Source organism: Saccopteryx leptura, chromosome 3 (assembly GCF_036850995.1).
Source record: "Saccopteryx leptura isolate mSacLep1 chromosome 3, mSacLep1_pri_phased_curated, whole genome shotgun sequence".
Lineage (NCBI taxonomy): Eukaryota > Metazoa > Chordata > Mammalia > Chiroptera > Emballonuridae > Saccopteryx > Saccopteryx leptura.
The window spans coordinates 20,458,944-21,592,830 of record NC_089505.1 but is presented as its reverse complement, the minus strand read 5'-3'; the positions used below and the strand labels follow the sequence as shown (position 1 = coordinate 21,592,830).

At 39.8% G+C, this 1,133,887-nt stretch overlaps 3 protein-coding genes, 3 non-coding genes and 3 pseudogenes across 12 annotated transcripts; 6 read left to right on the top strand and 3 right to left on the bottom strand.

Annotated features, from left to right (window-relative positions):
• Positions 1 to 68,410: 68,410 nt before the first annotated feature.
• On the bottom strand, positions 68,411 to 69,174 carry SF3B5 (splicing factor 3b subunit 5). The gene is made up of 2 exons (XM_066373076.1): positions 68,776 to 69,174; positions 68,411 to 68,638 (listed from the first exon to the last, which is right to left on the bottom strand). Exon 1 carries the CDS (start codon positions 69,035 to 69,037, stop codon positions 68,777 to 68,779), a length of 261 nt encoding a protein of 86 aa, XP_066229173.1. The 5' UTR covers positions 69,038 to 69,174; the 3' UTR covers positions 68,411 to 68,638; position 68,776.
• Positions 69,175 to 71,853: 2,679 nt separating this feature from the next.
• Positions 71,854 to 71,977, bottom strand: LOC136401577 (small nucleolar RNA SNORA25). The gene has a single exon (XR_010750602.1). It is a non-coding gene; the product is annotated as a small nucleolar RNA SNORA25 (small nucleolar RNA).
• A 32,557-nt stretch (positions 71,978 to 104,534) lies between these two features.
• On the top strand, positions 104,535 to 154,735 carry STX11 (syntaxin 11). Of its 3 annotated transcripts, XM_066373073.1 has the most exons (3): positions 104,535 to 104,646; positions 104,778 to 104,967; positions 153,491 to 154,735. In XM_066373073.1, the coding sequence occupies exons 2-3, from the start codon at positions 104,895 to 104,897 to the stop codon at positions 154,357 to 154,359; spliced, it is 942 nt and encodes a 313-aa protein (XP_066229170.1). In that variant the 5' UTR covers positions 104,535 to 104,646; positions 104,778 to 104,894; the 3' UTR covers positions 154,360 to 154,735. The 3 variants fall into 3 exon arrangements, with proteins under 3 accessions (XP_066229170.1, XP_066229172.1, XP_066229171.1); XM_066373075.1 differs by lacking the exons at positions 104,535 to 104,646; positions 104,778 to 104,967 and adding an exon at positions 111,866 to 112,136; XM_066373074.1 differs by lacking the exons at positions 104,535 to 104,646; positions 104,778 to 104,967 and adding an exon at positions 111,867 to 112,082.
• On the top strand, positions 123,682 to 136,782 carry LOC136397061 (nibrin pseudogene; annotated as a pseudogene).
• On the top strand, positions 137,089 to 140,214 carry LOC136397060 (nibrin pseudogene; annotated as a pseudogene).
• Positions 154,736 to 180,804: 26,069 nt separating the features above from the next.
• Positions 180,805 to 180,887, top strand: TRNAL-UAA (transfer RNA leucine (anticodon UAA)). The gene has a single exon. It is a non-coding gene; the product is annotated as a tRNA-Leu (tRNA).
• Positions 180,888 to 243,018: 62,131 nt separating this feature from the next.
• On the top strand, positions 243,019 to 758,677 carry UTRN (utrophin). Of its 5 annotated transcripts, XM_066373070.1 has the most exons (75): positions 243,019 to 243,154; positions 247,787 to 247,908; positions 349,693 to 349,754; positions 362,769 to 362,861; positions 364,057 to 364,134; positions 364,482 to 364,574; positions 366,526 to 366,698; positions 369,138 to 369,253; positions 369,938 to 370,104; positions 374,579 to 374,782; positions 375,653 to 375,834; positions 376,556 to 376,706; positions 377,863 to 377,982; positions 380,070 to 380,171; positions 383,935 to 384,042; positions 384,591 to 384,770; positions 385,902 to 386,071; positions 396,766 to 396,889; positions 401,350 to 401,437; positions 406,557 to 406,786; positions 406,953 to 407,133; positions 409,808 to 409,953; positions 410,997 to 411,209; positions 422,212 to 422,325; positions 422,976 to 423,131; positions 426,717 to 426,887; positions 429,060 to 429,239; positions 432,183 to 432,317; positions 433,880 to 434,029; positions 435,192 to 435,353; positions 435,797 to 435,925; positions 436,506 to 436,679; positions 438,561 to 438,716; positions 441,830 to 442,000; positions 446,567 to 446,746; positions 448,130 to 448,258; positions 448,581 to 448,751; positions 451,233 to 451,394; positions 452,244 to 452,381; positions 455,463 to 455,654; positions 456,775 to 456,947; positions 464,243 to 464,393; positions 465,670 to 465,845; positions 479,288 to 479,423; positions 481,211 to 481,360; positions 484,171 to 484,246; positions 486,235 to 486,449; positions 489,379 to 489,496; positions 492,732 to 492,937; positions 494,520 to 494,674; positions 509,253 to 509,442; positions 596,364 to 596,536; positions 606,145 to 606,301; positions 630,344 to 630,473; positions 644,996 to 645,264; positions 650,992 to 651,138; positions 653,488 to 653,566; positions 657,131 to 657,191; positions 673,223 to 673,284; positions 674,605 to 674,679; positions 683,072 to 683,273; positions 699,583 to 699,668; positions 702,280 to 702,437; positions 704,175 to 704,341; positions 710,460 to 710,571; positions 729,224 to 729,360; positions 735,013 to 735,051; positions 735,277 to 735,342; positions 736,429 to 736,494; positions 744,759 to 744,917; positions 745,311 to 745,551; positions 748,551 to 748,659; positions 749,933 to 750,022; positions 755,057 to 755,079; positions 756,859 to 758,677. In XM_066373070.1, the coding sequence occupies exons 2-75, from the start codon at positions 247,830 to 247,832 to the stop codon at positions 756,865 to 756,867; spliced, it is 10,293 nt and encodes a 3,430-aa protein (XP_066229167.1). In that variant the 5' UTR covers positions 243,019 to 243,154; positions 247,787 to 247,829; the 3' UTR covers positions 756,868 to 758,677. The 5 variants fall into 5 exon arrangements, with proteins under 5 accessions (XP_066229167.1, XP_066229168.1, XP_066229165.1 ...); XM_066373071.1 differs by lacking the exons at positions 243,019 to 243,154; positions 247,787 to 247,908 and adding an exon at positions 282,612 to 282,793; XM_066373069.1 differs by lacking the exons at positions 243,019 to 243,154; positions 247,787 to 247,908 and adding an exon at positions 298,310 to 298,456.
• On the top strand, positions 680,448 to 680,547 carry LOC136401689 (small nucleolar RNA U13). Its single transcript, XR_010750698.1, has one exon. It is a non-coding gene; the product is annotated as a small nucleolar RNA U13 (small nucleolar RNA).
• On the bottom strand, positions 718,905 to 726,137 carry LOC136397059 (serine/threonine-protein phosphatase 2A 65 kDa regulatory subunit A alpha isoform-like; annotated as a pseudogene).
• Positions 758,678 to 1,133,887: the final 375,210 nt, after the last annotated feature.

Below are 1,133,887 nucleotides of genomic sequence, written 5' to 3'. Positions count from 1 at the left end.
AAAGAGACTAAAGCAACTGACTCCAGCAGTTTCTTACTTCCTTACCAGATATACATTCCTAAGAGGCCGATAAACATTAAGCAAAAAGATTTTTAGAAAGATAAGGAATTCACTACATATTTTAGAGTCTCATGGTTTTAAAATATGAAGTTAATAGCAGCTTACATTTCCACCCACCTTCACCGCAACCTCCCTGTTTCTATCGCCTATGTTACTCTTGGCTCTCTGGCACTTTGAACATTTCCCAGTGTTCTACCATCTTATTCTCCCAGATGTTAGTCTCAATTCTCTATCAAAAATGAATTCAAGGTTCATCATAATGTCTCCATTCCTAAATTCTTTATTGTTCTTTATTTTGCGAGGACTGCTCTTTTTCAAATAATTTTCTTAAGGAGGGAGATAGACTACCTTAACGTTTAATCTTTGTTTTAAATCTCCATACATAAGTAAAAACTGAGCAGGGTAAATATTTTATATTGAAATCTTTCTTCAAAACGTAACAACAAGAAGGCAACTGGTTCACTGATTTTTGACATAGATTTCTGTGGAGAAGATCTGACTCCTACGTGATTTTTCCCTGCAAGGCACTTTGATTTTTCTGCTTGGATGCCTTACGAATTCTTTACCATTAAAATACACTTTATATCCTTATCTGGACTATGTCTCATTGTCAGTTATTCTATATTAGTCCCCTCCCCCCAGTAAATAGTATCATCTTTCAATTTATGGATTCCATTCTTCTTTTCTTAGTATAGTATACCATTCATACTATATATCTGATTAAGTTTATCTTTCATTGGATGGATTTTCTACTTCAGAGTCACCATTTATCTTTCTCTTTAACATCCATCTTCTTTTGATTTGCACTCACTCTGATTCTCTCAAAATATTCTGTTCATTGGTTTTTCTAGTTTACTGGATTTTAAGGTCATGTTGTTTGGATTTCAATTTCCTCAGCTCTGCAATTTTTTTTATCACATTAAAAAGTTTTTAAAAATTTTCCATTGATTTGAGAGAGAGAGAAGGGGGGGAGAGAGAAAGAGAAGCATCGTTTTGTTGTTCCACTTAGTTGTTGCTTCTCGTATGTGCCCTGACCGGGATCAGACCAATGACCTCAGCTTGCTGAGACAATGCTCTATCCACTGGGACCCCGGGCCAGGGCCCTTTCCATCACATTTTCATCTTATATTGTTGTTGAGCTATTTTAAAGACTCTTCTTAATTTTGTTTTCCTACATGATGAAGCATACAAGGAATATAAATTTCTGTTCCTCCATTATGTCTTCTTCCAGACCTTGTTCTTCATCTTTTTCTGCATGCTGTTTTCCTTGCTTTACACGCCTGTCTCCCATGTTTGCAAACAGCTAGATCATATCTTGTATCTTATCCTTAAAAGTTAACAGACCTTGTATTTTCCCCAGTATATTTCAAGTGAATTTCTGAGATGTGTCTATCTTCCCTATCTTGATCTTCTGTTTTTGAGCTGAGTGTTGTTTCTACTTTCTCTGTGATCTGGGGATTTTAGGACAAGGCCAGAGGCAACGGGGGAATGTTGAACTCAGATTGAGACTGAGTATAGAGCTGGCTGGGGGGAGTAGCCATCACTTCCAAGATTCTCTTAAGTCCTCAGCAGCCAGCCTTCAAGCCAGCCCAGGCATTCTCCCATGCCTGTGAGCTTCAGCTCATTTGTCCGGTGCAGCACAGTACCCTAGAAGGTGGCAAACTCTTCTGCTTCTGGCAAGACCCAGCGGTGGCATGTAAAAAAGTTCCTCGATGTCTCATAGGTTCTTTCCACAAGGTTCTCATCAAACATGAGCACGTTGACTTGGTAACTGACACCTTCCTTTTCCCTAAGCCTTCCCTCAGTAACGCATGCCTGGACATTATGCTGCGTGCCAACAAAGGTCCTAGAGAAGTTGCAAACTCAAATCTCTATGAAATTTAAAACAATGAGGAATGGAATTATAGAGAAGTGATAAAAACATTCTTTGTGAGAGGAGCAGATGCTGCGTGGCTCAGGCCAAGTGCTGCCATGTTGGAATTCAGGGCAGTGTTGCCAAATCTGTATAATTCTCAGGACAGGCACAATATCTAGTATTTTGATATAAAGTTTCTTATATTTTGAAACACTACAGAAGCCAAATGAAGTATCTCTCAAAGCCAAACTGGCCCCAGGGGTTACCAGTGTGGCACCTGTTACAGAGAACCACTCAGGATAAACCCCATGATCGCTGTTTTTCTCTTCTAAGCACTTTGAGATACAGTTTTGCTCTGCAGACTACTCAATGACTTCTTAAAATGACTTTAGCAAATATAATCAAGAAGATTCATGCCGACACATTTACAATTCTATACATGTTGGGACCCAACACCTTCACGAACAGGTGTTTCTAAGGGTAGCGGCTATGGTTGAGCTAAAATTAATGGCGTGTGAGCAGAGAATCTGTATAGATTATGACCACAGTAACAAAATATGTGGAGAAAATATTTCTCATTTGACGTAGAAAAGGCATCTGACAAAATCCAACACCCATTCTTGGGGGAAAAAAAACAACTAGAAAAGGAATGAAGCTTCCTCAACCTGATAATGGGATTATTTGTTCCCTACAGCTGCTGCAATAAATGATACAAATTTGTGGCTAAAACAAGAAATTCATTCTCTCACAATCCTAGAAGCCAGGAATCCAAAAGCAAGATGTCCGTGAGGCTTTACTCCCTCTAGTGGCTCTGGAGGAAAATCCTCCTCCCTTGTCTTCCCAGTTTTTGGTGGCTTGTGGCATTCTTTGGCCTCCTTGGCTTCTGGCCACATCAGTCCAACCTCTGCCTCCATTTTTACATCGCCTTCTCCTCTGTACATGTCATGTGTTGTCTCCCTTGTGTGTTTATCTTACAAGGAGACTTGTCATTGGATTTAGGACGCACCTGAATAACTGGAGATGACCTCCCCATCTCAAGATCCTTCCTTTAATTACATCTGCAAAGACCCTTTATTCCAAATAAGGTAACACTCACAGTTTCAGGGACTAGGACCTGGACAGATGTTTGGGTGAGCCATCTTTCAACCCTCTGTAATGGAGAAAATCCCAGTCAGCATTGTTGTGGAAACTGACAAGCTGATTCTACATTTCCTGAAACGGATGGAAAGGAAGCATGAGGGAACTTTGTAAGGTAATGGAAATATTCTGTATCCTGATCATTAAAACAATTGCATGGATTTATATGTGTCATAACTCACTGAATGATACACTTCAAATAAGTACATTTTGTTGTGTGGAAACAAAACCTCAGTGAAGTTCATTAAAATTATTTCTATCTTACTTGTCTTGAATCGTGGAAACAAATCATAGAAGACTTTTTATCCTCATCCCCGATTTTAATTAGAACTTACCTTCTGCTTTTTTGTTATTAACTTTCTTTCTCCTGGAGGGTCTAAAAGCGAAGAACAGTCCCCTCTGCTTACCCTGGAGTATAACGCTGTCAGCTACTCCCCTCTGCCCAGACAGTCCTCTGCTGATGTGGCCCAAGCCTGGCCCTCGGCCCTCCACTGCCCCCATGACCACTGCTTCTCCGAAACCCTACCTGACTCAGCTCTCCACTAAGCAGAATTCGTGCCCTTTGGTAGCTTCTTCATAAACATTCTCTTGTACATTATCAATTCAGTTTGGCCTGTGATTGTTAAGGTGGCTGGAATGAAACTCAAACCCATCTTTCCTCTGACTCCTAATCTGGGGGGTTTCACAATAGCAAGCTGTCGGCCACAGGCAGCAATCACTTCACACAGTGTACATTCTGTTTAACATACTGCCATCATAACAACTGGAAAAAAGTCTTAGTGAATTCAACTCAACAAATATTCAATAGGTGCCTAGGTTTAACTTTCTCTAACCAAAATATAAGTTAAACACTTTAAAGCATATATAAACATAGAGTTCTTTTGAGGCCCATGGCTTCTAGACAAACTACCTTTCTTGGGCGTTATGCTATCCTTTCTCAATCTCCAAGTTTCTTCTCCTTTTCTAGAGATTGCAATTCCTGACTCACAGGATTCCTCCCCTTTTCCCTGCTCTTGTCACTATTGGCAATGACTTCTCCATCCAGGTATCACTTCTTCAAAAAGGCCTCCCAAGAGAACATTTTTTTCCCCCTAAAATGCTATTGTCCATTTCTATCTTCAACTGACATTTGGTGAAAACAGTAAGCTCACAAGACAATGTTTAGTACATAGTTCTTCTGCAGACACTTTTTACATGGCATGTTGGAAAGTATACGGATATTATATGATCATATTATATATATATATTCAAAACCATCATGTTGCTTAGCCATCTACCAAGGGTCAAGGTGGTATGTGAAAAGAATAGGGCCACTTGTGGCTCCCAAAGAAATTAGTGAGCATGCATGGCCCAGTGGTTTAAGTGACCATGTGCTTTCTGTGTTTTGTCTCCTTTTTAGTAAAAAGTATTGAAGTAATTCAAACTATCCAAAGTTTAGATATGAATTTTGAATTTTTAAGTGTCTAGCTTGCAATAAAAATACCACATCGACTGTTGGGGTGGAGGGAAGCAAACTTTTCCCTTTTATTAATAAGCAACCAGAACCAGCCAGAAGTGATTTAAAATAGAATCAGCAGCATCAGTTTTCATCCTTGTTTCGTGTGGCACGAAGATAAGTCAACAATGATGAGCCAAATGCTGGCCTTTGGAGCAAAGTGAAAATGCAGTGCATGGATGCAAGATATTGGTATGTATTTTATTGGTCACTCTACTATAATTAAAATATCACCAAATTTGATAGCAATGGGCTAGAAGACACAAGAAGAAAGGAAGGCAGTAGAGGCTTTTGGTAGATTAGGAGTAGCAGCCACTTATTTTAAAGTGAAAAGGTATGTCAGAAAGATTGCCTATTCATCTTCTTTCCCTTCCAGTCTCCACCAAAACAAGGACATCAGAGGAGAGACGCGAGTCGCAGTTGAGGTGATCAATGGATTTTGAAAGGCAAAAGGCAAAATGCTAACTGACTTAAGAGGGGAGAAGTACCCTTCCAGGAGCTAGACTCTCAGCAGTACCAGAAAGCAAGAAGTCCAAGTGTAGGGCTTTCAGGACACTGTCCGTGGGAAGACTTTATTTTGCACACAGAGCCACAGGGTGATCAGGTCGCTTCTGGTATCCTGGATAGTCAGGTAACCACACCTCCTCCACCCTAGAGGAAACCAGAGAGTTAATATCTAGATAAACTGAACTGAAAAATATGTAGACTCAGCCCCCTAGGTAAGAGGATTAAAATAGGAGAATTACAGAACATCTAAAAGCTGAACTAGACTGACACACATATGGACAACTAATTTTTGACAAAGGAGCCAAAACATACAATGGAGAAAGGAAAGCCTCTTCTATAAATGGTGCTGGGAACATTGGAAAGCCACATGCAAAAGTATGGAACTAGATTGCAATTTGACACCATACACAACAATGAACTCAATATGGATTAAAGACTTGAATATAAGACCTGAAACGATAAAATACATAGAAGAAAACATAGGCACAAAACATAAAGACCTTGGTCTCAGAGGGGTTTTTGTGACTTGAACCCAAAGGCAAGTGAAGTAAAAGCAAAAACAGATGAAGGGGACTACATCAAACTAAAAGGCTTCTGCTTGGCAAAAGAGGCCATCAAACAACAAAAAGGCAGCCAAATGGGAGAAAATATTTGCAAACAATACCTCAAATGAAGGGCTAATATTCAAAATATATGAAGAACTCATACAACTCAACAATAACAAAAACAATCCAATTTTAAAAATGGGCCAAGGACCTAAACAGACACTTTTCCCAAGAAGACATACAGAAGACTAACAGATATATAAAAAGATGTTCATATCCATAGCTGTAAGGGAAATGCAAGTCAAAAGCACAGTGAGTTATTACCATCTCATACCTGTTAGAATAGCTATTATCAATAAGACAAGTGATAAGTGTTGAAGAGGATGCAGAGAAAAGGGAAAGCTCATTCACTGCTGGTAGGACTGTAAAATGGTGCAGCCACTATGGAAACCAGTATGGAGGTTCTTCAAAAATGTAAGAACAGAGCTACCATATGACCCAGCAATCCCTTTTCTGAGCACATACCTAAAAATTTTGAAAAGGCTTATTTTTAAATATATATGTATCCCTATGTTCATTGTAGCATTATTCATGATAGCCAAGACATGGAACAACCTAAGTGTCTTTCGGTCTTTCGAGAGATGATTGGATAAAGAAGATGTGGTACATGTATACAGCAGAATTCTACTCAGCCATAAAAATGGGGAAACACTGCTGCTTGCAATAACATGGATGGAGCTTGAGTGTAAGATAAGCCAGATGGAAAAGGACAAGAAACGTATGATTTTACTCATCCGTGGGTTATAAAACAGAAAGCAACAAACATACACACAAAACAAACTCACAGACGCAAACAACATTTTGGTGGTTACCAGATGGGGAGTATGAAGAGGGTGGAGGGGGTTAAATATATGGGGACGGAGGGGTTTAGACTTTGGGTGGTGCACACACAATGCAATATACAGATGATGTGTTATAGAAGTGTACACCTGAAACTTAAGTGATGTTATTAACCAGTGTTACCCAATGAATTTAATGTAACAAAAATTTACTCCATGACCCTCTTTGCTCCCCCAAAATAATAAGAAAGAAAATGGCACATATATGATAGATTGGCTTTCAATCTCTTATATGTTTATTAAAACAATTTTAAAAACCATTTAAAAAAGTAAAATAACAATGAACTTAGTACTAATTGTATGTCTACTTTAGCATGTTCTTTATTGTTTATCTTAAAGTTTTCCTTTTCTTTTTGGAATTAGCAGTTTGACAAGCCTGAACTCTTGGTTCACGGGCTTTACCAGTCGTTTCTTGTGATTACCGGAAGCTATATTTTACTTCACCTCTCAATATATACACTTCAATTCTTTGACCCTACAGGGTTAGCACACTCCAGCTGGCGGGCCAAACCTAGCCTGATGTCTCTTTTTGTACATCCTATGGGCTTCACATTCTTTAGTTGGTTGGTGAGGGAATCAAAACAGAAATATTTGGTGGCAGGTGAAAGTTATATGAAGTAAAATTTCAGTGACCGCCAATAAAGGTGTACTGGAACACAGCCGCTGTCTTTCATGTACGTTTTGTCTCTGGTTGCTTCGCTGATGGCAGGGATCTGCACGGCTCACAGAGCAAAAAATATTTCCCAGCCAATCCTTTACAGAAAAAGGGCTGACCCATACCCTGGAGGTCCAAGCACAACCCTGACATCAGCTCAACTCTCCCTGTCTCTTGTTTCTTTTCATTCTTTGCGCTCCAATCTTCAGTTACCCTTCAGGTATCCTCATCCCAGGACCACCCTGGGCTTCCCCTCTCTCTCCCTTTCCTCTCTGTTCCTATGGCTGCCTGTCCTACTCCCTTTCGCCTGTGCCCTCCGATCCTCTTCATGCTTCTCCCCCCTGGCTCTCCTCAAAGATGCTCCACATCTGAGGGACTCTTGGTTGGAGGAGGTGCAAGTGGATATGCCCACACAACACGGGGAGATTTGAAAGACAGTAGCATTCTTTTTTTTTTTTTTTTTTCCTGAAGCTGGAAACGGGGAGAGACAGTCAGACAGACTCCCGCATGCGCCCGACCGGGATCCACCCGGTACGCCCACCAGGGGGCGATGCTCTGCCCCTCCCGGGGGTCGCTCTGTTGCGACCAGAGCCACTCTAGCGCCTGGGGCAGAGGCCAAGGAGCCATCCCCAGCGCCCGGGCCATCTTTGCTCCAATGGAACCTCGCTGCAGGAGGGGAAGAGAGAGACAGAGAGGAAGGAGAGGGGGAGGGGTGGAGAAGCAGATGGGTGCTTCTCCTGTGTGCCCTGGCCGGGAATCGAACCCGGGACTTCTGCACGCCAGGCCGACGCTCTACCACTGAGCCAACCGGCTAGGGCGACAGTAGCATTCTTAACACCCATCCACACTTCGAAGTCCTTACTCCTTCACTTATATCAATATATTAAAACATTTCCTTTTGAGCCCACGGTATCTGGCTCCTCCACTTTCGTCCCAACCCCTGTCACTACCATCCATTGACTCACAATGGATCCTGCACAAGGAGGAAACAATCAGGTAAACCAAAATTGATGAAACGTTAAAAAAAATTTGCTAGGCTGTATGCTTCAAAAACATCAGTGTTAGGAAAGTCAAGGGCAGAAAAACTCTTTTCAGACGGGTAAGATTAGAAACACTACACTGAATACAGTGCTTGATCCTAAAACTGCTGGAATTTTAAAAAATAGTGATAAAGATATTGAGACACTGAAGAAACGTGAATATGGACCACACATTCAATAATAGTATAATTGATGTTACGTTCATTGAGTATAATTACTGTACCTGGTTATGCAGAGGAATATCATTGTTCCTGGGAGATGAATGCTGGAGTACTTAAAATTAGACAATTAAAGTCTGACTTATTCTCAAATGGTTGAACAACAAAAGTATTATATATAGGAAAGTGATAAAACGAACGTGGCAAAATGTTAATAGTTGGTGAATCTACACAAATGTTAATAGTTGGTGAATCTATATAGGTAGTTTATTCTTTTGACTTTTTATTTTGAAAAGTCTTAAAACAAAAAAGTTATAAAATAAACACGAAGCTAGATTCAACCATATGATTACAATGCTTCTGTATCCAGGCTGTTAAAATATCAAGTGAAGACAAGCATGAGCACCTAACTGTCCCCGACATGGCCTGTTCAGCTCCCCTCCCTCTTACTGGGTTGCTTTTTTAAACCTTCCTTCCTCTCTTCAAACTGTCCCAACCCCCTTACCATCTTCCTAACTCCCAGAAAGCTGTGATTATCAAGAACAAACTCTCAACTTCCTCTCTTTCCTACTACCTATGAGCTTGTCTTTATCATTCATCCTGCTCCTTTTTGTCCAAAAGCTAATTACTCCAAGTGCCCTGTGGATTCTCCTGTCCTTCCAACTCTTCAGAAAATGTGCTCCATCGGTCAACACCCCTGTATCGCCTCAAACTCCCCACTTAAACTCTGCACTGCCTTTTTCTCCTCTATAAGCAAACTTTACTAAAGTTTCTCCCAAGGTGGAAATATTGAAAACCCAAACCTGAGATCTCCTCTAGCGACATTTTATAATTCTGCTGCCCGGCAAGCTCACACACAGCGACATCGCTTGGGCTCTCCCTTTTGTCAGCATGGTTCACACTGCGGTCTTGGGGCCCCCGCATGTCTCAGCTCTCCTCTGTCTTCCTCACTACTCTCCCGGTGCCCTTCTGTAATCAGAAAGCCAATGGACAGTTGATCATCTGGGATCTCTCTACAGCATCTGGTGCTATTCCGCACTCTTTCCTGCTTAGAAGGACCCTCTCCCTTAGTGTCAATGGTATCTTTCTCTCTGGAGTTTTGTCTTACTTCTCTGACCATTATTTCCTAACCTCTTGCATAGGGTAAGAGTCTCTACCAAGACTGTTCTGCAAGGGAGTTTCAGTGACATTCTCTTGTACAGGTTCCTGAAATGTTCTTGGCTCTCTGGTCTTCTCATCAAAACATCTAAACCAGTAGTAGTAGCAGCAGCAGCAACAAATATATGCCAGGCACTGCACTAAGCACCCCTGAACTGTTATTAGTTTGTATGACACAGCAGTACAAGTAGGTGCTATTATTATTATCTACATGGTACACAAAAGGAAATAAAGTTTAGGGAGGCCCTAGCTGGTTCAGTGGTAGAGCATCTGCCCAGCGTGTGGAAGTCCTAGGTTCAATTCCCAGCCAGGGCACACAGGAGAAGCACCCATCTACTTATCCACCCCTCCCCCTCACCTTTCTCTCTGTTTCTCTCTTCTTCTCCCACAGCCAAGGCTCCACTGGAGCAAAGTTGGCCCGGGCACTGAGGATGGCTCTATGGCCTCCATCTCAGGCACTAGAATGGCTCCAATTGCAACGAGGCAATGCCCTAGATGGGCAGAGCATCACCTCCTAATGGGTGTGCTGGGTGGACCCCGGTCCAGCACATGAGGAAGTCTGTCTCTCTACCTTTCCACTTCTCACTTCAAAAAATACAAAAACAAAACAAAACCAAAAAAAAAAGTTTAGGGAGTGAAGGAACTTATCAAAATTCTCAATAAGTAATAAAGTTTAACCTCTCTCTTTGACTTCAGAGACCGGGCTTATGAAACTCCCACAAAAATCACTAGGACAGCATGCACATAATGGCTGAGGACAGAAACAGAAAGCAAATGGGTAACAGGACATTATGACTATGAGGTCTGAGTGAGTCCACAATGCATTACACTAAACCTGAAGTCGAAAAGGACTTCATGTCCTGTATTTATTTAATAACACCACAGGATCGGGTAAATGCTGCCACAAGTTCTATTCTGTTAGGAAATTTTTACAATGATCACTGTCCTGTTTGTGTTGCTCTTCTACGATTTATGAATTCTTTTCTAAAATTACTCCATCTGTAGGCAGTCTTTGAGGTACCATCACTCTTCGTGAATCTTTCTGCCATCTTGCTAGTTGCATTCTTGTTCTGCCATTCCAGGGACATTTTTGTAGAGGAAACAAACCAAGTTTTATAGCAAAATGGGGTCTGCTTTTTAATGATGCAGTAACTGCCTAGAGGAAGGATATAGCGAAATCCTAAACTGCTAAATTGTTTTCTCACCTGCCTACAACTGTACAAAGTTCGCAATACATGATAAACATGGAGGTCACTGCTGTGAGCAGTGCCTCTGAGACACGATCCAGCAGATTTTTGTCCCATTGTCATCCTGAAGTCACTGACAGATTTATTTCACTCTGGCACGCCATCATAACAGTTGAGCTTTTAGGCAGTGGGAGTCATAAAATTCCACAAAGAAATGAAAGACTCTCAATGTCTGGATCAGCCAGTTCTTTTCCTTGGTGAAAGCAATAGAAAGATAAGGGGAGTCTAACTGTATGTTGATAGCATTCCAGGAGGGTTTCAAAAGGTCAGATGGTCACGGAATCATAGAACTGAAAACCAAAAGATACCTGCTCTCTGGAAGGTAACATAATATTCCTCATTTTATAGATGAGGCCATCAAGTGCCAGCAAGGCTGAGTAGTAAGAAGTGGGAAGAGAGAGAAGGTAGAGGTGATCCAACGCCTCTGTCTCAACTAGATCTAGGTCTGTGAACCAGAGGTTTAGAATCACTGAAAGGAATTTTAAAACCCACACGCCCATGATAAGCCACAGACTGGGAGAAAATTTGTAAATCACATTTCCGGTAAAGGACTTGTATTCAGATATACAAAGAGTATTTAAAATGAAACAACAAGAAAACAAAGAACCCGATTTTTTTAAATGGGGAATAAATATGAATAGACCACTCATCAAAGGAGATATACAGATGGCACAAAAGCATATGAGAAGATGCTTAACCTTGTCATCAGGGAAATGCATGTTAAGACAACACGATACCACCATAACTCTATTAGAATGGCAAAAATTCAGAATTCTGACAATATCAAATTCTGGCCAGGATGCAAGACAACAATCCACCATTACTGGTGGGAATGAAAAAAATGAAACAGCTATTTTGAAAGATGGTTTGATAGTTTGTTACAAAGCTAAACATAGATATACTATACCACCTAGCCACCAAGTCCTCCTCTTTGGTATTTACCCAACTGGCTAGAAAAGCTCTATCTACACAGAAGCCTGCACATAAATTTTTGTGGCTGTCATGTTCCTAATCATCAAAACTGGAAGCAACCAAGATAGCCTTCAATAGATTAATGGATGAACACACTATGATACACCCATACTATGAACTATTTTTCAACAATTAAAAGGAATGACTCATTAATTCATGCAACAACAGGGGAGAATCTTAAATACATATTGCTAAGTAAAAGGATACAGTTTTAAAAGACTACAGGCTTTTTGATTCCATTCAGATAGCATTTTGGAAAAGGGAACACTGTGAAGATAAAAAACAGATCAAACTCACCAGCTTTGAGAGAGAAAAGGACTGACTAAATGACACACAGGAGATTTTTTAGGACAGTGAAGCTACTCTGTATGGTAATACAGTAACAGATACATAAAGCCAGTATGCAGTTGACGAACCCCACTGACTTATATAGCATAAAAAGTAAGTTTTAATGTATATAAACTTTTAAAAATAATTAACCAGGAGGAGATATAATGCACACTGTGACAAAAGAATCTAATTTTTATTAATTATGATATAACCTTAGTGAAGGACTTTGGAGAGAAAAGGTGTTGGCCTAAGTAACTTTGGAAATGAATCAGGAAAGAAGGAACTGTACATGTGAGCACTGCATTCTAGTCGATAAAGTTGTTTCCCATGGGGGTACAAGTTAACAGTTCTGAGACCTCTATCCATGCAGAGCAGAAATGGAAACTTAGAAAAATACATGATGGGAGCCTGGTTTCTCTCACTTTTGGAGACAGAAGTTACCAACAGGAAAGAGGGAAAGGCTGGAATAAGCCGTGTTTTACTGGGTTAGAGTGGAACTCATGTTTATTTAAGAACCACACAGATGGATATAGAAATAGGGGTAGACAAACGTGATCTACAGGTTCATGTTTCCTAGCTCTGTCTGTTGAGAAGACCCAGATGCAATGACACACTGTAGCAACAAGCCCACCAGCACTCAGATCTTGGTTTCTAATACCATTCTCCAACAAAAGGAACCAGCCCCCTTGGAGAAATTGCCGATTCTAGAGCTGGGGCAGAGAATACACAAGATGAACTTAGAGCATTGTGTAATGCTAGAAAGGAATGATGTCCTCAGACACAAAATCATAATGGCAGTATGTCAAAGGAACACAGGAGCTGACCCGGAAGTGTTACCCATGAACAAGCCAAGGTATAAATATCAGTATTTATATAGTTATGGACTCACGTAAATGATCAAATAAATAAATAAATAAATAAATAAATAAATAAATAAATAAATAAATAAAAAGAGACAAGTCCTGTGTAGGAAAATTCTCAATAAACTGTGTAGATACGCTGCCTTCTGCCCTGCAGCCCCCCACCCAGGTGTGCATTCAGCTATTGTGTTAAGTTATGTTCCTGACCTCAAGAAGCTGCTGTAGAGGAAGAAAGACAACTACATCTTGGAGAAAAGAGTATTTTAACAATTACAGCATAATGAAACTGTTTTTCTATGATTCACACACACACACACAAAATACTATTCATACAATCTTAGCCTAAGATGTATCACTGCATATTTTTATCTAGTTATCATTCATTCATTGAATTCCTGACTAAAATGTGTGTCCCCCTCCAAATTCATATATTGAAGCTTTAACCCCAAATGTGTCTATATTTGCAAATAGGGCTTTTAGGGAGGTAATTAGGTTGTTAAGTGAAGTCCTAAAGCTAGGTCCTTACTCTGACGGAACTGCTGTCCTTATAGGAAGAGGAAGAGATGTGGGCAGAGATGCGGAGCAATGCTCTCTCTCCAGGCTCACTGAGAAAGGGCCATGGGAGGACATAGTGAGAAAGTGGCCACTTACAAGCAAAGAAGAGAGGTCTGCCCGGACACCAACCCAGATGGCACCTGGATCTGGGACTTCTAGCCTCCAGACTGTAAGAAAATAAATTCCAGTTGTTTAAGCCACCCAGTCTGTGGTATTCTGTTAGGCAGCCCTAGCCCACTAACCTCCAAAAGGAGCTTAAGGTAGTTAACTAGCTGACAGAGTAATCCAGGCTATGAAATTTAGAGACTTAACACTTCAGTTGCCGTACAGATTTTCTCTACATATGTACTAAACAATGTCTGATGGTATATTTTTAGAGAAATCTGAACATCCAGGAACTTCCAATAATTCAGTTATGCCCAAGTCCCTGATTGGCTTACTAAGTTGATTTAGCTGTTGCTTTGAGTTAGAACATATGTACAGTTCTAATCCTTAGACCGCTTCCACGAGCACATAGCGATGCTGAGGCTCAGTTAGACGAAAGCCTTTGGATGCCCCGCAAATCGTTGTAATCACTGGCAAGCAGATGGAAAATTTTCTTTCTAAAGACTGAAAAAGTAACTTTTCAATTTAAGATTTCCTGGTTGGACCAATTCACATTAGGCTTCCCAAATGCAAATTAAGCATACGAATAGAACAGTCTGAAATACAAAGTTTTTTAAAACATGAAACCCAGGGCTGACCTGTGGCAGCCTGGAAAACTGAGGTCACAGGCTCGAAACCCCGGGCTTGCCTGGTCAGGGCACATATGGGAGTTGATGTTTCCTGCTCCTCCCCCGCTTCTTCCTCTCTCTCACACTCTCCTCTCTAAAAAAAAAAAAAATAAATAAATAAATATATTTTTAAAAGGTGATATGTAAAGATTCAGGATAAAAGCGACATTGTGAGTGAGAGCCTCTGTTTTGTTTATTCCCCATTTTCCAGAAAAGAGACAAGGCAGGAAGAGAAAACAGGACGCAAGACTAGGAAGGAATAGCGGAGAAGCGTGAGTGGGGGAACAGACACGCAGGAGGGTGTACAAACTGCCCAGTGTGAGGGAACAGAAGGGGCACAGTCAGATGGCAGCCATGACCCCAGCATCCTTGGGCTCCAGCGGGACCTTCACACACTGGGAAGAATCTAGGAATCTCACTTTCAGACTGAGATTGTGCAATGGTTGGATTTACACAAACACAACCTCTTGCTCCCACAGATGAAAGCTTCTGTAAGTGTTCCTCTTGAATGAGGTTAGATCATTTAAAACAGTCTCTTTACTGGGAAACACTTTGACCTGCTGGGGAAAATCTGAATCGTGTTTGCTAAACTTACTCTTAAATATATCCGTTCTAATGATCTTAATTATCTCCAGTGTCGGTGATGTGTGTACAGATTCACATAGAATAAGATCCTAAAGAAAGAATTCTGCTGACGATCCCCAATGGCTTCATATCACTCATTTTGATATGGGAATAAACAAATGCCTTGCAGCATTTTAAGGGGAAAAAAAGAGAGAGAACAAAGAAATGGAAAGAATCAAGTGCCAAGAATACATAGGAGTACTCCTTTAAAGTCTCAGCACCTGAAAAAATTCAACTAGTGGTTCATATGGCTCTTTATCACGTTTACTTATTACAATTTTATGCTATAACCAAAACAGTTCCTTTGTGAAGTTAATTATTGAACGATATACAGTTACTGTATAAACCATTAACTTTTCAAAATCTTTACCTCTTTTGAATACTCTATCTAAAATTAACTGTTACTCTTGTCACTGTTCCAGAATATATTAGTATAAACACTTCATATCTTTTAAATTAGAGTTTGAAAACGTCAGATCTCTGTAAGTCTCCTGATGCAAATGTTCTATCTTAACTGAAGCGGCTGCTCCAAGGCTTAACACATTTGTCAAAACTCAGGCTGCACATTGAGATTGTTTGCATTTTATTGTTTGGAAATTAAAACTCAACAGAGCCAATGAGAAAAATTTTTTTTAAAGGCTACCATATGTGATGAGGATATAGAGAGCAAAAAAAGAAAAAATAAAAGCTTAATTTAAAAAAGAAAGCCAGACAGATCACTTTAAGAGGAAGAATTTAAAACTGAGAAATAAAAATTCACAATTACGTGCTAACTTTCGGGTATAACTGTAATTTGAGCTGTGCCTTCTCTACAGTGAAATACATAGATGGGAACATTCCCTGAGATCCTGAGATCTGACAATAGAAGGGGGGAAAAGAAGAAAATCTGGATAAACTAGCTCTATTCTAGACAAACAACCATCTGTTTTATGGTTTTTTTGCCCAACTTCTGGGTTGCTGAGGGTGTGGAGAATGTCAAGTACTCAAAGCAAATGGATCCTACAAAGCACGTAGTATTGAAGCAAGCAGAACTACAGGACCATCCACATAATTTTTTCCTTATTATGTATAGACATGCTTATTTTTAGAAATTTACAAAGAACCGGAGCACATTTCTTTCTTTCTTTTTTTTCTTTAGAAAATTAAATTTAATGGGTGACATTGATCACTAAGAGTGGATAGGTTTCAAGTAAATATTTCTATAGCATGTGAACTGTTGATTGTGTTGTGTGCCCACAATTATTAATATATCTTGCACATTTCACTCTCCATTTTTTTGTATTATTAAGATAATCTGTAGAAAATATGGCCTTGATTCTTGTCTCAACCTGAACACAAACATCTTTCCGTGACATTCATTTGTAAACATATAAGGAACTTTCTGTACATATTATTTCTACAGTAATCCATGATATAGTTATATCATAATTAAAGCAACCATTCAATAATTATTGACTTCTATTTTGTTATCAATTTTTAAAATGTACAAATAATGCAATAAACCCCTTCACATATAAAGCTTTTAACATTTAAAATTACCTCCTGAGGTAAGGAAAACCTTCCTAAGTTTGACATAGATTCCAAACACCATGAAAGAAAAAAATAAATCTTACCAATTCAACCATATAACAAAATCAAATTTTGTGCATGACAAAATATCACAGAAGCAATGTTAAAAGGCAACAAGAGGCCACAGGGAAACAAACTGTGACTCATGACAAAGGGCTAAATTCCTTAATGTAGGGAGAGATTCTACAGATCAGTAAGAAAAAGGCCAACAGCTCAACAGAAAAATGATTTAAAACTTCCAGTCAAGATGGTGGCATAGGTAAATGTGGTACTTGACTCCTCTCACAACCACATCAAATTACAACTAAACTACTCAAATTCTAGCTGAATGAAAGTCCTACATATGTTCACTGCAGCATTGTTTACAATAGCCAAGATTTGGAAGCAGCCCAACTGCCCATCAGTAGGTGAGTGGACAAAAAAAGCTGTAGTACATTCACACAATGGAATACTACTGAGACATAAAAAAGAAGTCCTACAACTAGGGATTTAAAGAAGAAGCTGCATCAGACTGGTTGGAAAAGTGGAGACTCAGAAGGGGCTGGTTCCTTACCCACGTGTGGTGGTTTAAAATCAGGAGAGATATATCAGCTGTGGAAGTACCCCCCACCCCCGAGTAGCAAGGGGTCCCAGCCCCTAGCCCAGAGCTCCGGATCCAGGGCAAAATGTCCCCATAACTTGTGGCTGTAAAAACCAGTGGGGGTTGTGGCTGAGAGAGATGGAGGGCTGCTGGAGTCCCAGGCAGGTCCTCTTATAGGACCTGTGAACCAACTTACTCGAACTCATTCCCTCTGAGTGAGACAGAAGCTTGAAAGAAGCCTGGGGCATACAGGGGGGGGACTGAATTGTCCAGCATCAAGAAAAGAGCTGAGGGGGGGAGCTTTCTCCCAGACAGAAGTGTTGGCAGTGGCCATTGTTCCCTTTCTGTGACACCCATTCCCTTAATAAAGCCAGCAGGCGAATGCCATGTCTGAGTTTCCATCTACCTAGCTCACATAGCCTGCCCTGGTGATTCCCTGACACCCTTCTGCACCTAACATGCAGGCCCACCCAAGCCGTTTCCAGTGGCTTTTCAATACAAATAACCTCTCTTGCTTCATGATTTGGACTTTCCTAAAATCCAGACATCATCTGGCTTCTGTATACCCCAAATCTCTTGCTAAGTGACCCCAGGCCCAGCACTGGTGGCAGCCAGCCTTGATTCACAGCTTGGCCTCTCCTGGGCGCTTCCCAGCCCAGCACAAGTAGCAGCCATCCGCACATCACTCTGTAGCTCATGCCAGGTGACCCCAGGCAGGGCAGAGGCAGTGGCTGACTTTGCATCTCCCTGAATGCCCCAGAGCCAGTACCCCTGGTGGACAGCTTTAGACCATGCCAGAGTATAACCCTGCCACCTCCATGAGTGATGCAATTAATGGGTAGACTTGCTGAGCACCAAAGCCCCACTGAAATAAGTACTGCTCCATAGTGTCAACTCCTACACAGCAGCTACTCCATTGTAGTCACAGCCAGTCCACCCAACCAATTGGCCTGGGGGATCAATGCCTCCCGGTGATGCCAACAGCAATCAAAACCCAACTACCACAGGAAAGTGCACACAGCCCATATAGGGGTGCACCTGGAGCACGTAGCTTGGGTGACTGGGGAGGCTGTGCCACTCGGCCCTACAGGACACCTATTACACAGGGCATTCTTCCAAAGCCCAGGACAGGTAGCAGCTCTACACAATACATAGAAACAAACATGGAGAAGCAGCCAAAATACGGAGACAAAATCAAGTCCCAAATGAAGAACAAGAGAAATTTCCAGAAAAAGAACTAAATGAAATGGAGGCAAACAGCCAGATCCAGAGTTCAAAACAATGGTTATAAGAATGATCAAGAAACTTAGTGCAAACTTCAATAGCCTGAATAAGGACATAGAACCATAAAAAAGAACTAGTCAGAAATGAAGAATATACAACTAAAATGAAGAATAATTTTCAGGGAATCAACAGTAGAGTAGATAAAATTGGAAATCAATTCAGTGATTTGGAAGATAAGGAAAAAACAACATCCAATCAGAACAGCAAACACACAAAAAAAGGATCCAGAAAAATAAAGCTAGTAAAAAGAGCCTCTGGAACAACTTCAAGATCACCTACATTTGCATCATAGGGGTACTGGAAAGAGAAGAGAGAGAATGAGAAACTGAAAAACCTATCTGAAAAAAAAATAATGACAAAACCTTCCCTAACTTGATGAAAAAATAGACATACAAGTCCAAGAAGTACAGAGCCCCAAATAAGAAAAACCCAAACAGGCCCACACCAAGACACATCATAATTAAAATGCAAAAGGTTAAAAGACAAAGAATCTTAAAAGCAGTAAGAGAAAAACCCCTAGTTACCTACAAGGGAGCTCCCATAAGACTGTCAGCTCATTTCTCAACACAAACATTGCAGGCCAGCAGGACGTGGCAAGAAATATTTAAAGTGATGAAAAGCAAGAACCTATAACCAAGATTACTCTACCCAGCAATTCTATCATTTAGAATTTAAGGACATATAAAGAGCTTCCCAGATAAGAAAAAGCTAAAGGAGTTCATTACCACCAAACCAGTATTACATGAAATGTTAAAGGTCTTCTTTAAGAAGAAGAGAAAAAAAGATAAAAAATATGGATAATAAGATGGCAATAAACACATCTCTATGAACAATTGAATCTAAAAATCAAAATAAACTAACAAGCAGAATAGAAACACTAATAGGTACAGAAAACATTTTTAACAGTTGCCAGAAGGAAGGGGGGTTCAGGAGATGGAAAGGTGGAAGGGATTAAGAAGTACAAATTGGTTCTTACAGAAAAATCATGGGGCAGTAAAGTATAGCATGGGGATATTCAATAATCTAATAACATAAGTCTATATTCTAATAACAATGTATGGTATCATATGGATATGAGATTTATTGGGATGATCACTTGGTAAGTTAATTAATGTATAATCATTGGGGTATATACCTAAAACTAATATAATATTGTGTGCCAAGTGTCATTGAAAAATAAAAAATGATTAAAAATAAAGAAAAATGAGCAAAGAATATAAACACAGTTCATTTAGAAGACTATAGAGAGAGCACTTAAATCTATTAAAAGATGCTCCTCGTCATAAGAGAAATGCAAATTAAAATTATGCTAAGATTTTTCACTTACTAGATTGGCAAAGATTCCAAGATTCTAACACACACTGTGCTCAAGGGTTTGGAGAAAGGCACTCTTATCTCTCAGGTACTCCGGGAGGAAGTACAAATTCATACAACCCTATAAATGGGCAATATTTATTAAATGTATAAATGTGTATACATTTTGATCACACAATTACACTTTTAAATATCCTGTTGATAATCTAGCATGTTATATTTCTAGGTTAGCCATTGAAGCATTATTTACAATAGTAAAAGCCCAACAAAAGATATCATTTTTCATAGTCATACAATGGAAGAGGATGCAACTGGCTAAAAAAGAAAGAAAGCTCTTCATGTCCTGACATATAACTGATAAAAGTTTCTTTTTAAAAAAGAGGAAGCTCTTCATATAACAATCTCCAAAGTATTAATAAGGAAAAAAGGCAAACTATGGACCAGTTTAGATAACATGTTGCCAGTGGTATAAAATTGGAGTGCAGAGAAAGGGCTAATACACATAGAAACCGAGATTTGAATAAGTAATGCTCAATATGCCTCTGAAAAAATATGAAGCTTTTAAAAAAAAATGTTTTCTGCAAACACTGTCTACCCTTTAGTGACTTGTGAATTAAAAAAAATTTAATATAGAAAAATAATATTCAAATTATTAGAAAAATAATATTAAAATTTTCTCTCTATGACAGGTATCTAAAAGATATTTACTTCCATCTAGAAGTAGAATTATCCAGTCAGAGTCTAAACATTTTAAGACTCTTGACTGGAATTGTTTTTCCAAAGGATTTACCAAAGTCTATTTCTGTTAGCAATACGTGAGTATCTTTCACAGGCATCGTAGGCAACACAGATCTTTATTTTTGATAAAATGATTAGAAAAACAGCATCGTTTTGACTGGCATATCTTGATTACTAATCAGTTTGAACATTTTTCACATTTTGAAAGCTCTTTATATTTAGTCATTTGTGACGTATCTTGTCATAACCTTTTCCTCTTGATTTATTGGGGACAATGTTCTTCCTAAAATACATTATACTGCAGATCAACCTTCTCTCTGTCACGTATTACAACTTTATGAAAAACAGTTCTTGTCTGTTTTTCAATTTTTAGCTGTTTGACCGAAGTCTTAACTTCTTCTGTGGTCAATGACAGTCATAATTTCCTTAGTCTGCCTTAGTTCCAAGCATTCTTTGGTTATTACTATGTACCAGGCAATGATTAAGCCCTGGGAGTACAGAGTTGAGAAACACAGTCTATTAGGGGCAAATGACAGGTGATAGGCAATTTTTTAAAACTGGTATGAGAGAGAGAAGAAGGGACCAGTAATCGAACCTGCAACCTTTATGCATTGGGATGATGCTGTAACCAACCAAGCTATCCCGATAGGTAACTGATACAGCATGGTAAGTGAGGATGTAGGATCACATGCTATTATGGGTGCACAAAGTCAGGCCACTTATATCAACTTGGCAGCAGAGTCCCATTTTTTAGAAGAAATCATTCTATAGATTAATTTAGAAAATAAAGACATTAGCCAATAAACAATCCTTAACATGGGATGAGCATACTAGGTGCCATGAACTGAATGTTTGTGTCCCCTCCAATGGTCATATGTTGAAGCTCTGATCCCCAATATGATGGTATTCGAAGAAGGTGTCTTTGGGTGATCATTAAGTTTAGATGAGGTCGTGAGAGGGGAGCCCCCATGATGGGCCTTTATGAGGGTACAACAAAAGCAGAGCTCAAGAGCTCTCTCCCTTTCCTTCTCCCCCTCTCTCCCTCTCTCTGTCTGCACATGCCAAGGACAGGCTATGGGAGGACATAACTGGGAAGAGGACCCTCACTACAAACCTGACTGTGCTGGCACCCCGATCTTGGACTTCCAGTCTCCAGAAGGGTAAGAAATAATTTATTGTTTGAGCCATCCCAACTGACTAAGCAGAAATTGGTATTGAGAAGTGGGGTGCTGCTGTAACAATCACCTAAAAGACATAGAAAAGAGAGTTCAAAAATATGGAAGGGGCCCTGGCCGGTTGGCTCAGCGGTAGAGCGTCGGCCTAGCGTGCAGAGGACCCGGGTTCGATTCCCGGCCAGGGCACATAGGAGAAGCGCCCATTTGCTTCTCCACCCCTCCGCGGTGCTTTCCTCTCTGTCTCTCTCTTCCCCTCCCGCAGCCAAGGCTCCATTGGAGCAAAGATGGCCCGGGCGTTGGGCATGGCTCTGTGGCCTCTGCCTCAGGCGCTAGAGTGGCTCTGGTCACAATATGGCGACGCCCAGGATGGGCAGAGCATCGCCCCCTGGTGGGCGTGCCGGGTGGATCCCGGTCGGGCGCATGCGGGAGTCTGTCTGACTGTCTCTCCCTGTTTCCAGCTTCAGAAAAATGAAAAAAAAAAAAAAAAATACGGAAGGGGCTTTGGAAGTGGGTAAGGGGTGGAGGCTGGAGGGATTTTGCGGTACATACTGGAAAAGCTGATATTACTGTGAAGACACTTAAAGGAGATTTTGGTAAGAGTTCAAAAAGAAAAGAGAACGGTAGAGAAAGCTCTGTCCAGCTTCTTAGACAATATATAAGTAATCACGTACAGATGCTAGTCAAGGCCATCCTGATGAGGTCCAAAATGAAGCTGAGGAACATGCCGTTGCACCTGGAGAAAGGCTTCTTGTCATAAAGTAGTGAAGAATTTGGCTCCGTTGTGTTTGTGCCTTAGTGTTTTGTAGAAGGTAGAACTTCCAAGTAATATATTGGATATTTATCTGAAGAGATTTCTAAGCAAAGAGTTGAAGAAGTTGGTTGGTTCCTCCTCCCAAAAGCTTATAGTAAAATGCAAAAAGGAGAAATGAATTAAAGACGAAATTGTTAAGCAAAAGAGAAACCAGAACTTAAAGATTTAGAAAATAACTTAGCTTATTCATATTACAAAAAAAAAAAAAAAGAGAGAGAGAGAGAGAGAAATCGTGTTCAGAAGAGAATATTCAGGGTAGGGTTAGCCAACTATTTGATAAGGAGATTAGTATGATAGGAACCAGGAACCATTAACACGCTACGAAGCCACCCCAGCAGGATCACTGCTAGTTTGAACTGAAGGGAGCAGAAATGGGAAAAAGTGAAGGAAAGCTGTCAGACTTCTGAGATCCTCCAGGACAAGACCGTTAAGTTTCTCAGCTGTGAACGTGAGCTACTCTTCCAGACAAAGGCAGAATAATACCAAAGATTCATAGATTCAGAGTGTATCAGAGATTCCACTCCCACCACAGACCCAGAGCACACAGGCCCATGGGGAGGGGACAAGGCTGCCCCAACCTTGGTTTCAAAGGGTGGGACCACCGAGCAGCAGAGCTGTGTGGGTAGGACCACCTACAGAAGTGAAGACATGATGCTTGCCTGGCAGAGCCAAGGGTCAAGACCACTGCAGTGTCCCAGGAAACTCTGAGGCTGTTTGCCTTGCTAGGTTATGGACTTCACTGAAGCCCACCTGTCCTTCCCCCTTCCCTATTTCTCCCTTTTGGAGTGGAATGTTTATCTTCTATCTGTCCCACCATCGCGGTTTGAAAGCACAGGACTTGTCTGGTTTCCCAGGTTCACAGCTGAAGAGGAATTTTGCCTCAGGATGAATCATACTTCAGGTCTCACCCATAGCTGATTTAGATGATATTTAGATAAGACTTCTGATTTTAAAGCTGATACTGGAATGAGTTAAGACTTTCGGAGCTGTTGGAACGGAATGTGAGAAGAACATGAATTTTGAGGGGCCAGAGGCGGAATACTTACGGACTGAATATTTCCGTTCTTCCAAAATTCATTTGTTGAAGGTCTAACCCCAATGTGATGGCATTTGAAAGGGGAAACTTTGGCAAATAATTAAGTTAGATGAGGTCATGAGGGTAGAACCCTAATGATAAGGTTATCAAAAATTATAAGGAGAAAATGTGACTAGAGCTGTCTTGTTCTCTGAATGCAAGTACTATAAAAAGGCTATATGAGGATATAACCATTAAGAAGGTCCTCAAGACCCCAGCCATGCTGGCATGCTGACCTTGGACTTTCAGTCTCCCCAAACTGCGAGAAATAAGTGTTTAAGCCGCCCAGACTATGGTATTGGTACAACAGCCCAACTGACTAAAACACTAGAAAAAGGAAAAACCACAAGAAGTACACAGACATGTAACTAGCATGATATCTACAGAGACCTACCAGCTGTTTATTATCACTAGGGTCTACATACAAAGAATGATGAGAGATGGGCTAAAGAGATCTTGAAGGGCCAGCTCAGACTTGCGACCTACAGAAATGCAATGTAATAAAATAAGGGTTTTAAGCAGCTAAGTTTATGTAAATTTGTTAGGTGGCAAAAGAAACCTAATACGAATTTTGGTGCTTGGAAGCATCAAATACCTAAAAAATATAGCATAGCCTTGGAATCAGGCAGTGTGTGAAGGCTGGAAGAGTTCTGGGAAACATGATAGAAAAAGCCTCAATTTCCTTGCACAGACTATTAGTAAAAATATTGGCATTAAAGGTGTTACCAGTGAGGGCTCCCAGCAATGAGGAACATGTTGCTGGGAATAAAGAAAGCCACACTTGAACTTCATCTATAAGTGCAACACAATCTCTATCAAATCCTGGCTAACCTCTTTGCAGAAATTGAGAAGCTGCTCCTGAAATTCATAGGAAAATTTGAAGGAACCAGGGTAACTAAAACAATTCTGAAAAACAAGATCAGATTTGGAGGGTTCAGCATTCCCAATTCCAAATTTACTATGGTATTTGCATAAGACTAGATCTAGATCAATGGAATAGAACTGAAAGTCCAAAAGTAAACCAATACATCTACGGCCAGTATTTTTTTTTTTTTACAAGAGTGACAAGACAATACAAGGAGGGAACAGTCTCTCAACCCATGAAGAAATAAAATATGATATAGTATAACCTTACAAAAAATATTACTTGGCAGCAAAAAAGAAATGAAGTACTGGTACATACTACAACATGGATGACCTTTACAAGCTTTATGGGAAAAGAACAATCACAAAGACCATGTATTATATGATTCTGTTTATAGGAAGTGCCCAGAATTGAGAGAGAGATAGAAAGCAAATTAGTTAGTGGCTGCCTAGGGCTAGCGAGATGGTAGGCTTGAGGGGTTGATAACTAAGGGAAATGAGGTTTCTTTTTTAAGTAATTACAATATTTAAGAATTGATTGTGGTGATAGATACACAACACTGTGAATATACTAAATGCCATGGAACTGTATGTGAGTAAATCGTATGGTATATGAATTATAGCTCAGTAAGTTTTCTTTTTAAAGAGAAGAATACCCTATCAAGGCACATTATAATCAAATTGTTGGAAACCAGTAACAAAAAAAAATATTTCAAAAGCATCTGGGGAGGAAAAATAGACATAAAGAGAGTAAAAAGATAAACCACAAATTTAGAGATAGCCTTATTATCCCACAATTATAAAGAACTGCTATAAATAAATAAAAGACAGATAAACAACTTGAAAGAAAACTGAACAGAATATATAAAAAGGCCCTTCACTGAAGCAGAAACCAAACTATGGTCATGAAACAAATGAAAAAAATGGATGACTTGAAGTCAATAATCAGATAATGTAATTTTAAAATGTCAGATACCATTTCACAGCCTAAAATTAAAAAGTCTGACAAGAACATTTACACTTCTGATGAGAGACTCAAACAGCATAACCACTTTGACCACCAATTTTTAATATTTAATTAATACAAAGGGGTATAATAGAAATGTCCCAGAAATTCCTACAATTAATTATAGAAATTAATTGTAAGTATGTATACTAGAAAAACTTGAATATATGGACATCAGATTATATGAACAAGAATGTTCATAGCAAATCTGTTTATAAAACCTAAAGATCCAAATGTTTATCAAAAGAAAAATAAATAAATTTACAGTTAGGTTCAAAAGAGCAAGCCTCTACATAATTTATATCATATAATTCTACTTACAATGTTCAATGATATGCAAAATTCAATATTCACAAGTGTTAGGTAAATCTATGAAGAAATTAAGGGAATAATAAATACGGAAATCTGCATAGTGATAACACTTAGGAAAATAAGGAAGGAAGGCTTTAAGGAGGGACTCACAGGGAACTCCAAGGTTGACAGTAAGTAGTAGTAGATACATAGGTTTTTGGAGTACTCAAGTTAGAATATATTTTATCATTTTTGTATCTACTCATATGTCATTAAATTGTTTCTAAAAAATAAAATAAAAGCAAATAGGAGTTGAAGAAAACGTGGAATGATCTTTGGGATAAGGAACACTTGTGGGATAAGGAAAGAATACAGTAGTTAGAAGGGAACCAGGGTCAGGAGAAGGTTTGGCATTATACTTTTCCAGAATAGGAAATGGTTCAACAAATATATGAGCTAAAGGGTGAAAATCAATAGAGATTGTAGGTTAACAGGAGTAGTAAGAATTGTAGAAATTAACATTGATTTGAGGGCTTGTGCCAGATATTGTTCCAAGGCCTTCCCCTGCCTTAACTCAAGCATGGCACGCTCAAACTATAATGTAAGCTCTGTTACTATTCCCCTTTTTCAAATGGAAAAACCAAAGCACAAATTTGTTAAGCAACATGCCTACGGTGACACATGTAGAAAGTAGGAAACCATATTCTAAACTGGCAGGCGCTAGCTCCACAGCCAGGATTTTTATCCTCTGTGCATCAGCCTAGGATTATGAAGGGGAAAGTATAACTGAGGGAGCCAAATCCCAGAGGAGAGAAGAAGGTCCTGATCAGGAGACATACCTCTGAGGCTGGAGAAGAAGGTAACTGGCAGCAGTGGGGAAGGATGAATGGGAAGGAAGCAGCTATTTCCAGCCACCATTTTGTTTTTGAATGAGGTAGAAAGTCAGGTTGTTTTCTGAGAGTAAGTGGGGTGCAGGCTGAGTTCAACTATTGATAAAAATATGTATGCACCTGGTGAGAGTTGAGTGGGATTGAGACCAACTACAGGAAGAAGAGATTCCCATTCTCCATGACATTCTCTTCCAGGACATACACCCAATTGCATGAAATGCTATACCTCTGGAAGTGATTGCTAGTTTCTTCTTCTCTTTCTTTCTCTTGACCGTGACTATTTGAATTCAAGTACATTAAATGTGCTGGCACTGCAATTTCATTGTGAGGTCTTTGATACCAGCAACCAGAGTGGGCTCAGCTTTCCTGGCCAAAGCCCTTCTCAAGGAAATTTTATCTTTTGTAAGTTCACCTATCCTCTGTCTGTAGAGAAAGAAATGGTCCCTACATTCTTTCAAGGCTAGCCTTTTCTTCTACATTTCTGTCTCCATAATTAGATTATAAACTGTTCTAAAGACTAAGTTCTTGCCTTGCAAAGAATAAGCATATAATATTTAAAAACATCTCTGTCCTGGCCATCAATAATTGAGATTCTACACATATCTCTGAAATAAATTACAACACAAGTAGATTTTTTTTATGTGCTTCCAAAAATGTATATTTACACAGATTTAAAATTCTTAAAATCTACTTGCAGTGTATTTTGGGTTTTGTTTATTTTTCCCACTGATTTGAGAAACAGTGAAAAAGAAGAAGAGAAACAACTTATTGTTCCAATTAGTTGTTCCATTTTGTTTTAGTTGAGTCATTGATTGCTCTTCCTACTGTCCTGACCAAGGATCGAACCTGCAACTTTGGTGCACAGAGACAATGCTTTATCTACTGAGTCACCTGGCCAGGACTTGCAGTTTGTTGTTGTTGTTTTAGCAACAAACTCTTTTTATAACGTATTACTCCACACTGTCTAAATTAATACAAATTCCAAATTAATGATGTTTTCCTATAGTCTATGAAAACCTGCAACTTAGAAAATTTTTCTGTTATTCTTTTATTACAAATCATATCTTCAAACCCACTGGCATTTAGAAATTAAATAAAAAATAAGTTTTAAAATAAGGTAACATACAATATTTAACAACTTATATTAAAGTCTAATCAACTGTAGACGTTATCATAATTAAATAATGCATTGGATCTTGACTTAATCAGGTACTTTATTTCCCCAAGTTTTTCTGTATACCAGGCAATTAAATTACAAAATAAATATATTTCAAAAAATAACGAAATCAGTCAATGGAGGAAACCACAATCAGCAAAATATAGGACACAGAGAAACCAGTAACTGTAACATGTGTTTAATGAGGAAAATCTGTTCAGGCATATATTCAAATGTAAATAACTTGTAGATTTTCATCATACAAATTCTACTTTATTACTACGAACCCTTTAGGTAAACAATGCACACATTCAAATGATAGCTAAAGATATTTATATACTTCTATTTTAGTCACAAAAAATATTTTCCTGATGCTCTTTAAAACCAATATTTCAAAAGTTTTTGACCAAAACCAACAGGAAGAGAAATATTCATGTTGCAACCTAATACAAAGATGTATTCATGGAATAAAGTTTTGCATAATATTTACCTTACTAATCATGGTGCACGCTAACATTTTTTTATCCTTTTTTAAATGCTAGTTTCATTCTACCAAATTAACACTCAAGAGTTTGGAAAAATACTTTCACTCACATATTATTTTTAAAAACATGAGCCTAGATTGCTTTTCAGAAATTTAGTATGATTTGCCTTAGGACCAGAAAAAGGTATAAGTGACCCTCATGGGCAGTATCCATACCACTCCACATAGGATGGAAAAGAGTAGCCTACCATCAAGGGAAGAGCAAAGAAAAGACAGACAGAACCATCCTGCTGAAATTCAAGCAGGGTCCTCCAAAATTATGTGGTGTAGAGCAGTGGTAGTCAACCTGGTCCCTACCTCCCACTAGTAGGCATTTCAGCTTTCATGGTGGGCTGTAGCGAAGGAACCAAAGTATAAATAAAAAGATAGATTTAACTATAGTAAGTTGTTTTATAAAGATTTATTCTGCCAAACTTAGTGAAAATCCGACATAAAGTACTTGGTAAGTAGTAATTATTATTATATGCTTTAACTTGCTGTAACTCTGCTTTATAAATTTTATAAAGTAAAGTTACTTCCCTACTTTATAAATCACCATTACTGTGGAACCGGTGGGCGGTTAGAAAATTTTACTACTAACAGAGATACAAAAGTGGGCAGTAGGTATGAGAAGGTTGACTATCCCTGGTGTAGAGGATAGAATACGGAATTTAGAATCAAACCCAATTCTACCGCGTTGGTCAAGACACTTTGTAGAGATTTAATTTTCTTATCTGTAATGAAAAACATGGAACAAAAGCTTAATCTCTTGTCCACACTCTATTTCCTGACTCTGAAACAGTGCTTGGCCTGAGTAGATGAATAAACATCTTGTCCATATGGTTGCAAGCAGGATGTCATCCAAATGCATGAATTTGTTTTAAAATTCAGTCTTTTTAATTAGAGACCCAAAATGCTGGCAGCTTCATATTACCCTGTGATTAAGTGTTTCTCTCTCTTTTTTTGTTTTTCCAAGAAAAAAAGGGAGGGAGGAACTTTCTGTATTTTTCCTTTCCAACAGCTAGCCCTTATGAAAATAAAGAGTATGTGTACCCTTTTCTCCACACCCAGTATATATGCAACATCGGTGCCCTTTTAAACCACAAAGATAAAATTTAAGCTACTCCTTCATGCATGTAAGCCATCTTATTCTTTCTCGATATCACAAAGAAATGATTAAAGAAGGTCACAGAAAGAAATGACAAGTCATCATACTCAACTTTCAGCTTAACCTCAACACTGGTAAATGTTTAGATCAATAAGGATAAATTTCTTTTAGTTGATGCTCAATTGTATTGATTTTGGGTTATTTCTTTATAACCTCACATTGTCAAAATAAATGAATTAGTCATTTAATTTCATTAGTTATTCTTTAATTTTCAATTACAGTTAATATACATTATTACATTAGTTCGATATACATATTTTTATTAGTACAACCCAGTGATTGGACATTACATAACCAAGTAATTATCCCAGTAAATCTTGTTCCCATCTGTCACCATCCATAGTTATTAGAATATTATTGACTATATTCCCTATGCTGTACTTTACATGCCCATGGCTGTTCTGTAGCCACCAGTTTGTAGTCTCAGTCCTTCACCTTTTCACCCGTCCTCCCAACCCTGCTCCCATCCGGCATCCATCAGAACTGCTCTCTGTATCTATGAGTCTGTTTCTGTTCTGCTTGTTCATTTATTTTGATTTTTAGATTCAATTGTTGATAGATATGTATTTATTGCCATTTTATTTATACTTTTAATCTTTTTCTCTTCTTCTTAAAGAAGACACTTTAACATTTCATGTAATACTGGTTTAATGGAAATAAACTCCTTTAGCTTTTTTTTTTTTTAGCAAGAGAGACAGAGAGACAGGAAGGGAGAGAGATGAGAAGAATTCAACTCATAGCTGCAGCACTTTAGTTGTTCATTGATTGCTTTCTCATATGTGCCTTGACTGGGGGGCTCCGGCAGAGCGAGTGACTTGCTCAAGTCAGTGACCTTGGGTGGTGACCCCGGGCTGAAGCTGGATGAGCCCATGCTCAAGCTGGAGACCTCGGAGTTTCAAACCTGGGTCCTCAGCGTCCCACCAGTCAGGCCTCCTTTAGCTTTTTCTTGTCTTGGAAGCTCTTATATGTCCTTCAGTTCTAAACGATAGATCTGCTGGGCAGGGCAATCGTGGCTGTAGGTCCTTGCTTCTCATTGCTTTAAATATTTTTTGTCACTTCCTTTGACCTGCAAAGTTTCTGTTGAAAAATGAGCTGACAGTCTTATAAAGCTCCCTTACAGGTAACTAACTGCTTTTCTCTTGCCTTTAAGACTGTCCTTTTGTCTTTAACTTTTTGCATTTTAATGATGATGTGTCTTGCTGCAGGCTGTTTGAGTTCATCTTGTTTGGGACTCTCTGCATTTCCTGGACTTGTATGTCTTTTTCTTTCGCCAGGTTAGGGAAGGTTTCTACCATTATTTTTTTCAAATAGGTTTTCAATTTCTTGCTCTCTCTCTTCTCTTTCTAGCACCCCCATGATGCAAATGTTGGTATGCTTGATGTTGTCCGAGAGGCTCTTTCCACTATTTTGGGTTTTTTTTGGATTCATTTTTGTTCTTGCTATTCATCTTGCTTGTCATTCATCCTCAAGTGGCTCTTTCAGGTATTGCCTCATGCCAGCTTCTATGATTCCTGTCCTTGCAATCTTTTTTTTTTTTTTTTTTGTATTTTTCTGAAGCTGGAAACGGGGAGAGACAGTCAGACAGACTCCCGCATGCGCCCCACTGGGATTCACCCAGCACACCCACCAGGGGCGACGCTCTGCCCACCAGGGGGCGATGCTCTGCCCCTCCGGGGCGTCGCTCTGCCGCGACCAGAGCCACTCTAGCGCCTGGGGCAGAGGCCAAGGAGCCATCCCCAGTGCCTGGGCCATCTTTGCTCCAATGGAGCCTTGGCTGCAGGAGGGGAAGAGAGAGACAGAGAGGAAGGAGGGGGGGTGGAGAAGCAAATGGGCGCTTCTCCTATGTGCCCTGGCCGGGAATTGAACCCGGGTCCCCCGCACGCCAGGCTGACGCTCTACCGCTGAGCCAACCGGCCAGGGCCGTCCTTGCAATCTTAACATGATTTATCATAAAACTGTCTACTCAATATGCAAAATATTATCTGATTAAGCATAATGAAGAGTGCAGTCCTTCCGAAATTTGTGCAAAAGAAAAAGAAACGTGTCACCTAAAATTCTAGACTTCAAGGATGGCAAATAAATACAAGGCAAGTGATCAACCATTGTCCTCATCCTTTGTACGTATCGTCAAGCCAGTTACTGATCTCGGTATTCCTGCCCAGTGAACATAGACAGGACCTCACATCCTTCTCACACAGACTCTAGGAAGCCACAGTCAGATACGATGAACCTAGTTTTTATCTGCGGGCTCATGACTCTTATGTAGTTCACACGAGTCGTGCCCAAGCACACACCTAAAAGTACACCTTCAACTCTAAAGTCCCCAATGAAGAGGTACCCATGTCTCTATGTGGTCTAACAAAAGACACTATTTAATGTTAGGTCTTAAATTACCATTGTCCAATGGTGATAGTATTCACAAATCCAATAAAGTAAGATACTTTATGATAATGAAGGTGCCTTCTATAACAAATCACATACATGAAATTGTGAAAATCAACATATGATCGCTGTAACAATGTAAAAATTGCATGTTTACCAGATCCTTTAATAGCCCAGTCTAAGCAGCCATGATTAAGTTTGGCAAGTGTCCTTCCAACTTTATTTTTATACAATTAAAAGAAAATGTGTATGCCCCTGGCCGGTTAGCTCAGTTGGTAAGAGCATCATCCCAACCTGAAGAGGTTGACGTTTCGATCCCTGGTCAGGGCACAGACAGAAGCAGATCAATGTTTCTGTCCTCCCCTCCCCTTCTCTAAAATCAATAAGTAAAAATAAAAAGAAATGTGTGTGTGTATTCATGTGTAAGCTACTCTCTTTACCAAAATATTTCTAGCAAACTTTACATTTATAAATGAAATACAGCATTCAAATAATAAATGAATGACAATGCAAAATCTAATGCCATTTTATTTTGTTTTAACGCCATTTTATTTTGCATCTAACACAGCTCAGTGTCAATAATAAAACAAGGAAAGCATGCATTGTTCCAGTATTTTTTCACCATGAATTGTTATAAGGAAAGATTAACTGCCAATGTTGTTGAAGCTCAATAAATAAAGCTTTCTCTCAGAAAAAAAGAAATCCTGAACATATGGGGGTACTACATATATTAAAAAGAAATATCTAATTTCCCGTTATATAAGAAATATGAGAAATGAGCTCTGAGAGGTACATTCATAGATATTCATATCCACAGATATTCATGAAAACACACCTGCCCCAAAACAGGTTGTTTAGCCAAGCAGGAAGCTTGCAGAATGCTTAGTATATGGCTTTCATTTTACATATAAGGAAGCAGACTCAAAGGTCACAAAGCCAAGAACAGAAGCAGCACCATAGCCACAACCCAACCATCTCTTGCTCTGCTTGCTATGCAAAACCACACTACCTCGGCATTCTTTAACACAAGGAATTGTATTATATAGATGAGGTTTTATATGGTTTAAAAACAGTTGCCTTTGTCACCAAACCTCGCTTCTCAGCACCCTGGATGCCTCTATCTCAGGACCCCAACCTTTACTCTAGCCCAGGGGTCCCCAAACTTTTTACACAGGGAGCTAGTTCACTGTCCCTCAGACCATTGGGGGGCCGGACTATAAAAAAAACTATGAACAAATCCCTATGCACACTGCACATATCTTATTTTAAAGTAAAAAAAACAAAATGGGAACAAATATAATATTTAAAATAAAGAACCAGTAAATTTAAATCAACAAACTGACCAGTATTTCAATGGGAACTATAGGCCTGCTTTTGGCTAATGAGATGGTCAATGTGCTCCTCTCACTGACCACCAATGAAAGCGGTACCCCTTCCGAAGTGCAGTGGGGGCCGGATAAATGGCCTCAGGGGGCCGCATGTGGCCCGCGGGCCGTAGTTTGGGAACCCCTGCTCTAGCCTGTGATTCTTTCTCCCTGCTCCTGGCTGGATTCTACAGTCTCTTCCATTGGTGACCCTCCTGCTTGCCCATCTCTCTGCCCAGACCCTGCTCTTCATATTCATCTTTAACAAAATCCTGAGGCTCAAAAAAGTGAAACGTGAACATACTCATCTCCAGTTCGGGAGCCACGATTGTCAGAGAGATAAATCATAAGCACAGATGTGTGGAGGAAAAGCAAAGGTACATTTCCATTATTCCTGGTAACAAGGCCTGGACAAAGAATTCAATCCCCACGAAGGATTACCTAAGCAATGTCTTAATTTGAGTACTATATACACAGAGATAGATTCATATTCCAAATACATACATGGCAGCCGTATAATTCAGACTAAAAATTTACCTTTGAAAGCCTGTTTAAGAGTGGTGCTTTTGCTGCTGAAAGTAGATATACTCTTTTTCACAATAATGTATCGGAAGCTCAAACATAAAACTGATAAAAATACAACAGATGATTTGAAGCAGCAGCAAGGTTAAAAACACAGACAAGAACACTCACTTTTCTTTTCCCTCATCCCTTCTCCCAACCCACTCTGAGCTTTGGGCACCCCTGAGGGACCCTAGAACTCCACGGGTCCAATTTGAGCCACTTTATTTATTTTGATGCATTCATCTTTATTAAATAATGTCAACACCTATATAAAGACAGGGTAAATGACATTTTACACATCGCAAATTGATAATAATAGGTGGTATTCTATTTAGCTATGGCTTGCTAAACGCTTCACACTCTTATTTCTCTCAAACAATAACTGCAAATATTGTGGACCCCCCAAACAGGGGTTCTATGAAAAGTAACCCCACAGGGTGATGTAAACAGAAATGCCCAACTGGGCAGGGCATGGTGGGTAGTCACACCCCAGGCATATAACTTTTTCCGTAAAAGGTTAATCTTTGCCTTCAGTAAACCTTGTCCATTGTTTCTGGGCATTTAGGTTTAAAACTCCTTTGAAATACGCCTCCTTAACCACTCTCAGGAGAATCCCTAATCTTGTTAACTATCCCGTAATCTAATCTCTCCCTTGCTTTTTCCCACCTTCATGTAAGCTTCTTTAAAACTCCTCAATTCCAAACACATAAAAGAAATTGCAGAGAGATCTTGTTCTCCAGGAAATGTCAGCTTGGCTCAAACTCTTATAAAAATTCTCTCCAGGCTTGGACATTTCTTATGTCAATAATTTCTGTATTGGATAATGTATATATTAAAGATAAATTTTCTCCTGATCACAGATGCTCCCCACCTGTGTTCCCAGTGAGTACAGGCCCCAGCACCAGTTTCATCAGACACACGGCTCACAGGGTCCCAGAAATCACACCCTTCCCTGCCCCAGGTGCTACCTGCCAGTGTACCCACAAAATGCCACACAAATTAGCTTCATTAGCTCATCATGCTTTTAGCCCGTCTCCCCAAAAACGCAGTCTATATAACTGGGCCCAGAGGGTAAGGGGCTGTTGGAGGTAGCAGTTAGGGGGAGGCAATGTTCTCATTTCACTCCCTCCACGCCTCTCCCCTCCATCTGTATTACTTCTAGATGTTTCTTCTCTCTTCTTTCAGTTCAAAGTCTTCGGGTTCATGGACTCACACCAATGAATACCCAAAGAAACCTATCGTCATTATTACAACTGTATCTTCCGCCAGATGTCAACCCAAGATGAGGCTCAGCCAATACTTGATTATCTCCGGTAAGAGTGACTCCAAATTCACACACCTCCACTGAAGCTAAAATTTATGTTGTTGCCGAAACAGTCCTCAAAAGTCAATTGAGTACTTAGAGTTTCTCCTAGGAGAAATGCCCTCCACTTTGGGAGCGATTATCCCAACTAAATAAACCGAAATCCTGAACAGCTGACACATGGTTGGAAAAGAGAATGAAAGGCTGGTGGAGATGTGGGAGTCTGGGAACGGGAAACTGGAAGAGGAGCGTTTTACCAGTCAGCCTGCGTCGGCCACCATGCGAGGGGGAGCCAGCCTGCCTGCTGGCGAGGACATCTCTGCCCGGTGACAGGTGAAGGGCCTGTACCAGGCTTCTGCGGCATGGCGAGGCTTTCACCGACAGTCAACTCTTCCGCTCTGTTTCCGCAACAAGTAGCCCTCCAGCTTTTAACTGGTTTCTCCTGCCCTGACGAAAATGCCTAAACCTGCTCTCTGAGAGAGTAAATGGGTCTGCCAGGCACCTTTAGCTTCCGGATGTAAATTAATGAGCTGAATATGGGATGTGTTAGGTTCTTGTGGGTTTACTCACTGTGATTCAGACCCCACAGGTCCTTCTTTTTAAAAAAAAAAAAAAAATTATTATTATTATTTAAGAGAGAAAAGGGGAGATAGAGAGACAGACTCCTGCATGCACCTCAACCAAGATCCACCTGGCAACCCCTGTCCAATGCACTGCCCATCTGGGGCCATGCTAGCAACTGAGCTATCTTTAGTGTATGAGGCAGAGGCTCCATGGAGCCACCCTCAGCGATTGGGGCGAGTGTGCCCAAATCAATCAAGCCATGGCTGTGGGAGAAAATAGAAAGATAGAAAGAGAGAGAGAGAGAGAAAGAAAGAGAGAGAGAGAAGGGGGAGGGTAAGGGGTGGAGAAGCAGATGGTCACTTCTCCTGTGTGCCCTGGCTGGGAATCAAACCCAGAACATCCACATGCCGGACTGATGCTCTACCACTGAGAAAACTGAACAGGGCCACAGGTCCTTCTAAGGCTCACCCAACATCTGGGCAGGACTCAAGGACCTTTGTGTCTAATTAACAAGAGTCCCGATCAAAGTTATCTACATATGCTTCCACTTCAGTTCCCTTTCCTGGGGACCTTGTGTCAACCCTCTTTCCTGATAATTGAGAAAAATCATTTATAGTTCGATAAATACTATTCACTCCCTAAACCATAAGTCTAACCCTAACTTTCTTAGATATTTTTTTGATATGGGGGGGCAAAAGTAGGTTTACAGTGTGAGTACATGAAACTCAAGAGTTTATTCTTGTATTGTTATTATTATATTATTTTCCATACAAACAACTGTAAACATACTTTTACCCCACCCTCTATTTAGTAAATGTATTCAACAAATAGATACCACCAATTATAGCCACTCACTAAATCTTCTATCTCCTGATGAATTTCAAGAAGCCCAACAGAAGCATACTCCTAGAGGCTTGCCCAGCAAGTAAACCTTTTGGGATACCTGGCACCATTCTGGGGGATCAGTCTCGAGGTCCCAGTTATAAGTACCTTTTCTCTTTCATCTCTATCTCTGAGGTACACCCAGGGCTCCTGCCACATCAGGTGACAAAGATATGAAAGCCCATTCCCACCCTCCACAGTGAGGACATGTCCCCTCCTCCCCTCCAGGAGCTTTCTCAAACCTGCTGAGGGCCCTCTGCTCTTTCTTTCAGGAGGCTGAGCCACACCCATCTAGTATTTAAACCCATTGCCCCCCAGGCTAAATGTTGACTTTCTACCTTCACCTATTGCATCCAACACTATTCTGAGCACATGCATTATTTCATAGTTTGATTGAGAAGGTTAAAAATGCTGAACTGAAAGATATGAAATTGGGGTCATCTGCATGTAAAAGAAAGGTGATCTATGAAGACTAAGGATCATCCGTCACAAGAAACAACAAGCCAGTCCTGGCCAGATAGCTTGGTTGGTTAAAGCATCGTCCTGCCACGCCATAGTTGCATGTTTGATTCCTGGTCAGGGCACATGCAGGAACAGGTCAATGCATACAGGACCAGATCGATGTCTCTCTCTCTCTCTCTCTCTCATCAATAAATAAATTAAAAACAAAACAAAACACAAAACATTGGGGCTACTCTCAAAAACATTCTTCCTTTATACTTTGTCCTGTTTCACAATGAACAGGTTCTTGGTCAGACTCTTCTAGGGCAAATGTCCAATTATCATTCTAGTTAAAATCTGACCCTCATCCATGAGTGCTCCTTAGAGCCGTGATCCCTGCCCTCACTCTCCAAGGACCACACATGTGAAAGGGGATATGCTAGCAAATATTAATTCTGCATCAGAAGCATCAGTTGCAGATAAAGCGGTAAAGTTGCTGAGTAATAAAGCTGATTTATTTTTTCTAGTAATATTACAACACATTACTGTAAGTTGAAAAGAGGAGTTTCCCCCTTTAAAGCTCTTCCATATATGACTTCCTTATGGTTTTTTCCCCTTGTCTCCCACCCCAGGAATGGACTCCCACTCGTAAGCCTCAGAAATAAAAATGTAATTTGCATAGGAATTTTACAATGAGGAACGAAGAGTCACTGGGTGGTGCTGTGAGTGGAACAGTTATAACAGACACCTGTGATTATAGTTTTGCCCCTTTAAACCCCAAGGAGAGTCCACCTCGGCCATAACAGCACAGCAAGGGTGTGCGTGGAGCAGGAGAAGTGCACAGGACTAAACTGTAAAAGCCATAGCTTCTCACTTCAGTTCAGCCCCCTGTTAGCTAGATGATCTGAGCAAGTCAACCTCTCCCTATTCCAAGAGGACAGTGCTATCTGACAGTTTGCCAGTGCTTCTACGAGGCTCTCGTGAAGTCAGAGAAGAACAGGAGCAGAGGCCACTCGTGACTGAGGGTTCATCCTGACCAGGTGCCTCTTAAGCCTCATAGCTGTTATTCCTCACAGGTCTCCTGGAGATTGTATCGTCATTTCACGAATGAGCACATACAGCTAGTGAAGACCCTTGCCCAAAGTCACCAGCTAGAATGTTACGCCAATTCAGGGTTGTCAAGCCCATGCTGTAACTACCACATTATACTGCCTCCCTCTAAATATGTTTAAAATAACCTAGAAAAGTAAGAGCCTATATGCAAGCGTAATCAAAATACGTAGAAGACGACAGATCCCTGAAGAAGCTGGCCGCCATGTTTGATCGACCCATTTCTTTTTTCCTCTCCCCTTCCTAATGAAAAGAATAATATAAATTGGAGCCATTTTAAAAACGGAGCTGGGATTGCCAAGCAAAAAGAACTGTCTTGCACGTCTTAGGTCTCAAACTTTGGAATGTTAAGATGGGGGCAAAATGACCTTTGGACTGGGCCTAAATAACCTTGTTTCCTGAAGAACTGCTTGCAAAGATAACCAAATAAAGCAGTTATTATGACTACTGAACTGAAGCTGACTGGACTTAAAATGAAAAAACAACAACAACATTGTTTAGAACGAACATCGCTATCTTACTTTATCTGCACCGTTAGAAATGCCGTCCTTCCAGTGACACAACTGTCGCTCTTTCCTTTCTCATACTCATTGCCTTTTGTCTCCCATTCAGTACGTTATTTGGTTTTCTGCTTCAATTAATTATTCCCAAATAGCTATTTTTATTGATCTCAAGAAATACTTGTTGCCTGTCTTGAAAAGTCTTTTATTTTCAAGTTACCACCCAAACAAGTGCTTAGTTTGGCCCCTTTCTATCATCAATCTCATCAAACTCCCTTCTCCTCCCCATCTCCCTCTTCTAGTTATTCCCTTCTTATTCTTACGGATTCCCTTCTGTAACCCTCTTCTCTATGAAATAATTTTAAGTTTTCATAAGAAACATGATGACACCCACCCAAAACAGCACTTTTAAAAGTGCGTGTAATTAAAAGACTTTATCTACCAGAATATTATATTTTAACTGGAACCAAACATTTAGTAAGAATGAAGAACACGTTAAATTTTTCTTCTGTTTTCTTAACAAACCCTTTCTTGAATTAACTTTAGAGATTGGACAGAGATGACAGAAAGCCCAGTACAGTTTTAGAAGTCATCATGAAACCAAAAGTCATTTCCATTTTAGATTGTCAGCATATGATTATACCAGAATTTTATTTTTTTAAAAACAGGAACATAGATTTGACTTCATGTTGAACCCTAAATTCTCAAAGCTCTTTACATAAGGGCGCTGTTTACCCAGCTCCTGTGTCACTTTCACTGATGCACTTCCCCCGGGGCTGACGGAGCTGCTCTGTCCTCTGGGCCACATGGCACTTTGTTCATTCTATACCCTTATTATTGTCATAACTGGGTCATATTGTGGCCTGTTTTTATATCAGTCCTCTCCACCAGAGAGAGATGAATAGGGCAAAACCCAGCATTTTATTCATCTTTGTTCTTCAAGGCTGCCCAGTACATCAAGATCCTCACCGATGATCGGTTGAATAATGGAATAAAAATTCACATCAAGCAGGGAAACGTGCAGCCTTCAAACGGACTGGGGTTACCACAATACAGGACACATTGGTGATGACTGGCTCTTGAGTCATTCACCTAAACGAAAATCACCTAAAGCCTCTGTACTTGAGAGGATATATACACGGTGCGTTTCTCAAGCCATCCACAAACGGAGTGGGCGGCAGCTTGCCTCCTTTTCATCCAGACGATATTGATGTTCTGAGTTACAATCCACACCAGCGCGATTACAGGTGTGATCACCGGAAAACAATCCCCACTTTCCGTCTCCGGGGCAAGGTTCTCCTTCTGCTCCCCTTAATCCAAACATCAGCTGCAGAACCAAAGCATGCTGTCTTTTTGTGGCCACCAAACAAATTTCTGTCTTTTCAACACACTTCCACACGCCATATACTATCTGACCTTTATAACAAGTTCTTAAGGGCCAGTGTACAGGTGAGGAAACCCTGTGCTTAAAATTCGTGTAGCGGTCATACCGAGTAGAACTTAGTTCTTTGACCTCCTAATTCTTAACCAGGAGTGCCCAGCCAAATACCCGGCGGGGGCTTTTACCAAAATGCACAGGCCAGGGCTGCCAATCCATCACTTCGGATTCAAGACCCCTGGGGTGGGCCCAACAGGTGTATTTTTAAAAACTCTCCTGACGCTTCTGGGAGGGGCCTCGGGATAGGCAGCCGGAACCAGACAACATAAATCTTGTACGTATTTCTTGTCCACGTTGGAGTTGTTTCTTCTTTCACTCAAAGTGGTCAATGGGCTTGTTCACACTCGGGAAACGAAACTAGCACCAGTGGGGTCGCTTTTCCTCGGTAAAGGACCTCCCCTCCACACACACACACACGCACACGCACACGCACACGCCACGCTGAAGCACCCACGCTGTCGCTGATACCAAAACAACACAGCGGAGCACCTGCAAAAGCTACCGTGACCACAGCTGCGGGCGGTGTGTCCTGCCTGCCACCCAACAAGAGCACCCCGCCCCACAATTCTTCCTCGTGTGTCCCTTAGGGTTCTGGGGGCGCCACGGGCCCTGGTCCCTTTTCTCCCGTTAGTCTGCGGGGACTTTCCCCTCCTCCACGCGGTCATTCTCTTCCCATCAACGCCGTCTCTGGGGACGGGCTGCGATTGAACTTGAGATCCTCACACGTGGGGTGGTTCAGAAATGATTGTGGGTGGACGCAGACAGCCCTGCGCGCTCGGCTCCCCAGCCCCTGGGCGCACAGCGCGTGGATCAGGCAGGACTCGCCCCCAGGCCGGGAGCCTCCACTCGTTGTCGACATCGCCCACCCCGCGGACAGCGGAGACAGGGGAGGCGCGCCCGGAGCCGCACAAAGGTGGCCCGCAGTCGGCCCGGGCGCGTGCGGCACGCGGGCGGCCTCGCGGCTGGCTTCAGCCCGGGGCCCGTCCCACCCCGCCCCGGTTCCCGCTCGCCCCGTGCGCCCCGCGCGCCTCACCTGTCCCTCCTTGGAGAGTCCTCGAGCCGGGCCCTGGGGAAAGTGGCCAGTGGAGGGGGCCCAGGGCGGCAGCACAGGAAAGAAGGAGAAGGAGAAGGGGAAGGGGAAAGGGAAGAAGGGCGGGGAGCCCCGGCGGGGCGACCCCCTCTGACCCCAGCCTGGGCTCCGCGGATGCTCCGAGGAACCTCTGTGCTGACGTCCCGCCCTGGTGTCGACGCCTCTGTCTCCCAACGACACCATGATCATCACTTCCAGTGGCTAAGAGTTTGGGGTGGCGGGGTCACATTACTTGAGTTCAAATCTTGCTCCACTACCAAGAGGAGTCTTAGGCCACCTGTTTTACTCATCTCCGCAAAGTGAGGAAAAGATTAGTTACCCGTCCGGGCGAATCCTGACTTCCTGGGGCCTGAAACTTAAGGGGGGAGGTGTCTTAACAGGAAACTACAAAATTAGATTCAGAGCTTTGGAAGGGACTTGTACAAGTGAAGAGATGTGAAGCGGAAACTTTATCATTATGCCTCAGGCACCTCTTGTAAACTTCCGAAGTTTGTGGCGAAAATTAAATGAAGTGAACTTCGTGAGACTCCCGGAATGGGGCCTGGCAAACTGAACAGGTGTTATCCATAGAGGTGATGTCCTTGGGAGTGGTGTCCTTGTAACGGACCAGGTGGACACGGGTGGGAGGAGGAAATAGCATTGATTGTCAGCTATGTGCTAGGTGTTTTAAATACTTATTGAACTTAATTCCTGCACAAACCTTCTGCCAATTTTACAGCTCAAATACCAACCGAAGGCAAGAGAAGTCATAATCACTTGCTTCACGGTCTCACAGAACCCAATTCTGCCACATTGCAAGTACCTGCTTTTTTCCATAGTTCCACCTTACAAATACCAGTATATAAAAATATTACTATGACTGGTTGTTTAAGCAAGAAAAGGGAAAAAATCCCCCACGAGAGATCAAAGCGCATCAGAAATACCTGTATTTCTGAATTTTCAAGGCAAAATTTCCCCAGCTCAGTGCAACAGCAAATGGATTGCCCTTGAAACCACACCCCCTGCATGTGAATTAGCGGGGGGGGGGGGGGGGGGGGGGGGGGGGGGGGGGGGGGGGGATGCCTAATCGATACATGGCTTTTCTTTATACGTGTTCAGGTTACACATCTGCTTGCTTTGCCAGCTCTATATTTACGTTTTCTATAGATTGTTAATACTACTGCAATTTAGATAAATGGATTATAATTTATCCCCAAAGGGCGAATAATCTAAGACAAACAATGAAAGGAACGCCCCTTGTAGAAGGTACTTTACATACTCTTCTCATCGAATAGCCATATCTCTGCTGACTTCCCGCCTTGGTGTTGACGCCTCTGTCTCCCAACGATGCCATTATCATCACTTCTAGTGGCTAAGAGTTTGGGGTGGCGGGTCACATTACTTGAATTCAACTTGAGTTATTTTTACTTACCCTCTATTAACTGTTGAAAGCTCAATAAATAAATAAATAATATACTTTATTTGTTTTTACAATTTGCACCTTATTTACTTGACCGAAAGCCTTCTTATGTTACATACAATGTTTTACATAGTTGATCTCAACTTTGCTCACACTGACTCCAGTGAGTTGTATTTGGGTTTCGAAGCATAACACTGCTCAGCTGCTGCTGCCGCCCTTGGTTCGTTTTCTTTCAGGAGCAAGGTGGGTACTTTTATTTAAAATCTTATTTTTAATTTTTCTCTCATGGTGCTTTCCTAGATTCTTAGCTTTGCACAATTTTTGCACAATAGAACCAGCAGCCTAAAGTCACCAAGGTAAATCCTACTCCAACAATACATGATCTATTTTTACCTTCCCCTTCCCAGCCTTTCCGGGCTGCAGTCCCACCCTCAAAAGTATAAGTTGTCTAAATTCACACTTAGGGCCAGGATTTAAATCTGGTTTTGCTTGGAAGCTAAACTGTGGCATTCTTTTCTACACCTTGGGGAGAAGAGAAGAAACTAGCAAAAGTATGTGAAGTCATTTATGTCTTTCAAAGTTGCAGGAAAGAAGCTATCAAGTTCTAGTAGTTATTTTCTTAAATTAACTTTCTATAGCAGGAGAACTAAACATAACGCTTAGACCCACAGCTTGGTTTTCTAGGGCAAGGGAGGAAGAGGGCGAGTATAGTGCCTGATACAAAACAGTGTATTTGTCGAATGAAGGAATTTATGAAAGAATTAGTCCAATGTTACCCGGTGGTGCCTCTTACGTCACAAGTTTCAATAGATGTGGTTCTTGTAAAATGACAGTATAACAAAGAGGGGTTTCCCCCCTCTATTTTTCTTCTCCCTGTATTACTCTTGGCCAATAAAATGGGCAAATCAAATGTTAAGAGGGAGCAAAAGGAAGAAGGAAAGAACAGAGGATAATATAAGGACCAGAGCCAAGACAGGGAGGGGAAGGGAGAATGAGAAGGACCATCCTTTCTCTTGCCTGGTTCTCAGACAGAAAAGATTTTATATCTGTAGAAAAATATGAAAAAGAAATTCAAAAGTACATTAAATTCTCTAAATTGTGAAATTGAAGGCATAGTTTTATTTTGATCCTATTAGTGTGAAAACAGCAACATTTGGTTGGAACAGAAGAGAGAACCTTGCCTCCAAGCAGCAGGAGCCCCCTCCATGTGGCCTTGGTGGGTGGGGGATGGGAGGTCAAGTGTTTAGATAAAGAAGGCAGGCTCACCACCTCTCCTTCAGGCAGGGAAACATTCAGGCAGGAAGTGAACTATTAAAGACTTTCAAAAACAGATTCAATAAAGGAAGTGAGTGAGGTGGGGGGCATACATGCAATTTTCAAGGAATAGGTGATTTTTTCAGATATTACAGGGTAAGAGTGGGGAAGAAATGGTGGCTCTAATAAAGGGAATCAGAGCTACCATTTGAATGTTTGCCCAGGCAGGCTGACCGGAGTCCGTGCTTTTTGGATCATGCTGTGGAGCTCTTCTAAGTAGAGCAAGTCAGACCGTTTCATCTAGTTATTGCAGGCTGGACAATACAAAGTAAAGAGCAAAGGAACTCGGGGTGCTTTCTTAAATGACCCGCAGAAGATGCGAGGCTCTTGAGCCTAAAGTTTAAAGCAAAGTTTAGGGAAATGGGGGCAGGAGGTCAAGAGGTTGAAAACAAACAAAACAAAACAAAAAAGTATCTGTTTAAATGAATGAATATGTTGGCTGAATTTGCAATCGGAACTATCTCTTGTACAAAACAAAAATACAGAATTGACTTTACTCGTTCAACTTTGATTCGATAAATATTTTAACCTAGCGTTTTATCAAAATGTATGCATTAGCTCACAAATAAATAAAATTAAGACTATTGAGACAAAATAACAAACTTCTGTTTTACATTTTTTCACTGTACAGATCAGCTTAGATGTCCAGGAATTGAAATACATTATTTTTTTCAATTATTCTTCTTGTGTTTTTAATAGATTAATAACAAATCATTTGCTTATTGTATAATTCTCTAACAAAAAAAAGTTAATGTATTACTGAAAATGAAAGAAAAATAAAGAAAGAAAGATTATAAAGGATACTTGTCTCTATTTACTGATTTCAAAAGGGAGGGTCATAATACAATATAACTTGAAGTATCATACCCTTTTTAATATGTCTAAATTGTTGAAGAACTCTTAAAATTATATCAAAATATAAAATGCAAAAAGGGTGGGAATTTAAGGAAAAGTTGAAAAAACCACTACTTTTTGGAGGAGGTCGAGAGGACTTGACTGCTGGTTGATTCCTGAGCTGGACTAAGGGAATCTCAGGCTACATGGCCCCCTCTTTCCTGGGACTATATGTTCTGTATGTTCCCATAGTGCTCCCATTCTCAAGGCTATGCCCTTGAAAACATATCTCCTGTTTTCAAGGACATAGCCTTGACAGCGTTAGGTGCGTTAGATATTATCAAAACCATCTGGACTGTGAACATGATTGAACCCAGTTAAGGACTTTATGTAAACTTTTAAGATTCTAGCAGGCAGGTGCCCAAAACAAGTCTCTTGCTTATTAAAACTGCCACCTACTGGCCCTGGCAGGTTAGCTCGCGGTAGGGCGTCGGCCCAGCGTGTGGAAGTCCCAGGTTCGATTCCCGGCCAGGGCATATAGAGGAAGCACCCACCTGCTTCTCCACCCTTCCCCCTCTCCTCTCCTTCCTCTCTGTCTCTCTCTTCCCCTCCCGCAGCCAAGGCTCCACTGGAGCAAAGTTGGCCTGGGTGCTGAGCATGGCTCCATGGCCTCCCGCTCAGGCACTAGAATGGCTCCCGCTGCAAAGGAGCAAAGGCCCAGATGGACAGAGCATCGCCCCCTAGTGGGCATGCCGAGTGGATCCTGTTCGGGTGCATGCAAGTGTCTGTCTGTCTGCCTCCCCACTTCTCACTTCAGAAAAATACGAAAACAAACAAACAAAAAACTGCCACCTACCAATCTGGACTGGTCTGCCTCTATCTTTGGTTTCTCTCTCATTCTCTGAGTATAGGGGACAGTTAAGATCACACCCAGAAAGCTCCTGAGGATGTAAGCGAACAATTAGCAAGCCAACCAGACCAGAGAAATGAGCCTTGGGAAGGAGGCATCACCACAGGGGAAATCCTGAGTTGAATGAAGTACGTATGGAGTGACCCACACGTTAGATGTCTGTGGATTGACATCTGAGTCCAGGGACGCCCTGAAAACGCTGTCTGCTTTAATGAACTTGTTTAAGCTACGCATAGTGCACTGTGGCCAAGAGGAGAAAGAAAATGGCCAGGGCAGTAGGCTGGTCTCTGTGGGCAGTTTGGCTGGCTGCTGATGCCCAACTAGACACTGAAGCTCAAGTTAGAACATTTAAAGTAGAGCTGAGGTTAGAAATAGATATCCAGTTGTCCACTACTCTGCTAGGCTCAGGTAGCATAGCCAAAGCAGAAGAGCAGAGTGATAAGTTGGAGATTTTAACATGCCTTATGGCAAATGTAGGAGGGCTCAAGCTGCCATAGAGTAAGATTCAAGTCCTCGGACAAAGGCTGATTCAGACACAAAGAGGTAAAATTCTGGGAAAGGGAGTAGAGTGGAGAGGACGGCATTGTGGAAATGGGCACTGAAACGGACAGAGTGCCCCATGTCCTCCAACCTCCAATACAAAGAAAACTTTGAAGTTGTAATTACCCTAGACTCCTGATTAAAGAGAAATATACCTCAAAACTCTTAGAAGAAAAACTTGCGTTCTCTTCTGTCCCTTGCAGTTGTAAATCTCATCATGTCTTTGAAATGTAAACATTGCCCACCATTGCTTGAGACTAAAAACTAAAGTGTGGGGGGTGCTTTTTAAACCACAGACTAATACAGAAGCTCCCTTGTCCAAAATCTGGTCAACAGTCTCAATAAGGTTTCTGGGGACGGACAAATACAAACCTTACGTTTTCTCCACAAAAATAAGTAAAAAGCTTTAGCTGTGTGAGTGGGTAACCTTAACTTGTTCTGTCTGCCAGAGACACATTCAGGCTCAGCTGTTTTATAAACAAGTAGTTTTATTATATATTGTTGTACCTGATTCATGGCTAAAGTTTTGGAATAAGAGCTACAGTGTCTCTGTTTGTGTCTGTATATTTACATGTTTAGATAGATACATGTTATGTAAATGCAGTATATTTCTACTTCTGGAAGGTATTGCCAAAATCAATTTGTAAAGGAGCTCTAATTAATTGGCTTAAAGAAAAAGGAGCTTTAATATGAATAATGTACTTATGTAAATCTGAAACTTAATTTTCTTTCATCTGCCAAACATATAAAATTTTCTTGGACTATATTGGTTTGTTCTTGATGGGATTTTGAGAAGCTTTTCCTTTTCTTTTAGATAATCTCCCTAGAAAACAAGGATTCTTGTGTTTTATCAAAACAGTTTCCGGTGCTTTGAGTTGTCTTTATCAAGTCTTTGATTACTTAAGAAAACTGAGTCTTCTCTATTGAAAGAACTAAGTGTTTTGCAACTATGTAACATTCTGTATTGGCCTTTGAAGTCTTTAATGGCCACTTTGTTTAAATGGGTAAGTATTGTCTTACAATAACCTATGATCCTACTCAATCAAGTGTTTTAAATCTTTTGATATTTTAGATAGAGTTATCAACAACTCAATTCTGACTAGTCTTCTTGACTTTGTACTAACTGGGATTTTCTAAAGGGATTCTGAAAGATCTCAAAAGATGCGTTCTCTCTTCTTATGAAAGGGAGATATTGAATTAATTTTATTAGGTTTATTTGATATGTTAAATCATATGAAAAGCATTGTCAAAAAGAAGTGATGCTAATTTTTTGGGTTATATTTATATGAAATTTCTAAAAATTTGATATGTTGTGGTATAATGTTATGTCATAATTTTAAGATGCGTGCTACTAAATTTTCTTGTCAATTGTATTATGAACTCTCATCAGATCTTTAACTATGATCATTATTAAGTCTTTTGTCATTTATAGTTATTGTTTTACTCGGATACCTTTGTGAAAAACGTTCCTGCAAAAGTGCTTCCTCATTAAGATGGTCCACAGCAAAGACTCTGACAAGTATAGGTTTCTGATAACTAAGATCAACTTGTCTTCTTGTGGCAGGGGCAACAATGAACCTTTTATTGTTTCCCAAGGCTACGACGTGCCTAGTGCCACAATATGTTGTAGAATGATAACCGAAGATCTGTTACTGTCCTCCATACATTGATGATGTGATGTTAACATGTCGAGACTTGCCTCTGCTGTAGGATGCTCTGTGGCTTTGCTGGAGCGTCTGCGAGAGAGAGGAGATAGGTGGTGAACCCACAGGAATGTCAAGGTCTAGGCACTGCTGCAGAGTTGTGAGGAGTCATTTGGTCAATACATCGTTATTTGGCATGAGGTGGTATGCTTTGGGGCCATAAGCCCCCAGCATAACTCAGGGTACAGGCCTTTGGTAAGCAGTTGATAGCACCACCCATCACTCAGCAGCTGAGCTAATCTCTTAGCAGGCAATGATGCAGAATGGAATTTGGTGTGGGCAAGGTAGGTGGGGTAGGTCAGTATTAATGTGGAGTGTGCAACTGTGCAGACTGATCACAGCTGAGATACTATATTTGCAAGGTGAGGACTGCTAGGTGCACCGGTGAAATTTGGATATAAGGGCTGTCCTGCCTAGGTATGATATATATATAACTAAGGAGAGATGTTATCTCAGTCCGGGATTGGAGAATTAATTCGCTTTATCTTATCTTACATTTTACATATGGTCTGATAGATCAAGTCTGTCCATTTTGTTTTTCAAACCTCCTATATCTTTACTTATTTTTGTCTGCTTAATTAACCCATCAGTAAAGAGACTCTGTTGATACATCCTACTGTGGCTGTGTCGGTTTGTAAACTGACCCCTGTACAGAGAGGGCAAGGAGAGACCTGGGAAGATGCCGACCACTCTGGATTGGCAGGTGGAAGTTTCAACAGGCAAGAGAACTTCTTATGAGGTTTGTCTTGGGTGATCCCAAGATGAATAGATCTTTACTCTTGCTCACCAGAATCTTAAAAGTTTATATAGAGTCTATAGTTGCATCCAATCATGTACACAGCACAGATGGCCTCAACAGCGCCTTACTTTCTCAAGGCTATGTCCTTGAAAATGGATTCCACTATGAGACTGGTAGGCAGAGTATACATTCCAAGGATGAAGAGAAGCGAGGAGCTTCCATTGTCTGGAAGCTTAAGGGTCAACCAGCAGTCATATCTAAATGACCTCCTCCAACACTCTGCCCCTTATGACTGGCTCTTACAATCTTACATGCTCCCTTCTCCCCAGTGTGTCCCACAGGGTCAGTGAGGGGTTTCACTAACATGGAAGAGTCTCGTTTGGCTATCTGGTTGTACGGAAGGCAGATACCGCAACAACAATACAGGCACATGCGAGAAAAGACAGATTAAAATAATGATTCCCCAGACAATTTTTTACACCAAAAGCCCCATGATCTGAAGGAAGTCCCCTAGGTAAGAGGTCCGACCATGTGATTTAAAAACTGACCTATTAGCAGGCCCATTTGGTATGAACACACAGCAGTCTGTTTGGATAATGGCACAGGTGCCTTCTTGCAAGGCAGTAATGATGTCCCAGATCATCCTAATTTGGGGGACAGCTGTTCTCATCAGAGACATTTTAGTGTTCGGTAAGGACAGGCTTTCCCTAACTATCATTTAAGGCTTGTAGAATGAATTCAGTAAGGGCTTCTATCTGTGCTTAAATGTTCTCCCAGTGAATAGAGGGGACAAAGATGATGCCAAATGATTGTACTAGGACATAGAATGTGCCCACCTGGCCTTGGCATTGGGGAGAAGGAGATTGGCAGCTTAAGAACTTGACCTGGTTGTACATAATATGCACGTTTGCTGGGGGAGGCAGCACTGCCAGGCATGAGGAGATGGGCTGGCGGCAGGATAAGTCCGACCGGCACCCCAGTCTCTCCTCCCTCTTTCAGGGGTCTCTGGTCCACTCCAGGCATAGTTTGTTTCAACAGGTCTGGCTTGCAGCAAGACAATGAGATCCCAGTGGAGACTGAGTAGTTTCCCTCACCCAAGGGTGCAAAATAACTCACCCATCCTAGTGGGACATCCCATTGCAAATTCTAGTAGGTAACTTCTTTCCCAGGCATCATGGGGATTGGTGGTCTCAGCGGCAGAGCAGCAGCTGGTCCACGGTTAGAGCTGGGGTCGTGACTGTTCCCATACCTTTATGGTGTTGGGTGTCTCAGCAAGGGTCCCCAGAGCAGCAGCTGGTCCACGGTTAGAGTTGGGGTCATGACTGTTCCCATACCTTTATGGTGTTGGGTGTCTCAGTAAGGGTCCCCAGTCTGGTATATGGGGCAACAGGCTCCACTAGTTGATCATTCAAATGTGTTAAAGCCTGGTGTAGTACTTTAGTCTACCTGGCCAAGGTGGTTTTGGCGGTTAGTAATTTAAACTGCTGCTTTAATATTTCATTTCTTTCCCTTCCAACCCTGTCCATCAATGAATGAATGAATGGGTAAAGAAGATGTGGTATATATTACAATGGACTACTGATCAGACATAAAATCTTGCCAATTTTAATGACAAGGATAGATTGTGAAGGTATTTTGCTAAGTAAAATAAGTCAGATGGAGAAAGACAAACATCAGATGATTTCACTCATATGTGGAATACCAAAAGAAACAGCAAATGAACAAATAAAATGAAAACAAACTCATAGATACAGACACCAAAGTGGCAGTCACCAGAGAGGGAGTGGGGGGGGGAGGCAAAATGGGTAAAGGGGTCAATTGTATGGTGACAGATGAAAGGAAAACTAGAATTTTGGCAGTGAGAGTGCTGTAGGGCAGTGGTCCCCAACCCCCAGGCCACAAACCGGTACTGGTCCATGGGCCATTTGGTACCGGTCCGCAGAGAAAGAATAAATAACTTACATTATTTCCGTTTTATTTATATTTAAGTCTGAACGATGTTTTATTTTTAAAAAATGACCAGATTCCCTCTGTTACATCCGTCTAAGACTCACTCTTGACGCTTGTCTCGTAAGTTCGACAATTATATTTAAAAATACCAGTTTTTACGCCGGTTGCATAATTTTATTTTGTGCATTTATCCGTCCCACCCTAAAGGCCGGTCCGTGAAAATATTTTCTGACATTAAACTGATCCATGGCCCAAAAAAGGTTGGGGACCACTGCTGTAGTGTACACAGAGGTTGAATTATAATGTTGTACACCTGAAAAATAATATAAAATAAAATAAAAATTATAAAAATTCAAACCCACTAAATGTCACTGAATTGTACACTTAAAATGGTTAATTGTATGTTATGTGAATTTCACCAACACGAGAAAAATAATTCAAAGTAAAAAAAAAAACCTATTTTAAAAGAAACAAAATACAACCACATATCAATTATCTTTCTTGATTATAAGGACTGGGTTTTAAAATTTGTAGATGTATAGAAACAATTATTTTTAAATACGGAAGGGATTTTGCTATGCGTGTGCTGATATGCTATTCTTAGTAGCACATGTGGGGAATCTTGTGTTTTATAGATCAATAACCGGTGTTCAATGAGGTAAAGTGTCTTTGCCAAGTATATATAGGTACTATTGTTATACAAGCAAATCTTGTTTTATTGTACTTCTTTTAATTGTGTTTCAGGGATATCCCATCTTTTACAAATTGAAGGTAAAACCCTCCACCTGCAAAAAAAAAAAAAAAAAGTAAAAAAAAAAATTACAACTTGCTGAAGCCTCACATGATGGCTAGCATTTTTTAGCAATATTTTTAAGGTATGTACATTGTTTTTTAAAACATAATGCTATGACACACTAAATAGACTACAGAATGGTATATATATAATGTTTATATGCATTGGAAAACCAAACCAATTGTGTGGCATGGTTTATTGCAATATTTGCTGTATTGTGTTGATCTAGAACCAAACCCACAATACTTGTATCTCTGAGATATGCCTGTATGTTTTGTCATATATATACCAAGTTTCTAGACTTGATAATTTGTCAATGTTATAAAAATTTCATAAAGTATATGACACAATTATAATTACATTTATCGGGCACCTACAATGTGCCAGCTATTAATTTTCACTCTTTATGAGTAATAAACCATTTAAACTTTGTGACAACCCTACAAATAATTTCTAGAATTATTCCTGTTTAGTGAATGAGGAAGCAGAGGCAGAAAGCAATTAGATAACTTTTCCAAGGTTTTTCTTACAGCCAGTAAGTGGCAGAGACAGGATTTAATTCTAGGCAGCTTATCCCCCAGATCCGGAGAGGCCTGATCCTGAGCCTTGAAGCCTCAGCCTCCGTGCTGTACGAAGCCCGTATTGACCTTGTCTGAGCTGGGAGTGAGGCAGAAGTCACTGCTTCATTCTCAGTCTGGGCAGGCAGGTGCCCACTTCCCTCGTGGCTCCTGGGGACTTCTCCAGTTTCGGAGGGGCTTCAGGGAATCCCCAGCCAAATAAAGCCGTGTGGAATGGACCTGAGAAGACTGTTGAAGAGCAGTGGAAAGCCCCAGCCATGGAGAGATTTGAAAGACTCTAGCAATATCCTTTTGTTCGTGGTGGCAAAATGGCATCAGGTATTAACCTGGGTTCCGCAAGCTCAGTTCCTGAGTTCTGGCTCAGAGAAGAATTCAGAGCCAAGACTCAAATTATAAAAGTTTATTTAGAAAGTCACGGAGGTGGAAGAAGTGAGTCATAGAAGAAATGGGCTCAGGAAACAAGTTACAGCAAAAGAAAGGTCCTTGGAGCTTAGGAGAGAAACAGACAGACAGGGAGAAAGAGAGAGGGGGAGAGAGAGAGTGTGAGTGAATGCTGGGGGGGAGGGAATGGGGGAAGGGAGGCACAGTGTGCTCCACTGGGTCCTCTGCCCTGAGGGCTTTTCTCTGAGGTCTCGGGAGAGAACCTCAACAGAATATTCATCCGCTTTCCTTGTGTGTCTCTTCAGGGTCTCAGTCCGGCATCAGGGTGTAATTAGTCACTGCAGCTGGTCCTGAAGTCAGCCATAATGTCCTTTTACCTAGTTTTGCTACTTCTCTGGGCCTGGAGCTGAAACACAGCTGAGACCTAGATGTCATCTCTAGGGATAAATGCTTAAGGGAGTGGTCAGGGAAGGGGTTTGTAGTCTTGCCGGTCGCTAGGCACCCAGGTATCTCCGCCCTGGTGACCCCCTGGCATCTGGCCCATCGTTCCTGCTCTGCTGATGTCCATCTAACTGCCTACTCCACCTTCCTGTCTCTTCTGCCAGAACTAGTCAAAGTTAGTTCACAGAGAATGCAGCAGGTCAAGACGAAAGTGGATACATGGCCCTGGCCGGTTGGCTCAGCGGTAGAGCGTCGGCCTGGCGTGTGGGGGACCCGGGTTCCATTCCCGGCCAGGGCACATAGGAGAAGCGCCCATTTGCTTCTCCACCCCCACCCCCTCCTTCCTCTCTGTCTCTCTCTTCCCCTCCCGCAGCCAAGGCTCCATTGGAGCAAAGATGGCCCGGGCGCTGGGGATGGCTCCTTGGCCTCTGCCCCAGGCACTAGAGTGGCGCTGGTCGCGGCAGAGCGACGCCCCGGATGGGCAGAGCATCGCCTCCTGGTGGGCAGAGCGTCGCCCCTGGTGGGCGTGCCGGGTCGATCCCGGTCGGACGCATGCGGGAGTCTGTCTGACTGTCTCTCCCCGTTTCCAGCTTCAGAAAGAAAAAGAAAAAAAAATTAAAAAAAAATAAAATAAAATAAAAGAAAGTGGATACATGTCCTTTGAAGGAATACAGATCCAGCTGTGCAAGACCACACTGCCCAGGTCTACCAGGCCTCCCAAGAGTCCTGAGGGGAGTGGAGTGTGCATGGTGAAGATCAGTTTTGAGGGAACAGGCTTACGTGCGAAGTTGCTTGTCACGCATGCCTTCTTATCTTTCATGCTGAATACTTTAGATCTTCAAAGAAGATCTTAAACAAAAAAAAGAAGCCTTTCTGGAAAAAGAAGACACATTAAAGTTGTATTGGTTTGGCTGGGCTTTGTTTTGTTTTATTGCAAAAACTCCTTTATGTATGACACTCTGCCACACAATCTAGAAAACTGCTGTTAAAACTATTTGGATTAGTTTCCCAGGGCTGTTATAACAGTACAATGAACTTGGTGCCTTACGCAATAAAAATTGATTCTTACTTTTTGGAGGAAACTCCATGCTGTCTTCACAATGGCTGTACCGGTTTACATCCCCACTGGCAGCACCCCAGGGCTTCCTTCTCTCCACATCCATGGCCAACACTCGTTATTTCTTGTCATAACTGTCCCCTCCTTCTCTCAATGGGCCCACCCCTTGCCTACTGTGGGGTTAGGTACCTCTGGAGGCATGGACTCCACTTGTAATTCAGGGATGGAACACCTGTCCAAAGCTAAACTAGTCAATTTATTACTATCCCTGGCCAGAATGATGGGTTCAGGAAAAGTCTGGAATTTGAGCATTCAAGTATATAGCCTAGGGGTCCCCAAACTACAGCCCGCGGGCCGCATGCGGCCCCCTGAGGCCATTTATTCGGCCCCTGCCGCACTTCTGGAAGGGGCACCTCTCTCATTGGTGGTCAGTGAGAGGAGCACATTGACCATCTCATTAACCAAAAGCAGGCCCATAGTTCCCATTGAAATACTGGTCAGTTTGTTGATTTAAATTTACTTGTTCTTTATTTTAAATATTGTATTTGTTCCCGTTTTGTTTTTGTTTGTTTTTTTTACTTTAAAATAAGATATGTGCAGTGTGCAGAGGGATTTGTTCATAGTTTTTTTTTATAGTCCGGCCCTCCAATGGTCTGAGGGACAGTAAACTGGCCCCCTGTGTAAAAAGTTTGGGGACCCCTGACAGCCTCTGGAACACGTGGCAGCCTTCAGGAAATGGAGGCAACTCTGAGGAATTAGATATAAAAAATTAAAGAGAAGAACAAAGTTGTGGTCACGTATTTGAGTCGTGGATCACGAAGCAACAAGACAGAAGTACACAGGCTGGTCAGTGACACGAACCAGACAGTGGAGATCTCAAGATTCTTTCTCTTTTCTTCTCGCAGTTGAAATAATCCAGACTCAGGGTAGGGAAGAAGAAAACCTGCCCAGGGCACAAAGACACATTCAACAAATATTTGTGGCTTGCCTACATGTACCAGCCCTGTGCTAAAAAAAAAAAAATGGAGTAAAATAGTCTCTCCCTTCAAGCTTCTCTTACGTAGGAAGGGAAAGTTCCCCACCGGCCTCGCCCACATCAGTTTGGCATTCCACCTGGACCCTTTTGTCCACCCTGAACAGGATAAATATAGATTTCACGCAAATGGCTTCGTCGGGAGGAATTTCTGTAAGTTTTCTGTAGAACAGATACAGTTTGGACATTTATTAACCACATATATGCGGTAACTTCTATCCTTTGGGCAACATAATCTCTCATTACAAAAAAAAAAATTAAGCCACGACTCCAATTTCGAGCACACATTTAACATTATCTCTCGAAACAGCAATGTTGTTTCAAGGAAGCTGTTACTAAAGATACCCACGTGAAAATTAGAGGGTAGTTTGAATTAAATCCTTTTAAGGTTTATGTGCCATGCTCTACTGATATTCAGGGTTCAGTGGAAATCTGAAACAGAAAATATTCAGCAGACCAGGCTGAGGAACAAAGAAAAATGTGCCATTCTGGGTACAGCATTTGGTGTACAAATAAATGCCATGTTCACTTCAGTGCTTACCATGGCAGAGGTAAGCCAGCTGGTGTTGATTATTAACGTGCTGGGCATATAAAATTGCTTTTCAGCGTTCCCACAAACAGCCTAACACTGAAGGATTTCAGCCATTTGGAGCTGGTCAGAAGAAATTACACTACTGAAAGCTCATAAAAGTCAGTGTTATGCCGTGCATACTTGGAAAAAATGAGCTAGCTATAATGAATGCTAATTGGAATTTTAAAAATCAGAGGCCGACTGGAAACACAGAGGTTCAGTAGAAGTCTACACATGTATGATCATTTGAAACTTAAAGATGGACATGTGCACAGAGTGAGAACCAATTTTTGCCTCGGTAATTGCCTAGGGTCCTGTGTCTGCAGCTGAAGCTGGCTTTTGTATGAATTAGAAATGATACCTTAGAATGGAAAGGGCCTGCTCTGGCTGGGTGGCTCAGCTGGTTAGAGCTTCATCCCGAAGCACAGAGGTTCCCGGTTTGATTCTCGGTCAGGGCACATAAGGAGCAGGGTTATGTTCCTATTTCTCTCTCTCTCCCTTCTTCTCTCTCTCTAAAAAGAATCAATAAAATATACATTTTTAGAAAAATGGAAAAGGACCTTAAATATCTTTTAAATTACTCAGGTGTAGGACAAACTCCTCATTTTCAGAGTATGGGTAAGTTGAATAACTACAAATACAACTTTCATGAAGGCATGAGGCAACCCTAACAGGTCAAAGAACAAGTATGAGATCATTTTATAGACTTTGAATATCAAAGAGACTTTCTGTATGGTGATACCTATATCTATATCTATTTTTGTGTCTATAGTTGACCCTTGAACAACACAGATTTGAACTGAGTGGGTCTACTTACACACAGATTTTTTTTCAATAAATGCTATAAATGTATTTTCTCTTTTCCCTTATTTTCTTAATAACATTTTCTTTGACCAGCTTTGTTTATTGTAAGAATAAGGTATATAGTATGCATAAAACATACAAAATGTGTTCATCAAATATGTTGTCAGCACAGCTTCTGGTCACTAGCAGGCTATTAGTAGTTAAGTTTTAGGGGAGTCAAAAGTTATACTCAGATGTTCCACTGTGTGGGTTTTAGTGCCCCTAACCCCCATGTTTTTCAAGGGACTAATGGGATATCTATTTCTATTTTTATCTATCTAGAAATATATATATTCTAAAAATTAAAGCACTCCTTCCAGAAATACAGAAACTACAACTGTTACGCCCAAATTTTGACTATAAAGAATGACTATTAGGACACAATACAGGCCTTTTATGTTGCTCTGACGCATTTGAAAGGCATGCCCTGTGGAAGGCTCTTTGGTGACAGTATCCAGACAGTTTCACTTACCTTCCTACTAGAAACATTTTCAGGAGTTCTGGCTTGGGTAGGGTGGCAGTTTACATCTCATAGAATTTGTAGTGAGAAAGGTTACTGGCTTAGCTAGTGAATAAACTCACAGCTATGGTCTCAATTTAAAAATACTTTTATCAATTAAATTCATCAAACTTTTTTCAGAGATTTGATACAGAAGTGTGAATAACCAGCTCAAATATAATTAGCACATTTAACATAATCAAGTGCTCCTAAGACAAATGAATAATCCCTACAGCCTTCTTCTACTGTACCTAGCCATAAAAATATATAAATATTATTTTGTCATTCATCACCTATTTGTCATTCAACAACCATAGTTGAGTGCTCACTGTCATGGAATCTGGAGCTCCATTGGTACACTGTTTTCCTTATTCATTGTGACCTTACTTTAAAATCATTTTTATATCTCTTCAGTGCTTTATATGGTCTGATGATAGACCCTACTAGGGCTGTTAGAAACTAATATATTTTTTAAGCAAGAGAGAGAGGGACAGAGAGACAGATAGAACAAGGGACAGACAGGGACAGACAGATAGGGACAGGAAGAGAAATGAGAAGCATCAACTCTTCATTGCGGCACCTTAGTTGCTCATTGATTGCTTTCTCGTATGTGCCTTGACCAAGGGGCTCCAGCGAAGCCAGTGACCTTGGGATCATGTCTATGATCCTGCACTCAAGCTGGCGACCCTGGGGTTTCAAACCTAGGTCTTTTGCATCCCAGGCCAATGGTCTATCCACTGAGCCACCACCTGATCAGGCGGACAACAAATATTTTAAAAATATTTATAGTGTGTTGAATACTAAACTACATGATGAACTAGATCAGTTCAAATCATTGTCTTTGCTTAATAATACTGTATCGTCTAAAGTTCGAGTTAACCTAGCAAACAGACACAAGTAATAGGAGATGTTCAAGCAACACTGATGAAGATAGGACTGTGATACCCTCATTAGAAAGGGCAGAATCCTGAAATAGACAGTGTTGAACCAGAACTAGAGCCTAGTCTGCTAATGAGAGCTTGAAGAAGAGGAAGGCTGAGGAGGTGAACCCAACAAACTCTTTGATGCTATGGTCCACACACCCCCAAATTACTTTATTTTGCCCCCATTTTTAATGGGATGAAACATTTCTGGTTTGAAGGCCATTGCATTTGTGAGGAGACATGGAGGTCTTAAGGATATGATTCCTAAAAACTGCAGGATAGGCCTGACCTGTGGTGGTGCAGTGGATAAAGCGTCGACCTGGAATGCTGAGGTCGCCGGTTCAATACCCTGGGCTTGCCCGGTCAAGGCACATATAGGAGTTGATGCTTTCTGCTCCTACCCCACTTCTCTCTCTCTCTCCCTCTCCCCTCCTCCTCTAAAACAAACAAACAAACAAATAAATAAATAAATAAAATTTAAAAATCACCAAAAAAACCCACAAAAAGCTGCAGTATAGAAAGATAATAAGGCAGGCTGGGGTGAAGATTAACAATGGGGGACAGCAGATAGGAAACAAGGGAAGCGGAGATGTGGGGTGATTCTGAGCTAACACAGAGCAAAGGCACAGAGCTTCAAAGGGCCGTTTGTAGCAGGCCCTTTCTGGAGTGTGAGAGGAGATGGATTCTTCCATTTCTTGAGTTCCTACCAACACTCCTCACCCTTTCCCACTTTTCACTGTTTCCAACTGAGTGTGTGTGATGCATGCATGACATGTGAGGAAAGTGACGTACCTGGGGAACCGGGAAAGAATGGAAATAAGAAGCCAGTAACATTCAGAACAAGTTGTCATCTCTCTGAAGTAGGTCAATGATTGGCTGCCAGATTGGTCACTACTCTACTGGTCACTATAGACACTGACACAGTTGGTGAACAAAAATGTCCAGATTCTCAATAATGTTGTTTCTTCACACCCTCGCCTTGGAAAAGAATGTACCTCAGATAGCTTCACAATTAGTCTGCGCAATATTCTTTCTTTCTAATATCTTTACGTTGCTAGTCTTGGAGAGACAAAAAGAATCAGAGCAGGGAATAAAGACCTCTCCACTCACTAAGGGATTCATTTTCAGCTCAGAGTATTTCAAACTAAGAAGGAAAGGAAAATTATTTGTGGTTATGGGTTCCATATACATACACACTGCTGTCAGATTTCTTTTCATCATGCCCAGGATTGAATCCAACATTTCTCTATTCAACTTTTATTCATTGCCAAAAGCACTATTCCCTACCACCCCATCCCAAATTATTTTGGTATTTCTTGAGAAAAGGAACTCCAAGATCAAATAAGTTTAGGAAATTAGTTCAGCCATATTTCTTACACAGAACCTTAAAAGACTCACCTGAAACATGAATTTCCAAGGAGTGGGGCATTTATAAAACTTTAAAAATGAAAATATCCCCTTACCCTTATGATCCCCTCACTGCCACTCATCCCCCCCCCCCCCAAAAAAAAACCCATCTAGAACTTTTCATGGCATTAGAATTCTGTGAGGACAGTTTTAGAAATCATGACCTATCCTACGAAGAGTCTGGATACAGGTATCAGATCTGAGTGTAATTCCCTGTGTTACTACTTACTAGCTGAGTAATATTGAAAGAAAAAAGGAAGAAGAAAGAAAGAAATAAGAAAGAGAGAGAGAGAGAGGAAGGAAGGAAGTATGGAAAGGAGGAAGGAAGGAAGGAAGGAAGGAAGGAAGGAAGGAAGGAAGGAAGGAAGGAAGGAAGGAAGGAAGGAAGAAAGGAAGGAAGGAAGGAAGAAAGGAAGGAGAAAAAGAGAAAGAAAAAGAAAGGAAAGGAAGGAAGGAGGCAGGGAGGGTGGGAAGGAAGGAAGGAAGGAAGGAAGGAAGGAAATTTTTCTTATGCCTGTTTGCTTATTGGTGGAATGAGATTACCCTCCTAGAGTTGTGAAGATTGAGATAACAATCACAGGATTTAGAACTTTCCAGCTGTGAGAAGACAGCAGGAGTGAAAGAGTGGAGGACCCTATAAACCATAGTTATTGAAAGTGACGGAAAGGTTTTACATAGGAATGAGTGGTTTGAATTCTCCTGCCTGTTGCTAGGGCTGGTAATATCCCCAGAGGCTCATCATGCTTTGCCCCTATCTGAACACATATAAATCCTGTGTATCACTCATTGTTCCTGCTCAAAAGACTCTCAATAACATCCCATCTACACTGTCACTGGCAGTTTGCAGTAATCTCTCTGTGTAAACTCTATGTTCTTTTTTCTTTAACACTTAACCACTCTCTACTACAGATCAAAGTTTCTTATGAGCTGCTGTGTTTATTTCCCTAGCTAGCATCCTGTGCGTGTATGGTCCACATCTTATCATGTTCATCACTTTAGAGTTCACAAAGTGGCGTTCTAATTACAACATCACTGTAAAAAAAAAAAGTTTATGTTCTCCCAAGTTAGCAGAAATCTACAAGTTCAGAGCTCTTTGCAAAAGTAATTTCTATCTGAGCATCATCTGCTGCCCTCCTGTGTTTGATACATATATAATTTTATACCAGAACAAAAAAGAATACCTGACTCAACTAAATTTATTTACTTTCAGATCCTTTTAAAAAATATTTTTTTAGTTATTGATTTTGAAGAGAGAGAGAGAGAGAAACATCGGTTTGTTGTTCCACTTATTTACGCATTCATTGGTTGACTCTTGTTTGTGCACTGACTGAGATTGAACCCACTACCTTGGTGTAACAGGATGACGCTCTAAACAATTGAGTTACCTGGCCAGGGCTTACTTTCAGATTTTTTCTATTTTATTTTATTCTTTCAGCGAGAGAGATAGGCAGACAGGAAAAAGAGAGATGATAAAAAGCTAACGTGACCAATCGTCCTCCTTTAGGGAGGACAGTCCTTCTTTTGTAAGTTCCGTCCTCCCTCAAAAAGTGTCCTCCTACATGTCCTCCTTTTTTGATATTGGAAGACTCATCTGTAAATGTCCGTATTCGATTGATGCAGAGTGGATCCATTGCATGTGATGTGACGTATTTGTATCTAAATGAGTACTTTTTTCTTACAAAAAATACTCATTAAAAAATTAATAGGCATGTAAGCATAATTACAATATAAAATATTACAAATGTTTTTATTATGCATTTATCATATGATAGTGTATTATTGTTGCAATGAATAAAATGTTTCTTTTACTTATGATATTGTTTTATTCAATTAATTTTTGTTCTCTATTTCATTGTAAAAAAGTTGGTCACTTTATAAAAAGCATCAACTCATAGTTATGTCACTTTAGTTGTTCATTGATTGCTTCTCATATGTGCCTTGACCAGGGGGCTCAAGCTGAAGCATTGACCCCTTGCTCAAGCCAGTGACCTTGGGCTATTGCCAGCAACCTTGGGCTTCAAGCCAGCAACATTTGGGCTCAAGCTAGCAACCATGGGATCATCTTGATGATCCCACACAAGTCAGCCATCCTGTGCTGAAGCAGATGAGCCTGCACTCAAGCCAGTGACCTCGGGTTTTCGAACCTGGGACATCAGCGTCCCAGGTCAATGCTCTATCCACTGCACCATCACCAGTTAAGCTCAAAGTCTTGAATGTTTTATTTTTATCCACACAAATTATTATTCTTTCCATTAAAATCATCTTTATTCAAACTATTTCAAGTTACATTTTTGCTTAATTATATAAGAACTTTCCTATTGGTCTGATATTCCTTAAGTATAACTTTTAATATTTCGGGTTTTTTTATTTGAGACAATAACTGATTTCGGATTATTCTAAAATGGTTTTTACATACTAGACCTGTTTGTGGGACAGTTTGTTTGTTTGTTTGTTTATTTATTGTAATTTTTGTGGGTGGAGCACAGAGCGCATTCCTAGCAGCTGTGGCTGATGCAATGCTGTGAGAATACTCCAGCTCCCAGAAGCCTCCTGGGCACACCCAGGAAGGAAGCTCGCCCACTATAAGGAAGTGACTTAGCGCCAACCACACAGCTCCCTGATCTTTTCAGCCATTGGCTTTGAGGAACACGCTGTAACATCCTATTGGCTGAACCCATGTATATAAGCTAGTTTACTTCCTGAATAAAGTGGATCTGTGTCACTGAACCTGGTCCCCAGAGTTGGTTCTTTGCGTCTCCATCATCCTCACCCTCGGCAGGACTTGTCCACAAATTTTTATTTATTGACTTTAGTGAGAGAGAAAGGGAGGGGGAAGAGAGACAGGAACATCGATCTGTTCCTGTACGTCCTCTGACCTGGGGTGGAAGCAGCAACCTCTGTGCTTCAGGCTGATGCTCTAACCAACGAAGCTATCTGGCCAGGGCTGGCCAACAGTATATTTCAGAATTTGTACTTTGGAACTAGAAGGACTAAACTGGTTCAAATCCTGGTTTAGTCACATAGAAATTGTGTGACCTTGACCAATTTTTTTTTCTGAACTTGTATCCTCTGTAAAAACAAAGACAATACTTCCTGAACATCACATAAGATAAAACACTTAGCACACCATGAAAGCTATCAATGTTAGCTAGTATTGCTATTTTGAATGCATGTTTTGAAATACATCTTTTCTTTGGTATTACCTATTTTGATGAAGTTGAAGACTAAGAACACAAATTAGCATGGACCCAGCATAGTCTCTGGATTTCCTCCTATCTTTCCATATTTGGCAATCAACAGTTACTAACCGCTTGTGATGTGCCAGACACTGCTCTCGATACCTGAAACACAGTAGGTAATAAAACAGATCAAAATCCTTGCCCTTGTGAAAGTTAACAATATAATTTCTAGCCAGTTCATGGAGGTCTTTCTTTAAGTTACTCTCTTCCTTCTAAATTCTTGCAGTTCTTATTGTCCATGTTACTCATTTGATTCTTCATATAACCTACTCCATACTATATATCCATGCCTTCCTATCTCCAGTGCAGGTTGCCATCTCTCCTGTCTACTGCTACAGCCTCCAGTTAGGGACAGGGCTCACTCTCATGCCCCCCTGTATGCCTTTATCAAGTTTTACAAGGATGGGGTTTTATAGCTTGACTCTCATTTCTCCTACTGTTTAAGGTAGGAAGGGAAACAGCATTTGTATTGATAATTTTATTTAACTGCCAACAACTATAATCTTCTCTTTTACTCTACACCTCAGTCTATTCTCAGCATAATGGCCAGAGGGATTCTCTGAAACAGAAGTTCAGTTTTCTCTTTTCTTTTCTTCTCCTTCCTTCCTTCCTTCCTTCATTTTTTTATTTTTATTTTTTGTATTTTTCTGAAGCTGGAAACGGGGAGAGACAGTCAGACAGACTCCCGCATGCGCCCGACCGGGATCCACCCGGCACACCCACCAAGGGGCGACGCTCTGCCGCGACCAGAGCCACTCTAGCGCCTGAGGCAGAGGCCAAGGAGCCATCCCCAGCGCCCGGGCCATCTTTGCTCCAATGGAGCCTTGGCTGCGGGAGGGGAAGAGAGAGACAGAGAGGAAGGGGGGGGGGATGGAGAAGCAAATGGGCGCTTCTCCTATGTGCGCTGGCCGGGAATCGAACCTGGGTCCCCCTGCACGCCAGTCCGACACTCTACCGCTGAGCCAACCGGCCAGGGCCCCTTCCTTCCTTCTTTCTTTCTTTCCTTCCTTCCTTTCTTCCCCTCCCTCCCTTCTTTCCTTCTGTTTTCCTTTTCCTTCCTTCCATCCTTCCATCCTTCCTTCCTCCCTCCATCCCTGCTTCCTTCCCTCCCTCTCTCCCACCCTCCCTTTTTTCCCTTCCCTCCCTTCCCTCCCTCCCTTCTATCTCTCCCTTCCTCCAATTCCTCTCACTCCTTCTTTCCTTTCTTTTAAAAAGACTTTATTTTCCCAGGGCCTTAAGCCAGTGACCCCAGCATTCTAGGTCAACACTCTATCTACTACACCACCACAGGTCAGTCCCAGTTGTTTTTCTTGAAGTGATGTCCCGTTTCATTCATTTTTTGGAGAAAGTGTCTGTCAAATACTTAAGTGTAAATAACCATACAGGGGTGAGCAAAAGTAGGTTTACATTTGTTCATATGGAAAAGGACATGCAGTCTATGATTATTACAATAGCTTTTTTAACGCAAAAGAATGTCACCATGTAAACCTACTTTCATCTACCCCCATAGTTTAAATCACTATCATCATTCTATTCTTTATTATTGTTTTTTTTCACCCCAAATAACAATGGTGGGAAAGAAATTTCAGGAAATCCATGAAGTCAACACTATTTTCTTACTACTAAGATTTTACTTGCCAATTCCATTATAAATGTATTTATATAAATATAAATGCATTAACCTTTGTACAGATGGCAACAAAGCAACCATGAATAAAACTATCAGCACCTAGCACAAAGGCAATGGCACCAGACCACTAGTAGTCATTGGATTCTCCACGGCCATAAACTTCTTAGTGGCACAAAGACAACCAAAAGTCAGCTGTTTCACTTAACAGTGTTTTGTTTAGTTTTACTTTGGGAAAATATTTATTAAAGCTGGGACAATAAAAAAGGGAAGAGCTTAGAATATAAGAAGCAGTAGAGGAGCCCAGCCAGGGCTGCCCTTGCCCTCTGGGAAGCCAGGGCAAAGGGGTCATGGAGACAGGTTCAAGGGTTAGTCCGGGATGAGCTGAGCCCAGCCAGGGCAAAGGGGTCTCGGAGACAGGTTCAAGGGTTAGTCCGGGATGAGCTGAGCCCAGCCAGGGCTGCCTTTGCCCTCTGGGAAGTCAGGGCAAAGGGGTCTTGGAGACAGGTTCAAGGGTTAGTCCGGGATGAGCTGCCGCTGCCCACTGGGCCCTGGGCTGCAAGCCTCCTGAGGACCCCTGGAGTTTAGGAGATACATGCCTGTGCGGGGTAGCAGGTGGGAATGAGAGATGGGGGAAGCTAGCTAACGGTGTGGGCAGACTCCCATGAGGGAGAGTGCACCTTATAAACCAGGGGTCTCAAACTCGAACAATTTTGTGCAGCCCGCAGACTAATCCACGAAGTTCAAAATATTTTGGATAAAATTAAGTAAGCCTAGGGGCCTACTTGTATTTTTCATTTCTCTAGCATCCTAGCTAGATATTAGCTTAGTTAACAGCAGTTGTGATGCGAACTACAGTTTCTAGTTGTTTTGTGACACTGAGTAAACTGCATGTACGATTTTGCTTGTTGTACTGATTTTTTTTTTTGTTTTCAACTGCAGTGAGAAAAGTGTTGCGTAACAGTTGCCTTTTGTAGACCTAGTGCGGCCTGCCAAACGGCTGTGATCTTGCTCTGCGGCCCACATGCTGAGTTGAGTTTGAGACCCCTGTTATAAACGTTCTTGATGAAGCAGTCATAATTATTCATTTTATGAAATCTTAGCTGGAGAACGCATCTTTTTAAAATTTTCATGGGACAAAATTGGTATTATGCAAAAAGTGTTTCTGCTGTCACCAAAGTGGTTTTTCTCAAAGGAAAGCACTATTTTAGTTGAAAACTGAACTGTCCTTTTCTTTTCCTCAAGTAACACCATTTTTTCTTGAAAGAAATACAAACTATAATCAGAATTAAATATTTAGCAGACATTTTATTGAAATGAAACTAATTGGGCCTGTGACTCCAAGAAAATCACAGATAGTGAAATAAAAGGATAAACAAAAGGGACTATATCAAACTAAAAAGCTTCTGCACAGCTAAAGACAATAAGAACAGAATAAAAAGACAAACTACACAATGGGAGAATGTATTTGACAATACGTCTGATAAGGGGTTAATAACCAAAATTTATAAAGAACTTGTAAAACTCAATACCAGGAAGACAAACAATCCAATCAAAAAATGGGCAAAAGAAATGAATAGACACTTCTCCAAAAAGGACATACAGATGACCAATAGGCATATGAAAAAATGCTCAACATCACTAATCATTAAAGAAATGCAAATTAAAACCACAATGAGATATCACCTCACACCAGTCAGAATGACGCTCATCAACAAAACAACACAGAATAAGTGCTGGCGAGGATGTGGAGAAAAGGGAACCCTCCTGCACTGCTGGTGGGAATGCAGACTGGTGCAGCCACTGTGGAAAACAGTATGGAGATTCCTCAAAAAATTAAAAATCGAACTGCCTTTTGACCCAGGTATCCCACTGTTAGGAATATACCCCAAGAACACCATAGCACTGTTTGAAAAGAAGAAATGCACCCCCCATGTTTATGGCAGCATTGTTCACAATAGTGAAGATCTGGAAACAGCCCAAGTTTCTGTCAGTGGACGAGTGGATTAAAAAGCTTTGGTACATATATACTATGGAATACTACTCAGCCATAAGAAATGATGACATTGGATCATTTACAACAACATGGATGGACCTTGATAACATTATACTGAGCAAAATAAGTAAATCAGAAAAAACTAAGAACTGTATGATTCCATACAGAGGCGGGACATAAAAATGAGATTCAGAGACATGGACAAGAGTGTGGTGGTTACGGGGGAGGGGGGGGGGAGGAGAGGAAGGGGTTTGGGGGAGGAGAGGGGCACAAAGAAAACCAGTTAGAAGGTGACGGAAGACAATTGGACTTTGGGTGATGGGAATGCAGCATAATCAAATGTCAAAATAGCATAGAGATGTTTTCCCTGAACATATGTACCCTGATTTATCAATGTCACCCCATTAAAATTAATTAAAAAAAATTTAGACTCCCAATTTAAAAAGCAAGAAAATAAAAATTGTGCTAATAAATTAAAAAAAAAAAAAAGAAAGAAAATCACAGATAGTACATACTTGCTACTAGTGATCAAATCTAGGCTATCAAGCAAAACTTAAAATTGTGAAAAACTTACACTCTATGAATTTTTCAACTCTCAATGCAATTAAGACCTTTCCTGATGAGATCAGTGGTGATATTAATAAATGTGACTTTGATATATATGACATGTCCACATTTGGAAAGCCTGTATAATTCAGTTAGCCAGTGATTTTCAAATGACTGAAGCATAATGTTGCAAAATCGTGTATGGGTAAAAGACCCATTCAAAGTTTAAGACAGAGGAATAAATTTTAATGTTAACAGAGAATGACAATTTCAGCGGTCAAATTCCATGTTGTAACAAAATTAAGTATTATTTCTTGCTGAGTTTTGCTAGAGTATTGAAGATTCACAATTATTTGATGTTATTAAAATATTTCTCCTTTACTACATATTTAAATGAATTAGAATTTTTTCATACATCAACCATAACTTCATATCCCAGTAGTTTGAATGCAGAAGCAGATAGAAGAATCCAATTGATTTTTATTAAACTAGACATTGAGGAAATCTGCAAGATTACTTTTTTACAGTTATTTTTTAATAATGTGTTTTCATTATCATGTAATGGCTTTATTAACATATTCTTAAGTTTCCTCAGTTTTAACTTCTAATTTGGTGAATATCAAGAGTTGTAAGGCTATGTGAGGCCTTCAAGAATTTGTAAGAGCTCTGGCCGGTGGTGCAGTGGCTAAAGCATCATCCCAAGGCACCTAAGTTGCAGGTTTGATCCCAGGGTTGCTGGCTTGATCCCGGGGTTGCTCAACCTGAGGTCCCTGCTTGAGCCCCTAGGGCTCAACCTGGGGAGCATCTGCTCAACAGTTCAAGGTTCAAGCTCTGGTCAGGGCACAAGAAGCAGTCAATGGCACAACCAAGTGGAACAATGAGTTGATGCTTCTCTTTCTCTCTCTCTCAAGGAAAAAAAAAAAGAATTTGTAAGAATGTAATGTAATCTCAAGACCTAAATGTTTGAGAACCACTGATCTAAAAGATGATGGTTCTTACCACTTAATTTTCCAATGGCTCCCAATCTCCCTCATGGGAGCTGGAAGTCCTTAGGCTGGTCTAACAGACTTTTATCCGTTCCCTTTCCATTACTCTTTCCCTTGCTCACTCCCTCCAGTCACTCTCCTCCTTGCTGTTCCTGCAACAAACCAGGCACTACTCCAGCGTTAAGTCCATCACAAAGCCATTTCCCCAGTTTCCTGTATGGCTATGTCCCTCACTTCCTTAAAGTCATTGCTCAAATATCACTATCTCAATAATCTAACATGAGCATCCTATTTAAAATCGCAACCCTACCTAGACCCATCCTCTAAGCCAGGGGTCTCAAACTCAACTCAGCATGTGGGCTGCAGAGCAAGATCACAGCCGTTCAGCGGGCCACACTAGGTCTACAAAAGGCAACTGTTACGCAACACTTTTCAGTGTCACAAAACGACCAGAAACTGTAGTTCGCATCACAACTGCTGTTAACTAAGCTAATATCTAGCTAGGATGCTAGAGAAATGAAAAATACAAGTAGGCCCCTAGGCTTACTTAATTTTATCCAAAATATTTTGAACTTCGTGGATTAGTCTGCGGGCCGCACAAAATTGTTCGGCGGGCCGCGCGGGCTGCGAGTTTGAGACCCCTGGTCTAAGCATATTCTAACATTTGCTTAAGTCTACAGTTGGTGTGGCCTCCCTCTGCCCCACCGGTATAACCCAAGTCAAAAAATGCCCAACATGTAGGGCTCAACAAATAATTGTTGAATGTTCAATTAATTAAAAAACTTTTGACAGCTGGCCATTTCTCATGACATGTTCACAAAGTCCCAATAGAATGGGAGATGTAAATTTCAAAGAGGGAAGGGCTATGAGAGAAAAGGTTTTTTTGAATGGGAGAAAATGATGGTGGGATACAATGATCAGAAACTTCAATACTGAAGTCATTATGGACCTGGAAAAGGCTTTTGGAAGACAGGGTGGGAGAATATTTTAAGGTTGTGCAATGGTGGATTTAAGTGTCTGGCAAAGAAAGCTTCCCACCCCCCACTCCCACTCCCCTATTTCGGCATCCTGTTCAGACTCCCAAGAAACCGTAGTGCCCAGAACCCTCCCTGGACCCCGTCCCCGGAACACAAGGAGCCCACACCAAGAGACCGAAAAACTTCTAAACTTTATGGAAAAATCAACGACGTCAATCAACTGGCCACAAACGAGCTTCCGTATTCTCTCACTCCAGTGCCTTCTCCCCTAACACTTGGTGGCTTTAGGGTCTCCACGGTCACAGCTCTCAGGGTTCCTGAGCATCTCCACAAAGCTGTGCTCCAAGGGTCGAGGGTCCACTTGAGGGGAGGTCAGGCGAGACGCCCGGAGTAAGCACTTCTGCACAGAGAAAGCACGAGAAGCAGGCGTTACGGAGAATCGGGCCACTTGGGACATGGACACGCGGGAATGACGGCAAGTGGGAGGAAGACAGGGAGGGACAGGTGCTCTCCGGCAGAGTGCTGACATGGCAGGACCTCAGTTCTCCTCGGGCTTGTCGGCTGGCGGTCCGCAGGGCTGCAGCATCTTCTCCATCAGGTTGAAGCGGACTCGGGCTTTGCTCTCATTCTCCGCAATGGCGAAGTAGTTGAGAAGGTCGAAATGGCCCATGTAGGAGCAGTAGGAGTCGCGGTGCTGGTTCACCAGCCATTCCCACTTGGTGGTGTCGGCGTGGCCCGTGCCGATGTATTTGGACTGCAGGTGCTCCAGCTGGCTGTGGATGGTGTAGCGGTCCGTCATCGCGCCGCTTTCCTTATCGCTCTCAGGTCACAGGCCGCGGACGAGAAAGAGCTGCTCTAGAAGTCCACGCGGGACAGGGACCGCTCCACTGAAACGCCGGACCGGTGCCGTCGCTGGAGAATGACGTCACGGAGACGAAGCTACGTTTCTTAGTGGTTCCGAGACTCAGAGACGGAACCGGAAGTGTATTCTGTCACGTATTGGAGTTGCCTAGGCGACGCTCTAAATTGGCAACGCCTCTCCAAAGCCTTACCCCTTTTCAGAAAGCATTGCATCATGGTCAATGTAGTAATGTAGTGGCCCTTTTAGGTTTTTTTTGGGTTTTTTTGCTTTTTTAATTTTTTGCTTCTTTCCCACACCTTTTAATTGAATTTATTGCGATGACAGGTTTCAAGTATACTAAACTATAACACCCCATTTGTATACTGTATTGTGTATTCAGCACCCCAAGTCTTCTCTCCCGGCCCCGTTCATCCCGGGCACACCAGTACCCCTTGTTTTAACAGGGAGCGGTTGCATGCTGGGACTTGTGGTTTCCTCCCGCGTGCAGGCTTCTCGGATCCCTCCCTGCTCTTTAAGAGGCCTTGGGCGGCCTAATGGAGGGCACTGTCTGGGAGGCGGTTAACCTCCGGAGGCGGTTTGGGGCTGACAGGAAATGAGACCCTCGAGCAGGACACAAAGGGCAACTTGGAAACTGAACTCGGTATAAGTTTGACTTCGGAGTAATGTGGTTGCACGCGGCCCCCTCACAACTACCCTGAAGTCAGCAGACGCGGGTCTGGTGCAGGGAGAGTCGTGTCGGCGCCCGCGGGCCGCGTCTCCTGCCTGCTGACCCAGGTCCATGCAGCGCGTGCCAACACGCCCGACCCCCACATGGCGCCCTCCTAACCCGAGCGTCTGATTCTGCCGCCCCCCTCCGCCCGCCCAGCCCGGGCGGCTCCGCGTTCCGTGCTGCTCGCCTCTCCGCTCAGCACAAGCTGTTCCCTCCGCGCGGAATGCCTTTGTACCCTTGGCAGACACTCCGCCTTTTAAGTCAGCTCGAAAGCATCTCCTTGAAATCGGCCGTGGCTCCCCCCGACAGATGTACATTCTCCTTCCTCTGCAGCTTGTATATCGTCCTAGTTTTTTTGGTTTAACAACTTCCTTACGCGAGTACAAACTGCTTGAGAAAGTTCACTTTTTGGCTGCCTTTTCTCATATGCTTCTTTTATGATCACCTCATAGCCTGGCAGAGATTGTATTCTCAAAAAACATTTGATGAATGGGTGAACAACTGCATGACAGCCATGGAAGAAAGAATTGTTTACTGGGAGAAAGATAACTTTAAAATAGTTTTATTCTGATACAAAGTTGCACACTGTAGTTAATACTGTATTGAATGCTGGACATTTTTAAAGAGTACATTTCAGGTGTTCACACACACACACACACACACAAAAGATAACTGTGAGGAAATGTATATGTTAATTACCTTGTAGTAATCATTTCCTTATGTTGTACACTTTAAATATAAACAATTTTTGTTTGTATTTTTAAAAGATCAAAAAAGGAAACAGGAATATTCTTTATGAGATCAAATGCCTATACCAAAAATGAATTAAAAAATTTAATTCTTTGGCTTAAACTTTGGTGTAACAAAAGTTTCAGTCCTAAAATGTAGAGACTATTATAAGGCATAACTGTGGATTCACCATCCACAGATATATCAACCCTTGCCATCTTGCCATTTTTCTTTCCTACTTTCTATTTTGTTTTGTTTTTTTAAAGAAATAAAGCTATGTAAACATATAATACTTAAAGTTCTCTGTTTCCCCTCCCTAATCTATCCACTTCAAAATACTATTTTGAATTTAGAGTTAATCATTCCTGAGCCTGTTTTTCTGATTGCTGATAGTTTGTACATCCATAAACAATAGTGGTGGTGTTATGCACGTTTTAAAGCTATATATAAATGACATCCTGTATGCATTGTTATGAAAGTTGTTTTTTCCCCTCATTGTATCCGTGTTGACATATGTAACTTTAGTTCATTTTTATCATTGTATAGTATGCTACTGAATTAACACACCATCACATGTCCATTTTCTCATTAATGGACATTTAACTTCACATTTTTAACTGTAAGAAACAATGCTGCAAGAAATATTTTTGTACATTTATTCTTACACATGTGAAGAAATTTATTTGGAGAATATATAAAGGAATAAAGTTGAGATATAGAGATGAGGGTTTTCATGCTTTGTTAGATATTGACAAATTGCTCTCCATATCAAGTATACCAATTAGCTCTTCCACCTGTAAAATGGTAATTCATTTTGATTCATATCCCTCCCAAAACTTGGTGTCCTCAGACATTTAAAAATTTTCAAATCGGATGAGTGGAATAGAATTTCACTGTGCCTTTAATTTGCATCTTGCTGCTTACTAGGGAGACTATTTTTTAAAAAGTGTTTATTAGTCTATTATATTTCTGTTCTGTGAATTGTATATTCATATCCTTTGAACAAGTACATTTTCTTATTGGGAATTTGGAGGTTTTTTACCTTTTTTTTTTAGAAAATATATATTCAGAATGCTAGGCTTGTCAATTATAATACAATTAAAATCTTTTTATTTTTAATAATTTTTTTATTTATTGATTTTAAAGAGAAAGAGAGAGAAGGAAAGTAACATTGATTTGTTGTTTCACTTATTTATGCATTCACTGCTTGATTCTTATATGTTCCCTGACTGGGGATCAAACCTGCAACCTTGCCATGTCAGGATGATGCTCTAACCAACTGAGCTACCTGGCCAGGGCTATTATTATTTTTATATCTTCTATCTCCTTCGGAAACAGCACTGTTAAGTGTCTACTACATCCTGTGGAAAATTTCAATCTTAGGGCACAGCATTAAGAGCTCCCGGTTTTGGTCCCACAAGCTGTCTTTGAAATGACCTATATGAAAATCTTTTTTTCCGGTCTGTGGCTCATCTTTGCCCTTTCTTTATGGCATTATTTGTTGCACGGAAGTTAACTTTAAGGTCATCAAATATATCAGCCTTTCTTTATGTTTGCGCTTTTTGCATTTGGTTTAAAATATGAACAAACCCTTTTCTATCCTTGGGCCATAAAAAAAGAGATTTTTCATCTTCCTTTAAAAGTTTTAGGATTTTGGTTTTTCGTATTTATTGTTTTAATCCACCTGGAAGTTTTTGTCTCGTTTTGATTTTAATACTTTTCTATATGGTTAACCATGTAGATTAACCTGTGATAACCAATCATTCATTAAATAGTACATCCTTTCCCAAGTCACCCTTAGTGCTTCTGTTATATACGGATAGGTGTGTTTCTGGGAATTCTGTTCCATTCGTTTCTTAGTGTATGCTGACAGTAGTAACACAACATCTTAATTATTGTACCTTTAAAATGGGTCTTGATATCTGACAGGGTGAAAGCCTATACAGTTTTCTTCTTTCATAAATGTCTTAACCTTTTTGATCCTTTGCTCTTCTACATGAATTTAGAATTGTCAGTAAAATCCTTATGGAAATTGTAATTGACTAGTCAGACAAAGCCATGAAAATGAATAGTACTCATCTATCATTAAGAATGATTCTAAGAATATGCGAGAATTCCTCAAACTCTACGGCCTCTGCAGCTGGATGGAAAATACATTTACATGTGTTAATTAAGAGCCAAGGTGTATGAGTTTACTTGGGCTCCTAAAATAAAGTGCCACAGACCGGGGGACTAAAACAATAGAAATTAATTTCCTCACAGTTCTGGAGGCTAGAAGTATAAAACCAAGGTGATGGTGGGGTTGATTTCATTTTGAGGTCTCTCTCCTTGGCTTGCCGATGGCCACTTCTCTCTGTGTCTTCACATGATTTTTCCTTTGAGTAGGTCTGTGCTCTAACCTTTTCTTCTTATAAAGATGCCAGTCATACTGGATTAGTGTTCACCCATATGATCTCATTTTGAATTTATTACCTCTTTATAGGTTCTAGCTCCAAATGCAGTCACATTCTGAGGTATTAGAAGTTAGGACTTCAATGTATACATTTTGAGGTGATTTAATTCGCCTATGGAATATATAAGAGAACTTGTTTCTTTTTACAAGTTTAAAATTTAGTTAACTAGGCTTGTGAAAATAATTTAGGCATGTAAAAACATTTTATTTGTTAAAACAGACAATTGCAATATTTATAAGGAAAACAAAATGTAGTTAGTACATTATCGTGTGATTTAAAATGGTTAAGAGATAAAATTTGAAGTGGAACTAAATTTTATCCAAAGGCCACTTAAAAGTGATTGTGAAAATTTGCAGATTCACAGATTAGGATTTTTAGCTGAATTCGACAGCTTAAGGAGAAAGGAAGTTTTCAGTTTTTAACTTTAATAAATTGCACATTAATATCATATTTAAAACCTAAATGAATCTCTGAATAGTACTTTCTGTATTCTCCCAAATGATCCTCAAAGACACCAACCCCCCCCCCACAAAACATCAATTTTAATTGTAAATTACATTAAATTTATAGACTTATTTGGGGAGAATTGTCATCTTAACTATATTGACTTTTCTCACCTCTGTACATAGTGTATGATCCCATTTATTTATATCTCCTTTTTCTACTTTAAATACAGCTTGTATAATTTTCATATGGGTCTTACACATATTCTGTTAGATTTATTCCTCAATATCTGCTATGTAGTATACTTAATGATATTCCTTATTAGTTTTCAATTGTGACCTAGTAAGTAATATCACAATTTCTTTACATGTATTGCCAGTAAAGAATTTTGGTCTGGAACCAGTGAACTTGTTGTCAAGACATGCCAGGACAGCTGTTACTGTTTCATGCTCCAAGCTATAACATTAAGTTAATCCTATTAGGTTGCTTCCATATAACTATCAAATGGTGTCTTAAAATTTGGCATTTGAGTGAGAAAAAATATGCAAGGAAAGATTCCATGGGAAAGGAGATAGAATTCAAGATTTATAGTAAAAATATGTTTTAGACAGAAAATTGTATATTGTCTTGTCTATTTTTTTTTTCAGTCAGGAAATGCAAGGCAACATTTTCTCTTTTGTCTTTCTTGTTCTTGTGCTGCTGGCTTTAACTTAAAAAAAAACAACAAGTCATTTAGTATTTTGAATAGTCAAGGCATTATTCAAAAGACAAAAGTATACAAAGGAATGCAGTTGCCAACATCTGCTCATTTCCTGTCCCATTGTTATGTGTATCTTTTGTATTCTTCCAGAGATTTTTTAATGGATGAATAAGCAAGTAAAAATTTATATGATATTTTACTCCTTCTAATATTCAGATGGTAACAAAATGTTCAGCACAGTTCTCTACTTTGTATTTTTGATGTTCTATTTTCTTTGACATATAATGGAGATGATCTCATATGAGTATATAAAGAGCTTCCTCATTTTTTGTCCTGTTTTACAGCTGTGTAATATTCCATTGCATGGGTGTAGCATAATCTAAATATACCCACCCTCCAATTGATTGTCAAATGTCTGTATATCCAGAAATTATATTTAAGTTTCATTATAATTGCAGAAAAATATGAACTTGTTCAAATTAAAATGAACAAAAGTTACATTTCCTTTGGTGAAGTATTATTTTAGATGTCACTTTGTAAGCAAATTTTAAAATAGTAAAAGAATTTTCTATGTGTACAGGTACTAATACCATGTTTCACACTAGAGGTCGCTAAAACAGTGTTTAAACACCAACAAATAACACTAGTGGTTGAGAGCATTTTATAATTGGACGCCTTGCGTTTCTTATCAATCGTAAGCAGGAAGGGTACGTTGCAACTGACATGTTGCAGACAAAAATTTGGTTTGCTGTAGTTTTAAAGCAATGAAGACTTTGATGATATAGTTGAAAAGCAAGCAATCTTTCCCTTTTTGTTACAAATTATATATTTTATGGTTTTGTGTTTAGTTGGATTAAGCACTGATGTGGAATGTAGGCAATATTGAATTTAGGGAATTCACAAAAAGAAGTTTGCTAGACATGTCCTATTTTTTCTGTTGAAAATAGCTTCAGCTTTTATTTTCCCATCCATCATGGATTTCATATATCTGAGCAGCTCTAGACTCTCAATTTTTGGAGGGTTCTGCCTCTAATGGGCAGATACTTCAAAAGAACAAAGGATTCTGTACCTACCTTTTATACCTGCCCTCTCCTTGGGCAGGTATGATTGCCATGGGCCTGCATTCTCTAACTCCTCATTTTAGATTAAATAGGCTGGTCCCTCTCTGTTTTTAAGAGATAACATTAAATCACAAGTTGGTGCAATTGGTGAACAAAGATTTCTCACAAGAGAAATTTCACACAAAAAAACTTCCAAGTATTGATATACATGTTCCATTTGTTCCAATGACATAAAATCTTGCAGCACTGAGATTAATGATTGACATGTCATAGGTACTAAATATTTATTGAATAAATGAATAAATGCATGTTTATGATATCATCTTGAGTGGTAGCAAAGGATTGGCAACAACTTTAGTGCCAAAAAAGGAAATAATTACATAAATTATGGTATAACCTGGGTACATATGGCATGTCTCATTTGATTGTAACTTTCTTTGAAATATGTGATCTTTTTTCATTATTAGCATACTGACTTATCCATTGTCAGTATTCAATAAATACCTGTCAAAACAGAATATTGTTCTAGCATTGGATTAGGCAGGGAGATACCCCAAATCTTAAAGCATCCCCCAGTAGTTGGAACTAGCCACTTCAAAGTCATGACTATTTTTACCCTAAGCCTAAGAGACTGGGTTACAAATTAGAATACCTTTCATGAAACATTTCAGGCAGCCAATGAAACATGTGGTTTATTATAGTGTACCTAGCGTAAAAGTCACAGCCTGACGAGGTGGATAGAACATTGATCTGGGATGCTGAAGACCTATGTTTAAAACCCTGAGGTTGCCGGCTTGAGCGCATGATCACCCGCTTGAGTGTGGGTTCATAGACATGATCCCATGGTCGCTGGCTGAGCTCAAGTTGCTGGCTTGAGCAAGGGGTCACTGGCTCAGCTGGAGCCCCTCAGGAAAGGCACTTATGAGAAAGCAATCAATGAACAACTCAAGTGATGCAACTACGAGTTAATGCTTCTTATCTCTCTCCCTTCCTCTCCCCCTCTCTCTCGCTACAAAAAAAAAAAAAAAAAAAAAAAAAAAAAAAGGAAAGAAAAAAAGAAAGAAAAAGTCACAGGTGAACCTGTAGGAAATGATCTGACTAACAGCTTTCCTCTGATTTGAATTTGAGCAAGTGTAAGATTTGTCCAGTTTAACACCTCTTGATTTTAAATCAACAGGAAATTTGTTTCATCCTTACTTTTCAGAACGGGATTGTGTATAGTAGTGAAATGATGATAATCTTTATCAAAGTATGTTTTCTTTCTCTTTTCACAAGTTGCCCTTAATTTCATAAAACAGAACCATGTTACAAATTCCATGTATTTTTGACATTTTATTCATTTATATAATAGCTCCTTTATACGTCACCTTGGGGGTTTCCACACTGAAAGGTCTCCAAAGGATTTGTGTTAATATGCTGTATACAAGTGGCCCCCAAAGAAAATGACACAGAAGCAAGCCTAATATTTTTAACGCTGCTAATTTGTTTATGATAGTTTCAGGCCAAAGAGGAATTTGGGGGTGGAACAAATTGGCACACATAGCTGTGGCAAAGTACCAGCGGTGCCATCTCCCACCTGTTCCCTGCACATTTTCTTCAGCTTACGTAAACCTCTCTGCAAGTGCAGTTTCAAGTCTCCCCGGTTCCAATGAGATAACGGGCCGTGAGTCTCCCTTATAAGAAAGTTCTAGCAGGACGCTGCGGAGGACTGCTTTAATAATAAGTTTCAGTGAGTTGCCTGCTTTAGTTGTTTGAGGAAGTGATATGCTCTGTAGAGCAGTAAAGACATCACTAGTTAAAGTCTCATCTGTGGGGCCCTCAAGATAACAAAGTGCTGTCTGGCACACCCTTTCTTCTCTACTTTTACGTCCCTTCATTTGCTAGGATAATCTTTATATTTGGCTAAATAGCTTTGCTTAAAGAGGTCAGAAAAACACTTTTTCCGTTCCAGCTTTAGTGCTGTTTTGGCTGTTTCCCCACAAGCTGTGCACTCCCTTGAACTGAAAAGTCAATGGGTTAAGCCTTGCAGGGGTCTCAAACTCGCGGCCTGCCCACCAATTTTGTGCGGCCCCGCAGACTAATCAAACTTCGTGGATTAGTCTGCGGGCCAGTCTGCGGGCCGCACAAAATTGGTGGGCAGGCCGCGAGTTTGAGACCCCTGGGTTAAGGGAACATACTCACCTATGCTTCCATCCCCCCGACTCCTGGCTCAAACACAGACTAAGCTTTGAAAGACAATTCCGAGTGCAAACGGCCCCAAGCCCACTTCGGGGCCTGCGCAGTCTTCTTCAGTGGGTCTGTCCTCCCGAAGACTGACCTTGCTGTTGATATGCACACCCCTGGGCCTGCCTTGTACCCCAGGAATGGCCGCTGGCTGTTGTGGACTGTGGGAATGTAGAGAGACAGGCTGAGAAATTCCTTCTGAAGGCTTTAGGCTTAGAGGACACTCTTAACTTAGAAGCAATTTTTAGAAGGGCTCAGGTGTTTACCTGTAGTTCAGAAAAGGTTACCCTGTTCTTAAACTTACCCCAGGTCCCCATCCAGTCTCACTGGTAGTGATCTTAAATGATAAACTATATACTGTGGTAATAGTGACTTGTTCTGGGTAGTAACCTCAGTTCTTCTGGAATACAACTTCTGCTCACCTTCAATGTTAAAGCTGCTTCATTTAAAGGGTGGGGGAAGATTTATAATTAAATATGAAGCTGATAAATTAAATCATACCATTAGTAGTAATACTTCATTTGAGGTTTAGGAATAATCTACTTATGTATGTTATTTAAAGTGTGACAGATTACTATTTTGATTCTATTTATTAAAAATGTGCAACTGAGTTATCATTTCAAATTAAAAAAAGAATGTGAGCAAGTATGAAAGCGGTAGTCTCATGCTTAAGAGAAATGGACTTACCAGATTTACAAGTTAAAGCTAGATTGACAAGAGCCTTTGAAATGCTTTGGAAAGTTTTTCTTACTAGAACATGGGCTTGCCTAGTCAGGCATTTGAAATGCTTAAAATTGAACATATTACACCCATGGATTCCGTATAAAATACTTAAGGGATGTTGCTGGATACAAAATCAATATTTTAAAAAGTGGTTGTATTTCTATATTCCAGCAACAAGAAAATAAAACGGCCCACACACAAAGAGACTTGGCATGTGACAGAGGCGTACTGCAGGAGTGGGAGGAATGACATGCTTCCCAATAAAGAGTGAGGGGACAGCTGGGCACTGCATGGGGAAAGTGAGATTGGACTCCCAACTCGCACTATACACAGTCCCTGGTGAGTATGAGATCTAACGTGAGACAAATTATGAACATACTCAGTGACTACTGTAGGAGAATACAGTGTGTCCGTAAAGTCATGGTGCACTTTTGACCGGTCACAGGAAAGCAACAAAAGACGATAGAGATGTGAAATCTGCACCAAATAAAAGGAAAACCCTCCCAGTTTCTGTTCAATGATGTGGCAGCATGTGCGCATGTGCAGATGATGACGTAACACTGTGTATACAGCGGAGCAGCCCACAGCCATGCCAGTCGAGATATGGACGGTACAGAGGAAAGTTCAGTGTGTTCTGTGGCTCGCTAAGTTCAAATCCGTGACCAAGGTGCAACATGAATATCAGCGCATTTATAACGAAGTGCCACCATATAGGAATAACATTACTTGGTGGGATAAGCAGTTGAAGGAAACCGGCAGTTTGGTGGAGAAACCCCGTTCTGGTAGGCCATCAGTCAGTGACGAGTCTGTAGAGGCTATATGGGATAGCTACCTAAGGAGCCCTAAAAAAATCTGTGCGTGAGCCCACATCGAACTGCACTGAATAGGTATGAAACTGGAAGAGTTTTCCTTTTATTTGGTGCAGATTTCACATTTCTATCGTCTTTTGTTGCTTTCCTGTGACCGGTCAAAAGTGCACCATGACTTTACGGACACACTGTATTTCTAAGACTTTGCCATAGAGAAAGTTTTCTTAGATAAGACACAAATGGTCTAACCCCAAGTTAAAGATTAAAAGGGCCGAGGCCACTCCTAGCAGCAGGCAACCCTTAAAGGGCTGGAGACAGCTGGCCAGCTCCAGGGTCATTTTAAATTCAGAAGAATCTGTCCCTTCCAGTTGGCCCAATAGGATGGCATGTACTATTTTTACACTAGCTGAAGTCCCTCTGTCATACCCGCAAGGACAAACTCCCCAGCTGGAGAGGAAGTGGTGTCTCTTATAGATCGGTGGCATCTGAATCCATCTGAATCCATCTGGTGAGAAGACCAGTGATGTTTTGGGGTCCCTAGTCACTGACACTTCACCCTTGGGGCACCCAAACAAACCCAAGGATCACAAAGGAGAAGACCTCAAATCAGTCCTGAAGGTGATGGTGGCTGAGGAAAGTGGCCCAGGCCTGGGAGCAGAGCCTACTTCCAACTGACAGCCGTGGGCGCTCTCAGCAAAGTCCTGACCTGCAGGGAGGAAAATCCCATGTCTGTGTGTGGAAAGAGGCTAAGGGGCTGCTGCTTCCCTGCAGCCGGACAAGAAGCTCCAGGGATAGGGTGTTAAATATGATAGTTTCTCTTAGCCCAGCGGCCCCGGTGGGAAGAGGGGTTGTCACACATCTGAAGCTGGCAGGGCAGAGGCTCCACGCCCTTCCCCGAGAGTCCTGCCCAAAGGACTTTCCAGTGAGGTCATGCTGAAATCTGGTCCCAGTTTTCAGTTTGGCCAACAGGGAGGCAAATGGGCACAGATTCCAAGGGAGGGCAAGCATTGTCTTTCAAGGCACCTGTCTTAGCTTCCTGCGCTTGCAGAATCTTCAAGAAATGACCTCCATCTTCCAACAAGTACAGTTGTCCCTTCTGTAAGGCCAGAGAGTGCAGGAGAGTTTAGGGGCTGAGGGAGCTCAAGTGAGACCACCCAGAAGTCTGCATCCTGAGTCTTAGGGTGCTATTCCTTTCCCATGAGGACCCTGAGTCTGGAGTAGGAGACTATGGCTATTGAGCAGGCTATGAATTCAGCCTTCTCTGGACTTTTGCTCCACTTACAGTTAAATCCTATGCTTTGTCTCCTCCTGGCTGCAGGAGTTGGAGATCTCTTTAAATGCTGCCCAAAATTTAAATGATGCTCTAAATTGCTGATTGATATATATTGGACCCTTCAGTGTGTCAGTGGCCCTTAGCAACTGGCTCCCAATTCTAGAGTTTCTAGTTACTGTGTCCATTCCCCCAGGATGTTCAAGCTACAGAGACAGCGCACCAGCTGTTGTATCTCTTTCCTTTTATAGGCCATCAAATTCCGCACAGGTGAAAGTCTCATCTCTACAGCAGGCCAGGAGCCAGTACCACACCAACAACTGGTGATGCTAGCAGACCAGCAAGTGAGAAGTGAGTCAACCCTAGAAACTTATTCTAGAATCTTCTTTTTCTTCTTCTTCTTCTTTTTAATAGAGACAGAGAGAGAGGGATAGATAGGGACAGACAGACAGGAACAGAGAGAGATGAGAAGCATTAATCATTAGTTTTTCGTTGTGACACCTTAGTTGTTCATTGATTGCTTTCTCATATGTGCCTTGACCGTGGGGCTACAGCAGACTGAGTAACCCCTTGCTCAAGCCAGACACCTTGGGTCCAAGCTGGTGAGCTTTGCTCAAACCAGATGAGCCCATGCTCAAGCTGGCGACCTCAGGGTCTCAAACCTGGGTCCTCCACATCCCAGTCTGACACTCTATTCACTGTGCCACTGCCTGGTCAAGCTAGAATCTTTTTTTTTTAAATGATATTTTTAAATGTTTATTATTAATTCAAGGAAGATTAGTGATAAAACTATGAGTAAAAACCTATTAATTAGTATTCATTAGGAGTGAAGAATGATTAATAATATAATGGTTAAGAAAACAATTACTATGTTTTAACAATAAAAACTCAAGAGCTGGCAGTAACATTGTTAATGGTTAAACTTTATTATGTTGACAATATTTCCTTTACCATGATCATATTTACTTTAAAAACTAGTACCTTGCAAATTGTTTTAATATTGCATTAAAAATATTTTTCCCATTGAATTTATAGGAGTGACATTGATTAATAAAACTGTATAGGTTTCAAGTGTACCCATTCCCTAATACATCGTCGGTACACCGTACTGCGCATTCACCACCCAACTCAAGTCTCCTTCCGCCACCATTTACCCCCCCTTTACCTTCCTCTCCATCCCCCACCCCTCTCCCTCCACAGCGTTGTCTGTGTCTGTGAATCAGAGAGAGACAAGTACCATGTGATTTTAGCTATATGTGAAATCTAATGAACAGAATAAACTAACAAACAAAATAGAAACAGACCCATAGATATCGAGCACAGGCTAATAGCTGGGCAAGGGGTTGGTAACTGGGTGAAGAAGATAAAGGGACGAAGCAAAGAAAGAAAGAAACCCACAGAATCTTTTTAGGATTAATTCTAGGACCCATTGTCTTAGGTTCAGATTCCAAGTAGCAGAGCTCGAGACCAGGACTCCCATGCAAGTGACTCATTGAAATAGCGCTCTTTAGAGAAAGGGGGTGAGGAGAGACAGACAGGGCAGGGGAAAAGGCAGAGCAGGTTTCGGTGTCAGCTGGAGATGCCCTTCAGCCTGATCCCTGCGGGAGCTCTGGAGCCTTCATTGACCTGAATGCTTCCATGAGTCACTGCTTGAACAAGCTGTCTTTTCTTTTTGTTTTCCTGTCTTGGAAAGTTAACTGACTATCTTTGCTTTATAAAATGACTCAGCATTGGATATAGAGTGAGAACTAAAAACATTAGCCTGATAGTTTATTTTCAGTGCACCCACATGCTTCCTAAGCCTTCTTTCAGTTGGGGTGATGCGTGATCCTGAGCTCTGACCAGTGTCCCAATTCCTCCCATACAACCAGGGTTAACAGAGAGTGCACAGAATAGTTTTAATCAGATCAGAAACAAGAATGTGGACACACAATGAGGCCAGAGAAGGCACAGAGAGGAATAGACAGAGGGACAAATAACATAAAATTATAAAAGGGTTAATATAAAAACCTATGTTTTAAGAAGAGATGTCCTTTTAAGTCCACTGTGGGATTGATTTTAAAATAATGTATTAATCTTAATTTGGAATTTATTGTTTTTTCAAGTTCTATAGCCATATTTTTCCTGCCTGCACTTAATAAAGGGCTAATGAAATTGGCCAACATGGACAAAAGTTTAATATGAAATAGATATTGTCATATTTTACCACACAGACACCTCACTATTAAAATGATTGTCATTTCTACCTTCAGTCACAGGAAAATGAGCACCAAGCCAATCTACACGTTTCTTTTATTATATCTGAATAAGCCTGAGAGTTGAAAAAAGAAAATAAAGTAGCATAAGTGAGACAATGACCTAGCAAGTGTTTAAGATAAGTTATAATACTTCTGCCCCAAATTTATTTTTTTATTTTTTATTTTTTTTCATTTTTCTGAAGCTGGAAATGGGGAGAGACAGTCAGACAGACTCCCGCATGCGCCCGACCGGGATCCACCCGGCACGCCCACCATGGGGCGACGCTCTGCCCACCAGGGAGCGATGCTCTGCCCATCCTGGGCGTCGCCATATTGCGACCAGAGCCACTCTAGAGCCTGGGGCAGAGGCCACAGAGCCATCCCCAGCGCCCGGGCCATCTTTGCTCCAATGGAGCCCTGGCTGCGGGAGGGGAAGAGAGAGACAGAGAGGAAAGCGCGGCGGAGGGGTGGAGAAGCAAATGGGCGCTTCTCCTGTGTGCCCTGGCCGGGAATCGAACCCGGGTCCTCCGCACGCTAGGCCGACGCTCTACCGCTGAGCCAACCGGCCAGGGCTCTGCCCCAAATTTAAAAACGGTCACTTCCTTGTTAGAGCTGAAAGTAGCTCTTACAAGTTGTTCTTCCTGATGCAAATTTCATATGAAGCTTTGTGTGTTAACACAAATCACTCAAAACAATTCCAAATGAGTACATATAGATTTAGAGAGATTATGGAATGAATAATACTAGCTTGTTAATAAGGCATTTAATCCAATTTCAATAAATGCTTTATCTAAAGAGAGCTGACTAGAGGTTTTTCTCTTTCCTTTGGTAAATTCAGTGCTTACATGCCGAATCCATTGAATAAATGTGTTTTACGTAGCTGTCTGGTAAAAATTCATAGACTAGGTGCTCCCAGGACTATAAAGGTAAATACTATGTAGCGAATACTATGTAATTTGCAATCTAATCATGGTTATAAATAAGAAAATTTACAATTTACTATAATGTAAAGCAGTATAAAAAGTGACTATTCAAAGAATGGGTAGGTTATTTTTAATAGAAATGATGAAAAATAAGTTTATAGAAGGAATTTCATTGCAGATAGGTTTGGAAGTCTGTGCTGTGTTTCAGAAGCTGGGGATGGCCTTTAAGAGGATCATCCTGGTGGAGGGTCAGGATGAGCGAAGCCAGGGAGAACTGAGAGCTCACGGTGGATTCAGGGAACGGCCAGTTGAGAGGGATAACGGAGGGCAGGGAAGAGGAGGGCGATCGAGGTGCAATGGTATTCTGTAGGAAATTCACATCATGGCAGGTAAAAGGGTTTGGACTTAGTCTGGAAGTAATAAGGACCCACTGATGATTATGGGACAAGGGAGTAATTTAATTGTGCCTTGAACTGATGACGAATGGCAGTGACCTAGAAGAATCTGAAAGCAGAGACAGACTTGTTAGGCTGTGATGACAATCTAGGTGGAAGATGAGGTCACATTTTGGGAGAGCCTTGAGATGTTAGGCACTCAGGACAAGGACAGCTTATTGTCTTCCAATACCCACTCCCCTTTCTTCCACTGAGTAAAGAGTAATCCCCGCCTAGCCTGTGGTGAGATGGGGCCATGGCTTTAAGGCTCGGCCAACAGGTGTAAGGGAAGACAGCCTGTGCAGCTTCTGTGAATGATATTAAAGGAAGAGGTTTCTCCTTTCTATGGTTAGAATATGGTGCTATATAGGCTGTTTGCCCCCCCCCCCATTTACATATTAAACCATAATTCTCCTTTTTGGTGAAATATTTATTCATGCCTTTTTCTTGTTTATAACCAGCTTATTTACAATTGAGCTTTGAGAATTCTTTATATATTTGAGATACAAAGCCTTTGTCAGATACATGGCTTACAAATCCTGCATTTTTTTTTTTACAAGGCCTTTCACAGGAAAAATGTTTTTAAATTTGGTAATTTATTTATTTCTTCTTTTATGGACCACAATTTGGGTGTTATATCTAAGAACTTCTTTCCTAGCCCTGTACCACAGAATACAAAAAGAAAAAGAAAAGGCACACCATAATCAGCCTATGGAAAGTTAGTGATATAGAGAAAAATCTGAAAGGAGCTAAGAAAAAGTATATTAAATACAGACTTTAAAGAACTGAAAGGGAAGGTACAAAATAAATGAGTAATGTTTTAATTTTTGTGTATCTCCCTTACACACACACACACACACACACACACACACACACACACACACACACAAAGTTGACCTTACACAATTGGAAGGAAAGATGGGTGGATTATAGGGGCAAGCAAGAACAAGCTGGAGCTCACAGGGACAGGCGGGAACATCTGTCGTTTCCAGTTCCAGCTGCCTCAGATCTTGATGGGATGAGTGTCCCAGAGAATCTCAGTCCCCTCATGAAGGAGCTAGTCACACTGCCTGGCTCAAGAGTCGGAACAGGGGGATCCAGGGGCAGGTGGGGCCTTGGGTGGCCTGGCTGTGCCTCACGTCATTGAGACATCACACAGATTAGTCACAATGTGCATAAGCTACAAAATTTCCTCCAAATCTCACATAACACTCTCCTGTGGAATCGTCCTAATTAGAAACATGCAGGAGGAGGAGTTCTGGGAAACAGAATTGAGCCTCGCCACAGCCATCCCGTGTGACATTGCAGTTTATTTGAGTGAAATTTTCATAGTGGAAGTGGTGATGGAGCTATCTGAAAATCATCTGGAAAAAGCAGCATGCATGATTGGTAAGGTGAGATCTACTTTATTGTGGGGTCCACACCCCAGAAGAGTTTCATAAACTTGGCTTAATGGAGACTCTATCAGAGCAGGCCTCAGCAGAAAACAAGTCCCTGTTGGGTGGGATTTTGACAAGAATCTATTAAAATACGATAGCGATGGGGCAGGGTAAAGAAAGCCAAGGAGGGAAACTGAGGCATCCAGAATAGGCAGTGAGAGAAAGTCTTACCTTCCTCCATCCACGGGAGCTCGGCCGTGAGGGATGCAGCTACTGCCCGCACCCCGGTGTCACCTGCAAGGAGTCAAGAAGAGATACCCTGACCAGTCTCATCCTGCCGAAGCTGCCTGGGGCTCAGAGTAGCTGAGAGGATGGCCGAAAATGGATGGGGGAGCACACACAATAAACAACCATGAAATCCAGTTCAGCCAAACTTCCTAACATTCTACCAAAGGGCGTGAAATAGTTTTGATGCTGAATAATCTGATGTAGGGTTTATATTTTTTGTGAAACTTGCTTTTTTTCCCCCCACTGGTGTTGAAACATATCACCATCTTGACAAATGCCATTAATTTTCACTTTTTCTTCAAACGGAACACTGCCCTGTAAATTACTTCCGTAGCAAGGAGTGACGCAGCTCTCAATAAAAGCGTTCTGTGGAAATCTGCCATCTTCTCACTCCGATTCTCATAACATTTCTGCATGGAGTCAACTTCCTGAAGGTTCTGAGTCACAGTGACTCATGGTCAGGCACTGACATGCAATTCGACTATTCTAAAGGTGAAAGTGTATAGAGAGGTAACATGCCAGTCAAGTAATAATGCAAGAAAAGCAAACAGCTCAACAAAGTCAAAGCACTCAATGCACTTAGTTCACAAAGCTGGTGGATTTAAACTAATAAAGTCAATGCTGTAACAAACTACTTCTCAAGTGCACTCTTACCTTAGGTAAGAGTTTAAAAAGTCAAACAGAAATCTATGGCTATTTCTTTGGACTAGATTGTGGGCTCACTCTCCTCCATCCTCTCTCCTTTCCTTCCTTGTCTATTTCCAAGCACTTTCATACACACTTTCTTATTTAGTCCCGAATCAGCCCCATCATGCAGAGAATAAAACTGGGGCTCTTTAATGCCGAGGGTGAAGAGGAGGAACTTTAAGTAGCTTGCCTATTCTCTCCAGCCAGGAAATGTACAACCCACAAATTAAAAGCAGATAACCTGCTTCCAAACAAGCCCTACTTCAATAAAATACTTTCAATACTAAAACACAAAGACATTTACCTGCTCGATGATTCTATAATCTATATTTTCTCTGACCTGTCGTCCTAAAAGTCAATCTGCTGACTTCATGCCTACAAATGATCTTCCTTGCTAGTAGAATGTGATGTGTTGATATAGCCTTATAGGAAAGCCTTTTTCATTTTTTAAAACTTCTTTGCAAGCTTTTCAGTCTCATGGTGATTTTAAAAAATGCAAGTGAGAGTAGTGACCTTTAAAAACCACTCTTTAAGTCAAGAGATAATAAATTGGTGATAGGGACAGAAGTCATCAAAAGCAGCAGCTCCTAAATCAGATCAAAAGAAGAACCTTGTCAAAAGCCTGTTTAATCTTCAACAAGCATTGGAAAATGCAGGGTAGAGTGTCAGGTTTTTGTGACACATTTTTCAAGAATGTCTACTTCACTTGACATTTTCCCTCTATTCACAATGATAATGATAATAGTATTTATTGAGTTCTGGCTATTTGCCAAGCAATGCTTCTCAGATCCTTACATAGTAAACTCACCTAGTCCTCATATAGGCCCAGTAAGGTAGGTGCAGATAATAATTACATATGTTACAGATCATGAAGCAGGCAAAGCAGGTGAGATAACTTGGCCCAGGTCTCCCAGCCAATATTGGCAGAGCCAGGCTCTGAGCCCAGCACTCTGACTTTTGACCTGAGCATCTTACTGCCCTGTGACCAGATCCTTCATCATCTGTCGCCTTCCTCCAGAGCAGGAACCATTGGTCCCATAGAGTGCCCAGTACTATAAACACAGTACGTTTAATTGAATGGTTAATGGAATAATAGAAGAAGGGAAGGATAAGTAAAAGAATGAATATACAAACAGGTGTTCTGAGAGGTCAGAAAAAGAAGCGGCACTTTTCGAGTAGGTGGGGGAGGAAAAAGAGGTTATATCAAGAAGATTTGAATAATGGTAGATTTTCAATAAGCAGAGTTAAAGGAAAGGGAACTTCAGGTGGAAAAACAAGCTAAATAAAGTCAGAAATGGGAAAGCCTGGAAATACATTCAGAAAACAGCAAGTTTCACAGTTTGGCAGTAGCTTAATTTTGGGCTCCAGGAAGGGAATGCAGGAAGTCTGATCAGATAAGTTGAGGCTAGTCTGCTGAACTGTTTTAAATGGTAGCGGGAAGGAATGGTTGCTTAAAGAACTAGAGGCCCCTGGAGGAGTCTGAAGGAAGAGGTAAGAGGGTGACAATCTCAGGACTGTGCTTCATGGAGACAAAAATGGCAGTACTGTGTAAGAAGTTTAGAGCAGGGGCTTTGGCCTAAAATAAATGAATGCCTGAAGTTTCTGGATGGGTTCTGGGGAGCCCGTGGACCCCTGAAATGAGCAGAGACTTCGTCTATACGTGTGTATGCACACGTTTCTGTTCAGATTATCCACAGCTCTCAATGATTCTCACATCGTGACCCCCACCCATAGGACTGCCTCAAGGCATGAGTCCGAATACAGGCCATTGTTCTATATATCTATACACAGTATTTTTAAATTACAAATGAGGTTAAACTGTTAAGTAAAATATGCCCTTCATCCTATCTTGGAAAATATAGCCTCACAATCACAAAACTAAAAAAATGTCTGAGTAAAATTTGGTAAAATATAAAAAAAATGACTAAATTTACTTTTATCAAGCATGTTCTGAGCATTGATGAGTCATCAATGTTTTGATGACTAAGAAAATATAGTTCATATATTACAGCACATTTATTCCATATAGGTTGTTTTTCTTGCCTTCATTTCAACAAAATATTGTGTTGTTAGAAGGTTTCGTATAGTTTTGTTCTATTAACAGTAATGATTTAAATTATTTTACAAATGAATAGTAATGATATTCAAATTTTACTTTGACTTTATTTTCATCAAAAATGTAAACTAATATAAACATAAAAACTCAAAATATTAAGCAATATATTAAAATTATCTGTTAAAACTAAAAAATAGTTGAAAATAACAAAGAGATGCCACTACACACCTATTAGAACGGCTCAAACTCAAACACTGACCACACCAAAGGCTGGCGAGGGTGTGGAGCAAAGAAGCTCTCTCATCTGTCGCTGGTGGGAATACAAACCGGTACAGCCGCTTTGGAAAACAGTTTCGCTTTTTCTTACAGAACTAAGCATGTTCTTATCATGTGATTCGGCAATCATGCCTTTCAGTAAGTGAATGAGTAAACAAACTAAGTGTATCCATGTGATGGAATGTCATTCAACAACACAATAATGAACTGTCAAGCCATAAAAAATGTGAAGGAAGTTTAATAGCATATTATTAAATGAAAGAAGCCAATCTGAAAAGTCTACACACTATACAATTCCAACTACAGGAGATTTGGAGTAAAGCAAAACTATAGAGACAATAAAAAAAAAACCACTGGAAACAGTGATTTCCAGTGCTCTAGGGGAGAAGGTGGGATGAATGGGTGAGCACGTGAAGTTTTTAAGGCAGTGAAACCATTCCGTGTGATTCTGTACCAGTGGATACATGTGGATACATTCGTCAAAATTCAATTAGAGAAAATCTCTCTCTCTCTCTCTCTCACACATACACAGACACGAATGTACAAAACAAAGAGTGAATCAATATAAATATATTAGGTTCACAAACATTTAGGGATGTTTTCTCTTTATCTCTTTATCATTACAAAATGCCTTTACTGCTATTTGTGCTCTGAAGTGTATTGACATTAAAGAGCTGGTCATGGTTTCTTTTGATTTGGATTAGCATGCTATAATTTTTCCGTCCTTTTGCTTTGACCTATTTGTGTCTTTATGTTTAGCAAATGACTTTCTTTTAGGCAGCATATGGTTGTGTTTTGTTTTTCTATACAATTTGCTCATCTCTGCTTTTTCATTGGGAGTGATTAGACTACTTATATTTAATGTGATTATCATGTTAGGTAGAAATCTAGTATCTTACTCTTCATTTTCTATTTGTTTCATCTATTCTTTGTTCTCTTTTTCTGCTTTTTTTTTTTTCTGGATCAGTTGAGGATTTTAATGATTCATTTCTGTTCTCCTTGGCTGGCACGTTAGTTATAATTCTTTGTTTTGTCATTTTCTTTGCTTTTTGGGTTATAGTATACTTCATTAACTTATCATAATTTACTTTCAAGGGAAAATATAACACCTCACATATAGTGTAAGAACCTTACAGTGATAGACTTCCATTTCTGCCCTCCCAGACTTTGTGCTATTATTGTCATATATGTTTTACATTAACATATTGTATAACCCTCACACTACATTGTTATTTCTGTGTAAACAGATAATTATCATTAGACCCTTAATATGAAAAAAATCTTATATATTTATTCATGCAGTTACCATTTCCATTCTCAAGTTCTTTGTGTATGTATAGATGTCCATATTTCTCTCTAGTATCCTTTCTCCTTTTCCCGAAGGACTTCCTTTTAACAGACCTTACTGCGTGAGTCTGTTGGTAATGAATTCTTTTGTTTTCTGTACGTCTGAGAAAGTCTTTATTTCACCTTCTCTTGTGAAAGATAGAGAATAGGGTATAGGATGACAGCTGACAGTGTTTTTCCCTTAGTAGTTTTTTCTTTAAGTCCTCCACTGTGGCTCTGGTGCAGGTGTAGCAGTGCTGGCATGTGTGAGCACTGCCTGGGGCTCTGGGCCAGCCCACCTAGCAAGAATGGAGGGAACAGTAGCTGTTGCTCACACGGGGCCTTAGACAGTGTCTATTCACACTACTGAATACTTGAGGGGCCTCAGTATAGATCTCCTGGGATCTCTTCTATTCATCTTTCTCTAGTACTGGGTCCTGTGGATTTTAGTCAGCTTGGTTTCCCTGGACATTTAGCTTTGTCTCAACTCAAGGAATCCGCCTGGTCCTTCCTCTGTGTCATGCACAGGAAACTCTCTGAGAGCAAGAAGCTGGGACAAGCAGAGCTCACCGTGTACAGATTCTGTCTGTGCCTCCGTAGTTATTACTACATTCATATTCGAGAGATATATCATACACAGCATTTTAATTTATTAGCACTAAACATGATCATAACTGTTTAATAAACACATTTTCATTAAAGTAAACTTCTGTTTTGGCATTTGATTATAGAGAGTTTTAAAATGATTGACCCGTTAAAAGTATAGATTGATGAGAGTTCCAGTCCAAGATGACTCCTGAGCTCCCTCCCATGGACACACTGAATCTACAGCTACACATGGAAAAGTTCTCTTGGAAAGAAATTTGAAATAGCCAAGTGAGTCCTACATGTTGATGAACAAGAAAGAAACCCAAATCCAAAGGATTAGAAAAGCTGAGACATACCTCATCACAATTGAGGGGGGAAACTCACAACTCCCAGCTTCTCCCTGTAGAGAGATAGGTTTGTTCCCAATCTAGTGTCCCCAATTTTATAACCTCACCGGAGATGGGCTCCCCAAATGCTTAGCTCTGAAAATCAATGGGACTTGTGTCCGTAACACCCACAAGACTATAAAAAGCAAAGAAAGAGGTCTTCATAGGCTAGCAAGGACTTATCCTAGGGCTGTCACCCCAAGGCTCAGCACAGAGATGACAGTCAGAAACACACATCTCCTAAGTTTCCCTAAAAAAGGCCCATTTGCATATTTTTAAAACTTCAGTCTGAGGTTTAGGCTACTAATTAAAAAATACAGCAGGAAGCTGACTGCAATTCTCCTTAGATAACAAGATGGCCTGTGGAGGGAAGGCCCTGGCTAGGAAGCTCAGTTGCTTAGAACATCATCCCAAGGTTCAGGGTCGACCCCTGGTCAGTGCACATACAAGAATCAACGAATGAATGCATGGATAAATAGAACAACCAATCTATCGCTCTCTCCAAACTCAATATATTCCTCTCACTCTCTAAACTCAATATATTTTTAAAAATAAAAAAAATGTTTTGAGGGAAAACCCCCAACATTTAAATTCAGGATCAATTCTGAAAAACTGACAGGTAACCTAATTCAAGTTTATAAGAACTTTAATAGGAGAGACTTACATACATAGGTAAATTAGCTATTTCCTGTTATGGCAAGCCAGGCAAAATCCACACCCATCCCATAACAGGGTCCCTTTTTGTAGGAGTTTAATATTATAAAGGGAGTTAATAGCAAAACCATATGGTGGGTAGTCACGTAGGCCACCAGAAAGAACAATGCATTTCTGACTTAAAAGATAACATCAGGCAATTGTTCTATTCTATACATTCATTAACCTTCCTCCTGGGGCATGATGTTTGTCTTTGGATGGCAACATTCCAGATTTCTGAGCAGTCAACCCAGCATGAAGTTGTATAGAGTTGCAGAGAGTGCTCACAGAGAGGGCAGCACTTCCCAGACGCCTCTGCTGCTGGAACCATATTGCATCTCTATAGTGAGCTCTCCTACAAAATGTTAAAGGGACTTTTTTAAGCTGTAATCAAAGGATGCTAATTAGTAACAGAAAAACAAATGAAAGTAAAAATTTCACTGGTAAAAGTAAATATATAGTTAAACTCAGACTGCTTTAATGTTGTAATGTTCTGGGTAAATCACTTATAAAGACTGTATGGCCTTGAGCAGCAAGATGGCGATGGAGTAGGCGGACATACCAACTTCTACCTCCCAGAACCAAAGTGGATTACAACTTAATTTTAAGAAACATCATCTGGAGAAACCAACTTTGGACTAAACTAAGAGGACTCTTCAACCAAGGAACACTGAAGAAGCCACACTGAGACTGGTAGGAAAAGCAAAAACATGGAGAGGGCTACTCAACTCCTGGGCACAAATGGCAGCCCGGAGGGACTCACGAGGTGGGAAGTGAGTTTAGCGGAGAGGGGAGGGTCCTGGCCCCCAGGAACAAAGCCCCAGCCTGCAGCCCCAGAGACTAGACAAGGCATACGAACAGTATTTAGCTGCGAAACTAGCCAGGATACTGTTTGTGAGAAAGAGAGAGATTTCTCAGACCCAGGATTCTTCTTAAAGAGACCAGAGAAAACCTCTTTCCCAAACACTCACCTGAGACTCTGGGGAATGGGGATAGATGAGAGGACTGGAGTAGCAAAAAGAGAGAGTAATCTAGGAGGCACAGGGAGAAACACTTTGAGGGACAGCCATCCTAACCCCTCGGTTGAGTCACTCCCTATAAAACCAGTAGCCACGGCCACTATCACAGCCACCTGGCCCATGCAAGCTTGCATTTGATTTGGACAGTCAGTAATGAAACAACAAAGCCAAGAACTGGTGGGCCATTACCTTTAATCTTAGCTTGCACCAGGTGGACAAGTAAAAACACACACTGGCTCCAAAACCCACTCATTCAGTGCTCACAAAACTACTGACTTATCTGAGTTTCCTAGAATCAAAGGTTTCTAGCTCACTAGCCTTATTCACCTCTGTTCCCCATCTCCTTCTGTCTGCACAAACTCTGCACAAACTGGCTTCTCCTTCAGCACTCTGCCATCTTGGCCGCTTCTCCTCTCTTCCACGTGACCTTACTCTGCTCTCCTCTCTAATGCTGATTTCAGGAACCAAGAGTGAGAAAACTCTTGGTCTGCTCCCATTTTATTGTGTAGAAATCAAAACCTTTAATACAATATACAAACAAGGAAGTCTCTCATACAAAGTCACTTATCTGAGGCATAATGGGATTCCTTTTGAGAGTGCACCACCCCACATCATGCTATCAGTTAAGGGTGTGGGGAAAAGCTTAGTCTTAAAACTAAGCCTTAGCTATAATGACCTGGCCTGCTTATAGACTGTTCCCCACACCCAATACAAACTATAAGCAAGAGAACATATATGTCATATTTAAAAACTTATTTGACCAACAAGGGTAAAGGCCAGAGAACCCGTGGAGAGCTGCAGCTGAGCAGGGGTGTGCAGCCTGGTGCTTGAGCACAGCCCCGCCATGGGGGATGGGGTGAAAGCCAGGGAACAGGCTGAGACCCACAGCTGGGTGAGGGTACACAGCCCCACCCCTAGAGCCATGTCTGGCGGCCCTCGCAAGCACAACCCCACCTGTGGGGGCAGGGTGAAAGCTGGGAATGGGCAGAGACCCAGGGCTGAGCATAGGTGTGTGCCCCGCCTGCAAAGCCAAGGCTTGTGGCCACAGCACAGAATGCAGCCCCACCCAAGGGGAAGGGGTGAAGGTCAAGGCCCGCCAGGGCTTGTAGCCTGGGCACTGGAACACAGCCCTGCCCATGGAGGAGAGGCGGAACTACAGAGACTGCCACAGCAGGCCAGCCCTGGCAATGCCCATACGCAAATACCGGAGGCAGCGGCAGAGGGGGTGGTGGGCCTGCAGACAGACCACACCGAGGGAACACAGAGGCCACACCCATTGGACTCCTGTGGCCACACCCTTCTAATACACAGACAGAATGGGAAGGCAGAGAAATGCAACCCAAATGAATCAAGAAAAAAATCCAGAAAAAAACTTGAATGAGTCAGATATAAACAAATTACCGGATGCAGAGTTTAAAATAATGATTGTTAGGATGCTCAAAGATCTTAGAACAGCAATAGATGGACATAATGAGCACCTAAATAAAGAGATAGCAAATATAAAAAAGGACATTGAAAGAAAAGAAAAGAATCAGTCAGAAATGACAAATACAATATCATAAATAAAGACCACAATGGAAGGAATTAAAAACAGGATATGGATAAAGCTGAGGATCAAAACATCAAGTTAGAGGACAAGATAAATGCAGGCATGGAAGCAGAGCAGCAAAAAGAAAAGAGACTAAAAAATTCTGTGGAAACTCTAAGAGAACTCTGTGACAACATGAAGAGAAATAACATCCTCATCATAGGGGTTCCTGAAGAAGAAAAAGAACAAGAGATAGAAACCTTGTTCAATCAAATCATAGCTGAAAACTTCCCTAAATTGATGCAGGAAACTGTCACACAAGTTCAAGAAGCACTGAGAATTCCATTAAACCCAAAGAAATCCACACCAAGACACATCATAATTAAAATACCAAAGCTAAGAGATAAAGAGACAATATTAAAAGCTGCTAAGAAAAAAAGACTATCACTTACAAAGGAGCCCCCATAAGGATAACATTCGACTTCTCAACAGAAACACTTGAGGTCAGAAGGGAATGGCAAGAAATATTCAAAGTAATGCAGAACAAGAGACTACAACTAAGACTACTTTATCCAGCAAGGCTATCGCTTAATATTGAAGGAGAAATAAAAAGCGTCCCAGACAAAAAAAACAAAAACAAAAACTCAAGGAATTCATTACAACCAAACCAATGCTGCAAGAAATGTTAAGGGGCCTGTTGTAAACAGAACAAAGGGGGAAAAGAATATAGTAAAAGAGGAAGATAGCTTTAAAGAATAAAATGGCAATAAACAACTTCATATCAATAATAACCTTAAATATAAATGAATTAAGTGATCCAATCAAAAGACATACGGTAGCTGTGTGGATAAGAAAACAGGACCCATACATATGCTGTCTACAAGAGACACATCTCAAAACAAAAGATACACATAGACTAAAGGTAAAAAGATGCAAAAAAATATATCATGCAAATTGAAATGAAAAAAAGATGGGGTAGCAATACTTAGATCAGACAAAATAGACTTTAAAACAAAGGTTATAGTAAGAGATAAAGAAGGTCACTACATAATGATAAAGGGAGCAATCCAACAAGAAGATATAACCATTATAAATATCTATGCACCTAATATAGGAGCACCTAAATATATAAAGCAGACTTTGATGGATATAAAGGACAAGATCAACAGCAATACCATAATAGTAGGAGATTTCAATACCCCACTAACATCACTAGATAGATTCTCAAGAAAGAAAATTAACAAAGAAACAGCAGACTTAAAGGACACACTAGATCAACTGGATTTAATAGATATCTTTAGAACCTTTCATCCTAAAGCAGCAGAATATACATTCTTTTCAAGTGTTCATGGTACATTCTCTAGGATAGACCACATGTTAGGGCACAAAAGAGGTTTCAACAAATTTAAGTAGATTGAAATCCTATCAAGCATTTTCTCTGATCACAATGGCATAAAACTAGAAATCAATCATAACAAAAAAGCTGAAAATACCAAAACACATGGAAACTAAATAGCATGTTATTAAATAACGAATGGGTTAACAATGAGATCAAAGGAGAAATAAAAAAATTCCTATAAATGAATGATAATGAGCATATAACAACTCAAAATTTATGAGACACAGCAAAAGCAGTACTGAGAGGGAAGTTCATAGCACTACAGGCATACCTTAAAAAGCTAAAAAAAGTTCAAATGAACAACCTAACCCTGCATTTAAAAGAACTAGAAAAAGAACAGCAAGTAAAGCCCAGAGGTAGTAGAAGGAAGGAAATAATAAAGATCAGCGCAGAAATAAATAACATAGAGGCTAAAGAAACAATAGAGGATCAATGAAACCAAGAGCTGGTTCTTTGAAAAGGTAAGCAAGATCAATGAACTTTAACCAGACTCACCAAGAAAAAAAGTGAGAGGACTCAAATAAATAAAATTAGAAATGAGAGTGGAGAAATAACAACTGACACAACAGAAATACAAAATATTGTAAGAAAATACTATGAAGAACTGTATGCCGAAAAATTAAACAACCTAGGTAAAAAGGACAAATTCCTGGAAACATATAATCTTTCAAAAATCAATGCGGAAGAATCAGAAATCCTAAACAGACCAATTACAACAAATGAGATCGAAACAGTTATCAAAAACTTCCAACAAACAAAAGCCCTAGGCCAAATGGCTGCACTGGTGAATTCTACCAAAGATGCAAAGAAGAACTAACTCCTATTCTTCTCAAGCTATTTCAAAAAATTCAAGAGGAAGGAAGACTTCCAAACCCCTTTTATGAGGCGAGCATAATTCTGATTTCAAAATCAGGCAAAGACAACACAAAGAAAGAAAATTATAGGTCTGATGAATATAGATGCTAAAATCCTCAACAAAATACAAAATATTAGCAAACTGGATCAGCAATACATGAAAAAAATTATCCATCATGGTCAAGTGGAATTTATTCTGGGGAGGCAAGGATGGTACAATATTCATAAATCAATCAATGTGATTCATCACATAAACAAAAAGAAGGAGAAAAACCACATGATAATTTCAATAGATGCAGAAAAAGCATTTGATAAAATCCAGCACACATTTATGATCAAAACTCTCAGCAAAGTGTGAATACAGAGAACATACCTCAACATGATAAACCACCTATGAAAAACCCACAGCCAATATCATAGTTAATGGGCAAAAATTAAACGCAATCCCCTTACGATCAGGAACAAGACAGGGGTGTCCCCTTTCACCACTCTTTTTTTTTTTTTTTTTGTATTTTTCTGAAGCTAGAAACGGGGAGAGACAGTCAGACAGACTCCCGCATGCGCCCGACCGGGATCCACCCGGCACGCCTACCAGGGGGCGATGCTCTGCCCCTCCAGGCGTCGCTCTGCCACGACCAGAGCCACTCTAGCGCCTGGGGCAGAGGCCAAGGAGCCATCCCCAGCGCCCGGACCATCTTTGCTCCAATGGAGCCTCGGCTGCGGGAGGGGAAGAGAGAGACAGAGAGGAAGGAGAGGGGGAGGGGTGGAGAAGCAGATGGGCGTATCTCCTGTGTGCCCTGGCCGGGAATTGAACCCGGGACTTCTGCACGCCAGGCCGACGCTCTACCACTGAGCCAGCCGGCCAGGGCCCCTTTCACCACTCTTATTCAACATAGTACTGGAAGTCCTAGCTACAGCAATCAGAGAAGGAGAAGAAATAAAAGGCATCCAAATTGGAAAAGAAGAAGTAAAACTATCATTATTTGCAGATGATATAATACTGTATAATAGAAAACCCTAAAGTCTCAGTCAAAAAACCACTGGACCCAATAAATGAATTCAGCAAGGTGGCAGGGTATAACATTAATACACAAAAATCAGAGGCATTTTTATACACCAACAATGAAATGTCAGAAAGAGAAATTAAGGAAACAATCCTCTTCATTATTGCAACAACAACAACAAAAAGCACCTAGGAGTAAATTTAACCAAGGAGGTTAAAGACTTGTACTCGGAAAATTGCAAAACATTCATAAAAGAAATCAAGGAAGATACAAACAAGAGGAAGCATATACTGTGCTCATGGGTAGGAAGAATAAACATCATCAAAATGTCTATATTACCCAAGGAAATTTTTAAATTCAATGCAATACTAATTAAAATACTGATGAATACTTCAAAGATATAAAACATATTCCAAAAATTTATATGGAACCAAAAAAGAACACGAATTGCCTCAGCAATCTCGAAAAAGAAGAATAAAGTGGGAGGTATCACACTTCCTGATATTAAGTTATACTACAAGGCCATTGTACTCAAAACAGCTTGGTACTGGCATAAGAATAGGCATATAGATCAATGAAACAGAACAGAGAACCCAGAAATAAACCCACAACTTTATGGACAATTGATATTTGACAAAGGAGGTAAGAGCATACAATGGAGTAATGACAGTCTCTTTAACAAATGGTGTTGGGAAAATTGGACAGCTACCTGCAAAAAAATGAAACTGGACCACTAAATTACACCATTCACAAAAATAAACTCAAAATGGATAAAAGACTTAAATGTAAGCCATGAAACCATAAATATCTTAGAAGAAAACATAGGCAGTAAGCTCACCGACATCTCTCGCAGCAGTATATTTACTGATTTATCTCCATGGCAAATGAAATAAAAGACAGGATAAACAAATGGGACTATATCAAACTAAAAAGATTTTGTACAGCTAAAGACAATATAAACAGAATAAAAAGATAAACCACACAATGGGAGAACATATTCAACAATACATCTGATAAGGTGTTAATAACAAAAATTTATAAAGAACTTGTAAAAAACACCAGGAAGACAAACAATCTAATAAAAAAATGGGCAAAATAAATGAATAGACACTTCTTTTTTTATTTTTATTTTATTTTTTTTCCTTTTTGTATTTTTCTGAAGCTGGAAACGGGGAGGCAGTCAGACAGACTCCCGCATGCGCCTGACCTTGATCCACCCGGCATGCCCACCAGGGGGTGATGCTCTGCCCATCCGGGGCATCGCTCTGCTGCAACCAGAGCCATTCTAGCGCTTAAGGCAGAGGACACAGAGCCATCCTCAGCGTCCAGGCCAACTTTGCTCCAGTGGAGCCTTGGCTGTGGGAGGGGAAGAGAGAGACAGAGAGGAAGGAGAGGGGGAGGGGTGGAGAAGCAGATGGGCGCTTCTCCTGTGTGCCCTGGCCGGGAATTGAACCCGGGACTCCTACACGCCAGGCCAACGCTCTACCACTGAGCCAACCGGCCAGGGCTAATAGACACTTCTTTAAAGAGGACATACAGCCTGACCTGTGGTGGTGCAGTGGATAAAGCGTCGACCTGGAATGCTGAGGTCACCAGTTCAAAACCCTGGGCTTGCCTGGTCAAGGTACATATGGGAGTTGATGCTTCCTGCTCCTCCCTCCCCCTTCTCTCTCTCTCTCTCCTCTCTAAAAATTAATAAAAGGAAAATTTAAAAAAGGAGGACATACAGATGGCCAATAGACAAATGAAAAAAATGTTCAACATCACTAATCATTAGAGAAATGCAAATTAAAATCACAATGAAATATCACCTCACACCAGTCAGAATGGTGCTCATCAACAAAACAACATACGATAGGTGCTGGTGAGAATGTGGAGAAAGGGGAACCCTCCTGCACTGCTGGTGGGAATGCAGACTGGTGCAGCCACTGTGGAAAATAGTATGGAGATTCCTCAAAAAATTAAAAATGAATCTGCCTTTTGACCCAGCCATCCCACTTTTAGGAATATATCCCAAGAACACCATATCACCGACTGAAAAAAAGAAATGCACCCCCATGTTTATGGCAGCATTGCTCACAATAGTGAAGATCTGGAAACAGCCCAAGTGTCCATCAGTGGACGAGTGGATTAAAAAACCATGGTAAATATATACAATGGAATACTATGGGGCCATGTAAAAGAAGGAAGTATTACCTTTTGCAACAACATGGATGGACCTGGAAACTATTATGTTAAGTGAAATAAGCCAGGCAGAGAAAGAAAAATATCATATGACCTCACTCATTTGAGGAATCGAAGGAACATTGTGAACTGAGGCACAGAATTAAACCTGAAGAGAAGGGGGGAGGGAGCTGTTGGGAGGGGACAAGGGAGATGTGGAGGGGAATATGAGGGAGGGCAGATACATTCGGGGCGACACTAGAATCTATGTAAACACAATAAATTTTAAAAAACGATTGTATGAACATTAAAGACCAAAGTAGTAAAAATAACAATAATTTATTAATGGATACACAAGGCAAAAATGTAAGTTATGGAAAAGAAAACATAGGAGGAGAAAGACTAAAAGTATATAGTGTTAGCATGCATTGGAACTTAAAGTATAATCTGCTTAAAATAAATTATTATAAATACAAGATGTTTTATTTAAGCCTCATGGTAACCACAAAGCAAAAACCTATAATAGACACATGAAAACTAAAGGAGAAGGAATCTAAGCATATACTACTACTACTACTACTACTACTACTACTACTACTACAGAAAGTCAAATCATAAAGTGACAAAAAGACAAAGAGAAGAAGAAAAGAACAAAGGAATGACAAAACAGCCAGAAAACAACAAAATGGCAATAATAAGTTCATACCTATGAAGAACTATTTTAAATGTAAATAGACTAAATTCTCCAAAAGATATAAAGTGGCTAAATGGGTTTAAAAATACCCGATTATATGCTGCCTACAAAAACTTCAGTTCAGCTTTAAGGAGAGTATTATGTATCCTATCAAAAATGATGCTATCAGCTAATAATGCCTGGGACATTGACCTACACTACTTATGGCATTGGCTTCCGCCTGGAGTTTCTTTCTTGTTCATCAACATGTATTGGCTGGACTGGTCCTGTGAGTCTTATGATTTCAAGACATACCTCAGCAATAGCCATTTGGGAGCTTTTTAAAAAAAAATGTTTTATTATTCACAGGCCCTGAGGGGTTACATGACACAACTGGGGTCATACATCAGCAAAATTACAAGTTAAAAGAAAGAGAGAGAAACCTGGGTACCTAGGGTTTAACAGGTTCATTCTTATTCGTGAATTTAAAACATAAATATGGGAATTAAAGCATGGAATGAGAAAGCTGGTCAGTTATCTTGGTCACTCAAGTCACCTTTCTAGAAGGGTGGCTTTCTCCTTATCTAACTGTGTTTGGTTGAGATGAATGTCTTTGAAATGAATGACTCAGCAATCAAAAACTTAATGTCAGGCAATTACATTGCAATAAAAAAAGCTAATTATTAGGCAGTTACATTACACACAAACACAGACTGAAAGTCAAAAGATGGAAAGAGATATTCCATGTAAACGAAAACCAAAAAAAAGCAAAGTATCTACTTCTATCAGACAAATTAGACTTTAAACCAAAGACTGTAATAATAGATAAAGAAGGTCATTTTATAATAGTAAAGGGGTCAATTCAACAAGAGGATATTACTTTTGTAATATAATATTTATGCACCAAACATAGGAGCACCTAAATATATAAAACAACTATTAACAGACCTGAAGAAAAAAATAGTAATACATTAATAATAGGAAACTTCAATACCCCATTTTAACAATGGATATATCATCCAGATAGAAAACCAGTAAGGATGCATTGGACATAGGCTACACGTTAGAGCAGATGGACTTAGCAGACACTTATAGGACATTCCATCCAATAGTAACAGAACACACACTCTTCTCAAGCATACACAGAACAATCTGCAGAATAGATCATATGTATGCCACAAAAAAAGTACTAATGAATTTATAAATTTAAGAAGACTAAAATCACATCAAGTGATTTAGTCTTTATCACTTTATCAAGTGATAAATTCTTCTTAAATTACAAAGGTATGAAATTAGAAATTAGTTCCAAGAAAAAACCCTGAAAGTTCACAAATATGTGCAAATCAAACAATACACTGTTTTGCAAATAGTGGGTCAAAAGTAAATCAAAAGAAAAATTTAAAAATCTTGAAATAAATAAAAATAAAACCACAATATACCAAAATTTATGAGATGCAGCAAAAGTAGTTAAAGAGGGAAGTTTATAGTAATAAACATCTATATTAAGAAAGAAGAAAAAGGCCAAATAAACAACCTAACCATATCTCAAATAAATACTGATGGAGAACAAACTAATCCCAAAGTTGGTAGAAAAAAGGAAATGCCAAAGATCAGAGTGGAAATAAATTAAACAGAGACTGAAGAGATAATAGAAAAGATCAATGAAATTAAAAGCTAGTTTTTTTGAAAAATATAACAAATCAACAAAACTTTAGCTAGACTCAACAACAGCAACAAAAAAGGACTCAGATAAATGAAATCAGAAATGAGGAGATAGTATAACTGATACTACACAAAGGATTATAAAAGATTACTATGAATAATTACATGCCAAAAGTTAAACAACCTAGAAAGAAATAGATAAATTCCTAAAATCATACAAGAAATAGAAAATCTGAACACACCAATTACTACTAAAAAGATTGAATTAGTAAAGAAAATTTCCTTATAAACCAGAGTTCAGGATCAGATGATTTCACTGGTGAATTCTACTAAATATTTAGAAAAGAATGAATACAAAAAGAAAAAAAAAAGAATACTCATCCTTTTCAAACTCTTTTTTAAGAATAGATGAGTGAACACTTTTAAACTCATTTTAGGAGACCAGCATTATTCTGATATAAAAAACAGACAAAGACAATACAGGAAAAGAAAGTTACAGGCCAATATCCTTGGTGAACATAGATTCACAAATCGTCAACAAAATGTTAGCAAACCAAATTCAACAATATATTAAAATATCATATACCATGATCAAATGGAATTTATTCCAGGGATGCAAGGATAAGAACTGAAACCATAAAACTTAGAAGAAAACACAGGGGGTATGCTTTTCAATAATAGTTTCTGCAAAGGCAAAAAAACAGAAGTAAACAAGTGGGACTGCATCAAACTAGAGCTTTTGCACCCCAAAGGAAACAATCAACAAAATGAAAAGGCAACTAACAGAATGGGAGAAAATATTTGCAAATCACATATCTGATAAGAGACAAATATCCAAAAACAAACAAACAAACAAACAAATAACTCATACAACTCATTAACAAAAACAAAAAAAAATCTGACAAAAAAATGGGCAGAGGACCTGAATATACATTTCCTGAAGAAGACCTACAAATGGCCAACAGATATTGTACATGAAAAAGTACTGAATATCACAAATCATCAGGAAATGCAAACAATGAGATATATCACCTGATTTTTTTAAAATGGCTTGTCTTGAATGGACAAGAGATAGCAAATGTTGGCCATGAATGTGGAGAAAAGGAACCATAAGAAAGAAGGAAATCTTGCTATTTGCAACAGCATAAATCAAACCTGAGGACACTGTGCTAAGTGGAATAAGACAGACAAAGACAAATACTGCATGGTATTATTTATATGTGAATTCTTAAAAAAGAAGTCAAATTCATAGAAATAGAGTTGAAAACTGATCGCCAGGAGTTGGGGTGGGGGTGTTGCAGGAGGCAACCCGACAGAGGATAGACACTCAGATAACTCAATCAATAAAGAATGGAGAATTTATTAGGCCGGCGGAGCACTTGGGAATTGTAGCTCCAAACCACGGGTTCCCTGAAGTTGATTTTCTTACAGGTTATACACCTTTACAGTATCTAAGCTATGGGCATGTGATTTCTTTGTTTAAGGTTTCCCAGGACTCAAGGAGATGGGAGGAGGAGTTTCAGTGGGGTAAACAAGGGGGAAGGAGTTTCTAGATCACTGGCCATAGTTACATACAGATCCTGCTGTTCTTGCTTTGTACTGTAACTATGGGATATAGATCATTTATCACTGGCTGACTCGGTTACCCCTGCTGGCTCCTTTCCCTTGTATTCTTTTCGTTTCTTCCTTCTCAGGGAAGAGGGTGCCTGCCCCTCGTTCCACAGAGGAAATAGGAAGAAGTTGGTAAAAGAGTACAAATATTCAGCTAGAAGATGAGCAAGGTCTGAAGATCTACTATAAACACAGTGACTGTAATTAACACTGTATAATATAATTAAAATGTGCTAAGAGAGCAAAACTTCAATGTTCTCACACAAAAATAAATATGGGACATGATGGATGTAATAATTAACTAGATAGTGGGAATTTCTTTTACAATGTATACATGTAATACTTGTACACTGTGAAGATTTTAAATATCTTACGATTTTAATTGTCAATTATATCTCAATAAAGCTGAAAAATTCATAAATGGATGATTCAAGATGAATGCATAATTTTAAAGAAAATATAATAGCAATGATAATGAGGATGATTCAAATGAGTGTCTGTTGCCTTAAAAAGAAAAAGAATCATATAAATAACAAGTGAAATACAAAATATCCCAATGCACTTTTCTACTTTTAGAACAAACGTTTTTGGTTTCACTTCATCAAAACACTATTAAATCAAGGTTTATTTTAATATTATTAATTTTATGCTTTTAATGTGTAGATTGGTTTGGGTTTTATAGTCTGTAGCCATAGGAATTTATACCACATTTATGTAAATTGTGTTTACAATCAGGTAACATTAGTAGAAATCATTTGTCAACACTAGGTGCCATATATTGCTTTTCCTTGCAGAGGGGTCTACTACTCATTACTTAAGTTGGAGAGATGACGTTACCAGGGCAGCAAAAGAAGTAAGGTGTGAATAGTTTGTGTCTCTCACTTATATTTGCATTGTAATCAGTTTTAATTTGCAGGGAGCATTTGTTTTGTAAATGTGTCTTTGTGACTAGGGATGTAGAGTTGTGACAAAAGTTCCTGTTTCATAAATTACCTTGCCCATCACCAACCTGCAGAAAATAGGGTTTAAAGAAATCAGCTGAAGTGGCTTGCTTTCGACACCCCGAGCTAGTGATGCAAGGCTCTGTCAGCTCCTACCAGAGTCCTCCTCACATTCGGGGGACACAGCAAGGTAAGGAGCTGCGAACTGAGAGGAACTTCTGTCAGCTTCTCCGAAGTCTCCCCAAGATCATCGCCCCGAAGGCAGGTACTCTCAAGGAAAGACTGCCCATTGGATTCGTGAGTTCACTGCTAAGACTGCTATCTGCTTTCACTATTATTTTTCCTAAATTTATCTTAAAAACATATTCATCTTTTGAAACATGTTTGCTTTTTGTGGTGCTAGTATTGTACTTTTAAATATTCTTTAGAGTCACAAATGGATGCTGGATATGGTCCATTGACTCACAGACATTGTAAGCCGTATTAAAGGAAGGAGTCAGTCCAGCTGAAGAGTGTGTTAAAGGAAAAGGGAGACGGACAAAGACATGGAGCTGCAGCAAGGCGATGAAATGGATGAAGAGGAGGGAAAAGAGAAGAAAACCACATCTCAGCCCCAAAGTAAGGCTTTCCGCTGTAGATACATAGAGTGTCTAAATGGGTAGCACAAATTCATGCCAATGAACGAAAGAGGAATGTAAACATGTTTAGCCTTTTTGTGAAAATTACATCTGTTGAGAATTTACACTGTCACCTGTAAAAGGCATGGCTTATTTGTTTTGTTCTATTTGAACTTTTGTTTCGTTTTTATCAGTTTCGTAAGACAGGGCCATGGTGCAAAAAGTTCTTTTCTTTTCTTTTTTTTTCCTTTTTTACCAGAAGTGAGTATTGAGTAACAGTCTCATCTTAAAACACTTTTGCAAGTTGTTATGCAAAATCACAGTTGCAGAAAAACTGGTTTACTGTAAGAGCTGCTAAGCCGATCAGTTCTCCCGCGGCTAGGCCAGATTTTTCAGGTTCATTCTCTTTCTCAGAAAATATTCTAGTTACATGCACACAGCAGGCAGTACAAGCTAGACTTCAGGCTTCTTATGAGTATGCCGGTATCTCAGAGGAAAGTCTTTACTTAATTGCAATTTGGGTTAAAATAAGAATACAACAGTGTCGTGTAAGGAATTATAGGCAGGAAAACAATATCAAAACTGTACAAATTTCACCACTTGATTTCTACCCCTCCTTGCGTACCAGACGCAGAAAACTAAGAAATTTGCTTTTCTATGAGCGTTATCTGTTGCACTGTTTTTTAAGTCATTTTTCTAAGCTTATTTAGATTGTTTAATGGGTTAGTAAATTTATTGAGTTTTCAGGGAAATCCAGAATGGAATGAAACGCTAGAGGAGGAACATCAGTGTTTCACTCGAGCCGCAGGAGCTAGCTTTGCAAGCCTCCCACACTGGGAGGTTCTCACGTAGCCTGTAACTCGGGTCTGGATTGGAGGATGGTAACGGGATAGTGAGTGGAAGCCTCGGTGTGACCCGGTGACTCAGCGATGGCTTAGATAGTCTACCCTTCTTCTTTTCAGGATTCTTTTCTTCTGTTCTTTCCTCAATTGAAGAACCTCTGCACTGAGAGGCCAGATTGCCTTCTATTCTTCTCTGCAAATCTTAACTAACAAGACTTCATGATGTCTTTCCAATCCGCTTTATTTTTTAACTCCTGTCAAATGACGTAGTTGGGTCAGAAAAATTCAATTCTGGCCGTTCAGTCAGTTAATTCAGGTGTGCCTTTAATAACTGGCAGCAAACCGACAATGGCAGCCCCTCCAAAGGTATTCAGACAATCCCGTCGTGATGCCAGCCTCTCCTGTTTCCATACCCCATGGCACACCTGCAAGGAGACAGGCATTTTGGCCAGACTCCTCCTGAGGTATCAATGTGTCAGCAAAGGGCCAGAGGCCAAATCAGAGACATTGGCAAAAAATAAAAAATAAAAATGGCAGGAACATGTGAAAACTTCGCAGCTGGTACAAGAAGAAAAATCCCATAGATGGAAATAAGACAGTGACCATAACCTGTAGTTATGGTGCCTATTATGCACTTGAAATGTCACTAGTGAGACTGAACACCTGCTTTTAAAATTTTGTTTCATTTTAGTTAATTTTCATTGAAATATAGCCACATGCGACTACAATAATGGACAGTGCAGCTATAGATGATGTACGTGGTGGGCTTTGCTGAGTGCAAGTTGATTCATTGAACTTCATCTCCCTTTCTGACAGAGTTAATAACAGCGATTCATTTGCTCATACAATAACAACCTGAGCCCAGCAAGGTGTCAAACAGAAAGTAAATTAAAATTAGGTTATATGAAAATAACAAGTGTTGGCAAGGAGGAAGAGAAACTAGAATCCTTGTGCATTGCTGGTATGAATATAAAATGGTGCAGCCACTGTGGAAAATGGTATGAATGATTACAGAAAATTATGCCTAGAGTTACAACCTGATCCAGCAATTCCACTTCTGGGCATATACCCCAGAAAAGTAAAAGCAGAGACGGAGAGAGGAATATTATTCAGCTTAAAAAAGAAAGGAGATTCTGACACCTGCTATATATATAACATGGGTCAACCTTGAGGCCATTATGCTGAATGAGATTTCAGTTACCAAAGGACAACTATTCTAGGATTCCACTTATATAAGGAATCTAGAGTAATCAAATTCATAGAGATGGAAAGTAGAATGGTGGCTGCTGAGGACTGGGGGTACGGGGGGATAAGAGTTAGTGTTTAATGGGTACAGAGCTGTCATCGGGGAAGATGAAAAAGTTCTGGAAATGGATGGTGACATTGCACAACAAGGTGAATGTACTGTACTTAATGCAACTGAACTGTACACTAGAAAGTGGTTACAATGGTAAATTTTATGTTATGTATATTTTATTACAATAAAAAATAAGTTAAACATGTGCTCTCACACTAGCATGGGAAAGAGAAACAGTAGTTGGTGATTATTACCTTGTGTGGGGATATATAATGACTATTTAACTGAGGGCTATGAATGAGTTGGGCCTGAGAGGAGTGCTGAGTTAGATGACCTTCCCAACCCTGGCAGTCAAAGATTTTTATGGGCCTTTCAAGTTAGGGACGGTCTTGCTATACATGATGATGGATACAAGGAGACAAGCTTTAATGAAGCAGCATGCCCTGGGCTTTCCCTTTTTATTTTTAAAGATTTTATTTATTGATTTAAGAGAGAGGAGAGAGAGAAAGGGAAGGCAGGGAGGAACAGGAAGCGTCAACTCGTAGTATACAGTTGCTTTCTATATGTGCCTTGACTGAACAAACCTAGGATTTCAAACCAGCGACTTCAGCATTCCAGGTTTATGCTTTATCCGCTGCGCCACCACAGGTTAGGCTGGGCTTTACCTTAAAGTCCTCCTCAGTCCTCAGAGCTCAAAAATTACAGAGTGTAAGTGAGAGCCAACCCCTTCCCCCCCCCCCCCAAGAAAAATGTATAAAACGTAGAAGACCTACTTGGGAGTCTAGCCGAGGGTGGGCAGATCAATTGCAGAGAAGCAAAGTCAGCCTGGAATTGTCATTATCAGTAACGGCATCCTTCTATAATCCGAGTCTCAAAGATCCCATTCTCTGATAACAGACTTGTATTTTTTTCAACTGAATCTTTCTAACCCCTTAAATGCAACAATTTGATGCCATGGAACCTCCCATCTATTTACCTAACACCTTTTACTCGGCCTCACGCCACTTCTGTCTTTCTTCTCTCCTTACTTGGCTTAGATGCCAGGCCCCTTTGCTATAATCATTCCCTTGCATAGACTCTCAGTGCTCTTGTCCCTCTCCCTTCCAGCATACTCGCCTGGCAACTCCAACCTCTGGACATCTCTGGACCTCTGCCTAGTTTTATTTGCATCCACATAGGCAAAGGAGGCTGGTGAGAACACACTTCTGTACTGACTGGCCTCCCTTTACATTCATGATCCTTGACCTCAAGTGAACTCTTAGTCCTAACCAACAGTTTGAATATACCATATTTTCAAAGTCCACCAAGTCTCTCGCTGTCCTAAGGTGCTCTTTTTCACTTTCTCCTCTCTTCTCCATCTTCCTCTCTCCTCATAGCTGATGGTCATGCTTCTTTGTTGATATATCATGTTCCTGCCCCCACAGCTTCTGTGTTCATACCTTCTGCTTCCCCTCCTGTAGTCATGAGAGAAGTGCACGTTCCACTGAACCCCGGCTTTCTGTTTGTGCACCAGACCCCATTCCCGCTCATCTTCTCCAGACGCTGCTCCGGCCACGCTCCCTTTGCTCTCTGTCTCATCACCTCTCCCTTCCCTTTCCGCTCATTCCCATACCATACGAATATGTATCTCTTCTAACTCAAAAAAAAAAAAAAAATCCCTCTCTTGACCATACACTTCCCTCCAGTGATGGCGACATTTCTCTTTTTATTCTATTTGTACCCACTCCAGACACGCTGTCATCACCATCTGCCACCAACACTCTCCGTAGCAAGTTCTCCATTGACCTCCATATGACCAATGCCATTTGCTCAATTTTCAGTCCTCATTTTATGCGCTTGAGCAGCATTTGATAGTTGATCACTCTTGAGTCCCTTTGCGCTTGGCCTCTGGAACCCCATTCTTTGTTAGTTCCCCTATCTTACTGATTATTCCTCCTCATTATTTTTCTGGATTCTTTGTCTTCCCAATGTCTGAACTTCGGAGTAATCCCAGAACTCAGACTTCAGACATCTACATTCTGTCTGCAAACCATCTATGTGCTAAAGACTTCCAAATTGATATCATCACCTCAGACTCATCTATCCAAGAGCTTGACAACTCCAAACTTAAAGTGTCCAAAAGGGAACTCTTAAAACCATGCAATCTTCCCCTCCCCACCCTCCCCCCACCATACTTGATTCTCAGGCAGTCTTCTCCATCTCAGCATAAGGAACCTCTTGTCTTCTAGTTCCTCTGAGTGAAAAACTTGCCTTACCCTTGTCTCCTGGCTCTCTCTCACAGCCTCCAGCCAGTGTGTCAGCTCGTCCTGTCAGCCCTGACTTGTGAACACAGAACCTGCCCACATCTCGCCAGCTCCGCTGCTATGTCTTTGCCTCAGTCGGGCGTCTCCAGAGAAACAGGGCTAATGGGACATAGGAGATATTTCCATCTATCTGTCAGTCAATGGATAAACATGGAGGGAAGGAAGGGAGAGGGAGGGAGGAAATAAGGGGTGAGAGAAAGAGAGAGAGAGAGAGAGAGAGAGAGAGAGAGAGAGAGAGATTGATTATAGGGAATTGGTTCACTCAATTGTGGAGGCTGAGAAATCTCAAGACTTATATTTGGCAAGCTGGAGACCTGGGAAAGTTGGTGATCTAGTTCCAGTCTGAGTCTGAAGGCCTGAGAATCAGAAGAGCAAATGGTGTCAGTTCCTGTCTGGAGGCAAGTCAAAGGCAGGAGAAAACATGTCCTGGAGTCAAGACAGTCAAGGCAGAAGAGAAGAAGATTCTTCCCTACCTTGTCCTTTGTTTTATTCAGGCTTTCAGTAAACAGGCGAGGCCCACCCCCTCAAATTTAATCTCATCCAGAAACACCTTTACATACACACCCAGAATAATGTTCAAGAAAACTACCTGGGAACCCTGTGGCAGTCAAGCTGACACATAAAATTAACCATCACAGCTTCCTAACTGGTTGGCCCGCTTCCATCCTTGTTCCCTCATCTATTCTCAACACAACAGTTGACAAAACAAAAGCAAACAAACAAGAAAACACATCACTAACACTCTGCTAAAAATTCTTCAATATCTGCCCTTCTCAAGCGAAGTAAAATTTACAAACAATCACGACCACCAAGGCCCTACCTGTTTCATTCCCTACCTTTCACTCCACCACCTGTTGCTCTTCCCCACTCACTCTGTTCCACCCACACTGATATTACCCCAAGAAGCCCAGCTTGCTCCTGCCTCCGGGCCTTTACCTTTACAGAATTCTCCAGCTTGAAATGGTCTTCGCCCAAAATTGCAAAGACAGAGAGCTCCCATAAACCTCATCTCATTTCCTCTGTCATTACCATCTTATCTGAGTGTGGCACCTCACCACAACTAAGGAACCAATCACGCGATATGTTAGTATTCATGGAAATCCATACCTTATTCTTTAGTTTTTACCTATTGTCCTTTTACTGTCTCAGGCCCTCACCCCAGACCCCACATTACATTTCATTGTCATGCCTCAGGCTCCTGTAGGCTAGGGCAGTATTTCAGACTTCCCGTTTTTTATAATGACAGCTTTGGGGAATATTGGACTGGTGTTTTGTAGAATGTCCCACTATTAGAATTTGATGATTTTCTCGTGATAAGACTAGGGTTATGGGTTTTGGGGAGGAAAAGCACAGAGGTAGAGCGTCATTTTCATCAGGTCGTACTGAGTACATACAATGAAAATAATTCACGACTGTTAATGTTGACCTTGATCACCTGGCTGAGTTAGTGTTTTTCAGGTGTCTTCGTTGTCAAGTTACTCATTTTCCCCATTTCATACCTTAGGGGAGAAAGTCTCTGTGAGCAAACCAATATTTACAGAGAGGGGAGCTCGGCTTCTCCTTGAGGGCAGAGTTGACACACCAATTACTAGGAATTCTTCCGTGGGGGAGATTTATCTCTTCACAGTTTATTTATTTAACCATGTATTTGTATCACTACGGACTCATGGATCTCTTTATTTACTTTGGGTTGTAATCTGGTACTACTTTGTCTATTTGTGGTTCAAGTTGCTCCAGCTTTGGCCGTTGGGAGCTCCTGCATTGCCTTGACATCAGTGTGGGCCTTTTTTCTTCTTTGAGCACTTCCTAACACTTTTAAGCCTAGCCTCATTTTTCAAGATCCATATATGTACCCCATTGTGTGTGTGTGTGTGTGTGTGTGTGTGTATATATATACACATGTATAATATATAATGAGGTACATTACACACCCATATATATGTGCTTCTCTTTCCCCACTGGAATGACAGGTCTCTGAGAGCCGAGTCTTGCAGCATTTTGGACCACGGTTGTAGCCTCGGCGCTTGAGTGGACGCTCAGTTGGCAGCGAATGAATGAATGAATGAATGGGCTGGGTTAGGCCCACCTGAGACTGGTGAGGCCGATGGGTTCTGGGAAAGAGGTGCGCAGCCTCGCTGTTCCCGCAGCTCGAAGGTCGTGGCAGGTGCAGGGCCGCCCACAGCCTCACGCGGTCACAACCACACCGAGACCTCGCAGCCAGAGTCCGCGCCACGGGAAGTCCACCGGCGAGCCAACGTCACCAGCGCAGTGGGGATTCCCGGGGAAAGTCCGGCGCCTCCGGCCCCCTCCCTGCGCAGGGGCCACGGAAAAGGGAGGGATGGGGGGAACGCGCCTCCGGGCAGCACCGAGCGCACCGGGGCGGGCCGGGGAGCGGCGGAGGCGGGCGCCGGGCCGCCGCACTCTCCGCGCTCAGGAGCGCACCCACTCGGGGCGGGGCGGGGTCACGCGCGGGGACCCGGTGCTATCCTCCTGGGGCGGGGCCTGGTCCCCAGCTGTGGGCGCTTCCGACGCCGAGGGGCCGGGCCGGCAGCGCCCAGATGCGGCCGCCGCGGCGCGGAGTTCAGCAGGTTCCCTTGCCCCGACTGAGCCCAGCGCGGGACCCGCGCCCGCCCGGGACAGGGCGACTCGGTTCGCACTTTCCAGCCGGTTCTTGGTTCGTTTGACTCTTTTTCTCCCCTTTCCCGCTCGTGAAGCTGTGCGCGGAGAGGTGCGAGGATGGGGGCTCCCGGGGTGGGGGCTGGGCGGCTCGGGGACGCGAGGGATGCCCCCCGGGGGGGGGCAGGGGGGTTGGTCTGGCCCCAGGGCTCACGCGGACTCTTGGCACCTCCGGGGGAACGCGGCCATTGAGTTTCTCGTATAGAACCGAGTGATTTCTTTTTCCCCCCCGTGGGCGAGGGACTGAGCATTTAGAGCTTCTAGAAATTATTTCAGAGGCACCTGTTGCTAGGCTTTCCTTAGAATTGGCCTAAAACTACTTTTGCTTTAAGTGAAAAGGCTGGAATTTTTTTTTTTTTTAATTGGAAGGTGAGGGGGAGCATTACTTCAGTTTGATCACCTTTTCACTTCTTATTAGGTAATACACTTTCTCAAAAATAACAGAATGCTTACTTCTTGGCTTCCCAGTATGAGTCTGGAGCCAGGCAATATGGGGAAACGGATACAGTTTTAAAACAGCTCGTTCTAAGCCCACATGAGACTTCCTTTCTTTCCTTTCTTTTTTGAAAGACTGCAGACAAGAAGTAGAGGCAGCAGCCACGTGAACCCCACCGTCAGAGAGGGAATTCTAGAGGCCAATGACAGCAGCGGAGAGCAGTTGTACTTCCTGTGGTTCTCACGCACTTGTCGCAGCCGTTTCTCAGCAAAGGGAGGAGTTGTTATTTCCACATGGGTATCCAAAAATGAGTCACAGGGCTGCTCTTTTACTCATGCGACTCGAACTTTTGGAAAGTGAGGTCTGCTCTGGCTGTATTTAAAATAAATGTGACATGGGTACACGGCTGCACTGGGCAGGTGGTATAGGAAGGAAGGGTTCACGTTTTCAGCTTCCTAAAGCGCCTGCCTGTTGGTCCATCATGCCAGCTAGGTCACTAGGCTGATGGAAGATAAGCATTCGAATCACATGCTTTGCCACAGAGGACCAATAGAACATTAATTTTGTAACTCAAGGACTGATATGTTGTTACTTTCACTGGCATGGTAAGGTAGAGACGTGCCATTTTACAGTGATTGTGTGTCGCTCTCTGAATCAAAACATTTGGATAGTTCATCTTTAGTAAATTAGTGCTAAAACCACATGAAAAAAAAATTTGAAGAAGGTACCAGATATCAGTTGGAGCTGAGAAATTAAAATCTTTGGACTGATAGACCTTATTGCAGCTGGGCAGCAGCTCTTAGGAGGGAACCGTACATTATCCCAGGACAGGTGAGAAGGGAACAGCATCTCTGTTGGAGCCGGGCCGAGCAAGTGGCCCAGCCTGGTTGCTGGGTGTCCCCTCTGTGCCAGACTCTTCACTGAGCTCTGTCCAGCCGAGAATAAGACAGGAGCCTGCCCGCAAGGGCCCCAATGACTAGTGTAGAAAGTCAGAAATTCATTGGAAGGGCCAATAGGAGGAGATGAGCACTATGACAAGCCTATGTCCGGAGCGACAGGAAGGCCTCTGTTTTAATACAACTGACGTTTCTGCAGGTCTGGGATTTTTTTTTTTTTTTTTTTATTTTTTTTTTTTTTTGTATTTTTCTGAAGCTGGAAACGGGGAGAGACAGTCAGACAGACTCCCGCATGCGCCCGACCGGGATCCACCCGGCACGCCCACCAGGGGCAACGCTCTGCCCACCAGGGGGTGATGCTCTGCCCCTCTGGGGCGTCGCTCTGCCACGACCAGAGTCACTCTAGCGCCTGGGGCAGAGGCCAAGGAGTCATCCCCAGCGCCAGGGCCATCTTTGCTCCAATGGAGCCTTGGCTGCGGGAGCGGAAGAGAGAGAGACAGAGAGGAAGGGGGGGGGGGGTGGAGAAGCAAATGGGCGCTTCTCCTATGTGCCCTGGCCGGGAATCGACCCCGGGTCCCCCGCACGCCAGGCTGATGCTCTACCGCTGAGCCAACCGGCCAGGGCCTGCAGGTCTGGGATTTTTGAATGAACTGGGTTGCCATTGCCAGGAAAATGAAGAAGGTTTTGAGTTTAATCATCTACCTGTCTTGGTGAACAGCCTATGGTGCTTATTCAGTAACCATTTTATTCAATAAGTGATGTAAAAATATGTTAATCAGAAAGGGGGGATTTCTAAAGTTATTTGAATTAACTATATTTTGTATTATTTTACAACCATGTAAAAATAAACCTGGCCTGTTATGACCCCTAGTCAATCGCGGAAACTCTTAGCTGCTTACCTTTGTAAAAATAATGACTTATTAATGGCTTGCAACTTTAAAACATCATAGTGAAGCAACTTTTCGACCATCATTTTTATAGTTCAAGTCAATCTTTTCTAACACATTATAGCTGTATGAATCAAAATGAGTAAACTCACTGTGTCACAGGTTGCTGTTGGGATTGAAATCAGTTGGAGTATTTTTGGACTTGATGCCCAAATATATTCATTTTCTCTAATTCTGTAAGATATCCAACAAGTGAGGGTAGACTCCTTTACTTGTATTTTCATAATTCATTTCTCCTTCAAGAGGCTCAAAGTCACTTTTTCTATGAGAAAGAAAGGACTGTGTTCTTCATCATCACACTGCCTGAACTTGGCACAGACTTCACTCCTGATAAGTATTAGGAAGAATGTACCGATTAAATGATGAACCTTAATGTAAGAGGAGGGGCTGTCAGGCAGATGGAAGGACAGTGACTCAGCAGCATGCAGGCGAGGAACTCCAGCCTGTTTAGTGTGGGCACAGGGTGAGGGCTGGGGACAGGGCTGGAGAGACAGGTTGGGCCAGATCACACGGGCCTGTGTGCTGGATAGGCGCTGTGAACTTATCCTCTAGAGGACTTTAAGCAATTGAATGATACTGTCACATAATGTGTTTTCAAAAGACAATTTAGAATCGAGATGGAGAATAGATTGTATCAGAGTGACTCTAGCCTTAAGGAGACACAAAGGAGATTACTTCAATGCTTAAGAAGAGAAATTAAAGAAGGTTTGAGTCAGACAGTGATAGTGAGGAATAGAAGAGAGAGAAGGAGCTGACAGTCGTTTTATAGGAGGAACCTGGCTCCTTTTAGAAGTGGGCAGTAATGAGGGAGAGGGAGGAGTGTAGGATGACTCCCACATTTCTAGTTAATGACTAAGATAGGAAGAGTAGAATAGTAGAATGATGAATAGTTGAATAGTAGAATAATGAACTCCAGCCAGTTCAGGATAATGAGAACCTCATACAGTGCTGGACATATAGTCAGTATTCATTAAATTTTTTTGAATGAATGAATAATAATAATAATAGCAAGGATTTATTGAGGGCCAGGCACTATTCTAGACTCATTATATGAATTCAGTCTTTTACTGTATACTCACTGCAATCTTGTGAAGCAGATACTATAACTGACTGCTTTTGACAGGTGAAGAAAGTACAAAGTTAGTAATAGAGAAAGCCAGAAATTGATCCTAAGCACTTGGCTCCAGAGCTTGCATTCTGAACCATACTGCAATGATATGCCATCTCTTGAATGAATGAACAGACAAAAGAGCAAATGAATGAATAAAGTCTCAGGAACTGTGGTAAACTCAAATCGAAGTCATCGTCCTCATCCCAACAATTCTCTCTGATCCAAGAATAGTCCAATACAGAAGATGGAACCCCCAGCGGCCTTACTGTGCTACACAGCAACCCTGCGCCTCCCTCTATCCCAAGATACACCCAGTTGATGTAGGAATTAGCCTACAATAATAAGAAAGTTTCTCCTGGGGATCTTAAACATTTTGATGGAGACTCACAGTGACTGAAGGTTCCCAGAGCTTCAACAACTGCATCCTTAGAGCTACCTTGGTTAAGTGCTTTGTGTTTCTTAGATGCACTCAAAGTTTTGTTGCTAATAGCCCTCCTGAGGGGACGCAGAAAGGCTGGCCTGGGGGTATTAATCTACAGAGCATGCTCCTATGGTGGAAGACTCACTAATAAGTGCAGGCAGGACCATAGCAACTCCAGATCTTACACTCCTGGTTTGCGATCGGCCTTCTGGGGCCTATTTTGTTCTGGTTTTGCCCTGAAGCAGGTGCTTATTGCCCCCTCCTGCCTTTAACCTCCAGATTTAAGTGACACTGGCATGCTGTGTCCCCTGTCCTCTTGATTTTAGCAGGGCAAAATGGCTCAAGTTCCCAGGGCTCAGGCCCTGCTTTCTGTTTGCAGCATAGAGGAGGATTTCTTTGATCCTGATAAAGGTATTGACTAATGACCTCATACCATTCCCCCCCCCCCCCCCGAAAAGCTGGCCCCAACTCTCACTGTTCTCATAGTTTCATAATTCAATTGACCTTGACTCTGATTTTTGTTCATCAAGCAAGGTCTAATTCTCTTTCCCTTATCTTGCCTCTACTTTGGACAACTTTAGGATTATTGGTATAAATTAATGTTGTACCTAAACTGAATCAGCAATCTCATCTTAATTTTGAAGTTTTAAAATGGTCAAATGTCTAAAACTTGATGTTATTACCTGTTTTCTCCGCACATGAATATAATGTTTCATTCAGCATTTCTTCAGATTTATTGGGAAATCAAGATATTTAGTTTTAGTTTTCCATTATTTGAGACTGACACGAAGCCTTCTGGGATGATCCAGACCACGTGTTGACTTCTTGGTCTGAATTCCCATATTCCTGCCTATAACTCATTCACTGCTCAGATAACAGTAATGAGAATGGTTTTGGTTATTATTTCATGTGCGTTTGTCTTGCCTTTTTGATTTGACTGTGATTTACCTGAGAGCAGAGCGCAGAGTTGAGGGCTCTGGTAGGTTTCAAAGGCCCTCATTTTATGACTTTTATTGATAATGAAACCAGATGCCAGAGTAAGTCATTTGTTGGTCACTCCTGGGTCTGTGGTTATCAGACATTATTTGCATATCTCATTTAAGTCCTTTGTAAGGCTTAACAATTTGGCAATTTTAATATGAAACAGCTTTAGAATTGGCAATCTATGATTTTATTTTTCTTTTCAGTGGATACAGTATCAGGGTAATCCGGCAAATACTAACTTGCCTGGAAAAGTGGTCCCCATTTTGTATACCAAACTGTTTTACTTGTTTCTCTGTTCAAAATGACATTCCATTACTCATTGCATAACTTATTGGGTAATAATGTGAATTCTAACTTTACAGAGTAGTGGAAATTGCTCTGTTGCTATCTTTAGATGGAAACAGTGAACAAGAATTGTTCTGTTCTCTTTCAGTTTCAGGATTCTTGCAATGCACATCTCACCTCCTGGTTTTATGTATCATTTTCTGTTATGTGTGTGGGTGTCATGATTAGTGATGCAAGTCTGTTGCCTTGATATAAATTAGAACATAATGCATAAGCCAAATTGTATAATATCAGTAGATATCCCACTTCCTTCTCCCCTTTTCCCTGATTATTGCATGATAAACCAACATATAGTGACATTAGTTATAACATGATCTAGCTCTTCATTATTTATCAAGAGTTCTCATGTATATTTTTAAAATTTTAAAATTCTTTTCAATTAGAGTTTACATTCAATATTATTTTGTATTAGTTTCAGGTATATAGCATAGTGGTTGGACAACAATATAGTTTCCAAAGTGGTCCCCTGATATTTCCAGTACCCAGCGGGCACCTTACACAGTTGTTACAGTATTATTGATTGCGTTCCCTATGCTGTACCTTACATCCCATCACTGTTTTGTAACTACCAATCTGTACTTCTCAATCCCTTTGCCTTTTCCCTCAGCCCTCAACCCCCCTCCCCTCTGAGAACCATTCTCTGTCTATGAGTCTGCTTCTGTTTTGTTTCTTCTTTATATTGTTCTTTAGCTTCCACATGTAAGTGAAATCATATGGTATTTGTCTTTCTCTGAGTGATTTCTTTCACTTAGCATAATACCCGGTAGGCCCATCCATGCTGTTACAAATAGTAAGATTTCATTCTTTTCTTCTTACAGCCAAGTAATAAATATTCCGTTGCATACATGTCCCACGGTTTTATTATCTATTCATCTATTGATGGGCACTTAGGTTGCATGGCTATTGTAAATAATGCTGCAGTGAACACAGGGGTCCATATATTCGTTTGAATTACTGTTTTAGGTTTCTTCAGCTATATTCCCAGAAGTGAAATCACTGAGTCATAAGGCAGTTCCATTTTTAATTCTTTGAGGAACCTCCATACTGTTTTCCATAGTGGCTGCCCCGGTGTGCCTTTCCACCAACAGTGCGTGGGGTTCCTTTTTCTCCACATTCTTGCCAACAGTTATTCTTACAGATGTGAGGTGATATCTCATTGTAGTTTTAATTAGCATTTCTCTGATGACTAGTGATATTCAGCATCTTTTCATCTGTCTATTGGTCATCTGAATGTACTCTTTGGAGAAGTGTCTGTTCAGGTCCTTTGCCTATTTTTTAATTGGGTTGTCTTCTTGATGTTGAGTTGTATGAGTTCTTTATAGATTTTGGATATCAGCCCCTTATCAGATGTATCATTGGCAAAAATGTTCTCCCATTCACTGGGTGTCTTTTCATTTTGTTGATGATTTCCTTTGCTGTGCAAAAACTTTTTAGTTGAGGGAGTCCCATTTGTTTATTTCTCCTTTTGTTTCCCTTGTCTGAGGAGATATATCAGAAAAAAATATTACTAAGAAGTGTCTGAGATTTTACTGCTTTCTCCTAAAAGTTTTGTAGTTTTTTTTTACATTTAAGTCTTTAACTCATTTTGAGTTTATTCTTGTATATGGTATAAGAAGGTGGTCTAGTTTTTTTGTTTTGTATTTGCATGTATCTGTTCATCTTTCCCAATACTGTTTTTTGACTAGACTGTCTTTACGCCATTGTATATTCTTGTCTCCTTTGTCAAATATTGATTGACCATACAGGCTTGGGTTTATTTCTGTTCTCTGTTCTGTTCCATTGATCTATATGTCTGTTTTAATGCTAGTACCATGCCGTTTTGATTATGGTGGCCTTATTGTGCAGTTTGATATCAGGTAACAAGATTCCTCTAATTTTGCTCTTCTTAACATTTCTGTGGCTAGTTGAGGTCTTTTTGGTTCTATAAAATTTTTTGGATTTTTTGTTCTAGTTCTGTGAAACACATTGGTATTTTAATAGAAACTGCATTGAATCTATAGATTTCTTTGGGTAATATGGCCATTTTAAATGTTAATTCTTAATATCCGTAAGCATGGGATATGCTTCTATTCATTTGCATCTTCTTCAGTTTCTTTATTCAGTGTCTTACAATTTTCTGAATAAAGGTCTTTGACTTCTTTGAGTAAATTTATTCCTAGGTGATTTTTTTAAAAAAACTTTCCATTGATTTGACAGACAGAAAGAGAGAGAGAGGAAAGAAGAGAGAGAGAGAAAGAGAGATAAGCACTAGCTCATTGTTCCATTTAGTCCTATATTCACTAATTGCTTCTTCTACGTGCCCTGACCAGGGACTGAACCCATGATCCAGGTGCTCCAGGATAACATATTATCTACTGAGCAACCTGGCCAGGGCCCTCTAGTTATTTTTATGCAATTGTAAATGGAATTCTTTTGGTGTTTTTCATTTCTAAATGGGACACTATTGGTGTATAAAATGCAACCAATTTTTGAATATTCATTTTATCTTGCTACTTTACTAAATTTATCAGTTCTAGTAGTTTTTCTGGTAGAATCTTTTGAGTTCTCTATATACAGTTTTATGTCTGCTTTAAATAATGATAGTTTTTACTCCTTCCTTTCTAATTTAGATGCCATTTATTTCTTCTTGTCTTATTGCTGTGGCTAGGACTTCTAGTACTATGTTGAATAGAGTGGTGAAAATGGACATCCCTATTTTATTCCTGATTTCAAGGGAAATTCTTTTAGTTTTTCCCCATTGAGTATGATGTTAGTTGTGGGTTTGACACATATAACCTTTATTATGTTGAGATATGTTTCTTCTATTCCTACTTTGCTGAGAAGTTTGCTGAAATGGGTCTGGATTGTGTCAAATGCTTTTTCTGCAACTATTGACACAATCATATGATTTTTATCCTTTGTTTTGTTCATGTGGTGTATCACATTAATTGACTTGAGGTTGCTGTACCAACCTTGCATCCTAGGAATAAATCCTACTTGATCATAGTGTATGATCTTTTTTATTTGGCTGGATTTAGATTGCTAATATTTTGTTGAGTATTTTTGCATTTATCTTCATCTAGGGATATTGGCCTATGATTTTCTTTCATTGTAGTGTCTTTATCTGGTTTTAAAATTAAGATAATTCTGGTCTTGTAAAATGAGCTTGGGAGTCTTCCCTCCTCTTGAAATTTTTGGAATAGTTTGAGAAAGATAGTTGTTAGTTCTTCCTTGAATGTTTAATAAAATTCACCTGTGAAGCCATCCAGTCCAGGGTTTTGTTTGTTAGAAATGTTTTGATAGCTACTTGAATTTTATTAATTCTAATTGATCTGTTCAGAATATCTGGTTCTTCTTGATTCAGTTTTAGGAAATTGTATATTACTAGGAATTTATCCATTTCTCCCAGATTGTCCAATTTGTTGGCATATAGTTGTTCATAATATATCCTTAGAATCCTTTGTTTTTGTTTATTTGTTGTTTTTAGTGAGAGAGAGAGAGAGAGAGAGGGAGGGAGGAAGGGAGAAAAATGAGAAGCATCAACTTGTAATTACATCACTTTAGTTATTCATTGATTGCCTTTCATACATGCCTTGATGATAGGAGGAGGGCTCCAGCTCAGCCAGTGACCCCTTGCTCAAGCAGTGACTTTTGGGATCAAGCCAGCAACCTTTGGGCACAAGCCATCAACCATGAGATCATGTTGACGATCCCACGCTCAACCAGCAACCCTGTGTTTGTTCAAGCTGATGAGCAAGTGCTCAAGCCAGCAACCTTGGTATTTTGAACCCGGGACCTCAACATCCCAGGTCAATGATCTATTCACTGTACCACCACCAGTCAGGCCAATCCTTTGTATTTCTTTGGTGTCAGTTATTACTTCTTCGCTTTCACTTCTGATTTTATTTATTTTGGTCCTCCCTTTTATTCTTGCTGAGTCTGGTTAAAAGTTTATTATTATTTTTGTTTGTTTTCAAAGAACTAGCTGTTAGTTTCATTGATTTTTTGTGTTGTTTTTAGACTTTATTTTGTGTTTGTTTTAGACTTTTATTTTTCGACTTTATGTGTTGTTGTAGACTTTAAATTTTATTTTCTTTATTATGTCCTATCTTCTAGTTACTTTAGGCTTTGTTTGATGTTTTTTTATTTTTTTGTGTCTCCTTTAAGTATAAGGTTAGATTTTTTGGGATTTTTCTTATTTCTTGAGGTAGGCCTGTAATGCTATGAATTTCCATATTAGGATGCTTTCACTGTATCCTATAGATTTGGGGTTGTTGTGTTTTTATTTTCATTTGCCTTAAGGTATTTTTTTTATTGTACCTTGATCTCATTGTTAACCCATTCACTGTTTAGTAATATGTTTTTTAGCCTTCCATGTGTTTGTGTATTTCTTAGTCTTTTTTCTTGTAATAGTAGTTTCATACTATTGTGGTCAGAGAAGATGCCTGATATGATTTCAATCTTAAATTTATTGAGACTTGTTTTGTGTACTAGCATGTCTATCCTAGAAAATGCTTTTTGTACACTTGAAAAGAATGTATATTCTGTTGCTTTAAGGCGAAATGCTCTGAAGATATCATGTGATCTAGTGTCATTTAAGACCACTGTTTCTTTGTTGATTTTATGTCTGGAGGACCTATTCAATATGTCAATAGGGTATTAAATTCCCCTACTATGCCTGTATTAGTGTGATCTCTCCCTTTATGTCCATCAATATTTGCATTTTATAATTAGGTCCTCTTCTGTTGGGTACATCAATTTTTAATTTTTTTTTATTAATTTGAGGGAGAGAGAGAGAGAGAAAAGAAAGGAGAGAGAGACACCAACCTGCCATTCCACTTAGTTGTTCCATTTAATTGTGTACTCATTAATGACTTTTCATATGTGCCCTGACCAGGGATTGAACCTGTGGCCTCAGTGTACCAGGATGCTTTATCCACTGAGCCACTGACCAGGGCTCATAAATGTTTATAAGGATATATCCTCTTGTTGGACTGATCTCTTTATTAGCTCTCTTCCCAGAACCATATAACCTAGTTTTTCCTCACACAACTCTAGTCTGCTCCGAGCCATCCCCCCTCTGCCAGAGCCCGGGGTAAATAGCTGCAACTACAATTTTTTCCCCTGGATCTTTAAGAAGACACCTGGGTTTCTGACAGACTCCTGACCCTCCCTGGTGGGCAGAATCCCCACTGATTTTTACAGCCAGATATTATGTGGTCTCCTTTCTTTGGCTCTGGTGCCCTGGGCTGGGGAATCCAGCGTGGGGTTGAGAACCCACTATACATGGGTGGAGGGCCAGCCCTTTTTGTGTATCTGCCTGTTGGTCAAATAAGTTTGTAAATATAGGTTTGCTCACTTATAGTTTGCATTGGGTGTGGGGAACAGGCTGTAAACAGGCAGGGTTGTTATATCCTAAGGCTTAGTTTTAAGACTAAGCCTTTCCTGCCCTAAGTGACTTTGTATCAGTGACTTCCTTGTTTGTATATTGGATAAAGGCTTTAATTTCTACACCATAAAATGGGGCAGACTGAGAGCTTGCTCTCTCTCTGTCTTGATATTAGCATTAGAGGGGAGAGCAGAGAAAGGCCACGTAGAGGAAAGGAGAGGCAGCCAAGATGGCAGAGTGCTGAAGGAGAAGCCATTTTGTGCAGAGTTTTTGCAGAGAGAAGGAGATGGGGAACAGAGGTGAATAAGGCTGGTGAGGTACAAACTTTTGATCCTAGGATAAATTGGATAAGTCAGTGGCTTTGGGAGACCTGAATAGAAAAGGAAGTGTTTTCCCACTGTGTGTATTTCTTGCCCACTGGGTGCAAGCTAGGATTAAGCTAATGGCCCACCAGTTCTTGGCTCCGTTGTGTCATTACCATCTGTCTGAATCAAATGCGAACCTGCATGGGCCAGGCAGCTGTGATGGTGGCCGTGGCTACTGGCTTTACACTGCCCTTCTTATGAATCTCCATGTGGCTTCTTCTGTAAATCCTTGGTTATAAGACTTCTGTTCAGCTGGTCTTCAGTTGGTTATTCTGGATGACTGTTCTATATTTTAGTTCTAATTTCAGTTTGGTCCTGGAAGGAGGTGAGTGTAGCTTCTACCTACTCTGCTGCCATCTCAGATCCTCTCATATTGACTCTTTTTAATTCTCATAAAAGCCTCATTTAATAGAAATAATAAGTATTATTATTGTTGTTGCTGTCTGTATTAGAATTTTATAGATGAAGAAGGAGACACTTGAAGAGATTGAGTGACCACCTAATATTGCCCAAGAAGTGGGGTGCAGAGGCCCACTACACTGTGCTGTCAGTACTTGACTGAAGACAGCAAGTTCAGTACCTCAGGTCAATGACACTCTCTGGACATAGACTCCGAGTTTTATGTACAGGAGCTTTATTGGTAGGTGCTCTGGGAACAACACAGGCAGAGAGAGAGGTCCTCAGGTTTATACAGAGAGAACAATTCAACTATGGTGCATGTACAATGGTGGTCTTAACAGAACGGAACTTTGGAACTGAGATGGCCTTTCAGAATTGTTCTGCCATGTTGAAGTAAGGGAGCTGGTCATTGTATCCCTCACATCAGCTAGAACAGGGGTCCCCAAACTACGGCCCGCAGGCCGCATGTGGCCCCCTGAGGCCATTTATCTGGCCCCTGCCACACTTCCAGAAGGGGTACCGCTTTCATTGGTGGTCAGTGAGAGGAGCATAGTTCCCATTGAAATACTGGCCAGTTTGTTGATTTAAATTTACTTGTTCTTTGTAAAAAAAATATTGTATTTGTTCCCGTTTTGTGTTTTTACTTTAAAATAAGATATCTGCAGTATGCATAGGGATTTGTTCATAGTTTTTTTATAGTCTGGCCCTCTAACGATCTGAGGGACAGTGAACTGGCCCCCTGTGTAAAAAGTTTGGGGACCCCTGAGCTAGAATGTGGCTGTACCCAGGCCGAAGGCATAATATTAGGCTAACAGCTTTCTTCAATCAAGGGCAATTCCTGGAGCTGTGAGCCCTTAGCAGCCATTATTTCTGGCAAATGGGGAAACAAGGTCTTCTCTCCTGCAGGAGATCTGAGCATTACATCATCCACAACTTTTCTGTGACAGAGAATTCCCCTCTGCACCTTTTGGACCTCGTACATCACTCTGTTGAGTGGAGCCAGAAATTGGCATTGTGACCTAGGTCCTTGAGGATTTAGAATAGCTGACCAACAACAAGGAAACAATAATCTTAATCCTAGGACGATTAGGAGCAGAGGAAGAGCCAAGAGAGTGTAGACCAGGACAAGTGGAGTAGTGATGCGTAATAGACAAGAGGGTCAAAAACCCTCCGCTGTCCAGATTTAGAACAAAAGTGAAATACATACTGGTCTTTATTATAATTCTAGGCTTTAACATTATTAAATGGTAAACAGTTTTGTGTTGTTGGGCTACATTTTTTTTTCTCTTCTCTCCCTCTTTCTTCTTTTTAAGCCTTTGGAAGGCACCAAACCAGTCCATTGGATCTCACTAAAGCCTAGAGGTTATAATCATCTGAATTAACTGGGATATTTAAAAACACTACCTTCCCCAAACAACAAGAACAGAAAGGAAAGTCCAGCCTCACATTCAGATTCAACTGGAATAGAATCTTTAAGAGTGGAGCCCACAAACTGACACTTTTACAAATTTCCCCTAGATGATTTTGCTACATGCCAGAGTTCAACAAGCTTTGCCCTAAACTGTTATGTCCTTGATGGCATTTTCAAATGAGCAAGAAGCCATGGGAACCCTGGGACAAAGGAGAATACCTCGGCTTTAATCCCAGCAGGCTTGATACAGTGACATTCATTCCTTATTTTTTATACCACCTTTCCTGTGTGGCCAACAGGGAGCCTGGCCTGGATCCTGGGCTGGCTTCTGACCAAGACTGCTGGAGAGGCAGGGAGATGTCTCTGGCTGGGCCCTTTAATAACTTAGATACCTGGCTGAGGGATGCCAAATTCCTTGAATAGTTTGTAGATGAGGGAGTTAGGAGGGTGGGGAATCAGAGAATTCTAGGAATCAGTACATTTTCTAGGAGAATAAGAAGGTTCCGGGAAACCTTTAGCCAGATGAAGCTTTGAGGCACTGTTTCAAAACCATAAATGATCATCCAATAGAATGAAAGAGATAACCATGACTGGAAAATATATTATCTGTTTTATTGAAATAGGGAGTAATTTTTTTTTTTCAACTTACCCGATGTTGAGTCAGGTCATTGCAGGAAATACTAGTCATCTAAAACCTAATCTAATAAACCCCTACGACATTTTGATACATTTTGTTCACTCCTATAACATCAGATTGCTATAGTTTCTATACCTTCAATGCTTCGTGCCTTCGCTCAGGTCGTCTCTGCTTGGGTTTCCTCCCTCTTCTCCTTGCTCATCTAACTCCTGTCACACTATTTAGAATCAGCTCACACACCATTTTCTCTAAGACGCCTTTTCTCCTTTCATTACACTTATTATCGTTATTTTTCTCTACCAGCCTGTGAGCAATGTGAGGGCAAGGACCATCTTTTTCATTTTTGAATTCAAGAGACCTAGCCTCATCAACAAGGATTGAAGGGAATCATCATTCTGGTAATATAGTCATTCAACAAATATTTGTGGAAGCTCTCCTACATGCTGGATGCTCTGGGGTACAACCAACAAGTATAGACTCTGACCCCATGTTGTTGATGGGCGAACAGAGAAGACAGGCAGTAAAGCAATTAATAAGATACGGTGAGTATTCAAAATGAGCACTGACAAGTGTGAGATCACAGAGCCAGAAGCCAGGTTTAGTATAAGGTCAGAAAATGTTTCCCATTCTCATGAAACATAGAAAAATAGAAGCTGGGAAACTGGCTTTGGTTACAAGACCTGGGGCCACTTTTTAATGAAGGAAGATCTTTTGGTCTGTCTAGTGCAAAACTGACCAATCCTGTGTGTGTGTGTGTGTGTGTGTGTGTGTGTGTGTGTGTCCAGTTTGTGGGCACATGCATTGGCAAAGAGAGACAAGAAAGTAGCTTCTTCGTTTACTGAGTAAGATACATAGTCAGGAACAGGGAAGGAAGTTTCTGTGTTTCCATTCAATGTGCCATTGATAGAGGTCTGTTTGTTCACATTTTAATATGTAACAAACAGTAAGAGAAAATAAACATAAAGCTCTGAAAATCACAAGCTGATACCACAGCTTTTTAAAAGTGACTTTTAAGAATCTGATGTTTCTGGCGTACAAAGGTACTCGACAGATTTGCGTTTGTGTTGTTATGGACCAAGTTTGCAGTACATATGCTGGGGGTAAGTGTCTGTGCGTTTCATCTTTCCACTTCACCGTCTTGCCCTGGTGCGAGCCGACAGCGCTGTGTCTTGGTCTGTAGCTCTCGCCCCATTCAGAAGCTCATGCTGGATCCTCTTCTCCTTTGCTGGCCAGTTCCGTACGTGCTTATTTCTCCCGCGACAGTGCTAAGCTTAGTTGAAAGCGGGTATTGCGATTACTTGATTTTTAATATTTGAATCACCTGCAGCTCTTCCACTGCGATTTATTTACATTTATGACATTAAATAAATAAATAACCTTAAATACAGTATCTGAATTAAGAGGCGATGCTTGGGCTGAGAAGGTGACCACATTGGCTCTCTACTGAGAACCTGTTTCTTGTTTAACCTGACATCACAAAGCAAATATACCAAGTGCTAACGTGCGCGTAGTTAACCTCTGAAAGTCTATTTTATTTACAGAGAACTTTACTTGGTTGATTCCAGGAAGGGAGTGTTAAGTCATCATGAAATAGCACATATCAGAAGTAGATGGAAGTACAGAATGCTCTGCTGTGTCTCATTTAAGTCAACTTAGACACATCCCCACCATCAGCATCTTAAAACCACGTCGATACAATCGTCCCTCGCCATATCGCGGTTCACTTTTCGCAGTCTCACTATATCACGGATTTTTAAATTGTATATATCTAATTTTGTATCACGAATTCTTTGCTATATTGTGGGATTTTGTAGTACATAGGTATTTTTATATATTTATTATTTTAATTATTTTGCAGTAAAATAAGCATTTTCTAGCTTAAAAAATTGAAAACAATGTAAAAAATATTAATTAAAATGTATGAAAAAATATTGAATTGAAAAAAAGCCTTAAATATATATACATAATAAAATAAATATAAGGTCGCCACTTTGCAGATTTTTGCCTATTGAGGGGGTTCTGGAACCTCACCCCCACCCCCATGATAGATGAGGGACCACTGTACTTAAAAAATAGAATTGAAAATTACAGTACAAGTGAAAATGTAAGTCAGGTTTGAAGTGTGACTTTAAGTGAATACAGACATAGGATGTCTTCAAATGAGTGTTTGCCGTGTTTTCTTGCGTCTTTCCTTGTATGCTTTGGCATTTCTCTTGATTTATTTCAAGTATGTATAACTTAATTTATGGTCTAATATTTTGTCTTGCTTTACTGTAAATATTAGATATAAGAAGTATATGAGTAGACAGGGAAATAGTTCTGGGAATTTGTTCTTACACTTTCTATTTTGTATAGTTTGAACTTGGTTTATTATTGAAGCCTAGGTAATGAATTTAGCCACTGTGAATGGCTTCTTTGTTAATTGTAAAGCAGTTCAATTTTTATATTTTCATTAATAATTGGAATTTTTAATAAAAGGCTATGGGTGGTGAAATGAAATACTTTCTCCTTTTTTTGTTGTTTTTTTTGTGACAGGGACAGAGACAGAGAGAAGGACAGATAGAGACAGGAAGGAAGAGAGATGAGAAGTATCAACTCTTTGTTGCGGCACCTTAGTTGTTCAATGATAGCTTTCTCATATGTGCCTTGACCGGGGAGCTACAGCAGACAGACTGACTCCTTGCTCAAACCAGCGACCCTGGGCTCAAGCTGGTGAGCTTTGCTCAAACCAGATGAGCCGGCGCTCAAGCTGGCGACCTTGGGATTTCGAACCTGGGTCCTCCGTGTCCCCATTCGACGCTCTATCCACTGAGCAACTGCCTGAGCAGGCTGTTTTCTCCTTTTAAAAATGTAGAACTCTTGCCTGACCTGTGTTGGCGCAGTGGATAAAGCGTTGACCTAGAAATGCTGAGGTCGCCAGTTCAAAACCCTGGGCTTGCCTGGTCAAGGCACATATGGGAGTTGATGCTTCCTGCTCCTCCCCCACTTCTGTCTGTCTGTCTGTCTCTCTCTCTCTCTCCTCTAAAATGAATAAATAAATAAAAATTTAAAAAAAAATTTTAAAAAAAGAAAAAAAAGAAAGTCTAATTCTTTAAAAAAAATTAAAAAAAATAAAAATAAAATAAAAATGTAGAACTCTTTAGAGGATGAAGTTTGTTTTTTAATCAAAATTATAATTGTGTCAATTCATCTGAAAATATTAACAGTTGGTAGAGAAAAATTTCATTTTATCAATGTATTTTTGTTGATTAACTAGAAAACTTGTCAAGTTACTAATTACCTTTTGCTGAAACTTAAAACACGCTGGACATTTTCTTTTTTCTCTCGATATCTAGATACCTACATATCTAGATAGCAGCGTAAACACACTCTAAGAATTTTTATTTTTATTTTCTCCATTTAGTCTAGTAACTAAAGGATAGATAAATCTGATTTTTCTCCTCATTTTTACTGAGTTAATACATCTAAATTAGTATGTTATTATAAATTCATAATTTTTGCTAAGTAATAGACAATGGATATTGTTTCATATTTGTATAGAGCATATTTTATTTTCTGTTAATTGTTTTTTATATATTTTGCTCAGTATTTTATGGCCAAGTTATTTTCTTATCAGTTGGGGTTGTCTCATCACATAATTTTGAGTACCTACGCAAGTCTATTATGTTTTATGCAAATTTTTCTTCAGACTCTTGCTTTAATTCTTAATATTTGTTATTCTTTCTTATTGCACAAAGATTTCACATTTTATTTAAATTTGTTTATTTTTTCTTTAATATTCTCCCACAGTCTAAAATCTCATAGAAAGTTATCATTTCCCTAGAATACTGATAAATATTTAACTTTACTTTCCATTAGTGTTTCTTTTATTAATTTTGCAGTTTTAATTCTTTGATGTCGCCTGAGGCATATTATGGGACTTATACTAAGAATTAGAGATAAATACATTTTTGCCCTAATATTTTTTCTTTGGTTATGTTTTGAGAGAGAGGAATTGGAGTAGAGAGAGAGAAAGAGAGAGAAGCATCAAACTCATTGTTCCACTTAGTTGGACACCCATTGACTGCTTCACATATGTGCCCTGGCTGGGGCTCCAGCTGGTAACCTTGGGATCAACCAGGACCCCAGGATCCAACCAGTGACTTTGGCTCTCTGGAGTGACATTCTATCCACTGTGCCACCGCTGAAGGTCCTCTTCCCCTAATATTTTTTGAAAGCATCTTTTTCATACACTAACATTTTATATATATATATATATATATATATATTACTTTCTCAATATTTTATTCATGTCCATTTAATAATTTTTATATTTCCAAAAATATCATGCTTTTCATTATTATCTTATGATGTGTTAATATCTGCTGTGGCTTCCTTCACATCATTAGTGCTGTGTTCAATTTATTAAAAAAATTTAATCACTTATTATTTGAGCTTTATGTTAGGATTATTTTCATTTTCAGATTTTTTTTAAGCCCTGGTGGGAATTTTGGATTTAGTCCAGTCAAAAAACTAACTTGGAGAGAATTTCACATTCCACTTATAAATATATATGTGTTAATTCTAAAATGGAATCTGCAAAGAGATGTTTATGTGAAAAGAGAGAGAGAGAAAAGTAAGCAGGTAAGATGGAAGGTTCCTAAAGTCAAAATCCACAGCCTTGCACTTTTGGTTAGTGTTTTGGATTTTCAGAATATCTTTTATGTTTGTTTCTCTCTCTCTCCCTTCTCTCCCCCTCCTTGTATCCTTCCTCTTCCCTCCTTCCCTCCCTCCCTCCCTCCCTCCTTCCTTTCTTTCTTTTTCTTTCTCTAGTTTTTAATTTTATCAAACCTAAATGTATATTGTTAAAGGGTCAACCAGTTCTATACAACTAATGAAAAGTGAAAGTCTAATGAAAACAGTTGATCCCTTTCTATTTTGTATCTTTATCCACAAAGGCAACCACTTTCAACTATTTTTGATGATTCATTTGCTGTTTATATTCATAGCTCTAAATAATACACTTCTATTAGTTTATTGATTTTTCCATTTTAGGTGTTACCTATCAACCAACTTGCCTCTGTGGAAGAGGGTGTTTCAGCTCATTTTCTCCCCTCTCCCCCCACAAACACGTTCCCCTGTCCAGCCTCCTGATATAGCTATATTATAGTTTGAGTTAGATGAATAGTCAGTGATTATATTTTTACAGTTATGAAAATGCTAATTATAGCTGGGACATGTATTATATTGTGATTACTTTTCCGCTACTAGAGAATTTGTTTTGCACTTCTGGAAGTTAATTGGTTTTGTTGTTGTTGTTAGATTAATTTTACTTCTACTTAAAACCTATTTAACCCCAAATTGTCTAAATCTCCTATCAAGAAATTTTGACCTATTAGGAATTCTATCAGTTTTATCTGTCTGAAGGAATCTCGCCTCCAGCACACTCACCAAATCTAGACAGAGGTCTTTTTCTTCAAGTTCACAGCTATCATCTTAGAGTTTTTCTTTGCCTTCGTCTTGGGGTGCCCTTTGCCTCTCTCCTATGTGGGATCTCATGCTAGAATTTTGTATTCTGTACCTTTTATTGCTTTACTTTCTTGTTTTGTTGGGCTTCATTCTCCAGTTTCTTCCTGAGAAAGAGGACATTAGAGAGAAAAAACTTTCAGATGTTGTATATTTAAAAACATCTTTATTTTACTTTCACATATGATTAATGAGTATTGATGAGTATAAAATTCTGAGTTGAAAATGTATTTTCCTCAAAAGTTTAAAGATATTGTTTCATTATTTTTAGTTTCCATTGTTGCTATTTGGAAGTCCAAAGTGTTTGACTCTGCGTTGTAGGTGATACCTCTCTCTCTGTCTGTCTCTCTTTCTCTCTCTAAGCTTATATGACGTCCTTTCTTTGGAATTCTCATTATTCAGAACTTGAACTTAAAGGACTAGACCTCTAAGTTCCTTATTTTTTCTGTTATATTTTTTAATTTTTTTTTTTCTAAAGTTGGAAACGAGGAAGCAGTCAGACAGACTCCCGCATGCGCCCGACCGGGATCCACCCGGCATGCCCACCAGGGGGTGATGCTCTGCCCATCTGGGGCATCGCTCTGTTGCAACCAGAGCCATTCTAGCACCTGAGACAGAGGCCACAGAGCCATCCTCAGCGCCCGGGCCAACTTTGCTCCAATGGAGCCTTGGCTGCGGGAGGGGAAGAGAGAGACAGAGAGGAAGGAGAGTGAGAGAGGTGGAGAAGCAGATGGGTGCTTCTCCTGTGTGCCCTGGCCGGGAATCGAACCCGGGACTCCTGCACACCAGGCCGATGCTCTACCACTGAGCCAACTGGCCAGGGCTCTCTGTTATATTTTATCTCCTTTTCTTTCTTTTTCTCTTTCTTTTTTTCCTCCCTCCCTCCCTCCCTCCCTCCCTCCCTCCCTCCCTCCCTTCCTTTCTCTCTTTCTCTCTTTCTTTCTACCTTATGGAAAATGACCATCCATTTTTCTGCCTGTAAGATATAGGTCAGTGTGGTGGGCAGTAGGTGAAGGATGACGGCTTGGAAGCCAAACATTCCTTGAAAACATTCGCTTAACCCTTCCCTTTTCAATTGGGTCTCTCAATTCAGAGCCCAGCTTGTCTACTCTCCTGCCAGGGAAGGGCAAGGAATGGTGTATATTCTCAGTTTTTAAGAAGGCTTCTAACCAGATTCTATTTGCAGTTACCTCACCATCACCTTCTTTTCCGTAGGTTCTCAGCCTTTACTTCTGGTTCAGAGCCTTCGGGTATTTATTCTACAGTGCAGCTTAGGTTGCCCCTTGCCATCTCCACTGTTAGCTTAGCATTCGGTTTTCTCCTCTCTGCTAGACTAATTATCATTTGTCCATTTGCTTTACAACTTCCAAAATTTTGTTCTGCTCTCTTTTCTCCCATTCTTTATTCTCATTGGTGTGTGCCTTTTTGAAAGTTCCTTTAGAGAGATTTTGAAAGGGAGTAAAAGTAATGTTCAATTTGCCATTCTACCCAGAATATAGAAGTCATCTTTAAAAATACAAATGTACTGTCTGACTGGAGTGGTCCATTAAGCTGCTAACACATAAGAGCAGACATAGTCACCAAAACTTGTTGCCTTATAAAATAGAGGATGGGCTCTATTACTGGGATGGTTAAGTGGGCAAGTTTGAATTTGGCCAGGGAAGGGGGATGAGACATTTCTGGTTGGAGGGCATGTCTAGAAGGAAGGCAGGATAAGGTGGCCATAGTGGAGTTTCTTTAGGCCAGGACAGATTGAGGGCAATAAGTAAAAAACAAAGAAGTCATTAACCATCTGCAGATTTTCTTGTTGATGCTCATGGAGAGTGTGCATGTTTACCTCTATGAGTAAAATCATAAGGATTGCACTGGCTGAGAATTCACTCACTCTGTGTAAGGAACCTTACCACATACCTCTTGAGGTTGATGGTATTTATTCTAGTCTACTCAAAGCTGGGAGTCCAGTGCAGGTTTATTCGACTTGGCAGCTTCATTTAAACACTAAGCTATTATACATATTTTTGTGTCATAGTTGACACCAGTTATTGAAATTAAGACAGTTTTTGTAAATACACAGAAAACTGAAGATGTATTTCCCGTATTATCTTGATAGTTCTGTCTGTAAATGTGTTGAAATCAGGAAGTTGCATAAGTCAGTTTTACTTTCAGTCTTTGAATAAATACCCAGAAGTGGAATAGCTGGATTATATGGTAGTTCTATTTTTAAATTTTGAGGGATCTCCATGTTGTTTTTAATAGTGGCTGCACCACTTTATATTTCTACCAACAGAGTATGAGGGTGCCCTTTTCTTCATATCCTTGCCAACACTTGCTATTTCCTTTTTTATAATCGTCATTCTAATATGTGTGAGGTGATTATCTCATTGTGGTTTTGATTTTTATGTTCTTGATAATTAGTGGCATTGAACATTTTTCACGTGCCTGTTGGCCATCTGTATTTCTTCTTTGGAGAACTATTTAGATCCTCTATCCATGTTTTAATTGGATTGTTTTCTTTTTATTTGTTTTTTTGTTTTGCTAATGGGTTATTTTAATTTTTATGTATTTTGGATATTACTTTTATTCATATATATGATTTTCAAATGCTTTCTCTTATCCACTAGCTTGCCTTTTCATTGTGTTGATTCAGAAACTTTTTTAGTTTGATGTAGTTCACTTATTTATTTTTGCTTTTATTATCTTTCTTTTTGGATTCAAAAATTCCACACCAAGACCAATGTCTAGGAGCTGCTGCCCATGCTTTCTTCTAGGATTTTATGGTTTCAGTCTCACATTCAAGTCTTTAATCCATTTTGAGTCAATTTTGTGTATAGTAAAATATGTGGTCTAGTTTCATTGTTTTGCTTGTGGCTGTCCAGTTTTTCCACTAGTATTTACTGAAGAGATTCTCCCTTCTCCATTGTATAGGTTTGGCTCCTTTATCATAAATAAATTGGCACTATATGTATGGGTTTGTTTCTGGACTCTTGATTCTATTTCATTAATCTATGTGTCTGTTTTTATGCCAATACCATACTATTTTTTTTTTTTTTTGTATTTTTCTGAAGCTGGAAATGGGGAGAGACAGTCAGACAGACTCCCACATGCGCCCGACCGGGATCCACCTGGCACGCCCACCAGGGGGCGATGCTCTGCCCCTCCAGGGTGTCGCTCTGCCGCGACCAGAGCCACTCTAGCACCTGGGGCAGAGGCCAAGGAGCCATCCCCAGCACTCGGGCCATCTTTGCTCCAATGGAGCCTCGCTGCGGGAGGGGAAGAGAGAGACAGAGGGGAAGGAGAGGGGAAGGGGTAGAGAAGCAGATGGGCGCTTCTCCTGTGTGCCCTGGCCGGGAATCGAACCCTGGACTTCTGCACGCCAGGCCGATGCTCTATCACTGAGCCAACCGGCCAGGGCCAATACCATACTATTTTGATTACTATACCTTTAGTTATATATATAGTTTGAAGTCAGAGAGCATGATATCCCCAACTTTTTTCTTCTTTCTCAAGATTGCTTTGGCTATTTGGGGTTTTTGTGGGTTCATACAAAGTTTAGAATTATTTGTTCTAAGTTTGTGAAAGATGCCATTGGAATTTTGATGGAGATTGCAGTAAATCTGTAGATTGCCTTGGGTTGTATGGATATTTTAACAATGTTACTTCTTGCAGTCCATGAACATGGTATGCTTTCCATTATTTGTCTCTTCTTCAATTTATTTCAGTGATGTCTTATAGTTTTTAGTATACAGATCTTTTACCTCCTTAATTACAGTTACTCATAGGTATTTTATTGTATTTGATATAATTGTAAATGTGGTTGTTTTCTTAATTTCTTTCTCTAATAGTTCTTACTAGTTCATTATAGAAGCACAACTTATTTCTGTATATTGCTTTTGTATCCTGCAGCTTTCTGAAAATATTTATTAGTTCTATCAGTTTTTTAGGTGGAGTCATTAGGCTTTTGTATATATAGTATCATGTTATCTGCAGATAGTGACAGTTTTACTTTTTCTTTTCCAAGTTGGATTCCTTTTACTTCTTTTTTCTTGTCTTATTGCCCTGGCTAGGACTTAGAATACTCTGATGAATCATTTGGAAGGAGTGGGCATTCTTGAATTGTTTCTGATCTTAGACAAAAAACTTTAAGCTTTTCACTGTTGAGTATGATGTTAGTTGTAGGTTTGTTATATATGGCTTTTATTATATTGAGGTATATTTCCTCTATTCTACTTTGTTGAGAGTTATTATTATAAGTGAAAGTTGAATTTTGTCAAGCACTTTTTCTGGATCTATTGAGATCATATGATTTCTATCTTTTATTTTGTTAATGTGATGTAGCAGCATCCTTGCATCCTGTGTTGAACCATCCTTGCATCCTTGAAATAAATATCACTTGATTGTAGTGTATAATCCTTTTAATGCATTGTTGAGTTCAGTTTGCTAATATTTTGTTATTAATTTTGCATTTATGTTTATCAGAGATTTTGGCTGGTAATTTTCTTTTATTGTAGTCTCCTTATTTGAATTTACTATCAGACATGCAATTTGGTGCCTGCCAGCACCTTTGTCTCCAGAGTAATTCCCAAAAGAGGGCAGGTGCTTTAAGATTAGCTAATGAAGGTGCACGGGGCAGGGTGTTGGGCGTATTGGTTGTGGAAGCCACATGATCCTGAGAGTCCTCAACTTGTTACTGTCCTGCCTGTGGGTTCTCAGAGGTGGCCTGGCCAATCCAGTGACAATGGCCCCTGTGGTGTGACAGCCCACAGTGTCTCATGTCAGCTATGGCAGTCCAGCTATGAGGAGAGAGCAGGTGCTCACTGTGAGAAGCTGAGAATCACACAGACTTTTAATGGGTATTGAGTACACTGTTGGAAGGAAGAACTGTGACATCTTCATTGAAAATGATTAATCAGTTACAATTGTGCCATATTAATAGCGAGCTTTCCTGTGACCAGCCTGAGTCAAACACATGAAATTCCTATGTTGACAGTAAAAGATAATTCTAATTATGGTACCTTTGTTAATGAAGAACAAATGCAGAATAGCCTTTACCAAACTTTGGGGACAGGTGATAAAGTTACTTTTAGAGTGTTTGAAAGTAAATTCAGAATGGAGTGTGAGCCTGTGGCTGCATGCTCTTCTTGTTTAGATGTCTCTGGGAAGACTGCTTTAAATCAAGCCATATTGCAGGTTGGAAGACTTTCTGTAAACAATTGGACAGAAGAATACACCCGGTTGTCATGATATCGGTTACCATGAAAACAAAATGTACACTCTTTTTTGGACGTCCAATTGTAAAGCCAGAATAGTTACTGAATTTCTTAAAGCAGTTCAGTGCAAGAAACAGCTTTCACAAATTGAAAGTTTTTACCCCTCTATTGATGAACCAACTATTGGAAATTAAAATATTGATCTGTCAGGATGACAGGAAGGAAAGCAGATCTTCAAGGGGAAAACATTTGTATTTCTGAATGCCAAGCAGCATAAAAAATTAAGTTCCGCAGTTGTTTTTGGAGGAGGAGATGGTAAGTTGATAACAGAAGAAAATGAAGAAGATAGTTTCTTCTTGGCTCCCGGAACTTGTATTGTTGATGTAACAATAACAAATTCATGGACCTTAATTTCTGACTTTCAGAAGAAATGGATTCATTCAATTATGGATATGCTCCAAAGACAGGGTCTTATACCTATTTCTGAAGCAGAATTTGTATTGGCAGCTATTTTCATGGCTGTGGAGAATTATAGTGATCCTCAAGGCCAGCCCAGTACTATATGGATTTGGATAAAAGGCCAAGGGAATCAAAATCTCCAGAATGGAACAAAAATTCAGAATGCATTCACAAGAAACACCCACTGTGAAGAATACCCCAAAATAAGCTCTGATAAAAAAGAAAAAGAAAGTCACGGATACGGACAACAGTGTGGTGATTGCTGGGGAGAGAGGTAGAGGAGGGTGTGGGAGGATCAATGGTGATGGACAGAGACTTGACCTGGAGGGTGGGACACACAATATGGTGTATGGAAGATGTGTTGTAGAACTGGGGATCTGAAACCTGTGTAATTTTGTTAACCAGTGTCACCCCAATAAATTCAATTAAAAAACAAGTAAATAAATGACAAGAAATATGGTAGTATCAAATACTCTACTTAGGTTAAAAATCCCAAACTAACAGCTTCCACCAATGAAGCTCCCAGGTGTAAACAGAGGTGGAGCGCGGGCTTCCCAGCAGCCGCAGACCAACTCCATCCAAAACGACTTCCAGCCGTCCACCAAGAAGAGGGAAAGGGATGAAGAATATCAAAAATCTTCTTCATCTGAATCGGCATGAATAGAAATGGCTTGTTCTGTTCTAGAACAAACACCCCTCAATGTGGAAAAGGAGCAGCATTTATCTCAGAATAGGCCTGTGGGGAGAAAACCAGATAACTTATTTACAGATATAGATTCAAAATCCACTGTGAGAAATTCTGCCAATAGCTCTCTTTCTACAGAAAAACTGAGATCAGGAAAAGAGGGAAATGGATGGTTAAGCCATAGAAGATGAAGTATTGGAGGAGTTATTCAAGAATACAAAACCAGATTTAGAATGTTCAAAAACAAGAGAAAGATGTCAAAATCAGAAAAATGCCAAGATTGGATACAGAAACAAATAACTCTTTTAATGATGAAACAATTCGAGAAAGTAACAAAGTATCTCAAGAAAAATGAAATTGGGAAGCAATGTGAGCTAAAGAAAGAATTGCGATGGTCAACAAAAGAAGAACCATCGAACAGGACAGGCTTTGGGATGATGGTGAAACTCTCCCAAGGATGGAGTTACTGACTGAAGTTAGGCCCCTGGTGGTGAGTAACTGCCTCCAGAAATGCCCCCAGTGTGAATGTTGATTACGGTTGACTAAAGAACTTCAGGAAATTCAGAAAGATTGCATTTGCTGGAGCAGGAGAAGTTCCACAGGTCATTGGAAGATCAGATCGAATGGCTCATCATGCTTGGAGGAATGCAGAATTAACCAGTGGTTAAGGCAGGAAATGGAGGTGCAAAATCAACTTGCAAAAGCAGAGTCTCTTGCTGATGGTCTCCATATTTTTTTTAAATTTTTTATTAATTTTAATGGGGTGACATTGATCAATCAGGGTACATAGATTCAGATAAGACATCTCCAGGTTATTTTGACATTTGATTATATTGCATACCCATCACTCAAAGTCAAATTGTCTTCCATCACCTTCTGTCTGGTTTTCTTTGTGCCCTTCCCCTCCCCCCACCCTCTCACTTTCTTCCCCCGCCCCATAACCTCCACACTCTTGTCCATGTCCCTGAGTCTCATTTTTATGTCCTACCTATGTAAGGAATCATATAGTTCTTAGTTTTTTTATTTACTTATTTCACTCAGTATAATGTTATCAAGGTCCATTCATGTTGTTGTAAATGATCCGATGTCATCATTTCTTAATGGCTGAGTAGTAAGTATTCCATAGTATATATGTACCACATCTTCTTTATCCAGTCATCTATTGAAGGGCTTTTTGGTTGTTTCCATGTCTTGGCCACTGTGAACAATGCTGCAATAGAACTACCATATGACCCAGCAATTCCACTACTGGGTATATACCCCCAAAACTAAAAAAACACTGATGTTCTTTTTAGATACAATCCTAATGTAAAAAGAAGATAACTGAAGATTTTATAAAGAAGTCACAAAAAAACATTTCCTGTCAAGCATTACTTCCTGTTTCCTCTGGGATACATGCACATAGTAGGTGCAAGTTTCAAATTTAAGTTACAAATATTCTGTGGCCTGAGTTTGTTAAATAAAATGCACCCCCCCCCCAAAAAAAAAGATTAGCTAATGAATTTTCTCTTCACATACAGTTTAGGCACCAGATTGCCTTTGGTATTCCTTTTTACCTGATGTCAACTGCACAAAAATACTACTGGTGGGAAAGTATGGTGGGACCTGCCCTATGGTCCTGCGTCCCCGAGAGATGTGCTAGCAGGAGAAACCCCAAGGAAGTCCTGTGGTTTACCAGGGAAACATTCCGTATTTCACATTAGCAGGGGCAGTTCTTCTGAATACTGTCTCCTAACTATTCACCAACTTTAGGATAGAAAAGAGTCTGGGAGAATGAATAACAGACTTGGCCGTGGTTAATTGGTATAGTTAGTAAATATGGTGTAGAATGTCTACTTTCCATGTAAAACAGTTCTATATCTTTTGATTTCTTCTCCTCCCTCCCCCAGAGATCATGGGCTACTTTCATACTTAGAAAAAAGAGATTTTATGGAAATAGACTGAAACAAAAGTAACTTAAAACTCCCAACAATATAGTAATGCACAGGTATTAGTGTTCACTTATGATTGTAGATAAGATGGGTAATAAACTATTAGAAGTATATTATTAAGGGGACTAGTTATACAATAGTTTCTGAATCTATACTAGTTTTTTTGTGTGTGTGTGTGTTTTTTGAGTGAATTAAAATCCCAGAATAGACACTGGACACTGATTGGCAACAAATACAGAGTGCTTACTCTGCCAGGCACTGTTCTAAGAGTTTTACATGGATTACCTCGTGTAAGCCTCTCCACCATCCTAAGCAGGAGGTATTATACATGAGGAAGGTAAGGTATAGAGAAGGTGACTACAAAGAAATGTGACATGCGGAGGTTTGAAAAGCACTCATCCATTAGGAATTGACCTTTCTTACTGCTGGGACCCCTGAAACCAGGGAGGTAGCCCAGGCTGGGCCCAGTGGTGGCAGAGTTGGGGCTTGAATATCTCCCAGGCGCAACACTTGACCACTGTCTTGCGATTCCCTAAGTAGATGTGGAAGCCTGAGCAGATTCTGTGGCTGAAAAGAGGTACCTTGACTGCCTTTCGTCTTCTGACTGATTCGTAGGGCTGTCATCAACTTCCGACGGTCTTAGCAACCTAGTTGACATCCCACCAATTTTTACTTTTTTAGTATGATAATAAGAAACAGTTGTGGTCCAGTTTTGGATGACTAAGGAAGGTTTGGAATATGGCAGTGAAGTGGTGTTAGGAAGCTGCATTATGCCTGCCCGGTGTTCTTCATTTTGGCAATCTGAACAACAGACTTGTGATACACTTAGAGCTATCTCCCTCCATTCCAAAACTGGCTCTTCACGTTTCAGAACCTCTTATGAGACTGAAACCCAGCCAAGGTGAAAGCTGCCCCACGTCTGTGCTGCCCAGCCCCCGCTGCGAAGGACTCCTATTTAGCACACTGCACTATCAAACGATGTCTGCAGAACCCTTCTGCAGAGCCTGCTTGTGTGTGAGATAATCTTTTTTTAGCATTGTTTTTTTTCTTCTTCTTACCATGGCTGTGACCACAATCCTCAAAAGGAAAGGAAGGCTGTCCTCAGTCATGTTAAGAAACAGATGCTCCTTTTATGCGTATGCTTTATTGTAACGTTTGTGTACAACTCGAATAGAATATGGTAAATGTATACTGCATTCAAATCAAGGTGTGTGCTTAGGCCCTGATCATCAGGTGGGTGACATACATCACCAGGACAATTTTTTGGGACATGCTGCTTATGTTTGTGTTTTAAGATCAAAGCAATGAACTTTAGTTTTAAATGCAGGAGTATTTACTTTCCAAAATTATGATTTATCCATGATCCCTGTCGCTCTCCTGGGTTGCCCTTAAAGAAGAACACACATTCTGGGGAATAGAGAAACTGAAGAGGGGTGCACCTGTTAGCTTCGTCAGTTTAACAAGCCACCCCCAAATCATAGTGTCATTTCTTCTGGGTGTGAGGATTAAATGAGATAATTCAAGTAAAGCTTTTACTACAGTAAGTGGCAGAGTGTATTGTATTTCCCCATGTATAAGATGTACCTTTTTTCAAAAAATTGGTGGTCTAAAAAATGGGTGCATCTTATAAAGTGGTTGTGGCATTTCAAATGCCAGAGATGAAACTGAGGACGAGGCAATATATGAAGACGGTGATTCGTCATCAGACGCAGATGAGGACAAGCTAATGGATGGGAGTTTTGACAGTGATGAGGAGTTGTATGAATTTTATGATGAATAAAACTTGAGTTCAGTAACTTTATGTAATACATATTTTTCCCAAATTTCGGGCCCCCAAATTAAGGTCTTATACATGGGGGCGTCTTATACATGGGGAAATATGGAAAGTACTAAGTGGTTCTTTCACTCAACTCACCTGGGCTCAGCCATACAGCAACAGTGGTGGGTCACCTGGGTCATGCGGCTTCTCTTTTCTTGTGGTCCCTATCATCCAGGAGGCTAACCCAGATGTGCTAGTGCTGGTCAAGCCTCCGCTTGCATCATGTTTGCTACTGTCCTCTTGGTCAAAGTACATCTCATGGCCAAGCCCAGATTCAAAGGGTAGGGAAACTGACACAGCTTCTTTTTTTTTTTCTTAAGTGAGAAGCAGGGAGGCAGAGAGACAGACTCTGGCATGTGCCCAAACCAGGACTCACCAGGCAAGCCCCCTACTGAACAATGCTCATCCCATCTGGGGCTGTTGCTCTGTTGCTTGGTAACTGAGCTATTCCAGTGCCTGAGACAAGGCCATGAAGCCATCCTCAGCGCCTCACTGGGGCCTCCAACTCACCCACGGTTGCAGGAGAGGAAAAGAGAGAGAGAGAGAAGGGGGGGTGGAGAAGCAGATGGTTGCTTCTCCTGTGTGCCCTGACTGGGAATTGAACCTGAGACATCCATACACTGGGCTAATGCTCTACCATTGAGCCAACCAGCCAGGGTGACACAACTTCTTGATTGGAGGTACTGCTAGGCCTCTGTGTCCTTTCTTTTTTAATCAAGTATAGTCTACCTCTGATGAAATTTATTCACATTTCTCCTATAAGAAAAACACACTCATCCTAAGGTTTCCCAGAAATCTCATCCCATTAAGGTATCAGTCTCTAAATCCAGAGGCGTATCTATGATTTGAATCACTTCTGGGTACAGATGGGTTACCTCAGATAGCCTCTTGATCCTGAGACAGTGGACTAGAAATGAACTATCTCCTCACAGACACTCAACATAAATGGTGAAACAGGGAAAGGAAAACCAAAATACTTAATCCACTAAAAACAAAGGCACGTGGACAGGATACAGATGGTGACCACTGGTCCATAGGAATCCTACCGAGGTCCATGGTGCTAGGTTCCCCCACTCCTGAGCCAGAGGATGATCCTTGATTAGGACCAGCTGTGCTGCTCAGGAGTGGCTCACTGGTTTCTAGTTCTCCACTGCTCCTGGCTCCACCCTCTTGAATATGCTTCTTTTCTCATAAGAAATGGCTTAGTTTTGCTTCTAAATAGCTTCCTTGACCTCATTCCTGCTCATAGAAAGTCAGATACCCAAAAGCCTCTTTCCCTTTGAATGATCTCTATTTTAGGTCAAACTTTTGTTCTAGTCAGTCAAACTCTTACAAACGTGGTAGATATCCTAAGAAGTTTTAGGATTCATGTCCCTAAAAGCCACTGCCACACTGTCTGCTTTGGGCTGGCTGTCAGGCTGCTATGCGATGACACCTCTAGGAGCTGTAGAGCCGCCTTGTCTAGCTGAGATGGCTTGCTAGACACCACGTTACATTTTACAAAGGTCTTTACTCTGAGGCCATTTCTTAGCATCAGAATATTTTCTTCCCGCCCATTTGCTTCTCCACCCCTCCGCCGCACTTTCCTCTCTGTCTCTCTCTTCCCCTCCTGCAGCCAAGGCTCCATTGGAGCAAAGATGGCCCGGGCGCTGGGGATGGCTCTGTGGCCTCTGCCCCAGGCGCTAGAGTGGCTCTGGTCGCAATATGGCGACGCCCAGGATGGGCAGAGCATCGCCCCCTGGTGGGCAGAGCGTCGCCCCATGGTGGGCGTGCCGGGTGGATCCCGGTCGGGCGCATGTGGGAGTCTGTCTGACTGTCTCTCCCCGTTTCCAGCTTCAGAAAATGAAAAAAAAAAAAAAAAAAAAGAATATTTTCTTCCAACTGGAGACTCTGGAGAGATAAAAGATTCATTTTCCGGTCTTGTGAGCTCTGGTTCTTCTGTTTTCTCTAAACAATGCTTTTTGACTAGATGATTCATTTTAGCTCATCTCACTCTTGCAGAACCTTATATGAGGCTTGCTCCATAAACACTTTCAATATTGTTTTGAGAGCTTTGCAGCTAGACCCAAAATTCATTGTGTCAATTTTAGTTTCAGGCAACCACAGGGAGCGGCTTTGCCAGTTGTTCGCTGCTATCTAATGGGACTTGCCTTTTTTCCCTGACTGCTGAACAATTTTCCCATCGCTCTTGCAACTTCCACTGTGAGTTTGCGTGTCAATTTCCCAGTTTGCGCCAATAGTCCCAAAGTCAATGTTGAATGTTTTAGGCTTTTGTTATGGTAGTGTGCTATTTCTAGATGCCTGTTTCTATATCAGCCAGTTTTTTGCTATCTAAGAAACATGAACAGGTTTTAACATCTTAGACAGTAATGATTTATTATTTCTCACCATTCTGTTGATTGGCTGAGCAGTCTTCTATTGACGTCTCCCGGGTTCCTTCATGTACCTGCAGTCAGTTGATGGGTTGGCTGGGGGCCTCGTCCTCCTGCAGGCAAGCCCAACGTCTTCATGTGGTTGCATCCGGGTTCACAGTAGAAAGCTCCATGTACCAGCACTTTCCAAGCCTCTGCTTGCATCATATTTACTAATGTCACTGTTTGACAAAGCAAGTCCCAGTCTTAAGGCGCAAATTCAAGGTATTGAGAAAGTCTACGCGTCTTGGTTTGGAGGAGCTGCAAGGAATGTGTAGTAAAGTTTTTTCAACTTTCCACAAAAAGCATGTACAAATTTGGGGGGAAAGAATGGGGCACTTAGGGGGTCAAGCCAAAAAAGCCGGATGCGAACCGATGGTCATCACATCAGGTAAATAATCTAACAATTTGATGCTTTCATATCTCAGAGGATGTTCTGGCACTAAAATAGTCAAGTTAATAGCGATCACTTACCGAGGTTCCAGGAAACGCCAGGCTCATGAAAATGCTATGCATACATTACGGCAGGGGTCCCCAAACTTTTTACACAGGGGGCCAGTTCACTGTCCCTCAGGCCATTGGAGGGCCGGACTATAAAAAAAAACTATGAACAAATCCCTATGCACACTGCACATATCTTATTTTAAAGTAAAAAACAAAACAAAACGGGAACAAATACAATATTTAAAATAAAGAACAAATAAATTTAAATCAACAAACTGACCAGTATTTCAATGGGAACTTTGCTCCTCTCACTGACCACCAATGAAAGAGGTGCCCCTTCCGGAAGTGCCGCAGGGCCGGATAAATGGCCTCAGGGGGCCACATGCGGCCCGCGGGCCGTAGTTTGGGGACCCCTGCATTACAGTATTATTGCTGTCACTGGAAATGAAGAGCAGGGCAGCAGAGCAGAGGAGAACACATGTTCTTTGTGGCAAGCCCACTTCCAGGAGAATAAAGGAAGAAGCAGCTGGGCTACCTCGAACAGTTTCTCCTTCTAGATTCACCAGTCAGATGAGGAATTCATGCCCTGTGGCAGGAGGAGGTGGAGAGAGGTACCTGCAGGGAAGGAAATCTCAGAGTGGGAAAGAGTGTTTCTTCCTAACAGTACTATCCCCACTGACCGCCACCTCTTTCCACAGCTTCAGTGCAGGATTGAGTGGACAGGACATCAACATAGCATCTGGACAGATGTGAGCTTAAGTCCCAGCCTACTCACTTACTACCGGGATGGATTGGATACAGAATTTAACTTCTTTGGAATCTAGTTATTAGTCAATTGAAAATTCTGCCACCCTCCTCACAAAGTTATTGGGAGCACTGTTGATGGAGTATATAGCAACTGTTTAGTATAAAGAGTGAAGTATTGGACACTCAGTTTGTCTCTGATACTAATTTTTTCTTCCTTGTTTTACTTAGTAGTTTTGATTATAGAAGGTTGCCAACCTACACAGAGCTTAGCATGATTAAATGCTTGGTTTTTATCTAACCTGTAAGAGGAATGGTACAGTGTCAGTATATGGAAATAACCAAGGCAGGGTTGACATTTTAATGCCAAGGAAAGAAACATTTTAAAACAAACCAAAGTGCATCAGGCAACCACGGGGAGCAGCTTTGCCAGTTGTTTGCTGCTATCTAATGGGGCTTCCCTTTCCTGACTGCTGACCAATTTTCCCATTGCTCTTGCGGTGAATATTAATCACACAGTTCAAAGGTATTAATAGTGACAATCTGAGTCATCAATAAGTTGGGTCCATTGACCTCTTTTTAAGGAAGGAATGAGATATATCACTGGATTTTAGAGGAGGATTTCCAACAAAAAAAAATAAGTGAACACCTTTTACATTTGAAGAGAGGAGCTTTAGTTAGGTAAAAGTCCCTTATGTGAAAACCTCATGCATTGATGATGTTGGATAACAGATTTCTCTGCAGCCAAAAGTAATAATTTACTTCCTTGGAGAATTGATAGGCAGTAACCAGCCACTGAAAGAGTGGCTCAAAGAACTTTGTCTAAGAGAAAGAGGAGGAGCAAAAGGAATGAAAACATTCTGTGAGATGGTCCATGGCTGGTATTAAGAGTTGGAAGAAAAACAGTCATTAATGATCCTGGAAACTCTATTGATTTCTCTTAAAAAATATTTCATGGTATATTTATAAAATGTAAAGTTTGATTAAAGACACAGATATTTCCAAATTGGACTCAAAATTCTTTTTCTTTTTTTTTTTTTACATAAATTTCATCTGTATTTTCCAGACAAAAGCTTGGTTCACATTCCAGAGCGAAAGCCAAATCAGGTGTCAGACACAGCAACGTTTGTAAATGTAAACCTGATGAGGGTGGGAAGATTTCAGGAGGCGACTTGACCCCTGACCCCGGCGGTACATCTCTTTACCTTCTGCCTGAGCAAGTTCATCTGCTAGCATGTCCTCTCTTATCTTGTCTGCCCTCCCGACTGTACAACTTCTCTCTCCATGGGTCCATGCGTGGTTTCTTCAACAGTCTTGGGTCAGTCATAACCATAGTGACTCTTTGTTACAAGAGAGTTATCTGTGAACCTTAATAATTCTGCGGACTTCTGGATGGGCAACTCCTGGTCAAATGCTCTAATACCTGAAACATCCCAGTGTTGGGGAAACTCTGACATGAAGACGTTACTATGGGAAAGAAGATAATGGTTCTAAATGATGAAAAGAGATTCATGTGTTCACCCAGATCTAGGTTATTAGATGTTAATAATTGTTCCATATTTAAAACCTTGATTAAGGAATGCTGTTTGTGTACTCCTGATTTCATATGTTGAAATCCTAACCTGCAAAGTGACAGTACCAGAAGGTAGGGTCTTTGGGAAGTGATTAGGTCAGAAGGTAGAGCTCTCACAAGTGGATTGCTGTCCTTATCAGAGAGGCCCTAAGAGCTTGCTTGCCTCTTCTGCCATGTGAAATTGCAGCAAGCTGGACATCTGTGAACCAGGATTGGGCCCTCCCTAGACACAGAATCTGACCTTGCTGGTACCTGATCGCAGAAATATGAGAAATAGATTTCTGTTGTTTATAAGCTACCCAGTCTGGGGTTATGTTGACACAGCAGGTCGAATGGACTTAGATAGGAATAAGTTCCCTATAAGACTGAGGACATCAGAAGCCATTTTTTAGGGAGGACGAGGGAAAAGAAGCCGGCAAAACTTTGTGGTTTACAGATCGGCTCTCCAATTAGACTTTGGATTCGTATCTCAGTTTCACATTTATTAACTGTGTGACTTTAGGCAAGTTGCATACACTCCGGAGGCTTCAAGTTTCCTCACCTGTAAAATGGGGATGAGGCTGATTCCCCATGTAGACTGCACAGGCTTAGCTGTAGAGCAGAATGTGTGGGTCAAGCACAGGGACAGCTGCTTTGCTTGAGAGTGCATTTCTGCAGATGCTGCTTTAAGTAAAGTCCCGACTGCCCACCGGCTGTTTATTGACTTTGCACACTGACCTTCCTTCTTTGCTGGAGGTATTGGCAGAAAATTCTGATTGAGGAAACTGAAAAAATGAAAGTGTCAGGGAACAACAAATGAGTAAAAGCAATTGCAAAGTGGAGACTGTTCTTTTAGATTGGACTCTCTCCAAAATGCTTTGGAGAAGCTCCTTCCTGTTTTTTGCTTTGGAAGAGAGAGGAAAGACAACACATTTTTTATTATTTCTTCTGGCCTTGCACTTTTATAATTGTAATCCATCTCAGCGAACAGTCTTCAATTCTCAAATTGTGTTTTGAGTAAATCCCGAGAAATTAAACTATTAAATGTGTTCTGATCCAACACAAGTTTTTGTGTTTTGTGTTTTTTGTGTGTGTGTGTGTGTTTTGTTTTTAATCAGCAAGAAGATAAAAATCTCTTTTTAGCCTATAATTTTCAGAAATTCAGAGAATGATTTTTCTCTCTTAAATGTGTTATTTTTTTAAATCAAGAAATGAAGCAGAACCCTGGGTTTTATCCAGTTGAATGAAATTATTATTTATGGATTTGAATCCATCTGTTTGGAAAAGTACACTTGTTATCCTTTAAGGATGTATTACTATGGCATGTCCTAAAATGTAACCACTAAATTATTGTGACATAGGACCTCTAAGGGATTTCCTGGTCCCTACCAGATGTTTGTGCTGATGGTTGGGCTGAAGGCACTGGCTGAGGTTGTGGAGAAATGTGTATTCAGGGGCTGTGCATGTTGTGCCCAGCACTAGGGTGCCTGGCCACATGGACGAGCATCTAGAGAGCCGAGTACGCCCAGTTCACCAGGCTCTGTGCCCGGGTGCAGGGGTGAACTTAGCAGGAGAAAGGGGCACTCTTCTAGCTTTTACAAAGATGTTATATGTTCCCTACAGAAAGGCTCATTAAGGCACTATATGGACCAATGGTGAACCTAGGCATAAAGACATTCTGATTTAGAATCATTTTCTTTTAACAAGACTTTAAAAATTGGTATAAAATCAGGACAAAGAAGAGATAGATGTTAAAATATGAAAATCAGAGCCCGGTCACTTCATTGCTGAAGTGGGGGAGACATTGCTTGGAAGTCCTCATCGGAAGTACACTGGGGCTAGATCTTTTAGTTTCACTAATAGCAGAATGTGTGTGTCTGTGTGTCTAAATGTGTATTTTAGTTCCTAAATGAGACAAAAGTCTTCAACTCTCTGAATTCACATTACAGAAGGATAGTCTCTAATACACTTCTTTGTTATGACTACAAAAAGAAGGCCCTTACGTGCTTTGGGATTTGTCCTCTTCCTAGGTCTACAAGTTCATTTCCATCACGACCCTCACATGACTGGCTCATTGCCCCACTCTGCATTGTGCATCCCCGTCTGAAGTTCTCGTGACTTGTAAAAACACGTTAACCTGTTGCTGTGAAACAAGGGAAAGTTTTTATTTTCTGGTAGTAGGAAATTTTTGCTTAATGCATATATTGCTTAATGTAATGTATGGATTATATAAAGACCTCCTTTTAACCTAATTCTCTCTTCAAAGACCTTATCTTCAAATACGATTACATTCTGAGTTACTTGGGTTAGGGCTTCAACATATGATTTTGAGAGGGAGTACAATTCAGCTTGTAACTATGTAGCAACATTTTTTCCTTGTTCTCTTTACAGTACGTAAACACAAAGCCTCTCATTTATGATCAGAGACATGATTATATATGTATGATGTTTGTAATGGATTTCCTTAGACTGTCATGAAACAATGGCATTTATAGTTGTCCATTGAAGCACCCAGGATGTGAGTTATTTACGTAGTTCTCACCCCCCTCAGTGGCCTTCAGAAGTAGGCACAAACCTGCTTTCTGAGCCTTTCTCTTCCGATCTTTGTGAATCTTTCCTTATCAACTATTTGCTTGTCAAGTTGGCCCTAACCTGGGGACTATTATAAGTTGTCTGGAACTGTAGGTGTTTGTGAATAAAAAGCTACCATAATAAATATCTAAGGAATGTGTCACAAATTCAGTGTGCATTTGAATCACCTGGAGCTCATCCAAGGCCGACTGAATCAGGAATTCTAAACAGCCCAGGCACCTGTAATGCTTGCAGCTGTCCAGAAGATTCCATTGCTTCCGAAAGTCTGAGAGCCACTGAGCAACCTTCACTTATCTGCTTCTTTAATTTCTCTTACATAACATCTTATTGCCCAAGAAGTTGTACAATTTCCCTTTTCTTCCCCGAGGGATCTAGTTCTCAGGACAGATGATATGCCTGCCTGAAAAGAGAATTAGAAAGCAGAAGTGGATGTCTAATAGTTGGTTCTAAATTTTCTTTTGAATTCTTCATCCCTGTATGAATCAAAGCAGGATTTTTTTCCCAACTATGTGAGTACAATTTACTATAGTTTATTACATTATTCTTTATCACAGTGAGACAGGAAGGCCAATAGAATTGTCTGATTTTTCTTTTTAATTTAGCATAATTCTCTTTTTAGAATCTCACAGTTCAGAATCAAGTTACTAGAATGTGTAGGTTAGTTTGATGTTTTTTCTGTGCATATATATATGTATATGATTTTATTTCTTGATTTTTAGAGACAGTAGAGAGAGAGAAGGGGGAAGGAATGGGAAGCATCAACCCATAGTTGCTTCTCATATGTGCCTTGACCTGGCAAGCCCAGGGTTTTGAACCGGCAACCTCAGTGTTCCTGGTTGATGCCTTCTCCACTGTGCCACCGCAGGTCAGAACTTACTTCTATATTTTAGTATAACTGCAGCAAGAAATATAGCTGAAACTTTTGGAGAACATTCTTAGAGACAGCAACCTCTTCGCTTGACTTCCTGTCATAGTTTTTTTAATGCTTGCTCCTTGGCAGTCAGGATGCTTTCTAGGTCAGTGGGACCAACCCATCTGGGGCTGGACTGGGCCAGGAAGGTGGGCAAGAAGGCAAGGTAAAAGCCAACTTCTTGTCTACACCTCCATAAAGAATTTTTAATTCCACACACTGTTCCTTTCTGTCTCCTTACCAGATTATGGAATGAGACTTCAAACAAGCTTAGGCCTTTACCTGATTTAGGACCCATGACTTTAGATTGTTAGGTCTTCAGAAAGAATGTCCGTCTCTGAACATCATCTAAGGCCATTTTCTGTATGATTGAAGTGTGCTTTGCCCTTCATGTTATGAATGAGATGATTCATGGCTTTAAGTGAGCAATACAGAGTATGGCAATTGTCTAGAACTAGGGGACATAGACAAGCAGTCTGTGTCTCCCCCAATGTTCTGGTGTGTGGCACTGTCACTCAATCACCCATTTCTTTCCATTGTAGTGCCTCCTGAGTCTTGGCCAAGATGCAAGGAGGGCAGGTATCATGTATCACTTATTCTTGCCTTGTTCATCAAAATTTATTCTTCCTGTCTCTCATCTACCTCATATAGTTTAGAATAAATTGGGCACTACCTTAAACAGATGGATATAGCTCCACCTCATAGTAGCTAACTAATGTACTTTTCCTGGGTCACATAATGTGGTAACCTGTTTGTAATGAATATGAGCCCCATTTTAGGGTCCCTAGCCCAGGGGACCTATTCCCGGGAAGAGGAGTCCCCCTAACATCTGGCTTTGGAAACCAGCGAGGATTACATCAGAGAGAAATGAAGAGCCATGAAAGACCAAGACTCTATTCTTGAAGGACTTCCCCACAAACTCGCTCACTTCGAGCTCCAGTGCAGAGGCAGCACTCAGAGAAGCGCCTAGGTCATACAGGGAGGAATTTAATTGACCGTTTTTACTAGCAGGGGTCTCCAAACTATGGCCCGTGGGCCGCATGTGGCCCCCTGAGGCCATTTATCCGGCCCCCACCGCACGGAAGGGGCACCTCTTTCATTGGTGGTCAGTGAGAGGAGTACTGTATGTGGCGGCGCCGCAAAGCGCGGTGTTGCTCACGTATAGTACTACTTCCGGTGATGCGGGAAGCACGTCATATCACTTGTTATGGCTAGCAGTGCCAAATATGGAACCAGACATTGACCGTCTAATTAGCCAAAAGCAGGCCCATAGTTCCCATTGAAATACTGGTCAGTTTGTTGATTTAAATTTACTTGTTCTTTATTTTAAATATTGTATTTGTTCCAGTTTTGTTTTTTTACTTTAAAATAAGATATGTGCAGTGTGCATAGGGATTTGTTCATAGTTTTGTGTGTTTTTTTGTTCTCTTTTTTGTATTTTTCTGAAGTTGGAAACTGGGAGGCAGTCAGACAGACTCCCACATGTGCCCGACCGGGATCCACCCGGCATGCCCACCAGGGGGCGATGCTCTGCCCATCTGGGGTGTTGCTCTGTTGCAACCAGAGCCATTCTAGCTCCTGAGGCAGAGGCCATAGAGCCATCCTCAGTGCCTGGGCCAACTTTGCTCCAATGGAGCCTTGGCTGCTGGAGGGGAAGAGAGAGACAGAGAGGAAGGAGAGGGGGAGGGGTGGAGAAGTAGATGGGCGCTTCTCCTGTGTGCCCTGGCCAGGAATCGAACCTGGGACTCCTGCACGCCAGGCCAACGTTTTACCACTGAGCCAACCAGCCAGGGCCTGTTCATAGTTTTTATTATAGTCCGGCCCTCCAACGGTCTGAGGGACAGTGAACTGGTCCCTTGTGTAAAAAGTTTGGGGACTCCTGGTCTTTAGGATAAGGGCCAAAAGATCAGGGATCAGTGGGAACTCTCTTTGGGACAGAAGTGTTGGCAGATGTCATTGTTCCATTGTTGTGCTCTTCTTCCACCTAGCTGGCCCAGTTCAGGCAGGCACCAAATCTGTCGCTCTCCATTAACCTGGCTAACACCTTTTACCTTGGCATGGCATTCCTCAGAGACCCTCCCCTGCCCAACCTGCTTGGCCTGGTCAGAATTAATCCTGAGCATGCTCCTAGACCTTCTAAATAGGCGGAGGCCAGCCTTGGCACAAAGCACAGTCTTTCCAACCACTCTCGAGCTCACGCAAGTGACGGCCAGCCTCAGCTCGAAGTGCTGCCTTTCCAAGTGGCCACATACCTGGCACGGTGGGGGTTGGCCTCGGCTGGCTTTGTAGCTCCCACCAAGGAGATCCAAGCCCAGCACAAGGGGCGCCCACCTCAGCCTGCACTGGAGCCCCTCCCAAGAGGCTCCAAATGTGGCATTTTCCTGCTTAATAGTGTATATAGTCTTTCATGACTCACTTTTGTATGTTTGCTGAAGATAGTTGCATATAGTGGTTAAGTGGGCTGCTCTGGAGCCCAAATATTCACTTGCTGGTGACCGTGGGTAAGTTCTTTAATCTTCCCATGCTCAGCTTACCAACTCTGATAATGACAATGCTTACTGCATAGAGTCTGTGCAAAGATTGAAGAAGGTATCACGTAAAAAGTGCCTGGAAATTAGTTGCTGGCACTATGTAAGCACCTAGTACATATTAGCTACTCTTATGGAAAAAAAATATGGACATAGAGAACATAATTTTCCCTTGCTAAGCAGGGAAATGATCACACCCACCCTTAAAAAAACATGGAAACTCTATTCGAGCTGCCAACTGGTTTCAAAAAGTGGGAAAATATTGCTGCTGTATGATGGAGATATAGGGATATGTTTTATTATTGCTACTGAGCTTGTGTATGATTGAAATTTTCCATGTAATTTTTTTAAAACACCTTTGTTAATGACGCTTACCGCTAGAGACCTTGGAAAAAACTGTAATGCTTTCATTACTGACTCTTCCTCTGACTTGTGCTATGTGATTCCTGCTTAAATGTATAATATATCTTATTTCTGCTCATGTCTCCTACTTATTAAAATCACATTAAACCCTTAAGTATTTTCTTATCTCCTTTACTTTTAATACCTTTCATTAGAATATATCTTTTTTTTTCTCCTCAAACATTTGTAAGCACTGAGTATTGAACAAGCACTTAAACTAAGCTATGTATCAATGTTATTGGCCTGAAGAACAAGAAAATTTCAACTTCCAAATTTTATACTTCCTTGTTAGATTTCTTTTGTCTTTTTGTATTTTGTTTTACTTGAAGCATGTTTTAGTTTTATAACATTTTTAAAAGAAAAAAAATAATTAAAGCACCATTTGTATGGTCACTATTCAAAGAACTGTTATACAGGACTGAGATGCTCACCAATGCTGAAATAGATACAAAGTAGAAATGTACACTTGACCCCAAAGCCTTGTAAATTGACTCTCTCTATTAAAAACTGTGAATTTTGCAAGTATTTTCTTCATATTTTTCCTTTTCCTGTGTCTGTTTTGATTTGCAATTATCAGAGAACTTAAAAGCAGGAAAAAAAACTGGTTCCCAATGTAACCTACAATTTAAAATGGCTGTTTGAGTCCTGGGCACCTGTAATATTGGACTGCCAGGGGCCAACAGGTTATAAAAATACACGGTGCTCAGGACTCCCAGTCACATTAGTCCTTTAAAAGCAAATGTCATGGAACATTTAGCTCATTTTAGTGCATTTATCACACCCAGGAATAAAGAATTGGGAGTGCTGAGGCAGAATGTTGCTTTAAAGCTTCAATTCCCTCCGTGCAAATATTTGACTCTCACTAAAGGAATTTCATCTTGGTATCTCCACTTGCAGGCAAAATGAAGGACCGGCTCTCAGAACTTCTGGAGTTAACCAAGCAGTATGACCAGCAGTTCCAAGATGGGGACGATGAATGTGACTCGCTCCAGGAGGACATCGTGTTCGAAACGGACCACATGCTGGAGTCCTTGTACCGAGACATCCAGGACCTTCAGGCTGAAAACCAGCACCTGATGGCCGACGTGAAGCGGCTGGGAAAGCAGAATGCCCGCTTCCTCACGTCCATGCGGCGTCTCAGCAGCATCAAACGCGACACCAACTCCATTGCCAAGGACATCAAGGCCCGCGGCGAGAGCGTGCACCGCAAGCTGCGCGCCATGAAGGTGCTGAGCGAGGCGGCCGAGGCGCAGCACGGCCCCAACTCGGCCGTGGCGCGCATCTCCCGCGCGCAGTACAGCGCGCTCACCCGCGCCTTCCAGCGCGCCATGCACGAGTACAACCAGGCCGAGATGAAGCAGCGCGAAAACTGCAAGATCCGCATCCAGCGCCAGCTGGAGATCATGGGCAAGGACGTCTCGGGCGACCAGATCGAGGACATGTTCGAGCAGGGCAAGTGGGACGTGTTTTCCGAGAACCTGCTGGCGGACGTGAAGGGCGCGCGGGCGGCCCTCAATGAGATCGAGAGCCGCCACCGCGAGCTGCTCAAGCTGGAGAGCCGCATCCGGGATGTGCACGAGCTCTTCCTGCAGATGGCGGTGCTAGTGGAGGAGCAGGCCGACACCCTGAACGTCATCGAGCTCAATGTGGAGAAGACCCTCGACTACACCGGCCAGGCCAAGGCTCAGGTGCGCAAGGCTGTGCAGTACAAGAAGAAGAACCCCTGCCGGACCATCTGCTGCTTCTGCTGCCCCTGCCTCAACTAGCTGGCTGGCCTGGGACACTGAGCCCTGTCCCAATGAGAATGAACTGAGCAGCGCACGGCAAAAGATTTGGGGCCTCCCTTTATGGGGGTGAATTGTCCCAGCTCCTGTGGACCTCAATTTTCAGAGAAAGAAGAAACTCATAGTCCAAGAATTCCAACCCAGCCCATGCTTGGGAGGATAGTTGATGCCGTCCAGTGTTTCTTCAGTAAGCATAGAAATGCCCACTGACATCATTATATGGCAACTTGCACCCCTGCCCTCTTCACCGAAGCCAAATAGAACTGACGTTGTAGCGTATTGAAGGGTAAATGTCTCAGGCTTGTTTTCTAATGCAGTACTAGGAAGAAGGCAATTCCGCATTGGCTAATAATATAAACTGATCAAAACAAATTCATTTACCCTATCCTGAACGTGCCTTAGTTCTGTTCAGTTTCACATCTTTCATTTCTGATTTTCATCTGGTTTATGCTATGTGATTTCTGGCTAGATGTGTATCTTTTTTTCTGCTCACCTCTGTACTTACTAAAAACACATTTAACACTCACTATTTTCTTATCTCTTCACTTTATATATCTTCCATCAAAATATAGTTTGGGATTTCTTTTCCAAATATTTTAAAGCACTGAGTATTGAACAAGCACTCAAATTGATGTGTGTACCAGTCACAGTTTATATATTTTTCATAAATAAAAATAATTTAAAACTTATCTTTTTTTACTTGATTATTACAAATGCACGTGTAAATGTAAATAGGAAGTACTAATATTCACTAATGCGTGTATATAATGACCAATTGGTTTCCACTTTATTTTTGTAAATTGTAAACTATAACTATCAAGAAAAAACACTTTTACTGGTTATTGGTGTTGGTTCTTTTGTTTTGAGTTTATCTCACTCCCATCTGCACGTCCAGTCCAGTTTGAATCAAAACTTTGAACAACTCTGCATCAGTTATGGATCAAGACAGATGTGAACAGCTGAAAATGCATTACAGAACTAGAAATAAAATAACATTCTTGGGAGTATTATTTTTGTTTTACTGTGGACCATTTCCTTCATGCATTTAAATAGAGTAATTTAAGTTAGAACAACTGTTTAAGTTAGTTTAATAAACATTTCATTATACATATCCCTTTTGTGTATTTGTGCCTCAGTTTACTTTTTAAATTATTGTGTTAAAAAATCCTTCTGGCTGCTCAAAGCTGCAACATCTGGATGGGACTCTGAAGAGAGAAGGACAAATGAACCAGAATTCACATGGGAGTGTCTTCCTTCCTCTCCTGAGGTACTTACAATAGTTTAGCAAAATCATCATGTTTTAGAGATTTGGCTTCATTTGCAAATTTTGGAATACCCTTACCTTATTTTTGGAATACGTGTTTACCTCGTTTCCTGTCTTTCTCCTGCGTCAACTCTGAATTCTTTCTACTCAATATTTAATAAATGAGAATTTATTCAGTGGTCATAATTCTCAGGTCCTTTGTACAGTGAAATTTTAACAGGAGTAGAAAGAAAAGTGTGTGAACTCCGTAACTCACTGACTAAATGGCTGATGACCATGAAAATCTGGCCCTGCAAACTAATTTTAATTTCATGGTTACATATGAGAATTGTGGAAACCAAGCCCCACTGGGCTCTTCTCAGCTTCCTCCCGATTTCTTTCTCAGCTAACTCCAGGGATGTTTCACCTCTGACCTAATCTGACCCAATTCCCTTTCTCTAAAAATAATAATAATAAAAGTCTCAATACAGCTCCATTGCTATTCTTTCGTGGAAGAGAAGAGATAGTGTAAATACAGACCACCAGCTAGTTTCCACAAGAGAGACTAAATTCATGCATTTGACTTGTTTAAACCCATAAAGCATTTTCTTTGCTAGAAACCACTCATAAAAGTAAACAAATTTTGTGTATTTTTGAATTTCACATTGAAGAATTAAGTAAAAGCTAGGCTTTAATATACTAAGAGATGAATGAACTCTTGCCTAGGAAAAGGCAAGAATTTTTCTTTCTGCTTTTCAGTAGCCATCTGTGTGTGAGCCCAGACTCAGGACCCCACTATCTTGGTTTAACTCTCGTCTCTGCCTCATGCTAGCTGTATGACTTGGCATGCTCTTTGATGTCTCTGTGCCTCAGTTTCCTCATCTGTAAATTGGATATAATAAGATCTACCTCATAAAGTTGTTCTAAGAAGTAAACGACTAAATATGTATCCAAGAACACTTAGGAAGCTCCTGAAATATGCTAGGTGCCATATTCATTAATGTTATGAAATGACTTTCTCATAGACCGAGAGAGCTGTTATTGGCTTGGGTAACTAAATATTATAGTAATTAACTGCTGAGGAAAAACAAATACTTATCCTTCTGTTAACAGTCTTTCATAAAATTAAATAAAGAAACCAAGACCCTCTTTTCTTTGAATACGAGGGCGCTTTTTTTTTTTCCTACAGTGGAAAAAAACTATTTTTCATGGTGGCATTTCTATTCTTCTTGTATCCAAACATGTTCTGAAAAAGAAATTAAATGTTCCATTCAAAAAGTTAAGCAGGAAGCAGCTGTTCTGCTCAATTTGGCAAGTGCTTTCCCCCGATTCTTCCCAAGCTTGAGTCACAAATCCCCAGAAGGAGTTCAGCTGTGGAGGCCGGTCACAGTAGACCGAAGGGAAGGGATCGCTTGGCTTTTCCCATATCCTGCCCTGTTTCCCTGAAGCCCTTCTTGGCTCTGACTGCCAAAGCACGCAGTGGGTAAAATGCAAGCTTTTTTCATAGGACAAGGTGCTACAGCGCCACCAAGAGATGCTGTAGTTGGTTTACCCGGTCTGTGATGCTCTGAACTTGGCAAACTCTGAAGAGTGGCTCTGGACAAAAAAAGCAGACTTTGTGCTAAATCTGCAAAATCCATCCACTAATTTCATTTCACGTAGGAAATGAAAGAACCCAACACAAAAAACAATAGAGGCTTTCGGGCTGAAAGGGGAAATTTTTTAAAGCTATTCAAACAAAAGCGGTGACTACCTCCATATGCCACACACTTTATAGCCACAACCACAGATTATAGATGGTGACAACTCCAGAAATATTGGAAATAAGAAAGATGCTCACCTAGGAGGCATCAGTATTCAGTATAATCTGAATTACAGTTTTGTAAAAACCCATCAATAATTTTAAAATGTTTGAACTGTGACATCATGGAAGGAAGTTTATGTCCTTTCAAAATAATGACTTGGAAAGAAATCGTGTTCTTGTACCAATGGTTTATATTTATTTAAAAAGAGTCTCTGTTCTTTATAATCAAAAAGTAAGTTAAATGGCTTCATTTGCAAATTTTTTTCAGGCTCTACAAATAAAGTTCCTATCTTGCCAGGAAAATACCAAAAATTGTGTATAGCTTAAAAGTAATAAAATAGTGCAACTGTTGTCAGATTTGTGTATAACTCTTACGATTCTATTTTCTACCATCAGACATAATTTCTACTCCTTTTTGAAATATGCCAAGTATCTCTGTCTGCAGCATGCAAGTCATTCATTTGTAGTCAAGATGATAGTTTGAAACATCCAGTAGTAATCAGAGTAACAGTTGACTTGCTGTTGGTAGCAAAATTGAAAAACATGCAATTAATAAAACGGAGCCATTAGAAATGAAAAATGAATGGGATCTAGACTATGATTTCACCATCATGTAACTATTGAGCATCTTTATTACCATCATGTGTTATAAAAAATAGGTAAGGTATCCTTATATAGTGGAAATTTTTGTTGTAAAGATTATATATTTACTAGTGAAAAAGAAGGCTTTCTGAGCTGAGGCCCTGAGTGATACTAGATAAGATGGCTTAAAACCAATGATATCCTGAAAAATGAAGAGTAAAAAACAAGTCCCATCGCTATTATTTTTCAATTCTTGGTGTTCATTTTAAAATTATTATTATTTTTTTTTCTTAAGTGAGAAGCAGGGAAGCAGAGAGATAGATTCCTGCATGTGACCTTACTGGGATCAACCGGACAAGCCCCCTATGGGGTGATGTTCTGCCCATCTGGGGCCATTGGTCTGTTGCTCAGCAACTGAGCTATTTTAGCACCTGAGGCAAGGCAATGGAGCCATCCTCAGAGCCCGGGGCCAACTTGCTTCAGTGGAGCCATGGTTGTGGGAAGTGAAGAGAGAAATAGAGAGAGAGAAGGGAGAGGGGAAGGGGTGGAGAAGCAGATGGCCATTTGGTCTGTGTGCCCTGACTGGGAATCAAACCCAGGACATCCACACATTGGGTCGATGCTCTACTGCTGAGCCAACCAGCCAGGGCCAAAAGAATTCTTTATATACCATTTTAATTGTAAGCATCCTTAGCTACTTGGAGTGCTTCCATTTTTCCTAATATGAAGGGTGGAGCAAAAGTAAGTTTACAGTTGTTCATTATATCTCTTTATTTTTATTTTCAAATAGGCCTAGGTATTTGCATGTGCCTAGTCTAGCTATCCCAAACAGAAAGGCGCTTGAAGATGTGTAATAAGAACTTACATGTAATGCATGTGTTCCTCCATTTCTTTGCCAGGATTTGTCTATGAATATGAAGCTATGAAATATCCCCTAATTTTTGTGAGCAGTATATTTCTTCATCAGTGTGGTCTTCAGTTATGTGCCTCTTTTGCCTGATACCTCCTGCAGGTCTTAGGTTACCCACACCTGGGGATTTGTTCTAAGACACTATGAATCTATTGTGAACAAGGTAGGCAAGAAGAAGAGAAGCGATGAGTAAGTATCCACACACAGCAAAGCTCACTGGCTGAGGCTGAGCAATGCCTCCGTGTTCGCAGTTCTCTTGGTGTTAGATGCTACCTCGTCTTGGTTCTATACTCACTCCCCAGCCCCTCAGCTTCTTTGGTTTGTTTGCTGTATGTGTGGACTTTTCACTCTGCGTGTTCCTGTTTGTTTAGTTTCTGTTCAACTGCTTGCTCTGACACTACGTCCTGACTGCTGTTCGTCTGTCAGTTTCCCCGGCTGTCTTTCATCCTGACCTTCAACTTTATACACTTTGGGCACTAGTCTGGGTCTGATCATACTTTGCTCAATAGTTGTCCCATCCCAAACAGACAGACATGTCATTCAACCAACATAATACCCATTGGTGTAACACACCAGTTTATGGACTGCTTTGATCTCATTTTTTTTCCATGACAATCTTGTGAAGTAATACTACCATCTCATTTTTTCTAAGAGGTGGAAACTAAGAATTCAGTCCTCTAATATTTAATAATAGTTATGTATTTCCTTATACCTGTTTCTTACATTCATATTACTAAGTTTCCTCCCTATGAATGTTCATGTCAACATTAATCTAGAAGCACAAATTGCATGAAGAGAATGTGTTATTATCTTTGACTAATCTCTGTAACATTAATAAGATGTGCTCTTCCTTTGGTCTTCTGAGTCCACATTTTCTCCCTACCTTTGGCTCCTCGTCCTTAGTTAGTCTTCTTTGTGTGTTCTCCTTCTTCCCAGCCCTATTGCCAAGTTTGCATTCAAGGCCTCATCCCTTCTCAGTCTACCCAATTTCCCGGGGATGTTTCTCTTACGGCATTTCATGTGCCACCTTCCTAAATGCCGATGGTTTCCAGATCTGCATCTCCAGCCCTGACTTCCCAGCTGAGACTGGGGTCTGTACATCCGAGTCTACCAAACATTTGCAAGCAGATGTCCCACCCGCACTTTTAACGCTACAGAACCCACCATCTTCCCCCACCCACACTCCTGTTTACACTCTTGCAAATATTGATAGCATCATCAGCCACTCTCAGCCACCGCCCAGACCAGCTGACTCTCTCCCACCTGCCTCCCCTGGAATCTGCACACTCTCTCACCCCTCATGCCACTTCCAGCTCAGACAGTCCCCCTCTCTAGCCTCCATTACTTCAGCAGCTTCTAACTGGCCTCTGGCTGTCAAGGTAGACAGGTAGGTAGATATTGCTGGGGAAAGAGAGGAAAGCAATTTAGATATTGTATTTTATAAAACTTGAAAAGCCTGCTTCAGTAAGGAGCTTAATTTGCTAGAAGGCTAAGTATTCATTGGCTCGATTGGACATTTCAGAAATCTATGGTGCCCAAGTCCTCCGGGCTCAAGTTTGGGAGGAATCTCCCCAAGGACCTGCAGGTCAGGTGCTGGGAAGGGAGGTGTTTTCTGTGCTTCCAATTTAAGACACGTGCAGTGGAAGTCAGAATAGCAACCAAAGAGACTTCAGTCTAGCATAGAAGAAGGATCTGATTGGTTAGTCGGAACCAACGCATCCCTGTGAATTTTTTTTAAAGATTTTATTTCTTGATTTTACAGAGAGACAGACGGTGGGGGGGGGGGGGTGAAGGGGACGAGAAGTAATTGTTTCACTCTAGCTGTTCATTTGGTTGCTTGTTGTATGTGCCTTAATTGGGCAAACCCAGGGTTTTGAACCGGTGACTTCAGAATTCCAGGTCAGTACTCTATCCACTGCACCACCATAGGTCAGGTAAGCCTATGAAATTTTAGAAAAACTGATTGGTTAGCTTAAGGAAAGCTAGTCCTTCACAGCCCCAAAATATAAACATGGGCTTACCAGAGATCCAGCCCTTTTTTTAAATCCTTTTTGCCCTTCTTTCTGTCTTCCTGCTGAGAGAAACACACTAGCCACGTTAGTAGCTACGCTGTGTGGCCTGGCAGCCAGATGTCTCCCAAGTACAGGCTTTGAGCAGTGCCTGGACTGGACTGAGCTTTGATGGGGGCTAAACCGTGCCACAGACTATCCGGATTTTGGGTTTTACACTGGGCTTATTAAAGACTAGACTGGACTTTTTCCTTGGTGAAACAGAGGGAAATGAGACATTGAGACTTGTAAACAGCATTCTATTTCAACTCTGAATAAATCTTACTGCAAAACCTTAAGTGGGTCCAATAAAATGCTTTTTTTATATAACACCATACGTAAACCATATCTCAACCAGCTTCATAACTGATATCAGGCCTCTAGTCTTGCCTTTCAAATCCAGTCTTTATACTACAGTTATAATACTCTTCTTTCTTTCTTTCTTTCTTTCTTTCTTTCTTTCTTTCTTTCTTTCTTTCTTTCTTTCTTTCTTTCTCTCTCTCTCTCTCTCTCTCTCTTTCTTTTCTTTCTTTCTTTTTTGTCATTATAATTTGTTTTTCTTTTAATTGTAGTAAAGTATTCATAACATAAAAGTTAGCATCTTAACCATTTTAAAACATATAGGGCCCTGGCCGTTTAGCTCAGTGGCAGAGCGTCAGCCTGGTGTGCAGGAGTCCCGGATTCGATTCCCAGCCAGGGCACACAGGAGAAGCGCCCATCTGCTTCTCCGCCCCTCCCCCCTCTCCTTCCTCTCTGTCTCTCTCTTCCCCTCCCGCAGCCAAGGCTCCATTGGAGCAAAAGTTTGCCCGCGCGCTGAGGATGGCTCTGTGGCGACGCCCCAGATGGGCACAATATCGCCCCCTGGTGGGCATGCCGGGTGGATCCCGGTCGGGCGCAAGTGAGAGTCTGTCTGACTGCCTCCCCGTTTCCCACTTCAGAAAAATGCAAAACAACAACAACAACAAACATATAGTTCATCATTCACACCGATCTCCAGAACTTCTTATGGTGCAAAGCTGAAACTCTGTACCCATTAGACAACACCTCTCATCCGCCCCCGTCAGCCCTGGCAACCACCATTATACTTTCTTTCTCTATGAATCTGACTACGTACCCCAGGTAAGTGAAATCATAGTATAGTGTTTGTCTTTTTGTGACTGGCTCATTTCACTCAGCATAATGTCCTTGTGGCTCATCCATGTTGTAGCATGGTGACATCATTTCCTTCTTTGTTAAGGCTGCGTGATACTCCATTGTTTATGTACATACCACATTTTGTTTATCCATTCATAAATTCAGGTTACTAATCTGCTAAAAACCCTTTGAAGGTTGCCCATGACTCCTGGGATGAAATCCCAACTCCTGAGCGAGTCTGTCTGAGTTCCTTCCTGCAGGTCCTGACCCCACCTGCTCTTCAGTCTCATCCTTCCCACTCTTCACTGCATACTCATTTCTTGTTCAGTTCTGGCCATTTCTGCAGGGCGTTTCTCTACCTGGATCACCTCCTAGGACTTGTCCTCTGTGTTAGGCTGGGTCCTTTAAGAATCCGACTCCAGGAAGAGATTAAAGGGTGCAAAGATTTGGGGTAAATGCCTATGATAGAAAGTGTAGAAGGAGCCAGGTTAGGCTGAGAGCAGTTAGATCTGTGAAGATCAGGGAGGAGGAAAAATGGAAGCCTTCTAGACTACTGTGCAATCTAAAAGGGTTTAGCAAAACCATCAGGAAATCCTGTGGCAAGTCAGCCTTCAGAAGCTCTGGTGTCTCCCAGGGACAGGTCTGCCTTAGTGTCCCTGCTGCACTCAGTCACTGGTGCGGAAAGGCCATGGAGGCGTGGCCTCAGTGGAAATTAACTTGGAGATGAATTTCAGAGCACAGCACCCACCCTCAGTGATGTAGTTCAGTGTTGAGGTGCAGTCTCCTGGCCAGTATTACCCCTTCTTTCTTCACTAACCAACCTGTGCTGCTTCTGCTGTAGTGCTTTCTGCTTTACTTTTAATTAAATTTATTGGGGTGACGTTGGTTAATAAAAATATATAGGTTTCAAGTTACAATCCTATGAGGCATCATCTGTGTATTGCATTCTCTGCCCACCATCCAAAGTCAAATTTTCTTCCATCATCATATATTGACTTTCTTTACCCTTCACTATAACCCCCCAGCCCCTCTTGCCTCTGGTAACTACTCTACTGTTATCTATGTCTATGAGTTCTTGATTGCCTCATGTATTTGTTACTTTCAGTTTTATATCCCATATATGAGTGAAGTCATTTGGTTCTTGACTTTTTCTATCTGACTTATTTTGCTTAACATGATATTTTCAGGGTCATCCGTGTTGTCACAAGTATCAGTATTTCATCTTTTCTTATAGCTGAGTAGTATTCCATTGTATACATGTACCATATCTTCTTTATCCAGTCCTCTAGTGAGGGGCACTTTGGTCGTTTCTATGTTGCTTTTTTATTTTTTAAGGGTAACCCATAGCATCTTATTTGTTTTTTGAATCTTAGCATTTTGCGCAGTATCTTTTATTTCAAAGGTATTCAAATGTTTGTGGATTAAATGCAGAATTAGAGATATTCAGAATTTGTTTTCTGTTAAGAAGAGTAACTTTTTGCATACCTTTCTAAAAGTGTTCATTTAGAGCAGTGGTAGTCAACCTGGTCCCTACCACCCACTAGTGGGCATTTCACTTTCATGGTGGGCGGTAGCAGAGCAACCAAAGTATAAATAAAAAGATAGATTTAACTATAGTAAGTTGTTTTATAAAGATTTATTCTGCCAAACTTAGCGAAAATCCGACATAAAGTACTTGGTAAGTAATTATTATTATATGCTTTCACTTGCTGTAACTCTGTTTTATAAATTTTATAAAGTAAAGTTACTTCCCTACTTTATAAATCCCCATTACTGTGGAACCAGTGGGTGGTTAGAAAATTTTACTACTAACAGAGATACAAAAGTGGGCAGTAGGTATAAAAAGGTTGACTACCCCTGATTTATAGCATGAAGCCCAATATCTAGTCTGCCTTCTCAGTAGAGGGTCCGTGCTGGGTGCTCGGCCCAGGGGGAAGGGCAGTGTCATGGGAGCACAGCCCAGGGGTGGGACTTGGTGAGGGGAAGAGAGAGGATTGGAAAAGGAGCTGCTTAGGGAAAAGCAGAGCATCCAAGAGGGAGGTCCATCTGAGAAGCTGAGCAGTGCGAGAACGAGGGTCTGAGTCACAGAATCCGAAGCCAGTGATTGGCCTGGAAGACTACTTTGTGCTTATTAAAGGGACAGGCTCAGGGTGGATGCAAAGAAAGTTGAGAAACTAAGTTTTATCTGAAAAGGATTCTCTCTCTCTCTTTTTTTTTTATTCTTATGGCCATGTAGAGCAAAAATTATTTTTTAAATTTTTGGACAAGGCCCTGGCCGGTTGGCTCAGCGGTAGAGCGTCGGCCTGGCGTCTAGGAGTCCCAGGTTCGATTCCCAGCCAGGGCACACAGGAGAAGCACCCATCTGCTTCTCCACCCCTCCCCCTCTCCTTCCTCTCTGTCTCTCTCTTCCCCTCCTGCAGCCGAGGCTCCACTGGAGCAAAGATGGCCGGGGCGATGAGGATGGCTCTGTGGCCTCTGCCCCAGGTGCTAGAGTGGCTCTGGCTGCAATAGAGCGACGCCCCAGATGGGCAGAACATCGCCCCCTGGTGGGCGTGCCGGGTGGATCCCGGTCAGGTGCATGCGGGAGTCTGTCTGACTGCCTCCCCGTTTCCAGCTTTGGAAAAATGAAAAAAAAAAATTTTTTTTTTGGACAAAATGTATTGGCTTTGGTTTCAGATATATATCATCTAATGGACTCGTGTATTTGTGTGAAGTACTTAGCTCCCTGACCCTTGTCATAAAGGACTGTGCTTTAGGGAGGTAGCTTTGGGCATCAGTCCTAAACTGTTCTCAACCACTGAGGTCTGTATATATGAGGATACCCTGACATGCCTCAGTCCATGGTGGGTACACCTCCACCCACCCCCCGCCCCTGCATACATACATACAGACCTCTTAGGGATCGTAAAGCACATGCAATACAAAAACTTTCAACTGCACGTGTACTGTGCAGAAGTTGGAGGACCCTAAACTGCCCTTCCATTGAGCTGTGAGCTCAGCGGGGCTGTCAGGCTCTTTCCCCGCAGAAGCTGACCTGGCAGATGGACTGTTGTGTGGCCCCGGTGCCCGCAGCTGAGCTGGTGCTCCAATTCAAAACAGGTTGTGGACAAAATCAAGAAGAGACCCTGCAAGGGATCAGAGGATATACAAAGAATGTTACCTCTAGATGAAAACAAAATCATTCAGCCTCCATGTGACACAGAATGGAATTTCTCTTGCAGCTAGTAATGTTTAACTAGTTTATTCTTTTGCCCAGCCCTGTGGTTGACCCTGGTCTAACGCTCCTTTAGAAGGGCATAGATGAGGTGACCTGAATTCCCTTCATAATCTTCATCTGCGCTTGGTAATCTGGTCCAGGAAACCTGTCAAACAGGAAATGTTCCTAAGTGGCAAGATGTTAAAACCTGCATTTACCCAGGAGAAAGTCAAACTGGGAAATGAAAAGAAAGTGCCCATTCTTTTCATGCTGAAACTCATCAGTAGGGCAGCTTCTTGTGTTTGGCCCTAGGCACTGGCCTTTACCAACGTGTGAAGTAATTTAGCATGAGTCCTCACTTCCAAAAGGAAGCCGTGGCTTTTTTTTTATTATTATTATAAATTTTTATTAATGTTAATGGGATGACATTAATAAATCAGGGTACATATATTCAAAGAAAACATGTCTAGGTTATCTTGTCATTAAATTATGTTGCATTCCCCTCGCCCAGAGTCAGATTGTCCTCCCTCACCCTCTATCTAGTTTTCTCTGTGCCCCTCCCCCACCCCTTAACTCTCTCCCTCCCTCCCTCCTGCGTCCTCCCTCCCCCCACCCCTGGTAACCACCACACTCTTGTCCATGTCTCTTAGTCTCGTTTTTATGTTCCACCAATGTATGAAATCATGTAGTTCTTGTTTTTTTTCTGATTTACTTATTTCACTCCGTATCATGTTATCAAGATCCCACCATTTTGCTGTAAATGATCTGATGTCATCATTTCTTATGGCTGAGTAGTATTCCATAGTGTATATGTGCCACATCTTCTTTATCCAGTCTTCTATTGAAGGGCTTTTTGGTTGTTTCCATGTCTTGGCCACTGTGAACAGTGCTGCAATGAAGCTTTAATAACAAACGTTGCCTCCCTTGCCGCTAAGGGTCTCAGTGCTGCACGAAGAATGGACTGAAGGACACTCTAGGGGACGTGAAAACAGCAAAGAGAAGTCCTTTCCTTCTTGATAAGACAAGAGCCTTAAAATGAACATTTCTGAAAGAAATAATCCACTGATGTGAATGAATTTGAGACTGAAAATAAAAAGGAATGAAGAAAGAAGAATGATCTGGTCCTAGACACAAAGTAGGTCAGAAAGCAAGATAAACCTGGACACCCAGCAGGGCAGAATGGGATTAGGAGGAAGGGAACCAAAGATCTGAAAGGGGAAGCTGAAAACGCTAAAACCAGATAAGACGGTTAGGTCCCCTCCCCCTCCCCCTCTCTGTGTATGCCCTGTGAATATAATTGGTAAAATGGTCTATTATGGTATTCTGTGGCATAATTCTGTTTGGGTTTAAATTCAATGTGGTAAGTGGGATGAAAATGTTGGAAATTTCTTCTAACACCTAAAAGCCTTTATACATTTCTGATAACTCAGAGGCTTTCTATTCACTGGCACATTAATTTATTTTCCTTTTACTTTTTTTGTATAAGAAAATGACAAAGATCTGCCTATTTATACAGTTTGATACAATATAATTTTCACTCATCTCTTCATCCTCCTGATGCATTATTTTTTAACAATAAATAAACTGGAGAACATGATGCTGTTAATTTTATCCAGTCTACAACTGTTTCTTTGCTTGCTCTGCCTTTTTATTCAAAAGTACATGTATAACCTTTTCAAAACTTTCACGGAGTCTTAAAATAATAGATACTACAGTTTATGCCACAAATAAAAACTGGAATGATAGGTAGACCATGTTGCACCTGGACAACTGAATCACCTTCTTAAAGTATATTTCCAGAACAAAACAATAAAGGAGGCCCTGGCCCAAAGGTTCAGTGGATAAAGCATCGTCCCTGTGCATGGAGGTTGCAGGTTCAATACTGTCGGTGCACATACAAGAAGCAGCCAATGAGTTCACAGCTAGGTGGAACAACGAGTTGATATCTGCCTTCCTTCCTCTTTCTCTCTTTCTCCCTTCCCCCCACCCCCAAATCAATAGAAAAATGAAACAACAACAACAAAAGGAAACTTATATTACCAGCTCCTCTAATATATTTGACAGGAGAAAGAGGCTATAATTTGCCAAAGACAACATGCCAGGTGTGGGCTTGGTTGACAGTATTTGCCTTCCCCATAGCTGCGCCTGCAAACACACAGCTATAATAACCCAACAGGTGTGGTTAAGGCAACTGAGAAAAAGGGCTCCGGAGAAAAGGCAGAACAGTCACTGCTTTCCAGTGCTTGGTAGCATAAAAACAGAGCACCTCAAACATTTCTCAGGTTATTAGGTCAAACAAATTAGCCCCCACACACACTGACATGTGAAAGACCATGGATTCTGCCCTCAATGCTTCCTTTCCTCTGTGTCCTTTGTAGGTGATATCATCCGTCCTGTGACTCCAGTACCTTATGGTGAGAATTTCCAAACCTTTGTGGAGAGAAGAGTGACCATGGATGATCCCAGCAGCCCTCTTTAGCTTGCCTGACAAAAAGCAAATCTACGCCAGTTACCTGGGCGCTGTGGGCCTGAAAGGACGACCTCCCCGAGCCGCTGGCGCCCGGACTCAGCTGCCTCTCTTCTCTTGCGAGACTACTCTTACTCTCACCTCTGAAAAACATTGTTTTTGAGTGGTGGGTGTCGGGTCATAATGGGGTCCTGCCCGAATGTACCAGGGGATGACAAGGGGTCACCTAGGCGTTGTGCTGGGGCCGCTCTGGCCTGTGGTTCTGGCCGGCAGGGAATGAAACTGTGAAATCTGCCTGAGTCGCTCACGCAATAATTTATATCTGTAACTTCGATTTATCCCCTGAGTTCCAGATTTTTATATCCTGTCTACTTGAGCTCTCTGTAAATGTCCCACAGGTTCCTCAAACGCAGATTCTGTTCTCCTTCCTCTGGTCCTCCTTTCCGTGATGGAATCATCATCCTCCCAGGTCTAGAGGAAAAACATCAGAATGACCTTCATTCATCTCTATCCTTTCTGTCTACAACCAAATAAAATTTAAGGATTGCTGCCAATACTTAAAGAAAAGAAAAAAGCCTGACCAGGCGGTGGCACAGTGGATAAAGCGTCGGACTGGGATGCGGAGGACCCAGGTTCGAGACCCAGAGGTCGCCAGCTTGAGCGCGGGCTCATCTGGTTTGAGCAAAGCTCACCAGCTTGGACCCAAGGTCGCTGGCTCGAGCAAGGGGTCACTCAGTCTGCTGAAGGCCCACGGTCAAGGTACATATGAGAAAGCAATCAATGAACAACTAAGATGTCACAACGAAAAACTAATGATTGATGCTTCTCATCTCTCTCCATTCCTGTCTGTTTGTCCCTGTCTGTCCCTCTCTCTGACTCTCTCTGTCCCTGTTAAAAAAAAGAAAAGAAAAGAAAAAAAAGATGAATATATGTGGTTAATGTAATCCATAATGCACACCAGATAATTGAACTGTGACAGCAGCTACAATTTTCTGTTTGAATTTTCCTACCTGACCCAGGAAGAAAGTGTTTCTTACATTAGGAATGGTGCTTTGACTTCCATTTAAATTTACATAATCCTTACTATGGTTGTTCATTCAATAAGTGTCTGTTAAGTGCAGAATTGATGTTAATTAATTTTAGTCCACACACTTGATTACTCATTTATGTGTGTAAACCACCTGGGACCAGATTCTCACAGGTTTCTTGTCCCACAGCAATTTTTAATAGCTGCTTCTTTCACTTTCACTTTTGTCTGGGTTTGGGTGAGAAATTGTATATATGGACACCCAACATATTTGATACATAATCTGAGTGCGCCCTTGTTTGACATTTTCTGTTTGACATTTCCTGCGCTTTAATAGAGAACTAATTTAGTCCTAGCCCCCATCCTGAGTGACTGCAGGAAAACCTTGCCTTTTGTTACATTGTCACCCTTTCTCCTTGGTGGGAAGCCTGTGGGGACAGAGGATGTGGCCTTTTTTTATTGCCACTTCTCAAGGCCATAGTTCTTATTCATCACAAACACAAAGTAAACATTCCTAAGGAAAAAAAAAAGAGCGAGAGAGAGAACAATTTAAAGTAAAATAACAACAGGAAGAGAGGAAAAATTAAGAAAAACTAAAATGTTGAAATTAAAATATAAGGGTTAAAATAGAAATGAACTAAATAGTTCACTAAAAGTGAACTATTATGAGATGAAATAATTGTATTTAATTATAAAATAAAAAATTTCAGCTACACTATGTACAAATAAAAACATAAACATGGATTAACAAATTCCAAGTGAAACTAGGAATCAATATAACTTCAATAAGATGTAAGAATGATAATATTTCAAAGAAAAATACAAATAACGACAAAGTAAGTTGTCAACATAAGAGATCTCCCAACCTGTAAGAATTTTTATCAGTTTATTTGAGCCAAACTGACAACAATTGCCAGGAAGCATAACCTTAAAGGACTGAGACAATGCCCTGGAAAATGGCGGTCTCACTACTTATTTTATAATCAGAATCAAAGGGGAAGACGTAAGGGGGTTACGTGAAATCCACGGGTGATAGGTCAGGGAGAGGGAGGAAGCAACACGGGGAAATCTGGGATTGGGTAAGAAGTCAAATGAATAGTCACAGACTTCTTTTCCATTTGTGGGTATAGGATAGTCAGCAGTTAGCAATAACATGATATCAGTAACAACGAGGCGTTTGTCGTCTTTGTGCAGTGAGGGATCAAGAAAAAAGAAAATCAGCCTGGCGTTATGTATTGCTGGATGCAAAGAGACAATAGACCGGCTCCGTTAGGGTAAAGGTTGACCTGTGTCAGGGAAGACGCCAGCCTAGGACCTGACTACCTGACACGGCTCGCTTTCAGTTAGAAAGGTTTAATTCCGGACCGTCCTAGGTGGTTACTTTAGGTGTCTGAGTTCGTAAGGGCAGCCCTGCAGGCCTCCCCGGATCTTGTCAGGTTCAGCAAGTAGCCCCCTCTTCATCCACAAAGGGAAACAAGACAGAGGCAGAACCCTAAAGGCGAAATGAAATAGAAATGGGGATGGATTAAATAAAGTAAATGAGATAATGCATGTGATGCGGAGACACTGCTCCATAAAACAAAAAATGTCTTTAATAAAGTTGGAAAGCAAAAGATGAGGGGGAAGGAGAGAAGGGAGGGAGGAGCGCTGTTGAAAGCAGTCTACCAGCCCTGGGCAAAGCTGCCGCCCGGACACCTCTGCAGCTGAGCCCGGGACTGCTGGGCGAGAAGGGGCACGGGCCACAGGGACCTCGCTGACCCCCGCCCCTGGTCCATGTGCCCAGCAACCTTGCATCCCTTTATGGTGTCCATGACCCAGGGCTCTCTGCAAGAGCCTCACCACAAGCAGTTTCAGCAGAAAGTCAGGGTTGGTCGACCTCATGCACGCCTAGCCGCCAGGTCTGTTCTTTGGAATCCAGAAGAATGAGGTATCTAAAAGTGCCTACAAAGAATATGCTAACCTCCAGTATTTAAAAAAAAAAAAAAAAAAAAAAAAAAAAAAAAAATATATATATATATATATATATATATATATATATATATATATATATATATAGCTTCCCATTCTCACCTTGGGATGAGAAAATATGTTCTAGTGTCGATGGTGTCTAATGATAATATTTTGAAAAATCTATGAAATGATTGTATTTCTTCGTAGTATAACTGAGATAAAGAATGGTAAGATGACCAACTTTTTACAATAAAAAGGAGGACAAAAATAAATTGAAGAAAACAATATCATAAATAAAGGAAACATTTTATTCATTACAACAATAATACACTATAATATGATAAATGCATAATAAAAACATTTGTAATTTTTTTTTTTACTGAAGCTAGAAATGGGGGAGGCAGTCAGACAGACTCTCGCATGCGCCTGACTGGGATCCACCCGGCATGCCCACCAGGGGGCGATGCTCTGCCCATCTGGGGCATCGCTCTGCCGCAATCAGAGCCACTCTAGCGCCTGAGGCAGAGGCCACAGAGCCATCCTCAGCGCCCGGGCCAACTCTGCTCCAATGGAGCCTTGGCTGCGGTAGGGGAAGAGAGAGACAGAGAGGAAGGAGAGGGGGAGGAGTGGAGAAGCAGATGGGCGCTTCTCCTGTGTGCCCTGGCTGGGAATCAAACCCAGGACTCCTGCACGCCAGGCCGACACTCTACCACTTAGCCAAACAGCCAGGGCTGTAATATTTTATATTGTAATTATGCTTACATGCATGCCTATTAATTTTTCATAATTGTAAGAAAAAAGTACTCATTTAGATACAAATACGTCACATCACACACAATGGATCGACTCTGCATCAATCGAATATGGACATTTACAGATTAGTCTTCCAATATCAAAAAGGAGGACATGTAGGAGGACACTTTCTGAGGGAGGACGGAACTTACAAAAGAAGGACTATCCTCCCTAAAGGAGGACGATTGGTCACCATAAGAATGGGTTTAAAAGTAAGTTGGAGGCTGAGGCACTTGGCTGCTACTGAGATAAAGGGTGTTAGGGTGATGCTGGGATGTGCGATGTCGGGGACAGTGAAACAAGATTCCACCCAGGGCAAGACGCACTTTAGGAAAAGGCAGCTGCAGGGTCTCACACAATAATTTATATATCTATTTATAACAGAAAGACAGCATGTGCACCCACAGAAGAGAGGCTTACTTAGGACAAAGAGGTAAATGATAAATGATCAAGCCAATAGTTGGGACTCAGTTGAAAGGAACCTGTAGGGAACACTGCAGACCCCTTTACCCGTTCTACACCCACTGTGTGAGCACTCAGAAGAAATGCAGAGCCCTGCGGTGAGAATAGGGACTCGAAACTTGAGCATGCCTCAGAACCTTCAACTCTGAGGTGAGGATTCCAGAATTGGGATTTGGGCTCAAGAACTTGCATTTCCAACGAGTTCCCAGGTAATCCTGATGCTTTGCGACCCCTGGCTTATAATGAAAGGCATTATCTCACAAAACAAGCAGATTGGAGGTCGGTGGTTTCCGGTCAGCTGAGGCTCACTAAGTTTAAGGGCAGAGTCTCTTTCTAGTTTACTGTTGTGACATCTTTGGGTGTTAGTTCCTTATCCTTAGGCTTGTTCCCTCATGGCCACAGGATGGCTAACAGCTCTGAAAAGTACATTTTCACACCATCTCATTGAAGGCAGGAAGAACGAGGGGAAGAATAGCACAAGCTTTCACTTCCAGAGGCTGTTTTTTAATTCAGAAAGAAACTTATTTCAGAAGCTCCTGTCAATCTTTCCTTATCTCTCACTGGCCAGAAGTGAACACACCCCACCCCGACTCTCCTCCTCATCCCCGTCCTAAAATCAATCATTATCAGAAGAGATGGTATGAAAATTATTGGCTTCTTAGACCAATATCAATCAATCCTCTGGGAAAAGGGGAGGAATCTATGATTTCTCTGAAATTAAATTGGCTGTTGAAAAAGCAACAAATATTGACTACTCCAGTAAATTACTTTGAACCAAGCATCCTGCTAGATATTATTTACTTCTCACAACCTTTCTCTAAAGTAGGTATTATTATCCCCACTTTACAAATGAGGAAACTAAGACTTGAGGAGCATATTGCCTACACAGCTTGGAAAAAATTAGAATTTGAACTAGGTCTATTGACTCTACAGCTTAAATAATACAGGTATACTTCCAAGATAGTGAGAATAAGAGGATTGCCTTCCAGATAAATAGAGTCCCAACCTGTTTGCTGGTGGAAGGTCTTGCCTCCAGTTTAAAAAAATGCAACATCTGTGATGTGCAATAAACAAAGCACAATCAAAGGAGGTTTGCCTATACCTTTACATTGTGATGTCCTACTGTCCCTTGTTATAGCTATAGTTCAGAAGAACTGTTGCTACCGTAATGGCAACCCTTAATTAAGAACAAAAAGACTAATTTATTTTCTGCTTTTTATATAGAATATGTGTACTACAGTTCATGAGATTTGATACAAAAAATAAATTCTGTAAGCACATACACAGAATATTCTGTCACCAAGAATAATATATTCCTAATATCACATACTTTAATTTTTATTATAATAAATGAAATCAGGCCCTCACTGGTTAGCTCAGTCAGTTAGAGCATTGACCCAAAACACTAAGGTGGAGGGTTCCTTCCCCGGTCAGGAAACAACCAATGAATGCACGACTAAGTGAACCAACCAATGAGTGCACGACTAAGTGAAACAACCAATGAATGCACGACTAAGTGAACCAACCAATGAATGCACGACTAAGTGAACCAACCAATGAATGCACGACTAAGTGAAACAACCAATGAATGCACGACTAAGTGAACCAACCAATGAATGCACGACTAAGTGAAACAACCAATGAATGCTTTTTCTCCCTCTCTCTCTCTCTGCCTCTCTCAAATTAACCAATAAATAATAAAAATAAATAAATGAGATCAGGCAGAGTGAGAGGCACACTTCTAAAATCTTATTTGGATCTCCTGAGTTTTGTACACTCATAGTCACATCTGCAGGTGAGTGTAACTTAGACTTACTCATTTCACTTGACAATTATATGTGCGGTGGGAAGGGAGGGTTTATGCCGAGCCTTGGAGGAGAGTGAGGCAAGGGCAGCAGCGTGGAAACGGGCAGACGAGGGACAGAAAGCGGCTTAGCATCTTCAAGGGCGGTCTCAATTTATGGGGTTTCATATTCCACTTTATTTATTTCTATATTGTTTGAATTTTACACAAGTTCTAAACTTGAATCTGTCTTAGTAAAGACATTTTCTTTCTGAAAAGATAAAGAGAGGGAAAAGTAAGTGTAGAAGCCCCACCTCACAGGGTTCTGGGGGAAACTGAAAGTGAATGGCTTTTGAAAGTATGGGCAATTCATTCATGAGTTTGAAAGCCAATGGAAGAAGTTATCTATAGCTGCATAAAAATAACACAAAACTTAGCAACTTAATACAATAAATATTTATTATCTCACACAGATTCCTAGGTCAGGAAATCAGAGTGTGGTGGTCGATCTGATTCAGGGACTCTCATAAGGTTGACTGGGCAGGAGGAGCTGTTCCCAAGATCCTTCATGTACTTTGGCTCCTTGCTGGTTGTCCACCACGTGGGCCTCTCAAAGGGCTGCTCATGACATGACAGCTGGTTTCCTGCAGAGGGCGTGAACCAAGAGCGAGAGCTACCCAGTTGATAGCAGCAGAGCCCTTTGATGACCTAGACTCCCAGGTTGCAAACCATCTCTTCCATTTTGTACTATTCATTAGAAATGAGTCACTAGATCCAACTTACATGAACAGGGAAGGGAATTAGCCTCCATTTCTTAAAAGAAGAAGTATCAAAGCATTTACGGACAGATGACCACATAATGCATAAAGGATACCAGGGCTTAAATAAACACACACAGAGCGAAAACAGTTTAAAGAGAGTGACACATTTTCTTGTAAGGAGTATGTCAAGTGCAATTCCTGAACATGAAGCTATTTCAGCTTTACAAAATCGGTCTTAATATTGTCAGTTTCTCTCTAATATTGTCAGTTATAACGAACGTCATCGTGCAGTGCTTTTCACATTTTTGTTGTTGTTGTTTCAACAAGTGTTTCAACAGATATCACTTGTTTCTCAAGTGGATATCTGGCCTGCCTTGCATTTGCCAGCAACTTTTGGACACCTTTCTACGTCTGGAAAGTTTCTTCTATTTTGAAGCTTGCTTCCTAAGATAGAAGTAAGAATTTTGCTTCCTAGCCTCCCTTGCAGCTAGGACCTAGGGCTGGAACTTGTATTCTTTCACTTAGACCAGGGGTCCCCAAACTTTTTACACAGGGGGCCAGTTCACTGTCCCTCAGACCATTGGAGGGCCAGACTATAAAAAAAACTATGAACAAATCCCTATGCACACTGCACATATCTTATTTTAAAGTAAAAAAACAAAACAGGAACAAATATAACATTTAAAATAAAGAACAAGTAAATTTAAATCAACCAACTGACCAGTATTTCAATGGGAACTATGCTCCTCTCGCTGACCACCAATGAAAGAGGTGCCCCTTCCGGAAGTGCGGTGGGGGCCGGATAAATGGCCTCAGGGGGCCGCATGTGGCCCGCGGGCCGTAGTTTGGGGACCCCTGACTTAGACGGTCCCATGTAAGATGTGAGTTTGGAAAAGAGCAGCATGACCCAGACTCCAGTAAAAATGGAGGAAAGGACTAGAACCAATGATGGAACCAGCTCTTAGACACTTCGTAACAGAGCTCTGCTTTTCCAGCGTTGGCTTCATTCTCAGGTGGCCTGTCTCTATGCAGGACTCCCAGGGCTCCATTACAGTATCCCAGTTTATCAGTCTCAGAATTTTCATTCATTGCTTCATTAAAAAAAAAACACCAACTTAGTAGTACAAAACAATAACATTTTTATTCTGCTCATAGATTCTGTGAGTTAGCAATTTGAAAAATATAATGTGGGGACAGTGTGTTCCTGCTCCATGATAGCTGGGTACTAACCTGGCAGAACTTAGTGGCTGGGGGTGTCACTTGAAGGGTAAGGACCAGAGTCCACTGAAGGCTCATTCACTTGCAGCAGTTAGTACTGACTGTTGGCTGGAGCTGTCAGCTGGAACAATTACATGTGGCTACTTGTGTTTCCTCACAGGATGGTGGCTAGGTTCCCAGCTTAAGCACCCCAAGAGGAGAAGGTGACCTATAGCAGTGGTCCCCAACCTTTTTTGGGCCACGGACCGGTTAAATGTCAGAAAATATTTTCACGGACTGGCCGTTAGAGTGGGACGGATAAATGTATCACGTGACCGAGACAAGCATAAAGAGTGAGTCTTAGACGGATATAACAGGGAATCTGGTCATTTTTAAAAAATAAAACATCGTTCAGACTTGAATATAAATAAAATGGAAATAATGTAAGTTATTTATTCTTTCTCTGTGGACCGGTACCAAATGGCCCGTGGACCGGGGTTTGGGGAACACCGACCTATAGCACTTTTGATGATCTAGACCAGGGGTCTGGAACCTTTTTGGCTGAGAGAGCCATGAACGCCACATATTTTAAAATGTAATTCCATGAAAGCCATACAATATGTTTAACACTAAATACAAGTAAATGTGTGCATTTTATTTAAGACCAACACTTTTAAAGTACAATAAGTCTCTGAATTCTTTTTAATAAAGTTGTTATGCTGTTGCTAATCAATGATGAATAAAGTACTTCTTACCATTAATGCGACTTCTGGTGCTGCATGGTTTTGCTGATGGCTTTGTAGTCTGGTTGATACGTGGTGAGGTTAAGCTTCATGCAGGCGCAGAGACTTCCATCCATTAAATGTGACCGTAGGTTGGTCTTAATGTTCTTTAGATGTGAGAAAGACTGCTCACATGCATACGTAGAGCCAAACATTGTCAGTACAGCAATACTCACACGCTGCAGTGTGTGGTATGTGATGGGAAGTGCATTCCAACAATCAGCTGGTCCGCGGGTTGAAGATTTTTCATTTCTCCCTACTTGTGTTTGCTCGCCAACTCTGCTTGCTGTCGTGCAGGTCTTTCCAAATCTTCATTCAGTGACTTGAACTTATTCACCCACATGTCTGAGGCCTTCAGGTCAGCAGCTTGTAGCTCAAAATCTCTGACAGAGACACCAGGCATGTAACTCAGGTTGGCACTGTCCACTGCACACTCATGGGGACAGGTGATGAACTTAAAAAGACTAGTGCGCTCACTAAATTCTCCAAAGAGCACTTTGAATGACTGCAGGAGATTAGATGTGAAGCCTGCTAGCTGCTGGAGATCATGATGTTGAGCAGGGTCACTTGCTGTGCATGCATCTTTAAACTCCCCCAGTTTTTCAAAGCATAATAAACTACCTGTTTCAATGTCCTCGATGAAGAGTTCCAGCTTGTTTTCAAATGCAAACGCTGCTTGTTGAAGGGATAAGACTGTATTTCCAATGCCTTGCATTTTCACATTGAGCTGGTTCAGATGTTCAGTTATGGCCACGAGATAGTAGAACTTCAGAAGCCACTCAGTGTTAGCTAACTCAGGATGCTCGACATTTTTCATTTCAAGAGAAGTCCGGATTTCACTCAGACAAGCCACAAAATGGCTGAGCACCTTCCCTCTTGACAACCAAGGCACATTGCCATGCAGAAGCAGACCAGGATAATTACTCCCAACTTCATCCAGCAGTGTTTTAAACTGGTGATCATTTAAAGCTCGGGCAACAATAAAGTTGACCACCAAATGACCAGCGACATCACCTCACCAAGCTGCTCGCCACACATCTGAGCACAAAGCGCCTCCTGATGTAGGATGCAGTGAAAACTTAGGATGGGTCTCTTTTCATGTTCACGAAGAAGCACTACGAATCCTGTTTTTCCCCACCATGCACGGAGCACCATCAGTACACATTGAGATAAGTTTATGCATCAGTAGATTTTTTTTTCTTTAGCGAACTCAGTGAAAGACTTGAATAAATCCTCCCCTCTTGTTGTCTCTTTCATAGGCAAAACAGCAAGACTTTCCTCACGAAGTGTGTCACTGACAGCATACCTTGCAATCACACTGAACTGGGATAAATCTCTTACGTCTGTTGGTCTGTTGACTCATCCAAAGCGAGAGAAAAGAATGGTGCTGCATTTATGTCCTTCACGTGTGTTGCCTCAATTGGATTTGCCATCATGATGGTACGATTGTGAACAGTTCTTGCTGACAGAGGCATGTCTTTTATTCATTTGATTATCTTGTCTTTATCTGAAAAGTCGTCAAAAAGGTCATTGGCAACATCAAGCATGAATGTTTTGGCATACTCCCCATCTGTGAATGGCTTTCCGTTTTTCACAATTGCTAATGCACCAGCAAAGCTAGCCGAATTCCAGTCACCTTGTTGGCTTCAAACGCGGAGTTGCTGCTGACCAGCTTGCACTCTGCACAGTAGCTCTTGACACGCTTTCTTCCTACTGTCTGATGCTGGATATTTCGATGCTAGTGTAGTATGGTGTGTGTTGAAGTGTTGCTTTATATTTGACCGTTTCATCGATGCCATTTTATCATTGAATATTACACACACTGTAAAACCTGCTCTCTCCACAAAGGCAAATTCCTCTGTCCATTCCTGCTGAAAAGTATGATACTCCTCATCTTGTTTTTCTTTTAGCCATCTTCTTCGTCAAAAGGGTTTCTGCAATTAGCTAGCTGACTACTTGATTAAAAGGAGAGAAGTTTACTTCCTGACCTCACAATGACCCATGTACTTTATGCATTATCCAATAAAAATTTGGAGGGCAGCTGTGATTGGCTCCAGCCACCTGCAACTATGAACATGAGTGGTAGGAAATGAATAGATTGTAATATATGAGAATATTTTATATTTTTAATGTTATTAATTTTTTTTATTAAAGATTTGTCTACAGCCAAATGCAGCCATCAAAAGAGCCACATCTGGCTCACAAGCCATAGGTTCCTGACCCCTGATCTAGACTCTGAAGTCGCACAGCATTATTTTGCTAAGAGACAAGCTTTCCCATGTTCAGTGAAGGAGAACATAGACCCCCACCTACCCACTCACCTATTGATGGTAGAGGTGTCAAAGTCATAGCGGAAGAAGAGCGATTGGGATGAGATCTACTATTATGGTGGCTTCTTTGGATTTGCCAAACAATAGAGCGACATCTTTTCTCCGCTATATCGGAATCACCTGTAATTCTTATTAGACTAACCTGTGTTACAGACTCATCCTTCAAGCAGCCAGAGACACTTAATACATCCTTGAGGCTTCGGAAGAGTCACTACTAAGGAATGCTCTATAAAGTGGCTGTGTTGTTCAAAACTATCTTATACAGTACTGGGGGCTTGTTGGAGGCTAAGTCTAAGGTTAAATAAAAATGTTATTCACGTAGTATATGCAGCTGTGTCCCAGCAGATCATGGAGAATTCAACAGTTGGATCTGTGGTACTGCTCTGCAATGCCCCCAGGTGGGCAGGGGGCACACATCTAGGAGGCTGCTTCCTGTATTTGACTGAATTTGTAACTGCTTTTGTTGCCTGAATTTCAAAATGGAGATAAAAACTCTTACTTTACAGTGTTGTTAAGAACATTAGATGATAAAGTATGTAGAGAAATGATGGTCACATAGTAAGCACTCTTTACATATTTTTTGTTATTATAAGATACCATTACAAGTACCTTGAAAGCCCGATTCTATGAAATCTGAGGCCTCTGACAATTTGGTGCAATACGATAAAGGTGCTCGGGGGGTGGGTGGCCATCCTTGTGTTGTCATCCCTTGGGTGCCTCCCAGGGGTCCCCTAAACTACGGCCCGCGGGCCGCATGCGGCCCCCTGAGGCCATTTATCCGCCCCCGCCGCACTTCCGGAAGGGGCACCTCTTTCATTGGTGGTCAGTGAGAGGAGCATAGTTCCCATTGAAATACTGTTCAGTTTGTTGATTTAAATTTACTTGTTCTTTATTTTAAATATTGTATTTGTTCCCGTTTTGGTTTTTTACTTTAAAATAAGATATGTGCAGTGTGCATAGGAATTTGTTCATAGTTTTTTTTATAGTCCGGCCCTCCAACGGTCTGAGGGACAGTGAACTGGCCCCCTGTGTTAAAAGTTTGGGGACCCCTGCTCTAGACTGTAGCCCAGTCCAAGTTCTCCTTTCTCTTTCAGCAGGGCAGGGCCAGGCCACAGGAAGCTGCTCTGGGTCCTGTCTGTGTGCTAGAGTCTAGAGGGCCAGGGCTGACCCTCAGCAGGAGGGTGCTGTTGAGGACAGGACACAGGCGCAGGCCACTCTGATACCTCACAGTGTCATGTGGCACCGTGGTGGGGTGATTCCAGCAGTAATTATCCTGGGGGCAGTCCATGTTCTCGATTGGAACTCAGAGAAGCGGGGCAGCAGGCTCTGTGGCAGCCTCCACGGGTTCCCAGGGGTCACAGGACTTGCAGGAAGTGGAAGTGCAATGGGTTTCTCCCAGGGTGACCGACCCAGTGGGTGAGGTCCCAGCACAGTGCGGCGAACGCGGGCGGTCCGCGGGATGCTGGAAGTTCTGGGTCCAGGACAGAGCCCGCACGGTCACAGCCAGGACGTGGCTGCCGCATCCCGGCTCAGCCTCCGGGCTCCCCAGGCTCCCGCACGCCGCAGCCTGGGCTCTGGGCTCTGGGCTCGGTGGCAGGCCCGGGCGGTGGGAACCGAGGGGAGACCCTGGGAAAGCGGGCGACAGAAGTTTACTCGAGTGTTTGTTTCCCGCGCCCGCGCGCCTCGAAACCGGAAGCCCCACAGGCCGGGCCGAGCGGGCGGCCCAGCGCCGCCACCGGCGACAGCGCGCCGAGCTCGGCGGCGGTTCCCTCGCCGCCAGGGCGGGCCGGCGGCAACAGGGAGCTGCGGCGGCGGCGGGGCGCCGGCGGGAAGGCCGCCCAGCTCCGGCGGCGCCCGGAAAAGCGGCAGCGGAGGCTGCTTGGCGCTCCGGCGGGAGGGAGCCAGGCGGCCGGCGGAATAACGCTTGTAGGAAGAGCGAAGGGGACATCATGCGTCTGCACCAGGATGGCCGAGTGGTTAAGGCGTTGGACTTAAGATCCAATGGACATATGTCCGCGTGGGTTCGAACCCCACTCCTGGTACATGAGTTCCCTTTTTCCTTTAAGTGTTTTATTTTGTTGATATTATTGTTTACATGTAAATTTCACCAAGCACACCACACCGTGGGCTCAAGCGTTCGGTCTCTGGGCTGGGAGAGGCGGAAGCCCGACAACGCGCTGCCCCTCTCCCCGGGCCGGGCCGCGCGGAGAGCGGGCTCGGCTGGGGCGCGATCGTGGCCCGGTTTCCGGGGCGTCGCACCGGCGCTGGGCGCTCGGGGGGCCGGCGGGCGGGCTCCGGGCGGCGGGAGCCGCGGGCCGGCGGGAGGGCGCCTGGGATATGGCAGCGCAGTTAGAAAAGTGCCAGGCAGGAAAGTCACGGATAATAGTGACCTTTTTTTTTTCCTTTTTATTTTCTCCAGAGTTAATTGTATGCGCACAATTCTTTTATAAACTCGAAGGCCGAGACAGGATGCACCATAGTTCTAAAATGGACTCTACCCTGCATTTGCCTTATACTTTTGAAATACTAATGACATAGTCTAGTTGTTATGTGTATTTTTTTTTTTTAAATGAAAGTAATCTAAAACCTAGAGGGGAAAAAGTTGCAAGTATAGTGCAAAGAACCCTTTATTTACAATCATTTGAGAGTAAGATACTAAATGCTGCACTATCACCATTAAAGTCAGGAAATTCACACTGGTAATTTACTACTCCAAACCTCATTTAATCACCAGTTGTCCTTGATAGCAAAAGGCTCCTGTTCAGAATAAGGCGTTGCATTTACTTGTCACATCTCCTTAGGCTTCTTCAGTTAATAACGATTCCTCAGTCTTGGCTGACTTTCGTGTTCTTGGACGAAGGGTCAGCCACATTGAAGAAGGTCCCTTTGCAGGTTCGGGTTTGTCTGTTTCCTCGAGATTAGATTCAGGTTATGCTCCTTAAGCAGGAGGACCACAGGAGTGATGCTGTGTCGGCATTGCATCCTCTCACGGGGCATGGTTTTAATGTGGCCTTTTAACCTGATCTCACCTTAATTCACTGGATTAAGCCTCTCTGCCAGGCTTCTTCACTATAAAATTCCTCCTTTTCTCTTTTTGATGAATACATATTTTGAGGGGAAGTGCTTTGAAGCTATGTAAATATCCCATTGCTCATTAAATTTTCCATTTTATTCAGGAATGTATGGAATCATAAGTAATGTAAGCACGCACACATGGTGTCCTGTTTTAATTGATGATTAAAATGCCTTCTGTAGTTATTTGTTTTGATCAAAGTGTCCCAGATTTGGCCAGTGGGAGTCCATGCAAACTTACTTTCAACGTCTTCATCATTCTTTAGCACTTCCCTACTTTTTGTTCTAAAATTATTTTATGCTTACCTTTGTCTTTTCCTGGACCCAGACCTAGTATGTTATTTTTAAAAGATCTCTGGTTTCCTTTAATGGCATATGGTATTTAGAAGCCAAGATCTCACTGCTACATGTGCTCATTGCTTTCGATGTGCTACTGGTTCCAGGCCTTCTCAGCGGACAGAATTTGGGAATGTGTGTCTGTCTCTCTGTCCGTCTGTCTCTCTCTCTCTAGGAGTTTATACAAATATCTCCAATTCTGATTCAGCATTGTAATTTTATTTTGTTTGTTGTTTTATCCATATTTTTAATTCCCTACCCCACACCCAAGTAACATCCACCTTGCTTGGGCCCATCTAATGGCTTTAGAATTGAATTGTTCATGAGGGAAGGAAAGAAGAGAAGAGTGTCGAAATAGTTTGGAAACAAGCCCCCTGCTAGCCCTGATAAGTGTTTGTGAGCCAGTCACTTTTAGATACTTGGGATGTGCAGACAGTAACTCAACCTCTGCCTCAGGTTTAGATAGTGAGAGATACAGCTTTGAAGAGCTAGATTCATGATGCCCAAGGTGCTAAAGGAGCAATGCCTGAAGCCCGAACTCTTTCTAGAGAGCCAGCTTTAGCTGGGAACTGATGGAAGAAGGGCTCTGGGAGGGGCACGGAGGGGAAGGAGAGAAGTGCCGATGGGGGAACCACCGTGAAATCATGCCAGGAATGGTGCCTGGAGTCCAACGCAGGATTCAGAACAAGAAGCAACCTGATTAGTTTTACATTCAGAAGGAGCTTCTCTGTCAGTGTAGAAACTCTCAGTCTGTACATAGGCTCTGGAGAAGGAGGCATGTTGAATTGGAAGAAAACATTTTGGGGAAGATATTTGTTTAACACCGTCAATAGCCAGTTAGAGCTTAGTCTTTCTCTCTTTTCCTCCTTAAAAGCTGATCAAAGGGAGAAATGGTATTGATGAGTAGCTTTTCCAGCCCAAATGGCAGGGCTCGTGATAATTTAAGCGCTGGTATTAACGTGTTCAAGTGCAGATACAGAACGATACTACCAAGCATAGGCAGTATTTACTTTGTTCCTTTAAAACTATGTTGTAGAACAAGCTTCTAGTCAATAGTAACCAGTTACTATGCTTTAGCCAGATGGGAAAAGGCTAGCTAGTTTTCTTCTTGAGCTTTGCTGAAATTCTGACATGCAGATCACTGAGATGCCACAAGAGGGATGAAAGAGCAGCTGAAAGCTGCTGGTCTAGAAACAAGAGACTATCAGGTAGATGTTAGCTCACTGACCCACACACTTTCTCTGGATCAATCTAGATGGCCCTTTAACTTCAATCTTAACAAGCTAATTTGGATGGGATCTTTCGCTTTATTTTTTCCTTTTCTACAAAATGTTTTATCATCAATGTCCTCTGATGAATGGGATTCACTAAGTGAATTTAATGAAATGTAGCAAAAGTTAATAATATGATTCAGTTTATAAAAGTCCAAATCACAAGGTGACTCAGTGAAAAGAACTCAGGCTTTGGGGTCAGACTGGCTTAGCAACTTTCCCAGGTTACCAGTCTTGTGCATGTTGGAAAATACTATTTACAGCCACAGAGTGGTTTTGAGGCTGTAACACTCTTCTCACAGAAGAAGGTGTTTCATAACCGAGTTCCCTTCCCTTCTCTTGAGCCATTCTTTGTGGGAAGTAGAACACCGCAAGTAGAAAGAAACCTTACCTTTCATACGTAGATCAGTTTGCCGTTTTTAAAAACACTTTTCCATTCACAATCTCTTTGAGAGATGAGAGCATACACCAACACCCGTTATACCTAGGTGGTTGGTACAATTAAACATAATTCCCCTTAATAAAATTTAAAAGTAATGTTTATTGCACTCAAAATTACACATATAGAACTAGAAGGTATCAGTTCTTAACATTTGAATTCTTGCCCTAAAATGTAGCGAGTCTTGACTTTTCCATGAAAAGTAGAGGTATTATTTTAGTCTTTATTTTTCAAATTTCTTAAAATATTTTGTATTTAATTTTGAATCACTTGTAGTTATACTATCACTAAGCTCAGAATGATTTTGCAATGCTTATTGTAACAATAAGCAATGAAGTCACTACTTTGAATTATAAATTAAGAAGATAGATTTATAAGCATTTTTTGCTGTGGGTTTGAACCAGTTGGAAGTTATTCAAACTTGTTTGATAATTTTCTAGTGGACTTGACGCAGAGCTCTACAGGAAAAATGTCTCCAGTGCATTTCAACAGTGACATCTACTGGTTGGTTTGAGGCAAATATATTTGTTAAATTCAGTCTGCTTTATTCTGACTAAACATTCAGATAAAATGTTTCACAGTTACTGTGTTTAAAACCACATTAAGGCTATGTTAAATCCAGCCAGTAAATTAACGTTTTTTCTCTTTCAACCTTTAATGATAAATTTGCCATTGGAAAGAATCCCAAATCACTGATACAAGTTGCATGAACTATTATTTGTATGACTAGGACCTTCATCTCATCATGTTTATTATCTTTGTTTCAATATATTATTTTTTTTAAACTCCAAAAATGACTGTGATGTTGAAGAAGAATAGAGATTTGGATTAGCCATCAGCTTTAAAACAGAAAAGTCATATACATTTTGAGAAATTCTAAATAAGAAGCTTTCTTGTTGTCCTTAGTAACAAGTTAGAATTTGGAAATCTTAATTATCCCCTTTGTTTTACATTTTGCTTGTAGATACAATTACAGCTAATTAACGAACAACTTGAATGCATGTCACACATTTGCTAATTGTTCAAATGAGATCAGTGACAAAGCCCCAAGTTTTAATGAGTCTGTTCAGTTACAAAGATGCCACGGAAGAGTCAGGGAGCGTGATTCCAGGTGCCTCACTTCTATTCTAGTGCTGAATAGAGGGCTATTGTATACCACCTGCTTCACTGGGAACCACATTTTTATCTAAAGAGATTCTGATGTCTCTGAACCACTTATCAGAGTGCCTGGCGGAGAAGCGGTAATTGCACTGGGTCCTTGCTGGAGTGGAATGGAACCTGTGCCTGAGTGGTCTGCCATCTCAGGAAATTATCAAACCCTGGGATGGGCGGCCCCTCCTGGGTCAATAAGGACCCAGAAGCCAGAGTGTCAAGAATACAGTAAATAACAAAGTATAATTAATATAGGCATCCTCACTTCTTTTTCTTCTCTTTTTTCTTTTTCTTCTTCAATAGGCGGGACCTTATTGAATTAAGAGAATCAAGATTCAGAAGCCCCAAATAAGCAAACATGTAAATAGTTTTTAGGTCATTTCTATCTGTGTATGTCAGTGGTCCCCAACCCCCGGGCCGTGGACCGGTACCGGTCTGTGGGCCATTTGGTACTGGTCCACAGAGAAAGAATAAATAACTTACAGTATTTCCGTTTTATTTATATTTAAGTCTGAACGATGTTTTATTTTTAAAAAATGACCAGATTCCCTCTGTTACATCCGTCTAAAACTCACTCTTGACGCTTGTCTCGTAAGTTCAACAATTATATTTAAAAATACCACAGATTTTACGCTGGTTGCATAATTTTATTTTGTGCATTTATCCGTCCCACCCTAAAGGCCAGTCCGTCAAAATATTTTCTGACATTAAACCGGTCCGTGGCCCAAAAAAGGTTGGGGACCACTGGTGTAGGTTATACATTCTAGTTCAAGTTTATCTTTGGGTATAAATTGTATTTTTAGTCATTTTATTCTTTGCTATAATGGTGAGGCTAACAGCCACTGAGTAAGATCATTTTTAAATTGTGTCAAAAAGATAGGTTAATAACCTATCTTTGAATGTTGAACATTTGTTTCAGTTCTATATTCTCCTTGGTATACTGGTTCTAAGAGGCAGCACAGAACTGGGATTAGGACTCGGCCAGCCCAAATTTTAATCCTACCGCCAACTAATTAGCTATGTGACTTTGGATTGGTTATTTAGCTTCTCCAAGTCTTTGTCGCCTCTAAAATGGGTGTGATAAAAGTACTGATCAAACAGTTTATTGTGAGAATTAAGTGTGATATTGATGAAGTGCTTCCGAGGTGCCTGGTATATACAATAGAATGAGCAACAGATTAATCTATTGTTATACTTTAGTGGTTCTTATAAAGTATACCTCTAGATTGACTATGAGACCGATTTTGCTACAAAAGTAAAATGGGTAGGGTCTTTATTCTGTTGTTGGATATGATACTTGCCAGAGTAACTGAGGTAAAGTGAGGTCATTAGCAAGAGCTGCAATCTTTGTAAAGCATGGTATTTGGGACAGGGACATAGATTGCATTCTTCTGATTTGTTCATTAAACTTTTTTTTTTTCCATTTAGAAGTCTTTAAACGCCTGATTTTCCACCATAAAAATATATTTTTAAACAAAATTCTTGGTAATTCCTTGAATAATATGTTTAAAAAATAGCACAGAGTTCTGAAGTCTAACTTTCCAATTCATGATAAGTGAATTTATTGTGTTCCCTTGAGTATCACACCCACTGGGTTAGTCACAAGTAACTATATTAAGGGTGTTGTTCACATTTTTTAAACACTAGCAATTCTGACCCACCCAATTCAGCTTCAATTTTAGGTGCAATCAGACTTAAATTATTTTTTATTCCACAGAAGAAAAATAAGAAACCCCTACCACTTAGATGTACAAAATAGTATATAATGTCATGCTTTCAAATGTGGCAAAGTGCTTCTTAGAGTGTAGACTGCCACTGAGGTTTACTATTATGCAGGAGAGCTCCTTAACTATGATTCAGTGTGACGCCTTATTCTATTAGTGCATTACAAAGAACAACATGTAAAAGTACACGGAACCACAATGACATTTTCAAGTGGCCTAATGAGTTGGAATGACCTCAGTGATATACTAATTGAATAAATCATTTCATTTCTTTAATGCTGACTTTAGTCTTCTATGAATAGTCCTCCGACCAAAGTGAGCCGGGGATGAGGTTGTGTCATTCTGGGTGGAGAGGGCTCTGGATGTATCTGGAGAGGAAGCTCCCGCTGGATTTCTCTGTTTTGCTTCCACATCTCAGAACTGTAAGTTAACCTAACGCCTGCTCATAGAACACACAATGACTGCTGCCTCCTGCCCACGTTTTCAAAGTGTCTAAGAAAGTCTCAGAGATAGAGAAATACTAGCACTGAAACCTGGGCAGCCTTTAGTTCCATCTGAGCAATTTATTGAAGCAGTATTTTGGGGGGTGACTAGAACGGGCAGTTCTATGCCGCTTGCTGAGGCAGAACAGTCAGTGAGTTGGAAAGACAAGGTCCCATCCTCATAGAGCTTACATTTCATTAGGGAATACCGGCATTCAACAACTAATCATGCCGTTGAGTTTTTCGTGGTTGTAGTTTCCTCCTACAACTGCAGGGCACAGTTCAGAGAGAAGAGGAGAAGCAGAGAGCTTTCACAGAGTGGATAGAATGTAAACGGAGGATGGCCGGTAGCCATCCGCCCATCGCCAGGATACAGCCTGAATTTATCCCACAGAAAGAGAGAGAGGAGGAAGGGGAAAGGAAGGGAGAGAGGAGGGAAAAGAAGAGGTAGGGAGAGAAAAGAGAGAGAGGAGAGAGAGAGAAGAGAGAGAGAGAGAGAGAGAGAGAGAGAAGGTAGAAAGAAAAGAAGGGAGGGAAGGAGTAAGGAAGAAAAGGAGAGGGGGAGAGGTCTTCAAACCTGACTTGAATTCTTGGATGCAGTTGTTATAGAATCAGCTCCACACATGTGTTACTGAATGAAGACAGTAAACTCCTCTATTATGTGTGAATGGGCACAAGTTTGTGTTGGCTTCTTGTTATTTGAAGCTGTAAGTGTCCTGGCCAACATGGTATTGGTGTCAAGTTCAGTATCTTCTTAAATATCAATGGAGAAAAGAATTGTAATGTTTTGGAAGGGAACAAGTAATGGCCGTGAGATTTAATCATGGGTTTGCTGAGTGTTAGAGTTTGGAGAGATTAACTTAGACGCAGCTTCCAATAAGGCAGAATAACCTGCTGACCCCTCCTGGCAGAAGTAAACTAGTCTCTAAACCAGTGGATTTTAGTAGTAATGGCCCTGGCCCTGGGGGGCATTCTAGAAGAATGTGGGCACTTCTGGCTTGTGAATAATTTGTGGGGTCTTGTGCCATTAGGGAGGGCATGCTGCTGTGTGTGTGAGTCCCACACAAGAAAGAATTCTCCCTCATCCCGCAAGATTTGGGAATGTCCAACGGGATGTTCCTGTAGGTTCAAAGCCAGTTTCTCTGAACCCACAACCTCACTTCATTTTTCATATTAAACACAAAATGTCTCTGCAAGCTTTCAATAGGCAGTGCCTTTTCCAAGTGCACAACCACCATGTAAATCAAGGGGAAATTGTACTTTGCTTTATTCAGAAGTTCATCGAGTTAACTTACATGTTGGCACACTTACATCACTCACACTAACAGCCCCAGTGGTGTTGGAGTCACCAGTTCAGCACACCTGCTCCTGTGTACGTTTGTAGCTCTTGAATTCCTGAAGATTCGCCGGGCTCCTTCTTCCATAGTCCTGCTCTAGCGCTTACATGTCACATGGAGATCTGATGCGGAACCAGAAGTCTTCAAGTAGGTTTTTCATCCCAACACGGACTCATTTGTCCCTTTGCTGAGAGAGGCATAGCTTGCCCGCTCACACTCCGTCTTAGCTCATCTGCTTCCCAAATCCTGCGGGGCCCAAGCAGGCAGGATCACATCACCCCAGCCTCCTTGCTTCAGTTGACTAGGCTGAGGTTGGGCGCCTGAATACACAGGGCCCGTGACATTCTCTCCCGACCGTGTGCATTATAAAGGTACTGCAAGGATATGTCAGGCCATTTTCTACGATGTGAAATACAGAGAAGCAAGATGACCTGATGTGCAGAGAGAGAAAAGGTTGGAGCAAGTGTATGGATAACAGCAGAGACGAGTGGCCATGTGGCCCAAAAGAGAAAAAGACGCTAGTGAGCAACTGCTTTGGTCCCCAGTGGATTTCCTAATCCAAGTTCCAGACTTCAGGAAGCTTGTCCTTGTGATGGAATCGCCCCTGACACAGGGGATTGCCTTGACCTGCCACGTCGCTGCGCTGAGTCCTTGAGAACTGAGAGTCAGGTAGAGGGAGCTCTGAGCCAGCCTACGTTCCAGCTTCTCCTCTAACACTCCGCTCCTTCACGGGTCTCCTTTGAACGTCTGTAATAATCTGTAAAAACTATTATTTGAGATAACTTAAAACTTTCTGAAAGGCTGGAGAGATAGTATATCCCTTACTCAGATTCCCAAATTGTTAAGATTTACCACATTTGTTTAATCTCTCTCTACCCATTCTCTCTCTAATTTTCTAAATCATGGGAGAGTGAGTTACAGATATGATGCCCCGTTGCTCCTTTCTGTTTCCTAAAGCACACAGATCCTCTCCTATGTTACTACAGTATAATCACCAAAATTAGGACATTGATATTAAAATAACGTTGCCGTCTAATCCCCTGTCCTCAGCTGTGTCCTCATGCACGCCTTTTCCTTTCCGGTCCGTGCCTCTAGTCCAGGCTCTTCAACAGTTTCTGTCTTTTCTTCACCTTTCTGACTTTGACTCTTTTGAAGGTACAGAACAGTTATTTTGATAAAATATTCCTCAATTTACATTTGTCTTATATTGTCTCGTTATTAGATCCAGGCTATTGATTTTTGGCAGGAATACCATAAATATGATGCTGTGTTCTTCATAGTACATCATATCAGGAGGCAAATGATGTCAGTTTGCCCTATTTTTGGTGATACTGACTTTTACAACTTAGATAAGGTGATATTGGACAGGTTTCTCCACTGTTAATTACTAGGTATTATGTACTTCCACCAACTAATATTAGCTTCCATTGGTGATTTTTGTCAATTATTACTATGATTTTTGCCAAACGGTGATATTTTTTCTATGTTCATCATTTCTTTGACATGTGTTAGTTGGTATTCTACTATAAAAGAGGGTTTTCTCCCTCACATATTAATTCATTTATTTATTTATAGCAACATGGGATCATGGATTCACATTTTATTCAGTCAGTTATAATTCATATATAATCACTGCCTAAATTTGGCTGTTCAGACTTTCCCAGACTTGGCCAATAGTAGCTCCTTTAATCTGGTCATCTCTCTGACTCTCTCCGTCCAAGCCGGCCAAGTCGGCCCAGGCCGCTTGCTCTGGTCATGCTGACCTGACACCAACCCTAACTCCGGGCATCCATATCCATGTCCCAAGTAGCTATGAATCTAAGCAATGGACTTGACATAGCTCTTTTAACAGCCTTTATTACAGCAGTTCTTTTAGGTTATTAAAATCACTTTGAATTTTGATTGTGTCATCCAAGTGCATTCGTTGTTCCTTCTATTTTTGATCTACCCAAGCTTTTCAAACATCTTCATTCAAATTGTTGATAAAGTCTTGAAAATAACGTGGTGAGTGGGGGGAGACTTTCCTGTTATTAGAGATATTTTTTTCCAGGTGGAATTGAAAAAGCGCTATGCACTTTTTGTATGTCATTGTTGAACCAGTTCCAAACTTCTTTTTAAAGAATACCTAGTTTGGATTTATTTGTTGTGACCACAAGATATCTTGAGATATGTTTTCTAATTGTGTGCTAAAATTAAAATGCAGACCTGTGGTGGCACAGTGGATAAAGTGTCGACCTGGAAATGCTGAGGTCGCCGGTTCGAAACCCTGGGCTTGCCTGGTCAAGGCACATATAGGAGTTGATGCTTCAAGCTCCTCCCCCCTTCTCTCTCTCTGTCTCTCCTCTCTCTCTCTCTCTCTCTCTCTCTCTCTCTGTCTCTCCCTCTCCTCTCTAAAATGAATAAATAAAAAATTTTAAAAAATAAAATAAAATTAAATTAAATTAAAATGCATTCTGGCCTAACCTGTGGCACAGTGGATAAAGCGTAGACCTGGAACGCTGAGGTCGCTGGTTTGAAACCCTAGGCTGGTCAAGACAGTTATGGGAGTTGAAGATTCCTGCTCCTCCCTCCCTTCTTGCTCTCTCTCTCTCTCTCTCTCTCTCTCTCCTTTTTAAGATGAATACACACACACACACACACACACACACAAATCTTAAAATTAAAATGCATCTGTCTATGAATAGTAAAGTGACTTTATAAAAAAAAAAGTTATGTTAGTTTGACCTAAGATGTTATTAATGAATCCATGCTGGCTTCTACTGACCATTGCTTTCTATCAGAGGGTTAAGTAACTTGCTCAAAATATGATTACTAAGTGAAATAGTGGAATTTGAACCCAGGCTGGTATATCTCTAAAACCTTTCTCTTTCACAATATTTCCATCAGTTTGCATGGGGATAAGGAAAGGACCTCCTCCTTATGATTTCACATTGTGTTACTTTTAATGAGATATTGTCAGAGTACAAGTTTTGGCCCATAGGTGTACCCAAGAGCAAGACAAGGGTTAAATTGGTAGGGCCCAGGAGCGACCACACTCTCAGGCGCCTGGTTGTATACAAGTAAGCATTCTTTAGTTTCTTGAAGTCCTTCCCAGGATATCTTACTGACTTGCCCATTTGCTGTATAGATTGAAACCTAACTTAGAAAAGCAGGTATGAGTCTCTTTCATTAAAAAGTGAAGCATTTCTGGAACTCAGTAATGAAATCAAATTATTTGTACATGTAAAACATTTACCCAACATTATTTTATCTCTTCAAATATCAATATTTGAAATATTATGGAATTCTATACAGCTTTTTAGTTCAAGGAAAGTTAAGAATTTTTGTTGTTTTCTTTTTTAGCACCTTTAATCTAAGGCTCACTACAGCTTAGATATGTCACAAAAGCTGTGAAAGACATACCCATGGAGTTGGTGAAAGTGGCTTTGCTAGACAGAGAAAAGAAGAGGAAACAGCCAAAAATCTCCGTAAGCCCCAATTGAGGCTGTTTTGCTGGATTTGGTAGAATGTTGTGTACAAAGATCACATTCTTGAGGTTGTGGTCATGTTGAAGGGGTTAGAACAGAGGAAGAGGAAAGATTCTGAACAAAGGGAGATTTCAGTTGACTAGCGGGGAGAAAAATCCCCGAGGAGGAGTCCGTACATTCAAGGGAAGTGGTGGGGGTCCTCCTTGGGCTACTTGGAGAGGAGCCGCACAGATACAGAAGCACTTCTGTGGGGCACAACCCCAGGCTGACAGGAGCTCAGACAAGCCTACCCACCAGGACTCAGCCACAGATGGCTCCCTGAGCTTCTGGGGTAAGGGCTCCCTGCCCACCGCCGCTCAGGAAAACGGCCTGTGGGCCTCTAAGTGTTTGTGGTGCACAGGATGACCACCCACACTGCACTGTACCTGAAGCTCAGCCAGCTCCCTCCCTCCCTCCCTCCCTCCCTCCCTCCCTTCCTTTTCCTCCCTCCCTCCCTCCCTTCCTTTTCCTCCCTCCCTCCCTCCCTTCCTTTTCCTCCCTCCCTCCCTCCCTCCCTCCTTTCTTTCTTTCTTTCTTTCTTTCTTTCTTTCTTTCTTTCTTTCTTTCTTTCTTTCTTTCTTTCTTTCTTTCTTTCTTCTTTCTTTCTTTCTCTTCTCCCCCTTCATTGAATTTATTGTGCTGACACAGATTAACAAAGTTATACAGGTATCAGGTGCCTAATTTCACAACATATCATCTACACAGTGTATTGTGTTTACTCCTCCAAGTCAAGTCTTCTTCCATCACCATTTTTATCTGCAGCCAATGCTAGTCCTACCTGATACTAGTACGAATTAGTATAAATATTAGTATTGCTATAAGAAATACAAGAAAGAAGTCACTGGCCATCAATAACCCATACTAGCACTTAAGCTTTTTATTTTTTTATCACGTCTTCTCAATGCCACTCTGAAATACTGATGTACAGGTTAAGAGAATGGTCAATGCAAGAAGTATCAGGTGGCCAGGATGGGGACTGGGAAAGGGTTCAGGCAGGAGGAGGGGCCAAGATTCTGTGCATAGACGATCCAAGACTTTACCTATCCAGCACACAAACTAAATTGGCTGCCTTTTGTTTGTGTTCAATGGCAAAGTCAGTAAATAAGTCAGTTGTTTGAATGATTGGACTTTTCAAGTCCTTTGATGAAAATGAATATTTGTATGCAAACCCAGACTATGTTAGAGGAAGGCAAAAACTGGAAAGTAGCTCTTCTGGGAGGGTAAGATTTCCTTTAAGGCAGGCACTCTAGTCCTGCCAAAGTCCCTCTCCTGGGCATCTGGAAAGACAGGAAGCACTAATGGCCACTAGTAGCCTGAAAGACATTAGAGTTCTAGGCCACTGCTCTCTTGTATAAAAAATCCAGAGTACTTACAAAAGGTGGGAGGCTGAAATCTGGGCGAGAAGAAACCTACCCAAGTGCCTGAGAAATTGGCTTGCCTTTTGGGGGGCTGGAATTAGGATGGAAATTTGGAACTTGGAAGACTTTCTGTTTTGCCCCGGACAAGTAGATTGGTTGGTGAGAGAATTGTCCTTGTACACAAAGATTGTGGGTTTGATCCCCAGTCAGGGCACATATAAGAACAGATTGATGTTTCTGTCTCTTTATCTTTCTCTAAAATTAATCAATAAATTTTTTTAAAGACGTTTTGTTCCTCCCCCCCGCTTTGGGTTTTCTATAATTATTTCCTTTTTACCAAAGCTTGGTATTTTATAAAGTTCTGTAATCCTGTAAAGACGGTTTCTACTTTTTTATCTCTCTTTATCAGTGCCTTGCATTATCACTTGCTAAATATATTTCACCATTTTATTTACTTTGGGCTGAAGCACTGACAACATTATGTGACTTTTCTACATCCAACTTCAAGCTGCACTTTTCAAAGATAAATCACTGTAATTATTTATTCTCTTGAAAAGAAGCAGGAGGTGTAAAAGCCAAACTAATGTGCACCTTTAGTTCACCCAAATGACACTTGCAGAACTGATTGTTTGGAATCCTAAGAGCTCTGGCTCTGTATTTCCAGATCCTCTAATAGTATCAGATAATTGAGAATTGTGGGATGAGTTGAAAAGTTTTACTTATTCTTCAAAGACTACCAATCATAGCTACATTTTTTTTTTTACAGAGACAGAGAGAGAGTCAGAGAGAGGGATAGATAGGGACAGACAGACAGGAACAGAGAGAGATGAGAAGCATCAATCATCAGTTTTTTATTGCGACACCTTAGTTGTTCATTGATTGCTTTCTCATATGTGCCCTGACCGCGGGTCTTCAGCAGATCGAGTAACCCCTTGCTCGAGCCAGCGACCTTGGGCTCAAGCTGGTGAGCTTTTGCTCAAACCAGATGAGCCCGCGCTCAAGCTGGCAACCTCAGGATCTCGAACCTGGGTCCTCCGCATCCCAGTCCGACGCTCTATCCACTGCGCCACCGCCTGGTCAGGCATAGCAACATATTTATAAGGATTTTTGTTGAGTCCTACAGGGTTGATTAGCTCATCAACAAACTCAGAAATAAACTTTGAAACTAGAGATTTGAGATTCAAAGAGAAGGTTCAAAACTAGGGCTAGGGAAATTTTTATTCAGTTGATTTGGTTTATTTTTAGAAGGTATTCTTATCTCATTATCAGTTTTCTTAGGTAATTTGAAATACAGTCATAATTACAAATTTGAATTTCCTTTCCTTCATGGTAGCAAAACAAGAAGTTTGCTAGAAGTTATTTTCTATTCAAGTCTCATACAGACAGAGATGTTGCCTGAAAATTTTTTCCCTATATGGATAGGCAAAAAATGGCTCACATAGTACTTAGAATTGACTTTGTAAAGATAATTTGTATAAAGGCAATCACTGTTCTCATTCAGGAAATATACCAGCATCAGGGCCTTAATATCAAATACAACCTCTTACCCAACATTAGTTGCCAAGTTCTGCTAAAAAAAAATACATTTTTTTTTCTGTTCCAAAAATTTCTTGGTTCATTGTTCAAGAGCGCCTCCCAGGCCCTAGGGAAAAAAAACCTTAGCTGGTCCAAAGTGATTCATGTTTTTCTCCTCTCTACTCCTGCCATTTCTATTTTAAACACTTTCAAAATGCACTCTCCTAATTGCATGCTGCACAAGGAAATGGTGGTGGTGTTCCAGAGAAAACCACAGGACCCAAATGGCATCAATTGTGCTAAAAACCCATCATAACAAACCTAGATTTAATATCTGATCGAATTGCAGTTTAAGCCTCTCCCATAAACATAATCTTAATCAACTGGTCTGGAATTTTCTGGTCAAGGAGCAGTCAGGTAATCTGTGACTTGGACTCTATCCTGTTCCTCATAAAAAGCAGAGGCAATCTGCTTAATCAAAACTGTTGCATTCTTTTCTCCCAAAGAAAAGAAGTCCTGGCCCCCAAATAATCCTTTCTTTTCTAATGTTAATAGTTCCTTTGCCCCACCGTTGTTTCTATAAAAATCTTCCATTTTGTACAACCTGTCTGAACGTTCTTCTAATTCCTGGATGGGGCTGCTGCCCCATTCATGACTCACTTAATAAAGCCAATAACAAACATCTTCATATTTACTAAGTTGAATTTTGGTCAACTTAGTCAAAGCAAAAGCAAGTTTTTAGATGATGGAAACAAATCATAAGCAGAAAGCCAAGAAAATAATTTGCACAATTTTAAATTCCAAAAGCTAATTTATAGAATAATCTGATATGCCAAGTTTATATGAATTTATAAAACTTCTTATTTGCTTTTCCAAAATGTTTGATTTCTGAAAATTTCAATATTTCCTGTGGGGAATCTTTCAGTTTATTCTTTTTTCTTAATATATAGGGTTGTTTTAGCTAAATTCTGATTTATTTTAGGTGGTTTGAAAGTTGAAATTAAAACTTAAAGCTGACAGGGATGTGAAAATATTCCTGTAATGCTAATTAATAGGTTAGTAAAAGTGATAAATCTGCTACTTGGTCATGTGGCAAATTTGCTTAATGCACACGTGGTGTGTGGTGAGTTAAGACAGGGACGCCTGTACAGTGTAATAGGTGCCCTGCATACATCTAGTGGTGCCATTCACAAAGACCAGTGGTCGGCCAACCGCGGCTCGCAAGCCACATGCAGCTCTTTGGCCCTTTGAGTGTGGCTCTTCCACAAAATATCATGTGCAGGTGTGGACGAGGCCCACCAGGGGTGAGGACAATGGAGATGCAGAGACCTGACTCTAGGGACCAGGTTCAGTGAAGCAGATCCGCTTTATTCAGGAAGCAAGCTAGCTTATACACATGGGTTCAGCCAATAGGGTGTTATAGCATGTCCTTCAAAGCCAATGGCTGAAAAGATCAGGGAGCTGCATGGTTGGAGCTGAGTTACTTCCTTACCAGGCAAGCTCCCTCCTGGTGTGCCCAGGAAGGTTCTGGGAGCTGGAGTGTTCTCACAGCATTGCATCAGCCACAGCTGCTAGGAATGCGCTCTGTGTTCTACCCACATTTCCCCCTTCTCTTTTAACTAGGGCCAATTGGACTTGATGATTGACAGCTTGCTGTTGTTGTCCCTACGGGAAGGATAATGCCAGGGTGGGGAAAAGCAGCCCAGACGTGGGGGTCCGCCCATGTCTGGGAGTCAGCGGTCACTATAGTACACACAAGCAAGAACAGAGCACCAGGGCCTGGGGGCCCGTCAGGGGCCATTCTCTGGGCTCACCCTGCCAAAGCCTCCACATTCCCCCAGGTGATGGGGTGTGCACGTCAGCCACGAGGTCTTCTTCTGGAGCGCTGAGGACCTCCTCCCCTCAGGTGTAGTCGGTGTGGAGGAGGCCAGGGCTGTGGCTTTGGATGGGTGAAGACTGAACCACTTAGTGGGTGCCCAAGAAACCCTGTCAAGCAGGTTGGGGGGTTCCTGGGATCCAAATTGGTTGAAAAACACAAGCATAACCTCTCCCTTGCATCAGAAGAGGGTGTGGTCCCCACCACTGTGCCGTGGCTGGGTCCTTCCAGCATCATTTCAGAGAGAGGGGCAGGGGAGAGAGCGAGCAAGAGATACAGAAAGATAGACAAGACAGACAGACAAACTAGGGGAGGGAAAAAAAGACACGTGGGGGTGTATAGGCTGGCCCATGGGTCTACAGCAGGAACATGGATTAGGTTTACAGTCTGAGGAGTTGGGGTGAGGCCTTGAGCTCCAACAGGGACCGCAGAAGTGGCGGCTTTGGCTTTTTTGGGCGGCGAAGCTGATGGCGCAGTTAGCAATTCGGTTGGTTTTGTTTCTGTGTGCTCAGCCACGATTTTGTCAAACTCGAAGGCTAAACTACTTTCCACCTCAGTGGAGGGGGGCGAATAGGAAGGTAGGGGCTCCCCAGAGAGAGGGGTAGCCTGTAATATCTTTGGCACCAGAAGAGGGTCCCCAGCAGGAGCACTGGTCAGGAAGGCATGTATCGCTAGCAGGGCAAGAATGAGGCCGAGAGGGAAGGTTTGTCCTTCCTGTACTTCAGCCGAAGGGATGCACCAGAAAGCTTGGGACCAAGTATCGGGGTCCCAAAGAGGCGCATCCCGGAGCCAAGGGTTGAAACCTGAGAGGATTTCCCAGTAGGTACAAAGATCCTTTTCACTAAGTTTAACTAATCTACTCTACAATAGGGCATTCAGGGCTCGAGCCTGCGGGGCTCAGGAGTGAGGGAGAAGGTTTTTCATTGCAGAGGGTCACTCACCTGTCCCTTGGATGCCGGTTGGGTCCCTGTTTGGGCGCCAGAATGTGGACAAGGCCCACCGGGGGTGAGAATGACGGAGACGCAGAGACCCGACTCTAGGGACCAGGTTCAGTGATGCAGATCCGCTTTATTCAGGAAGCAAGCTAGCTTATACACACAGGTTCAGCCAATAGGGTGTTACAGCATGTCCTTCAAAGCCAATGGCTGAAAAGATCAGGGAGCTGCCTGGTTGGCGCTGAGTCACTTCCTTATAGTGGGCGAGCTCCCTCCTGGGTGTGCCCAGGAAGGTTCTGGGAGCTGGAGTATTCTCACAGCATTGCATCAGCCACAGCTGCTAGGAATGTGCTCTGCGCTCTACCCACATGCAGGTGCTACCTCGATAAGGAATGTACCTACCTATATAGATTAAGTTTAAAAAATTTGGCTCTCAAAAGAAATTTCCATCGTTGTACTGTTGATGTTTGGCTCTATTGACAAATGAGTTTGCTGACCGCTGACCTAGACCATGATATGAACGGGCCACTTGGAGCTGCATGACATAGAAACTCTAGACTTGACCTGTATCATAGGAAGTCTGGCCCAGCCAAGTAGCACTTTGGGAGCTCTGGTCACCAGCTCCTCAATTCTAATCTGGAGGAACACACTCATCTTAGAAGTTCCTAGAAGTTCAAATGATGGGGATAAATCAGGGCCAGCAACATAGCTAGAAAGTTGTTAAAATTTTTGGAGGAGAATTTAAAAATTCCTATATTTAGGTTGTATCTCAGACCAATTAAATAAAATCTTTTTTGGTGGTATTCAGGTGTAGACACTTTCTGGAAAGCTTCCTAGTGCAATATTCACTGTGGTAGAAGAAAGAATTTGACAAATTTGTCCCCAGTTACTCAAGGGGAAGCCCTTAACTCTTGGTATTTCCCAGTGGTAGAGTGGTAGGGGTATCTTTGTTATTCATGGTGGGCTGTTGAAACAAATCTGTGTTTATGCTAAGGAGATGATTCAGAATCGGGATTGGTCATGACCAAAGACCAACCATATGACCAGAGAGAGTTGAGTCTTTGAGCCAGAGTGATGTTAGCCCAACCTCTCAACTTCCAAGAAGGAGAGGAAGGGTTGAATTCAGTCACCTGGCCAATGTTGCTATCAACCATGCCTACATAATGAAACCTTCCCGCATCCCAGTCCAATGTTCTATCCACTGCGCCACCGTCTGGTCAGTACATAATGAAACCTTAATACGAACTCTGGACACAGAAGCTTTAGGGAGCTTCCTGGTTGGTAGACACATCGATGTGTTAGGTGGTTGATGTGTTCTGATTTCTTGATAAGAGGGCATGGAAATTCTGTATTTGGGACCCTCCCAGACCTTACCCTTGGTGTCTCTTCATTTGGCTGGCCCTAATTTGTATCTTTTACAATAAAACTATAATCATAGCATAGTGTTTTTCTGAATTTTGTGAGTTATTCTAACAAATGATAGAACCTCCTGATAATGGGATAATAGGAACTCCTGAATTGGTAGTGCCTGAAACGAAGCAGTCTTTTGGGGGACTTCCCTTAAACATGTGGAATCCTATGCTAACTATGGGTGGTTAGCATCAGTGTGATAACTGAGTTGAGAACCACTATTCTCAGTAAAGGCGGTTCAGAATATTAGGTGAGTGCCAGAATCAAATCATCCAAGTAAGTTAGAGCAGGAATACCACCAGGGTCCAACTAGCATAGGAGGTGGGGTAGATATGGAGAGAGGTAGAGGGCAGACAGGAATGAGGCACACAGGCTTGGCCTCAAAGTCCCATATGAGAATGAGTGTAGAAATTATGAACCAGGACTGAAAGTCAGTCAGGCAAAGTGCCTGTATATTGTGCCTAATAACCTCCACTGACCCCAGAAGAGGGCTCTGGTACAAAGCCACGGTCTCTCTCCAGCGTCACCCCCCCCCCCAACAGTCATTGGAAGGAAGCTCCTTGTTTAACCAATAGTGGTTTTGTGAGGAGGGTGAAACTGAACCATCTGGTGCCAGAAATATCATTGCCATGGCTGGGTCGATTTGGAGACAGTACGTGCAAGATTTAAATAATTTAAATTCTGGTGTCTTAAGAAAATGTGCTGACTATATCATTAATTTCAATATGTCTTGGATTTCTTGATTTTGAAGTCTGAATGAGAAGCTCTTGTCAAAGCTGGATTGTCACTGAGAAAGGGGAGCTGGCTGGCTGGCTTCCACGAGTCTCTCAGGTTAGCATTGCTCCTGAGGCAGGAACCACAGCCCAGCCTCTGTCAGCTCTCCAGGCGCCCAGTCTCCATCTTGCCAGCACTCTAGTGTTGATTCAACACGAACAAGCCGACTCACACTGAGTATACCACAGGTGTCTGAAGTATATAAACCAGGGGTCTCAAACTCACGGCCCGCGGGCTGCATGCGGCCCACCGAACAATTTTGTGCGGCCCGCAGACTAATCCACGAAGTTCAAAATATTTTGGATAAAATTAAGTAAGCCTAGGGGCCTACTTGTATTTTTCATTTCTCTAGCATCCTAGCTAGATATTAGCTTAGTTAACAGCAGTTGTGATGCGAACTACAGTTTCTGGTCGTTTTGTGACACTGAGGAAACTGCATGTACGATTGTGCTTGTTGTACTGATTTTTTTTTGTTTTCAACTGCAGTGAGAAAAGTGTTGCATAACAGTTGCCTTTTGTAGACCTAGTGCGGCCCGCCGAACGGCTGTGATCTTGCTCTGCGACCCACATGCTGAGTTGAGTTTGAGACCCCTGTTCTAAACCAAACTAGGTGTTATTTTATAATATATCCTTATGACTGGGCTTTCTCTATACATAAAACTACTTGGAAAAAAATTTTAGAAAAATGTTATGTGATGAGCATGCAGTGAAAACAAGTCAAGTCAGTATTTAGGATTCCTAATGTCCTGAAGTTCTATAAAATGTATGGTGTCCATCTTCACTGTGGGGTACTGAGTACCCGTCCTGTGACCAGCCTGCAGACTCGCTGTATGGCATTGTTAGGCCTTGCAATGATTGCTTCTGCAACTGTCTCTTTTGCTTTCTTTAGTGATCAATGTCCTCTGATTGCTTCTTCTTTCACTGGATGTGTAATTAACTTTAAATAGGTTACTCCAAATCTTTTGGGTCTAAGAACCATTCTGTTTCTTTATCAAGGTGACTTTATTTATTATACATAGCTCTCCTGTGGTCCATTATGTAGTGATTTTGTGTGTGATTCTCAGGACATAATTTTAAAAATAATTCTTATAGTTTTCTTCTGATTTCTATTAGAAAGTACATAAAAACATAAAAATCATTCATAATTCCATCACCTTATTGGAACATAATTATATTTGCTTTCCTCACAAAGTTTGTTTCTCAGTTGCTGTGAGTATTCTCACATTTTAAACAGGCTAGTGAAATATAATTTGCATGTAATAGTCACCTGTTATTAGTGTACAATGTAGGATAGTTAGTAAATATGTGGAGTTGTTCAACCATCATCACAATCCAATTTTAGAACATACATGTCAGTTCAAGTTGATTCCTCATGCCCATTTGCAGTCAATCCCCATTCCTACCTCCAGCTCCAGCCACTGCTCATCTTCTTTCTGTCTTTACAGATTTGCCTCTCTAGGCGTTTCATAGAAATGGAATCATATGATCTGTGATCTTCTGTTCCTGGCTTTTCTTCACTTAGCATAGTGGTCGGCAAATTCATTAGTCAACAGAGCCAACTATCAACAGTACAACGATTGAAATTTCTTTTGAGAGCTGAATTTTCTGAACTTAAACTATATAGGTAGGTATATGTTATTAACTTAATTAGGGTACTCCTAAACTGGCCTTTACTAAAAACGTCCTCAATCGGATTGAGGTACGTTCGCTGAGGTCGACCCCTTCCATCTCTCTCATCCACACTCGTCCTGTATACTTGTTCCGTCTATCTCCTTTTGTTCATCCTCTCTGTATGTCCACACCATCTCAACATGCCTTTCTCAATCCTCGATACTACATCTTCTTTCACTCCACAGAGCTCCCTAAAATTAACTTAATAAACTTTACTTAAAGTTTTAAGTCTTAGTTAAACTATAGGTACGTTGAATAAAACTTGATATCATACTTAATAATGATATTATTTATTGATAAAATTAAATTGTAAAGTATCCATAAAATTAAATCATAACAATGACTGACAAACACTAATGTGAACAATGGCCTTGCATCTCCTTGGAAAGTTTGGGTAAGTCAGGTTTGGATGTTGTTGTTTTTCATTTTAGGCACGATTCCAGGTTCTCATCAATAAGACCACTTATCAATTTGCTCTTGATAAGGTTCATGCTTGAAAATGATTGTTCACATGAATATGTAGACCCGAATAAGGAAAGAACAGCAAACGCTAGTTTTTTCAGCTGATTGTATGAGTCAGGAATACTATTCCAGGTGTTAAAAATCAACATATCTTTCTTCTCCAGGTTTTTAAAAGCAGACCACTTGTGCTGTGAACTAAGTTCACATTTGTTTTTCTTTAATATTTCTATATCAGCACAAAGACGTTCAAATTTAAAGCTCCACAATTCTTTGTTTTTTAAATCCAGTAATTGCATTTCAAAGTTGCCAATGTCAGTATTAAAGGGAGAAAAATTTAATTCTGTTACAGTAACATTAAGAGGTTTTTAACAAAGGCTAACATTGCTTTGCTCTTTCTGAATTCCTGGAACCTGTTGAGAAAAAAAGCTTCCCTCATTATTTAAAAGTGTTCTTTTGAAATAGCAAATGTCAATATCAGAATTATTTTCTTGGTGATATTTCAACAGGCTTGGAAAGTGAATCAAAGTTTCTCTTACAAAATCTTGAGCAAAAAGAGGCAATTTGTTTTCGAATGAAATAACTTCTTTTTTTTATAATTTTATTTTTTTAATGGGGTGACATCAATAAATCAGGATACATATATTCAAAGAAAACATGTCCAGGTTATCTTGTTCAATTATGTTGCATACCCATCACCCAAAGTCAGATTGTCCTCTGTCACCTTCTATCTAGTTTTCTTTGTGCCCCTCCCCCTCCCCCTTTCCCTCTCCCTCTCTCCCCTCCCCCCATAACCACCACACTCTTATCAATGTCTCTTAGTCTCACGTTTATGTCCCACCTACGTATGGAATAATGCAGTTCCTGGTTTTTTCTGATTTAGTTATTTCACTTCGTATAATGTTATCAAGATCCCACCATTTTGCTGTAAATGATCCGATGTCATCATTTCTTATGGCTGAGTAGTATTCCATAGTGTATATGTGCCACATCTTCTTTATCCAGTCATCTATTGACGGGCTTTTTGGTTGTTTCCATGTCCTGGCCATTGTGAACAATGCTGCAATGAACATGGGGCTGCATGTGTCTTTACGTATCAATGTTTCTGAGTTTTGGGGGTATATACCCAGTAGAGGGATTGCTGGGTCATAAGGTAGTTCTATTTTCAGTTTTTTGAAGAACCACCATACTTTCTTCCATAATGGTTGTACTACTTTACATTCCCACCAACAGTGTATGAGGGTTCCTTTTTCTCCACAGCCTCTCCAACATTTGCTATTACCTGTCTTGTTAATAATAGCTAATCTAACAGGTGTGAGGTGGTATCTCATTGCAGTTTTGATTTGCATTTCTCTAATAGCTAAAGAAGATGAGCATCTTTTCATATATCTGTTGGCCATTTGTATTTCTTCCTGGGAGAAGTGTCTGTTCATGTCCTGTTCCCATTTTTTGAAATAACTTCTTCTAACATCGAAAAAATTGTGTTTCCTTTCCCCTGTAGTTTACGATTCAGCTGATTTAGACAAGACGTAACATCTACCATGAAATAAAATTTTTGGATCCACTGATCTTTCATTAGTTCTGTATAGTGAACACCCTTCTCAAGGAGAAATGCTTTAATTTCTGTTAATAAAGAAGCGAAACATTTCAAAATGTTTCCTCTTGATAACCAACGTACCTTGTTATGCAGCAGAAGATCTGTGTATTCACTCTCCATTTCAACTAAAAATTCTTTAAATTGGCGATGATTAAGAGCTTTAGCTATAATGAGTTGATAATCTTAATCACCAATTCCATAACTTTGCAAATTTCTTCTGGAAATGTCTGTGCACAAAATGCTTCTTGATGAATGATGCAATGGTAAGTAAGTATCTCGTGATTAATTTTTTCTTTCAAAATAGCAACAAACCCGTTTCTTAAGCTGGTCATACTTTTCACTCCATCTGTTGAAATTGACACAATTTTATCCAGTGGAATATGATGTTTTTCCATGCACTCAGTTACAGCATTTGCTATATCCTCTCCACGTGTTTGACCTTTGAGAGGCGATAATCCTAAAAGTTTTTCTTTAGGACCTGTAGATGAAATAAATTGTACAAAAAGTGAAATTTGTGCTGTATCATTTATGTCACAAGACTTGTCAACTGCTATTGATAAAGCTGAAACCAATTTTTTTTTTTTTTTTTTACAGAGGCAGAGATAGACAGGGACAGACAGACAAGAACGGAGAGAGATGAGAAGCATCAATCATCAGTTTCTCGTTGCACATTGCGACTTCTTATAATAGTTGTTCATTCATTGCTTTCTCACATGTGCCTTGACCGTGGGCCTTCAGCAGACCGAGTAACCCCCTACTGGAGCCAGTGACCTTGGGTCCAAGCTGGTGAGCTCTTTGCTCAAGCCAGATGAGCCCGTGCTCAAGCTGGCGACCTCGGGGTCTCGAACCTGGGTCCTTCCACATCCCAGTCCGACGCTCTATTCACTGCGCCACCACCTGGTCAGGCTAAAGCTGAAACCAATTTAAGATCTTCGACTTTCTGGTTGGTTATATTTGAAGCTATTTTGACTGTTCTATCTTTCACTGTTTTAGCAGACAGTGGTAACTCTTTAATTTTTTTTTTTTTTTTTTTAGAATATCTGCTTTGTCCTTAAAATCCTGAAACAGCTCTTCGGATGCATTTCTAAAACAACTTTTCATGTATTCATCATCTGTATATGGTTCTCCTCTCTTAGCAATCTCTTGACTAATCACAAAACTTGCAATATTAACATTGCTGGAAGATTGCACCCAGTAATTAAATACAGGACTTGATTTTTCTTGACTCTTCTGAAGTTCCTCAACTGCTTTCTTCCTTGCATCACCAACAGGATATTTAGTACTAAATGACACGTGTTTAGTTGTAAAGTGTCTCTCCAAATTTGATTTCTTGTTATGTGCCAATTTTTCCTGACAAATAAGACAGGTCAGAAGGCCATTTAAGTTTTGAATAAATGTGAAAGTCTCCGTCCATTCAACTTTAAATTCACGGTTTTCATCTTCTGTTTTCCTTTGCTTCTTCTTTGTAGCCATGCCAGACAGGGCACCTAAAAAAATCTTTTATTTTATAATAATAAAGCCACCAACACAAAAATAATTACAATTCTTAAATTGATGACAAAAATACCTGTAGGATTTGCAGCTGGTTGAAAAAATAACTGGTAACTTTATGCTTCAAGTAGCTACTTTTGTTACCCACGCGTGATTTGCAGATGCGACTAGCACTAACCACAGCACATGAGATTGCTGACTGACTGGCTCACTCAACTTGCATGAATCTCGCGTGCCTCCCCTGCGCTGTGTCTCCTGTCGCCCTACCCACCGACACCCCTGCGCATACCTGCATGCTTGCACGTGGTATTTTGTGGAAGAGCCACACTCAAGGGGCCAAAGAGCCGCATGTGGTTTGCCGACCACTGACTTAGCATAATGTTTCTGAGGCTTGTTCATGTTGTATATGTACTAGTAATTTATTCCCTTTTATTGCACCATAGTCTTCCACTGTTTCGATATACCATTTTTTTGTCTATTCATCACTTGATGGAAGTTTGGGTGGTTTCCACTTTTTGGGCTATTATGTATGATAATGCTGTGAACATTTATGTGCAAATCTTCACATGAACATGTTTTCATTTCTCTTGGGTAGATACCTAGACATCAAATTGCTTTACTATATAGTAACTTTATGCTTAACACTTGAAGAAACTGTCAAATTATTTTCTAAAGTGGTTGTACCTTTTAAAATTTCCATCACCAACGTCTGATATTTCCAGTGTGTTCACATAATTGCCAGCACTTGGTATTGTGCAACTTTTTGGTTATATTCCAGTGGGTTTGAAGCAGTATCTAATAGTGGTTTTAATTTACATTTTCCTAATAACTAATGATATTAAGCATTTTTATGTGCTTATTTAGCCACATGAATATTTTCTTTAGTGAATGCTCATCAAGCCTTTTTCACATTTAAAAAATCAAATTGTTTGTCTTTTATTGTTGATTTGAAAGAATTCTTCATATATTTCAGATACTAGTGCTTTATCAGATCTATGATTTGCAAATATTTTTTCCCTTTCTATGACTTATTGTTACATTTTCTTTTTATGTCTTTTGAAGAACAGAAAGTTTTAATTTTGATGATATCCAATTTATCATCCTTTTCCATTTTGCTTTAGGATGTATTTTGAGTTTTGTGTGTGTGTGTGTGTGTGTGTTATGAGGTAAGGATCTAAATTCATCTTTTTGCATGTGGACATCCAACTATTCCAGCACCATTTGTTGAAAAGACAATTCATGTTGAATTGCTTTGTCCCTTTTTCAAAAATCAATTGACTATAAATGTTCCTGAGCTCTCAACTTTGTTTCATTGATTTATGTCTTTTTTATTTTAATACCACACTGTCTTGATTGTTGTAGTTCTATTTTGAGTTTTGAAGTTGGGAAGGGAACTTTGTTCTTTTTGCCAATCCTACTGTGCCTTTTGAATCATAGTCACCACTTTGTATGGCTTTTCAATCTTCTCTGTGGCCGTCAGTTCCCACACATGGTTTCTATCAGGCAGTGCTACCCTAGAACCCCCCTCCCTCCCTCCCTTTCCTCCTCATCCTCCTCCTTCTTCTCACCAGCATGTCTTAATTGTATGCTTTGGTTTGGAAACCTTGTTGACGTAATGCTCTCTATTTCCCCACCGTGCGTGGGTTGCCAGCACAGAGAGGACTGGGAGATAGCAGCCCCGATGCAATTTCAGCTGGGAGAACATTTTCTCACTCACCCCCAGTTAACATACAAATAATTGTAGGAGTTGATCTTCTTGGTGTAGTCCCTGGTCATACTTCACCCAGGGTCCTGAGTTCATATCTAACCATTACAATATGAGTTTTCTAATGAATACGACTTGCTTTCGCTCTGAGACAACAACTCCGAGATGGCTCCAAATCGATCATGTCTCTTTCTGTAGTCAAAAGGATTGAAAGAGAATTGAATGGGAGTTTTTTCTCACTGAACAATTCAATGTTTTTAATGTCATACTTATGTGTCATCAAAAATCATCCATCTATTGAGACATTTGGAAAGCCTCTAGCCTAATTCACGTGAGTGCTTCCCAATCCTTCTGCATTTTGTCACTCATAGAGGACAGTATTGTGTAGCATGCTGGGGTACAGTAAGGCAGCTGCCAAGCTCAGCTGAGGTGGTAAATTAATCCACCTCAGGCAACTGGCCAGGGGAGCTGGCTTTAGCCCCACCCCCACCCCCTCCTGGTGCAGAAAACAAGAATGCATTGACACATAAGTAACCCTTCTAGTTAGCATTTTATTAAGAGTTCTGTCTACAACTCTATAATTCTATGCTATTTCCTCTCTAAATTTCTAGAATTCAAACACCCAGCTTTAAGTAGTTACATTTTTTTTTGTTTGTATGTCTGAGAGCTCATAGGGTGGCTAAGGATCATCTCTGAGACTTCTGGAAAATTCGCTTGTGGGATACTTGGCATCTCCCTTCGAGCATATGACAGAGGAGCGGTTCTGAAGTCAAGTTGCTATGTTCCAACGGAAAACAAATTCCCCCTTGCTCCCTGGCCACCAAATGAAACCAAAGACAGCTTTTCTTCTTGGATTTATCTACCCTTTTCTCCAACTGATATGTTGGAAAGTCTGAATAAGTAAAAGTGGTGTGTGTGTGTGTGTGTGTGTGTGTGTGTGTGTGTGTGTGTGTAAAGAACACTTCACAATTCTTCTAATCTTGCATGTGTAAATGCATTTTGGGGTCTGAAAACAATGGACTCATTCTAAACCAAATGGACAATCAGGTAAGAGAAAGTTGTCTTTAAGAGTTGTAGCTTTGAGAACTGAGGAACAGAATTGAGACAGAGGAGAGATCAAAGGGACCAGAGGAAAAGAGGACAGAGGGAAAGGGGATGATAGGATGGGATAAACCTGAAGGGAAGGGGAGAGGGCGCTGTAGGGAGGGGGGCAAGGGAGATGTTGAGGGGAATAGGGGGGAAGGGGGATGCATTCGGGGCAATCCTAGAATCTATGTAAACACAATAAATTAAATTAAAAAAAGATTAAAAAAAAAGAGTTGTAGCTTTGGTTGGGGCTGCCTTATTTGGAAGACTTTGAAATGTTGCTAGGGCTGGCCCTGTGACTAGGGAACTTTTGATACCAGTTTACAGATTGCATGAATTATTAAATTTTGGTTTATACTTACTCCTTTAGTTCCCTGTCTTTATTCTAAAGTTTTCCTCCATAAGCAGACTTCAGTGTTTTCTTAAATAGACAAATTTTGTTTCTCTAAGTTTATTCATGTGTGTATTTTCTGCATAGTCTTTTTTTCCCCCTCATTCTGTTAACTTACTGTTACTGGTGATGGTCATTTGACTTCCTTTCTTGGATGGAAGATCATTTCTGGCTACAGACTGGAATGTCCCAGAATAAATGCTGTTTCAAAGACTACTTGTGTATTGCAATTTGGAGGAACTCTCATGGTTGAGGCTGAGATCTATCTATAGGCACCAGATAGAGTGAGGATATTTATATCTCTGATTTCTGCTCAAGGACTCCTATTACTTCAAAGTACTTTAGTCCAATTCTCCCCTCAAGCCTACAAGAAGCAAAACAGTGGGTGAACAGCTAAGATTGTGCTGTAGACAGAATGTCTGAGTTCTCCCAAATTCATATGTTGAAGCCTAATCCCTGATACGATGATATTTGGAAGTGAGGGCTTTGGGAAGTGATTAAGGTGGAACACTCATGAATAGGATTAGAGCTGTCATAAAAGAGACCCCATAAAGCTAACTCCCAACTCCCAGTATATGACAACACTGTGAGAAGAAGAGCTGTCTATGAACCAGCGAGCAAGTTGTCATTAGACCTGAATCTCCTGACACCATGATCTTGGATTTTTAGCTCCCAGGCATCTTTTATAACTCTGATCTTGTAATGATCATTCTGCCTTAAATTGTAGTTGTTTTGCAATAATAATAGCTGCATTTTGTGAGTGCATGCTATTAGTTTACATACATTATCACAAATGATTCAACAACACTGTCAGGTGATCTTATTAGTTTTATATTTTAAATAAACTGAAACTTCAAGAAGTTAAGTAACTTACCCAAAGACACACAACAACTGTCAGAGCTGTTGTTCACACTATGTGCTCCCAGTTGATCTGTTTGATCTTCCGTAGCAGATCTTTAGCAATATGAGGGAAGTGACTCTTTTATCTTTGTTTCCATACATTTTTTTTTAAAAAAAAATCACATTCGGAAGAGCTATAGCATTTGTGTAACACTAAGGAGAAAAAACAAAATAAATACAAGAGGACAGAATTCCCTCCCATCTGGTATTAGCTTGCTAGGGCTGCATGCAGAGGACGACAAACCAGGCAGCTCAAATCACAGAAACTTACTTTTTATTTGATGCGTGTTTTTATTTTTCTTGTATTTATTAGTAAGTCTGTACAAGTGACAAATGTAAAAATAATTTTTGCGATGCTATTTTAAATACATGTTTTATTTTATTTTTCAATTATAGTTTACAGTTAATATTATTTTGTATAGTTTCAGGTGTACAGCATAGTGGTGACGCAATCATATGCTTTACAAAGTGTTCCCCCTGATGTTTCCAGTTATTGACTATGTTCCCTATGCGGTCCTTTACATCCCCAGGACTATTTTGTAACTTCCAAATTATACTTCTTAATTTCTTTGCCTTTTTCACCCAGCCTCCCAACTCCCCTCCCCTCTGGCAACCATCAGTCTGGTTTCTGTGTCTGTTTCGGTTTTTTTTGGTCGTTTATTTTGATGAGTAACAAAAATGTACTGCCTCGCAGTTCTGGAAGCTAGGAGTCTGAGATCAAGGTGTCTGAGGGCACTAGGGAAGTGTCCGTTCTGGCTCTCTCTCAGCCTCCAACAGATCCTTGGCTTATGGCGGCATACCTCTAGTCTTTACCTGGTGCTACCAGGTTGTGTGAGTCTTTGTGCCCCATTGTTTCCTTTTACAAGGACACCAGTCATACTGGATTAGGGGTCTATCCTACTGACCTCATCTGAACTAACTACATGTGCAAAAATCTCATTTCCAAACAAGGTCACATTCTTAGGTTCTGAGGGTTAAGACTTGAACAGAGGAAACTTTAGGGACACAGTCCAACCAGTAACACGTTTCTACTGCACAGCTTCTATCACTGTGCTGATCCCTAAACTAGAACCTGAGGCAGTTGTCCCGTTGCACTTTGCTAACAGCAACGCGGCAGAGGGGTCAAATGGTCAATTTAAGTAAGTTTCATTGTGACAAAATTGAGCCTGCTTTTAGCTTTGGTCTTCAACAGATTCAGTCAGTCTGATACCAATGTGAGTTGCCTTTCACATAAGCAAAAGAATTCATCAACATAGCACCCAAAATTTGGTCTGCCTTAAGCTACTGTAAAGCCAGTATTCACAGCCAGGGCCACCATCACAGCCGCCCGGCCCATGCAGGTTTGCATTGGATTCGGACAGTCGGTAAAGAAACAACGGAGCCACAAACTGGTGGGCCTTAGTCTTTAATTCTAGCTTGCACCCGGCGGGCAAGTAAAAACACACACTGGGCTCCAAAACCCACTCACATTCAGTGCTCACAAAGCCACTGACTTATCCGAGTTTCCTAGAATCAAAGGTTTCTAGCTCACCAGACTTATTCTCCTCAGTTCCCCATCTCCTTCCTTATCCCAGATACAAACTCTGCACAAACTGACATCTCACTCAGCACTCCGCCATCTTGGCTGCTTCTCCTGGCCACATGGCCTCTTTCTGCTCTCTGCTCTGCTCCCTCTGCTCTCTCATGCTAATCATCCCAGGAACCAAGAGAGAACTCTCGTTCTGCCCCCATTTTATATTGTAGCTTCACAACCTCTAATCCAATATACAAAATAGGGAAGTCTCTAATACAAAGTCACTTCTCCGAGGCATGATTGGATTGTACCACCCCACATCAAAAAGGGTGGGAAAGGCTTAATCCCAAAACCAAGCCCCAGGCTACAAGGATTCTGCCTGCCTTTAGCCCACCCCCAACACACATTAATATCACCTGGGCAGCGGCCTCCTCATGGGCAGCGTCATATTTAACAAAGTGAGCATAATATACTCTATCTGCCCAACAGCTACCATAACCTGCGTTTCCCTACCCTTCACTGACGAGGGGAAGTAACTACAGATAACATTATGATATGTGGGAGTTATGTCTGATAATACTTAAAACGCTTAAACTTTATTCAAGGTAGGTTTACGTTAGTATTATACATTTCATTAACTTTCAGCAGTTAAAGGAAATGAAATATTATTATCAAGATATATTGCTATCAAGAAAAAAATGGGTCTGGTCATTGAGAAAAGCCTAAATGGGAAATAGCCTATACAAAGTACTTCATAATGCAAAATGGGTTAGAATGTTGCAAAGAAATATTTTTAAATATAAAGTCCAACCTACCACAGAGCACAAGGCATGTAAATGTTAAGAATATTGAATAAGCCAATTATGGCTTTTATTCAATAGATTGCAGAATTCCCGAGGAGGGAGATTCTCTCAGCTGACTCTGTTTTTATCCCCAGCAATGCCTGTCCCAGGACACTGTACGTACGGAACAGGTTTTAATACCTTAAATAGAATAAAGTGCTTTTTTTTTTTAAAGTGGCTTATCTGTCCTAACAGAGACAGGAAGCATTTAAAGATAAATTTAAGACTTTAAATAAAGATGGGCAGTGTTTTAAAATGTGCCAGGATTTGTTATAAGTACAATTAGAGGAATGAAGTAGATTCTATTACTTTCGTTTTAAAGATAAAGGAGCAGAGAGATGAAATAGTTCGCACAACTCGGAAGTGGTAGCCATGGGAATTCCCACCGAGGCTGTTTACATTATAGTCCACGTTCTCCACCATTTTGCTACATGTCCGTTACCACAACTGGCCAACTGCCGAGCTTCCCTTTTCTAAGGAATTCTTCAGTTGAGATGTTTACTATCAGCTAACCAGTGCATTGCTCCTGTTGATTTAGGAAATGCAATGGAATTAAGCATTCCATTATTTGGCATCATCACTGTAGGCCTAAGTTCAAACCCTGGCTTTGACATAGCTTGGCTGTGTAACCCTTTGTTACTCAACTTTTCCAAAATTCTTTTGTCATCTGTAAAATAAGGCTAAATAATCCTATGTGATAGAGCTGAGAATACATGTTTAATATATTTGGCATAGTGCTTGGTACATAGTAAAAGCTCTGTAAGTAATATCTAAAAAGTATACTTGTTCTGTAAGTGACATTTAATGGTATAGATATACATAACTTTTTATTCACTACTGACCTACATTTGGGTCGTTCCCGCCTTTTAACTATTACAAATAAAGCTGTTATGAACATTCTTATACAAGTCTTTGTATGTAGACTTATGCTTTAATTTCTCTTGGGTAAATACCTAACATGGAATATGAGATCTATGTTTAGATTTTAAGAAACTGCCAAAGTGTTTTACAAAGTGGTTGTAACATTTAATATTCCCACTTGCAGTGATGAGAACTTCCAGTTCTCCCACATCCTTGTCTGCTGGTCAGATACTTACTTATTTATTCTTAAGATATTAATAGCTGTGATAAAAAAAATCACAAAATGATTACTAATTGTACAGTTTGGTAGTGTTAAGTACAGTTATATTGTGTGAAACATATCTAGAGCCTTTTCAACTTGCAGAAACTATACCCATTAAACAACTCCCCTTTGTCCTCTCCCCACCCCCCACCCCTGGCAGCCACCGTTCTACTTTCTGTCCCTGTGAATTTGACTACTTGACAGACCTCACATAAGTGGGATCATAGTATCTAGTCCTTTTGTGACTTCATAATTTCACTCATCATAATATTACTCAAGATTCATCCATGTTGTAGCATGTGACAAGATTTACTTTCTTTTTAAGGTGGCGTAGTATTCTATTGTATGTGTATACCAGGTTTTGTTTATCTATTCATCTGCTGATGGACATTTGTGCTGCTTCCATTTGGCTGTTGCAAATTGTGCTGCTATGAACATGGATGTGCAAACATCTCTTCTAGACCATGTTTTTAATTCTTTGGCTATATATTCAGAAACAGGATTTCTGGATCATACAATAGTTCTATGTGACTTAAAGTAGTATGAATAGTTAAATTAGTAATCAACTTAAAGTAATTTCTTAAATGAGTAGTTAAAAATAGGAAGAGGAGCTACCATCTTATTTTCAGGGTGGTTGAGCCATTTAAAAACCCCACCAACAATGGACAAGTATTCAAACTTCTCCATATGTCTTTCAACACTTCTTCTTTTTTTCTCTTTTTTTTTTCTCTCAGACAGGAACGGAGAGAGATGAGAAGCATCAATCATCAGTTTCTCGTTGTGCGTTGCGACTTCTTAGTTGTTCATTGATTGCTTTCTCACATGTGCCTTGACCGCGGGCCTTCAGCAGACCGAGTAACCCCTGCTGAAGCCAGCGACCTTGGGTCTAAGCTGGTGAGCTCTTTGCTCAAGCCAGATGAGCCCGCGCTCAAGCTGGCGACCTCGGGGTCTCGAACCTGGGTCCTTCCGCATCCCAGTCCGACGCTCTATCCACTGCGCCACCACCTAGTCAGGCTTTTTTTCTCTTTTGAAAGTAGTCATTCTAATAAACATGAGGTGATATCTCATTATGGTTTTGATTTGCATTTCTCTGGTGATTAGTGATGTCGAGTAATTTTTCATATGCTTGTTGGTCATTTTGTTGGTCTTCAATGGAGAAATGTTTCCTTAAGTCTTTTGTCCAGTTTTTTTATTAGGATTTCATTCTGGATAGTGTTAATCCAAATTATATTCTGGATAGTGTTAATCCAAATTCGGAGGGACCCGAAATATGGAAGACAGGAACAAGGTCCATCGTTTACACATTAAAGCTTTATTGTCTAGCTTGCCCAAGTGGCAGGAACTCCGACAGAAATCTGACGGAGAGTGTGCCGGCCCTTTGTTCTACTTAGTTTTTATAGTTTTGTAAGTGGAAAGTACAGAAGCAAAAATTGCAGTTAGGAGCCCCTTACCGCTATTGGTTATAGTCATATGTCCTTTAACATGATAGGACCACGTTCAATTTGCAAACCATACATCATTTTGGAGAAAACAAAATTTACAAGTCAACACAATGGTAGAAAGATATCTCTTTACATATTAAAAGGCCTTCCTATATTTTCTAGTGTTCATCCGCCATCTCTCTGTCCAGAGTCAGACGTATTAACCACATGCATTTACATAAGAGAGGTAGTTTCCCTGGGGACAAATGCCCGCAAATGGCTCATAGTTATAAGAAAAGGTTTATTTTGGCTTTTCCTTTCCTGCCCCTGGCTAGCCATTTACTCCTTTCCCCACAGGTGTGGTGGAATGTCAGGGAATCCATGTTTTCCTTCCCTTTTCATTTACAATACAATGCCAAGAGCCATCCTGGTTATGCCAATCACACAGTACAGAGATTATGTCTCACAATTTCTCTGCACACCTTAACCCAAATTAATAAAATGTTCTCCAAGCCTCCTAAAATATTAATATTAATTCTGTAGCCTTTGGTACTTTACAACACCTGGGGGTGAAATGGCTCAGTAGCTCCTCAATAGTAACCTCTTTATCTTGTTGCAAGAAAGCAACCCAATGGAGGACAGACACTCAGTTAACTTTATAAGAGGAAAAGAGAATTTATTTCAAAAAGCCAGCGGAGCACGCGGGGCTAGCGACTCCAAAGACACGTGATCCCCGAAATTAGATTTCTTACAGCTTATATACCCTTTACAGAATACAAGTTCACATACAAAGGTCTTATGATGTTTTTTCCTAGAGGTACACACATCAATCACATGATTTCAGGATGGGAGGAGGTTAAGTGATGTCAGAGAATAAGCATTGGAAATCACCCATTAAGGTCTTAAAGCTTTTAAGAAAAAGGGAGAGGAAGGGGCTATTTAGATTTCCCTTCCTCCCTTGTGTTCTTCATTGCTTCTCTTCCTCCTCAGTGAATAGGAGAAGGGGGGGGGTCTGATTTTTCCTTCGTTCTTTCTTTCAAACTTTCTAGTATGAAAACCTCTCCATTAGCAAAATAATAGCCCTTCCCAAGCAGTAAGGCAATCTGTATCTTCACTGACCATTTTTAGCTGGTGTTGCCTAGCCATCATTGTAAATCACACACAAATATAAAAATCATATTTACAACATTATTTGGCCAACATTCTATCCCTTTGCTTGCTTTGCTATCTATACCTCAGGCATTCCAATGCAGGGAATAAAGTACATTACAGTAACAGTACAAGTCATTCAATTACAAAAGTGTCCTTTACAAAATCTCTCTGAATGCTTGACCTAAAACATAAAATGTCCTTGAAGCTTCTTGGGCAAGGGGGAGAGGGGCTTCCTTCCTTAATCTAATACACTATTTGCAAATATTTTCTTGCATTCAATAGGTTGCCTTTTCACTCTGTTAATTACATCTTTTGATAAACAGAAGTCTTTTAGTTTGATGTAGTTCCATTTATCTATTTGTGCCTTTGTTGCTTGTGTTTTTGATGTCATATACAAGAACTCATTGCCAGACTGAATGCAGGAAGCTCTTCCCCTAGGAGTTTATAGTTGAAATACCCCCCCCCCCCCTTTCATTTCTTATTTTAGTTACTGGAGGTTTTTTTTTTTCTCCTTTTTTCTTAATTAATTTAATGGTTTCTCCATTTTGTTGATCTTTTAAAGAAACGAGTCTGAGCTTTGTTGATTTTTCTATTGTTTTTCTTATTTTCAATTTTATTCATATCTTCTCTACTCTTTTTTATAGGCTTAGGATGGTAAATTTTATGCTATTTTTTTTTACTATAATTTAAAACTCTTAATTCAATTATTTGGGGTGACACAGGTTAACAAAATTATGCAGGTTCCAGGTGTACAATTCTCCAACACGTCATCTGTGCCCTGTGTTGCGTTCACCTCCTCAAGTCAAGTCTCCTTCCTTCACCATTGATTCTCCTTGTACCCGCCTCTGCCTCCCCACCTGCTCTGGCAGTCACCACACTGCTGTCTGTGTTCATGAGTGTTTTTTCTCTTTTTTCTTTTGCTAAATCCCTCTAACCTCCTTACCCGGCCCCCCACCCCCAACAGCTGTTAGCTTGCTCTCTGTCCATGAGTCTGTCTCTATTTTGCTTGTTCGTTCATTAGATTCTACATATGAGTTGAAATTATATGGCACTTGTCTCTCTCCGACTGGCTCATTTCATTCAGCATAATGCCCTTCAGGTCCCTCCATGCTGTCACTAAGGGTAAGGTTTCCTTCTGTTTTTTTTATGGCCTAGTAGTCTTCCATTGTGTTGGTGCACCACAGCTTTATTATCCACTCACCTACTGATGGGCACTTGGGCTGCTTCCAAATCTTGGCTACTATAAATAATGCTGCAGTGAACATACGGGGAAAATATCTTTTTAAGTGAGATGAGAAGAGATAGAGAGACAGACTCCACATACGCCCCAACTGGGACCCACCCAGCAACCATTTGGGGCCAATGCTTGAGCCAACCAAGCTATCCTCAGCGCTTGAGGCCGACACTCTGGCCAACTGAGTCACTGGGTATGAGAGGGGAAGAAGGAGAGAAGGGGGAGGGAGGAGAAGAGAGGCAGATGGTCACTTTTCTTATGTGACCTGACCGGGAACCAAACTTGAGATGTCCACATGCTGGGCTGATGCTCTACCACTGAGCCAGCTGGCCAGGGCCTGGTTCCTAGTGATTAACAATGTAATCATCCCCTATTCAATATATTCTCAAGATTATTTTCTGTTTTTGTTTTTGAAACTAGAATGCCCTCCTTTTTCATTTAATTCTGCTGTGTACTTCACCACCTTGTACACAACATACACAGCAACTCCAACTCAACTTAGTGGCTTTAACTGCAATTTAAATCTTACTGTCTCCTGTCATCCCTGTTGAAGACTATGGCTTCAATGTAATTTGTTTAGTATTTTATTCAAAAGAGATTTATTAAATGTGCAACTATGTGCCAGCATCCTATACCAGAAACACAGTAGCAAATAAAACAAACATAGTCAATCAATTGGAATTTATAGCCTAATTGAAGGACACATATTGAACAAGCAATTATGAGATTGATAAGTGTAATGGTAAAAGAACTACAAGATGTTTACCATGGGAACATTTCTTTCTCCTGGGCTTCAGGAGGAAGAACCACCAGGTTAAAAATGACTATGTGTTCCCTCCGACTCTGTGTTCCCAGCAACCCCAAGGAGAGATTTCACATGGGGAATATCTGTATCAGAAGTAAAAACAAGTTCCTATGACTAATTTTTTTCTTCCTTTTTAGGAAAGTACCATCCTTCTTAGCAATAGGCATACTTCCAGCTTAGCTGCTGACTGGCTAAGAGTAGGTATTTATATCAATTCTCTTCATTTTCTTTCGGTGACTAAATTATTCCCATTTTATAGGTATTCTTGCCTGGGAGATACTTAGAAATTACGCTCAAAGAAGATTGCATTCTCATGTTTTTAAATAATAGTTAGGGCAGCTGTTGGATTATATTTACAAATTGGTTCCATGAGAGCCCTGAAGAGATTTTTTTTTTTCTTTTGCCTTAGATTTATTGAAATACCTGGGAGCCCTCAAAGAAAAGACTGTTGATTTTAGGGCTATGTTTACAAGTCAACAGTACAGAAACATTTTTGGTATGAAAACCATTCGGTGGGTCTGCAAACACAGTTAAGCTTGTCAGAGAGAAAATAAATGAACAACTTAGGCATCTTTCCAAAGGATCAGTGGGTCCAACTTCAGCCTCTGTGTCAACAGCAACGGCAACAACAGAAGAAGAGGGTCACATGGAGTTAAGAGTACAAAAGAGAGATAAGATGCTTCCAGAAGGCTCACCTACGCTTATCTTTCAACCAAGGCTAAGCCAAATAGAAGATAAATTACATGTTTACATACAGAATCCTGTAGTGTTTATGCTGGACCCAGAACCCAGAATTCAGGCTTGCTAAAGTATATTACTTTTTCTCCATGTTTGTCACCCTAGTTCGCAGAAGAAGGGAGAAGACTCTTATACCTGCCACTCAAGCCTCCCTCAAATCCTTAGCTTCTTAGTGTCCCAGGTGTGCAGAGGTGGATGTGTGAGACAAGTTCCTATTGAGTGTATAATTCTTTTGGTGGACAAGGACAAAAAAGGGTCCAGGCAACAGACCTGGAATAATCAATCAGGCAGCACACCTGTGTAAATGTTAGCATCTTATAATAGAAAGAGCTCTGAACCTTGGGAAAATCTTGTAACCTCCTAGGTCTTGTGGGTTTTTTACTTTTATTTTTTAATGGGCCAGATGAGAAGATTGCACACGTAAATCACTGGGGATGCTTGTTAAAAGTAGGCATTTCTGGCCCACCTCTGCAGATTCTGACCAGTGGACTGGCATAACAATGGTGATAGGGGGTGGGCTGGGTAGGAGTCAGTTTAGAGAAGGAGGTCTGGGTTGACAACTGTTTTCTAAAAGCTCTGCTGGCAATTCTGTGGGTGACCAGTTGAGTTCTGCTCTAAAATTTTCAGGGATGATTTCAGAAAACCACAAAGTTCATACTCTACAAGTAATATACTAGTGTTATACTACATGAAATCTCACAACCTGTTCTAAAAACCTAATATTTGTTGTTTTTTTCTCCCATCTCCAAAAGACTAATCTGGGTTGACCCCAGGGTTAAAGATAGTAGTAGTAATAATAATAATAATAATAGAATTTACTACATGCCAGGCACTGCCTGTCCTAAACACTTCATATGTCTTCATATAATTCTCTCAACAACGGTAAGATAGAGTATTACTATTATGCCCATTTTACAGATGAAGAAACAAGGCACAGAGAAGTCAAGTAACTTATACATGGTAACACAGATAACAAAGTATACCAAGTGGATTCAGGCTGGCTCAGGGGAACTTTCTATCTGAAGGAACCCAAGTAGCCTGGTTTTATAGGAAAATCCCAGGGTTTGGTGTCAAACATGCTCAAATTCTGGAACAAGTACTCTTCAGTTAGCTGTGTGATCTTGGGTACCTTACTTAGTTTTGTTCAGTGTCTTAATCACAATAGGCTGCTATAACAAAATACTACAGAGTTGGTGGCTTAAACAATAGACATTTACTTCTCACAGATCTGGAGACTGCGATGTTCAAGATTGAGATGCCAGCCAATTTGGTTCTTAGTGAGAGGTCCCTTCTTGGTTTTCAGAGGGCCATCTCTTGTTGTATCCTCATTTGGTGGAAAAAAAGAAAGAAATAAAGAAAGAAAGGGAAAGGAAGAAAAAAAAACTGAACTTCTGTTTCAAAGAAACAGAGAGAGAGAAAGAGAAGGAAGAGAGAGAAGGAATCAGAAAGAAAGAAAGAGAGAAATAAAGAAAGAAAAAGAAAGACAGAAAGAAAGAAAGAAAGAAAGAAAGAAAGAAAGAAAGAAAGAAAGAAAGAAAGAAAGAAAGAAAGAAAGAAAGATTGGTCTCTGGTCTCTCCCTCTTTTGTTAAAATTTTTTAAAGACTATTCATTTTAGAGAGGAGAGAGAAAGAGAGAGAGGGAGAGAGAAGGGGGGAGGAGCAGAAAGCATCAACTCTCATATGTGCCTTGACCGGGCAAGCTCAGGGTTTTGAACCGGTGACCTCAGCGTTCCAGGTCGATGCACCATCCACTGCGCCACCCAGGTCAGGCTCTCCCTCTTTTTATTTTCTTTATTTTAATTTATTGTGTTTATACAGATTCTAGTGTTGCCCTGAATGCATCGCCCCTCCCACATATTCTCCTCAACATCTTCCTTGCCCCCCTCCCATAACGCCCTCCCCCCTTCCCTTCAGGTTTATCCCAACCTATCATCCCCTTTCCCTCTGTTCTCTTTTCCTCTGGGCCCTTTGATCTCTCCTCTGTCTCAATTCCGCTCCTCAGTTCACATTGTTCATTGGATTCCTCAAATGAATGAGATCATATGATATCTTTCTTTTTCTGCCTGGCTTATTTCACTTAACATAATAGTTTCCAGGTCCATCCAGGTTGTCACAAAAGGTAAGATTTCCATTTGTCCACTGACAGACACTGGCCTGTTTCCAGATCTTCGCTATTGTGAACAATGCTGCCATAAACAGAGGGGTGCATTTCTCCTTTTGAAACAGTGCTATGGGTGTTCTTGGGGTATATTTCTAAAAGTAGGATAGCTGGATCAAAAGGCAGTTCAATTTTAATTTTTTGAGGAATCTCCGTACTGTTTTCCACAGTGGCTGCACCAGTCTAGGTCCCCACCAGCAGGAGGGTTCCCTTTTCTCCACATCCTCACCAACACTTATTCTGTGTTGTTTTGTTGATGAGCGCCATTCTGACTGGTGTGAGGTGATATCTCATTGTGGTTTTAATTTGCATTTCTCTAATGATTAGTGATGTTGAGCATTTATTCATATGCCTATTGGCCATCTGTATGGCCTCTTTGGAGAAGTGTCTATTCATTTCTTTTGCCCAATTTTGATTGGATTGTTTATCTTCCTGGTATTGAGTTTTACAAGTTCTTTATAAATTTTGGTTATTAACCCCTTATCAGATGTATTGTCAAATATGTTCTTCCATTGTGTAGTTTGTTTTTTATTCTGTTTTTATTGTCTTTAGCTATGCAAAAGCATTTTAGTTTGATATAGTCCCATTTGTTTATCTTGTCTTTTATTTCCCTTGCCTGTGGAGATAAATTGGCAAATATATTGCTGCGAGAGATGTCAGAGAGCTTACTGCCTGTTTTCTTCTAAGATGCTTATGGTTTCATGGCTTACATTTAAGTCTTTTATCCATTTTCAGTTTATTTTTGTGAATGATGTAAGTTGGCGGTCTAGTTTCATTTATTTGCAGGTAGCTGTCTAATTTTCCCAACACCATTTGGTAAAGAGACTGTCTTTACTCCATTGTATGTTCTTACCTCCTTTGTCAAATATCAGTTGTCCATAAAAGTGTGGGTTTATTTCTGGGTTCTCTGTTCTGTTCCATTGATCTATATGCCTATTCTTATGCCAGTACCAAGCTGTTTTGAGTACAATGGCCTTGTAGTATAACTTGAAATCAGGAAGTGTGATGCAAGAAATGTTAAAGGGCCTGTTGTAAACAGATCAAGTGGGAAAAGAATATAGTAAAAGAGGAATACAGCTTTAAAGAATAAAATGGCAATAAACAACTACATATCAATAATAACCTTAAATGTAAATGCATTAAATGATCCAATAAAAAGACATAGGGTAGCTGCATGGATAAGAAAACAAGACCCATACATATGCTGTCTACAAGAGACCCACCTTAAAACAAAAGATGCACATAGACTGAATGTAAAAGGATAGAAAAAAATATTTCATACAAATGGAAATGAAAAAAAAGCTGGGGTAGCAATACTGATATCAGACAAAATAGACTTTAAAACAAAGCCTATATTAAGAGATAAAGAAGGTCACTACATAATGATAAAGGAAGATATAACCATTATAAATATCTATACACCTAATATAGTAGCACCTAAATATATAAAGCAGATTTTGATGGATATAAATGGCGAGATCAACAGCAAAACTATAATAGTAGGGGATTTCAATATCCCATTAACATCACTAGATAGATCCTCAAGAAAGAAAATTAACAAAGAAACAGCAGACTTAAAGGACATACTAGATCAGTGGTAGTCAACCTGGTCCCTACCACCCACTAGTGGGCATGCCAGCTTTCATAGTGAGTGGTAGTGGAGCAACCAAAGTATAAATAAAAAGATAGATTAACAATAGTAAGTTGATTTATAAAGATTTGTTCTGCCAAACTTAGCAAAAATTCGACATGAAGTACTTGGTAAGTAATTATTATTATATGTTTTAACTTGCTCTAACTCTGCTTTATAAATTTTATAAAGTAAAGTTACTTCCCTACTTTATAAATCACCATTACTGTGGAACTGGTGGGCGGTTAGAAAATTTTACTACTAACAGAGATACAAAAGTGGGCGGTAGGTATAAGAATGTTGACTACCCCTGCACTAGATCAACTAGATTTAATAGATATCTTTAGAACCTTTCACCCTAAAGCAGCAGAATATACATTCTTTTAAAGTGCTCATGGTATATTGTTTAGGATAGACCACATATTAGGGCACAAAAGCAGTCTCAACAAATTTAAGAAGATTGAAATCATATCAAGCATTTTCTCTGATCACAATGTCATGAAACTAGAAATCAACTATAGCAGAAAAACTGAAAAATACTCAAACACTTGGAAACTAAATAGCATGTTATTAAATAATGAATAGGTTAACAATGAGATCAAATAAGAAATTAAGAAATTCCTAGAAACGAATGATAATGAGCATACAACAACTAAAAATTTATGGGACACAGCAAAAGCAGTACTGAGAGGGAAGTTCATAGCATTACAGCATACCTTAAGAAGCTAGAAAAAGCTCAAATAAACAACTTAACACTGCATCTAAAAGAAGTAGAACAGCAAGTAAAGCCCAGGGTTAGTAGAGGGAAGGAAATAATAAAGATCAGAGTGGAAATAAATGACATAGAGGCTAAAGAAACAATACAAAGGATCAATGAAACCAGGAGCTGGTTCTTTGAAAAGGTAAACAAGATCAATGAACCTTGAACCAGACTCACCAAGAAAAAAAGAGAGAGGACTCAAAGAAATAAAATTAGAAATGAGAGTGGAGAAATGACAACTGACACAACTGAAATACAAAGAATTGTAAAAAAATACTATGAAGAACTGTATGCCAAAAAATTAAACAACCTAGATGAAATGAACAAATTCCTTGAAACATATAATATTTTAAAAATCAATCTGGAAGAATCAGAAAACCTAAACAGACCGATTATAACAAATGAGAGCAAAACAGTTATCAAAAAGACTCCCAACAAATAAAAGCCCGGGGCCCAATGGCTTCACAAGTGAATTCTACCAAATATTCAAAGAAGAATTAACTCCTATCCTTATCAAGCTATTTCAAAAAATTCAAGAGGAAGGAAGACTTCCAAGCTCCTTTTATGAGGCGAGCGTAATTCTGATTCCCTCTTTTTTTAAGATCACTAATCCCACTGTGGAGCTCAACCACAGTGACTTTTTCTAAACCTAGTTACCTCCCAAAAGTTCCTCCTTCAAATATCATCGCATTGGGAGTCAGGGCTTCAATACTGTATATGAATTTTAGGGGGATGGAAACATTCAATCCAAAGCACTAAGCTTCCATTTCTTTATATGCAAAATATACATTACACCTATTTGTAATATTCAAAAAGAAATAAGATTTCTATAGGACTTTTGCTCAGTCTTATAATAGAACCAAAGTAAAGCATTAAAAAAAGATTTGGGCCTGGCCTTTGTGGTAACAGGGTATAAAGCGTTGATCTGGGATGCTGCAGTTGCCAGTTCAAAACCCAGGGATTCTCTGGTCATGGCACATATGAAAAGCAACTACTATTGCGTTGATGCTTCCCGCTCCTCCCCAGCTTTCTCTCTCTCTCTCTCTCCTCTCTGTAAAATCAATAAATAAAATATATTTTTTAATTCATTTTAGAGAGGAGAGTGAGAGAGAAAGAAAGGGGGGAGGAGCAGGAAGCATAACTCCCATATGTGCCTTGACCAGACAAGTGCGGGGTTTCAAACCAGCGACCTCAGCGTTCCAGGTCAATGCTTTATCCACTACGCCACCACAGGTCAGGCAATAAATAAAATCTTTACAAAAAAGTTGGACTGTGTATCAGGCATTGTTGAATAAAATCTAAAGAATAATTATTATTTGCTGAATACCATGCTTTCAGAACTATGCTAACTGCATGCATGCACTGTACTCATTGAAGCCCTCATACCACCTTTATGAAGTAGGTGTTATTATCACTGTTTTATAGGTGAGAAAACTAAGAGGTTAAATATTTTCCTGAAGCCAAAACTGATAAATGGCAGAGCTGCGAATGTGTTCTCTGATTTATTGCTTATTTCGTTCAGGCAGGAATATTCATTATTTAAAAGTTTTTCATGAACTAACTAAATGAATATTTTTACCTAAGGCTTCTGAAGTCATAAGCAATGTTCACTATGAGCCTCACTCAGAAAGGGAAAATTCAACTTTTTTCATCTTTTATGATGGCTTTCTTTGCTGACTAAAAAGCAGGACACTCAGGGAGGGGGAATTGGGAAGATATAGGTCAAAGGGCACATACTTTCAGTTAAGCAAGATGAGTTAAGTTCTTGAGATGTACTGTACAGCATAATGCATACAATTAACAATATACTATCGTATACTTAAAACTTTATGTATAGGGTAAATCTTATGTTCAATGTTCTTATCAAAAAAAAAGAGGGAGGGAGGAAATTTTCAGAGATGATGGTAACGGTTGTGGTATTGCTTATGGTGATGGTCTCATGGGTGTATGCTTATCTTTAAACTCAAAAAGATATATACATTAAATATGTACACCTTTTTTTGTATATCCACTATACATAAAAAATAAAAATAAAAACCAAGATACATGATCTTACAGTGAGACAAATGGCTTAAAAGGAGTCTAGGAGCCATGGGCTCTTTTGCCTCTCCTCCCCCTCCCACATCCCCCTTGTGACATCTGTTACCCAAGGCCCACTTTGGGGGGAGAAACAGAGCTCTGAAATGATTAGCCTGAGGGCAACATTCTTTTCTAGCTCTAGAATTCCTTAGTGAAGGGGCTGTCACCAGCCCTTCGCTCTCTTTCTCTGATTCATCGAAGGGGTGTAGAAACATTTACACCCTCTCCTTTGGAAGAATTCTGTCTCCTTTTCTCCCTCCAGCCTGACCTGTTGTTAAAGATGAGTAAGCTTAGCTTTTAGGGAAACCTATAAACACTCTGGGACTGAGTTTCTTTTTTAGGAAGAGTTTCTAGGTTTAAAAAATATATATTACTTCTAATATTTAAAAAGTGTGTTGATTATGAAATTCTTGGAAAAATATAAAATAGGATTGAAATTTTCTGAAGAAACTGTAGTGTAATCACAAAATGACACGACTGGTATTAGAAACAAAAGTAGTGACAGAAAAGCCTCTTTTCCAACAAAACCAGAAGAAGGAATAGCACCGCTGAATCTCTAGTTGGCAAAATCCAAACACTTGGCTTCTCGAAGTAACCAGTGGAGAGGTCAAGTTCAGGGAGGTACCGCCGAGAAATCATACTATTCATCCAGCCCACTCCAGTTAATCAATCATAAAGACAGAAAAATGAACGTTAAGACTTCTAGAATTCAAAGAAGTTAACCCCAGGAATCTTGGCTCTGTTGATGCAACAACCCTCATGTTAATATTGACAGCCACACCATTACCAAAGGAAGATAAGCCGAATATGTGGGTCTTGGGCACAGCCGGACTGAGCCTCTTTAGTGCAACAGCTCTTTGGAGGAGGTTAGACTGGAAATGGCCTGGTAACAGATAGCATTTTGTAATAATTAAACAAGGGTTGTTATTCACATAATTATAGCACAACACCAAGAAATAAGCAAAAAGTTTACTCATATATCTTTGTGTTTTAACCTCTTGCCTGACCTATCTTGTCTTTCCAACTTACAATTTTAATTAGGTCCAGCTTTCCTCATTCAGTTAGTTTCAATTTTTGATATAATTGTTATATAAATAACCTTAAATCCCATAGAGAAATCAGCAGGTCACCAAATAATTACTTATTAAGGCAATGGCCACAATAAATTCTCTCTCTCTCTTTCTCCTCTCTCTCTTTTTTTAAACAAAGATTGGTTGACAGTCCGGTGATCTCAGTTCTGAAGTATTTGGCTTTACCCTTTGTTCAGGACTCCTGGTAAACTGGGGTGGGGAAGCAAGCTACAATTAAGATGATAATCCCTCTCCGCTTCTTTGGAACTTTACAACATGCTAACGCTCTTAAAGACTATTTTTAATATTGCCTTTTTGGTTGACAGGTTTATAGTTATTGTAACTAACCTGAGCCAAAAGATGAACTACAGATTTTTGAAAACTCAAACAAACCCTATTATTATTTTGTAAAAAAACACAAAACCTCAGCTTTCATAATTAATGTCAAAGGATAACCATAAGACCAGTATTCTTTCCCCCAAAGCAAGAAAATTAAACATATATATGATATATGTTATATGTATATTAAACATGTATAAATATATATGTATATATTGAAGGATTTGCAAGTATAAAACAGGCAAATGTCACACCACTTAAAATTTAAAGTTAACAGTCTGTTCAAAAATTTTGCTAATTAATGAAACTTGTTTCCCCAAGCACTCCCTTATATGTGGCAGTGAAGGGAAAAAGGACTCCCTTTCTCACCCCTCCCCCATGCCATCGGAAGAGACCGAGCTGGAGGCCTGGTCAGAGGCTACCAAAAGGAGGGGTTTATTCCTTCCCAGTTAGTTTCCCAGTGGGGCTGGGTACAGTGAATGCTGCTACGTCAGGATGCTGGTTGGGTATAAACCCAGCCAGAATACCCAAAACAGAGGCACAGCTTGGGATGGGCAGAAGCACAGTCCTCCAAATTTGCAGCTGCTATCAGTTTCCCAAACTGTTTTTAGAATATGCAGGGCTGGGAGTGGAATAGGTTATGCTCACTTAGTATGGTTTGGTTTGTGAATCTGGGAAGGGAGCCAGAAAGAGAGGTTTCTCCCATCATTATGAAGATGATTGTGTTCTCCAGAGAGATGTAAAGTTACAGACTCCCAGACTGGGCCTTTGGAGATCATGTGCTGACTCCATCCACTCATTTCACAGACTAGGCAATGGAGTCTCACAAAGTTAAGCAACTTGCCCAAGGTCATCGCATAGTTAGTCTCTGATAGATTTAAGACTTCAATCCAGTGTGGGGTTTTTTTCAATTCATTTATATTTAATAAACCATGTAGATAGTACATTAAACTTTTCAAATATAAAAATCATGGATTTAATTGTAGTAAAATATATATCATAAAATTTACAACTTTATGATTTTTTAAGTGTACATTTCAGTGGTATTAGTATATTCATGTTTTTCTATATTATTTATAATGCCCTGTATCTATATGGAAATGGAAAAGATTAGCCAAAAATATTTTTCCCTTATCAATCTACTATTGGAAACATAGTATGCAACTAACACCATGTTAAGATTAGACAGTCTCTGGGCCCCAAGGAACTTATAATTTGCTCAGGCGACAAGATATGTGGACTAGAAGGCTATAATGAACCATAAAAGGCAGTATATGATGCATTTAAATGAATAGTACTGATAATAAGTGTTAAGAATACAAAGAACACAATAATTATGGAATGACTACTCAAGAAAAGAAAAGGTATACTTGAGCCACATCAAGAAAAGAGGAGAAGTCACTCCAAAAAAAGAGCAGAGTGACCAAAGCTAAGAGGTGGGCTGTAAAAGACTTTTTAACAAAAAGTGGATAGAAAAGTCTGAGAGTAGCAAAAGTGTAGTTTGCTACTAGACTGAAATGCGGATTTTATCTGAAGGCAACTGAGAGTTTTTGAAGACTCTTGAACACATGATTATTATACTAACAAGCTGATGTGATGGCGAAGTGTAGAATGGATTGAAAGAGGAAGAGTTGGATGAGGGAGGCCAATTGGGAAGTCATTACCAAAGTTCAAGTATTGAGAAGAGAATGGGTGATAGGGCTGGGAATAGTTAATAGATGTATATGAATATTGTAAAGGAAGAATCAGGAGAGCTTATTAATCAATCAGAATTCAGGAGTGAGGAGAAGAGGCAAGAATCCTAGGTTCAAGCTGGATTGACAAGAATTGTGGTACCAACTGAATGAATTAAATAAGGCAAGAGGGGGAGATAATATTAAAAGGAAGTTCAGTTGTAGATATGCTAAGATGAAAGGGATAGAAAGACATCTAAGTATAAAAGAAGGAATACTTAGAGAAATATGGAGAGCTGCAGAAGTGCGAAGTATTTTTTTTTATTTATTCATTTTTTTTAGAGAGGAGAGAGAGAGAGACAGAGAGAGAGAAGGGGGGAGGAGCTGGAAGCATCAACTCCCATATGTGCCTTGACCAGGCAAGCCCAGGGTTTCAAAATGGCGACCTTAGCATTTCCAGGTCGACCCTTTATCCACTGCACCACCACAGGTCAGGTGAAGTGCAAAGTATTATTATTCAAAACATTTATAAACAAACCTTTATTTGCTTTGATCCCAACACTGTTAGTATAGAACTGTTTTACATAATATTTTTTCTTGATTTTTCTAAATTTATTTCATAATAATATCATGTTGAAATGCTTGAACCCAGCAGCTTAATATAAACCAATATTAAATTTGTTGGATGTATTTATGTCTCCAATACTTTCTCCATTATTGTCAAATGAACCTGACATTGGCCTTTGAGTTACAATCTTTACACTTTCACATGAAGAGTATGTCATATATTTTGATTAGTTTAATTATTCTCATTTCAATTGGTTAAGGCAATTAACACTTTGTTTCCAAAGATGCAAGTAAAAACTAAAATTATATTATAAATTATTTAAAATACTGATATTGTAGTGCTAGTTGCTGTTAAAAACAAAAGTACCTAGGGCCCATGAAAGCCATAATGTGGTCTGCCTTCTGAACAGAGATATGGGTCTCTAGTTCCAATCACCATTGCTTTTTGTACTATTCTGCATAACTCGTGAATTCTGTAAGCCTATTTTGTTATTTTTGTTAAAGTTAAATAGATACATTATGTTAAGAATCAGCTAGTCCTACAAAGTTTGCAAAGACAAATATCAGTCTCCAGCCCCTTTCCTCCATAATCCCTTCCCTAGAACACCTCCTTTGAACTTTTAAAGCTACTTCTTCGGTTATTTCCTCCGTAACTCTAAGAAACAAGCTTGTATGTTATTTCTTGTTTTCTTTTTTTCAGTTTCAGATATTATCTACTGACTTCCTATCATGAAGATGAGGATTAGATATCTAGTTTCCTCCACTACTACCAAACCCACTCGGAAACACTTCGCAGCTGTTCAGCTCCTGAGATTTATTGTAATTTTTATTAACTTCATGTTTAAGGTTAACATTATTATGACTCTGTAGGCTATTCAGTATTGAGTCATATAGTAAACTGGACAACTTGTATATTTCCTTCAGTTAAGAACTGTTTATTTTTGCCTAGTTTTCAGTGTATACATTTATCTGTACATATGTCTATCGGATGCTTAACTATCATCTTTTTGATACATTTATTTGTATTGGGGATTTTATAAATTTATCTTAAGTCTCTTCTGGAGCATTTGGGCCTATGAGAGTCCAGATGGTTGGCCCCCACTGCTTGCTGCATCATCCTGCACGTGATTTGCATTTCTCCTGTGTTAGCTCTCCTGTGTCTCATAAATCATGTCTTCCTTTTTCTTGACTCCCTTCATTGTTTTGGTTTTCGCATCCTTCAGTATCTTTCTGAGAAAGGTGTGTGTAGGTGTTTGTGTGGAGAAGGGGTAAAGCTTTACACTGAAAGATTTTTACCCTCACACTTAGAAGAAAAGTTGGCGAATTATAATTAGTTAGAAATAATTTCTTCAGAATTTCTATTGCATTGCTCCATTTCCTTCTAATTTTCAGTGTTGTTGTTGAAAAGTTTAGAGCCATTTTGATTTCTGTTACTTTGTATGTGATCTATTTTTTCCTTACCTCTCTGGAAATTAATAGAATCTTCTTTATGTCTCCTATGTTCTGAAATATATCTATCTGTAATGTGTCTTGGTGTGGGTCTATTTCCGTTGTTGGACACTCAGTGAGCCCTTTCCCACGGGAACAGTGTATCCCATAATTTTCAGAAATCTTAAATTATTTCATTGATAAAGTAACTGTTTTCTTTAATCTGTGTTTGAGGAACTTTTCCTGGATCCGTCTTTTAAGTTACTTATGTCTTCCTTTTTATTTTCCATGTTTTTTTTGTTTGTTTGTTTACTTTCTGCAAGATTTCTTCAGCTTTATCTTCTAATATATCTATTATGTTTTCATTTCTACAACCATGTTTACATTTTTTTTCTTTCTAACTTTAATTTTGGAATATTCTGTATTTTGTTTCATTAATTCAATCTTTTATTATTTTTTGTAGATTAATACTAGTTAAAGAATTTTTTTCCTGCCAGCCTTGTCATTGTTTCCTTCAAGTTGCCTTTTCTGTTTCTACATGTTATTCTAACATTTATGTGAGAATGTGAGGGGATATCCTCTGATAATTTTAATTGTCTGTTCATAATTAAAGATGTTATAATAAGAAGATAAGGCCCTGGCTGGGTGGCACAGTTGGTTAGAACATTGTCTTGATATAGGAAGGTTGTGAGTTTGATTCCTGGTCAGGGCACATACAAGAATCAACCAATGAATGCATAAATACATGGAACAATAAATTGATGCTTCTTGTTCTCTCTCTCTCTTTCTCCCCTTTTCTCTTCCTCTCTTTCTAAAATCAACCAATAAATGAAATTAAAAAGAATAAGAAGGTGAGTGGAAACCCTCAGTGTGTGAATGGGTTTCATTTCTCTGTGATGTAGGTCAGCGGTTTGTCTCAGAACCTTTATTGTCTTTCTTTAAGTGTTTCTTCCTGGGCTGCTCAGACTCCCCATAAAATGCACTTCCAATCTCCTCTGTGGAGTATAAACACGCGGCTACCTATATTCTGGGATTCAGTTGAGAGAGGAGGCTGGGGGGAAGGCTGGGGTTGTCAGCATCGAGCAAGCCTACTCAGTCCCCCTGGTTTGGGGAATAGTTTCCCTGCCCTTGATTTGGTCTCACAGGCTAGAGATTTTCCAGTTTCTTGGAACTAGAGAATGCATTTCTGTTGTGCTGATTGGGGTGGGGGGAGGCAGTTGCCTAGCTGTGTAGGGAGAACCAAGGAATTGAGGAATCTAAGTACCTCTTCTAGGTACCTGTCTATCATCTCCCTGATCACCCTCCTCTTCCAGGGTACCTGATGCTTTCAATACCTGGGGTTTGGGCTGACATGTCAGTAAAAATCAGATTTATTCTCAGCTGTCCACACTGCTGACTCAGGGCTAGGCTCTTTTTCTGTCCTGCAAAGTCAATTTCTATTTGACTAACTACTTACCTGCTTCAAAAGTGTTATCATTGTCATACCTTTTTGAGGTCTTATACCTCAAAATAAATAAATAAATCTCTGCGTAGTTTCAGTGGGGTTTGGGATAAGGAAGATTAGATGGTGTTTTCAATCGCCATCTTTACCTGGAAGTCACTGCAATTGAATTTTTGTCTATTCAGATTTTGAAGTATTTAGCATTTTATATACATACAGTGATTTCTGGTACTTTTGACATATTTGATATATATATATATTTTTTTTGTATTTTTCTGAAGCTGGAAACGGGGAGGCAGTCAGACAGACTCCCGCATGCACCCGACTGGGATCCACCCCGCACGCCCACCAGAGGGCGACGCTCCGCCCATCCGGGACGTCGCTCCGCTGGGACCTGAGCCAGTCCAGCACCTGAGGCAGAGGCCATGGAGCCATCCCCAGCGCCTGGGCCATCTTTGCTCCAATGGAGCCTGGGCTGCGGGAGGGGAAGAGAGTGACAGAGAGGAAGGAGAGGGGGAGGGGTGGAGAAGCAGATGGGCGTTTCTCCTCTGTGCCCTGGCCAGGAATCAAACCCGGGACTCCTGCACGCCAGGCCGACGCTCCACCACTAAGCCAACTGGCCAGGGCCTTGATAATATTTTATAAAAATCTGTGATCACACTAAACAGTCTTAACAGTTGTGTTAACCCAATGGTTTGCAAACTTGAATGATGTTCTAGCCCTATTTAAGCAAAAATAAACTCAATAGAGTCTAGCACTAAGTTATATTAATTTTATAATATTACTGAAGTGCATACAAAGACAATTATAGATGATTTATGCTTATAGCTCTTATACATTTATTTAAACAGAAGTAAAAAGCTAACTTAATATAACAAAATCGCACATTTCATTCAAATTAACAACATAAATTTAATGTGACAGATGTTATTTTAATGGAACTAAATTGCTACTCTAAATATAAATATGGTACTTAAGGTTGTGTCATAGGTTCTGTTAAGTGCACTGGCCATATGCTACTATGTGTTGCATGAGAAACGATCTCACCTCTCTCTGAATCTGAAATACAGAGGAAACTTTTTTTCAAATAGCAAGATTTGTTATCATATGGGCATCGTTTATTAGGAAGCCTTCTTCAACGTACTGAGCCTGCATTTGTTCTTTTTATATTAGTCTCTAACAACTAACACTTTATGATGCCAAGGAGCTCATAAATGCAAACATGAATTTGGCCCTTATTTTATTTTATAATATTTTTTGTATTTTTATGAAGTGAGAAGCTGGAGGCAAACAGACAGGTTCCTGCATGTGCCCGAACGGGATCCACCCAGCATGCCAATTAGGGGGCGATGCTCTGCCCATCTGGGTGTTTGTTCCATTGCAACTGGGGCCATTTTAGCACCTGAGGCGGAGGCCATGGAGCCATCCTCAGTGCCCGGGCCAACTTGCTCCAATGGAGCCTTGGCTAGGGGAGGGGAAGAGAGAGAGATAGAGAGAAAAGAGAGGGGGAAGGGTGGAGAAGCAGAGGGTCACTTCTCTTGTGTGCCCTGACCGGGAATCAAACTCGGAACATCCACATGCTAGACAACACTCTACCACTGAGGTAACCTGTCAGGGCCTTGGCCCTTATTTTAACTGGGAGGCATTCTCTGAGGACAGCTCTGGCTGCACACGTGAGCTGACTGGTGACCTCTTTAGGTTCTTAGATCTCTGACACACCCACCTGGAGGAGGTTTCTGCTGTGTAAGTTCCTGTGCAGAATTACAGAAACGAAAAACACTTTTCTTTTACTTTATTTTGCAAATGAAAGATACCTGAATAAAGATGCTTATTGGAGGAAGGGCACATTTGATGTGGTGACATGATTTCAATCTAATACAGGCAGCCTCTAGTTTGAGGTCCGCAGTGATGATGCACCAAAAAGCAGCTCGTCCTACTTTTGTAAAACAAAATAGTTCATCAAAATAATCAGTACTTAAAATTACATGCAGAGTACCAATAAACTACCCAAATATTTTACCATTTTAATGTGATTGGATCTTGGGGCTCTTCCTCAGGTCCACACAGCCAGAAAAAGATGTGAGGCAAAGACAAGACAACAGATGTACTTTATAATGGCTGTTCATCTGTTAGGGCTCAACTCTGGTGTCACTTCTTGATAGCTCCCCCCCCAGTCCTCCTCATATTGAATTATGTGTTCCTCTCCTGGCTCCTGTTACATCTTAGCAACTCTGGTGCACCCATATTAATTTATAATTGTCTCTTTATGTGTCGGTCTCTCACACTAGACAATGAGTTTTTTGAAGATGGCCACTGTGGTTTATTTTGTATTATTATTATATAATATTGTATGTGATATATATTATATATTACTATAGATTATTATTTACCTATGTTATTTGTGATTCATATTATTACTGATGATAATAATTTATCATTATTTATCACATTATTAGTATTATAATGGGAGTTCCAGAAATGTTTTTTTTTCAATAAAAAAAACAAAACAAAACAAAACAAATGGAGATGATCACAAAATGGCAGCAGATCCTCTTTTCTAAGAAATTAAATTTAGCCTGACCTGTGGTGGCGCAGTAGAGAGCATTGGTCTGGAAGTCTGGGGTCGGTGTTTCAAAGTCCTGGGCTTGTTTAGTCAAGGCACATATGGGAGCTGATGCTTCCTGCTCTTCCCTTCTTCTTTCTCCTGCTCTCTCCCTCTCTCTCTCTCTCTTTCCCCTCTCTAGAATCAATGAGTAAAAATCTTTTTAAAAATTCTAAAAAAATAAATTGAATTTATTGGGGTGACATTGGTTAAGAAGATTATATAAGTTCCAACTATAGCTTTCTATGATACATGATCTGCATATTGCATTGTGCGCCCACCACCCAAAGACAAGTCATCTTCTGTCACCATATATTTGTCACCCTTTACTATCCCCCTATCCTCCTTCCTTCTGGTACCTACCACACTGTTTTCTGTGTTTATGAGTTTCAGTTTTATATCCCACATATTAGTGAAATCATATGATTCTTAGCTTTTTCTGCCTGACTTATTTCACTTAGCTTAAGGTCCATCATGCCGTTGCAAATGGCAGTATTTCATCCTTTCTTATGGCTGAGTAATGTTCCCTAGTGTATCCATCTCAGCTGCACTATCTCTGTCCTTCTCTGCCTCCTTCTCTTCCTCCTCCCCCTCTGCTCCCTCCTCCCCCATTGCCCTCCTCCTCCCACTCCTCCTCTCCTTCCTCCAGGTTAACAGTAAACATAACATAGGAATGCTCTCTCTTTACTTTTTCATAATGTGAACGTTCCCTCCACTAGTTTGCTTTATTTTACCGAAATGCACTCCCTAGCTTGTTTTGTATCTTCACGTGTTTCTTTATCCACGAAATTAGAGGGTTGATTTCTTTATCCACAAAATTAGGAGAGACTCTGCCAAATCCCTTCCAGTACTAACATTATAAAAGTCTACAAAGTAAATGAAATCAAATAAGAGTACCAAGTACGATAACGCCAACACAAGGCACCTGCGTGATCCGAGGATGTCTGGCTGTCAGTGGGCAGGCCCCCTGCACATTTCCCCTCTTTTCCTTCCCTTTCAGAGCCTTCTGTACTCTCCCCTTCGGTTCGATTGGTTACTCTTTTCTCCCCAAGAGCTGAGTCTTTTATTCTGTACTACGCCTTTTTGGACCCTACATTTTAGCTGCTGTAGCTTCGACGGTCCTATCTTCCCTGCCCTCCTGCCACCAGATGTCCCTGAAGCTTGTCTGGTCAGGATCTGGCCAGGCTTTGTACGTCAGTGCAGACTGAATTGCCCAGAATGCACCTGAGGTATTCATGACCCTTGGTAACCTCAAAGGTGACTGCAACTGAATGAAACACTTGAATTAAAGGAGATAAGGATAATGGTGAGTATTTTGAAATTATGATTGATCCAGTTTGGATTTTTTTTTTTTCTGTTAGAAGGTGATTTCTAGACTCCCTTCCACTTATCCAAAGTGGCCTATTTGACGCCCGTAGGGAATAGTGGCTCAAAGATCGATTCCCCAACCATTCTGATCTAACCTCATGGGGTAGCTTGTTAAAACTGCAGCTTCCTGGGCTGCACCAAACCTAGTGAGTCAGAATTGCTGAGAGCTAGCAGGCAACTGAATTTAAAATATACTCCCCAGTGGTTCTTTTTTTAGTATGTATATATATATATATAATATATATATATTTAATATAATATATAAGGTCTACTGGAAAGTTCTGTCTGTTTTTGGAATAAAACAAAATACAAATTTTTCTTACTGTCAATAAACTTTATTAAATAATATCATTGCTATTATTATTAATGATTTCTTGCCAGTGTGAGGGCAATTTGTATATCCCATTTTTGAAAAATGTTTTATCTTTTGATGCAAAAAATTGAACCAGTGCTTCAGTGCTTGTTTGATATCTTCTTCATTTTGGAATTTTTTGCCCTTCAAAAAATTTTGTAAGGACAAAAACAAGTGATAGTCAGAGGGTGCTAAGTCCAGGGAATATGGTGGATGCGACAGACATGCTTCTGTAGCATTTCTTCCTTGTTGAAATTCGTAAAAATTACAGTGGCGTAAATGAACTTTATCAGTAGCCATGGGTACACTATTGCTTCACACATAAGACTAACGTGAATCAACTTTGTTTTAGTTAATTTGCTATGTCAGTATGTATACATTAAGTGATAAAAATAGAGAGGCACACATGCGCCAAATAAACATGTGCTTATGTGTCGAAACTTGTTGTGATAGAAATGGACAGAACTTTCCGGTAGACCTTATATATATATTTCAGTTACAGTTAACATTCAATAGTACTTAGTTTCAGGTGTACAGCATAGTAATTAGACATTTATATAACTAATAAATTCTAGTACCCACCTGGCACCATACACAGTTATTACAATATTATTGACTATATTCTCTAGGCCATACTTTACATCCCTGTGATTATTTTGTGACTTCCAATTTGTACTTCTTACTTCCTTCATCCTTGACACCCATTCCCCTGACCCCCCTCCCATCTGGTAACCATCACTTTGTTCTTTGTGTCTATGAGTTTATTTCTGTTTTGACTGTTTATTTTTTTATGGTATTTGTCTTTGTCTGACTTATTTCACCTAACTTAACACCCTTTAGGACCGTCCATATTGTTGCAAATGGCAAGATTTTATTCTTTTTTATGGCCAAGTAATATTCTATTGTATATATGTACCACATTTTATTTATCCAGTTATTCATCAATGGACACTTTGTTTCCTTCTATATCTTGGCTACTGTATATAAAATGCCCTTTTTGTTACTTGTTATAGCCTATGTTTGTTTGTTTGTTTTTTACAGAGACAGAGAGAGTTAGAGAGAAGGATAGATAGGGACAGACAGGAACAGAGAGAGATGAGAAGCATCAATCATCAGTTTTTTGTTGCAACACCTTAGTTGTTCATTGATTGCTTTCTCATATGTGCCTTGACCGTGGGCCTTCAGCAGACCGAGTAACCCCTTGCTCAAGCCGGTGACCTTGGGTCCAAGCTGGTGAGCTTGGGTCCAAGCTGGTGAGCTTTGCTCAAACCAGATGAGCTCGTGCTCAAGCTGGTGACCTTGGGGTCTTGAACCTGGGTCCTCCGCATCCCAGTCCAATGCTCTATCCACTGCGCCACCACCTGGTCAGGCGTTATAGCCTATGTTTTAAAGTCTGTTTTGTCTGCTATAAGTATTGCTACAACAACTTTTTTTCTCATTTTCATTTACATGAGATACCTTTCCCTATCCCTTTACTTTCAGTCTATGTGTGTCTTGAATCTGAAGGGGGTCAGCATATGTACAAATCTTGTTTTCTTATCTATTCAGCCACCTATGTCTTATAATCAGAGAATTTACTCCATTTACATTTAAAGTAATTATTGATAGATATATAGTTATTGACATTTTATTAGTAGTATTTTTAATCCTTTTTTCTTCTTCTTAAGAATTCCTAGTAACATTTTTTGAAATACTGGTTTGGTGATAATGGACTCCTTTTAAGCTATTTTTTTGTGGGAAGCTTTTTATTTTTCCTTTGATTCTGAATAATAGCATTGCTGGGTGGAGTAATCTTGGCTGCAGGTTTTCGCTTTTTATCTCTGAATATTTTGCACCAATCCCTTCTTCCTGCAAAGTTTCTGTTGAGAAGTTTGCTTATAGTCTTATGGGAGCTCCCTTGTACATGACTAACTGCATTTATCTAGCTACTTTTAAGATTCTCTCTTTGTCTTTAACTTTGGCCTTTTAATTATGACGTGTCTTGGTGTGGGCCTCAGTGGGTTCTTCTTGTTTAGAATTCTCTGTACTTCCTGGTCTTGTGCTTATTTGTTTTGCCAGGTTAGGAAACTTTTTAGTCATTATTTCTTCAAATAGGTTCTCAATCCCTTGCTCTCTCTCTTCTCCTGGTGCCCCTACGATGTGAATGTTGTTATGCTTCATGTCATCTCAGAGGTTTCTTAACCTATCCTCATTTATTATTATTATTATTATTATTTTTGCTATTCCGATTAGATATTTTCTGCTACCTGTCTCCCAAATCTCTGATTTGACTCTCTGCTTCATCTAATCTACTGTTAATGTTATCTAATTCATTCTTCATTTCAGTTATTGTAGTCTTCATTTCTGACTGCTTCTTTTTAGGGTTTCTATCTCTTTGTATAGGTTCTCACTGATTTTATCTATTTTCCCCCTACATTCATTGAGCATTCTCATAACCAGTGTTTTGAACTGTGTGTCTGAAAGATTGTTTGTCTTCATTTTGTTAGTTCTTTGCTTGAAGTTCTGTCCTGTTCTTTTATTTGGGACAGGTTACTTTCCCCCTCACTTTGGCTGCCTCCCTGTGTTTGTTTCTATGTGTTAGGTACATTTTCCATGTCTCCCAATCTTGGCAGGATGGCCTTACGTAGCAGGTGTCCTGTGGGGTCTGGTGCAGATTCCCTGGTCACCTGACTAAATGCTCCAGGGTATCCCTGGTGTGTGTCCTCCTATTATAGCTGAGCCTTGATTGCTGTTGGCACATCAGAGGGTGAGCTAGACCTTCAGGCTGACTGGCTGTGAAGACTGGTTATCACTGAAGCAGATGAGGGATTGTTCTGGGGGTTGCCCCTACAGAGTGAGACTCGCTTTAGTGGGGCACTGGTGTCTGCCAAGTTTACCCTTCAGGTGTGTTGTTTGTGGAGCTAACTGGCTAATGCTCGGTAGCCAGCCACTGGGTGTGCTCCTTTTGTGACCTCTTGGGAGGGAGTCTGGTGCAGGCCCAGGTCAGCCATTGCCTGTGCTCAGCTGGGGGTTACCTGGTAGGATCTATATAGTGATCTACCATTGGTAGCTTTCTGTGCTGGACTTGGGGGTGCCTGGGAGAGGCTGTATTGTGAACCAAGGCCAGCTGCCACCTAGCAAGATGTACATACAGGGCGCTCTAAGGCCAGCCACTGACTGTTTGGATTTGTGGATCTTTGAGCGATCTTTAGGAAGGTCCAATGTGTGGCCTGAGGTAAGCAGCTTGTGAGAAACAACTGCTAAAAGAAGTTCAGGCCCAGGGCTTGAATTGGCTGGGGTGGGGTCTCCTGACTTCACCAGGGTGGGGCTAGAGTGGTGTTAGCAGGCTAATGGAGGCTCCGATATGGTGCTGTCTGTGCCTGCTGGCTGTGGTGGGGGAATGCTCAACAAAGGAACCATGGTGCCTGCCAGCAGTTCTTTGTCAGAGAGTGTTGCCCTTCCTGTCCTCAGCTTGAAGCCAGACAATCCAGTTCCTCCCCACATGTCCCTGTCACTTTTCAAGCTGCTTTTCTTCTCTGGAGTGTAGGCTAAGTGCTTGTGGGCAAGCAGGTCTGTGCTCGGGCACCTTCAGAACACCTGAGTCTCCAGGAGCCCTCCATCTCACCTGGACCGAGTCCCTGATAATTTTTACAGACAACTATTGTGGGAACTCTACTTGCTGGCACTGGTGCTCCAGGCTGGAGAGCCTTGTGTGAGTTGTGATCCTTGCTCCTGAGGGGGTCCTTCACACCCAAGATATCCCTCCTGATGTTAAGCACCACATGTCTCCACCTTTCCTACCAGTCTTGATGTGGCTTCTTTTTTATATCCTTAGTTTTAGTTCTGTTCAGCTAGTCTTCCGGTAGTTCTCAAGGGTCCTTGTTCTATAATTTAGTTGTAATTAGATGTGGTTGTGGGAGGAGGGGAGCATAAAGTTTACCTAAGCCGCTATCTTTTTTTTTTTTTTAATTTTATTTATTCATTTTAGAGAGGAGAGAGAGAGACAGACAGAGAGAGAGAGAGAGAGAGAGAGAGAGGAGAGAGAGATGGGGGGAGGAGCTGGAAGCATCAACTCCCATATGTGCCTTGACCAGGCAAACCCAGGGTTTCGAACCGGCGACCTCAGCATTTCCAGGTCGACGCTTTATCCACTGTGCCACCACAGGTCAGGCCCTAAACTGCCATCTTGATCAAACTCCACTCCCTGGTGATTCTTCAGCTCACCACATTGTGAGAAATTCTTCCTTTGGGCTAATTATTCTCTAAAAGTTTCATGCATCATCATCTTCATTTCCATAATTGTATCACAAATAATTTTATATCTATCTTTAATGTGCTTAATAAGTATTAAATGTTTGACTGAAAAATTCAGCAACAATTTCAGCAAATATTCTAGTAACTGTATCTGTTATATGTAAGCCACAGATCTATACTTTCTTGACCTGAAAAGATAAGGAAAGGTAAGTTCCCTAACCTTTGTCCCTCTCTTAAACACTTCCGTAGGACTTTATTTATAGGCAACACCAAGAGTAAAACTGAAAGAGTGTCTTGCTTTTTATACATTGTGTTTCTATTGTGTATAGAGAAACTGCATTTATGTACTCTTGCACAAAATTTAGTAGAGAAAGTTTCCTTTTTGTTTCTTATATTAGGATACCATTCCTTGTGTATGAACAATACCTAACAATACCTCTATATAATATATATACACACCTATATATATCTTTATACATGAATCTACGCATACACTACTCATATCATAATATATATTTTCTATGCCAAGGGCTTTATCCCAATGACAGTAGTTCAATTTTCTGATATTATTTTCCGTTGTAGTGACTGTTGGGTTAATGGTCGATCCTGGGCCATGTTCCTATTACTGTCTGAATGCTCTGTGTTGATCTTTGGAGCGGGCAGACGAAACCCCGCTGAGCACTGTCGCTACAGGCCCATTCCCCGCTATGTGAACTGCAGGTGGAATATTGGTTGCAGATAGTCTATCTCACGGTCCTCCCAGTTGGATTCTCAGGCTTCAAAGAAAGATCACATTGACTGCTCTATGGAAACATAGCCCTCAGGGATCAAAATCTTCCACTAAATGTGACTTTCCCCACTTACAAAGGAAACAGGGAAGAGGGCCAGCTTGGGTCCTCTTGGTCATTCAGATGAAGTTCTGTGTTCTCTCTTGGCCATGGCCTATGAGAATATCAGTCTGTGCACGAGGGGAGAAGGACTAGAAACAGAGAGAGCGAAGGTCCCAGGTAGCACACGGGAAGCCGCTGAAGGAGTGTGGAGCGGAGTCACTCGCACACAGGTGGTCCCTCAGGACCTTTCCCTTACAGCCTCTGGGAAGCTTAAACTTTCCTCAGGACTTAAAAACTCAGAAACTCTAGGTCCCCAAATGACTGTGTTTTTCAAAAACTTCGAGTTAAATATTTGTGCTGCACTTCACAATTTACAAAGTGCTTTTCACTTACAGAATTTTAAGTTCAAAGAAACCTCAGTCTCCCTTAATACAGCCAGATTTAGTAGCACTTGATCTGTCATCTTCTAATACTTATTGCCGATCTTGCATGTCCTTACTTGTTTACACGACTTATTTCACTAGATTTGAAGTTCTGTAAGGTAAGGCCTTGAGAGGATTTTTACTTGCCTATCATTCACATGCCAGGGAACCTGGTAGGCCCCTAGATGATGCTTGTTGAATGAATGAGGAAAAGTGAATTAATAAATTATACCCACTTCAAATTAATCTTCTGGATCTTATTTGGATTATATGAAGAAAAACTCTCAAGGAAAAAAGCTAAACTGGAGACTTTAAGAAAAACTATCTTTCAGGACCTCCTACCAACGCTGCACAGCACTTAGAAACCGGGGAAGCTTTCCTTTTATAACTAATAAAAGGTAAGTGAATTCTTTCTGAAAAATTTGTTTAAGGCTCCAAGTGTTTTATCTTGACTAACTTGTAAATTGTTAACTCTCAGATACTAACCCAGCAATAGGCCAGGGCTGGCTTATCAATCACCCTTCCTCTTTGTTAACAACTAGCACTTCGGTTCGTTTTTTTTATTTCCCCTCCCAAGCGTGATGATCAAGAAAAAGAATCACAGAAACACATGGGGAATGAAATATGTAAATAAGAGAAATGCACACACAGCACAAATTTCTTTTTTTAGGACATTTTTACACCAATCCCTGGGCTTTGAGACAGGATCTATGATATAATAGAAGTATGTTTGTGAGTGTGTACATTGGAAAATGGAAAATAAGGTCAGTGCAAACACTCTTGATAGTATGAATAAATATAAAATTAAATTTTAAGTTTGCCTTAACATTAAAAACGACACTAAGAAACTATATAAAATAACCATACCCTTGGAACTAGGGCCAAAAAATCAGCAACGGCAGCAAACTAGATGGGGGGAACGGAGAAGCAAATGGAAATTTATCTCTAAAGGAGAAAAAAATCACCCGAAGTCCCCAGTTTCGCTGGCGTGGGGGCGTGACTCACATTTTCGGATAATCTGAATAAAGGGGATTGTTTGTGGGAGGCATCCATTCTAGCTCCCGACTCCGGGAGCCGCGGGGGCGCGCAGCCCCAGGCCAACCGAGCGCAGGGCCAGCCACCGCGGGCCGAGAGGGCGCGCAGGGCGGGCGCTGATTGACCGGGCGCGCGGTCAGGTGACTCCGGGCGCCACGTTCCCGGAGCCCAACCGGCGGTGGCCGCTTGGGCCCGGCCGGGGCCGGGGCCGGGGCCGGGGCTGCACTGGGAGGCGAAAGGGGCTGATCGCCCGAAACAAAGTTGCTGGGCTGGTGGCGGCGGGTCGCGCGGGCGGAGACGCAGAGCGGGAGCGCTATAGCGACGCGGGCCGGCGGACCTGACCTGCTCGGCCTCCTCCTCGGGAGAGCCGGCGCCGGGGTGCCCGGCCGCGAGCCCGATCCCAGGGGGGCGCCTCGGAGCGATCCTGCGCCCCACCCTTCCTCCTCCGCCTCCAGTGCTCGGCTCCAACAAAGGGGCAGGCCCGCGGCGCGGGCGGGAGGAGGAGGAGCCGGGCGAGCGAGCGGCTGGCGTACCAAGTTGTGGAGTCGCCTCGCCTCGAAGGTGGAGAACGGGCGCCGCAGCCGGCCGCGGGCTTTCTCCCGCCGCGGGCGAGGAGGAGCCTTGGCGCCCGAAGCCTATTGGGGAGTCACCGAGATCGGTGCCCCCCTTCTTCGGGGTCAATTCTGCAGACGGAAAACTCTCTAGTGTTTGGCAAACTTGGTGCCTGCGCGCCCGTTCCAGGTTTGCACTTGGGCTGTTTTGTTCTTGGCGGAACTGCTGGGCAGGAAGATTGCACAGATCAGGGGCATTTTTTAATCGGCTGTCAAAATCGATTTTTTCCTTTCGGACCTCGTCTAGGTCTCTACATTTCCTTTTTAAAAAACGTCGCACTATAGAACTCACGCTCGCACACCCCTCCTACGAAACAGACCCATTCAGACGAGCCCTTGGCCCACTGGGGAGGCGGCGGCTGGCAGGCGAGGCGGGCCCGCGGGTTACGGGAGCAGGTAAGTCCATGCATTATTGAAGCACCTCGCTGGGTAATGTGACACAGCCCCGGGGGGAACGGGGCGTGGGCTGCGGAGAGCACGGACTTTTCTGCAGCTCCTGCGCCCAGGATCAGCTCCCCGAGCTCCTTCTCGAGACTGAGGCTGAGATGTAACCAACTTTTGCGTACACTTTCCTCGCAACCAGAGTTCTTTCCCGGGATGGGAGGGAGAACGACAGAGACGTGCAGAGAGGAGGAGGAGGTTCCCGGGATCCGTCTAGTAGCAAAAGACCCAGATTCCTCCGACAGGTTCGGGGCTGCCGCTTGGCTCCCCGGGTCCTTCTCTTCGCCGGGGTCTGAGAGGCGCGCATTCGTGCCTCGCGCGGTGAGGGGCGCAGGGCCAGTGATCTCCAAGAGGGGACGTGGCCTCCGAGGAGGGCCTGTCACACACGCCCCAGCCCAGGAAGGCGGGCTTCCGGAGGTGTCCGCTAGGAGAGGGTGGGGAAAGGGTGTCTGTGGTCGGCGGGCAGCGGAGCAGTTCCCAGCCTACCAGTCCGCCTGGCAGGAAACGTGTTCGACCTCCTGGCCGTTGCTGCTCCTGAGGGTGGGGCTCCGGAGCGGGGACCGGGCGCCCAGTCGGTGCGTGGTCCGGTGCAGTCGCTTCTTCTGGTTTTCCGGACTTTTGGCATCTCTTGCTGCAACTGGTAAGGTTAGTCATGTCCATCTTTGGCCACGGATCTGAGGCTCTGGTTGTCCAAGGCCACTTACAAAACCAACAAAGCACCAATTTTAGGCAGTGCAACTTCTAAAAGGCACGATGTTAAAAGAGAATCCCCCCTCCCACCCCCAGGCCCAGCAAAGGATTTGTTCTAGGAAAGAAGAAAACGTGCCCGACCTCCAAGAGCCAGGCAGTTTGTTTTACATTAAACTAGAGAGCCCAGGCTCTGCTTGCTGGGATGTCCCGGGGAGAGATTCCTCCTCTTTCTCAGCCATCGGGTCACCTGGGTCACCAGGGCCTCGTGGGTTAGTTTCCCACGCCGCTCTTGGGAGGGTCGGTGCAGCGGTTGCCACAGCCCGAGAGAGCCCCGTGTCCTCAGGTCGGGGCTGGAGCTCACGGCCCCTGAGACCCGCGACAGCAGCCACGTCCATTGCCTAGTAACTTGCACGGGCCTCAGGAAGTCAGGTTGGCCCATCCTGGCGTGTTGCTGAGTGGCGTGGGGGACGCAGGCTGCAGATTGCGCTGCGGGCCAGGCGAGAGCTGGAGGAATGAGAAGAAGCTCGTGGATGCTTCAGCCTCCCGAGCTCCAGGCGGCGAGAGCCAAGGTTTACGCAGCAGTACCCCCCTCTCTCTACCGTATTTATGGGACCGATGAGACAGCTCTTTAATTCTCCTTTGGCTGTTTACATGCATTTTATTGCCCCTGTAAACGGTATCAATCACTGTAGTAGTAGCCTTCCCTTGGAGTGCTTCCGAGAATGAATGGCAGCTCTTGGCACCGGGCGGTGTCTTTTACGAAGCAGATGGCAAACTCTTGCCCCCGTGGCTTCCCTTTTCCGTGTCTCCAGCTAGGGTTTCGGTGCCCACTGTCAGTGACTGACTTGGTTTTGCCCGTAGAGCAGCATCTCATGACCATCAACACTGTACATTGCTGAACTAATTTGTATACTCTTACATTATGTAATTACCATATTATTTTAAAATGACAACTTCAGCTTTCCTTTCAAGGCCGCTTCCCGTCCTTTCACCCCAGGTTGGCTTATTGCCACTCACTCATGGCTTCAGGTCCATTCGAGAGCCGAGAATATTAGGAAGAACTTGTTGGTGGATGTCGTGTTGAATGTATTGGTTTCAGCGAGATGGGGCGAACCTTTGCAGAACATCCTTATCAGGACACAGAAACACAGAGCAGTGGTAACGATAAATTACAATTTCAAAGGTCTTACAGCTTCCAAAGCAATGTCCCATTCATTTATTCCGTTTTGCAACGAACTTGGCCTTCCCTCTGTGGAAGTGGAAGGCCACCTCAAGGCACAGTGTTACTGAGGAAACTGTGGCTCCAGCTCCTGACAACCACTGACTTATAAATCACTACAGCATTTACTGATTTAGAAGGAGGTGTCTTTCTTGCCATGTGTTGTTACTCAGCCTGGAGTCTTCTGCCATTCATGGCAATAAGTGGCAGTTGGTGACTATCACTGTTTCTCCTTCCTTCCCATTCTTCCCTTACCTCTGACTGCCCTTTCCGCTGTCTCTGTAGTGTGGAGGGGATTTTGATGATCAAGAAGAGACCATTTGAGAAATTACCGAGAAAGTGGCAAAAGGAAATATTGTTAATGTGCAGGTGAAATAAAGCTTTGTGTGAACAGTTTACATTTTTCCTTTACGGAGTGGGATAGGTCTTTGGGAAGCATTGAAGTGACAAGCTCTGGCTAAGACCTGTTGTGGAGAGCACTGGAGATATTTCTCAAAGGGCTTAGTTGCTTTCCAGTGAAGAGAATTTTGTTGCGCAAACCGGATTTTCCATAATAAAATTTTATATGAATTCCTCTGAACAAAGTTTTTGGTTTTTGAATATAATAAAATACACTGAAGAACTCAGCAAATCTTTTAGAAGTGTGTACCCCAAAAGGAAAGTTAATCACATAGTAATCGCTAAAGTCTTAGCAGGAGTAGACTATAATATAAAAAATGAAACTAGTTGTTGATGCTCACAAATGCAGCATATTGATGATCCACAGTCCACCCATGCCTCCCTGCTGGAGACTAACTTGTTCTTACAGCTTAAGCAATCTACCATGATTTTCATCTGTCTCAAAATCTGTGACACAAAACTTTTTTCTCAGGTAACTTTGACCTCTTTATCCTTATAACACACCCTTTTTCTGACTGATGAGGATAAAAATATAATTATTATAAATTATATTTATATTATAAATAGTATATGGTGTTTTCTCAAATATTACATACCATAAAATAACATAAAATGCTGAATATTACATAAATATACAAACTGAAACATATTATTATATAAAATAATAATACCATATGATATGTCCTTGAATTAAATAATTGAATTGTGTAACTTAACTAGCAGTAAACTCTGGTTCTGATATATGTTGTAATATGTGACTGAATGTCCATTATTCACAGATTAGTATTTGGGTGTGTTGACTGTTATATTCCAATTAAGTGATTGATTCACTTAGTTGGCCTCTGAGGTCTGTGTAAGGGGCTCTTAGGACAGAGCCAGGTTGCTGATTGAATTCTGATTCCGTCTGGGTTTTGGGGGCAACGTGTTCCAGAAAGTATTAGGGCAATTCTTAAAGAAAAAGTGGTATTGCAGGATAGAATTCTTTAAATTCTAGAGATGCTTCCAGCTAATTAATTATTAAATATGAAAATGATCTTATTGAGTGATATCTATAGTCAGCAGAATTAGTATGATGTACATTCTAAAATAAAATCTGTCAGTGATATAACATACAGCTATTCGGATTTAAACCTAATTTAGATCATTCCTGAAATCAGACCTGTATATCCAACTGCTTTTTGTTATTTCCACTATGTATTTCAGAGGCACCTCAAACTCAGTCAATCCAAACTGCATTCATTATTTCTACTTTCAGTGGCTTCTCCTCCAGAACTATCCAGCTCAATGAATGACTCACCCTCTACTCAATTGCCGAAGTCAAAATTGGGCAGTCATTTTGTACCTTAGTATCCTGAACCTCTCATATCCAGCCAGTTCCCAATTCCTGTGCACCTTCTTTATTTAATATCTAAATATCCCACATATCCTGCCATTTCTTTCGACCTACACTTGTTTAGGCCACAATCATATCCTGCTTGCATTATTACACTAGAAAGAATAGAAGGCTTTTAAACATCCATGTGACCTTGAACTACATCCCCTACTTACTATTTTCCGATGTTTGCTTCAAATTTCTCTTTCTCTCTGTATGTGTGTATATTTGTCACATGTATACATGGATAAGTATAGATAGGCATACATAGATAGGATAGGCAGATATACGCTGTCCTGCTTGAACTCAAGTTGAAGATATTATCACACTCAATTGCTAAATATTTCGTCATGTGTCTTTTGCAATCAAAGGCATTTCCTTGCACAAGGACAAAACCATTAACCGATATTAAAGACATTTAATACTGATACAATAGTATTGTCTAATATGTAGCCCAAATTCAGATTTTTCAAATTATCCCAACATGTGTATTTTAAAAAATTCTGAATTCAAGCAAGGATTATCCAATTAAATTCTTCTCATTTTTGAAAACTTGGCTGAAATGTCACTTCTTCAAGAAAGCCTTCTCTAATTGCCCAGGGAAGGTTGGATATTCTTCTGCTATATGATAATATTACTCTGTGCTTGTCCTTTGTATGTTTGTAGCATATCAGAAATAATTCATTATGTAATTAATTGCCTAGTGTCTATAAACTTCATAATGGTGGAGGCTGTGTCTCTTTTTGAGAGTCATATCCCTGTTGCTAGATGAGTACCTTACACGTAGTAGGCACTGAAATATTTGCTGAATAACTGCTTACTATATATAGCTGTATATAACTATATACTAAATAAAATATGTATAGATGTATTTTTTTTAAGTCAGTATTTTCCCTTTTCTCTTTAGGTATTGATGTCTTTAAAAAAGAGGATTTAGTAACTCAGCAAAGATGGCCAAGTATGGAGAACACGAGGTCAGGCCTGACGATGGGCAGAATGAGTTCAGCGACATCATTAAATCCAGATCTGGTAGGTAATGCAAGCCTAAGAAAATGATGGCTCCTTAGGCATAAATTACTTAAAAGAGAGTTTTTTGGGGGAGCTCATATTGCACTGTTCTTCTGAGACAAACTTCTTTTGAGAAACATAATTCTGACAAAGGATTATTATATTGTAAAAAGTAACATAATGCCCCTGGTATCCTGCCTTAATTTCTCAACCCAGTTTAATGTCATCATATGCCGACAGGCATTGCTTGGTGTCACTGTGACCTGTAGTTGAATGCTGTTTGTTCATTTTTCACACTGACCCTCTTAAACACAAAAATATAACTGAGCACTTTTTTCTTCTTTTCAGCCTATTTTATGGAGTTAGAGGGATTATTTGTCTAAAGTAGGAAGTCCCATTGTTTCTGGCAGGATGGATCTTGAGTTTTGATTTGCTGACCCTGTGTTCTTACCCCGATTCCTTTTGGTGGCTAGGGCTAGGCCACTAGGTACCTACCTCTGCTTCCAATTTTGAAACTTCTCATTCTCCACAGTCTTCACCTAGCTGATCTAATAAAATAGACTAAGGCAGATTAGTGGTTTTCCTATGAACGTTGGAACTGGGGATTTAAGATACCATGCCCTCCCCCAGTCTTATATAACCGGGGGCTTTTTCCGCTCTCGCTGTCCAAGTGAATCAACTGGGGGCTTGAAAAAACTAAAAAGGCAGATGAGCTGGTTCTTCTCCAGATCTGTTGAATAAAAATTTCTGTATTTTAAGAAAGTTTCAAGTGTGATTTTGAGACAGGCTTTAGGGAAGATATTTTGGAGCAGGCTGGGCTTTTTCTGAGCTTTGAAAATTACACAGAACTCCACCCTGTGTGTGAACACTATACTTAAGACATTTTGAGAGTTGCTCTCAGGTATAAAATTACAGCCAGTGTCACTTTAAAATGAAAAAAGAATACACAGCCTGTTTTTCTCTGTGTACCATCTGGATACTATGTTAGGAGCTTTATTATTATTATAAAACTGTAGATATATGAACTGAAGGTAGGCTTTAAATTAACAGACATACATATGGTCTACTGGAAAGTTCTGTCCATTTCTATCACAACAAGTTTCGACACATAAGCACATGTTTATTTGGCGCATGTGTGCCTCTCTATTTTTATCACTTAAGGTATACATACTGACGTAGCAAATTAACTAAAACAAAGTTGATTCACGTTAGTCTTATGTGTGAAGCCATAGTGTACCCATGGCTACTGATAAAGTTCATTTACGCCACTGTAATTTTTCCGAATTTCAACAAGGAAGAAATGCTACAGAAGCATGTCTGTCGCATCCACCATATTCCCCGGACTTAGCACCCTCTGACTATCACTTGTTTTTGTCCTTACAAAATTTTTTGAAGGGCAAAAAATTCCAGAATAAAGAAGATATCAAACAAGCACTGGTTCAATTTTTCGCATCAAAAGATAAAACATTTTTCAAAAATGGGATATACAAATTGCCCTCACACTGGCAAGAAATCATTAATAATAATGGCAATGATATTATTTAATAAAGTTTATTGATGGTAAGAAAAAATTGTATTTTGTTTTATTCCAAAAACGGACAGAACTTTCCGGTAGACCTTATATTTAAGCTACACGTTTCCTTCTATGATACTCGTATTGCTTGATTGGTAAAGATTTTGGTTATTGAAGTCTTGGTTCTAAGTATGTAGCTATTCTTGTGGAACTTGAAGTACTTTTTAGGGATATGTCTCAATGTGCTGTGTTAAAGAATGCTTTGAGGATGTTTTATTCCTTTTAAATTCTTTGTTTTAAATATTTTAGTAATGTAAATGACTATGTAGAAATAAGGAATCATAAATATCTTCTTAAGTATAGAATGTCTATCCAGAACTATGTAAATAAAACAAAGAGAAAAATGAAAGTGAGACAATTTAACATATCTATTCAGGTCATGTTCTATAAATTGTGAGGAAGTATATTCTGAGTCAACCTCTATTACAGTGAGACCTTTGATATTTATAGCTATGTACTTTAACCATGTCCATAAAAAAGTAATCATGTAAGTTTAAAAATACTAAGTATATATGATGAGTGCATATTACTTCTAAACTATTCTTTAAATAAAAAGTTATTTTAAAAGGTTTATAATTCTCATATGCTGTTGGGGGACAGTTGGACAGAAATTATCATGTTTTTAACAATATGTATATCAATTGGCCTATTAACTTTATTTTTAGAGTTATTTCCTAGAATATACAGAAATGTATAAGTAAGAAGTTGATCAGAGCATTTTCATAATAGAAAAAAATTGGAAACACCATAAAAATTTAATATTGAGGATTGGTTCAGTAATAATTTTCCAAAGTATTATGAAAAGATCACAAGTTCTAATGTGTAATTAGAAAAGAGTGTCATGGACAAATGACTTTAGGAACTAGTAGTGGTCAGCCTACTCCGTTCATTTAGTGTAGGACATCTGAATAGATCATAGAATGTCAGTGATGCTAATTAAATTAGGGTATATTCATAAAGCAGAAGATGATACTTTCATAAAATGTTATTAATTTATATATATGCATAAAAATATGTTCTATGAATTCAGTTAGGTGAAAATTATTTTTTCAAACAATTTAGCAGATTGTAAACTAAAATGTTAATAGTGGTTATCTTGGCATTTTGGGATTATTATTTTTCTCTATTTGCTTGTCAGTATTTTCTAAAGTTCTTCAATGAGCCTGTATTACTTAGTTCTTATTTTTAAAAACTCTCAAGTTGCTTAGAGTGTTTTAATGCCAAGGCTATGACTGTTACTTTTTTTTTTCCATGGTGGCACCTACTTCAAAACACATTGAAAAGTTAGCTGTTGCATAGCTGAGATATGAATCACATTCTTTGGGCTGGATTATGTTGCAAAAGCCAGTAGATAAATTTGGATTTGAATGGGCCTGCTAGTCTCAGTTCTGCTTTCTGGAAGGCACAGTTTTGATTCTTTTAAGGTAAATATTAGTATACCGTGGTAATGTCCTTTGGTCCACTGAAATTTACATATTGAAAAGGAATTTTTAGTTCAATTTAAGTCAAAGGAATCATCTACATACAGTGTATTTTTTTAAAGATTCCTCTTGGACATGTTCTATGCATAAGTTGTTTCTCATTGTTTTAAAGGAATGTTTTTCGATGGAAGAATTTTGATTCTAATCTGCTCTTGTAGGCTTCTTCCTTTTGGGGGGTTGGGTATGGGGTAGGAAGCCAAGATTATGGTGGGAAAAAACTAACATTGAGACTCAATTGATTAATTGAATCACTTGGTTTATGAATATTTTTTCCTTCTCCCTTCTCCCCAGATCCTTGAGTTCAGAAGGCTAAAAACCTGGCATAATAAAAATATTAGTGCATTTCACATTAAGTTATTGGGACTATTGATGTTGCCCTCATTCAGCATTACTTGGCTTTATGATGTACATGAGGTTTTAAGATTTTAATGTGATTTCCACCTTCTAAAAGAATATGAAGTTATCAAGGGTAGGTGATGAAATTGTTTTATGGATATATGACACCATACATTTCTTTATGGTTGTAGTATACATTTACCTTGGATTTGAGTGAACTTTAGAAAAGAACTTGAAAGACTATGACCTTTAATAATTAAGAGCTTGGGGTGGGGTTAAAGGCGACCTTTCTTTCCCTAACTTAAAGGTACCTAAGTCAACTTTGTCATCAGTGACTGCATCTTTGACAGCCTGAAATTAGTGGGCCTCAGAAAGCTTAACAAGTTAGTAAATATTTTGAGAAACTAGGTCAAGATATAGAGGCGTGGGGTTTTTTTTGTTTTAAAGGAAAACATATTGCCAAGGGAGTCTGTGGTATGTACATCTCTGCTTGGAATACTTTAAACATGAAATCATAAAATGGTTTGGGATGCATTTCACGTCAAAGAATAAGCTCATTAGGACTTAATTCTGTCAATAGCTAACACATGTTCAAGCTGGTAATCTAGAACAAGTCATCCTTTTCTGTTGTTCTCAGTTCTGTTGTGGTAAGTTCTCACCTAGTGTCCCCTAATGAGGCTAGAGCTCAGGGTTAAAGAGTATGTGTCACCTGGTTACCTTGGTGGATTGTTAACCATCTGGGGATTCCAATCTTAGACTCTCAGATGGGAAACGGCCATTTGTTGATAGAATTAGTCAGGTAAGTGCTACATTGTTGCGAGATTCAATAGTTCTTTAAAGTACCTTGGGTTAGGAGCTTGAGTGTAACAGTTTCTTCTTTGACCTCCTTTCTTCTTGTCTGTTCCTGGGATCTCTAATTGCTGAGGGTATTTTAGAGGCCTGATCACCATCACCAGGCCATGCCTTTGAGTGGCTCCCTAGCCTCTGTATGCACACTTCCAACGATGGGATCTCACTGGTGATGATGATGAGGATGATAATTCTAGCAGTTTACCTATATTTATTGAACACAGACTGTATGCAGATGTGGTGTCAAGAGTTTCATCCTCACAACAACTGTTTTACAGATGACAAACACGAGCCACACACAAGTAATTGACCACACTGGCCTTCCTTCCAGTTCTTGCAAGTCTCAGCTGTGCCAACCTCGGGGCCTTTGCACATCCCTTTTACACTTGTCTGTCCCTTTTACACTGTCTTTTTCTTATCATTTAAATTTAGACTTAAATGTCATCTGAGAGATCTTCCCAGACAGATCTTTAATTTTTTTTTATTTATTTATTCATTTTTTAGAGAGGAGAGAGAGAAAGGGGGGAGGAGCAGGAAGCATCAACTCCCATATATGCCTTGACCAGACAAGTGCAGGGTTTTGAACCGACGACCTCAGTGTTCCCAGGTCGACGCTTTATCCACTGCGCCACCAGAGATCAGGCCCAGAAAGATCTTTAGAAAGTAGCTCTCCCAGTCACTCTTGACTGCCTCACTAGAGTGTTTCAATTCCCTTTGTGTTCCCATCGCTATTGGGTACTTTTCTTGTTTTGTTTATTAATGTCCTTCCCACTTGAATTCAATTCCAGAGGTGTAGAAACCTATAATCCCTTCAACCGAGCACACTGCCTAGCTCAAAGTAGGTGAGCAGTGAATGTTCGGCCAACAAAGGAGGCTTACAGAGCTAAAAGGAGCGAGGGCATTTGACTCCGGAAACGCTGCACTTGACCTCTCCATCGTGCCGAGTCTCCTAATTTATGAGGTAGTTTATTCCGTTGCTTCTGGATCATTCTTCATTTTGTGCCTAAAACAGCTGCTTACAATTTTTTGGATTTATACATGCCTCTGCCTCTTCCTTTCTGGTTACCAAGGTTGGGACCCTGGCCTGTGAGGTGGAGCTTCCCGAGGCCGCCAGTTTGCCTCGCTGTCCTGCCAAGGGAGGGCTGGATTGTAGGAGTTGCAGGTGCTGCGTCGAGTCCTGTCCTGACCTTCCATGGCTCTGGCCTTTGTCATTCTCTGTCAAGAGTTAGCAAAGGGTAAAATGCCAGAGGACAGGCAGTCCTCTGGGTGGAAGGTGGAGAAACTGATAACCTGTTTCTGACGTGAATTCCCTTTTCTCTTTTCTTCTGACTGCTGCTCAAGGCTTTTCACTGGCTGGGGAAAAGAGGTAGTGGATTTCAGATGCGCTGCGATTTGGCACAGTTTAAGCCCTGGTCTCATGCCCAGATGGGTATCTGTGGATTGAAAGAGTTGGTAAGAGGTGGGGGCAGGGGAGGGAAGAGAAGAGAGGCCAGTGAAATAAAAATCAAATGAATTATTTAAGATGGAATATTATACCTGGTTGCATTTACAGCAAGCCTTCTAAAAAGGTGCTATATTTGCAATAAAGTAAGCTTGCTTAGCAAGATTCAGTTTCATGAAAATTATGAAGAAGATTCCTTATTTGTTTATCTTTCAGAAGCCTTTCTTTACAAAGGACTGTGGTTAAGGTATATTCAGGGAGTCACTGGTCTGCTTCTTTTTCTTTCATTTAAGAAATAACTGTGAGGGGATTTTTCTAAAGAGCTTAAGGGACTGTAAAAAGTAGAGGTTTTTTTTTTTGTTTTTTTTTTTACCTGAAGCATTACATGGCTGGAATACCTGTGCTCTGAAGGAAGGTCTTTGAACAGGTTTGTTTTTTTCCACGAGCCCTGGGGATTTGTGGCGAGGGACAAGTAACCCTGATGGAAATTCAACTCTGACAGAGTTGAGCAGCTCGTCCTGTAATGCCTGTAACAATCTCCATGTTGTTTCCCCTAAGCTGAAATAGTGCGATCATAGAAAAGTTTTCTGTATTAATGTGATCCTCCTGCCTTGTTACTGTGGTTGGGAAAGCTTGGTAGGCGATCCATTCATGATCGGAAACATGTGAATTGCTGAGAATATCCTAGGCAGGGGAAGTGCATTCATTATATAGACAGAAAGGAGACCTCAATTTTATTGAACCATATTGGAGGCCAGAAGTTTGAACTCAATGCTGATATGGTCATTTTCAGGGAACAAGGGGACGTGGAAGGTCATTGAAACAGTTGTAAATATTAGTTAAAATTTAATAGTGAAGGGATACTCAGGCAATTTCAGATGCGTTGGCTAGATTCTCCTGCTCTTAAGCTGTGTGCCGAGCAGAGATATTTGCTATAGTATTATTTTTTGGTATGTCTTAACTGATAATAATAATGCCCTTGATTCGGCATTTGGCATGTGAGTTGGTGTGAGTGTTGCAATGCTTACGTGTTACTCTCACAGCCACGGCCTGTGAACCGAGAAATCCACATGGGGTCAGTCAGCCTTTCACTTTTGCTTCCTCTGCCCCTGGGTGCGCACGGGCCCTGCAGGAGGCTTCTGTGCAACCTCTGCACAGCTAAACACCTGAGGCTCGTTTCCATCCTGCCGGGCTTCTCCGCAGGAAGCTTGTCCTCCTGGCTCAGTGAAGGCCGGGCATTGTTTGTGCGCACATTTGGAAGCTGAGCTTCAGGGTTGGGGTGGCGAAACCTCACATTGGTTTTGAGAATTCAGTTTCTTTTGAAAAAAAAAATCAATTCTCTTTATCACAGCCATTGAGCTCATAGTGTAAAGTGTGAGAAAATAACATTTCATAGGTAAATATTTTCAAGGGAACTTTGTTTTTGGTGGGTAGGTAGGTGGCTGGCTAATTGTTATGATTTCTGTCTAGTTCAATAATTCTTTTTGCATTTAATTAAGAAGTAAAATTTTTTTTTGGTAGGATGGGGAAAAAACCCCACATAATCACATTTCTGATGTAGCAGGAGAATCTGATAAAAATATCACTTGTGTTTTTACAGTGGTACAACTTTGCAAAAGTATTTAGATGGTCTCTAATTCCATAGTGGTAATACTCGCAAACTGCTTCCTTTCCATTTCGTTATTATGATTTTGGTATGATCTTTAAGAGACGAGACTGTGTGTGTGTGTGTGGGGGGGGCTATAGCATTTTAAGGTTGATGCCAATTGATGGCTTCTCTTGCTCCTGATAGGTGGTGTGTGAACCATATCAACGTTAATTCAGTAATTGCATAGATGTACGCATGTGCTTTTATTTTGAAAGTCAGGTTTTGGGCTCTCTCCATCTGGAGTTTCTAACCGAGGCTGCATGTCCCAATCACCCTCTGGGATTCTGATTCGGTCACATGAGTAGGGTCCCAGCAGCTGGAGTTTGAACAGGCTGCATGGCTTATTCTGTTCCGTGCCATTGAAGTATGAACAAAGAAGGCAGGTTTAAGACTCGGTGACAAAAGAGAAAGTGGTCCGTGCATTTCGGAGGAGTGAGGAGAGATCGCTTCTCGGCCTTTTGGCCAAGATCAAGTGCAGAGGAGCAAGGAGAGCTCTGATCAAACAGATGTGGAAGGTTACTTCTACATACTTGTAAACACTTCCCTCTAAGCAATTTCAAAAGGTAACCTACCTTGGTATTGGACATTTTCTTCCCCTTTTGTCTTGTATTCTGAAGAGTTTCAGTTGTGCTGAGCGAAGGTCAAACCGTGGAAAGCGGGTCAGGAGAGTGATGACACTTGGTGTGTTTCTCACTGTGGCCCATTGAACCAGAAAAGATCACACAAGAATATCTGGCACTAGACCGTGTCCTCACGGCGCTGCTGGGGGCAACGGCGGCCTCTCTGTTTCCTTCACCCCCACTTCCCCTCGCCGTCGGGTGCCTCTCCCACGCCGTTTTGAAACCTCCATCCTTCCAACTTCAGCAGAAACGCTACTGTCCAATCACTGAGCCAGACTCCGTCTCTCCCTCCTGTTTGCTCCTCACTTCTAGCTTTTGGCCCCTCTGGCTTGGGTATGGGCGTATGCTTTCCTAACTGGACTTTCTGATGCCAGCCGGTAGCTTAGTCCCCACAAATAGTATGTGCTCTGTACAGGTTTACTCAGTACTTTCAGGATTAAAAAATATACATATATATCAGCTTTGCCTCTAGACATACCTTATTCGCTTAGCAAATGGGGCTGTTCGGTCCTTTTGCAAGATGATGGGCTCAGAGGTGAGTAAGACGCATGTCTGTTCTTCACGCACTCTCACGCTATGTGGGAAGAGGAGTGTAAAGAGACATGTCTGCGCAGATAAACAGTGTGGTGCACAGAGGCCATGGGAACACGGAAGGAGGAAGGACAGGGTCTTGCCTCGGTGGGAGTGAGGGGGATGGTAAGAGAGGGCCCTAAGGAGGAGGGAGTGGGAGGTGTGACTTCAAGGAGGCCTAGGAGACCGCAATGGGGACAGCGATGGAAGGGCAATCCGGCCACAGAACAACGCGTTTTGCCTCTGTAGCTGGTAGGTGAGAGTGGCTGGGGCTTTGCAGTGGATGAGGTGTGGTTGGGGCCAGATTTTGAAGGCTCTTTTGAAGCAGGCTAGGAGGTGTGATCTTTTCTCCGTAGGGAGTCATTCCAGGATTTCAAGTGGGGTTAATGGCTGGCTCACTACTGTTTTTCATAAAGATAAGTTGGTTGACAGTATGAAAGATAAATTTAGAAGCAGCAGAGTAGGAGGAAGGCCGAAGCAGGTAAGAGGTGAGAAAATAACTGAGGTTAGGGATTCTGGGGGCTTGGACCAGAGTGGTTCAGGTGGAGAAGGAGGAAGGGAAAGGACCCGAAAGGCGGTCAGCAGTTAGTCACAACACATCTAAAGCCGCATCGTGTACTTTCCCCAGATGGGGCTTGTTTTTTCATCTCTTACATCAGATGTATAGTCTTTCAAATCATGTTGTAATTCAGGTTCATGACCCTTTCAGTTATTGGCTCCTCCTCCAGAAATAATTGTTTTAACTTGATTAGTTTCTTAAGGTTTTACTTCTTAGTGAAGTTGACTACTGCTGTTTTTCTTACATCACCTCTTGGTCAAGTTTATTTAGGAAAGTTTAAATTGAATTATGTTTCAATTAGCATTTGTACTTTTTTCTACATATATGTTCTGAAAGAAAGGTCATGCTTCAGAAAAAGTAGGTTAATTAAAATGAGAGAGAAAAGAAAGTTTATTCATGTTTATTCAGTACAATAGGAAAGTGCTTTGAAATGGTAGCAAAGAAAGGTGATATTAATCTCATCTTAAAGTGAAGATAATAGTCTTGGGCAGCTAAAAGAAAATCTGTATGCAAATGGAGCCTGGGCCTTGGCTTGGTAGCTCATTTGGTTAGAATGTCATCTCGATATGCCAAGGTTGTCAGTTCGATCCCTGGGCAGGGCACATGTAAGAATCAACCAATGAATGCATAAGTAGTGGACCAACAAGTCTTTGTTTTCTGTCTCTCTCATCCTCTCTCTCTAAAAATCAATCAATCAATCAGCCAACAGAGGCTGGAAAACTATTTCAGAGGGACTATAATTGTATAGAATGTGGAAATAGGAGAAAGAAGAGGCTATTTTTGTCATGTTGTTTTTCTTTTAAGTTTCATCTTTGAGATCTTTATATCCAGTAGGCTAACCTTAAATTCTAGTATATAGGCTAAGTATTTCAGAATGAAAGTTTTCTTGACTTGTAGGAAAACAAAAGGTCTCATGTGAAATTTCTGCATTGTTGGGATGTACAAAAAACCATATTTTTGATTTGGCTAGTTTGTCTGTCTTGGCTGTGAATCTAGTTTTCTCTAAGCTTCAGCTCTGTCTTAAACACTGGAGATCATTAGGGAAGGGCTCCATTCGTCCGTCTCTATCTGTATCTATGTCTATCTATGGATCTAGCTACTTACCTACCTACTATCTAGTCTATCTGTAGAAGATATTTTGAATGACATTTTGTTACCTTGCTCCTAATATGTGTCATGTCTTCAAATCAACACAGGGGGACTAAGACACAATTCCAGTTGCTGATTGTCTTTCATCCAGAGAGGGAAGTTGCACAAGTTTTTAAGTAAATGAATTAAACAAGCAGTTACACAGTTTTAAAAAGTAAAACGGCACAGGATGCTGTGTGAGCTCATGGAAAGAGTAGATGATGTCAAGGGGTTCTCAAGAAAGGCATCGTTGCTTGACCAGGCAGTGGCACAGGAGATAGAGTGTTGGACTGGGACACAGGGTATCCAGGTTCGAAACCCCGAGGTCGTTGGCTTGAGTGCAGGCTCACCAGCTTGAGTGTAGTGTTGTTGGCTTGAGCATGGAACCATAGACATGACCCCATGGTGGCTGGCTTGATCCCAAAGTTTTCTGGCTTTAAGCCCAAGGTCATTGGCTTGAGCAAGGGGTCACTCGCTCTGCTGTAGGCCCTCCCCCCATCAAGGCATATATGAGAAAACAATTAATGAACAACTAAGGTGCCACAACGAAGAATTGATGCTTCTCATCTCTCTCCCTTCCTGTCTGTCTATCCCTGTCTGTCCCTCTCTCTGTCTCTGTCACACACAAAAATAATTAAATACAGTAAATAAAGAAAAAGAAAAGCATCTTTGAAGAATGAATATGTACAATTATACTTGAAGAATGAATACAAGTGAGGGAAAGAGCGGGAAGGGGGAGGGCAGTTCGGATGGAGGCACTCACTGGTATATCAGAGGTTTAGGGGTGAGAACTGTGACTCATTGTGGCTGAAGAGGGATGTGTGAGGTAAAGATAAAGGCTGGAAAGTTAAGCTTAGACCAGTTAATGAAAAGTGTAGTAAGTGACAGGTAGAAGTTTTGATTATATCCTAAGGGTAACTCTGAAGAGTTTTTTTGTTATTGTTTTGTTAAATGTAATATTATTCAAAAAAAATTAACGATGTAGTTAATGTAAATAAATTTACAGTAAGTGGTATACCAGATATGTGTGTGCCCTCATTTGAAATTTATCAGCTGTTAATATTTTGACATATTTGCTCTAAGATCATATTTTAAAGAGTTAGTTTTATCAGCAAAGATAAATCTTAAAAACAATTTTGAGTGTGAACAAAAATCAAGCTGCATTTAATAAATGGAGCCATATATAAAATCTAAATGCCTATGGAAATGACTATGTAATGTTTATTTGTTTATTTATTTAATTTATTTATTTTTTATTCAGCAAGAAGAGGGGAGGCAGAAAGACAGACTCCCACATGCATCCCTGACCGTGATTCACCTGGCAAGCCCACTAGGGGGTGATGCTCTGCCCATCTGGGGTTTTGCTTCATTGCTCAGCAACTGAGCTCTTCTTAGTGCCTGAGGTGGAGGCCAAGGAGCCATCCTCAGCTCCTGGGCCAACTTGCTCCAATCCAGCCATGGCTGTGGGAGGGGGAGAGAGAGAGAAGCAAGAGGGGAAGGGGTGGAGAAGTAGATGGGCGCTTCTCCTGTGTGCCCTGACTGGAAATCAAACCTGGAACATCCACACACTGGGCTGATTGCTCTACTACTGAGCCAACCGGCCAGAGCCTGACTATGTAATGTTTATGTATTCATAAATGTTATGAATGTCAGCATTTTCCACTGCTGGGGGAATGATGTAGGTGTTGCCTCTGCCCTGCAAGGCCAGTCTATGTGTGGCACACAACAGTGTCCCCTGTAGTGATATGCATTGTGCCATTTACTGTTGTCTATTTGCATGCTTGAAATATTTCATATTTTTTCAAATGTCAGCATTAAAAAAAAAAAAAACTTCCAATTTTTAGGTATTCCTTACACTACTCTCCAACCCCTCCCCCCATAGCACCCAACCCCAGTTCTAATATCAGGTCCTTTATTTACTGTTTTTATTTTTCCTCTGGCACCTGGAAAAATTGGTTTTTGGAAGGCCTTGCTTCCTCCAAGAGGCTTTAAGCAGAGGACTGATCTGATCAGATAAGCTCTTCAGAAGAAGAGATGACTTGGGTTGGGGTAGTAGATAGGGCAGGGCTAAGGCCTGGGGGGTGGCTGTATGACTGTCACCGGTGAAGGGTAAGTGACATTGCTCACTTGAACTAAGGAGTTGTGGTTGGGATGAAGGAGAAGGGAGAGCTGGAAAGCTTTAGGCAGGAGTTAGATGTGATGGGATGGGCTTCAACACCTGGCGGGTGAAGACTTTCTATTAAGGTTTTGGGGGGAGAGAGGAGGGATATATATATATATGTCAGGAGATTGGGAGGCCCGGTCGGGGATCACATCCCTGAAAATTGGCAGCTGGAATCTTGACTCTTTTCCTCAGTAATTTGTGGAGGTCTTTTAAAATATATTCTGAGCATTTCTCTAAATTTCATCAATTTTGAAATTTTGTTTAATTTCTTTTTGTATTTTCTGAGAGTTTTGACTGACCTTAGATGGAACATCTGGACAAAGGGAAACATAGAATGGTAGATTGTGGCAGTTGAAGATGAGGAACTAAGAAGTGGTTTTCAGTTTTTAATACTTTTATCTCTAAGAGGCATAGGAAGCTGACTTGCAGATGTTATGCTAGCTCACCTGGTTGGGTTGGGGAGGGAGAGAGAGGGCCTGTTGGGAAATGCACGCAGTGTGTACAGAGTTGGTTTACACATGTGCCTCTGCACATTTCCTGGGAAGAGGTGTCCACACTTTTCATTGTATGTTCAAAGGAAGTCTATGATTCATCAGAAAAGTGAGTCTTACTGGGGTTGTGTCTCTGGTGGTGTTTCTGTCTTTTCTGGTGGGAATTAGATTGGCAGTCTGATCCTCTGGCATGAGTTTGGGGTCCCACAATCTCGCCACAGCCCAGATTCTGAACTTTATGTTGCCTCTGTTGTCTGAGGGCCATCCAAGCAAAAGACCCGATCGCTAGAATTAGGGTGGGTAGACACACGTTTGGAGGGCGTGATTTCTGACAGTGTTTGACCCAGTTTTGCATATAATGAATTGTAATTTGTTGACAAATCTTGCTTTTTGATGCTAAAAGCGGCAAATAATCAGACATAAATTACTAATTAACAGTCTGGTTCCCCTTTTTTTTTTTTTAATTAATGGAACTTGTGTTTCATTAAGCTCTGGTTACCTAACATCAAAGGTAATTTATTTTTCAAAAGTGTTGCTGTGTTTGCCATTTGAAAATAGGCCAGCCAGTCTCCCCTTGCTCGTGCCCCCCCCGCCCAGCACCCTGCTCCTAATGGCCGTCCAAGTGCCTCTCTTCTCCCACACCTGCCACACTCCCGGAGACACCAGGAATGCTCGTTCCCCTTGCTCCTCATGTCACATCCGCCTCGGACCCCCAGCCCTGTCTCATCAAACCGCATCACCAACCGAGCCTCATTGCTGAGGGCCATTTGCCCCCCCCCCCACGCCCCATTTCTCCAAGGTTGTAGCTCCTGGTTCACTGCCATTCCCTCTAAAAGTTACTTTTGCTTTAGTGGTTGCGATGTAAGCACAGATAGATCACCCTGCTAGCGCTCTGCTCTCTGTGTTTGAACTTCTCTTGGCCAACCATGTCATCCTTGATGGCTGCAGCGCCTCCCTAATCTAACTTTTAAGTGCTGTACTTTCTGCCCACCACGTCTTACCTGCCTCGTTCACTCCCTCTTATATCCTGACTCTAGCAGTCTGACCCCAGCCGGGTCTAGAGTCCATTGATCCCAGGACGGTAGGCTGTCCTCACCCCTTCACTCCTTTCTTTGCTCTTTACTGAGATTTATAGTCAGTCGCAATCACTCCTTTGCTCATGCCTTCAATCCCCTTGTCTTCCTAGCTTCGTCACAACCGTGTCAAACTCCACCCCTGGTTAAATCTGACTCTCCATGTGCCCTGTACTGGCCTCCACGCAGAGGAACATGCTGGAGAAGAACACGCAGCCCCTGCCTCGGTGTAATGCATGATCACGTGGGAGACTGCCCAAGGCTGCTTGGCCAACTCTCTCTCACTGTCTTAGATGACTATTTCATACTGTCTCCTTTCTCCTGAAATACTAGTACCTTCCTCCCATCCTGACTTCTAGCTGCTCACATTGCTTCCTCTTGTCCTAAGAAAACTGAAGAGGAATCCACAAGGTTCAACATCACATCTCCCTCCAGCCAGCCCCTGCGCAAGGCCGCCCAGCAGTGGACTGGTGCCCCGTCCTCTCCTGCTTACTCACGGACCTCTGTCCTCTGTCTTCTGCAGCCCTACTATTTCTCTCTTTTGTGGGTACTTTTAATTAGAATACTACAATTACTTTTCTTCTGAAAAACTTCCTCCTTGATCCCACCTCTCTCTAGTTATCAGCCCATTTCTGTGTTCCCCTTTAGGAAAGAGTTCCTTGGAAGGGTCTTCTATACTCAGAGTGGCAATTCCTCTGCTTTTATTCTCTCTTAAAACCATTTCAAGCAGGCATAGCCCCTATTATTTAACTAAAGCAACTCCTAGCAAAGTTACCAGAGGCTTTCCTGTTGCTAAGCCCAGTGGTCAGTTCTCAGTCTTCATTTTGCTTGATTTCTCAGTAGCGTCAGTGCTGTTGATTAGTCTCTTCATGAAATACTTTCTTTGTTGGCTTTTCAGATACACCACACTCCAATTTTCCTCTCATTCTCCTTTGCTGGTTCTTCTTCTGAACCTTGGAGGGCCCAGGGCACAGTTCTTGGACCTCCTCTTTGTCACCACTCACTCTCTTCACTCTCTCGCCCGTCTTCTGGTTTTTTGTTTGTTTGCTTTTAATACAAGAGAAAAAGAGAGACAGACAGACAGGAAGGGAGATGGGAAGCATCAACTTGTAGTTGTATCACTTTCATTGTTCATTGATTGCTTCTCATTTGTGCCTTGACCAGGGGGCTCCAGTCAAGCCATTGACGCCTTGACCCTAGGGCTCAAACTAGTGACCTTGGACTCAAGCCAGCGACCTTGGGCTTCAAGCCAGCAACCTTGGGCTCAAGCCAACAACCTTGGGCTTCAAGCCAGTGACCTTAGGCTTAAGCCAGCGACCTTGGACTTCAAGCCAACAATGATGAGGTCATGTCTGTGATCCCACACTCAAGCCAGCGACCCCATGCTCAAGTTGGTGAGCCTGCATTCAAGCGGAATGAGCCCGTGTTCAAGTCAGGGACCTCAGGGTTTTGAACCTGGGTCCTCAGCATCCCAGGTTGATACTCTATCAACTGAGCCACCCCTGGTCAGGCCCCAGTCTTCAGTTTTAAATACCATCAGATTTCTTTTTCTGGCCTAGACCTTTCCCCCTGAACTGCATACTTGTATTTCCAACTGCCCACTTGATGTCTCCACTTGTATATTCAAATCTGAACTCCCGATCTCCCCCTAAACCATACCTGACCTCACTGTCTTGCCTGTCTTCCCTTAAAGTCCATCTGATTCTTCCAGTTGCTCAGGTCAAAAATTTTGGAGTTACTTTTGTTGTCCCTTTTCCCTCTTTTAACCACATTCAATTTATCAGCAAAAAGTGCTGACTCTATTTTCCGAATATTGTTTACACAGAATCTGGTCAGATTTGACCGTCTCCACTGCCGCTGCCCTGGTCTAGGCCTCCATCATTCTTGTCTGAATTTCTGTGGTCGCCTCCTTAGGGGTCTGCCAGCTTCCACTCACCGGTCTCAACCAGCCGTAGAGCGAGCTTTTTAAAAAAGTGCATTATGTCACTTTGGTGACCAATGCTGCAGTGACTTCCCATTTTACTTACAATAAAGGCTAGAGACGTTACAGTGACCTACAGGACTCTAAGTGGTTCTTCCTGGCTTTATATTGCTTCTTGTACACAGCCGGCGGGTGGCCTTCCAGGTCAGCACCTTTGCCCTGGTGGCCTCTGCCTGCACACCCCTCCCTCAGGTAACTATATGGTGGCCTCTGTCCCCTGTACTACCTACTGGACTACCTGATTAAAACTGCACATCCTCCCTGCTTTGATACCACCCACCTTTATCCGACTTAGTTTTTTCCCGACTATTTACTTGTTTGCTGTGCCGATGTCTGTCTCTCTCCACTAGAATGTTAACTCCAGGAGGGCAGGTCTTTTGTTTGGGTTGAATGTCTAGTATCCAGAATAGTACCTGCCAAATAGTAAATGCACTGTAAACAAATTATGTCTTCTAATCCGCAAGACAAATAACAGTTTAGTCTTCCATTGTATCTTCTTGCACTGACTGATTAGCTCTAAGTTAGTCTGTGACTGTGTTTCAAAAAGCTGGCTGGCAGTATTTGATGTTTTCAACAGACTGACACAAAACAGGACTAAGGTCAATGTAATATAGATATGTGTCCGTGTAAGGTTGTCAGCTGCCTTTTTCTTTTTTAAGATTGTCCTTTATTTAGAGAATATGTTAATTTTCTCTTTGGCACAAAAGTGTTTGACGAAATGATGGTGAGAGTTTTTCTGTGAGATGGATTCTGGCAGTAGGAAGCTTTCTTCAGATTAAGCACTCCGAAAGGGCCCAAGTAAGGGGCTCTTGAAGGGAAGGGTGCTAAGACTTTGTTTTGTTGATTGGTTTTGAGCCTTCTTACCTCCCCTCTTTCCCTCCTTCCTTTGCTCCCTTCTTTCTTTCCTTCCTTCCTTTTGCCTTGGAAGTCTTTCGGAAAATAAGTCTTAGGTGGAACTGTGTTTCGGGAATGTGACAATGCCTTGCTACCCACCGTAATGCAAAGCTGACGACAAGCAGGGGGAGCTTTCTATAAAGCAAGGTATGGGGGTGGCAGGGTGTCTACCCCAGGCCCTTGAGGGGCCTTCTTAATTTAAAGCATCACTACTTTAGTTGGTAAATTCTAGAAAACCTGGATGCCCTACTGAAAAGGAAGAACTTAACCTTAGTCTCAGAGAAGAGTTAGGTTCTAGTTTTGGTTCCACAAATAACCAGCTTTGTGACCTTGAATAAATCAATCCGTCTCTTTGCACAATTAATCGATTTGTTGGTAAGATAAGGAGTATGGACTGGATGACCTTACACTGATCATTTTATAAGCTCCAGAGAACCAAATTGTTAATGCCTAGTTGTCAAAGCTGTGCTAGTGAATGGTTGTGTTCTATTACCTTTTTCTCATTGCTAGGATTTCACTTTTGTCTCCAGGGGTCCTGTGACCTTCCCAAAGAAGCCCCACATTTGGTGTCTTAAAGCGATCTTGTTGTCGGGATTATGGGAAGGATCGCACGATGGCATTTGGGATAAGCCTTTTATTTCTAAAGTGGGTTAGGTATCAAGTGTAGCATGATATTATTTCACACAATATTTTTGTAGAATAAGAAACTCCAAAGGATTTACATTTATTAGCACTCTCTCCTGGTGACGCTGTGGAGAGACTTTGAATGCCATAGCAGATGATGTGGTTTTGAGTCTAGGTGTTGCCACCTACTTGCTTTGTGAATTTGAGCAAATCGCTAAGCTGCTCTGCACCTCAGTTTTCTTATCAATACAGTGAGGACAGTACTGATACATACTTTCTTGTGTTGTTGCAAAACTTAACTAAATTAATATATGCAAAGCACTTAGGTACATAGCAGCACTCAATGAATGTTAGCCACACAAATACTTATTGTAGTGTGAGTGATTCTTTTCAGTCTTTTAAAATGAGCATGTAAAAATAGTTTTAATCATATCACACAAGCAGACTTTTTTTCTTTAGTATATCTAGAATTATGCTTTTTGATTTTTTTGCCCTTTTCTATTTAATAAGTCATTCTAAGCTAAACTGAACATTTTTAGGTCATTTTATAGACCTTTAGATGCTATGATTAATTCTCACATGGAACTATTGATATTTATTTATTTATTTATAATGTTTAACTATATATTTGGTACATTTTTTTTGGCAGGAGTTTTGAAAAAAGAAATAACTCTGTATCCATATAAAATTCCTCCTCCTTTTCCTATCTCTTTCTAAGGCTCAGTACTATTGTTTTTTGTCTGGGATCACTATGGTTGACTAATTGTATGCTTTAGCCCAGGGGTCCCCAAACTACCCCGCGGTCCGCATGTGGCCCCCTGAGGCCATTTATCCGGCCCCCACTGCACTTCTGGAAGGGGCACCTCTTTCATTGGTGGTCAGTGAGAGGAGCATAGTTCCCATTGAAATACTGGTCAGTTTGTTGATTTAAATTTACTTGTTCTTTATTTTAAATATTGTATTTGTTCCTGTTTTGTTTTTTTATTTTAAAATAAGATATGTGCAGTGTGCATAGGGATTTGTTCATAGTTTTTTTTATAGTCCAGCCCTCCAACGGTCTGAGGGGCAGTGAACTGGCCCCCTGTGTAAAAAGTTTGGGGACCCCTGCTTTAACCTATCCCCCCAAAAGTCTTATTTACAGTCCGTTTAATTCAGATAATTTGTTAAACTGGTAAACCAAAAAAAACCTTAAAATTCCATGACTCAAATAGATTCAAAGTTTATTTTTCTCTCACGTTACAGTTCAGAGTTGGTGGGTGGCATTGGTAGCTCTGTTCCATACGGTCTCTCAGGGACCCTGGCTCCTTTGTCCTTGTTCTGCCATTCTGCCCTGTTGTCTCATCTTGGTAAAGGCTGGCCCTGCAACATGATGTCCAAGTTCTAGTCCAAGCAAAGGGGAAAGAGAGGAAGCAGAAAACAAGCAATTTCATGTTAAAAGTATGCAACTCACAGGCTTCACTTATGAAGCCTTTTTTCATCCCATTGGCTGCAGCTTAGTCACATGCCTCTTCTAGCTGCAAGGGAGGTTGTCACATGCCTCTTCTAGCTGCAAGGGAGGTTGTCACATGGCTCTTCTAGCTGCAAGGGAGGTTGTCACATGGCTCTTCTAGCTGCAAGGGAGGTTGTCACATGGCTCTTCTAGCTGCAAGGGAGGTTGAAAACATGGTTTGTGGCAAGGTGGCCATGGGCTGAAACTGAGAAGAAGTGGGGAAGGACTGGATTTCTGACACCAAAGAGAAGAAGGTGAGAATGGATAATGCCAAATACACCTTTATAACAACTTGGTGGGCCAAGTTTAAATTCAGGATTTTTCAACTTCTCAGAATTCTGTGCCAGAACACACTCCATTCTGCACTGAGAAGGGCAATGCACGCAGGCCGCAGTCACCTCCATGGCCTTCCTCCCCGTTCCACTCGCCAACAGTAGTATGGAGCACCCTTGGGAAGTGAAGTCTTTAGGGCAGGATGACTGGGGTCCTGGGTCCCTAGAGTATGTTTTGGAAGAGGTTGCATGGGCTCTGAGTGCACATGTGCCCTTGGCCCTGAGCTCTCTATCCCATGGGAGCGGTGCACCTGGACGAGGGCCAGGGAAGGGCCCTTGAAAAGGCAGCGTGGAGGCGGGACCCCTCTTGTCTAGGTCTCAGGATGGAACTATAAACAGAAACATTAACTTGATTTAGTTCTTAAAGTTCTCCACTTCCCCATGCTACTGCTTCGTTATTGCTCATATTTATTATTTATAGCATACATGTTATATTGATATATGTAATCTACTATGAATAGAATATCTTTGGAATGAATGGAGTGCCATTTTAATGGATGGTAAGATTGGGGAAGGGTGCAGTGAAGGAGGCTGGAGAATATTCTTTTATAATATTTAGTTTAATGTTTTCAATGGCCTGAAAAAAAAACAACAACCTTTGAGTGGCCCTTGTGATTCAATGGCAGTTTGCCCAGACTTGAGGGAGCCAGTGTTGGGGCTAAAGACTGGATTCACTCTGAAAATCTAGGAAAAAAGTGACTAAACAGTTAGAAGAATGTGCTTGATGGCCTGGTTCCTCTGAGAGCTGGTGAGGTTCTGGGGTGGGCGTGGCTTCCCTATCCCCTCTCTGCTCAGCCTTTCAGCTCTTTCCTGCCCCGCCCATTGTGCCTGGCCAGCTCTGGCCCAGGACACTGACTGCACCTGCCCCAAAGCTGAGCCGCTGCTGTGCTCAGACCTCCTGACGACTGGCCGATCCGATGAGAGAGGGGAAATGTGGTTGGAATCTAACACATAAGACTGCTCCTGGGTTGATCCAGCAAGCCACACCACCTTCAGTTTCGGGGCGGCTTATGAGAAACTCTCAATCCCATCTCCAGAACCCTGGGAGGCAGATGTGTTTTCAGAATCAGTGATGTTTGTTTCAGAGAGCTTGTGGTCCATATCCCATTAGAGATGTAACGTCTGTGGGGGAGTTTGGGACACCACCTATAATTAAATATATTAATATTTCTGTAGTAAAATGTATGAATAGTCACATTAAATGGGACACAAACAAGGTTATAAATAGTCTCAAGTCAGTTCAGGTCATGTTTTGCTGCCAAATAGGTTATGAAAAAAACCCCAAAAACCTTTGGTTCTCAGGGCTTTTGGGATGCTGGCGTCCTGGACAAGGGGTCATGCACCTGTGTGATGGTGACCGCTTTCTCGGTGTTTGCTCTGCGCCAGACACGGTCAGGCTTTGCATTTTGGAGTGCTCGCAGTAGATCAAGGAGGAACACATTTTATTATCCTGTCCCCACTTCTCATTTCTAATGTGTGGTTTGAAACTTTGGGAGGGACGTCAGCTCGCGGGGTCCTGTTTCACAGTTAATGCTATCCGACGGGCAGTGGAGCAGTACGGTGCCGCTGGAGGCTGTCCCCCTCCGTGACATCGCTCCTTCGGAAAGCGTCTCTGAAGCTCCCCAGCAGGGTCAGGAAGCGGGTCGGCACCTGCCCTGATCCTCAGCTTGTCCCCGCCCTGGCAGCTGTGTGACTACTCCGGGCCTGGCCGGGCGGCGGCTCCGGGCCCTGGGCCAGCACCGTGGGAGTGTGGGCAGGACGTGGGCGAAATGGAGGGCAGCGAGGGGAAGTTTCGGGCGTCTGGTGTGGTGGCAGCGGAGGTCAGGGATGGGGGAATTGCCTGGGGTCTGACACCGGTGGGGCCGGGCCCAGTTCCAGACGCTTGTCCCTGTCCTCAGAGGGGTGGGCACGGCGCTCCAGAGAAAGGAACTGTCGCGGAGGTGGTGAGTTTAGTATACATGTTAGTCCAGACTGGGAATAGGTGACAAGCCTGTAAGAATATTAGGTCAAAACAGCTCTTCTAGGTGGACAGTTGGACAAAGGTTGACGCCTCTGGAGGGAGAGAATCAGACAGATACACTTATTTAGTGGGCTGTGCCTTTGTGCAAAGAAAAACGTGTTATTTTTCCCCCCGAGTTACTGTGCTGGCTGGATTTCAGCCACATTGCCACTGTGGCCTGGGGCCTCACACCGTGGGCAGACTTCCTGCGGGAGGGTGGCAGTTTGGGATCAGTGGAGCTCTGGAGGAGAAGTGCTTCGTGCATGTTAGAATCCTGGCAATTGGTCTGTGGCCATCCCGCGGAGCCCTTGTGATTACCACTCGGCGGGTGGGAGAGCTCTGGCATCGTGAGCTGCTGAGCTCATGGCAAGAGTCGGTGGCTTGTGGCTTTCTTGCCGTCTGGGTCTGTCCCCTGCACACTCCCACCTCCAAAACGGAAGGGACAGTTGAGAGATTTCAGGATCTATTTCCCCCAAGTGTTTCATCCTTCACAGCTAATCTTCCTTTGTTGTTATATTCAAAAATGTATAGACTGATATTGAGTCACATTTGGACCTAAGTGACCATTGGTGACTCTTACTGACCCCGTAGCTGTCATTCATGTAGATTGTATTACAGTGGGCTCGTGAGGGGGGGGGGTTTGATTGGGAAATGCAATTATGTTAAAAGAGCCTCAGAAATGAGAAGGTCAGGGTAAAGACTCGTCCACCGATCCCTTGGTTAACAGTGTCTTCATTTCTGTGACCCTTATTTAAAATTAAACATAATTTGTTAAACTTTTACTTCATTTAATATAGAGGTCTAGGAGTCTTAACCAAAGTCAACGTTTTTTATGGAAGTATCTGGATATACATTAACCTTTTATAATTGTAACCAGTTAGCTACACCATCAAAGTTAGCAATGTGTGAACTAATTGATTGCTTACTAAATTCAGAGCACATGAAGAAAATGAATTTGAGATTGAGAAAGTATTTGCTAAAAAAGTAGAGGAATCGGAGAACTGAGCTTATGTGCGGGGACTTTTAAACTACATTATTTCATTTACTCTCTATAGTAACCCTATGGGGAAGATAGAATTGTTTCTCTTTCAATGAGGATACATCTGAAATATTAGCCAGGTCTTGCAGTAAGTTTTTTAAAATTATGTTTGGTAATATTTAAAAGATTTGCACTTTGTCTTATTCCAGATTCCTATAGAAAGTCATATAAGAGGTAGAATTTGAAAAAAATACAACAAACTGACCTGTGTTAGTGTAGTGGATAAAGCATCGACCTGGAACGCTGAGGTCACCAGTTCAAAACCCTGGGCTTCCGGGTCAAGGCTCATATGAGAGTTGATGCTCCCTGCTCCCCCCACCCCCTTCTCTCTCTCTTCTCTCTAACATGAATAAATACAATCTTGAAAAAGAAAAAATAGCCCTGGCCGGTTGGCTCAGCGGTAGAGCGTCGGCCTAGCATGCGGAGGACCCGGGTTCGATTCCCGGCCAGGGCACACAGGAGAAGCGCCCATTTGCTTCTCCACCCCTCCACCGCGCTTTCCTCTCTGTCTCTCTCTTCCCCTCCCGCAGCTGAGGCTCCATTGGAGCAGGGATGGCCCGGGCGCTGGGGATGGCTCTGTGGCCTCTGCCTCAGGCGCTAGAGTGGCTCTGGTCGCAGCATGGCGACGCCCAGGATGGGCAGAGCATCGCCCCCTGGTGGGCAGAGCGTCGCCCCTGGCGGGCGTGCCGGGTGGATCCCGGTCGGGCGCATGCGGGAGTCTGTCTGACTGTCTCTCTCTGTTTCCAGCTTCAGAAAAAATGAAAAAAAAAAAAGAAAAAGAAAAAGAAAAAATACAACAAAAATGCAGAAAGAGGAAGAAATGAATTGATTCATTGGATAAAACCAAGAAGAGTTAGTACACAGAAATTCTACTTGCTTTCTCTGAGGTGCCCTATCTTTCTGTTAAACTATAGATGCACGTTTGTCTCAGAGTGTTATTAGGCAGTGCAAAGAGGAAAGTGATTACTTATTAGATTGGTATCATCAATCAGTTTTCTAAAGGACATTTAGTGATGTGAATCACAGTTTCCCGTTTTTTTTTTTTTTCCCCCTCCGGCCCTGAGGTTCCAAAAACCCTTTGCCCTGGAACTTTATAATGGGACAGGAAATAATACGGAGAAAGATACCTCTTCAGCTATCTGTGATTCCTCGACTAATAGAACCCTCATCTGTGGCATCCTTTATGGTCACCCAGGTACAGATTTACAAAATCAGTTTTTACAATACAGATGGGAGGAATTTCTCTAGTGATTTGCCTTAAATCAATGGCCAATTTCAATGATTTCTGGTATCTCAGTAAGTTATCAGATTTTTGTAATAGGAGGATAGTACCTACGCTTATCTTTCTTTTCACAAGTTAGTTCTGTAAAAAGTGGTCCTCAGGCTTTCCTGTTAGGAAACCCTTCGATATTCGATCGTACGTCATGGTACTTTTTCCATAGCTGGGCACCAGTGACTCCCCTCCCGTCCGTAATTCCTAACATCAGCCTTCTTTCTGGTGTGTTCTTTCCTCCTCTCCTTTCTTGGAAATAGCTTCCAGATGGGCTTTTTTTTTTTTTGACAAACCTCAAGTCTTCATGTTTTGCCTGCCATTTTTTTTTTTACACCTATTATCTCTTTTTTGAGTTTTATTTTTTGGCTTAGGTACTCTGCTTTTAGGATTAAAAAAAAAAGTCTCTAATATATACTGAAAGTTCTTAGCAACTGCTAGGAGCTGCAAAATAATTCCGGTAATGGTGATTCCCTGGGCTTCTCGGTCACACCCAGGTCTTTAAGGAAAAGTCTTCCTTCAGTTATTCCTTTAGGCTTCCCTAGAACATAGCAAGACATAAGGCACTGCTTAGGTTATTCTTTATACAGTCCATTGAAAAATCGAAAACAGATGAACTTTAAATTATTTGGAATCAAAGTAATTTTTATAATATATTATTAGGCTTTGTTTATGATTTTTTTTCTTTTCCCATTACTCCTCTGTTTTTCTACATTAAGGCGCATGCATTTCTCCCTTTGATTGTCACGGCCCAAGGTAGTGTTTCTGCCTGGCGTTGAGGGGCGTGTCTGGCGTGTTCCCTGGGGGTGCTGGTTTGGATACCTCGGGCTTTCTGTGCTTGCATGGAGCCTTGGTCAGAGACCTCTACACTTAAGGATTTGTTGACAAAATGCTTTAAATGATTTGTTTTATGGGGCATTTTATGAAAGTTGGGAGCAGGGATTTAGATGAGTATTCCCTAAGAGTACCTTGGCTCACTGATATGCTTCTGCCTCCTGTCTTCTCCTCATTTCTGTAACAAGGAGACCTAGAAGGCTCTCCTGATACCATAAAACGTAGCAGAGATGGGTGTGTCTATTGTCCGTTTTTGATCCCAAGTTACTTAAGGTAAATATTTAAGAATTTAAATTCTGGGGACTCAGTAGAAGGAAAATAATGATTGTACTCCGTTTTATCGGATCTGTAGACTTGCTGTGAAGATGAAATGAGGTAAGAGTGTTTGGCTAGTCTTGTTAGAGGCTCCTGCTTTTCTTGTTGTTATTACTGTTGTTACGTCCAGCCTCCACTCCTGCCTTCGTTCCTCTCTGTGCCATCTGCGCCTGACTTTCTGCAGGCTGTTGAGGAAGACAGAGGCTGTGTGTCTCCGCCCAGGTTACCGGGTCTGGCAGACGGACCCCCACCCATGTTTCCAGCTGTGACATTGGCTCGCACGTACTCAGAGGCACGCAGTTTGACACTCTGGTTGGATCTCACAGTGTAGGGAGCAAGAGAAGCAGCAGGAGAGTGAGGAAGTCTGTAGAGTAAGGGGAGAGGGGCTCTGGCGTAAAGTTTATAGTTTCTTATGGGTAGGATTATGGAGGTAAAAACATTAAAACTAGACCCTGGCCGGTTGGCTCAGTGGTAGAGCATCGGCCTGGCATGCGGGAGTCCCAGGTTCGATTCCCGGCCAGGGCACACAGGAGAAGCGCCCATCTGCTTCTCCACCCCTCCCCCTCTCCTTCCTCTCTGTCTCTCTCTTCCCCTCCTGCAGCCTAGGCTCCATTGGAGCAAAGTTGGCCCGGGCGCTGGGGATGGCTCTGTGGCCTCTGCCTCAAGCGCTAGAATGGCTCTGGATGCAACAGAGCAATGCCCCAGAGGGGCAAAGCATCGCCCCCTGGTGGGCATGCCGGGTGGATCCCGGTCGGGCGCATGCGGGAGTCTGTCTGACTGCCTCCCCGTTACCAACTTCAGAAAAATACAAAATAAAACAAAACCCAAAAAAGTAAAAAAAAAACCCCAAAACAACAAAACATTAAAACTAGTCAGTGTAGAAGCATTAATAAAAAAATAAATGAGTGCAGCTCCCTCAGTTTCCCACCTCTTCCTCTCAGTCCTGGTGTGAAATGTTAGAATTCAAGCTGGTGATGGACTGGCAGAAGCCTCCTTTAATATTGGGAATTTCACCTGCGTCAGCTTTTTAAAATGAGCTAAGCACTGCCCTGGCCAGGAGCTCAGTTGGTTGGAGTGTCATCCCATACACCAAGGTTGTGGGTTCGATTCCTGGTCAGGGCACATAGAAGAATCAGCCAATGAATGCCTAAATAAGTGGAACAACAAATAAATGTTTCTTTCTCGCTCTCTCTCTCTCTCTCTGAAAAAAGAAAATCAAATCAAATCTGCTAAGTACTTTCCCAACAACCGAGACTCCACTTGTGCTTTATTTGCCAGATTCTCCTACTGACTTTTCCTGCTGTGGGGGATGGGGTGGGACAAGGTGCTGGCTGAAAGTACCCGGATGGCCCTGGCCGGTTGGCTCAGCGGTAGAGCGTCGGCCTAGCGTGAGGAGGACCCGGGTTCGATTCCCGGCCAGGGCACACAGGAGAAGCGCCCATTTGCTTCTCCACCCCTCCGCCGCGCCTTCCTCTCTGTCTCTTCCCCTCCCGCAGCCAAGGCTCCATTGGAGCAAAGATGGCCCGGGCGCTGGGGATGGCTCTGTGGCCTCTGCCTCAGGTGCTAGAATAGCTCTGGTCACAACATGTCGACGCCCAGGATGGGCAGAGCATCGCCCCCTGGTGGGCAGAGCGTCACCCCTGGTGGGCGTGCCGGGTGGATCCCGGTCGGGCGCATGCGGGAGTCTGTCTGACTGTCTCTCCCTGTTTCCAGCTTCAGAAAAATGAAAAAAAAAAAAAAAAAAAAAAGAAAGTACCCGGATGAGCTAACGGCCCCTCAGCGGCTGTACGGGCTCAGGAGCTTGGAATCCGCCGGTAATTTTAGATCCTCTCTAGCTCATCATATTAAGCACAGATGTCCATGTTCAGTGTTTCCTTCACTTTAACCGGAAACACCAGGTGAAATGATTGGGTGTATAAGGAGCATTGCAGTGTGAAGGCGAGTAGCCTAATGGTTTTTGCATGCTTCCTGTGCTAGTCACTATCGAGCCATTTTCTATAGTTTATTTACACACACACACACAATGGGGGTATATATACATGGGTATATACATACAGACACACGCACACAAGTTCACTCAATTCTCACAACAACCCTGTGAAAGGGCACTTCTGTTATCATCTCCATTTTACAACCAGGAAACCAAAGCACAGAGTGGTTAAGTAACTTGTCCGATGTAGCACAGATAGTGAGGAGCAGAGTTCAACCCAGGTAGCTGGGCCACACTCGTCATTACTACCCTGTAGTAGGTTGTGCTTAGTATGTAATTCCAAGCAGCAAATAATAATTATAGTAAGGAAGTCCAAAGTTATCTGATTGCAAGTCAATGTAAGACACTCTATAGTTATAAAAGTGAAACTTGGTTTCTGTTGCTTAGCAGATGTGGGTTTCTGTTTGGGATTTGGCTGTTTCTGTTTGTTACATAAAGACATTTGTTGTTTGGATGTTTGTGCAACAATGCTTTTTGTGACTCCCTGCGGTGTGTCCTGTTAGTGAGCACCCACCCAGTGTGTCCGCCGGATTTACTGTCTTGCACCTGGAAACGTACATCTGCAACTCTCCAGAAGTCTTGTGAGAGGTCTCTCAACAGCCTTTTCCTGCTGGTCACTGTGGGCCAGGAATCTATTTCTACCACCAAACCCATCACGTAGGGGTTCTAGCTTTCCTTAGTAGGTATCGGAAATTAAGGATGCTGACTCGGAAGCGTTTTCCACGCAGGGGCCCATTAGATGAGATGGATATCTTGGTGGGCAGAGTGTTGGAGACAAAGTAAAAGGATTTCATGGACCATTTCACATCACTGTCTTGAACAGTGCTTGACACCTAGGGACTGGATACATGTATAAAGGATTAGTGAACAGAATACTTTAGCCTTTAGTCATAGGGAAATGTGCAGGGCATATTTGATTTTGACCTTTTTAGAAAGTAAAGTCTATCTAAATGTAGAGAGGGGCCCTATTTGGCTGCTCTAAGATTTTAAGGTCTAATTTCTTAAGTAAGTAATAAAGATATTTGTAATTATGCAGGAAACTTGATAATTCTTAAATTTAGTGATCGGATCAATTATACTTCCTTCAGGAGGCTATTAAATTGTCATGACCACTAGGTAAATTGTCATGATAAATATTATTTGTGAGTATTTTGACATCATTCAACACTAATTGACTTTATTCCTTTATCAACACTAATTGACTATTATAATTGGTAACATTATTATCATTTGAATGAGAATGGAATAATTTTCCTGCTCTATTTAGTGATATGCTAGAGAGGAGCAAGGAAATAAATTTTTGAGATACTCAGTTTTGAATGCTTGGGGTATTAAATATGCCTTGGTCAAAGTCCATGGAACACAATATTAGTATTTGCTCTAAGTTTGAAATCACTTAGTAGTAACTTTATCTCTAACTTAAGCTATTGCAGAAACAGGAAGGTTTAAAGAAAATAACACGTTATTAAATTTCTTGCTTTCTTTCTGTCCCTTACCTAATATCTTTCTGTGATACGTGAAAGACATATCATGACCTGGCCAAATGTATTTTACGAGCTTCCATGACTTCCAGTGGCTTCACAAACAGGCTGTATGTGAGCTACCAAACCACATAATTTATGCTCAAGTTTGCAATTTTATGAATATTCTGGAAACCTTTATTTTTATTAGCTTGAGAAGTTTCCACCCTTTTTAGGTAGCCATAGTCAATTTCACTGGGTTTTGTGGATACTATTGGCATCTAGTTGTGAAGTTCTTTCTGATCTGAGAGAAGGTCTTGAAAAATTATTTCTGTATTTCAGCATATAACTATCAGAAACATATGTGTTACCTTTCAGCCAAGAGGGGAATGGCTTTTTGTGTTTTTAAAACTTCTAGGCAGTCCTCTCTGTTGGTTGTGAGGCTCTGAGCATTTGGGTTCTAGGACCATTTGCACTGGGTATTTTTTCTTTCACTATTAATATACTTGATACATCTATAGTTTTTTTTTTTCTTTAAGAAATATAGATGGATTTTGGATTTCTGTGTTTATTTTGGCATACACTTTCAGAGAGAAAACTTACTGGAATTTTTAACAAAGTTTTAATGCAATTTAGTATTTACAGTTTATAAAGTATTGAATGTGCATTGAGGTCCACAAATTGCACTTAGAATTGGGCTGTACTGAATTACTAAGTACAAAGTAAAATTTTACATTTGAAGATAAAGTTCAGATATATAATATGCTATAACTGTAAAATTTTGCTACATATGAAATCACTTTGTATCATATTGAAAATATTGAACTCATATTCCAAATTGGGCGCAACCATGAAGACAATAATTAACTGACAAATACATCTGATGTTATGAATGTTACTGTACAAGGTCTGGTTTTGGCTATACAATATACAGCAAAACTGTCTTCTGATTTTGAGACTGTGAGAGTCAAGTCTTGCCTGTATACTCCTGCTATGTCAATCAGTGCCCAGCCCGTGGTACTGAGACCTTTTCGGAGTCTCCCTAGAGATAAGTTTTAACTTTTTTTTTTTTTTTTTTACAGAGACAGAGTGACTCAGAGAGAGGGATAGTCAGGGACAGACAGACAGGAATGGAGAGAGATGAGAAGCGTCGATCATTCGTTTTTTCATTGCATGTTGCAACACCTTAGTTGTTCATTGATTGCTCTCTCATATGTGCCTTGACCACAGGCCTTCAGCAGACTGAGCAGCCCCTTGCTGGAGCCAGCGACCTTGGGTTCAAGCTGGTGGGCTTTTGCTCAAATCAGACGAGCCCGCGCTTAAGCTGGCGACCTTGGGGTCTTGAACCTGGGTCCTCTGCATCCCAGTCCGGTGCTCTATCCACTGCGCCACCACCTGGTCAGGCTAGAGATAAGTTTCAGAGAGCAAGAGTTGCACTAAAAAGCAGTAGAGTGTGTATGTGTTTATCACTGCTTGCTGCCGTAATGTCACTATAATTGCGTTAAAAGAACAAAAAGGAGTAGACTCGTGTGTCCAGAGGGAGGTAGAGACAAGGTAGCCGTGGGTGGGCAAGGCATCATGTGTTGAAAGACGGTGCAGACTGGTTCCCACTGAGGGCCCGGAGCAGGAGCTGATGGCAAGATGCTTCCTGGTAAACCTTCCAGGATCTGCAAGCTCTCTGACGTACAGTCACCGAGACTGTTTGAGGTTGGATCAGCGGGAAGAGGAAGAAGTTTGGGGCTAAAAACTGGGGGTCTGGTTGAGATCTGTACATAGCACACTTTGGTTCCATTCTTCCCCCTTTGCCCAGAAGAACAGAGATTTATACATTGGGGAGATTGAACCCCGACTTGGGATCCCCGACACAGAGAATGGAGAGGCTCGGGTTTGATATCAGGTAGATTCAGGGACAGCAGGAAGGTAAAACCCCTGGCACACCTGTCCCAGAATCCCTAAAGCCCTAATGCAATTTAGTATTTTCAGTTTATAAAGTATTGAATGTGCATTGAGGTCCGCAAATTGCACTTAGAATTGGGCTGTACTGAATTACTAAGTACAAAGTAAAATTTTACATTTGAAGATAAAGTTCAGATATGTAATATGCTATAACTGTAAAATTTTGCTACATACACCAGCTCAAAACCGGAGGATGCTTTCATTGGGAGTTTAGTATAATTGCAGCAGGGAAAGTGCTTACCTACTTTGAGCCCATCAAGTCGTCACCTGTCTCCCAAGCTCATGGAGCTTGAGCAGTTGGTGACCTCATTTAAAAATGCCCGGGGCTGCCAGGAGCCAGGGTTTTGAGGGTCAATGCTATACCCAAATAAACAACAGGAAAAAGGAATTTAGGGGAGACAGAGAAAAATGAGAGGTAACATAATAAATATCCTCAGAGAAGTGGGAATATCATTGCATCTTTGAAACGAGAACAGACTGCTATTTAAAAAAATCAGATTTGGGGGAATAAGAAAGGCCTTGGAAATTTAAATGAGGATATCAGAAACAAAAAACTGGCTAGAGACTGAAGAGTAGTTATAAGAGAGGTAAATCGTTAATTGCTATAATAAAATTTGGCAAATCGCGTCTGACTTACAATCTGGAAGCTATGGTATATGGGTAGCATTTAGAAATGCATAAATGAGGGTCAGAGCAAATAGGTAACGGGTAGAAGTGAGCGGCCCCTTGAGGGCAGGACTGGGCAGGACTGCTGAATTTAGTTGTAGTTCTATTTAAAAAAAAACCCAACAATGTGCATTTGTGACTTTGATACAAATTGAGAAAGAGGTAATGGGAGATTTACTTTGGAAGCAATTTTGTTGAAAAATGTATCGAGGATGCGGAAAGTCCTGCACAGTGTTACTGTTTTGGCAATCTCAGAAACCTCTGGGAAGAATATGGTCTCCTACATTTTTTCAGTATGTCTATTCCCAGCACCGATTCCTTAACCACTGTCAGGCATGGTTATCCCAACATTTCCTCTGCCTTCTGCCAAGCTCCACAAGCTTCGTGGCTTTAGAAATCATTAAACGTGCACGTGAGTTGTGAAATATCCAAATTAAGTTGAGCAAGTTTCTCCTCGCATTATAGCCACGTACTTTTTTGTATTGCTAGTGGTGATGGGAATATTTTCTGTTAGATGCTTCACACGTTGTGTACCTTTAGTTTATTACTGATGACATGCACGTTAAGGAACTGAGAATTCTGAATGAGACCTTGAAGCTGAAATGTTCCCTTTCCAGCATTTCCCGATTTAGACATCGGTTTTAGGAGTGAGTGGCCCCCCTCTGCCAGAACCGTGGGTGGCTGTTGGAACAACAATGCACACCTTCACAGAACTTTAGAGCTAGAAGATGCTTTAAGGGACCATCTAGTCTACTTCTTTTGCCTGGTAATTGAGGACAGTCGGTCGAAGAGGGGGTAATGACTTTCCCAAGATGAAATAGTGGTCCTGAGTTTAGTATTCTTTTTGTTGCTCTGGGCTTCCTGGACTTCGGGGAAACTTCTGGCTCACTTGTATTGATAGATGTCTGGTGGATTTATGCCTCGGAATAAATGCTTCCACAGATTTCCAGGAAGTACTCTGCTGGAGTCAGGGTGTGTGAACTTCTTGAAATATTTTAGTTCCGTATTTCCCGTGTGAAGTTTAGGCGGTTGTGATGAGAGTCTGAAAGAGGTGTGACACCTACCTATGGATAAGACCATCAGGCCTTGGGCTTGGCGTGCGGAGTTTTAGGGTAAACGGGGAGGGTGAGGGAGAGAGCAGATGGGGAGAGCAGGGCTGGCGGGCAAGGGCCGTTTCTTTCCTGTTATTGTCCTTTTGGTGGGAAAGAATGAGAATAATACTGAATGTAACTGCAGCTGCTGAACTGAACCGGCCAGAAACGGTCTTAATTTGTGTGAGAGAAAAGCTGTGGTATTTAGTTGTCCAGGGCATCCTATAATGCAAGTAGGACCTCTGGCTGCCACTGGGGTTGTGCAAAGTTTGATTTATGCGTGTCCTCTGAACTTTTTTCTGCTGACCGGCCCCTAGATGTTGCCCACTGGCCCGCTGGCTCCGTCCAGGCTCCCTTCTCCCCTGTCTAGCGGGGCTCCCTTTTTATTGGAGTGTTGTGGATGTCAATGCCTGCTGGTTAAAGCAGCTCCCAGTGAGGTGTGAATATTTCTCTGTTCCTGCTCCTGGTGGATATGCACGTATAGTCACAGAACCGACACAGAAGTAAGCTGGTAGGGTGTCATATATTCTGTAATCCTACCTGCCTTCTCTCTCACTTTACGAACCACAAGGGCCTTCTGGATCGAAGATGAGTCTTTCTGGAAAAGGTGGGAACAGTTTTATCATTCTCAAGAATTTATCAAGGATGTATGATAGTTGAACTGTAGTAACTAGTAAACTTCTAAGTGTCCCTTGAGAATTTCTTGCTTTTATAAGTGTGTTGTACTAATCTAGTAAAATAGATTTTTATTTATTGTAAAAATGACTTCCTGGTTTTGAAATGTCTTTCCTTTAGAATATTTGTTTACTTCTTTTCCCAGTGAGTAAAATTATGTTAAATCCATTGAAAACAGAATATAAGTGTTTCTAGGTACATCACGGTTTATATCTCATAATAATGATGTAGATAAGAGGTTTCATTCTTTATCCTCATGACCCTGCCACCCTTTTTTTTTAAAGCCATGGACCTCTGTAAAAGATTGGTGAATCTAGAAAAATGTTTTAAAATGCATAAAATAAAATACCTGGCATTACAAAGAAAAACCAATTATCTATAAATTTGGTTACAAAATACTTAAGAAGCCTGTGATAGAGTCATATTTGTTTTTGTTCTGTTCTGTTTATTCAGTGAGAGGAGGGGAGGCAGAGAGACAGACTCCCACATGCACCCCAACTGGGATCCACCTGGCAAGCCCACTAGGGGTTGATGCTCTGCCCCTCTGGGGCCCTTGCTTTATTGCTCAGCAACCAAGCTCTTCCTAGTCCTTGAGGCAGAGGCCATGGAGCCACCCTCAGTGCCCAGGGCCAAGTCACTCTAATCGAGCCATGGCTACAGGAGGGGAAGAGAGAGAGAGAGAGAGAGAGAAAGAGAGAGGTGAGGGGGGAAGGGTGGAGAAGCAGATGGGCGCTTCTTCTGTGTGCCCTGACTGGGAGTCGAACTGGGACATTCACATGCTAGGCTGACGCTCTAGAACCGAGCCAACTGGCCAAGGCCTAATATTTGTTTTTTATTGGTGCATCAGTGACAAGTCCAATAGTGAGTCAGTAGCTGCCATACTGTTCTGACCAGCCAAAGAGTTTTTCATCTGTAATGTGATATGAAAATGGCCGAGACTTTTGTTGGTAATGCAGTCAAAGGAACTAGGAATAGTGTGCTTTGTGACATGCCTTTGTTATAGGTGACACAAATTTCTGTTAAGGTTAGTGAAAAATACCTTTTTTTCCTTGTCCGAGTCTATGGATCCCTTGCATCATCATAACCCCTGATGGATTTGATGATTTAAACTGAACATTTGTTTAATTAGAGCTTGGCAGTGCCAAAAGCATGCCATGAGGAGTAGTTTTGTAGAGACCAATAGAGACAAACAATTTGAAATGGAAATACCCTTTTTTGTTGTTGTTGTTGAGTGCCCCATAGTCCAGGCACTGTCCCGGGCATGGTCAAGAGAGTTGATGATCACTCCACACACGATTTTTGGCCTTGGGATGTGTAGACCAATAGAAGAAACAGTTATCAAAGTGCAGAATATAACAATAGTTGTTGAGTTGCCTAGGGGGTACATGTGCTGCGGAGTGTTGTGATAGTGTATCCTGATGGGACTTTACCTGGTCAGAGGCGGGCGCTAGTGATGAGGGGGGGGGGAGGGCCTTACAGAAGCCAGTTTTCAGTCAATACTTAAAGAGGGTAGAGGGCGTCAGCTGAGGACAGAGCCATATGCAGGCCCTGAGTAGGGCAGACCTTGGCCTGTGGCAGACCCGAATGAGGACAGTGATTGGGGTGAGGTGAGCAGCTGCCCGTGCATTGAGGTTGGCAGAAAGGTGCAGTTTCCATTTCACTCAGTAGTGTTTTTAAGCCTGGCTGAAGAGGCACAGTCTACCTTTTAGCTTGACAGCATGTATTATTTAGGATATTAACGGATGGTCACCTGAAAGCTTCAGAGATGAGTTTGGACTATATAGGTTGAAAAATTGATTAGTAAAATGAGAACACGCTTTCTGGCGAGAGCTGGACACTTAGAGAAACATTTTAAAAAATTGTTTAACTCCTAAACATTTTTGCCCACCCAGATTTTCATTTGGCTCCAATAGAAGGAAGACCCAAGAAGAAGGGAGGAAGTGCTTGGCTTCTCTGTGTTCTGTGGGCCGTCTGAACAGCAAACACGCATACCTGGATGTTCTCGGGGAGAGAAGTGCTGTCACGCATCCGGGTTTTAAAGTGACAGGCTCCCAGCCTGGCAGCCGCTCAGACAGAGCAGACCGGGATTGGGCTGTGCAGAGGCAGGAATGTCACCATTCTGGTCCGGGCAGTTGGGAGGGACTCCTCTCCCCACAGTTCCCATAGGTTCGGCCTTGTTTTTCAATTTGACTCCATCAAAGCACGTTCTCCAGCGGAGTGGTGTCTGTCGGTGTGACTTTAGAAAACATGCATGGTTGGTTTGGGAATCTTAAGTGCCTCTGGAGGACACGCTGAGCCAGCGAGAAATGGAAGTGGGATCCGATTTCACACGTGGAGACCGCAGAGAGTCCCAGGCAGGTAAAGGAGACTCGCCTAGAATGTTGTGATTATTTAACCTTTTGTCCGCTGGTTGTAGAGAGGAAACCTAGGTGTGACTCCGTGAGCCAGGGCTTAGTGTGAACAGGACTGAGCAACAGATTCTAAATGATTTGGGCCTCTGGCGGACCTTGGATTTTTTTTTAAAAAATGTTTTTTCTTAATAACATTATGAAGAAAGTAAATTACATGTGAAAAGATCTTACAACATCGGTCATGAACAGCACTTTGGAAATTTGATTTGCTCTGCTCACTAGTCCTGTAGACATTCTAGGACAGGGGGACTGTCACCCTCAGAGCCTAGTATGGGGCCTGCCACTGATTGCTTGCTTGTCCAATGTGAATGGATTGGCACCGATATCTGATGAAACTCTGTACAAGTTATTTTGTCACTTTTCTGTGATGCGAGATGCTTTATCCCAAAGTGTTTGTTGTATGAAAATCATATGGGGATAGAAAATACCCTGTCCCCCAAACTATGAATTGGTTAATGAATTGTAACCATTGGACTCTTCCAAATCTCCAACACCAGGTAGTGAATTAGCGTGGGTGACGTGACGCTCCTTCCTTCATTTAATTTGCCCATTCCTCTTTTGGTGGCTTCACTCAGTCACTTGTCATTTTTTGCATACCTGCTGGTGCCAATTTCCACGATAGACTGCTGGGAAACAGACAAATAAGGCAAGATCTCTACTTACAGGCCCTTGGACACTGAGATTCTGTGTGGTGTGTTGGGAGGTATGACAGAGGCATGTACTAGGCGCTGTGGGACCACAGGTTAGGAGGGATTAACTCCTGGAGTTTTGCTCTGCCTTGGAGGATCAGGGAACGTTTCCCAGGGGAGGGACCTTCAAAGTGGCAGAGGAGAGAGTGGAAGAGAGGGATTCCAGGCCCAGGGGAAAGTGTGTGTAAAGACAAAGGCATGCTGGATGAGTCACATGGTGAGATGTCTTTTGCATATTTATGACGAGCCTCCTCTCTCTGGGCTCATCGCTCCATCTGGGGCTGCTCGTAGCTCCAGAAAGAGCCTTTCCACAGGCTCTTTTCTCTGCCTGGAACATCTGACCCCTAGCTCTTGGCTAGCCCCTTCTACTCTTTTTGGGACTGAACATGGGAATAAATTGCACCTCATCAGAGGTCCCTGTCTGACTACCCACTGGAAGTAGATTTCCTCCTGTTCTCTCCTGTCACCTGTCTTGTTGCTTGCTTCAGCACAGCTGTCACAGGGCTCTTTGCTTTGTTAACTTTGTTGTTGATCTGTCCCTAGACTGTGATCTCTTCTTGAAGGACAGGGACCAAGATTTTCTGGTTCACCACCATCTGTAGTGCCTGGCCTAGCCCTGGCCTGCCGGGATGAATGAATGCCTGACAAGATGTCGTTTAAAAAAGAAAAAGAAAATCTTAAGAGATTTACTATTCCAGTGTATTCTTTGAAGTTTGACGTAATTCTTAACTAGGCACTTAGGATCTCAGCAAAACATTTCTTTCAAGAGCTTTGGGTGTTACCGGGAAGTAAAAAAAAAGTGGGAGTTATTTTGGATCTTGGAAGGACTGACTTGAAAAACCTAAGGATTCCTTAAATTATATACATAAAAATAAGAGAAATTCTACCATGAATACGTAATATTGTTATAAACAAAAAAAGAAATTTATGAGTTTAAAGAAATTACAATATATGGAGTTATTCTTTATTGTAATTTTATAAATTTATGTGTTTATTTGTACTTCTCAGTTCTCCTTTCTTAAAGTTTTCTGTTTATTAATCTCATGAAACGTGTGCACAGTCACCACAGATAAAGTCACAGGAGAATCCTTCCCTTACTCCTCTGTTGTCCGGCCTCCAGCTGACGTGTCACCAGCACCAGCACTGGCCTCTGCAGTCCCCTGACTCTTCATTTTGTTCTTGTGTTCCTGTCTGTTTTCCTGAGGTCTTCTTCTCATGCAGGCCATGTCTTACAAGTTCTATGTTTGGGTTCATTTCCCTTTGTGTAACCCAAGGAATCATAAATCATGCCAAAGCCAGTTGTTCTACCACCACCAAAATGGGTTCTGAATCCAAACACAAAGATGCTGTCAGGTGTGGCCCATGACATTCTGGCTAGTTATTCCCGACTTTCTGTCTTGGGTACTGTTACCTTCCTGGGGTGAAGGACATCAGTGACCTTTTGTTTCCGCTGAACTAGTCTGTTGGTCAAGAACTTCCTGGTCCCGATAATTACTGTGTTGTACATGATGGTGGCCGATCTCTATAATTCTCAGTTTTCCCACATCTGTTGATTTTGATGATTTATTCTTATCTGTGCTCTGAATCCTTATTTTTGTAATTATTGTCAATATGTAAGCTTTTTATCTAATATAAATCATCAGTTTCTCACACTGATATTCTTTTTATTTAACGCAGTGTTCATGTGACAGCTGGTCTTCTTCTGTGGGCTGAACTTCATTGCCATTTTCCTCCACTCCTTCTGACACATTTTATAGCTCATAAAATGGCTTCATGCCTACTCCGCCTTATCCACACACATTTTCCTAAAACTTGTCGCATATAGCACGAGGCATTTTCTATGAGATTTTATCAGGTTGAAAAGATTGTACAACAAAATCTACTGTGTAAACTCTACAGTAAGGACAGGTAGGCAGTCACGCTGAAAGAAAGGAAAATCTAGAAGGGAGTTCCTCAAATGGTTATGATGGTTCTTCCCATTTGGTATTCTCCAAATGAGCATTCCCTGCATAGAGCTCTTGACCCCAAGGGGCTTCAGCCAGGGGCTCGGGGGGTGGGAGCCTTCTGATATATATAAATATGTTCATTGGTGATATCTCCCGTTCTTGACTTCTGACTCCAACCTTTTGTTCTCTTCTTGAAGAAATGGAAAAAAATATATACTTAATGTGCAACCCAGAAGGTAAGATTTTGGTAACCTTTATTTGTGAAGACAATTTTTTGTTTACCTGCTTTTTTGTATTTCATTCATTCATTCAGTAAATATTTATTTCTCTCTTCCTGTGCGCCAGGCACTATACTAGTCACTGGGTATTAAAAAATGTTTTTGTTGTGACCAATATTTAAATTATTTTCGAGTAGACTTTTTAGGAGAGGACTATGTGAAAGAAGTCATGTCAGCAGGGAAATATTGTTTGGTCCATTTACTTTTTTTTTTTTTTTTTGCAAAAATTGCTGTTGGCAAGAACATGATAACTTGCACTCTGACATCATTGCTAATGTTGGGTCACGGGGCTGCAGAGGCGAAAGATGTTTTCAGAGACACATTACTGCACCGGAACGCCGCACCTGTTGCTGGCTATTCTTGCATATGAAATTCAGAACCTAGAGTCACTTGCTTTCATTTCCTTTTCCTCCCCCCTCTTTCCGGTGTGGAGGGGGTCAGGTTAGTAACTCCTGTGAGAGTATCCGCTGTGTTCCTTCAGGGTTATGATGTTGATGCCCCCGGGAGTGGAAAGGTGGTGGGGGTTCTTCGCTCTGGTGCTGGGAGGCCCCCGTGGGAGTGGCCGCGGGTTCTGAGGCTTGTGTCCGTGCCCAGTTTGGGACTGCGGGGGGCGGGGCAGTATGGTGGAGGCGGGACCGCTTCCCGCAGCTGCTGCTGCTGCTACCTGACACCTGGAACCTCACGCTCTTGAGGAACATGCATTTCCTCTGGGTGTCATCTGATTTTTTTTTGGCTTTGACTCTGAGGAAGAGAGGAAGTATTGTGTAGTATCATTTACTTTCAGGAAAATAAGTTTGCAGCGTCTGGGCTTCCTGCTGGTTCAGGCAAGGCTGCTGAGAGCCAGGGAGCTGCTGTGGACGGCCCCCAGACGGAGCAGGGCAGGGCTGCGGCCCGGAGCTGGGCGCTGGGCCTGAGGTTAGGAACACCCACAGCATGGCTTTGGTGTTTTACTCCGTGTTAACAAACCTCAGCTACCTCATTTCTCAAACGAGAGTGGAGGTATTGACAGAGCTTAACTTGTAAACATTTCGCAGGCCTCAGTGAAAAGGAATGTGAAAGCACTTTCAAGTTCAGAGGTCCCCGCAGTTGGTCAGCCTTTACCCTCCAAACTGCACCCTGATGTCACCCTGGGCGCGGCGGCAGATCCAGGCGCCCCGGAGCTGGCCGCCTCGGGAAGTTATTTCAGCCCGGGATTCCTCATTTCAGACCAAGTGTGGCCCAGTTGCTTTATTTACACTGTCATGGATAGACAGATTTACTCATGGAAATTCTCTGGAGGAGAACATTTTATGGAACGGGGAGCTCTGTGTGAAACGGCACATATGTGGTCCCACCCGGCCAACCTCAGGATGGCTCACTCTCTGTCAGGGACCGCCCTGGAATTAGAGGCCCGGCTTTGCTTTGCCTTTACTTCTGGATCGCTGGTTTCCCTGTTGTACCTTCTCTGTGACTTCTTAGAATGTGTTAATAGTGGTGCATTTCTTGCCTTCTGTGATGTTTATTACCCCCACCTTGTTGACTCTGCATCTGCCTGCTCCTTGTTTTTTTTTTTGTTGCAGGCTCTGGCCTGTGAGGGGGCTTCAGCCTGCCTCCTGAGGCAGTGACAGTAAGTCCCCAGCACTAAGCACGGGGTGTTGTGTCACTTTGCCTGGTCTGGGAACCGGTGCTGTTCCCTGTTCTGCATGGGACCCAGTGGACGCTCAGCAGACACAGCCGTCAGCTGCCTGGCTCTTCTAAGGGCTCCTTTCTGGGTCCTGAGTCCCATGGCTACAATTCTCCAGTGATAAGCATCACTTACGTTCTCTGTTCCTCATCTGCTTACCTCTTGGAAACTATATCATCATTTTAAAAACCCTGAAACTGATTTAAAATACTCCTGGTTGCCTGGCCTAGGGTGACACAGTGGATCAAGTGTCGACCTTAAATGCTGAGGTCTCTGGTTCAAATCCCTGGGCTTGCCTGGTCAAGGCACATACAGGAAGCAATTACTATGAGTCAATGCTTCTCATTTCTCCTCCCACTTTCTCATGCCTCCTCTCTTTCTCTCTCTCTCCGTTCTCCAAAAATCAATACATTTAAAAAATAAATAAGTAAAATACTCCTGGTCAGTTCCTTGGCATTGGTTCTGCCTAATTATTCCCTGGGTCTTTCATTTTCTCCCCACGGTCAGCCCTCAGTTGTCACAGTAGTTGGTTATGCCCCGTTCCCACGTTGAGGGATGAGACTCACGGGAGTGTGGGTGGGTGTGGCCATGCTTAGAAGGGACTGTCTTTGTTTGGTATCTGCTGCAGGCCCAACATACAGATGCCTCACTCATGTCAATACCCCCGTCTTCTGGGCGGTCAATGTCCTCAGACTGGGTTCAGAGCAGAAGGGCTTCGCAGGAAAGATATTAAATCGAGATACTCATTGCATGTGACCAAGGGGTAAAATTTTGAGTGACATTCAGAACCACAGGCTGTGTACTCTATGGGACACTTAGAGGACTTCTCCCACTAGAAGTTTTTATTGCAAACAACAAAGAATTATCCCCACAATTCTTCTTTGCACCTTCCCGTGAAACTTGAGGTTCTAGAACCTTCTAGAAACTAGGGAAGTTTTCCTCATAATGCTAGCAGTTGCACTTCATGAGAGCTCACTTGCCTACATTTGCTTCACAGCCCAGCAGGATGCCAGTGTTATTGCTTCTACTTTTATAGTACTTCTCTTTCCAAATTACTCCTTTTCCTTTTTTGAAAGTGCCCCTCTGGCCTGGACGCAGCTCTCCGGTCCCCTGTGGAGACCATTTCTGCAGTGTTGGGATCACTGAGTTAGCTTCAGAGCTGCAACTTATGGTTACGCTCCTGTCACTGACCCTGCCACCTCCCTTCTGCATCAGGTGGGCCTATTGCGAGCTCCGTGCTCAGGTGCAAGAGCTGGCCGGCCCTCTCACTTCCCTGGCCTGCTTTGCTTATCTCTCACTCTCTTTTTTTTTAATGAGAAAGATAGAGACAGAGGGACAGATAGGGACAGACAGGCAGGAGGGGAGAGGTGCTTTGTGGCACCTGAGTTGTTCATTGATTGCTTTCTCATATGTGGTTGACCTGGGGGCTATAGCTCAGCAAGTGACCTCTTGCTCAAGCCAGCGACTTTGGGTTCAAGCCAGCGACCATGAGGCCATGTCTAGGATCCCACGCTCAAGCCAGCAACCCTATGCTCAAACTGGATGAGCCCACACTCAAGCCAGCGACCTTGGGGCTCGAACCTGGGTCCTCTGCATCCCAGTTCAATGCTTTATTCATCTTGTAATGTTCCCGTAAATGCTATTCCTGCTCCATGAAGAACCCTGTGATGACTTTCCTTTTTTTCCTGTTAGAGTGAGATGCTTGCAGCATCAGTGGCTGTCCCAGGGACCCTGCCTTAAGCAGCCAGCACCGCAAGGCTCCTCCCAGGGACCTGGACATTGGATCAGGGCCTCTGCAAAGCGATGGCCTCACCTGGCAGCAGGAGGTATAGGCTCGTTCAACCGCAGATTGCCATCAGTCACTGGGTACCATACCAATGGGTTCCAAGCTGTTGCTGTCTGTCTGGAAGCAACTCAGCCAGTAAAAAACCATACACACAGATGCATGCACATACCCACAGAAACACGCGTGTGTGTGTGCACACACACAGACACACACTGTTGTGAGAGAAGGCCTCCCTGGGAGGAAACCCAGGTTCCCTGCTCAGAGCCCTCCTCACCTCTCTTGGTGTAAAGAGAGGATGTCTGTGCCTACAACCTTTCTTTGCCCCCTCCCCAAAGTAAGGAATTTGGTGATGCTGTTCTTTACCTCTTAATCTCACTGCTTTGTGCAGTTTCCCTCCACAGAAATAACTATAAGAAAGGTTATAATTTTATCCTGAAATACAACCACTGAGAATTTTTCTTTTATTATTCCCAGTAGGCAATTTTGACTACATAATATAAAATAAAGGCAATAATACCTAAAATATGATTTCTTTCCCCTTTCATTGGCATATTGTTTAAAGTCTGCATCTGAGGCCAGCCTCTGTGTGATTTTGGATAAATTCTAAATGCTTTGATTATAGGGGTTTTTGTTTATCTCTAATATATATATACATATATCAACTCTAATATATATATATTAGAATGTCATTTGGCTGCATTAATATACTAATATGGAAACAAAGGCATGATTTCGGATTTTATTTTTATCTTTGAGTCTTGGAAAAACAATCTCATGAGAAATCACTCAGCCCATTAAATACCATCCTTGACATTACTTTTTTGGGTTTACTTGCATTTAGAAAAGTTTTTCTGGCTTTTTGGCTATTCCTTTTTGTAGTTGTTTTAACCATACCAACGGTAGTGCAGTGAATATTTTTAGACATGTGTTGTTAGAGTCATGTGAAAAAATCTTTTTTATATCAACATGAGGGATTTTGTTAGTAAAGGGATAGTAATGTTAGTTAATGTGGTCAAGAACTGAGGTAGGGCCCTGGCCGGTTGGCTCAGCGGTAGAGCGTCGGCCTGGCATGCGGGGGACCTGGGTTCGATTTCCGGCCAGGACACATAGGAGAAGCGCCCATTTGCTTCTCCACCCCCCCCCTCCTTCCTCTCTGTCTCTCTCTTCCCCTCCCGCAGCCAAGGTTCCATTGGAACAAAGATGGCCCGGGCGCTGGGGATGGCTCTTGGCCTCTGCCCCAGGCGCTAGAGTGGCTCTGGTCGTGGCAGAGCGACGCCCCGGAGGGGCAGAGCATCGCCCCCTGGTGGGCAGAGCATCACCCCTGGTGGGCGTGCCGGGTGGATCCCGGTCGGGCGCATGCGGGAGTCTGTCTGACTGTCTCTCCCCGTTTCCAGCTTCAGAAAAATACAAAAAGAAAAAAAAAGAACTGAGGTAGAATATCTAGCTAGAGAAAAAATGAGTTACAATTCCTGACATGCTCTTTGAGTATTGGAGAAGTTGTGCACTAAGCAGGAATTCCTTTGATGAAAATGCGGGAGAGAATGAATGAGACCGTGAGACTCTTGATGGAGGGACCTTGCCCTTGTGTTTCTGTGTTCCTCTGGGGCGGGATGCTGTGTAATGGTCTGCAGTCAGGCAGTGGGCTCAGACCGTGGAGAGCTTTGTAAACCTCATGAAGATGAGCCTCCAGCCTCCGTTCTCGCCTGCTAAATCGTTAAGTTTTTGAAGCTATGGAATTGCAGGTGTTTTAAAAAGATCATTCTGCGGGTTCCTTCAGGGGAAGGAGTGAGGGGGATAGGAGTGGAGAGAGCTTAGAGGCAGAGAGAATGTTGCAGGTTCTTTTGCCAGGAGAGAGAGTGACAGAGGATGTGGGGAAGGACAGCCGGAAATGCACGAGGCCATGGATTTCTTAAGCACAGATTCAAGACCTCTCACCTGCAGTTAGTGTAGCCAGAAAGAGCTCTGGAAACCAAAGGTATTTTCTTTGTAATTCATTTGACAGGAAGACCTGATGTTAACTCATTTGGTGACAACATTTGACCTGAACTTCTAGGATGCTTTTACAATCTTTGTTAATCTCACTCTCCATTCATAAAATATACATGTTTGCCGCAGATGTATTAAAGTGTTTAATTAGGAAACATTTCTCTGGGTCTCACTGTTCTGTTTTTTTGTTTTTGTTTTGGATATAATAAATGGTTTGTGTGCTGTGTCACTTTCTCAAATGGGAAAAGCTCTGATTTGGGTACACATCTGGACCAAGGATTTTGGACAGGGGATTGCGAAAACTATTTGAGCTGTTCTTCTAGGATAAGGTTCACAAGACTGACAGTTTACTATGGAGAAAATAGTGGAGGAAAAACAACATTTTTTTTAGCCTGGAAGACTCAGTGGTCAATGATGAAGCCGCCTCATTAGCATGAAAAGAAACAACGTTTGGAGGGCTCGGATATGTCCATTAAACAGTGCATGATTTATTGGGAAGGATGGACCTTGGATTTTTTTTTTTTTTTTTGTATTTTTCTGAAGCTGGAAACGGGGAGAGACAGTCAGACAGACTCCCGCATGCGCCCGACCGGGATCCACCCGGCACGCCCACCAGGGGCTACGCTCTACCCACCAGGGGGCGATGCTCTGCCCCTCCGGGGCGTCTCTCTTCCGCGACCAGAGCCACTCTAGCGCCTGGGGCAGAGGCCAAGGAGCCATCCCCAGCGCCCGGGCCATCTTTGTTCCAATGGAGCCTTGGCTGCGGGAGGGGAAGAGAGAGACAGAGAGGAAGGCGAGGGTGGAGAAGCAAATGGGCACCTCTCCTATGTGCCTTGGCCGGGAATTGAACTCAGGTCCCCCGCACGCCGCCAGGCCGACGCTCTACCGCTGAGCCAACCGGCCAGGGCCTGGATCTTGGATTTTTGAGGAGTTGCTTGTATGCAGGATCTTGGATGGAATCGTGATCCAGAAAAAGGAGCAGTTATAGAAATTTGAATAAGATCTGTAGAGGAATTTATTAGTATTACCTCAGTGCTGATTCTCTGGTTTTGATTTGTACTCTGGTTATGTCGTACTGGTGACATTTGGGGAAGCTTGATGAAGAGAATATAAGAACTCTATATACTATTTTTACAGGGTTTTATTATTATTTTTTTTTGGTAAATCTAAAATTATTTAAGTTTTAAAAAAATGAGAAAAAAAGTTGCTTGTTGTACCAGAAAATGGTATCATGTATGCTGTTTTTAAGTAGAGAATATCTGTTGGTGGGAGTATGGTTTCTTTGGAGGATTCAATGTCAAAATATTTCAGTAACATTTCCAAGTTAGGTCTCCACACCCTCTCTCTCTCTTTAAAGCTGACCTTGTTTTTATTGTAAGATTAATTTGACATTTTCTGATCTGAGGAAGATGATGCTTGATTCTACCTTAAGTGCCAACAGGAAGAGTTACAGAATGCCAGCTGTGTCTGCAGCGGTCACGGGAGGTGTGTTCTCCTGCTCTTGGCCCTCCTGGTGTTGGGGAGGGGGGGTGGTTGTCTCTAGCTTTGGTCTGCTGCTCTGCAGGGTTAGCTGTAGGCTCATTAGTTAGGGCTGAAAGTTATAATTAGAAGTTCAAAGCCAAGAGGGTTTGCAGACAACAGAAAGGAGGAAAAAGTGTGTGCCTTTAATAGCCTCCAGTAGGCTCCACGGTCTTGGCTGTGCTGATGCAGGCGGGCGTGCGTCTCCCTCGTGGAGACGGATTAGTCTCCAGATGACTTGGCTTCTCTCTCTCTCTCTCTCCCCTACACTACCTCCTGTTGTTTCAGCGGATTCGTTCTCCAATTCTCTCTCCAGTCCAGTCCTTTCTTCCCCTTTGGATGAGAGTGGGCCTAGGCTGGCAGCCAGTTACCCTCGTGCTATAATAGAGCTAGTGATATGTACAAAATTTGATTACTGCTGTCAACACAAGATTGAATGAGCAAGTGCGTACCCTAGACGGATCCTTGCGACCTAAATGACCTATTGATTTCACAAGAACTATAGATGAGGCCCCCGTGTAATGTCGGAGAAGAAGATGGGTCTGTGGATTGCGAGTGGATTCTGACAGTACAGAGCTGTTCTGAGAAGTGCCCTCCTGTTAGATCTTTTTAGAAGGACCTTCAGATAATTTTGATAAACTGGCTGTTGCCTCTGATTTTCTTCACGGTCAAGTATTTATAGAAATTCCATGGAAGGTTTTGTACTTGTGTTTGTTCAATAGCTTGCCTTTTCCGTGCAGAAACTAGTAGAGGACTTGTACTGGTTGATACAGACTGTATTTGCTCCTGAGATATGATGACATTTCTTTTCCTTTTTTTAGTATACGTGCTGCCGAAGCGAGCACTCTTTTCCTATTTTCGAATTTCCAATGTGTTTCTGCCTTTATTACGATAATCACATAATTTTCTTGTTTTATTATCCTTTTTTTTAAGCACAGTTTTTTTTGTTTGATATGCTAATGTTTTAGAAGGATTTCCCCATCTTTGATCATAAGGAATATTGGTTGCTCTGTTATGTTCTGTGTCTACCAATGATCATTGGAGCCAATTCAGCGCCAACAGAAATCCTTGATTTGGAGTGCAGTGAAGAAGGAAACTTTATTCAGTGCAAAACAGCTCGATGGTGGTACAGCCCGGCTGTGAAATGGGGCCAGACCCCTCTCCAGCTTGATAGCTCTGCCCTGCTGCCCGGTGGCCTGGTCTGCCCTGCTCCCCAGTGGCCTGGTCTTCCCTGCTCCCTGGTAGCCTGGTCTGCCCTGCTCCCCGGTGGCTTGGTCTGCCCTGCTGCCCAGTGGTCTGGTCTGCCCTGCTCCCCGGTGGTCTGGTCTGCCCTGCTGCACGGTGGTCTGGTCTGCCCTGCTCCCCAATGGCCTGGTCTTCCCTGCTCCCTGGTGGCCTAATCTTCCCTGCTCCCTGGTGGCCTGATTTGCCCTGCTCCCCGGTGGCCTGGTCTGCCCTGCTGCCCGGTGGTCTGGTCTGCCCTGCTCCCCAGTGGCCTGGTCTGCCCTGCTGCCCGGTGGCTTGGTCTGCCCTGCTGCCCAGTGGTCTGGTCTGCCCTGCTCCCCGGTGGTCTGGTCTGCCCTGCTGCACGGTGGTCTGGTCTGCCCTGCTCCCCAATGGCCTGGTCTTCCCTGCTCCCTGGTGGCCTAATCTTCCCTGCTCCCTGGTGGCCTGGTTTGCCCTGCTCCCCGGTGGCCTGGTCTGCCCTGCTGCCCGGTGGTCTGGTCTGCCCTGCTCCCCAGTGGCCTGGTCTGCCCTGCTGCCCGGTGCTCCGCTCCTGTGCCCTGCGGGGTATCATTGGGGTTCCTGCTTGGCCAGGGAGATGCAGTCTTCGGTGGAAAGGGAAAGTGCGCCCCCGATGACATTTTCACTTAGCTTAATGTGAATGTTTTAGACATTTCCCACAATGGAAAGTTCTGTTTGACATAGGAAAGTGCAGGGGTCAGTCTCATAGTCAGCCAAATGCCAAGAAATAACAAAAACAATGGCTTACATGGTGCAGCCTTAGGACGTGGAAAATTTCAGAGAAGATGGATGAATCATATTACTTAGTACACATTGCAAGATCGGAGGCCTTATATTGGAAAATAAAGAAAAAAAAATTTAAGTTTATATAGCCTTTTTGTATTTTTTGGTTTATGCTTCATATACATTTTATTCTGTTTAGCTATTTTTTAAGGATTAAAAAATTAAAAATTAAAATCCCAACATAAGATGCTTTAGGAAAGAGATAATTAACATTGTATATGAATTTGTTCAAACATCACGTGGTCTGGGGGGAAAAATAAGAATTCCTCTGAATTAGATTTAATTAGATTAGATAGTCCCTTAGAAGTAGAAAAAAAGAATAATGCCTTTGAAGTAGACTATATTAGATGTTTTGAATTTTGAATTGGATAATTCCTTTGAGAAAAATTACCACACTTCTTACGATATCATATTTTTGAGAGAGAAGGAGGAATCACGATTTGCTGCCCCTTGGCTACTTTCAATATTTTCGAGATCTTTAATCTTAAATCACATCTGATATAGTATTTCTTCCCATAAAATGGTGCCAGGTGGGTACTGGAAAAGCCAGGGGCAGACTTTGTAAAGTATATAGTTGTCCAACCTGTGCTGCACATCTGACACTGATACGAAGTGATATTGAAAGTAAACTATAATTGAAGAATAAAATTTTGAATTTCTTTCTGTAAATAATTATGGCTCTTTACTTAAAGAAAGGCTACTTTTTATTTGGGCCTGTTTCTCTTTAAGAAGACACTGCATGCAGAAAGACTGCAGGTGGAAAGAACTGGTTTGTAGGTGACTAGAGTGTCAAATTTCCATTGAGAATTTCATCTTATAAGTTTCTGTAAGCAGCCCTTCGGTAGAGCAAGAAGGGCCAGCTGCTTTGGCAGGTTCTACAGAGATAGAAACCTGAAGGCCAGCACTATTTTGTTGGTAGGAATCCACACACCTCTCCCAGTTAAAAATGCTGAAATTCTTTTAAATCTGTCTGAAAATAGCTACTATTAAAGCTGGACACCTTCAAGGTCTTGCTTCTGCACTGTAGCCAGTATCTATTCTGATCAAGTTCTGTATTTTGAGTTTTTAGCTTTGCTTAGAAAAATGGAAACATTTTGGGGCTACTGGTAAAAATTGGGCTTTGATAACCATAAGCGACCTGCAGATCAATCCCCAATGAGATGTCCCTTCATACCCACTAGAATGGCTACTCTAATAAAAAAGACAGGTAATAAATAAATGTGGCTGAGGATGTGGAGAACCTTCCTGCCCTGGAAGTGGGAACAGAATATGGTGCAGCCACTTGGGAAAACTGGCAGATTTTTTAAAGGTTCACCAGAGGGTGACTGTATGACCCAGCGATTCCACTTCTGGCTGTTTATATCCAAGAGATGAATATGTGACAACATACAGATTTATACACGAATGCTTGTAGCAGCATTATTCATAACTAAAACGTAGAAACAGCCCAAATATCTATCAACTGATGAGTGAATAAATAAATTATAGGATGTTATTACAATGGAATACTATCTGGCCGTAAAAGGAATGAAGAACTGACATGTGCTACAACACAAATACACTGTGAAAACATTGTGTGCTAAGTGAAAAATGATCACAGACGTATTTGGTGACTTCATTTATATGAAATGCCCAGAAGATGCAAATTGATAGACTGAAAGTAGGTTTTTTGTGTTTGCCTAAGGCTGGGGGGGGGGGTTTGAGAAGAGGAAATGGAACATGACTGCTTTTTGGGGTGATAAAAATATTATGAAATTGATTGTGGTGATGGATGCAAAACTCTGAATATATGAATAATCTTTGATGTATACACTGTAAATGGGTTAATTGCATGCAATATGAATTATAAATCAATAAAGCTGTTGCCAAAAAAAAAATTGGGCTTTGATAATGTGACATAATCTGTATCACTGTTGGTCAAATAAGTTTGTAAATATGATATATATGTTTACTCGCTTATAGTTTGTATTGGGTGTGGGGGACAGGTTGTAAGCAGGCAGGGTCGTTATAACCTAAGGCTTAGTTTTAAGACTAAGTCTTTCCCACCCTTTTAATACTAAGGTCTTTTAAAAACTAAGCTTTTCTCCACACCTGTGACTGCTGTATGATGTGGGGTGGTGCACTCTTATGGGGAATCTCATTATGCCTCAGATAAGTGACTTTGTATCAGAGACTTCCTTGTTTGTATATTGGATTAAAGGTTTTGATTTCTACACTATAAAATGAGGCAGAGGAGCCCATGCTGGAGGAGAGCAGAGAAAGGCCATGTGGAGGAGAGAAGAAGCAGCCAAGATGGTGGAGTGCTGAAGGAGAAGCCAGTTTGTGCAGAGTTTGTGCAGAGAGAAAGAGATGGAGAACAGAGGTGAATAAGGCTGGTGAGGTACAAACCTTTGATTCTAGGAAACTCGGATAAGTCAGTGGCTTTGGGAGTCCTGAATGGAAAGGGCAGTGTTTTCCCACTGTGTATTTCTTGCCCGCTGGGTGCAAGCTAGGATTAAATATAATGGCCCACCAGTTCTTGGCTCCGTTGTTTCATTGCCGTCTGTCTGAATCTAATGCTAACCTGCATGGGCCAGGCGGCTGTGATGGTGGCCATGGCTACTGGCCATACAATCACTGTGCTTCTATCTCTTTTCACAAGACTCCTAGGAGACAGGTGAGGTCACTACTCCCATTTTACAGATTTGGAGGTTGAGGCTTAGCATGAACATTTTGCCAGAATCATTCAGCTTCTAGTTTTGGACAAATCCACAGATAGAGAGGAGGAGACGGGGGCAGGTCCTGGCGCGTTCTCTTTCCTGTACCTCAGCCAATAAGTAGGAAGGGATGTGGCTTTTAATTTAAACCTATGTGTTTCCTGATAAGGGTGCATACATATTCTAGGAAAATCTCCACTTCTAAGTGAACGTTTCTACTACAAAGCACCTGAGAAAAAGAAAAGAGGAATAGGAAAACAGGTGAGGGGATATGGGTTATGATTTCTTCCGCTCACTTAGGTGTGTGGATATCACATGTGCATAAGTGATAGCCAAGCGAGCAAGGCAGGTACAGCAAATAGAATCGCCTGGAAAATGAGTCAACGTTGTTACCTCTTATCTTACGATTCTGTGTGGTTAATTTTTTCCATAATAGCAATGTCTAAGGAATTAAGAAGAAATTATTTTATCTCCTCAAGATAAATATGCATATTAAAGTGAAATAACAAGTCCAATTCATTCTTTAAAATATAGTTAATACATAACCAAACTCTTCAGCCCGGTTGTGTATTCAAGGCAAAAGCCTCTATTTAGATGCGTCCTTTACAAGCTGATGCTGTCAAAACAGGAAACAAAGTTAGAATCTCTTTGTAGTTGATCAGAACTATGCAAAGGCTCTTACTTGTGACAATTAAAAAAACTAAAAAAGCACAACCCAAATGACCTAAGGCGTTTCACTAACCACTAAGTGTAACTTCCTGTCTGGTCTGTGGAGGAGATTGGGCTAGGTTTAGTCAGATCCTCTCATGGGAAAAAGAACAGCCACCCCAGCACAGCACAGGACATCCCAGTGTGCAGTTCGCAGGCTGCTTTTGTTGTCCACTTCCTCTGCATCTTTTTCCTCGTCATTGAAGCAAATGTAGGTGATGAGCGGCCCGGCAGCCACCGCATTTCGCTGGAAAAAGTGCAGGTTTGATTTCCCCGGGCAAGGAGCTCGCAGGGCGTACAAGCACTTGCCAGGTAAGTTTGTCCACTTGCGCGATTCCCTGCCCCTCCCGCTCCCCCCCCCCCCCCCCCCCCCCCATCCCCCGAGCTTTTGAAAAGAAGCCGTCAGCAAGGACTAAGCTCTCCTGGTCACTTACTGAGTCCCACTTGCTAAATAACCAAGCCGCTGAAGGCAGGGCTTTGCTGGTGATGGGAACAGCCTGGCCTGTTCTTCCTGACGCCAGGGCTGTTGTAGACTCTGAATAGTGGGGACCTGCTTTCCGCTTCACCCAGCGCTTCAGAGTGGGATAAGCTGCCAGACTGGAGCGTCTCTGGGAAAAGCCCTCCAGGAACTGTAGGTCTGTTGTGACGAGTGTGCTTCACTTTGCCTGCCTGTCTTAGGTGTTGACAGTTGACTGCTGTAGGGAGAAAGTTGCCACTGTTGTTGAATTGTTCTAGAGCTCCGCCCAAATTGTATTTGATTAACTGTGCTGGTGGAAAAGATTTTTTACTTTTGCTAAAAGGGAGAAGTTGGAGGTTTATACTTTGGGGAGGGGGGGGGGATGGCAACACGTGGGTTTTGTTTTAATGCAGCCTTGTCCTGCAGAGGCATCAGTGCAGAACCTGACCTTGGATGTGGCCATGCACTTTTCTGTCACTGGAGTTCACTTCCAGGGTGACGTAGTGATCTTCACTAGTTCAGACTTTCCTATTTTGTTTAATTATGTATTCACGCACCGGCCATAGAAGCTTTCTGGAGAACAGCAACAACAACTAGTGATGTGTTTTATTTGATCTCATCTATCACGCCTGAATTTTGTTACTATGGGAAAACTTAGGCCAGTTAAATTAAAAAAATGTTTTTTCTTCCCTTTGGAATTACTCTTTCCCTCTTAATGTTTTTCTCCTTTGTAAGTCCATATAAATGAGATGGTAAATGCTTGTAGGCATCGTCTCTATGGAGTGCATTTAAAGTGAAATGATTGGAGCAGCTTGTATTTTCCTTGTAAATTTGCTTTCTATGTCACATGTAATAGGAGATGAGTGTGCTATAATTCTCTTCTTGGGCTATTAACTTTTCTCTCTTATTTAAAGAACCGTGTGGTCTCAACAGAAAATTAAAATGCTTTCAGGGACCTGAGTTAGAACCCCTACCACACGGGAGTAGCAATTACAGCATTGTGGCTTTTCAAAGATACTTCTTAACTCTCACTTAATCCCCTTTCTTTCTCCGGCATTAATAATCTCCATAGTTTGCTGGTTTGATCCTTATTGTCTTACTACAAAAGGTTTCAGGTCACTGTGGTGGTCGAAATCAGAAGATAATTAAAAGAAAAAAATACAACTAAATCTTTAAATCATAAGCAAACTTTAAAGCTTTAAACATGAATTCTCATCCAATTAGACAGGTTTTCTTTCCTGCCCTCTGATCTGTCCCAAGGCTGTAGGAAAATAAAAAGCATTAAAAAAATACTTCTGGGAATGTTATTTTAACAAAAATAGAAAACCAATGGGTGTGTGACTCAAATTCCATAAGGGCCAGGCTCCCTTCACATCTGCTGCTATTGAACTGAGTATTTCCTTGTATCTACAGGGTAGATCTCTTCAGTACTCCTGTTAGAAATAAAGGTATAAAAATATGCATTTATGGATAGCATATTGCATTACAACACATGGCTGTTTCTGGTCTTCAAAGCAGTCTCCATTATAGATTAAACTTTGAGATGAATTCTTTATTCACAGACTTCACAGGTAGAAAGTGAAACCGTAAGTGTTTTGCATTCAACTCTTGACAGTGCAGAGGGTGGTATTCCCAATGACAGTCGCAGAACCAAAATGGCATAATAATACAAGGCACAAAATAGAATAGACTTCGAAGACATATTCGCTGAAAATGAGCCTTCCAGTGTTTCTTTAGCGATGGACAGTCCTTTGTTCTGTGTTGTCATCTAGAATGTGGAATGTTAATTTGGTGTATTTGCCTATCAGCTGACCCACTGAGATATAACAGGGGACAAATAGATAGAGGTTCCTGTTATGAAATACGAGCCTCTATCTGTCTTTGATGCAGAATCTTTTTCAGTTAAGAACGTCTAACCTACACTTTTGTTAAACATTTCTCTTTCTTTTTCTTAAGCTTGATGCCTGTGTACAAATCACCGAATGTTAAAAAATAATGTAATTGAGAGCGATCAAAGTTAAAAAAGCAACAACAAAAATTTTTGAACATGTGAAATAAAAAATTATTTGGTGGTATTATAGGACCTGTAGGCATGTCCCAATGCACAGGTGATTTCTGCCTGGAAACGACCCTGCCCAGGAAGCCCCCTCTGGAGGGCCCTGCTTTTCTTGCCATCCATCCTGCACATCTGTTGGCTGACCGGAGTCTGCGCCAGCTGTTTCCTTTGTAGATGGGCAGATGAAACTCGCACGGGGAACCCTTGAAGTGCTGGAGGTACCCTCCCAGCCATCCTGATGCGATTGGACTGAGGCCTTGACTTTGAAGCTTTTCAAAAAATACCCAAGTGGCTCTCATGTGGGTTCCAGGTGGAGGAGCGCAGGGAAGGCGGCTGCTCCCTACCAGACTGAAAGCCCCCTGAGGAGAAGGGCCCGGAGGGAAGCTCTGTCACCTTGGCGCCCTGCCCAGCCCAGCCCAGCCCAGCCCAGCCCTTGACTCCCCGCCTGGCATGCAGAACTGGCTCGGGCGTTTGCTGGTGGAACAGATGAATAAATTCCTCTGAGCAACGGGAGGGCTGGCAGAGGGTTGGGTCTCCTAATTTCCGGTCTGGGTTGATGTGGGGGAAGATGTTCTATGAGCCTGTGGCCCGTCTGGAGATCAGCTGTCATTTGGGAAGCTCTCAGGAGAGTCAGGGGACCAGGCGAATCTCAGAGACGAGGCTCCAGGTTGGCGGTGTCCTCATGAAGCAAGGCAGGTGGAGAGCTTGTGGATAAGAATTTCAGCAGGGGAGTGGGGTCCTGTGTGTGAATGAGGAGGTGGGGTTGGTTGGGGACATTACCAGGAAGGTCTCCTGAATGACCCGCGCCAGCGAGTTTGAAAGGAAGGAGTGTGATTATCTATGGCAGACGGTAGGGGTGCCTGACCCACCTACTGACTGTAAAAAGAAAGGAATACAGAAATTTAGACCAGAGGGCGGTGAGTTCTGTCTGGAAAAGTTTCTCAGGGCTGTGCATTTTTAGCTGACCTTAATGTTTATTAAAAATAATAATTTTGTGGTTAGGACGAGCAAGTAGAATTTAATTTGTGGAGGCTTGAGAAAGAAAATGATTAGGTTGGGAGGAGAAGGGTAGAGACAGAGTGATTTGTTTGAAGCAAAAGAACTTGGGGGAAAATGAGACCTAGGATTAACAGAGCGCTGGCCTCGGGGCTCCAGCCCTGCCACAGACTGTGGAGGCGCTTACCTTCTGGGATGGGGCTCCCCATCAGGATTAGTGACGCAGCACATTTTAAAGCACCTTGAAAGCTATACCTAACAGTTCCAGGTAGATAGTAAAAAGATTAATAAGTTCTATAAAAATTATAAAAATCCAGTCAGTAGATTGAGTTTTGCCTGCTCCCTAGAGGCTAGAAATAGGAAATCAAATATTTTGTTCATTATGGTACTTAACTACGTTTCCTCTGAAGCTATATATTTAATCATTTTTTTATTTTAGTTGTGTTTTTCCTTGGCATTATTTGAAAGGTGTGCTCATGATGCAATCCTGGGTCCAGTCCACGTTTCACTTGGGTTCTCTGAACCTTAGTTTGAGGGCACAAGGTGCTTCCTGTTCTGGCCATTGGCACGTTGAGGGTTTGGTTGGAGGGCCATTGAAAGGGCTGGTGCAAGGACGAGATAGGATCTTGGCAGTGACTCCTTCTCACTCTCACCCATTATTTTGACCTTGATTCGAACAGTTCAGTGAACTGGCAAGTCAAGTAGTTTTTTCCCACTGAACTAGAACTTTTCATTGTTTTGCAGAGGAAGGTGAGTCATAGCCCAGTTTTACCATTGTGCCGAAGTGAAACTGTAGTGTGGCACTGAACGAACACAGGTCACTCTTTCTGTCTGAACTGCAGAGCATGGGGACTTGGATGGTGAGCTGGGCAGGGGTTGGAGTGGCCTCCTCTGCAGGGTTGCTCTCGAGTTCAAGAGGCATTTTAGTGTAATAAAGTTTCGATCCCCAAGCTAATGTTTAATAATGCATTCAAAATCTCTTTAACAATACCTTAAGCAGTCAGGCTTCTGCTTTAAAAACTTCGGTGCAGAATAAAAAATATATACAGTATGGAAAAGTGCCGTTCCTTCTCACCCTCTATAATTATTATACACAGTATGTCTGTCCTGCCACATTTTTTTCTATGAACATACAAATGTACAGCTTTATCTAAGTTTCCACAAGCAGGGTTTTTCTTCCTGAACCAAAGTCAAAACCATCCTGTGGTAGAGTTGTCCCATCCTTAAAATTATTAAAAATAATGACCTGTGTACACATATCTTAGTTCATTTGGGGAATTACTGGGGCAATAGGCTTTTACTGTTAAATTGCTCTCCACAAAGAGTAGAGAAATAAAGAAGATACAATTGTTTGAACTTATATTTGTGTGTGTGTGTGTGTGTGTGTGTGAGAAATTGAACTTCTCTGCCTGTGTTTCTTAGCCGTTTCAACAATTCTTCAGGAAATTGCCTTTTTATACGTTGCCCATTTTCTCCTGTCGTTTGGATCTTTGACTTTTAAACCCTTACTGATTCTGAAGGAAATTCCTACGAAATGGCAGGTTTTGAATGACTATTTATTTGGAATTTCTTCTGTGTTCTAAGATACCAGCTTCCATCTGGAAAGACAGGCATGAGTTTCGCATCTTTGGAACAGAGGTTTGAATCTTTACATTTAAATTCTGTATTTTCTCTTTCTCTTTTGGGTAGTGTCCAAAACTGATAATGATGTAGGTGTCCTCACTACTTTATTAAATTTGCGTATTCTGATTCGTTTTTTCCCTGTCACCTGTGGAGCATGTTAGGAAATAGTCTCAGAGCCCTCACTTGCAGAGTGTAGATAATGGGGCTGTCCTAAGACGTAATAGGCGTATGCTTATAAACCCCCTGGCACAGAATGTGGCAAGCGGCAGGGAGGATTATAATCAATGGTGGCTGTTTTTGTTGGTGGAGGCTTTCCAGTTAATGCAGGAGGAAGAATACAGCTTGGATGTTAAATGATGATACTAGCTTAAATGAGGCCCCCTATGCCCCATCATGCCAAAAATTCACGTTTGCCTGCATCCCTCCATCTAGATCGGTTAGTGCTTTTTCACATCAAAGCATCCAGGTCATAATTCTATGCTGGGCTCATTTAACCACAGATCCAGTACGTGGCAAGAAATATAGAGCTATCCAGGACAGCAAATGGCCTGCAGTTGCTTGGAGAATATCTTTGTGGCAGTGTGCCCGAAATGTTTTGCTGGTTTCAAAGTTCACTTTCATTTGTTCAGGAAGGTTTTTATTGTTTGCAAGCAAGCCAGGCAAGCAGCGGGGAAAAGGGCACCCAGCCTCCCATATGACTGTGTGCAGTGCGACCTATTTGCCTTTTGGTGTCTTATATAAAAAAGCTTTATTTAGTCTGAAGAGAGGAGTGGATTCTCCAAAGAGGGGAGAACTGTCATAATGGTCTGGAAACATGATAGATTTCAGTTTAATGCCACTGATCTGGACACTGTGAGAGGCGGGGCTACTCTGCGGTTGTAAGATAGGCATCTCGCACAAATTCTTCCAGGTCACTTGCATATCGTCCGTGGAAATGCCTCATCAGATTGCCATCCCTCCTGGCCCTCTGAGAAGCAGCTCCTCCTACCACAGCAGTGCTGACCTTTTCTCCCTTTTCTCCCGGCGTGGCCGGGCCCTCTCTGGAACCTGCTGCCGGACTGAGCCTCCTGGCCTGTTTTCTTGTTCCACTCTTGGATTCTGTGCCTTCAGCTTCTGTTTCCACTTGTAAGGCAGTAACTTCCTCCCGGGTGTTAGTAGTTTTAGTAGTTCCTGGACTGTGTTTGACAGAAGAAATTTATTTCCCCAGTGGATTCACTTTCTCCCTGGATGGGTCTGACCCACCCATGCGATCCGGTATCGGACAATACTTTGAGAGCTGTTGAGTTCGTTTTTAATAAATATTTATAGTCTAACTCTGAATAACTAGAGTTACAGGAAGAAGAGGAAAAGTAGAGTTTGTGTGTGTGTGGAGAGAAGGGAGTGATTTATGGACATTTGGGAATAGAGGAGAAAAAGAATCACGCAGTAAAAGTACTTATTATATTTTATCTCTTCCCCTGCAAATTCTATAAAATAACTATTCCATTCCATCTTTGTTCATATGCATTTACACTCCGTGGTGCGTTTCGTAGTGATGGATGTTAAGCTGGGAGGTTTGGGATGTTTTACAAGTGGGTTGAGAAAACAGTTCATGTTTTCCTTCTCCATGTCCCACTGGGCCCTTCTTATCTGCCTGCCTCCTTCCTCCCCATCTCTTCTGCAGTTACAAAGAGAAACATGTTTTATGGTGAGAATTTATTTTGTGGCTAAATGAACTGTGCCCTATTAAAAAAAAGTCCTTGAGATTGTATTCTGTGCATTCTAAATTGGTTGTTTGGCCTTATGCTGCAAAATTTCTCTTGAATAGTAAAGTCTAAATAAAAATGAACGGTGTTGATGGTACATCTACCCCTTGATTACTACAGAATTATTGACATTTACTTCCCATAATTTGGAAGTTATTCAGTAGGTCATACTGGCCCGGTATTTTATAATGAACAAGCCTTACCATATTGTGCCCTGTCATTTTCTAAACTTTCTCAGCTCTTGTTTCTTATAAAAGAGTACTGCTCAGTTTTCTGTCAGTCTCTACTGTGTCGCACATAGCTAAGAATCAGAAGTAAGGTGGGGGGAGGAGCCTAAAATAAATGATTTTGAGTACACTTACTGAGACCTGCGGTTTCCGAGGTCCTGTTAGAGTTGTTGGGCTGTTTGAAACCTGTTTTTTTTTGTTTGTTTGTTTTTGTTTTTTTGTATTTTTCCGAAGCTGGAAACGGGGAGAGACAGTCAGACAGACTCCCGCATGCGCCCGACCGGGATCCACCCAGCACGCCCACCAGGGGGCGACGTTCTGCCCACCAGGGGGCGATGCTCTGCCCCTCCCGGGCGTTGCTCTGTCGTGACCAGAGCCACTCTAGCGCCTGGGGCAGAGGCCAAGGAGCCAACCCCAGCGCGGGCCATCTTTGCTCCAATGGAGCCTCGCTGCAGGAGGGGAAGAGAGAGACAGAGAGGAAGGAGGGGGGGAGGGGGGGAGAAGCAGATGGGCACTTCTCCTGTGTGCCCTGGCCAGGAATCGAACCCGGGACCCCTGCACGCCAGGCCGACGCTCTACCACTGAGCCAACCGGCCAGGGCCTGAAACCTGGTTTTTAACTTAATGATCCTACTCATGAGCAGCCCAGACCACCGTGTGTGCCCTGCAGACTGCACAGAGATGACAATGAACGTTTGTCCCTCCGTACGTGCAGGGCAGGACATCAGTGAGGCACTGGGGTCCTCATTGAGTGATTCTTCTTAATTCACACTCAGGTGCTCACTTTCTAGGTCTAGGGCAGCGACTTAGAAGGGCAGCAGGCGTGAGTTCTGCTAAACATGGACACGGAGACAGTGCGAAATGCTGATTGTGGAGGGGACACAAAAATAGAGAGCAGCACAAAGAAGGTGCCAAGTCAAGCAACCGGGAGCATAAGGCACTCACTGTATTTTGTTACTCAAGGAAGCGAAAATTGGAAAAACAACCATTATTAGCACGTGAAAAAGTCCTTCCAGTGAAGTGACTATCCACGTGAGGGAAGGCGGGCTGCAGCATCCAATCAGCCTCTGGAGTGCTGTTTGCATGTTTTGTCGTCCGTCCGGACTGAATGAAAACAAAGCCCCTTTCTCTGGCCCTGGAGTGGCTTCAGTTTGGCTCCTGTGCTCTGGGGTTGGTACTCTGTAGCCAGTGTTCAGTCTCTTTCGGAGTCACTGTAAAAGTTCTTGGGACTGAGCTGTCCCCTCTGTAAACAGGGTGTGTCTTTTGGTTTATTTTTACTAGATCATCAACAGTCCACTCCTTTGATTGGTCAAGTATACCTTTTCCTAGAATTCATGGCTTACTTATCCTGATAGAAAGTGTTTAGAATAGCCCGTTGCTGCTTTCGTAAGTGCTATTAACTATAACAGTTTGCTATGAATTTTATTATTGTTATCTTCCTTCATTTCAGTTATTTCCAATAAATTAAAAACAGACAGCCAAGACAGACACGCCAGGATTTCTTTATATAGTGACATCACCGCATGTATTAACAATAAGGTTATACTTACATTTTGTCAGAGACACATCCACATGGTAGGAAGAAATGTAAGCTCTGTCCACAAAGGAGGTTTTTCACTTTCTTCACTTGGCCTTTCTTGCCGTCTTCCTTTCGGACATCAGGAGACTTCAGGTAGCTGGTTGTTCTGCAGTCTCCTTCGCACCAACCTGTAGCCTGCTTTGAGCTGATAGTGGCTCCGCCGAGGTAGACGCCTGTACCTCGGCTCATGCCAAATTCCCTTCATTTCCCCATGATGATATGTTATTAGTATCCTGATCCCTGTTATTTGTTGAGTTAATCTATGCTTCAGGGATCTCAGAAGATCACAGCATTTTGTTTTTAGTGACCTCATTTTGTAATATATGCTCAGTCTAGTCTGAGACTAGACTGGAGACAGGTAAGCCCAACAATTTAATATCGACACATAGTGTTTTTTATTTAATGTTCCTGTCCACTCCTCTTCAGCGTTACTTATTTTAAGGAATCAGCTTTCTTATTAACAAGATATAGGCTTACTTTTTAAACTCCTCCCATTCACGAGAACAGGGTATTCAGTGGATGTGAAGATCAGGTGGAATCCTCGTGTAGGAGTCATCGAGCTCAGGACTTCCCGCGGGAATTCTGGCAGCCTTGTTTTTTTTTTTTTTATTTCTCCTTTGAATACACTCAGCTGCTTTTGGCCGACATTTGTTTGTCAATGTTGATTAATTGATTGACTATAAAAATAACTATTTAAAATATGAGATCTTGTTGGTTACATCATTGTTGTATCTACTCAGACAAGTTGGGAACGTACTTCCGAAGGCCGGTTTTGCATCCCACCTATCGGATGTGATCGTTTCGTTGTGGTAGTGTTGGGAGAGGAGGGAGGCGGAGCCTGTCCTCTGTCCCCCATCCTGTTCCCAAGCACACTTGGTTTTGGAGCCAGACTGCCTGGATTGACATTCAGGTACTTCCTTCCGTTACTAGCTGTGTGTAATCTAGGCAAGTTGCTTAATTTGAAGTGTCTGTGACCTCTTTTGAAAAATGAGGACCATAAAAATATTTGCCTCTTGCCTGACCTATGGTGACACAGCAGATAAAGTGTTGTTGACCTGGAATGCTGAGGTCACCTGTTCAAAACCCCGGGCATGCCTGGTCAAAGCACATACGAGAAACAACTGAGTTGGTGCTTCCTGCTCCTCCCTTCCTCCTCCACCTTTCTCTTTCTGTCTTTCTCTCTCTAAAGGAAGTAAATAAAATCTTAAAAAAAAATACTTATCTCTAATGGATGTTGTGGGGATTAGATTACATGTAGGAAGCATTCAGCATATACTGCTTAGTAATAGCAACAATAATAAGGTTACTACCACTACTATTTCTACTATTCTAATAAATTTAAAATATTAGTTTGAATGATCTTCTATACTAGAGCTGCTAAAATGAAATAGACTTAGCTGGATTAAAATTTGATTCTTTTTGCCCATTCCCTTCAGGTGACAGTGAGCCATGAAATAACTAAAAGGTAGAAAGAAAGGTGGATATAAAGTCTAGGTGATTTATTCTTACCCTGAACAGTAGTGTTCTGACTTTGGAATTTAAAGCACTAGCATTTGCTGCTGTTCCTTGGAAATCCATATTTCAAATTTCTTAATCTCGACCATCTTTTTAGCCTGTTTACCCTTTTATTGTTAAAATAAGGTATTCCTTATTTCATAAAAATTCTTTTTAATTTTATTTTTTAAAGAAAATTCCAAATTTCTTATCTTTATTGCTGCATGTTTTTTTCTTTAAAAAAACAACAACCATATTCATATGAGAGAATATTAGAAACAACCCCACCCCCAAATATCCATTTTTACTTCTGCCATCTTTTTTTTTTTTTTTTTTTGACAGAGACAGAGTGAGTCAGAGAGAGAGGGATAGATAGGGACAGACAGGAAGGGAAAGAGATGAGAAGCATCAATTCTTTGTTGTAGCACCTTAGTTGTTCATTGATTGCTTTCTCATACGTGTCTGGATGGGGAGGGGGGGAGGGAAGGGGGGAGAGAAAGGGGCTATAGCAGAGGGAGTGACCCCTTGCTCAAGCCAGCGAGCCCCCTCCTCAAGCTGGGGACCTCGAGGTTTTGAACCTGGGCCCTCCGCATCCCAGTCCAACACTCTATCCACTGTGCCACCGCCTTTTCAGGCATTGCCATTTTAATGATTGAGGGAACTCAAGAGTTAAAATTTTAGCTTAACCGCCCTGGCCGTTTAACTCTGTGAAGAGTGTTGGACGTGCATAAAAGTTGCCTTTTCTTTTTTTTTTTTTTTCATTTTTCTGAAGCTGGAAACGGGGAGAGACAGTCAGACTCCCGCATGCACCCGACCGGGATCCACCCAGCACGCTCACCAGGGGCGACGCTCTGCCCACCAGGGGGCGATGCTCTGCCCATCCTGGGCGTCGCCATGTTTCGACCAGAGCCACTCTAGCACCTGAGGCAGAGGCCACAGAGCCATCCCCAACGCCCGGGCCATCTTTGCTCCAATGGAGCCTGCGGGAGGGGAAGAGAGAGACAGAGAGGAAAGTGCGGCGGAGGGGTGGAGAAGCAAATGGGCGCTTCTCCTGTGTGCCCTGGCCGGGAATCGAACCCGGGTCCTCCGCACGCTAGGCCGATGCTCTACCTCTGAGCCAACTGGCCAGGGCAAAGTTGCCTTTTCAATTCCCAGTCAGGGCACACGCAGGAACAGCTCATTGTCCCCCCCCCTCTCTTTTTCTCTCTCTGTTCCCCTTTCTCTCTATCTCACTAAAATCAATAAATCTTTTGTGAATGAATGAACATTAGACCTAAAAATTTTTTTTTAGCTTGAGTAATGCCCTTTTGTGCCCCGGGGGAACTGCCAGCAACTCACCTTAGTGCCCCAGGGGACTGCAAGCAGTGTCTTTGTGCTCCCAGGAAGGAACTCTCACTATGACTAATCTCTCCAATTAACTTTGACTGCATCTGCTTAACTCTCCCTTGAAATCCCAAAACCCCTACCTACCCTTTCCTTCCCTTTGTAAAGCCCATGGCTGGAGAAAGGGAGTGGAGAGGATTTGGGAACGTAACCCCCATCTCCCTAGATTGCCGGCCATCTGAATAAAACACCCATAAAGATACAATCACTGTCTGAATTGGTGATGAGCAGCAGGAACTCGGATGTATTTTCCAGATTCCTTAACACCATAGTAAGTGTTATGTCTTATTTTCCCATTTAATGTCAGTATTAATATTTTTAAATAATTGTAAAATCCTTTTAATGTTTTTTTTTTTGTCTTGGTATTTTAGTTTTATATTATTTCATAAGTACTCTTCATGTTTCTATTAGGTCATTATACTATCATTTATTTAACTCTTTCCCTGTTTTCTGGGACTTAGTTTATTCCCAGTAGTTCAACATTATGGATAATAGCACAGTGAAAATTTGTCTTTGCTGATCAGTAAAATGGAGATAATGACAATAATTACTCTAGGGGTGTTGTGGGGATTATGTAAGTGAGTAGATACCGAGTAAGCATGCTCAACCATGGCACTACTGCCATTTGGGGCCAGAGAAGCCTTTGCTGTGGGAGCTGTCCTGGGGACTATAGATGTTTCACAGCACCTCTGGCCTCTACCCACCAGTTCTGACAGACAAAAGTGTCTCCAGACATTGCCAAGTGCGTCTTAGGGGGCAGCATTGCCCCCAGCTAAAATCGTTCCTAGTCCAGAACCTCTGATAGAAAGCACCTACAACAGCATGGCATTGCTCTCGTGAGTACTATATAAATATTTGCTATTACTATTACGGCTGTTGGTATCATTCTTTATTTTAGTGACTTATTTCTGGTAAGTTCCTAGAAGAATTTTAGGGACAAGAGGTTTAATTTTTGGGTTTATGACATGTATTCCTAAACACTCTCTAGGAATATGTTAAGCTTAATGCCATCAGTTGTATATACGTATGTCAGTACCTTTGAGATCTAGCCAGTATTCAATTGTAAGTACCACATATGGTTTTATTTTCAATTTTTGCAATGACCAGTCAAGACAGGCATTTCCTATTATTCTTTATTGTATAGCCAAATCTGAAGACTTGTGGGTTACCCTTTTACAATTTTTAGCTTTGGTTTGTTTTTTGGCTGCTTTGTTATCTACTGTTCGAAGTTGAAAAGCCAACCCCTCAATCACCAAGCCTGTATGAATTTCTGTGCTTGACTTTGACAGCATCCAAGCTGAACTTTGTTGAGGTTTTTTCAAATTGTTTGGTTTCAGCCAAACAGCCCTTTGCTGTTTCAGAATAAGAAACAGTAATTGACGATGTCTCATAATACAAGACTTTTCAGGATTTAAATATAAGGTTACGTCCTCTTATTTTGAATGATAATTTTGTGGAAAAGCACTCCACTTTGTATTTTCTGATACGGGTCACCTAATCAACATGGCTGCCTCTGATTTACCCTTTTGGAAATAATTCCAATCCTAGCTGTAGAAGAGGCCCTACCCAGAACCCCTGCTTTTAGCACTTTAAGTGCTGGGTACTTCCGGCTGCAGGCCCCTGCGTTCCTGTGCCTGAGGATATTCTTTGCAGAAAAGCTCATACCCAGGTCAGGCAAAAAGTACCAGCTTCCAGCAGCACAAAGCCAGCAAAGCCAGTGACCGCTGTGCTATGGCCCCTAGCTCTCTCGCATCTCAATGAGCTACCTGTCAGATGCATATTTTACACTGGTTCTCCAAGGTCCCGCTTGGATTTTGATTCAGTGGAGACTAGCTTCAAAATGACCTTTCCTTGGCCACCTTTTCTTCCTGTCTCACTTCTTCACCCCCCTCCCCCCAAGTATTTTGTGACATCACCTCCAAAATAAACGACTGATACATGTCTCGGTGTTTGCTTCTGGGGCAAACCAAACTAAGATGTTTGCCAACTAACTTCTTAACTTTTTACTTTGCCCTTGGTGAAAGAAGAGGAAAAATTGGACCAGGAGAAATCTTTTGAAGACCTGTATGTGTAGGAAAGTAGGTAAATTTAGTTTCAGTAATTCTTGAGACAATTTGGACAAGTAAGTACTCCAGTTATGCTGCTGCACAAAGTGTCCCAAGAAAGAGTCTCTGGACTGCACGGTGGGCTAAAGCCACTGCGGATGACTACTGTTAGTGTCTTTGTCTACCGCGATTTTCTGCCTACTTCCTTCACACCCTGGAGTGAGTCAGGGGCCTGCTGGAGTTTAGAGAGACTGGTTTTCAGTTTGTGGTTTCTCCAGATATAGACTGACTAATGTTAGGAAGAAAAAAAAAAGTCCTCATCTATCGCTTTCCTAATTTTGTCCTGTTTTGAGATCATTATTAATGCCATGGGACAAAGGTTTAGCTTGTAGCTCCCCAGTTTGGCAAGCAGGGCAATATTAATTTTAACTTCAGCCGTGGTCCGGAGGGCTGCATTTGTGTTACAGGCCCTCCAGGAGTGGAGAGAGGATCTGAGGGGTCTATTTCTGGATGCTAACAGGGGCTTACTAGGGACTGATTAGAGAAAGTGCTTTTTAAATTAAGGGTTGATTCCAAAAATTTTTGTCATTATTCTGCCACTTCCTGACTCATATTTAAAAAATATAAACAAAGGCCAGTTACACAATATAATATACAGATGATGTATCATAGAATTGTACATTTGAAACCTATATAATCTTGTTGTTAACCAATGTCACCCCAATCAATTGCATAAAAAACAGAGGCTGACCTATAATAATAATAGTCATGCAAACAAAGAAAATGAGTAAAATAAATAGAGTTGTAAATATTTGCTCTGTTAATTTAAACCCCCCCCCCCCCCAGCTTATTGAAGTCGATGTAACGTCAAATTTGGCTAGAATATAATAGTTGAATTTCTTTAAGTGGGTGAGGTCAGAATGCCGAGGTCCTAATGTGGGTGTCTCACGCCAGGGGTAGAAGTTTCCATTTCGGGCAGTTACGGAAAGGGCCCTCCCAGGGAGGGTATGTGGCCAGCGTGTACTCGGGCACCTGTCTCCTTCATGCCCCCTGCCACCTGCCCGTGGCCCAGCTGCTGTCCTTCACTGCTCCCTCTTCAGACTGCAAACCTCCAAGAGCACTCGTCTAAAAGTCACAACCCTGTTTTGTTTGCTCTCCAGCAAGATGTTGAATGTAGTCTTTACAAAGCTGAGGTCATTACACGGTCTTCAATGACTCTAGCTGGAAGTGAATATGACCCAGAGTGACCCAAAGTGCATGCTGGCCCACATAGGTTTCACATTTTCCATGCGAAAGTTCTTCCTTTGTTGTTTGTGATTAATAACCAAATAGGATATAAAGCCAAATGATTTCATTGTTGAACACAGGCTCGAAGGTCATGAGAAAGTGCCTGTTCAAATTAAACTTTGCCAAGATGTGTTTAAAATGTCTGCATTAACACCTGGATGGTTTTTGAAACAAGACAGAGAAAGAAAGCAACAAAAAAAAATGAACCATCATTTTTTAAATGATATGAAAATTGATTTAAAACTAGATCAAGTTGTGTGTTGGGTCCATAGGAAAGGATTACCTATGAGGCTGCATTTGCACTATGCGTAACACTTTACTGAATTTATTATTATATTTTTAGTTGATTTCAGCCTGCATTGTTTATTGACCACTGGGGAGTCCGTGGGTTTAACGTTTTATTGACATGCACCAGGTCAATGGAGAAAGCTGCAGCCCCTGAGAGGAGCTCACGGGAAACACTGAGTAACACTTTAGAACAAAAGTATGTTGAGGACACGCTTGCTGTGCGCCAGGATGCTCAGATGAGTTTGTTGTGCCAAGAAATGTGGTCAAGAATTAGTTGTAGGCTTGACCTGTGGTGGCGCAGTGGATAAAGCGTCGACCTGGAAATGCTGAGGTCGCCGGTTTGAAACCCTGGGCTTGCCTGGTCAAGGCACATATGAGAGTTGATGCTTCCAGCTCCTCCTCCCTTCTCTCTCTCTTTCTCTCCCTCTCCTCTCTAAAAAAATGAATAGCCTGACCTGTGGTGGCGCAGTGGATATACGTCAACCTGGAAATGCTGAGGTTGCCAGTTCGAAACCCTGGGCTTGCCTAGTCAAGGCACATATGGGAGTTGATGCTTCCAGCTCCTCCCCCCTTCTCCCTCTCTCTGTCTCTCTCTCCTCTCTGTCTCTCTCTCCTTTCTAAAAATGAATAAATAAAATAAAAATAAATTTAAAAAAAAGTTAAAAAAAATGAATAAATAAAAAAATTTAAAAAAGAACTAGTTGTAGGTAAGCCTACTTTGTTAATAGCTTGATTTTTAAGTTTTTACGTCTTTTATTGGTCCACTCTTTGACAGAAGATTTTGAATGAAGCTTCTCAGTACTTAGCACTCTGAATTTTATTATGCTTTCAGCAGAATTTAGTAGGCGCACACCAGCAGAGGAAAATAGAGCAGTCCTTTAGAAACAGAGAGACCAAGGCACATGACATGCAACCTCTTGCAGAACTATATTTTGTGCTTATCTTCTTTTCTTCCTGTGTGTGTATTTTTTTTAGGCTTTTGAGTCAGAAGTTTGAAAAAGATTGGCTTCTAGTCTGCGCATCTTTACTTTCCCCACCTGGAGAAGAAACTGTCCCCGCTCTTAGTTACCCGTGTGTGCATACGTGTGTCCACTTGTACGATGAAATACCACAAGATCTAGCTGCTGTAACTTTAAGTCATACGGGTAGAGTCATTTTGAAAGCGACACCCTGGGAGTGTGGTTTCCCGACACTGGTGCAATGTGAAATGGGGTTGAGGGATGACTGGGTCCCAGTGTTAGCATTACTTGTTGTTTTCCAGCTGAGTCTGAACTCTCAGGACAGCAGAGGCCCTAAGTCAACTGGTAGGAATTTGGTTGGGTGGTAGGAACGACTGCCGGTGGGTGGAGATACACGCCACGCACTCAACAGTTCCCAATCGAATTTTCCCCGCTTCAAGCACACAAACAAGCAAAACCCCAAACGTAATTTTGTTGGAGTTGTATTATCCCTGTGAAGGAAGATGTTTTCTTACATTCTTAATTTTTTCCCTGAATGATCAGGATTTTTCTCTCCATCACTCCCCCGCCCCAAGGATACATCAGGCTATTTCTTTGGTAATTCAGTAAATACGTATTTATTATATATTTATGGTGTTAAGGAACTATGTAACAGAGGCCAGGGAATAAGACAGTTTCTTCCTTCAGGGAATTAAGAATCTCATTAAAAGGGAGATCAGCATGGCCATGCATGTATATAATATTATTACTCTCTAAACCCGCCAGATGGTTTGTTATAAGAACAGAATATCATGTGACTATAATAGGTGGGGGGTGGGGCGGGTGTAGGTCTGGAGAAAGAAACTCTTTTTTATTTTTTTAAAGGGTTTTTTTTTCTTTTTCTTTTTTTTAAAAGACTTTATTTATTCATTTGAGAAAGGAGAGAAGGAGTAGAGAGAGAGAGAGAAGAGGGGAGGAGCAGGAAGCATCAACTCTCATTTGTGCCTTGACCAGGCAAGCCCAGGGTTCGGAACCGGCAACCTCAGTGCTTCGGGTCGACGCTTTATACACTGTGCCGCCACAGGTCAGGCAGATGGAAACTCTTTCAAGAGGCTTCATAAAAGAAGGTGGGATTTGATATAGGAACTGATGGGAGGGCTGGGGCTGGAGGGCAATGTTGCAGGTCGAGGGCCCAGATCAGTGGGGGATGGACACAGGAAAGCATGCCGAATGCCAGGAACCCTGAAATGTATAGATGTTGAAGGCAGCGGGTGATGTTGGGGCAGTTCTGTATGTGAAGAATTTCATGATCCTAAGAACTTAATCTTTCAGAGGTGTTCAGGATGCAAATAGGAGGTGGATAGTATAGGAGGCTTTTCTAATACGTCAAAGGAAGGATATGGAGGACCCGGGCCTTGAGAGTGGTACCTTGGGGGTATCTTGGTTCTGTTGAAGAATTAAATTGAGTTACGGCAAAGCTCACTTCATATTTAAGATTCTGCTGCCAAGAGCTGAGCTCATTCTTCTCTTGGCTTGTAACTGTGACCAAAAGAACTTGTGTGTGAAAGATTCTTACCTCTTGTATTTACAGGATCCATTTCCAGTTTAGAAGCTGAGCTGAAATCTGTAGAAGTTGTTCTTAGTGTGGATCCATTGTCTTTTTTTGTTTTTTTTTTTCCCTTCACGTCGTTTTCTCTTGAAAGGTAACAGGAGGCTCTTATGCCAAATTCTGCTGGGTCAGTGTGTGTGGGATTGTCCCTTGCCCAGGTTTGTCTATAGGCACCTATCTGTGCATATTGACCAGTTGGGGCCAGAGGCTCGCTTAGCTGCAGTGGTGTTCTCCTTGCTCTGTGTTTATACTTCAGTTTGTGATTCACCAGCAGAGATGAATGACTGAGAAATGTTGTAGATGAATTAATTGGTGTGATCATTTCCTGTTGATGCTGTAGTAAAATAGTGTCAGTTTGAGTAATATTTAAAATTTTTAGAATAATAACCATTAGAATACTTTTTTTTTGGAAAATATACATTCTGAAACACTCAGGGTACTGTTAGAATTAAAGTAAGGTTTTGTCTTACCCTCATAGATGTCAGTTTAATAACCTACCAGCTTAGACACTACCTAAATCTTTTGTTTTTCTATGATAAATTTGATTTGCTTTTATTTTCAAGGAGAAACTTATCTTCAAGGGGACAGTTATACATGGGATATTTCCAACTGTTATTTCTTTTGGAGCCCCAAGAGAAAAAGTATAAAGATATTAAGTCCCAATATAAGGGGAAGTTTGTGTTTATTTATTTATTTGAGAGAGAGAGAAAGAGAGAGAGGGAGAGAGAGAGGGGGAAAGGAGAGAAATGAGAAACATCAACTCATAGTTGTGGCACTTTAGTTGTTCATTAATTGCTTTCTCATATGTGCCTTGACCAGGGGACCCCAGCCGAGCCAGTGACCCCTTGCTCAAACTAGTGACCTTTGGGCTCAAGCCAGCGACTAATGGGGTCATGTCTATGATCCCAAGCTCAAGCTGGTGAGCTTGCACTCAATGAGCCCGTGCTCAAGCCGGTGACCTCAGGGCACTCTGAGCCTGGGTCCCTAGCATCCCAGGCCAACGCTCTATCCATTGTGCCACCGCCTGGTCAGGCTTGTGTTTCTTTTTTTTTTTTTTTTTTCCTTTTTTTTTTTTAATTAAATTTAATGCAGTGACATTGATAAATCAGGGTACATATGTTAAGAGAAAATATCTCTAGATTATTTTGACATTTGATTGTGCTGTATACCCCTCCCGCAAAGTTAAATTGTCTTCTGTCACCTTCTATCTGGTTTTCTTTGTGCCCCTTCCCTCCCCTAACCCCTCTCTCCTTCTTCACCCCCTCCCCCCTCCCCCAACCCTTGTGTTTCTTTTATTATGGAAAATCCTTAGTGACCTAAGGATGAAGTCTTACAGGTTTGTTGCTGTTCTCCCTTTCCATTCTTTTTTTTTTTTTTTTTTTATAAATTTTATTTTTATTTTATTCATTTTTAGAGAGGAGAGAGAGAGAGAGAGACAGAAAGGGAGAGAGAGGAGAGAGACAGAGAGAGAGAAGGGGGGAGGAGCTGGAAGCATCAACTCCCATATGTGCCTTGACCAGGCAAGCCCAGGGTTTCGAACCAGCGATCTCAGCATTTCCAGGTCAACGCTTTATCCACTGCGCCACCACAGGTCTTCGTAAAGAGATATCAGAGGGGCTGTTGGAACTATCACGGGGACACTGAAGATGGCCTGCTGCCGAAAACTCACTCCTTCAGTTTCTTTGTCCTGCAGTATGGAGAAGAAAGAAGGAAAACCCTGGGATACAACAAATAAGAATGACGTTAAAGAATGAAATGAATCTGGCTTAAAGTTGATGCTTAAATAATTATTAAAGGAATGAATGAAATAACTTGTTTGTTTAATGTCGTTAGTTTTTATAGGGTGGATTCTCTTTCTCTTTGTTTTAAGAAAGGTTTTTGTGTTGTAGCTAAAGCAAAGGGAAACATATTTTTAACATTTAGAAATATACATGATAAGCTTAGATATAAGAGTACCTCAGTATCATCCTAAAAGTTACGAAGGAGGACCTGAGGAGATCCAATTACTATTCTTTCATGGTATTAAAGGTGTCGTTACTATGCTTGGCTTAAGGGGCTTTTGTTTTCTTATTTGATTCTTTAATTTCTATTTTAACCTTTCAAAAAATGAGACCTTCTAGCCTGATCAGGTGGTGGTGCAGTGGATAGATCCTCGGACTGGGACGCAGAGGACGCAGGTTCGAAACCTTAAGGTTGCCAGCTTAAATGTGGGCTCATTTGGTTTGATCAAGGCTCAGCAGCTTGAGCTCAAGGTCGCTAGCTTGAGCAAGGGGTCACTCTGTCTGCTGTAGCCCCCTGGTCAAGGCACATATGAGAAAGCAATCAATGAACAACTAAGGTGTCGCAACAAAAAACTAATGATTGATGCTTCTCATCTCTCTTTGTTCCGGTCTGTCTGTTCCTATTTGTTCCTCTCTCTGTCCCTATCACACACACACACACAAAAGAGAGACCTTATAATATTCTTTTAAGATAATATTCTTAAACTTTTTGGGCACAGAGAATTAATTACTTTAAAAATTGATAGAAACTATGGAATTTCTTCTCCATCAAAATCACATACGCAAGCACATAATTTTTTTATGACTTAAGTTTGTAAAATCACCAGAACATGCAAATATAGACAAAATGAGAACTTTGTTCATTTGTTTATTTTATTCATTAATTTCCATGGTTTTTAAGGTTTGTAGGATTATCTGAGAGAATGTTGTTTTTATTAAACAACAATATTAGGTATACATGTTTAAAAAGTTAAATATTTCATTATATAAAAGTCATACCCTCTTTCCAGAGGAAAAAATGTCCATCATTGGATGAATTTTTTTTGTTTGTGTGCATATTGCCTTCTTTTAATAAATGCAAGATCATATTTTTTATATTGTCTTAGACGTTTTTTCCCCCTTAACTATATGTGTTGACTCCCTTTCCATGCCAGTATTGGTAGATCTAAGATATCATTTTAAACCCTCTTTCACCCTTTATTTAGCATGAACATAACTCTGTAGACAAACTAGAATTACTTGTAGATTACCTTCTGTATCTAATGTAGTTCCCGGCAGAAATAAGAGGAGAATAAGAAGTGCCCGGTCAAAGTAACATCTCAGCTGCTAAAACTCGGCTTTGTTCATCCTCTCAGAAAGTGGCTGGGGAGGGCCGGGGGAGGCATGCATTTTGAACAGAGCCTGTTCTTGGCCAAGAAAGAGGCCTCCACCTAACAGAACACCCACTGTGATGAGTTACAATGTTTGAATCTCAGCAGAAATACCACTTGTATTCTGAATTCCTTTGTTTTAACTACATAACTCAGTAAGAAAGAAAGTTTCCTACAATTGAAAAGAATAGACACTGTTCAGAGGCCAACTTTTGCCTTTTATGGCTGAATATGCTTTATCTTAAGCCACTCTTTCTTTTCAAGAAGACTGGTATAAACAACAAGAGGGGTCTCTGGTATTTCTATGCAAAGCATCAGTAACTATTTATTTTTAAGCTAATTATTATGTTCTTATTCCTGGGTATTTATTTAGTGTCTATTGCTATAGCACCTAACAAACTCAGTGTTTCTGACAGTCCATGTTACTGAGGAGTGGAGGCAGCTTGCCTGGGTTGGGATCTCTGCTTCAACTCTTACTAGCTGTGAAACCCCAGACAGGTTTATTAACTACTGTAAACTGGTGGATATTCATAGTACTATCTCATGACTCTTGTGAGAATTAAAATAAGATGACGCAAGTGAAAAGACAACCCAGAGACTGGGAAAAAGTGTTTGCAAATCATATATCTGATAGAAAGCTCTACCTAGAACATACAGGAATTCTTACAACTCACAATGAAAAGACAAGTATCCCAATTGAAATACGGTCAAAGATTTGAATAGACATTTCTACAAAGATACACAAATGGCCCATAGCTTGTGAAAAAGATGTTCAACATCAGTAGTTTTTTAGGGAAATGTACATCAGAACCAGAATGAGATTCCACTTGCACATCCACTAGGATGGGTATAATAAAGAATAAATGTTGACAACGATGTGAAGAAATTAGAACCATCATACATTGTTGATGGACATTTGAAATAATGGGCACAACAAGTGGCTTTGGAAAACAGTTTGGCAGTTCCTCAAAAAGTTGTGTTATCGCCTGACCTGTGGTGGTGCAGTGTATAAAGCGTCGACCTAGAACGCTGAGGTTGCCGGTTCGAAACCCTGGGCTTGCCCAGTCAAGGCACATATGAGAGTTGATGCTTCCTGCTCCTCCCCTTCTTCTATCTCCCCCCTTCTCTAAAATGAATAAATAAAATCTTTAACAAAAAAAGAAAAAGAGTTGTGTTATCATCTAACCCTGCAGTTTCCCTATATGTTACATGCCCAAGAGGACTGAAAACATATGTCCACAAAAAAATATACACAGGGCTGTCCATAGGAGTATTATTCATAATAGGCGAAAGTTGGGCACAACCAAAATTGATGAATGTGGCTCAACAAACTGTGGTCTTTCCATAGAATGGAATACTATTCAGCCGTCAAAAGAAATGCAGTACTGATACAAGGTACAACACACCTGAACTTTGAAAATACAATGCTAAGAGAAAGAAGCCTGGTAGCAAAGACCACATATCGTATGATTCTATTTATGTGAAGTATTGAGGATAGGAAAATTCCATAGAAAGTAGATTAGTGGGTGCTTAGGGCTGGGAGGTAGGGAGGGAGTAGGGAATGACCACTACGAGGTACAGGGTTTGGGGGGTAATGAATGTGTTCTGGAATTAGATAGCGGTGATCTTGCACAGCTTTGCAAATATACCAAAAACCACTGAACTGTACATTTTAAATTGATGGATTTTATGCAATGCGAATTATCTCGCAATTGACAAAAAAGATAATGCATGGGAATTGGTACGTGTCTTCACGTGGTAAGGACTCAGGCTTATTAGCTACTTCTGCTGTCATCGCCATTATTATAAAAAACACAATTGTTTATAATTTGGTTATATTATTTCTAGTTCCTTTTTTTAAAATTTTACAAGTACTAGCAATGTCGTTCTGGAGAAGTGTTTTTAAAGATCTGTGTTTGTGAGCAGGTTTTGTGATGGAAGCCTTTGGATCCTGTGAGTATGTGTGCTTTTCCCATTTGCTTGCCCGGCATCTTCTTAGATAAAATAAAGCACTTCTTGACATGTCATAGAGCATTTATAGATTTTTTTTTAAAATGCTATTTCATTTGATTTCTCTGATTGGACACACTTGGCTCCTTTAGAGGAGGGGAAGCAGAGAAACCAAGAATAGCAAAAACTAGAGGAATTCCTCAGTCTTAATGAAATTTCTTTTCAATGTTTGCCCTCCTGCAATTAAACAAGTGTTTCTTCCCCTGGGCAGTAGCTACATAGTAGTACATACATTGTGCAAACATGACTACACTTGTGTATAAAATGCACGTCAAATTGACTCTTTTCTTTAGTCAGTTATCTGGAATAACATTTGGAGTGTGTTTGCTACTTATTGTGCACAAGATCTGTTTAGAACTATTGATAGAAGAGGTTGGGGGCGTTTCACGGTTATAAGGATTAAGTTGTATTTATGAGTGTATAAACTATAATAAATGATAGTTTACGTTAGAGTATTTTATTACGGCTAGGGTAATGAACATTATCTGCCTAGTATAGGATATGAAATTGATCAGGACTGTAACTTTCATGTTGGGGTTTACTTCTTCAGGCTTAAATGGGGTTCTAGTTTCATTACTAGCAGTATCAAAACAAGATCATTTGGTTTCCTTGTAGTTGGGCATCATGGTGACTTATTTTATTTATTTATTTTTTTCTTGCCAACCTCTTTGTTGGAATGTGTGACCTTGTTTGACTTGTCTTTGTTATAGCTCTCCACCTCCCGTGTGCTTTGCCTGGCTACTCATTTGCTATTTCACTTTGACCTTGGAGAAAGCATTACACAGACCTTTCCTTTTCTAGTGGGGACCCACCTGGTTGCCCTGCCAGTTGGATGCTTTGATCTTGCTTGCTGGTTGGAGCGTGTCCCTTGATGGCCCTAAATGTTGGTATTCTTGTTTCCTAGGTCTTGTCTGGAGCTGCTTTGGGGCACCTCTCTTTTGTTCTAGTGCACAGGCAGGTTTCTGATAATTACCACCTTCTGCAGTCAGTTGAATGACAATGCTTCCCCCCCCCCCACAAAGGGTAGCAGCCTTTTTATAAAGTGTAGTATATTTAACAGAAGTATTAACATTACCATTTTATTTTGGAAAAATTATTTATGATTATTGTTTTGTTGATACCCAGTATCATTCTTAATTGAATTTCTCTAAAAGATATTATATCTTAAGAATTTATATTATTTATTTTGTTTGCCTGTCACTGTTCAGAAAAAAATAGTTCAATCATTAAAGAATGATGTATTCGCCTGACCTGTGGTGGCTCAGTGGATAAAGCATCGACCTGGGAATGCTGAGGTCGCCAGTTCAAAACCCTGGGCTTGCCCGGTCAAGGCACATATAGGAGTTGATGCTTCCAGCTCCTCCCCACCTTCTCTCTCTTTGTCTCTCTCTCCTCTCTCTCTCCCTCTCTGTCTCTCTCTCTCCCTTTCTCTCTCCTCTCTAAAATGAATAAATAAAATTAAAAAAAAAAAAAAAGAATGATGTATTCAATTGCCGTGGTGTCTGTGGTTAAATTCTTTTATCAAAATTTCACATTTAGTTAGGTAAAAAATTTACCACAATGAAAATTGTCTAGTTTTATTACTTGGTTTATTAAGTAAATAAGTCATAGTTAATATTAATAATGTACTCTGAGCTACCATAAGAAATATATTTATATACCTATTTGTCACAGTGAGTGGAATGACCAAAGCTTTAGTGTTTCAAATTCAATGACGATTACATCTTTTCCTGTACCAAGTAACATTTACTTTCCTCTGTGTGCAAGTGTATAATAGATTATACAATGTGTGCATATGTATAATTGAGTTTATTATATTCTGTCACTGCGTACTCACATAAACCTATTAAGTTAAAATGTGTGCCATTCAGCAGAGTTTGGCACAAGTCTGTGTTTCTGCATAAAGCTGTGTGATCATGGGATTTCGTCCGGATACTGGACTGAGGTCCGTGAGTGTGAATGCAGGTGGAAAGGGGATGCCTGCTTTATATTGCTTTCCATCACGAGTGCCGTGCACAGTTCCTTTCTGGTTCATTGCTGCCGATGCTGCTGTGGGCTGTTCCATGTGTGTGGCTTCGCCTCACGGTCTGCTCCCAGCTCCACTTCGTCTCTGGTTACAAGTCAGAGCGGTCATTACTGGAAATGACTGACTGGCCATTGTGGCTTACTCTGTGCCTCAGTCTACCCCTTGCTAGTATTTCTGGGTTCTCCCACCAGTAGGTCTCTGATTTCTTCATCAAAAAATAAGCTTATGCAGCATTGTGATCCTCCCGTCTTTAGAAATCAGCCGAGCTGTGGGCAGGGCCATGATTATTCATCAGACCGCTCAACACCAGAATAAAATGTTCCTATTTAGATGAATCAGGGCTCAATTTAGTTTTCTAATGAGCTCTGGAATTGCTTTTTTGGCCTGCCTTTAGGGACTATTTTTATACCAGTGGCTCTTCTTTTTAATGTTTCTAGAAGGCAAATTTTCATTCTTTGTCAATAAAAAAAAAGATCTTTAAACATGTTGAAAAAAGAAAATGAGAAAGAAAATCAGTGAGGTCATCTTGGTGATTTTAAAATTTTGCAGAAAAGGCCAGACCATAACAGAATCAAGTTCTTTTTACTGTCATGGACAAGGTAGAAGTCTCGATTGCATAATGGTTAATACACAGTGTGTTTAGATTTAATGAACCATTAAATAAACTCATTTAATAATTATTAAATTAATCTGTATTGGGAACTGCATATACTATAGGGAGCAAAGTCGACATTTCTTGCCCTGATGGATTTATACAAATCAATATGTAATCAAATTAAGTACTAAGGGGCCAAAGAAAAGAAAACAAGATGCTTTGAGGAATTAGAGAAGTCCAGAAGTCTATTCTGAAGAAAAGATGTTTAAGATTAGACCCGAAATAGACATAGGAATGAAGCGGAGGGAGAAGGGGTGAAAAGTCCTGTAGGCAGACAGAGCAGCATGAGCAAATGTCCTGGGTCAGGTAAGCCTCTGAGTTACTCAAAGGCCTGTGAGGCTGGAGTACGGAGAGCAGGGGAGAGCACTGCAAAGTAAGACCTGGTGTAGGTAGGTAGAGGTGTTTCAAAGTTCATGGTCAAGCTGGCTACCATTTTGAATGTGGATTAAAAAGAAACACAATGGGTATGCAACATAATTGAACGACAAGATAACCTGGACATGTGTTCTTTGAATATATGTATCCTGATTTATTGATGTCACCCCATTAAAAAATAAAATTATAAAAAAAAAAGAAAGAAACACAAATGGCAATTAGGAGGCAATGTCAGGTTGTGGCTTGAGGTTAGTAGATTCCAATCAAGAGGTGACGGCAGCTCGGACTGGGGGAAGACTAGGAGATGAAAAGTTGTGGATGGATTCAAGGTCTATTTAGGGATTGGAACTAACAAAAGTTGGCGATGGATTGTGGTATTAGATTGCAGAATGGCCAAAGATTGGTTTCAAGGCCCTGGCATGAACAAGTAAATGGATTTAAGTGCTGTGTACTGAGTTAAAAAAGCCTGGAGACAGAACTGATTTGGAAGAAGACACACAATACACCAGGGGTCCCCAAACTACGGCCCGCAGGCTGCATGCGGCCTCCTGAGGCCATTTATCCGGCCCCCGCCGCACTTCCGGAAGGGGCACCTCTTTCATTGGTGGTCAGTGAAAGGAGCCCATTGACCATCTCATTAGCCAAAAGCAGGCCCATAGTTCCCATTGAAATACTGGTCAGTTTGTTGATTTAAATTTACTTGTTCTTTATTTTAAGTATTGTATTTGTACCTGTTTTGTTTTTTTTTACTTTAAAATAAGATATGTGCAGTGTGCATAAGGATTTGTTCATAGTTTTTTTTTATAGTCCGGCCCTCCAATGGTCTGAGGGACAGTGAACTGGCCCCCTGTGTAAAAAGTTTGGGGACCCCTGCAATACACAATGGTTCAGTACTAGATGTCTTAAGTATGAAAGGAGTCTGTGAGATATCTCAGTGGAGATGTCCTATGGGTAGTTGGATACATGCTATGGAATTTATCTCTTGCTGCATAACAAGTTACTCTGAAAGATCGCAGCAGATCTATTGTTAGTAATCTGTTGTATATACCAAGTACTCCAACATTTAGCAGTTCAAAGCAACAAATATTTATTACCTCATGAAGTTTCCTGAAGCAGGAATTTGGGAGTAGCTTTGCTAGCGGCTTTAGCCAGGGTCTCTCATGAGGTTACAGTCAAGGTATTGGCCAGGATTGGAGTCATCTAAAAGCTTGACTGAGGCTGGAGGGTCTGATTCCACGACAGCTAATGCATATGGCTTTTGGCAGAAGGCTTCAGTTCCTTCCTGACTATTGGTGGTGGGAGGCCATAGTTCCTCACCACGTGGACTTCTCCATGGAGCTGCTTGAGTGTCTTCATGACACGGCAGCTGGCTCCTCCTAGAGCAAGTGGTAGGAGAGAGCACAAGGAGGAAACTGGAATGCCTTCTGCATTGGCTCGTAAGTCCTACATCATCACCCCTGCCACATTCTATCTGTTAGAATCAAGTTACCAAATCCAGCCTATGTTCACGGGGAGGGGAATTAACTCTATCTCTTGAATGGTGCTCTACCAAGTAGTCTGGGAACATGTTTTAAAACCATTACTCATGGTTTGGTAATTTAGTAGGTTTGGATTGGAAGTACCACATTGGGACACCTGTACATAGGTGGTATTTGAGGCTATGAGAATGGATTGGAGGCCACTTAGTAAGAGCAAACATATTGAGATGAGGTCCAGGACTGATCTCCTAGAAGAATCTGGCATTTACAGAACCTGCTTGGAGGAGTAGAGGAGAAGGAGGAAACAATCTGAGAGAGACGGAAAGAGCCTTTTGAGAGTCAGGGAGTGGTCCACTGTGTGGCAGATGACTGAGATGTCTATTTGACTTTCACTTTTAAAAATTTGTCCTTTTAAATGAATGAATGAATAACTGAATGAGTAAATAAATGAGTCATGAGTGTGTACAAAATTTTAACACTTAAGTATGTTTATTACAGAAATGATTATAAAATTAAAAACAGGAAACAGCATTAAGAATGTACAATAACAGGATGATAGTGGTGTATAAATTATTGAAGGTTCAGTCAATGAAATACCTCTGAAACTTTAAAAATGACATTGTAAAAGAGGATATACTATAATAGAAACACACTCCTGATAGATTTTAAGTAAAAGCTATAAAATGCCTCATATTTTCTTTTTCATTCCGTTTTTTTGTAACAAACAAAAAATAAAGACAGACCAAAATGTTTAGGAGGATGGACACAAAGAGGTTAATGGTGGTTATCTCTGAGTGGGGGAAACTGTGCAATTTAAATTTTCTTGCTTTTGCTTGTCTAAACCTTCCTTAATTCATGTGGGCTGATTTCAGGATGAATGTTTTCAAATGTCTTCCCAAAGCAAAGCAAATAATTACAATAATACTTAAACCAATGATAACTTAAAACATGTAGTACCACACTTGGCTCTGCACTTCCTGACAGCTGAAACAAAGGGACACAGTGAGTGAATGAAATACCAATATCGAGGAGAAAGAAGAACTCTGATTTGTCAAGATAGCCTGCCTTATCCTGGTCCGCAAAGTGAGAGGAGGCAGTGTACATTATTGCCCTGTAAAGCAGTTTCACACGACCTACAGAGATTTTCTTAAATCTCAGTGAAAACAGAGAGCAGAGTTTGAAATACAGGTCCTATGAAGGCAGTTGAGTGGGCAGAGGATGGGATCCTGTGTGGCTTAGGCATATAGGCTTTCGAATGATTTGATATAACCAGTGGTGTCTTGAAAATACAGTGCTTCACATTCCCTCAGTCCAGGATTCCCCCACAGGTCAGCATGACTGGGCACGCTCCTCACCGAAGAGTGTTTATGGCAGGTGAATCTGTCAATTTATGTCAGGGAAACAATAGATTGTCTGGAAGTTGCACCCAGCACCCTTTTGCACTCTGTTGGCTAAAACCGAGCCCTATGGTTAATCCCTTGTTGCAAGGGGGTGGGGTGGGTGTGAATATTATAACTGGCCACTTGTTTCAAAGAAAATGAGATTGGACTAGTCAGAAAGAAGGGGAGAAAGGGTGATTGTGTAGGTAACCAGAAGTATCTACGCAATGAGTTTGAACAGATATTTCCTTCTTGAGTAAGATGTCTAGAGACAGTCATAATGAAAACAATTCTGATTCTAGAATTTAGAATACCTGTATTTATATTCCAAAAGAATGATATGTTGAAAATAAAGAGTTCTAAAAGAGGAAATTGGAACTTAGTGAAGTTTACCCCCTTTGTCTTGCTGGAGTATGTATAAACTGAGACATACTAAATATCTCTTTTTTGAAAATCAAGTTGAAAAGGAAATGAAAAATGTTTATTGCATGTGCTCTTTTTTTCTTTTTTTTCTTTTTGGTAAGTTACACATAACAAAATTTACTATGGTACCATTTTTAAGTGAACAGTTCAGTGGTGTTAATAAGCACATTTACATTGTTTTGCAACCATCCCCACCATCCATTTCTATAACTTTCCCATCTTTCAAAATGGAAACTGTCCCTATTAAGCAGTAACTCCTGATTCTCTTCTCTGCCCAAATTGTGTTGACCACCATTCTCTTTTCTATCCATGTAAATTTGACTACTGTAGGTACCTCATATAAATGGAATTGTATACTCTTAGTCTTTTCCTGTGACTGACTGACTTTACTTAGCAAATAGCCTTAAGGTTCATCCATGTTGTAGCAGGTGTCAGAATTTTCTTCTTTTTTCAAGGCCGAATGACAGTCCATGTTTTGCTTCTTCACCCTTCGATGAGAACTTGGGTTGCTTCCACCCTTTAGCTACTGTGAATAGTGCTGCTTTGAACATGGGTGTGCAAATATTTTGTCAAGATCCTGCTTTCAATTCTTTGGGATATATTATTTCATGTGCTTTTCATGCCCACAGTCAGGTTTGCTGACTTACCCTTGTCCTGAGAGAAGTGCTAAAGCTTCAGAGAAAGATGATCTATCCAAATCTTTTCTTTTGATTCATTGTCTTGCTCACTTTAAGAAAAATTTGTTATCAGGGATTATATTTTATATAGTGTAAGATCATGGAAGGGAAAAAGTGATTGTAGTGTTCTCAGAAGACACTGGACTTTGAGTTGCTGCAATGAAAAAGGATCCTCGGCCCTGGCTGGTTGGCTCAGTGGTAGAGCATCGGCCTGGCGTGTGCAAGTCCTGGGTTCAATTCCCAGCCAAAGCACACAGGAGAAGTGCCTATCTGCTTCTCCACCCTTCCCCCTCTCCTTTTTCTCTTCCCCTCCCACAGCCAAGGCTTCATTGGAGCAAAGTTGGCCTTGGCGCTGAGGACGACTCCATGGCCTCCACCTCAGGTGCTAGAATGGCTCCGGTTGCAATGGCGCAATGCCCCGGATGGGCAGAGCACCACCTTCTAGTGGGCTTGCTGGGTGAATCCCAGTCAGGCAAATGCAGGAGTCTGTCTGCTTCCCTGTTTCTCACTTCAGGAAAAAAAATACCAAAAAAAAAAAAGGACCCTCACTTTTAGAGTGTCATTAAGAAGGAACAGGAAAGAAGACAGACCATTATCCTTCCTCTTCAAAGCTAAAGAGGACCATACACATGGGTTACTCTCCAAGATTCTGGTCTCTTACTGAAGAAATGATTTAACAGTGACTGAAGTCTAGTGAAGGAAACCTAAGTCCTGGAGTGAATAAATTTGGTATTTTTATAAAACTGACTAAAAATGATTAAAACTCTTCAGACTAAAATGATGAAAGCGGAGAGATGATATAATTACTGGCTATAAAACCATTTATTTCAGAAGAGCAAATATGAACTTGTTCTTCTAATCTTCAACTAAATTAATTACTAAATTAATCTTTAACTATGTTAAGTTAGTCTGGACCTTTTGATGTTTAAAAGAGAAACATTAAAGACAATAAAAGAAAGAATAATTTTATACAGAAGATAATTACGAAGTTTGCTATACCCAGAGACTAAATATACAAATTTTCAAAAAAGGCAAATGTCAGACCCATAGATGACCATTAAAGATGGTGCTGATTTGAGGCAGGATCACAATTTTCAGCAGTTACTTAGAGGACAAATGATCATAGAGGATAATCTTAGCATGTTGAGGAGTGGCTTGAATATGAGGTTTCTTGTATTTTTGTTCATATTGTAGATTTTTCTGTCTCCCTTTTCCATCCATACTTGAATAAACTTTTCAATGAAAAGTATTAATAGCTCATGTGAATGTTTTACATAGTCATGTAAATTGAAAATGAAAGCGTATACATTTTTCAACATGAGACTAAATATTTAAATTATTTTACTCATTAGCTTTCAGTTTATATACTTTTAAGCAAAGAGTGCTGTACTTCATGAACCACTCTCTTAACTGTGAGGTCCATGGGAAGTAATCTTTACTCCTGAGTTTTTCAAGGGGAAACGTAGTGCTCCTTTCTGGTTTGTTCTTCCTGCTTATTATAAATATTTACATTGGACAAAGGATGGTATTTTAATGAACTTGAAATTTTGAAAATTCAGTTATTAAAATAACTCTTTTTTAAAAGTTATCTTACATTTTTTCTTTTTTTTTTTAAAGTTTTATTTATTTATTTATTTATTTATTTATTTATAGAGGAGAGGGAGAGACAGAGAGAGAGAGAGAGAGAGAGAGAGAGAGAGAGAGGAGAGGAGAGACAGAGAGAGAGAAGGGGGGAGGAGCTGGAAGCATCAACTCCCATATGTGCCTTGACCAGGCAAACCCAGGGTTTCGAACCGGCGACCTCAGCATTTCCAGGTCGACGCTTTAACCACTGCGCCACCACAGGTCAGGCCTCTTACATTTTTTTTAACTTGTCATGGCTCAATATTTTAACATTAAAATAGAGGAAAAAATTTAAAAGTACTTCTAAAATACTCTATTTTTCTTATTTTAAAATTATAGTTATAGTGGATGTTTTCTCATTAAAGTATATGAATAAAGAATAGATATTTTTTATTTTCCCCAGGTTTATGTCCATGTTCTTTTTTTTAAAAAAGATATTTTATTTAGTGATTTTTGAGAGAGAAAGTGGAGGAGGGGGAGAGAAAGGAACAGCAATCTGTTTCTGTATGTACCCTGACCTGGGATTGAACCAGCAACCTCTGTGCTTTGGGAAGACACTAACCAACTGAGCTATCTGGCCAAGGCATATGTTCATTTTCTTTCTTATTTTTTTTGTGTGTGATAGAGAAAGAGAGAAAGAGACAGAGAGAGGGACAGATAGGGACAGACAGACAGGAAGGGAAAGAGATGAGAAACATCAATTCTTTGTTGCAGCTTCTTAGTTGTTCATTGATTGCTTTCTCATAGATGCCTTGGCCAGGGAGCTACAGCAGACAGAGTGAGCCCTTGCTCAAGCCAGTGACCTTGGGCTCAAGCTGGTGAGCTGTGCTCAAACCAGATAAGCCTGTGCTCAAGCTGGCGACCTCGGGGTTTTGAATCTGGGTTCTCTGTGTCTCAGTCTGACGCTCTATCCACTGCGCCACCGCCTGGTCAGGCTATGTTCATTTTCTAAAAGTGAGTAAGATATTAGGCCCTTGAGAAAGTCTCGGTAGCTTGGTGCAATCCATTGTCAGTAGCATTTGGTTTCACATTAATCTTCTATTTTTGTCTTCCCATCTTAATAACTGATCAGAACCATGATAATTTTACCTGGAAATGCTTGAATTTATTGCAAAAGATGTATTTTATATGATGCACCTCCCTCTTCAACAGTGTTTTGCAGTAACTAGAGTAGAAGACAGGAAGAGATGGACCGTGATAGGTACTGTTCTTCTTCATCTCACTAATTATCTCTCAGGCTGAAGTGGAAAACTCACTGGTAAAAGCAGATACAAGTAAATGCAATTTAACCTGGCGAGTTTCATTTTTAGAACTATGTGACCTTACCTGCATCTGGTTGAGGAACATGGCTCCTGATGACGTTCTCTCACCCATCCTGAGGGGTTTGGCCCATTGGAGAGCCCTTCTCGTACATTGAGTGTTGGCACCCCACTCCCTCCCTCCCTCTAAGACCCTCCCTTTCTGCATGTAAGGACAGGCAATGTGCAAGTCTCCTTTACTCTCACCACCCCCTCCAAGGCAGGCAGACAGCAGGCCTTTCTCAGTCCGGTTTAGTTTTTGAGCTGCCAAGTCTCCCTTACTCTCCCCACCCCTCCAAGGCAGGCAGACAGCGGACCTTTCTCAGTCCGGTTTAGTTTTTGAGCTGCCAAGTCTCCCTTACTCTCCCCACCCCTCCAAGGCAGGCAGACAGCAGACCTTTCTCAGTCCGGTTTAGTTTTTGAGCTGCCAAGTCTCCCTTACTCTCCCCACCCCTCCAAGGCAGGCAGACAGCAGGCCTTTCTCAGTCCGGTTTAGTTTTTGAGCTGCCAAGTCTCCCTTACTCTCCCCACCCCTCCAAGGCAGGCAGACAGCGGACCTTTCTCAGTCCGGTTTAGTTTTTGAGCTGCCAAGTCTCCCTTACTCTCACCACCCCCTCCAAGGCAGGCAGACAGCAGACCTTTCTCAGTCCGGTTTAGTTTCTGAGCTGCCAAGTCTTCCTTACTCTCACCACCCCCTCCAAGGCAGGCAGACAGTGGACCTTTCTCAGTCCGGTTTAGTTTTTGAGCTGCCAAGTCTCCCTTACTCTCCCCACCCCTCCAAGGCAGGCAGACAGCAGACCTTTCTCAGTCCGGTTTAGTTTTTGAGCTGCCAAGTTATCTTCCTTTTCTACTTGTTCATATCAAAGTGAAGAAAAAACCCCCCATCTTTTGCAGGATGGGTGCTTTAAAGAAAATAGTGGTACAGAAGTATTATATATTTATTATAAAAATGAGAATATATAACTAATAAAAATAGAATATAAGACTCTTCTTTGAGTCTGCTTAGAAATAAACAGTACTAATAAACATCTCTTGTTTTTCTAGTCATATATGTGCACACTGTATAAATATATTTTATACTCTTAAAAGGCCAGCTTTTTTATTCATTAATGTATTGAGAAATCCTTTTATGTCCTTATTATTCCTTATCATATCATTTTAATGGTTGTATTTATATACGAAAATATACGTTTAAACAGCCTCGATGGATGGACATTTTGATTGTTTATAATTTTTTGCAATTATGAAAAGTACAATGAAGGACATACCTTTAAATATATATGAATAATTTTCAGAATTTTAGAGTTAAAAAATTTAAAATATTTTTATTTAAAATATTGACCTAGTAAGAAAAAGAAGATATCATTAGCTTTCAAAATATTAAATGTGTTGAATTTATAATTTTTTGAATATATTGGTTAAGTAACATTACTAATATTAATTATACCTCTTTTTTAATGTAGTTACAAGAAATTTAAAAATCATGTATGTCTTGCTTTATATTTCTACTGGACAGTGCTGTTTTAGAAAGAGGATTTAGTTAAAGGGTTTAATCAGCATTAGGTAACTAGAATCCTCCTAGCCAGTGGCTGATCTCAGGGCCTTAAGCTTAAGGGATCTAGCCTCCTAGTCTCACTAGGTTTTTATTTTGTTTAATCAGTAGATGGGGCATTACTATCAAGTATTTTGGCCAATTCATATTCATTGAATAACACTAAATTCTCCAGTGGGAGAATGTTCCTAATCTTTTAATTATGCAAATAATTCTCAAGTCACATTAAAGGCACATTTCTCACATTTGCCAAATTACTTAGCAACGTCTCTGGTGTGAGTGGTGACAATGATAGCTGATGTCTTTGTAGCGGCTCCCTCTGGAGTTTAGCCTTTCTAATTAAACTCCAGCGCATCTTCTCTGGCGTGTTCTTCTGTGTTGGGATGACTCTGAGCCCCTAGAGTGGTCTGCATGCTGAAATACAGGTGTCGCCCTGTGGCCACCTTTTCCAGAGGGTAAGGAATGTGAGGAGGCTTCCTTAGGTACCTGCTGTGTTCTTTCAGGATCCCCTCCACTTTACGATAGAAAGGAACACCTCTCTCCCTCCCAAATCTCACTGCGTTACAGTGCTGTTAGGCACCCAAAAGGGGACCATTTAAGGATACCAAACAAAGAACAGTCCTTAAAGAATTATTAAAATTGTTCATGCCTTACTGCATTTAGGACAAGGTTTTGTGCCTGTCATCTTCATCCATCCATCCATCCATCCATCCATCCATTTATCCATCCATCTGAGAATGAGAATACTGAAGTGAGCTTTTGCCCTGAAGATACATATGAACATGGTTTTTAAGTAGAAAACTAAAATCAGACTTCTTTTGTCAGAAATTAAGTCTGATTTAGCTGATTAATTTGACAGTAAGGACTAGTTTTGTCAATTTGGTGATAAAGAAGACATTTTCTATTAACTGAAGAACTAAATTTGCAGCTCCTTAACAGTATGCTGGAAATTATATATATATATATTTTTTTATTTGTTTGTTTGTTTAATTTAATTTCCGAAGCTGGAAATAGGGAGAGACAGTCAGACAGACTCCCGCATGCGCCCTACCGGGATCCACCCGGCACGCCCACCATGGGGCGATGCTCTGCCCACCAGGGGGTGATGCTCTGCCCCTCCGGGGCATCGCTCTGTCGAGACCAGAGCCACTCTAGCGCCTGGAGCAGAGGCCAAGGAGCCATCCCCAGCGCCCGGGCCATCTCTGCTCCAATGGAGACTCAGCTGTGGGAGGGGAAGAGAGAGACAGAGAGGAAGGAGGGGGTGGGGTGGAGAAGCAAATGGGCGCTTCTCCTATGTGCCCTGGCCGGGAATCTAACCCGGGTCCCCCGCACGCCAGGCCGACGCTCTACCGCAGAGCCAACCGGCCAGGGCTGGAAATTATATTTTCTTACGCATTTAAATTTACCATAAATTTAAGTCCTCAAGAATGTACATAGGAATTCTTTTAGAGCTTCTTGAACACAAAATGTTTGAAGCCTCTGATTTAAACTATCATAGGTATAACATTACCCTTTCTATATTGAAATCGTTTTGAGTCTGTTGTAGACATCATACAGGAAATTTCAAGAAGAGTAAGAAAAGATGCAAACAGACATTTGAGAAAAGAAATAGTAGAGAGAAAGCAATCAATAAACAACTAAGGAGCTGCAACAAAAAATTGATGCTTCTCATCTCTCTCCCTTCCTGTCTGTCTGTTCCTATCTGTCCCTCTCTCTGTCTCTCTCTCTCTCTCTGTATCTCTCGCAGAAAAAAAAAAGAAATAGTATAAAGAGACTCCAGGGGTGCCTAGATTGCTGTTGGGTGACAAGGACTGGTATAGTCAGGCAAGCTTTATGGCTAAGAATTCCAAAATGGTGACCTAGCCAAGATGTTGAAAAAGAATATTTAGGGAGGCAAGATGGAAGGAGTTTTGGATATTCAAAAAAGTGATGCAGGTGGAGAAAGGAAATGGGTACTGAATGCAAAGAGGAAAGAAAGATGGGAAGATTCTTAGGTTCAATGAGTCTGCAAATGTTGGGGTATAGTCAAGATGACTGGTAGCTCTGTTTGCGGGAATATTCATTCTGGCCTCTAAGGTTGTCTGTACTTTTGCAAGGGTCTAATATTGAGCTGGAAATACTTTTCTTTGATCTTTGAGGTGCTTGAGATCACATTGCTCTTGGGGCTACATGGGGACTCTCCTGCTTAGTAGAACTGAAAGTTAGCACTCGTTTTCATATGGATTCATGCTGTCTGGGTCTCTATCTGTCTCAAGGGCCCTGAGACACAGAATTAAATTCAAGTAGTCCCAAGGAGGGAAGCCAGACCATATTGCCACGCTTCTTAATTCACTGGAGTTGTTGGCTTCAGAAGGTTATCACTGGTGTCTATAATACCCCTTCATTCAGTCTATATATATTTTCATCTGAGTGTGATGACCCAAAGTTGTGATTATAGAAGACACATGGTATGCAGTTAAAGATTTTCTACATCAGCTCCATAGCCAATAATAGCATTCCTACATCGGAGTGCAGGGAACTATTTGGGGACTGAAAATGCTTTCTTTCTATATATTTCTACAAGATTTTCCATTTGAAAATTACTATTTCTTGGATATTTTTATTCTTTTATCATATGGACTTATGAAGAGTAAAAAAGGAATCTAAAAGAATCTCTTAGATTCCTCATAATATGGGGGGAAAATAAAGCAAACTCAGAAAAAACACTGAATATTTAGTGGTTTTGAAAAGACATGCTTTTTGTTTTGTTATTTTGGAAAGGAGAACTTGTCATGACAAAGTCTGAAGTCAGATCACTGGAATGTTTTCTATATTAAAAAAAATCATTGACCATTCTCATGAAAAGTTATTTGTATGAGTTTGATACATCTAGAGATATATGTTTATGAAACGGCCACTACTTTTTGAGATTTCCGTAGACAGCTTGTTGAACATAATACATCTTTATTTAACAAGAATGAAGCGAAGAATCAGATCTCACAGCAGTTTTATTTAATAAGTCTAACTTTTGTCAATAACTAAAACAGATGAAGTTTCCATTGGCTTTTCATGACAGTGACTCATCATTCTTATGACTCATTCAGTTCCTCCTAAATAACCTCTCCTTGTTTGGTGACATTTCAGCTGATTTTAATAAAACTCTTTTGCTGCAGGACAAAAGTACAAAGTGAAGTATGTAAAGTTTATAATTTCTGTCCCCATAAATTGAGTTCTTGTGGTTTTGCATTTGCAACACATATACAATGGTTAATAATTAAGATGTTAAGAGTTTTAATAAAGAGATCTACATAGAAGTTTCAAACAATACCAGATGCCTATACATCTTACAGATGTTTTCAGGTTGTGTTTAGCATCTCTAGAAAGTGTAAGTGGAGACACATTTCCTTTGGTATTCCTATGTGATTGTTTAAAAAAACTTGAGGAGTTCGTCAAGGAGAAAAGAAGTCAGAAGTGAGTAAGCTCAAAATTAGAGCATGGCCAGGAATTAATGGAGATATCTAACTCTGAAAGTACTTCTTTGGGGAGCATAGTAATCATTTCGCAGCATTGTGTAGGTTAAATGTAAAAGTGCTGTCTCTGCACCGTAGCTACTTTGGGGTATTACGCTGTTGAACTTGGACTAGTTCGATGTCTTCAGGATGTCTTAAGGTTTGGGTTTTCTTTGCATTTTTAAAACTCAGTATATGGTCAGCATCGTTAGTGATAAGGGAAATGCAAATCCAAACCACGACATACAATTCTAAACCTCCTAGGATGGCTATAATAATAACAGCAATAATAATAATAGAAAAGTGAAGTGTTAGCAAGGATATGGAGAAATTGGAACCCATGTACATTGCTGGTGAGAGTGTAAAGTGGTACAGTCCCACTACAGAGAACAGTTTGGCAGTTCCTCAAAAAACCGAAATACAGAATCGCCATATGACCCAACAATTCCACTCCTGAGTATAATATATGCAGAAGAACTGAAAGCAAGTACTCAAACAGATAGATACTAGCATGTCAGTTTTAATGGCAGCATTCACAATAGCTAAAAGGTAGAAACAACCCAAGGGTCCATCAACTGATGAATGAATTAATAAAAAGTGGCATTTATGTACAATAGATTATTTATTCAGTCATAAAAAGGAATGAAATTTTGACACATGTTACAGTATGGACGAGCCCTGAACACATTATGCTAAATGAAATTAGCTAGATACAAGAAGACAGATATCATGTGATTACATTGATAGGAGCTATCTAAATGAAGCAAAGACATAGCAAGAGAAAGGTTGGAGGTTACCAGGACTGGGGAAATGGGAATGGGAGAATTATTGTGCAATGGTTCATATCAGGGGTTGGGAACCTTTTTGGCTGAGAGAGCCATGAACGCCACATATTTTAAAATGTAATTCTGTAAGAGCCATACAATATGTTTAACACTAAATATGTAAGACTAACACTTTTGAAGTACATTAAGTCTATGAATTCTTTTTAATAATGTTGTTATGCTGTTGCTAACCAATGATGAATAAAGTACTTCTTACCATTAATGCGACTTCTGGTGCTGCATGGGTTTGCTGATAGCTTTGTAGTCTGGTTGATACATGGTGAGGTTAAGCTTCATGCAGGCGTTGAGACTTCCATCCATTAAAAGTGATTGTAGATTGGTCTTAATGTTCTTTAGATGTGAGAAAGACTGCTCACATGCATACGTAGAGCCAAACATTGTCAGTATAGCAATACTCACACACTGCAGTGTGTGGTATGTGACGGGAAGCGCGTTCCAAATTTTGACAAACAGCTGGTCTGCAGGTTGAAGTTTTTTTCATTTCTCCCCACTTGTGTTTGCTCATTAACTCTGCTTGCTGTCATTCAAGTCTTTCCAAATCTTCATTTAGTGACTTGAACTTATTCACCCATATGTCTGAGGCTTTCAGGTCAGCAGTTTGTAGCTCAAAATCTCTGACGGAGACACCGGGATATAACTCAGGTCAGCACTGTCTCTGCACACTTGTGTGGATGGGTGATGAACTTAAAAACACGAGTGTGATCATAATGAAATTGGCACAAACCAATGACAAAGAAAAATTTCTCAAGGCAGCCAGGGAAAAGAAGAATACATCATATAAAGGAAGGCCTATTAGATTATCATCAGATTTCTTAGCAGAAACTCTACAAGCTAGAAGACAGTGGACCCCAATATTTAAAGTTCTGAAAGAGAGGAACTTCCAGCCAAGCATACTATACCCATCAAAGCTATCCTTCAAATACAAAGAAGAAATAAAAACAGATACAGAAAAGATGAGGGAATTTATCATCAGAAAACTCCCACTTCAGGAAATACTAAAGGGGGTATTCCTACCAGATACAAAGAACAAAACAAAACCCCAAGTAAAAGCTCCACCAAACACAATAAAACCAAATTTAAACTGTGACAACAAAAATAAAAAAAGGGGAGAGGACGAAGATTAACAGTAGCAAAGGACGATGGAGTATAGAAGCACTCATAAGATAGTGTACTACAATGAACATGGTAGGTACCCTTTTCATTACTTAATGGTAACCACCCCTGAAAAAACCACCACAGAAGAACATGACTTAAATAAGGTAGTAACAGAGGGAATAAGTATGGATTACAACCAAAAAAAAAACAAATGATAGAAAAATAAAAGAGAAGAATCAAACAAGATACAAAACTAACAGAAAGCAATATATAAAATGGCAATAGAGAACCCTCAAATGTCAATAATTATACTATATGTAAATGGATTAAATTCACCAATAAAAAGACACAGAGTAGCAGAATGGATTAAAAAAGAAAATCCAAATGTATGCTGCCTACAAGAAACACATCTAAGCAACAAGGATAAAACCAAATTCAAAATGAAAGGCTGGAAAACAATGATCCAAGCAAATAACATCCTCCAAAAAGCAGGTGTAGCAATACTCATATCTGATAATGCTGACTACAAGACAGCAAAAGTAATCAGAGACAAAAATGGTCATTTCATAATGATTAAGGGGACACTGAATCAAGAAGACATAACAATTCTTAATATATATGCACCAAACCAAGGGGCACCAAAATATATAAGACAGCTACTGACTGACCTAAAACAAAAAGTGAAAAAAAATACAGTCATACTTGGAGACCTCAATATGCCACTGACGGCTCTAGATCGTTCATCCAAACAGAAAATTAATAAAGAAATATTGGCCTTAAATGAAACACTAGAGCAATTGGATATGATAGACATCTACAGGACATTTCATCCCAAAGTGACAGAGTACACATTTTTTTTCTAGTGTACATGGAACATTCTCAAGAATTGACCATATGTTGGGCCACAAAAATAACATTAGCAAATTCATAAAAATTGAAATTGTTCCAAGCATATTTTCTGATCATAAAGCCTTGAAACTAGAATTCAACTGCAAAAAAGAGGTTAAAAAAACCCCACAAAAATGTGGAAACTAAACAACATACTTTTAAAAACTTAGTAGGTCAATGAAGAAATAAGTGCAGAGATAAAAAGATATATACAGACAAATGAAAATGACAATACAACATATCAGAATCTATGGGATGCAGCAAAAGCAGTAATAAGAAGGAAGTTCATATTACTTCAGACTTATATGAACAAGCAAGAGAGAGCCCAAGTAAACCACTTAACTTCACACCTTAAGGAACTAAAAAAAGAAGAACAAAGACAACCCAAAACCATCCGAAGAAAGGAAATAATAAAAATCAGAGCAGAAATAAATGAAATAGAGAACAGAAAAACTATAGAAAAAATTAATAAAACAAGAAGCTGGTTCTTCCAAAAGATCAACAAAATTGACAAACCCTTGGCAAGACTCACCAAGGAAAAAAGAGAAAGGAGTCATAAACAAAATCCAAAATGAAAGAGGAGCAATCACCACAGATATCAAAGATATACAAAGAATTATTGTAGAATACTATGAAAAATTATATGCCGCCAAATTCAACAATCTAGAAGAAATGGATAAATTCCTAGAACAATACAACCTTCCTAGACTGAGTCATGAAGAAGCAGAAAGCCTAAACAGACCAATAAGCAGGGAAGAAATAGAAAAAAACTATTAAAAACCTCCCCAAAAATAAAAGTCCAGGCCCAGACGGCTATACTAGTGAATTCTATCAGACATTCAAATAAGACTTTGTTCCTATTCTACTCAAAGTCTTCCAAAAAGTTGAAGAAGAAGCAATAGTTCCAAACACATTTTATGAGGCCAACATAACCCTCATACCAGGCAAGGATGGCACAAAAAAAGAAAACTACAGACCAATATCTCTAATGAATACAGATGCTAAAATACTAAACAAAATACTAGCAAATTGAATACAACAACATATTAAAAAAATAATACATCATGATCAAGTGGGATTCATCCCAGAATCTCAAGGATGGTTCAACATACGTAAAACGGTTAACGTAATACACCATATCAACAAAACAAAGAACAAAAACCACATGATCTTATCAATAGACACAGAAAAGGCTTTCGATAAAATACAACACAATTTTATGTTTAAGACTCTCAACAAAATGGGTATAGAAGGAAAATATCTCAACATGATAAAGGCCATATATGATAAACCATCAGCTAACATCATATTAAATGGCACAAAACTGAAGGCTTTCCCCCTTAAATCAGGAACAAGACAGGGTTGTCCACTCTCTCCATTCTTATTTAATGTGGTACTAGAGGCTCTAGCCAGAGCAATCAGACAAGACAAAGAAATAAATGGCATCCATATCGGAAAAGAAGAAGTAAAGGTATCACTTTTTGCAGATGATATGATCCTATACATCGAAAACCCCAAAGAATCCACAAAAAGACTACTAGAAACAATAAGCCAATACAGTAAGGTCGCAGGATACAAAATTAACATACAGAAGTCAATAGCCTTTCTATATGCCAACAATGAAACATTTGAGAACGAACTCAAAATAATCCCCTTCACGATTGCAACAAAAAAAATAAAATACTTAGGAATAAACATAACAAAGAATGTAAAGGACTTATATAATGAAAACTATAAACCATTGTTAAGGGAAATCGAAAAAGATATAATGAGATGGAAGAATATACCTTGTTCATGGTTAGGAAGAATAAATATAATCAAGATGGCCATATTACCCAAAGCAATATACAAATTTAATGCAATTCCCATCAAAATTCCAATGACATTTTTTAAAGAAATGGAGCAAAAAATCATCAGATTTATATGGAAGTATAAAAAACCCCGAATAGCCAAAGCAATCCTAAAGAAAAAGAATGAAGCTGGGGGCATTACAATACCTGACTTCAAACTCTATTATAGGGCCACGACAATCAAAACAGCATGGTATTGGCAGAAAAATAGACACTCAGACCAATGGAACACAATAGAAAGTCCAGAAATAAAACCACATATATATAGTCAAATAATTTTTGATAAAGGGGCCAAGAACACACAATGGAGAAAAGAAAGCCTCTTCAATAAATGGTGCTGGGAAAACTGGAAAGCCACATGCAAAAGAATGAAACTGGACTACAGTTTGTCCCCCTGTACTAAAATTAACTCAAAATGGATCAAAGATCTAAACATAAGACCTGAAACAATTAAGTACATAGAAGAAGACATAGGTACTAAACTCATGGTCAAAATACTAGCAAATTGAATACAACAACATATTAAAAAAATAATACATCATGATCAAGTGGGATTCATCCCATAATCTCAAGTATTGTTCAACATACGTAAAACGGTTAACGTAATACACCATATCAACAAAACAAAGAACAAAAACCACATGATCCTATTAATAGATGCAGAAAAGGCATTCGATAAAATACAACACAATTTTATGTTTAAAACACTCAACAAAATGGGTATAGAAGGAAAATATCTCAACATGATAAAGGCCATATATGATAAACCATCAGCTAACATCATATTAAATGGCATAAAACTGAGGACTTTCCCCCTTAAATCAGGAACAAGACAGGGTTGTCCACTCTCTCCACTCTTATTTAATGTGGTACTAGAAGTTCTAGCCCTAGCAATCAGACAAGATAAAAAAATAAAATGCATCCATATCGGAAAAGAAGTAAAGGTTTCATTTGTTGCAGATGATATGATCCTATACATTGAAAACCCCAAAGACTCCACAAAAAGATTACTAGAAACAATAAACCAATACAGTAAGGATTGGTCGCAGGATACAAAATTAATATACAAAAGTCCATAGCTTTTCTATATGCCAACAACAAAACATTAGAAAATAAACTAAAAAAAATAATCTCTTTCATGGTTGCAACAACAACAAAAATACCTAGGAATAAACATAACAAAGAATGCAAAGGACCCATATAACGAAAACTACAAAGCATTGTTAAGGGGAATTGGATAAGAAGAATAAATATAATCAAAATGACTATATTACCCAAAGCAATATACAAATTTAATGCAATTCCCATCGAAATTCCAATGACATTTTTTAAAGAAATGGAGCAAAAAATCATCAGATTTATATGGAACTATAAAAAACCCCAAATAACCAAAGCAATCCTAAAAAAAAAAGAATGAAGTTGGGGGCATTACAATACCTGACTTCAAATTATATTACAGAGCCATGACAATCAAAACAGCATGGTATTGGCAGAAAAATAGACACTCAGACCAAAGGAACAGAATAGAAAGTCCAGAAATGAAACCACATATATATGGTCAAATAATTTTTGATAAAGGGGCCAACAACACACAATGGAGCAAAGAAAGCCTCAAATGGTGCTGGGAAAACTGGAAAGTCACATGCAAAAGAATGAAACTTAACTATAGTTTGTCCCCTTGTACAAAAATTAATTCAAAATGGATCAAAGACCTAAATATAAGACCTGAAACAATAAAGTAGATAGAAGAAAACATAGGTACTAAACTCATGGACCTTGGTTTTAAAGAGCATTTTATGAATTTGACTCCAAAGGCAAGAGAAGTGAAGGCAAAGATAAATGAATGGGACCACATCAGACTAAGAAGTTTTTGCACAGCAAGAGAAACTGACAACAAAATAAACAGTCAGCCAACTAAATGATATTTTTAAAAAACAGCTCAGATAAGGGGCTAATATCCAAAATATTCAAAGAACTCATAAAACTCAACAACAAACAAACAAACAATCCAATAAAAAAAATGGGAAGAGGACATGAACAGACACTTCTCTCATGAAGAAATACAAATGGCCAACAGATATATGAAAAGATGCTCATTAGTTATTAGAGAAATGCAAATCAAAATTACAATGAGATACCACCTTACACCTGTTAGATTAGCTATTATCAACAAGAAAGGTAATAGCAAGTGTTGGAGAGGCTGTGGAGAAAAAAGGAACCCTCATCCACTGTTGGTGGGAATGTAAAGTAATACAACCATTATGGAAGAAAGTATGGTGGTTCCTCAAGAAACTAAAAATAGAACTACCATATGACCCAGCAATCCCTCTAAGCATTGGTATATAAAGACACATGCAGCCCCATGTTCATTGCAGCATTGTTCACAGTGGCCAAGACATGGAAACAACCAAAAAGCCCTTCAATAGAAGACTGGATAAGAAGATGTGGCACATATACATTATGGAACACTACTCAGCCATAAGAAATGATGACATTGGATCATTTACAACAAAATAGATGGATCTTGATAACATTATACAGAGTGAAATAAGTAAATCAGAAAAAACTAAGAACTGCATGATTCCATACATAGGTGGGACGTAAAAATGAGACTAAGAGACATGGACAAGAGTGTGGTGGTTACCGGGGGGGGGGGCTTGGGGGGGAGGAGAGGGAGGGGAGAGGCACAAAGAAAACCAGATAGAAGGTGACAGAGGACAATTTGACTTTGGGTGATGGGTATGCAACATAATTGAATGACAAGATAACCTGGAGATGTTTTCTTTGAACATATGTACCCTGATTTATTAATGGGGTGACATTAATTTTATGGGGAGCAGAGTGGATGGGTCGTGCTAGCAGAGTATGTGTTTGCTTAAACATGTTGATTTTCAAGGAATCTCTATTTACTTACAAGAATATTCTTTTGAGCATATATTTCTAACTTCATGTTCTTGATCCTTTTTATGGGTATCAACTGTTTTTATTGACAATAGTTTAGAATACTTGTCTTGACATTATGTATACATATTACAGCCCTCTGTTTGCTCATAGAATTATGAGAAAATTATGTTTTTATTATTATGCTCTGTTTTTTTTAAATTTAGTCTGAGCCTGAAATGGAGAGGGTATTATTTGATTATGTCTTAATCTGTCTAGAATGCCCTTCGTCCCATTTTTGCATGAACCAGACTTCATCCATCCTCTGGATAACATGATAAATGCCCTTTCCCCCCATGAAACTCCCTTTGACCTTCTCTTTCTTGGATGTGCATTGAACACAGGCTCAGGAGTTGGTAAGACATGGTTTTATTAGTGACTCTGCTCCTTCCTCCATTGGTGACCTGGGTCCTGGGAGATTCATTTAACTTTTGTCCCTGGGTCTTAGCTTCTCAGTTGAAAAGTGGAGTTGTTTTCCTCGTCTATCTGTCACCACTTTTCCTGAAGAGACCATCAACTTGTTTTTTGTAGAGTGAAGCAAAAGTTTATTTAGTTTAGTTTTTTTAATTTAAAAATATTTTTTAAAAAAGATTTTACTTATTGATTTTAGAGAGAGAAGGCGAGAGCAAGAGAGAGAGGGAGTGAGGTTGTAATTCCTTCACTTTAGTTATTCATTGATTGCTTCTTGTATGTGCCTTGACTGAGCAAAGCTCAGGATTTCAAACTGGTGACTCCAGCATTCCAGGTCAGTGCTCTATCCACTGCGCCATCACAGGCCAGTCCAAAAGTCTATTTTACATGTAGTTTTTAGCTTTAATAATTTCAAATTGTAAATGCAAGAAACTTCAAAAATATCATGTGAAATATTATTTCAATTTCTTGTGCGTGTAAGTACTTTAACAATTTTGAAAAGCACATTTTTGATTTTAAGGTTTTTTTTCCCCAGACCCTCTGAGAATGTCAGATTTTAAAACAAAGTCAGGAGTTTAAGCACTCTTCTTTTCTTTAATTCTTAGTTTACATATATATAATATTTTATAGGTTATTACCTAATACTTATGTTTTTTTGTGACATTTTAATATATATTGTTTGAATAAATGAAGTGGTGTTTTTCAAAGACCAAAAAATTGTGTATTATCAAGCAGGAGAGAATAATGGCATGCCTGAACTTTAGTAGTAAATTTATTTGGGGGTTGATTCACATACAGTACCTAGAAAAAGAAGTAGGGATATGGTCTGAAGTGCTTCCATTGCTTCTGAAATCATCTCTCCTTCCTTATGAAAAACTGGCTTCTAGGTTGTGTTAAATTTCACAAAAGAGGCTTCCACGAAGTCAATTGGAGTTTGAAATCATCCCAACAAGACGTTTCTTTTTTTTTACCTAAATTCTAAAGACTTCTTTTCTCAATAGTTGCATGTTATGGAACTCAGGTTATTGTCAGCCAACTGGACACTCGTCATTTGTTTTGAGAAATGCACCGAGGGTCATGTTTTCTCTCTAATAGTAGAGTTCTAATGGTCGTGTGCATATGCCTGTGACTTGTGTGTTTCCATAGGGGATACAACTAATTCCTCAGCCCTATTTCCAGTTTAAAGCTGAAGCTGAGATTTGTCGCTAAGTTCTGCTAAAGGATTTTTTTTTTAGATTTTATTTATTCATTTTAGAGATAGGAGACAGAGAGAGAGAGAGAAACAGAGAGAGAGAGACACAAAGAGAGAGAGAGAGAGAGAAGGGAGGGAGGAGCAGAAAGCATCAACTCCCATATGTGCTTTGACCAGGGAAGCCCGGGGTTTCGAACCGGTGACCTCAGTGTTCCAGGTCGATGCTTTTACCCACTGCTCCACCGCAGACTAAAGGATTTTTTGATATGCATTTGAGCTGCTTAAGTGAAATAAATTTCAAACTAGTTTATTTGAAGATTTATCAAGCAGCTTTGTTGATGCTTCTTGCTTCATTTCTTTTAGCCATCCCAGAAATAAAACTCCAGGCCAGGCAGCAGCCTCGACCCTGGCTCTGTGTGAGCATGTCAAAAGCATTTTAAGAAGAGCAAAATATTTAGAGGAAGAATTTGGAAAATCAGCCTTGAGGGATTTAACACATTTTTCTTCTCCTTATTCAGTCCCGTGTTTGTCCTCCTAATGAAGAAAGGTCATTAATGGGTAAGATTTACTGAGTCAGAAAAGGCTTTCAGAAACGAAATGTTTTCCTAAAATTCAAATCTAAGGAAAGCACGTGTTTGGATACCTGAAACAATATATATATTTGGACTGTAAATTATATTCACTCATTAAATGCATAAATAAATAATATAGTTATATGTGAGTTAACTAATTGGCTTGATAATGGAGAGCTAAATGATTTGAGACCGCTGAAGTTCTGTATAAATTTCTAGGAAGGCAAAATGATTGATCAGAATAGCGTGACTTAGATTTTGAGATGTTCTGCTACTACTTTGCTAGCACGTTTTTAACTCCCGGATGCAGAGACCTGGGCCAAGGTCGTCATTACTGTGGTGTGGAGGGCGGTTCTATACTAGCAAGCGTTCCAAATTTATTGCATTTTTAATCTCATAATTGAAAAGCCACGGGCTAATTCCTGTACTTTTACTGAATTCCTACGTGACAGAAAGTAAGAGGTGTGTGTGTGTGTGTGTGTGTGTGTGTGTGTGTGTCTGAAAAAAGGGTAATGTGAACTCAAGGCTTATTGAAATATGAACCCTTTTCCCCCTCCCTTTAACTGTACCAAGAAAATTAACATAAAAGGGTTTTTATGAATTTTGGAGTATTTTTGAAATGTTTTTGGTTTGATTATATTTTACAAGCCAGTATTTTATTTTTTATCAGTTACTTTGACTTGTACTCAGACTTCGATTTGACCCAAGGATCAAAGCAACATTACCTTATTAGTTTTCATAAACATCTCTGTATGGTGGTAATCTATTTTTAAAATTTGATTTTGTTGTATATATGATAAAATGGAAAGATCTTTTTTATCATTTGATAAGGTGATAGGTTATTTATTCCACTCTATACCTGTAGAGGACCCTATATAGTATTAAATAATTTAATACGTTTTTAAAAGTAAGAAGGCTAAATACCTAGAGATAGAGGTTAAGAAATAAAATAAAAAGTAGTGATATTTATTCCTTAAAATTATTCCAATTTTTAGTCACACATTCTTAAGTTGTACGAATGTTATGAAACTAACAGAAGTTAGTATTTATGACATATATATTTGTTCATAACATTAAAGAATAATAGATATGGCAATATTTACAAAAATACATTTTTTTAGTAGTGAGACAAATAATTGGATTTTTCTAAGTTCTCTGAACACAGATTTTTTAAAAATTTATTTATTTATTTATTTTTTACAGAGACAGAGAGTGAGTCAGAGAGAGGGATAGACAGGGACAGACAAACAGGAACGGAGAGAGATGAGAAGCATCAATCATTAGTTTTTCATTGTGCGTTGCAACAACTTAGTTGTTCATTGATTGCTTTCTCATATGTGCCTTGACCGCGGGCCTTCAACAGACCGAGTAAAACCTTGCTGGAGCCAGCGACCTTGGGTTCAAGCTGGTGGGCTTTTGCTCAAACCAGATGAGCCCACGCTCAAGCTGGCGACGTTGGGGTCTCAAACCTGGGTCCTCTGCATCCCAGTCCGACGCTCTATCCACTGTGCCACCGCCTGGTCAGGTTGAACACAGATTTTAATGTGATATTCATGTTGGTGGGGCTGGTAGAGCTCTGTCTGCAGGTTAACGTGTCTGGTTGCCTTATATTCTGGATTTAATCTGAGCTTTGTCCCTCTTGGGTGTGATGTCAAGCTGGGATGTTCAGAGTGTGTAAGCAAATGCTGTAGGTTAATAAATGGCTTATAGTTGGCATTGATCAGATGGCAGAAAGCCTGCAATCGAGGCTGATGCTGACAGCATTGTCCTTCTGGAAGGAAGTCCTCCTCTCAGCACAAGTAACATCAGGAATTTCTTAGAGAGCAGTTTTGTTTTTAAGCCACTTGTCCCCGTAGTGTCCTGGAGTTAGTCTCTGATTACCTTTATAGATCTGTAGAAGTGCACTCTTTTCTGAAGCTGCTGCTATATTTATTCCAGGAATGACCTTTTAGTTACGAACTCTCCTTCCAGGAGAGGGCAGGACCAAAGATACCACAGGCGTGGGGAAGTGTCAGGGGTGGACTTCTGGTTGTGCTGTTAGAGTGAGGAGGTGCAGGTGGGAGGCAGCCCGTTCAGATTGGTGCATGGAGGGCAGAGCACACTTGTAATTATTTTTCTGTAATTGTGTGTGGGGCAGCCCGGTGGTACAGACAGTAGTGGAACAAGCAGTGTGTTTACCGTATTTTCCCATGTAGAAGACACACCCTAATTTCCGGGCCTGGAATTTGAAAAAAAAATGTATTACATAAAGTTATTGAACTAAAATTTTATCATCATAAAATTCATACAACTCTTCATCACTGTCAAAACTCTCATCCATTAGCTTGTCCTGATCTGTGTCTGATGACGAATCACTGTCTTCAACAATGAGTGCAAAAGCAAGCAAAAAAAGCTGGAAATGCAAGTAAAAAGATCTATAATCACTGTATAAGATGCACCCAGTTTTCAGACCCCAAATTTTTCAAAAAAGGGTGTGTCTTATACATGGCAAAAGATGGTATACTCAGGACCACAGCCTTCTGCGCTGTTCCAAGTGCTCCTTAGGTAGCCTTTAGAACTACTTAGAGATGGTCAACAGGCAGCTTTGTAGGACTTACCCAACAATGACTCTTGCTGGTTGTCTTAGAGAATTGGTGAGGATATGATTAGAAGTAACAGAAAGGGTAAAATGGATGTTTATTTGCCTTGATCACACATATACTACAATAACAACAATACAAGAACAACAAACAACTGAACACACCAACTCTTTGCCAAGTAATTTCCACTTGTATTCACCAGTCCTCACAGTGTCCTATGAGCTGAGTGTTATTTATGCACATTTCACTGATGAGGACTCAGAGGCTAGGTGCCCTTATAATGACTTACCCACGGCCACAGGCTAGTAGATTGGGATATGGTCTCTTAGTTTCTAAATCCCTTTGATTTCTTTGTTAAACCACCCTGCACCCTTATAGCCAGTTATACATCTTTGTCCATCTTTAAGAAGTTCAGGGTGCATTAAATTTTGAAGGCCAATTTTCATTTGTTGTGCCTTGAAAAATGAATTTTGTGGTCATTTAAAAAAAGTGGCTTGCAATATTTCTCTACTTGTAAAATACTCGGATAGTTTTTATAGAACAAGATCATTAAAACCTTGCCATGCCATTCTTACTACCGGAAAGCATGGTATGGAATTGACTGTAAGCCTTACACTATACTTCATTAAACCTTAAGCTAGTTTTTGTTCTGGAAGGTATAGCACTCATAGGAAAAGGAAGGCAATTATGAATTTCTTAGTTTTTAATGGATATCTTCAAGTTTTGCTTTGAACATGCTAACATTTTTAGAATGTTGCAATTTTACTTAAACAAAATACAAGTCTGTATTGAATATAATAGTTCAAAGGTAAGGTCCTGATTCCATCCTGCAAATGTGGATTTACATACAGGCTGGTGGCATTATACCGATGCTCAGGGTGGAGAGCCAAGTCCCCTGGGAAAGGTGCCTGAGCCCTCCTCTGCTCCAAGCGTTAGCAGTGTTCATAAGTGCTGACGTCATCAGCTATCACATTCTTCATTAGCTGTGCATCCTTGTGTCTCAGGAAGTCTAATAGGACTATTATCAGAGGTCCCCAAACTTTTTACACAGGGGGCCAGTTCACTGTCCCTCAGACCGTTGGAGGGCCGCCACATACAGTGCTCCTCTCACTGACCACCAATGAAAGAGGTGTCCCTTCTGGAAGTGCGGCGGGGGCCGGATAAATGGCCTCAGAGGGCCGCATGTGGCCCGCGGGGCCGTAGTTTGGGGACGCCTGATTTAGACTCTCCAGGATAGAGATGATCTTGTTTAGCAGCCTTACTAAAACTACAGTATCTCACACTTTTCCCTTCATTCTCCTTTTGCCTCCCACAGATGAACACAATGACGTGCAGAAGAAAACTTTTACCAAATGGATAAATGCTCGCTTTTCAAAGGTAAGCAAGACTTTCAACAACTTTCCGATGGGTCAGTTGCTTCATTCTGATTGATGGAATTTGGTAGGATGTCCCGTGAATTTTCTCCATGAAATGTGACTACCAGATCCATTTATTCTTTCTTTATTCTCTTTTATAGTAGGTAAAAATGGACATTCTGGTGAAAATAGTTCAGAGTGTAACTAGCTCTTATTTTTTACCTGGCAGTCTCTGGATACCAAGCTGACAGTTGGCTGCTTTTGACTCTGAATCCTGGGTTCATTTAGGAAATAAATGTATCATTGGGAAGATTTTGTGTTCACGTAGATGGTTTCATTTTTCCTGCTTAAAGTCAAATTGTTATCACTGAGGCAGCTGTTCTACCCTGTGCAGAAAAATTTAGGGATTTTTATACTGGTGGGGTAGCTAATCATGTTTACTTGCCATGTTGTTCTTTTCTTGTGAACTTCTTCACTTCTTTCCTCAAAGATCTGTTCTTTCCCAGTATTGCTAACCACTTGGATTATAATCAAGTTTTTGATTTACACTTTTCTAAGAGGCAGAGTAAGCTGAAGAGAGGAGTTGGAAATGTTGTTTTCAAACTAGTCCCAACAGTGTTTCCACTGGCTATTGAACTGGTTTCCACATGGTGTCACTAGGTAATCCAGGGGCTGCTGAATTTTGTCCTCTCATTCTGAGGTGGAAGGAACAATTTCAGGTTAATGGATTATATAGGAGGACACTACAGCAAAATGAGAAATAAATATTTCTCAGAGAGACACCATTATGGTATTTTAAATAGTATGAAAACTATTTTAATTGAGTTACTTTTCAAATTTTTCTGGTTGAGAAGGTTACACAGGTCAGGATAGTAAACATTGGTATTTCTTTGAAGCAAAATGAGAAGGTTTTAAGGTTGCTTTGAGTAGCAGCGCGGTTCAAAAAATTGCTCCACATACTAATATTTAAAGTTGATTATTTAATTGCATTGTATTTTTGAGTTTTGCAGGTTTTTGTTGAGGGACATTTTATCTTGCCTCTGAAAATGTAAGGAATGTGAAAACTGTCTGACTTCGACAGAAAGGTCAAGAATATAGACATGCTTGCAGACAGGTTTTTGTGGGTTTTTTTGGAAAGTATCAATTTGTTTTATTATAGATGCGCAGATAGCATCTGGGTGCTTTGGATTTCCAGTAGTACCAGAATAGATTATTTTATGAACTTGATATTTAAAATTCTACATTTATAATGTGAATGTTATTTTATAGTATTAAAACAGGGGTTTTAAATCCCATATAAATTATTTGTCCCTGTAGGCTTATAATTATTGTCAAGACAAGGAAAAGGCTAGGTAATGTTATCATTTTTTAGTAAAATTTACAGTTATGTAAACTGATACAGAAGCTGAAAAAAAAATAAACTGCTTTATTTGGAGAAGCGGTATCAAAAGGAGAGAGCTGATCCTGGAAATATTTTCTGTTAGATTTCCTCTGGTAAGAAATCAGAGTCAAAAAGGAAATTTGGATTAGTCTGGAACAAATTTATCAACGAAATTATGAATATTTGGATATAGTGAGGTGGGGGACTCATGGCAATGACACTAAGTTCGTATATATATTTATTTATTTATATGTTTTTTCATTTTCTGCTGTCTGTCTTAAGTTCATAAGTCAGACTACATCCACACTGGTGATCAGGAAAGGGTCAGGGACAGACTGGGAGATTTCCAGAGACTCCTTCCACAGCCTAGCTTCCACTGCACTGGGGTAAGGTTGTATTTGGGCATGGTGTCACTAGGTCATCGAGGGGTAGCACAACAAAAACAAATCCCATTGAAGGGGATAAGTTGTATGTCATTCCTGTTTTATCCATGTCCTTTGGTACATCATGGTGGACTCTAAAATAGAATTATTGATTGAGCATGCTGCTTACCTGTGTGAGCCCTTCTAGGGGAGTAGGGCCCCATGTGGTACGAAATCCAACAGACTCTGATGGCATCTTCTGCCATTTACAAATTTGCTTTAAATTCCTTCCCTGGGCATTTCAAACTCCTTGGCCTTCTACCCAACTAAAGTCTTTAACTTGTTGATTCCGTATCATATATGTTCAATGTTGTCCGTGTCTCTCTCTATCTTTACGGACACCTTCTTTTGCCAACGCACCTTATCTGACTTGGGAAAATTGCGAGACTTTAAAATGGGCAACAAAGATTAGTAGGAGCCCCACCAGCTCATCCATCTGGGTTATCTGCCTTCCCTTATCTCTGGGATGCTCTACAACTCTGAGAGCCGTAGACAACAGATAACCACACAAACGATACTGATTCATAAAATCCTAAAGAAGCTTGGAATGCGACTGATGATTGCCCTTGGATAGGCCTGTTTTTCCATCTATTATCGATTTATTTCAGCTTTCCTTTATATAAATATATGGCTTTTTGAATTTGCCTTTGAACCAGTTTTAACCCCTTACTGGTTCCCTTATTAGTTAGTGAAGTCTTTGACACGTGTTAATATTGTGTTTGTATGAGATCCACAACTTTACTCTTTTTAAAAAATTGTCTCTGAACACATGGACTGCTGGAGCAATTTGCCAGCTGGTTCTTCCTTTCTGTGCTTCATTCCCTTCCTTCCCTTTTCTACAAGTAGCTGGAGGGATCATAAAATGTAAGCCTATTTACCTCTTTCTTCTCAGTAAAATCTTTCAATGGCTGCCCATCATTAGTACTTGGCTTTTAAGACCCTAAATAGTTACCCCTCCCCCAATTTAATCCTAATTTTATTTTACTCTACTCTTGCCCAGTAATTATGCCCGTGCCACACAGTCTGTGCCCCCTACCACATGGGTCTTCCCATGGCTTTTGCATAAGCGCCTTCCTCCATCATCTCCTGACCAACGGCTGGCTCCTCTTTTTTTGTCTGAGCTCCAATGTCACTTACTCAAGGACGCCTTTGAGTTCCCAGAGTAGGGCAGGTATGCTCTATGCTCTTGAGTGTTATTCTTTGAAGCACTGATCATAATTATAATTTAAATAATTGTATCTGAAAGTCTTTGTCACTCCTCTCCTGGACAGTGGTATGTTCCATAGTTGCACGGTTGTCTGTTTGGTTCACTGGAATACCTTCTGGCAGTTAGCAAGCACTCAGTGCGTATTCATAGACTTAACACATGAATGACTGACCGAAACATACATTTAAGTGCCTAATGCTATATATTCATCAGCCAGTTAGAAGGGGTTTTTATTTTTTTGTATTTTTTCTGAAGTTGGAAACAGGGAGGCAGTCAGACAGACTCCCTCATGCGCCCGACCGGGATCCACCCGGCACGCCCACCAGGGGGCGATGCTCCACCCATCTGGGGCGTTGCTCTGTGTAACCAGAGCCATTCTAGCGCCTGAGGCAGAGGTCATAGAGCCATCCCCAGTGCCCGAGCCAACTTTGCTCCAATGGAGCCTTGGCTGCGGTTGGGGAAGAGAGAGACAGAGAGGAAGGAGGGGCTTCTCCTGTGTGCCCTGGCCAAGAATCAAACCCAGGACTCCTGCACGCCAGGCCGACGCTCTACCACTGAGCCAACTGGCCAGGGCCAGTTAGAAGGGGTTTATTGGAAAGAGATAGGAGTGTAGAAATGAGAGAAAAATGGCATAAACTATGTTATTTCATCGATATGAGTACATCGGGACCTTTGCTTATTTATGCACAAAAAAAAAACACCAATCCAACTGTTCAAAGTTTTCATATTTACTTGGCTTCTTGGAATTGTGCTGCAAAGATTATTAAATCATGATTGGGATTTAACATGTATCATTCCTTTGTTTACTGGGTAGGATTCTTCAAATAGGATCTACCTATAAATTCACAATGAAGAAAATGAGATTTAAAACATAAAATCAGCTTAATCCATTCCTTGATGAGGTATTTGAAGAAGAGCTTAAGAATTCTGAATAATATGGCTCTAAAACCATATTTTGATTTTTTATATGTATGGGAGCTAAGACAGCATTCACTTTAAATATATATTCTTTTTGCTGTGAGTCCTTGTTAATATCTCACAGAGTACACAATGCTTTGGAGTCTGGGTATCCTGAGAAGTCACACAGTACAGAGAAACTTGTGATTGCTGGATTTTGAAAAGTTATGTCAAGCTCAGAAGAAAATGATTGCCTAAAGGAGCTAAGAGTTAGGAAATTAAACACTTCTTCCTGGGTATGCCGCTCATTTATTTATGACCTCTGGCAAAATATTAGCCAATTTCTTCAGGTTGCTTAGTTTTTATTCCTCTAGCTATGAGACACACTTGATCATAATTACTTGCCTCATATTGCTAAGAAACAGACAGGCATTATTGTGAAACATTATGGAAGATTATAATTATTTAAGAATGTTCAACTAAAACCCTATCAGGTACCCCTACTTGTGGTATCTCTGGTCTGTGCTATATTATATTTTATTTTTTATTAATTTTAATGGGGTGACATTGATAAATCAGAGTACATAGGTTCAGAGAAAACATCTCCAGGTTATTTTGACATTTGATTATGTTGCATACCCATCACCCAAAGTCAATTGTCTTCCGTCACCTTCTGTCTGGTTTTCTTTGTGTCCCTCCTCTCCCCCCACCCCTTCCTTTCCCCTCCTCACCTCCAGTAACCACCACACTCTTGTCCATGTTTTAAAATACACATATATTTTAAACTAAAAAAGCATCGGCTCAGTAAGCCCACTTCATTCCATTGTCTGGTGGGTAAAGCATGAGTGTTCTTTTCTCGTCTAATTTGAAGAGCCTTTGGTTTGTTAAAGGGCTGGTCTCCTGGGGGAGGCAGCGAGGGCCTTCTTGCTCCACTGTTGGGAAATGTGTTCTGACTTTAAGCCTACATTTTCTTTGGAGGACTTTTAGAGGTTCTCATCTGGCTGAGCTGAGATGTACAGATTGCCGAAGCTCTTTTATCACTTTGGTGAGGCAAGTCTCAGACAAGGTTAAACACAGAAAGAATAGTTAGAGAATATGCAAACCGAAAAATGCTGAACTTTAGTTTGGGCCGATAGGTGCTTTGCCCCTCTCCAAGGTAAAGGTGAGCCAAGTTTTTATTTAGTTACTATTCCAAACGCAAAATGTAAATTGTTAGAACATAATAGATGAAATCTGGAGTATTCTTTTTTTTTCTTTTTTTATAAATTCCAATGGGAAGAGCTATTTGAAAGTATTTCTTTTGCACAGTGGGACATTGCTTTTAGTGTCCTCTCATTTTCTGCTTTTTCTGTATTAGAAGTCGATGCTTGGCTCTGGCCAGTTGGCTAAGTGATAGAGCATTAGCCTAGCATATGGATACCCCTGGTTTGATTCTTGGTCAGGGCACACAGGAGAAGTGACCACCTGCTTCTCTATGCCTCCTGCTCTCCTCTCTCTCTCTCTCTCCTCCCCTCCTGCAGCCATGGCTCAATAGGTTCAAGTGCATCTGCCAAGTGCTGAGGATGGCTCTGTGGAACCTCCCCCTCAGGCACTAAAAATAGCTCTGTTGTAAGTATGGCCCCAGATGGGCAGAGCATTAGTCCCAGATGGGATTGCAGGGTGGATTCTGGTCAGGCACATGCTGGAGCCTGTTTCTCTATCACCCCTCCTCTCACTTGGAAAAGAAGAAGAAGAAAAAAAAGAAGTCAGTGGTCACCAAAATAGAAGTAGGACAAGATACAGCACAGGCTTTTTGTGTGGCGATAAATAGCATTTCCAGCAGAGATACGAGCATGAGGGCTACACACTGGGTGTACCATTGGTTTATTTTCATGAATATATGTATGGCAACTCAACTAACTGTTTTAGGAGCCATGATCATTCAAGTGGTTCCTTAAGAAGTTTTGTTTTATGTCTATTCACCAGTACCTCTCAAAGGCAAACTAAAATGCATTCCATATTCCTGAACAACTCCTATCTTTTGAGGAACTGCTTTCATCAACATGCACACTGCTCTGCCAGTTGTGCATATATGCAATGAGCTGTGTTGTCCACTGAGTCTACCTACAGTTCTTGCCTCATGTGCCAGTGGAGTTGGGGTTTATTCAGCCAACAACCCTTGCATAGCCATTTGTCTATGGAGTCCACAAGTTGCCCTGCCTTTGGCAGCCGGGTATATGAGCCCCACATATGTGTCCTTATCATTGCAATTTTATGAACCCTATCTCAGTGACTTTGCTTACCAAAATCAAGGTAAAAGTTATGTTACTTGTGGGACTCCTGCTGCTCTGAAAGACATTATTTGGTCTAGCTTGTGTTCTACAGTGTGCTGTAATTGTTACCCTCATGGAGTCATTACACATGAATATGTGTATATATCCATTCATTGATTGGATGCCTGTGTGAACACTGCACAGGTCATTACTCTGTAGGTCCTGTGATATTAGTGTGATCACCGGAGCCATTTGTTTCTTTTGTTTCCCTCTTTCAAATTTCTTCTTTCTTTTTAATTCTTTAAAATAACCAAATCCTTGCCAAAAAAAAAAATTACACAGAGAGAGAGAGATTATAAAACTTAGAATATGTTATCAGATGTTGGGGCATAATTTTTCAGTTGATCAGAGGCATCACATTAATCTCAAGTTGATCTGGGAATAATGCAATTACAATATGGTATATATGATATATATGTATGTATATGTAGATATGTCATAAACTGTGGGGATGGTAATTGAATTGCATAGATTGCCTTGAATCCTGTTTTAAAAACAGAGAATAAATAAACAGCAGAATAGCCAAATAGTGTCAAAGGCTCAAATTTATTATTTGTTTGTAAGATATCATCATTCAACATGTTAGATATGAAAGCATTTAAAAACTTATCCTTCCCTGGTTGGTTGGCTCAGCGGTAGAGCGTCGGCCTGGCGTGCAGGGGACTCGGGTTTGATTCCCGGCCAGGGCACATAGGAGAAGCGCCCATTTGCTTCTCCACCCCCCCCCCCTCCTTCCTCTCTGTCTCTCTCTTCCCCTCCCGCAGCCAAGGCTCCATTGGAGCAAAGATGGCCCAGGCGCTGGGGATGGCTCCTTGGCCTCTGCCCCAGGCGCTAGAGTGGCTCTGGTCGCGGCAGAGTGACGCCCCGGAGGGGCAGAGCATCGCCCCCTGGTGGGCAGAGCGTCGCCCCTGGTGGGCATGCCGGGTGGATCCCGGCCAGGCGCATGCGGGAGTCTGTCTGACTGTCTCTCTCCGTTTCCAGCTTCAGAAAAATACAAAAAAAAAATACAAAAAAAAACTTATCCTTGTACTTTTTATCATATATAGTTATAACTTGAATACTTATCATGGGATTGGGTAAATCATAGGACAAGTTCTATCTCTCTGTAATGGTTCTGTTACTTAGTACAGGGTCACAGAACCCAGCTAGTTCACAAGTCCTCCTTAATGTGCTCACCATGCTTTGTTGGTGCTGGTTCTGTTGATATCTGATTAGATCCTGAGTCCCTTGAAGGCAAGACCTGCATTTGCCAGCCTGGTTGGTTAATGTCATATTGCACCCCTCAGACATGGCGTTGATCACTCTTCCAAAGGGAAAATTCAAACCCCAGTCCACCTCTGTTGTTGATAGCAAGAATTAGCTCTTCACTCTTTTAAGAATTTAGAACTGTACTTTCTAAATTTTATTTTCTTATTTATTCTTTTACAGACTTTTTTTCCTATTATTACTACTACTGTTGTTACTGAAAAACTTGACCTATGATGGAAGTAATGATGGTTTGGGAGTATTGAAGGGGGGTGAATAGTAGAGTTTCAGGTTAGAGAGAGGGCAGGGACCAGATCGCAGAGGATTTTTAGTTTGAAGTTTGGATTATCTTGGCCTATAATGGGAATCCATTATATGTTCAGGTTAAAAAATAAGACGTGGCATGATTGATCTGCACCTTAAAATTAGACTTATTCTGGCTCTGATGAAGAAGAAATCAGTTAGCCTGGTACTGGAGGCGTGGCCTGGAGTGATTGATGGTTAGCCTGGTACTGGAGGTGTGGCCTGGAGTGATTGATGGCGAGGAGAATGTGTTTTCGGGAGTAGAAATGAGAAGTGGGGTGTGAGAGAAAGGGAAGTAATCTGGCATGACTCCTTTGTTTTTTGGGCTGAGCAGGTATAGTGACTTGCTGGTATTTTTGTATTCGGTCATGTTCCTTAGTCCGTGGATGGTATGTGTATGACAGAGCTTGAGTCCTCAGAGGATGCACTGTTGATTCATCTTATACTTCACCTGTATGTGGATATGTCCTATGCAGAGATTGCTAATCAGCCACTCTCTGTGATCTGGGATCCCTGTAGACAAGATGTATGTGGCTGGCACAGTGTTTTAGGAAATCACAAACATCAGGAGATGACACATACACCTTCAGATTTCCACCTAATTTAAAAAAAACCCCGAAGTCCTAACGAATTCCCGTATGGCCACCGTTAGCTGGGACTGAACACCAGCTGTCACCCCGAGCCTTTAGAAGGCGCTGCTTGTCCAGGTGTGACGGGCCTTCAGCCTCCCTTCCTGCTGTTGTACCGTCACATGTACACATCATGTGTGTTTGCAGCCCCTGCCCTCCCGCAGACCCCGGCTTCTCCGCATGCGTTGTGATGACAGTTTGCTCCTGCCCTCTGACACTTTTAAAGCCAGAAGTTCCAGTGTCACAGCTGCAGGTATTCATGCTGATCCCGCTTCTCAAAGTAGTGGTGTTAGAACTGGCTCTCAGAGAGTGCAGAGAAGTTTAGGGGAGAAAGGGGATGAGAAGAGGGGTCCACCGGAACTGGTCACCTTCTGTCTTCTGGACTTACATACCATGTTGCCTTTTTGATTTTTTTTTTTTTTAAAGATTAAATGCGACCCAAGGCTTATCTGCCCTCCAAGTTCAAGATTGTACATTTGTATTACTTTGTGTTTACTGGAAAACCATGGAATCCCTCTCTAATGAATGGGGAGGATGACCTGAACTTGGCATTTATGCAGGGCCATGCACAAATATTTGTCTGATTAAATTATCCAACTGTATTCTCTCTGTCAGAGAAGTCTCTGCAAATATGTCTTTGCAGAGAATTAAAAATCTAAATAAGAGGTGAACTGTCAGGAATAATGTTTTTATTTTTATTAAATAGTGACATCTGACATCTCCAAGCTGTTTCCCGGGGTGGCGCCCGTGTTCAGAGTCTGTGCTATGAAAGCACCAGATGTGTGGGGAAGTGGCATGCTGGGAAATGTGGTCCCCACTCGGGTTCATCTCAGTGGGACACACATACGTCTTGTTACCCTGTTTGGGAGGTCATTAAATATAACTCCCTCTGTTCCCCTCCAGCTGATTAAATATTTCCTTTCCTGTGTGTGACAGTCCGTGCCCTCATAATTTCAGACACAGTTTAGCACACTCAGTTGGCATGTCACCTTTATGTATCGGTTTCCTGACAGTAAAATGCCATTATTAAGGAACAAATAATATAAGTAAATAACACATCGAAATCTCCAAAAATCTCTTAGAACGTATCTAAGTGATTACTATTGCTATGTTGAAGAGCATTTCCCATCTCTGCTCTCTGTTCTGCTGTGGCCCACAAGCTAAGAACGGTTTGTACACTTTTAAATGGTTGCCAGAAATCAAAAGAAGAATATTATTTCGTGACAGACGAACATTATATGGAATTCAAATTTCAGAGTCCACAAATACAGTTTTATTGGAACGCGGCCATCGTTCCGCCCGCCTTGTTTATGTAGTGTCTGTGGCTGCTTTCACATTACAACAGGGTGGAGTAGTTTCAGTTGAGGCCGACCACCTGGCCGGCAGTGCTTAACCTAGGTCCTCTCTGGACTTGTACAAGAGAAGTGTTCCGACCTGCTGCAGGGCACACGCCACTGAGTCACCACACCTACAGGCATCACGCTCCCCGTTGTAGGTAGAATGTGCCGTGTGGCACAGGCTGGTTCTCTCCCTCCATAGCCGGCCATCCCTAGATTTTGTCAGGGATATGTAGTCTTTTGTATTGGTTGGCCGTATGTGTGATGAGTGTGGCTGTGTTTTTTGGTGTAATTTTGAACCATGGTCTTGGATTTGTGTGAGCCCCGGGACCTTCCTTCACTCTGGCAGGGAGGGGGTGCACAGGCTGTGTTTTCTCCCCTTTGGCCGTTCTGCAGGTGCCCATGGCCCTTCTGAGGGGACCAGATGGGCATACACCCCGATAGCACCATCACTGGGGGTGGGGTGGGACAGTGTTCAGAGAAGGGGATGCAGCACAAAACATTTCTTATTGATTGCCTTCAGTATTTATCTGAAATGTTGAGATGAAGTAAAGAAAGAATTATTATTACTGTAGGTTTTTGTTTGCAAAGAAAATAAAGCCATTGGTTTCCCTTGCATGAGTGAGTGACTTCTAGAAACACCGGACTGTGTCTCAGTCATCTTTGTTTCAACAGAAGGCTCCACAGGGAACCTGTCTTAGAATTTGTTGCTCAGTGAACAAATGAATGAACTGGATGAGAGAGAGATGAAGAGTGTTCCATCCAGAAAAGTTAATGCTACCTCTTTTTTTTTTTTAACTTTATTCAGTTTTTTTAAAGAGAGAGAGAGAAGGGAGAGGAGCAGAAAGCATCAACTCTTATATGTGTCTTGGCCAGGCAAGCCCAGGGTTTTGAACTGGCGACCTCAGCGTTCCCAGGTCGACACTTTATCCACTGCGCCACCACAGGTCAGGCCTGCTACCTCTTAACTAATGCCTCCTACCTCACTACTGAGCAGCAGTGGAGCCTAAGGAGGCAGCAAACTCGCTACTGAATTATGCCGTCCCATGGAGCACACCTAAAGCCCAGGCGTTCTTGTATCAGCACACTCATTGTTTTTGAATGGGATGTCTCCCTTTGTGCTGCCACTGAGTGAACTCAGGATCTGGAAGGTCTTTCTCAATGAACTGACACTATGGTGTCCTTGGGGCCAGAGCAGCTTTTCCATTCCTTCCTGGGATGAAGATGTGTTTGATTGTTTTATCCATCTTTCCAGACCTCGTTGAAAAGTGATGGCACCTTTATGACAGCAGAGATACTAAAGTTATGTTTGTGAGTGAATGATCATATATCCACTATTTATTGAATATCTGTCATCTTAGCTTTTAATAGATGAGCAAATAGACACAAAGAGGCCAAGTAACTTGCCCAAAGTTACATGGCAGGTAAGAAACTTTTATTGTCTACAGTGAAGTTATCATCAGACATTCGTAATTAGTTGCAATATGGACAAATGCTTACACGTACTTTTATTTTATATTATGCTGTCTTATACTATTTTGTTTATAAATGGGTAGTGACTTTGAGAAGGGTTTAAATGCTTCCCAGATGGTACTCAGCTGCCTTTATCATCATCATTTTCTAAGGTCCTCTCTGTACTTAGATTGCCTTATTTGTTTCTCTCATGAATTTGACCTCTATTCTTGTCTCTTGCCTCTAAGGCCAGGGTTGTTTGACAGTCCCTGAAAGGGAGTCTGGTTATCTGGTGGCATGTTGCTGCAATATACCTTAGTTGGTGGAGAAAGGGGGAAGGTAAGAGGCAGTGGGTGACAGGGCCACTTCTGCCCTTTGCTTTTACTGAGAGCAGAAAGGAAGTCTTTACTGTGCAGGAAACTTCTTGCTCTGCCTTTGAAGTACTTCTGTCTCTGGACTGTGTCTTCGGCATCGTGCAAATATGTTTGTTATTGTGATCAGTGGAGATAATCCCTGTGTCCTTGACCCTAGCCCTACTCATGAAAATGGCAACTGGGAAGAGAAAAGCAGCTTTGTTTCAAATACGGATGAGTCACAGTTTTTTCTTGACTGCCGCTGTGCTGAAAACTTTCCCAGGCTTCCCCTCACTTAGGATATTTGGACTACAGGAAAGTTATATGCTAGAAATCATCGGTTGACTATACATTACACTTAAAAATGTAGTGGATCAAGAGGAGAGGATTAAAGGAATAAATATGAAGTTTCAGGAAACCTCAAGATGGCTCCCTTCCTTGTCCATTTCTAGCTCAGAGTAAAATTTTGCTTAGTATGACTTTAGGTATATGTTTCTTAAAATGACAAGGGAAGAGGGTAACATAATTATTGGTTATAAAATATCTGTATTATTGAAAGGAGCTAGGACTATTCTTCTCTGTGGAGATATCCTGTTAGAGGGAGTAATTTTATACAACAGAATGATGCAATATTTTTGACATTGGGCTTCATAGTTTTCTGGACATTTTCACATCATATAAATTATTTGATCTTTACTATACCCAGCATTTAGAAAGAGGTTAAATAGCTGACTTGGGCTCACCAGCAAATTAATGGTCAAACTGGGATTAAAAGTGGGCTTCCCGATTTTCTGTGTGGTAGTCACCCTGCTATATACAACCCCTAGGAAGGCATACACAGACCGGACAGGGACAGCTGGGGTCTTCTGGCTGCAGACACGAGAGTCTGTTTACAGTAGAAGCTGATGCTATTTCTCAGTCAGGGATGAGAGTGTGAGAGTTTAAGAATTCTATTCTATAGTCTCACAGAGCCCCAAGTGTCTGAATCATTCAGAAATTAATAGCTAGAAATATAGGCCTAGCATCTGAAAGCTGAAATTACTGTCGAGCGTTGAAATGAATGCTCCCGTAATGGAAGTGCAGAAAGACATGACCATACCATGAAAGTCCAGTGCAGTGATGGAATGAGGATCCGTTTCCTTTTCATTGGCCTCTGCACCCGTGTGTTTTATCCCCATTTATATTTTTACGGCATCTTTTTATTATTCCTTCTCAGGAATATATACTCTCGTCAAGGCACATTGACATTAACCGCAGCTCTGTCTGCTCCCTTTCTAAGAAATAACGCGGTTTAAATCCTTCCGCCTAAAACATTTGTAATTAGATATCCAAGTTCTCGGTATTGATGTTTGTTCTTTTTAGACAAGGCAAACCTGAATAGTCAACTGATCAGCTGGGAAATTTTTAATTAGAAATAATAAAACCATTCATTTGTTTGCCAGGCATATGTGGAATGTTTGCTGCTGAATTCACTGATAGTTTACTGTTTCTTTTGTAGAGTGGAAAACCACCCATCAGTGATATGTTCACGGACCTCAAAGATGGCAGGAAACTATTGGATCTTCTGGAAGGCCTCACAGGAACATCACTGGTGAGAAGCATCGTCTTAGAGAACGAGGCTAATGGATTGTCTGTCTCTGATCATTAGTGATTCTTGGGGCTAATTAAAATGCAGAAATTGAAATACGAATGTTTAAAAAAGAAGCGTTTTAATGAATTCTATGATAGGGCAATACTGTGGCTTTCAGGGTGGGGCTCCATGTTTATTAAAGATAAAATTACCTTAAATATATTGCTCTCAGACAGTCCACTATGAAGAAGAATGATTCTGTAGAGAAGGCATAATATTTTGAATGGTAGAGCGTACAGAGACACAGTTCGATGTTATTTAACAATTATTAAAGCAAGATTGTTAAAAAACTATGGCATTTATTTTTTTATTCAACTTCTCAGTATTTGTGTTTATTTCCCCATCTAATCCCACTCTATTATTTTATGGGTGAGGTCCAGTAGACTCACGTAGAAAGAACTCTGCCGATGAAGAGGAAGCATGTGTAAATGCAAACTTTAACACTAGAGGTAGAATTACTATAAAAGGTATAGAGACGCAGTCCCCAAGACGAATTCCTTTCTAGCCCAAGTGTAGTGTTATACTCTCCCTTTTGCCTTCCAGATGGTGGGTAGAGAGGCAGCTGATCCCTCTCTCAGATATGATTCCCTGGCCAGAAAAAAGCCACCCAGATCACTTTCCCCAGGTGGCAGTTCCTGCCTGCCCAAGGGGCCCCTGTCATGCTATCTGGAACCTGGATAGCACCTCTGAATCTCCTTCTTCTGTCCACACTAGTGTAGTGGGGAGGTGACACGACTTTCTAAATCTTTCTGCATCCAGACTTACGTAGAGAAAAGAAACTTTGTCCCCAAACTTGTTTGCATATTAGAATTACCAGGGAATTCTAAAAGTTCCAAAGCCAGGCCTGCACCCCAGACTCACTAAGTCACAGTTTTTGGGGGTCGGGTCAGACTGAGGCATTGGTGTTCTCGGAGACTCCCTAGGAGGGTTCAGTGTGCAGACGGGCAAGAGAACCACTGCTTTAAGACGCTGTAGTGTGGGGGAGGGGGTTCTCCCTCTGTCAACGCTGGCCGCCACGTGACCTGAGAAGCCAGCCAGGGCTCCTGGCACATGGGGGCTCTCCATGCCAGGCCCCTCTTCTCTGTCCATCTCAGTGCCATTTTTTTGTCAGGAGGGGGAGGGGCTGTCTCATTTGATTTTGTGTTTTGTTTTCCAGCCAAAGGAACGTGGTTCCACAAGGGTACACGCTTTAAATAATGTCAACAGGGTGCTGCAGGTTTTACATCAGAACAGTGTAAGTCCGCCCTGTGACTTGTGGGGTTCTTTGGTGCCACCGGGAGTGCTGATCTGTGAAACCCGCCACCAGCTCTGTGCATTGGCATCGACTGATTTTCGGAAACGTCTTTCTTACGTGCAGCTTTGAACCTTGTCTATGCGCAAAGGACTCCTGGCACATTCTGTGACCCCTTGATTCGTCTAGTGTGTTATAAAATGTTATAAAAAATAACATTTTTGAGATTTAGGTTTCCCCAGTTCTCGAAAATGAAACTTCTCTTACCATTCACGTGGGTTGCTCCCCAGCCGGGCGGTTGTCTGTGGGGAAATCGTCTCACACGGTGTTTCTTTTGTTTGCGGCGTCAGGTGGAGCTGGTGAACATAGGAGGCACCGACATTGTGGACGGGAACCCCAAGCTGACTCTGGGGCTGCTCTGGAGTATCATTCTGCACTGGCAGGTGGGAAGCTGTCCACCGCTCGGTAGTAGGGACGGGAAATGTGCCGTTGGTGTGTGGGCGTCACAGTGTCCCTCAGACTGGGCAGCCTCAGCAGCTGAAATGATTTTCTCACGGTGCTGGAGGCTACCAATCTGAGATCAAGGTGTCAGCAAGCTTGGTTTTTCTTTCTGTGGACCCTCTCTCCTTGCCGTGTAGAAGGTCCCTTTTTCCCTTTGTCCCCATGTGGTCTTCCCTCTGTGTGTGCTCGTGTCCTAGTCTTTGCCAAGATACTAGTCACACAGGATGAAGGTCACCCCCCATGATCTCAGTTCACCTTATTCACCTTCAAATACAGTGGCATTATAAGGTATGGGGGGGGGGTTAGGACTTAAACATATGGATTTTGTGGGGGACACAATTCAACTCTTAACTATTTGGAATGGAAGAGACGGACAAACTGCTCTGTTTTCCTGGCACAGAAAAAAAAAGTATCTTTTTAAATATTGAACGAAAGAAATTCAGACTTACCAAAAAAGTTGCAAAAGTAGCTCAAAGACTTCCCAGATGCCTTTGACTCAGATTTTCCAAATGTTTTGTTGTCTGTGTTCTCACTCTCTTTTTCTCTTTGCCTAAATACTCCAGTGTGTATTATCTAAAAAAAAAATTGTTCTCCTAAAAACAAGGAATTCTCTTACATAACCATAATATATTATCATAATATAAAAAGTATACTATCATTAATATTTTGAATTTATTTATCATGTCTCGTTTATCTTCTTTAATCTGGAATAGTTTCTGAGTCTCTGTCTTTGTGTTTTATGATGTTGACATTTTTGAAGAGTACGAGACAGTTATTTTGTAGAATGTCCCTTCATGTGGGTCTGGCTGATATTTTCCCAAGACAGATCCAGGTAATTCATTTGGGGCTGGAATGCCGCACGAGTGACATGGAGTCCTTCTTAGTACGCCCCCCGCAGAAGGCACAGACTGTCCACTGGGTTTCTTCCCGCAGGGTTAACGACCATACCACAGGTCATGTGGTATCTGCAGGTGTCTCCCTGAAACGTGGCTGCCCTCTTTTATTAAAAAATATTTTGTGAGATATACTTTGAGATTGTGTAAATATTCAGCCACTTATCAAATCTTTGTCCATTAGTTTTAAGATCTATTCATAACTCTTGCCTGATCAGTTATGTCTATAATGCTTACTTAGCAAATAGTGATTTTCTCATTTCATATTCCTTCTACATTTTATTAATTGGTTTTCTACTTATAAGAAAGAGCATTCCTTTGTCTCTTGCTTATCTGTCTATATTTATCTGTATACTTATTCATTCATTGTACACTCAGGGATTATTATTATGTAATTAAGTGATTTTTTTGCTATTATTTATTTTGATGCTTTAATTATCCTAGATTTGGCCCAATGATCCCCCTTAAATCAATTCTTACGTCCTTATGATATGTCTACATCATTCTTTGAGCACCTCCTTAAAGTACATGTATTACTTTAGAATAATAATGTGAAATATTAGTTCTTGATTATTACTGGGAAAGACACCATTCTTTGATTTCGTATTCAGTCTAAAGTTCCTCCTTGCATCCTCATCTTTTATAGAAAATTAAAACCGAGTTTTCCTTCTCTTAAAAGTTCTTTGTAAATGCATGGTATTAAAATATTACCTTTTTAGTGACCATGAAAGTAATGTTTGTTGTAACCAAACCTAATGTAAGCATTACTTAAGACAGAAAATACAGCAGTGTAAAAGGTGAGGTAAAAATCACCTCTAAATCCTAGTACCTTAAAATAGTCACTGTTTAAAATGTGCTTATCTTTTTGGTGTTTAAAGGGAAATTTGCATACCGATGACCTGACCCACATGGTTAATTAATGTGCTATTTATTGCTCATTCCGGGGCTGGATTCCAGTGCCTGTGGTAGCCGACAGGCGGGCGTGGTTTGTCTTACACAGGTGAAAGACGTCATGAAGGATGTCATGTCAGACCTGCAGCAGACCAACAGCGAGAAGATCCTGCTGAGCTGGGTGCGCCAGTCCACCAGGCCGTACAGCCAGGTCAACGTCCTGAACTTCACCACGAGCTGGACGGACGGGCTCGCCTTCAATGCCCTGCTCCACTGGCATAAGTGAGACGTGGCTCTGCTTAGACACGGGCTTCCTAGATTTGTGTCCCCTCTCTCCCTCCCTCAGCTCCTTCCCAAAGTCCCTCCTCTCTGCACACATCCTACCAAAACGTTCAGAAAAGAAATATCATGGAAGAAACAGGTCTTTATTCTGTAGGACTGAAATGGCACAGTGAGATAGCCCTAGTTTCTTGTACATATTTATAAGGTGAAAAATGTAAAATAGTTCACATAGTTCGATCCCACTCACTCAGCACTAACCAGTAATATATGCAAAGAATTGTGCCAGTATTTCTCCTTATACCAAAAAGAAAAATCTGTAATTTCAGTGCAATCTAAATTGAATATAAAAAATGATTTTTTCCATGAAACTTGTAAAAAGAGTCTAATTATAGGAAAGACCAAAGGCCCAAGAAGAGCCAGTACACTTGAGAAGAAGAACCAGGCTGAAGAACTTCTCACAGAGAAACCAAACCTAATTATGAAGCTACATTAACACTATGTAGGGCCTTACATAAATACACTAATATAATTATAGGCAGAACCACATGAAATGGCCAGGATTTGATTATTTTTGACATCTAACAATAGCAGTTTTTTAATACTTAGGCCTAACAGAATAAAGGGCTCAGAAATAACTTCATCCTGATAGTTCACTGAGCGGATAGTGCAGATTAATAGATGGTATACTCACTGGTTCCCCAGTGTAAATACCTGAACTGGATCCTCACCTCGTCGTTCCCACAAACAGATTTCAGATGCATCAAGGATTGAAATGTGAAAGGTTAATTTGTTATATGTTTTATTTCTATTTTAAGTTATTTATTGTCTTAGGTTTTGTTTTCCTGTATATTCTTTGCTGATATATAAAAATATAATTGACATCTCTACATGTTAGATCTAGGAACTTGTTAAAATTTTTACAAACTGTAAATCTGTTTCTGTAGATTCTAAAAATGTGTTTTGTAGACTGTCCATGAATTATAATAGTCCTCTCCTCTCCTCTCCTCTCCTCTCCTCTCCTCTCCTCTCCTCTCCTCTGCCTTCTTTTTTCTTCATTTGTGCATAGCCATTCAATACAATATTGATTTGAATTGGTGATAATGAGCAGGATATTTGTTTTTCATAAGGAAAGGAATGGTTTTAATGCTTTATTACAGCGGTTCTCAACCTGTGGGTTGTGACCCCAGCGGGGGTCGAACGACCAAAACACAGCTGTCGTTTAAAGCCATCTGAACCGCTGCTTTATTATATGATATTTGCTATAGCTTTATGTGATAGACTTTTCATCTGGTTAAAGAACCTGCACACCCAGTCTTTTTTCACTTGATCAGATTAACGAGGTTACCTTCTGTTCCTAGTTGGTTAAGAGACGTAGTCAGAAAACAATGTTTGCCAAATATCTTGCAATGCATTACTTGATTGACTCAACAAGTATGTTTGTAGTATTTTCTCCATGTTAGGCACAGGGTTGATAGCAGAGAATAAAACAGGCAAATAGCCTTGTCCTCTTGGAGCTTATTTTCAAGTAGAAGGAGGCAGATAATAAAAAGAGTAACAACAAGCCTAATTATGAAAAAAAAAAAGAAAACATAAGCTGTGTAACATATAGAAATGGTAAACACGCTGAAGAGAAGCATGTCCGGCAAGAGGAGAGGTCAGTGGGTGCAGTGGCATGAGTAGGGGGCGTAATAGGAGTTCAGTCAGAGGGGCATCTGGGGTGGGAGTGGGGGTGGCAAACATCCAGCAAGTAGGTGTGTCTAAGGTGCAAGAACAGATAGAGTATAAAAAATAAATAAGGATGAACTTTTGGGTAAATCAAAGAAACAATAATGTCCAGTTTGTGGGATTAAGAGAAAATCTAGATAGAAATGAAATACTGGACAGTAGTAACATGCAGGGGTGACTGGAGGAAATGCTGCCGGGGCCTTTGTTTCAGGAATATCTTGTGAGCAGATTAAAGCTGGAATATCTACTCTGCTAATCTTTGTCTTTCGATAAGAGAATCAGTCCATTAACATTATTTGTAATAATTGATGTACTTAGGTTCATTTTTCTTTTTTTAATAATTATTTTGAGCCTTTTATTTTTCTCTTTGTATCTTTTTTTTTCTTGTCTTATATTAATAGGTTTCTTCTCCTCCCCCCTCTTTTTTTCTTTTACTATTTGGAAGATATTATATACCATTTCTAGTCTTGTAGTGGTTACTCCAGAAATTTAATAGGCATATTTAACTGATGCAAGAACTCTAGAATGTTTTATCTGGCTTTTATATTTAGAAGTTACTTTAAAATGTTATAGATATGACAAATCTTTGGGATCCAAAATTAAACTTTTTAAATTCACAAACAAAAAAAATCTAAGAGTGAAACAGATTATAACAGTGTTCAGTTCATGTCAACGTTCTGCTTTCATTGCCTTTTATTTGCATGCTGTTTCCAGACCTGATCTTTTCAACTGGGACAGAGTTGTCAAAATGTCCCCCATTGAGAGACTTGAACATGCCTTCAGCAAGGCTCAGACTTATTTGGGAATCGAAAAGCTCTTAGATCCTGAAGGTATTGTTCAGTGTTTAATTTCAACTTTGATTTTACTTTACAAATTTGAATACTTGAAGGACGGGGGTGTTTTTTTTGACAAAATTATGAGAATTGAGTAGTGTTTTTCCCTTTGAAATATGGTGCAATCATTTTATTGCATAGTTATTTGTACTTTTGTAATTAACAATTTGTAGGATCCTTTTAGAGGAAATTTAATCACATCATTACAGCACCATTATTTGATGCCAGCATAAGATTTTAAGTTTTAGGAAAATATAGTTCTTAGCTAACAATTCAGTATTTGTTTTATTTAACTTAAGTGCATTTTTATATAAGCTTCTTGTATATGATATGAACACTTTAGTTATAAATGTTGCGGGATTGAATTCTAATGCTTAGTTTCATAATGTGAATAAAATCTACCGTTATCTTAAATGGTAGCTTATCATTGAGCATTTGGGGGAAGCCTTGAGGGAAGAATTTTAAGAAATGGGATACTGAACAAAGATAAGAAACTGTCTTTGCCTTTGGCTCATCTATTATTATATGAAATAGAAACTTACTGAGAGCTATGGTCTTGCAAAGATTATACAATTATATTGTTTATGGGTACTAAGGATCTTTATTTTATATCTACTATTGAGCAGTTCACATATTCTGGACATCTAATTTAAGCTGCTCTTTATTTTCTTCCACTTTTAGATGTTGCTGTTCAGCTTCCTGACAAGAAATCCATAATTATGTATCTAACATCTTTGTTCGAGGTGCTACCTCAGCAAGTCACTATCGACGCCATCCGTGAAGTGGAGACGCTCCCGAGGAAATACAAGAAAGAATGTGAAGAAGGCGATATTAACATACAGGCCCAGGTAAATCTTTGCTGGACTTGCCGTATTTGTTATTTCTTAGATACTAGATAAAAACAGTTTTAGGGGACGTCTTTTCTTGACTGAGATTATCTTGATTTGTCAGCTTTACACAAGCCTCGCAAGTTCAGTTTGTCAGTGATGCAGACAGTGGGGAACCATAACTCAACTGATTTATTAAGAAGGATAATATATTATTTCATACAATAAAGGGATCCGGGGCTGTGATCATGCTGCTTGTATGACAATGCTTAAGAACCAGTGTTTAAAAAAAAAAAGTGCCCGTGTTTTTCCATCATTTATTTGGTCACCAGCTTTTATCACTGTCGTTTTGAGCTAAAGATATTTTTTTTCACGTCAGCCTAGTTTTGTTCTAAGAACTAATTTTCTTTTTGCCGCTAACAAAAGGATTTTTGCCATTACATTTTCACGAGGGCTATCAAAATGCAAGCTTTATTTTCCCTTTCATTTAGGAGTAATAATTGACAATATGTTACTTGGTGAGTTTTTCACTTAAAGGCTTATAATGATTTTGTTCATTAGGATATAAATGAGTTTTTTTCCCCCCAGGATATATAAATAAAGCCATGAATTTTTCCTCCTGAATTATTCTGTCTTGAGTTAACCCATATTTTATTTTAGTCTGTTTTGGTCTGACCGTTCCTCTTAATTCATAAAATAAGATAATTTTTCATAATTAGGTGAGACCTTCAGAAGTCATTTGGTCCAACATTTCAGCAACCAAAGGATACACATGAATTTCAAATGGATAAAAAATACATTTTTAGAGAGGCAGAAAGCATGGGCGTGGAAGCTTACATTTCCTTCCTGTTCCTACTTGTTTTGGATTGGTTACTTACCCTCTCAAACACCATTTTATCTGTAAAATCTAGATAACCCACCCACTTCATAAAGATAATGGACTCAAAATGTCTAAAATAGTATTAATAAACATTCCATAAGCAGCAGCTATCATTATTATAAGTTCTTTCTTGATTGTTTTGGTGTTATCGTTCATTCTCAGTCAAGTTCCTTTTTAAAAAAATGTTAATTCTCCTATAAAGATAATGGCTTTGAATTGGCATGACTTTCCCCCCCCCCCCCAAGGTTCAGAGAACCTACCTAATTTCATATATTTTTCGGATAATAAGTACCAATCCTTTTAACGGCTTGATTTCAAAAATAACATGACTTATAGAAAAAAAGAACAACTTATTAAGGAAAAGAGGTCAGAGATGGGGCCAGATTGTGAACCTAGGGCTTTTTTTTTAGTCCAGTAGTTTTGAAAATCAAATGATACTGAGGAAAAGCTGTAATTCTTTTGTAACTGACTGAAAAAGTGCTGAGAAGCATTTGTCTCTAGTGGTGTAGTTATTGTCCTGCATTAATGATGTACCCTTTTAAGTGGCTCAGATAATCTTCTGAGGTTGCTCTTTGGTTTGAGTCACTCCTTTATTGGATTGGGTTTCTTTTGTTAAGAGAGCTGGGGTATTTTACTTCTTATAGTTAAGGCTATTCTCTCTTAAAATGAAGGAGATTTCATTTGCCTTTCATGGAATGCAGATAAAATGATCACTTCTGTTTGGGGCTTCGGGTGGCATGGTAAGAATTGCAGAAGCCATTTGCTATTTGATTAAGAGCAAGTGCAGTAACATTAACCTCTTCGTTTGCATGCTTTCATTAGTGCCTTGAAGATTGAATTAAGTTAATTGAAGAAATAAGATGTGGTCCAGTTTTAATCATCTACTCTTTGACAAAGCTTGGCGTCTGTAACATGGCAATGAATGCTAATAGCCAGCCTTTCTCTCTCTCTCTCTCTCTCTCTTTCTACAAACTGTGCTGTAGAGCATAGTGGCCAGCAAATATTTCTTGCATTTCTCTTTAAATTAATGGCTCAGATGGAAGTCTCCTATTGTGTTTGAATTAATGTCTTCTGAACGTTTACATTTAGATAATGCCTTCATCCATCTGCCACCTCGGTAGACCCTGGTGCTTATCTCAGCGACCTTTGGTTGGCCACTCATGAAGTTTCCTAGTTCTCAGATATCATCATTAGAGCGTAGAGATTTGGGGCTAACAGTTCTCCAGGGTCATTTTGGCTGTATAGGTTCAGCATTCGAGGCCCAGAACTGAACATATATTCCCTTCCCTGTCTTTGGCACTGCCTGTCTCCTAATTATACAGTGTTTCATTAGTGTGCTCATTGTTTTTTTGTTTTTTTTTTTAACTCCTGCATATATTATAGTTTCCTGGGTCTGTTTGATTCTTCCTCCAGAATGTCTCTGGAGTGTTTTTTCTTCCTGTTCCAGCCTTCATGCTGATGAAAGACCTTACCTGCCCTTATAGTTATAACACCCAGCCTCCCTCCCTAACTCATCTCCGGCCTCTACACTGGGGTCGTGGTGGACTTTTCTGTCCCCTTCCCTAGGATTCCTGGACATGTGGGTTTCTCTGTGTGAAATGCTTCTCCACCCACTGTTTGCATGGTGAGCTTCCAGTCTTGCCTCAGTTTCAATGGGACTTTTTCAGAGAAGTCTTCCCTGATTAACTTATCAAAATCCAAACCTACACAACCCTGCACATGCTTACACACTCACATTCACTCATTTAATTTCTTGCTGTCACAGTAGTTTTGTAAGCTATGCTAAGAATTTTAAATTGTATCTTATAACACTGGGAAGGCAGTGGAGGATGTTAAGCAGGGAAGTCTTGTGATGTGACTCCATTTCCCACAGATCAGTCTGGGTGGCTAAGGCAGAAGTGGGTTGTAGGGGTGGGAGTGTGGGTGGCAACAGAAAGTAAGGTACCAGTTAGCAGGTTAGCAGGCTGCTGTAGTCCTGAGGATCGACAATGGCCGTGGTGGAGTTAGAAAGGTCTCAGTGGCTTGGACATATATTTTGAAGGTAGGAATTGCTTACATATTAAATGTAAGAGGCAAAAGAAAGAGAGAAACCAAGGCTGGTTCGTAGCTGGAGGAATTACATGCCTGAAGGAGCCATTTATTGACATGAGAAAGCCCGAGGAAGAATAAGTTTTGGGGAAAAAATAAAGGGTAAATGTAGACATGTTTGATATGCCTTTAAGACATTGAAGTGAAGATATTTAGGTAGTCGGACAGAACAGCTTGGAGTCTGAGACCAGAAACATCAAGGCAGATGTCTGTGGGATCTAGCTGGTTCTTTAAATCCAATGGGAATGAACGTAAGCACTCAGACCAAGTATACAGAGAGAAGAAAAAAAGGACCCAGCACTTACTTTTGAGGAGATTCATTACTTACAGGTTGGCTGTTGAACCAGGAAGAAAACCAACATGGTGTTATTGAAGCAGGGCAAGGAGGGCTTCATGGGGGAGGGCAGCTGCATGAATGCTGCTGAGAGCCTACGACGGAGGGTGACCAAGATGGCTCTGGCTTGGCTCGGAGCAGTTCTGGCTCATATGGGTTGTCCCAGCACTGTTTGTGCACAAGTGCTCTAGTGTGTTGGTTAATTACCTGGTCACCCTGAAGATGATGCTAGGAAAGCGGATTTGTCCGTGCGAAGGTTATTGGTGACATTGGCAAAGCCTTTTTAGTTCAGGGGTGAGGACAGGTATTGATCTGAAAGGGGATGTTGAACTGTAGCTGTTACATACATGAGCATTTCTAATATGTTCTCTGTACATTTTTGTGTGTTTGAAATACATAAAAATTTTGGATGAGAAGTGGTTAAGTGGAGATGGGTGCTGTGGAGAAGTGGTTAAGTGGAGATGGGATGGGAGTTTTGCTCTGAAAGGGAACACACGTACAAAAGAGAGATAGTCCAGTTGGTTGTAAGAGTCTAAAGCATATGAGAAAGTATTCCATTGCTTGAGATAAATTTATTCCCATTGGCTTTACAAAATAAATAATACTGCTAATAAAATAAGGCCAGCAATTAAACTAGAAGGTAACTAACTGTCTCCAAAAAATACCATCACCAGCCTGAATGTGTGTCTGCCTTTCAGTGTCAACAATAAAATGCTAAATGCATTGCAGTAAAAGTGGTTTAACTGAGGTCAAAGCAGAGTTCTAATCTTTAGCTCTTTTTTATCTTATGTTTATCCTTTAAGGCCCAACATGATCTTCTGTGCAACTTTCCTATTTTAGCCCTTGCTGAACTCAAATAGCACCTCTTGTTGGAACCGTGGAATTTATAACTTTGCTGATAGCCCTTTTATTTTTTGTTTGGAAGTGAATCATGGGGGTTCTTTTCCTCTCCCGAACTGTGTCAGAGTCCCCCTGCGCGCAGGCCCTGCGTGTGCACGCTGCTGCTTACTCTGCCATCCGGGCACACTTGATAAACGCTTTTGGACTGGCTCCCAGCATGGCTCACCCAGCTCCTGAGAACTGTCTGTCTGTCTGTGAGTCCGTCCCTGAGGGTTGTCCGCACAGCATGTCCCTGTCGAACACCTTCTGGTCTTCACGATGCTTGTGGGTTTTCTCTTGGTTTGTTTTTCTAGAGCTCAGCGTCGGAGGAGGGGCACGGGAGTCCCCGGGCTGAGACCCCCAGCACTGTCACCGAGGTCGACATGGATCTGGACGGCTATCAGACAGCCCTGGAGGACGTGCTGACGTGGCTGCTGTCCGCTGAGGACACGTTCCAGGAGCAGGATGACATCTCTGATGATGTGGAAGAAGTCAAAGACCAGTTTGCCACCCACGAAGTAAATAATCTGTGCTGATGAGTGGGATCTATCTGCCCGGTGCTTGTGCTGTATTGGGGGCTTTCTCCTGAGATGTAGGTTTACTGAGTTCCACCCCCTGGAAAGGTCCTGGCATGTTTCCGGACTTGTGATAGTTAAATCGGGCTTGGTTATGAAGTTGGTGTGGGTGGGTGTTGAACTGTGTATTGGAATTAGATTTCGGATTTTAATCTTATTGTAACTTGTATATTCTGTGGAGCCACTGACAAAAATCAATGCATAGTACTGCTAGTTTCTGAAGTGTATTGTTACAGTTAAAACACAAAATGGCTAATCAATACACTGAGTCTGAAGATTTGAAATGTGCCCCAGGAAGTGATGGCTTTAATTTATTGTACGATTAAGCAAATGTCCTATCCGGTGTTTGTGTATGATTCTATATAATGAAAATTTCCTACTATTTCGAGGGTATATTATATTGCACTGCACTGACTTGATTATATGGAGATTTCTTTTTGATTAAGTAGTTGCTTTCTTTCTGTGCCAGTATGCTAATTGACTTGCCTGATAATAGAAATGGTTATATTCTTTAAGTAGTTCCTCTTGGGTGAGCGGGGTGTCTTATTGATTATAGTTTCTCATAATTCCATGTTCACGATCTGTCAGCATCATAAGCAGCACTGACTTAAAAATAGTTGCTCTGATCAGATGTAATAGTGTTCTCTCTGATCTAATCCCCTCTTTACTCAGACCAGCTGCTGCCCTCCTGTATTCAAAGTCTACTTTATTTACACTCTCCATGGCTACCTCTTTCTGCTAACAGTTTGTTTGTTTATTTGTTGATTTATTTGCGGCGAGAAGCTCACAAATCGTAACGCTATGCCTTTCCAGGCTTTCATGATGGAGCTGACCGCCCACCAGAGCAGTGTGGGGAGCGTCCTGCAGGCGGGGAACCAGCTGATAACACAAGGAACTCTGTCCGACGAGGAGGAGTTTGAAATTCAGGAACAAATGACCCTGCTGAATGCCAGATGGGAGGCACTTAGGGTAGAGAGTATGGACAGACAGTCCCGGTGAGCAGAAGCCAAGAAACTTAACACTTTCTTCCAGAAGTGTATTGTCCGCTTTAGCTCGGGTGAAAGTCTGTCCGTCTGTCGTGAAAGAATGATAATTACCGAACTTGCCTTGTCAAATTTGACTTGGGTGTTTGTTTGTTTTTGTAATGTTGCTGGAGTTTTGTATGATCTTTGTTTCTCCTTTGATGTGTCAACCAAATTAAAAGGTAAAACTTGGAGTATAGAAATTAGGAAGAAGGAAAAGACAGTTCATATTTCAGTTACTGATTTGCTGTATTAAAACTGGCTAACTATTAAAACAACAAGAAGACAAGATTATGTAGTATTTATCTACAATTTGGTTTTGTAACTTTTTTTTTAAAGCAGTTTTCCCTCGCTGTGGTTCGTTTTATTTCCTGCCTTGTATATTCAGGAGCAAACCGCATTCCATTGCAATTTCCACCTATTTAATACCCAGGAATTCCTGATTGAAGAAACAATGAATCTGATACGAGTGGTGGGCCCTGCTATTTCTATTCTTTGACTACATTTGAAAGACTCCACTTAGGAAGAACGTGAAAGTGTTTTTTGCTTGTTTCTGTATTTAAAGGCTAAATGCTACTTTAAATAGTCAGACAGGAATGCATTTCCTTGCCCCCTTCCTTTGCTGCCCGGAGTGTGTACTTGCCTTTGCACAGGGGAGAGCGAGGGGGAATAATACTGTGCCCTCCCTGGACAGGCTACACGATGTGCTGATGGAGTTGCAGAAGCAGCAGCTGCAGCAGCTCTCTGCCTGGTTAACACTCACGGAGGAACGCATTCAGAAGATGGAAACTTGCCCCCTGGACGATGACTTAGAATCCCTCCAAAAGCTGCTGGAAGATCACAAAGTAAACCTGTCTCATATTTCTTTTATACCTTATCCAAGATAAAAAAGCAGCACTCTAAGCATTCTCGGGGGCTTCTATCATTAGTGCAGAAGTGGGACACTTTTCAGTGTCCTGTTATTCAGTAGCTTAGGGGTGGAGTTCATGGGGATGTGACCTTTCTGGGACCAATGCACACTTATGGGTATGTCTAGTTTTCTTAGGAAAGCACATAGCTTTCATACGATTCTCAAGAACCGTTGTGGATCTGCAGGTGGTTAAGAACTCTAGTGTGTGGGCATCAATGCCATGTGTGGGCAAAGATGCAACCCCTCAGCGTTGTCTGTATCCAATCCTTTAAGGAAAACCATTGCTTCTTCTGTGATCTAGGAACGTATCAGGGACGAGGTGAAGAATCAAAATTTCGTGGACAATTTACTTTGGTCACAAATTCAGGAGGCAACTTTTTATAGTCCAGGAAAGGTAGATTCAAACAGCTCTGCAAGCTGTTTGAATAATCTGATTTTTCAATGAAATATCTAGATAACTGATAAATAAAGCTTAGGGGTACTTTAAATACATCTCAAGAGGCATAGACAGCACTATTGGTAGTGTTTAAATAAATTGCCTCTGTATGTCAGTCTTAGTACCTGCCATCCTCCTCCTGTGGAAAAGGTGAGAACAGAAGTCACCTATGTATCCTTAATTGCTTTCCTGAGTAGCTAATTAGAATAGCTTCCGGCGATCAAATAGTATCTGCTTAATCTCTCACTTGATACTATACTCACTAGAGAAAATGATCTTTGTAGAGTTAAATGCAGGAGTTTATTTATTTATTTATTTGTTTACCAGTTCTACGTTTTTATCTTGATTCCTAGGGTAGACATTGAACTTATTTTTGCTACACTATTTTTTCTTTTTTGCCAGAACTTGGAATAAAAGTAATGACATTGCATTTGCAATCTGTCGTGACATTGCCCCTTCAAGCTGCTTTGGTTCATAATGAAATGTGAAGGTGTATAACGGCTTGTTTCAGTAGTAGATCACTTAGGGTAATGATTGGAAATTTAAACACGATGCCTCATTAAATGTCCTTAATTACTACTGACAATCAAGTGGATTTTTAAATAGGTAAATGTGAAAAAGAAATAATGGTAGATCTTAATTTTTTTTTCTCTAGAGTTTGCAGAGGGATCTTGAGGCCGAACAGGTGAAAGTAAATTCATTAACTCACATGGTGGTGATTGTTGATGAAAACAGTGGCGAGAGCGCCACAGCTGTTCTGGAAGATCAGTTACAGGTAAGGACCTGGAAAAGAATAATCCCAAGGGACCTGTGGTGTGAGACCCGAGTACATGTTGTCCTTATTCTTGAAAACCCATCTCACTGTTTATTTGGAAGAGCCTACTTTAAGTTGTACCTCTCAGCTGGGGTTCCATCGTGTATGGGTTACAGGAGTGCCTGACATTATTCCTTTACATCAGCCCTTGGGGTGAGTGGGCGGGGCTGCGTGAGGTCCTGTCTTCCTTATGTGTGATAGTAACAAGATTGGAAAGCGCGGGAACAGCTCTCAATAAGTGATCCACAGACCTCTTGCTCAGAATCAATAGAGGAATTTGTTAAAATGTAGATTCCTGGGCTCCAAGCAGACCTGAATTCCTGGGAGTGGGCTCAGTGGATCTACAATTTAAAAAAAAATGGCCATGCAGATTATAGTTTGAGAATTTCAGCCATGTAGGATTTAATATTCTTGTTTCTTTGGTGGGTCGATCTGTGAATTTCAGCAACAGTTTTGAGAACCCTAACAAAGTGCTTCTTTTTGCAGAAAGGTAATAGTATAAAGCAGGGGTCTCAAACTCAACTCAGCATGTGGGCCGCAGAGCAAGATCACAGCCGTTCCGCGGGCCGCACTAGGTCTACAAAAGGCAACTGTTACGCAACACTTTTCTCACTGCGGTTGAAAACAAAAAAAAATCAGTACAACAAGCACAATCGTACATGCAGTTTACTCAGTGTCACAAAACGACCAGAAACTGTAGTTCGCATCACAACTGCTGTTAACTAAGCTAATATCTAGCTAGGATGCTAGAGAAATGAAAAATACAAGTAGGCCCCTAGGCTTACTTAATTTTATCCAAAATATTTTGAACTTCGTGGATTAGTCTGTGGGCTGCACAAAATTGTTCGGCGGGCCTCGAGTTTGAGACCCCTGGTATAAAGTCTTTATAAAGAGATTTATTGGAATAATAGTGGGATCATTTGCTAGGATGTTGCCAGTTTATGATTTTTGGAAACTTTCAGACTATAATTTCATCACATGAAATCCTTCTTCTTTTTTATTGTAATATAAAGTTGGCCAGTGGTTGTGAGATTTTGCTGCAGACGTACTTAGTTATTACAGTAACCTGAGAGGCAGGGATTCATGTCTAGCCTATTTCCAGTGAAGAAACTGAGATTCAGAGAGAGGTGAAGTGATAAAGCCAAACAGGGAGATTTCATGCTGAGACCTATCCTCTGGCTCTAAGTTCTCTACCCTCTGCACCATACAAAGCCTTCTCGGGGATTACATATCAACATAGGATCATATGAATTAAATAACTCTTGTTCATATGTAAGTAATGTAGAAATAAAGTTGAACATTTGTTAATCATTATTTATAAAATGGTAATAAAATATTTTGTTAGGAAAGTCATCATGAAGAATGACTTTTTTTAAAGTAATCAGTAAATAAGTAATCAAACTTATTTATTTAGTATTGTTAATACTTATAGATATTCTGTGGCTCAATTTTGTGGAATTTTCTATGGATTATGCAATGTAAACAAAAAATAAATTAGGTATGTTTTATAGAAATTCTCTCATTCAACATGGTTTTTGTGAGGGTAAAATTTTTGTCGTAGTTTTTGTGCTGCAGATGAAAATTTTCTTGGTATGTAAAAGGTGGTTAAGAAAGTATTGATGCACTGAATTTTTTAAAAAAAAGATAATTATAGCCTGAAACAAATCTGAGCACAAAGAGTGGATGCTTGCTCTGTTTTGAAGATACATGTAAAAATGTTAAATATTCAAATAAAAACCACAATGAAATGGAAAGAGCAGGAATTTGGAGTTGAAAGTTAAAGGCTAGAGTTCTGACTGTGCTACTTTTCAGCTATGTAATGTGAAATAATAAGTTACCTTCTATGGAAATTAATTTTTCTCACCTGTAAATGTATAGGATTCATCTGTGTTATTTTAAACCAACTTAAAAAAAAATATATATATATATATATATTTATAAATCGCTATTCCATAATAAAGAACAACAAATGTCAAGAATTTCTTTAAGGATCGTGATAACTACCTGTTGAGGCCCTGTTGACAGAGGACGGTTTCTTCCTGTCCTAGAAACTCGGTGAACGTTGGACCGCAGTGTGCCGATGGACGGAGGAGCGCTGGAGCAGGCTACAAGAAATCAGTCTGCTGTGGCAGGAGTTATTGGAAGAGCAGGTATGGAACGGTTGTCCGTACTGGTCAAAGTAGATGGTGAAAGGTCTCCAATTATGGCATTGGAATAAAGTCCCAATTACTTTTCTTCTAAAGGAATATTTACGAGGAATCATTTCTTATTTTATAAGTCTTATTTGAATCAATTTTACGTGAAGATTATTCATAGAGATTGTATTACATAGCTCCACTGTCACAGCAATTAGATCTCTGTTTATTATTTAGAATGCTCATGTTTAGATATGCTATTTTAAGGGTTAGTTTGACATTAAAATTTCATTGCATTTGTGTTGGGTAATGTGTTTGAGCTTAGATCAGCATGAGGAGCATGATGCTTAGCATATAGCTGGTGCTCAATAAATAATGACTAAATGAATCCACTCAATATTATGTGACCTTTAAATCACAAGAATTTTTACTGATTTTTAAACAGAATAACTACTGAAATTAACTAGAAAACATTGTATAGCAGCACCGTTGACTTAACACCTGGTTAATGGCATATTTTCCCCACTAGGATTACCATAGTAAATGAACTTTTGACACAAAGCTGCCACCTTCAGTTTTTAGTCAGCCCTTTGCCCACCTCCATCCTCCCAGAAAAGCAACAATCATAATAGAATGCATGGACGAGCCTGGAGAGTGTCATGCTGAGAGAAATAAGCCAGTCAGAGAAAGACAGATACCATCTGATCTCACTTATATGTGGAATCTAATGAATGAAATAAACCGACAAGCAAAATAGAAACAGAGGCATGGACACATGGACTAGTCTGACAGCTGTCAGAGGGGAGGGGTGAACATGGGGGACTGGGTGAAAGCAGGGGAAGGAATTGAAAACACACACACACACACACACACACACACACACACACACACACACACACACACCATGGTGACGATAGCCAGATGTGAGAGGTGGAGGTGGGCAGAGTGGGGGGGGGGGGTTAGGGACAGAAAGAGGCCTTGCTTGGGGCAGTGGGTGCACAGTGAGTGTGAAGATGATGTTTTGTTGAGTTGTACACTTGAAACCTGTATCCCAGTAAATTCAATTAAAAAAAAAAACACCCAGAATGCCAATAGGCACAACTTTTCTCTGCAAACACCAAACAGTTGTGGTTTAGAAAATGAGCGGCTATTCCATTCCCATATCTCAGTATCCAGTTTGAGTCTTTTAAATGCACTCCATTTCCATCCACAAAAAAATACTATACTCTTTTCAAGGGATACAAACAAATGTATGATGTTTTGTGGTTTACTAAATATGGTGCAGACAGAACATCTTAAAAAGTGGGTACAAAATTTGTCCAAATGCTAAATGTTAATCTCTAATCCCTACTCCCAATCATTGGTCACATTTTCCTAGTAAGAATCACATAATGGCTTGACTACATGGTGGTGCAGTGGATGAATGACAGACTGGGTTGCGGAGGACCCAGGTTTGAAACCCCGAGGTTGCTGGCTTGAGGCCAGGCTCATCTGGTTTGAGCATGAGGTCACTGGCTTGAGCATGGGATCATAGACATGACCCCATGGTTGCTGGCTTGAGTCCAAAGGTCGCTGGCTTGAGCCCAAAGTTACTGGCTTGAGCAAGGGGTCACTTGCTCTGATATAGTCCCCCGGTCAAGGCACATATGAGAAAGCAATCAACGAACGACTAAGGAGCTGCAACAAAGAATTGATGCTTCTCATCTCTCTCCCTTCCTGTCTGTCTGTCCCTACCTGTCCCTCTCTCTGGCTCTCTCTCTGTCTCTGTTCTAAAAAAAAAAGGAATCACATGATGGACCTGATTCTGAGAATTACAGTTTAATTTACAAATACTTCCATTTACCTAGATTCTTTTATTCATGCCAAAGTGTGACATAGAATAGTAAAATTTTTACTTTAATAACAACACTAGGAGACATTGACAGCCAGAGAAAACCATTGTGTCACTCTACTGCTAAGTAAAATAATTTAAAGTGTGGAAAGAATTTTAATTTGGTAAATAAAAATATTTAAAAATAGGGAGTAGCTGGTGTTTTGGCCAATAATCTGTGTTCAGGGTTTTTGTTCTTGGTTTTTGAAAGACTGAATGTATTTCATTTATTTTCTTTTCTTTTTTTTTTTTTTTTTTTAATTTTTCTGAAGCTGGAAACAGGGAGAGACAGTCAGACAGACTCCCGCATGCGCCCGACCGGGATCCACCCGGCACGCCCACCAGGGGCGACGCTCTGCCCACCAGGGGGCGATGCTCTGCCCATCCTGGGCATCGCCATGTTGCGACCAGAGCCACTCTAGCGCCTGGGGCAGAGGCCACAGAGCCATCCCCAGCGCCCGGGCCATCTTTGCTCCAATGGAGCCTTGGCTGCGGGAGGGGAAGAGAGAGACAGAGAGGGAAAGTGCGGCGGAGGGGTGGAGAAGCAAATGGGCGCTTCTCCTGTGTGCCCTGGCCGGGAATCGAACCCGGGTCCTCCGCACGCTAGGCCGACGCTCTACCGCTGAGCCAACCGGCCAGGGCTCATTTATTTTCTAACTTTTGTGTTTTGTTTAAGGATTGACATCTGCCATGAATACTTTTAAATGTATCTCTATATTTTTCTTCTTTTTTGAGAAAGACAGACGGACAGAAAGGGAGAGAGTTGAGAAGCCTCAACTCGTAGTTGTGGCACTTTACTTGTTCATTGATTGCTTTCTCATAAGTGCCTTCACCTGCTTTGCCACTGCCTGGTCAAGCTAGATGTATCTCTTTATTTTTAAGTTCTCTTCAGCCATCAAGAACTGTGAAGTTATCTATAAGGCCCCCCCTCTGCTCCCCCATCTCTAAACGGAAAGTAATCTCTTGTGTGTTGTCTGTGCTTTGAATCTTGTACCAGTTATTCCTATGCATATCTTATTAGCCTCAATACACTGAGGACAATGTCCATATTTGTATTTTATGTTCTTGATCTTCATTTTTTTTTAATGTGTGTTTGAAATATAGAGGAAGGCAATAGTTGTTAAATTCACTGATAAAAAACAATTACAGAAAGAATAAAACCAAGATCTTCCCCTTTCCCCTGCTACCCAGTGCTGTAGAAAAGCTTGGAGTTTCTGTGGTTGATACATTTGGGAAGAATTATCCCAGTGTATCCATGTTGTTTTCCACCCCTGCTTAAAGTTTATCTCTCCGCTTCTGCCTAAAAAAACATGCATTGTTGGCCAACGAAGTTTAAATATCTTTATATTGGTTTTGGACTATCTTCTGACTTCCTCCTTGAAACCAGAGTTGCTGTCAAACCTGGATCATTAGTGTGGTTTTCCTGCACGGTGCTGTGGAAAAACCATTAGTTTTGGAGCATGGGTCTTTCATCTGACTCTTCTGTGAACTTGTCCAAGGATCTTGGATGTATAACTTGGCTTCTTTGTCTTTGCTGCTTAAAATAAAGGGCTTAGACAAGACAATCTGAGATGCCTCCTACCTCCCCAGTGTTATAATGGGATTCTTTTGGAGACTTGGATAGCCTTTAATTTAGATCCACCCCCCTGCCTGAGAATGAAGTTTACTTATACATAATAAGGTGTGGGGCTATTTTCAGGCTGATCTGTTGCAAATCTGAGAAGGATAATATCTTTAACAAAGATACCTTTTCTGTGTCTTATGCTGAGTGAGGTGTTTGAAGCCCTTCCTGTCCGAGATAATGGTGAAGCCTCTAAAAACGTAAATGTTAGAGATCCGGGAACTTGATTGAACTGAATTACTCAACAATTCCCCAGATATATGTCTAACTTTTGTTATGATTTGCAGTGCTTATTGAAAGCTTGGCTAACTGAAAAAGAAGAGGCTTTAAATAAAGTCCAGACCAGCAACTTCAGAGACCAAAAGGAACTAAGTGTCAGTGTCCGACGACTGGCTGTAAGTGATGTCATTGTCAACGCCTGTCTTTTAGCCCTATGACACGCTAGGGTTTTATATCGGTGGTTAATACAACTTAGTAAGTACAGATGGAGGCACGTTACCCAATACCGGAATGCTGCTGTGGAATCATCTAGAACCAGGAGTCTTGTGTTTTAGCTTTAGTGAAGGTGCAAGGGAACGTTGTATTGTAAAATATATCATTATTTCCCCATGTATAAGATGCTCCCATGTATAAGGCACACCTTAATTTGGGGGCTCGAAATTTGAAAAAAACATGTGTTACATAAAGTTATTGAACTCAAGTTTTATTCATCATTAAACAATGAGTGCAAAGACAACAAATGCGAGAAAGTGGGAAATGCAAGTAAAAATAAACTACAGACCCTGCGTGAGACATGCCTAGTTTTTAGACTGCAAATTGATTTTCGGAAAAGGGTGCGTCTTATACTTGGGGTAAGACGGTACACGTTTACCTTTCCTGACGGGGGGACGGGAAGATTAAGTCTTATAAAAGGAAGTCATCTAACAAATATCCGAAATACTAGATTTTGAAGGAAGACATGGAAATGAAGCGCCAGGCATTGGGTCAGCTGAGTGAGATCGGCCAGGACGTGGGGCAGTTACTGGACAATCCGAAGGCAACTAAGAAGATCAACAGTGATTCCGAGCATCTGACTCAGAGGTGGGATTCTCTGGTTCAGAGACTGGAAGATTCCTCCAACCAGGTACCTTTGGCTCTGGATAGTATGTTATACCATTAAATAGAAATTAAATGTGCAGATTAATTTTGTTTTCTGAAATAAAAGAGTAGTAACTAAATTAAAAGTTTATTCCTTATACCTGATTTACTATAAAATGAAAAAACTGACACTTGGAAATCTTTAGTTTTCTAAAGTAAATTTTAATAGGTCTTAAAAAAAAACTGATTAAAATTCAGTAATTTAACCTTTGGTAACTGATAACAGACATGAATCCATGAAATGGTCTTTAAATTTATCAACTTAAAAATATTGTAGGCCCTGGCTGGTTGGATTGGTGGATAGAGCGTTGACCTGGTGTGTGGATGTCCTGGGTTCGATCCCTGGTCAGGGCACACAGGAGAAGCGACCATCTGCTTCTCTTGCCCTCCCTCTCCCCCTTTTCTCCCTCTTCCCCTCCTGCAGCCAGTGGCTCAATTGGTTCAAATGTGGCCTTAGGCGCTGAGGATAGGTCTGTTGATTTGAGCATCAGCTTCAGATGGGATTTGCTGGGTGGATCCGGGTTGGGGAGCATGCAGGAATCTGTCCTTTTATCTCCCCTCCTCTCACTTAAAAAACATGTAGTGAATTGATCAAAAATGCTTTGGTTTATACATGAATGTTCCAGCTTTATTCATAATAGACAAAAAGTGGAACAACTCAAATTTCCAGTAGATGGATGGGTAAACAAAATATGGTATATCCATACCATAGAATATTTTTTGGGTATAAAAGGAAATGAAGTATTGATACATGCTGGACATGGATGATCCTTGAAAAGATTATATAAGTAAAAGGAGCCAGAAACAAGATTGTAGGCACTGTGATTCTATCTATACGAAGTGTCCAGAATAGACAAATTCTCAGAGACAGAAAGCAGATTAGCGGTTGCCAGGAACCAAGGATTAGAAGCAAATGGGAAGGGCCTGTTAATGGGTACAGAGTTACTTTCTGAAATGACAGAATTGTCCTAGAATTGGAAAGTGGGCATGGTTGCATAACTGTGAATACACTAATGACCGTTGAATTGTACATTGTCAAAGAAAGGATTTCCTGGCATATGACTTATATCTCAATAAAGCTGTAATAAAACGTTAAAACTTGGCTGGTTTATTTCAGGTGACTCAGGCTGTGGGAAAGCTGGGGATGTCCCAGATTCCTCAGAAGGACCTTCTGGAGACTGTTCGCATAAGGGAACAAGTAACCACGAAAAGGTCTAAGCAAGAACTGCCTCCCCCTCCGCCTCCAAAGAAGAGACAGTTCCCTGTGGATGTTGAAGCTAAGAAAAAGTGAGAACAAACAGAAAAATTTTCCAAACCCCATACCGCACACATTTGGTACTTGGTACTTATTTGGGACTAATCACTAATCATATGCAAATTTAGGTATAATTATTGTTACGGAAATTTAGCTACTGAACCACTCTCTGTCCCTCAGTCTTCTGAATATTCTACTTCCCACTGGCTGAGCATCTTGTGGTCTTGGATGGTTTCATTTCTCTTGTGTCCCACCCGCACTCGCTGTCTTTTTTTCTCCCTTCCTCAGCATTTACTGTGGGAGGAGATGGTCATCCATGAGTCCTTATTTGTTCTTTTTCTCAATATCACGATTCTGACAATTTTGCTTTAGAAAGATCTCTTTAGTGCTTGTGAATCCCCTTTCTCTCCTCTCAGTTAAAAACTACTTAATTCAGGGAAGTAATCATCCTCCTTATTTCTTCATTTTTTTCAAGCCCTCGTTCTTTTTTCATGTTTTCTTTCTTCCTTTAAATCCTTTTTCTTGATTCATTAACAGATTTTTTCAATGTGTGTGTATTTGATTTGGTAGATTCATCTTTGATATAAAGTATCGTTTCATCTTATTGATTCAAAATAAACTTGGGACCTTTAGAGGAAGAATAATCATATCTGGTATATAGCTTATTATTATTTTTTTTTGACAGAGACAGAGAGAGAGTCAGAGTGAGGGACAGATAGGGACAGACAGATAGCAAGGGAGAGAGATGAAAAGCATCAATTCTTCGTTGTAGCACCTTAGTTGTTCATTGATTGCTTCCTCATATGTGTCTTGATGGGGGAGGGGGCGCTACAGCAGAGTGAGTGACCCCTTGCTCAAGCCAATGACTTTGGGCTCAAGCCAGCACATTAGTCTTCAAGCCAACAACCATAGGGTCATGTCTATGATCCCATGCTCAAGCCAGCGACTTTGTGCTCAAGCTGGTGAGCCCAGGCTCAAGCTGGCGACCTCGGGGTTTCGGACCTGGGTCCTCCGCATCCCAGTCTGGTAGTCTATCCACTGCGCCACTGTCTGTTCAGGCTGGCTATAGCTTTTACTAACATTGGCTACGCTGTTAGGCCACACTGTGTCCCAGGTCCTGCGTCTCACATGCGCTACAGCAGCTAATCCAGAAATCAGCCCTGAGTAGCACTGTTCTCTCCCTTTGACAGTGGAATCTCAGTGCGGGGGCGAATGGACAGTTAGTTTTGCCTGAATGAAAAATGATACGATTTGCCCAATTTAGCTTTTGTCAGACAAAGCAGGATTCTAATTTTAGCAATGATTTTCATTCTGATAATAGGGCCGTGCATTCTCCTAGCAGCATCTCCTTTAAGGACCGGTGTGCCTCCGTGTAACTTAGCCTTTTGGAGCCAAGAGGACAGATAGGAAGATGCTTTGATGTTCATGTTGTCACAGACCTTTTATTGCCTGAGTGTTTATATGCTGATACCCGGCAGCATGTCTCTCCAGGGCTCACTTTGTGCATTTGGAAGCAGAGAAGGTTGTAAAAAACTAGGGTGCATATCTAAGATTCTGTACTGATTCCAGTGTAGGTGGAGGGTAGGGGATTCTTCACACTAACAAGCACTTTGTGGGACACCAGCAGGGTGTCTTACTGTCCTGCTCAATTCTGAAACTCTATCAGAGGGCAGCGTCAGATTCCACAGGTGCAGGGTTTAGTCCTGCAGGTTGTTACCTGTGCTTCTAACCAATGGCTGTAAGTCATTCCCAAGGCCATCTAATCATCTAGAGTGGCTCACAGAGGTCAGAGAGACATTTTACTCACTGGATCCCTGGTTTATTATATGAGGATGTAACGCAGACCCTGCGAGATGGAAGAGATGCCGAGGACAAGGACAGAGCACAGAGCTTCCACATCCTCTCCAGGTGGCCACTCCCCCAGCACCCCCATTGTTCACCAGCCCAGAAGTTCTCTGAGCCCTGTCCTTTTAGGTTCTCACGGAAGGTTCATTACCTAGGCATGGTTGATTAACTAATTGGCCATTGGTGATTGATTCAACTTCCAGGCCCTCTCCCTTCCCCAGAGGTGGGCGGTGGGGGTGGAACGGAAAGTTCCAACCCCTAATCACATGGTTCGGTCTCCTGGCAACCAGCCCCCATCTGTAGGTGAGGTCCAAAAGTCACCTCATTAACATAAAAAATGATAACTTTCTTATTCTTATCACTTAGTAAATTTCAAGGGTTTTAGGAGCTCTGATCCAGAAATGGGTCAAAGGCCAAATATTTCTTCTTATAAATCACAATATTGCAGTGTATAACTATAAAATCTTACACATGACCATGTGGTATTCAGTGCCTTCTGCTTCAAGAAGTACCGTATTTCCCCATGTGTAAGATGCATCCCCCCTGAAAAATTTGGGGTACAAAAAACTGGGTGCATTTTATACAGTGGTTATAGATTTTTTTACTTGCATTTCCCACTTTTATGCCCTTGTTTTTGTGCTCATTGTTGAAGATGGTGATTGGTCATCAGACACAGATGAGGACAAACTAATGGATGGGAGTTTTTTTTGTTTGTTTGTTTTTTTATAATTTTATATTTTTAATGGGGTGACATCAATAAATCAGGGTACATATATTCAAAGATAACATGTCCAGGTTATCTTGTCATTCAATTATGTTGCATACCCATCACCCAAAGTCAGATTGTCCTCTGTCACCTTCTATCTAGTTTTCTTTGTGCCCCCCCTCCCCCTTTCCCTCTCCCTCTCCCCCCAACCCCCATAACCACCACACTCTTATCAATGTCTCTTAGTCTCACTTTTATGTCCCACCTACGTATGGAATAATGCAGTTCCTGTTTTTTTCTGATTTACTTATTTCACTTCGTATAATGTTATCAAGATCCCACCATTTTGCTGTAAATGATCCGATGTCATCATTTCTTATGGCTGAGTAGTATTCCATAGTGTACATGTGCCACATCTTCTTTATCCAGTCATCTATTGACAGGCTTTTTGGTTGTTTCCGTGTCCTGGCCACTGTAAACAATGCTGCAATAAACATGGGGCTGCATGTGTCTTTACGTATCCATGTTTTGGAGTTTTTGGGGTATATACCCAGTAAAGGGATTGCTGGATCATAAGGTAATTCTATTTTTGTTTTTTTGAGGAACCACCATACTTTCTTCCATAATGGTTGTATTACTTTACATTCCCACCAACAGTGTATGAGGGTTCCTTTTTCTCCACAGCCTCTCCAACATTTGCTATTACCTGTCTTGTTAATAATAGCTAATCTAACAGGTGTGAGGTGGTATCTCATTGCAGTTTTGATTTGCATTTCTCTAATAACTAAAGAAGATGAGCATCTTTTCATATATCTGTTGGCCATTTGTATTTCTTCCTGGGAGAAGTGTCTGTTCATGTCCTCTTCCCATTTTTTTATTGGATTGTTTGTTTGTTGTTGAGTTTTATGAGTTTTTTGTATATTTTGGATATTAGGCCCTTATCTGAGCTGTTGTTTGAAAATATCATTTCCCATTTAGTTGGCTGTCTGTTTATTTTGTTATCAGTTTCTCTGGCTGAGCAAAAACTTTTTAGTCTGATGTAGTCCCATTCATTAATTTTTGCCTTCACTTCTCTTGCCTTTGGCATCAAATTCATAAAATGCTCTTTAAAACCCAGGTCCATGAGTTGAGTACCTATGTCTTCTTCTATGTACTTTATTGTTTCAGGTCTTATGTTTAGATCTTTGATCCATTTTGAGTTAATTTTAGTACAGGGGGACAAACTGTAGTCCAGTTTCATTCTTTTGCATGTGGCTTTCCAGTTTTCCCAGCACCATTTATTGAAGAGGCTTTCTTTTCTCCATTGTGTGTTGTTGGCCCCTTTATCAAAAATTATTTGACTATATATATGTGGTTTTATTTCTGGGTTTTCTATTCTGTTCCATTGGTCTGAGTGTCTATTTTTCTACCAATACCATGCTGTTTTGATTGTCGTGGCCCTATAATATAGTTTGAAGTCAGGTATTGTAATGCCCCCAGCTTCATTCTTTTTCTTTAGGATTGCTTTGGCTATTCAAGGTTTTTTATAGTTCCATATAAATCTGATGATTTTTTGCTCCATTTCTTTAAAAAACGTCATTGGAATTTTGATGGGAATTGCATTAAATTTGTATATTGCTTTGGGTAATATGGCCATCTTGATTATATTTATTCTTCCTAACCAAGGACAAGGAATATTCTTCCATCTCATTATATCTTTTTCGATTTCCCTTAACAATGGTTTATAGTTTTCATTATATAAGTCCTTTACATTCTTTGTTATGTTTATTCCTAAGTATTTTATTTCTTTTGTTGCAATCCTGAAGGGGATTATTCTTTTGAGTTCGTTCTCAATTGTTTCATTGTTGGCATATAGAAAGGCTATTGACTTCTGTATGTTAATTTTGTATCCTTCGACCTTACTGTATTGGCTTATTGTTTCTAGTAGTCTTTTTGTGGATTCTTTGGGGTTTTCGATGTATAGGATCATATCATCTGCAAAAAGTGATACCTTTACTTCTTCTTTTCCGATATGGATGCCTTTTATTTCTTTGTCTTGTCTGATTGCTCTGGCTAGAACCTCTAGTACCACATTAAATAAGAGTGGAGAGAGTGGACAACCCTGTCTTGTTCCTGATTTAAGGGGGAAAGCCTTCAGTTTTGTGCCGTTTAATATGATGTTAGCTGATGGTTTATCATATATGGCCTTTATCATGTTGAGATATTTTCCTTCTATACCCATTTTGTTGAGAGTATTAAACATAAAATTGTGTTGTATTTTATCGAAAGCCTTTTCTACATCTATTGATAAGATCATGTGGCTTTTGTTCTTTGTTTTGTTGATATGGTGTATTATGTTAACCGTTTTACATATGTTGAACCATCCTTGAGATTATGGGATGAATCCCACTTGATCATGATGTATTATTTTTTTAATATGTTGTTGTATTCGATTTGCTAGTATTTTGTTTAGTATTTTAGCATCTGTATTCATTAGAGATATTGGTCTGTAGTTTTCTTTTTTTGTGCCATCCTTGCCAGGTTTCGGTATGAGGGTTATGTTGGCCTCATAAAATGTGTTTGGAACTATTGCTTCTTCAACTTTTTGGAAGACTTTGAGTAGAATAGGAACCAAGTCATCTTTGAATGTTTGATAAAATTCTCTGGTATAGCCATCTGGGCCTGGACTTTTATTTTTGGGGAGGTTTTTAATGTTTTTTTTTCTATTTCTTCTCTACTAATAGGTCTGTTTAGGCTTTCTGCTTCATCATGATTCAGTCTAGGAAGGTTGTATTGTTCTAGGAATTTATTCATTTCTTCTAGGTTGTTGAATTTAGTGGCATAAAGTTTTTCATAGTATTCTACAATAATTCTTTGTATATCTACGGTGTCCGTGGTGATTTCTCCTCTTTCATTTTGGATTTTGTTTATATGAGTTCTTTCTCTTTTTTCCTTGGTAAGTCTTGCCAAGGGTTTGTCAATTTTGTTGATCTTTTCAAAGAACCAGCTCCTTGTTCTATTAATTTTTTCTATAGTTTTTCTGTTCTCTATTTCATTTATTTCTGCTCTGATTTTTATTATCTCCTTTCTTCAGCTGGTTTTGGGTTGTCTTTGTTCTTCTTTTTCTAGTTCCTTAAGGTGTGAAGTTAAGTGGTTTACTTGGGCTCTCTCTTGTTTGTTCATATATGCCTGAAGTGATATGAACTTCCCTCTTATCACTGCTTTTGCTGCATCCCATAGATTCTGATATGTCGTATTGTCATTTTCATTTGTCTGTATATATCTTTTTATCTCTGCACTTATTTCTTCTTTGACCCATTCATTTTTTAAAAGTATGTTGTTTAGTTTCCACATTTTTGTGGGATTTTTTTTCTCTTTTTTGCAGTTGAATTGTAATTTCAAGGCTTTATGATCAGAAAATATGCTTAGTACAACTTCGATTTTTCTGAATTTGCTGATGTTGTTTTTGTGGCCCAACATATGGTCAATTCTTGAGAATGAATGGATGGGAGTTTTGACAGTGATGAGGAGTTGTATGAATTTTATGATGAATAAAACTTGAGTTCCATAACTTTATGTAATACACTTTATTTTTCAAATTTCAGGCCCCCAAATTAAGGTGTATCTTATATGTGGAGTATCTTATACTTGGTTAAATATGGTAATACTGTCCCGGAGTCACAATTACCTCACTTTACAAGAAGTTTGGAGGCAGGGCAGTTTGACTGGGATGGGCGTTTAGCATGCTGCCACTTTGTCTGCCTTCCTCAGCGTGGTGACTTTCACCCTCAGGCTTGTCTTCTGTGGTCCCCAAGGTGCTGCTGCAGCACTGGGCACAACATCCTTGTAGAATGTAGGCAGTTTTTCCTTATTGTCTTCTTGATCAGCAAGAAAGACTTTTCCCAGAAGATACCGGCTAACTCTCCCCCACCCCTCCCGGTCTCACTGGTCAGGACTCAGCCACTTGTCTATGCCCGGGATGCTTGGGAGGTTGAAGCTGTCCTTCTTTTTTAGGCTCCGTAGTTGTGTTTTGGGGGACTCGGACAGCAAGGAAGGAAGAAGCAAGGGGTATGGGGAGGGCGGTGTCTGTTGAGTGGGCAACCAGCTGTGAGGACCACAGTCTTCTAGTTTACCAGTAGATGGATGCAGACATTCCTTCAGTTAATTCCTGGACAAACAGAAGCTTGAGGATGTCCAGTTTATTATAAAAGAAGGCAATGACATCTCATTATTAGAAGTTATACTCTGACAGAGTTGGCACCTCTCAGCCTACTCACATGGGCTAGTTCTTTCTAGATCTTTCTGGGGCAAGATAGAGCCACACTAACCCTCTTTAGTATGGTGCCTCTTCAGTATTAAGGAAAGGGTTCCATATTTCAAGTACCTTCATTGTCCTAAAGTTCAGGAAATTCTTAACATTTTCTAGTGTGAAATGGTTTTCAGACCCTTAGAAACCACTATTGACTTGTCACGGAATGAGCTGTCCAAGAGGTATGAGCCTTAAATAACTGCTTAGTGCAGCTTATAATAATGCTTGCTTCGGAAATGGTGGTTTATTTTCCCTTTTCTTCTTGGTGCTACTGGTGGCTGTTTTTACCACCGTAGGGACAGCCATTTCCTATAATCTGGATACATGTTAAAGTAATCTGAAACAATTAACACCCTGGGCACTGTTGTTCCTCATTCTTGTTCAGATTGAGGGTAGAGATGGTCTAAGTCTCCAAAGTCAGATTACATGTGTGTTCTTTGGATGGTATCCCCTTCTCTGAAAGAGTAAATAGGAACCTGCTGATAAGATGATAGGGGGATGTACCCCTATTTATGTACATTGAGTGTCACAAAATCTTTTACAAGTTACAAAGAAAATTTACCTTGATGAAAAAAGCAAACATTCATAATTCACTAGAAACATTTGAAATGAAGTTTCCCAAAAGAATCAGCGATGACAACCTCACCAGGCGGTGGTACAGCGGATAGAGCATCAGACTGGAATGCGGAAGGACCCAGGTTCGAGACCCCAAGGTTGCCAGCTTGAGCGCAGGCTCATCTGGTTTGAGCAAAGCTCACCAGCTTGGACCCAAGGTTGCTGGCTTGAGCAAGGGGTTACTCGGTCTGCTGTAGCCCCATGGTCAAGGCAAATATGAGAAAGCAATCAATGAACAACTAAGGTGTCACAACAAAAAACTAATGATTGGTGCTTCTCATCTCTCTCCGTTCCTGTCTGTCCCTATCTATCCCTCTCTCTGACTCTCTCTCTGTCTCTGTAAAACATACACACACACACACACACACACACACACACACACACACACACACACACACACAAAGAATCAGCAATGACAACCCCTGCTCACCTTAAAGAACCTACAAATGTCTAGAAGTGTTGAGAAGCCCAGTGGGTAGCTTACTGGGTAAGCGGGCGGGCTGCCTCAGATTGAGTCCCAGCTCTATCGTTTATTAACTTTGTTTCCTGGGACAATTATTTAACACCTCCGGGAGCTTAATTCCTTCAGTGTTAGAAGGTATAATAGTAAGGTGACCAACTCTTTTACAATGAAAAGGAGGACAAAAATAAATTGAAGAAAACAATATCGTAAATAAAAGAAACATTTTATTCATTGCAACAGTAATACACTATAATATGATAAATGCATAATAAAACATTTGTAATATTTTATATTGTAATTATGCTTACATGCCTATTAAGTTTTAATAATTGTAAGAAAAAAGTACTCATTTAGATACAAATATGTCACATCACATGCAATGGATCGACTCTGCATCGATCAAATATGGAGATTTACAGATTAGTTTTCCAATAGCAAAAAGGAGGACATGTAGGAGGACACTTTTCGGGGGAGGACGGAACTTACAAAAGAAGGACTATCCTCCCTAAAGGAAAACAATCGGATCTCCTTAATAATAATAGTGTATATACTTCATGGGGTAATTGTGAGGACGCCTGGAGTTAAGAATACACTTTAAATGCTTAGAGAGGGCCTGGTGTACAGCCAGCTGTAAAGCCAGTAGCCATGGCCACCATCACAGCCACCTGGCCCATGCAAGTTCGCATTTGATTCGGACAGACGGTAATGAAACAACAGAGCCAAGAACTGGTGGGCCATTAGCTTTAATCCTAGCTTGCACCCAGTGGGAAAATAATACACACAGTGGGAAAACACTTCCCTTTCCATTCAGGGCTCCCAAAGCTACTCATTCAGTGCTCACAAAGCTACTGACTTATCCAACTTTCTTAGAATCAAAGGTTTCTAGCTCACTAGCCTTATTCACCTCTGTTCTCCATCTCCTCTCTGCACAAACTGCACAAACTGGCTTCTTCAGCATTCCTCCATCTTGGCTGCCTCTCCTCTCCTCCACGTGGCCTTTCTCTGCTCTCCTACAGCATGGGCTCCTCCTAGAATGTAATCCCTCTTCTCCTGGAACAACGTGATCTCTCTTTTAAAACGTTTTGTTGCAAAAGCCCTCCCCCAACACATATTAATACAATCACGCCCATCCCAAGCAATCACCTGGGCGACGGGCTTCCACGTGGGCAGCACCATCTTTAACAAAGTGAGCATAATATATTTTATCTGCCCAACACCTGCAATCTGTGAATGTTTCTCTTCATGTTCGTCCTCACTGTGGTTTTTTTTTGTTTTTATTTTTTATTTATTTATTTTTTTACAGTGACAGAGAGAGAGTCAGAGAGAGGGATAGATAGGGACAGACAGACAGGAATGGAGAGAGATGAGAAGCATCAATCATCAGTTTTTCGTTGCGACATCTTAGTTGTTCATTGATTGCTTTCTCATATGTGCCTTGACTGCAGGCCTTCAGCAGACTGAGTAACCCCTTGCTCGAACCAGTGACCTTGGGTCCAAGCTGGGGAGCTCTTGCTCAAACCAGATGAGCCCACGCTCAAGCTGGCGATCTTGGGGTCTTGAACCTGGGTCCTTCCGCATCCCAGTCCAATGCTCTATCCACTGCGCCACCGCCAACAGGCCTCACTATGGTTTTGACCTACCTTCCCAACGCCTCTGAAGTCTACACCTCTGTTCCTTCCCAGTCTTTATCTTTGTTCCGACTCCGGTTCCCACCACAGCCTGTTCTCTGCTCTTGCCTCTCTTTATTTCTTCTTCTCGGTGAGCACTAGCAGGTTAATAGCACCACTTCAGTCCTATGCTTCAGACCATCCCCCTGGCTCTCAGTTGCCCTCTGTTTAAACCGCAACTCCTTAATCTCTCCGCCAGGTCCCTGCAGTCACTGGTGGTTGTCCCTCCCTGGCTAGTACTCATTATTCCAGCCACACCTCACTACTTGAGGTTTGAAAAATGTGCTCCTCCCTTTCTTTGTTTCCTTTTGCAAGGGAGACTCCTGGCTTAATGCTGTTCCACCCCAGTAAGCCATCCCTCCCCCATTGGTTTGGAGCCATCCTGTGAATCCCCAGAACTAGCACCTAGCAAGTTCATTTTGTTGTTGCCCTTTCTTTCCCGTTGGCCTTTTGCAGTCTGGACGCCCCCTGGGGGCCGAGGGCCCAACTGTCCCATTTTCCTTCACATCAAGAGTCCCAACCAGTGCAGGGCTTATCCTGGGTTTAACTCAGAACCATGTTGAATTCAAAAAGGCACTAACTTGAACAATATCCTTACTTGTTATTATCTAACCAAATCTGGTCTTCATTATCTACAAGCATTTCTAAAAATACAAGTAATTTCTTGGCCTGACCTGTGGTGGTGCAGTGGATAAAAGCATCGACCTGGAATGCAGAGGTCGCTGGTTCAAAACCCTGGGCTTGCCTGGTTAACACACATATGGTAGTTGATGCTTCCTGCTCCTCCCTCCTTGCCTCTCTCTCTCTCTCTCTCTCTCTCTCTCTCTCCCCCCAAAATAAATAAAAAAATAAAACGTACAAAAAAATACAAGTAATTTCTTAAAAAGCTTCAATGATTTCAAATATATTTTCTTTATTAATGTGACAATCTTATTTGTCATTTCATACTTGTCATTGCAAATGTCTGATCTTATTTGGTGCGGTTTCTGTATTTCTGGGTTGCCGTTTTTGTTTTGTCTGGGTTTTTGAGGAGTGTTTGAAAATACACGCGGGCTGGTTGTTTGGGTTGCTCTCATTCTTGAGCCAAGTGAAACAATAGAAGGGAACGAATGACAAGTGGTAACATCTGAATTCTAACTTAGGTTTGATGCCGTGAGTGCAGAGCTGTTGGACTGGATTTTGAAATCAAAGGCTGCCATTCAAGCCACAGAGATAAAAGAATATAAGAAGATGCAAGAGACTTCAGAAATGAAAAGGAAGTTGAAGGTAAAACATGAAATGAAAATATCCTAGTGAATGAAATATTTCATTAGGATGGATTCACTTTGGCATAGAGATGTGATGGGATCCAAGAGCTTCCTGTACAATGAATGTAGCCATAGCATAGCTATTAGAATATTGTAGTAAATTATGAATAGATTCAAGCTGGCTGATATCGGATCCCTATATGGAAGAGGGTCCCCCCCTCTTCTTCCTTAACCACTAAATCATGTGATATAAAGCCAGTAGCCACAGCCACCATCACAGCCACCTGGCCCATGCAGGTTTGCATTAGATTCGGACAGACGGTAATGAAATAACAGAGCCACAAACTGGTGGGCCATCATCTTTAATCCTAGCTTGCACCCGGCGGGCAAGTAAAAACACACACTGGGCTCCAAAACCCACTCATTCAGCACTCACAAAGCTACTGACTTATCCGAGTTTCCTAGAATCAAAGTGTCTACCTCAATCAGCCTCATTCTCCTTTGTTCTGCATCTCCTTCTCTCTGCACAAACTCTGCACTGATTGGCTGCTTCTCCTGGCCTCCATGTAGCCCTTCTCTGCTCTCCTTTCTCTGCTCTCTCCTCTAATGCTAATCTCAGAAACTGAGAGAGAGCAAGCTCCCGGTCTGCCCCACTTTATAGTGTAGAAACCAAAACCTTTAATCCAATGTACAAACAAGGAAGTTACTGATACAGTCACTTATCTGAGGCATAATGAGATTCCTCATGCAGGGGTCCCCAAACTTTTTACACAGGGGGCCAGTTCACTGTCCCTCAGACCGCTGGAGGGCTGCCACATACAGTGCTCCTCTCACTGACCACCAATGAAAGAGGTGCCCCTTCCGGAAGTGCAGTGGGGGCCCGGATAAATGGCCTTAGGGGGCTGCATGCGGCCCATGGGCCGCAGTTTGGGGACCCCTGCATGAGAGTGCACCACCCCACATCAAAAAGGGTGGGAAAGGCTTAGTCCCAAAACCAAGTCTCAGGCTACAAGGATCCTGCCTGCCCATAGCCTGCCCCCAACACACATTAATATAATCATGCCCATCCCAAGCAATCACCTGTGCGATGGGCTTCCACATGGGCAGCGCCATCTTTAACAAAGTGAGCATAATATATTTTATCTGCCCAACATGTGGGAAGGACCATATACTTCCTAAGGTGATCTAAATACTATTTCTATTTTTAGATTGATTAGACCTTCATCTGGTACCTAATAATATGATCGTGTTGTATATGTGGAAGATGTTTTACTTTCTGAATACAACAAACTACAGTAGTACTTCCTTATCCGCAGTTACCTGCAACCAACCGCAGTCCAAGAATATTAAATGGAGAAGTCCAGAAATAAACAATTCATAAGTTTTCTATTACTGAGCAGCATGATGAAATCTCGCACTGTCCTGCTTTGTCTGAGCTGGGTCCTGAACCCACCTTTGTTCAGTGTGTCACCTGGTACAGACTACCCTGCCCTTAGTCACCTGGTAGCTGTCTTGGTTATCAGATTGATTGTCGAGGTATCACAGTGCTCCCGTTGAAGTGATGCATATTTTACTGAAGAGTGCTCCCAAAGTGCATGAGTAGTGCTGCTGGCAATTCACGTATGCCAGAGAGAAAAGGTGTGTGTGAGAGAGAGAGGGAAAGAGAGAGACAGAGGGAGATTACATTTATATAACTTATATTACAATGTATTGTTATCACTGTTCTATTTTACTATTAGTTTCTTGTTAATCCCTTCTTGTGCCTTACTTACCATAGATATACACACACACACACACACATATGTGTAGGATATATACATATACATGTAGGAAAAGTGTAGTATTTATTGGGTTTGGTACTGTTCGTGGCTTTAGGCTTCCACTGGGAATCTTGGGAAGTATCCCCCAAGGATAAGGGGGATTATTATATTTCAAATTTCTTCAATATATTCTCTTCAGAGGAAACACCATTTTTAAACATAAATGCTATTGAAATGTATGGGAGCTTAGCTCGGCTACTTGGCACCCCTGTGTGTGTTACTGAAGTCGTGGGAGGAGATTGCAGTGATTCGTGTCCCTGGTGTTCACTGAGTGTCTGTACACCCCTTCATGGACTGTTTGGCATCCAGAGCCAGTCTGTATTGCCATGTGCATCTGCAGCGGAGCTGTCGGTGAGGAGCTGGGAGAATGTCTGAAACGTGAGATGTGTTAAGTGCTCCTGGTGTTCATGGTGGGAGCCGTGGGCTCTGAGAGGAGGCAGACCTGTGGCCCTCTGCATGAGGGAGAGGCCGGAGGGCCATGGGGCACAGAGATGGACGTGAAGGAGGGCTCTGGAGGTGGGTGGGAGGGCGCACCAGGCAGGGTGTGCCCCGCGGGATGGCATGGAGCTGGGCAAGTGTGTTGTGATCTTTGCAGCAGAGGCTTCATTGTGTTTCCTGCTAGGTGTGTGTGTGTGGAAGGAATAGAGAGCTAGGGTTGGAGAGGTGGTTTAGGGACTGGCCCAGGCTGATTTTGGATGAGAAATTAAGACCAATTTCTGCCTTATCTTTCCATTGTGACTGCTGTCATATAGATTATTCGGTTTCTAAATCCAAAGGGTGGATTTCTGTTCTCATCACACCTGCCTCCCTGCAGTGTTTGCTACTGTTTACCCTGCCCTTCTTTCATTCTCATAGCCCTTGGCTTCAGTGACTGGTGATCGTTCTAAAATATGAATCTGATCATGCAGCTCCAGGGCTTGCAATTAATTTAATGGCGCCCTGTCGCTGCCATTGTGTTCTGGCCTGCAGGGGCTTTTCAGACAGGACTGTCCCCTATTGCTAAGCACAGCCTCATCGCCCCTCGTCCAGCTGTCTGAGCTCCAGCCCTCTTCACTCACTCTGCTGCCTCCACCATGTGCTGTTTTCTAGAATAGTTCTTTATTCAGCCTTTGTGCTATGTGACTGAAATGCCCTCTATTAGCCTCATTTGGAGAAGGTAGGTAATTCCTCTTGGCTTCCATATTGCTTTGACCATACCTCTGTGAAAGCTCTTACTATACTGAGGTCATTCTTTGTTTATACGCCTGTTGTGAGTACTTAGGAAGAGAGGAATTTTTCATCAAACACCATGTTTTTAGCATTTGGTCAAGTTCTTAGACTGTGGATGGAAGGAATGATGTCTGTGGGCAAGGGGAGGTGGAAGGTTGGGAGCCCTGTGAGGGCTGTGTTCCATATTTTATATACTTCTTATAGTTCTGAAAGATCGATAGATGATATGAATGCTCATTTAACAAGTCAATTCTCAAAGGCTCTAAAGTGGCAGAGAATTTGGAAGTTACAGTGACCTTTATGGAATAAGTCCCACAAAATATTAAGTTAAATTCCACCGTATGATCTAGGAACAATTTACTTTCAGAAATGGTTGCTATAATATTTAAAGGGATAAAAATGGCCATTGTGTATGGTGTTTCTTAGACTCTTTATTTTTTGATCTTCAACTATGAAAATGGCTATTACTAGTCACATTCAATTCAGTGTGGATCAAAATGGGGTAGCTAAGTTTATTTGACTGTGCTTACGTATATCACAAGTTAGAAGAGGTATTCTCCTCTGGATTGGCTGGTTGAAATAATATGAGATATTTCCTATAAGTTTTGATTTTGCTAGTGTGGACAGCATTTGAGTAGTTAATCGATAAAGATCAATTGGGAGTTGAGGAGTGGGAGAAATTTCAAATCCTCACTGGGCATGCGTGTGTGTGTCCCCATGGTTTTATTCAACCCCTTCTTAGAAGTTGTGGAGTTTGTTTTCCCCTGTCCCTGAGATATAGGGACATTGAGAACATCCAATCATAGAGACATAAGTATTAAGTCATTTTTAAACACATAGAACAAAATACTTTCGTTTGGAACCTAAAGAGTATTGTCATTATAAGTTATGTATGAATTTATGCTTGTGATTGAGGTTTGCAGTGGACTCTGGACTTAGAATAATACCAACAAAAACCACTGGAACTCAAATTAATTTTATTTCTTTTCCTTGTTTATTAATTTTTGTTCAGTGATCTCTGTCATAGCATGTTCAGATTGCTGGACCCAGACCTTTATTTTTATGGTGTGGCATATTTGGAGGCGCCATATATATATATATATATATGGATCTGAAACACTAACTTATTTCCTCTTGATGGGAATGCGTACTTACAGTATACAATTTTTTTTCTAAAAATAAACCAAAGTTTTATACTGTTTGTTTGAATTTACCATTTAAAATTTAATCATCTTTGATGTTCTGGAGGGTATCCTAGAATTGCCTAGTTTTGTATTGTAGTATTTTCTTTGGTACACCTTGTAACAGATAAAGAGAATGTGGCAGGGACATAGGGACATGAAATACTAAAACTTAAAGTAGCATCAGCAGTATACTGAGAAGGAAGTTTGCAATATACATATATATACTTTTTTTTTATAATATTCTTATATTGACATTTTACTTTCAGGGATTACAAAAAGAACAGATAGAAAGGAGTCCGAGACTGGATGAGTTAAACCAAACTGGACAAATCCTTTTGGAGCAAATGGGAAAAGGTGAGACCTTGATTTTTTAAAATGTGTTTTTCGATGGCGGCATTAAATAATATTTTCAGTTTGACAAATCAGATATCCCTCCTTGCTAGAAAAGTGGATTTCAGAAACTTTTCTGTCAGCAAATATTTTTTCAAATGGTATCTTATGCTGAGGCTGATTATATCAAACTGGTAAGATCAAAGTTGTTCTGCTTTTAGAAAGGATCAGGGAACCTAAAACTCTGATGCCTCAACGAAACAGTTCAAGTCCACTGGTGGAGAAGGTTTTAACGCAGGGGTCCCCAAACTTTTTACACAGGGGGCCAGTTCACTGTCCCTCAGACCATTGGAGGGCCAGACTATAAAATAACTATGAACAAATCATTATGCACACTGCACATATCTTATTTTAAAGTAAGAAAACAAAATGGGAACAAATACAATATTTAAAATAAAGAACAAGTAAATTTAAATCAACAAGCTGACCAGTATTTCAATGGGAACTATGCTCCTGTCACTGACCACCAATGAAAGAGGTGCCCCTTCCGGAAGTGCAGTGGGGGCCGGATAAATGGCCTCAGGGGGCTGCATGTGGCCCGCGGGCCGTAGTTTGGGGACCCCTGTTTTAACGTCTCCTCTTTGGGGTTATGCACTGAGACTTTTATTTTTTGGAGAGAGGTAGCAAAAGTAAATTTGGCAACATTGGAGAGATGAAGTTACATTAAGGTAAATTCATTAAGGTTATTTGATTTTTGATCTTTCTTTAATAGATGTAATAGTATTTTTATTCAAGATCTACCCTAGCTAAGTGTCTTAGTTACTGGGTGTGGGTCCCCCCACGTGGAGATTACTTGATTTTAAGCATTTATATACTTGACAAGACCAAAGACACAGAAAGACTATTCTTTTCCCTGAGATGCTGATTCTTTCAATAATTATAATAAGTTGTGTGTTGAATTTAGGTTAGTCGCTATTGTAGATTCTTCACTTCTGTGTCAACACTGTAGCGTGGGAACCAGGCCTGGTCAGATGTGAATGTGGGGAGATGTCATGGCTCTGCGTCGTTGACCTTCTCCTCATGTCCGTGTCAGCTTTTAGTCGGTGTGGTAGAATTAGAGTGCTCAGACTGGGGGAGAGGGGGAGGACGGCATAGGTGAGAAGTTGGTGGAGGCCATGTGTTACAGTGAGAATGGCAGTGGATTGTGAAATGGGAGACTTTGGGGTCTCCTGGTGTTTTCTAGTTCTGTGTTTTAGTCATGTAACCCTTTGTGTTTTTCCTTCCTCTGACTACAGCAGTGGTTCTCAACCTTTCTAATGCCGTGACCCTGCAATACAGTTCCTAATGTTGCAGTGACCCCAAACCAAAAAATAATTTTGGTGGCTACTTCATAACTGTAATTTTGCTACAGTTATGATTTGGAATGTAAATACCTGATATGCATTATGTATTTTCCGATGGCTTTAGGCCAGCGGTTCTCAACCTGTGGGTCACGAGCCCGGCGGGGGTCGAACGACCCCTGTGTTTTGGTTGTTCGACCCCCGCCGGGCTCGAGACCCACAGGTTGAGAACCGCTGCTTTAGGCAACCCCGCCCGGGTTGCGACCCACAGGTTGAGAACCGCTGGACTACAGCTTTTATTAGATAAAATCTTTATAGCACATACAAATAGGCATTCCTGTAGAACATATCCACTGGAAATTGAGTTTTTGTGAAAGTACTACTTGCAAAATATCAAGTGATGTGATATATAAAGAATGAATTTTGTGACCTAATCTATGTTTGCTTAATTTCATAAGAAATGTTTTATATTTTATATTATATATTTTGTATTATTATTTTTTTTAACTCCAGTAGGGGCTGGAAATGTATTCATTACAGAACTCTAATTCAACTTATTTTTTTTAAAAAACATATCTTTTATTAAGAATATTTAGGATGGGATGAGAAGCTGAGGAATGGGGGCATTGATCTGAATAGGGTATATTTGTTCTGGGTTTAATTATCTCATTTTTCAAAGGGTGTTGGCTTTTTCTTAGTGAGAGAAAGAAAATGATTTTTTAAAGTCTCCCCATTGACTTTCCATGTTATCCGTTATTCCAACTTTTACAGTGTTGCACATTACCTCTCTACATGTGGTTAGTGCTGATAATTCTGCTCCTGCTATAAAACCAGAAATGTTGAACAGAGATGAAAGCACAGTTGGGTGATTCTCTCTGTTCCCCTCTCTCTTCCTCTAAATTTGAAATAAATCCTAGAACACTGATAATTAAAATAGAGGATGTTTTTTTATAAAGGGTATAATTTGGCCATAGTCTGCCGAGGGATAAGGGCAGAGAAATGATTCGTTTCAGTTAGGACGCATATCAAATTCTTCGGTAAAACAGATGTTCAAATAATCATGTCGCTGGTTTCCGTCAAAAATCCCACTATGATGAAGGCAGATAGGACTTTTCTGGCTAACGCGTTTGAAATGTTTTGTGATCTCTCACATAGCATGACAGTGTTTTAAAAATGAAACAATCTGTTTTATTTGACTGCTGCTCTACCTGATTGTCAACAACTATAATAGAGTAGTTGGGCATTTGGATGGGCACTTGGCTTTACGAATTGGCACTCATTATGACTGGCACATAGATCAGCCTGAGGGTCTCATGTTTTGAAAACATTTCCCATGATTACCACAGTACAATCACAGAAAAATATGAAGTCAAATGAGAGGAAGTGGCAGGAATAGTTATGTTTTATCCCTTTTAGGTAATTAATAAAATGATGGCTGTTTATTTGGCTTTGAGTAGTCATCTGTTCTGCAGAGATAGAGAAGTTATAACTCTGGGTCTCAGGAAGCAAAAACAATTATTTTTAAAAAGCAATATACAATTTTCATTTTCTGTGATGCAAATTGTGTTTTTGTTATTACTTTTCTAAAAATTTTTATTTAGAAAATTTAATTTAACAGGGTGACATTGATCAATAAGAGTACATAGGTTTCAGGTAAACATTTCTATAACATTTGGACTGTTGATTATGTTGTATACACATCACCCAAAGTCAAATCATTTTCCATCACCTTATATTTGTCTCTCTTTAGACCCTTCCTCACACCCTTCCCCAGTATCCCGCTTCCCCTGGTAAGCACTTCACATTTATCCATGAGTCTCAGTTTTATATCCCACCTATGTGTGCAATCATACAGTTCTTAGCTTTTTCTGATTCACTTATTTCTGTCTGTGTAATGTTCTCAAGGTCCATCCACGTTGTCATAAATGGCACCATGTCATCATTTCTTATGGCTGAGCAGTATTCCACTGTATATTTGTACCACATCTTCTTTATCCAGCCTTCTGTCAGGGGACACTTTGGTTGTTTCCATGTCTTGGCCACTGTGATTAATGCTGCAATGAATGTGGGGCTGCATTATTACTTAATAGCAGCCCAACATATATTATCTCAAGCTTGGACAAAAAAGAGATTTAAACTTTGAGAATTGGTTTGGAAAGGCAAAATAAATGGATTGGGAAATACTGCCAGTGAATTATAAGAGGAATTGGAGAAGTTGCCTCAGCGTCGCCTGTACTGAATGTGATCTTGCCTGTTTTCCAGATGAGAGTGATACTTTCTCATCTCAAAAATTTGTATTTACCAGCTTGATTTTCTTCCTGTTTAGCATAAACTGCCGACATGAAAATGCAGTGGTTGACTTAGTCTTTTGCCCACTTAGACAAGAAATGACCTGGCAGAGGCACGGCCCTGGTTTCCTCTAGCTCCGTCAGTTCAGCAGGAGCATGTGAATTTGTTTCGTTTATGACCCCCATTCACAGGGATTATTGAACTTGGGCTGTGGTGGGAATGTTTTGTGTAGGTCTAAGTAATTGAACTTTAGCAGCTGACACGGGTGAGCCATTCAAAATATGTCCTGTTTGCATTTCTGAGTTTCAGGGCATACAGTGCTACAGAAACTTTGGAAAGTGCATTGTTTGTGGGTCGTAAGTGAACTTTTGTTGTACCTGCCTTTTCCCCCCTTTGCACGCTCCTTACCCTGGATTATGGTACATATTTACAAAGCATAATTGTTCTGGCTGCCTCCTCCTCAAACAATAAAGATGCTCAGCCCCTACTCTCAGACGTGCATGCTTTCCTCAGGAGACAGACATCTTTGCAGATTTTCCATCTATTTTCAGAGTACTTTTATTTGGTTGGATGGTATTTTATATGAAGGGGCAGACTATGACAAAAGCTATGATGATAGGTAACTTGATTATTTCTATGAACATTCTCTAACTACCAAAAATGTGAGACAAACTAAATTATATATGAGATAAATAAGTCCTGGGGATAGAATGTACCAAAACAAACAAACAAATAAATAAATAAATAAATAAAACCAGTTAGGATGCTCCACTTAAGAGATATGTATGTCAGTTATGAACATAATGACATTTTTTTCTGATGTGTTTCTAAAGTAGATATTCTCGCTGCTGCATTGATATTTGGGCATTTGCTGGTCTCTGTGTGGCGTGCCCAGCAGGCTGGCCGCAGCTCCTGGGTCTGGCTGCTGGCTGACTGTTTCTACCCTCCCCAGGTGGCTTTCAGCACTGTGAACTCTTGCCATTCATTTTGCAAATTAGATGACCCTGTAGTTTGCTCACTCAAGACTGGAGCTGCCTCCTAGTTTTTGTAACCCGCTGTCCTTTTTCTGATATTGGAGGGACTCCCTTCTGATGTCAGAGTCCCAGACAAGTCCAGACAGTTCGTTTGATTTCCCTGGCCTAGACTAGAAGCTAGCCCAATGCTGGGATGCCGAAGATGCAAACACGGCTTCATAGAAGATGCAGTGACTGAAGTTCTAAGCTCTACTGATGTTCCTTCTGTAGTAGTCACACCACTCCTAAAGCGCCAGTGAAAGATCCCTCTCCCTCACTTTGGTCAAAGAATCGAACAGTTATTTTAGCATCATCACTATAGTTTATATTTTATAGTGTTATTTTATTGCTATTTTTTTATGTTAAAAGGGGCTTACAGAGTGATCATTCTATATGTGCCATTACCTCGATGTTTTGAATATGTTAGACTATTTATATCAAGTTCCAGACAAGTTTTGTCATAATAGATGAAGTGTCTGCTTGTTTTTTATGTCTTTGTAGAGGGTCTTCCAACTGAAGACATAAAACATAACCTGGAGAAGGTATTATCAGAATGGAAGCATGTGTCTCAGCATTTGGAAGATCTGGCGAGAAAGATTCAGCTCCAGGAAGATATAAACACTTACTTTAAGCAACTTGATGAGCTTGATAAGACCATCAAGACAAAGGAGGAGTGGGTGAAACAGGCGCCCCCTTCAGGACATCCGCAGAAGTACTTGCTGAGTTTGAAGGTAAGGGAGACAACCGCCTGGGCCGGGAAAGGATTCTACTATGCCCAGCCCTGTGTTAAATAGATGCTCCTCGTATCATGGCCATTAGGTTAATTCTGCTCTGATTATCTCTCTGTGAGGACGTTCATCGTTAGTGAGTTATGTGACCGTGTTTTCTCTTCCATAGCGGGAATTGACCCATCTCCTTGGCCTCCGCCCCAGAATTGAAATGGTGCGTGCCCGCTGCGCAGCCCTGACGTCTAGACCTTCCGCCCCAGATTTCGTCCAGCAGGGCTTCGACCGCTTTCTGGGCCGCTACCAGTCTGTGCAGCAGGGTCTTGAGGATCGTCAGCAACAGCTAGAGGATGGTAAACATACTATTTCCTCTCTCCCCTCTCTTTTTGCCTTAATTTAAAAATCACTCCCAGTATTTTTCAGACCATTAGCACATCTGCTTCCTTTGCACCAGACTCACTCTGTTTTCCACTGTCCTGCTTCCGTTCCAGGTCTGAAAGTATATTCAGACTATCTCCCGGATTCACGATTGTTTGTCAAAGCACGAACAGCTATCGCGTGCTCTAAAACCGTGTCAATAGGATATAATAATGTTAAGGCTTTTTTTTTTTTTTTAAAGGGTGTCATTTCTCCCTTTATTTGAAGGAGGACAGTCAATATCACTATTAAGGGCTAAAAATAAATGATAATTTACATCAGTTTGCTCAAGATGGTTCAAGTTTTAGCAGGATCATCTCCTCTTTTAAGATAAATCGTGTTTCTATTTCAAAGTCTGGAGAATTTTAAATAGTGTTTACTTCTAGAATCAACTTTGGAAAGTTAACTGTTAAAGGTTTTGAGAGCTTATCCCTTGTATGTAATGTACTTTTCTCCTTAGTTATTGCCTCAGTCAGGAGTGGTGTTGAATTAGGTAATGTTACGGGCAGTGCATGTTAAAAAGTTGTACATTTAACCATACCCTTCCCTGTGTCAATTGTAGACTGTGACTGATGAGCAAATGTGTCATGTGTCCTCGAGACATTCGGACACCATATTCTTTGTGCATTGAATCTAGTTAGGCTATAATGTGAAATTTGGAAGATACCTCTGTAAATTGACTGTTACAAAACATGCTTTCATGTTTGACACGTTTGGTTTCTTTAAAAAAATTCAATTTATTTTATTTTTTTTGTGTGTGTATATTTTTCTGAAGCTGGAAACAGGGAGGCAGTCAGACAGACCCTGCATGCACCCGACCGGGATCCACCTGGCATGCCCACCAGGGGGCGATGCTCTGCCCATCTGGTCGCAACAGAGCGACCAGAGCCAGTCTAGCACCTGAGGCAGAGGCCATGGAGCCATCCCCAGCGCCTGAGCCATCTTTGCTCCAGTGGAGCCTTGGCTGCGGGAGGGGAAGAGAGAGACAGAGAGGAAGGAGAGGGGGAGGAGTGGAGAGGCAGATGGGCGCCTCTCCTGTGTGCCCTGGCCGGGAATTGAACCTGGGACTTCCGCACGCCAGGCCGGCGCTCTACCACTGAGCCAACCGGCCAGGGCCTAATTTTTGTTTTTCTTTTCTTTTTTTTTTTTTTTTGTATTTTTCTGAAGCTGGAAACGGGGAGAGACAGTCAGACAGACTCCCGCATGCGCCCGACCGGGATCCACCCGGCACGCCCACCAGGGGCGACGCTCTTCCCACCAGGGGGCGATGCTCTGCCCCTCCGGGGCGTCGCTCTGCCGCGACCAGAGCCACTCTAGCGCCTGGGGCAGAGGCTAAGGGGCCATCCCCAGCGCCCGGGCCATCTTTGCTCCAATGGAGCCTCGGCTGTGGGAGGGGAAGAGAGAGACAGAGAGGAAGGAGGGGGTGGGGGTGAAGAAGCAAATGGGCGCTTCTCCTATGTGCTCTGGCCGGGAATTGAACCCGGGTCCCCCGCACGCCAGGCCGACGCTCTACCACTGAGCCAACCGGCCAGGGCTAATATTTGTTTTTAATTGTAGTAAAATGCATATAAAATAAATGTTACTACTTTAACCATTTTTAACTGTAGAGTTCAGTAGTGTTAAATATGTTCACATTGTTGTGCCACCAATCCCAGTGCTCATTTCATCCTGGAAAAATGAAACTCCACCATTAAGCAAGAGTTCTCCATTTTCCCCTCCCTCGAGCCCCTGGCAATCACCATTCTACTTCCTGTTTCAGTGAGTTTGACTACTCTAGATCCCTCATGTATGTGGAATTATAGTATTTATTTTCTGGACACTGGTTTGTTTTACTTAGTATAAGATTCTCTAAGTTTGTCTGTGTTGTAGCACGTGTCAGATCTCCTTTCCTTTTTAAGGCTGAGGAATACTCCCTTGTGTGTCTATACCTCATTTGTTTACACATTCATTTGTTGATGGGCAGATGGGTTGTTTCTGCCTCTTGCCTGGTGTGAATATTGCTGCTAGTTTTATTTTTGTCTGTACTTGGTTTCATCACTTGCGCTTCAAATAAGCTTACTTCCTTTCCACACAAGTGTTGCTTGTCTGTGGTTTTTATATTAGTGGGCGAAGTGGGTTTTATTCAGTTGGCTCTTGCAGTCATTATTTCTCAGGGTGCCTATTGCAGCCTGGCTAGGGTGTCCCTACGTAATGTCCTCCACTCTGTGCACAGTTCATCTCCACGCCTGAGCTCAGAGGAAGACAGGCTGAAGGGATATTTGTTTCCTTTGTGTGTGTGTGTGTAGCTACTGAGGAAAAAGAGATTATGTGAGACAAAAGGAACATTGTAGTACCACCTTCAGAGAGACATTTCATCATGACAAAATGAAGAAAAATGATAGTGGGTTAGTTAATATTTTTAAATGTCAACATCTGCAAGAATGATGTCACTGACTGTCAGAGATGCCAATGGAATGATCTGAGTAACTAACAGGGCCCCCTTTTAATTTTAATTAAGGAGTTAATTTTTTACATATTAGAATTGTTATATACAGAAGATTAATGATATGTATAATAATAATAGATTTCTAACACTGTTTTCTCAAACTAAATATTTTTTTAAATAAACAGAAATGAAGAGCCAGCCTGGACATGCATATTTAGAAATGTTGAAAACAATGAAAGATATGCTGAGTGAATCAGAAAGTAAGGTCCACAAGTCTTTGGAAGACTTGAATGATCTTGCCGAGGTGGAGAAGGCCTTACAAGATAATAAGGTAATACATATTTTAGGTCTTTGAAATATTTATTTTGAGTCATGTCAAATATATTATAGATTTTGAAAAAATTTTTTCAACTATTTAACAATATTAGTCACTTTAGTCATAATTGGTCAAAAATCTCTTACAATTTGAAGATTACTTACCATAACCTAGCTAAACCTTAGTTAAAAGAAAGATAGTTAATTTAATTATTTTAGTAGAATGAAATGGTATTTTTCTCATATTATAATTTGCTTAAAATTCTCAACCAGTTTATAATATACTGAAATATCTTTAATAAAATGAATGATATCCATTTAATTAATGTGTTGTTATTCAATCTTGAATAAAAATACTTCCTTGGGCATTTAAGATATATGGCTCTGAACCATTTCATCAGCTAAAACAGATCAAAAGTGAGCACTGCACACTTGCCCCTCACTGGGTGTGTTGTTACAGAGGATTTTTGTGTAGAGCATACATAATATTGGGGCCCATATAACTCATGAAAGGCAAGCTTTAACTTTTTTTTTCTTTTCCATGTGAGAGGAGCGGAGATAGAGAGACTCCCCCATGTACCTTGACTGGGATCCACCTGGCACCCCCTATCTGGGGCTGATGCTCTGCCTGTCTGGGGCCATGTTTGCAACTGAACTATTTTTAGCACCTGAGGCGAAGGCTCCAGGGAGCCACCCTCAGCGCCCGGGGCTGATATGCCAGAACCAATCTAGCCATGGCTGTGGGAGGGGAAGAGAGAGAGAAAAAGAGAGAGAAAGGGAAGAGGTAGGATGGAGAAGAAGATGGTTGCTTCCACTGTGTGTCCTGACCGGGAATCAAACCCAGACATCCACATGCCAGGCCAACGCTCTGCCACTGAACCAACTGGCCAGGGCCAGCTTTAACTTTTTAAATTGTGCTTATTTTTTTTAATGAGATTTTAAGTTTTTTTGATTAAATGCTTTTTGAAAGATGACTTTTGATTGTTTATAGGTCATATTATTACATCTATATAGACAAATCTTTGTGCATATTGTTAATCTTGAACATTTTTTTTTCAGGCCCTTAATGAAATCCTTGAGAATCAAAAACCTACATTATATAAACTTGCAGAAGAAACAAAAGCTTTGGAGAAAAACATTTCCCCAGAGGTAGAGAAAATGTATAATCAAGAATTTAATGATGTTCAAGGAAAGTGGAACAAAGTCAAGGTCAAGCTTTCCAAAGATCTGCATTTACTTGAAGAAATTATCCCCAAACTAAGAACTTTTGAGGTAAATCCAGAGACCATGAAAGGTTTAAGTTTATTACAGGGTAAAATAGTAGTTTTCATGTAAGATTCAAATATCTATTATGTGAGTATTTTGCATTCTTTCTAGTCCCACATTTATTATGTACTTAAGTTGGGATTTATAACTTGCTTACCAAAGCCGTACTTTTAAAGTATTGGAGAACACAAAGGTAAGAGGAAAATGCTTAAAAATAGTCAAAATAATGTTTTGGGGTGAGAAGCCTGCCTGATATACTGACTGGAGACTAGGCTGCAGTGGTAACTCAGAGCAGTGGAAGTTGCCCAGGTAGTAGCAGATATCTGAGTCTTGGAAGCGGTTTTTTTTGTGTGTTTTTTTTAAGGTTTTAGACATTTGGGATTGAGAAATCTAAACTAGGCCTTCAGCAGACTCTCCAATTGAAAAAGCAGGTAATTTGGGGTGCACAAGAATTTAGAAACGGGATCCTTGGCTGCATCTGAAAATGTCTACAGCTGAAGAGGCCATGCGGAAGTCCTAGAGAGAAGGGTAAATGTGAGGGCATAGGAGAAGGTGGCCGAGGTCAAGGTCAGGTTAGACAGTCAGCATGCTAACACTTGTCCTGTGAGGAAGGCGGAGAAGTGGAGTTTGCAGACTGCCTGGTTTTGCACCAGGAAAGGCCTGGATGGCGAGTGACCCCATCACACTCCCTCCACACAGGCCCCCCGTCCTCCCAGGGCCCCCTTCCCGTGGTCATTTGTCTATGTTCTTTGCACTTGAATATTCCCATATGTACTCCTAGGGCAGAGCCTGGCTCAGAGAAGGCACTCCATAAATACTTTTCAATGACTGAAATGAGATCAATAATAGGAGATTTAGATATGGAAATACATAGATTTTGATTCCAAGAGAACATGTGTAAGAGATTATCTCTCTCTGTGTGTGTGTGTGTGTGTGTGTGTGTGTGTGTTTATATATTTGGATTTAGATCCCAAGAGAATTTGTGTAAAGATGTTGCTAAAAAAAGTGAGAAGACTAAAAATGAAAAATGAAGATTTTTTTTTTTTTTTTTTTTACAGGGACAGAGAGAGAGTCAGAGAGGGATAGATAGGGACAGACAGACAGGAACAGAGAGAGATGAGAAGCATCAATCATCAGTATTTTGTTGCGACACCTTAGTTGTTCATTGATTGCCCTCTTATATGTGCCTTGACCGTGGGCCTTCAGCAGACTGAGTAACCCTTGCTCAAGCCAGCTACCTTGACCTTGGGTCCAAGCTGGCGAGCTTTGTGCTGAAGCCAGATGAGCCCGCACTCAAGCTGGAGACCTCGGGGTCTCAAACCTGGGTCCTCCGCATCCCAGTTCGACACTCTATCCACTGTGCCACTGCCTGGTCAGGCAATGAAGAAAAAATTATTGAAGATGATATTTAAAAAATTAAAAAACCAAAGGACCTGTGGTAGAAGAGGGTGGGGCAGGTGGGGCAGCCAAGTGGTAAGGGGTCTGCAATGATGACACAGTGGTGGTGACCGCGGGACTTAGACGGAAACTCCTTGTCCCAAGAACCGATGGACAGGCCCAGCGAGCGGCCAGGAGGAAAGTAAAGTGGCAAGGATTGTGTGTGGGCGCGCTTGTGTGTTGGTGGTAGAAAGAAGTGGTTTTTTCTAAGTGTAAATTGCAGTTCTATGCTGAGATCTCTATAGATTAAACCACTGATTTTGAAGAGGAGTGTGTTATGTGTAGCTCAGTATTTTTGAGTCACATGACATTGTGAGTGGGTCTTCCTCCCATTGTCTCACTTCAGTTACAACACTTTCCAACTTTATAAACCAGAATTATATCCTTATTCAGGATTCTAAAAATTTTGGTTAGTGTTCAAGCATTGAATTGTCAGTGGTGCTCAGCCAGGGGAGATTTTTCCTCCTTGGGGACATTTGTTTCTGTTTCAGAACACCACTGGGGGGGAGGGTGCTACTGGCATTTAGTGGGTAGAGTCCTGGGTTGTGGGTAAGTGTCCTACGGTGCACAGGACTGCCGCACAACAAAATAATCTTTTAGCCTAAAATGTCAATAGTGCCTAGGGTAAGCAATGCTGGATTAAATCCCATCTTTTCAAAAGGCATTGTTTTGTTTTCAAGTTTAAATATGAGATGTAGTTAGGGAAATTTATAAGTGAAGATTAACCCTAAGGTTAATCTCCTTTTGATTCTTTAAAGTGTATTATAGTGTTAGCTAAATGTGAGCCAGTATTTTAATGTGGAATTTAAAGATAATGATGTTCTTCAAAACACAAAAGAGAGCCCTATGCTTATAGTAATCCAGCTTTTGGCTTCAGTGACTTGTTGCTACTAATGTAGCAAATTCAGGCATTTAAAGTGGGCAGTTTGAGTGCATGCCAAACTTATTTTCATTGAAAACATTCCACATTAAACACATGTATTTGTATAAGGTCTACCGGAAAGTTCTGTCCGTTTTTGGAATAAAACAAAATACAAATTTTTCTTACCATCAATAAACTTTATTAAATAATATCATTGCCATTATTATTAATGATTTCTTGCCAGCGTGAGGGCAATTTGTATATCCCATTTTTGAAAAATGTTTTATCTTTTGATGTGAAAAATTGAACCAGTGCTTGTTTGATATCTTCTTCATTTTTGAATTTTTTGCCCTTCAAAAAATTTTGTAAGGACAAAAACAAGTGATAGTCGGAGGATGCTAAGTCCGGGGAATATGGTGGATGTGACAGACATACTTCTGTAGCATTTCTTTCTTGTTGAAATTCATAAAAATTACAGTGGCGTAAATGAACTTTATCAGTAGCCATGGGTACACTATCGCTTCATACATAAGACTAACATGAATCAACATTGTTTTAGTTAATTTGCTACGTCAGTATGTATACATTAAGTGATAAAAATAGAGAGGCACACGTGCGTCAAATAAACATGTGCTATGTGTCAAAACTTGTGATAGAAATGGACAGAACTTTCCGGTAGACCTTATATAATTCAATTATTTTTTTTATTACGGTTGCAGATTTGTAATGTCCAGTTATTTTTAGTTTATTTTTGTGTCCAAACTACAGGATTGCTGACAGTGTCTATATTCCCTCATTATACAATATTTTTATTGAAATACACATTTTTAAATTTCTAAAGAACAGTTTTACTCCTTTATTTGCTTCAAATAAATTGATTGTTACTTAACCACTTACAATTCACTTAGGAAAACTTTTAATTTATTCCCCTCAAATAATCACAATAAATATTCATTTTGAGGTTAACCTTTACCCCCTTTTAATTACCTGATTTATACTTTTTTAGGGTTTTAGTTCTGTTTGTCTTTAAGCAATGAGGCACAGTAGGTTTTTGATTCATTCCAATTTATGATGAAATTTCTTTTTTTTTTTTTTTTCATTTTTCTGAAGCTGGAAACGGGGAGAGACAGTCAGACAGACTCACGCATGCGCCTGACCGGGATCCACCCGGCACGCCCACCATGGGGCGACGCTCTGCCCACCAGGGGGCGATGCTCTGCCCATCCTGGGCGTCGCCATATTGCGACCAGAGCCACTCTAGCGCCTGGGGCAGAGGCCACAGAGCCATCCCCAGCGCCCGGGCCATCTTTGCTCCCATGGAGCCTTGGCTGCGGGAGGGGAAGAGAGAGACAGAGAGGAAAGTGTGGCGGAGGGGTGGTGAAGCAAATGGGCGCTTCTCCTGTGTGCCCTGGCCGGGAATCGAACCCGGGTCCTCCGCACGCTAGGCCGACGCTCTACCGCTGAGCCAACCGGCCAGGGCCCTATGATGAAATTTCTTAGGAACACAATGGATGGCATGTTTATTTTTAAAATGCATGTTTGATTATATAAGTAATATATGAATAATGCTCATTGAAGAAATTAAATGATGGAGATGTATTTAGACTAAGCACTTAGAGTTCCCTTTCTTTCCCAACACCGTCTCCTTTCTGGGAGGCTGTAGACATTTACAATGATTCTTGCTGGAGGTTAACATAGTCAAAGTAAAAAATAAAAGCTCATGAATAGTACTGATTCTAATTTTTTTTTCATACTGGTACAGACAAGTAATATTGAAACTTCTTGAGAGCTGTTTAAATAGATAGTCCGCAAATGCCTGAGCTTAGAGTATGACTTTTCATTACTAAAAATAATGCCTTTCATTGACAGAATATATTCAGACTTTGAAAGTATTTTCATCGACCTGGAAATGCTGAGGTCGCCGGTTCGAAACCCTGGGCTTGCCTGGTCAAGGCACATATGGGAGTTGATGCTTCCAGCTCCTCCCCCCCTTCTCTCTCTCTGTCTCTCCTCTCTCTGTCTCTCCCTACCCTCTCTAAAATGAATTAAAAAAAAAAGTATTTTTATAGCAATTGCTTACTTTCTTCTTACCATTCTATAATATACCTAAGGAGAGTGGATTATTTATTTGTGTGAAAATTTTAGCTTTCTATTATCTGTCAGCAAATAGTGTTTTCTTGTACACCTAGCTGTTTCCTTTGTCTATGCAGCTAGATTCTTCTGCATGGGTTCAGGTCGGGCCCGAGTCATAGTGTTATACTCAAATATACCACTCTTAAATTAAAAAAAAAAAAATCTATGCCATGCCAAAGTTAATGACCTCAATTCCTGTAATTAAGAGTTAAAATGTTAATTGGTACAGTTAAAATTACCTCATGGCAAGTCCTCCCACTCCTTCCAGGCAGCAAAACATTTAAAATACGTGAAAAAGGTAATTTTTAAAATTATTGATTTTACTGACCAGATTTTTTTCTGAGTTATGGGGATTAACTATTATAAACTCCTAAAAGGCTGCTCATCCCAGCAGCCTCTGGATTCAAGCCCTGAGAGATATTTCCTATGATTTCTTTTGTGCTTTTCAAGCTCTTCTGCATTGTCCTGTAACTGTGGGACCTCGAACCTGTCCCCAAGGCCTACAGCAAACTCGCCCAAATTCACCACCACCCCTGCCTCTTTGGACCCCTCCTCCAGCCCCTTCCTGCTATGTTCAGACGCTCACTTAACCCATTGCCCTGACAGTCTTATTATCCTTTACATCTGTCTGCTGCTTCTGAGTGCTTTCTTCTCGAATCCATCCTCCGAATCCATCTTCCGCACTGGTGCCACTTCGAGGAAGGAGCTGTTGTCTTTGCCATGGTGATACAAAATGTTTTCCCAAACATCTCTGAGCTCCTGCCTCTTCTTTGCACGAAAGCCCTGCCTGCATTGTCCCTTGTGGGTCGAGTTGGGTGGGGACACAGTGTGGTGTGTCACAAAGACCACACTGGACAATTACCTTTCTCTGGAAATGTCATTCACTTTGCTAGAAATTTACACCCTGTTCTACTCCTTCTCATCCTTTAAGGGTAAGCTTCTTCTATAAGCAATCTTTAGTCTTGCACACATCCACACCCACAACTGTTTTCCCTCCTCTGAGATTCCAATTCCATAAGACATTTGCAATAACCCGCCTCAGGCCAATGTTTGTTGTGGCTAGACATGCTAATCTCTCTGCCCCCAAGGCATGAGCCCTTTGAGGATAGGAACCTTGTCTGGCCTACAGCAAGGAAGCAGATGTGAATGTAACTAGTACTCTGAAGGCACCTACAGACATCTCAACCACTTGTACCTCTCTAGGGAGAGTGGATCCACAAAACCTCAACGCATGGTTGCCCTAAATGGCAGGGCACCTGTGCACTCACACACCTTTCTTCAGTTGCTGCACAGCCAAAGGCACAAACTGAACAGGCTACGTGCTGTGCTCTGACCTAGAGTGTGGAGGGCACGTGCTGGAGCTCTGAGACACACAGAACCAGGTTCTGAGATTACTCAGGACAACATTTTAGGGTGAAAACACAACGGCAACTACTTCCTAAGAGTAATATGCGCTATGGCTGATTTAACTCTTTCTAGGTAACATCATTTTTATAATTATCTCATCAAGTTCTCCCCCCCCCCCTTGTTTTGAATATATTTTACTCCACTAAAGGGAATATTGGTGGATTCTAGACCTTGGATTTAAGAACTCGGTTAGTTTCAGATAAGGAAATGTAGTAGCAGTGTCATTGCTGGTTTTCTCTACTACATGAAGTAACACTTTTAAAAAGTGTTTTGTTTTGTTTTTTGCGTGTGTGTTTTTTTTGTTTTGTTTTTTTCATTTTTCTGAAGCTGGAAACGGGGATAGACAGTCAGACAGACTCCCGCATGCGCCCGACCGGGATCCACCCGGCACGCCCACCAGGGGCGGGCGTGTGTGTTTTTGAGGTTAATGACTATTTAAAAAATCAAACAATAGAAACCATAGTACCTTAAATTGCTGTTTTAATTCTGGCTTTACGGTTCTCTTTGCCCATGTTTTGGGTTAGAAATTGCTTAAAAAGCCGTGGACATTCCAACAAATGGGGGAGGAGCACAACAAGATGCCGAGAATTTCTCGGTAAACAAAATCTCCGGGCAGTGCCTGTGTCCCTTGGAATCTCACTGTCTTACCCCCGGAGTCTCCAGCCTTCAGGTTTTCTTGCCCTTCATTAAGGGCTGGGCTGGGAGGTGGGCTGTGACCGGGTGAGGGAATTGTTTTCGTGACCTCGCATTCCTTTTCCGTGACCCACCAGCAGGTGTTACCCATCGCAACACTTACAGATCAGTGCTTTTGAGCAGTCATGGTCAATGTAGCATTTTGCCCTCCTGAAACTGGACTATTTGATACTTTGATTTTCAAAACTATCATATAAGTCATTTTGTATTTGAGAATTTGTGGGTATAAATAGGAGTGAGAAATGGCTGGTCTAGATAGTGTTTACAGTTTATTTTCATTTACAGCATTTAAAATTTGTTTTTCATGATAGTTTATATTCAATATTATTCTGTATTATTTCAGATGAAAAGTATAGTGGTAATACAATCATATACTTTATAAAGTGGTCCCCCTGATGTTTCAAGTACCCACGTGGCCCCATATGTAGTTATTACAGTATTATTGACTGTATTCTCTCTGCTATATTTTACAGCTCTGTGACTATTCTGTAACTAACAATTTGTACTTTTTAATCCCTTAACCTTTTTCACCCAGCCTCCCAACCCCCCTTCACTCTGGCAACTGTCAATCTGTACTCTGTATATGTGAATCTTTTTCTATTTTGTTTATTTATTTTGCTCTTTAGATTCCACACATAAGTGAAATCATATGGTGTTTGTCTTTCTCTGACTGACTTATTTCATTTAGCATAATATACTCAGTTCTATCCATGCTGTCGCAAAAGATAAGATTTTATCCTTTTTCTGTGACTGAGTAGTATCTACTGTGTATATGTGCCCCAACATTTTCATCCACTCGTCTACTGATGGGCACTGGAGTTGCTTCCATATCTTGGCTATTGTAAGTAATGCAGTTTACATTTTTTTTCTTGCATATGAAATGACCACACTTATTTTTAGGAATTTACTAGTGAGTTTTCAAAGAACAAGGTCCTCCGATGAAGATAAAACATTAGAAATTACCTAGTCTAATATATATATACTATTGATATATATACACACACACACACACACACACACATTCATTTGATCCAATGAATAGGTTCATATTCTGCAAGTGGATGGAGGTGGAGAAAAAATTACTCAGGACACATTAGAGTCTTAGAGAGCATCAGCTCAGTGATTCTTAACTGGACAGAAATGCTTTGTCTGTGAGCACTTCCGCTTCCTTTGTAACCCCCTAGGTATAGGATTGAAGGAAAGAGTAACAGATTTTTGGTATAGTTTAAATCAGAAGATATATTATTACCAATGGATTTGAGACAATATTTTTCCTTCCAAGGAAAGAGGAGACACCGGAGGGCGGGGCAGAGCTCCCTATCTCCTGCACACACTTGGTGGTTCATAGTCATCTCAGTGACTCATCCGACCCTGGTGTGGCCGGCCCAGGGCAGGGGCAGTTGTACGGTGCTGCCTCCAGGCATTTTTATAATTGGGTCTTGGTTCATTTACTTGGCTTCCTTCTGCTGAGCTGGATTCCATCAGGTCTAGTCAGAAATACCATAAGTAGCAGCTCATTAAACAGATCCTTTTAAACAGTTATAATGATACAACAAACATTAGTGTTGGCAGCAATTAAAACATTAAACACCCTTCTGCAAACATGTCCTCATTCTTGCTTTTTCCTGTGGAGTCTCTGATGGGAATAAACACCAGAGTTTGGAAGTGGTAACTCTTTTACGGGTTTAATCTTGGTCATAAAGCACTTAGTTTTATAGATCGTAGTAATAAGAGTTCCCATATATTGCATGCCAGTTCCAACCAGGTCCTGTTCAACCATTATCTCTGTTTTTCAGAACAATCGGGCAAGGTATTTGTTATCTTTTCTCTGCTGTAGATGAGCTTCTGAGGCTCAAAAAAGAGGATTTAGTTTCTCATGGGCTCCTGGCTGGCAAGGTGCTGAGTGGGAACTGAGACGTCAGGGGCAGGTCAGCTGATGTACAGAGGGGAGGAAAGTGTGGGGGTGCACAGCGGGGCTGACAGGGCGTTTAGAGCTGTGTAGAATAGGCGAGGAGGTGCTTGTGCAGGGTGGCGTGATATTGACAGAGGCAGGAAGGCCCACCCATGTCAGCCATTTTGCTTTCCGTCTTCATCGGAGAAGGGTCCTGCAAACTAGAAAGCGTACAGTGGTCATTCCTGAGAGTGCGTTAGAGCCTGAATTTTGAGTGAGATGGAAAAGGTACACTGATCTTTTAGAAGCCTAAATCTACATCCCAAGGCACATGGTTTCTTACCCATGATCTCAAGGACACATCATGCATTTTGTGAGAAAGTCCCAGAAAAATGGAAATAGATGGATGTTCTAATTAAGGGGGAGCATCATTTTTTCGAAGCTAAAGACCGGAAGTAAGATTGATATTGGCTCTTGGCTGTAGATGAATGACCAGACGGAGATGGTACATGTGCTTAGGGAGGACTGTGTGGTCACTAGGAATCAACACGGATCCCACTAATGAGTCTTGCCCAGACTCATTTCCTTTAAGTACTGCTTTCTTAGACTCATTTTTTGAAAGAGGAATATTAGATTATTAGAATCACAGATTCACAGACTCACATTTCATGTGTGCTCATTTAGTTCAAATAATGTTATGAACTATCAATTTTGGCAAGCCTAGATTTCAGTAAAGTATATAAGAAAATCTCTTATAACCTTGTAAGAGGGAGGTGGAAAGCTAGTTGGATGCTAGTGTTAGGTCGATCGATCCTCATATTTCAAAAATTAAGCCGAAAAGTTGTTGATTAATGAATAAGGTGATGTCCTCGTGGAGGAATGCTAAGGTAGGCACTGTCATTGTTCTTATTTCTCACCTGGAAAACCCCACCCTGTCCCCCCAAACCCAGTTGAAAAGGAATACCTCACTTTTAGATTTTCAGGTTAAGAAGAGAGCTAGAAGAGATGGCTGAAATGAAAGTGGAGATATTAAAAATTCAAGTCTTTTTGTGGACTAACAAGACAAAGTGTGTTGTTTATAAACATCAGCTCCTGAACTTATGATGGAAGTCAATTAAGCAATATGAGATGAAAAATGTAATTCTGAGGAAGTTATGTGAATTTTGGAGTTTCAGCTAAACATGCTATTTGTGAATAAGATATCTATAAACAATCAAATAAAAACAACTCTACAGTAGGAAAAATAAAACTTAAATAATTTTAGATGGCATTGCATGAGTGTAATTATCCACATGTAAAAATACCAGTTAAGTTCCATTGTGTCTTTCGTTCCAACATTATAAGGACAAGCACTCTTAGTTATTTGTGGCACTATGTAAGGACAATAAAAAGCTGATGTAGTTTCCAGAATGTGTTGATTGAAGTGGTGTGTACCATACCTGGATATCATGTTTTAGTACCATCGTGGAAGGACTTGGGAATGTTTAACCAATGGAAGGCTAAGAGGTTGCCTTCAAATCTGAAAGTATTTTGTGAACAAGAAAAAAAACTCATCTTCATTCGTAGGGTTGAATGAGAAGCAAAGAATGAAGGAGGTACAAGGAAACAAACTCAGCTTAATACAAGGGAATTTAATAAGTCAGACTGACTGAAGATGGAATGAGAGGCCTTGGGAAGAAATGACCGTTACTTTGCTCCAGTATTAGAGATCAAGTCAGACCTATTTACTTGCATTCTTTAAGGGCCAATTCCAATATTACTTCTTCTCTGAAGTTTCTTTCTCTTGGAAAATTATTTCCTTTCTTATTTCCTTTAGCCTTCCAGCACCAGACAGTTTCAGATTATTGTGGTGTTAGTCAATTTTGGATGAAAGAATGGAACTGGGCAGCAGACTGTCCTAGGTTCTCAGATAACAGCATCTAACAGTAGAACTAAGAACAATCTATTTCATTCCCTTCACTACACTATTTATTAATTTTTTTAATTTATTGATTTTAGAGAGAGAGGAAAGGCGAGAGAGAGAGAGAAAGAAGCATTGATTTGTTGTTTCACTTATTTATGCTTTCATTGGTTGATTCTTGTATGTGTCCTCGCTGGGGATTGAACCCACAGCCTCAGCATGTTGGATGACACTGGAACCAACTGAGCTACCCAGCCAGGGCCTGCTATTTACTTATTCCTGCTTTGAGTAGCTAATTTTAGGAGAAAATCTGTTCTAAAATATATGAGAACAAAAGATGATTTAGCTGATTATACCGAGAAAAGTATTTTTTTTTCCAGTAATTTGAATTTTTAATCATAGATATTACTTACACTTAGGCCAAGTACCCTGGTTCACTGGAGAGTGTTTTGAAATAGTTAGAATGATCAGGAAAGGGTCGTTTCATGGGGATTTTAGTCATTCATGAAGAAAATCACTATTTTCAAAATTGGAAGATTTAAAAAATAAAAAGTAAATGAAAATGATGCTATCAACGTTTTGAAAAATAGTCTCTCCCCACCTCCCCCAGTAGCAATAGATTTGGAGATGTATTAGGTTGAATGTCACTGAGTAATATCCTCCTTTGGTATTGTGTTCAATTTAGGCAGATTCGCAAGTCATTGAGAAGTGGGCGGATGGTGTGAAAGACTTCTTAATGAAAGAGCAGGCTGCCCAAGGAGACGCTGAGGGGCTGCAAAGGCAGCTAGACCAGTGCTCGGTGAGTCCTGCTGACCTAGGGAGCCTTCTCTCCTAAATACCATGTTCTTCTTCTCTTTTATTATTTGCTGCTCTTATTAACATTACAAGACTATTGACATGACCATATTTCTAGATAAGAGAGCTTTTTTTTTTTTTTACACTTTATAGTTAATAAAAAATGATTACTTATATTTTATTTTGGCCATGGTTATAGAATTTTGGATTGAGAGAACAAGAACAATTTTGGTTCATTGGGAGCTGCTATTTCACATTACGATGACAAGCTTAGTGTCATAATTACCGAGAGTATATTGCTCTTATTGTGCCACCTGGTGAAGCTATAAGAAAAATATATTTTACAAATGAAATTTTCCAGTAATACCGACTACAATTTATATTTGGTGAAATCATTAGGCTTCTCTAAATTAATTAAAAGTCCTATTTCCTGCTGAGAGTCGAGTATTTACAATCTAATTCGGCAGACGGCTATACAGAGCAGCCAGGTGAAATGAATTTCTTAAGGCATAATATTTCTGAAGCAGTTAAAAGTTTTGACTCCCAAGCAGTCTGTTCTTATAATATTTGCAGGGATAAAAGCAGACAAACTATAATTGTGGCATACTCTTCAAATGGGCATTAACTCAACAAAGGCTTAATTTATGTGTTCAGGCATTTGTTAATGAAATAGAAACAGTTGAATCATCGCTGAAAGACATGAAGGAAATAGAGACTAACCTTCAAACTTGTCCGGTTACTGGAATCAAAACCTGGATGCAGACAAAACTAGTTGACTGCCAAACCCAACTGGAGAAATTTAGCAGGGAGGTAAGTTTTTCAGGTTACTCTCTGTGTTTTTCAAGAGTTAGATAGATTAAATTGACTATATAGCTATACATTGAAAAACAGGGAGGATACTTACTGTCCAGTATGGCTTTTCAGTGGGAAAGAGCTTGACGTGGTTTATAAAGAACAAGAAAGGCTGTTGATAGTTTCCCCGTGGTACTGGGAGGGAAAGCAGCTGTTTTGCTGATTGCTTCTGTTTTGTTAGTGAAACAACAGTGAAGTGGGTGAGAAAGGGGTGAACAATGAGAGGCAGAAATCTAAAATACAGGAATATTTGATAGACAGTTCTGTTGATAGTACATGTCTCACTCTCTCCCCCCCCCCCCCCCGCCGAAGTGAGAAGCAGGAAGGCAGAGAGACAGACTCCCACGTGCACCTGACCAGAACCCCCCCTCCCCATCCCCATCCCCATCCCCCCCCACCCCGGCATGCCCACCAGGGGGCGATGCTCTGCCCATCTGGGGTGTTACTCCGTTGCAACTGGTGCCATTCTAGTACCTGAGGTGGAGGCCATGGAGCCATCCTCAGTGCCCAGGCCAACTTTGCTCCAATGGAGCCTTGGCTAAGGGAGGGAAAGAAAAAGATAGAGAGAAAGGAGAGGGGGAAGGATGGAGAAGCAGATGGGTGCTTATCCTGTGTGCCCTGGCTGGGGATTGAACCCAGGACTTCCACATACCAGGCTGACACTCTACCGCTGAGCCAACCAGCCAGGGCCTAGTACGTGTCTCTTAACACTGTATATTTTGGTTAATGCTTATATAGAAAGCAAAATTTCTGTATGTATCCTTATTATTTTGATTTGATGGTTTCCCCCAAATTTCTTAATTTGTATCTGTTCAGACTTGAAGAAAAGTTGAAATAATGTTATAGCAAGTGGTAGCATTGCTATTCCTAAATTTGCCAGGTTTAGAAGTTTTATCATGTTTGCTTTCTCATTCTCTCCCTTGCTCTCTTCACATACATACACATTCTCTCTCTCTCTCTCTCTCTCTCTCTCTCTCTCTCTCTCGGTTAAAAATGTGCTTTTGACAAGGATTTGAAGATATCATGACACTATACCCCTAAATATGTTAGTATTCTTCTCCCCTGAATGAGAGCACTCCTGCACAAAACTGTCATACCTTTCTCACACTTTAGAGTATTTTATGATATCACCTAGTAATTGAGCCAAATTCAGATTTCTAAATGTGGTATTATCTAATGGTGTGTGCTTGACTAGGGTTTTTGGGGAAGTAAAGAGGGAGAATGGTTTGGAAGTGGCAAAGGAGGAGCAAGAAGAGTGGGACATACGTGCATATAGACACAGACATAGGTATTCAGGTCTATGTCTATCCATATATATATGCATATATATATATGACAACATAGAATTAATTGTGAATTATTAGTGATTCAAAGTATGAGAGGAAATATATGGGACATCTTTAAGTGTCTTCGGCAAGGAGGTGACCCTCCAGACTATTGTATTTCACTGAGTTGTAAAAGGATTGAAGAAGTTTTAGATAAACACAATGCTGCCACATTCTTTTTTTTTTTTTTTTTTGTATTTTTCTGAAGCTGGAAATGGGGAGAGACAGTCAGACAGACTCCCACATGCGCCCGACCGACCAGGATCCAACTGGCACGCCCACCAGGGGGCGACGCTCTACCCACCAGGGGGTGATGCTCTGCACCTCCGGGGCGTCGCTCTGCCGGGACCAGAGCCACTCTAGCGCCTGGGGCAGAGGCCAAGGAGCCATCCCCAGCGCCCGGGCCATCTTTGCTCCAATGAAGCCTTGGCTGCGGGAGGGGAAGAGAGAGACAGAGAGGAAGGAGGGGGGGGTGGAGAAGCAAATGGGTGCTTCTCCTATGTGCCCTGGCCGGGAATCGAACCCGGGTCCCCCTCACGCCAGGCCGATGCTCTACCGCTGAGCCAACCGGCCAGGGCCCCACATTTTTTTTTCAAAAAATTTATTTATTTATTTATTTATTTATTTATTCATTTTTAGAGAGGAGAGAGAGAGGGAGAGAGAGAGACAGAGAGGGAGAGAGAGAGAAGGGAGAGACCGAGAGAGAGAAGGGGGGAAGAGCTGGAAGCATCAACTCCTATATGTGCCTTGACCAGGCAAGCCCAGGGTTTCGAACCAGCGACCTCAGCATTTCCAGGTCGACGCTTTATCCACTGCACCACTACAGGTCAGGCACTGCCACATTTTTATTTTGCTAAGAAAGGAAAGATGCATTAAACCCATCAACAAATAAAAAATAGTCTGTGTCATCTAATACATATATGCATGATCTCATGAAAAGAAGGGCATAATAATGCCAGAAAATAGAAAATTTATAATTTCAGGGTAGTTATAATCTTGAGCCTTAGAAAAGTTTGCTACAGTGTCTCTATTTATTTCATTTCTCTATGTATCCATTAAAATATATAACTATCGAGTTCCCAGAAACTACTAGTAAAGAGAATTTTCTGTAAGTCGGGCCCAAGATATCTGTATTTATGTGTCTATAAAATATATATATATATAAATATAAATATATATATATATTTATATTTATATATATATATATTTTAAAGCTGACCACATTATACCGCTGATCAGCCAGGCTCGGGAGCCAGGGCTGTGGATATTGTTGGCAGCAGGGTCCTAGAGTACCACACGGACTATGAAATCAGAGCTCCTGTTTGACCCCTTTCTGCTTTCATGACTGTGATCCTGTTGGGAAGCGGGTATAGGAGAGCCAGTAAGTGTTGCCCCTTACTCTCGTGAGAGCCATTCTGTTCCCGTTGGGCCTTTGGTCACTATCAGCCTTGCAGCCCAGCAAGCCCTGGCAAGGTGGCCGCTGCCGTGAGAGTGCGTTTGAGCAGGAGGTGGAATAGTGACGTGAGCGTGGTCTCCGTGGACGGTTTCTTCTCCCACAGAAAAGTGAGCTTGTAGGTAGAGGGGGAATGTCTCAGAAAATATTTTAGCCTTCTCTGAAATTTTTAACTAAATTATTGAATGAGGGTTAGCATAATATCCATTTTCTAATGTAGGTTTTTTGGGTCTCTGTGGTATATACGAGTATAGCAAATGATCAAAACCAGAGTTTTGTAGAGCAGTGTTTTATGAATATCTTTAGTAGCAATCTCCTTCTCTGCTTTTAAAAGTGAAATCTTAATGGAGAATCCTGTTAAAAAAAGAAAAATAAATATTTTGGTTGTGTTTAGTTTTTTTTTTTTTCCATAATAGACAAGGTTATAGGAAATTTCCTGGAAATATATGCTTTTATTAGTGTGAGATAGATGACTTCATTTGGGATTACTTTTGTAAAGTAATGTCTAAAGTTATGCATTTTCAAAATTATAATAGATATTTCCAGATTAGACTAATATGCAAAATGAAAGCTAGAATCCGAGTTATATTTACTGTTTTCTGTATTGCTTACACTTCACCTCAGCACGAACTGTATCAAGGCTTTTTTCAGGATTTTAAACTGTTAGACTCTCTGTGGCAAGTTCACTGTGTCTTTAGCTACTGGACACTTGATGTTTACTGTCTGAACATTTGTCTGTTCGGGTACATGGCTTTTCCTTTCTAGATTGCTATGCAGAACAATAGGTTGTCCGAAAGTCAGGAGAAGGTGGTGAACCTGAAGAAGGACCTGGCAGAGATGCAGGAGTGGATGACTCAGGCGGAAGAAGAGCACCTGGAGAGGGATTTTGAGTACAAGTCGCCGGAAGAACTTGAGAGTGCTGTGGAAGAAATGAAGGTGAGGCTGGGCAGGCAGCGTCAACAGGCTTTTTTGTTTTTTAGATTTTATTTATTCATTTTAGAGAGAGGAGAGAAAGAGAGAGAGAGAGAGAGAGAGAGAAGGGGAAAGAGCAGGAAGCATCAACTCCCATATGTGCCTTGACCAGGCAAGCCCGGGGTTTCGAACCGACGACCTCAGCATTCTAGGTCGACGCTTGATCCAGTGCACCACCACAGGTCAGGCCAACAGGCTTCTCTCTCCCTTTAAAAACCAATCAATCAGTCAGTCAATCAATCAGTCTATCATCTGTCTAGCTGTTAAGCATGCATTTACAGTTGACCCTTGGACAGCACAGGTTTGAACTGCATGGATCCACTTACACATGGCTTTTTTCAATAAATACTGTAAATGTATTTTCTCTTCCCTATGGTTTTCTTAGTAATATTTTCTCTTCTCTGGCTTACACATAACGTATGAAATATGTGTTGACTGTTTATGTTATTGGTAAGTCTTCTGGTCAACAGGAGGCTCTTAGAGGTTAGCTTTCAGGGAGTCAAAAGCTATGTGTGGATTTTAACCACTTGTTCAAGGGTCAACGGTACATATAACCTTTCAGAGTAGGATTTCAAGTTAAAACAAAATGGGGGGGGGTAGCTGCTATGATTCTTGTAGGGAAAGGAAGTTCAACTTCACCTGTGAGTCGAATCCATGAAGGGCCCTGAGATGTTTTCTTATGTTATAACTCTGGGGAGTCACAGAGAATGACTAAGAATTCAGTGGCATCAGTCACATACACAATGTTGTGCAACCGTTGCCGCTATTTCTGAAAACTTTCAGGAAACATGATCTTTTGTTAGGAACAGGAAAACTTTCCAATTTGTTTGGGGGTTATGGTTATTTCATCAGCTGTGTCTTGCAGTTACTACGTAGGGCACACATGAATATAAATATTTTGTTAGATCAAGTAAGGTAGTGGGTAGGAACATTGGCAAAGGATTTAATATCGGGTAGGGCTGTAAGTTGCATTTCCTGTGAAGTTATATTTCTGTGTCAATAGCCTTGAACACTCCCTTTTTGAATATACTTAATAGAACTGGGCATGAGCCCCAAATTTCTAACACTGCTTCAAGTCTTTAGTGTTCAAGCCAAAAGAGATAGTGATTACAGGCAATTTTAAAAAATAAGATTAAGCAACACATAAAATGTTTTGGGTCAAAGTTAACTTGCCTAAAAGTGTACAGATATTTAAAAAAATTAGATTTTATCCATGCATTATTGTATAAAAATAAAAGTAATTACAACAAGGGACTTTTATTTTACCTGTAGTATTTTCAATGAAACATCATTTTTTAGTGTAGCTTTTTTTGACATCTTTAAAAATATTTAGTCTATAAGGTATTTTAAAGGTAGCCTACCATGTTAAAAACTGTCTTATTTTTTTATCTTTCTTTACACTATTGGCATTGTAGTTTAGTGGTTTATTCAAGTCTCTAGGGATGAGAGTTTAGAAAAATAAGATTAACACCCTTGATTGGGCAACATTCTACTTATTTTTATTCTTTCAAACAACCATTAGGATTTTAAAAACCATTACACTTAATTATTTTATCCAACCTAGGAAAATTTAAAACCATTAAGCAGTAAAGAAAGCTGAAAGAGAAGTGAAAAGCTGTTTTTTGGTTGTTTTTCCTGAAAATGAGACTCTCTCCTAAGTTCAGTGAAACTCAGGAGAGAAGCTATTTCTAGATCATATCTGCCTAATATAACGTTATCATCTCTAACATGCTGATAATTACCAGAAGAATAGATATACCTATATAATAGGAGAGAAAAATATTTGTGAACATTTATTTATTTCAGTCTTATATGCTCAGAACTAGTAGTCAGTTAAAATTAATCCAGCTAGAGTCTTATCAAGGGCCCAGACTTTGAAACTACTTCATGTCAATAAATGTAACTTAGGATGACTGAGGTGCTAACATTGCCTGTTATTAAGTGAAAATGTTTGAGATTTTGTACTTAGCATTCTTATTTCAAAAGCACTCTCTGTAGTGATTACCTAAAGAGTGCTCCAAATGAGGCAGTTGAAATCATGCAGACATTTTAAATTTGGTTTAGTTATTTTTTTGAAACAGAAACTGGTTAACGAGAAAGGGAGACAGTTTTCAAGTCCATCCTTTCTTGGAACAGAGGGCGAAAGAGGACGTGTTGCAGAAGGAGGTGCGAGTGAAGATTCTGAAGGACAACATCAAGTTGTTGGCTGCAAAGGTGCCCTCTGGTGGCCAGGAGTTGACATCTGAGCTGAATGTTGTGCTGGAGAACTACCAGCTTCTGTGCAACAGACTTCGGGGAAAGTGCCACACGCTAGAGGTATGCTCTTTTTTCAGTGATGCGTTTTTCAGATTAAAATTCTGTAATGTACTGACTGTTTACCTATTTTGGAAAAGTCTCCCATTTTTTTTCAAGTACTGGAGCGTAAAGGAAAGGTGTGTCTTGTTTAATAAACTGATAAAATGAAGCAGGGCTAAAAAATATCGAAGACGAAGATCTGTCCCCACATAATGGAAGGTTCCTGAGAAAGTCATTTAATATAATGAGACTTTAATTTTTTTATATATGAGATCCGGGTTTTCATATCACAGGTGATCTGTAGGGTCTAGTCAGTCCTTAAATTCTAGAATAATATACTATGAACATTCGTTTTGTTTTGGTTAGTACACAGACATAAACTGAGGTTTTTTATTTCAAGTGGCTTCTATGCTGTACCACACCCCTCAGGTCATTGTGTTGCAGATATGGATGATTCTATGAATAATTTTTTTTCCTTCGAAAATTTTTTTTATTTATTAATTTTTAGAGAGAGAGGAAGGGGCAGAGAGAGAAAGGGAAAGAGAAATCAATTTTGTTGTTCTACCTATTTATTCATTGGTGGATTCTTATATGTGCTCTGACTAGGGAATCAAACCTGCAACCTTGATGTATTGGGATGACGCTCTAAGCAACTGAGCTACCTAGCCAGGGCTGAGTTTTGTGTGTTTTTTTTTGTTTGTTTGTTTTGTTTTACAGCGATAGAGAGTCAGAGAGAGAGAGAGAGACAGACAGACAGACAGACAGACAGGAATGGAGAGAGATGAGAAGCATCAATTATCAGTTTTTTGTTGTGACACCTTAGTTGTTCATTGATTGCTTTCTCATATGTGCCTTGACTGTGGGGCTACAGCAGACCGAGTAACCCCTTGCTCGAGCCAGCGACCTTGGGTCCAAGCTGGTGAGCTTTTTTGTGCTCAAACCAGATGAGCCCGCACTCAAGCTGGCAACCTTGGGGTCTTGAACCTGGGTCCTCCGCATCCCAGTCTGAAGCTCTATCCATTGCGCCACCACCTGGTCAGGCTGGTTTTTTTTATTCTTAAATAAAATCAAGTTCTTGCTTATTTGTTTTGATATTAGTGTGACTTCTATATCTTATTTTTAAAAGGTTAAGAAGCAGTTCCATTTCAATTCAGTTCAACCTCAAATAAATGATTGTATTGTGGTAAATCCTAGAATGGTAAACAGCCATAACAGTAATATTTCAACTGAATTCACTCATTACTTGCTTGTCTTAAAACTGTTTGGTGTTAAGAGAAACATGATAACTGAAACTAGTTAAGAAAGTGACCACTCAAACAAAACCCCACTCTTTAATATTAGTATATTATCTAATATAAAACCCATTTGAGAAATTAAAATTCTGTAAACATATCAGATAGCATTATGTATGCCCAATCTTAAGTCCTGGTGAATGATCTTGGAATTGAACTTGACTACAGTCTTGTCCATGTTTCTTCTCTGTCATAATCACCCTTGATTTTTCTTTCTCTTTTGTTTTGTTTTTCTATTTATTTCTAGCCAAAAAGCAACTCACAGTATTTTTACATAATGAATGGAGTCCCCAGATTATCCCATGCTAACAAAAGACTGCCATATATTCTGTATCACTTCTTCAAGCTGTCTTTACGACCCAGAGGTGACAATTTGAAAATGAAGAATAAAATGAGTATTTTGAGGGTTTGGAATTGCTTTGAGAATTACATTTAGAAGTACTTTGAAATTAGTTTGAGAGTGACTTTGAGAGAAGAAAAGATGCAAGAAAAAAAATGGTGTAGGGAAAAGAGAGAAGATAAGGCCTTGATATTTTTGAAATGGGAAATGGGAAGAAGAAAAAAGAGGTTTAAAAATGGAAATGCTTTTAAAATTATGTCAGAGCTTACCAAGGGATATCGGGCAGAAATAGCCCAAATTTCTAAATTAGAGTATGAATGCCTTTCTTTGGAAAAGTCCAACTTTATGACCTTGGTTATTTTTAGACTCCTTTAAAATGTGTTAAATCATGAAATATTTCAGACTTATAGAAGAACAGAGATACTACTACTAAAACATCTTTTAGCTATAACTGATGTTAACTTTTTGACGTATTTTCCCAGATTTTGTTTTAAAATGAAATAAATTAGTATCACAGAGCCTGTTTCCTTCTTTTCTATCCCATACCATCTCTCTTGAAAGGATCGTTATCTGGAAGTTGGTATATATTCTTCCCAACCATGTTTTTATATTTGTAAAAGATACACATATTTCTCCTAAATTTACCAATAAAATAGTCTCCTCCTCTGGGGAAGGGGCTGTTCTTCCCATAGTTTTTCCTAGGAAGTGGGGGTATAGATTTATCCCCTCTCCTCACCCTCCCTGCACTCCCCATAAGAATGGAGAAGTAAGTGATTTCTGCTAATGCAGTGAGTGTATTGTAAGTCCATTTTGGGTGAAATGTGGTTCTTTGCATATGTAGACAACGTTCATATGAATCAAAGAAAAAAAAGTTGGAAAGTGTAGGCAGCAGATTGTTACATCCATTAGCTGTGTTGGAGTAGGGTGGACTCCATGGAATTCCAATTCTCTGTATAATTGTTGAAAAGGAGTGCAATTATGAGTGCCTTTACCTTTCTATGTAGAAAAACAAACTAATGATATTTTCCTCCTGGTTTCTTCTACTAATTAAAATACTTTTATATTTGACTTTTAACCAGATCCTTGGAATTTATTTCCATGTACCGAGGCTGCTCACGTTGCCTCTCCTGTCTCCCTCCTGTGGGTCTATGATTTATTAAGGAATTCGATTTATTTCATTTATTTGAAATCCTAGTTTCATCAGTTTCTAAACCTCCAGCTATACTCGTCTCTAAATGAAATGATCACCGATTAGAGAGACTGTGTGCCACTGGACATACACGCATCTCTCAACAGCTTCTTACCGAACAGCTTTGTTCTTGCCTCCTGTAGGAGGTGTGGTCTTGTTGGATCGAACTGCTGCACTACCTGGACCTTGAGACCACCTGGCTGAACACTCTGGAAGAGCGGATGAGGAGCACCGAGACCCTGCCCGAGAAGACTGAGGCCGTCAACGAGGCCCTGGAGGTGGGCGCCTTCGTTCTCCGTGCTGTTTCTCCTGGTAGCAAAGCCAAACGGGGAACATAACGCCTTTTGCTTGCAAAGTTACTTCCTTCTTCAGGAGTTTTCAGTGTAACTTGTGGTGTCTTCCATTGGCTGAAATATTTATGAAATCATATACTATATGTCTAGATTATCGGTGACCCACTAACTCAGCTTCCTAAAGGAGTTAGTTGTCTACTATTAATGAGTACCTTTTAGACATTGGAAAGCACTCGAGTGATTTTCCAGCTTCTTTTTACCAGTCGCTGGATAAAGCTCTGCGTTATGTTATTAGGACAGTTGCTCTCTTGTTTCTTCATAAAGTTATTTTTGCACATTAGACACGGCAACGACTGTGTTTACAGTGGCTCCTACTTTGTTATCTTCAGACGTGAAACGCTTAAGGACAGGTTGGGGAGCGAAGAATGAGAAGCATGGGATTCTGTCTGAGGAGCTTGTCTCAGGCTCAGACTTGGTTTTCTTGAGGTCAAGAGATGCACCTGGTGTTTCTTGTTCCCCAGTTATCAGCAGCGTGTTGTGCATGATGGCTTAATAGCTGCTTCTTAAATGAATCAACCTGTGAAGAGAATAGACGTGTTTAAAAAAAAAATAAGAAGGAGAAAGAAGAGGAGAGATATGCTTTTAAAATTGTAGGGCCGCATGTGGTAATTAAGTAGATTACTGGATTGAAGGTCAGAAGTAAGTCAAACGGGGTACCCTCGTTTTAGGAGCTGGATGTTCTGCGGGAGAAAACATGTCACTTCTCAAATAAAATAACAGAGTGAGAGATTAAGAGCATTAAAAAGCAAAAGAAAAGCTTAATTTAAAAAATACATATTTTCCTAACATGAGGATTAAAATGCATATTCTAGAAATATGGAAAATGGAGAAAAGTATAAAGTAAACTCTAAGATAAACATTTTTAAACATTTTGGTATTTTTCTTCCTAATTTTATTTTTTTATACACACATGATAAATTATAGTAATTATAGCAAAGACTTTAAAATCATAATGGTTATGGAGTCAAGTTGGCATCTTAGTCTACTTTTTACTGTGTATATGTGGGCAAATTACTTAACCTTTCTGACCTTCATATCTATAATATGGAATAATAATTAATCCTATGGTTAGTTAGATTTAGGTATAATATAAAGTGTGTATATAAAACAGTACCTAGCCTTCTGTTTATGTTATAAAAAACTGAGTACCAATTTTTAGTAATATAATCAATAACAGTTTGAGATAATTTTACCTTATAGTACTGTTTTCTGCTTTCAAACTTTATATCATACAATGAACATTTTTTCATATAATTAATAATTATTAAAATTGCCTTATTAAGTTATATTATCATATATTATTATTCATGCCAAGTTCTTGTATTTTTTTTAATACCATGATGAATAGTTTCGTGAATTATTTCTAGTCTTGGTCCTTAGGTAAATTTCTAGAAAATGGAATTACTTATTTTAAAAATATGGACATTTTTTGGATCCTGAATACCTTTGCCCCTTAAAGGCCTTATTTCTCCCCTGTGCCTGTCCAGTCCCTAGAATCTGTTTTGCGACATCCAGCGGATAACCGCACCCAGATACGGGAACTTGGCCAGACTCTGATTGATGGAGGGATCCTTGATGATATAATCAGCGAGAAACTGGAGGCTTTCAACAGTCGATATGAAGAACTGAGTCACCTGGTAAGAGCTGGGACATGCCTGAGAGTAGATTAGGTATTTTTGAGAGGGAGCTGATCTCAAGAACTTTCACCAAGGGCAAAAGTTGGTAACCAACCTTAACGGGTATGTTGAGGGCTTTGAAATACTAATGGAGGAAGTGTAGACCTAACTCTTATAAGTCAGGCAGAACTTGATTAAAAGATTTATCTTTGAGAGTGCTTCTATTTATGAACTATTTAGTTTCCTTTAAGGATCATATTAGAGTTATTTATAAGAATAATAACTTGCTTGACCTGTGGTAGCGCAGAGGATAAAGTGTTGATCTGGAATGCTGAGGTTGCCGGTTTGAAACCCTGGGCTTGCTTGTTCAAGGCACATATGAAAGTTGATGCTTCCTGTCCCTCCCCCCCCCCTCCCTCCCTCCCTCCCTTCCTTCCTTTCTTTCTCTCTCTCCTCTGTAAAATGAATAAATAAGAACTTTTTAAAAAAAGTAATAATTCATATTTTCCTAGTATATATTAGGACCTGCAGAATTTGACACAAGCTATTGTCATAAAATGCCATACTGTCTTAGATACATATCTAGAATGAATTAGAATTTGCATGTTCATATCAGTAAGTAGAGAAAGGAGACAGTTCTTTTATATGAGAGTTTGGTGGATATTAGATGCTTGCAAACACATTAAATAATAACATGTTTAGATCATGAATAGAATCAATCTTAATTCAAAAGGGCAGCAAATAGTGATTTGTGTCTATCTGTGGAACTTGTTTTAGGCTTAGAAATAAAGATTTATATGTTCACTGTACTGATAGACATTCTTGTTATATTCTTATTGATAGGCCTACTACTGATTTCTAAAAACATCCTCAATTTATAATAAATGACAAAACATTTATTTCTGTTTAATATGTTATATAGGGAATACTTACATTTTTATGTATTGTCACTGTATGTAGAAAGAAGCAGAAATTAGTAATTCACTGCAAGATATATAAGGTGCTAGAAAGACCTTTCTACTGTTCCCATTGCTAGTTATTTATTTATACTGCAGGACAAAGTCTTGAACTAGAGCTTCTATTTATTTTTTATTTTTTGGTAGCCAGAGCTTAGGGGTTTTCTTATATTCAGCTATACATATTGTGCGGAGTGACTAACAATTCCATTTTAAACCCTGTGTAGGCAGAGAGCAAGCAGATTTCTTTGGAAAAGCAACTCCAGGTCCTGCGGGAAACCGATCACATGCTTCAAGTTCTGCAGGAGAGCTTAGGGCAGCTGGACAAGCAGCTCACGTCGTACCTGACGGACCGGATAGACGCCTTCCAGGTTCCGCAGGAGGCCCAGGTACTGCCAGGGACTTGAGGTGTTTGAGTCGTGAAAGGAGCGTGTGAAATGGGCTCCTCACGGGCTGGAGAACCAGCCCCGCCTGCTGTCCCAAACCGGCGGTCAGTGAGAAAGCTTGATCCTACTTAGCAGCAAGTGGTTTTGGAGTTCTCTTTATCTTTCTGTGAAGCCCTGGTAAATAGCCACCGTCTTTAAATTACAGCTTTCTTAGCTATGAAATTGAGAACATTTCTTTATATATAAGTGGTGGACATTAGCATTAGCAATAGCAAATGCAAAGACCATAGTTTGTGCACAACATACAGTAGCCTATATAATTATTATTATCATCCTGCAAACTTACTAAAGCTTAAATAGGGGTCTGCATGTTCTTGTGTATTATATGGCTATGTGGAACTTAAACATAAAAGAGACATTTTCTCCTCCTTCAAATCTCTTTATAGAAAATCCAAGCAGAGATCTCAGCCCACGAGCTAACGCTAGAGGAGTTGAGAAGAAACACGCCTTCCCAGCCTCCGACCTCCCCAGAGGGCAGGGCTGCTAGAGGAGGAAGTCAAATGGATGTTCTGCAGGTGCCCAGGGGAGCTACGTGTTGGGAGGGAAACGAACAGGAGAAAGAGCTGCTTTCTTGGATGCTTTTGGGCTTCCTTTTGATGTAAACAGTGAGACTGGACGTTGAAGGCACAGTGCGTCCCAGGCAGAGCGGCAGAAACAGATTGTGGCCCGGGTGGAAAGCACTGAATCTCGTTCTGTAGTTGAGTGGAGGAGAGTTAACAAGCTGGATTTAGAAGTTAGCTTTCTCAGTCTTGCCGCCCTGCTGGGCGGGCGGAGTGCTGGAGGTGGTACCGCTTAGTCCGCTTAGTCCGTGAACAGTGGGTGTGGCATTGGCTTTCACTCTGAGTTCATGATGAAGAGCATTTTTGAGTTCTTCATCCTGGCTCCTTTTTTTTTTTTTTTTCCAACAGGTGAGAAAATGAATGAAATTTTTATTCCAGCAAGGCCAGCTTAGCTTTTTATTATATCTAAGACTGAGTGTCAAGTAACTTGTGGCACTTTGGGTAACCTCACTGAGTTCCTTTACGGACTGTGTTTATTGGTGCTTTATTTTCATAGCTTTTTAGCAGTATGTGTTATCCTAATTTCTTCACACAGAGGAAACTGCGAGAAGTGTCCACAAAGTTCCAGCTTTTCCAGAAGCCCGCTAACTTCGAGCAGCGCATGCTTGACTGCAAGCGTGTGCTGGACGGGGTGAAAGCGGAGCTGCACGTGCTGACCGTGAAGGACGTGGACCCTGACGTCATCCAGACCCACCTGGACAAGTGTATGGTGAGGCCGGCGGGGGCTTGATGGGTCAGTGGGTTTTCCAGCGGCTAATACGGCTTCATCAACCATGATGTACCCGGTTTGTTCAATCATTACTTGTCTCTAGTGTGCTACGAATGGGAATTGGTGATGAAAAATGGATTATAAAATAAGAAGTGTGGTCTTTTCTTCCAAGGAATTTAGAAGAGGTAGGAGAGATAGGTAGGAGAGAGTAAAATCAGGTCTTATAGTAACATGAGATAAAGAAACGAGAAAAGGCATATATACATATATATGTACTCATATAGATATGATTGTACACATATATATATATGATTGAAAAAACAGGAAACATTGTAATCATAGTATAATTTTAGGAAAGCCTTTGGCAGAATATGACTAATAATATTAACTTTTAAGGGATAATTTTGGGTTAGCTAGGAGAACCATACTTAGAATTGATGTTATAAATATTACAGTATAAACAATTGTTCTTAAGGATGGTTAAATTTTGACTTTTAGTTTAAAAGTTTAGGCCTAAAATATGAAAGAAACAAACTTAGAATGAATGTCAGGAATGTTATTAGAAAAAAAGAAAATCATTCTATAGGAAAATTAATTTTGAATTGAAGTTTAAATCTAAGATGTGAAAGAAATTATTTAAAAGGCCTTATTATATTGCCTGACCTGTGGTGGCGCAGTGGATAAAGCATCGACCTGGAAATGCTGAGGTCACTGGTTAAAAACCCTGCACTTGTCTGGTCAGGGCATATATGGGAGTTGATGCTTCCTGCTCCTCCCCCCTTTCTCTCTCACTCTCTCTCTCTCTCTCCTCTCTAAAATAAAATAAATAAAAAAGGCCTTATTATTATTATAGTCTTGAACTTTAAAATTCGATTGCACATAAGTTTTAAAATGTGACTAAGCACACACAATCTTAGAATGAGTGTTCCGCTTGAGAAGAATCGTGAAGAAGCTGAAGATGACATATAAGACAAGAGAGGTCTGAGATGAGTCCTTTCTGCTTTTCAAAACTGTAATCTCCAAAGGTTGTTTGATTACTCAACAGATGGAATGGGTGAAAGAATAAATAAATAGGGTAAATTTCTGCGTGTGTGTGTGTGTGTGTGTGTGTGTGTGCATAGCACACAGAGATATATGTAGGCACTTACTGAGATATACAGGTCAACAAAGCAAGCGCCATTGTTGACCATGTGTAACTTAGTCCAGTGGTCTGTTATTATGTGACAGAACCATGTGAAATATTTCAAGTTAGTATCACAATGTATGGAGACAAGAGAACCTGCGCAGAATAAATATAGTTTTCGGTTTCAAGGTAACTAGGATGAGGACAGCTATGATACAACTTAGCTTTCTTATAGTCACGTTCATCTGGATATATTGAGTTGTTATATACTTTTCATTGCATAAGAAACACGTACAAAATGTGGTAGACTCAGTACTTCAGAGAACTGGAAGAAAAAGAAAAAATAAAGGTTAATACTTTCAAATGCTAACAGCCAGAAAGATAGCCAGAGTGGGCTTTTTCTTTCTTTCTAATAATAGCATTTAGGATTTTTAAAACAACTTAAAAAATGATAGATATTCTGTTTTTGGTCCTGATATTTTTCTATTTCATAGAAGAAAATGTTAATAATTTTTAAAATAAACATATGAGATTTTTTAAAAAATGTGTATAATCTCTATTTATTTATCTTCTCCGATTTTAAAAAGTTATTACAACCTTGATGTCATTTTACTCATTCTTTGAGTCCAAATCTGGGAAAGATAAAGCCCTTTGATCTCTACCGTTAATTTGTAGCTGTCATTCTGCATAAGCCGTATTCTGAAATGATTCCCAGGTTTTCACTATATTGTATTTGATTTGTTTGTTTTATTTTTAAGAAACTCTATAAAACTCTGAGTGAAGTCAAGCTTGAAGTGGAGACTGTAATCAAAACAGGAAGGCACATTGTCCAGAAGCAGCAAACCGACAACCCCAAGGGGATGGACGAGCAGCTGACTTCCCTGAAGGTGCTCTACAATGACCTGGGCGCCCAGGTGAGGACCGCAGCCTCTCTCTCTCTCTCTCTCTCTCTCTCTCTCTCTCTCTCCCTCCCTCCCTCTCGCACTCAGGTAGTTTAAAATTTCACTTCGGGGATAACACATGTTTAAATTTTATGATATTAATAACGTTTTCAGTTATTCTAATAATATTTTTGTATTGCTTTTTTATTTTATTTTTTTTGTGAGACAGAGAGAGTGTCAGAGAGAGGGACAGATGGGGACAGACAGACAGGAAGGGAGAGAGATGAGAAGCATCAATTCTTTCTTACAGCTCCTTAGTCTCCTTAGTTGTTCATTGATTGCTTTCTCATATGTGCCTTGACTGGGGGGCTCCAGCAGAGCAAGTGACCCCTTGCTCAAGCCAGCGACCTTGGGCTCAATCCAGTGATCTTGGGCTTCAAGCCAGTGACCTTTGGGCTCAAGCCAGTGACCAACATGACCCCACGCTCAAGGCAGCAACCCCATGCTCAAGCTGGTGAGCCCCCACTCAAGCCGAATGAGGCTGCGCTCAAGCCAGCAACCTTAGGGTTTCGAACCTGGGTCCTCTGCATTCTAGTGTGACGCTCTATCCACTGCGTCACTGCCTGGTCAGGTAGTATTAATTTTTAAAATGTGTTAACATTACAATGAATACTGGTTGTACTGAAATTTATTCTCAATATTCAATCCAGATTCACTTTATATTTTCAATGGTTACTGACATTTTAGAAGTTATTCTAAGGAAATTAAAAAAAAAAAAGTCCCCGTTTAAGCTCAAGTTATTGGTCCTTGAATATTTAAATTGAATAGTCTACTGAGAATGTTAAAACATCAGGGCTCTAATAAATATGTGACAAGAAGGTTGATTAACCTAGCAGGATTTAAAATCCTTTTAAGTTTGGGCATTTTGGTATCCGTGGAGGAAGAGTTGGCCATTTACCACTGACTGGATCCAACAGGTTTAGTGTCTTGTCTCGCTGACAATCTCTGCCTTGAAAACAGAGGAGGAAAAACAAAAAGTGAAACTTTGGCAATATTAAAAAGCTGAGTTAGATAAAATTTTAGATCCTTCTTGGGTCATTAAATAGTGACTAAATTTTTACAAGAACCCTGAAATGTTATCACTTTCCAATTAGTAAGAATGAGCAGTCCATACATTTCGGGAGCAATTTTGACCTCACTTCTGCAAGATTAGATTGTTGATTCTGTGTCATTTTGATACATTATACCACTGGAACGCATATTCTAGAGCACTTTTTGATATCATACAGCTGAAGTTGGTTTTGAAATACTTTGTTTTTTATTGACTGGGCATTTCATGGATGGGAATGGTGTTGCTGGTTTTTACACCTGTTCTCTAATTGGGACTACAGTTTGAGTTAAGTCATTTTCTTATTCAACACAACTGAGAGTTTAGCCTGTGTCAAGAGTTATACAAGCAGTAGAAATAGAGTAGTGAGCGAAAACATAAATTATTTCTTTGCCTAATGGAACTTAGGGTAGTGAAAGAAGAAAACATTAACCAGCTGGTTACACAAAGTAATGTCAGATTATCAGTCTGGAGCGTTATGAAGGAAGGAACATGGTGCTTTAAGTGTGTGTGTGATGGGGATTTGGTGCAGTCTGGGATTGGGAAAGCTTCCCCGAGGAATGGCTGCATACACTGAGACCTGAAGGATGATTAGGGATTGCCTGGGTGAAACCAGTGGAGGAGCTTTCAAGGCTGATTGATCAGCATGTGTAAAGTCCCTGTGGCAGGAAGTGTACATTTGTATTGCTCAAGGAGAGACAGGAGGTCTGGGGACCATGGTGTTGGAAAGATGGATGAGATCAGGCACTACACGTGTCTTAGAGTTTGTGCTGAAGATTTTAATCTGTTTTAAGAGCAATTAGCAGTTACTGCAAGGTTTTAACAGGCAGATTTGTTTTGTGTTGGGATGTCCTTTAGAGTGTTAGCTCAACTTTAGGTGGTGAAGGATTGTTTAGTTTGAGAGAACCATCATGTAATGTAAAGGGTCAGACCAGGCCCAGTCTGGCGGCTCTGCCTTCTCCGTCATGGCCTTAACGTCCTTATGCTTCACTGTCCTATTCTGTAAAATCGGAAGGGGGTGCATCATGGAGCGTGTGCTGGGTTTCATTGCATAACGTGTGCACTGTTCCTTTACACAATTTGGGAGCTACATTAAGAGCCTGGTAAATATTAATTCAGTTCATTTTGCTTTTTGTGAACAATAGTAAGAACAAAATAACAAAGGTATTTGTTGCATAGTCATTTACTTTATTTTATGTTAAGTGGTTCATTATACAACACAATGGTGAACCTCATGCTATTTCCCCTCCTATTGCTAGAATATAATGTGTTTTTTAAACAGTGTCCTTTGTTGAGAGGATTCTAAGCATCTTCTGTTCAAAATGATAATAGATACTATGTACTGATGATCCCTTAACTCTGTAGCAAGGACTGGGCCAAGCCCTTCCTGTGTGCTTGTATTTTTTATAATTACTGGTGTACTTGATTTTCTTTGTTTCATCTCTGACTTTGTATTTTTTATAATTACTGGTGTACTTGATTTTCTTTGTTTTATCTCTGACTTTGCATTCTCCACGACTGAACTGGTTCGCACACGAGGACTTGAGTCAATTACATTTTCAGTTCACAGCAGGTTGTCCCTAATTGTGCACACCTTACCTTTGTGCTTCTCCCTTTTCCTCCTTCATATAGCACCCACCTTGTGAGATTGGAGTCCGTCCTTAATACGTCTCATGTGATTACAAATGATGCAGTTCTGTTTTGCATATGTGTTTTTTCAATTTAGTAAATAACATTATACTAAAAAAAGAAAAAAGAAGCAAACAAAACTCACAACAACTTTTGAGGGCCATACCTCTACAAGGTCACTTAGGGAATAAGTGGTGGAGCTAAGATGAAAACTTGGGCTAGCTTGAAACTTAATCACGGTGGTAACTTGTCCCCTTGCAGAAATGCAAGAATTGGGTGATTCCAGATGCTAGAGAGAATGGGTGTGTATCTCATCGGATTAAATTTGAGTCTCTTCGGATCCTCAGTTAATATATATTTTGAGTCTATCTGATTGACGATCAGTTCTCTCGCCCTCCCTTCTTTTTAGGTGACAGAGGGAAAACAGGATCTGGAAAGAGCATCCCAGTTGGCCCGAAAAATGAAGAAAGAGGCGGCTTCTCTCTCGGAATGGCTTTCTGTTACTGAAACGGAATTGGTACAGAAATCCACTTCGGAAGGTTTGCTTGGCGACTTGGATACAGAAATTTCCTGGGCCAAAGTAAGTTGTTGTTTAGGTGAACTGCTGATATCATGCCAGGGTAACCTGTGGCATTTTGTTCAGGGCAGCCTGGACGGGGGTCATTTTTCCCCATTTCATATTAAATATAGTCTTTTACTCCCCCCGCCCCATTATTTTTTCTACTTCTATGTCCTATGAAAAAGAGTAAGAATTATTTTAAAAGCAAGTATATGAAGAAGCTATTGTAGTTTTGATTCCAAAAGCATTGAACTCAGATGGGTCACCAGCAGGCCTTCGTGGGCATTATGATGATATAGCACTTGAAAATATTTATAGTTATCATCTTCAAAATTGTTGACATTTTTTAGTATTTAATCTTCACAAAGTATTGTGCTGAACTTATTTGTTAGTTCTTCTATAATGGCTTTTGTACCAGCCACTAATCTTTCTATTACAAACTGATACAAAGGAACAGAATTTTCAAAAGAATCAAAGAAAGACCCAGAAATTCTCTTTAGCCTTTTAAGTTACTTTGAAATTACAGAGATAAGAGAGGGGATTTGCCAGTTCTCTTTTGAGATGGATAAAGAATTGAATGGAACATAAAGTTTTTTTTTTCTTTTTTAACCAAGTCGTTTTCTTTTACCGAATTTGTTTTCTAAAAAAGAAGTATGTATACTAAAGATAATGACTGAAAATAAATGATCAACACTGTGACAGAAATTTCTATAAAGTCACAAGATCAGTTTTGACATCCTGTACTTGTGCTGGCCTGTGGGAAGTGAAGAAGAGGGGCGATTTGAGATCGTAGGGTGATACAACTCTGTAATTTGTGGAGAGAAGAGTTGAGTGAAAGTTAAGGTATTGGGCACTAGAAAGAGTGTTCTCAGTAGAAAATAGCTCACGAAAAGCATAATTATGCCATGGGCTGTGTGAAGTGGAAAAAATATGTATGCAGGAAAAGAAGACTGTTTGCATTTATGGATGTATTGTGGATGAATGCAAAGCAAAGGCACCAAACTTTATTTTTGTTTAACTTTTTAAAGGAAATATATTTTTTGTACAATGTACTTTGAAAGCCCTTGTTTTCATATTAGTAATATAAATTATATAAGCTAATCAAATGATATGTTCATAATGTGATACAAAAAAAGACAGGAGCAGAAATCATCTATAATCAAAGAATACCCTGTTATTATTTCAGTTTTTTTAGGTACATATAGACATACACAGGCATAAGCATGTACTTAAAAAGAATTCTATTTTACCTAGTGTTTATGATCTTTAAAAATAAACTTGTATCTTTAAGATTTTCATTTACCTATAAGTGTTTTCTATCATGTACTGGAGATAAACATAGTATTTAATTGCATATTTTATTTTTTATTGTTTATTTCTCCATTTACGTCTATTTAATTTATTATCAACTCTCACTATTATAAAAATGCTATAGTGAATATCCTTGTAGCTAAGTCATGGCATGCATTCATAATTCATAATTATTTTCTAAGGATAAATTCTTAGACCTAAAATATTGAGTCTAGGAGTATATCCATTTTAAACGTTGATACGTATTATGAAATTGTCCTTCAGAAATGTTGTACCTATCAGCTCCGAGTGAGAATTCCTTCTTGCTTGTTTTAACCATAACTTTGACGATATTATATTTTGTTATTTAATAAGAACATTTTTTATAAGTTCATAGTCCAGTTGTAGTTCTTTTTAAACATTGCCTTTTATTGTGATTCTGACCGTTTTTCTATCACCAGTTAGGCTTGTTAGTTTAGAGCTCTTTACTTGTTAGAACTATTAATGCATCGTGTGCTGTCTATTGTTGCAAACAATATATTTTTTGTCACTGTAGTTCCCTTTCTGTTCTGTATATATTTTGAAAAATACTGTTATTATATATTTTGAAAGAATAAAATGATCCTTTTCTTCATAATTCATACCATTAGTGCTTAGAAAGGCCATCTCTACTCCAAAGTTATGTAATTATTTACTTATATTTTCTTCTAGCTCTTTTATAGTTTTATCTTTTTATCTTTAATGCTTTAATCCTTCTGGAATTTATTTTGGTGTATATAATGAGGTAAGGCTTTAACCTTTTATCCAACTACTGTATGTAGTTATTTAACCAGTTATCTCAGTGTGTTGAGTAGTTATCCCTTCCCCACTGATTTGATATGCTAACTTTATCTATTTTTTTTTTTTTTGCAGTTGATTTTTTTTTCTGATTTACTGATTGGACACTGTAATGTTCTTCAGCTCTTTAACTGTTTGTTTTTGTAATATATTTGAACATGTATTTAATGGACCCTGTCTTTATGCTTTCTTTTTTTGGTATACAATCATATGAATTTTGAATTATTATTCTTAAATTCTTAAAAAAAATTGTTAGCCATTTTGATTTGAATTGCCTTAAATTTATGGATCTGTTTTGAGGGGAATTGACATCCTTGTTATGACTTTTTAGTTACGTGGTATGTCTCATTTTCTTCTAAATCCTTTACATCCCTAGATAATGCTTTAGTTATTTTCTTTATAAATATTTTATATATAAATGCAAAGCAGTTTATTCATACTTATTTATTTCAAACATTGTAAAAAGTATGCCTTTCCTCTTTTGTTACTAATTGCTTATAGCTGATACATAGATGTTATTAGTTTTTGCATATTTAATTTTTAGTCATTCATCTTTGTATACATATAAACTCAATCAGTTTTTCAGGTAAAAACAATAAATAAGAAGTTTCTCTTTTCGGAAACTACTCACTCTTATATTTTTATTTGGCCAGATTTCAGATTCGAAATAACGAAGCTGGTATAGACAAATCATGAATTCATTGCACATTCACTTCTCTAGAGTAAATCAAATGAAACCTTAGTATGTAACATAATCACCCACTTTTTCAAAGTTGTGTTTTCAGGTTTAAGAAACATGCATATTTCATAACATTTTAATGTATTTGCACTTCAAAAATAAGTAAAATTGTTTTCAATGCAAAATTTAAACAGCGTTTTCTTTCCTGAACATAGTGTTTTAATTCTATAGTTTAAATGCCATAATTGTCAATGTAGTCATTTTCTTCATAATGAAATCTGTTAGTATAGATAGCATGTATACTGTTTCAATTTAATTACTTGTAGTTAATTCTTTCTTGTAGTTCTTAAAGACTCTGCTAGTCAGTAGGTATATAACCACTGAAGGAATGCAGGAAGCCTTAGCCTCAGAAACCATGGCTGTGGGTGTTCTATTTCTTTCCTCTCTGTGGAGAAGGACACTGAGAGAAACATTTTAGTGCCTTTTAAAATATCAGTATTGGCATGGCCCACCAAGCATTTAAATCTTGACTCACTGATTGGTGAATTTGCAGTCTTTATGCATTCCAAAATGTGATTTAATGATGGGATGAGATTAAATGTAGACTTGAGCTTCTTTCAAGAACTTGCTTAAATGTTGATTTTAAAAGGTTCAACAATAGTCAGTTAGATATGCACATGATACTTTTTGATTGAAAGAGCATTATAGTTTAAATTTTGGAACACAATGTTCTCTCTGTAATTCTCTGACTATACACCGTGCCTCCTCCAATTTATGAACACGAGAATTAAGTTGTCATCATACCATCCAGAGCAGGGGTCTCAAACTCAACTCAGCATGTGGGCCGCAGAGCAAGATCACAGCCGTTCAGCGGGCCGCACTAGGTCTACAAAAGGCAACTGTTACGCAACACTTTTCTCACTGCAGTTGAAAACAAAAAAAATCAGTACAACAAGCACAATCGTACATGCAGTTTACTCAGTGTCACAAAACGACCAGAAACTGTAGTTCGCATCACAACTGCTGTTAACTAAGCTAATATCTAGCTAGGATGCTAGAGAAATGAAAAATACAAGTAGGCCCCTAAGCTTACTTAATTTTATCCAAAATATTTTGAACTTCGTGGATTAGTCTGCGGGCCGCACAAAATTGTTCGGCGGGCCGCGAGTTTGAGACCCCTGATCCAGAGTATGACCCTTGTGTATTATGACAATTGTAAGACTAAAGCTTAGAAATGCTGATTCTTTCGATTTACTGATGATGAAATATTTTTGAAGCAATTATATAGCAAATTATATGTTAAGTCATCTAGTTATAGGATTTAGTATTTACAAGTAAATATGGTAGACATTAGTGGTCTTGTGTAGGAATCAAGGAAATAAATTTATTATGAACTTTTTAGAATTGTGAGTTCTGGGATAATTCTAATTTGCCAGCTTGTAGTTATAAAAAATTAAAATTGATCCTTTACATCTGGAGTTATGATGAAGATAATTAGTGTTTGTGTGTGATAAATAGGATTTACACTTGAAATAAACAATTACCTTCTTCATACCTAAATTTAATACCATTTCTTAGTATTTGCATAACTGATTGTTTTAATTTTTATTAGCAGCTTAAGCACTCTCACATGTTAATAAGTTATGGAGTTTTGTAAACCTTTGGCAATCATAAGCTCTCTAGGGAGTATGTGGAAGGAAAGTTTTTTAAAAAATTAAGGTTGTATAGACTGTTATAATGATCTGAAAGATGATGTGAGTTTTGGTATTATTCTTTTCTAGAATATTCTGAAGGATCTGGAAAAGAAGAAAGCTGATTTAAACACCATCACGGAGAGCAGCGCTGCCCTCCAGAACCTGATCGAGGGCAGCGCGCCCGTGTTGGAGGAGAGGCTGTGTGTCCTTAACGCAGGGTGGAGCCGCGTCCGCACCTGGACCGAGGATTGGTGCAACGGCCTGATGGTATGTTCCGGGAAGAGATGATGTGAAATCGGCCCTCCTTCAATTAGTTAGAAATAGTGCAGCTTCGATTAGAATTCCAAAGACGACTTCTCCATGTCACAGTCATGTTTGCTGGCGAATTAATTTTGTTATATTACATTTGATTTATTTATTTTCCTTTGAAAAGATAATAACTAGAAAGATCTCAAAATGCCTCTTAAGTAGTAAACAACTTATGATACAGATAGAAATGGATACTTTAATATCTTAGTAAATTTACTCATTTGTTACATTTTAATAATTTAATATTGTATTTAATTTTCATATTATTATAATGATATTTATATATATGATATTTATAATGTTCTAATAATAGTGTACTACTAGTTAAGAGCACAGGCTCTAACATCTGCTGGCCTAAGTAAAAATTTTGACTAGTTGGTGACATTGGTCAAGTTACCTAAATGCTGTCTCAGTTTTCTCATATGTAAAATGGGCATTGTTATCATTTCCACCTCATACAGTTTTTGTGAGGACTAAATGACATAAAATATGTAAACCTCTTATATAACTATCCCTTAACTAATTTTAGAGTTTATGTGATGATTATGATCATTGTTAGGTGTTGTATGTTGTTAATCTTTGCTTATATCACTGCACTATTAATTACTTCATGTAGTGATTACTTAATTTTCATAGTGGTTTTCTGTTCCTGTTCTATTAATATTCATATTTAATATTTAATATGAATATTGTTAGTAGAGCTTCCTTAGAGGGAGATATCATTTATAAATTATTATTTTTTTCTGACATAACAGATAGGACTTTTCACAAATTCATAGAATTGCTAGGCAATGGATAGAGGCAGAAAAAAATTATTGTGTATTTGAGCATTTATTGAAATCAGTCAGAATGTGTAGGGCATTGAAGGTTATGGGCTTACACTGCGATCTGTCAGATTTAATTCCAGAGTTCATCCATAATTTATTATCTGCATAACCTTGGGTGTGATCTATGTAATGTCACTAAACTTTAATTTTCCTATATATAGAATGGGAATAAAAGAACATACCAACAGAGTTGTTAAATATTGAATAATCAATGTGAAATTCTCAGCTCATAGATTATGATCATTAAATATTTTATGTATTTGTTTTTGTTATCTTTTATTCTTTCTTAACTTTTTATTGTACCGAGGTCTCAATCAAAATTAGGAAGTTCTTAACTATCGCTGTGCATTTTTAGGAATAAGGATTTATTCACTGGGAAGAGCCTTGCAGGAAGGTGGAAGCCCTTTAAATTCAACATATAATTAGCTCTTTAAAGGTCTTTTAAATCTCTTTGAAGTCTATCATCTTAAATATTTCATAGGATTGTTTCAGCATTTTATTAATTCCCTTCTAGAGCCATCAGAACCAGTTGGAAATATTTGATGGAAATGTTGCTCACATAAGTACCTGGCTTTATCAAGCTGAAGCTCTACTGGATGAGATTGAAAAGAAACCAGCAAGTAAACAGGAAGAAATTGTGAAGGTAGCCATGCGGAAGACCAGTAATATTTCCGGGGGTGGAAGGTTTCTCTCTAGGCTTTTCTCTTGTGGAATGCACCAAGTTACTTGTGCTCACAGCTCTTCCCGGGCAGTAGATTGATCAGCATTTATTATGGTGGGAGAAACTGAAGTCTTAAATGAGACGTAATATACGAGTACCTCTTATGCAAGTTGACTGTATTAAAATCTCTTATTAGGAATCCCAAACATTTATTTAAACTACCTTTAATTCTGAGTTAGCCTGGCACCCACATTTGGTTTTGATTTTTTTTCCATGTGACAATTCTGTGTTTCCTTACAATTAGCGTTTGCTGTCTGAGCTGGATGATGCCAGACTCCAAGTTGAGAGTGTGCACGACCAAGCCGTCGTTCTGATGAATGCTCGCGGAGGCTCAAGCAGGGAGCTTGTGGAACCCAAATTAGCTGAACTGAATAGAAACTTTGAAAAGGTGTCTCAACACATCAAAAGTGCCAAAGTGAGCAATTGTATTTTTATTAAAAGCTATTTTTTTCATATAAACATGTATCTAAATTATAGATGATTATGTGGTATATAAATAGAACATTTTCAAAGTAAATTTTTCTTTGAATGGGGTACAGGAGGTCCTTGGGTTACGACGGTCTCGACATATGATGTTTCTGGTTTACCATGCTTACTCCCATAAAGTCTTAAAAAAATTGAGACGTGAGTGTTTTAGCTTACGCTGTTTAGCATTGTACTTATGGACTATGTGGGTGAATTAGTTTGGTTGTACACGGCCGAAGAATATACAGTACAGAGTACAGTACAGTATATTTCTGTCCTTTTCCTTTTTCTGTGGCTTAGTTGTGTTTTTGTGTTCTAGATTATGATTTTACAACTGTGTTAGGATGGGTAAGTAACTTAGGCTAGAGTGTGTTTCAACTTACACCAAAATTCAGGTTACTCCACTGTCGTAGAAATGGAACTGTTTGTAACCTGAGGACCCCCCTGTATTTGTCATTATTTGTGACTATGCATATGGAGCAGAGAAAATATGAGTGAATATTGAACAAAATAACCCATTCAGGAAGAGGTTTTAGCTTCAATAGATTGGTAAAATTTGCTATAAAATAGACTAATTCCAAGCTAGGCATGCATATTAAATTCATTTTATAGTCATACTTTACACATTTGTGCACACTGTACACTGAACTTACTTTTTTATGTTGACAGTTCTAAACGTTACAAGTAATTTCACAATTTAGACTGAATGTAGAAAGCTACCACCTTGTTTTACAAATCTGAAAAAGGGACTTATAAATTTAAATGAGGGTGATAAATAGCTTTCCTAAAAAAAGGTGTTAATTTATGCATCCATATTGTAATTTTTCTCTCCTTGTATATCTTTCTAATTCTCTCTTACCTTGTTCCATGAGGGGTGGAAATGAAACATTTTATTACAGTGATCTCAAGGCCTGGCATGTGGTTAGTGCTCAGAAGCAATGATTTCATTTATTGAAAACATTTGGATAGTTTGCTGGGGAAAAATAACAAAACACAACAACATGGCTGCCACTGGGGTGTATTTAAACCAGGTGTTTATTCTGAGATAGGATTCTGAGCTTTTTTAGAATCTCAAACTATACCCGCTGGAAAGCATTTTTTGAGTGTTCTGTTAATTCCACCTCTGGAGAGTCATATATTGAAACTATAATAAGAGGAAGAATCCTCTTCTTTGCAGAATTAAAATATTCTCTAACTCAGCTTTAATCTGAAATACCTGATATAATAAACCATTCTATCTTTCATACTTGTCAATGGACTTAGATTATTCACAGTTTAAAGGAAACAAATGAAAATCTTCCTTTAACCTTTGTCTTCCTTAGCGTTGACATTGCCTTCTTATCTTCTGTCCTATGCTCATTTATTTTTTCAGTAGTTCTGTGGGAGACATTTCTTGGCATAAAAGAGTAATGCACAAGATCTAGGGATGAAGAGGAAGTGCAAAGAAAAAGAATTGTTTTTGCCCCCATAAATAACCTCTGTTAACATTCTGGCATGCCTGTGTATCTTTCACATATATATGGGATATTGAAATATCAAAGAGTTTATACTGTTTTGTATATTCTCTATTGACATGGTTAATGATTATGAAGTATTTTGTTGTATGATCTGTTAAAATTTTCTAAGTTAGTTTTCTATTTTTATTGTGCCTTTATAAATAATTGCTTCAGTCAAATACTTTTTTTGTATGTATTTTTGCTCATCTCTTATTAAACCCTTAGGATCAATTTTTTTGTTGCAAAAGTCATATAGATTATATAGATAAATACTGTTTAAAATTAAATGATCTTACAGAGAATGTCTGGGCCTCTTTATACTGGCACAATATCAAGATCAGAGTGCTAGTTACCCCATGCTGAGCAAACACTGTGTGTCATTTTCTTGCATGTTACTTTATTTTGTTAAAGTTGCTACATTGAGTTTAGTCACATAAATGTAAAGTCTTTCTAAATAGAAATGGCCTGAAAATACTGCATTGAGAACGATGTACTTCTGGGAAGTTTGGCTATCAAAATCCAAGGGCAAAAAAAAAAAAAAATCCAAGGGCAATTCCGCCAGGGAAAGGGAACTGGAAGACTTTCTTTGGGATAGACCTGTCCTAGGAGGTGACCTTCCTCTTTGTGGCCATGGCAGGAATAGCTTTTGGATTATGGCTCTATTTCCTACTCTGCTCATGGTGGGCTCAGAATCCTCCGCACCATTCTCAAGGCAGCAAGTCATTTGTACACTACTTCACATCCCTTGCTAGAGTTTGGAGACAATGGGTAACTCACGGAAGCTTAGTTGGTAAAATCATTGCTGTGAATAAGTGAAATTAAAGTCAATTCAAATAAATACCAGCCCACTTCCCCTTTTGACATTCCATCCCATGGATTGATGACAGAAGGTCAAGTTAGGAATACCTTTTCAAAGAACACTTTTCCTTCCACAGTTACTAATTGGCCAAGAACCATTATCATACCAATGTCTGGTCACCGCTGAAGCATTTGAGGCTGATGAGCCTGTCTCTGACTTGGAAAAATTAGAAAATGACATGGAACATATGTTACAAGTTGTGGAAAAACACTTGGAATCCAGTAATGAAGATGAAAAGGTTGGTTCAGAATTTTCTTTTTTTTTTTTTTTTTTTTGTTTTGTTTTGTTTTGTATTTTTCTGAAGCTGGAAACGGGGAGAGACAGTCAGACAGACTCCCGCATGCGCCCAACCGGGATCCACCCGGCACGCCCACCAGGGGCGACGCTCTGCCCACCAGGGGGTGATGCTCTGCCCCTCCGGGGGGTCGCTCTGCCGAGACCAGAGCCACTCTAGCGCCTGGGACAGAGGCCAAGGAGCCATCCCCAGCGCCCGGGCCATCTTTGCTCCAATGGAGCCTTGGCTGCAGGAGGGGAATAGAGAGACAGAGAGGAAGGAGGGGGTGGGGTGGAGAAGCAAATGGGCGCTTCTCCTATGTGCCCTGGCCGGGAATCGAACCCGGGTCCCCCGCACGCCAGGCCGACGCTCTACCGCTGAGCCAACCGGCCAGGGCCCAGAATTTTCAAAACCATGATGTTCTTACTCTTCTTCTCTGTTAATAGTTCTTTTGCATCAGTGGTACCTACCCAAATATCAAACATGATAGAACAGTCCAAATACGATTTTATGATGAGTATCAATGTAATTGATTTATGTAATGTTTAAAAATATAGACATAGAACTTTCTGACTAAAAGTACTATTATCTTGCTTAATGCAGTCTAACTTCTGCTAAACCAGCGCTATTTGTGAGATGTTTTGACATCAAATATGAAATATTTAAAGGATAACATGAATTTTATATTGGATATAATTTAGATGAACAGGTCTTGACTTATACTTTGTAAGTTAGTTCTCCTACTTGGGAACTGATGGTAAGTGAACCTATGCATTTTTCCTTTGAGTAAATTTTCTCCTTTTAAACATTTAGATAGACGAGGAAAGAACCCAGATTGAGGAAGTTCTACAAAGAGGAGAAGAAATGTTACATCAGCCTATGGAGGATAATCAAAAAGAAAAGATCCGTTTGCAGTTACTGCTTTTACACACAAGATACAACAAAACTAAGGTACTGTCCTGGGAGAGTATCTGTTCCAGGGAACTTATTCAGCCCCTGCCCTTCAGACGTTCGATGTTGTATTCACGGAAACCTCAAAGCACACCAGTTGAAAGACTATCTTTCTAGTGTGTATTGCTAGGTATATTTATCTGTTTATGTGGGGCAAGGGTCAAAGAAATTAGAAGCATAAAACCAGATTGTTGGGCATCTCTTTTGGATTTCTGATAATTTACTAAACCTTAAAAGGGATCTATCTGTTTTAGAAGTGGCTTCCTTCTTGGATATGTAATTTTTTTGTAGAGGCTTGGACATGTCAAAAAAAAATCTAGTTTATAAATAACCAAATTTGTGAAATTGATAAGCTGTGATTTGTTTTCTAGAAAAAGATTTACTCCTACGTCCCTTTTCAAGGCACATTGTAAATGTGCTTGTGTTCCCCAGTGGTCTGTGCTTACTCCAAATAAATGAAGACTTCTAGGTCAAACACCATGTTATGGACTCGGTGATTTTAGTCTTGAGTTTTGGTTTCATTTAGGAATTGTAACCATTTTTAGGGTCACTAACTCAATGAACATGTGTTTATGATCATTTCACTATCACCTTTGAATTTTCAGATGAATATAATTTTTAGAAGTTTAATTTAAGGATGTAGTAAAACTATGAATAAAACTACCTTAATTCATGAATAGATGAATTATGGCTTTTTGCAAGTAATCGACAGCATTTATTAAATTGTAGCCATATAGAAGTAAGAGACCTACTCCTTAAGGCAGTGGTTCTCAAACTTTTTGAAGTCAGGATGCATTTAAAATCCTACAAATAATTGTAAGCACACTATATAACAAATTTCTGAGAAATGTATAAAATATTTAAGTCAGATATTAAAGAAAAAATATAAAGTTCAAGTGTGCTTTTATGGTAATGAAATGGAATAAATACAACAAAATTAAATTCTGACATTAAAAAACATTTTTATGTTACATTTTTTGAGTTATGCTTTTTTAGAATTTGTAAAAAAGAGGGGTTAAAAAGTAAAACAACAAAAAAGTTATCTTTTTATATATATAGATACATTCTTAGTAAGATTTAGTAAATTCAGCAGGTCCCTGCACGAATGTGTTAAGTTTTTTCATTCTTGTGTTTATGAGAAACATGAGCCTGATGTGTCCTAGCAATTTCTTCAATGTTTGGGCATATATTTGAAAGGCAAACTCTCATTTCCTCAATACATTGAAGAATTCCTCTCTTTTACTCTTAATTGTGTCGAGGGTAGAAAATCCTAATTCGCATAAATAGGATGTTGAAAATTGTAGTAAAATGTTCAAAGTTTTTTTAGATATTGCCACATATTCTTCTTTTATAGAAATCCAAAAAGCTTCAAGAGACAATTCCTTATGCTTAATCATCAATCCACGATCAGTGGATGTAGCTGCCAGTTCTTCTTCTTCTGTTAATGTTAAACCAAAATCACTTGAAGCTTTCATAAATGGGTTTCTAATCCAATCATATTGTTCATTGTTAAGTGATGGAAAATGCTATAAATTAAATTCTGCCCATCAGCCTTCAAGTCCTATTTTATTTACACTTAACTTTTGCTCACTTCTAGAATCAGATTCTTCAATATCATGCTTTTTGAGAAATCGATCCATTTTATTTGGGTATATTTATCTAAAAATAATATAATGATGTGTTAATAATAAATATAATGATGATGTGATAATAAAGAGTGGCATTTCCATAATGAAAAGGTATAATAGAGTAACTATATTTATTTTTATATCTGGGAACATGCCGCGAACCAGCACAGCTAGTAATTCCAGGTCCCGAGTGGAAATGGTGCAGAATTATGAAAATATATGGAATTAAGAAAATACTGGGTCAGAAGGGCCCTGTAATTGCTGCTGGCAAGAACAAAGCATGCCCAAAAACCTAATCTTGCTTTATTTATAGGGCAAAGTGAGGCCATTAGCAAATCAATGAGATTTTTGATCATGTTTCCAAGGCAACCTAAGAATTTTACCAAGTGCAGAAAACCCCTACCATACATATCATCTTAACTTGACTCCAGTCTTTCTGGGGAACATGGGGGGTAGTGTAAACAATCCAGCACCACAGTTTAACAGCCTTTTGCAACCTAATCAGGCAAGTGAGGTAGGGATTGGGCAGACTGTCAGCTTAGAACCAATTCCCCACACCTCTGTCCCCCCAAAATCTAAACTCCAAAAACCCTGTTGGTTTTTTGGTCCCCAACAGGCACATATTTCTCTGGAATACCAAAGGGCATACCTGGAAATCTTCTAGGGCACACCAGTGCACCCTCGCACACACTTTGAGAAACACTGCCTTAAGGACTAGTGGGTGGTCTATCCCAGAGAACACTATTATTATGAAAGCATTGATTAGAAGGGATAGGAAATATAATTATTACAGCAAACAAGTAGTCCACTCAGCTTCGCTTAATTTTGTCTCAATTTAGTATATTAGGACCTATTGTCTTATGTAGGATATTCATTTTCTGTAATATTGTATTCAGAGATTAAGATTATATAATGAATTACCTGCATGTTATTTTAATCAAAACCCTTATTGAATTTTTTATGTTATTTTGTAAATACCTTTTTAACTTATTTACATTTTTAACAGTGAGGCCCAGAAGTGTTTAATATAATTGTGAGATACCAAAAATGGGTGAAATAATAATGGTTAAAGTGTATTATTTTTTTTGTAGAACTTTATCGTTTGCAGCATATTCTCTTGTCCTCCATAACTCAGAAGAGAACCTGTTAGGCTTTCTTGTTTGCCACACGCATTTAGGTGGCATGGGTCTTAGGTGACACCTTTCTGTTTAAGAGCAGGCTACAGACAAGAATTAGAATAGAGATGATTACGGGTTTAGATAGCAAAGCAGGGCCAAAATAGAACAAATTAAAAACTTAACTTTTAAAAATTTGGTTCAGGGTACTGCACTTTTCCACAAAATAATCTTATGTATTTGTTTTCTTTTCCTTTGTTTTATTTTCAATTTGCTGTTATTCATTGTGGAGATGTTTTATGAGATGGAGATTATTATTCTTTTTAATGGCTTTACAGGCAATCCCTATTCAACAGAGGAGAACAGGTCAACTTGCTTCCGGAATTAAATCATCAGCTCTCCCTATGGATTATTTGGTTGAAATTAACAAAGTTTTACTTTCCATGGATGATGTTGAATTGTCACTTAATAGTCCAGAGCTAAGCACAGCTGTGTATGAAGACCTCTCTTTTCAGGAAGACGCTCTGAAGGTAAGTCTCCAGGCAGGGCATTTGAAATTTCTGCAGTTAATAATGTAGAACAAAAGAAAGGAGTTTGCCATTGTGCCTATAAAGATGATCCATAGCTTTTAAATTTTGCACTAAGGAATTAATAATGTGTATGAATAGTAAATTTTTCCTGCATTCACCAATGAAATATAAAAATTTTAATTTTTAAAAAGTAGGTATGGCCTGACCTGTGGTGGCGCAGTGGATAAAACGTCAACCTGGAATGCTGAGGTCACCGGATCAAAACCCTGGGCTTGCCTGGTCAAGGCACATATGGGAGTTGATGCTTCCTGCTCCTCCCCCCTTCTCTCTCTCGCCTCTCTATAATGTATAAATAAAATCTTTAAAAAAATAAAATAAAAATAAAATAAGATAAAAAGTGTTCTTTAAAAAAAAAAAAGTAGGTATGGACTTTTAAAAGTGTGTAGTTATTCTTTACACCATCAGACATTTTTTTCTTTTTATTGTATTTATTGGGTTGACACTAGTTAACAAAATTATACAGGTAGTTTTTTCAAACACCTGCACAAACCATATTTCTTTCCTATAAACTTGGTTGTCAGTTGATGTGAAATGTCAGCATTAATCTTGCCACCTATAACAATTTAACAATGGCCAGTGGCTGGGTGTTGGATGGCTTGTTGATTGTAAGTTAATTAAGGATCTGGAAGTTTTTAGTTAATTCATTAAACGATTAAATCTTACCAAGGCTTTTTCAAATAACCTGATTGCACTTATGTATAATGTCACAATAAAATTCCTGATGGATTTGATAGTTTTGAGAGCTTGTTTCTATCACATAAATTAACATTATTAGATATTTGAAAATAAAAGTAAGTTTAGCTTCACACGCTTCATTACCTTTATAGAATACTATTAAAGCTTTTTATATGTCCTGTACAAACACCAGTTGAAACATCTGTGAGATTTTCCCCCACCATTGGGATATCACACTTTGGCCAATACAGGGTATTATTCTTTTTAAAAGTTTTCCAGTTTTAAATAACAAAAATTATTATATCTCATTATACATTAAGTAAGTGTTACACAATGTAATTTTTGACCTGCTGGATTTTGTGACTATATGACAATGTATTTGTAGACTATCAAAGACCAACTGGACAAACTTGGAGAGCAGATCGCAATCATTCATGAAAAACAACCAGATGTTATCCTTGAAGCTTCTGGACCCGAAGCCATTCAGATCCGGGATACACTTACTCAACTGAATGCAAAATGGGACAGAATTAACAGAATGTACAGTGATCGTAAAGGGTACGTGTACCTTAAATTAATGTTTAATTTTAAAAATCATTTAGGCTCATGAGCCACGACAAAGGTCATAGGTACATTAAGGTTAATGAGACTATGATCCACATCCTTGGAACAGGACCTGTTTAATAAATTGTGATGAGGTGTCCTTCCTTAAGAAAGAGGACAGATTACAGGTAGATGATCATGTGCAATATATCTTACTAATTGAAGAAAGCTCCTTTAATTTTTAATAGCTAAACAGTGTCCATTTTCCTTAAAACAACTTAAAAAGACTTTTTATTAATGTTCACTTTCTCCACATTTGATGATTAATGAGAATGAGAGAGAGCTACAGATAATTGGAATCCATATATAACCACAAACCCTTTTTTTTTAAAAAATAACCTTCTGTTTAATACAGTGATTCTGAGCCTTCTTATTTCTAGATTTGGACTAGCTCTATTAATAGATAGGAATAAAAAATGAGATTTTTTGGCAGTAGCTGGCTGTGTAGGGGAAAGGCAAATAAGGAAAATAAGATGTGTAATAGTCCAGTATAAAGTACTATATAAGAGAGAGTTAACCCAGAAAAATACCCCGGAAAACTTTACAGGCACACTCATAGAAATTAGATATCATGTTGTCATCCGTTTTTGTTTTGTTTTGGTTGAGCCTACATATTTCATGTGATTATACAATCCCCGAAAAGATAACTTTTAATGGCCTATTGGTATATTTCTTTGTATGGATTTAAAAATTCATCTCTGTACCTTTAGAGACTATTGTTTTAAGTACATCTTTAAGCATACCTTTATTTAATCAGTCTTGATTATTATATGAAGACTAAATTGTTAAAAAAAAAACACCTTAAGGCTCTGCATTGCATTGTGGAATTGATTATTATTAACCCTGCCGATGGTATATGTGAAAGAGTCCTCACTGAACCCTGTTAACGATGAAAGGTTGGCTTTTTCTTCTTAAGACCTTTGCCAATTGTATAGCAATAGATTGCATCTCAAAGTTATTTTCATTTCTTTGATTATCAGTGAGATTTAAATAATTTTACATACATTTATTGGCTCCAGTGTTAAACTTCTGTCAGTTGTTAGGTCATGTTTTTTGTTCTTTTTCTATTATGATATTACTATTCACTGATTTATTTGCAAAACCTTTTTTCCACATTAACAATATTAACTATTCATATTTTTTGTTTATTGCTTAATTATTCACAGCTTTTCATGTGCTGTCTAATTTTGTTGATGGTGTTTTTTTGACGTATTGGTTTAATTTTATATAATTGTATCTTGTGAGTCTTTTTCCTGTGTGATTTTGGTTTGTTTATATGCATACAAATTACTTTTTCTTTTGTGATATTAGTTAAATATTTATGCACACTTCAAAATAATTTTGTTTGATTTAAAATTTACATTTAATAACTAAGACACCTGAATTTCATTTTTAAATATATTTTATGTTAGGGCTCCAGGTCGGTGGTTCAATACACTGACTCTTCAGCAGCAAGAGAAGGGTTCATGCATCTCTACTTTTTTTAGATCTTTTAGAATTTTGAAATTAAATTTAATGGGGTGACATTGATCAGTAAGAATACATAGATTTTAGGTAAACATTTCTATAGCATTTGAATTGTTGATTGTGTTGGGTGCCCATCACCCAAAGTCAAATAATTTTTCGTCACCGGAGGTTTGTCCCTCTTTACATCCCGTCCACCTGGTAACCACTTCACTTTTATCTAAGTCCATGAATCTCAGTTTTATATCGCACCTATGTAGGATATATATTTGTCCCTCTTTAGTTTTTAAACACTCCTTGTCTCATTTTTTTGTGCAGCCTCAGATAAGAAATACTAATCTGTTCTATTTTATTTTTCTTAAACAAAATAACCAGTTTTTTCAGTACTTTTGCTGAATAATTTAGCTCTTTCTTATTGGTGATGACATTTCCTTTATCATAATTTTAAATGCAGTCATAGATAACATTTATTTAATTTTGCTAATTCTGCCTAACACCATCAGTTTTCGGCTAATACCATAATATTTTTCTTATATATTTTTTCATCCAGTAAATTGTCTCTAATTATTCTGACTTTAAAATTTATACACGTTTCTTTGTTTTTTCTTCCAGTAAAATTTTAATAATTAGTTTAAAAATGATCAGTTTGAAATGCAGTCTTTCTCTCATTACTTGTGTCCTTTTGTATATCCTCAGAAGAGTTTTTAAGGCAGCGGTTCTCAACCTGTGGGTCGCGACCCCGGAGGGGGTCGAGCGACCCACAGGTTGAGAACTGCTGTTTTAAGGTTTGTTTGTACCCAGAACCATTACTCTTGGTAGTTTTGTGCTTTCACTGTTGTTTGTTATTGTAGAGTTGGTGTGCGGTAGCTTTCTTCTGCACCATGCGTGTCTGTGTGTGTGTGTCTGTGTTTGCGCATAACGTTGATTTCCTTAGCCTTGTCAGAGTACTCACACATCATTAGCATATGATAACTTTTTTTCCAACTCCTCTATTTGCACATATAACTGGCTAATGGAGTAGAACTTCAAGAACATTGTTGATTTGCAATGTTGATTGCAGACATTCATGCCATTTTCTTGATTATAAAAATGTTACCATTTAGAAAATAGTTTATTCTATGGGAGTTTTCACAGTTTTAAGCACAGAACTGTAGTATATTCTCTTACGTTATCATGTCTCTTACTATCTTGTTTCTGTTTATTATGTTACATTTTGGGAAAGGTTGTCTCTCTTATTTTATCTGTCCCTGTGCTTGGATGCATTAATTGATATTTTCTTATTAGTATTCCCAGTTTTGCTTTGTTTTTCTCTCCCAATCTTCATAACCTATCCTAAAATGTTTATTTTTCTCCATCTCTATTTATGTGCATTTTATAAGCAATAAGTTTCTTTCTATTCTGTTCTTCTCATGAAACATCAAAGCAATGGCAAATATCCTGTATTTTCTTGGTTTCTGTTATCAGTCAGAATCACAGCAGGGTGACCTCCAAGTCCATTTGTCTATACCAGATCTCTGTACTTTTTGCCAATAAAATGTTTCAAACTTCTTTGACCCATCGTAAACATAAGATGAATATCCTGAAAATAAAATAGATGATCTTTCTTTGAGAACTCCCTTATGCCTGCTTTGCGATGGTTCGAGGCATTACCTTTCATATTTTTCCAAATAAGCAATTTCGGAACCAAATTAGGTAATGGAACTCCCTTTCCCTGCAATATTTCTTCCCTTTCTTAAAGCCAATTATTTCTTTCTTCTCCTCTGGAGAAGATCCTTGGATCCTTATTTATCTTTTCTCCTACGAGTGTCTTCTAAGACGTTTATTCTCTATATCTTCTTTGGTAACTCTCGCTGCTGTGTGAACAAAGTTCAGACTTACCTTAAATTTAGAAGCTTTTTGAACAGTGTTCTCCAGATGGCTTAATTCTAATATCTTACTGTTCCAAAAAGTTTTCTTCGTTCATTTCATATAAACTTGATTAATATTTGTTTGCTTTCTTTACTGTCCCAGTTGCTGATTCTGACTCAGAATTCCATCTTCTGCCAGTAATAATTTTGTCTTTATTTATTTATTTATTTATTTATTTGCATTTTTCTGAAGCTGGAAACGGGGAGAGACAGTCAGACAGACTCCCGCATGCGCCCGACCGGGATCCACCCGGCACGCCCACCATGGGGCGACGCTCTGCCCACCAGGGGGCGATGCTCTGCCCATCCTGGGCGTCGCCATGTTGCGACCAGAGCCACTCTAGCGCCTGAGGCAGAGGCCAAGGAGCCATCCCCAGCGCCCGGGCCATCTTTGCTTCAATGGAGCCCTGCGGGAGGGGAAGAGAGAGACAGAGAGGAAGGCGCGGCAGAGGGGTGGAGAAGCAAATGGGCGCTTCTCCTGTGTGCCCTGGCCGGGAATCGAACCTGGGTCCTCCGCACGCTAGGCCGACGCTCTACCGCTGAGCCAACCGGCCAGGGCTGTCTTTATTTTTTTTAATTGACTGATTTAGAAAGAGAGAGAGAGAGAGAGAGAATCATGCATTTGTTTTTCCACTTAGTTGTGCATTCATTGATTGCTTCCTGCATGTGCCCTGACCAAGGATCTAACCTGCAGCTCCAGTATCCCAGGGCGACACTCTAACCAACCAAGCTAACCGACCAGGGCCAATAATTTTCTTTCTTAATTTCATCAGTTATTTTTCCATTATTTAAAAAGTTTTTAAAATGCAATTTTATTATAAAACTTTACCCATCCATCTATCTCTATATACCGATTTATGCATCTATATATGCATCATTCATTTGATGGATATTTATTGAGTGCCAACTAATGTAAGGCACATGCAGCTACAGGTAAGTACTTATAAAGGATTAAAAGACAGCTACAATAATAGACACAGTTTTTTTTTGTGTGTGTGTGGGGTCCAAAGGTATATGGTAGAAAAAGTTGGACAGGCAGTCAGTCATTGCCTAGTGCTGTGATGGGAATAATGCAAGAGGCCATGTTAGGGACCCTGAGAGATCTGGGAAGGTTTCTTGGAGACTGTGAAAGTAGCCAGGAGAAGGAATAGAAGAAGTGCAGCAATGCATAGAAAAGAGAGAGTGTGATGCTTTTGAGGAAATGAAATTAGACCTATAGAGCTTTAAACTCAACAATGAGATGAAACCAGAAAGGTCTAAAGAGACCATTTCAGAAGGACCACGTGTATCGTGTTAAGTAATATGTCTTTAATTCTGAGAACAATAGGGAGCCATTGCCCTCTTTTAACAAGGGAATGATAGTTTGCTGATTGTAAAATAGGTTGGTTAAAGGGCAAAACTGAGAGCTTGGAGATCCGTCTGTGCTGGACACATGATGATAACTTGATTAGGACAGTGGCTGGGGAAGCGGAGACTAGAGAAAAATATGAAAATTAAATAGTTGAATCAACAAAATGTGATTGGTAGGATGTTAGAGTAAGAAAGAGGGAGGGGTAAAAAAATGGCCTCAAGTCTTTGGCTTGAGGATCCAGGCAGGCGATGGTACCATTGCCAGAAAGGAGGGACCTGGATGATGAGATGAGTCTGTGGGGAAAGAGATCAAGGCCCATTACCATATTAGGGAAGGCTGACTTGTATGTTTCTAGATTGAAGCTTGGACTTGGAGTCCTTTGACTCTGTGGGAGTCGATAGCCCTTCATGATTCCATGCTGCTTCCACATGAGGGGCCCGTAGTCAGAGAGGAGGGGAAGGCTTAGGGAATCCTAGCTGAACACTGTGCCCTCTATCTCTCTTTTACAACTCTTATTTACTCTATAGCTATACTTCTTAGATTCACCTGAAATTTATGTTGTCACGATGATAATGATCTTTATTAGGTTTTCTCTTTATTTCCTCAACGTCTTTAGCTCTTTGGAGCAGCCTTTCTAGCAACATTTTCTGTTTATTATTGCAGCATCTCAAAAGTTGAAATTTGTGGTTGTTATTTAGTTTCCGCACATTTTTACCAAAAGTTATAAAGATTGTCTTAATATTTTCTCACAGTGTTTTGTTTGAAGTACTCTTATTTTTGTCATGCCCAATAGAATGTTGCTTTCCCTGGGGGCACTCAACAAATATTAACTAAATTTTTCAAAATGATGTTCATGGAAGAAGGAAATATAAACATTATTTTGGAGTTAGTGACATCAAGGATCACTTTATTATTATTAAAAATATACTTGTATTGCCTGACCAGGCGGTGGCGCAGTGGATAGAGCGTTGGACTGGGATGCCGAGGACCCAGGTTCGAGACCCCGAGGTTGCCAATTTGAGCACCGGCCCATCTGGCTTGAGCAAAATAAAAAATGCTCACCAGCTTGGACCCCGGCTCGAGCAAGGGGTTACTCAGTCTGCTGAAGGCCGACGGTCAAGGCACATATGAGAAAGCAATCAGTGAACAACTAAGGTGCCGCAACAAAAAACTGAGGATTGATGCTTCTCATCTCTCTTTGTTCCTGTCTGTCCCTATCTATTCCTCTCTCTGACTCTCTCTCTCTCTGTCCCTGTAAAGAAAAAAAAAAAACAAACAAAAAAAAAAACACACAAAAATATACTTGTATTGTAGAAAGTGAAATTTTTATTAGTATTATAATCTCAGAGGTATCTTAGAGGTATCTAAGAGATATCTTCTACACCTCTCCCAGCACTATTAATCTAAACAAAGAGGCAGAAGGACATTCTTTAGGATCTGAATGCAACAAAACGTATCTTTTTAAATGTGTTTATATGTTCCAAATACGATCAGCACTGGACTCTGACTTGATGTCATTTCTAAAGGAGTGAGGTTTAAATAGGTGTCTCAGCCGTCCTTTGTCTCATTGCCTGGCCTGGGTTTTGTAGGCACTTCCATACTGTACTCCGTACAGATAAATGGGACACTCATGGTTAGTCACTGCACAGAGTGTTAGTCTGTTGGGATGCCATCGTAAGAGGCCACAGTCTGGTGGTTTAATCAACAGACATTTGTCTCTCAGTTCTGGCGGCTGTTAGTCCAAGACCAAGCTGCCAAAGGGCTGGTTTGTGTGAGGCCTGCCTTACTGGCTTACAGGTGGCCACCTTCTCTTTGTGTCCTTACATGGCCTTCAGCTTCTGCATTCTCTGATGCAGAAAGATGTCTCTGGTGTTTCTTCCTCTTCCTATTAGGACACCAGTCCTGCAAGACTAGGGCACCACACTTATGACCTTGTTTTTAAAACTGCCTCCTGAAAGGCTCTATCTTCAAATATAGTCACTGAGATTTAGGGATCACAGTTTAGTCCATCACATAGACAATAACATAGGGAAAGGAAATGTTAAAGCATTTTGGCATTTTGAGTTTGTTCTACCTGGGCATGAAGCATTCAGGAAGAAAAACACCATAATTTTTCCCTAAGAGACTAAAGTAATTAATCATATTTTCTATTTTATAGTATTTGAAATATTAAGCATTTAGTTAGAGTTGGGTGGTTGATCTGCCTGCAGCTAATCAATCTTGATATTCCAAGCCAGAAAAGGCTGTCTTTTCAGTTAATAAATTGCCGTGTGTGTGTGTGTGTGTGTGTGTGTGCGCGCATGTGCAAGCATGGCTGTGTGTGTGTGTGTGTGTGTGTGCATGTTTCTCTAAAAAAAAAAAATCGACTGTAATCCATTGTGAGAACAGATCCTGTAGAGCAGTGAGCTGTGAATTCCCCGACTCTGGAGCTTTCAGTTTAGATGAGATTTGAACTTCCTTAGAAAAATTACTTCTAGACAATCCTGGAAAGTTTGGAAACCTCTTTTATTTTATTTGTTGCCCTCTAGTTATTTTGACAGGGCTGTGGAAGAGTGGGGACAGTTCCATTGTGACCTCAGTGACCTCACTCAGTGGCTGACGGAAGCTGAAGAGTTACTGACTGATGCCTTCACTCCGGATGGTGGCCTGGACTTAGAGAAAGCGCGGACACACCAGCAGGTGGGTCTTCCCGTCAGAGGGTGGGGTCTGCCGGCCTGTTTAGTATTTAAGGTATATTTCAAACGTAGGGGCGAAATACAGGGTGGGCAAAAGTAGGTTTACAGTTGTTTGTATGAAAAATAATATTACTAATTAATAAATAATAATACAAGAATACACTCTACTTCTTGTACTCATTACTGTAAGCCTACTTTTGTTCCTCCCTATATATTTTTCAGGCACAGGGAGACTATGCAATTTTTGTTTTTGTTCTAGTGTCCAGTCATAAAGGCTTAAAAATTATTTATATTTTAAAATTAGGGTTTTAATGGAATTTAAATTAAAAATTAATTTAGTGGCTAATATGAAAAACAAACTTAACTTGAAAAATTTTGTATTTAGAATAACATTTGTAATATTTTGTACCCAAGGCTGTAGCAGAAAGGTGTTAGCATACCTCGCCTCTGTCTCCTGTGCATAAACACATAGGCATCTTATTTCCACTCTGTATTATTGATAATTATCATGAACGTCTATTATTCTTGAGCTATATCAGGGCAGCTGCTCGTGCAAGTGTAATTCATTCTTGGAAAATATCAAAATCAGTTCTCGGATAACCATAGGCCTTTAAGAATAATTGTCAAAAGCAAGCAGAATTTTAATTTACCATTGTTAAAAATACTTTCTTTTTTATTAAATTTTTAAGATATATTTTATGTAGAAGGTTCATGAGGAGTTAAGTGTTTTTATTTTTCTCATATACATGTTAATAAATTTTTTTTTTATTTTTAGAGCTATAAATGAGTGCTTACATTTTACTTTAAAATATTCTCTTTTAAATCCGTTGCTCAAAAATTTACAGACCAGGGAAGCAATGTCTCAAGAAAGTGCACATTGATATTTACTTATATAGGTAGGACATAAGGGTATATGGTTTGTTTTTCTTTAAAGAGACGCTTTCAGGCACATATTTGGAAGGAGATAAACAATCCACTTTAATTAAACCTGACTGATGCTTATGCTTCAGTGTGTTGTAAACAGCTGTTATTTATGTTATTTATCTGTCTTGTTTCACTGTACTAGAGTGGCTTAGATTTCAAAATGGGGTTTTGTTTAGTGTGTTCATTGAAATGTAACAAAAGCGTTCTTCAGTGTCTTTTTCATGAACAGGAAGCATCCTCCCAGGACTCCGTTGCTCTAACACTGAGACTGATGCCGCGGTCTCTGGCAGTGGTTCCACGGCATGGAACGTCTTCATTTGGTATGAGAATTGACCTTGGGGTGTGCTCTGTTACAGGAGCTGGAGGAGGGGCTCAGCAGCCACCAGCCCAGGTTTGCAGCCCTCAACAGAACCGGGGACGGGATTGTCCAGAAGCTCTCCCCCACGGATGGAAGCTTCCTGAAAGACAAGCTGGTGGGTTTAAACCAGCGCTGGAGCGCCATCACGGCGGAAGTGAAGGATCGGCAGCCAAGGTGATTTGGCCTCACTAACTTTTTTTTTTTTTTTGTATTTTTCTGAAGCTGGAAACGGGGAGAGACAGTCAGACAGACTCCCGCATGCGCCCGACCGAGATCCACCCGGCATGCCCCTGGGCGACGCTCTGCCCACCAGGGGGCGATGCTCTGCCCCTCCGGGGCTTTGCTCTGCCGCGACCAGAGCCACTCTAGTGCCTGGGGCAGAGGCCAAGGAGCCATCCCCAGCGCCCGGGCCATCTTTGCTCCCGGCTGCGGGAGGGGAAGAGAGAGACAGAGAGGAAGGAGGGGCGGGGGTGGAGAAGCAAATGGGCGCTTCTCCTATGTGCCCTGGCCGGGAATCGAACCCGGGTCCCCCGCACGCCAGGCCAACGCTCTACCGCTGAGCCAACCTGCCAGGGCTGGCCTCACTAACTTAAGGGCACAGGGGAAGAGGTGTTTGGGGCAGAGCCTTTTAAAGATACAGTTAGATGTGTTCAATGTTCTTCTAATGTCTGATATTAAAATAGGAGCTTATCTGACATTTAAGGCCTCCACCGTCCACATTCTGCATTTTAGAACTCTTTCCTTTACTGAATTTTTAGGCTGTCCATAAAGTCGCTTTTTTACACAGATACCGTCCACATAAAAACTGCCCTGTTCTTTTTATTATTTTATTATTATTTTTTTTTTTTTTCATTTTTCTGAAGCTGGAAACGGGGAGAGACAGTCAGACAGACTCCCGCATGCGCCCGACCGGGATCCACCCAGCACGCCCACCATGGGGCGACGCTCTGCCCACCAGGGGGCGATGCTCTGCCCATCCTGGGCGTCGCCATATTGCGACCAGAGCCACTCTAGCGCCTGGGGCAGAGGCCACAGAGCCATCCCCAGCGCCCGGGCCATCTTTGCTCCAATGGAGCCTTGGCTGCGGGAGGGGAAGAGAGAGACAGAGAGGAAAGTGCGGCGGAGGGGTGGAGAAGCAAATGGGCGCTTCTCCTGTGTGCCCTGGCCGGGAATCGAACCCGGGTCCTCCGCACGCTAGGCCAACGCTCTACCGCTGAGCCAACCGGCCAGGGCTGTTCTTTTTATTTCTGACTGTTTATTATGATATGGTGACCATGTGGCAAGAAATCAAAGTAGTTGAAAGGACATTGGACTTTCAATCTGAAAATCAGGGTTCAGGGTCAGGCTTCATTCTCACTTGCTCCTTTCCTGACTGGGCATGGGGTCACTATTAGTAATCTCTCTCACTAGGTCCTTCTTCGTCAAGGTGTGTGCTGCCCTCCTACTATGTTACTGCTTGGTAAATAATGCCGTTCCTCTTCTAGGTAATATAATACATGTGATGTATTGTTTATTTTCATGTCAAATTACGTTGCAATGCCCCAGATTTTATTAGGGTGTTTTCTGGAAACTTGTTTACCAGTGAATGCAGTGCTCAACATTATATGTATTTTACACATTACCTTAAATTTATTTGGAGTTATTCTTTTGAAATGGTCAATATTTAATGGATGATTTATACTTTGCTTTATAACATTCCATCTCAATTTTTTCATTTTTCTGAAGCTGGAAACGGGGAGAGACAGTCAGACAGACTCCCGCATGCGCCCGACCGGGATCCACCCGGCACGCCCACCATGGGGCGATGCTCTGCCCACCAGGGGGCGATGCTCTGCCCATCCTGGGCGTCGCCATGTTGTGACCAGAGCCACTCTAGCGCCTGGGGCAGAGGCCACAGTGCCATCCCCAGCGCCCGGGCCATCTTTGCTCCAATGGAGCCTTGGCTGCGGGAGGGGAAGAGAGAGACAGAGAGGAAGGCGTGGCGGAGGGGTGGAGAAGCAAATGGGCGCTTCTCCTGTGTGCCCTGGCCAGGAATCGAACCCGGGTCCTCCGCATGCTAGGCCGACGCTCTACCACTGAGCCAACCGGCCAGGGCTTATAAATGACCTTTTTATGGGCTTAATAAGTCCCAGATATATTTTTCCTGCTATTTTAACTCTGTACATTATATGTTATTTTAGCAATATGTTATTGTTTTGTTAAAGGCCAATCTAATACTTTTTTTCAAGTTCAACAAGCATACTTTGGAGATCTTGTGGGATTGAATCCAAGACCACCACAATAAAGCGATTATTGCACTTTTTTTTTATTTCCCAGTTTTTTATTTCCCAGGACATATAAAAGTTATATTTATACTATATTGTAGTCTATTAAGTGTGCAATAACATATTTTCTAAAAAACCAATTACATACCTTAATTAAAAAATACTTTATTGCCGAAGAATAATGCTAACCGTCATTTGAACCTTCAGTGACTCATAATTTTCCTTCTGCTGGGGTCTTACCTTCAATTTGTAAGAAAATGCAATTTCTATGAAACACAGTTAAGTGAAGCATAATGAAATGAGGTCTGCCTATATTATAATAGAACATAAAATATTCAAGACGACTATTTGGCTTGAGGCTGCTTTTTATAAAATAACGTCATCTCTTCTGTTGTGTGTTTTGGTAAGAGGCAAATAGCAGCTTGTGTTTTTTGGCCGAGAGGTTGCTCCGTGGCAGAGACAGCATTTGCATCTTGTACACGTAGGCCAGTTAATTCTCGTAGCCACTCTCTTGAGGACTGTTAGGCCCATTGCACAGCTTTGGAAACAGGCTCAGAGAGGTGAGGTACAGTAAGTTATCTAGGGTCTCACACAAAGTTAGGGATGGTGTTACTGTATGCTCTCAAATACTTTGCTCTGCAAACTTGGGAAGACCTCAGCATTCTCTGGCTGAGTTTTCCCTCTGTAAGTGAGAACTGGGATATCTTCTCAGAGGATGGACTAAAATGGTATTTGTAAAAAGCATCTGCCCTGACTATTCATAGTAAACACTCAAAACATCTGGTTTCATAAGAGCAAGTTAATATAACCGATTCTCTAAGCATGGTATGGCTGAGTTTTGCCAACAATAGATTGATTGATTTGATCCATATTTATTGAGCCTTGTGTTTAGCACTGGGGATACAAGTATGACTAAGGAAATCAGAGAATACTAAGAAGAAAATATTTTAAGGAAAAATGCTGTGTTTTGATTTTTTTTTTTTTTTAAATAAATTTTTATTAATGGTAATGGGATGACATTAATAAATCAGGGTACATATATTCAAAGAAAACATGTCTAGGTTATTTTGTCATTAAATTATGTTGCATACCCCTCGCCCAAAGTCAGATTGTCCTTTGCCACCCTCTATCTAGTTCTCTGTGCCCCTCCCCCTCCCCCTAACTCTCCCCCTGTCCTCCCTCCCCCCACCCCGGGTAACCACCACACTCTTGTCCATGTCTCTTAGTCTCATTTTTATGTTCCACCAATGTATGGAATCATGTAGTTCTTGTTTTTTTCTGATTTACTTATTTCACTCCTTATAATGTTATCAAGATCCCACCATTTTGCTGTAAATGATCTGATGTCATCGTTTCTTATGGCTGAGTAGTATTCCATAGTGTATATGTGCCACATCTTCTTTATCCAGTCTTCTATTGAAGGGCTTTTTGGTTGTTTCCATGTCTTGGCCACTGTGAACAGTGCTGCAATGAACATGGGGCTACATGTGTCTTCACGTATCAATGTTTCTGAGGTTTTGGGGTATATACCCAGTAGAGGGATTGCTGGGTCATAAGGTAGTTCTATTTGCAGTTTTTTGAGGAACCACCATACTTTCCTCCATAATGGTTGTACTACTTTACAGTCCCACCAACAGTGAATGAGGGTTCCTTTTTCTCCACAGCCTCTCCAACATTTGCTATTACCCGTCTTGTTGATCATAGCTAATCTAACAGGGGTGAGGTGGTATCTCATTGTAGTTTTGATTTGCATTTCCCTAATAACTAATAAAGCTGAGCATTTTTTCATATATCTGTTGGCCATTTGTATCTCTTCCTGGGAGAAGTGTCTATTCATGTCTTCTTCCCATTTTTTTATTGGATTGTTTGTTTGTTTGTTGTTGAGTTTTATGAGTTCTTTGTAAATTTTGGAAATTAGGCCCTTATCTGAGCTGTTGTTTGAAAATATCATTTCCCATTTAGTTGGCTGTCTGTTTATTTTTATATCAGTTTCTCTTGCTGAGCAAAAACTTTTTATTCTGATGTAGTCCCATTCATTTATCTTTGCCTTCACTTCTCTTGCCATTGGAGTCAAGTTCATAAAATGTTCTTTAAAACCCAGGTCCATGAGTTTAGTACCTATGTCTTCTTCTATGTACTTTATTGTTTCAGGTCTTATATTTAGGTCTTTGATCCATTTTGAATTAATTTTAGTACACGGGGACAGGCTGTAGTCGAGTTTCATTCTTTTGCATGTGGCTTTCCAGTTTTCCCAACACCATTTGTTGAAGAGGCTTTCTTTTCTCCATTGTGTGTTGTTGGCCCCTTTATCAAAGATTATTTGACCATATATATGTGGTTTTATTTCTGGGCTTTCTATTCTGTTCCATTGGTCTGAGTGTCTATTTTTCTGCCAATACCATGCTGTTTTGATTATTGTGGCCCTATAATATAGTTTAAAGTCAGGTATTGTAATGCCCCCAGCTTCATTCTTTTTCCTTAGGATTGTTTTGGCTATTCGGGGTTTTTTATAGTTCCATATAAATCTGATGATTTTTTGTTCCATTTCTTTAAAAAATCTCATAGGAATTTTGATGGGAATTGCATTAAATTTGTATATTGCTTTGGGTAATATGGCCATTTTGATTATATTTATTCTTCCTATCCAAGAACAAGGAATATTTTTCCATCTCATTATATCTTTTTCGATTTCCCTTAACAATGCTTTGTAATTTTCATTATATAGGTCCTTTACATTCTTTGTTATGTTTATTCCTAGGTATTTTATTTTTTTTTGTTGCAATCGTGAAGGGGATTATTTTTTTGAGTTCGTTTTCTAATATTTCATTGTTGGCATAGAGAAAGGCTATGGACTTCTGTATGTTAATTTTGTATCCTGCGACCTTACTGTATTGGTTTATTGTTTCTAATAATCTTTTTGTGGAGTCCTTCGGGTTTTCGATGTATAGGATCATATCATCAGCAAAAAGTGATACCTTTACTTCTTCTTTTCCAATATGGATGCCTTTTATTTCTTTGTCTTGTCTGATTGCTCTGGCCAGAACTTCTAGCACCACGTTAAATAAGAGTGGAGAGAGTGGACAACCCTGTCTTGTTCCTGATTTAAGGGGGAAAGCCTTCAGTTTAGTGCCATTTAATATGATGTTAGCTGATGGTTTATCATATATGGCCTTTATCATGTTGAGATATTTTCCTTCTATACCCATTTTGTTGAGAGTCTTAAACATAAAATTGTGTTGTATTTTATCAAAAGCCTTTTCTGCATCTATTGATAAGATCATGTGGTTTTTGTTCTTTGTTTTGTTGATATGGTGTATTACATTAACCGTTTTGCGTATGTTGAACCATCCTTGAGATTCTGGGATGAATCCCACTTGATCATGATGTATTATTTTTTTAATATGTTGTTGTATTCGGTTTGCCAGTATTTTGTTTAGAATTTTAGCATCTGTATTCATTAGAGATATTGGTCTGTAGTTTTCTTTCTTTGTGCCATCCTTGCCAGGTTTTGGTATGAGGGTTATGTTGGCCTCATAAAATGTGTTCGGAAGTATTGCTTCTTCTTCAATTTTTTGGAAGACTTTGAGTAGAATAGGAACCAAGTCTTCTTTGAATGTTTGATAGAATTCACTAGTATAACCGTCTGGGCCTGGACTTTTATTTTTGGGGAGGTTTTTAATAGTTTTTTCTATTTCCTCCCTGCTGATTGGTCTGTTTAGGCTTTCTGCTTCTTCATGACTCAGTCTAGGAAGGTTGTATTGTTCTAGGAATTTATCCATTTCTTCTAGATTGTTGTATTTGGTGGCATATAATTTTTCATAGTATTCTACAATAATTCTTTGTATATCTATGATGTCTGTGGTGATCTCTCCTCTTTCATTTTGGATTTTATTTATTTGAGTCCTGTGCCTTTTTTCCTTGGTGAGTCTTGCCAAGAGTTTGTCAATTTTGTTGACCTTTTCAAAGAACCAGCTCCTTGTTTTATTGATTTTTTCTATAGTTTTTCTGTTCTCTATTTCATTTATTTCTGCTCTGATTTTTATTATCTCCTTTCTTCGGCTGGTTTTGGGTTGTCTTTGTTCTTCTTTTTCTAGTTCCTTAAGGTGTGAAGTTAAGTGGTTTACTTCGGCTCTCTCTTGTTTGTTCATATAGGCCTGAAGTGATATGAACTTTCCTCTTATTACTGCTTTTGCTGCATCCCAGAGATTCTGATATGTCGTATTTTCATTTTCATTTGTCTGTATGTATCTTTTGATCTCTGCGCTTATTTCTTCTTTGACCCATTCATTTTTTAGAAGTATGTTGTTTAGTTTCCACATTTTTGTTGGTTTTTCCCCCTCTTTTTTGCAGTTGAATTCTAGCTTCAAGGCTTTATGATCAGAAAATATGCTTGGTACAATTTCAATTTTTCTAAATTTGCTGATATTGTCTTTGTGGCCCAACATATGGTCAATTCTTGAGAATGTTCCATGTACACTAGAGAAAAATGTATACTCTGTCGCTTTGGGATGAAGTGTCCTGTAGATGTCTATCATATCCAGGTGTTCTAGTATTTCGTTCAAGGCCACTATATCTTTATTGATTCTCTGTTTGGATGACCGATCTAGAGCCGTCAGCGGAGTATTGAGGTCTCCAAGTATGATTGTATTTTTGTTAGTTTTTGTTTTAAGGTCAATAAGTAGCTGTCTTATATATTTTGGTGCTCCTTGGTTTGGTGCATATATATTAAGGATTGTTATGTCTTCTTGATTCAGTGTCCCCTTAATCATTATGAAGTGACCATTTTTGTCTCTGAGTACTTTTTCTGTCTTGTAGTCAGCATTATCAGATATGAGTATTGCTACACCTGCTTTTTTTTGGGTGTTGTTTGCTTGGAGTATTGTTTTCCAGCCTTTCACTTTGAATTTGTTTTTATCCTTGTTGCTTAGATGTGTTTCTTGTAGGCAGCATATAGTTGGATTTTCTTTTTTAATCCATTCTGCTACTCTGTGTCTTTTTATTGGTAAGTTTAATCCATTTACATTTAGTGTAATTATTGACACTTGTGGGTTCCCTACTACCATTTTATAAATTGCTTTCTGTTAGTTTTGTATCTAGTTTGATTCTTCTCTTTTGTTTTTCTATCATTTGTTTCTGTTTGTTTGTGTTCCATACTTCTTTCCTCTGTTGCTACCTTTTTTAAGTCATGTGTTTTTGTGGTGGTTTTTTCAAGGGTGGTTACCATTAAGTAATGAAAAGGGTACCTACCATATTCATTGTAGTACCCTATCTTATAAGTATTTCTGCACTTCATCGTCCTTTGCTACTGTTAATCTCCATTCTCTCCCCCCCTTTTTTTTTCCTTTGTTGTCACAGTTTAAGTTTGGTTTTATTGTGTTCTTGGTGGAGCTGTTACTTGTGGTGTTGTTTTCTTTTGTTCTTTGAATCTGGTTGGAAAACCCCCTTTAGTATTTCCTGGAGTGGGGGCTTTCTCGTGATAAATTCTCTCATCTTTTCTGTATTTGTGAATGTTTTTATATCTCCTTCATACTTGAAGGATAGCTTTGATGGGTATAGTATTCTTGGCTGAAAGTTCCTCTCTTTCAGGGCCTTAAATATTGGGGTCCACTCTCTTCTATCTTGTAGAGTTTCTGCTGAGAAATCTGATGATAATCTAATAGGCCTTCCTTTATATGTTGTACTCTTCTTTTCCCTGGCTGCCTTGAGAATTTTTTCTTTGTCATTGGTTTGTGTCATCTTTATTATGATGTGCCTTGGAGTGGGTTTGTTGGGGTTAAGAAAACTTGGTGTTCTGTTTGCTTCTTGAATTTGAGGCTTTAGTTCTTTCCACAGGCTTGGGAAGTTCTCGTCTATTATTTGTTTGAGTATATTCTCCATTCCATTTTCTTTCTCTTCTCCCTCTGATATACCTATTATTCTTATGTTATTCTTTCTGATGGAGTCAGATAATTCCTGTAGGGCTTTCTCGTTTTTTATTATTTTTGAGTCTCTTTCTTCTTCTCTCTGTTGTGCCTCAAGTTGTTTGTCTTCTATTTCACTAATCCTATCTTCAATCTGGGTTGTTCTGCTAGCTAAGCTTGTTACCTCGTTTTTCAGCTCGTGAATTGAGTTTTTCATTTCTGTTTGATTTGTTTTTATAGTTTCAATTTCCTTGGTAATATATTCTTTGTGTTCATTGAGTTGTTTTCTGATCTCCCTATATTGCCTTTCCGTGTTTTCTTGTATATCTCTGAGTATTTTTAAGATTTCTATTTTAAATTCTCTGTCATTTAGCTCCAAGGCTTCCAATATGTTAAGTCTTTTCTCCATAGATTTTTCCACATCTATTTGTGTTACCTCTCTTTCTTTTGTATCCATAATATTCGATTTCCTCTTTCTTATTGGCATCTGAGGGTGGTCTTGTTGATAGCACTAATTAGGATTAATAAAGAGTAAAAAGTAAAAAACAAAAAAAAACAAAAAACAAACAAACAAAAAAAACAAAAAAAAACAACAAAAAAAAAAACAAAAAAAAAAACAAAGGGTAAAACACCCCACAAAAAAGAGCAGTAATAATTTATTATTTCCCCCTTTTTTTTTCTTTGTTCTCCTTCCCTCCTCTCCCCTCCTCAGGGAAATATCGTGCCTATAATGGAGGGCCTGGTTTGCGGTGAAGAGTTCAAGGGGGCAAAAAATAAAAAAATAAATAAAAAATAAAAAATAAAAAAAATAAGAAATAAAAAAAAAAAAAAAGGAAGAAAATCTTAGACAAGCATAAGTTGATCTGCCTGCGGGTGACGGTCAACCAAGAGATATAATGAGAGGGACAAGAGGGAACCAGAATAAAGGACAAAAAAAGGAATAATCAATAAGAAAAAATAAAAATAATAAGTAAAAATACGTTGTATTAAGTGGAGCAAAGACCAAATACAATGGAGACCTTGGTTTGGGAGGACCCAAAATGCCACAAAAACAAACCAACCAGAAAAAAACAAAAACAAAACCGAAAAAGAAAAACAAAGCCAAAAAAAACCTTGAGTCCCAAAGAAACTAATTTGTTCGTGATTGAGGATTAAATGGGAGGAAAGTAAAACGAGAAAAGAAAAAACGAATAGAAAGGAAAAAATAAGAAAAAGAGAAAAACGAAGAAAGAAATAAAAAAGGAAGAGAAAAAGACAAAATAAGGCAAAAAAAAAACAAAAGAGGAGAGAGTGAGAATTAAGTGTCCTGGAGTATAACCCCAAAGGAGGGTGAGGATGAAGAAGAGAAATAAAATGTAACACTTATGGGTAGTGTAGTTCAAGAAAAACGAAGCATAAGATGGGCAGAGAATAGAAGGACTGAGGTGGAGGAAATAAAGGCAATAAGATAGAAGGAACAAACAACAACAACAACAACAACAACAACAAAAAAAAAAAAAACCAACAAACAGTGGAACAAGCTGCAAAGTCTGTGGATTTTTCCTGATTTTGAGATGTCAACCTCTTCCTCCTTCTCCTCTCTCCCTCTTCCCGGTCGGCGACTCTGCACCCCAGGCCCTGCCCTTGCGCCACACCCAGGCAGGGACTTGCAGTTGATGGGGTTCTATGGCAATGTCACACAATTGGCTTTAGTCTTGTTGGTAGTCAAGGCCTGCCGGCGTCTGCAGGGTCTAACGACGAGAGAGTTCGCCTTCGTGGATTCTCTCTCCCAGTCCCCCCCTCCCGAACCAGCAGCCTGGCGATCCAGCCACAAGGCTGCCACTGCTTCTGCCTGGGGAGTAAGAGACTCAAAGAGCTGGGAAATCCCCACTCTATCCCCACTCAGTGCAAGGCTCTGGGAAGGGCTCTGACAGTCAGGGCCTCCAGTGTAATCAGGCGGGGGTGGGAGTCAATTGTTGTCAAGGTGATTGTTCAGCGCCTAGCATTCCGTTGGACCTCTCAACCCAGGCTTTCCACTCTTTGTAGCCTGTTTTGGCCGGTAAGAAGAGGCACTAGTCTCTGCTTGCGACTAGTGTGGTATAGATCTTATTATCTGCCAAGTCCTTCTTGTTAGCGTTTATCCCTGAATATGGAGGCTCTATCAATCAGAAGTTGCCCCCGCCCCTTTAGTGAGAGGCACCAAAAAATATCACGCCTCTTGTCTTGGGTCGGTGAACTGAGAGAGATCTTATCAATTAGAACCGAGGGTGCGCAGATTTCACGGGTTAAGTTAATTTTAGTAATTGGGTCGCAGCTGTGCTCCCGAAGGTATTTCAGGCTGCCTGCGCGCGCCCCTCCCCCAACGCTTGATTGTTAGCTTGAATGGCTGGGTGAGGTGCCCCGCCCGCGGACAGAATCTCCCAAGTAGGGAATACCGCCCTGGGGCCTCTCCCGCTCCCCGTGCGCGGGCCGCTGGGAACGTTAGCGGTATTCGGTCTGCAATGCTCGGTCTGCAACCAGACCGGGAGCGCGCCAGCGGCTGCTTGCCGCTCGCCCTGCAACCAACCCGGGCGCTGCTAGCGGTGGCTGGCGGCGGCGGCCGGCGGCGGCGGCGGCTTCCGAGTGCGGGATGACTTACCACAGGCGCACTTTCTCGCGGCTTGAATGAACGTCCCTGCGGTAGCTTCCTCCACACCCTCGTCTCTCAGATTCGAGTGATAACAGTCCTTTTGCTTTCAGTTTGCTCCGAAGATAAATTTTCCTGTTTCTAGTTGATAAATTTGTTGTGATTTTGGGGAGATCTGTCGGACGCGCTGCTCACGGCGCCATTTCCGTGACGTCACTTCCTGTGTTTTGATTTAAGAACACATTGTTAAGAAGATACAGTGTTGTCATACGGTCGGGTCTGGGTGATGGGCCATGGAGTTTAGGCATTGGCAGGGGAGGGATCCTAAAACTGAGTTTAGAAGCATTTATAGCAATTTCCCATAAATTCCTTCTAGGGAGGGCCTTCTAGGAAAACGAAGTAGAACAGGCAGAAGTAGGAGGCCTGACCCTGTATGGCCAGGAGAGAGAGATGCCATGGTTGGGTGGAGAGGAGTGTTCAGGGACCAGGGCCAGGACTGGACTGAGCCCCTGGGTCTCCTGTGCCATGCTAATGAGTTTGCGTGGAGACTCTCTCTAGCTTAAAAATGATTTATTTCCCAGGTCTTAAAAAAAAAGTATGTACCTGGTGGCATGTGCCGTCAATAAATGCAGGAATTTCCCTAAAGATTTTCAAATAGATCTCTGCGGTATGTGTTAATTATTGCTCCTGGAACACATAAGGTGAAGTCAATACATTTGGAAAAGAAAAGAATAATACATCTCTTCTCCAACATCTTGTATTTTAACTAAAGCAATGTTTGTTTCCATAAATTCATTTTTAAGTTCACTTTTGGTAGCCACTTATCTTTAACTTGGCCACCTTGAAACTTTAAGAGCTTATATGTGTACTGTTATTATAGTCATGGAGGAATAGCACACAGTTCGATCTGTTTTGTATTGAGTGCCTGTAGTTAAATAATTGCACAGTTCAACAAGTTATGGTGTTTCTCCTTGATGAGCTATTATTATCTACTGTTTGCACATGAATTAAAAACTTGTTTTTATTCTGAGGGATAACATTTAAAATGTAGCTTATAATTGGCTAGTTTGCAGATGAAAATTTTGTGCGACTTGTATATGTGTTGTACTTGATAATGTCATTTTTCTTCATAGATATATTTTCAAAATACTAAATTAGTCATGATTATGAAACATGGAAAATTTAAATTCCAAGTTCTTTTTTTGCAAATACAGATTAATAATAGTATTTTAGGTATTTCTGAAGTTGTTAATTGAGTTAAATTCTCTTTGGTTCAGAGGGTAAATTGCCTATTTTGGTATTGTTGATCTTAACAGTACTATTGCTTGATTTTTAATTCAGTGAGAGGAGGGGAGGCAGAGACAGATTCCCGCATGAGCCCTGATCATGTTCCACCCGGCAAGCCCACTAGGGGGCAATGCTCTGCCTATCTGGGGCATTGCTCTATTGCTCAGCAACCAAACTTTTAGCACCAGAGACAGAGGCCATGGAGCCATTTTCAGCACCCAGGTCCAACTTGTTCCACTCGAGCCATTGCTGCAGGAGGGGAAGAGAGAGAGAGAGAGAAAGAAAGAGAAAGAGATGCGAGAGGGGGAGGGATGGAGAAGCAGATGGTTGCTTCTCACTGTGTGCCCTGACTGGTAATTGAACCCAGGACATCCACATGCCAGGACAAGGTTCTACTGCTGAGCCAACTGACCAGGGCTATTGCTTGATTTTTTTTGTTTTTAATTTTGAACCAGTGTTCTCTCCTGATGGATACTTAAGAATGAAAACTTATGATTTTCATTAGTTTTTTAAATATTAAAGTACTTTCCTTCACATATTACTGATTGTCTACTAAATATATCAATATTAATATATATATTTATATAATATATTGCATCAGTGTGTTACGCCTTTTGTGGTTAAAAAGACAAAGTCATTGCCATAAAAATGTAAATTCTTATTAGGAGATGACACAATGTAATTCATTAAAAAATTGCATTCTGTTTTTAAATCAGCAGCTAGTAACAGCAGCTATAAAAATAATGATACCACGACCAAGCTCTAAATAGCTTTCATACCCTTTCTTAAAAATACATAAGCTTGTTTGTCATATGAGTTCCGATGATATTCTCATCTTCTCACAGATGGCTTATATACCTATAACATTTAGAAACTCTAATTAAGGCAGTTCTTTTTTTATATTCATAATGACTATTTCTTACCTATGTCATTTAAAGTGTTTGCTTTATTTTCTAGATATGTTTTTATAAATTGGCTATATTAAAATATAAGACTTATGAGCCAATTAAATTTTCATTTTCTTGAATTTTCTAAAACGTGTAAAATATTTTCATTCTCAGCAGCATGCATTGTTGATATTCTTTCTTTCCTGTGAATGAAGTAGAGTAATAATTGACACCTAATGAGAATGACATGTCATATAATGATGCCTTTCTATCTTCATGGAGAATTCAAAACAATTATGTGTTTCTTTTTATAACTTTAGATCAAAGTACTTTTCATGTTTTTTTAAAAGTCCATTATATTGGAGTGGTATCAAGCTTTTAAAAAAAACTCTTCCTATTAAATTTCTATATAATTTCCATGATGAGAGAAGATAAGTCTTTGGTTTCAATGTTTTTGAACTAATGAAGGAAGAATTCTTCTTACATGATCAAGTAATCATTGGTACTGCAGAATGTGGACATTATTTTTGGCACATTTAAAACAAATATTAAAATAATTAGCAAGAGTTATTTCTTTTGTGGTGTATTTAGTTACCATACACAAAGTAAATGTCCAATGTTCTGTTTAATTGAATAATTTTTCACAATATTTTTCAATGATATATTCTTTTAGGCTAAAAGGAGAAAGCAAGCAGGTGACGGAGTACAGGAAAAGACTAGATGAGATTATCTGTTGGTTAACAAAGGCCGAGAATGCTGTGCAGAAGAGACCAACCACTGAGCGGGAGGAAAATCTGAAAGAATTAACAGTAAGTGGGCTGTCTCTATATTTGCCAGTACTTTTTGATGCGTGAACACTTACACTAAAAATAAGATAAAATATTAGAAGAAGAAAAGGGGAAGAACCTTTGTACTTCATACTGTATGTGGAAGACTTTAAAGAGGAATATCTTTATTTTTTCCTTTTAAAGAACAGCTATATTTTGTTCTTGCAGTGGTAAGGCTTCACTCACATAAAAATAATAAATCATGTAATCTTAGCATTAGACCTAAGGTTTTTTGGATATTTTAAACAGACTTCATTTCATCATTTTGAAATGTAATATTGCTACGAAGCTTTTGCTCTTAGGTGTAGAAGATAATTACTGATTACTATCTCTAAAATTGAGTTTTATATTAACTTAAGAAAACTCTTAAGTGACTTGAGAAAAACTCCCTGCATGTTACTCTGGACTTAGTGTCATGGTTGTATTGATCCATTTTTTTGTTGTTGTTGATCTGCATCCAACAAGGTTATTTATAGTTATTTATACTATATAGAAATGCACAAAGATATATAGATATACAGGGGGTTCTCGGGTTATGACAATCTCAACATACGATGTTTTCAGTTTATAACGCTCTCTGCCATAAACACTTAAAACAATTGAGATGTGTTTCAGCTTGTGTTATTAGCATTGTACTTAGAGACTACATGGGCAACTAGTTTGGTTGCACATGACGTATGAGTAAGGGTGTTGGCGTCCCCCAGTACGCTTACCTACGCCATTCTGGACTATTAAAAGCGCAAGTGTTTGATTTGTGTTAGGTGCAGGTGTCCCCAAACTATGGCCCATGGGCCGCGTGTGGCCCCCTGAGGCCATTTATCCAGCCTACCACCGCACTTCCAGAAGGGGTACCTCTTTCATTGGTGGTCAGTGAGAGGAGCTCTGTATGTGGTGGTCCTCCAATGGTCTGAGGGACAGTGAATTGGAGCCCTGTGTAAAAAGTTTGGGGACCCCTGGTTTAGGGTGTGTTTTGACTTATACCAAAATTCGGGTTATGTCACTATTAAAGGAATGGAACTGTGTTGTAACCCGAGGACCCCCTGTATGAATATGCTCAAACATCCACAAATTTTATATATTTTGTGTTAAGAATAAAAAGACTTGTTATAGAACAATAAGCACAGTGCAATCATATTTTTATTTTTTAAACATGAAATTGGGTGTGTATGTAGATAAACACATAGGTATCAAAGTATGCCTAAAACCATACCTCCTAATTTGAAAAGAGATTTTAACTAAAGGACTGTGACTGAGGTATTTTGGGAAGGAAACTATTACTAATGATGAAAAAATATGTAGGAAGCAGTTATTACGTTTTCTTTTCAAAATGTAACCACAGATTAGTCTAACAAACCTGTTCCTGTTTTAACAAAAACTTTCAGTAGTTTTCGGGAAACATCCCTTTATACACAATAGAGGGGCCATCTCAAAGGGTGAGACAGCACATCAGAGCCGGCGGAGAGAGATGCATGAAAGGCTCCTGCTCCTTTCCTTTTCTTGGCCTTTCATTAGGTCAGACACCATTTTCCTCCTCTAAGAACAGAATGCTAAATTATGACTGTAGAGCTCACACGTCAGGTGGGGTCATTCCTAGAGCAGTTACAGTTTGCTCATGTACGTTCAGCTTTCTCATAAGTTGATTTTCCACTTAAAAAATTAAGTCCACATTTGTAGAACACTTGCCCATACTATGTGACTTTCTGATAGAGTCCTTGGACCTCCTCTACTGTGACAGCCTTCTGATCGCACCTCTCTCCTGCCACCTGCAGGACTTAAAGCAGGAGATGGATATGCAAGCCGAGAAGCTCGCGTGGCTGAACAGGACTGAACTGGAGATACTGTCTGACAGAAGTCTGAGCTTACACGAGAGAGAAAAGCTTTCAGGAAGCTTAAGAACCGTGAATTCGGCATGGACGAAGGTGTGCATTTGGAATTACTGTGACACCTCTCTCATATTGGTAGATTTTGTTGTCAGAGAGGTGGGATCATATAAGAACTTTGCTTTTAAGGATATCCAAATATGGGCCCGTTTTACCAGTGCTTACTAGTGTTTATAATTATGATTAGTTTTTATGTCTGTCATGGACAGAAGCATATGTTCTCAAAGAATGCTTTTTAATTTACATGCATTTTTTTGGTCTGTGGGATTTATATGTTATATACTACATTAAATGGTGAATATATATTAGAATGAGGCTATAAAAGGCCAATAATTATATTCTGAGAATGAAGACATTTAAAAACTCCTGATGCTGCACTTGACTTTTTATATATGTAGGTATGTTTTTTGGTGATTTTGTTCATTCAACATATCTTTACTAAGTCCCAGGTGGAATGTAATGGCATGTGGCTACATATATGACCAAGATAAGATCCTTTTTCTCATATCATTGCCTTGCTTTGTTTTTTTTTTTTTTTTTTTTCAGTCAAAACAGTTAAAAGCAGATAAAACTGTAGATCTCTATTTATGTTGGTTTGACACCCCCGCCTCAGAATATGTGGCCTGTTTGGAATACTGACTGTGTGTCTCTGCCCCTGGTTTGGAGAGAGCTCATACCAGGCATTTCCTTCCCCCTCAGTCCTCTTAGAATGGCAGCCAAGATTGTAAATCTAATGATGCCCGTGCTTTATTGATCTAGCCTCCCTGAGCGAGAGTTACTGTGCTGATGAGTCACTGTTACTGATGACGCAGGCATTTGTATCTCTGGCCGAGACTTCTGTCCACACTCCACGCTTTCCTGTGCCTCTGCCGGCTCAGCATCTCCGCCTGGCTGTCTAACAGGCATCTCCAAGTCCCGTACAGAATCGAGGTCCTGATCTCTACCCCCCAGACCCTGGGCATTCGTATACTTCTCCCACCTCAGCTACTGGCAATGTTATCTTTATTATAAGGTAGGCCAGACACCCTGGACTCAGCCTTTTGGTATGTAAATTATATCTCAACTGAAAAAAAAAACTAAACCTTAGAGCCACCCTCATCAACTTCTTCAAAATACATATCCATTTGATGTGTGGTTTGATGGATGGCTAGATAATTAGAGACACGTTGAAGCAAACATAGCAAACTGTCACCAGTTGCAGATGTTGGGTGGCACGTGAGTGTTCCCTGTACAATTATTTCAGCTTTTCCTAGGTTTGAAACTCTCATAAATTGGACTGCTTCTCCCCCCATCTGCCCCCTTTCCAAAGGCTTGTTTCTAGTCCCGTTATCCCTTTTCTTTCTTTCTTTCTTTTTTTTTTTTTTGTATTTTTCTGAAGCTGGAAACGGGGAGAGACAGTCAGACAGACTCCCACATGCGCCCGACCGGGATCCACCCGGCACGCCCACCAGGGGGCGACGCTCTGCCCACCAGGGGGCGATGCTCTGCCCCTCCAGGGTGTCGCTCTGTTGCAACCAGAGCCACTCTAGCGCCTGAGGCAGAGGCCAAGGAGCCATCCCCAGCGCCCGGGCCATCCCTGCTCCAATGGAGCCTTGGCTGCGGGAGGGGAAGAGAGAGACAGAGAGGAAGGAGAGGGGGAGGGATGGAGAAGCAGATGGGCGCTTCTCCTGTGTGCCCCGGCCAGGAGTCAAACCTGGGACTTCTGCACGCCAGGCCGATGCTCTACCACTGAGCCAGCCTGCCAGGGCTCCGTTATCCCTTTTCTTGATCACTACAAAGGTCCTTTCCCTGGGTTCCCTGTTTGCTTCTTTGCCCTTTGTCAATCTTTTCTCTACAAAGGAGCTGAAGTATTTATAAAAACGTAATTCAGATCAAGTAGCTCCTCTGAGCAAAATCCCGCTAATGGTTTTCTGTCCCATTCAGAGTAAAGGCTACAGTCCTTACTGTGACTTACTTAGCAGGCCTCTAATGTTCTGGTTTCCTGCTTTTTCTCTGACTTCAGCTCTACTCTCCCACCTTTTACTGTTTTCCAGACATGTTGGACCCGTGTTAAACATGCCAGGCTCAGCTGTGCATATTCAGTCAGAGTACCCATATTTAGCTCAGAATATGTCAGTGGGTGTTGTTTAGAATGGGGCACAGTGGACACTTTGGGAACACTACGTCAGATAAAGCCAGTGCTTTCTTTTTCCCAGAACCTCACAGCGATTTTACTCTCCCCAGGTGAATTAGGAATGTCCACGGACAGGCAATGCTGGTTGTGCAGAGAATTTCAACAAACACACTTTGGGAAATAATAGTGTGGGGCATTTCATTCATTCATGCAGTCACTCACTCACTGAATAGATTTTTTGACTAGACTCTCGCTTGATGCTGGGCACCTTTTAAGGACTAGGAACAATGGAAAGAATGTGTCACTCCTTGCCTGACCAGGCGGTGGTGCAGTGGATAGAGCATCGGCCCGTGATGCAGAGGACCTAAGTTTGAAACCCAAGGTTGCCAGCGTGAGTGCTGGCTCATCCAGCTTGAGCACGAGCTCACCAGCTTGAGTGCGGGTCGCTGGCTTGAGCCCAAAGGTCAGTGGCTTAAAGCCCAAGGTCACTGGCTTGAGCAAGGGGTCACTTGCTCTGCTGTAGCCCCTCGGTCAAGGCACATAGGAGAAAGCAGTCAGTGAATAAGGAGACTAAGGAGCCACAACGAAGAATTGATGCTTCTCATCTCTTTTCCTTCCTGTCTGTCTGTCCTGATCTGTCCCCTCTCTCTGTCTCTGTCACACACATACACACACACACAAAATGTAATCACCTTTATGTATATAGTACTCTTCTCTGTTTGGCCTGATACTGTAGGTATGCAGAGAAGTGCCTAGCGCCCTGAAGGAATGCATCGAGGAGCCCTGTTCCGTTTCTCAGAAAAGAATTGCTGGTAAGATACAGTTTATTCCTTAACTCTTTTTTTTATAAACATAATTAAATATTATGATTATGAGCATCATACATGAATTAGAGAAACCTTAAACTTGAAAGCACAATGCTATTGTCATTTCATTTTCAGTTATTTGAAAGGAACGTCTTCTTTAAACCCAGCACACTTTGATAGCCCTGAGTGTGCAAGGCACTCATGGTAGATAAGACTTTTTGCATTTCCTGAGACTAGAGTGGGGTGTGGGCATAACAGGGCCTGCTGAAGGGAAGGGATTGGACAAGTTGGGGCAAAGGGGAACTTGTAGTTTTTTTAGAAAATCAGCTGTAACCGTTATGCTTACATGGCCTGGGGGGAGTGTAATTAGGTGCACATCCTGACTGAAAACAAAGGTTTAGATATCCTTGGAACCAGGTGGGAGATGGGGATTTCGAAGAGTTCTCCTTCCCAGGGAAGCTATTTACTGACAAATGCTGATCACTTAGATGTGGAGGACAAAAGTCCTTCTCACAGTTGATTCCCTCCTCTCACTGCCCACACGGGAGTGTGGGCTCCGGCGCCATAACTGCTACACCACGCCTCACAGGCTCTCTGAACCTCCGTGCCCTGCCCTCTCGCTCTTGACTGTTCTTGGCCTTTTCTATATTGATTTTAAAATCAGAAATTTCAATCAATGACTTGTCAAGTTACATGCACACATGTTGGAGTTTTTAATTTGAATTGTGTTGAATTTACAGATTGGCTATATTTTTCAGATTATTTAAACCTCACCTAATATACTGTATGCTGAGGTGGGGCTTCAAATGGGTCTAATAATTAACGCAGCTACCTCATCTAAAGCTAGAGATAAACAACCAACCTCTCATGAAAAACAAAACAAGACGAACGCAAACAAACAACCCAAAGAAATAAATATTTACCCAGTTTTTGAAGAAGACAAGAATCTCTCACTTTAAACGTTCTGGAAAAACAATCTTCCAAGACAGATTTCTGGATTTGATCACCCAAATTAGATAACATGTATGTTAAAAAGAAAAACAAAAAAACACATTAAAAATCGTAAAATAGAAAGTATTTCCGGCAATATGGCAAGGGTTCCTCTCTCCTATAAAAATGAGTTCCTGCAAATTGATAAGAAAGCAGGTAAAGCAGACAGTTTTAAATTATACTGTATTTGGTTAAGAAACAAAAAATATTTACTCTCACTTATAATCAAAAATCTGGTAAGTGAAACACATGGTGAGAGCTGCGTGTTTATCCATTGAGATAGAATATTGTTGCTGTGGATGTGGGGTGTTCTGAGTTGCACACATGCTGCTAAAGTCTAAGTTCCCAACTCCTAAGGAAAACAATTTGGCAGTAAGTACTTAATACATTAAATTTTTCATGTGTTCTGACCCACTCATTCTACAGCAGTCTATACCAAAGTGTTGATCAGAAATGTGCAAAGTACTCTGTACAAAAAAGATATTCTTTGCAAGTTCTTTTTTTAAAGTAAAGCGTAAGGAGCCATCGAAGTAATCAGCTGTAGGAAAAGTGTTTAACAAACAGTTAGTGAATTTGTACATAAATGATCACATCGGTATCCACAGTGATGCATATTAAGAATTATTAATACTCATGGTTAAAATTAAGTAAAAGAGAACAGAAAAGTAAGAATAAATTGGATTTATAATTAAGGCCAACTTCTTGACAAAATAAAATAGCGCTAATTTTCTCACTGTTGATGGATATTTTATTTTCTCGTGGTATCGGTGTTAGTTACTCCTGAGTTCTTGCTGCCCTAGAATGTTGTGAGAATTGGCTCTATGGCCGCCAAAGACATAGGTATTACCGGAAATGCCTTTGCCACGTCAGTATGAAAAAAGAAAAACTGGTACCATTTTTTTTTTCCTTAATCTAAATTTTACATAAATACACAGATGTGTAGCACCACCGCATTCAGAATATCCTGTTGATTTAGTAATACTTTGCTACCTTTTTAATTTCAGCTCATCCTGCCACCCTGAAGGTGATGCTGGTCTCCTCTGCGTCAGATCTTCCCGTTCAGTCACCGCGTCCTTCGGAGATTTCAATTCCTGCTGATCTGGATAAGACGATAACGGAACTAGCCGACTGGCTGGTACTGATCGACCAGATGCTGAAGTCCAACATTGTCACTGTCGGGGATGTGGAAGAGATCAATAAGACAGTTTCCAGGATGAAAGTAGGTGCACAGTGTAGAGGCTCTTCCTGGGACACACGGGTCCTTTGTTTATCCCGTCTCCTCTGGGAGAGGGAGCTCAAGCAAAGTCTCTGTCCGACAGCCATCTCAGGCTAGCTCGGCAGAGGAGAGCTTTCTCTGCCTTTATGTGTGTAGGAAAGATCCCCTTTTCCAACTTCAGTTGTGGACTCAGTGTATATTTTAAGATCTAGAACTGATAATCTAAATCTAGCCCCATCAGTATAAATGGAAAACTAGTGTTACATTTAATACCTAGAGTGATATAAGATAATTTCCTGAAGTGCCTTTTGAACTTATATTTCATGATGAGCTCACTTGTTTAATTGCTGGCATGAAAAGTGAGAATTTTCTGACTATAATTTACACACACACAAATGTGTACACACACATACCGATTTAAAAAGTTTTTTTCATATTTTGTATGTACTAGATTCTGGGTAGTGTGTTGTATAGAGATATTAAAAAGAATATATTAGAGGCCCTGGCCGGTTGGCTCAGTGGTAGAGCGTCGGCCTGGCGTGCAGAAGTCCCGGGTTCGATTCCCGGCCAGGGCACACAGGAGAGGTGCCCATCTGCTTCTCCACCCCTCCCCCTCTCCTTCCTCTCTGTCTCTCTCTTCCCCTCCCGCAGCGAGGCTCCATTGGAACAAAGATGGCCCGGGCACTGGGGATGGCTCCTTGGCCTGTGCCCCAGGCGCTAGAGTGGCTCTGGTCGCAACAGAGCGATGCCCGGTCAGGCGCATGTGGGAGTCTATCTGACTGTCTCTCCCCGTTTCCAGCTTCAGAAAAAAAAAAAAAAGAATATATTAGATAGAAATTAGGAATGAACCGTAAAAGTATAACAGCAATTGCTAACTTTTATTAAGTGCTTAATGTATGCTGAGTGTTTTTGTAAGTAATTTACTTCTATTAGTTCACTGACTTCTTTAACTATTTTTCAGGTAGACACCAAATTTACAATATGCCCAATGGAGGCGAACGCGTAGAATGCACATAAGCAAACAAAACTCTGTGGCAGAGCGAAATGTAATGCAGGGACCTGGTAGGGGAGCCTGGCTGAGGCAGGAACAGGGACCTTTTAGGGGAGCCCGGATAAGGTAGGGACAGGGACCTGTTAGGGGAGCCCAGATGAGGTAGGGACAAGGCCTGTTAGGGGAGCCCGGATGAGGTAGGGGGAAGGCCTGTTAGGGGAGCCCAGATGAGGTAGGGACAAGGCCTATTAGGGGAGCCCGGATGTTACAGGGATGAGGACCTGTTAGGGGAGCCCGGATGAGGCAGGGACAAGGGCTGTTAGGGGAGCCCAGATGTTACAGGGACCTGTTAGGGGAGCCCAGATGAGGTAGGGACAAGGCCTGTTAGGGGAGCCCGGATGTTACAGGGACCTGTTAGGGGACCCCGGATGAAGAAGGGAGTTTCTTCCACAGTGCTGGAGGGCAGACAAGTGGGGTTTTCACACCCAGAGACAAGTGAATTACACTCCCGCTATAAGGAGCAGAATTGATAGAGACATGAGCTGAGGAAGCATGAGGGACGGTGGGTCGTTTGTGCGAGTAAGTGGAGCGGGAAATGAGATAGCAAACAAAGGCAGCTCCAGTTCACTCTGAAAGAGCTTGTTGGCCATGGGAAGCCCTTTGGACTTGTAGTCTGGAAGCAATGGCCTAGTATCTTTTTTCCTTTTTAAAATTATGGCTAGGGGCTGATGATAACAATGCCCTGCTTTAGTAGGAACAATGGGCATAGAGCAAGGGATGCTTAATGCAAAGGGAAGAGCGGCTACGGTGATGCTGTTGCAATTAGCCAAAATGAGGAATAGAGGGAATGAAACGTGGATGAGGGTTTGATGATTTAGTTTCTAATACGTTGGGTCTTTTGCCATTTAGAAGGAAATGATCGGCATTCGTTGAAATGTCTTTCTGGGACTCCGGTTGGAAGTTGTGAAGAATCCATTTAGGAATAATATTTGGCATTGTAGGAGTAGTTGACGTCTACAAAATTTAGTGAATTCATAAAGAGGATGATCTGGGAGAGAATCTGTGTCGCATTCTTTGTGCCTATTGAAATAGTCTTTACGGCTAGTTATTCTATACTTAAAACTCACCATTTTCCTGATATTAGCTTTTCTCCCATGTTCATCAGTGCTGAGAAATAAATTCCAGAGCCAACAGTATTTTTGTGTGTCTAGGGTTATTTAATTTGCAATTATTGCACTTAGTGTTTTTCTAATATCTCACCCCCATCCCTATAGGTGACATTAGATTGTGTTCATATCTGATGTAGGACTGTTATGCAAGGTATAATCACTGCAGAAATCACTGCTAATGATTTCAGAACATTTTTTTTTCCTTTTGGTTTTTAAAGGAACTTCTATTTTTTTAAATCTAATCCCTCAGACTTAATATAGCTGAGCTGCAAGTATTTTATTATTTCTTTTTGTGAAAACAAAGACCCATAGAGGTGAAGTGCCTCACTTGATGACCTAGATGAGAAGTGGTAGAGCTGAGATTTGAACCCAGGACTGGTGATTCCAAATTCTGCACTTGCTCTGCCACATCGCAGATGCCTCACTATCCTTTGCAGGAGGAAAAACGGCAACATGGATGTCAGCGCGCCAGTTTCGCCTCCTTAGTGTTCTTTTTTTTTTTTTTAATTTTATTTATTCATTTTAGAGAGGAGAGAGAGAGGGAGAGAGAGACAGAGAGAGAGAGAGAGAGAGAGAGGAGAGAGAGACAGGGAGGAGCTGGAAGCATCAACTCCCATATGTGCCTTGACCAGGCAAGCCCAGGGTTTCGAACCGGTGACCTCAGCATTTCCAGGTCGACGCTTTATCCACTGCGCCACCACAGGTCAGGCTCCTTAGTGTTCTTATAGGATAGCCTGTTAACCTGTCCTGATAACCGTGTCTTCTGAAACAGATCACAAAGGCCGACCTGGAACAGCGCCACCCTCAGCTTGACTGTGTTTTTACATTGGCTCAGAATTTGAAAAATAAAGCTTCCAGTTCAGACGTGAGAACAGCAATCACAGAAAAATGTAAGTAAAAAAAATAATAATAATTGGCCCTGGCCGGGTCGTTCAGTTGGTTATAGAGTTTTTCTGATATACATAAGGTTATGGGTTCAATCCCTGATCAGGGCATGTGAAAAAATCAACTGGTGAATATATAAATAAGTGGAACAATAAATCGATGTTTTTCTCTCTCTCTCAAATCAATAATAAATAAAATTTTTTAAAAATTATCTCATTATCCATTTACACTGAAAATAGTTTCGCAGAAACAGTCATACTTTCAAAGATTATTCAACCAGAAATTAATATTTGATATTTCATACTTTAATAAATATACCTTTCCCTTGTTTTTTATTTTTCTATGAACATTGTCAGAATTCCCTTATGAATTGTTTTAAATATTAATATTATTGCTTTTCAGTAATTACTGATTAATTAGGTTATTTACTTTTAAATTAATACTTCTTTTGAAGGAACCAGGAAAACAAAAATTAGACAAACTTGTAAAAACTCAAATCCGTTCTTTCATTATAATTCATTCACCAAAACCAGATCTTAGCATGTCTTTTAACTCATCTTCTCCAAATTCATTCCAAAAATAATTATTGAGCAACTACTCTGTGTCTGGCAGTAATTTGGTAATGCTTTAGCTAAAAACAAAACAAAACAAAACAAAAAATAAACAAACAACCAAAGCCACAATTTTTGTTTCCAGTTTAATTTCTGGCTTACAAACACCTGTATGTCATAGAGAACAAAGTCTAGATTCTCAAGAATGGATAGGCACAAGCGGTCTAATAATAAAAGAAGGGAGAAAGAAGTACAGTGGCTGATTCAGGAAAAATAAACCAACATTTCAAAACACTAAAAGTTCTCTGCTAACTCATGTGTTCTAATAATAAGCTCGTTGCTGCCACATTTATTTTGAAATTGAAACATACTTTAGAGACTTCTAGGGATGGTCACAGTCTGATTTTATGATCCCGTCTTCCACTACAGTCCTCGGCCCCATCTGTAGTTTTTCTGTACTATATATATTCTTTAATACATCCTGACATTTCTTATTCTCCTTACCTTTTTTCACGTTATTTTTTTCCTCTCGGCTTTTTCTCCCCAGATGAAATTCTACTCAGCTGATAAAATGTCACCCCCTTTGTAAAATCCTTCCCTGCCCTCTTCTCTGGTCCCTGGAGATTTCTATTTTTGGTTCCTGCTTGTGAACCGCCCCCCTCCCATCCCATAACTCCATTATGGATCTCACAGCTACTTAAATTTTCTCTCCCGTGCTCAGATTGTGAATATTCCAACTTTCTGGAGCCTCTCACAGTGCCCAGTACAAATTCTGTATTTAATTTGTGGCAAAATAGAAACTGGAATGTATTTTATCACCTTGTTTACTATTTCTCCAGGGGAGAAATTCAACTATTTCTTCTATAAAAAAAAAAAGTGTGTTTCGATTTCAAAATAAATGTGGCGGCAAAGGTTGTTAGAAGAGATGAGTTAGGAAAGTTCACTTTTAATGTCTCACAAGGTTGGTTTACTTTTACTGATTTGGCCATTGTCCTTCTTTCTCCTTCCCTTTATTAATTCATGGATTGCTTATGCCCGTTATGGAACTCTGGAGGGATCCCACTTCCTGTCGCGGGGCAGGAAAGCGTCTCTGCTTTCCCGACACCAGATTTAACAAGCCGTCTCCATTTTGCTTTTCCTGCCATCTTACATTTTTTTTTCCCAATGCCACTGTATTTGTCCAGAGTGGCTCATAAGGTTTTTGACAGGAATTTCCTTCTCCCAAATATCCTTCCTTTCCAATTTAACTCCCTCTTTCTCTTTTCTCTCCATTTTCTTACATAGAGGCTGCAGAGTCACTATTTTATTATATGAATTACCATTCTCAGCTGTCGTGTGCTACCAACAGCAGCCTGTTTTTAGCTCTTATTCACAATTAAAAGGATAATTTGCTTATTTTTATGATAAACCAGTGGTATTTATTTGCTGTCCCTTGATTTTTTTAGTTTTATTTGTTCAGCATAGAAAGATTCTATCGGTGGCAGAATTTGTCATAAGGACTCTCTGTAACTTTTTAACTGACGAGTAAAACATTATGATAGATCTGTACTCTCCTTAAGTTAAAATCTTAAGCAATTTATTTAAACTATTATTCAGACAGTATAAAATAAATCATCTGAAACATTTTTTTAGAATTATTAAATGTAAGTATAATTGTGGCTTTCTGAACAATCTTAAATTGTTAGCTTTCATGGTGTACTATAGCCCTGTATTACCCCAATAATTTTGCCAAAAGAAATGTTATCTTGTAGTTAAGTTCTTTTGGGGCTGGTACTTAACTACAGCCCTTCAGTATGTCTGGCGTTCAGAATATATTCTAGAAGTTTGTTTTTAACTTTCTATTTTCAGTGGGTTGTTGAGGATACTCAAATCTATTGCTTACTGGTACTTCAGTTCAAGATCATGAACTGCCCTTGAAGTAATTCATCAGAAGTCTGTTTCTCTAGAGCTCTCTTTTCCGAACTTCATGTTAAAAATGAGAAGGGAGGGGAGGAGAAGAGAGAAGAGGATGAGTGAGAGAGACAGAATGAAGGAAAGAGAAATAGAAATAAACAATAAAAAAGAGAGCAGAAAAAAGCCAGTATGAGTTTTGGGGTTTTTTTTGAATGATAAAGAACTGTTGGGTACACAGAACTTGCATCAACGTTACTTTGATTGTTTCTCTTGAACGTCAACATGGAAAAATACTTCCTTGTAGAAAGGTTTAATGCTACAATCAAACAAATGTGGAAGTCTTCTCTCTGAGAGTTTCCTTTTAAAGCCAAGACTCCTGAGCATCTCCTTTGCGAATGACAAGTGACTGTGTCTGTGTCGTAAAGCTCTGTCATAAAGTGCTGTCAAGAGTCTACCTGCCTCAAACCAGGTCCTGTAAATACAAAATGAGATAGGAAGTTAGTTTCCCTATAATTTTTGCTTTACCAATTTATAATAATAGCTATTTTTTTATTGTGAGGTATTTTAGTACATTTAAAGGTTAATTGAAGACTTTTCCTCAAGAACAGTTTCAGAAATATATCAATTATATATATAGTGTGGCAGACATATAGAAATTTCTTTAAAAATGTGCGTGTCAACTTGCCTCCTTCCTCTTGTCCCTAGTAGTCTTGTTTGTAATAAATTTGGTATTAGGCATTATCTCCCCTTCTGGTTAGTCACATTCTGGAATTCTTGTCTATAACACTTTCTCCAGTGGAAAAGGTCAGGAACCAGTGGGACAACACTCAGCATGGCGTCGAGCTACGGCAGCAGCAGCTGGAGGACATGGTTATCGACAGTCTGCAGTGGGATGACCACAGGGAAGAGACCGAAGAACTTATGAGAAAGTACGAGGCTCGACTCTACATTCTTCAGCAAGCCCGAAGGGATCCACTTATCAAACAAATTTCTGATAATCAAGTAAGGGTCATTAGATACTTTTGGGGGGGGGGCAATATTCATTTGTTGGATGTTACTTTTGTTAGCTGTAATTTTTAGGACTCTTGTTATAATGTTTTTCCAAATTCTTAGACTATACATTGAAATTTATATAAAGAGTTTGATCAGGAAGAATTCTGAAAAATTTCTGGAGGCATAGCAGATAGAAACGCACATGTAGCTTAAATGGACAGCTCACTGACTCCTTGCAAATAGAACACAGGCACAAACCAGCGTCTAGAAAGAGAACATTTTCAGTATCCCGAGGACGACTCTTTTGTTCCCTTCATCTCTACTCTGAGGGCTATTTCTGTCTATGAGACTTCTTGAGACTTTCATTTGAGGGCTTCTGGAGGGAACAAGTCAGGTAATAAGTAATAAGTAAGCACAGTTTCTCTTAACACCTTATAACCAAACTGTTTTATCAGTGTCATCAGAGCAGGTAGCTTTTGTGATCAGTTTGGTTATAGAGTTGGTATATTGAACATTTATGGTATTATTTTAAATTCTTTCTACAATCATGTAAAATGTTACTGAATTAGAGGTATGGCTTGTTAGGTTATGGTTTGGTGTAACATTTATATCCTTCAGATAGCCTAAGATGAAAGTGTGCATTTGTGACGAATATAATAACGAATATGTGGGAATCACAATCTAAAATATGAAGTATGCATTTATTCTTCACACGTATACACTTACTCTGGTTACAATTTAAAAAACAAGGGCTAGGTGTCCTGATTCTCTCTGTTTGTCCTATCTGCTGATTGTTTTCACCAAATGAATCAAAAGTAATGGCAGCAAAGCCCGTGACTCTTCACTAAGGGAACACAATTAAAAGTGACTCCCATGCTTCAGTCATCACATTCAGAATATTCTTTTCTAATCGGCAATATGGTTATTCTCTTCTGAAACTTTAGAGTAGGTTTTTCTGTTGATTGCTACAAAAAAAAACACTACAGAAGCTGTCCTTTGTCATTTAGATTTCCTGCGTAGCATCTTGATCTAGGGGCTCTGAGAGATTGAATAAGTGTGCCAAGGAACTGATGCCATTGGACATCTCAGCCTCAGTGTAGTTATTCAGCCTACTCTCCATAAACTTTGCTTGGCTTCTTGATCCGTTTAAGAAGTTAACATAGTAAACATACCCAGTGATCGAAGGATGAGAGACAGATGATTTTCGTATTGTCAGCCCTTTTCATTTCTCTAAGCATGTGTAGGGGAACTCTATAATAAATTAATTCCTATACAATTAATATTTCTATCAGGATCAGATGTATAGCAGAAGGAATGAAAAAAGGCAAATGTTTGGAGGAAATAAAATACCTAGAAGAGATAATAATTTGTTAATGTCATCTGCTAGGTACCTGACCACTTTTCTTAGACATATTCCTCTTTACTTCTATAATTATTTTGGTTTACACTTTCATGCAAGAGTTTGTCCAATAATTTGTTGCTTTGTTTTGACATGTGTGTGTAAAATATGTTAAAACCTATTGGGACTATTTTGGTTATACTAGTTACTGAGTGGACAAGTCTAACAAGTACATCTGAAATGACACCTTAGATATTGCTTCAAGAACTGGGTCCTGGTGATGGTGTCGTGATGGCATTTGACAATGTCCTACAGAAGCTGCTGGAGGAATATGGTAATGATGACACGAGGAACGTGAAAGAGACCACCGAGTATCTAAAGACATCCTGGATCAATCTAAAACAAAGGTAAACGCTGAGGCCCTGGCAGGTAAATGTCTGTTGCCAAGTTGAAAATTTGATTTCTTTGGCTTTCTCATAGACACATGCCAAAGCATGTGACTAATGGAAGTACGTTTTACTATAATTTCTTTTTAATTTTTATACTGTATGGAGGTTTTTCTGGAATAAGCCTAAACCTTGCCAGTGATTATTTATGGTTCTAATTCTTTTTATCCTCCTGGAGTTACCTAGAGAATGTCTTGTAGCACTGTGATGGTAAGAAACCCTTAGGTGTTCACAGCTGCCTTAGGGTAATATTTCATCCTCATGGTAATTAAAATAGTGTGCTGTTTGACCAGATCTTCCTCAGTTGAGGCTGAGAACACATGCATCCAACACTAGACACCTGAAATATGCTCTGTGTTTTTAGGGCTTAACTAATTTATTTTCTCCCATTACTCTGTCTAGTCGGTATATTTGGAACAGTCTAAAATAGCATATGGGTTTATAAAAGAGATTTTTATTTCACTTGAACACCTAGGATTTGAGGACCTATATATCAGTAGATAGCATCTTTTAGATGGCATATTTATATTCACCATCAGAAAAAATGTGTTTGTCTCCTGAGTAGTGTGGGGAGTGCGAGGGTTTAAGGGAATTATGACTTCACACACATATTTATCTATTTAAATACAACTGCTTGATACCTACGGTATCAAAATACATTTATTTTTCAGTGAATAAAATAGATAATATTAGAATGCTTTATGATATATATTACTGGTAAAAAGAATAGCTAAGCATTTCATAACAGTTTGACGTGGAGTCATTTTATATACTTTGAGAATGGCATCTTTAGTTAGAATTCCTAAAGTAGAGTTTTGGAAAAGTCAGTATAATGAGGGCAGTATACGAACATGAAAAACCTAGGTCCTGGCAAAAATAAGACTGGGGTAGCAAATGCAAAACTTCCTAAGTGGTTATAGCAGAGCATAGCTATATTACTGATCTTTCTAGCATTTTACGTAACTGTTGTTTTGCAACATGTTATTTGAATATAGTGAGGATCCCAAAACTAAGGCAGGGAAGAAGATGAATTAAAAACAGCTTTAAGGTACAAACTTCCAGTTATAAAATTAAGCTCTGAGGATATCATGATCATCATGGTGACTGACTGTAGTTAACAGTGCTGTATTGTATATTTGAAAGTTGCTTAGTGGGTAGATCATAAAGGTTCTCATCACAAGAAGAAAATATTTGTAACTGTGGGGACGGATGTTTACTAGACTTACTGTGCTAATCATTTCACAATATATACATATATCAAATTATTATATTGAATACCTAAAACTAATACTAGGTTGTATGCCAATTATATTTTAGTTATTTTTTTAAAAAAACAGCTTTAACACTAAGAGAGGTGGTCCTTCATCATACTTTATCTCTTCCACAAATTCATGTAGAAGTTATGACTTTATTTTTGTAAATAATACCCTCAAAAATTAATCATGGAGAAATGTGTGGCCTGCTTTATTTAGCACCCCCATTTTTTTTTTTTGCTTTTCCTTTGTAAATATTTTAAGACAGACTATAGCAGTCGTTAGATGGAAGAGGCAATTAAAAATGAATTATATTCCCAGGTGATCTTTCATTTATCATAGCTGAGACAGCCACACTGTTCCAATTTTTTGGTAGTTACAAGTAGTTTTCCTTATTCTATTCTTTCTCCACTTGCAGGGGGGTGTGATTACACATACTTATATCTAGACATGATTTTAGGGATACTGTTACCTATAAAATGGAAATAAAACCAAACTGCGATTCACGAGTGACAGCTTGGGTTTCTAGTATTGAGAGGATTTTCTTGTTTAAACACAGTGGCATTCACAATTTTTAACCACTTTAATTGGAGATCTTTCTAAAATGTACAAATCTTTCCTTGCCTTCTTAGACAAAGTGTGTGAACTTGTATTAAACATTTTTTTTTTGAATTCTTGGCATTATCGTGTAAACATAAAATTTTGTGAGTATAAAATTAAGGAACTTTGAGAGCTGTATGTAACCTTACAGTTCATTTAAACCAATATTTCTCAACCTTTTTTATTTATATGATCAGGTCCCTGAAATACCTTTTTAGATACCTGCCCTCATGAAATGATAATACCATGAGTATACTATGTATCTGTTTCTGTACTTTATAGTTGTGCCTTATACATAAAGAGAATAAATTTTCTTCCACTCCCCTCCTGCACCTTGTCCTGTCAAAGGACCACTTATCACCTCCCTGAAGAATGCACTGTCTGATGGATGCTCTCAGACTCAGAGAAGTTTAAATGACGTGGTCAACATCACATAGCATAGCTAAGACAGTGTTTTTTCAATACTAAATTATGATCATGTTCCGAGTTCTGAAGACTTGGTAGTAAATTTATTCAGGTTGCTATGCTTTCTGAGATTTTGAGCTTTATTTTTAGCGTATAAATTTTATTGAGCACTTCTCATCGTCAGGCACTATGCTAAACTCTTCCCATGCATTATTTTGTCTGATCCTCGCAACAGCCATAAAACAGACAGCATTTTCACCCACGCCGTGTAGGTGATTAAACTGCTTATATGGACACAGCTGGCATTGCAGTGCAAGCCTTTTGGTCTACGCAGCGAGCCTCTTACCTTCTTCTCCAATACTTGTGTTATCTCCTTTGTGATGAGAAAGTCAGCTCTTGCTGGTGATGGCTCCATGTGCTCGCTCTGAGATCTGTGATTCCACTTACTGGTTCTTATCTGTGTTAAGATGAGAAGCCCGATCTGATTAAAGCTGTGGGGCCTCTGGTATGAATAATGTCACACTCTGCAGTATGTGGCCATGGTGCCCTCTATGATGGCTGCCGAGAGGCCCTGTACCATGGCTCACCTCTTATCTCCCAGCTGTATTCTGAATATACATCACTGGCAGCCAAGTGCTGGAGGGATGTAGGGTTATTATACTTGCCAGTGGAATATTGTTATTGCAGGATAGTGTGTGAACTTTAATATCAGCTTTCAAAGGAAATGTTTTCTGTGAATTGTAATTGGCCTAAGTAATTTGGCCATTCACAGCGACAGGTCCATAGTCCCTTATCTGCAATGCCAAAATCCAATATGCTGAGATATCTGAAAGCCCTGACTTGACATGAGACTATTTATTAGAGTCTTGATTTATCCTGCATAGTGCGAATAGATTGTTCCTAAGTGCGGAGATATTAATGTGTTTGCTGCTTCAGATCCTATTTGGGGGTAATGTGTCATATAGATACATTCATAATAGTGCTCTAATGCGCAAAAAATTTTAAATTCTGAAACACAACTGGCTCTCGATATTTTGGATTCTGCATACAGCAGGTCTGTCTCTAACGTTTTAAACTGATTGATGTATGTTGGCCACTGCTCTTTCAACCTGTGATTTTTTTTTTCTTTTTCATCTCTTAATGCCAATTAACAATCTCTATTAGTACTGAGATAGCAATTGTTGAAATGTGTTCATAGTAACTTTTGGAGTGCAGATGCCCAATTTGGGTCTGAAATGTTATTTTAACCCTGGAGTGCCTCTGTGTGTGTGTGTGTGTGTGTGTGTGTAGATAGGTATGTGTTTATGTTTATATACACACATAGTCTCTTATATACATATACACACATAGTTATTTGTGCTGAATTATTGTTAAGGAAATGAGATAATGTAACTTTATGTGTTAAAGACTACCTTTAGACAATTAATTCCTGTGTATTTTGCTCCTTGCCCTGACCCCCAGAAGCTATGCTTTGCCTGACCTCTTTAAAAGCAATCCTCAGTGTGCGTAGGCAGAGTGGAAAGTGCACTGACTATGATGTCTTGTGATCCCTGATGAAAATCCCAACTTATTCACTTCCCATCTGTGTGACTTACCACACTCAAGCATGTTATTTCAAATCACTGCCTCTTCCTTTCCTTGTTTCTAATGCGAAGAACATATCTAAGTGCAGGATTACTGTGAGGATCAAACATTATGTGCAAAAGTTTCTCATCCCTGTTATTTGCTCACCAAAAGGTTAGCCAGATTATCGTCGTGTGCTCTGTGATCTGATGTTTTCCTTAGAGATGCACTGCCCTGCCTTCGGTTTCAGGGGACTGGTGAAGTCAGCAGAAGGCTGAGCCAGTACCAGTTGTTTGGTCTGTAGTCATTTTGAACAGTCTCTGTGTGCATTAATCACAAAATAGTTGATTATTTGATTTACTGAATGCAGTATAGTACTCCAAGTTTGTTACCAGATGAAACTGTTAGAATATGTGACATTCTCGGCGAGTGTCTTAGTCCGTTCAGGCTGCTGTAACGAAGTACCCCAGACTGGGTGGTTTATAAACAAGGGAAGTGTACTTCTCCCAGTTCTGGAGTCCAGAAGTACAAGGTCAGGGTACCAGCATGGTTGAGTGGGGGACCTCTCCTGGGTCACAGACTGCTCAGTGTACCCTCCCTGGTGGAAGGGGTAAGGGAGCTCGCTCGGGACTCCTTTACAAGGGCACTAATCTGCTTTTATGACCTAATCACTCTGCAAAGGCTGACCTCCCTCACATTGGGTTTAATATTATAAAATAGGAATTTGGGGAGGAACAGACACATTTGGACCATAGCATTGGATAAGATCATCATAGGTGCTGACTTCACATTGCATTTTATGTTTTTCTGCCTAAGCAGAAGTCTAACCATCCTGGAAAGAAAGGGTGTAGTTTTAAAAAGACAATTATTTCATGTAAGAGCCACAAATGCAGCTTTATGTAGTGAATAAATTCCATTTTCTCTTCTTGCAGTGACACTGTCTTTCAATTCATGTTCATTAACTTATTAATAATGGCCAGCTGGACGTGTGGGAGATGCATAGTTCACAAAGGGTCACATAAATACTGTGTCTGTGAGGGACTGAATCTGTAAAGCCCTTAACTATTTTGAGAACAGATTATAACTGTAGCTGGTAGCTCAGTGGATAGGACATCAACTTGGCATATGGACATCCTGGGTTTGATTCCTGGTCAGGGCAAACATGAGAAGTGACCATCTGCTTCTCTTCCCCTCCTTCTCCCCCTTCACTCTCTCTCTTCCCTTCCCACAACCAGTAACATCATTGGTTTGAGCGGAACCCTGGGCACTGAGGATAGTTCCATTGGTCAGAGTGCATCAGCCTCAGGCACTAAAAATGGCTTCTTACTCTAGTATCGGCCATGAGATTGCTGGATGGATCCTGGTCAGGGCACATGCGGGAGTCTCTTTCACTATCTCTCCTCCTCTCACTTAATAAAAAACAAAACAAAACAAAAAACATATTACATTCCAAAATTTAAATTTACCTTTGATTGCTTTCCCAATTTTTTTTGTTGTATATTTAGAAACTTCCATTATTTCTGTTATCACTATTTTAATAGTGGTTGTTTATTTTCCCTAATCATTAATAAAAATGAAGCATTTTTCTTCTGCAGTTATCCATTTTATATTTTGTCAATTTCTTTTTTTTTTTTTTTGTATTTTTTCTGAAGCTAGAAACGGGGAGAGACAGTCAGACAGACTCCCGCATGCGCCCGACCGGGATCCACCCAGCACGCCCACCAGGGGCACGCTCACCAGGGGTGACGCTCTGCCCACCAGGGGGCGATGCTCTGCCCCTCCGGGGCGTCGCTCTGCCGCGACCAGAGCCACTCTAGCGCCTGGGGCAGAGGCCAAGGAGCCATCCCCAGCGCCCGGGCCATCTTTGCTCCAATTGAGCTTTGGCTGTGGGAGGGGAAGAGAGAGACAGAGAGGAAGGAGGGGGGTGGGGGTGGAGAAGCAAATGGGCGCTTCTCCTATGTGCCCTGGCTGGGAATCGAACCCGGGTCCCCCGCACGCCAGGCCGACGCTCTACCGCTAAGCCAACCGGCCAGGGCTCAATTTCTTTTAACAGTGATCATTAGAAGATACTTATATTGAGACTGTGTCCGATGACCTGACATCAACCAGGCTCCGCCTTTGTGCTCTTAAAACAGAAGCTATAGCTGCTGTCACTCCCACATCAGTGACCCTGGCCCTGGGTGGGGTGTACGGGTAACTTATCCTTCTGGCCTGTTCATCAGTCAGTATGAGGTTCAGAGATCTGGGCCAGGCAGCTTGATTTATCTTCTCAGAAGCTTACTTACCTCCCCAAAAGTCACTTTATTTTCAACCTGTTTCTTTTATTATTTTTGCTAGCATTTTATTTTCAGTTTTTTCTACTGAATTGGGAAGGATGCTGACAAAGTATAAAAATTATAATCTGTATTTTCCTCTTTTGTGATATTGTTTTAATATTCAGTCACTATTTTATTGCCTTTCCAAAACCACACTGTCTTTGTAGTATATGTCTAAGAATTCTAATGTCTTCATTTTATGAAAGTTAAGCTCAAGCAGTGAGATATTTTGAGTATATTTAACGCCACAATAAACAAACCAAAGGACCAGTGTTTGTTGTCTTCTGCTTTCCCTTTGTTGTTAATTAGTTAATTAATCAAATGTGTATTTATCTTCCTCTATTTGTCAGGCTTTGTCATCAGCTCCTTGCTTTGGCCATAAGCAATGCCCTCTGCCTACTCCCAGGAAGCTGAACTTCCATAGGGAAAGCCAGGCTGAAAATAAGAAATTATGATATAATTATAGGTGCTATTTTGGAGGAAAAGAAAATTAAGGAGGTATACATAAGAGAGGGACTTTTTTAGCTTGGGTAAATTTAGAAAGCACAATTTAGAAGGCAGTTGGGCTGATTCAGGTTAAGAGGAACCATCCGAAAAATATTCTAGAGTAAACAGCAAATGTAAAAGTCATAAGGCAAGAAAAGAGTATTTAATGTGGTTGAAATATAATGAATAAGGGGGTTTGAGATATAATAGAAGAGGGGGGGGGAAATACACATTAATAATAATTCCAATAGCTTTTAATAATTCCAATAACTTTTCATTGTACTTGTAGTATCCAAACTCCAAGGAAGTGACACAAAAATACTAAATTTAATCTCTGAATCTTATGTGGAGAATAGATTGTAAGGGCACAAGACAGAAATCTTGTCATTGGAGATATCTGCTGTGACTAATTCTTCATTAAATCAACTGCATTTCCCCAAAGGGTGTTGTAATATATTTTCCAGCTAAATCTTATTTTAGTTACGAAAGAACAAAATTACCTTGTGAAGGTACCCACTGAAAAGCTGAAACCATGTTTCATTGCAAGTTTTCTACATGCCACTCAAACTACTGATGCTACCATTTTTCTGCTCTAAGAAAGATAAATATATTTAAATCTCATGCAACTGTAAAGGTCACCTTTTAAGTATAACAGCATTTAGTAACACATATTTGTAGGTTTTCTGAGATGCTTTTTCCATTAAAGTCTAAAAGAAAGAAATATCTATTTATGTTCAGGCACTCTTTTGACCAATTATAAGCACATGCACACTAGATTAACTAATACATCTTGTAGCTTAAAATATCAAGTGTTATTTAACATTTTAAAAATAATATTTAAACAAGGCAGTTATGTGGGTGGCCATGTTTTGTTATGCTCCAAAATAACTCTAAGCTCTTTTGATTGATGACTATAAACTATTTTGTAATATATCAGCTGCTTTTATAACATAAATCTCTTTAAAAGCTTAGAGTTTACATTTTAAGAATCTCAGTTTCCTTTAACGTAAACTATTATGAATCTGTCACCAATGAATTCCTTTAATCCTTTATGGGAAGCTCTATATTTTTAGCCTGTGCCATTTCTTGTACTAAAGAATTCTATAGTTTGTTACTTCTGTTTGAAGTAAAAAACATCTTGTTTCTCCTATAGTTACCCTTCTACTTCAAATGTTTTATCTTTTAAGTTTTCAGCCTGTTCTTATTCTTTATGATTTGTAGGTTAAAAAAGATTTTTACAAAACTTTTCTGCCTTTGTCTAGTAGCCACAATTTCCTAACCTTCAAATGATTTTTTTCTATAATAGTGGTCCTTCCCCTCTATTCTCTCATTAGATTTCTGAGAACTTCCCTGAGCTCTGGTCTTTATTGAGACGCAGAAATCAGAACCGGCTGTATAAGCTCTGCATTGCGAACTGTAGACTAATGTAAGTTTAGTGCTGGATGTGCTCTCAGGAAACTTCCACATGAATACTTCCCAACCTTTCTGCTTTCTGCACACCACACATCCACTCCTGTCAGTCTCGCTGCACTTACATGCGGTGATTCTTAAAGCAGCCGAGTTTGAAGCTAGGGATGGGGTGGGAATGGAGAAACTCTTCAGGCAGGTTTTATCATCTTTGTGATGTGATGGATTTTGTAGTCTTAAAAGGATCCTTGGAGAATCTGAAATAGGTCTCTTACTCGTCCAGACCAAGCATCTTATTTTAAGAATGGAAAAAAAACCCAAACAAACAATTGGAGAATTAAAATGATTTGCCCCAAGCTTTATAGCTAATAAGTGGCAGAGGTATAAAATTTGGTTGTCTTCCTCTGAGAGCAATGCCCTCCTGACATTTCTGGTAATTGATTAGCCTGTGTACTAAAGAGTACATATAATCTCCTGAGCCTCTAATTTTAGCAATTATTTTTGTTCTTGTAGTGGTAAGATACATCATGTGAAAATCCTTGAAAATGGATAAAGGATTTTTGGAGTGTCCAGTACACCATACTCTAATCTAATACCATACTCTCGATCTAATTTTTAAAATGACTAAAATGGGCGGTGTGGAGAACTGATACCTTTGAGGTATATTCTATTGAATATTAGCAGTTTCACAGAGAATTATATTAATTAAAAAATTAGAGTATAAATTAATATACTGTATATACTATGATTATAAAATTTTTAAACATGTATTTATTGTAATGTGGAGATAATTTGGACTGCTGTAAATAGAGTTTAGTTTTCAGTATGTTCGTTATTTTTTAGTAGTTGATTCCATGCATGATAAAAAAGTATGATACCAGAGAGATGTGAATTTAAAAAAAAATCTTCTGCCTGACCTGTGGTGGCACAGTGGATAGAGTGTCAACCTGGAATGCTGAGGTCACCAGTTCGAAGCCCTGGTCAAGGCACATACGGGAGTTGATGCTTCCTGCTCCTCCTCCTCCTCTCTCTCTCTCTCTCCTCTCTCCTCTCTCTCTGAAAAATGAATAAATAAAATCTAAAAAAATTTTTTTCAAGATATTTTTAATTAAATTGCATGAGTTTAGGTTTCTACCCCCCTCGGGCCTGGTTCTTGATGCTTGTTGGGTGTGTGTGTGTGTGTGTGTGTGTGTGTGTGTGTGTGTGTGTGTGTGTATGTATATAATTGTCTCTTGTATATAAGGAATCCTCTGACTTTGTCCATAGAGTTCTCAGACATTTACATCTTTTCCTCTAATATGGACATTTTAAGGTTTATTAGAAATAATGCATAATGATCTGTTTTTACTCTAGCTGTTTGCCACATAACCTATTATGTACATATAAAATGAAACTGTTTGACTTAATTGCTAAGTTTTATCTGAGTGTCTTTATTTTTTTATTTTTTTATTTTTTATTTTTATTTTTTTAAATTTATTCATTTTAGAGAGGAGAGGGAGAGACAGAGAGAGAGAAGGGGGGGAGGAGCTGGAAGCATCAACTCCCATATGTGCCTTGACCAGGCAAGCCCAGGGTTTCGAACTGGCGACCTCAGCATTTCCAGGTCAACGCTTTATCCACTGCGCCACCACAGATCAGGCTATCTGAGTGTCTTTAAAACAAGAATCCTCTGTTCGTGGTTAATTGCACGTGTGTACTCCTTTGATTTTTTTGCTTTTTAACAACTGTTTGGGACAGGCTCTCTTTGCCTATTGCTAGTGTTTTTTACTGTTATGTTTTAGTAATTGTAAATATGGGCAGGCTTAGGTGGAAGATAAAACACCACCGCCAGAAACATCTAAATTCTAATGGGTAACTTATAAATTTTAAAAACTAAAGAAATGTAGGAACATGATTACCATAACAACAACAGCAACAACAAAAAAACATTAAAAAGAACTGAAAGGTTTATAACAAAAAATCATAATTCTCTCACTCTTCACCACAATCCCCCTCCATGGAGGCAATAACTTTTTCCTCTTTAGCTTCTCATGATATCATATATTTCCAGATGCCAAATAAAATGACTATGCTATTTTCTTTCAATTCATCAATATTAGACATTGTCTATTGACATTTTGTTCCGGTAGATACAGGGTGGGGCAAAAGTAGGTTTACAGTTGTGAGTACATGAAATGGAATTTATTCTTGTATTATTATTTATTAATTATTGTATTATTTTCCATACAAACCACTGAAAAGCTACTTTTGCCCCAGCCCCTAACTAGGATAGAGCTTTCTAATGCCACCATTCTTTTTTCTTCCTTTCCTCATCATTAACATTTTCTAATGCTTTTTTTTTAATGGTGGTAAAATACACATTGCATAAAGTTTACCATGTTAACTATTTTTGACCATACAGTTCAGTGGTGTTAATTGTATTCACATTGTTGCTCCACTATCACCACCATCATCCCCATAACTCTTTTCATCTTATAGACTGGAACATTACATTCATTTAATAAACTCCCAATTTTCCCCTTGCCCAAGCCCCTGGCAACCACAATTCCACTTTCTGTCTCTATGCATTTGACTATGCTGAATACCTCAGCTAAGGGGAATCATACATTATTTGTCCTTTTGTGATTGGCTTATAGCACTTAGTGTAGTATCCTTTAGGTTCATCCACGTCGTAGCATCTGTCAGAATTTTCTTTCTTTCGAAGGCTGAATAATAGCCTATTGCATGTATATACAACATTTTGCTTTCCATCCATTCATTGATGGACACTTGAGTTGCTTCCATGTTTTAGCCTTTGTGAATAATGTTGCTGTGAACATAGGTGTACAGCTATCTCTTTGAGACCCTGCTTTTGATTCTTTTGGGGATACATCCAGAAGTAGAATTGCTGGATGATATATTAACTTTATTTTTAGTTTCAGTATTTTGAAGAACTGCTATATTATTTTCCGATATTTAGATAAGCAGATATTCAGCGTTGACATCATTCTGCCCATCTAAATATCATTAACAGCTGAGCCCTGAAGTTTACTATAATTCTGCTACCCTTGTTTTACTGAAATTAATAATTACTTTGCTTTTATATGCTTAGTTTTCTTTGCACCTATTGGTAATTCTTCCCCCACTTTCCAAAGGCCTGACAGTATGATTTCCCACAAAGTCAATCACATTAAGCAGCCTGTCCCTTCTAATGTTTTTGCTTGGAAACATGCTGTCTAGGACCGCTGCCCAGCGTCTTCCTGGGGATTTGCGGTGCTTTCCTCCCAGTCTGGAATCCCTATTTCCTGGATCTCATGGGGTTTTGCTTTGTTAGGGGTTTGTTTTTTGGATCCTATTTTAGGTTATTTTTTTTTTTCGCTTTGTCAGGGTGTATTCTTTGTTCATTTTGTCAAGTCAAAACAAGACACATGGCGGTTGGAATGTGATGACAGCCCTCATCTGGTCCCCTTTGGACTCATCACCCTCTTTTTTTTTTATTTACTGTTTTAGATTTTATTTATTCATTCTTATTAGAGAGAGAGGGGAGAGAGAGAGGGGGAGAGATAGAGAGAGAACAGGGGGAGGAGCAGGAAGCATCAACTCCCATATGTGCCTTGACCAGGCAAGCCCAGGGTTTTGAACCAGTGACCTCAGCATTCCAGGTCGACGCTTTATCCACTGTGCCACCACAAGTCAGGCATCACCCTCTTTTTTGAGCTCCCCTCTCACCATCCATGGGTGAGCCGCTCCCTGTGCTGGGGCTCCTGTTTTCCTGCTTCTCGGGTCCTCTGTCTGGATTTACAAACTGAGTTTTGTGGAAGACATCTCTTAGTAGCTTTTTGAAGAATAATGTTATGGAGGTCATTTTAAAGACATAAATAGATTTTCATTATTCTATAAATGCTTATTATTATACTGTAATGAGGACTGAAAAATATGGAGATATAAAAGACTGCTCCCACCCACAGTGAATTTACAGAATAGGTGGACAGACAAGAAATCTCTGTAATGTAGTTAAAGTTAAATGCAAGAGTGAAGGGTCACAATCCAAGGGCCTCCTAGGATGTACATGTGATTAATTTCTGTATGAAGAAGAAGCGTATTGACCTTTTATGAACTCAGCACAAGGGAGACTAATTGGCCTGGGATGTTTTGAGGGAGATAGTCATTGACCTTTCAAGGTTTGGTAGGATTTTGATAAGTGGAGATGGTCAGAATGACATTTATATGTAGACATAAAATTTTTATGCGGGCATAATACTGAGAATATTCTAGAGAAAAAGAAGCATACTACCGTGAACCTGAACAGGGTATTGGAGAGAACTTGTGGATAAAGCTGGAAAAGTAAGTTAGTGAAGGACACGGAGGGCACTGGGTCTCAGGAAGAACAGTGTGATTTTAGCTAGACACCACTGGCGGTTTATAGTATGTACATGCGAGGAGAGGTTGCTGACATTCCAGAGTGTCACATAAATGACATCATGGCTATGCAGCTTTTGTGCCTGGCTTTTTTCTTTTAGCACAGTGCGCCTGGGATTCTGTCCACATTGTTTAATCTATCGGTAGTTTATTTCCATTGCTCAGTAGTATTCCATTATGCGCATGTACCACAGTTTGACCAGTTACCAGTGGATGACTTTTGGGTTATTATCAGTTTTTGGCCATTAAGAGTAAAGCTGCCATAAACATTTGCATATGGATCTGGTGTGGATGTGTTTTCATTTCTCTTGGGTAAGTATTTAGGATTGCTAGGTTGTATCTTAAGTACATGGTTAACTTTATTTTTAAAATGCCAAACTGTTTTTCAAAATGGCCGTGCAGTTTTCCACTGCTGCTTGCAATGTGTGAGAGTTGCAATTACTCTTTCCCACCAACACTTGATATAGTGACTTTTTAAAGTCATTCTAATATGTAGTGATACCTCAGTGTGGCTGGAATTTACGTTTCTCTGATATTAATGGTGCTGAGCATCATTTTATGTACTTGTTTGCCATCCATATATCTTCAGTGATGATGTGTCTGATTAAATCTTAGACCCATTATTTTAAAGAGTGTGTTTATTGATGTATAAAAAGGAAAACTTCATCATAAATTCAAAGCATGCAGAAAAGTACAAATAGAAAAGTAAACCACTTGAAATCGAACCACCTGGAAATGACTGTTTTAATATTGTTAACCTGCAAGCAAAAGAACAGATGGACGGATGGTGAGGAATGGCTGGCTGAGCGCATGGACAACTAAAAATTTATATAAGTGAGATATTACATGTGCTGGTTCTTAGAAATTGGGATATAGTTTATATACCATGAAATACACCATTTAAATTGTACAAATAAGTGGTTTGTAGTATATTTACTATGTTGTAAAAACATCACCACGCCCTTAATTTCTGTACATTTTATCACCCTAAAAGAAACTCATCACTCATTAGCAGTCAGTCTCCTTTGCTTCTCCCCCCCCACCCCCCAATTCCTAGTCAACAGCTAATGAGTATTCTTGCTCCGTGGATTTACCTCTTTAGGTAATATCTCATAAATGAAATTGCACATAATGTGGACTTTTGTATCCGTCCTCTCATTTGGCTTAATATCAGGGTTCATTCGTGTTGTAGCATATATCAGCACTTCATTCCTCTTTATGGCTGAATACTGTTTCCTGAATGAGTATATTAAATTTTGTTTATCAATTCCCCTCTCAATTGATGGGACTTAGGTTGATTCTACCATTTTGCTATTATAAATAATGCTGCAATAAACATTTGTGTACAAGTTTTTTAATGGACATATGTTTTCAATTCTCTTGGGATTCAAGATGTAGAAGTAAAATTGTTTGTACCCATTTTGAAAATTAAGTTGCTTGTTTTCTTATTATAATGCTTTAGGGTATATAAAGTTTTAAAAGTTGACATTTCAGGTGTGTATATCTCTTAAATCATGCAACTATGCAACTCCAGGATACTTCTATATTTTAATTTATAATTAATGAATGGCTTATGAAAGGTTGATTATCCACTGTCTTCCAAAAATAATATTAAGTCAACTTAAAGAACCAATTTGTATTGATTTGAATTATTTTAAATATACAAAGCAAGCCCTTTGAATTCTTTTACCTTAAATGTTTCTTTGAATATCACTTCTTTTAGAATTCACTAAGTCACTTATTGTGTGCATATTTATTGGTGTTGCCTTTTGAATGTCAGGCATTATAAGAAGGTATTGAAATAAAACAGATGCAGAATAACTTAAAACAATTGTGAGTTATAAAATGTAGTCATAATTATATTATGATATAGATGTGATTTTTGTTAATAGGTACATCTCTCTCGCCCTCTCCCTCTTCTCACAATGCATATCACCCCTCCATTAAGGACTATTCAAACACACACATAAATAAATCTCCCAGTTACATTGGGTACTTAAGTAAATACGGGTTCCTTTGAGGCTGTCCGTTAATGTTTTCTTCAGGGTGTGCCTGATGTGGACTGCCACACTGTAAGTAATGGAGACGTGCCTGTCGTGTTGTTTCTTGCAGCATTGCTGACAGACAGAGTGCCTTGGAGGCTGAGCTGAAGACAGTGCAGGCCTCTCGCAGGGACCTGGAGAACTTCCTAAAGTGGTTGCAAGAAGCAGAAACCACGGTTAATGTGCTTGCAGATGCCTCTCAGCGGGAGGATGCTCTTCAGGACACTGTCTTGGCCAAGGAGCTCACACAGCAGATGCAGGCAAGTGCGCGGAAAAAGGCGACCAGTACTTATTTACCATTAACGCTTTACTACCATGAACCTTCTCTCCTCATACGACCCCTAACCAGTGCCACCCCAGTAAGTGGCATAAAAAAAATCATTGCCATTAAAAGGTGAGTTCATCACCTTATATTCTGTTATGAAATCCATGCTCTCTTGTGAATAATTGGTTTCTGGACATAAGATCTAGAAAACACATTTACTTAATAGTTGAGGAGAAAATACTTTGTTTTATAGAAGTAATAATTGTTTATTTAGACTTCTAAGCTCATAGCTGTTCTGTTTTCTGTCATTTTAAGCCCTATTACAGTTAGCCTTATTGAATCTTACATTATAAGAGCATTTCCTCTTAAAATGAAGTTGTTTCTTTCTCCATTTATTGTAAATACTTAATATAAAAGCTGTAAAGGCTCAGTGGCTTAGTTTACAACCAAGAACATTGGGCTTGAAGGTATTACTTTTATGTCTTTAGCTTGATAAATATGATATATTCTGCCTGAGTTTCAAGCTTTCCGTCTACACAGAATGCGGTAATACAAAATCTTTTCTTTAAAAGAATTGTGAGGAATCTTATGAAGCATATCTGTATCCTTTTCCTGTCCCCAAGTTGGGTCAGTGTCCTTGAACTCCCATTTCTTTGTATAGAATGACCTACTCTTGCTAATCCCTTGGTTTAAGATCTGTTTGATGGAGCAGTTTCCTTGCTAACTATCTTATACTTTAACCCGGTGACAATGGGGAGAAGTCACTAAAGGATGTTAAGCAATAGAGTGATGCAGTGGGATTTGTATTTCATAGGACTCCAGCTGATGGTATTATGAGGGGTGCGTTAGAACCCAGCAAGACTGAGCAGAGCTGTACCTTAGGAGTCTGAAGCCAACTGGTCAGAGGTGGTAATGACCAGGAATGAGTCAATAGGACGGGGCATAGACCTAAGGACTTGATGGTAAGGGGAGGAGAAGAGGTAGAGACAAAGATGATTGCCAGGTATTAGAGCCTGAGATTGGAATACAGATATAGAAAATGTCAAGGCAGGGGGTGGCGTAGGTTAGTGGGATGTGTGATGGGATGGTACATGTCATTTTGACTATGTTGAGCATTTGAGTGACACCCAGGAGGAGATGCCTGCTATGCATTAGTCACTATGGGTCTGTATTCAGATGAGACACTTTGGACAAAGATGAAGAAACTTTTTGTTGCTGTTTTTGAATGAAAGTCTGTTATTGACTTCTCTGTTTATCTATTAATTCAAATGCATTTATTCATAATTTCCACACCCACATTGTAACATATTATCATTTTAAGCATTATATTTTTAACATGTAAGCTTTCCATTTTTGTAGTCCCAATGAGATGAGATGCTGCAGTTGTCCCCTGGGCGAAATCCTGCCACCCTGCTGCTTTCCTGGGTAGTGTTATAACAGACGGCTGTTTTGCTTTCAAACAGTATGTGCTTTGGGCTTATTGTGTTTTCATCGCCTGTATTCTCTTCCAGCCTAATTTTCATCCTCTGGTTCTATAGGTTCAGACTTGGATTGTTTAGATTGTTTCCAGTCTTCCCCCTGTACCCAGCTCCATAACTAGTGTAATGTTTGGGGGCACATACCTGTATCATTGAGACTTTCCCTGCTGGTTTAGGGACAGAAATTAAAACTTCATATTTTTTTATAACAGCTTTATTGACATATAACTTATATGAAATACAGTTCATCCATTGAAAAAGTACAGCCGAGTTGTGTGTGTATATGTGTGTGTGTGTGTGTGTATCTCTCTCTCTCTCTTAACAGTTGTGCAACCATCATCACAATTAGAATATTTTCAGCACCTCTGAAAGAAACCCTGCACCTGGGTGCTTGCAACTCCCAAATCCCCTACCCCTAAACAATTACTAATCTACTTTTTGTTTCTATCTACTTGCTTAATAAGTTAATACTTTAAACTGTATCCTCAATTGACTACCTCTTCTGATTTTGCCTTTGTGTAGCTAGTTTAACAGTGTTAGCCTATCCAGAAGGAGGCAGTATAGGTTCTCAGTATAGGCTCCAGGGGGAAAAGAATTAACACAGCAGAAGCCCAGAAAAACACTGTTTGATAAACACAACTCTATGAGACCCAGGAGAGGACTTTAAATCATGCTAAAATCAAGCACTAGGAAGGCAGAAGAAGTAAAACCAGAGAAACACATACTTTAAAATACTGTGTTTCTTTTAAAGAATCATAACAGCAATAGAGAAAGGTGAAAATGCACCATTCCCTGGGTTATTAGTTTGAGCAGGACACTGATAATGAGAACTGTCTGGGTGCTATTTTTGGCTTTGCTCTTTGACTCAGTCATTTAATCATTCTGGGTTACTTTGCTGATTTCTTAGTAGTACTTTACCCCACTGAATATTTCTGGTCCTTCAAGCTGCAGCAGAAAATGCATCTCAAATTGTACACATGCCTATAAAACTAAAAAATGCTGTACTTGGTTTTTATACCATATAATCATGTCTTATATTTCTTACTCATTAAATTAAAACAGCTTTATGACAGCTAAAGTGAGATCATGAAGATGCTGTCTAAGGGGAAATGGGGTAATTCGGGATGTTCAGTAGTCATTTACAGACGTTTTGGTTTTATTAACTTTGCTGTTTAATTGGAGGAGTCCTAACCTAACATTGGAATTTGGTTTTGAAGGGCTTTCGTCCTAGGCAACATCTCTGAGTGACTCTGCTTTTAGGGTGTCCTTAGCTGAAGCCACATACCCCCTGCAGGTATTTTTGTTTTGTTTCAGATGATCTGGTTCTGAGACCTGCCTGGAGGTGATTTATTAGCACTTAACGGGTGGGCTGATATCATTAGAGTCAGGTACCCTCATACGCTCCTCAAGATTTATAACGGGGTCTATTCACTCAGGGGTCTGTTCACTCACCGCACAGAGCACGGCCAGAGCTGCGTGCAGTCAGGGAGTGAGCGCATCCCTCTTTACAGTGAGCGAGTGAATGCTACTTGATCTCTTAATAGAAACCTGCTAGGAGGCATGCACCGTGGTGGCGATGTGTTGAATCTCTGTTCCCAGGGGATGTCTGCTCTGGATCTGCAGCTTTAATGTTTCACTTAATATCCTTTTTTTGACTACTGAATGCACTCCTCTCCAGCAGCAGGCAGCGTTTGACTGCTCAACTTGCTTCGTTTCCTGGCCATGCCGGGCTGAGCAAGTGCTGGCCGGGAGCCTCTGCTGGGGGGCTCTCTGGGTGGCGTTTGCATACGGTTTTTAAATTGAGAAGAAGTTGAAGGAATACCAGCCCCCTTTTGCCAGGAACCTGAGCCCCCTGTATCTTTCAAATGCATTCCTGGAACCGAGCATGCTCAGAGAACTGGCAAATCATTGTCCAGTGACCAGGAGGAAATGATCATTGCTCTTCATTTATAATGCAAATTCTGAGGTGTCTCCAGAAGTGTGGTAAACTTAAAATGATGGCTGTGGTGAGAACGTCTCTGCAGAAAGTTGTGGTTTTGTTACATCGTTTACAAAGGATGGCAGTTTCTTCTCCTCGGTATCAGAAGCTCTGTAAGGTAACTAACTAGTGATTGAAAATAAGCGTCTCTGGGTGTCTGACAATTCTACTGTTTCTCGGGTTTTGAAAACTGATCTTCAGGGCTCTTATCAAGGACGGAGTCCTTTTATAGTGACTGATTGTGAGAGCTGTTAAAGTGAATTGCTATTTAAATTTTGTTTAAGAATCAGAAACAAGTACTTTTTTGTGCTTATTTTATTTTGCTGCTGACAAAATCTTGTCTTCTGCAAAGGCTGGTGTACTGTTGGAAGAAAATAGAGCAAAACTACATTCATTAAGACCTGTTACCTCTGTGATTCTTTGTGATGTCTTCGTATTGAATGGCACATTAGCTTAATGAGGATTTCAGTAAATTTAAAAGAAGAGTTTAATCTTTCACTGAATTACTTTAAAACTGCCCATCTCTTTTTAGCTAATTGTTTTTTTTTAATTTAAAAAATTAAAACACATCCTGAAAACTATTAGACTTCCTTTCATCATGCAATAACCTTTATAATCGTGAATCTTCATATATTACAATTTACCTTAAAGAACTTAATTTTATTTGGACAGGTGGATCGAGTACACTTTCAGGAGGCAACTTGCTTGACAGTTACAAATTCCAAATACCACGTCATCCTAAACATAAACCACTGAGTGTCAAGCTCCTGTATTTTTTAAAGTTAGCTGTTAGATTTTTGATTGTAGTTTTGTTTATTTAAACTATGCTTGCACTATCTCTTTACTTTTGTTAAAAATTGAAGCAATTTGATATAAAGGTAAGGAATTATAACAGGAATGGTAAAGCAATGTATCATATATAGTACCTCAGTACAGCATTCTTCCTTCATATCATATCCTTAGTACCATTTCCAAGAATGTAGCTTATTGTCGTCTTAGCTGCCCAAACTCATTTGTTATTGGAACAACTGTCTCTAGGACATTATTATGTTTATGATGATATGAAATATGATTATGTCCAAGAACCTAAACTGTGTATATTATATGGCAGCAGACTGGGGTGGGGGAAGGAGTCAGTATTCTATTAACTTGGTTACATCATATTTTTATTTCTTAACAGTTTGGTCAGTTGAATGTATTTCTATCTGGAAACTTATTTTTCTTTGAAAAGTTTTAGGAGACAGATGAAGGTAATGGAGTATTTGCAGAAATACATGGAAGTGTTTTATTGGCATAAGAAGCTAATTCAAACAATATGACAATAATTCAGTTTTACAAATTTGTAAATTAATTATTTTAATGTGTTTTGGTCCATTTCAGAGAATAAATTTATTCTGGTATTACGCAAACAGGTAGTTCTGACAATAGAGAGGAAAAGATCATTCACTAATGCATGTCATTTTATCTCTTTAACTACAAATACGACTATGTAAAGCATCTTTTTTTATTAGCTGGATCATTTTTTGATTCATTTGTATGCATACCTTCAGAAAATCAGGTATTGTTTTCTCAGGTCATGTGACCAAAGTATTAAGTTAGTCTGAAGTATAAAGCATAAAGTTCAAATACTGGACAAAGGTTGCTTAATTAGTTTCATAAATATACTCAAAATAAACAGAAGTTCAGTGACTAAAGTCATTGGGTAAATTAATTCCCACCTGAAATACTCTTTGGGCAGATTTCTTGAGATTTAAAATTTTCTTACAAAACCTTTAAAATTAAAAGGTTCAGAATAAATGGCACGTTGTTTTATTTTAAATCAAAATTTGCAGTTGAAATTCTATCTTCCACATTTCTTTTCACAGATGCAAAATAACAGCTGCCCACATAATGAAATCAGAAATATACAATTCCAGTACTTTCCAGCAGGTGTCAATATAAGGCAATGATATATGAGATTTTTGTCCAACGGCCTGGAATTCCAAAATAGGAAGTGATACAATCACATGAAATAAATCAGCTAGTAACAGATGTAATTTATCTGCTTGGTTATATTTTGAAAACTGATCTTAACTGTTGTCTGTGTTAACTCATATGATATAAATAAAAATTTAGTTGCAGAATTAAATATTAACAGTTACAGTCTCAAATACTGACACAGATATCTATACCAACTAAGAATAGTTCATTGTAGTTTTTAAAGGTTTAAATGTTTGGTGTTTATTTGCTTTAAGACACTATACACTGTCTCGTTAAACTGCAAATGCAATAATGACTTTTATCTCTGCCTTTATACCTCCTAAATTACCTAAAGTTCCTTTCTTAGAAAGGCAATGCTGCTTCAGAGTTTCTTCATGAAAATGGAGAGGCAGTCTGTTATAAATACAGCACAGACTGACATAAATAAGAAAAAATCTGGCATAATCTAAGGAGACAGGACTATTGTAAATTTACATTGGCATTATAATCTCTCCTTTTTCTCTTTATCAGATCTCTCTTTTTACATAGTATATGTAAATTTAAAAATTAAGTGTGTTAAATTCTTTCTTTGATCAGACTTTTTATTCCACAGTACTTTGCCTTTCTTTGCTCATGTTCATTCTCCTCGTATCAGAAAAGAGTTTGTGTTACACAATTGAAAATTTGTGTTGAGTGTCCTCATTTTGTGTTTTTTTCCTTTTGTATGTCTTGAAAAGAGGGGAGAAATGAAAAGAGGCAGTTGGAATTCACAGCTCTCAGCATTAAAATATGCTTTCCCCCCTCTCACCCTATTTGCACATTCACTTGTATTTTTTTTGCTTTTAAAAGTATTTCTTCCCAGTTATGCATCCCATAAAATTTGGTTGGGAAACAGAAGCATGCACTCTGCTTTTTTGGAGATATAATTAGCAGCGTTGAAATTGCCCTGATGACCTAAAATCACCTTCTACTGGCTGTTAATTCTTTCAGATTTGGTTTTCATTGCTTAGCTCCTTTAAAATATTAATGACTGTAAAAATAATTTTTCTTCTAACACAGCACAGTGTCATCTGAATACTTTGGGACATTTTATCATTAAATCTTTGGGTTAAAAGCTGATTGAATTTCGTTGAATCAGAAAGGAATTTTGTTAAGTCCTGATCTCTTTCTTAGTGTCAGTTTTCATAAAATATTTATTGAGAGCATGGTAAAAGTATCTTTTTATACAGTGGATTGAAGTGTCTGAACCATTATAGAAAAGTGGGGAAAATATAAAATTTGTGTTATAAATCGAATCTCTCATGATTTAAGCATTTAAAGCATTTTAATTTAAGTAATATCACTTTAATTTGCCTTCATATATATTGAAACAACTTCAATTTACATGATTTTAATCATCTCTAAAGGTTTTTGGTCACGTAGTCCTATCAGTAAAAATATTTTTAACATCTATCCATTCATCTCTTTAGAAATTATTCACATGAGCCATGGTAAAATTGCATATCAAATATTAGTAGAGCTTAATTCTGTACTTACTTTCTACTGGTCTCTTCTTGCTAACCCTAGTTGGTTGTCTTTTTCTCCGTGTGTGGTATATACGTTTCATTTTGGTGACTACAGTGAATTGTGTGCTCATCTCAAAGTCATGCTTGAAAAACCATGTCTTTTGTGGTATTAGAGTGGCTGCCTATGAAAACAGAAGTAGACCAGGGGATTCCACCCAGTGAGTCTGGGTTGATGGGCGATGTCTATGAAAGGTTTTCTGTGCGCGGGCATGGGCGTGTGCACACATGTGTATGGTGTGTTTGTGTATGTGTATTTTAACATATTGGTAATGCACAGCCATGTGGAGGCTTATAGTGCCAAAGGGCAGGGATGTGTGACCACAATGGTCTGAACTGACTTTCAGACTCACTGATGAAGTAAGTTCACACATCATTTTTCATCTACATATGTGGGTACTCTTTATTTAGAGGTAGTTACGGTTGAGTATATGTTTTTAAAGAAGACCCAGAATGAGACAGTGTATTTCAAATAATTTATACCCCGTATAGTTAAAATTTTTTTATTTCCCCAAGTTCCCTTACCTTTTTTTCAGATTGAAAACTATGCTATCCTTGAATAATTAAATTCTCAAGTTGTTAGGGTGATAGAACTTTTCTTCATCATGATCTAATATCAAGATCTATATATTTTAAAGTCACCTCTCAAATTCCCTCCATTTCTTTCCGTAATCAAATCACACACAGCGTTTGAACCACAGAAAAGGTCAGAATCACGGTCTCTAGCCTTGGAGGTAGAACCTTAGTTGATCATTGTCTTTTTTTATTTTTATTCATTTTTAGAGAGGAGAGGGAGAGACAGAGAGAGAGGAGAGACAGAGAGAGAGAGAGAGGAGAGACAGAGAGAGAGAAGGGGGGAAGAGCTGGAAGCATCAACTCCCATATGTGCCTTGACCAGGCAAGCCCAGGGTTTTGAACTGGCGACCTCAGCATTTCCAGTTCGACGCTTTATCCACTGTACCACCACAGGTCAGGCCGTTGTCTTTTGGTTTTATGAAAAATCCTTGTTTTGGTTAGTTCAGAAAAGCTGTGAAGGCTGAGGTATTTAATAGGAAAAAATCCTGGCCCTGGCCAGTTAGCTTAGTCGATTAGAGCATCATCCCAAAATTCCAATGGTCTGAACAGACTTTCAGACTCACTGATGAAGTAAACCCAGGCTGTGGGTTTGATTCCTGGTCAGGGCCTGTACAGAAAGCCACCAGTAAATGCACAACTAAGGAGAACAACAAATGAATGCTTCTCTCGCTCTAAAAATCTCTAAAATCAATCAATACATTAAAAACAAATGCCAAATGTGGGAGGATCTGCCTACATCTCTTCTATCTCCATCAATGTCTTAGATCTGCTGTGTCGGAACTGTGTGGGCACCTGGGTAGATTCCTCCCCTTGCTCTCCCTCTATTTCTACACTCCCTCGGTGGGTTGGTATCACAGGTCAAGGTGGGTGAGTCAGGAGAGACAACGCCTATATCCCTACTTGTTATCAGATACAGCAGGCCCGCTCATCTGTGATTTCCCTTTCTTCAGTTACCCACGGTCAACTGTGGTCTGAAAATATTACATGGAAAATTCCTGTTTTAAATTTTACTTGATTCGGGCCTGACCTGTGGTGGCGCAGTGGATAAAGCGTCTACCTGGAAATGCTGAGATCGCCAGTTCAAAACCCTGGGCTTGCCTGGTCAAGGCACATATGGGAGTTGATGCTTCCAGCTCCTCCCCCCTTCTCTCTCTCTGTCTCTCTCTCCTCTCTCTCCCTCTCTGTTTCTCCTCTCTAATAATGAATAAATAAATTAATTTAAAAAAAACCTTAAAAAAATTTTTTTACTTGATTCTCAGTAGCAAGACAAACTCTTATGCCATGCAGCTCTGTCCTGCTTGGGATTTGAACCTTTCCTTTGTCCAGCGTATCCATGCTGTACAGACAATATAATATTTTGAGAGAGAAACCACATTCACATCACTTTTATTACAATATGTTGTTATAATTTTTCTATTTTATTATTAGTTATTGTTGTTCATCTCTTATTGTGCCAGATTTACGAATTAAACTTTATCATAGATATGAATGTATAGGAAAAGACAGAATATATGAGTTCAGTACTACCATGGTTTCAGGAATCCACTGGGAGTCCTAGAATGTATCCTGTGCAGATAAGGGGAGACTACTATGTTTTCCAGTGGTTTCCATAAGTGGCAGTGCTATTTTAGATAACTCTCTGATCTCTGTTTTGCCATAGTTTTTTAAGGCAATGTATATTTAAAAATTATTGTTTTGTTGCCTGACCATGCAGTGGCTCGGTGGATAGTGCACTAGTCTAGGATGCTGAGAACCCAGTTTCAAATCCTTGAAGTCTTCAGCTTGAGTGCGGGGTTGTTGGCTTGAGTGCAGGGTTCCCGGCTTGAGTGCGCAATCATAAACATGACCCCATGGTTGCTGGCTTGATTGAGCCCAGAGGTCTCTGGCTTTATGTACAAGGTCACTGACTTGAGCAAAGTGTAAGTGGCTCAGCTGGGGCTCCCCCCCCTCAAGACACATATGAGAAAGCAATCAATGAACAACTACAGTGTCACAACGAAAAACTAATGATTGATGCTTCTCATCTCTCTCCCTTCTGGTCTGTCTCTCTCGTGCTTAAAAGAAAATTATTGTTTTGTTATTTTTCTATATTTCTTTAACAGTTAAAGAACTACCTAAAAATGCAATCTTGTAGAATGGTTTTATTTTTCTTTTTAGTTTAAGTGGCAAAGCATTATATCATATCTAATTATATGGCTTTTAGCTAAAGATCATAAGTAGTATGAGTTTTTATTAACAAAATGTTTTTAAATTAAGTAACTTTTTTTTTTTTGTACTTTTCTGAAGCTGGAAACGGGGAGAGACAGTCAGACAGACTAACGCATGCACCCGACCGGGATCCACCCGGCACGCCCACCAGGGGGCGACGCTCTGCCCACCAGGGGGCGATGTTCTGCCCCTCCGGGGCATCACTCTGTTGCGACCAGAGCCACTCTAGCACCTGGGGCAGAGGCCAAGGAGCCATCTCCAGCGCCCAGGCCATTTTTGCTCCAATGGAGCCTCGGCTGCGGGAGGGGAAGAGAGAGATAGAGAGGAAGGAGAGGGGGAGGGGTGGAGAAGCAGATGGGCACTTCTCCTATGTGCCCTGGCCGGGAATCAAATCCGGGACTTCTGCACACCAGGCCGATGCTCTACCACTGAGCCAACTAGCCAGGGCCTTAAATTAAGTAACTTTTTTAAAATAATTTTTCGATACAGATTGTCTTGGGAAGCTGTGGCAAAATAAAGATCAAATAAATAAATAAATAAATAAATAAATAAATAAATAAATATAATCTCAATATTTACAGAGCTGCATTCATTCTCTCTCTAACCCTACCTCTGTTTCACCTTCCTGGCTGTCTTCCTCAGTTTATGGCACCACTCAGAGTTTTTCAGTGAGAAACTCTTCCCATTCAATAAATGGGAAAGCATTTGGTTTTACCTCCTGTCTCCCTTCTGTCCTCACTGCTCTAGTTGAGCCACCACCTCTCCCCCAAACTCTTCCATCTTTTCTTGTGGATGTTCTTTTTTCCAGTCCCTTATTACTTCACCCTCTACACTGAAGCTAATGTGTTAAAATATATATATGTGCATATATATATTATACATGTATATATATCATTATTTGCATAGGTCTAGATCAGTGTTAAAATAGCTTTATGGGTGTGGATATAAAAAGTCTTACTTTTATCATTTGATAATTGTGACTGAGATGTTAATAATTTAAGTTTACTTAGGGGTAAAGCTTATTAAATTTCAAGGAGAAATTTCTAAGTTGAATGTTCTGCTAGATTTTAAATGTGCAGGCATTACCCACTTTCTCTTACCACTGACTGTGAACATTGCCAGCTTCTCTTAGAAGACTTGGTACTTTATTTTTATCTCTCTAAAATAAGCAATTAGTAAAACTCCTACCATAGAGATAGAAGAATATTGAAAATTTCATGCTAAGGTAGCTTTCTCAGTTTCACAAAGTTTATTCATCTCTGGGTGAGGTAAATGAGTCCAAATAACTGAAATTGGAAAGGATGTGAAATTCATCTGAGGGTTTCTTTTCTTTTTTCTTCTGCTGGTTTGTTCAAGTCTGTAGAATTCTAGAAGATTAATTTATAACAATGCTCATCTATAAAAGCAGACAGAACCTTTTTCTTCTTAATAAAGAGTTACAGGCTGAGATGAAAGTATAGCTTAATAAAGCTTAAACAAGAATTTTTTGGGAAAAAAACAAATGAAAGAAGACATTGAATTGTTTCACAATAATATTTTACTTTGCTTTAAGAAAATTGAGAGAAAAATGGCCAAATATTACCAATAAAATAACTATAAGTTTTCATGATTGAAAAAAGTCTTGTTACCACTTACACAGTTTCTTTTAATTTTTAATGTTTTCTCATATTGCATCATCAATACATAGAGTACTAATGAATTCCTATGTTATTATTTCTCTGCAAGAAATAGGTGGCAAAGAAATTGTCATTATTCCCATTGGACAAATAGTAAAACAGGGTTTGTAAATTTCCATGTTAAGGAGCATGCCATCAATTGCTCAGCTAGTCTGTGGCACAACCTGAACTTAGGTTTTTTGATGCCAGATCCAAAGCCTCTTTACACTTACTTTGAGATCGTTACAGGCATATTTTATTGCTATTAGTTTTGTGGGGTGGAGATGTACTTGTTTTCTCCTAGAAGTTTAAACATAATGAATATGTTCTTTTCAAAACTACTTTGATATTTGAGATCTGGTAACATAATTTGAAGAGAACAAAGATTTTGTTCTAGTTTAAGCTTGTATGTTGGAGCTCTTTTAGTGGGCTCATTTTAAAGTTTACTTTAAAGCAAATTAATATAGTTGATTCTGGTTGTTGAGTCATAATTTAGTTTGGTTTAAGTCTCTGTGCCACAAGTATTGTATTATGTATTCAATGAACCTAATTCTGTATACTCAAATGTAGTTTTTTGTCACTATATGAAAAAAGAGCATAACAGTGCCTTAAAAAAATAAGTTGAAAAGTCAGTCAACTAATTTGATAGAATGGTTCTTTTCTATTAAGAATTTTGTTTTTTAATAATTCAACTTTAATTAGGGTAGTAAACACAATAAACAAGTGATTTATTATAGAATCCTACACCTGATGCCTATATACTTTTACTAACCAATGTCACCCCAATAAATTCAATAAAAAACAAACAAAAAACCAGTTCAACTCTAAGGTCATATATTGAATGGCTTTCATATACCAGGGTACATGATAAGTGGCATAAACACAAAATACCACTTTGCATTTCCTATGTAAAACAAGCAAGTTCAAATAACTTGTTTGGAAAAAATTTAATGGTTAAGAGAGTTCATGCTACTCTGGAGGTTGGCTGTATAAATCCAAATAATCATGGTTTTGCCACTTACCAGTGTTGTGACCTTGGCCACATCATTTAAAATCTGTGTGTCAGCTTCCTTTTCAGAAAAATGAAGTTGAAATTAGTGTTTCTCTCTCTCTATCAGAGTTGTGAGAATTTAAAAAAATAAATATTTATGAAATGCTATAAAAGAGCCCAGCACATAAGAAGATGCCATGTGTGTTGGTTACTCTTGTAACAGAGTTGGTTGATATCACTATTATCATGATTATTCTTACAAATTGCTAGTGTAGGGGTCAAACAAGGTGATAATTGAATGTGCCCAGCTCAGTGCCTTGAACAGATAGAGATTCCTTAGTGTTTCTTGGGTGTTGGGATATTATTATCATTCTTATTATCTTTATTCCGAAAGGATCCCTTAGATCATCACGAGGGCATTCACAGTCCAGTTGCCCAGGGAACCTTTTCAAAAGATTCATGCCCCTCAGACTTTGACTTACTGGGTCTGACTTGCAACATGACTCACATGACTCATCTCTTCTTTTTTTTTTTTTTTTTTGTATTTTTCTGAAGCTGGAAACGGGGAGAGACAGTCAGACAGACTCCCGCATGCGCCCGACCAGGATCCACCCGGCACACCCACCAGGGGCGACGCTCTGCCCCTCCGGGGCGTCGCTCTGCCGCGACCAGAGCCACTCTAGTGCCTGGGGCAGAGGCCAAGGAGCCATCCCCAGCGCCCGGGCCATCTTTGCTCCAATGGAGCCTTGGCTGCGGGAGGGGAAGAGAGAGACAGAGAGGAAGGGGGGGTGGGGGGGGTGGAGAAGCAAATGGGCGCTTCTCCTATGTGCCCTGGCCGGGAATCGAACCCGGGTCCCCCGCACGCCAGGCCGACGCTCTACCGCTGAGCCAACCGGCCAGGTCTTCATCTCTTCTTTTAACAATGGAGTAGGGAAAGTAATTCTTTGAAGTTTTTCCAATTTATTTTCTGTATTTGAGAATCAGCTTGAAGAAGTTCAAGAAAAGGCTTCCCTTGACCAATGAGTTTATGACAAAACTCTTGTAGGCTGAGTATTCCCTAATTTATGAGGGCTCCTCTAATTTATTGATAAGGTTCCTAGATAGCACCCAAAATTCTAATTAACCCACAATGAAACTGATATAATCCTGTTTACTTAAAGCATCGTGTTAAGATTGCTGAGGCTACTCGTGGTCTTTTTTGGTTCCATATAAATTTTTGGAATATGTAGTCTATATCTTTGAAGTATGTCATTGGTATTTTAATTGGTATTGCATTGAATTTATAAACTGCTTTGGGTAATATAGACATTTTAATGATGTTTATTCTTCCTAACCATGAGCACAATATATGCTTCCACTTGTTTGTATCTTCCTTGATTTCTTTTATCAATGTTTTATAATTTTCTGAGTACAAGTCTTTAATCTCCTTGGTTTAATTTACTCCTAGGTACAATACTTTATTTTTTGGTTGCAATAGTGAAGGGGATTGTTTCCTTAATTTCTCTTTCTGACAGTTCATTGTTGGTATATAAATATGCCTCTGATTTCTGAGTATTAAATTTATATCCTGCCACCTTGCTGAATTCATTTATCAGGTCCAGTAGTTTTTTGACTGAGACTTTAGGGTTTTCTATATACAATATCATATCATCTGCAAATAATGATAGTTTTACTTCTTCTTTTCCAATTTGGATTCCTTTTATTTCTTCTTCTTGTCTGATTGCTGTAGCTAGGACTTCCAGAAATATATAGAATAAGAGTGGTGAAAGGGGGCACACCTGCCTTGTTCCTGATCTTGAGGGGATTGTGATGTTGATTGTGGGTTTGTCATAGATGACCTTTATCATGTTGAGGTATGTTCCCTGTATTCCCACTTTGCTGAGAGTTTTGATCATGAATGGGTGCTGGATTTTATGTGATGAATCACATTGATTGATTTGCAAATATTGTATCAGCCTTGCCTCCCCAGAATAAATCCCACTTGATCATGGTGTATGATTTTTTTCATATATTGCTGGATCCGGTTTGCTAATATTTTGTTGAAGATTTTAGCATCTAAATTCATCAGTGATATTGGCCTATAATTTTTTTTCTTTGTGTTGTCTTTGCCTGGTTTTGGAATCAGAATGATGCTCGCCTCATAAAAGGAGCTTGGAAGTCTTCGTTCATCTTGAATTTTTTGAAATAGCTTGAGGAGGATAGGAGTTAGTTCTTTGAGTATTTGTTAGAATTCACTTGTGAAACCATCCTGGGCTTTTGTTTGCTGGGAGTTTTTTGATAACTGTTTCTATCTCATTTGTTGCAATCGGTCTGTTTAGGTTTTCTAATTCTTCCAGATTAATTTTTAAAAGATTATATGTTTCCAGGAATTTGTCCATTTCATCTAGGTTGTCTAATTTTTTGGCATACAATTCTTTATAATATTTTCTTACTTTTGTAATTTCTGTTGTGTCAGTTGTTATTTCTCCACTCTCATTTCTAATTTTATTTATTTGAGTCCAAATCTTGAAAAGGGAGAATAAAGTGGGAGGTATCACACTTCCTGATATCAAGTTATACTATAAGGCCATTGTACTCAAAACAGCTTGGTACTGGCATAAGAACAGGCATAAGATCAATGGAACAGAATAGAAAACCCAGAAATAAACCCACACCTTTATGGACAACTGATATTTGACAAAAAGGTAAGAGCATATAATGGAGTAAAGACAGTCTCTTTAACAAATTGTGTTGGGAAAATTAGACAGCCACCTGCAAAAAAATGAAACTAGACCACCAACTTACACCAGTCACAAAAATAAACTCAAAATGGATAAAAGACTTAAATGTAAGTCGTGAAACCATAAGCATCTTAAAAGAAAACATAGGCAGTAAGGTCTCGACATCTCTTGCAGCAATATATTTGCTGATTTATCTCCACAGGCAAGTGAAATAAAAGACAGGGTAAACAAAAGGTACTATATCAAACTAAAAAACTTTTGCAAACCTAAAGACAATAAGAACAGAATAAAAAGACAAACTACACAATGGGAGAACATATTCGACAATATGTCTGATAAGGGGTTAATAACCAAAATTTATAAAGAACTTGTAAAACTCAACACCAGGAAGATAATCCAATCAAAAAATGGTCAAAAGAAATGAATAGAGACTTCTCCAAAGAGGACATACAGATGACCAATAGGCATATGAAAAAATGCTGAACATCAGTAATCATTAGAAAAATGCAAGTTAAAACCACAATGAGATATCACCTCATACCAGTCAGAATGGCACTCATTAACAAAACAACACATAATAAGTGCTGGCGAGGATGTGGAGAAAAGGGAACCCTCCTGCGCTGCTTGTGGGAATTCAGACTGGTGTAGCCACTGTGGGAAACAGTATGGAGATTCCTCAAAAAATTAGAAATCAAACTGCCTTTTGACCCAGCTATCCCACTGTTAGGAATATACCCCAAGAACACCATAGCACTGTTCAAAAAGGAGAAATGCACCCTCATGTTTATGGCAGCACTGTTCACATTAGCAAAGATCTGGAAACAGCCCAAGTGTCCGTCAGTGGACGAGTGGATTAAAAAGCAGTGGTACATATACACAATGGAATACTATGGGGCCATGAAAAAAAAGGAAATCTTACCTTTTGCGACAACATGGATGGACCTGGAAACTATTATGCTAAGTGAAATAAGGCAGGCAGAAAAAGAAAAATATCATATGACCTCACTCATTTGAGGAATCCAATGAACAATGTGAACTAGGAACGGAATAGAGACAGAGGAAAGATCAAAGGGACCAGAGGAAAAGAGGACAGAGGGAAAGGGGATGATAGGATGGGATAAACCTGAAGGGAAGGGGGAGGGCGCCGTTGGGAGGGGGCAAGATAGATGTTGAGGGGAATACGGGAAAGGGGGGATGCATTCAGGGTGGCACTAGAATCTATGTAAACACAATCAATTAAAATCAATTAAATAAAAAAGCATCATGTTAAGAAGTTCTATTCCATTGCCAGGAACTGAACAAAGCAAAGGAAAGAAGCTATCTTCACTGTGACTGATACAGTAGGAAAAGCAAACATGTTAGGTTAGAAGAAAATGGAAAGAAATACAGAATCTCTTAAATGTATCTCAACACTTTTAAGAATTGTGGTTTTTGATGCTGTTAGATTTTATTCTAAATTCACTCCCAGGATATCTAAATGTAGTGTTCTTGGTATAGTTATACTATTCATTATGTCCTTTTATGGAAATTTCTTGATATTTGGCTCAAAAACAACACTGAAATGAACTGTTTTACTTTTTGCAGCGCCCTCTTTGTGTTTAAAGAGATACAGGAAAAAGGGATTTTTGATTGATTTATTTATTTATTTTTGCTTAGAGCATTATCTGAGACCATACTGACTCTGGGGTTAGAAGAACACGCCCCTCCCCAGGGTGAGTTGGCCTGGGCATGGCGTCTCTCATGCCAGGACGCTTGTGATATGGAGCCAGGCAAGTATTGTTTGCAGCTAGGCTTCCTTTGGGATTTTATTTGGGATTTTATAAACTTCCTTTTAAACTTTATACATCGGGACTGTTTCCCCACGTTATTAAACATTTCTTATATGAGTTTTTTATTACTGTAAATAAAATTGTATTGAATGGCTGCAGGATAATTTATTTAAGCCACTCACCATGGTTAGATAGCTATATTATTATTACCAGTGTTCTCATAATAAATACTTCCTGATGAACACCTTCATAAATCATAGAATGCACCTGATTATTTCCAGGACCGGTTTTCAGAGTTGACTAACAGGACCAAATAAACATTTAATGACATTTACTATATATATATTGCCAAATTTCTCTCTTATAAGGCAGTATCTATTTGTATTCCTACTAGCAACTTGAATGCTTAGTTTTCTGTACCCGCCCAGAAAATATTTTAAGAATTCTTAGATGAAAAATGCAACTACGTTGGAGACTATAAGCTAAAACCTAGTGAGTTTAACTGATCTGCCCACGTATGGGACCGAACAGTCTTTTTCAAAACTGTCTGAATTTCAGATTCTGAGCTGGGAACCCAAATACTAATGTCTAAAATGAGATGTGACAAATACCATGTAATAGAACTTAAAGTTGTTTGAACACAGAAGAAAGAAAGTCAATTCTGACTTGAAAATGTCAGGGAAGTGTTTAGAAAAAAGATAGTTAAGGATCTTAAAGAGTAGGTAGAGTTTAATAGAGTGGATAATTCTGAGAATAGACAACTAAATAAGCAAAGACATAGGGCACAAAAGTGTGCTCATTGTATTCAGAGAACATCGGGTCCTTGTTTATGGCTATGAAATTCACTCATTAACATTTACATTTTTCATCTCAATAAAAAATACTTTTCTGAGTGCCAGCTTTGTTTGCCAAATCACCATTGTTTTTTTCCAAAATTTTGTTCAGTTTGAAAGAAAAATGTTTGTGAATATTGGAGATTTTCAAACATGGAGAGCATTTTCAAAAGGAAATTCTGAAATGAAAAATTGCATAATATTTACATCTTTCAAATTTGAACATATTTTTTCTGAATGTCTTCTTTAAACAGAATAACCTTCCTTTGTGTGTAAGTCATTTTGGTATAAGCATGACAAAAATCCTCTTAAAAATAATTATAATTGCCTGACCAGGCAGTGGCGCAGTGGATAGAGCGTCGGACTGGGATGCGAAAGGACCCAGGTTCGAGACCCCGAGGTTGCCAGCTTGAGTGTGGGCTCATCTGGTTTGAGCAAAAAGCTCACCAGTTTGGACCCAAGGTCACTGGCTCTAGCGGGGGGTTTACTCAGTCTGCTGAAGGCCCGCGGTCATGGCACATATGAGAAAGCAATGAACAACTATGGTGTCGCAACGAAAAACTGATGATTGATGCTTCTCATCTCTCTCCATTCCTGTCTGTCTGTCCCTTTCTATCCCTCTATCTGACTCTCTCTCTGTCCCTATAAAAAAATTAAAAAAATCTATTTTATTGTAATAAATTTACTGCTGTAAATATATATATATATAGGATTTGATAGTTTTTGAATTTTAATTGTTGATAATAATTAGAATAGCTTTTGTTAGGTGATTTGTAAACCTAATAGCATTATAAAATATGCAACTTACATTTCATATTCATTTTTTTAAGAGTACTGTAAATGTAAGTGTAAGGTGAAAAATTCTGAATTTGGATCAGAAGACCTAGCTTTGATTGTCTTACTTGCTGTTTGATATTTTGTAATGCTCAAGTGACATATCAATCCTTGATTTCTTCATCTAAACAGTGGAAATAATATACATTCTGTTATTTTTAGAAAGATGTTATAGGACCAATAAATTAATGTTTATGAATTCGCTTTATAGGACTCTAGAGTATTATTAAAGTTAAAATATTAGAATTTTTATAATTTCTTGTTCTATAAACCAACCAACAAACACAATAACTATATTTCTCCACATATACTGTTACCATGGTTCACTGCTACGGTAATTTTTGCAACAGTGAAAGAACATGGTAACTAAAAGCTTGTTTTTGTCTCAACTCAGGTGGCAGAATGTTGGATACCAACCATCTCATGTCTTCCTGCAATGCGGGGTCATTTCATTTTTCCTAAGGCACCACGCCAGTTTCCTATTAAGGTGCATTTTCTGCCCGTAAAATCATACAATTTCCAAGCAACTGAGATTCACATTGGGACTACATGAAAAGAACCATATCTTCAGAACGGGACTGATGGCACCTGAGGGGCAGTCTCTAGTCAAAAGAGAAAGTCTGAAATTTTTATTCAATCTAAAATTAGGGCAGACATAATTTTTATAATCTAGTCATTATTTATCTCAGATGCTGGTGGGAACTTGGGAACCAGTAAAGAAGAGCTTTCTTTTTTTATTTTTTAGAGATCTTTCTTGAATTTCAATAACAATGAAAGATTCCGGTAATTCTTAGATGATTTTTTAATCATCACTATTGGGAGAGGGAGGTTTTGATAGGAACTGAATAACCTGAATTAATGACCCTAATGACTGAGTACTGTTTTCCATTAATTCTTGAAGCAAATCCTAAATTGCTTCATTACATAGACTGTCATTGTGGAAGATGCTTACGTGGTATCTTGGTAAAGAAAGGGAAACATTTGCTTTTTTTTTGAAGTAATTGCTTCTAATGGAAGCCTAATGACCTATTATGCTTATTTCTAAAAGCTGAGCAGCAAAACTTGCTAGAAAGCTAGTGAAAGATATGAGAAATTATAATGTAAACCAAAAATTTCAGGAAGTCCCATGTGGTTGAGAATCAATACTTCAGGACAATTCAATAATTCAATAATTCACTTGTGCCAAATGTCATCATCCTTACTTTAAAAGCTAGAGTGATTTCTAGAAATGCATCTATAGCACTGAGAGTGGGGGTGGAGGGCTACGTCTAGCCAGGTGTCTTACGGTTTCTCTGAATTTCATATTGCAGATTGAACAGACAATGACAGTAGAGGTTTTCTGTGGGCATTGAAATCATCGAACTTAATAACCATGGTGACTGGATGTTTTCAAGTTTAGCTCCTTCATTTTTTAAAGATGAGAAGACAAGTTTAGAGAGGTTCAATGACCTATCCTGGGATATATTAATAGTAGCAATGGCTGAACTGCTTTGATAAGGATATATTGTACTTTTTGGAATTTATGGGACTATTATATAAAATTGCATTTTATAGGTTTCTGAGATAGACTGTTAACAGCAAATCGTGTTGTTGGTGTGAATGATTTACTTGCAGGTGGTTCTGGAAAATAAATAAATAAAATTTCTCTCTGTGATAAAACCCATATGGTAGCACATTAACAGTTGTTAAATCTGGTTATCAGTATATGGGTATTTTTACTATCTTTCAACTATTCTGTATGCTTGAGTATTTTCATGATAAAATGTTTCAAAAGTAGCAGCAACTCTACTATGATAAAAGTTGGAAAGATTACTTGAAACTCTGAAAGCTTAACTGTTGAGACTCATAAAAAATCTTCAATTGTCCTCTTTGTATGTTCTTCACAGTTTGTTAACTTAAGGCTGTGACTAATGCAAAAACAGTTCAGAAGCGTCTTGCCTTACCTGATGATAAATATTGACTGAGTCTGTAGCTTTTCTTTCTTTTAGCATTTAAATTGAACAAAAGTCATTTTAAAAACAACTCAAATTTCCTTTACAAAAACTGCACATGCCTATTACTGAAGTTGTGACTTCCCCAAGTATGAAAGATGTAGTGTTGATACCCTCATTTACTATCACTTAGTGATTCCTGCAGTGATTGGGAAGAAAATCGACCTTTATGAAAGCATTCATTATTTAAAATTCAATGTAGCAGGAACATTTGATTTGCACCCCTGTTTAACAAGATTTTCCAAATCCTGTTTGGAGCTGATTACTTTTGTCCGGCAGTCTAGGGGGCTCTTTCCTTTGGAGTGTTAATAAAATGTCTTTCACATTTGTCGAGGTTAGTAGAAGTTTATCAAGACACAAGTCTTAAACTCCAAGACTCCCCTCGTCTTTATTTAAGAATGACACATAAGTTTTGTTAAAGGAACAGTTACTCGTACTAGGTTACTGCAAAAGCCATTTATGTTTGCATCTTTTTGTTTTGTTTCTCCCATTTCTTCTTAGCTGCTACTTTAAAGCTGCTGCTCTATAATTTGACTTAATCCCTTAATCCAGTGATTCTCAAACTTTTTGAAGTCGGGGCACATTTAAAATCCTAAAAATAATTGTAGATGCACTATGTACAAATTTCTGAGAAATATGTTTAAGTAAGTCAAATATTAAAGAAGAAATATAAAGTCCAAGTGAGCTTTTATGATAATTAAACAAAATAAATATGACAAAATTAAATTTATTCTGACATTAAAAAACATTTTTATGTTACATTTTTTGAGTTATACTTTTTAGAGTACTTAAAAAAAAGGGGGTTAAAAAATAAAAAAACAAAAATGTTATCTTTTTATATATATAAATACATTCTTAGTAAGATTTAGTAAATTCGGCAGGTCCTGGCATGTTAAGTTTTTTTTATTCTTGTGTTTATGAGAAACACGAGCCTGATGTGTCCGAGCATTTTCTTCAGTGTTTGGGCATATATATTTGAAAGGCAAACTCTCATTTCCTCATCAATACATTGAAGAATTCCTCTCTTTTTACTCTTGTGTTGAGTGCAGAAAACCCCCACCATTACATATCATCTTAACTTGACACCAAACAAAGGATAGAAGAAACTTGTCTCCAGTCTTTCTGGGGAATGTGGCAGGTAGTGTAAACAATCCAGCACCACAGCTTAACAGCCTTTTGCAACTTAATCAGGCAAGTGAGGTGGGGGGTTGGGCAGACTGTCAGCTTACAGCCAATTTCCCACACCTCTGTCCCCCAAAAATCTAAACTCCAAAAACCCTGTTGGTTCTTTGGTCCCAAACAGGCATATAGTTCTCTGGAATACTATAGGGCACACCTGGAAATCTTCTAGGGCACACCAGTGCTCCCTGGCGCACACTTTGAGAACCACTGCCTTAATCCTATGTGGTGTGATTCTTTTAGGACACATCTTAGTATCTTTAAGCTTTTTGTTCTTTTATAATTCAATATATATAACACTTTTAACACTGCCAGATAAACTGAAATTTCTCATCTGGTAAAAGAATGATAGAAATTGCAGTGCATATTTGAAACCTAGAATTGTTCCTTATTTTATAAAAATTGTATGGAACACATTTTACACTGTTTTCCAAGAATAAATTGGAATGGCATATTCCTTAGACTATAAATAACTGAAATAGCTGTTGTAGATTTCAAAATGTATTTATTTATTTAAAAAATATATTTTATGCTCTGGATTAATTGTCCTTCATAAACCTCCCTGCTCTTTAAATTAAATCAAAATTAACAAATATTTATTGTACTTTGTGAGAAACCTCACTTAATGCTTATAAAACTGTGTAGAGCAGTAGAATGTTTTCTTTAAGGAAAGCCAGAAATTGAAGAGTAGAATTCACCTGACATGTGCCTGCTTAGGACAGTTGTGTATCAGGGAATGGGGTGGTTGATTGGGGTTAGAAGGAAGTGAGCAAGGTTACCCATTTAAATAATTTATTATAATGTTTGGAAAAATCTTTTGGGAGGTTAAATAAAGAATTAAGGTTACTTGTGAAGCATCCAGTGGCAGCGGAACCTTTGGAGTGGGAGTGAGGAGACTCTTTGGACATGCATTCAACTGAATTGAACGTGATGGTTATGTCAGCATTGCTGAGCCTTGGATTTTCTTCTTGACATTGATATAAATAATTGTTTTTTAGAAAAATTTATTAATTACACTGTCAAAGGAGTTTAATACTAGTCAGCTCTTGAATATACATACATACATAGCAAATCATCTTTAATTTTGCCTGGCAAATTTAATCAGACTTTATTAGTTTTAAAAATAGCATTTATGGCCCTGGCCAGTTGGCTCAGTGGTAGAGTGTCAGCCTGGCGTGCAGAAGTCCCGGGTTCGATTCCCCGCCAGGGCACACAGGAGAAGCGCCCATCTGCTTCTCCACCCCTCCCCCTCTCCTTCCTCTCTGTTTCTCTCTTCCCCTCCCGCAGCCGAGGCTCCACTGGAGCAAAGATGGCCCGGGCGCTGGGGTTGGCTCCTCAGCCTCTGCCCCAGGTGCTAGAGTGGCTCTGGTCGCAACAGAGCGACCCCCCCCCCCCGCCGAGGGGCAGAGCATCGCCCCCTGGTGGGCAGAGCGTTGCCCCCTGGTGGGCGTGCCCGGTGGATCCCTGTCAGGCGCATGCGGGAGTCTGTCTGACTGTCTTTCCCCGTTTCCGGCTTCAGAAAAATACAGAAAAAAAAAAAAGCATTTACATAATATACTCCTAGATATATTAAAACAAAAGGGGTCCTTTTGTAAAATGCTGAAAGAAGAAAATAAAATGTATCAGTTAATTCTGCTTATTCAGAAGGAAATATTCGCGCCTTTCTCAACGTCATTTCAGCCTTCTTTGTATTGTGTGAAGCATGTTTATACAAATTTGGAATAATTTTACAGAATGCTTTCTGCCTTTTTTGAATATTGATTCTTCCATCCTTTCCTAACAGTATTTTAGATGCATTTTATGTTTATTTTTAAAAATTAAAAAATTTAATGTCAGTGTTAGGTATTCCAATGTAGTTTATGAAATAGACAAATAACATTTTTCTAATTTTGACCTTATAATGAAACAAAGTCTTTGTGTATAAATTTTGTGACTGATCGTTACTTTTTGTTGGGATGAGTTTCTCTAAGTGACTCTGCTGGATCACAGGGTATTCCTTGCCAGGTGACTTTCCAGAAAGTTTGTCCCAAACTGTAGTCTTATAGTGTATGAGAATATTGGTTTCACCATTCTCTTGTTGGCTATAATTTTAAAATGTTTTTCAATTTGATAGTTTTACATCGCAACCACTGACTACTTGTAACAATTTCCTTCTTATATTTATTGGCTCTTTGTCTATGACAAAATTTGAATTTCTTTTGAACTGGTATGCAGCTGTTTGATGCTTCAGTAACTCCTCAACATCTGTTTGATCCTAGAGAATTCAAATTACTTAGGAAGTGATTCTGTCATTGAAGTTATGAAATAGTTTTTTTAAAAAGTATTTGAGAGAAAAATAAGTCTTAGTCACTACAGTAAAGTAATTTTTTGATATCTTATAAAAAATCAGACATTCCAATGATTTATAAAAGAAGATTCCAATTTATAGATATATTCATTGATGCCCTAAATGAAAACAGAAATTACATAGTTTTAGCATTATTTAAATAATTAATATTTTCTGGGGAATTTATATTAATATTTAATTAGCTCCAGAAAGGTCTAGCATTAGTGTATCAATATTTATAGTCTTAAAAGATTTAAATAGGCCCTGGCCGGTTGGCTCAGTGGTAGAGCATCGGCCTGGCATGCAGAAGTCCCGGGTTTGATTCCCAGCCAGGGCACACAGGAGAAGCGCCCATCTGCTTCTCCACCCCTCCCCCTCTCCTTCCTCTCTGTCTCTTCCCCTCCCGCAGCCGAGGCTCCATTGGAGCGAAGATGGCCCGGATGCTGGGGATGGCTCCTTGGCCTCTGCCCCAGGCGCTGGAGTGGCTCTGGTCGCAACAGAGCGATGCCCCGAGGGGCAGAGCATCACCCCCTGGTGGGCGTGCCAGGTGGATCCTGGTCAGGCGCATGCGGGAGTCTGTCTGACTGTCTCTCCCCATTTCCAGCTTCAGAAAAATACAAAAAAAAAAAAGAAAAAAAGATTTAAATAGATAAAAATTGTTTGAATGAAATGATTTTGGGTATGATTGAAATATAACACTTTCCAGAATGTGAATTAGAGCTACTTCTGCATATTTATCTCCACTTTTCTGTTTCTGTATAACTTCAGAGCCTTTGATCTTTGAAGTTGGACACAGCTTCACACTATATTTTGCCACTTTCAAAGTGTACGAACCCTATTTTTTACATCTGTATTATAGAAACAATTATTCTTGTATCTGAGAGTTGTCCACAAGAGACTGTGTCTAGTAAGGACCTACATAACATACTCCCTATAAACAGAGGAGGTAACCCATACATGTTGTAGTTACATTTACCTTATGGGTCTTCAGAAAGATCAAACAGGATTGTGAGAGAGAAAGAAGTGTGGGAAGTGGGAGTAACTACTACCCAGTTATGAATAATCTTAAGAAATCAGAGACCTGATTTTTAAGAGGTTAAATATAAAGTTAAAAATTGAGTGTTATTTGAACACTATAAAATTATAGGCTGATGATCTCCAGATATAATTGACATATAATATTATGTAAATTCAGCAGCTTTCAAGTGTATAAATACAGTCTTGTTAATTACAGTCACCATTAGATTCCCCAGAACTTATTTATCTTGTACCTGGAAGTTTGCACCCTCCAACCAGCATCTTCTCATTTCCTGTACTCTGCAGCCCATGGCAAACGCCATTCTACTCTTTGTTCCTGTGAGTTCTGTGCTTTTAGATTTCACATGTAAGTGAGATCATACAGTACTGCAGGTCACTTATTATTTTGCTAAGGGTAAGGTCTTTATGTTATAAGAACTTGTCATTTTTCATCATGTGTCTCCCTAGTATAATGGGTGGGACAGTTTGAATTGTTGCTTAATTTAAAATATTACAGTTTGGTAACCTGTTTGAAGGCTTTAAAAGACTAAATAAATAAATAAATAAAATCACTAAAGTCTGCAAATAGTTTATCTGAGCCTAACCTCTCATAATCTTTATGGAAGGATCCACTCATCGCCCTCTGTCCTTGGCTCCCAAACAGCTTTGTTGCTATTGAGTAAAAAATTTTGCCCTTCTGAAAAAGTTCTTCCAAGTTCCCAATGAATGCAAGATCTCTCTTTGGCACTGGCTTGATATATCTCTTGGTTCTTAGACCTTATTTTATTGCCTTTGTCCCAACTTATAGGACCCACTCAATTCATCATTTATTTCTGACAACAAGGTATGAAATTTTTAATGAAAATAGATTTTCTATGCATCAAAATTCTACAGCACATCTGTCAAAGGTTTGCTGTATACTGAAAATCACAGGCTTGATATTCAACATTGGTACATAAGATATTAAAAAATATTTGATGATGTGAATTAGTATGGAATATCAGTTTGCTGGGCAGGGCATGGATGGTAGAACTTCCCTTACAGTTTCATTGTTAAATCTCATTCCAGATTTGGTTCTACCCTTCTTTCATTCTCACTGAATAACTTTTCTCTTATCATCAGATTGGCAAGAGATAACCTATCAATTACTTGTAGAAAATTACTTAGAAATGAATCAATATTCTATTTAGTGTGTGGTGTCTACTTTGACAGGTTACAGCTCTATGTTTCTTGCATCTAATCTCAGAAATCTTTAACTGTAGTATGTGCACCAATTTTTTTTCGCCTTTCACCTTTTATATCTAACAGCTGAACTTAATACTTAGTATGAACTAAGATCTTCATTTTCATATTTTATTGGTATTAACATAAGTTAACATAAGTATGTTAACATAAGTATCCTGGTATCTAGGATTTTTAGAAATTAAGCTGAAAAAATTATTTTGAGAATTTTAGATAGCTTTTCCTTATTTTAGATCTTCCTTTTTCTTTCTTTGTAAATCCTTGTCTTTGTGAATTGCTAAAAAGAAAAATTTAGGTTGTCATTCTGTTTTAGTTGTATGTAAGTATAGTGACTCTTTCTTGGAAAGTGAACATAGATTGTACTTTTGTGATATTTTTTTATGTCTTAATATATATTTTAAGATGAAAGTATTTGCTTGTTAGAATGTAATGAAACAAAATTTGATTGTCTCCCATCGACCCAAAATGTGACAATGAACAGAAATTATAGATGATCTTCATTTCATTCAGTACTATTTATAAAACAGTGTTTAAAATTTGGGAATAAGTGATCTCTACTATTTTGTGTGGTTACATCATCCTACACAAAACACAGCTTCAAATCACACGCAGTTTATACATGCACAGATGTAATTGCTGATACAAACCAAAAAAGAAAAGAGAGAGAGAACTACATGGTTGTTAGGGCCCATAATAATTAGCATTTTCAGTAACATCTGTTGCTGGCAATATTGGCAGTATTGTAGGAGAAAGCAATCATTAAAATTAGCTAATGCTCAGTTTAAGTACCACACAATGTACTGACATTTTCAATATTTTTACTAATTTTACATCTCCTCATTCCAGTAAGTATGTGTTTTTGAGTTTGCATAAATGCCTTGTAATTATATAGAAAGAAATGTTCTTCAAACATTTCCAAATTGATCTGGGGCTAAAGCTTGTGTTTCCAGTGGGTCAAAGTAGTGTTGATGTGAATTGTCGTAGGTGTATATTATTCAATACCTTTGAATGGATCTCACTGTGAATTTGAGTCTATTTGATTTAGATCACCTCTGAGTTAGAAATTTTCCCCAACCTGAAATTCACATTTTCTTCAAATCTTATTCTCTCATCATTTTCGATTTTTCACCTCGGAATTATGAGACTTAAGTGCTAATTTAAACCAAAAACTTAGTGGCACTTAAGTCATTAGATGAATCTGACAGGTAACCATTGACCCAGACCTGTGGTTCCTCACGTGCAGAGGGGCGTGTTGCCCACCACGCCTCCGGTGAGCCCCCTAAGAAGGAGGACAGTGACGTGCTTTTGCTCTACCATGTGGTGTCCTTCATCTTCTTGTATAGTCTTTGCTGTACACTTGTTTGTAGATTTGGGAGTTTATCAAAGTGAGAAAAGTAATGCATATTTTCTTTAAAAGTGAAACTCACAAGTGAATCAACATTTGAATCATATACTAAGATGCAAACCAAAATGGAGTCTGCATAACTACTTATGAGAATAAATGCAGAGCCAGAAATGATGTTTCTAGAAATATTTTGATGAGCTGAAACATTTGCCATTTATTTCTTATTAGTCCTGTGTGTAACAAACTAGGTATGTGTTAAACCCTGTTCTGGGAGTTGTTAAAATGTGTAACTTGAAAGTCACTTCTGTGGTCCGTTTAGTTTTGAAATTTCTGAAAAGTCTTTTTTTGGGTATTTTGTGATACACATTATATGTTCAAAGCAATGCAAATTCCTGCAGTAAAGAAACATATTTAACTTTGTTCATCTCACCCTGTTTTCAAACATTTTTTTTCCCCTGAACAAGTGTATCATTGAAACCAGTTTAGAAAATGCTGTTTCAGTCATCTCAAATTTTAACCACATCATGTTGGTAGAAGGCTGCAGAAAAGGCTTCTATGTAAAAGCTTGTCGTCTGACTTGTCACAGGCTTTGTGGCTCTTGATTTTGATGACATTACAATGGCAGGATTGACTCCTAGACTTCATCAGTACATGTAGAAATGGACACTCATGATACCAAAATTTGTAAGAAATTGCTGATTAAAACCACAATGAATTTATTCATTTATATTGGAGGATGTCTCTTCTTAAGGTTGGTGTGCACACGAACATATATGAATGTAACTTAGAAGGTCAGGGATAAACTGGAAGAATTATTGTAACGATTTAGATGAGAATAAGGACTGATGACATATCCTTCCCTGTAGGGTGACCTTGTTCGATTTCGCATGGGACTTCCTCTTTTAACACTGAAGTCTTCTTGTCCTGAGGGACCCCTCACTCCCAGACAAATCAGGATGGTCAGTTACCCCACTGGCCTACAACACAAAGCACATCTTTAGTGGCTTCTTGTGATCTGCACATTCATTTCTCTCTCCCCTCAAAAATTGTGATGGTTAATTTTATGTCAACTTGGCCAGGTTATAATACCCATCATTTGGTTTAACATTATTTTAGATATTTAACATTTAAGACCTTTTTATTCTCTTTTTTTAGCAAAGAGGAGGGAGAAAGAGAGACAAACAGTCAGGGACAGACAGACATGACACGAAAAGAGAGAGATGAGAAGTATCAACTTGTAGTTGCGGCACTTTAGTTGTTTATTGATTGCTTTCTCATACGTGCCTTGACTGGGGGGCTTTAGCTGAGCCTGTGACCCCACTTGCTCAAGCTTGGGACCTTGGGCTTCAATCCAGTGACCATGGAATTATGTCTTTGATCCCATGCTCAAGCCAGCCACCCTGCGATCAATCCAGGTGAGCCTGTGCTCAAGCCGGCGACCTCAGGGTTTCGAACCTGGTTCATCAGCATCCCACATCAATGCTCTACCCACTGCATTACTGCCTGGTCAGGCTAAGTCAGGAGACTTAGTAAAGCAGGTTACTCTCTAAAATGTGGTGGGCCTCATCCAATCAATTAAAGACCTTAATAGAAAAGATCTTCCCATAAGAATAGGGTTTTTTGCCTGTGGAACAAATTAGGAGTACTTGAACTCCATCTCTCCCTGGGTCTTCAGCCTGACAGCCTGCCCTGCAGATTTTGGACTTGCCACACCTGCACAATCGTGTGAGCTAGTTACTTAAAATTAACATCTCTCTCTTCCCCATTTCTCTCTCCACATACTGTTGGTTGTGTTTTTTTCCTGAAGAACCCTGACTCACACAGATATCAAGGACCTGTCCCGGCCTTGGCTGGTTGGCTTAGAGGTAGAGCGTCGGCCTAGCGTGTGGAGGACCCGGGTTTGATTCCCGGCCAGGGCACACAGGAGAAGCGCCCATTTGCTTCTCCACCCCTCCGCCGTGCTTTCCTCTCTGTCTCTCTCTTCCCCTCCCGCAGCCAAGGCTCCATTGGAGCAAAGATGGCCCGGGCACTGGGGATGGCTCTGTGGCCTCTTCCTCAGGCGCTAGAGTGGCTCTGGTCGCAACATGGCGACGCCCCGGAGGGGCAGAGCATCGCCCCCTGGTGGGCAGAGCATCGCCCCTGGTGGGCGTGCCGGGTGGATCCCGGTCGGGCGCATGCGGGAGTCAGTCTGACTGTCTCTCCCTATTTCCAGCTTCAGAAAAAAAAAAAAAAAAAAAAAAAAAAAGGACCTGTCCCAGGTTTTGTTGTTCTGCTCTGTGTCTTTTTAGTTTAGCCACCATTTTCCTTTAAAGTAATTGTTTTCTTAGGCACATTAGTAACCTTGATTAAACTCAGGAGACCCAAGGGACAGACACTCATTTTCCTCTTATTATGGTGCAAATTTAATTAATTTCACTTTCGAGGGTAATTTTCCTGGAAGTATATTTTTTGTCACTCCTGTGTACCATTTTTTTTTAATGCTGAAAATCTGTGACAGTGAAGGTAACTAGATTTTGCCTGCAGAGAAGGACTGTGATATTTCATTATCAGTCATGCTACTCAATAACGTTATTATGAACTCTAGCTCTAGGAGACATCTCACAAGGTCATAGTCTTACCAAGAAAGAGGACGGTATATTTAATATTTTTGTTTTGTTTTTTTCAACAGCATTCAGGGAAATGATTCTACAACATCGTTTGGTAGTCTGTTCTGGTGTTTTATTATTTTTGCTCTTTTTTTTTTTTCCTTTTTTGGTCAGAATCCAAATGGTCTTGTAATTAAAGTCATTAAATTCCTTTTTCTTTTGTAAGTAATAAACCCAAATGCCTAAGCTATTACAGTCCTGAAGGACATGAAGCTGAAAATGGTACTTGTGTTGCATGCAGAAGCTGAAATTTGTATAGCGATGGGCTGCTGGAATTCTAAGCCTTAGTCAACCCAACGAGATTGAATGATGCAAAGAGTTAAGCACAGTCCTGTGCTCTTTCACAAAAGGAAGTGCAGAATTATAGAATAGAAGAAACTCATTAATTTTGCTCATTCCAATTAAAGGGGTGCACAGAACTATAGAATAACACTGTTATTTGACATTTTGAAAAGTTTTAACCGAGAAAAACAACATTTACTTGCCACAGTTCAGTCTAGAAGCTGTGTTTTCTTCACCTAAACGTTTTATACGTTAGCTGATGCTGAACTTGAGCCTGTGGATATTACTTATGAGCTCCAGGTTCCTAGATGGAGTGAGCATAGGAGGCAGAAAAATGAGAAAGGAGCTTTAAAAAGTGGTAAGAATTATCGGTTATTGTATTTTGTAAAATAAAAAATATATACATATATATATATACACACATACATTAAAAAATGTATATGTACATATATATTTTAAATACTATGTTCTTTATTCTGACTGTTAAGAAGTAGTTGTCAGGTTGTCACTAATTTCTCCTGCCCTTTCCTCACCTGGTCACTGTGGAAGAAATGGATTCTTTTATTAGACACCATAGCCTTTTTCTTATTTCCCCCCCTCAATTTTCAATACTGTCTTAGCGCTAGACATGCTCTCAACAGCCTGCTTTGCCCATCATTAGTTTTTTAATGGGTTAAAATATATGTATTATATAGTATAATGCTGGTATTTTATACTCTCTGTCTGTTCCAAAACATACTGTTTTCACATATATTGAATGAGATTCTTGGTGGTAAATGGAACAAGTTTAAATGTTATCTTAAAACAGAAACAGTGAAGCACGGAGAAAAGACCCAGCACATTCCAGGACAAACAAACGAAGGAGAAAAGTGAGTGAAAAGATAACAAAAGGCTCTAAAGACCTTCCCACAAAAAAAGATTTCTGGGAGGGTTTCCAATGAGCTTTGAACCTCACCATTGAGTGAAACGTGCCATTTTATCTTAGCTAGACTTCCTAAATAAGTAGAAATTCTAAAATAGTTATATTGTTTGCACAGATTTGTAATACAGATTATGATATGTCACTTGCATGTTCCTCAGGCAATGCGTGAATAAATAATTGAATGAATGAGTGAAGAATGACTGCGTGAGGGAATGAACAAAAGGAGGCTGGTTCTCAGCTTCCCTTGGCCTGTGAAGCTTCCATCACTAACACCAGTGGCTCAGAATGAATTCTGTCAATTAACGCGTAAATGCTGAATGTTTTCTGCACAGCAGCGTGAAATGTGAGAGTGGATAAATTCCTTTCCATACATTGACCTATGAAATCTTTATAAGGTTAGAAATATAATCTTTTTCTTAGTTGTTTCCTACCAGGGAAGTTGTGTACATAATTGGAAGAATTTAGAAGCAATTCTGATATAAACAAAAATAAGTCCAATCATTCAATATGTGAATCTTTAAGAAACCCTGACGAGTCAGTCCAAATGAGAGCACTACACTTCCTTTTATCAAAGGCTTCACCTTGGTTATTGTAAATAAAAGGACCCTCTGTCCTGGTGTTCATTCACAGGGTATAAAATATTTGATAGAGAAGTTAAGACACAGAAAAAAATAACATCAAATGGTTATAAAATATACTTACAAATCACTAAGAAGTGTTTTCGTTTGTAACACACTTGTAGTTATTTAGAAATACTTGTATCGAAGGATTGTCCCAAACAGGGAGACCTGTAGTTTCAGCGGGGGCCAGTGCTCATATTATATAAAATTGCAACGTTTTCAATGGTGCACTTCCAGAAGTGATTTTCTTTACTGTTCAGTCATAATAATACATTAATTCAGTTTCTCAGATGTCTGGATGTAATCACTTAATTCTGAGACTTAATAAGTATTATTCCCTCTGACTACGTAAAATGTTCTCTTCAGGAGGCTCCTGTCTAATCGTTTCAGTTGCCAACTCAGATATGACTGTGGGAAGGAGGCCGGGCCTGCCTGCCTCCCCTGGTAGCCCCCCAGTCTAGCAGTCTCTCTGCTCACATGGTACCTTCTCCCCCCCTGTCATCTTTATCTAGGTTAGTTCCTGAATTTTTGAGCTCCAAACAAAACCCTGCGAGTCATGCTCAGTTGCTCATTTTTTCGTCTCTCTTAAGCTCCATTGCTGTTGGGTTCACGTCAGCATGCACATTGGTCAGCTTCCAAAGTGTGTTCTCAATCATTTCTCTCCGTTTTCCTTGTTAATCAATCAACGCCAGGCCATTTAAGCTGGACACATGTAGTAGCCATCTAAGTGTTCTTTTTGCTTTATTACGACTCCCTTACAGTCTGGTCGGCAGCCTCAATGATCTCTTAGAAACATAAATCAGGTTGTGTCAGTGCTCTGCTCCAAACACTCTTCTGGCTTCCCATCACACCGAGGACCAAATCCAGACCTCTTCACCTGCCCTACCAGACCCTATACAATCAGGCTTTCACTGGTCTCGCCAACCTTATTATTTTTAAAAGCCCTCCTGTGCCACACTTGAGCCGCATTGATTGACCCCTTTTCTCTTTCTTGCACACCCCAAAGAATCTACCACCAAACTTTGCACCACTCTCCCCTTATCTTGAAGGAATTTTCACCAATCTTTACTTGGTAATTTCTCATTAGTAGTAGTCTGGGAGGCCTTAGGATGTAAACCATTTTACTCTGTGTTTAATTCGGTTATTCTGAATTAGATCAGCAGTGGAATTAGATCACTGTACAACATATACTGGTGAAATCTGGTGCTATTAAAAAATTTTATCACTCTGAATTATCACTTACAATAATTCTAAGTTAACTATAATTTGCATAACTGCATAAAAACTACTTAATAAAGTGGGGTTTGGGGCTAGAATTTAAAGATAATTTATTGAATATTTTCATATCATAAATTTTAGTCACACAGGTGAGAGAGATAACTGTCAGCAAGTTTTGGATTAAGCCAGAAACCATAATAATTTGCTGCAACATGTTGCAATTCTAATTACAATTGTGAATCAGTTACATTTGTTTTTTATCCAGTCATGGATCAGTGGTTGCTTTGGTTGTTGCATTTTCTCTGATAGGTTTTTCTTTGATAGCCCTTTTTTTCAGATTTTAAAAATTGAAGTGAAATTCATGCAACGTAAAGTTAAGCAAAGTGAACATCTTTGATAGGACTTAAACTTTAGATTTCATATTTAATACAACAGTTATTTAATATCCTCTAAAACAGCGGTTCTCAACCTGTGGGTCGCGACCCCGGCGGGGGGTCGAACGACCAAAACACAGGGGTTGCCTGAAGCCATTGGAAAATACATATTGGGCGACCCCTGTGTTTTGGTCGTTCGACCCCCCGCCGGGGTCGCGACCCACAGGTTGAGAACCGCTGCTCTAAAAAGACAGAATGTTTTTCCAATGTTTGAAAAGAATTCTTTTGTGTCCCCAAATCATATGCCCACTGGCTCACCGTCTCTCTGAAATCTGTGCCAGTTCCGCTCTTGTGAATTGTGAGCTTGCATTTCTGTGCCAGGTTCTACAATACATCAGGCGCAGGTGGGCTTTGTCACAACAAACCCGCTGTGGCACTCGACTATCTAGTGAAGAAATCTGTCAGGAATAGGAGAAGACTGCTTGTGGCTTATACAGACGATTCCTTTGCCTTTGAATCTATGAACAGAAATCCATGATTGAATAAAGCATCGTGAATTCAGTTCAGACACTGTATTATTGATAAGCAGAACTGGTGCTGTACTACTATTACCCTGTTAGTTACATTCAGGGTCAATAGGAATGATCTCTGGAGAAATCAGGGGGCAATTTTCACTGGGCTAGAGAAGAATAGGTTTTGTCTTTCATTTGTCTGCAGGTTTTAAGCTCCTAATGATTTAATAGTACTTGTGAGTGGATTGGATCCATTCTGTTTATGCTCTGGTGACTAGAAAGGGAAGCATTCTATCATATGCAGATGTAACAGAAACTAAGACTATTTTTAATTACCTGCTGTGACCCAGCTATTTAATACTTGCCATCAACTCATTATTCTAAAGCCATTGTTGTGATTTCACCTGATATTTTCTGTATTTAAACTAGTATATTTAGAAGTCTGAAAAGGCATGTGGTCTCAATTTGATACCCAGGTTTGCATTTGGCAACTAATTTCTCTTAACAGCATCAGGAAAATGTGTTTTTAAAGCTAGACCTGCTGAGGTTATGTTATTGAAGGCCACGGCTATGAGTGTTGGGTTGTAGCAATATTTGCTTTGAACACCTTCCAGTTTAAATTCGTTGTTGGCCATGCATTGTGGATGATTGGTGGAAATTTGATTGCCTTGGATTTGCATTGGAATGAATTTAGCCCCTGTACTTCTTTGGGTCATCTAAGGACAGTTAAGGTATATTTCATTTAGAAATGTACCATATTTTCCCATGTATAAAATGCTTCCATGTATAAGATGCTCCTTAATTTTGGGGCCTGAAATTTGAAAAAAAATTGTATTACATAAAGTTCTTGAACTCAAGTTTCATTCATCATAAAATTCATACAACTCATCATCTGGGCGAAAAAGCAGGAAATGCAAGTAAAAAATTCTACAACCACTGTGTAAGATGCACCCAGTTTTAAACCCAAATTTTTTGGGGGAAATGGTGCGACTTATACATGAGGAAATACAGTATTCTTTTTATGCAGCTCTTTATAAATGTCTGTCAGCCCTGTTCTACATGGCCAGGTTTTTGAAGCACAACCACTTTGCATTTAATAAGCTGCATAGAGTTTCTGTTCTACTAGGGAGTAGTAGGCTTGCAGGGGAGCATAATCTCAAATTTATTGCAACCCACTCAGAACCATTCAGAGCTTGCCTGAGGGTTTAGAGAGGATTCTCTGAAATATGCAGTCCAACCATCTTCTTCAGATAACCAAAATCTGTTCCTGGATTTAGGGTACCATTGAGTAATACCTACTTTGACTGTATCATGTTGTCCTCTAGAAGCATGTTTTGATTAAATTGCACCTTGGTGTTTTAAAAAGAGAATATGTATGAATGTAAATGCACTTACATTGTAATTCAGAAGATGGATCTTTTTTGCCAACTAAATTAAAAGGTATAGCGACTATTTAGAGAAGCCATCTGTCACTATTGGAAAGTTATAATTAGAATCGTAATTTTTAATGTCATTGTCATACATTGGAAAAGAAAAGCTTTGGAATATCATTTGGAGGTTTTCCCCTTCTGTAATGCCACACTACTTCAAAATTTAGATCTCTATCTGGCTGAATATTTTTCTTCTAATTTTTAAAATTACATTTATTTTTTGTTGAGTTTATTGGGGTGACTGATTAACAAAATTATACAAATTTTAGGTGCACAATTCTGCAACATATCATCTATACACTGTATTGTGTATCTACCACCCAAAGTCAAGTTCCTGCCCATCAACATTTATGTCCCCTATACTGTCCTCTCTACCCCTGACAACTGCCGCACTTGTTGTCCGTGTCCATGAAGATTTTTTTTTTTGGTACTAATGGCCAGAATGCCTTTTTGCATATTATATTTTTTAGTAACTATCTCTTCACTTTATGTGAATACTGTGGCACAACCAATCTTCAATTTGAAATTTGAATTTATACTTCCACATAATAATAGGTCAGTAAAAAATACAGGAAATTAATAACTGCATTTTAGTTACAGACTAAAAATATTTAGAGTTGATTTTTAAAATCTAGGTGCTTCAAAGAATTTTAGTACTCAGTGGTTAAATATGACATTTTTAAATATTTGATCTTATTTGTCCAGCTTTTCATTCGACAAATACTTATTTTTCTACCATGTACCCGGCACTAGGAAAGTCTTTACTCAGTTCTTTTCCTCTGTCATAATGATTTAATGTTTGAAGATTTAAATGCTTTTTGCTATGTGCTTTATTAGTTAGAGCTATGCATGAAGCTGCATCACCAAACACAACAGTTGGCCAAAGCTGTGCCAAATATACCAAATATGTTTTATTCACACTCAAAGATTTAATATGCTGTGTTTATATGTAATATTTAATGATTCATGTTCCATCAGCTTTTCTAGTCTTTCAAGAAGAACCATTAAAATGAGAATTAAATTGACCATGCACAATTCTTGATGGAATTAAACTAGTTAGTCTTTTAAAATTGAACTATTTGATTTTGACACTTGGCAAATAACCCATATACATATGATAGCTTTGTAACCATAGCAAGTTTAAAATCATAAATGACTCCTTTAAGGTCTTAGAGCATATTGCCAATTTGCTATCTGTATGATTAAATACCACAGCAAATTCATATGAACTTGGTCAATACACATGTTTTATTATTGTGCCAATGGACTGGTCAACTTTTTGGTTATTATTATTAATTTTTAAAATCAATAAGTAGAAGTATGACCACAATGTTATATTCACTAATAAAGTAGAACTGGTTTTTAAGCCATTAAGATAATTTGGCATTTAAATAGTACTTTCTACTTTAAAAGATTCCATTATCATTTGAAAACTCTATCAATGTAGTCATTATTGAAATGCATCACATTAGAGGGTGAAATAAAATAACTACTTAATGAGGCGGATTACAACTATACAACCTTTTGAACCAGACTATGGGACAAGTCCAGTTGACTTTAAAACTCTTCTGGTGTCTGCGTGGAAAAGGTGTTAATGTGCCTTGTGACAATTTCTTGAGGAGTACACGAAGATAAATACATTTCTTATTCTACATGATTTATTTCTGGAGAGTTCATTTAGTCTATGGAAAATTGCCCTGGATTTTGGCTGAGTTTGCCAAACTGTACTAAAAAGAGAAGCTCTCCCACCTCTACGACTTGTAACATATTATCTGGAGAAGACAAAGTTAGACTGCTTCCATAAAAAAGAAGAGAATTTAAATGACCTCTTAAGACCTCTCCCAACTCTTGAGTGCTGATTTTGTGAATTAATGCTTATATTACAATTGAGTTAGAAATAAGGAAGCATTTTGTGGGTGATTAAATTCTAGATCACCAGAAAGGGCATTTGGTGTCTAAAATAAAGAAAGGTCTTTCAACCTGGATAGCTCACCACATGTGTTATTTAAAGGTAGACTTCCCTTCAGCCAGAGCCTATGCCTAATATCCTGTTTTCCTATATGAGTCTGTTCCTCTTTCTCTCTCCCTCCCTCTTTCTCTTTCTCGCTATAAATGCAAAAGGAATGCAATAGATTGTATTTCTTTTCTATCATTAGTTTACTTTAGTTGCCTTCTGCTTATGTTAAGCCTGGCTTATTTTGGGTTAGCTTGTGAATTTAATGAGATCATAACACATTGTGATGGCCATGATTGCAGAATGGAAAATGTCACTATTATGTGCCAGTTCATTTAAATCAATTTTAAGTACCCACCTGTGCTGCTGAACTCTCCATTTGAATTTTATTGGCTAATATGTTTTCATTCCAGTTTCAGTTCCTTTAACTCGTATATGTAGGTAAGTTTCTCTGGGCGTGTGCTGTTTTCCTTTAACTTCTGTTCTTGTTCTAATAAAGGCACCATCTGCTTAATTGCCGAGACATATAGGCCTTCTTACTTTATTTTAGTTTAAAAAAATTTTATTTGAAAAAAAAATTAAAATTATAGTTGACCTACCAAATTATATTACTTTCAGGTGTACCGCATAATGATTCAACATTTATATCTCTTACAAAGTGATCACCATAAGTCTAATAACCATATGTCACCGTACATAATTATTACGTAGGCCTTTTCTATTTTAAAAATCAATTTAGAAACATATTTTCTAAAGGGCAAGAAGAACCATAAATGTATTATTTTGGAGATGTTCAATTTCTGCTGTCGATGTGTTGAATTGTAGTGAATTGGAAATAGTATCTGAAACAATATGCTTTTTTTCTTCTACTTTCTCTCATCTCCTGTGCATCTGTTTCTGTATTTCAGAAAAATTTGCCTTCTCTATTAAAGACTTGGTGAGTTGGGGACAAGACAGCTCTCTCTCTTTTTTTTTAATCCCACTGTGTCCTGTTGGTGATATTACTATGAGACCGAGGAAGGAATAAGGGATTAGTGTAGAGCTAAATGGCAGTTTTAAGGTCTGAAACCAAGAAAGGAAAGAAGAAAGAGGAAAGGAGTAGAAAAGGATTCTAACAGGAGGCAGGTGTGTCTGAGACCTGAGCTCCCTCGTCTTTTGGTTCAGAGTGGACTGAAGTTGGGCAGGCATGAGCAGATGCTGTACAGTGGAGCAGCCCTGATGCTTATACTTGGAGTTAATGTCAGTACATGGGTAATAGCACGGACCTAAGGAGTGATTTTCAATGGGGACTGCCACAAGAATTTTTAAAACAAATAGAGGAACTGAATTATTTTCCTTTTGACTGTAAATTAAAAAATGGCAACAGCCAATACAATAGCTGTCTAATGTGAATGAGTCAAAATTACACCTATTTTTTAAATCAGATCGTCAAAAAATAGATTTTTTTGGCTTGCTGCGAAATTTTAATAATCAGTTTATGTGTGCCTTGAGGTGAAAAGGTTCTAAGGGTTCTAAGGATGAAAAACTGCTCTAAGGATTTCCTGAAGCCAGACTGTGTGGCCTTGGCAAATTAGTTGATCTCTTTGGGCCTCATTACCTTTATCTGTGAACTAGGAATACTACAAGAGTTTACCTCTCAGGGTTGTTGTGAGGATTAAAGGAACTATTATTGGGAAAGTGCTTAGAAAATGCTTATTTAATTGTAATACTCATAGTTAATAGCAGTGTATTAGGATGGGAATAACAATGTGGGTGATTTTTTAAAAACATGAACTAGGAGCCATTTTAGAGAGAAAATGCTATTTTATTGCTAATGTGAACAAACCGTATAGGATACCAAACTTTTCCTGGGTCTCCAAAGAAACCATGTACTCTTCTGACTTTGGGCCTCTCTTTTGACCTGGAATGCATTTCTTCTGGAAACTTTATTCAGGGGTTATCGCAAATGTCATCATCTTAGTGAATTCTTTTTGAATGCCTCCAGGCAGAATTAGTCCCCTTCCATGGGACTTCATGGCATTTATAAACTTAATATCTTTAATATGGTACTTATCTCATTACAATGAGATTATATTCTTACACATGTATTGCCTCCTTGCTAACAAATGTGGAGTCTGGTAATTTTAATCAACTGAGTTGTCTGTGGATGTCATATACTGATGTTTGAAAGTATGATATATGAAAAATATTATATACTATATATATATATATGAAAAAGATATAGTATGTCCTATAGTATATTACTATAGGAAAGTTATAGGATTCTCTTAGTGTTCACGGCTAAGATTTTCTTAATACTTGAATCACCACTATGCCTTTTACCCTACACGTGAGATCCCATTTTGTTATAAATATCTACATCATTTCCTAGGAAATGCTCAAAGGAAGCTGATCTGGGTGGTTATGGAAGAGAAATGCTTATTTTCTTTGTTTTCCTCCTTCTTCTCCTCTTTTTCCCTCTTTCTGTTTTGCTCCTTTGCCATCTCTTTCTCTTCCTCCTGTTCTTTCTTTTCCTTTTCTACTCTTCCTCCTTTTGGGGCTGAGGGTATAGTTTGTTTATTTAAAACTCTTGTTTATTTTTGCTCATTCTTTTAGAGATTTACTTAATCTTAGTATTAGTAGACTTTCATGATATTTATGATATTTTATCATATCCTTCATTAAATATGAATTAATAACTCATTGACTATTTTCTGTTTATAATTACTTATACATACATGTCATGTTATCCTCCCCAAAACCCTGTTATTGGATCACTGTTTTATCTTCCAACAGATGGTATCCTATAATTAAGAAGCAAAAATAGTACTATTATGACACCAAGTTTAAGAATAATAGCCATATACAGATTTGTGGGATTGACTGATAAGAGATTTAAACCAGTTTATTATTCTTAAGTGGATTAATAATATGTGTTTTGTTCTGATATCTTTATAGGCATATTAGGAGTCATTTGTATTATAATGCTGTATCATCTAATCAAAGGGGAAATAAAGCCTGAACATTTATAGGCTTTTATTTATAAATAGATCTGTTAGATATGTTTTCTCACAGGGAGGAAATTTAACTCTAGAAAACAGGAAAGGATAGTAGAAACTCCCATCTGCTTTGGAAAGTGATTTTTGCTCTTATGAAAGGCTAATTGATTGTTGCAGATGATACCTATTTCGTTTTGAATGGCTTCTATTTAAATGTTAGATAACATTAATTAATATAACAATAAGACTCTTGGCAACATCATAACTATTATTATAAAAACAGTGCCAGTAATGTGTGCTTGGAGCACCAAGAAGGAGAGGCAATATAAAGGAACACCGTGGCAGCGCGCCCAGTCAGCCAAGTTTCTTCCAGAAAATGATAAAGGGATCTTGCATGTAGACTTATTTTTTTACTTTTGTGTTTTATCATTTGAAGTAGTGACTCTGTTGACTGGAGGCCTGAACGCGTGGGTGTGGGTTCTGATTTTGTAACTTTACCAGCTGCGTGGGTTGGGTCAGATCATTGAAGTTGTCTGAGCCCCAGAAGAGAAAGGATGAAACTATTGATTCAGCACTGCATTGTGTCAACCTCAGTAGAAACTTCAGTGACATCTGAAAAGCTGGAACCTATAAAGTCATGATTTCAACCATTTAAGAAACTTAGATACAAAATAGACCTTTGAAATTCTTCTACAGAGTGTTGTGTTTTTATTTTATTTTTTAAAACTTTTATTTATTCATTTTAGAGAGGGGAGAGAGAGAACAGAGAAGGGGGGAAGTGCAGAAAGCATCAACTCTCATATGTGCCTTTGACCAGGGAAGCTAGGGTTTCAAACCGGCGACCTCGGCATTCCAGGTCAACACTTTATCCACTGCGCCACCACAGGTCAGGCCCAGAGTGTTGTGTTTCTAAATGACAGCGATGGCAAGACTGTTTAAGGCTATTTTGCAAATGGCATTCAATGACTCTAACTGCCTATTACTCTATTCTATTTCATTCATAGGTGGAGATGGAGAAGGGTTTATGAAGTTTCATTATAAAACACAGAATTTAGTGAAGAAAAGGACAGTCCCCTTTTTAGATAGAGTACTAAGCCAGCTGTTTGAAATTCTGGGTATTAAATGTTCTACATTCCTGCAAGCTATCGAACTAGGAAATGTTCATTACATTTGTCATATACCCATACAGCTACATAATTGTATAATTCTGAGTTGTACTTTTATCATTTATTTATACTTTCCATGGGAACATTTGATCGTCTAATTTATTAGTGAGTGATCTATTTGTATATTTGATTACTTAGCCGACCTGTGATTTATTGACTGTTTTCAGAATTAAAATTTTCATCTTTGTTAAAAAAGTGTTTTGTTTACTTTAGTGTGTCAGTCATACCTGATATAAAGTCTGTACTAGTAGAATTCTCTTAAATTTGTCAGTGGAGGTCATTGAAAGCTTGAAGATTCAGGTAAAGAAACTAGTATGCTTTTGTTCAGTGAAATCTGTGAATTTTTTTGGAAAGGAAATAAGAAAAATGTTTATGGCTGGATTTAATCTAAATATTTTTCCCAGTGTTGTTTCGTTTTCTATTGCTTATTCAAATCAACCCTCTGTAACACGGAACAAAGCCTGAATATACAACTAAACTATAGCTCTTTTTGCTTTCTCTGGATCAATTGAATATAATGTATTTCACATTCCTATTGTGTGTGCCCATGACAGAAATGATTGCGCAACATTGAATGATGTTAATTATTTTGAAAATATAAACAAAATTGGAGATTTATAAAGCCTAGTTTTAAAACTGAAGTGGGGAAAAAAATCAATTTCTGGCTGAAAAATCTTTCCGTTAATACTTGGGCAGATAAACAGTTTTCTTTCGGACAGTATTTCTGAAGCTTTATCACACAGATAGAAAGCCCTAACAGCTGCTGGTGAATGGTTCATTTTCATTGCTTTAAGCTTTTCAAAATGCAAATATAAATTTGGACTGTTATTGATTTAAATATATGCTAAGTGATGGGGCTTTGTTTAAAGAATGAGAACTCTGATTTAGATTTTTAAACTAGCCTATTATCTCTCACCTTTTCCATTCCCCCCCCCCACGGTATTACAAAAATTACTACATTAAATCTGAAAAACCTTTCTGATACAGCATCAGTAATAACAGTCCATTATTCTCAGCCTGGCTTTCAGTAACATCTGCAGACCTTCCTTTGCCGCAAGGTAGTTTCTGCACCCTCCTCTAACTCTAGATCTCCCGTTAGGTTAAGCACCAGGTATTATCGGGACCCCAGATGGTGTCCTACCTCAAACATGTCATCTGTTCTCTTTCTCCACTTTCTTTAATTCTAATTCCAGCTTCAAGACACAACCCAACCGCTATATTTTATAAGAAGCTTTGTTTCCCTTAGTTCAAAAAAATTTATCCTAGCAAACTCGTAGTTTTGGTAACAAAGGACTTCCACATGGCAGCCAGTGCCTGGAATTGAGCATATGGTTCCCATGGACTGCTGCTCCCCAAGATCCCTAGAGCCCGTGTGTTTTTCTGAACACTGATGTTGTCACCTGTGAAACATGGAGTGTGTGATGTTGTTTTTGTTACACACAGATCACTTTGTGCATTTAGGATACCTGCGTTTCATTTGGCAGCCTCTGGTGTCTAGCTAAGGTCTGAGCAGCTCACTGAAAAATGAGATTCAGTCTGCACAAATGGAACATTGATCCAGTTTCAGTGTCCTTTCAGCAATCTTTGGCCCAGGCCCGTCCCTGCATGTGTGCAGGCAGGCAGAGGGGGACTGAGTGAGGGCGGGCTCAGTGCTGGGCTTGTCTCTGGGGAATTGGCTGTTGGGTACAGTTGTGTTTTCAGCAAGGGCATCACACCTAAGTGGGCTCATTTTCATTGGAAAGACCAAAGATTTGTCTGAGGCTAATAGCTTGTACCATAATTTATCAGTTTGCTATCTGTTTCTTCAGTTTACTTTTGGTTTCAAATAAGAGCTGTATTTTGAATAATGTTGATAAACCTTTATCTTTCTGTCTTTGAATTCATAGCTCTATTTGGTTACTTTGGCTAAATAAATGACCTTTTTATTTTGGTAAATACACATAATTTAAAATATACTGATCCCACCATTTCAGAGTGTCCAGTTCAGTGGCATAAAGTCCATTGACAGTGGTGTGCACCGGTCACCACCGGCCATCTCTAAAACTTCTGCATCATCCGAAGCTGAAACTGTGCCCACTGATCAATACCCCCCCCATTCCTTGCTTTCTCAACCCCTGGTCACCACCGTTCTGCTTCCTGTCTCTATGAATTTGGCTACTCTAGGTTCCTCATTCAAGTGGTATGATACAATGTTTATCCTTTTGTCTCTGGATTATTTCACTTAGCATAATGTTTTCAAGTTTCATTCATGTTATTTACAACATGTGTCATAATTTCATCCCATTGTTTTTAATATTAAACACTGAATATATTACTGTTTATTTGGCATTTCACCACTAGAGGAAATAAACCTATTTTGAATTATTATAGGTTTTATGTCTATATAAATTTATGAAATTATATAATTTTAATAACAGGGATTCTGTAAAATAATTGCTTTTGACAGCATATGGGCTAATTAAAAGTATTGTGAGCCCTGGCCAGATAGCTTGATTGTTTAGAGCATCATCCCAATGCACAGGGGTTGCAGGTTTGATCCCCAGGCAGGGCACATATAGGAACAGATGTTTCTGTCTCTCTCCTTTCCTCTCTCTAAAATCAATAAAATAAACACTTAAAAATTGTGTCTAGTACATAAAACATAAAATTTAACATCACGATCATGTTAATGGACAGTTCAATGGGGCTAAGTATATTTACATTGTTGTGCAAGCAATCACCACTATCCATCTCTGGAACTCTTCTCATTCTGCAATGCTGAAACTGTACCTATTAAATAATAACTCTTCATTGCCCCTTCACCCATATGCTGACAAGCACCATTCTACTTTCTTTCTCAGTGATTCTGGATATTCTAGGCACTTCATATAAACGGAATCATAGAGTATTTTTGTTTTTGTGACTGGCTCACTTAGCTTAGCATAATGTCCTCAAGATTCATCCATGTTGAACCACGTGTCATAGTTCCTCTTTTTAAGGGTGAATACTATTCCACTGTATGCCTAGACAACATTTTGTTTAGAGCATTGTCCCAATGCACAGGGGTTACAGGTTCGATCCCCAGTCAGGGCACATATAGGAACATTTATCTGTTGATGGATACTTGGGTTGCTTCTACTTCTTCACTGTGGATGCTGCTGCTGTGAACATGGGTGTACAGTATCTGTTGAAGTCCCTGCCTTTAATCCTGTTGGATATAAATACACATGACTTTTTAAAAATTAAATTTATTGGGGTGACATTGGTTAATAGGATCATATAGGTCTCAGGTGTAGAATTCTTTGAGATATATATATATATATATATATATATATATATATATCCATATATTGCATTGTGTGCCCACCGCCCAAAGTTAAACTACGTATCTTCCGTCACCCTCTACTTGCCCTCCGTCCCCCCCATCCTTTTCCTCCTGGTAACCACTACTGTTATCTGTGCCTGTGACTTTTTAATCTAATATTTTATTCATCTCTCATAGCTCTTGTCCCAAAGTACATCTCTTTTGAAATCTGTATTGCATATAGTATTCTTTCCTCATTGTACTCCTGGGAGAAGGTTGTAGGAAGTCTCTTTCCTTGAAATGTGTATAGAACTTCAGGCTTGTAACTTACACCTGGAAGCATTGATTTCTATCCCACAAGCATCCGCTGAAACTCGCTCTTTAGGGGTTCTACGGGGCTGTTTAACCTATGCTTCTTTCAAACTTTCAACATTGCTAGCTTTCTTTTTTTTTCTTTTTTTTACAGAGACAGAGAGAGTCAGAGAGAGGGATAGATAAGGACAGACAGGAATGGAGAGAGATGGGAAGCATCAATCATCAGTTTTTCGTTGCGACATCTTAGTTGTTTATTGATTGCTTTCTCATATGTGCCTTGACTGCAGGCCTTCAGCAGACCGAGTAACCCCTTGCTCGAGCCAGCGACCTTGGGTCCAAGCTGGTGAGCTTTTGCTCAAACCAGATGAACTCATGCTCAAGCTGGCGACCCCAGGGTCTCGAACCTGGGTCTTCTGCATCCCAGTTTGACACTCTATCCACTGTGCCACCTCCTGGTCAGGCTCAACATTGCTAGCTTTCTTGGACATTTTTCTCTAGAACGTGCTTTGAGAAAAGTGCCTCCTTTCCTCAGTTGCTGTCTGAAAGAAATTTTCCAGTTTATCATTTCATTATGTAAATTATCTATATAGAGGACCTGGAAGCATTCTGTTGATTTTATTTTGGTTGGTGTATTGAGATTGAGGCTCCTTACTCTATAATGAATCTAAGTTCCCACTATAAATGGTCTGAGGCTGAAGGTTCTAGTTTGGATGATTCTACCTTCATCTCTTTGGGATTACATCAGCTCTCATTGTAGAGAAAAGCAGCTTACCTTGGGGGATGGGAGGATATGGAGGAGGAAAGCTATAACTAATCAGGACCCCTAATCTGTTTGGACATTCTACCTGTAATATATCATGGAGCTTTGGGCTGTCTAAATAAAGCTTTGCAATTGTTAAATTTGATTAGTGGTTACCATGTATACAGAAAATTTGTTATTACATTTGTAGCTCTCTTTCTGAAATCTTCTTTTGTAGTGAGTATGGGCACTAGCAATACTTCTATTTTTGGAGATCTTTCCCTTTAAATATGAGATGGGATGCAAATCTTCATGACCTACCCTCAGTTTTAATGTGATATATATGAGCAAAGTTTGAACATATTTATTTATTTGTTCTTATTTTTCAAAAGGTGCAATATATATTTGGTTTATTTTAAAACATGGAAAGAATCTGTAGTAAAAAATTTTTTCCATGAAGACAGCAGTGGTACCAGTTTCTTGTTTGTTCGAGAAGTACTTGCTGTATGGCTTATAATTGTTAAGTACAGTGTACATGCAGCACAGTATATAAGATATATGAATACAATATAAAGAATCATAGTTAAACAAGCACTCAGGAAGAAATTGCTGGTCCTTCGAAGCTGTCTCTCTTTGTTTCACTGGTTGAACCCCACATAACCTGCCTTTCTCTTAAGAAGTAACCACTACTATAATTTCGAGATCACTGGTCTTTGTATCCTGCAAGGGAACAGGGACACTGAATTGGACCTTCCCTTGTTACATGCATTACCTAAATATAGACTTTACTTAATATAGACTTTCCTTGTTACATACATTACTTAGATATAGTCTTTACTTAATATAGACTTTCCTTGTTACATACATTACTTAGATATAGTCTTTTAAGCACTCATGAATTGTTCATCCTACTTTTTTTCAACCACGTTACTAATGCTTCCGTGTAATTATAGTGCATCTTGTCAGAATTGAGACTTTCTTCTTGAGCTATGACATGATTTAGATATTTGAAAAGTGATTCTACCTATAAGAGCACTTGAAAATTTAATATATTCATGTTATTGTAGGCATACCGTATACCTGCTAATGTAAAATAGAGATTTGGAAATGAAAGACAATTTTTCAATTTTTAGAGTATTCAAAGATGGCATTTTGATTGCGATTTATTAAATGTATACATTATGGAAAGCATCAACAGTTAAAAAGAGCTTGATCCTCTTAATTTTTATGATTTTTCAGGTGCTTGGTATATAACAGGTAATTGATGAATGTTTATTGACTAGTACTGTACTGAACTGTTTTTCATATGCATGCTTAAAATTTTTTGCACACTGCTAATACTTTTTCTCTGGTGGTTGAAGATATGGCTTAAGTTGGGTATTTCCCTAACTGACATTATGTCCTGTGTTCCAATTGCCTCTTTTCTTGTCTTTCACAGTTAAGCATCTGAATAACACTTTGCAGGTTTTTTCTGATCTTGTGAGAAAAGGAGAAAAGGCACTTTTATTATTGCGGTTTTGGTTCTTCTCTCTTCACTCCAGACACATAGTTCATTGTAGTAGAAGCGAAACACACTGGTTTTAGTTGGCAAACTCTAGCTGTACTGATCCTTGGCTATCTTATCATGAAGTTGCATTGCTAATGTTAGAGCGAAGAAAGGATGCTTGTAAAGAAATTTCATTTTACAGAACTTGTAAAATATTCATGGTTTGTCATTCTTTAAATTCTAAAAGTTGGGTAGTATGAAGCAGATGATTAAGGGAAAAAAAGTTTGTGATGGAAGGGAGGAGCGGGCAGAACAGAGCGCTTCGCGTAGGTATTGGAAAATCATGGTCATTTAGCAGATAGTCGAAAGGTTGAGAGCACCTGGCCTGTGGTGGCACAGTGGATAAAGCATCGACCGGGAACACTAAGGTCGCTGGTTCGAAACCCTGGGCTTGCCTGGTCAAGGCACATATGGGAGTTGATGCTTCCTTCTCATTCCCTTCTCTGTCTGTCTTTCTCTCTTTCTTATCTAAAATGAATAAATAAAAATATTTTTAAAAATTTGAGAGCAATGCTTGTCATGATTTCTAGGGCATGTGGAGTATTTTCTTTCATTTCAATCACTGTGGGTCTGTTCTCTAGTTCACCACATCTCCCATTTATGGATTGTTAGTGCTTTGGTCTCTTTTTTACTTTTATATAATAAAATAGTCTTTTTGTTTTGTTTTAAATGAGATTCCAGGGAAGGTTTGGTAAGACAATGCCTTATATTTCACTGTGGCATACTAATACTCGGAAAAGAAAGCAAAAAGAAAATAAATTTAGGAAGAATTCAAGCCAAATATCCATGTGAAGTACTCCTGAACCTTAAGGAATTCTATAGGATGCTTTCAGGTGCTAAGGAAGGTCTTTCAACTCCCTTGGTTCTGAGGGACCTGTGGAGGCCTCAGGGTACATCACCATATTAAGAAATGTATTAGAACTCGCATCTCCAAAAGCCAGGTTCTTTGGGAATTATGCGGACTTTGGTGTATCTTGAAAGACAAAGTTGCAGTGATAAAACTCCATTTCCTCTTGATTCTATTGGAAACAATTTAAGTCTCAGATGCTCTAAAGGATATGAAAATAAATCATATGTATGTTTTTTAAAATTTGGTTTTTGATTATTTATTTTGTCTGTTTTCTGTATGAAATTTTGTATTGAACAGTTAAGTCTTTTCTAATTGTATGACACTTAAAAGGAAACCAAGAGTTGAGAAAGGTTTGTGGATGTAGTTACATAGTCTCAGTAAGAGTTGGACACCTCCCCAAATATGACCTACAAAATAATAGAAACTTACAGGCAGATTAAGGGTAAAGGTATAGTTTTTATTTTAATTGTTTTACCCTGGGAAGGTCCAGAAATATGAGCAGTGAGGTAATAGTGAACATGGCTCTCATATCCTCAGACCTTAAAATGGTCTTTTAGACGTATGACATTTTGTACTGTTTTCAGTATTAAACCATGGAAACTCATTTCTCCAATGGCTGCCAATATTTGGTCTTGCATATTTATTTTCACCCTCTGACAATAACAAGAACATGCCAATGGTTAGTTTTTGCAAATGTTAGAATTTTATATTCTTTTTTTTTTTTTAGCTTTTTAAGGTATGTTTCTTAGCACTTGCTATATAGCATAATTTAGTACTTTGCTAATACTTCATTGCATGTTTGCAATGAGGCATTTAACAAAATAAATTAGAAGTATATATTTATATTTTAAAAATTTATTTTATTGAAGTTTTAGAGAGAGAGGAAGGGAGAGAGAAAGAGATTGATTTCTTGTTCTGTCCATTTATACATTCATTGGTTGACTCTCGTATGTGTCCTGACTATCAAACCTATAATCCTGGCTTATCTGGGTGACACTCTAATCTAGATTAATTTCATTCATTTTATTTTCTCTTCAGTATGATAAAGTGTTTCAAAATAATTTTATTTAACGGCCCTGGCCGGTTGGCTCAGCGGTAGAGCGTCGGCCTGGCGTGCGGGGGACCCGGGTTCGATTCCCGGCCAGGGCACATAAGGAGAAGCGCCCATTTGCTTCTCCACCCCCACCCCCCTCCTTCCTCTCTGTCTCTCTCTTCCCCTCCCGCAGCCAAGGCTCCATTGGAGCAAAGATGGCCCGGGCGCTGGGGATGGCTCCTTGGCCTCTGCCCCAGGCGCTAGAGTGGCTCTGGTTGCGGCAGAGCGACCCCCCGGAGGGGCAGAGCATCGCCCCCTGGTGGGCAGAGCATCGCCCCTGGTGGGCGTCCCGGGTGGATCCCGGTCGGGTGCATGCGGGAGTCTGTCTGACTGTCTCTCCCCGTTTCCAGCTTCAGAAAAATACAAAATAATAATAATAATAATAATTTTATTTAACTCCATGAAACTGAAAATAAATGAAAAAAATCTTACTTTGCAGTTTGTCAGAAAATATTTCATCAACTATGGATGGTTTTGTAATCTCAACCTTGTCAGTGGAGTGTTGACTTTTGAGGTGGAATGTTCTGGAGTTAGTGCACGGTAACAGGCATCTGTCTTCCCACAGTGTCCCGCTGCACAGGTGAGCACATAACTGTCAGGTCAGTTTGCCCAAGGGAGTTGCCATCATCCAGCCACATTCCATGGTGACAGTGTCCAAGCCAGGGGGTGGGACACAAGGACAGGTCCAGCCATTAGATTTGTGGATGTTCAGGAATTTAAAGCCCATAAATAGGGTAAATAGCCCATGAGAACTGAAGGCTGGAAAAATGCTGCAGCTAGGGTGCCAAGCAGTATCTTGCACTGAGGAATTTGGGCACAGAGCCCTGTTATCAGGGGGAAGCACTTTAGGTACCTGTCACTTAGAGACTGTTCATTTGGGGACTCCGTTGGTCATTTGCAATTAAGAGTTGCCATATGGGTGACACGTAGAAGACTTGACACTAATTCCCCAGAGATTCATGACTGGGGTGGTTTAGATTCTTCCTGACTCTGACAGTGTTGGCTCAGGAATAGGGTTTATGTGGTTGAGATCAATGAACACAATGACAGAGGGTCTTGATTTGTTAATATGTCTTTTATTTATAACAGCTTTATGAGATATAATTCACATACCATGTAACTTATCCTTTTAAATGGTGCAGTTCAGTGGTACTATATTCATAAAGTGGCACAACCACGACAAGTCTACTTCAGAACATTTTTATCACCCCCCTCCAAAACCCATACTTCCTTGCCAGCATTTCCTAACACCCATATTTCCCCAGCCCTGGCAACTCCAAAGCTGCTTCTGTTTCTGTAGATTTGCTATTCTGCATATTTTGTGTAAGTGGAATCATGTAACTTGTGGTCCTCTGTGACTAGCTTTTTTCATTTAGCATCGTGTTTTCAAGATTTGTCTTTGTTATAGTTTGTATCAGTATTTCTTTTTATCGCTGAATAATAATTTCATGGCATAGATATGCCATATTTTATTTATCCCTTTATCAGTTGGTGGAAATGTGTGTTATTTCCTCTTTGGGGCTATTATAAATAATGCTGCCGTGAACACTTGTGCACGAGTTTTTGTGTGGACATGTATTTTCACTTCTCTTGGGTATTTCACCTAGGAGTAGAATTGCTAGGCTGGTTAATATGTTTTGAATTTTTGTATCTATCTGGGAACATTGTAAGCTGGTGTGAAACTGTTTTTAAATACAATTAACAACATAAAATCTCCAGTTAATTGCCGTTGCCATTAAAATGCTTTATCAATTTTTTTCTTTTAGTACAATCATGTTTTCTGAATTAATAAACCTTTCACTGTTAAGAGCCAGTTCCTTTCTCTTCAACTTACTAAAATATTTAAGCATAGTTCTCCTGTTCTTTGGCTTGTGACATCTTAGACAATTTTCTTAGACAATTTTTGTTGCTATTTTTTTATAAGAATATGACCTCGGTATCATATCTTGGTGCCAACTTATAATTTATATTATGGCTTTTAAGTATATTATAAATGTTATATATGTGTGATAATATTTTTTAAAATAGAAAATTTTGATGTACGCTACTACAAGTTATTAATAAATACTTCCTTTCCATTAAAATGCAAACTCTCATGATTTGATTTGTAACTTTATTATGCTTGTATTGAGATTAACAATTTTTAACTGGTATCTCCAACAAAGTTGTTTTTTTTTAATAAAGAAGATAGACTTTAGCAGTGGAATTATTCTTTTTTTGCCATATTTTCAGACACTTTCATAGCCATCTTTATAGTTTATTCCAGTGTCATAACTTGGTTTATAGTTGTTCACAGGATAGAAATTTATATTTTTGGATTTTCATTTGCTTCTTGTGTGTTGTTCTGAAAATAATTATTCCTTGTTCTTTTTCTTTGTGCTTTTCTTTTCTCTCACCATTCCTTTCGTTCTGTCTCACTGGTCTCAGGAAAGAACAGGATTGGATTGATGCTTTAAGCTATCTTTAAATTTGGTTCCAAACTGTAAGAAAGTAATACTGAGTTTTTACAGTAACTGTTTTGTAATGGTGTGGTTGGAATCGTGTTTTTTATTTTTTATCACACTGTTATGTTCAGAATCTAAAGCAGTTAATTGGCCCTTAGGTTATACTTGCATCCACTATCTTCTTTATTATCTTGCATTTATTTATATTAGAACTTGAAAGTATAAAATAATGCATGTGTCTTATAAATACATGGATATAGTATTACATAATTATTATAAAGTGAAGTTTTTCCTACATGGATTTCTATTACCCAAGTACCACAGCCCAGAACAACCAGTTTCCGATGTGATTGTCAGGAAAATTTTAATAAGTGTGCAAGCACTGGTATTTAGGTACATGTAAATACAAAATATATTTACATACATTTCTTTTTTTAAAAAAAGAAATTGTGTTATTCTATACATTACATGTACTTTAACATCTTGCCTCTCCCCCACCTATAGTTATTAGAGAGTGATGTAAGAATTCTCTGCTTTTCTGTTTGCTTTGGCAGCCAGAGAGCTCTAAACTTATTTACAGTTGCCAGGAGCCCTGTGCTTGGATGCTTACTATAGCCCCAATTTTCTGGTTTAATTTGTCTTTTTTTAAAAGAAGTTGTAGGGGTGGTGGTTATTTTGTACTCTGTATGTGCGTCACTGAGACTATTTTAGTAAATAGGTTAATTTAATAATTATGAATAATAGGAGAGATATAATTGACCTTATGCACCAGATACTGTCAGATGCTACTCTGTGATTATATGTTTTGGCAACTGTAAAGCCCGTAGCTGCGGCCACTATCACAGCCGCCTATCCCATGCAGGTTCGCATTTGATCCAGACAGGCGGTAATGAACCTGCGGAGCCAAGAACTGGTGAGCCATTACTTTTAATTCTAGCTTGGACCCGGTGGGTGAGTAAAAACACACAGTGGGAAAACACTTCCCTTTCCATTCAGGGCTCCCAAAGCCACTGACTTCTTCAAGTTTTCCTAGAGTCAAAGGTTTCTGCCTCACCAGTCATATTCACCTCTGTTCCCCATCTCCTTCTCCTGAGCAGACTGGCTTCTCCTTCGCCATCCGCCATTTTGGCTGCCTCCTCCGCGTGGCCTCCCTGCCCTGCTACATCATGGGCTCTTCCTCTCTACAAGAGCATGATCACTCTCCTCAAAACAGCCTCCTAGCTCCCACTTTTAAGACTTTTCAGTGGGACAACCCTGTCCTCCAGCACACATGAACTTAACCAAGCCTTTTCCCAAGCAAGAAGGGCAATCAGCCACCACACGTGGGCAGCAGCCATCTTTAACGAGGAGAGCATAAATTAACGTATCTGCCCAACAGGCACTTTGGAAGCTCTAAACATCAAGATAATGTTTGCTTTTTCAACATGATAGTTGGTACTATGTACTCCATGGGGTTAATGTAGTTCATAAACTTGGGAAAGTTTTTATCTAATGAGTACATAATTTTTAAAAAAACACTGGAGATTTTCTAGCTGAAACATTTTTTAAACAATTTTGAAGTTCAAGGTAACTTGCTTTCAAAGGCAGTGACCAGTCTGACCAGGCGGTGGCGCAGTGGGTAGAGCTGTCGGACTGGGATGCGGAGGACCGATGTTCAAGACCCTGAGATCTCCAGCTTGAGTGCAGGCTCATCTGGTTTGAGCAAAGCTCACCAGCTTGAGCCCAAGGTCGCTGGCTCGAGCAAGGGGTCACTCCGCTCGCTGTAGCCCCCAGGTCGAGGCACATATGAGAAATCAATCAATGAACAACTAAGGAGCTGCAACAAAGAATTGATTTTTCTCATCTCTCTCCCTTTCTGTCTGTCTGTCCCTCTCTCTGACTCTGTGCCACAAAAAAAAAAAAAAAAAAGGCAGTGACAATTTCATCTTTAAGATAAGCTCTTGTACATCTCTCATCTGTCATCATCCTTATTGATGTAATTCCACTATTTTTGTTCTTTGGCACTGTATTTAAATAGAAAATATATTTCATGGTTTTTCTTGTTTTCTCAGTCTTCAGTGTTTTATTTTCAATGTTGTAAATATTAATTTCATTACCCTTGGGACTACTTATCTCTAACCCTCAGGTGCTTCCCTTAAACATGGATTCCACAGCTGATAAATCATTAGAATGTTTGTTCCACAATGAAAGTCACTTAACATAAGTCTATCCTTGTTTGCCATTGTATGTAGCATTTCTTAGAAGCACAAGCCATTTTTTCTTAGCAAGGAAATTAGACCTAAAACATATATGATTGTAAAATTAGATTAGAAGTGATTTTCAGTTAAACATAGTTACTTATTGGTGCTCTGGATTACCAATGTTATTTAAAATTATTTTTTGGAAGTTGTGTGCGTGTGTTTGGTGGAATGGGTGTTCCTTTACAATGTCGCAGAAAAAGCATTTTACAGGACTCACATCTGAAGGGACTGAAGCTTTCTCAGGAAGATTTATTTGGGTTGAAATGGAAGGCTGCCCGTAGGTTCCTGAGTCTCATCTCCATCTATCTGTTCCACCAAGAAAAAAAATCCAAACTTGTCTTCATTAAGCCCAATATAAAGACCAGAATCCAGATACTCTGTTCCATGGTTCAGTTTATATCAAAGCTTAGTCTAGTCCAGGCAAGGCTCAAAGCCTGTACTTGGAAGTCCCCTGGGCTGCCGAGCCACAGGGGCTGCCAGTGCACATAGCATGGCTGCTTGGAGAATTTGCCAAGGAATGGGCAGGTGCGTTTTCCTAATCAGTAAAAGAGAAAGGCAGGCCCTTCTTTGTTAGGCCTGAGTTTACATTTTCTGGCTGGAAAGGACTATCATTTCTAAGCTAACCAATCCACATCTTAATATTTCATGGGCTTCTTATAATCCCTCCCACTAACCAATCAAATTATTCTTCTAGGCTCGACTGATAGGTCTCTCCAGCCACCATCCTGGCTTCCACTATGCACACCTCAAGGGGAAAGCAGCAAAGCACCTACCTCCATAGTGTGGGATGGACCAGTTGTATCCTGAGGAGATGGAAAACTGGTTCTTCCTCCCTACACTGGGGAGGTAGGAGTGTTAATCCTCTTAGTGGGACACAGCTGTGATCACCTGGGGTGCCTGGAACTGCAAATTCCCAGTGAACTAAGCAGGCTCCTCATGTCTGATTCCCTCTGCTTCCTTCCCGTACTAATATTTAGCTGCCTACCGACATTAACATTGTGTTTTCAATTTCTTGTCTGCGCTAGAATTCCCAAGTATTCAAACGTGACTCTTGGGTGATGAGGTGAGCTGGCCAATCTGTCACCATCAAGTAACTTGAGTGCTAAGATTCCAGTCATTTAGTTTAAAAAGCTAGAACTAGAATTACTATTTTTAGATTCCTGCATTTGTTAATGGCTAACTCAGCCAACTTTAGGTTTTTATCTTTTATGGATCAGTCATTCATTCAATTATCATTGCTTTCAGAAACTTACTGAAACAGTTTCTACTTACACTGTTTTAACATCCGCACTTTTCATTCCCTGCAACATAATACAGGGTAGCTTTTGCTTCAGCCACAACAACATAGCTATTGCCGGGATCATTGATGACATTATTGCTTACTTCTTTTTAGGCCTTACCTAATTTTATTATTCTGTATCATCTCACACGGACAATCTTCTTCTTCAAATGTTCTCGTCATTTGGTGTATAACATACTCTTAATTTTATTTCTATAGTTGGCTACTCCTTCCTTTTACTTTTGTTGGCTTTATTCCCTTTGTTCAATATTTAATTAATTTCCCAGAATTCCTCCTCAAACCTCTTTCATTTTCATTTGATGAACTCTGCCCTGGCCTCTGCAACTAGATATTTGCTGATGACGCTCAAATCTTTATGTCATTATCTGCAGTCCTTAACCTTTCTTGATCTCAAAAAAATTTAAATGTTAATATGTTTTACTTAACCCAGTGTATCCAAAATGTTCCTTGGACATGTAAATGACATAAAAATTATTACTGAGATATCTTTTTTTTACACTAAGTTTGTGAAACCCGGCATGCATTTTACACTTAAAGCTCATCCCAATTTTTACTATCCCTGTGTGGCTACCGTATAAGATGGTGTGAGCTCTAAATTATGTTTAATTGCTTAATGGAAATTTAAGTTGACAATTTCATAGACTCTTTAAAGCCCAAATTAATTTCTTTTACTCTAATCAATTAATCAAGGCAGAGGTATCATTTTTGAATACTTCCTCTTCATCACTCCCCATATCTAATCGATCAAATGCCAAGCCCTATTGCTTCTTACCTATATTTTGTTGTCTTACTGCTCTTACTGCCAATATTTCTGGAACCATGAAGCCATATAAGCAGACAAGATGGCAGGTGTATTTTGTTTTGAGGCTGGCTGGGAGTTTCTGTGTGGAAGAGGTGGGGACATTCAGCCAAGCTTTGAAATGTCAAAGCAGACTTTCCAGAACTGATCATTGGCAGACAATCCTGAGGAATGTATTGGCATTATCCTGGCCAAAAGGGCATGAAACCTTCTCAGTAGAAGGAAAGAGAAGAGTTATTACCAGGAAAGCCTTCAGCTTGTGCCAGAGACTGTGAAGGAAACAGTAAATCTGGTGCTAAAAAGGATTATGGGTAAAATGGCTTTGTGAACAAAAGTATTTTAGGTTAAAAAACAAAACAAAGAAGTCATGATAATTACATTACATTTATATAGAGAAAGGATCATCTTTTTTTTTTTTTTTTTCTGAAGTTGGAAACGGGGAGGCAGTCAGACAGACTCCCGCATGCACCCGACCAGGATCCACCCGGCATGCCCACCAGGGGGTGATGCTCTGCCCATCTGGAGTGTTGCTCTGTTGCAACCAGAGCCATTCTAGCGCCTGAGGCAGAGGCCATGGAGCCATCCTCAGTGCCCAGGCCAATTTTGCTCCAGTGGAGCCTTGGCTGCGGGAAGGGAAGAGAAAGACAGAGAGGAAGGAGAGGGAGAGGAGTGGAGAAGCAGATGGGCGCTTCTCCTGTGTGCCCTGGCCGGGAATTGAACCCGGGACTCCTGCACGCCAGGCTGACGCTCTACCATTCAGCCATCTGGCCAGGGCCAGGATCATCTTTTGAAAATGTGAATTTATTCTGTGATATCAGCAGAAGGAAAAGGTTAAGACATATGATGCATGCACTTTTTTTTTCTGCTTTAATATAGGAAAGGAATTTTGAAATCTGATGCATTGAGAGGTCCATTGTGTCAAATGTTCATACAGAAAAAGGAAAATGAAGTATTTATAGATGCAATCATTATAATGATTATTTTAGTGATCATACTATTATTAATGTAATATAATACAGAATCATTATATTAATTAAAATATTATATAAAAGTAGACTAGGAGACCTAAGGCACATCCCAAACACAATAGGGTGAATTTGTTAATATAAATCTAAAGCACCTCAGAAAATTTATCATTTACTCTCAAGCTTGAAACTATTTTCAAGAATATACCGCTTAATAAACTCTCTTTTGTGCCTGCCAGGCGGTGGCACAGTGGATAGAGCATCAGACTGGGATGTGGAGGACCCAGGTTCGAGACCCCGAGTTCGCCAGCTTGAGCGTGGACCCATCTGGTTTGAGCAAGGCTCACCAGCTTGAGCCCAAGGTCGCTGGCTCAAGCAAGGGGTCACTCGATCTGCTGTAGCCCCCCAGTCAAGGTACATTAGAGAAATCAATCAATGAACAACTAAGGAGCCGCAACAAAGAATTGATATTTCTCATCTCTCTCCCTTCCTGTCTGTCTGTCCCTATCTGTTCCTCTCTCTGACTCTCTCTGTCTCTGCCACAAAAAATAAAATAAACTCTCTTTTGCATCTATTAAGAGGAAGAATAAATAAAATTTATATATTTATTCTCTACTAAGATTATTAGTTTACAATTTCTTGAGAAATTGCCAGAGAAATATGTCTTATTTAGTTTTTATATTCCTTACAGAGTATCTTGCAACATATAGATTTAAGGCAGGCAGGTATAGAATCATGAGTACACTTTATATTTATTTGCTCAAAGCTCTGGTCTCATTAAAATTACTATATAAATACTTATTTTAACAACTGTTGCTATTAGGGGTTTGTATGAAAGTCTGCCAACGTGGTCTCAATATTTACATTATAGATCAAAATGTTTTGAAAAGTGTTTCTTCTCAACTATGATCTTTGTTCTTTTTTTTTAAACCCAAAATATATTAAAGTTACTTTTATTTAATTTTGTTGAAATAGTCTCTATTGCCAGCCTCCCCTTTTATTTAAAGACCAGAGTTCTAGCACGAAAGATATCTACTTATAAGTAAATAAATGAAATAATCATTTTCTGGAACTGAGGAAGATGAATTAATAAAAATAATGCTCCTAAATGTTAGTGTGCTGGTGAGTTTAACACATTCTCACCAAAGATAATAATTCAGTGTTGGAATTATTCCTTTGCCCTAAGAAAATTATAGGTTTGGGATACCGTGCTTTTATTAAGTGGTGTAACAAAATGCTAATTTTAAAGTTTGAGCTCTTCCTATACTTTCAATAAATTCAAAGAGCAGAACCAAGTTATTGAGGAAAAAAATACTCAAGACCTGAATAATATTTCTGTGAGTAAGGTAATTAATTTGTGATTGGTTGATTTTATGCTTTTTGGTTCACAGAAGTCTTATTGCTCAGGAATCTTGACACAGGCAATGCAGGTGTTTACATGAATATAAAATTAGCAACTATATTTAGCTGTAATTAAAATTTAGTATGGCATATAAAACCTGTTTGTTTTTGACTGGAGCTTATTCCAAGTTAATGAGCTCTCAAACAAGGCACAGAGTGTATGCTCCTTTTTGAAAAGATGATGATATTTTTCTAATTACGGTCTGTGTGTGGCTTAGCCAATTTTAACTCAGTAAAAAAGCTGCAAAAGCATGGTCTGAACTTTTTTTATGATGGCTAATTTTTTTAAATTTTATACTACTTGTATAAATACCTGGTATTATGAGTCAGAAAATTTTATGGGTGTGGTTGTAATTTGTGGTGTGGGTCCACAGAGGTTGTTCATATTGTATAAAGCCTCACATGTTTCTCTTAGTGGTTCTTGTCATTTGAACATCTTCTTTTCAGTTATTTCTCTTTACTTTCTTGCTAATCAGACATCATTTTCACCATGATCAATTTATTATTTTTATGCAATCTTTTGTTCTTCTAACCCTAATCTCAAAAGGTAAAATTGATATATTTTGAGGGATTTGGTGGGAGGAGGGGAAGAATGTGTCTTAATTTCTGAGTTATGTTGTTTACTTTTTTCCCATTAAGACAACTTGTTCTGCTTATGGCCACATTCCAACTGTTTCATGCAACAGTGACAGAAGGTTGGTTTGGAAATAAAATGTCACAAATCTACTCATCTCCTCCACCCTTTCAAAGAACCCTGTAACTTCCAATTTTTTAATCTTTTAAATTGGAAATGCTTTCTATGTTCTTGAAAAATTTAGGAAGCCCTCATACAATCTCCCCAGCCCATGGAGGAGATCATTTTTCAATAAGACAGTTGTTTTATACTAAATATAAAGAGTAGCCACCCCTAGAATTAGGGGAAGAAATATTTATATGATTTTATTATACTGATTTCCACACATGAATTATATTTATAACTACAATGTATTACCATATGTAGTTGTTAAATAGATGTTATTTAATCAGGAATTTTTGACCCTGTGGCTAATTTTGTACTTTTAGGCTTCTTCTGGGTTTACACAGACAAATGTAATTTCCCAACACCCAGAGCACTCTGTTTTCGTCCCCCGTTCATCAGATCATATAGCTTTAGGGAAAGTAACTGTCTTGAAAAAATCTGTTGATGCATACAGGTAAAGTTCATGGCAATGTTAAAGTTCCTGAGACAAAGGGCTTTTGCGTGTATCAGGGAATGATGGCATCTAGAAAGTGAAATAGCGGAGTGATCACCATTTTTGAAGGAGAGCAAATTCCATGGAAGAAGTGAAGAGGAGGTGGTAAAGATAGAAGTCTACATTTTGATTTATCAGAATGAACTGAAAAAACAATGTGTATTATAAGGGAACTATAAATATGCAAAGTGTAGGCAAAGGTCTAAAGTATTACATGTGGGTAAAACAGGAAGGGAATGAGCTTAATTTTGTTCAGAGAGAAAGTGGGTTGGATTGAATAGTTTTGATGGAAATATAGAAATTTTTATTTTATTTTATTTTTCATCTTTTTCCAAGTGAGAGGAGGGAAGATAGAGACAGACTCCCACATGCGCCTCGACCAGGAATCATTGGCAGCCCCTGGGTTGGGCTGATGCTCTTCCCATCTGGCACTATGCTTGCAACCAAGCTATTTTTAGTGCCTGAGGCTGAGGCTCCACAGAGCCATCCTCAGTGCCTGGGGCCAGTGTGCTCGAACCAATCAACCCATGGCTGCAGGAGGAAAAGGAAGAGAGAGAGAGAGAGTGAGAAAGGGGAGTGTGTGTGGGGGGTGGCGGAGAAGCAGATGATCACTTCTCCTGTGTATTCGGATTAGGAATCGAACCTGGGACTTCCACATACTGAGCTGACGTACTACCACTGAGCCAACCTGCCAGCACCTTTGTTTATTTTTTAAATAATTGGGTTTTGTTAAAAATTTGTGTGCTGGTCAAGGCACATATGGGAGTTGATGCTTTCTGCTCCTCCCCCTTCTCTCTCTCTCTCTCTCTCTCTCTCTCTCTCTCTCTCCTCTCTAAAAATTTAATAAAGTCTTAAAAAAAAATTGTGTGTATTTTGCTAAAGTGATCCTGAGACTAGGTCAAATATTGTATTACTGTTTCCTTCTGCACACATGCATGTTATGTTTTATATGTAACACTAAGTCCATGGTATCTATTGCTTGCCATATTTGTTGTTCAGTGAATTAGTTTCATCATTTTACTGAAAGGACAAAATCATTGGGGAATTTCTCTCCTAAATATTGTGTCATGTGGAACTTTAAATTTATGTTTACATTTGCAAAGGAGAAATATATGTGAATGAAAGCATGGCTTCACAACTGCTAAAGCATAGTAATATACATCTAGGAAAAGCAAAGTTCTGTGGAACCATGTACAAAACAAAATACTTTGGTAAAAACTCCCAATCTTCATCCTTTGTGCCATTTTAAACAAACTATCACTAGCATTAATGAAATCTCTCTGAGTTGTTCAAGTGGCTGGTATTTATATGTCATTTGGATCCAGAGATTTAAGATACAGAGTTTCATACTGAATTAGGCTTTTTGTATAAAGTACCAGGACATTCAAAAGTAATTTTTTCTCCCCTGCGTGATTAAAAACTAAAAAAATATGTTTTATAACATCATATCCAGTTTTACAAACTGTTAATATGCTAATAATACTCTTTAAATAAGCTTTATAAATAAAGAGAAATTATGATAACTAGGTATATGTTTCAAAATGTATTTGGTGACGTGGAGGTGTTTTCTCTAAATCGATGTACTCTAATTAATTAATGTCACCCCGTTAAAATTAATTGTCTAAATAAAAAGATGTATTTGGATATTTACTAGGCATACATTTATTTTTAGAAGCCTTATTTTTATTTTTTCTTAACAGCATTTTAGTTATATTTTTCCTTAGTGTTTTATTTTTTTACAAATTACTGTTATTCCATAATTCTTAGTTTTTCAGAGAAACCAACCTTTTAATTTCAGTGATTGGTGATAATGAATTCAAACTTAGTTGACCTATATATTTTTAAAGTCCTGGAACTATATCTATGCCAGTGACCATCAAATTGAATTCTTATCTTTATGTAATGTTTTTTGAGACTATATAGCTTAAAAATTATTTTTCTCTTAATTACTGTGCATAATTTTGTTTATTTAATGCAGTGGAATGATAGTTTATTCTTTTTAAAGTAATTATAGAACTTAGATGCTGTTTAGTTAGAAAATCTTTGTTTTGAAGATATGTTCACATTTAACAGCTCCAAAGACACCTATTATATTCCTCCTTGGCCTTGCTCTTAGGTCAATTTAAAAGATAGAGAGATAACAACAAAAAAATGCAGGTAAATGTTGAAAATAGGATCTATGTGATAGCATGGTACTCTACTGTATTAACAAGATAATACAAGTCCACAAGGTAGGTTGTCCCTGGCTCTTTAATAACTGGACATAGAAGCTTAAGATTTAGAGGAAATATATAAAAATATAAACTAAAATAAAATAAACCAGAGAAAGCAGCCTTAATGCTGTTGGAGCTTAATTAAGGGTAACAGAAAAGCAGGGGATGAAGGGCACAGTGTCCTGTAGAAAGCTGTGAGTGTTCTGAGCGACTCCAGAGCATGGATCTGACTTTGTCCAAAAGTGGGAGATGCCACAGAAACATTGACCACTAGTGAGAGGAGGAGGGAGGAATTACCTCTTTAAAAAAATTTATGTCAACATGGTATTCAGTGGTTCATCATATTGAATCACCACACCTTTATTGAAATCTGATTATTTGGCACACGCTGTGGGAGCCCGTTTCTCTTACTCTGTGAACTTGAAAACCTTTTCTTGTTGATCTTAATATGGGTCATTGAACAATCTGTTTGACCTGATTAAATAAATGGTAACAAGGCTCAGGTCAACGACTTCTATTTTACTGTACTTAACAGTTCACTTTGTCAAACTTCCATTCCCTCTCCAAGATTAAGAAAATTAGTTGTTACAATGTAATGCGATTCTTCTGTTCAGCTTGAAAAGTTATTGAGGCACATCTTTTCCCACCCTTTTAAGCTTCATTTATTTGTTGGAAGAAATCCCTTACGTGTATGATGAGTCGACATTTCTTTTTTTCTAAGCCCACTAAGAATCAAAGCATTACTTAATTTAAAATGTTATAAATCTGTGCATGATAATGTTCTTTCATTAATATTTAATTTGAAACTTTTTTCTCAGCTCAGCAAAATGCTCCTAGGCTCCTCTCTGACTGTGCAGTCTGAACAGAGAGGCGACTAATCAGGATAACAGAACAGCATGAACAGCAGGAGTGTCATTTGGATTTTACAAGTTTTTGTAAAGAGAGATTTTTTTTAAAGGAAGCTGTCCCCAAAATGTATTATGTTACTAAATATAACATCCATAGTCTTCCTTAAGGCATTTTCTCACCTCATTATCCAGACTTTTTTATTATGATTCCAATCAAGAAATGGATGTTTTTGAAAGTTAAGAAAATCTCTCATGTATAAAAATTCAAACTGCTCAAAAAAATTTATCGGTGGTTGCTTTTAATTTGACAGAAATTCTTTTACATTACAAAAGAATTTCCTGAAGATTTCTTCAACTGGACAACTCCCTCAGAGTGCTGCGAATCAAATCAAAGAAGAATGTTTTAAAATTTTAAGTTTTATAGGCACACCTGTTCCTAATATTTTTATGTAAATGGTAGCTGTTTTCACGCATGTCCCAATGTGGCGGATAAATGAAAACTAATTTATGAGTTCTCATGTTTGCTAATTGTAGAAATAGTCAAGATGGCTTAGTTTGTTCTTACTGTACTATGTTGTCCAGCCAATCTCAGATAACCAATCTCAGAGGGGAGGAGAGGGAAAACTAATTCTAAGAAGGCATACTCTATAGCGGGAGTAGTCAACCTTTTTATACCAACTGTCCACTTCTGTATCTCTGTTAGTAGTAAAATTTTCTAACCACCCACCGGTTCCACAGTAATGGTGATTTATAAAGTAGAGAAGTAACTTTACTTTATAAAATTTATAAAGCAGAGTTACAACAAGTTAAAGCATATAATAATAATTACTTACCAAGTACTTTATGTCGGATTTTCACTAAGTTTGGCAGAGTAAATCTTTATAAAACAACTTACTATAGTTAAATCTATCTTTTTATTTATACTTTGGTTGCTCCGCTACTGCCCACCATGAATGCTGGAATGCCCACTAGTGGGTGGTAGGGACCAGGTTGACTACCACTGCTCTATAGAAACAGAGGAAACACTATTAATTTGTGGGATTTTTTCCTCGTCTCTTGGTATCCTTAAAATTGAGGTACCAGCCCTGGCCGGTTGGCTCAGCAGTAAAGCGTTGGCCTAGCGTGCGGAGGACCCGGGTTCGATTCCCGGCCAGGGCACACAGGAGAAGCGCCCATTTGCTTCTCCACACCTCCGCCGCGCTTTCCTCTCTGTCTCTCTCTTCCCCTCCCGCAGCCAAGGCTCCATTGGAGCAAAGATGGCCCGGGCGCTGGGGATGGCTCTGTGGCCTCTGCCTCAGGCGCTAGAGTGGCTCTGGTCGCAACATGGCGATGCCCAGGATGGGCAGAGCATTGCCCCCTGGTGGGCAGAGTGTGGCCCCTGGTGGGCGTGCCGGGTGGATCCCGGTCAGGCGCATGCGGGAGTCTGTCTGACTGTCTCTCCCTGTTTCCAGCTTCAGAAAAATGAAAAAAAAAAATTGAGGTACCATATTTTCCGCACCATAAGACGCATTCCTCGCCCCCTAAAAGTGGAAGGGAAAATGCCCGTGCATCTTATGGAGCGAAAAGTACAGTATTTTAGTAAATATTTTAACACACCATTTGGTTCAGAATATTTTTTTTTTTCTTAATTTTCTTCCTTAACACCCTAGGTGTGTCTTATGGTCAGGTGCATCTTATGGAGCAATAAGTACAGTAATCTAGGTAATCTACTATTTGTTACTCAAGTAAATTTTTTAGTAAACTATGTTTAGTTGGATCTGTAAAGCTTGTTGTATATATTTGGAGAGGTCATTGCTGTGAATTGTATATCTACTCGCATGGTTCTTGATGAGATTATGGATTTTTTTTCATGTGTTTTCATGAATAGCTTAGAATGTAAGCTTCTTCAAAGTATTTTTATGTCTTTTTTTCATGTGCTACCTAATGGATGCTATATTGGATATAATTAAATATTATGTGGCACTCATACCTGTGCCACATAATAGATGCCCCCCAAAAGGACAGCATATATTGCAATTGTTAGCTTTCTGAGGGACTATTGTTTAAATGCCTGTATGAATGTATGGTAATATTATTGCTATTGGTTCAATAATCTTTAATAAGCACTTACCAAGTGACAAGGATTATGCTAATTATTTTACCTCTGAATCTCAACACAAATTTATGTAGTTTGTGGTATTATTAAAATACTTATGTTATATGTAAATAAATGGATGGAAGACAGGTAAATTCTTGCCCAGGTCAGAAAGTGAGTTGACTTGTGACTTCCCATGTTGTCATGAACTTGTTTGCTTCTTGATGAGCTCTGCTCCCATTGTCTCCTAGTAATGCAATATTTTTTTTTAAAACTACAATTTTTTTTTATTTTCCTTATAGTGAGAATATGCCAGTCATTCATTCTTTTTCAGGTATAGTACAGTTGTGAACATTGACCCTGATGATCCATTATTCATTTGGTTGGAAAATTAACTAAGAACATGATGGAGAGACCTCAGAGGAAACACATACAACTTTGAGATAAAATCTATTTAGTTTTAATGTTAAATTTTAACTTTTAATCCCTCTACAATATTTGCTCAACTGTCAGTGAAATGATAAATCTTCTACCTCATTTCACAAGAGGGCAGCACTTTCTTTTAAAATTTAAAGTGTGACTCTTAAAAAACACATTTAAATTAACTTTGCCTGTTCAGTTAAGCTTTAGTGGTTTACAGAAGGACTGAAACCTCTCTTTCTTTGGAAAAACTTATCAGTCAATAAGTGTAGACTTTTTAGAGTAACTTGGGATCCTTTCAGAAAATGGAAAAATGATTAAAACAACCCCTAGAATTTTTTGCTTTAAACTTGAATTAGATTAACGATTCCAGTAACTTTGTAAATATGTCAGTGTCTGCCAAGATCATGGCTTTTCTTAAAATTGTAAAATCACATTAAGGATGTAAAATTTAATAAATTCTAATTGTTTTATTCTTTTCAGAGAAAATCTATTAAGCAATAGTTGTATGTTTAGCATTCTTCAGGTCTTTTGATGGACCAAAACATTCAATCGTTTTTTCTTTCTCTAAGTGCTTACTCCGTCCTTGGGTTAGAGGGACAGTAAAACAAATTGACAGAATAGCTGTAAACAAAACAGGGCGGCACCTAAGTAAAGCACAGGGTAGTAACGCAGCATAATGGAGACAGCCAATATGAATAAGAAATTGTTGAATTGGAGCTACCTACAGGGCTTTTAGTAGAGTGTGGAAATTGAATTAGACTTCAGTGGCTGTACAAAATTTGAGTGGATAGAAAAAAGGAGGCTGTTATTTAAAAGAAAAGAATTCTATCAGTGGAGAAAAGGTGGAGTGTGGATTGGAGAAAGTTAGAAAACCGTATCCTTTAGAATATTGTGGGGAAATCTTGCCTGGAGCATATAGCAAGGCCACTAGCCACATGGGACTACATTCAGATTTTAACTTAATTAAATTTAAACAAAGCCACAATTTAGTTTTTCAGTCACACTAGCCACATTTCAAACATACAATAGCCAGACTGCTCTACTGGACATCCACAATAAAAAACATTCCCAGGATTGTAGGAAGCTCCACTGGGCAGGATTTCACTGCAGTGTAAATATATTTCAGATGGGATGTGGAGAGCCATTATGGAGAAGCAGAGGGGCTGATATGGTTGTATCAAGAACTTTCAAATGTAATTTCTGTGGACTAAACACAGCCTGCCAGATGTAAGTGTATATATATTCTAAAAAAGTCATAGTTGGTCAAATATATGGTTACAAAAGACTTGATTTAGGGTGGTTGCACACTATGCAATATACAGGTGATGTATCATAGAATTGTACATCTGAAACCTATATAATCTTGTTAACCAACAACACCCGAAAATTTTAAAGTATTTTAACATTAAAAAAATTAATGTCATAATTTACATTTTAATTAGCTATTATTACACTAGTTTTATAGGTGAGGAAATCAAGGGTAAGATTAAGTGACTTTTGGATTAAAGTAGTTTTTGAAAATAATTTATTTTGATTTGTCATTGCAAATAAAATACAGAATGTAATTTAAGGATAGAGGTAAGAGTCCAAAAAGATGGCTTGAAATAATCCTGTTGGGAGGTGAGTGAGTGGATTGAAGGAGGTAGAAGATATCAAAAAGATTAAGAGATTTTAGATGTAAACTTTGGGTAATTTAAGTGTATTTATCAGTGATTCTTAGTTGTGTGAAGTCTCAACAGTTCAACAGTTCATGACGTTGTGTGGACCTTGTCTGTATGGCATTGATTCAGGAGTTCAGTTACCATCTTCTGGTTGTGTTCTTTGTGTCAGGGATTGTTGTAATATCCGGGATACATCAGTGAACAAAATAGAAAGAGTATTTCAATTTTAGAAACTGCTTTACTAGTTTAAGGTAACAAAAAGGTGTTTAAAACAATGCCACAGCTAAAAAGAAGCCACCAATAGCTCTGGAAGTGGAATAGGGATGGGTAGGATGAGTTAAAGAATATTACTATGTTTCAAAGTATTTTGTGGCACCGTTTAGGAAACATTTAACTTTGCTAAATTATTTTCATGTTTTTCAATATTATGCTGTCTGTGGCTTCCTTAATAACATGCCTTGTTTCTGAATCCGCTTAGTAATGATAGCTAGATATTAGACTTATGAGTGTCCTCACCAGCAGTTATTAAGTCTGGTGATCAAGATGGGTGTTAATAATTTTGGTGAAAGTGGCAATATAATGGAAAAATAATATATTGATTTTATTGTATGGATCTTTAATTAATTATAAAGGTATCTCTGAAGTAATGGTCCAAAAAGGTTTTTGTACAATAGTAACATTTCTTGGGTTTAGCCTCTCAAGGTTAAGATTTTGATGTCAGTACTGATTTTATATGCATAAATACTAGATTTGATATGCTTTTAAAAGCTCTGTTACTACAGCCATCCTGGATTCTAATCTTAAAGTTAAAATATCTGCCAGAACAAATTGTAGATTTAAATTGTGCTTTAAATTCCTTGTTCCGAAAATATTTAGTATAGAGCTAGAGATTATAAACCTCTTCTGCTATTTGATATAGCCCCTAAATAGGAACGAACCCAGTCCTGGTGTCCAAGGGTCGCTTCGCCTGTAGTGGTACATTTTCTTCAGCGTTTTGTTAGAGTAACCTTCACAGCACGTCAAGCATACCTTCTCCAGACATGACAAGCAGGACAGGGCTGTGGTATTTCCTCTGTGACTGCTGTAACTTAGACCCATGAACGAAAGTTCTGTTTGTACTGCACATCCTCTCGTGAGACCTTAAGTAGTCCCTGACTCTCTCCCTCTGCCAGCTCACTTAGCCCAACTTGAAAGATGAAGCCATGCTTCAATGGCCTTGAAGATGTCAGCCTAGCTGTATTTTTTTTAATGTATATCTACTAATTTTATAAACATTTCAAAAAATTTTTATACCATAGGATGACACAATATTAGATGACATAAAACCGTACTGGTTTCCTTGGAATGAGAATGACTATTGAGAAGCCAAGTTAGTATTTAAATAAACTGGAGTTACTAGTTACAGAGTAACTTACAAGAACAAAAAGGCTTTGTCTCTGTCCCCTTTAGAAAAGTTTACCATTGACCAGCCCATGGCTGCTGGAGGCTTGTTTCTACTGAGGGCTGATTTGTTAGAATGTCTGACCATCTGGCACTTCAAAACTTCAGAATCTTTCAGAGACAAAAATGATTGTCTCTGGTGGCATTTACTTTCAAATCTAATGATGCCACCATTTTGGGGAAGAGATATCTATCTAGAAAGATAAATGTGTTTTAGTGGGGAATTTTCCATCTATTTATTGATTTTATTTTGTGTGGAATATGTACCATGTGCCTGTGATAAAAATATTCACATAGTATAAGATATAGTGTCCCATCTTAGACATATAGGTCTTCACTGCCTCTCTCAGAGATAACCACATTCTATCTTCTTATATATTGCCCCAGAAATATTATTTTATTCATATATTGTACCTTTATGCATCTATGTCAGTATCCCCCTTTTGGGCATATACATATACATCCTGCATACATACATACATACATGTTAGAGTTTTATTTCTTATCAGCATGTAGCCACCATCTCCCTATTTTCCATTGTCGAACAGCGTTCTATTGTGGGATTCTACTATACTTTATTTACAGTTACCTAACTGATGGACATTTACATTGTTTTCAGCTTTTTGCGATGTCAAATAGAACTTACTGAGCATCCTTGTACATATATCGATACACATGTTTTCAAATTAAACATATAAGGATAGAATTTCTAACTCAAAGGTTATATTCATTTTAATGTTGAATGAATATTGCTAAATTATCTCCAGCCTAAAATTTGGCAGATTTTTCAAAGTCAACTTGTCTGCTTGTAATAATCTCCAGGAAGTGTAATGACTTAACAGAGGCATTGCAGAACTCATTGCTCAGAATAAACAAACGAGGGACGTAAGATAAACTACAGAAAGTAAAGGTAGCTGAAGATACTTGGGAAAGAAGAGGTGACGATAGTCTTGTGACTTTTGGGGAGCCATATTTGTAAGTGTAAGTGGTTCATGTGTAAGTGTGTTGACTGGTTACTGGTGAGATTAGTGAAGACAAATCATGATGAAAGTGTTAAAGAAGGCTTGGCTATGATTGTGCAAAGAATTCCAGTTGGGATGCTAAGCAGGCAGATGCCAGGAGCATGGACCAGTGTGAAGCGGTAAGTCCGCTCTGAGTGGATTGGCCGTCAGGCGTCAGAAAGCCCCTGCTGCTTAGAATTACACACAGAAGCATAGCTGATCTCACAGGGTTAGTCTCAGCTTCCTCAGGGTTCATCCAATGTCCAGTTCCTTAAATACATATTCAGATTACAGGAATAATGCCCTCCTGGGAAGCGTACACATTTTTTACTTGGGAGTGAAAACAGCAACCTTCAAATATGATGTATCGTGACACGTTCATCATTATGAAAATTGGTATTTTAATGTTGGCTTTCATTTTCCCAAAACTGCACAGCTAAGGGACATTGGCCAAACCCTTTAGAAACCTTTAAGAACATTCTCCGAAGCCCATTGTGACTTTGCTGCATATCCCCGTGTGACGGCTCGTGCCGTCAGTGGACATCTGGAATTGTGAGGCTTGGCCGCCTGAGATGGTTTCACTCTTGTCTCATACCGCATATTTCAGAGGAAGGATATGGTTTTGAAACATTAACTTGTCTTGGCATTATTTTTAGTCACCTAATAAAGTGCTCTCTGAATCATTAAATATTTCGAAGGTTGCCGGAGGCTGACCCCTGCACCTGGTTGGCTAATTCAGAAGCAGATCAGCCAGGGTTTCTCTTCCTCAATCCTTACCCCCCCCCCCCCCGCCCCCCATGCGCTGCCAAAGAGAAAGCTCTTCGTCTCTTCGTGCCTTTAGCATGTCTAGTAGAATCTTTGGCTGTAGATTATGGCAATATATAAAGTGTTGAAATTTTTTTTCTCTTATGAATTAGAATTTTTATTTCCCAAGTGCCACCTGTATAATTATCGAAAGAAATGGCATTATTGAAGAGATCAACATTGAACATAATTCTTTGTGTATAAAGCATATTGTCTGAGCTTCCTGAACTAAAAAGGAGAGTTCCGCCTTTCATCGGGGGCTCAGGCCTCCATTTCAGATCCAACCTTCTGCCCTTTAGGGCCGTATATTACTTTAAATAGCTACCAGCTGACAGACTTGGCTGCTGGCTGATGTTAACTAGAAGGCTGTAATGTATTGAGTAGTCTTCCTTCACAGAACTACAGCGGCAGCAGCAGACAATGAATTTGGAATCTCAGATCATGAGTAGCATCTTGGAGTTCTTTCAGTTTTGAATTAGAAGTGTTATGAAAAGGAGAATTGTGCCTATTCCTTTTCAAGGCTTATAACTTAGATCTTTCCTTGTGTAAGAATGGGATTAGAAGGAGCAATTTTTTTTCCACCCATGCGTGAAGTGCTTTATTTTGAATAAAGCCACGACATACCCATTTCTTTGCACTCACCTATTGACCTCTGTATGCTTCGCCTTGGAGGCTCCCAAGGTTTTGCTTCTATTTTCTCTTCTTTTATTTTCTTCATATTGAACAATATGCAGAGAAACCTGTTAGGTTTTGCATAGGAAACATACTTTATAGTTTTTAAAAAATGGTAGCAGGAAGTGTCCTTTAAGATCTACCATACGGATGAGACATAGATTAATTTTCTTTTTTTTTTTTTTTTGTATTTTTCTGAAGCTGGAAATGGGGAGAGACAGTCAGACAGACTCCCGCATGCGCCCAACCGGGATCCACCCAGCACACCCACCAGGGGCGATGCTCTGCCCACCAGGGGGCGAAGCTCTGCCCCTCTGGGGCATCACTCTGCCGCGACCAGAGCCACTCTAGCACCTGGGGCAGAGGCCAAGGAGCCATCCCCAGCGCCCGGACCATCTTTGCTCCAATGGAGCCTTGGCTGCGGGAGGGGAAGAGAGAGACAGAGAGGAAGGAGGGGGTGGGGGTGGAGAAGCAAATGGGCGCTTCTCCTATGTGCCCTGGCCGGGAATCGAACCCGGGTCCCCCTCAAGCCAGGCCGACGCTCTACCGCTGAGCCAACCGGCCAGGGCAGATTAATTTTCAACAGGGCGTTTAGACTGCTTTTCTGCTTGTATTTGACTGAACTCTAAAGAACGTCTGACTGCCTTGATGAAATTGCTAAATAGGTCATTCTTTTAAATAAACTAAACAAAGTACAGTTTATAAGCATATAAAGGTTTTAAATTCGCCTAACCTTTGGAAGTTGCTAGAGCCAAAGTTTTCTATATAGACATATAGCTCTCTTCTTCCAGGCAATAGAATGTGGGTTTTATTAAGTCATTTGGATTTAGACTTCATTGATTCCATTGTCGAGTGTTTCTATGCTGCTCGGTGGTTCTGTGACCTTCACATTCTTGTGGATCAAAGTGTCTATGTTTGAGACATGGATTATTTTGCTTGAGAATTTTAGGATACTCAGTGTATGTTTATTTCACCCCTTGAAGATTAGTGCCTAACTTATTTACACAGTAGTTTAAACTGACAAATGTCAACTACTTCAAATTTTATCGTTCAATTTGTTGTATCTCTAGGGATAGATACATTGCCTTCTCTGGAAGCTGCCTCTTCTTCATTTTTCTTCTTCTCCTCCTCCTCCTCCTCCTCTTCCTTCTTCTTCTTCTTCTTCTTTTCTTCTTCTTTTTTTTTATAAAGGTGTTTATTTTTTTTAATTTTTATTTATTTATTCATTTTAGGGGGGGAGAGAGAGAGAAAGAGAGAGAGAGAGAAGGGGGAGGAGCAGGAAGCATCAACTCCCATATGTGCCTTGACCAGGCAAGCCAGGGTTTTGAACCTGCAACCTCAGTGTTTCCAGGTTGACGCTTTATCCACTGCGCCACCACAGGTCAGGCTCTTTTCTTCTTCTTTCTTCTGCTTCCTCTGCTTCCTTTGCTTCTTCTGCTTCTATAACGTATCAAAGACTTTTGGTTAAAAAATGATGAGGTTGCGGAGATGTAAAATATGCTACTAGGATGATATTTTGTATACAGAGGTTCATCTAGATTGTATACTTATTTATAGGTGTCAAACAGAAACATATAGTAAAATGTGCTTCCTGTTATGAAAGCAATTTACATTTTTATTTTCTAAGTCTCACTTCTAATATGTCACTCTGTCATCAAAGATCATAGTGCTTTAGAATAATATATTAAATATTTAGCTATTTGAATTCTGTTGAATATCTTTGGATTGTTACATAAAATATTTGTCTTTGACACTTTAAAAATCAAATTTTTAGTTGCTCTCCAGTGTTTTAGTAAGAGTATAGTTTCCCTGTCATTCAAATTAGGGGAGAATTCAAAAAATTTTTTTGAATGGGTCCATATAGATCCTCTTATTTTCCCCCTTTTTCTCCTAAAGAGTGTGTCTTTAGGAGAGTAGGGCTAGTCTCATCTGTATCTTAGTTTGTGACATTTTATAAATGTAAGTACGGAAACTTAATTTGGTCTTCTCTTTTCTGTGTGAGTCAATTCTGAGGATGTCATTTCTGAGAAATGGGCGTGGGGCATTTGCCCGGAAAAGTCAGGGAAGCTAGTGGTTGGTACAGGGACACTGACATCTGGACACTACACTCTAGAATTCTCTCTTGAGTATCCAGAAGTCTCCACGTTTTCCTTATTCTGCTTTTGTCACTTTCAGAACACTAGTACTGATCATGCTGATAAGAGTTCCCTTGCTCTTCTCTTTTGAGAAGACCTACAAATAAGCAGGCCGTTGCTGCTTTTTCCTGGTAAAGATCAGCCTTGTATCAGGATATAAGATATTTGCAGCTCTAATAGTAACGTATCGTTCTTGTCTTAGTGTAAGAACCCTTTAAACCTAAGCGTCTTCTTGAGGGAGAGACTGTGGTAGTCTCTGCTGTTTCACAGAGTTTTTATTGAATTCAGTCTTCGGATATGTGCACGGGGATTGCCTGTTTGCACATGTCTCTGGTCACAGTCATCCAGCACTCTGGGTGGTAGTTGGAAATTTGCCCAGCTGAGAAAGATTGCTCTCTCTCTCTTTCACTCTCTCTATTTATTTTTCTTGCGGTGCTGGTGGTGGTGCTGGTGGTGCTGGTGGTTTCCTTTGTTTTGTATTTATGTAAAATGTTTGTTTGTTGCTGCTGAAGGATCTCTCCATGTGGCCCCAGAGCCCTCACAGATCGGGTCACCTGGTCAGTTTCTGTCTGTGTCCGCACTCCATTTCTGATGATTGGTCTTCATGCTGCTGTCAGTGCTTTGGTTGATCTGAAGTGCACAGATTAATGTTATTTAGAAGTTTTGGGATTGCCATTAGTTTGCTAGTGTTTGAAATTAAGAGTGTCTGTGCAGAAATCTGAGTTGGGCATAAATCTACTTGGAGGTAGAACAAATTCTGCTAGAAATCTCATAAAGCCATTTGCCCCTGGGGACATGTTGGGTTTTAGGAATAAATGATGAAAATAGTTTAAAAGCTTGTTAAGTTTCATGTAGATCCGCATATGTAAAACACATGCTATTTTAAATACTGATATGAAAATAAATTGGGAATGAAATGGAAAGAAAAAGGGTGTGCAAATCCAAAAAGAAATAACCATATTGTATACTGTTTCCTAACAGGTTTTTGCTCTTTTCTTTGTTAGTGGAATCTCTTTCTATCTATGATTTAAATGCATGCTAACAATTTTGATATTTGAGTAAGTCAAATAGCCTTTTAGGAGATACATATTCTATTTCAGGGTTGTTGGTTTTTTTTCCTTCCCTGCTCTATGCCCTGATGCAAAGAGTAAACTTGGTTATATTAAGAGCAACATTCCATTTGTGATGGTGTCATTTTTAAAAGCATTATATACTTATGACAAAATTCTGCACACAGCTCGAGAAATATGTTTCATATGGACATATCTGTCACACTTAACTTTTATTGGTATACTGAATAGCTATGTAATGCAAAAAGCAAAATCACATTTTTGCCTTGGCATGATGTTCATAATAGCAGAGCAAAGAATAGATCATGGGGCTTGAACTTTTTCCTTTAAAGCAATTACTTAAAACTTTGTGGGAGAGAGTCATTTTCTGAGTACCAGTAATAACATCAAATGATGCATTTAAAAGTAACTGGTTATTACTCACATTTTTAGTAGTTTCACTTCAGATTTATTTCACAAACAAGAGAATTCCCCATGTGGAAACAAGTCTGAATGGCTCTTAGAGTTATCAATGAAATCAAAGAAAATGTTTTTTATCCTCCCCATCATTGCCCTGTTAAAACCTTTTCAGAAAGAAAACAGTGGGTCACACATATTTTGTTTTGTGCCTCGTGTTGTCTTGTACACCTACCCCCTTTTGTTTTCATGGGTAGGCTCCAAATTGGAATATGAATCCCGGGATCCATTCAGGATCAAGACAATCTGAGAGCTAAGTTCTGCATTTCGGGTCAGGGAGGCCTCCAGGAAGTGGGAGTGAGCTTCACTTCAAACCGTGTGAGGGATGGTGGAAGGGAGGATGCTGATTAAAATAATAAACAACCGCTGGAAAGAGCAGTGGATTACCGCACCACTGTCAGATCGGCGAGGGGAGCCGCTGGAGCTGCCGCCCCTGCTCCCCTGCCACAAACTCTGCAAATGATCCCCTGCCTGAGATCTGCTGCTCCAACTTTTCTCCCGACAGAGCAACTTTCAAACAGCTTAGTTCTGTTGCACTGACAGCATCCCTTAGGCATAGCCTGACCTAGGGAAATGGACTGAAACTAGCTTGGTGGTTACCATAGCAACGCAGGCTGCCGGTGTCTGGGAGAATGCAAACCGGTGGCCTCTTGTCCCGTGTTGGGTTGTTTCTTCAGACAAGAGTACACTCCTTGCTGTTCGAACTCTACTTAAGTCATGCTCTTTGAAAACTGGCTCCTGGCTCTTTACCCAGGATTTTTTTTTTTTTCTTTTTCTTTTTCTTTCTGAAACCAGTCTGAATGGAGGAAGTTGGTAATACTTGGCTTTTTTTTTTTTTTTTTTTTTTTTGCCTTCTCTCATGCAAGTTTCCAGGATATAGCTTCTTTTTGCTGTGTGTAACTGAGACCAAACTTTGAGCTTGGGGCCCAGGAGAGACTAACTGTGGGCTGCAGGTCATTAGCAAGGTGAGCAAAGGGGAATCCCGGGCTTCCCAGAGAAAAAGGAGACCATGCCAGCCTCGTGGAATACAGATCCTAGAAATTGTAGAAGCAGGTCTATTCCTTGGGAACTCCAAAGTCCATGAAAAAACGGACCCTCGGTGAAGTGGCTAAAATGTCCCAGCGCAAGCTGCTGCTCCTCATGGACCATAGCTCAAGGGCAAGGCTTGTAAAGGATTTTACAGAGGATTTTAAAGTATAGCCAGAAAAGATACGGTTTTTGGAAGTTAAACGCTGTTGTCTGAAGGAAGTTTGCTGGAAAGATGTAAACTTCAAGGGCTACTGGACGATGATTGGTCTGAACTTCAGCTTACGGGAATTGCTGACCAAATTTGAAAAGGTATGCAGAAAGCTGACTTCATGTATGTTTCTCTTCTTCTCTTTCCTCCTTTTCTATTCTTTCTTTTTAACTATACATTTAGATGGCATCTATTCTGTTGACTTTGATTATTTAATATAATGTCTAAGATATACTTGATTTAATAACCTCTTTAAATTTTTGTGGGTTTTTTTTTTTTTTTTTTTTTTGTCAACTAAAGAGCAAATTAGCAATCCTTTCCATTGGTCAGGAGGGCTTCTCATGATGCCTGTCAGTTTTAGAATTCCACATCAGAAGAGATCTTTTGTACTTGAGTCGGCTGGTAATTTAACTGAACGTTATTTTGGAGGAGAAAGAAAAAAAAGAAAAGAATAGCAACAACACTGGGTTTTCATGCCAAAGTCTGACTTCATCAGGCATGGTTCTGTTTTCCTCACCCTCGGGTTCATCTCCCGGCAGTGCCAGCTCTGCCTTTTCCAGCCTTCTTCTCCTGAAGGTTCGGTTCTGAGATTGGGAGAAGATGCCTCACAGTGACGATGGCACATCTGATCTTAAACCTCCTCCCTCCACCCCGAGTGTGTCTGTTTTAAACACGAAGTGCTTGCATGCACTGTGGAGATTTAATGCTTGGATCATTAATTTTGCATTTAGTTCTTTTTTCCATAGGAAAGTTCTTGGCACACTCTAGGATTGAGTCTAGCCTGCCAAATGCTACCTTACATTTAGAGTTAAACAAAACAGAAAACCTCAATGTACAGCTCCTGGGCTCCCACCCGCCTTACACTTTGGATGCCAAGCACCTATCTTCTTTCAACTTCGAGCCTTGAAAGAAAAAAGAGAAAGAGGCAGAAGATTCTAATTATGTGCGTAAATCAATGACTTACCCATTGTTAAAGATGTGCTCAGTGGCTTCCACGTGAATGCCCTATGGTTCATTACAAGTACAAAGAATAAGCAAGACTGGATGGAGTCATTAAAGGAATCGTGGGCCTTTTCTTACAAAATTACAGTTGCCAGAGAAGAAAGGTATAATACAACCACATCATTTGAAAGTTTTTTCCAAAAACAATTGCAGTTATTGCTTGCCTCCTGATGATGGAAACAGTATCTGGGCAAAATATGGAGAAGAAAGAATTGAACTTCTGGTTGGATGCACCCTCCCCTCCCCCAACTCTCCGGCATCCCCACTGTAGAAGTGAGGATTATAACACAGGGTGCACTTTGACCTCTCACTTTAATATCTTGTTAAGCACCTCAATTCCTGAGAGTAAAAGGATGGTGCCCAGTCTACTTGTTCACCATTTGAAAGGCGTGCAGGAGGGAGAGAATGTCTTCTTTATGGCAGCTGGTAACAGCAGGTGACAAACTTTATGACCATAAAGAGGTCTGTTAGCTGGGTTTGTGTAGATCTGTCTGTTTCCTCCTAAAAAGGTATAGGGCATATGTTACATGAATAATTCATTACTTAGACCCCTGGAGAGGCAGTAATTGTGGGCAGTATTTGGACTTTTGTATTGTAATTGCAGCTAGTAGGCTTAAAAGCCTAGGTCAGATACCCGAGGTTAGGAACCTGCCTCCGCCTTTTGGCCATTGTATGGACAATGTGACAAGTTTTGGTCATGTGCTTGTGTTCCTCTTTTACTCCCAAATCTTAGTATCTGCATATTTCTTATTCTTGTTTTAGTAGTTGCACTGACAGTATAAGAAGTCTATTGGCTTATTCCTGTGAAAAGCTTGATTGGGAACTTTTTTTTTTTTTTGAGACAAAGAGCCAATTTAAAGAAATCATCCTGCTGCAATTCACAGCCTGAAGTTCTCCTTACATGTTTATTTTTGTGGTAGACGCCTTTATAAAAATCTACGTGAAACTTAATCTCTTTGCCATATTTCATTTGTAGGAAGTTGTCAAACATGAATGTATTTTTCTTTACCTCAAGTATTTTAAAAAACTCTCTGTGTGTTTTCACAAAAGCCGTCTCATGTATTCAGCCCTTGCCACGTTGATTCATTGCCAGGAAAAGTGGCAGTACAGAAGGGTACCAGTGCCTCACACCTCTCAGATTCAACTCCTACCTTCCCCCAACTCTGAAGGCAGTAGGGCCATTTCTAGGGAATGGCCACAGCTTCCTGCGGGAATGTGGGAACCACGTGATCCCTTCAGAAGCTGAGTAACCATCTTCCCTTAGTCCCTTTACTCTCCGTTTCCTTAGTCCTGTCTTTTCTCAGTATTAGTGATCTGCTTCTAGAGAGAAACCTACCCTTAGTGACTTCACACTTTTCATATCAATAGTTGTAATAGTTCAGCCTGATGTTTAGGTTGTTGTGGTCAAAAAGGTAATTTTGCTGTATTCTTGAAACCATGTCAGTCTTTAAGAAAACTGTAGTCCAAGGTTGGGATATATGGTGGGTCTCCCAATGATGGTTAATCTGCAGAGTTGTAGACTGGTCAGATCATTGCAATGCTCAGATGACAGCAGACCTTCAGCCTAACTTCAAGATGGCAGTTTGTCTGGGAGGTCAATTCTGGTCGATATGACTGACTGACTTTTAGAGAAATCCAGTGGCTTTGTGAATTATGTGGGGTGTTTGTCCATAAGTAAATGTTTGGTACATGATTGAAATCTGTATTTGATTACCCAGTCCTCAAACATGTGGTGTATGGCTTGTGGTTTGGTAGCATAAACAGGAAAGGCAAGTTGTACTTGGTCCTCATTCTTAATCTCCTCGAACCAGAAAAGGCAATGCTGAGAGGTCTTATGATCCAGGAGTCAGGAAACATTCTCTACTGTTTTCTCAAGGTGATGGCGCATCAAGGATCAGAAAAGCCCAATTGATAGGAACCGTGTGTAACCCAGTGTAGTCCTGAAGAGGAGGTTGAGACAAACTTCTCAGAGCAAAAGGATGACCTTGTACCTGCCAGCAAGCAGGTCCTAACCATGAGGGGTGAGCACCAGGACAGCGTATCCATGCAACTACCTGAAGAGTTCAAACGAAAAGTTGACGTAACACAGAAAGCTGCTCCAGCAATGCACTTCTCTGAAACCCAGCCCGTGAATGGGTTTTGTTGCCATTTGACTTGAATGAGTTAAGTTTCTGCTTGAAATTACTTCATAAAGTAAATATCTTATGGCTTTGGTGGATTTTAATGTACTGGCATACTTCAGCCATTTGCATCGTGTACAGTTCCACTTATTTAGTAGTCAAAGAGGATAGCGTAATGGACAATTTTAACTCAGTGACATTGTGAGTGACTGTTGCCTTTTATTAATGTATGCTGTTCTGCTACTAGATAATTAATGATAATGGTAGTTCTGTGTGTGTGTGTGTGTGTGTGTGTGTGTGTGTGTGTGTGGATATGAACAGTACTACTCTTTCTGTGGCTCATTTGGAAAAGCCGTTTCCCACAGCGACAACCCAGAGGGAAACCACTCAGTGCTACATTTCCTTTGTGGCTTTTCCCTCCTTTACAATGACTGACTTAAAATGATCATTCGAAGCTGTATTTTACCGCTCAACTTGTAACATCTAATTTTAAAACAAATGTGTCCTTGAAGATGCAGTAAACTTCAAATTTCAGAGTCTGTTCATTCGTTCAGTATTTAGGAAATATTTGTGCAGTGTCTGTGGTAGCAGGGGGCTGAGTGTAGAGTTGGAGTAGAGAACACGGGGACTTCACCTCACTGAACTTCTAGTCCAGGGGTCCCCAAACTTTTTACACAGGGGGCCAGTTCACTGTCCCTCAGACCGTTGGAGGGCCGGACTATAAAAAAAACTATGAACAAATCCCTATGCACACTGCACATATCTTATTTTAAAGTAAAAAAACAAAACAGGAACAAATACAATATTTAAAATAAAGAACAAGTAAATTTAAATCAACAAACTGACCAGTATTTCAATGGGAACTATGCTCCTCTCACTGACCACCAATGAAAGAGGTGCCCCTTCCGGAAGTGCGGTAGGGGCCGGATAAATGGCCTCAGGGGGCTGCAGTTTGGGGACCCCTGTTCTAGTCTAACAGGAGGACACAGACATTAAACAAGGGAGTTTTTCACCACAGGTATTTGATTTAGCAAGGTAGAGGGAGCTATAACAATAACAGGTAGCCCATACTTCAATTGGGGTATGAGGAAGTCTTTCTTGAAGAAATTACATTTAAACTTGGATTTAAAAGATGAGTTTAATGTAAGGAAGTAACTGAGACTGTTTGTGTGTGTGTGCACGTGCGCATGTGCACACACGCACGCATAAGCACAATGGGGAACAAATTGAAAGCTTCCTGGGCAATAGGCACTATGTTTTACACAGGTGAGGAGGTGAGGAATCGGATGCCCCAGGACTGTAGATTTAAACATTTACATGCAAAATCCTTTACTAGGTTTTCAGGCCTGTTCAATTTTAATTATATTATCTGGTTTTGATAATTAAGATGGGACAAAAGTTCGGCCCCATGAAATATTTAATAACTATTCTTAAGAAACTTGTGACCCTGGCCAGTTGGCTCAGTGGTAGAGTGTCAGCCCGGTGAGTGGAAGTCCCGTGTTTGATTCCTGGTCAGGGCACCCAGGAGAAGCACCCATCTGCTTCTCCACTCCTTCCCCTCTACTTCTCTATTTCTCTCTTTCTTCTTCTGCAGCCACAGTTGGCCCTGGGCGCTAAAATAGCTTGGTTGCTGAGCAATGGAGCGGCGGCTCCAAATGGGCAGAGCAATGCAGGGTAGGGGGCTTGCTGGATGGATCCTGGTCAGAGTGCATGTGGAAGTCTGTCTCTCTGCCTCCCCACCTCTCACTTAACAGTAAAAGGGAAAAAAAGAAACTTGCGTTTGTATATAGATCAAACCTGCTTATATAAAGTGCACCTTGGAAGGAAAGACATTGTATTTTAATTTATCAATAATAAGATTTTAGTGTGTTTTAGTAACAATTGGTGTAGAGTCAAGGATTTGGTACTTTTTGCTGTGAGAAATATTTTTGTTAATAGCAATGTTTGCTATGCTAGAATTTAAAACGTAGTTGTTTATCTACTGATTCTTTATCATTGCAAATGGGCTTGTACAAATTATCTTGAAAAGTACATTTAACTGGAAACTTACTCTACTTAGTAATTTAACATTTTTTTCTCTCTTGTCTAACATATACTTAAAATCACAGAAAATGGGAATAAACATTACCAACATTGATTTCTTATTTAATAAATGCTGCTGCAGACCAGGTGGTAATACATAATTATTAATAAAGTGATTAAAATCTATGAGATTATTGAAAGAAAATGTAGCTTATAAAATTGTTAATTCAATAAATTCATTAAATTCAATAAATTAATTTTAGTTATTGACTAATTAACTGTAATAACTCACCAGAAGTCTACACAGTGTCTCAAAGTATATTTAGATATTACATAATGACCCTTGATGATGATATCTGATTATGGTGTTATTTTTTAGCTAATAATTCCCTTTTTAAAAAACTGTTATGATTCCTCATTTTCAAAACCTAAAGCTCTGGCCAGAATCACGCTGAGCACCTGATAATCAATCCTAAACTGTCTCTGAAGTCTGGTGTGACTTTTGAAAGGAACAGTGGATTTCCTGTCCCTGAATGGTTGGCATTGTTGACTTAGCCTGCCCCTCGGGATACCGCAGGGAAGTGGTTGCTGACCTCACTTTTTCACCTTCAGGAAAGGGGTCAGGATTCCTTCAGAGAAAACTCTGCTATGTGCATGCAGGCTTAGGTAAATATGCCATGCAAAAATAAACCAAAATAATGTCAACAAGGCCCAAAGAGGATGAATCTATTTTAACACCAGTTTAGCTGTTGAAGACTTCCTGCTGGTCCTCTTCCAAATCTCTGTGTCCTCTCAGAGGCTTCAAACAGTTCTTCTGTTCATCATAACCTAAGAAATATTTGTGCTTACATAATTAGGGCTACTACTTGATTATAGGTCATTATGAAGAAATAAAATGTATGGTAATATACAACATAAAGTGTTTACCTATACTAACTCTGTGCATTGTATCACTAAAAAGATGCTTAGTTAAGGGCAAAATTGGTATTTAAATACCAAGTATTAAATAATTACATAAATAAATAAATGTTTTCCTTTATTTGTGACTTTATTTTGTCCAGGGTAGTGGGTGTTGTATACAAAAAGTCTAACTTGTGAACAGTGAACCAACGTGAGCTTTTATGACTGTCTTCTGGAAGTTTCTTATGAAAGGGTGAACTTTAGGCTTTTGACGGTGTTTTTACTTAGAGAAAAATATGTAGTTCTTTTATTCTAAACCATTGGCATTTCTTGCACATTATGTTTACATTATTTGAAGGTGCCTTTTAAGTCTTGCAAGTGAATCTTTAAAATATTCCTTCTGTTTTCAAGTATTAGTTTAACTACTTGAATACCTTGCTTTGGCCCCTCTGTGCACATGACTGGCTTATGTTACATGCTTGGAAGAGCATTGCTTTCTGCTTCTAGATGGATTACACTCCCATAACTAATTATCAATAACCATTTTGTGCTGTGTAACGTTCAGAAAGGCTTGCAGGGGGCAGGGGTAAGTGTTACGAGGGCATGTCTCCCAGCTGTGCCGTGAGAGTAAACCCTCTCTCATAGAACTTTAATTTATTTTAATGCTACATCAGGGTCATAATCTGACAGCTTCCCATGCTGACGTCTCAATTTTTAAAACCAGTGCAGTATTGCACAGTGATCTATGAAGGAGCGTGATTCATTAATTGCGTGTAATTCTAAATTCCAACGAAAAGCTTAAGCAAGACTTTGCAGTGCAGGCTTCTAAATAATTTTAGGCTTCCCATGTTAAAGTTTTTAAATGAAGAGATTAAACAAACTGATTAATAATAATTTCCTTCTAATTATTTCATTATCTGATTTTGTGTGTGTGTGTGTGTGTGTGTGTGGCACTGGAGTTGCTAATATGCCAATCAGTCAAGAGGAAATTATTCATATTCATTTATGCATTGATTACACCCATCCGTCTGTCTGTCTGTCTATCTATCTATCGTCTACCTACCTACCTACCTACCTAGCTATCTGTTATCTCTTTATATCTATTTTATATTAGACTCAGAGCCTGTGAAGGATATTGAAGAAATATTAAGATGATTTTCTTTCTTTAGGCGCTCTTGCTATATTTTCCCAAATAAATATACCACCAAATGTTAAACAGAATAATGTATTCTGATTTCCTTTTCTTTGATCACTTTCTCATTGTTGATTTTCTTCCTAACTTTTGAGGAGGCTCATGTGTAGAAGGATTTTCCATGCACTGAAAGTCATGTTCCAGCATGAATATATATATGATCAAGGATGTGCTCTTAACCAAAACGTTCTACAAATCCTTGTAGTCCTGACTGGGTCAGCGATGCAGTTCTGTTTCACTCCATCCTTCACTGTGGCTGGTTTGGAAAGGGCCTTAGCTGATCTGGTGTGAGGCGCCAAACTTGCCTTCATGCAGTGATAGCCGAATTTCCTTATGTGTGAAACTTAGAGGAGTATTACGAGTCTTCATGCACTTCTGTCTTCCTAGGTCCCTTGGATACGGAAGGAAGCAGACAGGTCAGGCTACTTCAGGAAGTTGCAGTTTGACTTTGCCCTGTGCTTTTAGATGTGAACCATGGACAATGATGTTCAGGGATTTATACAGGAAGTTTGAGGGCAGAGCCTTTGTGACATTACAGAGCCAAGACCTGCCTTGTTCACTGTGTCATTGGGCTTCTTGAGACAAATGACTATCACACATCTATCTATACAGCATGAATTTGAATCTGGTGGTTTTTAATACGCACTTTGGATGTCTTAAAATGCATTTCAGGACACAAAAATAGAACAGCTCCATCCTAAAGAACAGGACTGTGTTGTTCCAGACATGACACGCAAGAACCTTTCAGCAGAACCTTCCTTTCTTTCTCTCTCTTTTTTTCTCAACTGAGAATTTCTCTTTGAAGCATTCCAAGCTAAGATGATAAAGAGATGGCCACTTTTCATGCATAATGTTGCAACCTGAGAACTTGAATCAGTATCTGGCTGTGTTCCACTCCTCTCCTCAGTGTCTGCTCTGCACTCCCTGGGATGGGGTGCTAGTGAAATGCAGAGGAATCCATAACCTCAGAGTTTTTGTCCAGTGGTTAACCCTAAGCCTGGCTGTACCCAGATCATGTTCTGCAGCTGAACCAACCTTCGCTCTTTCGTTAGGGCCAATCATCTCAGAGACCGTGGCTTTGCAAATCTGGAACATAAATTTTGCAAACGCTGTCTATTAGACTGTGTCCATCTCTCCCACTTCTCAAATATGACCCTATTAATGTCATGTTGGACATCACAGGTCTCCTGTGAAACTATCGTTCAGCTGTTCTTCCCCTTAACTTTATGTAAGTGATGCCTTCCTACCATGCTGATTGGACAATGAGGTGAAGAAGGCCTATGCATGCATCCTCCTGGTTGGTATAGGTCTGTAGATGCTTGAAGAACAGCCACCTGGATGCTAGCGCCTAAGCCTTGGTTCTTCATGAATTACACAGTCTGCACATCAAGACTGACTTTCAAATGAATAAAAGTTTTCTGAGTATTCAAAAACTATGTATTAACACCTTTATCCCACTCATTTAGAAACAGAGAGGCTTCAGAAGAGTGAGGCTTATACAGGGAGACCAAAGATGAGCAGAGTAATGAAACTATAGTATTTAAGAGTTTGGCCTCCCTTCACTAATTCAGATTCATTCCCTGGAATATACATTTTTAATTTTTGGAGTAAGTTGCCTTAATATTTATTGCCAAGAAATGCCATGGAGACCTACCCCACACCTTCATGGCCCCCTCTGGTGTTGGCTTTCTGTTTGTAAGTTCACACTCATTTGTTGAATAATAACAGCTGTCACATTAAAATTAGCTACAACTAGATCGCTTCCATTTTATTCGGAAAGAAAAGATGATTGCCAAATTAATATAGATAATTGTGCCGACAGCCTTATAATGAGAGACTATTAAAAAAGACCTATATTTAAAATTTTAAAATTTTTATACTTATCAAACTACGAAAAGAAACTCTATTATTTGTAGAAATTTGGAAACTCTGAGAAGTATCAAGAAGTAAACTGAGCCTGACCTGTGGTGGTGCAGTAGATCAAGTGTCAACCTAGAAACGCTGAGGTTGCCGGTTCAAAACCCTGGGCTTGCCTGGTCAAGGCACATATGGGAGTTGATGCTTCCTGCTCCCCGCCCCCACCCCCGTCTCTCTCTCTCTCCTCTCTAAAATGAATAAATAAAATCTGTAAAAAAAAAAAATTAAAAAAAAAAGAAGTAAATTGAAATCACCATTGATCCTCTTACACAGAGATTAAACTATTTTGATTTATTGCTTACAGTTTTTTAATGTATGTGTATGCAGTGATATAGAAATACATATGCTCAATTTAAACACCTTCTTTAAAATTAACATAATATATAGTTTTAAACTATATTTTAAACTTAATATTATTACCATTAATGTGTTATAATAGTTTTCACTTTTTCCCAGTTTTATTGAGAAATGTTTGACACACATTGTTGTATAAGTTTAAGGTATGCAATGTGATGGTTTGATTTAGAGATATCATGAAATGATTACCATCCTTGGTTAAGCTAATATCTACCTTCTCATATACATACAATAAAAGGAAAAGAAAGGAAAGAAGGAGAGTTTTTGCCTTGTGATGAGGACTCCTACAATTTGCTCTCTTAACAACTTTCCTATATATCATACAGCAGTGCTAGCCATCATCATTGTATTGTACAGGACACCCCTAGCATTTAGTTATTGTGTACCGGAAGTTTGTACTTTGTGACTACCTTCCTCTGATTTCTCCTCTCCCCTCTTTCAGCTATGATAATCCCAAAAAGTCTGATTTCTTTCTTTTTTTTCTCAATCCCTCCAGCTCCCGGATTTCTTTTTCTATCAGTTTGTTTGTTTGTTTTAGATTCCACATGAGATTGTACAGTATGTGTCTTTCTTTGTCTGACTTATTTCACTTAGCATATTGCCGTCAAGTCCATCCATGTTGTCATAAATGGTAGGATTTCTTCATCTTTTTTATGACTGAATAACATTTTCTGTATATATACTGCTCACAGAAATTAGGGGATATTTTATTGCTTCATATTCATTTTGAAATATGCCCTAATTTATATTATTTTATTCATTCATCCACCAGTGGACACTTAGGTTGTTTCTGTACCTAGGCTATTTTAAATAACACTGCTATGAACAGGGAGGTTCAGAATTTTTTTTGAGTTAGTGTTTTCATTTCCTTTGGATATATTCCTAGAATTAGAATTAGTTGATAGTTTATACTTTTTTACTTTAAAAACAGTCAGTGTGATAAATGTACTTATATATAAATCTTCCAAGGATAGGGAATTTTAACTGTTTTAAAGCTTTTGCTACATATAGCCAAATGCTTCTTCAAAATCTGACCCAATTTTTATTATTAATTTATAATAATGCTGATTTTACTTAAACTGCACTAAAATTTTACTTTACAACAATAAACAAATATTTTCCCATTTAATAGGACAAATATTATTTTGCCATTAGTTTTTATTTCTTAATAAGGACATTTTTATAAAAACGGTCTTTTAAATTTTTAGGAATAAATTTTATTAGATTGAGATAATTAACTAGTGAGTTTGTCTAAATGTAAAAAATAAAGCAATTAAAATGATGTGTTATTTGTGACCTCTGTAAAACTTTATCTTTAATTTTACTCTGCATACAATCCCAAGTAATGTTGACACTAATACCTAACCTTTGCATTATGTCTCTTTGCTTTTTCCTCTTTAGGACATCCAGGCGGAAATTGATGCCCACAATGACATATTTAAAAGCATCGATGGGAACAGGCAGAAGATGGTGAAAGCCTTGGGAAATTCTGAAGAGGCTACAATGCTTCAGCATCGACTTGATGATATGAACCAAAGATGGAACGACTTGAAAGCGAAATCTGCCAGCATCAGGTCAGAATGGTCAATGTCAAAATAAAACTGACGGGAGCACAGTGTTTTATGATTCTCGTATGGCAGGCGGAGAACAAGAAGCCTTACCATCATGCTACTGCCTCAAAAATACTCATAAGATTTAAATGCAAAACTATTTGTGTAAAATTCCAGTTTTAGTTCCGTTAATGTCCAGTGCCCTCTACTAACTGTCCCCTGCCTATTCATAAATTTTCATATCATATTTTCAACCTAGTAATACTATTAATAATGTGACCAATACCTGATAATTATTGTTTACCTTGACCAAGTACTATGTTAAGATCATTGCAAACATTAATTTATTTAGTATTTAGAAAATTCTAGTAAGGTGAATAGTAAGTTTTTTGTTTAAGGCGAGGAAACTGATGGCGGGGAAGAGGAAAGAGTCTGAATGGGAAGAGAGGCACTGGAAATAGAGCGGAGTCTCCACAGCCCCGTTTTCTCAAGTAATTACTCCGAAGGGAAACGGAGGGAGAGAACACAGTGCTTTAACTATATTATTGCACATAACAGTATCTTAAGTTTATAACAGCTGGCGGGTACATCTATCTCTGTATTGACCTTTCTCTGCTTTCAAATAGATTGGATCTGCTTAAAAGTAATGAGGGATATAGTCTTCATTTTTATCTTCAAGAAATGTATGAAATAACTGTTATGAATATATTCATCATTACTGAGATGTTTATAAAGGATAAAATGGTTTATTATTCTCAGTTGTGGGCCCTCATATAGGAAACACACCTCAGAGAGAAGCAGTAGAGGATAGTGTTTCATAATGTTATTCTTTGGAGGTAGACTTCCTAGGTTCAAACACTGGTTTTGCCACTTAGCAGTGGTACTGTGGGCAGCTTCCTTAGCTTATTATAAATATTAGTCTTATTGATGACCATTCTGCTTATCACTAATCAGTTCAAAAAACAGAAATTTGCCCTACCCCATCTTTTTCTATCTTTAATCACTAGTACTGGGGATTTCTGAGAAAGTCCCCGACAAGGCTGGATCTTGAACAAATATGAATTTATGGCCCAGAGAGAATAGCAGTGCCGTGTAAATTACTGATAGAGGCCAGGTTGAAGGACAGATCTTAGAGGAAGAGTTAAATGGGGCTGTTCACCAAATCCCAGAATGAGGCAGAAATTACCAGCAGTCACTGGTCAAGGTGGCCTCCCACGTGGGAAGCCCTGCATGGAAGAATGGAAGGAACTCAGTATTTGTAGAATAGAAGGAACTCAATATCTGCAGAACTGCTCTCAGGAGGGAGTTAGGAGTGAGCTGAGCTAAGCACACCCGGTAATCCCGAGATTTACCAATCAGATTCCTCATTCCACCTCTGCCGGGACTGGGAGAATAAAGGGGCGGGGAGGAGGCTGGAGTGTGCTCTGTGAGGAGATCCGACCCAGGGTGGGAAGTGTGTCCTGCAAATATGCAGACAGCCTATCTCCCGGCCACCTGCCTCCTTCAGTCCTCACCGAAAATGACGCCTGTGTGCACACTGTGAGCTTCTGCTTCCTGTTCTTTCCTCTCATTCCTTTAAAGCACAGCCTACCCTTCACACTGTCTTCTCTTGTGAACAAATTCTCCTGTGCCTAACATTTCCGTAAGCTCTTCCACACTTTTTTTTTTTATGATTGAAAGCTGGCTTTTCTCTTAATTTCCTGCTTTACTTAAATGTAAAGTTTAATTTGCCCCCTTTCCTTACCTGGCAGTCAGTGGGAATATTATGCATACATTTTTTTTATTCAGAAATTAAGTGGGGTGACATTGATTAATAAGAATACATAGGTTTCCGGTAAACATCGCTGTAGCATTTGAACTGTTGATTGCATTGTGTGCCTATCACCCAAAGTCAAGTGTACTGTGTCAGAAAATAATAGTCTGTGTATTTAACAACTGCGATGGCCCCCAAATTATTGGGGTGCCAGACATAAACTCCTGGTATGGCGCCACAGACGCATTAGCTGAGCAGGAACCCTGCCACGCAGCTGAGAAAGGAGAGATAGCAGCCTCTTCGCTATTTCTAAAGCATTGCTGCTCCATCTGTCCACTACCTCCCCTTAGACGTGAAGACACCCGCTAGTCCACCCTCTCACCGTCTAATCCAGGGGTCCCCAAACTTTTTACACAGGGGGCCAGTTCACTGTCCCTCAGACCGTTGGAGGGCTGGACTATAAAAAAACTATGAACAAATCTCTATGCACACTACACATATCTTATTTTAAAGTAAAAAATAAAATGGGAACGAATACAATATTTAAAATAGAGAACAAGTAAATTTAAATCAACAAACTGACCAGTATTTCAATGGGAACTAGGCTCCTCTCACTGACCACCAATGAAAGAGGTGCCCCTTCCGGGTGTGCGGCGGGGGGCCGGATAAATGGCCTCAGGGGGCCACATGCGGCCCGCGGGCCGTAGTTTGGGGACCCCTGGTCTAATCCCTGCTTTCTTTTCATCTATAGGGACCTCTTCTACTTTCCTCATTGACTTGGGCATCTGACTTCCCATTCATTCTCCATCTTTTTGTTTTTATTCTTGGTATCATTATCCATACTGATAACCTTTTATATTTTCACACCTAAATTTCTATCTAAAAAAGTTTTTATCCCGATTCTGTTTCTGAGTCCCATAGACCTGGCCGTACCTAGATTCAGGTAACATCCCATGTCATCTCGGCATCCCAGAGATGATCTATCTCCAGGAGACAAAGGGCAGGTTGTTCTCCAGAGCACACATTTTATTTCACTACCTCTCATCTGGCCATGTACATCTGGATGCCACTGATTTGCCATGTTAGTTAGCAAAGATCCCTCTATTTTATCAAATCCCAATTGTTTACAGTGTCATTGATAACTCAACTCTCCTTCACATTAAAGTTATAGATCTTATGAGAAGGGTACCTTCTTTCATTACTTTATTATATACCAGGATCATCTCTATACTGTTATATAACTTTATAGCTTTTGTCCTGTAGGTATAATTCCTCTACAATGATACAACTAGATTATTTTAAAGAAAACAAAACAAAAAAAACCAACGCACATATTCTGATGTTTTCAGTTGTTGAATTCATAACTTTCTTTTTATTTTTTCTTCTTTCTGAACCTGTCCATTTTTCTCTTATCTTAAACTCTTTCTTTTTTAGACTGAACAACCCCCTTTATCCAGCTGAGATTCTATCCTAAACTGTTTCAGTGATGTCAGGATCTAGAATTTCCTCTCCCCTTTGAATTTCCTGCCTACTTTTTAAATCGCTGACACTCTGATGACCACACCCTCTCTTTTCCTGCTATTAATTTTTGGCTGCTTAATGTTGCATTAGAAAGTGAAACATGATAACATTACTGTAGTTTGGCCCTTTTGACTTAAAACTGATATTGCGATTCTGAAAGATTTTCTATCATATTTGCTACCACGTCTATTTTAAAGATTTTGGTTTATTTAGCTCCCCAAACTCTTTCTCAGCAGGTGGTCTTGAGAGGCCATCTGATAAATGCCCCTTCTGTGAATTCTAAATTTTAAATTGTGTTTTAATTGTGATAAAGTTAATATTGTCCTAATGGGGCATTTGCTCTAAGTTATTGCCAGTTTTAAAAAGAGAGTATCTGCCAAAGATCATAATAACAGTTAATATTTATTGAACATTTTTTATATGCTTAGTGTTCCACAGGCATTGCCACCTTTGACCATGGTGTGGTCATTGCAACTCTAATAATATTTGGCTCAATACCCTGTCTAATAGCTTAAATATTATTTTGCAGTCTTCTTGGATGACTATATTGAAATGTTTTAAATACTAAAACCCAAGGTGCCAAGTATTCTTTTGTGATCCAAAAATAATACATTCAATTGTATATTATACTTAGAATAGCGTAAGAGAAGATAGCTAATGATTTGAAACTTCAGCCGGAAGACAGGCTCTTAGTAACTTTGACAATATTTTTTCCTTTCTGGAAAAATGTGAATGGGAAATATACTAATAAATTCAGTAATGGAAATGACATGGCTTAACTTTTTATATTACATTTCTTTAATTTAGGGTTATGTTAATTAAATATCTACTTTTTAGTTTAGTGATGTTTAATATAGGTTCTTATTAACATATGGTTTCCAAGGCCAGTGAAATTGTCAAATCTAATAAAAACAGACTTCAAAGACAAAATTCTGTCTTCCTATTCTTTTATGAGTCTCTTAAAAATTCAGGGCACCTTTTAAAAAGCCGCTAGAGAAGATTAACCTTTAACATCATCATTACATCTAATGTTATCACATTTTACAATGCCACTGACTCCACTTTTAACTTGAGGTAGTTGATTTTGCTAACCATGTTGTAAAACTACTAAAACTTCTTTTTCCCCAGTCTAATAGAGGAAGAAGATTCTGCTGCTCTCCCCTTTCCTTTTCCTCGCGTTCAGTGCTTTGCCATACCACTTTCTGTAGTGATGGAACTGTTCTATGTCTGCACCGGTCAGTACGGGAGCCATTACCCACAGCTGGGATGTTGAGCTCTTGAAATGTAGATAGTGCAACTGATGAACTCAATCTCAAATTTTACTTATTTCAAGTAACTGAAATTGAAATTGAAATAGCCACTTGTTGCTGGTGGCTACCATCCTGGAAGCCCAGCCTTAGTGTTCTTTCAGTACAGAGTGAATTCTGAGGACTTCACTTTTTTCTCCTACTGAGTCTTCCTTCTCTTTCTGGAAGCAGGAATAATCCTTTTTTCATGTTACTGGTTATTCTTGTATTAACAAAGATGTTTTCTTTTATTATAATGTAATTTATAAACTATGGGTATTATCATAAACTAAAAATAACTGATTTGTAGTGAGAACGCCAAATTGGACATATAATGCCTTATAGTCCTCACACAATATGGGATTGTATGTCTTTGCTTCTCTTACTTTGGGTCATTATATGTTTTTCAAAACTTGGCGTATATATCTGGGCAGTTTCTATCTGCTCTCTTAAGTGCTGCCCATGGTGGAAGCAATGCAATGGAAGGAGCTTAGACTTTAGTTTGGATTCCAAATTCTCACCATGGCTTCCTGAGCAAGTTTCTTCCTTGTCTGAGCCATATTTCCCTCCTAGAGTTGTTAGGTTTTCACTTCCAAGTACATTTGGTTTATTAGCTTTCTCCTAACTGGATGCTAGAACTTTCTATCTCTGAAGCAACTTGATATCAGAGCAGTTGAAAAAACAGTATCTTATTTTAATAAATGCTCCTCCTTATTCACTCATAGTCTTCTCCTTTTTCATATCTGTATACTGAGAGAAGGACTAAAAAATTTCGTGAAGAAACATTGAATGGTTGAGGCATCTGGTAATTTAAAATAAATATACTGCTCACAAAAATTAGAAGATATTTTATTGCTTCATATGAAGCAATTAAATCCATGGTTTGTTTTCTTTTTCTTTCTTTCTTTCTCTTTCTTTCTTTCTTTCTTTCTTTCTTTCTTTCTTTCTTTCTTTCTTTCTTTTTTCTTTCTGTTTTCTCTCTCTCTCTCTCTTTCTTGTATGTAAACTACATAATAAGAAATATAATAAACAATATTGTAACAACTATGTATAATGTCTGATGGGTACTAGACTTAGTGGGTAGGTTACTTTATAAGTTATATAAATATCTAACCACTATGCTGTACATCTGAAACTATTTAATATTGAACATCAGCTATATCTGGAACTTTTTTAAAATGAAAAAAATAAAGTAAATGGCTGGATACTTTTCTACTATATTTAAATAATTATCATTTTTATGAAGCTTTACCTTCTATCAATCTTTTGTGTATTTTTATACATAATTTTTCATTTAACAATGTTTAGACAGTTGTAAAATAAATGATTCAATCTAAAAAGAGGAAATTTTTATAAAGCTTATTGTATAATAGACATCATTCTAGATTTATCAGACATTCAATGAGGATATCTATTTATTGTTTTGCCCATGTCAAGGGCCTGAAGAATAAAACTGAAGCCAGGTGGAGTTAGGATAATGAGTCAATTATCCAAAATGTAAATGCCCATGGGTATATGTCAAATAAAGAAATGTTTTCAAAGAAGATTCTGAAAACATGATTGATGACTGGTTCTAAAGTCTTGGGAAGATGTAAGCTTTAAAATGTTTAGAGTCAAACTGAGAAAGTACAATTAACACCATACAGAAATTTAAAGTTTCTTCTTGCAAAGCAGTCAATCCATTGCCCAAGAAAAAGCTTTCATCTTGAAAGATGAAAGAATTAAATTGAAACTAGAATACTGAAGGCTACTATGGAAGCATGCATTTATTTGGGCATATGGTAGTAATCCACGAAACCCGTAGTTATAGTCTATTGGAGAATAACCAAAACAGATTTTCCAGGCAAAGAGTCTGCCAGATCAGGTTGCTTTTTACTGTGGAAAAAGAAAGATGCAGTGAAGTACATACAGCAATGTTAAAGGTTTTTTCTTCTTCTTCTTTTTTTCTTTTTATTTCAAAGTCACTTCAGACTCTCTTTTATAAAAGTATTGTCTTCATCTTTATAAGTTTAATCCTTCAGGTGTGAGTCCCATAGATTTTGATGATCAATTTTTTTATTTCTCTTCAGTCAAAAGAGTTAATTTCATTGAAAAAGACATTTGCATGTTCTTCAATACAATCAGTGTGGAACAGGAAATCAAAGGAATATCTGGTTTGTTATTGATTAAAGAGTTAAGCAACAGACATTGAAGATGCAGGATCAAATAATCTAAAAGAAGAGGTCAGGGTTGTATGTATTAGTGTTTTGCATCGACACTCAAGTACTTCTTGATGTACTGAGGACCTCTGATTTCTACTCTGATTTCTAGCAGTCTTTTTTACAAATTACATTTAAAAATACTGGAAAGAAATTGCATCAGGTCAGTTCAGTGTACTTACAGCAAAATTGTTTTTAACTATCAGAGAGTTTTCAGTTAATATAATTGAAATTATTTAGTTTTCCTTTGTGACAAGTAAAATCATTCCTTATCACAGATAGGTAATTTATATGATTATATGTTTGCTCTAAAAGTAATCAATATGCATGCAGAAAAGCTGTCATTTGAGCAGAATTGGAATCTCATTGACGAACAATTTTATATAGCAAAGGGAATAGAGCCAATAGTAGTATTGTAATAACTATGTATGGTGTTAGATGGGAACTGGACCTGTGGTGTGATCACTTTTTAAGGTTTATAAATGTCTAATCACTATGTTTTACTTCTGAAAGTAGCAGAATAATGTATGTAAACTGTAATTGAAAAATAATTTTAAAAAAGACAACTATCAATTATAGCACCTATAGAACAAACAGTAAATGCAAGAGAATAAAATAAAAGTCTTAATCACACAGTTCTCAAAGAATTATACAATACCTCAAACTTCTTTTCGGATTTCAAGATTATTTTTTATTAGTTTATACCTAGCTCTTTATGAATAAGATGTAGAATTTTAGTTTGTTTTTCTATTAGCCAGCAGACAGTGGAACTAGACATGGACTGCAGGACTGAATGCTCTATCAAGCTAGTTGAGAGATATGCAGAACTTAATTTTATTTATTTATTTATTTGTTTGTTTGTTTGTTTGTTTTAGCCAAGAATATTGGCTGATAGATTGTGGTCATTATTTTATGAATTGAAGATGAACTAGAGATCAATGATTTATAGTTGTTCTGAAAACCTGTTTTGGGGTTTTTTTTAAGTGAGAGATGGGGAGAGGCTCAAATCAACAAAGCTATTTTTACCACCTGGGGCTGATGCTGGAGCAAATTGTGCCACTGGCTGTGGGAGTGAAAGAGGGAAAGAAGGGGGAGAGGGAGAGGGAGAGAAGTAGATAATTGCTTTTCATATGTGCCCTGACCACTAATTGAACCCTGGACATCCATAGGCTGGGCCAGTGCTCTATCCACTGAGCCAGCCAGCCAGGGCAACATGAACTTTTAAACAAAACTTAAGATATTGTTGATCAGTTTCTTGGAGTACCACTTAATGTGATCAATGGGGAAATATTTGTTTGAATTTCCTAGAGCAGAGGTATCAGCTTTGAGACAGAGCCTCAAGTAGATCAGATTTCCAAAAAAGGAAATCATTGGTAGGTCTGAAGGCCAGTAGCGGCTGGGTCTGGTATCACTCAGTAAGAGAGCAGCTTTGTGGAAGTGGGAACCCTAATACCAATGTCAAGGTGAGAATTGTTGTCTGAGAGGATATGAAACCTGATCAACCGAGGTTTCTTGCACCTGGAGTTGCCCCAAATCTTTTCTCATCGTAAGTCTTTAGTCTTTGGAAACTACTGTGTAACAAGGCTCATGTCTGTCTCTATCAGCCTTGCCCCTTTCGATCTGAAAGGTCAAGGTAATTCCATCTCATGCAGTTTAGCCCTGATGTCCACAATCACAGTCTGTCCACTGGGGTGAAGCACGATTGAATAAATGCTGATTTCTTGAGTCTCTGCAGTTGTTTCCTATGGATTTATCGCTTCAAATCCTGCCCGTGTAGGGCAGGCTTGAGACTGGATAAGTGGGTTTTCTCCAAAGCCCTTATGAGAACAACTAGAAAATTTGTGCATTCGTTTACACTTCTATTCTCAAAGACCTTTGTGGTTATCGGAGCCTTTATCACATAAAATGTATTTCCTAAATATGGTTTCCTGATTATGAAGTTTAGAATTTAAGTATCTGAATGTACTTTTCTGTGCTAAAAACAGAAATTATTATTGAAACAAAAACTTACCTTTAAATCAGACTGTACCGTACTGCAATGAATGATTTCTGCTCAATTGTTTTTATTCCCAGTGGACATTTGTCACACTGGACATTGGTCAGCCTTAAGTCAAATAGTGTTCTGTCCGAGGAATGCCTTATTGTTTTCCAACTTTTTGATGTAAATGTTGGTGATATTCTGCCTTTAGTTATTTATTTGGTTACAAAAGAAATTAGGACATTAGTAATTCCCTTTCCTAAAGAATTATTTAACTTTTCTTGGGAACAAAAATTATATGGGTCTGTTGTAAATATTCAGTTAATATAAAAATATATAAAAACAAGTGTTTATTGAGTTTTCAGTAGTAACCACAGGTGGTATACATCTTTCTAAACATTGCATATACATATAATTTCTTTCTTCTATTCCTCTCTTCATTTATCTAGATGTAATGAGAAAACATTATCTGAATGTGCATATACAGTACACATAGACTTCTGAAACCTGTTTTTACAATTTTACATTATAACATGGACATTCTTCTTGAACGGTTCATGTTTATACTTTTGTGGTGTGGAGGTATACATTTTAATTTTGATAGTGCCATGTCTTCTGAATTCAAAATAACTTTCTTATAGAGAAATTATATATATATATATATATTATTAGATAGATAGATAGATAGATAGATAGATAGATATCAAGGAATATAGTCAGTAGTATTATATAATATTATATAATATTATTATTTTGTAATTTTTTTATGAAGAGTCAGCCTCTTTCTTGGACGTGAACATTAGTTGGTCATACAAGATTATTAGGCTAAAAGTAAATATATGATATTTTGGATGTGATTCAAACATCTAAATATGGTTAGCATTCTCTTTCCACAGGGCCCATTTGGAGGCCAGTGCTGAGAAGTGGAACAGGTTGTTGATGTCCTTGGAAGAACTGATCAAATGGCTGAATATGAAAGATGAAGAGCTTAAAAAACAAATGCCTATTGGAGGGGATGTTCCAGCCTTACAGCTCCAGTATGACCATTGTAAAGTAAGTTGACCACGTGTAGTGGCTGCCTTGACAAATTAATTTTGATTTTGGTGAAGTAAATACTCAAAATAAAATTCTAGATAAATATAAGTTAAACCAATTGTTACAGATTCTCTCTCCACCCACCATCTCCTCCTCCTAATTGTCAATATTTACACACTTATTTTAAATTGTATCCATTGCTCCCACTTGTTTCAAATTAATTTTTCTCTTCATATTTCACTAACCTTAAAAAATTACAGATATATAAAGCATAATATTGCTTGTAGGTAATTATAAAATTTATCTAACTTTCCAATAGATTTGAAGATATTAATATATTGGGGAAGTTTTTTTAGTTTAAGTTCATCTTAAATTCAAAAATCATAGAGTCATAAAAATTAAAACTATCTTATTTATAGTAACTGAACATGAAAAATAAGGACTTGTAGTAGTAAGAAAAGAGAATGTATTTAAGTCTTAATAGGAGGTGAGAACAGTATTAAGACCATTTCATGACCCTGGCTGGTTGCTCAGCGGTTAGAATGTCGACTCAGTGTATAGACGTCCTGGGTTTGATTCTGGTCAGGGGACACAGGAGAATCGACCATCTGCTTCTACTCCACTCCCCTCTCCCTTTGCTCCCTCTTCCTCTCCCACAGCCAGTGGCTTGATTAGTTCCAGCGTGCCCTGGGTGTTGAAGATAGCTCTTTTGGAGCACATTAGCTTCAGACACTAAAAATAGCTCAGTACTGGAGCATCAACTCCAGACGGGGGTTGCCAGGTAGTTTCCAGTAAGTGTGCAGGCGGAAGTCTGCCTCACAAGCTCCCTTCTTCTCAGCCAAAAAAAAAGAGATCATTTTGTTTTCTGTATTGAGACTTTTCCTTGAGATATGTTTTGATTCTGCTCCAATTTCTGTCTCCAGTCAAATCTGTACTTCTAAGTGGATATGCTAAAATGTTATCAACTGACAAATTAATTCTTAGATCCTTAGAATTAATTAATATTGTTTAAGTATTTGCCTTATTAACTTTCTATTCAGTTACTTAATACTCCTTCCTACTCATTTCCTCATGTATATTAGCTTTATTTTATATATATATATATATATATATATATATATATATATACGTTTCTCTATATATGTATATATGTGTCTGTGTCTATATATATGTATTTTGCTTCAGATGCAATGCAGGTTCTCATTCTAAATCTGTACATTTTAATGCGATGTTAAAATGCTATTCCCATTTTAAAAATGATGAGCACCAACATATGTATCTTCTGAAGAAAGGTGATATCTATGTAATATGTTGCTTTGATGCAAAATGATAAAACCTTAAAGTTTGTTTTATTTTCAATCCTTGTAATGAGGTTATTCAAATGACCATTTGGTAAACATTTTTTTTTCTATTTTAAAAAGAAAATATAGAGAATAGCTCAAACTTGAGGTAAAAGAAGACAGTACTAGTGTGTGATACACAAAATTAATAATGACAATATGTAACAATAATAATATTTAAAGTGGTTTATTTAAGCAAATTACATTTTCCCTGACTTTTTTTCCAACTTCCCTTCTATTATTTTTTTACCATTTTTGTGGCTTCAGGTATTAGCAATGAAATAGAATAATGCAAAGCTTTCAAAAAACAGGGCTTTGCAAAGGAATAAAAGCTGCTATGATCATGTGCTACTAATTTTTATTAAAACAAAATCTTGAGGTATGAAACGGTTGTCCTGGCTTTATCCAGTAAAGTGCATATCAGCATTTCCAGTAAGTCCTGGCTGTTTTCTCCCCCTGCCCCCTCCGCCAGCCAGGTCACCTGTTTTATGCCGTTTCAGTCTATCTCAGAGCCCTGTGTGCTCTTCTCCTTTACCCCTTTAGACCCAGGCATTTCGGTAATAAAGTTAATACCAATAATGATGGTGATATAATACTGGTTCATTCATTCAGCAAGGATTTATTGAGTGCCTAATATGCAGTAGGCACTACTAGGCAATGGTAAATCAACAATGAACAGAGGTCTTGCCTGATTCTAAGTAGTAAGAGACAGATAATAGACAAGAAATAAATCTGTATCTCCCATGGTAATAAGTGCCATGAAAAATAAAAATAAAGCAAAGTCAAGGAGAGAGCAACCGAGTTGCTATTGTATGTGGAGAAGGTCAGGCAAGTGTCCTAATAGGTGGTTTTTGAGTAGAGGCCTGAGGTAAGCGAGGCAATAATCAGTGCTACTACTCTGTGGAGGAAGAAATCTTAGGGAAAAGGGGTCAGAAAGACACAGGCCATAAAGGCTGTGATATGCAGGGCATATTTGAGGAATACGGCAGATACCAACCACTATGGTTGAAGCTGTTTAGACAAATAGAGAAGGTTATGGAATGAGGTTGGAGTAAGGAAGGGGGAAAATCGTTCAGATCCCATAGGTCCTTGAAAATACCTGTAAGGGCTATGGCTTTTATTCTGAGTAAGATGAGAAGCCACGGAGGTTTTGATAATTTTGGTGCTGTGATTTACTTATATTATATAACAATTACTAGTTCAATGATGAATAGAATATACAGGAGATCTGGCATGCATTTCAGTAATCCAGGTTGGGGGGGTGACTGTGGAGATCATGAGAAGTAGCTGGTTTCTGAACACATTTTGAAACAGACAACAGGATTTGCTGGGTTGGAGATACATGGATTATAAGGGACTTTGACTCATGGTGTCAGGAGTCAAAGGTTTTCGGACAAAGTTCATGGAAGAATGGAAGTATCATTTGGAAAGATGGGAAAAGTGCTCAATGAGCAATCTGGGGAGGAACTGTTTTTTGGCATTTTTAAGTTTAAGATGCTTATTAGGCAGTTGAGTATATTTGCGTGAAGTTGGGGGAAAGGTCAGGACTAGATCAAAATCATTATTTTATATATATATAAAAGTAGTATATATATATATATTAGTAGTAGTCATGGAATTGGATATATATATCCAATTAGTAGTGTATATATATTATAGTATATATTAGTAGTAATATATACTATTATATATATAGTATATACTATAATATTAGTATATACCACTAATTAGTATATACCACTAATATACTACTAATTAGTATATACTAATATTAGTATATACTACTAATATATAGTATATAGTGTGTGTATATATATACATATATATATATATAGTAGTAGTAGTCATGGAATTGGAAAAGATCATTTAGAGAGTCAGGAATTCTAAGACATGAGCCCTGGGCCACCCTCGCTTCATAGGTTGGCAAGACTAAGAAGGCAGAACCAAAATGGTAGAAGAACCAAGAAGACAGAGTCTAAGATTCCAAGTAAATGTTTCATGAAGGGGAGGGTGTCATCACAAGGCTTAAATACTGTGGAGAGGTTGAACAAGATGAGGTCAGAAAACTGACCATCTGAGGGCAGTTGTTACCCTTGACAGAAGTCATTTCAACGGGGTGATCATCTTGGAAGCATAATTAGAGAGGATTCAAGAAAGTATATGTGTTGAAGTATAGAGAATTCTTTCAAGAACTTTCTTTTTTTTTACAACAAAGGAAACAAATGAGGTAGGAGCTGGAAGGAGAATGTTGGGTTCAGTACATTAGTTCCCCCTTATCTATGGAAATACATTCCAGGACTACAGATGATACTAGACCCTATATGTACTATATTTACCCTATATATACATACTTATCTATAATAAAATTTAAGTTACAAGTGAGGTACAGTAAGTGATTAACGATAATAGCTAACTATCATAGAACAGTTCTAACAATATACCATAATAAAAGTTATGTGAATGTGATCTGTCTGTCTCTCTCAAAATCTATTATTATTCTGTACTCAACCTTTTCTTTTTTTGATGATGTGAGATAATAAAAGGCCTTATTACCTCAAGAATGTCCATTTTTTTTACTTAAACTGCTTTACGGCTCCTCATTGGCATATTAGAATTGCCAGCATCACTACTCTTGTGCTTTGGGGCCGTTATTATAAAATAAGAGTACTTGAACGCAAGCACTGATACCATGCCAGTTGATTTGATAACGAGATGGCCACTGAGAGACTAACAAGTAGGTTGCATTTGAAGAGAAAAATACTAAACGAAGGGATGATTCACATCCCACGCAGGACGGTGTGAGTTCTCATCACACCAGCCAGAATGGCATGTAATTTAAAACTTATGAATTATTTATTTCTGAAATTTTCCATTTAATATTTTCAACCCACAGGTGATTACAGGTAACCTAAACCGTGGAAAGTAAAACTGCAGATAAGGGAACACTACTGTGATGGTTTTATAAAGGCGGGCTGGTTGAACGTGCTTCCGTGATGATAGGGGGAAAAGTCAATGCCCCAGGAGGGAGGGTTCCATGTGGGAACAGTGACGGCTGGATCCAATATACAAGTGGAGCAGTTGGTCTTAAGTACACGGGCTGTCTGAGATGCTTTATTTTTGAAACACACAGTACTATTTAGGGAAATTGAATTAATTTGACATAATCTCTCAGTGCTAAATTAGAACGTCTAGAGATTATGAGATGATATTTTTTTTAAAGGAGACAAAGACATTTAACACTAATTTCTTAATTACTCCGGGAGATGTAATAACATAAATGCGAGTCTTGAGTGTCATTGTACACAGGTCTTTAAAAACCAATTTAAAAAGCAATATGTCCTTCAGTTGAGGACAAGACAAATACACAGCCACAAGAAACATCTACAACCACCTGGGTTGATGTTACATGAGTAAGCACTTTAAGTTTTACATTAAAATTTCTAGTGGCATCATTATACAGTGTGTCCATAAAGTCATGGTGCACTTTTGACCAGTCACAGGAAAGCAACAAAAGATGATAGAAATTATAAATCTGCACCAAATAAAAGGAAAACTCTCCCAGTTTCATACCTATTCAGTGCAGTTCGATGTGGGCTCACGCACAGATTTTTTAGGGCTCCTTAGGTAGCTATCCCGTATAGCCTCTACAGACTCGTCACTGACTGATGGCCTACCAGAACGGGGTTTCTCCACCAAACTGCCGGTTTCCTTCAACTGCTTATCCCACCGAGTAATGTTATTCCTCTGTGGTGGCCCTTCGTTATAAACACGCCGATATTCACGTTACACTTTGGTCACGGATTCAAATTTAGCGAGCCACAGAACACACTGAACTTTCCTCTGTACCGTCCACATCTCGACTGGCATGGTTGTGGGCTGCTCTGCTGTATACACGGTGTTATGTCATCATCTGCGCATGCGCACATGCTGCCACATCATTCTACAGAAACTGGGAGGGTTTTCCTTTTATTAGGTGCAGATTTCACATTTTTATCGTCTTTTGTTGCTTTCTTGTGACCGGTCAAAAGTACACCATGACTTTACGGACACACTGTATATGGAGTAAGAAACACATTGAGTGGATGTGGGTAATTATCAGCTAGAAAAACATTAAGTGATTTGAAAGTTCCTTCCAGGGATGTAAACTGTATGTGAAAGAGTTATGTGAGAAATTTGAACAAAGTAATTAGGAGTAGACATCTGACTAACCTATATCCTCAGCAGCTTATATATTTAAGTTTACTAATACTTTTTTTGGGGGGGAGGGCTTTTCTCATTTGGGGAGTGTTATTTTATCCTCTACTGAAGTACCTTATGTTGGGCCTTTCTATACAATGTTACTGATTTTAGCACATGACCTTAGACCCAGTTTCAATTCCCACCTGTTCCACTCTCTAGTTCTGTGATCTAGGCTTTTGGACACATTGTCCAGTCTCTTCAGTCCTGTTTTTCATCATCAGTGTGTGTAAACCACTTAGCACAGTACAAATAGTAAGTGCCTAATAAGCATTAGCTTTTGGAGTTACTCTTTAAATGAGGGCTTACATCTTCTAGTATTTTTAAAACTTTTAGTTGCTCCATGTTTGCATATTTTATTTATTATAGATGCATTACATTAAGCACTATAAGTTTTGATTTCATGACTTACATGTATTATTTTAGCCTGTTGATAGCTTAAAAGAAAATTTAGGCTACGTACTCAGGAAATGGGATGAAGTCATTGAAACAACAATATTTTTGAGAATTTATGTAATGTAAGATGCTATATAAGAGTCTAGAGACTGGAAGATGATTTATGTCTTGGTTTTAATAAAAGAAAACAGCTGATGCCAAGCAATAAGGCATACAGTGCCTTCAGTTAACTTACCAGAGGTTAATAGGCAAATCATAAATGTTTAACCATGTGTCCAATTACCTCTAAAGGCAATATTTGGAGGTTACTATTAATAATAAGTAAGGAACATAATTAATATGCATTATCTTACTTTTGCATAACTTTATCCTGGGTCCAGGCTGTTTTCACTGTCCTAAATAGCTACAGTAAGAGACTTTGGAATCTCATATTAATGTGTGTAGTCACCTCTGTTACATACGGATTGGTTTATGGGAACTCATATTCTCAAACTCTTCTGATTCCTACGTATATTTCTATATTCTAGTCTCTTATATACGATCAGTGATTTGATGACCCTTTTTCATAACTGTTCTTTGATAATGACAGTGCCAATTACCGCATCATCCATCCATCCATCCATCCATCCACCCACCCACCCACCTACCCATCTACCCACCCACTTACCAACACTATTCACTGAATGCCTTACGTGTTGAATTTGATGCTGAATATACAAAGAGCAATAAGGCACAGCCTCTGCACCTCAGTGACATATCTTAATAATTTGTATTAAATAATTTAATAACTCCTATACCTAAATGCCCTGTGCTTGTGTAAATGTTTAAGTGATGGCTCTGAGATGTCTATTTAGGATGATACTGGGAGGTCATGCTTTAAAACATCTCATCTACTCAACATCTAGCCATTATAGATAAAATATTTTACAAAACTAGAAAACCAAATATGGGAGCATTGGACTCCACAATATGACATACATTCTGTAGTCCAGAAACAAACCAGGAAAGCAAAGTAGTTCGTAGGGTTGATGCTGCTGAAACTGTAGCCATCCTGGGCGATGAGTAAGCAGAAAGCCCCGTAGCACAATCTCTTTTACACATTGAACAAGTGACTCATTTCCTTCTCTAATGTGTCCAAGAACTGAATTATGAAACATCAATGTATTTCAGAATCTTAATTACATGATTGTACTTTCTTGATCGTTTTAACCAGTGACTCAGATCATTATAGGTTTTCAGCAACAACAACAATATAAATACTTTGTTTAATGATTTAACAAAATGTACACATAGGCAGACTTACTAAATAATAATAATAATAATAATAATAAAAGTTGAAGGGCCCTGACAGTTAAGTGTTTGACGTGGGGCGTGGCACAAAGTTCATACACAGTAACTAGTGATGCATTCTTCTTCCCGTAATGGCTAAAGATCTGACATGATAGTTTTGATCATTTGTGTTTTGTTTAAAACTGTCTAGGGTATATGAGTTATTTTAATCAAATAAAAGCATATTAGTGCAGCCCAGCAGAAGTAGCTTTCCATTACATCTTGGCTTAACTGCTAAATTAGACAGGAGCCGCCTTCCAGTCTTTACAAACATCAGTTTGTAAATAAAACAATCATTTTTTTTTCTCATCTAGGTACATATTTAATTCCCTCAAATGTCAACATAATTTGCTACTTTAAAACACATAATTTAAATGTCTATTTTAGAGTAAATGGATAGTTGATTTTGCCATATGACTTAAATTTTTAGTATTATTTTTAAAGTTTTATGGAATGTGAAGTCATTTACATGCATCTTCACTTTTGAGAGTGTGAGATTACTTGGAGAGTACCTACAATCAATTACTTGGAGAGTACCTATACTGTATGTAATTTTCATTGGTAATATTATGGAGTTACTTCAGCCAAATGCTTTAAGATGGGATGAAATTGCTGAAACAGGTTTTGCTGTTCAACTTTCACTTCATTTTCATACCAATGGAAATACTAGGTTATGTGGGGGCCAGTTATCAAAGCTCTAACACCCTTTCTCCAACAGAATTCATGTTTGGTTTTAGGAAAGGAAATCACCAAGAATAACTGAAAGTCTGATTCAGGTAAATTTTCCTGTAGTTTTGCCCATTCCCTCAGGGCTACTCTGTCCTTAGCTTAACCCAATGCAATTCCTGTATTCAAATCTCATTACGTAAGTAAGAGGCAGGACATTAGGGCCTAAAACTGAATTGCAAAGGTACATAAGCAAACTAACTCATTAAAATAACAAATTTGAACATTATCTTTAAAACAGCAATATCCCACCACCAAATTTAGTGTTTGTGTGCACTTTTCTCCTGATAAAGCAATCTGAGATCCTCCCTGCAAACCTGTAATTTCAAGACCTTGCTGTGTTATGTTTAGCTCTGCTAAAGTGGGAAATTGGTCTCTTGCTAAAATTGCTTAAACTTAATTTTCAAGTTTCCTTTCTACTGTGCCACCTATGTTGACTTCCTTCTTATCAAATACGAAATGCATAGCCCCTTACGATCAGTTAGTAAGGAGAAGCAGCAGTTCTGAAAGTGAGCCTGCACTTATCTGCCACACTTCATTTGTGTGCTGTCTAAGTTGTCAGCTGAACCTGTGATAGGTATAATTGGAACCTCGCCCCAAAAGGTTTATCTAAGTTTAGAGGGAGAATCACAGCAGCCAAATGAGCTGTCACTCTCTGGTGATGAGATTAAAAGTAGACCACAGATGTAGTCAAGAAATAGAGCTCTGTAAATCTAAGTGATATAGTCCACCCCTTTATTCAGCCCATTCCTAATGAACTGCCTCTGTACATATTTAGCTCAGAGACAGTTTCACTTATGTAACGGGTTATTTCTTTATTCAGGAGACTTCTATGTTGCACCTGATATTAACCACATGCATTGCTGGGTACGGGGCATGCATAAGTTTGTGATTGTTTTTGCTGTCACAGATGTCACTATCTAGCAGCAGAGACAAGCTTGACAAGAAGTAGCGACAGAGGGATATCAAAAGAACTGTAATGTGAGCATGAACACAAGCCGGGGAGACACAGATGAATCATGATTATTTGTATTTGGGACGCTTGGGTAGAGCTCCATAGGGCAAGTGGCCTTTTAGCTAAAAAGACAATGGAGTAAGAATTCACTATAGATATTTATAAGAATTTCTGGTAGGAAAATCCTCCAAATTAACCCTGGTATGACTTGGAATATGCAATAGAGTAAGAGCTGTTGCTCACCTTCCTTTTTGATATTACATAGAATAAGAATGAAAGAGAAAGAGAATACACATTCAGCACCTAATGTGATACTTTATGGTAATAAATAGTGAGCCTATTTGCTTAATAAAGGAATACATTTATGTGTCCATATATTTTTAAAAATGTAAGAAAGAACACTGTTTTATCACAGTGAGAATCTGAAGGATTCCTCTCTTAGTCTTAGCATTCATACTTGGTATTGTGATTGCGGCATCATATTTTTATGTCACTGGGATGGAACCAAACTAAATTTATATATTAAATGTTCATTTAGGGATATGAACCAAAACTTCTAAAGTATTATAAAGATTTTTAAAAAAATTTAATCTGCAGATCAGTGAAAAATAAGCCTGTTTTCTTTCCCCTTTTTTTCATATGGTTTTATTAGTGCTATCAAATTTAATGACTCTGTCCTTTTTAGTTGTCGTATTATAATGACTTCAGATCCATATATGCTGATTTGGTTTTGGAAGCAAGTTGGGGAAAAACAAATTTACATTCTAAGAGAATCTTTTTATGTTGGTATCTTTTTTTTTTCTGTTTGTGTTCTTCAATAAGCAGTGCTTGTTTGAAACCAACAACTAAGGAAGCCTGTGTATCAGCAATACTTCTGTTTCTTCTAGGTCAGATGCTTTGCATCTAAGGCCAGCTTCATGGGTATGTGTCCCTCCTGTCATGAGCACACAGGGCTTTGCTTTTAGAAGGGCCCTGCTCTTGGTCTGTACTGCTCTGCTGCTGCCATCTTGACAGTCTGAATACTGTAGAACAAGGGGCTCTGTGATTTCACTACACACAGGGCTCTGCAAATTATATAGCCGGACCTGCTTGCATCAAGAGGGAAAACATTAATGTGTATGGTTTGACATACATAAACTAACACTTCTACAATAATAAAAGCCTCTTAAAACATAATTTAAGCACCCCCTTTCTTTTCAAGTAAGTAAACTATCCGAGCCTCCACACTCACTTACATGCCTCTTATTGTGACTTGTGATGTCTGTTTGTTAGAGTTGGATACGTTGTGATTAGTGGGTTTTTTTCAGTCCTTCTTTGGCTATGGACTCACTAATTGATCTTCTTTCTCTTTACTGGAGTTTTAGGTCACTACTCTATTCTGATTTTCTTCTCACCTCACTGGTACCTCCTTCTCAGTCTCCTTTGCTGGTTCCTCCTTTTACCCTCAACGTCCTAAAATTGGGATGCCCCAGGGGTATTCCTATTCCTTTCCGAACTCACTTGATCTCCTGGTTTTACCAGCCATCTCTAGTAGTATATGCCCATCACTCCCAAGTTTATAGCTGTTTACATGTCATTTCTACTTGTGAATCTAATAGATATCTCCATCTTAGTATATCTATACCAAATTCCTGAAATTGCCTCAAGCTTCTACTCAGTCTCCCCCCCCCCATGTCAATTGATGGAATTTTATTCCATTTGTTAGGTAAAAATAAATAATAATTCAGTATTATCATTCTCTCGTGCTCAGTTTCTTGGGAAATCTTGTTGATTCTATGTTCAAAATATAGAATCTGAATCTGACAAGTTCTTTGTAGTTACAATTATTAGTCTGTGGGGTTTTTTTTTGTTTTTGTTTTGTTTTAGCACAATATCCAGGATATTTCTATTCAAATAAATCAGAAGTCTTTAGTGGCTTTCTGTCTAATTCAGAATAAAAGCCACAGTCCTTAAAATGGTTTTTAAGACACAACACGATCTGATCTTCCTCCTATTCACACCTTGCTCACCTCATTTACATTTTCTCTCTTACAACCTGGTTTCAGCCACTCTGATTTCTTGGTGTGCCTTCAATTACAGTTCCAGGCACACTGTCTTCTATGCCAAGAATTCTCTTTCCCTGATATCCACATGGTTAACGGCACTGTTTTCAAATGCTTGCTCTATGGCACCTTCCCAATGAAATCTATCCACTCTCCTCTATTTGAATTGTAACCTCCTTCCTAGTATTCCTAACCACTCTAACCCTGTTCTGCTTTTTTCTTTTTCTATAGAACTTATCACCTAATATAATTACTTATTTTATGTTGTCTCTTTGTCTATGCCTAGCATTCTAGATGCCTAAAAAAATATTTGTTGAATGTTGAATGAATGAAATATACCCAAAGATAACACGTACTTTGGTATGAGCGTTTCTTTTTATCTTTCTTTAATCCCTTTTTACTTATTCATGTTTGAAGGCATATTACAGTTTGATAATAGTTCTACTTTAAATAGCCTAATCTTTAATAAAGCTAGTAGCTGGAAAAAAGGAAAGCAACAATCTTTTCTCAAGAGCTAGACATAATTTCAATTACATGACATCCTTGAAGTTGTAAGAAAATTAATCAACACCATTATACTTTATGCTTTAATATTGTAGTCAATTTAAGAGGTTATCTTTTGCCTGTCTTGATACTGCCTAAATTATTTATAATAAGAATTAGAAAGATTTTTGTATGAGGGGGAAAAGAATTGGCATGTGTTTGATGGCTGAGATAGCATTTAAAATATAGCTTATCACTTTACCCTTTTGTGCTAAATACTGCCAGGTTCCCTCAGTGTTTATGCTTCTCTTATGGAGAAATGTGACTCTCTGGAAACTTGAGGAGTTGTGATTTCTAGCAAACCTAGGGAGCAGCTTAGACACATGGACTCTCTCATTGAGTAATTATGTTGTCATGCATGCCAATTTAAAAATAAATCTAGCTTCAGAGACATCATAGAAGTAAAACGTAAGGAAAAATCTTATGATTGTTAATGAAAGTTTGCTTCTCAAAAATAGTTGCATTTCATAATAATGCTGTTCTTTAAAAGTAGCAATATGTTTAATGATAAATGAATTTGATTCTATTTTTCATTCCTTCTTAAAAGTATAATCTTTTTAAAATTATGGAAATAATATAGGTTTTATAAAATCAAGAACAAAAAATGCCATAATTTTTTATTTTTTATCAACACAAGCATTTTCATGTTGCATTATTTTTTTGCATATTCACCATTTACACAGGTTTAATAGAATATATAGGTTTTGTCCTGTCTTTTTCACAAAGATGTAAGCCATACCTACTTCTTCACATTGATATGTAGTCATTATTACAATAATGTTGCAAGGTTACATAATGGCCCTAGTGTAGTGTAGCAACATTAGTGAACCTAAATATATATATTTCCATTAGTTACTTTAGTTGTTATCAATTTTTATTAATCATAAATAATGTTATAATGAAAAGTTTTATGTTTGTATTTTCTTTCTGGATTATTTTCTTAGGCTATATCCCCAAAGGTGAAATTCTTGTGTCACACAATATGCACATGGTAATGACTCTTGATATATTGCCAACCTGCTTTCTCAAATGACTGAACCAGTTTTCTGCCCCCGGCAATGTCTGAAAGTGAAGTTTCACCGCATCCTTGCCTGTGATTTCTCATTTTTCCCCCTTTCTGGTGAAAGTTATATATTTTTTTGCATTGAAATGCTTGTATTTTATGTAAGTACGGGAATTTAGAGAGCGGGCTTAGGATGTCAGATGTCTGACTCAACTTTCTCTCCCAAAGAGAAGGAAGAGGCGAACCGATTGGATGCTTTGATTTAGTTGCACCTAGAAGGATAGGGAAAAAGTGGTCCATTATTTGTGGAACTAATTAACTGAAGAAATTCCGCATTTATATCAAATTAGGGTGTGTGATGTGATCTGGATAATAATTTTTACCTAGGAAGTTTAGATTGCTATTTTATTCTGGTAAGAGGCACTATATTTATTTGTTTGCTATCTAAAAATCGGAAGTGACATAAGAGGCTTACAACTTAGTTTTATGCTTAACAAGCACTTTGGCTTCATCTTGGAAGACCACATAATTCCATTTTTCTCATAATGTAATAATTTGTCCCTTTGAAGAGGAAAATTCAGTTGTTCCTGCTAATAATGGTAGGATGGGTACTTACTGGTATTGGTTATCCAAATCTTAGAAGGAACAGCTGGAACTTTCCTCCATGTGTAAATGCAGAGGCTGCGCACAGAAATTCAGTTTCGGAGAACAATGATGAGACATTGTATTAGCTGTATAACTAGTTATTTTACAACACTGAGTAGTCTCAAAATTTGTTTCTATTCACTGTCTCACCTGTGCAGGTAAGTAGAATGACATTTTGTTATTATGTATCCATTTTACATTGATTTTTAAAAAGATTTTATTTATTGATTTTACAGAGAGAGGAGAAGGGTAGGGCAAAACAAGAAGTATCAACTCATGGTTGCTTCACTTTAATTGTTCATTGATTGCTTGTCTGTGTATGTCTTGACTGGGCAAGTCCAGCTTTCGAAATGGTGACCTCAGTGTTCCAGGTCAACACTCTATCCATTGTGCCACAGACCAGGCCATTTTACATTGAGAAAGAGAGGAAGGGAGAGAGATAGAAAGGGAGAGAATCATCAGTTTGTTACTGTATTTATTTATATAGTCATTGGTTGTTCCTTGTGTGTGCCCTGACCGGGTGTTGAACCTGGAACTTTGGCATGTTGGGATGATGCTCTAACAAACTGAGCTACTTGGCCAGGGCTGGAGAGCTTTTTTATTAACATACAGAGAAGTTATGGGGCAAAGGCAAGGACTCATGGTGGGTAAGGATGTTGTAAATTTCAATCTGTTTTTTCTACACTAGAAAACAGTTTTTTAAATGTCTCCTTATTCTTTCATACTCAAATACATGGAGTCTTCATCAACCCTCTGGGGCATAGATGTGAGTCTTCAGAGAGGGGTCAGTCTGATGTAGGAGTCAGGTCTGCAGGGAGGCCGGGACGGGCACGTGTGGTGAATGCATCGGCAAAGCAGATGCCAAGAGCTGTAGCAGTGTGGAGGAGGGAGAGCGGAGGGGGCCTGGTGGTGTTTAGACTACCGTCAGGTGGTTTTGGAGCTGGACCTCTGAAGATCAGGAAGGGTGATACTGGATCTCTTTGACTTTGACCAGTGAGGGTGAGTGACGTTGATGAGAAAGCACACAGATACTGTGTCCTGAGGAGATGACTACTTCCCTGCTCTGCTGCTCAGAGCTATCTCATGCCGATTTCTTCTACAGACCAGGTTTATATGAGCCACTAGCATTCCTCAGGAATTTCCTCCCTTGATTCCCACCTTATCTCTAAAGTTTACTTATTTCTTCATTCATTCACCTAATAGATACATGTATTGATTGTTGCAATCTAAATAATGAGAAGGAGCCAGCCATTGGAGGTTTGACACAAAAACTTTCTGAATTACAAAGGCCATGAGACAGAAAAACATATCCTAGGGATGGAAATGAAGACTCTGAGGATAGAAATTAGGATGCGCTAGTCATTGAGGTTGGAGCACAAGGAAGATCCAGATCTTGGTTAGAAGTTTAGAATTTGTTCTAGTGTACCAGGAAACCATTGGAGGGTTTTAAGTAGGAGAGCAAAAGGATCTGATTCATTTATAATTTTAATATTTTATAGAAAACGTTAAGACAGTGCATCCCAGTGAATTTTGGCACTTGATATACAGTTTGAGTGATGGCTTAAGATTAAAGCAGGAAGAGGAGACCGTTGTAATTTAAGAAGCAGAGAAAACAGAAGGATGTAGTATACACCTACCTATCCGCGCTGCTTCTCCCCTTAGCTCCATCCAGTGTGACTGACAGGTTGCCAGTAGGAAAGAAGAGGACGACACCGATCTCCCTCCTCCTCCAGGATCTCTCAGACCCTGCTTTCTACTGAGAGACTTGCACTGTTCATTTCAGTCGTATATTATGGCCATTTGCTGGGTTGGTGCCATGTTCCTGGTGAGAACGAAGAGCAGCCGATGGACTTGAGACTTTCTGGTTTAAGCCACGGCACTCACTTCTTTATACCTTCTTACTCTTAATCCCCTGCTCTTCCCACTGAATTTGTGCCAGGTGGGGAGAACTGTCCCCAGGCCATGATAGGAGGATCATTGAGATCTCTCTCTAGGCACTTAGAGTTGAATAAGGAGTGATTTATTGTGCTGTTTAGCAAGTGATAGGATAGCAGGCAGCACTCTGGGTTTGAAAGGGGCAGAGAAGTGTCAGGAAAGTCAGCTCTGCTTAAGGTTGGGCTCCTAGAGATCGTTGTGAAGGAAAACTGTGATTCTGATAGTTAAATTTCGGTATTTGGTTTTTCTGTTTTTAGGAAATTAAATTTAATGGGGTGACATTGATCAGTAAGAGTACATGTAAGTTCCAGGTAAACATCTCTACAGCATTTGAACTGTGGATGGCGTTGTGTGCCCATCACCCAGAGTCAAATCACTTTCTGTCACCGTATGTCTGTCCCTCTTTACTCCCCTCCTCCCAACCCCCTTCCTCCAACCCCCTTTCCCCAGTAACCACTTCATTTTTATCTGCGTCCATGATCCACAGTTTTACATCCCTCCTGTGTGTATATCATACAGTTTTTAGCTTTTTTTTTATTTACTTATTTCATTCGACTGTGGCATTTAAATCCAGCCTTCATGAAACTGGCATTCCCAGGCTTTGTTTGGTTTGAATGATCATGCAGAAGCCACTGAAAGGGAGAACAATGAGAAACTGGATTTCCTCATTTGTTTCATCTGTTAACTTGAATTGCTGTTCCCTCAATTACCTTTCATCTAATTCCAGCTTCCTTTTCATACACAGTTCGTGTGTTTGTGGACAGGTTGCTGTGACCTCCGTCCCGCCTCCTGTGTGTTTCCCCACGACCCTGTTTATACCTGTCTCAGCTTTGCGGCACTTTCTACACCCTCACTAGCATTGTTCTTTCCTCTTTCCCCTTTAGACTAGTATAAACTCCTTAAGGATGGGATCATGGCTTAGTAATTGCTGTCTTCTCTTGTGCCTGCTGTATTTCTTAATAAATTGTATGAATTTAATATTTATTTTAAATGTTTTATTATGGTGGAACTCTTTGTTGGAAAATTCTATTATATTCTCATGGCATCGTAGGATGGGAGAGAAACTGAACATTTCTTATAGTCTTAGCACAGTCATGGGCTCTCCATTTATTATTCTTGACTCTGGATGTATCGGAGACTGTATTCCCTTGTATTAAATACCTTAGAGCATACAGCTTTTGAAATGTAATTTTAATTTTATTTTTTGAAATTGGTTTGTATCTTCCTCCTTGTTAAACCGATCCTGTGCTTTAGACAATGTTTCATTTTATGTGTATTTTTCTAGAGGAAGATTGAGGCTCTTTCCACCTAGGTGCTAGAATGCAAAGAGCACCAGCTTGGTGACAGGTTGCCACACAGAGCATGTTCAGGGTAATGACCAGGGCTTGAGTCAGCAACTGAGCTAGATGTCGGCTGTATGGAGAACTTCCTCAAGTACCACTGTCTCTGAGATACCTCTGTGCCCACTTGTGAGATTTACTAACCCCACACCAACCCTAACCCTCCTTTTTCCCTTCCTCCTGTGTGGTAGATTGCTAAGATAATGAACCAGGCTTCTCTGTATTGAGGCCCTGTGCACAGGACCATTGCTGCTCCCCTCATCAAGAGAGACAGTATACAGTGTGTCCGTAAAGTCATGGTGCACTTTTGACCAGTCACAGGAAAGCAACAAAAGACGATAGAAATGTGAAATCTGCACCAAATAAAAGGAAAACCCTCCCAGTGTCTGTAGGATGATGGGGCAGCATGTGCGCATACGCAGATGATGACGTAACACCGTGTATACAGCAGAGCAGCCCACAGCCATGCCAGTCGAGATGTGGACGGTACAGAGGAAAGTTCAGTGTGTTCTGTGGCTCACTAAATTCGAATCTGTGACCAAAGTGCAACGTGAATATCGGCACGTTTATAACGAAGGGCCACCACAGAGGAATAACATTACTCGGTGGGATAAGCAGTTGAAGGAAACCGGCAGTTTGGTGGAGAAACCCCGTTCTGGTAGGCCATCAGTCAGTGACGAGTCTGTAAAGGCTATACGGGATAGCTACCTAAGGAGCCCAAAAAAATCTGTGCGTGAGCCCACATCAAACTGCACTGAATAGGTATGAAACTGGGAGAGTTTTCCTTTTATTTGGTGCAGACTTCATATTTTCTATCGTCTTTTGTTGCTTTCCAGTGACCGGTCAAAAGTGCACCATGACTTTACGGACACACCCTATTTCTCCATTCTCTTAAACCTTTGCTGGCCTCATGACTTGCTTCAAACAATGGAATATACCCGTAGAAGTGATGTGCAAATCCTATTACTGTGATGATTTAAATGGTAACCCTTATTCATACTAAAATCAATTAAAATGACATAAAATGGAGAGTTTAGTTTCTCAGTTGTATTAGTCATATTTCAAGGTCAAAATGTGCCATAAGCAACTAGCGGTTACCATATTGGATAGCATCATTTCCAAACATCGCTATCGTTGCAGAAAGTTTTGTGGAGCTGAGCTGTGCTAGAGCTGGTGCCATAAGAGATCTTGCAGCTTTCACTCCGCCCTTTGGGAGTGCTACTCACCATTCTTTGAAGAAGCCCAGTCCAGCCTACTGGGCAACTTGAGACCATTGTAGAGGAAGTGAGGTGCTCTGACCACTACCCAGCAATCATTTCCAGATATGTGAGTGAGGCCATCTTGGACTTCCAACCCCATCCGAGCCACATATGACTACAGCCTCTGGAGTAATCTCTAGTGACACCAGCTCTTGTGCTGGTCAAGTTGTCCACACACAGAATCATGAAAAATAAGTCATCATTGTTTCAAACTAGTAATTTTTTAGATGGGTTTGGTACACAGTGGTGATAACAAATATAACCTTCAGTCTAATCACTGTAATAGTTTTGAAACTATTTTAAACTATGCCCTATGCAGTTATAGTAGGATGTGGTAAAAAGGGGCCAATGAACTCCTACCACTTTTTTTTTAGTAAGATCAATTCCTTGTTTATTTAGGGAGAGAAAGGGATATTTTCTATTCATAAAATAATGACCAACAGCAAACTGAAACACTTAGTACTTATTAGCTGACAGATGACAGGAGAAAACTAACTTTGCATCTGGAAGTTACTTACCAATAATTTGCAAAGTAGATAGTTAAAAAAAATCCAGAGCTAATTGGAATTCAATAGGTATTCCAATTTATGATAATGAGATTTAGGGAACTTTGGTATATTTTGCTGGATCACATTTTGAGAGTTGACATAGTATTTGATTCTGAAAGCATTCTTTCTTTTATTTATTATTTCCCAAACATATATTGAGTGCTTTTTATATATAGGGTAGGGCAAACATAGGTTTACAGTTATTCATATGTAAAATAACACAATAATCAATAAATAATAATACGAGAAGACACTCTGTGTTTCCTGCACTTACCTGTACACCCACGTTAACTCCACCCCGTATATCTATCTAGACAGGCATGGAGGAGAACTTCAACCGATTAAGACACGAGCCTTACCTTGGAAGAACTGACAATATATTAGGATGAACTGTGTTAGGAATGCAAAATGTTCTGGAAACACTGAGGAGAGAATATACTAAACATATAGATGAGCTGTTACTTTGTATGTGAGTAGATAGAGGTTAGAAAATAAACAGTTTACAACACTTTTTTTTTAGAAAGAACAATTATTGTAGTAACAATTTTAAGATAGTATTCATATAACAAAATTCACACCATTAAAGTATAGCACAGTGGCTTTCAATGTATTTCCAAAGTCATATGACCATCATCACAATCAAGTTTTAGAACATTTTCATTATCCCAAAAAGAAACCCTATAGTCATGAGCAGTGACTGCCCCCATCCGGCCTTCAACCCAGTCCTAAGCAACCCCTAATCTACTTTCTGTCTCTGTACACTTACCTATTGGGGCATTTCATAGTAATGGGCTTTTGTGTCTGGCTTCTTTTTTTTTCTTTTTCTTTTTTTGTATTTTTCTGAAGCTGGAAACGGGGAGAAACAGTCAGACAGACTCCCGCATGCGCCCGACCGGGATCCACCCGGCATGCCCACCAGGGGGTGATGCTCTGTCCCTCCGGGGCGGTCACTCTATTGCGACCAGAGCCACTCCAGCGCCTGGGGCAGAGGCCAAGGAGCCATCCCCAGTGCCCAGGCCATCTTTGCTCCAATGGAGCCTCGCTGTGGGAGGGGAAGAGAGAGACAGAGAGGAAGGAGAGGGGGAGGGGTGGAGAAGCAGATGGGCGCTTCTCCTGTGTGCCCTGGCCGGGTATCGAACCCGGGACTTCTGCAAGCCAGGCCGACGCTCTACCACTGAACCAACCGGCCAGGGCCCCTGTGTCTGGTTTCTTTTACTTAGCATAATGTTTTCAAGATTCATCTATTTTGTAACGTGTCAGTGTTTAATCTTTATTGCTGGATAAAATTCCATTTTATTCATCTATTCACCAAGTGATGGATGTTTAAGTTGTGTCCACATTTTGGCTATTATAAATAATATTGCTGTGAACATTAGTGTGCAAGTTTTTATGTGGGCATATACTTTCTGTTCTCTTGGGTAGATACCCTAGGGATGGAATTGTCATATGGTAACTTTGTGTTTAACATTGGAGGAAATTACCAAATTGTTTTTCAAAGTGGCTATACCATTTCATCATTTTACCAGCGGCGTATGAGGGTTCCAACTTCTTCACATCCTGGCCAATACTTGTTATTGTCTGAGAACAGGATTGTTTTGAATGAAAATATAAAGTCATTAAAGGAGGAAAAATTCCAATTAGATTATGTTATTCTCATCGAAGGCAGCCCATATATAAGTCACATGATAGCAGAAGCTAAAGCTGGATGCTACTTTGTAGCCCTGTATACAAAACAACGCTGTTGGAGTCTAATTATCTTATCATTAATGTTCACCAGGTGGTTAGGAAATGCTGGGTCTCTTCATGTCTAATTGAGAGGTAAAGGGTGGTGAAATGATTATATGTGCAATGCTGTTGAAAGTTAAGCTCATTTCTGACATGCAATTAAATATAATTGAAATAGAACAAATTGAATAACAATTAAATTTGCAAAATAGAGTATGCACAGATAGTAAATGTGTACTGTCCTCTGGCATATTTGGGCATTGAATTGGCACCTGAGCTTGAGCCCTGCGTTTTTGCTTACTTGGTGTGGTTCCCACCTGCCCGCGCTTGCCTTCTCTACCTCCCCACCTTGGCAAATCGGGGAGTTCATGCGGCAGCTCCTGACAAACGCCCTGTGCGGAGCAGATTGTTTTATGAAGCGCTGGACTGTAATGTGGTCAGGAAGGAAAATCAGATTCTCCAGTCCTGGGCAGCTTTCTCAGACCCAGGTTTGGTTTTTACGAATCTAGGAGACCTGACAATGATATCCTAAAAAACAAATTGCGAATCTGGCAGTCACTGCCCACCCCCCTTGTCCAGCTCTTCTGTGGCTCCCCAGCACCCATTTCTGGTTAAGTCGTAGGTGCTTAGGACACTGTACAATGGTCTTCGTGACCTGCTGTCTGTCTTCTCCTGTCTGTTGCCGCTTGATCTGCATTGAATGTCTGTAGTTCCCTGTGGGCTCACTGTCACACTCTCTTATTCTGCCAGTGTTTAGTGTCCTCTGTTGGTAGTCCCTTCCTCTGCAAGACTCGGTTTGGACACAGCCTTTGCCAGGAAGCATTGCAGAGCCACCTAAGCTGTCCTAGGTCCCTGGGCATCGATGTGGGTGCCTATTGCACTGCCATGGACAAAAACAGAAAGGTCCTTGGCCTTGTGGAGATTATATTTTATGTGGGAGGTGAGATAATAAACAAACAACATACGAGCTAAATACCTTCCTTGCAGAGTGCAAAGTGAGAGGGGTAGGAAATACACAAGTGGTGGAGCAGAGTATGGGGCGGGGCCAGGTAGTGGGAAGGAAGGTGGAATGCTCCATTAAGTAAGGTGGGGGGGGGGTCACTGAGAAGGCTCATTGGCTGGGAGACTCTGCCATGCAGACATCTGGGGAAAGAGCTTTCCCAGCAGAGCCGGTTGCCAGCCATGAAACAGTCCATGGTGAGAGTGTCTGTGTTATATTGATGAAACTCCAGCCACCAGGGAAATTTACAGGTCATCCCCCTAGCCCCCATCCTTTCTATTTGGATTTTTGAAATTCTAAAAATGGTTTCCAGACAAATACCTTTTTCCATCTGTGTTACCCAAAGCGCACTTCGAGGACTAGAGATAACCTAGGACACCCAGTCAGAGATTTCTATACATCCAGGTCGTGTGAATCAGATTACCTTCCTTCTCCATCAGACCCGGAGTCATTCTCAGTGAAATACATGTCCCTTGTCCTTGGCTCAAGTCCTGTCCTGCTTTTGTTCTTTCTTCTCCGAATCACATTTATTTATGTTCTGTCTTCTCTTAGCTCTTAACTACCTTCCACCGAATCAACCAATTGGCATTTTCCTGGTTTCTCAATTGTGCCAAGTCCCTAAAGTATTGTCTATGAATCCTTCACCCTATTTGGCAAGCTGGAGTGAGGTTCCCCCAGCTCCTTGTACCAACTCGCATTCAATAAGTACATTCCTGGTACTTCCCCTTTGAAAAGAAAAGAGTCTAGCCCAGCCCTTGAACATCATTTAATAATCTTTACTGCTCCCACATCTCCTGGTTAGCCTTGGGTTTGGGTCTGGGAGATACATAACTCTTGACCACTAAAAAGTTTAGAAATACTTCTGCCATATTCCCTACTCTGTTTCATTTCAAATATCATTATTTTATATCTCCAGTCAATTTTGGAAGTAAGTACTAGTAGTATTTCATTCATCTGGAGCTTCTTGCTCTAACGATAATCTATGTTACAGGATTGAGTCACTCGGAGCCTGCAAATGTGTATTTATATTTATGGTTCAAAAATATTTTTCCCCAATTTTTCTATTATTTCCTTTATTTCTGTATATCAGAAACTTTAAGTGTCCGAAGAGTGTCTTCTTTTCCTGGAGTGTCACACCTTGTGACTTCTTTGCAACCTGTATTTCTAAAGTAGAGATGGTGGGGGTTTGTCGCTTTTCCCCAGTGTAGTCATTTCAGGCTCATAAGTGAGAATCGATCTGGAACTTGTAGCCATGTGCTTGCTTCATGGTCAATCTTTGGTTGTATATACTGTAAGAAGGACACATAAATGCTATCCCTGTATTTTAGAGAAAGTTTTATTTCGTCTCATATTCTCTGTGTTGTGGGCCGGTGTTCACTTTTATTGTTAGTTTAAATTTTTAATCAAAATCATAATTTAAAAGTTAAAAAAATTTATCATACTTATCACACACACAAAAAAACAAAGCAACGTTCTCTCAATCCATCTCATTCTGTTCCTCACCCGCTCTTCTCATCCCTCCCCACCTGTGACGGCCTCTTTCAACTTCATTACCAGTGTTCTGGTGGTTAGCTCCAGTTTTTTCACCAGGTGACTATTCTAGTATTCCTAGATTTTTTTTTCAAGTGAGAGGAGAGAAGATAGTGAAATATTCCTGCATGTACCCTGACTGGGATCCATCAGGCAACCTCTCTATATTTGAGCTATTTTTAGCACTTGGGGCTGATGCACTTACTGGGACCAACAGAGCCGTCCTCAGTGCCCGGGGCCATGCTTGGACCAGTGGAGACACTGGCTATGGAAGGGGAGAAGGGAGAGAAGGGGGAGATTGAGGGAATGAGAAGCAGATGGTCGCTTCTCTTGTGTGCCCTAACCGGTAATTGAACCTGGGACATCCATACGCCAGGCTGACACTCCATGAGTCAACTGACCAGGGCCATTTCTAAATTTTTAATGTTTACTTTTTGTTTACTGTGAAAAATAAGGATTTAGCCAGAAAATACCTCATTGTCCCAATATAGTTATGTCAAATGCTGTTAAAAACAACAGTTGTGTTCAGAAGGAAAGACTATGTTGATTCTAAAATACTACTAGATTGTGATATTGAAGAAAATAAAAAGATAATAGTTTTCATAATGTGTTGTCAAGGAGCTGCATTAAAAGCAAAATATTAAAGCCAGAAGGTGTTTATGTGCATAATTTAAGGAAGTAACAATATTAACAATTTTGAATTAGCCACAGTATTAAAATAGCCCATGAGAAAAATCTTCCTTTAGTCTTTTCTTGCAATAGTCGTGGGCTGAGTTTTGTTGTCTTTAAATCCCAATCAGAGTCTTAATCATCAAACATTTCATAGGAGCAGGGTGAAAATGTAACCCTAGTTTAAAGAACAAAAGTACTAAAGACAAACTTTTCTAAGAATTGTAGATTTGTATGAAAATCCTCACTAGGGAAAAATTGTAAATGCCTCAGCCTGAGAAATGGAAGATATTTTAAGCTAATTGGAGACTGTCTTTTATGTGTTCCCTGCTTTAGTTTCGATTTCATGTACTTTAATTTGTTTCTATCTCTAAATTTTTTTTCTGACTAGAATCTGAAGAATGTGAAACACTTCTGAGGATCTCATTACCACTTGTGAAATGGCCTATTTATGTGCCATTGGATATAATGTTTTTGTCGGTCAAACTTCTTAGAAAGAGTGTTTTAGAAAGGCTATTATATTTTAGCAATCTTATAGTAGCGAGAACCCTAAAAGTACATTTTGTGTAAGTTCAAATACACTGTAATAATTTCTTGGAAAGTGGGAGGTTTTATTTTTTTTGCATATTTAAGTTCTGCAGGAATCATCTCTTTGCTTTTATCATATGTTTTATCATTCATATGTGTAAAATTTACATTTTTCACCTCTGACTTTGCATAAATGTTGGTTGTTAGCCTCTCCCATGACAAGTGCTGTGGGAAGTAGTCTAACTGAAGAGGTTCCGTTACTTGGCCAACACATTAGTTGACGAATTCAACTTTTGCTTCTCTTTGCAAAGGCCCTGAGACGTGAGTTAAAGGAGAAAGAGTATTCTGTCCTGAATGCTATAGACCAAGCTCGAGTTTTCCTGGCTGACCAGCCAATTGAGGCCCCTGAAGAACCCAGAAGAAACCTACAATCAAAACCAGGTGAGATTAGTTTCTGTAGTGCACCATAAAAACACACAGGAGGAGAACGGACAAGCAGAATCAAGTAGGAGATCTCCCCCGAGTGTTTCAGGAGCTGATATTTTAAAATTTCCTTACAGTATTTCAGAATATGATATTAAATTTTATTTTCTGGAAATAATTGAAACAAATGTTATCATTTAACAAATGTCTAACTTCTTAAATAATGAAATGGCTGTATACTTCACTATCATTTCCTTTCAAAAGGAAATTAATTGCAGATAATTTGGTTTATTAAAAAGCACATTGAGACTAAAATAATTATTTTTAGAAATAAAAATTTACACATCTTATATTTAAACAAATTACATAGGAACTAATTACAAGTAGGAAAATGGTATTTAAATGCAACAGTACATATATGAACTAATTAAATATCTATAAAGTAAGATTGTTTTAAGCTTTATTTTTCAAGATTACTTTTTAAACTAAGACATTAACATGACGTTCTTTTACAAGCACACAACAAAATTTATTTAATTTAAAAATAACAATCTACAGCATGTGTGTACTTTGGTTTAAAACCGACATATTAATAACTAACTACCTTACTAGCAAATAACAATAAATCACCTAGTAAATTTAAGAGATGAATTTTGGCGCCAGCGTATATCTTTATTATATTTCATTATGATATTTTATTGTTGGCAATAAAAGCATTTTGATGCATTTTTAAAAAAGAAACAGGCCATTCAAAATAGTTTTCAATCATTTGCTCCCCATGGTAAAAGCAGCCCTGAGCGGCAGCCTCATGCCTTGTCCAGCAGTGCGATTCCTGACCGGTTTTACTTGTAAGGGAAGTACATTTGGAAAACGCTTTCTCTGTCGCTGGAAGCAGATCAGACATTTGAACAGGTAGCCATTTTCCCACTCAGCCTTTCTCAGGGAAGTGCCAGTTCAAGCTGAATAATTTCGCAGCAGAGCCATGATTTGCTCGACCTTTTAACCTAGTTTTATATGTGAGTCTGTGGGACACACACACAGCACACTTACTGTCTGTTCTAACATTGGCTTTTCCTTTCCGCGGGTGGCGTCACTATCTTTCCATTCAGGCTGCTGGGGACCTACGTCATTGTCGAGTCTCCACCTTTCAGCAGCCCCCACAGTCTGCCCATTGATATTTCTATCTCTGAAGGATTATTCCTTCTGAGTACTCTGTTATACAGAAATCATACACACACGCACAGAGTAGGTGCTTACTACACGGTTGTTGAGTGAATGTATGCCTGAGCTGAGCACTGTCGGGTATGGTAGGACATCATTAGGTGCAGGGAAGACAGGTGGCCGTGCTGGGCAGGACCGTCAGACACAGCAGCTCAGCAGTGAGGAACCCAGTGGCTGTGTGTCAGTGAAGTCGGTCAGCCTAGCCTGGGGGTCAAGGGCCTGTCCTAGACCAGAGGTAGGAGGGAGGAGCTTATTATGTGCTGTCTGGTCCCGATTAGGCTCTGGAAAGTCCAGCAAAACATTCCAAGTTAATGCAGCAGGAAAGAAGGTATTGTAGATGTGTTTTTTTAGCGTGGAAGGAAAAATAAAAAGTTCCCTCATCTTACCTTATCCAATTTGAAGTCTACCTTAAGTCTGCTTTTCTCATCTTCTTGCTTTTCCAGTACTTTCCAGAGAATAGAGGAAACATTTTTATAATAAGCTACTTCATAGCAATAAAAAAGTGTTACTACATTACTATAGCTCCACTTTGCCATTAATTTTCCTCCTCAGGGTTCACTCAGTTTAAGGCGTTAAAAAAATTGCTTTTTCTTTTTTTTTTTCTTTTTTTTATTTTTTTATTTTTTTATTTTTCTGAAGCTGGAAACAGGGAGAGACAGTCAGACAGACTCCCGCATGCACCCGACCGGGATCCACCCGGCACGCCCACCAGGGGCGACGCTCTGCCCACCAGGGGGCGATGCTCTGCCCATCCTGGGCATCGCCATGTTGCGACCAGAGCCACTCTAGCGCCTGGGGCAGAGGCCAAGGAGCCATCCCCAGCGCCCGGGCCATCTTTGCTCCAATGGAGCCTTGGCTGCGGGAGGGGAAGAGAGAGAGAGGAAAGCGCAGCGGAGGGGTGGAGAAGCAAATGGGCGCTTCTCCTGTGTGCCCTGGCCGGGAATCGAACCCGGGTCCTCCGCACGCTAGATGCTCTACCACTGAGCCAACCGGCCAGGGCTAAAATTGCTTTTTCAATTCTTATTTTTCTGCCACATTCAAGCTGTTTCTAAGCCCCGATTTCACATGCTATATTTGAGGTGCAAGGAAAAAGTATCACTGTAACTTTAGGAGATATATATCAATATATATCTTATATATATGTATATATTTATATTATATATCCTATATATATATTTATATATTATATATGCTATATATTTTTTCTATATCCTATATATAGCTATCTATATATATATTTTTAATGATTGGCAATTTTCAAACTTTCTTTTTTTTCTGATAATATTTTTTTGTCATGCTGGCTGATTTTACCTACTGTTAAAAGTAAATGAGAGAAAATGATCTATAATAGCTTTTAAACTTTTGTTGCTTTCCATGACTTCTGTACTGTCACTATCAGAAATAAAGAACAGGTGAACATTAGTTATCTTGTGTGATGCTGCTTAAGGCACTCAATATTGGAGGGAATGGAGCAAGAAGAAATCATATTATTTAATGTGATTCATATTTTTAAATTAGTAAATAATTTAAGTTAAAGAAAGCATTTCTTTACTGAGTATTCTATGTGTACTCTGCTACAGGGATATGCCAAAATGGAGCCATCTCTTTATTTGTAGGTAACTATTCCAGTAAATACTTCTCTCTATGATTTTTTCCCCAATGCCTTTTTTCTTACAGCTCTTTTTTTTTCTTCATTTTGTTTTATTATCAATTATCGTGTCATATGTATACTTCTATTTTTAATGGTATCCTATGGAGTTTTATAATATTACTGAGTAGTATTTGAGATATGAGTTGTCTCAAATATCTGCTAAAGATAAATACTATTAAAAACAAACAATTTCAACCAAATGATTAGTTGCTGACAAAGAATCGCAGCAGGCATGCTTTGCCAGATTAACCCCCCCACACCACCATTTGTACAGACATATAATTGATATATAAAGTTGTTAAGTTAGAAGGTGTACAACATTTCTTGCAGTTGAATTGTGTTTCATTTGATATTAATCACCTGGTTTATGTGTTAAAACTAGAACAATAGAACAATAAACCTCTCATCATCATTTATATTGTTCTTGTACTTCTCAAACCACTTTCTTATTCTCCTAACTCTCTCAACAAGTTGGACAGATCATACAGTATGCCTTCTTTTTTGAAAAATAAAAGTAAAAACATAAAGGCCAAGAAAATATTGTGATGCTGACCACGGACATTAGCTGAAGTAGGGTAGACCCAGGAATAGAGCGCTATTCTATATTGGTGACCTCCTTAAGCCCCAGGATTTTGACTGGCTTCTAACTCATCTCTCCATTTTTATCTCTTCTCTCTCTCTGTCTCTCTCTCTCTCTCTGCTCATAGGCCAGTCATGACTTAGCTCCTTCTTGACTTTGAGTGTCAACACCCTCTTAAACCAGCACAAATGTTTCTTGGCTTTTCCCTTGTTTTTCCAACCTCCCTTTGCTCTCAATCCCAAATTGGAATTCCTTTGAAAACCACACAGCTGTATAGTGACGGTAGAGAGCAAGACATCTGTGGGACCCAGCCACAGTTTGCCCTTGCCCACTCCTGCCCCCAAACCTCTTGAGGGAATACATGTGCCTTCTTACCTGTTCAATTATCTACAGTTCCGGTTAAAAGTCAGATTTACATAGGGGAGTTAGAGCCCTAGGTCTATATCACTCTTACCAGACCACATACAAATACAGGCAGGTGCATAAGCCAACGTGAACATAAAACTGCTAATGCTTTCATAGAATATTTCACCTTTAAAAATGTTTAGAAAATTGTACAATTCATCGTATATGTAGGTATAGGAAAGCTCGATTGTTTGGCTTTTGATTTTAAGTCAAAAAGGATAGCATAGTTTTTTTTCATAAACTTTCCCTTAGTCTTTAAGATGTATTCCAGTCAAGGCTTTACTAGAACTGCAACTATTATTTTATTCTAGGCTGTCTGAACATTACTTTCTTCTAGCCTGGTGTAGTTCATTTCATTTTGCTTCATTTAAATAATACTCCTAGAATGTTAATTTAGTATGTTCATGCTTTTATAGTTGTGTGTAATGTGCATAGCTTTGTATGTGTTTATTTATATACAACTTTATATAGTTGTATATGATTGTACCTGTGATTAATAGTTAATAATAATCATCTTTGCAGATTAAAAAGTACATATGGGTTACCATATTTTCTCTTTGGTCTTTAAAGCTGGCTGTGTATATCAGTAGTAGTTAATATTTTAATTCAGTATATACTGTTTTAATCATTAAATGTTTAACTATTAAATGTTTAATTAACAAATGCCTATACTATTTTAGAAAGTGGATTATTAAGATTATTTTTTGCCTATGTGACATCTCATATATTATACTGTATAACAAACAAGTAATAAATGACATTTTTTCAATCTGTTATGTCAGTCCACTTATGCCAGTATTAGCAAACTTGTACAAATAAAATGTCATGATCATTAAATGTGTAAAAGTATGAAGTTAGCATATAGTTTAGTAGAAGTTACTTTTACATTCTCAATATAACTTAAGATATCATTAAAGAGACAGCAGTAATTATTTTCCTGCATCTCATAAAATGAGACCAAATTAGTATAACCTAATTAGGCTAATAAAACTAATGGGTATTTCTTCACATTGTATTTTTTTGTTGTTTTACTAATAACAGCTTTATTAGTAGAAACCCATTTATTGTAAATGAAAGACACCCAACTTCTATAATCATAGGTGTGAAGTGAAGGTACTAACCCCCATAACCAAATTATAGTAAGGGCAAGAACACAGCTGGTCACAGGGACAGGAAGGCCATGCAGAAACCTTTCTCCACATCTTCCTTTCTGCACAAGTTTGTATTTTCTTAGCTTTCCCATGACTTTCTACCTCATACGCTCAGACCAGGGAGGAAGAGCCCTTGCTTAGATCAAGCACATTCCAGGAGAGGGATCTACCTTCAGCCTGAGTAACACTGAGCTCAGGGTCTGGTGGGATTGTCAGACACCCTCCCTCCCGTATGAACATAATGTTAGATGCAGGAAGAACCAACACCCAAAAAGGAAGAGAGAAGAAATGTTTGTAACCACAGATGTTAACAGGCCAACATTTATCAGGTGCTTACAGTGTGCGAGGCACTTTGTTATAACAACTCTTTGAGCTGTGAGTACTCCTACCACCTATTTGACAGATGAGAAACCTGAGTCTTTTTTTTGTTTCTGAAGTGAGAAGCAGAAAGGCAGAGAGATAGACTCCCACATGCACCTGACCGGGATCCACCTGGCATGCCCACCAGGGGGAGATGCTCAGTCCATCTGGGGCATGGCTCCATTGCAACCGAAGCCATTCTAGCACCTGAGGCGGAAGCCATGGAGCCATCCTCAGCATCTGGGCCAACTTTGCTCCAATGGAGCCTTGACTGCAGGAGGGGATGAGAGAGATAGAGCAAAAGGAGAGGGGGAAGGGTGTGAAGCTGATGGGCACTTCTCCTGTGTGCCCTGGCCAGGAATAGAACCCGGGACTTCCATGTGCTGGGCTGATGGTCTACTGCTAAGCCAGCCGGCCAGGGCCCAGAAAACTGAGTCTTTGAGCGGTTTGGAAGATACTGTCACCCATGTGACAGAGCTGAAACACCAACTCATGTTTGTCACTAGATTTGCTGCTCTTAACTACCATAATAGGTTAACTTAACTACCCCAATAATCATAAAAACTTCTCGATATACAGTAGAAATAAGATTTTATTTTCTTTTTCTACTTAACAAAATTATTAACTGTTTATAACGTTTTGCCTTGCCCTTTACTATTGCTTTTTTTTTTTACTGATATATCAGGCTGCTTAATAAAATAACATAACAGTTCACTGATTTCCTAGCACTGAGGGAGAAGGTGTTCAGACAATATTAGATTTCATCTTTTTAATTTTCATATAAAAACTTGGAAGATAGATTGCTTTCAGGCCTATAGACCAAGACAATAATTTAATTAGCTTCTCAAGTCCAAATTAAATTAGTGAAGTTGTAATGCGTGAAAAAGCATGGAAAAATATAATGTTACTTTCTTTCCCGGTGTTCTTAATTACTGAGCAGCAATATGTCCCTTCCTAATATGAAGTTCTACAATACATGAGTGGATGTAAAGAATCTAGTCTTTCGCTTTTCTAAAATATAATGAGCCAGTTCAGTAAACCCATTGATTGAGTAAAAATTGCAAAAACTTTTTGGCCTGCTAATAAATACTATAGTACTGAAATCCAAATTAAAGAAACAAACTAAGGCCCTGGCCAGGTGGCTCAGTAGATGAAGCATTGTCCTGGCACTCCAAGGTTGCTGGTTTAATCCGTTCCAGTCACATACAAAAAGCAGTCAATGAGCACACACCTGAATGGAGCAACTAAGTAGAATGGCAAATTATTGCCTCTCTTACTCTCTCTCTCTTACCTCTTTTCATTCCTCTCTCTCTTTCTCTCAAATCAATAGAAAAACTTTTTAATTAAAAAAAAAAGAAACAAATCAACATTCTTTTTTTTTTTTTAAGCAATAAGGGGTGACAGACTCCGCATGCTTCCTGACCGGGATCCACCCAGCAACCCCCGTCAGGGGCTGATGCTTGAATCAACCAAGCTATCCTCAATGCCTGGGGCCAATGCTGGGACCAGTCAAGCTACTGGCTGTGAGACGGGAAGAGAGAGAATGGGGAGAGGGAGGGAAAGAGAAACAGATGATAGCTTCTCATGTAAGCCCTGACTGGGAATCGAACCAGGGACATCCATGAGCCAGGCCGATGTTCTATCCACTGAGCAAACTGGCCAAGGCCCAAATCAACATACTTGATAAAGAACGATGTAACAAAGGTTAGTTTGATGGACACATTTTAACTTAATTGTTCACATCTGTTATATTCTTTAATCACTGTTACAACTGTCCATAAATCACATTTATCTCATAAAAAAGATGGTAATAATTTATATGTTTGCATTTTATTGTAATCAACATCTGGGACATTACTTTCAGATTTAAACATAAAGAACAGGAGGGTACTAAACTCTTTTAATGTGGTGGTATACTTATTTGGTTGTTCCTCTTAAAATGTGGACTCTTCAAGAGTGAATTAAAAAGTTTGCCATTTTTAAAATAGTGTAATCCTAGCAAAGGCATAAATTCTCTTCAATTCTACTCTTCACTTTGGAGTTTATAAATATGAGACATACTTCTTTTATAACAATGGCTAAGCTTGGGTAGAAAGCTCAGTTCTTTTTTTGTAGCTTGATCAAACATCAGCTGGTACGACCCGCAGGGAAGCCACCTGGGGAGAGACGGGCAACAGTGTAGCAAGAAATGGAAGGCTTTATGATTGGTTTGTTTTAAGATTTTATTTATTCAATTTGAAGAGGAGAGACAGAGAGAGAAGGGGGAGGAGCAGGAAGCATCAACTCCCACCTGTGCCTTGATCAGGGTTTCAAACCGGTGCGGCCTCAGTGTTCCAGGTTGAAGGAAATGGAAGGTTTTTTTAATTTTATTTTTGTATTTTTCTGAAGCTGGAAACGGGGAGAGACAGTCAGACAGACTCCCTCATGCGCCCAACCGGGATCCACCCGGCACGCCCACCAGGGGGCGATGCTCTGCCCACCAGGGGACGATGCTCTGCCCCTCCGGGGTGTCGCTCTGTTGCGACCAGAGCCACTCTAGGGCCTGGGGCAGAGGCCAAGGAGCCATCCCCAGTGCCCGGGCCATTTTTGCTCCAATGGAGCCTCGCTGCGGGAGGGGAAGAGAGAGACAGAGAGGAAGGAAAGGGGGAGGGGTGGAGAAGCAGATGGGCACTTCTCCTGTGTGCCCTGGCCGGGAATCGAACCCGGGACTTCTTCACGCCAGGCCAACGCTCTACCACTGAGCCAACCGGCCAGGGCGGAAATGGAAGTTTTTTAATTGAAGACTTCTGCCCTTTGATTCTTGGAGGAGGAAGGGGAGAATTTAGTTTTTCAAGTCAATAATATTGTACAGAGATGTATTCATTTATGTAACAAGAACTTACTGCATGCCCACCATGGGCCAGGTGATATCTACATAGACCCTGAGGATATCGCAGTGAACGAAGCATATCCTCGCCTTCCTGGATCTTCCCTTCTCAGCTTCTCCTCTTCCCTTGTAGCATCACCCTCCTGGCTCACCCCACACACACCTGCCTGCTGCTGACCAGCACAAATATCTGACTTCGATAAATTACAAAGCTACCATTAGCCTGAGGAAATTCGGGGAATATTCAATTACAGAAAATGAAAGGTTGCTTAGCTGGGTTTGATCCCGGGCCTTTCTGCTGTTCCTGCTCCACTCCTTAGAGGCTAATCTTGTTAATGGTCTGTTCCTCCTTCTTCCTCAGCTCAATGCTAGGTGTACTGTATTTACTTCAGCCCACTTTACAGGAAAAGTGTGACTTGAACATATTTGGTCTCTGGTCCTACCTTCATAAATTTCTGGTCAGAAGTGCCATTTATCTCCCTCCGTAGTGCGATCTATATATATATTTCTCTTTTCTCTCCATTCTCCTCCACCCCCTTAATACCTTGCATTTTGGTATTGTGGAAGATATTCTTCTTTGGAGTTTGCTTTTTCCTAAATGTATCTATTCATCCTCACTACCCACCCCACCCCCACCCCCCGGTTTTAAGGGTCTGAGATGTCCCTTGGCAGCTGGGATTTCTATATCATCTTTATCATATCCCTGCCGAAAGATTTGGGCTCCACGTTACCAGGGTAATCCACTCTGGGTAGCCTCTCACTATTGTCATCTTCATAATGTATTAGATGAATATGATTGGAAACATTACAGTAATCAGCTAATGGTACTTGATAATGTACTTGTAATCAGGTTTATAATGAACTGTTGTCATTTGTCACCGTGCAGAATGGGCAGTGGACAGGTTCCTCTTAAACACTGATCATTTCAAAGAAATTATGTTAATCATGTAATCAGAAAAGATTTTTGAAAGAATTTATTTCCCATTATTTTAATCAGAAGCATATTTTGGTCATGAAGAAGAAGAAAGAGAGGGGGGGCAGGGAGAAATGGAGGAAGTGAAGAGAGAGAGAGTGAGAGAGAGCAAGTCAAGTCATGTCTCTTTAGAGATAAGCTTATGTGTTGTTTTTGCCCTTGAATTCTTGTTGCCTATTAACTGGGTTTGCTTATGTGAAAATCTCTACAGACATCTAAATTTACTAGACTTAATAGAAGGAAGGAAAGAGAGTTTTCTGCAGCCCTATTGTGTGCCAGGCATGTGCCAATAGCTTTATGGATATTAACTGAGGTTCAAAAAGAGATAAGGGATGTATCTATGATTACATAACTAGTGAGTATTGAAACTAATCTTTGTCCTAATCTTTTCTCGCTCCAAAGTGTCTAGACGTGAAGAGGCTACTCTGGAGACATTTTCCCCTATATTTTCTATATGTGTTTTTCTATATTTGCTTTTAAAAATATTTTCTTTTCACCTCTTGGTGAAATACAACAATAAGAATATACATGCATGTAAAAAAAAGCCAATAATACAAATAAAATAGTTTAAATTACCATACTTGAAATGACTTTATAAAACCTTCTCTTTCATAGTAAAACACTTTATAAATACTTTACATGGATGTGAGGAGGAGGATGAAAAAATTAGAAGAAAGATTTTAACTTAAAATTAGGAAATTGAGCATTCTCAACAAAAACTAAAGCTAAAAATTGCATTCAGGCCCTGGCCGGTTGGCTCAGCGGTAGAGCGTCGGCCTGGCGTGTGGGGGACCCGGGTTCGATTCCCGGCCAGGGCACATAGGAGAGGCGCCCATTTGCTTCTCCACCCCCCCTCCTTCCTCTCTGTCTCTCTCTTCCCCTCCCGCAGCCAGGGCTCCATTGGAGCAAAGATGGCCCGGGCGCTGGGGATGGCTCCTTTGCCTCTGCCCCAGGCACTAAAGTGGCTCTGGTTGCGGCAGAGCGACGCCCCGGAGGGGCGGAGCGTCACCCCCTGGTGGGCAGAGCGTCGCCCCCTGGTGGGCGTGCTGGGTGGATCCCGGTCGGGCGCATGCGGGAGTCTATCTGACTGTCTCTCCCCGTTTCCAGCTTCAGAGAAATACAAAAAAAAAAAAAAAAATTGCATTCAATCCAACTCAATTCAGTAATCCTATTTGGAGGACAATCAACTTGTGGCCTAAGGCCTGCAAAACCAAGATGGTAAGAAATAAAAGATAAATGACAAAGTTTTGTTATCTATAGAATAAAAAGTCAAAATGGAGATAATAAGTGTCACTACCATAATTGAGAAAGAAAATACAATAAAATATGAGAAATCTTTATTAAAAGAACACAGGGCTGATCACAATAGATTTCTATTATTATTTCATGGGAAAAACATATACTCTCATTTTTAATTAAGGTTTTTGGGGTTTTTTGCATAAACACACAAAGGGAGATTCTTTTCCCTCCATTGTTAAGTTCTATTCTGGCAAATGTGCCTTTCTTATATAGTTGAAGTTTAGAAGTAAGAGAGTCCGTTGGTGTAAATGTTTTCCCTGCGTGAGGAAACAGTTCCCACCTGATAGAGCTGGGAAGAGTGGCCATGTAGCTTGCTTCAGAGTGAAGGTCCAGGTGAGCGCAGGGCTGGGGACAAATCCTGGTGTCTGCTCCCGGCAAAAGTGGGTTTCCCACCTCTATTCTAGTGGGCCAGGTTATAGTCTTTCTTGCTGAAGTATAAAGGAAAGCGTGATGTAAATGCCATCCAAATGACTTGCATAGTTGAAGAAAAAGATAATTGGACCAGAGAGCAAATCACTCCTTTCCCCTCTCCTTTTTCTTCTTTCTCTTCTTTCTAAAAGCTGTTTTTCAATATCTTTGTAACATAACAAAGAACTTGTCATCTTAAAGTAGATAAATATAAAATAAGTATAATATTTACAATATATTATGTCACATATATCATATAAATATAATGCAAATATAGAAATTAAATGTAATTTCACTGTCAAAGTCTAGCCAGTTAAATGGGAAGGCCTGAAAGGAGTAAAATAGATTAATGGAGAGTGAAAATCCCTCCCTCACACACACAGTAAGGAGTAGGAGAATATCAGAGTACAAGTGCTTCTGGTCTGAGAATTGTCAATAAATTTATTTGATTATATGCTGCTGTTTCCACTGTCTCTTGGATTAGCCTCCATTACCGCCTTTTCAGATGCAAATTAGATTCCTGAGCTCTCTGGCCTTCAGCTTCAGTGGCTGTGGGCTGCGTGGGAATGACACGAGTCACTGGAGTGGAAATACTCTGTTGAGTGTCAGCAGTGGGGATCAGAGTAATTGATTTATAAACTCTGACCTGGTAACACGTTACATTCACCAGGAGAGCTTTGAAAATACAGTATATCCATGCTGTCTTTCACCCTTGACCAACTAAGTCGGAATCTTTTAATATGTATTTGGGGGAAGGGCCCCTGTGGGTCATCATGCATAAACAAACAAGCAGACAAACAAACTCTCAGAAAGTTTCTAATGTCACCAGCATTCACAACCACTGGTTGAGCAGATTCTCCCATTCTGCATGAGATTCTTAGAATTTACCACAAAGTGTCAATTGACACATTTGAGGCAAACTTTGTTCTTTGATTTTTAAATAAGAAGGTTTTAAAATGTAATTATTTCCCTTTATTTTCATTTTTTCTACTTTTTTTTTTTTTTGCTGTTTTTGATTTCTTCTTCTATTTTCTTACTCCAGATTGTCCTAAGCTGATATTTCACATATTGCTTCGTATTACCTGTTTTACAAATGTTCTGGAAAGTCTTTGCTTGGTTAGATATCGTGTTCTGTTCTTGGTTTAACGTCAACATTAAACTGAGATTATTGCTGCAGGAGGAGGTACTTTTGTTCTGAGCTGTGATAAGTCAATATGTTTCCTTCTGGCAAACAGATGGTGAAACAAAGCTTTGCTTTTGTTCTGAGGAGCTGCTTGAGTAGGGACTCTATGACAGATCCTACAAAAGGACTGCTCTGTCACACCACTTGATGTGAAGAGCAGACAGAAAGTCACAGCCACTGTCAGGTATTTCATCACAGGGGACAGAAGCTGTGTCTCCCTGTCATGTAACTCAGTCGCTGACTCAGAAACCCTTTCTATTTTCTCCAAGGGAAATCATCATAACTAAATTGTCTGTCCTAGAGTGGGTACGGTATTTTTTTTTCTTTTTACAGAAATGAAACATTAGCAATTGAATATATATCTTTGAAAAAGCTTAAGTGGCTTATTAACAACAAGTGTTGCCTTTATAGAAATGATTGACTCTCTTTCTCATTAGGCCTTTTATGAAAGACAAGTTTATGTCACACACAGAATTTTATATTCATATAAAAATAAATTATATGTAATGTGAATATTATACACTTACTTTCTCCATATCTTAAAGGTACAGGTCAGGATTTACGTTAAGGTTCGCCTGACGCCATACCTTGTCTCCCAAAGTGTTTTCTCAGGAACCTTGGAATCCTGCTATGTCGCGTGTTTTAGGAACTTTCTCCAGGCTTTTTGATTCCTCCCCTGGCTGTTGTACTGGACTGTATGCCAGCTTTAGCCTTTCTTGAAGCTGGGTCTCTAATTCACTTATTTTTCCATATTTATCATTTGCTGGTATATTTGGTCTCCCTATCATAACACATTTTCTTCTTATATAATCAGTTCAGTTATCAAGGGATTAATCACGTCTCTCTGTAGCCTCATAGCACTTTAGCAGTGCCACTCAGAGGTCCGGTTGCTCAATTATCTGAGTCCATTTGGTTCCCCGAGAGTTACTCTAGCAGCTTTTAAGTCTAAGTATTGATATCTAGAATATTCTGGAAATTTAGATAGATAAAAACATGTGTCCTGTCCCTTTTTACTTGACTTTTAAATAATATTTAAAGAAAGACAGGCAGACAGATATATGCTGAGTATGAAAGTTATCATTCAAGACAGCTTGTTGACATTGATCTACCAGGAAGTTCGATGAACTCCAGTTCACTTTATGATGATTTAGACTATTGTGAGGTGAAGAGGATGTTGCTCATGTAACTGATACCAAAAGATGGGCTGTTTCTCAAAAAGAGGAATATGCATTTCTTCCTTAAATTAATTTACAGTTTACATTGATTGTATGTTCCTGACCTGGCTCTGTTTCCAGTGGACAAACAGGTCTGTGATCAAACCAGCTAGATGGGAAAGTGTGCGCCCTTGGGTGCTGAGGGCTGTAAGGCCCAGGAGGGTTTGGCTGGTGAGCAGCTAACCTGCTGTGGGCGTGTCTGCTCTGTGCCCATCAGATTCCTCTGTCCTTTTCTTGTCAGCGTCTCGCCTCTGTGTTTCTGACACTGGGCTTTGAACGTGACTTCCATGTTTGTCCAGGCCCTTTCCTTGTCTCCTAGCCTCTTACCCTGTCTTCCTGGCCCTGCCCTGCGGTAGGGCTTTGTATCCTGCCTGCCCTTCTCTGACTGAAAGTCTAACTTTACTCCTGACATTCTGGAAGCCTTTTTGTCTATTCATGATTGAAGATGGGCCTTGAAATCTTGCTGTCTTTCTCTGGAAACATTTGTTATGTGCTCTACTCATTCCAGACTATCCGCCAGACAGACTCAGCTGTGATGAAGTGTCTAAGATAACTTACTTGCCTTCAGTTACTTTTTTTTTTTAAAGGAACATGATAAATTAATCTTATATTTGCAGTTTTCTTCATAACTTAAAGCTATTTCTCTCCTAATTATACTCCCCATTTCTTTGGAGGACAATGAAATAAAAAACTATCTTTGGATTTGATATAATTAAATTTACGTGTTTTTTTTTTTTTTTTTTTTTACTTATCCTATGATATTTTAAGGTTTGCAAATATATTGAAATTCAAAAGTCACCTAAATCACTGGGTCACTTATCACTCTGTAACCATTTTCTTCTGTTGAGAAGTAGCAGGGCATTAGGAGAGGAAGTTAAAGAAAGCTTTTCGGCCTGACCTGTGGTGGCACAGTGGATAAAGCGTCGACCTGGAAATGCTGAGGTTGCCGGTTCGAAACCCTGGGCTTGCCTGGTCAAGGCACATATGGGAGTTGATGCTTCCAGCTCCTCCCCCTTCTCTCTCTCCTCTCTCTAAAATGAATAAATAAAATAAAATAAAAAATTAAAAAAAAAAAAAAAAAAAAGCTTTTCTTCCCCTGTGTAGTGTGAATCTGTCTCTGGCTACCCTGGTAGCAGCTTTTCCAAGGTGGTCTTCACACTTGGCTATAAAGAATACAGAATTGATCAGACTTCCAAATATTCCTTTATTTATTTATTTTTTTATCACAGAATTGACTCCTGAGGAGAGAGCCCAAAAGATTGCCAAAGCCATGCGCAAACAGTCTTCTGAAGTCAAAGAGAAGTGGGAAAGTCTAAACGCTGTGACCAGCAATTGGCAAAAGCAAGTGGACAAGGCGCTGGAGAAACTCCGAGACCTGCAGGGAGCTATGGACGACCTGGATGCGGACATGAAGGAGGCGGAGGCTGTGCGCAACGGCTGGAAGCCCGTGGGCGACCTGCTCATCGACTCGCTGCAGGATCACATTGAAAAAACCATGGTCAGCATCACTGCCTCAGATAGAGCATTTAAGAAATGTAAAACACAAGTAAAGAGAGCCAAATAGAGAACTTGTTATAAGGGATTGTCATAAGCTCAATGCCATCACAGCCCTTACCAAAACCAGACTATAGAAACTGTCAGTCACACAGATGTTTTCCAATGCCCTTAACCATTGGAATGCCCTTCCCCCAAATAACAAACGTGACTTTTACAATAATTTACTTTCATTTTACTTTATATTTTCTTCATTCAACTCTGCATTGGTAAACACTGACTTGGTTTTTAAGAAATATTTTAGAGTCCCTTTTAATCTCCAGATTATCTTTCTCTCTCTCTTTTTTTTTTTTTTTTTGCAATGTATTTGTTAAGACAGTTGAATTATTTGTTTCATAGTGTTTCTCACAGCTTGGATTTTGCAGAATGTCATCCACATGGTATCTATCGTCTTGGAAGGTTCCTCTCTACTCTGTATTTCTAGTAAATTGGTTGTTGAATTTATAGTTTTAAACAAAAGCATACTGGTTTACTGGGAATTCTTGTCTACAGATATCATATTATCTCATTGTATATACACTATAGATATACTATCTATAGTACATATATTATATAGTATAGCTGTACTATATAATAAGGGTTGTTTATATATTTAAAATAAGGGTTTGAATATATTAATGAAGGATTAGTTTAGCTATAAATTCTGTTTGTAGTCAGGAACTTGCCAAAATTAAGAATGTTAGACCTATTTTCTAGACCCCCTTTGGCTCCAATATTCTAGAACATACCCAGGAATAACAGTTAATGAGATTTAGACAAATAACAGCTTTAGAGTATAGTGCAGTTTTTAATAGCGTAGCAAAATATATACTAGGTAGTTATGAATCAAATCAAAGAAATACCCAGCTATATACTAGGTAGTTATAAATCAAATCAAAGAATAAAACAGTGAAAAATCGTGTTAGAATGACAACATGCAACATGAATTGGACTTTTATTGGAAAAGACATCCCTATTTTGTGCAGACATTGGATAATACTTTCCATTGGTTTGTATACGTGTGGCGGAATAGGAAGAGAAGAAAGGTCTAGGTAACTAACTGAATGCTTAAGCAATTTACGTGTGTGTGTGTGTGTGTGTGTGTGTGTGTGTGTGTGTGTAGACATAGGAATAATACAATAGCATTTGTTGAGGTTTACCATGTGCCAAGAACTGTTCTTAGCCAGTTTACATAGATATCTCTTTTAATCCTCACCCTAACCCAACAAAATAGGTCTTATTATTATTATAATACCCATTTTACACATGATGACATTGAAGATTCTGCTTAAGCCTACATTGCTACTGCAGGATGGAGTTTTCATGATTTATTTTTTGCTCTTTTCTTTCATTATAGAGACCTCATTCACAATAAGGTAATTATGCACAGTTTTGATCATCTACTTAAATTCAAAGCTTTAACAGTTACGTATTAAATTTTAAACTTAATATTATTACTAAAAGAGTATTGGTGCCTGCCATCTTTTATTTTAAAGATACATAAGTTTCTAGCCACCCTAGGAATTAAGTAGGCTTCTCCCTACAACTCTAATATCCTACAAACTATTTCCATGGATAGATCTGGGTGTAAAATAACCAACTGAACATAAAACTTTGTTGGAAGTTGCATACTTCTTCTTTTTTCAAACATGGTTTTAAACACTGAAGATCTTTAAGTCAATGGTTTACAAAAAGTGTATTCTTTTTGCTGTTTTTTTATTGATAGGTTTTAGAGAGATAGAGAGAGGAAGGGAGAACGAGAGAAAGAAGTATGCATTTGTTGTTTCACTCAGTGGTGCACTCATTGGTTGCTTCCTGTGTGTGCCCAGACTGGGGATGGATCCCACAACCTTGATGTTTCGGGAAGATGCTTTAACCAACAGAGCTAACTGGCCAGAGCAAAAAGTATGTTCTGTTGGACTGCAAAATGCCTCTTGGTTAAAGCAAGAATTTATCCATTTGAATTTGAAAGCATCAATTTTTAAATTAGGATGATCAGTGTTGGATGAAAAATTAAAAGTTATATCTGGGGTGGTTAAAATGCCTAAAAGTTTTGGAGTTGTTAATCCCATTTGATTAAAGAAATTATCTTCCTCTGCATCTAAATCCTTTTGTTCACATCTCTGCTTCGGTGGAAAGTTACAATTAATATTTAAGAGAAAGGAATAAAGTGTGGATTAAAATATTTTAACATCTTATTAGGAAAAAAAGCAAAAATCTAGAATAGATTCACAGTCTGGGTGTTTTACATGTGTTCTAATATATGTATTATATATACCCCAAATCCCATCGAAGCTGTAGGCAGATGAAAATCTGTACTTTTTACCGCTAAATATTATTAAACATGCCGAAGAGAGTGGGAGTCAAAATCTTTGGGGTAATCAAAGAAAGTTTACACCTTAAAATTATGCTCAGCCATTTTGATGTGCATAATTCACACCTTCTGACAGGAGACCCTTTGGGATTCACATCTGCCAGCAGGCTGCAGGGCAGTACCTTCAATCCTAGCACGTGTTTCTGTTTTTACCGCAAGAAGACCACGGAGACTTTTACTCTCCTATAGAAAAGTGCAGCCAGAACATGATAAATTGCTTCTTTACAACACAGCACATGGCAGATCTGAAACCATTTTAAAACTTGCTTTATTCCAAGCCTCTTCATTCGGAAGCTCTTACAAACCAAAAGATAAACATTCTTAAGAGATTTCTTGTTGCCGTACAATTACCTGACCAGCACCCCAAAAACAAACCCTGCAGACCTAGTTTGCCGAAGGTCTTTTATTTCTTTCTATATTTTTATTTTATTTTTATACCTGATTATAAAAGCATATGCGTAAATTATGAAAAACCTTGAAAACAAAATGAAAAATAGAGAGGTAAGAAAACAATTATTCATTAGCTTACCCCACAAAGAAAAATTACTATAAACAGCATTGATTGTTAATTTTCTTTCAGTCTTTTTTTAATATATTTTCTTGACTACATAGTGATTATATTACATTGTGTGTTTGTATTGCCAAAGGTCTTTTAATTTTCTAACCTGTGGCTTGTAACAGATAAGCATTCCTTTTTGGGAGAAGTTAAAACTCCTTTATTGCCCTGGAGGATTTAAAAAATCTGTCTTCATGTTATAACCTAATTAATTTTTTTTCACATCTTTAGAAAGAATACTGGTTATTTAATAACCTTCTATAAATCTGAGAATATTTTCTAGCGTTTCGTTTTTAATCTTTAATATCTACATTTTGGTATTTCACAGCTATTGATTGTACAAACTGATTAAAATTCTTGAGTCCTCCAAGGTACTCAAGGAGAGAGTATGCATGTGTAATATTAAAATTGCAACGGAAGAAAGCTTGCAAGGTTTTAAGTTCTGTCGTTTTTATCAAACTGAATGTGAGGGAGGCCAGGACTCTTCGAAGTCCAGGCTGAAAATTCTCTTCCCTTACCCTTAACTGCCACTTAGCTCTGTCCCATGCTTCTATTTCAATGATGTATTCCTTAAGCCTATGTTATATTAACAAAATGCCTTTGTCATCATGTGACAGCGTTCCTCGTTGGACTGCATTGTGTGTCTGTTTGTGTGCGTGCTCTCTGACCTCAGCCATGGGGAAGAACCGTCACAACTCTGAGTTCCTCCTGGCTCTGTTTTGCAGCCCTTTATGTCTTTGTGGACTTGCCTTCTCTAAGGTTTGGAAATGCTGACGTCTTTAGAGTTCTGGCAGTATTTCTTACCTTGTGCACGTTGACCTTCCGGTTCACTGTTTCAAAGGTCGTTTTATACACTGCTCCCTCCGACGTCTGTCCTGGTCACTCCACCTCTGGCTCCAGCTCTGTCCTTCTGACCTTCCCCCCTTGAGTTTCTTTATGTGGCTTTTGGGCATGTTCAAGAATTTTGAAACACTAAAACCATTTTCTGACTTACCTAGAATTCGTTTATTTTAAAAAATAGTTATATTCTTAATATTATTTTGATGTTTATCAGTCATGATGATTCTTTTTAGCCTCTATGTGTTTTATAAGGAAGAGTGATATAGGGAAACTAGAAATGTTAGGGAGGAGAGAGGGAAGGAGGGAAATGGTAAATGGGGCTTTCTCTTTTATACTCAAAAAGGAAGAAACCCAATTAATAGTTGTAGTGTTTTAATAAAATTTTATGTCCTCCAAGCACTTTAATATATATTATTTCAGTAAACTGAGAGTGCTGAAAGAGGGTTGGAAATGGGGCTCACAGGCATGTGCCTAGTTTCGTAGGAGATGGGGGTTGTAGAGATGATAACACGGGGGTGGGGGGGGCTGATGCTAATGGGATGATTACAGACCTACTACCCAGAAGTTCAGTTTGGTACTTGGTTAATTCTAGTTTGGGGATATACCCAATTCTGTTCCCAAATCCATATTGGCTCAATTTTGCCTCAAATATCATTTTTGTGGGCCTTTGTCAATAGAAAGGGATTCTGCCCCTCTTGTATTGCAAACTTGGTGTGAATGCTGCCAGGAGTCTGTCTCAGGAAGCTGTGTTCTGCATGCGGCCATTAAGAATATGGATGCTTATAATGCCATGTACTAAGAGCAGTAAGGAATGATACCTCAAATACGTAACAGCTGGATGGTGTGGCCCCAAACAATCAGAGGGGCCTCCACTGTAAACCTTAATACGTGTGTCCAGACATGTCCAAACTGCATGTCCTGGCTGGGTTGGAGAAGGCGAAGAATGCTGAGGAACTCATGGGAGGGGCCTCAGGGAAATCTTTTCTGAAATGGGGTGCGTGGGTGAGCACCTGAGCCGAGTCTTGGAGAAGGGAACGTGAACATGGAGGCAGGTGGAATTAGGTGGAGAACGGAGAAAATGTAGTGTTTTCATTATTCTGTTTGCTCTAATGGATACATGACTGTCATTGGCCCCAAATATTTGTTTTTCCCTTCTTTCCATGGACTCCCCACCCCTACCCATATGAGCTCATTCTGCGCCAGAAGTGACATTTGTCAGTTTGAAGCATTATTTACCTCTTTTCTAAAAGACTCCATTTCTCCGCCCCACCTCTAACCACAGTGATTCCAGATGTTTTTCAAAGGGACAAACACGTCTCCAGAATATAATGGCCATAGGTGTTGTGGTTATGGAAGTTGTTTTTACTGGCCACTTTCTAACTTAGTTTTCCATGGAATCTTGTTAAAATCAAGTTGTTGCATCAGGTGAAAAAATATTTAGGTTGCCATATGAAGAAAGAAAAACAAAGCAAAATATGAAAGAAACTTAAAGATAGAATGAAGACTAGAAATTAGGAAAGTGGATAATAATGGCGAACATTTTCCGGACTAAATTGCATAGAATGTAAAATTTGAAGGAAATACATAATCACTTAAATGTGTTGGCACGATCACGTTTCTCTTCACGATCTGTTTTAGTTTTCCTGCAACATAAAGGAAGAGTTTTTCCTTTTAAGGCTTAAAATGTATTTTAATAAGTTGATGCTGCCTTACTGCTCTATTTCTCAGAAAAACTTAAAGGAAGACCCTTGAGTTCGTGGTCCTGGTTGCTGAAAACCTGTGCTAAGTCAGCTCTGGGTGATTAGGCCACTGTCCTTGGCCTCTCAGCTCATCTTGCCATTGTCTTTGAAGGAAAGTTCGAAATCCTACCTTTGGTTCTAGCCTCTTCTGATGGCATCGTTATTGTCCTTTTCTTTTTCCAGGCATTTAGAGAAGAAATTGCACCAATCAACTTCAAGGTTAAAACAGTGAATGACCTGTCCAGTCAGCTGTCTCCACTGGACCTGCACCCATCTCTAAAGATGTCTCGCCAGCTTGATGACCTTAATATGCGATGGAAACTCTTGCAGGTATCCGTTGATTCCTCTTCCTAATCTAGGTTTACAACTTCGTGGGTCTTTGAACCTTATATCCCACAATTCTACTGTACATCATGACTTTTTCTTTCTTTGTTGTTGTGTTTGATTTTGGATTCATAGCACGTCAGGTATCTTTCAGTCTCTTGAACTCACAGACCTCATTTATTTAGGACTTTATTTTTTCATGTAATTTTTTGATGTGCTGTTCATATGGTATTAGTAGAAAATTGCAAAAGGTCAAATAAATCACAGTAATTGAAACGTATGGTAGGTCACAGAACCATTTTTTCCCATCATGGCTTATAAAGGAGTCATTTTTCTTACTTTAATTGTGTATTTTTTTATTTCTCTTGAAAAGTTAAAGTCTCCATCCTTCTTACTCCAACTGCTTGCTCTTAAGTTACCCTTAGTTCTAACACATTTATACTGTTGTGGTATTTACCTTTAGCTCTAAAATCTTAGCTGCAGTAATGCAGTTATTTTAATGACTATAGATCTTACTGGCTTGTCCCAGATTTCATAGAGCCAAACCAAGAAGAACCTTCTCATGTGTTATTAGGTATCAGCATTTGCAAGCCGCTACCCATGCAAGTCAATAGTGTTAGTTCCCAGGTGTCATAATAATCATTATTTTTTCTGAAAACTAGCAGGATAATTTGAATGGGAGATTGAAAAAATAATGCTTACTATTTTCTCTCTATATTCTGGGCCTAAAATGTAATATTTCATAAAATAAATATGTAATTTTGAGGTGGCACATAGAAACATTTTAAGGTATAATAGTTATTCTGAATTAATTCAAACATTGAAACACACAATGGTTCTTATTTTCTTCATGAACCTGAAGTGTAAGAGATGAGTTGTGTAGCCTCAGACAGTCTTTTCTGTCTTTGAAAGAGTATGAATAATCTGGGATTTGTAAAACAGGGTACATTATACTCCAGCGTGCTTTTCTAGTGAATGAAAGACAGAAATATTTGACCTTTCCTCCCTTTTCCTTCTGCTTTGTTTCTCTAATTTATCATCTTTATATAGGTGTTTCTGTGGTCCATCCTGGTTTTCTTCCCATCCTGCTTCTGTTATCACCATCTGCAAAGATTAGAAGTCAGGGAATATGTTGTGCTTGAAAGAGGATATGTGTTCTGTCTTCCTTATCTCCGAGCCTGGTGTCTGCTGGAGCTCAGATGTTAGCTGCTGGTTGAATACGAGGGGAAGTCTATGCTTCCAGACAACACTGTTAGGTTTCAGGAGGAGCATCTTGTTTTCTCCTCCTGAATGTAAAGTGTGGCACTGGAACGCTCTCTTGGCCTTCATGAAAAAAGTACTTGTTAATAAAACTTAAATAGCCAGCCAGGAGAAACTAGAGCTGCCCAGTGAGCCAGAGATATACACGTTTCATTTACAAGCAGCTGCAAATAAGATTGGCAATCTAAGTGGAACAGCTGGCTAGCACTACAGAGATGAAGATCAGGAAAAAGGACATGGCAAAGTCAGTAGGCTGTGTGCAACTGTGATGGACGGGCAGCAGTTTCTAGTGTACCAACTCTGCATTTTCATAGTGAAGAATGTTAACCATACAACATGTGTAAACAAAGATATAGACTATATTAATCTGCTGGTATATGAATACCCTCAAATCAAGATAATTGGACAGAAACTTGGAGGAAGTTAAAATATTTCATACTCATGTGTCTATCTATCTATCTATCTATCTATCTATCTATCTATCTATCTATCATCTCTCTATCATCTAGCTATCATGCAGGTCAGCCATCTCTCTTTTTATCTCTCTATTTTCTCCCTTGGAATATTTTAGACTTTCATTTGCTCCCTGTAGCACTTTTTGCCACATTTCGTAGAAAAGAGAGATGAGTAGACACTGACCTCATGGCCACATTCTGACCTGAGATGCTTTAGACCCTGACTGCTTCTGAGGCAATGTTGAGTGACATTAAAGGCATAGATTCTGGCACCTGATTAGATGGTTATGAATATTAGCACTGCTACACACTAACTTTATGTCCTATACCTCTCTTTATGTCTCAATGTCTTCATCTGTCAAATGGTCATTATAATAAATAATGCTCACCCAATGTAGTTGTTCTGAGGATTAAAAGACTTATTTCATATAAATTGCTTTGAAGAGTGCCTGGCACTATTTGCTGTTTCTTGGTGCCAGAAGGAGTCTATTTTCATCCCAGTATTTTGATTCCAGAGATAGAGAAGGAATCTGTACAGGCAATATCTTGAGCAGTCGCATCATTTGCTATAACAACTAAATCAAGAATATTATTAAAGTTATTGTTTTGAATTCAAGTTATTTTTGGGTGTGACATGCAGGTTTCTGTGGATGATCGCCTTAAACAGCTTCAGGAAGCCCATAGAGATTTCGGACCCTCTTCTCAGCATTTCCTTTCCAGTAAGTACTAATAAACTCGACTGATCTCATTCATTGAATGAATCAGCGTGCTCTTTCACTCAAGAAGCTGTATTCCTTGCTATAAATATATTTACTTACATTAGATAAATACAGGCAGTCCCCAGGTTACGAACGAGATAGATTCTGTAGGATTGAAAATGTCTAAGTATTTATACGCACAGAAAGGTAAAAATAAATACTATGTTAAGACAAACATCTGTCTAAGCTGAATTTAATAGGTAAATGTATCTATTCCAACTTACATACAAATTCAACTTAAAACAAACCTACAGAACCTATATTGTTCATAACCCAGGGACAGCCTGTTTATGTAAAAGGTTGTATTAACATTAATGACAATATTGTTTATTGGTTTTCATTTGTAAAAACCCAGTCACAATTGATAAGTCTTTGAAGTGCAGCCAAAGTCTTGAGCCATGGCCTTCCACTAAGCCACCTGTTATGCTAACTGCTGTGGTATATCCTCATTGCTCTGCCGTACGCAAAGGTTATGAGCTTTTTTACAATAAAGAAATCATTTTTATATTTAAAGACTGTAAATAAATTGTTTCTACTTAAAAAGTGCTAATTAGTTTAAAATGCACCTGTGCCTTTAAAAGTAAAGCTTCATTCTCCACAGATCTTTAAATGAGAAAATTTTGGTTTATTAGACTGCATTCATATTTAGCTTTTTTTCTGGTCAGGTATTACAGATTTAGCCAAACCACATATGTAGATTTTTATGTAATATTCTCCAATTCTTTGTAAGGGCTGTTGATGAGCTCTTGAGGAAACTGGAGAATATAGGACTCAGTCTCCCAGATTGAGGTTAAAATAGTAATTCTGCTTTTTACCAGACCTGTGATCTATGAGGGTTAATTTCTTTCTCTTAAAATTCCTATGATAATATTTATCATAGGAATTAAAATTAAATGAAAAATCATATTGAAAATTAAATGAAAAATCATATTGAGTTACACAAAGCCCCTGACATAGCACAAATGCTTTCACCAAATGTTAATTTCTTCCCTTTCGTTATCTCTGGCAAACACATCTAAGAAAACATATTTCAGTGTAGTTTAAAACTTATGTCACAGCTTATTTCCCAGTTATAACTTCTTTGTATCTATAACCTTAGAGAGAAACCATGTCTTCCAACTAAATTGATTACAGTTGTTATATTTTCTCTCAGTCTTTTGTCATGGTTGATAATCTGCCTTACCTCGATTCAAGGTCAGGCTTTTCTTTTTCAACTTCAAGAATAATCCTGACCAGTCATTACCCGCCTTTCTTGCCCTACACACAGTGCTCAGACTGTCTCTTCCTCTCCTCCCCGACTTAGTTCACACACCTGAGCCCTTAGGTAGCCTAACTTTGAGTGATCTGTAGTCCTTCCTGTAATATACTGTCTACCTGGGTGCCTGAGCACATTTCTAAAGTTTGAATACCATCAGTGATGACCAAGTAAATAGGCAGTCTACTCATTTGGTCTGAATCACTCCAGATTTCTGCAACTTAATTTTACAAAATATAAAGCTATGTGCTTTATATTCCAAATTAAAGAGGAATTTAACACTGAACTGAGATTCTATTTACAGTTCTGGTATGAGGATTATTCATCTATTAGTACTGATGAAACCCTATACTTTTCACCTAGCAACCATTCTTTTATAATAAAAAATCAAACTCATGTTTCTTAGGAAATGAAACATTGTAAAAACTGAAGCCCAAGCACTTCTCCTTTAATTATCCAACACTCCAAAGAGGTCAGAGTTACTCAAATCAAAACAATTATTAAAATGAATCAAGAAGTGTAAACAAAAAATCCCAATTAATAAATTTCATAATTGTTATCCCTTGTTGCTTGGAATCTTTGGCTTTATTATATTTCTGGGATGTTAGCCCTGGTTATGAAAGGAGCCTGTTTAGGCACAAGATAAAAACTGACCTATTGGCCTGGGGTGCAAACATTAAAGCGAGGTTGGCTCTAATGGGAGAAATTTAATATACCTAGTTCCACATTTTCACCCCTTTTTACACTTTCATGGACAAAGTTGGAGAAGGAAGTGCTTACATTTTATAAGGAGAGGAAAAATTGTTGAGTAGAAAAATTGCTGAGCTAGAGATCACGTCTGAGCTCAGCCATTTTCTTGGGCAAATTATTTCATCTCTAGTGTTTATTTCCTCATTTATCAAATAGAGCTTTAGTATGTATCCTGTTGGCTTCCTTTTCAAGGATATATTAGAAAATACCTTTGCGAAGTTTAGAATGCTATATATTTTTAAGGTATTAATATAACATGAAATTCAGAAAAGAATCATTGGTGAAAATTGGTTAGATAAGTTTATAGTGATAATTGTGAAGTTTCATTTTTTTGAACTTGTTTTTTTATTGGTTCATTTAGCAAAATTCTTTAAGAGTTCTAGACTCACAGGTATAACTCTTCTTAAATAAGTCTTGAAACAGTTGGTTTAATGTAGGGATAATATATTTTTATAAATAAGGAGGAATGGAATTCTAAAAAAAAAAAAATACCTTGTGAAACAGTTGATATAAAGCCTCAATCATACTGATGTCAGGTGTAAAACAGTAGGAAATTCTATTTCTGTGCATTTCAGATCAAAATATGTATTTGGGATTCTTCTATCGTTGGTCCTTTACAATCCTTTGCCTATGTTTATTTTAATTTCTTATGTTTTTAAATTCACATAATTGATTTTGCTTAAATGCCATCTGTCCTTAATAGTTATTCCTGTAAATATAAAATAAAGCAAAGTAAAGAATATTATTAGTGTTTTGCAGATTTCAGTCTTGAGAAATCTAGTTTATAACCTGGGTATATACCAGGTAAAAATTATGTTTGTTTTAACTTTATCCATTCATTCTATATATAGTACAGCAAGGGTCCCCAAACTATGGCCCTCGGGCCGCATGTGGCCCCCTGAGGCCATTTATCTGACCCCCACTGCATTTCCGGAAGGGGCACCTCTTTCATTGGTGGTCAGTGAGAGGAGCATAGTTCCCATTGAAATACTGGTCAGTTTGTTGATTTAAATTTACTTGTTCTTTATTTTAAATATTGTATTTGTTCCCGTTTTGTTTTTTTACTTTAAAATAAGATATGTGCAGTGTGCATAGGGATTTGTTCATAGTTTTTTTTTATAGCCTGGCCCTCCAGCGGTTTGAGGGACAGTGAACTGGTCCCCTGTGTAAAAAGTTTGGGGACCCCTGTAGTACAGTTTCCTAATAACACTGAGTTTTAAGCTATCTTGACTATAAATAATACGACTTGATATTTTAAAAAGTGTTTTTATCAACAGGTTTAATTAGCTTGAATTGGTGCTGGAAGTTGAACCTAGGTTGTTTCTTTCCTTGCTCCGAATGAATTTTTAAAGTGACTCTTTGTAAGTAAGGCCTTGCAGATTTCATAATTGTAGGAATTCTGCTGCAAAGCCAGGGCAGTCCTTGTTGAACTGGCTGGAGAGTGTGTCCAGTTGTTTTGCATTAAGGCATAAGGCGGTGGGGTTCACAGCGTTTCCAATAACCTCCCTTTGTCTCCCCAGCTTCAGTGCAGCTGCCGTGGCAAAGATCCATTTCACACAATAAAGTGCCCTATTACATCAAGTAAGTTGATTTTAATTCTCCTTTACGACACCAAGAAAAGAAAGCTGTGTTGATCATTTAAGAGGCTTTTTCTCCTATAACTTTTAAAAGTAGAATTCAGTCCTATTATCTGAAGGAAATTTTGTATCTGTATATTTATGTAGGTAATATATACTTATTATTTGAACAAAATTAGTTTAAAAATCAGAGTGATAATTGTAGTGTATTAGGTTAGTGGTATAGGTGTGTTTAGCTGATATTATTTTAGAGTAGATGATAAATATTTCAGTAAAATGACAGAATTCCTTAATACCCTTGACACAATGATGTTGCTCAAACTGTATTGATTCTAAAGGGTTTTTTATTTCTCCCGGAAACTCTATTTCAGAAATTCCTGTTCTCTTCTCATTTTGATCCACCAAAAAGAAACTGTGTTTTTAACCCTGAAAACGTTCAATATTTTTATGTATTTCTTTGATTTACGGATATTATCTGCAATGTTAGTTTAGGCTCACCACCCTTCATTTCTGTTGTCACTTGACAGTTGGTCCTTTTGACATACTAAGTTTCTCCTTATTGTTGAACATTTTATAAACTTTGTATAATTTAAACAAAGTCTTCTTAGGATTTTATCTTTGGGTTAGTCTAGTGTTGTCATGGGACAGAATGAATACATAGAAATGCTGCAGTCTCTTGAGATGTAAATTAGCAAAGCTATTGATTTACAACGTGATAAAGTGATGAAGAGTCCTAGTTGAGTCTATTTCATGAGTAAGGTAAACAGCATCATAATTGTGGGGAAAATACTGACTTATTTTATCAGGAGACACTTTTGTCTCAGATTAGCCGGGTGACCTCAAGCAAGATGGTAAAGATCTGTGGGCCAAGTTTTCTTTATATCCTTTCTAAAACAGCATGTGGTATCTCCAGAATCCATGCCAACACTAACAATATATTTTTCCAAATTCTTCTTTCTGGAAAACTTGTGTGTGAAGTCAATGTTTTTGAAAGACTATTTCCGTATTAAAGTTTTACTGTGGCTGAGATGTAGCCTTAGGGTATAAAAAGATAAGTAATTTTGTGGTTAACACATAACAGCTACAATAAGCAATATGTGTTATATTGTCTTTAGGGAATTGAATGCTTTTGTCAGTGTCCAATCTATAGTATGCTGAGTTGTAATAAACTCATGGATAAAGTGTCAAATTTGTGCAAGCATGAATGGAAAGAAATCAGAAACTGGGAAAATTGACATGTCTATTGAGAGAAGATGTGATAATCTGATCCATATTTACTTATTTTTATTTAAAATTTTTATTACACGGGGGGAAGGGGAAAGGGGAGAAAGTGAGGGGGTGGGGGGTGGGGAGGGGCACAAAGAAAACCAGATAGAAGGTGACGGAAGACAATTTGACTTTAGGTGAGGGGTATGCAACATAATCAAATGTGAAAATAATCTGGAGATGTTTTCTCTGAACCTATATACCCTGATTTATCAATGTCACCCCATTAAAATTAATAAAAAAATTTTATTACAAATAATAGTAGTAATAATAAAAATAAGAGTTTTAATTTTAATAGAGAATTTAATTTTGATTTAAACTGAATATTGCAGGTTTATGCAGAAATCTGATATAGTGTTATAGGCCGAATAATGGATACAGAGATGCCCCACATCCTGGATGTGCCTGTATTAAGTTACATGACGGTGGAGGTGGGAGCATGAGCTAGGAAGGCAGGAAGCCTCTAGGTCTGGAAAAGACAAGGAAGTGAGATTCTCTTAGAACCTACAGAGAGGAGCACAACCCAGACAACCTTTATTTCAGCCCAAAGGCGAGGGTTATTTTGTGGTAATTTATTACAGCAGCAACAAAAAATGAATACTGGTACGGTACAAAATCCAGAAATTTATGCAAATTAATTAATTAAAAAAACTTTTTGGTTGTTGTATTTTTCTGAAGTGAGAAGCAGGGAAACAGAGAGTCAGATTCATGTATGTGCCTGACTGGGATCCACCCAGGAAACCTACCAGGGGGCGATGCTCTGCCCATCTGGGGTGTTGCTCTGTTGCAACCGGAGCCATTCTAGCACCTGAGGCTGAGGCCATGGAGCCGTCCTTAGCACCCGGGCCAACTTTGCTCCAATAGAGCCTTGGCTGTGGGAGGGGAAGAGAGAGAAAGAGAAGAAGGAGAGGGGGAAGGGTGGAGAAGTAGATGGGAATTTCTCCTGTGTGCCCTGGCCGGGAATCAAACCTGGGACTTCCACATGCTGGGCAGATGCTCTACCACTGAACCATTCGGCAAGGGCCTAAATTAATTGAAATTAACTGACCGAATTAGCCTAGTATCCTGTATCATCTGATTTTTTAAAAAATGTAACTTGGATCTAGTAAGACAGTTTTTTGTTTTATACTAGATAGAGAGAATATTAAATCTCTTGCTTAATGATGTACAATAGTTATTTATTTTATTTGGCACTTTAAAAACCCATCCTTAATTTTAAAACTACTATTAAAAGGGAGTTCTATATGTCCAGGTTGGTACATATGACTAAGAATTACATTGTCTAAGTCAAAATTTCACTAATTCAAAATGTTTATAGTTTTAGTAGGATCTTGCAGGATTGTATCCTCACTCAGTCTGTGAGTCCTTATGGGGTAGACCAGTAGAGTAGAAGCTAGTTTATTTGGTATATCAGCATTTCTGTATATATGATATAGCACTCTTACATATATAATACAATGATGGCCAATATTTTTAATGATGACCTGCAACATTGTGGCTTCCTAACATATCTTTGACAACTTTAGTTAAAGATGGGATTTTTCTAAAAATATATAGTGTTAGTATTAAATGTCTTTTAGGGCTTTCAAATATTTAGAAATCTGTCCATGTGTATAGAATGAAATCTCTTATTTTTAGAAAACGTGTTTAACCAGATTTTTGCATTACTTGATCTGTTGTGTAACTTATGAGTTTATTTCCTCATAAAGAAGGAACATCAATCTTGAGAGGTAGCATTATATGAGCCAGTATTTCCAGATGAAGAATTGTTATGAAAACAAAATTTAATTCCCAAATAAATTAATAAGCAAGTAAATGACAAATGAAAGTCCTTTAATATATACTTCCCTTTGCATGGCTGCACAGGTGAATAGAAGAAAAATGTTAAAAACTAATTTAGCATAAATTTCATGCAACTGGAATTTCCTGGAGTATATTAGATGTATGAATTTGACCAAAAAGAAAATAATATTCAGGTAGAAATGCTAGATATTTTCAGGTATGCAGTTTTAAATACTCTAGTGTCAAAGTATAATAAAGTTGAAAGGAGAATGGGAAGGGAAAATTATTTTTATTTCACATTTTAATTTAATAGATTAGTTAAAATATACTTTGATGGCTCCCAAATGCACTTTTCTCTTTCTAGCTAATTCTTTGTTAATTTTTTGAGGAGTGCTGCAGTGGTTCCATGACTAATTTGTTTCTAGAAAATGATAGAATACAGGCATTTGTGTAGTATAAATCCCTCTGTGTTAATATCTTAAGTTGAAACTCACAACTTTAGTTATATTTGCTCCTTCAAATGTAGACTTTCCAAAACTGATCTAGTCATTTTTCTTTTCTAGTATAGATCATTGTTCTATCCGTTTAAGAAACTTTGAAAAGTCTCTGGCTGCTTTCCCAATATACAAAAATCTTCCACAAATGCCAGATATTTCTTTCTGAATTTTTAGTCATGTGTTTGTGTTTTGCACCAGTTTTCATTTCTTCAACTAAACGTCAATATCCAGCCTGATCAAGCGGTGTCACAGTCGATATTGCATCGAACTGGGATGCAGAGAACCCAGGTTTGAGACCCCGAGGTTGCCAGCTTGAGCATGGGCTCATCTGGTTTGAGCAAAGCTCACCAGCTTGAACCCAAGGTTGCTAGCTTGAGCAAGGGGTCACTCAATCTGCTGGAGCCCCCTGGTCAAGGCACATATGAGAAAGCAATCATCAATGAACAACTAAAGTCTCTCAACGAAAAACTGATGATTGATGCTTCTCATCTCTCTCCGTTCCTGTCTGTCTGTCCTTATCTATCCCTCTCTCTGACTCTCTCTCTGTCTCTGTAAAAAATAAAAAATAAAATAAAAGTCAACATCCAGGGAGCTCCAGGTCTAAAGAGAATGGTGAATAAAAACTTTGGGTTAAACTTTCCTAATATTAATCATGTCAAACTCATTGCTTTTTCTTTTGTTCCAGAATAATAATAATAATAATAATAATAATAAAAGTCATAGTGAGTGATAATAATGAACATTGTAATGAATTACTTTATGAATATTTATCTGCCAGCTACTGTCTAATTCCTACATGGATTCTCTCTTCTGATCCTCACAGTGGCCCCGTAAAGCGTGGCACTATCGTTACTCCCATTTTCAGGCAAGGCTTTGATCTCAGGCACACATAACCTGCTTGAGATCACATGGCTAGTAAGTGGAGGAACTCATGTTCAAATGCAAGGAGTGACTCTAGCTCTTGGATTCTTGAAGACTATGTGATGTTGCCTCCTGTTCTCTGCATTATTAAGGTAGAAAATAGAAATTTTTAGTCCTGTGGAAAATTGGGATAGCATGTAGGGCTATATTTAGGAAGGAGTCATCAGGTGGGGAAAATATAAGTGAACACCCATTTTTCTTTACTATACATTAGCTATCATTTATTATGTACCTACTGTGCGTTGGCATTAAGCACTGAGCTGTCCAAGGACAAAGTGCAGGCTTTCTTCAGTGCCCTTTCTGTAGGCTTTCTATAGGCTCATTTCTGTTGGCTAATATATGTTTAAGGAATTATATATGGTGATCTGGTAATGGACAAAGGTGCTCTTCTACAGATGGGAAGGTGTCATTCTCCATGATCCTGCCTGTCTGATCTTGACAGTTCTGAGTGGGAGAGACAATCAGTGGCCCTCTATTTTCTTTCCTCATTCTTACGATCAGGAGATTCTGGTCATTCTGTCAACAAAGCTGACTCATAGGACCGCTAAGGCTTTTAGAGTAGGTGTTTGGTACACATGTCCAGCCTGTTGTAAGTCATACTGTTTCCTGGAATGTAGTAAGGTGCAGTGAAGAACTCGGTGTTCCTTCACTCCCCTGCGGTGTTGTCCTACACCTCAGCGTGCGACTTCCAGTGAGCCTTAGCCTTGGTGCCGATGGTCGCTCTGCTCTCGTGACAGGCTTCATCCTCACGGTTAGCAGTTCCATAGCTCTGGTTTTCCCTCTGGGATCTGAAACACAAAACCTTAGTTCTTTATAGAATCCTAAACGCAATCCCACCCACAGCTTTAACACGAACATGTTAGTAATCTCTGATTATATACACAACACATCTCACATTCTTCAAAGCTGACTTTTCTCAGTATTCCAGATGCCTTCGTGAGAATGAACTAATTTGTATCTACAAATCACCGCTACCATGCGGTCTCTGACTTACTCTGACTTCCCCGTATGAGCAGGACTAAATCAAGATTTTCCTCGATTCATTACATCTCCTCTATATTTTCCTTTGCTATCATTGTGTCCACTCTGGCTAGCCCTGCAGCACTCTGCTGGACGCCCTTCTCGCCTGCCATGGGCCCCTCTACTGCCCTCATTCATCAATGGCTGAAAAAGAATTGTTTGTAGTTGTAAAGGAAATCTGGAGAACAAGTAGCTGTTTCTGTACAATCGTGCTGTTCATTTGCATAAGTTGCATATACTTGTCTGGGTATATATGTACATTCTAAAGGACAGAATCAATGCTTACTTCTTTAGAGGACATGTGGACCTCACTTGGATGATGTAGGGAAAGCAGTTCTCCCCTAAACAAGAACAGAGAAAAGAGGCGGCAATAGGATATTCGAATAACAGGAAAGGCAAAGCCAACAAAGACGTAGATATAAGAATAACAAAAAAGGAAATGAACATACAGCATTTTATCTTTAAAGTGCACAGATAACTCATTCCAGCACACTACAAATCCACAGCAAAGGTATCCTTAACAATAAAAGACAAATCTAGTTCTCTCCAAAAGATTTCCATCAGATGTCTTCTGTGTCTTCCTCTTCATCAAGATGAGGAATGACATCCTTTTGGTTCCTGACTTTTAACTCTAATTCTTGGGACACGTTTTGAGTCACTTTCCCAAAGTAGAGCTTTAACGATAAAGAAATAAATGAAATAGAACCATAGGAGAATTCATTGGAGAGTTTCTTTTTCCAAGAAATGGTCTGTGCCTCTTTATTGAAAATAAATATTTAAAACTCACTGGGCCAACTCTGCTGATGAGGACGTAAGAACGAAATTGCTTTATGAGAGAATGTCGGCACCTTGGGATCACTAAACCTCCCGGGCTTGGAGGCAGCTTCGGACAATGAGCGCACTGCGCACACCAGCACGCTGAGCAGCTGCTGACAGCCCTCCCGAAAGCAGCCAGGAACTGGCAAACTGTGAGTGAGCAACTGCTGGTGTGTTTACCAGTGTCCTGGTTTATGGAGATAATTTAGGTGGAGTTGACATTGCTTCAGAAAGATATTTACCATTTCAGGACTTAGGAAGATGTTACCTTTCCTGACATTTTATCTATACATGGCTGGGGCTGGAGTTATTATTATTCCTGTGAAGTGGAATTTTGGCTTGTCCTCTTCTGCATTGTTCAGCTCCGTCGTGTTGTAATAACACCGTCAGCCTTACTGTGTGGTTTGATTGTCAGGGTCAGGATGCAATTAATAAGAGTCTACCCTAAGGGACAGGAAGGATCACTGTGGGGCCATTAAGGGAGGAAAAGTGATCTCTGTACTTTATTTTGTAAAGATTATATTTTTAAAATAATCGTTAAAATTAACAAAAGTAACAATGAGCAAATGTGAAACAGATAGAGTATCTCTTTTGTATTGATTACAAAGTGCAATGATACAGTAAAAGATTTAATACAACCATAGACATAAAATAAAGTAGTAAAACTTTAAAAATACTAAATGATATGAATTAGCTTTTAAAAACAAACTAAAAGGATACAGTGATAAATTGAACTCTGGTGGGAACATAATCAAGGGGTCCAGGCCCCAGGCAGGGCCATATAAGGCACACAGGGCCAATATAGGAACAGACCCGTGGCCGGTCATTGAGGGTCTGATTCTCCTGGGTCTAGGGGCTTAGGCAGACAAGGGGTAGAGTTGGGGGGCCCTGGGGCTTAGGCAGACAAGGGGTAGAGTTGGGGGGGCCCATTGAATTCTGGGCTCAGGTAGAGATTTTACCAGAGTGTGTGCATGTTGATTTATCCAGACCGTTCTTCGGTGCCCTCAAAACAAGTATCACCTGTCCACTCACACCCAGGCACATCCATTCTGGTCATTGATTCTACTACTTTATGTAAAAATAAACACAAGCAAGCCTTGTCTTTTTTTATTTTTATTTTTAAAAAGTGATTTTATATATAGAGAGGAAGGAAGTGAGAGAGAAGGGGAGAGAGAGAGAAGGGGGAGGAGAGATCAGTTTGTTGTTCCACTTACTTACACATTCATTGGTTGACTTGTGTGTGTTCCTGACCAGGGATCAAACCAGAAATCTTGGCTTCTCAAGACAACGCTCTGAGCTAACCAGCCACGACCAAACCAACCTTACCTTATTGCCTTGTAACAAGTGCTTTATTGGCAATGCCTGGAATACTGATGTTGTGTTTGGGGGAGTGCTGTAGCCTCGGTCTGTATAGCCCTCTTCATGCTGTGTCTCTACTGCTGAGGGAAATTATTTAAGTGCAGTCTCTAGTTGAATCCAACAGAGTTAGGGCTGTCGGTTTACAATCTAGTTTTTCTGCCTAGTGTCTTCATGATAAATTAATGGCATTTTTAAAAGGAAGACTGTATACTTGTACAATATCTATTGTCAGGTAGGAGTATATATCTTATTTGGATTTTGAACAGAAAGTTTTGTTGTTGTTCTTGAAATGTTGGAATTAAAATTTCAAGTTTTCCCTTAGATATATACTTATGTTTCCAAACGTAGAACCTTGGATTTCCTGCCTTTAAAAACATAGAGTATGGTAGGCAGTGTCTGTGAAAGTTAGTGAAGTTGCATATAAACTGAGGAACATAAAAACTTACCCCCACACACAACTTCCTATCTACTGCCCCATTCCCTCCTCAAGCACCCCGACAGACAGACAGAGAGACACACACACACAGAGGAAAAATCAACATTACTAACGGAAGAACACCATATTCTTCATATATTCTGGTCTCCCGTGAGGCAAAGAGTAAGAAGATTATGAGCTCCAAAATGAGAATGTCACCTCTTAAATCTTTAAGGAGCTGTAACTCTGATAAATTGCATCACATCAGACTGACAAAATTTGTTTTCACTCTTTAAACTTTCATCATCTGATTGCAGATTTGATTATTTGGGAGCTCCTGGGATTGCTATGTGTTACTGCTACAGCATATGTGAGGAGGGTGTTAGCAAATGCCTGTGTCAGCTTCGTTTTCCTCAGGTTGTGTTCTTCAGCACCTCTCGACTTCTACCACACTGCGGAGTTCACCTCACCAGTTTATTGTCTCTTCCGAATTCCTCCCCACCCTGAGGAGAGAGGGGTCCAGTTAGATGAAGACGGGGAAGCAGCCATTCCATTTAGCAACCTAGAGTTCACTGATCATTTTGATAGGATGCGTTTGAATGGAGGGGTGAAGTTAGCTACCAAATACAAGTGGGCTGAGTAGTGCGTGGAACATGAGGGTGTGCATTCCTGAGTTGAGAAGTTTGTCTGTAAGAAGAAGAAATGGGTGATTGCTAGCCGGAAATAGAGATTCCAGGTTAGCAGTGAATGTGTGTATTTGTGAGCGCATGAGCGTGTGCACACACATATGTGTCTCAAGATGGCAGAACCTTAAATATTTATATATTTGAGAATAGTGTTATTGAAAGAGGGGTTGAAATTTAGTACCAGTTTTTTGTTGTTGTTTTTTTTACAGAGACAGAGAGAGTCAGAGAGAAGGATAGATAGGGACAGACAGACAGGAACGGAGAGAGATGAGAAGCATCAATCATCAGTTTTTCATTGAGACACCTGAGTTGTTCATTGATTGCTTTCGCATATCTGCCTTGATCGTGGGCCTTCAACAAACCGAGGAAACCCTCACTTGAGCCAGCGACTTTGGGCCCAAGCTGGTGAGCTTTGCTCAAACCAGATGAGCCCGCACTCAAGCTGGCGACCTCGGGGTCTCAAACCTGGGTCCTCTGCATCCCAGTCTGATGCTCTATCCACTGCGCCACTGCCTGGTCAGGCACAGTACTAGTGTTTTTCAGAAATCTTTGGAAAGAATTGACCTTTCATAGGAAGGGCAACATTTCCTCAGAGTGGGAGACAAGACCATGATCTGGCAGATGGAGAGAAATGTTACTGATTTGGTGGTGGGAAGATGAAGGAATTTTAATCTGGTGGTTTTTAGTTTTTCAATAAAGCATGAGACCAAGTGAAATGATGCAAAGGCAGAGAGAGCAACATCGGGGTGGGAAAGAGAAGGCAGTAGGAGATTGCTGTCTTGGGCTCTGGGAAAGAAGGTTATTAGGCAATGTAGTGCAGTTGGCAGCCGTTGGACATTTGAGGTTTGAAGTCAAATATTTAGAGTAAAATCAGTCTGTCTGTTGAGTGATTTTTTCCAGCTGTATTCGTGCCCAGCTGATCACGTCCGGAGAAGGCAAGTAATTGAGCTGATCCATGCTTGGCTTTTGCCAGGAGTGACAAAGAAGCTAGGAAGATGAGGTCCTCTGCAACGATTATAATGATGGACTCAGATTTAGACCGATGTATCAGAAATATTTTAAAGCCTCAATCATGCAAGTATACTTCCATATTAAGAGCTTAGGCTATGATCAGTCCACTGAGGTTCAAATCTCATTTCTACTCCTTACTAATTTTAGGACCTTGGGCAAGGTATCTAAGTATCCTCTGACCTATCTTCCCTCATCTGAAAAATGGGATCACATTGGCACCTAACTCAGAATTGTTACGCATTTTAGTTTACACATAGGAGTTTACAGCGGTGACTTTCAACCTTTTTCATCTCATGACACACATAAACTGATTACTAAAATTTGTGGCATGCCAAAAATACATTTTTTGCAGGTCTGGCCCCCAAAATAGGTATAATTTTGATTCATTCACACTGGTAGCTATTGTTGTGTTTGTTGTGTTGGCTGTTGTCATTTTTTTTAAATTGACAGTCTAAGGGAAAAGAGGTCCGTGCCCCTGACTAAACAGTCAGGTTTTGCATGTTTTAAAAATTCTTGTGGCTCACCGGTTGAAAATCGCTGGTTTAGAAGATTACGTGGTACACATTGAGCACTGAAATAATAGACTGTTTCTGTAATTAATAATATACATCCTGACCTAGTGTCTGTTATCTTTGCTATGCACAGCAAAGAACTATTTCTCTTCCCAAACTGTCTTACCCCAAAGTAGTATACATAGTTCTTTTTCCCCACATTTGAATTTTTAATTAACTCACCTTTAATACTTTTCTTTTAAATGTTTTAATAATTGTAATTGGAATAGAACAGCAAAACTCAGTCCCATTTTAAGTATAAATTTGGATGGATAGGTAACAAGTATGTTTGGCTAAGTGTAAGTTGGGTCAAACAAAATGTCTTTTCAGCATCTTTTAAGGTTTCATGGAAATAACAAGGACCAGCATGATGAGGGCATGTGGTTTTAAGACAAACTTCCCCATAGCAGTCTTTTGCCTAGAAATCAGGATGTTATGAATCTATCAAAATTGCATGTATTGCCTGAGCCGTGGTGCACAGCAGATAAACCACTGGCCTGAATGCCAAGGTTGTCAGTTCATGAAACCTGAGGTAGCCAACTCATGCCCTAGGTTACCAGCTCGAGCCTGGGTCACTGGCTCGAGCCCAGAGTTACCAGCTCAATCCCAGGATTGCCGCCTTGACCCAAGGTCACCCACTTGAGCTCGAGATTGCTGGTTCAATCCCTGGTCAAGGACTGTATGAGAAGAAATCAATGCACAACTATGTGGAGCAACAAATTAATGCTTCTCTCTCTCCCACTTACTCTCTCTTTCCCTTCTGTCTCCCTTCCTCCCTCCCTCTCTCTCTCTAAAAAAAAAATTGCATGTGCTTTAACTGTTTGGTTTATTGTTTCATATATTAGATGGTTTTATAAAACAACATTTTTGTGTTCTATTCATTTGTGTATAATCTTATATTTTACTTGGTGTGACTTGTCAGAATACATATGAATCATAATAGGGAGAAGAATATACTACTTATTAGTCATACTGGTTAATTTTTATTAAAGTCCATTTAATACAGGGACCCAAATTTTTTTGTGTGGGTGTGACAGAGAAAGAGAGAGAGAGAGATAGAGAGAGAGGGACAGATAGGGACAGACAGACAGGCAGGAAGGGAGAGAGATGAGAAGCATAGATTTTTCATTGCGACTCCTTCGTTGTTCATTGACTGCTTTCTCATTTGTGCCTTGACCAGGGGGCTATAGCAGATTAAGGTGACCCCTTGCTCAAGCCAGCGACCTTAGGCTTCAAGCTGGCAACCTTGGGCTTCAAGTCAGTGACCTTTGGGCTCAAGCCAGCAACAGTAGGGTCATATCTATGATCTCATGCTCAAGCAAGTGACCCTGCCCTCAAGCTAGTGACCCCACGCTCAAGCTGGTGAGCCTGTGCTCAAGCTGGCAACTTCGGAGTTTCAACACTGGGTCCTCTGTGTCTTAGTCCAAGGCTCTATCCACTGCACCACCGCCGAGTCAAGCTACAGGGAGCCCATGTTATTCCTACTGGAACACCAGTAAAGAGACACTTTTAATAATTATAGAGGACAACAGATATGAACCGGGATTGTCCCAGATGTTTATACATAGGGGATAGAGATCTCACGCACAGCACTGTGAGGATCGTCACTATACTGTATTATGTAATCAAAGTTTCTAGACTAGATTTGGAATGTTCTTACCACAAAAAAGAAATGATTATTATATGATGGGATGGAGGGGTTTGCTAATGCTGCAGTGGTAATCATATTGCAATGCATAAATGTATCAAATAAACAGGGTACCTGAAACTGAATACAATTAGATAAAATCTTGACTCATACAAATATAAAAAGAACACGTATCAAAGATTTCACTTACCCCACTAGTTAATAAGGGAGCGGGTTAGAAGTTGTAATAGATTCCAAGGAGAATACTTAATACTACCTCTTTATATATAGTCAAAGGTTGCTAAAATGAATTGACAGATGCAAGCTGACAAACTAGTCAGTACAATAACACAGGACAATAATCAGTTTTATTCTAGTGGGCACAATTTGCATTTCTGTGGACAAAATATCATTTGCATTACTATCAGTTTTCTTCAGTATTTGAGTTTAAAATAGCTCAAAGACAATTTAAACTTCACAAGACACCCACTAATTTTTTGTGCATATCAAAGCCTTCACAATTTCCCCTACACAAGCAAAGCTGGCACAGCGGGGCTGCCTAGTTCTATGTGCCAGGCTCTCACTATTGTTGCTTCATAGGATTTTGGATTTAGTGGCTAATTGCTGCTTTCTTAGGTTTTGAATTTTTTGTTTTATTCTTGTGCAGATTTCTGGGTCTGTTCTCTCTTAAAAAGAAGACTTTTATCACAAAATTACAATTTCATTTTTCAGTTTATCAAGCTGTATAATATTAAGTCCCACTCCTCTTTTCTTTTTGAGATGGGCCAGATCCTACCCTATTGTATTTTGGGGGGAAATGCTACTTTTCTTCTGTTTTGATTGCTTACTCTGGGAGGACTGGCAGCATTTTAGCTGGGCGAGTTGAGCAATCTGCAGCTGTTCAAATACTTTGAGGCTTTGGGTGGATTGTAGATTTTGCTGTAAAATCCTCCCCCAGTTTAAGAAAAGAAAAAAAGAAAGAAAGGAAGGGAAAAAGAAACTCCAACAGCCAATTGCATCTACTCCATTTTTTTAAAAAGCTGTTGTTTGGTAAGCTGCAGTTATACGTTTGTAACCAGAGGCTGTGTTTATTTTCAGTGTTGGCAGTTCTGCCTAATGAATCAACTGGTATTGAATTTTCCCTCCTTCCATCTGTTTGCCAAATGTGTGTGTTCCCTCAGCTCCTACTAGTGGTTTCACTAAAAAGCTATTAACAAGTGGTGTTCTCACTGAATTCTCAGGCCACTGCCTGACTGCGTAGAGGCGTTTTCCTCTCCTGGTTCCACAGAGGTTGGTGGCCAGAGTTGGTGGTGACTCTAGAGAAAGTATAATTATTTATGCTTATTGTTTAAGTATAAAGCTGGGCTCTGCATTGCTTATAGCTTTGTTTGGTTGTTGAGCCTTGGTTTGGTCTTCAGTGGATTTGCTTGTCTCTGGACAGTAGTGTTGCCATGGGGATTGAAACTCATCAAAAGAAGAGACAAGAGGTCAAGAGAATACCAGTAGACTAAGACTGGGAGCCCATGATGAAATTGTTTGGACTATACTATATTTCCATCAAATCCTTCTTTAATTCTTATTGATGGTAGGGAAAAAAGTTGTTTTATCAGCCAAATTGGGAATTTTTTTTTGTTTTGCTTTATTTTTTCATTTTCAGTGCTATGTTAGGAGCATCTAGGTGAGTGCTTGTCAGACTTCACCGTGCACGTGGATCGCCTGGGATGGTGTCGAGAGGAGGGTCCTGACTCAGTAGGAGTAGGAGTCCGAGGTTCTGCAGTCCTGTCGAGCTCCGGGCCACACGCTCGGCAGTAAGCATTGTAGGTGAAATCAAACTTCCGAACGGTCTTCCTGTCCTTTCAAGCAGCTCGAATGGTCAATGGGTAGAACGGCTCTGCTGGTTGGTGGGCAGTAGCAGAGCTCCAGGCGGAAACAGGTGCCCCTGCGTCAGTCCCAGGAACCAGGTCAGGGAGCCAGATGGCTTTCGGGCCCTTCCCGACAGAGGGCTTCACATTGTGGGCGTGCTATTCTGTCTGAGATTTTTGGAATTTCCCAGGTAGTTAGCGAATTTTAGAGCTAATAGTTTTCAAAACAAATCATGAGTTATTGGGGGAGTTCTGTTACCTGTGTGTATGTGACAGTGGTTATATCCTTTTCCTAGTGACATGTCCCACTTCTTGATATAATGCATGGATTTAAAAAAAAAAAAGAGCAGTTTGACAGCTGGGGGGAGTGGAGGGATCAAGTGAAAAAAAGGCAAAAACTTACGGATACAGAGAGTAGTGTGGTGATTGCTGGGGTTGGGGAGTGGATGGCGGGGAGGTAGAGAGGGGACAAATGGTGATGGATGGAGGCTTTACTCGGGGTGCTGAGGACTCAATACAGTGTGCACACAATGTGTTGTAGAATTGTGCATCACAAACCTATACAATTTTGTTAACCAAAAATTATAACTCCAGTAAATTCCATTGAAAGGAAAAATTTTTTTTCTCTTAAATTCAAGTGTATGAATATTTTAATATCATGCCCTCTTAGCTTACTAAACAGTTCTATAAGAACTGAGTATCATCCAAAAAGTCTTTTGAGTACTATTAAATGTTATTACTCTGTTGTGACCCAGATCAGGGACAATACACTATTTTTTAAATATCAGGCCATTGCCCCATTGAAGTTAAGAGATGATTGCCTCACACACAAAGTGAAGGAACAATCTATTAAGCAGTACATTGATTTGTTTTGTCATCTTATTCCCCAAAGATTTGAATTCTTTGAGTTAAGTTTTAGAATTTTTAGAAAGAGAGAAATCTTGCTTTTAAAATGAAGACTAAAGATCATGGGAAGAAATAGCGTTGAATGTCTATATTTAAAAACAAACAAACAAACAAACAAACAAACACTGGTTAACTGAGGGAGGCTGAGGGGGGTCATGAAGTCCAAACTGCAAAAGAAAGACATGCTTCAAGACAGCAGGGGATCCGGAGACCTATGAAGACGGTGTCAGGACAGAGCGACTTTTACTCTGCCTTCGTAGGTTTGTTGTCTGAGAGCCTGCGAATGAAACTGGGGAACGACAGAGTAGCTGGAGAAAGGAAAGTGTTAACTTATGTGTGCAGTGCACATACATGCAGGAGTGCTCGGTGATGAGTAAGTCAAAGAGGGGGATAGAATTTGGGGCTTACATACCTAACTTAGTAAGGAAAAGGGCTGGGGAGAAAAGGCTCCCATGAGAAAAACCAATAGGTGTCTTTCCGAAAGACACCCCCCCCCCTTTTTTTTAGGAGAACAAACATGAGATAAGGAAGCCTGTGATAATGTTTGTTTATGCAGGTGCAGGCAGTTTTTCTATCTTCTTCACGGCCAAAGAGGGGATTTATGTCTGTCTTATTCCCCAGGAGTTGCTGTTTTTACTCAGAGAGAGGAAGCTCTGACAAGGCCTCTTTCTACATCTGTGTTGAATCTCAGATGTCGTTAGCTTAAAATAATTCTGATGCCAGCTCACAGTTCTGAGTGGGTCCCCACAGAAGAAAAGAGAAAGTGTAGGCAGAGGAAGGAGAGACTCTGGTTGAAGAAGAGGAAGGTTCAGTCGACTGTGAGGCCATGTCCTTCAGAGTTAAACTCTTCGTTTCTCTGTTCTTCGGACATTGGATTAGGACTTCTAGAGTTTAGCAACTTCTGCCCTTGGAGGGTTTGTTCTGAGTGAGGATCTGCAGCCGCCTAACACAAGTACAATTATTCTAGAGCCTATAATGGTCGGGCTTCTTCAAGCCTCAGGTGCCCGCCCCCAGGGCCCGTGACAGTCACCCTTTCTATCTAGCTTTTAATTTTTAGTGGTCATTCTTTCTGAAATAGATAAAGCAAAATTTTTCATCTACATGTTCACAATATAATTGCTCAAATAAAAATGTATTATTGTTGTTACAGATATTCAGTATTAATTGGGCACTAGGTCACTGAGTGATCCATCAGGGTGATAATTTTGCATGTGTTTTTAAAAATTTGAATTAAAATTTGAATTAATTTGTGTAGTTGTAGGTGACAAGTATTATTTTTATATGTTCTATTTAAAGTATTACCCCTTTATTTCCAGCCATCAAACACAGACAACCTGTTGGGATCATCCAAAAATGACCGAACTCTTTCAGTCCCTTGGTGAGTATACTTTCATTTAATAGTGATGAATGCACTTAACACTGAAAAGAGTATACGCTTAAGTGAAAACTAATCACCAGCTTTTTTTCATGGCATTTTATGTTAAAGGATCGTGACAGTGACATATAAAGGTAGAGAAAATTAAGGGCAATGAAGTTAACAGATTCTACCTTTCTTCTTATGAGAATATAAGGTTTGAAATAATAGCATGATCCAAAAAAGCATGAGTTTTATAAAAGGAGGAATACAAAAGGAGGTTTTACCTCCCTCACATTGGATCACCTTGATCTTCAATTTTGTGTGAAAACAAAAAACAAATACAAACAGTTACAATCCTGCAACCTCTAATCCACTGCTTTTAAATTTGCTTGTAGCTCATTTTTTATTTAACACATCTTTAAATTAAATGAGCTAGCCTAATTTCATTTCTTCTAACTAGAGACAAAGAGTTGAATTCATTTTAATATAAAGATGCCAGAAAACTCAGGAAATGAGAATTCTGATCTCGCAGATTTCCAGTAGACTATAATCTTGATGATATATAGCTCTTTCCCTTAGTTGGTTCAGTCATTTTGAAGGAGTTTTCTCTTTGGGGAGCAAAGGTGCTGCTATAGAGGAAGGGACAGCACCCTAAGACTCTAACACTCACTCTCATTTCAACAATTGAGGAGCGTCCCTTTCTAGCTCTTTAAATCAGGCTCCTATGAGAACTTTAATTGTGGTGGGTGAGGGCAGCTTCAGAGGTTGAACAAGTGAGAAAATAGCCTCTGGTTTGTTCAGTTAGCAGAAGAAGAGGGCAGTTTTGATGATTTCGGAGTTTTCTTCTGACTCCTCCAGTCTCTAATATTGATCCTCTGTCTTTAGAGGACAGAGAAATGGTAATATCTATTATTTCCAAAGGTTTGAATGTGGACTATGGGATATGTGAGATATTGAATATAGGATATCGAATATTGACCATAGGATATATGAAAGGGCAGAAGAAGCAATAAATCAGAATGGAGGAATACAGAAATAAGAGGAGCTTTCTGAGTAGCGAGATAGCTAGGTTGACAGAAAACTGATTGTCGCCGGGGAAATGTCCCTGGAAGAGATACCTCTCAGCTATACAGAAGAAGGGCTCTCTGTCTACCTGCATGCATTTATTGAACCATTGAAAGTTCACAGGGCAGGTGCGCTTCCTTTTCCTCATTCGCTGTGGATTTTAGGAGAAGACTTTTTAATGCAAATAGACATTAGAAATAAACAAATACCCACTTGCCATTCCATATAAGTCAAATAATAAGCATGCCTTTGAATGTGTTCCCTTTTCCATTTCAGCTGACCTGAATAATGTACGTTTCTCTGCCTACCGCACGGCCATCAAAATCCGAAGACTACAGAAGGCACTATGCTGTGAGTTATTCTTCCAAAGTTCGTCACTCTGTTCTTTGGATTGCCCTTTTTGGTTTTTTGGGTTGGCTGTTTGTTTTTTTTTTAAGACAAAGGTAAATGAAGAGGGTGATGTGTTTGTACAGTTAATCTGATTATTAGCGTACCTCACTCACGGAGTTGGCTGTGTTTCTATAAATGCTCTATTATTTGCCCCATCAGCGTGCATGCAGCTGTAAAACAAATGAGCATGTGCCATTCTCGGCTGAAGAACAAACTTAACCAAAATACAACAGTAACATAAAAATCTTTTTCAAAAAGTGTGCCCAATGTAAAAAGATTAAAGCAAGGAATCAAAGTATAAACAGAAGAGATCATTGCCTTTTTAGTACTTTGTATCTCTTTGGAAGTGTAGGGTTTGAAACAGTTTCATTCAATACAATCATATAGTAAATACACACAGGAAAAAAAAAAGTCGCATTCCTGATCCAAATTGAACTGTCACCTTAGAAAATTAGCTAGAAGGCTTTGTGTTCATGTAAAGATGTCTTGAGAGATTTGATATTACCAATATAAACTTTCCTTGAAGAGAGTATGTTTTGAGTGATTTCTGTGATAATCATTTTACTAAAGGTTTATTCTCCCCAAATGACTGAAATTTAAATAGAAGTACGAACTATGTTTTTATAGAGTATAGATTTAAGTTCTCTGGATTCTATCTGTGGCTGTAGTTTTAGTGATTGAGTCTAGTCAGAGAACATTTAGGTCTTCAGTAGTTCATATGGGAAGTGGCATTTGCCTATACTTTAAAAAGGGTAATTTGAATAATTCTAAGCATTCTTGTTTGCTACCTTTTGTTAACAGTTATATGTCTAGGCAGGTCAGTGAAGCTCTGACAATAACCCTCAGAAAAATGATATGGGAAGGTTAAAAATCTGGTCCTTAGAAGTTAGTAGAAATTAGAAATACATTTTAGGCTGGTTGCATGAGTCGAGGAAGGACAGCGCAGAATCACCCAGAGAAAACACAGCCATAAAAAGTTTTGAAGCCTGACCTGTGGTGGCGCAGTGAATAAAGCGTTGACCTGGAAATGCTGAGGTCGCCGGTTCGAAACCCTGGGCTTGCCTGGTCAAGGCACATATGGGAGTTGATGCTTCTAGCTCCTCCCCCCTTCTCTCTCTCTCTGTCCTCTCTCTCTCTTTCTCTGTCTCTCCCTCTCCTCTCTAAAATGAATAAATTAAAAAAAAAAAAGTTTTGAAATAAGAAAGACCTAAGCTCTGCGTGGCAGGAAAGTCTACAGAAGGCGGAAAAGCACCTCTATACTAGGCGACAGAAGAAAGGACGAGATGACCTTACTGCACATAGTCCGCGGAGCTCCGGATGTTGGCAGGTTGTAGTGGGGCAGCAAGTGTTGCAAAATTATCAGTGCAGAGAAAAAGCTAGAGCTCTCTGGCCAGTGGTGTGTGTAGTGAGCCAGGCGGAAATGGGAGTGAATTAGGAACGCACAAAGTGGATGTTCTGAGCTCAGTGTGTCCATGGTGACACAGTGTTGAGAGAGGCTCAGCTGCATGTCCAGTATCCAGCTGACAGTTCTGGAAGGCCTTCTCAGGCCTGATGAGCTATAAAATGAGGACAAATGACTCAGCTGCGGAGTCTCCATTGACAGAAGACTGCCATGTGCTTGTTCATTGTGAACACGACCAGGTTTTCACTAATATTCTAGGAGGGTAAACATTAATGCATTTGGTGCGTTCTTTTTCTGTTGTGTTTTTGTTGTTGTTTTATTTTTTTTTCTGTTTGGTTTTTTTACTTCCAAAGAAAAACGTTCCCCCTTTCAGCTCAGTGTTTCAAACCCAAGAGGAGCAGAAGAGCGATGCCTCCCACTTAAAAACCAACAGCATTTTTTAACACTTAGGAAAGTGCTGGCTGTGCTGGGTTGTAAATACGGGAGGCGATGTTCTGAGGCCTTTGCACCACTTGTCAAACTCGCCCGTTCATGATTAATCTGCTCCTTCCTCTCCCATCCTTTCTGTCTCCTTGCAGGTCCCTGACCCTTCCTCGGCAGGGGTCTGTAAGCCTTTAGTCCCCCCACATGCTGTTAAAAATTTACTCCTTTTGGAAACATTTACAAGCTAATTCCAGCTGCCACCAATTTTTCCAGCTCTTTATGATGGCTTCTAATGATCGCGTCTCGCATAAGTGCCATACGTGTGCCTTTGTGTGATAGATAATGTCAGGACAATTGCCCCGGCTTCCCTGAGAGCTGCGTTAGGTCAAAGGTTGGCTTTCATTTGTGTAAATCTTCGTGCGCCGTAATGCCCCAACGGAGAGGGTGCACTGTTAGTTTCTGTTACTGTTCATTCCTTTATTGGGCTCCAAGATCATGCAGGAGATATGGCCATAGAAAGACTTGGTTCCCAGGCTCAAGGAGCTTCAATTTGCAGGGAACACACGACACATGGACACGGCTCTCCCATTTACAGCAGATTCCTGGTGCCCTGGAATGAAACGCCGCGGCTTCCTCTCCATCCACCCCTTTCCCTGTGCTCCGCTGCGGGCTCTTACCTGTTCCAGGGGCAGTTGAAATGGCAGGCTCTGGACTGTGCTCCTCCTGCCCGAGAAGCTCTTGTCTTAGCTCTCTGTGCTTGTCCCCTCCCCCTCGCTGGTACGGTCTCTCCCTTTGGGTCCTATTCAGATCTTATGTGGTGCTTGTCCTGATGTATGATATTCTGTTTATTTTACAGTCTCTCTTTCCACATGAATTCAGCTTTGTTGTGAGGGATGAGTCTGTTTGCTTCTCCACTGTGGGCCCCGTACAACTTCTAGCACAGAGTAGTTAGTCTTCTAGGACATACCAAGTACATGATTTGAGTTTGAAAGTTACAGGACTATATCTGAAAATATGTATCAGAAGACTTATAACTGTACTTTTTAAAAGTCAAATTCATTTAATTTTCACATAGTCATAAATGTGATATGATACAGCAGCAAAGATAAATGAATGAGGAACCAAATCAACATGGTTGACTCTTAGAACTAGAAAGATGAATAATAAAAAAAAAATCAAGTAGCCAAAGAAATCTTCATGGTTCTCTTTCACTGATACATAGTTCAAAACCATGTAAAACTAAATGCTCTATTATTCAGGGACACATGTATGTGTTCAATAACTGAGAGTGAACTAAAAAGATGGGCGGTTCTCCCGTGATCGCGAGGGGACTAGTTAAGGAGGTGTTCCAAGGGGCTTCTAAGACATCCATAGCAGTCTATTTCTTCGGCTGTGTGATGGATTAAAGGGTGTGGGCTCTCTTCTTTTCTTAAGATCACACATGTGTTATATGCACTATTTTTTGTATTTTGATTTTAAAAAGCTTTGTGGGATTGGCAGTAACAGAATCCAAAGGGAAGTGCAGTCAGAGGAGGGGAGATCCCCTTCATTGGGAGGAAAAGAGTAAGCACCTTTGAGTAGGGAGCATGTGAGCCAGGCCTAGAAGCCAAATGGGGGTTAGGCAGGCAGCTTCAATCGAGGGCAAGAGGGGAGGGAACTATCTGCATGGCACTCACGGCACTCAAAGGCCTGGGCGGAGTCCAGGGACATCACCTAGTGATGGAGTCTAATGGGACAGCTTATGGCCTATTTGTCCAGTACTCAGAAATGCCATTAAAATCAGCTAGGTCCAATTCAAAGGTCATTTTAAAAAAAAAAATCAATCTTTTTCTGATTTTTTTAGTCATTTTTGTTCCTCAAGCTTTTCTAATGTCGTATTTAATGTTTGGGTTGTGTGTGTGTGTGTGTGTGTGTGTGTGTGTGTGTGTGTGTGTGTGTGTGTACCAGAATGCTGTAGAGCCATTTTCTGTTTTGTGGGATTTAGGAAATAGGGCCAGTCATGGCTTTTGGCTTTAGACAACATCTAGGACATGTCAAAAGTCAGTGGGAACAGAGGACAAGAAAAATTTTCAGGCCAAGGTCGGTGGAGGCTGAGCTGGCGTCTGGTAGTCGGAGGGGAGGAGAGGGAATGGATTTGTAAAGAGGAGAAATAACTGATGACTGGGGGAATGGGTAGTTGATAAATTGCAGAGCATAAAAGGAGTATTAGGATAGCTCGAGATTTGCAGACGGAAGATCTATGAAAGGTAGTAACACCGATACAGGGCTTCAGCATAACAAGAAGGCAAGACCTTCTTTGTAACATATTAAGGTGAAAAGAGACTAGTGTAGTTCTACTCGGCAACAGAACAGCGGGAGGGTGGATCAGGTGTTCAGGGAGGAGAAGACAGAATCTGGAGTCATCGGGAGAGAAGTAACAACTGAAATGATGAGAGTGAGGATTACAGGTACGAGACCTTGTGCACCACCTATATTTCTTTGATGTCTGGGGAAGAGGAGATGGGAAGGGTGTTTATCAGGAATGATCAAACACTTGGAGAACAGGAGAGTCAGAAAAGTCCAGGGTCAGGTGCTGTGCAGTGTATGTGTTTACAGAGGAGAATGATGATCTATTTTCATTAGATCGCCTGTGACTGATATAAAAAAAAAAATTGGTTAGAAAATGATTCTGCTATTTGTTTCATTTGCCACATGACTGAGCTGTCATTTGTCTCCTTTTGAAAAGAGATCATAATTTTCGGCGATTTAAATGTAGTCAATTTTTAAAGATACCTAAATGTGACACTCTTCAGGAAGATATATGCCTTGTTTAGGCACTAAGGCAAAGTGTCAGTGTAAATCACTAAAAATTGAAGACTTGACAGTCTGTGGGATGTGGCAAATTACTGTCATATTTACAATGTGTATTGCAAAGGAGACTTTTCCAGAATAAATGTAAGGACAGCTTCCTCCAGAAATGGTCCTTTTGGAATTTGGTCTATTGTCACTTTATGCCATGTGGGGGGACACAATGGCAGTGCTGGGCTGCTGGCATGATTAGTGCTGAAATTCAGAAACTTAGAGCATTTTGGCAATATTTGAATATATTTCTTTGTATCTGTGTGGAATTATATAGTTCTGTAGCTGCCATCATTATCAAGGCTTCCTTTTCTCACACACTGTGAAGAGTGAATCTGAATTTTGCTCCTGCCCTCTGGGAGCCTGTCACTGAAAACAGTGCCAAGACAATGAGCCATTGAAAATTTCAGGTGGCTATTTTTTGTTTTGTTTTTTATCCCACACCATCTCTAATTCATGTGAACTTCACATAGTTACTTTATATATTAGCTAACATTTTTCCAATGATATATTCAACAACTAAAGGAAATGGATTAACCTGTTATCCAGACTTGTGCATTTTATATTTTTCTCTCTTTTAAAAAATGAGTTGTTTTACCAGGGCACACAGGAGAAGCGCCCATCTGCTTCTCCACCCCTCCCCCTCTCCTTCCTCTCTGTCTCTCTCTTCCCCTCCCGCAGCCAAGGCTCCATTGGAGCAAAGTTTGCCGGGGCACTGAGGATGGCTCTGTGGCCTCTGTCTCAGGCGCTAGAATGGCTCTGATTGCAGCAGAGTGACGCCCCAAGATGGGCATGCCGGGTGGATCCCGGTCAGGTGCATGCAGGAGTCTGTCTGACAGCCTCCCCGTTTCCAACTTCAGAAAAAATACAAAAATATATATATATATATGAGTTGTTTTAGAAAGAATTTTAATCTGTATAATTTTAAAGTTTTTTTTTTTCCATCAGAGATAACTTGAAAACATAAACCATTCTTTGGTGTTAAAGCAGCTAGAGTGGACATATTTCTTAAATGTCTAAAAATTCCAAATTGTGGTTATTCAATAGTTAACAATAGGTAAATAGGATCCTTTTATAGTTCACAAATGTGATGATTGGGTGTTCATGCTCTTGCATGAATATGCGTTCCTCCAACTTTTTTATGACGTGGGCACGTACCCGTGACTCATACAGAAAAAAAAAGGTAAATACAGAGGAAGCCATTTATTTCATTTAACTATCAAAAATGTCATTATTTTTTTGAGAGAACAGTTTTGTATCTGGCAAAGAGGAATTTGTTGGCTGTCTATATTTTTTAAAGTTCCCCTTAGCTGACTTTTAAAAACTCTTCAATGTTACATATAAAGAGAGGAGAAGCACTTTCTAAAGCAGTCATTTTCATCAGAAGACTTTTCATTCTTTAATTTCCTAAACCCATGTATTTAGAATTAGAAGAGCCATCTCCACATGTAATAAATATGTAAATGACATGGTAGTTTGATCATCGGTATCTCCCTGTTTTCAGTTAGGTATTGAATAACTCGACATTGTTTTAAAAGAAAGATTATGTGAGATTTTTTTCCTTTTTGTTTAAAATCTTACTCCCAGCCTTTGAGAGCCTGCCCTGGGGCAGGGTGTGCCTGGCCCCAGAGCGGGTGTGTCCCCGCTGGTCCCCACGAGTCACCTGTGAGTGAGCCTGCATCTGCCGCTGGTCGTTTATGGAGCCCTGGAGTCCCTTGAATTCTTGTCTTCCTCAAGCAGTTCTGTCTCCTCGGAGCCCTCCCGTTTTTTCACATGGCTCTCTTGCATCATCTCTCTCTCTCTCTCTCTTTTTTTTTTTTTTTTTTTTTGAAGATTTGATTCTCTTGCACAGGAATTCTTTACCTAATATCAAACATATAAAAAAGGAATAATAGAATTTGGTTATTTTTGCTACAAAACCTATTTCACTTTTCATAGTACGTTCCCATGCAGTTTTTTTATATAAATTTTTATTAATTTTAATGGGGTGACATCAATAAATCAGGGTACATATGTTCAAAGAAAACCTCTCTCTCTCTCTGTCTTTTTAAGGCCCATTTCATATCCACCTTCCCAGGGAGCATCTTCCAGTGGTCCTTCCACTCCCTCAGCAGGAATAGCTAGCTCTCACAGAAATTGATGGAGTCTTCTTTGGGGCACTTCCACTCCTCCTTTTAGTAAAGACCTCAGGATGCTTGTCCTCGTTCTCAGACTGGCCTTTGAGAGCAGCGTCTCCGCTCTGTCCTTCTTTGCTTGCTCTCTGAGCTCTAGCACTGGCCACGCTCATGGGAGATGATCCCGTGAAGAGTAAGGATGAGGGCAAATGCACGAAGACCCATGCATGTGGGCCTTCCCTGAGAGCCTCCACGAATCCTGCCTAGTTACCAGTTGCTCGTGTGCCAAAGCATCATGGGAAATGAACGAAGTTAGGGCCACATTGTGAGGGCACTATAGATCAGGCTTCATTCAGTAGGCAGTGGTGAGCTATTATTTTTCTACAGAGCTCATTTGTTTGTTTAAATTTTTATTGAGGTAACATGTATATAACATTATGTAAGTTACAACATTAGAATTCAATATCTGTATACACTGTAGCATGTTCACCAGCAAAAGTCTATCTTCCATCTGTCACCATATGTTTGATTCCCTCTACTCGTATTGCCCAACCCCCAACCCTCTGTTCCTCTTATAACCGCCAATCTGTCCTCAATATCAATGACTCTGTTTTCGTTTTGTTTGTTCATTTCTTTCTCTTTTGTTTTATATTCCATGAGTGAAATCGTATGCTTTTTATCCTTTTCTTTACATTCATTTCACTTAGCATAATAATCTCAAGATTCATTTATGTCACAAATGGTGATATTTCCTCTTTTTATGGCTGAATAGTATTATCTATTTTATATGTATGTGCACCCTATCTTCTTCATTCATTCGTCCTTTGATTGTCACACAGGTTGTTTTCATCTTGACAATTGTGACTAATGCTGTAATAAACACAGGGTTACATGCATCTTTTTTATTAGAGTTTTTAGATTTTTTTAGATAAGTACTTAGGAAAGAAACTGATCATGTGGTAATTCTATTCTTAATATTTTGAGGAATCTTCATGCTGTTTTTGCATAGTGACAAGTCCATTGCTGTTGTTTTTGTTTTTTGAGTTTTTTTTTTAAACTGAAGGTCTTTAGTTAACTTTGTATCTCATGATGTACATGTTTAGGAATTATTTAAGAATCATTGGTTTGCCAATGATACAAAGGATGAATAAAGAGGGTGGCAAGCAGGCTGTTCTCAGGAATTAAGAGAAAGTAAGCAATGTAACATCTGGGACTTATTACCATTTGGAGTAGATTTAGAGATTTATGCCTACCTATTATTTAAAAGTAGAAAGAATATGGAGAGAGAAAAACAGAAAAGAAAAGCAGGAAAATTTCCAAAGAGAGAAAAATGGGGTCAAATTGAAAAATGGCAGAGCTCAGATTCCAAAGCATGGAAATGTGGATACAAGAAGAGGTTAGAAATAGAAGAATGAAAATGCTATTATAAATATTATTTTTAAATCTGATGTTAGCTTAAAAAGGATCAATTCTTTGGTTAAATAAAAAGCCAAATACTTTAGTCTAGAAATGTTTTTGTTTCAGTGATGTTATATAATGTAATGACTGTTCATACTCCTTTTTCTCCCCTGATTAGTGGATCTCTTAGAATTGAATACAACAAATGAAGTTTTCAAACAGCACAAGCTGAACCAAAATGATCAGCTCCTTAGTGTTCCAGATGTTATCAACTGTCTGACCACAACTTATGACGGCCTTGAACAACTGCATAAGGACCTGGTCAATGTTCCACTCTGCGTGGATATGTGTCTCAACTGGTTGCTCAATGTGTATGACACGTAAGTTTGTTTATCCCCATTAAAATACAATTATTGGAATAAATATGTTAATAATACAAAATATGTAACTTTTTAAAGTGTATTTTTTTAAAAGTACTTTTTTAAAATACTTTATCCAGTGGAAATATTTACGTTAATTGGTGAAAATGAATGGCTTTCCAAAAATTCAGCAGTTAACCAACAATAAAATAAAAAAGATTGTCCGTGCATTATTTTACAATTTTTCTTCAATTACAGAAGCTGTCAAATTTATAGGTGTTTTTTGTTTTCTGTTATTTTTGGGGTTTTTTGTTGCTATACTAGGGAAAATCTAATATAAGTAAGTTCAATTTCCTTCTCCTTTCAGACTTTCTTTTAGTACTTATTTCAAAAGACACTATTTTGTAGTTTTTCTTACGAATTAAAATAATTTATTGGCTCATAATAATCCACTCTGTGATTTTTGGTGTGACAACTTAAGAGCAACTTGAATGGCAATTAGAGACATTAAAAAGGGGGCATTTAATGTCTCTTTCAGTATGAGCTTTACTTATCGCAGTGGCTGTTATGTATGTATATGGTTTTAAATAATTTATGCTACAGGGCACTAATATCTGTAATTTAATTAGGTGCTCACTGTTACATAAAAAGCTCTCTAAGCTTCCAGCATAACTCACTTACCATTAATCTGACTTTTTTAAATGTGACAATGCATTTGTGAAATGATTCTAGAAAGACCTGCTGGTGGCTGACATTTCTAAAATACTAGGAATTACTCATTCTTCTGGCAGGAGGTTAAAAATGTGAAGATGAAATAAGAAAATTAGATGGTTGTTTTTCTCTCAGCCTCTAAAGTTATTTTCCATAAATTAGCTGTATGAAAATTTGTTTTTATCAGGTTTTCATTTGATTTCCAGAAGAAGAAGATTGATGGTAGTTTATGAATGCACAGTTTTAGCAGCTGATTCTACATAGTAAATGATGATGACGGTAGCTTTAGAGAAGATTTAATTAAAATTCTGTTTATACTTTTGATTAGAAAAATCTTTTCTTGTTTAATATTCACAAATATTATAAACTTTTTAAAAAGTAATCAAGTAGCCTTTGTGTGCTTTAAGGGTTCTTAAGAAATTCTCTGAAGAACAATAGCATGAATCTCAATGACCATAATGAATGTGGGATCTACTCTATCCCTATCTGACATACTTTAATACATTCTGTTTTTTTTTATAATTTTATTTTTTTAATGGGGTGACATCAATAAATCAGGATACATATATTCAAAGATAACATGTCCAAGTTATCTTGTCGTTCAATTATGTTGCATACCCATCACCCAAAGTCAGATTGTCCTCTGTCACCTTCTATCTAGTTTTCTTTGTGCCCCTCTCACTCCCCCTTTCCTTCTCCCTCTCCTCCCTCCCCCCGTAACCACCACACTCTTATCAATGTCTCTTAGTCTCACTTTTATGTCCCACCGACGTATAGAATAATGCAGTTCCTGTTTTTTTCTGATTTACTTATTTCACTTCGTATAATGTTATCAAGATCCCACCATTTTGCTGTAAATGATCCAATGTCATCATTTCTTATGGCTGAGTAGTATTCCATAGTGTATATGTGCCACATCTTCTTTATCCAGTCATCTATTGATGGACTTTTTGGTTGTTTCCATGTCCTGGCCACTGTGAACAATGCTGTAATGAACATGGGGCTACATGTGTCTTTACGTATCAATGTTTCTGAGTTCTGGGGGTATATACCCAGTAGAGGGATTGCTGGGTCATAAGGTAGTTCTATTTTCAGTTTTTTGAGGAACCACCATACTTTCTTCCATAATGGTTGTACTACTTTACATTCCCACCAACAGTGTCTGAGGGTTCCTTTTTCTCCACAGCCTCTCCAACATTTGCTATTACCTGTCTTGTTAATAATAACTAATCTAACAGGTGTGAGGTGGTATCTCATTGCTCTTTTGATTTGCATTTCTCTAATAACTAAAGAAGATGAGCATCTTTTCATATATCTGTTGGCCATTTGTATTTCTTCCTGGGAGAAGTGTCTGTTCATGTCCTCTTCCCATTTTTTTATTGGATTGTTTGTTTGTTTGTTTGTTGTTGAGTTTTATGAGTTCTTTGTATATTTTGGATCTTAGGCCCTTATCTGAGCTGTTGTTTGAAAATATCATTTCCCATTTAGTTGGCTATCTGTTTATTTTGTTATCAGTTTCTCTTGCTGAGCAAAAACTTCTTAGTCTGATGTAGTCCCATTCATTAATTTTTGCCTTCACTTCTCTTGCCTTTGGAGTCAAATTCATAAAATGCTCTTTAAAACCCAGGACCATGAGTTTAGTACCTATGTCTTCTTCTATGTACTTAATTGTTTCAGGTCTTATGTTTAGATCTTTGATCCATTTTGAGTTAATTTTAGTACAGGGGGACAAACTGTAGTCCAGTTTCATTCTTTTGCATGTGGCTTTCCAGTTTTCCCAGCACCATTTATTGAAGAGGCTTTCTTTTCTCCATTGTGTGTTGTTAGCCCCTTTATAGAAAATTATTTGACTATATATATGTGGTTTTATTTTTGGGTTTTCTATTCTGTTCCATTGGTCTGAGTGTCTATTTTTCTGCCAATACCATGCTGTTTTGATTGTCGTGGCCCTATAATATAGTTTGAAGTCAGGTATTGTAATGCCCCCAGCTTCATTCTTTTTCTTTAGGATTGCTTTGGCTATTTTGTTTTTTATAGTTCCATATAAATCTGATGATTTTTTGCTCCATTTCTTTAAAAAATGTCATTGGAATTTTGATGGGAATTGCATTAAATTTGTATATTGCTTTGGGTAATATGGCCATCTTGATTATATTTATTCTTCCTAACCAAGAACAAGGAATATTCTTCCATCTCATTATATCTTTTTCGATTTCCCTTAACAATGGTTTATAGTTTTCATTATATAAGTCCTTTACATTCTTTGTTATGTTTATTCCTAGGTATTTTATTTTTTTTGTTGCAATCGTGAAGGGGATTATTCTTTTGAGTTCGTTCTCAAATGTTTCATTGTTGGCATATAGAAAGGCTATTGACTTCTGTATGTTAATTTTGTATCCTGCGACCTTACTGTATTGACTTATTGTTTCTAGTAGTCTTTTGGTGGATTCTTTGGGATTTTCGATGTATAGGATCATATCATCTGCAAAAAGTGATACCTTTACTTCTTCTTTTCCAATTTGGATGCCTTTTATTTCTTTGTCTTGTCTGATTGCTCTGGCTAGAACCTCTAGTACCACATTAAATAAGAGTGGAGAGAGTGGACAACCCTGTCTTGTTCCTGATTTAAGGGAGGAAAGCCTTTAGTTTTGTGCCATTTAATATGATGTTAGCTGATGGTTTATCATATATGGCCTTTATCATGTTGAGATATTTTCCTTCTATACCCATTTTGTTGAGAGTCTTAAACATAAAATTGTGTTGTATTTTATCGAAAGCCTTTTCTGCGACTATTGATAAGATCATGTGGTTTTTGTTCTTTGTTTTGTTGATATGGTGTATTACGTTAACCGTTTTACGTATGTTGAACCATCCTTGAGATTCTGGGATGAATCCCACTTGATCATGATGTATTATCTTTTCAATATGTTGTTGTATTCGATTTGCTAGTATTTTGTTTAGTATTTTAGCATCTGTATTCATTAGAGATATTGGTCTGTAGTTTTCTTTTTTTGTGCCATCCTTGCCTGGTTTTGGTATGAGGGTTATGTTGGCCTCATAAAATGTGTTTGGAAGTATTGCTTCTTCTTCAATTTTTTGGAAGACTTTCAGTAGAATAGGAACCAAGTCTTCTTTGAATGTTTGATAAAATTCGCCATCTGGGCCTGGACCTTTATTTTGGGGGAGGTTTTTAATGGTTTTTTCTATTTCTTCTCTACTAATAGGCCTGTTTAGGCTCTCTGCTTCTTCTTGACTCAGTCTAGGAAGGTTGTATTGTTCTAGGAATTTATCCATTTCTGCTAGATTGTTGAATTTAGTGGCATAAAGTTTTTCATAGTATTCTACAATAATTCTTTGTATATCTACAGTGTCCGTGATGATTTCTCCTCTTTCATTTTGGATTTTGTTTATATGAGTTCTTTCTCTTTTTTCCTTGGTAAGTCTTGCCAAGGGTTTGTCAATTTTGTTGATCTTTTCAAAGAACCAGCTCCTTGTTCTATTAATTTTTTCTATAGTTTTTCTGTTCTCTATTTCATTTATTTCTGCTCTGATTTTTATTATCTCCTTTCTTCGGCTGGTTTTGGGTTGTCTTTGTTCTTCTTTTTCTAGTTCCTTAAGGTGTGAAGTTAAGTGGTTCACTTGGGCTCTCTCTTGTTTGTTCATATATACCTGAAGTGATATGAACTTCCCTCTTATCACTGCTTTTGCTGCATCCCATAGATTCTGATATGTCCTATTGTCATTTTCATTTGTCTGTATATATCTTTTGATCTCTGCACTTTTTTCTCCTTTGACCCATTCATTTTTTAAAAGTATGTTGTTTAGTTTCCACATTTTTGTGGATTTTTTTTTCTCTTTTTTGCAGTTGAATTCTAGTTTCAAGGCTTTATGATCAGAAAATATGCTTGGTACAACTTCGATTTTTCTGAATTTGCTGATGTTGTTTTTGTGGCCCAACATATGGTCAATTCTTGAAAATGATCCATGTACACTGGAGAAAAATGTATACTCAGTCACTTTGGGATGAAATGTCCTGTAGATGTCTATCATATCCAGGTGCTCTAGTGTTTTTTTAAGGCCACTATATGTTTGTTGATTTTCTGTTTGGATGACCGATCTAGAGCCATCAGCGGTGTATTGAGGTCTCCAAGTATGATTGTATTTTTGTCAGTTTTTGTTTTAAAGTCAGTAAGTAGCTGTCTTATATATTTTGGTGCTCCTTGGTTTAGTGCATATATATTAAGAATTGTTAGGTCTTCTTGATTCAGTGTCCCTTTAGCCATTATGAAATGGCCATTTTTGTCTCTGAGTACTTTTGCTGTCTTGTAGTCAGCATTATCAGATATGAGTATTGCTACGCCTGCTTTTTTTTGGATGTTATTTGCTTGGAGTATTGTTTTCCAGCCTTTCACTTTGAATTTTTTATCCTTGTTACTTAGATGAGTTTCTTGTAGGCAGCATACAGTTGGATTTTCTTTTTTAATCCATTCTGCTACTCTGTGCCTTTTTATTGGTGAGTTTAATCCATTTACACTTAGTGTAATTATTGACACTTGTGAGTTCCCTATTGCCATTTTATGGATTGCTTTCTGTTAGTTTTGTGTCTTGTTGGATCCTTCTCTTTCATTTTTCTATCTTTTGTTTTTATTTGGTTGTATTCCATACATCTTTCCTCTGTTGCTATCTTTTTTAAATCATGTGCTTCTGTGGTGGTTTTTTCAATGGTGGTTACCTTTAAGTAATGAAAAATGTTCCTACCCTGTTCATTGTAGTGCATTATTTTGTGAGTACTTTTGCACTCCATCATCCTTTGCTACTGTTAATCTCCATCCTCTACCCCCATTTCTTTTTGTTGTTGTCACAGTTTAAATTTGTTTTTATTTTGTTCTTCTTGGAGCTTTTACTTGTGGCTTTGTTGTTTTTTTTTTTTTTTTTTTGTTCTTTGTATGTGATTGGAGAACCCCCTGTAGTAATTCCTGCAGTGGGGTTTTTCTGATGATAAATTCCCTCATCTTTTCTGTATCTGTGAATATTTTTATTTCTCCTTCATATTTGAAGGATAGCTTTGATGGGTATAGTATTCGTGGCTGAAAGTTCCTCTCTGTCAGGAATTTAAATATTGGGGTCCACTCTATTCTAGCTTGTAGAGTTTCTGTTGAGAAATCTGATGATAATCTAATGGGCTTTCCTTTATATGTTGTATTCTTTTCCCTGGCTGCCTTGAAAATTTTTTCTTTGCCGTTGGTTTGTGCCAATTTCATTATGATGTGCCTTGGAGTAGATTTGTTGGGGTTAAGAAAACTCGGAGTTCTGTTTGCTTCTTGAATTTGAGGCTTTAGTTCTTTCCACAGGCTTGGGAAGTTCTCATCTATTATTTGTTTGAGTATGTTCTCCATTCCATTTTCTCTCTCTTCTCCCTCTGATATACCTATTATTCTTATGTTATTCTTTTTGATGGAGTCAGACAATTCCTGTAGGGCTATCTCATTTTTTTTTAATTTTTGAGTCTCTTTCTTCTTCTTTCTGTTGTGCCTCAAGTTGCTTGTCTTCTATTTCACTAATCCTACCTGCTATCTGGCCTGTTCTATTAGCTAAGCTGGTTACCTCGTTTTTCAGCTCGTGAATTGAGTATTTCATCTCTTATTTGTTTTTATAATTTCAATTTCCTTGGAAATATATTCTTTGTGTTCATTGAGTTGTTTTCTGAGCTCCCTAAATTCCTTTCTGTGTTTTCTTGTATATCTCTGAGTATTTTTAGGATTTCTATTTTAAATTCTCTGTCATTTAACTCCAAGGTTTCCAATGTATTAAATTTTTTCTTGTATATCTCTGAGTATTTTTAGGATTTCTATTTTAAATTCTCTGTCATTTAACTCCAAGGTTTCCAATATATTAAATTTTTTCTTCATAGATTTTTCCTCATCTAGCTGTGTTACCTCTCTTTCTTTTAAATCCATGATAATCGATTTTCTCTGCCTAATGGCATCTGAGGGTGGTTTTGTTGATAGTATTAATGAGATTTAATAAAGAATAAAAAGTTAAAAAATAAAAATAAAAAATAAAAAAGAGTTGTTTTTTTAAAAAAAATTAATAATTAAATAAAGAAAAATAAAATAAAATAAAAATTTTAAAAAAAGGAAATTATTTCCCCCCCTCCTTTTTCCTCTCCTCTCCTCTCCCCTCTTTCTTGAGAAAATCTTGTGGTGAACTGTGAATTATATTGTACTAAAAAGAACAAACAATGCCTGTAATGGAGGGCCTGAATTGGAGAGAAGTAATAAAGGGGCAAAAAAAGGGGGGGGGGTATGGACCCACAAAAAGAAAATAAGGAAAAAATTTGGGTCAAGAATAAAATGATTTGCTTTTAGGTGTTGGTTGACTAAGAGTTACAATGAGAGGAATAAGATGGAAACAGGAAAATGGAGGGACAAATTTAAAAATTACTATTGTATTTAGTGGAACAAGAACTAGATAAAATGGAGAGCCAGGGATGGGAGCACTACTAGTGAGTTAAAAAGGTGAAGTTAAAACCCCCCAAAATGCCACAAACATAAGTTTGAGTCCCAGATACGATAATTTCTTCATTATTGAGGTTTGAATGAGAGGAGACGTAAAGGAGAAAGGAAGAAACTAATATAGAAGGAGAAAAGAAAGCGAGATAGAGAAAAAAAAAGAGGGAACCACTAAAAGAAGAAAAAAGAAAAAAAAAGAGGAGAGAGAGAGAGTTAAGGGTTTTGGAGTACAACCCTCATAGAGAGAAAGGAAGAGGAAAGAAAAGATAATGGGAGATGTAACACTTATGGGTAGTGTAGTTCAAGGAGAGGAGAGAGTAAGACCGGCAGAGAGTTAAACGACCAAATTGGAGGAGGAAAAAAAAAAATCAAGAATGAAGATAAGAGAAACAAATGAACAAATATAATAAAATGGGATAGGTTATAAAGTCTGCAGATTATTGTTGATTTTGAGAGGTTATCTTCTTACTTTTTCTTTTCTCTCCCTCTTCCTGGTCGGTGACTCTGTACCCGGGTTCTTCCCCTTTGGCACGCTCAGGTAGAGGTTTGCAGTTGATAAGTCTCTATGGCAATGTCGTGTATTGTGCTTCAGTCTCATTGGCAGTCGAGGCTCATTAGCATTTATAGGCTCCACCAGTGAGAGTGTCCGTGTTCCTGGAGCCTTTCTCCTAGTCTTCCTTCCTCAATTAGTAGCCTGATAATCCAGCTATGGGGTTGCTGCTACCTCTGCCTGGATAGTAAGAGGCTCAAAGAGCTGGCAACTCCCCACTCTATTCCCACTCAGCATAGAGCTCTGGGTAAGGCTCAGTCAGTTAGAGCTGCTAACATAATCAGGCGGGGCTTCCGCCCACTCAAAGACCTCTGGATCTGCCACTCTGTCCAGTAACACAGGCGGGCGCCCTCTCCCGGGGTGCTTGGAGGAAACTCTCACTCACTATCTGCGTGCGCAGACCAGGATATCAGGCCGGCAGTCTCACACTCTGAGTGAAACCCCCACCCGCACAGAAAAGTTCCAGCGTTGGAATTGGCTCTCGCTCCTTCCCCGTGCGCAACTTTTTCAGGGCGCTGGGGCGGCCCAAGATTCTGCTTTTGGCCCACACAAAGGCCTTTGACTCTGCCCCTCTGTGGGATAACACGGGCTCCCACTCCTGAGGTGCTGGGAGGAATCTCTTGCCCACTCTCCGTGTGCGCCTACCAGGATATCAGGCCAGCCGCCTCACTCTCTGAGTGAAACCCCCGCCCACACGGAAAAGTTCCAGCGTTGGAATTGGCTCTCACTCCCTCCCCGTGTGCGGCTTTTTCAGGGTGCTGGGGCGGCCTGGAGATTCTGCTTTTGGCCCACACAAAGGCCCCTGACTCTGCCCCTGTGTGGGATAACACGGGCGCCCACTGCTGAGGCACTCGGAGGAATCTCTCGCCCACTATTTGCGGTGCCGACCCGGAGATCAGGGAAAATGGCTGCCCCACTTGTCTTTCCTTGTCTGGGTTTGGCGCGAGTGTTAGCTTGTATTGACTGGGTTGCCACAGGCACAGTTTTTCCTCGGCTTGAAACTCCGTGCCACAGTCTGGTTCGGCCGTTTATGCCACGGCCTGGATCTATTCACCCCCTTGCCCGCCTTAGTTTCTATATTCTCAGTTCCCAGTGAAAGCCGCCCTGTTTAGGTTAGTGAGGAAGGCGGAGCATTTCTCACTCCTTATTTCCTTCAGGGTTTGATTATATATTTAGCCAATTTTTCACTCGACCATACCTTCGGGCGTATTGCAAAACATCTGGAGGCTCCAAGGATAGGTTTTTCTGTTTCTGGTTGAAGATCTTGTTGACTTTTGGGGGAGATTTATCGGTATTGCTTCCTATCACACCATTGCTCTCAATACATTCCATTTTAATGCAAATCTATCCTCCTATGGTAAAACAAAATTGTTAGCAATTATGTGCTGAGTTGATTTTCAATTTTTTAAACCTCCATGAGAGACTTTTTCTTTTTTTTTTTTTATTTTATTTTATTTTTTTTCTTTTTCATTTTTCTGAAGCTGGAAACAGGGAGTGACAGTCAGACAGACTCCCGCATGCGCCCGACCGGGATCCACCCGGCACGCCCACCAGGGGCGGTGCTCTGCCCCCCAGGGGGCGATGCTCTGCCCATCCTGGGCGTCGCCATATTGCGACCAGAGCCACTCTAGCGCCTGAGGCAGAGGCCACAGAGCCATGCCCAGCGCCCGGGCCATCTTTGCTCCAATGGAGCCTTGGCTGCGGGAGGGGAAGAGAGAGACAGAGAGGAAAGCGCGGCGGAGGGGTGGAGAAGCAAATGGGCGCTTCTCCTATGTGCCCTGGCCGGGAATCGAACCCGGGTCCTCCGCACGCTAGGCCGACGCTCTACCGCTGAGCCAACCGGCCAGGGCCGAGAGACTTTTTCAATAGCAAACTCACCAAATTAGCTGGTCAGTTAGGTGTTTGAACTAGAAAAATACAAAGCCCATTACTTAATTTTACATCTGAGGTAGAATACTATATCTGTAGGCTACTTGGGAACTTCATTAAGCCTGTGGAATATGGTAGAGTGCATATCTTGAACCATATATAAAGAAAGAAGTGGGGGAGACTTCAAGTCACCCCCTCAGCCATTGTCTGTGGCTCTAACACACTGTATTCATTTGCTTTGGCTGCCGTAACAAAGTATGGCAGAACTGAGATGCTTAAACAGAAACTCATTTTCTCACAGTTCTGTAGACTAGGAGTCTAAGGTCAAGATGTCGGAAGTGTTAGCTTCTCTGCTTGTCTTATAGATGCCTTTCTTCTCCCTGTGTTTTAACATAGTCTTTTTTCTGTTTGTATCTGTGTCCTGATCTCCTGTTCTTATAAGGACACCAGTCAGATTGGGTTAGGGTACACCCGAATAATCTCATTTTAACTTAATCACCTCTTTAAAGATCTTCTGTCCAAATGCTGTTGCATTCCGAGGTACTGGGATTTAGGACTTCAACATATGAATTTTAGCAGGATATAATTCCGCCTATGACACATATACATGCTGCTTTCCCTGGACAGCCCAAAGAGAATAGTGCCACTTAGTTGGGAAGGAAGCAGTGTATGAAATGTTGTGATTCATATTCTAGGTAGTTACATGTTGGAGTAGTTCTATTTTCCACCATCAAATGCAAACACACGGGAAATGCTCTACTAATGTACTATTTCTTATTTAGAAAGATGGTATCTTAAAAATTTTCATTTTAAAAGCCCAAATGCTTTTAAGAAATGTCTCCCTTCTATGTCAAGAAAATATAGTAAAGACCACACTGAGTCAGAATGCTCTCTCTTTGGTCTAGTTTTATTTTTTTAATTTATTTATTTTTAATCTTGGAGAGAAACATCGTGACCTAACCTTACTAAAAAACTGTCCCATTATAATGGTAGTGTCAGATAGCCAGAGTTGATTGCCCAAATCTCTCTAATAGCTATGACTCATTCATTTATCTAAACAAGATAACTTAACTCTTTTCAAGCTATTAGTTCCCTCTGAGAATCTGATTGAAACTATAATCTACTTCTTCTAGTGCCTGTTTTGTGTAGCATGTTATAGCCAGAATTGGCATTTGCAGCTCTTCGAGTATATTCAACCAGCTCTTGAAATAATGAGTGACGCACACACAGAAGATCATAGAATTTTGGAAGTAGGACTTTGAGAATCGACCATTTTGCTCTTTTCATTTTACTGATGAAGGAACTTATCCAGTGAGCTGAGGCAGTTTATCCTTGGTCACCTTTTGCTGGTCGATACTGTGCTAATATTTGTATTTTTGATCATCCTGATTCTTACCATATTGCCATATCTAAGAAATGTACTTTAAATTATTTTGAGTTTACTGTTTTAAGTTTTAATATGTACCCCACTTCTAATATTCTAAATTTTATTTTAAAAAATCTTTTTTTCTAATGCTGTGGATAACAAGTATCCAAATATTTGGTCTGGTTGCTATGCAGTTTGGTAGTCATTTAATTTTTGATACCTTAGTTTCTCATCTGAAAAGTTAAGATAAAATATGTGCTTGGTTTACCACACATAGATGACTCTGAAGGGCAAATAAACTAATACATAGAAATGTCTTTATAAATAATTAAGATGAAATTGATTCCATTTGAGAGTTCACAGCCTCATTCAACCTTAATCTTCCTAGGGTAAAAAAAAAGTCTTAATTTCACAATCTTCCTTATAGATTAATGGAAATTAAAGCAAATATAAATTATGATTGCAAGAAGTAGTCTAGAATATTTGGTTTAAATTCTTTTGTCCCTACAGAACATTTTAGCCTCACTTGCTGTAGGGTGAGTTCATTTTTTCCAGTTTACTCAGATGGATATAATTTTATAAGGTACATATCTTTCTATTTAAATTATTATCAGGAGTTAATTATGAAAACTACCAGGGAACATTAGCTCTGTATTGTCTCTCAAATACAGATAGATACCTTTTATAATATCAAAACCTCCATCAACTGGCCCTATATCACCTGGCCTTATATGCAAGTCCTTGCCACCTGAATGAATCTTCTCACTGGTGCTCACACACTTCCTACTGTTCCCTTTCTTAAGGTTTGCCTGTAATATTTTCTCCTAGATGCTGAAAGTCATGTCATACCTTCAATGTCCAATTTATCTTCTTTATCAGATGTTGTCAGACTAAGGGCTACTCAGACTAATCACCAATCACTAGTTAGTCAGCGCCAGTTATCTTGTACTTGATGTACATACATAATGGTTATTTTCATATTTTCTTATGATTCTCTAGTTGTTTTCCTGTCTCACTTCTCCAGCTAGTGTGTGAGTATATAATGGGTAGGAATTGTGTCTTGTACTTTAATATTGGTCCTTATGGTGAGTAGAATAATACTGGGATCACAATAAGCCTTCATAATTGTTGATGGTGTGATGAATGGATGATTGACATTTTCAGTAGTCTTCCTGATGATGTTCTTTTCTTGTGTTGACAGCATAGACTGGAGGTCATCCTTTAATACCTATCATTCAGATCTTTTTTCCCTTAAGGGATTGCTTTGTCCTTAGGCATATTCATGTACTCATCTATTCACACAGCCTTTTGTTATCTTTGCAAGGCTACTATCTGATTGTGTCTGAAGAATAAAATGTCCTGATTTCTGGAGGAAGGAAAACAGACATTGCCTATTTTTATGTGATAATTAGAAAACAACTAAAAAATACAAAGTAGGAACAAAATTTCTAACATAGCTTGGTTTACAGTTATTTTGAATCTAGTGTTACTTTAATTGCAAAAACTGGCATAAATATATTAATTTAGAAATTCTTATAATAGCTATATTTATTTTTTAATATAAGTGCATATTATTTATTTCATAGGTCAGTTCTGAATGTTGTACACATATGTAGTAAGTGTTCAATAACTTTGTTGGATATGATTTTTTTTTTTCTGAAGCTGGAAACAGGGAGAGACAGTCAGACAGACTCCCGCATGCGCCCGACCGGGATCCACCTGGCACGCCCACCAGGGGCGATGCTCTGCCCACCAGGGGGTGATGCTCTGCCCATTCTGGGCGTCGCCATGTTGCGACCAGAGCCACTCTAGCGCCTGAGGCAGAGGCCACAGAGCCGTCCCCAGCGCCCGGGCCATCTTTGCTCCAATGGAGCCTTGGCTGCGGGAGGGGAAGAGAGAGACAGAGAGGAAGGTGCAGAGGAGGGGTGGAGAAGCAAATGGGCGCTTCTCCTGTGTGCCCTGGCCGGGAATCGAACCCCGGTCCTCCGCACGCTAGGCCGACGCTCTACCGCTGACCAGGGCTGTTGGATATGATTTAATATTGATATATACTCTAGGCCAGTGGTAGTCAACCTGGTCCCTACTGCCCACAAGTGGGTGTTCCAGCTTTCATGGTGGGCGGTAGCGAAGCAACCAAAGTATAAATAAAAAGATAGATTTAAATATAGTAAGTTGTTTTATAAAGACTTATTCTGCCAAACATAGTGAAAATCCGACATAAAGTACTTGGTAAGTAATTATTATTATATGCTTTAATTTTCTGTAACTCTGCTTTATAAATTTTATAAAGTAAAGTTAGTTCCCTACTTTATAAGTCACCATTACTGTGGAATTGGTAGGCGGTTAGAAAATTTTACTACTAACAGAGATACAAAAGTGGGCAGTAGGTAAAAAAGGTTGACTACCCCTGCTCTAGGCTATTGAAGGATTGTTTAGAAAATACATTTTACCACTCCCCAAGTGTGTTATTTTTATTTATTTTATACTTTATATGTCATGGTATGTATATAGAAACTTACCTTAGTATTTGTAGTTTGAGAATGAAAGATATCAATTAATATTGATAGAAAAAATATCCATAAGATCAAGGTCTAAATACAGTTTGACAATAAGACAACTTAAAATTAGAGTTCCAAAATATAAATATTAACCTGTTTTTTAAATAGCAGGAATTACTAAATTTTATGAATTCATATAATTATGTATGAATTCATATAATTATGTATTTATGTTTAAGTGTGTTCTACTTATAAATTGAAAACATTTTAAGAAAATGAACAATAAAAAATTAAACTGAAATGTGATTCTGAATATGAAATAATAGAGATAACAATAAAGACTTTTTCTTGACTATGTGTTGTTCCATCACATGGATCATAATATTATTAATATTTTAGTTCATGTATTTACCTTTCCCCACCCCAGGAGCTTGTATAGTGACTAACTTTTGGTGGACAGCTCAGTAATTCTTTGATAAATTATGGAATAAGGACAACTTTCTGCTTTAAAGATAAAATAAATTCTTTCTTCTAGTCTTCTTATAAGTGAAATTAAAATGGTCTCTTGCTTTGGCTGGATAGCTTGATTGCTTAGAGCAGTGGTTCTCAAAGTGTGCACCAGGGCACACTGGTGTGCCTAGAAGATTTCCAGGTGTGCCCTATGGTATTCCAGAGAAATATGTGCCAGTTGGGGACCAAAATACCAACAGAGTTTTTGGAGTTTAGATTTTGAAGGGGACAGAGGTGTGGAGAATTGGCTGTAAGCTCACAGTCTGCCCAACCCCCCACCTCACTTGCCTGATTAGGTTGCAAAAGGCTGTTAAGCTGTGGTGCTGGATTGTTTACACTGTCTCCCATGTTCCCCAGAAAGACTGGAGGCAAGTTTCTTCTATCCTTTGTTTGGTGTAAGGTTAAGATGATATGTATGGTGGGGGTTTTCTGTACTCAACACAAGAGTCAAAACAGAGGAATTCTTCAATGTATTGACGAGAAATGAGAGTTTGCCTTTCAAATATATGCCCAAACATGGAAAAAAATCACTAGGACTCATCAGGCTCATGTTTCTCATAAACACAAGAATGGAAAAACTTAACACATTTGTGCCGGGACCTACCGCATTTACTAAATCTTACTAAGAATGTATCTATCTATATAAAAAGATAACGTTTTTGTCTTTTTAAAAAATTTTTAACCTCTCTTTTTTACAAATTCTAAAAAGCATAACTCAAAAAATGTAACATAAAAATGTTTTTTAATGTCAGAATAAATTTAATTTTGTCATATTTATTTTGTTTAATTACCATAAAAGCACGCTTGGACTTTATATTTTTTTCTTTAATATTTGACTCAATTACTATAACATATTTCTCAGAAATTTGTATATAGTGCACCTACAATCATTTGTAGGATTTTAAATGCGCCCTGACTTCAAAAAGTTTGAGAACCACTGAGTTAGAACATCATCCTGAAGCACAGAGATTGCTGGTTCGATCCCCAGTCAGGGCACATACAGAAACAGGTTGATGTTGCTTTTTCTCTCTCTCTCTCTTTCTCTCTCTCTTTTTCTCTCTCCCTTCCTCTGTATCTAAAAACAATAAAATTAACATTAAAAATGAAAGAAATAGTCTCTCATTGGAATAGTGTAAAGCTATTTCTTTCTTTCTTAAAATTGAGTTTATTAGGATGACACTATTTAACATAATTATACAGATTTCAGGCTCCCAATTCTATCAATATATCACATCTCTGTACACTGTAGTATGTGTTTATCACCCCAAGTCAAGTCTTTGTCCATCACCATTTATGCCCCCATCCCCTCCTCCATTTCTTCCCCCTCCTGGCAATCACCACACTGTTGTCTGTGTTCATGATTTTTTTTTGTCCTTTTTTGCTATATTCCTCCACTTCCTTTGCCAGCCCCCCATCCATTCCTACTCCTGATAGATGTTAGCCTGTTCTCTATGTATAAGTCTGTCTCCATTTTGCTTGTTATATGAGTGGTACACTTACACGATGAAACACTACATGGCCATAAAAAGAGAGAGAGAAAGAGAGAGAGAGAGGAAATCTTATCCTTTGCAACAGCATGGATGGACCAGGAGAATATTATGCTAAGTGAAATAAGCCAATCAGAACAAGACAAGTACCATATGATTTCACTCATATGTGGACTCTAATGAACAAAGTGAACTAAAGCTATTTCCTCATGTTCATTAATTAATACATTTTGTGTTTAAATATACTGTAAATGCTTCCCAAATAGAGATTCCACACCGAAGATCACTGACTACAAGTGCAGTAGTAGCATAGAACTGCATTGACAGAGACCAACATCAATAAAGATAGCACATTTTTAAGTATTCAGCAGTTATATGCCCTCAGTATATAAATTTTCAGTCAGTTTTCTTACTTTTGATCCTAGCTATCTCTTGCTCAATTAACTCACATGCATATTATATGTATCTCTTTTGCATCTTGCATTTATAATTATTAACAAATATATTTTAATTCACAGCATTCATAAAAATGAAATATTTTCAGCTCTATAATTAAAGTTCTTATTTTGCCTTAATTTGTTTCTCCTAATTCACATGTTGTGTATAAAGTGACTTCAGGCTGTATATTCTTTGGTCAAACCTACTATTAAAATAAGTCATGAAATTATGGTGTGGGTTTAACATAAATTATTAAATGTGAGTAGAAAAGTTATATCTTTAAGGTGCAATTATTTTTTAATGGTTTACCCTCAAGAAAATAGATATTCAGAAATATTTTAGATACTGTTTCAAATTCATATAACAGATTAAGATTCTTGTAATTTCAGGGGTCGGACTGGAAAAATCAGAGTTCAGAGTCTGAAGATTGGATTGATGTCTCTCTCTAAAGGTCTCTTAGAAGAAAAATACAGATGTATGTAAGACCTTTCCTATACCGGTACTGTTTTTAGTAATGATAATTATAATGTATTGGAGACTTACTTCATATAATTTGCTAGTAATAATAGTTCCCATTTTTTTAACCATTCCAGGCTAGACTAATGAAAAGCTAACTACAGAATAAAGAGATGGGGTGCCTTGTTGGAGTGAGAACCAATTACAAATTATATCTTTTAATTCATAGAAAAATCACCCCATAATACTGTAAGCATTATGATTTCCATTCTTCAGTTGAAAAAGTTAAGGCTGAGCTAGGTGAAAAATTTAGTCGAAGTCTATAGTGACAATAATTGTAGGGCAAGAATTAGATCATAGAGTTTTCTGACTCTAAAAGCCTAACCCTTTTCTATTTCTGTTTACTTCCAATGTTTAAAAAAATGCCTGAAATGAAAGTTTCTGATATTTCATTTAACCCATGAGGTATGCGGTTTTAGGACTTAATTGAATAAGAATTCTCTTGGGTTGAAATCTTTACATCTTTCCGGGGAGACTTGAGATTCAGGAAGTGTTCTGAGGTTTTTGTAATATTTTACTTTGCGGTCCTTAGCAACTCTGATTCCACTTTTGATTTCTTGAGTGATCTCAGAGCACTTCCTCGTTATTACTTCCTTTGCTAGAATTAATATTCAAGACAATTTGCTCTCCACACTCAATGGCAAAGGTGCTATTTTAGGTTATTTGGGTCTGTCTGAACATTGATTTTGCAATGGCTCATGTAGGTGTCTTACTCTAGTGACACCTCCCTCTCTTTTCACACCTTCCGGAGAATATCTCCTGACTCAGTTCTAACAGCACCCTGGCCTTCCTGCTTGTAGCTGGTGGCTCCTTTGCCTCATCAAAAACACATTTACAAAGATCCTTTTCAACGGCATCTCGTCTGTGCTAATTTATTGGAACTTAGGTTTTAGATTGTGTCTTTTTTCAGACCCATTCCCACATTCTGACACTCCTTTTTTTCTATCATATCAAAAATAGGAACTTTTATAAAAATTTAGAAAGATATCAACATTTCTGACATTAATTTTGTCTTTTCTCTTGTGTTTTGAGTGTAGTTTTACCTTAATAGTGATGTAGCAGTATAACTCTCTGCCTCAAAAGAGGAGAGGAAAGTTGAGCATGATTGATCTTGTTGACAATGTGTACTCGTCTGTACAAATTTTTATACATATGTATCAACTCTATTTAACTAAGAGTCCTCTTCCCAGGAACTGGTTTACAATGAGCATCATAGTAAGAATATAGACAAATATTTTCTGGCTAATAATAGTCTCAGTCTTGACAAATGAAAAGAAATAAGCAGAACTCCAACCAAATCCAAGTGAACAAATTATAATAAAAGTGAAATTTATCTTAATTGAATTTGCTTTCCCTAGGTATGCTAAAATTAAAATCATATTTCATTATAATTACTGCATCGATATCACTGAAACACTGGTTCAGTTGTTTGAAAATTCAGTGTTAACAGTGTTAGATCTAGCATTATTCCCTTAAAATAAAGGGACTATACATCAAGTGGGGTTTTTTTTGAAAATAGTTTTTAGGATCCAATAAATATTTACTCCCCTTTCTTCTGTTCTTGGAAACTTCACATGAAAGCATTCAGTTGCATGATTATGAATATTCAGAACTTGGATATTTCTTTCCAAAAAGTATAAGTTTCTATAACAAAGTGGGTTGGGTTGTTTTTACATGAAATTTCTCACTGCTCTTAAAGAAATTTATTTAAGCATATCAGCTTTATTGCTGAAAACAAGATAATATTTTTAATCTTCAAAATATTTTAAGTGGTGAATAAAAGATAAGCCAATGCTGAAGAGAAGGGTTTTAATTTTATTGAATCAAGAAAGTTAGAAATTAGTGGGTTTCATTTCATGAATAAAGAAGCCTAAGAACTATGTGAGAGTGAGCATGAGTTTTGTGAATGCATCCTTAAAATTTGAACAAATGTATTTTATTACATGAAATGAACTAATACAAAAATAATTTTTATAGCTACTAAGAAATGAGACTTGGACTAATAAAACCTAAAAATAAATGGTACCTCCTTATACTTTTCAATATTTCTTATATAAAATAGATTTAAATATAGAAATCTTTAAAAGAAGTAAATATGTTTATATTTAATAAAATATTAAATTTAGGAGTGAACACAAAAAGTTAGTAAACAAATTTATTAAAATTTAAAGATTTGTTTCTTAAGGAACATTTATTCCTTTGACAAGTCATGAAGGAAGCTTCCTTTTGGCTCGGTGTCTTTCTCAATACGAAGGGAAATTCTTATTGAAACCACTGAATGAAACCCACATGCATTTATTTATTGTGCCATTTGAAAAGGAAATGTATGGTTATTTGTCTACCTACATGTAGTGACATACAACAGTGGGTTGTTTTTAGAAGAATGTGGGTAACCAGTTCCTGATTACAGGCACACAGAATATCAAGGTGGTCAGAATTCAGGATTTGACTAATTGATTCAAGTCCCCATGACTTGTTTTTTGACCTACATCGTTCAATCCCCAGAACCAGAGATCTACAAGAACTCTGGGGGCAGATGTAAGTTAACCCCTTGCCTCTCCTCCTTGTAGATCTCTTTAAGGAAGTGGCAGGACCGACAGAAATGTGTGACCAGAGGCAGCTTGGCCTCTTACTTCACGATGCCATCCAGATCCCCCGGCAGCTGGGAGAAGTAGCAGCTTTTGGAGGCAGTAATATTGAACCCAGCGTCCGCAGCTGTTTCCAACAGGTAAACAGAGGATCACCGGTATGTAGGGTGTGTTGAGGAAGAGTTTTGAAGGATGTTCTAAGGGATGGAATGGGGAATTTGGTTTGGAGGCAAATGGTGGAGGACATTGAGTACCATCCAGTAAGTTTGTATTTTGTTTCTTAAGGCATATTTGATTCAAGGAATAACTGCCACCTCAAGGGGACTGACTGCTTCCCAATGTATAAAATCCAGCGTCTTTACCATGTGATATCAGATTGCTGTGATTTGGCCCTGCCTTTGCCCTGGCCTTTTTTGTCACTTGTTCTCTTGCTTCCTGCTTCCTTCCACACTGCTTTAGTGCCTCCATTCTTGCCTTAGTGCCTTTGGACACGTGCCTTCTGTTCAGAAGAGTCTTCCATACCCTCCCTTCTCCTCTCCTTTTTCATTCTTTAGATCCGTCTTTAATCTCACATCCTCTGAAAACCCTTGTCTGACCTGTTCAGAGGAGGTTACTTTCCCACTATTCGCGCCTAAATCTCCTCTGCGTTGTTACGATGCTCAGTGCAATCATAACTACAGACTACATTGTATAATTGCGTGTTTAGTTCTTTTCTTCCATCAAAACCCAAGCTTCACGAACATGCACAATATTTATCCTTTTATTATTGTATCCCCGTGCACAGTGCCTTCATCATCACAACTGCTTAATAAATATTTGCGAAATAAATTAATGAAAGAGTCTGATTTCCTTGGAGGCAAGATTTTAAAAATATATAAATTTAAAATGCTACCAAATAAGGTCTTTTCTTTGAGAACTTACGTTCAAAAGAATGATATCTGAAGTTTTATCCTGGTCTAAGTTACTAATGTTACGCTGGAAAAGCATTTTAGTTTCTTTTATTGCTTACTATATATAAAGCACTTTGGGACTGTTCCTACTGATATTGTACATTTGCATAAAGTACAAGTCGACAGATATTTTCTCAAAGCATATTCAGCGATTTATCATTGCAGAGAAAAAAATGCTCATACCATCTCTTTAAGGCAAATTGATGTTACAGGTTATTACATTTTATAATAGTCTTTTTCTTGTTTTAGGTATACAAAAAGTACCAATTGAAAATTCTAAATATAATTTCCCATGTGCTGGTTCATTGAATGACCTTGACAATGGCAGGAGAAAGATGTTGGTACAAATTTAACTTTGCACATATAAACATAAATTAGTATTAAGATTTGCAGGGGGACTAAGATGTTTCATACATTTTGTTATAAATGTTGAAATCTTGCCAAGTACATTCATAGTAATATGCCCCGAGGTGATGTTGTAACAGACTGGAGCAGGCCATAATAATAGCAGTTTGTATGTACCATTTATAACGGCCTTCAAGTTTGGAAAGTAATCAGTGAGTTTTCACTTTCACAAATGTTTACTGTCTTAGATGAGTGAACTTCACGGGATTAAAGTATATATGTGAAAAGAGTCCCTAGAATTGTATAGTTTTTGGTTTCGCTTTTTAAAAATCTGAATATATGACAGAATTGGGACTTTATTCTTCTTCCTATATGCCAATTTCTGCTTTTTCTCTTTTTAAATTCCAAAATTTTCTTTCCTTGAAGAACCTTAAATATTTCATGATTTGGCTGACTCGGAAAGAACTACATAACTTTTCTTTTAGTTATGCACAGATTTTCAGAAGATGATGAAGCAACAGCACTTCCTGCAATTAAATGAAGATGTTCCCCTCCCTTTCAATGTGTTTGTTTCCTCACCAGAATAACAACAAGCCCGAGATAAGTGTGAAAGAGTTCATCGACTGGATGCGTCTAGAACCACAGTCCATGGTTTGGCTGCCAGTTTTACATCGAGTGGCAGCAGCTGAGACCGCAAAACATCAGGCCAAATGCAACATTTGTAAAGAATGTCCGATTGTTGGATTCAGGTAAGATCCACCACCCGTGATGACAGAAGACAATTCTTTTTTTTTTTTTTTTTTTTTTTTTTTTTTTTTTTTTTCATTTTTCTGAAGCTGGAAACAGGGAGAGACAGTCAGACAGACTCCCGCATGCGCCCGACCGGGATCCACCCGGCACGCCCACCAGGGGCGACGCTCTGCCCACCAGGGGGCGATGCTCTGCCCATCCTGGGCGTCGCCATGTTGCGACCAGAGCCACTCTAGCGCCTGAGGCAGAGGCCACAGAGCCATGCCCAGCGCCCGGGCCGTCTTTGCTCCAATGGAGCCTTGGCTGCGGGAGGGGAAGAGAGAGACAGAGAGGAAGGCGCGGCGGAGGGGTGGAGAAGCAAATGGGCGCTTCTCCTGTGTGCCCTGGCCGGGAATCGAACCCGGGTCCTCCGCACGCTAGGCCGACGCTCTACCACTGAGCCAACCGGCCAGGGCAGAAGACAATTCTTTGTTCTAAATGTCACCTCATCTGTTCCATTTATTCCCATTGAGGGGATTGAATAAATTATCAGCTTATTCTATCCATCTAAAAATGGCATATCTTCTTACAGCCAGTACATGAAGCTTGTGATATTGTTAGTATCAATATTATTTTGCTCCAGAACCAAAGACTTTTCCAAATTTCTATTACATATTTCACAGAAATATTCATGCATGATAATTGTAGAACTCTTTATACAAATATAGCCCTGATGGAATTTGGTGATGTTCTGAGGTCGTTGGGGTCAAACTTGGCAAACAGAGAGCAAAATTGACATAAAAACTGGGTAGTAATTGAATTACTTTGTTTTACTTCTGCCAAGTTGGGTATGAAGTAGATTGACCCCGTTCACCCTCACACAAGGAGCACTGCTCAATACCCTGAACACCGTACTATAGTGTATTCCATGTGTCGGATTCGTCAGTTTGTGGCCCCAAAGCAGAGAGTGCAGGGTTTATGGTTGTCCCCAAGATGAAGTGTCTCGGCCATCATGATCCTTTTGCCTCTTTGTCTTAAGTGAGTACAAATTAGAATATATATTCACCTTCCAAGAGGACTTTAGAAAAGAACCCCAGTTTTATTTGGAAATCAATTATGAAGAAAGTCCTCAGCAGTGGCACTCAAGGTTCCGTGGGGACCTTGCATGCAGACCTGAAGAGGACTTAACTGAGATGATGATTTCACTGAGAGCGAGTCAAGCAGGACAGCTAGGATAGGTTTGGTTGTATGTGGGATCGGTATCAGGATGTTGAACTCAACAAAATTTTGCTTTCATTTGACGGACTTTACCAGCATAGTTTGTATGAAGAGTATCAATGCATTTTCTGTGCATGGCCAACTTAGATATTGCATGTGAATTTCCTGCTCTTGCATTAGGCATTTTGGGGAGCCAGTCTTAGGGGTTACAAGTTCTGCGTGCCTTGGGACCAGAGAGGCTGTACTGTCTAAGAGGACAGAAAGGTACACAGTGTGAGTAGGGTGAGCCTGGCAGCCAGGATAATGGGTGGAAGCCAGTGGAAGTCAGAGGGCAAACACTGGAATGAAGAAGATGGGAAAGTTAGTTTAAAGGCAGCAGGTTTCTTGGAGAGGCTAAGTGTAAGGCGCCTGGTGGAGAGACGGACACAGAGGAAAAGAACAGCTGGAATGCAGCATGCTCAGGATACCAGCGGGGAGATAATCCAAATGTGATATAACCATCAGCGCTAATAATGCTGTTGTTCATCAAGCTTACTATATGCCGGATGCTGTGCTCAAACACGTTGCATTTGTTATTTCATTTACTCTCCATAAAAACCCGGCAAGATTGGTAGGATTAGCTCTGCTTTACACATAATAGAACTAAGACTCAGAGCTTAGGCAACTTGCCCAAAGCCCAATATCCAGTAAGTGAGACAAATCTGGGATTCAAATTCAATCTTTCGACTGGAGTTCATGCTCTCAGTTAGTATGGCATTCTTTTTACAAAAGAATATTAAGTTTTTAGAAGAAGTAAGATTTGACATTAAGAAGCAATTAGATGGTACTGAACAGAATGACTGTTTTAGGACATTGATTAGACCAAAAAATACTGTGCTGTATATAAAAAGTAATGTGAAACCACAGATGAACTGATTTGGGGAGATTGGGCTGTATAAAATCTGCTACATATAGCCATTACTTTGGCCCAGAGTTGTGTGAGGGACCCAGTTTCTTAGTGGCTGTGGATACGGAGAGTGAAGTACAGAAGACTCTAAAAAGTATTAGCATTTGATTGTACGTTTAATGCTTTCTTTCTTAAGTAGGAAAAAGACCTGAAATAACGGTAGCATAACATTACGATTTAACAAAGCTGAGTTGTGGGTACATGGATGTTTATTATGCTGTGCTCACTACTTTTGAATAAACTTGAAATATTTCATAAGAGAAAAATAAAAGAGCAGTTACAAAAGGTGAACTGTGTTAAATGTTGAATTTCAGGTGTTTAATATAAAATGTATATATAGATGTCTCTAATAGGAAGATGTGGAGCTGACCAAATAGGTGGTCAGAGATTATAGTCTATTATAAGGTTATAGTAGGAGTGCTCAGGGAGGAGGTGTATTGAGACCTCGCTCTGGAGTCTGGCTGCTTAGGTTTGAATCCGAAATCTACTGTTTGTGTGATTTTGGATAAGTTACTTGGCCTTCCTGAATAGGAACATCTTTAACTATACGTCCTGTGAGCATTTCCTCCCAGGAATAGTTAATACATGAAAAGTGACAAGGACAGTACCTATCACAGAAAGAGCAGGCATTCAATAAACATCAGCGCTTTTTATTATTACCAGTAAGTAATAAACATCAGGGGATAGTAGCTCAGCCTGTAAGTGATATTGCACTGTTTATTGAAAAGCCTGAACAACGATGCTACTCACCCAGTAGAAGGCAAGATTGGTAAGAGGAGTATAAAAGGAGAGAAAGATGATCATGGTTCTTAAGAGAAGTAAAGAACCATAGTGTTATAGAAACCAGAGAGGGAACTTTAGAAAGATGGTAGAGATGTTATGTGCAGCAGGGAGATTCTAAACATTACAGGTGAAAACAGAGCATTGATTCAGAAGTCATTGGTAATTTTAGAAAGGACTCTTTTCATGCCATGATAAGGATGGAAGACATGTTTCAGGCTCAGAAAAATGAATAGGTTAGTATCTGCAAACAACTTGCTCAAGGAGTCTAGCTATAACTTGAAGGAAATAGGCCCTGGCCAGGTAGCTCTGAGCATCATCATGAACACCAGGTTGCGGGTTCTATCCCCAGTAAGGGCACTTGGGGAAACAACCAATGAATGCATGGTAGGTAAAACAAAAAATGAGTGCTTCCCTCTCTCCCTCTATCTCCCTCCTGCCCTCTCTTTCTCTCTAAAAGCTATCAATTTAAAAAATGGAAGAAAATGTCAATATTATCGTTTTCCTTTTAGTTGTATACATATTTCCCAGTTTTCTATTTTGAGGATGTATTCCATTTAAAATTTTTAACTTCTGAATGGAGGAGATATAGGTCTAGAGTCAATACCAATCCTGGTTTAAAGATGAGATCAAGAAAAGATTCCTTCAGCCCTGGCCGGTTGGCTCAGTGGTAGAGCATCAGCCTGGCGTGCGGGAGTCCCGGGTTCGATTTCCGGCCAGGACACAGAGGAGAAGCGCCCATCTGCTTCTCCACTCCCCTTCCTTCCTGTCTGTCTCTCTCTTCCCCTCCCACAGCCAAGGCTCCATTGGAGCAAAGTTTGCCTGGGTGGCCTCTGCCTCAGGCACTAAAATGGTTCTGGTTGCAGCAGAGCGACACCCCAGATGGGCAGAGCATCACCCCCTGGTGGGTATGCTGGGTGGATCCCGGTCGGGCGCATGCGGGAGTCTGTCTGACTGCCTCCCCGTTTCCAACTTCAGAAAAATACAAAAAAAAAAAAAAAAAGAAAAAGAAAAAAGAAAAGGTTCCTTCAAATTAATCAATAAAATAATTGCACAAAGGTTATTCATAGGAGGAATAATGTAATAAGAACTGCAATTAAAAAAATAGGACCAAGGCCCTGGCCGGTTGGCTCGGCGGTGGAGCGTCGGCCTGGCGTGCGGGGGACCCGGGTTCGATTCCCGGCCAGGGCACATAGGAGAAGCGCCCATTTGCTTCTCCACCCCCTCCCCCTCCTTCCTCTCTGTCTCTCTTTTCCCCTCCTGCAGCCAAGGCTCCATTGGAGCAAAGATGGCCCGGGCGCTGGGGATGGCTCCTTGGCCTCTGCCCCAGGCGCTAGAGTGGCTCTGGTCGCGGCAGAGCGACGCCCCGGAGGGGCAGAGCATCGCCCCCTGGTGGGCAGAGCATTGCCTCTGGTGGGCGTGCCGGGTGGATCCCGGTCGGGCACATGCGGGAGTCTGTCTGATTGTCTCTCCCCGTTTCCAGCTTCAGAAAAAAAATACACACACACACACACACACAAAAAGGACCAAGATAGGTAGGGTCTGATTAGCTTTCCTTCTCTGGCTAGAAGAAAGAACGAAAAGCCATTTCCAGAGATGTTGGAGTATGGGCATTGTGGAATAATTTTGACTTTGTCCAGGTTGACTCTGCTACCACTATACATATTACTTTTAGTTAGATATATATTTTTTATTTTCCCTGAACTTTTATATATACTACTAGAGTTTTCCTGTAATTACTTCCAAATTAAATTTTAATGAAATCAAGATTAGCAGAATGTTTTACAAGCTAGGAATTGTTTCAGTGAGGATTATGCACAGCTGCTTAATGAAAGCATAAATAAATAAGAAGTTTGGGTTCTTTTCATGTAAAAAAAAAAAAAAAAAGAAAGAAAATGTTCTAAGAACGGAATCCAGAACTGAATGGTGGCTTTCCAGTCATCTGGCTCCATTGTTCTTTTTTTTTTCTGGTTTTATTGGGATAAAATTGACATATAACATCATGTAAAATTAAAGTGTATACTGTGTTGATTTGGTATATGTTCTTGCAAAGAGATTACCTCCATGGCATTAGAGAACACCTGCATCATGTCACATAATCATCATTGCTTCCTTGTGGTGAGAACATTTAAAATCTCTCTTAGCAACTTTCAGGTACATATAATAATACAGTAGTATTAACTGCAGTAACCGTGCTACACATTAGATTCCTGGAACTTACTCCTCTTGTAACCAGAAGTTTGTACTCTTTGACCGACATCTCCCTTTTCGTGGTTCTGGCTTTATGCTCTGCCATCTGTGTCATGTGGTGTCCATCTTCAAGGTCATCTCATGCTGACAGAATGGCTCTTCTTGATGTCAGGACCATTTTCTAAGAAAGAGGAAGATGGACCATGCTTCTTCCCAATGGAGGCAGTCCCTTGAAATCCCAACTAGAAATCCCACCCAGTGACTTTGACTTGTAATGTACTGGATGCTACCGCCAGCAAGAGAGACTGGAAAATCTATTTTTAGCAGGGCGCACTGCCCACTAATATTACAAGGGTCAGGCACCCACAAAAAAAAAAAGAGAGAGAATGGCTTTCTGCCATGCAGTGCTCAGAATAAATAAAACGCCATTTAGAAGACAAGATGTCAGTCATATGTGTCAAGCCATGCTGATAGGGCAAGAAATACTAGTGTAGGTGAACACTTTCAGAGCAGGCTGCTTCCCTGGCCAAATAGAATGGATGTGGTTGGTATATGCTGATTGATCAATTTGCAAGTGATTTTTGCAGATCATTTTAGAAGCTACACAGCACTTAATGGTTTACAATATTAACCTCATATAACCTTTACATTTTGTTCCCGTTTTCATTCTGTTAGTCCTGTTCTTTAATTTTCTTCTTTTCTGTCAATACATATATAATATATTTATGTTCTCAGTTGCTACCTGCCACTATGGCCGATGGAGGATCTGGGAGATGTTTTCCACTGTAACCCATAGAAATAAATCTAGAGTTTCATTTCTCTAAGTAAGAGTCTGAAAATAAAGGGCAATGCACAGTGTGTCACTAGGCATTGGCTACAAAATTTCTCATTTGTGGCCAATATACTATTTGTGGTAATTTGGATGAATGAAATTCCTTCCCCAAATGATTGATTTGGACTAAATATAGGCATGCAGGCCAATGGATTTTCTTCTTTCTCTCTAGGTATAGGAGCCTAAAGCATTTTAACTATGATGTCTGCCAGAGCTGCTTTTTTTCGGGTCGCACAGCAAAAGGTCACAAATTACATTACCCAATGGTGGAATATTGTATACCTGTGAGTACTGAGCCATTGTTTCTTTGTATGTTTGTTTTAATATATTGCTTTTGAATTAGCTAGCATCTAAAATTATTCAGTTTAGACAAATTTGGGGGGGGGCAATTACTTTTTAAGATTGCTTAATGATACTTTTATGTTGTTTTCTTTTAAGTAAATATATCTATGTTGTAGCCATTAACACAATCATACTTTTTTCAGAAAAAATAAATTTTATTTACATCTGTATTTTGATTGTAAACAACATTCTTGACAGTGAACTATTTTAAGAGCTTATGCTGACATGCATTGAAAATGATAGCTATGTAATGGGAAATCATTGTTTTTTAAGACATCTTTAAAATGTGTTTTCATAATTATATATTTATGTTAACATAAATATAAAAAATGAAGAGAGTAAAAATATCTGTAAATCTGGCTTCTGAATAAGCTACCTTCCAATATTTTTCTATGTCTCCAATTTTAAGGTTTTATTTATTTTTGATTTATGTAATTTTGATCCTGCAGTTTGTAGTGAACATGTTGTATAAGTTTTCCCCTCTGTTGTCACACAGTATAATTTTTCTATGTTACAGATTATTTAATTGAGTGAATTACTCAAATATATCTAAGCATTGCCGCAAATGTGGACATTTAGCTTATTTTTAATTTTCTGATATTATAAACAGCACTCATAAATATGGTTATGAAGATAGCTCTTTCCATATTTTACATAAATAACACTTCTGTAAAATAAAGTACTAGCAATGGACAGTGTAGGTCAGCGAATATGAGTATTGTCATGGCCAAAATACTTCCTGTCAAGTTATTTTACAAAAGAGTTTTATGCCATATTATTATCACATTTTGTTAATGTCAACAGTTCACTAGCACTGGATATTAATTCATAATGTTCCTTTGATCTAAAGCTCTGCTTTCTGGAGTTATCTTCATTTTCTGTCAACAGCTTTTTTTAGCCTCCTTCCAAATAGTGAACCAAAATGTATTTCATAGAGCTATGCATTTCTTTGGTTTAGGGAATTGAGTTACTTTTTGGATCAAAAATAAACAGAAAGGAAGCAATTCTTATAAAATATACACATATAAATCTCATTCATGTTCTTAGGTATCTTCTCAAATAAATAGGTATCCTATATGTGGAGTGGAAACCTCTAGACACTGGTGCAGAATTATAGTAGATAAAACACCCTTAGTGCACAATAACTTCAGCAGGAAAAATCCCCCCTCCCAAATGTATATAGCACCATTTATTATTATGACTAACAAATTTATTTACTCAACAAAAAATACAATGCTAACCATGTGTCAGACACTGTTCCCAGCTAATAACTCATAGGAATACTATCAAAATAGACAAGATTACTGACTCTCCTGCTACTTTTCATTTAGGAGGAGGGCATCTTAGACAACGAACAAGAAAACAAATGAGATCATTACAGATTATAGTAAGCGCCTTTAAAGAAATAAATGGGTAATGAGACACAAGGTTGGAAGAGGCACTTTAAATAAAGAAATCAAGGGAAATCCTTCTGAGTCGTTAACGTATATTTGAGTGCAGATCGAGGGATGAGAACGAAGCAGCTGTGTGGGAAACTAGCACAGGGAAGAGACAACATATGAAAGGGTCTGGAGGTGGAAGAGAGGTTGGCATGACTGGAGCGTGGGGGAGAGAGGAGCATATTCCACAAGCAGAGTGTAGTAGGCAGCACTGGCTATCTACTTTGAAATGACCAGAGTGAAGTAAAAATGTGGGGCCCCTTGTTAAAAAATTATTGTGATTTTTCAAGCTGGCAGAAGCAGAGCACAAAGCCAATTCAGAGCTTTTCTGAGCATGGGACCTTGGGCAGCTACACAGGTCACACGTCCATGAAGCTGGCCCTGGGGGTGGGAAAGAGGTGGAACTGACTTGAGCAAAAGAAATTAAAGTGAACTTTACAAAGAGTGAATCTGTCCCATTGCTAAAGGGAGACTAGTAGGGGATATGATTGAAAAGAAAGGCAAGTATCAGATTGTGCAGAACTCTGAGGTCATTGTAAGGGATTTGGATTGGGGAGAGATATGGTATTTTATTTCTTATTATTCAGTGAGAGGAAAGGAGGCAGAGACGAATTCCCACATGCACCCAGTCTGGGATCCACCTGCAAGCCCACTAAGTGGCGATGCTCTGCCCATTTGGGTCATTGCTTATCAACTAAACTCTTTAGTGCCTGAAGTGGAGGCCATGGAGCCATCCTGAGCACCTGGGGCCAACTCACTCCAATCAAGCCATGGCTGTAGGAGGAGAGGAGAAACAGAGAGAGACAAGCAGATGGGTGCTTCTCCTGTGTGCCTTGACTGGAAATTGAACCCAAGACATCCACATGCCAGGCCGACACTCTACCACTGAGCTAACTGGCCAGGGTCAAAATATAGTATTAATATTTATATGATCTTAGCTAGAAATTTAGGAAATAGTATAAAGAACTAATGCCAAATGGGAAAAAATGTAAAGTAATTATATGATGAAGTATAACAATAACTTCATATTCAAAGATGTATAAAGTAAGCAAAGATGTATTTTTTTGGTCTTAAAACAATAATCCATAATAATTTTGCAAAATACCCACGGAATTTGAAAGCTCTGTTTCTTCCATATCAGTTATTGGCCAGTGTGAGCATACGTGAGTATCACTGATACACTGGTGAATTCCACTCTCCAGCTATCATTTTTGAATTAAATTTGTAAATTACCTAAAACTCTTCATGTTACATTGTCTTCCAAAAGTCATTGTCATTATATCTAAGATTATAGTTTATCCTGTATTATATAGGTTGGCTTCTTTTCTGCAGACAAGGTTTGGAAAGTGCTTTGTTTCTTTCTGAAGTTTTCATAGTGATCTTAATCAGCAACTGCTCATAAATCAGCTCTTATGACTGGTTAGTTTCTGCATTTGACCCCACAGCTTTTGCTAAAATGAAATACATGTTGAGTCTTTGAAAGGTGTGGTCTTGAATTTAATAGTAACAAATTACTTGATTTAACACCTTTTTTCCTTTTAAGTGAGATTTATTTATGGTGCATCCATCTTTTACCCAACATTCCTTAACTTCATTTGATGTCCACCTTAGAAAATGAACTTAAATGTAAAATTTCAGTGCAATGAAAATAAACACTTCTTGAGTACTCAGACCTTTCCCTCCAGACCTTCCTGCTTGAATTTCTCATAGCATATCTCCATTTGTAGTTAGGAAAGTGCTCTCATCACGTTACTGACTTGATTTCTTTCCCCTTAAAGTTCCTTTTTTTAGCTGAATCACAGTGTTTCTATGTTAAAAATTTTTGAAGATAATTCACCTTATCTTAAACCCTCAAAGCTCCAAAAGTAGTTCTTGGAACATAATCAGCTTATTATCTGTGGCAATGTCTTTAGATGTAGGAAGACTAATAGTGTATAAATTAGCTATCATGATTTATGAAGGCATTTTATGAAATTGATAATAAGGCATTTATATATAGAAATGAAGTGGAATTTTTCTCTCTGAAAAACAATGTTTTAAATTTACTTTCCCTGCATGACCTGTGGTGGTGCAGTGGATAAAGTGTCAGCCTGAAGCACTGAGGTTGCTGGTTCGAAACCCGAGGCTTGCCTGATCAAGGTACATATGGGAGTTGACACTTCCTGCTCCCCCCCCCACACTCTCTAAAATAAATAAATATATAAGTAAATAATCTTTAAACTTACTTTCCCTGCTCATTCTATAATCCAAATTTGTACCTTTAAGAATTCCTTCATTAAGCTCAATAAGAGTTTAAAACAGACAATATGACAAAGACTATATTTAATGCCTGTCACCATTCTCTCTGTACTTATTCACATCCCACCTTTTCACAAAAATAGCTCAACTCTTTGTGTCTGAAATCTTCCCAAACTCCGCCAGTTTCCCCAGACCAAAACATGTTATTCTGTGATTTCTAACAACAGTCCTTCCCAAGTTAATATTGAGTCTGTGTTATCTTGTATTGTTGTGTGTGTGTATGGGGGGGGGTGTCACTTTTGCCTCCTCAATTGTCTTTTTAATTCCTTGAGGACTCTTTTCTTACTATACTTGGTTAATTCTGGTCCATAAAACCTAAATGAGCTTGTGTCTGCTGTTATGGATACTAAGTATGGAATATTAAAGCTGGAAAGGATCTAAGAGGTCATCTAACTCATTCTCATTTTAAAGAAAAGACTAAATCTTACAGAAGGTAAATGATTTGTTCAAAGTTAGTGGCATGGATTATGATTTAACTCCATTAAGAAAATGTATGCACAATTTAGCACATAAGCAAACAGTGCTTTCTGTATGCTTGCTAGACTATTATATTTGCTGGGGTCCTGTTTTATACCAGACGTTATTGGGGACTGGAGATACAGAGAAAATGCATGGAAGGAGAGAAGACCTCTATATGGAGGATTTTGAAAAGAGACTAGTATAATTTTAAATGATTAAGCTTATGGATCAAGATAATAGAATTTTTCTTATTACCTGTGCACTACATGTTTGAATTTGGGGATTATCATTTATTTTAAAAGTAGCTATGTTTTATATTATTTTCATTTAATTTCACAGTGACAGTTACCCTTATAGGATCTTTAAGAAAAAAAAGTCTTCTATATTCCCTACTGCAAATAACCTAAATTGAATTCAAATCAAACACCTTTTTGTATGTTTGGACATGTTACAGTTCAAATTAAATAGAGAGGAGGTAGAATTTTACATATGATTTATAAGAGTTTTTGCTGACAGCTCTCTGAGATTAGGGCTGGGTGAGGGGTGGAGGGATTGAGCAAAAAATAAAAAAGTTTATGGATGTGGATGACAGTGAGGTGATTGCTTGGGAAAGGGGGGAGAGGCAGGGAAGGGGATAGGGGAGATAAATGGTAATAGATAAGAGACCTGACTTGGGGTAGTGAACACACAATACAATGTATAGATGACGTGTTGTAGAATTGTGCGCCTGTAAACCTGTATGATTTGTTAACCAGTGTCATCCGAATAAATTCAATAAAAAGGAAAAAAGGACTAACAAAAAAATAATTAAAAGAGTTTTTTGCAATTGCTGACAGAGTTGGATAGGTTTAAATATGATGGATAGTGGGAAATGTTTGGAATTGGTACTGGGGGCAAGCAGGAGTTACCAGGAATTGAGGAAATTGATTGCCGTTCTGCCCCAAGAGCGCAGCTGAGGTTAATGGGCAAGGATTCGCAGTCTGTGACTCTGTCATTGCTCAGCTGCACTGGAATGAAAAGATGGCAGGTATAGGTGAAGGCCAAGGGAGGAACGGATTCAAAGGTGTTAGAGATACAGGGATGAGTCTGGGCGATCCTCATGCTGAAGAAATCCCAAAGGGGAGCAAAAATGTTATTTGTATTAAAAATGTAGAAGCAAGGATTGCAAGGTTCCAGCCAGTGAAAGATTCCTCCAAGACAGAGATTTGTAACTGAAGAAGTGTGGAGTTACAAGGCCTGAAGTGTGGCCATGTCCCAGTGTGTGACTGAAACAGAGCATACAGGTTTATGGAGATGGCCTTTGGAAGATCATCCATTTCTAGAAGTGACAGATGACACTGTGTCTGGTCAACGACAGTCAAAGGGGAGCAGGCAGGCACATTGGTTTTGGTGGGTGATCTGGATGAGACAAAGGGGAAATGGTGTACACTTTCTTTCTTGGCGTTTGTGAGGGAGAGATTATCCGGGTCATGATGAAGATGATTGCATGGGAGAGGGTGTTATTATGGGAGCATTAGGGGTCATTGAAGGAACAAAGTGAAATTTCAGCTATGACCAAGGTTTAGGGAAAGGTGTTCTTAAGTAGAAGAACACATGTCCCCGATAGCAGGGGCAGAAAGGTAAACTGACTGTGTGCCTCTGATGAAGACAGTGGAGAGACAGTGTCCTCATCCACGCAGGAAAAAGGAGAAATGAGGAAAGGCAATGGATTCCTTCCCGGGTCAACGCATGTGCCAGGAACTGAAGGTCTGGCCAGCACAGGATGGCAGTCAGAGAAACAGGGTAGCTCAGTTAGCTCAGGGAGAAGGATGGGATAGTTGCAAAATGTTATTGCCAGAAATTGTCAGCAACATTAGCTACTCCCAGCATTCATATCGTTGGGGCAGATTCATTGTAAATTTGCTGCTTAGAAGTTTGTTATCGACAGGAGTAGTTTGTACAAATTGTTATGTTAAGATTTTGGTGGGAAGAAGAGAGGACAGGAAAAAAATATCTCAATGGGAACCAAGTTAGTAACACCTAAGCAGATTTGTATTGCATCTTTAAAGCAAATGCATGTTCCTTTTAAAGCAGCAGGTTCAAGCATATTGTTGTAGATATTTGTTAATATGCGGAAAAATAAACCATGTATTTTTAGGATTTTCAGAAACTGTAGAAAAAAATCACTTCTCTACTGAACAAAAATAAAAGAGATTTTTATTTTTAAAATTTAAAGTCAAGTCATATTTTTTAAAAAACTGCATGATTTTGGGGAGAAACAAACCAAAACCAAATGAACAAAGAGAAAAACTAGAAATAGTTGTGTTTTCCACTTCTGTCCACCTGTTAGCATCAATGTATCCATAAGACTAGAAATCAAGTGTAAAAATTGTTGATTCATCCTTTGGAGAGCTCTCCATTGAGTCAGTGTCGTTTGTATTTGGCAGTCTAGCTTCCTTGGGTGAGACTTGAGGTGTTTACCAATATGCTAAGAACACAGCACCATTGCAGTTTCTCCGACCTCTGCATCCACACGTGGTTTTCCACCTCCTTGCCCACCTTACATTGTTTTCCCCATAAGTTGGATTCATTTAGACTATGTCGTTAGCTTTTAAGAAAAGGTTGGGACCAGTCCATTTTACTTTAGATGACATATTACTATTCTCATTCTTGATGCCTTGGTGATTCTGTTAATGCTATTTTGTAGTTTCACGTTTTTTCATTTGAACTTGAAAAAGGCTCCGAGCTTATCCTAATTATTTCATACTGTCCATGGAATTTCATATGTCTGAATTTCAACTTGTTAAAATCAGTGAAACTGAAATCAAAACTGAAAAATTGCTGTGCAATTTTAAAAAACTGTTGAAATGTCTTTAAGTTCCATGATAATAAAATGTACTCCTTAGTAGTATGCGTATACCAAACCATTTAGGGCTACTGACTTATATATTTAAGAAATAAATCTTGCTAATGCAGGTGCTATCCAACAGTGACTTCTGTACTTACACATGATCCAATTAATGATTTTAATTATCCTACTAATGTGCCAAATGACTGAGTTGTTTCTGATATTAATACAACCTTGATTTCCTCTTTATATTGCTTTGTTTTCCTCTGTTCATAACTCATTCATATTTATAGTTAACAGTTAAAAATGTAATGTTAGGAGTATTTGTTAAGGAATTAGATAACACTGCCATCCTAGATTGTAAATTGACCAAAAATGTGGAAGAGATTTAAAATCAATATAGTTTTGTTTCTTTATTTACAGTTCTGTTTGGTGTTTTGCTTAAATTGCTAAGTCATTAGAAATTGGGTATTTTGGCCTTTAGCTTATTTGGCATCATGGTATTTTTTTATGTTTCACCCCCATTATATGTTTAACTTTGTGGATCTTTGGTTTTAATAGAAGGAGTTTTATGATCTGAAGTAGTAAAACAATTTATTTTTACTATTTGGCTGTAAGACTGTGAGGATTAGCATTTCTGAAGTCTAGATTTGTTTGCACCTTAGCCTTATTGTTCCTGTGATTTGCATTAATGAGAAAGAAAAGACTTTCAGTCATATATCAATATATTGAAATTCAATAGTACATAGGTGTCGGTATTCATAAGAATATACAGTTTGAAATATGAACGGGAATGTAGAATAATACACATGAATTTATATGTAGATATATAAACACAAGCAAAAGAGACTAAATTTTGTTCTGTATGATGTCTATATTTGTTCTCAATAAAGGAATTAAATGGAGGAAAATTTAAAATACTTTCAACCTTGGTTGGCAAAATAGAACTCAAGAAGAAATCATCTGATGCCAGCTTGCCAGCTTACACAGGAGTTATCAGGGCTTTGGTGGAAAGTCACATGGGTAGACTTACCTCAGGGTAGATTTTATAATTCAGGAACACTTTACAAATATTTTACTCAGTTGTATTAGTTTGTGGGGAGCAAACAAAGAACTGATTACTTATTAGCCACATAAATTTTCATTATTATTCTACTGTTACTTGATAGCAGCATAACAGAAGTATAATTTCAAGTATTCACACATCCACTTGCCTGTATAGGTTGAGTTGTAAAATATTTTTCATGATAACTCATCTTCTTAGTTTTACAAAAATGATAATTTGAGGAACAGGCTTAGGTGGACATGTGAGTTCGTATTTGCTTGTTACAGTCAATTCAGAAGGATTTGGGAAGGAGGGACGTAGCAGTGGCTTTTGTGGTTTTCTGTCTCTTTTACATTTGCCATTTTCTTCCCATTGATAAAGTAGCTACAAAGAGAGTACACAGAAAGACAGCAACTAGACAGCAAAAGCTGACCCCTGGACATTTACAGTAAGACAAGGTAATGAGATACCCCCCAAATAAATCCAAGTGATGACAAGCCACCAACAGTCACAAAACCTGCAAGAGGAAATAAAAAGAAACAAAAGTGCCTGAGCAGTGGAAAAACCCAAATAGTCCACAGGTCTTCAGGGGAAATCTCAAAGGGCTGGTGTGAGAGCAGAATTGTGAACTTGTTAGGAGTCCCGATGAGAAAGTCTTAATGCACCTGAGTGCCCTGAGTCTCTGGACCTTCAAGACCTGACCTACTAGGCCTTTCTGCTAGGGCAGAGCCTCGCACTGGATGAACTGGTCGGAATGACACCGACCCGGAGCAGGTCAGAACAATGGAGACTGAAGAAAGAATTGGTTCAGTCCAAAATAGGGCCCAGGGCCAGGAAATCCCCAAACCCAAGTGCCCGATTTTTGAATACCCCACAGAAGCAGAAGAAGAGGGAACTCTGGAAAGTTAGAAAAGCTTTTCTGAACTCCACTTCATTATAAAAGTTTTGGAAAATTCATTTCAGAAAGAAAATAAAATTGAGCAACAAAAAATATCAAGATCAAATTTCACATAAAGCAACAACAGAAAAAAAAGAGAACAAAACAATACCATTGCAAATAAACCATGACAGAAATGGGTGCTCATTGATAAGGCAAAACTATAACCTACTATTTGAGAATAAGCTATGAACCCTTAAGAAAGTGATATAAGACATGGAATAAAAACATAAATCATTATTGGAAAATTTCAGTAATGAGGTAACAGGACTCAGGAAAGAATTAGCAATAAGAAAAAAAGCCCTCTACAAGTCAAAATACCTGAGTTTTCCAACAGATGACATAGTAAGGAAGTGGCAAGTATGGAAGAGAAACCTGTAGATTAAAAGTAAGTTAATTAAGCCTGACCGTGGTGGCACAGTGGATAACACGTCAACCTGGAGAGCTAGGGTTGCTGGTTCGAAACCTGAGGTCACTGGCTGTGAGCACGGGCTTGTCAGCACCCGCTGTCATGAATAGGGGTCATCCACATGATCCCAAAACTTGCCAGCTTGAGTCAAAGGTTGCTGGCATGAAAAGCCTGAGGTCACTGGCTTGAGCAAGGGGACAGTGGCTCACTCTGGTCAAGGCATGTAGAAGAAGCAATCAATATACAACTAAAGTGAATACAACTATGAGTTGATGCTTCCTACCCTCTCTTCCTCCCTCTCTCTCTCTCTCTCTCTCTCAAAAACAAACCAAAAAAAAAAAAAAAAACCCTAAAAAACAACTATCGAAAAATAAAAGATATTTTTTTAAAAAATATGCAAGACTATAGTATCTAGAGATAGACATTGGAATGGTAAAACTATTTTGAAAACATAAAAAAGTTATTATTATTGCCTGACCTGTGGTGGCGCAGTGGATAAAGCTTTGACCTGGAACGCTGAGGTCACCAGTTCAAAATCCTGGGCTTGCCTGGTCAAGGCACATATGGGAGTTGATGCTTCTTGTTCCTCCTCCTTTCTCTCTCACTCTCTCTCCTCTCTAAAATGAATAAATAAATAAATTTTTTTTAAAAAAAAGTTATTATAAAATGAAGATAATGCTTACTTTGGAGAGTGGGAAGGGCTTATGACTGGCAGGAAGTCTGTGGAAGGGGCTCTGGAATGTCTGGCACGTTCAACTTCCTGACTGGATGGTGGTCACCTTATAGTAATTCATTAAAATATGCTTTTGTTCAATATAGTTTATATATGTTTTATTTTACAGTAAAATGGATTAAAAACAAATCAGTCACAAACATTAAAAAAATTCTAGCTCTTTATATTTCAGTAAAAAGGGAGTAAAAAGAATAATATAAAAACAGCACAGTTGACACACAAGAAAATAACCCTTGAGGGAAGGAAGGAAAGGAGGTGGGAAAGTAGATGAGGAGAGGGTCCTCATTATAAGCAGCAAAGCCAGCGACCTGCAGTGCTCAGCATGGGAGAGACTGGCCCCTTCCTCCCAGGGTCACTGCTCTGTCCCACCTTGTGCTCCCGCAGCCCCTGGGGAGTGGCCTTGACATGTTGGTTGGCATCTGACACCAGCTCCTTTTTTTTTTCTGACAGAGATAGAGAGAGGGACAGATAGGGACAGACAGATAAGAAGGGAGAAAGATGAAAAGCATCAGTTCTTCATTGCAGCTCCTTAGTTGTTCATTGATTGCTTTCTCATTCATGCCTTGACCGGAGAGGCTATGGCAGAACAAGTGACCACTTGATCAAGCCAGTGACCTTGGGCTCAAACCAGCAACCATGGGGTCATGTGTATAAGACCACGCTCAAACTGGTGACCTTGGGGTTTTGAACCTGGGTCCTCTGCTTCCCAGTCCCATGCTCTGTCCACTGCACCACCACCTGGTCAGACTGACACCAGCTCCTTGATGCAGGGCAAGTTCTGGGTCACGATCACATTCTCCTGACAGTCATCTGAGAAATTTTCACAGGTTTCTTGGACCGTATGGGAGGCTGTGGCCCTCACCTTGGCTTCACAATCTTTCATCCGGTTGTAGAAGGCGGGGACTAAGCCCATCTTGGTGATGACAGGCCGCTCAGCTTTCTGGATCTCTGTGAACTTGTCAGCCACCATGTGTTAGCACACCAGGCCTTGTTCTGTGCAGCCTGGCCCTGGATGGGCATCACCAGGACCTCCAGATTCCCTGAGGGCAGGGGCTGGGCGATGTTCACGATCGCTCCCACGGGCCGGCTCACGGAGTCCTGCTTGTTAGAGACCAGCCTGGAGAACATGAGGCAGTCTCACTCCTGACATCATCCAGCTCCAGCACCTGGGCGAACCCCCCCAGCTTGGAGACTGGGGCCCCGCCATACGGTGGGGTGTCGTCTGAGTACAGGTTCCAGAAGTACTGTCCAAGTTCTGCCATGACAGTGTTGGACAAGCAGCACTAACAGATGGAGAAGCGGCCACAGGCCCAGGCACAAGAGGTGAACCAGCCACAGACTGAGTGGGCCTCCAGGGCGGAGGGCGAGTGCTCCTGCGAGATGTCAAGAACTCCACCGCCTTGTCCTGCACCATGGCCTCATCCTCTGTGGCCACGACTCTCGGGCAGCAGCAGGCAGTGCACTATCCCGGGCCTCCCACCAGAATGGTGAAGGTGCCCAGCTCTTCCGCCTGGTCCAGCAGGACTCATCCTCCTCATAGATGGTGTCTGTAAGGAAGTGCAGAAGCTTGCTGCACGTCGTTTCCACCCCGAGGGCCAGGGCGATGGTGGGCGGCTTCTGCTGCTGAAGTGAGGCCGTATATCCTCGTTGCAGAGCTTGTGAATAAGCACAGAGATGGGGTGGACTGAGTGGCTGCCATCTCGTCTTGGTCAGTTCCTTTCAGCCTGTGATGGGGGCAGGAGGCTTCTTGCCACAGAGGGGCGGGGCCGGAAGTAGGACGGAAGACCGGAAATAGGGAAGGCCTAGTTTCAGACAATTAACAGTCCTTATCTCGAGGTTAGCACAGCTAGAAATTTTAACTTTTCTCTTTCTTCTCTAGATAGGATATCTAGTTGTAGATGGATTGTTTTAATATAAATTTTGCAAAAATCAGCCACAGGGTATCTCAGTAGAACTTTATTTAAAATGAAGGGAAAATTCAGAATGTAATCATAAGTATTTCAGTTAGTGGCTATGGGTGTTTTTCTCTCCCAAGATTTGAAACTTTTCTTTTTTCTAGCAGTGACATACGGTGAAAAGACCCAGGTTTGCAAGAGCAGCTTTCTCCTTACCGACCTTGTAGGTCTGAATCCCTGAAAGTCTTAGTGTCAGTTTCCTTATGGGTCATAAAAGTGATAATAATTTCACTGTCCTTGATGGAAAAAAGAGATTGTAGCAAGGCTATTTTTAAGTTGCAAAAGCCAATGCCAATATGTTACCCTTGTTTCATCTCGTGAGAGCTACAAAGTCTTTTGTTCTACTTTCCTTTCTTACAGCAATAAATGAAAACCTAGGCTTTCAAGAAATTCATGGATAATTTTAAATATGGGATAATTTGTGTAATGATGAGTGATCCTTTCAATTTCATCTTCATATCATAATATAAATAGCCATTTGCTTTAAAAAGAACAAAATATTATAACCAGTATGAAGATAGAGTTCAGTTTGAATATATTAATCATGATAAGTGGGTAGTTCTCTTTTTCATTTTTTACCAAACCTTTGCTCTAGCACTTTAAAACAGAGAACTATTAGAAATAGCCATTTATTAGGAACGGCCATTATGTAGCAAATTTGACCAAGTATGTATAAATATCTTTTGACTTTTTTCATGAGAAAATAGGCTTAATTCATTTTCTTGGAAATGAATTAAGCGTAAACTAAAAGTATTACATTCTGCTAGCCTGAATGTAATACCTAGTTCCCTTGGGATGAATTATTTTTCGCTTTTTCTTTTAATATTGCATAAAGTTTATGGCAGTGCATTTAGTACCTTTAGATTACAAATGTTGGTGGTAATTTTTTTTCTTGATATGAAAATTGATTAGGAAATAAAAATGTGCCATTTCTGTGTGAGAATAAACTAACTTTTTTCAAATATTAAATTTGAGCATTATCAGAAACTTAAATTCTAGCCCCAGCTATAACTTGGGAGGCAAGTGTGTGTGGTATGTTTGTTGATCAGTTGGTTTTGCTTTATTCTTAAATATATTTAGCTAAAGAGTGTATTATGTGAAGTTGTACTTGCACATTTGAATGATGTGTCATATTTTTTCAAAGCAGGAGTTCATACTGAATCCCAAATATAGATAAGCTAGAAGAACATTAAGCCAAGTGAAAGAAGCCAGTCATAAAAACAACCTATTGTATGATTCTGTTTATAAGAAACATCCAGAATAAACAAATCCATAAAAAAGAAAGTAGATCAGTGGTTGCCAAGGACTATGTGAAGGAGACAGTATGTGAGGGAAATGACCGCTAATGGGTACAGGCTTTCTTTCCTTTGAGATGATGAGAATGTTCTGGAATTACATAGTGATGGTATTTGCACGGTTCTGTGATTATGCTACAAATCACTGTATTGTACACTGCCCTAGCTGAGCCAGACTGGGAAAGCAATCTGGTACCTTGTGCATATGTTTTTTCCTTCTCCCTTCTCGGGGGTGGCCAAGTTGAAAACCTGGGTTGGGCTTGAACACCGCTGACCTAAAAAACTAAAACTTTTATATTGTTATACTGTCAGATGTAAGTGGCCCAAGTAAAAGCTAGAGCCAATTATTTTATTATTTTCCTGTATAGTAACAATGTTTTAAGCACAGAAGTAGGAATAAATTGTTTTATAAATGCTTATCATTGCATAAAAGCCTTCTTTTTGCATTTCTATCATGAAAAGCTTCCTTCCTTTTTGTTTTCTTTGCCACAATATTCAGGATAAATATATCCATAAACTTAATGATCTGCAATTGTCACACCCATTGTAAAAGACCTAAAGGTCCTTTAGGGTAAGTGATGTGTCTTCTTGGCTTTATTCGCAGCCCCAGGCATTTCTTTTCTAGAAACTTTTTTTCTTTATACCCAGCTATATTCTGCATATTTCTCCCAATCTGCCTAATTAATTCTTAATCCCCCCAAACCATCTTTTTTTTTTTATAACAGCCCTTCTTCCTCTACAGAGGGCCTTGCATTCCTGCTCTTTTCAGTAATAGCTTCTTTTCTATACTTCTTCTTTCCATTTTGGGAGATCTGTATCCATAGAATTAAGGGTCATTATAGAGTTTATTTTCCAAGTTAAGAAAAGATTGGACATTGTAGGTCCAATGGCAAAGCCTAGTAATACTGTGAGCTGTCCTCACTATTCTCCTTTTCTTGTTAATAAAGTGAAAATTGATGAACTTTAGATTATGCATAGTTTGGGCTTATTCATGTTTTCTCTCTACTTGCAAGCCTAAACAATCAAAAGTTCCTTAACTGTTTGCGAGAAGCAAACCTATTTAGGTGGGATAGGAGCAGATAGGAAGTAACACAACTACATAAGTGTTGACTAAGAATGTAGTTGTTTTAAAAAAATAATTATGTACGTTTCAGCTTCTGCTTGCAGCACTATATTGTGTACGTCCTAGACATCCCTGTCATGAAGGAAAGGAGACTAGGGTAGGTGCAAGAAAAGGGGGCCAGGCATCAGGTAAGCCAAAATACTTAGCACTCAGTTTGTTGTTATAGAAGAGCTCTCGGGTCTTGTTTTATAAAGAGACTGGACAGCCAATGAAGAATCAGGTGGCCAAGGCTTTAAACTCAGTTCTGTGCAGATAATATCAGTAGTTTAACTGCATCTTCACAAGGACTGAATGAAGTTGATGTCTGTATGTCATATTGCAAATAAAACTGCAGTTGGTGATAGAGAGAAGAAAACTGGGGCTCAGAGGACAGTTCATGGGGTGGGATGAAGGGTTGGGCTTTGAGGTAGATTTTAGCCCCTCTGTGAAATCCATTTTACCCACTAGCGTTCATCCTCCCTTACCCACAGTCTCCTCCCTTCATCCCCTGGCAGTCACGAATCTACTTTCTCTTCCTATGGATTTGCCTATTCTGAACATTTCTTATAAATGGAACTATATAACATATGGATATTTGTGACTGATTTCTGTATCACTTAATAATAAATGATTATTAAACATAATCATTTTGAAATGCTAAGAAAAAAATAATGTTTTATATCACCATTAAAAATTTAGTCCATGTTGATCTGATCCAAGATGGCAACAGACTATAGGTGGATGTTATACTCACCTTCTCTCAAGACCAAACTGGAAGTTCAACTACAATATAGAATAATCAACCTGATTAACCAATTTAGGACTGAATAGAAGTCTGATAACCAAGAATTTATAGAAGAAGCCATATCAAGGCTGGTAGGAAGTGTGAAGATGAAAAAGGGCTGACCCCACTCCCATGGGTCGTGGCTGAGGTTCTGCAGGGAAATCTCACCTGCAGATGTTCCCCCTGAGGAGGTTGGAGTCTCAAACCCATGCCGGGTTCCCCCATCCGGATACCAGTACAGGGAAGAAGTGCCCGCATAATATCTGGCTGTGAAAATCAACAGGTCTTCTGTCTGTCAGGGAGATATGGGAATCTGCTAGAGACACAAGCTCCCTCCTAAAGGGTCAACACAGTCTTGAAAAAGAAGATCAAAGTTGGAGGAATCATGGTACCTGATATAAAACTACACTGCAAGGCCATAGTAACCAAGAAAGCATTGTTTTGGCATACAAAGACATATACTGGTAAATTAATAGAACAGAATAGAGAGCCCCAAATTAACCCACACCTATATGGTCAATTAATATTTGACAAGGAGGGCAAGAACATAAATGGGTAAATATAGTCTATCAATAAATGGTGTTGGAAAAGTTGGACAGGTATGTGCAAAAATATGAAATTAGACCACCTTCATACACCATACACAAGAATAAACTCAAAATGGATTAAAGATTTAAATTTAAGACTCAAAGCCATAAAAATTTTAGAAGAAATCATCGGCACTATTTTCTCAGAAATTTCTCATAGCAATATAGTTTCTGATATATCTCTTCAGGCAAGGGAAACAAAAGAAATAATAAACAAATGGGACTACATCAAACCAAATAGGTTTTGCACAGCAAAGGAAATCATCAACAAAATGAAAAGACACCCCACTGAATGGGAGTGAATCGTCAGTGATACATCTATAAGAGATTAATCCAAAGTTTATGAAGAACTTATACAACTCAACACCAAAAAAATATATATCCATTTAAAAAATGGGCAAAGGTTTATTCACTCGTCTACTGATGGACATTGGTACATATACACAGTGGAATACTATGGGGCCATGAAAAAGAAGGAAATCTTACGTTTTGCGACAACATGGATAGACCTGTAAACTATTATGTTAAGTGAAATAAGCCAGGCAGAGAAAGAAAATATCATATGACCTCACTCATTTGAGGAATCCAATGAACAATGTGAACTGAGGAATGGAATAAAGACAGATGGGATCAAAGGAACCAGAGGGAAAGGGGATGATAGGACCGGACAATCCTGGAGGGAAGCGGGGAGGGCATTGAGGGGAGCAGGGCAAGGGGGATGTTGAGGGGTACATGGGGGAATGCATTCAGAGGGACACTAGAATCTATGTAAACACAATACATTAAAATCAATTTTAAAAAATGGGCAAAGGACCTGAATAGTCACTTCTTCAAGGAAGACATACAGATGGCCAATAGACATATGAAAACATGCTCAGCATCACTAATTATCAGAAAAATGCAAATTAAAACCACAATGAGATACTACCCCACACCTGCCAGAACGGCTGTGATCAATATATTAACAAAAATTGTTGGCAAGAATTTGAAGGAAGGGAACCCTGGTGCACTCTTGGGAGGAATGCAGATTGGTGCAGTCACTATGTAAAAGAGTATGGAGGTTCCTCAGAAAATTGATGACAGAACTGCCATATGACCCAGCAATTCCACTTCTGAGTATATGTCTGTAGAATCCCAAAACACTGTCTATAAAGAATATGTGCACCCCTATGTTCAGTGCAGCATTCTTTACATCAGCCTAGATTTGCAAGCTACCCAAGTGCCCATAAGTAAATGAGAGAATAGAAAAAGCAGTGGATCATCCTTTTGCCTTTTCACCCAGCCCCCAGCCTTCTCCCCTCTGACCCTGTTCGTCTGTTCTCTGTACCTATGATTCTGTCTCTATTTTGTTTGTTTGTTTACTTTATTCTTTATATTCCACGTGTGAGTGAAATCATACGGCACTTGTCTTTCTCTGACTGGCTAATTTTGCTGAGCACAGTATTCTCCAGGTTTGTCCACGCTGTCACAAAAGGTAAGATTTCCTTCTTTTATACAGATGATATATTATGTAATGGTACACCCGAAACATGTACTTTTATTAACCATTGTCACCCCATTAAATTCAATTTATAAAAAATAAAATAAAAAGAAGTGTACACAATGGAATACAACTCAGCCATAAGAATAGAAGGAAATCTCACCTTTTGTGACAGCGAGGATGGACTTAGAGAGTGTTATACTATGTGAAATCAGCCAATCAGAGAAGTATAAATAGCGTATGATTTCACTTACAAGTGGAAGTTAATGAACAAAATAAACAAAAACTGAATAAAAACAGATTCATAGATGCAGAGAACAGGCTGATAGCTAGCTGTTAAGAGTGGAGGGGCTTTATGGGGGGTGAAAAAAGTGACAAGATTAAGTAAAACAACAACAACAACAAAAAACCAACTCATAGACACAGACAACAGTATGGTGCTTACCAGAGGGAGAGGGGCGTGGAGGGAGGTAGAAGAGAGTAAATTGGGGATAAATGGTAACAGAAGGAGACTTGATTTGAGGTGGTGAACACACAATACAATGTATAGATATGTATTATGGAATTGTACACTTGAAACCTATATTATTTTATTAACCAATGTCACCTCAATACCTCAATAACTTCAATACAAATTATAATTAAATAAAAATAAACATTCGGTTTATGTCAGAATTATATATGTTTTTATGGTTGAGAAAGGATAAAGAAACTGACCGTATTTTTTACAGTCTAGAGTAGGAGTGTGGCGTGCTCCTTCTTTCTTATTACTGCTCTCTCCTTTTCCAGAATACAGTATATGATAGCTTGTGTGAAGTCATTATCTGCTGTACCGCTCACCTTCATTTCTTCACTTCAGCTCAAACTGTGTAATATTTATAATACTGCATAATCCTTAAATGTTTAATAGTAAACTGCAACTTGTTTTAAAGATAAGAATCAACCAAAAACATAACCAAAACTAATTTTATTTTCTCATCCAAGTTTTTAAATATTGGTCCAATAAACTAGTTATAGGTTTATTTTCAACAGGAAATAAGAAATTGTAAGCTAATTGCTGGGTATATGTAATGATGTGTCCTGATTATCATGTGTTTCTGACATTGTATGTTATTCCAAAAACTCATCAAACTACTGAAACTGTTGTCACTTAATGGCATCAAATTGCATCGTCTCTAATTTATCGTAGACCATTATCTCCCTCCATTTTAATGAGAGAAGTGTAATGTTTTTCAACCTCGTAGACAACATCTGGGGAAGATGTACGAGACTTCACAAAGGTGCTGAAGAATAAGTTCAGATCAAAGAAATACTTTGCCAAACATCCTCGGCTCGGCTACCTGCCAGTCCAGACAGTTCTTGAAGGTGACAACTTAGAGACGTAAGTTTCACTTGAATATTAAAACTGCTATGTACTCATATCTGATACTGTTTTTTTATTATATTAGTGACAGAAGAGAAATTGTTTGATACCAAGAACTATTTGTGCCTTGGTAAAATGTTTCATTTTAAAAGAGGTAAAGTAAGCTTAAACTCAATGTTCACGGCATAAATTTTTACTATATGTTTTGGACAATCTCACAGCTAAAATTTCAGGTTTAACTTTGTCCTTGTTTCTAAACATTAAAAATATATGTTCATGAGTCCTGGCCAGTTGGCTCAGTGATAGAGCACCATGCTGGTGTAGGAACGTCCCAGTTCGATTCCTAGTCAGAGCACACAGGGGAAAAATCCATCTGCTTTTCCACCTCTTCTCCCCTCTCATCCTGTCCTGCAGCCATGGCTCAAATGGAGTGAGTTGACCCCAGGAGCTGAGGATGGCTCCATGGCCTCCATCTCAGGTGCTTATAAGAGCTTGGTTACTGAGCAACAGAGTAATGTCCCAGATGGGCAGAGCATTGTCCCCTAGTGAGCTTGCCAGGTGGTTCCCAGTTGGGGCGCATGTGGGAGTCTGTCTCTGCTATCCTTCCTCTCACTGAAAAAATATGTGTGTGTGCACACACATGCGTGTGTGTGTGTTCATGTGTTAACCTTTGCATTGGTTATCTATTTTCCTTTTAAAAATAACTATGTTATTATTTGTTCTTTTATTATTTTATTTATTTTTCATCTTCCCTCTTTGGGGGATGTTTTACTATTTCTTATAGTATATTTCACACTTATTTTATGTACTTCTAATATAAATGTACTAATAATATTTAATCTCTTGCTTCAGATAGTTGCCTATGCTAAAATCTAATCAAAATCTAACATTACAGTTGAAAATTTTTTTTTCTTGAACATGAAGACAGCAAAATAAGATAGTCTTCTATAGTACATGAAATAAGCACAACTTCTTTAAATTTTATAGTTTGAGTTACAAGCATAAATGAAGCAAAGTTTCAAAATAGCAAAATTACTATGGGATTTAAAGCAAAGAAAAAAATAACAATACATAGCCTGAAATGAAAAGCAGAATTTTGAAAATAAGCCTGAAAAAATGCACAATTATGCATCAAGATAAAAAATGGAAATGATTTTACATCTTGAATCTTTAAAATACCAGCATAGATATGACTGCCAAAGCAATATTTTTATACTGAATCTTGGGGAATATTAACTTTAATTGCTAATCATCACCAAAGTTCCTAGACATAAAGAATAGTGAGATTCTTGTGACAGAAAGATGCCCTTTTAAATCACTATAAGACCAGCTCAGAAATGCGAAGTGTGGAGATTTTTTCCACATTATACAGTAGAGAAGGTTATAGAAAGAAGTATAAAATGTGTGTCAAGTACAATTTTTGTGAATTCAAACTTTCTTTAACCTTCAGAACACAGAGACATAATCTAGGAACAGTAATAGTCTAGTGAATTATAACATTCCATGTCTCAAAAATGTCCAAGTACAGGGATAGACTGTTTGGTCTGAATTTTCTGCATATAAAGCCCTGTAGACCAGAGGCTCTGATACATTTATGTGCATATATATATATATATATATATATATATATACACACACACACACACACACACACACACACACACACACACATATAATTATATATGTATTTGAAATTGCTAAGAAGTAGAAGAAAGTGCAGAGCCAAAGCCCAGTGGAAATCTTCATCCTGCTATAGGAAATATATGGGTGTGCATAGAGAAAGAAATACTATATAATGCAGCTGTATATGTAAATAGATTCAAAGATACCATGTACACATTTATAGCATATGAAAAACATCAAACTTTTTGATAACTTTGCTTGATATTAAACTGTGTGCAATTAAGATCTATTCCTGCCATTCATTATTTTCCATATTACACTCGAGAAAAAATTTTACTGAGGCAATTACAGTTCAAAGATCTATTCAAAGACTTAAATCCATAGGAAAGGCAGATATCTGTGGGTATGTTATTGTCCTTTACTTCATCAGGCTGAATGATAATATACTATTATTTGTTTTAGTATCTAATATAGAGTATTACTGGGCTTGAGGATAAAAACAAAAGTTTAAGATAAAGACAAAATTTTACTACTTTTGGGATCAGATCTCATTACCCTTTGGAGTAGCTGCCTGAAGCTCAGAATTATGACACGATATTTTTATGGGATAATCGATAGGTTTGACCTGGTGATGGGCCTTTCATTCCTTTGATAAATCATTGGCATTTTGTGCCTCAAAATCTATATCCTTCCCATGAACTGTTAAGCATTTTTGATAATTCGCCTTTCAGTGTCACAGTGATTATTGGCATCCATCATTCTGTTCTGAGTGACGCAGTCAAAGTGAAAAACAATAGCAAAGCATGCCAATAATTCTGTGCTGGGGTTTTCGCTCTAACTCTGAAAATGCCTCATTTCCTCTAACATGAATTTCCCAGCACTTTCAGTGAGAGGAAAACAAGAGAAAGAAAAGGAGCCAAAGATTAAATCAGATGTCACAAGATGCATTTTGAAAGAATTTATGAGCTCCTGTTTAAAGTGGGTAGATTTTCTTATTTTTAATCCTAAAACGTGTTCTTGACTCCCTGTAGTTCATTTTCCTGCTGGCAGAGCCCTTTCTAGTACAAGGCCACTTAATCTTCTTCCTGGTGCAACAATTTATGTGAGTGGGTAGCAAAAAAAGTTTGATTTTGTTTATTCTCCTGTTTGTGGGAGGAGAACATTGGAGAAAACCCAGCGAAGTGGTAAATGTGTTGAAGTTATTTATGAAGCTGATTAGAATTTTCTTTTACTTCTTTTCTCTTTATCACTGCAAAACGTAATTATGTATACTTGCATGAGTGGAGGGGATTTATGAGAAAAATGAGTTATAGCTAAAAGGAGGTACACAAACCCATGCCTAGTTTGATTCAATTAATTTTTATAATTTTGCAAGACTTTTACAAAGAGTAAATCTAAATAAATGAATAGAGCTCGAATAAAAAATTACCTTTCATTATAAACTCGAGAAACAAGCTGAAATAGTGGCAATAATAATTTAAGATTTGTGAGAGATTATTATCGGCTAAAAAGTTAGGTTAGTTTTTCTAAATTTTAAAGAATTAATGTAGACACCTGTTCCTGATATTGGCTATGGAGAAATACAGACATTGCTTGGTTTTGTTTTTTTAAAATTCTTACGGTAGCAAGAACCAAATCATAGTAAGAGTAATTATGGTCATGAGAGCACTGGCCTGGGAGGAAATGACAGCCAGACTGAGCCCTGAAAGATTAAAGAGCCAGACATTCAATGTGTGGTGTGGGAGGAGGACAGCCAAAGCGTCGGAGCAAGGGAAACATTTTCAAAGGCCCAGAATCAAGATCATTCTGGAAGGGAATGGGCAGCTGGGAATAGAGGCGGGAAATGAGAGCGGAGAAAGAATCAGGAAGCCGAAAACGAAGGGCCATTTAAGCCATGCCACGGTGCTTAGAATTTATCCTGAGTGCAGGCGGGAGGCATTGAAGGTTTATAGGCTAGAGGGCGATGGGACCCCACTTACCCTGCTGGGAAACAAATGGATTCAAGAATGCAAAAGACTGGCTGGAAGCATAAGGAGCAGTCTGTTCAGAATTTAAAACACTGAAAGAATCACTAAGTTCCTCAGAGAAAGTCTCGGTTATATTTCATGTAATATTAAGTGTATTTAGCAGAGTCTGATTCCTCACATATTAGTGTGTGATTAATCAAAATAACCTGCTCAGCCACCGCGCTGGAAAGCAGGGTTGGGCCGCTCTGTTATTACTGCCAGGCTGACGCACAGATTGATCTTAATTTTAACCCCCTTTAATCATAGATTCTAACTATGCAGTGAGAAGGTTGCCTTGTTTTTTTTTCCTTCCAGAGTTAAATGAGAAAGCTTATCACTTAAAGGTTTTTTCCCCACCACAAATCAAAATACTTTGAAGTCAATGAAGCCTTGACTTTAATTTTTCTAATCTTTAGTTCTTTTCTTTGAAAATTTCTCAATGTATGAAAAACGTTCTTTTGAGAAACCCGTCAGTTCAGCCTTCTGCCTCTGCCATTCTTATCTTAGTGCAGTGAATGACTTCCGTGCTCACCGAGTTAACTTCACAAGAACCAGTCAAGCAGTCTTACAAAGCTTTGCCAAGGTCAATTAAGATTTTTTAAAAATACGTATTTTTCTTGTGTTTAAAGCACACGGTAAATGTTGTGTTACACTTGAGTTCTAGAAATGATCTCTCAGGCATTTACAATTTTTTAGAACGTGTATTGCAAATCGTTTACCTGACATTTAACATCCATATTTCCAAGTTAATGAAAAGTAGAGATGTAAAAAGACTATTGAATAACATAATATTGTGTCATTGTTCTTGTGTCTATTTTATACATGGACAATTAATTAGATATTCTGACCAACACAGACTGGATAAATGCCTGTTTTTGAAAGTAGGTCCAATGAGTCTTAGCTTTTCATCCCAATAAGATGACTTTCCATCTCTTTTTAGCCTTTGCTGTTTAGACATCAACTTGTACCTCCCAGTGAGACATAATCACATCATTGACTTTTTCTTAAGTGTGTATGTATAAGAGAAATAGGAGAATCAAATGGAACTGAAATAATTTCAGCTTTCCTTCTTCTTTACTTCTTAGTTTCAATGAGCATTGGCTTTTGTAGGGGACTTTATTTGATTAAACAGAGAACTAATTTTCTTTAGACTTTTAAATGTCTACATTCAGCAGTTACCTCCTTATCTCCCACCAAAAAAAACAAGTTAGGGTTTGAGCCTAGCTTTTAATTAGGACCAGTTGGTTTCAAAAGGTATTTCATGGAGACTTGGGGACCTCCAGGCAGCACTGTGAGGTTGGAGGGAACCCCCAGGGCCAGGAGTAACGAAGGCTGAATGATCACGCTCCAGACTCAAGCCCTGATTCAAGCAGAACATGTTTCTCTATTAGTTTCACAGACTGAACTTCTGGGTAAAATTTTGTGTTAAGAAAGTGTATCATGATCTAAAAAGTTTGTTTTCATTTTTATTGATAATGTGAAACTGGGTGGAGTGTTAGGGAGATATCTTAAGTTACATCTTTTTTCCATTGTATCTGTGAGGTTGGGATACTTGGTCTATGCCTGGATTTGAATATTTACATTTAAAATTGGACAGAGAATCAGAAAATTCTCTTTTTATTGCAACTTAACATCAGTACATAATATAGTCTTTGATATTTATTTAACTTTCCCTTTCTGGCCAAGTTTCTTGCAAACAAAATATTATTATATCTTTTCGGAGTATATCATGAAATATTGTCTTAAAATTTTTTCCATAATTTTGAGCTATTTTAGAGCATTCTGTCTCTCTTTTCAATAAGACTGTTTAAAGATATGTTTGCTCTCCTGTAACAAATACCTGTAATATCTGTGAAAAGGCCTTTGCAGGCATGTCAATATCAGCATCTTCTCTAGAATAAGCCGTGATTTCTGTGACTTTTGATTTGGAGACCAACTGAGAATGTTCCCCACATCGAAGCTTCACCCCCCACTGCTTTTGTCTTAACTTGCTCTAAAGTGTTTGTTCTGTGCCTTTTGTTTCCCTCTCCCCTCTCTGCAGTCCTGTCACACTCATCAGTATGTGGCCAGAGCATTATGAGTGAGTATTGGTGGCTCCGTTTGCAGAGGAGGAAGTTCTGATCAGTTTGGTTAGCATGGGGTGACTACTAAACTCTTGTTCTAAAAGAATAGCTCTGCCTCCCGGGTAACAATCCTCATGGTTTCTTTGCATGACAAATTCATTGTTTAACTAAGCTAACATTTCTAATAGGAACATCTGTCAATATGTGGGTATAAACCTGTTTCTTTGCATTTTCCTTTACAGCCCCTCACAGTCTCCTCAGCTGTTTCATGATGATACCCATTCAAGAATAGAACAGTATGCCACACGGTGAGAAACTTTGATGAGAGCCCTCTGCTGCACTGCCTCCCAGAATGTGTCTATTTCTGTATTATTCCTATTCCATTAATGTGCCTTGACTTTAGGGATATTGTTTTGTAGGAGTCGTGATTCTATTATATTTGGAATCTGGGCTCTCATCTTTCCATGGTGTAATTTGCACTTGACCCAACACCTGCTATCCATTCTATAATGAGTATAAAGAGTAAATCAGTGACATGTGATTATTGAGCTCAGGAGAATCTAAACACTGCACAAGCAGGATTTAGATAATGTAACCCAGTTTCATTGAATGAAAGAAGAGATTAAAAGTCTCCTCAGGAAATGCTGCACATATAACTACAATAGATAATTAATGTATGCTAATGCTTTATACAAGGATTTATTTTAGGTTCTCCCCAAAATATAAAGAGCAGGTTGGTCTTGATAGTATGCAGAAACTTTCAAAAAATAGGTACACTAGATATCAGTGTTGCCAGTAACTAGCTATGCCTAGAAAGGTTATTGTAAGTGTCATAAAAATAATATTGATAGTAACGTTTGAACTGGGTCTTGGCCAAATAGAATTTCTGGAGAAAGCCAAGCTAAGACTAATGGAAAAACCTTTTCAAAAGCACTGGGCTGGGAAGGAACATGGCTTGTTTGAAGAACCGCAGGTGGGAAAGGGTCAAGGCTTAGGGATGAGGGACAGAAGCTGAAGTTTGATAATGAAGGGCCCACTTGCTAAAGAGGCGGGTTACGTCCTTAGGTAAAGGGAGTCATGGAGAGTCCTGACACAGGAAAGACACGTAGTCAGTTTGTGTGAGGAAGATGCACTTGAGGGTCCGGGAGGTTAATTAGGAGGCTAGGTCAGTTAGGAGACTGCGGAACATGGTATGAGATAAAGGCCTACAGGCCTTAAGGCAGTGCTGATAGACGTGTAACCCAACATTAGTTATTTTAATGTCACAGTCTTGTTAGATCTGGACCTTTCTGTAGTTTGTGAGAATTCTGGGACTTTAGCAATGACGGAGGCTATACAGTTGACTGTGCGCCATGTGGCTACATTGCCTAACCCTCCTTATTTTCACTTTTCAGACTGGCCCAAATGGAAAGGACTAATGGGTCTTTCCTCACTGATAGCAGCTCGACTACGGGAAGTGTGTAAGTAAACCCTGAAAGCAGTGCTGTGGGTAGACTGGTTCTTGTATTACGGCTGTCGGGAGTCATCTGCACTGATTGTGGCTCTGCATTTTGATCCCAATCGGAACTGATGTGTGGTTACAAAAATGTCGACATAGATTTTATGCTTTCAAGCCATGGTAGTATAAATTGGATATGTTTGTTTATTTAGTCTTATCATACTTAATGAAAAAATCCTGCATTTGGCAGCTAATCTGCTTCAGGGAATACAGATTGTTTTATCTGTAAGTTCAGGTGTAGGTAGTCATCCCATTTGTATGGTATTTCTTGTTAATGTAACAAATGTAAATCCACAGGACATGTACCTGCCTGTAAAACCATCTTCCGTCTGCTCTCATTTCCTCCACCATCCCTGCCGTTTCACAACTGTGACCCCACACACTCCTGGACATATACTCCCCACCCTTTGTTGCAAAGTGTTAACTCTTCTGCCAGTATTTGATTAGCAGCTAAGAAAAGCCTAACTGACTTTAGAATACTTTTTAAAGACCTTTCTAGGCAAATATTTTGACATTATTGCGGGTCGTTACGCTTTTGGAACTTTTTCTCTCCCACTCCTTGAAATTAATCTTTTAAATTCTGAATGATATCTGAAAGATTTCAGGAGTGTCGAGTTTACAAGGCTTGTTGCAGCTTGCTTGGGTCTAGCACAGCGGTTCTCAACCTGTGGGTCGCGACCCCTGTGTTTTGGTCATTCGACCCCCGCCGGGGTCACGACCCACAGGTTGAGAACCGCTGGTCTAGCAGAAGCTGTAAGGTAGCCAGGAAAGCTGCCCAACATGGTACTTAGATGTTTTAGCTAAAGAGGAACATGGAGAGAGCCAAGTTAAACTATCTTAGGTATGCTAATACAGAATGTTTCTTTGTCAATAATTTACAAGTAGTTTTACTATCATTAAGCCTATAAATAAATGTTCTCAGGAGAGTTTTCAATTTTAAATTTCAAAGGTTAGCATGTTAATACTTTACATAGTTCAGTAGCGATTTATACATTATTATTCATCTACTGTGAGTGTGGAGCAATTCCCAAACAAGATAATATCATATTATTAATAATGCTTGTTTCATATTTAACCTACTAGTATGTATTTCTTATAACATAGTTAAATATATTGAATACCTCCTAAATCAACAATTTCTTTGAAGGTTGACAATAGCTAAAGAATTAAACAAAGTTTTAAAATAATACTAATTGAAACCAAAATAATTAAAACCAAATTTAAATGTTTTAAAATTTTTTATTATAGCCTGTGAGCAGAGTAAATAAAGATAATGCTCAAATTTAGTACATCCTATCTTCAAATTAAAATCAACTCTATTTTAAATTTAGAATTAATATCTGAGGAAAGAAAAATAATCAGATGATGAATAGCTGAATACAATTCAATATACTATCAACAGATGTGTTAACTCATTCATCCAACAAATATTTATTATGGACCTACTAGGTAACGGTGTGCTGGACCAATTGTGAGAGCCAGTAGTTAAATTTTGAAGAAGTTCTAAGCTGTTTGTTAAACAGAGCCATTATATAAAATAGTTTATATACACTTCCAGCTAAATAACTAAATAGATAGGATTAAATTTTTTTAAAAAAATAATGCTCAAATCTCATCATGCCCTAATTGTTTTACTTTATTACAAATCTGTGTTGTTGGGTGATATTTTTGTATTTGTCAGATGGTATATACCTCGGTATCTTTTCCCAACTTCACATTCAGGAACTCATTAGCTTAAATTGGACACGAGGAAAGTACTTAAATAATAAGAATAAGAAATACCACAAAACAAGGTCTTTCTATCTTTTAGAGAACCTGCTTTTAAACAGTTCCAAGCGCATCATGGCCATGCACCCAAAGCTGTGAGGGTCTGCAGAGGTAGCTCGTGTTTGTTCACTAACCTTACAGGCTAGACAGAAGTCAGATAAGAGTTCCTACCGGGGAAGAACACGGTGAGGGCATGTGTGGTAGAGAGAGTAATGGCTCCCCCCAAAGTCCACATCCTAATCCCTAAATTCTCTGAATATGGCACTTTATATGGCAAAAGGGACTTCGCACATGTGATTAAGTTAAGGATCTTAAAATGGGGAGATTATCCTGGATTATCTAGGCAGACCCAGTGTAATCACAGGGATCCTTATAACAGGGAGGAGAGTCAGCTACAAATGGAAACGTGACCATGGAAGCAGAACACAGAGAGACCTGCAGATGTTAACACTCCGGCTTTGAAAATGGAGGGATGGAGGTGGCCTCTAAGCACTGGGAAAGGCAAAGGAACAGATTCTCCCTGATATTTAAGATTAAATTAATAGTGTAAGACAGTATAAACCAATAAAGAGAAATTGCTTCCCAGTCACTGGTGCATTAATATTTTCTTAATGAATATGTTAATAAGTCTTTTTTGTTTTTTTTAAATAAGCCTGGTTTTGGAAGTCCTTTGTTCTTCACAGTTTGAATTACTGAGTAAAGTGGGGTTCTTTTTCTGGGGACACACCAGTATTTGGCCATTCTGGTGAGAATAGTAACAGGGAATCTGAATCATTAAGCCCTCCTCTGGACCTGAAAACCCAGAGGTTTGACTTTCAATGGTCTCCTTTTCTTCTTTTAATGTATATTTACTTATTTAAATATTTCTGTTTTAATCAGTACTATTGACTTGACAAAATAAGAGTATTACTGCAATTAATTCCTTTTCTCCCAGCGGATAGAGACTTACATAGAGGAGGATTATTACCATTTTTAGACTGGTGGTGTGTCTCAGGATTTGGGAAGGAAGGGTTAAAAACCAAGCTTCACTCTGTCTTTGGCTCTCCAGCTGTGTTTCCTATCAATTATTTAGCATCTTGGATCAGAGGTTATAGGAAGAATGTTCACTGCTCTTAACAAGACACCATGCTGTTCTCTCTTTGCTTTCAGCTTGTATCAGTTTATGTGTCCTACAGTCCCTTTTTGTAATAAGAAGGAGACAATATACTTTAAAACTCTGTCCTTCCCCTGCAAACTTCCTAAAGCTCCCACATTACTAGGGTTATGACATAATTCCAAGAGACAATAGATGTCAGTTTTTCATACTACTTAACTGTGTCACCAACACCTGGACAAGGAGAGGGTCGGTGCTTCTCAAGGCAGCCTTGCGTTGCTGTGTTATTTACAGTAGCCAGGATTGGGAAGCAGACCAAATGCCCATTAGTAGATGAATGGATAAAAGAAAAAGTGCTATATTTACACAGTGGAATATACTACTTGGCATAGAAAAGAAAAAAAAATCTTACTTTTAGTGACAACATGCATGGATTTAGAGAGTATTATGCTAAGTGAATTAACACAGTTCGAGAAAGACAAGTATAATTTCACTTATATTTGGAGTGTAATGAACAAAATAGAAACAGACTCATAGATACAGAGAACAGACTGACAGCTGTCGGAAGGAATGAGGGTTAGGGGGCTGTGTAAAAAAAGATGTAGGGTTTAAACAAAAAAAAAAGTTATAGACACCGCAAACAGTGTGAGGATTGCAGCAGGGAAAGGGGGAGGGGCAGGGTAGGTGGTGATGGAGGGAGACTTGGCTTGGGCTAGTGAACGCACAAGGATGTCTTATAGAATTATACACCGAAAACCTATATAACTTTATTAACCAGTGTCAACCCAATAAATCCAATTAAAATTTTAGAAAACATTTAAAAAGTAAAAGGCAGCCTTGGGGCACAATGGATAAAGCGTCAACCTGGAATGCTGAGGTTGCCGGTTCAAAACCCTGGGTTTACCTGGTCAAGGCACATATGGGAGTTGATGCTTCCAGCTCCTCCCCCTGGTTCCCCCCTCTCTCTTTCTCTTCTCTCTCTTCCCCCTCTCTAAAATGAATCAATAAAATCTTTAAAAAAAAAAAAAAAAGGCAGCCTTAGCTCTTCTGCTTCATGCTCAGGTCTGTCTTGAAGCAACCAACATCAAACTATTATATTAGCAATTTTTGTTATTGTTCTTAGAAAAGACTAAAAACTGACTCAAAGTGCCTTAAGTGAAAAATAATGGTATAAGTTGGTAAATTTCTATAATACTTTTTAGAATTGTTCTCTTTTTCGAAATCTCCACCTTTCCCCAAGGCTCTCTTGAGTTGAGTTTTTTGTTATTTAGATCTGGGTCATAAAAATATTAGGTTTATCTTGAATAATAGTAATGATGATGCAACACACAGCCCCCCTCCTTGTTAGTACAAAGTGTACTACGAGCCAGGCGCTGTTCTAAGTACTTTGCCCATCTTTCCTTATTTAATCATCATGGAACCCTGATATTCTTGTTCTTGTTACCACGATTTTCCAGGTGAGTAAATTGAGGCCCCGAGACAGTAAGGAGCTTGCACAGGGCCTCCCTGTCAGTATGGGGCAGAGCTGGGATTCAGACCCAGGCAGCCTGGTCCAGGCATAGGCACTCCTGACAACCCCTAACAGCCCCACTGACTTACTGCCTTCGGAAGAGATGGCTTCCCAGATGGGGATGTTAAGGGGTCAGAGCATCTGAAGCTCCATCCAGTCATTTGGAGGTTTTCACTGTCCTTGTCCCATTGCCCAGTCATGCCCCAGCTGATCTGTGTCTTGCAGGATTTCCTTGTAATAACAGGAAGTATAAATAGGTAGATAGTAGCAGGAGGTATAGATAGAAGACTTTGTAACTCATCTGTCTGACCAACCTCCTATATTTTGGTTGGGTGATCTCAGCCATAGGCACTAAAAGAAAGCCCTAGGCTTTGAGGTATGAATTTTGACATCTGAACCTGTCGTTTGTTTCTAAATTATTCAAGGCTCTGTAGTCATTTGTGTCTTTGGAAGCAATTTGAGCTTTCCTCTGTCCCTCAGAGTGATCTGCGGGACCAATTGCCCGGCTCCCCACAGCGGCCATCTTCTGTGAAGCTAGCTAGTTAGCTGTTGCTTCTCTCAGCATCATGGGCTGCTACCTTCCCAGCCTAGACACGAACCCATCTCACGGCCGTTTATTCCCCAGATACCCAGATCCCAACATCCCCTGTTCCTCTGAAAGTCTGACTCTGGGCAATTTAAAGGAGCAATAATTTTAAGGATACTAATTTTCTTTGAAGGAGGAATTAAGCAACCATGTCTCAAAGAGAGACAAGATCCAGGATTGTCCTGGGGAGTCTCAGCAGCAGGAACTCAAGGACAGGCCATTGCCATCAGGATGTCTCACTTCATCTGCCATGTGCCCTAGATTGGCATGGTTTTGTGTGGAAGGGTCAAATTGCGAAGCTGGTGTGGTCTGCACTGACATCGCTGTGTGCGACTTTGCAGAAGAACAGTTATTTCTGGAACAGAATAACCCTTTAAAGGAAGGAGGTTATTGTTTTTATTTATGTTTTGCTTACCTCCAAAAGGCCATTAGATGAATCTCAGTTCTTTTGTCATCTGGTATGTACCAATTTTTTAGTCTAGATAGTATTTACTCTGTGTGACTTAAACATAGTATAATTATACTCCCTCTAATGGTATTTTGATGGTGCAGACCTATATTTTTACAACATTTTCTATTTTAGCACTAGACACACTATTGATGTTTAATGACCCTAATCTGGTACCTCATGTACTGTCTGTATTTAAAGGATATGCTCTTATTTTTCATTATATGTAATTAAGAACTTGACTATATCTATTTTTACATTTAACTTTTTGGCCCAATAATCTGTAAAAAACACTTAAGACTAAAATTATAGGTTTTTATATTAAGTGATTTTATGTAAAAACTGCCTTAATTCCCTTCCGAGATACTTAATGAAAGAATGTAAAGAGAGTAGTGATGATGGTAATTATAATACGTTAAACTCCATCAGCTTCCCAAGGGAAATAAATATATGTAAATGTTGACAACAAAATGCATCTCCAATGTAATTTTGACTCACCTGTGTGTGTATGTTTCACCAATGTTTTTCTTAAGTCTTATGCTATAGAGTCCTAGACTCCAGAATTTGTTTCCCAAAATGCATCAAAGCAGACCAGGTACAAAGTGCTAAAGGTATTCCATGGCTGGACAGGAGGTCTGTCATATGCATGTTTACGAGGAGATCTGACTGGATCTCCCCATAAAGGGAGGGGAGGGATTCCAGGCCTGCGAGTAAACATTTTCTTCTCTTAAACATAGCATCTTTGTCTACTTTATTACGCTTCAGTTTCTGTCAGTCATTAGATTCAACCACATTATTAAAAATGTCTAGTTCATCAGGCAAATAGAAAGTGGAGAAGAACCCGAGTGAATTAAATGTAGTTTCTTATTTTAATCAAGAATGACTGCCTGTCCAGGTGGTGGCACAGTGGATAGAGCATTGGACTGGGATGCAGAGGACCCAGGTTCGAGACCCTGAGGTCGCCAGCATGAGCGTGGGCTCATCTGGTTTGAGCAAAGCTCACCAGCTTGGACCCAAGGTTGCTGACTTGAGCAAGGGGTTACTCAGTCTGCTGAAGGCCAACGGTCAAGGCACATATGAGAAAGCAATCAATGAACAACTAAGGTGTCACAACAAAAAACAACTGATGATTGATGCTTCTCATCTCTCTCCGTTCCTGTCTGTCTGTTCATTCCTATCTATCCCTCTCTCTGACTCTGTCTCTGCAAAAAAAAAAAAAAAAAAAAAAAAAAAAAAAGAATGACTGATCATAGAAATGACATAATGACATGCTGATAGTATTAAGTAAAATACCTGTAGATATTTGCAAAATATCTATAATTATAATTTGTGCTGAGTTATTTAAACAAAATAATATGAGGGTGATCGTTTCCTATCTATGGCTTACAAAGCATTACAAATTGACTTTCAATGAAATGCTAAAGACCGTGAGATCGGCGTCTGTCTAGTCCATTTGAGTTCCTTTAACAAAGTGCTATAGACCTGCTGACTTATAACAACAAACACTTATTCCATATCCTACTTGTTGTTCCATAGATGGTCACTTTTTTGATGTGTCTTTATGTGATGGAAGAGGAAAACTCGGGTTTCTTAAGTCCTTTATAAAGGCACTGATCACAGTCGTGAGGGTTCCACTCTTATGACCAAATCACCTCCCAAAGGCCCCATGTATTCTCAAGGGATTGGTTCCGCAGTCCATGGATGCTCAAGTCCTTATAGAAAATAGTGCAGTATTTGCATATAATTTATATTTGTTATAGCAGGATATTTGTACATGTCGCTTTATTCTAGTGAATTCAGGGTAGTGCTAATTCAAGTGTTGCTTTATAGAACTTTCTGGAAGTTTTTTTTTTTAAAAAAAGAAAAAACGATTTTTGATCCACAGTTGGCTGAATCCGTGTATGTGAAACCCACAGATACGGAAAGGGACAGTATCATCATTGGAGATTAAGTGCCAACATATGAATTTGGGGGCAATTCAAGCATTTACTATATTAACACTTATTTTTAATTAATATTCTTTTAATCTACTCTTTGGCATTTCATTATTTATTTTGCCTATATATTTTATATGAACTGTTTATCCATTGTACTTTATTTTATAGCCTCCTCTGAATGAAATCTCCCTTCTGAGGTTTGGGATAAACACGTTAGCTGAGGGCAAAGCATGACATTTTGGTACGGGTAGTGCACATACGCTCGTAGATAACTATCTTCCTAGAGTTTTAAAGGGAGGTGATGGGATGTCATAAAAACATGGCATTGCATGTAAGAAATGTCGAAACCTGTAGAGAGTATATCAGCCAAACTGATGACATGCTGGGAAGCAAGGTCTAAAATGCTGCAGAGAAGGGCGGTTCTGCAGCAGCTGGTTTATACCCTTGGAATTAAGGCGGGGACTAAGGAAGATTACAGGAAGGCAGGAGAAAGCAAGGCACAGGACAGGTAACAGGATACGTGCTCCCCTAAGGACGGTGATTCCTTTGAGGGCTCTGGGAAAGAGGGTCACTTCAGGCATTTCAAAGATGGGTTAACCTCGATGCACAAGAGCAACAGACGGGGCTGGCTTAAACTACAGGACTTACAGTCCTGAAGCATGACTACCCTCTGTGACCCGCCCGGTTAGGAATTCATGATCAGGTCACCCTGTGGGGTTGCTTTTGGTTCGCTCTGTTACAGCACCCCTTTTTCATTCACAGGGATTCAGAGCTTTAAGGCAAAGTTGGCCCTGCAGCCATCCTGATCCTCTCGCTTCTACACCCTTCATATTCAGAGACATCCTCGGCCAGACATGAGCCTCTGTGTTTCATTTGTCTCCCTAGGGAGGACGAGCACGCCCTCATCCAGCAGTACTGCCAGACGCTGGGCGGGGAGTCCCCGGTGAGCCAGCCCCAGAGCCCAGCTCAGATCCTGAAGTCGGTAGAAAGGGAAGAACGCGGAGAACTGGAGCGGATCATCGCTGAGTTGGAGGAAGAGCAAAGGTGCGCTAGATCTGGGAGAAGAGGACATGGCATGCCGGGAAAACCTGGGACGGAAAATCCTTTAACCGTAGCTTCAACATGGCTCCTACCCTACCCATTCTCTTTATAAGCTACTGTCCAAAGGTCATAGTTGAGTCCGAGTTTTAGAGGACATCACCAAGCTGGCCTATGCCTCTAGCTTACAGCTGCGTTAGGGGGTTCGGGGTGATGTCTGTTAGAACAGTTACTTAAAGCTACCATTCTATTTGTGTTTGCTCCTCTCACTGTTAAGAAATGTTTTTACCTAGGAGGAAATAAATAGCACGTACAGTACTAACTTTGGAGCTCATGGACAATTTAGGGTAGCAGACGAGGTACACAGTGGTCATTTCAGTTTTTGTTTTTCTGAATTAGAAGTCTGCAGGTGGAATATGAGCAGCTAAAGGAGCAGCACCTGCGAAGGGGGCTCCCGGTCGGCTCGCCCCCAGACTCTGTGGTGTCTCCTCATCACACCGCTGAGGACTCAGAACTTATAGCCGAAGCCAAGCTCCTCAGGCAGCACAAAGGTCGGCTGGAGGCCAGGATGCAGATCTTAGAAGATCACAACAAGCAGTTGGAGTCTCAGCTCCACCGACTTCGACAGCTGCTGGAGCAGGTAGAGGGAGCAGGACCCAGCGTCGCCCTTCCCCTCGCCACCTGTTCCAGTCCCAGTGGCTTGGTCCCAGTGTCCCTGGAAAGGTCTACTTTTGACTTCCCAGTTCCAAGTTCATTTAGACTTGCCTAGAAACCCCTCTCTAAATGTAAGCAGTAATTCCTGTCACACACACAAAAAATGTGCTTGCCCAGTTTTAGATGGAATTTCCCATTCCCCTTTAACATTGAAATCTATCTCAGCTCTGAATGGTTTAAGGAAAAAGATCCTATGACATCTGTCTGCATGAATTAAATATGGGAAACATCTGTGAAGATTATGGGAAACAAAGTGACCTGAACTTTTTATTCTAAAGCCTTTCTTGCAATGAGCTATTTTCAAGACATTAAGTGACAGATGTTTATTAATTTGCTGCTTTCATTTTCTAACAGTAGGCCATGTTTTATGGCAGTTGCTTGTAAATGTTCTTGACAATAAGAAATACAATTTCCATTATGATGAATACACACATGTATAGAATATAGAAGAAATGCTGTCATAAAGAAATGCTGTCTTCCCCCCCCCCCTTTCTTTCTTTTCTCCTTCCCTCCTTCCTTCCTTCTTTCTTCTCTCTTTTCCTCATGTTTGGGGCTGACACAGGTAAAAATCAGACATTCCAGAGGACTTAGAGAGAGCCAGGCCTTGGGTCATTCTTGGGAAACTATTACTTTCTGGTGAAGCACAATTTGGAGGCTCCAAAGTAAGCTGTCTCCCAAACAGTCTCACACAGAACTGAAACATGACATACAGACAAGTAGATGGGAAATAAATAAGGGGCGATCTTTGGCCTGCTATGTAGATAATACAGAAATTGCATTGTTTTGAATGATTCTGACATGTTAAAAGATGCTGACAGCAACACTGAAAGACAGTTTTCTAAAATTCGAGAAAACCACTGGAAAGTTGTTTCTGCCTTTGAGTCAATAAATCTTCTCCGGAGAAAGGCATGTCTAGTCACTGCCAAGGGGCCACTCACTGTGGAGGCCGAAGAGCAGGGCAAGAGATGCATGACATAAATGTTGATGTCAGGGGTTCAAGAGAGAGAAGCACTGTCTCTGGGATTGTCCACAACATGCACCTGCTACAAGGGCGCCTTCATTACTAGTTCTGCGACATGACTCCTGTTATTTAACTGCTACATGTCATCGAGCGCTTGTTATATAATATCTCATATTATCTTGTTCTGGTCCCTAACAAGACTGCAGGCACACACACAAAAAGGCAGAAACTTTTATATCTCGACAGTTTTCTTTTTTCAGAAAACTTTCAAAAACAAAAACAGTGAGTTTTTCAGAATTGCAGGCTATTACCCATTGGTGAGTTATAAAATTGATTTAGTACATTGGTGAGTTATAAAATTGATTTAGTAAATCTATTTTATTTTGATCAGTACTAAGAAAGAAAAAAAGAAGAAAAATGGAATGGAGGGAGGGAAGAAAAGAGACACAGAGGCAAAGAGGAAGGAAAAAGGGAGGGAGGGAGGGAGGGGAGGAGGGAGGGAGGGAGGGAGGGAGGGAGGGAGGGAGGGAGGGAGGGAGGGAGGGAGGGAGGAGCAAGCAGCCTTTAGCTCTCCTGCCCCTCCCACCTTCACTCTCTCCATCCATTAGCCAGAGCTGCCTAATGGCTTGTGTGCCTTCTGAACTGCACAGTAATGTTTTTAGAGATAGCTGGTATCCGAATGGCTCTGTATATCCCAGACTATAAAGCTCTTATCTCTTCTTAATGGCTTAACATGAATGCCAGAAGCAATAGAAAATGCAGCTCTGAAAGAGAAAACGGGCAACACCACTAGACTTCAACTAATACAGATTTAATGAAAAACTCAGCTTCGAAGACATTTTAACTTCTGCATTCCCTCTATAGTGGGTCACACTTTCTCATTTGACCACATACTTGTCAATATGTCCATCACCATATTTTAAAGCTTTGTGTGAGTGCATTTACCAAGTGTTTGCTAGGTGTCTGATTCTGTGCTGATCGCTTTATAAATCCTCACTGATCGCCACCTCACCACCCTGACACAGGCCTCCTGTCATCATCCCGCTTATAAAGAAAGAATCTGAAGCACAAAGGGTTAAAAATTTGCTCAGAATTACACAGCTTTCTGAATGAGAGAGTTCAAATCTAAGCATCTGAATTCAAAATTGTATTCTTAACCACTCTGTATTGTTGTCTTTAAATATTGATTTAAACTTAAAAATGAGTTGATTTTGAAATTGGATCAATTTATGATATGACAAGCAGTGCTGATTTTTTTTAAAGATGAATTAAAGATGTTTCTGAATTCACTATAAAAATAATAGGGAGAGTCCTGGCCGGTTGGCTCAGTGGTAGAGCGTCAGCCTGGCATGCAGGAGTCCCGGGTTCGATTCCCGGTCAGGGCACATAGGAGAAGCGCCCATCTGCTTCTCCACCCCTCCCCCTCTCCTTCCTCTCTGTCTCTCTCTTCTCCTCCTGCAGCCAAGGCTCCATTGGAGCAAAAAGTTGGCCCAGGCGCTGAGGATGGCTCCATGGCCTCTGCCTCAGGCGCTAGAATGGCTCTGGTTGCAACAGAGCGACACCCCAGATGGGCAGAGCATCGCCCCCTGTTGGGCATGCCGGGTGGATCCCGGTCGGGCGCATGTGGGAGTCTGTCTGACTGCCTCCCCGTTTCCAACTTCAGAAAAATACAAAAAAATAAATAATAAGGAGAACAACGGAGAGATGAAACTGACACTGATACATAAATCTTGTGGTCTATCTGAGTAGTTAGTTGTACAGGGTGCCCAGACTGAAAGGGAAGGACCACTTAGGGCTCAGGGAAGCTCTAGCATCTACTGATGCCAAAACGTATTGAAAATGTGTGAGGGTAAAGAACCCATGTGACTTAATTATCCATGGTGGGAAAGCAGTAGTTAGAAATGCAGATGATTTTCTTAATATTTTCATTCTTTCTCATGCCTGACCTTGGAATGTGATTCCAGCCCGAGTCTGATTCCCGAATCAATGGTGTCTCCCCCTGGGCTTCTCCTCAGCGATCTGCACTGAGCCACTCGCTCGATCCGGACCCCGGACCCCAGTTCCACCAAGCAGGTCAGTATCCCCAAGATTGGTTAATGCCCCACGCTGCCACACTGCTCTGGTCTTTGCCATTGTTTTGTTTTTATTTTTTCATTTAAAATAGCATTTTTACACATGGGTGCCTTAAGGCACAACAAAATTTTCTTTTCTCTTTAGTCTCAGATGAGTATAAAGCCATTTAACAATAACCAAAAAAGCAAATACTTTAGAATAATAGCTATAATGCGCATATGTAAATAGTGTGTAGTAGTAGATTGAATTTTGATGAAAGATAAAAAAAAGGTGTTCTTTTCTTTTGGAATGAACAACAGTTTAAGTTTTTTTGCCTTGGGAAGGATTCTTTTCTCTCTTTATTCATAAATTTTCTTTCTCTAAAATTTTATGTTTGTGTATATTCAGAATATAATACTAAAGAACATCATCCCAAACATAATGTTGGCTGCCCAGGTCTGGGGACTCAATATTCTGCTGGCTCCAGCCTAGTCCCTGTAGACATCGCCACCCCTCCCACCTCGATCTGAAGCAGAAGTCCCCTCCAGCCCGTCATTGGTCAGAGAGGACCTGTCAATGCTGCGAGGAAGGACTTGGTCAACCAGGCATTCCAGAATGACATGTTATTGATAAAAACTCAAGTTCCAAAATTCTATGAGGGCCACATACTTTAACAAAATTAATTTGTTTATAAAATACCTTTTGCTACATTAATCAGAAGAAAACCTACAGTGTTAATATTACTGTAATTCTTTTTAAATAAATAAGATAATTATTTTGCTATTGATATATTGTAGAACAAAAAGCATGAAAGTTCGTATTGTCTGCTATGAGCTCCCTCTAGCTTTGTGGTAACATAGCAAGCCTATACTGAAATCTCCAAAAAGAAAGAAGACAAAAAAAATTGTTAAAAGATTTTTTCTCATATGAAAAAATATTTGCAAGGTAAAATAATGAAATCCCATCTAATATGTTGAAACAGTATGACTACATTGTTGATCTTTCCCTCACGAGATTTTTTTCTTGGCACATGGATTCTTTTTACAGAAACATCTGGTACATTTCATTTATGTAGAAAATTATATTACCAACAAATTAATACAAAAGTGCTTTCGGTATTTTTCCCTCAAATTGTCATTTTCTACGAGAATTATTTTCACATGATATTTAGAGGCCCTAGCTAGGATTTTCTCCTGGCCCTAGCTAGGATTTTCTCCTGGCCCTAGCTAGGTTTGGGTAGAAGGCTGGGCGTTAATTTCCGCACGTCTGTTCCTTTTGTTTGCTGGCCCCACAGCCGAGGACCTGCTGGCCCCGCCTCATGACACCAGCACGGACCTCACAGAGGTTATGGAGCGGATCAACAGCTCATTTCCATCCTGCAGCCGTGAGTATGAGCCCTCCCGACACCACCACTAGCCTTTCCCTTCTGTTTCTTTTTTCCGGCCTGAGGCACTTTGTCTTCTTAGGTAAAATAACAAAAACCTATATGGAATCAGGATTGAATATTACTTAAAAATAAATCAGGCCCTGGCTGGCTGGCTCAGTGGTAGAGCGTCGGCCTGGCGTGCACGGGGTCCCAGGTTCGATTCCCGGCCAGGGCACACAGAAGAAACGCCTATCTGCTTCTCCACCCCACCCCCCCTTCCTCTCTGTCTCTCTCTTCCCCTCCCGCAGCGAGGCTCCATTGGAGCAAAGATGGCCCAGGCGCTGGGGATGGCTCCTTGGCCTCTGCTCCAGGCGCTGGAGTGGCTCTGGTCGCGACAGAGCGACACCCCGGAGGGGCAGAGCATCGCTCCCTGGTGGGCAGAGCGTCGCCCCCTGGTGGGCGTGCCTGGTGGATCCCGGTCGGGCGCATGCGGGAGTCTGTCTGACTGTCTCTCCCCGTTTCCAGCTTCGGAAAAATACAAAAAAAAAAAAAAAAAAGGATAAAAATAAATCAGACATTCTGTATGTCAGCAAAGCACACGGAGCTTAACCCAGATCCCACCGCCGCCCTGGGAGCAGGGACGGCAGTCCTGCTCTCGGAGGTCTTCAGCATGCCTACGAGCGATAGCAGCAGGCCAATAAAGGAAGTCTGGTTTTAAGAAGAAATTATCCTCTTCGGTGTGAGCCATAGTGAGAAACGTGTGTTATTTAAAAAAAAACAAAACCTTTTAGGGGCATACCAAACAAGGCATGAAAATAGCCGTTCCTGATGTCATTCTCTCTCCAGATGTTGATCTCTGATGTCATCAGATTCATGCACAGTAGGGGATTATTTTCAGATTTTCCTCTTAGTAATAACCAAATAAAAGCAGTCCAATTCCCAGAGGGACTTATTAATGACTCTTTTTCATTGATTTTCTTCCAAGCGTTTTGTCTTCAGCATCTTGCTCCCTTGAAGGTTCTGCTGAGCTCTCACCAAAAACACTTCCACGACTCACATGGGAACAGTTGACCTGTATATGAATACACGCTATCTAATGCCACAATTTGCATTTTTAATAATCTTATAAAAGAATATTAATAGATTATTTATAAGTTTTATAAATTATAATTGATTTTTACATCCAGGTGGCCATTAAACTAAGACTTTAGTATGTATATATACTATCATTTATTATATATTAACAGCCTCTCATTTTACACTTTTTCTTCCTCTCTTAGAAAATATTATCCTAGATGAGGAAAAAGACATTATCAGGAGTCTAGATAAACATGATGTATTGACTTCATTTAAATAGTGTCTTTTGATTTACACGACTTTCCCATTTACAGAATTCATCATTAGCAGGAAGGGGAGACAGCTATTTGAAATATAGTCATCTCTGAATTTTTAGAAGTATTTCCCTAAAGGACATATTACAGTTTCTACAGCACATAAATATATTTAGATTTAGGAGTGTATCATCTTCCAGGTTATTATTTGTAGTTCTGCTTCTTAAGGTTTGCTGAATCTTTTACTCTATGTCAGTCCCCTCACTCACACCCTAAAAACAAACACACACACGCACACGCACACACACTCTCTCTCTCTCTCTCTCTCTCTCTCTCTCTTACGTTTTGGCCCTGGAGAGACTTACAGAGTATTAAGTCCACAGGCTGTCAGATTGTTGCTTTTCTTCTAGGCTTTGTAACTGCCATTAAAGAGGAGCAGATTAAATCTTTCATATTAATTACACTTCAAGGTTGAATTTTTTTAGAGAATTGGGTTCTGAGTTGTATGTTCCTTAATGACTTGATAAAACCTCATCATAGTCTTTATAAGCTAGAATTTCAAAATTAAATTTCTAAATGAAATTACTTTTTAGGTCAGCTTAAACCCAAATACATTAATAACTAATTAACAATAAATTCTGTAAATCAAAGCCAATTAGAAGTTTTTATTTAAATGTTGAGATGGACATTTTCAATTATAAGTCAGCTTTCAGTGAGAGCTAGGATGGGAAATGTTTAAATATTTGCTTTACAAGTAGATATAAATATATGATTTCCATATTAAAAATATACTAAAAATACATAATGTATCCTTTAAAACATTTAATTTTCTAAAGCAATTACTCTTCATTTTCACACAGTATATTCTTCTCTCTTGATATTGTTAAAGACTGACCTTTATCATAATTTAGAAGAGCATGTAATGAAAAATAAATAATATTTGCATTGATGCTTTCTCCACCTGTATAATTCTGTGTTGTGAGGGCGGGATACAGAGTTCTGAGATTAACTACTGAGACACTGGCCCCATGTCCTCATAATCTTAAGTTTGTACATCACAAATATTTTTAATATGTATAGTTTTCTGTGAATAAGCATTACTAGTCATGTGTTATTGTTGTTTTGAAGAGCTCAAGTGCATTCCAAGTAAGAAATGACAGTGTACTTTAGAATCCTTTGAAATTTAGATCTTATTATTTGTGGTTTCTGCTATTAGTTTGGATTTAGTTTGCTCTTCATGGTATTTATATTCTATATTTTGCTTTGATGATATAAAAATTTCCAAGATAGCGATAGCTATATATAAAACTAAAAGCATAATTGACTAATTTTTTAAATTGATACATATTTTTTAAAATTCTGACTAAAGTTATTAAGCCTTTTAAAAATTGATGAAGAATAGAAATGAGTACCTCCAATACATGCTTCTGAATTGAATGGATGATGGATGGGTGGATGAATGGATGGGTGGATGAATGGATGGATGGATGGATGGATGAATGGATGAATGGATGAATGGATGGATGGAAAGATGATGATTACATTTTCCCACTAAGAAGGTTAAGTTGTTGAAGTTTCCCCAGATAGTACTCAGAAGGTTCTGTAAGATTCATTTGCTGTGTTGTCCCTTTTAATTGTTCAGCTAGCAAATATTTTAATAAGCCTTCAAATTCCCAAAGCTTACTGACCACCTTTAGAGAGTTTTTCTAACCAAATCGGCTTGGCACCCTTACAATGCCAAGCCAATCTCATGAGCCCTTGTAACTAATGAGAAATTTTAAATTGCTATTACTAGCATACAATGAATTAATCTGCATGTTAATCTTGACTTTTGATCTTTTGTGGATTAAAAATTAGCATGGTCACAAGTAAATTTCTACTCCTGGCAATCTTGGAATTAAAATGAAACTGCATTCATAAATCCTAATTGCATAAATTGCCTTTTTTATTGTATCTATATATTGTTGAATATAACACTTTATAATTCCTTTGTCTTGAATTAATATCCCAGTTGGCCCTGATAGCATCCTTGAATTACGATCTTTTAAAGTCTGTTTTAATTATTTATGTAAGTTTCAGAGAAAAGAGGCAGGTATTTTCATCTCTTTCTGACAAGGAGTTAATGAAGGAAATTTAATTGGATTGCTTATCAACCAACATACATACTAAAATGTCCACTGACTTATAGAACTTTTTTTGAGTGTAAAATGTTTTCTCAGTTTTTTTTTTCATTTATGTCAACTAAATATAGAGGATACTAGTAGTAAGCCGACTAGTTTTTGCTTTTAAGACAACAAACGCTTTTAAAACTGTTTTTATCTAAAGTCATATTTTCACTGTTAATTTTCTATGTTGATTAAGCTCAAGTGACGCATATCAAAACCTCAGAACCCATAAAAATACAATGATTTTCTGATTTAAAAATAATTTTTATGATTTTTTAGACGAGTACCCTTAGCCTATTATTTGAAAGAAAGCTATAGGGTTTTAAGTGTTGGTTTGGAGGAAAATGGATTAGATTTCTGTTGGGATTTGGTTATCTGCTACTTAGAGGAGCAGCCTAACTTCCCCACATGTTATACTTTCTAATGCAGCTAAGCTGCCCCTTACATGTGGCTCACGTGTGTGAGGAGGTCCACTCGTCTGTGTCCTGTTGTGCCTTACACAGCTGTTAGGACAAGGCTGGTGTTAGCCTGATTCTCCCCCAGCTGCTCCTGGGGCTCCCTCTCTCCCTCCAGGCATCATAAGACAGTCTTCCTTCTCATTTGCTCCCCCCCCCCCCCCCCCGCAAAGCTACTGGCACTCACTGTGTGGCCACGGAAATGTTTTGTTGTTTCCCAAGCACAGAAAGCTGAGAGTGGGAAGGAGGGAAGCAAGCTAGATGATATGGGATGATTCTTACTTGGCCCAGAACAGATGTTGCTGTCATTGGAGAGGCGGGGCACCCGTCCCCAGCAGGGTTGAGTGTGAGAGGATAATTATGAGGTTTGTCGGTGAAGGAGAGATGAAGGCCTTAGAGAGGAGGGATGTTGGCACCCGCCCTCACAGTGCCCACCAGAGCAGGTGCTGTCGCTGTTGCTGCCCTCGGTAAGCAGGAAGGAATTGAGCTGCAAATCAGATGTAAAAGTGCATTCGACACCATATTCTGACTTCTCAATGCTCTTACCTGGGGCCGTCTCAGTCCCAGTGATTAGCCCAAGTCCCTAGAAGACTGCCGAGAGTTAGGCCAGCCCTTTCCTTGGTGCAAACACGTCCACCATCCGCCTAGCCTTTGGGGCAAGGGCGAGCCTGGGGTGGCAGAAATGAGAGACTCACGCACCTTCATGTTCCTAATGACTTCTTGATCGGAATTGGTATTGTTCAGCAAAATATACAGAATTTGCTCTGTTCTGATATGTAAACCAAGATTTCAGTGGCAAATTTTGAGATATTTTGCAAAACTAAGTACTCACTGAATGCTTTAGGGTGTACTTTTTGACAGAGCTAGCATATGCTTGTGGGTTTTGCTGGAACTTGCATATCTTAAAGCACATGAGCTATGAAACACTAGCCCCCTTGCTAAAGCATCTAGCCAAAAAAAAAAAAAATACCTGTTACTTATTTTCTTATTAGCATTCATTTAACTTGCTGAGAGCGACACACCTTTGCATGCCTGAGTGGAGGGGGAACCAGTCAAACAATGGCAACACTTTCAATTTATTTCTTTTGTTTTCTCTTTCAGCAAATCTCCCCAGCAGGCCACAGGTAAGGGTTCATGGTTTTGTTTTAAAAATTCCAGCCGAGGCCCTCGCCGGTTGGCTCAGTGGTAGAGCGTCGGCCTGGCGTGCAGAAGTCCTGGGTTCGATTCCCGGCCAGGGCACACAGGAGAGGCTCCCATCTGCTTCTCCACCCCTTCCCCTCTCCTTCCTCTCTCTCTCTCTTCCCCTCCCGCAGCGAGGCTCCATTGGAGCAAAGATGGCCCGGGCGCTGGGGATGGCTCCTTGGCCTCTGCCCCAGGCGCTGGAGTGGCTCTGGTCGCGACAGAGCGACGCCCCGTAGGGGCAGAGCATCACCCCCTGGTGGGCAGAGCGTCGCCCCGTGGTGGGCATGCCAGGTGGATCCTGGTCGGGCGCATGTGGGAGTCTTGACTGTCTATCCCCGTTTCCAGCTTCAGAAAAATACAAAAAATAAATAAATAAAATAAAATAAATAAATAAATAAAAATAAAAATTCCAGCCGAAATCAAAAGTTTTTTTCATGCATGACTTGCAAATCAGGGATATTGCCCTCAGTATGAACCAAAGGCGTGTTCCAAAGTGGAGGCGATGGGCAAGGTTTTTAAAGGCAAAAGTTGCTAGGAGCTGATGATCAAAGACATGGGTTGCTAGGGGAAACAAGACCACAACTTACATTATTCATTTTCTGATTGGTGGGGGCAACTGGACTCTCAATGGTCACCTGACTCAGTGGTCAGCAAGTGGGGCCGGGAGATGAGATCAGTGGATGACATGATTAGGCATTTGTCAGCGTCCCAGTTCTGGTTCAGGCTAGTGGAACAAAAGCTTTGGGGTGACCTACCAACAGAAATCAGACAGCACAGAGCGGCTATTCATTCGGAGTCCAAGGAGCAGCCCAGTGCTGTCAGCCTCCGCAGAGTTCAAACTGCAAAGATACACAAGTTGGGATATAAGACTTCAAGTTCCTGTACGTGTTCGGGTCGATTGGTTCATGTGTTGATTACAACTTCAAGTAAGCAGATTAGCCACAGTTCGTTTTAGCACTAATTTATTCCCCATGTAAAGAAAAGTAAACTTGCTTGACATTAGTTGATTCGGTACAACAGTTTCTCAGTCTGGGGAGGAGAACCCCTCCCAAGCCAGTTCTCCCAGATGCCCCAAATGCCCACACTGGGTCCTTTGTGTTGTAATAGCTTGCTAACAGCCTCATCCGTGCTGTGGGGAATTAGCCTGGAGAGATTTGGCTGACCACTGTTCTCCCAGATATCTTCTTAGGACAGCTATCACAGAACAGTGACTTAAAAACAGTGACTAGAGCAGTACGCAAAGGTGGTTTTGTTACTTTGGGGGTGGGAGGGAGTCTTGATTTTTCATTTAAAAATTTACTGATGAATGTTGGAAGCCACAGTCTTATTACATCTTTCGCTATTTTCCGTATCAGATACTCTAGTAATAATGTGCCACAAGACCACAGATCTTTGGAGAGCATTTGCTTCCATGAACTTGTTTATGGATCTTTCTGAAACACTGAAACTTCTCCCAAAACTTGCTTTCCAGCCTGGGCAAGAGAAGAGCCCCCCAGACAGAGATACAGAGCAGGCTAGGTGCATTCAGGACGGGAAGGAAGGGCCTCAGCTCAGGGAGCCAAAGTCACGGGAGTACAGGGTCCCCTCTGAACACTGAAAAATAGAGATTTTTTCTTTCTGAAATAAGCACTTTTATTTCTGTGAAGGGTTGACAAGCACCTGCTACCTGTCATGGTTTTATGTAAATGTTGTTCTGACAGTGCTGTTTTTCCTTCCCGCAGGCAATGTGAAGTGTTCATCTAGCCAACAAGCATTTCCTGGCTTTCAGTATTGCCCTTTCCAGCAAATGCCAATTCCAAGCTCCATTTAATCAGCAGCTCCATGGCTCCTTGATACATGCTGTTGAGCGCGGACTGTGTATTCTACTGAAGGGTGAAACACTGACTATCCAAAGGGAAAAGGATATTTTGGTTTTTATAATAATCGTATATTATTGTTTTCTCCTTCCCTTTCTATGCAACTGTAAATGAATGAACAGAGTGGTATTTGGAAATGGTAATACATTTGTCACTGATTTGTATACTGTGTAGACGGCATTGGGAGAGTGGGTGGGGGCTTTCTAACGTGATACCTTCTTTGTAATAACCATGACAAAAATTGCGTGAGAATCAGAAGACAGTTTTACATTTCACATTCCTTTATATTAACTTTGTACAATAACTACATTTAGTTCTTCAGCTCTTTTACTATGTTTTGGTTATTTATAACTCCTCTGCCACTTGACCAAATAGATTTCCTATATTTGTTTTCATGATTTGGCCAATTAACAAGTTCATCTATTTCAGTCAATTACGTTATATGTATCTGGATTAGGCTACAGCGCTGCATATATTGTTTAACTTTATTTGACACCACACTCTTACTTTTTTTCAGCAACCACTTAGATAACCAGAATAAAAATCCTGTGGGCCTAACTGGCATTTCCACTGGGATCTTTTTTCCTACATTTTATTTTCCTGCTCTATATGAGTACCTCTTGATTTCTTTATTTATTTCATGTCCCAGTTTATATGATTGAGGGGACTTAAAGCAGGATTATAATCACACAGATCGTTGTACCCATAGTTGCCCATTTAAGCATATTTTCATTTTGGCTCAGAAACAACACTTGGTGTATAGCCTTTGCTAGTTCCCAGATCTTGACTTTCACCCTTCCATACACAGCAGACATTTACCCCATTGGAAAGCCAGAACACATTATTGTTTTTGGTTGAAACTCCCAAAGTTAGTGCATGTCTCATTTTACCTTTTAGGTGAATAAACAGATATTTTGTTATCCTTCTGTAATCCAAGTACATTTGGGAAGACAGTTTTAGCAAAAGCTGCGTCACCGCTTCTGCAGAAGGATGAAATGAATGCTTAGCTGGTGGTGCCCTGCAGAACTTTGAGTGTGCTCAATTAGGCATTTGGTTCAGCTTCTGATTTACATTCAAATCATTCAGTGTAAACATGTTCTGTAATGACCAAATGTAGAGAAACCAAAAAAAAAAAAAAAAAGTTAAAATAATGTGTTTTGATTCAAGCACATGTGCTTTTAAAATGTCAGGACGTTTAAACTTTGGGTTCTCTTTAACTGGGATCTGGCCAGAAGGAGGCTTACAGTTAGAAATTCCTATTCTTTTAGAATAGGTTGGGTGGGTTGGGGGGCAAGGGTGTCTATTTGCAGCATAGATATTTTGAGAAGAAGAAAATTGTTTTATACAAGAGGAAAGCCATGACCACCTTTCTACCTCAGACCCGTCTTCATCCATCGTGTTGGAAATAGCTTTACTCTGCTACGTCTGCAAAACCTAGAGCTTTTATCAGGCTACATCGTACCCAAGAAAAGCACCTATTTAAAGAAAAAAAGTTCCCTGAACTCTGAACTACAAGTTGTAGATTTGGTGTCTTTCTGGTTCTTTGAAAAGTTATGTATTAATTTTCTTTCTGCCTGTGATTGTGTGCAACACGTCCTCTATCTGCTATTAAGGAAAAACTACACAAAACACTACATTGTAACCTTCTAAATATGAATAAATAAAAAGAAATATATTGCAGTAACAGCAAGGGGAAATAAGTATGCAGTTCTTTTGAAATATGTGGTAAAGAACTAATCAGAGACTATCATCTTCGGGGTTACGTGTTGTATTTTTCATCCTGAATAAAAGTAATTTTAACACAAAATGACTTTGATATTCCTCAGCTGTGTTCACTGATAGAATCTGAGGTTTGAATGCACATTTATGAAAATAAAATATAAAGAGAGCCCGTGCCCTGATAAGGCCACATATTTTCCTGCAGTTTCTCATACACACTGATATATTCTGTGTTGCTCTTATTGCCTCTCTCTCTTTCTTTCTCTGTGTTTCTCTCTTCTCTCTTATGTATGTAATTCTCAACTTCCCTTACAGATGGAAGGCTTTATTAATAGACAAAAAATAATTTTGGATGTTAAGAACATACCTGAACCTATTGAGCTTTTGTTTTAATAACTTAAGTGATTACCTTTTCAAATCTACTTTGGTCTCAGACTCTTAAATAATGTGCTTTTTATATGTGCACTGGATTTTAACCACTCTGGTAGTAAGTTTAATCTATTTCTGAAGCTATCCTCTGGGAAATGGTGTTAAGACTTATATTACTTGATTCTAAAGGTAAAAGCTCTCTATGAAATAAAAAAAATCCCAAAACATATAATTGGTTAAAATCAAGAAAATTGATACATTCTAATGAGCATGCATTTTAAACATCCTGTCTAACCCATCATATTCACATCGCATTCCTAAGGAGATAATTATTGGTTTCTAGCAACCTACTGAGTAGAAATTTAAAAATGAAAATGAGAACAAATGGAAACATTTGGTTTTTATAGTAAGTCTTTAACTTGTTATTTCTATCATTGAGATCATATATATATATTTTAAAGAATGTAGTTTGTTCTTGGCTAGTTCCCCACCACCATTCAGCACTATCAGTAGACCAAGTTTTTAATTCATTAATTGAGAATTAAGTGAAAAAACACCACTAACCGCACCACCTCACTCTGTAAGTAGGGTCCAATCACTTCATTGACAGAGTATCAGCTTGAGTTTATGTGAGGTCAGTTAAATGACAAGAGTGAGCTTGGTGGTTGAAGCCTGAAGCCAATCGCAATCTCATTACATCCAACCGCCTGTGAGAATAGGTTTCTATTGCCACATAATGCAGCTTGCATGGTAGCCATAAAACTTCAGTTACAAGCATTGATTTAGCTCATGGGATACAAGAATCAGCCGATTTGGTTAGGGCCCTCTGTGATCCAGCTGTACTGGCTCAGGTCTGGGTTGACCGACTGGTGAGTGACGTGGGATGGCTAGACGCATGACTGAGGCAGCTCGGCTGGGTTCTGTCATCTGTAGCAAGCTAACGGGGTACGTTCTCATGCAATGGCAAATGTGCAGGCATGCAAATGGGCCTTTGCTGAGAACTGACGCACTGTCACTTCTACTGAATCCTGTTGGTCCAAGCAAATTGAAAGGCTAAGTATGGGGAATAGACTCCACTTCTTTTGTGAGACACTTGACAGGAACACAAGACACAGGGTATAGCTTCAAGGAGGGCCCCTTAGGTTTCCTCATATAAACTGGAGGTTGGCCAAAGAGAGGACTTGGGCCAGATTATTAAAACATCCATGTCTTGGACATCATATTCACTGCCTCAATGGAATGGGAAGGAAGTAGCCTTCTTACAAGACCATCTCTTAAAACAAAGGTCAAGAAGATCAGTCTCTTCATCCCAGATTAAAATTCCAATTTCAGAAAGAAAACACAGCTAGGGAAACAGCATGTGCCTGTCCAAAATCCTATGAGAGGGAGAAGACATCAAGACTGATAATAAAATTAGGAAAAATAAAAATAAGAAAAACACCTCAATGAGAAATGGAATAAAGGGAATGTTGTTATAAATGACTTGGATCAAATTTGTTCAAACTGAATTATTAATTTTTAGCTGAAAGAACACATGATAAATAGGTATTTTACTTTGACCAACCGAGCAGGCATGTGTGATACTGTGTCCCTGCCAAGTATTTGTTTAGAAATATTCTATTTATTTGCACTTGGTATAAACTTACCCACTTGTTACTAATCTTTCGTTTTGAAGGCATTCCAATTGGTGACATGGTTTTCGCGTTTTAGAATCCTTGCTGTGTATGCTTGGTTTCACGTATTCTTCTGAAGACAGCTTAATTTTTGAATTTTGAATGCACACATGAAGCGTTCCATAGTTTTAAAAAAGAAAAAAATATAGAAAGAAAAAGAAAAGTTAATTAACAATTTGCCCTCAGCCTCGCTCTGTCTTCAGTCCAGAAAATACTAATGTTGAATTTGTAATTAAATGAGAAGAGTTTTCAGACTGCTATGGTATGCAATTACAATTAGTTCCTAATACTACTTTTTTTAGACCATTTCTCAGAAGTCTTAAAATATTGATTTTTACTCAAATCAATTATTTTTTTCTTGTGAAATGACATTATAAAACTTTTGGAAAGAACTAAATCATTCTCGTGTACATCTGACCTGAGTGACCCCATGAATACCTAGAACAATCTTATTCATTATACTCGAACTCCCCTGAGCCATATTTACCTCGTGGGAAACTGGACAACCGCCCACACTGCTCAGGATGTCTGTGAAGATAGTTTGAAAAGCCCACCCCCTGCCCCACAAGATCCTTCTGAATCCTGTTCTCTTCTGTTGTCAATGAAACCTAATAGAAGATGTCGCTTAGCACAAACAAAATGCATGCTGGACACCAGATCCCAAAGCTATCGATGAGGAATTTCAAAAATTAAAAACAGGGTTTTAGGATTAACTAGGGAGTTGTAAGTTAAAGCATGGATCAAAATCCTGCCCTGATTTGACATTTACTGGCTTTAACTGCCTGCACAACAAAATCTGCAAGTCCCTGGGATGTGCAAGGCACTGCTTGTTGCTGAAAACAGACTAAGGGAACAATCCCTGCCAGTGGAGGATGAGAAGAGATGTGCTAACCTGATGGTTGAGTCCAACGATGCGCGATTGGGGACAGCAACAGTAATGAAGCTGGAAGGAGGATTAATAGATCCCTAAAAGAATATGTTGTGCACTCTACATCCCCACAAGATCTGTATCCAAATATAGGAATACAGTTCAAATAATATATGGAATTAACCATCACCTATACAGAACCATCCCCCAAATTTCACTGTGATGTTTCAGTGTGCTTATTGGTGAGGTTAGGAGTTCTAAGGAGATATTATGGTGATCACTTAAAATGCGGTGGATGTATTGCTATTTCCCCAATAAAAGAATTCCCTGGTTGAATAGTTTTGAGAAACACTGCATGCTCTATTGCCCTTGGAGACTGACAACACACATGCATATATTAAAAGCTTTGAGAAATCCTGAAGTAAAGCAACATGCATAACTGTATGTCACTGTATTTCTAAAGCAAGAAGCCACAGAACTTTTTGCCTCTTATCTATTAATATCCTGCAGTGTACACTTTGGATATTGAATAATGGCATAGGCTTTGATATTGCAAATATATATAGGTGGTGAACCCATGAAGTCTAGAAAAAGAATGGCAAGTCAATAGTAAAAATAACCAGTCTTAATTCGAGGTTTTAAAATGGAAAGTAATCTTGTGTGCCAATCAGTATCTTGGTATCATTAAAGAGATATGCTAAAACATAGGTCAGAATCAAGACAGTTTGTCCTCAGCCACCACAACACTAACCATATGGTGTGAATGAATCAAAATTATACCTATTTGTCAGATCAGCAAAAAAAGATATATTTTGGTGTGCCACAGAATTTAATTACTTTAAGCATGCCATGAAATGAAAATGGTTGAAAATTAATGCTCTAGACTAGTAACAATTTTTGATGGGTGTGCTGTAAAAAAAAAAACTTAAAAAAAATACTGTCCTGGCCAGGTAGCTAAATTGGTTAGAATGTTGTCCCAATATGCCAAGGTTGTGGGTTCTAGCCCCGGTCAGGCTCTTAGAAGAATCAACCAATAAGTACATATGTAAGTGAAACAGCAAAACCAATGTTTTTTTCTCTCTCTCTCTTTCTCTCTCTTCCTCTCTCTTCTAAAATCAATGAGTAATTTTTTTTCAAAAGCAGACAGTATCTGACTATTTAGTACCATTGACCTCTTCTCTCTTAGATTGACAAATAAAAAGAAATGACAATAGCGAACACAACAATGGCTCTTTGGGGTGAATGCTCTCTCTTGAACCATAGGTCATATAATAAGGTTGAATCTTATTGGTTGCATCACGTAATAAGGTTGCATCTGATTGATTAATTCTTGGTAATAGTGTTGCATGTTATTGGTTGCATCATGTAATAAGGTTGAATCTGATTGCTTCATGGTACTAGAAATCTTTCTAAACAAGGATAGGCATCTGATTTTTTAAACAGTCACTTGGAGCCAAAAGTGTAGGTAAGGTAAATACTATTATTATTTTTTGTAAGTCAATTGAAACTATACCATTTTTTTTGCCAGACCAGAAATATATATATATATTTTTTTGTACCACAGAATTTTAGTAATTAGTTCATGTGTGCCCTGAGTTGAAAAATGTTGAAAATGGCAGCTTTAGATTGTCATAATTTGTTTGCATTATTTTCTTTTGGTAGAATTTTCTTTCTTTCTGTTTTCTTTTCAATTTTATTTATTGATTTTTAGAGAGAGAGAGAAGGAGGGAGAGGAGCAGGAAGCATCCACCCCATATGTGCTTTGATTTGGCAAGCCCAGGGTTTCGAACCAGCGACCTCAGCATTTCCAGGTTGATGCTTTATCCACTGCACCACCACAGGTCAGGCTGCATTATTTCCTAAATCTATTCTTTTAGTGTATTGAGTAAATTAGCACTGGCTATTAAATTTATTTCCCACATTTTATTACCAACAGAGGAGTCCTAGATAGAAGTAAGTGGACTGTGCACTACAAATATGAATGACTCTTCTTGAGATTTGTTATTAAGTATCAATACTTTTAGATTTTATATTTAGAGATAGATTGTTTAAGTAAAGTTCTGGAGCTGGAAGAGTTTAGAACCAAATCCATAAATTATAAGGATAAGAGTATGTGCCACAGCAACTGGCCTAGCCTCAAAGACTAATTATTTAGTTGACTTCATCTTAACTGGTTTTCATAAGATTAAGCACAGCTGGAGATTACAGCAGTAAATTGTCCTTGAATCACCTTCTTCAGAATCCCCTGGAGTTTGATGAGGTCCTTCCAAGGACCCCTGAATATGAAGTGTTGCAGGTCATGTTCAGGAACCTTTATTAAATGTACCTGCTGCTTTCTCTAGCACCAGAGACACCTGTTGAGAAGACAGAGCTGGGTGTATTTGTAAAAGCATAAGGAGAGCTCTACCTGACAGAGATTTTGTGGCATCTCCAAGAGAAAGGGCTTAACGAGGATTTCAGAAGAGGGGCGTGATGTAACAGTTGAGGGCTGGTAAGCATCACAAGGTGAACGTTCTGAGGTGAGGATTTTGAAGAATGGGGGTTAAACACCTCTTTGATTATGTCTGTTGAAGAACTGAAGTTTCACGTACACATCCATGGATTTTTCAGGAGGTTCCTGGAACGAACAATGAAGTTATAATAAAACTATGATGATGAAGATAGAATACCAGCAAAGGTATGTTGGTGAGGACAGTGGACTTCTACAGTCATGGCCACATGGACCAAAGTAAGTGAGTTTGGATGCTCTTGGTTCTAAGCCTGTCTCTAGGCTTAGCCATAATTTTACCACAATTTGAGGCATCTCCGTCATGTATAATATTTACAGGGTGCTTGTTTTAGCTGCTGTGCCTGGTTTTCCTGTGATTTTTGTGGAATAATCACTGGTTGGATCAGTAGATGTGACAGCAGCTACGTAGAGTGTGCAAAACTGTGGAGATCACAGATCTGAACACTGTAACCCAGACAAACAGTAAGAGAAGGTTTATAATGAGAGTTTGCAGACCATTTCTCAGCCAGGAACCAAACTAAACCAAGAAAGTAGATCCCACCACCCACCCAAATATGGGATGATTAGCAAAAGTCTGGAAATTTATAATTTCTTCCTTTGCATTCTGGGTCTGGCTGGCAATATTTTAGCTAGCAGAGAGGTCCGGAGGGAGGTAATCACAACGTTCTTCCTCTGAAACATCACCTGTTCCCCTTGAGAGGTCCTTATTACTTTTAGAGCAACTCTATTCTGACCACTTAATATTTTCCTGCTTCAGCCTTAAGGTTTATCCTCACAACAAACAAAATGGTCTTGATTTTCTAAAGTCATTTTCTAGCCAGTTTACCCAAGATATGCTAGATAGTTTGCAAACGGACAGTTATTGGCACTGCCTTCTTAAAGAGAGTGGAGGAAGAGAAGCAGGATTCAAAGCCTGACAATGAATAGAAATAAATAAGGGAGGGAAGAATAGGGTTTCCTAGGATTCTACTTGCAGTGATTTGTTTATTCTCTGTGAGCAACAAAGAATGTGCAACATGAGCGACTGTCAGGTTTAAAGGAGACCCTAAGTACCCAGTCAGCAGAGCCTCCACTGGTTAACTGCTGTGATTAGTTGCCTTAACGAGATTGGTAGGCTTTTGCTACTGGTTAAGCAGAGAAACTGAGTAATCTATTGGTCTCTGATGATTCACAAGAAGTTGAGTCAGAATACCCAGGGCTTCTTCAAATCGGTGATATTCCATATAAAATAGACAAGCTTATGATACTTGAGGAGGCCAAGAGTGGGCAGTATGTTTAACTCATAAAAGGAGTGCTTGTCCTTAGCTTCTTGGAGAAGAGGTTGGTTACTGAGAATTTGGCTGAGTCATGCAGTGATGGGGAGATTCAGAAAAGCTGGGACCTGTGGTAGCCAGTGAGATCCAGCAATCCTCTTCACCGTCATGCCGGGACAGGCCTGGGAAAGTTTTGAAAGATTAAGTCTGTTAAGAGAAAGGAACTTACCTTCTTGGGATGTCACGTTTTGGGTAATAAACTTTGGAAAAATTATAAATTCTTTTTGGAAAACTTACACTCTTTCTGAGCTAAAACAGTAAGCAGATAAAATCGATCTTAGAGTTCACCACATTGCAGGAGCACAACGAAAGGATCGTCCACATATTGAATAAGAATGCAATCCCAAGGAAGTTTAGGTCCTTGTGGTTGTGGTGGGAGACTTGTGGAAAATAGGAGGGTGCTTCAGTACTACTTTCCTGCTGTAGCAGTCCAGGGACATTGTTGGTTTTTCCAGGAGAAGGTAAATAGGTATTGATTATTTTGACCTGAAAGGACACTAAAACTAGCAGAACATGGATTTACTACTGTAAAATTGTAGCCTCAGGAGCCACCAAAAAGAAAATAGCACTTGGGTACAACAGGGAAGCCAGGAATAACTATCCCATGTCCTGGACAAATATATACACCCTATTCCCTGGGTTATTGACAGGGATGATCTGAATGTTTTAAGGAACACTACAAGGTATGATGGATCCTTTCTCTATTAGACTTTTAAATATTGGTTGTCATCTGGTTATATTGTACAAGTTTGAGTTGACTTTTAAACTGGACGATCTCAACATTGATGGGCCCAGCTCCCGTCGACTTGTATCAAAGTATTTTGTGCACGAGAGGTCTGGTGCCTCCTTGAGATCTACAGTGTGGGCTTGATTTAGATACATGGACGTTGGTAAGTCACAGTCCAAATTAGCTCTGCCATTATGATGAATAGGGGGCCCTCCGGGGTTTCAAGAAAAGGAACTATTAACCTGACAATTTAATTTGTACAGTAGACCCTGCCCTATGAAGTTAGCAGGTGTGTGTGTTCATTATTGAGGAAAACATTTTTCTTGGTTAAGAGCAACAATTACAAATTGGGACACAGGGGGTGTCTAAAGATTATTAGAGATACTCACCTCCTAAGTATTTTAACAGTTCTGTGTTCTGTTTTAATATATTCTAAAATTGTTCACTCTTCACTCTCAAAGCGAGGTGTATAACTGTGGTAGAATTTCAGGTGCATATTGCAGGATTCGTATCACTAAAAAATTCACAAGATTTCCTTTTACCAGTTAGAGAAGTATCTCCTTGATAGTTTAAGGTTATAACGGGAAATAGGGGGCTGTTTCCCCTTGGCTCACCTTTACAGATTATTCACTTTATATTGTTTCTGTAGTTTCTTGGCTAACACAAGATAATTCATTTTCCAATGAATTTCTGTTTATAGTATCTACTTGTGTCTTCATCAAGAGATTGTCATTGTCCAAACAGAATGGCTGGCTGGGAGCCTCTGGCTATTTTTTGTTTTGTTTTCGTTTTTGATTTCTATAAAATCATACATTTATCCTGAGTCTCGCTCTTTTTTTTCCAGTTTTATTGAAAAATAATTGACATGCATTATTGTATAAGTTTGTGGTGTACAGTGTGATCGTTTGATTTACAGATATTGTGAAGTGATTGTCATAATGCATTCAGCTAACATTCTTCTTCTCACACAGATTCAATAAAAAGAAAGAAAAAAATTTTTTCCCTGTGATGAGATCTCCTAAGATTTACTCTCTTAACTTGCTTTCCTATATCATACCACAGTCCTGGGCATCGTCATCATGTTGTACATTACACTCCTCATACTTATTTATTTTATAATTGGAAGTTTTTACCTTTTCACGATCTCCCTTTAATTTCTCCTGCCCCCACCTTTCACCTCTGGTAACCACAAGAAGACGATCTATTTTTCTATAGGTTTGGAGTTTTATTTGTTTTAGATTACCCACTGTGAGTATGTGAAACACAAGAGTTTAGTCTTATATTATTATTTATTAATTATTGTATTATTTAGTTGTATTATAGCTGTAAACCTACTTTTGCCTACCCCTGTATAAGAAGGATCATACAGTATTTATCTTTCTGTGTCTGACATATTTCACTTAGCATAATGCCTTCAAGGTCCATCCATGTTGTAGCAATGATAGAATTTTCTTGTTTTTTTTAAAATGGAAAATAATGTTTTATTGTACACATATAGACATACACACCATATATACATACCACCATATACCATGTGGTAGGTAGGTGTGTTTGTGTACATGGGGTGGAGCAGAAGTAGGTTTACAGGTGTTCATATGAAAAATAATATAAAAATAATAAGACAAGAATAAACTCTGTTTCATGTCCTTACCACTGTGAACCTACTTTGGCCCCACCTGGATCTATTATGGCTTCTTTATCTATTTACCCATCGACTGGCACTTCTGTTGTTTCCAGGTCTTGGCTATTGTAAAAGATGCTGCTGGGAACAGTAGGGTGCAGATATCTTTTTGTTAGTGTTTTTGTTTTCTTTGGACATATTCCTAGAAGTGAAATTGCTGGATCATATTTATTTTTAATATTTAAAAAAAAAGTTCATACTGATTTCCATAATGTCTACTAATTTACATTCCCACCAACAGTGCACAAAGGCTTTCTTTCTTCCATATCCTCGCCAGCATTTGTTATCCCTGGTCTTTTTTGATGATAGCATTCTAACAGGCATGAGAAGATAATCTCATTGTGGTTTTAATTTGCATTTGCCTCATGACTAGTGATGTTGAGTGTGTTTTCATGCAAACTCTTCGTCCTTAATATATCTTTTTTTTTTTAATGTCTATTTAGATTCTTTGCCTATATTTTAAATTGGGTTAATTTGCTTTTTGCTATTTTGTATGAGTTCTTCACTTTTTTTTTTTAATATTAACCCGTTGTCAGATACATGGCTTGCAAATATTTTTCCCATTTGTTGGTTGTCTTTTCACTTTGTTGACGGTTTCCTTCATGGTGCCATAGCTTTTCAGTTTGATGTAGTCCCCACTTGTTTATTTATTTATTTTTTTATTGTGTTGCTTCTGTTTAAGGTATTGTATCCAAAAAGTCAGTATCAAAACCCATGTCAGGGAGATTTATTACTTTGTTTTATTCTAATTTTGTTCCGAGTATTCTTCAAAATGTTTAGCAAGGTACTGATAGCTTGATAATTGGGCTAATTCCCATCCTAGGTTTTGCTTTCATATTAAATCCTTCTTTCTGCCTTAAGACTCCAGACAAAAAAAAAGTGAGGAAAAAGCTGGGGTCATATTAGCCTCAGCATCTATTTTTGAATTTTGCCTATAGGTAGAAAGATCCTTTTCTTGAAGGATCAGATGAACTCATCCGTGCATTGCCTACAAGACTGTATTTCAGTCCAGTCTATTTGTTTAAGCATGTCTTTGGGGTTAGCCATCAAAGACTGTGCTCAACATTTCCAGCTTTTCTAAACCCCTCTCAATTCTTATGTAATTAGGATACTTCAGTAACTTTTGAGATCTTTCCATTTTGTCTTATTCTCTTCATTTTCTCCATCTCAGTTTCCACTAATATTTTATTAATTACTATAAATCTAGAAGTCTTGGATTATTGGTTTCTAAAACTATCCTATATTCTCCTACAAATTTCTATCTTACATAGTGTTTAGAAACAATTTGACAATGGCTCTCAGTTCACAGTGAGACCTGGGATTAAAACCAACCATAAGACGTTTTTCTTGTTCTGAAGGCAGTTTAATTTTAAGGGTTAATTGAGTCTGGGGGGTTTCCAGCCAGCCAGCCAGGCAGGAAGGGAGAGTGCCACAGAGAGACAGTAGAGGGAGATTAATATGTATAGTATGGTGGGAAAGAAGTAATAGAATAATGGCTATTAGGTTCATCTTGTGATTTGAGGAATTCAAAACGGGAGATAATTTTACATTTCTCACTGTTTCTTTTGCTTTGGTTGAGAATTTTCTTAAGCAAAAAAAAATTTTTTAAGGAAACAATCTGAATTTTTTAGACTCTTTCTTATACCAATCAAATTTGCAGACCATTGGATGTTTGAAATTATATTCTTTTTTGTTCTAAGATGACTCTTGAATAAACAATTCTGATTATATCAAAAGTTTCCCCAAACTGACTGCTGTAATTTTACTTTATTCTTAGTGAATTATATCATTTAGAAAGCTAAGCTCATGGTTTGGTGTTATAGTGTAAAAAAATTGGAGCAATAGACATCCATCCCAGAGGGGAAGCAGATGTCTATGTGGATGGAGACATACCCATAGAAATCTAGGAATAGTTAGAAGAGTGGTGTGTGTACCTCATGGCTCAAGCCCACCAGCCTAATCATGGTCAGGTCATCTCTGATTAACCACAAAAGGTCGAAAAGCTTGAAGAAATCCTTCCCAGAACTAGACTCCCATGGACAAAACAAATTAAGACTGAGGAAATTTCTTATGGGGTTTGGGAAGTGACCAGGGCGTTTTGTCCAAAGGGTAAGTTCTGATAATAAACCTTCTGACATTCTCAGTTCCTAAGGCCACTTTGATGGAAGAACTCATTGGGATTCTGCTTGTCCTCTTTTCTATTAACAGCAAAAATGACAAGGACGGCTAGACACAAGTAGTTGTACTAAAGCAGTTTGAACCAATAATATTTTCTTTTTCAAATATGAGCAAATAATGAAGAATTCCTAAACTGGGTTCCTTTTTCCTAGAAGTTAAACTCTAGCATTTTTGAAGCTCACCACCAGAATTTTAAACTGAGTAGGTTTGGGGATGGAGCCAGGATAAGAATTTGCATTTCTAACAAGTTCCCAGAACAGGAGGTCACGGGGACTCAGAAAAGCAATGTGATAGTCAAGGATTCTGGACTACCACAGTAAGGAGGTCCAGATTGGATATTAGTGGGAACTCCCAAGATTGTCAAATGCTGGGTCCCTGATAAAAACACTAAAATAATCTATTGATAATACAAAGCTGAGCTTATATTTATCATGATAAGAGAGAAATTGTTCAGTAGAGTCTTGGATAGTGATATAAATGTGCTTTGGAGTCTGATTTAAGGTGGATCTTTCTATATAGGTATCTGATAAGGACTGGATACATACCATGGTCTTAGAGCGTAGAATTTGTGAGTACAACAAGGCAAGGGTTTTAAGGCAAGGGTTTGAAAGAGCTGTGAGGAGTAAACAGATGTTTGATGTAATCTGTTGAAGAGTTGAACAGTTTGAAGTTCTTGTAAATGGTGTTTTGGGAAGTTTCTAGAATTAGCAATGGGGTTATTTATATACAACTTTCATCTTTCTGGGCAAGAGATTCTTGGAAGGGTAAAATCATGTTAATAAAGAGAGTGAAATTCTAAAGTTATGTTAGTAAAACAGCCTAACAGTAAAATCACATAAACAGTAAGCTGTGTGTGTACGTATAGATCTTGGAGATATATTTTTACACTTCATTTCAAGCATTACATATATGCACAATGCAAACACCCAAGGTTGATGACATATGAAATTGTCATACTATTAATAAAAATTAATTATAAACTTAACAACATTGATATTAAAATCAACCAAGGAACATGAAATTAATATCATTTAAATAACACATCACTATTCCTTTATCTTCCATATCATAAAAATGTTTGTTGAAATTACATTGTGATTTTTGTATTTTGAATTGAAGGAAGCTTAATGTCCAGGGTTAAGAAGCGAAATAGGTATTTTATTAGCCATGGGTGATGTGTGGGGTAGGGGGTAAGGGAGGTTGTCTTATTTTACCAACTTAAGCTAAAAACACAATTCACAAATTTGATTGACTTACTTTTAGAAATAAAGAATTTTAGTAAAGGGGTAAAAATTATGTTCTAATATAGTTAAGAGAAATACTATTAAGCTATATAATCAAATAAAAAAGTGTTTGTTAAATTTATGGGTTCCTGACCAGGTGTTGGCGCAGTGGATAGAGCATCGGACTGAGATGCCAAGAACCCAGGTTCAAGACCCCAAGGTCATCAGTTTGAGCGCGGGCTCATCTGGTTTGAGCAAAGCTCACCAGCTTGGACCCAAGGTCGCTGGCTTGAACAAGGGGTTACTTGGTCTGCTGAAGGCCCATGGTCAGGGCACATATGTGAAAGCAACCAATGAACAACTAAGGTGTCGCAACGAAAAACTAATGATTGATGCCTCTCATCTCCCTTTGTTACTGTCTGTCCCTATCTATCCCTCTCTCTGACTCTGTCTCTGTAAAAAAAAAAAAAAAATTATGGGTGAATGAGAGGTATTATTGATAGAGTGGAATCTTCAGAGCACTATTAGGTGACCCTTCTAAGCAATACAGTCAATAAATTTGCCTACTTTCAGATTGTGGTTCTCAAACTGTTATCTCTGGACCATCAGCATCAACCTCACCAGGCAACTTGTTAGAAGTACAAATTGTTGGTCCCCACTGTAGAACTACTGACTTGAAACTCTGGAGTTGAGTTCCACATTCTTGCTTTAACAGCCCTTACAGATTATTCTAATAGAAGTTCAAGTTTAAGAGCCCCAACTACAGGGCCAAATCAAATTACACTGAAACACAGATCATCACATTTCTTCTGAATATTTTGGGCCCCAAAGACTACAGGAACAGAAGAAACCAATCAGAAAGTCAACTGGGGCTGGGAGAGTTTCGGCTATATTAACAAATTATGGTTTACAAATGTTTTTTAAAGGTCTCTGAGGACCAATAGAGTTAGAAAACAATTGTAACACTTTTTAAAAGGTAAAATTATGGGTCTCATAGCAAATATAAAAAGAGCACATTTCAAAATGTGTATATTTATAAAACTCACTAAATCAGTGAGAGACCCAAAGATGTTAAAACCATGTAGTTGAATATTTTAGACTAAGGCAAAAGCAACAAGGTGAAGACTAGGGACTCACAATAAAAAAAATATGTGGATACATTATTTTTTTGAAGGATAAAGTGTAGATAAAAAAGAATAGGTGTCTGATACATTTAAGGAACTTGTAGATGAAGAAAGAACATAAAAATTTATTAGGAGATCATTAGAAACTTTGAGAGTACATTTTTAGTAGAAATATGCAGATCACGGGGGACTAATTGAATAAGGAGGTCATGAGAAATGATCTGTATTAACTCATTTAAGAAGGGTAGCTGTAGAAGGGAAGGGAAATATAATATAAACCATAGAGAAGCAGGGGAGGACCACACGTTCCTTTGAGATGGGGTGTCCATTTCAGAGGGTTCTGGTCTGCAAGGGCTAAGTGACAAGACAAGGAAGAAGCTAGACTCAGAGCAAGAGAGACTACAGCTCAGTATTATCTTCCAATCAATCTCTATGATATCCACAAAGAGCACAGAATTTAAGAAAATTCTGTATCTGTTTACTTTGTAGTTAGCTAAGAAAGAAGTAAGTCTAAAACTTCACGTTAGGGGCCCAGGTCTTCTCTCTAATGGAGAGTGGACCTATATCCGTTCTTTTTTTCCCTTCTTTTCCAAGTTAGAGGAGAGAAGATAGAGAGGTAGATTCCTGAATGCACCCCAACCGAGATCCACCCTGCAACCCCAGTCTAGGGCTGATGCTCTGCCCAACTGAGGCCTCGCTCACAACTGAGCTATTTTTAGTGCCTGAGGGGAGGCTCAATGGCGCCATCCTCAATGCCCCATGCTGATGCAATTGAATCAATTGACCTTTGACTGCAGGAGGAGAAGGAGAAAAGGAAAGAGAGAGAGAGAGAACGGGGAAGAGGAGAGGTGGAGAAGCAGATGGTCTCCTCTCCTGTGTGCCCTGACCAAGAATCAAACATGGGACTTCCACATGCCAAGTCGATGCTCTAATGCTAAAAACCAATGGGCAAGGGCAAACCCCTATATCCATTCTACTAGTAAATATTTCTCTCTCTCACACACAATACACACACACATACGAACATGCACATACTCAAAGGTAAAGGAGTTGGATGTAATTCTCTGAGGAAAAACCTGCACATAGAAGTTACAATGTTAAAATGTTCAGTTGTCTGGAATCATCCCTACTTGGGCTCCATGTACCAGTAATCCTCAAGAAAAATAGGAGGAAAAGATGGTCATTTCTAATGCTGAGATAGTAATTTTTTTTTTTTCTTAATAAGAAGGAGTTTTTCTTATCTTTCTAAATTTTAAACAAGGAATACTCTGTGATCCTTTGAACAGGAAACTTCCTTGTTTAGGCATTTTTAAAAGTAAGTCCCCTCTGAGCAGTACAGGACTTCCATATCCAATCAATTCTCAGTCTGGGGTAACCATTTTCTCTGTGATTAACAAGAACTAGGTGTTTTTCTCAGGAAATCATGAGATAATTTCTTTTTTGTTTTTTGTTTTTGTTTTTTTTTTAATTATTATTAAATTTAATGCAATGACATTGATAAATCAGGGTACATATGTTGAGAGAAAACATCTCCGGATTATTTTGACATTTGATTGTGCTGTATACCCCTCCCCCAAAGTCAAATTGTCTTCTGTCACTTTCTATCAGGTTTTCTTTGTGTCCCTCCCCTCCCCCACCCCCTCTCTCCTTCCTCACCCCCTCCCCTCTACCCCACCCCCTCTCTCCTTCCTCACCCCATCCCCCCTCCCCCTACCCCCCTACCCCCGTTGCCATCACATTCTTGTTCATGTCTCTGAGTCTCATTTTTATGTCCCATCTATGTATGGATTCATATAGTTCTTAGTTTTTTCTGATTTACTTATTTCACTCTGTATAATGTTATCAAGGTCCATCCATGTTATTGTAAATGATCTGATGTCATCATTTCTAATAGCTGAGTAGTATTCCATAGTATATATGTACCAAAGCTTTTTAATCCACTCGTCCTCTGACGAACACTTGGGCTGTTTCCAGATCTTCGCTATTGTGAACAATGCTGCCACAAACATGGGGGTGCATTTCTCCTTTTGGAGCCGTTCTATGGTGTTCTTGGGGTATATTCCTAAAAAGTGGGATAGCTGGCTCAAAAGGCAGTTTGATTTTCAGTTTTTTGAGGAATCTCCATATTGTTTTCCACAGTGGCTGCACCAGTCTGCATTCCCACCAGCAGTGCAGGAGGGTTCCCTTTTCTCCACATCCTCAACAGCACTTATTCTGTGTTGTTTTGTTGATGAGCGCCATTCTGGCTGGTGTGAGGTGATATCTCATTGTGGTTTGAATTTGCATTTCTCTAATGATTAGTGATGTTGAGCATTTTTTCATATATGTATTGGCTATCTGTATGTCCTCTTTGGAGAAGTGTCTATTCACTTCTTTTTCTCATTTTTTGATTGGATTGTTTGTCTTCCTGGTGTTGAGATTTACAAGTTCTTTATAAATTTTGGTTATTAACCCCTTATCAGACGTATTGTCAAATATGTTCTCCCATTGTGTAGTTTGTCTTTTTATTCTGTTCTTATTGTCTTTAGCTGTGCAAAAGCTTTTTAGTTAGATGCAGTCCCATTTGTTTATCCTGTCTTTTATTTCACTTCCCCGTGGAGATAAATCAGCAAATATATTGCTCTGAGATGTCGAAGAGCTTACTGCCTATGTTTTCTTCTAAGATGCTTATAGTTTCAGGGCCTACATTTAAGTCTTTTATCCATTTTGAGTTTATTTTTGTGAGTGGTGTAAGCTGGTGACCTAGTTTTATTTTTTTGCAGGTATCTGTCCAATTTTCCCAACACCATTTGTTAAAGAAGCTGTCTTTACTCCATTGTATTTCCTTACCTCCTTTGTCAAATATCAGCTGTCCATAGAGCTGTGGGTTTATTTCTGGGTTCTCTGTTCTGGTCCATTGATCTATATGCCTGTTCTTATGCCAGTACCAGGCTGTTTTGAGTACAATGGCCTTGTAGTATAACTTGATATCAGGAAGTGTGATACCTCCCACTTTATTCTTCTTTTTTAAGATTGCTGAGGCTATTTGTGTTCTTTTTTAGTTCCATATAAATTTTTGGAATATGTGATCTATATCTTTGAAGTATGTCATTGGTATTTTAATTGGTATTGCATTGAATTTATAGATTGCTTTGGGTAATATAGACATTTTAATGATGTTTATTCTTCCTAACCATGAGCACGGTATGTGCTTCCACTTGTTTGTATCTTCCTTGATTTCTTTTATCGATATTTTATAATTTTCCAAGTACAAGTCTAGTCTCCTTGGTTAAGTTTACTCCTAGGTACTTTATTTTTTTGGTTGTAATAGTGAAGGGGATTGTTTCCTTAATTTCTCTTTCTGACTGTTCATTGTTGGCGTATAAAAATGCCTCTGATTTCTGAGTATTAATTTTATATCATGCCACTTTGCTGAATTCATTTATCAGGTCCACTAGTTTTTTGACTGAGACTTTAGGGTTTTCTATATACAATATCATATCATCTGCAAATAATGATAGTTTTACTTCTTCTTTTCCAACTTGAATGCCTTTTATTTCTTCTTCTTGTCTGACAGCTGTGGCTAGGACTTCCAGGACTATGTTAAATAAGAGTGTTGAGAGGGGGCACCCCTGCCTTGTTTCTAATGTTAAGGGTATTGCTTTTAATTTTTGCCCATTGAGTATGATGTTGGCTGTGGGTTTCTCATAGATGGCTTTTATCATGTTGAGGTATGTTCCCTGTATTCCCACTTTGCTGAGAGTTTTGATCATAAATGGGTGCTGGATTTTATCAAATGCTTTTTCTGCATCTATTGAAATTATCATATGGTTTTTCTCCTTCTTTTTGTTTATGTGATGAATCACATTGATTGATTTACAAATATTGTACCATCCTTGCCTCCCCAGAATAAATCCCACTTGATCATGGTGTATGATTTTTTCCATATATTGTTGGATCCGGTTTGCTAATATTTTGTTGAGGATTTTAGCATCTATATTCATCAGAGATATTAGCCTATAATTTTCTTTCTTTGTGTTGTCTTTGCCTGGTTTTGGAATCAGAATTATGCTTGCCTCATAAAAGGAGCTTAGAAGTCTTCCTTCCTCTTGAATTTTTTGAAATAGTTTGAGAAGGATAGGAGGTAGTTCTTCTTTGAATATTTGGTAGAGTTCAGTTGTGAAGCCATAAGGCCCTGGACTCTTCTTTCTTGGGAGTTTTTTGATAACTGTTTCTATCTCATTTGGTGTAATCGGTCTGTTTAGGTTTTCTGATTCTTCCAGATTGATTTTTGGAAGATTGTATGTTTCAAGGAATTTGTCTATTTCATCTAGTTGTCTAGTTTTTTGGCATACAGTTCTTCATAGTATTTTCTTACAATATTTTTTATTTCTATTGTGTCAGTTGTTATTTCTCCACTTTCATTTCTAATTTTATTTAGTTGAGTCCTCTCTCTCTTTTTCTTGGTGATTCTAGTTAAAGGTTCATCAATCTTGTTTACCTTTTCAAAGAACCAGCTCCTAGTATCATTGATCCTCTGTATTGTTTCTTTAGCCTCTATGTCATTTATTTCTGCTCTGATCTTTATTATTATTTCCTTCCTTCTACTACATTTGGGCTTTACTTGCTGTTCTTTTTCTAGTTCTTTTAGATGCAGGGTTAAGTTGTTTATTTGAGCTTTTTCTAGCTTCTTAAAGTGTGCCTGTACTTCCCTCTCAGTACTGCTTTTCCTGTGTCCCATAAATTTTGAGTTGTTGTATGCTCATTGTCATTCGTTTCTAGGAATTTTTTTATTTCTTCTTTGATCTCATTCTTAATCCATTCATTATTTAACAACCTGCTATTTAGTTTCCATGTGTTTGAGAATTTTTGAGCTTTTCTGTTGTGGTTCATTTCTAGTTTCATGCTGTTGTGATCAGAGAAAGTGCTTGATATGATTTCAATATTCTTAAATTTCTTGAGACCACTTTTGTGCCCTAACATGTGGTCTATCCTAAGAATGTACCACGAACACTTGAAAAGAATGTATATTCTGCTGCTTTACGGTGAAAGATTCTGAAGATATCTATTAAATCGAGTTGATCTAGTGTGTCCAATAAGTCTACTGTTTCTTTGTTAATTTTCTTTCTTGAGGATCTATCTAGTGATGTTAGTGGGGTATTGAAATCCCCTACTATTATATTATAGTATTGCTGTTGATCTCGCCCTTTAAATCCATCAAAGTCTGCTTTATATATTTAGGTGCTCCTATATTAGGTGCAAAGATATTTATCATAGTTATATCTTCCTGTTGGATTTCTCCCTTTATCATTATGTAGTGGCCTTCTTTATCTCTTACTATATCCTTTGTTTTAAAGTCCAATTTGTCTGATATAAGTATTGCTACCCCAGCTTTTTTTTCATTTCCATTTGCGTGAAATGTTTTTTCCATCCTTTTTCCTTCAATCTATGTGTATCTTTTGTTCTAAGGTGTGCCTCTTGTAGACAGCATATGTACGGGTCCTGTTTTGTTATCCACACAGCTACCCTATGTCTTTTGATTGGATCATTTAATCCATTAACATTTAAGGTTATTATTGATATGTAGTTGTTTATGGCCATTTTATTCTTTAAAGCTGTATTCCTTTTTTGCTTTATTCTTTTCCCACTTTGATCTGTTTGCAACAGGCCCCTTAACATTTCCTGCAGCATTGGTTTAGTTTTAATGAATTCCTTGAGTTGTTTTTTGTCTGGGAAGCTTTTTATTTCTCCTTCGATTTTAAATGATAGCCTTGCTGGATAAAGTAGTCTTGGTTGTAGATTCTTGTTCTGCATTACTTTGAATATTTCTTGCCATTCCCTTCTGGCCTCAAGTGTTTCTGTTGAGAAGTCAGATGTCATCTTTATGGGGGCTCCTTTGTAGGTGATAGCTTTTTTTTCTCTTGCAGCTTTTAATATTTTCTCTTTATTGCTTAGCTTTGGTATTTTAATTATGATGTGTCTTGGTGTAGGTTTCTTTGGTTTTCTCTTTAATGGAGTCCTCTGTGCTTCTTGAACTTGTGAGAGTTTCTCCTGCATTAATTTAGGGAAGTTTTCAGTTATGATATGATTGGACAAAGTCTCTATCCCTTGTTCTTTTTCTTGTTCTTCAGGAACCCCTATGATGCGGATGTTATTTCTCTTCATGTTGTCACAGAGCTCTCTAAGAGTTTCCTCTGACTTTTTGAGTCTCTTTTCTTTTTTATTCTCTGCTTTCATGCCTTTATTTCAGTTGTCCTCCACCTCACTGATTCAATCCTCAGCTTTATCTATCCTGTTTTTAATTCCTTCCATTGTGGTCTTTATTTCTGATATTGTATTTGTCATCTCCGACTGATTCTTTTTTATACTTGCTATTTCTTTATTTAGGTGTTCATAATGACCATCCATTGTTGTTCTAAGATCCCTAAGCATCCTTACAATCATTATTTTGAACTCTGCCTCTGGAAGTTTGATTATTTCCATATCACTCAGTTCATCTCCTGAAGGTGTCTCTTGTGGTTTCATTTGGATTGCACTTTTTTGTCTTCTCATTATGTCTGTGTTTGGGTGTTTTGCTTATAGAGCGGGTTGAGTCTAGGCTTGGTGTTGTCTGCCTCCAGTTTTCAGTTGTGTTATTTCTAGGTCTTCTTGAGTTGGTATCAGATATTATTTGTAATCCACTTTTGGATTTGGGCAGCTTTGAAGTCTTGATTTGTTTGTTTTCTTAACAGGTGATAGTCTTGTTTACTGATCTCAGCAGGGGGCTTCCTTGAAACTGTATCCAGAAATACAATAGGTGTAACCTGAGACTCTGAAGGCCTCTTCCACCAACTAATCTCTCTGGAGGCAGGGTGTTTTCTCAGCTTCAGTAGGGGGGAGGTGTATCTCAGATCTCCATGGAGACCTGAGTTACTGCACCTCCTCCCCACTTCTTGTTTTCAGCTATGTATTGTTGCACTGATTGGAGTTGGAGAGATGTCTGGAGATCTCTGATCCGGAAGCAATTCAGTACTCTTTTGTGGGGAAGGATCAGTCCCTCCCCCAGCTAGGGCTGCCTCCAGCATGAATGAGTCAGCTTTTTTTAGGTTGTCTCCTGCATTCCTTAGCCCCTCACAGTCTGTCCCTCTCTCTTTCCTTTTCACTTGGGAGATAAGCTGGTCTTTTCAACACACCTCACTCCCTAGTCACCAGGCAAGTGGCTGTGAGCAATATTTTCTGCTCTTTTCCCTGGAGTGAGATCCCCTCTGGGCTCTCAGCCTCACCCCCCCAACCCCCCGTTCCGGTAAGCAGGAGAGATTCAGGCACTCCCTACCAGGTTTGTTGTGGCTTCTTCTTTGCTCCTTGGTTTTTGAGAGCTGTTTTTGTAGTCCAGAGTTGGTTTTTCATGCTGATTTTTCCTAAATTGATTTTTATTCCAGTTTGGTGGTGAAAGCTGGGGGTCTGTGCATCCACCTACTCCGCTGCCATCTTCAGGTCCAACACTTTGTAGTTTTAAAATCATCTCACAAACATAATCTCAGTTGATCCTCACAAATGCCAGGTCTCCTGTGAGGATGCGGGTCCAGTGCAGAATGAGGCACAACCTGGGATATCCCAGGGCCGGCGCACCGTGGCCACACAAGGCCCCCCTGCCGTCACCTCTGCTGGCTTCTCGTCGCCTGGTGCCCGGCCTTCTTCTGCCACTGGGAGCTGAAGCTTTTAGGCCTTTGGCTGGCATCTTCCTACCTATTGTCCCCTTCAGCACCATGCTACTGTACCGAGATAATTTCTTTGACAATATACTTTCTGAAAAATTTTAAAAAGACCATGTGCTGTTACTTTGAATTCTTGTAAATCTATTTAGTTGTGGCTGATATTTAATAATCTCAGAACATCATGCCTTCATACTTTCATATATGCCTTTCCCAGTAAGAAACTGTCACTAAGTCTTGTGGCTTGTTAGTTGCCTTCTGGCGTAGGGAAGATGCATTTAATCACCTCTAAGCTCCTCAATTCATTTGCCCCAGCACTTTGAACCTTGATGTGCCTCATTCCAAAATATGTCTTACTTCAAAACAAACAAACAAACAAACAAACATAAAACAAACAAAAAATGACAACAACAAAAATAACAGCCTCTCAAAAGAGCAAGGGAGCCACAGATAATCCAACATCAATTAGGTTAACACACCATTGAGACAAGAACATCAGGCAGTAAGTTTTTTTGGGGGGGATGTCACCTGCTTTTAGTGAAACTCCAACTTTTACTTCATGCTTATTACAATGATACAGCATGCTTAGATACGACAGGTTGGGTGTTTCAAAGCCTGTTCCAAACTCCCTTACACTGGAGTCCTCCCAGGCAGGGAGCCACTTCTTTCTGTAGTTGGACTGGTGTGATGGGCTGAGTTCGTCCTAGCCTCTGTTCATGTCACACTACTGCCAGCTTAGTGCCAGGTCCCTCGCCTGTTTTTATCTTTCTGATTATTTCTTTTATTGCCATTATTCACCACTCCTTGTCTTCCCCCTGAAACCAAGGCAGACATTTTAATGTGTCTGATGCTATCGCATTTGATATGTTGTTGAAATCTCGTGTTGTGGTTTCTGTGCAAGTGTGTGGAAGCTTCACCGTGAGGACTAATCCCTGCACTGGGAGCATCTGCTAGGACAAGAACATGGAGTCTAGTCCCATATCTGCCTCTCACCAGCCAAAGGCATTTCCAAGGCCAGCTGTCATCTGTGATTCTGTTCCTTCATCTCAATGTAAAGATAAGGCTACCTTACCTCTTTCTTGTCCTTGTAAGAAGTATATGAAATAATAACTCTCAAGACATTTTTAAGCTAGAAAACATTTTAAACTATGAAGCATGTATAGCTCCAAAGCTCACATGGACAGTGTTATATGAGAAATCATCTGTGTTACGAACAGCAGTAACATTTTAATAAGGCACTTTGTTGAAGTTGTCCCCTGTAGGAGACATCTGATTCCAAGTTGTTAGGATGAATTGTGTTTCCCCAGGATTCATTATGTCAATGCTCTAACTCTCACAGTAGTTGTATTTGGAGATTAGGCCTGTAAGGAGGTAATAAAGATTAAGTGATGGAATAAGAGTGAGGTCTTAGTCTGATAGGACTGGTGTCCTTATAAGAAGAGGAAGAGACACCAAAGGTCTCTCTCTGCACAGAAGAACGTGGTCGTCTACAAACCAGAAAGAGAGGTCTCATGAAAACTAACTTTGACAGCACCTTGATCTTGGGCTTCTAGCCTCTAGAACGAATTAATTTCCATTGTTGATATCACCCTGTCTGTGGTGTTTTGTTATGGCCGCCTGAACAGACTAATACAGAAGCACTCCTTAGTAATGTGTGATTTAGATGCAAAGAGAGCAACTTTAAAGGTATAATTGCCAACACTTAGATGTTTTTGACACCTTGGAATGATAACACATTCTCAATTTAAAGTTAATTTGCATTTTATGTAACATAATATGTGCTAGATGGCATTTTTGGAAGGGAGTCACAGAATCAGGGCTGCCAGCACTCCTCAAAGGGACAGCAGACTGGTGAAGCATCCAGAAGAGAGGGTCACTCATAAGAACAAATGACCCAACAGTTGTTTCTCCTAGGATGTGTCCCAAGAGAATAACAACATTCTAGGTGACCCATTTGTTGCTCTTTAACACCTAGAACAAGAAATAATAAGATCTGAGGAAACTCTGACTGGCTCACAAGTAGTGAATTAACTACTCTTGTCCCGCTCTGATGCCTCAATACCTTCTTTAGCATAGTGGACACAAATGTCATTTCTGAGGTGACTAATATAATTGATAAAAAGTAGTTAGTGTTATTACATAAACATTTGGCACCAGAATCCCTGTAGAAGAGAGCTGTTTTTGTGTTTGAAAACATACGCCAGCAGAGCTTGGGGATCGCCAGTGACATCTCATGGTCTCCTGGAAGGAATACAACTGTTTTGGTTAAGACAAGGGGGAAAATGTGTCTATTATTCTGGAAAAGGGGAGAGAGAAGATAATAGAAAAATGTCTCTGAGATCAATGAGAGAGATTTGCTGAAGTCCATGTGCGATTAGACTCTTCCCTAAGAGCCCCTATGTCTCCAGTAAAGGTGATATACTCATGTGTCTTGTGAGTCATCCATTATGAACTAGGGTGAAAGGTGAAGCTTTAATCTTGGCAGTGATGTAGCAGCTCATCCGGGCACAAAATAGAAACAGAAGGCATCCCATGCCAGCCAACCACCAAGAATAGGGAGAAATCATGTGAAGGCTCTAGGTTCCTACAAGCTTTAACATTCAGTTTTTTAGTTAAATTGACCTACAAGAACCCTGGATGATGTTCATCCCACTTGAATAGGAGAAAGCCCAGTGACCCTAAATTTCTTAGACATTTGAACAGAATTTGGAGGAATGCATCTACCGAAGGACCCCCATGGCATCCTCACCCTTCCCTTTCACTTTAACTTCATGCTTTCCAGGACACTTGAGTCCAGGACAGGCAAAGAACCATGCCAGTCTGTAGAAAAGGAAACGAAGAAAGTCACAGAGATACAAAATGGCTACAGAGAGCAGCTATAGAGCTGGGCCGGGGCGACCTCAGCTGGCAGAGTCAAATAGACTCTCAAAGCTCTGACTGGCTCCTAGGTACCAGGCTAATAAGTCCTTCATTCTGCCCCCTGGCTCTGGCGAGCACAGAGCCGTGCAGTATTTTCAGACACGTGGGGAGCAGACCGGCTGGAGCGGAATGTCTGACATGATTGATGCATCGCTCTCCTGGATATTTCGGCCCTCCCTTCCTGACTTTGCTGGCGGCAATTTTCTGAGGCTTGTGCTCAGCTTCTTCCTCTATATAATATGGCGTCCATTGTAAACTGTGGCATCAATTTCAACATTTGAAAAACAGAATTGGAAAGGATTGAGAGGGTGTAGGACTGGCACTTTGGCTCTGAGCTTCCAAGCAGGTTGCAATCCATCTCTCTGACACCTGAGAGCTAAGGGGCCAATTTCATGTTGGGTGCCCTCTCTGGGTACTTAGCAGGTGTTAATGCCTAAAAGGAGGACAGAGTGGCAAGCAGTGTCTCTGTTCAGATGCCTCTGCTTCGCCTCTAGTGCCCTTTCTGCAAGCAAAGAGTGGTTCTGACCCCCTTTCTACCAACACTAATTTCAGCCCCTATCAATTTTTACATAAGAAAATAGATGAGCCTGGCCGGTTGGCTCAGCGGTAGAGCATCGGCCTGGCGTGCGGGGAACCCGGGTTCGATTCCTGGCCAGGGCACATAGGAGAAGCGCCCATTTGCTTCTCCACCCCCCCCCTCCTTCCTCTCTGTCTCTCTCTTCCCCTCCCGCAGCCAAGGCTCCATTGGAGCAAAGATGGCCCGGGCGCTGGGGATGGCTCCTTGGCCTCTGCCCCAGGCGCTAGAGTGGCTCTGGTCGCGGCAGAGCGACGCCCCAGAGGGGCAGAGCATCGTCCCCTGGTGGGCAGAGCTTCGCCCCTGGTGGGCGTGCCAAGTGGATCCCGGTCGGGCGCATGCGGGAGTCTGTCTGACTGTCTCTCCCCGTTTCCAGCTTCAGAAAAAAAAAAAAGAAAGAAAGAAAATAGATGTGGGGGAATAAAAGCGGAAACAGTGGAGCAGCATCTGAGACTGAAAAGAATGTCCCTTTTCCTCCCCTGTTTCACGCCTCTCTTAACTGGACTGAACACATTCCCTTGGAGGCAGAAACCCTAGGCGAGTTGTGACAGCAATGGATATCAAGCAATTCAGGGTCATCACCACCAACGTGTTATGATTCAGTTTCAGTGGACAAGAAATACCCAGGGAGACTTCTCGTTTTGCTACATTCTCATCTCAACTTTTTACCTAATGTATTTAATTGGAAATCAGAATTTACATTATGGGGATAGATGTTCTTTCTCCTCCTCTAGGGCCATCACCTGGAACAGCCTTGTCACAGGGCCCACTCAGAGGATGATGGAGGGTGGGGGTGGGGGTGGGGGTGCTTCCCTAAAGGCGAATCAATGCATTCAGACGTTATCATCCCTGCCAGCACATGCATTTGGGAATATAAATGGAAACCTCTGGGGACATTAATGTGGAGCTAGCCACCAAGAAACATTCTGAAAACTGGCTCCTTTCAAATGAAGGTATGGGTCACTTGGAAAGCACCATTTCATAGCAAATTTGTTACCAGGCTCTCAAACATCATGATGGCAAAAAGGGCAGGGTGGGGGAGTGATATGACTGTGGGACGTGTGTGTAGCCCATGGACACAATGTCGGAGAGACACACAAGGTTGGGTGAGGCAGAATTGAAGAAGAAGAGGAGGAGGAGGAGGAGGAGGAGGAGGAGGAGGAGGAGGAAGAAGAAGAAGAAGAAGAAGAAGAAGAAGAAGAAGAAGAGGAAGAGGAAGAGGAAGAAGAAGAGGAAGAAGAAGAAGAAAGAAAGAAGAAAGAAGAAGACAGGCCAGAGGTAGCTCAGGGAGGCTGCCTGTCCCTGAGCCCTTTCCTCGTGGCTCTTGAGGGGTCCCCTCGTCTCCTCACCAGAGGCAGATAGGACCAGAGATTTTCTGGGGGTGTCAAAGCCCAATCTTGCCATAGGTGAACCCTTTTACTGGAAACATAAGTGGAAGAACACAGCACGGCAAATATAATGCAGACGAAATGACACCAAGAGTTCAGAAATTGGAAAATAGATTGATAGAAACAGCTTTCTTTCTTCCCTGCTTTCATATGTGGCTCATTACCGGATTGCTCTGACACGCACGGCATGAGCCCGTACCAGGAGTCTCAGTGTGATCGGCATTGACAGTGTTTGAAAATGTTTACTATGGTTGCCAACAAGAAACACTCCGCTGCTTTCCTGAATCTAATGGCATTCAAGGTCAGCCTGCTCCGCTCAGGGAAATCCGTGGTAGAAATCCCTGCTTAGCTGACACCAAAGACAGATTTTCAAATGAGGAGACACGTGGGTGAACGTTGTTGCTCATCTGTATTGATAAGTATTCCGGGAAACGGCCCTGCCTGGTGTGCAGAGATAAAACCTGTTTGGTTCTGACCCTTAGGAGCCTGCATTCTCAGCAGAGTTCAGCATCCTGGCCGGTCAGAGAATAGGCCTGCAGGGTTTTGTTTTGTTTTTTTAATTCAGTGAGAGGAGGAGAGGCAGAGACAGACTCCCACATGCTCCCCAACCAGAATCCACTCAGCAAGCCCACTAGGGGCCGAAGCTCTGCCCATCTGGGGCGTTGTTATGTTTCTCAGCAACTAAGCTCTTCATAGTGCCTGAGGTAGAGGCCATAGAGCCATTCTCAGCACCCAGGGCCAACTCACTCCAATTGAGCCATGGCTGTAGGAGAAGAGAGAGAGAGAGAGAGAGAGAGAGAGAGAGAAAAGTAAGAGGAGGAGGAGTAGAGAAGCAGATGGGCACTTCTGTGTGCCCTGACTGAGAATCAAACCTGGGACATATATATACTGGGCCAATGCTCTACCACTGAGCCATTTGGCCAAGGCCATGCCTGTAGCTTTTAAACACAGGCAGAAATCCAGTAAGCTTGACTGTGGCAATTGTTAAAAAAATCACGAGTTTAAAATAACCCGTGTGGTTCTGAGCAAGGGTCCTACTTCACTTGGGGAGGCCTGGGGTGGAGGGAGGGGTTGAGCACACAAGGAACAGAGCAGGATAGACACTGAGCCTTTGCGCTCAGCCTGAACAGGGCCACCACAGGGGACCTCACCTACCAGATGTGTATGTATTTCTACAATGTCCCCAGAACCCAGTCATCTGCCTGTGCCCAGAAAAGATTTTTTTCAGTGGTGCCACAAATTCCTTCCTTCCCTGTTATGAGCTGAGTTATGTCTTCCCAAATTTATATGTTGAAGCTCTGACTGCCAGGACCTCAGAATTTGACTGTATTTAGGACTGTACCTTTAAAGAAGTGAGCACCTTAAAATGAGGCCATTAGGTTGGCCCTACTCCAATATGAATAGTGTCCTTATAGAAAGAGGAAATTTAGACAGGTAAAGAGACACCAGGGATGTGGACACAGGAAAGACCATGAGGACAAAAGAAGGCAGCCATCTGCAAACCAAGGAGAGAGGCCTCAGAGGGAACTGAGACTGCTGACCTACGGATCTCGGATTTCTAGCCTCCAGTTGGGAAGAACGCATTACTAATGTCTAGGCCACCCAGGCCGCAGTGTTTTGTTATAGCAGCCTGAGCACATTAATACCTTCCCTTTATCGGGAGCTTCATTTCATTTTCCTTGTGGTTTTCTGTCTTCTATATGAAAACTCAATTTAAAGAATACATCTTAAATTCAAATTTTATTTCAGTGAAAATGAGAAAAAGACCCTGAAATGTTCCCTTTCTCTAAGCTGTCATGTCACTTGAATTCAACATGATTCCTACCATGAGTCCCAGGACTGAAGATCTTAGTGGATGGTCAGGTACTGGGGGGATGTGTGTGGACAGTGGCCCCTGCACATCAGCCACTGACCCTGGAGCTTTCCAGGGAGCCCCAGGGCAAAGGTCATGATATGGACCAGCAAGCTGACCCGTTTCCTGGCACAGAGAAGCTGAAGTACCAGGCCCAGATGTGGGACACCGGGACCTCTGTTTGCAATCTTCTATCACAGGAAACTCCAGTGGCCCCTGAACTCCCCATCATCATTGTTATAAGAAATCTTGAACAAAAAAAGAAAGAAAAATGCCAAAATTCTGTGACAGCTTCCACATGGTAAAAGGAACCCAATTCAAACAGATTTAAACACTAGACATTTTTTTAAATTTTTATTTATTTATTTATTTATTTATTTATTTATTATTAATTTTACTAGGGTGACATCAATAAATCAGGGTACATATGTTCAAAGAAAACATGTCTAGGTTATCTTGTCAATCAATTATGTTGCATACCCATCACCTAAAGTCAGATTGTCCTCCGTCACCTTCTATCTAGTTTTCTTTGTGCCCCTCCCTCTCCCCCTTTTCCTCTCCTCCCCCCACGCCCCCGTAACCACCACACTCTTATCAATGTCTCTTAGTCTCGTTTTTATGTCCCACCTACGTATGGAATAATGCAGTTCTTGTTTTTTTCTGATTTACTTATTTCACTTCGTATAATGTTCCCACCATTTTGTTGTAAATGGTCCGATGTCATCATTTCTTATGGCTGAGTAGTATTCCATAGTGTATATGTGCCACATCTTCTTTGTCTAGTCTTCTACTGAAGGGCTTTTTGGTTGTTTCCATGTCTTGGCCACCGTGAACAATGCTGCAGTGAACATGGGGCTGCATGTGGAAAACCACATGCAAAAGAATGAAACTCGACTACAGTTTGTCCCCTTGTACTAAAATTAATTCAAAATGGATCAAAGACCTAAATATAAGACCTGAAACAAAAGACCTGAAACAATAAAGTACATAGAAAAAGACATAGTTTCTAAACTCATGAACCTTGGTTTTAAAGAGTATTTTATAAATTTGACTCCAAAGGCAAGGGAAGTGAAGGCAAAAATAAATGAATGGGACTACATCAGACTAAGAAGTTTTTGCTCAGCAAGAGAAACTGACAACAAAATAAACAGACAGCCAACTAAATGGGAAATGATATTTTCAAACAACAGCTCAGCTCAGATAAGGGCCTAATATCCGCTAGACTTTTTTTATTCTGAATAATGGCAAGTCCAGGAGTGGAGTTGATTTTAGGCCAATGGCTCAAGTATGTCACTGAAGACCCGGCTGCCTCCCTGTCTGTTTGCTTTCCATAGTGTCAGCTTCACTCCCAGACCTGTCAGAAACCAGAAGGAAAGGAGAGTGTCTTGCTGTAGCTTTTACTTAGGAACAACAAACTTCTCAGGAACCTTTTGGAGGATTTCCCCATCTCAGGTTTCTGTAAATGAAGAAGGCTGCAAGAAGGAATAGATGTCAAGTAGTGACTAACAATACCCACAGCCCTGCACACTACTTCTCAGTTGTTATCATATTTAAGGGTCCGGCACAACAACAAATTAACAGGAAAGGGTGAATTGACTTAGGTCCTTTGGTGGTCAAGAGCTTACAAACCACCTGATATCAAAATCCTTAAGAGAGATTCGACTGTCCAAGGAACACAGAACAGCTGTGCTTGACGAGTTGAGAGAGCTCCAGGATCCAGCTAACCTAACTTATTTTGGTCTCTGATGGTCTTTATATATTTTATTTTTATTTCTTTCACTACCCAGTCATTAGCCATTCTCAATTACTTTTCTATCTAAATTCCAGGCTGAGACAGTTTGTGCGGTCTGCCTGTTAATGTCTTTCGCTCTCAACCGCTGACCTGGCCCTGTCTGGCCTAGGACAAGGTTGCCCTTAGGCCACAGGGCCTATCTCTGCTCCCATGAATAGGGATCTGGGGCAGAGCAGGCACATTGGTATCTTTAGTGTAGTGATCAAACTTCTCTCTTACGAACTCCAAGAGCAAGTCTCTATTTAAATTCTCTTAAATAGGATGACATTAAAAGAGAAAATGATGTTATGCTCCAAATCAAAACTATAGAAAAGTCTAATATTAGCATAAGTAATGTGGCCCATTTTCTTTGAGGGGGGGGGGTAAGAATTGAGAAACAGGAAAGGGTGGGAATAATTATTTATGTTTATATTTTACTTGTTAGATTTTAGTTAGAGTTTTAGGTACTGCAAAACTAAACCATCTTGGGGTATATAAGGACATGAACTGAATCTCCAAGTCCTTTATTTTCACTGTTATCTATGGGCTGTTCTTTCAAATATCATCATCATGGAGTATGGAAGAAGGAAAATATGATGTAAAAACTTTAAATCCTGATCCATATATTGTTCTTGTAAAATACTCAGCCACTACCCAAATGGCCTTACACTCAGTCCAGAGCCAGGACCCTGAGTGGCAGTTTCTCTCTCTCTCTCTCTCCTCTCTCTCTCCTCCATCTCTATCTCCACCTCTCTCCTTCCTGGAAATATGCAAAAGAAAACAAGAACTAAGGACATAACTTCGTCATTACTTACACATCTGGTTACTCCATGATATTTACTGAGGGTCTGTTGCTTTGACAAGACCTCATATCTTGCCTAGCTGAACAGAATAAATGCAAGATGAAGAGAGTGCCTGCAGAGAAATCTTACATATGAGAATGGAGAAAGGGGAGAAGAATAGTCTGTGGGAACTGAGAAGCAGGTGTGAATTTAGGAGGCGGCAGTGAGAGGCATCATGATAAGGTTGTCATTCTCCCACTGTGATTCACTTTATCTCAGACTTCCACTAACTCCATCCACTTGAGTTCACACACACGGGAAATCAAAGGGAAAAAATATCCTTAACTCAGCACATGTTCGTGTTTTATGACTTTCTTCGATTGTTTCATGTCTCTTCTCTCCTGGCTGGCTTATTAACAGAAACAGACCTTTCAGATGAAGACAGTGTAATATCAATATTCTGGGCGTGTAACCAGCATGGAATCAAAGTATGCTTGTCAAGTTCACCAAGAAAATAAGCCTTGCAATCCAAGTTATAAAGATGATTGCTGTGATCATTAGTTCAATCATAATTATTAAGAGTAATTGTTGTGGCAAGAAGCGAAGACTGCAGCTGATGTTAGGGATCCATCCGGAAAGGATTGTAATGGAGGCTGGAAAAGATTGAAGTTGAATGGAGGAGAGAGAGTTAAAGGTGGGTGTCCGCATGTGTGACCTCAATCGGACGGAGTTCATGGGAGTTTAAGATAAAGTGAATCACAATGGGAGACTAGTAGTCTTTTCATGATGTCTCTGGAGGTGAAGCAGAAAAAGAACAGGACCAATGAAGTGAGACCTGGTATGGTCTGAAAAGCTGGCCCTATTGAGACCTTTTACTCTAGGGACAGTCTGAAGTAAAAAGAGATTGGCGATAAGAAGACATTATGATAATACATGCAAATCACTTAGAACCATACCTTCTCTATAGAAAGGACTTAACAATTAATATGTATTTTCAACATTACACAAAATTTCTTAGTAATTGCCAGATTTTCAGGCTTCCAGAATTCTTTTATGAACACATACCCATGTGTGTTGGTAGCTGTTTCTTTTCCCATTGGCTACTCCCCCAATCCATGTCAGACTGGCATAAACAGACGTGTCACTTTCTTCTGTGCCTGCAAGGGGGGGGGGGGGGCTGTCACAGCTGTTGTGGATGACCAAGGAAGTCTTGATTCATAAAAAGTTTTCTTTTCCCTGTGTTAATGCAGTGAAAGAACTTTGGTGTATTAATTTCTATTTTTAAGCAGGTAGAGACGAACCACACCTGACTGAACTATGGAGGTCATTTTGCCATTATTCAATAATTCTTAATTTTCTTTCTTGACCATCAAATGCCTTCTGTCCCTGCTTGCTCACTAACAGTGCTGGCTGCTTAATTGCCTAGTCTATTCAATGCTTTGCTTTCAACACTTTTATGCTCACTAATGAATGCATTAGATGTGTAGGAAAACTGATGCAAACTTCTTGGGTTCTTTTTTATCACATCCAAGCAGACCAAGCTGCCATCTGTTTCTCCTGGATTATAGGTGGCCATTCTGAATGAATTAGGGTACCTCTGAACTCCCTGTGTTTCTCTCTCTCTCGTTTTCCCTGTACGAACGTTGCAGAAATTTATTTGGAAACTGGAATGCTAGACCTGTTTATGAATTTTTCCTTTGCTTTTTTAGTTCATATTTTTCTATAAATATTACTTTAAAAAATTCTAAAGATGCTTATAAATAAAATATATTTAAAATATTTGAACAGCAGTTGATTCTGCTGTTTTGAAGCACAATTTCTTTTTCTTTGGGAAACTTAATTTTTTTATTTTAAGGACTTCAATAGGATGAAGTTTACCCATGTTATTATGATGGGTAACCTCATCTAGTTCAAGTCAGCTGATAGTAGATGTTAACCACAACTATAAAATACCATTTAGCATCACTGAAACTAGTGTTTAATTAAATAACTGGGTATAATAACTTAGCCAAGTTGACATAAAACTAACCTTTACATATGGTGACTTTTGAGGCAGGGAGATGAAAATGACTAGAACACAGAAAGGGCTGATCATTTTACCTCTACTTAAGAAAAAAACAAACAAGAAAATCACACACACTCACACACACACACCTGCTCCTAAGCACAAGATACTTAGAAGCCAAGACACTACCACCCCATGCCATAATCTGTGGTAGACAGATCCTGAGTGGACCCCAATCGTCCCCACCTTCTAGTTAGTGTTCATATGTTGTATAATTGCCTCCCCTTGTGTGAGGCAGGGCATGTGACTTGACTTTGACAAAGTTTGTAGACTTGTTACTCCTGTGATTATGTTACGTTATATAAGCCTCTGTTTTCCAGGAAGACATGCTTTAGAGATTCTCCTTGTGTGCTGGATGATGTTGCAACCATGCTGAGGAAGCCCACATAGTAAGATGATCTCTTGTAGCTAAAGGTGACCTTTAAATGAATTCTTCCAACAACATGAATGTGCTTAAAAGCAAATTTTCCCTGAATTGAACCACTAGTTGAGAACTCTCTTTATTCACAGTTGGCAAGATTTCCGTAAGGAAAATATAATATCTACAAAAGAGCTAGTAATGAGTTTAGCAAGTTGTAGAATATGAGATCAATTTATAAATAGTTCAGTTGGTTAGAGCATCATCACAAAAGCACAGAGGTTGCTGGTTCAATCCCTGGTCAGGGCATATATAGGAACAGATTGGTATTTCTGTCTCTCTCTCTTCCTTCCTCTCTCTTTGCTAAAATCAATCAATAATTTAAAAAAAAAATTGACTGTATTTCTATAAACAAATAACAAACAATTGGAAATTGAAACTTAAAAAACAAAACAATACCATTCCACATTGCATAACAAATATAAAATGTTTAGGGATCAAATTGATAAAGGTTGTACATTATCTGTGCATGGAACACTGCAAAACATAACAGAGAGAAATGAAAGAAGATCTAAATAGATTGAGAGCAATACCATGATCATAAATCAGAAGATGCAATTTTTGTCAGATGTCCATTTGTCTTAAACTAATCTGAAGATTCAATGCAATCTTTTTTTTTTTTTTTTTTGCTGGTCTAATTGTATGTATATGCATTTAATTATCTTTTTTTTTTTAATAAATTTTTATTAATGGTAATGGGATGACATTAATAAATCAGGGTACATATATTCATAGAAAACATGTCTAGGTTATTTTGTCATTAAATTATGTTGCATACCCCTCGCCCAAAGTCAGATTGTCCTTCGCCACCCTCTATCTAGTTCTCTGTGCCCCTCCCCCTCCCCCTAACTCTCCCCCTGTCCTCCCTCCTCCCTCCCCTGGTAACCAACACACTCTTGTCCATGTCTCTTAGTCTCATTTTTATGTTCCACCAATGTATGGAATCATGTAGTTCTTGTTTTTTTCTGATTTACTTATTTCACTCCTTATAATGTTATCAAGATCCCACCATTTTGCTGTAAATGATCTGATGTCATCATTTCTTATGGCTGAGTAGTATTCCATAGTGTATATGTGCCACATCTTCTTTATCCAGTCTTCTATTGAAGGGCTTTTTGGTTGTTTCCATGTCTTGGCCACTGTGAACAGTGCTGCAATGAACATGGGGCTACATGTGTCTTCACGTATCAATGTTTCTGAGGTTTTGGGGTATATACCCAGTAGAGGGATTGCTGGGTCATAAGGTAGTTCTATTTGCAGTTTTTTGAGGAACCACCATACTTTCCTCCATAATGGTTGTACTACTTTACAGTCCCACCAACAGTGAATGAGGGTTCCTTTTTCTCCACAGCCTCTCCAACATTTGCTATTACCCGTCTTGTTGATAATAGCTAATCTAACAGGGGTGAGGTGGTATCTCATTGTAGTTTTGATTTGCATTTCCCTAATAACTAATGAAGCTGAGCATCTTTTCATATATCTGTTGGCCATTCGTATCTCCTCCTGGGAGAAGTGTCTATTCATGTCCTCTTCCCATTTTTTTATTGGATTGTTTGTTTGTTTGTTTGTTTGTTGAGTTTTATGAGTTCTTTGTAAATTTTGGATATTAGGCCCTTATCTGAGCTGTTGTTTGAAAATATCATTTCCCATTTAGTTGGCTGTCTGTTTATTTTGATATCAGTTTCTCTTGCTGAGCAAAAACTTTTTATTCTGATGTAGTCCCATTCATTTATCTTTGCCTTCACTTCTCTTGCCATTGGAGTCAAGTTCATAAAATGTTCTTTAAAACCCAGGTCCATGAGTTTAGTACCTATGTCTTCTTCTATGTACTTTATTGTTTCAGGTTTTATATTTAGGTCTTTGATCCATTTTGAATTAATTTTAGTACACGGGGACAGGCTGTAGTCGAGTTTCATTCTTTTGCATGTGGCTTTCCAGTTTTCCCAACACCATTTGTTGAAGAGGCTTTCTTTTCTCCATTTTGTGTTGTTGGCCCCTTTATCAAAGATTATTTGACTATATATATGTGGTTTTATTTCCGGGCTTTCTATTCTGTTCCATTGGTCTGAGTGTCTATTTTTCTGCCAATACCATGCTGTTTTGATTATCATGGCCCTATAATATAGTTTAAAGTCAGGTATTGTAATGCCCCCAGCTTCATTCTTTTTTCTTAGGATTGTTTTGGCTATTCGGGGTTTTTTATAGTTCCATATAAATCTGATGATTTTTTGTTCCATTTCTTTAAAAAATCTCATAGGGATTTTGATGGGAATTGCATTAAATTTGTATATTGCTTTGGGTAATATGGCCATTTTGATTATATTTATTCTTCCTATCCAAGAACAAGGAATATTTTTCCATCTCATTGTATCTTTTTCGATTTCCCTTAACAATGCTTTGTAATTTTCATTATATAGGTCCTTTACATTCTTTGTTATGTTTATTCCTAGGTATTTTATTTTTTTTGTTGCAATCGTGAAGGGGATTATTTTTTTGAGTTCGTTTTCTAATATTTCATTGTTGGCATAGAGAAAGGCTATGGACTTCTGTATGTTAATTTTGTATCCTGCGACCTTACTGTATTGGTTTATTGTTTCTAATAATCTTTTTGTGGAGTCCTTCGGGTTTTCGATGTATAGGATCATATCATCAGCAAAAAGTGATACCTTTACTTTTTCTTTTCCGATATGGATGCCTTTTATTTCTTTGTCTTGTCTGATTGCTCTGGCCAGAACTTCTAGCACCACGTTAAATAAGAGTGGAGAGAGTGGACAACCCTGTCTTGTTCCTGATTTAAGGTAGAAAGTCCTCAGTTTTATGCCGTTTAAAATGATGTTGGCTGATGGTTTATCATATATGGCCTTTATCATGTTGAGATATTTTCCTTCTATACCCATTTTGTTGAGAGTCTTAAACATAAAATTGTGTTGTATTTTATCAAAAGCCTTTTCTGCATCTATTGATAAGATCATGTGGTTTTTGTTCCTTGTTTTGTTGATATGGTGTATTACATTAACCGTTTTGCGTATGTTGAACCATCCTTGAGATTCTGGGATGAATCCCACTTGATCATGATGTATTATTTTTTTAATATGTTGTTGTATTCGGTTTGCCAGTATTTTGTTTAGAATTTTAGCATCTGTATTCATTAGAGATATTGGTCTGTAGTTTTCTTTCTTTGTGCCATCCTTGCCAGGTTTTGGTATGAGGGTTATGTTGGCCTCATAAAATGTGTTTGGAAGTATTGCTTCTTCTTCAATTTTTTGGAAGACTTTGAGTAGAATAGGAACCAAGTCTTCTTTGAATGTTTGATAGAATTCACTAGTATAACCGTCTGGGCCTGGACTTTTATTTTTGGGGAGGTTTTTAATAGTTTTTTCTATTTCCTCCCTGCTGATTGGTCTGTTTAGGCTTTCTGCTTCTTCATGACTCAGTCTAGGAAGGTTGTATTGTTCTAGGAATTTATCCATTTCTTCTAGATTGTTGTATTTGGTGGCATATAATTTTTCATAGTATTCTACTATAATTCTTTGTATATCTATGATGTCTGTGGTGATCTCTCCTCTTTCATTTTGGATTTTATTTATTTGAGTCCTGTGCCTTTTTTCCTTGGTGAGTCTTGCCAAGGGTTTGTCAATTTTGTTGATCTTTTCAAAGAACCAGCTCCTTGTTTTATTGATTTTTTCTATAGTTTTTCTGTTCTCTATTTCATTTATTTCTGCTCTGATTTTTATTATCTCCTTTCTTCGGCTGGTTTTGGGTTGTCTTTGTTCTTCTTTTTCTAGTTCCTTAAGGTGTGAAGTTAAGTGGTTTACTTCGGCTCTCTCTTGTTTGTTCATATAGGCCTGAAGTGATATGAACTTTCCTCTTATTACTGCTTTTGCTGCATCCCAGAGATTCTGGTATGTCGTATTTTCATTTTCATTTGTCTGTATATATCTTTTGATCTCTGTGCTTATTTCTTCTTTGACCCATTCAGTTTTTAGAAGTATGTTGTTTAGTTTCCACATTTTTGTGGGTTTTTCCCCCTCTTTTTTGCAGTTGAATTCTAGTTTCAAGGCTTTATGATCAGAAAATATGCTTGGTACAATTTCAATTTTTCTAAATTTGCTGATATTGTCTTTGTGGCCCAACATATGGTCAATTCTTGAGAATGTTCCATGTACACTAGAGAAAAATGTATACTCTGTCGCTTTGGGATGAAGTGTCCTGTAGATGTCTATCATATCCAGGTGTTCTAGTATTTCGTTTAAGGCCACTATCTCTTTATTGATTCTCTGTTTGGATGACCAATCTAGAGCCGTCAGCAGAGTATTGAGGTCTCCAAGTATGATTGTATTTTTGTTAGTTTTTGTTTTAAGGTCAATAAGTAGCTGTCTTATATATTTTGGTGTTCCTTGGTTTGGTGCATATATATTAAGGATTGTTATGTCTTCTTGATTCAGTGTCCCCTTAATCATTATGAAATGACCATTTTTGTCTCTGAGTACTTTTTCTGTCTTGTAGTCAGCATTATCAGATATGAGTATTGCTACACCTGCTTTTTTTTGGGTGTTGTTTGCTTGGAGTATTGTTTTCCAGCCTTTCACTTTGAATTTGTTTTTATCCTTGTTGCTTAGATGTGTTTCTTGTAGGCAGCATATAGTTGGATTTTCTTTTTTAATCCAATCTGCTACTCTGTGTCTTTTTATTGGTAAGTTTAATCCATTTACATTTAGTGTAATTATTGACACTTGTGGGTTCCCTACTGCCATTTTATAAATTGCTTTCTGTTAGTTTTGTATCTAGTTTGATTCTTCTCTTTTGTTTTTCTATCATTTGTTTTTGTTTGTTTGTGTTCCATACTTCTTTCCTCTGTTGCTACCTTTTTTAAGTCAAGTGTTTTTGTGGTGGTTTTTTCTAGGGTGGTTACCATTAAGTAATGAAAAGGGTACCTACCATATTCATAGTAGTACCCTATCTTATAAGTATTTCTGCACTTCATCGTCCTTTGCTACTGTTAATCTCCATCCTCTCCCCCCTTTTTTTCCTTTGTTGTCACAGTTTAAGTTTGGTTTTATTGTGTTCTTGGTGGAGCTGTTACTTGTGGTGTTGTTTTCTTTTGTTCTTTGAATCTGGTTGGAAAACCCCCTTTAGTATTTCCTGGAGTGGGGGCTTTCTGTTGATAAATTCTCTCATCTTTTCTGTATTTGTGAATGTTTTTATATCTCCTTCATACTTGAAGGATAGCTTTGATGGGTATAGTATTCTTGGCTGAAAGTTCCTCTCTTTCAGGGCTTTAAATATTGGGATCCACTCTCTTCTAGCTTGTAGAGTTTCTGCTGAGAAATCTGATGATAATCTAATAGGCCTTCCTTTATATGTTGTACTCTTCTTTTCCCTGGCTGCCTTGAGAATTTTTTCTTTGTCATTGGTTTGTGTCATCTTTATTATGATGTGCCTTGGAGTGGGTTTGTTGGGGTTAAGAAAACTTGGTGTTCTGTTTGCTTCTTGAATTTGAGGCTTTAGTTCTTTCCACAGGCTTGGGAAGTTCTCGTCTATTATTTGTTTGAGTATATTCTCCATTCCATTTTCTTTCTCTTCTCCCTCTGATATACCTATTATTCTTATGTTATTCTTTTTGATGGAGTCAGACAATTCCTGTAGGGCTTTCTCGTTTTTTATTATTTTTGAGTCTCTTTCTTCTTCTCTCTGTTGTGCCTCAAGTTGTTTGTCTTCTATTTCACTAATCCTATCTTCAATCTGGGCTGTTCTGCTAGCTAAGCTTGTTACCTCGTTTTTCAGCTCGTGAATTGAGTTTTTCATTTCTGTTTGATTTGTTTTTATAGTTTCAGTTTCCTTGGTAATATATTCTTTGTGTTCATTGAGTTGTTTTCTGATCTCCCTATATTGCCTTTCTGTGTTTTCTTGTATATCTCTGAGTATTTTTAAGATTTCTATTTTAAAGTCTCTGTCATTTAGCTCCAAGGCTTCCAATATGTTAAGTCTTTTCTCCATAGATTTTTCCACATCTATTTGTGTTACCTCTCTTTCTTTTGTATCCATAATGTTCAATTTCCTCTTTCTTATTGGCATCTGAGGGTGGTCTTGTTGATAGCACTAATTAGAATTAATAAAGAGTAAAAAGTAAAAAAAAAAAAAAAAAGAAAAAAGGTAAAACACCCCACAAAAAAAACCAGTAATAATTTATTATTTCCCCCCCTTTTTTTTTTCTTCTCTTTCCCTCCTCTCCCCTCCTCAGGGAAATATCGTGCCTATAATGGAGGGCCTGATTTGGGGTGAAGAGTTCAAGGGGCAAAAAAAGGGGAGTAGGGACCTACTAAGTGCAAAAAAAAAAAAAGGAAGAAAATCTTAGACAAGCATAAGATGATTTGCTTGTGAGTGATGGTCAACTAAGAGATATAATGAGAGGGATAAGAGGGAACCAGAAAAAAGGACAAAAAAAGGAATAATAAAGAAGAAAAAAATAAAAATAATAAGTAAAAATCTGTTGTATTAAGTGGAGCAAAGACTAAATACAATGGAGACCTTGGGTTGGGAGGACCCAAAATGCCACAAAAATAAACAAACAAGAAAAAAACAAAAGCGAAAAAGAAAAATAAAGCCAAAAAAAGCCTTGAGTCCCAAATTAACTAATTTGTTCGTGATTGAGGATTAAATGGGAGGAAAGTAAAACGAGAAAAGAAAAAACGAATAGAAAGGAAAAAATAAGAAAAAGAAAAACGAAGGAAGAAATAAAAAAGGAAGAGAAAAAAACAAGATAAAGCAAAACAAAAAAAAACAAAAGAGGAGAGAGTGAGAGTTAAGTGTTTTGGAGTATAACCTTAAAGGAGGGTGAGGATGAAGAAGAGAAATAAAATGTAACACTTATGGGTAGTGTAGTTCAAGAAAAGGGAAGCATAAGATGGGCAGAGAATAGAAGGACCGAGGTGGAGGAAATAAAGGCCATAAGATAGAAGAAACAAACAACAACAACAAAAAAAATTAGTGGAACAAGTTGTAAAGTCTGTGGATTTTTCTTGATTTTGAGATGTTAACTTCTTCCTTTTTCTTTTCTCTCCCTCTTCCTGGTCGGTGACTCTGTACCCCAGGCTCTGCCCCTGTGTCACACTTAGGTAGGGATTTGCAGTTGATGGGATTCTATGGCAATGTCATATAATTGGCTTTAGTCTTGCTGGTAGTCAAGGCTTGTTGGCGTTTACAGGGTCCAACGATGCGAGAGTTTGCTTTCCTGGATTCTCTCTCCTAGTCCCCCCTTCCTGAATTAGCAGCCTGTTGATCCAGCTATAAGGCTGCTACTGCTTCTGCCTGGGGAGTAAGAGGCTCAAAGAGCTGGGAAATCCCCACTCTATCCGCACTCAGTGCAAGGCTTTGGGAAAGGCTCTGGCAGTCAGGGCCTCCAGTGTAATCAGGCGGGGGTGGGAGTCAATTGTTGTCAAGGTGACTGTTCAGCGCCTAGCATTCAGTTGGACCTCTCAACCCAGGCTTTCCACACTTTGTAGCCTGTTTTGGCTGGGAAGAAGAGGCACTAGTCTCTGCTTGCGACTAGTGTAGTATGATCTTATTATCTGCCAAGTCCTTCTTGTTAGCGTTTATCCCTGAATATGGAGGCTCTATCAATCAGAAGTTGCCCCCGCCCCTTTAGCGAGAGGCACTAAAAAATATCACGCCTCTTGTCTTGGGTCGCTGAACTGAGAGAGATCTTATTAATTAGAACTGAGGGTGCGCAGATTTCACGGGTTAAGCTAATTTCAGTGATTGGGTCGCAGCTGTGCTCCCGAAGGTATTTCAGGCTGCCTGCGCACGCCCCTCCCCCAATGCTTGATTGTTAGCTTGAATGGCTGGGTGAGGTGCCCCGCCCACGGAGAGAATCTCCCAAGTAGGGAATACCGCCCTGGGGCCTCTCCCGCTTCCCCCACTGCTGGCGGCTGGGGCGCACCGGGCGCAGGATGATGGGGCACCCTGGGTGTGCGGGCCAGCAGGGCGCTCTGGGCGCGTGGAATGCCCAGGGTACACGTGCGAATGGGGTGCTCCGGGCACCGGTGGCTGGCGACTCTCACTCGCAGTGCGCGGGCCGCTGGGAACGTTAGTTGTGCTCGCTCTGCAACTGGACCAGGCGCGCCAGCGGCTGCTCGCCTCTCCGGAGTGTGGGCGGTGCTCGCTCTGTAACTGAACCGGGCGCGCGCCTGCGGCTGCTCGCGACTGCTCGCGGCGGCTGCTCGCGACTGCTCGCGGTGGCTGCTCGCGGCTCCCGAGTGTGGGCTGACTCACCACAGGCGCACTCCCTCGCGGCTTGAATGAACGTCCCTGCGGTAGCTTCCTCCACACCCTCGTCTCTCAGATTCAAGTGATAACAGTCCTTTCGCTTTCAGTTTGTGTGGAACTCCGGAATGCTCCGAGGATAAATTTTTCTGTTTCTAGTTGATAAATTTGTTGTGATTTTGGGGAGATCTGTCGGACGCGCTGCTCACAGCGCCATTTCCGTGACGTCACTGACAATGCAATCTTAATCAAAATATCAGCATGTTTTTTTTTCTATAGAAATTGACAAGCTGATTTAAAATAAATATGTAAAGGCAATGCAGAATATTGAGAATAGTGGAAATAACTTTGAAAAGGAAAACAAAGAGGACTTCTTCCTGACTCCAAACCTTATTATAAATGTGTAATAACCAAGACAATGTGTTACCCATAATGGTAGACCAATTAATAGATCAACAGAATGCAATAGAACCAAAAATAGACTCATATATATGTGGTCAGTTGAAAATTCAATGAAGAAAGGATAGGATTTTCAGCAACTGGTGCTGGTACAATTAGATATGCATACACAAACAATGAATACAGAGCATTAAAAAAATTAGCACATAATTAATTATATTTGTGAATGTAAACCATAAACTAGAAGACTTCTAGGAGAAAGCACGCAAGAAGTATTTGTGACATTGAGTTAGGCAGGGATTTTTTTTTTTTGTTTTAAACATGACGCCAATAACACAAATCATTAAAAAATTGATAATTTAAACTTTATCAAACTAAGACCTTCTGCTCTTATAAACAGAATGTTAAGAGAACAAAAACAATGGGCAGAGAATGAAACAAAAAATTGCAAACACATATCTAATAAGGGACTTGTATCTGGAATATTTAAGGAAGGCTAAGAAGATAGTAATAAGAAAAGAAACCCAATATAAATGAATAAAATATTTGAAACAGCACTTCACCAAAAATAAACAAATAAATAAAGTGTATGAATAGAAAACAAAACCATGAGAAGACACTTAACATCATTAATCATTAGGGCAATGCAAATTGAAACTACAATGAGATTATTGCAGACCTATTCAAATGATTAAAATGAAAAAGACTGATAATGCACAATCTGTGGTAGACAGTCCCAAGGGATATGAAGCAACTGACACTCTTATACACTATTGGGGGGGGGGATGTAAAATGATAAAACCACTTTGGGAAACATTTTAGCAAGTTCTTAAACTATTAAACATACACTTAACATATCACCCCACCACTCCACTCCCAGGCCCTTATCGAAGAGGAACGACAGCATATATAACCGTACCAAAAGATGTGCAAGGACTTCAGCAGCTTCATTTGTAATACACACATAGCCCCATACTAGTTCCCTAGGACTGCTGCAATAAATTATGATGGATCTGATGGCTTAAAATAACAGAAGTGCATTGTATCCACACAGCTCTGTAAACCAGAAGTCTGAAGTCAAGGTATCAGCAGGGTCACACTCCCCAAAGGCTTTAGGGAAGAAGACTTACTGGCCTCTTTCAGCTTCTGGTAGCTCCTGGTTTTCCTTAGTTTGTGGCTTTATAACTAAGTTCAAATGCACTTCTTCCCTGTATTTCTATATGTCTCAAATCTCTTCTATAAAAATACCAGTCATGATAAGATCTGCTCTATATCCAGGATGATTACATCCTGAAATATTTAGCTTAATTATATCTGCAATAACTATTTTCTACTGAGGTCACAATCACATGTACTACCTATACTAAGGGTTAGAACATGAGCATATCTTTTTTTGGGAGGGGGGCAATTAAAGCCACTATAGTCTTAAACTAGAAACAATCCAAATTTCCACCAATAAGGAGTGAATAAACAAATTGTGTGACATCTTTACAATGGAATATCATGTAGCAATAAAAAGAAATCAACTACTGATGTATACCATAACATGGATGAATTTCAAAATTACAACGGTGAGTGAAAAAAGCCAGACAGAAGACAAGACATACACTAAGACTCAATTAATTTAGGATTTAGAAATGGAAAACTAATCTAGTAACAACCATCTTCCCTGAGTTGCAACAACCAAAAATGTCTCCAGACATCACCAACCGTCCCCTGGCAGGTAAAATCACCCTGGGAATTTTGAGGCTTTGGGATACAGTACAGTGTTCAACTTGGGGAGTCTTTAGAAAGACAATGAGGCCAATGGTGCCAGCACCTTTAAAAACAGGATCTGAAAGGATGAGGACTGAGAAGGAGTGAGAGAAACAAAGAGGCTGGTGCTCAGTCAGATCCAATGGAAGACAGGGCATTTGGCAAAACTAAAGTGCACTCCCATAGAATAGGAGAAACAGGCTGGGTGACAGTGCAGGTAAGTGCTTTTGGATGTCAGGGGAGAAGAGACTCCATAGTATAAAACAGGTGGCAAAAAGGCATGTTATTATGATTTGGAGTGTGGAAGAAGTTATCTCTAATGACCATCTGGGAGAACAGCCATCTCCTTGGATCCCAATTGACTGCACATGATCGTGAACCTGTGCCCCCTCAGGTTTCTGCTACCCCTGCCTTGGACAGCAAGGGACTCATCACTCATCAGCCTGGAGAAGACCGTCACTCATCAGCTTGGAGAAGAAAAGCCTGGGACTGCCTGATATGGGTGGACAGCAGAACAGCCCCGGGAAGGCAGGGTGCGCCTGCTGTGAGGTTCTGGTACTCCCCATTCTGCCCACCTCCCCAGAGGAAAAATTATTAATTTTTCTCCTACTTCTGCTTCTTAGCTATACTTCAAAAACTCAGATCTATTCAAATTTTTTTCCTACCTCCTGATCATTTTGATCACCTTAAGTAGCTTACTTAATAATATGTTGAGTCTATGTAGAGACTGTTAAATTGGATTCTCTTAGCTTAATTTGATCCACCTCTTTTTTTGGATACCTGCCTATTGCTTGTTGAATGTCATGGGCAATTTACTTAAAGGTTACCACCTGGCATGTTGAGTAGGAACTATGCCTTTGATTGAACTCAGAGGAAGATTACGAATGAAACAAAGAAATCGATTGTTGAATCTGCTCCTTTTTTTTATAGAAGACATTACGAACCTTTATCTCAATAAAAAGAACCATTAAAGGTTGAGAAAAATAAAGAAATGCCACATAGAAGAGTATGTCAGCTGTGGCTATCAGTGTTGAGATGAAGAAGATGGCTACAAGTTTATTCATCCTAAGTTGAGACTTCAGGGAAAATGTCATTTTCATTCTCTCTGTAATACTGATCTATTTTAGAAACTCCACCTACTATATCAGTGGTTCTCAAAGTGTGCACTGGTGCGCCCTAGAAGATTTCCAAGTGTACCCTAAGGTATAACAGAGAAATATGTGTCTGTTGGGGACCAAAAAACCAACAGGGTTTAGACTTTTGGGGGACAGAAGTGTGGGAAATTGGCTGTAAGATGACAGTCTGCCCAACCCCCCACCTCACTTGCCTGAATAGGTTGCAAAAGGCTGTTAAGCTGTGGTGCTGGATTGTTTACACTACCCCCCATGTTCCCCAGAAAGACTGGAGGCAAGTTTCTTCTATCCTTTGTTTGGTGTAAAGTTAAGTTGATATGTATGGTGGGGGTTTTCTGCACTCAACGCAATTAAGAGTCAAAAGAGAGAAATTCTTTAATGTATTGGTGAGGAAATGAGAGTTTGCCTTTCAAATATATGTGCAAACATTGAAGAAATCACTAGGACTCATCAGGCTCATGTTTCTTATAAACAAGAATGAAAAAACTTAAAACATTTGCGCCGGAACCTGCTGAATTTACTAAATCTTACTAAGAATGCATTTATCTATATAAAAAGATAACTTTTTTGTGTTTATTTTATCTTTTAACCCCTCTTTTTTTATGAATTCTAAATAGCATAACTCAAAAAGTATAACATAAAAATGTTTTTTTAATGTCAGAATAAATTTAATTTTGTCGTTTTTATTTTGCTTAACTACCATAAAAGCATGCTTGGACTTTATATTTTTTCTTTAATATTTGACTCAATTATTATAACATATTTCTCAGAAATTTGCATATAGTGCACCTGCAATTATTTGTAGGATTTTAAATGTGCCCCGACTTCAAAAATTTTGAGAACCACTGCACTATATAGAAAGAGAGAGAAGAGGATCTGTGTATGTGTGTAGACTAATCCAATAATAGTATAATCAACATGGTATATTTTTCTCGTTAGATAAATAATTCAAGTTCATTGTAGAAGAGCCAAACAATACCTAAGAGTAAAGAAGAAAGTAAAAATTACTTGAAATTCTGCCAACCCTTAAACATGTAGGTGACCATACTTCTGCTGATTCAATAAATTTTTTTTTCTTTGTGACAGAGACTTAAAAAGAGACAGAGAGAGGGACAGATCGAGACAGACAGACAGGAAGGGAGAGAGATGAGAAGCATCATTTCTTCATTGCAGCACCTTAGTTGATCATTGATTGCTTTCTCATATCTGCCTTGACCAGGAGGCTATAGCAGACCATGTGACCCCTTGCTCAAGCCAGCGACCTTGCTCAAGCTGGCGACCTCGGGGTTTTGGACCTGGATCCTCTTCATCCCAGTCTGATGCTCTCTATCCATTGTGCCACTGCCTGGTTGGGCTGATTCAATAATTAAGACACTCCTCCTGGATTTAATGCTTGGCTGTTCAGATTTTCTTCCCTCTTTTCTCTTTCCCAGGATGCGTCTGGGTACATCAAGGGGCTTCGTGTGACCTCTGACAGCAGAGAGGCAGGCAGGGTTTTGTGGGTGAAGTGCAGAGCACATTCCTAGTAGCTGTGGCTGATGCAATGCTGTGAGAACACTCCAGCTCCCAGAAACCTCCTGGGCACACCCAGGAAGGAAGCTCGCCCGCTATAAGGAAGTGACTTAGCACCAACCACGCAGCTCCCTGATCTTTTCAGCCATTGGCTTTGAGGAACACATTGTAACACCCTATAGGCTGAACCCATGTATATAAGCTAGCTTACTTCCTGAATAAAGTGGATCTGTGTCACTGAACCTGGTCCCCGGAGTCGGGTCTTTGCATCTCTGTTGTCCTCACCCCTGGCAGGACTTGTCCACAACTGGTGCCCAACGTCGAGCAGGAACCTAACCGGCATCCAAGGGATGGGTGAGTGACCCTCTGCAATGGGAAACCTTCTCCCCCATTCTCGAGCCCTGCAGGCTTGCGCCCTGCACACCCTATTGCAGAGTAGGCAAGTTGAAGTTTGTGAAAAGGATCTCTGTACTTACTGGGAAATTCTCCTGGTCTCAATCCCTGGATTGAGGACACGCCCCTCTGGGACCTGGATACTTGGGCCCAAGCTCTCCGACACATTCGTTCGGCTGAGGTACATGGGGGACAAACCTTCCCTCTCGGCCTCAATCCTGCCTTATTGACAATACATGCCTGCTTGACCGGTGCTCCTGCTGGGGACCCTCCACTGGTCCCTAAGGTCCTACAGGCTACTCCTCTTTCAGAGGAACCCCTACCTCCATATTCGCTTCTGCCTGTAGAGAAACAAAAGGGTTGGGCCACCGAGTTTGATGGACATGCAGTGGAACGTGTGGAAAGGAAACTAGATACATTAGAAACCATGCCATCAGCTCAGCCACCTGAAGAAGTGGAAGTCACTAATTCCGCATTCCCTGCCAGGACTCAATGCCCCACCCCAGCCTCTCAGACGCCATTTTCTCCAACACATGTTCCTGCTGCAGAACCATGGGCCAGCCTATATGCCCCCATGTGTCTTTTCTCTTTCTGTCTGTCTTGTCTATTTTTCTGTATCTCTCGCTCTCTTTCTCTCCCCTGCCCCTCTCTCTGAAATGACACTGGAAGGACCCAGCCACAGCACAGTGGCGGGGATCACACCCTCTTCTAACAAAGGGAGGGGTTATGCTTGTGTTTTTCAGCCAATTTGGATCCCAGGAACCCCCAACCTGCTTGACAGGGTTTCTGGGCACCCACTGAATGGTTCAGTCTTTACCCGTCCAAAGCCACAGCCCTGGTCTCCTCCACACTGACTACTTCTGAGGGGAGGAGGTCCTCAGTGCTCCAGAAGAAGACCTCATGACTGGCATGCATGCCTCATCACCTGGGGGGATGTGGAGGCTTTGGCAGGGCGGGCCTAGAGAATTGTTCCTGATGGGCCCCCAGGCCCTGGTGCTCTTTTCTTGCTTATGTGTGCTGTAGTAACCGCTGACTCCCAGACACAGGCAGCAGCAGCCTGGGGCTCGAGCCTGGCAGCATAAGCTGGTGTTTTCAGTTCATCTTTGGAGGATGAGCAGAATTGGGTCAGAGTTATGATTTGCAGACACCAGAAGGTAAATGGCGGCAGCTGCAGCAGGAGGATGAACGGAAGCCAGGCTTCCATCACGGAGTAGCTGCTGAAACAGCAGGGAGTGCAGCCGCTGGTGGGTTCACTGACATTTTGGGACATAGGGGTGCATGCCATCATGCTCTCCAGAGCAGAGATGGAAATACTGACTGCCATTGCCACGTGCTCCTCTTTGGGACAGTGTAAGACCAGCCAGGATGGCAGGAATGAGGGGGGTGGCTGAGGCCTTGTGTGCATGAACTGATTTCCTGGACTATGACCAGAGTGGGCACTGGCTCCCTTGTTGGATGGACTTACGGATTTTGGACAATGTGAAATACCCTGATGGGGGTGAGGAGTGACTTAGCTGAAAGCCTTCCCTTGCCCCAGGAAACTTTTCCCATGGCTAGAAAGAAGGATGAGGACATTTTGTGCTTTTGGTATAGTGCTCAGAGACTGGTGAAATGAACCTTGGTAATTGTTGAAAATGTATGATTTGTCATGTTGTTGTAATTTGTGTAATGTGCCTTGCAACCATATGCAGTATGCAGCCCGCAGCAAGCCATTTGTTTCATGTTTAGATGCTGGGACCATTGTGGGAAGGGGGTGTGCATGGATTTACAGCCATTTTTTACAATAAAAATGAAACTGTTTAACGGCACCTAGAAAGTCTCTGTAACACAATGGGAGGGAAATGACATCCCAACCCCTAGTAGGAATCCCCTGTTTAAGATCTCTGTTCTATTTTCTAACTAGTCAAACATTACAGCAGGGGTCTCAAACTCGCGGCCCGCGGGCCGCATGCGGCCCGCCGAACAATGTTGTACTGATTTTTTTTTGTTTTCAACTGCAGTGAGAAAAGTGTTGCGTAACAGTTGCCTTTTGTAGACCTAGTGCGGCCCGCCAAACGGCTGTGATCTTGCTCTGCGGCCCACATGCTGAGTTGAGTTTGAGACCCCTGCATTACAGAATACTGCCTCATTGTTTAATCTAGCTAATCTATTAGCATATAGTATAATAGGTATTATAGTTGTTTTAGTTCTACTAGGAGTTCCGTTGCACAATGCGTAGCATCTAGAAGCTACAACAGCAAGCTGTCATTCATCAAGTCCAATTGGCCTTAATTAAAAGAGAAGGGGGAGATGTGGGTGGAACGCAGAGCACATTCCTAGCAGCTGTGGCTGATGCAATGCTGTAAAAATACTCCAGCTCCCAGAAGCCTCCTTGGCACACCCAGGAAGGAAGCTCGCCCATTAAAAGGAAGTGACTTAGTGCCAACCACACAGCTCCCTGATCTTTTCACAAATTGGCTATGAAGGACACGCTATAACATCCTATTGGCTGAACCCATGTATATAAGCTAGCTTACTTCCTGAATAAAGTGGATCCTCATCACTGAACCTGGTCCCCGGAGTCAGGTCTCTGTGTCTCTGTTGTCCTCATCCCTGGCAGGACTTGTCCACAGGGTTTTTTCCCCCCAGCTCCTCTGGTCTCTGTAAGACTGTTTTTGCCCATAGCTTTAGCTGCAATTAGTAGCTTGAAGGTGGAGGCTGATATCATTCAGCTATACATCTTTCTTGGCTCAGTTTCATTAGTATCCCCCAACCCCTACTGGGTCTGTGGACCCTTCTGAGTCTCTGCCATATCCTCAGTTTGGCTCCCTGGCCCCTACCAAGACAGGCCTATCACAGGCCCGCTGATACTCAACTAAGGTATTTTCCAGGCCGTTTGAGAGCCGCAAGTTGAATAGGTTCTGGGGATTTAATGCAGTGTTCTTCTACTGCCAGTCATTGGTTAACTCTTTCGTGGACCAGAAAGAAATTTTGATACGTAATATTTGTTCATTATACCTCAAACTGGGAGGAAAAGAGAATTTCTGCTACCTGTGCATAAAGAAGCAAAGGCAGCCTCAAGCTGATCTGTTTCCAAGCTCAAGTGCAAACCAATGCAAAATCCCGTGGCTCTTCCCATCATGTCCCTCCGCTTAACAGTGCCACCCTCTACTCTTGACCAAAACCTGGAACAAGGATAGCATCTGTTTCACCTCTGCCCCCGTGCTGTCTTGCAGGGCTAGAAAGAATGACACTGCCCACATCAGCCTTGCCCAGAGCCATTCTGGCGGGTGAGGTGAGAAGAGAGATGAACTGGCTTCCCGAGGAGGAAAACAGAATGCCTGCCACAAGGCACGGGTGCCAGGATGTCTTTGAACCTGAGGAGTGCCCCATGGAAGAGAGAATGAAAGGAGAGGGATTATTCCTCTCAGCTGATCTGGCTTTCACAGACTTCTTGAAGATGGTAAGACTTCTCCCTTACTGGTAGTTTTAAATTTGGATGTCTCCGATCCATTAAACCTGCTCCACTCTCCTCTCAGACAAGAGGAGATGCTCCTACTTTGTCCCTAAGACCCTATGGTCATTAGTTACGGTGGCTGTTTCTTAGGCACCTTGGGCAGTGTAGCGGTGATGATGGATGCTTGAGTCCTTTGTGCCCAGCTCCATGTATAGCACAGAGTGGGCTCCCCACAAATATTTGTTGAGAGAAGAACAACAACAAAAAAATCCATGATAGATAAATGCCATTCTCCCTCGCTAGACTAAGGTTTGTTTTGTTTGAAGGCTGAGGAACAAAGAAGATGCCCCTCAAGGTCACGGGTGAATCCGTGCGTCTGTGTACACATTCCCATGGCTAGACAGCAAGATATTAAAATCCGTCAACGTTCTCATGCTGTCCACCTAGCCGGCTGCTCGGCTCCGCACTGACATCCGTAAACAGGTCATTTGTATTCTTCTGTCACCTGCATTATTCTGAAGGAACATCCCTCAGGTTCACAGAAATTAGTTATCCCACAGCCTAGACAGATGATGGATAGGTGGCTTTTGCACTGCCCTCACTCGGTCTGGAAAATGCCAGATGCCGTTGGCCCTGCCTATGCTGTTGCTGCTCCTGATTAGAAAGCCTGGACAGCCTGGGGCTCATTCGGAGTAGGAGCACAAGAAGCAGACGTTTCTCCCCTAAGGGAGCTGTCTTCAGCGACCCAAAACTGCCACAGCACCCTGGGATAATATGTGACATCATTTCCACTCCCCACAGTCCCCTGAGAGAGAACCCCACAGAGTTGCAACCTTGGAGCAAGGAGGCTGCCAGCCTGTTCTCTTCGCTGTTCTCAGCGGGGTCTTTCTCTGCCTAATTGTCCCATTTGCTCTTCCTGTTGTCTTTGAAAAGCCTGGCATTCAAAGCAGAAGTAATTCTGTTCTAGGATGTTGCAAGGGAGCAACATTTAATCTACCTGCTTTTGAATTCTGAAATCCACTTTGCTTCTTTGTTTAAATAAAAGCAGGGTGTTGTTTGTGTTCTTTTGATATCTCCCTTTTTCCCCTTGATGCTTCAGGCAGAACTGTCTGTATTTACTATTCCTTCAATGAAGATGCAAAGGACACTCAACTTTCTTAATATTATCCAGTTTCTAACACCCTCAAGCCACTGGACAAACCTGGTCATAGCAATGAGGGCACAGTGGGACACAGGAGATTTGCTCAGGAGACATGCTTACACCCTGACCCCTTCTAGAGCATATGGTGAAAAAATATCTGTATTTCATCCTCCATTCTCATCTTTTGTGCCTTAGACCACACCCCAGAAGGCAAGCTTTACTGTATCATTTGTTGATACGCTAAGGAATATGGTATTTTATACATCTTTTAATATAACATCAGCAAATGTTCTTTTCTTGTTTGTTGTTCCAGAATCCACAATGCCCACAGAAAAGTGGCCCTTCCGATGTTTCACGTTTCTTACAAATCGATACTCCCCTCTGCTTGAACACGTAGCTTGTCTCTTCAGATGATTTCACATCGAACATTGTGTTCCTTTGTCAAGGCTGTCATAATGAAATACCACAGATTGGGTGGTGTAAACAGCAGAAATCTATTTCTCACAATCTGGAGGCTAGAAGTCCAAGATCAAAATGTCAGCAAATTCGGTTCTTCTGAGGTCTCTCCCCTTGGCTTGCAGGTAGCTGCCCTGTCCGTGTGTCTTCAACACAGCCTTTTTTTTTGTGCTTGTGAGTCTGTGGAGTCTGTGTGTCCAAACTTTCTCCTCTTATTACAAGGCCACCAGTCAGATTGAACAAGAGCCCATCCTAACATCTTCAGTTTAATTTAGACGCCCCTTTAAACGCCCAGTCCCCCCAAACAGCCATATTCTGAGGTACTAGGGGTTAGGGCTTCAACATATGTTTGGAGTAGGAGAATATAATTCTGCCCAAAACAAACACCTGAGGTTCTTTCCTGAGCATTCTTTTGTGCCCGCCACTGTGATAGGCATGCATGCTCTTGTTTAACCCTCACCGTGATCTTGAATGGTAGTATTGATTATCTACCTGGTCAGATCTTTAATCCAGCCCTACCCATCCACTGGTCATCCACTGTCAATGGAAAATTCCCAGCAATAGACCTTTCTCTGAGCCATGCCTCTCACTTTGCCTCTCTGGTACTCCAGTCCTATCCTTCACCCGTGACGTCAGGCTCCACAACCCAGCCTTCCTACATGCTGTGTGTCCTGGGGTTGCAGGTTCCAGTTCCTTCTCTGCTGAACCCTGTCCAGTAAGAGTTGCTTTGTAGATGAGAAAAATGAAACAAAAGAGACCAAGTGACTCCTCCAAGCCCCAGGTGTGACAGAGCCATGATTGTGGCTGCTGACTCAACTCTGTCCCTGCTTTCTTTACGCCACGCAGCCCTGATCAGAGGTTTTTATTTTATTTTATTTTATTTTATTTTATTTATTTATTTTAAATCAAGTGAGAGGCATGGAAGTGGAGAGACAGACTCCCACATGAGCCCCAATTGGGATCCACCCAGCCATTCCCATCTGGGGCTGATGTTCTGCCCATCTGGGGCCACTACTCTGTTGCTCAGCAGCCGAGCTATTTTAGCACTTGAGATGAGGCCATGGAGCCATTTTTAGTGCCTGGGGCCAACTTGCTCATTTGAGCCATGGCTGCAGAAGAGAGGGGGAAAGAGAAAGAGATAAGCAAGAGGGGGAGGTGGGGAGAAGCAGATGGTTACCTCTCCTGTGTGCCCTGACTGGGAATTGAACCCAGGACATCCTCACACTGGGCTGACACTACCGCTGAGCCAACAGCCCAGGAAGAGCTGATTGCCCCCATCAATGATGAAGTCAACTGGAATAAATAACACCTCTGCTCAGAATTCTCAAGACTCATCAGCTCTTTACCACAAGTATTCTAAATAAGCCCAATCAGCCACGTCTGCTAAATCCACTAACTTGTCAGTTGGAGACAGAATAATTTCTTCTGTTTCTGGTGACCAAAACTGCTTGCCTCTTTTAAGAAGAAGCATAGGGGGGAGGAATTTTATTTTCATCTGAATGTAGTTATGATTCTATTGACCTAATGTTGTTTAAGCTCCTTGGGACTCAGTCATTGAGGTTTCTGATCTTGGTGAAGGTCAAACTGTTAGTCAGCATCTGTCATTTCTACACGTGATTCAGAAGTTTTCTTCCTGAAATGCCACAGCTCTTGCCTTTGATTTATAATGTTCAAAAAAAAAAAATATTCTGAGTATGTCTGATTAGTATACTCTTTCTTGTTTATAGCTAAACTGATTATGCAAGGTTTTCTTTCATGATAAATTAGAAGTTTGCCTTGGATCTGACTGTGATCTCTATTCTTGGGGGCTTCCTGAAAGTTCTTAGTAATGGATGAAGTGGTTGGGAATCCAGGCTCTGTGACAAACAAGGCATCCCTCCCTCTTGCTCCTTTTTGCATGCCAGAGAAAAGTGCCTTGGGTCCCCCGAAACGGAAAAGATAAGTTAAGTTTGATTTTGGTTGTGCCTGCTGGTTTCTGTTTGTGAAGAATTCCTTCCTCGTTTGTGAGCTTGTGTTTGGCAAGGCATGATTTGTGGGGCCCTGTGTATTTGAAGAACATGATTTCTTCCAGAGAGTATGTACATTTCCTTATGTAGGAACATTGCTATCTTGGGAAAATTTTTATGTTGATTTCTCATCTTTGAGGTTCTCAGATGCCATCGGTAGTATACATTCAAATTTGAAATGTGGGAACACAGGCCTAAGTTCTTTAGAGAGAATTATTATTTTTTCCACCATGATGCTAGCCCTAGGCAGATAAGAGACCTTGTCATCTCCCTGGACATATGGATGATGTTCTTCTAACCGACCCTTTTATGGAGGATTTATCCCTCCAAGAGTTTCGGCTTCATGAGAAGGTCATTCCTTCTAATCCTCTTGCCTCATGTGAGCTCAAGACCTCAAATCCTTTTCCTGTGTGACTACTGGAGCCCATGTCCCTTGGAAACTGAGAAATGTCCTTATACTCCGTACAGTCACAACACCAACTTGTGTTTGCTGCTTGGTTATAAGTCTGTTTTTTTTTGGGGGGGGGGTGGCTTGGGGATGTATAGTTCTTAAGAGATATTTATTATATTTTCCCAGAATTTCTACTGTTTTTTAAAGAAGAGAATGTTTCCAGTTATTGGTAGCATGTACTACATTGCCAGAAAATGATGTGTCTATTGGGTTTTCTACAAAGATAATCATATTTTCTGTGTCAGATGACAATTTTACTGCTTCCTTCCAAAAATATGCATATTTTTCTCATGGCTTAATTTGCCAGGACCTTGTTGTAAACTTAAAGGCAATTTTATGATTCAGAATGATGATAACTATAGATTTTTAGTAGAATTATTTAATCAAATAGAAAATTCTCTTCTAATCCCAATTTTTAAAGATTTTTTAAAATCAGAAATAAGTTTGAATTTATTGCATGCTCTTCCTGCATGTGTTAAAATCACTTTATTCTCCAATAATTATTGGATTTTGATAATCACATTGATAGTTTTCCTAAAGTTGAACTATATTTTTATTTCTGACATCAATCCAAATGATCATGATATTCCCTCCCCAATCTTTTGTTGTAAAAAATGTTAAACCTACAGAAAGGTAGACAGTAATAATTCAGTAAGCAACCGTATATATTTTATTCATGTTTGTTAATGTTTGACATATTTGATATGTCTTTCTTTTTTCCTTTTGCTCATAACACACACAAACATACACACATGAGTGACAAGTAGGAGAACATGTCATCACAAAATATGCTACTTTGGCACAGGATTATTTTGAGGTGAAGGATATTGAGAATAAGCAGATAAAAGAAAAGTTCACTGTCCCCCCTACTGTACCAAAGAAGACATAAATTTGTAAAGGTATCCCCTATATTCTCCATATCAGTAATCGCTAGAGAGACCTTAGGCTCCTATGAGCCAAAGACAGCACTGGAGGACTCTACACAAAGCTTGCTAAAACTATCCCTTATCTACTATTAATTTTTCCATATCATGATCTTCTCACAATTTACCTGGCTCAAACTCATTTTTCTTCTTTTTCTCGTTACTTTTCTAAAAATGTAAGCCCAAGTTTTAACCACCCTTTTGAGTTAGTCATTGCTGAGTGCTCCCATGTGTGCACACAATGTGCATGTTAATAAACTTCCATTTGTTTTTCTCTTGTTAATCTGTCTTTTTTTGGTCTAATATATGAGTCCATAGCCAAAGAATCCAAGACAAGTGCAGAAAAAAGATTCTTTTTCTTCTCTGCAAATACACATAATATATTTTAATGAACTCTTCCAAAATAATTTCTAGCTACTTTAGCACATATCACCTAAGAAAAAAGAACATTCTCCAATGAAACAAAACTATTCTCACTCAAGAAATCTTACAATATTCTATATGCCATTGTTTAAAAAGAACATTAAATATACTCCCTAATTTATATTTCAAGCTCCAGATATAAATATAGATGAAGCATTGTTGTTATGGCAAGCCCATACTGGTCACCGACGAGAATAAAATGCAAAAAACAAAAACGTACGTTTTGATAAATGGACCTGACACTTCAGTGGGAACAATGTGCCGATATGGCCTTGGCTTTGGCAAGATGTAGGGCACTGATGACTCTAAGAAGGGCTGCTCTAGGAGAGAGGGGAAGACAAAAGCCTTACTGGAGTGGAGGGTAGAGAGAAAACAATGGGAGGAGTTGGCACCAGTGAGGCCAGAAACCCCTTTGAGAAATTTTACCATGAAGAAGAGCAGAGACATGAATGGTGGCATCTGAAGGACATAAAGTCAGAGCGGTTCCCTTTTTCTTTCAATTGGTTGATAGAAAAGTATGTTTACATGTCAACTGGAATGATCCAGTAGAGAAAAATATATTAGTAAACAAGTAAAAAGTAATTATATAAATGGAATTTTTGAGAAAGTGAGTGTATATGTAGTAACTGGAGTCTAGTGTTAGCTAGAGGAGGGGCATTTCTCTCATTGTAAGATGAAAGCAATGAGAAGATGGGGCAAGCATGGGGTGGTCTGTGGGAGAATGGAGTTGCTCTAAAGCAGACATCAGCAAAGTTTTTCCTTAAGGGGCCAGACAGTAACTATGTCAGACTCGGGGGTCCATGCTCCCTCTGTTTCAACAACTCAACTCTACCACTGCACCATGAGAGCAGTCACAGACAACATGAAAATAAACAATGTTGTAGATGTTGAAATTTGGATTTTCATGTGTTATGAAATAATTTTTCTTTTGATTTTATTCCCAAAACTTTATAATATGTAAAACTCATATTCAGTTTATAGGCTGCACAGGAAAAAAAGCTTGGGACCACATCTGACCTGTGGGTTATAATTTGTAGATGTCTGTTTCACATTGCTTTCAACTATTTTTCTCTTAGGCGCGAACCAGGTCTGTCATCAGCTGAGAGTATGGAAAATATGGGAATGAAATGTTAAATTTTGAGAGGTGTTGAAAAAGGCCAGAGCCATACTGTAGTTAAAATGGTAAAAACAGATTTTAATCAGGAACTATCGCAGTAGGGGAAAAGAGAGCTCAGTATAGAAGTGAGCTCAACACCAAAATAAAAAGAACAAGTGGAATCCATACCCAAGGACAACATTTGGGCTGTACTAAGGTTCAAGAGATAGAAAATTACTAAGAAGATACATCAAGAATAACGGAGTTCTTGCTAAATTGACCTAACAGGATTTTTGCTGAAGGTCAGCTAGGGTGGTCATGTGTCACTGCAGAACAATGGAGGATGAGATATTTGATCAGGTACTGAGGGTGATCAGATATCAAGAATGAGAGATCTTTACTAAACTGACTTATCAGGATTCTTACTAAAATTGGGCTCTGTAGGACTGAGGACAAGGCTCCAGGATGAGGTCTAGTGGAGGAAAGGCCTAGAGGAGCCTAACCAAAGTTTAGTCAGGAGACAGTCTTTGTCAGGGGAGAAGAGAAGATAAGAAATAGTCATTTTGATGTGTGGTAGATAAACCTTATTAAGGCTTTGTAGTAGTACTATTTTTCCAAATCAGTTGCCTGGTTGAGATTTGTGGTGAAAAAAAAGAAAAACTTATGGTGAATCTATCAGTAATGCTGAGTGATTTTCTCCAGGCTCTGTCAGCTGATATGGTGTAGATCGGTGGTCCCCAACCCCCAGGCTGCGGACTGGTACTGGTCTGTGGGCCATTTGGTACCGGTCCGCAGAGAAAGAATAAATAACTTACATTATTATTGTTTTATTTATATTTAAGTCTGAACAATGTTTTATTTTTTAAAAATGACCAGATTCCCTCTGTTACATCCGTCTAAGACTCACTCTTGATGCTTGTCTCGGTCACGTGATATTTATCCATCCCACCCTAAAGGCCAGTCATTGAAAATATTTTCTGACATTATACAGGTCCATGGTCCAAAAAAGGTTGGGGACCACTGGTGTAGATCAAGAGGAAATGGTTCCTTATAAGTTACCAGATTGGATGTGGTTGAAAGCATTCAGAGGAAGAAGAGAGACACAAAACATTTAACAGTATTCACTCTGTATTAAAATTTTAACAGTATTCACTCTGAATCTGAAATAGCTGGAGAGGAAAGTTAGGACATTATATCATATTATTTAGAAAAATGTAGTATTATTGCAGGTCTCTGTGATGTCAGATTATTGGAATGGAGTTAGAATATACTAGAATACAGAAGTTGAGAATCAGAAAGAGAAAAATTTTCTAAATGATAATTTAGAAACAGTGCCATTGAAAAGATATGGCCATGAGCTCCCAGGCTGAAGGGGGGTTGAATTAAAAATTATTAGAGCTAAAATTATCAAGAACCTGAGAAGTGTTGAAAGTGGATTTAAAATCACAAAGTTAGATAATCCAGAGCTTTGGGAAGTCATTGGTGAGTGTGGAAAAGGCCTGCCAGGGGTGAGGACAATGGAGACGCAAAGACTCGACTCCAGAGACCAGGTTCAGTGATGCAGATCTACTTTATTAAGGAAGTAAGCTAGCTTATATACATGGATTCAGCCAATAGAATGTTACAGTATGTTCTTCAAAGCCAATGGCTAAAAAGATCAGGGAGCTGCCTGGTTGGTGCTGAGTCACTTCCTTAGAGCAGGCAAGCTCCCTCCTGGGTGTGCCTAGGAAGGTTTCAGGTGCTGGAGTGTTCTCACAGCATTGCATCAGCCACAGCTGCTGGGAATGCACTCTGCACTCTACCCACATTTCCCCCTTCTCTTTTAACTAGGGCCAGTTGGACTTGATGAATGACAGCTTGCTGCTGTTGTCTATATGGGCAGGACAATCCCAGGGTGGGGAAAAGCAGCCCAGATGTGGGAGTCCACCTGGCGGTCATATAGCACACACAAGCAAGAACAGAGCACCAGAGCCTGGGGGCCCGTCAGGGACCATTCTCTGGGCCCACCCCGCTAAAGCCTCCATATCCCCCCAGGTGATGGGGTGTGCACGTCAACCACGAGGTCTTCTTCTGGAGGGCTGAGGACCTCCTCCCCTCAGGTGTAGTCGGTGTGGAGGAGGCCAGGGCTGTGGATTTGGATGGGTGAAGACTGAACCACTTAGTGGGTGCCCAGAAACCCTGTCAAGCAGGTTGGGGGGTTCCTGGGATCCAAATTGGCTGAAAAACACAAGCATAACCTCTCCCTTGCGTTAGAAGAGGGTGTGGTCCCTGCCACTGTGCTGTGGCTGGGTCCTTCCAGCATCATTTCAGAGAGAGGAGGAGGGGAGAGAGAGAGTGAGAGATACAGAAAGATAGACAAGACAGACAGACAAGTGAGGGGAGAAAAGAAAAAAGACACATGGGGGCATATAGGCTGGCCCATGGGTCTACAGTGGGAACACATGTTGGAGTTAAAGCTGGAGTAGAAAATGGCGTCTGAGAGGCTGGGGTGGGGCATTGAGCCCTGGCAGGGAATGCGGAAGTAGTGACTTCCGCTTCTTCGGGTGGCGGAGCTGATGGCGCGGTTTCTAATGTATCTAGTTTCATTTCTGCACGCTCGGCTGCATGTCCATCAAACTCGGTGGCCCAACCCTTTTGTTCCTCTACAGGGGGAGGCGAATACAGAGGTAGGGGTAAGAGGAGAAGCCTGTAGGACAGGGGTCCCCAAACTACAGCCCACAGGCCGCATGTGGCCCCCTGAGGCCATTTATCCAGCCCCTGCTGCACTTCTAGAAGGGGCACCTCTTTCATTGGTGGTCAGTGAGAGGAGCATAGTTCCCATTGAAATACTGGTCAGTTTGTTGATTTAAATTTACTTATTCTTTATTTTAAATATTGTATTTGTTCCCATTTTGTTTTTTTACTTTAAAATAAGATATGTGCAGTGTGCATAGTGATTTGTTCATAGTTTTTTTTATAGTCCAGCCCTCCAACAGTCTGAGGGACAGTGAACTAGCCCCATGTAAAAAGTTTCGGGACCCCTGCTGTAGGACCTTAGGGACCGGCAGAGGGTCCTCAGCAGGAGCACCAGCTAAGCAGGCGCATATTGTCAGTAAGGCAGGAGTGAGGCCAAGAGGGAAGGTTTGTCCTTCATGTACCTTGGCCTAACAAATGTGTTGGAGAATTCAGGCCCAAGTATCCGGGTCCCAGAGGAGTGCATCCTCAATCCAGGGATTGAAACCAGAGAGAATCTCCCAGTGAGTACAGAGATCTTTTTCACAAACTTTAACTCACCTACTCTGCAATAGGGCGTGCAGGGCTCGAGCCTGCGGGGCTCGAGAGTAAGGGAGAAGGTTTCCCATTGCAGAGGGTCACTCATCCATCCTTTGAGTGCAGTCGAGGTCCCTGTTCAAGGTGCCAGTATGTGGACAAGGCCTGTCGGGGGTGAAGATGATGGAGACACAAAGACCCAACTCCAGAGACCAGGTTCAGTGACGCAGATCTACTTTATTAGGGAAGTAAGCTAGCTTTTATATACATGGGTTCAGCCAATAGAATGTTACAGCATGTTCTTCAAAGCAATGGCTAAAAAGATCAAGAGCTGTGTGGTTGGCACTGAGTCACTTCCTTATAGCGGGTGAGCTCCCTCCTGGGTGTGCCTAGGAGGGTTTCAGGTGCTGGAGTGTTCTCACAGCATTGCATCAGCCACAGCTGCTGGGAATGCGCTCTGCGTTCTACCCACAGGTGAGGAGGGAGATAGGGTAATTAAGGGACTATATTTGAAGCAAATTAGGTGTGATTAGGGGTTTTGAAGTAGGCTGATATTCAGTTTAAGGGAGCTAGTGAATGCTTTTGTTTGTGTTTTCTTTGTTTCCAAGAACACAAGAACTCTTGCCTGGGTTCTTAACACAACATCTTGTTATCAAATGCAGGTTTGGCTGCCTCCCGCAATGAACAATCAATAATCCTGGGACAGGTGCTGGTGGAAAGAAGAGGTTTATTCAAGAGGTGGCAGCCTGAGGACTCCTGTCCTCAAAAACCCATCTTACTCTTTTGGTGCAGGCAAGGGTTTTTATTAGGAGGGAGAATGAGCAATAAATAGAACAAAGGAGTTGAAAGCAGCGGGTTGAGAGTTCTTTGCTAAGGGGGATCAGAACAGTTTATTCAGACGAATGAAGATAGCAGATCACACGGAGTTGGCATATCTGAAGGTTGAACTCTACTTCTTTGGTTGTTACAGGAACTGAAGCTTGTGAGTAATTTATAAACTAGAGGTTTTGGTCTATGTAACATATGCCCACAGATTCCCACATCAGTTTATCCTCTTGGCCTTGAGCGAGAATCAGAACTCCAAGTCTCAGGATGGTGGGAGGGAGGAGAAGGGGGGCCAAAGTGGCATTATATAGCTCCCACTTCTGCTTATTCTTCTTGTTCTGATTTTACCCCTTGATGTGGGTCAGCTGGAGGGGAACAGGTCCTTCAACTGTAATGAGAACTTGGCTAGAGGTGAAAGCACAGGATTGATTATATACCTTTGATTTGTTACAGAATAGATAACCTGTCATTACCAACTGGCGATATTGAATCATAGTTATAAGAGCAATAAACTGGATTTAACATTTTTATAGAAATTCTTTTATAAGTTTACCTTCTTAGTAGATTCTTGTTTAGCTCTATTTTATGGTCAGTCAGACTAATATTAGTAAATCAATAATATAGGATGTTATTCCCAGTAACAATCTGGGCATGTATTTATTGCTTGTTCTTAGGTGAATTCCTTTATGAAATAAATATTCTAAGTGAAATGCATTTCTCTGAGTCTAGTTAAGAACTATTACACTGTCTTCTGGTTGATCATATTTCCTTTAGGGTCACAATTCTTTTTAAATGTGTCATACAAAGGAGTGTACTTCTTAAATTCCCAAATAACTCCCCCAAAATAGTTAAGTGCCCTGTTTTCATAAAATTCAAGCTAAAATTCAAAGTAAAACATGTAAAACATAGTTTAGCTGCATACCTACATATTATTGGTAAAATGTGTGACTTGGCCTTTGACCTGCCTCATAAAAATCAATGAGCCCTAGCAGGCCTGACCTGTGGTGGTGCAGTGGACAAAGCATCGACCTGGAACACTGAGGTCACTGGTTCAAGTCACATATGGAGGTTGATGCTTCCTGCTCCTTCCCTCCTTCTCTCTCTCTCTCTCTTCTCTTCTCTCTAAAATGAATAAGTAAAATCTCATAATAAAATAATAATAAGCCCTTGCAAATGCAAAACATAGAAAAGTGGGGAGAAATCATTTTCTCTCTGGGTTGAAACCACATGGCTTCTTTTGGTGGTTGGACACTAAAAATCTCCTTGAAGAAGCTCTTTGTTTTACAGTCACACATCCCAGGACAACAGTTGGATTATACAACATTCACCCACAGGCTTGGATGAGTCAGTGTGTCAGACCACCCGCAGTGGGCAGTAAACACAGGCTGGTTGATGTTGGGTCTAGACGAAGAGAAAACTGAGCTGGTTAGTGGTCAGAGTCTAATATCTGCTAAGAGCATGAGAGGGGACATTTGAGACAAGGATCAGATTTATAATGATCAGGAGAAAGAAAATTGTTTATGGAAAACAGATGAAATGAGTATTTTTTAAAAACAACAAAAATGATGAATTACCACAATTGACTTAAAAGAAACAAAACCTTCATAGACTAATAACCATTAGAGAAGTCATATTCTAATAAAATTTCTCCCCTACCTGCTCGCCCATCCAAATGTATACCAGGTTTAGTTTACAGGCAAATTTTTGCAGATTTACAAAGAATGGTTAAATTATAGCTTATTTTAAAAAGTACATAAAAATATAAATAGAGCCAAAGCTATCTGACTTATTTTTACTACCTTGATAAAAAACAAACAGACAAACAAAAAAAAACTTGAAAAACACAGTACAAGAAAATAAAGTTGTAGGCCAGAAAATTGACTCTAACAACATATTACAAATAATCATCATAAACTAATTGGTGTGTTAAAGAATGAAATGATAGTTCAACATTAGAATTACTGACAATATAATGTTCCACATTACCTGGAGATTAACAAAGAAGAACCACATGCAGAAATAAAACATTTGATAGGCCCTGGCCGGTTTGCTCAGTGGTAGAGCGTCAGCCTGGTGTGTGAGAGTCCCAGGTTCGATTCCCGGCTAGGGCAAACAGGAGAGGCGCCCATTTGCTTCTCCACCCCTTCCCCTCTTATTCCTCTCTGTCTCTCTCTTCCCCTCCCGCAGCCAGGGCTCCATTGGAGCAAAGTTTACCCGGGCACTGAGGATGGCTCTGTGGCCTCTGCCTCAGGCGCTAGAATGGCTCTGATTGCGGCAGAGCAAAGCCCCAAGATGGGCGGAGCATTGCCCCCTGGTAGGCGTGCCGGATCCCGGTCAGGCACATGTGGGAGTCTGTTTGACTGCCTCCCCGTTTCCAACTTCAGAAAAAAAAAAAAGTAAAAAAACAAACAAACAAAAAAACATTTGATAAAAGTCAGTATCAATTGATGATAAATATGGTAGCAATAAAAACTCTTTGCAAACCAAGAACAAAATAGGATTTTCTTAACTTGGTAAAGGATATAAAATAGCTAAAGTAAACATGATTTTGAATGGTCAAGTATTAAAATGTATTCTTATTAAATTCAGGAATAAGATGGGATGCTGGCTAACCCTACTGTCATTTACTATCAAAGTGTATGTCCCAGTCCTTCTAATAAGAAAGAAATAAAATGAAAGGTATGAAGATCAGAAAGCAAAAATTAAAACTGAAACTGCCATCTCTGTATATTATTGGTAAAATGACTTTGCCTTTGACCTGTCTCATGAAAATCAATAAGCCATTGCTCCAAAATATGGCATCTGTTAAGTAGCAAATTGAGAGACTACATGGGCAAAACCACTTGCTGAAAGAGAGCTCAACAACACACGATATTCAATAATGTTACACCGTCGATTACAAATGAAAAACCGTAATAGAAAAAGTTACATGATTTTTAAATACTTTTAAAGTTTTTAAAAGTATAAAAAATAATGTAAGTCCTTTTCAAGAGCTAGTCGAAAGGATGGCTTGGATGAGATTTTAAAAAGATTAACATCACTGCGGAGAAAAAGGGGAACCAGAAGAAAGTTGAGTCAAACACAGCAATGTTTTTAATAATTTACTCTATACTGCTCACAAAATTAGGGGATATTTTATTGCTTCATATTCATTTCGAAATATCCTCTACTTTTTGTGAGATCAGTATACTATTGGTCTATGTCCTAGATTTTGGCTTTTGGAGCAGTTTAGTTATGTTAATTCTAATAATTCCCACCAACAGATCCTTCTGATTGGTATATAATTCCTAGTCATCTGCTTGGATACTCCTCCTACATCCGAGCTCCTTGAAGGTCTGGCTGTTGCCTCACAGTATTTGACACATGGAAGAGGACGTGGCACATCTTTCTCTGTTGAATGGCTGGCACTTGGGAAATAAGATACTTTGTGTACAATTGTTATATATATTTAATTTAATTGGTTCCCTAACAAAATAGATTTGCTAAAAATGCAAAATTGCCTTGGCCAGACTGCTTGGTTAGTTAGAATGTCATCGATAAGTGTAAAGTTCCAGATCGATCCCTGGTCAGGGCACATACAGAAGCAGCTCTGTGTTCCTCTCTCTCAAAAATGAATCAATCAATCAAAAAAAAAAAAAAAAAATCCAACCACATGACTTGGAAGATCTCACTGGCTTTATTAAACGATTCATGAATTGGGCAGCATCCTGTTCACCAACTAGAAGGGTGCTAAGAGGAGTTGTACAAAATGGAAGGTTTTCATAGGAAGAAGGGTGGGGCGATGGAACTGTTAACAAAAGAAAAAAAATGATTGTTTGGGGGGAGGCCTGAACATATTTCCTTTGGCAGAAGAAAATGGAAAGGGTTTATACCATACAGATTGCCTCTTCTTTCTACTGGGGATGGAGAGGGCCCACTGGACAGATTACTTACTTAACTGGTGCTTGACCAGAAGATTCCAGATTGGTTGATTAAGATAATATTTCTCAAAGAGGTTGAAACTGCAATTAGATCGGGTATTATTAAATCTAGGTTTGGCATCATGGGCTTTTAGCACGAGTGATGGTGTTTTGGGGGGCCTGTGGTTTTCTTTTTAATAGATTGAAAGTATTTTGTGTGGTGCTGTAGCCTGTGGAGGGCTGATACTGTAACTTTTATTTCACGTTATGATACTGTAATTTAAAAGAAGATAACTTCTAGCATTCAAAAGAGACTACTCTGCAGAAGCTTTAAGCCAAGGACTCAGAGTGTTTGTGATGAAATGCACTTTCCCTGGAAAAGGCTGAGTAAGATGGTACTTCAAAATAACATCGCCCACAGGCGACCGCAAATACGCCCATTCAAGGATTCTGTGCAGGCCCTTATCACTTGGTCTGAGAATTGCAAACTTAGTCATTCATTTGGAACCTTCTCTCAGGCTTTTGTTTTGAAGTAATTAAACCAGGATTGGGTTTCCTACTCCTTCTTTCTTCCTTAAATGATCTCTCTCGGTTGCTTGTGATAGAAGAAGATTGCCTTTTACAAACCCACTCACTCTCAGAGAGGGAGCCTCCCAAGAAAAGACACCGAGTCCCTGCACTGCCTTGCCTGTCCCTGCGGTTCCTATGGCTTTGCTGGTGTCCTAATTGATTGTCTTATTTCTTTATGATTCCTTTTCTGTCCTAAAAAGATAGTAACCAACCATGCCTTAAATTTATTGTTTTATATTTATAATTTTTATAATTGTTTTTAATTTAAAATAGTTTTTTCTTCTGTCTTCAAATAGAATCTTACCTAGAAGCCTAACATAAATAACCAGATTAAAGGGCTGAGTTTCTCTGGTTGATGTGTGTGTGGTAGGAGATATAAGGGAAGGCATGTCTCAGCATTCTCAGCATTCTGCTACCGAGGCTGGTGGACCAAACTTCAAAGCCGCTGACCTGTGTTATTACCTCAGCCCTTCAAACCATATTGAGCAGACTTTTTTAATTCAAATGTTCCAGGTACATAAATTGAAACAATACAACTGTGGTCTTTCACCTAATAAGTAGCAGAGCCAAGACGGGGGCCACTATTCTTTCCAAAAAGCCTAGTGCTATTTTCACAAACATAATGGATAATCACAACCTGAGCAAAAATGAATTTTACATATGAAGTAAGTAATGCCATATGCATTTTTATTAGTGATTATACTCATCAATATTTTCTTCAATTAAAAATTTATCCAACTCATGAAATACATTAGGGTGCATCTTCTCAATGGACAGCTTTGCAGTCATTAAAAATAAAAATAATGTCATTGGCTCTGGATGGTTGGCTCAGTGGTAGAGCACAGGCCCAGTGTGTGAATGTCCCAGGTTTGACTCCTGGTTAGGGCACATGAGAAAAGTGACCATCTGCTTCTCCGCCCCTCTCTCTCCCTTTGTCTCTCTCTCTCCTTCCTGCAGCCATGGCTCAACTGATTCAAGTGAGTTGGCCCCCAGTGCTGATGATGGCTGCATGGTCTCCACTTTGGCACTAAAAATCGGTTAGTTGCTGGACAATGGAGCAACACCCCAGATGGGGGCTTACTGGGTGAATTCTGGTAGGGACTCATGTGGGAGTCTGTCTCTCTGCCTCCCCAAAATATTTTTCAATGTTAAATGAGAAAAAAAAAACACAAGACAACAGTGTTTTACATATAGTTTTTAGTGTGCTATTATTTATGTAAAAATGTATACATGTATATTTGTATGCATTTGTGTATATGGGTATGTCCAGAAGATAATGGAATAATACACTGGAAACTGTTGATACTAGTTCTTTCTTGAGAAATGTAAGGTGACTAAGGATTAGGAATGGGAGAGAGAATTACTTTTCAGCTGTATCACTTGGTACATTTGGAATTTTGTACCACCTGCATTTAAGCACAATTTAAAAATAATTATTTCAGGCCCTGGCCGGTTGGCTCAGTGGTAGAGCGTCAGCCTGGTGTGTAGAGCGTTGGCCTGGCATGTAGAAGTCCCGATTCCTGGCCAGGGCACACAGGAGAAGCACCCATCTGCTTCTCCACCCCTCCCTCTCTCCTTCCTCTCTGTCTCTCTCTTCCCCTCCCGTAGCCGAGGCTCCATTGGAGCAAAGATGGCCTGGGCACTGGGGATGGCTCCTTGGCCTCTGCCCCAGGTGCTAGAGTGGCTCTGGTCGCGGCAGAGCGACGCCCCGGAGGGGCAGAGCATCGCCCCCTGGTGGGCAGAGCGTCGCCCCCTGATGGGTGTGCCGGGTGGATCCCGGTCGGGCGCATGCAGGAGTCTGTCTGTCTCTCCAGGTTTCTAGCTTCAGAAAAATACAAAAAAAAAATTATTTCATATAAAAACTTGATCTATGACAATATTTTTTAATAAGGCTATATTCTGACCCTCAACCATATCAGTTCTCCATGATATATTCTCATGTCACTGTGTACCATATTTAATTTTCTCACTGTAAGGCCAGTAGCCATGGCCTTCATCACAGCCACCTGGACCACACAGTTCGCATTAGATTCGGATAGACAGTAATGAAACAATGGAGCCAAGAACTGGTGGGCCATCATCTTTAATCCTAGCTTGTACCCGGCGGGCAAGTAAAAACACACACTGGGCTCCAACACCCACTCATTCAGTGCTCACAAAGCTACTGACTTATCCGAGTTTCCTAGAATCAAAGGTTCCTAGCTCACCAGACTTATTCACCTCTGTTCCCCATCTCCTTCCTTCTCCCTGCACAAACTCTGCACAAACTGGCTTCTCTCTCAGCACTCCGCCATCTTGGCTGCTTCTCCTGGCCAAAACCTGTAATCCAATATACAAACAAGGAAGTCTCTGATACAAAGTCACTTATCTGAGGCATAATGGGACTCCTCATAAGAGTGCACCACCCCACATCAAAAAGGGTGGGAAAAGCTTAGTCCTAAAACCAAGCCCCAGGCTATAAGGATCCTGCCTGCCCACAACCCACCCCCAACACACATTAATACAATCATGCCCATCTCAAGCAATCACCTGGGCAACGGGCTTCCACATGGGCAGCACCATCTTTAACAAACTGAGCACAATATATTTTATCTGCCCAACAATCTACCCCTATGCTCACTTTACTACCCACAATCTATATCACCGGCATCCCTGTGCAAGGAAATTAGGCACATTTCACAAATTACAACAACATGACAAATCATACAATTTTAACAATTACAAAGGTACATTTCACCAGTCTCTGAGCACTTTGCCAAAAGTGCAAAATGTCCTCGGCCCTCTTTCTAGCCATGGGAAAAACTTCCCAGGGCAGGGGAGTGCTTCCAGTAAAGCCACCCCCCCCATCAGGGTATTTCATATTGTCCAAAATCTGTAAGTCCATCCAACAAAGGAGCCAGTGCCCACTTCGGTTGTAGGCCAAGAAATCAGTCCACACACATGGGGCATCAGCCACCCCCCTCATTCCTGCCATCCTGGCAGGTCTTAATTATGCTGTCCCAAATAGGAGCACGTAGCAATGGCAGTTAGCATTTCTATCTCTGCTTCGGAGAGCATGATGGCTTCCACCTGTATGTCCCCAAATCGCAGACCTACCAGGGACATAGAAGGTACTCCTTGCTGCTGGGCTCTCACCTTCTGGACACTGTGGATTGCAACTTCAGCCTGATTCTCCTCATCCTCTAAAGAGGAACTGAAAACATCAGCTCCTGCTGCCAGGCTCAAGTCCCGGGCTGCTGCCGTCTTCTGCTCAGCAGGTCTTGCAGCCCCAGCTCCAGTCTTAGCCCCAGCCTCCCGCAGCTGATGGCTCTCCACAACATCCAAGGCAATCTGCAACTCATGAACCTGCAATTCCTCCTCCTGTAGCTGCTCCATTTCCAGGCGAATCTTGCAAACCTGGTCGGGCTCCTCCTCCAGCTCCAAGGTCAGCATCTCTTTCTCTCACGTTTGCTCCAGCTCCTTCCACTGCTCGGTTTGCAGGTCCCGGGCAGCCTCTTCCACAGAGCTCTCAGTTTCCTCACACATGGCTGTAAAAGTCAGCCAGTCTACAGTCCCCAAAAGGACAGCCATGGGGAACCATAACAGCAGCCAGTCCTCTACTCCACTGCTCAAAGGTGGTGGTGGCTCCATACTCATCTGTATCAAATCCTGCCACAGACTACACCAAATGTAAAGCCAGTAGCCACGGCCACCATCACAGTCGCCTGGCCCATGTAGGTTCGCATAGATTCAGACAGACGGTAATGAAACAATGGAGCCAAGTACTGGTGGGCCGTCATCTTTAATCCTAGCTTGTACCCGGCGGGCAAGTAAAAACACACACTAGGCTCCAAAACCCACTCATTCAGTGCTCACAAAGCTACTAACTTATCCGAGTTTCCTAGAATCAAAGGTTTCTAGCTCACCAGACTTATTCACCTCTGTTCCCCATCTCCTTCCTTCTCCCTGCACAAACTCTGCACAAACTGGCTTCTCACTCAGCACTCTGCCATCTTGGCTGCTTCTCCTGGCCAAAACCTTTAATCCAATATACAAACAAGGAAGTCTCTGATACAAAGTCACTTATCTGAGGCATAATGGGACTCCTCATGAGAGTGTACCACCCCATATCAAAAAGGGTGGAAAAGGCTTAGTCCTAAAACCAAGCCCCAGGCTACAAGGATCCTGCCTGCCCACAGCCCGCCCACACCACACATTAATACAATCATGCCCATCTCAAGCAATCATCTGGGCAACGGGCTTCCACATGGGCAGCACCATCTTTAACAAAGTGAGCATAATATATTTTATCTTCCCAAGACTCACCAATTTGCAATAATTTAATTGTTTTGTGATTAATCAGTTAATCTCTTTCACATGACTGTAAACTCCAGATGGTCAGGACCATGTCTATTTTTGCTCTTTTTAATCCTATCAGGAAAAATTGTCTAATGCTGCAAATGGGTAAAAGATTACTGGAATCCTTTTATTGTCTTGTGGACCCTCCAAAGAGCAGCTAATTCTCTAAAGGTCCACATCTTTGATTATTTTTCAACTGAAGAAGCTATTTTAGAGCTCTCTATGGGTGGAAGTTAAGTTTCAAAAAACTGACAGTTATGCACATGATTCTTTGGCTAGGAATTCAATAAGCTTACACCTTATTGAAAAGGTAATACCCAACACATTAATTATATTTTATTGCCATATAGGATATTAACCAGTCTTGTCCCTACTAGTCAATTACTTTCGGCATTCTTGATTTTATGTATGTCATGTATTTTATGTATGTCATTATATATAATATATAATATAAGTATATATTACAAGTATATAATAATATAACATAATGCATATAAATAATAGATCTATTTTTTTTTTGAGAGAGGCAGGGGGAGAAAGAGAGGAAAATCCAGTTGCTCCTGTATGTGCCTTTGCGCCCTGACCATGGACTGAACCGTAACCTCTGTGCTCCAGGACGATGCTCCAACCAACCGAGCTATCCAGTCAGGGCTTAATTTTTTTTTTTTCAGGGACAGAAAGTGGAAGAAAGAGAAAAGGGAGGGGAAAAGGAAGCATTCATTTGTTGTTCGCTCCGTCGTACATTTATTGGTTGCTTCCCATGTGTGCCCCGACTGGAGATTGAACCTGCAACCTTGTCTTTTCAGGACGACTCTCTTAATCACCTGAGCTAACGGGCCAGGACATAGATTCACTTTTCAAATTCACCCTCAAGACAGTTTTTAATATTGTCAAGTCAGAAACTGGAAAGATCTGAGCTGTTCCCTTACTTGCAGATACACCAATCTCTGACTAGGAAGTCACACCTATGTTATTCACAGCAACAGTGGGGGGGATAGCCTTGGTTCCTCATGGCCCACCCTTCGTGGGGGATGTGTGTTGAGAATTAGATGGTTACACCAATGCCTGCAGGAGGTTGTAACACAGGATTGAAATTCCAAAGGTATGAAGCTCGGAGCTTATACAGGAGCTGGAACACCCACCCCTCTCCCCTATAGAGAAAGAAAGTGAGCTTACTTTTTACTCAGAATGTAAACAAATCTTCTCTCAGAGGAAGGATGGTATCTACCCTGAAAAATTGCTTGCCAACATTGCTTCCCTCACTAATGAGTTAAGGAACATCTTTGACATCTATTCCTTTTATAAATACAGGCACACCTCGAAGATATTGTGGGTTTGGTTTCAAACTGCTGCAATAAACAGGGATCACCATCAAGTGTCATAACCAGTTTGCTGGTGGAGGGTCCTGCCTTCAATTTTTAAAAGATTTAACATCTGTAAAGCACAATAGAGTGAATGGCAATAAAATGAGTTCTGCCTATGTACAAAAGTCTACATTTTAGCTTTTTGAAAATTACACATTGTTGGGCAGATAAAATATATTATGCTCACTTTGTTAAAGATGGAGCTGCCCACGTAGAAAACCATTGCCCAGGTGATATTAATGTGTGTTGGAGGAGGGCTGTGGGCAGGCAGGATCCTTGTAGCCTGGGGCTTGGTTTTAGGACTAAGCCTTTCCCACCCTTTTTGATGTGGGGTGGTGCACTCTCATGGGGAATCCCATTTTTGCCTCAGATAAGTGACTTTGTATCAGAGACTTCCTTATTTGTGTATTGGATTAAAGGTTTTGATTTCTACACTATAAAATGGGGACAGACTGATAGCTTGCTCTCTCTGGGTGCCTGAGATTAGCATTAGAGAGGAGAGCAGAGAAAGGCCACGTGGAGGAGGCCTGGAGAAGCAGCCAAGATGGCAGAGTGCTGAAGGAAAAGTCAGTTTGTGCAGTTCATGCAAGGAGAAGGAAGGAGATGGGGAACAGAGGTGAATAAGTCTGGTGAGCTAGAAACCTTTGATTCTAGGAAACTTGGATAAGTCAGTAGCTTTGTAAGCACTGAATGAGTGGGTTTTGGAGCCCAGTGTGTGTTTTTACTTGCCCGCCAGGTGCAAGCTAGGATTAAAGATGATGGCCCACCAGTTTTTGGCTTCATTGTTTCGTTACCAACTGTCTGAATCCATTGCAAACCTGCATGGGCCAGGCGGCTGTGATATTAGCCATGGACACTGGCTTCACACACATTAATAATCCCAGTGTCTTACCTTGGTCGGCAAACTGCGGCTCGCGAGCCACATGCGGCTCTTTGGCCCCTTGAGTGTGGCTCTTCCACAAAATACCACGTGTGGGCGCTAACTCGATAAGGAATGTACCTACCTATATAGTTTAAGTTTTAAAAAAAATGGCTCTCAAAAGAAATTTCAATTGTTGTACTGTTGATATTTGGCTCTGTTGATTAATGAGTTTGCCAACTGCTGAAGATGTTCAATAAGTGTTTATTGAATAAATAACTAATAAATGAATTAAAAATAATCCTTTAATGTTTTTACTTTCAGAAAATGCTTATGGAACTTTAATAATTTACATAACATTATATTCCCAACACATCCTTCTTTTAGTCCGTTTTTTACTGGTAGGACTTGTGAAGTAAACATTATTAATTGAATTACTTAATTCTATAAACAAGTTTATCTCACTTTGCATATCATGTACTGTTTGCCTTCATTTCTTTTCAAGAGATTAACCATTAACCCTAACACCTCTTGTACCAGCGAGCAATAAAGAGAGCTTGATGACTGTATATGTTGTTTTGAGAAAGAAAATAAGTCTAAACAGGCAGGTTCCAAATTCCCTTGATGAGAACCCTTCTGTTGGCAAATAAGAGAAAATCAAATCAAACAAGTCTAGGCCAAAATAAAAATATATTATTGGAGGGATAACGAACTACGTTGCTGAATTTGAGGGCAACAAAGCAGCTGAACCTTAGGAAACAGAGTCAAGATGGCAGTGCTGCAGGGAACCCGGAGGCCTCTCTCCACCTCTCGTTTCCGCCCCTCTCCGTGCACATCTGCTTCATTACTCGCTGTCTGACTGCTTTCTCATTAGCTGCATGGCCTGCTAGAAAATGGCTGGTACCCCCTTCTCCCACGGAACGGTTACTTATTGCAGACCGGAGACTCCGAAGGAAACAGAACTCTCGCTCCCTCAAGCTAAGGAATTGCTTTCCAATTCCCAGGGAAGAGATGGATTGCCCTGCTGTGCCAGGGCCCCAATCAATGAGACCAGAGGACTAGGGGGGCGGGGACGACACTCCAGAGGAATGTGGCAGCTCCTGCGGTGCCCTGTTGGGTAGCAGCAAAGGAGGGTGCGTCTAGAGAAGTATATCGTTAGTCAGATTATTTCAGTAAGTGCTCTCCAGAGTAACTTTTCAAAACAATTTGTGAAAAAGGAGAGCATCAGCCCGGCAAACTGCAAAAACATCAAAGAGGGCAAAGGCACAGTCTGGTCATTAAGAAAGAGAAGGGAGAATGGAAAGTTGTGAGAAACAGAATAAATGAGACTCAGAGGGAGAATGGAGGAGGTGGAAATTTTCCAGTGGGGTGATAATGATGCCTGCATTTTTCTAGAGCTGTTTGGAAGGCTAACAAACAGCGTTGTAAAAGCGTTTTGTCATCTCTTTTATTGTTCAATAGAACTTTCTGCAGTGACGACAATGTTCTATATCTGCGCTATTTAATTCATAGTCCATTAGCCATGTGTGGCTAGTAAATGCTTGCAATGTAGCTCATGTGACTGAGAAACTGAGCTTTAACTTTTACTTAACTTTCATTAATTTAAATTTAACCACATGTGGCTAGTGGTTACCATAGTGGATAATGCAGCCTTATCCAGAGGGACAGAATATACAGATTACAATGCAATTCCACAAATAAAAATAGAATTCTCACTCACAGACTGCAGCAAGCTGCCTAAGAAACCAACCCTCTCATCTACAATAACCAACCCAGGTGGCCAGCCTGCTCTGCATCAGAGACGCAGGAAGCCAGACTACTATGTCCAGTAACAATCAGGAAGCCAGAGGATCATCTCTGTAACATGTTGGCCCCAAATGGTCAGGATTTGATTAATAACTGACAGCTTCACTAATTTTTGTCCTTACTTCCAATTTAGGACCAACCAGAGAAAGCCAAATATGTACCCTTTAACCAATCATGTACGATGAAAGCTTCTCCACTCCTTTGCCTGCCTGTGAGTAGCTGCCAAAATGCAGGTGATGGTGGCTGCCTCCTCTGCTTAGCTCCAATTATCCTCACTCTATGGGGACATGCATTCAATCGTCTGCTTATATGTATTACATTTGCCATTTACAAGTGTGTAAATTAGGGTTGTCAGAGTTAGAAAACAAAAATATAAAACACCCAGTTCAATTTGAACTTCAGATAAACAATGAGTTGGTTTTTTTGTGTGTAAGCATATCCCATGCACTATCTGTCCTTTTGTGCTTAAAAAAAAAAAAAAAAAGATTCATTGTTTCCTTAAAATTCAAAATTAAATAGGCACCCCGTGTTTTATCTGGTAGCCCCAGTATAGATGCTCTTCTTCCTAAGGTGTGACTACGTCCCGTATACAGCCTCGCTCAGGACAGGTTTTAGGTAGGGCAAAAACTTGAAGGAGGGCCAACAGAACCAGATATGTTTCCAACAACCTGCTTTGTCACGTTCTCTTTCCATGGGTGGAAGGTAAGAGTCACGGTGAAGATAAAGAAGAAAGCAGGGGCCCTGGCCGGTTGGCTCAGCGGTAGAGCGTTGGCCTGGCGTGCGGGGGACCTGGGTTCAATTCCCGGCCAGGGCACACAGGAGAAGCGCCCATTTGCTTCTCCACCCCCGCCCCCCCTCCTTCCTCTCTGTCTCTCTCTTCCCCTCCCGCAGCCGAGGCTCCATTGGAGCAAAGATGACCCGGGCGCTGGGGATGGCTCCTTGGCCTCTGCCCCAGGCGCTAGTGTGGCTCTGGTCGCCGCAGAGCGACCCCCCGGAGGGGCAGAGCATCGCCCCCTGGTGGGCAGAGTGTCGCCCCTGGTGGGCGTGCCGGGTGGATCCCGGTCGGGCGCATGCGGGAGTCTGTCTGACTGTCTCTCCCCGTTTCCAGCTTCAGAAAGAAAGCAAAAAAAAAAAAAAAAAAAAGAAGAAAGCAGAGGCCCTGGCCAGTTGGCTCAGCGGTAGAGCATTGGCCTGGTGTACGGGGGACCTGGGTTCGATTCCCGGCACATAGGAGAAGCGCCCATTTGCTTCTCCACCCCCCCCTCCTTCCTCTCTGTCTCTCTCTTCCCCTCCCGCAGCCAAGGCTCTATTGGAGCAAAGATGGCCCGGGCGCTGGGGATGGCTCCTTGGCCTCTGCCCCAGGTGCTAGAGTGGCTCTGGTCGTGGCAGAGCGACCCCCCGGAGGGGCAGAGCATCGCCCCCTGGTGGGCAGAGCGTCGCCCCTGGAGGGCGTGCCGGGTGGATCCCGGTCAGGCGCATGCGGGAGTCTGTCTGTCTCTCCCCGTTTCCAGCTTCAGAAAAATACAAAAAAAAAAAGCAGACTGTCTCTCCCTGTTTCCAGCTTCAGAAAAAATGAAAAAACAAAACAAAAAAAAAAAGAAGAAAACAGAGCAGGCCCTGGCTGGTTGGCTCAGTGGTAGAGCATCGGCCCGGCGTATGGATGTCCCAAGCTCAATTTCTGATCAGGCCACACAGGAGAAGTGCCCAACTGCTTCTCCACCCATCCCCCTCTTGCTTCTCTCTCTCATTCTCTTTTCCTCCTCTCCTGCAGCCAAGGCTCAATTAGAGCGAGTTGGCCCTGGGCACTGAGGATGGCTCCATAGCCTCTGCCTCAGGCACTAAAAATGGCTTCAGTTGCAACTGAGCAAATGCCCCAGATGGGCAGAGCAGTGCCCCCTAGTGGCTTGTGGGGTGGATCCTGGTCGGGGTGCATGAGAAAGTCTGTCTCTGCCTCCCCTCCTCTCACTAAAAAATAAATAAATAAATAAATAAAGAGGAAAGCAGAGCACTGGTGAGGTCCGCATTTGCTTGGGTTGGACAAGGGTACCAGAATGGACAGAATCCCCAGGAGACCAGCCTGGTGGCCCATGGCATCTGTGCTGAGTAGGACACCAAGGGAGATTCTGTATCCTCTGCAATCCTTCCAGGGACCCAGAAATGCAGTTCGTCTCACTGAATTTGTGTAGGTGTCTGTATCTGCTTGTCTCCTTGGTCCTGCCTAAGCAAACCTACAGAGCTCACCTGTTTATCAATAATTTTTATGAGCACCTGCTATACACCAGACATTGATAAGAATTTTGCTGAAAATAAGACAGAAATAAATGTCTCTGCTATTAGTAGATCTTATATTCTACTCCAGGAAAAAAGATAATGAACAACAGATAAATGATTATATATGTACCTGATAGTAACAAATGATCTGAATCAAAATTAAGCAGAAGAAAGTAGATAAAGTCCATGCCAACTCTTCAAATAATCAAAATGATGCGTTGATAAAGCAAAGCTGATTTAATCGCTGTGATTTCAGTGCTGAAAGGGATAGTGCTACCTGGACAGTTTCAGAAGCGCCACGAATGGAGAGGAAAAGGTAGGATGTTTAGGGAGTCTAGTATAAAGCACACTTTTCCACGTCAGGCCTGATTGGAATTGTACACGGAGAGGCTTGGGTTTGGAAGAGAGCTTTGAAGAAGAAATTGTGTTTGTTGAGCTTAGTTGAGCGATCCATTGTCTTGAGAAGAACGAACTTAATTAAATAAAATCTAGTGATGTTTGGAAAAAGGGATATGGGGACACACCTAAAATAAACAATACTATTATCAGCAAGTTAATTTTCCCGGGTAGGAGTTTCCTAGGCTGGTGAAACCCTATTGCTATAAACAGTGAGCTCTGTGGTTGAGAGCATTTGAGGGGCTGGCTATTTTACTTAGAGCGGTCAGGCAAGGTCTCTCTAGTTCAGGGGTCTCAAACTCAACTCAGCATGTGGGCCGCAGAGCAAGATCACAGCCGTTCGGCGGGCCGCACTAGGTCTACAAAAGGCAACTGTTACGCAACACTTTTCTCACTGCAGTTGAAAACAAAAAAAAATCAGTACAACAAGCACAATCGTACATGCAGTTTACTCAGTGTCACAAAACGACCAGAAACTGTAGTTCGCATCACAACTGCTGTTAACTAAGCTAATATCTAGCTAGGATGCTAGAGAAATGAAAAATACAAGTAGGCCCCTAGGCTTACTTAATTTTATCCAAAATATTTTGAACTTCGTGGATTAGTCTGCGGGCCGCACAAAATTGTTCGGCAGGCCGCATGCGGCCCGCGGGTCGCGAGTTTGAGACCCCTGCTCTAGTTGATGACATTTGAAGAGAAGTTTGACTGATGTGAAGGGTGAGGCATAGCAGTTCTGGAAAAGACCATTATGGAAAGGAGGTAACAGAAAGGCTAAAGCCCTGGGATGGAAATGGTGTCGAGTGGTTAAGGACCAGCAAGAGAACTTAGAAGAGCGTAGTTAGCAAGAGAGAAATTCCCTTGGAGATACAGTCTGGCACCAGCTTGTTAAGGACCTTCCCAATCCTAGAAAAATGTTTGGATTGAATCCTATGTGATATGGGAAGGATTTAATGTTTTTCAAAAGACCAGTGATCTGACTAATAGGGTTAAAGGACCACTTTGACAAGAAGAGCACTTAGGAGACTATGGCCAGGCGGTCCAGGTGGAAGATGAAGTGGCTTGGTCTTCAGCTGTAGCTCTGGAGGTGATGAGAATTCACTGAGGTAGAGATACAGTGGAAAGTAGATAAGCTGGATGTGGAATGGGAGGGGAAAGGGACTTAAGGGTAACTCCTGGGTTTTTTGGCCCAAACAACTAGGTAAAAGGTTGTGTCATGTCTTATACACTGCATTGTGTTCCTCTCAAATTCACATGTGGAAGTCCTAACTCCCTCTCAATGTGACTGTATTTGGCGATAGTGCTTTTAAAGTGGTAATTAGGTTAAATAAGGCCATAGAGGAGGGCTCTAATCTGATAAGACTGGCATCCACCTGAGATCTCTTTCTCTCTGTGCCCGCACATAAAAAAAAAAAAAAAAGTCATATGTGGACAAAATGAGAAGGCAGCCATCTTTAAGCCAAAAGAGAGCTGTCACCAGCATCAACTTGATCTTAGTTTTTGGCCTTCAGCACTGTGAGAACATCAATTCCAGTTGTGCAGGCCTCCCATAGTCTGTCATGGCGGCCCTAGCAGGCTAATGCACCGTGTAGTGGGGTATAGAAAACTGTGGGAGGGGCAGATTTGGTGGGTGAAAATGTGGGCTGAAAATCAAGAGTTCTCCTTGTGGAGATGTGCAGGGCAGTGGCTGGTTACAGGGGTCTGAAACTCCAGGTAAAGGCTGTTGAAATACAAATGTGGGAGTCAGCAGGGTATGGCTCAGAGACTTCGTTTCCCTTTCTTCCCGACACCATTACCACCAGCCTCCCACCCTACCTCTTCCATACCTACTGCTCTTCTGCCATTTCTCATCTGCCTACCGAAGACTAGTTTCTGAAAAGGAAATCTCCTCTGGACCTGGTGTTAAATAATGCTGAGTTCAGGTGCCATGTCTAACATTTTCCATTTTACCAGGGAGTCGTGGGCACCCTACTTGCTTAACCTCCACTCCTTCCCTGAAATAAGAATAAGGATATTTGCCTTAAAAGGTCACTGTGATATAACAATATAGGAGAAAAAGGATTATGAAAGCATTTTATAAAGTGACTATTTCAATAAGACTACATGGGTTTGTTGGTATTATTCAATTACATTCTGGTGCAGTGAGTTAATTTCCTTAGGTGATTGCATATAAACTGTAGAAAAAAAAAACTTGACACATGAAAAACATGTCTAATACAAATCATTTAAGAGAACCTCTGTCTACTCTCCTTCCCTGAATCTCTTCATATAAATGAGTGATCTAACTGCAGATAAAACTAGTTTATCCTCAATTTTCTATGGAGAGGTTCTGTTTCTGTTTACAAAAGAGACTGCCTTGTTCTAGAAGAAATAATACAGACTGTAATGTAGAGTAATAGAATCACAGGATGTTAAAATAAAAGAATCCTTAGACATAGTTCCAAGGATGGCAAAATTACAAAATGAATACTTGTCTCCTTTCCATTGGCCATGGAAAACATTGCTTATCCATTGAGTATACTTTTCCACTAAGCCCTTTTATGGCCTCAAAAAACTTTTCTTTTTGGTACTCATATATCTACTACTGTTCAGTTTTAGTGGTTCAATTTCATTTCTCCACTGTGATTTTAGTTAAATGTTCTCATTCTACAGATGGAGAAACTGAGACCCTGCAAATTGCTTTGTCTAACAGTCTGTTTAATGTTTTTAGTTGCTGCCCAAATTATCCAAGCAGAAACCTGAATGTCTATATGTGTAAAATAAATGTTCTTGTTATGACTGTGCATGTCATCCTTCTAACATCTTTCCTCCTGCTATACATATAGATGATTATTCTTTTGAAGTTTTTTCTTTTCTTTCTTTTATCTTTCTCTCTCTCTCTCTCTCTCTCTCTTTCTCTGTCTTTCTTTCTTTTTTTTATTTTAAGTGAGAAAAGGGGAGATTGTGAGACAGACTCCCACATGTACCCTGGGATTCACCCAGCAACTCCATCTAGCACCAATGCTCCAATCAGCCAAGCTATTTTTAGCACCTGAGATTGACACACTCAGAGCAGCTGAGCTATCCTCAGTGCCTGGGGCCAACACTTGAACCAATCGAGCCATTGGCTGCAGGAGGAGAAAAGGGAAAGAAGGAGGGCAGGGAGAAATGAGAAGCAGATGGTCACTTCTCTTATGTACCCTCACTGGGAATCGAGCCTGGGACATCCATATACCTGGCTGACACTTTATCCACTGAGCCAACCAGCCAGGGCCCCTTTTTTTCTGATTGAAGATATCCCTCAGGAAGCTGAAGATACATTTCATTTAGTCAGTCTTTTTGACCAACATTGGCAGTACTGAAGCACAGTCTTATGAAAGTAATAGCTCTTGTCTTTGCTTAAGTATTAGTTATGTGAATAAAACAAAAGTAAGGAGAGGAATAACTAGGTACTTGTCCTCTTTTGTTCAATTACTGCATTATGACCAGCTCTTCCATTCTTAAATTTCTTTTAACTTCTGAAAAATGCAGTCAGAGGGTTTCTTCTCCTTTGATCCTCTTAAGGGCAGTGATGCATTAAGGGACGTTATCCTGTTTTAGGCTGCCAAAATTAACATACCACTGGGTGCTCTTCAATGTAACATCCTTCCTACAATATCTTCCTTTGACAGGCATAAGTACTTGAAGCATCCACAGGGGCCTCTTAATGAAACTTTCTGTGTTTGGGGCCACTTTTGTTTCATTTAATTAGCTGTCTGCCTGAACAGCACATGAAGACAGAAGACAGTTGTCCCTTTCCACAAGGAAAGGAGAATGCAATTAATTTATAAGGATGGACTAAACTGAAGGTGTTAAAAGGAGAAGAATCACTTTCCTTTTGGATAAAGTAAGCCCTCAATATACAAGTACCCATGTTATAGCATTTTCCTTATCATCTAATCTCACCTATGAATTACAAATTTTTCATCAGATTATTGTTATAACACAATGTTAAAATAGAACTTTTCTTATCTCAGTTTCAATTGATTCTTCCTCTAAAGTGAATTGTAAGTCAGGACATCCTGTTTGAATTTACTCTTTAACCACATTGAAGGACTAAACAAGTGTTCAGTTATTGGACATAAAGAGAATCTGGAGAGGATTTCATTGGAGAAAGCTACCCTGTTGAGTCTGCCCTACCTAATAAGGAATCATCTACATACAGGGGACAATTGCTTCCTAATCCCAACTCTAATGAAAAGAACCTTAAGGAGATGATGCTGACAGCCTGGTAGGGAATCTCTGCAGGTGCCCGATACAGATGAGTGAAGCTTGACTCCTACGTGAGAAAGCTAACGTAGCTTGTAGCGTGGAAATGTGCTGTGTCTGGAAAAGAACTACCTTTTATTCAAAAGAAGATTTGAGGGTGTAAATATTAGGGACCAAAATGTGGGACTTAGACTGATAATGTCAGCCTGCAGTAATTTTAAAAGAAGAAGCTAGTTTAGGAGGATTTCCAATTATGATAGTATAAAGAAAGTGGTACATTCTCTCAGACAAACTGGACAAAATTTTAAAAAGAAAAATTATTTCTGAGGTTTGGATCACAGAGCCAACATTGTGTGGAGCACAATGTGACAAGCATGAATTCTAAAACAAAACAAAACAAAAAGTGTGTTTTGAGTAAGAAGAGCAGTGTTCTATGGGCTTTTTGCTTGGGCTACTCTCATTTGCTTCCACCCCAGTATGGCTAGCAAGAAGTGCAGTTTTATTAGTTTTGAGGTGGCCACTAAACCCAAAAGCTTTATTTCCAGAAGAGGAAGAATCAATTTGAGGCAGGAGGCAAAAATCTATAGCCATGTCAGCTAAAAGTGAAAAATTTGTTAGGAAGTAAATAGAGATAACCGTAGCTTTGCTTGCTCAAGTTTGTGGTCCTGGACTAGGTCCTGGATGAGGAGGTCCTAGATGAGAACAAGCTATTGAAGGACTGAGATTTAGCTCCTTATACATCCTTCACCTACTAAGAAACTATGTTTATGCCAGCTTTATCATAGCATAAAGTGTAAGTCAAGGGAGACTTGAGAACTTGCTACAACTTGGAATGTATTTCCAGTCCACATACAGATCAATAAGCAAAAGGCCTCAACCCAAATTATTGGCAGTTCACCAAGCTATGCATCCACTCAGATAACCCCTAAGAAGCCAGGCAAAAATAAAACAAGAGTAAGAAAACTGAACAGAGAGATCATAGGTGTACATTATGGGTAACAAACATGACAGTTTACATCCAGGCAAATAAAAGCAATTCTCAGAAATATAACACATAATCCAGAGTTGCTATAATAGGTTATCTAAAATGTCAAAATTTCAGCTAAAAATTATAAGACATACATTGCAATAAGAAAGTGTGACTAGAACTGAAGGAAAAAAACAAACAATTAATTGAAATTAATCCTGGATAAGAACAAGTGTAGGCTTTAGTAAACAAAGACTTCAAAGAAGCTATTATAAGCATGCTCAAAAATTAAATAAAAATATTATGACACTGACCCAATAAACAGAAAAACAAGACAAAATAAAGACTAAAAAAATAAAATTCTAGAATTAAAATTTTGAAAAAGAAAGATGAGAAATTCACTATAAATCTTTAAGAACAGAGAGAAAAAAAGATGAAAGAAAAATGAATTCTATGGGGTAATATCAGTATATCATTATATATATACTGGACCTCCCAAGTAAGAAAAGAAGAAAAGGCAGAAAAAATATTTGAAAAAATAATGGCTGAAAATTCCCCAAATTTGATAAACAATATTTATTTACAACAAACTCAAGAAAGCAAGTAAAATAAACACAAAACACCTACTTCTAGGGGGAGACAAGATGCACTGGAGTAGGCGGACGTACCAACATCTACCTCCCAGAACCAAAGTGGATTACAAACTAATTTTAAGAACTATCATCTGGAAAAACCAACTTTGGACTAAACTAAGAGGACTCTTCAACCAAGGAACACTGAAGAAGCCACACCGAGACTGGTAGGAAAAGTGGAAACACGGAGAGGGCTGCCCAGCTCCCCGGAGCAAACGGCAGCAGGGAGAGACTCGTGTGGCAGGAAGAGAGTTTAGCAGAGGGGGAAGGGTCCTGAGCCCCAGGAACAAAGCCCCAGCCTGCAGCCCCAGAGCCCAGAAGAGGCGTAAGGACAGTATTTAGCTGGAAACAAGTCAGGATACTGTTTGTGAGAAAGAGTCTGATTTCTCAGACCCAGGATCCTTCTTAAAGGGACCGCGCAGAACATCTCTCTCACAACCACTCACCTGGGGCTCCTGGGGATGGGGAGAGAGGAGAGGGCCAGAGTAACAGGAAGAGAGTGTAATCTAGGAGGCACAGGGAGAAACATTTTGGGAGATAGCCACCCTAACCCCTGGGACGAGTCACTCCCCAAAGCTGAAGTGAATATTTCCCCCGGAAACAGCAATACCAGCAAAGAGAAGCAGGAGAGCAGCCAAACAAGCTCCCCTGCGGCACTCAGAGAAGAGTCGCATAGAAGGAGGGAGGTGTTGGGTCTACAGTAGTGAGTCTTAGGGTCCGAGCTGCAATGCCCCCACCCACTTGGCTGAGGGCTCACTGGAGGGCGGGTGGAGGCAGAAGACAAAAGCGCGGTTCCACTGGCAGGGGCGGAAGCCAGCTGGCCACCACTGGGCTCAGGTGTGAGCTCAATCTTGCCCGGCTGGGGAGAAGGGGGTGTGCAAAAGTGGTCAAGCTCAGCTGCTGGCAGCCTGTAATCCAGCCTGTGGGAGAAGGGTGGGAACCCCGGATAGGTGGAGACCAGCCCCTGAGCAAGGGTCAGGAGCACAGCCTTGCCCCGCCCATGCAACCCAGGCCTGCGGTCTGACTTGGTAGCCGGCTCCTCCCGCGGGGGTGGAGCCAAAAGCCCAGAAGAGGCAGAATCCCGCTACTGAGCTGAGCTTGGGCATGCAGTCCTGCCCGGCGGTAGAGCCAAGGCTAGCAGCCGTTCCTTGAGTGGGCTCCTCCTGCAAGGACAGGGCAAAAGCCCGGAAACAGGTGGGGACCTGCAGCTGAGCAAAGGTGCTCAGCAGTGCCCTCAGGACTGAGCATAACGTCACACATGGGGGCAGGGCAAAGGCCAAGGCCACCAACACTTGTGCACCCAAGTGCGTGACCACAGCCGCTCCTGTGAAGAGAAAATGCGGAGGCAGAGAAATACAACACAAATAAACCAAGAGAAATCCCCAGAAAAGGACCTAAGTGAATCAGATATAACCAAATTACCAGATGCAGAGATTAAAATAATGATTGTTAGGATGCTCAAAGATATTAGAACAACTATAGATGGCCATTACGAAAACCTAAATAAAGAGATAACAAATATAAAAAAGGACATTGAAATAATAAAAAAGAATCAGTCAGAAATGACAAATACAATATCTGAAATAAAGAATACAATGGAAGGAATTAAAAGCAGGATGGATGAAGCAGAGAATCGAATCAGCGAGTTAGAGGATACAATAAATAAAGGCACAGAAGCAGAGCAGAAAAAAGAAGAGACTCAAAAAGTCTGAGGAAACTCTAAGAGAGCTCTGTGACAACATGAAGAGAAATAACATCCGCATCATAGGGGTTCCTGAAGAAGAAGAGAAAAAACAAGGGATAGAGACTTTGTTCAAACATATCACAGCGTAAAACTTCCCCCAATTAAGGCAGGAAAACATTTCACATGTTCAGGAAGCACAGAGAACTCCATTAAGGAGAAACCCAAAGAAACCAACAACAAGACACATCATAATTAAAATACCAAAGCTAAAAGATAAAGAGAAAATATTAAAAGCTGCTAGAGAAAAAAAGACTATCACCTACAAAGGAGCCCCCATAAGGATGACTTCTGACTTCTCAACAGAAATACTTGAGGCCAGAAGGGAATGGCAAGAAATATTCAAAGTAATGCAGAACAAGAACCTACAACCAAGACTACTTTATCCAGCAAGGCTATCATTTAAAATTGAAGGAGAAATAAAAAGCTTTACAGACAAAAAAAAAAAACTCAAGGAATTCACTGCAAGCAAACCAAGGCTGCAAGAAATGCTAAGGGACCTGTTGTAAACAGACCAAAGGAAAAAAAGAATATAGCAAAAGAGGAACACAGTTTTAAAGAAAAAAAATGGCAATAAACAATTACATATCAGTAATAACCTTAAATGTTAATGGATTAAATGATCCAATCAAGAGACATAGGGTAACTGCATGGATAAGAAAACAGGACCCATACATATGCTGTCTACAAGAGACACACCTTAAATCAAAAGATGCACACAGACTGAAGATAAAAGGATGGAAAAAAATATTTCACGCAAATGGAAATAAAAAAAAAAGCTGGGGTAGCAATACTTATATCAGACAAAATGGACTTTAAAACAAAGACCATAGTTAGAGATAAAGAAGGTCACTACATAATGATAAAGGGAGCAATCCAAAAGGAAGATATAATCATTATAAATATCTACGCACCTAATATAGGAGCACCTAAATATATAAAGCAGACTTTGATGGACTTAAAGGATGAGATCAACAGCAATACTATAATAGTAGGGAATTTTAATACCCCATTAACATCATAAGATAGATCCTCAAGAAAGAAAATCAACAAAGAAACAGCAGACTTAAAGGACATATTAGATCAACTCGATTTAATAGATATTTTCAGAACCTTTCACCCTAAAGCAGCAGAATATACATTCTTTTCAAGCGCTCATGGTACATTCTCTAGAATAGACCACATGTTAGGGCACAAAAGCGGTCTCAACAAATTTAAGAAGATTGAAATCATATCGAGCACTTTCTCTGATCACAATGGCATTAAACTAGAAATCAACCACAATAGAAAAATTGAAAAACATTCAAACACTTGGAAACTAAATAGCATGTTATTAAATAATAAATGGGTAAACATTGAGATCAAAGAAGAAATTAAAAAATTCCTAGAAACAAACGATAATGAGCATACATCAACTCAAAATTTATGGGACACAGCAAAAGCAGCCCTGAAAGGGAAGTTTATAGCATTACAGGCATACCTCAAGAAGCTAGAAAAAGCTCAAATAAACAACTTAACCCTGCATCTAAAAGAACTAGAAAAAGAACAGCAAGTAAAGCCCAGAGCTAGTAGAAGGAAGGAAATAATAAAGATCAGAGCAGAAATAAATGACATAGAGGCTAAAGAAACAATACAGAGGATCAATGAAACCAGGGGCTGGTTCTTTGAAAAGGTAAACAAGATCGATGAACCTTTAATGAGACCCACCAAGAAAAAAAGAGAGGACTCAAATAAATAAAATTAGAAACAAAAGTGGAGAAATAACAACTGACACAATAGAAATACAAAATATTGTAAGAAAATACTATGAAGAACTGTACACCAAAAAACTAGACAACCTAGATGAAATGGACAAATTATTTGAATCATATAATCTTCCAAAAATCAATCTGGAAGAATCAGAGAACCTAAACAGATCAATTACAACAAATGAGATTGAAACAGCTATCAAAAAACTCCCAAAAAAGAAAAGTCCTGGACCTGATGGCTTCACAAGTGAATTCTACCAAATATTTAAAGAAGAACTAACTCCTATCCTTCTCAAGCTATTTCAAAAAATTCAAGAGGAAGGAAGACTTCCAAGCTCCTTTTATGAGGCGAGCAAAATTCTGATTCCAAAACCAGGCAAAGAAAACACAAAGAAAGAAAATTATAGGCCAATATCCCTGATGAATATAGATGCTAAAATCCTCAACAAAATATTAGTGAACTGGATCCAACAATATATGGAAAAAATACACCATGATCAAGTGGGATTTATTCTGGGGAGGCAAGGCTGGTACAATATTCTCAAATCAATCAATGTTATTCATCACATAAACAAAAGGAAGGAGAAAAACCACATGATAATTTCAATAGATGCAGAAAAAGCATTTGATAAAATCCAGTACCCATTCATGATCAAAACTCTCAGCAAGGTGGGAATACAGGGAACATACCTCAACATGATAAAGGCCATCTATGACAAACCCACAGCCAACATCATACTCAATGGGCAAAAATTAAAAGCAATCCCCTTAAGATCAGGAACAAGGCAGGGGTGCCCCCCTTCACAACTCTTATTCAACATAGTTCTGGAAGTCCTAACCACAGCAATCAGACAAGAAAAAGAAATAAAAGGCATCCAAATTGGAAAAAAAGAAGTAAAACTATCATTATTTGCAGATGATATGATATTGTATATAGAAAATCCTAAAGTCTCAGTCAAAAAACTACTAGACCTGATAAATGAATTCAGCAAGGTGGCAGGATATAAAATCAATAGTCAGAAATCAGAGGCATATTTTTTTTTGTATTTTTCTGAGGCTGGAAACGGGGAAAGACAGTCAGACAGACTCCCGCATGCGCCCAATCAGGATCCACCCGACACGCCCACCAGGGGCGACGCTCTGCCCACCAGGGGGTGATGCTCTGCCCCTCCGGGGCATTGCTCTGCCACAACCAGAGCCACTCTAGTGCCTGGGGCAGAGGCCAAGGAGCCATCCCCAGCACCCGGGCCATCTTTGCTCCAATGGAGCCTTGGCTGCGGGAGGGGAAGAGAGAGTCAGAGAGGAAGGAGGGGGTGGAGGTGGAGAAGCAAATGGGTGCTTCTCCTATGTGTCCTGGCTGGGAATCGAACCCGGGTCCCCCGCATGCCAGGCCAACACTCTACCGCTGAGCCAACCGGCCAGGGCCCAGAGGCATTTTTATACACTAATAATGAACTGTCAGAAAGAGGAATCAAGAAATCAATCCCCTTTACCATTGCAACCAAAAAAATAAAGTACCTAGGAATAAATCTAACCAAGGAGATTAAAGACTTGTACTCGGAAAATTATAAAACATTGATAAAAGAAATCAGGGAAGATACGAATAAGTGGAGGCATATACCATGCTCATGGTTAGGAAGAATAAACATCATTAAAATGTCTATATTACCAAAAGCAATTTATAAATTTAATGCAATACCGATTAAAATACCAATGACTTACTTCAAAGATATAGATCACATATTCCAAAAATTTATATGGAACCAAAAGAGAACACGAATAGCCTCAGAAATCTTGAAAAGGAAGAATAAAGCGGGAGGTATCACACTTCCGGATATCAAGTTATATTATAAGGCCATTGTACTCAAAACAGCATGGTACTGGCATAAGAACAGGTACATAGATCAATTGATCAGAACAGAGAACCCAGAAATAAACCCACAGCTTTATGGACAACTGATATTTGACAAAGGAGGTAAGGGCATACAATGGAGTAAAGACAGCCTCTTTAATAAATGGTGTTGGGAAAATTGGACAGCTACCTGCAAAAAAATGAAACTAGACCACCAACTTATACCACTCACAAAAATAAACTCAAAATGGATAAAAGACTTAAATGTAAGCCGTGAAACCATAAGCATCTTAGAAGAAAACATAGGCAGTAAGCTCTCTGACATCTCTCGCAGCAATATATTGGCTGACTTGTCTCCACAGGCAAGTGAAATAAAAGGATAAACAAATGGGACTTTATCAAACTAAAAAGCTTCTGCACAGCTAAAGACAATAAGAACAGAATAAAAAGACAAACTACACAATGGGAGAACATATTTGACATTGCGTCTGATAAGGGGTTAATAACCAAAATTTATAAATAACTTGTAAAACTTAATACCAGGAAGACAAACAATCCAATCCAAAAATGGGCAAAAGAAATGAATAGACACTTCTCCAAAGAGGACACACAGATGGCCAATAGGCATATGAAAAAATGTTCAACATCACTAATGATTAGAGAAATGCAAATTAAAACCACAATGAGATATCACCTCACACCAGTCAGAATGGCGCTCATCAATGAAACAACACAGAATAAGTGCTGGCGAGGATGTGGAGAAAAGGGAACCCTCCTGCACTGCTGGTGGGAATGCAGACTGGTGCAGCCACTGTGGAAAACAGTATGGAGATTCCTCAAGAAAATAAAAATCGAACTGTCTTTTGACCCAGCTATACCACTGTTAGGAATATACCCCAAGAACATCATAGCACTGTTTGAAAAGAAGAAATGCACCCCCATGTTTATGGCAGCATTGTTCACAATACCAAAGATCTGAAAACAGCCCAAGTGTTCATCAGAGGACGAGTGGTTTAAAAAGCTTTGGTATATATATACTATGAAATACTACTCAGCCATAAGAAATGATGACATAGGATCTTTTACAACAACATGGATGGGCCTTGATAACATTATACTGAGTGAAAGAAGTAAATCAGAAAAAACTAAGAACCATATGATTCCATACATAGGTGGGACATAAAGATGAGACTCAGAGACATGGACAACAGTGCTGGGGTTACAGGGTGGGGGGAGGAGACAGAGGGGGTTGGGGGAGGGGAGGGGCACAAAGATCATGGCTTTTCAGCATTTGCCATATTCCCCCTTTAATGTATAGACAGACAGCAAATATTTACTTATGGTGTTTCCACTATAAAGACTGCTGTCTTAGGGACAAATGCTGATGAACTATTTCAGCAGTTCCTCCTTCTTCAAAGACTTATATGTCAACATAGAGCTCCATGCTTCATAGGACATACTCAAGCTCACTCCATGCTCCCTGGAGCTTTAGCAGAAGGGAATGCCCTTTTTTTTTTCTTTTTTTTTTCTCCCTTTTTTTTTTTTTTGTTGTTGTATTTTTTCTTTTATTTATTTATTTTTTGTATTTTTCTGAAGATGGAAATGGGGAGGCAGTCAGACAGACTCCCGCATGTGCCTGACCGGGATCCACCTGGCATGCCTACCAGGGGGGAATGTTCTGCCTATCTGGGGTGTTGCTCTGTTGCAACCAGAGCCATTCTAGCGACTGAGGCAGAAGCCATGGGGCCATCCTTAGTGCCTGGGGTGGCTTTGCTCCGGTGGAGCCTTGGCTGCGGGAGGGGAAGAGAGAGACAGAGAGGAAAGAGAGGGGGAGGGGTGGAGAAGTAGATGGGCGCTTCTTCCGTGTGCTCTGACTGGGAATCGAACCCAAGAATCCTGCACACCAGGCCAAGGCTCTACCACTGAGCTAACTGGCCAGGACTTAGGAATGTCCTTGTTGAGCAAGGTACCCAAAAGAAAATTATATGGAGCAACCATGACAGACCGAGCAAGTCAGTCTCATACTATTCATCACCAGAATGCTGCAGCCCTGTGTAAACAGTTTCAACTTTCCTGGGAAGCAGCACAGCAGATTGGGAAATCCTGTCCAAGGGGTCCTATACTGCCCCTTCATTTGGAGTTAACCCTCAAGGACCCCTACCAGGACAACTTTGGCAGATGGATGTTACTCATATACCTTCATTTGGCAAACAGTTGTATGTCCACATGACAGTGGATACATATTCCGGATCTATAGTAACCTCTGTCAGAACAGGAGAGGCTGCTAAGCATGTTATAGCTCATTGTCTGTATGCATTGTTCTATTATTGGATTTCCTAAACTGGCTAAACTGAAAATGCTCCTGCATATGGAGCAAAAGCATTTACTGTATTTTGTTATGCTTACAATCTTTAAAGTTAAGGTATTATTAAAGTGTACTCAGCAAACATTTTAAAGTCAATTTAAAAAAAAAAATTAAAATGGGGTAGTCATATCCTGGAATTCCTACAGGTCTACCATATCATGCTTTTTACTTAAAAAAAAATTTTTTTTTGCATTTCTTTTGAATGCTCATGAACAGGAGACACCAAATCTTTTTTGCCTGCAAACTACTACCTTCTTTATTAGATACAGCTAGTAACACTGTTTTGTCTTTTTCCAAATAGCTCCAGATATATGGAAAAGATTTATATAGGTGAATGGGGATCCTCAAACCCCCCATAGAGATCTTCTGAGCATGGCTTTTGAGATACCTAGAGGCAGAAAAAGCCCAATAGAGATCAGGGGAACTACCAGCTTTTAGGATACGCCCTTAAAGGCTCCAACGCCCTAAAGGGGTCTCATAGGATGCCATCTGGGTCCTGCTTCAATAGTGGAAAGGAAGGTCATTGAGCTAAAGCCTGCCATGCTTACATGCCTCTGCTGTGAGGAAACAGGGACGCTGGAAGGTAGGCTTCCCCCTCGCTCCTCTAAGGGAGGGTTCAGTCTCTTCCAGCCCTGCTCCAGCCACCTATGACCTAACCTTGCCCAGAAAGCTGGGGTTTGCCACTGAAGGCTGAAGGTGCCCAAGGCCATCGGCCCCATCTACGACACTGTGGACGAGCCTAGGGTATTTCTTCCAAGAAGCAGGTAAACTGATCTCATTTGCACAAGGGCCACTTAACTATGTTTTGCCTGAATAGTCAGGTTTTTTATTCTTCCCTCAAAGATCTCTGTTGTGGGTGTTGATAGTCCTATTTTCTACTGCTTTGCTTAATATATAGTGTTTCCTTTATCCCTCCTACCTCAATGCCCCACTCATATTTCAGGCTGGGACCTACTCCTAATTTAGAGCTCTCTTTCCCCCTTTTGCCAACTTCTATTGTGAATCTACCTTTGCCACCCAGCTTAGTGTATCCCAAAGTTCTCTTTACCATGCCACAGTCGCAGAGCTTCAGGGAAAAGCAACCTGCTCTCATCTCTCTAGGCAAAGGAGAACAGAAGCTCCATATCCACGCATGCTGCAAATGGCTTTTCCAGTCTACCTGAATCATTACCAGCTAGAAGCAGTGGTCATTGGGACTTGGACATGAGCTGCAAAGTATAGAATGGTGACAATTCCAGTGCCATGCGGACTTTTCCTGGATGTGGACTTTTCCTGGACTCCTGCTCCCTGTGACAGCTCCTAACAGACTGAACTGTGGTTGGGTTGCATTTTTCAGGGATTTGGCATGGTGATGGGGCCAACTTGGACTTGGTGAACATGTTAAGGACACTACTCTTTTATGGATTCTTGCTGTATTGGCCAAGAGTTTGCTTAAAGGCTTTTAATCACTGTAAAAAAATAGAAGACTGTATAAAGAAGATGGGGCACATATACACCATGGTATACTATTCAGCTAGAAGAAATGATGACATCGGATCACTTGCAGCAGAATGGTGGAGTCTTGATAGCATTGTGCGGAGTGAAATAAGTGAATCAGAGAAAAACAAGAACTGCAGGATTCCATACATTGGTGGGACATAAAGGCGAGACTAGGAGACATGGACAGGAGTGTGGTGGTTGTGGGGGGTGGGGGGAGGGAATGAAGGAGAGGGGGATGGGGAAGGGTACAGGGGGAACTGGATGGAGGGTGACGGAGGATGATCTCTCTTGGGGTGATGGGTATGCAACAGAACTGGATGACAAGATAACCTGGAAATGTTTTCTTTGACTATATGTACCCTGATTTGTTGATGTCACCCCATTAAAATAAAAATTTATTTATAAAAAACAAACAAAAACAAAACAAAACAAACAAAAAACCCACCTACTTCTAGACCATCATAGTAAAACTGATGAAAACCAAAACAAAGATAAAATACTGAAAGCAGCTAGAAATATGGACTTATTACACATAGGGAACTATCAACACATTGAATTGTTGACTTCTCATCTAAAGCAATGGAGTCCAGAAGGCAATGGAATGATATACTCAAAATGCTGAAGGACAAAAATAACCACCCATCAAGAATTTTAAATCCAATGAAACACTCCTTCAAAAGTATAGGTGAAATAAGATATTCCAAAATAAACTAATGCTGGGGGAACTTGTTGCTGGGGGACCTATCCTACTAGAAACACTAAAGAAACTTCAGGCTAGAAGGAAATAACATCAGACAGTGACTGGAATTCACAGGAAGAAACAAAATAAATATGCTATATATAAGAATGTGTGTGTGTGTGTGTGTGTGTGTGTTTTCTTCATCTTTTCTTTTATGAGAATGCTGGCTGTCAGGTGAGGGGCCAGGCAGTGGAGGTTGGACAGAAACTTGGGGAGAAGGAGATCAGAAGGAGTTAGCTGGAGGAGAGAACTCCTGGCGTGATGATCATTGCAGTCAGAGGAATCCAGAAGAGAAATGCCTGAAGAAGCCATAAACCGGTCCTTTGGAATAGAATAAGCTTTAAATACTTGCCAGATACTCAGAGCATGAAGTGACTTCAAACAGGAATAGACAAATAAGAACTTTCTGATCCTTTTTCCCTCTTCTTTCACCTGGATTTGCTTCTATTCCGGCAAGGATTAAGAGAGTAGTCGGCTAGTGAGGAGAAAGAGAGGAGGAACCAATCCCCCTCCCTCGTGGTGGGTAACCTATCTGCAACTAGCCCTAACTCAGGGTGAGGAGGGAGACAAACCTCACCTTTCAATAAGGATTGAACGGGACATATTAGATTACTGGATAGTTTTTAAATGAAAGAATCTATAGAATTGTCTACTACCTGAGAGAGGCCAGAAGAGTTGAGAATCTGCTCTACCCCTGGCCCCTGCCCAACAGCTTTAGAGGGTAAGTGGGAGCCAGAAGTAATGTTCATTTTGTGAATTTATTCCATCCTTCCTGCATGTTACATATCCAGTACACTTGCTTGTTTTTACTATCATTGAGATTTATAGGCCCTCAATATTTTCATTTTTTTCTTGTTCATTCTTCTTATGATTTAACATTCTTATCTATTCAAAGCAGAGCTAACAATTTGTTACTTCAACCAAATTCTTTCCTGTGTTTAATGATTACCTCTGTTTTCCCATCACACAAATCATGCATTCAATCTGACCTTCACAGAAAAATCACACATCTGAGTTCTTAGCACCAGGATCATTTGATACTCTCCAGCCACAGATAGACCATTTACTTCAAGACTTTTGTCTGCCTCTGGTCAATTTTCTTTCCCATTCACCCCGGGATTGTCAGGTTTGAACTACTCTGTTCCACCACTTATGCCACATCAGCCCTTTCCTCTTTCAGCTGATGGAGCTGCCGTCTGCACGCCAGAGATAATTGAAGTTGAAGTGGGATCAACTTCATGCTCACTCACACCTTCTTTTTCCCCTCTAGCCTTAGGGAAAGAAGTTTTTATTTAGAGCTGATATGAGCTCATTCATCCTCTCCCATCTCTTCCATATTTACCCCTCCTCTGTATTTTAAACTTACACTCTTCGCTGGCTTTACAACACCCTGTGAACATGCTAAAGCTGTTCTCACTTTAAAATTAATACTGCTGGCAGCCCCTTGTATTCTTCCAATGAAAGCCCTATATCAAGGCATCCCCGTTTACCACAAAGAACATTGAGAAAGTAGTCTCTATTTCCTGTCTTCACTTTGTCAGAGCCTATTCACTCTGCTCCTAGAAATAGATATTTACATTTTGTATTTGACAAATACAATGCTGTTTTTTCATCAGCCCTGTGAGCTGTGATGCTGTCGATGACTGCTTCTGCCTCCTGCAGACCCTGTGACTGCTTCTTCCTCCTGTAGACCCTGTGACTGCTTCTTCCTCCTGCAGAACCCGGCCTCCCTTGACTCCCATGACACCACTGTCATTGGATTACCTTCCTACTTCCCCGATGCTTCTTTTTCTCTGCCCGCCACTTTGCTATTTCTGAGAGTTCTGCCCTCAGAAACTTGATTCTTTTACTCTAAATTTCTTCTTAAATTATGGCATCTGATCTCAAAGTTTTAACTTTGGACTCATGATAACCCGGGTCCCTGGACCAGATCTCTGTGTATTCAAGTCCTTGGGCACCTTCACATGGATTTCCATTCACCAAGTATCACAAACTCAATGTGTCTAACACTCATCTTGTTATCTCATTCCAGAACACGTCTTGCCGACCTCGGTGAATGGCATCACCCATCATTCTGCTATTCAAGTCAGACACCCGAGAAGAATTCTTACTGATTCAATTTACTTCTCCTCTATTGACCCATATTCAATTGATTTCCAAATCATTTGAATCTTACTACCTTGATATCTGGTCCATACCCTCTTCTGATCAAGTCTCAGTCTAGACCTGTAAAACTGACAGACCGTATTGCTGTATTCTCTTGCTTTCTACAACTCTGCCAGACTACATGTTTTAAAGTGTGCCTTTCTGCTTACATGTCTTTAATCCCCATAGCTTTCAAGTTAGAGCATAAATTTTTTTCCTGGCTTATAAAGTCTGTCATGATATAATTTCTGCCTCCCTCCTCAGACATGACTCTGTTCCCTACCTCCTAGACACATCATTGCTCCCTTCCTCCCCAACACTACCCACCTCTTTTTATATTCACTGAGCGCTTGGTTCCTGCTCAAATCTACTTTGTTCTTTATGCTATCCCCACTGCTCTGGTGCTTTTTTCCAACTTGCTACTCACGTTTCAAGTCACAGAATGTTCTTGTCTCCTCTAGTAGAATTGATCTTTCCCTTATTTCTGCCCTCATTCTTCTCTGTGAAGACACCATCATGTCAACTTGAGATTCAGTTGGATTTTCTGTAAGGTTCCTGGGGGCAGAATTTAATCTTGTTCATTATTGCATACACAACCCAGAGCACAGTGACTGGCATATAGTAGTCACTCAATGAATATTCCTTCAAAGAAATGAATTAATAGTAACCAATTAAATGTACTTAATTCCCTAGTTCCATCTCTTGAGCAAACTGAAGGAGAAGCCAGGCTGCAGGTGGGCTCCTAGATTTCTCTCTCTCTGTATCTTTGTGCTAAGATCCTTCCATGAGCACCAAGACTGTCAGTTCAAGTAGAAGGTCATACCTATTTATTTATCTATTTTGGAAATGAGTAATCGAGAATTTTGAAAGACATGTGCTACAATTCTAGAATACTCTAATGCTTGGCACAGTTCTGGTCATCTAAGGTTCTAAAGTAATTGGGAGATATAACCTACTGTTTAGTGTTGTTTAGTCATTGTTTCCAGAGAAACAAAATCACATAAGATTGAATGACTCACCAAAGGAAATGTCTCAGCTTTTGGTGAATTAGACGGAAATACTTGTTCCTCTTCTATTTGGTCTGGGCCTCTTTCCATGTTCTCTTTAAGGAAACTAACAAATAAAACTGGGAATTAAGAAATGTTCTTCTGAGCCTGACCAGGCAGTGGCACAGTAGATAGAGCATCGGACTCAGATGTCGAGGACCCAGGTTCGAGACACCGAGGTCGCCAGCTTGAGCGTGGACTCATCTGGTTTGAGCAAGGCTCACCAGCTTGAGCCCAAAGGTCACTGGCTTGAGCAAGGGGTCACTCAGTCTGCTGTAGCCCCCTGGTCAAGGCACATATGAGAAATCAATCAATGAACAACTAAGGAACCGCAATGAAGAATTATGTTTCTCATCTCTCTCCCTTCCTGTCTGTCTGTCTCTATCTGTCCCTCTCTCTGACTCTCTGTCTCTGCCACAAAAAAAAAGAAATGTTTTTCTGAAACAGCTAGTATTTTTGAATTATTATTATTTTTTACTTTATTCATTCTGTCACCCAATCCATCAAAGGATACTGGTTGAACACCCTTTACATAAGACATGATGCTATTTCCACCCTGCCACCCAGCTGTAAGATCTTGGACAAATTACTAAACCCACTTAAGTCCCAGCTTCTCAGTAGTAAAATGCATTTGGAGGGAGTATAAATATATATGATTGACTCTGACCCTTAACATTTGTTCTTTAACCGGACACACATGAGCAGTAATCTCCAGACCAACAGTGCCACAGCCCGAAGAGGTTTCCAGACTGCAGCTCCGCGTGAAGTAGCCGGAGTGCAGGACCAAGGGCATTGGTCAGAATGGTGACTAGGGCCTCACCAAAAGATCAGCAGGAACCAAAAGATGTAATTAGTGGATAGGGAGCCATTGATTTTTTAAAAAATATAAACTCAAAGCGTTTTCTTGGCTCAGTGATGGTAGAAGAAACTTCCCTCTTTAAAGCCTTACTATTCATACTTGCTTACTTCTGTTGTTTCTCTCTCTCTCTCTCTCTCTCTCTCTCTCTCTATGATTATCCTCCTGTAACCATGCCTTTTATCTGGTGCATATTTTTACAAATTATTAGCCTGTCCTGCGGGCTTATTTTATTATTTTATACCTGCTTTTTTTTTTTTTTAAACCTGGAAAACTTGTTGGTCTGGTTGATAAAGCCACAGCCCAAAGCTTCAGAATTCTAGAGATTTAATTTTAGGACAGACAATCCCTGAATCCCTGGCTGACTCAGGGAAAAAGCTATATGTTATTATTATTATTTTACTATTTTAACTGACTTTGTAGATTTGACATAAGTATAACTTAAACAAGGAATGTCATGTTTAAGTAATGACAATTCAAGATAGCTTATATATTTAATACATTTTTTTTAAAAAAAAAAAACCTCTTAAAGGTAAAACCCCTCCCATTTGTTCAGTTGTTTCCTGCTTGTCCCACCAGGCCTTTGAAAACTGTCAAGAGAGTCGGATTCCATAATCACAACACACATAAAGCTGATGACGTACAGCTGCATATCAAAGCATCTGAGCTTCCCGTGCATGGTCTGTTCTGTACCGGGTCTTGGCATCTACCCACACATCAAGAGGAAAACCAGAGAAGAATCATTGCTTGAAGCAAATATTTTCCTTTATTTGTGGTACAGTTACGGTATACGAAAAGTCCTGTGCTATTTCTTTTTTTTTTTTTTTTGAAGCTGGAAACGGGAGAGACAGTCAGACAGACTCCCGCATGCGCCCGACCGGGATCCACCCGGCACGCCCACCAGGGGCGACACTCTGCCCATCAGGGGGCGATGCTCTGCCCCTCCGGGGCGTCGCTCTGCCACGACCAGAGCCACTCTAGCGTCTGGGGCAGAGGCCAAGGAGCCATCCCCAGCGCCCGGGCCATCTTTGCTCCAATGGAGCCTTGGCTGCGGGAGGGGAAGAGAGAGACAGAGAGGAAGGGGGGGGGGTGGAGAAGCAAATGGGCGCTTCTCCTGTGTGCCCTGGCCGGGAATCGAACCCGGGTCCCCCACACGCCAGGCCGACGCTCTACCACTGAGCAAACCGGCCAGGGCCCCTGTGCTATTTCTTTTAGCAGCAGGGAAAACCAGTTAAGTGGACAAGGTGGACCACAGCACTGATCCCTCTTTCGGCCCAACAGGGGTGAGCCAAGAGGAAACTTCACTCTTCTTTACATTGTAGAACTGCCTGTTGGGAGACATCAGTTCTAAGCAAGTGAAGGTTCTTCCTAATACCACTACTGTATTCCAGCATTTGAAATAAGCAGGCTGGAAACTTGAGAAAAATCCTTGGGAGAAAGAACAGTAATTAACACTGTCAACCTAGATGCCAAGTCATTGTTTGGCTTCTGGATGATGGTATGACCAAGTTGTGGACCCCGGCTGCTGCTGATTTTTAGGAATGGCTCTTCAATTGCCTAGAAACTCTTCAGAGGCTTGGTGCACTGACTTTAAGAGTTTTGAAATGTTTGGATGGGTCTTTGAAATATTTTGAAAGTTGGTGAAAGGCTTTATTAATAGCCAATTCTGACATGCTAATCTTAGATAAATGATTTAGAAATTTGTGTCATCAGAATCAGCACACAGAAATAATAAAGCAGAAATCATGAGATTTATAGAAAAGATGGTGAAGAAAAAAATTTACTTAGGAATAAATTGTATGAAATGGGAGAAAAATCTTCTAGAATTCAAGGATAAGGTGACCTGACAGGCTCAAGGACAAGCAAGAAGAAGAAATATTGATTGAATATTTCAAGCAGTTACTGGTGAGCTGTGGGACATTTTTCAAGTACATTCACTTCTATAATCCAATGCCATCACAAAGACAAAGGACACCAAGATATGTCTGTGAATCATTCCCGAAACGTCTTTAAAATGTTCTCCTTCCTTAGTGATGACAGCCCACGAGCCAGTTGAGGGCCTCAGCAGGCCGGCTTAGATCAAGTCTACCAGAGAGAGTGTTCGGTGACCCAGCACAGGGGAGATGGTCCTCTCATCCCATCAGAGCTGCAGTGAGCAGAAACCCCATGTCGGAGCTAGCTAGGAAACATCCTTCTGACTTTAGAAGAAACTTTTTATGACTGGGGATAATTGAAGCAATGTGTTTTCTAGGAGAATGAGACATGAAGAAAATTGCCTCCACAGAGAACAAAGACCTTTGTCATATTAAAGAGAAAGAAATGAAAAAACCTCGTGCCTGACTCTCCCAGGGAGCCAGAAACTGCACTTTCCTAGGGAGTGGAATAAGTGCTGTGTTTTTCAAATCCCATAATGGGGCCAGGATCTCTAGGCCCTAATGAATGGTACCTGCATTGTGCCTCCAGTAACATTATTATGGACCAGAAGACGGGCTGGTGACAGAAAAGGACAGTCAAATTGTAGGAAGTTAATAGACACTTGCTCTTAAGTCTAACAACTTCCAAAGCCCTTTAACTGTCTTTGCCTGTCTACCTGTTTGTCTATCTCTCTCTTTCTTTGTTGTCCTTTGTGGCCAAAGCCAAACTCAAATGTGGGCAATGTAGATTGAGATTGTAGAATGAACACGGGCATAGTTCCCAAAACTGACATGGCCCAAGACCCTTTGTCCCTCTACTGAATCCAGAGTGAGGATGAGAGAGGAGTCTGGGGTCAATACAAGAAAAAGAATATCACCTCCTTCTTGAGGCAATATATTGCAGAGTCCAAAATGATCTGTGAAAACACATTTTCTAATTACTGCAAGAACCAAACTCCAACCTCTGAAGTTGGAAGAAATCAGCACGCCCAGATTGGGATACAAACCAAAAATCAGTTGCATTTCTTGGCACAAATATTGATGCAAGAGTATTGTCTCTTTGATGACATATTGGTGATTGATTTTTGACAGAAAGTTATGTGCAAGATGGGTTATGACCTGAGTGACAGAACAGACCATTAAAACCTCCAAGGAGAATTTTATTATATTCACATTGTTGGTCAGTGTCAATGAAGGGCACATAAGATGTCTGTTGTTGGGAGAAACTGAGCTGTTCCAGGCTATGGCTCTGTGTGTGGCCAGAGGAGCATATGTTTAGAAGTTGCTTTTCTAACGGTGAGAAAGGGGTTCTGTGATGAGCACCCACATTAGCCCAATCTATCCTTGTGAGTTGGCATTTTGCCTGCATTTTATGCCCAAAGAGGACACTTGTTTGTTCTCTTTATTCATTGAGGGCAAACCTCAGACTGAGCACAGAACAATGTTTCAAAATATATTAAAATCTGGTCATTTCATTCTCCTTCTTAAAACCTTCAAAGCTTCCTAGTATTCTCCTCCAGCCCACCCCAGTCCTCATGAAGTAATGTCCAATGTAGTACAAGGGCCTCCAAGGCCACAGAGTCTGAGTCCTGTCCACCAGTCCTTTCTGGCCACCACACTCTGATCACAGTGCTGCAGGCTTCTCAATTAGTGAGGACCTCTCAATGGTCCTTGAATCGCCCAAGCTGCTCATCCTTCTTTCTGGTTTTTTCCCCTAGCACTCCGCCTCCCGACCCCACCCAATCACACGTGACCAGTTTCTATTTCCTTTTCAGGTCTCAGGTTAAATGCCACTTTGATAAGGAAACTTTTTGCCTGACCTATCTGAAGGTAGGAAACCTGATATTTTGTTACTGCACCTTGTACATTTTTATAATCATCACCATAATTTTAACCGTTGCGCTACCTCTGCCTTTATTAGACTGCAGTCTCTATGAGCTTAGCAGCCCTTTCTGCCCCAGACACTGCTCTGGCTTCCATTTCTTGCACAAGCTCTGGCGCAAAAATAGGTGATCGGGAAATACTTTCTGAAGTTAGAATGATTTGTAACCACAACTCGAGTCACTGTAGTCTCATCTTGATATTGTTTTGTAGTAAAACTGTGTTGCTGGAAGAATCTTTTAAAGCACATATTTTAAGCTTAACAAAGGGAACTTGCTTTTTTTTTTTATTAATATAAGAAGGCAAGAGCAGAACCCTTACAGAAATAAAATTGCAAGGAGAATTCAGTCCCCATGATTCAGAGTAAACCAATCACCATTTCAGGGTGAGATGAAAGATGTTTCCCTCTTGCCTCATCCATCAGGGTATTACAGCTGGCAGACTTCTTTATGAATTCACTTTTCTTCCTCTCAATGATCTTGGATGAGGCCCGGTACATCTCTCAGTGACACTACAAAGGACAGAGCATCAGAATATTCCCAAGGCAGGGCTGTTCTGTGTCCACAAATTAGGTGAAAGGCAAACGTCCAAACGGGACCTATTTCTCAAAGTCAGTTTGGGCCTACTACTTCCTAAAAGGGAATAATGGTTGTGGCAAGGTTAATCCATTCAGGTTTAGACCTGCACTATGGTGGCTAAGCCTTTTAGAGCTCTGAGTGGAAAAGCTTCTGGTCATAAATTCAATGGGGGCATCCCTGTCCCACCTCCTGGAGGAGAGGGCCTCAGAGATGTCACCCCACCTCTGGCTCAGAGACCCAAGGATCCTCTTTGTGAAGTGGCAGAGAACTCTCTTACCATCCTAGAACTCAGGACCTTGACAATATTTGTGAGACTTAAGTGGGAGTGGAGAGACATGATGCAGAACACAATATTTTCAGATGCTTATAAAGATACGAAATATTAGTGTTTATGAATTTATCAAGATTAGGTAGAGCTCTTTCTGATATGAACAAGTACATTCTCCTTCAGTAAGTTCAATCCTATGAAGATAGTTTCGTTTTCCTTGAACACTGGGGATTTTCTCGTGCCTTCTTGCTGTGATTATGAGACTTATTTCCTAGAATTATCATTGCAAGTATGGCAACTGTGAAAGATAGGGGGTTACAGAACCCAAAACATAATCTGCAATTTTCATTTCTTGGCTCCTTAATGACTAATATGAGCTTATTTTCTCTGAAATTGTTTCTTTCCTCTAAAATTAAATGTTAAGAAAATTCCAACTGAGCAAGTCATTCAATTTGAGGAGTTCCATTTTTTTTGGAATACTTGTCATAATTTTAAAGAATGTAATTACATTAGACATACAATATTCTGTTAGTTTCAGGTGTACAACAGAGTCATTAGACACTTACATAACAAAGGAAGTGATCACCCTGATAGATTAAGTGCCCATTTGACACCATATATAGTTATTACAATATTATTGACTGTATTCCCTGTGCTGTAATTTACTTCCTGACGACCATTCTATTACTACCAATTTGTACTTCTTAATACCTTCACCTTTTTCACTCATCCCCCCAAATCCTCACCCATATGGCAACTGTCAGAATGTTCTCTGTATCTATGAGTCTTATCAAATACATTAAGAAAATATTTCCCTCAGTAATTCCAGGGTTTAATTTACTGGTTGTTAAAGGAGAAAGCAGGCATTCCCTCCAAAGCAAACCAAGCTCATTGGCAAGGGGACCTCAGGGCCTGCTGATGTGAGTGTGCTCATGGGTGGGCCAGTACAAGGTCCACCTATAACCGTGATGGCGAACCTTTTTATAAAAACACCCACTTTTGCAGTGCTGGTCAACCTGGTCCCTCGCACCCACTAGTGGACGTTCCAGCTTTCATGGTGGGCCAATTGCGGCGCTGTTTGGTTGTTCCGCTACCGCCCACCATGAAAGCTGGAACACCCACTAGTGGACGGGAGGGACCAGGTTGACCAACACTGCAAAAGTGGGTGTTTTTATAAAAAGGTTCGCCATCACGGACCTATAACCTCACCCAGAAAACAAAGGAAATTTGCTATTTGCAGAACTTCTCTGAGCTTTCAAAGTTACATTCAGTAATACTGGCAGTAGAAATAATTTTTTTCCCCTTTATCAAGGGTGGCATTAATGAATGTAATATTTTCTCTTTGAAAGGGCAGTTTCTTTCTTTCTTTTTTCTTTTTTAGAAGTAGAACTTGCATCGTTTAGTTCAGAGAATACAACTTCAATAATAGTGTGCACTTTGAGAAGACGAGTGGTCCTCCTGCTTGTGCGTGTATAGTTGGACTAAGTTGAATTTTGAGGTTGTACCGAAATATTTTTGCATTATGAAAGCAGGCTTTATTTGCCCTCCTGGCTCTCCTAGTTTTCATTTCACTCTATAATGAATGGATTTCTTGTCCTTGGGCAGTCTCCATTGATTTAATTTAAAGATCTACTTCCTTTTCTTCTGCATTCATGCATGACCCAGGAATTCAATTGTGCACACAACATATTACTTTTAAAAAATAAACAAAATCAAAATATTTGCAGATGACTTGGCTTTTGCCAATAAGGTGAAATGTGCCCAGAAGTAGTTTGGACATATCCTATCCTGTGGGTTTTGAGAATAGTTATGAATTTTATCTTTGGGGTTGGTCAGAGTTGGCACCACTTTGGTCAAACTATGCAGCCTCTTTATAACCCCTGCCCTCTTTTCCTTTCTTTCTTTCTTTCTTTCTATCTTTCTTTCTTTCTTTCTTTCTTTCTTTCTTTCTTTCTTTCTTTCTTTCTTTCTTTCTCTCTCTCTCTCTCTCTCTCTCTCTCTCTCTATTTCTTTCTTTCTTTTCTTCCTCCCTCCCTCCCTCCCTTCCCTCCTTCCTTCCTTCCTTCTTTTTCTTTTTTTTTCTTTTTGTTTTGTATTTCTGAAATTTATAATTCAAAAATATCTAAAATTAAGATAATAACATTTACCTCCTCTAACTTTTGTAAGGTTAAATGAGAGAATGCATGTAAAGTATTTGGACCCATGCTGGACACAACATGCGATGAATGCTAACTATTGTTAATGTCATTATCTCATGGCATGACCTTTGTGAGGGTTTCCTCCATGTTTCTTTTTTTTTTTTTTTTGTATTTTTCTGAAGCTGGAAATGGGGAGAGACAGTCAGACAGACTCCCGCATGTGCCGACCAGGGTCCACCCGGCACGCCCACCGGGCGACGCTCTGCCCACCAGGGGGCGATGCCCTGCCCTTCTGGGGCGTTGCTCTGCTGTGACCAGAGCCATTCTAGCGCCTGGGGCAGAGGCCAAGGAGCCATCCCCAGCGCCCAGGCCATCTTTGCTCCAATGGAGCCTCGGCTGCGGGAGGGGAAGAGAAAGAGAGGAAGGAGGGAGGGGGTGGAGAAGCAAATGGGCGCTTCTCCTATGTGCCCTGGCCGGGAATCAAACCCTGGTCCCCCGCACGCCAGGCCGACGCTCTACCGCTGAGCCAACCAGCCAGGGCCTCCTCCATGTTTCTTTAAGTGTTCACAATGGCAGAAGATTCCTTTAAAAATACAGTAATAACGCAAAGTATCCATAACCTTAAAAGGATGCTCATCTACAGAAAGGCCTATGTAAGTAAAAGTCAAATCCTGTAATCTCTGACCTCCCCTTTTCTTTCCTAATGAGATCCAGGTCAGATTTAAGGGAGACTGAATTGGGAACCCAAAGAATCCTTATCACTGTAGAGACAAACTTGCTTTCTGGCAACTTGAAACACAGTTTTTGTTGAGTGCAAAAAAAAAAAAAAAAGTTTTCTAGATCAACCTATTGTTTCTTCAAATGTTTCTATTTGTTCTTCTATTAGATTGTGTATGCAGAATTTCAAGGCCAGAAAAAATAAATTAGGGGCAAAACAGTTATTGGTAATTATTGGCTTTAATTTGAGTTGGCTTTGTTGTCATGGTTAATGGCCTGTCTCTTTTAGACACAGGTGAGAGGGGCCCCTGTCTCCAGAGCTGTGCTTTAGAGGATCTTGCCCTGGCTCTCCTCTGACCAAGCTCCTCCCCGTAATGGAGGCCAAGAGGATGTACCTGCCTAGAGCTCTATCCTTCTTTCTAGACTACACATGTACTTGATACCCTCAAATTCCTTGCCCAAATGGCTTCAAGCCAAAACTCAGTCTGTCCTCCCTAATCAGATCACTGACAGTGTACACACCCCTCGGCTCCAGGCATAGTCAAAGAACAGTGGCTTTTGGATTAGTGGAGTGGGGTGGGGAATGTGAATGGGGCAGCCTGTGTAGACTGGGGTATCTACATGAGTGTCCGCAAGGCTCCTCATTTTGCAGGATAGTCCCTAGGATAAGAAGCAAAGAGGAAACAGGTATAAGCTAGGGGGCCGGGGCAGAGAGGGGCTGACTTTCCCGGTGCTATCATATTCTGGAGCTCAAGGGATCCAAGAATTCTGAATTCATATCTAGTGCCCTGGGTCTTTGTTTTTTGTTTTTCTTAAATGAGAAGCAGGGAGGCAGAGACAGATTCCCTCATATGTCCCAACTGGGATCTACCCAGAAAACCCCTGATGGGGGGGGAGGTGTTCTGCCCATCTGGGGCCATTGCCCCGCTGCTCAGGAACCGAGATATTTTAGTGCCTGTGGTGAAGTCATGGAGCCATTCTTAGCACCTGGGGCCAACTTACTCCAATGAGACATGGCTGTGGAAAGGAAGAGAGCTATAAAGAGAAGGGGAAGGGGGAAGGTTAGAGAAGCAAATGATCACTTCTCCTGTGTACCCTGACTGGGAATCAAACCAGGACATCCACATGCAGTCTGATGCTCTACAGCTGAGCCAACCAGCCAGGAACTCATCCCAAGTTTTGAAAGGTATGCTATCAAACGTACTTTATCTTGCTGCTTGTCTCCTTGGTTTATATAACTTTTGTGCTATATGTTATTTATGTCAAAAAATTTTTATAGAGATTTTATTTATTCATCTTAGTGAAATGAGAGAGAGAAAGAGAGAGAGAGAGAAGAGGGGAGGAGCAGGAAGCATCAACTCCCATATGTGCCTTGACCAAGCAAGCCCAGGTTTTCAAACTGGCAACCTCAGTGTTCCAGGTCAATGCCTTATCCACTCTGCCACCACGGGTCAGGCAAGTGTTATGTTGAAAATTTATTAGGAAGTATTGGGATTAAATTTTTTTTTTTGAATTTTTCTGAAGTGAGAAGCAGGAAGGCAGAGAGGCAGAGTCCTGCATGTGCCCAACCAGGATCCACCTGGCATGCCCAACAGGGGGAGATGCTAGGCCCCTCTGGGGCATTGCTCTGTTGCAACTTGAACCATTCTAGCACCTGAGGCGGAGGCCATGGTACCATCTTCAGTGCCTGGGCCAACTTTGCCCCAATAGAACCTTGGCTGCAGGAGGGGAAGAGAGAGATAGAGTTGAAAAGAGAGGGGGAGGGGTGGAGAAGCAGATCAGGCGCTTCTCCTGTGTGCCTGGGGTGGGAATCGAACCCAGGACTTTCACACACTGGGCCGACACTCTAGCACTGAGCCAACAGGCCAGGGCCAAGTATTGGGATTTTATTGTAGGTTTTGTATACTTAATGAAAGTGTTTGGTTATGTTTTCCTGGCAGATGATAGTTGGGGGGTGTATTAGTGAATTGTGAATTAGATTTTAAGCCTCACCCTCCTTCAGGTAGCCACTGCCACTTCTAGGGGGTTGTTGCCTGAGCCTATCAATGGGCAGCTGACCGCAGGGGGTTCTTATATATACTTACGTGACCATACTCTGTTTCACCTGATGCCTTCATCCTGGACACGAGTGAATGCACCAAGAACTGATGCCCAGCTCCAGGGAGCCCACTTGACTTGCCAAACATCCATTAAATGGCTGGTAAGATGGTTTTGCCTAACAGCGTTATTAGTGATGAATTAGACTCTCTATCTTAGGGAATTTGAATATGACTATAGAGAGAACTTAGGGAGGGTATTGGGGGCAGAAGTTCAGTGCCACGCAGAAAGAAAGCAACTTAGGGGCATCGTGAGGGAGCAGAAGCTACAGAGGCGGAGGCATGAGTTCCAGGAGAGAAGCTGGTCCAACCCGCAGTGAAGGTGGGAAGGAAGCAAGCCGCCTCCTAACTGAGCTGGGGTTGCATGGGGGGTGAAAACAAAATCACTTGGTCATTGGCACTACTCGGGCGCTCAGTGAGTTTTAAGTTCATGGTGTTTCCAATTCCACGAGGCCTGCCTGAGTGACACTGACTCTCCTCCCCAAGGTTTCTTACCATTGAGCTTTTCCTGGAACAAGGAAATGTAACATGGAAAATGGATAACATGACTGAACTCTCACTTTTTGCCAGGTCTGTTTTGAAGAGTTTTTCAAGAACTTTCTCTTTAATTCTCCAAACAATTCTTTGCAATCGGTCCTTTCATTAACCTCACTTTAAACATTAAAAAAAAAGGCAAGAAAGGTTAAACAACTTGCCTGTGGTCACAACAATGAGTAGGAACCAGACTTCGGAATGTAAATGTTGGTAGTAAGTAGTATGATTTAGAGCCCAAACTCTGATCAGCTGACAACACCAAGTCTGTGGGTTGAGATTTGTTTTCTGTGTTCCCATGTTTGCTAGTATTTTACTGCTCACCTCCATACACTATGTCAGGGGTCCCCAAACTACGGCCCGTGGGCAGCATGTGACCCCCTGAGGCCATTTATCCGGCACCCGCCGCACTTCCCGAAGGGGCACCTCTTTCATTGGTGGTCACGTACAGTACTACTTCTGGTGACGCAGGACACACGGTCACAGCTCCGGAAGCAGGTCATATCACTTGTTACGGCTAGCAGTGACAAATATGGAACCAGACATTGACCATCTCATTAGCCAAAAGCAGGCCCATAGTTCCCATTGAAATACTGGTCAGTTTGTTGATTTAAATTTACTTGTTCTTTATTTTAAATATTGTATTTGTTCCCGTTTTGTTTTTTTTACTTTAAAATAAGATATGTGCAGTGTGCATAGGGATTTGTTCATAGGTTTTTTTATAGTTCAGCCCTCCAATGGTCTAAGGGACAGTGAACTGGCCCCCTGTGTAAAAAGTTTGGGGACCCCTGCACTATATTCTAGATCAGTGGTTCTCAACCTTTCTAATGCCGTGACCCCGCAATACAGTTCCTCATGTTGCGGTGACCCCAAACCAAAAAATAATTTTGGTGGCTACTTTATAACTGTAATTTTGCTACAGTTATGATTCGGAATGTAAATACCTGATATACATTATGTATTTTCCGATGGCTTTAGGCGACCCCGCTGGGGTCGCGACCCACAGGTTGAGAACCGCTGTTCTAGATTAAGCTTATCTTCCTTACAACCCTGGGTTCCTAACTAATCTAATTCTTGGCAAGAGAGGATCTGCCAATCTCAATCACTAGGCAATCAACTTGAACTCCCTTTTCTAGGTACGTGGTGGTGCTCTGCTGACCCTGCCTGTCACAAAAGCAGGCCAGCTCCTAGGAATACAGTATTTCCCCTTGACCTCTCCCCAAGAAGCGTGATCCTCTCTCACAGCACATCCTCTCCTAAACCCAACTGAATTGTGTCTGTCTCCTCACTACGACTGAGCTCTGCTGATGGTACAAACTGTTCTTTTCTTTTTTTTTTTTTTACTTTTTGTCTCTGGCACTTCACACACTGTCTGGGAAAAAGTAGATGCTACAAAACCGTTCAGTAAATGAAGATAGCACCTTTGATTTATATTCTGGGCTTCTGGGCTTCAAATGTCTATTCACACACTGTCCTAGCTTACCTTGGGAATAGGCCAATTGGTTGATAAAACACACACACACACACACACACCTAATCCAAGGTGGCTTTCCACTCAGAATGGTATTATGCAGATATTTTAAAAATTACTTTGGTAGAGACCAAAGGCCAGACCAATAACTTTGTATCAAGATGGATGTAATTGAGTTAATGATACATATTTTGAAATAAGACCTAAATTTGTGTGTCACTTTACAGAGTGAAAAAGATTTGTATTTAAGTGGTCTCATTTGGTACTGACAGTGTACCTCTGAAGATGTATTATTCTGGTCTGGAAGAATGCTTCTTACCAAACTATGGTGCGACCCACAGGGGCTGGTGGGGTCTTCTCTGTGGCTGCAGCTTCTTACCAAACTATGGTGCGACCCACAGGGGCTGGTGGGGTCTTCTCTGTGGCTGCAGTTCCGTGTGTTTCTGGCTCCCTGGTGGCCATGCCCAGAAAACCCCAGGACTGGGATGAGATGGGAGTAAGGCTGGAGAAGTTCCCCCTTAGTTCTATCTGTGATCAAGCCTCTGTAAATAAGGGGGGCTAGTGGTCATTTTCCCCTTGGGTCTCACCCTGGTCCTGATCCTGCCTGTCTTCTCCACCCTTCACTTTCTCAACTATGACGGAAGTGGAAGAGAAACTTTTTTCTAACGGCCCAGATCTCAGAAGAGAGTATATGTCTAAGGACTTGACCTTCACAAAGGGCGGGGATGAAACATGAAAACCTGTCTGTCTTCTCATCTCCTTTCCTGACCACCTCCCCAGTCAATATTTTCTCTGTTCCCCTACACCTTTTTCTTGACAGTCTCCATTACTGACCATGTGAAAATGCTTCTACCACCTTTTCTACCTTCCTAAACCTTAGCCCAGTAATTAATTCAGGAGGCTCCTGTCTCCTCGGTCATTCACTATTCAGAAGGGAGACTGTGGGCCATAGTCCTAGAAGTGATGATGGATATAGGAATGTCTCACCAGACACGGGCCAGGTAAGTTTCTTCTCAAGATTAGCTGGGATGCCAGCATACATGGTCACAGCCAAAATTACTTTCTCTGAATCAATACAGTCAAATCGAGAATAGTCACCCTACTTCTTGAGAGCAATAAACTCTGGCATGATTAAAAGGTCCTTTGACTATTTCCTGGGCTTGGATGAAGTTACCTGGAAAAGGTGCACACCTGTTCCTTTCTGTCAACCAAGAAGAATGGCCCACCTCTGGTTAATCTTTTAAAAATTTCAAACCCTTTCGTCTTTCACACTCAACACAGCCCCTCTTGCACAGGACAGTGGGGTCAGTGGATTCTGCCATGGTGCTAAGAAAATGGAACCTTAGAGAATTTAAGTGAATAACCAAGCAATGGCAGATGTAGGCTCTACAGTGTCTTACTCATAAATATTAATTGTGTTCATTGCATGAGATTTACTGGCAGCTCTGAGAAAACTTCTGATGGTACATTATTGAATCTATATTTCCTTTCCAGCTTCCTAGTGTTTAAAACAGTGTTAAAAATATTCAAAAGCTCTTGATTTACAATAATCAAGAGGTAGCATTTTGTCTCCTGAGCTGGCAAAGTAAAAATTTCTGAAGACAACGTTCTTTATGTAGTAAATGCTCATAGCATTTGTATTCTACTTCATGCTCTCCTTCCCCGGTATCATGCCTTGCCCTTGTAGGAAGTCAACCAAGCCCCCATTAGAATTCTAGGTATGGTTTTATTGGGAATGTTCGAGTAAAATCATCCCAGCAGCTGGACCCCTGCCAAAAATCTTTAGGCCAGGTCAATTCTCCACCAACCAATTGTGCTCTGCAGTTGTGATTATTTCTTCTAAAACCAAACGATGTGAAAGTTAATGCATTTACCAAAGTGAAAGGCCCTGAAAATCGTATTTTCAATTCTGGCAGAAAAAGAATTCTGGCTCAGTGTTTTCTGAGCAGTGCTTTGTCTGAGGAGCTGGGCATCCCCTCCTCTCCTCACTCAGCTCTGCTGATCAAGCCTGAAGACTGTCAAGTTTCAAAAAAAACCTTCCTTTTCACTTTCTGCCCCTCCACAAATCTCATTTCACCATTGCCATCCAGAGTTTGCTCTCTCTCTCTCTCTCTCTCTCTCTCTCTCTCCTGTATTTAATGCACACGTGTAGAAAGTGGCGTCTCCCTGGGTGAATGCATTAACAACCACTGTATGTGCTGGGAATTGGTCTGTTCACTGCTGCCTGCAGCCGAAGCGTGCCTGGGACGCATTGCCAGAGTTTCCAGAAACAAAGCCCTGGTTTCAAGCTGAGGATAATGACTCCTTTTGATTAGAACAGCGGGCTGTCACAGGCTGGGGATGACCTGTGGTCGTTCTAGAAGCCACGAGAGCTTGCGGCTGGTCTTCAAAGGTCTCACTTTCAGAGGAAGATGTGTCCTATGGGGCCTGAATAGAGCACCTGCTTGTAACCGGAGGTTTAATGAGATTCTTGTTAAAGCTGAGACCTCTGAGCTAGGTAGGTGGGGCAGGCACCCCTCATCCTGAGGAGGCTGCTCCATCACAGCCGGAAGGTGAGGGTTTTCTTGAGGTAAAGGAGTGGACAGCGGCGCCATGGCCTTCTCTTTCCACCGGGGAGGGGACGGGATTGCTTCCCAGCCCACCGAGGGAGAGTCTGAGGGCCGCAAGACCCCACCGCCGCCCCGCCCGGGTTGGCAGGGATGTCTGTCAGGAAGGAGGTCGCCGTTTCTATCCCCTCCTCGTGCCATGTACTTGAGCACGGGGAGACTGAAGTCCTGGGCCCCTGCAGGACCACCCCCGACTGAGAGCTGAGCATGGAGGGAAAGCTCTTGGAGAACTTGACCTGCGCCTCCCTACTTCGGAGCTGGAGCCATTGGATCTGGTTCTCACCGGAAGGCCCAGGGACGCCAGCGGACATTGCCTCTGATGGCAACTTGAAGAGGAAGGCCACCTGCACTTTGGACTGGGCAGGGAGAGCGGTGACTGTTGCATTGAGAAGCAGAACAAGCACAAAGAGAAGTCCAGGCTTTTCCTCTTGCAAAAGGTCCCATCCAAAGGGATCCCTCATTCCAGAGGGCCAGTGGGAAAGGCCGCGCTGGGGTCAGGACTGAGGGGTGCTTCTCAGGGCGGAGCCAGAGATCACAGACGGCAGGAAGGGACTATTCTGGGGAATGGTCTTTGTGGGGAAAGGGGCAAAGTGGTCTGCGGAAGGTCCACCATTAGACGTGCTAGTGACAGTAGGAGTGGAGGGAGCCTTTGTCCCCCTCGTTCTTCCCCCTTCCTGCCACCCTTCCCCCCACACCAAAGGCAGCAGTGAGAGGAGGAAGGAATGAGGAAGATGGAGAAACGGTGACAGAAACCCTCCTGCAAGGTTTGAGCCTGAGATCGGCTCAGGTCAGAGGAGCCAGAAACATTCTAAATCATTTCAGAGGTTGAAATTTGATATTAGACAGGACTAGACTTTTTGTATTTAAAGATGACACTTCCATTATTACCTGAAATGCACCAGAGAAACGATGAGATCTGTCCAATAAATTGCCCAGAGAGAAAGAAGAAAAGGCATACATGAGAGAAAAAAAATAAAGTGTTTTCTTTCCTCTTCATACTCTTCTGTGCCCAACATATTCAATTAAATTCTGTAAATAAATTTTGGGTAAAAACTTTATAGCAGTTTATTTCACTTCTGTTGAGAAGCCTGTGTGGCCAGACGCCCTACAACACATTAACCTTCTATTACCTAAAGGGTTCCAAACGCCTCGGGAGAGAAGGGGCTGGTACTGATTTAAATAATGAAGATTTGCATACCCATTTACAAGCTTTTCTGGCATTTGCTGTAGATGCTCATGAGCTCTTTTTGGCTAGGTAGTATTTCAAATAAAAAATGCTCTCTGAGGCTGGAAATAAACCTTGGAGCAATTGAGATAATGGCTCATGGCTTTGGTCCTTGCTAACATCCTGCTTTACAAAACACCACACGTTATTTGTAACTATGAAGTCCATTATTTTCCTTTGACTAAGAAAGCAGGCGAGCTATTTATTTCAAGTGTTACCTTAGATCATGGGCAGTGATCCCTTAATCTAACTGAACTTTGTCTTGGCCGTGTGCCCAAGTATAGATAATACCCTTGGGCTCAGAGAAAATTTTACTGTGGTGAGTGAAATAATTTCTTGGTGATGGATATTCCATTTCTTACAATTACAAAATAGTTTTGATATCACTGTTTAAAGGGCTGGTTCTGAGATGGTCTAAAGTTTTAACCTATAGTGACGTAATGTATACTAGGCTTACCTGCAATACATTGAGCTCCCAAGCAAGGGACGCTTAGGGCTTCTGTGTAACCAACAGACATGTCATAAAGCGATTGCCGAGCCTACCCTATACCAATGCCAAGAATTAGATGGTTTTCCTCTCCAGAAGAGATTAGACTGCTAATTTCCAAATACAGGAAAAAATGTATAAGTGAAGGATAGTTTCTGTTTTTCTTTTCCTATATCATACATAAAAAGCCAAATAAGTATAAAATATAACATCTAAGATTTAGATTAGACAAAATAAGAAAAAATGTAAGTCATGATTGCTAAAAAGGAATGTGGAGCCTCTTGGACCTATTATTCAGCAAAAGCAATTCCTATGTTGGGATATGCATCACTGAAGGCAAATGATTGGGCTCTAGAGTTCAATCCAACACCCTTAGCGCAGTCCCACATTGCCCCGAAAGTTTCAGTGTGGAGCATGGGGAAGTCTCTGAAGTACTGGCCTCATCTTACTTTGTCTTCCACGGCAGGTGTCCAAAAGCATCAAACAACATTTTCACTTTAAAGTAGAACTTAGGTTTAAATGTTTCAAGCTGAACTGCCTTTCCTAATGAATATGATAACTTTGATCTTCAAAATTAAATCGAGAGGCTTATTAAAACCAACACTTAAAAATCATTGAACATTTTACTCATTTCTAATTGGAAGCAAGGGGCCTGTTTGCAAAAGGATTAGAAAGAGGCACACCCTTCCAGAGACTCTCCTGAGCCCACTTTTTAGAAATTGCAGAGAGGCATGTCACACAATACCGTATTCCTTTTAAGTTGTGTGGTTCATAGGTAAAAATCTAAAACCCTGTAACTCAAATAATCATAATGAAATCTAAGTGGTACTTCCCATTAAGTGACTGAATTAAATTATACATGATGAGTTTATTATCATGAGACATACAAAGCAAAAAAATGTAAGTTTCTAGTATTGTACAAGCAAATCCTATAGGGAAAATATGATCACAGATCTAGTGAATCTGTGGGAAAAGTTGTAGCTTCAATATTAGCATACATATTTATATAACCTATTGGCATAAAGTCATAATAAACATACTTGTGTAAGGGCAGCATTTATTTTGAAAGTTCCTCATTATAATTTCTTAGTGTTATCTAATTATTTAATCTATTATTTAAAAAGAGAATCCACCTATTAAGAGGGAACCTTAAATTATTCACCTTAGAAGAGAAATAATAGACTTACTTATTTTCCAAAATATTTTCTGTAATCAAAGGCAAAACTTTTGTTTTGCATCATACTCTCTCCATTTCCTTCTATTAACACGCACTACCCATAATTCTCTTCTTTTTATTGTCACCTTGAAAGACTTTTATAGGCTATAACTGTCTCTCTGAGTCTTCTGTCTTCTACTACATAAGTTTTGATTTCCTATGCACTTGATATGTCACCCATCTGACTGCTGAATCATTCTGGGTTGTCCTTTGCATTTCCAGGGGATGATAATTATATGTGTTGGCCAAGTTATTGGGAGCTGAGATGCATTTGAGGTCCTTTGTGCAATCAGTTCTGGTCCATGTCTCCTCTTCTATCGGGATCTTAAATCAGAAACCATCTCAGATCAGATGGAGTCCACTAGGCTCTGACCCTCCTCACAGGTGGACAAAAGTTTGAAGAGCCATGTGTATGACTGAGTTTGGCTTAATGAGGCAAGGGGAGAATAGGCCAGAGAAGGAGCAGATGTGTTAGCATAGTGCAGGGGACATTTGCTGCCTTCTCCTGACACCTCACTAACCATGGAGGAGAAGGGCAGACACTGAGGAGCGGGTGCTCCCTGGAGCTTTAGTTGTATCATAAATCCAGGGCTTCTTCCCTTAGGATAGTCAAGGGCTCTGGTCTGGTAGTTCTTGAATCAGCCTCGTTGAAACATAATTATGGTATAATAAGGCAAAGATGACATCACAAGTGTTTGAAGAAGTAAAAGATCAATGCCTTGGGAATTCTGAAAGCCTTACAGGTGGTATTTGAAAATAGACTGAAATTCTCTGAGCTCTGTCTGACCCTTTTATAAGGAACTAATAGAAACTGTTCTGGTACCAGTAGTGAGCTAGCAATTGTTTAACAACATTTAACAACGTGTACAGTGGGCCCTCGTCTATTGCAGGGGTTAGGTCCCAGAACCCCTTGCGATAGGCGAAAATCCACAAAGTAGCAACCTTATATTTATTTTATTATTTATATTTATTTTAAGGCTTTATAAACCCTCCCCACACTCTTATAAACCTTTCCCACACTGTTATTAACCCTTCTCACACACTCTTATAAACACTTCTTATGCTCTTAAACATTTTCTAAATAATTAAGGTAATAAATATATAAAAATACCTATATACTGCAAAATCCTATGATATAGCAAAAAATCTGCAACACAAAATAAGATATATACAATTTTAAAATCCGCGATACAGTGAGACTGTGAAAAGTGAACTGCCATATGGCGAGGGACAACTGCATTATAAATTTAACTGACATAAAGGACGTGTAGCACACAATTGGCAAGTAATAATAAAATATGCAATACTCTTTATTGTAAATTATATATAGCCAACTCTTTCTCACAGAATGCTCTACTTGGTTTTTGCTTAACTTTTTATTTGCATGTAGCCAAGCCATGATTGCAGTTGATGACTGAGTGTAGTTCTTTTTTTTTTTTTTTTTTTTTTTTTTTTTTCATTTTTCTGAAGCTGGAAACGGGGATAGACAGTCAGACAGACTCCCGCATGCGCCCGACCGGGATCCACCCGGCACGCCCACCAGGGGCGGTGCTCTGCCCCCCAGGGGGCGATGCTCTGCCCATCCTGGGCGTCGCCATATTGCGACCAGAGCCACTCTAGCGCCTGAGGCAGAGGCCACAGAGCCATGCCCAGCGCCCGGGCCATCTTTGCTCCAATGGAGCCTTGGCTGCGGGAGGGGAAGAGAGAGACAGAGAGGAAAGCGCGGCGGAGGGGTGGAGAAGCAAATGGGCGCTTCTCCTATGTGCCCTGGCCGGGAATCGAACCCGGGTCCTCCGCACGCTAGGCCGACGCTCTACCGCTGAGCCAACCGGCCAGGGCTGAGTGTAGTTCTGATATGAGTGTCAGTTGATATTTTTACTTACATTCATTCATTCATGAGTAAGATTAAAGTGAAAGTGAAACAATGAAGATGAGAGTCAGAACTTTATTAGTGTGTTAACAATGTGAGCAATATCTTTGTTTCAAATACTGGAAGAGTAGTTAGTCCTCAATGTTTTGTTCAACTCTTGTTGTAGTGGCTGTAGACACTGACCAGTTTAACTGTATTATTAACATTTTCTCCATTACTTCTTATGTCTAGACAATCAACAAAGGAATAAATCAAGCACTGATTGGTAGTCACCATGATCAACTTAAAACACCCAGCATTATGTTACTAATTGCAGAGTTGGGCAGAGAGGCAGAGTAGCACATAACCATATAATCTTTTTTCTATACAGACTGAATAAGCTCAAATACACTTAGAATAGAGCATAGAAGAGGCCCTGGTCAGTTGGCTCAGTGGTAGAGCATTGGCCTGGCATGCAAGAGTCCTGGGTTCGATTCTTGGCCAGGGCACACAGGAGAGGTGCCCATCTGCTTCTCCACCCCTCCCCCTCTCCTTCTTCTCTGTCTCTCTCTTCCCCTCCCGCAGCCAAGGCTCCATTGGAGCAAAGATGGCCCGGGCGCTGGGGATGGCTCTGTGGCCTCTGCCTCAGGCGCTAGAATGGCTCTGATTGCGGCAGAGCGACGCCCCAGATGGGCAGAGCATCACCCCCTGGTGGGCATGCCGTGTGGATCCCAGTTGGATGCATGAGGGAGTTTGTCTGACTGCCTCCCCATTTCCAACCTCAGAAAAATACAAAAAAAAAAAAAAAAAAAAGAATAAAGCATAGAAGAATGTGGTACAATAATTAGGATGTGATGAGTTTTGGATATTTGTTATTTTTATTTTTAATTTGGTTCATTTAAATGTAAGTTTACATAATGTAATTTTAATAATGGCTTTGTTTAACAACTGGCTCACAAAATTCCTGAGAAGTTATTAATCAGTTCTTCTAAGGTACTACAAGTGGGTTGCAGAACTCCATGGGCCACAGCTCAGAAGTTTTAAAGCATTAGAGTGATGAGAAATTAGAGCTGGAAGGTATCTTAGCCACTATCGCTGGTACGTGGACTCTGATACGTTGTGATTTGTATAGGAGACCCTATCAGCAGAGGAGATCTGGTCTGGTTCCCAGGCTCTTGGGGCTATCAATCACCGAGAAAGCATCTTTTTTAAGGGGAGGCTTGGCAGGGTGTAGAAAGTCTTGATGAGGGCCAGATTGACTTTTTTTTTTTTTTTAATAAATAAAATTTTATTTTAATGGGGTGACATCAATAAATCAGGGTACATATATTCAAAGAAAACATGTCCAGGTTATCTTGTCATTTAGTTCTGTTGCATACAAATCACCCAAAGAGAGATTGTCCTCTGTCACCTTCTATCTAGTTTTCTTTGTACCCCTCCCCCTCCCCCTCCCCCTCTCCCTCCTTCCCTCCCCCCACCCCCCGTAACCACCACACTCTTGTCCATGTCTCTTAGTCTCCTTTTTATGTCCCACCAATGTATGGAATCCTGCAGTTCTTGTTTTTTTCTGATTTACTTATTTCACTCCGTATAATGTTATCAAGATTCCACCATTCTGCTGTAAGTGATCTGATGTCATCATTTCTTCTAGCTGAATAGTATACCATGGTGTATATGTGCCTCATCTTCTTTATCTAGTCTTCTATTTTTTTTTTTTTTTACAGTGGTTAAAGCCTTTAAGCAAACTCTTGGCCAATACAGCAAGAATCCATAAAAGAGTAGTGTCCTTAACATGTTCACCAAGTCCAAGTTGGCCCCATCACCATGCCAAATCCCTGAAAAATGCAACCCAACCACAGTTCAGTCTGTTAGGAGCTGTCACAGGGAGCAGGAGTCCAGGAAAAGTCCACATCCAGGAAAAGTCCGCATGGCACTGAAATTGTCACCATTCTGTACTTTGCAGCTCATGTCCAAGTCCCAATGACCGGTGCTTCTAGCTGGTAATGATTCAGAGGGCCAGATCGACTTCTGTGTATGTTTGCCACACTCCATGTTATGTCATGTGCATGGGGGAAGGTGGGACCGAGAAACAGGGAGATGTTGGGAAGCTGCAGTTTACCTCCCAAGACTCTAAATGTAAGGCAATCTGGAGCTTTGGGAATGTCTGGGTTCCCTCAGGAAGAAGACTTTCTCGGTATATTCAGAAGCAATCAGCTGAGAGGAAATGTGGAAATGGCAAAGCTTTAGGAAAGAAATAAAATTTCAAAATTGTGATTATGCTGAATGGGAGAGGGAAAAGTTAAAATCATCAATCCAGCTGGGACTAGAACCATAATAGCTAAGAACAGTTAACATTTATCATATGCTAAGTGCTTTGCATGCGTAACTTCACTTAAATCTCTCCATGACCATGTAAAATACAGTAGATAATATTTTTCTTGCCATTTTTTAGATAGAGAAACTGGTTGAGAAGTTTGCACAAGGTAATGCAGATAGAAAAGGGCAGAGCTGCAATTCATAGAAACCACAAACCTTTGAATCAAGAGGGTACAAAAGTGTACAATTTTCTCCATCAGCTGCCCCAGTACTGGAACCAAGAAAAACAGAATCAGGTTTTACTGGTTAGATGGGATAGAAAGACAGGGGGAGGGTGGGATGGAGATCAAGTGGTTTTCAGTCTTCTGAAATATTTATTGATGACCAGAATGAAAAATGGGATCAACCCAATCATTTTTACCACCATGAAAACTCTGGATCAGATAACAAAGTTATATGAATAACAAAAGATGATTAAACTGCAGGGTTCCACACACCAAAAATAAAGACTGTAATCATAGTTCCCTCACTTTAAGCTGCTGGAACCATTTAACTAGTTGTCTTTATTGAACGTTAACTTTACCCAGAACTAGTCTAAAAGAAACAGAGTCAAATAACTTCTGGCTGTCAAATTGAAGATGGAGGCTAATGAAGAAGAGGTGGTGGTATCACCATCTAGATCTGCAGTCTGGGTTGCAACTGTCAAAGCTCCGCTGTTAGGCTATTAGTGGGAATATCAAGGAGAAAGGGGGTAGATCATCTGTCCAACAATGATGGCCCAGGTCCGCTCGACGTGGGTGTGCCTCATTATTATCTTGAGCGGGTGAGTAGACTTGGTATTTTCTCCATTCCTTGTATCCCCAGCCCTGTTTTTACCACTTTTCAGGTAGCTAAACTCCAGGTGACTACATTCTTCCCATTACATAAGCCATTTCTTAGCTTGTTTGATATTTATAAAATAAAGTTTGTTATAGCTGTGGGGTCCTAATGGCTAGGCTCAAATGTCAGTCTGATGATGAGGATGAAAGAAAAGGGGACACGCTTGCTGATACTATACACGTCAGTTTGAGCACACAGCCTCAAAAGCCCAAGGCGGGTGTTGTACTTTTCACGTGAATTTGGTTGGATTTTTAACTACAGTTATAGGCCAGGTCATGATATGGCTGAATCCAGGTGACAACAGGCTGGACAACTTTTTCCTAGTCTTCTTGGAACTCTCTCGGACTCGCCCAATCAGAACCCAGTCTCTACGCACTGGGACACACAGGCCATAAAGAGAAGGACTTACAGGTGCTCTGTTTGATAGCTCTAGTTCAGCTAGTCTTCAAGTCATCTCAGTCCGGGCCCCAGACACAGTGAGGAGCCATCCTCCTCCCAGATGTGTCTCCTTCTATCAGGGCAAGTCTTTCAGGCTGAACCCCCAGATGTTGTGGGGCAGTGAAAAACTGTCCCAACTGCGCCCTTTCCTAATTCTTGGCCTACAGAACTCATAAGCATGAGAAGATGGTCATTGTTTTATGTTGCTAAATTAACAATGGCTTGTTTTGCTACAATGATAACTGGGACCCATACACAAAAAGCATCTCTGCAGTCGCGAGTCTTAGCACACACCTGGCACGTGCAGAAATCACTGTTGCATTAACACTGTGTGCATGCCTTCAGAGGCAAGAATAGCCTGCGTTCTTGGCTCCCAGTGTGGTGGCGTTTCCGTGAGTCAGAGTCCCAGTTTCTGAAAAAACCAGCACTGGCTTAACATTTCAAGTTAAAGTTAATAGAAGAAACATCAGCACATCCAAGAACTAAGAACAGTCTCTATTATTATTGTAATCTTTATAGTAGTGGCATTATACATTTATTTTCACTGCAATGATGGTTTGGAGGTATTTCTGCATCTTATTTTATTTGCACTTGAATTTTTGAGTGTTTGGGATTCATCAATAGTGTTTTTGGACTATTTCCATATCTCCTTATTCTATTTACACTTGGCCTTTTGAGTGTTTTCGATGCATATTCAGAACAGGATCTACATGCTCATTGGCAGCGTGAAGCACAGGGAATGATCACACCCTGGCCCAAAACAAGTGTGATGCCCACAGCTCACATCTTTGTTTGTTCCTCAGAGGCCATCAGGAACACTGTGGGTGAGTCCCAAAGAAATGCTCTGGTTCTTGGGATGATCAGACCTGGGCAAGCTGTGGTTGAAAATTGTTCTGGGAGTAGAAAACTGCTATTTCCAAACTTTCAAGATGATATAGCCAAAATGAGCTGCATATTGAAAGAGATGTGCAAAAGATACTATTTCTGCAGCTGTATCAATATTAAAGTTGTTTGTTTTACATACAGTTTCTTATTGATATGTTATTGAACCACTCCTGGATGAAATCTCACCTTTTTAAGAGCTAAAAGATCTAAGCGAGTATTAATTCGGGCATCATTTATATGCAAGTTATTTGTATTAATCTTTGAGTTAATTAAGCCTACTTGTTCAATTCAATTGGTAATTTCCCTCAATATTTGGTAGCTTATTTCCTAGGAAGCATTCAGCAGTATTATTGGATGAAAGTTATTATTTATTATTATTATTATTATTATTTTTGTATTTTTCTGAAGCTGGAAATGGGGAGAGACAGACAGACTCCCGCATGCGCCCGACCGGGATCCACCCGGCACGCCCACCAGGGGCGACGCTCTACCCACCAGGGGGCGATGCTCTGCCCCTCCGGGGCGTCGCTCTGCCGCGACCAGAGCCACTCCAGTGCCTGGGGCAGAGGCCAAGGAGCCATCCCCAGCGCCCGGGCCATCTTTGCTCCAATGGAGCCTCGGCTGCGGGAGGGGAAGAGAGAGACAGAGAGGAAGGGGGGAGGGGGTGGAGAAGCAGATGGGCGCTTCTCCTGTGTGCCCTGGCCGGGAATCGAACCTGGGACCTCTGCACGCCAGGCCGACGCTCTACCACTGAGCCAACTGGCCAGGGCGAAAGTTATTTTTATGTAACATTGCTACAGTCTAGTATTAAAATATTAATAATACAAGTAAATAAACATTAAAACATATGTAAATTAAACATTTGCATCATCTGCAATCAAAAACATCTCCAGGAATAATAACTGCTTTACCATCTAGAATTTTTCCTACAATTACAGAAATCAGAGATTTTTAGACAGTATGTTATTTTAAAGAAAAGGAAATATTGCATCTTCTGGAAAATCCCTCATTAACTGCAAACTTCTTCTGAAAACAAAGATGGACCAGTGAACTGGACATGAATCTTGATGTTCTTCCTGTTTAGAGCCTATTCTGGCTGGGTGAAGCAGAAAAGGCCCCGCCCCTTATAAAAGATGACCATATATAGTATTCCAGTTTACCCTAAGTGGTCCAAGTTTACATCTGCTTTTCTAACGTAACTATTAGTAGAAACCCATCTGTCTCTCAAAGCTGTTCTTGTTTGTATGAGAAATTATATGGTCACTGTACTCACAAGTCTAAAGGAAAAGCTCTCTATCACAGACACACTTGGTACAAAGTCCTTCTGTTTACATGAATCACTGGCCACAGCATGGAATCCTGCATCCAGTTTCTTCCATTATGTTTAGAATAGAATCCATTAAATCTATGTTCCCCTTGGTTTTCACTATAACACCAAATTACCTGCAATTAAAGCCCAGTTTGTTTCATTTGTATATATTAAATACCTGTGACTTTCACTGAACATCTTTTGAGATTGGTTTGAATTTTGAAAACATACTATTTGCAACGATTAGTAGCCCAATACAGACATAGTACTCTAGGCTGGGCTAAGTGTTGTTTTCCACAGGAATGTCTTTGTTTCAAACAGACTGAAGGCCAGATACGGTGTAAAAGAACATCAGGCTTGGGGTCTGGCTGTGTGCTTAAGGCCATACTCTGCCTCCTGTATGTAGATTGCAATACATCACAGTTTGCCTGGGATGGTCCCAACTTACACCTGCTCTCCAGGGTAGTTATTAAGGGTGGCCCTTTGAATTTTAAAAGTGGTCTGATTTAGAAGATAAATGATATGGTTGCCCTATGTATAAGCCATGTAGAATCAGGCAAATAAACTAAAATTTTTATGTCTCCATCCTCATTGGCCTACAAATACCCATCCCAGAAAGCTAGCTTGAGGAGTAAATGAAAGTTAAAATGCAAAAGAGCTTTTAAAAACCCACCATACTAAGCAAGTGTAATGTCTCAGATGAGGTTCTGACTCTTCATACTTCGGTCTTGGGTTTGCAAGATCAAGGGTTCATAGACTTGCCATGGTTGAGGCTGCTTCTTGCTCTCGGGTACAGTTGCTGCAGGTTCTATCAAGAGCCCGGCCAGCTCACAACGCAGGGGGTGCACCTGGTGTTTCTCTCGGGCAAGACTCTAAACCAGGGGTCCCCAAACTATGGCCCGCAGGCCACATGTGGCCCCCTGAGGCCATTTATCCGGCCCCCGCCGCACTTCTGGAAGGGCACCTCTTTCATTGGTGGTCAATGAGAGGAGCATAGTTCCCATTGAAATATTGGTCTGTTTGTTGATTTAAATTTACTTGTTCTTTATTTTAAATATTGTATTTGTTCCCGTTTTGTTTTTTTACTTTAAAATAAGATATGTGCAGTGTGCATAGGAATTTGTTCATAGTTTTTTTTATAGTCCGGCCCTCCAACGGTCTGAGGGACAGTGAACTGGCCCCCTATGTAAAAAGTTTGGGGACCCCTGCTCTACACCATTCCATGTACACCACTCATTCCTGCTTCCTGACCTTTCCGCCTGTTCTACCCACTCTCCGGAATGTCTTCTCTGTTCGCTCTCACTGCTCACACTCTGAACTACAGCTAGTGCTCGACTTACAACCACGATTGGTTCTGACTGACCTGTCGTAACACGGTTTGGTTGTAAGTTGAGTAGGCTATATGTACAGTACTGTGAAATGATGTTATAAAAATCTTTAAGTCATATTTTATCATAATTTTCTCTCATTATTGTTACATATCATAGTTTTCTTTGTTCATTTTATGCCATTTGTATCATCTGTACACCATTTTGCCTCTTATTTTTACATTTGTCAGGTTTAAGTAAAACACTGCATTACCAGTACAACTGGTTTAATATTTGCAAAGACAATTTCCTCTTAGTAGACATCTTGGGAGAGGTTTGATGAAAAATATCCAAGTCACAAACACAAATTGCTATACCAAGTCTGGGATAACAGTTGAAATGGTGCATGCAGAGATGGTAGTGCTGCCGGAAGCTGGTCCGCACTGTCGTACGCCCAGCTGGGCAATGCTTGCACTGCCAGATGCGGAGCAGTCGTGGCTAGCGATTGTGGTCATAAAGTCGAATGGTCATAAGTTGCATAGGTCGTAAGTCGATCAATATTTGTAATGTCCTATTAAGATCACATCTTTTGAAAGAAGACTTCTGTGAGTATGTTTAGAGGTTTGGTGGTGCTAGCTAAGATTCTGGTGAATTAGTTTAGATACAGAAAACCAGTGAGCAGGAAACAAAGTACGTACAATGATCGATTTGCCAACGTGGGTAAGCACACGATGCCACATGCAGAGCTCTGATGATGTCTGGATTCACGTGAGGCTGGAGTGGGGAATTCTTTTTCCTACTCCAGATCCAGATTTTGAAACTCACATGCTTAGGCATGCCAAAGGAGAGAGAGAGAGGGGATAAGAGAGAAAGGGAAGTAGAGAGAGAGAGTTGGCCTTTGGAGCTGACTCTGAGCTCACCACTTAAAAGATGACCTCAGGCCTTCCCTCAAGCCTTGAAATTATGGGAGGATGACAAATTCTTTCATCCTACACTAATGACTCCCTTCTTTAAACACCATTTTTCTTAAAGACAACGTTGCACAGTTTAATGAATTGTTCTTCGGTTGCTTCATGCTTTTAAACCGTGGCCATATTATCCTCTCCTGGACATGATTGGTTGATTCTTCTCTTTAGCACTTTTGAGAGGATCTGGAATAAATTGGACTTCCGCTAAAGAGTTAATACATTGTTACTGGTTGAATGATTGAGTTGCAGGTTTAAAAAGATGTATTCTGCGGGAAAATTATCTTTTAAAATTTGATAAGATGACATAGTTGTACTGTTTCTTAATGATTAAAATATCACAATAACTATATTGTATAAAAGACCCCCACTCCACCCAAAGAAGGAAAGATGATTTCAGCAAACAACCTCCTTTTTACTTCTGGAACCACCGGAAGAGAGGGAGCATTGAGATACTTCTGGAATCCCTGTGGGAGACACTGGCCGCTGGTCAGCAAACTCATTTGCTCTTCCTCCTTTACCTGCAGCTAAATCTTATTTCCCAGGCTGTTTGGAGTGTGTGTCCAGGTGACTGAGTTCTAGCCAATGAAATGTCGGCAGATGTCGTGTGAGCCAATTCCGGTCCTGGCATATGAAAATCTCCAACACATGAGCATTCTTGTCCAGCCAGCATGGAAAAGCCCCGCAGGGAAATGCTAAGACTGTTTTCATAGTGAGTCTGATCTCTGAATTCGTGCTCAGAACCCCAGCATTAGACTGAGAAAAAAAATACACTTTTACTACCTTCCAGTGGCTGCAATTTGAGATTTGCTTTTTTATTATTCCTTAGTGTTGTTAATGTTAGTGTGCTAGTGCGTTCTTGATCTTATCAGAACAATCAACGTGCATCACAAATGGTGTCACTACTGACAGTGATTGTAAAAATCCATTGACTCTAAGATTCATCTTGATTTCAGAGAGGTTAAAGGTAAAAAAAAATGTACATCTTGGAATTGATGAAATAGGATAATTCAATGTTCTAGTGTGGAATTTTTCATAGGGTTGTCTGAACCTCAGAGCTAGTGCTTTGATGGATAAAAAAGCACCGGTGCTGACAATCAAAATGTAAGCTCCTCGAGAATGTAAATTTCATCTGCTTTATTCACTCTCATATCTCTGACATCTAAAACATTACCAAGCACAAAGCAGTAACTTAGTAACATTTGTCTAATAAGGAACTAATGCCCGCACTTAGGAAAACAAAATGGTAATTAATAAAATCTGATGAAAAATCTAATTTGAATATGCTGCATTCAGGTCTGTGAGAGGAGTGAATTCTCCATCTGCGGTTAAACCTCAGGAGAAAGTGAATGACAATGAGGAGCATGGACTCAGAATTCAGAGTTATTGTGATGAGGTGGGTGTTTAATGTCATCACATTATGATGCATGTTAGCAGGGTTTCTGAAACGTGTGAGAGGGGATTCCAGGGATGCAGAGACTTACCTTATTATGCAGTCTCCGAAAAGCTGTGGCCACGACCTCAGTGTGACAACTATGAAACTGTGTGCTGTATTAGATTTTAAATCATTTCAAATGAGTGCTTTATTTCTCATGATTACCTTTCAAGTCTCTGTAAGGATGTGTCTATGACTAAGAAAAACACACACCATGTCAATGGCTTGCCGTGGTCAGATCTACCTTGACTTGGCTCTTTGTGGCAGGATAGTCAACAGGAACTGTGTCTCACCCACTGATGGATCCCCAGTGCCCAGGATAACGCCTGGCATAAAGGTGGTGCTCAATGCCTATTTCATAAATCGGCTGTAACTATTAAAGTTACTGATGGTTGAATGGATGACTCAAAGCTGAAAACCACATCAACTCCTATCTGGAATTAGAAAATATTATTAGGCTCATCTTTTTGGAGAACTTATTAGGAGCCAGGCATTTTCCATACATTATCTTGTCTAGTATATAAGAAAGCACTAGCATCATCTCTATTACAGAAGGAGTTGAGACTCAGAAGAGCAAGCCGTTTGCAAAAAGCCACAAAATGACAAGCATCAGGTGTGAGCTCAGGGTTGATCTCAGAGGAAGCTTTCTTAACCTCACACCTTGTGAGAGAGGGTGCACTTTGAGCAATGAAGTAGCGTATTAGTCTCAACATGACAAATCCCACTCTGGACACTCCTACCTTCCTGGTGGGCTTCTCGGTGGAGGAGCTTGACCTCTAATCACTGAGCTTGAAACAGAAAGGAGTAATGCTATTTTTTTTAGAACAACCGTTCCAGTTGAGCTGTACCCTTGCTGGCACGAGCCTGAGCCTTTGTAACTCCAGGTAAGAGAGAGCACCGAGCAATCAACCCCATGCTGAAAGTCCACCATTAATTCCAGATACCAGTTTATGCAACAAAGTAGGCAGCCTAAAATGGCCAAAACATTTGCATGGGCATCGACTTCTTAAAGGGGTTAGAGGAAGATCTCTGTGGAAAACACAAAGATTGTAAGTCATTGTCCTTTATACCAACTCATAGTTTGCCTTTTAATCTGAAGGAAAAATCAACCCAATTTTACCCTGTGGAAAAATAGAACTAGGATTTATGTTTCAAAATAACCATCTCTAACATCCTGTTCTAAACAGAGTTTATTTTGATTTGGACACTTACAATTTGTCCTCCAGGAAGTTGAGGTGATGGTGGACACGACACACCCTTTCTCCCTTCGTTTAGTTCTCACCTAATGTTACACTCTTTCAAAGCGTCATACTACTCACACGTTGAAATGATTTTTCATGTGCTAAAATAACAACATATTCCATGTTTCGGGCTAGCCAGCAAACATAATCTATATTTTATTCAGTGCTAAGAATCCAACTCAGTGAGATTATTTTCAGAAAACCAATAGTATGTTAGGCATTAGTTTCTGTAACAGTTGTTTACATTGTTGTTAGCAGAAGCCATGAATGTGATGCTCACTGCTCTCTCCTTGATGCTCAGAAACTGAGAGTTTTGTAATTCGACCTTGAAATGTTGATGGATGTATAAGACCGAATAGGGTCTCTGAGTACCACGCAGCAGGAGGCCTTGGGGAAACCCGAGTGCAAGGCAATGAAACATTTCTACCATAACTTTTGGCCTAAAAAAAATGAAAAAACAAACTAGAGCTCCAGAATTGGAAGCCAGTGTCCTTAGCTAATGTCACTCCTTTATCTATTATGATATATGTTTATTATTAACCTCTCTGATTGAGGTAGTGTTCAGAAGTAATAAGTACCTCACATGGAATATTGAGATAATATTGGATGTGGATTTGCAACCACAATCTCATTCTGAGTATGTAAGATGTGTTACATTTTTCTATTGTCAGATAAAGTCTACCCTGAGACCCCATCTTGTCCAGCTCTTGAGAAGCTGGCCATTACTGGGGAACAGGAAATTTCCAGTTGATTAGAAAACAACCACAATGGCAATGATAACAGCAAAACTAACCCCTATTCTCAAGTTGGACTTCTAGTTTTTAGTAAGAATACTTTGAAGTCCCTAAAAGTCAGGGTCTGTGCGGCTTCCATGCCTCATCTGGACAAGGGACTGTTCTGATGCCTTCTCCTCTGAAGTGCGCCTTGTGCAGGGCATGCTCTCTTTGTTTTCTTCCCCACCTACCCCCATCACCCAATCTCTTTACCTTTTCTTTAAGTGAGAAGAGGGGAGATAGTGAGACAGACTCCTGCATACACCCTGACCAGCATCCACCTGGCAATCCCATCTGGGGCTGATACTCAAACCAACTGAGCTATCCTCAACACCTAGGGGCATGTTCAAACCGACCAAGCCACTGGCTGTGGGAGGGGAAGAGACAGAGAAGGGAGAGAGGAAGAAGGAGAGAAGCAGATGATCACTTCTCTTGTGTGCCGTGACTGGCAATCGAACCCGGGACATCCATATGGCAGGCCAATGGTCTATCCACTGAGCCAACTGGCCAGGACCTCTTTGCTCTCTGATCCTGATATTTTTGTATTCGTCTGACAGGCAGTGAATTTATTCCACAGCTAATTAAAACTAGCTTCCAGGCCCTTCACTTCTCAGGGAGCCTTCTTAAGCAAACTGCTCACATATTTTCAAAAGTAAAATATTTTAACCACGATCAGTGAGGACCACTGTCTCCACTCTGATTTCCCCTTGTATTAGCTGCTCTGATGTTTGCTAGCATTGTAGAAGTCACACTAAATGAAAGTTGAATTGAAAAATAAAAGGGTTTAGTTTGTTTAAATCACATTCAATGCCTTCCCAGTATGATTATGTTATCACTACATATAAGAGTATATGGGTATGGGTTCCAGAAACCCTCTGATGACTCACTCAGCACTGGTAAACAGTGGTGCAGGACCAGGCGTTGGTTGTTAAAATGAATGCACCCTAAGGCACTGGACATACGTAGGTACTGGAGGAGAAATAAACTTGGAATGGTTTGGAGCCAGAAGCTAGTCTATGGAAGATTCCTCCAGTCCTCAGGTATTCCGTGGTGAGGCCATTCCTACTGATGCCTAATCAAGACATTTTCTACAAGGAACACACTTGTTCATGCATTACATGTGATTATAAATGTAAGATATATTTTTCTTTTTAAAATTAAAATCACGAAAAACATCAAAACTTTTATATTTGTAGATCATAAACTTATAGCATATCCATGTTTTATTCATCTCAGCATATTAACTCATATCCTAATGTATCCGAGGCATGTTATTCTGAAGTCGTCCTTGGGTTCCACATGCGTCAACATGAAATGTTACCACCAACACAACAAAGCATCCCGAAGAAACAAGTAGTCCAGTGATAGAACTCATACATATTAATAAATATGTTAATATATTTAATATTGAAAATATTATTATACAATTCTGTGGCTCACTACAATATGGTAGCAAACTAATGATACTTAGAATTTCTATATGCTTTGATTTCAGATGAATTCTGCCCACTGTTATTCAGAATTATTCATTATATACAAATTCAGATACTATGTATTGGGGAAATTTCCCATAGTATACTAGAACCAGCCTCCAAAGGGAACAAGGACAGGAGACCAAAGAAAGAAGCTGACAGCTCCAGATTTAAATAGTTTATAAAGGGAACTTACAGACAGAGGCAAAGTCTTGGGCAGCAGCAAGATGGTGAATCTCTGTGCCCAAACAAGGATGGAAGATTGATGTATATAGCCTTTGGGAACAAAAGTAGCTTATAACCAAGTGGCATAATGTTAAGTGCTGTATATTCCAAAGCAGTATACAACTTAACGGGCCCGGTATCTATGTAAGAACATTCGTATAGGTGACAGAGGCCCATACCTTCTGGGGTGAACCGTCACTGAGAGCAACTTGATTTTTAAGATGGTATTGATTGTGTCAAGTGCTAGAAACCATTTTTGCCTAATGTATAAGGGAAGAAGTATTTCTTTAAAGCCAAAAATGTAACAGATAATTTTGGCAAAAAGACCATTTGGCAAGAAAAGACAAAATTGAACACATCAAAAACTCTCACTGCAACCAAAACTAAAATTTATATGGTCACAAATCACACGGGATTTCAACAGCTTTATTGTGAAAATTCATTGACTTTGATAACTACCATGCTTGTCCTAATAAATTTTCTTTAGCACTGTTCAATAAAAGAAATCCCTCCCCAAATTTAGATGCCAGTGATCTTTACAGAGAATTAATCAGAATGTACAATGTACAGTAGGAATATTTTAAAGCAGATATTATGAACAACAGCAACAAGAACTAAAAGAACATTGTTCAAACCATTATGAGATCTTAGCTAGTATGTCCAAGATAAGACATTACATATATTGTTTAATTTATAAAGTTCTTTAATGAGGCAGACATAACTTCATGAAAGTCAGGAGGACTCCACAGCCAAGAAGGCACTTGAATTACACATTAATCAAATACAAATGCACTAGATGAACACCTTAAAGAACAGAGAAGAGAGAACAGCCAGTTTTACTGTTAATGTTTAGTATTTTTAAGCATTGAAAAGAGTAGTTATGCCTATTAAGTTTCTAAGTGAACAGGATTTGCCCTTCAGAGGGTATTATCAAAAGTGGTGTTCTATAAATAATGGTAATTACTGAAATAATGAGAATTATTGAGTAAAGCACTGTACTTGATTCACTTTTGTATGTGCACACTAAAAAATGTCAAAACAGCCTGACCTGTGGTGACTCAATGAGTAAAAGCATCAACTTGGAACACTGAGGTTGCCGGTTCAAAACCCCGGGCTTCCCTGGTCAAGGCATATATGGGAGTTGGTGCTTTCTGCTCCTCCCTCCCTTCTCTCTCTCTCTCTTTCTCTCTCTGACTCCTCTCTCTAAAATTAATAAATAAAATCTAAAAATAAATAAATAAATAAATAAAATGTCAAAACAAAAAAGTAAAAATGTAACATAATTATCTCAGATCATTTTCCAGAATTAAACAATGGGAAAATATATAAAAAAATTAATCTTAATTAAGTAAACCAGATACCAAATACTATTACTTTATTGTTGAGTCTGTACCAAATGTGATTAGTTGACCATTATCATATACTACTGTTCTCATTAAAACCTTATGAATATCTTTTAATTCTTTTACCAGCCAAAAATTCCGTCTGTATGAGAGGAAGTGATAAAGAGAGTTAATTAATATGCTCTTGGATTGCTTAATAATCCAATTAAAAGAGAGGAGTAACTTATATGAACACACTGGAAAATGATTGAAATTTCTTGCTGTTTTGACATAAGTAGTGACTTTGGTGATTATACTATAATGCATAGTACACCACTATAATAGAAACACTGATGACAAACTGATCAATGGGAGTCATCAATCAAAAGGGTATTTAAGATTGGTCACAGCAAAAAATAACTTGACATGACCTGAATTCTTCCAGCTCATATATAACAGTCACTTGGTAAGAGGGTTCCCTAAATTTGACAACAATTCTAAAAATTTACATTTTACCAAAAGGGGTTGTAAAGCTGAAAGAAACTTTTTAACTTTAAATAACTAAAGATAATAATATAATAAAATTCTATTGATCATGCTAGAAGAAATAGTCAATTACTATTTTTTCTATAGAAAATGTATAAATATTATATGAAGAAATTATTGAAGAAAATGCAGCTGAAAATGTAAACAAAGCAATATAAGTATATATATATATATATATATGAATATATATAAAGTATAGGTGTGTAGGGTAGTTCATAAATAAAAATAGTGTATTTCCAGATTTATGATGTTCTCGTTTTTCAATGTCTCAGAAAAATTTTAAGGTCAGAAGGTAATTTCTGCTTCAGAAGTAATCACATATTTCTCCCTTGCAGCCAGGGAACCCAACAAAGGGAAGTCAGGAGAGTGGGAAAAATATTGTGAGACCAAAGCAAAAACTATGTCTCCATCTAACATCCTACCACATTTGGACTGCTCATCACCATGCCTGCTCTATGCTGGGCCAGTCCCCTCTCTGTCTTTCCCCACTGCAGTCACTCAGAGTAATCGCAAAAGCAAAAATTAAAGCAGCATATGAAAGCCTTACTTGATCATGTTATTCTCCCTGAATTATTTATAAGACACTTATTTTGCCCAAACCACTCTGCACTATCCATGGGTGGAGTTTTCAAAGGCAGTGATTTTTAACCTTTTGCCCCCCGGGGCACACATAAACTAATTGCTAAAATTCTACAGCACACCAAAAAATATATAGAAATATTTTGCCGATCTGACAAAAAAAGGTAAAATTTTGATTGATTTACAAAAATAATAATAGTAGTAATTTCTTATCCTTTTTACTCCAAAGTGACTTTTTAAAAAATCAGTGCCTATACTTGTATATATTAATTTCTGATACCAAGAATTAACCAATCAGACACAGTTTTATTAAGAGACATGACCAATAAGATGCAACTCTATTACATGACATATGTATTTATGTTTCAAGACAAGGCATTCACATGGATGTATTGTTGTGTTAGCTGTTGTCATCTTTTTATTCTACAATCTTAGGGAAAATAAGTCAGGGCCCCAGACTAAATAGTTGGGTATTGCATGTCTTTATAAATAACTTGTGGCACACTGGTTGAAAGTCGCTGGTCTAGGGGCTTTAAAGAGAGACCTTAGGTTGTGTATAGAGGTTGGAGGTGAAGGGTAGGTATACCATTTTCTACTTTACATGCTGGACTTTGGTATGAGAGTTTCCATACAGTTTTCTGCAAGAATGTGTCATGTTGAAAATAATTTTGAATATCATTGGTCTTTAGGGAATTTTAAACTCATGACTGGCAAGGTTTCCCAAGATCTAGCCTTTTTTAAGTTTACTACTTACCAGTCTAAAATATGCATTCTAGCATGACCAGACAGTGGCGTAGTGGATAGAGCATCGGACTGGTACGTGGAGGTTCAAAACCCTGAGGTCACTGGCTTGAGTGTGGGCTCATTTGGCTTAAGTGCAGGCTCACAGCTTGAGCATAGGGTCACTGGCTTGAGTGTGGGATCATAGACATGACCCCATGGTGGCTGGCTTGAGCCCAAAGGTTGCTGGCTTGAAATCCAAGGTCGCTGCTTGAAGCCCAAGGTTGCTGCATTGAGCCCAAGGTCTCTGGCTCGAGCAAGGGGTCACTTGCTCTGTTGTAGCCCCTGGTCAAGACACATATGAGAAAGCAATCAATAGACAACTAAGGTGCTGCAATGAAGAACTGATTCTTTTCATCTCTCTCCCTTTCTGTCTGCCCTATCTGTCCCTCTCCCTGATACTCTGTCTCTGTTAAAAAATAAATAAGTAAGTAAGTAAGTAAGTAAATAAATAAATAACATATGCATTCTATATTCCAGCTACAGAGAACTCTTTTTTCCTCAAACATGCCAAGTGCTCGCAACAGCCATGCCTTCCTTGCACGCCCTGTCCTCCCTCATCCAGGAGCACCTTTTCTTCTTTGTTTGAGAGACAAGCTCCTTTTGTTCTGTCAGCTTAAAAGCCACCTCGTCTCAGTGGCGGTGGCAGCTCTCTTGACCTTGTTCACATGTCCTTTTCCTCCTGACAAGCCCATGCAATGATTCCCTTCATTTGGATCAATTGCAGCACAGGACTTTGCCATTGTCTCATAATTACTTGTCCATTTTGCTCATTATGAGTTTTCCAACAGCTTTATCTGTTTGATCTTGTATCTTTGAGACCTAGCTCAGGTCTATGTAATATACACTGCCCACAAAAACTAGGGATATTTTATTGCTTCATATTAATTTCGCAATATCCCCTAATTCTGCTCACAAAGTTTAGGGGTTATTTTATCGCTTCACATTTATTTTGAAATATCCTCTAATTTTTGTGAGCAGTATAGCAGGTATTTAATAAAATTATTGAAAAAAACAAGAAAAAGATAAAAGGTAACCTAAGCTAAACTAAACTATGTTAATCAAGTTGAAGAAATATTTCCCTGAAAAGCCATTTCCTGAGCTACTGTGAAGGCTAAAAAATATTATTCCTTTCCTAAGTTTTTCTAGGCTGGGATAATTATCACATTAACGAGACAGATCAACAAGAGAAAAATCAAAGATTTAAGACCTGTGCATTGGGAGTTCACAGGAAAATTCCAAAGACAATGAGGCAACACTGGGGAAGTAAGGTATCTCTGGACAAAGCAGAAAGGTTAGGGAATGGGGTGTTAGATTTCAGAAATGAGGAGTGGGCGACTGACTGGTGGTTGAGAAAGAAGGGAATACATGTGGCAGGAAGATCCTCGCTGGGTAACTCAGAACAATGGGCCACGGGGTTTCTGGCTAACAGACCCTGCTGGAAGCCCTCTTATTTCCTATTCTTAATTCAAGTTAGGCTAAGGCTACATTCCAGGCTCTTCTTCCTGAAGCACTTTTCTCTGACTGAATCCTTTGGGCAGAAAGAGAGGGGAGGGTCAAAGGTTCTTTCTGAATCCTTTATTTCTTAATAAACAGCTTCAAATCAATATCTTCAAAGGGCAGCTTCAAAATGGCAGGATTTTGGTGCCTCTGAGGCTCGAGACAAAGCCTCTTGAAAGTCAAGCAGCCCGTTTCCTGTGTTCTTCTGGGCACACTTTCCAGGGGGGCAATGCCTGCATCGCTACCCAGAAGAGTTGTCTAGTAAACTCGTTCCAAATAACAAATGATCAGACTCATAACTGTCCAGGAAATTGTAATTTTCATAATTTTATTGCTAAAGAAATAGCTGTCATGGCAAAAATTTTTAGAACACCCATTGGTAAAAATACTGTTAATGTGCGTTCAGTGCATCAACAAAGTACTACAAAAAGAGGCTTTTGCTCAATGCTTTCTTGATGTTGGTGTATTTCCCTGGTTTTCCTGACATAATTGATCCAGTTTTCAGAGTCAGATGATTACTTTTTTAAAAACACTTATTTATTTATTTTTAAATTGAGTTTCTTGGGATACAGTTTCAGTTGTACAGCTCAATAAAACATCATTTGCACCCCGCATCGTGACCCCATGGCCCCAAGTAAACTCTCTTTCATTCCCTTTTTCCCCTACTTTGTCCACCTCCATCTTCCCTCTGCCCTCTTTCCCTCTAGCTGACACACACACACACACACACACACACACACACACACATGCACGCACACACATTTATTTTGATCAATCAGGATGTTTCATTGTGCCAGGAATTACCTCTCTGCTTCTTTGTGCTTTAAGCTCATGCTCAATTCCTTCAGGCGCGTGGGTTTGCAGGATGTACCTGTGCGATTTGAGTCAGAGCGACTCCAAAATAATTTAATTGAATCAAAAAATATTTTTGAGTGCCTGCTATGAGCATGATGTATGTTAAGCCCTGCAGAAGACAGAAAGGATTCAGAGGCATGTGCCTAAAAAAATGCTGCAGAAAATTTGGAAATAAAAACAATGTGGCTTGATGTTAGGATTAATGTAGAGCAGCATTGCTACGAACTAGAATTCGCAGCACAGGCCACGCTAGGATGAAGCTGATGGTGGGGACTGGAAGTCAGGGGTAAATTTTCTATATTCCTTTCCGGTTTACTTTGTTACTGTTCTCCTTGTAAAAAGGTGGCATTATAATGTAGGCATTACAAGCAGAATCTGGGACAGATTGTCACTGGACTGAAGGGGTCTGTTTGCCTGCGTGCATCAAAACCCATTAAGACATAAACAGGAATTTGCAGCCAAGGAAGTAAGGATTTATTCAAGAGATGGCACTGTGCCTGGAGTTACAGGTAGTTGATACTCGAAGACCTGGCTCCCCAGTGGCTTCCAGGAGTTGGGTTATTAGGGAGAAAATCATCAATCGTGGGGACTAAGGGAGTTAGGGTCATGGTCAGAATTGTGGTCTCTATTGAGTGGTCAGTGTTAAGGAAGGGGTAGTTGATCAGTGAAACTGGTTCTGATGTCAGCCATGGCATTGCTTCATCTGGTTTCCCGAGTGTGGTGCAATCGATGGGGCCGCTCTGGAGCTGACACATTATCTCTAGTTTGATCAAAACTCTACCTCTCTGATCAACAGACCTGAGGCTTTGTTTATAGGACTACCAGACATTCACCAGAATCTAATTGTCCTGAGAATTTAATGATTAAGCAAGGAGGAGGAAGGTGGAGGATTTAGGTGGCTAGGTGATGCCAGTCTGAGGCAAAGGGGAAAAAAATTAAAAGAAAAGAAGGTATCTGCTTTCTGCATGCTTATCACCTCCACTTAAACACATTTCTTACCTTCTCTGTGACTCAGTTTCCTCTCTGTAAAATGGGAGTTATAAAAGTATTCTCTTTAGAAGTTCATTTTGGGGTCTAAGTGGGTTAACATACACCAAGTACTTAGAGCAGTGATAGCATATTTTAAGTCAGGGGTCCCAAACTTTTTACACAGGGGGCCAGTTCACTGTCCCTCAGACTGTTAGAGGGCCGGACTATAAAAAAAACTATGAACAAATTTCTGTGCACATTGCACATATCTTATTTTAAAGTAAAAAAACAAAATAGGAACAAATACAATATTTAAAATAAAGAACAAGTAAATTTAAATCAACAAACTGACCAGTATTTCAATGGGAACTATGCTCCTCTCACTGACCACCAATGAAAGAGGTGCCCCTTCTGGAAGTGTGGCGGGGGCCGGATAAATGGCCTCAGGGGGCCGCATGTGGCCCGCGGGCTGTATTTTGGGGACCCCTGTTCTAAGTGGTTAATAATAATTGTAACTATTATAATACAGTGTGTCCGTAAAGTCATGGTGCACTTTTGACAGGTCACAGGAAAACAACAAAAGATGATAGAAATGTGAAATCTGCACCAAATAAAAGGAAAACTCTCCCAGTTTCATACCTATTCAGTGCAGTTCGATGTGGGCTCATGCACAGATTTTTTAGGGCTCCTTGGGTAGCTATCCCGTATAGCCTCTACAGACTCATCACTGACTGATGGCCTACCAGAATGGGGTTTCTCCACCAAACTGCCAGTTTTCTTCAACTGCTTATCCCACCAAGTAATGTTATTCCTATGTGGTGGCACTTCGTTATAAACATGCCGATATTCACATTGCACTTTGGTCACGGATTCGAATTTAACGAGCCACAGAACACACTGAACTTTCCTCTGTACCAACCACATCTCGACTGGCATGGCCATGGGCTGCTCCGCTGTATACACGGTTACATCATCATCTGTGCATGCGCACATGCTGCCACATCATCCAATAAAACTGGGAGGGTTTTCTTTTTATTTGGTGCAGATTTCACATTTCTATCATCTTTTGTTGCTTTTCTGTGACCGGTCAAAAGTGCACCATGACTTTAATGACACAATGTATAATTGTTGTCATTATCATTATTATTAAAGGATGGTAGTCCATTTAGGCACATCTAGTGCACCTTGGTTCACGGGCTTAGTTCAACTTAGTCTTTATAATCAGTAAATTGTCTATCTCAGAGATATGAACACATCTACCCATTCATTCATTCATCCATCCATCCATCTACTGATCACTTATTAAATAAAAATAAATTGTCAGTCTTAGGTTTAAATGCTGGAGATATAGTAATGAATGGACACAGTTTGAAAGGGAAGGGGAAAGATCAGTGGTTGTAGCTGTTTTGGTTTTCAAGGAACAGTAAAATTGCAAAGGTGAATTTGGAGACTGGCATCAAGTTGTCAACATTTTATTTTGCCAAGTAAGAATGTTAAAAAGAGCCAGTTTCATTTTGTATCACCCTATTTTAACCCCCAGACAGTAGGAAGAACATAATATAAAAAAATCAATAAGTTTGTAAAAGTAAACAAACTTAGTCTTGGAAAAAGAGCTGACTGTGTTTACCTGGCACATAGTAGGTGCTCGAGATTTATTGAATGAACACATCATTTCCTTGGTTTTCTCAGGATTCTGCTGGCAAACCATTATTCAGGAATGATCTGTGGCTGTGCACTTGAGTTAGAATCTGCAGACACCTTTTATTTCATGTGGCTCCAAGGAGAAAACTCAATGGAAGGGTGTAAGGTTATCCGATTAGCGGCAGGCAGTGAATGCTGTCCAGTAAAAAGGGTTACTGAGGATAAGGCCTGGAGTGCTCTTTCATAAATTATGGGAATAGATTTTATTTCATAAATCAAAAATTTTTATGAGCTCTGTGATCTTTATATGCTTTGTGGTTGACGGTTATATTCCTGAGACTTGAAACGGTAGCTTCATGCCTACCAGTCAAATGTCTCAGGAAGCACACTGCTCACTCTCAGTGGAGAGAAAGAGATAGAACCAGTAGGTGTGTAAATTGAGAGACCTTTTACTCTTCAGAACATCTTTTATCAATGTCCTTTGTACTCTTTTCTCACCTTTTATCCTTTATCTTTTTAGCACACAAGCACAATAGACTTATGTCAGCAGGATGCTTCCTCCCCAAGCTTAGTAGATAGATACCTTGGGTGCTATATTTTCTCTTAATTTTAACTAAGGCTGAATAATTCTTTTTTCTTAATAGTTTTATTTCCACAGGAACCACTGATCAAGAAGTGGCTATAACCCAATTGATTTCTTAAGAATGAAAGTAACATTTCTTTACATGGTATAAAATACATTTATCTAAAAGGAGGGTGACTTTGTGCTTTTGAAGATGGTCAGAATTGAAAGGGCAGCAAATTAGTGTGCGTATAGCAACTTGAAAGTGTGTTACCTCTGCCTATGATTGTCCTGATAAACTTGGATTTTCTGGCCTGGGAGAGGAGTGGGGTAGAATTTGTTTTTGAAGACATCAAATTGTTGACTGCTGAATGAAGAGTCACATTTCCTGGGAATCAGACCTATTCTTTTTTTTTTTTTTTTTTTTTTTTTTGATTTTTTCTGAAGCTGGAAACAGGGAGAGACAGTCAGACAGACTCCTGCATGCGCCCGACCGGGATCCACCCGGCACACCCACCAGGGGCGACGCTCTGCCCACCAGGGGGCGATGCTCTGCCCATCCTGGGCGTCGCCATATTGCTACCAGAGCCACTCTAGCGCCTGAGGCAGAGGCCACAGAGCCATCCCCAGCGCCCAGGCCATCTTTGCTCCAATGGAGCCTTGGCTGCGGGAGGGGAAGAGAGAGACAGAGAGGAAAGCGCGGCGGAGGGGTGGAGAAGCAAATGGGCGCTTCTCCTGTGTGCCCTGGCCGGGAATCGAACCCGGATCCTCCGCACACTAGCAGACCTATTCTTGACGTCTGTCTCAAGGCAGACATGGGATGACTAAGTAACCAGAAGTCTACCTCAGCTTCTGTGGGACATAGAAATCAAATTATCTTTAGGAAATGGCCTTATGATCATTTGAATTTTTAATTTTGATTTTTTTCATCTTATAATAAAAATAACTTATTTTTATAACTTCTGAAAAGATCATTAGTATGCTTTTTAAAATAAAATGTCGAGTAATATCTATCAAAGACCTAAAGTCCTTAAAGAGTAATTCACATTTCTATCCTAAATATTTACCTCTATTCTAAATTCTAATGCGGTTATTTGTTTTATTAGCTTATATTAGTGGGAAAAGGAATAAATTACAGTTGGCAAAGGACTTGCAGTTGCAAAAGTAGTAGTACTAAATATAATTTAAGAAAAATTAAAACCTGACAGCAAGAAAAATGGCAAAAACAATTCTATATCTAAACATAAATTTTTTTTAAATCATAAAATAGTTCCAATCCATTCCATTGAGTATAAGAGCATAAACTTTGTGTTTCTTGATTTCTTCCACAAAATGACATTATACTTAATGCCTTTTAATTAAATAAACAGGGATATAGATGATGTGTTTAATTTTTTTTTCTTTTAAACATGTTTAAGAAGAAATTTAAGGTGAAACTGTTACTATATAGATAGTTCATTTCTCCAGCCAGGGATTCTTTTAAATGTAGCATTATTAATGAATTTATTCCAGTGCTCTCCAAAAGTTCCTCTCCCAGCCTCATCTGTAATCATGCCTCCACTAGTAGTTAAGAAGAATCAGCCAAAGAAAAAAGCACCAGACTGAACCTGCAGGCCTATTCTGCATCTTTGAAAGAAGAAAATCGAGAACACTCATTCTTTCTCCATACTGATATCCTTTAGACTCTAAAGGAAAGTCAGGGTTTATGTGCTGTGGGTGGTAGTCAACTGGACTCCAGTATTTATTTTCTAAGTTGAACTACGCATGAGCTGCCCCAAGATATTTTCTCTCAGACACAACCTAAAATATTGTCTAACCATATATCTGTGCATCCCATGGCTCAGTCAACTGATGCATAATATTAGTAGAAAATCATAAATTCCAACAGAGGATTAATATAATGAGGGATTGACTGGTAGGAAGGAAGAAACTCAGGAGTACAAGAATTGTCTAGGTAAGGAGCAGCCATTACCCCAGGGACAAGTAGCGCCTCCAGGGAAAGGACCCCTCTAGGACTGAAATTTAGATCTCATTGGAGCAGGGATGGTTGTGGCTCATCGGATGATATAGAAGTCACTGTGGCATTATGCTTACAGATCTTGCTAAAAATCTGTCTGAGGTGCCAGGGGAATTTTCTTTTACCAGCAGAGGACAAAGGTGTTGAGAGAAATTCCTGGAGGCTTAAACACAGCACTGTCTCTAATCATGTTCTCCAGTTGGCATTCTAACTTCTGCCAGGTATCCCCAACTCCAGCTGCACTCTGCACTACTATGAAACAGCTCAAGTCTCTGGGTAGAGTGTGATAAAGTATCAAGTCTCTTAAAAAGAATTTTGGAAAGGTTGGGAAATGAGGAGAGAATAGGAAGATAATTATCTATCTATTCATCTCTCTATCTCTATCTATTAATCATTTACCTATCTCTGTATCTACACTTAAAATGTTGAGATCCTTCTCCAGGAGGATTTAGGGGTCATTTTCAGCAATATGCTAAAAATATATAATTAGCTTGGTGAGTTCTAAGATATAGCCCAAAGGAAATATTAATTTAATTAATTTTGTTTGTAAGAAACATAAACCAATCCTTTCTAGCTTAAAGAAAAAAGGAAGTCTATTGAAAAGATAGAAAAGCTTGTGAAATTAAAGGAAAAGTTGAGCAGCCTCCCATTTAGACAAGATCACCATTCAACGCTGGAGTCTCAGAAGCAGAAACTATTATTCTTTCAACCTTCAACTCTTGCCATGACTTCAACTCAGCTCCAGTGAATGTCAGTCTCCAGGTCCCACTACTAGGCATACAAGAGAGCCTCTGACTAATCCAGTGTAGTCAAGATCGACCCATGCCTGACTCCTTCTGTGATGGCCCAGGGCACCGGTGACATAGTATAGTCATAAACTATAAAACCAACATATATCTGAACTAACAGGGTTAGAACTAAAAATGCTAACATCCTGTTGATACAGGCAATCCATGAATAAAATGCTGCGCAAAGAATACATTTTACCTGTAACATTTTCTTGCTAATAAAATATGCAAGGAACTATCTGGGAACAACTCACTCTGTTCTCTCAAAGGATAGCTGGTCCTCATTTGGGAATCTATAGTTTGTGACTGGCAAGACTTTCCTTTTCATCAATAAAGACTGGCAATAATGAACATCTCTTTGATAAGTCTTGTCACTCTTTTCCAAAGAGCTGAAAATGGTAATTAATGCAAAAGCTGTGTTTATTGGTTCATGAGATTGAGTGTGTTCAGTCCTTTGATAATGTGCTTTCCTGATAGGGCAAATTTGGGAGGGCAGGAAGCATGCTGCACATTAAAGACAATTAATTTAACAAGATACTACAACAGAGACAACCTCATGTATATGGAAATCTTGAGCTTTTGTTTGCTTCACCAAAGTAGAGACAATAGAGCAAGAAGCAGGTGTTCTCCCCATTTGTTCTTTTCTTAGAGTCCCAACCCACTCCTTCACTTTATTTACTTCTTTAGAAGACCACAGAATTTCAATGACATTCTGTTTCACTTAAGGTCACAGCTTAGAGTTCAGCCCTTAATGTTCATTGGCTATAGTTCTGTGATCAAATATTAGTCATGAGAGAAGTGAAAGAAATTCTGAGAGAAAGCTCCAGGGACACAACACACACACACAGACACGCGCTCGCACACATGCACGCACGCACGCATGCACGCATGTGTGTGGACACCATGTGACCACAGACACAGAGACGGGAATAATATGGCCACAAGCTAAGGAATCCCACAGCCTCCAGAAGCTAGAAGATGAGCTTAGACAAGAGTTAGAGATTTTGAGCACAAATAATAGAGAAGATAGTCAATATTTGAGGACTTTCAAAATTAGAAAAATCCATGCTTTGGATCCAACACTAAGTAATAAGAATGAAAAATTGTTTGAATGAAGGTTCTCCCAGTTTTTTTTTGTTTTTGTTGGTTTTGTTTGTTCTGTTTTAGATAAAGAGAACTTTTACTTTTGCAACAAAGAATCTTTTTTTAAAGAATTGATTTTAGACAGAGAGGAAGGGAAAGGGAGAAAAAAGGAGATGGGGAAAGAGACACACATTGATCTGGTCCTCCACCCATCCATGCACTCTTTGGTTGATTCTTGCATGTGCCCTGACTGGCGATCTGACTCGCAACCTTGACATATTGAGATTCGCAACCTTGACATATTGAGATGATGCTCTAACCAACTGAATGACCCAGCGAGGGCTCAAAAAAGAATCTATTAAGGATGTTTCTTTCCCACTCCAGTCTGTTTCCTAGGTGACCTCAAAGAAACCACCATTAAGATGAAACAGAGACCCATGTGCAGAAAAGCTATGAAGTTAAACAGTATTGAAAAATATGACACAGGCTCCTCGCATATGGAGCTGAATAGAAAATAATTGGATCAGAAGTCTAATAAGTTTTTGAGGGAATTGTATTGTTGATGTCATCAGAAGCCTGGACTAAAAAAAGCCTGTGATTGTAAATCTGCCTGAAGGCTCCCCAACTACACCAGCATGGCTAAGGGAGCTGTGTACCTCCAAGAAGGGACGTATCCCAGTGCCCGGGTCAAAAGTAGCCATGGAGGGTAGTAGACAAAAAAAAAAAGACTTCCAGGGTACAGAACTATGGACAAGGAAGATCATCAAAGAAAGCAAAAACAGTCAAAGCAAGACACTTCCTTCATTGCTAAGGCAGGGGGTCTTTAATATTTCTTCCTGGAAGGATTCCCTTTTGCTATGAACCATGGCTACTAAGTATCTCCCATTCTTTCCTTTAACACAAAGGAAATTTTAGTTAGACTACAGGTCACTGGCCCACAAGGAGACACACCTATCCTTGACAGAGAATACCATATGCCAACAAGGGATGCCTGATTTGGTCCCAGATGCAGTGATTAGAGGGGATTCTGGGTTGACTTCCTTGGGGAGGCATTGAATGTATTTTGTGTGAAGGAATAAGGTAAGCCAGAAGGGAAGTATGTGCAGAAGTGGCTTATGGTCCATAAATATTTATGCTTCACCTTCCACGTTGTTGCTGGAAATGGTGCCTTGACCGGACAAACATTTCCAGCCACATTTGTTTCAAGGTAGTCATTTGACCAGTACTCATCAAGAAAGTGTGAAAGGAAGTGATATGTATCAATATTTTCTGGTTTAGGAAGTGTACAAGTCTTCTCTACTCTCTTTGCTCTTCTGCCTGGATGCAGTGAATCTGAGACTGTAGGGAATGGCAGAGCCCAAGATGGCAGGAGTGAGGGTTCCTGAACTACTGCTGCCCAAGGAAAAACCGTTCACCAACAGGAATACCTGCACTGGGCTGTTATGTGAGAGAGAAAGAAACATGCCTCACGTTAAGCTAATACATTGTAAAATGTATTTGTGGTAGCATTTGGTATTACACTAATACACACCTCATATATACATACCACACATACACAAGCACACCACATATTACTCACAACAACATACACACATAAAACACATGTACTTTTTTACACTCCATTGGGAGTCTCTCTGACTTCTATGTTGCTCCATCACAGGTACCGGAAGTTCACAGATCTATACAAACTCTTTGGAACATTGAGGACATCCTTAGTTAGGAGAGCAAGTTCTTGATTAGTAAAGACTGATGTTGCACTTTGAAGATTTATCCAAAATGCTTTGCTCTCTTGAGCCTTATCTATTTTCAAAAGTCAGGAATCCTTCTACTACACATGGAGATGGGTAGGTAAGGAGGTAAAATAGAAGGAATTAGAAGTGAAATGAATGTCTGGGTACTTACAGAGACAGAGAAGGAAGGGAGATGACTGACTGCCTATAAAGTCAGTAGCCACAGCCACCATCACAGCCACCTGACCCATGCAGGTTCGCATTTGATTAGAACAGATGGTAATGAAACAATAAGAGCTGAGAACTGATGGGCCATTAGCTTTAATCATAGCTTGCACCCTGCGGGCAAGAAATACGCACAGTGGGAAAACACTTCCCTTTCCATTCAGGGCTCCCAAAGCCACTGACTTATCCAAGTTTCCTAGAATCAAAGGTTTGTACCTCACCAGCCTTATTCACCTCTGTTCCTCATCTCCTTCTCTCTGCACAAACTCTGCACAAACTGGCTTCTCCTTCAGCACTCAGCCATCATGGCTGCTTCTCCTCTCCTCCATGTGGCCTTTCTCTGCTCTCTTCTCTAATGCTAATCTCAGGAACCGAGAGAGCAAGCTCCCGATCTGCCCCATTTTATAGTGTAGAAATCAAAACCTTTAATCCAATATACAGATAAGAAAGTCTCTGGTACAAAGTCACTTAGGGTGGGAAAGGCTTATAACAACCCTGCCTGCTTACAGCCTGTCCCCCACACCCAATGCAAACTATAAGTGAGCAAACCTAAATATAGCAGGGGTAGTCAACCTTTTTATACCTACTGCCCACTTTTGTATCTCTGTTAGTAGTAAAATTTTCTAACTGCCCACTGGTTCCACAGTAATGGTGATTTATAAAGTAGGGAAGTAACTTTATAAATTTTATAAAGCAGAGTTACAGCAAGTTAAAGCATATAATAATAATTACTTACCAGGTACTTTATGTCAAATTTTTGCTAAGTTCGGCAGAATAAATCTTTATAAAACAACTTACTATAGTTAAATCTATCTTTTTATTTATACTTTGGTTGCTCCGCTACTGCCTACCATAAAAGCTAGAATGCCCACTAGTGGGCGGTAGGGACCAGGTTGACCACCACTGCTATATATCATATTTACAAACTTATTTGACCAACAGAGTATCAACCTGGGATGCTGAAAACCCAGGTTTGAAACCCTGAGGTGGCTGACTTGAATGTGGGCTCATCCAGCTTGAGTGTGGGCTCACCAGTTTGAGCAGCAGGAGGTCACCAGCTTGAGAGTAGGATCATAGACATGACCCCATGTTTGCTGACTTGAGCGCAAGTTTGCTAGTTTAAAGCCCAAGGTCTCTGGCTTGAGTAAAGGGTCACTGGCTCAACTGGAGCACCTCCCCCCCCCCCCCCGTCAAGGCACATATGAGAAAGCAATCAATGAACAAGTAAAGTGCCACAACTACATGTTGATGCTATCATCTCTCTCCCTTTCTGTCTGTCTGTCCTTGTCTGTCCCACCCCCCCTTTTTTTAAATGGTTTACTCCTAGAGGAAATTAACACTATGAAACCATAAGTTCCAGATTCCTTATAAGCACCAATCATCTTACTATACATAGCTTTGCAAATGATTAAATAGAAGGTGATTATGGCCAAGAATCAGCACTCACTCTTGACTTATGGGTTTTGCTATTTTCTAAATATGTATTTTCCAGTTTGCATCTTTAATATTTTATTGTTAACTTCATTATTTCTCTAAGTTCAGGTCAATAATTTAAGTGTTGAGATCTGAACAGATGTTCTTGCCATATTAACAAGGATTCGGGAGACTATTAGCATGAACTATTTTAAGTCCTGACTCCTTCCAAACCTGTTTGTCTCCCTACCCTTTCTTATCTAACTTCAGAAGAATGTTAATTTTTCCCCTCTAACTCTAAATCCTTCACTTGGTATCATGGCCCATTTCTGTCTGGTTCTTCCTGCAGTTTGTACCATAACTATTTTCTCATTCTCTCTCTTGTGTGTTTAAATTCTCATCTTAGCAAATAAACATGCTTATATCTCTTTAAAAACAATCCCCAAATTAAACCTTTCAACCTTGAGGCCTCTTCCAGCTAATACTAATCTCCTTCCTTCCCTTGATTATCGTCAAAGGTCTTGAATATTCCATATTCTCCCCATCTCCTCATATCTCCTTTACTCCTTCTCTCATTGCAGAAAGTTCCTACAAAATTACCGGTAACTTCCTGATTGCAAAGCGCTGGAACCACTTTATTCCTTTCTCCTTTGACTTCTCTGGAGCATTCAATATTAATGCTCATTCCCTTTAACCTTGACTCTCCTGGTTCTCATTGTACCTCTCTAATGGCACCTTCCCTATCTCCTTTATCACCCCTTGTTACCCTTATGATTTGCGATCTAAACCATGCTCTTGGGATTATTTTGTGAGTAAAATGATATAATTTGTATAAAAGGTATGATGAGCACTTGGGGCAGAATAAGTGCTCAAATAAATGCAGTCACTACTAACGAGTTCAGTTTTAGGGAGGTCAGTGTGAGGTGCTTTTGACATCCCAATGCAACTGGAAAAAAGGTCTGGTTTTCAGGAGTGAGAGCCGGAGAAGACCTGGCCTCCTCAGGGCATGAGTGACAGCTACGATTCGGGAGGTTATAAAATCAATCAGGAAGTATATGCCTGTCCGTATAGGCTATGCTATGCTGAGGTAACATCCCCAAGACTTACTGGCTTTCAGAAACAAAAGTTTAGTTCTCCCTCCTGCCATGTGTCTATTGTGGGTCAGCAGCTCATTGTTCTCACTCAAGCTCTCAAGCTGCTTGAGCAGCGTCAGCTCAAACGTGGTAGTGTCAGAGGGAAAAGAGCAATAAAAAGTTTCACAGTGGCAAGAAAGTGCCAGGCCTGCAAGTGACCTAAGTTTATTTTTGTTGGGCAGATAAAATATATTATGCTCACTTTGTTAAAGATGGCGCTGCCCACATGGAAACCCATCACCCAGGTGATTGCTTGGGATGAACGTGATTATGTTAATACGTGTTGGGGGAGGGCTTTCACGCCAAAAGGTTTTAACAGGAAGAGAGATCATGTGGTTCCAGGAGAAGAGTGATTACATTCTAGGAGAGGCCCATGCTGTAGGAGAGCAGAGAAAGGCCACGTGGAGGAGAGGAGAAGCAGCCAAGATAGTGGAGTGCTGAAGGAGAAGCCAGTTTGTGCAGAGTTTGTGCAGAGAGAAGGAGATGGGAAACAGAAGTGAATAAGGCTGGTGAGCTAGAAACCTTTGATCCTAGGAAAACTCGGATAAGTCAGTGGCTTTGGGAGCCCTGACTGGAAAGGGCAGTGTTTTCCCACTGTATGTATTTCTTGCCCACTGGATGCAAGCTAGGATTAAAGCTAATGGCCCACCAGTTCTTGGCTCCGTTGTTTCATTACCGTTTGTCCGAATCCTATGCAAACCTGCATGGGCCAGGCAGCTGTGATGGTGGCTGTGGCTACTGGCTTTAAATTTTGCTCACAATTTATTTGGGTACTACTTATCACAGTGCGCACTCGTCCACAGGTGGTGATGGGAAGATGGAGAGCTAGCGACATTTGTTGAGTACCACCATACACTACCAGAGTAGTCTAGAATAGAAAGCCACAGACAGTACACCAGGAGAATGCATTGTATTGCTTCTCATTGTCTTTCACTCTTTCCTTCCCCACCCCAAGGGCTACATTGTTTTTCGAATCTCATTTCACAGGGTACTCAAGCCAGATATCTCTAATCATCAGTGACTCTCACCGCTTTCACTTTTCACCCCATGTTGAATTCATTCCCTTCCCTCTATCACCTCAGGGACCATTACTGGAGCCTCCAAACTGTTTTCAGTTTAAGTGACCTTCTGAAACAAGTTTTGTCATCCCACAGGGCTTTGAAAAAGAGAATTCTTTTTCTAATAAAATCATTGTCAGGATGGGATAAAGATGGAGTAATGGTGGTTACATAGGAGAGTTTTTACTTACTAAAATAAATGCTAGGGTTAGAAAATGTATAAAGAAGAAAGTATAAATAAACAAATGCACATATTGCCCTGTGGCAGTTGATGTGATCACTTCCTCCTGGAAACTCCTCCCGTGGTTCTAGGACTCTAGTTTTCTAACTGATTATCTAACCTCTTTCTCCATGTTCTAAGAACATTAAACACAATATGTTCAAAATTTAACTCATTTCTTTCTCCCACAGACATTTCTCTGCCTAACTTTTACAAGTGGCACAAGGCAGACATGTGAGACTCAATCGTAAGTTTCCCCTCTTCTATCCTCTCTATACAATTAGAACCAAACACTATTGTTTCTAATCTCTCTCTAGCCTCTTACTCTCTTCTCCATCCACACTGCCACTGCCTTAAAACAGGCACTCATCCTTTCTCATCTGGGGAACTGCAAGAAAGACCCTTTATGAGCCGCTCTCGACCCCTTTTCTTTTCCCCCAACCCATAAATCACCCAATGTATCCTGTCACTGCAGAAATAGACAAATTCTTCCAAAACACAAAGCTGATCATATTACTTACTCCTCCTTTAATTCTTCAGTGGCCCCCTCTTGTCTTCAGGATAAAATCGGAAGCTCTGAGTGAGCATGGCACAGAGGTTTACATGACCTGGTTCTTGCTTGCTTCTCTTTCTTGCTCACAGCCTTGTCTCCTGATAATTCCTCAGAAGCACCTTGAAATTCAGAGATGCCAATTTTTGTTTCTTTAGGGTGCCACATTATTTACTTTTCTATACAAATGATGTAACGGCATTTCTTCTATGTAGGTCTTCTTCTTCTTTTTTTTTTTTTGTATTTTTCTGAAGCTGGAAACAGGGAGGCAGTCAGACAGACTCTCGCACGCGCCCGACCGGCACGCCCACCAGGGGGCGACGCTCTGCCCACCAGGGGGCGATGCTCTGCCCCTCCGGGGCGTCGCTCTGTCGCGACAAGAGCCACTCTAGTGCCTGGGGCATAGTCCAAGGAGCCATCCCCAGCACCCGGGCCATCTTTGCTCCAATGGAGCCTTGGCTGCGGGAGGGGAAGAGAGAGACAGAGAGGAAGGAGAGGGGGAGGGGTGGAGAAGCAGATGAGCACTTCTCCTGTGTGCCCTGGCCGGGAATCGAACCCGGGACTTCTGCACTCCAGGCCAATGCTCTACCACTGAGCCAACCGGCCAGGGCAGTCTTCTTTTTTTGTCCTTTCCACTTTCTTATACATCTTTTATTATGAGAAGGCCTATATTCTGCTTCTATTCATCGTTTAAGTTTCCGCTCTGGAGTAAACTCTCGTCACAAGTTTTGCTGATGCTGTTGAAATCACCTGCTCTGTACCGGTTTTGCCCTTTGGTTTTGCCCATGCTCAGTTTTTCCATGGTGCTCTCTACAGCATTGTCCTCACTGCTTTGTCATTGTTTCATGTTTGTATCTTCCTCTCTCAGATTTGAAACGTCCCCAACATTTATACAATCCTAGACACCAAAAAGGTACTGTAGAAATGTTACCTGATGTTGTTTAATTTGGAAGTTTGTGTATATTTCAAAACACTGTTCAATATAAGGGTTTATTTCAGAGCTTAATACAAAGGAGTATATATAACCTGTTACTATTTTAACAGTGACCAGAAGATATAAAGACTGGAAAAACTGGATACTGATTTTATATGGACTTTCTTCCTTTCCTTCAGTTAAGAAGTTGTGTCAATCAATTCTTTCTAAGGGAAATGGAAGGTATAAGAAGGAAGTAATAATGGAAGAAAGAAAAGCACAGAAAAAAGGAAAGGAAAAAAGGGAAGAGAAAGAAAAGAATAGACAGGTACAAGAAGAGTTTACTTACCCAAAGTTCTGATATTTATTTTTAAGAAAGTAAGAAAACAATTTAAAAAGTGTTAATTATTCAAGTGTTTTAGTTTATAAAAGAGAAAGAAAGGAATCTTTACATTTTTAAAACCACATAGAAATACTTATACATTTGACAGAATTGATTAACAGATGTACTAGATCTAACACCATGTTTAACTTGTAAATTTAACATTTATTGGAAGAAATAAATCTGTTTTATTCCCTTATTGAGCAATATCACCCTTGGTTATGTAACCACAGTAAAGAGACACCTCTGTAATGCTGGAATAAAAGAAACATGAGCATTTCCAGAACATCTTAAATGCATATTGGCAATAGACACGAATAACCAATGATATTTCTGTTGTGTTTTCTTTTCTCTGTTCCATGTCTGTATTTTCACAAACTCCTTAAGTTTGCTGGTTATTTTTATTCCATAAGTTTTGAATTATTTTTCTTGGGGAAAATGATTAAGGAAAAAAATTTCTAATAGGGGAAATAAGCTGCATTTCTAAATGTGTTTTCCATCTCTTCAATCAAGCCAAGGGAACCTGTTTATAAGAGGTTTATAATCTAATTGGGAGGACAAAGCGTATACATAACAAGATGTATATCACCATGGGGAATCCAAAGGAGTAGTCCAGACAGTAAATGTTTCTGATTTCGGGGTCCGCAGTCGTGTCTGTAAGCTGTGGTTGCTGGGTCCTGAATTGATCTTCAAAGAAATGGGAGGATCTTCAACCAGGAGTAAGAGAAAATGGGAGTTACTATAAATAAATAGAAGGGATTTGGGGGCGTTGGTGAAAACATTGTAAAATTGTGCTGACAGTGGCACATCTCTGTGAATATATGTTAGTATATTTTACGTCATTGAGTTATACATTGCCAGTGAGTAAATGGTATATCATGGGAATGATAAATTTGTTATAAATAAAGCTGCTCCTTTAAATTAACTATAGTCTTGGCACTAGTAATAGAAATGAGGACTGCAGAAGTTATGGATATTATTTCTCCCTTCCTCTTTTCTTTCCTACACCTTTTTTTTTCTTTTGTAAAGGAAGATTAGTGATGCTTAACTTCACAGTTCAGTTCACAACCACTAGACCAATGAGAAGCCATATCTGAAATAGATGTGGATGACAGCGTATCACCCTGAGTTCCTTAATTACTGAGACAAAAATAATGACTGCTGGGACTTTGTGTCTCCTTTCTTTGAGGAGAATGTAAGGACAACTGTCTACAAAGAATAGTTACAACATAACAGATGGGAGCTTGATGGTGTTTCATAAAAGTAAAATATGGTAGTCATAGGGGAGCCCAAAAGTGAGACATTTGGCTTCAGTAATAAATAGCTTTGAGTTGTACTGAGTAGGAGATATGTAAGGATTAGGAAACAGTTCATCTGTTTGCTAGTCTCTCTTAGTGGCTTCCTGGCCTTTCCTTTGAAATGTAGCAAAAAGTTTACTTTTGCAGGAATGTCAGGAACAGCTTACATAGGGGAGGGGCCTGACAATTAGGGGAGTTTAAATCATAATAGTTGTTTATAAAAGTCTAGGCACAGGATTTACTGTGAAAAGTGAAAGCTTGTAAATTCATTGGAAACTTAGATCACGAATCCTCAATCTTTACTTGGTAGCCTAAAGAAAACAGAGAGTCCATATGAGAAACTTCATAGATAATTTCCAGGGGCTCCAGGACTCTCCTGTTGCTGGGAGATACCTGACCCCAGCTGTCTTGGAGATTTACCAAGGACACCAGACAGGACCACGCTGATTAGGCCTGTGCTATATCAGAAGACTTTGCAGAGGAGGTGTTTCTGCAGCGGAATCCTCCTCCTCCTGCTTGTCATCAAATCAGTGACCAAGGCCAGAAACTAGGACAGGCTAATCAGCCCCTAGCCCCTGTATCTACCACTCCCTCCCGCAGCTCGAGGCTGACACCTTTTGTTGGTCTTAGCTAGCCCACTTGCACCCATGCTCTTTTAAAATGAAATTTCCTGCCCTGGCCAGTTGGGTCAGTGGTAGAGCGTCGGCCTGGCGTGAAGGAGTCCCGGGTTCGATTCCCGGCCAGGGCACACAGAAGAAGCGCCCATCTGCTTCTCCACCCCTCCCCCTCTCCTTCCTCTCTGTCTCTCTCTTCCCCTCCTGCAGCCGAGGCTCCATTGGCGCAAAGATGGCCCAGGCGCTGGGGATGGCTCCTTGACCTCTGTCCCAGGCGCTAGAGTGGCTCTGGTCGCAACAGAGTGACGCCCCGGAGGGGCAGAGCATCGCCCCCTGGTGGGCGTGCCGGGTGGATCCTGGTCAGGCACATGCGGGAGTCTGTCTGACTGTCTCTCCCCGTTTCCAGCTTCAGAAAAAAAAATAAATAAATAAAAAAATAAAAAATAAAATAAAATGAAATTCCTTTTGGAACATACTAATCTTGTGTTTTCTGTTTTCAGTTTGGCCTTCCATTTCTGCCTTTTAGTTACATGATTAACTGCATGGACTTTTTACTTTTTATCTTTTTCCCTGAACCCTATAAAACCTGCCAGCACCAGGAGAGTGTTAAGGCAGCTTTGTAGACTGGACTCCCCTGCCTTCCAGAGTACTGGTATTTCTGAATTAAAGACATTCTTGTATATTTAGTCTGGTTCATCTCTTTCGATTGGCTGAATGCAGCGAGCTGCCCTGAACCCTGCTTGGTCCAGTAACAGTAGAAGAGCAAGAATGGATACAGAGTGATCCATCTTCGACCTAGTTTGCTCTCAGATTCATTCTTCTCTCTTCTCTGATTCTGCTGTGTATAATCTTCCCTCGGGTTGTGGGGGCAGGGGTGACTCCTGTGGGTGGCATTTTCTAGGTTGTAATGACTACTGGCTTCTGGTTTGGTTTGACCAGCTGGAGGTACTAGTGGAGCCTGGAGGACTAGAAAAACTGAGAATCGAGGTATAGCTCATGTCCTTGTTCTGCCTTGAGCTGCATCTCTAACATCACCTGCATCTTTCCATTGCTGGCACTGCTGCCATGGTTGCAGCTTCTGTTGGGTGACCCTACATCTTGAATTTTCTATCAAAACCTCTTTCCTCATTCTTCTATTCCCTTTCGGCTTCTCAGCTCTCTCATTACCTGTGTAGCCAATAGCTTGTATTCAGTTCCCTTGGTTTAAAGCATTTTCAGTGGTTTCTGGTTTTCTGTTTGGGTCCATAAACTGACACAGTATGAGCTTAAAATTATTTTTATTGAATGACTATACTTAGTAAAATGAGAACTAGAAATTTCTGGCCATTATGAACAAAAGAATGCAAGAGATGAGATATTTGAGTGAAGAAGATAATGACTTTGATTTTATACCTGTAGAATCTGAGAAATTGTAATGTAATTAATCATTGGCTAAATTGGGAAAGAGACTTGTATAAAGCCCGCATCCACAGCCACCATCACAGCCGCCTGGCCCATGCAGGTTCACATTTGATTTGGACAGACGGTAATGAAACAATGGAACCAAGAACTGGTGGGCCATTAGCTTTAATCCTAGCTTGCTCCTGACGGGCAAGAAGTACACACAGTGGGAAAACACTTCCCTTTCCATTCAGGGCTCCCAAAGCCACTGACTAATCTGAGTTTCCTAGAATCAAAGGTTTCTACTTCACCAGCCTATTCACCTCTGTTCCTCATCTCCTTCTCTCTGCACACACTCTGCTCAAATTGGCTTCTCCTTCAGCACTCTGCCATCTTAGATGCTTCTCTTTTCCTCTACGTGGCCTTTCCCTGGTCTCCTCCAGCATGGGCTTCTCTACCCCATTTTACAGTGTAGAAATCAAAACCATTAATACAAAGTCACTTATCTGAGGCATAATGGGATTCCTCATGAGAGTGTACTGCCCCACATCATGCAACAGTCAAGGGTGTGGGAAAGGCTTAGTCTTAAAACTAAATTTTAGGCTATAATGACCCTGCCTGTTACAGCCTGTCCCCCACACCCAATTCAAATTATATATAAGCGAGCAAACATATATATCATATTTACAAACTTATTCAACCAACAGCTTGGGACTAGGAACACAATCTTGAGATCTGTTTCAATAGAAATGAGTCCTGAAGTAGAAACAATAACAATAGAAAAGAAAGCAGCGAGAAAGAATGTATAAAAAATGAAGAAAAGAAAAAAATGTAAAATAAAAGCCACAAGGAGCCATAGAAACAGTCTATTGGAGAACCATTAAAGATGTGAATGTTTAGTCATAAAGTTATGAAAAGGATTTGCATAACAGTGAGGCAACATCATAGAAACCAGGCCAAAGAAATTAAAGAGGAAAAAAAGCTGAAGGTTAACTAAGTAATGCAAGGTAGTCATGGAAAACAAAGACTGGGAATGTTTTTGAGTTTGCTGATTAGGAGTTTATTGATGATTAAGAAAGTTTGGTTGATCATGCATGGGTGAAGAAAAATTTGAGGTTAACATATACAGATAACATGATTATAGACATTTTCTTAGAAATGAAAGACAGAGCTAGAACAGCAACCAAAAGGCATTTGATAGGTGCGTGTTGGGCAAATGTGTTTGTAAAATCTGTATTTTCAGAGTTTGCTCACTTTTATTGTTAAAAGGGGCACTGGTCTGTGAAATTGCTAATTACCTTCCTGCTTGAGAAGGGCTATTGTTATGCTAATGTTGTTGGAGGATGATTTTTGGCATCAGAAAAGTTTTTAAAGGAGAGAGAAAAAAAGGAGAAAAAGAGAGGGAGGCCATTTTTGGAGAGTGAGAGCAGAGAGAAGACAGAGGGCTGGGGAGAAGGGAGCCAAGATGGCAGGGTGCTGAAGGAGAAGCCAGTCTGTGCAGAGAGGAGAAGGAAGAAGGTGTACAGATAGGTAACCAGAGGTGACTGAGATTGGTGGGGGCCTTTGATTCCAGGAAAAACTGGAAAACATTCTCCTGGTTGTGGAACCGGAGAATGTGTGAGTGGCTTTTAGAGCCCCATGTATGTTTACTTGCTGACCGGTGCAAGGCTAGACTAAAGGAATGGCCCACCATTTTTTGGCTCCACTGCTTCTTTACCATCTGCCCAAATCTAATGGGAACCAGCATGTGAATGGCCACGATGGCAGTGTCTACTGGCCGTACAGTGGGTGTTTGTTTGTTTTCTATTTTTTAAAATATATAAAATCTAGACAGATCTATAAAGAAAAAAAATACCAATAGATATTAAATAAATGATAATGAAGAAACTACAGAGGATAAATGGTAGAATAACGTGCTAGGAAAAGTGAGCTAAAACAGGGTTCAGAACACAGGGAAGTGGATAGACTGAAGAAAATATAAAACACCTATTTTGAAATAGAAAGTGATAGATATATACTTACAGATAGAAAAAAAAAAGACGTGGAGAGGAAGAGTAGGGAAGCTTCAGGAGGGTGTGATAGTCTGGATCGTATCCGTTGAGACTGATGGTATTGGGATATTGATAAGCATTTTTGAGAGACTGGTTGAAGTTAGAGAGCAAGAAATTTATGAACCAGGAGTGGCAGCAGAGAAAGTGATTGGTAGTCAAGGTTAAGGGAATACCGTTGGGTAAGGGTGGATTTGAGAAGTAATAGGATATGGTGGGAGAGTCAATAGCATTTGATTACCAATTGACTAAGTTAAGGCTGACACCAAGTTTATTGCCATTGATAGGAAATCGGTGGACAGAGGAGAGAGGTAAGTGAAATAATGAGCTTGTTGTACAACATCTTAAGTTTGAGTTCAAAATGTCTAGCAGGCAATTGGAGATGTTGGACTAAATCTCAGAGAAGCAGAGGTGAATTTAAAATCAATAGGAGAGAGTTGATAGTGAAACTAAAACACTGAATGAAAAGTCTGAGGTATACAGTGTAGAAGACGGAAGTTAGGATGTCAAAGACTCAATGCATAATCACATCTGGGGATAAGAGAGGAAATGAAGTCAGAGAATATGTATATAAGAAAATTAAAAACCTTTTCTAAAGTGGAAAGTTGCAGTACTTTCCCTTAATTTAAATGTTTCACAAGTGAAGCTACTGGTTTTTCCACATCCTGCACATTTGCATCCTTAATAAACATCTTGCAGAACTCTTTGAATGGCTCTAATGTCTTTCACATTTAAGAAGATGAACCCATTCACAGAGAAGCACACTAACTGAAAGGCGATTTTCTGCAAATGGTTCATATTAGGCACATTCATGGGTGACAAAGCACACTGAAAATTCTTAGAGCTGCGTGTGTAGGAGCTGAGTCAATATCTGTGGGTGGCTGAGGGTGAGAACATGGAGTTGTCACAGCCTTCAAATTCTTTCTTAAAAATGAGAAAATAACTTTTCTAAGTCCTTTGAAGTAGACTGCTTTACTCAGCAATTTATTGTGACCTAAGACTACACTATGGCAGATAAGTCTTTTGAAAGATATCTGACATGTTTACGAGACATGATATTATTGCATTCATCTCAGATAAGCTTTTTACAACATAAACAGGTCTAGTTCCTCAGAGTTGACATACTTGTAAAGCTGTGGGTAGCATTCTGTTAATAGTCATCTTGAGGATAGAAAAATGTCATATGAAATACCCTCTGAAATACACACGCTCTGGGATCTCAGTCCCTTCCCCATCACCTTCTTCCCAAATACAATCAACCTAAATCTTCTTTAGGATAATGCCTTGTAATTGTTAAAAATAACTTATACATTAAAAATGAATCAAACTTTCTGCTTTAAGGAAAATTCCTGATCTGAAGATTTAGAAGCACCTAAATACATAGTTCTTCAATAGCTATTTAGCAATACCTGTGAGCTTATAGGTATTTTCCTGGTTTCAGACTGAAATCTTAGTCCCTTAAGATGATTCTAACTTTTTGATAGGGCTTACACCTCCCCTCTCCACTCCGTTCTTTCTGCCATGTGTGACTCAAATAACCATCATGTCTGGCTTCTTTATAAGACTTATTTCTTAACCCTCCTTATCCTTAAATCCCATTCATGCAAAATTGTTATTTTATATTGCTGTTAGAATAAAGTTTTAAAAACAAATTGTTAATGTTATTCATTCATTTATATAAAAAAAATTGGTTGAACACCAACTACTTATCAGATACTACATTTCATGGCAGAAATGCAATGTTAAAAATGAATCCAGTGAGTAAGACATACAACCAGGTAATCACACTGAAAAACATAAGAACCTGATCTACACAGGGGTGTCCGGAAAGGGTATTCTGGGGAGTTGACAATGAAGGATGGGTGTGAAAAGTAGAGAGGGGGAAGTGGCTGATTTAGGCAAAGGAAACACATGTGCAACAGGGACAGGGGAAGGAACGCATTACGTGATTGAGTAGCTAAGAGAAGGCCAGAATCACTGTAGCACAGAGAGGGAGGTGAGAAGAGTTGGGAGAGGTAGCAACGGCCAAACTGTGCTGGTTCTTAGATGAGCCCTTTTGAAAGGTCTTTGATTTTCATCATAGGAGCGTTGCATATTAATAAGCTTTGAACATGGTAAGATGGGATTAGATTTGCATTTTGAATAGATCTAGCTTTGACGTGATTATCAGATTGGAAAAGAAGTAGTACATCTGGGGAAACTGGAGAGTTCTTTGCCACCACAGTCCAGATAATAGATGATGAAAACTTAGGCTAGGGTGGTGACAAGGGAAGAAAAGATAAATTGATGAATTAGTGAGACATTTTACTAGTAATTTGGTGACAAGATGAATATGGAATAAAGAAGATTTAGTTTCAAGGATGCTGCATATAATTCTGGCTTACGAATCAGCACAGATGATGGTGACATTCACTGAAATATTAGACACCAGTAGACAGGTAGTTTTGGAGGGGAATTAGATGTATTGAGTTTGGATGCATTCAGTTTAAAGTGACTTTAAGTTTCTGCATTTCAAAGTGTTTAAAAGTTTCCCATAAATTAAATCAAATCTCTTCAAAATGGATTTGTAAAATCTTTGTGACCTAACCTCAGACTTACCTTTTGTCATACTCACATATGCTCCATATTTCAACTACTTAGAATTAGTGAAAATCAGTTCCCAAGTGCCACAAAGTATTCCACAGCTTGATAGCTTTGCCAATACTGTTAATTTTCTGGCTAGATCTTACCCTCCACTCCCTTCTGAATGCCTAGTTAACTTTCCTTTCTTGACTCAGCTTAAACAGCATCTTTTATAGAAAAAGCTCCTTTCAGTTTATCCTAACTGTCTCCTATACATGTTTACGTGTTTGTCTGTATGTATGTGTCTGTGTGTGGGTATGTACTGCTTATGTATGTAATATGTATGTAATCATTTGTGATTGTCAATTTATTAGCCTTTTTAAATTTTTTAACTCTTTGGGAATTATATTTTGCTTTATTTCTGTAAATCCAGTGTGTAGACATCAATAAAAAATTAAATAAAAGAATAAATGAAAAAATAATAAATTTTTAATTATTTTCCTTCTTTCCAGAACAATATTTTTAAAAAAATAAGACTGTTTTTGGTTAACATAAGCAGAGACTTCAGACAAGACTGAAAAATCAGAATCTTGTACCTATGAAATATTTATATTAGCAATGTTGAGCTAAAAAATTCATCAATCATTGCTTCCTTGCCTGAGCAAAAGTAAAAACTCCAATTAAAAAGCCATAACTCCAGCCTGACCGGGTGGTGGTGCAGTGGATACAGCATTGAACTAGGACACGGAGGACCAAGGTTCAAAACCTTGAGTTTGCTGGCTTGAGCAAGGGCTCATCTGGCTTGAGCACAGTTCGCCAGCTTGAGCTCAAGGTTGCTGACTTGAGCCAGAGGTCACTTGGTCTGCTGTAGCACCCCCTTCCCCCAGTCAAGGCACATATGAGAAAGCAATCAATGAACAGCTAAGGTGCTGCAACAAAGAATTGATGCTTCTCCTCTCTCTCCCTTCCTTTCTGTCTGTCCCTATCTGTCCCTCTCTCTTTCTCTCTCTCTCTGTCTCTCTCTCTCTCTCTCTCTCTCTCTCTCTCACACACACACACACACACACACACACACACACACACACACACACACACGCCATAATTCCTTTCAAAAGATTCATAGAATATCCTTTTAACATGACTGTAGCCTGACCTGTGGTGGCGCAGTGGATAAAGCGTCGACCTGGAAATGCTGAGGTCACCGTTTCAAAACCCTGGGCTTGCCTGGTCAAGGCACATATGAGAGTTGATGCTTCCTGCTCCTCCCCCCTTCTCTCTCTCTCCCCCCTCTCTCTCTGTCTCTCTCTCTCTCCTTTCTAAAATGAATAATAATAAAAAAAAAAAACATGACTGTAAACCAAATGTCAAATCAGTATGAAAAAGCAGAATTTTAAAAAATGATTTCTTTGCCTGGCCAGTTGGCTCAATGGTAAAGTGTCCCCCAGCATTTGGATGTCCCCAGTTTGATTCCCAGTCAGGGCACACTGGAGAAGTGCCCATCTGCTTCTCTAAACCTCCCCCTCTCATTTTTCTCCCTCTCTCTCTCTCTCTCCTCCCCTCCTGCAGCTGTGGCTTGATTAAAGCGAGTTGGCCCTGGGTGTTGAGGATGGCTCCATGGCCTCAGCCTCAAGCACTAAGAAGAGTTCAGTTGAGGAACAAATAGAGCAACGCCCCAGACGGGCAGAGTACCGCTCCCTATTGGACTTCCTGGGTAGATCCTGCTTGGGGTGGATCCTGCTTGGGGTGCATGTGGGAGTCTGCCTTTGCCTTCCCTCCTCTCACCGAAAAAAGAAAAAAAAAATTTTTTTTCCTGATTAAGAAATAATATCGGCCATTGGGTGAAATACAGATGTGTACCAAAAATATAAAATGTAAATATAATCTCACCACCAAACAGAGTCACTTTTCCTATTTTATTTGTAGTGCTTTCCTGTCCTTTTCCTGTGTAAACACATCCGTTTATTCCTAATGGAGAAAAGCATTAGCACGTGCTCGCTTCGGCAGCACATATACTAAAATTGGAACGAAAAGCATTAGCTGTGCCAAAGCCAGCATTCTAAGCCTCATTTGAACTGGAGGTCAGAGCAGTTAGGGCCTAAAAGATACATGAAGATCTTCTAGTTCCCTTGAGGGCCTACACCTCCTGCTTCCTCTCTTTAAGAGGCTAAAGGACTAGTCGGGGCCAGACTCTTGGGCAGGCCAACTCTTTTCTTCCTCTTTGCAAAAAAAAAAAAAAAAAAAAAAAGTACTTGATAGCTCTAAATGTAGTAAATTTCCACATTTGCTCCTTGAGGCCTGAGCTTTGCGTTCAACACAGTCCTCACACAGGCAGCCTTGCTGTGGGCCGTACTACTCAATTACCAGCAGTTAGGAACTCAACTGCTGGAATGAATGAGTCAAACTTGGAGTCAGGTTCAGTTTCTTAAATAGACCCCTCTAAAAAAGCATGTGGGGAAGACAGATGATTGTTCAGCAAGGACTCAGGCATTTCTAGCTCCCCAGAACACACATGCATTGGAAATTCCACATCTGAGTTCTAACTAACATCATGCATCTCATCAGATTAAGGGGGAGAGTGTTGGCAAGAGCAAATACAGACCACATACTCCTCCAGCCACATGGGATAGATACCACAGTAGCTGCTGAGGGATCATTAGACAAAAATATGAATATTTTATGCAATTGGATATATAATTTATGCATACCTACATGCATACATTCACAAGCAGGTGCACATGCATCTTCAAAAAAAAGTAAGCTCCGGACCTAGGATATTTTCAGAACAATTTCTGTTTATTACAATTTCTGTTTATTTTATGGCCATTTTGAACATCCCAAATATGTTTGATTTACTTTTGTTCGACTTTACAAAGTAACAGCCTTTTAAATCAGTTGGCATAGTTTAATTTGGATATGGCCGAGTGGCTTGTTTTGAGACATCTTTTCCCCTAAGTGTTCGTTCTTTCTCTTACTATTCCCTTGGTAACTTGGCTGCAGAGCAATGCCAGAGTACTTGGCTGTGGATTTCTTAGCTTAGTTTTTTTTTTTATTATTATTTTATTTTATTTATTTATTTATTTATTTTTTCTGAAGCTGGAAACGGGGAGAGACAGTCAGACAGACTCCCGCATGCGCCCGACCGGGATCCACCCGGCACGCCCACCAGGGGCGAAGCTCTGCCCACCAGGGGGCGATGCTCTGCCCCTCCGGGGCGTCGCTCTGCCGCAACCAGAGCCACTCCAGAGCCTGGGGCAGAGGCCAAGGAACCATCCCCAGCGCCCGGGCCATCTTTGCTCCTATGGAGCCTCGGCTGTGGGAGGGGAAGAGAGAGACAGAGAGGAAGGAGGGGGTGGGGGTGGAGAAGCAAATGGGCGCTTCTCCTATGTGCCCCGGCCGGGAATCGAACCCGGGTCCCCCGCATGCCAGGCCGACGCTCTACTGCTGAGCCAACTGGCCAGGGCCATCTTAGCTTAGTTTTGAAGGCAACATGAACACTGTCAACGTTTCCCCTGCCTGGTGGTCGCCTGTGCCTGTCCCGCCATCTGCTCATGCTTGGGTGTGGCTGTGTGCACGCACTTCACTCATGGCCCCAAATTCCTGTTTGATCTCTTGCCCTGTGAATTACATGGGATTTTGTGAGAATCTTAAATGGCCTCAAGAATGACAAAACACCAAATGCACCAAATACCCTCAGCTTCTTCTGGTCAGAGCCCAGTTGGCGCCATTTTTAAATGCATTGTATGACTGCCTTGTTTTTCCAAAGCCTTGTCATCCAAGAGGTTGTTAAAGATTTGGAGGTGACAGTTGTGTTACAAAACACTCTTCCGAGGAGATGGCAGTCTGTTCAAAGGGGTCAGAAAGGTTTTCTCAGGTTTCTTCTACCCAGATCAGATAAGGCTATGTTCTGCAAAGTGCGGGTCAAACGAATGAATCCAAAAAAGAAAAAAGTCTTATTTGCAGTGGTGCAGCATAGTCTGACCATACTCAGAGCACTTTTTCTAGTAGGGAGCCACTCGGGGGGAAAAAGGAGTTTAATGGTTCGTCTGGAGTTTTTTTTTTATTTTTTGAAAATCAGATTTATTGGAGTGGCATTGGTCAGCAAGAGCATATTATTTTCAAGTGTGCGTTTCTATGATACATGATCTGTATATTGTATTCTGTGTCTACCACCCAAAGTCAAACCATCTTCCATCCCACATATTTGGCCCCCTTTACCTCCCCCCACCACCACCCCCTTCCCTCTGGTAACCACCATGCTGTTGTCTGTGTCTATGAGTTTCAGTTTTATATCCCACACATGAGTAAAATCATATAGTTCTTAGCTTTTTCTGACTGACTTGTTTCACTTATCATAATATTCTCAAGGTCTACCCATGTTGTCGCAAATGGTAAATATTTCATCTTTTCTATGGCTGACAAGTATCCCATAGTGTATATGTACCGCATCTTCTTTATCCAGTTCTCTAGTGAAGGGTATTTTGGGTGTTTGCATGTCTTGGCCACTGTGAACAATGCTGCAATGAACAGAGAAGTGCATATATCTTTGTGAATAAATGGTTTTGAGTTTTTTGGATTTCTGGGCCATATGATAACTCTCTTCTTAATTTTTTGAGAAACTCTCTCACTGTTTTCCATAGTGGCTGTACCAGTCTACATTTTCACTAGAAGTGAATGAGGATTCCCCTTTTTCCACAATCTCTCCAACACTTATTATTACTTGTCTGTTGATAAGGGCTATTCTAACAGGTGTGAGGTGGCATTTCAGTGTAGTTTTGATTTTCATCTGGAGTTTTCTCAGCTTAATGTTGTCTGCTATCATTAAACTAACTCCTCTATTGTTCTTTTTGTCTTAGTTTCCCTAGAAATAGCAATTTTTAAGGCAGAGTTATGTTATTTTTATGGTCATCCCTCCTTTCATTCTGAAATATAAGTAATATTTATTCAATCATTGGTCCTTCTTTGAAAAATTATATAGTCTTACTTATAGAGGACCCAGCTCATAACATAAATGTAACTACAATTCTACACTAAAGAGTGTTGCTTCTTGTTACTTCCTGTTATTTTCTAAAAAAATTAGAAATATTTTTTTTCTAATTAAAGAAAGGAATATATCCATGGGCTTAGTCACCTTGGTTTTTAAAGAGTATTGTTAGATATTAAATAATTTTAAAATTGTGTTCATATCTATTTAAACTGTGTTCAAAATCAATAACACATAAAAGTTTCATAGTTAAAAACAAAATTTAAAAAAATACCCTGGATATGAAGTTACATCAACCAAAAGGAGAGTATTTATAATAGATACTGTAGTCTTATACTCAGATTATATCTTGAGGACTGGGACACTTATTCATAAAAATATATTATTTAATTATCTAACAAATTATGTTTTTCTTGAGCATCTGTTATATAGCATAGTGGAGAATAAGACAGATACGGTCTTCACTCACTTTTAACATAGCATCTAGCAAGGCAGATGGACACGGAACAAGAAATACATGTGATGACTAATTTGAAAAGAAACAGATAACATAAGAAACTTATGTGAAAAGTAATAGCCCAATTTTTATTTGTAGAATTGTAGAAGAACAGGAAGATAATGTTTTGAATTTAGAAGTTTCTATCATTGATGCAAGTCCCTTGCAACAAACAAAAAATAGAATTTTATGATTTTAGTATAAAAAAATAGCACCCCCTCCAGCCCATTTGGCTTTAGCTGTTTTTGCTTTCCCCTTACCTGTAGGGACCCCCAAGATGCTAGGAGTTGCTAGTGATACCACCTGCCTTAGAGACCTTGAACATCCCTTTCAGGGATAAGTCGTTTTTGCTCAGTGGCCAATACTTGAGCTTTCAAAGGAGGCTATTGTAGCATTCTTATTGGAGTCTACTCTTTATTTCTTTATCTTCAAATTGATCAAAGAAGTATTAAAGATTGAATAATAATGTCTTCAATGTGTTTTATCCCTCACAAGAGTGAGGATATTTTTCTTCTTACAACTTATTGTGCGAAGTAATACACAATGTAATGTGACTGGCACATTACTTGACACATATTAAATGCTCAGTAAATTTTAATTCTTTTCTGTCTCATTAATCGAACACAAAAAAAATAAAAAGAAGTTTGTACGCTTTCTTTCAGTATCTAGTTTTTCTATACTACAGCCCCAGTGCCCGTGGGTCAGAATATTACAGGTGTCACGTGTACATCGGGCTCTTCCACAGGTTATACTGACAATAAAGGAGAAAGTTAGGGGTTTCTCTTTCGTGCCCTATTTTTGCGCCACTAAACAAAACTGGAAGAGCTGCACTGTGCAGGCGGCTTCCTCCCTCCCCTGTCCTTCATTGACACGCGGCCCAGTTAACACCTTCAGCATGCTGACTGCTCCCCTTTCAGTGGCCCCAAATCCGTTTCATTCTCCGAGGGAGGCAAATAGTCTTCTTGATCTTGATTACCTGAATTAATATTGAAAAACCTCTTCAGGCTGGTATCCCGGGGAAATTGAAAAAGTTCTCTGAAATGACTGAAACGGTGAGGCTGGAACAAAGGACTCATCTCTGCGATAATCATCTCATCTTCTTGTCACTCAGAGTCCAATTAAATAAATGACCACATGATCTTTTGTCAATTGTCAGCAGATCTGGCTCTCACTTTTAATCAGCCCGAACGTCACGTGGGCTCTTCAGCTCTCTTTTCAACCCTCTTCTTTGTCCATAAATATGACGAGAGTAGAAGTTAAAAAGAACAGGTTTAAAAATAAGATTGATATGCAGATTTCTCTGAGTATTCTTTATATTCTTTTTAAGTCACATGTTTTTCTGTGCAGAAATAATGAGGCCACCAATTTAACTTGTCAGAGTCACCGCAGGATTTCCAAATGCAGGGGGAAGAGTTCCATTCAGGAAGATGTTTTAAGGACCAGGTTTTCTCCATTTCACTGCTATTATTACTATCTTTCAAACACACGGCTTCCATTTCAACAGCACAAACACGTCTTTAGAAATTGGTTGGGGAGAAATAGGTTCTTGAAAACAGGAATGCATTGTCTGTCTTTGAAAGACTTCGGCATCTGTCCTCATCGGTGAGTACGGTCTTGTAATGAGTGTTTCTATGCTACTCAGATTGGATGAGATATGATCCCTTTCCTCAAGAAAAAAGTCCTTGGTTCACAGGACTCAAGGGCACACCAGAAAGGCAGACAGAAATAAGGGTTCAGTAATAATCACACTGACCGGTCAGCAGCGTTCATCTACACAGGTGCAGAGACCCCACGTCAGTCTTGCCCTGTGATACAGGCAGCGGTCCCTTTAGGAGAGCAGTTTCTGGTCATGGGAATCTTCCCTGGCAAAAGTCTGTCCGCATGTCCTACACCAGGGAAGAGAAAAGTTTGACTATCGGCCCTGGCCGGTTGGCTCAGCGGTAGAGCATCGGCCTAGCGTGCGGAGGACCCGGGTTCGATTCCCGGCCAGGGCACACAGGAGAAGCGCCCATTTGCTTCTCCACCCCTCCGCCGCGCTTTCCTCTCTGTCTCTCTCTTCCCCTCCCGCAGCCAAGGCTCCATTGGAGCAAAGATGGCCCGGGCGCTGGGGATGGCTCTGTGGCCTCTGCCTCAGGCGCTAGAGTGGCTCTGGTCGCAACATGGCGACGCCCAGGATGGGCAGAGCATCGCCCCCTGGTGGGCAGAGCGCCACCCCTGGTGGGTGTGCCGGGTGGATCCCGGTCGGGCGCATATGGGAGTCTGTCTGACTGTCTCTCCCTGTTTCTAGCTTCAGAAAAATGAAAAGAAAAAAAAAAAAAGTTTGACTATCATCTTTTCTTTATTTTCAACTCAGATCAAATTATTACAGTATTCAATGAACGTCTGTCAAGACCAAAAGAAATATAACAAAGGAGAGTTAAATATAACTTGGGAGGTTTTTATTTTTAGCAATCTGTTTTACTAGTATCCCACTAACCCCCTAAAAATATTGCCATGCAAAATTTAATAAGACATTTTGATTGCACAATTGGGGTTTTGAAAGATGGAAAGGGAAGATCCCCATAGGAGGCAGCTGTCTTAGGGGCATTTTCTGGATTTAGTGTCCAGTTTTTAAATTAGCCCTTTGAAGTGGGGAACAAAGACTTGGGCTCTATAAGATGGGAAATTAACTAAAACCAGGATCCTAACACTTAGTGAAAAGATGGGCTAAGAAAAATGTATACTTACCAGCACAAACAGATGATAAAAAACAACTACCTTGGTTGTTGGTAGAAGAGGAAAATAGTTACCTGAGAATTTGTAACATTAAGCCTGGCCTTATCTCATTCAGTATTTCTGAAAAGGTACTGCTTACTTATTGAGAATATTTGAGATGATACTGTATATTAAGATGGCCCCAGAAGAAGAAGCCAATGCAAATACTTTTTGTCATGTGGTCATGCTCTCTATCAGCTGTGGGCATGTGTCATTGGAAATAAGAAAAAGCAAATTCAACTCCCTAACCCTCAGAACTTCAAGTAATGGAATACTGAGATTCATATTTCTTAAAAGGATATTAATATTTACAGAAATATGAAATAAAAATATAGCAAATTAACAAGATAGAACCAAACTGATACGCTGGAAAAAGAATCAAAATATAATTTTTGAAAATGAAATATGTAATTGTTAGAATGAAACACTTTAATAGATTGGTTCAACAGAAGACTGGGCCCTGAGGGCCCGTGGCTCAGAATATAAAGCAATGATTGGCCAGGCGTATGGATGTCCCAGGTTCAATTACCTGTCAGGGAACACAGGAGGAGCAACCATCTGCTTCTCCCCACTCCTTCTCCCCTTCTCTCCCTTTCCCCCTCCCACAGCCAGTGGCTCGATTTGTTCAAGCATGGCCCCTGGCAGTGAGGATAGCTCAGTTGGTTTGAGCATGTCAGCCTCAGGTGCTAAGGATAGCTCAGTATTTGGGCATTGACCACAGACAAGGTTACCAGGTGGGTCCAGTCAGGGCGCATGTGGGCATCTGCCTCACTATCTTCCTTCTTCTCATATAAAAAAATTTAAAAACAAATAAATAAAAAATAAAAATAAAAAAGAGAATATTAGACAAAGTGGAGAAAGAATTTGTAAGCTAAAAGATAAACATAATGAAATTCATCAGCATATAGCAGCAAGAGATAAAATGATAAAAAATGATACCCAGGATTAAAAGATGGAGAACAGAATGAGAAACATACATTTAACTTGTACCCAGAAAGAGAACATAGAGAAAATGAAGCTATGTTCAAAGAGATAATGAGTGAAAATTTCCCAGAACCAAAGATATGTATATTTATAAAGGTAGTCCTAATTAGGATTCATTTCTTCTTAAGAAATCCCAGCATAAATACATTGTAATGAAACTGCTGACCGCCAGAAACCCTAAAAGCAGCTAGAAAGAAAATACAGATTACCTACAATGAAGCTACTCTTAGATTGACAGCAGATGTCTCAACAATAGCAGAAAATAAGGAAAGATGCCTGGAACATAAAAACAGACTAGAGAACTCAAATAAATTGGTTGAAATGAGTTGGTATTTACAATAACATTTAGTAGCTTGTAACTATCACAAAAATTTGCTTCACTGAGAAATTTTCTGTCATTTTTTTTTCTTTTCTGTTAACAGTAAAAATTGGTCTTTTTTTTTTTTTAAATTGGTCTTTTTCCATCAGTGAGGCCATATTCTTTCCTTCAACCAATGTTTATGGATTGCTACCATGTTCCAAGCACTGTTCTATGAGCTAGTTCACTCCAAAAGTCATTTACAGGCTGGCTATCATGTGCAGATTTTTTTTTCTTAAGTGAAAAGCAGGGAGGCAGAGAGACAGACTCCCACATATGCCTGACTGGGATTCACCCAGCTTGCCCACTAGGGGGCGATGCTCTGCCCATCTGGGGCTGTTGCTGCGTTGTAACCGGAGTCATATTAGTGCCTGAGGTGAGGCCATGGTGTCATCCTCAGCACCCAGGCCTACTTGCTCTAGTGGAGCCTTGGCTGTAGGAGGGGAAAAAAGAGAGAAAAGGGAGAAGGGGAGGGGTAGAGAAGCAGATGGTCACTTCTCCTGTGTGCCCTGATGAGGAATCAAACCCGGGACATCCACATGCTGGATCGACACTCTACCACTGAGCCAACTGGCCAGAGCCCAGAAGATTTCTTAAAAATCATCAGCACCTTAAAAACAACAACAACAACAATAACAACAAAAAACCCACTAAGTTTTTGAGCCAAGGATATTTTTTTAAATTTCCTGCAAGAAAATTAAAATGTAAAATTTCTCATTTTTATTTTTTCACTTAGAATCCTATAAAAAAATTAACAAAACTCTGTAACTAGGATTCAAAACTGTACTTTCAAAACATTATCACATCATCACTAACATTTTTGCTGCTGAATTAATGATCTCCGAAAATTTTCTGCCAAAACACCCTACTGAGATTTAAAGAACTATCAGATTTGAGGAACTAATAAAATTTAATTCAATAATTAAATCTATTAGGTAATCATACCATACTGGATAAAGAAATGATGAGGAAATTAAGGAATTGAAGCTCTAGAGTTTATTTCCAGTTGGCTTTAAAAGTATCTGGAACTCCTCCTGTGCAGGAACTGGGTCTGTTTCGTTCCTGTTCTGTCTCCACATGTAGAACAGTCCCTGGCATAAAGTAAATGCTTAGTGCATACTGATTGAACAACATGCTGTGAATGCAAGACCACTGCAAGTCAACGGAACCGAAGTACCCCATGCAAGCACAGTTCTGAAAATGCAAATTAAAACCAATTGTATTTTTCTTACGCCTTGTAGGAGATTGGAGAGAATAAACGAGAACATAGAAAAATACTTTAGACCCTTTAAATAAAATTCCGTTTGAATTGAACTGTGGTGATTATTACAGTGTTACATTTTATGATCTGAATTAGTTAGCTGTTTACCCATTTGCATTACATACCATCGTGCGTATAGAACCCCTGTCCTGCCACACTCCTCGGCTAAAATCATTCACTGACACATCTTCTGTGTGTTTGGAATTCAATGGATAATGCAAAAGAAAATTAAATACAATGGCTGTCGGACTCTGATAAAAAAATATCCTTCCCACTTACTGGTCGCTTCATTTATTTTGGTAAGAGGATGGGCTCTGGATCAGCATAAAACAAAATAAGTTTAAGGCGAATTTGTGCCAGAAAATTCAGTCCGCATTTTTTTCAACCAGAAATGATCATATTGTAATCCTACTGGAGATCTAATTACTTAAAAAAGAAAGCCCTGAGGGGCCAACAGCATGTGTTTTAACTTCTTCTGCACAGCCCCTGTTACGGTGGGCACACGTGTAGGTCCGGTCATTCTTTTCTGTTGCAGTGACAGTGGTGAGTAGAAGCCCAGTCAAAAGGTATGAAGCAGCTGCACTTAGAACATGGACTTTGGTATGGCAAATATTGCGACAGGCAGAAGCTCACCACAGAAAGATCCCTGGGTGAAGAACACTTTCTGTAAATACTTTGCATCGTTAACAGTTGGCTTTAGCATAGAATGTATTGGAAACAGACATCTTCAGACCTTACACTGATTTGGATTTTAAAAATTAATGCTAATGATCATTTCAATTCATAAAATTATGCCCACATGCCTAAATTGCAGGAAAATGAGGAAGAAATGGGTGATTAACGCGATCTCAACACAAGATGCTAAGATAATTAGGTTACCCTAATTAAAACAAACAAGCAAACACAAAACTAGCCATTTGATCCCATTGCCCAGTAGTATAATAGGCAGGGATAAGTGTACATATACATATATACATTCTCAATTACAAAACTTTTTAGAAAGTGAGTCCATTAGAAAGATATTGGGGACACAGGACCTGGGAACAAGTATTAGGGAGTTTTTGGGAGGGTTCGTGAACTGGCCTGAGGTCCCTTCAGGACCATTTTGGTATCAGAGTATCATCATTGGCAAATACTTTTCATGAAGACCCAGAGTAATCACATGTTCAATTTCTTGTTTCATCATTATGAAGATAGGCATTTTTTTCTTTCCCCAAATAAATATAACAATCAGAATTCAAATACAATTTCACAACCTCTCACACTGTCCTAGGGTAATGACTGAAGACACATTAAGTTTTTAATTATTAGCAATCTGGCTAGCACTTCATAACAAAGTCTACTTGTTAATTGAGATGAAATGTGTTTTGTCATCAACAAATTGAAACAATATTGTCTGAGCATGCTACCGCATTTGTTTCTCTCTGTTTATATCCTAAGATGAACATACCGTTCGTTTAGCACCATTTGGTCATCATGCCCTCTCTGAGTTTCGGAGCTGTTCCAAAGGAATCAGATATCCTGATACAGTGCACTCAATATGTTGAGCTCCACTCATTAATTTTGAAAATGATATGATGATGTTTATTAATGTAAGCTTTCACCGCTCTCCCAGCTTTCTAAATGGAATTAAGGAAAAAATGGCATTACAGGACTCCATATTGGGAAAATGTGACTAACGCCAGTGTTCTTTTTGAGTAGGGGAGGGATTCTTCAAGGTCAAATCAAATTGTTTCTGCTCTATATGCATAGGTTGGAGAGAAGCAATTTATCAGAAAGATGGGGGGAAAAAGAGCAGGGTAACTATTATAGAACTTCAATTTAGAAATTTTGAATTCTTTTTGTTCAGCTTATTGTACATGGCAGTACATCAGAAAGTCACAAAAATCAATAGGAGAAGGTTTAAGATACACAGAGTGAAGGCCCAAATTTGCTGCCTTAATACCTAACTATTCCAGGTGGGGAGGAAGGTTGATCAATATGTATTTTTTTTTATTTAGATGTATTTCAGATTGGGATACCTTCTTTAAAAGACATGTAGATGGCTAGATAATTGGTTGCATTTTCACCTCTTGACCCAAGTAAGTCTGTTTTCTCTTTATATCAATGGATCTAGGAAAAAAGGAAAAGGCTAAGAGATGCCTAGTTCCGTCTTAGTATTCCTACATGCTGACAAAGCATGAAAAAGGAGCATTCCAAGAGAGAGAGAGCCATTGGTGAAGTGTTTCAGGTGAATTAGGAACTTTCTTACCCTCCTTAAATATATATATTTCATGGCTAAATCCATAGCATAGAAAATCAGGCTCTTTATTTTGACACTTCCTGCAAAGAGAGTTCATTGGCCTTACTTGAGTAAGAATTACACTGAGTGACAGTAGCCAGCGGTGACCTGAGCAATTTCATGTCCCATATGCTCTGTCATCTTGTACCTCAACCTTTTGTCTTGGAGTCATCTTATTCCTTAAAGAAATGTGACTGCCATCTTCTGGTGACCTTCAATATAGTTAAGTGGCTGTCACTAGTACAGTCATTTTCTTTGCTATACAGATTACTCTGTTATTATTTATATCATTAAAATATGCTTATCGTCCCTGGTCAGTTGGCTCTGTGGTAGAGCATTGGCCTGGCATGTAGATTTCCTGGGCTCAGTTCTTGGTGAGGGCACACAGAAGAAGCAACTATCTGCTTCTCCACCCCTCCTCCTTCCCCTCCCCCTCCCCCTTCTCTCTCTCTCTCTCTCTCTTCCTACCACAGCCATTGGTTCAAGCGCATTGGCCCTGGGCACTGAGGATGGCTCCGTGGAGCCTCCACCTCAGGAGCTAAAAATAGCTCAGTTGTGAGAATGGCCCCAGATGGGCAGAGCATTGGCCCCAGATGGGGGCTGACAGGTGGATCCTGGTCAGGGCACATGCAGGATTCTGTCTCTCTATCTCTCCTCCTCTCACATGGAAAAGAAGAAAGGAAAAATATGCTAGTCTTAGACTTAAAAAATAAAAATTCAGATTTGGTCAACAAAACCGAAAACTGATTGTGTACCAAGTTTTATCATTTTTTTCCTTTTAATGTTGCAGGTATCAAAGTAAGATAAATAATTATTTGATGATTCATTTCTAGAATCAGCATATCAGGAAAATACTTAATATACTCAAAACTGTGTAAAAATGGTTTAAATTGCTCATATGTATAAAAATGTAATTTTATATATACAATCATACATATTTATATGAATATCACCAGTATACAACATATGCAGCATAATTATATATAATAAAATACATAGATATAAAATATAATTTTATAGCCTTTTAAATTATTTAAAATAGAGCCATATGGTTAAATATCCAGAGTTAATTGTAATATACTATCTCTGCTTTACAAACGAGGCAATTCACTCAGATAATGTATGCCCAAGTCATATATTATAAGAGGCAAAATTAAATTTTATATTAATATATTCTAAATCCAAACTTAGTGTCAATTGCTGCCTAGTTATAAGACTTTAGGACTTGTAGACAAGACCAAATATGTATATTAGACTATAATACTTTTCAACAGGATAAAATTTATCTGACTTCTGTTTTTCAGTACTGATATATGTGGACTAGTGATTCCAAATTATTTCTTCCTTGTAACTGCCCCTTCTCATGATCTTGTCTATTTGAACAAATACCATGTTTCAATTCACTTCTTTTTTATCGGGAAGAATTAAAATAACATATAATTTATGTTAAAAAAAAAAAAGAAGTTATCTAGTTCTCACACTGATCATCCATATGTAAAGACTACCTGTTCCAGTAGACAGCACGAAGACATGTCTGCTACTCAAGAAAAGTCTGTGGAAACAGACAGTAACACTAAGCATCACAACTAATGACATGGTCTATTCGTACTGACCGAAGAACACTAGAACCACACCCTTATTAAACAAAGCTAAATTCATTTGTGTTATTTTTAATATATACCAAGGTAACTGTAGACTATTTCAGATAAGAAGGAGATAGGGAAAGGCATTTGCAGGCTGAAGTAGGAAGTGAGCAGAACTTGTAAACTAATGAGATTTTCAAACAGTCAGAGGTCTTATGAGTCCAGACAAAGTTAAATCAGTTAACTGTATGTAGTTTTATCACGTAATGTATGGGTCTGAGTGAGGTGGGAAATCTGAGCTTAGGTAATGTGCTTGCATATCATGGTTTGGTATAGTTTACCTGTACTCACTTTTGTGAGTCAGATGACAGTGTTGCAAATTGTTTCTGTCTCAATTCTCAATACTGAAATAATTTCATTGTTGTCACCATCAATCTGCAGAGATAACCTTTGTGATTCTTCCCTTTTACCCTCTGACAGCTGGTTTGTCCATTTGTTCTTCAAATATTTATAAATGATTAGATATGTGGCAGGCACTGTGCTATTGTTACATGGAGTTTATATATACGTTAGCTAGACAATGATTTAATTATATGATTACAGTAACTGTAATCTGGATTTTCTCATAGTATCTGTATTTTTTGTTTAAGATTTTTAATTTTAATTTAATTACCCTCTGCAATGAACTAAATATTTGTGTCCATACAAACATATGTAAAATCCTAACACCCAATGTGACATTATTAAGAGGTTGGGCTTTGGGGAAGTAATTAGATCATGGAGGTAGAGCACTCATGAATTAATGACCTTACAAAAGGGCTCAGAGAGAACTCCCTTAATCTCTTTCCATCATGGGAGAATAAGAAGGCAATCTGCAACCCCAAAGAAGACTCTCACAGGCACCCAACCAGGATGGTACCCTGATCTTGGACTTCTGGTCTCCAGAACTGTGAGAACTGTTGTTTATATGCCACCTAGTCCATGGTCCTTTGTTAGCAGCCCAAACTATGACTCCAACTCAGGTGGGAAGATATTTGGTCTTTACATAATGTGGCAGAGAATGTTGACTGACTTATCAAAAGCGATCTATCTCCATTTGCAGATGAGCAATTGGCTGTCCGACATTACAGCTTCAGTTCTCTATTTTCTATAATTAGATGTGGCCACTTGATGAAGTTATAGCAACAGGATATAAGTAAAAATGGTGTTTACATTCCAGGAGGCATACTCAACTCAAAAGGAAGATGTATGCCCTCTTTGAAATTTTTCCCTTTCTCCCTGAATGGTGGTGGTGCAGTGGATAGAATGTTGACCTGGGACACTGAAGACCCAGGTTTGAAACTCCGAGGTCTCCGGCTTGAGGGCAGGCTCACCAGCTTGAGTGTGGGGTTGTCAGCTTGAATGTGGGATCATATCTATGATCCCATGGTTGCTGGCTTGAGCAAGGGGTTACTGACTTGGCTGGAGTTCCCCAGCCAAGGCACATATGAGACACAATCAATGAAATACGAGTTGATGTTTCACATTTCTCTCCCTTCTTCTCTCTCTTTCTCTGATATATATTCTCTTTCTGATGGCTAGAATGCAGATGTGATGGCTGAAGATTGATCAGCCATGTTGGGCCATGAAGTGAAATCAATCTGATGAGAATGCCAGAGAAACAGAATAAACCAGAGTCCCTAAAGATCATTGAGTCCATGGGCCACTCAACTCCATAGTTCATTTCCTTGAGCAAGAAATAAGTGTTTAACTTATTTAAATCATTTCTACTTTGGGGTTTCTGTTACTATTTAAACTTTTTCTACTCAAGAGTAAAATAAGTAAGAATTGAAAATATTGCATATAACAACACCCCCCTCCAGAAATAGACAATGGTTGGGATATATAATATCTTAAATTTAGAAATTTTCAATCATGAAATTGTGCAAATTATTCATATGACATTTCTTATATATCAGAAAAATTTTGAACTTATTTGATCTTTAAGAAAACTTTTAAAGGAGACAGAAAAGTATTAATGAACTCATTTTATGGATGAGAGGACTGTGGCTCAGAAGAAATATCACATGTCCATTCTAACCAACTAGAGTTAAAATAGAGGCCAGGGCTAGTCCAGAGAGACTTTTCTACCACAATTCTTGAGTGGCAACTCATGCTTCCCCTGCCACTCAGTGATCACGAGGGGTTAATCAGGGCTCCATGTTTCTGTGAGAGCAACTTAAGTTTGAATCTAAAACACAACTGAAAGAGGAAGTGTAATCTTTTCAGAAGCACCTAATTGGAAAAGGTCGAGTCTGGGAGCCGGGGACCCTAATGCTGACTCTGTTCAAACTTAACCTATTATCTGTTAAATAAATAAAGAGGTAGAAAAATAAATATCTCTAGGAAGTTTATTCTCTCTGGGTTCCATCCAGCACTTATACCCTCTGGTTGGTTACAAGAGTCTAACCAACACACACTTGTTTGCTTCCTACTTTTGGAGAAATTATAAAGAATCCAGAGAATGTTAACTGGTTTACGAATAAGCTTTAGCTATTTGGAACCACTCTGTTGCAGAAATCCTTCTCTGGCAATATCGCCAAAGTTCTGTACGATACAGGAATAACTTTAATTTCTATTGGTTTCCATGAAAGTAGGGTTGCCATATGTAGAAAACAAAAAATACCAGATGCCCAGTTAAGTCTGAATTTCAGGTAAGTAATGAACAATTTTTTAGTATCAGTCTCCATGTCCCTTGCAATATTCAGAAAATGTTTATACTAAGAATTATTTGTTGTTAATCAGAACTTCTACCTTAACTGGGTATCTTGTATGTCACCTGGGGATCCTCTGTGGCAGATGCTAGAGCCTGGCTTGCTCACGCTTCAGTTCAATCCCCTTTTAGCGCCTCCCTGTACTATGCAAGCCCATGAAAGCTCTAATGCATTTTGCAGGTGATTCAGGTACTGTCTATCTGATGCACTTGTCCCTGACTTAAATTCAGAACTGGGTTGCGTGGGAAGAGAAAGAAGGTATGAAGCTCATCTCAGAGATGCAGATGACACAGAGGTGATGTTCTTCTGAGCCAACTGATGTACGTAGAGCTTTCCAGTTTTGCAAGCTGCTTCCTGGTCGCGGCAAGGGAAGCAGCATTTTTTGGAAGCTCAGTTCTATGGTTTAGCCTTGAGATTCATCCCTGGAAACTCACCCTAGAGTGTTTCTTTAAGCATTGCCTTGATCTTGTAATAAAAATTATTCTGCTTAACCAGTAGATACGGTTTCTTGTCCTTATAATTGGACCATGAATGATACAGTTGCTACATTATTTTTAAATAGTAAAGAGAAGGGGGGAAATGAGATATCTCCTCCATTTTAAAACTTATAAACACTATAATAACAAACATTTATTAAAGGAAGAAATACAATTTCCACCCCACCAGCCTAAGTAATCCTGTATTTCAAACCATCAAACAAATCTTTTTTTGTGTTTCAGTTCTAGCTCACATGCAGATATCCTTTTTTTATATGTAAGCATATTGCAGACATAATTTTACATTCTAATTTCTTCCCTTAACGTTATGCCATAAATACTTTCTTTGTTGTTACATAGTCTTCATAATTATTTTAATGGCTCTAGAGCAGTTCTTCTAGTTACTGTATCATAATTTATTTGTGGGGTTCTTTGCCATTATAAATAATTCTTTAGTTAGTAAGATATTTTTTTCCTTCTTCTGAATTATTTCCTTAAGATAAATTCCCAGCAGTGGGATAACTGGGTCAACGACTATGAGACTTCTGTGTTTCTTAAAGTGTTTTTCCAAAGTGTTTTGCACAAGGGGCCTGACAATTTTAACAGGGTAGCAAATCCTATTGATTATTTAATTAAGGGATGTCAGTGAAATCTCAACATCGTTCAGAATGCAGGTGACCCAGCTGTCACATGCCCCCACACAGCAAGGGAAAATGCGGTTACAGAGAATGAAACAAATATAAACCAATAGGACCAAGTTTTGTCTTAATGGAACGTGATTTTCTTTGAATGTTTAAGTAGATCTTATTTACTGTAAAGTTTAAAAAAATGTCTTACATAGGGAACTGGAAACAGATTCACTGGCCTTCTCTCAATGTTCTCATTTTCTCAAATTTTGCTTCTTCTTTGGCAAATGAAGCAAGTTGTTTTAAAGATTTCTTAAATTGATTTTAGAGAGAGAAAAAGGTGGAGGAGGAACAGAAATCATCAACTCGTAGTAGCTTGCCTCTTGTATGTGCTTGATTGACTGAGCAAGCCCGGGGTTTCGAACTGCAACCTCAGCATCCCAGGTCGAAGCTTTATCCACTGTACCACCACAGGTCAGGCTGTTGTTGTTGTTGTTTTTTAATTAATAACAATTACCACCAAGTAATTATTATTTGGTTTCAGATTTGGCTCAGAAATTTGTTATTGTTGCCATCATGTTGTTCATTGGCTTGTAGTGAGAAGAATATGTAGAGAAATTATTTATTTTTAACTAGACTGTTCTTTTAATTTAATTCCAATATCTTTTAAACATAGAGTTTTATTCCAGTTATTAAATTCCATCTAGACTTATGAGGGTCACATCATATATTCTCACCAAAATTACCCCCGTGTGCCTTTTGAGGGTTCATCTCTAACTGCAGGCAGTTTCTGGGTTAGAATGCTTCAGATAGAAGAACCTGGGTGATTCCCATTGGAAGATAGTAATTTTGGTCCCGTTTGAAACATTCAAATAGAAAATGCTTTCAGGCCCTGGCCGGTTGGCTCAGTGGTAGAGCGTCGGCCTGACGTGCAGAGGTCCCAGGTTCGATTCCCGGCCGGGGCACACAGGAGAAGCGCCCATCTGCTTCTGCACCCCTCCCCCTCTCCTTCCTCTCTGTCTCTCTCTCTTCCCCTCCTGCAGCCAAGGCTCCATTGGAGCAAAGATGGCCCTGGCGCTGGGGATGGCTCCTTGGCCTCTGCCCCAGGCGCTAGAGTGGCTCTGGTAGCAACAGAGCGATGCTCCAGAGGGGCAGAGCATCGCCCCCTGGTGGGCAGAGCGTCGCCCCTGGTGGGCGTGCCGGGTGGATCCCGGTTGGGCGCATGCGGGAGTCTGTCTGACTGTCTCTCCCCGTTTCCAGCTTCAGAAAAATACAAAAAAATAATAATAAATAAGAAAATGCTTTCAGGTGTCAGATCTCCTTATGATATGTTGCTCTCTTAGTGGAAAATTTTGGACAAAACTGATTATTTAATTATCATGATGGTAGCTGACATTTTTTAGAAATGATCAACTTTTCTCGTCGTGGTCTGACTGAATTAGGCAGGAAAATAGCACATTTTTTTTTTTTTTTTGGTAAAGGGCTAGACAGTTAATATGTTCGGCTTTGTGGGCCTCTTGGTCACCAGGATTTAATTGTGCCCTGATAGAAGGGAAAGCTGCTATAGAGAATATGTAAATGAGCCGCTGTGGGTGTGTTCCAGTAGAAGGGTATTTACAGAAACAGGCATCAGCCCATCTGGCCAGCTGGCTACAGTTGACTGATCCCTGACTTCAGGATCCTGGCTTCAGATGACTTCCAGTAGTAATGTAATTTTGTACCAGAGATCTTTTAACACTAATAAGATGATCAATTTTACAATGAAAGAAGAAATTTAATAAGAAAAATAAAACTTGGCTTATAATGAACTCTGATGATGACTTGAAAAGAAAGAAATGTTGTCTATAAGATAACCCAGAAACAGTAAGAAAGGACACTGATACTTATAAACAAACTTGGAAGAGCTCTCCAGAGTTTGAAAGGGCTTTGGAAAATGGCTACCTTCGACGGATTCCAACGAAAAAGGTCTAACCCAACCCAGGACAGGGATTGTTGTGTCTGACCAGTCTCAGGAACGATACCTAAGCCTTAGCCTTCTTCTCGTCATAGTATTCCTTCTCTAAGAGTGTCCGTGTCAATCTAAGGATGGAGTTATTGACCTTGGACAACGCCTCGAGTGAACCAGCATCCTTAGACTGCTGCACAGGGTCCCCATTCCAATGAGGCAGCCTCGGGGGCTGTGTTAGGCATTGAGTCTCTGGAGTAAGGTGAATGGGGTGGAGTGGGAGACATTCCTAGTACTGCGTTGCTGCCAATCAGTGGGAGAGTCAGAGAAACAGCTAGAAATGCTGGCTGGGCCTTCAGTACATTGAGATATAGGTGAACACCGATTTTCAGTTCTTACTTCACGGTTAGTTAACAAGCTCTCCTTCGTAGCATGTGCTTATTATTCTGAGTTGAAATATGCTCAGCTATCTTACTTGTAGTAAATATAACCCACATAATAATAGCTAGCATTGACTGAGTACACATGGAGGTAGATCCCTGTAGACCTAAAAATACATTTTTCAATGCCCACAGTGTCTTTATGAGGTAGGGTATGTTATTATTCACATTTTCCAAGCAAGGAAACAGAGGCATTAAAGGTTAAGAAACCCACCCTGAGTCACACACTAACCGTGGGCCAATAAACGCCCAATTTTCTTGACTTCAAGGCTCTTAAACCTAACATTTTATTGCCTCCTTTCGGTTTAGTAGGAGACGAGACTTTTTCTTCTTTTTTTTCCTTTTACTTCAAGTGAGCAAGCGGGCAAATGTGAAAAATAGAACACTTTTTGTTAGAATGATCTGGTCACCATTAAAATGGTCCACGGGAAACCTGAGAAATAAAACCTTTGTGCCCATGGAGGAATGCTAACATGGCTGCTCTTCTGCTGCCTGATCGTTGCGGAAGGGGCGCCCCCGTGTAAGGACCAGCATCCCTCCTGCGGGGAAAACCCTGGAGGGGCAGAAAACAACATGGAGTCCGCCGAGGACAATGATTCTGCTTGTCCTTTCTGCAGGAGCAAACTGTACCTGTTCCTCCTCAGTCTGGGCAATGTCCCGTGGCTTTTCCTCCTGCCCTTTGACTCTCCAATAGCTGTTTTTTCTTCTACTTTTTAGAGTCATCCGGATTTTCACTCTTTCAGGCTGTGCCTTGGTGTCTGTCTTTGCTTCCCTGATGGCTTGGTCACAAGAGATAGTGACTTTTCTTTACATGGTAGTGGCTTCTGTCCACATTTCAGAGGTGGAAGTGAACAAGGAAATGGGGAACAATTAAATGAAGATGCAAAAATGCCTTTTCTTCTGTGTTTCGTGGGAATTCCCCTCTCTGCATTTCTGATCCCAGGGTCTGGAATTCCATGAGTGACCAAAATATCAAAAATATTCAGGGGTCATTACAGCTTGGCCACTAAACAAACAAACAAACAAACAAACAAAAGTAATTACCACCATAAACACTTTTATTTCATAAAAGAAAGAACATTTTTTACACCAGGAGTGGGCCACAATCTTACAGAAAGTAACAGTGCTCTAAATTCAATTCATTTTGTTTTATAAAGAACTCGCTACATTGTCATTATATTTTTCATTTTGCCTCTGACAGTTTATCACTTAATTTGAGCTGGCCCAGGGCCCAAGCCTGGTGTTTGGGAAGTTCTGGTGTGATGGAAAGAATCTTATCTTTGGAATCAGACAGATCTGGCTTCAAATCCTGGCTTGTACACTTGACCTTGAGCGAGGCAGATGATGGGCCTGAGGTTCTCGTACTAGGGGGGATTGGGAGGCCTCCAAGACGAGCTGTGTGTGCACCTGGCAAGAGCCCGGCACTGATGCACATCCGCTCCGCCTCTTCCTTTTCTCCTCTCTGTATCACAACCATTGAACAGCAAGGAAAAAGCAACCCTCCCTGAAAGCTATTTTCAATGGTTTTGTTCTTACTGATATAAGCATATCTGTTGTTTGAATTGTAGCCTTTCCATACATTTCATACATTCCAATTAGTAAAAACAACTTAGGTGATTTCTGAATTATACCTTACAATGTTTTGTACACTTGGCCAATAAACCAAAAAAGAAAATAAACACTGTATAAATCTGGTCTGTTTCTCAAATTCTGGGCTAACCTGCCACACTGTTTGTGTGAAGGCTATCTGTGTGTACCTTCTGACAGGGCTCCTGCTCTCAACCAGACTTTAATCAAGCCTTCTGATTGACAGCCTTGGTCTGCCAATCCTGTTCAGTGAGAATCCTGCAAGCCAGTTTATCAGTGGTTCCTCCACCCTTAATACCTAACCAAGTTCCTCCTAGTCATTTTCCATCCACTTCCTTACCCTGCCCAATGGTTATAAATCCTCAGCTGTCTCTTGTTGTATTGGGAGTTGCATTCAATTTCCTATCCTAATAATATTGACTCTTATTGTAATAGGCTTGAATAAAGTTTCCTTGTCTATTTAGCTCAGTTTAGTACTATCTTTTTGACATATTCCAAACCCATACCACATTGGAAAGAGACTTACACAGGAGGACAGGGAAGGCCACATGAGGAATAAACCCCAGGAAAAGTTAACTTTATAAATTATTATTATTTTTGAATTTCGGGGATTAAGACCAGACAGACTTATTCTATTTTAAATACATAGTGGGAAAGAGAAGTCAATTTCTGTCCCCAGGAGATAAACCATCAATTTGGGAATAGATTGGGCAAAAAAAAAAAAAAAAAAAAAAAAGGTCATTCTTTTTCATTAGCAAAATATTAGTTCAGTAATTTTTTTCCAGTGTTCAGAAGACTAGCAAAGAAACTTTCTTAGGTGTCTTCGGTGAAAATGCCAGAGTTTTGTTTTTTTTCTTTTTCTAAAGTTGGAAACGGGGAGGCAGTCAGACAGACTCCTGCATGCGCCCGACTGGGATCCACCCGGCATGCCCACCAGGGGGCGATGCTCTGCCCATCTTGGGGCCTCGCTCTGCCGCAATCAGAGCCATTCTAGCACCTGAGGCAGAGGCCACAGAGCCATCCTCAGTGCCCGGGCTCACTTTGCTCCAATGGAGCCCTGGCTGCGGGAGGGGAAGAGAGAGAAAGAGAGGAAGGAGAGGGGGAGGGGTGGAGAAGCAGATGGGCACTTCTCCTGTGTGCCCTGGCCGGGAATCGAACCCAGGACTCCCACACGCCAGGCCGACACTCTACCACTGAGCCAACCGGCCAGGGCCCAGAGTTTTTTTTTTCTTTCTAGCAAATGTCAACCCTGAAGCTGCCATTAGTAATTACCCCTCCGCCCAACTCTTTCCTTCCTGCTGCTTTCATTGCTTCTTAACTTCCAGGTAGAAAGGGATCCTGCAAGAGGTGGAGAAAGAGTTGAGAAGAGTTTACTTTTCTTTGCAAAGCTGCTCAAGAAACCAGTTGATTTATGCTGTATCTTTCTGTCCTGAAGCTATTTTTTTCCTCTGGTATGAAAGTCATTTCACCACGAGGCCAGCGACTGAGTCCTCACAGCTTCCATCCTCCTGTATCACTCTGTGACCTATGTTGCTAACCTGACAGCGTCATTGAAAGGAAAAGAAAACATGTGTGCACATGCATGTGTGTGTGTGTGTGCAGATATGAGGATGTTTTGAGTACATTGCCTTCAGTGTTCTCCTCTCTGTATGTATCTGTCTCTGATTCTCTTCTTTTAGAAAGATATTAGTGAAATTGGATTGGGGGCTTACCCTACTTCAACATTACCACATCTTATCTTATACCTACATTACATCAGCAAATACTCTATTTCCAAAAAAGTTTTGTTTAAAAATACTGGGGGTTGCCTGACCAGGTGGTGGCGCAGTGGATAGAGCGTTGGACTGGGATGCAGAGGACCCAGGTTGGAGACGCTGAGGTCGCCAGCTTGAGCGTGGGCTCATCTGGTTTGAGCGCGGGCTCATCTGGTTTGAGCAAGAGCCCACCAGCTTGAACCCAAGGTCGCTGGCTCCAGCAAGGGGTTACTCAGTCTGCTGAAGGCCCACAGTCAAGGCATGTTTGAGAAAGCAATCAATGAACAACTAAGGTGTTGTAATGCGCAATGAAAAACTAATGATTGATGCTTTTCATCTCTCTTCGTTCCTGTCTGTCTGTCCCTGTCTATCCCTCTCTCTGACGCACTGTCTCTGTAAAAAATAAATAAAAAAAAATAAAAATAAATAAAAATACTGGAGGTTAGTACTTCAACAAATCATGTGGGGGAAGGAGTTCTAATTCAACCTACAAGAAAAAGTGTACTTTTTTCATTTTTAACACATATAATATCTCATATAAGGATATACATGGTTTAAGCAATTATTCTTCTAGTACTATTCAAGTTGTCCTTAATTTTCTACTAGTACAAACAATGCCTATAAAGCCAGTAGCCATGGCCACCATCATAGCCACCTGGCCCATGCACGTTCTCATTTGATTTGGACAGACGGTAATGAAACAACAGAGCCAAGAACTGTGGGCCATTAGCTTTAATCCTAGCTTGCACCCAACGGGCAAGAAATACACACAGTGGGAAATCACTTCCCCTTCCACTCAGGGCTCTCAAAGCCACTGACTTATCTGAGTTTCCTAGAATCAAAGGTTTCTAGCTCAACAGCCTTATTCACCTCTGTTCCCCATCTCCTCTCTGCACAAACTCTGCACAAACTGGCTTCTCCTTCAGTACTCTGTCATCTTGACTGCTTCTCCTCTCTTTCACATGGCCTTTTTCTGCTCTCCTCCAGCATGGGCTCTTCTGCCCCATTTTATTGTGTAGAAATAAAAACCTTGGCCTGACCTGTGGTGGCGCAGTGGATAAAACGTCGACCTGGAAATTCTGAGGTCGCCGGTTCAAAACCCTGGGCTTGCCTGGTCAAGGCACATATGGGAGTTGATGCTTCCAGCTCCTCCCCCCTTCTCTCTCCCTGTCTCTCTCTCCTGTCTCTCTCTCTCTCTCCTCTCTAAAAATGAATAAATAAATAAAAAATTTAAAAAAAAAAATAGAACTTTAAAAAAAAAAAGAAATAAATACCTTTAATCCAATATACAAACAAGGTAGTCTCTGATACACAGTCACTTATCTGAGGCATAAATGGGATTCCTCATGAGAGTGCACCACCCCACATCATGCAACAATCAAGGGAAAAGCTTAGTTTTGAAAAGATCTTAGTATTAAAAGGGTGGGAAAGGCTGTCTTAAAACTAAGCCTTAGGGCCTGACCAGGCGGTGGCACAGTGAATGGAGCGTTGGACTGGGATGCGGAGGACCCAGGTTCGAGACCCTGAGGTTGCCAGCTTGAGCGCGGGCTCATCTGGTTTGAGCAAAGCTCACCAGCTTGGACCCAAGGTCGCTGGCTTGAGCAAGGGGTTACTTGGTCTGCTGAAGGCCCACGGTCAAGCAAGGCACATATGAGAAAGCAATCAATGAACCACTAAGGTGTCGCAACAAAAAACTAATGATTGATGCTTCTCATCTCTCTCCGTTCCTGTCTGTCTGTTCCTATCTATCCCTCTCTCTGACTCTCTCTCTCTCTGTCTCTGTAAAAACAAAAAGAACCCCCCCCCAAAAAAACAACAAAACAAGACAACAACAAAACACTAAGCCTTAGGCTATAACAACCCTGCCTGCTTACAGCCTGTTTCTCACACCCAATGCAAACTATAAGCGAGCAAACATATATATCATATTTACAAACTCATTTGACCAACAATGCCTTAATTTTTACCTTTTGGCCCTTTGTTTGTTTAAATACTAGCTGTACCTGGCCATGCGTTGCTGTGGTTCAGTCTGGTTAAATGGAAAAGAGAGAAAAGAGAAAGCACATGTTTCTAATATGTTTAATTTCACAATGCTTGTGGGTATACAATATTTTTTGTTGTTTCCTTGTCTGTGCGGATATAGAGATTCTCTGGTTTGCCGATTCTAACACATGCAACATATAATTGTCCATGTGAGAAACAATCCATGTCTAGATCTAATCCACACAATTCTAAAGATTGGCCCTGAGCTTTGTAGATGGTGATTGCAAACGCCAATTGAATTGGGAACTGCAATCTCTTAAATTGAAATGGCATATCCGTTGGAATCATAGGAATGTGAGGAATGAGGACATCTTCACCTTTGGAAGGTCCTGTCAAGATTGTTGCTTCTACGACGTTGCTCATTAACTTTTTACTGCAAGCCGTGTGCTGTTGCAAAGCTTTGGCTGGTTGATATTTCGGAACATGATAATTGGCATGCCGATTTTCAATTGCAGTACGTGCGGTGGCATCCCTGGCAGATCGAGTGAATTCAAAAATTCTGTTGGAAAATTAACCGCTTTATCTGCTTCCACAACAGTGTCCATGGACTTGTACGTGACTGCCTCGCTTTGAATGTTAGACTGAATAATATTGTTAAGTTCGTAGATGTCTTTGTTCTTGGCTGCAAAAATAGCTCATTCACTCAGCCAATTGTGATTCTTATCATTGGTTTGAATATTGGGAAATTTTTTTCAACCAATTCTTCTTTTAACGTCACTAAATTGCAGAAGTTATAAGGCAATGAAATTCATCCTTAGATCAGATCAATCGGCGCCTTTCCCAATTTCCAACAATTGATGTGAGAATATCTCAGCTGATCGATCATTTTGCAGCTGTACACTCATATTTGTAGTTAATTTTAATGTCTTTATGTGTTGCCACAAGTAGAGTATTTCAGGCAAGCATTTATTTCATCTGCTGGTGTCTATTGAGAAATTACAGGTAATGTTTGCCTGAAATCTCCTGCAAGCAATATTAATGCATTCCCAAGTGGTCTGGTGTTTCCACGCAAATCTTGCAATGATGGATCAAGAGCCTCAAGCGATGTTTTGTGCACCATTGTGCATTCATCCCAAACAATAAGGTTGCATTTCTGCGATATTTTTCCCATGCTGGACGCTTTGGAAATGTAGCACTTGGGAGTTTCAATGAATTGCATGTTCAATGGCAATTTCAAAGTGGAGGGAGCAATTCTTCCACCTGGTAGCAGTGTCACAGCTATTCTGGATGATACAAGAGCTAAGAATATGTCATTTTGGGATCGAATTGCTGCCAGAATCAATCTAATTAGGAACGTTTTATCAGTTCCTCCTGGCGCATCTAAGAAGAAGACTTCTCTAACCCTGTTATTGAGAGTTTGCAATAAGAAAAATAGTTTAAAAAATAAAATGGAAAACAATGAAAAAAGAAAAAAGTAAACTATACTCACAAAATGAACGCTATGGTAAACGACACAGCTCCATTCCAATGCAATGTTACATGAAATAATTAAATGAAAATAAATCAAAATCTATGAAAATTCAATTTAACAATGAAATTGGAAACATTGAAATGAAATCATAAAATTGGAAATTTGGAAATCATAAATGGATCGTAAATCGGAAACATTGAAATGGAATTGTAAAATATTTAGTATAGCGTGTGTTGCTTTTACGTCCAACAGATGACACTGTTTTTCAAAAAAACATTTACCTGTCACAGGTGTGACATCTGTATAATAGTAGGTTTATAAAAACACACATATTTGAATGCAACGTTGTGTCAAAATTTCAAAGCAATCGGTGAAAAACTTTCAGAGATTTAAGATTTTGAACAAACAAACATTTACACTTTTATTTATATAGATTTTTCCATTCATTTGATACTGGCTCATCTTCCCTATTACAGTATAAGTCCCCTTGATAGTAAAGACTGTATTTATAATTTTTAGTATAGTCACCCCAGCTCCTAGTACAATCAGGCACATGGTCAGTGAATAAAAATCCTATCCTGTGAGTACTTTTAATATGCTGCTCACAAAAATTAGGGGATATTTTAAAAATGAATATGAAGCGATAAAATATCCCCTAATTTTTGAGAGCAGTATAGTAGAATTTTGGGGAATAGATTAAAAATATTTAAAAGCTAAATTGTTCTCAAAATCAGCCATGTCAATTTACATTTTTACAAACCCTGCCCATTAACACATGGACTCAGCCACATTGTATATTATTAATATTTAAAATTTTAGCCAACCTGATGGGAAATGTAAGGCTATTTCATTACTATAAAACAATCTTATTTTTAACCAGTTTTACAAACCTACCCCATTCAAATCAAGGCAAAGGCAGGACCTGGTCATGCTGTTTTTGTATTTTCTGCAGCCCAAATTTGGGGCATGATAAATACACAATAAATAGCTATTGACTTTATTTGGCATCTATCTTTGAACTTTTTATTGGATTCTCTCCTGTAACTGTATTAATGTCCTAGGGCTACTGTAATACATTATCACAAACTTTGTGGTTTACAACAACAGAACTTTATTTACTCATAAATAAAAGTTAAAAGTCTGAAATCAAGGTGTTGGCAGGGCCATGCTGTGAGAGGCCCCAGAGGAGAACTCTCCTTTTATCTCTCTAACTTGGCTACTTGCTAGCAATCCCCTTGGTCCTTGGCTTCCCCTCCTACCATCTCTGCCTCTGTCTTCTTCCCTGTGTCTGTGTCTAAATTCCCCTTCTTAGTAGGACACGAGGCATTGGATTAAGGTTCATCCTTATCCAGTCTGACTCATCTAAACTTGATGATATCTGTAAACAACCCATTTCCCAACAAGGTCATACTTAAAGGTCCTATGTAGACAAAAATTTGGGGGGGGGGGCAGGGATTGTGTGTGTCACCATCTAACTTAGTTTAAGGCATAATCTTTTACTGCTGAAGGGTAGTAAAATATGCCGCCCCCAAAATACACCACCTTGGTATAAGAATTGCTTTGAACTGAAGGCAACTGGGGAGAAGAATCTATAAGAGAAATTCCTTGTCCTTCCCTATTTGCTTAAATAGATTTTGCAGAACATAAATGTGTCCCTATCCTCTTTACCAAGAAGGACAGAAGTTACTCACCAGGAAAAATTCTGGACCCTATCAGCTTGGAGATGGCACGAGAGAGTTCTGCGTAATTACGTCACTAACTAGCCTTCATCTACTACATATGCCTTTCCTCTCATATTGCCGCCTTCCCACCGTTTGCCTGCCTGGGAAGCCAGAAAATTCTTTCCCTTTGTCCTGTCAACTCTCCATAAATTTATTGTTCTTTTTCAAACAATATGCAAACTGGAGTTTTAAGCTATCACTTGGTTACACAGCTTTTTCTCTTGGGTTTCTCCCATGTGTGCATGAGGAATACATATTCATGAAATTATGGGTTTTTTTCTTCTTCTTAATCTTTTATTACAGAGACTCAGCCATGAACTCAGAAGAGTAGGAGAAATTTATTTTTTTTTCCTCCTATATTCCATATCTTTTTAGCCTTTTGTAGTTATCACTATAGTTCTAACACCTTGAACTAGCTCTTGGCTGTGCCAGGTATTAAAACTATTTTTCTTTTTTTTTTGCCCTGAGTTAAAACCCCAAAATCTTTTAATGCCTTTGACCATCACGTCTTTTGAAGTGCTACTGAGCTTCTCAAGTTTTTCCCAGGAGAAATGGCTTTTTGCTCCACACAGCTCAACTAACAGGGACAGATTACAACAGTAAGGACCTGCCTCCCTGGTGTGAATCCTTTAATTCAGTCCTTCTTCAATTAGGATGAATAATTTTCTTTCTCTCACTCCTTCTTCTTCAGATCCTTGCCCTTTGAAGCCTGGAACTGGTGTAAATGCTAATTTGAAATTAACATACAATTTATTTCTTGGCTAACCTCTCTTGGCTCACTTCCTACTTCTTAATTTGGCCTCTCATACATACTGTTGACTCCGATTTACGTCCTTCTTTAACAGGCCATACCTGTTTTTGAGATAATGATATAAGCTGTTACATTCCCCCTGTCGCTTTTGTATGTGCAGTCTGTGTAAGTGGGTGGGTGGGGGTGTATGTGTGCATGAGGATGTGAAAGGTGAAGTAACAGGCTAACCTCCAATAGCCTCCTGTCTACCCCAGGAACCTGTGAGAGCAATGAAATGTTTCATCTGGAAGTAGTCACTTCTATCTATCCCTCCCTACGTTTCGGAAGTTTCCAACATGGCTCACCCTTCAGGAGTGTGACTGAAAAGACACTCATGCGAGTGACCCCATGGAACACTACTACCTCAAAGGCCTTCCCTTTTGCCTGAGAGTGTAATATTTTCTGTCAATCATGTTTCTCTTTTTATTTTCACATGGTGCCAGGTAGCTTTGCTCTGAGTAAGCGACTTGTGTTTGGACAGCTGCACACCATGTCCCTAGGTTACTGGCTGCTGTTTCTGTGTGATCCACACAGCAAAGCAATGGGACCTGAAGGTATGCTTCCTGTGACCTGTGGAGAAGCTCCATTGCATTTCTTCTACGTGGACACTTCCGTTGGTTTTCATTCCTTAACCAGGATTTACTGCTATTTGGCCCTTTTATTTCCTTCCCTCCTGTCTTCTTCTCAAATAAGTATTGAGTTCCTATTCTTTTTTTTTTTTTTTCATTTTTTCGAAGCTGGAAATGGGGAGGCAGTCAGACAGACTCCTGCATGCGCCCGACCGGGATCCACCCGGCATGCCCACCAGGGGGCGATGCTTTGCCCCTCTGGGGCGTCGCTCTATTGCGTCCAGAGCCATTCTAGCGCCTGAGGCAGAGGCCACAGAGCCATTCCCAGTGCCTGGGCCATCTTTGCTCCAATGGAGCCTCGGCTGTGGGAGGGGAAGAGAGAGACAGAGAGGAAGGAGAGGGCGAGGGGTGGAGAAGCAAATGGGTGCCTCTCCTGTGTGCCCTGGCTGGGAATCGAACCCGGGACTCCTGCATGCCAGGCCGACACTCTACCGCTGAGCCAACCAGCCAGGGCCAAGTTCCTATTCTTTACCAGTACTGGGGCTAGAACCCAGTGACAAAAATTGAAACAGGACACAGGATTTTCCCTGAGAGACTGAATATACAGTTGGTCCTCAAATAACGTTGTTTCTTTTAATGTAGTTCCATTGACATTATTTCTTTCAAGGCCATCCCATTGTAATTTTGATGAAATCCCTTAAGAAGTTAACTCTTCTTATTATTAATTAGCTTCTGGTAAAACTGGTTTTGTTACATGTCATTTTGCCGAAAGTCACAGACTCTACCGGTAATGTTAAGTGAGGACTTGCTATACAAACAGACAAAGGATAACCATATATGACAATAGGACTCTGACCCACAACCTCTGCAACAACAAGCCTGGAAAGTCCAACCACAATCTGGCAGCAATCAACCAAGATTGGTCCAGGACTTGGTCTCTGAGCGCCAGCTTTCTGGTTTTTGTTCCTGCTTCCAACTCAGAACCAATACGAGAAAGCCAGCCGTGCTTCCTGAACCAATCACATGAGATTTCTTGCTCCTAGTTAGCTCACCATCTGTGTCCCTGGTTAACACAACCTCCCATCTGAGCACACTTGAAGTCTTCCATTTTTTGCAGTATAAAGTTTCCTTTGCCCTTACAAGCTGTTGAGTCTCTTAGAAGCACATGTGATGGTGTCTGACTTCCTTGCTCTGAATAAGTAGCATGGTATGTTCTCATTTGGGTGGGTTTTATTTCCAGTTTACTCTGATGTTCCATTGGCATGCACTCTGCCCTGTCCATCACTATAGACACCAGCCTTTGACCAGGGATGACACTCATGGAGACTTTTCTGACTGAAGCTTGTTGATTCCGTATCCCATAGTAAGGCAGCACTGGCCCTCCTCTTGGTCCGTCTTACACTGAGTTTCTTAGCTGTTTATTCTCACTTGGAGATCTGGGTTTTGTTATTGGTTTTCACTTGTTTGATATCCATAGAGGAATCAAACCATTCCTTCTTGTTCTTATTTTTTTTCCCTTTTGTGCTTCTGTTTTGTGATGTGTGTCTGTAGGTGCTGTTTGCGATAAGAAGGAAATTCACCAAATAAAATATAGGCATAGACTTACAGAGTTTGTTGTTCCCAAGCTAGTTTTTCAAACCGGTGAGTCGATGGTTCTCCCTGGGCTAGTATCTTTTTGGAAAATATTGTGCGTGTCAACTAAAAAACTTAATACATTTATTCTTTCACCTTTAAAGTTGTATCTGAGAGCTTGGCTTTGAGAGTTTTGAGTTTCTGCTTGTTGGTGGGTGCAGACTGTCAGTTCTATGTTTGGAGGATGAAATACATAATCATCCCTTTTGAGCAACCATTGCTAGCTCACATGAGGTGGTCTAAGCCTAAATCCTTTAAGTCTTGAGAAATGTTTCTGCTTTTTATATGTGTTCTCTTAAGTTTTGTGTCCATTTCTCTAATGGCATAACTTCACCGAGGATGATTTGGTCTTCGGTGGCCACTCTGGGGAACTTTGAGCTTAGCATAATTGCTCCTTTGAGAGATGCCTTTAAAAGAAAGAGAATAATATTTCTCAGGACCAAAAGGCACCATTTTTTGATTGGTAGCAGAGGTTACTAAACAAAATGCTCATCAAAACTTGCTTCACTAAGAGATTCTTTGGCCAAAGCTGTTGAAGAATTTGACAAACTCGTGCAATAAGAGATAAGACTCAAATCCCCCCATTCTCATCTTTCAGTTGCCTTCCGATAGTCAACTTCTCCTCTTCTCCTTTCCCTTCTAATCTCTGCCTCTGAGCCTCTGTTTCCTCCTCCCTTCCCTTCCTCCCACCCAGATAACCTGCTTTATCCCACATTCTCTTATGAGTCTGAAATGCCAGTTTCCTCTAAAGATTCATTTCTCTTATAAGTCAAGTATGTTGGCAAGCTAAATTAAGAGCTATAACTGAGGATTTTGTTAAACCCAGACAATACAACACATATTGATAAAAGAATTTAGAATTCTTTCGGGAACATAAGACCCAGGGTTATCTCATCTATATTAAGTTGTACACATGTTGGTTGGGACCTCAGATGCTACATTCTGAATGGCAAAAGTTAATTGGACTTGTGCTATAGTTGTTTAAAAAAATCTGTTCAACTTTTTTTTTTTTCTGTATTTTTCTGAAGCCGGAAACGGGGAGAGACAGTCAGACAGACTCCCGCATGCGCCCGACCAGGATCCACCCAGCACGCCCACCAGGGGGCGACGCTCTGCCCACCAGGGGGCGATGCTCTGCCCCTCTGGGGTGTCGCTCTGTTGCAACCAGAGCCACTCTAGCGCCTGGGGCAGAGGCCGAGGAGCCATCCCCAGCGCCTGGGCTATCTTTGCTCCAGTGGAGCCTCAGCTGTGGGAGGAGAAGAGAGAGACAGAGAGGAAGGAGAGGGGGAGGGGTGGAGAAGCAAATGGGCGCTTCTCCTGTGTGCCCTGGCCGGGAATCAAACCTGGGACTTCTGCACACCAAGCCGACGCTCTACCACTGATCCAACCGGCCAGGGCTCAACTTTTTTTTAAGTGAGAGGAAGGGAGACAGTGAGACAAACTCCTGAATGTTCCCCGACCAGGACCCACCCAGCAACCCCACCTGGGGCCCTATTATCATATCAACTGAGCTATTTTTAACACCTGAGGCTGACATGCTTAGACCAAGTGAGCTATCCTCAGTGCCTGGGGCTGACACTCAAACAAATGGAGCCTCTGGCTACAGGAGGGGAAGAGGAAGAGAAGAAGGAGAGAAGAGGGAGAGAAGAGGGAAATAGAAGCAAATGGTTGCTTCTCCTGTGTGCCCTGACATAGAATCAAACTCAAGACATTCAGACACTGGGCCAATGCTCTATCCACTGAGCCACTGGCCAGGGTCACATACCAACTTTTACGTCAATGACTAAGGTACACACAACACACTACATGAGTGTAAAGCCAGCAGGCAGGGCTAGGGCCACTATCACAGCAGCCTGGCTCATGCAGGTTCGCATTGGATTTGGACAGTCAGTAAAGAAACAGCGGAGCCAAGAACTGATGGGCCATAGTCTTTAATTCTAGCTTGCACCCGGCGGGCAAGTAAAAATACACACTGGGCTCCAAAACCCAGTCACATACAGTGCTCACAAAGCTACTGACTTATCCGAGTTTCCTAGAATCAAAGGTTTCTAGCTCACCAGACTTATTCACCTCTGTTCCCCATCTCCTTCCTTATCCCAGATACAAACTCTGCACAAACTGGCATCTCACTCAGCACTCCGCCATCTTGGCTGCTTCTCCTGGCCTCCTCCACGTGGCCTTTCTCTGCTCTCCTCTGCTCTCTCTTCTAATGATAATCTCAGGAACCAAGAGCACAAGCTCCCGTTCTACCCCTATTTTATATTGTAGCTTCACAACCTCTAATCCAATATACAAAATAGGGAAGTCTCTAATACGAAGTTACTTTCTGAGGCATGATTGGATTGAACCACCCCGCATCAAAAAGGGTAGGAAAGGCTTAATCCCAAAACCAAGCCCCAGGCTACAAGGATTCTGCCTGCCTTTAGCCCACCCCAACACACATTAATATCACCTGGGCGACGGCCTCCTCGTGTTATCTTTAACAAAGTGAGCATAATACATTTTATCTGCCCAACAATGAGAAACAGTGTAAAAGAACTATGTAAAGTGGTACCCCTTTCTCAAATTCTGTACTGTCCTTACCGACTACAACCTTCTGGAAAGACTAAAAGAACCAAATTTTTGCTAAAGTTAAAATTAGAAAAATCTTCAGAAACCCTCTGTCTCCCTTGGCCAAGGTCCTCTTATAGTTCAGATGGTCACATGTTTCTCTCCCTCAAGGACACACTGGTCACTGGAAGCCTCATGCATTTATTGGTTTCATTGTTGATACAAAATTCTTCCCTGCTACATGCAAATACAACAAAATATTTAAAGGGACTTATATTTTATACCCATTCTTGTCACTAACTGGTCAATACCACTTCTTATAACATCTTCTTATATAGACTTTTTATGATATTCAATCAGGGTGTTTCATCTACTGAAAGAGACATTAAAGAAAAACTGCTCTTAAATGTCCCGGGAAGTGACCTTATCAGGTAGTGTTAACAACAAATACATCCTTGAAACTCAAGGGAACCAATCTTTAGGTTTACTTTTCGCTGTGAATGAGGCAATTCAGAGTCCCATACAATGCGAAGGCTACTAGAATAAGGAACCTCAAATTTAGGATTTTCAAAAATTTTCTAGAACAACCTATCTTCAGACACTAATCCAAAAAATTGGAAACATGCAGATCACCTCAGATAGTTGACCAGAACAACTGTCTAATTTTGCTTTGTTTTTAATGTGCTTTTATACGTCCTGTTCCTCACTTTCTGGAGATCACTGTTTCTTTTTATTATTATTATTACCTGTGGACTTTAGTTGTCTTTCTTCTTAATAATGTTGTTAGAACATGCTCTCAAGTCTTTCTGAAATTATTCCAAATACTGTCCACTCTCCACAGTCTTACTGATTGATAAATATGCCATCTATCACCAGACCTCTATAATCAAGACCTTTGGGCAATTTTGGTCTCATCAAATTAAACCATAGGGAATTATATAGCTGGTGATGTTTCCACTTTTGCCTATATGAACAGATGACCTTAGAAAAATCAACCTGTGACATTGCTACCGGCCTTCTTTCCAGAAAAAAGAGAGAAAAACTAATTATTATAATCTCTTGATCAGATCCTAAGTAATTCTAAATTTTAACTCAACAACTTTCGAAGGGCAAAGGGCCAAATGCTTGTCATCTGAAAAAGATTAATAGACATAAATATCTAACCCAGGTAAGGTAGTGCCTCAGTTTCAACTTGATGTCATAAATAACTCTTCTTTCTCTGGATCTCCATGTGCACTGACAAGATATTACCTCCTTTCTGGCCAGAACACTGATCTTGTTCGTGTCACATTAACATCTCATTTACCTTAGGAATAGGTAAATAACTAAATTGTCATAAATCATCAAGATTGGGAAGAAGATATTTTGTTATTATAATTCCATATATAATGAGCACAATTTCATAAATCAGATGTGAGTCTTTAAATTAGGGCACCCATAATTATTCAAACACTCTACCTGGGAGAATTACTGACTCACTGTTCATGCAAAAAGAGCAGTATTCACAGTGGTGGGAATCAGACAAACAGAAAGGACTACGAGAAACTTAATCTGTACAAAGTTATTAACAATATTACCTCTGCGTTAGATGGAAAACAGGTCAGTTTCAACTTGTCATGGTAGTGATGCACGCCTGAATTGATGTTTCTTGTTGGCTAGTTCTGGTGGCATTCATGATCTTGCTGTACTTGAATCAAGGAAATGGGTGCAAGAAAGGTAGAACGGGCTTAAGGAAAAAGGTTAAGGAGAAATCTACGTGGCTTTCTAAGGCTGATATTCATAGCATACAGAGTTTATTACCTTGTCCAGAGTTAAGCAACTGAGATTCCTGGTTTTGAATCATCCTGCAGAGCTTATTCATTATTATTATTTTTGTCATAGTGCTCATGATGCCAGTTTGTTGTGTTTTATCTAGAGCCTTAAATACTCCTGCATCGCTCACTCAGATAATTGCAATGATGAGATAACAACAGGAAGGTCAGGAAGATTTTATGATGCTATTGACTATGGAGACAACTAAACAATCCCCAGGCAATAAAGATACCTACCCTTTCTTGAATTGGTCAACTTTCTGCAAGAGCAATAATAACAGAGACTGATATATAGACAATGATGAGATTTCACATAGCAATAGAGTTTTGACCCACAGTCTTTGCAACAATTGGCCCAGAATGGCTGGAAAATAGTTTTGTTCTTTCTTTCTCAAGATCAACCAGAAAGCCCAATATGCTCCCCTGACAAATCATAACTATTGCACCACTGTTTAGCCTGCCTCCTGCTTCCTCATGCCAACAACCTCCAATCAGAACACACTGAACCTTTCCATTTTGAACACTATACAGCTTACTCCACTTCCCTGGCCTGCATTTGAGTTTCTGTCAAAAACAAAACAAAATGTTAGTGGCTGACTCCTTTGCTATACCGAGCTATGAATAGGTAACTCTTGCTTCTTCTCATTGGGGTGATCTTTATAGCTCCTCAAGGATCTCCCAGACAGTGGAGAGCAATAGAATTATATACAAAAATGTATAGAAGAAGCAACAAAAGTAGAATAATCAGTATTTTTTTTTCTGGATTGGCTAATTTTATTGTATCACTTTTTCTCACTGTTGGTAGAGTTTTGCAGTAGCCTTAGAGTTCTGCTGAATTCCTCAGGAGACGTATGTGAAGTTACAGCTAAGGAAACCAGGGACTATGGATGCCACTCAGTCATCATCAGGTAGAGCTGCTGGTACTTCTTGGCCTGCATCTACAAAGCAGGAGAGGACACTAAACCACCAAGATGTCTGTGGCCACATAATGCTGAAGTACCTTCTTTAGATAAACATCCCTTGCCAGGATCTGGCTGGTAACAGCAGAAGTGGATGCTGAGCTGAAGGAGGAGCTGTCCATGAGGGTGCCATACACCAGTGATTTAATTAAGAGAATCACTGATGGAGTTGCAATGAAAAGAGAGCCTTCTGAGGAAGAGGCTTTTGTGTAGACTTACTCTTTTGAGGTCCAACCCAAGGGTGAGCATGTGATCTTCCTACAAGAGGGATTTGGGAATGCTCGATATTCTTTTAAAAAAAAAAATACTGTCTACCTCAAAAGAGAATGATACAGACTTTGGTTTGTCATTCCTCCTGAAAATGGAAACTTTCTGGAATAAGCACATCCATCAGTCCGTGCAAAACAAATAGCCTTTTTCTGCCATATGGGATTCATGATAGTTATTGCTCCTCCTCTCTAGGTGCCAAGAGCAAACTAAGTGTAAAAATTGGGAGTCTAAAAATTTCAGTGGCTGGGGAATTTTTACCCAGTATTTTGTCTGCCAAGCAGAAAAGGTATTATGGCTTGAAAATCTTTTGGTTTTAGATTGAGGGAGGTGCACAAAGGAGTCCTGATTATAATATACAATATTTTAGTAACAAAATTTTGCTAGTAGTAAAAGTTTAACACCAATAGTATCATCAGAAGCATAGGATTCATTTTGGTAAAGATGTCTGATGATTTCAAGAGATGATAGCCTAATGTATCCATCTTTATGTTTTGGATATGCGTGGTGTCTGCGTGGTGCTGGACACACTCTAGCAAGGACAAGGCTGGCTTGATAATGCCACTGTAGCTATTGAAGCTACTCATTCCTTCGTTCTGTGGTCATCTAGCCCCTTTAATACTGCACACTATTTTTCTTTAGATATAACCATATTTTTATTCTTACTAAAGTTAAAAATTGTGGGCCTAGGTGTAACTTTCTAAGATCAGTTTGCTTAATTCTTTTCTAATCTTTTAAGCATTGATTTTTTTAAAACTCAGGGAAGCTATTTATTTTATTTCACAGTTTAAAGAGATGCCTCCCCTCAGGTCATAAGAACTGTCAAGAACTCTTATTTTAAAAATAATCCCTTTTTTTATTCACTGATTGACCTGATTCTTAAGTGTCATTTCCTATAATTATTCGTTGGTGTAAAAGATTAGAGCTATAATGAAAAGTTACTAAAAAATTCACTCGTATATTCTAAAAAAGAATTTTGATGTTATACTTTTATTATTGAAACTCATTTATCGAATAAAAATCTTCAGTGGGAGAGTAATGTGTGAGGGTTTTTTTTATTACTTGATAATTATACTAATATGAAATATTTGATATTTGTTAATTAATTTCAGTTGTTAGTGCCTTGGGGTTTTTTAAATCTATAAATTAAATAATATACAACCTGACCTGTCACAGAGTAGTTGTGAGAAAAAATCTACTTTTCCAAAATATTTCGTGAATAGTAAAGTGTCTCATAGTCACTCTACTTTATTAAAAAATTATTATTTTTTTAAATTTATTTTTTACAGAGACAGAGAGTGAGTCAGAGAGAGAGATAGACAGGGATGGAGAGAGATGAGAAGCATCAATCATTAGTTTTTCATTGCGCGTTGCAACACTTTAGTTGTTCATTGATTGCTTTCTCATATGTGCCTTGACCACGGGCCTTCAGCAGACCGAGTAACCCCTTGCTGGAGACAGCGACCTTGGGTTCAAGCTGGTGAGCTTTTGCTCAAACCAGATGAGCCCATGCTCAAGCTGGCGACCTCAGGGTCTCGAACCTGGGTCCTCTGCATCCCAGTCTGACGCTCTATCTATCCACTGCGCCACTGCCTGGTCAGGCAAAAAAAAAATTTAATAATAATAATTCTTAGAACGCTTAATGTTTGTGTAGTGCACATACTTTGTGGTCCTGCCCAGAAACCTTCTCTAAGACTAGAGCACGTATCCCCAGCTGTTGGTAGGGCTGAGAGAAGATGACCCTCAGCCACCAGTCTTCTTAGGAATCATCTCAGTTGAAATCACACCTCATTCAAGATCATACTTCTTTCCAGGGACAGCCCGCATCCAATGTCTAATTAATACAGTGGTATAAATTATTGACCATCTCACTTCAACTTGGAATAATTTAAAGGACCATCCAAATTCTAGAATACCCCTTGAGGTCAGCTAATACCTTCACTGGGGTATATCACAGCTCAATCTTCCTGTGGCCAATTCTGTTTTTCTCTATTTCCTTCCACAGGTGTTGATGCCAAGACCATTCCCTAATAATCATACTACAATCTAATCTTAATGTTAAAAATCTATATTCTGGAAGACTGAAAATGCATATGAGAGCCAGATTTAAAAAAATAGGAGCTAAGATAGGATTTTAGAGCTGGCTCACCTACTGTCTAGTTAGAATGTGGTACTATCAGTACTTGGAAAAAAGAAGGCCTAGGCACTAACAGTGCAATTATTTTCATGTTTGCTGGTGGTGAACTGGGATGGTACACCTATGAAAAAGAATTACACCATTAGCTGGTTTCGTGTATCAGGCATTTCGTAAATAGTAACTATAGCAACAGTAGAATTGGGCAGCTATTGATAAAATCACACTCTGAAAAAAGATAATAAAAACTGAGAGTGATTAATTGCAATACAAACCAAGTGTGAAAGCCAGAGGTCTTCTTTGGTAGCATTCATAGAGGCTCTCCTTTCCTTCAGTGGAAGCACAGAAAAAGAAGTTCAGCTCCAGGATTAAATCATAAAGTGGTTGAGTTTTCCAGTTTAAACTCTAAAAAATCCTTGTCCACCATGCCAAAGTGATAGCCCTGATTAGAAGAGAATGGGTCCCTGAATATGGGATGGAAACATCTGAGTTGAAAGTGCCTGTAAATCTTGCAACTCAGATGCTTCCTAGCCTGCAGCAGTGAAAGCTAGCATTCCCCCTTTGTCTGAAGAACATTCAGAGGCCTGTCTATTGCAAGACGACATATGCCCCCTCAGAATGTGCCCCTACCATCCACTAAGGCAATAACTATAGTCAAGGCTGGGGATGTGCAAGGCCTTCTAGGGGAAAAAGAAACCACATGCCCTGAAGAAGCTGTAGGACCTAGAAAATACATACTGGCAGGAGCGGGGGAATACATGTAGGGCTGTATTCAAAGGGTGATAGACTAAGAGGTGGAAGGACATGAGTTTGAATGAAGAGAACTTATCATTAATGAGAGCACTCTCCCAGGATACATAATTTAATACCCTGAAAGCACCTGGGAGATGTTTTGAATATTCTGCTAAGACGGCTCCCAGAAGCATGGAAAGGTGATGGCCCACACCAAGTGAGATAGAAATGTGAGAATTTCCAAAGCAGACAGCGAAAGAAGGAACTGAAAGGTTAAAGAACTGGCCCTTTAGAGAGGATGTAATTTTGGAAATTTTACTAGCTAGTTATATTCCATGGAACGGCCTGAAGGATATGCCGTTGCCATAGCAGCAAAGGGTGCACTGGAGACAATGGAGGCAGCATCACTGAGAAGACCAGGGCTGACAGTGGGCAGGTCTGGGCTCTAATGGCAATGGGAATCATAGGATCCTGAAAAATCACTGAAGCCAGATAGCAGCATGTAACCATCTCAAGGCGGATGAACCCAATCATCATAATGAGTAGCAAGGTTGGAGTGAGATATCAAGATGGCTCAGAGAGGCCCTGGCGGTTGGCTCAGTGGTAGAGTGTTGGCCTGGCATGCAGGAGTTCCAGGTTCGATTCCTGGCCAGGGCACACAGGAGAAGTGCCCATCTGCTTCTCCACCCCCCCCTCTCCTTCCTCTCTATCCCCCCCCCCTCCCGCAGCCAAGACTCCATTGGAGCAAAGTTGGCCTGGGCGCTGAGGATGGCTCCATGGCCTCTGCCTCAGGTGCTAGAATGGCCCTGGTTGCAAGACAGCAATGCCCCAGATGGGCAGAGCATCGCCCCCTGGTGGATATGCCGGGTGGATCTCGGTCAGGTGCATGCGGAAATCTGTCTGACTGCCTCCCCATTTCCAACTTCAGAAAGATACAAAAAAGAAAAAAAAAAGATGGTTTAGAGAGCATAACACATTTAGGGGCACAATGGATGGGCAGCCAACAAGTGTATAGTATGTCCCCACTTATCATCAATAGGTTCTGTAACTTTAAGTGAAACGATGTATAACAAAAGTCAATATTACCACAGGCTAATTGATATAAACAAGAGCTAAATTCTTATGGCGTCTCATCAATGTTTTCATGAAATGACGTTGAACAAAATCATGTTATCTGCGAACCTGTTGTACAGTCAATGGAAATCAAGTTGGATGATCAGGAGACTGGGAGCAACTGATTCAATAAAATGTCACAATCTCTTACTGGTTTCTGGACCTGACATAGTTATCAGACCCAGAACGCATTGACTGAAAGAAAGTCTAGGTCTCCAAGAAGACAGACAATACAACACTAGCCAAATGTACTTAGTAATATATACTTTTCCCAGGGCATCCCCCAAGGCACCTAATGCTGTCTGTGAGGGTAACTTTATCCTGAGAAAAGAGGAATGTCTAAGCATTTTGAGGTCTGTCGGACAAAGATCTGAAATGATTCTTAGAAACCAAAAACGTAACGTCCTTCTCTTTTAGAGTGGGGGCATTATTGAGGTCTGTTTCAGCTTCTACTGGTTCAGTGTGTCCTTAGAACAATGTGCTGTTCACTTTCCTGGTGCCCAAATATATAATTGGAATAGATACATGTGGTAATTGGCATAACCCCTACCCAACCCAAACTCCTCCCTGCCCAATGACCACTTTGGGGTTCTTATCTTATGAGGTAAAAGCTACTGTAGTAGGGATAGCCCTGTAAAAGTTCCTAAAACTTCTCGCTACCCTTCTTCATAGTAACAAATATAACCCCAAATTATATATTGGGGTAGCTGGCAGAAATTAGTACCGTTCTTAAATCTCTGAAGAATTAAGTTGCATAGAACCCATGACATCTTGCCTGACCTGTGGTGGCGCAGTGGATAAAGCGTCAACCTGGAAATGCTGAGGTCACCGGTTCGAAACACTGGGCTTGCCTGGTCAAGGCACATATGGGAGTTGATGCTTCCAGCTCCTCCCCCTCCTTCTCTCTCTCTGTCTCTCCTCTCTCTCTCTCTCTCTCTCTCTCTCTCTCTCTCTCTCTCTGTCTCTCCCTCTCCAAAATGAATAAATAAATAAAAACAAATTAAAAAAAAAGAACCCATGACATCTTCATTTAATTGACCAATCTGGACCTTGCAAATACCAGATGAGTCCTAGAGGATGACAATGGATTACTGGCAGTATTACGACAGACATACGGGGAATGCTGCCAGTAGGTGGCTCGCTTCTGTCAACCCTCTTTGACAGTTGCATCAGCTGAAGAAAGCTGCCTCACCTGATGTCACACCTCTTTCCAGGGGCAGTCTGTACCCAGTGACTCTCCATGAGGGGGTATAGTGGCCCTGGAACTTTCCCCAACTTGGATCTACGCTGCACAGTCACCAGGAGCCAGCTGAGGCTGTTGATGGCCTTGCCTCGGCCTCTGCCTCTCTCTAGACATAGTCCTGCTTTCTTTCCCTCCGCAGGGGCTGCTCCCACTGTTTTTGTAAATGATGGACCTAGGCAGACATGTTTGCTTTGGGGGACCAACTGTCATTGCCCAGAACAGAAAATCCAGACTGGGAGTGGGTGGGGAGCTGAAATTACTGGAGCCGTATTTTCTCTACTGGAAAGTTCAAGTTTGGACTTTGAGGAACTGGGACAGTTAAGCTGTGAAAGCCAAATTGAACGGTCTTGTAGGGTGTGGGATTGGGTGGAGTGAGGGGCAATGTCAGTGGAGTCAGAGGCAGAGGAACAAAGGAGAATATGCCTCATTTATGAGGAGAAGCAATGAGGGAGAGACAGAGGGAGACAGTGAGAAAGTCCCTGGCCTGCCAACTTTCCATTTCCTTGAGCTAGTTAATTAAGACCCAACTGTACTACCTTGATGTTATTAAATCTGAGACCCACTTCTGTAAAAACTCTAGAAATATACAAACCAACTGCCCTGAGTTAACTTGCTTTAGTCAGTTACTCTCTCAGCAACCAAGAGTCTTGACTGGAATATTTAAATAGTCTCTTTAAGTTTCAAACCTGTTTGACATGTGTTTTTGAGTTGTTATTAAAATTAGCAATCTGAGAAAGCTAATGTTTTAGATGCACAGAATAAAAATGAACTAACTTTGTATTAGTCAGACAGTGCCCCACAGAGAATATTCTAATACTGTGGTGTGTGAATTCCTGGCCAGCAAGTGAAATAGCACTCGGACAGAATTATCATTCAGGTCGTTTTTCTTTCATACAAATGTCTTTGGAGCAATACGTCCACGAGAATGGAAAAGCTGCTTTGTTCTTCCCACTGACACATTTTACAAGAAGCAGGATTGGGAAGGAGAGAGAACCAGAGTGAACTCACGCTAAGATCATTTTAATAGAAGTAAATTAATAATTAGAATTCTGATGAGTTTATCACTTGTTATTTCACAACTTAATCTTCACAGATAAAAAGCCAGTCAGATTTGAGAATGATTTTGTACCATTATCAAAATGAATATGAGAAGTTAGATGTCATGCCAACAGACAGGTAGCAAAAGCCTTCTGCCTGATTTTGATGTGCTTAGAAATGAGCATTTGGGTAGGAACAGGAGAAGGTTGCTTATTCATAGACCAGTGGTTTTCAAAGCACGGCACCGAAAGCAGTAGCATCAGCATCACCTAGGAGCTGGTTGAATATGCCCACCTCCACATTTCTGGAGCATGCCCTGAACCCTAAGTTACTGAAAATACCATCCTTATGAACACCATTGACCTTGGATGTCAAGGTGTTCTTGTTTTCTTTTCACAGATTGATGTAGTTTTGTGAGATGAACCATTTGCTTGAAATCTTAGAAATAAATATTATGAGTTCAGAGCCTATAGATGCTAGGAAATGAGGTTTACATTGCTGGGTTACACACCCCAAGAGCCAAATGTGAAGCAGAGAGAGGAGAAAAAGAGATGTGGAAGGAGTAAGAAATGTGAGTTCGAATCTTACTTTACGCCCTTGCTGCTTTCTTCCTGCCTCTCCTTGACACACAGGAAGTTTTACTTGATGATTACGGTAAAAGACCTTTCTAGGACAAATATTTTAATTACATAATTACATAGTTTTTAACCAAATTTGTTTTCTAAACATTTCCTTATTAGGGATTAACTGAATATAGACCCAGTACAAGGAGTCTACATATATCTTCCTGACACTAAGTTGTCTGAATCCATTTTCCTCTATGCACCAGACCAACTCCATTCAACCTGTGTCAAAACAAAAACCACAAACTGAACTGCAATTCCAGAAAGGAGTAATAGAATACAGAAGATGCATCTATCTCTTCTCCCATCTTCTGTAAGTCCTCATGAATATTTTGGGATTTTTTTTTCAATTACAGTTGACATACAATACTATATAACTTTCAGGTGTACAACATAATGATTAGACATTTATATAATTTATGAAGTGGTTACTCCAATCAGTCTAGTACCCATCTGACACCATGCATGGTTATTATAATATTATTGACTATATTTTATTTGGAGATTTTCTTAAGTTATTCTATCCAGAGTCCTTTCTAGTTATTACTAATTTATTAGATGATCTACTATTGTGTGATAAAGGCTGGCATTAGCACTCTGGCATCTATTATTATAAAAAAGTAGTAAAACCATTGTTTTAATTGAGTCTCAAAGTACTAGTCTAATACATTAGTAGTGAGATATCATGTTAATGAATCGCCAAATTTATTGAACTTTAAAAAAAAAGAAACCTAAGTGACTAAAATATTTTTCTTTCTAAAACTATTTAGCATCTCCTGAGAAGGGAAAAATGGCTAATGGATACAATTAAATATATACCATTAAGTATTTTACTTTTTTTTCTACTGTCTTTTTTCCTTTTATGTTGTGTTTTATTATATCAAGCAAGCAAAGTTAATTTTAATCTAAATTTGATTTCTCAATTCCTAAAGTTTGATTAGAATTGGTTCTTTGAGTGGATACATAGAACTTGCCACCAAGAGTGGTTTGACTATGGAAATGAGTAAGAAATGATGTTCAAAGCTTTGGTCATGTGCATCAGTATATCTCATCCAGCTCCATCTTGTTCCAGTATATATACAGACAGCAGCCAAGCTAATTCCTACCTGGTCCTTGAAACTTTTCATAATCATTCAAACCTTGTGTGATCCTTGGCTTTCTCTGCACACTCTTGTGTTCTACTTCTTTGACATTAATCATCTACTGCTTGAATTTTTGTATCTGTTTTGTTCTGACAGCTGGATTGTAAGCCCCCCTTTCCAACCCAAACTTTTTAGAGCCATAGATTCTTTAAAAATGTTAGGAAAAATCTAGTGTAGTTTCCTACTCACTTGGGTCAATAAACAGTTATTGTTTTTAATGCACTATACTAATTACTCTCAAAGACTTTCTCATAGCGGGAACAATAAAATGTTTCCCCAAGAATCTTAGAAATCATGCAATTCAGCAATAATCCAGAGGATGTTGTTCTCTGAGGCGTGCTTGAGAAGAAAGCTGTAAAGGGAGAAGAGAGAATATTACCAAGATAAGCAGCAGTATGTCAGACTCATCGGAAACGACAGCATATGTAAGTGACGGAAGCCAGATGGTCTTCTTCATTAGAAAGATATGAAAACTGATACCAACATGGCTGTCAGCTTTCCTTCAATTATAAAGTTTATCTTAAATTACAAATTGAATTGATTGTCCTAGAATATTCTTTTAAGGGCTTTAGGGTGAGTTGAGTTTTTTTTAAGGGGTTAAGCCAGTGTTAACTCTATATGCATCATATCTTCCTGCTTTGGAGTAAGTCCATGCTCTTACTCTTTTTAAAAAGTTCCTAGCTTTTAGTATATGTCAACCCATATACTAATTTTTTTCATGTCTTACTTTCTGCATTTTTCTAGGGTAAAAGTGTCAGAGTTCCATACATCTCTTTCTATCTTTTCTCTTGGGGCTCACTGTCCTTCCTTTTCCTATTGATCGTGTGTACTCTTGGTATTGGTGTCATAGATATTATGTCATTTATGTGAATATAATAGAAAACTATAGTTAAAACCCTGCCATTAGGGTTTTAACTAATGGCAGGTTAAGCCACATGTTTTTGTTATAAAGTGAGATTTAGTGCTAAAGTTTAAAAGTTCTATCAAGACCTTATTTTCAATGGCTGTATAATAATGTAATATATAATGATATATAACATATATAATATATTTATATATAACATATAATAGTATAAAATATAACATAAGATGAGGATGTATAGGGTATAAAATATGACAAATATTTGTAATTTTTGAGAATTCTAGTGATGTCAAGTATATGAAAATGCTCTGCTCATAAACTTACAATAGACTTTGAATGTATTCTCAAATATCAGTGACATGTGTTCTTTGCATTGCTAACACTCAATTTCTTGTGATGCTATATGTAATGCTTAAAATCTGATTACTGGAATATAGGACAAATTCCTTCCATTTTCTAGAAGGATGTCATATCCTCATTTCAAAGACACATTTGCATCAAAGTCAGTGACTGAGGCTTTTAAAATGAGTCAGAGCTGCTAATTGTTCAGAGTTCAACTGCATAAAACTTGTAGTTCCAGGAGCAATGTGGTTGCCTAAGAGTTAGTAAGTAAATATCCTTGGGCCTCTAGAGAATCAGGGCATGGGCTTCAGGGAGCCCCAAAATCCTCTGAAATATTTTATATTTGTGCAGCTGTCTATTTTTTATATAAAGAGAGTGATCATCTTTTCCAGTTCATAAGAAAGCTAGGAATCCTATCCCTACGGGAAGACAGCATAGGAAAATTGCATGGAGACTGTAGTGTGAAGACCTATGTTTAATTCATTGGTATATTAGTATTGGACAGCAGTGACCCCCAGGAGGCTGGTGCCAATGCTGTTTACTGGAGGAAGCACAATATTACCAAGCGTATGGGGTGGAAGTGCAATGCTGTAGACGATTACAGACCTTATCATTCCCCCTTCTGTGGAAGCCTACCAGTACCAGGATGTGACATTGCAAAAAGAAAAAAAAAAGGACTCATCAATGTCTAGAACTTTAGTCAAGGGTGGCATAGAGAGTAAGTAAAAAACCCACTTTTTATTTTTTATTTTTTTTATTTTTCTGAAGTGAGAAGCAGGGAGGCAGAGAGACAGACTCCCGCATGCACCTGACCCGGATCCACCCGGCATGCTCACTAGGGGACAATGCTCTGCGTATCTGGGGCATTGTTCTGTTGCGGCTGGAGCCATTCTAGCACCTGAGGCAGAGGCCATAGAGCCATCCTCAGTACCTGGGCCAACATTGCTCCAATGGAACCTTGGTTGTGGGAGGGGAAGAAAGAGACAGAGAGGAAGGAAGGGGTGGAGAAGCAGGTGGGCACCTCTTCTGTGTGCCCTGGGCGGGAATCGAACCTGAGACTTCCACACACTGGGCTGATGCTCTAACACTGAGCCAACTGGCCAGGGCCTTTCTTTTTGAAAGAAAGAGCCTCCAAGGCACTGAAGCCAGTCTGGAGAGAACATGCTGGATTTAGAGAACATTTCTGGAAAGAAACTGCTGGCTGTGTTGCTGTCTCTGGCATTAAAATTTTATCAAAATATCTGCTACGTGGGTTCACCATGGTTAGGATAACTAGAGAATCTATACTCAAGGCAGAGGGAATCAGTGAGAGTTCTTGCTGTATATTAATTGGTTCTACATTTGATTAGAAATAAAGGATCAGTGAAACCCTTCTGGCTGTCTCTCTTGGTGCTCTGGAATGTGCAGCTGATTGCAATATAGTAAGTGAGAAAGTACCATCTTGTCTAGAAAAGTGAGAAGGCTACCAAAGGGTCAGCCTTTGTAAAATAAAATTTTATATATATTATATATATTATATATTATACATAAATTATATATGATATATTATATATTATATTATATATAATTACATATTATATATAATATATTATATATAAATATAAATATATTATATATAATATTATATATATATAAATCATTGTATTTTTTAGTAGAAAAGAAAGTACAACGTTGACTATATATGTTATAAAATTGGCATAGATTATGTTTGTAACTGTGTATAAAGCCTATAGAAACTTTGAATAATTTGGTTTCTTTTTTGGTGAACATTTAAAAATGTACTTTTAAACAAAAAATACTGCAAGTCTGACCAGGCTGTGGCACAGTAGATAGAGTGTTGGACTGGTACACAGAGGACCCAGGTTCGAAAGCTGAAGTCTCCAGCTTGAGCCCAAAGGTCACTGGCTTGAAGCCCAAGGTTGCTGGCTTGAGCTCAAAGATCACTGGCTTGAAGCCCAAGGTCACTGGCTTGAGCCCAAGGTTGCTGGCTTGAGCAAGGGGTCACTCCGTCTTCTGTAGCTCCCGGTCAAGGCACATATAAGAAAGCAATCAATGAACAACTAAGAAGCTACAACGAAGAATTGATGCTTCTCATCTCTCTCCCTTCCTGTCTGTCTGTCCCTATCTGTCCCTCTCCCTGACTTTTTCTGTCTCTGTCAAAAAAGTAAATAATAATAATAAAAATAATGCAAGCAATTTTACATTATTTCCCCAATTTCCCCAACTTTTTATGTACAATAACTATGTACGATTAGTGTCTTGTGAATGAATCATTGTGCTTAACTAAAAGCATTTTTGATTTAAATTTTTCTCTTGCTTCTAAGAAAGCTAATCAAAGTAATAGTGATATATTATCACAAAGGATGAAATTATAAAGTATATTATTTGTGTCACAATATAATAATCAGAAGACCATTACACCTCATAGAATACCATGCCCAGTTACAATACCTGTGACATTGAGCTGATGGCAGCCATGAGCACTCCGAAAGGAAATTATATAAATCAATGAAGAGATAATGTTGTCATTAATAATAAACACTGGAGATACACTAATAAGGTGTTCATCACTCTTGCTATTTCTCAGAATATAGATTTATTTTCAAAGTTGGAGCTAATGATTGCAAACCTAAGAAGAGTACCCACAGATATAACAAAACATAGGTTAATGTATTACAGAAGCCTTGAAAAGCAGCCCTTACCAATGGCTCAGATGCAGGACCTAGATATTTACACTTGGGTAACAGTTGAAATGACAAGGGAGTATTTTCCAAACAGTGGTCTAGAGTTCTAATGATTCCTGTACACTCCCTCGGGGCTGCCAATGGGCAAGAGTGGCAGGTTGGATGCCTTCTCCCTTTTACTTTCTTTTCAGATCCTAACTTTTTTGAGGTATATTTTAAGAGCTTTCTTTTCCAAGATGCTTTTACTGGCTTCTGGACTTCTTTTGTCTTAATTCCAAAACTGCTTACGTGTTTTGTGAACCTTGCCTTGTGGCACTGAGCCACATACATCGTGGACCTCTCCAAGAAGATGATAAGTTTCTTGAGGTCAGAGGCTGTGTATTATGTTTATTTTTCATTTCCTGGTGCGTGTGGTATTATATACATGGCTGGCACACAAGAAAAATTTGCTGAATTGTATACAAATGATATAATTACAGCATTTTGACCTTATGAGACATTCAGAAATCATTCATTCAGGTTCCAGTTTTACAGAAGAGGAAAATGAAGCCAACAGAAGGTAAGTTCTTGTTCAAGGTCATATGACTAATATATATTTAAAAATAATCGCCTGACCTGTGGTGCAGTGGATAAAGCGTCAACCTGGAAACACTGAGGTTGCAGGTTCAAAACCCTGGGCTTGCCTGGTCAAGGCACATATGGGAGTTGTTGCTTCTTGCTCTTCCCCCTTCTCTCTCTCTCTCCCCTCCCTATAATGAATAAATAAAATCTTTAAAAAAATTATTAAAAATAATCCGAGTCATTTATTTGCTTAGGAAGTGGCTGTTTCATTCATATTCTTGCTTAGCCTATTTGTTTTCTTAATAGACTTCCCTTTGCATCAACAATGCAAGGTTGTATCTCATCCTTACTACTTCTGGGAGAAGTGAGAATTTGACATATTTGCTGTTCTCTTTAGAGCTCTAAAGCTATGATTAATACGTACACGCATATTTTCTAATGCTTGCAAGCTTCCCTTTTTAACTCGGTAATTTTAAGCTTCATTGTCAAATCTTCATCTTTTGTTCCAGTCAGAAATATTGCTTCTCTCAGCTCACACAGAGCTTTGTTTCTGCCTCTGTTTTATTGGTTACCATGACTGGACAAGTATTGTGAGTTGATGAATAGATGCTTATCTCCACTACTACTCTGTGGTTGTTTGAGGGGAGGGGAGTCACATAATGATCACCTTGACTTCTCTGTATCACCCAGCCCAGTGCTTTAAATGCAGTAGACACTTCAAAAATGCTGAAAAATTGTTTTGTCCAGTCTAGTACAATAAAATGATAATTATAATATAGAGTCTGTTCCTAAATAATCAGGAATTAGGCATGAAACTCCTCTTCTTCACTATTTTAAAAGGAGAAATATTATAATCCACTATATGTCAGTGCAAAACAACTGATCAATTCCCAATATGTAACTAAAATTCAGAAAATGTCTTGGTAGGAGTAACTACTATGTTAGGAATTGAAAACTTAACCTTCCCTTCCTGATCACCAAGCACACAGTAAGACTATTTATTAATAATGCTTTGTACGCAGTGACAGGTACAGTTTTCCTTCGTGTCATAATATTATGTTTGTAATAAGGTACAGAAATGGATACAGAGCAATAAATATAGTTACTAGGGAAAGAAGCAAATAAAAAATTGTAATACGAAGTTCATTTCTTATAATGAATTCTGTCATTTGCAGCCTGAAAAAAGTTGAGAAAAAATTGGGGAGAAGGGTTGAAGCCATTGCTCGTCAAGGGTTATAGAAGGAGGTGGTGTGAAAAGTGGGGCGAGTGGGTACAAAGGGTCATTTCAGGCAAACAATCCGAATCCGAGGAACTGGTAGGAGGTGCCATATCCGAGGCTGCCCTAAGGTTCCGGGAGAAGAGGCTGTGATTAACCTTCAAGGAGCTGGTGGAGGCTTTCCACTAAAAGCATCTAAATTTGCTTATTTCAAAGAAAAAAGAATGTTTTTATCTAGCATTCTTGTCATATCACCAAAATGTTCCAGCATATTTGTGATTTCACCTGTGTGAACCCTTGTGCTGTGATTTTGTTTTTTGGGTCCATTTTCTTAACACCAAAATCAAATCAGCAGAGACACCCCCACCCACACTGTGTACATTCCCTAGGATGCTGTATTTTGAATGTAACTTAAGAATTTTATCTGCATATTATGTTGTTAATAATCTTGTATTCAGTTTTGGTACATAATATATATATATATATATATATATATATATATATATATATATATATATATATATATATATTTTACCATAATTGACAAGAAAACATTGTGTCTAAAGACACATGTGTTATATAAAGTTTACATGTTAAAATCTAAGAGGAAGTTTAGTGAATAGGGTAAGGGTCACATTCAGTGGACGTCTATATAGTCTTGAATTGCTTTGTTTCACTTCAAGAGGCATCCAGTTCTTCCAAGGAAATAAAATTTATGAATTATTAGAAATATTTATCAGTCTTGGCTAGTTGGCTCAGTGGTAGAATGTTGGCTCAGCATATGGATGTCAGGTATGATTCCTGGTCAGGGCACACAGGAGACACAAACATCTGCTCCACCCTTCTCCCTCCCTCTTCTCTCTCTCTCTTCCCCTTCAGCAGCCATTGGTTCCAACAAGTTGGCCCCCAGAGCTGAGGATGGCTCCATGGCCCCACCTCAGTTGCTAAAATAGCTTGGTTTCTGAGCAATGAAGCATTGCCTGGTAGGGAACTTGCAGGGTAGATCTTCTGTGGGGCACATGCAAGAGCCTCTCTCTCTCTCTACCTCCCTGCCTCTCACTTAATAAAAAAAAATAATGAAAAATAGAAATATTGATCAAGTACAGAGAATGTTTATAGAGTTATCAAATGTGTTACGGAGACATGGATCCAAAGATATGGCCTGCCCAGATTCAGCTGCTACCTAGGAGGAAATTATCAAGTCTAAAACCACATACAGAATCCAGAGGAGTATAGTCTTATGTCTCAGAGGGAGCAGTTGGGTTTGGAAGGACTTGGTGGCATCTTCCTGAGTAAAGGTAGCAATCAAGCATGAATACAAGCAAGGATCCACTCTTATTTAAAAGCAAATATATTTGTTACCAAGTAAGGCATTCCCATGGTGGCTAGGGGAGAGAAAGGTTATGCATATTTGCAAGTTAGGTTTTCTGTAGTAGGTGGGGGCTTTGCATTGAGGTGGCTGTCTGTCAACTGTAGCATACCAGGCATGGTGTTTCAGTGGATGCTTTGGTGTAGAGCAAATCCAAATACCCCTAGTGATGAAGCCTCTGTCTTCAGTTCCCTGGAGGAGAAAAGACAGAAATTGGGAAGTCAGAAACATATCATAACACTGTGGCTCTGTTTAGTGTGATATCGCAGAAACTATAAATTGATGATGTTAAAACACTAATTTGTGGACTTTAATTCTTGCAAGGAACTCCACCTTAAGAAAGCATGGACTGGGTAAGTACATATATATATAAGTTATAGGAACTAAATAAAATTGTAGCTAGCGCCTACCGCCGTGAATGTTAAGTTGTGTGCCATCCAGCACTCACCCCCCTTCTCAATTTCCTTTGGCCACCACAGCCCTATTCATCTCATTGAGGGAATGTTTTGACCACACTGCTGTCTCCAGGGATGGGTCTTGCGGTCTTGAACCTATCAGTGTGTGTCCTTCCCTCACTCTAAAGACTAGATCAGGGATATTCATGTCATGACAGTGGACAGAATTTGCTGTGAGATGTTTGCTGTCATGGCCACCAAGAAGTTTGTAAAAGAAAAAAAAAAAAAGAAACTTCTCTTTCTTTTTTTGGACAATGTAAGGAAAAGGTCTAAAACTGATAGTGTGTTTTATTGTTATTTGCTTTTTTGTTTTGATTTGCTTTTGGCTTTTGCTTCAATAGCATAGAGTTCTTGGAGGATGAAGTGTATGTCCTAGGGCTAGGCTGGGTGAAAACAGACACCAAGGAAAACTAGGGAGACAGACAAACCAAGCCCTCGATGACACTCTGAGGGATACTGGACCATGCTTTACCTAGAGCTGGTCCCTGTGGGGATAAAAAGTACTCCCGACACTGTCAGATTGTAAATCTCTGAGGTACTGCTTTGACGCAACTGTGTCTGTACATGCACATGTGTATTCAATGTAGGGGTGGGCACAACGAGGGTCACAAACTTTGAAATAAATGATTGTAAACATGATCATGATATGACTCAGAGCAGAGGAAGGCAAAGTCATCTCATAAAAGTTGAATAATCTGTCTTCAATGTCAGTATATCTAAAATTGTCTTGGAAAATCCAAGTGAGTCAACTGAAAGATTTTAAATTAATTAGAGTTCCAAAAAAGAACCTGATTCAAGAGAGATGCACAAAAATCAACCTGGATATCAGCAATATCTGTTAAGCAAGTATAACGGGGAAAATAGCATTTACAATTGCACCTCAAACCCTTTAATTAATTATGAACCAATAAAAAGAAATGTGTAGGTTGTATATTACGGAAATCAGAAAAGCCTAAGAAAGATAGAAAAGAAGATTGGAGTACCTCTTAGCTAGATGGACTATTTTAAAGGTATAAATTCTTCTTAAATTAATGTTATAACACTACTACTATTTAATATAGCTTAATAAAAAACTTGGCAAATCATCTGAAAGATTTAGGAGGAACTTCTAGGGTGAGGATAGCTTTTTTAGAAACTGTTATTTTGTCTAAATATCAAAAAAAATGTCTGTGCTCTCTGCTAGATCCCAAACTAATCGAGTCCTTTTATGGGGCAGTAAGCAAAAATGTCGAACTATGAGACAGACATAAGTTTAAATAGTTTTCAACAAAGATATTTGATTTTTCTCCCCAGTATAATATTAAGTTAAAATAAAACACTACTCAAATTGATTTCTCAGTCCTCTGTGAATGGCAACTTTTCCCAGGAACTTTATTAAATGTTCTAGATGAACTGGAGATTTATTCTTCCATCTCATGTAGAGCTGCGGTTAGAGCCTTCCCTCCAGAGTAGGGGTCCCCAAACTATGGCCCGCAGGCCGCATGCGGCCCCCTGAGGCCATTTATCCGGCCCCCACCGCACTTCCGGAAGGGGCACCTCTTTCATTGGTGGTCAGTGAGAGGAGCATAGTTCCCATTGAAATACTGGTCAGTTTGTTGATTTAAATTTACTTGTTCTTTATTTTAAATATTGTATTTGTTCCCGTTTTGTTTTTCTACTTTAAAATAAGATATGTGCAGTGTGCATAGGGATTTGTTCATAGTTTTTTTTTTTTTATAGTCCGGCCCTCCAACGGTCTGAGGGACAGTGAACTGGCCCCCTGTGTAAAAAGTTTGGGGACCCCTGCTCCAGAGGGAGCTGCCTCACTCTTTAAGGACTAAAATTTAGTGATGCCGTCAAAAACAGCTTTCCTTTCTTTTTTGAAGCACTGGAGGTAGTTTCCTTAGTACTCCAACAGAGATATGAACTTGCAGAGACTCAAAAATGTTCATGGCAAGGTGCCGTCCATAGAGCAGATTACACTATCCTCCTCTCTCTCTTATTAGGATTTGTATCAGCCATCTCGAGAATGGAACGAGCAGCCTCTGGCTGGTGGCACCCTGCTCTGAGTGATGGGTGGCCGCGGTGCAGAACGCACTCCACATCTGTACTCATTTGCACATTTCCTATTCATTCAACAGAGGCTTACAGGGCTACTTATCAAAGATGAGCAGATCAAAAACAAGGAGATAACTTTTTTACTCAGTCAATTTTACAAAGATGGGATAGATGGTCACTCTTGAAGCTGCTAATGGGGTAATGAAAAAGTGCACTCATGTAGTAATAGTGCATGTGCACATTGGTGAAAATTTTCTGGTGAGCAATTCAGCATTAGGCGTCAAGATGTTTAAAAATGTTCATTATGTGCCTGACCTGTGGTGGTGCAGTGGATAAAGTGTCTATCTGGAACGCTGAGGTCGCTAGTTCAAAACCCTGGGCTTGCCCGGTCAAGGCACATATGGGAGTTGATGCTTCCTGCTCCTCCCCTCTTCTCTCACCTTCTCTCTCTTTATCTATCTTTCTCTCCTCTCCAAAATAAATAAAGTCTTAATAAATAAATAAATAAATAAATAAATAAATAAATAAATAAATAAACAAACAAAGTACTCTGGTAAAAAATATTTTAAAAAATGTTCATGATGTCTCACCCTGTAATTCACTTCTAATCATCTCACCCATGGAATAAGAAATGCACCCAGAGATGTACAAAGGTGTATTTTTCTCATATCAAAGTACAAAAAATGTGAAAATAAATATTAAACATTTAAGAAAAAGATTAATAAAGGCTCATGATGAGGTAACATCAAACCCTTTAGGCATATTTATTTTTCTGCTCATCATTTGTAATTTTTAAATCGAGTTATAACATATGTCAAATGCACCAATCTTAAATATAAAATTCAATAAATTTTATATATTTGTATAACTCCCTCCATAACCTCGTTTCTTGAGAAAATGCATTACTGAAACATCAGAGGACTCCTCCCTCCTACCCAATATTACTCTCCATAGGTAGCCACCATTTTTATTTTTATAACCATTAATAAGAATTTGCCTGTTCTTCAACTTCTGTAAATGGAATTGTACAGTACACATTCTTTAGTGTCTGCTTCCTATGATGCTAAATGTAATTATAGTAGTTCATTCTTTTTAATTGATGGATAGTGTCTCATTTTATGAATATATCAAAATGTATTAATCCATCTTATTGATGGATGTTTGAGTTATTTCCAGTTCAGAGTTATTTAAACCATATTTTTGAAGAGTGATATCAAAAAATGTTAACACTAAAGAGTTAATTTTAAAAACCTGGAAACAGCCCAACTAGAAAGTAGCACAGTGGACAGAGTGTTGGACTGGGACACGGAGGACCCAGGTTTAAAACCCTGAGGTCCCCGGCTTGAGTGCGGGCTCATCTGGTTTGAGCAAGGCTCATCAGCTTGAGCCCAAATTTGCTGGCTTGAGCAAGGGGTCACTTGGTCTGCTGAAGCCCTCCCAGTCAAGGCACATAGAAGAAAGCAACCAATGAACAACTAAGGAGCCACAACGAAGAATTGATGCTTCTCATCTTTCTCCCTTTCTGTCTGTCTGTCTCTATCTGTCCCTCTCTCTGTCTCTCTCTGTCTCCGCCACTAAACAAATAAATAAATAAATAATAAAATAAATAAAATAAAAACCTGGAAACACTCTGGATTGTAGGCTGAGTGGAGTGGGCCCGGCCGATGGATGTCCTGGGTTCAATTCCCAGTCAGGGCACACAGGAGAAGTGACCATCTGCTTTTCCACCTTTCCCCCTCGCCTTTTTCTTTGTCTCTCTCTTCCCCTCCCACAGCCATGGCTCATTTGGTTTGAGCACATCACTCAGGGTGTTCAGCATGGCTCCCTGGAGTCTCCACCTCAGGTGCTAAAAATAGCTTGGTTGCAGCATGGCCTAGATGGGCAGAGCAATCACCCATAGGGAGCTTGCTGGGTGGATCCCAGTTGGGGCTCATGTGGGAGTCTATCTGTCTATCTCCCCTCCTCTCACTTGGAAAAGAAGAAAATAAATAAATCAATAAATAAAAATAAAAATCTGGAAACACAAGTCTGATGAAGTTTGGTACCAATTTAAAAAATTTACCACTACCAATAACTTATCAATATTGAGTACATTTTAAAATGATAATTTGTGAGTATATTGGGCTAAATTATTGTTAAATTAATTTCACTTGTCTTTTGTACTTTTAAAAAAGTACTTTTAAAATTCTGGAGAATTTTAAATTACATATATAGCTTACATTGTATTTCTGCTGGACAGTTCTGTTCTAGCTAAAAGAGTTTCCAACAAAGAATAATGTCTTGAATAAAAACCTAATTTTACATTTAAAAAATTCCCTTTTATAGAAAAAAACAGATTGGGAAGAAATACAAGAATTGATTGTGGTTTATTCAGATGATAAGATTATAGACAGAACTGTATAAAAGGATTTTAAAATGGGACTTTCTATTTCAGTATTGATTACAAACATCCTGAAATTCTGAGCATGTGTGAATTTGGGATATAGACATTCTCACTGCATTTTGCCTAAAGATGAAGTGACTTAAAAGGTTGAAAATAAGCAAGAGAATTCCGAAGGGAAGAAGCATGTCCTCTTATAGCAGGCTGAGGAGTGATTTTCTCCAAACCTCAAGCTTCATCAGAAGGGATGGAGAGATCACTTGAAAAGCTTCACGTGCGTCCCAAGGGTACAATGTCTGACACAAGCTAAAGGACTCCAAAGGTGAGAAGCTGTGGCCCATGACGACAGAGTGAGGGTGAGATGAGACGATCTAGGTCGCATTGAGTGTTGGGTTCATGGTGAGAGATGCTTCTGTATTTTGCTCAGTGGGCTATCCTGGGGAGATGGATGGTGGCCTGAGCCCACTTATATCTTCTGTTTGGAGGGCCTAACTGGAGGAGGAGACTTCCGGGTTTTCAGAGGCAAAGGAAGGAACTGTTAATGACCAATCCAAGGAAAACATCATTGCTCATATTATATAAAGACCAGTGTAATGACCCTAGCGGGGCTCCCGAAGAACCCACAAGGAGAAAAGTCAGCTTTCATTGCCCACCGGGCTTGGAAGAAGTCACCACCGATTGCACTGGGTCACTCAGGGCAGGCGTCTCCTGACACTTCCCTCCCCTCTGCCTCTCAGCACCTAGCAACACTGGACCCCTCAGATGGCCAGTCAAGGGAGAGGACGTGAGGGGCTGGAAGCAAAAGGGGAAGTCAACCACGCCAACCCATCACCTTCTACTGTAGGTTTGCAGCTGCCAACAAGGGAGATTTATAGATTAAAAAAGCTTAAGGTTTTATTATTATTATCATGCAGATCTATGCAGTTAAATTACAGCAATGAGGTGATTATTGTGACTAACAGTGACTAAAGTCCTTTCTTTAAATTTAAGAATGAGAATAAATTTACAAAACCTGCCTTAAATTTTGCCAAAGGAGTAAGAAGGGAGCAGCCACGAAGAGGAACTTCAATAGGCAGCAGGGAGAAGAATGATGTCATCTTCAGACGGCACTTTTGGATTCATGTTGCCAGTTATATACACTTTCCAAATTCTATGCAATAAACATTAATTAGTTTTAAAATAAAAATCAGTTATAAATAATTCTTAGGAAAAGAAAATGAAAACATGCAGTATGGAAACAAAGAAGTCAGAGGATTAACCCAACTTTGGGGATGTCCTCTAGAGCAGCATTTGTCATGTTTTTTGTTTTAGTTTTAGTTTTTCTTTACAGAGACAGAGAGAGAATCAGAGAGAGGGATAGACAGGGACAGACAGACAGGAACAGAGAGATGAGAAGCATCAATCATCAGTTTTTCGTTGCGCATTGCAACATCTTAATTGTTCATTGATTGCTTTCTCATACGTGCCTTGACCACGGGCCTTCAGCAGACCGAGTAACCCCTTGCTCGAGCCAGCGACCTTGGGTCCAAGCTAGTGAGCTTTGCTCAAACCAGATGAGCCCGTGTTCAAGCTGGCGACCTCAGGGTCTCAAACCTGGGTCCTCTGCATCCCAGTCCATGCTCTATCCACTGCCTCACCGCCTGGTCAGGCGCATTTGTCATGTTTTGATGATTATTCACTTCCCTTGTTTGGGAAACTTCCCACATTATGGTTCCCATCTTTCCAGGATATACAGAAGAAATAGACTTTCCCAGACTTCCTTTCAGCTAAGGCTCAGTCATGTGACCTTGAATTCACCAATCAAATGCATGCACATGAATTCTTGCCTCTGAAGAATGTAACATAAAGAAGCAGCTGCCAAGCAAAACCCAATTTTTCTGGTGTGAGAAGCAGTGAAGTTGCTCTGTTTTCTTGAGATTCAGTGGGTGTGGTTTTCATGCCCAGCATCAGCAACATGGGCAGCAGTGTCTGTCCAGCAGGGGCAGAAGCAAGGACAGCATCAGGGCCCTCCTATGGAGTGATTGGTGTTGCCCTTGGCTCGTTGCCTCTAAGCTTCTGGCCCATTGGAGAATCTATAAAGTAACTAGTGCCCTTTAAAAATAGTTTTTCTGCTTAAGTTAGCTAGAGTAGTTCTTTATTTTTATTTTTAACTAGTGGAGAGGACAAAGTATTCTTCACTCTTCTCCCGGTGGAAATGGATGTATTGAATCACAAGAGTCTGATGCCATTAAAACTAACTCCCTTGCCCATGAGATGCTTTATGATGATCATTTGTTTCTATTGGGAGAAAATGCACTGAAAATGCTGATGTGTCCTAGGCATTGAAACAGGCTTCTCATTTTTAATGCATAAATTACAATTCTGGTGTATGCACAAGTCTTTTGTGAACTTGCTTTGTTATGAATTAGTCCTGAGAGATGGATTTACTCTCTGGGTGCTGACAAAATTAAGTTGCTGAACTTAGAAGGTAGGATCACAGAGTCTTGATGTTATTATTATTATTAATTTCTTTTTTTTTTAGTTAGTTTACCTCTTATAAAGTAACACTTTGATAGTTCCATGAGAGTTTCCTTTCAATAATTATAGATATTCAAACAAGTTCAAGGAGAATTACCTGTGGGACCCTTTTTGGACATGTGGAATATATTCATAAAATATACTTTGTGAAAAGATACAGCAGTTCACTTTTAACAAATTTTTTTTTACATAATGCTTTGAAGTTTCAATTTAATTTAAGTAGCTGCTCCCTCTTCATGAGCTCATCTATGCTAAATGAAAAATGGAAGAATTAAATTCTTATTGGAGTTAAATTCAGCTTTTCAGCTTTATGTGTAAAGTGTAGAAGAGGAGCAATAGAAATAAGTCAATTTGGCCATAGAATAGATACTCTCTCAGATAATAACACAGATCTTCACTCTTCAGAATTATTTTTACTTATTTATTTATTTTTATTATTATTATTATTTTTTATTTAGTGAAAGGATGGGAGGCAGAGAGACAGACTCTAGCATGTATTCTGACTGGGATCCACCTGGCAAGACAACTAGGGGGTGATGCTCTACCCATCTGGGCCATTGTTCTGTTGTAACTGGAGCCATTTAGTGCCTGAGGTGGAGGCCATGGAGCCATCCTCAGCCCCTGAGGCCAACTTGCTTCAATTGAGCCATGGCTGCAGGATAGGAAGAGAGAGAAAGAAGCGAGATGGGAAGGATGAAGAAGCAGATGGTCGCTTCTCCTGTGTGCCATGACCAGGAATCAAACCCAGGATATCCACACAGTAGACCGACACTCTACCACTGAGCCAATTGTCCAGGGCCAGAATTTATTTAAAAGAATAATTTTCCATTTATAGTTTTAAAAAGTTATATTCTGTGTATGGGTCTTTTTGTACCTGAACTATATAGTCTTTCATTTGGTCACTATGTCACAATTCCTTCTGTATTCTTTCAAGTAATTGAATCAACATTTAAGAATGGGCTTGGTGACCAAGTAAATAAGAAGCTACTTGTTGAGTATAGTGATGACTCTGATTCAGACTCAAAAGGTTTTTCTATGAAAAGCACAAAGTAAAAGTGTTCAAGAATACTTCAGGAAATTAACAGTAAAAGTGAAAATGGTTTTAAAAGGAGTAGAAAGCACCAGGCCTAGATAAAGGACAAAAAGCCATGTAGGAAACATTAAAGTAACTCACCTATCAGAGTGGATGGTGCCTTTATGCCAATGTTGTCCTATAATAATCATTAAAATCAAGATATTTACGACACTGTGGATGAGCCTAGGGTATTTCTTCCAAGAAGCAGGTAAACTGATCTCATTTGCACAAGGGCCACTTAACTATGTCTTGCCTGAATAGTCAGGTTTTTATTTTCTCTTGAAGATCTCTGTTGTGGGTGTTGATAGTCCTATTTTCTGCTGCTTTAATATATAGTGTTTCCTTTATTCCTCCTACCTCAATGCCCCACTCATATTTCAGGCTGGGACCTACTCCTAATTTAGAACTCTCTTTCCCCCTTTGGCCAACTTCTATTATGAATCTAGCTTTGCCACCCAACTTAGTGTATCCAAAGGTTCTCTTTACCAAGTCACAGTCGCAGAGCTCCAGGAAAAAGCAACCTGGTCTCATCTCTCCAGGCAGAGGAGAACAGAAGCTCCATATCCACACATGCTGCAGCTGGCTTTTCCAGTCAACCTGAATCATTACCAGCTAGAAGCAGCAGTCATTGGGACTTGGACGTGAACTGCAAAGTATAGAATTGTGACAAAAATTCCAGTGCCATGCGGACTTTTCCTGGATGTGGACTTTTCCTGGACTCCAGCTCCTTGTGACAGCTCCTAACAGACTGAACTGCGGTTGGGTTGCATTTTTCAGGGATTTGGCATGGTGTTGGGGCCAACTTGGACTTGGTGAACATGTTAAGGACACTACTCTTTTATCGTTTCTTGCTGTATTGGCCAAGAGTTTGCTTAAAGGCTTTAATCACTGTAAAAAAAATAGAAGACTAGATAAAGAATATGTGGCACATATACACTATGGAATACTACTCAGCCATAAGAAATGATGACATCGGATCACTTACAACAAAATGGTGGGATCTTGATAACATTATAAGGAGTGAAGTAAGTAATTCAGAAAAAAACAAGAACTGCAGGATTCCATACATTGGTGGGACATAAAAACAAGACTAAGAGACATGGACAAGAGTGTGGTGGTTGCGGGGGGTGGGGGGAAGGAAGGAGGGAGAGGGGGAGAAGGAGGGAGAGGGGCACAAAGAAAACTAGACAGAAGGTGATGGAGGACAATCTCTCTTTGGGTAATGGGTATGGAACAGAATAGAATGACAAGATAACCTGGCCATGTTTTCTTTGAATATATGTACCCTGATTTATTGATGTCACCCCATTAAAATAAAAATTTATTTATAAAAAAAGATATTTTAAACAATTGATCTGAATTTAATTTGATAAGGAAAATCAGTTGATAGAATAATTTGAAACAAGAAAAAACTGGTGAAGAAGTGGAGTAACTGTCACTCTCTTACATTGCTGGCAAGAGTGAAGAATATAGCAATACATTGAAAAACAGTTTGTCCATATCTACTAAATTAACACATGCTTGACATATGACTCAGCAGTTCTACTCCTAAATATATGCCTAAGAGAATGAATGAATCCACCCACAAAAATACATACACATACAAAAAAAATACATACACAACAATGTTCATAACATCCTTTATTCATAATAGTGCAACTAGAAACAATAACCAAAATCACCTGCCACAGAAATAGATAAATAAATGGTGGAATATTCATATTATAGAACACTACATAGGGAGAAAAATCAAGAATAAATTCCAACTACACATAATAACATAGATAAATTTCATGGATATAATGCAAGAGTGGAAGAAGCCAGAAACAAAAGAATACAAATTGTATGAATATATTGTTATGAAGCTCAAGAACAGGCAAAGCTAAGCCATAGATTTAAAAGTTGGAACAGTTACTACTATTCTGAGTAAAATACCAACTGGGAAGGAAGTAGTTACAGAGGTACATACGCATAAAGGTTTATTGTAGGTTATACTTCAATAAAACACTTTTCAAAACATAATTACATCAGTATTTAGGAAATAATACTTGATTACATTATTTATTTATTTGTTTGTTTGTTTATGTATTATTTTTAAGAGGGGGGGGGGTAGGGGTAACAATGGGAAGCATCAACTTGTAGTAGTTGCTTCTCATATGTGCCTTGGCCACGCAAACCCAGGGTTTTGAAACAGCAACCTCTGCATTCCAGGTTGACATTTTATCCACTGCTGAATCACAGGTCAGGCAACATCTTTCTTTTTCCCCACTTCTAACTGGATACTCTAATTGTATACTTTCAGCAAAGTAAAGAAATAATTATATTATCGAACATTATTAAATACATATATCCAAAGGCAAGTTGGCCTTCTTTTTCTTTTTTTTAATTTTTATTTCTTTTTTTCTTTTTACAGAGGCAGAGATAGACAGGGACAGACAGACAGGAATGGAGAGAGATGAGAAGCATCAATCATTAGTTTTTCGTTGCGCGTTGCGACTTCTTAGTTGTTCATTGATTGCTTTCTCATATGTGCCTTGACCGCGGGCCTTCAGCAGACTGAGTAACCCCTTGCTGGAGCCAGCAACCTTGGGTCCAAGCTGGTGAGCTTTTTGCTCAAGCCAGATGAGCCCGCGCTCAAGCTGGCGACCTCGGGGTCTCGAACCTGGGTCCTTCCGCATCCCAGTTCGATGCTCTATCCACTGCGCCACCACCTGGTCAGGCCAAGTTGGCTTTCTAACCACAGCTCAGCTACTGGATTATTGCTAGTCTTTGTTGGGAAAATCCCTTGTAACCACTGTATTTCTCATTTCTTAAAATAATGTCACTTTATTTATTAAGATAGTAACATCAAAAAGCTTTTATATTATGTCATTCTCCTCCACCTTAGTGGCATTTTTCACTGTCTAAAACAACAGGTACCCTTTCCTAAAAGAGATCTTTTTCTCATTAGCTTGACTATCTTCATGGCTTCATGAGAACATCAGTCAAGTGCAGTTCACAGTGACTTTGTCCATTTAGCCATAATCTTGTCTCTACAGAGAACTATTGTGCACTGAGTTGACATAAATTAATTTTTTTCCAGTTGCATTAAAAATAAGCTATGTATTTGGCCTAAAGAAATAAATCAAAGCAAAGACAAACACGAAACAAATAAAAACAAAAAAGAAAAAGGCTCCAGACTAACCAAACAAACAGCAACGTGGCATCTGAAAAACTAAAGGGAAGGAATAAAGTGATATAATAACAAAAATTCAATAAAAGTCTACAAAATAGATGTTAATTTTGCTACCCAATCCTTTTCTCCCTACTTGTTTCTAAAGTGTTGGTTACCAGGTTTTTAACCTTCAGCTTTTTCTGAGTAACCAAGGAGAGAAGACCAATAGACATGGTCATTTGAGTAGCCCCTACAACCCCCCAATATCATTATTCCTTCTCATTCACCACACAATGAAGTAATTGTTTAACCTGTAGTAGCTTTGTTCTTAAATATAAATGAAAAGTCAAGTGTACTAGACATTTGAGGAAAGTTTCCAACATGGAAGAAACTAGAAAACTATTGTCACTAGTAAACCTATAAATAATATTCTTCAGAGAAAATATCATTTCTATTAATTGAGAAGAGGATGCTGTAAAAAAAAAGTAATAGTAACAAGAAACAGCTCTTAGAAAATAAAAACATGACGGTAATTTCTTTTTTAATTTTTTTCTATTTGTTCTTGTTTTCAATTACAGTTAACATTCATTATTATTTTGTATTAGTTTTCAGGTGTACAATGTAGTGGTTACATAATCATATACTTTACAAAGTGTCCCCCTTTGATATTTCATTACCCACCTGGAACCATATGTAGTTATTACAATATTTGACTATATTTTCTATGTTGTACTTTAAAAATGATGGTATTAATTACGAAAAGATTTATAAAATAAGATGCAAAAATTGCTAAAATATGAAGCGATACAAATTAGAAAAAAGAAAACATTAAAGGTTTAATCAAGAAGACATTTATCGCCAAGACATGGAAACAACCAGAAAGCCCTTTAATAGATGAATGGATAAAGAAGATGTGGTACATATATACTATGGAATATTACTCAGCCATAAGAAATGATGACATTGGATCATTTACAACAATATGGATGGACCTTGATAACATTATACTGAGTGAAATAAGTAAATCAGAAAAAACTAAAAACTATATGATTCTATACATAGGTGGGATATAAAAATGAGACTCAGGGACATGGTGTGGTGGTTCGGGGGGGAGGGAAGAGATGGAGGGGTTGGGGGTAGCGGAGGGGCACAAAGAAAACCAGATGGAAGGTGACAGAAGACAATTTGACTTTGGGTGGTGGGTGGGTATGCAACATAATCAAATGTCAAAATAACCTGGAGATGTTTTCTCTGAATCTATGTACCCTGATTGATCAACATCACCCCATTAAAATTAATTTTAAAAAGGCAATTTATCTAGCATGACTGGTGGTGGCACAGAGGATAAAGCATCGACTTGGAATGCTGTGGTACCCAGTTTAAAACCCCAAGGTCACCGGCTTGAGCACTGGGTTTCCAGTTTGAACAAGGTTTGAGCCCCCAAGGCAAGGCACGTACAAGATGCAATCAGTGAACAACTAAAGTGAAGCAACTACGAGTTGATACATCTCATCTCTCTCTCCCTGTCTCTCAAATCAATTTTTTTTTAAAAAAGAAAACAATATATCTGCTTAGTAGAAATTTCAAAAATAAATAATAAACAAAATTATAGTAGTGGTTGGAATAAGGAAGGACTTTCATCATCATGTAATTTCTCACTACAGATGAGAAGGAGGGAATGCAGGACTTACACAACGGATTGTGAATTAGATCGACACTGGATATTTCAACAATATATTGGAGGCTAGAAGATAATGGAACAATGACTTTACAAACACCAAGGGAAAATTCTCTCTGACATGGAATTGAGCATAATGTAGAATAAACTCTTTAAATTTTTTTTTTATTGATGAGGGAAAGGGAGGGAGAACTTATTTGTTCCATCTAGTTGTGCACTCTAAATGCATTTTTTATATAGGCAAGATCTCAAAAAAATTTGCCACATTGCAGCCTTTCTTGTCAAATTAAAGCAACAATTAATAAATAAAGCGACAAGGAGGAAGACATACCATCCATGAACTAAAAACTCAACACAGGGGACATGAAAAGTGCTGATGATTGAGAAAGTCCCTCTGTAGACAAATGAATCTCAAGGAGAGAGAAAGATCAGCTGTCCCAATAGCACACATTGGATCAGAAGGACCCAAGCTCCAGAAAAACGGTAAAAGAAAAATAAATTAAACAGGTCAGATTCCCTGAGGTGGATGATTGCCCTGAGGTGGTGACTTTTATACTTCTATTGACCTGTGTTGAAGATTTGGGAAAGAATTTGTGATAGGAACACACACACGCACAGAGAAGATCCTATCATGTACTTCCATAAAAATAAAATTAGGTTAAAAAAAAAAAAAGGTGACATAATCATTGTACGCTATGTGGCTCAGTTGTGGAAAATAATTACATGCTAATAATATATAACAATGTAAATTCTGAATGTTGAGAAGACAAAGAAGGAAAATGTGGGTGTGCAGGTTTGAATAAAAGTGCTGACGACCCTAACAATGCTTCCCATCCATATGCCTTTCTACTACGAGATCTTACCAGTCTTCCATCCAAAGATGTAGTCTAATTCCCCTCTGGCCTTAAGACCCATTTGTTACCAACAGAAAGCAGTAAAAATAATGCCAAGTGACTTCCAGACCCAGGTCAGAAAGGCCCATTAACTTCTGTCTGGTTCTCTTGAAACTCCTGCTTTTAGCCTTCATCTGCTGTGTAGGAAGTCTGCTTACCCTGAGACCTCAATGCTGGAGAGAACATGGAGAAAGACAGAGCTCATGTAGAGATGCAGGAGCCTGCTGCCTGTGGCCACGTGAGCTATTGCAGCATAAGTGAGACGTCTGAGTGCAGAAGGTAACTTTTTCAAGGTGAGTTCAGCCTCAGATGTCATGTGACTACAGGTGCACGGAGGACTCTGAGATGGCTGGATGAACCCTCCTGAGACTCATGGAACCACAGAACTGTGAAATGTGATTTTAATTAATGGCTGTGTTTTTTTTGTTTTGTTTTTTTTAAATTATTTTTATTTATTTATTCATTTTAGAGGAGAGAGACAGAGAGGGAGAGAGAGAGAGAGAGAGAGAGAAGGGGGAGGAGCAGGAAGCTTCAACTCCCATATGTGCCTTGACCGGGCAAGCCCAGGGTTTTGAACCGACAACCTCAGCATTCCAGGTCGACACTTTATCCACTGCGCCAACACAGGTCACGCCTTTTTTTTTTTTTAGAGAGGGAGGGAGAGAGAGAGGGGGGAGGAACAGGAAGCATCAACTTCCCATATGTGCCTTGACCAGGCAAGCCCAGGGTTTTGAACCGGCGACCTCAGTGTTCTAGATCGAGGCTTTATCTCACTGCGCCTCCATAGGTCAGGCTAATGGCTGTTTTAAGTCTCTATATTTTGGGATAAAATGTTTTAAAGAAAATAGGTGAGCCAAATAAATGACTAATCCTTATTTGTTACAGTTAAACGTCAAAGACCAGAGCATAAAGTAAGTAAACCAAGAAATAGAAATATAAGCGTATAGTATTTTTAATTTTTTAAAAGACTTTATTCATTTTGGAGAGGAGACAAAGAGCTAGAGAGAGAGAGGGAGAGAGAGAGAAGGGAGGCAGGAGCAGGAAGCATCAATTCCCACATAGGCCTTGACCGGGCAAGCCCACGGTCTCAAACCAGTGACCTGAGCATTCCAGGTTGACACATTATCCATGTGCCACCACAGTATAAAAATATAGTTTAGAAATGTGATTGTAAGTTAAGTAAAATAACCCAAAGAGATAAAAGTAGTTGCTTTTAGAGAATAAGGTAAAGTGTAGGGACAGGCAAAACAGGGGACTGCTATTCTTAGTAGTAAGTCTTATAGTGCTAATTCACATTTAAAGCTAAAATTAAAACACATATTTATTTAGTAAAAATAAAAATTAAATTAAAATCAATCAAAAACAGAGCTAAATATGTTGCCTAAGAATTACATTACAAGTGCAAGATTTGTTAGTGTAGAAACATGAGAGAAATTTGAAAATTCTACAATATTATCTATATGCTTCATTTGCCAATTCTTACTTTCTAGTTTTCCATTCTGCCTTCAGGTTGGTGTTCAACAAAAGTTTGAAAGGAATTCAGTTTAATTTATTTCAAAAATGTGGGTTCTAGTACCAGTTTTGTATTAAATGTACAAACTCCTAATCAATTTGGGTCTCCGTTTTATTATTTATTAATAACAAAGTGAGTAGAAGTGGATATGACATTGAAGATGTCACTTCTAAACCTGCTACAATATTTAGCACCTCTTGAAATCTATCCTCAAGTGCATCATTACTTGATTCTATGACGACAGAGTTAAAATGTCCTGTCACGGGAATTCTCACTTTTTGTTCTTATGAGCTTTAGACACATTTTAAATCATTGAGGACCCCAAATAACAACAAAAAAACTTTTAAATAAACTTATTTGACAATAATAACACACCCATTGTATGTTAACATATTTCTTATGAAAATTACTGCTTTCCTAAATACATAAACAATTTAATGAGAAAATGAAATTTTTTTTTTGCATTTTTGTATATTACTTCAATGTCTGACTCAATGGATTAGAGTTACCATATCTGCCTCTACAGTCAATCCTGCAAATCCTCACATTAGGTCACCACTGGAAACCTCCACTGTACCCTTACCTACGGAATAATAGTGAAAAAAGGCAAATAATGCTTTGGTATTGTTATAAAAGTAATTTTAAAATTACAGATCCTATGAAAGGGCTTTAAAGACCCCTGGCTAAGACAGTCCAATGCATTGGCTTTGAAGAACTTTAAAAACTGAACCTCTAAAAAATCAATCAGTCTTCAGAAAGTTAGATAATAGATTAGAGATGAACCATTTTTCTTTGGTTTAAACATTATGGATATGAACAGGGTATATCCATGAACTCAGAGAAGCAGCATAATGTAATGGTTAAGTGCTCTGCCTGTAGAGTCAGACTGCAGGGGTTCAAGTCCTGATTCTGCTATTTCTCAGCTGTGGCAAGTTACTGAGTTTCCCTGTGCCTTAAGTGTTATTATCAGGGTTAAATGAATCAATAGCTCTAAACACTCAGACTATTGACTGGTACATAATCACCACTGACATATGTTCCTGAAATAACATAAGCTTCTTCCAGGGGAAAAAATAAAATTTAGCTCATTATGTGAATGCTAATTATGAGGACTGTGTCCGTCCAGGCTTTACCATTTATGGGTCACATGACCTTGAGGAACCATTCAACCACCTGAGCCCTTGTTTCTCTGAGCATGCAATCTCTACAAGACTCAGTGAGTCTCAACTGAGATGATATTTGTGAAAACATTTTGGGGCCTGACCAGGTGGTAGCGCAGTGGATAGAGCGTTGGACAGGGATGTGGAGGACCAAGGTTCAAGACCCCGAGGTCGCCAGCTTGAGCTCAGGCTCACCTGGTTTGAGCAAAGTTCGCCAGCTTGGACCCAAGGTTGCTGGCTCGAGCAAGGGGTTACTCGGTCTGCTGTAGCCCCATGGTCAAGGCACATATGAGAAAACAATCAATGAACAACTAAGGTGTCAAAACGAAAAACTGATGATTGATGCTTCTCATCTCTCTCTGTTCCTGTCTGTCTAACTCTCTCTCTGTCTCTGTAAAAAACAAAAACAAAAACACATTTTGGGAAAGGTCCAGTGCTGTGATCTCTTCAAATATGAAGGGTTATTCTTATTCATGTTCTTACTGTAGGATGATCTGCTTTAAGTCACCGTAGGATTGTTGGTGACATTACATTTTCCCTGTCCTTCTGACTTTTCTTCATATTAGGTGTTGGAAATGCAACTATTGAAACATCCCTTTCTCTGCCCCTTGGCATTTTGATTTCTGTTTTCTTTGGTGTTCCTTTCCAAAGTAACCTAATCAGGTTGCTTTGGGATATATAATTTGGTTTGACATCATGTAACATGTGCTGAGTTTATAGATCCCCTGGGGCCTCCACAGGATGGAAGTAGGGCAGGCGAGAGACCGAAAGCTCTTAGAAATACCATTATTATTATAATTATTCACTAGAAGCAGAGGTGATTTTATTTTAGATTCAAAGCATTGCTGGAAGGAGGCGAGAGACGAGAGAGCAAGCCACAGGAGCTGTGATGACCAGTGAGCACTTTGGCTGGGGATGCAGGTAATTTGGAAGGATGGGAGGCCACAGGAAATCTGTCCCATGCCATCAGGCTTACAGCTGAGGGAGATGAAGCCGACATGACCATGGAGCACTCATTGTCACTGAGCCAGTGATGGATGTAGTCCGCTGCAGCTGCAACCAGGAGTTTAGATTATTTAATGACTCCACGCCCTATAAAATACAGTCAAAACCTTTTTACAAAATAAGGTCCCGCCACTTCCCTCAACATTCTACCCTCATCATGGTATTATGGTAGTTTCCAAAATCTTCTGTGCCCCTTTTTTATTTTATTTTTTAAAACTTATTGATTGATTTTTTTTAAAGAGAGGAAAGGAGAGAGAGACAGAAACATCAATTTGTTCCTGTATGTGCCCTGACCAGGGATTGAACTTGCAACCTTTGCATATCAGGATAATGGTCTAACCCACCAAATTATCTGGCCAGGACCTGCTCTGCTCTTTTGCCTCTTTGCATTTGTGCATGCTGGGGCTTCTGCCCCATGTGCCTGCTTTTAAGCCTGGCAAACTTGTGTTTGGCCTTCAAGACTCTGGTCAATCAGTAACTCCTCTGGGACTCCCCTAAGAAAATGTGGGCACTTTGTTTTAGTCTCCTTCTACCTAGGTCTAACTTATATAATGTAGACTTCACTTAAAGCCCATAGGGCATTTATTTATAAGTGTTGGGTTGACACGTCTATTTCTACAATGGGGACTGAGGTATTGTGAGTAAGAGCTCTTACCGTGTTTCAGATTTTTTTGTAACCTTAGGACCTCTCACAGTTCATACTTGAATGTCAATACATGTCTGTAGGACGAATGCATGAGAAATGCTGGGATGACTGTAGTTCTACCATAGGACAAAAATGCTGACCCACTGTGGAAACTTTTCTTTCTTGAATCCTGGACATCACACTCTTGAGGCTGATAGCCAGAACACAGGCAGGGTGTGGTGGCAATGACCGGACTGTGTAGGTAAGGGAAAAATTCAGCTCCTTACAAGACTGTTGTAGTCTCCATTCATCCAACACTGCTTAGATGATTATAAACATGTATATTTCAGTCCAGATTCAAGAAATAAGATAATGGAGACACAGAACTTGGGCATTAAGCATTGTAAACAACTGGGTTCACGTCCTGTTCCCACCATTCAGTGGAAGCCTAATTTTGGACCAGTCATGTAACTACATCCCATCTCGGTAGTTATTCTTAAGCCATTGATATAGGTAGAGTGCAGAGCGCATTCCCAGCAGCTGCGGCTGATGCAATGCTGTGAGAACACTCCAGCACCTGAAACCCTCCTAGGCACTCCCAGGTGGGAGCTCGCCTCTATAAGGAAGTGACTCAGCACTAACCAAGCAGCTCCTTGACCTTTTCAGCCATTGGCTGTGAAGGGCATGCTGTAACATTCTATTGTCTGAACCCATGTATATAAGCTGGCTTACTTCTTTAATAAAGTGGATCTGTGTCACTGAACCTGGTCCCTGGAGTCAGGTCTCTGCGTCTCCGTCGTCCTCACCCCTGGTGGGCCTTGTCTACACATTGAGTGGTTTTAAAATGAAGGGTGATTGATTTTGTAGTGCTCTGTGTTCAAATTATATTTCAGTTCAGGCACTTACTGAAATCTTGGGGCAGCCCCAGTTTTCCTCCTTAAATGGGGATAACGATTTTGCCTGAGTGGTTGTTGGGCAGATAAAATATATTATGCTCACTTTGTTAAAGATGATGCTGCCCACGTGGAGGCCGTTGCCCAGGTGATATTAATGTGTGTTGGGGGTGGGCTGTGGGCAGGCAGAATCCTTGTAGCCTGGGGCTTAGTTTTAGGACTAAGCCTTTCCCACCCTTTTTGATGTGGGATGGTACAATCCAATCATGCCTCAGAAAGTGACTTTGTTTTAGAGACTTCCTTATTTTGTATATTGGATTAAAGGTTTGGATTTCTACACTATAAAATGGGGGCAGAACAGGAGCTTGCTCTCTTGGTTCCTGAGATTATCATTAGAGGAGAGAGGAGAGCAGAAAGAGGCCATGTGGCCAGGAGAAGCAGCCAAGATGGCGGAGTATTGAGTGAGAGGCCAGTTTGTGCAGTTTGACGCTGGAGAAGGAAGGAGATGGGGAACAGAGGTGAATAAGGCTGGTGAGCTAGAAACCTTTGATTCTAGGAAACTCGGATAAGTCAGTAGCTTTGTGAGCACTGAATGTGAGTGGGTTTTGGAGCCCAGTGTGTGTTTTTTCTTGCCCGCCGAGTGCAAGCTAGGATTAAAGACTATGGCCCATCAGTTTTTGGCTCCGTTGTTTCTTTACCGACTATCCGAATCCAATGCGAACCTGCATGGACCGGGCTGCTGTGATGGTAGCCCCGGCTTCTGGCTTTACAGTGGTTATATACAGAACAAGAGAATACATATAGAATGTTTCCCATGGCACCTGACATAAGAGCTTAATAAATAAAAATATTTTTATTTGATATTATATGAAACACACAGAGCAAGCACTCATCACATGTTAGCTCCCTTCCTCGTCAATATAGAGTGGTACCATTAAGTTGACTTGGCCCGGTCACAGGGGTCAATTATTATTATAAAGGTTAGATAAATAGGTTGTATGAAAATGAGAGTTTCTTCTTTCTGTCTTTCCTCCCTCCCTGCCTCCCTCCCTCCTCCTCCTCTCCTTCCCTCCCTCCCTTCCTTCCTAGCTGACTAGAACATTTGAAACAAAGCAAAGGTTAATGGCTGTTTCACCCATGTTAAATAATCATGAGTTTCCCAGAACACTTACTAAAGCCTTACGCTGAAGACGGTCCGCATCAGAAACTCCTGCTCCTGCAGTCTTGTGACTGATGAGATATCATCAGCTCACCTCCACACTGGTGTCTGGGAGGAAACACCTTAGAGCTGACAAAATACAGTTTAACTAAAAATAGAATGACAAGTTTTTAATTTCTATTGACAAAGTAGGAGGCAAGAATAGAAGGGCCCTGGAGGAGGGAGGGCAGGAGGGGTTTCAGGGTCTTTTCCGATGGGCCCTGAAATGTAGGCACCTGAGCCCTGGCTCGTGAGAGCGCCCTGGGAGCTCGGGGGTCAGGGGGGAACCACAGCCATATCTAAACCTAAAGAAACTCATTGAACCTGTGGGGTGCCAGAGAAAGACCTCTGTTCTCAAGCTGGGAGTCGTGGTGGCCTGGTTTGGGGGGTTAGCACAGGTAGGACAGCAGCTCAGCCTCAGCACCAGTGGCTTGATCCAGGCGACACAAGAGCGTCTCAGGGACGCCTGTCAGCTCTTCCATGGCTTCGGAGACTTGAGTGTGGGTAGCTGCTGCATTCTTTTGGATATAGTGTTTATGGGCTTCAAAACAAAACCTACCTCTGTTCTCGACGATGATACTGTGTCATACATATTTACGTCAAATTCCTGAAAACAAGGGAAAATCGACCCAATGCAAACTATTACACCTATATTCAGAAGCACATCCAGAAACAATTGATATTTTAGATAGGTGTTTTAACCTATGCAAGTTGCTGTAACCGAAATACCATGGAGTGGGAGTCTTAAATAATAAAAATTTATTTCTCACATGTGTTAGAGGCTAGAAAGTCCAAGATGAAGACACCAGCAGATTTGATGTCTGGTGAGAGCCCATTTCTTGGCTCTCTGCTATAACCTCACATAGTGAAAGGGAACAACTCTAGTCTCTTCAACCCTTATAAAGGCACTAATACCATTAACAAGGGTTTCACCTTTACAACCTAAACATTCCCAAACTCCCCACCTCCTAATACCATAACATCAGGAGTTAGAATTTCTGGGATGACATAAACATTCAGTACATTAGAAAAGTTTATCCAATTTGTCAGCAATAGGGCCATTATAAATGTTAAGATGGCCTCCAATACAGATAAACAAGGTTAAACAAATGAAGAACAAAAATAAAACAAAAAAGACTCAAAGAAACAGAAAACGAAGTGCTGTTTGCCCAGAGGTAAGGGGGTAAAGGAAGGGGTGAAAAAAGGTGAAGGAAAATATAGTCAATAATATTGTAACAGTCTTACCAGGTGACAGATGGTTAGACTCAGTGTGGTAAGGTATATAAATGTTGAGACACTGTGTTGTACACTTGAAACTAATATAATATTGTATGCTAACTATACATTAATAAAAACCTTTTAGGCCCTGGCCGGTTGGCTCAGTGGTAGAGCGTCGGCCTGGCATGCCGGAGTCCTGGGTTTGATTCCCAGCCAGGGCACACAGGAGAAGCGTCCATCTGCTTCTCCACCCCTCCCCCTCTCCTTCCTCTCTGTCTCTCTCTTCCCCTCCCGCAGCCAAGGCTCCATTGGAGCAGTTTACCCGGGCGCTGAGGATGGCTCTGTGGCCTCTGCCTCAGGCGCTAGAATGGATCTGATTGCGGCAGAGCGACGCCCCAAGATGGGCAGAGCATCGCCCCCTGGTGGGCATGCCGGGTGGATCCCGGTCGGGCGCATGCAGGAGTCTGTCTGACTGCCTCCCTGTTTCCAACTTCAGAAAAGAAAAAAAAAAAAACCTTTTAAAGAATAAAAAGAAAATTAGCAAAAGCACTGTTGGGCGGATAAAATGTATTATGCTCACTTTGTTAAAGATGGTGCTGCCCACGTGGAGGCCGTTGCCCAGGTGATATTAATGTGTGTCTCTGTGGGCTGTGGGCAGGCAGAATCCTTGTAGCCTGGGGCTTGGTTTTGGGATTAAGACTTTCCAACTCTTTTTGATGTGGGGTGGTACAATCCCATCATGCCCCAGATAAGTGACTTTGTATTAGAGACTTCCCTATTTTGTATATTGGATTAAAGGTTTGGATTTCTACACTATAAAATGGGGGCAGAACGGGAGCTTGCGCTCTTGGTTCCTGAGATTAGCATGAGAGAGCAGAGCAGAGAGCAGAGAAAGGCCACGTGGAGTAGGCCAGGAGAAGCAGCCAAGATGGTGGAGTGTTGAGTGAGAAGCCAGTTTGTGCAGAGTTTGTGCAGGGAGAAGGAAGGAGATGGGGAACAGAGGTGAATAAGTCTGGTGAGCTAGAAACCTTTGATTCTAGGAAACTCAGATAAGTCAGTAGCTTTGTGAGCACTGAATGTGAGTGGGTTTTGGAGCCCAGTGTGTGTTTTTACTTGCTCGCCGGGTGCAAGCTAGGATTAAAGCTAATGGCCCACCAGTTCTTGGCTCCGTTGTTTCTTTACTGACTGTCCGAATCCAGTGTGAACCTGCATGGGCCGGGCTGCTTTGATAGTGGCGGCCCTGGTGACTGGCTTTACAAGCACTAAGCTTCACTCAGACTGAAACAGTTGTATGGCTTTAATAATTCATTAAGCTTTGACCACCACACAAGACAGGGATGTCATTATCAGTTGATTGTACTAATCACAGTAAAAGGAGACCTCTGCATTTGGGATGAGTCAGAGATCTCTGTGAAGATAAATATATTCATCTGCTAAGAGCCTATGCTGCCAATACTTTGGGGATTAAATACTTGTAACTAGAGAAAACAGAATAAAATACAACCTTGGCTCATCTAATGAGCAGGAATTTTTCAGGAGTGAGACCTCTTTCTGTCTGTAGAATGACTTTAAATAGAGATTTTTGAAATCATGGATTTTAAGATGTAAAATTTGCCTTAACATTTTAAAGTTTAATCTAGGCCTTAGAGTCAGTTCTAATACTAATTGTAATCCTGTGAAGTTTTTGTTTTTAACCCCTCTATATTTAATTTCTTCAATGTGAAAATTGGGTTGAATCAGGGTTGTACTGGATATTTAATCCTTTCCTTTCATCTCTAAAAATTCTCCAAAAAATTGTTGTAAGCAGATTCATACTGAAAATAATTTACCCTGAGACAGTTATTAACATCAGTAAACAGTGCTCCACTTACTGAATCTCCTACTATACTATGTATTCCAAAACCTTATTTTTTATTTTATTTTATTTTAAGCAGGAGAATGTTTTGTTGAATGTTTGTGTATCAGAGTCATGGTCTCACTGATACATTGCTGCACACTCAAATGGGCTCATTTGGGAGAATTTAATAAGTAACTATTTACGCAGGTATGGGTGGGATTAAAAGACCCCCAACAAGGTATAGCCACCGTATCTTACCCAGGTCAATAGATAAAATTTACCATTACGGGATCCATCCACACTGGTTAGGTTTCAGGGATTTGGAGAATTAGGAAATGTGGAGAGAATCTGAGGGGAGGAAGGCACAGAATCTATGACAACCCATGTGTATAGCAATTCCCCCACACTCATTCTTTTTTACCAGGCTTCCTAAGGGTTGAATATAGAAACATTTTATAATCTGCTGGGTTCCTTGTGCCCAACGCAATACCGAGCACATGCTATAGTAGATACCCCAAGAATCTGGGTTGAAATGACTTGAATGCTGTAGAAATAATTGAATTTACAGTGGTAGCTTGGGAAGTAGCAATATATCAAGAGCAATTTTCAAGAAAAAGGTAAATACCACTATAATTTTCTGTCATCTTTTGTGTATAGGACAAAGCACCCCATCAAGTTAATCAGATGTGATCATCTCTTCTAAGGTTTAATACCAGATGACATTTTCAAGCTCCAATCTTCTTTTATTAATAGAATAAATGTATTCATTGAACTGGATGATCACCTATCCTGGCAAAGATTTTAAATTGCTCCTTTTGTATCCTTGCAATTATATAAAGGATTGGCCATATTGCTAGGGTATGATGGAAGTCATTTATCAGGTAAATAATCTCGAAAACAATCTAATTTTAATGGTCTGCATCTGTAAGAAATGTGACACCAGATTTACTCCCAACAAAGGAATGAGCTGGAAATCAGAAGGCATCTTATATGTCACAGGACAGAGGAGATAGAATGCAAATGGCTAAAGTTGAAAAGATCTGTAGCTAAATGCACTCTGACTTATGTGACACATTATTTTCGAAGTCACTGAAATGATTGCTCAAAAGCTACTAAGATATTATGCTTTGAGAAATCAATTTTTGAGCCAGTTCTCTTTCTTCTTTCTAAAATGTGGTAGCAGGGCAGCTACCATGACAGATGTGAATGATGAAGGTCAAGGGGATACAGAATGGGTCCTCCAAGGCCATTGCGTCACCGAGTGCAGCAGCTATTGATCAGTACATTTTATGTATTGACTGGGCTTTGCCTGTCAGTGGGTTCTGATAAGAATCTTGCTCTTGTTTCGGTTGCTTTCCTGGTTGGCTGTCAGATCTTTTTAATGGAAAATTAGTAAGTGAGCATCAGAGGACAAAAGGAAAGGAAATGTGTAAATACTATGGCCAGGCATGTGAGGCACGGGTGCTGATTCCTGTGACATGTTATCAAAAGAATTTATTTTTGTTATAGGGACAGCCTGAGGCAAAGTAAGAAGTAGCGAAAAGTTGTCACTGGAATAGTTGCTTTTTGCACCTCTTGTTCCTAATCTGAAGTCTTCACCATCTTCCCAACATGCCACCCACATACACATGAACACACAAATACACACTCCTCCTGCAGCTATCCTGGGTCTTATTTCTACAAAGCCTTGATTTATCTCTGTCTCAACAAAGCTGTGGCCTCTGGACTTAACTGTGTCCCCAGGGCTTAATAAATCCCTCAAGAGTGACTGAGGCTTCAATAAGATGTTAGATAAAAGCGGTTCAGCCATTTCTAGGACTGATGACAATTTCATAACAGATTCTTTTTTTTTTTTAATAATTTTATTTTTTTAATGGGGCGACATCAATAAATCAGGATACATATATTCAAAGATAACATGTCCAGGGTATCTTGTCGTTCAATTATGTTGCATACCCATCACCCAAAGTCAGATTGTCCTCTGTCACCTTCTATCTAGTTTTCTTTGTGCCCCTCCCCCTCCCCCTTTCCCTCTCCCTCTCCCCCCTCCCCCCGTAACCACCACACTCTTATCAATGTCTCTTAGTCTCACTTTTATGTCCCACCTACGTATGGAATAATGCAGTTCCTGGTTTTTTCTGATTTACTTATTTCACTTCGTATAATGTTATCAAGATCCCACCATTTTGCTGTAAATGATCCGATGTCATCATTTCTTATGGCTGAGTAGTATTCCATAGTGTATATGTGCCACATCTTCTTTATCCAGTCATCTATTGACGGGCTTTTTGGTTGTTTCCATGTCCTGGCCACTGTGAACAATGCTGCAATGAACATGGGGCTGCATGTGTCTTTACGTATCAATGTTTCTGAGTTTTTGGGGTATATACCCACCTGTTAGATTAGCTATTATTAACAAGACAGGTAATAGCAAAGGTTGGAGAGGCTATGGAGAAAAAGGAACCCTCATACACTGTTGGTGGGAATGTAAAGTAGTACAACCATTATAGAAGAAAGTATGGTGGTTCCTCAAAAAACTGAAAATAGAATTACCTTATGACCCAGCAATCCCTCTACTGGGTATATACCCCAAAAACAGATTCTTAAAGCTAGGATCTCTAATGACAGAATTTTGGCAATACGGTTAGCAGGGGCCATCACTGTGAGCCGCTAGCCTTGCCTGGCAGTGAGGGGGTCATGCCCTATTCTGACCGTTTGTAAGCAGTCAGTTCTCAGAGTTCTGCGTTCTAACTCATTCAGGGCCACCCAGTCACAGAAGGCTGCCTGAGTTGGCACCTATCTTTGGTCTGCTCCCTAATAAACTGGAAAATGGGCGAGTCTCTCTTTCCAGTGCACTGAGAGAAGCCTGGGTTAGGGTGACCAGCAGTAGTCTGACCCTCTGCAGTTATCAGCCTGGGTGCTGAGTCACTTTTCTATCCCAGAATAAACTGTCCCACAAGTTAACTCAAGCTCCATGATGTCAGGCACATGCCTTTGCTTCTCCCTCATAACCTCGCAGCATGTTTTGCAGATAAAAGGTGATAAATAATACTTTTCTTGCATCATTGATTTCAACTTTCTGGTAAAAATAATAAATCCTTGAACTTTTGGTTTCTTAAGAAAGTTAAGTTACTTTTGAATTTTCCAATGTCTTATTTTTCTGGTTAAACATTACTTAGGTAAATTCTTGCTTAGGATATGTCTAGTAAGTTCTCATTTCAAAAGGCAGTGTTTTCCCAGCCATGTGCTAAGAATAGGTGCCGGCATGCAGAAATGCTGACCCTCACACCAGGACAAGACTGTACACTCAGGGCTCTAGGTAGCTCAAGGCCCTGGCCTGGTTGCCTCTGGACAGGAGTAGCTTCTCTGTTTAATACAACTGGCTTTTCAAATGTAATTATTTTCCTTTTACATAATCATGTAAGGGAAAATAGTTGAAAACCATTGCTATTGTGGGGTCAGCCAATGTTTTCTGTAAAGAACAAGGAGTGAATAATAAGGCTTTGGGTGCCCTATGATCTCAGTCTCAACTAAACTCTCTAGCAACTAGGGTGAAAACAGCCATGAACAATACCGAACAAATGAGTGCGGCCATGTTCCAATAAAAGGGGGTGTGGCCATGTTTGCCCATCTCTAGTCCACAGGATGAAATTTACTGTCCTTGCTACAGCTGATCTCCCCTGGCCCTGTTCTTGTCTACCTCTTAGCTCCATCTCTCCCGTAGCTCAAATGTCCTACATCCCGAGATGCAATCCCCTTTGTCTCCAAGAATGTATTTGGCCCCCTAGCAACATGTTACACACCTTCCTTCCCACTTTGACATAGTAATGTGTTTGAAGGTCTGTCTTCCCCATCAGAGGGTAAAATCCTATATGGTGGAGACTATGTAACAGTTATTTCTGCATCCATTAAACACAACACAGTATCTGTCACACTGTTGGTTCTCCATCATGAAAAAGAAGGAAGGATAGATAGAAATTTAGAAGAAAGGAAGAGGAAGAAAAAGAAGAAAGTTAGCAAGGAGGAAGGGAAGGGAGGAGAAATGGAAGGAAGAAAAAAGGGAAAAAAAGAAACCAAAGAAGAAAGGAAGAATTATCTTTCTGGTTGAACATTGTAGTACAGCTTCATTGTCCTCAAAGAGTTTGGGCAAGGGTGGGAGGGTAAGTGTTGTCAATAAATAAGGTGAGTGAAGGGCAGTAAAGAAAATGAGTAGATGGTGGAGTTAGGGGAAAATTGGAGCTAAAGGCAGAAGGAAGCTGTGTGAATTCTACAAAGTTCATTGGTTGCTATTGAGCCTGCATTATGTCTGAATTCCTTGGAGTTCTCCTAGATAAAGCAGCATGGTGAAACCACACACCCTTAAGCAGTAAGATAAAAAGGTGCTACAGTGCCTCTGGGGCTCTAGAATTTATGACAAACAAATGAGCCAGAAGTAAATGAATCAGAATCCATAACAAGAAACAACTTCAGAGTACAATTTAGTTGATAATATACCTCAATTATGAAGTACATCTAGAAACTTTATGAATTATTTTCTTTTCTCTCTCTGCATTTTTTCATACAAACTATTTTCAGGTTTTCCCTGTGGTAGAATAATAAAGTAATTGTATTTTCAGTGTAATTTTATTTCATCACAGCCAAGACCTGGAGTAAAATTCCAATACAATTTTTTTTTAAGTGCAAAGTTCTCATGGGCTAATCTTAAGTGTATAACTCTGAATCATATTTCTCTGACCCTTAGGGATTAACTCCCAAGTATTTTTTTTTTTTTTTTTTAGAGAGAGAGAGGGACAGGGACAGACAGGGACAGGCAGACAGGAAGGGAGTGAGATGAGAAACATCAGTTCTTCATTGCTGCACCTTAGTTGTTCATTGATTGCTTTCCTATACATGCCCTAACAGGGGGACTTCAGCAGTGCAAGTGACCCCTTGCTTAAGCCAGCAAGTTTGGGCTTTAAGTCAGCAAGCTTTGGGCTCAAGCCAGTGAGCTTTGGGCTCAAGCCATCGACCATGGTGTCGTGTCTATGATCCCATGGTCAAGCCGGCAACTCCATGTTCAAGCCAGATGAGCCCACACTCAAGCCAGAAACCTTGGGGTTTCAAACCTGCGTTCTCAGTGTCCCAGTCTAATGCTCTATCTACTGTGCCACCACCTGGTCAGGCAACCCTCAAGTATTTGTAGTAATTGGTAATATATAGTGAAATCTAGGAAATAAAATGCGAAAATGCCAAAATTTAGAATGATATTCCTATATCTATGTCATAATTGGTAAGTTATAAATAACTTACTTCCATATACATCATTTCTATTTGTCCCTAAGATAAGAATATTTCAGGAATCTGAGGCTTTCAATCTTTTTTGTCTTTCATTATTACCTATGTGGCCTAATATGGGTCATCGAAGAGACAGGTGAAGCGGAAGTTGGGTATCTCCCATCCAAACCAAGTTCCTATCAGCACACCACACTGTCATGTGCTTAGCAAAAATAAGTTCTTATTTTCTATTGATTTTTTTAGTCTATATGAAATGTTCTACTTACATTGCTATGACTTGATATCAAACAAGACGTAGTAGTGTAGAAAGTTTTCCTCGATAGCAAATTGCTTTTGAATTAATTTCCTAGGCTGCCATATCTGAGTTCTTTTAATTCTTCCAAAGTGATTAAAATCTTTGTTATCTAGAAGGTAAGATCTACTCATTAGAAAAGGCCCATTATTCAAATAAAAGGAGCAGCTTGAGAATGAAATCATATATATATGTTTGCTCTTATGTAGGAGTTGTAATGCTTTGAGAGATGGTTGTTCCATTGAGGTCTGTAGTGTTTAGATTACTTCCCTCTGTAGAATGTTTATGGCTTCTTTTAAGGAATAGTCTTTCTTGATGTCAATTACAAGGACAAAAGGAGGTTTTCAGGTAAGAAATGAAGAACAAGAAGGTAAGTCTTAGGTAGAGGGGAAAGTACACTATGTCTGTCTCTCTGAGTTTCATTCTTTTTGGTCTAAACAGAAGAGTTTAAATGTCTAGCTATAATGTTCCTGGGAGACTTGGAAGACATAACGGTACCCACTGTGCAGAGATGGACTCAGAAAGAGGGTGAATTAGTTACTGTGAGCTCCAGAAAACAAGTGATGTCTGTTAAATAGAAGTATCTACAGTCATGTTACTCTGGGAATGTATTTTTTTTCCTTTTGTTATGGCTGAGGTTTTGAGAAAGTCTTACTCAAATGTTTAAGTCTTGCATTAAGTTCTACCATTAGGTGCATAAGATGAGGTCTGGGGCTATGCTTCTGTTAGTTATTAGAAGAAGTGATAGTTCTCAGAGAACAGGGTGGAGGCAGAAGTGGGAAATAGTAAGATTTTTCTAAGAATAGATGAGGTTGAGATACAGCTGGGACTCCATAGTCCAATGACCACCATCCAATTAGAGATTTTTCTTTATATTTTAACCTTGGTTCACTATAAAAAGAGCCATGACTGCCTAAGCCTGGTGGGGACCTTCCAAAATCATATAGCTTGTCCTATAGGCTCTAGCTAGGATCAAAGCAAATGTAAGGTTAGACTCACACAGAGTGAAGCAGCATATTGGTCTACAACACTGCTTTTAGTCATTTTCAACTTATGATAACAATGCTTTGAGAGCACTAAGCATTTAATTTAAAAACACAAAATAATAGTTTAAATTATACTTCTAATATTAGGTTTTTTTCTCCACTTGACTTTCTTAACATTTATTCCTACTTAAAAACATACCAGTAGACAATATTTTGAAAACTCTGACATGTATACTATGACAATGGAAGTCAAGATGAACCAGTGAATGAACACAAACACCTTCTCCTAGTTGCCCCTCGTCAGTTGACCTAAGAGTTTGCCATCATTGCCAAAAGGAAAGCATATTTTTGGCTTTTCTTCCTGTTTAACTTGTCATACCCACAATAAAACATTTCCTCTCATGGTTCTTAAAATTTGGGAGACTAGTTAAATTATTCATCACCAGGTCGAGTGCACATTAAGCTCAGCTTTTGGTAAAATGTTGATATTTTCCTGCAGTCAGTTATGCCCCAAAGATACATTTGATTTATACAGAGTCAAGATCAGGGGCATTTGGGTAATAAATCTTCCCCAAGTTCTCTGAGGAGGCAGTATTTTACTGGCTAATAATTATTAGACCAGCAGCATACTGGAAGAAATTGGTTTCAGCATCAACATTCCCCTTGGTCTGATATATGTTTTTAAGTTTTATAAAACTTAAATGATTTTTAATGGCTTTATGTTCAAGAAACAAATGCATAAGACTCAGAGAAAAATTTCTTTCCATGTTTTCTTTTTAATGCCAATTTGGGGATAAAAAGGAAATATAATTTCTATATGTTAAAGCAAATATCCAAATCTCCAAGTTATCCCTCAGGCACATCAAGGGCTATGTGTTATTAATTATTAAGATCTAATAGCTAACATTTATTAACATTTAATATGTGACAAGATTTTTAAAACATGTTTGGAATGTATAAAAATGTTTTGAATCCTCAAAACAAAGGCTCTGGGATTTGGATGATTTTATTGTTATTCCCCTTATTTTATACATGAAGAAATGGAGGCTCAGAGAAGTTAAATAATTTATCAGGTTTAGGGTTCAAACTTAGACTTGCTCTAGAACTGTCCTCTTAGCATCCATGCCGCACTACATCTTCTCATTTATTGAGTACGATGTCCCTGTTCCCTTACATGCAATATTTTTTATGTTTTAAGTTTTTCTTTTTTTTAAAATTGAATTTATTGAGTGACACTGATTAATAAGGTTATAAAAGTTTTATATGTATAATTCTATAATACACCAACTGTATATTGTACTGTGTGCTCACTACCCAAGTCAAGTCTCCTTCCATCACCATTTATCTGTCCAGGACCCTCTTCTACTTCCCCCCACCCCTGTCTCTCTTGTAACACGATACTGTTGTCTATGACCATAAAACACAGATGGGCAGCATTAGACACCAGCATTGTGAGGACATGGCAGGCAGTGGGTAAGGTCTGGCAACTTAGAGCAACCTCACTGACAGTCATGAAGCCCTTTCTTGTTTTCCAATCCTTTCACTACTTATTTGGTCTCTATAATAATCCCTGAAAGTGAGTATTGTTGGAAACCAGCTGCTACCTTCTCTTCACTGTCCTCTCTCCCCTTCCCCGCTTCAGTGTCTAGAATGAAGGAAAGGTTAAGTCATCACTCAAGGCTAAGAGCCATGAGGTGGCAGCTTCAGGTACAGGTTCCTCCACCTTCTCAGTGCTGCTTCTAATTATACAGAAAAACATTCGATCACCTATGTGTGGCTTTTTAAAGAGGCTTCCCAGACTATATCATTATTTTCTTTGATAATAAAGCCAAAAAAAAAAAAAAAAAAAAAAGCCAGAGCAACAACCAAGAAAAATAATCTGATGGCTCTCAGGCTGAGAAATGCAAATTGCTACACAGAAATATCATGGGAGACTATTATAAAATACTTTGGGGAAAAAATGAGCACTGTATCTGATGAGAAGTCAGGCTACCCAAAGAGCTAAAGGCTTTGAGACAAATCAACAAAAACCACCCCCACACAAAAACCTGAAATGACTGGGAATGTATGGGGAAGGTGGCTGATCATTTTTGGATCTAGGCAGCCCCCCATACAGAGCATGGTGCCCATGGCTTGTCCTTCAGAAAGCAAGGGCAATGATCTGGCCCAGCGAGACAACCTAGTCATTCATGCCCAACAAAATTTTCATGATAAGAATTTGTGAAAATTCTCATTCAATTTTGTTTCATGCACATTGTGCATTGACAGTAAAGATAAACATGGCTTTCTGAGGTTTGTTTTCCTTGTCTAGACACTATGTATATATATATTTTTAAATTTATTTATTAAATTTAATGCAGTGACATTGATAAATCAGGGTACATATGTTGAGAGAAAACATCTTTAGATTATTTTGACATTTGATTGTGCTGTATACCCCTCCCCCAAAGTTAAATTGTCTTCTGTCACCTTCTATCTGGTTTTCTTTGTGCCCTTCCCCTCCCCCACCCCCTCTCTCCTTCTTCACCCCATCCCCCCTCCCCCCACCCCTGTTGCCATCACATTCTTGTTCATGTCTCTGAGTCTCATTTTTATGTCCCTTCTATGTATGGATTCATGTAGTTCTTAGTTTTTTTTTCTCATTTACTTATTTCACTCCGTATAATGTTATCAAGGTCCATCCATGTTATTGTAAAGGATCCGATGTCATCATTTCTTATGGCTGAGTAGTACTCCATAGTATATATGTACCAAAGCTTTTTAATCCACTCGTCCTCTGACGGACACTTGGGTTGTTTCCAGATCTTCACTATTGTGAACAATGCTGCCACAAACATGGGGGTGCATTTCTCTTTTTCGAGCCGTTCTATGGTGTCCTTGGGGTATATTCCTAAAAGTGGGATAGCTGGGTCAAAAGGCAGTTCGATTTTCAGTTTTTTGAGGAATCTCCATACTGTTTTCCACAGAGGCTGCACCAGTCTGCATTCCCACCAGCAGTGCAGGAGGGTTCCCTTTTCTCCACATCCTCGCCAGCACTTATTCTGTGTTGTTTTGTTGATGAGCGCCATTCTGGCTGGTGTGAGGTGATATCTCATTGTGGTTTTAATTTGCATTTCTCTAATGATTAGTGATGTTGAGCATTTTTTCATATACCTGTTGGCCATCTGTATGTCCTCTTTGGAGAAGTGTCTATTCATCTCTTTTGCCCATTTTTGGATTGGATTGTTTATCTTCCTGGTGTTGAGATTTACGAGTTCTTTATAAATTTTGGTTATTAACCCCTTATCAGACGTATTGTCAAATATGTTCTCCCATTGTGTAGTTTGTCTTTTTATTCTGTTCTTGTTGTCTTTAGCTGTGCAAAAGCTTTTTAGTTTGATATAGTCCCATTTGTTTATCCTGTCTTTTATTTCACTTCCCCATGGAGATAAATCATCAAATATATTGCTCCGAGAGATGTCGGAGAGCTTACTGCCTATGTTTTCTTCTAAGATGCTTATGGTTTCATGGCCTACATTTAAGTCTTTTATCTATTTTGAGTTTATTTTTGTGAGTGGTGTAAGCTGGTGATCTAGTTTCATTTTTTTGCAGGTACCTGTCCAATTTTCCCAACACCATTTGTTAAAGAGGCTGTCTTTACTCCATTGTATTTTCTTGCCTCCTTTGTCAAATATCAGTTGTCCATAGAACTGTGGGTTTATTTCTGGGTTCTCTGTTCTGTTCCATTGATCTATATGCCTGTTCTTATGCCAGTACCAGGCTGTTTTGAGTACAATGGCCTTGTAGTATAACTTGATATCAGGAAGTGTGATACCTCCCACTTTATTCTTCTTTTTTAAGATTGCTGAGGCTATTCGTGTTCTCTTTTGGTTCCATATAAATTTTTGGAATATGTGATCTATATCTTTGAAGTATGTCATTGGTATTTTAATTGGTATTGCATTGAATTTATAGATTGCTTTGGGTAATATAGACATTTTAATGATGTTTATTCTTCCTAACCATGAGCACGGTATATGCTTCCACTTGTTTGTATCTTCCTTGATTTCTTTTATCAATGCTTTGTAATTTTCCGAGTACAAGTCTTTAGTTTCCTTGGTTAAGTTTATTCCTAGGTACTTTATTTTTTTGGTTGTAATTGTGAAGGGGATTGTTTCCTTAATTTCTCTTTCTGACTGTTCATTGTTGGTGTATAAAAATGCCTCTGATTTCTGAGTATTGATTTTATATCCTGCCACTTTGCTGAATTCATTTATCAAGTCCAGTAGCTTTTGACTGAGACTTTAGGGTTTTCTATATACAATATCATATCATCTGCGAATAATGATAGTTTTACTTCTTCCTTTCCCACTTGAATTCCTTTTATTTCTTCTTCTTATCTGATAGCTGTGGCTAGGACTTCCAGGACCATGTTAAATAAGAGTGGTGAAAGGGGGCACCCCTGCCTTGCTCCTGATCTTAAGGGTATTGCTTTTAATTTTTGCCCATTGAGTATGATGTTGGCTGTGGGTTTGTCATAGATGGCTTTTATCATGTTGAGGTATGTTCCCTGTATTCCCACTTTGCTGAGAGTTTTGATCATGAATGGGTGCTGGATTTTATCAAATGCTTTTTCTGCATCTATTGAAATTATCATATGGTTTTTCTCCTTCTTTTTGTTTATGTGATGAATCACATTGATTGATTTACGAATATTGTACCATCCTTGCCTCCCCAGAATAAATCCCACTTGATCATGGTGTATGATTTTTTCCATATATTGTTGGATCCGGTTTGCTAATATTTTGTTGAGGATTTTAGCATCTATACTCATCAGAGATATTGGCCTATAATTTTCTTTCTTTGTGTTGTCTTTGCCTGGTTGTGGAATCAGAATTATGCTCACCTCATAAAAGGAGCTTGGAAGTCTTCCTTCCTCTTGAATTTTTTGAAATAGTTTGAGAAGGATAGGAGTTAGTTCTTCTTTGAATATTTGGTAGAATTCTGTTGTGAAGCCATCGGGCCCTCGACTTTTCTTTGTTGGGAGTTTTTTGATAACTGTTTCGATCTCATTTGGTGTAATCGGTCTGTTTAGGTTTTCTGATTCTTCCAGATTGATTTTTGGAAGATTGTATGCTTCAAGGAATTTGTCCATTTCATCTAGGTTGTCTAGTTTTTTGGCATACAGTTCTTCATAGTATTTTCTTATAATATTTTGTATTTCTGTTATGTCAGTTGTTATTTCTCCTCTCTCATTTCTAATTTTATTTATTTGAGTCCTCTCTCTCTTTTTCTTGGTGAGTCTAGTTAAAGGTTCATCAATCTTGTTTACCTTTTCAAAGAACCAGCTCCTAGTTTCATTGATCTTCTGTATTGTTTCTTTAGCCTCTATGTCATTTATTTCTGCTCTGATCTTTATTATTTCCTTCCTTCTGCTACATTTGGGCTTTACTTGCTGTTCTTTTTCTAGTTCTTTTAGATGCAGGGTTAAGTTGTTTATTTGAGCTTTTTCTAGCTTCTGAAAGTGTGCCTGTAGTGCTATGAACTTCCCTCTCAGCACTGCTTTCGCTGTGTCCCATAAATTTTGAGTTGTTGTATGCTCATTGTCATTCGTTTCTAGGAATTTTTTTATTTCTTCTTTGATCTCATTCTTAATCCATTCATTATTTAACAACCTGCTATTTAGTTTCCATGTGTTTGAGAATTTTTGAGCTTTTCTGTTGTGATTCATTTCTAGTTTCATGCCGTTGTGATCGGAGAAAGTGCTTGATACGATTTCAGTCTTCTTAAATTTGTTGAGAGCAGTTTTGTGCCCTAACATGTGGTCTATCCTAGAGAATGTACCATGAGCACTTGAAAAGAATGTATATTCTCCTGCTTTAGGGTGAAAGGTTCTGAAGATATTTATTAAATCGAGTTGATCTAGTGTTTCCAATAAGTCTGCTGTTTCTTTGTTAATTTTCTTTCTTGAGGATCTATCTAGTGATGTTAGTGGGGTATTAAAATCCCCTACTATTATAGTATTGCTGTTGATCTCGCCCTTTAAATCCATCAAAGTCTGCTTTATATATTTAGGTGCTCCTATATTAGGTGCATAGATATTTATAATAGTTATATCTTCCTGTTGGATTACTCCTTTTATCATTATGTAGTGGCCTTCTTTATCTCTTACTATATCCTTTGTTTTAAAGTCCAATTTGTCTGATATAAGTATTGCTACCCCAGCTTTTTTTTCATTTCCATTTGCATGAAACGTTTTTTTCCATCCTTTTACCTTCAATCTATGTGTGTCTTTTGTTCTAAGGTGTGTCTCTTGTAGACAACATATGTATGGGTCCTGTTTTCTTATCCACGCAGCTACCCTATGTCTTTTTTTTTTTTTTTTTTCTGTATTTTTCTGAAGCTGGAAACGGGGAGAGACAGTCAGACAGACTCCCGCATGCGCCCGACCGGGATCCACCCGTCACACCCACCAGGGGCGATGCTCTGCCCACCAGGGGGCGATGCTCTGCCCCTCCGGGGCGCCGCCCTGCTGAGACCAGAGCCACTCCAGCGCCTGGGGCAGAGGCCAAGGAGCCATCCCCAGCGCCCGGGCCATCCCTGCTCCAATGGAGCCTCAGCTGCGGGAGGGGAAGAGAGAGACAGAGAGGAAGGAGGGGGGGGTGGAGAAGCAAATGGGCGCCTCCCCTGTGTGCCCTGGCCGGGAATCGAACCCGGGTCTCCCGCACGCCAGGCCGACGCTCTACCGCCGAGCCAACCGGCCAGGGCCTACCCTATGTCTTTTGATTGGATCATTTAATGCATTTACATTTAAGGTTATTATTGATATGTAGTTGTTTATTGCCATTTTCTTCTTTAAAGGTGTATTCCTTTTTTTTTTTTTTTTTTTTTTTCTGTATTCTTTTCCCACTTTGATCTGTTTACACCAGGCCTCTTAATATTTCCTGCAGCATTGGTTTGGTTGTAATGAACCTTGAGTTGTTTTTTGTCTGGGAAGCTTTTTATTTCTCCTTCGATTTTAAATGATAGCCTTGCTGGATAAAGTAGTCTTGGTTGTAGGTTCTTGTTCTGCATTACTTTGAATATTTCTTGCCATTCCCTTCTGGCCTCAAGTGTTTCTGTTGAGAAGTCAGATGTCATCCTTATGGGGGCTCCTTTGTAGGTGATAACTTTTTTTTCTCTAGGAGCTTTTAATATTTTCTCTTTATCGCTTAGCTTTGGTATTTTAATTATGATGTGTCTTGGTGTAGATTTCTTTGGGTTTCTCTTTAATGGAGTCCTCTGTGCTTCTTGGATTTGTGAGAATTTCTCTTGCATTAATTTAGGGAAGTTTTCAGCTATGATATGATTGAACAAAGTCTCTATCCCTTGTTCTTTTTCTTCTTCTTCAGGAACCCCTATGATGCGGATGTTATTTCTCTTCATGTTGTCACAGAGCTCTCTAAGAGTTTCCTCTGACTTTTTGAGTCTTTTTTCTCTTTTCTTCTCTGCTTTCATGACTTCATTCCAGTTTTCCTCTAACTTGCTGATTCGATCCTCTGCTCTATCTATCCTGTTTTTAATTCCTTTCATTGTGGTCTTTATTTCTGATATTGTATTTGTCGTCTCCAACTGATTCTTTTTTATACTTGCTATTTCTTTATTTAGGTTTTCAAACTGCCCCTCCATTGTTGTTCTAAGATCCCTAAGCATCCTTACAATCATTATTTTGAACTCCGCATCTGAAAGTTTGATTATTTCCATATCACTCAGTTCATCTCTCGAAGGTGACTCTTGTGGTTTCATTTGGATTGCACTCCTTTGTCTTCTCATCCTCTTTTTTTGTTGTTGTTTTATTTGTAGAGTTGGTTGAGTCTAGGCTTGGTGTTGTCTGCCTCCAGTTTTCAGTTGTGTTATTTCTAGGTCTTCTTGGGTTGGTATCAGCTGTTATCTGTAATCCATTTTCGGATTTGGGCAGCTTTGAAGTCTTGATTTGTCTGTTTTCTTAACAGGTGATAGTCTTGTTTACTGATCTCAGCAGGGGGCTTCCTTGAAACTGTATCTAGGAATGCGGTGGGTGTAACCTGAGACTCTGAAGGCCTCTTTAGCCAGCTAGACTCACTGGGGGCAGGGTGTTTTCTCAGCTTCAGTAGGGGGAGGTGTATCTCAGATCTCCATGGAGACCTGAGTTACTGCCCCTCCTCCCCACTTTCTGTTTTCAGCTGTGTCTTGTTGCGCTGATTGGAGCTGGAGAGATGTCCGGAGGTCTCTGATCCGGAAGCACTTCAGCTCTGTTTTGTGAAAGGTTCAGTCCCTCCCCTAGCTATGGCCGCCTCCAGCACGGATGAGTCAGCCCTTTTAGCTCCTCTCCTTATCCTCTCACAGTCTGTCCCTCTCCCTGTCCTCTCCACCTGGGAGATAAGCTGGTCCTTTCAATGCACCTTGCTCCCTGGTCGCCAGGCAAGTGGCTGTGAGCAGTAGTTTCTGCTCCCCTCCCTCCGAGATCCTCTCTGGGCTCTCAGCCCCACCCCCCCTCTGTTCCGGCAAGCAGAGGAGGTTCAGGGGCTCCGTACCAGGACTCCTGTGATTTCCTCTTTGCTCCTTGGTTTTTGAGAGCCATTCTTGCAGTTCAGAGTTGGTTTTTCATGCTGATTTTTCCTAAATTGATTTGTATTCCAGTTTGTGGTGAGAGCTGGGCATCTGTGCATCCACCTACTCTGCTGCCATCTTTTTTCCCTATATTTTTGTTTTTTGAAATTGATTTTTAGAGAGAGCAAAAGGGAGAGAGACAATCAGAGAAAAACTTCAACCTGTTCCTGTATGTGCCCTGACCAGGAATCAAACCCACAACCCTTGTGTACCAGGATGACAGTCTAACCAACTGAGCTATCCAGCCAGGGAACATAACAATGTATGTATCTTTTATATGCCACATGCAGTGAATGCCCTCCCTGTCACAAATGACTGTACAGTCCACAGACATTCAAAATGAAGCTCTGATATTTGTTCATATAAATGATTTTTTTTAGTCACTAATTATATTCTAGTTCAACATTTACTTCTTTATTCAATTACACATTCACTCCCTCCTTCTCACCTTCCTGAATTTCAATACCATTTCGTGAGTACCTACTATGTACAAGTCTCCAGTCGAGCCAGAAAGAGTCTTGTGAAGTTCATAGTCTAATAGGTGTTAATATTAAGGATGGAATGAATTCTGTGGTCAATGCTGTTGATATGATTAATCACCAAAATTAAACTTTTGGCATGAGCTTGACTTTTAGAAAAAAAATAAAGACTATTTTTTAAATTAAGTCAGACGGCCAGCTCACCCCTGGAGTCCTGCCCTCTCCTTTGGGCCGTCTTCTTTCTGTTAGTAGTAGTTCTCAGTTACTCGCCAATTATGAGAACAATTAGCTTGGGGTAGGTATAGCCACTGCAAACAATTCTAAATAGACTTTGTTTTGCATATTTTTTTCTTTGGCTGTTGACAAAGTCTTCCATGCAAGTGTGTAGAGGCTTCTGATGCAGGCTTCACAATTTCGTGTTTATTTCTTTGAAGGAGGTGATAGTTGTTCTCCCCGTTCATTTTATGACAACAAATAATGACTTATACCCTGTCTCTTTAAAATTTCCCAAAGCTTTCAGACTGATTCCCAAATCTCATTGTTGGTCCCTAAAGTCAAAAACAGTATATACTATTTAGAAGCTTTTCAAAAAAAAAAAAAAAGTGTGAGGGTGGAGACCTAGGGAAGTGGGGAGTCTTTTGATCTTGGGTATTTGGCTAAGGAAATAGAGAAGGAAATTTAAACGATGATATTCTCTGGTTCTCTCCTAATTAGTGTCCATGACAAGACTTATTGAATCTTTCGTTGTTGTTGTTTGAAAAGAGCTGTATCCTACTACACTGACACCTGTGCCACTGGATTTTTTGGATTATTTGAATTATCTCTGAGCCCCCTACAAACTACATTGGGCTTTATCCCTTCTACAGTGTAACTGGCAAATGAGGAGGAGTTTCCATGGCATCTTTTATCACTCTCCTATCTGACTAGATCCACACAAGAAACACTAACTCTTTCCTAGATCATTTTTAGGGTGAAAAGTCCACAAACTTCCTACTTAAGATAAAAGATTATTTCCTCTGTCTTAAAAAAAAATAATTTGCCTCAAAATACTCTCATTATTTTAATACACGGTGCTGACCACTTCATCAAAATGGTGTTTTTAGCATCAGATAATTGCTTCTTTCACATTCGGAACATAAACAGGAAACTCTGGAGTAGCAAAACATCCTTGACATTATTTATCATTGTGATAGTTTAATGTTGTGACTCTCTGGCCCCATGTGCCCAGCTTGCAATCATATCATGGGTCAGGTTAGAATTTGTCTTTCTGATATACTGGCTCAGTTGACCCATTTAAGCAACCTCTCCATTTTAACCTTATTGGTTAGGCACAGAACTTTTATTGCATACTCAGTTACACTTAAAACCCCTCTGCTGTTGTTTCTTCACTTTCTCCGATAATAATTTTTCTTGACCTCCTATATAATATTTTGTAGCCCTGCTCCAACTGTTAACTGTAAGGAAAAGGGGTGTCTACTGAAAAGCCCTGGAATTCTTTTTTAAAGTCCAAGTCAGAACTAGAATATAGGAAGACCTGTTCTCTATGTCTCTCTAGTAAAATACCTCCTGCACAGGAGAACTGAATTCAAATGAAGAACCTACCAGGCGTCCCCAAACTACGGCCCAGCCCACGGGCCGCATGCGGCCCCCTGAGGCCATTTATCCAGCCCCCCACCGCACTTCTGGAAGGGGCACCTCTTTCATTGGTGGTCAGTGAGAGGAGCACTGTATGTGGTGGCCCTCCAAAGGTCTGAGGGACAGTGAACTGGCCCCTTGTGTAAAAAGTTTGGGGACCCCTAACAGAGGTGCCTCACTTTTGATCTAGATGGAGCTTTGGGAAACAGAGAGCTAGATTGTTCCATCTTTAACAACACTATGGAGGTTGAGTCAACTGGGCAGCGGCTCCCTCCTCTAATAAGATGACTGGTATCCAACAGGCTGCTGAATACATTTCTCTTTTGCAGGTGGACACGCTAACATTTAGGAATTGCTTTGAAGGACATTGGGGAAACAACTCTTTTTTTTCTTCTCAGAGCTGTAAGCTCTCACATACATTTCAAGTTTCACATTGAAGTCACAATATCTAACCCCCTGTAGAATATCTGTCAGGAGTTGGCAACAAAATATATTATGATGGCAGACATAGCTGCATCCCCCTTGGCAATTCTCTACTGTGGTCTGTGAATGTGTCAATCAAGGTTGCAGGGCACCGTGTTTTTGCGAAGCAGTGAGTGGCATGTGTTGGAGATCCCTTTGGATCTGGTTCATCTTCTGTTTTGTGTTTGATAATGTGACAGGTGCCTCAAAACATTTTAAAATAGAGGCTTGTTGAGCCAGAGGAAAGGTTTATTTGAGGGATATGGTTCTAACGTGCGTTTTAGGTACACTCAGGTGTAATAGGTATGACATATTCCTGGGGAAAATATGTAACACAACTTCTTCTTGTGTGATGGAAATCGAATGAAGAGTTTGGGAGGCAGTGAAGCCTGAGATAAAACTTGGTAAAAAGAGAGGGAGATGTAATAGCGTGTGAATATCTAAATATATCTGCTAATGACAAGTTTAGCTTCTCAGTTAAAAAAAAGTAAGTAGTTTTCTTTGTCTTTTTCTTCCTATTCTTTCTCCAAGTATCAGAGAGAAAAGATCTAACAGTATATATTTCTAAAAGATTTTCATCTGAAAGCCTATTTTGAAAAACGTTAAACCTACAAAAAATTTGCAAGAATAGTACAATCCACACCCAGATGTCATCTGCTCAGATTCTCCAATTGTTAACATTTTTCTACATTTGCTTTTTTTTTCTCTCTCTCTCTCTCATTCTTTGATAATGTATTTTAATGTCAGTTGCAGATAATACAAACCTCCAGTCCTCTATATTTCAACAAGTATCCTTGAATAACAAAGACTTTTCTCTTACAGAACTATAATACAATGATCAACTTGGTAAATTTAACAAAGGTTTTATATTATTATCTAATTTATAGTGCATATTAACATTTCCATGTTAATCTCAAAAATGGCCTTTATTTATTTTTTAAATCCAAGATCCGCCCTGGCCGGTTGGCTCAGTGGTAGAGCGTCAGCCTAGCGTGCGGAGGACCCGGGTTCGATTCCCGGCCAGGGCACACAGGAGAAGCGCCCATATGCTTCTCCACCCCTCCGCCGCGCTTTCCTCTCTGTCTCTCTCTTCCCCTCCTGCAGCCAAGGCTCCATTGGAGCAAACATGGCCCGGGCGCTGGGGATGGCTCTGTGGCCTCTGCCTCAGGCGCTAGAGTGGCTCTGGTCGCAACATGGCGACGCCCAGGATGGGCAGAGCATCGCCCCCTGGTGGGCAGAGCGTGGCCCCATGGTGGGTGTGCCGGGTGGATCCCGGTTGGGCGCATGCGGGAGTCTGTCTGACTGTCTCTCCCTGTTTCCAGCTTCAGAAAAATGAAAAAAAATAAAAAATAAAAAAATAAATCCAAGATCCAATTAAGGATCATTCGTGTTCAATATACCATTGAAGGCATTAGAAGAATCCCATAGCCTTTGGAAACAATTCTAGCTAGTGGTCCGTTTTTCATCAGGAAATACCAGCTTTCCCAAATAGGAAAGCTCCCTTGGTTTGCTTGCTCCCCACGTGGACAGTGTCCCTTGCTGTGTGGTTTGCTCTGACTAGGTCTTTCTGATAGCTCTCCATCTCAACGCAATTGATTTTGGCATTTATAAAAATGACATATTTTAAGTTTTATTCTCATATGACTCTTTTTTTTTCTGCTGAGATCAGGAAGATAATACATAAATCTAAGCCAGTGCCTGGCAAATCTGTTCTGTATCAGATTGGATAGTAAATATTTTAGGTTTTGTGGGCTTAACAAGTGTTCATGTTGCAAGTACTCAACTCTGCCACCAGGGCCTGAAAATAGCCAAGATGAGAAGGAAATGAATGAGCATGGATGTTGTCCAATAAAGCTTTGTTTACAGACATAGCATTAGCCAGGACTTGGTCTATGAACAATAATTTGCTGACCCTTCACCTAGACTAGTATGACAATAAGCAGTAATAGTTAAGAAATAACCCTTATCAACTTAATTTTCACTAGCTGCAGCATTCTGGAGACAGTCCTTTTATGGATTAAAAGAACAAGCAAACAAGCAAAAACAACTCTTCTAGCCTGACCAGGTGGTGGGGCAGTGGATAGAGCATGGGACTGGGATGTAGAGGACCAGGTTCGAGAACCTGAGTTCACCAGCTTGAGCGTGGGCTCATCTGGTTTGAGCAAAGTTCACCAGCTTGGACCCAAGGTCGCTGGCTTGAGCAACGGGTTACTCGGTCTGCTGAAGGCCCGCAGTCAAGGCACATATGAGAAAGCAATCAATGAACAACTAAGGTGTTGAAACGAAAAACTGATGATTGATGCTTCTCATCTCTCTCCGTTCCTGTCTGTCTGTCTCTATCTATCCCTCTCTCTGACTCTCTCTGTCTCTGTAAAAAAAACAAACAAACAAAAAAAAACACACAAAAAAAAACCCCCCAAAACAACAACTCTTCTGGACCTTAAAGGATATATATATATCTCCTGAACTCAAGAGATCAACAAACGCCAGTTAAAGAAATTGTTAAATCTTAGTTTCTGAAAATATTTTTTAATGTAGATTATCACTGCCAAAGAGAAATTTAGTCTTTATAATGACAGTCTTCAAAGATTTTCAAGTAAATAAATGAACAAGCAAAATGATAAAAATTCTATTGGAAACCTCTGACATGCATTTTACAACTATCTTGACCTGCTGGTATGAACTTCAGAGGCGGTGGCTGGTTATTGGGAAGGAAGTTTTACCGAGGTGGTGCTGGGGTTTAGTGAAACTCTAATGATCCCAAAATATTGCCTCCTCCTCTGATGCACTGGGGAGTGGTCTGGCTGGCCCCTGGGCCGCTCTCTGTCCACCTGCTCGGATACACACTGGCATGAACTTTGCCAAGACTGGCCTTCCAGGTGATCAGGCCGGAGCCTCTGGTGCTTTCAGATCTGAAGGACAGTTCAGTTTGCTGCCTTCATCCTTCTGTCCTGAAATCTGAGTGTGGTTTTGTGTGCACTACTAAATACCAAAGCAACACGAAGCCGTTTTAAAATGTAATTATGAAAATCTGAAATATAACATTGATATAGGGGAAAATGCACAAATTATAAGTATAGTACCTCTGTGAATTTTTATGATGTAAATCCACGTAACCACTCTTTGGCCCATAGATAAAGCATCCCTCATCATTCCTCTCAGTAGTTCCCTGTCCACCAAAGACTGCTACAACTTTGACACTTACTCTGTAAATGAGTTTTGGCTGCTTTAGTTGCTTTCCCATTTGTTTTTCAAACATTTATTTTTTAAATATTTTAGTTTTTATATCTCTCAGTGGGACAGCTGGTCTGAATCACGTATTCTATCATAGCAGAAGCACAAGTTACCTGAGCAGATCACTGTGCAGCTGGGGAAACCTGAGAGCTGAACTTCTCATGATGGTCGCATGGTACCAACTGCTCAGTGGCCAAGCCAGCAGTAGAATCTGTAATGCTTGATTCCTTGTGAAACACAAAGAGCAGGGGGACCTGGCTTCAGGGTCACAGACATGCGCATGCGGTAGCGGGACCGCTCACTCCTCTCCTCAACCTCAGATCTAGGGGCAACCATTTCCTAATCCTGTAGGATCGTTCAACTGCACCAACGATGTGAATCCTCATTTTGATTACAATAAATAAACTTATAAATAAATAAACCCTCCCAGATTGCCAACCTCTGCTGACCGTTGATATTTTATGAAGCAGTGTACCTGCGTTTACTGTCCGCCTGGAATTGTGAGAAGACTGAGAATGCAAAGATGAAAAGCAGAAGACTTTCCTCAAGCAGTTCACAGTCGAGGATGGGGGAAAAGAGGACAAATAAACAATAAAACATTACTTTCATGAGGTACAGGCACAGTGCTGAGAAGTGCCCGGGAATCAGGAAAAGCTTCACTGAGGAGTGTCGAAATAAGTTTCTAGTCCCAAGATGGAGCCGCTCCTGCTCATGGTGCTATGTCAGCAAACTGAAATTTAGATTAATTTCATGTCCCCGTAAATGTTCCGCTTGACAAGAAACACAGTACGGTTAGTCAGCCAGTCCCCAAACACCACGCCAACTCTTGGCTCTATACTTAGTGCCTTGTTCCTCATTTATTTTTTTTATTTTTCTCTTTCCTTTTCTTATTCCTTATCCATAAAAATGTCCTGCCTTCCTCCCCATTTTGCATTTCCTGGACAGAGATTGGGAATGAGATTGCCTGCTTTATAAAGTATTAAAGAAAATCCATTTGTATCCCCCAAATCATCTTCTCTAATCATTTGAACATGTTCTAACATATAGACTCATATATACATATATATACTCACATATACACACATATTCAGATATATATATATATATATATGTTAGCCTGCAGAACTACACCCCCACCCACACACAGATAAACAGACTAACACACATTTTTAGTAAATTATACATCCAACTTTGTGCCCTTCCATGTTCTCTTGTTCCAAATGATTTCCTTTTATGTGACCCAGGCTGTCAATCCACTCTGACCTCTTGCTGTTCCCCTGCCAGCTCTGCGTTCGCCCTTTAGATCTATTGCTCGATGTTAACTACCTATTCCAGCTCCCTCATCAGACATCAGTCACAGTCTAGCTCCAGGTAACGGCCCCCTCAGATCTACAGAATCACCAGCAACCTCCCAGTGGTATCGATGTGGCTCTGGATTAGCCCTGCAAATCTGGGAAGTATGTTAAACACATTGTCCTTTCGGTGAATCTCAATCCTGAAATTTTTGTGACCATCTAAAATCCTTCCCATACCCCCCCATCTTTCCTCTGAACCCTATAATGTATTTTGCATTCCAAGGGAAAACAATGGCTAGCAAATGAATTCTGGGTTCTCTTACCCTTTCTGTACAAAGGAATGCTCAGGCATAGAGGCTCCTGCCTTCCTCTGTTCTGCTGCTCCCACCTCCTCTCTCCTCCTCTCTCCTCGTCTCTCCTCCTCTCTACCTCAGACAGAGCCCAAGGGGCTTTCCTTCCCTGCCACACGATGACAAGAGTAAAATGCCCGGTCAAGTGAACACTAAGAAAACCCTAAGTGTGATGTTTTTGTAGGTTGCATCATTGGGTCTCCATTTCTTTCTGCCATGATACATATACATCTTAGAAATATACTGGAAACTAGAACAAACATATTAAAAGTATATGTAAACATTTTTTTAGTATTTATTAATTTTATACCAGGAAACCACTAAGGACTAAGAATTAAAATATGAATTAAGAAAATCACCTACAATAAAAAATATCAGATAAATACACAGATAATTAAAATAACTGTAGTAAGAATTATGAAATAATGAAGAACAGAAAAAATTAATTTGTGTTTCTTGAAGAAAGAATAACAAGAATTCTTTAGTATGTGAACTGTGCTTTGAAGGTATGATAGAAATTGTATGAAATTTCATACATGTAACATTTATAAAGTAAGGTCCAACTGTTATTTCCTTAAACTCCAAAAATTTATGTCATCTTTTAAAAATAGCAATAGCACAGAGGCTGAATTACTTCTGAGAGTGGATTGAAAAGGAGACTGTAAGGGTGGAAGTAAATCCAAGCAACCAGCCAAGGCACCAGGACTCACATTTGTTATATTAAAGAGGCTCATCTACTGTCCTTCCTGGCAAGACGGGAAATATTGACCAGAGAGATCTATTGTAGAGGACACTGGCCAAGGAGTTAGGGAGCATTCTATTCTCAGCTCTACAACAAATGTGCTTCCTGACCTTGAGTAAATATCTGAACTTCCTTTTGTTTTCAGAATCTCTCTGTTCCAACAACATTTTAGATCATTTTCTTCTTTTTTGGGTGCCAGTGCCAGAGCCTTTCTTCAATGTACTCTCATTTCCTAATGTAAATGAAAAACACACAAATATATTCGCTTGGAGTAGTGTACCAAGTTTGGTAGGTTCTAAGTCCAAGGCTGTGACATGAAAATAGTTCCACTAATCAGGATGAGTAGTGCGATCAGGATTGATTCCAGAACTCCATGATGAAACCTGTAGAAATATCCACATTTTTAAATGATGAATTTTAATAGATACAGTCTTCCAAGTGAACAAAAAATTAGTCAAAAGGGAGAAGGAGTGGGTAGGTACTCAATACAGCAACAAAGACTTGCACTTGTGAAAATCAAATGGAGCGCTATGTAAAGGCCAGTTCTAGCTGACAGAGTCTGATGGAGCAGGGAAAATGTGAAGTTCTGATGCAGCCTCAGTGATCGCCTTATCTGACCACACAGGTGTCCTCAAGCCAAAATGACCCATCCAAATGGTCTCCTGTTGTGACAAAGTGTCCTCAACAAATAAATATCCTCGGAGTACTGCGTAATCAGTGTTGGCACAGTGGATAGAGCATCAACCCAGGACGCTGAGGTCACTGTTTGGAAAGACTGAGGTTGCAGGCTTCAGTGTGGGCTTGTCGGCTTGAGCGAGGGCTCCCAGCTTGAACATGGGGTGTCTGGCTTGAGCACAGGATCAATATGATCCCAAGGTTGCTGGCTTGAGCAAGGGATCACTGGCTAGGCCTGAGTCCCCCCCCACCCCCCACACTCCTACCCCACATCAGGGCACATACCAGAAGCAAACAATGCACAATTGAAGAAAATATGAGGTGTTGCTCCTCACTCTTCTCTCTCTCTCTCTCTCTCTCTCTCTCTCTCTTTCCTCTCTCTCTATAAAATCAATAATTATTTTAAAATGTCTTTAAAGTGCAAAGGTAATTTATGACAGGCTATATTGGTTTGGTACAAATATATTGCTCACAAGAATAGGGGATATTTTATTGCTTCGTATTCATTTTGAAATATCTCCTAATTTTTGTGAACAGTATAGTTTTTGACAAATAATCTTTTGGTAGAGTTTTCACATTCATATATATATATATATATATATATATATATGAAAGTGAAGGTCATGTATATACGACTGTACTTTCATATATATGATCATTCATTTGCCCTCTGCGTGTGGCCAATCCATCTTCATTCCTGGGCTTATCTACAGTTAGAGTAATATGTTACCAATCTGAACAGTAGCCTAGTTTCTTGTGAGTCTAGAGAAATGCTCAGGCTGCAAAAATTAAATTGCCATGCCTGCATTCAGAAAACTACCCCAGTACCATGGCAAAGAGACCCTTGCGGCCCTCAGCTTGATGCACAGAGCAGCTTTCTCCACCCTGACCTAGCCCCTAATGAGTAAGACAGGAAATAATCTAGATTCTTTCTTCAGTCATAACTATATTTAGGACAGACATTCATATTTTCACCTCTGCACAGCTCTATGTCAAGGTCTATGTAGTATCTATTCTCTCTGTCTGCCTATCTACTTATCATCTTTGCAGAAACACTTGCATTAAAATTGATGGCAAAACTTAGCTGCAGACTCAAGACTACATGTTATCTTAGAGCATGCCTTCTTTCTTTAGAAGGAGCCCAGAGTCACCCACAGTCATCTGATTACAGAGAGAATGTTCACTTGGTAGTGTTGGGAAGCTGGGATAGGAGTGAAATCACCCAAAAGCAAATGCCTCAGTCTTACGTTATATAAGGAGCTCTAAGAGTGGGCACAGTGGCTCAGGAGGACTGAGTGAGAGGTGTCTCTTTTTCTCCCACTGGCAACCTTCGAGGGTGAGGCAGGGACCAGGAGCACATCAAAGGTGCCTGAGATTTACCATAGTTGTGGGAGGTGTGATTGTAAAAGTTATTTCATGTGAAGTCAGAACACAGACTGAATGATGACAGTACAAGAGGTCAGGAGCCCGAGCACGGAGGAATGGGAAGCCAGCAGGCCTCGGGAGGCATGGGCGCAGTGGCAGACGCAGGGAGGTCCCCAGCACTGTGGTCTCTCTGTCCTCCGGTGAGCACTCTCAAAGGACAAGCCCTCTGGATTGGCTCACTTGAGGTCATACTCCTTTTAAGCTGCTCTGATTTGCTCTGACGAATTGGAGAGATAGACCTGAAAGCAGGCAAGGATAGTTTCCTTAAATATTGATATATAAGCTTGATTACTCTATTTTTAAAAACAATGCAATGATTACTGTGTGGATAAAGGGATTATTTGTGTTGCCAAGGTGCTAAGGGTGTTTTAGAGTTGGCAGTAGAGTGAGAGAGCAGAGCACTAGCAAGGCACCCTACCGTGAAAAAATACCGCTGACCCCCACAGTCAGCAGGTGAGCAGATAAGGCAGAGGGTTAAATAGCTAGCCCCAGGTCTCACTTCCTGGAGGACTCAAATTCTGTTCTGCTTGCTTCTAAATCTCCAGCTTTGAACCACTAGCCTCAACAATTGTGTAATGAATGTAGCACAAAGAAAATATATTCCCAAGGTCACTGTTATGAAAATTCAGGGTTCCTCCAAGACAGGGAGAGCCTCACAATCTTATCTTCAGCACCCTTCCTTTTTCCTATTTTCATGGGGTAAGGACAGAACAAAGGGATCAAATCTTTCAGAAATTGCCCAATGGAAGTGCTATCTTTTTCTCTTGCAGCATACAGTCCATGCATGATAACATTATATTGAGTGAAATGAGTAAATCAGAAAAAACTAAGAACTATATGATTCCATACATAGGTGGGACATAAAAATGAGACTTAGAGACATGAACAAGAGTGTGGTGGTTACGGGGGGGGGGGGGGGGTAGGGCACAAAGAAAACCAGATGGAAGGTGACAGAAGACAATTTGACTTTGGGTGATGGGTATGCAACATAATCAAATGTCAAAATAACCTGGAGATGTTTCCTTTGAACATATGTGCCCTGATTGATCAATATCACCCCATTAAAATTAATAATAATAATAATAAAAAGAAATTGCCCAATGGAAGTGCTATCTTTCTCTTGCAATATACCATCCATACAGTTACGAGGTTCATTAATTAAATACAATAGCTTATATCTATGTGGTTGTTTGCAACTTAGCAAATGTTTTCAGACATTACCGCTTCTCTCATTTGATTACATTTCACTCCTATGGAACTGATCAGCTCATCTCTGACTACATGATTCTAAATATTAAGTCAAAGTTTGGGAAGGGAGGAAATGTAACAAATGGTCATTCTACCGTGACTGCATGCATTACATCCCCAAGACACACCATTCAAATTCTTGATTGATTTTTCCATTTATCAGGATGTTTGTTAGATGCCTCAATCTAACCTTTTCCCAAAAGGGGGGGGGGTATCTTGACAATATATTCAGTCCTCTTCATCTGGCAGGTTTCCAGCTATTTCATATATATTTTATTTACTAGAGTCAGAAGTAAAGGTAGGCTGTTTTGTTCACTTCATTTTTTAATTTATTCCCATCTGCCTTTTCAAAAATTCATTTACGCACCTTTCCAAATTCATGCTACTATAACTACATACACATATACACACAGCATCAATAAATATAAAGTTTAGATTTGTTACATGCCATATAATTTGACAAATACTTATACACAAATCATGAGCTCTGAATTATTAAAGCAAAGGTCTCTAATTGATATCCTCTTTGATTATTCAGAATAAATTTTATTTTATCATTACGCCATTATTCATATAATGATTATATTTGATTATCAGAATTACAAAGTTAGTAGCTGGAAATTATATAAAAGACTAATAGTCTCTCCTTCAATTTCAACAAGATTACTCTTAATCTCTCTGTTGCAGCTAAATAGAGCTTCCCCAAAATTAGTTGTTTCTTTCGTATCTTAGAAGGCTGTTTATGAAAGTCAAGGTTCTTTATTTAAATTGCCATGCATTAAAACAAACTTCAAATTAAGTATTAGAAGAACATACATGTTTAATAAACTGCTATGCTTCCTTTGTTATTATACTTACTCTGTGGTTAACATAGAGGTTGACACTGTAAAGCCAGTAGTCACGGCCAGGGCCACCATCACAGCCGCCTCCTGGCCCATGCAGGTCCGCATTGGATTCGGACAGTCGGTAAAGAAACAATGGAGCCAAAAACCGGTGGGCCATAGTCTTTAATTCTAGCTTGCACCTGGCGGGCAAGTAAAAACATACACTGGGCTCCAAAACCCACTCACATTCAGTGCTCACAAAGCCACTGACTTATCCGAGTATCCTAGAATCAAAGGTTTCTAGCTCACCAGCCTTATTCTCCTCAGTTCCCCATCTCCTTCCTTATCCCAGATACAAACTCTGCACAAACTGGCAGTTCACTCAGCACTCCGCCATCTTGGCTGCTTCTCCTGGCCACATGGCCTCTTTCTGCTCTCTGCTCTGCTCCCTCTGCTCTCTCATGCTATTCATCCCAGGAACCAAGAGAGCAAGCTCCCGTTCTGCCCCTATTTTATACTGTAGCTATCCAAACCCTTAATCCAATATACAAAATAGGGAACTCTTTAATACAAAGTCACTTCTCTGAGGCATGATTGGATTGTACCACCCCACATCAAAATGGGTGGGAAAGGCTTAATCCCGAAACCAAGCCCCAGGCTACAAGGATTCTCAACACACATTAATATCACCTGGGCAATGGCCTCCACATGGGCAGCAGCGCCATCTTTAACAAAGTGAGCATAATACATTTTATCTGCCCAACAGACACTCACTGTGTACCTCCTTTTTTTCTACTAATTTCCAGGAGAATAAAAGTTAAGGGTTGCCTTTATTTACAATTGCTAGCCTTGATACTGACCTTGGTCTAGGTTCTTTGATTAAGTATTTTTCACCTATTTTTTTGTGTATATTCTTCATTTTATACAAGCACATGGTTAAATTTTTTTTTTTTTTTTCATTTCAGTCTCAATTAATACTATTTTGTCATTCGGTTCCCGTTTCTCACATGGGGCACCACTTGTCACAGAGACAATGACTACTTGGAGACCACATGGAGTGCACCAAAGGACAGAGGGAAGATCACCTCCCAATCCCCTATACAAGTTTCATGAGACCCCCTGACCTCCAGTCCCTGTGGGTATTTATTGATACACACAAATAGAAGCAGGGTCAAGAATGAGGAAGTCAAGAAGCAGAGAGGAGAACGAGGAAGTCAGGAAGGGGAACATCTTTAGAGCAGACAAAAGGGTAAGTGAGTAGCTCAAATGTCCTCACTTATTGATTAGTGAGAATTGCTATTCTATTGTGCTGTGTTCAGCACAGTATTGCATTCAGTACTTTTGTCACTAGAGCCACTGTGGCTTTTGCCTCAGGGCACTGAACTCTGTCCCTGTTCTGTGTTCCTATTCAGGGCCTCTATAGTATCTTAATTAATTCTTGATACATACAAAGGTCCTGCATTTCTGCAGCAGTTTTAAAGTCCTTGATGAATCTTCTTTGCATTTCAGATTAGAGGATCTATCCACCCTGGGTGTTGTTCCCACGGGTGTGGTCATAGCCACCATGATGAGCACCACTAGAGTCATCAGGAGTTGATCACACTACACAGTTCTCTGTGGCTATCCTCACAGAGCTCTTCTTAAAGACAGAGCACCTGTCTGAACACAAGAGTGACATCTGATGCTCTTACAAAAAGATACTAGTTCAGGAAATGTTCACCTCAGAAAAATGGCTTAAATTCTCATTATTCAATTACTTCTATTTACCCTGAAGTCCACCTGTGTGCCCACATCACATCACATCACATCACATCACATCACATCACATCACATCACATCACATCACATTTGGAGCTGCAGGGTTCTTCTGGGTTGTAGGTAAGCTCTGAGTTCGATCATTCATTGTATCTGCCCTGCAGCCCCAAAGCTAGTTAGTGTCTTCTCCTCTGAGGTGCAGTGAAGTCATGCATTCCATCCCCAGAGATCTTCACCCTCATTGTTTGGAGGTTGATGTGAGGTCTTGTTTGTATCCCAATCTCCCCCATCAGGCACTACAATGCCATTGATATGATTACATAAGCCTTTTAGAAGGCAGTAGCAGCACAAAGCCTAGTCCAATTTAAGCAGAAGGCATCATGCAAACCCTGAATTCAGTATCCCTAAGACTGAATATTGGGGAGGAAAGACCTGTTCCGATCAATTCAGCCAAGAGGGATAGAGAGCTTTGATTCAGGCTGCAAGGCTCTATCCTAGAAGTCTATTTACTAGTTTATATTATATGAAGGAATGCATACTTGAAAAAATAAGTCTGGTCATTTATTTTAGCAAACAAGTAAAAGGGTTTCCTGGAAGTATGGAAATCCTGGTTTGGGAAACAAAAGGCCAAATTTATATTCTCATTTTTCCCCTTTCCTGATTAACTACGTTGTTATAGTTAGTCGACCTATATCACCGAGTTACTACAATATTGAAGATCAAGACTTTTGATTGTCTATAAGTAAATTACATTTTGAATGGAAAAATAAGAAAATATACAATAGAAAAAAATTGTATACTGTATAGAGATCTTAGAAATCACCCACAGAGCAAATAATTGGTCTATAGAGATTCCTTGAAAAATGTCAAAGATTTTTTTTAAATTGAGTTAAGAACAGTGTTGACAAAGATAACGAAGTAAACATTGTTACTCTGCCAACATCTGAAATACTCAGAAGTCTGACTTGACATTGTGTCATTGCCAAGGGAAGAACATTTCTAATTTTGAAGAATTTTACTGCTTTCCTGAGTTCACTAATTATTTCACTAGTCAATTATAAACACTAACTATTAGAATAAAATTATAAACTCAATATAAGAGATTGTAAGATAAGAAAAGAAAAAAATTAAAGGATTTTGAAATTTACATGATTACTTGTAAAGGGTGCATTTGCTACTATCAGTAGAACATAAAATATATATTTTTTGCTTATTGCAGAAGCTTAGTTTAAATATATATGTTTAAATATATTATATATATGCCACTATATATATATATATACATATATATATATATATATATATATAAATTTTTCACATGCTAGTGTGAATGTTGTGGTCAGCTCAGTTGTTGGGGTCCTTACTATGATTTCAAGTTACCCTGCAGCAATAACCATCAGAAAGCTTTGAAAGAAATAAATGTTTATTGCTCACAAAACCTGAAAATTACCTAGCACACTGGAGGCCACAACACCAAGTGTGGATCAACTACCAATTTAGCTTCTCTGTTCTGCAACTTCTTATTCATTGTTTCAAAGGTGGAACTAGTAGGAAACAGAGCTTGCCATGCCAAAACATGCCTTTGGGATAAGTTGGTTATTTTTAAGAAACAAAAGACTCAGAAGAAACTTTGACCTTCCCCTTGAATGCCTAAAAGAATTTAGATAGATGGGTAGTCCAAGAAAGTGCTATCATCATAGATAACTAACATTATAAACTAAGGGTGATTAGAAATAAACCTACCAAGGCCCATTGGATCAAATTCTTCTCTATGTCCCATGGTTAAAGATGGCCCAGCAAACCTTTATTTTCCAAATATTTGCTTTTTTATCTCCATGTGAATTGCTTTCCTGCCCCTTCAAGTTCCAAACCATATCCCCTTCTCCTTGGCTCAAGATAGCAAATAAACTTCAACTGCCCAATCTGTTCTCAGGTCTCATATTTTTATGGGACCCCTATATATACGTAATAATTTGGCCATCTTCTCCTGTTATTCTGTCCCATATTAATTTTATTATCAGTCCAGCTAGAAGCATTTAGAAGGGTACAAGAGAAATTTATTTTTTCTGCCCCCCCCCCCCAGCAGCAAGATAACATATGAAAACTACCCAGGAAAGCTCAATACAGGATAGAAACTCAAGAGAAAATAAGTTAAGGTCCTTCCTTAGTGTTTCCACCTTTGATTCAGTAGTTATTACTCTGTAATATATTTGTTTTACTTATACTTCTTACAATAGATTTTCAGTTCTTCTAGAGCAGAGTTTTTGCATTTTAAATACCCAATACACAGTCTGGCTCATAGTAAGCTTTCAATAAACATTTATGGAATGAAGAGAATAGTTCATCAATACTATTTTAATTAATATTTCTTCACAAATTTTACTAATAGAATTTTTACAATAAATAGAATTTAATTTTACAATAAATGAAGTCACTTCTACCTCTTACCAGATTTTTCAGAATCTAAGAGTTGGAACACGTGGCTGCTTAACCCTTTGAATAGTGAGTATTTTGTTAACCCTTTGAGTGAGGAAGGACCTACATGAACGTTCATACTAGTCAAAGGGTTAAATGAAACCAATAAGTTCCACTCATATATAAAAGGTGAAATGAGACATTCATTCTAGGCCGAAAATGATTCACAGAAACAAAGTAAAGAAGCAGTCATTTGTCAATGCTCAGCCAGAAAGAAAGCTCATTTATTGTGGTTTTAGTAAGTTCAAAGTCCTGGGACCAAGGACTCCCTGTACTGCTGTAGATCACTGCCCAGGAAGAGCATGTCCAGTGAGCTCCTCTTAGTGACACCAGGAAGTGAAGATGGGGAGGTCACTAGTTCCTAGTTGAACTAGTCAAGAGAACTTAAAGAGAAACTCAAGTTAGAGTCCTTGGTAACCTGAAGTGACCTGAAGAGACCTCTCGCTTGGCAAGGAAGCAGAGCCTCAGCCTTCTCACCTTGGTCCATGGTTTTCAACAAGTAGAATGCCTGTCTGGGAAATCAAGATTGGACCTAATACATTTAATTTTGTAACTCTGGAGCCAATTTTTAACTGACAGCAGTGCCCACTGCCAAATAGACTAACAAACAGATTGTTTTGGATTTCCTTCCCTACTTATGCCACATAACACATTAAAATGTAATTAAACAAAACTTATTTTAGGATGAATTTAAATACTATACAAAGAGTGCCCCTGCTATTTCAAGCACCCACCTGGTACCATACAAAGTTATTACAATATTATTGACTATATTTTCTATACCATATACTTTACATCCCCGTGACTATTTTGTAACTACCAAGGGACCACTTTAAAGTATATGATTGTCTAACCACTATTCTGTATACCTGAAACTAATACAGAACAACAATGAATGTAAAATTTAATTGAAAAGTAAATTTTTAAATTAAAAAAATTGTTATACAAAGGGGTTATTTCAGTGATAAATGGTAGATGGTGAATTGTAACGATGCTTTTCAAATTAGCTTCCCTGCCTACCATCAATTGTGTTCAATGACAACTCCTGATAAACCAATTTAATAACCACTTCCTGACTGTGTGAGAATCATTCTCCATAATGAAGATAATGTTTTCTTTCCTTTCCCTTATTTTATTTATTGCAAACACAATACTGTCACAAAAAGAAAAAAAAATCTTTTGTGGTAAGTCTATATTTCAGTTTTCAAAAGGTTGTGTTACTGAACATTTGGTGGGTGACCTAAAAAACCAACACAGAGAAGGGATTAATGATTTCAATGAAAAAGGAATAAATATGAGAAAAGTCTCAGAGGATGGCTGTGAAGACATATCTTCTCTTTCTCACTTTGTAATGTAAGTTGCATTAAACTCTTTGTTTCCTGACAGGCAAAATGGGTTATCAAACATAAATCTGAATTTTTAAAATATTCACATAGGGAAGAAATAAGATGACATTTGTGAATATTCATGCCAGAAAGGACTGTGTATTCTTCCAACAAACATTTATTAAGCATCTGCTGTGTGCTAAGCATTTTAGTTCCCACAAATACATAACCTTGCAAGAAATATGCGAACAAATATTGGCAACGAACTACAGTGTTGGCAATAAAAGAGGTATACAAGATGCAATAGAATCGGAGAGAAATTAACACTTATGTTTGCCCAAAGTAATTAGAAAATATGTCACTAGACTTTTTTAAACTTGGTACTTTTTTTTCTTTTTAATGACATCTTAACAAACAGTTTAGACTGACCTGAACACATATTTGTTCTGTTACTGTCAAAAACACCTTCCTATATCTACCCTCCTCTGTTCTGTGGCTGAGGCATTGGATAAAATTCTTTCCCTGCCCTTTTTGTCCTATTGGGCTTGCCTGTCCTCACCATCAGAGTGACTGAGTACCTACCTTTCTGATTAGTTTGACCCTGAAGTGAAGGCCCAACGAAGTCGCCTAACCTGCTTCTAGTGAAGACCGTGGTCCAGAGACGGACAATTAGTTTCTGCATTCCATCTGTGGCCGAGACCAGACCCCAGCCATTTGAAACCAAACCATTTTATTCATTCTTTAAGAGATTTGTATTGAGTGTCACCGGTGTGAGGCTCTATTCTAGGAGCTGAGAATGAAGTTGTAAAACTAACATAGAGCTTTCACCTTCATAGGAAATTGAGGTGGAGAGAGGTGAATTCATTTGTTGAGGGTCAATGACAGAATCAGACTGGCTCCTCCACCCTCAGGTCTCCCCACTCCCAGAAATCATAGAGATATTTTTTTTTGCTGTTACAGATTTGTTCCATGTTCACCTTTATGCTCATGATTCTGAAACTGTGTGTGTGTGAGAGAGAGAGAGAAGCAAGCCTACGTGGTACATGCCCAGCTTACCAGAGCCTGCTAATGTCTTCAGTTCATTAGCCCACTGCTCACCTCATAGACGATGTAGTCCGTGTCCTCAATATTACTCACTATTTAGGTACATTTTAGATGAGAATGCTTTAAACACACTAAGTCCTCAAAAATATTTCTAGAGAAATAGAAATAAACACAGAAATGTGAAATATTCGGTGACCAATTTACTAGGTCTGTATTCATTGTTTTGAAACATACAGTAACATACACAGTTCACAAACAGAGAGGAATCCAGACGGAGAATGGTAGGAGAAAGTCAACCCACTAATTTGAATATATTCTATTTCCAAAGTTCTCCCTTCTAGTTTCTTCACCTAGAGTCAATTATGGAATTGGTTTGGCATTAATAGATATTGTCCCCGAACCCATTTTCAAATTCAGCTAGGATGTCCGAAAGGTCACCTGTGGTCATTTTACTAGGCGAATGCTCTCTGACCCCGGATGCCTGGGCCAGTCCACAGCAGGCGATGCCACAAGTTCTGCTGTTTAGCAACCAGTGTGAATTATTCTTGCCCATTGGGGCTGACTGGGAAAGAGGCCGAAGTGGTCAGGACACACACATATATATATTCAGACCAAGTTTGCATGCATTTTCTTTCTCAACGAACATCTCAAAGCTTCTTTGTTATTCATAATTAGCCTTTATTATAACCTGAGAGATTTCACGGCAGTGAAAGAATTAATTCCATTTGCTAAAATGAGCATGATTTTTTGAATTTCTAATATACTCTCTGGCATTTTTCTCCCCTCGCCATGGTTCCAGGGCTAAATTATTCTTGTGGTGTTTTTCCATTTCTCCTGGGCTTGCTTTACCGGTAAGGAGGCGAGCGTTAGCTCTGACAGCCACCGTGTATATTCAAGCCACGATGAAAATTATATCTAATTTATTCTCTGAAAGGGAGGAAACTATATTGGAGAAGAAGCTAGAAATCAAAAGGTAATAAGGTTTGAGGAGAAATTCTGCGGCGGCTGTCAGAATGCTGATAAAAGACAGTCTCTCTTCATTTTAATCAGAGTGTCAAACTTCAGGGAGAAGGGAAAAGACAAGGATCCCGGTTCTGTCCTTTGCTTCTGCAGTGACTGCGAGGAAACTCCGAGAGACAGGTCGAGATTCCAGAGCTGAGGGTGACATCCCTGTGTCACTTGTAAATCTCACGCTTACGTCTGAAGAATTGGTGTCCTTAAGATCTGAGCCATGGCACCAACCATCATCCACAGCTTCCCAGGGAGCAGCAGATTGGCCCAATACCCAACAGCCTCCTAGGAAGAGGAAAAAGGGATGCTCTTGAAATAATCCCCTGTGGTGGCCTCCCAGGAAGAGGAAAAAGGGATGCTCTTGAAATAATCCCCCGTGATGGATAGGGTGCTCTGCACACTGGCCCTGTGGATAAATCAGCGTTGCCCTGACGAATCTTTATGAATCCGAAGAATGCCTATTCATACAGCAGTCAGTAGTAGCTTTTCACTTTATATTATTTCACTTTATATGTTGTTATTTAGATGTGCATTTTTATTTAAATATTTTGTATTTTATTTATGTATAGTTCTTATTTAATAAACATTTCTTAATAGATTTCATATTAAAACATAAGAAATACTTTAGAGAGGGAGAGTTATTTTATAGCGGGCTCTCCGGAGGCCCAGCTACAGACAAGGACTTGACTGCAGACAGTTTCTGTGCAGGGACACCGTAGGAAGATCCGACCCAGCACAGGGAAAGAAGCCGGCATGGGAAGGAAGGCCCTGCAGATGTGTAGGCAGCAGGATGGTGCTGGTGTCTACGGCTCAGTCCCTCGGGACGCCTCTCATCCACGTTGTAAAACATGGCTAAGAGTTCTCCCATCAAAAACATATTTATCCACCAACACTTAATCCGTCAGTGGTTGAGAGTTGCTGCCAGGGACACCAGAGAACTTTGGGCTCAAGTTTCAATACAGACCGAGCCACGCTTGGAGCCAGAGCAGGCTCTGGAGCAGCGAGTTGGATGTGTGGGCAGCAGGAAACTGTAGGAGGACCTGGAAGCACTGAGCTCAGGGGAGAGATGAACAGGGCGTCCATAGTACCAGCTCCCGTGCTCTCTGTTCAACTCCTGTGCACGGAGAATCGTTTTTAAGACCCTAGCTGAACAGCCCCCAAAAATAAAGATGAGCATTTGGTTATAGAATTCTGAGGGCTGGCAAATTCCTCCTCTTGTCCTCTGTCTTCCTCAGTGATTTCTCAAAGAGCTTTCTAAAAGGAAAGAAAAAAATATTTGAGAATTGCATGGAAGTAAGAGAGATGCAAAAGCATTCTCTCCTTATATTCTACAGACATCTTCTAGAGTTTTGCTGCTTTCTTAAACAATTCTGACCCTAACTCACAGCAGTCATCGTTTACTGTTTCCTATCCTGTTGGTTTTGAGAGTGTTCTGACACTTGCCAACTCATTTGACCTTGAGGACGCAGGCAGGCCATTCTCATCTACATTTTCACCAGAAGAAGCTAATAGCATGTAACTGTTAAATGAATTATTGATCAATAGAGTCAGGAATAGAACCTAGGTCTCAATAAATATTTATTGAACATTTATATTCCAGAAACTGTGCTCAGTTTGGGGGATATGGAGATTGATAAGACACAGCCCTCATCCCAGAGGAAGTCACAGGCTACTGAGAGAAACAGAGGTAGAAAGGATGCACTCATGAGACAGTGTGGTATTCACTAAAACAGATTTTAAGAAAATACTGTAAAAATGCAGAAGAGTTAACAGCTAAATCTCTGTGGAGGAGCTGGTTGAATGTTATTGGTCACAATGTGTAGGTTGTAGTGTGGGTGCAAACAGCTGCAAACTCTTAGGATCTTAATACCGTAAGGATTTATTTCTCACATATAAAACTTCTGTGATCTGCCCACACACCTGGGCCACTGTTCTCTGTGAGGTGCCACAGAGGGCCAGGGCTACAGGAAGATTCATAAGCTTACAGCACCATAATCATGAACACCAATCTCCTCAGTTGGTTTAACAATTTGACGCCAGAACCCAGTAGTCTCAATGATCCTGGTTATTGTCTCGGACCCCCTGTGGACCTGATAAGACATAATTATAGATTATGTTTGGTGGGTGAGAGAGAGAAACTGAGACCAGGGGAAAAGACAAAACCCAGAGTTTTCAGGTTGATCAACTGAGTTCAAGGTAGTGTCATTTGCTAATTGAGAAAGATAAAGATTGGTAGGAAAAATAATGGCTGCAGTTTTCATGAGGTTACCCTTGATTTTCTTAAAAGATGGACAAATGAAGATGGCAATAGGTACTTGGAGCTACAAGACTGCAAGTGAGTTGAAAGAGAAAATTTTAGGAATCTTCAGCATATAGATGATATTTAAAGTCATGAGAAAAGCAGTGTTTTTAGAACCATGAGTCATAATCCATTAGTGTTATTATATTCATTGAGTGGGCTAGGACCAACATTTTAAAAAATATGAAATAGAATAAGATATAGTGTAGTAGAATAGAAAATGTCAGAAAGAATCATAAAGACACATAAACAGTTATTTTGTTGAACTCTTAATTTCAATATACAAGATGGCACAAAAGCAGGTGTATAGCTGTTTATATAGAATATAATACAGTAATTAATAAATAATAATACAAGAATAAACTCTGTGTTTCACATACTCACAACTGTAAATCTACCTTTTTCCTACCTTGTATCTATTATATAAACTACATCTTATATACACACATACACAATACATATAAATATTTATCTGCTGTACATGTCAATAAAGAGGAGATTAGAAGTGGGCCAAGAACAAAGCTCTGAGTGACAACAACACTTGTAAATGAGGAACTGGAAAGTAATTCTGACATGGAGCAGCTGGGGCTGGTATAAGGACAGTTGGAAAGAGAAGGGTCATAGAATTTAAGAGAGAATGTTTCAAATAGTAGAGAATTGGCAACTGGGAGGTGAGAGAGAGGAGAGCGACCTCCAGGTCTGTTGAATTTGCTTCCTGGAGATTATTGGTGACTTTGGCACAAGTCCTTTAAGTGGATAGTAAAAAGAAGCCAGATGGATGTGGGTTGATGAGTAAATGGAGGTGAGAAAATGGAGACAGGGTGTTTATAGAATTCCTCAGGATGTGTGACTCCACAGGGGCTAAAATGGAAGGGGACAGGATGGTGCCAGGTGCTTTTTGAAAGTAAAATAATAACTTAAATAAAAATATTTTTAGAGACAAGAGAATGTAGGCTGTATTTACATCACTGCTCCATTAATTCTAGCTCTGGCATTGGTTCCTGGCTTGGAGCAAAGACAGCAGCGTGGTTGGACTGCAGTGGCTACACAATGTTGAGAAGGATTATGTGGCTGTATTTAGCAGCACAGTGCTATCTTTGTCTAAATCAAGATGTTGGGTGATATGAAAATATACAATATATATTTTAAAGTGGGATGAGAGTATTTAGTGGTTCGATTTTGCTCAGCAAAATCTTTTTGCCTTAAAAAAACCCAGAACAATCAACAAAAATATGCTGAATAACTATGTATCCGGGAATGTACTAGGAAGTACATTCACAGAAACAAACAGCAGATGATATTGTACTATCCAGGAACTTATAATAAAGAAAGGAAGGCAAGGCACATACACAAAACTAAATAATTGTACATAATTTCATGCCTAAATGTTAGAGAGAATAAATGCTACAGAATAGGATGATCAAAATGTGCTGTCGGAGTTGAGGAAAGATTCATACAACAGTGTTTCTAGAACCATGAGTCTCAACCCATGAAGGCATTGAATTAGTTTGAGAGGGCTACCATGACGAAGAACTATAGGTTGGGTGGCTTAAATAACAGAAATTTATTTCCTACAGTCCTGGAGGCTAGACGTTGAAGATCAAGGTGTTAGCAGGGTTGCTTTCTTCTGAAGCCTCTCTCTCTCTGGCACACAGGTGGTCATCTTTCTTTGGTGTCTTTACAAGGTTTTCCCTCTACATATATATATATCTCCTAAATTCTTCTTCTAATAAGAACACCAGTAACATTAGACTAGGGATACTTTAATGACTTCATTTAACTTTAATTACCTTATTTAAAATCCTACCTCTAAATACAATTATATTCTAAGGTGTTTGGAGTTAAGACTTCAAAATATAAGTTTTAAGGGAAGACACAATTTCATCCATGACAGACATCATCATGAAATAAATTTTGTAATTTAAGACCTGTGTTAAAAAGAAATAGAATAGAATAAAGCATGATAGAATAGAAAATGTTGTGTATCCTATAGAATCATAATTTTTTATAGGTTATAGTAAAAACAATCAAAGAGAACCCTGGAATATAATAATATTTGAATAAGTGGAAGGACAGAGGGAAGATTATATAGGAACAGAATAAGCAGGAAATAAGAGGATACCAGACACAACATTTTCTTGAGAAACTAATAAAACTCACCTGATTGGAAGAAGCTCTTAAGCCAAGACCTACTTAGAAATTAAGTTTGGGTCATAGTATACTCTTGAGGGCCAAGCTAAGAATATGGATTTCCATCCTATTTATAAAGGAAGATTTTAAGCTGTAATTAATTTGATAATTTTTAAAGATACTCTGGTAGTTTAATTGGAGAGGGGAGAGTCTAGGAACAGGAAGATGGCTTGGAGATTGTTAGGTTTCCCTGGCATAGGTAGAGGAGGGTTAAAACAAACTAATGACAGTGGAAATAGGAAAAGAAAGATGACTAACAGATGTATGTAAAAAAATAGCAGTAAGACTTGTTGACTAAATAAATATAGGAAACAGAGAAAGACAACTGACGAAGGTGGGAGGGGTTCTGGTTTCAAAGAGGTATATACAAGCATACTGTCTAATATGGTAAGCACTAGCCACATGAATATTTAAATTAAAATTAATTAGAATTAAATTTTAAAAATCAGTTTCTCAATAAAACTGGCCATATTTCAAGTGCTCAGCAGTCACGATGTGGTTATTTATTACAGCATTGAATAGTGTGGGTATAGATCAGCACCATCACGGAGAATCCTATTAGAACTAAAGAGTGTTTACTTGTGCAGAATTTTGTTTGGAGATGCTAGCTGAGCATCCATGCTTTTCATACTCAGATGCATTTTCAGCCATAACTTTAATAAAATTATTTTATTATCACTAGAAAATCCCATCAGTTCTGAAGTCATTCACTCATTAGCCTACTAAATTTCTGCCATTAGTTTCTGTTGCTTGGGCTTACATCCCATAGAGATCCAATTAAATCCCAAATAATCTGAAAGAGACATGAGGAGACTATCATTAAGGAGCTTTTAAAATTACTTCTTTAATGTGTAAAAGGTAAAGAAAAACGATGGTGGTGTTTTTAGAGTTAGGACCAACCTTTAAGCAACTGTCAGATGCAGGAAGGGTTAATTAGCTCCTCCGTAGAAATAAAATGGAACACCCCCCCCCAAACAGCAGCATCTTGGAAGAAAAACAAGTGCTCTCAAGGCCCAACTTTCTCGTCTGGAGTTGGTTTAAAATAGAAGGAACTGTTTGTGTACATTCACAATTTTCATCCTGTGAGGTAATTATTATTTTTCTCATTTTTTATCACCAGAGGAAAAACAATATGGAGAAGTTCCCTAACTCACTCAAGGTCAGGTAGCTAGTGAGAGAACCAGGATATGTACTCAGGTCTTTTGTCTGGTGCCAGTGTTCTGTCTGACACGCTTCAGCCCCCTTGCCTGGGAACACAAGCATCTCAGGTTACTCGCTGGTTGAGTAATGCGCTGGGTCAATTCAATACATTTTTATTAAGGAACTAATATGACCTGAGGGTATTCTCTTTTTACCTGGATTGAAAGTAGGTAAATGGGCATAGTTCAAACATTTCCCTCTATTTTACCAATTCAGTCTTGTCTAATATCTATTGTGGAACAGCCTATGATTGAGTTTCTGTATCACCTACTGAGATATGTTTTATCAGTTGAAATCTCTCTGCCTTTATTTGTTGATCAAACATCCTCAAACTAACACATCCCCAAATATAAAAAAGGCATCTGAGGCACCTGGATTCTCTCATCTTCTATTAAAACATTATCATAATGTACAGCGGCCCGGGGGGGGGGGGGTGAGTGGCTGAGAGCGAGGAAAGCAGACCTGGACGCCAATTTGTGGGAGTTTTTTTTTTTCCAGGTTTTTAGGCAACAAGATTTAGCATTCTTAATGAGTTAGACTGCTGCCAGAAGAATATTTGGTTTTATTTTATAAGGGTATATACTTTAGCTAATGTGTAGGTGATGTCATCCCATACGAGAGTTCTCTAATTATTAATACATATGTTCTCCCCATTTGCAGCACTAATGATATGGTAGGAAAAATCCTGCCAAAATTTCATTGAGACCATGAGTAATTTGCTTTTCCAGATGTATTATTCATGACAAAATGTTGGAAATTAATTTTCTTGTAGGTTTAAGCAATAAGAAGCCTGGGTTTTATTCCTGGGAAGTTGCATAAAGGATATTATATAACTAGAATGTGTTGGGGAAAATGCTGCTTGCCTTTGACAGAAATTAGATGAAGCAAAGAAGAAGAAAAAAAATTTAATTCTTTGCACAGTCCCATATCTCTAGTATCGATGCCCAAGGGATATTCAAAGCCAAAATCTTCCAAGAATTGGAAGAAAGATACTGAATTCAGTATGTGGTAAGACTTAGAATTAAGGAGCACAGTGGGTATTCATTGAAAACTTCATAGTATAGAATAAGGTGAAATGGTATTTTCTCAGTGCAGAATATTATATTCTCATCAAGCTGGTTTTAAATCATCAACTTTCCTCCTCTGGCAGATTTTGCAGTCCCTGGATCTGCTTATTGGAGATAAAAAATCCATTAAGGGGATTTCTATGCCAATGATATGGCTTTTCTTGTCAAGTCAAATACAACTAGGTTCATCTTCTCATTCTTGAAACCGGGTACAAGTGTCTGTGAAGCTTCCTGTTTCTTGGTTCCAGATAGAGAAAAAATGAGCTATTATTTGATAAATTAGCACAATTCCTCCTAGGGACCACCAATCTCAGGAGATGCTCTTGATTTCTATTGACCAGAAGTTTGAGTTCATCTGACTTGAACTCCTTTGTTTCCTTTGACATCCACTTGAAACTGGCCAGTTTTAATATTGACAATTCTTCCTTTTATCCTTCCTCGAATGAGGCATTGATCTCTCCTTTCATAGGCTCACCATCCACCCAGTTTGTGCACACATGAGTGTACGGCATGGCTTCCTCCTGGCTGGGTCTCTTTCTCTCTCTTACAAATATCTCTCTGCTCTCCTCATCAGCCCCCTTTCTCCTGACATGTTAATATTTTGTTTGCCTGCAACTTTTTCATTAACTCTCTTTTCTTGCCCTTGTAAAGTGATCTAGTTTGCTTAATCTTTCTATCTCACTTATTATAATTGGCTTTCATATTAATTTCCAGCTTTAAACATTCACTTCACACATCCCTCTATATTTCTTTTTTAAAGTTGTTCTAATGAAAAATATCATAGATACACAAACTAGAAACAAGAACATAAGGAATTGCCATGTTACTCTTAGATTTGGAATTACCTGCTATTTAGCAGTACTTGTTTCATTTTTGCACTTAGATTTCTGATTCCTTTAACTTCTGTATTTTTCATTGAGTCAATATATCAAGAAAATTTCTACTCTTGGCGACTCTGGCCAGTTGGTGCAGTGGTAGGGCATTGGCACAGCATGTGGATTTCCTGGCTTGATTCCTGGTCAGGACACACAGGAGAGGCACCCATCTGCTTCTCTACCCCTTCCTCTCTCACTTCTTATTCTCTCTCTCTCTCTCTCTATCTCTCTCTCTCCTTGTCTCCCCCTCCTGCAGCCATGACTCGATTGGAGCAAGTTGGCCCTGAGTGCTGAGGATGGCTCCATGGCCTCTTCTCAGGTGCTAAAATAGCTCAGTTGCTGAGCAGCAGAGCAGCACCCCAGATGGTTAGAGCATTGCCCACTAGTGGGCTTGCCAAGTGGATCCCAGTTGGGCATATGCAAGAATCTGTCTCTCTGCCTCCCCTCCTCTCACTGAATTAATCATCATCATCATCATCATCATCATCATCATCATCTACTCTTCTCCGTCTTTCTAGACTCTTTTTCTTCTCCTGACTTAACTAATTTTTCTCAATGGCTCTCCATGGTCTTCTTGCCGTTTGATCTTACCTGCCCTTCTTATCTTTGGATAGATTTCTTTTAATTCTTTTGTAATTTTCTCACCTGGTAAGGGAGAATGCTATAGAATGCTAAAGAATATTGTTAAGATCATAGGAAAAAAGTAAAAAAAAAAATTTCACATTCATTTGTGATTAAATATTGGGTCTATTTTGGTTTAAAAGTATAATGAATCAAATATAGTATGTATTGGTCAATAATATTTGACCAGAAGAAAAGTGAGTTGATATTTCTTAAGTACAATAAATCAAACTAATTACAGATAGACCCCACATTTTCTGAACAGATTTTAGAGAAAAAAAATCTATAAGAAATAACTGTATTATGACGGCTTAGGTAAGATGAGCAACTCCTGGTCATGCTTGTTTCTGATGAACAACTAACTCAGGAACGGGACCACTTCACATCATATATCTTGTTTGTTCTGAGAAAAATCCCTGAAAAAAACTGTCCCACAGTTATTAAATCATGGTTCAGTAGGAGTCATCAACATCAAACCTGTTCACAGTTACGTTCAATGTGTAGGACATCAAAAGAGCAAACTATCTTGAACCAAGAGTATGAGAATCGGGGTTTAGTAATTGGTGTTGTTTTTATATTTTTTGTTGTTGTTTGTTTGGCTTATGACACTTAATAAATAGGCTTATTTTCTTTTTAATCCGTTTGATGTTTTTAAGTTCAGTGTGGGAAGCCTGTGGTCAATGCACATGGGCTATTGCTTAATTGCCTAAAAATATCCAGATGTCTAATGTCATTTGGCAACTGAGTTTTAAGGCAAAATAAAGCTTGTAGATAGTAAATATTAGAATTTTGTTAATTGTGCATGTAGATAATAAAACCGATGGTCAACAAGCCCAGAACTTTACTTTTATGATTATTCAAGATAGTTTACACTGTTACAAGGTTAATGCTGCATACAAAAAAATGTGAGCAGATTTACAATTAGTCTATCAAGAGACTGTTAATATTTTTTGTGTTAAAAGAGTAATAACTTTCTTGTTTTAAGTTTATCATCTTTACATTTGAAAGAAAGCTCTTAACTGTTTGCAATTGAGCAAAGTGAGGTTAGCTTTAAAGATTAAAAAGAAAGAATAGCTCTGACAAGAAATTGCAAAATTCTTTACCAGTGATATTTACAAATAGAGTTAGAAAAAAATTTTTTTTTTCTGAAGCTAGCTGGAAACGGGGAGAGACAGCCAGACAGACTCCTGCAGACTCCCGCATGCGCCCGACCGGGATCCACCCAGCACGCCCACCAGGGGCGACGCTCTGCCGCGCGACCAGAGCCACTCTAGCGTCTGGGGCAGAGGCCAAGGAGCCATCCCCAGCGCCTGGGCCATCTTTGCTCCAATGGAGCCTTGGCTGCGGGAGGGGAAGAGAGAGACAGAGAGGAAGGAGGGGGTGGGGGGTGGAGAAGCAAATGGGCGCTTTTCCTATGTGCCCTGGCCAGGAATCGAACCTGGGTCCCCCGCACGCCAGGCCGACGCTCTACCGCTGAGCCAACCGGCCAGGGCAAGACTTAGAAAATTTTTGAGCTGAAAGTTTGCAGTTCAAACTGACCATTGATTAAAAAATACAATAAAACTTAAAAATTATTTATTTTTGTGAGTTCACAAAATAATAATCAAAAATAAATGCCCAGAGGTATTATGGACATAATGCAAACCAAAATAAATAGCACACTATTGATAGCTTTCTACTCAATATTGTCTGATTTTCAGTTTCTGTCTATTACTTACTCCAGATCATTGTGTGCCAGTCATTGCTGTAGTAATCTGTATGTGATTTGTCATTGACAAACAAGTGATGTGCCTAGAATCCATTTCAGTCCTGGTCTCACACCATGATTGATGAAGAATCAGGGACACAGTTTCCTCCAGTTGTCTAAGCTAGATAGGGAGCTTTTAAACACATTTTAAGTAAGTTGGCTATATTTCACTTTGTGTGCTCTAGTTTCTCAAGTATTATTTTATCCACCTTATCCAACATAAATAAAACTGGAGTAAGGATATTCATAAACTATGTTATTTTAAATAGTGCTTGTGAAACTTTCCCATGAAACAAAAGCAAAGTCTAAAAATAAAGCTAAAGCTTTTTCATTCCAAGGGATTCTGTTTTCATTCTTCTAATTGAAATGAATAAAATTCTGGATAAAATGTAATTTGAAAATCTTTCTAAACATACTGATATAAATTAAGGCTATGCAGAGGCCAAACCAAAGTTAAACAGGTATGCTTAAGGCAAGCAAATGTTGATCCCAGCTTTTACTATGAAATTATTTGCCCTGAGAACTTGAGGTTTCCTTCTGAATGCTGGCCCAACAAAGAGGATGATACGAGGCCTTACAACTATATATGATATATGTATAAAGTTATATGTGATATATGTAATTTATAAATATCTCTATCTGCACATATCTTATATAAAATTTCAAAGATAAGTAAAAGAAATAAAATGGAAGAGAAAAAATCTAAGAGATAGTGAATGAAAATATATCAGAACTGTTGAAATGTATGGAACCCAATGAATTATAAGCAGGAAAAAAATCTACACATAGACACATTATCATTATGTAGCTGAATATAAAAAAAAAAGATATCTTTAAGAAGCAAAGAAAACAACAGATCACCAACAGAGGGACAAAAATTGTACTGATTTCTATCAATAACTTATCAAAATCAGCAATGAAAGCCAGAAGACAGAAGAATATCTTCAATATGCTTTATAAAAAAAAAAAAAAACTCACTGAGAATTTACTAGATATCTCCAGGAAAACTATCTTTCATTAATGAGGATAAAAGAAAAAATTTTTGGAGCCAAAAAAAAAGACTGATGAATTTATCACCAAAAGATACTCACTAAAGAAAATTCCAAAGGATGCCTTCAAAAAGAAGGTGAATGTTTCTAGGTTGAGCATTTAACATAAGTGGGTAAAAAGGTGAATTGATATATTGGTGAATGGGTGGGAGTGTCTAAACAAACATGAAATGTATAAATAGTAATGATAATAACGATTAATTTGTGGGCATAATAAAGACTAGAACTAAAATACTGAAGAAAATGCATGTAAGTTGAAATGGGGCTGATGACAGTTAGATATTCAAATTTGTTTAAATAATTTCAGAGATAGGTATGGATATTGATAAAATTTAAACTTTGTTATCTATGCATGTTAAAAGAACCAGAGTCTAAATGTAATGTGGGGCCTCAATTGGATCCTAGAATAATAATATTAAAAGAGTTTTAGTAAAATCTAAATAAAACATGGAGTTTATTTAATAGTAATAAACCAATGTTGGTTTCTAGTTTGATAAATATACTGTGGTAAGGTAAAATGTTAACAATAGGAGAAATTGGGTAAGGGTTATATACAAACTTTCTGTAACATCTTTGCAAATCTGACAATATTCCTAAATAAAAACTTTATTTTAAAAATGGGTAAACTTCTAAGACTATACCAAACAACAGAACAGATTCAGACAAATTGAAGAAGGAAAATGAATTAAAAGAGAGGAAAAAATCTCAGTTTATTCAGAAGGCATGAAAGAAACATGAACATGTACACACAAATATATACATGTCTACACATACACACATAGAAAAGTAAGAATCTAGGAATGGATTCTCTCCTAAAGCCTTCAAAAGAAGCACAGATCTTATAGACACAGCAACACGAGGCTCGTTTCAAACTTCTGACCTCAAGAACACTAAGATGCTAAATTTTTGTTGTGATAAGCAATGTGATGTGGTTAATTTGTTATAATAAAAACAGGAAACGGAAACAAACAGATATAGTATTTAGTAGCAATTTTTATTCTACCTTGCTCATCTCTTTTCCTGACAGAAAAAGGCAGAACAAGAATTAAAAGCTACTTAAGGCTCAAAAGAGGAAATAACTGAATAAGAACAATAAATCTAGATCAAAATATTGTGATATTGGATTTTCTACTTCCACCATTTTTATTATTTTAATTTTTTGTAAAGATTGGCATTTTTCTGAAAAATTTACATTTATAAGAATTATAGGAAGAGCAAAGAAAACAACTGACCATTTGCATACGTCTGTGTCATAACCCAAATGTTCTGTTACAGACTTACACGCAGATGTGTTTAACCACTCATGGGAAGCTGGTGGACCGCTTGAGGCCCTCGGTGCTCAGACAGATGCCAACATTTTTGTTGTTCACTGGGCCAGCCCCCTTTCCCTTTACATCTTGCAATATTAGCTGCATATCTTTAGAAAACCCCCTATCTCTTATATGATTTGAGTGACAATAGCCCCACGCCAGCTCTTGAAGTGGGCCCTGGTTGGTTTCAGTCAACCCAAATATCCCCATATTCTGCCATATGCCATGGGAAGGTCCACTCAGGCCGGTTTCTGGAAGGACAGGAAAGGCTGGCACTTGACTCCTTCTTTGCCATGAGGACAAAGGGTTTGGAACTTGGAAAGACTTCGTAACTAAACTTCAGACAGGGTCTTCTGAGGCTGACGAGGCCCCATCCGTGGGCGTGTCCTCCCAATCCCAGCTTTAGCAAGAGAATACTACTAAATCAGTTTGTCAAAAATCCGACACTTGATCACCCTCAATATCTAACCAAATTTCTCATTCCCATCATCCCCCAGATAATCATCCCCCTGATCACTCTGGCCTGCCTTCAACACGAATCCTGTCAAGTAGGTTGAGTGAATCCGCCTAATCTCTGATGTTTCCTCTTATTGATTTTCTACCTGCTGGCTCCCTCACCCTGCTCCTTGTCTGAGTAAATCCCCGCCTTTCCTGCTTGTGTTTGGATTTCAATCCAATCTCTCTTCCCTCTCACAAAGTCTCTTTGGTGTAGGGACTCCATCAATCCTACTATTTTAGCAAGTGTCAGAATATTTAACAATCGCTGTAACCACAGGTGCTACTGAGAGGGAATCAACACAAGAAACCCGAAGAAAACTGATGCAGACATTCTGAGGGCATGGGGAACCTCTGGACAAACTGTCCAGGAAACTTTCTTCAAAGCAGACAGAGCCTTTGAATGAATTTAAGTAAGAAACGGAATAGTGAACAATGGTCGCCTTTGAAACCTGGGCTTATTGCGCACTCTAACTGCTCTCCAAGTTTTAAGGACAATTAGAAAACAATCTGGCTTACCTTTATCCAAGTGAAAAACATCTCAAAACAGATCTTAACCAATATTTATCTGTGACAGTCCCAATCAGCAACTGAAGAAAATACTGACCATTTAATATAGTGTTCAGTAGCAGTTTCTCTTCTACCTTGTTCATCTCTTTTCCTGACAGAGAAAGGCAGAACAGGACTAAAAGCTACCTAAGGCTCAAAAGAGAAAATAACTTAAAGAAAACTAGATGGAAATATGGAGATATTGGATTTTCTACTCCCACCATTTTGAAAAACCAGGTAGCTACAGGAACCAAGGCAGCACTTGAGCGATGTTCCTGCTGGCAGGAAGAACCAGGCCCTTTGCTCCAGAGAAGCAGGGAGGCTGGACCCCAAAGCGCTGGCCCTGACACATAGCTGCCCTACTCTGCTCGTCAGGGCAAAATCCACACATTCATCGTCATCCGTCCTGTGCGCAAAGAGCATTGTCATGGGCCCTTTCTCTGGTCAAAGAAAAAGTCTAATACCTCAGTGGCCTTCACTAAAGTGTTGAAATGATACCTCTTACTGGTGTCAATTTTATTTATTCTTTTTATTTCAATTTATTGGGGTGACATTGTGTAAAGCCAGAAGCCAGGGCCAGGGCCACTATCAAAGCAGCCCGGCGGCTCATGCAGGTTCGCATTGGATTCGGACAGTCGGTAAAGAAACAACAGAGCCACAAACTGGTGGGCCATAGTCTTTAATCCTAGCTTGCACCCGGCGGGCAAGTAAAAACATACACTGGGCTCCAAAACCCACTCACATTCAGTGCTCACAAAGCCACTGACTTATCCGAGTTTCCTAGAATCAAAGGTTTCTAGCTCACCAGCCTTATTCTCCTCAGTTCCCCATCTCCTTCCTTATACCAGATACAAACTCTGTACAAACTGGCATCTCACTCAGCACTCCACCATCTTGGCTGCTTCTCCTAGCCTCCTCCACGTGGCCTCCTCCCGCTGCTGGCTTTATTCTCTCTGCTCTCTCATGCTAACCTCAGGAACCAAGAGGCCCAGCTCCCGTTCTGCCCCCATTTTATAGTATAGCTTCATAACCTTTAATCCAATATACAAAATAGGGAAGTCTCTACTACAAGGTCACTTCTCTGAGGCATGATTGGATTGTACCGCCCCACATCAAAAAGGGTGGGAAAGGCTTAATCCCAAAACCAAGCCCCAGGCTACAAGGATTCTGCCTGCCTTTAGCCCACCCAACACACATTAATATCACCTGGGCGACGGCCTCCTCGTGTTATCTTTAACAAAGTGAGCATAATACATTTTATCTGCCCAACAATCCACCCCTATGCTCACTTTACTACCCCCAATTTACATCACTGGCATCCCTGTGCAAGGAAATTAGAACATTACACAAATTACAACAGCAAAAATCAGTTTCAACAATTACAAAGGTACATTTCACCAGTCTCTCAGCACTTAGCCCAAAGCGCAAAATGTCCTTGGCCTTCTTTCTAGCCACGGGAAAAGCTTCCCGGGGTAGGGGAGTGCTTCCAGCAAAGCCACCCCCCACCCCCATCAGGGTATTTCACATTGTCCAAAATCCATAATCCGTAAGTCCATCCAACAAAGGAGCCAATGCCCACTCCGGTCGTAGTTCAGGAAATCAGTCCACGCACATGGGGCGTCAGCCACCCCCCCCATCCCTGCCGTACTCACAGGTCTTACACTGTCCCAAAGAGGGGCACATGGCAATGGCAGTCAGCATTTCCATCTCTGCTCCGGACAGCATGTCCAGCCCTATGTCCCCAAATCGCAGACCTACCAGGGCCATACTAGGTGCTGCTTCCAGCTGGGCTTTCACCTTCTGGAGACTGCGGATTGCAACTCCAGCCTGATTCTCCTCATCCTCCAAAGAGGGACTGAAAACTCCAGCTCCCATTGCCGGTCTCGAGCCCTGGGCTGCCATAGCCTTCTGCTCCACAGACCTTGCAGCTCCGGACCCGGCCTCAGCCTCAGCCCCGGCCTCCTGCCGCTGCTGGCTCTCCACAACATCCAGGGCAATCTGCAACTCACGAACCTATGATTCCTCCTCCAGCAGCTGCTCCATTTCCAGGTGAATCTCGCAAACCTGGTCGGCCTCCTCCTCCAGCGCTTCCTCCAGCTCCAGGGTCAGCATTGGTTTCTCCTGCGTTTGCTCCAACTCCTTCCACTGCTCGGTTTGCAGGTCCCAGGCAGCCTCTTCCACAGAGCTCTTGGTTCCTGGGATGACTAGCATGAGAGAGCAGAGGGAGCAGAGCAGAGAGCAGAGGGAGGCCGTGTGGCCAGGAGAAGCGGCCAAGATGGCGGAGTGCTGAGTGAGATGCCAGTTTGTGTCGAGTTTGTATCTGGGATAAGGAAGGAGATGGGGAACTGAGGAGAATAAGGCTGGTGAGCTAGAAACCTTTGATTCTAGGAAACTCGGATTAGTCAGTGGCTTTGTGAGCACTGAATGTGAGTGGGTTTTGGAACCCAGTGTGTATTTTTACTTGCCCACCAGGTGCAAGCTAGGATTAAAGACTATGGCCCACCAGTTTGTGGCTCTGTTGTTTCTTTACCGACTGTCCAAATCCAATGCGAACCTGCATGGGCCAGGTGGCGGCTATGATGGTGGCCCTGGCTTCTGGCCTTACACATTGGTTTGCAAAACCATACAGGTTTCATGTGTGCAACTTAATTAAACATTATCTGGATGCTGCATCATGTATCCATTGCCCCAAGCAAAGTCTTTTTCTGTCCCCATCCCCCCACTTTTGCCCGCATCCACCTACCCCACCCTCCTTTTCTTCTAACTATCACCATACTGTTGTCTGTTTTATATACATATACATATACATATACATATACACATGCATATACACATACATATACACATACACATACATATACATATACACATACATATACATATACACATACATATACACATACATATAATATACACACACATACATATACACATACACATTCACATATACACATACACATTCACATACACATATACATACATATACATATAAATATACATATACATGTGTGTGTGTGTTTAATTTAATCCCTTCATCTTCTTTTATCCAGCCCCCTCCCCTTGGACAGCTGTCAGTCTGTTCCATGCGTCCATGTCTCTGATTTCATTTTGTTTGTGAGTTTATTTTGTTCATTAGATTCCACATGTACATGAAATCATCTGATACTTGTCCTTCTCTGACTGGCCTTTTTCACTTAGCATGTAATACTTTCCCGGGCCATCCATGCTGTTGCAGAAAGAAAGATTTCTCTCTTTTTGACAGCAGAGTGGTATTCCATTGTGTCAATGTCCCACAGCTTTTTAAATCCGCTCAGCTACTGATGCTCCTTGAGCTGTTTTAATTTAAATACACAATTTCTCACATATGACAGAATTTTATTTTATAAGCACTCATCATTACATAGGAAACCTAGCCAGGAAAGAACGGTCCTCAAATTCTGTAGACAGAAAGCGGAGGTGCAGAGAGGTGTCCATTAGTGTCAGAGCTGGCAAGAGGAGCTGCACAACCGGCTGGTCAGCTCTCGATGCCTTTGCAGAAGTTCAGGGTCATTTTGGTTTCTTTTGTCTCCCCTGGAATCACTGAATTCACCCAAATATTAGAAGATCAAAAGCCATGGAGGAATGTGAAGCAAGAGAAGCCCCTGACAGAAGTATCTTGGGCAGAAGTTTCCTGAGAAAATGGTTGAAATCTATGGTCACCCCACCTGTTCAGCTAGTAGGAGCCATTCTTCAGTGTAGAGGAGGGAAGGGCTGGCTGCCAGGATATTACTTTCACATTGTAAAGCCTGGTCCTAAGTTCAATGGTGTGTGTGTGTGTGTGTGAGTGTGTGTGTGTGTGTGTGTGTGTGTAGAAGATTAACTTCAAGTCAGAACTAGCCTTTGGATACAGAGAAATTTAAGGGGTACAGCTACACTTGTTTCCATGGCAACAGGATTTCTTCCTCTGAGTTTGGGCCCTAAATGTCAACTTGACACTTATACCCTATATTTTAAAATCTTATCTTAGCTAGTGCTAATTCCATTAATAACTTTGCAAAAATTTAATACGCGTAAATAACCTGAGACCTTACTCTGGTGAAAAAAAAGTTATCTTCTTGCTCAAAATTTTAAGAGTAGTTAAAGATAAAAATGTAGAGATGATACTATTTCCCTGTTTCTTCCTCCCACCCACCCCCTTTAAAGCTGCTTTATTTTTCCTCATAGTATAATAAGTCATTTAAATAAAAAACTGTGGTATGTTATAAACGTGCCTGAAACAATACAACAACAGGGATATTTCTTTTGTGTTAGCACTGAGGGGCGGTAGTGATTGCCACCCCAAAATAAACCTTCTAAAGGATACTCATTTAAGCTGGTTATTTCTAAGAAACAAAATAGCTCAGGAAGAAACTTGAATCTTCCCCCTAACTGCCTAAAAGAATTTCGATAGAGGCCATGCTCCAGGAAGGGCAATATCATGATCGGTAAGTATCGCTGAACATAAATCAGTGTGTGATAGACAAAGAGGACTCCAGCATGGCCCATCTAAACCTTGGGCCACTGTTTAAGATGGGCCGGCAAACATTTATTTATTTACCTAACCTTTGGTTTTCTAGCTCCCTGTGAATTTTCTCCTTGCCCTTTGAAGTCCCAAACCTTAACCCTTTTCCTTAGCTCAAGATGGTCTGTAAGTTTTACCTGCCCACTGAGACTTTGGTCTCTTATTCTAATGGAACCCCATATGTACATAGGGAATACATTTGGCCACTTCTCCTGTTCATCTGTCTCATGTTAACCAGCCAGAAGAACTCAGAAAGATAGAAGAAATATTATGTCCTTCTCCTCCAAGCACTTTATCAGGACTTGATGACATTGGGTCCAGTCACAGACTTTCCTGGGTTCGATAATTTCTACTTCTAAGGCCAGTAGCCGCAGCCACCATCACAGCCACCTAGCCAATGCAGGTTCAGGTTTAATCCGGACAGATTGTAAAGAAACTGCAGAGCCAAAAACTGGTGGTCGATTTTCCTTTATTCTAGACTCACATTCAGCAAGCAAGTAAAAACACACAGCGGCAAAACACTTCTCTTTCCATTCGGGTCTCCCAAAGCCACTGATTCATCCGAGTTTTCCTATAATCAAAGACTTCCACCTCACCAGTCTTATTCACCTCTGTTCCCCATCTCCTTCTCCTGCACAAACTGGCTTCTTCATCATTTCACCATTTTGGCTGCCTCCTCCACGAGGCCTCCCTACCCTGCTACAACATGGGCTCTTCCTCTCTACAGAAACATCGTCACTCTCTCTCAAAATGACTTCCTAGCTCCAGCTTTTAAAACCTGTTGGCGGGAAAATATCTCCCCCAACACACATTAGCATAACCAAGCCCCTTCCCAAGGAAGAAGAGCAATTAGCTGTATGTGGCCAGTAGGCATGGCCACCATCACAGCCGCCTGCCCATGCAGGTTCGCATAGGATTCGGACAGTCGGTAAAGAAACAAAGGAGCCAAAAACTGGTGGCCATCATCTTTAATCCTAGCTTGCACCCAGCAGGCAAGTAAAAACACACACTGGGCTCCCAAACCCACTCATTCAGTGCTCACAAAGCCACTGACTTATCTGAGTTTCCTAGAATCAAAGGTTTCTAGCTCACCAGCCTTACTCATCTCTGTTCCCCATCTCCTTCCTTCTGTCTGCACAAACTCTGCACAAACTGGCTTCTCCTTCAACACTCTGCCATCTTGGCTGCTTCTCCTCTCCTCCACGTGGCCTTTCCCTGATAATCTCAGGAACCAAGAGAGAGCAAGCTCCTGGTCTGCCCCCATTTTATAGTGCAGAAATCAAAACCCCTTTAATCCAATATACAAAATAGGAAAGTCTCTGATACAAAGTTCACCCCACATCAAAAAGGATAAAAGGATGGGAAAGGCTTAGTCCTAAAACCAAGCCCCAAGCTACAAGGATTCTGCCTGCCCACAGCCCACCCTCAACACACATTAATATAATTACGCCCATTCCAAGCATAAGGGCAACTAATACCATCACCTGGGAGACAGGCTTCCACATAGGCAGCACCATCTTTAACAAAGTGAGCATAATATATTTTGTCTTCCCCACAAGCTGTATCACATGAGAGTGTCACCACGCAAGAGTAGCAGCCATCTTTAACAGAGTGAGCATAAATTAATTTATCTGCCCAACACTACTGACAGCCCAAATCTAATGCTGTGCTGTGTCAAGCACTTCCTCAAATCATAAGCATTCAAGTAGTCCCCCTTCGTTTAAATCCATACACTATTTTTAAATGATCAAATTCTGGACAAACACTGTGCAGGTAACAATTTTTCAAAACAATCAGGGAGCCCTGGCCGGTTGGCTCAGTGGTAGAGCATCGGCCTGGCGTGCAGGAGTCCCAGGTTCGATTCCCAGACAGGGCACACAGGAGAAGCGCCCATCTGCTTCTCCCCCCCTCCCCCCCTCCTTCCTCTCTGTCTCTCTCTTCCCCTCCCGAAGCCAAGGCTCCATTGGAGCAAAGTTGGCCCAGGCGCTAAGGATAGCTTTGTGGCCTCTGCCTCCAGCACTAGAATAGCTCTGGTTGCAACAGATGGGCAGAGCATCGCGCTCCCTGGTGGGCATGCCGGGTGGATACCGGTCGGCCGCATGTGGGAGTCTGTCTGACTGCTTCCCCGTTTCCAATTTCAGGAAAAAAAATACAACCCTCCCCCTCAAAAAACAATCAGGGAATTTTGCTTTCATTTATATAGAATGTTCAAAACTTTCAAAAAAAATTGATTCTAAACTCCTCAAGATGGCGATGGTAAGGAGAGAATAGCCTTTATAGCTCTTCTCTTGAGTCTCAGAGAAGAATAATAGTCTTGAGAAGCAATATAGAAAGGACATGCCACCTTTAATTGTACAAATACCACACTGCCGAGGAGGATGGAGCTACATACAGTGTCTAGCTCTCCTGGGAATTTCTGTAAACAATTGAAAATACTAGTATTTTGAGACGTGGAGTCCTGAAAACAGCCTGTAGCTAATGGCTCCATTCAAAGAAATTGTCACTTCTCTCTTGTCCTTATAATTAGTCATTGCTATTCTTCTGTTTTGCCAGATTCATTTGTCCTCAAGGCAAACACCCTGGAAGGCATAAGAAAAAAGGGTGGGAGACTAATTAGTGTGTCAAGGGGAACTTGAAGGTATGGTGAGAAATTCAGAATCTCATTTTCCTTGTCCCCCTTGGAATTGATTTTGCTGTCACCATTTAAAAAAATAACAAATGGATGTGCTTCTATTATTTGATGGAGACAAAGTACTTTTTCTCTCTCTACATCTAATTTGCTGCAAATTCTATTAACCAAAGATTTATTTCAGAACCAAAATTATTAAAAATTCTGCATGAGTCTCAAACAGTTTATTTATGGGTACGAAGCAGATTGATTTTTATTTGTTTATATATTGTCATTAGAGTACATCCAGAGAGAATTAACGGAAAAGACATGTAATCAGATCAGAGTGTTTGCCAGAAAAGTAATGATTTTTTAAAAGCTTTGCATTAGGGGGAAAACTACAATCTTCTATTGAAAGGATTCTATTCATATCATTTATTTAGCTGCAGATTAAATCAGAGATAAGGTTTTGTTACTGTGGTTTGTTTTCAACCCACCTTTAGACTCCTGTCCTGGTAGAAAGGCTTGTTTCCAGGGTGGTTTGTTATTACTGACAGAAAATATGGCAAATGAACTCTTATTATTGTCTTTTTGTTTTCTTGCTGAGGGAGGGGGTGGTTAACCTCAGCTATTTATTTAAAACTGAGAAGCAAGTAAAATGTAATCACTTTACATTGTTGTCTTATTTTGATTATATTCACATCCTTCAGTTGCCAGGGCCTCATTAATCTGAGGTGCTAGGCATCGATTAGGTGAATGTTAACCCCACACTTCTGTTTCATTACTCGGTAAGTTTTGCTGTTTTCTGCTCTTTTCTCTTGTCCTGTTGCCCAAGAGATCAATTTCTATTCTTAAGCCTGTTTGTTTCCAATAAGGTTGTCTTCCTATACAGTTTAATTCAGAGAGATTGATTTATTTCCCCCTTCTTTCCTCTGGAATGGTAACTTGATCTTAGTTTACTTTATTACTTATACTTGTTTCATTTACTTGATGGCAAAGAATTCACAGATATCCTCCCTCCTCCCTTGTTTTCTTGTAGGAAGTTATTTTTATAATGACGTAATGGTTGGTTAGCTGCAAACTTGCATGATATACATCAGTGAAGGCTTTATTCTATATTCTATGAGGAAGGTGGTCTGTCCCTCCCTCCCTCCCTCCCTTCCTTCCTTCCTTCCTTCCTTCCTTCCTTCCTTCCTTCCTTCCTTATTTCCTCCCTCCTTCTCTCCCTCCCTCCCTTCCTCCCTCCCTCCCTCTCTTCCTCCCTCCCTTCTTCTCTCCCTCCCTCCCTCCCTCTGTCTTTCCTTCTTCCTTTCCTCTATCCCTCCTTTTCTCCCTTCCTCCCTTCCTTTCCTCCTTCCTTCCTTCCTTTTCTTCTTCTTCTCTCTCTCTCCTTCCTTTCTTTCCCTTGCCTATTGCCAGCTCTGGTTCTGCTTGAAGAAAGTATATATCATGTTTTAATAATGGGAACAAGGAAGGACCAGGGGTCACTGAGTTAGGAATCAGGATCCAATCCTCATACTAATAACCCTAAAAATGAATTGACAGGCCAAAGGAAAATTAAGCAGTAGGCTTTTAAAAATGAATTTAAATATCTCTAAGTTCCTTTGAGGCCTGGTTTTAATAATTGCCTGTGGAAAGTTGGTCCAACACCAAGTCTTCTTTTCACAGGGCTTTCAACAGCTGGGTTGAAAGTACCTGACTTGCATCAATTCCAGTAACTGTCCGTCTTTTCCGAAAGGAAAGTGAAGGGAAATGGTAGGAGTTAGAGGAGGACGGCTGGTGAAGAACTAAGTGGAGAATGAGGAGGGGGTCCAGTTGGCTGAGTCCTGGCTGGGAAGCTAAGGGGCTGGCACTTGGTTCCATCTCACTGCGCCTCCCCCTGGCTGTGCTACTTGGGACACATCCCCTAACCATTCTGACTTCCAGTTTCTTCATTCATAAATGAGAAAATTCTATGGACCTCCCCAGGTTTTGAGAGGATTAGAGGAGGAAACATTTACCCCAGACTCTGTCTCTCCAAGGGCAAAAACTGCTCTTTTGCTCCTTCCTATGCTTCAGAATCTAATACGATGCCTAGAACATAGTAGGTGCTCAGTAAACATCTAGTCCAAAGGAAGAAAAGAACAGGAGCCTACTAGAGCAGATATTAAAGAAGTGGGTCAGAAGGATAAGCAGGAAAACAAAGGAAGAAAAATGGAAAAAAAAGAAAAAGATAAAAGGAGAGCTGGTCAGGACCTCCAGGTTAAGTATGAAGTATCCTAAAGCCACTGTTCCCCCTTCTCACGTTTCTTGGGGAGGGGCTCTTCTGTTGTCCTTTTCTAAAGTCTTTCAGAGTCTAAATGCAAACCCAGGATAAAAGTACATCGTGTTAGTACACTAGGGGGTAAGGCTTCCTTTTCAAGGAGTTTTTAGGCCAGATCCACTTCCTCACCCTGTCGAACACTGAGGGTGTTTGCTCTAAATTCCCATCTCAAGCTAAAGATTCGTGAGAATTACAAGTTCAGTGTCTCACTAGTGACACTGATCCACATGAAGCCACCACCAAACTGTCCACTGTGGCATTCCTTATTTAGGCTGACAAACAGTGAAGGCTGAGAAGTGGTGGTGACTTTTGTTTCTTGTTTTGTTGTGCGATTTTTGTTCATCTGCATTTGCAACCCTGAGAAATGTTCGTGGGTTATAGAGGGCCAGTTCAGAAAGGTCAGCTAATGTCAGCTCAGCCCGTGGTGCATTGCAAATGAATTCTGACAGCGGTGCAGTGACATTTGGGGGTTTTATTTATCATAAGTTTAAAGTAGTTCTTTTATACTTTACAAAATTCATCATGTCTTGATGGATTGGGGGGAATCCCTCACCTCTGCTTACATCAAGATCAATTGATACTATTATGGAATTTTCTATGAAAATTTACTTTTGATGCTTATTAGTGTCTCAAAACTCAAAAATATAAAATCGTAATATGCTAATAAAAAAGAAGGCAATAGTATAAATCAGAGTGAAGATTTCATTAATCATCAGTGTAAGATGATTATGAATGCAAACACCTAAAAACTAAAATCAAAGTATGTATTTTAAAAAACCCAATGTTTTAAACTAAAGGAAAGGCTTGGGCATCTGTTGGGAAAGGACAGTGAAATGAAAAACAGCCTTCCCGTGTCACCCAGAGGCACTCGGCTCGGCTGTTCAGGTGCTGTCATCAGTGCAGGTCATCAGTCATCGCTGGGTACCAGGTGTGAGAGTGAACCCAGGTTCAGCCACCTGCCCCTCAAAAGCCAGTCATCAAGAGACAGGAGCTGATGGAAGCAAAATTCAGTTTAAAATGCAGCCACAGGTGAGACTAGAGGTTTTTTTTTTATTTTTTTGTTTTTGTTTTTGTTTTTGTTTTGTTTGTTTGTTTGTTTTTTTTTACAGAGACAGACAGAGTCAGAGAGAGGGATAGACAGACAGGAACGGAGAGATGAGAAGCATCAATCATTAATTTTTCGTTGCACGTTGCAACTTCTTAGTGTTCATTGGTTGCTTTCTCATATGTGCCTTGACCATGGGCCTTCAGCAGACTGAGTAACCCCTTGCTGGAGCCAGCGACCCTGGGTCCAAGCTGGTGAGCTTTTTGATCAAGCCAGATGAGCCTGTGCTCAAGCTGGCGACCTCAAGGTCTCGAACCTGGATCCTTCCACATCCAGGTCCAACGCTCTATCCACTGCGCCACCACCTGGTCAGGCAGGAAAATTCAGTTTATTTGCGAGCCGGCAGCTTGAGAAGATGGGGACTCTCATCACAAAGACCATCTTCAATAACCGTCTCCAAGCCAGTCAATGGTCTGGTGCGCAGTCAGTCAAAGACAAGCACATCTCCTGGAGCAAAAATGCCTGAAGGCTGGAGTCTACTTCCTTTGAGGTTAGTGCCTAGGATCCTTTCAGCAAACAGCTGTTTATCCATTGCTACATATGCATTTACAAGTCATCATGTACAGAAGCAATATTAAAAGAATGGTGGTGTGGGTTACAAGTGGTCAGGGGCTGGCTGACCTCTGAGCTCTGAGAGAGGATGGGACCATTTCCTGGTCATGTTTTCTGACCCCTGGGAGGAGTTCTTCCCTGGGAGATCAAAGCATAGAAGTAAGTGATCCAGTTTGCAGCCTTCCTTTCCCCTAACACAATGTTTTCATTCAAGTCTATCAATATTATGCCTATTGTGCATATTAAATTCTTAGAAGATTGCCAGTGTGTAAAAAGTTCTTCATACAAACAATGACATTTAATCATTTGGCATAGACATTCAACATAAGAATAGTGTTAGTAAGGGAGGTGTAAAATATTAGATTCCATGTCACTGAGTTTTAATTGAACACCTACAATGTCCCAGCAATGTGCTTGCTAGGTGTTTTCTGATGGAACAAGAAACATGGGAGCTAGAGAACGTGGACACATAACTCTATATCTGGGTTATTGTCAAGGTGATGGTGCGAGTGTAAGTCCTACAGTAAATTATGTTGACATAGCAGATCAGACAGTAGATCTTTCTTACTCGTTCTTTTGTCATGTACATTTAGTAGCCTCCTGGAAATGTCAATGTCAAGTTCCATTTAGGAAAATAATTCACTTACTCTATTCGAGTGATGTGTGGGATGCCTTTGCCTTTGCTAAAGCAGGGAGTGCCGTTGAAAATATATCTTCGGATTCTATCATTACTCATACACTTGTGCCACCATGTTGCCTCTGCTTTATAAAACGGCCTTTCCGCATGCTGTTGTAAAGGCTAAAAAGTCACAAAGTCTTTGGTTTATTATTCAGAACTCTCAAAGAAAGCTTTAGTATTTTTAACAGCCCCCCCCCCCCCCCCCCCACTACATTAGAAGCATGTCAGATTAGAGAAATCAAGCTAGGGTGAACAAAGTTGCTTCTTTTACTTGTGATAGGCAGCAAATTTTTCAATACTTAAAATATTGAACACTTAGTTAAAACATTTATTTATTGTTTCTCAAATACCCTTCTTTGTTTCATCACAACAGCCTGTAGAGGATTTTTTTTTAAAGGAGCAAATAGTCTTCTTCATATAGATGTGGCAACCGAGGCTCAGGAAGATAGAAAGTCTTCGTCAGAGTCATTCACGGGTTTATTTGTTGTTGGCTCCATAATAATAATAATTTGTTAGTCATAGAGTAATTGGCAGAGTTGAGAACACTATTTGATTTTCCAGCTCTATGTTTTTCTACTAAATTAGGCCTCCACTACCTTTTAAATACTAGCCTGAAAATGTTAATTTGTAAAAACCTGATTGTATAAGATCTCAAACATAAAAATGTATAACATGGAAGACAGTTGTCCCTGGTTCAGAATTTACCTTCCTGGAAATAGGCAATTTAAGCCAAGTAGGAGTAGCCCCTTCCTTTGGAAACCTATTTCAATAAATTTCTGAAATGATATCTGTTACCTTTCACATGGAAAATGACAATGACACAATACTGTATAAATATTCTTGGCTATTTACAAACACTTCAGAAAAGATTCACTTTGCACTTCCCATTAATCTATTCCCTTATCTCCTAAATCTTAGCGATTTCCTACCCCACCTCCCAACCCTAGCTTTGTCGATGTCAGTTCATTACTGTGACAGTTAGGGGTGTGGCTGGCTAATACCAACCTTGGTTCAACAGCAATGCAGAACTATTTCATGGAGAATGGTCATCCTTGGGAAGAAGGATCAGGTCAGTGAGTGCAGGTAGGGTGTACTGTGTTCAAGTAGTGGAAACTGAGCTTCATCTCTTGTGTCCAGTGCAAGTGCCTGGCCATGAAATCGTTCATTTCCCCTTATTTTGGGAAACTGACACAAGGGATCAATAACAAAAGAACTAGTATAAGTTTTTGTTTTGTTTTTTTTCTTTATTTTTTATTTATTCATTTTAGAGAGGAGAGGGAGAGACAGAGAGGAGAGATAGAGAGAGAGAAGGGGGGGAGGAGCTGGAAGCATCAACTCCCATATGTGCCTTGACCAGGCAAGCCCAGGGTTTTGAACCAGTGACCTCAGCATTTCCAGGTCGACGCTTTATCCACTGCACCACCACAGGTCAGGCTAGTGTAAGTTTTTGAAGAACCCCCCTGGTAGTGACAGTGTTTTAACAAGTTGCTTGCCTTCAGGTTTCTATCACCTAGCTCTAGAGGGAACATTTTTTTAGTAGCTATGCATCTATAGGGCACCCTGACAGATGCTTCTACTCTGTGCGAGCTGAGGAAGGGCCAGCAATGGAAACTGGATAGAAAGGAGGGAAAAAGAATTCAAACACATGAGACTTCAAGCCCTCGGTAAGCATTTGTCATGTTTTCTGGCAAGTGAAAACTAATATGTGTATAGTGCTTTTCTCTTACAAAAACAACATCTCATTTAAGAACAATATTATTATTCCCACATTATTCCTTGTTTCTTGATTGTCCTAACACCCAGCAGATAACTAACTAGTAAAGGAGAGACTCCGTGCAGTGCATGTCACAACCACACTTGCCTCCATTCTCCTGTGTCCCTTTAATATGGCTACAGAAGACGGTTTGACCTTGGGTAGTGAGCACACAATGCGATATACAGATCATGTATCACAGAAATGTACACTTAGAACCTATATGATCCTATCAACCAATGTCACCCCAATAGATTTAATTTAAAAATTACCATCGGAACTCCATCAGGGCAAGGGCTGTGTTTTCAATAGTGTGACCTTCCCTCCCTGCATACTTGAGTCTTTGAACACAGTGCTGAGTGAGTGCTGTCATCTGCCCAATGGGTGATAGACTTCTGTGCATTAGTACAATGGTGTTTTCCCTTCTCAGCCAGTGGGGCTGAGCGGCCACATCTGCTCTCGGCACTGCTTGCTGTAATCATGACACTAGCCTCTGGCTAGAGGGACAGGCTTTGTTCAGAAAGCCATCTTTTATTCTCCCAGCTACATGAGGCTTTGAACAGAATTGCTGATTTTCAAACATTTCCGAGGAAGGTGAAACTTAGGCTACTGCTCTGGGGGGCAGGCATGGTGATGATACGGCTAAGTTTAGTCTGTATGGAGAGTCACCTAGAGACTTCCTTGCTATGGGTCATTAGCTGTTTATTTTTAGAAAATCTGAATTTCATTAAACCCATTTGGCGGTACATAATTGGAGTAGATTCAGTTAAAACTAGGTAATTATAGGTCAGCTGGAGGTGGTTATCTCCATCCACAAGCTTGCTGGGGGTAAGAGGCTTCTATGCAAAGATTTTAAAGCAACGTTTTCTTTCTCTGGACCAGCGTAGGATACATGAAGCTCTTTCTTTAAGGACTTTCCTTGCATCATCTTAACTTGGCTTGCTGTCTTTCTTTCTGCCTCTCCTTGGAGACAATAAATGTTTGGTCAAAATTTTATGTCGGGCATTGAGGAAAAAGAGTATGTTTGTACTGGGCTGATACCAATAGGCATATCTGCTACAACCAGGCCACCTTCATTTTGGGTGTCCTTTTTTGGGTATTATGTATTTTGCAAGACATTCCAGGATAATATCAAACCACCTTCCATGTTCAGAGAAGAGATTTCAGAGACATTCTTTCTCTTTTAATTTTCTAGCCCTTAAAAAAATGTCCTAAGCAGGCCCTGGCCAGTGAACTCAGTTGGTAAGAGTGCCGTCTTAAAACACCCAGGTTATGGGTTTGATCCTTGATCAGGTTACATACAGGAAGCTACCAGCAAATGCACAACAAAGTTGGAACAACAAATGAATGCTTCTCTCTTTCTCTCTCTCTCTCCCCCTTCTTCTCTCTGCCTTTTTAAAAGTCAATTAATGAATAATTTTTAAAAAATGTTTTAAGGAAAGATTGATTGGTAATGAACTTTTCTATATAGCCACTAACAGGAGAAAGCAAATACAACTGTAATACATGGGTTAGGTCTGCTGGGCTGGTTTGTGTCTCTGATGGGAGGGAGGAAGCTTGGTGTAGTGACTAGAATTTCTTACCTCTGAGGATGCCCCCGTTGTGTTTCCCTTGTTGAGCTGTCGGCATCTCCCTCATCTGGCTGACTCCTCGTAAAGCCTCTGCTTCCCCCGCATGTGGCCTCACTGCTGTGATACAGTCCAAGAGGTTGTAATAAATGCGTCATCATCACATGCTTTAGATCTTCCAGTTTTCACCACCTGCTTAAGAATCTTAGCAGGAAAAAAAAAAAAAAGAAATGCCTATTATTTAGACTCTGTTGGAATTAAGCCCAAGTTTCCCCAGTAGTGATTATATGTTATTTAAGAATTTTTTTTTTTGTTATTTTGTAAATCCCTTTGATAACCAGTGAAAGCCCATGGCCATCATTCACTGATCTCTGCCCACAGACAAAATTTCTGGTATCATGTAATCTGCAAATACAACTTCCCTGACTGTTTCTCTTTCACTCTCAATCCAAATCGTAGCAAATACAATTTGTATGGGCTACTGAAAAAAACATGATAGGGTGAAAAAAATCTTGTTAAGTTAGCAGAATAAGGATTAACTAATGCAGTAATCATCAACTGACTGAGTAATCTTGGCATATTTACTTAATCATTTTGAATCTTAGTTCCTTCATTTAGGCAATGAGATAGTAATATGTACCCACAGAATTATAGAAATCATCAGACATGGTTTATAAGCCAATAAATATTTCAAAGTTAATAATTGTTAGCCTGCTACAAATTTATGCATCCATATGGTCTAATTTTCCACATATATTAGTGAGAGAATTTGGTATGTTAGATTGGCATATGTCTACACAGTCTGTGAATACCATCCATGTGACCATTTCTAATACTGACAGAGTGACAGGTGTAGATAGAAATTTGATAAATACCATGTGATCATGGAGTGTGTGAACTAATAACTGAAATGAAGAATCCTAAATAAAAAACATATCCATAGAGTTCTAGAATCATAAAGCTGGAAAACACCTTAAGATGATGTTAACGTGTAACAATTTATGGGAAAGAAAGGTCAATAGACATTATGGGACCTGCTTAAAATCCCTCCAGCTAATTAGTCATAGACCTTGGCCTACCTCCAAGTGTCCAGACCGGACCCCCCAGCCACCACCCCTGTCCTGCACACTGCCCTTGTAACGTGGTCATAAATGCCACATGCAAGCACATTGGGTAACTATGCAATGCCACCAGTTAGAAGAGGAATGACCTAGATCCTCGTGTATGTTTGCCTCATGAACACGATATTGCAATGGAATAGCACACGCCCGTTATTTCTGTTCTGCCCCCGCCACCCACAACGAGAGGGGCTGGCTAGCTCGGACTCCCCCAAGGATTTTCTCCTCATTCTGCTACTAATTCTTTGTATAAATAACCTCCTCAATTTCTTCCACTATAAAATTCTATGAAAATGTCTTCTGAGAGCTGTTTGGTGATTTGCCAAAACTAAGACCAGCCTTAAATTTTCAGCTTTTGCACAAAGTAACACAGCCTGGTTTGTTACAGTAGGGTGACTTTCATCCTCCCTCAAATAGCCTGATGCAAAAATCTAATCAATAACTAATTCATCTGCAAATAATGTGCAAGAAAAGTCTCTTCAGCTGATAATTTATTCAACAAAATATATATATTTTTTATTTTTTAAGTTTTTAAAAATTTTATTCAGAAAATGAAATTTAACACAGTGACATTGATCAATAAGAGTACATAGGTTGCAGGTAAACATCTCTATAACATTTGAACTGTTGATTATGTTGTATACCCATCACCCAAAGTCAAATCATATTCTGTCACCTTATATGTATTTGTCCCTCTTTAAACCCTCCCCAGCCCCCACACCTCCCTCCCCCTGGCAACCGCTTCACTTTTATCTGTGTCCATGAGTCTCAGTTTCATATCCCACCTATGTGAGAAGTCATATAGCAAATTATATATTCCCATTGTCATACACAGGAATGTGCTCCCAAAAGACAAAATATGACAAGCTGTGCCCCTCACTGCCACATTACATATATTCTACTAACAAGCATTTTATTTTTACTTGTTTTTTAAAATAGACAGTTTAAGTGTTTTACATTTTTTCATACAATTCTTCTACAAGGCCTTTTCAATAAGTTAGTCAAAAGGCTAAACTATTGAAATTAGTAAACTTATTTTAGCCTGAGGCATATGCTTAAGTGGAGCAGAGTTCCGGACCTCGACCCGGGGGGCTCTCACTGACTCTGGCTTTGAATATTTAAGCAGTCATACTGCTTCAGCCACTCCTTCCGTTATTTGCTAGGCTGCACTAATTACATTAAAGCCACTGGAGACATGATTAATCAGTTCGCCCACAGCAAATGTTCTGTAAAGAGTATGCAATCTCTTTAAAAAGACTAGACTCCTAGATAGAATTAGATTATCTAGCCCAAACTTCTGCAAGAATCCTTTTAAAGATAACTTTCCAAGATGGTCGTCTGGCCACCACCCGAGTATGTCAAGGAATGGGTGACTCCCTACCAGTGCACGGGGCATTTTGTTCCCAAGTTGGATGGTGCAGAGCCCTTTCACAAATGCTCTAGTTATGACACCTGCAAAAGCAGAGCGTGGATCTTCCTTTTTCTCAGGCCTGTTTTCTAATATTTCCAGACAGCATTGCTTCTTAGATATTTGAAGGCAATATGAAAGGTGGAATAAACTCCTAGCCTACTGTCTCCATTTAAACATTTTCAATATTTGAACTAGCTATTCAGAAATGCTGCCTGAGAAAGCTTAAACATCTTAGAGGTTTCCGGTCCAGTTTACAAGGGGTTGAGCACAAGGTGGAAGGCAAGTGCATGGTGTGTTATGGCAAACCTGGTTGGTCATTATGATCTCAGGAAGCTGGGCAAGGGAAGAGAGGTACAAGCCTATAGAAGAGAGGATCGGGGAGGCAAAGGATCTACACACCTGAAAGCCAGGACACCCTGACAGGAGTTGATTCTATATACAACACCCTGAATGTTTGTACTTGAACCCTGAATAAGCTCTGTGAGATTGATAAATTCTACAATACATGAGAAAAAGGTTAGTGGTACACTATGTTGGGGAAACCCTGGTATAATTAAACAACTTTCTTTATTGCAGGATTTGCCAGTCTTTAATATATGTGCTAGATTGTCATTCTCCAATGGGGGATATAAAACAGTGTTTCAACAACATTTTTCAATGTGAGATCTTTGCTTTTTCTGTAAGCAACTTGGGTCCATCCGTTTATCCTCATTTTGGATGGCCAGCTTCTTTGGGCTTAAAACATCCTCAATAGTTTCTCAAATTATTGAAATAACCTCAGTCCCAAAGGAGACAGAGTTATTCTATGGCAACTCATTATGGAAAATATGCATTTGTATTAACTATAACAGTTGCTATCAAAACTTGCTGTACACCAAGGGAGATTTCAGTAAAATAAGATATCTGGGCCCTATTTGAGAATCAGACTCTCAAGTATGGACACCTAGAGGCCACATGTCTCACAAATGTCCAGATGTCCTTCATTCAGCCATTCTGTCACCACCATCAGGTCTACAACACCCCTAAAATGTCATTTGATCTATCGTCAAATATGCAGTGAGCAATGAAGTAGGGTTAGGAGCTGGGCTTCCCCAAAGACATAAGTTAAATGTTGTCTATGACCTGCTCTGTGGCTTTGTAGAAACTTAAAATTTTTTTTAATGTATTGAGTTTTCGAGAGAGAGAGAGGAAGAGAGAGAAATATCAATTTGTTGTTTTATTTATTTATGCCTTTAATTGTCGATGCTTGTATGTGCTTTGACTTGGGGATTGAACCCACAACCTTGGTGTATGGGGTCGATGCCCTAACCAACTGAGCTAGCAGGCCAGGGCCTTGGTTAAACTTTTTAACCTTCCTAAACTTTAACCTCCTCATCTAATTAAAAAAATCTTCTTAATAGTATATGTTTCTTTTTTGAGGATAAAAATGAAAAAAAAAAAATAAGTTAAGTCCTTAATTTGTCTCATGGCTCAGACTAAATTCTTCAATAATACCTGGGAGCTATTGTGATTATTGTTTTCATAACTGTGTTAAAATTAATTAACGATAGCCAAAGAGAATAAATTGTTTAGCATAACTTCAAAGTATCTTCTGTTAAAAGCAGGTGGGCCTCCTAAAAGCCAGGTTATCTGCCCCCTCCTTTTACAAAGGGCAACACCTGCAGCTCAAAATAGAAACAGACAGATATTCCAGACAGTTGGCTCAAAGCTTTGTTTCCCTTGTTTTTCTGCTTTTGTGTGTGTGTGTGTGTGTGTGTGTGTGTTTTAAGAAGTCAGGTTTTGACTCCAGCCATCATGGCACAGGTTCAATACAATTTGAAAAACTTCTGTACATTATGGGAAGTGCCACGTGACAAAAGCTAAAAAAAATGTATTTGCGCATGTGTTTCAAGGATCCCGTCTGAAGAGTCCCTGCACCAGCTTGTAAATGGAGCTTTAGGACTCCGTGGAAGTCAGTGTTCCCTTGATTATTTCCATGGTACTGATGGCTGGGAACTCACCAGGCCCTGGCGCAGGAAATCCCACTTCTGGAAAACACCAGCTGCGAGAAAATTCTCCCCCAACGGAAGCCTGAGCCGTGGAAGAGTTTCTTTTCCACCAGAGCACAGACAAATCTCTCTAAAGTAGTGGGCGGAGTTTTCTTTAGCTCAAGGAAAGTTCTCCTGTGTATTGCTGCAGTCCTGGTAGAACTGAAGTTTAATTCAGTTGATGGGATTCAGTCAGTTTAGAGATTGAAGGTATCTGTTACTTGAATTGATTTTTGGATGACCCAGTGATTTCTGTTATCTCTTTGAAGTGTTTTGGTTGGACTATGAAGAAACAAAAATACAAGTGAAATTAATTCAAAGACACCATAATTTACCAAAACCAAAAGGCAAAACTTGACTGAAATGTATTAAAAAATCTGGTGGATTTGGCCTTTTCACTTTTATTGACTTAATTTATAGATTTTTTTTTTATAAAGGTCAGTGCTTTTTATTTTACATTTTTTATTTCAGTTCTTCTCTTTAATTTTTTCTTGTCATTTGCCTTGTGGCTATATCTTTAGTTTGCCATATAAAATGTTCAACCTACTTTTTTATTTTCTGGAAAGTTTTCTTCCCACCAACGAAGATTTAACTCTAAAAAACACTTGGGTACAAATTTGGTTAGTTCAGCAGGTTGTTTTCCATTTTGAAAAGATTAGATGGTACATTTACTGCCACCTGGTGGAAGAGCATTTTAAAGGAAAAAAAATTGCAACTCGATTAGTTAAACCATTAAAAATACCTAACAAGGTAAAATCTTTTCATTAAATTAGTACACTTATTTAACTGAAGCCATGTAAAATTAATTCAGGCCCACTTGAAACTTAAATTAATTTGAACCAAAGAAATAAGTAGTATTTAACTATATTCTCTTCTAGTTATTTATTTATTGTTCCAACATAGAAGGCAATATTTACAATCATAGTTCAAATTTTGTTACTTAGATGTGGAGGTAAAAGCCAGGAAAGCCTAAAATAAAAAGTCTTTTAGATTTAATTTTTTTTTAAATTTTATGTATTAATGTTTGTACTCCTTAGTGGATTAGCTCCATTTTGACTTTTCCTTTTAAAACTCTCATATACAATAAGTTTTGCTAGTTGGACTATTCAACATCCCAACAAATAAAAACCAAGTAAATTTTATCTTGGTGTTTCTTTACCCAAGATTCCTTTTCTTTCCAAGTATTTTGTTATTATTATTTTCCTCTCCTTTGCTCATCAATAAATAGTAAAGAATCTGGTCTCGATTTTGTCATCTTCCTACTAAATATCTAAGACAAGGAGCTGTTCCTTCCACTCTCAGATTACACAACTGTGTAATGCCAGGGATTAACTTGTTTATATTAAGTGGTCTTTTGTATTCTGAGACTCTGTGAAGTCATGAACAAATTAGTTTTTAATAGAACTGTTAGTATTTTGCTCACAGCACAAAAAGGTAATAGAATCACCCAAATGTCAGCACAGGCTGAACAAGCAGCCTTCCCTTAAATCACGCCACATGGGCAACTGCCTGGTTTATTATTTAAAATTTACACTACATTGATTGCTTCTTTTACTTATCAACATAAGTATGTGTTAGGTTTGGGGGACACAGTCGTAAACAAGTAGGTGAACACCATTGGGGAAAGATAGGCAAATATAAGACTATCATATACTGCAGTGATTCACCCACTTTAATGTCTGTAAAAATCATCTGGAATACTTGATAAAATTGAGGATTCCTAGACCATACCCCCAAAGATTCTAATTTAATAATTCTGGGGTAATACCATGCAAATACAGAAGCATCCGGTGGCCCTGATTCAAGCTAAAGGGCTCATTAGAAAAGAAGTTAAAATGGAGGATAGATGTTATAAAAAAGGTAAGCACAGATCATAAAGAAACATACAATGCGTGTTGAACTCCATTAGAAGAACTCAGGGAGGCCGATTAGGAGTAAAGCAAGAAAAGAATAAATCTGGGAAAAGGTTTAAAATTCCAAACAAAGGAATTAAAATTCCAGATGGGAGAACTTGGCACTTTGAGGGAAGAGCAAGTAGCTCAGATTTTCTGAAAGGTATAATTTTGGGGTGAAACTGGCAGCAATTTAGAAGTAAAGCAGGTGTTAAGTACATTTCAAAAAATGAGTCTAATTTAGACAAAGTACTTGTTCTTACCACAATACAATTCATTCAGATAACAGTAACTTATTTTAAAACTGTATATGTCAGAAAATCTAAAACCTGTAAGTTTAAATAATTCATAGGTCCAAAAAAATCATAAAAAATGAAAATGACAAAACTGAACTCTAATGAAAATGCTACACATTAAAACTAATGGAAAATATCTAACATAGCATTTAGTAAAAAATAAGAGCAAAAAAAATTACCAAAAAAAAGACAACTCAGTAAAAAATATGGGTTGAAAGATTTGAAAAAAATTCAAGTACAAAGATATAAAAATAAAAATATTTTTACCATCATTAGTTATTAGGTAATATCAAACAATAATAAGCTAACACCAGTATTACTAAAATTAAAAATAATGACAATAAATGAATGAATAAAATTAATAAGTCACTGAACTGAAAATCTGACTTACTTTTTTTTATAAATTGTATCTTAATTTAAAAATGCCTTTTTATAAAAGTTTTATAATTACTAGAACAAGCTGGAAAAAGCTGCTTTTTTCATTTGTAGCTGAAGTGAGAACTTTCACCCTTACCATTTAATGTAGTACAGTGTTTCTATGCATTATTATCACTAAGAATGGTAGTATAGAAAAGTAAGAGAAGTAATAACGCAGATAGTAAAGAAAGAGTACTTTGGACACATATAAAATAAATCTTATCTTTCTTCATGATTTAATCAGTTCTGTTGCTGGATCTGACATAAGGGAAATAAATGAAATATTCTTATTATAATTCCCAGGGTCAGCATGATCAATACAGGAGTCTTTATGGTGCTGATAAATTAAATGTCTATCCTACAACAAAATGACTCCGCAGGAAAGAAACAACATTAACATTCAGTTTTCCTCCTCAAAAGATATATAAGCCCAGAATTCAGGAGAAAAAGAAAAAGTTTGATGTACATAATATAACAGAGAACTCAATTTATTGTGAGTTATACAACTAGAGCTCTTTAGATTATTTTTATTCTTATTTGTCCCCTAAAATAAGCAGTTCATGGAGTAGGAAATCCAAGCCAGGTATAAGTGGTTCCATGATACCATTGGAGACCCTGGCTTTTCCTCTTTCTGATCAGCCCGTGATTAGATTCTTCATGCCTGTCTCCTCAGGGCTGGGAGGCGGGGCTCCACCTGTGTCATCACATCGGGGTTCCATGTGGGAAGAATGGAAAGGGCAAGGAGCCAAAGGGGTTTGTCAACATGCTTTTAAAAAGCTTTCATGTCTCTTAGTCTCGTTTTTATGTCCCACCTATGTCTGGAATCATGCAGAGACATGGACAAGATTGTGGTGGTTGGGGGGGGGGGGTGAGAGGGGGAGAGGCACAAAGAAAACTAGATAGAAGGTGACAGAGGACAATCTGACTTTGGGTGATGGGTATGCAAGATAATCAAGTGACAAGATAACCTGGACATGTTTTCTTTGAACATATGTACCCTGATTTATTGATGTCACCCCATTAAAATTAATAAAAATTTATTTAAAAAAAAAAGCTTTTAGAAAAGCCACACATAATGACTTCCACTTACATTTCATTAGTCAGATGGACAGCACTGCTCCTACAGGAATTTCCTTTCTTTTACTTCAGAAAACACTTGATAACACAGCAACAATTGGAATTCCCACGGTGAGGGAAGAAGGGACATGGATATTTAATAGGCAACACCGTCTGCTGGCTTTCTTCCCTGCAGTCAGGGGACGGCTTTTTTTTTGACAGGCTGTCTGATACAGAAGACATTTTATCTGTGTACAAAATTTTAACCTGATTAGGTGTTTTCATCTTTATAGACCTAGAGAATAATCCAGCCACGTCTGTAGGAACCGCTGCTTTTCTTTGGTGTAAATTTTGAAGAAAGAGTGAAAGAATGGCTTTTTCAGGGATGAAATGGTTGAAGACTCTCTGCATCTAGTATAAGGTTATATTTATATTTCTTTAGATTCTCCTAATCTAAAAAGGAAAAAAAATGTGTTAGGTTTCACCTACCTAAGGTTTTTAAATATATGTCTCAATGTGCCTATTCAAAATGATAATGCATCAAAAGACTGAGCAGGCTCTGATTATCTAATATTACTTTCTATTATTTACAGGCATACGGTAAACAGCCTCCTCGAATGTTCACCAAAAGGGAATTTTAATCTAACATGTTTCTTACTTCGTCTCAAAAAAAGAAGTAATCTAGCCTGATTTCTTATTTTGTCTTGAGAAAGAATAGCTTATAAAGTCATTCATTTACTTTAAGGATGAGAAAGATTTTCAAAAGCAACTGTGATTTTTAAGAAATAATATAGAACCGTTTAGTAACAATGGGGAATACAGAAAAATGAAAGCATTGCCGACAAATGAATAAATTCACAATAAAAGAGAGACTGGAAAATCTGGATTTTGTTCTTTATTCCTCTACTCTGACCATCGAAGAAATGCAAAATATACTTTGAATCTACATCATGTCAAAACATCCAGATGCAAAGTGAGAAAAGTTTTGGTATCTGTTGGGCACAGCTTTCACCTACCCGTACTTCAATTTTGTCTACACTAAGAAAAGAAATGCCTGTTTCTCATTCACTGGGAGGAGATTTTCCATTAGTTTGAATTCTTCAGCCAAATTGATTCCATTGCATGAACAATATACGACCCCATGGGAAAAAGGATTTTATTGCTATCATTTTCTACCCCTTATCCTCCTTTTCAAAAATAAAAACTGCTTCCCAACTGAAGCAGATTTGGAGTAGTCATAATAATAGAGGCTAAACTAGGAATAGATGAAAAAAACAACAAAGGACAATGGAATTAATACATACTGAGTTATGCTAGGGACATACGAGGGCCTTTCGTGTATTTCACGTGGGGAATGCTGATTTGGGAGTCAGAGAACCTGGCTTTAAGACCAGGTTCTGTCATTCTCTAGGTTTAAGAGGCTAAACACATATCTCTGCCTAGGCCTCATGTTTGTATTTATAAAAATGATCTATATTCTTCAGGGATAATCTGTCTGAGCTTCTCGAAGAAAGGTATCACTTGGATTTGCACTCAACTATGGCTGAACTGAACTCTTTGACTGACACACCACACCTAAATCCTAGAAAAACTCTGAAATGTTACGAGGATCAAATGTGAACCAGACTTGAATAACTGACCCACTAGAGACAACAACTTTGTCAGTAGACTAACTTATACACTGCTCACAAAAATTAGGGGATATTTCAAAATGAATATAAAGCAATAAAATATCCCCTAATTCTTGTGAGCAGTATAATTATATATGTCATTTCCCCAGAATATACTTTTTTTGTCAGGCAATGAAAGTTTCATGTATTATCTCAAATCTGCAGAACAAATTTTGAAAAGTGGACCTTACTAGTTCTACTAGCAAAAACCAATTCTCACAGATGGTAAGCAATTGACCCCATGAGATGAGGTTCAAATCCAGGTCCCCAGAACTTCAAAGCCCTAGCTCTTTCTTTCACAGGTTTGAGCCTCAGTCAGACCTTAAGCTTGGCAGGGTACTGGGTTCCTAACTGGTCACTTCCCAACCACCAGGGCCTCTGGCAAAATTAGAATTTCTTAGGTTTTCCAAAGTGATATAAAACTTTCGGAGAGGTCCAGAGGAATATAATAAATACACAAGTATAAACTTGTTTGGTAAAACCAAATGCCTCCTCAAATGGAATACTAGGCAAAGAGATATGGATGAGTTAACATTTGAGCTGGGCCTGGAGGAAAAGTAGAGTTGGCAGTCAGAATGAGAAGTAGAGGAAGATGGGAACCTGGATATGTTCAGGAGACACTGAGGCGTGCAGAAGGAGTTGTAATAATATTCAAGGAAAGGACGCAGAACAAGACTGAATGTGTGACGGCTGTGTCCTGAGTCCTCTGCTAGATTCTTTATAGCTAACATTTCCAGGCTCTTTGAATAGGGTGGGGACTGTCGAGACAAAGGCTACGTGCTTGAATTATTTGACAATGAGGACTACTGAAGTCTTTTGAGCAGAACGTAACCAGATTAGTGCCAGCTTTCACAGAGATCACTCCATCAGTGACTGATATAAATATTAATCACATAGGGGAAAGTTTAAGGTAGACCTGTTAGAGCCAAACAGAGCCCTGATCCATGCGTACATGTAAATACTTTGGATATACAAGTGCTTTCCTCTCTCGTACCTTCTAATCAATAATTTGCCTTTTATTTATTTTTTAGAATTATATATTTATTTTTAATGTACAACACTAATTTGAATGAATAATAGTAGCTAATGTTTTCTGAGCACTTATTTATGCACTAGAGCCTATTCTGAGTGCCTTATATCTATTTCTCAATGTATATAAAGGTAGGAAGTGCTCTTACCAGATAGAAGTGGATAGAAACTGAGGTTTGGACATAGTAAGGTAGGTTCTCACTACCAAAGAGCTGGTGAATGCTGGTGCTGACATCGTGCTCAGTGTTAACCCAGAGATGTTGTTCCTGACCTCTATGGTACAAAGGAACAAACCGACTAAAGACACACTCTTTAGTGTGTGTCTCCTTTTTTGAGGAAAACTTGTCTCCTTTTTGGTAAGGATGAAAAGTTGGCTTTGGAGACCTGGAGAGTAAATGAACTAACAGTGTTAGGAGCATCGCTGATATCAGTCGGACTGCTGGAGATAACTAGGTATAGAGCCAAGGCCACGGCTCCCTGAGGAAAGGAAATGCTGGAGGGCTCTCTGTGCCAGGAGCGGCCGGTAGAGCAAGGGGGCGAGATCGAGTGAGAACGCGTCGGCAGGACTGACTCATCCTACGCCCCAGTGCAGCTGTTCTGAGCTGAAAGATAAGGTTCAGTCATTCAATTCAATTTGCTGTTAAGGTGACTTGTTGAGAGCTGAAGAAAATTGCAACTGAATCTCAAGTCTCAGAGTTAAATAGTCTCTTGAGTAGTGTTATCTGCAGGGTCTGCGGTTCCATGGATAGTTGTGGAGGCCAAGGTGGTCGCATTGTACTTTCCACATTGCAGAAAATTATAAGATTGTTTCAGGTGGGTTTTTGGGGTGTCAGCATTTTGGTGAATTCATCCCTGGTCCAGTTTCTGGATATATAATACTGAAGACCAGTTTATTATTAGAATAAAATGCAGTGGAACTTATGCTACGCAAATGTACAAGAGGCTGATTTATAAGCCAGAATTTAGTTATTGATTTTAAAACATCAAATCTTTTTTTTTTTTTTTTTGAATGATTTGGGTGGCAATGTGGAGAGAATAGATGGTCTAGTTTTAAACAAAACTGTTCCTGAGAACCTAATTTAGGTAGCTGACCTTGAAGAACATCTTAACAGCGACGGGTCAGTTTCCTCTGAGAAACGGAGATGACACTGGGGCAGAGGTTAGTTTGACTCTGGAGTACTCAGCCCAAGACAAGGGGCACTGGTTGGGAGAAACCCTGCACCTGCTAAGGCTGACCCCCTGGATGTTCTAATACATGGGTTCTCAAGAGAAGTAGCTGTCCAGGCTAGGGCCATTAGCAGGGGTCTCAGTCTGTGGCTGGACCATAGCCATTTCAAAAGGACCTCTCCATCGGAGAAAACCCTAGATTGTATAGTATTCTTCATGCCAAACTAGAGAATCATTAAGACATTAAATCAGGGCTCTGATTAAATGGCGTTGGACCCAGGGATAGAGGAAGAATGGCAACATGAAACAGAGAAGTCAGGGCAATGGAATACTGTGCACTGACCCTTCTATTATTATTATTATCATCATCACCATCCCTGGAGGAGAGTCCCTGATGCATCTCATTCCTACTGCGTGAAGATGTCGTTTTTCCTGACGTCAGCATGGCTAACTTTAGGCAATTGTCAGAGATCAAGTCAAGGATATAAGCAGGGTATATCAGCATTAGAGTAAAAAAAAGTTAATAGGGCTCTAGTGGAACTTTGGAAAGTACCCCAACCTCACAAAGATTCTCTCTTACTGGTACCAAGTAAGATATCAGCTATGTGTTTAGATCTAAACAGTGTCGGTCCTGCTTCCTCTCCCAGTTTCTCAGTCTATGGAAGTCACATGCAAAGTTTTCTCGAGTTCCTTTTTCTGCTTTCAGAGGGATCCTTTTCCATCCTTCCTTATTTTTTATTTTTTACTTTACATTGGCAACCTCTGTTATCTACCGTAACAGAGTTTAACACACACTCACACGAATACTCTCAAAGTGATCATACCCTGGTAGACTTTACTAGTGATTTTTGGAAATGAGTGAGAAGAGAGGTTCACATATTAGCATTGAGGAAAGTAAATATAATTGATACTTATCTCATTCCTGGAGATTTCATTTTTTTCTCTTCTTCTACCCTTCTCATTCCTCTTTCTTTATTTGTTTTTCCCATTTGGGGTTGGGGGTACAAGCCCTGCAAATTACTCTTTTCTCAGACAAAATAGTTCCCCTCTACCTCAATAATAAGGCCCTTTGTTGATGTTCACATGTTCTGCTAAGTTCTCATTTTAATGGAACATAAGATAGTTTTTTTGAGGACCATTTTTTGCCTAGAGGAAATTCTTATAAGAACAGTAAAGATATAAAAACAAATTTGACTTCATGTACTAGTGACCAAAATACTTTTTAAATGATTTAGAATTTCTCTTGAACAATGTTAAGTAAATATACTCTAGGTTTTAAAAAAGGCCAATTTCCTTCTTTACTCCATTCTAGCAAAGAACTTTACTTGTCCAATGTTACTTAATAGCAGTCAAATTTCAAATAGTCAAATTTAGCTTTCCTTGTATTTATTATATTTCAGGTGGAAGTCTTAGCATGTAGTTCATCAGCAAAACTTTTCATGTCTCTATTAGAATAAAACCCTTTCTAGAATGAATTCCAGGAGACCAGCATTTCTTTTATCTTGTTCTTTATTCGGTTCAGTTTCTGCTAGTGACTTTTTAAACTTCTCCCTTGATTCTGAGAATAGCTCTTACATAAAATTGGTGATTCCCTGTGCCCTGACCATTGTTTCCAAGAAGTATTTTAATAACTTTTGGTCAAGTCGATTGTTCCTGTCATTCTCAGTAGAAGACCAGTGGACAGGCATTCAGAAACATCACTTTTGATTTTGTAGCTAAAAAAACAGTGATTAGTGGAACCAGAATTTCTGATGTGACTCTGCCAAAAAAAATGGCCTGTCTCTTAGACCTATTAGCAACAAAAATATTTTATACCTGAATTAGTAGTTAGGTCTTTAAAACTAAAAAAAAGGAAAGTAAGGAATAAGTAATGTTGGCAGCAGGCTAGAACAAAAGTGAAGTATATTTATTGTATGTTAAAATTTAAGTATAAAATAGAAATTTTTGCAGAAGTTTTCTTCTCGTATGTATTTAGAAATCTTTTCAGTGATTTCAAATCATTCAAATAATTTGCATATATTTTTACTTTAGTCCTCCCAGGGGTTGAGAAACCTCTGTAGAGAAAGCCAATGTAACACCACAGAAAGAAATATGAATATAACCCAGAAAACTGCTCAAGCATGTCTCGCTAATTTGCTGCTGCCAGTGAACTGGGAGGGGCGGGGGCAACTCTTTTCTTTGCCATCTTTGTCATCTGAATGCTGCATTCACTGGCCAGAACTTTGTGGGTCTATTGTGAGGGAAGGGAGAACTCAGCACATTAAACAGAAGAAACTTAATTACATAGAGGTACTTGATCCTGTTGGTGGATTCTCATACTTAATCATGCATAAGCTTCCACTTTAAATTTCTAAAAAAAAAAAGAGAAAGACATATCAGCAGTAATAAAATAGCTTGAACATACAGTGCTTCATCTGAACAGTAATTTCCATATATAAAATAAGTTCCTGCTCTTTATACTAATAACAGGGCCCGTGTTGCCTTGTGGGTACCCTCTGGGGGAGAAATGAGTAAGGCAGGACAGATTGCGGGGGGGGGGGGGGCGGGGAGGGGGAGCCCACGGTGCTCGCTGCCCCGGAGACCACGTCATTGAGTGCGTGGGAACCTGCAGTTCCCGCCCGCTGTTACGACCCTGGGAGACAGATGGACAGCTCTCCTTCTGGAAAACATTCATCACAGGGTCAGGGGGTACCTGCCAGGGTTTTAAGAAGGAAAGATGGTACAAGCTGCTACCAAGAACTGTGAGAAAAGTTCTGGTTGAGATGGGTAAAAAAGAAGAAGAACCCCAAAGCCCCAGTTCCCCAAGCTGGCTAGCTGAACCCTCAGGGCTGGTCTCTAACCCAGCAGAAGGTTAGACAGTCTCAGAAAACCAAGGGTCATTGTAGATGGACCGTTGAGGCTGGTTCTCCATATGAAATTGGGTAGATAGGGAGTTCTAATTTGATGCCTGTAAGATAAAATTCCTTTCTGAGTCCCCAGGAATGTTTCCAGATCCATGTCACTCATTTAGAGGGCCTACCCTACCAAGGGCCTGTGCTCCAGTGGCTCAGAGTTTGAGTGGGAGACGTTAATGCAGGCCTCCAGGTCCAGGCTGCACTTGCCAGAGAACTGCAGTTCTGGCTCAGCTTCCCATGGATTATTTGACTGTATTGCAAATTAAATTCTATACCACTGCGTAACAAGTAAGTAGTGGAAAGGTGAATCATTAGAGTTAGTCTGGATTGCAATATCATGTTTAGATGGGTTTTCTGTTCTTTTCTTTTTTGATCCTTAAGAAAAGTAAATACCACACTCTCCTCCTTGTCCCTGGGTTGAAATTCTTAAGACCCAGGTGTACAGCTTGTCAGGTAAGAAGGGATATGTTATTCCAACCAATACATCCTGTTGCACCGCCTGGGATCCCAAAGAAGAGCCTATTCCTTTTCATATTCAGGCTACATGGTGCTGAGCCCCCATAGCACCGGTTGCAAGACTATCTCTTTTCTTTGTCAGGGATCTCTCTCTTACCATAACTGCAACAGCTTCAAGGATCTGTTTTTAGGCTAAGTTAGTCCAAGGGTCAGGACTGGTTACTGTTCTACTTTTTACTTTTTGCTGCCGTATGGAGTCCCTAAAACTCACCTGATCCTGCTACCCTAGTATCTACCTCACCTACTGCAAGGCAATCTGCCTTAAACAGAGCAGATACCTCCACCTTGACCTTGTACTCAGGAAACTGGAGTAATCCTTGGTCTCTCTTGAGATACATGCTTTGCTGAGGCCCTTCCAACACATGGAATGAGGCATAATGTAGACTGGGTGTATTCGTTTCCTTACGCTGCTGTAACAAATGAAGTTGGACTGGGTAGCTTAGAACGACTGTTCTGGGTGCTAGAAATGAGGTATGGGCATGGCCATGCTTTCTGAAGGCTCTAGTGGGGGTCCTTGTTGACCTCTTCCTTAGCTTCAGTGTTGCTGACGATCCTGGCACTCTTTGGCTTGTAGATACATCACTCCAATCTCTGTTTCTTCTGTGTGTATGTGTGTGTGTGTGTGTGTGTGTGTCTGTGTGTCTGTGTATGTGTGTGTGTGTCTGTGTGTGTGTGTTCAAACTTCCCCTAGAGGAACATTGCTTTTTGAATTAGGGCTTAGTCTAATCCAGTATGGGTTTATCTTAACCTGATTACACCTACAAAAACCCTATTTCCAAATGAGGTCACAATTACAGGTCTGATGGGTTAAAACTTCAACATATCTTTTTGGGAGACAATTTCACCAATAATAATTGAAACTCTCTCCCATCCCCCATTTATGTTCTTCCCACAAGCAAATGCACTGATCTCAACGTCTCCAAACATCTCCCCGGCTCACTCTTTGGTCACGTGGGTCTTTGATTTTATATGCAAACACATATATACAAGGAAACCTTTCTCCCAAGATATTTTCCTCAGGTACAGATTGGAATATTAAACATGACAACTTGTGATTAGAAGCAGAGTCTGTGAAGAATTAAGTGGGAACAAACTAGAGGAGAGATAAAACCCAATGAAAGGCTTCTCTTCATGGAAACAGGGATTTTTTTCTTTTTTACAAAATTAGTCCTGGCTGTTCTCAGCTTTCCATGGGCATGAATGACCCTTTGAACCAAGAAGTGGCACACCTGGAAATCTTAGTAGCTATCTTAAAGGCAGGCAGGTGCTCTGATGTCGTCAGAGCAACACAACCTGCCTGTCTGTGTATACAGAATCCACCTCCCTCTGACACTGAGCTCTGACTCCCACTTTGAATCCCCTACCTGCTCCTTTTGACAGCAATGGCACTTTTTACTTTAACTTTCCTTCTGATTTGCATCCAGCTCTAACGTTTGTCATTTGATGTGTTCCATGATTTCAACTATCTGATGGCATGGCTCTAGAGAGGGTGTAGGTGTGTACAGGGAAAAAGAAATGGATATGTTGAGAAGTATTTTTTTTTCTTAAATGAGAAACCGGAACGCAGAGAGACAGATTCCCACATGTGCCCGACCGGGATCCACCATGCTAGCTCCCTACAGGATGATGCTCTGCCCATCTGGGACAATCGCTCCATTGCTCAGCAACTGACCTATTTTAACACCTGAAGCAAGGCCATGGAGCCATCCTCAGCACCCTGGGTCAACTTGCTCTAACTGAGCCATGGCTGTGGGAAGGGAGGAGAGAGAGAAAGAAAGAAGGGGAAAGGGGAGGGGTGGAGAAGCAGATGATAGCTTCTCCTGTGTGCCCTGATTGGGAATTGAACCTGGGACATCCACACACTGGGCTAATGCTCTACCACTGAGCCAACCAGCAAGGGCTGAGAAGTAATTAAATAATAAAAAGAGCTCTAATATTTAAATGCAATTCAAAATGAAGTTATATAATGACAAAACCCTCAGTCTTTTTCATTTCTAAATTCCCCTCAATGACCAAGTAATCTCTAGCTTGTGTGGTTTTGAATGTCCCTATATTTCCATATTTGCCTTTGAGTTATCTCTCAAACAATTTCTTTAGACTATGTTTATAAATAAAATCCTCATTTTCATTAGATAGGAATCAACTCTTTTAAAATGTAAATTTTGGGCAATTTGCTTTATTAAAACAGATTACTGAGTGTGCATGTCTATGTAGTAAAGGAGACAAGACCTCTCTCTCTTCCTTCTTCCTTCCCTCCCTCCTTTCTTCTTTCTTTCCTTTCTTCCTTCCTGTCATTGCTTTCTGCAATTGGGTATAAATTATAAAGAGATTTATAGAGAAAATACAATATTTTAATTGGTTGACTTATAAAATACTTGTGAAATCTTCAGCCATCAAGCCAGACTTGAAGAGGAGCCTTGGCTGGTTTCCATGGTGAGGAGGGGTTTAAGAAACCCTCCTCCGCCTCCATTACCCATTCCTCATGTAATCTCTCTAGGACAAATACTCTTTTCATTTCGTTCTCAAATTTTCCTTTTTTAAGTCCTTTATCTTGCATAGAGATGAGGAGATGTTTTAATGTTCATACCACTGTCACTTGCCAGGGAACTGATTTATCATAGGTGGCCCTAGAAAAAATAAAACACTAATTTATATTCATGAAGTTCTTGTTTGTGCTTTCTAAACAGATAGAATACAATCGGTCTGAACTCTCCAAGACATTCCTGAGGCCTGTCATTTTGTGACATTTTCTTTCCAACATAAATACAAGAGAAATAGTATATGAAAGGTAAAAATATTACAAATAAATTGAATTGAATGTTTTTTAGAAAAATGAAAAGAAGAAGAAATTAAAAAGTGATGTTTTAGTTTTTAAAAGCATCAGTAGATGAAACAGAAAACACTGGCCTGAAATTTGGGGAATAGCACAATATGTCTCTTATGTACTAGTGAATATTTGCATTGACAAAAAAGCAAACAAAAACCAAAGGTGCCTGACCTGTGGTGGCGCAGTGGATAAAGCGTCAACCTGGAAATGCTGAGGTCACCGGTTCGAAACTCTGGGCTTGCCTGGTCAAGGCACATATGGGAGTTGATGCTTCCTGCACCTCCCCCCTTCTCTCTCTCTCTCTCCTTTCTCTCTCTCCCCCTCTCTCTCCTTTCTAAAATGAATAAAAAACAAACAAACAAACAAAAAAACAAAGGCAATCACCAGTAATAACTGGGCCCATTCAACTAAAGACACCTTCAAAAAACCAAAAAAAAACCTCACCTATGAACATATGACATACCAAATCTTTCTGTTTTGTTTTTTTAGATATCCTATAAATTTTTACCATATTACATATCTCAAGATAAACCAAAAAGTACATCCACCTCTTCAAGGTTACATTCTTTTAATTAATGTCATAATATTCAAGACCTCCTTGTGAAGCCAGATGGGATCAAATAGTTTAAACATCACTTTCTCAGAACAAGCGTCCCCAGGTTCCTAGATTGGTCTGGGCTCCCCTTGTCATATCCTTGTGTAGCCCTCTGTACTGTCCATCCATAGACTTTGTACCATTGCAACAAAGGCGAATACTTGTTTCATGGTTGTTCACCCTTAGGCTAAGAGATGTTGCAATAGTCCTGATCTCCACTGCACACCCAGCGCTGAACACAAGACCGCCCTGATATATATACTATACTTGCTCAAAAGTATGTTGATTAGTGAGTTGTGATTTTTACAATTATTTTTAATGTATCTAAAGCACTTAAAGATTCCATAAAAACATAGGGATGTCTTCTTCTGAAGGGATGTGGCTTTGGGGTGAAAGGCATTGTACATAGCATTGGATTTTGTCAAGAGTCCAGAGGTGAGTGCTCCTCCGTATTTGCAATTATAACCTGGAATTAGAAATGGTGAGTAATGCATAGCTAAAGTACTTGTGTAATGAGGCCACTATTAGATTTGCTCTGTGACTAAGGTAATTCTGCCTCCAGCAGAAGGTAAACACTGAGGAAAATTAAAATGCTGTCTAACTCAGAGATGAGAGTGGTCACTGACCAGGAGCTGAGCAGTTATAGGGGGCCTCAGAGTTGGAATCTGAATCTAAACAATTTCCTGTCTCCACGGGGCAGCACCAAATAAACTAAAACAGGGTAAGAAACCTTTCTGAAGTGAACTTGGAAAACAGGCTGTTGGTAAAAATACCAACTAAGTGGCTGATGAGTCTGGTCTTTTGAAGCATTGAGTGCCGGCTCTCTTAAAATACCACTATAAAAAGCCTGAGAATCAAGCAACTCTGAGGTGACTATTTACAAAGTCAGGGAGAAGGGAGGGCAAAGTCGGGATATTTTTTAGGCTTTGAAGCCTGGTTTAAGGGTTAAGGTAGGGGAAGCATCATCATATAATTTAAAAACAATGTTGTAGGCCCTGGCCAGTTGGCTCAGTGGTAGAGTATCGGCCTGGCGTGCAGAAGTCCTGGGTTCGATTCCCGGCCAGGGCACACAGGAGAAGTGCCCATCTGCTTCTCCACCCCTCCCCCTTTCCTTCCTCTCTGTCTCTCTCTTCCCCTCCCGCAGCCGAGGCTCCATTGGAGCAAAAATGGCCCGGGCGCTGGGGATGGCTCCTTGGCCTCTGCCCCAGGTGCTAGAGTGGCTCTGGCTCTGGTCGCAACAAAGCAACCCCCGGAAGGGCAGAGCATCGCCCCCTGGTGGGCAGAGCGTCGCCCCCTGGTGGGCGTACCGGGTGGATCCCAGTTGGGCGCATGCGGGAGTCTGTCTGACCGTCTCTCCCCGTTTCTAGCTTCAGAAAAATACAAAAAAAAACCCCAAAAACTCAACAACAATGCTGTAGTCAACATGGGGGTACAGATACCCAAGGATGGAAGCAGTTTAATTTTCAATGGATGAACAGACCAAAAAATATGATATATAAATAAAATAAAATATTATTCAGTCTTAAAAAAAGGAGAATCCTGTCATTTGTGACAACGTGGATGGACCCTTAAGGACATTGCATTAAGTGAGCTAAACCAGACAGAGAAAGCTAAATACCACATGGTACCTCTTATAAGTCAAATCTAAATAAATAAATAAATAAATAAATAAAGTTGAGCTCATAGAAAATTGGAGAAGTTAGTAGAGGGTGTACAATTTGTATAAATAATGTCTGAGGTCTGAGGACCTACTGTATAGTGCAGTGGTCCCCAACCTTTTTTGGGCCACAGACTGGTTTAATGTCAGAAAATATTTTCATGAACCGGCCTTTAGGGTGGGACGGATAAATGTATCACGTGACCAAGACAAGCATCAAGAGTGAGTCTTAGATGGATGTAACAGAGGGAATCTGGTCATTTTTAAAAAATAAAACATCGTTCAGATTTAAATATAAATAAAACGGAAATAATGTAGGTTATTTATTCTTTCTCTGTGGACCAGTACCAAATGGCCCACGAACCGGTACCTGTCTGTGGCCCAGGAGTTGGGGACCACTGGTATAGTGGATCACACTGTATTGTATAATTGAAATTTTCTAAAAGAATAGAACTTAAATATGTTCACTGAAAAAAGGAGGGTAAATATGTGAGATGATGGATATGTTAGTATCTGTTAATTATCTTTACAGGGGAATCTTTTCAAGTATCAAACATCTTATTGTATACTTTAAGTATAAAATTATTACCCATTATGCCTCAATAAAACTGAAAGAAATAAAATGAAAGTGGTGGGTACAGCAAGGCAAAGGTCTCATGGCAAGGTTTGCAAGAGTCTTGAAGAGTAAATTGTCATTTGATGCTCTCCATTGAAAAGCTGGACAGTCTGTTGTTAGGTGAAATGGAATTTTGGAAACGTTTCTAAAATAAACAATGATAACACCTGCAACTTTTATCTTCATGGGCTGGAGATTCCTAGAATTGTAAAGTCCTGTTGATGAAGACAGTGGGATAGTCAGCTCCTGTTAAAGTGGACAATGACCTGCATGTGTGTTGATGTTTTCAGGTCACTCTGTCCGTCTTGATCTACAGCGTTCTTCTGTTTTAGCAGCGGGAACCCTTTGGGGAACACTGAGGAAATAATGGATACTTTAGCACAAAATTGTAAAAGTCAGCAGTGGTGTTGTGATATGTTTTAACCCACCTACTCCATCATAAACAAGACTTATTCTCTATCCTCTTCTTCAGAGTGACCATTAGAGCTCATGAATTTAAATCACTGCATCCCAAAATTTCTAATGAAATAAATATAAAGTAATAAACAAGTACTAAAGCAGAAGAAGGGGAGGAGACGACAGATGCTACTTGTTTAATTTATATACTTAGGGGCTTCCAGAAATATTTGGTAGGTGAAATAATTTGTAGTGGGAACAGACAACATAAATAGATAAGGTTGGTTATAAATGCGTTATGCATAGTCTATTACTACAAGCAGTATAATGTATAATATGTCTGGTAGGTATGGGGGAAATGCTATGATTGGACCAGCTATGATTTGTTTTATCTTATTATGTGCTTGGTTAAAAATGGTCATTCTCATAATCAAATGAATACCAAATGAAGAGAATACTGTGATTCAATTTTTAAAACATAAAAAATGTTTCCAATGAAATACTTATTTAACTTCTGGAAAAAAAAATGCAACTTGGCAAAATGCATTAAAATGCTAAGCAGAATTCTGGAGAAAGTCAGTATTTCAAGGCCTATCTGTGGAACGAAAGGCTAACAAATCCTCCTGGCTGGCTAAGGAGACAAGAAAAGGATATTATAACTCTAATAGTTACAAAAGCTGTACATAGATATACACCCGACCAGCAGGAGTCTGGTAATAGTAACAGCGTCAGTACTTTAATTGATTTAGAGAGAACTGGACTGACTGGGACACGAGTGCTATAGATCTCTTTCTTGGCCCTTATAGAATTCCTCTTCTTCCCCCAGACTCTTCCCTCTGAGATGATGGCCATAAATCTGTGCAAAGCAGAGTCACAAACTCAAATTCACACGGAGAACAGGAGCTCAATGTGAGACAGAGCAATTGAACCCGAGTGAGTTTATAGGGCGTGCTAAGGAATGGTGGTGACTGATGAGTAGGAGCAGCAACGACTCAGATCTAGCTGATTGTCACCTTGTAGGAATATATGCCAAATGTACCCGAGATTTCAATGTTTCCAGAAATTCTGCCAAATCAAAAATTTCTAAAAAAAATTTCTGTTGATTTGAGAGTGAGAGAGAGTGGAAGGGAGTAGGGGGAAGGGAGAAAAAGAGAGAAAAATCATCAACTCATTGTTCCACTTAATTATTCTATTTAACTGTGCATTCATTGATTGCTTCTTGTAGGAACCCTAATGGGCAAGGAATCTACAACCTTGGCAAGCAGGGAAGATGCTCTACCCACTGAACAAAGCAGTCAAGGCCCAAATCAAAATTTTAAACAGTAGTTTCCTATTTATAAAGAATATTCTAGCCCTGGCCGGTTGGCTCAGCGGTAGAGCATCGGCCTAGCGTGCGGAGGACCTGGGTTCAATTCCCGGCCAGGGCACACAGGAGAAGTGCCCATTTGCTTCTTTACCCCTCCGCCGCGCTTTCCTCTCTGTCTCTCTCTTCCCCTCCTGTAGCCAAGGCTCCATTGGAGCAAAGATGGCCCGGGCGCTGGGGATGGCTCTGTGGCCTCTTCCTCAGGCGCTAGAGTGGCTCTGGTCGCAACATGGCGACACCCTGGAGGGGCAGAGCATCGCCCTCTGGTGGGCAGAGCATCGCCCCATGGTGGGCGTGCCGGTTGGATCCTGGTCGGGCGCATGCGGGAGTCTGTCTGACTGTCTCTCCCTGTTTCCAGCTTCAGAAAAATGAAAAAAAAAAAAAAAAAAAAAAGAATATTCTAATGGTAAAAAAAAAATATTCCAAACATCTATAGGTTGAACTTTGCCTATGGGCCTCATTTTTTTTTTCAATAAATTCTAGAGACATAATAGCCAATATGACATCTTCTTTGTCCCTTGTCTCTCTCATTATGTCCATAGGAGGCCCTGAACGTTTTTAATAAAAGGAAGAAACCCCCACCCCAACTTAGAGCATCTTTCCTGCCTATAGCAGAATGTGACTTCCCATCGTTACTCGTCCATTATTCTTGTAGAGCAGAGGGACCTTTAGTTCCCTGCTAAACATTAGAAAGCCTCCGCTTATACCTTCTTGGGGTAATAAAATAAATCTAATCCACCAAAATCTTCTGCTGAGGCTGATTAACTAATGGATGATGGGGAGAAAGCAAAGCTTCAGGGAGATAAATGCTTCTACTGTATAAAAAAAATCACTGGTTTTAGATACAGATCCCTGGCTGCAACCCAGAGATGCAAAGTTACAGAATCTAGAGAAGAAGCCAAACAGTGTTCAAAGAGCACTCCTGGGTGATTCCCAAGTAGGTACTTTTTTAGAAATAAACAAAAACTTAAGCAGTGATTCTCAAACTTTAGCGTGCATGAGTTCACCCAGAGGGCTTGTTATAACTTGCTGGCCCCGCCCCCAGAGCTCCTGACTCAGTAGTTTCAGGCAGAAGCCCAAGATTCTGCATCTCTAACACATTCCCCTGTAATTCTGATGCTGCTGGTCCAGGCACCACACTGCACGGAGGCAGGTTGTCTGGCGTGGGCCAGGGAGGCCCTGGTAGGAGCTGGAAGTGAGGATGAGAGAGGCTGAAACAACTCCATCTGCCTCAGAGCATTGTCCTGGGTCTGGTGCTGGAGCTGAACTTAGCTGCAGTGTGGACTTTGCAGCTGGTTCAGTCACCCATCAAATATTTATTGACACCTGCCATGTGTCAGATACCATGCTAGGCATAGGCCCATAACCATAAATTATTTAATTTACTACATCACTAATCAATTAATCCACCAAATATCTCCTGAGCCTCTACCATGATGCAGGCCGTGAGCTAGCTGCTAGTAGGAGACCTATCTCAGCTTCCAAGGACCCGGGAGCCGGCCACTCTTGGCTTCTCTGCTGTCAATCATATTCAGAAGACTGCTGGAGGGAAATACTGGCTCTTTCTGGGTAATGGGAACAGAGCACAATAGAGCTGGTTTGTTGTGTTATCCTGTGGGAATGATGTTTTGCACAGATCCCCGGAGTTCAGAGGGGGAGACTTGTGTCTGGGCTGCGCCAACATTGGACCTGTGGGCCCAAAGAGGACGCAAAGCACTTTCCTGTGCTTCCCACTGTCACCCCTGTCCTTGGCAGTGGGACCCCAGACAAAGTTTTCTAGAAAGAGTGCCTTGCCAGTGGAGACAAACACACATGAGACAGACTGTCAAAGCCGACTCCCACGCCATCGTCCCCATTGTTTCCTAGCAATCATCCCGCACGTCCCACAGGAGACCTGCCCTTTCTCTGTGTGCACACAGGGCGTCAAAGGGCCTGGGGTCAGAAGCACAAACATGTCTAAAGTTGTAGAGGCAGCCCCGTATCACACGCCTTGACAATACTTCATTTTTAATGTAAAAGCCAGGACCGGATGAGGACTGGGAGTCTCCTGGTCGCTCTCCGCTGGTGACTTGGATTTAGATCTCACTCACAAACGTGGTACAATGATGCTGAAGACGAAAGAGGGCCCTGATTCAGTCTGGCTGCTCTTCTTTTTCTTTCTTTCTCAGTTTTCTGAGTCACTCCATGTTTGCAAAGCCTAAAAAGTAAATTATCACCCAGGTAACAAATGTCAAAACTTAGATGTGGTAAGTGAATCGGTTAATTTGGCTTCATATATAAATAATTTCCTTGAGATATCATTGTGGTTTTCTAATATTATCCTACTTTTTTGAAAATGACAACTGTTTAGCTTGCCATACTTAAACTGAAAACTTGAGAACTGAAATTGGCTAATTCAGCTCTAAATCTCTCCAATATTTGCATAGGGCAGGCACTCGATGTGTACTGGATGAATGTATTGGTAGAGTGAGAAAATGAATGAATGTCAGAGTACCGAGGAAACAGGCTCGGTGGAGGGCGGGCATGTCCTGAGTCTTCTCACGGCAGAAGCAGGTGAGAAGCTCGCGAACTGCCTCTGGCCTTCCAGGGCAGCGTTCACCCTGCTCCCTCCGCCAGGACCTGCTGACTTTTAAGCATAGATGCCTCCTCTCAGTTACTGAAGTTGAAATTTGAAAAGTCCAGGGAAAAGTGAGCTGCATCTGGAATAATGAATATTTTATTGTAAGTTAAAATTAAAAATAATTTATTTGGGAGATAGTGTTTTCCCCTCTAGAGGACAAATGGATGAGGAAAATTTGACAGCAAATTTAATTTACGATCCTAGACTCAGGTAAAGATTGCCATAAAAACTCCAAATCCTATTAAAGCCGAGGGAAACATAGGCACGCCTCATACTACAGCTATTTTAATTGACTTGATGAATTGAGTTCGCCAGGAGGTTGTAAAACTCTGTAAGGCTGGAAGGGGGGATATATTCATTTTCATATCTGCTCAGAGAAATGATTTAAACTTAGAAGGCTTATCCTTATGGCTGGATAATAAGGATAATTTGACACTCGTGAATATAGATACTGAAGTAGTTCTAATGACTCCCCGTTCGCCGCCTCTGTGCCGTGTCCCGTTCAGCAGACCACTCAGGTCTCCAGCCTGCATCGTCTGGTCCTGCCAATCATGCCTCTGAAATATCCCCCAACCCCGTTCCCCTTTCCATCTCCTCTGGCCACATTTACACGCTCATCATCTCCCTCCTCCTCTCCTTCGCACTGCGGCTGGCCACCATTTTGAAACACAAGACAAAGTACAATATGTCATTCCTTAACTCCCTCAAATAGCTCTCCACGGCCCAGAGTGCCGTCCTAACCCCACACCAACTCCGTCGAAGCCACACTCTGCCCTTCGTGGTCCTTCTTTAGATTATAAGCAAGAAAGACAGCTGTTAAGAGCAGGCGCTCTGGAGACATGCTGCCTGTGTTTCAAGGCCATTTCTGTCATGAACTTAGTGACCTTGAGTAAGTTCATGTCACTTTTTTGAGTCTCAGTTTTCTCATCGGTGAAACAAGGAATGAGAGAACCTCCCTTGGGGGGTTACCAAGAGTTGAACAGGGGATGACATGTGTAATATGCTCAGGACACGGCACCGTGGTCACCTTTCACGTTGTTGCTGCTGATCCTGTCTCGGCGCCCATGGGGGCTGCACTTATCTGCAGTGACCTACTGCTTACCACTTTGGAAAACCAACAAGTGAACCGACTATTTTTTGAATTCCCGCGGCACTGGGGTTGCCCTTATTTTTGTGCCGGGAGCTGCGATGAGCTTTTGCTATCTTCATAGCCCTCTCCAGACGACAAGCTCCGGAGAAGCAGGAACACTGTGATCGCTTTCCATCTGCTCTGCCAACCTGGGCTTAGCACCTGGAAGAAGCTCATCAGATATTGGTTGAAACAGAAACAACTTATCTGTGAGACACTCAAAGCACTTCACGTTTCCATACACAGATCCGGGAAAATAATCTGATCAGTCACTACTACTCATTTACCTTACAGAAAAGCTCATTTCACTCATTCAACAGGTATTTACTGAATGTCTACTGCTGCCAGTCACTGTTCTTGGCACAGGGGATACAGCAATTTAAAAAACAGGTGACTTTTCCACCCTCAAAGAGCTTCTATTCTAGCCAATGGAAACAATTAATAAACAACATCAAGAAGCTGATAAATACTATGGGTTAAAAAAATGCAAGAAGAAAGGTAGATGAAAGGCTGCTGTTTTATTAATGTGTGGTCCAGGTAGGTCTTATTGAGAATGTGACATTTGAGCAAAGGCCTGGGGGAATTTGCAGCATCAGAAGAGAACTTTCAAAGCAGAGGGGGTGGCTAATGCCACGGCTGTGAGGTAGAGCCTGCCTGGAGAGTTTGAGGGCCAGCATTGCAGCCCTGTGAAGCTGCAATGGTGTGTCCCCAAGAAGGAGTGGCAGACATGAAGATAGATGTGACTGGAGCTGGATCTTATAGACCCTGTGGGGGTCGTGCTGTTTGGATGTTTTTCTCTCCTCCTCTTCCTCACCCCATCATAGGTTACCCTTAACATGAGTCTTTTTATTTCCATTGGAGAAAACTTCAGGACCCAGTTCATAATCTGCTTTCCTTTCCATCCTTTGGACATTACTTCTAGATGCTTTCAACAGCCTTGTAGACAAAACGTCCAATGAGGCAGCAACACAGCTGATCCCCGGCCTCAAAGTTCCAGTCCTCTGTTAAAGGCTGAAGATCCATTTTCTTTGTTCTTAATGGTAGGATGCCTCGATGTTGTCGGAACAAAACACGCACACCTCCCCATGCCTAGTGATCCCACTTCAAGTTTGTGTTACCCAACTTGTGTGGATTATTCAACCTGCCTGTTGAGCTTTTATTTCTCTTTTTTAAATTTTGTTTTCCTTCCCCTCAACTGCCATTTCAAACAATTGAGTATTAGCTTTCTTTTATTTTTTAAAGACTTTATTCATTTTAGAGGAGTGTGTGTGTGAGAGAGAGAGAGAGAGAAAGAGAGAGGGAGAGAAGGAGGGAAGAGTAGGAAGCATCAACTCCCATTTGTGCCTTGACCAGACAAGCCCTGGGTTTCAAACTGGTGACCTCAGCATTCCAGGTCGACACTTTATCCACTGCGCCACCACAGGTCAGGCCGACTATAGCTTTCAATCAAAATAGGGAGGCTATTCATAGCTATTTCAATTTTTAAACAATTAACTTATTTTCAACTCAATACATTTACAACACCCAAATTCAAGAGGTTAAAAAAGTGTATAGAATAAAAAGTAAGTCTTCTATCGACCTGTCCCTGCAATACCCACTTCCCATTTTTTTGTGTGTGTGTATATTTTTTTCTGAAGCTGGAAACGGGGAGAGACAGTCAGACAGACTCCTGCATGCGCCCAACCAGGATCCACCCGGCATGCCCACCAGGGGGCGTCGCTCTGTTGTGACCAGAGCCACTCTAGCGCCTGGGGCAGAGGTCAAGGAGCCATCCCCAGCGCCCGGGCCATCTTTGCTCCAATGGAGCCTTGGCTGCGGGAGGGGAAGAGAGAGACAGAGAGGAAGGGGGGGGGGGAGAAGCAAATGGGTGCTTCTCCTATGTGCCCTGGCCGGGAATCGAACCAGGGTACCCCGCACGCCAGGCCGACGCTCTACCGCTGAGCCAACCAGCCAGGGCCCCCACTTCCCATTTTAGAAGACAGTCATTTTTTTTCAAATTTTTTATGTCTGTATAAATATGTGCTATAACACAGAAGTAAAATATTTGTGTGTGTGCCTATAAGCACAACCTGTCAATGTGTGCATCTGTATGTATGCACACATTTGATAGAACATTAGAGATACTATCTTGCAATTTTTCACTTAATACTATAATTTGGAGATTTAACAAAAACTATCAGTGCATTTAGATCTGTCTCATTGTTTTCAATGGCTGTAAAATATTCTGTTGTATGCTTGCATCATCCTATATTGGATCACTGTCAAGGTGATGGGCATCTATCTATATTGTTTTAACCTGTTGTGTTCACAGACTATTTCGCCATGAAAACTTTTCTATACGCATCATTCTCACAAAGCTAGTTGTAATAGCCACATGATGTCTCAAGAAGTAGAATTGCTGATTTAAAGTGTAAAGACATTTAAAATTTTGAAAATCTTCTTAAATTTAGATATATATTATGAAAATATCCTCCAAAAGCTTGTATCAATTTACAGTTCTGCCAGCAATTACATATGTATGAGGGTGAAAATCTCGCTGGGGTTTTACTTTTCTCTGATTTGAGAAAGGTTGACTATCGTTTCGTATGTGAATGAGCCATTCGTATTTCTTTCTCTGGGAGCAATCTGTTCATATTGTAGTCTATTTTGAATTCTGTTTAACTGTCAAATGTTTGAAGTCAAAACAATGCTAGTTAACATTTTTTTGTGTGTTCATGAATTAAACAATGTTATAGGCTCTGTCATTATGCTTCTTATCTATCAAATGGCTCCACCTAAATATTGTGCTTAAACTTTCCCTTAGTGAATATTCATGCATCACAGATGTGAGCTGTGGGCAACTGGACTGGAGCTGTAGTGTTGTCCCAGGACAGCCGGTCATATTTAGCTCTGATCCTCAGTTTTATAGTCAAGGGAAGTTTAAAGCCTATCACTGCCCCTGACCCAATTCTCATCGAATCTGACAATGAGAAGAATCCTACACTATCATGGGGCTCACTCTCTGCCTCCTGTATCTTTATGAGATGATGATAGATAGATAGATAGATAGATAGATAGATAGATAGATAGATGATAGATCAATGATAGAGAGTTAACTTTTCAGTAAACATGTTTCATGAATTCTGTGATGTCACCCTCCACAGAAATGGCATGTCTAAATTCAGTACCTCCATTAAGAGGAATATTGGTGAACAAAATTTTTCTTCAATACGTAGCTGGGATTTTCCGTAATTTTGATATGTTCCTCATCTGGATATGAGGCATGGACCTAAGTGCTATGATGGTGTGTTAAATATCACATAATGCTAAGAGCTCATGATAAAGTGTTTACAAGTGTTCCCCAAAGAGAAATGTTTTGAGTCAAGTACAGAGGTCTCCCTGATCAGACAGAAGAAAGTGCTTTTTTTTTAATCTAAATTTGTTTGGAATGGTCTTTACAGGCTCTCATGCCCTAATTCTGATGGTGCTGCGGACTCTTGCCATCCACATAAGATCCTGTACAGTAGACCAAGCCTCAGATTCTGGTAAACATTTTTAAAGATCCATGTCCTTTGGAAAAGGAGTCCTGGCACTAACAACAGTTTTTAAATTATTCTATTTTCTTTTCTTTTCTTCTTTTTTTACATCTATTGGACTTCCCACTGAACTGTTATCCTCTGATATGTTTATCAGCCATTTACTAGATGATCTTTCTTTTTACCATTTTGTGGAAAGCAAAGTCATTGGGCAGAATATTTATTCTTCAACTAACTGTCTCTTTTAACAAAGTTATTTACACCAATCCATTCCTCCCTTATTTTCAACAGTCTTAGTGAGGATGCGATGTTCCTCTCCCTTTTCAAATTCACCTCAACAATCTGTACCCTTCACTCCAACCACATCGTGCTCTGTCTGATGCTGTACTCCTTCAGTTCTTCATTCTTATTTCCTTTCTACCAATTTCTATATTTAAAACCAAGAACCTGCACAGATATAGGTAATCTCCTACCACCCAACCAAAAACACAAGTCTCTCTCTAAAACCTTGACCTTGAATCTTATCTAGTAATCCATCAGTCTTTCTATTCCACCACTTATCAAAATTATAGAAAGTACCCCATCTGATATTTTAACTTCTCTCCATTCTATTCACTCAGCTAACATTTGTAACTTGACTTATGTCCCCACCAATCTACTGATTTAACCAATTCACCAATGATGACACACTTTCCAAAAGAAATGGAATAATTTAATTTTATCTAATTGGACCACTCATCTGCCTCTCAATCACTCCCCAATCTTTGAAAATTTTCTTTCAAAGTCTTGCCTTTCACAGGATCACCTCATTGGTTCTGTGTAAATTTTCAATATCAATCTTTACTGGTATGGATTTTGCCTACTCTTCTTCCTTGGTTCATCCTTAAAATGTCCCTTTCCCCCAGGCTCTGTCCTTGCCCACTGTCCACATAATCTTTTAGCTGCTTCTATTTTTCAGAATTCCAATCCTATATTTTCTGTTCAAGTTTATCTTCTCTTCTTTTATTTCCATTCACCTTGAGAAACCTTTGAGGATCACCTATCACTAATATGCTGAAGATCCTCAAATCTTTGTCCAGCTCAAATCTCTCTACAAATGTCAAAATTTTATGTATAGCAATACATTGAGTATTTCACCCTAGGGTTGGTCCCACAGTCACTTCCATTTGGCCTGTCTGCAACTGAGTTCATCTCTGCCCAGGCCTGTTTCTCCTGTTGCTTTCTCTATGTCTTCCAGGGACAGGGGAAACCAGGATTCATTCCTCCAATAATCAAGCTAGTATTCTAAGATTTAATTTTAACCCTTTTGCTCATCTCTTCTTTATTGGAAGTCATTTTGCAAGTTTAATTTTTTAAATATTTCATAAATCTTTCCTCTTATTTTTTGCTATTGCTACCCCAGTTAAGGCCCCCTTTCTTCTCTTGTTTATCATGTTTCAGCAATCTCCCACCAAGCATTCCAGCCTATCCAGTCTTGAGCATATTTCAACTTATGCTCAAGTCATATTTCTATTCTGCAAACATGGCATTTTATTCATCTTTCAATTCTCACTATTTTTTCATCTCTTGTCATATCACTCTTTTTCTCATAGCACCATTCCTCTTGTCAACATCAGTTTCTTGTCCCAAGCCTATGTTCAGACTCTCTTATATTAAATGCTCTCAATAACCATGTCTCAATTAGAGAATCACCTAGCAGAAATCAAGTGCTACTTACTTTTTAAGATTTAGATCAGGTGTCACCATCTCCAAGGCACTTTCTTTGATATAGTCTCTCTATTCATGTCTAGTTTAGGGGATCTACCTCTGTGTTCTCCTAAACACTCTAAACTTGCCTCTTATTATCTAATGTTCTTTCTTAGGGCTGTCTGGTTACACAATGGCCTTTTTCACTAGATTTGCACACTTGAGGACAGAAGCATCTTTCCACAGGTATGTATTTCCAGTGAGTAGGACAGCATTTGACATATACCGTATTTCCCCATGTATAAGACTCTCCCATGTATAAGATGCACCTTAATTTGGGGGCCTGAAATTTGAAAAAAATGTATTACATAAAGTTATTGAACTATAGTTTTATTCATCATAAAACTCATACAACTCCTCATCACTGTCAAAATTCCCATCCATTACCTTGTCCTCATCTGTGTCTGATAACAAATCACTGTCTTCAACAATGAGCGCAAAAAACAGGAATGAAAAAGCAGGAAATGCAAGTAAAAAAAATCTACAACCACTGTATAAGGTGCACCCAGTTTTTAGACCCCAAAAAAGGTACATCTTAAACATGAAGAAATACAGTATGTGCTTAACAATGCTGTTGAATGAATGTTTGAGGAAATGGTTTAGAGTATAATCATGGAACTCAAAGCTAAACTGAATCCTGGGCCAATGTCATCTTTTCAATTCTCTAAGTTAATCTCCTTACTGTAAAATGGAGATTATGGTAATACTCACCGTGATTTTTCTAACGATTAAATAAGATAATACTATATAAAACGCTTGGCATAGTGCAATACATAGTACTTGCTCACTAAATATTCAATATGATATTGACAATCAACTCTATTACTTTTATTAATACCGCTTCAATTATATTAAACACCAACAAGAGAGTATAATGTGAAGTCTATTCTTTTCATTCACCACTATTATTAGCATTTATAGCAAGATAATTGGCCTTAAGGGGCTCATTTTCTCAATAAGCAAGCTCAAGGATCAGGCTGGCTTTATTACATTTTTAATTACAAGACAATTTTACGTTACTTTCCCATATGGAAATCAAGGAACAGATAGAACATCCAAAAATTGCTTGTAGCCCCACCATCCAAATACAACCGCTGTTGCTATGCCTGTAATTCTTCTGGGAGCCCTTTCTATACATGCACATTTTGTGGGGGGCTGTTGTTAGCAACAGTGGCAACCCTAATGATAAATCTACTACTTAGTGCAAGGATCACAGGCTCTGGAAAAGTGCAGATTTATAGGGGTCTGCAAGGAAAGAAGACAGGTTCAACCTGGAGCTGAACCAGAGCCCCAAATAAAGACAAAAGCGAGACGCTCTATCAGTGTCAGATTCTGCAGAGGGGACACAGAAACAAGTACTTCTTTGTTTGATTCAAAACTCCAAGATTTAGGGTGGATGATGCCTATAAAGAGCAATGATAATTTAACTACTTGCTAAGTTGATAAAGATTTCAGTGACATCTAATTTTCAAAAAACTTTGCTTTTCTATATTATGATTTTTCAACATATCACAGCTATTGTATCAACAACCATACGTTGTTGTCTCCTGGAGTGAACACATGTCCTTCTTAAATAAAATTGTAATAAATTCACCATTTATTTGGCAACAGATATTAAGCAAGAGCAGTAAATGTTCTTGTAGTTATTGAGTCATGTTAAGACTAAAATTGGGGGGAGTATCATTCATTCATTCACTCATTCATTTATTCATTTCTTTCATTAATTCATCAGTTATCTATTCCCCGACTTTCAGGAGCCAGGCCTAGTCCTTGACTGTGGTTACTATGTGATTACCTGGCTAACACTTTCACAGAGCTCCAGCATAGCCAGGAAACTGATAGTAAACAAAGATACACTCAAATCAATATAAAACTTAGAATTATGTTAAGTGAATTGGAAGAACAAACATGCATCACTGAGACAGAATAACAGGGATCAGGAGAATAGGGTAGGGGACCACCCTCTGATAGTTGGAATGACCTTGCTGAGGAGTTGATATTTCAGTTGAGACATAACGAAACATGAGGGCCAGCCTGGCAGCAAGTTGGGAGAAGAGCAATCTGCCCTGATGGCTTGGTAGAGCTTGCTTCCTGGGGACTGACACAAGACCAGTGGGGCTGGGGTGTGGGGATGAGCAAAGGACCAAGAGACCTGGATGAGACTGGGAAGGTCGGTCTCATCATGCAGGACCATGCAGGCTATGTTAAAGAGTTTGTGTGTAACCAGAGCCTACCCTGCCAGGATATCTTTACAGCTTAACTGGCCTGGGGAACAGAAATACCCATCTCCAACCCCCTCTAGCCATCCTGTCCCACCTAAAGGGGACAGAAAACTGAGAAACACTTGTGAAATTCACAGTCCAGAGGCATAGGCTGAAATATGCATAGAGCCAATTCCTAGGCATAGTTCAAAGACATAAAACCAGATATGGCAGGGATGCTGGAATTATCAGACCAGGAATATAAAACAGCTATAATTAATATGCTCAGGGCTCTAACGGATAAGATAGATGGTTTGCAACGACAGGTGGGAATGTAAACAGAGATGGATATCCTAAGAAAGAACCAAAAAGAAATGTTGTTCGAGATAAGAGTTTGCATGTCTCCAGACCTGCTGTTTCTGAGCCTGTGGCTTCTGCCCTTAGCAAAGCTGCTCCTGATGATTGCTGCTATCACTATGTGTCCAGCACACCTGGGCAAAATGTTACTTTGGTGCCTTATGGTGCTCTCATGTTCCGCCTGCCTGGGCTGGAAATAGTATCAACTCAAATTGGAATGTCTGCTCAGAGACCTACAAGCAATATAACCCTCAGCAAGTTTTGAAACTTGCTGGGCCTCATATCTTATAAAATTATGAAAAGATGTATTTCAATGATTTGATGTGAGAAATGAATGAGATACTATATGTAAAATTGAATAGCACGGGGTCTGCTGAAAAACATGATCAGTAAATGTTAGATTTCCCATTTCTCCACTGATTGAGCTTCTATCCATCCTATTTCACTGCCCTCCATAAATCACCCAGCACTTGGTCCTGCAATGCCTGTTTTCCCTTATCTAATAGTTCACTGCAAGTGAGCGGTTTATGTCTTACTTCTCCCAATAGCTTAGAGTCAAGACTATGCCAAACCACAGAGTGCAGTGGGCATAGAGGTGATATCCAACAAATCTGTTGTGTTTGTCTAATTATAATCCAGTGAAACAAAAGATATCTTGACTGGCAAAGCCATGGAGGCAGCAAGTAACAAAAGGGAAAATGAAAACGGACTTCATGACAATGAGAAAGTTCAGGAAACCTACAGTGGAATCTTGGGGTGGAGAGGAGAGAATGCCATTACCTCATCCATACAATGATGGATAATTTAGAGATACCTGTGCTTATGTCTACAATCCCAAAACATGTGGTGAACTCAGTGGTGAATTAAAAAACTGATTACTGCCTGATCAGGCAGTGACACAGTGTATAGAGCATCATATTGGGATGCAGAGAACCCAGGTTCGAAACCCCAAGGTTGCCGGCTTGAGCACACACTCACCAGCTTGAGCACAGGGTTGCTGGCTTGAGGCCAAAGGTTGCTGGCTTGAAGCCCAAGGTCACTGGCTGGAGTCCAAGTTTGCTGGCTTGAGCAAGGGGTCACTCGCTCTGTTGGAGCCCTCCAGGTCAAGGCACATATGAGAAAGCAACTAAGGAGCTGCAATGAAGAATTGATGTTTCTCATCTCTCTCCCTTCCTGTCTGTCTGTCCCTATCTGTCCCGCTCTCTGTCTCTCTCTCTCTCTGTCTCTGTCACACAAAAAACAAAAAAAACTGATTACTTAATTCAAAGTGCATTTATTTAATGTTTATTATCGATAGTGTGTCTTAGGTTAGATATTGGTAAAATATATAGAATGAGTACCTTAACCTTAGAAGATTAAATACTGTTATGGTGTTTGATTCGACTACATCTGTCAGTAATTTTAATATAGTAAGTTGAAGCAGAGATTTCTTATATTATATTTTTTATATTAAATATTATGGGATTAAAATTAATGTAGGTTATCTAAATATATGTGTTTCTTTTACTACCCATCAAATTAAGCAATAAAATTTTCAGTTGTCAAACTTAAGACTTATACTTTTATAAACAAAAGAAAAACTGTTTTCAAAACATTTTCTTTGAGCATTACTTCCATAGGTACTTTTTCAGAGAGTCTTCAGGAATTTTGATGGGGTAATGCAAACATATAATCTATGAAATAAGTTGCTCCCAGTCCTCATGTGGAAAAGAGATCAACAGAATTTGTGGGTCATACTATGGTTATTATTTCCATATCTTATTTTTTAGATAATTTTTCAAGTATGTCTGTCTTTTCACTTTCCAAATTGTTTTTGTATATCTTTATTTTTAAGTTTCCTTTCAACTTTTGAAAAGGTAAGCAGTTTAAAAACAGAGTAATTTATAAAATAGAATAATCTCTTGAATATTTTTATGTTCCACTTCTTGGTCTCTTTATCCCTTAGTTGCCTAGATAATTATTTCTTTTTCCCTTTCAATAAGCAAATTTTGCAGTTGTATAATCATTTGATTTAGAATCTACATTAATAGGTTTATCTCTCTAAACAGAAGAAAGTCCTTTATTATATTAGCCAAGGTATTTCTCTAAGGTATTGAAATTTATCTTCAACCCAGTGGTCCAAGTTACAAATGATGCCTGTAATTAGATGTAATTACATGTCATATTAATCAAATGGTGGCATATCAAGTTACAGTTCTGCTGGGGTCCTTCTGGCACCTTTTCCACACTCTCTTTCCCCTCCCCTTTTAGAGCCTCCTTCTTGATCATCAGAAAGAAAATGTCTCTAAATTACATCCTCCTTCTAAAACTGTCTGGGAACCAGCTCCCGCGAGAGTCTGCAATCAATTGTGACAACAGAAACAACATTGTTATAATGTCCATTTTCCCCTGAGGAGGATATCTCTAATTTCCACTGTAAATCTCTATTTAAAATCCCCTCCTAAAGGGTAGCTGCAGTACACCTGTCAGTCTTGCTCTGAAGGAGCTTCCCCTGCTTTGGTATTTATTTGCTTTATAGCTTGGTGTCCATGATACAATTTTTCTGTGGGGATTTTTTTTCCAGCTCTTTGGAGTATAACCAGCCAGATCACAGAATGGTCCTTGTGGATGTCAAGTGCACATTGCCTGGCTTCTTTTTTATTTATTTTTTCTTCAGGATTTGCTTAAAAATAAAAGGTTTAGGCTCCAGCCGAGGCGGACTCTGATAAAGTATGACATTCAGGCAGACATCACCAGGCAATGTCTCCTGGAAATTAGTTCCCATTCATTCGTCATGCGAGGTCCTGGTACTTCTCAGAAGCATCCTCCTGAGGGGCTGAGTGTGGGTAAGGGTACTAGAAAGTCTAGTTGTCATTTTTTACCTTCTTTCATTTACTAATTGTTTCTGTTTTTTCGACATTGTAGTTCTTCCCTGCAGATTGTTTGGAGCTGCTCTAATTAACCACTTAATAAATAAGAGAAAGAGCAGTTTGCTTGTTAACCCAGTTAGTATCAAATTTACAATCCCCTACACCCCCTCCCTGGATTCACGAAGTTTTCCTTGGCTTCACTGAGCAGACCCACTTGAGGGGGCTTCCCAGAGCACACTGAAGGATAGTCGGCACATATGCTGTTGCCATGGAAATGAGGTAATGCTCAGAGGATTCATCCTGCATGGGTAATCTTGAACTAACTGCTGTGCTGTTTCTCATTTATTACAAAATATTTGAGAGAAAAGTGTAATGTGTTTCATGATGTTCAAGTATTTGCCTTTCTTCAAGAGGCCAAGTCAAAATTTATTGGAATGAGTGCTAAACAGGATGAAAACTCTTCAATAAGAAGTGAGTTTAATATTTGCAAAAGGAACTGATGACAACAACAACACAAAGATGGGCCACAGGCCTCAGCTGGGTAGACAGTGTGAATACGTCTCTCCTTTGGGTCTCAGATGTCACACCTATTGAGTTTGGCGGTGGCGGTCCCTGGGCTGCCCCGCCCAATAGCACGGGGTGGAGGACACGTTCTCTACTGTGTGGTTCCGATGCCACCGAGAGTCTGCACTCTTTCACTTCCTCCTTGGCACAGAAGTACCTGAATGACTTCTTCCATCCTAGATGTCCTTCTCTTTGTCTAATTCCCCATATTCTCACCCACATGAACTTTCCTTTAAAAAAGAAGGCAATGTTTTTTTCTTTCTTTATCATTGGACAGAAGAGATTTTACCACATCTTTTAAGTCTCATCTTAAAACTCCATCTTGTATATAGTAGCATCTCAATAAGCTTTCACTTAAAATATCATCTGATAAGACATTTATTGTCTCTGGGATCTACCATTATCCATGAAATGAAACTCTTTCCCAGGGTGTCTCAGATTCTTGTCCTCAGTCACAAGTGGCTTTCTAGATAGCATGCTTTCCTGTAGGTGTATAGGGGGCCCTTGGGTTACAACAGTCTTGACCTATGACGTTTCAGGTTTATGACACTCACTCCCATAAAAACTTCAAAAAATCAAGATGTAAGTGTTTCAGCTTATGATGTTAGCAACATGTTAACGAATTATGTGGATGAACTAGTTTGGTTGCATGCATAGAAAAAATATACAGTACAGTACCATATTTTTCGCTCCATATGATACACCTGACGTTAAGATGCACCTAGGGTTTTAAGGAGGAAAATAAGGAAAAAATATTCTGAACCAAATGGTGTTTTAAAATATTTAATAAAATATACCGCAATAATATTTCAACAATCTAAACTCAACAGCAGTAGTAACAATGATTAGCACTGTTATTAACAAATGAGAAGATACTTTAATGTTCAAATACTCTCCTAGTTGTCCAAGAACCCGCAGAAGCTAAAAAAATAAAAATTAAAAATAAAAAGAAGAAGAACTTTTACTCTGCTCCATAAGACGCACGGGTATTTTCCCCTCCACTTTTGGGTGGAAAAAGTACGTATTATGGAGCAAAAAATGTGGTATATTTATATCCTTTTCCTTTTTCTGTGGCTTAGTTGTGTTTTTATGTTCTAGATTATGATTTTACAACTGTGTTAGGATAGGTAAGTGACTTAGGCGGGTGTGTTTCAACTTACACCAAAATTCGAGTTACATCACTGTCGTAAAAATGGGACTGTGTCATAACCCAAGGACCCTCTGTACTTTGCTTTTCTAGTTCAGGTGTAATTCCACCTGCTCTAGATGAAGGAAACCAATGGTATGCTTTTGAAAAGTGCCTCATCACAAGTTTCTTACTCATTCCTATTGACGTTCATGGTGCAGAACTGCAGGACCCCCAAGTTCATTCTGTTCTGATTCACTGCAGTTCTGTGATACTATTGGTCAGGACCTCAGTTAGAAACTTGGTCTGACCAAACTGGCTTACCATAGGCACTCCCAAATAGCTTAGGACAGCTTTATTGTCTCCCTCACCACATTTGATTGATGTTAGCCCTTTAGTTATGTTTCCCTCCAGTAGACCTGAACTCCTCAAGCAAGGATGAGTCTGTTTCTTATTGAGAGTTGTCTGTATGTAGCCTAACACAGCTGGTAACAATCCGTGGACCTTCAGTAAATATTTTATGAACCCAACAATTGGTTGATTACTTATATTGACGTACGTATGTTGTCCAGATTAAAGCTGTACCGGTGCTTTCAATGCAGATCCAAAGTCGGAAGACTTTGCAAACCTTTAACTAATGTGGCTGTCACATCTCCTAAAATGTATTTCAGTCCAACATGAAGAGTTAAGAGACTGATGGGAGGTTAATTGAAAGAACACATTTGAAAATTTCTGTAGCATCCTTCTCATGCCAAGTTTGATTGGTTTGCTTAAGTGGCGTGTACAGACCTCATGCTGTACAAATGTTTAACTGATCATTTATTCATGGTGTTGATAATTAAATGACTAATTTGTCCCTTGTCTTTAAAGGCCAAAGGATAGTGCCAAGTCATGATACCTCTATTTTTCCCTGAGGAGTTGTAAATTTGAATTTGAATTTCACAAAAGGAAAAAAAAAAAAGTAAATATAAGCTCTAATATGAAATATCAGCTAAAATCAATAGTAATCTATTTCTATTTAGAGCATGAGCTGAACTCAATCAATTAGCAGTCAGTGTGTCAAAATGCACAAGGCACAGATTGTTAGGTGCTTTATCGTAATTTAATTTGCCCTGAGCATTTGAATAAATGAGGTGAAATGTTGCCTCAAGTCTCCAAATCTTTGCAAGATAATTTCTGGATGTCCTGCTGAAATGCGTTGGTTAATTTTCTGCAGTAAATTTTCTCAGTGATTGTCACAGCCTGTGGGAATGAATGAGCTTTTCTCCCATACATTTCCAAACCTGAGTGAAGAGATGACACACAGGCTGGGTGTACGTCTGTGAGAATGCAGCTGCGTGTGTGTTTTTTTTATACAGAGAAATAGCTGCAGAGTTTTACTGAAAATCCCATTCCTTTTTCCAAATATTAGGCACTCAATAAATACCCATTGAGTTGTATTCCACTTTGTGTTATATGTTGGTATTCCGCACATCTGCAGGATTGAGGAGCATAATGGAAGGGGTGATGAAAATGAGAGGAAAGGTCTAGTATGATATCACACCAACATAGTCATAAGTAGAGGTCCACACTGTCAATAAATTTGTGAGATGCAGATAAGCTTTAAGGCTAGTTTGTTGGCTGATGGAAGGATATAGGGCAGAAGCTCCAGCAAGGACAGGGTCATGTCATGGGGGCCCAGCAGCTTCTCAAGTCCACGGCTCCCTTCGCCTCCTCCCCCACTCATGCCTCATGTAGACAGTGACCATGTTTCCCTCATCTCTCTTACACTATTCCAGTCCATGGACCCAAAGCCTGCCAGCTCCACGGCACCTGTGTCGTTCTACAGATCGGGCATCAACACAACCAAGCAGATACCACATTCTAAATTTCCCTTAACAATGCCATTTCCGAGGAAGCAGCACGATGGGAAGACACTGAAACCTGATGAAAAACCTTGATACAAATGTTAATTTCCATATCACTTGAATTGCAAAATAGACACAAGAAGTGATATATATATATATATATTTAAATACTGTTTCCATTGAATTTCATTGTCCAATCAGAGAGGTGTCCATGGGGGAAATCACTCTATTAAAGGAAAATGAAAACATTAATCATTAAGGTTTTTAGATTCTGATCAGTCCCATAAAAAAATGAATGTTTGTGCAACCAACTGACCAGACTTTTTGAATGTTTGCCTTATAATTCAAGAAGTTCTTTCTTCCTTAGTGCTTTTCAACTTTTTCTTCTGGTTCTGGATACCCCAATATCTGTCTCAGAGAAATTTCTCTCATGCCAAGAACTCGCTTATTCAAAATTTCTCGTAATTTTGCACATAGTCTCACTTAAAAAAGAATGATGTCCAAAATTCCAATGTCATTTTTTAAAGAAATGGAACAAAAAATCATCAAGTTTATATGGAACTATAAAAAACCCCAAATAGCCAGACAATCCTAAGGAAAAAGAATGAAGCTGGGGCATTACAATACCTGACTTCAAATTATATTATAGAGCCACGATAATCAAAACAGCATGGTATTGGCAGAAAAATAGACACTCAAACCAATGGAACAGAATTGAAAGCCCAGAAATAAAACCACATATATATGGTCAAATAATTTTTTATAAAGGGGCCATCAACACACAATGGAGAAAAGAAAGTCTCTTCAACAAATGGTGCTGGGAAAACTGGAAAGCCACATGCAAAAGAATGAAACTCAACTACAGTTTGTCCCCTTGTACTAAAATTAATTCAAAATGGATCAAAGACCTAAATATAAGACCTGAAACAATAAATTACATAGAAGAAAACATAGGTACTAAACTCATGGACCTTGGTTACAAACAACACTTTATGAATTTGACTCCAAATGCAAGGGAAGTGAAGGCAAAGATAAATAAATGGGACTACATCAGACTAAGAAGCTTTTGCACAGCAAAAGAAACTGACAACAAAGCAAACAGCCAACTAAATGGGAGATGATATTTTCAAACAACAGCTCAGATAAGGGCCTCATATCCAAAATATACAAAGAACTCATAAAACTCAACAACAAACAAGCAAACAATCCAATAAAAAAAAAAGTGAAGAGGACATGAACAGACACTTTTCCCAGGAAGAAATACAAATGGCCAACATATATATGAAAAGATGCTCATCTTCATTAGCTATGAGAGATATGCAAATCAAAACTACAATGAGATACGACCTAACACCTGTTAGATTAGCTATTATCAACAAGACAGGTAATAACAAGTGTTGGAGAGGCTGTGGAGAAAAAGGAACCCTCATCCACTGTTGGTGGGAATGTAAAGTAGTACAACCACTATGGAAGAAAGTATGGTGGTTCCTTAAAAAATTAAAAATAGGCCCTGGCTGGTTGGTTCAGCGGTAGAGCATCAGCCTGGCGTGCGGGGGACCCGGGTTCGATTCCCGGCCAGGGCACATAGGAGAAGCGCCCATTTGCTTCTCCACCCCCCCCTCCCTCTCTGTCTCTCTCTTCCCCTCCCGGAGCCAAGGCTCCATTGGAGCAAAGATGGCCCGGGCGCTGGGGATGGCTCCTTGGCCTCTGCCCCAGGCGCTAGAGTGGCTCTGGTCGTGGCAGAGCGATGCCCCGGAGGGGCAGAGCATCGCCCCCTGGTGGGCAGAGCGTCGCCCCTGGTGGGTGTACCGGGTGGATCCCGGTCGGGCGCATGCAGGAGTCTGTCTGACTGTCTCTCCCCATTTCCAGCTTCAGAAAAATACAAAAAAAAAAAAAAATTAAAAATATAACTACCATATGACCCAGCAATCCCTCTATTGAGAATATACTCCCATAACTCAAAAACACTGGTACGTAAAGACACATGCAGCCCCATGTTCATCGCAGCATTGTTCACAGTGGCCAAGACATGGAAACAACCAAAAAGCCCTTCAATAGATGATTAAAGAAGATGTGGTACATATATACTATGGAATACTACTCAGCCATAAGAAATTATGACATCGAATCATTTACAACAACATGGATAGACCTAGATAACATTTTACTGAGTGAAATAAGTAAATTAGAAAAAACTATTAACTATATGATTCCATACATAGGTGGGACAAAAAAATGAGACTCAGGGACATGGACAGAGTGTGTTGGTTACCGGGGGTGGGGAGGAGAAGTGAGGGAGTGAGGGGAGAGGAGGGACCCAAAGAAAACCAGATAGAAGGTGACGGGAGACTATATGTCTTTGGGTGAGGGGTATGCAACATAAGCAAATGTCAAAATAACCTGGAGATATTTTCTCTGAACCTGTGTACCTGATTGACTAATGTCACCCCACTAAAATTAATTTTAAAAAAAGAGAATGATGTCTGTAGACACCAACCTACAGCTGTGTTAAAAATCTGTTAAGTGAAAGGCTTCATTCAAAAACTATATCCTATAGTATTCAAATTCAAAATTTGTAGTTTAATTTATCCCAATTGGTTGTGATTTGAAGTGTTATTTCTTTGGAAAGATAGATATTCTATAAATGCAATAACAACAAATCCAAGTCTTACTTTTCTTAAAAAAAAAAAAGCACAATAATCAAGTTCACGATTTTTTCAGAACTAAGAATTATCTGTCATTCAGGTCTCAATAATAAGAGCAAATGTTGATTCCAAAGATGAATCTGAATTAAGCTTTATTTCAGCAAAGACAAAATTATATATTATATATTACATGAAGACACCACCTTTGAGAGTAAGGTAGAAGTCAGCTCCCGTTTCACTTCTTATTTCTTTTGTTGTTCATTACTCTGATGGAGAAAAAGTTAAATAAAGCTACATTTCTGAAGACATCAATATTATAAAATGTACACATTGTGGTTCTTGAGAAGTATGAATACAAGTGTAATGCCCATATATGTCAAAGTCTTAAGCACAGAGAAGAACGAGTAAAAATAATTGAAATTGTTTAAAAGCATGTCACTTCATCATTGTTCTTGAATTTATATTGTTCACATTTTCATATATTTTATGTAGAGAAGTCCCCAATTAACTTCTGTAATTGGTATGATTGATTACCTTTCAGTAGAGAACTTAATTTATGTACATTACTGATATAGGTCAAATTATTTGAAGTTAGGTAGGTCAAGAAAGGAAGGTCATTAAAATATTATGAATAGCAGAAACATAAAATTATAAAAATTAACTTATGTAATATTATTAACATTTTTATAGTATAAAATTTAACATAATCTCCCAAAAAGCTCTGGTTAGAAATGCTGAAGAATATAGTTGATCATAATTCTTACATGTCTGCTTTTGGTTTATATATGCAAAGTGCCATTTGTTGTTTCTCTTTATCTTATACTTTATTTAATTCCTCATAATTTTACTTTTCAAGTTTAATGCTAGTACTTCTACAATTTTTTCAATCTCTCTACCTGGAGATTATATGTAATTTATACATAACATCAGTAACAGAGCTCTTGGATTCTCCATTTCAATGAAAGTATTATTTTAATAGAATGATCCAATAAATTTAGACTGACATAGTTTCCTATTTGTTTGTTTATTACTGAATTGATTGTCTTGTTTGGCACATATACCAAATAAAAAAGGCTTAAGTTCACCAAATTTGCTGTGAGGGGGAAAAGTACATGCATTTTCGAGGTCACAGGAGGCTAAACATTTGTAAGAGAAATATTAGTCTTCAATCAGGACCATATAACCAACTATTTGCCAATGCCCCCTACCAATGACCCCAGTGCTCTTTCTTTCTAATGGAGAAAGATAGATACATACTACCCCCAGGCAGACCCTGCCTGCTTGTGCTGAAGGATGAATCCAATCATATGCTTGGTACCACAAGATACGCACTCTGCTTTGCGACCCACCCTGTCATCAGTATCAGAGAATCAATGTGGAAGTTCTTGGTGAGTTCCCATTTTGGTTGACTTATAGAAGAGGGATACATGCCAGTTATTACAGCCCCATTTTGACCGAGGAGATGGACAGAAATAAAAATTGTATGCTTCAGAAGCCAGTGGCTTCAAGTACGCATTGCATAGTCATAAATGAGAATTACAGTTTGGTTCTTATCTCTCAAACTGATCCTGATCACTTGGCGGGCTATGACTCAGCAACCTCTGGAGGGAACAAACACCATTTTAAGGTGCCAAATTCTGTTACCACTAATTTATTAATACTTACGCCCTCCATCCATAAGATGAGTTATGTTAGCCACATAGCAATTCCTAGTAGAACATTTAAGAGAAAGTGATATTTGGATCAGGAATGATAGCTTTGAAAAAAATCATAGCTGATTAAATGATAAGATAATTTTTAGTGCCTCTAGAATGAAATTGTGGTTATTTTGCATAACACATAACATTTGGAAACCTGCAAACACATCTATTTACCCACACACTCAAGAATGTTTACCTTTCTAGACCACTTTACCATGGCATGCTACATTTCTAGACATGTAATAACCATGGCCTAATACTACTTTTTAAATTAGAACACTAAAAAGAAAAAAATTTTTCTATCCAAGATACTCTTTAACATGGTTTGTACGGCATTGGGGAAAATGGCTATTGTTCAATATGTATAGATTCTGTACATCTCTTGTCTTTATAAAGACTTGTGAGCTGTCCCTAACAGGCTGAACTAATAATAGAGTGTGATAATGTACACTTGAAATGCAAGGAGTGTTTATATACATACAGTAAGTCTTCACTTAATGTTGATAGGTTCAGCAACTTTAAGCAAAACAATATATAGTGTGGGGCAAAAGTAAGTCTATAGTTGTTCATACAATAACTAATAAATAATAACACAAGAATAAACTGTTTCTCATACTCACCTGTGTAAACCTACTTTTGCTCCACCTACTATAACAAAACCAATCTTACAGGCAAGTTGATATAAACAAGAGCTAAATCCCTAGGCATCTCATCAACATTACAATGAAACAAAATTGAATGAAACTACCTCATTCAAGGAGCTGTGGTACACATTTGTAATCAGGCCATTGCAAATCTTCTGGAAGTCAAGGTTTTGAGATTCTGTGAGTTAGATCATGTTTCTCAAGTGATGAATACTGTATGTTTCTAAATACTACATGATCTATATAGAAAATGAGTGTAACTGTTCTGTGGCACTGCATTATAATAACATTTATATATCCATGGATAATTTGCTGTATAATTTTATATTTAGCCAAAGTTTAATGAAAGTACATTTATTTATTTAAAAACCCTCATCTTGTTAATGAAAATAAAAAACTGGAGATCTGTCACTGACTTTATGTCCTTAAAGACAGTAGAGACTAGCCCTGGCCGGTTGGCTCAGCAGTAGAGCATTGGCTTGGCGTGCGGGGGACCTGGGTTCGATTCCCGGCCAGGGCACATAGGAGAAGCGCCCATTTGCTTCTCCACCCCCACCCCCTCCTTCCTCTCTGTCTCTCTCTTCCCCTCCCGCAGCCAAGGCTCCATTGGAGCAAGGATGGCCCGGGCGCTGGGGATGGCTCCTTGGCCTCTGCCCCAGGCGCTAGAGTGGCTCTGGTCGCAAAAGAGCGATGCCCCGGAGGGGCAGAGCATCGCCCCCTGGTGGGCAGAGCGTCGCCCCCTGGTGGGCGTACCGGGTGGATCCCGGTTGGGCACATGCGGGAGTCTGTCTGACTGTCTCTCCCTGTTTCCAGCTTCAGAAAAATACAAAAAAACAAAAAAAAAAAACAAAAAAAAAAACAGTAGAGACTAAGACTCATCTCAAAGTTATGACACTATCCATTATAAAGTAAGGATAAGCCAAATACCAGCTTCACTGCATGTAGCTATAGTCCCAAAGGCTAAGTAGAGACTGTCTTAAATAAACTTCTCTAGCAAAAATCATAGCAGAAGGAAAAATGATTGTTTAAAGGGAAAAAAATAAAATAATTAAATCGGGACCAATATCTAAAATGTGTTTCAATTCATTATTAAGAGAGTAGTGGCAATTCATTTCCAAGATTATGTTGCTTGATAATAAATCTTTTGATACTAATTTTGTCTTTAACTTCATATGTGTTTAAAATTGCCTGAAAAATTGTCTGCAGTCTACCCTATTTTGTTGTCCTTCTGAAAGCTGTATTACATTCACCCACATTGCAATTGCAGTCATGACTTTCTAATCTGCATTTAATTTTCAAGTCCTGCGCACACTGTAGCATTGGGAATGGCAGGCCCCTGCAGGGTATAGGAGGCACCATTTCCATCACATGCCGGCAAACGTTATATGAATTCCTCTCTCTGTCTTGCTCTGATCACCAATCCTGATATTCATGCACCTCCAATCACAATAGTTTTTTTTAAAACCTCATTTTACTAATGAATTTGAAAAGATCACCATCAGATAGAGAAGAATAACCACAGTGGCTCCATAACACTTTGCTGGCACTGAAGCTGACTTTGCAGGAGAGCAGGCTGAGCTCTGAGGCAGGCTGAGAGCTGGGCCTTTCCTAGGCCCCTGGACAGGCCAGGAGATCCCCCTAGACTGCTAGTGGCAGCGGATTTCAGCACAACGGCTGGCCTTTCCTCCAGTGAATTCCACCATGTCTGCTAGCTGAATTTTTTTGCATTGCACTGACTTTCCATGAGAAATATGTTTAGAACAGTATTTCATACCTGAAATACTTTCACATTTAGAATCATTGATTTTTAGGTCTGAAGAGCAAAGAGAACATTTATTCCCACCCATCATTTTACAGGTGACGACTCTAAAATCCAAAAGGTTAAGTGGCTTTTCTGAATCTACATAGCATTTTTGTAACAGAGCCAAGATATTCTTAACATTGATTCTGGGCTAATTCATTTGCACTTTAAGATAATTCTTCCTTAAATAGCATATAGTACAAAATCTATGTTAAAAGACTGTGTCTTTCTACATAGGTTTAAAAAAAAAATTAGCCCAGGGCCCTGGCAGGTTGGCTAAGTTGTAGAGCATTGGCCCAGTGTGTGGAAGTCCCAGGTTTGATTCCTAGTCAGGGTACACAGGAGAAGCGACCATCTACTTCTTCACCCCTCCCCTTCCTCCTACTTGCTTTCTCTCTCTCCCTCCTCCTGCAGCCATGGTTTATCTGAGCATGTTGGCCCTGGGCACTGAGGATGGCTCCATGGCCTCACCTCAAGTACTAAAATAGCTTGATTGCTGAGCAACAGAGCAACAACCCCAGATTGGCAGAGCATCACCAGCTAGTGGGCTTGCCCGGTAGATCCCGGTCGGATGCATATGGAAGTCTGTCTCTCTGTGTCCCTGCCTCTCACTTAAAAAAAACAAACAAACCAATTAGCCCTGGAAAGTTTTATGTCTTACTTATATAAATTAACCAGTGAACAGTACAGTACAGAAAAGGGATTCAAACAGATGAATGCACTTGACATTTTAGAGCTTAGCTAACAGTAATGGATTAAGTGCAACAAAAGAAAACACCTGTTAATATTTCAGAGAGATTGTTAGCTTAAAGAAAGCAGGAACCATGTCTGGTGAGTCTCCATATTCCTTATGCCCAAAACTTCTCTGGCACATGGTAAACATTTGATATATTTGCTGAAAGCCTTTTGGTGGTGAAGAGTTAGAAGGTATCAAAAGCGTGCTGAGGTGTGTTTAAAATAGTTCTGCTACAGAAAATTGAAATGACTGACCCCAAGAAGTTCACGTACCTTAAGGACTCATGATTAAAGACAAGCTCAGGAAGGTGACAAAACTGGCAACTGCATCAATTAGGTTTTATCTTTTAGAGAAATCAAGAAACTTTCAGTGTAATTCTTCCACAAATGTGCTGAGAACAGAAATAAACCTAGAGGATGTAGGAAAAGAGACTCTGAAGTAAAAGAGGGGATGGTTAAGGCGAAGAAAGCGTAGGGAGGACTGGTTATTTTCTAAGGGAAGATGCGATGCTCGTGACACTTGGCTAGATCTGAGTGAAGTCTAGAAAAGACCCTCTGGTTTTGTTTTGCTTCCACATCTGACGACGATAAGCAGCAGAAACAACAAACTCTTGGGAGAGGGGCAGGACCCGCGGGGGTAATAAGGCCTTCCAAAGGGTCTTTGCTGTGCACAGTTGTTGCTTTAACTTCATTTCTTAGGGAGCAAGTTAGCAAAGCAGTTCTTTTAATCACTTTGACAAGAATACAAATTCTTCTGGCAAATGAGACAAGACCCAAAATTACATGTAATGAAGTCAAAAGTGAGAGGGACCTTATTCTAAGGGGAGTCATGTTAAGAATAAGATTGAGTATCTTTTTGGAATGGAAGCAAGGTAAACTTTTTAATTTTATTTTAGAAATTAAGGCTATCTGATCAGTGGCGTAGGGGGGGGCAAGGGGAGTCTATCATGTCCCAGGGCCACTCGCAGAGGGGCGCCAAATAGTCTCCAAGACAAACAAGAAAAGCAGAGTAGAAGCATAGTTAGGGGGGAGGGGACGCCAGTTATGTTCGCTAGGGCTAGGCCACTGTATCTGATGCAGATACAAAGTGTTCCTAAGGCCATGATAGCGAACCTTCTTATAAAAACTGCCCACTCTTGCAGCGCTGGTCAACCTGGTCCCTCCCGCCCACTAGTGGGCGGTCCAGCTTTCATTGTGGGCCAATCGCGGTGCTGTTTGGTTGCTCATCTACTGCCCACCATGAAAGCTAGAACTCCCACTAGGGGGCGGGAGGGACCAGGTTGACCAGCACTGCAAGAGTGGGCGGTTTTTATAAAAAGGTTCGCCATCATGGTCTGAAGGCATGAAGAATCAAACCGGAAGTACTAGGCCCCCTACCTTGTCCTGAGGACCTTGAGAATAAACAACCCCCATCCTCTTACTAGTTTCTGGACTTAATGTTAATTTAAAAAAATGAATAAAGCAAGTGAAAGGAATTGTGTCAGAAATCCAGAAACAAAATTGTAGAGGTTTGGAGATGGTGCTGTATGTTGAGAAGCTCTGACCTCACGTGAACCCTTCCCGGGAGGTGAAGTCTCTTTCGGGCAGTCAATAGTTTAGGGAAGATTAAAGGTTTTCTGAGTGAATGCTACTAAAATGTCTTCTAGGGATTAGATAAAGCTTCTATTTGGCCTCAATTTATTTTTCCTGCCCAGATTAATGCTGATATATCAAATTTCCTGAAGAAACGAAGTCCAAGCGAAATATGCTAAGGCTGTCTGAGGTCTCTCTGACACTAAAGCTTTCCCGGCAGGGAGGTGCTGGGTGTAAAAACTAAGCTAAGTGGTCAAGCCCTTCATAAATGTACCCTCAGACAGCTCTGAAATGCTCCAGAAGTTTTTGAGACCAACTATGAGATAAAATGCTAAAAATATATTGAAACTAAATTAAAAGGAAGGTCAGGACACAGCCGTGTCTGAGTGGAAGATATAAAGCACAATGAATACAAATTGATGATGCTGAAGTGAGAGAGACCATTTATTGCTTCTCCATTTTTCTTTTAGGGAACAAGCAATAAAATTGAAATGAATGAGCCAATTTTAGACCTAATTTTCATACAGCATCATTTCTCCTGAAGGTTCACCAAAGATAGAAATCAAAGAGCAAAATAAAAAGAAAACCTACTCACTTCCTCCTCAACTCATCTTGTTGAGGGGGAGCTCAATATTTTGCCTGAAGAACACTCTTTTTAAAAATACAAGTCTGAACTACAAAATCTGAAATAAATTCTATTCTTGCGTTCATATGTTCTTAGCTTGGATATTAATGCTCAGTATCCATATACACTCATAGAAACATATACTTACCTGCTCATATAAACTCAGACTCCCACATATGTACTCTGTTCTTTCTCTGTCTCTTTGTCATTGGTCACCTATTTTTATGTATCTGTCCCTTTATCTATCTATCTATTCATATCTATCTTTCTTTCATCATCCATCTTTCACCTATTTATCATCTATAATCTTCATTTGTAAGTCATTTAAAATATGCTTTTGGTTCTGTGCTTGATCATTTAGTTTTCTCCTCATACTTGCATTTGTCTTTTCCTTGTCTGCCTTAATTGTCTTTTAAGACACTAAAAGTTGTTGTTTTGAGAAAGATTATAAAAAGATCCTATGTGATTCTCTCTTTGGAAGTGGCAAACTGTCAATAACTGTGAAAGGTTTGAAATTGTACCCTACTTACAACCTAAAAAGGTAACCTGCAACAATTTCATGGATGTTAGCAGAAGACCTGAGGCTCTAGCGTCAGAGACCAAGGACTTTATTACCCATGGCACAGCCGGCCTTCATGTTCAACGTTGGTTCTCCCAAAGGGTCAGTACAGGGAAGTCCAGGTACTTGCTGCACATTCGATGGTTTCGTGTCCCTGGTGATGAACATCATCATCAGAGAAAATGCATTCTTTTAAAGGACCTGTCAGCAAACACTCTCAACTTTTGCCTCAGAGAGAAGCATACACATTTTCTCTATTATCCTGGACCAAAAAAAAGTTTGCCTCCTGCCCCAGAGCGAGACATTCTTTGTATTTTCCAAAGATGCTTGCTTAACAAAACCCCTTGAAAAGATAATCTAGTGTCAGTGACTTGCAGGAACATGAGAGCCCTATTAACATTATGCTGAGTGAAATAAGTAAATCAGAAAAAGCTAAGAACTGTATGATTCCATACATAGGTGGGACACAAAATTGAGACTCATGGACATAGATAACAGTGCAGTGGTTACCAGGGGGAGGAGAAGAAGGGGGTAGGGGAAAGGGAAGGGCTTAAAAAGAAACAAAATATAGGGTGATAGAGGATGATTTGATTTTGGGTGAAGGGTATACAGCATAATCGACTGTCCAAATGATGTGGAGATGTTTTCTCTAAATCTATGTACTCTGGTTGACCAATGTCACCCTTTTAAATTTAATTGTCTTGATAAAAAAAATAAAAAATATAATATATAAATAAAAAAGACTAGTCTTCCAATAGAGACTTGCCACTATAGTTCTGAACACATATGTTTATATTTTTAAAAGTCCAAGAGATAAATACTTAGTTTGCCTGTCAGTTTTCACAAAGTTCTCTTGTCAGACAGAAAGCTGCATTTTCTTTTTTACTTTATTTTTTTTTTAAAGATAGTCCTGGTAGAGAAGCATTGAGCGCTTGCTCTATGTTTTGTCCTTAACACCTTGAGCAGTTTTTCAAATATGTACCACATTTGGATAATCTCTTTCAATTTTTTCTTTTTACAGCTGCAGCCCTATGATACCTGGCTGGATATGCTAGCTCTAATATACTGCTCACAAAATTTAGGAGATATTTTTAAATGCATATGAATCTATAAAATATCCCCTAATTTTTGTGAGCAGTACATTTATTTGTGGTCAAAGTCTGCTGCAATTGATAAGACAAATTGTCTGTGTTTTTGAGAGGATCTCAGTAGGTGATATTTCTAACAGCACCTGATTGGTTTGCCCTTGAACTTTCTTACATTATTCAGCATTCTTCCTTACTTTTTCAAGATCCTTCTGAGTATTTATAGCTTTTTATCTCACATCAAGTTTCACACTGACAAAAGATCATACCTCAGGAAGGCAATGCTCCAAGTACCTGTGTAACTTACACAGACAGGGTCATGTCCACTGCTCTATCTGAATTCATAAATTAAATAAAGGTTGGTTTGTTTGTTTGTATTCGGTATAGGTAGAAAATGTTACTCTTAAAATAATGAAAATGATAGCAAACATAGCTTAATTTGTGCACTGAGAAGAGTTTGAGCCTCTTCAAAATCAACTTCTTGGAAGTCATAGACTTAACCCAATTTTTCTATCTTGGCTCAGATTACTTTTGGAATTCTTTTCAGAATCTAGTATACATTTTTGGACTGTCTGCTGCAGTAGCCAACTCTTACCCTTTAATACTGAATTTTTTTTTGGAGCTAGCTAAAACTTAGGTAGAGTCCAAATTAAAAAACAAACAAGCTGGATTTAAAATATATGTGAATATGTGCAGTAAAACGATATCCTTATGCAGTTGATAAATTGGCCCTGAACACAATCCCAGCAGAGGATTTCTAAGCGTCCAACGGTTTTGCAGGGTTGTAGGGCAAATTAAAAGTCTTTTTCCTAAAGGGATTGAGAGCTCCCTCCATAGAAGATAAATGATAAAGGACTGATAAAATGGACTCTTTTCTCTGTATGATCTGCTATATCTTTAACAGTAATCACTTTTAAGCTAAAGGGATTATATCACAGTGGAGGGGTTTTGTCAGTGGGTATCCTCTGGGTACTGAAGAGCCAATGGAATCACTTGAGGAGCTGTCTACATTACTGAAAAAAAAATGACTCCATTAATTTCCTTTCCTTTCTATATTTGTCATCCTTCTGTGCTTTATCTAGTTTTTGAAAGATCATGTGTTTGGTTAGAAATCATGGACATTTGTAAGTTCTATAACTCACATGACTTTGAGTTAAATTGAGGCATTTAACCATTCAGTCTAAGTTTGCTCAAATATTAAAATGAGAATATTAATACCTGATTTGCAAGATGATTCTTTTAAAATTTTTTTATTTATTCAATTTTTAGAGAGGAGAGACAGTGAGGGGGGGGGGAGCAGGAAGCATCAACTCCCATCTGTGCCTTGACAAGACAAGTGCAGGGTTTTGAACCGGCGACCTCAGTGTTCCAGGTCGACGCTTTATCCACTGTGCCACTACAGATCAGGCTACAAGATGATTTTTAGATCAACAAGTTAGCATATCTAAAGGTGAATGGCAAAATTGAAAGGGAATTAATGATCAATAATTCTCTTCCCATCCTCCCTTTGTTTTCCTGATCACCCTGGGCACAATAATCTGTTTTAAATATCAATTTAGTATTTCCTCTAGAACAAAGGAAAAGAATTGAAACATCTAAGTTCATGATGGCTGGGCTGCCTGCTTCAAATTTATTCTCAAAATGCATGACTGCTTTAAGACAAAGAGGCAAGACAGAAGAAGGGCTCATATCCTGCTAGTACCTTCTCTGTGTAGAATATAGATCGTAAAATGATGAGACTATAAAATGACCCATTCCAAACGAGTGGGCTGGGCTTCAATCCTCTTATGGTAGGGATGGAAATTGTCTAGATATAATTCCCCAATATGTAACCCCTTCAGTGGGGGAGCCATCAGGGACAACATACGACCAGTCTTCAATGGGGTCATTGGAGGTAATGATAGTAGTGGAGCAGAGAAATAAAGTCAATCTCATTCCATATGTGCACCTTCTTGCTTCTCTACTTGGTGGCAAAAAGGGGTGCTGCAATGAGGGGAGTGGGACTCCTTAGCTCAGCTAGTGGTGGGGGTTGGAGGGTGCGGAAGGGAATGAAATACTTGGAAAAAGGGAGACTTGGAGTTTTGGTTGTTCTACTTGTCTACTCTTTCCAGGCTATAGAAAATATTGGAAAGTTTTTGTGGAGCAGCATGTGCATTCCATAAATGTGTCCCTTTGATCAGTTTTGCCTGATCCAATTGCCAAAGAATCTAAGAGAGATTGCCGGAAGGATCTGAATTCGGCGGGCGCCAGGGAAGTCACATCCTCCCAATATAAAACCCCAGATATGGTCCTTCCGTAGTGATTCTCAGCTTCTCTTTTTGAACTTCTGAAGTTATTTTCAGCTGTGAGGGTGGTGCTGGGAAGCTGGAATGCCAGGAAAGCTCTGGGGAAGGCAGACACACATCTAGTGCTGTTTTGGCTTGTCTTTGCCATGCTTGTCCTGTTCATGCTTCATTGGGAGCCCTTGAGAGTCTGTTGTCCCAGCACACTGGAATTGCAGGCCATGTCAACACAGGAGCACCTCTGACTTGATGACCAAACCTGTCAGGAATGACCAAATAAAGTCAGTGTTATCCCTGTAGTGAGGAAATTAATCTTAAACTGGTTTCTTATAGCCAAGCCATTAAAGGGGCTTAGCTGGAATTTGCAACAAAACTCATCTGATTCCAAAGGTCTTTACACCATACTTTCCCAGTAAATGCACCATCAGTGCCGAATAAGAATGTGCCAAATCTGCACCAACAGCCAGGTGTGGAAGTGATGACATTGAGCCCCGAGAAAAACAAGAAGGACCTATACAATTAAGTAGCAAATTATTTTTCTCAAATATTTGAGAGAACTGTTTACTGTTCAGCCAAACTATAACTGCAATGACTTTTTTGAACATTAACTCAAATTACCCGTGATAATTTTTTCCTATTCTTTTCCCTCTCAAACACTGAGCACTCATTAGCTATCGGAGAGTAACTACTCTCACTAAATGAAATACAGTCATCCATCCCAACCACCCGACTCCTGGTGATAATGTACCACCTAACTTGAGAATGGTCTAGCCAAATGAAATAAAAGCTTTGTTAAATGCCACAGAGTTGGCTTTGATTTAATTTTTTACTACCCAATGTAGCATATTAGTCACTGCTCATTTGACTGATAGTATTTGTATTCTGTGACTCTTTCTATGAGACTCGGCATTCAACCATAAGCAATTGGTCAGGGGTGGAATGTTTTTGAGGTTTCATTTTTCTTTTCCCCTCACTAAAGCACTCTCCCTGGGAAAGGAATCTGTAGAAAATTGTTGGAGGTGGCAGGGCCTTTCATGTGTCCTTAAGTTCCAATGTGGCTACATGGAGGCTTGCTTGTCTCACATGCAATGCCCCAGGGCCTCTGGCCGGGAAGAGGCCCACATCCCAGCCGGAAAGTTGCCAAAGTCAGAGATCATTTTGCCTCAGGTGCTGGAAATGAAGGTAAAAACAACGACACATGGTGTGTTCAGCATTCTTTTGACATGCTTGAAGCTCTATTTTATGACGGTAGATAATAAACACGCAAGAACGATACGTCCTCAGGGAAGTAAAACGGCAAATAACTCAGTTTTATTGATGAACATTGCCTAGCAAAATCCAACTATTCTTTATCATCCCTCTCTTCAAAGAGTTAACCTTCTGAGATAGGTGTAGCTGCTAAAAATCCTTGACAGATGTTTCAGCAAAAAATTTTAAAAAGTGCTTTCTCAGTGTATTTAATTAAAACAAGATAAATATAGAAAATATACCTACTTTTTCTGAATGTCATGGTGTCTTTGGGTATACTAGTTTGGGTTCTTTTGGTCACAAGTAATAGAGACACAACTGGAACCAGATGAAACAAAAAGAGAAAGGACACCAGACAGATATCCAAAGTATATATGGATGCCAAGGTGAATAATGGAACCAGAAAGCGTGAAGTCCACTGGGCTTCAGAAATGGGCCACAGGATTGGAGCGCTTGTGGGCAACTTGAACCTTTCTTTCTGTGTTTTTTATTTTGGCTTTTTCCCATAAACGTATATTTGTCCTTCTTTGTGCTTGTTCCCAAGTCTACATAGTGGAACAGAATTTTTTAAAAGTGTCAATTTTTATACATCCTGAGGCACCCAGGTATATATAGTCCCAGTCCCAAATTCCCATGGCAGGGACCATTTGTCTCAGACTAAGTCATGCACCCATCCACGAATAAACTGTGGCTGGGGTGACTGAGACTTGCTACCAACTTACCGCTTCAGTTCGAGAGCTACATATTAAGACGGTTGGGGAAGATCCCAAACATTTTGAGGTATTTCCCTTGAAAAGTTCTGTGGGATGGGGAAGTTTGAGATAAACTCAAAATATTGGCATCTTTCAAATTTTTAGATAATGAATGCTAGCTTGCTGAAGTTTTAAAGTTTTAAAGTTATGAAGATAATTGAATGAATTAATGGGAGAAGTAAATATGTAGAGCCTTAACACTAAATTAAAATGCTACTAAGATTTATTTCGGAATCAACTAAAAGACAGGAAATTTAGATGTGGACTCTGGCAGGTGTTTTTTTGTTTGGTTTTTTTTTTTTAATGCCTAAATTTGAAATCTGACTCCACTGTTGACTGCCAATAGAAATGCTCTGTGCCCAAGTTAACTTATCTGTATAATGGGAGTAATAGTATTACACATTTTGATAAGTCAGTAGGAGAGTAAAATGAGTTAACACACATGTAAAGTGTTTTTTAACAGTGCCTGGTGCTTAGGTACATTTAAAAATGTTAATTTGTCTTACTTTTTTTTTTTTAGCATGAGAAATCAGTTCCACTTTTTTTTCTCAGCCGACTGGGTAACTATGGAATAACACAAGGCCCAGTTTTTGCTGCATTAACTTGTACTCAGCTTTGTATGTAGCTAATAGTGGCTTTGGTTGTCTTTGATTGGAACCTAGCAGATCACTCAAAGTCATAAATTCTTTGATAAAGAAAACAGCAAAGAACTGAGCAATATCCAAAAGTCAGATTAGGTCTTGAATTCAATTTCACTTAATGACTCCAGATGAATCTATATGATATTAAGAACCTTTCATTTACTCATCATATAAAGAGAGAGATGCAGGTAAAAGATGTTGCATCTCAAAATTGTAGTCATTTTATGCACACATAAAATCAAAAAGCCTGTAGATTAGGAAATAATGATATACTGTTTTTAGCTTCATAATTATGTATATCTGCACATAAATTTTCAAGTTTTCATAGGTTAATGAATAAATCCTGGGACATAAATTTGTCATGTATTTCTTTCTTTTTAAAAATATTTATCAAATTTATTAGGGTGACATTAGTTAATAAAATTATATAAATTTCAAGTGTACATATTTTTTTGTGACAGAGACAGACAGAGGGACAGATAAGGACAGACAGACAGGAAGGGAGAGAGATGAGAGGCATCAATTTTTTGTTATGGCTCCTTAGTCTCCTTAGTTGTTCATTGATTGCTTTCTCATATGTGCCCTGGCTGGGGGGCTGTGGCAGAGTCAGTGACCTCTTGCTCAAGCCAGCACCTTGGGCTTTAAGCCAGCAACCTTTGGGCTCATGCCAGCGACCATGGGGTCATGTCTATAATCCCACGCTCAAGCCAGCAACCCCGCGCTTAAGCTGGTGAACCGTTGCTCAAGCTGGTGACCTCGGGGTTTAGAACCTGGGTCCTCTGCATCCCAGTCCACGGCACCACCACCTGGTCAGGCTCAAGTGTACATTTCTATAATGCATCACCTGTCTATTATATTGTATATTCACCACCCAAAGTCGAGTCTCCTTTTATCATCCTTTATCTCCCCCTTGACCCTCTTCTACCTCCCCCATACCTCTTTCCCTTTGGTAATCATCAAATGTTATCTGTATCTGTGAGCTTTTATTTTCTTTGCTGAATTTCTTCACCTTTTCACCCAGACCCCCCAAATCCTCTTCTGACAACTGTCAGTCTGTTTTCAGTATCTATGAGTCTGTTTCTATTTTGTTTGTTAGTTTATTGTTTTCATTAGATTCCACATATTAGTAAAATTATGTGATATTTGTCTTTCTTTGATTGGCTTATTTCACTTAGCATGGTGTTCTTCAGGTCCATTCATGCTGTTGCAAAAAGTAAGATTTTCTTTTTTCCCTTTTTTATGGCCAAGTAGTATTCCATTATGTAAATGTACCACAGGTTTTTTTATCCATATAGTTACTGATTAGCACTTGGGCTGATTCAAAATTTGGTTATTATAAATAACACTGCAATGAATATAGGGATACATATATTCTTTTAAATTAGCACATATTACTTTTTTAGTGTTTGTCTATCTGTTGTGTAATCATTGAATCATAGCACAGCATCCATGCAATCAAAAGGAAGACCTATTTCTACTCCAAAATATGTTTTTACAGAACAATGGATTCATTTTCAAATGTTATATTTGATGATTGAAGGGCTCTATGAGATAAGTTTCTTGCAAGAACAATTCCATCCTTTGTTCACCATCCCTTTCTCTTTCATCCATGCACAAGTATACGTTGTAGACATTGCAGATATGGTTCCAAACCACTGCAATAGAGTGAATATTGCAATAAAGAAAATCACACAAATTTTTGGTTTCCCAGTGCATTAAAATTAAAATGATGCTATACTTCAGTCTGTTAAGTGTGCAATAGCATTATGTTTTAAAAAGCAATGCAGACATCTTGATTGAAAATACTTTATTGCTTAAAATTACTAATCACCGTCTTAGCCTTCTGTAATATTTATGCCGGTGGAAGGTCTGGACTTCATGGCTGTGACTGATCAGGGTGGTGGTTGCTGAAGGTTGTGGTGGCTGTGGCAATTTCTTAAAACAAAACAGCAATGAAGTTTGCCACATTGATTGAGTTTTACTTTCACAAACAATTTCTCTATAATATGCAATGCTATTTCATAGCATTTTACCTGCAGTAGAACTTCTTTCAAAATTGGAGTCAGTCCCCACAAACCCTACCCCAAAATTGGAGTAAGTCCTCACAAACTCACAAACCTATCAACTGAGTTTATGTAATATTCTGACAGCTCTCAAAAGAGAGGAGAGTTGTGAGAACAGGTGAAAAGGATGAAGGGGTTAAGTAAAAAGAATAAGTTTATATAATATTCTAAAGTATTTGTTGTCACTTCAACAAGTTCATAACATCATCACCAGGTGTAGATTCCATCTCAAGAAACCACTTTCTTGTTCATCCATAAGAAACAACTCTTCATTCATTAAAATATTATAATGAGACTGGAGCAATTTCATGTAGTCAGATTTCACTTCTTAATTCTAGTTTTCTTGCCATTTTCACCACATCTGCAGCTATTTTCACCACTGAACTCTCAAGCTTCTCAAAGCCATCGGGAAGGGATGGAATAAACTTCTTCCAAACTCCAGATAATGTTGACATTTTCAACTCTTCTCATGAATAACAAATGTTCTTAATTACATCTAGAATGGTGAATTTTTTAAAGAACCTTTTCAATTTACTTTGCCTAAATTCATTACAGGAATCACTATCTATAGCCCTATAAATTTTTTTTTTAAATAATGAGACTTGAAATCAAAATTACTCCTTGATCTCTGGACTGCAGAGTGGATTTTATATAAGCCGGCATGAAAACATTAATCTCATTGTACATCTCCATCAGAGCTCTTAGGTGTCCAAGTGCATTGTCAATGACCAGTAAGATTTTGAAAGCAATCTTTTTTTCTTTGAGCAGTAGGTCTCAACAGTGGACTTAAAATATTCAGTAAACCATATTGTATATGTGCTATCATCTAAGCATTGTTGTTTTATCTATAGAGCACAGGCAGAGAAGATTTCATTAATGTTTAAATTAATTTTAAAGAGAGAAGGGAGGAGGAAGAGAAAAACATCAATTTGTTTTTCCACCTATTTATGCATTCATCGCTTGATTCTTGTATGTATCGTGACTTGGAATTGAACCCACAACCTTGGTGTAATGAGATGACTCTCTAACCAACTGAGCTACTAACCCAGGGCCATGACAGAGTAGAATTAGCATAATTCTTAAGGGCTCTCAGATTTTCTGAATGGTAAATGAGCCGTTGGCTTCAATTTAAAGTCACCAGCTGCATTAGCCCCTAACAAGAGAATCAGCCTGTCCTTTAAAGATTTGAAGCAAGCATTGATTTCTCCTCTCCAGCTATGAAACTACTAGAGGGCATCTTCTTAAAATATAAAGCTGTTTGATGTACATTGAAAATATGTTGTTTGGTGTAGCCACCATCATTAATGATCTTAGCTTGATCTTCTGGATAACTTGCTGCAGCTTCTACATCAGCCCGCGCTGCTTCGCCTTGCACTTGAGAGATGGCTTCTTTCCTTGAACCTCATGCACAAACCTCTGCTAGCTTTGAACTTCTGTTTTGCAGCTTCCTCAGTTCTCTAAGCTTTCATAGAATTGAAGAGAGTGAGGGCCTTGTTCCGGATTAGGCTTTGATTTAAGGGAATGTTGTGGTTGGTTTAAGCTTTTATCTAGACCACTAAAACTTTCTCCATGTCATCCATAAAGCTGTTTCTCCTTCTTTCATTTGTGAGTTCACTGGAGTAACACTTTCTATTTCCTTCAAGAAATTTTGCTTTGTATTTGTGTATGCAACCTGGCTGTCTGGCACAAGAGGCCAAGCTTTTGGACTATCTCAACTTTTAACACGCTTTCCTCTCAAAGCATTTTTAGCTTTTGATTTATGGTAAAAGACATGAAACTTTTCTTTTCGCTTGAACACTTAGAGGCCATTGTAGGGTTATTAATTGGCCTAATTTCAATATTGTAGAGTCTTTTGGAATAGGGGGGAGTCTATCACAGGGAAATGGTCTGTCGGATGAGGCAGTCAGGACACACAACATTTATTGGTTAAGTTTGCTATCTTAGTCCTGGCCAGTTGGCTCAGTGGATGTCCCAGGTTTGATTTCTGGTCAGGGCACACAGGAGAAGCAATCATCTGCTTCTCCACCTCTCCCCTTCCTCCTTCTCTCTATTTCTAGCTCCTCTCCTCCCACAACCATGGCTTGATTGCTTTGAGCATTTTGACCCTGACAACTTAAATAGCTTGGTTTCAAACATTGACCCCAGATGGGCAGAGCAGCAACCCCAGATGGCAGTTGTCAGATGGGTCCTAGTCAGGGCATATGTGGGAGTCTATCTCCCCTCCTCTCACTTGGAAAAAGAAGAAGAAAAAGTTTTCTGTCTTTTATAGTCATAATTTATGACACCTCAAAACAATAATAGTAACCTCAAATATCACAGCTCACATAACAAATATAACAATGGAAAAATTTGAAATATTGCAGGCATTACCAAAATGTGACACAGAGACTTCAAGTGAGCAAATGCTAGTCGAAAAATGACGCTGACAGACTTGCTGGACGCATGTCTGTTAGTTGCCACAATCTTTCATTATGTAAAAAAATGTAGTATCTGCAAAGTACAAATAGCAAAGCATACAACAAATGAGGTATGCCTCTACCTAGACACACACACACACCTAGTCATGTGTGTATGTCTGTAATTTAAGTTATTACTTAAATTTGAAACAAGCAGCCACCTAGCAGGTAAAATGATTACTAGGTTTAGCTGTGTCTGCAAAACTTGCCTACTATACAATAGTCCTGAATTCATTTTGACAATTCCAGAAGTTATATATTTTAAAAGTGTATTAACAAGACAGAGAGAGACAACTATGCTACTAGGGGGCTAGACATTTTATTTTCGAGAAATGATGGAAAGAACCAGAAATGCCTTAGGACCTTGTCACTCAATGTAGCTCAATGGTAAAACCTCCTCCTGCTTTCAAAATTGTACTGGTCACTGATCACATCTTTCATGCACAAATATACTTAAAAAAATAGTTTTCTGGAAACAGTAAATCATTGTTTAAAGTTTCTAAAAATAGGCACTGGCTGGTTTGCTCAGTGGTAGAGCGTCGGCCTGGAGTGCAGAAGTCCCGGGTTCGATTCCCGGCCAGGGCACACAGTAGAAGCACCCATCTGCTTCTCCACCCCTCCCCCTCTCCTTCCTCTCTGTCTCTCTCCTCCCCTCCTGCAGCCGAGGCTCCATTGGAGCAAAGATGGCCCGGGCGCTGGGGATGGCTCCTTGGCCTCTGCCCCAGGCGCTAGAGTGGCTCTGGTCATGACAGAACAACGCCCCGGAGGGGCAGAGCATCGCCCCCTGGTGGGCAGAGCATCGCCTCTGGTGGGCGTGCCGGGTGGATCCCGGTCGGGCACATGCGGGAGTCTGTCTGACTGTCTCTCCCCGTTTCTAGCTTCAGAAAAATACCAAAAAAAAAAGTTTCTAAAAATACATAAAAAGTTAAACAGGCATTTGCTCTACTATTTAAGACGTATCACGTTAGGAGGTGGTGTTGGAGGAGATAAACTTAGCCTTCAACATGAAACATTTAGGGATTGTCAGAATCATCACATATAACAGGCTATTAGATATTCTGGTCTGAATCTAAATGGAAAAATTTTGGCTGAATGTGAATAAATGTGCATATCATTTAGGTAGAAATTATGATGAACGTAATAACTAAGGTGAGATGAGAAAGAGCACAAGAATAGAATTGGGATATTGAGGTTGTCTATATGCTGCAGGGGCTCGATGTGCTTGTCTCGTTCAACTTCCCTCACTTAGCCTGCCCCCTGGTGACGAGCAGTTTTCAGCTGAGAGTGAGAATAGACATGGTGTCATTCTCTCTCGGGCAGTTTTATGCACGTGTGTGTATGAATGTGCACTTGTGTGTCTTTGTGTGTACGGAAAGGTGGGGGAGCGATACGTTTCCCTAAGAATAAAACTGTTAAAATTTGTCAAGCAAGTAGAAGTTACAATAAAAACCAAAAGAGTAAAGCGTTGTCACTGACACCAAGGGTAAAGAAAACTTCAAAAGCAGAGTGGTCGGCAATGTCAGACAGTGTAAAGAACAGGGGTCCCCAAACTTTTTACACAGGGGGCCAGTTCACTGTCCCTCAGACAGTTGGAGGGCCGGACTATAAAAAAAACTATGAACAAATCCTTATGCACACTGCATATATCTTATTTTAAAGTAAAAAAATAAAACGGGAACAAATACAATATTTAAAATAAAGAACAAGTAAATTTAAATCAACAAACTGACCAGTATTTCAATGGGAACTATGCTCCTCTCTCATGAATGAAAGAAGAGCCCCTTCCAGAAGTGCGGCGGGGGCCAGATAAATGGCCTCAGGGGGTCACATGCGGCCAGCCAGCCATAGTTTGGGGACCCCTGGTAAAGAAGAAGGTAAGACTATGAAAAAGCCATTAACTTGAATAATTAGTTAAAGTCATTCTTAAAAAAATCAAGATATAGTAGCGTGTTCAGTGAAGACCCTATTTTCAAAGTGTTGAAAAGTAAACTAGTGGTGAGTAGAGGATGTGTAAGTGAAGTCTATGAGGAAGGCTTGTTATTTTTAGAGGTTCCCTATCAAAGGGAAGAGATTAGATTAATTTAATGCAGAGGCAGGATCAAGGGAGGGATTTGTTTTAGGATAGGGAACACAGATCTGTGTTTGCAATCAGAAGAAAGAAGCAGGAGGAAACTGAAGGATTGAAGATGAAGGAACAGGGATGACTGATGGAGTGAAGTTTCAGAAGACTGAAGGATGAAAGGCATTAAGATAAGTGGAATAATTATTTGACAAAAGATAAAGTAATTCTTCCTCTGAGTCAGGTCTAAAGGAGTAATGTGTGAGTACTGGTGCCGAGAAAATCTGAGATGAGGAAGAAGATAATTAAATAGCTCTTTTTATGGTTCTCATGTAAGTGCACTGAATATCTGGTCATGTTTAGCCTAGAACTGTGTATTTGTTGTGAATTAGAAAGCCAAGTTAGCATAGAGCAGAAATTTCTATTACTACATAAAACAATAGTTTTGCTACTTAGTGAGACCTAGTGACCAGGTCCAGATCTGAGCCTTGGAAGGGTTACCAGGTCAGCAAAGAGGTCCCTCACCTGCACCTGCATTTCAGGGCTCAGGATATTCTTCATTACAGATTTCCATGGAATTTCCAGATGCAATTCTGACCAGGATCTTCTAAGGCAACTGTTACTCTTCTTAAAAGGCAGCATTGTTTGAACACTTTTCAGAGGATGTTAGGATAGGTGAGTAAACAGCCTGAGCAGATACCTGGAGATACAAAGAGCAAAAACTAAAATACAACTGGACCAAGTTGAGTTTGAAAGTGACTTACACTTCAATGATCAAGGTGAAGAAGGTAGAGCGTTCTGTACAATTTGGTAAATCCTGGGTCACTGTGAATAAATTGGAAGTTCATATTTGTATCAGAAGTCAAAAACTGTCCAACCAAACTATGAGAAGCTTATACTAAAATAAACCAATTTTTAGATTGCTTTTTGATTTTTACTTTTCTACATTATGCAACAACTAATCATCCAGAGAGTTTAAATTTCATTCTTGGATTAAGTCAGATCCCCTGAAGTCTATATCTTATCCTCCAAAATCGCTTTTACTGGACTAAGAGTATTTTGCACGAAGACATCATGGAGAGATTATACATTGTGTTCTCTTTTTGTCCTTTGTTGGAATTTGGCTGAAGATAATTCTTACCACAGAAAGCAGTTTTCATTATGTGGGTCTAGAGGAATAATTTTTCTTTGGCTTTAGGATGATTTTTTTCTGAGCAACTGGTACATTTTGATTCTATGGACATTGAGGATACTATAATTGGTTATGATTTCTTTTTTGCTTTGGTTGTGTATCAGCTGAGAACACTTTTAGGCACAATTACTTACAATAACTTTAGTAGGTTTTTCTTTTTCTTTTTCCATTGCAAGAAGCCTGAGGGTAAGTATTGCTGAGATTATTAGTACAGCCTCTCACCAAGGCCTGTGATTTTCCTTCAGAGGATTCTAATATCAACCAAAGCTTGGAAACCACTGCTCTAGCGCCTACCACACAAGGCAAGACAGAAAAACACAAATAAGGTAAAAGTCTTCTCTTCTTAAAACTCTTGTCTTCTTAGCTAGGGAGAAACAAATGTTTCAGAGTCAACCCAACCTACTGCCTCTTATTCCTTCTCTATGAAAGACTGGAAAGGACCTGACTCTTCAGAGATCAAAGAATTCTGCTACTAAACCCCAACCTGAGTGATGGGTGGGCAAAGGACAGTCGTTTTGGGGGGCCAAAATTGCATCTAGTTTTTATACAGAAACTTATTTTGTATTTATGTGGTTACTGTATTCTGAATTACTTTGGCCTCCCCAGGATTCATTGTTTTTTCTCTAGTAAAAATCAGTTGTCTTGTGTGGTGTTATCTACCCTAGCTTCAACCATTTTTGAAATACAGAAGTATGGTGATTATGATAAAACTCTTGTTTCTTGTGCTCAAGAATGGCCACTTTCCTCATTATCAACAGAAAATCCAGGGGTGGTAATGTTCTGCTCTTTAAGCTGCCTCGTTCATTCTCTGTGACATGGAGCAGGATGACCGTGGGGCTCACAGAATCACAACCAAGCTGACACACCACGTTGACTAGGCACAAGTTGGGATTGACCTCTTTTGTCCTCTTTCTCTCAGCTGAAGTATGAATCCTGGTTATTTCTTGACCTGTCACTGGTCCAGCTCATTAGATCATAACTGTCATTGTGCATCAGGAACTCCTGAAAAACACCAGTGCCCTGGAAATCCTCGTTGGAGGTAGAACCCGCAGTTAGGGTTTCACTTTAAGTAAATATTGCCTAACAGACTTGTTTCGTGTGATTTCTGTCTGTCAATCCCAGATGTTGGCTGCCTCAGGGAATCTTGTGGCTGTGAGTAAGGTGGCTCTCCACAGTAGGAAGTGACAGCTGGTGGTTGTTTAGTGACCACGGTCCTAGGCTGTGTGGCCAGTTCTGTCCTGACAGAGTGTCTGAGCTGCACCTGTCCCCACCTACCACAGTTGTTCTCTCACCCCTCTGGTTTGCAGGTGGAAAGTGTCCCTAGCCGAGCTCAGGTGGTTATTCCTCATATTGCCTGTGTTTAGAAATGATGTGCTCTCTGTGACTCCTTATCAACAAACCTGTAGACAAGCAGGGCATTTTGGAAGACATACACTTAGGTTATTCAATCCCTGGGCTAAAGCTTAGAGGTTTTTTTGGTTTGTTTTTATTTCTGTTTTTTTTTTTTTTTTAAATTACAAGTAAGAAGAGAGAAATAAAGAAAGTAAAATGAATTGGGGCAGGAGTAATTTTTCAGTGTGTCTCAGTCCCCAGGCCTTTGTGTGAGGTTTACCTGGAGATCCTGCTAACGGTCTTTCAGCAAACAACAGCCTCTGTGCCCAGAGCTCCCAGAAGTCCACTTCCCAAAATCACTCAAGGCACCACATCACAATTTATAAAAGGATTAGTCTCAATAGCTTGCAAGAAATTTTAAAAGAGACCTCCCATTCTTTCCCTCATCCTCCCAATTAGTTGATGTCAACACAGTAAGAGTTTGAGGGGTGAAGCCCTCAGTACAGGGCGTAATGAAGTGTTAGCGGAAGAGAATTAGTAGAATGTGCAGAAGTTTGTTTTTCAGTGACTCTATTTGGAACAGGTTCTGGGGTCATTATTGATTTGCTACACCAGCAAATGAACAACACAGGTGTTCTAAAAGAAAACGAACAAGCTGACTTTATTTGGCATAAAGATTTCTAAGAGTTAGAGGCTTTCGGGTAAATAAATATGTGACTATAACTTAATAGAAAGGCAGAGCCCTAATATTGCTAATGCATTAACTGGACACTGACGAATTAGCTGGTCCTTCACACGGCAGTCTATATTAAAACAAACAAAAAAAAGGTTTGGAGAGGGAAGTGAGTCAAAATAGCTATAAATATAAAATATATATTTTACCACAATTGCCAAGATGTTTAGGAATACAGGAGTTGGAATATGAGTTAAGTACAGTATGCAACATTTTATGTGCTTAAAGAGTGATGCCTGTTGTAGGTTTTAGGCATTGCAATCTAGTATAAGGTCAATGCTGTCAGCTTCAGCTGCTATGGTCATACCGGAAACCACATCATTGTCTTTATTATTGATCAGGTTTCCTTCAACCCCCCTTTCTCAAACCTAAAAAGATTAAAATGTGCTCTTACTCCTTAATTCAAAACCTTCTTAATCCATCTCCTGGATGTCTGCACAGAAACACTCCAAAATGCAAGATAAAATATAACCTCCTCCTCCAAAGCACAGAACATAAAATGACCATTCCTGTTGAAGGCATGCATAATTCAAACATGAATGTACAGGGCGCAGTATATATTTGCATTAAGTAAACAAGTTCTTTAGAGACACAGTGCAAGTGTTTAGGACAAAAGAAAGAGGATTCCATCTTAATGAGGTTTGAAAATATTAGGGAATAAAAGTTATATACCGTGATGCTTATAATAATAACTGGCTTATCCTAATAAAGTGTGATGAATCTACAATAATTTCAAACCCTCGTATTTTGATTCTAGCACTCGAGAGAAAAGGGATTATATGTCATTGTTAGTGAATAAACAAATAGTCTTGAAATGCCTTCTTTTAGAAATTATAGGAACAAAAAACCCAAAATATCTTCTGTAGAAAAAGCTTGAGCAATAAAATGTGAAATACGGTACCCTATAAACATAAATGCAATGCCTAAAGGCATGAATATTTTTCCCTTGTTTATTTTTGCTTTTCTAGATAACAGTTCATCTCTGATTTTATATCACTCCAGCTACTCTTTACCTTATTTCTGGGTAATGGGACCTGTGAGATGACAGTGTAGAACTGCTAACAATACCTCAGGAAAGCATGATAATGATCTTGCCCAGGTGTTTGTCTAAAGAGAAAATAAGAATATGTTAAGGAAGAAGGAGATCTGATAAACATTGAATAGCAGTGTTGCTTTTAGGAAGAAATAACATGAATAATTTATCAAATACACGAGCGTATATATTTAGCTGTGTTCTGGGAAGGTGAGTGCACGAGCCACGTGTTCCCCTCGCATCACAACCCCCAGCACTTGAGCAAGGCCTTTTCAAGAGCTATTTTAAAACAGTCGTGTCCATTTTTTTTTCCCTAACATTGTGACTGAGAAATACTCACCAGGTGGTGTTGCCAGAATTCATAGAGACTTGATCTGAGGGGGGACTCTCTTCCATGAAGAGATACATTATAAAGAAGGCACCTTGTGCTGGCTCGAGCAAGGGGTCACTCGGTCGGCTGCAGCCCCACGGTCAAGGCACATATGGGAAAGCAATCAATGAACAACTAAGGTGTTGCAACAAAAAACTAATGATTGATGCTTCTCATCTCTCTCCGTTTCTGTCTGTCTGTCCGTCCTTATCTATCCCTCTCTCTGACTCTCTCTCTCTGTAAAAAAAAAAAAAAAAAAAGAAGGCGTCTTATATCCCTAAAGACTGTGTGCTTTGTGATGGGTTTGACCCTTGCTGTGAATCATTTCCGGTGTGCTCTGTGGTTCCCCAGGGTCCAATTTCAGGAACCTGCTTCTGTCCTCTCTACAGATCCACGTGTTCAAGAAACCATAATAGTAAGGACAGAAACCTAGGCTCGGAGGCAACCAGGCCTTTATTAGTTTGTCATTCTGGGCAAACCATTCTTTTCCTTTAGGGGTTAAATTTTGTCTCTCCCCCAAATAAGTTGAAGTCTTAACCCTAGGTACTTGTGAATAGGACCTTATTTGGAACTAGTCTTTGCATATGTAAATATAAGGTCATTTGAGTGGGCCCCAATTCAACATGACTACTGTCCTTATAGGAAGAGGAGAAGAGCTCCATAGCCAGACACACAGGGAGAATGTCATGTGATGGTGGAGACAGAGGTTGGAGTGATGCTCTATAAGCCTATGAAGGCCCAAAATTGCCAGCACCACTGGAAGTTAAAAGAAGAGCACGGACCAAATTCTTCCATTGAGCTTTCAGAGAGAAAATGGCCCTGCCCATGCCTGATTGCAGACATTTTGATTCTAGACCTGTGAAAGAATACATTTCTGTTGTTTAAGGCCACCAATTTGTGGTATTTTGTAACAGTAGCCCTAGGAAACTAATACGCTAACTAAATTTAGATCTCCAGAGTGAGGGTCAATGAGACTAAATTTAGATCTCCAGAGTGAAGGTCAATGAGACTAAATTTAGGTCTCCAGAGTGAGGGTCAATGAGACTAAATTTAGATCTCCAGAGTGAGGGTCAATAAGACTAAATTTAGATCTCCAGAGTGAGGGTCAATGAGCTAGCAAGCATACCAAGACACACTAAGAATGTAAGAATGCATAACACAGACCTTGACCACAGGTGCAAATGTTTCTTCATCTTAAATAAATCTGTCTTTGCCCTCAGTTTTGCTACTTGAGAAGTGAAGACTTTATAAATTGTTTTTCTTTTTTTTTTCTTTTTATGCTTATTGACTGATTGGGAAATACTGGTTAAATGCTTTCAGCAATCTGAAAAATCACTTCGTAGGTTCCATACCTTGATGATGGATATGTGCAGAATTTACTGCCCAGTGTTGGAGGGAAATACTAATTCTCGTTTCTTGTCATTTCTGTGCTTGCTATATTATGAATCATACTACTGGTGAAGTGAACGGTATATGAGAAATAAATTTACAATGTCTACAAATCTTTGTTCCCTGTTTAACCTCCCATTTAGATAGTATTAAACTTAAAATAAAGCAGTTCAAATAAGCCGGTCAGAGAAAGACAAGAACCTATGATTTCACTTACAAATGCAATCTAATGACAAAATAAACTAGCAATAAAATAGAAACAGACTCAAAGATGCAGAGAACAGATTCATAGCTGTCAGAGGAAAGGAAGATTGGGGGCCTAGATGAAAAAGGTAAAGGGATTAAGCAAAAAAAAAAATAATAAAACAAAACAAAAAAACCCAACTTCATCAACACAGATAACAGTATGATGATTACCAGAGAGAAAAGGAGTAGGGGAAGGAAGAAAGAAGAGGGTCTGAGGGGACAAATGGTGATGGAAGGAGACTTTGATTTTAGGTGGCAAACACACAATACAGTCTACAGATGATGTACTGTAGAATTGTACCTGAAACCTATATAATTTTATTAACCAATGTCACCCTAATAAATTCAATAAATTAAAAAAATAAAGCAGTTGGCATCATTTTTTACTAGTGACTACTTTTAGTCTCATCTCTGGCTTCTACAGTTAAGATGAAGTTCACATTTTCTTTCTACACTTATGACTATCAATCTAACACCTTTTTTTTTTTAATTTAATGCAGTGACATTGATAAATCAGGGTACATATGTTGAGAGAAAACAACTCCAGATTATTTTGACATTTGATTATGCTGTATACCCCTCACCCAAAGTCAAATTGTCTTCCGTCAATTTGCCCCTCCCCTCCCCCACCCCCTCTCTCCTTCCTTGCCCCATCACCCCCGCCCCCCAACTCCCTGTTACCATCACATTCTTGTCCATGTCTCTGAGTCTCATTTTTATGTCCCATCTATGTATGGATTCATATGGTTCTTAGTTTTATCTGATTTACTTATTTCACTCAGGTCCATCCATGTTATTGTAAATGATCCGATGCCATCATTTCTTATGGCTGAGTAGTATTCCATAGTATACATGTACCAAAGCTTTTTAATCCACTTGTCCTATGACAGACACTTGAGCTGTTTCCAGATCTTCACTATTGTGAACAATGCTTCCACAAACATGGGAGTGCATTTCTCCTTTTGGAGGAGGTCTATGGTGTTCTTGGGGTATATTCCTAAAAGTGGGATACCTGGGTCAAAAGGCAGTTTGAATTTCAATTTTTTGAGGAATCTCCATACTGTTTTCCACAGTGGCTGCACCAGTCTGCATTCCCACCAGCAGTGCAAGAGGGTTCCCTTTTCTCCACATCCTTGCCAGCACTTATTCTGTGTTGTTTTGTTGATGAGCGCCATTCTGACTGGTGTGAGGTGATATCTCATTGTGGTTTTAATTTGCATTTCTCTAATGATTAATGATGTTGAGAATTTTTTCATATGCCTATTGGCCATCTGTATCTCCTCTTTGGAGAAGTTTCTATTCATTTCTTTTTTTCATTTTTTGATTGAATTGTTTGTCTTCCTGGTGTTGAGATTTACAAGTTCTTTATAAATTTTGGTTATTAACCCCTTATCAAATGTATTGTCAAATATGTTCTCCCATTGTGTAGTTTGTCTTTTTATTCTATTCATATTGTTTTTAGCTGTGCAAAAGCTTTTTAGTTTAATATAGTCCCATTTGTTTATTCTGTCTTTTATTTCACTTGCCCGTGGAAATAAATCAGCAAATATATCTCTGCAAGAGATGTCGGAGAGCTTACTGCCTATGTTTTCTTCTAAGATGCTTATGGTTACAGGGCCTACATTTAAGTCTTTATCCATTTTGAGTTTATTTTTGTGAATGGTGTAAGATGGTGGTCTAGTTTCATTTTTTTGCAGGTAGCTGTCCAATTTTCCCAACACCATTTGTTAAAGAGGCTGTCTTTACTCCATTGTATGTTCTTACCTCGTGTGTCAAATATCAGTTGTCCATAGAGCTTTGGGTTTATTTCTGGGTTCTCTGTTCTGTTCCATTGATCTATATGCCTGTTCTTATACCAGTACCAGGCTGTTTTGAGTACAATGGCCTTGTAGTATAACTTGATATCAGGAAGTGTGATACCTCCCACTTTATTCATCTTTTATAAGATTTCTGAGGCTATTTGTGTTCTTTTTTGGTTCCATATAAATTTTTGGAATATGTGATCTATATCTTTGAAGTATGTCATTGGTATTTTAATTGGTATTGCATTGAATTTATAGATTGCTTTGGGTAATATAGACATTTTAATGATGTTTATTCTTCCTAACCATGAGCACGGTATGTGCTTCCACTTGTTTGTATCTTCCTTGATTTCTTTTATCGATATTTTATAATTTTCCAAGTACAAGTCTTTAGTCTCCTTTGTTAAATTTACTCCTAAAATAAAGTTATTTTTTTTAAGGTTGTAATAGTGAAGGGGATTGTTTCCTTAATTTCTCTTTCTGACTGTTCATTGTTAGTATATAAAAATGCCTCTGATTTCTGAGTATTAATTTTATAACCTGCCACTTTGCTGAATTCATTTATTAGGTCCAGTAGTTTTTTGACTGAGACTTTAGGGTTTTCTATATACAATATCATATCATCTGCAAATAATGATAGTTTTACTTCTTTTCCAACTTGAATGCCTTTTATTTCTTCTTCTTGTCTGATTGCTGTGGCTAGGACTTCCAGGACTATGTTGAAAAAGAGTAGTGAAAAGGGGCACCCCTGCCTTGTTCCTGATCTTAAGGAGATTGCTTTTAATTTTTGCCCATTGAGTATGATGTTGGCTGTGGGTTTGTCATAGATGGCTTTTATCATGTTGAGGTATGTTCCCTGTATTCCCATTTTGCTGAGAGTTTTGATCATGAATGGGTGCTGGATTTTATTAAATACTTTTTCTGCATCTATTGAAATTATCATGTGGTTTTTCTCCTTCCTTTTGTTTATGTGATGAATCACATTGATTGATTTGAGAATATTGTACCAGCCTTGCCTTCCCAGAATTAATCCCACTTGACCATGGTGTATTTTTTCCATATATTGTTGGATCTTGTTCACTAATATTTTGTTGAGGATTTTAGCATCTATATTCATCAGAGATATTGGCCTATAATTTTCATTCTTTGTGTTGTCTTTTCCTGGTTTTGGAATCAGAATTATGCTCGCCTCATAAAAGGAGCTTGGAAGTCTTCCTTTCTCTTGAATTTTTTGAAATAGCTTGAGAAGGATAGGAGTTAGTTCTTCTTTGAATAGTTTGTAGAATTCACTTGTGAAGCCATCAGGCCCCAGACTTTTCTTTGTTGGAAGTTTTTTGATAACTGTTTCAATCTCATTTGGTGTAATCGGTCTGTTTAGGTTTTTTGGTTCTTCCAGATTGATTTTTGGAAGATTGTATGTTGCAAGGAATTTGTCCATTTCATCTAGGTTGTCTGGTTTTTTGGCATACAGTTCTTCATAGTATTTTCTTACAATATTTTGTATTTCTGTAGTGTCAGTTGTTATTTCTCCACTCTCATTTCTAATTTTATTTATTTGAGTCCTCTCTCTTTTTTTCTTATTGAGTCTAGTTAAAGGTTCATCAATCTTGTTTACCTTTTCAAAGAACCAGCTCTTGGTTTCATTGATCTTTTGTATTGTTTCTTTAGTCTCTATGTCATTTATTTCTGCTCTGATCTTTATTATTTCTTTCCTTCTACTATATTTGGGCTTTACTTGCTGTTATTTTTCTAGTTCTTTTAGATCAGGGGTCTCAAACTCAACTCAGCATGTGGGCCGCAGAGCAAGATCACAGCCGTTCGGCGGGCCGCACTAGGTCTACAAAAGGCAACTGTTATGCAACACTTTTCTCACTGCAGTTGAAAACAAAAAAAAATCAGTACAAAATTGTTCAGGCCGCAAGTTTGAGACCCCTGTTTTAGATGCAGGGTTAAGTTGTTTTTTTTTTAGCTTTTTCTAGTTTCTTAAAGTGTGCCTGTAGTGCTATGAACTTTCCTCTCAATACTGCTTTTCCTGTGTCCCATAAATTTTGAGTTGTTGTATGCTCATTGTCATTCGTTTCTAGGAATTTTTTTATTTCTTCTTTGATCTCATTCTTAATCCATTCATTATTTAACACCCTGCTATTTAGTTTCCATGTGTTTGAGAATTTTTGAGCTTTTCTGTTGTGGTTCATTTCTAGTTTCATGCCATTGTGATCAGAGAAAGTGCTTGATATGATTTCAATCTTCTTAAATTTGTTGAGAGCACTTTTGTGCCCTAACATGTGGTCTATCCTGGAGAATGTACCATGAGCACTTGAAAAGAATGTATATTCTGCTGCTTTAGGGTGAAAGGTTCTGAAGATATCTATTAAATCGAGTTGATCTAGTGTGTCCTTTAAATCTGTTGTTTCTTTGTTAATTTTCTTTCTTCAGGATTATCTAGTGATGTTAGTGGGGTATTGAAATTCCCTACTATTATAGTATTGCTTTATATATTATATTTAGGTGCTCCTATATTAGGTGCATAGATATTTATAATAGCTATATCTTCCTGTTGGATTACTCCCTTTATCATTATGTAGTGGCCTTCTTTATCTCTTACTATATCCTTTGTTTTAAAGTACATTTTATCTGATATAAGTTTTGCTACCCTAGCTTTTTTTTCATTTCCATTTGCATGAAATGTTTTTTCCATCTTTTTACCTTTAATCTATGTGCATCTTTTGTTTTAAGGAATGTCTCTTGTAGACAGCATATGTGTGGGTCCTGTTTTCTTTTAATCTAACACCTTTTAAAGGCAGTAGAGGATGTTGCTTATTGCAAAGAACAGATTTACAGTTGCTGCTATTGGGGAAGTGTGATGTTTTCCGCAATATTTGTTACTGTAGGTGAGCAAAGTGGTCTGGTGTCACTGTTAAGATCAATACCCTACATGGATCCTCCTCTGGGTTTCTCCAATGAATAATGATACCATTGTAAAAGTAGCATTATAATTTTGTTTATAGTTTTTCTTCTTTCACTAGATTGCAAGTTCCTAAAGTTTGGTATTCATCTTACTCATATCTTTATCTCCATTAGTTCCCAAGTGTTTGAAAATAGGTGACACTCCATTCACACTTGTTGATTAATTTAATAGTAGCCTTTTAAAGAAGAACTGATAATATAATCCATGAACTGGTGTAGGGGCTTTGTAACATGTCAACTTGGCTAAGCTCAACTTTGTTTACAGATTTTCTTTTAGCATATCTATGAGAAACCTTTTTTGTATAAGATTTGGTGAGTGGAAATGAAACAGCAACTGTCTTGTTTTATAATGTTCAAAAGTTAACAAGAGGTCATCAAAGGTTTTGGTAGCTCACAAATGTTGTTATATATTTGTTGTATAAGATCAAATCCTTGTAGCAAATACATTTACACACACACACAATACACCTATGTGAAATGTGTGTGTGTGTGTGTGTGTGTATATATGTTGTATGTGTGTGTGTGTGTGTGTGTGTATACCTCAAAGTGGTTGTGCTTCTCTGATTGAACCCAGAGACAGCTAGTCTTGAGATTTGGGGGATAAATTGCTTAAGAGTGCTTATCTTTCTCTGTGTGTGTATGTGTGTGTAAGTGTACAGAAATATGACTACCCAAAGACATTATTGGTTAGAATGATGCTAGCTATTGGAACTAACAGATCTGTAAAACAAAACTCAGCAATTTAACAATAGAGAGCATTTTCTTGCTGTATAAAAATCTAGTGTAGTGTATGCCTGCTTGGTAGAAAGAGAACATATTCTATTTCTGTGCTCATTTAGAAACCCATCCTAAAGAGATTTTATTGTCCTCAAGAAGTGGCTATTGTGGTCTCCCTGGGCAATAAAATTCAGCCAGAAGATTGGAGAAGACAGTGGATAGAACATGCTTCCTGCCACTTCAGGTTAGAAGTGATACTTAGTGCTCTGCTTACACATGATGGGGGAGAACTAGTCTCATGGCATGCTTAGAAGTAAGTCGCAATGCTGAGAAATGGAGTCACTGCTCAGACCGCCCCTTTCCAGAAACCACTGCACTGGGGGAGGAGAGCACAGGTCTTGAGTGGAACAGCTAGCTGTCACTGCCATACAGAATCTAGAGTTAAAACCAAATGTTAATTAAATCATAAAACTCAATCATCTTTCTTTGTTATTAAATTTTAGCTGGGTACCTGGCCTGCTTGGGGAAAGAAAAGTATGGAAAGTATGGGAGTCAGTTTATAAGGCGCTAAAGAGGAAGACCTAGCCTGCTTCAGTGTTACTTGTTCTATTACATCCTGAGGTGGACGGAAGTCAGCTCAGCTTGCAGCTGTGTATAAGGAGATTTGGCCCTTGGTGATCAAATTCAAATATCCACTTGAAAATCCTGTACTAATTGTCAATACCATTAACGTCCAACTTCCATCTGAGTGTGTCATGTCTAGAAAGTAGCTCGCCAACTCCTGGATGCACTAGCTTCACCACAGTCTGATCCCTTTGTGTCTTGAAGTTGGTTGCTACAGACAGAGATATCATTGGTCTAGAGGGAGCAGTTATGTATAGGCATTTGGTATACCTTTTAGAATACATTGGCTGGCTGAATTTATAGCCTTTTCTCCTTCTTTCCCTCCAGATTTGGCAGCCTTTGTTCAGAAGTCAAACTCAACTTTTACTGGAAATCCCATTCCATATTCTTTAAGTGTGTTTTATTTTAAGTATTTTCCATTTCTAGAAATGAGTGTTCACTGATTTGCACTTTAGAAAGAAATTGACAACTCATTAGAACTCACATATGTTAATGTTTTTTCTCCACTTATTCATTTGTATGTTAAATTGTTTTTTTTTCTGATCTGATTTCCTGTTATGTTGTCCTCTTATGTTTGTTTCACAAACTGAGATTTTATGTATGATACAAATCATGAAATTATCAGAGGCAAGATTTAGTAACAATTGTGTATAAGTCAGAAATCTGTACATCTGCTGAATGTCTCTTTCTGCTAGAAGCAGCACATCTGATATATTCTTGACTTACTTGGTTGGTATTTTTCTTTCTCCTAAGAAAGGGGAAACAACCAGTACTAATATATTGTGCCTAGTTTTAACCAACAAGTATGTTTGATGCTATTGAGATATGGCAAGCTTCAAAAGAAAGTTCTCTTGCCATTTTAAAGTTTTAATATACAAGGGAGGGAATACTGAGCCAAGATAGATATGTGAACTAGAGCTTACTTAGATAAGCAGATTTCTACAAATTCAGGAAAAAATAATCCAATGACCAGTTTGGAGAAAGTAACATAGACTATTGAAAAGCTTTCAAAAAGAAAATTTTGCAACTTAGTCACAAATAACCCACAGAGAAAAAGAGACATCTAAAATTTTATAGTGGTACCAAAAAATTTTGCATTTTTAAAGGATACTTGTAATAATTGAATTAAGTCATACAACCAGCAGTAATTATAGGAAAGTTCATGAAGTTGTACGTATGGTATTAGAAAAATCTAGCCCTGGCCAGTTGGCTCAGCAGTAGAGCATTGGCCTGGCGTGCAGGAGTCCCAGGTTCGATTCCCAGCCAGGGCACACAGGAGAAGCACCCATCTGCTTCTCCACCCCTTCCCCTCTCCTTCCTCTCTGTCTCTCTCTTCCCCTCCCGCAGCCGAGGTTCCATTGGAGCAAAGATTGCCCGGGTGCTGAGGATGGCTCTGTGGCCTCTGCCTCAGGCGCTAGAATGGCTCTGGATGCAACAGAGTGATGCCCCAGATGGGCAGAGCATCGCCCCCTAGTGGGCATGCTGGGTGGATCCCGATCGGGCACATGCGGGAGTCTGTCTGACTGCCTCCTGGTTTCCAGCTTTGGAAAAATGGAAAAAAAGAAAGAAAGAAAGAAAGAAAGAAAGAAAGAAAGAAAGAAAGAAAGAAAGAAAGAAAGAAAGAAAGAAAGAAAGAAAGAAAGAAAGAAAGAAAGAAAGAAAGAAAGAAAGAAAGAAAGAAAGAAAGAAAGAAAGAAAGAAAGAAAGAAAGAAAGAAAGAAAGAAAGAAAGAAAGAAAGAAAGAAAGAAAGAAAGAAAAATCTAAACACTTAAAACCATCCGGTCCTTCTAAAAATTCAGTAAGTTTATTACATGAAAGGCATTTCCCAGTCATTCTCTTAGTTCTCAGTAACATGCAGTCATCCTCTAAAAGAATTAAAATGTAGTTCTAAATCTCTTTTAAGATAGTCTGACCAGGCAGTGGCGCAGTGGATAGAGCGTCGGACTGTGATGCAGGGAACCCAGGTTCAAGACCCTGAGGTCGCCAGCTTGAGCACGGGCTCATCTGGTTTGAACAAAAGCTTACCAGCTTGGACCCAAGGTCACTGGCTCAAGCAAGGGATTACTCGGTCTACTGAAGGCTCACGGTGAAGGCACATATGAGAAAGCAATCAATGAACAACTAAGGTGTCGCAATGAAAAACTAATGATTGATGCTTCTCATCTCTCTGTTCCTGTCTGTCTGTCCCTGTCTATCCCTCTCTCTGACTCTATAAAAAGAAAAAAAAAATCTCTTTTAAGATAAATACAAAAATATCAAAGACAGAAGAGCCCATAATTTTTTAAATGTGATTTAATATAAGATAAAATAAAATGATAATTTTAACTAGTTCTTTACATTTTATTATATTTATTGGGGTGACATTGGTTAATAAA

What these genes read in the sequence shown, in the direction of transcription:
- SF3B5 (XM_066373076.1), bottom strand. Translation starts at nt 69,037, where the DNA reads ATGACGGACCGCTACACCATCCACAGCCAGCTGGAGCACCTGCAGTCC.
- STX11 (XM_066373073.1), top strand. Translation starts at nt 104,895, where the DNA reads ATGGAGCTGCAGCAAGGCGATGAAATGGATGAAGAGGAGGGAAAAGAG. An exon ending in AACCACATCTCAGCCCCAAA is followed by an intron (nt 104,968 to 153,490) that starts GTAAGGCTTTCC and finishes CTCCACTTGCAG; the next exon opens with GCAAAATGAAGGACCGGCTC.
- UTRN (XM_066373069.1), top strand. Translation starts at nt 298,363, where the DNA reads ATGAGCGGCCCGGCAGCCACCGCATTTCGCTGGAAAAAGTGCAGGTTT. An exon ending in GTCAAATGGATGTTCTGCAG is followed by an intron (nt 435,926 to 436,505) that starts GTGCCCAGGGGA and finishes TTCTTCACACAG; the next exon opens with AGGAAACTGCGAGAAGTGTC. An exon ending in AAAGTGCCCTATTACATCAA is followed by an intron (nt 657,192 to 673,222) that starts GTAAGTTGATTT and finishes CTTTATTTCCAG; the next exon opens with CCATCAAACACAGACAACCT.